The 849,796-nt window shown below is 45.7% G+C and overlaps 36 protein-coding genes, 3 long non-coding RNA genes, 4 other non-coding genes and 3 pseudogenes across 52 annotated transcripts; 21 read left to right on the top strand and 25 right to left on the bottom strand.

The window, feature by feature from the left end:
• Positions 1 to 19,989: 19,989 nt before the first annotated feature.
• On the bottom strand, positions 19,990 to 25,344 carry SLC27A3 (solute carrier family 27 member 3). Its single transcript, XM_012791236.3, has 10 exons — positions 24,565 to 25,344; positions 24,028 to 24,237; positions 23,562 to 23,720; positions 22,960 to 23,084; positions 22,140 to 22,334; positions 21,951 to 22,041; positions 21,634 to 21,832; positions 21,297 to 21,394; positions 21,031 to 21,161; positions 19,990 to 20,325 (listed from the first exon to the last, which is right to left on the bottom strand). The coding sequence occupies exons 1-10, from the start codon at positions 25,208 to 25,210 to the stop codon at positions 20,149 to 20,151; spliced, it is 2,031 nt and encodes a 676-aa protein (XP_012646690.3). The 5' UTR covers positions 25,211 to 25,344; the 3' UTR covers positions 19,990 to 20,148.
• Positions 25,345 to 25,911: 567 nt separating this feature from the next.
• On the bottom strand, positions 25,912 to 71,293 carry INTS3 (integrator complex subunit 3). Its single transcript, XM_012791227.3, has 30 exons — positions 70,553 to 71,293; positions 59,532 to 59,615; positions 57,343 to 57,426; positions 51,805 to 51,918; positions 51,425 to 51,509; positions 50,039 to 50,105; positions 47,532 to 47,676; positions 46,416 to 46,545; positions 44,880 to 44,977; positions 42,935 to 43,126; positions 41,877 to 41,964; positions 41,307 to 41,386; positions 40,783 to 40,874; positions 40,315 to 40,421; positions 39,355 to 39,474; positions 38,846 to 38,975; positions 38,308 to 38,362; positions 37,959 to 38,062; positions 37,399 to 37,443; positions 37,079 to 37,198; positions 33,867 to 34,020; positions 32,749 to 32,817; positions 30,811 to 30,886; positions 30,293 to 30,406; positions 29,943 to 29,991; positions 28,716 to 28,883; positions 28,220 to 28,320; positions 27,950 to 28,022; positions 27,605 to 27,761; positions 25,912 to 27,507 (listed from the first exon to the last, which is right to left on the bottom strand). Exons 1-30 carry the CDS (start codon positions 70,697 to 70,699, stop codon positions 27,430 to 27,432), a joined length of 3,126 nt encoding a protein of 1,041 aa, XP_012646681.1. The 5' UTR covers positions 70,700 to 71,293; the 3' UTR covers positions 25,912 to 27,429.
• A 7,878-nt stretch (positions 71,294 to 79,171) lies between these two features.
• LOC142869868 (small Cajal body-specific RNA 1) lies at positions 79,172 to 79,342 on the top strand. Its single transcript, XR_012918418.1, has one exon.
• A 17,046-nt stretch (positions 79,343 to 96,388) lies between these two features.
• On the bottom strand, positions 96,389 to 111,056 carry NPR1 (natriuretic peptide receptor 1). The gene is made up of 22 exons (XM_012791226.2): positions 109,774 to 111,056; positions 108,891 to 109,090; positions 108,360 to 108,473; positions 107,823 to 107,958; positions 107,367 to 107,458; positions 106,485 to 106,620; positions 106,168 to 106,252; positions 104,908 to 105,028; positions 104,094 to 104,168; positions 103,783 to 103,860; positions 103,211 to 103,315; positions 102,874 to 102,945; positions 102,605 to 102,761; positions 102,169 to 102,324; positions 101,729 to 101,897; positions 100,887 to 101,033; positions 100,672 to 100,795; positions 100,434 to 100,502; positions 99,958 to 100,132; positions 99,628 to 99,726; positions 97,210 to 97,301; positions 96,389 to 97,052 (listed from the first exon to the last, which is right to left on the bottom strand). Exons 1-22 carry the CDS (start codon positions 110,483 to 110,485, stop codon positions 96,990 to 96,992), a joined length of 3,177 nt encoding a protein of 1,058 aa, XP_012646680.1. The 5' UTR covers positions 110,486 to 111,056; the 3' UTR covers positions 96,389 to 96,989.
• Positions 111,057 to 117,167: 6,111 nt separating this feature from the next.
• TRNAM-CAU (transfer RNA methionine (anticodon CAU)) lies at positions 117,168 to 117,239 on the bottom strand. Its single transcript has one exon. It is a non-coding gene; the product is annotated as a tRNA-Met (tRNA).
• A 203-nt stretch (positions 117,240 to 117,442) lies between these two features.
• Positions 117,443 to 125,253, top strand: ILF2 (interleukin enhancer binding factor 2). Its single transcript, XM_012791242.3, has 14 exons — positions 117,443 to 117,564; positions 118,259 to 118,318; positions 118,605 to 118,647; positions 119,117 to 119,221; positions 119,650 to 119,727; positions 120,421 to 120,523; positions 121,511 to 121,576; positions 122,020 to 122,136; positions 122,572 to 122,650; positions 123,201 to 123,288; positions 124,028 to 124,089; positions 124,167 to 124,281; positions 124,507 to 124,597; positions 124,738 to 125,253. The coding sequence occupies exons 1-14, from the start codon at positions 117,560 to 117,562 to the stop codon at positions 124,896 to 124,898; spliced, it is 1,173 nt and encodes a 390-aa protein (XP_012646696.1). The 5' UTR covers positions 117,443 to 117,559; the 3' UTR covers positions 124,899 to 125,253.
• A 181-nt stretch (positions 125,254 to 125,434) lies between these two features.
• Positions 125,435 to 127,200, bottom strand: SNAPIN (SNAP associated protein). Its single transcript, XM_012791252.2, has 4 exons — positions 126,979 to 127,200; positions 126,714 to 126,760; positions 126,329 to 126,447; positions 125,435 to 126,066 (listed from the first exon to the last, which is right to left on the bottom strand). The coding sequence occupies exons 1-4, from the start codon at positions 127,119 to 127,121 to the stop codon at positions 125,965 to 125,967; spliced, it is 411 nt and encodes a 136-aa protein (XP_012646706.1). The 5' UTR covers positions 127,122 to 127,200; the 3' UTR covers positions 125,435 to 125,964.
• Positions 127,201 to 135,278: 8,078 nt separating this feature from the next.
• CHTOP (chromatin target of PRMT1) lies at positions 135,279 to 145,808 on the bottom strand. 5 transcript variants are annotated; one of them, XM_012791243.2, is made up of 6 exons: positions 144,855 to 145,699; positions 143,501 to 143,582; positions 142,015 to 142,168; positions 139,312 to 139,498; positions 138,363 to 138,500; positions 135,279 to 136,516 (listed from the first exon to the last, which is right to left on the bottom strand). In XM_012791243.2, the coding sequence occupies exons 2-6, from the start codon at positions 143,563 to 143,565 to the stop codon at positions 136,311 to 136,313; spliced, it is 750 nt and encodes a 249-aa protein (XP_012646697.1). In that variant the 5' UTR covers positions 143,566 to 143,582; positions 144,855 to 145,699; the 3' UTR covers positions 135,279 to 136,310. The 5 variants fall into 5 exon arrangements, with proteins under 5 accessions (XP_012646697.1, XP_012646698.1, XP_012646699.1 ...); XM_012791244.2 differs by having other exon boundaries at positions 139,312 to 139,495; positions 144,855 to 145,687; XM_076000143.1 differs by having other exon boundaries at positions 136,378 to 136,516; positions 138,363 to 138,558; positions 144,855 to 145,808.
• LOC142869826 (small nucleolar RNA SNORA66) lies at positions 137,790 to 137,922 on the bottom strand. Its single transcript, XR_012918378.1, has one exon. It is a non-coding gene; the product is annotated as a small nucleolar RNA SNORA66 (small nucleolar RNA).
• A 569-nt stretch (positions 145,809 to 146,377) lies between the features above and the next one.
• On the bottom strand, positions 146,378 to 150,000 carry S100A1 (S100 calcium binding protein A1). The gene is made up of 3 exons (XM_012791277.3): positions 149,869 to 150,000; positions 147,746 to 147,899; positions 146,378 to 146,690 (listed from the first exon to the last, which is right to left on the bottom strand). Exons 2-3 carry the CDS (start codon positions 147,884 to 147,886, stop codon positions 146,547 to 146,549), a joined length of 285 nt encoding a protein of 94 aa, XP_012646731.1. The 5' UTR covers positions 147,887 to 147,899; positions 149,869 to 150,000; the 3' UTR covers positions 146,378 to 146,546.
• A 642-nt stretch (positions 150,001 to 150,642) lies between these two features.
• S100A13 (S100 calcium binding protein A13) lies at positions 150,643 to 161,603 on the top strand. Its single transcript, XM_012791265.3, has 3 exons — positions 150,643 to 150,805; positions 151,770 to 151,969; positions 161,362 to 161,603. The coding sequence occupies exons 2-3, from the start codon at positions 151,811 to 151,813 to the stop codon at positions 161,503 to 161,505; spliced, it is 303 nt and encodes a 100-aa protein (XP_012646719.1). The 5' UTR covers positions 150,643 to 150,805; positions 151,770 to 151,810; the 3' UTR covers positions 161,506 to 161,603.
• A 2,821-nt stretch (positions 161,604 to 164,424) lies between these two features.
• Positions 164,425 to 166,603, top strand: S100A14 (S100 calcium binding protein A14). The gene is made up of 4 exons (XM_012791257.3): positions 164,425 to 164,487; positions 164,873 to 164,978; positions 165,446 to 165,592; positions 165,805 to 166,603. The coding sequence occupies exons 2-4, from the start codon at positions 164,949 to 164,951 to the stop codon at positions 165,940 to 165,942; spliced, it is 315 nt and encodes a 104-aa protein (XP_012646711.1). The 5' UTR covers positions 164,425 to 164,487; positions 164,873 to 164,948; the 3' UTR covers positions 165,943 to 166,603.
• A 1,076-nt stretch (positions 166,604 to 167,679) lies between these two features.
• S100A16 (S100 calcium binding protein A16) lies at positions 167,680 to 173,889 on the top strand. 3 transcript variants are annotated; one of them, XM_012791255.3, is made up of 3 exons: positions 167,680 to 167,841; positions 172,738 to 172,922; positions 173,170 to 173,889. In XM_012791255.3, exons 2-3 carry the CDS (start codon positions 172,767 to 172,769, stop codon positions 173,326 to 173,328), a joined length of 315 nt encoding a protein of 104 aa, XP_012646709.2. In that variant the 5' UTR covers positions 167,680 to 167,841; positions 172,738 to 172,766; the 3' UTR covers positions 173,329 to 173,889. The 3 variants fall into 3 exon arrangements, with proteins under 3 accessions (XP_012646709.2, XP_075856256.1, XP_012646710.2); XM_076000141.1 differs by lacking the exon at positions 167,680 to 167,841 and adding an exon at positions 168,509 to 168,622; XM_012791256.3 differs by lacking the exon at positions 167,680 to 167,841 and adding an exon at positions 171,974 to 172,099.
• A 6,630-nt stretch (positions 173,890 to 180,519) lies between these two features.
• On the bottom strand, positions 180,520 to 180,622 carry LOC142869907 (small nucleolar RNA U13). Its single transcript, XR_012918453.1, has one exon. It is a non-coding gene; the product is annotated as a small nucleolar RNA U13 (small nucleolar RNA).
• A 25,600-nt stretch (positions 180,623 to 206,222) lies between these two features.
• On the top strand, positions 206,223 to 208,878 carry LOC105885936 (protein S100-A2). The gene is made up of 3 exons (XM_012791272.3): positions 206,223 to 206,375; positions 207,678 to 207,825; positions 208,630 to 208,878. The coding sequence occupies exons 1-3, from the start codon at positions 206,278 to 206,280 to the stop codon at positions 208,780 to 208,782; spliced, it is 399 nt and encodes a 132-aa protein (XP_012646726.2). The 5' UTR covers positions 206,223 to 206,277; the 3' UTR covers positions 208,783 to 208,878.
• Positions 208,879 to 218,764: 9,886 nt separating this feature from the next.
• On the top strand, positions 218,765 to 220,856 carry S100A3 (S100 calcium binding protein A3). Its single transcript, XM_012791263.2, has 3 exons — positions 218,765 to 218,951; positions 219,721 to 219,866; positions 220,348 to 220,856. The coding sequence occupies exons 2-3, from the start codon at positions 219,726 to 219,728 to the stop codon at positions 220,510 to 220,512; spliced, it is 306 nt and encodes a 101-aa protein (XP_012646717.1). The 5' UTR covers positions 218,765 to 218,951; positions 219,721 to 219,725; the 3' UTR covers positions 220,513 to 220,856.
• A 1,153-nt stretch (positions 220,857 to 222,009) lies between these two features.
• On the top strand, positions 222,010 to 224,304 carry LOC105885931 (protein S100-A4). The gene is made up of 3 exons (XM_012791262.3): positions 222,010 to 222,167; positions 223,084 to 223,239; positions 224,021 to 224,304. Exons 2-3 carry the CDS (start codon positions 223,099 to 223,101, stop codon positions 224,183 to 224,185), a joined length of 306 nt encoding a protein of 101 aa, XP_012646716.1. The 5' UTR covers positions 222,010 to 222,167; positions 223,084 to 223,098; the 3' UTR covers positions 224,186 to 224,304.
• Positions 224,305 to 226,373: 2,069 nt separating this feature from the next.
• On the top strand, positions 226,374 to 229,689 carry S100A5 (S100 calcium binding protein A5). 2 transcript variants are annotated; one of them, XM_012791250.3, is made up of 3 exons: positions 226,374 to 226,454; positions 227,591 to 227,742; positions 229,413 to 229,689. In XM_012791250.3, exons 2-3 carry the CDS (start codon positions 227,605 to 227,607, stop codon positions 229,554 to 229,556), a joined length of 282 nt encoding a protein of 93 aa, XP_012646704.1. In that variant the 5' UTR covers positions 226,374 to 226,454; positions 227,591 to 227,604; the 3' UTR covers positions 229,557 to 229,689. The 2 variants fall into 2 exon arrangements, with proteins under 2 accessions (XP_012646704.1, XP_012646702.1); XM_012791248.2 differs by lacking the exon at positions 226,374 to 226,454 and adding an exon at positions 227,234 to 227,313.
• Positions 229,690 to 230,774: 1,085 nt separating this feature from the next.
• Positions 230,775 to 232,268, top strand: S100A6 (S100 calcium binding protein A6). Its single transcript, XM_012791276.3, has 3 exons — positions 230,775 to 230,893; positions 231,524 to 231,682; positions 232,035 to 232,268. The coding sequence occupies exons 2-3, from the start codon at positions 231,545 to 231,547 to the stop codon at positions 232,167 to 232,169; spliced, it is 273 nt and encodes a 90-aa protein (XP_012646730.1). The 5' UTR covers positions 230,775 to 230,893; positions 231,524 to 231,544; the 3' UTR covers positions 232,170 to 232,268.
• Positions 232,269 to 240,391: 8,123 nt separating this feature from the next.
• Positions 240,392 to 241,221, bottom strand: LOC105885946 (caspase-3 pseudogene; annotated as a pseudogene).
• Positions 241,222 to 244,066: 2,845 nt separating this feature from the next.
• On the top strand, positions 244,067 to 293,160 carry LOC142861069 (uncharacterized). The gene is made up of 3 exons (XR_012912427.1): positions 244,067 to 244,169; positions 291,914 to 292,054; positions 292,960 to 293,160. It is a non-coding gene; the product is annotated as an uncharacterized LOC142861069 (long non-coding RNA).
• LOC109730398 (AP-1 complex subunit sigma-2 pseudogene) lies at positions 268,935 to 269,680 on the bottom strand (annotated as a pseudogene).
• Positions 293,161 to 295,144: 1,984 nt separating the features above from the next.
• On the top strand, positions 295,145 to 298,930 carry LOC105885888 (protein S100-A7A-like). The gene is made up of 3 exons (XM_075992911.1): positions 295,145 to 296,013; positions 297,581 to 297,732; positions 298,699 to 298,930. The coding sequence occupies exons 2-3, from the start codon at positions 297,592 to 297,594 to the stop codon at positions 298,861 to 298,863; spliced, it is 306 nt and encodes a 101-aa protein (XP_075849026.1). The 5' UTR covers positions 295,145 to 296,013; positions 297,581 to 297,591; the 3' UTR covers positions 298,864 to 298,930.
• Positions 298,931 to 312,808: 13,878 nt separating this feature from the next.
• On the top strand, positions 312,809 to 315,035 carry LOC105885889 (protein S100-A15A). The gene is made up of 2 exons (XM_012791173.2): positions 312,809 to 313,028; positions 314,708 to 315,035. Exons 1-2 carry the CDS (start codon positions 312,879 to 312,881, stop codon positions 314,882 to 314,884), a joined length of 327 nt encoding a protein of 108 aa, XP_012646627.1. The 5' UTR covers positions 312,809 to 312,878; the 3' UTR covers positions 314,885 to 315,035.
• A 7,108-nt stretch (positions 315,036 to 322,143) lies between these two features.
• S100A8 (S100 calcium binding protein A8) lies at positions 322,144 to 323,248 on the top strand. The gene is made up of 3 exons (XM_012791174.3): positions 322,144 to 322,252; positions 322,743 to 322,905; positions 323,060 to 323,248. Exons 2-3 carry the CDS (start codon positions 322,765 to 322,767, stop codon positions 323,186 to 323,188), a joined length of 270 nt encoding a protein of 89 aa, XP_012646628.1. The 5' UTR covers positions 322,144 to 322,252; positions 322,743 to 322,764; the 3' UTR covers positions 323,189 to 323,248.
• Positions 323,249 to 333,366: 10,118 nt separating this feature from the next.
• On the top strand, positions 333,367 to 334,959 carry S100A12 (S100 calcium binding protein A12). Its single transcript, XM_012791175.3, has 3 exons — positions 333,367 to 333,474; positions 334,069 to 334,226; positions 334,700 to 334,959. Exons 2-3 carry the CDS (start codon positions 334,089 to 334,091, stop codon positions 334,838 to 334,840), a joined length of 279 nt encoding a protein of 92 aa, XP_012646629.2. The 5' UTR covers positions 333,367 to 333,474; positions 334,069 to 334,088; the 3' UTR covers positions 334,841 to 334,959.
• A 10,985-nt stretch (positions 334,960 to 345,944) lies between these two features.
• On the bottom strand, positions 345,945 to 788,548 carry S100A9 (S100 calcium binding protein A9). 2 transcript variants are annotated; one of them, XM_076000140.1, is made up of 4 exons: positions 788,539 to 788,548; positions 348,659 to 348,682; positions 348,156 to 348,348; positions 345,945 to 346,372 (listed from the first exon to the last, which is right to left on the bottom strand). In XM_076000140.1, exons 3-4 carry the CDS (start codon positions 348,303 to 348,305, stop codon positions 346,058 to 346,060), a joined length of 465 nt encoding a protein of 154 aa, XP_075856255.1. In that variant the 5' UTR covers positions 348,306 to 348,348; positions 348,659 to 348,682; positions 788,539 to 788,548; the 3' UTR covers positions 345,945 to 346,057. The 2 variants fall into 2 exon arrangements, with proteins under 2 accessions (XP_075856255.1, XP_012646736.1); XM_012791282.3 differs by lacking the exon at positions 788,539 to 788,548 and adding an exon at positions 508,818 to 508,829 and having other exon boundaries at positions 348,659 to 348,686.
• On the top strand, positions 363,727 to 375,258 carry PGLYRP4 (peptidoglycan recognition protein 4). The gene is made up of 8 exons (XM_012791284.2): positions 363,727 to 363,844; positions 364,749 to 364,856; positions 365,618 to 365,819; positions 367,165 to 367,283; positions 368,601 to 368,753; positions 369,679 to 369,877; positions 372,891 to 373,009; positions 374,068 to 375,258. Exons 1-8 carry the CDS (start codon positions 363,781 to 363,783, stop codon positions 374,244 to 374,246), a joined length of 1,143 nt encoding a protein of 380 aa, XP_012646738.2. The 5' UTR covers positions 363,727 to 363,780; the 3' UTR covers positions 374,247 to 375,258.
• PGLYRP3 (peptidoglycan recognition protein 3) lies at positions 383,292 to 395,070 on the top strand. Its single transcript, XM_012791288.3, has 8 exons — positions 383,292 to 383,340; positions 385,672 to 385,779; positions 386,665 to 386,866; positions 387,746 to 387,864; positions 388,702 to 388,854; positions 390,424 to 390,622; positions 393,995 to 394,113; positions 394,787 to 395,070. Exons 1-8 carry the CDS (start codon positions 383,292 to 383,294, stop codon positions 394,963 to 394,965), a joined length of 1,128 nt encoding a protein of 375 aa, XP_012646742.2. The 3' UTR covers positions 394,966 to 395,070.
• On the bottom strand, positions 430,110 to 431,634 carry LORICRIN (loricrin cornified envelope precursor protein). Its single transcript, XM_020285423.2, has one exon. The coding sequence runs from the start codon at positions 431,611 to 431,613 to the stop codon at positions 430,339 to 430,341; it is 1,275 nt and encodes a 424-aa protein (XP_020141012.1). The 5' UTR covers positions 431,614 to 431,634; the 3' UTR covers positions 430,110 to 430,338.
• Positions 471,822 to 472,172, bottom strand: PRR9 (proline rich 9). Its single transcript, XM_075992894.1, has one exon. It carries the CDS (start codon positions 472,170 to 472,172, stop codon positions 471,822 to 471,824), a length of 351 nt encoding a protein of 116 aa, XP_075849009.1.
• Positions 482,190 to 483,974, bottom strand: LELP1 (late cornified envelope like proline rich 1). The gene is made up of 2 exons (XM_012791291.3): positions 483,846 to 483,974; positions 482,190 to 482,687 (listed from the first exon to the last, which is right to left on the bottom strand). Exon 2 carries the CDS (start codon positions 482,664 to 482,666, stop codon positions 482,310 to 482,312), a length of 357 nt encoding a protein of 118 aa, XP_012646745.1. The 5' UTR covers positions 482,667 to 482,687; positions 483,846 to 483,974; the 3' UTR covers positions 482,190 to 482,309.
• Positions 548,430 to 549,996, top strand: LOC142861066 (uncharacterized). Its single transcript, XR_012912424.1, has 2 exons — positions 548,430 to 548,567; positions 549,416 to 549,996. It is a non-coding gene; the product is annotated as an uncharacterized LOC142861066 (long non-coding RNA).
• LOC105885956 (serine/threonine-protein kinase Sgk1 pseudogene) lies at positions 553,559 to 554,775 on the bottom strand (annotated as a pseudogene).
• On the top strand, positions 605,397 to 606,032 carry LOC105885895 (uncharacterized). Its single transcript, XM_012791182.2, has one exon. It carries the CDS (start codon positions 605,397 to 605,399, stop codon positions 605,640 to 605,642), a length of 246 nt encoding a protein of 81 aa, XP_012646636.1. The 3' UTR covers positions 605,643 to 606,032.
• Positions 610,899 to 627,964, bottom strand: LOC105885896 (uncharacterized). Of its 2 annotated transcripts, none has more exons than XM_076000137.1 (2): positions 627,913 to 627,964; positions 610,899 to 611,550 (listed from the first exon to the last, which is right to left on the bottom strand). In XM_076000137.1, exon 2 carries the CDS (start codon positions 611,529 to 611,531, stop codon positions 611,190 to 611,192), a length of 342 nt encoding a protein of 113 aa, XP_075856252.1. In that variant the 5' UTR covers positions 611,532 to 611,550; positions 627,913 to 627,964; the 3' UTR covers positions 610,899 to 611,189. The 2 variants fall into 2 exon arrangements, with proteins under 2 accessions (XP_075856252.1, XP_075856251.1); XM_076000136.1 differs by lacking the exon at positions 627,913 to 627,964 and adding an exon at positions 612,603 to 612,675.
• Positions 620,688 to 620,945, top strand: LOC105885897 (uncharacterized). Its single transcript, XM_012791184.3, has one exon. The coding sequence runs from the start codon at positions 620,700 to 620,702 to the stop codon at positions 620,916 to 620,918; it is 219 nt and encodes a 72-aa protein (XP_012646638.1). The 5' UTR covers positions 620,688 to 620,699; the 3' UTR covers positions 620,919 to 620,945.
• LOC105885898 (cornifin) lies at positions 626,252 to 627,966 on the bottom strand. The gene is made up of 2 exons (XM_076000138.1): positions 627,913 to 627,966; positions 626,252 to 626,856 (listed from the first exon to the last, which is right to left on the bottom strand). The coding sequence occupies exon 2, from the start codon at positions 626,835 to 626,837 to the stop codon at positions 626,544 to 626,546; it is 294 nt and encodes a 97-aa protein (XP_075856253.1). The 5' UTR covers positions 626,838 to 626,856; positions 627,913 to 627,966; the 3' UTR covers positions 626,252 to 626,543.
• Positions 638,577 to 639,092, bottom strand: LOC105885883 (uncharacterized). The gene has a single exon (XM_020285527.2). It carries the CDS (start codon positions 639,090 to 639,092, stop codon positions 638,577 to 638,579), a length of 516 nt encoding a protein of 171 aa, XP_020141116.2.
• On the bottom strand, positions 658,335 to 658,850 carry LOC105885884 (uncharacterized). Its single transcript, XM_012791167.3, has one exon. The coding sequence runs from the start codon at positions 658,848 to 658,850 to the stop codon at positions 658,335 to 658,337; it is 516 nt and encodes a 171-aa protein (XP_012646621.2).
• Positions 664,663 to 700,658, top strand: LOC142869579 (uncharacterized). The gene is made up of 4 exons (XR_012918163.1): positions 664,663 to 665,046; positions 667,940 to 668,124; positions 668,951 to 669,131; positions 699,417 to 700,658. It is a non-coding gene; the product is annotated as an uncharacterized LOC142869579 (long non-coding RNA).
• On the bottom strand, positions 685,505 to 685,735 carry SPRR4 (small proline rich protein 4). Its single transcript, XM_012791187.1, has one exon. It carries the CDS (start codon positions 685,733 to 685,735, stop codon positions 685,505 to 685,507), a length of 231 nt encoding a protein of 76 aa, XP_012646641.1.
• Positions 730,095 to 731,541, bottom strand: IVL (involucrin). Its single transcript, XM_076011166.1, has one exon. It carries the CDS (start codon positions 731,537 to 731,539, stop codon positions 730,421 to 730,423), a length of 1,119 nt encoding a protein of 372 aa, XP_075867281.1. The 5' UTR covers positions 731,540 to 731,541; the 3' UTR covers positions 730,095 to 730,420.
• On the bottom strand, positions 751,050 to 756,280 carry SMCP (sperm mitochondria associated cysteine rich protein). The gene is made up of 2 exons (XM_012791293.3): positions 756,108 to 756,280; positions 751,050 to 751,645 (listed from the first exon to the last, which is right to left on the bottom strand). Exon 2 carries the CDS (start codon positions 751,623 to 751,625, stop codon positions 751,299 to 751,301), a length of 327 nt encoding a protein of 108 aa, XP_012646747.1. The 5' UTR covers positions 751,626 to 751,645; positions 756,108 to 756,280; the 3' UTR covers positions 751,050 to 751,298.
• Positions 769,886 to 770,194, bottom strand: LCE7A (late cornified envelope 7A). The gene has a single exon (XM_076010412.1). The coding sequence runs from the start codon at positions 770,192 to 770,194 to the stop codon at positions 769,886 to 769,888; it is 309 nt and encodes a 102-aa protein (XP_075866527.1).
• LCE6A (late cornified envelope 6A) lies at positions 785,582 to 786,129 on the bottom strand. Its single transcript, XM_012791188.3, is given in 2 exon segments — positions 785,582 to 785,670; positions 785,892 to 786,129. Coding segments are annotated over 2 exon segments (327 nt in total).
• Positions 788,549 to 849,796: the final 61,248 nt, after the last annotated feature.

Below are 849,796 nucleotides of genomic sequence, written 5' to 3'. Positions count from 1 at the left end.
GAGACCTTGTAATATATCTTTAACTTTTCATAAATGCCCTTTATTAAGAACATATTATTTCAGATAAAATGTGTCTCAAATGAAAGTTTCTCATGGGCTGGTCTGAAGTCTTTACACATCTTTAAATATTCCTCAAGGTCTAGAATAGTATTTCATTCATTCATTCATTCATTCATTCATTCATTCATTCATTCCAGCAGCTATAGACTGAGGGACTAGGCACTGCTCAGTTTGCTTCTTACACGGTCTGTACAGACTGTGGGCTTGTCCTCATTCAAGGAGTCTGTGTCCTGCCCCGCCAGACTGTTCAGTGAGCCTGAACAGTCAATGCCACTTCAACCGTCTCCAGCTGAACCCCTGCGCCCACCAGGCATCTTTCTGTGAGCCTCACCACATTATCTCTTTGAACCCTCACTACAGCCTCTGAGGTAAGTGCTTTTATTTCTGTGAGTCTACATGAGAAAACCAAGTGTCAGAGAGGTGCAGTTACTTGCCCAATGACAGGGGGATTAGCAGGGCTGAAACTCCACCCTGGACCTTGGTAGCACTGGACAGCTGACAAAGAATATCACCTCTCCAGCCACTGTGAGCTCCTGGAAAGTCTGGGAATTGTCTTGTCCCAGTGCCCACCCAGGGTAAATGCCCACCAGGGTACATGACAGGGGGGAGTGCTTTAGGAGCAAATGGTTTGGGGCTTTGGTCCCTGGCTCTTGCCGCTGGGGAAGAGTACACTGACCCAGCTCCTTTCCTGACATTTAGGCAACCCTCAAACCCTCAGTTCCTGGTTGGTCCTCTGCCCCCCAAGCAGGCAGCTCTTCCTGGCATGCCCTGTAGCTCTCTGGTCATTTGTCTCCCTGGCTCTGCGGGCAGCCTGAGAGCCGGGCGGCATCTGGCCAGGAACACCAAGCATCATGGAAACGTGGCCTCCTGCCCTGCCCTCCTGCCCCAGACTGTTGATGAGAACAGAACGGAGGCCAGAGGGGCCCCACCCAGGCTTCTCTCTGTTCTTGCTCTTGTGCCCCTGACCCGCAGCACTCTTTGCTTGGAGTTTCTAAGTCAGTTCCAGATCAGAGACACAACTGCTCCCTCCTTCCCCTTTCAGTCAGCAGTTTAAAAACTATATATCTTTTTTTAAAACAATTATATATCCTTTAGTGAAATGTCGTCAGAGATGTTTTGATAGTCTGTGCCCAGGTGCCGCGATGGTGCCCCAGGTACACTTGCTTATTTATACCCTGGAGCCCCCTAGTGGCTGACTTAGGTGTGACTTCCCCCGCACACACCCAAGGCAGCTCCACAATCTCAATCTCTTCTTCTGGCACCCGCCACTCACAAGCTCTGCTGCGACCCTCACTTGGGGCACAAAACTCTCCCACCCATTTGGCCTGGAAGTGGGGTTGTCCTGGGTGCTTCATCTCAGGCACAAAGCTATTTTCATCCTCACCCCAGGGAGGAAACGTGCAAGTGTGCACAAACACACTCACATGGACACACAAGCACAGATCTGCACACACACAACCCATGCACATCCACGCATGCATGCACACACAAGTAAGTACACACATGTGTGCACATACACTTGTTTGAGACACAGGCTGACTCAGCCGCTGCTCTAAACCTTCAAGAGCTCCCACTGCCCTCTGGATCCAGTCCAGACTCCTTTCATGACAAGCCTTGCCTACTACCTCTTCAACATTAACTTTTTATTACCCTGAGTTCTACCCATTCTACAGTAGCAACACGGAACTGCCTTCATGAACAGGGCTGTTCTCAACCTTGTGCATTTGTACAAGGAAATGCCCCATCGCATCTTCCTGACCTCGGCCTGCCTCTCTGCAACTCACCCTTCAACACCCAGTGGTGCGCTTACTCCAGAAGCCCCTGGCCACTCTTGCCCACAGCCCAAGCCCGGCTTCTGTAACAGCTCCTTGTCCCCCAGGTTGTGAGCTCCAGGCCCCGGGAGGGGCCAAGCCCACTAGTCCGTTTGCTGCTGCCCTCCCCCAGCAGGCACAGTGCCTACCAGCAGCAGGTGATGAAAATGTCTGCCTTTACAAAGTGTCTGTGTCATGCACAGTCACAGCAGCCACACCCCCCTCTGTGCCCAGCACCTGCCGAGGGCCTTGCTTACCGGTCAGGGTCAGCTGGGCATCCTGGCTGTGACGGGTACTGGCCACATTTCGTGCCATGCAGCGGTAGGTGCCCACGTCAGCCTGGCTCACACTAGTGATGTGGAGCATGCCATTAGGCAGCAGCGTGACCCTGGGGATGTGGAGGTCAGGGGTCGAGAGCCTGCACCCTAGCCCATAGCCCGACACCCCATTACACTCCTGGCTGGTGCTCACCGGTGGTCAGCAGTATTCAGGGCTGTGCCATTGTGTTCCCAGGAAATAGAGGGCTCAGGCACCCCCCAGATCAGGCACTGGAAGGGGGCAACTCCACCCCGCTCCACCTCCACGGACTCTGGATGTTGGTGGAAGCGGGATGGACCTAGGGCATGGGGGCACCTGAGCACCCACAGAGCTGGCTCTGGGCTGTACCCCCAGCAACCATGTCCCAGGGCTGGAGCCCACTCCTGTGCTCCCATCTGCCACATCCTACTTTTCACTAGGCAGCCCTGCATCTTGCACCTAGGACTTCTGTGGGTCATGAGCATTTTCTTTCCTCCATTAAAAAATTATTATTTTTTTTTGAGATAGGGTCTCCCTCTGTCGCCCAGGCTGCAGTGCAATGAAACCCTCATAGCTCGCTGCAGCCTTGAACTCCTGGGCTCAAGCAACCCTCCCACCTCAGCTTCCTGAGTCACTGGGATTATAGGTATGAGCCACCACATCCTGCTCCTTCCATGAAAAAAAATTTAAATCACATTTTACAATTGCACTGCTATAAAGACAAATATAACCCAGGTTGGGTTCATTACTACATATTTATTACTATATTCATTTTTTCCTTCTGGTTTTAAAGAAATTAAAACATTTTTGTGGGTCACTAAAAGTATCCTGGGCCCTAGGCAGGTGCATACTGTGTCTGATGGCCCAGTCGGCCTTGCTCAGACCGACGCTGAGCTCCTCTGTGTTCCCCGAGTGCCTCCCTAGGGTGCTTCTGTGTGCACTTATCCCCCGCCCCAGGAGCAGCCCGGTCACTTACTTGCCAGCTGTACCCGGGCCGCCGGCTCACCAGCTGCCCCAAGCCCCCAAGCGTTTCTGGGCCAGGCAGTGGTGCTCATGGGCACAGGAAGGGAGGTGCTGGTGGGAAGGCAGGGCCAACAAATGCAGGGAACCGTCTGGCATCAGGGTGGCGCCACTGTCATTGGCCAGGGCCATCCCATCCCGCTGCCAGGAAATGGACTCGGGTGGCTCACCCTCCACCTGGCAGGGCAGCACCGGCGGGTGCTTGCAGATGGCCACCACGTCCCCTGGCTCCTGCAGGAAGGCCAGTTCCGAGCCTGCAGTGTGACCTGTGAGGACAGCAGTGCACCCTAGACGTAGCAGCCTCCCAAGGTTCACCCTCTACCCACCGCCTCCCCCTCAGCTTCCACCCCTTCCCAGCCTGGGCAAGGCGCAAGGGGCAAGGAGACAGGACTTGACTTTGGGGGACTTCAGGGGAGCAGGGAAGAACAGGGAGGGGAGCGGGAGCCGCTGTGATTGATGGCCTCTTTCAGCCCGGGCCTGGCAACCCGGGGTTGGGGGCGGGGCAGACACAAGGGCGAGGTCAGGGGCTGAGGGGTGGGCATGTGCTCCCCTGGGACAACGGGGTCGCCCCCTCCCTCCCCATCAGCCCGTCTGCCTGCGGGGTCAGCTCCCCAGGACTCCTGGCTCGCCCCTTCCCCCTCCCGCTGCCAGGACGGCTCTGAACAGGGGAGTCGCAGGCGTTCCTCACACACTGGTCACCACAGGTCACCCACACGCACTCTCGGACTAACAGTCACCACCCAGCCTTCTAAACAGACACAGATTCATCCCTGACACACACTGTCATGGAGGCCTCGGACAGGTCACCTGTAGATATCTCTACAGACCCAAAGTCACACATACGTCAGCACAGGGCAACAGACAGCTGAGAACCTATGAACATAGACATGCAGGGCGCCTCCCAGGGGGCTGGGGCTCAGCCAGCCTTGGTGCCTGCAGGGAGGATCGGGCTCAGCTGTGGCCTAACCACTCCCCTCCCAGCTGCTCAGCACTCCCTCCTGTGGCTCTCTCCTGCCACCCCTCTCTCCTCACTGTCCTTCAGGGTTTCCCACCCACTCTCCTGCCACCCTCATCCTGCCCCTAACTTGCTGCCCCAACATCTCCACCCTGCCCCTGGCTTTCCCACTGCTCCCATGGCCTCCGCCTGCCGCCCCGCCCTCCCCGCTGGTCCCCTCACCTCAGTCTGGGAGCAGCCGCAGCAGCGGCAGCAGCAGCCCCAGCCCCATGTGCTTGCTGGCCTCCTTGGTCCGGGCCACTTCCCAAGCAGCTCTGGTCTTCTGGTCTTCTGGTCTTCTGTCTTCAGCCTGGGGGCCCCTGGGCTGTGGGCATTTCCCACCCCACACTCAGGGATGCAGCATAGGGGCTCTGACCTTGCTTTGGGGTCTGGGATCTGGGGGAATGAGTCTGGGGTGAAGCTGGAGCCTGCAGTCCTTCTCTCTGTCCTCTAGGAGCTGGGTCTCTCTCTGCTTTCAGCCTGAGCCCCCTCCCCATCCCTAACCCCACTGTCCCCTCCTAACCCAGGACCCAGACACCAAGACAATTGTGAGAGAGGGGAGGGCCTGAGAGCCAATGAGAGTGGGGCAAAGTTGGGGAGTCAGCCCTGCCCCTTTCCCAGCCCATCAGGCCCACCCCTCACTCCCTTTCAAACTACGTCCAACGAGAGTGAAGTTCTGGGAGGAGTTGGGGCATCCTGTCCTCCAAGCCCCTCCCTGGGTCCCCAGGGCCTGGACAGGGTGGCTTGGAGTCTGATTTGGGGGTCCCAGGGAGGGTACAGAGCCCCTACCCTCCTAATAGCATCGCTGTCTCAGGTACTGAGTCAGGGTGGGATGGGAGACCTCATCCCATTAGTTCAGTCACCGCCACAGCAGCCCCTCCCCATTCATAGTGTCACTTTCCAAAGCTGTTCTCTCTATTCTTATTGGGACAATGGATTTGGGCCAGCGGGGGCCGGAGGCTGGGGAGGTGGGGGACTGAGCCTCCACTCGCCCCCGGCCCAGAAAAGAAAGAAGCCCAGACCTCCCTCCCCTTGCCAGGCTGACCACCTAAAACATGCAAAAAGAGGGGGCGACCCCTTCCCTAAAGGAGCCGGGACTGAGAAAGGAGCTGACTCTGAGACCTGCTATCTCTGTAGAACTCCCCTCCTCTAAGCTCCAGCCTTCTCCCAAAGAGCAGAGCTTCTAGAAAGATGAGAGGGGTTCCTGGGAAGTATGGGGGTATCTGTGAGAAGAGATAAGGACAAAAGGCTGGGCTGGGGGCATCAGGTATGGGCAGTACCTGAGGCCACTAGCACCCAGGCTTCCACCCCCAGTAACCCAGCCAGTCAGGCCCCTGACCCAGTCTCTCCCTACCCGTCCCCACCTCCACTCACCTCCACCAGCGTCTGTCTGACTTGGTCCTGCACAGGCCAGGCCAGGCTGCCCCCACCCCCTCTCCAGCACAAGTGCCCATCCTCAGCCTCCTGGCTGGCTCATCCCACCTTGCTCAGGGGCAATTTGAAATCAACCCACAGGCCTCTGTCCCTCCTGGTTCAGCCTCTTCCTCCCAAACCAGCAGTCCCCAGAGTCTGTGCCCTGGACTGGGGCTGCTCCTAAAAGAGATGAATGCCAGGGGAGAGGAGAGCTTCCAGCTTCCCCTCTGGGGTCCCACCAACCCTGCAGCTCTCTGTCCTAGAGCTTCCCAGAGGGTTCCCTCCTCTTCTCCAGAGGGGCCTCTGGTAGGCAAATTTGCCTCTCTGAGCCTGCTTCGTCTGTAAAATGGAGGTGGAGGTGTGACAGAAACACCTTCCCCCATGACTAGGAGGATGATAGGGGGTGAGGCTTGCATAGAGCATGCCACGATATTTGATTATGCCCCTGCTATGGACTGAAGTGTGTGTGCCCCCTAAAGTAACATGTTGAAACCCTAACTCCCAATGTGACTGTATTTGGAGATAGAGTTTGCAGGAGATAGTTAAGGTTAAATGAGGTCCTAAGGGTGAGGTCCTCATCTGATAGGATTGGTGACTTGGTGACTTTGTAAGAAGAGGAAGAGAGATCTCTCCATGTAAAGCACCAAGGCAAGGCCATGTGAGGACAGTTGCTGGGGCAGTGTGTACAGCTAGCGTTACAGCTCTTGTTACAGCTCTTATTCATTTGACCGGGGAAAGAACCGAGTAGCACACGAAGAGTCGGAGAACAGCCTTTATTCTTCTACAGCAAGCTCAGTGCACCTAGCATCACAGCTCTCTTCCTGTCTTCAGATATTCTGCTTACCCTTCTGCCCCTTCTGCTACTACCTTTATACCCTTGGTAAGGCTCAAAAAGCGTCCAATCAACTACAAGCTTTAACATCCAATCAACAACAAGCTTTAACATCCAATCAGCAACAAGCTTTAACATCCAATCAAAAACAGCGGGATTCAGCCGGCGCGGTGGCTCACGCCTGTAATCCTAGCTCTCTGGGAGGCCCAGGCGGGTGGATTGCTCGAGGTCAGGAGTTCAAAACCAGCCTGAGCAAGAGCGAGACCCTGTCTCTACTATAAATAGAAAGAAATTAATTGGCCAACTAATATATATAGAAAAAAATTAGCCGGGCATGGTGGCGCATGCCTGTAGTCCCAGCTACTTGGGAGGCTGAGGCAGAAGGATTGCTTGAGCCAGGAGTTTGAGGTTGCTGTGAGCTAGGCTGACACCACGGCACTCACTCTAGCCTAGGCAACAAAGTGAGACTCTGTCTCAAAAACAAACGAACAAACAAACAAAAAACAGCGGGATTCAAAAATTACCCAATCAGGATCACGCAAGCAGCGTGGCCGGAAACAGGCAGTGGCACATGGGGCCCTCCAACTGGCCATGCAAAGCGCTGGCCTGCGGAGATGTGGAGCTACAGGGAGGCGGCAAGCGGCCGGTCCCTGCCCGACATTTTCTGCATCACAGTGAGAATGCAGTGTCTGTGAGGTGAAGAAGAGGGTCCCCGCCAGGAACGGAACTGGCCAGCACTTTAATCTTGAACTTTCCTGCCTCCAGAACTATGAGAACTTCCTGTTGTTTAAGCCACCCAGTCTGTGGTATTTTGTTCTCCCAGCCTGAACTGACTCAGACAACCCCTCTTCCCCAGCTGGCGCTCCCTGTGGCTGTCAGAACTGTCCACCTTGCTACCTCCGAATTCACACTCCAGTGTGGCTTGTAGGACAGAGAATGGCCAATACAGAAGACCTGAGTCCAAGGCCTGTCACTCACCAGCAGTCTTACTTTGGGCTGGTGTCCCTCACCTCTCTGCAGTTTGCTCACCTGTAAGAAGGAAGAAGTCAAGACCCACCTTTCAGACTTGTGGAGAATGAATGAAATGCCCTCCCTAAGGGGCAAGCACTCCCTGTTTTTTCTAAGACCAGCTTCATTGAGACATAATTTACATAGCAGAAACTTCACTCATTGAAGGCATACAATTCAGTGGCCTTTGGTATATTTACAGAGTTGCACAACTATCACCTTAATCTATTTTAGAACATTTTCATCACCCCAGAAAGAAACCCAGTAGCCATTAGTGTTCACTCCCCATCTGCCGCGTCTCAGCCCCTGGCGACCACTGTTCTGCTTTCTGTGAATTTGACTGCTCTCGGTTCTCCCAGACAGCAGAATCAGGCAGTCGTTGTCCTTTCCTGTCTGGCTTATTTCACTTCGCATACTGTCTTCAAGGTTCATCCACGTCGCAGCCCGTGTCAGAACTTCATTCCTTTTTGTGTCTGGGAAATAGTCCATCGGGTGGACATTTGTTGATCTACTCATGAAGGAAGTGAGACTCGGGTTGCTCCCACCTTTTGGCTGTTATGAACAATACTGCTATAAACATCACCCAGGTGAGGCTGGGCATGGTGGCTCACGCCTGTAATCCTAGCACTCTGAGCAAGGCGGGTGGATCGCTCAAGGTCAGGAGTTCAAAACCAGCCTGAGCAAGAGCGAGACACCATCTCTACTAAAATAGAAAGAAATTAATTGGACAACTAAAAATATATAGAAAAAATTAGCCGGGCATGGTGGCACATGCCTGTAGTCCCAGCTACTTGGGAGACTGAGGCAGGAGGATCACTTGAGCCCAGGAGTTTGAGGTTGCTGTGAGCTAAGCTGATGCCACGGCACTCACTCTAGCCTGGGCAACAGAGTGAGACTCTGTCTCAAAAAAAAAAAAAAAAAAAATCACTCCCAGGTGAGTTATGGGTGGAGGTATGTTTCCAGTTCCCTTGGGCATGCACCGGGGAGTGGAGTTGCTGGGTCACAGTCACATGGGAACTGCAATGTGAGGAACTGCAAACTGTTTTCCACAGTGACTGCAGCATTTTACATTCCGAGCACTTCGTTTTGTAACCTCAAGATAGAGGTTAACTTTTTATGGGACCCCAGTAGGTCCCAGTGCAGTGGTGTTTACAAGTAATTGATTACAACTAGTTATAGATTCCTTTGTTCTGTCTCCACTTCCACTGCCTCACTTGACCAGCCTTTAAAAAACAAAACAAAACAAAAAAACCTTTTGGCCGAGCGTGGTTGCTCACCCCTGTAATCCTAGCACTCTGGGAGGCTGAGGTGGGAGGATCTCTTGACATCAGAAGTTTGAGACCAGCCTGAGCAAGAGCGAGACCCCCCCCATCTCTACTAAAAAAAGAAAAAAATAGAAAGAAATTAGCTGACAACTAATTATATATATATATATATACATATATACATATATATATATATACATACATATATACATATATATATATGGCGGGCATGGTGGCACATGCCTGTAGTCCCAGCTACCTGGGAGGCTGAGGCAGGAGGATTGATTGAGCCCAGGAGATTGAGGTTGCTGTGAACTAGGCTGACGCCACGGCACTCACTCTAGCCTGGGCAACAGAATAAGACTCTATCTCAAAACAAAACAAAACAAAACAAAAAAACAACCTTTTTATTGGTCCCAGGCCCCTTTGAGAATTTGAGGAAAGCCTACCTTGGGCCACTAAGGGGATGTACCCGTGTTCCCCTGAACATCTGCAAATGCTGTTCTGCCAGGCTGGGAAGTGCCGCCCCAGGGGTGGAGGCCGGAATAGCCACAGTGCTGGCAAGACTGCTGTCCAGGGAGTGGTGGCTCACGCCTGTTACCCTAGCACTCTCGGAGGCTGAGGTGGGAGGATCCCTTGATGTCAGGAGTTCGAAACCCCCATCTCTAAAAATTAGAAAGAAAAAAAAAGACTCCTGTGCTGAGAGCTGCTTCCCCGCCCTCCAGCAACTGACATGGGCCCCCCAGAACAGTCCTGTCTGAGGTTTCACTGCTGCCCTGGGCTTTTTTGGAACAATTTCCCTGGAAACTTTCAGCTGGGAGATAACACCGCTGAGAAGCCCTAAGCACACCTGGGACCTGTCACCCTTCTCAGTCACTGCGTCTCTCCTCTCAGCCAGGTCTGTCTCTCTCTGTGCCGTTTCATCTGACTGCACCCTTCTCTGTGTCTCTCCATCTGTCCCCCCATCTGGCCAGCAGAATGCTCCCCCGGGGAGCTCCAAGTCCTAATCCCTGGAACCCATGGCAATGTTAGGTTAGGGGTAAGGGGGATTAAGGTTGCGAATCAGCTCATCTTGAAATAAGGAGATTATCCAGGTTACCCAGGTGTAACCATGTCATCTCAAGGAACCTTAAAAGCAGACAAGGACGGCAGGGGGGAGCAGCGCGAGGTGTGACTGCAGAAGCAAGTCGGGCTGGTGTGCTGGAGAAGCCCCCACCTGACACATGCACGTGGCCTCTAGAAACCGGGAAAGACCAGGAGCCACATCCTCCCATCGAGCCTCTGGAAGGAACGCAGCCCTGCTGACACTCGGATGTGGGCCCAGTGAGACCGATGCCACACATCTGACCTGCAGAGCTGTAAGATAATACGTTTGCGTTGTTTGAAGCCCTTAGTTTGTGCTAAATTGTTACAGCAGTCACAGGACTGCTGTTTCCCCGAAAATAAGACCTTCGTGTTTCCCCAAAAATAAGACCTACCCATAAAATAAGCCCTAGCAGGGTTTCTAAGCATTTGCGCAATATAAGCCCTACCCTGAAAATAAGACCTAGTGATGGGCCTGGCTACACAGCGCATCTGCACAACCCATGCATTTCGCTGAGGATCGGTAAAGAAGAGGAGCAGCCCTTCTCATCTGCCCCATCGTGACAGCTACTATCCCAGAGGTGATTGGAAAGGTGAGGGCAGCCCCACCAACAAGGTCGGCTCCCCCCGTCAGGTCCCGGCCATCCTGTGCGTGCTGCAAGCTGAGGCTTTGAGGGGAAAGACTCCTCAGTGAAGTGAGGAGCGGGATGCTCCGCTTTAGGTGTTGTGTGTCCCCAGGGGGAAGAAGGAAAGCTGTGGCTGCCACTTTACTCAGCACTGTGGGCCTCTCTCACCCCCCACAAACACCAGGGGATAGGGAAAAAGCTTCAGCAAGCAGTCTCCTACTGAGCCCAGAGAGATCATTTCTGCTCCACTGTGCAGAATGGACCCAGTGCTCACTGGATCTCTGATAAATAAGCCAGCCCTGCTCATTTTTTTTTTTTTTTTGAGACAGAGTCTTGCTTTGTTGTCCAAGCTAGAGTGAGTGCCCTGGCATCAGCCTAGCTCACAGCAACCTCAAACTCCTGGGCTCAAGCAATCCTCCTGCCTCAGCCTCCCGAGTAGCTGGGACTACAGGCATGCGCCACCATGCCCGGCTAATATTTTCTATATATATTAGTTGGCCAATTAATTTTTTTCTATTTATAGTAGAGACGGGGTCTCGCTCTTGCTCAGGCTGGTTTGGAACTCCTGACCTCAAGCAATCTGCCCGCCTCGGCCTCCCAGGGTGCTAGGATTACAGGCGCGAGCCACTGCGCCAGGCCAGCCCTGCTCATTTAATGAAAGCTCTATTGCTTGACATGAGAGATTGGGGCTAATGGTTCTAAAGGAAATAGAGTCACAAGAAATTCAGGATGGAATTTGGGGTTTGGAGAGTTATGATGATGTTCCAGAAGAAGATGACTTAACTATATTTGAATAAATGTAGATTTTTTTTTTTTTTTTGAGACAGAATCTGTTGCCTGGGCTAGAGTGCCATGGCATCAACCTAGCTCACAGCAATCTCAAACTCCTGGGCTCAAGCAATCCTGCTGCCTCAGCCTCCCGAGTAGCTGGGACTACAGGCATGCGCCACCACCTGCCCGGCTAGTTTTTTCTATGTATTTTCAGTTGGCCAATTAATTTCTTTCTATTTTTAGTAGAGATGGGGTCCCGCTCTTGCTCAGGCTGGTTTCGAACTCCTGACCTCAAGCAATCCACCTGCCTCAGCCTCCCAGAGTGCTAGGATTACAGGCGTGAGCCACCGCACCCTGCCTGAATAAATGTAGATTGTTGTACTGTACTTAAAAAAAAAAAAATAGCACATCCCCTGAAAATAAGCCCTAGGGTGTCTTTTTTTTTTTTTTTAACTCAACTGTTTGAAGTATCACACTATTAGGGTGTCTTCTTGAGGAAAAATAAATATAAGACCCTGTCTTATTTTCGGGGAAACACGGTAATACGATTCCTTGTCCCTACAGCACATTTGGTTTCACACCTGCTTTTTGTGTTGTGTCTTCACTGGAGTGTGGGCTCCATGAGGGCAGGGACTTTGTTGTGTTCCCCGCTGTGTCTCCAGAGCAGAGTGTGGCACATGACAGCAGGCTCGTGGTAAATATTTGTTCAGCGGCTGAGAGTGTCACAGCCCTAGAGGGTTCATTGGCCGCTGGTCCAGAGGAAGCCAGTACACTGAGACAGCAGGCAGAGAAAGAGTTTGCTATTGCAGGGGCCCTGCTGTGTGAGGAGATGACAGGAGGTTCTTACATCCATCCCCCCACATGGATTTGGGAGAAAGGGTTTTTAAAGATATTCTGGCGAGCAAAGGGCTAGGCAATTGGGTCTGCTGACTGGCCAGGTTGGGCTGGAACCACAGGGGTGTAGGAATTATCTTTGCTGAGTCCATTTAGGGTAGGGGGGGTCACAAGACCAGTTGAGTCAGTTCCTTGGTATGGACCACTGGTCTGGGTGGGTCAGCTGGTCCACTGGAATGCAGGGCCTGGGAGATATCTCAAAAACTAGCCTTAGGCCAGGTGTGGTGGCTCACCCAATCCTTGCACTTTGGGAAGCCGAGACAGGAGGATCCTTTGAGCTCAGATGTTTGAGACCAGCCTGAGCAAGAGCAAGACCCGGTCTCTACTAAAAAAAAAAAAAAAAAAAAAAAAGTAGAAAGAAATTAGCTGGACAACTAAAACGTGGAGGCCCATCCCTGTAGTCCCAGCTACTCAGGAGGCTGAGGCAGGAGGATTGCTTGAGCCCAGGAGTTTGAGGTTGCTGTGAGCTAGGCTGACGCCACGGCACTCTAGCCGGGTCAACAGAGTGAGACTCTGTCTCAAAAAAAAACTAGCCTTAGGTTTCCCAAAGGTGATATCTATGGGGCAATGAGGACAGATAAGGATCTATAGGACCACGAACTATGTGACTCCTGAGTAGTGAGCAGTTGTAGGAAAGCAAGCTGGGGAACCGTGGCTGGTTGTATACATATGTATGTGTGTGTATGTGTGTGTATATATATATATTTTTTCCCTACCACAGTTCCCACCTTGTGGCCTTTTATTAATTTTATAAAGGGCGGCTTCAAGAGAAGGAAAGCCACTGGTCTTGCAAACCCATACCCAGAACTGCCTCCACTCTGGTCCACGTACCTTTTCTGAAGCCCAGCACAGAGCCGTGGGGAGGCAGCAGGCTTCCTGGGTCTCCCACTGGGCTCCAGGGCTGCCTCTCACCATCCTCCATCCCGCAGCCTGAGCATGTGTTCTAACACTCCGTGTGGAGCCTGTCATCTGAGCAACCACTCTTGCTATGCTCCCCACTACCCTCAATGTGAGCTCTGAACTCATCTAGTTCCTTCCAAGGCTCTGCAGGACCCAGTCCCAGCCAATCCCCCATTCTCCCTGGCCATTGCCTGTCACATGGGGGCTTCGTGTCCTGTTCCCTCTGCTGGACACATCTTCCACAGTCTTCCTTCTTTCTTTGCTAAAGCATTTCCACATAAATCCTGGACATCATGTCATTTCACGCGTTTATGTCTTTAAAAATACAAATTTTTTTTCATAACCACAATGTCATTATCTTATATAACAAAATTAACAATAATTCCTTAGTATCATCTAATACCTAGTCCATAATCAAATTTCCCTGTCTGAAAAATATCTTTTTACTTTTTATTTTTTGAGTCAGTCTCACTCAAACTCCTGGGCTCAAGCAATCCTCCTGCCTCAGTCTCTAGAGTAGCTGGGACTACAGGCATGCACCACCATGCCCAGCTAATTTTTTGTATTTTTACTAGAGATGGGGGTCTCACTCTTGCTCAGGCTGGTCTTGAACTCCTGAGCTCAAACAATCCACCTGCCTTGGCCGCCCAGAGTGCTAGGATGATGGGCATGAACCACCGAGCCTGGCCTTACTTTTTTTTTTTTTAATCAAGAATGAAGTTTATACTAAGGTGTGAGGATTGCTTGAGCCTAAGAGTTCAACACCAGCCTGGGCAACATAGTGAGACCTTGTTTTTTTTAAAAAAATTAAAAATAGGCCGGGCGCGGTGGCCCTTGCCTGTAATCCTAGCACTCTGGGAGGCTGAGGTGGACAGATTGCTCAAGGTCAGGAGTTCAAAACCAGCCTGAGTGAGACCCCGTCTCTACTAAAAATAGAAATTAATTGGACAACTAAAAATATATACAAAAAATTAGCCGGGCCTGGTGGTGCATGCCTGGAGTCCCAGCTACTCGGGAGGCTGAGGCAGCAGGATTGCTTGAGCCCAGGAGTTTGAGGTTGCTGTGAGCTAGGCTGATGCCATGGCACTCACTCTAGCTTGGGCAACAAAGCAAGACTCTGTCTCAAATAAAATAAAATAAAATAAAAAATTAAAATTAAAAAAACAAGGTTTATATACTACATTTGGTTGTTTTGTCTCTTAGGGGTCTAATCAAAAGCAAATCCCACCCACCCTGTAGTCTTATACACCGAGTTGTTGAAGAGACTGGGTAACTTTCCAGTAGAATTTTCCATATTCTGGATTTGTCTATTTGATTTTTTTTTCTTTTGGTGCTATTATGTTCCTCTATAAATGATGGTGACTCTGGAGGTTTGGTTTATTCAGGTCCCACTTTTAGGCAAGAAGTCTTTATAGGTGGTGCTTTGTGCTGCATGTTGCATCTCTTGAGGAGCTGCACAGTGCCCGGTGCTCTCACCTTTAGTGATTATAAGATCATTAGGGGCTTCAGGTGCTGGCGGCCTGACCCCTCCTGTGCAAAGAGTCCCCATCAACCTTTCATCCCACAGCTGTATCCAGGGATGGTAATTGCCTGACTGAATTATTTCATTAGCAGTTTCGAAATGGCGATTTTTCCAATTCTATCATTCCTTTCTCATTTATTGGCTGGAATTCTCTAAAGAAGAACTTTCACACATCAACTAGGACAAACCTGGTAACCCTGAAATACAGTTCACACAGGAAAAGAAGGACGAATGCTTGCTTCTTTCCTTTAATTGCCAATTTTCAGAGTAAGGAGTTGGACTCTATGGAATGTGTCTCTCTCTTATCCCTCCTCGCTTTAGTATCACTCTGAGCTGGTGTGTTTTTTATATTCAATGTTTCAAGTGCAATCTTTCTGATGTTCAAATCCCCCTATCTTAGGCCAGCGGGAGCTCCGTGTCCTTTTGCTGGTTATCCTATTCTTGGGTATCTTTGTATCCAGCACAATATGCCCCAGGCTTATTCTGAGTATTTCCTGCCCCAGACCTGGAATCATCCATTCCTCCAAGGAGTTGGTTGCCATCTGATTGTCGCTTCAAGGCCTTGTCAGTGACAATACAGGAATTTTGATTGTATTATTTTATACTTGTATCTTTTTTCTTTTGCTCTGTAAATGCTGACTCCCACTATGTCTTCTGATACAATGTCATAAAATAGTTTCAAATCATAATACCCATATTACTATTAACAATTACACTACCAAATGAAATGTAAGATATCTTCATTTTTCCTTAGGGAAGAACTTTTCTCCTTGTGCAAAAAAATAAACTGTTCTTCATTAAAATTTAGAATCTTTGTGGCTGGGTGCTGTGGGTAATGCCTGTAAATCTAGCATTTGGGGAGGTCAAGGTGGGAGGACTGCTTGAGGCCAGGAGTTTGAGACCAGCTTGGGCAACATAGTCAGACCCCTGTCTCTCTAAAAAAAAAAAAAAATTAGCTGGGCTAATGAAAATGTACTAACTTAGACAGTAGCTATGCTTCCACGACTTTGTCAATATACTAAGAACACTAAATTTTACACTTTAAAAGGGAGAATTTTGGCCAGGCGCGGTGGCTCACGCCTGTAATCCTAACACTCTGGGATGCTGAGGCGGGAATATAGCTTGAAGTCAGGAGTTTGAGATCAGCCTCAGCAAGAACGAGATCCGCGTCTCTACTAAAAAATAGGGAAAAAATTAGCTGGGCAACTAAAAATAGAAAAAATTAGCTGGGCGTGGTGGCACGAGCCCGAGGCAGTTGGATCGCTTGAGGTTACTGCGAGCCAGGCTGACGCCACAGCACTCTAGCCCGGGCGACAGAGCGAGGCTCTGTCTTAGAAAAATAAAAATATAATACAAAATAAAAGGGTGAATTTAAAAGTATGTGGATTAGATCTCAATCTAGAGCGATCCTCCCAGGTAGCTGGGACTACAGGCACGCGCCCCAAGGGCCCGCTGGGTTTTTTCCTTTCTTTCTTTTTGGTAGAGATGGGGTGTCACTCTTGCTCTGGCCGGCTTATACGGGCGTCTGTCTCCTAGAGGCTTGGGAGAACTCCAGATACTTCTTTGTTTCCACCCGTCCATGTATCTTTTTTTTTGTTGTTTTCCCAGAACAGAGTCTCGCTCTGTAGGCCAGGGTGGAGTACAGTGGCGTGACTACAGCTCATCTCCTGGGCTCAGGAGATCCTCCCACCGCTGCATCCCGAGCAGCTGGGACTCCAGGCGCGCGCCACTGTCTTTCAGTTCCGCGCGGACCAGGAGCCAGCAGCGGCGGCGGGTGGGGGCGCCGAGCAGCTCGCCCCGCCCACGAGCACAACTCCTCCCCTCCCCTGCCTGCCCCGCCCCCTCGGCCCGCGCGGATCTGCGCTTGCGCAGCGAGGCCGGGCTTACGTGGGGGCGGGGCCACGCTGCCGGAGCCTGCGGGGCGGGGCCAGCTAGCGGCGGCCAGGAGCAGGCCGAGGAGCTGGTCCCTCTCGACTTTCTCCGCCCGGGTGGCTTGGGCAGCGCCTGAGGCGGCGAACTTTTTGCCAAGCCCCACTGGGAGAAGTCACCAAAGGTCGCCCGAGGGAGCCTCCCCACCCTCCCTGCCTCACCATGTCTCCGCTCCGTGGGATTCCACGCGGCCACCCCAGGCGTCCCCGGACCGGTGGGCTTCCCACCTCTGTGCGCTCGCGCAAGTAAAACTTGTAGCCCGAGCGCGGTGGCTCACGCCTGTGATCCTAGCACTCCGGGAGGCCGAGGCGGGAGGATTGCTTGAGCTCAGGAGTTGGAGACCAGCCTGAGCAAGAGTGACAACCCATCTCTACCAAAAAGAAAGAAAAAAAAACCCCAGCGGGACCTTGGGGCGCGCACCTGTAGTCCCAGCTACCTGGGAGGATCGCTTGAGCCCAGAAGTTGGAGGTTGCAGTGAGCTACAGTGACGCCACTGCACTCTCCCCAGGGCGGCAGAGTGAGACTGTCTCAACAACAACAAAAACAAGGCGACTGAACACTCCTCCCTACAACTCCCGCACCCCGTCATAAGAAAACAAAACAAAAACAAAAAACCCTGTAGCCCAGCGTTGCAAGAGGGACGAGGCCCTGGCGCAGCAGCTGAAAACTTTATGTTAAGGGCGACATGGTAATACTTTATGCTGTGCAGGCCAAAGTGTCTCTTATAACTGCTCTGCTCTGCTGTTGCAGCACAAAAACAGCCGTAGACAATTGCAAACAAATGAGCCTGGCCTTGTTCCAAGAAAACTTTATTTATGGACACAAATTTGAATCCATTATAATTTTTACATGTCAGAAAATATTCTTTTGATTTTTTTCAGCCATTTAAAAATAAATCATGCTTAGCTCTATGGCCATGGCAGTACAAAAACAGGCGGCACAGCTTGTTAACTCCTGCCTTTTGAGGCTGGTTGGGGATCGGTGCAGGTTACTTTTTCTTCAATGTGTCAAGGTTAAGTGGCCTAAACTACCCCCAGGTAAGGGTCCATACTCTCTGATTCCACCATTCTTCTACTCCAGCATCCCAGAGTGTCCAACCTCCCTGAGAAAGGGAACTCACCACCTGAGGACCAACCTAGTTCATCTTGGCAAAAGATCTCATAATCCCATTTAATTTTATTTCAGTTAATTTTTTTTGTAGGACAACCCAATTATTTTAAAATGTATTTTAATTGTGGTAAATGGAAAACCTAATTCTTTTGAATCAAAAGTCATTCTTTTTGCAGTTTTCTATTTCTATCACTAGTTATAGCCTCTGTGACATAGCTGGTTCAAAGAGCTGAGCCCCAAGCTGAACACAGGTCTAGAAGACAGAATGCCAGTGCCGGCCATCTGGCTCAGTCCCCTTCATCAAAATCCTCCTCCTCTCAGCTGACTTTGCTTAAGTGCAGACTCTCAAGAGCAGGGATAAGATGGGTACAACTGACATGTTACACTTGGGTATTTGTGGGTCTGTAGAGTGAGATGGGTCAGAACTTAGACCAACACTGCTCAGTAGAAATATAACAAGAGCCACATACATAATTCGGGTTTTCTAGTGGCCATGTTAAATATATATATATTCCCCCCCACCCCACCCCCGGCTTTACAGTGAGCGAAGATGTCTTACATCTCAGCGTTGCCTCTGCTAGTCTGCCAGTGAGGCCTGGTGGTGGGAGGGGGTGTGGTATACAGGAACTGGAGGGTTGGCAATAGCGATTCTCCCACCTCAGCCTCCCAAAATGCTAGGATTACAGGTGTGAGCCAACTTGCCTGGCTAGTAGCCACATTTTGAAAGCAGAACTAAGTGAAATTAATTTTGCTATATTTTATTTAGCTCAATGCATTCAAAATAGTATTTCAACATGTAAGTGCTATAAAACAATTATGAATGTTTTCATCTTTTTTGGTACTATGCCTTCAAAACTTGGTGAGTATTGCACATTTACAGCACATCTCACTATAGACCAGACACATTTCATGCCCTCAGTAGCCACATGTGGCTAGCAGCTACCATATCTAACAGTGCAGATTTAGACCAAATGAAAGAGGACATGTGGGGAGAAGAGCTTGGTGTGTGATTTCACAAGGGAGGAGACGGCTGCTCAGCTCATGGGCCTGGGCCTGGGAAATTGGGGCTAAGGTTATAGGAGAGCAACTGCAGGAGGTGCCCCACTGCCAGCCAAGTGGCCACCTCCCCAGCCCGCTCTCAGGCATACCCTAGTTACTATACACTTCCTGGGGCAGACACGAGAGGAAAGCAGAAAGAGCTAAATCCCTAATTTACTGGCCAGTGAGTGAAGATGTCTCCTACACCTCAGTTAGCGTGTGCCTCTGCTAGTCTGCCAGTGAGGCTTGGTGGTGGGAGGGGGCGTGCGTACAGGAGCTGGAGGTTCGCAGTAGGGATCCAAGCTTGGCAGTAGGGCTGACCGCTCATGCTGAGGAAAGAGGCTGGAAGGGGAAAGATACCCAAGGAAAAGTAGCAGAAAATGTTAAGGACTCAGCTCAAAACAGAGAGGGACTTTAGTTCCTAGGATAAGCAGGAGTTTTATTATCTCAAGCTTTTAGGTAATGAACTTTTCTTTTTTTTTTTTTTTTTTTTTTTGAGACAGAGTCTCGCTTTGTTGCCCAGGCTAGAGTGAGTGCCGTGGCATCAGCCTAGCTCACAGCAACCTCAAACTCCTGGGCTCGAGTGATCCTTCTGCCTCAGCCTCCCGGGTAGCTGGGACTACAGGCATGCGCCACCATGCCCGGCTAATTTTTTATATATATATCAGTTGGCCAATTAATTTCTTTCTATTTATAGTAGAGACGGGGTCTCGCTCTTGCTCAGGCTGGTTTTGAACTCCTGACCTTGAGCAATCCGCCCGCCTCGGCCTCCCAAGAGCTAGGATTACAGGCGTGAGCCACAGCGCCCGGCCGGTAATGAACTTTTCTGACACCTCATTCAGGGGCCAAGGAGAGGCCACCATCCCTCCTGCCAGTACATACACACATGCACTCTGAGCCCTGCTCCAAGGGGGAGCTTCAAACTCCACCAGAACCTGAGGGGCACCTGAGTTGCTCCTTCTGGGAATGCCTGACAGCCATCAGGTAGAAGTGGGTGAAGATAGGTGAAGATACCCACATCCCGGAGGCTGGGTGACCCCACCCTTCCCTCTCACTGACTGGCTTCTCAGAGAACTGTGAAGCAGAGGGGACTGGAGCTGGCCACAGGGGACAGTGTTTCCATGTGCCTCAGTCCACCTCTGCCATTTGAGCCAAGTCACCCCCACTCCCATCCTCTAGCTCCCAAGACAGAGCACTCAGGGGTTAAACTGGGATGGGACACAGGAGCACAATCACCAATCACCAGGGGTTCTTCAGGGACAAGGATCAGACAGGGTCATCTGAGAGGAAAAACACCAAGGTCCAGATACTGTGCTCAGGCCCACATAAAGTCAGGGCAGGAATGCAGGGGCCTGTGGCTCCATGCCAGGAGCCAACTTCTGAGGGAAATTGTAGTTCCACAGACAGACAAAAAAGACAAATCAGAGAGACAGAGCCAGACTGGCTCCATCCCATTTATTACAAAATAATGAATACAAATCTGGTATATAGAAGATCTCTGACAGCCCCTGGTGTGCCTGCAATGGCCCCCATTCCACAAAGTCCCTCCCTCAGGCACTCTGTGTACAGAAGGTCTCAGATTCGAAGGTCCCCAGCCAGGAGAGCTCCATACCGGGCAGGTGTGAGGGGCAGGTAGGCACCCACAGCCTGGTCCAGAACATAGAGGGGGTCAGACAATGCACCTGGATCAAAGCCCTCATTTGCCATCCGGACCTTCTGCTGTTTGAAGGTCTCTGTGGTGGCCAAAGACTCCTGGGGAGAGGAGGAGGGGGTTTAAGGGAGTTGAAGGAAAAGGTATTCTGCCCAGTGGGTTCAAGTGAGGGGCCTGAATTTTGCTAAGGAGCAAGTCTGGGAAAAGGGGTTATGAGGTCAAGGTTTAGGAGAGAAGGTGACAGGGAAGAGAAAGAGCCAGGCTGGGAGAAAAAGGGGTACAGGGAAAGGGCCGGGCGCGGTGGCTCACGCCTGTAATCCTAGCTCTCTGGGAGGCCGAGGCGGGCGGATTGCTCAAGGTCAGGAGTTCAAAACCAGCCTGAGCAAGAGCGAGACCCCGTCTCTACTATAAATAGAAAGAAATTAATTGGCCAACTGATATGTATATAAAAAATTAGCCGGGCATGGTGGCTCATGCCTGTAGTCCCAGCTACTTGGGAGGCTGAGGCAGAAGGATCGCTCGAGCCCAGGAGTTTGAGGTTGCTGTGAGTGAGGCTGACGCCACGGCACTCACTCTAGCCTGGACAACAAAGCGAGACTCTGCCTCAAAAAAAAAAAAAAAAAAAAAGGGGGGGGTACAGGGAAAGAAGTGGGGTGAAGAGCACGTGTCTGGGAAGGTACTATTCTTTTCAGGGACTGTGTTATGTGTGGGTTACTTTCTCCAGCTTGGGAGCCATCAAACTCCCAAAGTTGATATATGGGGTAGACTTATGGGGGTGAGGGGTTAGGGTGGGGATGGCTGGTTACCTGGAGCCTTAGGAATCGAGGCCGGGCGTAAGGTGGCAAGTTCTCAGAAACATGGCTGTAGAGCTGCACAAGGTCCAAAGAGTGGGGGGGACGCAGAACCAGGGCTGCCATTCCAGCCCTGCCCTCATGCCCTGGTGAGTGTGGGAGCCAGGGTGAGCCATGCTGTGGCTGGCCACCATGCAGGCTTCATGCTCCTTGCACCCAAGCATTACCAATTCAGAGTGGTGGGCAGGGTGCCTCCCCCACCTTCCATGCCTACTAGGCACCTGGCACAGTGACTCCATAGACGTTCACCTCCTGAAGAAAATCCAGGGCCTCGAAGACCTCTGCCACCTCGGTTGTGGCCACATTCTCCCCCTTCCACCTGTTGGAGAGCAGAGATCTAAAACTGGAAGTTGGGGGTCAGGGCTTTAAGAGCTTGGTGGGGAGACAAAGAGGTCAGAGGTCAGGGTGCCAGGCTGTCATAGCAACTAAATGTTTAGGAGGTCCAAGAATGAGAGATTAGATGAGGACCTGGGCTGAGGTGGGAGGTTAGGGAGTGGAGGTTTGGGTCACAGAGATCAGATGTCCAGGCTGAAGTGTCATGAAGTTATGGACAGATACCTGAAGGTATCTCCAGTACGATCATGGAAGCGAAGAAAGCCTTGGTCATCGCAGATCAACAGGTCCCCAGTGTTGAAGAAAACATCTCCAGGCCGGAAGACGTCATTCAGCAGCTTTCCCCGGGCCAGCTCTGGTCCCCCAGCATAGCCCAGGAATGGGGAATTCTGGCTCACCGGGGCCACCAGCAGCCCTGGCTCACCTGGCAAAGTTGCTGGGGTCAGGAGCAGCTGCCCACTTCACCCAGAGCCTACTTCATCTCAGCCCACTCTACAACTCCAATCTTCTTCTGCCAGCCTCACCCCCACCTGAACACGAACCTGGAGATGTGGCCACGCAGTGCCCCTGGGCATCCCGAATCGGCTCCCCTGTGGTGACATCGTAGCGAATCAAAGAGAAGGGGAAGATGCACTGGGGGAAGGCAGACCAGGGTCATTTCAGCTGCATGAGTCCCCTTCCTGACAGCATCTTGCTGTTCTGCGGGTCTCAGTTTCCTCTCTATCCCTCACCTTATAAAGCCAGGAAGCACGTCCCACAGCACCCCGCTGTCCTGTGTAGTTGAACGTGGCCACGTTGCCCTCTGTCAGCCCGTATGTCTCCAGCACTTGCAGGGGCCCAAAGCGTCGCACAAAACGCTCCCAGGTGTCTGGGCGCAGCCCGCTGCCCACTGCCAGCCGGACCCTATGGCCATGTTCCGCCTTGTTCTGAGAGGAATAGAAGAGGGATGGGAGCTTTAACACTAAGATGCCAGCTCTCCAAAGGGAAATCTTGCTCCCCATTCCCAGGCCCCTCCCACTGTGACCTCCTTCCAATGCCCTTATTCTACACTGCCATTCTTCTCCTTGTTTCTTCTCCCTCTAACTCCCTGATAATTGTCTCTGCCTCCTGTCAAATGTCCTGCTCTGGCCAGGCGTGGTGGCTCACGTCTGTAATCCTAGCACTCTGGGAGGCTGAGGCGGGCAGATCACTCAAGGTCAGGAGTTCAAAAACCAGCCTGAGCAAGAGTGAGACCCCGTCTCTACTAAAAATAGAAAGAAATTAATTGGCCTACTCAAAAATATAGAAAAATTAGCCTGACATGGTGGCACATGCCTGTAGTCCCAGCTACTTGGGAGACTGAGGCAAGAGGACTGCTTGAGCCCAGGAGTTTGAGGTTGCTGTGAGCTAGGCTGATGCCATGGCACTCTAGCCTGGGCAACAGAATGAGATTCTTGTCTCAAAAAAAAAAAAAAAATAATATATATATATATATATATATCTTGCTCCCTAGCAGGATATCCTGACCTAGCCCTGTGTCAGTGGCTCTGCCCAGGAACTGTGCCCACGCACCGGGGGCTGGTTGACAAGGTATCGGCACAACTCCCCGATGTACTGGAACACCGTCACCCTGTGCTGCTGGCAGTCTTCCCAGAACTGACCAGCTGAGAACTTGGACTTGAGCACCACTGTGGCCCCTGCCAGAAGTGGGAAGGGGAGAGGAAGAAGGTGAGGTTATGAGTAGAGAGTGGAGCCCCGACCCCCTCCTCCACCTGGTGCAGTTCCCTGGGAAGGACCAACTGGCAGAATCACCCCTTCAGCAGCCCCAGTTGGCCCTCTTCTTTTCCCAGCTTGCCTTGGAGGGGTTAATGCCCTTTCCTACTTCCCAGCCCCAAATACCCCATCCTCTGCACACACCCTTGCCCCCAAGTCCCACCTCTTCTCTATTTGCCTCTTCCTAGACTGACACAGCCCTTCCCTCCTGTGAACCGTATGGCCTCCTGGTTGCTCAGTCTGTAGGTGAGTGGTAACGGTCCCCACTGCACAGAGCTCCTGGAGAGGAGGGCCCTGTCCTCCTCCCTGTGGAGCCCCTCCCCTGAAGGACTCCCACCATAGTAAGCACTTCATACATGTTTGCTGGAGGAATGAAGGGGGGTGGTAGCAGGGAGACTGACCAATGCCCAAGCAGCCCACAATGCCCAACAGGGAGCCAGACATGTGGTAGAGTGGGAGGGCGAGGTAGATCACATCCTCCTGGCGGACGCCGCACAGCTGGTAGAACCCCTGGCATTGCAGGATCTTCACATGACTGATCCGAGCAGCCTTGGGGAGACCTGTGGGGTGGCGGTAGCGGGGAGATCAGAGGAGAGGTCTGGGCTCCAAACTCTGTCTTCCTGTTTGCCCCCTGCTGGGTTTCCCACAGGAAGAGGCTAGAGGCCTGACAAATTGAGGACAGGACCCACTGTCCTGGAAACATGGGTAGTTTGGGGGAGGTGGAGAAACGAAGAAGGGGTGGGAGGACTGGAGAGAAAGTTTGTTCTGCTGGGATCAGCATCTTTTCGAGGGGGGGAGGGTTAGGAGGTCCCAGGTGCCTTCCTCTGCCTTAGTTTCTGGGAGGTAAGCATGGTGCCCAGCCCTCACCGGTGGTGCCAGAGGTGAAGATGTACAGGCACGTGTCCATCATGCTCTGGGGGGCAGAGAGGTATCCCGGCACCGACCTATCCGCTTCAGCCGACATTTCAGACAGCAAATCTCTGATTCCAGCAGGGTGGGTTCCAGGGCCTGCAGCCCAGAGATGGAGCCCCATGGCTTTCAGGGCTGGCAGGTCAGGCTCCAGGGACTCCAGAAACTCTGGAAAGGGTGCCAAAGTACAGCTCTGTGGCTTGGCCACGACCCAGTAGCCTTCCCCACCCCTTAGCCTATTACCCGCACACCCCCAGTCCCCATCCGCACTGCTCTCGGTGAGGGTGAAGAGTATGGACATCCATAATGGGTCTGGGACCTGAGCTCGAGAATCCCTGGGAAACCAAAGATTCAGCTTTACGGCTTCATAGCCCCACTCACTTCTGAATAACAGGGAGACAACATCCCGGTGACAGGACCAAGCCCTTCTGTGACCCCAGACACGCCCCTTTCCGTGGCTGGCCCCAGCCTAGCCAGTTCGGCTTCCAGCCTTACCTGGCGCCAGCACCAGCGCGCGCGCGCCGCAGCTGCGGAGGCAGTGCAGCAGGGGGCTGCGGCGCAGGGCGGAGGGCACAAAGGCCGTGCGCAGCCCCGCCTTGGCCAGCCCGAACCACAGCCACAGGAACTCTGGGCTGGCGGGGAGGAGCAGCGCCACGGTCGCTCCAGGTGCCAGAGGGACCGCGGCTCGTCCCGTGGCTTCCCCGTCCCCTCCACACTCCGCTAGCGCCGCTGCGTTTCCGGCGCCCTGCGCCGCCCGCTCGCCCCCCCCAGCGCTCCTAGCGCCGCCGCTGGGTCCCCCGTCCCAGCCCAAGGCACGCAGAAAGGCGCGCGCAGCCCGGTTACTCTGGCTCTCCGCCTCGGCGTAGCTAAAGCGACGCTCGCCGTGAATGAGAAAGGTGTGCGCAGGGCGCTGCTGGGCCAGTTGCGCTAGGCGCCAGGCCAGGCTGCAGCCCCCCTGGGGACCTTCCGGGTCGGCGGCAGCCGCGGCCCGCGCACAAGCTCGAAGAGCCCTTTTGCAGCGAAGGGCGCGCACCGCGAAGGCCAAGTCTGCCACGAGCCAGCGCAACTGCGGCCAGAGGTGCAGCTTCAGCAGCAGCAGCGGCAACAGCAGCAACAGGGGCAGCAGCAGGAGGGCCGCCATGGAGCCGGCTTCCTCCACTCGGCACCGTGCGGCCCTGCCGCTCTCGGACACCCCTGATAGTCCCTTCTGAAAAACCCGGGCCGATCGTTCTTGCAGTGAGACCTCGCCTTCTCGGGAGGAGCGCGCGTGCGCTGGCACACGCCCCTTCCCACCCAGGCCCCCGCCACTCCCCACCAGCGGAGAGCGTGAGGGGGGCGGCCCCGGACACCCGGCCCTCCCGGCCTACGCTCCGCCTAGTAGGCGCGCTCTCCCGGACTGCTCGCGGCTCGCACCCTACCAGGTCCTGGGCGGTGCTCGAGCCTTTTCTCTATCCCAGAGTCATTCTCTTTTTAAGTTCTTTCTCCTCTTAGGCAGTTTAGGGATCTGGCTGGACTTTGGAGTCCAGTTCTGAGAGCCAGGGCGTTTGGATACCAGTCCATCTTTCCCTCAGTATCATTTTCACCCCTGATAGAAGAATACCATTGCTCTCTCCCAAGAGAGACTGAACAACTTGGCCCCTGGCCCATTTGGTAATGCAAGTCCCGGCAGGACAGCCAGACCCATACCCTCCCGCCAGCTGCCAACAGCAGCTACCCCAGGGAATGGGTGGGGACTGAGAAGTAAGGGAGAGGTAGAGGCCCAGACAGCCAGATTTCTGGAGGGGCCACGGCGGAGGCCCCTCCCTTTGGGCAAGGGTACAATAATTGGGGCCAGCCAGTGAATGCTTTCCATCCTGATTTTAATTGGCGCAAAGGAAACTGGGGAAGGAAAGAGGAAGGAAAAAGAGGCCTCCAGTGGTTTAGATTTTCAAAGGAAGCAGTAGCAGCTTTGAGGGAGGGGAGACCTTGATTCTGTAAACAGAGAAATTTGCAGCCTGAACAGGAGGAGCTGCCTGCAGTTAGTCCAAACTTCGCTCCTCTCTCCTCAGCCCCCTGCCAACCCCTCTGGACAGTAGGAGAACAAAAGGCATGGCCAACGTACATGTGGACAAGCAAGTGGCCAGACTGTGAAAGGAAGAGGCGCCCCACCCACCAGGCACACTTTTGTCCTTGGAGCCAAGTTGGAGCATCGCTCCCCCATCAAGCAGTAGGCCCTCCAGTAACTGGAGCATACAGACTGAATAAATTAGAGTGAGTACAACAGACATTAGTTTTTGGAAGCCTCTAGTTTCTTGGAGGAGAAATGGGTGTGGACAGACCTCAGCCTACAGGGAGATGGTGCCAGCATCAGTTTCTGCACAGACAGGTCAGTGCCTGGCTCCCACCTCCAGTGGTAGCAGGGAGAATGGGGGGCGGGGGGGGGGCAAAGCCATGTCCCTCCTGCTCTAGACAAAAGGGAGGGCAGGGCAGAAGGGAAAAGGGGGATGTTATGAGGCTACAACTAAGGTGCCAATTAAATCAAGACCACCTGTACATGCACGAGGTCAGTGCCTGATGCCTGTGGAAACTCCAGCACAAAATACATTCTGGCTAGTTTTATTGTCATTTAAAACCAACTTTTAAGACTCGATTATCTCTGCCAAAAAAATAGAAAGAAAAGAAAAAGAAAACAGACCCAAGGAAATGGGACCACTTGACAGTTCTGTGGAACCGGCTTGAGGTGCCAACCTCTCAGGCCAACCCAAGCCTCCAGGGCACACCATGTCGGGCTGTGGCCACCCTTTCAGGTTCTTTCCTGAATGCTTATGACATCTGCCCCCTGGCTGGGAATGGGAAGCCTGACCACTCAGATTAGATAGCCATTTCATACTGGTGCATGGAGGGAATGACCATAAAATGCCTGTTCAGAGCAAATCAAGACCTGAAGGGGAAGCAGGAAGGGACACCTACACATGGAGTCTCTACTGTCATCCTAGTTTCTCTGGCCAGCCGCTCCTTTGTCATTTCCCTTCTCTGTTGAAATGGCTCTTTCAGAGACTGGGGAGGAGGCTAGGGGAGGAGTCAGGGGGCTGAGGACTTCCGCCGTGGTCCTATTTTGCATAACCTCTGGCTTCAGTGAGAACCCAAACATCAGTGGGGGCAGCAGTGTGAGGGGCTGGGGGCCCCAGGAGAGGAGGGGAGGGGCTGGGGCTGCATGGCAGCTTCTCAGGCTGGGCCAGAGGAGGAAGCTCATCCTCCTCACCGGGTGAGCTTGGGATGGAAGAGCGTGGTTCCCCTTTTACCTCCCCTGCCCCTATTAACCTTTGATTCAGCAAGGAGAAGAGGACAGTCCAACTGGGGTGGGATGGGGACCATAGGGCCTCAGTCACTGTCAGAACCCACTGCAGAGGACCCTTTTCGTTTCCGCTTGGTGGGCTTCGGTTTTGTGTCTTCTTCCTCCTGGAAGAGATGGGGCGGGGGAGGAGGGAAATCACTAGCTCCAACTCCACCCACACCTATTGCTCCTTCTCCTCCTGGGCACTGGCTGGGGCCTCACCGAAGCACTGCTGGAGCCGGACTCCTCTTCAGCATTGGGGGGCTGTGTGGCATTCTTACGACTTCGAGGGCTGGACAGAGCTGCTTTTCGCCGGCTCTTGGGTGGTTTGGTGGAAGAGTCCTCATATTCCTCTGCCAGGGAGAAGAGATCACTGAACCTAAGAGAAAGGAGAATGAGCTCTGAGTGGGGCATGCTGGTCCTAGGGCCACCTCCCGCCCTCTTCTCCCCCAGGCCTGGGTCTCTGTTTTTCTTCAACTCTAGGTAAGTCTGTGTCCCCAGCAGGCCTCCTGTCCCCTAGGCCTTCTTCCCACTGCTTCCTAAAGCCAAAAGCGGAAGGAGCCTCACTTCATCTTGTGGGCTTCGTCACAGCTCGCCTGGACATGCTGCAGCGCCTGGAGGATTGGGGTCTGGCTAAAAACTAGAGGGAGAAGAAAGGGAGAGCAGGAGAGGAAAAACAATCAGATGTCTGGGAGCTTACTCAATAGTACCCAAAGGTTTTATCCAAAGAGTTTGGGTTTTGTCCCTGGGTGTCGTGCCCCTGACCCCAGCGTGGCCCCAGGTGGTCTGAGCCGGGGCAGCCCACACACTAGACTCGGGGAGGGCTGGGAAGCATACAGTTCTGCTTGGTGTTGGTCAGGTTGAGCCGCAGGTTATCCAGGTGCTCCAGGATCTGCTCCAGAGTCAGCTGGGCGAGCTTGCTGCTAGAGCTCCTCAGGCTGTGAAGGAAGGAATAGAGTCAGAATCTGAGCCGGGGGGAGGGTTCCAGGAATGGAGACACCCTCCAGCCCACCAGGGTCCTCTACCCCACACCAGCGTCCCCCTGTAAGGCAGAGGCAACCCATACAGGGAGGAGGACAGGCAGGCTTTGTGGGCTAGGTTGGGGTAAGGGAGATGTGCACAGAACATGGAAGCCCTGCCATGGCGGTACTGCATGCCGTGTGGCTTCAGACCACTAGATGTCACCAACAAACCAGGCTGGAACTGCAATGGACCCCCCCCCCCACTGTCACAGGGCAGCAGTCACTGCAGACTGCCCTGGTAATGGCCTGTTGACAGTGGGCAGGAAATGTGAGCAGCCCTGCCTGGAGGGTTGACAGGGACCATGCCCCACCTCTGTCTCTTTCGAGGGAGGCTGTTGTTCTTGATGAGCAAGGACTTGATGTGCTCGGCCAGCAGCTCGTCGTGCTTCATGCACCAGTGCCGCAGGATGCTGGTGGTGAACTGGTCGTCAGGGTGGCAGGGCCGGCTCAGCACCATCTTCACCATCTCCTCGCTGGGCCTATGGGGCAAGGTGCCGGGTGCCGCTCGCAAAGCAGCCTCAGGGACTGCTCGATCCCTCCCACTCTTACTTCCCAAATGCCGCCCTCCCCACCCCCTCCACCCGAGCCCCACTGCAGCTTCCTACTCTCACATCCCTCTCCCTCTTCCCTTTGGGCCAAGAAATGCCTGGTTTCATCCTCTGCGGAAGCCAGGAGATGAGAAGTGAGACTCTTCAGTTTCCCTGGTGGTAGAAGGTGTGTGTGCGTGTGTGTTGGGAAGGAGGACCACCAAATCTCCCCACGCCCCCCAGAACTGTCAGGAAATGGGCCGGGGAGGCAAAAAGACAATCACGTGGTGTGTGCGTGTCCCTACCCCTGCCCTGCCGGAGCTGTGGGCCAGCCTGGAATCCAGCTTAAGGAAGGGGCAGGAGAGAGGGCTCTGAAGCCACAGCCCACAGCTCTCCGCCTTCCCACTGCCTCCAAGACACTGCACCATTTCCAGTCTCTTGGGCGAGAGGGGAGAGAAGGTGGAAGGAAGGCAAAAGGTAGGAAGGAAAAGATACACAGCTGTGGTTCCATTTATCTGGGGAGGCTGCTACAGCGCCTGTGATGGGAAAGGGGGTCTTCTGCGCTCTCCCCTCTACACCCACCCTGGCAGGGAGCACAGTGGGTTCAGCCGGCTCTGCTCTGTGTAGGTAGAGGAGAGGACAGTGTGTGATCCCTCTACTCTGACCCTTCCTCCTCTTAGATTAGACACGTGGCAGCTTGCAGTAGCATGGGGGAGGGGAGCAGGAGCCACCAGGGATTAGAACTGCTGTGGCAGCAGGAAACAGGGATGTCCGGTCCCCACCTCCCCACCTCCAAGGGCAGCTCCTGGTGGGCAGGGGGGTATGTTGAGAGGAAGCCCAGATCCCGGGGGAGCTGCTTATTTGTAAGACCTACTGGGGGAAGGGCAAAATAAGCAGATGTCAACGACAGGAAAAAAACACAGCAAAAGGAGCAGGACAGAAGCCCTTTATACCACAGTATCTCTTGTATGTCGGGACTGAAGGCTAAAGAGCCCCTGGGGTAGAACTCACTTCTCTCTTCGGAGCTGAAGCAGGAGGCAGGACAGGGCCTCTGGGTGCTCTGTGAGGGAAGGAGAGGGCAATGTATGACTCCGGGAAGGAACCCGGGCACCTTTCTCATTCCCCAACCAACAGCCACTGGAGGAGCAAGGACAGTCTTCAACCAGGAGCCGGGAGGAAGCCCCGACCCCACTCCTATCTAGTCCCTGGGCCGCGCAAGCCCCTGTGCAGTCCTGGCTCACCGTGGCCCTGCCCTGGTGCACTGTGGTAGGGAAGGGGGCAGTGGATCTGGGCTTGGCCAGAGCCCCAGCTGGACAGGTCATGTCCTCTCCTACTTGCCTCCAACCCACAACCCTACTCACCCTTGTATTTGAGGTGCTGCAGGATGGGGATTATGGTCTCCAGGGGGATGTTGTGGGCCAGGAAGAGCTGCCAGGCACAATATTGCTCAAAGGTTTCCCAGTCCAGGCTCTGAACTGCAAGAGACAGGACAAACATCTCTCTCCCCATCACACACACACACGCGCGCACGGCTAGTCCACTGACTAGCAGCACCCCAAGCAGGGATGGGACAATGATACAGAGGCAGGGACAGTGTCCCTAAATCTAGACCCTTTCCCTTCCCACACAACACTGATTTCCAGTCTTCTCACAGCTTCTGTACTCCCACGAGCCCCGAGGTTGGAGGGGCAAGGTAAGTCCTTCCAATTAACAGAGCAAGAAACAGACCCAGAGGGACACTGCCCAAGGCCACACAGCAGGGTGCTGCCACCCCTTAACTTCCCAGCCCCAGAGTCAGCTTTTCGGATGGTGAAAAGCACACATGGCTGACACCCCACTCCTGTCTCCTCTCAGGTACCTAAGAGGTTTGGTCACTTACTGAGTATGTTGAGGACTGAGTCTTTTCGAAACATGACCAGGTTCCCCATCATCACATGGCAGACCAGCTCCTGCAGCTAAGGAGGTGGAAGAAGGCAGAACCCATGAGCCCTTAAAAAGGCCAGGAAGCTAGTATGGAGGGAAGAGGAGGGTGAATAAGGGAATAACTCAAGAGGAAGTGAAAACCTAGTTTAAAGGGATGGGGACGAGACGGCACATGATGAATGCTGCAGTCTCTGGAGGATGAAGGGGCTGGTAAGGTAACACCAGGTCTGTATGGGAGCCATAGGCTTATTTTGGGCAAAAATAGTTGTGGAAAACAATCCCCCACATCCTGATAGCAGAGGGAAAACAGGGAACTTCTCTACCTGGCTTTAGTCTGGGCCTGAGGAGGAGGGAAGGATCCCGGGAGGCTGGGCTCTCAGCACAGGTATGGGCAGGGGGAAAGCAAAGGAAGGACCCTTGAGTGCTAGACTTCGTCTTTTTTTTTTTTTTTTTGAGACAGGGTCTCACTTTGTCGTCTAGGCTAGAGTACAGTAGTGTCAGCCTAGCTCATAGCAACCTCAAACTCCTAGGCTCAAGCGATCCTCCTGCCTCAGCCTCCTGGGTACCTGAGACTATAGGCACATGCTGCCACACCCAACTAATTTTTTTTTTTTTTTTTTTTTTTTGAGACAGAGTCTCGCTTTGTTGCCCAGGCTAGAGTGAGTGCCGTGGCGTCAGCCTAGCTCACAGCAACCTCAAACTCCTGGGCTCGAGTGATCCTTCTGCCTCAGCCTCCCGGGTAGCTGGGACTACAGGCATGCGCCACCATGCCCGGCTAATTTTTTTTTATATATATATCAGTTGGCCAATTAATTTCTTTCTATTTATAGTAGAGACGGGGTCTCGCTCTTGCTCAGGCTGGTTTTGAACTCCTGACCTTGAGCAATCCGCCTGCCTCGGCCTCCCAAGAGCTAGGATTACAGGCGTGAGCCACAGCGCCCGGCCTCCAACTAATTTTTTTATTTTTTATAGACATGGGGTCTTACCATGTTGCCCAGGCTAGTCTCAAACTCCTGGGCTCAAGTGATCTTCTCACCTTGGCCTCCCAAAGTGCTAGAATTACAGGCATAAGCCGCTACACCTGGCCTGGGCTTCCTCTTTTATGAATGGGAACTGAGTGGAGAAAAGGAGAACAGAGAACTAGGACCTCTGTTTAGGCCTGAGATGGACCCAAGCAAAGCTACAGCCTCTTGGGGACCTATGCGTGGTAGAAAGGTTAAGTAGAAATGGTCTGACCATTTTCATTCTAAGCCAAGGGAAAGGCATACAGTTGAAAGCTAAATAAACAATCCCCTCAGCTTTCCCTATGGAAACAAGAATGCCCAAAGAATATGGAGAATAAGGGAAACTCTAGATAGGGTTCACCTGCCACCCTTGGGACCCACTTTCCTTCCCAGTTGCTACAGCCAAAGGTGCACACACCTACAACAGGAGCAGAGTGCCTGGGAGCATGGGCTCCCTGTCTGCAAGCCTGCAGACAAAGCAGAGGTCCTGACTTCCCCAGTCCTGCCTTCTGGGCCTCTCTGGGGATGTCAAGGCTCCATGTGGGCCGGGCGTAGTAGCTCACACCTGTAATCCTAGCACTCTGGGAGGCCGAGGCGGGAGGATAGCTCGAGGTCAGGAGTTCCAAACCAGCCTAAGCAAGAGCGAGACCCCGTCTCTACTATAAATGGAAAGAAATTAATCGGCCAACTAATATAGAGAGAAAAAATTAGCCGGGCATGGTAGCGCATGCCTGTAGTCCCAGCTACTTGGGAGGCTGAGGCAGTAGGATTGCTTGAGCCCAGGAGTTTGAGGTTGCTGTGAGCTGGGCTGACGCCACGGCACTCACTCTAGCCTGGGCAACAAAGTGAGACCCTGTCTCAAAAAAAAAAAAAAAAGGCTCCATGTGTACCTGTGCAGAGTCGATAACAGCCACGATCATGTTCAGCAGCTCTCCGCTCCTCAGGGTTTCATCTGGAAACTGGGTAGAAAAAGAGAGAGGAAGACTCCAGGGTGGACTGCTTAGCTTTCATCTCATAACCCATTTTTCTTCCTTATCACATGCTCAGGGTCTGAGTATGTCAGCCAGACACAGGGTCTAATATAACCCCCTAAACAGAGATCCAACAGCTATGAAGCTGAAAGATTTGAAAAACTTGAAGACCCCAACTGTTGTTATTTATGTGTTTACACTATGTGTGTAAGGAAAGGAACAGGGAGCCATACAGAGATAAAGCCAGAGCTGAAAGGACTGGACACGAGGGCTGGTTCTGTGTGGGAGTGGCAGCCAAGAAACCCAACCTGTGCTGACCCTCAGCCAAAAAACAGAAGGTGTAGAGTGTCTAGGGGTGGGAGGGCTGTGCCGGGTAGGCAGGGCCACATCTAGAGACGGGGAGCAGGGAAAGGGAAGTGCCTTGTGTCTGGCATCTGCACCCCTCTTCCCTCCACTGCTGGGCTGAGATCACAGTTCCTCCTAATGTGCCCACACCCTGGGTCCTCATTTCCTTCTTCTGAGAAATTCTACCAAAAGGAGTAAGAGCTGATACCTCCTGCATCCCAGTTCCTAGAGAAGAGTTTAAGTGAACCAGGGGAATGAGAGTCAGTCTCCATGACAGAAACCCTTACCTTTGGGAACCAGTAGAGAGACTGCAAGGGCGAGCCATCAGAGAGCAAGAGGGCTTGGGATATATGAACGAGGATCTGATTTAGAGGACCGGTCATGGGTCCAGATGATGGGGCCCAACTTGAGAAGCCAAGTATATAGGCCCAGGTCTCCACTCACAACACAGTTAAACCAAAGGATTATAATTCTGAGAGTCTTAGAAAATTTTAAACTTTGAATAAAGAGAGATAGAAGGAGGGGACAGTTATGGTATAGGAAGCAATGGTCTACCAAAGTTAGCAGGGGTGGGCAAAGGAAGGCTAGGGTTGTAGATGATGCTCAGAGTATACACTGAGGTGGGCAGTCTCCCGTGAGCCCCTGCACTGCTGCCCCCACTCCCCAGCACGGATACGGATGGAGGCACCAACCTCTGTGTAGATGGAGGGTGTGAGGTGGCACAGTAGCCGCACGTCGTCCTCCTGGCAGGCCTTCATGTCCATCATTAGGCATGTGTGCAGGTCGCCCAGCTGAGTGGCCTGGGCAAATGACTCGTACAGGTTCATCTTCCCCGCAGCAGCTTTGCTACACACAAGACCAGATAGGCCTAAGCCAGCAGCCTCATCCCAGCACCCACCTTCAAACACCCTTGAAGTAGGCTCTCACTCTGGAATTGCCTATCCACTCTAGATGTGCATCTGTCTCATGTTTCTCCCTGTCACCGTCCCCAAGGGCTTGACAACTTATGGGAACCAGGAGACACTCAATTTTTTCTTTTTTTTTCTTTTTTTTGAGACAAAGTCTCATTCTGTCACCCCACGTAGAGTGTAGTGACATCACTGTAGCTTAATGCAACCTCAAATTCTTGGGCTCAAGCAATACTCCTACCCTAGCCTCCTGAGTAGATGGGACTACAGGCACGTGCCATAACGCCTAGCTAATTTTTCTATTTTTTGTAGAGACAGGGTCTTGCTCTTGCTCAGGCTGGTCTCAAACTCTTAGGCTCAAGCAATCCTCCCGCCTCGGCCTCCCAGTGTGCTAGGATTACAGGCTTGAGCCATCGCGCCCGGCCTGAGACACTCCTCTTTCTCCCCATGCTTCCCCAGTGCTCCAGATAGGGCTCTGACCACAATGAGTGAAGCTACTGACTGATGAGCGCCAAGAAAAGTGGGCTCAGGTCAGGCTTTCTCTCTTGCTTTCTGGGCTCTAACCATGAGGGCAATAACACCTCACACCATACAAAAAACTCAAAATGGTTTATAGGCCTAAAAGTAAGAACCAAAGCCACAGAACTAAAACTACGTTCTCTTAGAGAAAACATAGGAATAAACCTTCATGACATCGAAAGCACATGTGACAAAAGAAAAAAAACATAAATTTGACTTCATAAAAACTTAACACTCTTGTGATCCAAAGGATGCCATCAAAAAAGTGAAGATATGCCCTTGTCCTGGTGTTGGAAAAAACAAAAAACAAAAAAAAAATGAAGACAATCCACAGAATGGGGGAAAATATTTGCAAATCATGTATCTGATAAAGGACTTGTATCCAGAATATATAAATAACTCTTATAGGCCAGGCGTGGTGGCTCACGCCTGTAATCCTAGCACTCTGGGAGGCCGAGGCAGGAGGATTGCTCGAGGTCAGGAGTTCGAAACCAGCCTGAGCAAGAGCGAGACCCCGTCTCTACTATAAATAGAAAGAAATTAATTGGCCAACTAATATATATAGAAAAAAAAAATTAGCCGGGCATGGTGGCACATGCCTGTAGTCCCAGCTACTTGGGAGGCTGAGGCAGGAGGATGGCGTGAGCCCAGGAGTTTGAGGTTGTTGTGAGCTAGGCTGACGCCACAGCACTCTAGCCTGGGCAACAAAGCGAGACTCTGTCTCAAAAAAAAAAAAAAAAAAAAAAAAACTCTTATAAAAGTCAACAATAGGCTGGGCGCAGTGGCTCACGCCTGTAATCCTAGCACTCTGGGAGGCTGAGGCGGGCGGATTGTTCGAGGTCAGGAATTTGAAACCAGCCTCAGCAAGAGCGAGACCCCGTCTCTACTATAAATACAAAGAAATTAATTGGCCAACTAATATATATATAGAAAAAATTAACCGGGCATGGTGGCGCATGCCTGTAGTCTCAGCTACTTGGGAGGCTGAGAGGCAGAAGGACTGCTTGAGCCCAAGAGTTTGAGGTTGCTGTGAGCTAGGCTGACGCCACAGCACTCACTCTATCCTGGGCAACAAGGGGAGACTCTGTCTTAAAAAAAAAAAACAATAGTCAACAATAAAAAGACAAATAACCAAATTAAAAATGGGAAAGGATTTGAATAGACATTTCTCCAAAGGGAATATACAAATGGCCAATAAATGCATGAAAAAATGCTCAACATCATTAGCCATCAGGGAAATACAAACTAAAACCACAATGAGATTCCATTTCACATCCACTAGGATAGTTGGAGTCAAAAAGTCAGACAATTAAAAAAAAAAAAAAAAAAAGCACAGAGACTACAGGAGAAAAAGCCAGATAATAACAAGTGCTGGGGAGCATGTGGAGTAATCAGAACTCTCACATGTGGCTGGCGGGGATGTAAAAGTAGCTGCAGCCACACTGGAAAACAGTTTTGCAGTTCCCTGCCAGTGTAAAAACAGATTTTTCTGCATGATCCAGCAATTCCACTCCTAGGTATTTACCCAAGACAACTGAAAACATATATCCACACAAAAACTTGTACATGAATGTTCACAGCGTCTCCACCTGCGATAGCAAAAAAGTGGAAACAACCCAAATGTCCACCAACAGACAAATAGATAAACAAAATGTGGTGTATCCATACAGTGGAATAGTACTTGGCCATAAAAAGGAATGAAGAGGCTGGGCATGGTGGCTCAAGCCTGTAATCCTAGCACTCTAGGAAGCCGAGGCAGGAGGACCCTTTGAGCTCAGGAGTTCAAGACCAGCCTGAGCAAGAGTGAGATCCCGTCTCTACTAAAAAAATAGAAAGAAATTAACTATACAACTAAAAAAAAAAAAAAATATATATATATATATATATATATATATATATATATGAAAAAAATTCGGTGGGCATTGTGGTGCATGCCTGTAGTACCAGCTATTCGGGAGGCTGAGGCAGGAGGATTGCTTGAGCCCAGGAGTTTGAGGTTGCTGTGAGCTAGGCTGACGCCACAGCACTCTAGCCCGGCCCAACAGAGTGAGACTCTGTCTCAAACAAACAAACAAAAAACATTATGTTAGGTGAAAAAAGTGAGTCACAAAAGATCACACATTGTTTGATCCATTTATCTGAAATGTCCAGAATAAGTAAATCTACAGAGACAGAGGGCAGATCAGTGGTTGCTAGGTCAAGGGAAGAATGGGAACGGGACTGCTAATGGGTATGGGGTTTCTTTTTAGGGTGATGTAAGTTAGATTGATCCCATCAGTTAAACATTAGTGATAGTTGTACAACTTTGTGAATGTACTACTGAATTGTGTACTTTAAAAGGGTGAATTTTATATATAGCTATTATTAAAAAACAAACAAACAAAAACCAGCAAATACATGGAAGGCCCTGGTAATGACAGCCAAGGGTGGGAAAGTCAGTGTGTAGGAGGAGACAGGAACTGTGGGGATATACCCACCTGGCCCTCAGGTAGTAGAGCAGGTGGTAGCCAATCTTGGGCTGCTTCTGATATAGCTCAGAGAGAAGGTCCAGAAGCAGAGAGAAGCTGCTGTTGTCTTCCTGCATCTGGCATAGGTTCCTGGAGGACAAGGGGGAGAGGAGAGGAGCAGAGCTTTACCTATGGCAGACTCTCCTATGGAGCTTCTGGGGTGGCATGGGCTCTGTGCCCACTGTATACCTCATTCCTGGAAAGGGGCCCCTCTACCCCAGGATGAGCGCACAGTGTGCTGTCAGGGAAGACAGAGGACAGTGTGACATCTCCTACAGTTGGGTGCTTACCTAAATATTAGGTAGAGAGGCTTTCCTACAGACTCCTCCAGGGACCTACAAGAGGAAGGTTACATATGAGAGTCCACATGAGGGGAGAGGAGGTGGGCTGCAGGCAGATATTATAGAGGACCAGCTTAAGACCAGATGCCAGCCTGCTCCTTTCCTACCCCAAAGGCAAACTTTCTGCTGCTCCAGAGGCTTAGTAACAGAGAAAACAGGTTCCTAACATGGAATCACAATTTGAGGTTGTCATCCTCATTGAAGGTGAGACTCTTGCCCTTCAGGAAGAGAGTCCAGTCCAGGGTCCAATCCCACATGATTCAGCAAAGGTTGGGGCTACTGGGCCCAGCAGTAGGGGTTGAAGCAAAGGGAGTGTGTACCTCTTAGTATACATGGTGTTGAGTAGGCAAAAATAAACCCTTGTTTAAATGAAGCAGTACATATAAGAATAAAAACACTAAGTGAATAGGTTATTTTTCTTAAGTTCATGGCAAAGAGCATCTTGGATCCGGACTAAAAGAGAACACTCTGGCTCCTGAGTTAGGGGGGTTAGGGAAGATGAGCCTTACTCCTCGGTAATCTCCTCAGGCAGCACTTCCCCTCGAAAGTGGGCCTTGAAGAGCTCCTGCAGGCAGGAAGCAAGGACAGACAGCTGCTCCGAGTCAAAGTCTTCCTGGGTGGTGAGACAAGGGAAGGAATATCACTACCTAGACCCAAGCCTTCCTGCTCCCACTATCCCACAGCCTTGGAATTCACATTTCCACCTCTAGGATCAGCAAGCTCCCCACCCCCATCAGAGGGAACCCATGTGGGGAGGGAGAAGGACAGAGTCAGTGTCCCAAGGAGATGTCTGCATGGGGAGCTCTATGCTGAGCAGGCTGGGCTGCTTCCTCCCTAAGGGGCTGGGTTCCTCCTCACCTCCAGGACCTGGTCCACAATTTCCTGCATGACCTCACACTGGGCCTCCGTATCACTGCAGGACAGAAGTGAGAGGAAATCCCAGGGACATAAATGATAGCAGAGGGCAGGACACACACCCAGAACAGTGCACACAAACACACTCACATGCACAACATGCACAAAGACAAAACAAAGAGCTCTGTGTAAAATCCCAGCTTGGGGGTTGGGGGAGGCTGTAGGGCAGAATTTGCTGCTCTTGGGCAGAGGCCCAAAGAAAGGGGAAATCCCCAGCAACCCTGCTTTGGTTCTCAGAGGCTCTTCTCCCCAGAATCTATGGAGTGGGAACCCGAGGTGTTAGGGAGCGAGGCTACCCCACCCCCGGCCCATACCCTTGAAGGCAAACTGCAGAAAAATAACCTCAGAAAGCTTCAACTACCTCTCCACACACTCCCATCACATTTTCCTCCAGCCTCCACCATCCTGCCACACCTACCAAGCACCAGGTAGACAGCCTGGGGCTGGACCTCCTTAGGTGGAGAGTGAGGTCTGCACCTACCTCCCCTTCTGTAGCTGGAGTACTTTGTCCCTTAGGGACTCATCCAACTGGTCAAGGTAAGGGGTGATATCAACAGGCTCCTCCACGACTGTCTCCTTGATAGGGTGGAAGCGAAACTCTCTCTTCTTTCCTGAGGTAGTCATTTGGGAGAGAAGTCAGTTTGCCCAGATGCTAGCAACACAGACAGTCCCCTAAACCATCTGTCCCTTCCTCACATGCCCTAAGTGTGCACCTGTGTACTCAATGTTGTGTGAGTGCCTAAAGCATCTCCCTGAGTGTGCACACGTCCTAGCTCTTACAAGCAAAAAAGTGCAGGAACCACTTCTTTTTCCTTCCTGCCCTCAGTGTTGAGTACAGGGCTCTGCACTCGGAGTCTCATCCAGTAAACCTATTAACAAAACTTTAACTCACAGGGCAAAGGTGATAGGAAGGTTGTAGAGAGGCTGCTACTACAAATTGGTCTCTCTGGGTTGACACAAGCCTGAATGAGCCATTGTTGGTAGCCTCACCTTTGCTATTGAGATCCTCCTCGTCGTCACTGAAGGCTGCCTCCGCGTTGTCGTAGCAACTCTCATCCTTATCCGACATATGGTTGTCCATCTCCATGGAAACTGGCTCCTCAATTTTAACTTGGGAGTAAAGAAAGAAAAGGCATTTGATGGCCTCCCGTGTCCTCTAGCATGTCCCATGCTTCTGGGAAGGGAGATTGGAGGGCAAGTGGAAGAATAAGGAGTTTATGACCTAAGTGGATTACTGACCCTAGAAGGACAAACCTCTTGTCCTCACAACCCTCCATGACCTACAGGGGGATGCTGCCAGGAATAAGAACAGCACAGAACATGACTGCTGTATGCTCACCTCAGAATTAGTGACTAGAGTAAGACCAGGGATAGTCCCAAGTATTCTTTAATTTTAAACCAAGTTGGGATGTACCACTTAGCTAAAGGCCTTTATTGACAAATGAAGTTCCATAAAAAAATAAATAAATAAAAACAAGTTGAGATGTACTGCTTGGCTTAAGGTCTTATCCCAAAACAAAAACGTGTGGTGGGGAGATGGCAGTCTGGAATTAGAAGCAAGATTTGAGACCTAACATGACAACCTCTCATCAGGGGCCAGGGCCAAGAGCTCGACAGAGAAAAGAGACAGGCAAAGTTAAAGTGAGATAAACAAACATTACAAGAAAGGCTTTTATCTCCTGAGAAGGGGTTAATAAGAGAAAAAAATTAAAGTTAAGAGAGCAAGAAAGATGAGCAAAAGTCAGATAAGATTAGATGAAGAGAGAGAACCAAGAGAGACAACACAAAAATGAATAAGCAGAAAAATTAGGGAAGGAAAGGCTGTGATGGGCAGTGTCACAGAGGTGGAAAACTGCACAGGGACAACATCCTAAACAGGACTCTGGTCTGAGAGCCTTGGATGGTGTGTCCCTGCTTTGACACAGGTGATGGAAGGGGAGGGCTCCATACCTTCCACAGGTGGAGATGGTGAGCTGCAGAATTCAGGAAACTTCTCTCTCAGCATTGCCCGCAGCTCCTTATCCAATTTAGGATTGTCAAACAGGGGAGCCAGGTGTCTAATGGGGAACACAAATGAAGGTCAGCATCAGAGCCCCTCACTTCTAGCTCATCGCGGAGTTAACGAGATAGGTCTAAACCCAATCTGTATAACTAGGCCATACTCAGATTATCGGAAGGAGTCAACATGGAGCATGAAGGCATTTGAAGCCCTTGGTAAATAAGGTGGCACGAAAGAAATTCCTCTAAGTCAGGAGGACATATACCCAGCAGCCTGAGGCGGAATTGGTACTTTTTACACATGTCAAGGAAAAAGGCCAGCAGTGGTATGGCAGTATCTGGATGCACCTGACCTACAGGTGACTGGACCTCATGAAAAATGGGAAAACAACCTCCCCACCCCACCCCCAAACTTCTTACGCCAAGACCCGTTTCTCCACAATGTGGTTGAGGGAGGAAAAGACACCTTGCCGCACGTGGCCCTCCAGTGGTGGATAGAAGTTGGGAATAATCTGGAAGGGAAGAATGGGAGGAGAAAATGAGCACAGGACGCTTTATCCAGTGTTCTGCTGAACCAGATCTAAAAAGCTGCTTTGGTTTGATCAGGGGACACTGGGGAGTAAGGCTGCAGAGAGGATGGTGTTTCTGACCATTCCGGGCCACTAATATGGGAGACTCTTACTGGACCTGGCTGCTCCTCAAGGAGACGAGATTCTACCAGGAGTCATAGTCCCTGTAGTTGAGAAACCCCATGGAAACATGGGAAGACCCACTGGAGACAGTGGGAATATGGAAGGGAAGCATTCACTGAGGGGACAGGACCCATGGCCACTTCTGCTCCCACAGTCAAGGGCGCTGAGAAGACTCATTCACTGGGAGATGAGGGGGATACACTTAATTCTGCTCGTCCGGGCATGGGGAGAAAAGAGAGCTGGGGCACTTACGCGGCACATGAAGTCCAGGAGTGTGGCAGTGATGGCTGGGTGAGGCTTCATGGAGTGATGCATGACCAGGATAGCCGGTTCTGGACAAGGTGGAATTAAAGGGCCCCCCACATCAGAGAGTCTGTTTCCAACTACATAAGATCGGATGCTAATATACATGAACAGCTCTGGGGATGCTGTGTCTATTCCTCCCATTCCCACTGAGCACACCCAAAAGCAGACAGCCCCGCAAACAGCTCTTACCCCTTACCTCCCTTCTTGCCCCTAGTACTTGGTGTGGAGAAGGGAGGTAGTAGGAGAGGAAAAGCAGGACATGGTATAGCCTTTCCTCTGCCTAGGACATCCCACAGCTCAAGCCTAAGGCTGTGGTGAGAGGGGCGAAGTGACTGCTCAGCCTCATCAAAGCAATTCTTCTAGGTCAAGGGAGAACTGATGAAGAACAACGGAAATGCTCCCAGATAAGCTGCCTCCACTCCACGCTGCCCTGAGATTTATGACTGCTATCACTAAGACAAGGCAGTGGGGACTTGGGGGATGGGGAAGTGGCACTGCCTGGTCTCAGTCACATACCTATGTTCATAATGCTATCCTTGTCTGGACTAAAGAACAGCCAGTCGTAAAACAAAGCCAGCTTGGCATTAGAGGCAGCAACATTTGACTGGAAAAGAGAGGAGAAAGAAAAAGAGGGCTAGTTTCATCAACCAGCTCCCTTCCAAGGCCCAAGGCAGATTCCAGGGCCCATTTAGCTGCCTCATCTATGAAAGTCAGTTCCTAATGAAACAGGGTGGAATGCCCACGGGGTGAGGGACACCTGGGTCTGTGTTACATCTGAGTGTAAGTAAGCAGCCTTACCAACCGAGAGGATGGGGACTGGCCTGGGTTCTTCATATACTCAGGAGTACACATCTCTGAGCCCCATAAAAGAGAACCCTTATGCTGAGAGTCCACCGATCACCCCTGAGCTGAGGCAACACTCAGACCACCCCCCTGGGCTGCCCTTGCTGGGCTCCCCCAGCACATTCCTGAAGAAGAGACCCCTTAGGAACAGGCTGTTGTCATATCTGAATCAGCACATTCCAAAGACCTAGTCAGATGGGGGAGGAGTAACCCTGTCAGAAGAGGTCAGGGGGCAGCCAGATGCCAGAGAATGGACAGTTTCCCACCCCAGGCACAGGGAGGGAAATGCTGGGAAGGAAATGGCTCCACTGCAGATTTACTACAGAGAAGGGAAGTATCCAAGCTGATGCCAAAAGGCATGGAGGTGAGGGCCTAAAGACTGCAAGCTCTGAATTAAGAAAGGAACAATTCAGAGGAATAGCCATTATGTAGTTCCTGGAAGCTAAAACGAAAAAGGCAGGAATCCCTCAGAAATCCAAGCTTTGGAGGTTGGCGATAGAACCTGTTCAACCCCAAACCCAGGTGGGAAATAATGAGTATAAGTAAATTTCTAGAGACTCAAAGGGAAGTGGGGCCAAAGGCCAATGCATTCAAGAGAACCACAGTGAAAAAGAGGCCTTTAGGGGTGAGATAGGCCTGTAGTGAGGAAGAAGCATGGAAATATGGGGAACACGAAGGAAGTGGCACCCTTCACCACCTAATATCCTCTGCCCCGTGGCCCAGCCCCTCACCGTGCATGTTGTCAGGAGCCAACCAATGATGGCCCACCGAGGCAAGATATCTGAACTCAGTACTTCATTAGAAGGGTGGACTACCCCACAGATGTAGCGAATGAGGTCACAGCGCAGAGACTGACTATCTGGAGTTGACAGGTACTGGCGCTGGAACCAATCCTGATATCGCTTTTGTTGACCAAACCGTACCTAGGAGAAGTTGGAAAAAGAAACTTAGAAGGAAGGGTGGGGTCCCTGAACAGAGGATAACAAGCAACATTCAACTCTAGCATTGACTTAGACCTCCATTTCTTCCCAAAGCATATTCATTAGCTCATACTGTCTCTCCAGTTTCCCCTCTTTTGGGAGGACTTCCTAATTTAAGAGCATCCTGACAGTTTCTAGTTTGCCTTGCACATGCCAGTGGCACATTCATTTCTGCCACTAAGCTGATACTTTATTTACCCCCAACTGCAATTGTCGTCCACTTTTGGCTCCTTACTCCTGGTACTGATTCTCCAGTCATAAGCATAATCTTTTCTCATTTTCTTGAGCCACTGGTGAACAGCAAGGAATGTTCCTCAAGGATGAGAGCTGAGCCTGTTCACCACTCAGCACTGAGAGATTCCTGCTGCTGAGCAACCTAACAGAACCATTATCCAAGGCATAGACTCAACAAACCCTCTTGCAGCTAGTTCTTCCCCCAAACAGACCCTAAATGGTTACAAACAGTAATACCAAATAAGGAAAAAGATCTAGTCTTCCTCTTCTATCCCCCATCTGTCAGAAGAAATCAACCAAAATAGAGCAAAAGGGTAACAAAATAAACAAAAAGATACCTCTATACCAATACTGTCAAACAGAACATTTTTGCAATGATGGTGGCTATTGAGCACTTGAAATGCAGCTATTGTGACTGAGATACTGAATTTTTAATTTTATTTTACTAACTTAAATTTAAATTGCAACACATGGCTACCAAATGGGACAGCACAGATCTAGACAGTTCTGCATGACTTGGGAAACTGAAAGCTGGCTAGGGCAGCAGTTTCCTAAAGCCAGACTGATTGTAAGGAATTGCCTGGGAAGTTTGCTAAAAACACAGATTCCTGGCTGGGCGCTGTGGCTCATGCCTGTAATCCTAGCACTCTGGGAGGCCAATGCAGGTGGATCGTTTGAGCTTAGGAGTTCGAAACCAGCCTGACCAAGAGCGAGACCCCATCTCTACTAAAAAAAATAGAAAGAAATTAGCTGGACAACTAAAAATATATTAAAAAAATTAGCTGGGCATGGTAGCGCATGCCTGTAGTCCCAGCTACCTGGGAGGCTGAGGCAGAAGGATTGCTTGAGCCAGGAGTTTGAGGTTGCTGTGAGCTAGGCTGACGCCACGGCACTCTAGCTCAGGCTACAGAGTGAGACCCTATCTCAACAACAACAACAACAACAACAACAAAAACACAGACTCCTCAATCAGATTCTCTGAAAGAGTGGGACTCAGGAAACTGCACTTTTAACATGTTTCTCAGATAATTCTGTCCTAATTCAGCCATGTTTGGAAACCAAAAGGCCATAGCCTCTTCCTGAGAGCTCATGGTTTTCCTGGAGCAACTGTGGATTTTCCTACAATGAACACTCTACCCTTTTATAGCACATTTCACACTTCTAAATGATATTTGTATATAAGTACTGGTTTAATTACTGTTTTAGACAGATTAAAAGTGTCATAAGAGCTGGAATTGTATCTCTCTTGTTCAACACTGTACTCCCAATTCTTAGCACCATGCCCAGTGTGTAGGCACAGAATGAACAAAGGAAAGCAGCCAGCACCCAGACAGATCAGGGGCACCCACTTAGCCACCACTCCACTATAGAGTGGTGCACAATGGTAACAGATCCACAGACTCAAGCAAGAAGCCCAGCTAGCACCTGCATCTCCTCTTCCTGCTGCAATGGGTCAGCTTACCCGGGATGTCATGAAGAGGAGCTTAGTCTCCATGTCTGGGGTTAGACGACATGCTAGGAATTTTCGGGACGTTCTTGACTGAAGAAGCTGCAGGATACCTGAACCAAATGTGGAAGGGAAGAGAAAAGAAAGAAGCCTGAGAACCAGAAGGAATGGAAGACAGGTGGTGAAACTTGGCCAGGTACTGATGGCCCATGATCTTGATCATGGGTAAATTCTATTAATAAGACAAGACCAAGGGAAATCAAGCATAGGTGCAAGTGGGGATTCTAACCAGCATCTGTGTGTTCTGCTCCAACCATCCACCATCCCTAGGCCCCACCTACATTAATTCCCTTCTTCTGTTGGCCTTCCAGAGCCCCCTACCCACATGATTCCAGTTGGCAATAGGTTGCAAAGTTAAGGGAATAACATGGGAAACTGTAGCCTCTCTTCCTGTTCCTGATGGTCCTATCAAAAGATCAGGATCAATGTGGTATTCTGGTATGAGCACAAGCTCTGGAGTCAGAAAAACCTGGATTCAAATTGTGCCTTTGTCATTTACTAGCTGTGTAGCCTTGGGCAAATTACTTAATCTCTTTAACCCTCAGTTTATAAACATGGAAAGTAAAATACTCATCTTACTGGGCTATCCTGAAGACTAAATGAGTTAACATATGTGTGCCTAACACAGAGGAGGTACTCAAAGCAACTTAATACATGTTCAATATAAGGTAGGCCCAGCACTTTCCTCTCTTCTTTCCTGACTTCCCAGGTCCTGGACAATTGCTTTTAGTTTGTATATGTGCATGCACACACATGCAAGTGTGTGCTGGAGATGGGGTGGGGAGCAAAGCTGTACAGTTATTGTTCAGACCACATCAGGACCCTGGGAAAGGAAGGGCTTATGAAAAGGACCTTGTCAAAGTTAGGTACACAGAGACTCTTTCTCTCCCCCAAAGATTTTGGCCAAGCTGGATCCTTGGAATTAGAAGCAGGACTTCTCCCAGGGAGGAGTCTTCTCTTATAAGATTATTTCCAGCCCCTCTGCTGACTCAGTCTCACGAGTTGACCTCTGACTCCCCTGCTGGACTCAGCAAAGTTAGAAGCTGGTCATTGGCTCACCTCCTGAGCCAAGGAGCTGCCGGAGGGGAGGAGGAGGATCACAGTGCTCTGTCTTACTTTTTTCTTGGTAGTAATGACAACTGGAATCTGCCAAATAGGGGATGTCTAAGAACCACATGAATTGTTCTGCACCTCTGCCCCCATCCAGCTGTACTTGGCAAAGCCTACCCTGTCCCAAGCTTTCTATATGATAACCAGACTCCTACCTACCAAACTCTACCTATTTTTTCTAAGACACAGGATCTTGCTATGTAGTCCAGTCTGGTCCCGAACACCTGGGCTCAAGTGATTCTCCTGCCTCACCCTTTCAAGTCACTGGAATTACAGGTATGAGCCACTGGGTACAGCTCAACCTCTACCTTCTTGATTCAGGCAGGACATATACATTGACCTCCCACCTCTCAAGGCTATGATGACCAGGCCCTTACTTACCTGTGAACTGAGGACTCAAGGCCTGAGGGTTATGGATAATATCTTTCCAAAGCAGTTCAAATTCTGGTATCCTAGCAACATTCTGGAGTAGTCTTACAAGGTCTCGACCAATCATCAAACATTCCATGAACTTGATGGGGAGGAGAAGGAACAGGACAGAAAATAAAAACATGGATTGTTTACCTGCTGGAGGGAGGATAAAGGAACAACATGTTCTCAGGAGGGAAGGAAAGAGGGTTGAAGGGACTATATGATTTCTTCTGGAACCAAAGGATTGGCTCCTAGCTATTTAGGGGAAAAGAGCTGGAAGCTGGAGACTGATAACAAGAATGAGAGGTTAATGGGAAGTGCTGAAGCCCTGCTGGCTTTCACATTAACCTACTCCCCTTACCCAGAACTGTTTCGATCCAGTTCATGGGAGACTAAGATTCCAATAGAAGGGGACGGGCAAATTGAGCCCCAGACTATTCCAAAGTTCATCCTGTCCAATAGAGTTCAATAGAGTCCATAGAGTGGGTCCAATTCTGTGGTAACAGAAATGTCTATACCTGTGCAGTTCAGACAAAACCCATTAGCAATATGTGGCTAATGCAACTAAGAAACTGAATTTTAAAGTTTTATATAACATTAATTTTAATTTAAATCACCACATGTGGCCAGTGGCTACCATGTTAACACAGCTCTAAGATATCTTTCTTAGGAGATCTGATAGTGGACAATTCAAAATCCCACTTGAATATGGGAATTACCCAGGAGGGTAGGTGGGGGGATAATGTAATGGTGAGTCCAAAAGGACAGCTACTGCCTGTTGTACAATAGTGTTCATGAAGCTGACCAGGAAAATCCCTGGGATGCCAGCATAACGGGTAGCATTTCTAGGAACTAGGGCTGTTCCATACTGATTCCCCAGCCCTACCCTCACCTGCCTAACAATGAAAAACACTAGATCTTGGAGTACTTCCATCTCTAACAAGGCATTCCTGACCCAGCTGCACAAAACCTAAAGGTGCATGCTTGGCTGAGACTAGGGAAAAAAGCAAAAAAAGAAGAAAAACCTATAGAGGTAATCCCATCTTGAGTCTCACTTCCCCATGCTGTTTTGTCCAACACCCTCACCCGCTCCCGAAGCAGTGAGATGCAGAAGTCCACTTCCTTCTGCCGCAGAGCCTGAAGCTGGGCGGTCCCGTGGTGGTCGACGATGAGGCGGAGGTATGTGTAAACAGCCATGGCGATGAGGATGCTGCTCTTCAGTACCCACTCCCTAAAGGGAGGGAAGACACTGGCACCTCGCCCCATCTAGACCCACTCACTCTGCAATTCACCCCTGCCCCAGGTGTGGCTCCAGTGCCTCAGACATGTTTGATCATTAGACACAGGGAGTAGGTCCTTTGGTTTTTTGCTCGCTCACTCATGTTGCTATTATCAATCTTGGACTATCAATCTGCTAAGGCAAGGACAACTTCCTAATTTTCTCTACCAGGTGCCCAATAAAGATAGTGCTGAATGAAAGCAATTTCCACTTGTCACATAACTACTTAGTTTTGAATAAAATAACTTTGTTTGTGACTCCTTCATTCAAATATTTACTGAGTGTCTGTCATGTGCCAAGAAATGTGTGAGACACAGGTAAGCTACAGCTTCTACTCAGCTCAGACTATAGGGGACGAGTTTCGTTAAGTGTCCCTACGGTAACAGTTCTTGAATGTGGTGCAAAATCCTCTGGGGATTTCCAAGACCCTTTCAGGACCCTGAAGTTTTTAGAACATATTGTACTGGTCCTGTTATCTGTTTGTCATTAGCAGCCCACCATGACATAAACTTTTCCCTGGCTCTCTCTCTAGTCACCAGTAAGTCACCAGCCCTAAATCACAATCTGAAGAAAAGAACCCCATTCTGGATGGCAAAACCCATCTTCCCAGGAGTTTTATAATTTCCCTGGGGAAAAAGGGTATAATGAAAGAATTATTTGTTCCCTGCTGCTTTAACAGGGGTAGAGACAAGGATACAGTAAGGAAATTCCCAAAACTCTAATGCTCTAAGTGCCAAAATTGGGAAGCTGTCTCCCCAAGCAAATAGTTTGTAATGCCTTTGGCACTCTTGCTGGTGGGCAGGGAAGTGGAGTAAGAAAACATGAAGTTTAGTTAATCCAATCAGGCAACATCCTGATTCCGGAAAAGTGCTCAGGCCACCTAATTAAAAGACTCTGGCCTTTTCCTTTCACAAAATAAAAGCACTAGCCAAGGTCACTGGGGAGGGTTCCCTGCCCCCACCTGCTACCTTTTAACTCCACAGCCCTAGAAACACTTGGAAAGGAGTGAGAAGGAGGTTGTAGAAGAAGACACAGTTTTCAACTTCTAGGCACTTTCACCAAAAGAGTTTCGGTGTTTGGAGGGTAGGGAAAAGGCGGGGCAGTTATCTAACTGTTATTTGACATGAAACTCAGCTTTAAGGTATGGGGACAGGAGATATCTGGTACTAGGAACAAAATAAGAAATATCGCTTTTTAGGAAGATTGCTAACAGAAGTAATGAATACATCTGAATCCTAGAATGGTGTAATAAAGAGATAGAGAAAGATGAAAGTGAGACCCTCTGACTCAGGACACTAAAAAGGCACAGAGATCTGAGAGAAGAGACTGGTTAAAAGACTGCTAGGATTGCAGGTGCTAGTGCAACCATAAGAATAACAAGTGCTCCAGGCCCACATGTAGCTGCACATCCATGACCAGAGCATGCCACTAGGTGGCACTGCACAGCAGACCTGGCAGGGCTTTAGGCTTGGGCAGAGCACAGGACACAGCCAGAGTGAATAATGGGAGATCCATTCTAAACTGCATATAGTAGTAGGGCTACTATTAGCCTTCTCAATTGGTTGACTTCTATAGTGTCCAAACCCAGAAAGAGACTCTGAAATCAAGCAAGAGGAAGACTGAGGCCAAGGGAAATGCCTCACCCCCAAACAAGTTCAGATAGGAAACAATCCTCATTAAAATTTCTAGTTGAGCAAAGAAGGATCACAGATTAAGAAAAAAAAAAAAAAAATCCTTGTCATTTATTTTGATGAGGGAGGAAAAGAATCAGCCAGAAAGCCCAATATGTCCCGCTTATGGGCTCTATACCACCAGAGCCTCTAAGCTCTATGTGCAAACTCTACCAGGATTCACTGATCTCTATTACCTCCTCCTGCCCACTGCCCCCTATGCCACTTCAAAAACAGCATGGGTTGTATGGAGAGGCTTGGAAGGGAGAAAAGGGGTACCTGCCAGGCCTGGGTAGTTGGCTAGCCCCATGCTGCTGAGCTCATTCACCCTCAACTCCCCCCAAAGATAAACATTCCAAGGAGGTCTGCATCAAAAATAAACTCTTATCAGATGAAACCAGTTTTTGCTGCGGCTCTGAGATATTTTAGCAAAGACTTCTTTCCCATTCCTCCATCCATGGGGCCACACCATGGCATTAATTATTTCACTTGCCACCAAAACACTTGTCTCTCCCTCCCCTTTCCTTCCCCTCTCTAACTGAAGGTGTTCTTGGGCCACACAATCCCTCCATCCCAATTTCCCACACTCAAACCCCTGATGGCCATTATCTGGCTCTTGCCCCAGCCTTCATGGTGGACTCTACCTCTGCTCCGTCAGGATATCCAGAACACTTTCTGCCAACCAGATATTTTTGGCTGTAACATCTCCACCTGATTTCAAAGGGGGAAAAAGAAAGTCAGAGTAGCTTTGATTAGCAACTCAGCTAATCCAATACATCTCTTCATCCATCCTGCTGGTCCACTCTAACTGTTATTCCACCACTGTTGTCCTAAATGCTGGAATAAATATCATTCTATTCTGCCAGGCTTTAAAGTTTCCCCCTTTGCCTCCAGAGAAAAAAGAAGGGAAGGTTCTGGATTTTTCCAGAAACCAGAGCTGCTACTTTTCCATAGATTGGGAGCTGGAGTGGGAACACTCTGGCCCTTGAAAAGGACTGTATGAGAAACCCACAGTTAGAAAGAAAGAATGGTATCTCAGAGAGGGCCTGAGAGGTACAGGTGGCTGGCAACAGACATAGTCCAGCATCTGGACATCCTAAGTCCCATGCTCAGGCTCACAACTGGCCAAGAGTTTCTTGTTTCCAGTTAATAGTCTTCAGTGCTTGCTATGGAACGTCCTAAGGCAGAATTAACACACAACAATGCCAGACCAAACTCTTGGGATAAGAAATGGGGGCTGGAAGTGCCAAACAGTGAAGAAAGTGCCAAGAGAGAGGATAAAAATAGCCAGCACAATGCTATGTCTTGCCTCAGGTTCCAATTAAAAAATTCAATGTTCACATAGTCACACATCACACAGATTAAGGTTCATACACACCAAAACAGTGGCATGAGTGTTACATAAAATCCTAAAGAGGAAGCAAGGCCCCAATGGGCAAATGGTGAGGTAAAGTGGCAGGGTCATTTTTAAACAAACACATGCAATCTTGGGAGTAGCCTCTTGGATATTCATTGGCTCAGATGTCACTGATGCCAAGATGATAATACAACCTAAATGTCAGGGTCTGTTCTGTGACATAGTTTGTCCCTCAGACTGGCTCCAATTAGATGTTATGTTATTATTAGTGAGCAAGTGTTCAGAACATGGGGATGGAGCCAGGGAAGACGTCTAGGTTTCATAAAGAATAATGACATGGGAACAAATTATTTGCTCTCACTTCTCACCTCATTCCTTCCTAATCTGATATCTGTGAAGCCTCAAAGTGAAGACTGGCTAAATTAGGCCAAATATTCTGTCAGGCTCTAGGTTTGGCAAGGAAGAAAATGAGGCAAAACTTATTGCTTCAAAAGACCTCCTATGTTTTTCAATCAATTTCTTTCTGTAACATAGGTGGCCAGAAGATGTCTGTATCAGAAGAATACAGTCTAAGCAACTCAGGGATTGAGGCCCTTAGGCACATTCTCCATTGACTATAGTCAGTCTCTGGGCTCCCCTCCTTTTTTCCTTATGCTCCTGCCATCAAACTCACCTGCTATTTGCTTCATAAACGTCATGCACACACCATCGGCTCCCAGAACCCCACTCTTCACTAGTTCCCGAACCAACCACACCAACTAAAGGAAAGAGGAAAAAACAGATGAAGAGCAGGGCCTGTGAGTTTGAGAAAGGAGCTAACTCAATCACATTATAACTCAGGTGTACATGGGTAGGAGTGTGTTAGCCCCGATTCCTCCTTTCCTTCCCTGTAAGAGAGAGGAAAGGGAGGCCTGGAAGGGAGAAAAGGGGTACCTGCCAGGCCTGGGTAGTTGTCTGGCCCCATGCTGCTGAGCTCATCCTCCCTCAACTCCCCCCAAAGGTAAACATTCCAAGAAGGTCTGCATCATTCCTCTCTTTTCTTTCTGGCCTTACCTGAGTACGGCAGGTATCCTGCAACTTCAGGTACTTCTCCATAAGTATCTGGTTGATTTTATTCAGGACAATATTCATGCCATCACGACTCACCAGAGCCAAGTCACGGTAACACTGTGAGAAATGAGGTCTGTGAGCAGCCAACAGGCTGAGGATAACGCTGCTGACCCCACCTGTAGTGCACCCTCACCCTTGAGTTTCTTAAACTTAAATAATACCAATGGGATGCCAAGCAGCGGTGAAACACTTTCCTTCCACAGAGCTCCTCCATCCCAAACCTATCTTTTGCTCTGTCACACAGTGTGGGGAAAAGGAACTGGGCTATCCTCTAATAAGGCAGGAAAGCCTGCTGAGCAAGATTCCTGGTCCTGTCCCTGTCCCCCTCCCTCCCTTCTTAGGAAGTGTCACACTGTTTGATGCCACAAGCTGAGGGAAACCAGGTGGAGGCCATCTGCTTTTTATCTGCTAGTAAAAGGTCACCTCAGAATGGGTTTGGTTCAACAAGCCAGATAGGAACCCAAAGAGGTTTTTAGACCTGTACTGACCCAGCCAGATGCAGCAAAGGGAGTATTAAGGGAAGAGGATCAGGGCAGGCCCCAGACAGAAAGGGCAGAACCAGAACTGAATTTCCTTAACTAAATGTCTTTTTTCTTTTCACTGGGATGCCCCTTGCTTCTGCCAAGTATTGAAAAAGGAGAGTTCCTTTAGCATCCTCATCCCTGGGGGAGGTGAGGGAGGACATGCTAGTTTCTTCTGCGAAAGTCATTGCTTCCCTTCCCCTTAGAGCTTTTCTAACACTGTCTCTCTAGTGAGACAAGACTCCTGGAGGAACACTCTAGGGGACCTCATTAGCAACCTGCTTAGCTTGCTGAGTTCTATCCTGTCAGGGTCTCATCAGAAAGGGTAGAGATTAGGTAGGTAGCTTTCCACAACCTCTGAAGGCCAGTAGCAAAGATGGCATCAACAATAACAATAATAATAGTTAACAATCCTTGGCATGGTGCATAAACTTTATATTGTATAATATAATTTATTGCATTTGATACATAAAACAACCTTTGAAATAGATAATATTCATTATTATCTCTATTTTTACAAATGAGGAGACAGGCATAGAGAGGTTAAAGCAATTCATTCCAGGTCACATAAGAGATTAGAGGAAGAACCAGGATTCAAATCTAGGCAGTCCAATTCTAAATTCCACGCTTAACAACCTCTTATACCAACGTTAGAAATAACTAGAAGGAAAAGAGGCTTCCAGGGATGGAAGTAAGAGTTTGTGATGGTTTTGAGACAACTACATTTCTAAACTCTTTCATTCTGACTATTCAAAAGAGATGTACCCCTCAAGACCAGCTGCTCTCTGGCCTCAGTGTGACAAGAGACTCCTTACAGATGAGCTACTGTTACTTCCTTCTGCCTCTGTTGTCTTAGGTCAAATAAATTGATGTGATAAAAATACAACAGTTAGAGATCCCCTATGTGCCACAAATTTTATACCCAAAGAAGAGTTTATCTTCTGACTCCATCTGCAGGACAGTTGGGAGATCAAGAAAACAAGGAAACAGGGAAGAGATAAAGGAGCCCAGGTAACTGCTGCGAATGTGCTGGTCAGCAAATGTTGGTAATGAAGCCCTGGAGCCTCTCCCACAGGTAAGTCACAGAATGGGCAGAGGGGATGAGGGAGGTGACAGAAGGAAAATATGTGTCAGGCCAAAGATAGAGACAGTGCTAACCAGAGAAGACACTTGTTCAACTGAAAGCAGAAATCCTGGAAATGCAGAACAGACTCAGGACAGGGAAGAAGGACAAGTATCTCAGGAGATACAGGGTCAGATGAAGAAAGCAGACACCGTCTGCCTAATTCCATACTCCACCTAGGACCTTTATTAAACATAACTGCTGGTAACACATGGCAGCTGGGCACCAAGAGTATCATATCCCTGAGGCTACTGGTTGTCTTACCAATCTCTGTGCCAATTTGGTGACTGGCAGATGGGGAAAAAACCTCAGCAAAGAACAGAGAAGAAAAGCAGAGGGTCTCAAAAGAAAGGGAAGATGACAGGATGGCACTGAGGTAGCACAGCTATCCTGACCATATCAAGAGCAATATTGTTCCAGCCTAGGCCCTTATAGCCCCCAACCTTCTTTCTAGAGCTGCCTGGTGGGAATCACGCAGATCAAGAACTGCCTGGACCCTTGACCCTTTGATGAAGAAAGATCTTGGCACTGATGTTAGACCCTTTCCCATTACCTTTATCTACTGACTGCTGGAGCCTCCATAGCTTAGGCCTACAGCTCAGCCTCCCTCCTCAGCACAGGTCCCCAGCCTAGGCCTGTTCCACTGCTTAGTTCAGACATCAAATGGGATATTATAAACTCCAAGAGGCATTGCACAGTGGCTCACGCCTATAATCCCAGCACTTTGGGAGGCCAAGGAGGGCAGATCGCTTGAGCCCAGGTGACAGTGAGCTAGAATCATGCCACTGGACTCCAGCCTGAGCAACAGAGCAAGAGCCTATCTATGAAAAAATAAACCCAAAGAACATAAATATTCCTAGGAGCTGCCAAAAGAGCAGATGCAAATCACGAAGGTACAACTGGAACAAAATCCACCTTATGCATATTCTACTCTGTACCAATACCTGACCTGCTTTCTCCTTAACTGAGTCCTCTTGTTCGCCTATTCAATCTACCCACTAAATCCCAGAGAGCTGGCCCTAACACCTTGAACCTGCCTGCCAGTATTAACAAGTTTCTCAGCTTATGCTTTTCCAGAGCAGGTTTCTAATGTGTTCAAGACTCAGTTTTCACCATTATCTTCTCTGCCAACCCCACCACCTATATCTAGGCCTGTAGAGATTCAGAACAATTAAATCTCAAATCCATCCAGAGGTTTCTGTTTCAAAAGTAGAATTACCTCTAAATATAAACCCTTAAAAAACAGTCCCCTTGCTTTAAGTTGAAGCCTAAAACAGTGCATTAGAATCAGTTCTCACCAGTAACTTCCACCTAAAACTTTTTTCTGCAGGATGTAAGTTTTTTACAAAGTAATTAGTCTTTTAGAGAAAAGGATCAGGCGGGGTACAGTGGCTCACGCCTGTAATCCTAGCACTCTGGGAGGCCAAGGTGGGCGGATTGCTCAAAGTCAGGAGTTCAAAACCAGCCTGAGCAAGAGCAAGACCCGTCTCTACTATAAATAGAAAGAAATTAATTGGCCAACTAATATATATTGAAAAAATTAGCCGGGCATGGTGGTGCATGCCTGTAGTTCCAGCTACTTGGGAGGCTGAGGCAGCAGGATTGCTTGAGCCCAGGAGTTTGAGGTTGCTGTGAGCTAGGCTAACGCCATGGCACTCACTCTAGCCTGGGCAACAAAGCGAGACTCTGTCTCAAAAAAAAAAAAAAAAAAAAAAGAGAGAAGGATCAAAGCTCTAGGGAGATATGTCACTAATGCTTCCACCACACTCTGACTTGGCTCAAGGTCTCTGAATGAGTCACTTCCTGATACTTCCTCATTCACCTAAAACTGCATCCTCCTAATTCTGTCTCTACCACCTTTGTCTGAAAAGGCCTGACCTGGGGGCTTAGCCTAGGAGGCTCATGGGTAGCAGATTTGGAAAATGTTAGCATGTGAACAGGAATCCTGGCATAGCTGTCAACCAATTATGAGATCCAATGCAAGATATTTCACCTCCCCAGAGGGGCTGGGCCTCCTTCATAGGGTTGTCATACGGCAAAAAGAAGAGGAGATGCTCTAGTCTGTTGCTATGTCCGGATGGCCAAATTTATAACATAACATGCATTTACAATGCAGAGCTTCTGACTGCCAGGCCAGGCAAAGGGCTAGAATTACCACACATACTCTGCCCCCTTTGCTGAGGTTTACTGATTTACCCTGGCTGGTTCAGATCAACTGAAACAAACAAACACACCAAAGCTTTCCAACAGACAAGACTAATTTGCATGAGATGACTAAATGAGATTTTAATTATATTTTTAAAAACCAACGCAGACAAAATTAGCCAGGCACAGTGATCTCAGCTACTTGGGAAGATGAGGTGAGAGGATTGCTTGAGCCCAGAAGCTCAAGACCAGCTTCAAAAAGAAAAAGGCAGGAGGGTGATTAAACCTTGACCCTAACCCATCTACGCCAACAATTTCTTTAAAATAGGTGGGGTTAAACTGGATCATATCACCACCAAATTGGAGACATTCATATGTCTTCAAGGATCTTGATGATAAATTCAGTATGAAAATAAAATAGCCATTTAATTCAACAAGGTCCCAGCTCAGAAGGGCCTTGGCTTTTCTGGGAAACCAAGGAGTTGTTCATACTTGCTGCCTCAATGCCCACACTCACCCTAGACCTTATTCCAGCTGGCATCAGAGAAGTACAAATAGATCAGGTTCCCAGGTCCATAAATCCTTCCCCGGAGGCTAACTCAAGCAGCTGTGCCAGGGCACCATGACCATCCTGTTCTCGTTCCTGGGAATGATTTTCCTTTGGTTTTCCTTGATTAAACAAATGACAACATATCTGACCTTCAAGCCTCACAGGTAAACTAGAAGTAGTCTGGGCAAGAGGATAAAGCCAGCAACCTCCTATGGTTTTGAGGGAAGGTAAGATGGGATCTTGTCTGGATAAAGCCTAACAGAATGCTGGGCATAGAACATGTTTGTTTCCTTCCACATCACCCTTATTCAGGGAAGAGCCAATGAGAATACTGAATTCCCCTACTCTAAGCCCTTCTCTTGTTAGTGTCACACAGTCAATGCCAGATACCAGAAACAGACTTTACATCATCATATCAAGACCCAAAGGACACAGAATTGCTGGAAAGAGGAAATCTGGAGAGGCAGAAAACAGAATTTTGCTACTTTATTATCAACAGAACAGAATATAAAGAGATCACCCTGCCTAGTCTCTCACCTCAAGGAAGAACCCCACTTAAACCATTCCACATGAGGGAAACTCTTTTGTTTGTGAAGAAGCCCAAACTAGTTTTTATACAATATGCCTCAGGAAGTCTGACTCCAGTGTACCTTAGTGTTCTCTTAACCACAAGATTATTTACTGCATCAATCATGTAACATTAAGCTGTCTAATCTAAATCCTACTTGCTGCAATTTTAAGCCTGCTTTCTATTCACCTACCAACGGCAGAACCTGCAAACTACAGGTCATGCTCTACTGGCTAAGAGCTCGCATGGACTTGGTTACAGTTGTTCTCTTCTCTGCTCTGGATTAAATTCCAATCCTTTTAGCCTTGCCTCATAAATCTAAAATTTTTAAATCTATGTGCTTTTTCACTCTGACAATTGCCTTTTAGCTTCAGAATCTGGAAGTAGAGAAACAACTTTAGTTAAAGGATGACCAATTCACTGAGAGTAAAAAGGGAGGTGTAAATATATTTGGAGAACAAGGTGATCCAGCTCTGGTTAAAGAGTCTCATACTACCCCAGTTAAACTACAAGTTCCACCATATTCCCAGATCATATATGAGCAGGGTTTGTGGGTCCAGAGAGGGTGTCTTACCTTCTGGGCTTGGGCAGGTTCAGTAAGAACAAGAGTAAAGAGGCCCAGGCAGATTTCCTCATGCTGGGGGGGCCCTTTGCATACCTGGAATGTGAGGATGAGAAAAAAACTAGTTGTCACTCATAGGTAGAAAGTTCTCGACATCTGCTTAACATGCAAAAGGTAATCACCAACTCTTAAATCTGATGATTTCGTCCTCTTAAAAGGGATAAGGAAGCCAGGTGCGATGACTCACACCTGTAGTCTTAATGACTCAGGAGACTGAGGGGGGAGAATCACTTGAGCCCAGGAACTTAAGGATGCAGTGAAATACAATTGTGCCTGTGACTAGTCACTGCACTCCAGCCAAGACAACATAGTGAGACCTTGTCTCTTAAAAAAAAATAAGGCCTCATGCCTGTAATCCTAGCACTCTGGGAGGCCAAGGCGGGAGGATCACTCAAGGTTAGGAGTTCAAAACCAGCCTGAGCAAGAGTGAGACCCCATCTCTACTATAAATAGAAAGAAATTAATAGGCCAACTAAAAATATATAGAAAAAATTAGCCAGGTATGGTGGTGCATGCCTGTAGTCCCAGCTACTTGGGAGGCTGAGGCAGAAGGATTGCTTGAGCCCAAGAGTTTGAGGTTGCTGTGAGCTAGGCTGACACCACGGAACTCTAGCCTGGGCAACAGAGTGAGACTCTGTCTCAAAAAATAAATAAATAAAATAAAAAATAAAAATAAAAAGGAGGGAGGGGGCCTGGCGCAGTGGCTCATGCCTATAATCTTAGCACTCTGGGAGGCTGAGGCAGGCGGATCCCTCGAGATCAGGAGTTCAAAACCAGCCTGAGCAAGAGCAAGACCCCGTCTCTACTATAAATAGAAAGAAATTAATTGACCAACTAAAAATATATAGAAAAAATTAGCCAGGCATGGTGTCACATGCCTGTAGTCCAAGCTACTCAGGAGGCTGAGGCAGAGGATTGCTTGAGCCCAGGAGTTTGAGGTTGCTATGAGATAAGCTGACTCCACAGCATTCTAGCCTGGGCAACAAAGCGAGACTCTGTCTCAAAAAAAAAGGAGGGAGGGGATGAGGCAGCTGTTTTAGGAAAGAGGTGGAAGGAAGGGATAAATTCTTGCTTCCTCCAAAAGTTTGGAGCATAACAGAGGCAGAAAATAAAGAATGTTTAAAGTGGAAAAAACCAAAACAAAAAATCCTACTCTACTACCACCTTTATCAGAACTTAACAGCCTTCAGCAAAAAGAGAGTTGCAAAGAGTCAGTCATGGAATAACAAGCACATCCACCAAACTGTTACCATGGGCAAATCATTGAACTTCTGAAATTTGTAAAGTGAAGACACAGTAAGAATAATATAGGTTGAGCATCCCTAATCCACAAATCGGAAATGCTCCAAACTCTAAAATTTTCTGAGTGCCAACATGACACAAGTAGAAAATTCCACAACAGATCTCATGTGATGGGTCACAGTCAAAACTTTGTTTCATGTGCAAAATTATTAAAAATAATGTATAGGCTGGGTGTGGTGGCTCATGCCTATAACCCTAGCACTTTGGGAGGCCTAGGTGGGAGGATCACTTGAGGCCAAGAGTTCTAGATCACTCTGAGCAACATAGCAAGACCCCATCTCTACAAATAAATTAAAAGGAAAAATCAGTTGGGTGCAGTGGCACATGCCTGTAGTCCTAGCTACTTGGGAGACTGAGGCAGAAGGATTGCTTGAGCCCAACAGTTTGAGGTTGCAGTGAACTATGATTGTGCCAGTATACTCCAGCCTGGGAGACAGAGTAAAACCCTGTTTCTGGAAAAAAAAAAAAAATGTATAAAGCTAGGTGCAGTGGTGTACCTACAGCCTCAGGTACTTGGGGAGGCTGAGGCAGGAAGATCTCTTGAGGCCAGAAGTTTAAGGTTTCAGTGTGCCATTATTATACCCATGAGTAGTCACTGCACTCCAGCCTAGGCAACCCCCATGGCAAGGCCCCATCTCTATAAAAATAAAAAGTTCTTAAAGATGTCCAATTTTCCAAGAGAGAGGCTTCCAAAGTAAGAGAGAGGAGCTGGGAAACCTAGTTCTGGGAGCCAAGATATGAACCTCAGTCCCCTAGCTACTTAGCATTTCCATCATTTTGGCCATGACTCAGGGCTTTCACAGCAGCAGAAATGGCTGTGGGAAAAGCACTCTACTTACGTAGGCATTGAGGGCATCATTGGCCTCTCTCTCAGAGACACCAGCAGTCATCGACGTCACAATGCTCATACACCTTTCCAACCTCTGGGAAGGGGTGAGAAAAAAAATGAAAAGTGTGTCATAACACCATCTAGGAAGTGCTTCTGGCCCTAAAAAATTTAAAAATTCAAACCTGATCATGCCTACAGATATAACTGCCAGTTACGAGTAAAGTTACCATGGGAATATAACCAGCAAAATCCACAATGTGGAAACCATGACAGGTGACCTGATTTCTTTAACACATAAATTTCAAGGAAAAAAGGCACGGGGAACCCATATATTAAGAGACCCAAGGCCGGGCGCTGTGGCTCACGCCTGTAATCCTAGCTCTTGGGAGGCCGAGGCGGGCGGATTGCTCAAGGTCAGGAGTTCAAAACCAGCCTGAGCAAGAGCGAGACCCCGTCTCTACTATAAATAGAAAGAAATTAATTGGCCAACTGATATATATATAAAAAAATTAGCCGGGCATGGTGGCTCATGCCTGTAGTCCCAGCTACTCGGGAGGCTGAGGCAGAAGGATCACTCGAGCCCAGGAGTTTGAGGTTGCTGTGAGCTAGGCTGACGCCACGGCACTCACTCTAGCCTGGACAACAAAGCGAGACTCTGTCTCAAAAAAAAAAAAAAAAAAAAAAAAAAGAGACCCAAGATTATAACCCATTGAATAAAATAAGAATTCACGACTATAATCCTAGCACTCTGGGAGGCCAAGACGGGAGGATCACTTGAGGTCAGGAGTTAGAGACCAGCCTGAGGAAGAATGAGACCCTGCCTCTACTAAAAATAGAAACAATTAGCCAGGTGCAGTGATGGTGATGCGGCCTATAGTCCCAGCTACTGGGAAGGCTGAGGTAGTAGGATTGCTTGAGCACCAGAGTTTGAGGTTGCTGTGAGCTGGGCCAATGCCACAGCACTCTACTAAGGGCAACACAGTGAGACTCTGTCCCCCAAAAAAACAAAACAAAAAGAATTCACGAGTCTATTCTGATAGATAAATACATAATAAAGGAGAAGGGAAAGCTCTCTCTTATAGTACAATGCCAACTAATAAACACAGAAAGAATGGAGGAAGTAATAGTTGATTCAGGCAAACATCATCAATGGATGCTAAAACCAGTAGTTGAAACTTTCAGGAAAAAGATGATATTTACATAGGTTCAAAATACTTATTAACTACAAAGGGAAAATAATAACTGTAGGAAATACTGGAGGATATCACCTGAAGCAAGTGACCTAAGTTAATATCACCAATAATGAAACAAACTGACACCATGTGCCTCTGATATGATACACTAAAAAAGATTAACATCATTTTTATGGTTTTCTTACCAAAAATGCATAAATTGAGTCTATTCATCAAGAAATTTGAGGCCGGGTGTGGTGGCTCACGCCTGTAATCCTAGCACTCTGGGAGGCAGAGGCGGGCGGATTGCTCAAGGTCAGGAGTTCGAAACCAGTCTGAGCAAGAGTGAGACCCCGTCTCTACTATAAATATTAAGAAATTAATTGGCCAACTAAAAATATATAGAAAAAATTAGCTGGGCATGGGTGGCGCCTGCCTGTAGTCCCAGCTACTCAGGAGGCTGGCGCAGTAGGATTGCTTGAGCCTAGGAGTCTGAAATTGCTGTGAGCTAGGCTGACGCTGTGAGTCTCACTATGTTGTTCAGGCTATGTTGTTCAGGCACTATGTTGTTCTAGCCTGGGCAGCAGAGTGAAACTCTGTCTCAAAAAAAATAAAATAAAAGAAAGAAAAAAACGAGAAATTTCAGCTAGGCACAGTGGCTTACACCTGTAATCCTAACACTCGGGAGGCCGAGGCAGGAAGATCATTTGAGCTCAGGAGTTCGAGACCAGCCTGAGCAAGAGCGAGACCCTGTCTCTAAGAAAAATAAAAAATTATCCAGGTGTCATGGCACACGCCTGTAGTCTCAGCTACTCAACAGACTGAGGCAGGAGGATTGCTTGAGCCCAGGAGTTGGAGGTTGCAATGAGCTGTGATGACGTCACTGCACTATATATAGCCTGGGCAACAGAGCGAGATCTTGTCTCAAAAAAAAAAAAAAAAGAAAGAAAGAAGGAAAGAAAGAAATTTCAGATAACTCAAATGAAGTCAAAAATCTTTAAGGTAGGTCTTCCGCATGTAACCAGCTAAGCAATCCCCATTAAAGCGCTGTCAGAAAAAAAAAAAAAAAAAAAAATCTTTAAGGTCATGAAAGACAAAAACAGATTAAGAATCTGTTCCAGATCACAGAATAATAAAGAGATATGACACTTAAATACAATGTGTGAGCCTAGACTACTATAATGGACACTATTGGGACAACTGATAACATCTGAATATGCACTATAAATTAGAAAATAATAACATATCAGTGTTAAATGATCCAATCTTAATAACAGAACAGTGGTTATATATGAGGAGATTCTTTTTTTTTTGAGACAGAGTCTTACTCTGTTGCCTGGGCTAGGGTGACATGGTGTGTCAGCCTAGCTCACAGTAACCTCAAACTCCAGGGCTCAAGCAATCCTGCCTCAGCCTCCTAAGTAGCTGGGACTACAGGCATGTGCCACCATGCCCGGCTAATTTTTTTTTTCTCTCTCTCTCTATATATATTTTTAGTTGGCCAATTAATTCCTTTCAATTTTCAGTAGAGATGGGGTCTCGCTCTTGCTCAGGCTGGTTTCAAACTCCTGACCTTGGGCGATCTGCCCACCTTGGCCTCCCAGAGTGCTAGGATTACAGGTGCAAGCCATGGTGCTCGGCCAAAAGGAGATTCTTCTTCTTAGGAAATATACCTTGAAATATTTAAATCTAAAAGGGCATCATGCTGCAGCTTACTTTTAAAAGGTTAGAATAAGAATATGTATAAAGATGACAAAACAAATGTGGCAAATATTAATAATCAATGAATCAGGGTAAAGAGTATATGAGAGTCCTATGTATTATACTTTTTAAGTTTGAAATTATTTAACTTATTTCTATTTTACTTCATTTTTAAAAATTTTAAACAGTGTCTCGCTCTGTCACCCAGGCTGGAGTGCAGTGGAACAATCATAGCTCACTGTAATGTCAAACTCCTGGGTTCAAGTGATCCTTCCAATTAGCTAGGACTATGGATGTGTGTCACCATGCTCAGCTAATTTTTTAAAAAATTTTTTGTAGAGGCCGGGAGTGGTGGCTCACGCATGTAATCCTAGCACTCTAGGAGACCAAGGCGAGCGGATCATTTGAGCTCAGGAGTTCGAGACCAGCCTAAGCAACAGTGAGACCAGGTCTCTACTTAAAAAATAGAAAGAAATTAGCTGGACAACTAAAAACATATAGAAAAAAATATTAGCTGGGCATGGTGGCACATGCCTGCAGTCCCAGCTACTCGGGAGGCTGAGGCATTAGGATTGCTTGAGCCCAGGAGTCTGAGGTTGCTATGAGCTAGGCTGATGCCATGACACTCTAGCCCGGGCAACAGAGTGAGACTCTGTCTCCAAAAAATTTTTTTTTGTAGAGACGGAGTCTCACTATGTTGTTGAGGCTGATCTTGAATTTCTGGGCTCAAGCGATCCTCCTTGTGCTGGGATTAAAGGCTGGCCTTGAAATTATTTTAAAATAAAAAGTTATTATAAAATTAAAGAAACATATCAACTAAATATAAGGTGTGGACCTCATTTGATTACTGATTTGAACAAACCAACTATAAGGGCCGGGTATGGTGACTCATCACTGTAATTCTAGCACTCTAAGAGGCTGAGGTGGGCAGATCGTTTGAGCTCGAGTTAGAGACCGGCCTAAGCAAGAGCGAGACCTCATCTCTACTAAAAAAATAGAATGAAATTAGCTGGGCAACTAAAACATATATATATATAAAATTTAGCCAGCATGGTGGTGCATGCCTGTAGTCCCAGCTACTCAGGAGGCTGAGGCAGCAGGATTACTTGAGCCCAGGAGTTTGAGGTTGCTGTGAGCTAGGCTGACGCCATACCACAACACTCTAGCCAGGGCAACAGAGTAAGACTCTGTCAAAAAAAAGAGAGAGAAATCTGAACACTGAGTATTATTTCTATTAAGAAATTATTTCACAATAGCCAAGATAGGGAAAAAAAAAAAAAAAGAAAGAAATTATTGTTAATGTTTTTAGGTATAAGTATTGTGGCTAAGTTTTTAAAAGTCTGTCTCATATACATACATATAAAGTATTTACAAATGTAATGATGGATCTTAGATTTACTTCAAAATAATCCAGAGGCAGCAGAGGGGAAATAAAACAAAATTGTTGAATCCAGTGCTTAAATTAAAAAAAAAAACAAAAAACAAACATGCTGTCTCCCCAGCAGAGAGAGCAAGCCTCTACTCTCAGTGGAGTAGATTTTCTATATTTCCTAAATAAAACTTGCTTTCACTTTAAAAGAAAAAAAGACAAGAATGTCATGTGCCACATGGAGATTATATTATTCTCTTCCTTTTTTTTTTTTTCTTTTTTTTGATCCAGAGTCTCGCTTTGTTGCCCAGGCTAGAGTGCCGTGGCATCAGCCTAGCTTACAGCAACCTCAAACTCCTGGGCTCAAGCAATCCTCCTGCCTCAGCCTCCCAAGTATCTGGGACTACAGGCATGTGTCACCATGTGCCACTAATTTTTTCTATGTATTTTTAGTTGGCCAATTAATTTCTTTATAGTACAGACGGGGGGGGGGGTCGTCTCGCTCTTGCTCAGGCTGGTTTCGAACTCCTGACCTCAAGCAATCTGCCCGCCTCAGCCTCCCAGAGTGCTAGGATTACAGGCGTGAGCCACCGCACCCGGCCTATTCTCTTCCTTTTTATGTTCAAAATGTTCCCCCAAAATGTTACAAACAAACTTAAAAAATGACAGCATAAAGAAAGGAAAGGAGTGATGGAGAACAAACGACCAAACTAAAACCTGCCAGGGTCTCTAGTTAAACAAAGGTAGGGATAGCTGCATTAAAGCCTACCCAAGGGCCATTCCAGTTTCACAGGCCAACTCTAACATGGCATGTGCTCAACATTCTAAGGAGATCTTGGTCACTGGTCCCTGTTCTGAAGAAGCAATGCTGATAAAATCCTGACAAAATGTTATCTCACGTTCAGTCAGTGAATCTTTCCATTATCATCACCTAAACTACTTCCTGCGGCCTTTAAAACTTTATCTTCCAGGCCGGGAGTGGGATTGGTGGCTCATGCCTGTAATCCTAACACTCTGGGAGGCCTAAGGGGGCGGATTGCTCCAGGTCAGGAGTTCAAAACCAGCCTGAGCAAGAGCGAGATCCCGTCTCTACTATAAATAGAAAGAAATTAATTGGCCAACTAATATATATAGAAAAAATTAGCCGGGCATGGTGGCACATGCCTGTAGTCCCAGCTACTTGGGAGGCTGAGGCAGCAGGATTGCTTGAGCCCAGGAGTTTGAGGTTGCTGTGAGCGAGGCTGACGCCACGGCACTCACTCTAGCCTGGGCAACAAAGCGAGACTCTGTCTCAAAAAAAAAAAAAATTTATCTTCCAGACTAAGCCAAAAACTGTTTAAGGAAAACCAATTCCCAGTGACAATGATGCTGGCAAAACAGAGGAAAAGGCAGGCTGGTTTCCTTCCACCTGATTTTTTTTTTTTTTTTTTAGAGGTAGGGCATCGCTTATATTGGCTGGGCTGGTCTCAAACTCCTGGCTTCAGGTGATCCTCCTGCCTCAGCCTCCCAAGGTGCTGGGATTATAGGCCACTGTTCCTCTTCCACCTGATCTTAAAGGTCAAACATCTTACTGAGAAGTGATTCTATTGCAGCATTTTAAGAAACTGACATATAAGGACAATGGGGAAAAGACCTAAGAATGAAAGACAATCATGTTTCTCCTTTGACCATCACTCTCAGGTTGTCTATGTCCATCCTATGTAAAAGTATAAGGTGGCACAGGGTAGAACTCAGTGTTAAGTCAAGGAACTCCCATAGCTATAAAACTTCAACCTAACATAAACCCTTCTGAACAAAGTTAGGAATAACAACAACAAAAAAAGCCCAAAGCTGCTTGGGTTTGAAAGTACTACATCAGTCAGGTATGAGTATTCCCCCAAATTAGGTCAGATCAGCAGTTTGGCCTCAATAAACAGCACTTGCGTACTTGTGAAAAAGAAGTGTGAGATCACATGAAAGTTGAGCTGTGACTCTCACAACCCACCTTTTCCACAAGCTCTGAGATCCATCATTACCTAGTCCAACTCCTATATAAGGTGAGGGGAGGAAAAACTTCAGACTGGATTTTCTCTTTTTAAATCTTATCCTTCTCTACCCAAGATAGTTATCAAGGACTGGAGAATCAATTATTTCAGCTGCTAGGTCCCAACTGTCCTTGCTGGGAGATCTAGTGGGAAGCCTGTATCCAGCCTACGTTAACAAGCAGTTTTAAGAGTAGAGAGAGATGGTGAACAAACAGTAGCACAGCATCCTAAAATTCTAAATATTGCTTCCATCAAAGGGAGAAATCTCTACTGAAACAACAGAGTAGAGAGGCAAGAGAAGGCAAACAGCAGCTAACTAAAGAGCAGTGACTGACAGGAAACACAGTATAGAAGGAATCCTCCACCGCTTGCTAGCCTTAGGCTAATCTTCAGTTATGTAGCCTCTCTAAACCTGGTTTTCTTATCTGAAAAATAGAGATAATGTTTAAACTGTTGTGCCTGTAATCCCAGTTGCACAAGAGGCTGAGGCAGAAGGATCACTTGAGTTTAAGAGTTTGAGACCAGCCTGGGTAACACAGTGAGATCCCTGTCTCAAAGCAAAAAAGGGAGATAACGTCTGTATCATAGGGTTGCTGTGAGGATTAGACAAGACATCATATGTGAAAGCACCTAGCATACAGCCTCAGAATTAGACTCTGTTCAATTTGTAGGAAGCTCAGCAATTTGTACAACTAAATCGATGAGGACCAGACCCCATCCCTCTATACCCTGCCACTACCTCTAATGGCATGTCCTTAAAGATTCCTAAAAACTGGGTGGGTATGGTGGCTCACACCTGTAATCGTAGCACTTTGGAAGGCCAGGAGTTTGAGACCAGCCTGAGCAACATAGTTAGACGCCATGTCTACAAAAAATACAAAAATTAGCCAAGCATGGTGGTGTGCACCTGTAGTCCTAGCTACTCAGGAGACTGAGGCAGGAGGATCACTTGAACCCAGGAGTCTGAGGCTGCAGTGAGCTTTGATCATGTCACTGTACTCCAGCTTGCATGACAGAGTGAGATGCTGTCTTTAAAAAAAAAAATTATGGGAGGGGGGGAAATGGGCATTTATTGAAACCTTAAAATCTGTACCCCCATAATATGCCGAAATAAAAAAAAAATTATGAAAACTAACTCCTACCACAGGACATGGATAAGTCTCTGATCAGGCTGAAAGCACTCTCTCCTACCTACCTTCTGACTAATATACCCTGTATCAAGATTCTGCAAAGCTGGCTACATAGCTTTATGGGCTAGCTGAGTCTCTGGCTGTGATCTAATACTCAAGAGACCTTGGACTGAACAGTTTCTCTAGGCCCCTCCCCGGCTCAGAAGCTTTAGTCAATTCTATGCGTCACTGCCCAGTGAAGGAGAAAAGTAGCCTCTTGGAACAGAGAGGCCCAGCTAAGGATGTAGAAAGTGGAAGAGTCCAGAATTTGGGTAGGTGGATAAATGCAATGAGGAAAGAAATGTGAATGCCAGTCCTTTTTTGGCAATAGAAGTAAAGATGCTACTATTCTTCCTGAACTACAGAAATTACTTTTCTAAACAGGGATGGGAGAACTTATTATAAATCATTCAGGGTGACAGAAGGACCATGTCCTCTCAAAGACAGCCACAAGAAACCAGATACCTACAATCAAGTAACAGTACCCCTCTTCCTTCAGACTCTAGAGTCCCTTAGTAAAGATCATACATGCAGTTGCCAGCAATCGCTGGCAGAATGGCTCCGTTCAAAGTAAGCCCTCCATGACAGCACCTAGGCTGAGTAAATATTTACCATCTCTAGGAGCTACTGGACTAATTTTTCTAGTAGTAAGACTACCTGACCATGGTTTCCATGACAGCAACAGTAGATAGAACGGGGGAGGAAGGGGGAAAGCCTTTCTGTTTGCCAATGTATATCCAAAGCTAGAGGCTCAAGTTGGAGGTACCCCTCTCACCTTTCCATTTCCCCTCCCTCAGCCAGGTGAATATACAGTTTGGTTAAAAGTGTATAATAAATACTGCTGCCCTTGTGGGAAGTCGGTGGCCCTGAGGGATTACACCATCTTCAGAAAAGGAAGATACAATAAAACCTACAAAATCCCCAAAGACCTGTATCGGTAAGGAGTTATCAAACAAACTGGGTTCCAAGTATTCTATAACCAAGAGTCACTTCTATACAAAATGATGATTTAAGGGGACAAAAATTAGAAATGAAACTCATTCCCTAGAAATACCTCACAGAAAGGACTTGGATTATTCCTTAGGAAAAACCTGGTAGCGTCATTACCTCTAACCAAATGCAACCCTGAGAACTATCCATAGCTTAAGAGGAAATTCTGACTTCTAGGACCACAGCTCCTGCTTTCAACCTGACTTCCAAGTGACTGGAAGTTATTCCCCCCTTGGCAGAATAACCAGGAGCTGCAAAGGCTCATGAGACTAGGAACTACATGTTCTAAACTCCTTCAATCTCTGGCACTATTTTTATCTCATTCCCTCCCCAGACTGGGATGGGGATGGGCAAGAAGACTTCCGCCTTCAAAGGGAGGAACAGGGCCAAAGAGAAGAAAGGATATAACAAATGCTCCCCAGGGTAGAAGAGTTATAGTGCTTCATACTCCAGACCTCTAAAGGTTCTTTCCTAATCACACCCAGCTATGATGACCCTAGTCTCTTCAGTACACCTTTTACCTTCCTTGTGGGTATGTTAACTCAAGCCTTTGGATGATACGCTCTGAAAAGCAGACTTTGGATCTCTCCCATTCTATTTTCCTACCAGACTCAGCACACAGTAAGCATATATGGTCAGAAAGCTACCTCTGTGTTCCTGGGCAATGGGTAGATCTGTGATGGAAAATAACCAAGCCAGAACAAGCAGAGGTCGGTCGGTCAACACCAGGTTTTGGTAACTTCTGTGTGCAGAGATCTGTGGGGAGACCCAGAGGAAGAAGCCAGTAAGTCTTGCCCTCAGAGACACTCTGGTCTAGTGGGGATAACAGAACCACACACAAGGGGGAAAAATAGCGTGACAAGGCTTGCTGGAAAATTCAAAAGCAAAGGACAAAGGGCAAAGAAGTAAAAGGGGGCAGTTTGAGACATGCTAGGAAATATCCACATCATGAAGGAGATCAGAAAAGAAAGAGACCCTCCTTCTCCCTTCTGCCTGGAAACAGCTGAAGTTCATTTTCAGACAGTCTAAAAAAGCAAGAAAATAAATGCTTCCTCTCTTTGGCGGTCTCCTCCTGCTATATCATTTGATTTACTAGCAAATACGTCACTGCTCAGAACAGGATGCTTACTGTCCTGTGGTACAAATTAAAGCAGAGACACAATGATCCCTCTAAGAATCATGATGGGGATTCCAATCCTTGGGATCTTTCCCCCTCCCCCCAAACTGGTGGAGGGATCAAAAGCAGCCAACTATTGACTTTCTAGAGCTCCAGTGCTAGAATTAGGCTCAATTAATACTGACAATGACAGTGGCCATCTCTAAAAAAGTGGATAATTCAAATTGCCAGGCAATCCTAAAATAATTTTCATTTGTTTTGGGAATACATTACTTTTAGAAGTATTATTTACACTCCTAATTATATCTACCTTAGTTGATAAAAAGAGAGAACAGAAAACAAATTCTGATTTATCTAAATGCACATAGAATTGAGGAAAAGCATGGTGAGAAGCCAGACTGTGAGTAGACATTCGCTGGTGGATAATCCACGAAGTTGCTATACAACCACCTCTTGATTCACAAAGTTCATTTTTACATGTATTTTCTATCACCTTGTATCTGAACATTTTTTTCAAATCTAAACTCTGAGTTTCACTTATCTGCCTGCCCACCCTCTAATATCTGATAAAGAACAATAACAAAGTCAGAAGTAGGGAAATGGCCAGTGAAGAGCCAAGGTCTGTTAATTTCCTCATCTTGTCTCTGGATAACCACTGAGTTGAATGTACGAGGCCTTACAAAGAGTTGATCATGTCCCACTTCTGGGTCTCATATACCTAAGTGTGTCACCTCCTGTGTAGCAGTGGAAAAGCATACATATCAAGTCTGGACTGGCAGGGGCAAGAGGAACAAGTGGGGGAGGGAAGGAGTCCCCTAGTCCCCATTCAGGTCCATCATATTGCCTCACTCCACCCTCTTTCTCAGCACATGTATGTTCTCTCCTCTGTGTGTGAGCTATCTGGTTCTGAAGGAATCTCCTAGGCCTCATTCACCCTCTCATCCCACGCTGTAGCTGATGCCTCCAAACTAAACACTACTCACTTTTCTTTAAGTCTTCACTCATTCTAAATGCCCAGCTGACATAACTGGCAATTGGCTGTGTCTACATGAAGTCCATGAAACCACTTAACAAGAGGGTCCAAGGTCTGTTGCCCGCTCCTATCAGCCGCAAACACCTACACAAACACACGTTACTTCTCAACTCAACATATGACCTAAGTCTGAAACAGGGCTGATAATAAAAATAGCTGTGGTATGTATGTGGGAACAGAATATCAAAAATAAATTCAGTAAATCTGGATGCTATGCCCCTTCCTTCGTCAATGCCCCCCACCCATTTTCATACTGGTGGCTGCTGTTTCTATGACAACCTGTCCAGGAAGTTGGCCCACACTTCTTCCTTCAGGAGCAGGAAGCTGGAGCAGTTTGTGTTGCTTCAGAAAAAACTTGAAGGCCTCCTCCCCCAACCCCCACCCTCACCCCACATCCACTCCAGTATCCCTCCTCAACCCAATTTCTTAACTCCCTTTCCCACCCCCCACACCTACCTCCTCTAACTCATCCTTGGCATCCAAACTGGTTGAAAGTAGCAGCCTCCCCCCTCCTGGGGCTCCTGCTCCCGCTCCTCCTCCTCCACCTCCCGCTGCTCCCGAAGCAGCTGCTGCTGCTGTCCCTTTTCCCTTCTGTAACTCCATGGCTGCAGCCAGGAGACAGGAAAAGGTCAGGGAGTGGATGGGTGGAGAGTCCTAGAAATGGGGAACTCTGGGTTGCCAGGGACCGGGAGCAAGAGGAACAAGTGGGGGAGAGGGGGCAAGGGTCCCTGTCCTCTCCACTCCTCCCTCCAAAAGGCCGCGCCTGCGGAGCGGGTGAAGGCGGACGGTCCTCTAGGTCCTGACTTTGCAGTGGCAGTGCTGAAGGAAAGCCGTTAGCGCCGAAGTATAGTGGGTAAAGGTCTGTGCCCCTATGGGAAGGGCAGGAGAGGCTTCCGCCCCTGAAGTGGTGGACCCTAAGAGCTTCTGACACTAAGAGAAGGGAAAACCCTAAGTTTCTACCCCGTTTCCTGGTGGGGGGAAAAGAGGAGTCCTGCCCCTGAAGTAGGGGGTAGGAAACCTTCCTGGCTGGTGCCCCAAGGGTTGGGGAGCGAGGCTTCTTTGGATCCGGCCCCTAAGGGGTGAAGGTGAGGCAGTAAGCGCTATAGGAGGACACGGAGGACCAGCTTCTCCCCACACCACACAGAGGCGGCCATGGTGGAAGGGCGGGGGGTAGGAAGGCTGAGGGCGATGGCGGGGGGAGGGGGAGAAATCGTCGAGGCCCGCGCCGGAAGTGAGCAGTCGCTGCCCCTGCCCTCCGCCAATAGCGGCTTCCGCGGTGGCGCCGAGTCTCCAAGGAGTAGGAAGACCACGGCTGACAGGCCTTTTCTCCGACTGCCAATTGCCTTGAAGAGAAAAGAGCCCGGTCTGATGGATACCCAGCATGCCCAATCGCATCCCGATTTTGCTCTTGGGGGGCGGGACGACCGACACCCGGTTGGGTGGGAGTCCAAGGCGATGAGGAAGGAGAGAGGCTGCGCCTGCGTACACCGGTGCGCATGCGCGATGTCGCCCTCTGCTCTCTACCTCCTTCTAGAACTTCGTTGGGTGCTGGAACTGAGGCGCTCTCGCTGGGTGGCTCTGGGAGACACGAAGCTTAGCCACGAATTGGCAATGCAGGGAGAGGGAGCGGAGCCCTAACCCTTAAACAATCAGAGCAAGCGCCATCAGATGGTATGGAGCCAGCCCCCAGGGCTAAAAGTGCATCACCTGTGTGTGCTCACGCAAGAGCAGTTATCAGCCAGACTTTGCAAAAAAGTGCTTTGACCCACTTGTGCAAAACAGATCATTAGAATCATTCCAGCACTAGCTGTAGCAAAAATTCGCTGAATGATGGAATCGTCTTCATCTTTGAGTATTGGAGACTGACCCATGTCACTGAAGTCATTGTACTCTCACCCATAATCCATTGTAGAACGTTCTAAAGTGTTGTGAACGCATTGTAGCCTTGAATGCCTGTGAATCCATTTTTACTTATTGGTTCCTCACTTGTGCATCTCAATAGCATTTTCCGTTTTTTTCAGGAGTACTGTAGGATTCTCTTATACAGATCCAAAGACAGATCATATTTCACTATTTTTAATACCTGCTTTAAAAAGAATTATTACCCAGGCGTGGTGGCACGTGCCTGTAGTCCCAGCTATTTGGGAAGCTGAGTGAGGAGGATCACTTGAGCCCAGGAATTTAGGGTTACTGTGAGCTATGATGAGGCCACTGCTCTCTAGCCTGGGCAACAGAGCAGGAGACCCTGTCTCAGTAAATAAATAAATAAATTAACACCCCTGCTTGTTTTACTTTCTGTAAAATGGACATAAGAGGACCTACCTGTCAGCTTTGAGAGGATTATGTGAACTAATGGATATGAGATCACTATAGAGAAACTATATAGAGTTACTACTGCTCTACAGCTACAGCCAGTCCTATTTATTTTTTTTATTTGTAATGACTTTTAACATTTTGACTAGATATGCTTTTATTGAAATGCTGTGGGCTGGGCGTGGTGGCTCACGCCTGTAATCCTAGCACTCTGGGAGGCTCAGGCGGGTGGATCGCTCAAGGTCAGGAGTTAGAAACCAGCCTGAGCAAGAGCAAGACCCCGTCTCTACTAAAAAAAAAAAAAAAATAGAAAGAAATTAATTGGCAAACTAAATACGAAATATAGAAAAAATTAGCTGGGCATAGTGGCTCAGGAGGCTGAGGCAGAAGGATTGTTTGAGCCCAGGAGTTTGAGGTTGCTGTGAGCTAGGTTGATGCCACGGCACTCTAGCCAGGCAACACAGTGAGATTCTGTCTCAAAAGAAAGAAAGAAAGAAGGAAGGAAGGAAGAAAGGAAGGAAGGAAGGAAGGAAGGAAGGAAGGAAGGAAGGAAGGAAGGAAGGAAGGAAGGAAGTGCTGTGGATGCTCCTTTAAGTTGGCTCACTCATTGATTTCTTTACAATCTATATTAGCTGTAATACCTTGGCAAGTAATTTTTTACTTTCTGTATGTTAATTATCTATAAAATAATAGGTGGACTGACTAATCTCTAACATTCCAGCACTGGAAGTCTGTATTTCTATTGAATATTCTTTGGATTCCATCTAGGTGAAAAGCACTACATTAGCCTCTGAAGAATACAAACTTAAGTCACCATTACCGCATCAGTAGAAGCAAGTATATAGGTTGGAAAAAAGAAAAGCAAGGTGTAGAACGCTGTGTCTACATTATGCTTCCATTTGTGTATGGGTTTTTAAAAGCAGGAGCTGAGAAATGTATATAAATGTATTTGTATCCAGAGATATATAGTCTATTTCTGGAAGCATACGCAAAACCCCTATAATACTGGTTGTTTCTGGGCAGGGGACTGGATGGCTGGGACATGGGGTAGAAGAGAGACTTACATTTTACCGTGTGTGTTTTGACAATTTTTAAATTAAGCACCATGTAAATGTAGTGCTTATTTTTAAGAAATCTGACATAAAAATATTTTGATAGGAAAACTTATTTACCATTCTCTAGTAGCTTACGTATGGGTCAGGGTATATGCTACAGTTCTTATATACATATTAATAAAGTGACAGCTTACATCTATCAAAGGTTTGCTACATGCCAGGCAACAGTCCAAATTCTTTACATGTTGTAATTCATAATATACCTTGAGTTAAGTATTATTTTATTTTTATTTTTATTTTTGAGACACAGTCTCACCTTGGTGCCCAGGCTAGAGTGAGTGCCATGGCATCAGCCTGGCTCACAGCAACCTCAAACTCCTGGGTTCAAGTGATCCTCCTGTCTCAGCCTCCCGAGTAGCTGGGACTACAGGCATGTGCCACCATGCCTGGCTCATTTTTTCTATATATATTAGTTGGCCAATTAATTTCTTGCTATTTATAGTAGAGACGGGGGTCTCACTCTTGCTCAGGCTGGTTTCGAACTCCTGACCTTGAGCGATCCACCCGCCTCAGCCTCCCAGAGAGCTAGGATTACAGGCGTGAGCCTCCGCGCCCCGCCGAGTTAAGTATTATTATCTTTCACACTTTCCAGATGAAGAAACTGAGGCACAGAGAAGTTCAATAATTTGTTTAGGTCATATGCCTTGGGAAATGTCAGAGCCAGGATCTGAACCCAAAGGGCCCGGCCCCAGAACATGCACACTTTGCCCCCTACGTCATACTGCCTTTTTGTTAATACAAAGTAGAAAATGGAGTGGTGATTTGAGAAATTTTAACTTTTCAAAAATAAAAGCATGTTTGCTGTAATTAACTCCAAAAAGCTGATAACACCTTTCTCTAACTCAGCACCTAGCCCTGTAATGTAATACGTGCTAAATCTTAAATAATCTACGAAATTATTAATTAAAGTGAATAGGCATTTGAAAATGGTCAATTCACTGATTCATTATTAGAAAAGCTTCTGGAAGCTCTGCATTGTCCTCCCATTGCTTCATCTGTGTCAGTGTTAGCATTTGCCCCCAGCAACACAAGAGCAGAAGCTTGTTTTTGACTTTCATCCTTTTTTCTCCCAGATTCAATCAGTCAATAAAGACCTTTTGACATTTTTCTTAGAAACACCTCTGGAGGCCGGGCGTGGTGGCTCACGCCTATAACCCTAGCACTCTGGGAGGCCAAGGCGGGAGGATCCCTCGAGGTCAGGAACCATGTCTGAGCAAGAGTGAGACCCATCTCTACTAAAAAATAGAAATTAGCTGGACAACTAAAAATATATATAAAAAATTAGCTGGTGGGACTACAAACTAGTTCAGCCTCTGTGGAAAGCAATATGGAGATACCTTAAAGCAATACAAGTAGATCTACCACTTGATCCAGCAATTCCACTACTGAGCATCTACCCAAAAGATCAAAAATCACTTTATGAAAAAGACACCTGCACTCGAATGTTTATAGCAGCACAATTCATAATTGCAAAGTTGTGGAAACAACCCAAATGCCCATCAATTCGTGAGTGGATTAATAAAATGTGGTATATGTATACCATGGAGTAATATTCAGCTTTAAGAAACAATGGTGATATAGCACCTCTTGTATTTTCCTGGATAGAACTGGAACCCATTCTACTAAGTGAAGTATCTCAAGAATGGAAAAACAAGCACTACATGTACTCACCAGCAAATTAGTATTAACAGATCAACACCTAAGTGGACATATAGGAATAACATTTATCAGGTGTCGGGCAGGTGGGAGGGGGAGGAGGGGATGGGTATATACAAACACAATGAGTGAGATGTGCAACGTTTGAGGGATGGTCACGCTTGAGGCTCTGACTCAAGGGGGGGGCATGGGCAATGTATGTAACCTTAACACTTGTACCCCCATAATACGCTAAAAAAAAAAAAAAAAAATTAGCCAGGCATGGTGGCACATGCCTGTAGTCCCAGCTAGTTGGGAGGCTGAGGCAAGAGGATTGCTTGAGCCCAGGAGTTTGAGCTTGCTATGAGCTAGGCTGAAACCACAGCACTCTAGCCTAGGCAACAGAGTGAGACTCTGTCTCAAAAACACACAAAAAAACCCCAAACATCTCTGGAATTTGTTCCTTCCTTCTGGCCAATGCTATGTATTATATGTATATACATGAATATCTGTCTCTTTAGGGATTGATTACATGGATTCCAATCCATTCAAAATCCTGCTACTTTTCTAATTTTCTTGAACTACCCTCTCAGAAACCTTCTGAATTCTCCAAAATCCTTCATAATCTTATCTGATCCGCACCTACCTAATCAACATATTCTCCCATGACTTTTTTTTTTTAACTTTTAGGTTATTCTATATATATATATATATTTTTTTTGAGACAGAGTCTCGCTTTGTTGCCTAGGCTAGAGTGAGTGCCATGGCGTCAGCCTAGCTCACAGCAACCTCAAACTCCTGGGCTCAAGCGATCCTACTGCCTCAGCCTCCCAAGTAGCTGGGACTACAGGCATTCGCCACCATGCCCGGCTAATTTTTTTTATATATATTAGTTGGCCAATTAGTTTCTTTCTATTTATAGTAGAGACGGGGTCTCGCTCTTGGTCAGGCTGGTTTCGAACTCCCGACCTCGAGCAATCCACCCGCCTCAGCCTCCCAGAGAGCTAGGATTACAGGCGTGAGCCACCGCGCCCGGCTATATTTTAAAACAAATGGTTTAGGTAATAAAAATTCATTATTACAATTCCAACATTAATGTATAAATGAACCCTCTTTCCCCCACCCTGTCCTCCCCATCCAATCTCACTTCTCCTGAGTTATCAGCATCACTAATTTGTTGTATATCCTTCTCTACTTTTTCAAATATTTATGAAGACATATCCACAGTTTTTTGCTTTGCTTGTTTATTTCATTTAGTTTTTTAACAAAAACAAGATTATGTCCTACATATTCTGCTTCTTGCTTTTTAAAATAAACATTATATCCTGGCCAAATTTTTTCAAAATTAAAACATGGAGATCTGGCCTGGCACAGTGGCTCATGCCTGTAAATCCTAGCACTCTGGGAGGCCAAGGCAGGCAGATTGCTCGAGGTCAGGAGTTCGAAACCAGCCTGAGCAAGAGCAAGACCCCCGTCTCTACTATAAAGAGAAAGAAATTAATTGGCCAACTAAAATATATATATAGAAAAAATTAGCCAGGCATGGTGGTGCATGCCTGTAGTCCCAGCTATTCAGGAGGCTGAGGCAGGAGGATCGCTTGGGCTCAGGAGTTGGAGGTTGCTGTGAGCTAGGCTGACGCCACGGCACTCACTCTAGCCTAGGCAACAAAGTGAGACTCTGTCTCAAAATAAATAAATGAATAAGTAAATAAAACATGGAGATCTGCTTCATTCTATTTGACAGCCTCATAAATGTCCCCTCTTCTCCTCTGGAGAACTTTAAGTCTTCCCTGATCCTGTCCCCATCTAACTGATCTCCAGAATAAAGGACCTTCTACCTTGCATAGAAGGCAATTGGGGTTATAAATCACAACCCACCCTGCCTAGAAAGCAGTGGGGGTTACAAATAGCAAGGTAGGAGGGTGTTACAGTTATCATTAATAAGAATCATAATAATAAGACCCTAAAATCAAGAAAAACAAAAGGATTCACAATTTTGCAGAAAGTTTTTCCATCAAAGAAAAACAACCCAACTCAATGATCCTGAATGGGTTTTGGGTTGTGACAATGAAGGAATTTCCCTACTTCAGATAGAATAATGGCTTAATGAAAAGGATTGGGGTGAAGACTAGAAAGGCATGCTTATCATACCTATAGGAAACATAAGGCTAAGACTGCCAATTAATAGACTGGATTACCAGATTACATAGAAAAAGTTCTTGATGGAATAAAAGAATGAACTAAACATAGTAAGATATTAATAATGATAAATGTGCTTATTTATATACTTTGGTCTTATTCTAGAATGTATTTAAAGCAAATAAGATAAATAAGAGTTCTTGTCATTAATTTTTAAAAATTAGTGACAGGGCTAGGCAAAGACTTCTTTTCATTTTCTTTTTTTGGAGATGGGGTCTCACCCACGCTAGAGTGCAGTGGCACCATGATAGCTCACTGTCCCCTCAAACTTCTGGGCCTCAATTGATCTGCCTATCTCAGCCTTTTGAGTAGCTAGGAATACAGGTGTGTACCACCACACCTGGCTAATTTTTTAAAAAATTTTTTGTAGCGGTGGAGTCTCATTACGTTGTTCAGGTTGGTCTTCAACTCCTGGCCTCAAGCAATTCTCCTGCCTTGGCCTCCCAAAGTGCTGGCATTATTACAAAATTACTCAGCTATGGTGGTACACACCTATAGTCCCAGCCACTCAGGAGGCTGAGGCAGGAGGATTGTTTGAGACCAGGAGTTCAAGGCTGCAGTGAGCTATGATTGTGCCACTGCACTCCAGCTTGACTGACAGAGCAAGACCCTGTTTCTAAAAACAAAAACAAAACAAAAAAAGCAATTCCATTTACAATATCATCTAAAAAGCAAAAAGCTAGGATTAAATTTTAACATGGAAGTGAAAGACTTGTATGTACACTGAAAACTACAAAATGTTGCTGAAAGAAATCAAAGAAGTCCTAAATAAATAAAGATAGCCTATGTTCATAGGTTGAAGACTTAATATTGTTAATATGTTAGTACTACCGAAAGCAATATACAGATTCAATACAATCTCTATCAAAATTCCAGCAGCCTTTTTTGCAGAAATGGAAAAGCCAATCCTGAAATTCATATGGAATTGCGAGGGTTCCTAAACACCATAACAATCTTGAAAAAGAAGAACAAGTTCAGAGGACTCACACATCCCGATTTCAAAATTTAGTATTACAAAGCTACAGTATTGAAAACAGTGTGGTACTGGCTGAGAGTCCAGTAATAAACACATACATCCGTGGCCAGTTGATATTTGACAAGGGTGCCTAGTCACTTCAAGGGGGGGAAGAACAGTCTCTTAAACAAATAGTGCTAGAATGACTGGATTTCCACATGTAAATGAATGCAATTGAACCCCCTACCTCATACTATATACAAAAAGCAACTCAAAATGAATCAACAACCCAAATATAAGAACTAAAACCATAAAACTCTTAGAAGAAAACACAAGGGTAAATCTTCATGACCTGAGATTCTGGGAGTTAGCAATAGATGCTTAGAACATAAAAAGAATTAGCAACAAAGTAAAAATCACATCATTTAGACTATCAAAATTAAAAACATTGTGTATCAAAGGACATCACTAAGAGAGTGAAAAGACAACCCACAGAATGGGAGAAAATATTTGCAAGTTATATATCTTTTTTTTTTTTTTTAAGACAGATTCTTGCTCTGTCACCCCAGCTAGAGTGCAGTGGTATCATCTTAGCTCACTGCAACCTCCAACTCCTGGGCTCAAGCAATCCTTCTGCCTCAGCCTTCCAGGTAGCTGGGACTAAAGACATGTGCCACCACACCCAGCTAATTTTTCTATGACTGGTAGAGATGGGGTCTTGTTCTTGCTCAGACTGGTCTCAAACTCCTGACCTCAAGAATCCTCCCATCTCCGCCTCCCAGAGTACTAGGATTATAGGTGTGAGCCATCACACCTGGCCACAAATCATATATCTGATGAGAGTTAATATCCAGAATATAGTACTTGCTACTAACCAAGCTGTATATTTCCTAGCCTGTGTCAAAGACTTGTGATGTGTTGTGATAGCTGGGTTTAAAGAGTGCAATATTAAAACGAAAGCCATGAATCTTTTAAGATTAGTGTGTAAAGACACACCCTGACTCTGAGTTACAGCTCAAAGTTTCAAATGGATAGCAAAAAAATAAATAAAAAATAAAAATAAATAAAAAGAATTCCTAAAATTCAACTACGTGAAAAATAAACAACCCAATTAAAAAATGGGCAAATGATTTGAACAGACATTTCTCAAAAGAAGATATACAAATGACCAATAAGCACATGAAAAGATGCTCACCATTATTACTCACTGAGGAAATGCAGGCCAGGCAAGGTGGCTCCTGCCTGTAATCCTAGCACTCTGGGAGGCCGAGGCCAGAGGATTACTTGAGCTCTCAGGAGTTCAAGACCAGCCTGAACAAGATCGAGACCCCCATCTCTACAATAAATAGAAAGAAATTAGCCAAACAACTAAAAATATATAGAAAAAATTAGCTGGGCATGGTAGTGCATGCCTGAAGTCCCAGCTACTCCAGAGGCTGAGGCAGGAGGATCACTTGAGCCTCCAGGAGTTTGGGGTGGCTGTGAGCTAGCCTGACACCATGGCACTCTAGCCCAGGCAAGAGAGTGAGACTCTGTCTCAAAAAAAAGGAAATGTGAACCAAGTATATGCTGCAACCTGGATGAACCTTGAAAACATTGTGCTGAATGAAATAAGCAAGACACAAAAGGATAAATATTGTATGACTCCAATTATGTGAAACCTCTGGAATGGTCAACTTCATAAAAACAGAAAGTAGATCAGAGGTTAGCAGGCATTGGAAGGGAAGTTGTAAGCATAATAGGTTCCTTTGCCCAATGCCCATGACAAGTCAATACACCACCACAGGCTGGGCATGGTAGCTCATTCCTGTAATCCTAGCACTCTGGGAGACTGAGGCAGGAGGATTGCTTGAGCTCAGGAGTTAGTAGCTGGGCATGGTGGCACATGCCTGTAGTCCCAGCTACTTGGGAAGCTGAGCAGAAGGATTGCTTAAACCCAGGAGTTTGAGGTTGCTGTGAGCTAGGCTGATGCCATGGCACTCTAACCCAGGCAACAGAATGAGACTCTGTCTCAAAACAAAATAAAAACACACACACAATGAGATATCACCTAACTCCAGTGAGAATGGCTTTTATCAAAAAGTCTCAAAACAACAAATGCTGGTGTGGACGCAGAGAGATAGGAACACTTATACACTTTTGGAGGGACTGCAAACTAGTATAACCTCTGTGGAAAGTAGTATGGAGATACCTCAAAGAACTAAAAGTAGATCTGCCATCTATCTAATCCAGCAATCCCACTACTGGGTATTTACCCAAAGGAAAAAAAGACATTTTACAAAAAATTCACCTGCACCCAAATGTTTAGAGCAGCACAATTCACAATTGCAAAGATGTGGAAACAACCCAAGTGTCCATAAATATATGAGTAGATTAATGAAATGTGGTATATGTATGCCTGGAGTACTACTCAGCCACAAAAAAGTGGTAAACTAATACCTTTTGTATTAACCTGGATGGAACTGGAGACCAGGTTCTAAGTGAAGTACTACAAGAATGGAAAAACAAACACATTCTAAGTGAATTATCACAAGAATGGAAAAACAAATGGAAAAAAAAAAAACACATGTAGTCACCATTAAATTGGAACTAATTGATCAACATTTATGTTCACATATGGAAATAACACTCATCAGAAATCAAGCAGGTGGGGGGAAGAGGGTAAAGGTAAATTCACACCTAATGAGTACAATAACTTTGACTCAAACTGTACAAAAGCAATTTATGTAACCAAAATGTTTGTACCCCCATTATATTCTGAAATAAATAAGTGGTAAATGTAAGTAAGGCATTCCCCTGAGTTCTGTGAGCTACTCTGGCAAATTAATTGAATTTTAAGAAGGGGTCCTAAGAACTCCAATTTATAGCTGGGCAGTCAAAAGCACAAGCCACAATATGGAGCTTGCAATTGGCATCTAAAGTGGGAGACAGTCTTGAACTGAGACCTGAACCTTCTAAGTCCAATGCTATTTCTGGGTTTGCAGAGTCAGAATCAAATTGAATTGAGGGTACACACAGCAGGCATCCACTGGAGAATCTGCTGGAGAATTGCTTGGTTGGTCAGAAATGTGTTGGTTGTGTCAGAGAGTAGGAAAAACAATTTGATTTGTCCTATATCTACTGCTCTTGCAATATTTCTGTAAGTTTGAAATGACCTCAAACTTTTAAAATTTCAAAAAGAAACCTATGAGATATCACTAAGCACTTTCTAGACTAGCTGCAGTTTAAAAGACTGACAATACTAAGTGTAGGTGGAGATGTGCTCTCATGTATTGCTGGACAGAAAGAAAAGCAGGCTAAGTACTGTAGGGTTGAAGGGAAAACCTCCCTTTCACCCTCTGAAGGCTTGCTGAAAATCAGCTCACAACAAGCAGAGAAAGAGGAGAAAAAGCATGCAGATTGTATCCATAGCAAAGGGAATTGCAGGAGAATTACTACCCAATAACCCAATGGGAGGCCGGGCGCTGTGGCTCACGCCTGTAATCCTAGCTCTTGGGAGGCCGAGGCGGGCGGATTGCTCAAGGTCAGGAGTTCAAAACCAGCCTGAGCAAGAGTGAGACCCCGTCTCTACTATAAATAGAAAGAAATTAATTGGCCAACTGATATATATATAAAAAATTAGCCGGGCATGGTGGCACATGCCTGTAGTCCCAGCTACTCGGGAGGCTGAGGCAGAAGGATCACTCAAGCCCAGGAGTTTGAGGTTGCTGTGAGCTAGGCTGATGCCATGGCACTCACTCTAGCCTGGACAACAAAGTGAGACTCTGTCTCAAAAAAAAAAAAAAAAAAAAAAAAAATAACCCAATGGGGTACAGAAAAGCTTATATACCCTTCTTCATAGGGGAGGGGAGAGATGGGAATGTAGATAATTCAATTGAGGGGCAGTAAATGATTAATTAGGGAGAAGAAATGGACCTAAGAGATAGAAATTAACTTGTAAATTATTCTCTGTGGAAGTTGAATGGTCCAGAGGCAGGTGTTATCTTGTGGAAAAACTCCCTCCAGGTGTAGTTGCATTTCTCATTCTTCAGTCTTCTTTTTTATTTTAAGAGACAGTTTCTCCTTCTTTTTTCTTTTTTTAATTAATTTATTTTTTTGAGACAGAGTCTTGCTCTGTTGCCTGGGCTAGAGTGCAGTGGCTTCAGCCTAGCTCACAGCAACTTCAAACTCCTGGGCTCAAGCGATCCTCCTGCCTCAGCCTCCCAAGTATCTGAGGCTACAGGCATGTGCCACCATGCCCGGCTAATTTTTTCTATATATTTTTAGTTGTCCAACTAATTTCTTTCTATATTTTAGTAGAGACGGTACGGTGTCTTGCTCTTGCTCAGGCTGGTCTTGAACTCCTGAGCTCAAAAGATCTACCCTCTTTGGCCTCCCAGAGTGCTAGGATTACAGGTGTGAGCCACTGTGCCCAGCCAGGTTCTCCTGTCACCAAGGCTAGAGTGCAGTGTCCAGATCATATCTCACTGTAATCTTGAGTTCCTGGGCTCAAGGGATCCTCCCACCTCAGCTTTCCAAATAGCTGGGACTATAGGGCACACATTGCCATGCCTGGCTAATTTTTCTTTTTTTTAGACATGGGTGTCTTGCTATGTTGCCCAGGCTGCTCTTGAATTCTTTTTTTTGAGACAGAGTCTTGCTTTGTTGCCCAGGCTAGAGTGAGTGCCATGGCATCAGCCTAGCTCACAGCAACCTCAAACTCCTGGGCTCAAGCAATCCTACTGCCTCAGCCTCCCGAGTAGCTGGGACTACAAGCATGCACTACCATGCCTGGATAATTTATTCGATATATATTAGTTGGCCAATTAATTTCTTTCTCTTTATAGTAGAGACAGGGGTCTCGCTCTTGCTCCGGCTGGTTTTGAACTCCTGACCTCGAGCAATCTGCCCACCTCGGCCTCCCAGATTGCTAGGATTACAGGCGTGAGCCACAGCCACAGCACCTGGCCTTGAATTCTGACCTCAAGCTATCCTGCCTCAGCCTCAGAAAGTGGTGGGGTTACAGTCATGAGCCACTGTGCCTGGCCTCCTCAGCATTCTTTTCTGCAATAGACAATGAGATTTTGGGGAGGACATAGGAAGGCGATTGTGTTTCTTTTGGAAAGAATCTTTCTTGGTCAGATAAGGAAATTCCAGAAATAATCCTTCCCTGAGTTTGTGGGGAAGGAACAAGATAAAGTTAGAGGGACCTTGATTCTGAGGCATCTTATAAGGCTGCAGCATGTTGAAGTGCCAGTCTTTGGGGTATTGTTTTCTCGGCCCCAGCATTACTTCGGTAAATTGTTAAGCAGTACCTACCAAAGCTAAACAATTGCCCACCCCATGACACAGCAATTCCACTCATAAGTATATAGCCCAGAGAAATAAGTACATATGTCCATTAAAAAGCTTTTATAAGAATGTTCACAGCAGGCCGAGCACGGTGGCTCACGCCTGTAATCCTAGCACTTTGGGAGGCCAAGGCGGGCGGATTGCTCGAGGTCAGGAGTTCAAAACCAGCCTGAGCAAGATCGAGCAAGATCACCCATCTCTACTATAAAGAGAAAGAAATTAATTGGCCAACTAATATATATAGAAAAAATTAGCTGAGCATGGTGGCGCATGCCTGTAGTCCCAGCTACTCGGGAGGCTGAGGCAGGAGGATCGCTTGAGCCCAGGAGTTTGAGGTTGCTGTGAGCTAGGCTGTTGCCACAGCACTCACTCTAGCCTGGGCAACAAAGACTCTGTCTCAAAAAAAAAAAAAAATGTTCACAGCAGCATTATTTATCATAATCAACAACTAAATACAATATAAAAGCCCATCAACAATAGAAAGGATAAATTGTAGCTATATTCATACAATGGAATACTATATAGCAGTAAAAATTACACACTCCATTACTCCCATAACATTGGATTCATCTTACAGACATAATGTTCATTGAAAGAATCCAGTTACACCAAGTACATATTATGTGATTTTACGTATATGAATTTTAAGACTATTAAACCTTATGGATGCTGGCAAGTGCCTTTAGTCCTAGCTCCTTGGCAGTAAGGATTTCAGGACCAGCCTGGGCAATATAGTGAGATGCCATCTCTCGGAAAAAAAAAAAAAAAAGGCTGTGTATGGTGGCTCATGCCTATAATCCTAGCTCTCTGGGAGGCCAAGGCAGGTAGATTGCTCAAGGTCAGGAGTTCCAAATCAGCCTGAGCAAGAGCAAGACCCCGTCTCTACTAAAAATAGAAGGAAATTAATTGGCCAACTAGAAATATATATAAAAAAAATTAGCCTGGCATGGTGGCGCGTGCCTGTAGTCCCAGCTACTGGGGAGGCTGAGGCAGAAGGATCAATTGAGTCCAGGAGTTGGAGGTTGCTGTGAGTGTACTCTAGTCTGAACAACAGAGTGAGACTCTGTCTCAAAAGAAGAAACAAACTCAAAATTCATCGATGCCAATATAAGTAAGACTAATGATTACTTCTGAGGGGTTGAGGGTTGGAGAGATAGTTACTGGGAAGGGACATGAAAAGGCCTTTGAGGTTCTGGGAACAATCCTATCTTTTTCTGGGTGATGGTTGTATGAGTGTATACATATGTAGAACTTTATTAAGCTGTACACTTCATTATATGTATATTTTACCTTGATTTTCTATTTTTTAATTTATATATATATATATATATATATTTTTTTTTTTTTTTTTGAGACAGAGTCTCGCTTTGTTGCCCAGGCTAGAGTGAGTGCCGTGGCGTCAGCCTAGCTCACAGCAACCTCAAACTCCTGGGCTCAAGCGATCCTCCTGCCTCAGCCTCCCAAGTAGCTGGAACTACAGGCACTCGCCACCATGCCCGGCTAATTTTATATATATATATTAGTTGGCCAATTAATTTCTTTCTATTTTTATAGTAGAGACAGGGTCTTGCTCAGGCTGGTTTTGAACTCCTGACCTTGAGCAATCCGCCCGCCTCGGCCTCCCAGAGTGCTAGGATTACAAGCATGAGCCACCACGCCTGGCCTAATTTATATATTTTTTAAATAGAATTTTTTCTTTTGTTTGAGCGAGTCTCACTCTGTTGCCCGGGCTAGAGTGAATGCCATGGTGTCAGCCTAGCTCACAGCAACCTCAAACTCCTGGGCTCAAGCAATCCTCCTGCCTCAGCCTCCCGAGTAGCTGGGACTATAGGGATGAGCCACCATGCTCGGCTAATTTTTTCTATATATTTTTAGTTGGCCAATTAATTTCTTTCTATTTTTAGTAGAGATGGCGATCTCCCTCTTGCTCAGGCTGGTATCGAACTCCTGAGCTCAAAGGATCTGCCTGCCTCAGCCTGCCTCGGCCCTCGGCCTCCCAGAGTGCTAGGATTGCAGGTGTGAGACACCGCACCCGGCCGTTTACCTTGATTTTCTTAAATGGAGCAAATAAAACTAAACTGAGATACTATTTTCATTTTTGAGGTTTACAAAAATCCCAAAGTTTGAAAACACTGTTGTCAAAGTTTTGGGGAATTAGTCACACTTGTGCTTTGCTGGTATACAAGTTGTTAAACCCCATACAGGGGTAATTTGGAATAAACATAAAAAGTACAAACGCATATTATATCCTTTGATTCACAAACCCCACATCTAGGAGTTTATCTTGCAGATATAGTGCATGAAACATGATACAGATATGAGATTACACATTAGGTATGAGATTAAACATTATGGCATGGCCGGGCGTGGTGGCTCACGCCTGTAATCCAAGCAATCTGGGAGGCTGAGGCGGGTGGATTGCTCAAGGTCAGGAGTTCAAATCCAGCCTGAGCGAGACTCCGTCTCTACTAAAAATAGAAAGAGGCCGGGCGCGGTGGCTCACGCCTGTAATCCTAGCTCTCTGGGAGGCCGAGGCGGGCGGATTGCTCGAGGTCAGGAGTTCGAAACCAGCCTGAGCAAGAGCGAGACCCCGTCTCTACTATAAATAGAAAGAAATTAATTGGCCAACTAATATATATAGAAAAAATTAGCCGGGCATGGTGGCGCATGCCTGTAGTCCCAGCTACTTGGGAGGCTGAGGCAGAAGGATTGCATGAGCCAGGAGTTTGAGGTTGCTGTGAGCTAGGCTGACGCCATGGCACTCACTCTAGCCTAGGCAACAAAGTGAGACTCTGTCTCAAAAAAAAAAAAAAAAGAAAAAAAAATAGAAAGAAATTAATGGACCAACTAAAAATATATGTACAAAAAAGACAAATTAGCCGGGCATGGTGGTGCATGCCTGTAGTCCCAGCTACTGGGGAGGCTGAGGCAGTACGATCACTTGAGCCCAGGCGATTGAGGTTGCTGTGAGCTAGGCTGATGCCATAGCACTCACTCTAGCCTGGGCAACAGAGTGAGACTCTGTCTCAAAAAAAAAAAAAAAAAAAATTATGCATTGTATATAATAGGATAAGATTGAAAATATGTAAATGTCCATCAACTAGGCTAATAGATTATGGTATAGCCACAAAATTAATACTATGCATCTGCAAAAAAGACTAAGGAAGTGAAGGAAATAAAAATATTTTACCCCAAAATATACTTGTTTGACATAATTTGAGATGGTTGTTTACAGGACCTACAAACAAGTAGTCCTGCAAAGTTGTCTTTTGTTGGCGAGATTTGCCTCTGTAGGGAAAATCTGCATTGATGCAGCCAGGTTTTCTCTGAAGACTGCCCTAATTCAGATCTAAGAAGAAGGATTAACGGAGAGTCTGACACCTTTAAAGGTCTGAAAGAAACATTTGCTATCTATTTTCTCTGAGGGCTGCTACCTGTGAGATTTCATCTAGGTAAACCACCTTTGCTAGCCAGGTTCCCTCTTTTCTCTGCTTCCCGTAACCTGTTTTGCCATGACCCAAGCCCCATTCTTTCTGCAACCTCAAGATGGTGAAAAAGCTTCTGAACCCCACTGAGAGGTTGGGGTAATCACTGTGTTGTTGTCCTTTTGCAAGTTAATACATTTGTATGCCTTTTCTCCCATTAATCTCCTTTTGTGAGTTGATTTTTCAGCAAACCTTCAGAAGACAAATGGAAAGCTTTCCTTCGGTCCCTATAGAAGCTCTTTCCAAACTGATGAGAAAAGAAAATAACTTCTATCTGAGAAATGAAAGTCCTTTTAATTATCAAGCCAAGAGAGACATTAAAATGAGACCTCAGTCATGTCCTACTCTCTTACCCTTTGAGCTATCTATTCATCTCTTGAAACTGCTTACAGTTGCCACAGGTAGCTATAAATGAACCTAAAAATACCACACTGGACACTGTAGCCAGTACCTTATAGCTTAACAATGTATAGCCAATCACTAATCAGTGTTATTTCTGTAAACCAGTGGGAATTCTTAACAAACAACTTTGTATCGGCCCACCCTTTGTCCCTCTATTTTGCCTTTGAAAATCCACTTGTAACTGTTGCTAACAGAAGTATATATTCAGGGCAACTTGTATCTGTGCTCCTGGGATGCAATCCTCAAGCTTAGCCCAAACAAACTCTCTGCTTACAGTAATCTTGCCTCAATTTCTTCCTTTTAGGTCGACACTAATATAGAAAAAGTTCCAAGATACATTATTATTATTATTATTTTGAGACAGAGTCTTGCTTTGTTGCCCAGGCTAGAGTGAGTGCCGTGGTGCTGGGTGTCAGCCTAGCTCACAGCAACCTCAAACTCCTGGGCTCAAGCAATCCTGCTGCCTCAGCCTCCCAAGTAGCTGGGACTACAGGCATGTGCCACTATGCCTAGCTCATTTTTTCTATATATGTTAGTTGGCCAATTAATTTCTTTCTCTTTATAGTAGAGACGGGGGTCTCACTCTTGCTCAGGCTGGTTTCGAACTCCTGACCTTGAGCAATCCACCTGCCTCAGCCTCCCAGAGTGCTGGGATTACAGGTGTGAGCCACCGTGCCCGGCCCCAAGATATATTATTAAGTGAGCTAAGCAAGGTGCTAGCTTTCTTGAAAGAAAAGGGGAAACAATATATATGTATGTTTATTTTCACATTAAAAAAAGCTATTAATAGGAAGGACCAAAAATAAGTTAATTAAAGGACTTTTTTTAAACTTCTAATAGTGTGAAAAAAGGACTTCTATGTATCTGGATATAGCTGAGAAAGAGGTAGATGTGAGAGAAATTTTTCTTGTGTAGCTTTCTATACTTTTAAATTTTTATTTATTTTCAATTTTATTTTATTTTATTTTATTTTATTTTATTTTATTTTATTTTTAGAGATGGGTCTTATTTTGTTGTCCAGGCTGGAGTGCGGTGATCACTCACTGCAGCCTGGAACGCCTTCTGCCTCTGTCTCCCTAGTAGCAGGGACTGCAGGCTCAGGCTACCACACAGACTAATTTTTCTATTTTTTTTGTAGAGACACGGTCTCACTCTTACTCAGACTGGTCTTGAACTCGTAGGCTCAAGGAATCCTCCGGCCTCAAACTCCCACAGTGCTAGGATTACAGGTGTGAGCCACCACACCTGGCCCACAGTCACTTTTGTCTTTTTTTTTTTTGAAACAGAGTCTCACTTTGTTGCCCAAGCTAGAGTGAGTGCTGTGGTGTCAGCCTAGTTCACAGCAACCTCAATCTCCTGGGCTCAAGCGATTTTCCTGCCTCAGCCTCCCAAGTAGCTGGGACTACAGGCATGCGCCACCATGCCCAGCTAATTTTTTCTATATGTTTTTAGTTGGCCAATTAATTTCTTTCTATTTTTTTTTTAGTAGAGACAGGGTCTCACTCTTGCTCAGGTTGTTCTTTGAACTCCTGAGTTTAAATGATCCACCTGCCTTGGCCTCCCAGAGTGCTAGGATTACAGGCGTGAGCCACCACACTCAGCCCCCCAGTCACTTTTATATACAGCTATTGCTAGCCATTTCCATGCAGTAGCTTATAAGAATATTCTGCCACTGACTAAGTGGATTCATCCAGCATTGTGACAGGGACAGATCAGTGTCTGTAACAATATGAACATATATCCTATATGCTGAGCACTGGAAGCACATGGTTAGTAGAAGAAAAACAAGGTTTGAAGTATACAGAGCCATAGACTAGGAAAATTCTTCCATTTTACAATCATTGATGCCTAGTCAAAGCAGAAGTTCTCTTCTATCAGGAATATACTTGGTTATATAATGTATATCATTATAAACATATTTTTTTCTTTTTTGATGAAAATTATGCAAAATATAACTTATCCAAACTCTTATGTTTGTAGGGCATATACCTGGAGCAGTATTACAAATGGCAAGTTTGTGCATGCAGTTGCATGCTTTATGCATCCCACTTATTGATAAAAAATAAACTTCAGGTCAGGCGTGATGTCTCACATCTGTAATCCTAGCACTCTGGGAAGCTGAGGCGGGTGGATCCCTTGAGGTCAGGAGTTCAAGACCAGCCTGAGCAAGAGCGAGACTCCCGTCTCTACTAAAAATAGAAATTATCTGAACAACTGAAAAATATATATAGAGAGAAAAAAATTAGCCAGGCATGGTGGTGCATGCCTGTAGTCCCAGCTACTCAAGAGGCTGAGGCAGGAGGATCGCTTGAGCCCAGGAGTTTGAGGTTGCTGTGAGCTAGGCTGATGCCACGGGACTCTAGCCTGGGCAACACAGTGAGACTCTGTCTCAAAAAAGAAAAACAAACTTCATTTATCTTGACTCAAGGAAAGACTGAATTATCTTTCTTTTTTCCTCTATAGAAAATATTATAAAATCACTGTCCTAAGAATTGGCAAAGAGTATGCAATAAGAAAAGTAGCTAATAATATTATAGACATGTGTCAGACAGTTAATAAAGATACTGTTACTGTTTTCTAGATTTTGAGATGTTTGAACATTTGTCAGCTTTTTGAAATTTGTAATTTGGGTTGGTGCGGTGGTGTGTGCCTGTGGTCCCACCTATTTGGGAGGCTGAGGAGAGAGGATCCCAGGAGTTAGAGACCAGCCTGAGCAACACAGTGAGACCTCCCCATCTCTAATTTTAAAAAAAGAAAAGAAATTTGGGCAGGGCAGTGGTTCACACCTGTAATCCTAGCACTCCGGTAGGCTGAGGTGGGAGGATCACTTGAGTTCAGGAGTTGGAGACAAACCTGAGCAAGAGTGAGACCCTATCTTACTTTCTTACAAAAGTAAGAAAAAAACCCCTGGGCATGGTGGCGCATGCCTATAGTCCCAGCTGCTCAGGAAGCTGAGGCAGGAGGGTGGCTTGAGCCCATGAGTTCGAGGTTGCTGTGAGTTAGGCTGATGGCCCCACTGCACTCTACTCAGGGCAACAGAGTGAGACTCTGTTTCCAAAAAAAAAAAGAAAAAGAAAAAGAAAAGAAACAAAATTTGTAATTTGTTGTAATTTATTTTCACATTGTAATTAAATATTTCATGAGTAATTCTGTATTCTCTTTCCTAAAACAGACACACAAAACTGTGTAAGCTCCAGGTCCTACAAAACCTGGATCCACCCTGGCTCAGGGCCAGCTGCAGAGGGACTCTGAGGAGACAACAAACCTCTCTAGGGGAGTTTGTAGATAGAAATACTGTGTTCCATGTGATATAATCCTCCTCTTCCCCATATCCTGTATGGAATCTTTATTAAAATCGGTATTTTTCACTTTAAAATTTACCAGAGAACAAGGTGGAAAAGCCTTGGATTAACAGCAGCAATGTGAGAAGAACTGTGTGGGTGGAGGGGGAGTGTGTGTGGCAGTAAGTAATAGCCAGTTGTGTGACAAGAGTGGGGAGGTGACAATCCTGCTCTCTGCACTCCTCAGTCTGTGCCTGGAGGATTCTGCTGCAGATAAAGAGGCAGGTTGTCAAAGGGTTGTTGACAAACCTGCAGGGCTCACCCAGGACGACAAAGAGATGTCAGATCTTGGAGAATGTCTAAAGAAACTACTTACAGATGATCTTTGAGTTATGATTTTTCAACTTAAAGATGGTACTTACACAAGCCATTGTTTTTAAACAGTGTTCAGTAAATTATGTGATATGTTCAACACTCTATTATAAAATAGGCTTTGTGTAAGATGATTTTGTCTGACTATAGCCTAATGTAAGTGTTCGGAGCACATTTCAGGTAGATTAAGCTGAACTATGACATTTGGTAGGTTAGGTGTATTAAATGCATTATTTTTTTTTTTTGAGACAGAGTCTCACTTTGTTGCCCAGGCTAGAGTGAGTGCCATGGCATCAGCCTAGCTCACAGCAACCTCAATCTCCTGGGCTCAGGCAATCCTCCTGCCTCAGCCTCCTGAGTAGCTGGGACTACAGGCATGCGCCACCATGCCCGGCTCATTTTTTCTATATATATTAGTTGGCTAATTAATTTCTTTCTATTTATAGTAGAGACAGGGTCCTGCTATTGCTCAGGCTGGTTTTGAACTCCTGACCTTGAGCAATCCACCCGCCTCAGCCTCCCAGAGTGCTAGGATTACAGGCGAGAGCCACCTCACCTGGCTAACAATGACTTTTTGATATCAGAATTTTAGGACATTTAAAATTTGATCTCTGTACTTTTTTGTCTAAGTGTGTGTTGTTTCTAAGAAATGATAATGTCATTAGTCTTTTTTAAAAGCCTCTATTAGATATATCTGGTCTCCAAAGTCCTGATTCAGCTACTGAAATACCTCTACCCTTGCTTCTTCTCTCAACTATCACACAAGTGCATTTATGTCATCCCAAGTTTTACAGTTTATATAAAAACTCATCTCCAAGCTTAACAAAACAAAGGATCCAAAAAGATGTACCTTCCAGCCAGGTATGCATGTGTAGATATGGCTCTGGGGGCTAAGGTGGGAGAATCATTTGAGCCCCAGGAGTTTGAGACCAGCCTAGAAAACATAGTGAGACCCCTGTCTCTAAAATAAAAACAAACAAAAAAGGATGCAACTTCCTTAGGTGGCAGTTTTAGGGGCAAGCCCCCTTTTCCATAAATAAAATTATTCCCTCAAAAGGAATTCTGATGGTTGAAATATCTCTATCTTCTTATATTAAGAAGAATATTCTAATTACAGCAGTTTAAAAATAGAATGGTCTTACTTCCAAGTCCCTGAAAGTTTTCCAATAGAATATGGAAGATCACAGATATTTTAAAAAGAATTTCAGCCCTGGTAGGCAGTTGGATGGCATAACCTCTGCTTTTTCTCCCAACACAAAGATTTTTGTTTACTTATTTAATTTTATTTATTTATTTATTTATTTATTACTTTTGTTTGTTTGTTTTTTGAGACAGTGTCTGTCTTGCTCTGTTGCCCCAGGTAGAGTGTAGTGGCATCATTATGGCTCACAGCAACCTCAGACTCCTGGGCTCAAGTGGCACTGCTGCCTCAGCCTCCGAGTAGCTAGAGCTACAGGTGCCCAGCATGATGCCTGGATAGACAGGGGTGGGGGTGGGTCTTGCCCTTGCTCAGGCTGGTCTTGAACTCCTGAGCTCAAGTGATCCTCCCGCCCTGGCTTCCCAAAGTGCTAGGATTACAGGTGTGAGCCACTGCGCCCCACCTCACAAAGATTTTCAGATCTTACTACTATCTGTCATTGAAAGTTACAATCATATGCTGCATTGCACTTCCAGCTGTTCTCTGGACATCAGCTGAATCAGGACTTATATCTAGCGTTATGATTTGTATAACTCATACTCTTAATAATACTAACAAACACCTCATTCTTACTACCCGCCAGTCAGTGTCCTAGCATGTAACAGGAAGAGTTAAGTCATGTAATCTTCAAAACAAGCCTATGAGGTAGGTCTTATTATAATCATTCCCATGTCACACACAGGGGACTGAGAGCAGAAAGGGGTTGAGCAGTTGCCCAAGGTTCCATGAATTATGAGTGGCAGAGATGGGATTTGAATCCGGGCAGGCTGTCTCCAGAGTCCAGCCTCTTAACCAACACTGCACTGCCTCTCACTTGATAGAGGTGTGCAATTGTGCCAGTTCTGAACACTGAGATCTACATGGTATTTTGGCCAAGTTTTTGCCTGCTGGGAGTTCGGTAGGCTGAGACAGGACAAGCTGACCTGATCATAGGACATATAACAGCCAAGGTATACTATATGCAGTCCAGATTTGGAAGCCAAAGGCAGACAGCACGACTGGGGTAGTTGCATCAAGTCCAGAAGGGGTGCCACAGTGATTAACAGATGTGCTTGATTATAGAATCTTTACTTTCAGAAGCTTCTTAAAGGTCAACCAGCCCAACCACTTGCTCACTGGTGCCAGTGTATGTGGTATGGTAGTGGGTGGCTGGGGTCTTTTCCTATCTGGAACTGCTCACTGCTTCTCCAACCTTGGCTTTGAGCTACAGTCAAGCGGTTCTTCTCCACTCCCTCCCCTAAATTCCCCCTTTTCCAGGTAGAATGCGGTCTAGGGGCAGGTACAGGGGTGTGGTCTTTTCTTCCTCAAGAGCACCCTTGCCTCTGCTTTGTGCAACACCAAATTCATCACCATCCATACCCTTTGCCTCGGTGGTAAACACCTCACATGGAATCTTACTTGTGTTCCAACCCGAAGAGATTAAATCTCCCTGGACAGCATTATTTTTTTATGGTTAATTTATTTTTATAGCTCATGCAACTTAATTAAAAAATGACTTTCAGACTGCTAAACTGGCTTCTGCTGCTAAATTAGATTCCATGCATCTGTCCTGAAAGGTATAAATCTTTCAAAAAAAATAATTATTACTAAATGTAGTGCTATGATAAATAAATTACCCAAGCCCTTTGACGCAGGGAAAAGATCGGGTGGGGGAGGAGGTTATTTGTCTGTTTCAGCTCTGTCTTTTCCAGGCCCTGGCCTTGCGCTGGCTGGTTAGGCTGGGGAGCCCTCTGCACACTGGCCTCCCACCCCTGGCTAAGGTGCCTTCCTGGCCTGCCCCCTCCAGGGGGTCACGTGGGCTGATGAGATAATGTATGTGAGAGGCTTTATCAACCCCAAGGCACAACTGAATGCCAATTATTGCGATTACTCTTATACTCCAGGGAAACCCTCTAGTCCCCACCCCTCCCAAATCTACCAGTCGGGACAGCCCCGGAAACTCGGAGAGGCCAGACCGCCCCTCCCACATGCGCGGAGGTTCCTGGCACAGATCTGTCTCCCTGGCCTGGGGGAGGGGCTTTATTGCCACCTTCCCGCCCCCAGTAATGGTTTTCCCAGTCCTTCCTGGCTTCTGGGGCCTTCCTCCGGAAGGAAATCTCCTCAGTTCCAGTGAAAGTTCTCGAGCTGCAGAAATCTGCTCCTTGGGCCTGTCCTCGCCCCCGCCCCCGGCCCCCTCCCCTGCTAGCGCCGCCGCTGGAGCCAGGCTGCCCCGGAAGGATCTGACCCGCAATTTCCTAGAATTGTCTTGCTGGAGCTCCTCGGTCGTCCGGCTCCCCACCTCATCTCAGTTTCCCCTCCCCAGAGCCCAAGTCCCTCTAGATGTCCCAGCCCCCACCCCGATCTACCTTCTTAAGCCCCCCCAGTTCTCTGTGTCATGGCCAGTCTCTTCTGGGGGTGTCTGCTACCGGGGAGGAGGAGTTGGGGCATGGGAGTCAATGTGGCCACCTGGGCCCACCAGGAAGTTGAGTAGCTGTGGTTGCCAGGGCAACCATCTTTGGCCAGGCCTTCCGGGTGCTACTCACGCCGGCTTGGCTGGTGAGAAGGACTTGACCACGTAAGCTCCCTCTCCCAATAAATCAAGTCTGCCTGGGGCCAAAAAGGGTGGGTAGGAAGCACAAGAGGAGTCACTGGACACGAGGGCGAACAATTTATTTATCCTTTCTTCATCCCCAACCGACACTAGTGTACCAGGCAGCACTGCCACGTAGCCAGACCTCCAAGCTCCGGGTGCTCCGAGTGCTCCCCTACCTCCAGGTCCCACAGGGCGGGCTCCAGGAAGGGCTCGGGGAGGCCGGGGGAGGGGCTTGTCTGCACTTGATGGATGGTCCTGAAGAAATGTCTGGCACTTTCCTTCCCCATGGGGGAGGTGAAGCTGCAGCCACCTCTCCCCCGCATTCCTGCCTGCCTGCCTAGGGCGGGGTGTGAGGGGGTGGCTGGAGCAGGGAAAGGAGGGCCTTTCGCCCAGATAAGACGCATTTTGCAAACTATATCACTCCCATTTGTCTACACTGACATGGGGAATGGAGGAGCAGGTGGACAATCCCCAAATCTCAGAAAGGATTCCACACAGCTGGGCATGGTGGCTGGGGACGGTGTGCCTGTAGTCCCAGCCACTTGGGAGGCTGAGCAGGGAGGATTGGTTGAGCCCAGCAGTTTGAGGCTGCAGTACACTATGATCACGTCTTTGAATGTCCACTGCACTCCAGCCTGGGCAACACAGGGAGACCCTGTCTCTAAAATTACAAATTTAAATAAAGAAAAGAAAAGGAATTCATATGTTCCCACCCCACTCCAACCCCCTTCCTGGCTCCCAGTCCTCTCCATTCAGTCCACACTAATTATATTATTCCTACTGTATGCCAACCACTGGGTAATACAGCAGTTCTCTGAGTGCGGTACACAGACCCTAGGAGTTCCCCAAGATTCTTTTAGGGGATAGATGAGGTCAAATGATATTCATAATAATACCAAAACATTATTTGCCTTTTTGACTATTGACATTTGCATCAGAAGTGCAAAAGCAATGGGGATAGAACTGCTGTTGCCTTACATATTAATAAATCAAGGCAAATTAGGCATCAAATTAGTCATTGTATTCTTCACTACCACACAACAAAAAGGCCAGTTTCTTTTAAGAATGTTCTTGATAAAGCAGTAAAAAAATTATTAACACATAAGGGGTTTATTATTATTATCTTAAATGAGTCAATAAATAAGAATTTGTTTTAATTTCTAATATGCAAAAATCAATAGACATAACCGCATAAACAAAGCTCTTTGGGGCCCTCAATAATTTTTAAGGGTGTAAATGGGTCCTTGGACCAAAAGTGTCAGCACTGCTGGGTCATCCATAGGCTGTAACGTGATCTCCTCAAAGTTGAAGGTGAACTGCAGCCTTTTTCAGACCCTGCATTCCCAGCTGGAGAAGCAAGAGTCTTATTTGAAGTAGAGGGTGGAGAACAGGACTGTTTTCTGGCAACCCTTTCTCCCTCAAGAAGAGACACTGTAACTGGAATAAAGATTTTAATGGTCTCTGCCCACAGTGGAAGCAAGGCACGCAGGCCTGCGGTCCCTCTGTGCCAGCCGCTCCTCCCCTGTGCGCTGTGGCCACTGTTGGGTGGGGGTGGGGTGGGGTATTGTGGCCCATGTGGGTTAGGCCCAGACGTGGACTCCCCACTCCTAGATTCACCTAGTGTCTCTTCAAATGCCCCCTCAGATGGTTCTTCCCCCCCCAGTGGAAGTCGCAGTGTAGCAAGGTTGAGGGAGGAGGGCACAGGCCTGGGGAGGAGGATTGGGAATCCACAGCGCAACTTGCCCTGAGTCAGGCTGGAGAGCGGAGCAGTGCCCGTGCGTGTGCCACTGTGCATGATGGTGTGCCTTGGTCCAGCGCTGTGAGCTCGGAGTTCTGCCCCACACCAGTCCTCTCTCAGAGGCTGTGTCTGGTGTCTCCACTGGGGTCAGCACACCTGGGCTGTTCAACCTCCTTCTCCAATCCTTTGGTGATGATGGGGCTGCTGTGGGTGAGCCTGAGGCCTGGCACCTCTCTGACACCTCTGGCACAGTGTCGGGAGGTGTGGCAGGGACACAGGGACAGGAAGGAAGGCAGGTCAGCCTCGGGTGCTACTGCCCCGCTCTCCCAGGAGCCAGTAGGTCCGAACCTTGCCTTTGCCCTGGAGGGAAAAAGAAGAGGAGGTTGGGGTGGAGAGTGGCACACCCACTTTCCCAAATCAGATGAGAGGCCTGGGATGGGAGTGGCATTGGCTGCTTGAGAAGGGTGACCCCTCTGGGACCCCAAGGGGTGGTGAGGGCAGAGGCTTCCCTCTCTACCTTCATCTCCACGTCCCCTCGAAGCTCCAGCTCAAAACCACCAAACTCCTCCAGGACAGCCTTGGTCTCAGAAGACAAGTGGATCTTCAGGGCTGGGGAGGATAGGGGAGACAGGAAGGTGAGGGATGCAAGAGATACAGGTTGGAAAGTGGAGGCAGAAGAGATCCGGGACTGTGGGGGCAGGCAGATGCTCTCCTTCCTTTCAGCCAAGAAGCCTAGTTCAGAGAGGTCCCAGCCCCTCCAAGTAGTGTGAGACCATATTAGCTTCTCCTTTAGAACTCTAGAGCTGTGTTGTCCAATATGGTAGCCACCAATCACATGTACCTATTTAAATATAAATTAATTAAAACTAAAAACAGTAAAAATTCAGAGCCTTGGTTGCACTAGTCACATTTCAAGGGATCAATGTGGTAGCCACATGTGCCCAGAGGCTACCATATCGAACCTTGGTTGCACTAGTCACATTTCAAGGGATCAATATGGTAGCCACATGTGCCCAGAGGCTACCATATTGAACAGCACAGATCATAGAATGCTTTTGTGACTGCAGAAAGTACTATTGGGCAGCACTGCTCTGTAGTGTCACCAGGCTCTAGAGAGACACAACAGCAGAGTGGTTAGGATCTCACACTTTGGATCCTGCTCTGCTTCAGGATGAATCTCGGCTTGGACACTTGCTTGGATAAGAGATATACACTCTCTATGCTTCATTTTCCTAACCTGTGAAATGTTGATTGTGACAGTCAGTACCCATCCCAAAGCCTTGTGGAGATCAGGCTGGGCAAGGTGGCTCATGCTTATAATCCTAGCACTTTGGGAGGCCGAGTGCAGGAGGATTGCTTGAGGCTAGGAGTTCAAGACCAGCCTTGGCAATATAGTGAGATCTCATCTCAAAAAAATAAATAAAATAAAATAAAGGAAAGCCTTGTTGTGAGTGTAACATTCATAAAGTATTTAAATAAAATGTGGCACATAGGAAACATGATACAAGTTGTTGCTATCACTATTTGACTCTGTACCTTCATTTTATGGCTAAGGAACTGAGGCCTAGGGTAGGAGATCCGCCCAGGCTGCTGAGAAGGCCAGTGATGGAGTGGGTCCCGGTATTCCTGCACCCTTCAACTGCTCTCTGAATTATGTCCCTTCTTCTGGGGTCTGCATCACAGCAAGCTTGTTTTGTTGAACAATTTCTTTTTTCTTTTTTTGAGACAGAGTCTCACTCTGTTGTCCGGGCTACAGTCCCATGGCATTAGCCTAGCTCACAGCAACCTCAAACTCTTGGGCTCAAGCTATCCTCCTGCCTCAGTCTCCCAGGTAGCTGGGACTACAGCCATGTGACACCATGCCCAGCTAGTTTTGCCATATATTTTTAGTTGTCTAGCTAATTTGTTTCTATTTTTCAAGTAGAGATGGAGTCTTGCTCTTGCTCAGGCTGGTCTTAAACTCCTGAGCTCAAACGATCCACCGGCCTCAGCCTACCAGAATGCTAGGATTACAGGCATGAGCCACTGTGCCCTGCTAACAATTTCTGAGAATGTACTCCTTGAAGACTAAACCTCAGCAAGGGACTCTACCCTGAGAGCCCCAAACACAGTACCCAGTGATATTGGCTGGACCAGATCCCTGTGGGCTGCCAGTACAGGCTCCCAGGCAGCCTTCCTTGTACCATGAGGTGTGGAGGGGCCCACATGGACCCCCCAGCTAACTCTGGGTCTGAGTCATCTTTGTAACCCAGGGCCTGGCACTCAGTAGTGGCTCAATAATGTTTACTGAATTGAATTGTGTTGAATACAGCAAGAGGCTAGAAGATAAACAGGAAGCAAGACCAAGGGAAGGGTGGGAGCAAGCATTTATTAAGTACCTACTGGGTGCCAGGTAGTGTGCTAGGTTTCTTACAACCCTGAGATAGGCATCATTTTGCAGATAAACAGCAAAAGCTCAGAGAAGTTGAACGGCAATTTTGTGCTAGGCATTTTCTGTGGTTTTCTCAGATAACTCCTATGAGGTAGACATTTTACTCTTATTTTACAGATGAGGAAAACCAAGGCTCAGACAGGTACTGTAAACTAACACACAACTAACTGTGAAGCTGAGATTCACACCCAAGTGGGCCGGCTCTGAGCCGTCTGGACCACCCTGAAAAGGGAGCAGAGGGACTTAAAGGAGGACTTCTGCTGGGACCTGTTGAACATTGGCCAGGAATTACTTGTACATCACTTGGCAAGAGGGTGTAGCCGGAGTCTGAGTCTCTTGATTAGAGTCCAGGCGATGAGCCCAGACTGAACTAGCATGAGAAGGGGACTGGGGAGGAGACAGGACTAGGAGCTGGAACAGAGATGGTGTAGGCAGGAGCTGCCCACACGGTGGCATCGTCCCTGCCGCCCTGCCCTACCCACTCCCTCCAGGAGGGCACTGTACCTTCCCCGTTGGACTCCATCCTTGAGGCCGTGTTGACTGTGTCCCCAAAGAGACAGTAACGGGGCATCTTCAGCCCTACCACTCCGGCACACACGGGGCCTGGGAGGGGCAAGGGGAAAGCGGAGCCCATCAGCAAGGGCGCAGGGAGGGCGTTAAGGGAGGGAAGTGGCTGCTCCAGCAGAATCAGGAGGTGGGATCTGAGGTCCGAGCTGTGCGTGCGAGCCTGCGTGTTATGAGGGGGTCCAGGATGTGTGTGTGTGTGTGAGAGAAGTCTCCCTTCTGAAGCTCCAGGCTTTTGGCGTGCCCTTTACGTTCATTCGGCCACCTCACCTGTGTGGATGCCGATGCGCAAGCGCAGCTGCTCCTGGGGCCGGTGGCGGATGCGGAAGGAGCGCACAGCATCCAGCAGCGCCAGGGCCATGCGGGCCACCTCCCGGGCATGGAGCCGCCCGTTCCGCACTGGGAGCCCGGACACCACCATGTAGGCGTCGCCAATCGTCTCCACCTGTGTGTGTGGGAGGGTTGGGGGCAGAGGGTGCAGGACATGAGGGCAGGAACTTTCTCTTCCCTGTGCCACCGGACACACTGTGTGCACCGTCACTACGTCCCCCAATCCGCCTGCCACTGTCTTTGCTCATCCCCCATTCTGCGCCATCTCTCTGTTCTTAGATCTCCCTGTGTCATTGTCTCTGCCCATGTCCCTTGGTCTCCTCTCTTAAGACTCCACATCATTTTCTCTGCCTCTCACTTTTTTCTGACACTGTCCATGTCTATCTGTCCCTTGCCATCTGGACTCCCACCCTCACCTTGTACACATCGAAGTTGTCTATGACAGCATCAAAGCAAGTGTACAGGTCATTGAGCAGGGTCACCACCTGGAAGGGAAGAGAAGCTAAGAGGGACAGGGAATAAGGACCCCACTTGGGGTTGGGGGGGGAAATGAAAGCAGGAGACAGGCCCGATGGGATGGAGATGCTAAGCCAAGCCGCAGGCCTGCCGCTCTCACACCTGTGGCTGAGCCCCAGCTTACCTGCGTGGGCTTACCTGCATGGGCGTGCTCTCTGCTGACAGGGCTGTGAAGCCCACAATGTCACTGAAGTAGATGGTGACGCTGTCAAAGGCTTCGGCCTGGACTGTCTCCCCGCGCTTCAGCTGCTCAGCCACTGAGCTGAGGGGTCAGGGCAGGTGCAGGATCAGAGGGTGGGCGGGGCTGGGGTGGGGCTGTGTTTGTGGGGGTGACCCCAGACCCGGGCACTCACTGAGGCAGGATCTGGTAGAGCAAGGCCTCGGCCTTGCGCTTCTCCTCCAGGTACGCCTGGGTCCGCTCCTCCACCAGCTCCTCCAGGTTGTTGGCGTACTGCTCCATGCGCGACAGCAGGTTGTCCAGGATGTTGCTGCTGTTCTCCCTGGGCGGGGTGGTGGTAGGGGGTGAGAGAGGAGCACGCGGCCCTACCCCGAGTGCCACCCTAGGCTCGTACCCTGCCCAGGCTGTAGTGGCGGCTCTAGGAGTCGGGGCGGGGGGCACAGCAGCATAGAGGAGCAGGGGAAAAGGGCAGGAGGAAAGTTTAATTCGTCTCTGAGGTCCCAGTGTCAGGTATGAAGCTCCAGACATGGATATTTTGTCCTTCTTTGAGCTATTAACACAGGGAGGCAGAGAAGGACTAGCGTCAGCTGTGGACAGCCACGACACACAGGCAGCAGAGGGCCGCGTCTGGAGGAACCGGGCCCCACTGGCCACACTGGGAAAGGGCGATCAGGGGCTGGGGCAGGGGCTCTGGTGGTGGCCGGGAGCCCACAGGGGAGGAGACAGGAAGGTGGGAGGCCAGGGTGTGAGGCTCATTTACTCCACACACTGCTGAAAAGTCTAGGGGCCAGTGGGGGCAGTGGGCAGGAAGGGTGTGGGGCATCAATGGTGGAGGGAGGGGCATGAAAAGTGGCAGACAATGGGGACAGTGGAGTCATACAGGGTTTGCAGAGGCAGCCATGAGGCTGGCTGTGTACGAGAAGTGCTGAGGGGGCTCCCTCTGCTGCTGCAGGGACAAGACAGAAGTGTTGGGTGTATGGCAGCTGTGGTAGGGGCCCCACGACTAACGCCAGAGACCTGTTAAACTTGCGCAGCGTCAGGCGGATCTGCTGGAACGGCGGCCTCTCCTGAGGGTCCTCGGCCCAGCACCGTTGCATCAGCGGCCCCAGCTCCTCCAGCTGGCTCTGCAGGGCCAGGGAGGGCCGGAAGGGGGGCTGCTCACCCCGAGTCACACGCTCGATGATCTCTGTATTGTGGGCGGGAGAGGGGCTGAGGGGTGGGGTTAGCCAGGGGTCCAGAGAGAGACTGGGGCTAACCAGCGTGGCTGGGCTGGGGCAGTCCAGGACCAATGCGTGGAGCAGGGGACCTGGGCGGGCGACTGGTCACTGGCAGCAGTGGGTCAAGCAGTGGCCCAAGCCCCATTCCAGAAGGTGTGGTGGTGCCTCCAGGGTCCCTCTCCTTGGGGCTGGGGTTAGTTGAGGCTGTGACAGGGATACAGGGAAGTATGGTCCTCTCACCTTTGGGACTGAGGTCCAGACCTTCCACGTGGAAGACTCCACTCCTCAGGGCAATCTCCTGAAGGATGATCCCAAAGCTGTACACATCACCAGCCTGGGAGCCCCGGGCGGGGGGCGAGGCCATTCGCAGGAGCTCAGGGGCTGTCCACAGCTTTTCTGTGGGCCAGAGGTCAGGAGTCACAGGGTGAGGGAGCCCAAAGCTAAGGGGCGAGTGGGAAACAAGGATGTGGCCAAGATTGATCCAGACACATCACACTGAGTGTTAGAGCCAGAAGAGGCCTTAGAGACCACTTAGTCTGATCTCCCCCCTTTCACCGATGAATGAATTGAGGCTGGAGTGAGGAAACTCGTGCCCAAGGCCATCAGAGGCCAGACATTGGTCCCCCGACTGGGTGGTGCTCAGGGTGGGTGTTAGGGGTTGAGAATCAAGGCTCACTGGCATAAAGGGTGTGTCCCTGCTCTGGCTCCGGGTCCCTGAAGCTCTCCAGCCCGTAGTCAGTGATCTTGAGCACAAAGCGCCCATCTACCACGCAGTTGGATGACTTGAGGTTCCCATGGGAACAAATGGCCCCATTGTGTAGAAACAGCATACCCTGGGAAATTTGGGGAGGCAGAGGTCTTGGGCATGAGTGGGCCCTCCAGCCATGGCCAGGAGAAGCATGCCTGGACCCTCCCCACACGTCCAGTGGACCCTCTGGGGCCTACCTTGACGATGTCGTTGGTGAGAGAGTATCGGAACATCCAGTCCAGGGTGATGCTCTCATTTTCTAGAATGTCCTGCTGGGGCAGGGAGGGTCAGACCAGTCCCCTGCAGACTCCTCCTGGGAGTGGGAGGAGGCTGCAGGGTCCTACTGACATAAACCGATGGAAAAGGACAAAGCCTTGGATTTAATGAAGTGTCGTTGCCCTCCCCCCCACTCCCACTTTCCAGGTGGAGCCAAAAGGTCAGAAAGAGGAGGTGGCTTGCCTGGGGTCATGTGGCCACTCAGGGGCAGAGCCAGGGCCAAGACCCAGGTTTCCCGACACCCGCTTGTCCCCTCACCTGCAGGCTCCCACGGGGACAGTACTCTGTGAGGATACAGATGTTGGGGGGGTCGGTGCAGGCACCCACAAACCTGGTCAGGTGTTCATTCTGCACATCCCGCATCTGCAGGTGGGAGCAGCATCAGGAGCCTGACAGACACCTCCCTCACTCCTCACCAAGCTGCCCACTAGCCTTGGGGACCCTCACTGTCCTCCACTCACTATCCATTTTCTGCAGACATTGCTAGGACCTTCGCTGGTAACTCCCACCCATGCTCTTTAGGCCACCCTGCCCTAGAATCTGCTCCCTACTCCCTCTGCCTCCCAAGCCCTCTACCCGCCGGGGCATCGTGTATGGCCCCTTAAGGACCTTCCTCCCGGGTACCCCCAGTGATCCCATCTCCCATCTTATGCTCCCGCCTCTCCCAGCCACAAGATGCAAGGGCCCATCCCAGGGCCACAGTCCCTGCCCTTTCCTGGGATACCCTGAGGCCCCTCCATAGCCAGTTGTGCTGGCCAGAGTGTTGGCCAACCTCCCTTGTGTCCCCACGGGACCCTTCCCCAGGCCACCGCCTCACTCCCCCACATTACATGCTTCAGTTCAAACAGGACTTTTCGTGTCAGCTCAATTCGTTTACGGTTCACACGTTTCACAGCCACGAGGTTGCCCTGGGCGAGGAATGGAGGCTGTCACTGTGAGGAGCATGGCCCTGTGCCTTGGGAACTCCAACCGCTCGGACAGCCCACCCCTCCCCCAGGACCCTCAACTGCTCCCAGGAGCCCACCCTGAGAGCCCCCAGCTGCTTCCTGCCAGCCCAGTCCTGCCCCGGGCCCTCCCCCGGGGTTCCATCAGAGCACACCCCTGTCCCAGTCCCCAGGACAGTGATCATTCCCCAGCCCACCTTATAATATGCTGTTTTGGCAAAGACCTGGAACTGGCCCTCTGTGGTCAGCAGGGAGCCATAATTGGAGCCTCTCTGCAGGGGTGGAGAGCCGGAGGGGTGGTCAGCCATGGGCCGAGTCTGCATCCTGGTTGCTTGACCTCTGGTCTTTCTTTACCACCCTGCCTTAGCTTTGTGTCACCCTCCTTTATTTTCCACCTCTGGAAATCCTGTCCTCATTTACTTGTCTTATTTATTTATTTTTTTTAAGAGATGAGGCCTTGCTGTGTTGCCAGGTTGCAGTGCAGTGGCGTTCACAGGTTTGATCCCACTACCGATCAGCAAGGGAATTCTGACCTGCGCCATTTCCAACTGGGACCAGTTCGCCCCTCCTTAGGCAACCTGGTGGTCCCTCCCTCCCTTCACGACGTAATAATATGGATGCCAGGCTTAGTGTTGACACCCAGTCCGGGTAGTGCACTGCAGCCCAGAACTTCTGCGCTCAAGCGATCCTCCCACCTCAGCCTCCCGTGTAGCAGCGACTTCATGGACACGCTACCGTGCCTAGCACTTCACGTGTTTTTCAAAAAATGTGTTTTCACAAATACTATCTCCTTTGACCTTTGAAGGAGCCCTGTGAGGGCGACTCTATAGCTGTAATCTTCATCTGAAACAGTCTCAGAGAGGGAATGTGATTCCCTCAAGGTCACACAGCAAGTGAAGGCAGAGCTGAGACTAGAACCCTGCTCTCTACCCTCCCATCAGACACTGCGCTGGTACTCGGCCCTCCCCAACACACACATCCACCCAGACACACAAGGCCCACTGCTCTCACCCCGCTCAGGGTCAGCCTGCTGCCCGCGTTCCGCAGGTGCCTCTCAAGGCTGCTGGGCTGTATGTCCTCCCAGCGGATCCGCCACAGCTCCGAAGCCAGCTCCTTCTCCAGCTGCATCTTCCTGGGGTGTGAAGCCTGCATCTGAGCCCACGTCTGAGGCCCTGACCCGGGCCGGGCGTGCGCAGCAGCCCCTCCTCAGACCCCTGGGACCACTCCATGTGCGAAGAGATGGGTGGGGAGATTCTGTCCTCAGGCCTGAGAGCCAGGAGGCCAGCCCGGGTGAAATTCTGCCTCACCAGGGACTTTGGCATGGACACCTCAATGTCCTCATTCGGAAATTGGGGGCCTTAACATCCATTTCCTTCTTTTTTTTTGAGACAGAGTCTCACTTTATTGCCCAGGCTAGAGTGAGTGCCATGGCATCAGCTTAGCTCACAGCAACCTCAAACTCCTGGGCTCAAGCAATCCTCCTGTCTCAGCCTCCTGAGTAGCTGGAACTACAGGCATGCACCACCGTGCCCGGCTCATTTTTTCTATATATATTAGTTGGCCAATTAATTTCTTTCTATTTATAGTAGAGACCGGGTCTCACTCTTGCTCAGGCTGGTTTTGAACTCCTGACCTCGAGCAATCCCCCCGCCTCGGCCTCCCAGAGAGCTAGGATTACAGGCGTGAGCCACCTCACCGGGCCAGGCTATTTCCTTCTTAACTATTGTAAGAATGAAAAAAAAAAAAATACAGTGTGTGGAAGTGCCTGGCACATAAGTGTATGCTCAACCTGCATTGATTTTCTCTGCTGCCCCCTTGCTCTCCTGTATCATCAATTTCTGTCCTTGCATTTTAGTGTCCACTGGAAGGCAGGAATGGGGCTCATTCTGCCCCCTTCTCCACTCTAGCTTTGGCACCTGGCACACAGCAGGATCATCACCCCTGCTCAACTAATAAGGGCCTAATCCTGAAGGTTCTGGAGCAGTGCTTCCCATCTGGCCTGTGGGAGTAGCAAGGGCGACCAGTCTACAGGCAGAGTCCACACCCCCATGATGTCACTCCCAGCTTTTCTGCTCCCTGACCTCCCTTCTCTCCCTGCCCCATTCCCTCCTCCCTTTCTCTTTTCTGTGTCTTAAAGCCCTCATCTGCCTTGGCCTTCCCCTGCTGCCCCTTCACCCCTTCCCCCTCCCCTCTTTCCACCTTGCCACCTCCTCTCCTGTTGGTTCTCCAGCCCACCCCCACCTTACTCACCAGGCCCATGCCACAGCTCACCTGTATATGAAGAAGGAGACGATCAAAATGCTGAGCAGGGACAGGCTGCCCACCAAAGCCAGCACCTCCAGGGCGGAAAAGTGATCTGCAAGAGAGAGTCCGAGTTGCAGCAAGAGAGATTTGGGTTAGACAGCAGAAGGAAGAACCTTCTAATCGTTAATCAGTGAACTGGGAGGATGGATGAAGGGGAGAAAGGGGCAGGAGAAGTCTTTCTCTGGAGAACCCTCAGCGTGAGAGAGGAGCACCTATTCGACTCCACTTAGGGGGAAGGAGGCAGCATCCCCACGATGGAGGCCTGGAAGGCCAGGGCCAGTCACCTTGGTTGCAGGCTGGGTCCTCATTGTCAAAGCCACATTTGGGGACGTCAGGAGGAGGGTATCCCAGTGGCCAGTTCAGTTTGCGCCCGGACACGGCCACCAGCTCTTGGGAAGTCCCGTTGTAGTTCAGTACCACCTATGGGAGAGCAAGAGCGGTGGGTGGGCGAGGGCCTGGGGGGAAGTCTCCTGTCTAGGGGGGCAGTCCTGCCTCCCACCTGCCCCAGCTCTGCTTCAGGGCCTTCAGCTGGGCTGTCCACTCCTCACTGAGCCCCTGCTGTGACTGAATATAGAGACCCCATGCCCATGCCCATGTACCAAGGTGTAAACACTTGAAAACTACTCAAGGGCTTTATAAAGAAAATGCCATAGAGAACCCTACTTCTGTACTCAGAGAGTTTATAATCTTGGTTGAGGCACATAGAAAACAGGAAAAGGTAGTGCCTCAGTCTACATGCCTAGGCCTAATCCACGTCTCCTCTTCTAGGAGCCCTCTCTGGATGGTCTGTTTCTTAATGCCTTTGGTCTCAATCCCTTCCTGTCCCCTCTTGCACTTAGAGAGCTGTGTACTGTATGTTCCTCTAGGCCGTCAGCTGGCCTGTCTTTGCCGAGAAGCAGTCCTGCCTGCCTACCCTAGGAGCTCCCTGAAGGGGAGTTGTGCTCCTTCAGACAAGGGGATCCCCAAGTGTGATGCCTGGGAGTCCTTATCATTCTGGTTGCTACCCCAGACTGGAGATGGGTCTGTTCCATCCAGGGCTCTCATAAGTGTGCAGGCACGGTGGAGTGACCACAGAATAAACAGGCACCCTGGCAGGACCGTGGGAGGAAGCAGGAGGATGAGATGTCATGCTGAGCTGGTACTGTCTTCTGGGTGCACAAACTTACCCTGAAGGCACCAGTCTCAGGATCCATGTCCCAGAGGGAGAAGTCAGTCTCCCGATCTCCATTGCTGTCAATTTTCAGGTATCCTGTCACACCTGGGGGTATGGGGGCAGATGGCTGTGTTCTGAGAGAATGGAAGTTCAGGGATGCCCTACTTCGCCTCTCCATGCCCTGACCTTCTCTGCCTTGCCCTCCAAACATATATATGTACAGAACAATAGTAAATACTAAAAGGGACAGATGTTTCAGCAGCAGGAATGATTGAAGTTGGACATTTAGGAGGACTTCTGGAGGGAAAAGGGGCCTGAAGGAAGCTGTGGAGGTGAAGAAGGGAGGAAAAGACTGACATGGCAAGTGTGACCTGTGCTTCGGGGCTGCAGGCTTCTCATGGCTTCCCGTGGGACACCTGCAACCCCGCCCCCCGCCATCAGGCCATTGGAGCCACGTCTAGGCCTTGACCTTGGAAGCTTCGGTTCCACATCCGCTGAGTGATATCCTCCCCGTCAGTGACAGTTCCCCCATGTGCCAGAGTCTCTGTCACTGCTTGGACATAGAGCAGAAGCCCATCGTGGAAGGAAGCCGGGATGGTGTTCACCTGTAGGGGCAAGCAGAGCTCGGCTGCAGTGGGAGGTAGGAAGGCGCAGATGGGGTGCTGCAGGGGAGGGAACAGGAGGCACTGGGAGCTAGGAAGAGGATGGGAGAAAATGACACCCCCACATTACAAAGAGATTTTACCACTTAAAAGATGCTTTCTGAATCCTGCTAGGCAGATAGGGCAGGATGTTTCATCTCTATTTGCCTGATGAGGACCTGAGTTGCAGATTGAACTTGCCATGTCCCCCTCCATTATCAGGAAAGATAAGAGAACAATGGGAAGGGAGAGAAGGGGTGACCTGGGAATACTGGGATGGCTGAGAGGACAGGATGGAGACTGGCAGGGGGTCATGGAGTGGGGGCTGGAGATCCACTCTGGAGGGTCCCAGGACCCCTTCCTACCAGGCCATCCTCCATGGTGAAGTTGAACTGCTCATGGGCCAAGTGTTTTAGCTGCTTCAGGAATTCCACGTACTCAGGATTATCCGGCTCTTTATATGTAATGATTTTGGCAGCCTGAGGAGGGGGGCAGTGGAGAGGGGGAGTTGGGAGCTGACTCCAGTCCTCTCAGTACTGTGGGTCCCCAGATGTCTGGGAGGCTACCTCCTAGAGCTGCATCTCTGCTTAGCTCAAGGTCACACTGGACCCTGTGTCCTGCATGAGGTGATGCCTGCTCCAAAGCAGGGGATCCAATGGGATGGCTTCTCCAAGTCCTGCCCAGTCTGTGGGACTTTGATGTCCTCCCACTTCAGCCCATTCTTTTATCGTTTGAGCCCCCAGGCTCTGAGTCTCCCTGGCCAGACCCCTACCCTTCATTGCCTAACTCCCTGTGAACATGGACAACCTCTTTTCTGGAATCCATTCAGACACCGAGGGACACAGTGCCCAGAAATGATGTGCCACCAGCTCAGAGTTCCACAGCTTGGCACTCACCTGAAAGGCCTGGCGGGCACTGACATCCTGCCCATCCCCTCTCTCCCAGGGCCTGTGAATAGCAGGTCCCTGAGCACCTTGCAGGCTTTGCCCAAAGACATCCAGGTGGAAGAAAACGTAGTCTTCTCCACTCAAGCCAGCTTCCAAGGCCAGGAGCATGAGGGTTCTGAAGGCATCTGGGGAGCTGCAGATGTAGATAACTGGAGGGGAAGGGGGAGTTAGAGAGACAGCCTAGGTATGGGGGAGAGAGAAGGGGAAGGGAAGGTGGGGAACCCAGGGGAGGAGGTTTAGAGATGGGGGGCCTGAGAAAGCAGCAAGAGTTAAGTGGCAATTCTTGGCTGAGTTGAGAACAAGGCAGGAGAAAGATGAAGAAGGGTGGGAGGAGGAGGTGTGAGGGGGCAGAGGGAAGGGAGCGGAGATAGGGAGAGGGGGATAGAGCCGAAGGTGAGGAAGGTGGGGCCAGGAGGAGGGAGAGGGAGAGGTGGGGCCAGCGGGAGAGGAGATGGGCAGAGGAGAGGGTGGAGGAGGAGAGAAGGCTGTGGGGAAGAGAGAAAATGGGGTAGAAAGAAAGGGAGCTAAGCTGTGCTGGGATGGCACGAGCATGTCCTCGCTCCTGTTATCTCCGGAAGAACTGGCGGGACGGTGGGGCAGGGAGTGGGGGAGGGGAGAGTGTGGGAAGGTGAAGAGACTGGGGCGGGGGCGGGGAGGGAGGTGAGGAAGAGAAGGGGATAGGAACTCAGAGGTAGAAGGGGCTGGGAAGGCTGAGACAAGAATGAAGAGCAGCAAGAAGGGAGAAAACTGGCCCAAAGAAGAGAGGAAATCCCGGTCCCTTTGGCAAGTCAAAGGGAGGCCAAGCCGTGGGACCGGTGTGCCCGCCTCTCACCTCGGCCTTTGCGCGGCATGGTCCGCAGCAGCATGGTGTAGTGGTCGTGGTCGCCCTCGGCGAACTCCAGGTGGTCCACTGTGATGTTGAGGCGGTCGCGGACCCGTATATACAGCCCCTCCACTAGGAAGAAGCAGCGCTGGTCGTCGCCGGGCCGGTAGGCGTAGAGCACGAGCGCCTGGCGCTCCCAGCCCAGCCGTCGGTGCAGCGCCGCCACGAAGTCCCCGAGCTTGGCGTAGCTGGGCCCGGCGCGGGTGGTCAGCGCGTACTCGTCTTTGGCCCCGAAGCCCAGCGCGGGGGCGCCGGCCGTTAGCAGCGGCACCCGCCAGTGCGCGGTGAAGCGCCCCACGGGGGCTGCGGCGTACACGCAGCCGGGCCCCAGGAACACCGCGGGGTTGTGCTCCCACTTGAGGTCCACGGCGGCCAGCGGCGCGGCGGTGTCGGAGCAGACGCCCAGAGCGTTCTCGCTGCTGCCCAGCACCGTGCGCACCGTCCAGCCCGGCAGCAAGCCGGGCTGCGCCTTCACCCGGGCCAGGGCCAGCTCCACGGCGGGCCCCACGCGCGCCCAGGACCAGGGGTACGAGGTGTTGGCCAGCGGCAGCACCACGGCTACCGTCAGGTAGCCCGCGTGGCTGCCTCGGAGCAGCAGCAGCGGCGGCAGCAGCAGGAGCAGGCGCAGGCGAGCGCCGGCCGGGCGCCGGGGGCCTGGCATGGCCTCAGCGGGCACCGTGGCGGGCGAGCGCTCCCACCATGGCCTCCTCGGGCCCCTCTGGCTCAGCGGCCCGTCCCAGGCATCGGGCGCGTCCCTAAGGGAAGGAGCGGCGCGGGGGCGCCCACCCCGGGGCTCGCTGCGCCCAGGAGCTGCGGCCGTCAGGGCTCAGAGCGCGAGGGGGCGAGCCGGGTGCCGCGGGCTGGGCGCGCCGCGGAGGGCTGCGCGGAGCAGGTGGGCGCTAGGAGGGCGTCGGGCCGGAGGGGACCGGAGTGTGAGCGACCGTTTGTGCGTGCGTGTGTGCGTGCGTGTGAGTGAGAGAGAGAGAAAGAGAAGAGAAGAAGCGAGCGGGCGAGCGCCCCGGGGAGAAGGGTGGGAGAGGGCGCGCGAGGAGGGCTGGGGAGTGAGCGTTCGTAGGCGTCGGTGAGCGCCTGCCCCGGGGCGGGAGCCAGAAGGGGCGTCCCGCTGGCTCTGCTCTCCGCTGTCCGGGGGGAACGCTGGAGGACCCGAGCCAAGCTCCGAACCCTCCCTCCTGGCCGCCTCCCCTCGCAGACTCGGTGACAGAAGAGCCAATCGCGGTCTTTAACTCCTTCCTGCCCCAGACTCCGGCTCGCCCCCGCCCGGCAGCCGGCGGCTGCCCCGCACACCCTCCCGCCCCCGCGCCGCGCGGCCCCGCGGCGCCTCCACAGAGCGGCGCCCTCCGGAGCGGCGGCCTCGCGGGAGCCGGGGCAGGGCTGAGGAGAGACGCTGTGGAGGCAGGCAGGCGCCGCTTGCGCCTCACCTTTTCCCTCCCCTCCTACCTGACCTCCTCTGCGGATGAGGGCCGACGTGCCGTTTGGGATGTGGGCAGTGAGCGGCGTGAGCGTGTGGCTGTGTGTGTCAGGGGGCCGGGGGCGCAGGGTGGCGGGTTCCTGGAAAAGGCGCTAAAGCAGGAGAGCCCGCAGTGCTCGGTACCTAGTCTGTCTGCGATTGCCCTCCCTCTCGTCCCCTCCGCCTTCCCGATCGCACGGGAGAGCCTTGGGAAAAGGACCAGGTGGGAGGGCTTCAGGAACTCTTTACGCCCGAATGATCGTAGGAAGAGGGGGAGAGCTGGTGGGTGGCAGGGGGTGGGGGGAAAGTGTGACCTCAAAGCCGTTCCTGGAATGAGAGTGTGTAGTTTGTTTTGTGTTGAGCAGGATTGTTAAAATGGAGTCTGTGGTGGCCGTGGGAGATGGTCTTGGAAATGACCATAGGAGGAGTAAATTGGGGAGAGGGTTTGGGGGCACTTGACGACGAGGCCGCTGGTCCAAACCACTGTGGAATCAGTGTGCCCTCTCGTGGTCAGCGGGAGTCATTGACGGTATCGCGCCGCGGCCTCGCCAAGCTTCGCCTGAGCAGCACCCACCCAAGGTAGCAAGCTTCTGTAAAACAAACCTTTCCAGTGGACCTTCTGTGCGTCAAGCGTCCGCTAGGTGCTGAGGACATAAAGATGAAGCTATAGTGTCCGTGACTTTGAGGAGCTCTATTTGAGACAAATAGCCATAATGCAATGTGCTTTAAGCACTACAACAGAGACATGGATAAATTGCTGAGGGGTTCAAATGAGGGCGATTAATTCTGCCTGGATTGGGGCCAGGAAAATTTCCAAAGAGAAATAATTCAACAAGGGTAGAAAGATGTAAAAGGTATTCTGTGCAGACAGAGCAGAACGTTGAAGTATATTTCCTATATATGGAATTTTAGGGGAGTTTTGAATAATAGAGAATGGTGGTCCATGGGCCAACTTCAGATGGCAGGCACGCTTTGTTTGGCTTTAATTCTTTCTATATATATTTTGCTTAATTGCATACACTTAAAAATCAGCAGATGGTACATGAATATCTGGATTTCTGACTTTTCTTGAAATATAGGAAGAGCTGGCAGTATAGGTCCTGCATCCCTCCATGAGCGATCAGCTGGAACACGTATCCATTACCTGCTGGTTCCTTGGCACCCTGCTTCACTCAAGTGCATTACCTGCCTGGCTGCAGGAGGAGTCTGTGTTTTCAACCCTGATCTAGGATGTAAGGTGTGTGCATGTAGGAATGATTGAGGAGGGAGGCAGGAAAAGAGTGTGGCACTTCGGGGCCAGATCATGAAAGCTTTTGTGTGGCAGGCATAATGTTTTTGTTCTGTAATGGGGAGGAGGGATCCATAGGTGGTAGAGGTAGATGAAAGATGAGATGTTTTGTAAATAGAATCGATTGGACTTTGGGAATGGAATATATACAAATAACAGACGTCTAGGTGACGTTGACCCTATTAGTTGAGAAGCTGAAGAACGAGGTTTGGGGAAGGTGATAATTTTAGTTTATTGAGTTTGAGGTAACTGTAGATACCCAAGTGGAGGGGTACAATAGGCTTCTGGATTAGTGGAGCTGGAGCTCAAAAGAAATGACTGGATTAGAAATATATAATAGTTTAGTAATTGAGCTCCTCTCAGTAACAGTGGATTGCCAGTAATGGTGGACAACTGAAAGTGTTGGATGAAATACTTTTTAAAAAATCAAATTACTCTCTGGGAGGCCAAGGCAGGCAGATCATTTGAGCTCAGGAGTTCCAGACCAGCCTGAGCAAGAGCAAGACCCCATCTCTACTAAAAAAATAGAAAGAAATTAGCTGGACAACTAAAAATATATATAGAAAAAATTAGTCCCAGCTACTCGGGAGGCTGAGGCTGGAGGATCACCTGAGCCCAGGAGTTTGAGGTTGCTGTGACCTAGGCTGACACCATGGCACTCTAGCTGGGGCAACAGAGTGAGACTCTGTCTCAAAAAAAAAAAATCAAATAATTAATAATTATTTGATAATAATTAATAATGAGGAATTATTGGTGGAAGAGCGTGAAAGGCCAGGAAAGCAAGAGAGGTGAGCCCAGCAGTAAGGCTGCTTTTATCCTGGGGTCATTGGCTGATTTGGAATTGGAGGCAGACAATAGGCTGTGTTGGGATAGTGAGACAAAAATTGGAGTCTAAATGTCCCAGGGGGTGAGACCCCCTGGTAACCACCTTCCTGTTATGGGCTAGGATCTTGAAAGTCTGCACTCCTAGGGGAAGTTTGGAGGTAGGGCAAATAGATGTAAATAGAAAATCCAGACCCCAAATGTTCAAAAACCAAAATTAAGAACCAATTGATAGATTGAACAGCAGGTTAGATTCAACTAAGGATCAATTAATGAACTGGAAAAAAGGAAAGAAGATACTACCCAGAATGAAGCATGGATAAAAAGGAAGGGAAAACATAAAAGACAGGGTAAGAGACAAAGAGGATACTGGAAGAAAGTCTAACACGTCTTTATTTGGAGTCCAGGAGGGAGGTAGATAATAGGTTAAAACTAATTCTTTTTTTTTTTTTTTTTTTGAGACAGAGTCTCACTCTGTTGATGGGGCTAGAGTGCCCTGGTGTCAGCCTAGCTCACAGCACCTTCAAACTCCTGTGCTCAAGCAATCCTCCTGCCTCAACTTCCTGAGTAGCTGGGACTACAGGCATGTGCCACCATGCCCAGCTAATTTTTTTCTATATATATATTAGTTGGCCAATTAATTTCTTTCTATTTATAGTAGAGACGGGGTCTCGCTCTTGCTCAGTCTGGTCTGGAACTCCTGACCTTGAGTGATCCGCCCTCCTCGGCCTCCCAAAGCAAATACCATTTAAATAAAATATTTTTCTGCTCAAATTAGTGTGAGGTAGTTTCTGTTGCTTGCATTTCTGAATTTTGACTGATACATTTTGCTGATGTGTTCTGTGCATGTCTAGAAGGGAGAATTTTTCCAGAGTTATTTGCCTGTACTTTGTTCCTTTTCTTTTCTTTCTTTCTTTTTTTTTTTTTTTGAGACAGTCTCACTCTGTTTCCCCAGCTAGAGTTCTGTGGCGTCAGCCTAGCTCACAGCAACCTCAAACTCCTGGGCTCAAGTGATACTTCTGCCTCAGCCTCCTGAGTAGCTGGGACTACAGGCATGCGCCACCATGCCCAGCTAATTTTTTCTATATATTTTAGTTGGCCAATTAATTTCTTTCTATTTTTAGTAGAGACTGGGGTCTTGCTCTTGCTCAGGCTGGTTTTGAACTTCTGACCTCAAGCAATCTGCCTGCCTCGGCCTCCCAGAGTGCTAGGATTACAGGCATGAGCCACCACGGCCCTAAACTAATTCTTGAAGAGGTACTAGCTGAGAAATTTAATGAATGGATGTCCTACCTCAAGCTGTGGATTCAGGAAGCTCGACAAACCTCAAACAAGATTTTTAAAAAAATCCATATCTAGGCCAGGCGCAGTTGCTCAAGCCTGTAATTCTAGCACTCTGGGAGACCGAGGCAGGAGGATCACTTAAGGTCAGGAGTTTGAAACCAACCTGAGCAAGAGCAAGACCTTATCTCTACTAAAAATAGAAAGAAATTAATTGGCCAACTAAAAAATATATATATATAAATAAAATTAGCTAGGCATGGTGGCACATGCCTGTAATGCCAGCTACTTGGGAGGCTGAGGCAGGAGGATTGCTTGAGCCCAGGAGTTTGAGGTTGCTGTGAGCTAGGCTGACTCCACAGCACTCTAGCTGGGGAAACAGAGTGAGACTGTCTCAAAAAAAAGGTATATCTAGCATAGTGGTGCATGCCTGTAAGTCCCAGGTATTTGAGAGGCTGAGGCAAGAGGACCCCTTGAGCCCAGGAGTCCGAAGCCAATCTGGGTAACATATAGAGACCTCTCCACTTCTCTTAAAAAAAAGAAGAAAAAGAAAAAGAAAAGGAAAGGAAAAGAAAAAAAATGGTAAATCTAGATGGTTAATCTAAAGGACAATTGACTTAATTAGTAAGTATTAATATTCTGTGGGATTTAAAATGTATAGAGAATTTAAGTTCTGTACACATATACACCAACCCCTACCCAAGAGAAATGAATGCATCTGACCACAAGACATCTTGTACAAAAATGTTCATAGTGACCCCAAACTGGAAAGAACCCAAATGTATTCACCAGCTTCTGAGCCAGTTGGAGTTCCTGAATTCATTGACAGAAGAATGGATAAACAAGCTGTGGTATAGTTATACAATGGAATACTTCTCATTTAGAAAAAAAGAACAGATTGCTGATAAATGCAAAAGCATGAAAGAATCTTGAAAAATGCAAAAACATGAAAGAATCTTGAAATGTGTCAAGCAAAAGAAGCCAGACCTTCCAGTTCCCAGAAAGAGTATATACAGTATGAGTCCATTTATGTGAAGTTAGAAAACAAACAAAACTAATCATCATAGATTAGTAAGAGAAATGAGAATAATAATTGCCCCTTGGGGAAGGGCAAAGGGGTTTGAGTGAACTTTCTGAGGTGATAAAAAAATGTTCAGGCCGGGCGCGGTGGCTCACGCCTGTAATCCTAGCTCTCTGGGAGGCCGAGTCGGGCGGATTGCTCGAGGTCAGGAGTTCGAAACCAGCCTGACCAACAGCGAGACCCTGTCTCTACTATAAATAGAAAGAAACTAATTGGCCAACTAATATATATAGAAAAAAATTAGCCGGGCATGGTGGCACATGCCTGTAGTCCCAGCTACTTGGGAGGCTGAGGCAGCAGGATTGCTTGAGCCCAGGTGTTTGAGGTTGCTGTGAGCTAGGCTGATGCTATGGCACTCACTGTAGCCTGGGTAACAGAGTGAGACTCTGTCTCAAAAAAAAAAAAAAAAAGTTCTTTATTTTAATCTGGGTGGTGATCACATGAGCAGAATACATTTCCACTTCAGATCTGTGCATTCTGCTGTAGTACATTATACATCAATAAAACACTTAAAAGAATTACACAATAGAGTAGAAAAAGAGTTCCTAACTTCCAATTAACGGTGGGGATGAGGTGGGGAGGAGGAATGATATATTTTTTAATTAAAATTTTATTAAATCTATTTTTTTCTATATTTTAATCCTTGTTTGTGTTTTTCTGTATTTCTATTGCTCTAGAACATACACTGAGGGAGGGAGGAGGAATAATAAACATTAATCAATGCAAAAGAAGGCAGGAAGGGGGAGGAAAGGATTGAATACAGGAGGGACAAAAAGCACATAGTAATATGATTGATTTAAAGGCAAATACTCTAGTGTATCTGTATGTGTGGCTGGTGAAGGTGTAAGGTTCAAGGGTGAAATCATCCGGAGAGTTTGTGAGGAAGGAGAGAAGGACTGGAGGGAAATACTGGTCAACAGGGATGTCAGATCCTTCTCTCCTTGACACTTCCCTTGCTCCCCTTATTTATTATTTTTTTACTTTTTATTTTATCTAATTTTTTTTTTAGTTAGTCAGACCTATGGCTGGTCTTGCTCCCTTTTTCTGAGTTCTCTTTCCAAGGGCCGTCTCAATTTCTCTTCTATTCTCTCTCCATCCCGGGTTTTTCCGCGCTGGTTCAATGAGTACACTCCCTCCCTAACTAAAAGCTGTTTCTCCTGCCTAAAGTTTCCGGACGTGTAGTGTTCTCATCTGATTAAAGTCCCTTCCCATTTCCTTCCACTTTACCTGCCGATGGCAAAGACGGCTATCGAAAACGGTTGCATTTTTGAGGCAAGAAAAATTAGAAAGAAATAATTAGAAGAAAAATTAGAAAGATGGCATTTACATCTACAGAAGAAGTGTAAATTATGCGTATTGCCTTGGACTGGGAAGATTTGAGGGGGCAAAAAAAACCTTCCCGATAGCAGAGGATGGTTTCGATCCATCGACCTCTGGGTTATGGGCCCAGCACGCTTCCGCTGCGCCACTCTGCTATCTGTGAGAAGTTTGTTCATAACTCATATAAAAGGTTCTCTCAGTGTTAGCTGGGCTGACCTCTTTATCCAGCGCCACCTATTGTCTACTCAAAAAAGTGTTGCCATTACTGTCAGGCCTGTTCTAATTGGCTTGTTCTAGGCGTTTTTTATTGGTTCGGTTTGCCAAAGTCAACCAATAGGCACAAGAGGCAGAACAAAGCCGGAGCCAATCGCGCCGGGTTTTGTTGGGACACGCCGGCAAGGCACTCTCCACTTGTCTGCTCAACGGAGGAAAGGGGCGGTTGGTGCGGCCTCCATTGTTCAGGATTTAAGGCGCCATGAGGTAAGGGCATCAAGGTGGTCGAAAGGTTCCAGGCATTCGACCGAAATTTTGGGGAAGGTGGGCCAAAAGAAGTCGGAGGACCTAAAGCGTCCTGTATCTGGGGGCTCACCAAAACCTGCCGACTGGTCTGGGAGGGTGGGGGAGTCAGAGGCGGGGAACTCGGGCCTGGGTTGGGGGTGGGTGTGGGGCCCAAGAGTGGGGAGAGTGGTTTGGCACCTTTGTCTCTGAGGGTTGAGACGAGGGGGTGTCCTCAATTCCCAGGAGGAGCATCCCATCGCCCCAACTAGACTGAGGAGGCTGGAACGTTGCAGCATTCATCCTCAATGCCAAGTGTTTGACATGGAGGAGATGCTCCATAAATGCACTACGTTAATGAATAAATGAACAATCACTTTAGCTTCTAAAGTGTTACTAATAGGATTGGCGTGGCCTAGGATTATGGGTTATTTCTTGTAGGCGCTCAGTGTGTGAGCCCCCATATTGCTTGACTTGTGGTTATGATGAACTTATCCAGAATGAGGAGGTCATGGGGGTGTAGCTGGGTACCATTTGGAATGGGGAGAAGTATAAGTGGCGGGTGGGGGGCTCTTAGCTTGCGTAGGGAAGTTCAGAGCGATGGAGGTAGCCAACTTCATATGGCCAGTATGGTGGATGTTCCTTCAATGAGGTCAAAATAAAATCTTTGCGATTCTAGGGGTGACAGAGGCCGTGGTCGTGGTGGGCGCTTTGGTTCCAGAGGTGGCCCAGGAGGAGGGTAAGTGTCGGTTTTTTGTATCTCTGCAGTTAGTTTCTGTTGCAGACTTCTCAGTAGGAGTTTGGAGTGGACTGATGTCACTTGCTGTTCTGAGAGACAGCTATGGTCTTTTCCTGCTCTCTTGCTGAGTGCGTTTGGCCTCACTATGCTAAGAGTGAAACCCTGTGCACCTCCCACCTCCCAGCCTCCTTTGTAGGACAGACATGTTTTCAGAATTGCTGATGTGTTATATACATCTCGCTCGATTTTATGTGGCCAATAATTTGGACTGTTTTTCTTGTTTTAGGTTCAGGCCCTTTGTGCCACATATCCCATTTGATTTCTATTTGGTGAGTACTTTGGTTTAATAGACGTTTCCTGGCCACTGTTCACCTATAGATGTAGAAATGGAGCTCAGGTCTCCTTGTTAATGAAGTCAAATGGTGGCTGGATTAGGAAAAGGGATTTGTGAATAGAGTTGGGAGGTTTTGAGTCAGTTGTGTTGTTTTACCTACAGAAACCGTGTAAGCAGAGTGAGGATGGTAATTCCTTTGTTACTGTTGGCAGTAATATGATTGTAATCTTTATTCTGAACAATTAATTGTCTCTCTGGTTTATCTCTTAACCATAAAGGTAGTGAGAGCTTAAAATTATGGCTGTTGCTTCTAGCTTGTATCCTTGTTTGAACATCTTAAGGAGTAAAAACAAGTGTAGAATTTATTTTCTGTTTTCAATTTTTTTGTTGTAGCAACAGAAAAAACAATCTCTCCTGTATGTTACTTTTGGTAAATAATATGTAGTTGTTTATTTCTGGTTTAGTGTGAAATGGCCTTCCCCCGGGTGAAGCCAGCACCTGATGAAACTTCTTTCAGTGAGGCCTTGCTGAAGAGGAATCAGGACCTAGCTCCCAATTCTGCTGAACAGGTATGTTCTTCTGGCTCCCTTGCTGAGATTTTTCTAAGAAAGTTAGAAAAGTGAGCAACTATTGGTAAGGTTAAGAATAGTGTTATCGGGTTCTCATAGTAAAGATTAAAAAAAGAAGAATGTTACTGGAGCCTAAACTCTACAGAGGTTTATTGTTCTCCTTGTTTCTCATTGTGGATGGAGATAGATAGCTAGGTGAATATATAAACAGATTACGTATGCATTCATATTTTTATTGGGGAATTTATCCATGGTATCAAAAAGCTGTTCTTTTCTGACATATTCAAGGCCAGAAGGTTGAAGTGTTTTCAGAATCCTATGTCAGTATTGGGTCAGCTTGTGTGTAAGGGATTAGTGGAAAATATTCAAACTCTGGGAAGTTGCTTATAATTTTACATAGGACATTTTTGTTTCATACTGTTTTTCAGGCCTCTATCCTTTCTCTGGTTACAAAAATAAACAATGTGATTGACAATTTGATTGTGGCTCCAGGAACATTTGAAGTGGTAAGTTTTTGTTGACTTAGTCCTAGGAAAGGGCAGTCTTAGTAGTGTGGAAGTTCCCTTGGCTCTTGTTTCTTAATTTTTCAGTTGCCTATTATACAAATGCAAACCTTAAATGGGAAAGTACAGTGGAATTTCTTTGTAGTGCTGCTCTTGGGGACAAGACTTTTATCATTGTTATTGGCTAGCCATCGTGTATCAAGCTTTCGTGTGATGGTTTTGGGGATATGATTTCACCTCTGCTACAGATCTGGGTAATAAGAAGCTGTGTTGTTGAGGCTGGGCATGGTGGCTCACGCATGTAATCCTAGCACTCTGGGAGGCCGAGGCAGGTGGCAGGTGGATGGCTCAAGGTCAAGAGTTTGAGACCAGCCTGAGCAAGAGCGAGACCCTGTCTCCACTAAAAACAAAGAAATTAATTGGCCAACTAAAAATATATAGAAAAAATTAGCCAGGCCTGGTGGTACATGCCTGTAGTCCCAGCTACTCAGGAGGCTGAGACAGGAGGATCACTTGAGCCAGGAGTTGGAGGTTGCCGTGAACTAAGCTGACGCCACAGCACTCTAGCCCGGAGTGAAACTCTCTCTCAAATAAAAAAAAAAAAAAAAAAAGAAGCTGTGTTGTAAAAGAGTTCTGAGAGGAACTAGGCATCTTTTTTCCTTCTAAATTTTTTTCCTGAAATCCCTTTTCCAACAGCAAATTGAAGAAGTCCGACAGGTAGGATCATATAAAAAGGGAACAATGACAACAGGACACAATGTGGCTGACCTGGTAGTAATACTAAAGATTCTGCCAACATGTGAGTATACCTCTTTCTGGCCATGGGAACAGAACATACCAGTTGGGTTTAGGGCCTTGGGATCTTTAAAGCCTAAACTTCTTTTAAGAAAGGATGTTTTGGCCGGGCGCGGTGGCTCAAGCCTGTAATCCTAGCACTCTGGGAGGCCGAGGCGAGTGGATTGCTCGAGTTCAGGAGTTCGAAACCAGCCTGAGCAAGAGCAAGACCTTGTCTCTACTATAAATAGAAAGAAATTAATTGGCCAACCAATATATATAGAAAAAATTAGCTGGGCATGGTGGCGCATGCCTGTAGTCCCAGCTACTTGGAAGGCTGAGGCAGAAGGATTACTTGAGCCCAGGAGTTTGAGGTTGCTGTGAGCTAGGCTGATGCCATGGCACTCACTCTAGCCTGGGCAACAAAGTGAGACTCTGTCTCAAAAAAAAAAAAAAAGTAAGGATGTTTGGAAGATAAATGGGGAATGTATTTTTTTAATGTGTGTTGGGGTGAAGGGACAAACTCTGGAGTGTCTGAAACAGTATATGGTAGGTTACTGTAGGGCAATGTTTCAACTGGAGGTGATTTTGCCCCCTCCTCCCCCTGGGGGGACATCTTATAGTATCTGGGCACATTTTTGGTTATTATTAACTAAAAGGGTACACTGGCCTCAAATGAGGGTAGAGGCTAGGGATGTGGCTAAGCTATAGTGCGCAGGACAGACCCTCCCCCTACCACTCCTAACAAAGAATTATCCAGTTAGCCCAAAATGTCATTGCCACTGACCTGAAAAACCCTGCTACAGAGAAAGAATGTGGATATAGGTGGTGTCCTCTTCTTGAGCCTTCCAATTTTTCTCTCCAGGCCTTAGCTTCCCCTTGTAAAAGTGTTTATTCTGTTATTTACCCTTGCTCCAGCCTTGAATATGGGGCACAGTAGCTTAGGGATGTATAGAAAGTCTGCATAAATAGATTATTATAACATTCATTATCTCCTTTTCTCTGATTCTAGTGGAAGCTGTTGCTGCCCTGGGGAACAAAGTCGTGGAAAGCCTAAGAGCGCAGGATCCTTCTGAAGGTTTGTGTTTGTTGCTAAATGTGTATTTTGTGGTGATAGGAACCAGGTTCTATAATTATAAGTACATTTGCAGAAAAAGTCAGGTCAGTGGAAGAGTGAATGCAGAGCTTTATGTTGTGGAAATTTTTTTGGCAGGGGTCTCAGGTGTGCAAACCCATATGAGCTCCCTTAGTTCTAGAGCTTTGTATTCTAAATTCTCATTGTGGACTCTTATTGCTGCCTTTTTTTTTTTTTTTCCCCAAAAAAACACTTATTAAAGACAGAGTACAGAAAATATAGTATACTCTTGAAAGATGGTAGAGAGCGGACTAATCCAAGAAGGAACAGTCTCTTGTTGCTGTTTGTAAAAATCAACCTGTTCCCCCCTCCACCCCATGCTGGATTTAACTTTAGTTGTCTAACATAAGTGTGAGTTATAGCTTTCGATTATTCTGTTATTTCAGTTTTGACCATGCTGACCAATGAAACTGGCTTTGAAATCAGTTCTTCTGATGCTACGGTGAAGATTCTCATTACAACAGTGCCACCCAATCTCCGAAAACTGGACCCAGAACTCCACTGTTAGTTGTTTTTTTTCCCATTGCTGGGAAATTCAAAACATGGTATTTTGGGTATACCACACGAAGCTTTACCCTGAACTTTATTCTCTTTTTCTCTCTATGTAATTTGGAAATAGTTTTACCAGCTTGCTAGTGAAATGTTCAAATAAGATCGCCAGGAAAGCAGGTGAAGGACTTAAAGAGGACTGAAGAAATATTTATGTAGGGGGATAGGCTTTTGGAGAAAATCATGAATCTTGAATGCTTTTAGATTTAGTTTGGGTTAGGAATAGTGAGTTTTTTGGATAAGTGATTTGATAATCTCAGGTACATAGGATGGTTTAAAAAATTGCTAAGTTATCTTGCTCTTCTTCCCAAGTTTTTGGACAGTTAGGAGTAGGACTGAATTGCTTGCTTAATAATGTTTGGTTTTGGCCTCTCATGTTTGTCTTCTAGTGGATATAAAGGTGTTACAGAGTGCCTTAGCAGCCATCCGACATGCCCGCTGGTTTGAGGAAAATGCTTCTCAGTCCACGTGAGTCCTTCCCTGACTTTGGATTAAGGTAACCTTTCTAACTGCAGTGACTAGCAGGATACCCCCACACTTCACCTCTCATAGAACTGTTATGGCTATGATCTTCTGTGTGGATTTTGATTTTTTACCTTTAGTAAGCAAATTAAGATTGAAAGGAAAAAGGAAAAGACATGTAGTTCTGGAAATAGTGTAGTTAGCTTCACTCTACCTCAGGTGTGGAGTGTGGAAATACATATTATTACTTTTTTTTTGAGACGGCATCTCACTCTATTGCCCAGACTGGAATACAGCTTACTGTAACCTCGAACTCCTGGGCCAAAGTGATCCTTCTGCCTCAGCCTCCTGAGTAGCTAGCAGTACAGGCGCCACCATGCCTGGCTAATTTTTTTTGTAGAGAGAGGGTCTTACTATGTTGCCCAGGGTGGTCTTGAACTCTTGGTCTCAAGTAATCCTCCCACCTTGGTCTTCCAAAGCAGTAGGATTATAGGCATGAGCCACCTAGCCTGGCCAATGTTAATTACTTTTAACCTTGGGTCACTCTTGCTTTCAGAGTTAAAGTTCTCATCAGACTACTGAAGGACTTGAGGATTCGTTTTCCTGGCTTTGAGCCCCTTACACCCTGGATTCTTGATCTACTGGTAAGTAAAGAAAGGGCAATTGTAATTCCTGATTATCTCTATTTAGCGGTAGTTACTCTAAAACCTACCAGAATCTGAAATTCAGTGAAGCTTAGAAGAACTTTCATTGGTAGACAAGTGATTCATTTAAGATTCAATGTTTATTCATTGGATTTTTTTGAGTATTTAATGAGTAGTTACTGAGTTACAGTATCTGACTTTTCATTACGGTTAATCATTTCATTATTGTGATAATGGAGAGAAATAGCCATTTCAGAATTTTTGGCTGGATTTTAATGACCAGTTTTCCTTGAGATGATTTAAAGTTTTATTAATAGTGTGTTTAGGCCGGGCGCGGTGGCTCACGCTTGTAATCCTAGCACTCTGGGAGGCCGAGGCGGGCGGATTGCTCAAGGTCAGGAGTTCAAAACCAGCCTGAGCGAGACCGCGTCTCTACTATAAAAATAGAAAGAAATCAATTGGCCAACTAATATATATATATAAAAAAAATTAGCCGGGCATGGTGGCGCGTGCCTGTAGTCCCAGCAACTCGGGAGGCTGAGGCAGTAGGATTGCTTGAGCCCAGGAGTTTGAGGTTGCTGTGAGCTACGCTGACACCACGGCACTCACACTAGCCTAGGCAAGAAAGCGAGACTCTGTCTCAAAAAAAAAAAAAAAAAAAAAAAAAAAAGAAAAATAGTGTGTTTGAAGACAGAATTGCCAATTTGGTGGCACATCTACTAGATTTATTATTTTCTAGGGCCATTATGCTGTGATGAACAACCCCACTAGACAACCTTTGGCTCTAAACGTGGCATACAGGTACAGCATACTTCTTTGGGTTTAGGGCTGGTTGTAAGCTGTCTTGTGTGTTCTTTTAACACTTCTCTGTGTTTCAGGCGTTGCTTGCAGATTCTGGCTGCAGGACTGTTCCTGCCGGGTTCAGTGGGTATCACTGACCCCTGTGAGAGTGGCAACTTCAGAGTACACACAGTAATGACCCTGGAACAGCAGGTATTAGCACAGCCATGAAATGGTCTGTTCTGCCCCTCTATTGAATACTTCTGATAGAAGGCAAAGGGAATGTGGTCTTTAGTGGTCAGGGATCTGGGGGTTCTCAAAAGATTTTGGTCCTGAGATTTAAAATTCTCCTCATCTCTATTTTGACAAGGATATTAGTCAAATAAGATACTACTTTGAATCTCCTTGCTAACTTACCCTCCCTTTGCTCTCCTTCAGGACATGGTCTGCTACACGGCTCAGACTCTGGTCCGAATCCTATCACATGGTGGCTTTAGGAAGATCCTTGGCCAGGAGGGTGATGCCAGCTGTGAGTGTCCACTGTTGGTCAGGGGTTTCTTACTGTACTCTGTGGTCTACAAAGAAGCTGTACACTACTCAGATGTCTTAATATTTCTACTGTATAAATCATAACTGGGCTACTTGTCTTAAATCATCTTTTTTTCCTAGATCTTGCTTCTGAAATATCTACTTGGGATGGAGTGATAGTGACACCCTCAGAAAAGGCTTATGAGAAGCCACCAGAGAAGAAGGAAGGAGAAGAGGAGGAGGAGAATACAGAAGAACCACCTCAAGGAGAGGAAGAGGAAAGCATGGAAACTCAAGAGTGACCTTCACTCCCTTTTCTACCCAAGGGGAAGACTGGAGCCTAAGCTAGCTGCTACTGGGCTTTATATGGTGGCATTTCTGTGGGATAGGGAAGACAACAGGAAAGAAGATAAACTGTAGAAGGAAGTGTCATTCCACTGGGTTTTGATACTGGCTTAGCAGCCAGAAGTCTTTCATTTATGGCCTATGCCATCCATCTATAATGAAGCAGGATACCAACATTTCTTCCTAATATTTTAGAATCCCCAACTGCTGAAAACCCCTCCACCAGTACTTTATTGTTGAAATGTTGCGAACTGTCAGTGTCTGGAAACTTTTTTTCTAAGAAAAACGATTAAAGTACTTCCTAGTAGGGTTCTTGGTCTTGTTTTTCCTTGGCATGTGTTAACCTTTTTTTGCTTCCTTTCGATTTTTATCCTCATTAAAAGTGATTCTTGAGTCTTTTAATTATATATAAACAGTTAACATCACAATTTGAAGCTGTACTTGAATTAAAGCAGACTCCTGGAACCTTTCTGCATACCAGAGTAAATCAGTACACTGTTGAAGCATTTATTGAATTAAATGGTTCTAGCAACACTGCTATTTACTATATTCAAGCCAGTGCAATAAGAAAAAAAGCCTGGACAGGTCATTCACCTTGACTTTGCCTGCCCTCTCCAAATCCTCAGTGTAAACAAAGGAAAATGAGAAGTCAGAGGTAGAGGGCGTGCTGCCCAGGCACATAACAAAGGAAGCCCCACTGTGGTTAACAAGGCTTGAAGAAGGTAGTCTTCTAATGCGTAGCTTGTAAAAAAAATGTGGAGGTCTCAGCTTATTCATGGAAGGAAGCAAGAGCTGCAATTAAGTCCTTTTTGGGTACCTCAGTCCAGCTGCACACAGGGCCCTTTTTCTTTGGGCCCATACATAAATGGGTAAGACTAAGTGCTTCAAACAAACCATAGGGCTGCCTTTTTAACGTCCCAAGGTCTATAGGGATTGTCTCCTGGAAGCTTTGCATGTCTGTTGAAGCAAGGCAGGTGGGAACAGTACTTGTGCTATCCTGAGGCCATGAACTCATCTGTCCTGTCATTTACTTGGAGAACCAGAGGGGTAAACTCCTGAATCCAGCATTGCCCTCCTGCGGGCTGTTTCCTTGGCAACACTGTGGTTTAGCCGCCTCAGCCGTTCCTATAAGACAAGGATGACCTGGAATCTAATAACTGCTGTGAAAGGCTTTTAAGAGTTTAAGTCAACTGGGTGCTGCAAAGTATCGCAGGCTCCCACCTCCAAGCCATTCTTAAGGTATATTTAAAAATGTAAATGACAGCAACTGGATACCGAGAATAGTAGGTTTCTCTTCCCCCAAAGATTTAAAAAATTCCAGTAGCTTTAATTGTGTTGAAGACCTATAAAAGGGCAAAGAATCAGTGCTAGTAGGAAATTCTTTTACCTGAGCATTTTGTAGAATGTTGTTGACCAGGACAACTCGCCGCCGGGCATTAAGTAGCTTTTTAACATAGGGGTCGAGATCCAGGGCCACCTTCTGATCCTCATTAATACGGCACAATTCTGGAGATGAAAATAGGTGCAACTAACATTTAATGGCTCATCTCTCTTTCTTAGGGGAAAAAGGCTAGTAAGGGGATGGAAAACGCTCTTGCACCCACATGGGCCACAGCCACTATAGACTTAAGACATCTCTCTCTGAAAAGAGGAGTCATTTGGCAGCCCTGAGTCCTGGCAGCAAGTGACAGAAACCCAGCCCAGAGGTTAGCAAAACATAAGGTCCTGAAAGTGAGTTGGAGGATTACGGGTACACGGGGATGCTCGCTTACCTGTAGCTAGGTTGTCAATTTGTTCCCGGAGCTCCACCTGGCTCTCTCTGCAAAGAGGTACAAGGCCTACACGGTCAGGCAGTTAACTGAGCTCACGAAACTAATTCCTCTACGTTATTTCCCAAGTACTGAGAGAAGCCAGCCTCAATTTAATCTTCCAACCCGCGGTCTTCCGTGGGTTCTTCCCCGCCTCAATCAGGTTCGTGAATTATTAGTCCCAGCCAGAATCTCTCTTGGTCCCGCCCCCAACTTCCCTCTCGGTCACCTGACGGCGTGGACGTGAGAGTCAAGCTGCTGCACAGCCGGTCGCAGGAACTCCAGGAGCCCTTCAGCGAAGAGGTCGCGGCCCGTGGGCCCCGCCACCGGGGTCCCTGCCCCGGACACAGCGGCGGAACCAGGCCTGGCCATCACGAACTGTCCTGACGCCCGGAACCTGCCGCGAGGGCCGCCGGGAACTGGGGCCGCGCCGAAGTGCGCCGCGAGGGGGCGCCCGGGAAAAGCCGTCTCGGAGCCGGCGCTGGGGCTTCTGGGAAATGGAGTCTCTGGCGCAAGCAGAGTTGGGAGAAGGGCGGCATCCTGGACCCCTCTGGGAGTTGCATTAGTAGTTCTTTGTAGGTCTGTGGCAGGTTTTGAAAACCTGCAGACTTCGGGAGCTGAGGAAAGGAACCACTTTTTGGAGCGGATATTTTTTGTTTTCTCCAAAGGTGAAAGTAAATACTAATATCCCCAGTTGTCCATAGCCTTCCTATGTTAACTTTGTGAGAAAACCAGAATATATTCATGGTGTAGTTTTATATTATATTTCTTTTCTCTTTTCTTGTCTTAACTAGTCTCACTCTGTTGCCCCGTCTCCGCGGTGTCAGTCTAGCTCATAGCTACCTCAAAGTCCTGGGGTCAAGCAATCCTTCTGCCTAAGCCTTGCGAGTAGCTGGGACTACAGGCATGCACCACCATGCCCGGCTAATTTTTTCTATTTTTGGTAGAGACGGGGTCTCCCTCTTGCTCAGGCTGATCTCGAACTCCTGAGCTCAAATGATCTGCCTGCTTCGGCCTCCCAGAGTGCTAGGATTACAGGTGTGAGTAGTTTTATATTTCTAAAGAGTATATTTTTAATGGTACTAATATGTACAAAATTACACACGAAAATTATTTAGCCTTAAAAAGGAATGAAATTCTGGTACATGCTGCAACACAGATGAACCTTGAGGACATTATGCTGAGTGAAATAAGCCAGGCACAAAAGGACAAATATTAATTGTATGAGTCTACTTACATGAGTTACCTAGAGTAGTCAAATTCATAGAGATAAAATATAGAACAGTGGTTACCAGGGGCTTCCAGGGCAGGAGGAATGGGGAGTTATTGTTCAATGGGTACAGAGTTTCAGTTTGGGAAGATGAAACAGCTTTGGAGAGGGATGGTAGTGATGGTTGTATACAATGTGAGTGTCCTTAATGCCACTGAACTGTACAGTTAAAGATGATTAAAGTGGTAAATTTTGTTATGTATATTTTAGTACAGTGAAAAACTTTTTAAAAAATTGTATTTGTTTCCATATTTTATTCCCTCAAAAAAGTTTCCTTAGTGTAGTTCAGTTTTGTTTTCTATAGTTTTCCAGGAAGTTTACATATGTCCCTTATGCTCTCATGTGTTCCAGTGGCTCACAATTCTCTAGGCGGTGGGAGAGGATGTGTGTGCAGAAATGCTCTCGGAGGACAGGCAAGGGGATCCATAGAGGTAAATGGGCCTTGAGCTTCATCTTCAGGATTAAAGGAGGATAAGGCATTTGAGGCATTGTGGGAGGATGGCAATCGGCAGCTATAAACCTGAAACCCCAACTATAATAACTTTTAAAGCCTTGTACACTTCTTGTTGTTGATTGTGTTTGTGTCCCTGAATCTCATTCTCTGGTGATTAGAGGTAATATTCTCATGAGAGCCTGGAGGCTTATTTTGGGAGTAAGAGGAAAGGAAGGGAGCAGCTAGAGCAACTACTACCTGCTTCACAGGCCTTGGGAAGAGGAAGCCCAGGAGATAGAGTAGTGACAGTGTTGAAGAGGAAAGGAAAAGGGTCCAGGTCCCTGAGGCCTGTACTGGAAAGAGAGAACGGCATGTTGGCCTGGGCTGGAAAAGGGCTTTGGAGGTTGATGGTCCAGTATCTGGACAAGAAACCCCTGAGTTAGGCCACAGTCCTTTCTGGTGCCTCTTCAAAGAAGGGCTGCTGAATTTGGAAAACAGAACAAACAAAACACCTGAGATACCAGGTAAATTTGAATTTCAGATAAACAACAAATAATTTTTTAGTATAAGTATTTTATCTGGTAATCCTACTTCAAAGGCTAGTTCTCCGAGGAAAACCACTATGTGTTTTGTTTTTCTGCCTTCCTTTTTAGTCCTTATCAGCTTGAGTTAGACTTTATCTCTCACCAAGGCTCCTGACTGATCTTCTTGCCTCTGGTCTCTCATCCGGCCAGGTCAGTCTGCACTGAAAATACCAGTCAGATTACATAATACCCTCACTCAGAGAAAACGAGTGCTGGAAGGGATTTTAGCACACATCTCTCCTTGGTTTCTGGGACACTTGTGAGGAAGTCACAAGGGTCTTGTGCAGGGTCTTGCAGAAACCCTAAAGTTTGATAAGAGGTTGAAAACCAGTGCTGGTTCAATTATTCATTCTCTAAACACTTATCAAACTCCATGCACAAGGTATTTAGCATAAAGCCCCCTTCCTCCTTGCCTGCACCTATATCATATAGCAGTGGCCCTCCTGCGGTCTTTGCTTTTCCACAGAGAGCGAAAGAGGTCATAAGACCTCTAAAACTAGCCCATCCCATCCAACCACTACACACACCACCATGCTGTTGGTATAAGTCAGGGTCCAATCAGGAGAGAGAATAGACACAGTAATATAACAGAGAGAGTTTAATATAACAAGTTATCATCTATAACTGGATTGGAGTAATGAGGAATTGGTTAATAAGCAGAGAGAACGCCAAACCACATAGGAAGAGCAGATGCGAGGAGCAGCTGTTACCCCTAGAAATAGAGCACATAAAGAAGAGCCCTATCCCCCAGGTCTGAGATACAGACTGTTGAAAAGGGCATGGCTATGGCTCACTGAATGACAGAGACGTTGCTGTGATGCTATGCTGGTGGAATGTGCCAGAAATCTGCCTTCTAGAACTTACAGGAATTCTACCCTCTAGAGTGCCTGGGAAAGCTGTTTATGGGAGATGCCCACCAGAGGCATTCTGCTGTGAAACAGCCTGAAGCTACTGGCCACGGGGTGCCTCTGGCTGCTAGGCACAGCAGGAGCCAAGTTCTGGAGAAGCCATGTTCTGGACCCACTAGAACTGGGAAGCAATTGTTCCTCCCGAAATAGTCCTCCGGTATCCTCTACTGACAAACTTAACATTGTACCTTCTGGCAAAGGAAAAATATTTAGAGTCTAGAACCATTTTCGTAGAGCAGGCAAAAAGGATTAATTTAGAGCTCTGAGGCTCTCTTTCTGGTTATCCAATAGCTGGAAAATTCATGGGTCTGTTCCAACCGAAAACTGTAGATCATTTTATTCCCTTGGGTGCAAGTCACAGGGAACTGTTGGTGTCCCTACCTCTAAGGCCTGACCACCACCCACAGAACCTCCCTAATGGGTCTTGTTTTCCAATCTTCCCATTTTTGGTTCCAAGTATTTGATTTTCTTAGGTGTAATTTTATCAAAATGGAAAAGTATGAGCAAGAAAGGGCAGAGGGTACCTGAGGTGAGGTGAAGGGAAGGAGGAGAGGACAGAGAGGGGCAGAATTAGTGAGAAGTTGTACAGGACAATTCAGAGACCATTATTCTCTCATGTTCCAACAGCTTCCTTGTAGCTTTCCACAAGCAAAACCCACTTTCTGCAGGTTGCCTCAGAGGCCTGTCTTGGGTTTCCATTTCCCCCATAATGGTCCAGCATGGGGTATTTACATTTTACAAGCATTTCCACTTCTGAAATCCCACTTGATGTTTATAGATGAGCAGACTGATAGATGAGCAGAGGGGCACCCTGACCTGCAGCCCATAGCTTGGGCAGCTAAGGTTGAGGAGCAAGCTGAGCTGGAGCATGGTATGTAGCACCTGGTCCAGCAGTGTGGTCTCTGGTGCAGCTGGGTCTCCACTCCGTGTGTGGGTGATGATCAAGTGCAGTGAATCCGGCTGCCAGCCATTACAATGTTTATGCAGAGGATGCATAGGTACTGTCTGTCATCCATCACATACCTGTAGCCTCTACCACCTGGGTGGGCAGAAGGAATGGAGTTTAGGTTGACTTTATTATACTCTAATTTGGGCCTAAGCTCTGCACCATCTCTCAAAAGATCTTTTTTTTTTTGAGACAGAGTCTCACTCTGGTGCTCCAGCTAGAGTGCTGTGGCGTCAGCCTAGCTCATAGCAACCTCAAACTCCTGGGCTCAAGCGATCCTCCTGCCTCAGCCTCTGGAGTAGCTGAGACTACAGGCATGAGCCACTATGCCTGGCTAATTTTTTCTATATATTTTTTTTAGTTGGCCAATTAATTTCTTTCTATTTTAAGTACAGATGGGGGTCTCCTCGCTCTTGCTCAGGCTGGTTTCGAACTCCTGACCTTGAGCGATCTGCCTGCCTCGGCCTCCCAGAGTGCTAGGGTTACAGGCGTGAGCCACTGTGCCCGGCCCTCTCAAAACATCTTGCTTTCTCCCTGACTTCAAGAATCACCTAGATCAGATCTTCTACCCAAGCCACTTCCAGTCTGAATGTCTCCCTTCTGCTTTCATATCTCCACTAGGAAAATCTTCCTAGTACTCAATTCCTGTACTCCTCCAGTTTTATGGGCTGTATGGGACCAGGTGCCCCTATGTTCCTCCAGTAATCCCAGTCCCTTGACTTCCTCCCCACTCACCAATAGCAGGGCTAATGCCCCTCAGAGTCAGACCTGGGGATGTTGCTTTCACAGCCACTGTGCATGAACTGTGGCCACCTGCTGCCGTGTCTGCCATAGGCTGACTGGCACAGGCAAACACTTGGCAGGAGGCTGGTGGTCAGGATGCTCTGCCGACCCAGTTGTGCCCACATTGCCAACTCTCATCCTTGCCAGAGTCTTGGAGCAGCTCATTTTCTTGAGATGCTGGGTTGGGTGCTGTCGGTGTTTCAGCACCTGTGAGCCGTTCTGTTCTAGATTTTAGGTCTGTTCCCATTTCCTGGAAGCTCTGGCTCTGCCCTACCTCTCAGGCCCGCTGTTTTCCCTATGCTTGGGTTCAATTGTCTTCTCCTTGCTGGACTTAATTAAGATGGATCCTGGGGTAGGTTCATGAGGAAGCTCTGTGGGAACATGCAGTGCTGGCTCAGGCAGAACAGTCACATTAGTGCCCTATGCATATGCACCCTGTACCCACTGTGGAGCCTACGGAGGGCTGAAGGGGTGGTCACAATTAGCAGAGGATCTTTCTTGTGGGAGAGGGGGGGGTCACAGAATGGTGTCTGATAATGCCTTTACCTGGGGAGGAGGACCTGAGAATCAGACTTCTTTGGGCCTGTCAGGTCCAAAGGACAGGGACAGGCTATTCCTGGTTCACCCCGCTGTCTGGGAGGCCAGAGCTCTGTCTGGAAAGCCTTACAGTGCTTCAGTGGAGGAACCGAAGTGTCAGCAGCAGGGCTGGGAGCTGGGAAGGGTTAGGGGAGTGAGGCCTGTGATTCCAGCTGTCTTATTAACTGGTGCTCCTGGAGAGCTGCCATCCTCCACAGCCCCTATCGTGGGTGAATTCTCTGGCCAGACTCCAGGACTCCTGCTTATCACAAAGGGGTCAGAGGCTGAGGGTGGGGTCCTGGTTTAGTAGTGCTGAGAAGGGCACTGGGGGCCTTTATTCTTTTATCTTTTTCGTCTACCTTTCCCCATCTCCTTTCTTTTCTGTTTTCTGATCTTTCTCCCTGAAATTAAATTCCTTTACAGTATGTGCTTTTGACTAAAATCCAAAGGGGAACACTTTAGGACATTTTGGGGAAGACTTTTCCTCCTTTTTTCCCATGGACATGTTTAAATCTTGAGCTGATAATTGCCTTACACTAAAGAAAAGTAAACAAATTAAATAAATCAAGCCTTAATGGAGAATAAAGTAAATCCTTTAAAGAGGCCTCACAGAGACTTTAGCTACCTCAGGCCTGCTCAACCGCCTGCCCTACACAGTAAGGCCCATGACTAGGGGCTGCTGTCACCATCACAGGTCCCAGACCTGTCTCCACCCTCAGGGGTCTCAATGTCCCCCTAGCCTTCCTTCCTTGCCTCAGGGCCATGTGGTCAGCCAGGGCTCCCAGTATGCCCGGTTGGGTCACTAGCCAGGGCGTGGTACAGAGATGGGAGAGCCCACTCAGGCAGTAGGTGGTGGTCAGCTCTACCCTGACCCCTGCTGGGTCCACATGGCTATCTATTCTATTCATAACAGCATAGGACAGCCAGGTGGCACCTAGACTACCTCTTCCACTGGCACATCCGACTAAAAGTTGGGAAAATGGAGTATTGGAAATCTGGAGATGCAGCGAATCCTAGTAAGAAGCTGGAAGGTGGTGTTTGGGGAAGGTCCAGGGTCATAAGCTGGAAGATATACCCCCATTGTGGCAATGCTATCTGTACAGTACATGAATGTTTAAGTGCTTGGAGGCCTCCAGAGCCCAAGGAAATAAATAGAGGCTTGGGCACCTCAGCTCTTCCCACATTCACTAGACTATCAATAGGAGGGCTGCCGCTACAATAAAACAGGACAGCCCATTGGAAGAGGAAATGGGGCAAAGAGGCCAAGCCAGGTCCTATCCCTAGGTCGCAGCCCCTCAGGTGTCCTTGCCTCCTTCTCAGGCTTGCCCCACCAACAAAGCCTATTTAGGTGCTGCTCAACTGCTGGGGGTGGGGTGGGGATTAACTGCCTGAGGGCCTTGGGAAGCCTGGAGGTGAATGAGGTGCTGCCATTAGGACTTAGGAGGGCTGGAAGCCTGGGTCTTACCAAGGTATGAGGCTGGGTTGGGGGAGTGGTAGCTTGTCCTCCTACCCTGTCTTCATCTCCCACCAGTATTCTATTTAAATCATCCCGTTTTATCTGCCCACTACACAAAACATAAAGTCCAAGCACTTTAGCAGAAAATTTAGCTTTAGGCTACCTACACAATCTTTCTAGCTGTGTCTGATCCCACCTCAGAGACCCAGTGAACACTCAATTTCCCTGGCATATGTGTTCTTAAGTCAATGTACTTTTACATTTGGTTCCCTGTGCTTGGTAAATTCTTTTCCCTTCTGTGTAAAATGCCCCCTGAACTTTCAAGATCTAGCTCATCCATCTCTCCGCTGTGCTCCCGATCCCCTTCTAACAACAAAGGCAAGCCCTCAGCAGATGGCAGTTGAATGAAAGGGTGACCTAGAGACCAAGTTTACTCTCCTTGTGCCATTCTATTCAGAACTGAGGATAGCCAAGGTGGACACAGGTGAGACCCTGGGAACTTCCAAGCCCCAGTACACACAATCTTTTAGCAGTTTAGGGTACAATGGCAACTGGTTTGGTTGGGGGTGGGCAGCGTCTTCTTTTCCCTTAAACACCACAGAGAAAAGGGAAACCAGTTCCAGGGTTCAAAGGTCCAGAATGTTGACCAAGCCCATCCAGCCTGAATTTCCCATGGGCCAAAAGGGTTAGTCCACTACTTTGTGGGGTTGATCACCTTTCTGCACGTCTTAATCAAAGGAGGTCAAATTCTTCACTTAGTGCCTCAAAGCAACATTCCCCTCACAATTTTATTTTTTTGAGACAGTCTCACTCTGCTAGAATGAGAGTGCTGTGGCATCAGCCTAGCCCACAGTAACCTCAAACTCCTGGGCTGAAGTGATCCTACTGCCTCAGCCTCCCGAGTAGCTGGGACTACAGGCATGTGCCACCATGCCCAGCTAATTTTTTCTATATATTTTTAGTTGGCCAATTAATTTCTTTCTCTTTATAGTAGAGATGGGGTCTCGCTCTTGCTCAGGCTGGTTTTGAACTCCTGACCTTGAGCCATCCTTTGGCCTTGGCCTCCCAGAGTGCTAGGATTATAGGCATGAGGCACCATGCCCGGCCTCCCCCCAGAATTTTAATACAACCAGGAAGAAAAGGACTCTCTACTATCTAAAGGGCAGCAAGACAACATTGAAGTAGCCATAGCATTTTTTTTTTTGAGACAGAGTCTTGCTTTGTTGCCCAGGCTAGAGTGAGTGCCATGGCGTTAGCCTAGCTCACAGCAACCTCAAACTCCCGGGCTCAAGCAATCCTACTGCCTCAGTCTCCCAAGTAGCTGGGACTACAAGCATGCACCACCATGCCCGGCTAATTTTTTCTATATATTTTTAGTTGGCCAATTAATTTCTTTCTCTTTATAGTAGAGACGGGGTCTCACTCTTGCTCAGGCTGGTTTCGAACTCCTGACCTCGAGCAATCCACCCGCCTCGGCCTCCCAGTGTGCTAGGATTACAGGCGTGAGCCACCACGCCCGGCCAGCCATAGCATTTTGAGGAGCCCAACAAATAAGGAGAAAGTCCTGACTGGATTTGAGAGAACAATTTGTTATAATTAACCAGAAATACAAGATTCCACTGAAACTGGAACAGTTGACAGAATATGGCTGAACTTAAACCTTCCAGGAAGATACAAACAGGGTCAAACAAAGCCATCGAGAGGAAAAGCCCAACATCGGTGTGGGATAAACATGAAGATAACTGCATTTCCGCATGGGTTATCTTCTGACTCCTCCCAGCAGTTCATCTACCACCATTCTCTCACCCTTCTTCCTCTGACAAAGCCTGTCAAACCAAATGGCTTCTCCCTCTATATTGCAAGTGTAAGCCAACCCAATAGGACCCCTTAGGGATATGATATAAAGCCAAGAGAAAGTTTTCAAATCTCCTATTAGGGTAGAAAAGTACACATACTCAACCCAGCACAAATGGTCATCATTTATGTGGGGGGGTCAATGCACATGGTAGTAACTTCAATCAAATCAGAGCTGCTACCACATGTAACCTGTTATGTGGCCCTATAGGGATGTCAACGTTCCCAATTTACTACACTAAATTATCAATGTAGCAGAATGCAGTTTTGAACTCCAGATATTCTAAACACTCCTAAGGGGCTATTAAACAGGATGTAGAACAGAACTCTACAACCTCAGAAACCTAGGCATCATGGAGAACGCTGGCTCTTTCTGGGATCTTTCTGCAGGAGCAAAGAGATGAAGAGAAGAAATGTTAGTGTGTCAGAGCCCATGACAGTTGATGGGAGGCAGAGGTAGGAAGAGGGTGTTCTAGCCATGAGGCCAACACATTTGTGTTCAAAGAGAAGTCTGAGCAAAGGAGGAAAACAAAAAAACACAAAACCCCAACCAAATCAAAGGAAAAAGTTTCATACAACACAGTATCAAAAAGAGAAAGGAACACCTAAATGCGCAAACTGGTGGTAAGTCCAGAGCCTATTGTGATAGGTCCATCCAGCATCAATCAAGTTTCTTCTCATCTGTTATGTGAAGATTATTTACAGATGTGGTGACTTTAATAAGAGTCTCTCACAGGAGGGTGGGCAGGCTTCAATCAGTGGTTTCAGGATCTGTCTGTGCCATGTAGGCATCCAACTCGGCATCCAGGTGTCCTTTCGTTTTCGACATGTATGCATCCAATTGGTTGTCCAGCTGCTCCTTGGTCAACACAGGGCGAGCAAGGGCACCTCTCCCTCGTCCACGGCCTCGGCCTCGGCCTCCAAAGCCCCCTCTTCCCCGACCTATCATACCCCGACCTGGCCCAAAGAAAAAAAAAGACAGTTACAAGTAGGTTTAATGGGTGCTACAGTAAATGCCCCTCAGAGCAGTGGGGCCTAGCTGAGGAAAGCTGAAGGGCAGGGCAAAGAGGAGAAATCTGGAAAAACAGGAAACACACTGGGTAGAAAGCAACACATGGAAAGCACACATAATGAATCCCTTATTACATGCTTATCTCTAAATGCTATTTAAAAATTTTTCTTCTATCAAGATAATAATTAACTGACAATTATAATTTTAAAAAACCTTAATCTCTCCTAAGATAAATTACCTAACATTTGAGACCCACTGTAAGTTCATAACTAAAATACATGATAGATAACCCCATTTAGTAAGCTAGGGAGGCAGTAACAAGGGCACAGATAATCAGTGGTGTAAAGGCAGAGACAGTTTTCAAATCAAGCTTATTGGAGACCTTTCTGGTAAGTTCTTAGCTCTCCTTAAACTTTCAAGTCTAATGAGCTGACCCATGTGTCAGGAGACTGAGGAGTTATTCTGACATAGGAGCAATGTGGGGAGATGAGGAAAAACATTTTGAGTGCTCCCAGCTACTTCTATCTGATTCTAGTCACCTATGACAATTGACAAATGTGGTTATCTCAGAGGAAGTTTCAATTCACTTAACAAAACACACTCAGCTTTCTATAAAGCTACTTTAGTCTCTCTTAGAAACTAAAGTCATGGTAATTTGGAAACATGCCATTTCATCCTGAAACCCAAACTAGCTTGCATTTCACTCAATGAGCCAAGTAGCATATAATGGAGAAGAAAATAATAAGCCCTTAGTTATCAAATTTCCTATCCTAACAGTTAATATTCCTTGGCAACTTCAAGATCATAAATTACGTGCTTTAAAAAGACCAAAGCAAATATACACAGGGGCTATACAATAGATTTCTTATCCTAGAGAGGTGTTGTTGGGAGTTTTCCGCTAAGCTCTAAGCCAGAAGACTCCCATGAGATTTGGCATTAACAGCAACACCATTAAACTCTTCCAATCTGGGTCATGAGATCACAAGACAAATATCAATAAGTCTCAAAGGCAAGAATATCAACAAGAGCCAGTTAACTGATAATAATACCATCTTGTTTTTTTACCTTAAGCAAAAAAAAGTCATCTCTAGTTTCCCATAGGCACAAACTTCACATTGAATTAACTTGGCTTCAGAACCAATGCCCAGCTCCAAGTCTCATTACTCTCTTTTTTATTTTTTTATTTTTATTTTTTTATTTATTTATTTTTTTTACTTACACTGTACTAAGATAGAATGGCCAACCTCAGTAACATCTGAGGCTAGTACATTTCTATCACCATAATTACTTTAGCAAATCTGGTTCCCTTAGCTTCTGCCACATCAGGCAGAGCTAGTGATCGAGTTTGCACACATTACTCTCTTTAACTCTCCTTCATCTTTGTACATCTCCCTCTTTTCTATCCTCATGTGACTCAAACTGGGGTTCTGAACTATGCGGTGGGATGTGTGGTGGTGGTGGTGGGACAGAGATGGAGAAAGGTAAACCCTAAGCTGACCATTTTTGTGGTTTTAAACTTTTTTTATTTTAACAATACAATTTAAATTTCCAAGAGCCTGGAAGACTGCATATAATCTGGCTCTGTAATATGCACTTGACTAGTTCTTGGGAAATCATGACAGACTTTTGCACTACTAGCATGTAAGTTTAGAAGATAAGCCAGTTTCAAATAACAAACAAGACAAACAAAGAAGCCTGCCTATGACTTGAAGCTGTGCAGAAAGGTGGCTCTGAGTTTTTAAGGGAGGAAAATAAGGGGGAGCTACTCTCTGAAGTTGGTAGCTGACTAACCTCTACCACCGATTCCGCCACGACCCATAGCTCCACGCCCTAGGCCCCCTCTCCCAGGACCTCCACGACCTCGAACACCACCTCTTCTTAAGCCCATTCGGGGAGCTACGGCTCGTCCACCTCGGAGCAGGTTTTGACCTTGGAGAGGAGGCATACAATGTATATGCAGGTAAATCCAAGAGAGACAAAGTAGATTCTAACCAAAGGAAGGCGGTGAGGGTTAAATGAGAGTAATTCAGTTAATTTTTAGGTTGGTTGGGGCAAGCTGCACACTGAGTGTGAACAGATTAAAGCTGCTCTTTATTCAATCAATTCAATAAGCCTGACCACAAATGCATTTTTGGAAGAAGCTGGGAGTTAATTAGTAAGTACAATACATTTAATAAATATATACTGAATAATCAGATAGATACCTAGCATTGCAGTAGATTTAAAAATAAATGCTATGGTTCCTGATCTCAATATGTTCTGTAGCGGACAAGAACTATACAGGGAACGGAGAAACAGTGCCCCAAATGTAACATATAGGAAAGCTACGGGTCTACTTGTCCTCTCTTTTTTGCAGATGTAACAGCATTTTACTAGCACCAGGAACACAAACAGTTAAGATACAGGCCAAAAGACCCATAAATTTCTTAGATTTTACTTATTTCTAGAACTTGAATGTGCTTTGATTCAAGCAGCAGCAGGGTGTTTTAAAATGGAATGGAGATGACATGAATTACCTGTTGTTATGCAGGTCATAGCCTCTCACCATTGCACATTATCAGAAAAGGAATGGTATCGATAAAAGACATGCAGCACTATTAAAAATATGTGATTTCAAAAGTTATTAATTACATTAATACAAATTCAGGCTTAAAGATGTTAAACAAATGTGTCCATAAGCAGCCCAAGAGAAAAGGGAAGGGGGATGGGGCCGGACAATTATCAGGTACACAGCACTGACCTCGGAGCGACATCCCGCCCCTAAGTAGGGTTCTGGTGGCACGTCCCCCACGCAGTCCTCCTCTGGGCAAGCCTCTCTGGATTATGGGTAGGCCTCGTCCTCCGATTGCTCCCCTGGCCAGGGCCCCTATGGGTCGGCCTAACCGTGCCTGGATGTTACTTTTACCCAGGCGCTGCTTTAAGCTCTTCTGGAAGAAAAGGTGTTGGGGGATTGAGATCAAAAAGGCAATCCAGCAGGATTTGGCAATTCAAAGTGCAGAGAATAAGAAGCAAGTGAGATGTCTGGTGTGAAGGGAGATAAACCTGTTGTGGGTGTCATAAGGATCCCAAATCAGAAACAAGCCTTTGCCTCAGAACATGATATAAAACAAGCAGAATTTTGATCCAGAGCAGAAACTCTAAGAAGCTTGAGTATGGTCCCATGAAATTGGCATCACCACAAACTACCTCACTAGTTTGGCTACAGAAGTCACACACTGTCTGTCAGTTGGAACTTAAGTTTCAGTAAGAACATTCTATAGTTTAATCCTGGTTTATGCCTTGTGCTGTTTTTGATCTACAGGTTGTCAATGACATGACTTGATTCATACCTGCCCAAGGACTATCACTGTCTTCAAGGCTTACTCAAACTCCATAGGAAGTTCATCATACTCTGGGCAAAATTTAAATTATAAGTTCATTTGAATTCTTGTGATTTAAGAACAAGACTGATTTCTCAAAGAGGCCCGTGTGCTCCATTTTTCCTCTGAGTATCTATCTCCAGACGGTCCACTTTTTACCTTAAGATGTAAATAAACACAAAAAGTCAAATCTCCTTTCCTTACATTTCTTAAAAATTTGTAATTCCATGTCTACCCTCGCAAACTGCTCTTTTAAGCCAGTATAACGACCTTTAATTTAAAGTAAACATGTAACTCAAATGTATCTCCACAGAGAGCCAGCCAAACTTATATTAAAATTAAGACAGGTGAGCTAGCATCACAAAACCCAGGGCCATATAAAAGGACATGGATGTACTACAGAGAGATTTTCAGTATCTATTATCAAAGGGAAACCACATCCTAGAGAATTAAATTCCTTCAAAGGAAAAACAAATAGTATAGCCTTAAACATAATACCAAGGCCCTAGCAAGCCTGATTTTCTGTAATGCCATCAGTTAATATGAATGAAAATAAATTCTATGTGTCACGCATAAGGGATTACCAATGTCTCTCTTTTTTTTGCAATCATACCCCTCAAAAGATGCTGTGAGGCATTATTACTAGCTTTCTATCACAAGATCATAAACTGTTTGTCAGAGAAGGCTCTGAACATTATGCACCTAGCATGGGCGAGTGGCCTGTTCTTTCACTCCCGATTAACACACAATAATGAGGCCAGGACCACATTCCTCAAGTTCCCTTGTGTTCACTGATTCTGAGTATATTCATTCTCCTGTGTACTTTAAGTGGGGAACTGTATAGTGCTAAAAAATTCTTCTCCCTTCCCAATCCTTAGTTGTCACCAATACTGGTCTCTAACATTGTAAATACTTCAACTATGCCACCCAGTTTCTTCTTTAGAGCTGTGCCCATATAAGGTAGCCACTTGCCACAAAGTTTCAAATAGCCACATGTGGCTAGTGGCTACTGTACTGGATAGCAGACATAGAACATTTCTATCACTGTATAAAGTTCTATTGGACAGCGCTACTCTAGACCGTGGCTACTTTCTGCAGAGTCTATACTTATATATTTAAAGCTTCTTGTTGAAAATTCCTCTGAAATGATCTGTCACAGATTTATCTTCAGGAATTTTTATTTAGTCTTGAAAAATGATGGTGCCTTTTGCTGCTTTCCTGAGTCAGGGAGGAATCCAGTCACTCCAAGGCTTAAGGTAGCTGAAGCAGAAAGCCTCGTTTATTTTTGGTCAGTGAGCCCAATGGCTCAGGGTGGGGGTGGAAGGGTGTTATATTTAACTGCTGAATTTGTGCACAGCCATGCAGTGCTACCAGTTAGAGTCCTTACAGTTGCATGGCACCGCCCTCCAGACAGCCAGCCACAGCTTGGGCATATCCTTCCACAGCCACTGTCCGGACTTGCATATAAAGTCTATGAATAATAAAGAGCAGGTTTTATTTCAGGTCTGAATAGGATTATCTCTCACTGGAAATTTGAAAGAGAACCCACTAACTCAAGTTAATTACTCAGTACTCTTGCTCCACTTTACTGATAAAACTTCAGGTGTTGTGGAAATGAGGGTCGTTCTATTCCTTCTACATTTTAGCACTGAAAACCTTTGAGTAAACCCATTCAAGACTCCCTGCACCAGGGAAGAAAGAATAAAATTATTTCCCTAGTTTGTAAATCATTTAACAGGGGGTAAAGGATGTTTTAAAGATTATCTAAAGCTGAAACAAAGTTTCTTTGTGGAAAAAGCCAATAATCTACATTAAAGGTAAAGGATCAGAAAACAAAAGATCAATACTCATTGATAACAGAAACAGGCCACACAGATGGCGGACTCCCAAAGAGAAAAAGACAATAATAAACAGTTACTTATCAGTACCTGCCAAAATTGGAATTCTCTGAACCTCTCTTCCAGAGAAGTTTCAGCTTTTGCCCTGAGCCACCTTGTAATCATCCATCACGTCCTGATAGCCTCAGCAGACTGCCTGACAGAGATCACCAGCTGCTTCTGGAACATTAAGACCCATTCTCTCACCTGCTTAAGTTTTAATGCTGCCTGGACAGAGGGTCTATTCTCCATCTGCTGGGCCAGTCTTCTGTTTCTGGCACTGGCTAGCTGCTGTTGTTGCTGCATCGAAGCCCGAATATTCACTGGCATCGGTTGTTTGTTCTTCAGCATATTAGTAAAGCTTCAAGGTCGAACAAAATGGATGTTTAAATAAAAGCTTTATTACAAAACATTTATTGGCATTTTCATGGCTTGCTAGACCAGGAGCTCCAGATCCCACGAACTTTTAAGTAAAGTGGTACACTTAGATCAAGGCTGATGTGGGTTAAAGACTCCATAGTTTCCACAAACTTGCAAGAATCAGAAACTTAGAAATGCAGCTAAGTGCAGCACATTCAATCAAAAGTGATAACAAGGGCTCAGGTAACAGTTTTTAGAAAGGTGGAAAGTATGAAAAACACGCAATAAGCAGATATGATGACAAGAGACAGAAGATGCAGTTTCAAAGACAAACAAAGAAAGCCTAAACCTTGGGAGACCTGAGGGAGCATTCTAAGGGAAATATGAGAAAGGGCTAGAGTACCTTCAGAGCTCATGGAAATAATGCACTCATATAAATTATAGGAGTGTAACAAATTTAAAAACATATTTGTCACTTAGTAACATATGAATATAGATATTAGTGTAACATATCTTAAGAGATAAGGAGAGAAGCACGTATACTTCAAAAGAGGCAAAAATAGACATTCAATAAACCTTAGTGGTCTAACATCAATTTAACAAATTATTGGCCAAAGGCACCCAATGAATAAAGCTCTCAGAGGTAGAAACTGCCTTTAAATACCTTTACTTTTCTTAGTCTCAAATGATCACTTTTTCTGACTCCAAGTGGTTACTTATGAAAGTTAGGTAAGTCCAATCATTTTAGAGCCTGTGAAGACACCCCTGTATTATTCCTGTCAAGGTAATTTAATGGAATGGAAGGGAAGAACACTTAACTGTGAAAGAATCCAAAACAAAAACAAACTAGAAGCAGAATGGAAAGAAAGTGAAATGGAGCAAAGCAAGTGCCTCTTACAAGGCCCAAGAATGACATTCAAGGGCCTTTGGACATATTCATGGCTTGCTACCTGCCTCTTACAGGCCAAACACAACACTGCTGGCCTTGGACTGGGCAGCAAGCCTACTGCAGCCAGGGTACCATGCTACCGTGCTGCACCACCCCTGTATCAATGTAAAAAAATGTGAAGAAAGGGAGGGTGTTAGGAGTCTTTTTAAAATATATCCCACCAGATAAATATTTCAGATAGTTTAACATAAAAGTCTACTGACAAGGGGTTTTGAAACAACAGCCCAATTTGTTTTGTGTACCACATTAAGATGCAACTAAGAACAGAGGTCTGTAGCCTTCTGTTGGTATTTAGTTTAAAACCGGTTTTGTGCATTGGACCCCAGGGCCAACTTAAGTAATGTTTTCTTAGGAAGGAGCTGAAGTTGCTGTTGGCTGCCTCACCGCTCATTTAGAGACATCTTGGTGGTGCTTTTTAGCACAACTTTCGGCGCTGATTGTGCAGCCATCTTCAAATCCCGAGAATCTACAAAGTACAATAGGCAAAATGAGCAAATCAGAATTATGGCCACTCATTTCTACAAGGCGTAAAGGCCTTATCACTGACAGCTGAAGATCATATCAAAACTTATTTCAAGGCCGGGCGCTGTGGCTCACGCCTGTAATCCTAGCTCTTGGGAGGCCGAGGCGGGCGGATTGCTCAAGGTCAGGAGTTCGAAACCAGCCTGAGCAAGAGCGAGACCCCGTCTCTACTAGAAATAGAAAGAAATTAATTGGCCAACTAATATATATACAAAAAAAATTAGCCGGGCATGGTGGTGCATGCCTGTAGTCCCAGCTACTCGGGAGGCTGAGGCAGGAGGATTGCTTGAGCCCAGGAGTCTGAGGTTGCTGTGAGCTAGGCTGACGCCACGGCACTCACTCTAGCCTGGACAACAAAGCGAGACTCTGTCTCAAAAAAAAAAAAAAAAACAAAAACAAAAAACTTATTTCAAGTGCTTAGGTATATATAGCAGTTACCTCAAATTAACACTCAAGGCCACAAGAAAGAAAATATTTGAAGTCTTAAAAATGGCAGAACAAAATCTAGCTAAAGGAAGTATAAGAGTTTGGCTTTTAACATATAGCAGTCTCTCTCAATCTTGACTGCATGACTTACCCAGGGAGTTTTTAAAAAATACAGATGTATGGGTCCTGACTAATTAAACCAATCTCTGGTAGTGAGGTCTGGAGATTAGTAATTGTGAGGGGAGAAAAGCTACCTAGGTGCTTCTAATGTGCAGCTAAAATGTTGAGAACCATTTATCTACAGTGAAAATACAGGTATGCAGTTTCAAAATTGCCTTTCAAATAAAAAAATCAAATAGGGGCTTTAGTAAGGAACTGGGGATCTGGGGGAGGGAGCACAAAAGGTTTCTTAAATGGACATTCACCTGGGAGTTAGCTCTCACAGAGCCCTCCACGTAACTCTAAAGCAGCCATTAACTTCCAACGTTCCTTAAAGTCGTGTAGTGCTCATTTAATCTCCTTAACATCCTCAAAGTCCTGTCCAGAACTCCAACTTTGCTCAACCCGCCGAACCATTTCCCTTTTTATCCCTATCCCCAACCTTCTCCATCCCGCCACCAGGTTCCAGTTCAGGTCCTCCCCTGCCTCCTCTCATCGGCTCCGCCCCCTCCCCGGGGCCTCCACACTCCGACACCCTACCTGCGTCCACATCCCACCACCCCTATTACTCCTCCGCCGGCCCCTTCCGCTTCCCAAGACTTTCCCCCTCCTCCTTAGCACAGAAACGCACCGAAGGAAACGGACGCCAGTGCTCCGCCCGGGGCTGCCACCACGGCTGCGGCAGGCGGGCCGGGGACCGGCCGAACCTCAGTTGACGGTGGAGGGACTCGGGTTAACTAGGTGGGCGGTTGGTTAGACGCGTAAGCGGTAGATTGCAAGGTTAGTTTGTTGTTGTTGGTTGCCTGTCTAGTCGGCCGATCCGCCTGCTCGCTGGGCCTGCCCTTTCCTGCCTTTCGTCTGTGCCACCACAGCTGCCGCCGCCGCCGCCAACTCCCGCTCGGCGTCCAAAACAAAATGGCCGCCACGTTCAGTGCGTGTGGGACCGGCTAAAATGGCGTCGGCGCAATTACGTCAGGCGTCAGATCCGCGCACAACTATAGGGCAGGAAAGATTCGCGCTACGCCTGCGCAGAGATCAGAGGCGGAGCCCTGGAGAGAAGGCGGGGCTTTAGCAAAGTTCCCTCCAGAGTTACACGCAGTGCTCCGCCTTCGGAGGGCGTGGTCAGCGGTCCTGCGGTTCGGGCGTGTGGAGGACCTACAGTTCAAGTCGGGCTTGCGCTCAACTTAGTGGTACCGTTCGTAATCTGGGCCACAGAGAGGAGGTTTGGGTCCCGTATTCCCTCGCCTTCCTGCCCTCAGCCAAGGCATACCGTCAAAAAAAATCTTTACGCGGGACTTGGCTCGGTTTCTCCCGGACTACCGGGCCCGCGAAATTTGCACTGGCTCTCCCCTCGTGCGGGTTTGCCCTGTTCGGAGAGTTGTGAAGCGCGGGAAACGCCCAGCCAAGGCTTGGGAGGCCAGTGCTGGAAGCACGCCTCTACCGGATCCTGTGCCGGCCACCGCCGCCCGTCCATATTTTCCTTTTCACTTCCTCCCCTCCCCAACTTGGCCTGAATATTGTTTAATCCTTTAGAGGGGACCTTGGCGTCCCTGATCCACCTTCCGCGTCCTCCCTCCCCGCCTGCCATTCATGTGGATTTTGATGCAGACCAACAAAGGGATTTTCCTTATGCCTGCGAACACAATAAAGTGCTCAGATGATTGAGGAATGAATGAACGAACACGAACACATCTTTAACCCTTCTGCTGCATATGCGCATCAGGACCCTTTCATTTTCCTTCCTGGCACTTGTGTGTGTGTGTGTGTGTGTGTGTGTGCACGTGCATGTATGTTTAATGGCCCCGCATCCTTACTGAACTTTTACCATGTGAGGAAGGTAAGGATAGTGGATTGTGTTTATTTTGGTCACTGCCGTATACCCAGTTCAGCATATAGTAGGGACCTCAGTAAATATTCGTTGCAGGTTGAAAGGAGATTCTTCTGCTTTTGTAGCTGAGAAGCTGACGTCTCCTCCACTTCCAACTGGAACCTTGAACCCCTACATTCCTGGGTCTTGAGCTTTCCTCAAGTAGGAAGATGTAATGCACTGTGACCTCTCTCTAAATAAGACCCTTCCCCAAATAAGGGGAGATGGGAGTGAGCAGCCCCTCTCCACCTACTTCTAGATTGAAGAGGAGACACACACATCACATGGCCGGTGAGAGAGTAGCCTTTAATGAAAGATGAGATGCAGGCCTGGACTGCTACTCTTGCGCCCTTGGTGGATGTGGGGGGAGGAGGGATAAGTGGGGTGAGGTGGAAGCAGGGTGAAGAGGTAGGTCTGGCAGGGTGGGGAAGGGCGCTTCCCACTGGGGTTGTCTGCTCAACTGTTCTCCCAGAAGAAGTTGTTACAGGCCACTGTCAGAGCAGCAACCAGCACCACATACTCCTGGAAGTCCACCTCCCCATCTCCATTCTCGTCTAGCTCCTTCATCACCTTGTCCACAGCATCTGCGTCCTTCTGCGCCTGTGCAGGAGGAGAGGGAGAGGGTGGTTTATAGGGAGTTGTATAGCACTGAGTGACGGGCAAGGAATGTGGTTGAGGAGACTGAAACAGAGACAAGGAGAGGAACTACATTTGATTATGGGACTCTCTGCTGCCCTAAAAACACTGGAGAGCTCCTGTTACTTAACAGAGTAAACGGCTTAACCTGTTATGAACATCAGTTATACTATATGCTCAGTGCCTACCATGTGACTACACTAGGTGCTTTATAAGCATTGTCTAATTTAATTCCAACACAAATGGTATGAAGTAGGTTTCATTACTTCCATTCTAGAGAAGAAACAGATTGACGGTTGGTAGTTAAATAGATGTGCCCAAAGACACATGGCTAGAAAGAAGCAGACCCAGAATTTGAACCCAGTCTAATAAAACCTCAAAGCTGGTGCACCTTATGTTGTATCCTGAGGTTTCTTTATTATGCGGCCCCATTTCTGCATCCTTCACGCCAGTCAAATGAAACTACTGGGCATGCTCCATGTTTTTTTTTCTCCTATGCTTTTGTTCATGCAGACGCTTCCTCCTAAAATGTCTACATTTACCCCAGTAATTTTACATTGGAAATCCATGGCTCAAGTGCCACCTCTTCAGAGAAGCCATCTCACTTCCATCAGGTTAATCATCCTCCATAACCCTTTCTGGAAAGCACCCCTGTTAAGACTCTGTGTACTTACTGGAGTTCATGGTTTACTTTTTTTCTTCATTTCATTATTTTGATAGTCCCAATGATGGGGTCACCATGGTTTACTTTTAAGTGTCAGTCTTTCCCTTCTAGACTGTGAATCTTATTGTTGGTGAATTTACACAGGGCCTAGCACTTAACAGGTGACTAATAAACCAGGGCATTTTGACTTGACCCAGGGGGAGTAGAGGAGCCTGGGAAAACCCAGGAGAGAAACCTGGGAGAGGAGGGAGATGGTTGGGCTGAGTTGGGGGTGGGTGGAGAGATGGCAGAGAGGTGCCTACTGCATTGCCCCACCCCTCGCCCACTCCACCCTGTACCCCCACCCTCTGCTCACGTCCAGGAAGCCGGAGAGCTCAGTCTGCAGCAGCTCTTTCAGCTCCTTCTTGCTCAGCTTGTACTTGTCCCCCTCCTTGCCCGAGTGGGTGTGGAACACGTTGATGAGGGTCTCCATTGCCGTCTCTAGCTCAGAGCCCATCACAGCAGTGCACCTACCCACCCCGCAACAATGGAAGTGAGCTGGAGACCAGGCCCAGGGTTTCTGGGGGCCAGATGAGGGGAGCCCTCAGGCCTCGCCCTGGTCTCTCAGCTCAGATAGTCAGGAGATCAGAGTCCCACTGCAATTGATTTTTCCCTGAGATTTTACGATGTGGGGAAACCCCAACAGACCTAAATCCAGATCTGCTCTATCACTCAATCTGTACCTCAGCCCAAGGGAGTCAGGGTTGGGGCATGGAGGGAGAGCTGTTTGAGCTGGGCTGGCTCCAGAGGGCTGCAGTAGGTATCTGCAGTGGCTGCCTGGGCAGAGACTGAGGAGGGTGGGGCAGCTGGGATGGTCACAGGACCAGGCCAGGCTTCCTCTGGCTCTATTTTTACCCTGGACCTTGCCTGCCTAGCACAGGCAAGCTCTGCTGTTGGGGGTGGTGGGCTGGGGTCTCCGCTATAGCTTGCCTCTGCTGCCCACCCCTAGCAAGGGATCAGTCTGGCACCTTAGTGAACATGATGGAGGGGTTGGCAGCCTGAGTAGGTGGCCCAAGACTTCTTGGGGAGTTGGGGAGGGAGGTCTCACTGCCTCTATCAGCAGCCTGGGGGCCCTTTTTAATCCTTCTACTCTGTTCTCTCCTGAGTGTGTCATTTTTGCTTCCCTGGGGTATACCTCCTGTTGCTTCCAGATTGATTCCTCTTACTTCTCTGCAAAATTATCCCTTCCATTGGGTGGGTGGTGTTAAGGGAGAGAGAAATGTCTGAGCCTTTTCCCTAGAGCCAGGAGGGGAAGAGGAGACTTGTGGGCCTTGTCCCTGTGGCTGCTCACTCCTGGTGGATGTGGGGACAGTGGGACTGGTATGAGTTGGGGAAATAAAGGGCTGAGTGCACAAGGTCCTTTGAGTTCAGGGGCTGGGAGAGAGCAGGAGAAGAATGGAGGGGTCTGTTGAGAGAGGAGACTACCACACCAGGGGCCTCTTGCTATTGGCATTGGGGCAGTCAGGCCTTCCACTGCCCCAGGAGGCAGCTCAGGTGTCTCAGATCAGGTGTCTCCAACTCTCCCCAGGCCTGGGGGGCTGGACAATGGGCCCTGATCAGATGGTATCCCAGCTCTTCAATGGGGCCCTTGTGAGTGTCACCTGAACTCCGGACATGAGAAGCAGTTGTCACAGAGACATGGGGAGATGGAACCCAAGCCGGGGCTGATGGCGAGGATAAGGGGGTGCTTGAGGGAGAGATGCTGGTGGCTCAATTACCAGCCCCATCCAGGAGGGGCACCTGGAGGTTGCCTGGAGCCCTAGAGCAGCCTGGGGTCTTATGTGTTTATATGAGGGCAGTTCTGAGAGGACCTGGGGGCAGGGCAGACAGAAAAATAAAGAGGAAAGAATTGAAGGAAAGAGGAGTCTGGAGGTCTGGGCCAAGAAAGCGGAGGAGGGGAAAGGGGAGGTCCCATGAAGGTCGAGTTGGGAGTGGGCAGGCACCTGGCACTCTTTCGATATTGCAGCAGCCACGCTCTGCCACCCCCAGGATTCCCTGAGACCTGAGCTCTTGGCAAGGCTGGGTGGGGGTGGCAGAGACTGAGGATGGAAGGGGGGCAGAAACAGCTGTAGTTCTGCTCTCTTACTCTTACCCCATGGGAGGTGAGGGCTGGGTCCCCTCCCCAGCCCCTGGGAGATGAGGGGGCCTTGGCAGGAGACTTGAGGGCTCTGTGTGGGAAGGCCAGGTGGCCCGGGAGTTCATTGGTGGGCTCCCCTCTGGTTTCCTCATTTACTGCATTCCAGCTCTTCCTCAGTTTACTTGCCTTTCCTCACTACCTTCTAAGTCCTATCTCCCCCAAATCCCAAACTAACCTCACCCTGGCTGACTCCCTCCAGATCCTCAGTGCACCACAAATGCTGTCATCCCCAGACTCTCGGAGCCCCTTGGAAGCCCCCTTTCTCCCAGGCTGGTCCAGGTGTGTGGGGGGGCGATACTCACGTTCAGCTGGGGCTGGAGGTGGGAGTAGGTTCTGGACGGCCAGTCAAGGCTGCAAGTGTGGCTGCGGGAGCTCTGTGGGGAGACCTGTCTTCAGTGTCCTTCCCCTGCTACCCCCCCCACCGGCTCCACCCCTTCACAGATAGACACCCAGTGGGGCAAGGGGCCAGGAGTGGACAAAGGCGCCCTCTGTCTCCTGGGCTGGAACAGGCTGCCCTGTGTCTCTTCCCCAGCCGTGGTTGCCCTGCCAGCAAACACGCTACAGGAGGGAGGAGGTGGGAAAGGAGGCGCTGGGAAGGATGCTGAGAGGTTTCTCTCCCAGCCGGGCTGTACAGGCCTGGCTGGCTGTGCCAGCGGGCAGGGGAAGAGGAGGATTCACTGAGGGGACCCTCAGTTTGTAATTTAGTCTTGCGAGTCTCCATGAGGGGTTTCAATCTAGGACTCTTCTAGGGGGTGCTCAGTCTGGGGTTCTCCGAGGAGTCTTAGTCTGGGGGGCCTGTGTGGCTTGTCTCAGGTGGGGCCTCTCAGTGCTGGGCTCTCTCAGTTGATTTTTTCAGTCAGCAGTTGCCCCCCCCCAACATAGACGCTGCTGATTAAATGTGGGGTTGTGGTTGGGCACTGGGAGGGATAGACTCTAGGACCCCCACTGAGTGGGATCTGTGTTGGCAGCTCTCCCTGCAAGTGGCCGCACATGAGGGGCCGGCTGGGGGGGCTGGGGCCAGGCCTGATTGCTCAGGGCGGGAGGCGTGATTGGGCGGTCTCCTCTCTTCAGAATCAACTACGGAAACTTGACACTTCCAGCCTTGGGAGTGGCTCTTGCTCCGGGTGTCTGTGTGTGTGTCTCTCTCTCTGTTTCTCTTTCTCTCTCCCCCCACCCTTTCCTGTGCTTATAAACCTCAGCCCTGCGGCTCCTGCATGCTTCGCCCCATCTCCTGCCCCGGTGAGTCGCGTGCCCTTAACCCTGGAAGGAGCCTGAGGATCCTTTTCTCTCCCTGGGCTCCCAGGTCCCTCCCCCAGAGCCAGTTCAGGCAGGGATTCAGGAAGTGGCTTTGGGAGATCCAGCAACAGTTCCTGCAGGAGTGTGGGCAGAAAAGGGACGGAAGAGTGGGCAGCCCTCCCCTTTGCACCCCAGGGGGCTGTGAGTACTGGTGCCAACCCTCCTGGGTCGTGGGGCGGGGGCGGGGGCGGTGCAGTGGAGTCCTGTTCCAGCATGATTGTTGCTGGGAGACAGGACCAGGGAGAATCTGCGGCATCCTGGGCACAGCACTCTGCCCAGCTCCCCTGAGGAGAGGTAGGGGCTAGGGAACGGAGAAGATGGATCTGTCCAGTCTGAGGTAGCTCTGACCACAGTTGGCCATTGGCCAGACCCTGGGCTGCTCTGCTGGGAAGAGCGGCCAGAGTGTGTGGGGGCGGGCAGAGTGCAGGCAGCTGGAGACCAGGTCCCAACATAAACACTCTTTGGAGACAAACAACCGCATGACTCTGTGAGGCTGGGTGAGACAACAAGAAGGGGCCCTTGGTACAGATACCGAATACCGCACAGAGGGGCTGCGAGACTGAAAAGGACTCCAAAGAAGGACCCCCAGATTGAAATCTCCTCCCAGAGGGGTCTCCAGATTGAAGGACCACCACAGAGGGGTCTCTAAGACACAGACACTTGAGAAGGACCCCCGACTGTGAGATGTATAGAAGAGGTTTCTGGAACTGAACCCTCTGCCCCCACCTAAACTGAGAAGCGGTTGCCTGGTCCCTTGCCCCAAGCTCAGCCCCTGTGGCCTCCCTCTTTCTCCATGGTGTCCTCCAGGGAGAGGCCTGAGGTGGCAACACCAAGGCAGGGGCCTTCTGGCCTATTCCTGTGTCCCTGCTCCCTGACTCTTCCTCTCTGCTCCTTCCCTGTCCCACAGGTCAGCCCTGAGAGGACATCAGCTCCAGTACCAGGGTCCTGATGGCGGCGGCGGCGGAGCCACTGACTGAGCTGGAGGTGGCCATTGAGACAGTAGTCACCACCTTCTTCACCTTCGCAGGGCAGGAGGGCCGGAAGGGCAGCCTCAGCATCAACGAGTTTAAGGAACTGGCTACTCAGCAGTTGCCTCATCTGCTCAAGGTAGGTAGAGGTCTCTGGACTGAGATTTTTTGAGATGGTGATTGTGGGACACTGTCAGGTTCATGAGGTGATATGAGTACAATATGGTATGATATTGTGACCACAAGGAAGGGTGTGGGTGACTGCATGTGTAAATGGTTCTGGGTTTTCTTGCCTGGGGTGTGTGTGTAACTAGGAAAGCAAAGACGCTGTGTCTGCCCCTGTAATCCTAGCACTCTGGGAGGCCAAGGTGAGAAGACCACTTGAGGTCAGGAGTTCGAGAATGGCCTGAGGAAGAGTGAGACTGAGCAAGGGTGAGACGTTGTCTGTAGTAAAAATAGGAACAAACAAACAAAATTAGCCTGGTGTGGTGGTGAGCACCTGCTATTGGGGAGGCTGAGGCAGCAGGATTGCTTGAGCCCAGGAGTTTGAGGTTGCTGTGAGCTAGGCTGACGCCATGGCAACAAAGCAAGACTCTGTCTCAAAAAAAAAAAAAAAAAAAAAAGATGCTGTCTGTGTCTGTGTAGGTGAGACTACTGGGCTTTGCGCTCCCTGCAGATGGTGCTGTTACATTCTCGTGCATGTTCTGTGCCTCTCTGGTCTCCTTTCTCCAACGCAGGACTGGATCCAGAACTGGCTTCCAGGAGATTTGCAGATTATCAGAGCTAGAAGGAGGCCAAGAAAAAACACAGTTTGAACTCCTCACTTCACATATATAAAAATTGGGGCCCAGCAGTGGGAAGGGGTTTATCAAAAATAGAAAGACAGCCAGCTTCACTGGCCAACTTCACTGGAGTCATAGATAGGAGGGCTGGTAAGGAGCATCTGTGATTACTTCCCACCCCTAAGCGCATCCCCTTAATAGCCCTCCCCTACAGGCTCATTCCTCTCCTACTCGGTGGGGGGAGTCAGGATTTAAATTTCATGGACTCTGGGTTGGCATTCCAGGTCAGGTCATTCCAGGCCGTTAATAGTTTCTTTTATATCCTTTCTGACAATTCACAGCACATTAAAATGTGTTAATATGGATTTTTTAAAAATACGAGTCTCTGAAATTCATAGTCTTTTATCTGCAAAATCCTCTACATCTTCTGACTTTTCAAACTTTTCTTTCTTCTTCTTACTGGAGCCTTCAGGTTTTCCACTGGAGGTAGAGCATTCCTTGTAGCGCTGACAAGCAGTGACTGGTTTTTCTTCCAAATGCAGCTACCTCTGGGGCCTGGAAATGCAGGAAGTGACCACTTTGATTTTCATGGCTTCTTCCCAATTTTAGTTTTTTCTTCTTCCTAAGACCTCCCAGCTTCTTGGAAGCTCATCTGCCACCTGCTGTCCTTTTTACTTCACTCCTTACAGTTCTTCAGCTCCTGGCTCACTGTTTTTCTTCTTGCTTCTGTCATTATTCTGAGTGGCCTCAGCATCCAAACAGACAACCTGGGCCTTTCAATTTTTTGAACTCCTCACTTCCAAAGATTTTTCTCCTGCGTCTCAGCATCCCACTCCTCTGTGCTTCTGACTTTGTTATTACCAAAATAACACACCACTTCCCAAATCTCGATCTCAGGCTTCCCTTTATCTGAAGCCCCCTCCTGTCATTCCAATTCTATTCTATCTAGCTCCTCCACTCCAGCATTTCCTGACTCCTCTGGTACCTTCAATCCCTTGACCTTAGCGCTTTTTCATTTTCCTTCATCATCCCTTGCATTCTCATTTCCCTCTTCCTCAGCTCAGGTTCTAAGGCTCATCATTATAACCACTCCCTCAACTCCCTTGATTCTGTCTCTCTCTGTCCTAGTTGTCTGGCAAAATCCTGGTTATAATAAATCCAACATTTCAGCTTCTGTACGTAACTTGCCAGTAAAAATCCACTATTGTACACCTGCGCTCAGATAGCCGAATCTGGCTGGAGGAAAATGCACAGCCGTGTTGACTTCTGTCACTTTAAATCTACAACCGCAAACCTGCAAGGTTTCAGCAATGCCTGACAATTCTACTGTTTTCCCTGGTTGATTCATTTGCCAGTTCTTTCAGATGATTATTTCACAATTTTCCTCTCTTCTCAAAGTCCAATACCTCTTTGCACAGTCTCCCTCTTATTGAGAAATTTTCTCTCTGAGAAAATAGGAGCAATCAGAAAACTTCATTGTGCTCCCCCAAATCTACCAACTGATCAGCACACTCTCTGCCTGCCTTTCTGTTACCACGAATGATCTGTCTCTGCTCCTAAGGCCAAACCTCCACTGAGGCCCTGGATCCTGTCCCCTCTCACCTACTTAAAGACTTTCCTCTTGCAATTATTCCTTCTCTCTCTTGCATCATCAACTTGTCCTTCTCTACTGGATCATTCTTACCAGTTTACAGATATGCTGTAATAGCTCCCATCTTAAAAAAAAAAGAAGCAGCAGCAGCAAAGGAAAAGAAAAAAGAAAAAGAAAAGCTCCCTTGACCCTATAACTCCCTCCAGTTTATGCCATATATCTTTGCTCTCTTTTATAGCAAAACTCCTCAAAAGCAATGAGAATAACTTACACTGTCTCCACTTTTCCTCTCCTGGTCCAGAATGCTCATTCCTCAGGCATTTGCTACGACTACTCCTCATTTAACTCAGATTTCTGCTCAAATGGCAAATCCTCAGCACGGTCTTCCTTTACTATTGGACACAAAGATCACCTCCATTGCACTCTATTCCTTTACCCTGCTTTATTTTTTTCAGAGCACATCCATCGCAACTTGACCTCCATTACATACTTACATGTTACTAAGAATGTGGGTTCCACGAAGGCGAGACATTTGCTCACTGTTTCTGTCCAACACTTACAGCAGTGTCTGACTCCTAGTAGTTGGTTCATAAAATATTAACCAAGTGTCTCAGTTTTGGGCCTGCTATAACAAAGTCCCAGCGGACGGGCGCGATGGCTCACGCCTGTAATCCTAGCACTGGGAGGCCAAGGCTGGCAGATTGCTCAAGCTCAGGAGTTCGAAACCAGTCTGAGCAAGAGCCAGACCCTGTCTTTACTAGAAATAGAAAGAAATTAATTGGCCAACTAATATATATAGAAAAAATTAGCCAGGCATGGTGGCACATGCCTGCAGTCCCAGCTACTTGGGAGGCTGAGGCAGAAGGATTGATTGCTTGAGCTCAGGAGTTTGAGGTTGCTGTGAGGTAGGCTGATGCCACGGCACTCACTCTAGCCTGGGCAACAAAGTGAGACTCTGTCTCAAAAAAAACACAAAAAAACAAAGAAAACAAAAAACCCCACAAAGTCCCAGAGACTGGGTGGCTTAAAAACAACAGAAATTGACCAGGCGCAGTGGCTCACACCTGTAATCCTAGCACTCTGGGAGGCCGAGGTGGGCAGATCACTCAAGGTCAGGAGTTCGAAACCTGCCTGAGCAAGAATGAGACCCTGTCTCTACTAAAAATAGGAAGAAATTAATTGGCTAACTAAAAATATATAGAAAAAATTAGCTAGGCACGGTGGCACATGCCTGTAGTACCAGCTACTTGGGAGGCTGAGGCAGGAGGATCACTTGAGCCTGGGAGTTTGAAGTTGCTGTGAGCTACGCTGATGCCACGGCACTCTAGCCGGGGCAACAGAGTGAGACTCTGTCTCAAAACAACAACAACAAAAAACAACAGCAATTTATTGTTCATAGTTCTGGACTGGACTGGAAGCCTGAGATTAGGGTGCCAACATGGTGAGATTCAGTTGAGGGCTTCTCATATGTTGCAGACTACCATCGTTTCATGGTATCCTCCCTGGGGAAAACAGTTAGAAAGGTCATTGGGGTCTCTTTTGTAAAGGCATTAATCCCACTCATGAAGCCTCCACCTTCATGACCTAATCTCTTTCCAGAGGTCTCCCTTCCTAATACCATCACATGAGGGGTTAGGATTTCAACATATGAGTTTTGGGAAGCCACAGACATTCAGTCCATAATAATGAGCCAGTGAAATTGTAAAAAAAGTTAAGAAAAGAAAAAAGGGAAAATTTGTGAGTAAATGCATTGTATATACTATTCAATTAATATAAGTAGCTTTTTAAAAATATAACAGTGCATATAGGATATTTTCCCATGAAAAAAATGATGCCCTGTATTCCATTTTATATTAATAAGTTAACACATATTTATGTAGCCAGTGCTTTATTGATGGACATCTCTCTGGTGTCCATTTTTTCCCTTTTGCGAATATCTTTGTTTGTACATATGTACATACTTGAGGGAATATAATAACATAGGCTAAATGTCTGGCAGTAGAAATATTAGGTCAAAGGTCATGTTTGTCCTTCATTTTTAAGAATATTACCAATTTGCCTCCTAAAAAGGTTGTACCATTTACAAGACCATCCACAGTTCATGCAAATGCCTATGTCCTTGCCCAAACTGGGTATCATCAAGCTTTTAATTTTTGATAATCTAATATCTAAAATAAATCTGATTTATACTTATTTAATTCTGAATGAAGTGGAACATTGAAAAAATTTTTTTTTCTGCTGGAGTGTGAATAAAAGAAAAAAATATTTTGATGGATATTTACATTGCTTTTGCTGTGAACTGCTTGTTTATTTTTTATCAAACTTTTTCTTTTTCATATTGATTTATTATAATTCTTTTTTTTTTCTCTTTAGAGAGAAAATCTTGCTCTGTCGCCAGGGCTAGAGTACTATAGCATCAGCCTAACTCACTGCATCCTCAAACTCCTGACCTCAAGCTATCCTCCTGCCTTGGCTTCCCAGAGTGCTAAAATTACAGTTGTGAGCCATTGTGTCTGGCCCCTACAGTTTTTTTTTTTTTTTTTTGAGACAGAGTCTCACTTTGTTGCCCAGGTTAGAGTGAGTGCAGGTGGCGTCAGCCTAGCTCACAGCAACCTCAAACTCCTGGGCTCAAGCAATCCTCCTGCCTCAGCCTCCCGAGTAGCTGGGACTACAGGCATGCACCACCATGCCCGGCTAATTTTTTGTATATATATTTTTAGTTGGTCAATTAATTTCTTTCTATTTTTAGTAGAGATGGGGTCTTGCTCAGGCTGGTTTCGAACTCCTGACCTCGAGCGATCCGCCCGACTTGGCCTCCCAGAGTGCTAGGATTACAGGCGTGAGCCACCACGCCTGGCTGTACAGTTCTTTATATAATAAAGAAATTAGCCTTTTGTTTCTAATGTGTGTTGCAAATATTTTCCCTAATTTGCCCTTTGTCTTTTGATTTTGTTTTTGCTAGGGTTTTTTTTTTTTTTTTTTTTTTTGAGACAGAGTCTCACTCTGGGCTACAGTGTCGTGGCGTCAGCCTAGCTCACAGCAACCTCAAACTCCTGGGCTCAAGCAATCCTCCTGCCTCAGCCTCCCGAGTGGCTGGGACTACAGGCATGCGCCACCACACCTGGCTAATTTTTTCTATATATCTTTAGTTGGCCAATTACTTTCTTTCTATTTTTAGTAGAGGGGAGGTCTCACTCTTGCTCAGACTGATTTTGAACTCCTGACCCGGAGCAATCTGCCTGCCTCGGCCTTCCAGAGTGCTAGGATTACAGGCATGAGCCACCATGCCCAGCCTATTGAGTCTTTTTTCTTTCTTTTGTTTATTATTTTTTTTTAGTTTATAATTTTTTTTTCTTTTTTTCTTTTTTTTTTTTGACTTACATCCAGCAGGTAACTATTGAGTCTTTTTAAGAAAAGGATATTCTTGGCCAGGCGTGGTGGCTCATGCCTATAATCCTAGCACTCTGGGAGGCTGAGGCGGGCGGATTGCTCGAGGTCAGGAGTTCAAAACCAGCCTGGGCAAGAGCGAAACCCTGTCTCTACTAAAAACTAGAAAGAAATTAATTGGCCAACTCATATATATAGAAAAAATTAGCCGGGCATGGTGGCACATGCCTGTAGTCCCAGCCACTCGGGAGGCTGAGGCAGTAGGATTGCTTGAGCTCAGAAGTTTGAGGTTGCTGTGAGCTAGGCTGACGCCATGGCACTCACTCTAGCCTGGGCAACAAAGCGAGACTCTGTCTCAAAAAAAAAAAAAAAAAAAATATATATATATATATATATATATATATATTTTAAAAAAGACATTCTTTTCTATTTTTTAAGGTTTCTTTTCTTTCTTTCTTTCTTTCTTTCTTTCTTTCTTTCTTTCTTTCTTTCTTTCTTTCTTTCTTTCTTTCTTTCTTTCTCTCTCTCTCTCTCTCTCTCTCTCTCTCTCCTTCCTTCCTTCCTTCCTTAGTCTCACTCTGTTGCCTGGGCTAGAGTGTCATGGCGTCAGCCTAGCTCACAGCAACCTCAATCTCCTGGGCTCAAGTGATCCTCCTGCCTCAGCCTCCCGAGTAGCTGGGACTACAGGCATGTGCCACCATGCCCGGCTAATCTTTTGTATATATATTTTTTTAGTTGTCCAGATAATTTCTTTCCATTTTTAGTAGAGGCGGGGTCTTGCTCTTGCTCAGGCTGGTCTCCAACTGCTGACCTTGAACGATCCTCCCACCTCGACTCTCAGAATGCTAAGGATTACAGGCGTGAGCCACTGCTCCTGGGCTCAAGTTTTCCTTTATATCCCTTTGGTATAATATGAAATATACAGCTGTCCCTTGATACACATGGGAGATTGGTTCCGGTATGTTCCCGCGGGTACCAAAATCCTTGGATGCTCAAGTCCCTTATATAAAATTGCCTAGTATTTGCACATAAGCTATACACGTTCTCCCATACACTGTAAATCATCTCTAGACTACTTATAATACCCACTGTAATGCCTACATGTCACTTCATTTGTGTGGATTCTTTGTAGTATTGGTGTGGGGCAAATTCAAGTTTTTCTTTTTGGAACTTCGTGGAATTTTTTTTTTTTCTGAATATTTTCCATCCTGGGCTGGTTGAATCCAAGGCTGCAGAACCCACAAATTAAGTCTTTGGTACATAATGAGCCCATTTTGATCACACCTGAGTTTATGCTAATGAGGCAACTTAGGATGGGGCCACTGGATAGACTCAGGATGGGACCAGTCACCAGAAAGACCTAGTGACTTATTCAGGAAGTCTTAATAGATTTTTACTCTTTTAAGTGGGATCGTTCTCATTATATTTTCTAACTGGTTAACATTCTTATAACTAAAAGCTATTGGTTTTTGTGTATTAATATTGTAACCAGACATCTTGTCATTCTAATCCTTTTTCTGAGGGGGAAGAAATACAGAGTAGTGGATAAAAGCATAATCTTTGAGTCAGACAATTTAAGTTCAAGTGCAGGTTCTAGCTTGTCATCCTTGGTTAATTATTTAATCTTTCCAAGCCTTAATTTTCTCATCTGTGAAATGGACTCATCATAATATCTTCCTTGTTGGATTGGTGTTACATTCATTCAACAACAAATATTTATTGAGCACTGACTATGTCCTGTCCTGACACTGTCCTGGGCTTTGGGTTAGAGTGGTGAACAAGCATCTGCTCTGTACCAGACATTCTCCCAGGCATTAGGATTACTGTGGTGAGCCTGATGGACAAGGTCCTTGTGCTCATGAAGATTTTCATTCCAGATGAACATTAAATAAAATAAAGCATGTGCTGTGTTTAGCACAATGCTTGCAACCATTAGTAGTATTAGGCACTTACAGTTGTTGGTGTTAGCCATTATAACTCTTGGTTTTTTGTTTTTGTTTTTTAGACAGAGTCTCGCTCTGTTGCCTGGGCTAGAGTGCCATGGCATCAGCTTAGCTCACAGCAACCTCAAACTCCTGGGCTCAAGCAATCCTCCTGCCTCAGCCTCCCAAGTAGCTGGGACTACAGGCATGCACCACCGTGGTGGGCTAATTTTTTTATATGTTTTTTAGTTGTCCGGCTAATTCCTTTCTATTTTTAGTAGAGACAGGGTCTCACTCTTGCTCAGGCTGATTTTTTCTAGATATACAATTACATAGTTGCTAATACTGGTGAATCTGCTTCTTCCTTGCCAATACTTATTTCTTTCTTTTTACTAATTGAATGTTATTCCTTTTCCCAATGTAATGTTCTGCTAACCATCCTTGCTTTCCACCAGCAAAGCTTATAGTATTTTACAATGAAGCATGATTATAGCTTTAAAAAAAAAGTTTTTTTAAGCTCTTCTACAAATCTGCTTTACCCCATTTAGAGATGTGGCTAGTCTTCTCTGCCTTCATCCAAATGTTGATTCAAGTGCTGAACATCACACTCTGCCTGAGGCACCCTTCTCTGGTTTGACATTTGACCTATTTATTTGTTCAGCAGTCAACTTTTTGGTTGTGATTGTTTATCTGACAACAAATCCTTTGATCAGGAGGTCCACTTTACAGTATCCACTGATATTCACATAGGCCTATTGTGAGAGATTTTGTCAAGGACCCTCTAGAAAATCAGATACCCCATGTCTTTGCCATTCCCCTGATCTACCGGGCTGATAACCCAGCTGGATAAAAGAGAAGACATTAGGGTTATGCAAATGAGCATCTAAGTACTGGGAGTTTCTCCAGCTTTCTGTGAAAGAGAAGGCTGGACTGAGAAGGCTCCCAGGGTGGACAGACAGACTGGATCCATCCACAGGACAGCTGCGAGCTAGGGCTGGCTCATACCTGCTGGCGAGAGCAGATTGTGTGCATTACTTCCCAATGATATCATGTTTGCAGTTTATAATTGGCCATAGTGGGAGTATTTACACCATGGCAAGCACTACACGTCAGGCCCTCCCACCTCCTTCTGCTGGTGTCCCTTGGAGCTGGGACCCCAGGGCAATGCAGTCTTGGGGCTGCAGCCTCATCCTTCAGGTGAGAGGCAGGTGCCAGTGCTCTCTGAGGGAAAGGCCTTCAGAGAATGGCAGCTGGCAATTCTTCCATCTCTCCCCATCTTAAGATCCCCAATTTCTTTTTTTTTATTTTGGCATATTATAGAGGTACAAATTTTAAGGTTTCAATAAATGCCCTTTTCCCCCTCCCCCCACAAGTCTGAGTTTCCAGCATGACCATTCCCCAGATGGTGCACATCTCACTCATTATGCATGTATATACCCGCCCCCTCCCCCCTCCACCCTGCCCAATACCCTATTACTGTAGTACCTATGTGTCCACTTAGGTGCTGCTCAGTTAATACCAGTTTGCTGGTGAGTATATCTGGTGCTTGTTTTTCCATTCTTGGGATACTTCACTTCGTAGTATGTGTTCCAGCTCTAACCAGGAAAATATAAGATGTGCTATATCACCGTTGTTTCTTAGAGCTGAGTAGTACTCCATGGTATACATATACCACATTTTATTAATCCATTCTTGGATTGATGGGCACTTGGGCTGTTTCCACAGCCTTGCAATTATGAATTGTGCTGCTATAAACCTTCGAGTGCAGGTGTCTTTTTTGTAGAGTGTCATTGGATCTTTCGAAGATCCCCAATTTCTAATCCTACCCTTCTCTTTGGTGTTTCCTCAGGATGTGGGCTCCCTGGATGAGAAGATGAGAAGCTTGGATGTGAATCAGGACTCGGAGCTCAAGTTCAATGAGTACTGGAGACTGATTGGGGAGCTGGCCAAGGAAATCAGGAAGGAGAAGGCCCTGGAGATCCGGAAGAAGTAAAGCCGGCTGGGCTGGGATGGGGGCGGGCAGGGCGGGGCTGGGCCGGGCCGAGCAGAACCCCACTCTCCCCAAATAAAGCTTCCTCCTTGAAACACAAGTGGTTCTTACTCACACCCCACTCTGGTTTCTTCTCTTGAGACCAGGTGATGGGAAAGCTCTGCCTTGACCTGAGGGTGGGTCTGAAAATTATGAGCTGTTTGAGGACAGGGAGTGTTATTCATCTTTGAATATTCTGTAACATCTATTAATAGCACCAGGTGTTGTATAGAGTAGGTGCTCAATAAACGGTTGAATGAATATATGAAATGTAGAGACAGAGATGTGGGGCAGGTGAGGTAAACCCTATCCCACTAGGTACCTCCTGGGGCTCAGCTGCGTGTCCCAGGCTGCAGTTTTCTTGTTCTAGGGTTCGGCCAGGAGGGTAACGATGGTAGTGCACATGCGTTGAGGGCTTACTAAGTGCCAGGCGCAGTGCTAAACTTTTTACCTGCATTATCTTTATTTTTTATTTTTAAATTAAATTTTATTTTTTTGAGACAGAGTCTCACTTTGTTTGCCCAGGCTAGAGTGAGTGCCATGGCATCAGCCTAGCTCACAGCAACCTCAAATTCCTGGGCTCAAGCAATCCTGCTGCTTCAGCCTCCCAAGCAGCTGGGACTACAGGCATGCCCTACCATGCCCGGCTAATTTTTTGTATATATATTAGTTGGCCAATTAATTTCTTTCTATTTATAGTAGAGACGGGGTCTCGCTCTTGCTCAGGCTGGTTTCGAACTCCTGACCTCAAGCAATCCGCCTGCCTCGGCCTCCCACAGTGCTAGGATTATAGGCGTGAGCCACCGTGCCCGGCCTGCATTATCTTTAATTAATTCTCACAGCCCTTTGAGGTAGGTACTATTTTTGAGTCCTGTATTAAAGATAAGGAAACAGATTTTAGAGATGTTAAGTCACAAAGAGAATGGGTGGAGCTGGGTTGAAATTCCAGGGCCTCTGATTAACCAGGATCCTCTCTGGATGCGGGCTTGGGAACACTGGACCCTCCTCCCGCCCTCCCTCCGTAGCAGCGGTGAAGCAGAAGGAAGGACAACAGGTTCAGTTCGAGGACCGCGTGGGGGCGAGGGTGTGGTGGTGCTGCAGGAAGCGGAACTTTTGGCACAGAGTTATCCTTCCTGGCTTGAGAAGCATGTGGTTTACACTGCTGACCACCAGAGGGAGCAGGGGCAGGGCAGCTCACTGTCACTGCTGCACCAGCTGGTGTCCATGTGGGGCAGCTGCCAGTCCACAGATTGAGCCCCAGATTGGGACCTTCCATCTAAGGCTTCCCAGACAGAGACTTCAGAGCGACCTCCAGACTGGGCATCTGCGGAGCCATTGGTGGAGACCTTCCCCAGGGGCTCCCACACCGGAGGCTCCCTCACAGCGAGAGACTATGAGGGACCCTCAGACTGAGACTCCTCAGAGGGATCCCAGGCTGAGTCACTCTAAGAGAAGCCGGCAGATTGAGAGGCTCTCAGAGGGGTCCCCAGATGGAAGCCGTTCACAGGAACCCTCAGATTGAGACGCTCTTGGAAGGGCCTCTCTGTTGAGACACAGAGGGCCCTGGATTGAGACCAAAAGTATAGGGAAGCCCTAGAACTGCAGTCCCCAACACCATGGCCATGGACTGGAACCGGTCTGGTCTGAGGCCTGTTAGGGACTGGGCAAAAGAGCTCTGCTGTCCCCGAACCCTGTCCATGGAAAAATTGTCTCCCATGAAACTTAGGAAGGGGGGCACACAGCAGGAGATGAGCAGTGGGACATTGCTCACATCACCGCCTGGGTCCCCCTCCCCCATAGAAAAATTGTCTTCCATGAAACTGGTCCCTGGTGCCAAAAAGGTTGGGGACCGATGCCCTAGAAGGTGATATGGGGAGGTGTGCTCTGATCTCTGCATTTAGGAAAGGCTCCCAGGAACTTTGGCTCTGGACTCTGCCCCATCCCTGCCCTGCCCCACATTGTCTCTGTCCTTCTCCCCACCTGCCCATGACTTCAGGTTCCAGGCCTCTGGCCCGTGAGGAGGACCATTTGGCTTGGGCTGAGTCCCTAATCCTGCAGTCTGAGCTACCAGGGATGTCATATTGGGCACTGGATTGGAGGGGAGTGTCTCTGTGCAACGGCTCGGTTAGGGAAGGCCCTGTGTTCTGAGGTGCTGAGCCAGGGAGGAGCATGCAGCCCAACCAGTTTGGAGAGGTTGTTAGCTGCCAGGCAACCCATCTGGGCCTTGCACATGTGGACTCTGGGCCACTGTGGGAGCTGAAGGGGAGTGGGGTCAACACTCACCCAGTCTGGCTCCATCCACCAGGCTGCCCTTCCCTGGCTTCTTCTCCTGACCTGAGTTCTCTGCCTTCATCTCTGAGGAAAGGCTGGGCTCTGGGCAGGCTTGAGTGTCACTATCCAAGTTGGCCCTGCTTGGGAGGAGTGTGTGTGTGACACATGGAAAGTACAGAGAAGCTTCTGTGACCTCCCTCAACCCACATACCTCACACTCCCCTCAGTCCTACAAAACCCCACTTTGACCAGCCTCTGCTGCTCCTTTTCTCTTACTGACTCAGACCAGCCTGGTTCTCTGCCCCACAATTCCCCCAGGCCCTTCCACCTCCTAGCTCAACCCCAGGGGTCTCCAAGCCCTCTCTCTCCCTCCCCAGGCTTCCTTCCCCCCCAACCCTATGACTCTGTTTGCTGATCTGGGGCCAGGGGCATCCCAGACCCAGCCCTCGGTAGCTCCCTCCTCCTGGCTTAGCCGTGGCCAGTGGGGGTAGGCTCAGCAACTCTGGCCAATGGAGGGTGGGGCCCACACCGCTGGCTGGGGGCCCAGGCTGCTGCAATAGCAGGGGTGGCTTAGGGATGAGGCCCCGCCCTCTGTCTCCCCTCCCTTCCCCCAGGTATAAAAGCTGAGCTCAGGTGAGCTGGCTCCTCCTATCCCGTGTTAGCGGCTGCCAGCAGGTAAGGAAACCCAGAGCTTTTCACCCAAATGGGCTGCCCCCCTGTCCAGAGGGCTTGCTTAGTTTGTCCTACTCTAGTCTGCCAGGAGAAGGGCAGGGGGACCCGGTCCTGGAGGTTGGGGTGTGGGTGTTTCAGACTCAGGTGGGTGGTTGGAAGAAGTGGGAGGAATGAGACTAAGGTGAGGCCCTAGGGATTCCCTCTAAATGGGTTGGCCTGGGGGCTGTTACCTTAGCTCCTGGAGCCTGGGCAGGGACTGGGCCTGTGTGGACTTCTCTCTGACCCCTCAGGTGACATACAGACTATCTGGGGTGGAACCTAGGGGAGGTAGTTGGGAAAGGAATGCTGAACTCTCCCCTCACCTCTGGCTTCCCCCTTCTCTGGGCAGATCATGAGCCATCAGCTCCTCTAGGGCAGGCTATAGGACAACAAAACTCACCAAAGGACCAAGCACACCAGGCACCATGGGACAGTGTCGGTCAGCCAATGCTGAGGTGGGCCCATCCACTCCTGGGCTGTCTTTCTGTTCCTACACTCCTCTCCTCCACTCTGAGGGTCTAAGTCCCCCAGTGACTTCTGCCCCTCACCTTGGCCTTACCCAGCATCCCGGATCCTGCCGGTGAGACCTGCGCCCCCTCCCTGGGGCCCACACAGGGTGATGCAGTTGGAGTCCTCCTGGAAGAGGATGGCTGGGTGCATGCCGGGACCTGCTCTGCCTGAGCTGGGGGGTGGTGGGGAGGGAAGCCTTGCCCAACCTGTGGCTCGGGCAGAGGCCACTGTGGCCCGGAGGCTGGGCTGGGGGTGGGAGCTGAGGGGCTGGATTCTGGGCTTTGGAGTAGGCAGGAGCCCATATGCCTTCTAGCTGTCTTCTGCCCTGTTGGCTTTGCCAGGCTCCTGGGAAAGCAGGGTGTTGTAGGGTGGGTGGAGCCACCCTGACGTGGGTGATGTCCTTTGCCTTCAGGATGCCCAGGAATTCAGTGATGTGGAGAGGGCCATTGAGACCCTCATCAAGAACTTCCACCAGTACTCCGTGGAGGGGGGGAAGGAGACGCTGACCCCCTCTGAGCTACGGGACCTGGTCACCCAGCAGCTGCCCCACCTCATGCCGGTACTGAGGGAGTGCACCCTGCCCCAGACAGTACCCTGACTTCCCAAGCAAGTGCTCCAAGACCCCACCCACCCTGGCACTAGCAACCCCCAGTCCTGCCCCCTTGCCAGTGCCAGGTAGGCCCAGGTCCTGCCGCCTGCCCTGGGGCAGGGCGGGGTGGGAAGATTTGAAGGTGCTGCCTCCCTGAGCCATGGTGTCTTCCCTCCCCTTAGAGCAACTGTGGGCTGGAAGAGAAAATCGCCAACTTGGGCAACTGTAGCGACTCTAAGCTGGAGTTCGGGAGTTTCTGGGAGCTGATCGGAGAAGCAGCCAAGAGTGTGAAGCTGGAGAGCCCTGCTCGTGGGAGTTGAGAGCTCCCCCTGGAATTCCTGGCAGGTGTTGGGCAGAGGGGAACTTAGAGACTGTGGTCTGCAAATAAAAGCTCCTCCCTTCCACCACCGCCTATTCCCCAGCCTGCAGCTCTCCTCTCCTCTGCAAAGTCCAGGTCTCAGCGGCCTTCCCAGGGCTTCTGGGCACTTCCGTCCTGGGTGCTCCGTGGCGCTTATGGGGCCAGGAGCCCCCACCAGAGGGAGGCTTGGGGGTGGGTCGGGCCAGGGATGGATATTGAGGGATGGTTGGAGGGATAAGGACAGTGCAAGGGCCAAGGAATTTGGTAGTGGGGGAGGGCAGAGAGAAGCTGGGCTATGGGAAATGATTTGAAGAATAGGGCTGGGAATATGGCTGGATATTTGGAACTAAAATTGGTCTTTAAGAACCTACCCCTCCTAATGTCCTCCCCAACCCAAATGGTGGCTGTCTGTTCCGTGCTGTCTCTTCCTGCCTCCAGCCCTGCTCTAGCCTCCTCCCAGGACCCTCCCTGGGCTAGGGCAGGGGAGCAGGGAGAGCAGGGCCGGGGGAGAGGCTGAGGAGGGTGTGACCTTGGGGTGACAGGACCAGCTGGGTGCTTGGGCATTTACAGAATGATGGTTTATTTTGTATCATTTGATTAATAAAAATATGAAAAAAGTGAAATATGTTGTCTTGACTGGATACCCCTTCCCCAGGATCCACTGGTGAGGGGAGCTTGGGGGTGAATGACAGTTATCGGTGGGCTGGGACCTGTGGGGTTGAGTGGTTGGCAGTGGAAGTGAATGGACTCACTTTTCCCCATGGATTTGGGTTGAGGGTGGTACCAGGCCCAAAAGGTGGGTGACCTGGCCCTCTCTGGGGGCCAGGCTTCTCTTGGCCAGTGGGCAGCCCTCTGACAGGAGATGAGGGTGTGTGTGCACACCAGTGTGCTGAGTCCTGGCTCACTAAAAGAAATGTGGGGCTGAGAAACAGGCTGACTGGCCTAGGTTTGGATCCCAGCTCTGCCACCTACCTTTGGAACTTTGGGCATGCTTTTAATGTCAATTTCCTTATCTGTCACATGGAGATATCTACAGTACTTCCCTCACAGACTTGTTAGGAGATAGTGCCACACCTCATGTAAAGTACTCATCAGAGAGCCCGATGCATGATGAGTGCCCAAGAAAGGGACTCACAACCGTTGGAATGGGCAAGTGGGCCCCTTCTCTGGTTTCAGCTGACTTCCAGTATAGGGAAGTCGAGCTGGCCAGTTTCCTTGGGTGGGGGGTGGGAAGTTTCCAGAGGAACCCTCCGCTGTACATGAGGGGTCTTAGGGAGAGGTCTCAGAAGGGCTCCTAATGGGCTAGATTGGAGACAGAAGACCAGAGAGCCAGATGCTAGTCTCTGGTGTCTGCTTCCTGAGCCTGCAGAAATCAGGTGTTTACTCCCGTAATCCCAACAGCAAGGAAGTTTCTGTGGCCAGTTACTCTGGCCTGGAATGCTACCTGAACTTGTCTGTTGGGGGGCCCCTGAAACTGGGCTCCCAGTGACCCAGGTGAGGAGGGCAGGTGACAGTCCTTCCTCTACCCTGTCAGGTTCTGCTCAGGCCCTGCGGGGTTAGGAGGGTAGGGTTGGGGGAGTGCCAGCTTCCACCACTCCCTCTGGGGTGGAGGTAGAGGGGTGTTAAAAAAGGTGTGTATCCCTTTAACAAGGGCCCAACCCCAGGGCCAAGTCAAAAGGGAGCTCAGTACTATCTCCCCACCGAGCCAGCTCAGCGGGCAGGGCCAGGAGGGAGTGGGACAGATTCTGGGAGTGCGGCGGGGAGGAGTCCCGGTTGGGCTGAGTGCAGGGAGCTGCTTGGCAGTGCCAGAGCCCAGGCCCCAGAGCCCTGCCGGAGCAGAGGCGGACGGAGGAGGAGGCAGGTGAGCAGCCCAGGCCTGGCCTGGGAGGTCTGACGCTGCCGGAGGGGCCCGGCAGGCTTGGGAGGCCAGGAGAAGGGGCAGTGGAGGGGGCCTGGGGAGAGAGGCCTGCCAGAGACAGGGCAGGAAGATTTGTCAATCATTAACTTTCACCGAAGGCCACTTTGGGAGTGGGGAATCCTGGTGGGGTTGGGGGCTGGGTGAGGCCTTCAGAGGGGCGTATAGGGTGGCGAGACCCCCTCTCTGGCCCAGCAGCTGATTGGGCTCCTGTCCAGGGGCTGGGCCACCGGGCAGAGCTTTAGAAAGCTTTGCCCACAGCTGCTCGATCTTCCCCAGGCGTGTGCTGGTGGGGGTGGGGGTGGTCAGACCCTGGGCTCAGGCCTCACTGGGGTCTGGGAGCTGTGTCCGGGGAGAGGGAATGGGGTTCAGAGGAACCAGGGAGGGCCCGGGAAGCCTGAAAACCCAGGGAGAGGAGGCAGGGGCTGAGGTGGCGTCTGTTCCACCTCACGACCCGGCCAGCTCCCTGGAAGCAGGCCCCATTGTGCTCTCAGAGCTGTTCCCACAGGGGGGTGCTGGGAGCCTGGAGGAACCTGTGTGAGGCCCTGGAGGAGCCTCGGAGCTCTGGAGCTCCGGGAGAAGGCAAGGGTGAGGGAGAGCTTCTGCACCTCAGGACCCAGGCAGGTCCTGGCTTGACTGGCTTGGCTTGGCAGAGCCACCTGCACTATAGGAGCATTCCCCAGCCCAGCCCAGTTGGGTGTCGGATGGGGGTGAGGCCAGCGTGCTGGTGAGTTGGGTGCAGCCTTTCCTGGCAGACCGGTAAAGAGCTCTGAGTGTTGGTGAGGCTGGGGGCCGCTGGTTGTACGTGTGTGTGTGTGTGTGTGTGTGTGTGTGTGTGTGTGTTTATCCATACCAAACTCCTCCAAATTAACTTGTCTGGGAAAAAATTTGGAAGCTGGCTTCTTGCTCCAAAATCAGAAGTGAGTGGAAGGTTGATGGGATACCCTAGCAGAGGGGATCAAAAATGGCAAAGTTCCTTCTCTGTGTGTGTGAATTAGACATAGTGAGTCCTGTGAGGGTGGGAGGGGGAGCAGGGCACCTGTGTGAATGACTAGCCTCGTGGAACCAAGAAAAGAGCATAAAAGGGAGCAGAGAATCGGGCTGTTGGGGCTGGAGAGATTCATACGCAACAGCCTTGCAGATAGAGACGGCATTACCAGCTCAATTCGGATCGTACTTTCCCTGTATGTCGAAGGCAGTGGGGACAAATGACAAAGTAAGAAGGCAATGAATGAATGAATGAGCGAGAGAAGGAATGCATTATTGAACAAGTGAGTGAATGAATGAGAGTGAACATGTGAGTCAATGAATGAATGAGTAAGCAAATGAATGGTGAATAAGTGATCGAGTGGATTGAAGGTAGATGGAGGGAACACCGAGAACGCCACACTCAGGCCAGGCTCTGGAGAGAACAGGGCTGAGGAAGGTCAGGAGTCCAGGGACACATCCCAACACTTGGAGGCAGCCAGTGTCAGGTGGGAAGAGAAAGTGAACGTTGCAGGGTGTGGCAGATGTTCAGGGCTCCAGATTGAAGGGGCCTGGAGGGGTGGGGGGTAGTTAGGAGGTACTTGGAGGGGGTGGGGCCCAGAACCTGGGGGTGGGAGGGTGGGGCTGGAGTGGCTGAGATCCAGGGGCATGGTGTCAGGGCAATTTGGGCTTTTAGAAAAGTCAGCAAGCTGGGCTGAGGTGGGCGGGGTGGGGGGGAGCCTCCTGGTTGCTCAATGATGAATCAGCCTGGGAGAAGACAATGAGAAGACTGGGGGAGGGTTGGGGGCCCAGGTGAGAGGCCCTTTGGAAGACAAATGGTTCCCCATTCCCACTGTTCTGGAAGGCTCTGGTGTACACTGTCCACTAGGGCCAGGATCTACCTCCTGCTTGCCCTTCTTAGGAGGGGCAGATAGGGCAGCACAGCTGCCCCCGCCCCATGCCCTGAGACCCTGGGGTGGGGCAGGCAGAGGAGCAGGTGGCTGTGGGGTGGGTAGGGTGGCAGAGCCTGTCTCCTGGCCCCCAGGCAAGGGAGGGAGGAAGAGGGTAATGACCCCTGACTGCCTACTCTGATACCCTTCCTTCAGAAAGAACTCCAGAAAAACACTTGTCCAGATGGCTATCTGCAGTGTTGTCCATTTTACGAGGAGAAGGTGGGGAGGAGGCAGAGCAGTGGGAGGAGGCCTGGGAACTGAAGCCAGAGGCGCTGAAGCTATCTCTCTGGGTGACCCGGCACTCCTGGGAGCAGGTGGCAGAGTCATCTCTTGGGGCTCTTCTGTGTCCTGCCTGCTTGGCCGCTGCTAGCGGCCAGGTAGGGTTGGGGCATGGTATTGAGGAAGGGTAGGAGACGCCTCCGGTCAGGGAAGTGACTTCAAGGCGGCGGCTAGTGGGAGAGCTGGGCCGGCCAGTGGGGAGAAGGGCAGAGGCTTACTACCCGGGACACTGAGTTCTTCCCTCTCAAGGTCCCTCGCTTAGGGAACGAGGTCTGGGATGGCTACGGGTGGGGGGTTTCACTGAATTCTCTTCCCGGTCCTAAGGCTTGGTTGGGGATGGCCCGGACACAATCTTTCCAGAAATGGCTACAGTTTTTCAGTTTTCAGAATCCCCAGGAACACTGGTCATGGGCCTGGCCGCCCCCCACTGTGCCCCACCCCAAGGGCAATAGAGCAGATTGTGGGTTGAAAAGTTTTCTTCCTCTTTATTTGTGAATGTTGGAGAGTTTGTAGCAAAGTCTTACACAGGTCTCAACCTTGAACAACACAGTTGCACACTTAGCAAACAGAGAGTATGGAAAGAGTGTGGTTTCCTGCAGTGCTAGTACCATCCTTCATCCTCTTAGCCACAGACCGGAGTGGTCAGGCAGGTGGGGCAGGGACGGAAGGGCAGGATTCCCCATTAGAGATGCTCTGCCTGCCTCTCCCTCTCAACTCTCCTTTTTTTTTTTTTTTTTTTTTTGAGACAGAGTCTCGCTTTTGTTGCCCAGGTTAGAGTGAGTGCCCTGGCGTCAGCCTAGCTCACAGCAACCTCAATCTCCTGGGCTCAAGTGATCCTCCTGCCTCAGCCTCCCGAGTAGCTGGGACTACAGGCATGTGCCACCATGCCCGGCTAATTTTTTCTATATATATTAGTTGGCCAATTACTTTCTTTCTATTTATAGTAGAGACTTGGTCTCGATCTTGCTCAGGCTGGTCTTGAACTCCTGACCTTGGCAATCCGCCTGCCTCAGCCTCCCAGAGTGCTAGGATTAGAGGCGTGAGCCACTGCGCCCAGTCTTCTCCTGCCTTCTTTCTTCCTGGCCTACTCCCTCCCAGTCTCGTCCTTCCTTCAGACGCAGCCTCATGCAAGGGAAAGCTTAGAAAGGTGGCCAGGGGCCTTGGATGCTTTGGTATCAGTGCTAGAAGGAGGTGGACTATTTACAGAACACCTACCTGGAGAAGGCACTGGGCCAGGCAATGTGGGCCAGGGGTGATGCAGAGATTAAAAACAGGGAGGTACTATGTCCAGGGTTTTAAAAGAATTGTCCCAAAGTCTATGAATCCTGCTGTTTGGTTCGGAAAATACGGTGGCTGCGTTTAAGAAACACTATGCTTGTCTCAAGGAACGAGGCAAGATCCAGAAAGAGACTGTGGCCACACCAGTTAGTGGGCCGAGGTCAGTGCTGGCGGAGTGGTGGAGACAGACGTGTCTGTGGGAGTCGGGAGGGCACGGAAGGCAGGGGTCAAGGCAGGCTTCCCACGCAGGCGTGGCTTGGGCAGGCCCGAGAGATGGGCAGGCTTCTGCTGGGGAGAGCAGGGCAGCGGGCATGGGAGTAGGAATGGCCATAAGGGGGATGACAACTCAGGAGGCAGGGGCAGGAGGCTGCGGTGGGCCTGGCGAAGCAGCCCTCCCTTCCAGATCAGACTGTGGGCCGCTAAGGCCCCGACCGTGGCCACGTCCAGCAAGTGGGTGAGGGTGGCTGGAGCTCATTACTGGGCTTGGGGGTAGGAGGGGAGTGGGATTTGCCTGGATGGACTTGGGGGGGCGCTGGGCATGGGCGGTGACTCAAGCAGTAGACCCGCCTGTTCCCCTCATATCCTGTTATTCAAAAGGCTGTATCCGCTTGGAATGTGAGTGTCTTTTGTCCTGGGGCGAGAGGGTGACGCATGTGGCCTCTGGCAGGCTGCGGCTCTGTTCAGGGTCTGTGTCCAGCTGTGGCACAACAGGCCTGGCTTCTCCTTAGGTAATGGGGTGAGGGTGGGTATCCCTGGGCCCTGCCGTCTGTTTAGGAGCAGCGGGCATGTGGGGGAGAGGCTAGCCGGGTGTGGTGGGCGGTAGGCAGGCTGCACAGAATCTGATGTGATGGATCAGGACCTTCTCCTGTCCAAAGAGAGGCAGCCATGGTCTGAGGCCCTGGACTCACTGCCCTGGGGCTCAGGACCCTCCCTCCTGCCTTGTGGCCTGGGTCTCAGCCGGTCCTGAGAGTGGGAGGCAATAGCCCCTTTCCCCTCCTCCTTGGCTCATCTCAAGCCACTGTGCTGGCTTCCAGGGCAGGGAGCTGGGTGGGCCAGGTGTGGAGCAGGGCTGGGCAGTTCCTCTCATCCCCATCCCAGCAGGGCTCTGAGAGCTGCAGCCAGTGCCTGGGGCTGGGGAAGGGCTGGAGAACCTGTTGAGGCGGTTGAGCTGGGGAGCACCTGGATTAGAGGAGCCACATAGTTCTCATTCCAGGGCCCACCCCCGTGCCCACCCTGTGTTCCCCTTCCCCTGCCTCCTCCTTTCTCCAGGTGAGGAAGGTGGAAGCACCCAGGGCCAAGGGTGGGCATCCGGGTGAAGGTTTGGCCTGTGGGGTCACTGCTCACCTCCCCTCCGCATGGTGCCCAGGCCCCGAGCCAGCGAGGTGAAGCGGTGAGATGGCGGACTGCTGCTACACGGAGCTGGAGAAGGCGGTCGTTGTCCTGGTGGAAAACTTCTACAAATACGTGTCTAAGCACAGCCTGGTCAAGAACAAGATCAGCAAGAGCAGCTTCCGCAAGATGCTCCAGAAAGAGCTGAACCATATGCTGACGGTATGGTCTCTGCCCTTCCCCCTCCCCACAGTGGCCTCACTCCTTTCAGAGTTGCCCCCACTCCAGGGTCTCCCCCGCCCCCAGGACTTTGTCTTCTCAGGATGCCTGGGCCTGGCGCTGAGGGCTCTGTTTGCATTTTCTAAGGAAAGCTCTTGCCCAGACCAGAGGCTGGGACTCTCCCAGGGTCCTATCTGGGGTGTCTCTGGGGCTGCACCCTCCGCATTGCTGACCCCCACTTCCTCCCCAGGACACGGGGAACCGCAAGGCTGCAGACAAGCTCATCCAGAACCTGGATGCCAACCACGATGGGCGCATCAGCTTTGACGAGTACTGGACCTTGATAGGTGGCATCACCTGCCCCATCGCCAAAATCATCCGCCAGCAGGAGCAGCAGAGCAGCAGCTAGAGGCCCGTCCAGCACGCCCACCTCTCAGGCACTGGCCTGATGCCCACCCAGGTGTCTCCCCAGGCTCCCTCCTCCTCCCTCCAGACCCTCTTCTGATCCTTGCTCACAGGGCCCCTTTGTGAGTGTCTCAGTCTGGGGGTGCCTCCCTGGGGGTCTCAGTGCCTGGAATCAGCAGGCCCTAGGGATCCCTCTGTGAGATCTTAAAGCTATTTGGAGACCCCAAGAGTTTCCTCACCTGATGTTCCTGCCCTGTTCCTGCCTGTCTGTGTGTCTGTCCTGACCTCCGGAGGTCAGCTCACTGCCCGACGTCTCCCTGCTCTTGGTGGCAGCGGAAGCAGCAGCAGAGACCTCTCCCTTGCCCTCAGCCCCTTCCTGGGTAGAGAAGCCCTTCCAGCCACTCCCCTCCAGGTGCCTCTGCGTCTGTGAATGAGTTAATCAGGGCTGAGCCTCCTTCCTCTGCTCAGCCATGAAATCATGGTAATAAAGGCTGGATCTAGAGTTTGTATCTCCCTCACCTGGTCCCTTTGTGACGCTCATTAAAACCTGCCCACTCCTTGGAAACTTCTTATGTTTGGTGGTCTTTGCCCTGGACCCTGTGGCAATGGGAAATCTCACAGAAAAACCCCAAAGGCGGAGCAAGAAAGAAGCCAGAACTCCTGGATCCTGGCAGCTCCCTCCCTCCTACTCCATGAAGGGCCAAAGGCCAAGTGTCACCACCTCTGGGCCCTCATAGCCCAGACTCAAACTCACATTCAACTTCCAGGCACACAATGATTCTCATTTAGTCCTCACTGTGATTCCACGAGAGAGTGGCCATGACCCTCAGTCTTGAGCCATGAATGGCCCTGAAGTCTTATTAATAGATTATTCTAACACACAGAGAAGTTGTGGAATGGGGAAGTAGGGGTGCAAGGAAGGGGGGAGGTGTTGGGAGGCCAGGAGGGAAAGGAAACCACAACCTTTAGCTGCTTGAGGGGGCAATGCCAGTTTCTTGGTTGCTCCCTTGCTCTTGTCCTGAGGGAACCCCCAGTAGGAAAACCAGTCTGCAGAGCTTGGGATCAGGGTGCCCCAATGTTTAAGATTTTTCAAAAAGATATACAGGCATAGATTCTTTTATTGGAATCCTTATAGATCCTCAGCCCTCTAAAACTGACGTGCCTCTGAGCAGGTGGCAGTCAAGGTGTCACACTGCTCCAGCTTCCCTACCTCTGGATCAAAATAACCCTTCCCAGTTAAGAGAGGGAGGCATACCCTTTACCTGTCCTGAAGATCACTATGCTGCCTTGACTGAATGGTAAAGAAGAACTTATTCGCCTTTTTTTTTTTTTTTAGTGGGGGTGGTGGTAGGAGGGATTATCTATCTATCTCACTATATATCTACTGTGGTAAAAAACATACAACATAATTTACCCTTGTTTTAAGTATACGTTACAGTATTGTACAGCAGATCTCTAGAACTTCTTCATCTTGCATGAACGGAAATACTGTGTGATTCAACTTATATCAGGTATCTAAAGTAATAAAACTCATAGAAACAGAAAGTATAATTGTAGTTGCTGGGAGGAGGGGGAAACAGTTGTTCAAAAGATGTGAGTTACAATTTGATCACATCCCATCTTTTTTTTTTTTCTGATTTGTTAGATTGCTTTCAAAGCTTTTTATTCCAGTTTCCTTTCCATCCACACTTGTTTTACATAAATCTTATATACAGTTTAGATTTCAGTACTTAATGCTAGCATATGTGCTTTTTTTTTTTTTTTAAATTTCAGGGTATTATGAGGGTACAAACATTTTAGTTACATTTTATGTCTTTGCTTCTCTCTAGCCAGGGCTAGAGGCATGCCCTTGCTCTCTACGATGTTCACTGTGTTCTTTAGTTGTGAGTTTATCCCCCCAACCGCCTAATCCCTGGAGAATATTACTACCATGTGAGCACCATAGTGTTAATCAGTCAGTACCAATTTGATGGCAAGTACAAGTGGAGCCTATTCTTCCAAGCAATCTTAAGTAAAAAGAACAAACTGGGAGGTATCAGTCTATCAGACTTCAAGTTGTACTATAAGGCTATAATAATTAAAATAGCATGGCACTGACACAAGAACAGAGACATAGATCTTTGGAACAGGATTGAGAATCCAGAGCTGAAACCATCCACATATGGTAATCTAATCTTTGACAAAGCAGACAAAAATATACATTGGGAAAAAGAATCTCTTTTCAATAAATGGTGCTGGGCAAACTGAATAGCTTCATGCAGAAGAATGAAACTGGACCCCCACCTCTCACCTCTCACAAAAATTTATTCAGGATGGATAACAGACTTAAACCTATGGCATGAAACCTTAAGAATTCTAGAAGATGTTGGGAAGACCCTTTCAGACATCAGCCCAGGCAAAGAATATTTGAAGAAGGCCCCCAAAGCAATCACTGCAGCAACAAAAATAAATAAATAGGATCTGATCAAATTGTAACTCATATCTTTTGAACAACTGTTTCCACCTCCTCCCAGCAACTACAATTATACTTTCTGTTTCTATGAGTTTAATTACTTTAGATACCTGATATAAGTTGAATCATACAGTATTTGTCTTTTTGTGATTGGCTTAGTTCAAATAGCATAGTGTCCTCAAGGTTCATCCATGTTGTAGCATATGATAGGGTTTCTTTCCTTTTTAAGGCTGAATAATATTGGATTGTGTATATAAGTATATATTTTCTTTATCCATTCATCTGTTGATGGACGCTTTGGTTGCTTCCACATCTTGGCTATTGTGATAATGATGCAAGGAATATTAGTGTGCAAATATCTCTCTAAGATCTTATTTTCAATTCTTTAGGATATATATGCAGAAGTGGGATTGCAGTGTCATATGGTAGATCTATTTTTAATGTTTTAAGAAACTTCCACACTGTGTTTTCCATAGCAGTTGCACCATTTTACAACCGTATGAACAGTGTGCAAGTGTTCCAACATCCTCACCAACACTTGTATTTTTTATGATAGTGGCCATCCTAATGGTATGAGGTGATACTCCACTGCAGTTTCGATTTGCATTTTTCTGATGATTAGTGATGTTTTTTATATGCTTGTTGGCCATTTGTATATTTTCTTTGGAGAAATATCTATTCAAGTCCTTTGCCTATATTTTAGTCAGGCTATTTGTTTTTTGTTATTGAGTTGTAGGAGTTCTTTATATATTCGACATTTTAACTCCATATTCTGTATATGGTTTGCAAATATTTTCTCCCATTCTGTAGGTTGCTTTTTCACTCTGTTGATTGTTTTCTTTGCTGCACAGAAATGTTTATGTTTTGTGTTTAATTTGTCTAGTTTTGCTTTTGTTACTTATGGTTTTGGTGTTATATCCAAGAAGTCATTGCCAAGACCAATGTTGTGAAGCTTTTCTCCTATGTTTTCTTCTGTGAGTTTTATAGTTTCAGGTCTTATGTTTAGGTCATAAGGTAAGGGTGCATCTTAATTCTTTTGCATGTGGATATCCAGTTTTTCCAACACCATTTGTTGAAGACTATCCTTTCCATATTGTATAGTCTTGGCACTCTTGTTGAAGACCATTTCATCATATACATGAGGATTATTTCTGCGCTCTCTATTCTGATTCATTGATTAATATATCTGTCTTTATGCCAATACTATACTGTTTTGATTACTGTAGCTTTGTAATATGGTTTTTTTTGTTTGTTTGTTTTGAGATAGAGTCTGGCTCTGTTGCCCAGGCTAGAGTGCTGTGGCATCAGCCTAGCTCACAGAAACCTCAAAGTCCTGGGCTCAAGCAATCCTTCTGCCTTAGCCTCCCAAGTAGCTGGGACTACAGGCATGCACCACCATGCCCGGATAATTTTTTATATACATATTTTCAGTTGTCCAGATAATTTCTTTCTATTTTTAGTGGAGATGGGGGTCTTGCTCTTGCTCAGGCTGGTCTTGAACTCCTGACCTTGAGTGATCCTCCTGCCTCGGCCTCCCAGAGTGCTAGGATTACAGGTGTGAGCCACCATGCCTGGCCTGTAATATGTTTTGAAATAAAGAAGTGTGAGGTCTCCAGCTTTGTTCTTTTTTTCTCAAAATTATTTTGGCTATTTGGGGTACTTTGATATTCCACATGAATTTGAGGATTTTTTTCTATTTTTGTAAAAAATGCCATTGGAATTTTAATAGGGATTGTATTGAATCTGTAGATCACTTTGGGTAGTATGAGCATTTAAAAAATATTGTATCTTCCTGGCTGGGCGCGGTGGCCCACGCCTGTAATCCTAGCTCTCTGGGAGGCCGAGGCCGGCGGATGGTTTGAGTTCAGGAGTTCGAAATCAACCTGAGCAAGAGCGAGATCCCGTCTCTACTATAAATAGAAAGAAATTAATTGGCCAACTAATATATGTAGAAAAAATTAGCCGGGCATGGTGGCACATTCCTGTAGTCCCAGCTACTTGGGAGTCTGAGGCAGCAGGATCGCTTGAGCTCAGGAGTTTGAGGTTGCTGTGAGCTAGGCTTACGCCACGGCACTCACTCTAGCCTGGGCAACAAAGTGAGACTCTGTCTCAAAAAATATATATATATATTATATCTTCCAATCCATGAACACGAGATGTCTTTCCATTTACCTCTTTAATTTCTTTCAGCAGTGTTTTGTAGTTTTCAGTGTACAAATCTTTTACCTCTTTGGTTAAGCTTATTCCTATGTATTTTATTCTTTTTGAAGCTATTGTAAATGAGATTGTTTTCTTAACTTTTTTTGATTGTTCTTTGTGTATAGAAATGCAATTGATTTATGAGTGTTAATTTTGTACCCTATAACTCTGCTGAATTTATTATTTCTAACAGATTTTGTGTGTGCCATCTTTAGGGTTTTCTACATATAAGATCATGTAATCTGCAATCAGAGATGATTTTATTTCTTCCTTTTCAGTTTGGGTGACTTTCTTTCTTTTTCTTGCCTAATTTCTCTGACAAGGATTTCCAGTACTATGTTGCATAGAAGTGGTAAGACTGGGCATCCTTTCCTTGTTCCTGATCTTAAAGAAAAGCCTGCAATCTTTCACCATGGAGGGTGATGTTAGCTGTGGTCTTTTCCTATATGACTTTTATTATATTGAAGTAATTTCCTTCTATTCCTACTTCGTTGAGTATTTTTTAAAATTTTAATTAATTAATTAATTAATTTTTTGAGACAGAGTCTCACTCTGTTGCTTGAGCTAGAGTGCCGTGGCATCAGCCTAGCTCACAGCAACCTCAAACTCCTGAGCTCAAGCGATCCTCCTGCCTCAGCCTCCCGAGTAGCTGGGACTACAGGCATGTGCCACCATGCCCCGCTAATTTTTTCTATATATTTTTAGTTGGCCAATTAATTTCTTTCTATTTTTTAGTTGAGACAAGGTCTTGCTCTTGCTCAGGCTGGTTTCAAACTCCTGACCCATCTCGACCTCCCAGAATGCTAGGATTACAGGTGTGAGCCACCTTGCCTGATCAAGTATTTTTTTTTAAATCGTATAAGAATGTTAGATTTTGTAAAATGCCTTTTCTGATTAATTGTGATGATCATGCGATTTTTCTCCTTTATTCTGTAAATGTGTTGTATTACATTTATTGACTTTTATATGTTGAACCATCCTTGCATTCAAGGAATAAATCCTACTTGGTCATGGTGTGTAATTCTTTTATTGTGCTGTTGAATTTGGTTTGCTAGTATTTTGTTGAGGATTTTTGCATTAACATTCATCAGGGATACTATTCTGTAGTTTTTTTTTTTTTTCCTCTTGTAGTATCTTTGTCTGACTTTGGTATTAGGGTAATGCTGGCCTCATAAAATAAGTTTAGAGTGTTATTTTCTCTTGAATTTTTTGGAAGAGTTTGTGAATGACTGAGGTTAATTCTTTAAGTCTTTGGTACAATTCTCCAGTGAAGTCATCTGGTCTTGTGCTTTTCTTTTCTGGGTGTTTTTTTTTTTTTTTTTTGAGACAGAGTCTCACTTTGTTGTCCAAGCTAGTGTGAGTGCCGTGGCGTCAGCCTAGCTCACAGCAACCTCAAACTCCTGGGCTCAAGTGATCCTCCTGCCTCAGCCTCCCGAGTAGCTGGGACTACAGGCATGCGCCACCATGCCCGGCTAATTTTTTTATATATATATCAGTTGGCCAATTAATTTCTTTCTATTTATAGTAGAGACGGGGTCTCGCTCTTGCTCAGGCTGGTTTTGAACTCCTGACCTTGAGCAATCCGCCCGCCTCGGCCTCCCAAGAGCTAGGATTACAGGCGTGAGCCACAGCGCCCGGCCTCTGGGTGGTTTTTGATTATAGATTCAATCTCCTTACTAGTTATAGGTCTGTTCAGATTTTCTTTTTCTTTTCTTTTCTTTTTTTTTTTTTTTTTGCGACAGAGTCTCACTCTGTTGTCTGGGCTGGAGTGCCATGGCCTCAGCCTAGCTCCTAGCAACCTCCAACTCCTGGGCTCAGGTGATCCTTCTGCCTCAGCCTCCCGAGTAGCTGGGACTACAGGCATGCACCACCATGACTGGCTAATTTTTTTTTCTATATATTTTTAGTTGGCCGATTACTTTCTTTCTGTTTTTAGTAGAGATGGGGTCTCACTCTTGCTCAGGCTGGTTTCGAACTCCTACCCTTGAATGATCCTCTTGTCTTGGCCTCCCAGAGAGCTAGGATTACAGGTGTGAGCCACTGCGCCCAGCCTGTTCAGATTTTCTATTTTTTTTTTTTTTTATTTGCTTACTTGAAGTCAAGATTGAGAGATTTTCTATTTCTTCATCATTCAGTCTTTGTGGCTTGTATGTTTCTAGAAATTTATTCATTTCTTCTAGGTTATCTAATTTGTTGGCAGATTCATAGTAGTCTCTTATAATCCTTTTGATTTCTGTGGCATCAATTGTAATGCTTGTCTGTCATTCTTGATTTTAGTTATCTGAGTATTCTCTCATTTTTTCTTAGTTAACCTAGCTAAAGGCTTGTCAATTTTGTTGATCTTTTCAAAAAACCAACACTTAATTTTATTGATTTTTTTTACTATTGTTTTTCTATTCTTTTTTATTTGTGCTCTGAACTTCATTATTTTATTCCTTCTGATAACTTTGAGTTTAGGTTATTCTTCTTTTTCTAGTTCTGTGAAGTGTAAAGCTAGGCTATTGATTTGAGATCTCTCTTCTTCTTTTCCTCTTTTTTCCTTCATGTCAGACCGGTAATGTGCCAACTAGCAGCAAGGTTTGAGGGAGGCATAGCTCACATACGAGTGTGAAAACCCAGTCATCACACTTGTGAACTACCAAAGAACCTTTTCTTCTTTTTAAATGTAGCATTTACTGCCACAGACTTCCCTCTTTGTACTACTTTTGCGGCATCCTGTAAGTTTTGGTATGTCGCGCTTTTGTTTTCATTTTCTCAAGATATTTTATAATTTCCCTTGTGATTTCTTCTTTGACCCAATGGTTGTTCCAGAGAGTGTTGTGCAATTTCCACATACTTGTAAATTTTCCAGTTTTCTTACGGCTATTGATTTCTAGTTTCATTCTATAGTGATCAGGAAAGATATTTGATATGATTTCAGTCTTAAATTTGTTAAGGCTTGTTGTGTAACCTAATATGTGCTCTCTCCTGGAGAACGTTCTGTGTGAAATTTAGAAGGATGTGTATTCTGTTGCTGTCAGGTGGAATATTCTACATAGTCTGTTTCGGTCCAATTAATCTATAGTGTTGTTCAAGTCCTCTGCTTCCTTACTGATCTCCTGTCTGGTTGTTCTATCATGCATGTATATTTTAAATGGATGATGGAGGGTATCAATCATTATAGTGTTTAGATTTCATTGAACAAACATCTAAAAGAATCTTAACAAACAGTTTTGTTTTAAAATGTTGCAATATGTAAAACATTTCAGAAATTGCACCCTTTGCAGCCGTCTAAACATGATGAAAAATCTTAGGTGTCAACTTCAAAAATGTGCAAGGCACTACATAGTTTTAAAAAATTCCTTTAGGGAGCACAGAAGCAAATCCTGTGAAGACAGACCACTGCTTAAAGAGCAACAGGGCCACCAGCAATGTGGAGTGGGTGCTGCCTAGGAAAGCTTCCTAAATGGGGGACGAGCTGAACCAGAACAGAAAGCAGGAGAGAGGCAGGCCTGGGGAGGGGGCAAGCAGGGATGATGGCAGGTGCCAAGGCCTTGGGGTGGTGGAGGAGGCGGAGCCATGAAGCCTAGGGTGTGGGGGATCTCCTGGGCAATCCTGGAGGCAATTCGGGATAGAGCTACCCTTGCAGCCTCCTCCAATGACCAGCTCCTCAGTCATTTTCTAGTCCTCTGCACTGTACCTGCTGCTTCTCACCCCACTCAGCATCCCCACCTTTCCTTTCAAAGAGAGAGGGAGGCTGGGCAAGATGGCTCACGCCTGTAATCCCAGCACTTTGGAAGAGTCAGGCGGGAGGATCGCTTGAGGCCAGGAGTTTGAGACCAGCCTGGGCAACATAGCGAGACCCCGTCTCTACATATAAATAAATAAATACGAAGGGAGAGGGAAAGTGGGAGGAGGGAAATGTTATCTCTGTGTCAGAGACCAGAGAGAGATCTTTCAGGAGGCCGCGAGGGAGGAGCTGGGTGTTGGGTGGGCCAACCCCAGCCCTGTCCCCAGGGCCTCCTTGAGCGATGATGTGTTACTTGGCTGGAGCCCAGCCCTTCCACCCCACCAAGACTTTAGAACAGCTGGCGGGAAACAGGAGGGCATGACCCCAGTTAGAAGCTTGTTGCTAGGGGGTCTAAGCTTGAGCCTAGCACTGTGGGGAGGTCCGAGGCCTTTAACAGCAGTCACGGCTTTGGCTTCAGGGCCTGGAGCCAGAGAGGTCCCAGAGGAGAGAAAGCTGTCACTGCAGGGTCAGCGGCTCATCCTGAAGCCTCCTTGGGGAGTGCTGGGACAAGAGAAGGGCAGGCCTTCCTCACCCCGGATCCCAGTGACCAGACAGCCTGAGCAGAGCGGGGCAGAGAAGGGCCAGAAGCAGGTCTCCGTGACAGTGGGGCTGAGAAGGCTCCGGGCCTCACACAGGCCAGGCCTGGTGTCTAACCCACTTAGGACTGAGGCGGTGGGTGCCCAGGAAGTTGCGCCTGTCAAACTCATCTGTAGCCAGACCTGTCTTTCTTTAGGGTTTTCTTTAGAGAACCTGGCTTATTTTGTCCTCTTAGGGTAAGGAACATAAAACTACCTGTGTCAGTTTTCATATTGTAAATTTAGTTTTGTTTTCCATTTAGAGTCCTAGCAGCAGAGTTCTTTTTGAAAAACTAATCAATACTTTCTGCTTGTCCAACGTTAAAAGTTTTTTGTTTGTTTGTTTTTAATTTTTTATTTCTTTTTGAAACAGAGTCTCACTTTGTTGCCCAGGCTAGAGTGAGTGCTGTGGCATCAGCCTAGCTCACAGCAACCTCAATCTCCTGGGCTCAAGCAATCCTTCTGCCTCAGCCTCCCGAGTAGCTGGGACTACAGGCATGCGCCACCATGCCCGGCTAATTTTTTTTTTTTTTATACATATGTTTTTAGTTGGTCCATTAATTTCTTTCTATTTTTAGTAGATACGGGGTCTCGCTCAGGCTGGTTTCGAACTCCTGACCTTGAGCCCTTGAGCCATCCTTTGGCCTCGGCCTCCCAGAGTGCTAGGTTTACAGGCGTGAGCCACCACTCCTGGCCTGTTTGTTTTTTAGAGACAAGGTCTCACTCTGTCCTCTAGGCTGGAGTACGGTAGCACTCAATCGTATTGTTCACTGTAGCCTCAAATCCCTGGGCTCAAGCGATCCTGCTGCTTCAGCCTTCTGAATAGCTGGGACTACAGGTGCGTGCCACCATGCCTGGCTAAATTTTTTTGTATATTTTGTAGAGATGGGGCCTCACTATGTCGTTCAGGCTGGTCTCAAACTCTTGGCCTCAAGCAATCCTCCCACCTTGGCCTCCACAAGTGCTTGGACTACAGGTGTGAACTACCATCCTGGCTAAATTTTTAAATATTTTTTGTAGAGACGGGGCCTCACTATGTTGTTCAGGCTAGTCTCAAACTCCTGGCCTCAAGCGATTCTCCCACCTTGGCCTCCCAAAGGGCTGGGACTGCAGGCATGAGCCACCATGCCAGGCCCAACGTTAAAAGTTTCACAGTCTCACATCTAAGGTTTCTCTGGTCGTGCTGACAAGACTGTGAGGTAGGAATAAGGACTCACATTTTACAGATGAAGATATCAAGGCTCTGAGAGGTGATGTGACTTAACCAAGGACACGCTGCTGGCAACCAGGAGACCTGTGACTCAGACCCCATCTTTTACTAACTCTGTATGGACTGCCCAAAGGGTAGAGGCTCTTGTCGTGTCTTGGCCCCAGTGACTATGGAGGAGCAAGAGCGCCCTCTACAGGCCCTGCGTGGTGACGGTGTTGTTTCTGTTGCAGGCTCATTCATTCATGCACTAAGAATAAAGCACCCTGTGTGCCAAACACAGCAGATGCTACAGCAAAAAGAGGAGAAACGGGTATGCTTCCTGACTTTGTGGGGCTTGCAGTTTCGAGGGGAAGCCATCAAATGGCCACATGATCACACAAACAAGTGGATAATTACCAACTGAGATAACTTCTGAAGGATCACATTTGTAAGAACTTTTAATAAGGAAACCTGACTTTGCCTTGGTGTTGTGGGGAGTCTCCTTGTGGAAATGACATTGAGCTGAGCAGAAGTTATCTTGGCAAAGGGAGACGGGCTTCCCAGATAGAGGGACACCATCACGTGCAAAGGCCCCATGGCAGGAGGGAGCATGATGAGTGTGAGTTACTGAGAGGAAGTGCGTCCGGCTGAAGCTCAAGAGCAAGGTAGAGCAAGATACCAGGAAGGCTGGAGAGGTCGGCAGGGCCGTGGGGGACTGAAAACCACCGAACGGTTTTCTAGCAATGTGAATATGTGTATTCGGGTGTGTGTGTATGCTTGTGCATGGGACGTAATCAGATTTGCCTTGTGAAAAATCTCAGTCTGAAATATGGGAAAAGATGGACAGGGGCAGAGTAGATATGGGGAGACCAACTAGGAGGCAAAAATCATAGCTAATTTTTATTGAGCACTTACTCTATATCGGGAGCTTTTCTGCGTATTTTGTAAGTATTAACTCCCTACTCCCCACAACCCTATGAAATAAGGACTTCCCTTATTTTCATTTTACAGATGAGGAAACCAAAGCTCAGAGAAGTTGCTGGAGATCAGAGAACTGATAAGCAGTGGAATTCAGACGATCTGATTTCAGAGCTACAACTCTTAACAATAGTCGTCTCCTGAGCACCACTGGGGTGGAGACAGTGGGGACTCATTCAGCCAGCATGTGCTTGTTCAGTGCTCACTATGTGCCCTGCACTGTTCTATCTCTGCTCTCACAGGGCTTATAGTCTACTTAGGCGAAGATACGTGACCAATAAACTGACAAGGACATCATATGACGTATAAAGAAAAATAAAGCGAGTTGAGGGCACAGTGAACATTGGGGAGTGGGACTGGTGGGGAGATGTAAGAAGAGGATGGATTTGGGAGAGGTACGGGGGCCCAAAGTAGTCAGTCCTTGATAATGGACAAGAGAGAGGAAGCAGCTCCAGGTAGCTCGTGTATATCTGGCTTGTGCAACCAGAATGGGGGTGTCCATCATTGACACAGGGAACACGGGATATTTTTTTAGGGGGGAAGGAAGGAGGGCATTTAGATATTGCAAGTTAAGTTTTAGACATCCTTTGGAGATAGTCATGTGGTGATGTCAAAAAGGAAGTTGGATAGTTGGTAGTTGGATATGCACATCTTGAGTTCGTCGAGGGGTGGTGAGGGGCTGGATTGGCAATTTGGGAGTCAGAAACATTTAGATAGTAACCTAAGAGTGGGACATGGGTGAGCTTGCCAAGGACAAGCATGGAGTGAGAAGAGAAAAGGGCCTGTCTAAAAGGCATCTCAGACGTCACAGTACAAACGCAAACTCCTGATGGCCCCGTCCTCAGCCTGCTCTGCCGGGTCAGGCTTGTTGGCAGCTCCATCCTCCTGGCCGCTCAGCGTGGAACCTGGAGCCATCCCTCTCCTTTCTGTATCTCCCATCCCACATCTAGTCTGTTTTCAAATCCTGAACTCAAAATGTATCCAGAATTAATCCCTTCTCTCCACTTCCGCTGCTACCACATGGATGGGAATCCTGGGTTCTCTCTCATTTAGACTTGCAAAATCGTTTTCTAGTGATTTCCCAGCATCTGCCCTTGTCCCTTTGCGGGGATTATACACCACATACTCACCTTCTATACTCCTGCTGAAGACAGAGTGATTTTTTTCAAAATGTAGGTCAGGGGCCAGGTGTGGTGACTCACGCCTGTAATCCCAGCACTCTGGCAGGCCAAGGCCAGTGGATCGCTCACAGTCAGGAGTTCGAAATGAGTCCGAGCAACAGTGATACCCCATCTCTACTAAAAATAGAAAGAAATTAATTGGCCAACTAAAAATACATAGAAAATATTAGGCAGGCATTGTGGTGCGGGCCTGTAGTCCCAGCTACTCGGGAGGCTGAGGCAGGAGGATTGCTTGAGCCCAGAAGTTTGAGGTTGCTGTGAGCTAGGGTGATGCCACGGCACTCACTCTAGCCTGGACAACAGAGTGAGACTCTGTCTTAAAAAAATAACAACAACAAAAAATGAACTTCCCTGCAGGTTGGCACAGGTATCCTTCCTCTTCTGTCTTATTTTTTGACATAGCGTTTATAACTTCTAAAATCTGTGGGTTTTGCTCATTAGTTATTGTTTTTCCTCACTACAACGCAAGCTCCATGAGGGAAGGTTTTTGTCACTTGTCTTGTTGTTCACTGTGGTGTCCCCAGCACCTAGCGCATAGTCAATGTTCAATATTTCTTGAATAGGCTGGGCGTGGTGTCTCACGCCTGTAATCCTAGCACTCTGGGAGGCCGAGGCGGGCGGATTGCTCAAGGTCAGGAGTTCAAAACCAGCCTGAGCGAGACCCCGTCTCTACCATAAAAATAGAAAGAAATTAATTGGCCAACTAATATATATAATATAAAAATCAGCCGGGCATGGTGGCTCGTGCCTGTAGTCCCAGCTACTCGGGAGGCTGAGGCAGGAGGATTGCTTGAGCCCAGGAGTTTGAGGTTGCTGTGAGCTAGGCTGACGCCACGGCACTCACTCTAGCCTAGGCAAGAAAGCGAGACTCTGTCTCAAAAAAAAAAAAAAAAAAAAAAAAATTTCTTGAATAAATGCACTTCCACATAGATGTGTCATGGTTCTGAGACTTCCCACATCCAAAACCAAACTGTTGGTTTTCCCTCCTCATCCCTGCTCCACCCCCTGTTGTCTCATCAGTGCGGTTGTGTCCACTCAGCCGATCAAGCCAAATCCTAGAAATAAGACTTCCTGGGTTCTTCCTCATCCCTTAGTCCTCGTCTCCAATTGATCGGCAAGTTCTGTTGATTCTACCTCAAAAACAGATCTCAAATCTGTCTGTTTCTTTCGGTCTCTGATGCCCCTCATCCCATTTCAAAGCACCGTCATCTCTCCCCACTGCGAGAAATAGTCTTCTCTCTTTCCAACATGGCCTACATTGATCTATTAATTAGAAATAATCGCCAAGATCATCTTTTCTGCTTCGTTTTTAGAATGCCCATGATCCACGTCCATTAGCAACAATATCACCAAATGAAACAGTGCAGCAAAGCACCGAGAAGAAATAAAAGAAATTATTCACTATCTCACTGCCCAGAAATAAGCATTAACATTTGATGAATATCATTTGGGTATCTCTCTATGAGTATATACAACTACACAGACTGAGAGATAGACTTATAGGAAAAAAGTTACCAAAGTGGATCATAATACATGTTATTTATATAAAAAATACTATTTAAATTTACTTGTAAATCCAAAGGGAACATGAACAAATGATAAAACTTTAGGTACATATTTTTTCATTACGGAAAATATTAATTCCATTCCTAAAAGATCCCACAGATAAAAAACAACTCCTTACCACTTTTTTATTTTAGACAGTTATCTTACAGGCTCTTCCAGGAAGACGAGGATAATATTACATTTACACTTACCAGATTTTCCCTACCCCAATCCACCAATTCCTGATAGTTATATTTTTAAAATTTCAGTGTATACAGTGTTTACATTCTGTTTTGTAATCACGACTTCCATGTAAATTTAGCCCTAGTTCTCTGAGCTCAGTGTTCACAAACACACATTTTAGCCTGCCTTCTTCATTCCTGCATCCTTTATTTATTATTTGGTTGGTTGGATTTCAAAGAGCTCTTGTCTTATGTATTCCCTGAGTTCTTTCAGCTTGAGACTGTTACTGCTTGGCAGGGAATCCAGTTCTTGAGTTGCTCATTCTTTCTCTCCGAGCCCTGCAGACATTGCTCTACTGTTTGCTGCCGTTTTGTGTTCCATGGGAACGTCTCAGGCTAACCGAATTTTCCTCCCTGATACACAGTTGCTTTCTCCTTATGGATGCTCTTTTCTTTTAAAATTATTTTTCTTTTCTCACTATTCTAATAGTCAAATATTTCAAGTGTACAGAAAAGTGTAGAAAATAACACAAAATCCAACAATGAGCTTTGTTGAATTTGGACATTTTTCTATATTTGCTTCAGATCACTTTAAATGAATAAATAAAACTTACAGATCCTGTTCCAGGCATCTGTGCACAATCCCATATTGTACTTGCCCTTTCCACAGCTGTAGCCACTGTCCTGAATTATGTGTTCACAATTCCCTTGAGAAAAAAAAAAATGGTCACATGTATATATTCCTAAACAATATATTCTTTAGTATTGTATGTTTTTGCACTTTATGTAAATGGCATTATTATGTATAGATTCTTCTGCAACTTCCTCTTTTGTTTAAAATAAAAGATTTAAGTCAGGCACGGTGGCTCACGCCTGTCATCCTAGCAACCTGGGAGGCCAAGGCGGGAGGATCACTTGAGGTCTGGAGTTCGAGACCAGCCTGAACAAGAGCGAGACCCCTGTCTCTACTAAAAATAGAAAAAATTAGCCAGGTGTGGTAGCATGTGCCTGTAGTCCCAGCTACTCGGGAGGCTGAGGCAGGAGGATCGCTTGAGCCCAGGAGTTTTTTTTTTTTTTTTTTTTTTTTTTTGAGACAGAGTCTCACTCTGTTGCCTGGGCTAGACTGCCATGGCATCAGCCTAGCTCACAGCAACCTCAAATTCCTGGGCTCAAGCAATCCTCCTGCCTCAGCTTCCCAAGTAACTCAGACTACAGGCATGTGCCACCATGCCCGGCTAATTTTTTCTACATATATTTTTAGTTGTCCAGCTGATTTCTTTCTATTTTTAGTAGAGACAGGGTCTCACTCTTGCTCAGGCTGGTCTTGAACCCCTGAGCTCAAACAATCCACCTGCCTCGGCCTCCCAGAGTGCTAGGATGACAGGCATGAGCCACCATGCTAGGCCGAGCCCAGGAATTTGAGGTTGCTGTGAACTAGGCTGATGCCATGGCACGCTAGCCCGAGCAAGACTCTGTCTCAAAAATAAATAAACAAATAAATAAATAAAACAAAACATCAAAACAAGTTCTTATTGAGAACTGACACTGGACTAGACCCTGAAGATAGACTGGTGAATAAAACAGACATATTCTCTGCCTTGGTGGAACATATAACCAATCGAGGGAAGACAGGAAATAAATATATAATTGCAAATTGTAGTAGGTGCTATGAATAAAAACAGGTGCAACGAGAGAATCATGGGGGTGGTGGGTGCCCAGCTGGGTGTGATGGTCAGGAAAGTCCTCCAGGACTTTCATCCGAGGCCTGGAGGGTGAGGAGTTATGGAGGGGTGGGGGGAGATATGTACATGGGCCTTCCAGGCAGTGGCCCCTGGGATGGGAAAGAGTTTGGGGTACAAAGGAAGTAAGAGAAGGCTAGAGTGGGTGATGAGGGAGAGAACAGCATAAGATGGAATTGGAATTATAGAAGTCAGCAAGGTCAAATCATGCAGAGCTTTTCAGATCAGTGTGAGGAGTTCGGGTTTTATTCTAACCCCAACAGGAGGCCATTGGAGGATTTCAAGTGATGGAATAACACAATCTGATTTAGGTCTTGAAGATGACTCTGGGGAACTCCTCCAAAAATATGGCAAAATAGAGGGGTTGTTTTTTCTCCATTTTGGAACCTCATTTGGAACCTCATAAACAGAACAAAATGCAGAGGGGATAAAAGATCACATTTAATGAAACTGATACAACTACAAATCATGCTACAAATCCAAGCTACAAATCATGAAGGGCATCTGCCAAACATAAATGTCTGCCAAACATAACATTTATGTTTGGCAGATCTAAGCAAGAACGTTAAATGAGAGCAGAAACATGCTACCCAAACCCTCGAGTAGAACCCCCCCCTGAAAGGGATATCCAATGTCCCTTTGATTGAAGCAATAATATTTGAGGTTGAAAACAGGCTGAGGGGTGGCCAGGCAAGGTGGCTCACGCCTGTAATCCTAGCACTCTGGAAGACAGAGGTGGGAGGATAGCTCAAGGTCAGAAGTTCGAAACCAGCCTGAGCAAGAGACAGACCCCGTCTCTATATATAGACAAAAAAATTAGCCAGGCATGGTGGCACATGCCTGTAGTCCCAGCTACTCGGGAGGCTGAGGCAGCAGGATTGCTTGAGCCCGGGAGTTTGAGGTTGCTGTGAGCTAGGCTGTGAGTTTGAGGTTGCTGTGAGCTAGGCTGACGCCATGGCACTCACTCTAGCCTGGGCAACAGAGTGAGATTCTGTCTCAAAAGAAAAAAAAAAAAAAAAGAAAGAAAGAAAAGAAAAAAGAAAACAGGCTGAGGGAGAGGGAGAAGGTGTCCCTGTGGAGATCTTTTAGTAGTTTGATATCCCAGAGCAGCAGTAAAGGTAGCTTAAGAAAAAGCCATGCTGGCATGACATTCCTATTGCCTTGGGACATGGAATGTAGAGAAGACAGAGAATGTCGGACCACATCCCACCAGGTTTTGCTGTGGTGTAGCCCTGTCTGCCAAATGCCAAATTTGAGAAGAGATGTGTTCCCTACCTCCTACCCCCAAGTACCACCCAAGCCCACAACACTCCCAGCCCATTCTACACCACACTATTCTTCAAGAGATAACTAGCTCCATCCAAAGTAAATAATAATCAGAAGGGAATTAACTTGGGAACTTTGCTTTTTTTTTTTGAGAACAGAGTCTCACTTTGTTGCCCAGGCTAGAGTGAGTGCCATGGCGTCAGCCTCGCTCACAGCAACCTCAATCTCCTGGGCTCAAGCGATCCTCCTGCCTCAGCCTCCTGAGTAGCTGGGACTACAGGCATGCGTCACCATGCCCGGCCAATTTTTTTTTGTATATATATTTTTAGTTGGTCAATTAATTTCTTTCTATTTTTGGTAGAGACGGGGTCTCTCTCAGGCTGGTTTCGAACTCCTGACCTTGAGCAATCCGCCCGCCTCGGCCTCCCAAAGTGCTAGGATTACAGGCGTGAGCCACTGCGCCCGGCCTGGGAACTTTGCTTTTAAATGCTCTTTTACCAGGCAGGCACGGTGGCTCATGACTGTGATCCCAGCACTTTGGAAGAGTGAGGCAGGAGGATCGCTTAAGGCAGGAGTTTGAGACTAGCCTGGGCAACATACAAAGAGCCCATCTCTACTAAAAATAAAAAGAAGAGTTAGCCAGGCATGGTGCTGCCTGCCTGTAGTCCTAGCTACTTGGAAGGCTGAGGCAGGAGGATCATTTGAGCCCAGAAGTTCAAGGCTGCAATGAACTATGAATGTGCAACTGCACCCAGCATGGGCAACAGAGCGAGCCCCTGTCTCTAAAAATAAAAACTAAAAATAATAAAAATTTAAATTTAAAAAATCAGCTGGGTGTGGTGGGTGTAGTCCCAGCTACTCCAGAGCTGAGGTGGGAAGATCACTTGAGCCCAGGAGTTCAAGGTTGCAGTGAGCTAATATGATCTCACCAATTAGGGCAACAGAGTAAGAACCTGTCTCAAAACGTAAATAATGCTCTTTTATTTATTTATTTATTTATTTATTTGAGACAGAGTCTCACTTTTGTTGCCCAGACTAGAGTGCCATGGCATCAGCTTAGCTCACAGCAACTGTAAACTCCTGGGCTCGAGTGATCCTCCTGCCTCATCCTCCCAAGTAGCTGGGACTACAGGCATGCACCACCATGCCCGGCTAATTATATATATATATATATATATATATATATATATATATATGAATGCTGAAAAAACGCCTTGCTTATCAGTACTTAAATATAAATCTGTCACTGCCTTGCTTTCTTCTTCCCATTCTACCGCCTTTTCTCTTTTCTTATTAAGCAGCTTTTCATTTACAGTCATGTATCACTTAAAAATGGGATATGTTCTGAGAAATGCATCATTAGGAAATTTTGTCATTGTGCAAACATCATAGAGTATACTTACAGAAACCTAGATAGTATAGCCTATTACACACCTAGGCCATAAATCTGTACAGCATGTTACTGTACTGAATACTGTAGGCAACTGTAACACAATAGTATTTGTGTGTCTAAGGTATCTAAACACAGAAAAGGTATAAGAAAAATGCCATATTATGATCCCATGGGACCACCAGCGTATATGCTGCCTATTATTGACCTAAACATCATTATCCGGTGCATGGCACATGTTGTTTGGGAAAAACAGCATGTGATTGCAAAGACCTAAGGACTACTTAACCATGCAAGCTTATCCAAACGTAGTTTCTTTTTTTCTGAGTTCACACATTAATTCTATTTAAGCATCATCGTCATAATCAGACAGTTTTAATTACACATTGAGCATCCCTAATTCGACAATCTGAAATCCAAAATGCTCCAAAATCCAAAACTTTTTGACCACCAACACAATGCCACACTGGAAAATTCCATACATAAGTACTTAATATAAACTTTGTTTTATATACAAAATTATTAAAAACATTGTCAAAAATTACCTTCAGGCTATGTCTATAAGGTGTACATGAAACAAATGAATTCTATGTTTAGACTTGGGTCATATATGTGGAATATGCAAATATTTCAAAATCCAAAAAATTCCGAAAACCAAAACACCTCTGGTCTTAAGCATTTCAGATAAGAGATACTTAACCTGTATATGCCCACATGCACATACCTATATACCATATATATATAATATATATACATAATATATAAAAATATATAAATACTATTAATTATATATATTATAAATAAATATATATATATATTTAGTTGGCCAATTAATTTCTATTTATAGTAGAGACGGGGGTCTCCCTCTTGCTCAGGCTGGTTTTGAACTCCTGACCTTGAGCAATCTACCCGACTCAGCCTTACCAGAGTGCTAGGATTACAGGTGTGAGCCACTGAGCCCCGCCAATAATGCTCTTTTAAAAATGAGAGAAATGGAGGAAAGAAAAGATAAGCAAAAAATGAAGTATAATTATCAAAAGAAGATATGCCTCAAGAAACTCAGGAAGAATTCTGACAAATGCTTCTCCACTATCTAAAAATAATAAAAAAAAAGACTGAAAAACTCATATAACATGGTATGTTTTTTAAAAAAAGAGATACAATGTTTCAAAGAAAAGACTATATAGCAAAAAAAGGTGAAGAAAGAAGAATTAGGCTGGCTCGGTGGTTCACGCCTGCAATCCTAGCACTCTGGGAGGCAGAGGAGGGAGGATTGTTCCAGGTCAGGAGTTCGAAAACAGCCTGAGCAAGAGTGAGACCCCGTCTCTACTATAAAGAGAAAGAAATTAATTGGCCAACTAATATATATAGAAAAAATTAGCCGGGCATGGTGGCGCATGCCTGTAGTCCCAGCTACTTGGGAGGCTGAGGCAGGAGGATTGCTTGAGCCCAGGAGTTTGAGGTTGCTGTGAGCTAGGCTGACGCCACAACACTCACTCTAGCCTGGGCAACAAAGCCAGACTCTGTCTCAAAAAAAAAAAGAAAACAAAAAACAAAAAATGAAGAATTAGCAGATTTCAGAAAATAAATAATAGGGAAAAATTAAAACATTACAGAGTAGAAGGCCATATTTTAAAATAGAATAAATACAGTGTGAAACTAAATCAGGAACACAATTGAAAAGTTTAAAAATGTCATAAAAATTAAATGGAAGAGCATAACAACTAAAAATAACATAAATAAAAAGAAACAGAAATAGTGCAAAACAGAAAAATCCAAATGATATGTAACCGCTATTCCTGAAGAAGAGAACAAAACATAAAATACTAGAATAAAATAATCTAAAATAAATGTTTGACACTGCAGAGCTATTAGGCACACTATATTCCAAGAAAAGAAAATGATCCAGATTTATCAAAACTAAGACTTATTCTGATGAAGTTATTGTGTTAAGGAAAAAGGGACTTCTATTTCCATCTGGTTAGAACAGGACAGTGATACTTTCTGGAATTCATAGCTAAGTTCACATGAGAGTAAAGACAATCGTCCAAGGCCCAAAGCAAAGGGGGAACTAAAAACTAAGTAAGCATGGTTAATGCTAGAGCTATCCTTGCAAAGGGATGGTTTCTTGTCTCAGAAAATGATGGACTTCAGTTTTTAAGTACCAGTTGAAAAGAGATGAGTCCTTATATCCACGAGCAGCTGGAAATTGGAAAGCCCCTACATATAGCCAGGATGCCCAAAGGACTACTCCCTTAGTGAAAGAATAGGCTAAAAGAAAAATCTCTCACCAGCAAAAATGAGATTACAAGGAAGCTTGCGTGTCTTGGCCTGAGCTCTGGATGGGGGAAAAACAGTTTTCATAGAAAAATTTTAATCATGAGCCTGCCTTCATGTAGATTTGGGATTTTAGTTTATTTGACTGGCATGATTCAGAAAATCCCAAGCCAAGAAATTAACATAAAAAGTGGTGCTAAACTGGTAATGGCCTTGGGGCACTTGGTAAAAGCAAAAGCAAGCAGCAAAATTACTTTGAAGGCCCACACCCATAAACCAGATTAACCAGGACTCCCTTTTATAAATGTGAGATTGAAATTTTTTTCTTTTTTGAGACAGAGTCTCACTCTGTTGCCTGGGCTACAGTGCTGTGGCAACAGTGCTGTGGCATCAGCCTAGCTCACTGCAACCTCAAACTCCTGTGCTCAGTGATCCTTCTGCCTCAGCCTCCCGAGTAGCTGGGACTACCAGCATGCGCCACCACACCTGGCTAATTTTTTCTATATATCTTTAGTTGGCCAATTACTTTCTTTCTATTTTTAGTAGAGGGAGGTCTCACTCTTGCTCAGGTTGGTTTCGAACTCCTGACCTTGAGCCATCCTTTGGCCTTGGCCTCCCAGAGTGCTAGGATTACAGGTGTGAGCCACCTCGCCTGGCCTGAAATTTTTTAAGTTACATAAAATAGGCAGCTTTTCAGAAGAAATTATATATATAAATGACAAACATTGACTAATAAAGAGAAAATTTGAAGAACTACAACCATTAAAGAAACTGATCAGTAGTATAAATCTACCCAACAAAGATATTAAAAATAAAACAGGCCAGGCGTGGTGGCTCATGCCTGTAGTCCCAGCCTCTGGGAGGCTGAGGCGGGAGGATCGCTTGAGGTTAGGAGTTTGAGACCAGCCTGAACAAGAGCGAGATCCCATCTCTACTAAAAATGGAAAAAGTTAGCCGGGCATGATGGTGTACACCTGTAGTCCCAGCTACTCGGAGGCTGAGGCAGGAGGATCGCTTGAGTTTGAGGTTGCTGTGAGCTAGGCTGACGCCACGGCACTCGAGCCCAGACAACAGAGCAAAACTCCGTCTCAAAACCCCCCTCCCCTAAAAAACAAAAACAAATCCAGATAGCTTTTCATAGTCAAATTTACTAAATAATGAAGAAAAAAAATCTTATACAAACGTATATTTCCAGAAAATAGAAAAAAAGGAAATACTGTCCAACTTACAGTATGTGGGAGGTGTAAGATAACTTTTGTGGTAGAGACTGCTAATTGTCCCCTTACCTTTCTCCTCTTCTCTCTCATAGCAAAAGAACCCTTGCTTTTAAGTTCAAATACAGGCCACATTGCCCAGCCTTCCTTGCAGCTGGGTGTAGCCCTGTGACTAAATTCTGGCCAAGAGAAGTAGAGACGAGGGTCTCACTCTTGTTCAGGCTGGTTTCGAACTCCTGATCTCAAGCAATCCTCCCGCCTTGGCCTCCCAGAGTACTTGGATTACCAGTGTGAGCCACTGCGCCTGGCCCTTAATAAGCATTTCTTTGTTGCATGAATAAAGAGTGAACTGGAGAGTTGTGTCCTTGAGAGCCATGCTGAAGAGTTTAAATGCTGTGACGGTCAACGGAGAGTCCCAGAAAGCTGTGGAGCAGGTGAGTGACAGTATGAACAGCGATGGTCAGGACGGATGAATCCGGGAAAGACCGGGGTCCAGGCAGAGACTGGTCAGGAAGTTGCTGTCCCACGACAGGCTGGGATGAGGCATTAGCTACAAACGCAGAGAAGAAGGATTGGCTGGGTGTGGTCCCAAGGAAAACCCTGCAGCACTTGGTGTGTGTTCAGTGAGGATTTATGGCTGGCACGGCTGCTTGGCAAGATCAGGGGTTCAAGAGAGCAAGGCAGGGATGATGCCCATGTTGGGGCTTGGATGACGGGGAAGGTGGATGGAGAGAAGTGAGGTCACCGGGAGTGTCTGGGGCTGGGAGGGTGGAGCTGGCTGAGTGCAGATTCAAACCCTTTTTAGGAGTTATCTAAATTGAGGGGTGTGGCCAGGTGTAGTGGCTTATACCTGTAGTTTCCAGCTAACTTGGCTGGAGAAGGAGGATCACTTGAGCTCTGGAGTTCGAGACCAGCCCGGACAACATAGCGAGACTCCATCTCTATTTTTTTAAAAAAATACATAAATAGGCCAGGCGCGGTGGCTCACGCCTGTAATCCTAGCACTCTGGGAGGCTGAGGCGAGCAGATTGCTTGAGGTCAGGAGTTTGAAACCAGCCTGAGCAAGAGCGAGCCCCGTCTCTACTATAAATAGAAAGAAATTAATTGGCCAACTAATATATATATATAGAAAAAATTAGCCAGGCATGGTGGCGCATGCCTGTAGTCCCAGCTACTCAGGAGGCTGAGGCAGTAGGATCGCTTGAGCCCAGGAGTTTGAGGTTGCTGTGAGCTAGGCTGACGCCATGGCACTCACTCTAGCCTGGACAACAAAGTGAGACTCTGTCTCAAAAAAAAAACAAAACCCAAAAAACAATACATAAATAAACTGAGGGGTGATGATACTGTGAAAAAGAGGGAAAGAGAAAGGAGACAAAGGAAAGCAAGATAGAAAAGATTAGAGGACAAATGTGAGCCCCACCAGCTGGCTTAGGGAGAGGAAGAGGAACCAGAGAAGTGGACAGAGAAGGAACTTTGGGTGAAGGAGTAGCAGAGCAGGGTGACCAAGGAGTGCTCTGCAGCCAGGACAGCCAAATCTCGGCTCTACACTTTTTTTTTAAGACAGGGTTTTGCTCTGCCACCTGGGCTATGGTGCAGAGGCATCATCATAGTTCACTGCAACCTCAAACTCCTGAGCTCAAGCGATCCTCCTGCCTCAGCCTCCCAAGTAGCTGGGACTACAGGCACCTGCCACCATGCCTGGCTGACTTTTTAATTTTTTCTGTAGAGATGGGGTCTAGCTCTTACTCAGGCTGGTCTTGAACTCCTGGCCTCAAACAATCTTCCCACCTCGGCTTCCCAGAATACTAGAATTACAGGTGTGAGCAAGTGCGCCTGGCCCTGGCTGTACACTTAATCCCTTGAGCTTCTGTTTCCTGATCTATTAATCACAGACATTGCCCACGTTACAGAGTGGTTGGGAGGATTAGATTAGATAATATATGTACATTCTTAGCACATATGCCTAGACAGAGTAAGCACTCAGTAAATTTTAGTTTCTTCCTGCCTACCTGCCTGTTTGCCTTCTTTTCTTCTTAGGAGCAGATGTTTATCTGGCCAGAAGCTGGGCAGGTTCAGAAGGTCATTATCACTTCACCCAGGGATGATCTTGTTCTGAGGGACTAATTCTTGTTCATCCTTATGACTGCATGGCAAACCTAAACATTCCGGGAATCAGCTCAATTTCTTCCTAGAAGGAAAATCCCTTTGAGAACCCAAATGCAAACCAGAGGCTCTTCTGTGATTAGAGAGCACAGGTAACTGGAGGTGGGTGACCTTGAAGGATTGCACAAGTAAGCCTGGATGATGGTGTGTGTGTCTATCCCCTTGTAGGGAATCAATTCCTTATTATGAAATGGGGCATGGGGGCTGGGCGCAGTGGCCCATGCCTGTAATCCCAGCACTTTGGGAGGCTGAGGTGGGAGGATAGCTTGAGGTCAGGAATTTGAGACCAGTCTGGGCAACATAGCAAGACTCTATCTCTACAAAAATTAAACAATAAAAAAAATTATCCAGGCATGGTGGTACTGGCATGTAGTCCCAGCTAGTTGGGAGTCTGAGACAGGAGGATCATTTAAGCTCAGAAGCTGAAGGTTGCAATGAGCTGTGATCTCACCACTGCACTCCAGCCTGGGTGACAGAGCAAGACCCTCTCTCTTAAGAAATAAAAAAAGAAAGGAAAGAAAAAAAGAAATGTTTAGGTTTGCCATGCAGTCATAAGGATGAACAAGAATTAGTCTCTCAGAACAAGATCATCCCTGGGTGAAGTGATAATGACCTTTTGAACCTGCCCTTTTGAACCTTCTGGCCAGATAAACATCTGCTCCTAAGAAAAAAAGAAATGGGGGGAGGCATTGAACTAGATCAAGCTAGGTTGTCATGAAACTCCACTATGTTAGAAGGCGGATGTAGGTGTTTACCAATTATAATGAGTAAAATATGGTCATTCCCAAAGCAGGAGAAAGGATGAAACAAATGAAAAGGTTTTCTCAATTTTAATGTTTTCCTAACTATTTTTTAAAAGCCAACACCAGATACTAGCAGATGCTAAAGAGGGCTCAAAGTGTATATAAATATAGACAGGGAAGCCAGGAGTAGATCATAGTCTTTTGTCTTAGTGGATGTGTGGGGTCTGATCATGGTTCTATGCTGCTGACAGATCAGTCAGCCCCATCTTAGTCATGACCTTGATTCTAACTATATGTCATGGTTTCTTCTTCTATTGCTACATTGAATAACATTCAGTGAGTTCTCATCATGTACTTTACATGTGTTACCTCTACCTCACTAGATCTGTGAAGTGGGCAACAGTATCCCCATGTTACAGAAGAGGAAACTGGTACTTTAGAGGCAGGTTAAGTAAACTTTGCAAGGCCACATGGTGAGTGTTGTGACTGTGATAACTTGCTTCCTTCTTTTCTTTTTTTGGCTTTTATTTATTTTTTGAGACAGAGTCTTGCTTTATTGCTCAGGCTAGAGTGAGTGCCGTGGCGTCAGCCTAGCTCACAGCAACCTCAAACTCCTGGGCTCAAGCAATCCTGCTGCCTCAGCCTCCCGAGTAGCTGGGACTACAGGCATGCGCCATCATGCCCGGCTAATTTTTTCTATATATATTAGTTGGCCAATTAATTTCTTTCTATTTATAGTGGAGATGGGTCTTGCTCTTGCTCAGGCTGGTTTTGAACTCTTGACCTTGAGCAATCCGCCCGCCTCGGCCTCCCAGAGTGCTAGGATTACGGGCGTGAGCCGCCACCATGCCCGGCTGCTTCCTTCTTTTACTAAGAGACCCTTGACCATAGGGCTGGGTATCTGACCCACATTGGCCAATCATAGCACCCTTCTCTCCAGAAACAGGAATTGGCCTATGGCCGAGTACATGAGCCAGGCAGGACCAATCAGGGCTCTTCCCTGGATTACTATGCAGATCCTGGGTTTAAAAAATTGGAGCAGTGGCTATGTTCTTTATTATATGGGGAGGCCCTGCTATGTTACACTAAAAGTGAAGCTGACATGCAAAGAGAGACAAATAGCATGAGAGAAGGATGGAGGGATGGATAGATGATGTTGAGCTTCCTGTTCTGGCCCCCAAGGCTGTGGTTTATTGATCCTCTGCATTACTACAGGGACCTTATGCTACCTAACACAATCCATCATCTTTTTGCTTCTTAAGGAGCTTAAATTGACCTCCTGTCTCCAAGAGCGGAAAGATCTTGATGAATTAGAGTATGGTGGCATCAAGATTCAAATCTAGAAACCAAAGTCTTATCTCCTCTGCAATAACCATTTCCTAACATTGCATATTGCTCTCTTAAAATTTCTTTCTTTAAACCACTTCCTCATGAGCAACACCCTATAATTTTTTAAATCACTGCTCTCACTCCCCTGAGTCACCGTTCTTTTTCTGAAGCTGCCCTTAGTCCTCTTCTGAGATGTAGGAATTACCGTGGGTTTATCAGAATACATCAGAATGCATCTCTCAAGTTGGGTGTTTCTGGCAAGATTGTTTATCACTCTGATTGATGTTGATTCCTGTTAGTGCCAGTGGCTATGTTGGATTCCTGTTGGAGCAGTGGCTATGTTCTTTATTATATGTGGAGGCCCTGCTATGTTACACTAAAAGTGAAGCCGGCATGCAAAGAGAGACAAATAGCATGAGAGAAGGATGGAGGGATGGATAGATGATGTTGAGCTTATGAACTCACTAAGTGACATTATTCACTCTTCGCCCTCTGTTCTGGCAGATGGTGCATCCTGGTTTCAGACTCAAGCCTGCCTGGTACCCAGGCCCGTGCACTTGCCAGAACAGCAGCCAGCCCCTGGCTGGAGGAGGTGGCGAGGAGTTGGCAGGCCAGGGTGGAAGTATCCTGGGCTCTTGAGTCAGGTGTCAGGCATCAGAACTCAAGGACCACAGGCCTCTGCACACTCACTTTCCATAAGGAGTTGTAGGTTGGGGAGGCAAGTCTGCAACCCCAAAGCCCAGTGGTGCATGGCCATGATCCAGAGTGGCTGTGTTCCTTCCTTCTAACCAGCTTTCGAAAATGGTGGTGGAAGTGGTCATAGGTTGAGGGCACAAGGAGTGGTTTATTCCTGACCAGATCCCCCTGAGGAATGGCCCTGGCTAATGGTGTAGACAATAACAGAGTGGCCAAGAAGGTGGAGGCCTGAGTATTGGAGTTTCCAAGGGTGCTAATTGTTCATACCCTTCTCCCTTTGGAGTTCTGAGAACAAGGACTCAAGCAGGGCTTCACAAATGTCAGCCATGAAGCAGAATGCAGTTTGGAGGTGAGGCCCAAAAGATCTTGCTATTCCTCTCCTGCAGCTTCCTGAACTGACCTGCCCCATACCTCATTGGGGAGCAGCTGCCTGCTGGTGGGGGTATCAGTGAAAGCAGGGAGCATGGTGGGAGGGGGTGCCTGCCTCATGAGGCCAGGCTGGCTGGGAAGGGGGAATTGCGGTGAGAAGAACAGAGCTGAGCCTGCTCAGAGCCTGTCCCTCAGTCGTCCCTCTTCCTTGAGGGAGGGAGCGGTGATGGAGAGAGGAGTGGGGTGGCTCCTCCCCTCTGAACCCCGTCCATAAAACACCAGCATTGGCAAGAAGAGATGCTGGTGACATTGAAGAGAGCTGGTTCTGTAGAATGGAAGCAAGTTGGTTTCCAGAAGGTTCTAGGGGCAGAGGTAGAGGTTTACAGCATGTGTCTGGAAAACTGGTATTGAAGGGGGGAGGAAGGATGGTGGCTCTGAGGGACAGCACCCATGCCTCCTTCAGCCATCCACCAACACCTGCTCTGTGTCAGGCAACAGGGATGTGGGAAGGTGATAATACTTAGTGTCTGTTTTCCAAGAGCCCAGTCTAGTGGGGGAGACATGGAAATAAACAGTCACAATTAAATATAAGAAATAATGCGATAAGGTGATGGGCAAAGTGCTGCAGAAGCACACAGGAGGAATAACTGTGTGTGTGTGTGTGCACGTGCATACTTTTTAAAAAATTTTAATTATTTTCTTTTTTTATAAATACATTTCCCCCCCAATTCTCAGCATCTACATATGCACACTTGTGTGCACACTCTTGGGGAGGCTGGGAAGTAAATGCAAGGATGCTGCCCAGAGGAGATGCTCTTTGGGTTGTTCCAAGGATGATTAGGAAATTGACAGGTGGGCCAACTGAGGAAGGGCTTTCCAAGAAAATACATGGCATAGGCAGAGGCTTGGAGGCATCAAAGAACATGGCATGTGCATCAGTACAGATGGTGTGCCTAGGAAGCTATGCCACGCTAGGTAGCCTTCTCCTGAACGTTCAGGGGGTTCACTAAGTATTTGCATCTTGGGAGTGGACACGCTCAGGTTTCAATTTTAGGAAGATCACCCTGGTGGCAGAGCTGAGAAAGAGTTAGAGCTGGGGACAAGGGTAGAGGTGGGAGGAGTCTGGATGTGCTTGCAGAAGTCCAGATGTCTTTGCAGTAGTCCAGGAGCAAGAAGATTCAGACAGACTCTGAGCTGGTGTGGACGGAGCTGGAACGTATTTAGGAGGTGGACACAACAGGCGTACTGACCAGACGTCTGGAGGGCAGTGAGGGGGAGCAGGAGGCTAGGGGGACAGCGGAGTTTCTGGCTTGGGTCACTGGGTGGATGGTGGTGTTATTTGTGGAAAATGGGAAGCCAAAAGGAGGTAGCAGATCTGAAGAAGGTTCCTTTTAAGCTTATTTTATTTATTTTTTTGAGACAGAGTCTTGCTTTGTTGCCCTGGCTAGAGTGAGTGCCATGGCGTCAGCCTAGCTCACAGCAACCTCAAACTCCTGGGTTCAAGCGATCCTACTGCCTCAGCCTCTCGAGTAGCTGGGACTACAGCATGCGCCACCATACCCAGCTAATTTTTTCTATATATGTTAGTTGGCCTATTCATTTCTTTTCTATTTATAGTAGAGACGGGGTCTCACTCTTGCTCAGGCTGGTTTCGAACTCCTGACCTCAAGCAATCCGCCCGCCTCGGCCTCCCAGAGTGCTAGGATTACAGGCGCGAGCGCTGCCCGGCCAAACTTATTTTAAATCCAGGCCAGGGGGCATTTGAAGATACAAAGAAAAGATTCCAGAATCACAGAGGCAGAGAAGGTGGGCTCCTGGGCACATGGGGAGGCTGAGAAATGGGTGTGGGATGGGGAGAGGACAGGCTGAGAGACTGAAGCTGGTCTGAGTAGGAATGGAATGTTAGGGCTCTCAGGAGTTGTTGATGATTGGAATTTCTGGAAGAGGCTTAACATTGTGACCACTTGTGTTTAAGTCATGCCTCTTTCCCTTATTAATTGTGTGAATTTGGGCATATTTCCCTGAGCCTCGATTTTCACCTCTGTAAAGTGGAGTCAGATTGTTACGACTTCGTGGGATTGTTGTGTGAATTAAATGGGATAATATACAGAGAGGGCCTGACCCACTGTATGCTCCGTGATGTTAGTCCTCACCCCTCCAGCACAGGGAATGCACAAACCCACTGCGAATGGCGAATCCATAGTGATCTGAACCCACTGTGATGACGCTCGTTCTCTCGTGCTGATCCTGCTATCAGGGCATAGTTATAGGCCTGAGCAATCAAACGGGAAATAAATTATTTAATGCAATTTGGTAAGAAATATTGTTTCAAAGCTTATTTTAGGGGGCAGGGGCATAACCAGGGGAAACGGTCTCCTGAGAAAGTTGAAGCCCAGGGTTGTGGCCCCACTTGCCGAGGTCACATGGTGAGTTAGAGGCAATGCCAGGACCTGAACCCTGGGCCCCACAGTGAGGCCATTTCTCTCTCCACTGAATAGCTGCAGTGGAAGGGGTGGAGGGCAGGGGTGAGGGGAGGCCGAACTGGCAGTGCCAACCCCTCTGTCACCCAGTTCCCTCCTGCTCCTGTCCCTTGCCTTTTAAAACAGCTCCCAGGCATCTGGCTTCCATCTCGGAGGTCCACCTGGGCTTCTCAGCAGGGACTGTCCAGGAAACCCCTTCTGTGTGAGGCAGGTGTGGGCGTGGAAAGGCTCGTTGGAGTTGAGTCAGCATTGCCTCCTCCCGGGTGAGTCAGGAGCAGGGCCGGGAGGGCTGGCGGACTGGAGGGAGGCCACCGCGGGTGTAGGGTGGGGTAGGAGAGAGCGGAGACCAGCCCTGCTGCAATGACGCATCTCAACCACCAGGGGGCAGGAGCCAGACGGCAAAACCCAGCAAGCTGCTGGTGGAAAACTTAGGGCACCTGGCGACGGAATGAGAGGACCCAGGTTCCTCAGGGTGGGCACGGGTACAGCCACTGCCCTGGATGTCCTACTGCCTGCTTGTGTCCCGACTCCCCTGCCTCTGTAGAGAACCGGAGACGGTCAGAGTGGGATCGGAATCCAGGGGTTGTCCCATCCAACTTTCCTGAGCTGCCCCAGGCAGGGTGTTGCCCAAGGTCACATGGCAAGTTGGTGGCAAATCAATATTGATTATCACTGGTCTCAGGAATATGGCCATTTGATGGGCACAGTCCTGGCCTCAGTTCCTGGCTACGGACAGCCCTCCACGTGCTGCCCCTGGAAATCCTGTCTCCCTACCCCCTCTCTCGCCTGTTCCTTCCCCCTCACAGTCCCTCTGTTCCTTCCATGGGTCCTTGCCTTCTCTGTCCTCTCTGACTTTTCCACCTGGCAGCCTCTGTCCCTCCTGTCTGCCTCCTGCCTCCACCCTGCCCACTGGGGAGCTTTCTCAGCTCCCTCACCGGGCCGGAGCAGGATGCTTCGTGCAGGCGCTCCTGGGGATTTGCAGCTCTCTGAAGACTGTTTTCCAAACCGGCGTCTCAGTTCCACTCCTGGGATCTGGGGAGACGTCACTATTTGGTAGCACAATCAGTGGTGCGATTTCCGGTGGAGAGAGGGACCCCCTGGCCCGAGCATGCTGCCCCGTGGTCCCCGCTGCCATTCCGCAGCCATGGACACCAGCTGGCACCTGGTGTGGGCAGACCCTCAGCTCACGCAGAAGGGAGTAAGACCCGGGGCCTGCCCCGTGAGCTCACCCCGTGGGGTCGAGGGCGAGAGACAGCAGGTACACAAGTTGTTTAGTCAAAACCGGAGTGCTCTAAGTACTGGAGAGGACAAAAGCAGCTCTGTACAGCACAGATGGAGACCGAATGTGGCTGGGTCTTGGAAGGTGCCATGAGGTACGCAGGTGGCATCTGACTGGCCTTTGAAGGACAGGTGGGATTTCACCAGAAGGAGCTGTGTGGGTGTGCGGGCACATTCTGAGCAGAGGGACCAGCGTAAGCGAAGGTCTCGGGCACACCAGTGTGTGTGCCGGCGTGTTGAAGGCCATCGGGGCATACGCAGGGTGACTGGAAAGCAGGGGTGACCCAGCCTGGAGCACCTCACTGCCCGGCTCTGTGGAAGCGCCTGGGGACGCACTGCCGTTTCTGAGCAGGGAGGTGAGTGGCTCCTGCTGCTGAGGCCCTGGGCTAAAATGCCAGACCTGCAGCAAAAAGCGACGCACCGTACCCCATCGGCCCTCACGCCCCGTGTGAAGGGTTTTTATTCTGGGTTCCGCTCAAAGTAGGTTTTGATGACAAGTGGCGTGAGGGGTTCAGGTGCCTAGGGGAGTAGGGGACACGGGGTGGCTATGCCAAGGTGTAGAAGAAGAACTGGGCTCCATGACTTGACTTCATCTACGCTGCTTAGGCTGGCCCCAGAGTCCCATGGTGACCCAGGAAGAGACCAGTCTGTTGTCAGGGTCTGCCCCTGTCAGTTCTCAGTCTGATTATCCTGGGGGTCATAATCAGAATGTCCCCCTGGTAGGCCCAGGGAAGGGTCTCCAAGCCCATGCCCTCCCCTCTAGGCTGGTCGGGGTTTCCGCCTGCTGCTCTGCGACTGCTGCTGCCCTGGCCCCGAGGGAGGAGGGTGGTGCCGCTGAGTCACTGCCTGGGCATCTGGGCCAGGAGCCACGGGTGAGTCACCTAGGACTGGCGGAGGGGGCTTGGTGGGGGGAAAGAAGCTGCCTGACATCTGGAGGGTGGGGCAGCCGGGCCCACAGGAAGGGTGGTGCCCAGACTGGGGTTGGGATCCACAAAGGGCCAAGAGAAGGGGGCCCTAAGGGGGGTAACCCTCCCCTGGGCTGGGCTGGGCTGTCAATGGCTTCGGTGTTTGCCTTTCCCTGGGCCTGGGGAGGGGCACGTGCCTGGAGGGCAGTGTGGAGGAGGCCTGGCCTCCAGGCTTGGGAAGCTGTCCAGCTCCATGTTTCAGCCCTGAATACCCCTGCCCACTCACCCACCCCTCTCGATGGAGAAGAAGAGGCCAAAGTTTACCTGTTTACCCTTTAACACTTCCCACAGACTCGTGCTCACCCTAACTGTATGCAGAGCAACCCCACGTCTCACCCTGTCCTTCCAGACCCCTTCCCGCACAAAGGGCCTTTCATGGCATGTCTGTGCACATCCACTTACCTCATTACCTCATTAAGAAGTGTTCCCGTGCTGGTCATTAGCAGTAGCTTCACCCCCCCCTTCAGCCCTGCCCTCTTCCTGCTGCCCCCAGCTGCCTTCTCGGGCCCCCAGATTTCTAAGGTGGCCCCAGACTGCTTCCCTCTCTCACACACATACATGCACAAACACACACGCACAAGGACCCACATGCACGGACATACACACGGTCACATGCATATACACCAGCGCAGGGCTGTGAAGTCCCAGCATGTGCCCGAGGCCTCCGACACAGGAGTGGGCTATGACTCACGGGCGGATCATGAGAGCGAGGCCTGGCATGAGTCTCTAGGCCCCAGAACGGGGGCTGTCTGCCCTCACCCCTGGCCTAGGCTGCCCTGTCCCCATGACACTTCCCACTTCCCCGCTGTGGCCTGGGTGGGCTCCAGGGCTGCCCTTGGCAGGGCCGGAGCTGTCCTCCAGCTGGCGGTGGAGCTGGCGGTCTCTGGGAGAGAGGGCGCTGGGCGGAAGTGGCTGGGGGTGGCAGGAGGCCAGGTTTTGGCGGGATCAGGTTAAGGCAGGTTTGGTTTCTGAAAATGCCAAGTTGGGGGCCAGTGGGGCTGGTGTATAAATCCCCACCCTGGGTGCCTGGCCACTTTGTTCTCCTTCCTGGGTCTCTCTCTGCCACGGGTCGGTGAGTACCTCTGTCCTGCTGAGGTGGCGGGGAGGGGCTCCGCCTTCGACCCTGCCTTGGTCTTTATCTCCCCAGGTTTCTCATTCTGGCTTTCTTGGGCCGATCAGCCTGGGCTTCTCTGGGTCCTTCCCGTCTGGGAGATCCTCTGTGAAGTGTCAGGTTTTTGAGGTTCCTCAGTGAGCTCTCAGCTCAGGAGTCACTCTGAGGCCCTCTGTTGGGTCTCTGAGTCTGGGGGTGGTCTTTCTTTGGGGGTCTAGGCCTAGGAGGTGTATGTGTAGGCGGTGCTATTAACAAAAGTCCCGAGTTTTTGTTTTTTGCAATGTCTTGGATTCTAGCAGGACTAAGGAGCAAGAGGGAGGGGTCCCACGTGCAGGCCAGCCTGGGCTGTGGCCCCGAGTAGCAGCAGAGCTCTGCCTCGGGGAAGGCGGGGTGGCAGAATGGGCCCAGGGCTTCCCCTGCCTCCGGCGTCAGTTCCTCTGGCCTCACCCTGAGACCCGCCTAGGCTTTCCGGGCTGGTCTGAGCATCCTCAGAGGCAAGGCCTTGGAGAAGATGACCTCTGAGGTCTGTCCCACCTTGGTCCCAAGGCACTGGACAGTTAATTTCTTTAATTCTAATCGAAACAGGAGCCTTCCTGGTGGGCAGGATGTTCAGTCGCCTGCAGCCAGCCCATGCCCTGTGTGCATGGAGAGCACCCGTGACTCAGGGGCCGCCAGTGCCAGGGGAGACACTCCCCGCCCTGAGAGCCCTCTCTGCGAAAGGAAACATCCTTGCCCAGGGGAGCTTGCAGTTAGGCGGCAGAGAGAGAGATAAGAGCCCTGAGTCTGAGGAGGGAAATGAATCTTTTGGGGAGGTGCCACCACTAGTCTGTGGCGGTGGCCATTGCCAGGTGGTGCAGTGGAGCCCCGCTAGCTAGCCCATGTGTGTGCGCATGCCGCCAGTGCTTGGCACAGACAGGTCAAAATGGGACTCTGGTCACCCTGTCATTTCTCTTCCCATAGACACTCAAAGGGGGGAGCCCTACCTTCAGGGGTATGTCTCTTGTGATTGGAAGGGACATGAGGCCCTACGCTTGGTGACTCCAGACACAGGGCAGGGTTTAGCATCTGCCTGCAGTGGGAGGTGGAGGCACGGCCCCTGCCCCGGGGGAGCCACAGTCCGAGGGGGAGCTGCAGCCCTGCCTTTCCATCCAGAGAGGGTCGGCGAGGTAGTCTGGGGCACAGGCAAAAGCGGGTCCTGCAGGCTGGGCTGAGGCCCCAGGAGCCTTGGTGGTATTTCCATTACCTGCCACCTCTGGGCCCCAGATCCAAGATGTCCAGTACCCTGGAGCAGGCGCTGGCTGTGATGGTCACCACCTTCCACAAGTACTCCTGCCAAGAGGGCGACAAGTTCAAGCTGAGCAAGGGGGAGATGAAGGAACTTCTGCACAAGGAGCTGCCCAGCTTCGTGGGGGTGAGTGAGCAGGCCTGGCGGGAGCAGGTCCTGGTGTGAGGGTGGCAGTGCAGGTTACGTCTCTCCCTCCCAGTCCCGGCGCCAGGGTGGGGCAAGCCCTCCCACTCTCCCTCGCCCTCCACTTTTGCTTCACGGCCCGCCGGAGTGGGAGAGGCCAGAGAACTGTGTGCTGTCAGGAACCTCAGAGTCTGTCCGTCTAATCCCCTCACTGGAGAGCTGAGCAGCCCAGAGCCCAGAAAGGGGAAGTGATTGGCCCAGGATCACACAGTGTGCGTGCTCTCTTTCTCTCTGACCTTCCATATTTACACGCCAAACTAAGCAGGTGTGTATGGAGAGGAAAACCCAGCTAAGACACCCACCGTGGGACATTCTGCAGAGAAACGCAGTCGACCCTCAATTTGCCCCTTTGTTTTTGGTTAAACTTTTCTAATCGTTTTGGTTGGTATTAAAAAGTCCTGGCCTCTTCCGAATTCACCCTCTGGTGAAGGGGAGCAGCAAGCTTCAGTTTCCTCATCAGCAAAACGGGATAATGGCACCTACCTCGTGGGGGCTCCTAAGGGATTAGAGCTGACGCATGCTTAGACGAATACCCAGCATCCTCTGCGTGCTCAGCAGGCGGGCTGCAGACTCACCGATGAGTGTCCGTCCCTCCTTACTGGGCCCTCTTAGCAGCTCCCAGAGCTCCCTGCCCACCATGTGCCCAGCTGCTGGTGGGGAGGGAGAGCTGGCACTGGCCTGTGAGTTTGCAGGGGAGTTGGGGCTGGGGGCTGGCTCGGTGTTGACCATATTCCCTCGTGCTTTCAGGAGAAGGTGGATGAGGAGGGCCTGAAGAAGCTGATGGGCAACCTCGATGAGAACAGTGATGAGCAGGTGGACTTCCAGGAGTACGCTGTGTTTCTGGCCCTCATCACTATCATGTGCAACGACTTCTTCCAGGGCTGTCCAGACCGATCCTGAAACAGAGCCCTTGACTCCCTGACATGATGGAGCTCTTGGGCCCGGGACTCTCAATCCCTTTTGGTTTTGTACTCAATAAAATTTTTTGTTTGTTGATACTAGTTTAATTGCTCAGTGATGCCCCATAATCTGGCTGGCTCAGTTGGAGTGCTGGAAACTCAGGGCCTCCTGGATCCCATTCCCTTCTGGGCTCTGACTCACCCGGAAATCTCTCCAAGGCCAGAGCTGTGCCTTAGGTCCCAGCTTTGGGATTTCAAATACCAGTGAAAATTTGGAAATTGAGATAGGTTGCCAACAATTTATTTTGCCAAATAAAGATATTAAAAAAGGCCAATAACAACGACCATCACTATCATTTCATGAAAGGAGAAAATCTGAATTCCAATAATGAAGGAAGGATATAATCTGGGATATAATCTAAGGACTGACCTTAGCATTCATGACTGTGAGCAGCAACTTGTACTAGGATCTACTCAAGGAACATGGATTAGTCACCACCACAAAGCTTCATTTTAAGGACTCCTTGTCAAATTACAGGCCATAGGCAGTGCTATGGTTTGAATGTGTCCACCAAAGTTCATGTGTTGGAAATTTGATTCCCAATGTGACAGTATTAAGAGGTGGGACTTAGAAGAGGTGATTAGGGTATGAGGGCTCTACCCTTATAAAGGAATTAATTACATTATAGTGGGACTGGGTTCCTTATTAAAGGATGAGTTGCCCCCACTCTGTCCCCTTCTCTTTGTCCTTCTGCCATGGATGATGCAGCAAGAGGGGCCTCACCAGATGCAGCCCCTCAGTCTTGGACTTCCCAGCCTCCAGAATCGTGAGCCAATAAAATCGTGTTCATTACACATTACCCGGTCTGTGGTATTCTGTTATATTAATAGCAGTACAAAATGGACTAAGACAAGCAGTATACCTGTTTTTAGAAAAGCTGTATTTCTTTTTACATCTGCTTTCTGATTGGCTGGCTCTAGTTTGAGTTTATTCCTTTTCTGTTGGTCTCTGCTAAAAGCTACTAGGAGCAAGCTCATGTCAAAATTCAGATATTTTCCCCTAAAACTGTAGCCCAGGTTGCCATATATTCTACATCTTAAGGTACACAGGTGACAATCTGACTAGATGACCTACCGTCTCATAACAAAGGTCACCAACTGTCCAGACTGAAAAGGTTAGGTCATCCTATTTTATTCTTTTCTACCTTTATCCACGTCTACATTTTAGATTCTTTTTCTTGATGGATCCCACTTCCAGTTACCAAATTCTCTACCAGTTAGGGTTGTATTACAGAAAACCTGAATAGCAGTGGCTTAAATAAATTGGTGTTCAAATGCCTTACACAACAAGAAGTCTGGGGCAGGCAGTTCAGGTTTGGTTCAGTGACTCAGACTTGCTATATGGTTACCTTTTGCTGCATAAAAAAATCACCCCAACACATGGTGGCTTAAAACAGAAATTTATTCTCTGTCATAGTTCTGCAGGCAGACTAGGCTTAGTTGCTTGTTCTCGCGTGGGGTCCTCTCATGCAGTTGCAGATGGAAGTTGGGACTGGAGTCAGCTGAAAGTTCAAACGAACTCAACATCTAAGGTAGCTCACTCAATATGCCTGGAAACATACTGGTTGTTAGCTGGGAGCTCAGCTGAAACTGTCAGCTGGAGTGCCCACCCACAGCCTCTCTGTGTGGCTAGGGTTTCTCAGAGCATGGCAGCTGGGTTTTGAGAGGACATATTCCAAAGTGAATATCACATAAGGCTTCTTAAGATTTATTTCAGAAATCCTAGGACACCATTTCTGCTGCATTCTATTGATCAAACAAGTCATTAAGGCTGGCCCAGATTCAAGGGGAGGAGAATTAGACATCCCTTAATGTGAGTATGCATAAAATTGATGGTGACCATCTTTGGAGACTATATACCATAGTCTATCTTCTAGCAACTGCAATTCACATCGCTCCCATATGTAAAAATCACTCACCTCCTTCCCAAGACCCACAGAGTCAAGTCAGATCCGGATAGGAATGAGGTTTCTCAGGGGCAGTTCCTCTAGCACAGCTCCACAGCAATGGTTCGTCTTGGCCTAAGGCCTGTGAGGAACCTAAGTGTTGAAAGGTGAGACAAAGATAGATGACTGCAATAAACGCTCCTATTCAAAAGGGGGTGGTGGTGATTGGAGGCACAAAATGGACACTGATTGATAACAATTCTGAAATTGGAATATGTACATGTAATCAGATTCTTGATCAGGGTTCAGTTCTGCTCTCTACACATGCCTCTTCTTGGCTCTTGGCTTCACCCTATAGACTCTTGGCTTTTCTGAGTTAACTCTTTCTTTTCCACAAGAAATGTCTGTGTTTGTAGCTAAGTAGACTTCTCAGGCAGCTTCTTGCCCATAGGAAGTTAAAGACCCAAAATCTTCTTTTTTGTTTTGAGCTCTCTCTGTACCTTTCAGTCCAAGATGATATAATTCCTTTAAAAATGTTGTGGGCTTCCTGTGCATCAATTCATAATTCACTTAATTAGACAAAAGACACACCTACAAATCTCTTTGAGATTGGTCCCTCTCTGCTTTAGACAGAAAGCCAGAGTGCTGTGAGTAAATGCCCTTGAGATTCTTAAAAGCCTTTTTGTCTGAAAGGGTCTAAGAGGCATACTTCTAAAATTATTAATCTGAGAAGATCTATGAAGCTTGCCTTTAAATTTCTTTGCAGTCTCATTAAAGGATCTTACCTTTGACTTCATCTTTACCCTGAGAGCCTTTTTACTGGCAGGGCCCTGGATTTGATCTTTGCCCTGAGGCCATTTATTACTTTGAGAGCCTTTTGCTGGCTGGAAGGACTGTACTGGGTCCTCTGTATTTCCTCTAAATTCTGCTAAAAAACGGAACCAACGGAACTAAAGTTCCTTCTTTAGTTCAACTTTTTCTTCTCATATTTTATCATAGGCATCCAGAAGAAGCCAATTGGCACTTTCACTGTTCTGCCTAAAAATCTCCTTGTCAGGTCCACAAATTCATTAGGTGCCTTTCTATTCTCATTAGGTGTCTTTCCATTCACATTAGGTACCTTTTCTATTTTCCACCTAACGACAGACAACAGTGTTGCCAGACATTCCACTACCACTTAATAGGGTCTCCTTTTTTGCCAGCCTCTGTTAACAGTTCCTTCTGTCCTTCAGATCATTACTAACAACTTTCTTGAGGCTCTTCCAGGTTTCATCCATTGTCTGGTTCCAAAACCAATGACACCTGTTTTGGTTTTTTATAACAGCAGCATCCAGCTCTTGTAGGTCTTTGATGAAAGATGCAAGGAGCCAGCTCTTGCTAGCTTTCTAAGCCTTTCCATCACTTCCTCTGTCACTACACCTAGGCTTACCTTTGGTCTGCATCCCAGGATATGTTGGGGAGGGTCTGACTAAATATCTTGTCATTTCACAGTGAGGGGCCTGACTTTCCAGGCTGACATATTGGGTCCTTACATCTTACTGTCTTCCTGCTACTACTTGGCCAACTCCACATTTCAGATTTGTTTTACTTGAGGTCCACTTTAAGATAACAAATTCACTACTAGTTACGAGTTTATTCAGCTTTAAGTTACAGAAAACTTGACTAATGATAGTGGCTTTAATCGTCTCACACAATAAGTCGGTAGTAGGCAGTTCAGGATTGGTTCAGGGTTCCCGAAGTGCCATCTGAGACCTGGTGTCTTTTCAGTTTTTTGCTCTTTAATGTACACCACATACGCTTTTCCCATCATGCATGTTGCTTCATGATGACAGCATGGCTGCTGTACCTCCAGGTCTCACAGTCCATGTTCCAGGTTGGAAGACAGAGTGAGGGTGAGGTGCAAAAAGCCTTTTCCGCAGGAGTCTTTGCCTTTTTATTATGGTAGAAGTGCCCTCTGCTCCCAAAGACTTCAGTCTGTATCTTTTTGACCTTAACTATGTAATATGGCTACTCCTAGCAGTAATCAAGTGTTTTTAGCTGGGTATGTTGACACCTTGAAAAAAAATAAAAAAGGTTTAATAATAAAGAAAGAGGGAATGGACAGGTGAACAAGTAATAGGCAGTGTTTTCCTGAATTGTTTCCTTACTTTCCTTGCTTCCCGGGAGACTCTGATGCTTGGGAGCGACTCACGGTGTAGCTCAGAGTTCTGCAGAGGTAGGAAGGGGCTGAGTGAGAAGGTGCAGGGACAGCTGCTTGCTCTTGCTTTCTGTCCTGCCTTGACTGTATGTCAGGGCTGGTCGGGCAAGGCTGGGCAGGCCTGCAAGGATAAATGGTCTCTTTTCATAGCAATAAAAAGAGAGAAGGAAGCCCACCTTCCTAATACCCTGTAGGAAAGGGAGCCAGTAAATATAGGCCAGGGAATCATGATGATGGTAATTAACATTTCTATAGCAGTCCTCAAAGCTGCTTGCATGCACACTGTCATTTCGGCCTCATGGTAACCCGGACAGGAGCTATCATTAGGCCCTTTTTACAGATGAGGAAACTGAGAGGAAGCAGCATTCACGGAGCGTGTTCTCAGGCCAGGCCCTCTGCCAGGCCTATGCCAGCATCACCTCGTTTAATCTTTGTAGCAATTGGATGAGGGATGTGCTATTAGCTTCTGCACTTCACAGATGAGAAAATAAAGGCTGGGAGTTGCATTAGGACTTGACCCATGCCTGGGAGAAAAGCCCTCATCTCTATGGGACACTCGGGTGGCAGTCTGGGCCTCCCTCCCCTTCCCGCAGCCATCCCCAAAGCCCTGGGCTTTGTGTAAGGTGAAGAGGGGCACCCAGGCCCACCCGCTGGTGGTCGGATTAGTACAGACTGTTTTCTTTTGGGTCTTAGTCTCACACTGGGTCCCGGTTTCTTTGTGGGGTTCAGTTCCAGGTTCTGGGGCTGTTTGCCTGGTGGACTGGCCTCAGCTGGCTGCCTCTGGAGCTGTCCCCAACTGGGTGGGTTCTGAAGGGGTCTGATTTCCTTACTTTCTGGGTGCTTTTTTTTTGAGACAGAGTCTCACTGTGTTGCCCAGGCTGGGGTGAATGCAATGGCATCAGCCTAGTTCACAGCAACCTCAAACTCCTGGGCTCAAGCGATCCTCCTGCCTCAGCCTCCCAAGTAGCTGCGACTACAGGTAGGCGCCACCATGCTCGTCTAATTTTTTCTATATATTTTTAGTTGGCCAATTAATTTCTTTCTATTTATAGTAGAGACGGGGTCTCACTCTTGCTCAGGCTGGTTTCGAACTCTTGACCTCAAGCAATCCGCCCATCTCGGCCTCCCAGAATGCTAGGATTACAGGCGTGAGCCACCGCGCCCGGCCTTTTTCTGGGTGTTTGACAAACAAACACCAGACTTTCCTAGCCAGTCCTAACAATCTTCTCTCATCCCACACTTTCCTCCCAGATCTCTGTGCTGAGGCAGAGAGGAGGCTCTAGAAAGGTCTGTGGGCCAGGTTTTCTCCCATTTTCTCTGGAATTACTGCTGGAGGACAGCCTCAGGAACACACACCTCACCTCCTGTCCTGTCCTACTGCCACTTTGGCCTTTGCTTTTTTTTTTTTTTTTTATCACCTTTGGCAGCCTATTACCCTCCAAGATAAGGGAGAGTGAAGGTAAAGGTGGGCTCTGAGAAAAGGGAGTGACAAAAATAAGACCCCCTATGCTTCTGACTTTAAGTTACTGACTCACTGCTCTCATCTGTGAAATGGGCACGATCTGTCATTGACTTGGCAGTCAAAAGAAGTAATAGGTCTAAGCTCCACAGGCTCTCCTTGGTCCTAGTTCAGATTCCCTCCCCACACTCCTGCCCCCAGGTCTGTAGCAAAGGCCTTTCTGGCTCCAGCCCCAGCAGTCAAATACCCCTTCCCATGCCTCCCCCATATTTGGCTCAGATGATGAGAAAGGAGGTCAATTGGTTTCACAAAGTTCATTGGCCCCATGTGGCTGTAGGATTGGGGTTGGGGTCATGATATCCTGGGGCCCAGGCCCTTTTGGCACAAGCACATGGAATGTTCACGTGCTTAGGATGCTTCATCGTGTTTCTCCCTGAGGTGCAGAACCAGACACTGACCTTCAGGAAGGTGACGTGGTTCCCAGGGGCCTTGCTGAGTCAATGGTGGTGATAGAGGGAACAGAGGAGGGGAGGAGGAGTTGGGGGGAGTGACTGTCAATGCTGTAAGAAGCAGCGCCAGATCAGATAGCACCTGCTCTCACCCTTCATGCACCCACGCCCAGCTCCTGCGGGGAGAAAGCTCCCTGCCCTCTGAGTGGGGTGCACTTCCCAGCGGTCAGCTCCACGTTCGGTCAGCTCCACGTTTGCAGCGGGGAGCTCTGCAGGCGAGAGGCCAAGGCTGCTGGGCTCAGCCCAAGGGTGGGAAATTGAGTGTGTGAACCGTGGAGGGTGAGAAGGGAGCGGGATCCTTCCGTTCTGAGCCTCAAGCCTCAGAGGGGTGGTGCATGTGGTGCGCATTTGGAGCCCCTGCAGGAAAGGGGGTTCAGGGCAGATGCGGGGGAAGAACTTGATGCCAATCACTCCAAGAAGAGCTGGGAAGACAAGGGATGAGCAGTAATGGCTCTGCCCACCCTCTGCATGGAGGCCGGACCAAATGACCTGGCGAGGGGCGGCTGGTCCTCTCCGTCCCCTCCCCCTCCCTGTGGCCTCCACTCAGAGCGTGTTCGTTGATTCAGGCCCAGAGGCCTCTGCCCCGGCGCTGTCCACAGCAACAGCAAGTGACACAAAGCACTTCCAGGTCGGATTCTGAGGGTGGGAATCTTCCAAACCCCTGTGGAGGCAAGGGAACGAAGGCACTACTCAACAAGGCAGAGGGCATCACACTCTCGAGGTCCGGTGGCAAGAGGGTGGTGGAGCTTTGCGGCTCTTTCCACGACAGTCCTCCAGCCCCCAAGTGCCTGTGCTAGACCCCTCGTCTCCCCACCTGCCCCTCAGGTGTCGCCTCCTAGAGTGCGCCCCGGCCCTCTCTCCAGTCTCAGGCTGGGTCTCTCCCAGTGGACAAACAGGTGCCGGAGCCCGGGGAGGTGCGCCACGCTGAGGAACATCAGAGACTGGCGGTGAGGACACAGCCGGAGCCAGGCTGCCGGGCCCTTCCCCGACCACACGTGTGCAGTGCCCCACTGCCCGCCGGCATTGTCTTTCTCTCAGCTCTGCTTTATTTATCTTCACAGCACTTATGTCACCAGTCCATTAAACATTTATCTGTCACTGTCTGTTTTCCCCACTGGACTGTCATCTCCATTGGGCAGGGACTTTATCTGTGTTGTTTGTGGCTATACCCCCAATGCCCGGTACAGGTGCCTCTAAGTATTTATATGAAAAATGAATGGCCCCCATGCCTGCCATCACTAGTTATGTCACCTTGGGCACATACAGTCTGGTAACCTTAAGTTACCTGCCTCTTGGTCGGCATTTCATCGAGCCATTGCCATGTGCTGGGCACTGTTTATTCTATGCGCTTTGTATGTAGTGACTCATTTAAGCCCCACACGTCCCTATGAGGTAGTCACTGTTACATCCTCCACCATGACAGAGGAGGAAAACGAAGCCCACAGAGGAGGGTGACCTGCTTACGGGGGGTGGCAGGTGGCAGAGCTAGGAAAGCATGGGTGGGAATAAGTGCTTGACCTACAGCTGAATTAATTGCTGGTGACTTCCGCTGCGTGACTCGTGATCCCTGCCCTTGGCTCCCCATCATTGCTTGCCTATAAAGCAGGGCTAATCACAGCCCTTCCTCCCTTCCTGCTCCACGGCGCACTCCCCTCCCCCACAGGGGCTGCGTCTTCCAGGGGATGACGGCACGGACAAGGTTTGGGTGCTGGGGACCGAGGTGTCATTAGCGCTCTGGCTGTCTCCGCGGGCACTCTTCTTCATTGGCCTGGGAGCCAACCTCCTCTTCCCACACTGTCTTCTGGGCCTGGGGCTCTCCTTCTTCGAAACAGGGAAGGGGTCTGTCAGGCTTAGGGATGATGGAGAGAATAGAGGAGAAAGACGAAGGAACATCCATTTCTGGCAATATGGTGGTCTGTACTTACTCTGGCTAAAAACAATAAATTTTCTGGATAGAATTAAACCAATCTTTTACAAAGCATTGAAGAGCTGATAAGGCAGTAAGGAACAAGCAGGTCAAAATCCTAAGTGAAGGCAGAATTGGGAGTGAGCAGTGCGGGCCCCTTGTGCTCTGTGGGCACTGACCAGCCAAGGCAAACCCGAGCTTTGGCTTTGATGGTCTGGGGAGGAGGGAGGACAGAAGCTGGAGCCCAGGGCTCACCCGAGGAGGGGACACAAGTGGGAGACACCCCCATGATACTGGAACCCCCAAAAGGCTACACACTCAAGCTAAAAGCCAGAGGACACCCCACCCCACCCCCAAGAGGACACTGAATGGGGCAGGGGGAGGAAAACAGCTGCTGAGGAACTCCAGCCACAGGCCAGCTTTCACGTGAATCTGTGAGACCAACCTGAGCAACAGCGAGACCCCGTCTTTACTAAAAATAGAGAGATTAGCCAGGCACCTTGGCACGAGACTGTAGTCCCAGCTACCTGGAGCTACCTGGGAGGCTGAGGGAAAAGGAGTTTGAGGTTGCAGTGAGCTACGATGCCACCACTGCTCTCTACCCAAGGCAATAGAGTCAGACTCTGTCTCCAAAAAGACTTCCCACAATAACTTCCCCCAGGTAAGCAAGCTGTTCATAGCCAAAGTGACTAAGCCCCGAAGTGATCTGCAGGCCAGGAAGGGAGGTGTCTCATCAGTTTCAGTCTTCTCATCTGTAAACGGGGGCTTAGCTAGCTACTCCCCAAGCTCCCCCCAGCATAGGGAGTTGCTGGGGTACAACCTAAGCATGGCTAAAGTGTGTCCCCACTTTGTATCCTGGGCACCTCTTCAGAGTGAAGAGATAGGGGGATGGATGTGATGGGTTAGCCCAGCCTGTCTCTTCCCACCATGCAGGAAAGACATGGGCAGGAGGCTGTCCCCAGTCCCCAACTCTGGGGAAGGGTGGGGAGGGGGTATGGGGAATGAATGGGGTATGGTGTTTGAGTCCCAGCCTGGGCCTTTGATGTGTGCGTGATAGGTGGGCGGGTGGGGCCCGAAGCAGGGGCCATGGAGGAAAGGAGGCAAGAGGTTTGACCTACTTGGCCCCCTAATTGCTCCCTTCCTTCCTTGGGAGGCTACAAATAGGCATGCCCTGTCTCTGGGTCCCCACAGCTGAGACGCCAACACCAGCGGTGAGTGCCAGCTGCTTGGGTCCTGCCCTAGGCTGGGAGTCAGGGCAGCTCAGGGGATCCTAGCAGCTAGCCTGTCTCCTGACCCAGGGTCCGGCATGGGGGCAGGGAGATGACCATGGCAGGGACTGATGGAGTAGGGAAGTCAGAATGGTGCATTCTGCGGTTCCCTTGCACAGCGAGGGGCTGTCGGGAAGTTTGGGCTGGGGGTGTGCAGAGCTGAGGTCTGGGCCTGGGGTGGAAGCAATGGGCGAGAATTTCTGGTGTTAGCCTTGGTTAGCTCCTTCAGCCTCCTCCTTCCCTCCTTGCTTTGTTTCCGGGGGTGTGTTGAGACTGGCCAGGGCTGCACAGGGAAGAGAGGATTCCCGGCAATCTCCAGGCACGGTGCTTCTGAGACAGCAACAGTGGTGGCGCCAGGCAGGCTGGCAGGAGCCCAGAAGGGCATACTGCACACCTCTGAGGTTCATCATTCCCTGGGACAATGGTCCTTTCCTCTCCTGGGAATCTGGACACCTTCCTCCAATCCTGGGCTGTCGCAATTAGACCCCAGGCAGTGCTTGGCACCCCAGCCCCCATTCCCCATTTCCCTGCGGCCACAGCCACGCCAGCCATTCGCTCTGAGCAGAGTTCCAGCAGCAGGGGGATCTTTAGGGAGAGAGTCTTGGCCCTGGTTGCCCTGCGTTGCAGGACTCCCAGGCCCTGAGGGAACCAGGAGTGAGTCACTGGCTCACATGGAAACAACACTTGCCTTCCTGGCTGCCTGTGGGTTTTCCCAGGCTGGAGGCATCATCCCAGAAGGGTGGTGGAAGGGACAGTGGAATTAGGGGCAGGCGAGCGGTCCCAGGAGGGGCTTCCCCTCTAACAGAGCAGGGTGCCCTACACAGAGCCTTCTATCTCAAAACCCGCAGGGGTCAGGAGGATGACCTCAGGCTGGGGCAGTCACAGGTTGGTAAATACCTGAGCTCGTTGACTCTCAAGAGACCATCTGGTTCCGGTCCCTGACCAGGCCTGGGAGGTCAGATTAGCCCCACTTCATAGATAAGGGCCTGAGGCCCAGAGAGGGTACATGGCTCACCCAGGTTAGCACAGCTAGTGAGAGACAGAGAGGATCCCATAAGTTTTTCCTTGAGCTCCTTGCAGCTTCCCTGAGTTGGGGGGAAGTGGAAGGGTGAGGGGAGTGATGGGCAGGTCGTGGGGGTTCCTCTCAGACCTGACCCACTCTGCAAAGGCCTAGCTTCTCCGAGGGCCTGAGGGCAAGGGATTGCCGGGAGTGCCGGGCAAGTGTCTCCCTGTGCAAGTTCCTATCGGGGAGGCGGCTTCTCTGCTGGGGGCTGCCTCTCATGGGGTGGTGCAGACTGGGACTGAGCCATTTTGGGGTATTGGGGATAAGAAGAGGTGGGAGAGAGTCAGGGCGTCCGCAGGAAGCCCCACTTTGGGCGGAGCAGGTGGTAGGATGGGGTGCTCTCTCCTCGAGGAGTTTAAGAGATGTTGGGGAAATGAGACTGTTCAGGAAAACCACAGCACAGTCAGGAGATAAACTGGGAGGGACTGGTGTGGTCAGGGGGGCTGCTCAGAGGAGGGAGGCCTGTGGGGCCTAAAGCCCAGTGGGGATTCAGACAGGCCTGGGAACAGTCCCTGGGGAACGCTAAGGGCAGAGGTGAGTGGGTGGCCGGCCTGGGACTTTGCTGTGAGTCAAACCCTTGTTCTGTGGCAGTGAGGATGGCCAATGACCTGGAGCAGGCAATAGCTTGCATCGTGAGCATCTTCCAGAAATATGCACACCGCTGTGATGACAATCACACGCTCTGCCAGGCGGAGCTCAAAGAGCTGCTGCAGAAGGAGCTGCCCACCTGGACTCCGGTGAGCCCGGGGTGCCTGCCTCCCCCATGGGATGCATGGCTTGACCCTGTAAAGACAGACCTGCACGAGCATAGCACGGCAAGAGGGGTGGAGGCTAGACTATGGGGAGTGAGTGGGAGGAAGGGAACTGACACAGTAGGAACCTCAGTTTTCTCATCTGTAAAATGGGATGCCAATCATCACACCTGCTGCCTCGCAGGGTCGTTGTGAGGATTGAGTGAGAGCACCGTGAAGAATGCCTAACACACATTAGGCACTCAGTAGCGAATCATAGGTGCTCAATAAATGATCTGAGAAGGGGGGTGTGGGAGGGGGATTGAAACGGGTGCATTATCAGGACAGGCAGGCTGAGGTGGGCCCCCAGAAGGGTGTGGGCTGGGTGAGGTGTGTCCACCTAGGAGCGGGGAGGCTGTGGGTGAGGCGGCGGGTTCTGCCCTTTTCATCCTGCCCTTCCGCCCCTCCCCACCCTGCCCTTGCACAGACCGAGTTTCGGGAGTGTGACTACAATAAATTCATGAGTGTTCTGGACACCAACAAGGACCAGGAGGTGGACTTTGTGGAGTACGTGCGCTCGCTTGCCTGCCTGTGTGTCTACTGCCACGAGTACTTCAAGGACTGTCCCCCACGGGCCCCCTGCTCCCAGTAGTCTCTGCCCCTGAGGTGGTCCTGGGCCCGCCCCCCACAGCCCTTCCTACCCTCTCTCCTGTGCCCCTTCCAGTCGGGACTGGTCCGGGTTCCCCCCATCTGTTAACCCATTTTACCCAGGAGGCCCAGAGATGGGCGGGATCTTCCCCCGGATGCTCAGCTAGCAAGGGCTGGAGCAGCCCCAGCCCACCCTCTGCGCCCTGCGCCCCTGCAGAGGCCTCCCGCCTGCCTCTCTGCTGGGGAGGGGAGGATGCGGAATCTGCTCTGGGGCCATTGAGGCTCAGCACAGCGTGCACAAATGAGACCATGATGGCAAAGGGCTTATTTAATGCCTAATAAAAAACTGGTGTCAGCTTGGCTTGGTTTGGTTCTTCTCAGAGGACACACCAGGGCTTGGGACAGAGTCCTGCTGAGATCTTTGCTCCTCTCTGGCCTTTTCCACTGGAGGAAGGAGGCTGAGGGTGGGAGTAGGGACCTCCCCACCGGCCCCGAGGGCAGCTTTGGGCCCTGCAGAAATGCGGTGGTCTCCAGGGTCCAGCAGGAGGGGGTGGGGCCAGCACAGGGACACCCGTCCTCCCACCCAGAGGAGGCTGGAGGGCCTCTCTGTCTTGCTGACCCCACTGGGCTGTCAAGGAGGGTGGGAGGGCTGCCTGAGGTTCCCGGGGGATGAAACTCAGTCCTCGTGACCTGATGTTCCCAGAAGAGGGTGGGGCCGTGGGGCTGGGTGGGTGTTAGTTCCCTGCCCGGGGCTGTGGGAGCCCAGAGAGCGGCACTAATAGGATTAGGGTTTCCGAGGTGTTTGCTCCCAGCCAGGGAGGGGTGCCCTGTGTGGAGGGCAAGGGGATAGCATGAGGCAGACCCCATCCCTGGAACTGCAGCCCCCTGAGGGCCTTGACCCCCTAGTTACGGCCTCACTCGATCCTGAGTGCGCACCCACACTGAGGGGTTCACCCTGCCACTGACTTCCCATTTCAGCCTTTTCCCCCCAACTCCCCACCCCAGCCTAGCGCCCTCTCTGCGCCTTCCACCTGTCCCTGAGCCCCCACGCTGCACCCTGCTCTGCTCCACCACTCCTCGGTCCAGGACATTCCACTGACCTTCCTGAAGGGGTCCCTGAGCCTCCTCTGGGTGCTAGTCTGTCTCCTGCTGACTGCCCCTCCAGGCCTTGCTCTTTGGGGGGCACTGAGGCTCCCAGCCCCTGTTCCCAGGCAGCCATGTTTCCAGGGAAGTTTACCACCCGTCACCTGCTGCATCTCCTTTCCCAGCTGCCTGGTGGCACTACTTCCTCCCTGTCCCCTACACCCCGGGCACAGGCTGCCCCTTCCTCCAGTTCCCTAAGACCTGGGGTGAGCTGTGCACATTGGGAGGTGCCCACACCATCAAAGTCCCTGCCAGTGCCCACTGGGGCTCACCCACTGCCCATCTGGCCTGTGGGGGCGGGGGGACAGGAAGCCTGGTCGCCAGGCTGGGCTGGTCTAGGGGGCTGTGGCACTTCTCACATCAGCCCATGGCAGGAGGGCAGTGTCTGCTCTCCCCCATCCCCTTCCAGGGGCAGGGCCTGGCTGGGGTATAAATAGGTCAGACCGCTGTGCCTTCCCCACTCTTCCTCTCTCTTCGACCTCTCTTCTCAGAGCTTCCTTCCTCTCTCTTGGCCTGGTGAGTTGCGTTGGCCCAACTGGCACACAAGGGATGTCAGCGGCCAAGGCTGGGGCAGGAGAAGGGGAGGCTGGTGGGGACCAGATGTGCTAAATGGAGCCAGATGTGAGAGTCTGATGTGGAGGCTTTGGGGTGGGGTGTGTGTGTGTGTGTGCACATGTGTGCGTGTGACAGAGAGAAAAACAAACAAAAGAGTGAGCAAGTGGCTGAATTCGAGCTCTCCGAGCGCTTCTGAGAGGCTCAGGCTTGCATGCTGCTGTGGTGTGTGTTGGTGTGTATGTGGCCCGTGGGCATGCACACTGGTTGCGTTTGCTGGCTTGCACAACCCTGTGTGTGCAGGAAGCAAAGCGAAGGTAGCAGGCAACTCAGGCTTTTGTCTGGTAGTGCCCTGTGAGCCTCTGCCCTGCACCCAGCCGCCGAGCCCAAGAGAGCCTGGCGTCCCCACCTTCCCCTTGCACCCCTGCCTCTGCCACCTCACCCTGCCCCACCCTATACCAGGCACTAGGCGGCTGTTTTTTTCCGCTACAGGCCCCTGGGCAGGGCTCCAGCAGCTCTCCCAGCGCTGGGACGGAGAAGAATGGGCTGGGGCGGGGCAGCTGTGGCTGGGCTGTGGGAGTGGACGGACTGAGTGAGCAGTGGAAAAATGCTGTTGTTGAGCGAGGCCTGAGCGGGGCCCCGGAAGCTTGCGGCGGAATCTCCAGAGCCTGTGCAGCAGGCCCTGCAAATGTGCGCCGCCAGGGGCAACGCGCCTCTCCCACCGCGCACAGGAGCTGAGCCCCGCGTCTCTGGGCTCCCCCGAGGGTGGGAGCAGAGTCTCCCCCAATACTCCTTGAGGGGTGGGAGTGTAGTGGGGCATTCTGCACATGCCGCTCAGGGGTGGGGGAGATAAGGGCGCCTCTGTGCCTTCTGCCCCCAGATCCTGACTGCTGCCATGGCATCTCCCCTGGAGAAGTCCCTGGATGTGATGGTGGCGACCTTCCACAAGTACTCGGGCAAGGAGGGTGACAAGTACAAGCTCAACAAGTCAGAGCTAAAGGAGCTGTTAACCCGGGAGCTGCCCAGCTTCTTGGGGGTGAGTGGGTGCTGTCTGCAGTGTGCTCCATGGTTGGGGCATTTCTGAGAGGAGGGCAAGGCCCTGGGAGGCAGCAGTCTTTGCAGAGCATTAGCTACAGCTGGTGTCAGTCACTGGGTGGGGAATGGGGGCAGAGCGCTTGCTCTGGCTGCCTGGGCTGGAGACACAGTGACCACCACCACTCGCTTACCGGCCCCCAGCAGCAAAAGTACTGGGAATAGGCAGGTAGGTTACCAGCCAGACACTGCCAGGCGCTTTGCACAACTTAACTGAGTAGAAAACTAAGCTCAGGGTGCTAAGTAATTTCCCAAAGTAACGTACACAACTGTGACCTGTACCAGGACGGTCTGACTCTTGCCATCCCTCCAACAATGGATGATGTTTGAATTTCTATTTGGCTTGTGGATGTGAAGACACAGTTATGGAGACATTCACACACCTACAGACTTTCTTCCCACACAACGAAGTCTTACATTGGTCTTGAATGTTCAAGTTTCCATATTGCTCTCATGACAATTATCTAATTGGATTATTAAAACGACCTTGGGTGAAGACGTGGTCCCATCATTTTTTTGGTGCACCAGGCACTCAGATTTCCTCATCCAAGGAACACCCTTCTCCGCTCTAGCTCAGCCCTGAGGGTTGGAGTTCCAAAGCTCGGCCTCCCAAAGCAGAGGCTGTAAGCCTTTTTGAGCTCTGGTCTGGGGGCGGACACCTGGTCTAGTCTTGGCTCTCCCCCTCTGGGCTTCTGTTTTCTATCTGTAGCCTTTTCTCCCTCCAGAAAAGGACAGATGAAGCTGCGTTCCAGAAGCTGATGAGCAACTTGGACAGCAACAGGGACAACGAGGTGGACTTCCAGGAGTACTGTGTCTTCCTGTCCTGCATCGCCATGATGTGTAACGAATTCTTCGAAGGTTTCCCAGATAAGCAGCCCCGGAAGAAATGAAGGCTCCTCAGATGCGGTTGGGGTGTCTGCCAGCTGGGGTCTTCCCTGCTGGCAGTGGGCACAGTGCCTCAGGCACATGCACCATGCTGAGCAAGTTCAATAAAGTTTCTTAGAAGCCATGAGGCTGTGGTCTGAGGCACTCTGGGGTCGCGGGTGGGGGTGGGGAGTGCGGGGACTGGAGCAGCAGTTTGCGGAGACTGTTGAAGGGTGGGGAGGAATGTGGAGTGACTGTGGGGGTGTGTGTGCGCGTGCACGCGCGTGTGCTCACAAGATAGAGTTGACTCTGAGTGGTGCCAAAAGCAGGGACAGGGACCCCCAGAGGCTCGGAAGGCCCCAGCTGTGGGATCTGGGCCAGCCCACTCATCCCTCCCACCTCACTCCAACCTGGCCTCTGGCAGGACTTTGAAATGAGGCTGGGATGGAGCTGAAGGTCACATCTGCTCCTGGCTGGGGCCTGGCGTGGAGTTTGCGTGTCCTGGGAGCATGTTGGAGGGAAGAGAACAGGGCAGAGCCAGCAATGGATGGGGAGGAGCGCTGGTGCTCAGTCCTGACATTTATAGTCCCAGCCCTGTCCTGCCGCCCTCTTCCAGATCCCTGGCTCCGAGAAGGATTAATCCTTTCCTGTTCATGCCCAGATCAGGGAGGGCAACACGGAGGGAGACCAGGCCGTTGGCAGCAGCATGAGGATACAGTCATGCTCTAACCCACTGGCTCTGTCGCCAAAGTCCCTGGGACGAGACTGTCCTCAGTTAGGAACCGCACTCCCTCAGAGAAGGACCAGCAACCTCAGAAGGGATGAGCGGGGCCAGACGCTGGGGTGGAAGCAAGGGAGATGGTGGGGAGGGACCATAAATTTGGAGACAAAATTCCAGACATATGATGTGAGGAAGGAAATTGAGGTTCCCCCAGAAAACATGAGGCTTGACGTTGCTCCCCCTTAGGGTAGGTTAGAGGTAAGTGGCTCCGGGGTGCAGCAGGTGGGCTGGTGTTAGACTCCAAGGCCATGCCTGGTGACACGGGACCTTTGAGGAAGAGGTGTGGAGAGGGCAGGGCCAGAGGCTGAGGGTTTGGCCCCCCTGACCTCTCACGCTTCCCCTGTCCTCTCATGGCATCGAACTTTCTCCCAGCTTTCAGAGGAGTGGGGTGGGAACACACACGTTCCCTCAGAGTCTGACTACGGAGACTCTGGTCGAATTCTGGTTCAGGAACAAGTTGGCCTCCCCGCCCCATTCGTTCTGCCCACCTGCCCTGGCAGGGCCTGCCCTGGGCCTCCCCTGGGCATCACTCTTCACTTCAGAAACTCCTGCTGCTTAGCGACCAGTGCCAGCTGCCTCTTGCCTCCCCAGCCAGGGGTGGGGTGAGCGGGGAAGCAGGGGACCTGGGCAGCTGGGTGGGACCGCACAGTGGTAGACACTAAGCCCCGGACTCACTTCTGGTCTTGCATTGGGCTGGGTGGTGGCAGAACAACGTCCGAGTGTGTCCAGGGTATGGGCAACTCTCCTGACCCCTATGCTACTCATGACTGCAGCCTGAACCTGGACGCCTCCCCAGTCCTCATCCCCTACCCCACTACTGGACCACAGCCCTCTCCTGGCTCCCCTCCGCTGGGGACCCTCCTCAGTCCTGACTCAGTCCTCCACGCCAAGAGTCTCCCACAAGTCCTTTCCCCAAAGGCCAGCGGGGCTTATAACAAAGCATTCACTTAGAAGCCCTTTCAAAGCCTTCAGTTCCATACTAGCCGATGACCTTGACCATGCCCTTGGCAGGGAACATCTTCCCCCATGAATCCCCATCTTGGGGTGTGTCTTCTCTTCTCTTGCAGTGGGTGGCAGGATGGGTGGGGGGTTCCCAATGTGGCGGGTGCCCTAGACATGGGGAGATGCCCTGTGTTGGGCCCACACCTCTTAGGTTTTCTCTCCAGGACAGCCTGACTTCCCCTCTTCTGCCTATTTTTTGTGTCAGATTTCAGACTGTGAGTTCTGATTTCTGGTTGCAAGATGGGGCTTCTGGGACTGAAGACGTGTGCCATGGTGAGCTCAGTGTGTCCCCTGCCCCATCTGTAAACAAGGAGGGTGAGGTAGGCAGAGGGGTTTTCTCCCCAGCTGCATCCCGGGAGGCTCTCACCTGGGCGTCTGGCGTCCCTGACCCTTTCTCATTGGCCCTCCCTCTCCCTGGGTTTCCTGGGGACTGGGACTGAGGGAATAAAGGCAGAGAGCGGCGGGAGGGAGGCTGTGTCTGCTGTCTGGGTTCTGAGCTTGCTTCCTCCCTGGTGAGTCCTTCCTTCTTATCCCCCTGTTCATCTCTCTGGTGGGCCACACGGGGTGATGAGGGTGACAAGTGGTGGTGACCTACCCCGAGGAATGGCTGGCCCCACGAGTGAGCAAGTGCTCAGAGAGGAGAGGGCAGAGTATTTGGAACTGTGGTTGTCAGAGCTTCCTGAGAAGTGGCTCTGGGGTGGAGGTGGGGATCAGAACCGTGAGGATGCCCCTGCAGACACCCAGAGGCCCTTGCGGTCCTGGCTGAGTCTCCCTGAGGTGGGAGAAGGTGAAGTTTTTGGGTAGTGGGAGGCAAATGACAGGTCCAGTTCAAGAATCACAGGGTGGGCTCTGGGCTGGAGGGGAGGGCCCGCTGCAGGATTTATCTGAAGCCCTCAGGTTCCATGGGTGTTTCCTCCTTCTCTACGGGGGAAGTGGTTTTCATGTCTGAGTCACCGAGCCTGCCTCTTCCCTTGAGCATGGGTAGCCCAAGCTCTAGACCCAGACTTCAGAATGATCCTGGATTGTCAGTAGGCCCTGCTCCCCTCCTGCCTCCCGGCCAGTCTGTGTGTGTTCTCTGGGCGGAGGCTGGAGACCAGTGGGGCAAGCCCGATCACCCCCTGCTGCTTCCTGCTGACACCTTGCCTTCCAGTTCCAGCCCAGCCCCCTCTGACCCCTGGACCCTCTCTTTGCCCTGTTCCCTACTTTAATAATGGGACACTCCCTGATATCAGGTGATTCAGGCACTGGGGCAGAGGAAAGTGACTAAGATGGGAACTGCTTCTGCAAAACCAGTGCCCGAGCTGCATGGGGCAGAAAGAAAATCCTGACCCTTCATCTGCTCCACCACCTGCCACCAGTTCTTTTGGGAAGGTCATCTTGTCATTGCTCTACCCCAGGCCCCTTTTCAACATCTCCTAAGCAGGAGACTCTGCAGTCTCCTCTCACGGCACCGGCTGCTCCAGAGTTGCCTCCGGTCCCATCAGCCCCTGTTGGGATCCACATGGGTCCTGTGGTTGGTGGTCTCAGCATGGGTTGCCGTCTCTGGTCCTTTGAGGGAGGGGCCTTGGGAGTGGGCTGGTGGTGGTGGTGGTGGTGGCAGAAGGTCTGGCTTCCTGAAGAGAGTGCTCTTCCCCTTGTCCCCTTCCAGAGCTGCACGCTGTGATGGAGACTCCTCTCGAGAAGGCGCTGACCACTATGGTCACTACTTTCCACAAGTACTCGGGGAGAGAGGGTAGCAAACTGACCCTGAGTAGGAAGGAACTTAAGGAACTGATCAAGAACGAGCTGTGTCTTGGGGAGGTAGGTGACTGTCCCCTCATCCTCCACCCCAAAGTCTGAGTGCTCCCTGTCGGGGACAGACTTGCCCTCAGGGCACTCTAGCCGAAGCCGGGGCAGGCAGGCCAAAGGGTATGGACTGAGACTGAAGGAAGAGGGTGGACATCTTGGGCCAACAGGACTCCAGCCCTCTGTGCTGGGGGACGAGTTAGGGTCTCCCTGGGAAAGAGGAGGGGCTGGGTCTGGAGGGTGGACTGTGGTGTGCCAGGGCTTAGAGGGCGAGATCAAGGAGCCTTCGGTGGGGGCAGGCTCTGGCAGCAGCAGGTGGTAAAGGCATCCAGGGTGTCCAGGCCGAGCTGTGCACAGCTCAAGGGTGGGGACCCTGCCTGATTCTCCCCTGTGTGCCCGGCATGGCCGGGGCTCTCAGCAGGTGTTGACACCTGAACCAAGAGGATAATTTATAAACACAGGGTAACAAGGCGACAACTGATTCTCCTAGGCGGAGATGGTGGGAGGGAGGCGACTGACACAGGGGAAGGCCCATGAGGTGGATATTATAATATGCATATTTTTACAGTTAAAAAAACTGAGGTCCAGACACATCAAATAACTTGTCCAAGGACACTGGCTAGTGAGAAGCTGGGAGAATTCCAGTCCAGGGATGTGACCCCTTTAAAGTTCATCTTGGGGGGTCCTATCACATCCTGAACCCTGGTAGGGCTCCCCAGAGAGAAGTCTTGAGATTGTGCCCCCACGGGCAAGGGAACGAAGTGTGTGTCCCCAGGCCTGCTCTCCCGCCTTCCTGCCAGGCTGTCTGCATCCTGGAGTTAATGAGGGCAGAGGGAGGGGCCGCAGGTCCAGCAGGGGTTAATTACTGGGGGACAGAGGCCCAGGGGAGGGCCTGGCTATAACAGGAGCACAGCCTGGGGACTAGGATCACGTCACAGAGAGGCAGTTTCCATCGGGGTATGTCCCGACATCCCATCTCCTGTGAAAACCCGGAGCTGAGGGCAATGAAGAGAGGAGGGCAGGATCAGCCTGTCTGCATTTTCTTCCTGTTCCACCCTAAGGACCCTGTCTCCATCCTCCTGGGGGTGGGATAGGCTGGGAGGACAGACAACCAGACAGAGAGCACCACTGGGCACTAGGCCCTCCTCTCAACACAGCTCTCCTAGCAGGGAGGGATGCCGTGACTTCTCAGCGCCAAGGCACTGTTCTCATGGAGAGCCGTGTTCTCTGTCCATGAGACACCCACACCTGCCTCACCCTGCCCTGGCTTGGGCTAGAGTTCATTCTCAACTAGCCCCTAAAATGGGGACAGAGTAAGTTGGAGACTCAGGTAATGCTCAGTGCCACATAGCCACCAAGCTGTTTCAATTAGGTGTTGGTATAAAATCTAGGTTCTTATTTCTTTGGGTGGGGGAGGGTGTTGAGAAGAAGGGAGCCTAGGCTAGTGTTCCTGGTGTAATTTATTTAGATTCAGGAGTCAGGTCACTGAGCCCATACCTGGTGCCACGCCCTTTGCTAGGTGTGGGCTGGGGACGGGCTCTGGGGGGTCGAGATGCTCATAGTGTCCTGACTCAGCTGAGGATCACCCTGAGGCCGTGTGTGTGTGCACGTGCACGCGAGTCACCCTGCAGTGCTGGGGCAGGGCTGGGAGGGGTTCCTAAACTGTCCGCCCCCTGCTCTGGCAGAAGATGAAGGAGAGCAGCATCGACGACCTGATGAAGAGCCTGGACAAAAACAGCGACCAGGAGATCGACTTCAAGGAGTACTCAGTGTTCCTGACCACACTGTGCATGGCCTACAATGACTTCTTCCTAGAGGAAAACAAGTGACCGGGCTCCCCCCTGTCCTCGTCACCAGCCCCTTGCCCCTGACCTGTGCAGTGCCTCTCCAGACCCTCTTTGGCCCCAGCCCGCTTCTCCCTCCCACGTGGACCCTTCCAGCAGAGGAAATAAAGATTTTCCATTCCTGGTATTTGGGGGCTGGTTTTGAAGATGTCTTGTCCTCCTTGGCTGGGGTAGGGGCTTCTCCTTGAGTGGGCTGAGACAGCCTCTGGGTGCTACTGGGCTCCTATCCCACTTCCTGTGGTTCAGTATGGATGTCACTGAGCTGTGCTGGCTTAGTTTCGCCCTCCTGGAAAATGGGAAGTTGGGCCTGGCTTCTGCTTGCCTCGCAGGAACTCTGCAAAGCTGCAGAGAAAGCTAAGAGGGAAAGTGCTTTGAGAGTGAGGACCCTGGGAGGGATTGGGAGGTGGCTCCTGAGGGCAGTGATGGGCACTGCGTCCTGGCCATTCTGACAGCCCCAGTAAGAAGGGGAGTCTGACCCCCCCAGCCCCTTTCCCTCTCCTCCACTTCCCCCTCTGCTGCTCCCCCATCATCTCTGGGGCCAATACTTTCTTCTCTCCCCACCTCCTTCTAGCAAAATCTTTCCCCAGGGGAGGATCTGAACAACTTTTTACTCAAGGGTAACTAGTGATGTCTACAGGGCTTGGCGCGGTGTGTGCACAGTAATGGGCAAAGTGCTCTAAAGGTGGGATTCCGGGCAGGGCAGTCCGCAAGGGAGTGGGGGTGTCTGCAGAAACTTGTTGGTGGGGGATGGGCACTCTAGATAGCCTTTAAACCGTAACTTGTGGACCACTGGCTGCTCCCCTTCCCTCACCTGTTGTTGGCTCTGAACACCCCCTGGGGGGGCACCAGCCTCCTGTGAGCTTTCCCCCCCTCGCCCACACTGACGCTGTACGTCAGGGACACACTGATGCTCTGGCGCGCAGATGGCAGAGGAGGAAGCAGGAGTGACTGCCAGCCGCCGTCCTCTTCCTCTTCCAAACCCCGCGCCGTGTCACGTGTCACGAAGAGCAATCTGAGCTATGGAGATTAGGGGAGATTCGACGTCACCCGGCTTGCAGTGGGCTGCACCAGGCTGCCCCATCCCGTGCTAACTCAGAGCAGCCCCGGGGCAGGAGACATGGAAAGTTGGGGGGGACACCCGGTGTGTGTGCCGTGCAAGCCGCGGGGGCGGGGCGGGGCGCGGGGGGGGGGGGGGGCGGGGCGCGGCCAGGGACGGGGGTGGGATCCCGCCTCCGGACGCCGCAGCTATAAGGCCGCCGGACTGGACTGCGACACAGCCCATCCCTTGACTGCTCACTTTGCCCTTCGCTGCCTCCTTTTTGGTAAGTTCTCGCCAGGACGGCCCTCCCGCTGGGGGTCCAGCCACGCCCTGCCCCAGCCCAGCAGCGGTGGGCTCCGTGGGCGGGGGTGGGCGCCTGCATCCAGACCCGGCCGCCTGTGGAGCTCCAGGGCTGGAAGGAGTGTCCTCGGGAGTGGCCCGGCTGTGCCAGGCAGAACCCCGGGCTAAGGAATCCTGATGGGGCAGCTCCCCGAGTGTGCTCTTTTGGGGTGCTGGAGGGTGTGCCCTGGGTGTGTCATTGTCATCGTGTGTGGCCCAGTGAGGTTGTGCTTAAGGCTGTGTGTGCAGCCTCTATCCTCCTCCCTTGCCCAGTCATACTCCCTAACCTCTCCTGGAACCCTGGAGGACAGTTCTCAGCTGTACCCAAAACTGCTGGCCCTATTTGCTTCTTAGAATCCTTAAACTACCTCCTCTGTCTTGGCCTTTGCTGGCTGTCTCCCTCCCCCCCAAACCCTGGGCTGTCTACAGATGCCACTGTGTGTGGCCTGAGAATGTGTGGTATGGGCAGGGGAGTCAAAAGGAGTGGGGGGTGGTGGTGACAGGGCTCCTGGGGTGTGTGGCTGAGTGAGAAGCCCTTGCCGCCCATGACACTGACCAGCTCCTCTGCCTCCAGCTCCGAGCCCCGCCCTCAGCCATGGCATGCCCCCTGGACCAGGCCATTGGCCTCCTCGTGGCCATCTTCCACAAGTACTCCGGCAGGGAGGGTGACAAGAGCACCCTGAGCAAGAAGGAGCTGAAGGAGTTGATCCAGAAGGAGCTTACCATTGGCTCGGTGAGTGGCCTCCTTTCCAGGCCCCCTTTTCCCACCTCTTGTCCTTTAGAAGCAGGAACAGGAGAGGGCAGGCGTCAGGGCCTCTGACTCCCATTTCCACAGTCTGAGGCCCTGGTCCATGCCATGCAAAGCTGGTAGAGCCACTTCCTCCTGGGGTGGGAATGTTCTCAGCCTGGCAGTCACTCCCCCTGGTGAGGGGCAGGAACTGAGAAGTAACGCCAAGGTAGTCACGGATCCTTGGTGACAAGTGAGCACAGAGCTACTTGTATGAGAGGCGGCTGCCTGGGACTGGGAAGGGAGAGAATCCAGGGTCTCATCACCACTGAATCTGGCTTTCCCATTCTAACACTAGAAGCTGCAGGATGCTGAAATTTCAAGGCTGATGGAAGACCTGGACCGGAACAAAGACCAGGAGGTGAACTTCCAGGAGTATGTCACCTTCCTGGGGGCCTTGGCTTTAATCTACAATGAAGCCCTCAAGGGCTGAAAATAAATTGGGAAGATGGAGACACCCTCTATGGGCCTGTCTCAGTCAAACCCAGGGGTGGGTACAATAAATATTATTATTTTTTTTTTGTCAAATCTACCCTGTGTCCTGGCTTCTGAATGATTTGTGACTCCTTGGCTTAGTGCTGCATCGGCCATCAGATTTGCTCAAAGTCAACCTCTGAGAGTTACTCATTGACTCACCAGGCCAGTGGACCCGCCTTGACAAGGCCACTGCTAGCTCATAAGGTGCCTTTATGTGAATTAGAAAAGATGCCCCCTTTGGCAAAGCCACCTTAAGGAAACTCTTGACTGGTCTCAGTAGAGAAGGTTCTTGGAGATGGGAACGGTGCCTGGGCCAGGCTATGATGGGTTTGGAGTCCTTAGAGGTGGGGCAGAGATAGTCCTGGCAGGCTCCCCAAAGATGTGTTTGTTTTGCTCTGGGTGTGGTGAAAGGAGCCTTGGGGTGGGGCCAGTCCACTTTCTCACCACCCTGGAGTGGCAGAGAGGGCCAGTCTGAGATGCCTGAGGCCTGGCCTGGGGAGTTTTCTCAGACCAATGAGGACAGTGTTTGACTGAGTTCACTGTGGCTGCCCATGTCCCAGCTGGGGGTGAGGAAGGCACACTTTAGGAGGCTGCTCCTGCGTTGCGGGACAGGGTCCTTTTTGGGGGTGAGGGGTAGTGGCTTGAGTAGCAGGCAGCTGAAGGAACACATGAACCATGGGGTGCCACGAATGGGGAAGGGTGAGGGTCCCTGGGGTTGTACGAAACACAGCTTCAAGCCTTTCAGTCAATATTGACCCAGCCTGTCCCTGAAGTTTCAGCAGAATGAATCACCCAGTTATGCCCAAGCCTGGCCTTCAGCCCCCACAGAGATGACTAATTGTCTGCATTATTGTCCATTGTTTGCATTAGTGTTTTCAGGCAGGAGGGGTAGGGGAAAGGGGTAAGGGTGATGGGGCATTTGCCACAACATTCCTCCCCTCTAGGGCTAGTTCAAGCTGGGCAAATTCCTCGCTAGGTCCTGGGGGAAAAGATCTCGGCCTCAGATGGAGACCACATCCTTCCTCCCCTCTTACCACTTCCCTTCAGGGGGCCCAGCTTTGAGGAATTAAGTTGTCTCCATTGGTTGGGGATAGGTAAACAGCTAGGAGCTGCACCTTGTTGGAGCCCTTCCTTCGCTGGTTGACTCCTCTTCTCTGGTGGGAGTAGAAATCACACTGTTGGCAGCAGGAAGCGACCAAGGGGCCGAGCTCACCCTCTGCACAGCTCTGTCCGAGCCTTGCCTTAGGATCAGGAAGATTCAGCACACTGTGGAAAAGTACCCTGGCCCGGGCCTCGCCCCGCCCCGCCCCTGCCGCCTCGCCCCGCCCCTGCCGCCTCGCCCCGCCCCTGCCGCCTCGCCCCGCCCCTGCCGCCTCGCCCCGCCCACTGCCGACGCACCCCGCCTTCCGCCTCCTCGCCGGGTCTGCTGCCGCCCAATGGCCAACAATTGAGAAGCGGAGCGAGCGCCCTCGTGTGGGCATAGAGCAGGCTGCTGCAGGGAGAGTTAGGTTGGTTTTCTTTTTCCTTTTTTGGGGGGAAAGAGTCTCTCTGTTTCCCCCGCTAGAGTGCCATGGCATCAGCCTAGCTCACAGCAACCTCAAACTCCTGGGCTTAAGCTATCCTCCTGCCTCAGCCTCCCGAGTAGCTGGGACTGCAGGTGTGCACCACCATGCCCAGCTAATTTTTTCTATATATTTTTAGTTGTTCAGCTAATATCTTTCTATTTTTAGTAGAGATGGAGTTTCGCTCTTGTTCAGGCTGCTCTCAAACTCCTGACCTAGAATAATCCTCCCACCTCGGCCTCCCAGAGTGCCACGGGTTGGTTTCCTTGAGTCCCTGGGAAGGGCGAACCGTGGTCTGGCTGGGGCTTAGGACCACAACCCTGGCCGTCAGGCAGCCCTTTCTATGAAGAGGAAGACAGAGCTTGGGGGCCCAGGGAATGTGAGGATAGGGGGATCTTTTGACTTCCAGCAATTAACCCCCAAATAAAGCAGCTCACCTTCATCTGTGACACACCTACGTGAGCAAGTCAATGAGGAAAAGGCTGTTTGCAAAGACAAAGCCCCTCCCTTTTCCCACCTTTAGAGGCTAGAAGACTTTTACAAATCAGTGCTGTCTTAGGAGAGGGCAGGGAGCAGCTTCAGGGCCTTGGAGACTCTCCAATGCAGGGAGGGGCTACTCAGGCTAGGCCATCAGCCCACATTTCTGGGGAGCTCTGGAGGGTGGGCAGGCTGAGGGGTTGAGGGGACTCAGCAAAAGTGCACAGTCCACCTGCTGAATAAACAGGCGTGTCCTTTAGCTTCTGCTTCTCCACAGTGGAGGAGGGGATCAGGAACATGAATTTAAAGAATAGCAATCTTTTGCTTGTTTGGGGGGTATACTTAAAATTTTTTTTTACAGGAGATGGGAGGGAAGCAGCATTTACAGTGGAATCTGGTGGGTGCAGCAGTTGGAAGAATAGAATTGGGTGTGGAGAGGAGCATAGACTGGTCATTTTTATTTTTAATACTACGACCAATTTAAAGTTAGAATTGAAGTCTTTCAGCTCACTATTAAGCATGGTCTGGGCTTACAGGAGAGGGCGAAGTTCAGATGTGAGCTGGGGCCTTCACACCTGGTCCCCTTGCTTCTCTAAGGCTGGGCAGTGGGTGTGGCTCTGCCTCTCCCCACTTCCTTTGGTCGAGGTTTCCCGCATAATTGACATTAATCCTGTAATCTATAATCGTTACTCTTCCACCCTGCAGGTGAAACAGCCCCTCCGTTTCTGTAAACTGGGGCAGGCCCCAGGTAAGGGGGTTGAGGACTGAGTCACAGGATGTAGCTCTCTGTTCTCTGCCAAGCAAATCTGAAATTGTCAAGCATAATGCCACCATGTTACATTTGTATAGCACTTTTGTTTTTACACGGCACTATCATATCCATTGTCTCTTGTCTTCGGAGGATTTATGTGTAGTCTGTATTACCTTGTTTCCCTGAAAATAAGACAGGGTCTTAGATTTATTTTTCCTCAAGAAGACACCCTAGGGCTTATTTTCAGGGGATGTGTTATTTTTTTAAAATACGGTACAACAATCTACTTTTATTCAAATATAGTTAAGTTGTCTTCTTCTAGAACATCATCATAACTCTCCAAACCCTGAATTCCATCCTGAATTTCTTGCAGCTCTATTTCCTTTAGAACCATTGGCTACAGTCTCTCATGTCGAGCAATAGAGCTGTCATGGGGCAGATGAGAAGGGCTGCTCGTCTTCTTTACTGCTCTGCAATGAAATGCACGGGTTGTGCAGATGCGCTGCGTAGCCACGCCCATCACTAGGTCTTATTTTCGGGGTAGGGCTTATTTTGTGCAAATGCATAGAAATCCTGCTAGGGCTTATTTTATGGGTAGGTCTTATTTTGGGGGAAATGCGGTATTAGTGCCATTCTGCAAGTGAGAAGACTGAGTTACAGGGACGTCATTGCCTCTGCTCAGGTTAAACTGTAAGTTAAGGAGCTTCAAGCAAAACTGCGCACTCCTGATCCTCGGACAGCTCATTAGTGCTTATCCCATCATGACACACTCAGCCATCTCTTCTTTTTCATCTTTTTCTCTTAAATGTTTTAATTAGATATCGGAAATATACAAAACTTTTTATAAACTACATCTAAGATAACACGAACAACACAAAACCCACCTAGTTTAAGAAAAGAACATTACCTTTTAACCCCTAACTTGTCTTCCCCATCCTATTTTCTTCCCTCTTGGTGGAACTAATATCTGATAATTGTTATCATTACCAGGTTTATCATTCCTTTCTTTTAAAAATAATGTTTACAACATATATTTTCATCCCTACACAATATGTGGGTTTACATGATTGTGAGCTTTTACATAAATGGAGTACTACCATATGCATTCTTCTGCTGTTGGCTTTTTTTCACTCAACATTCTGTTTTTGAGATTCATCCAAGTTGCTCTAATAATTTTCACCACTATATAATAGTTCATCATTCGATTATAACATAATTTATTTATCCCACCTATTTCTTAGTGTCATTTGGGTTATTTCTATTTTTTTCCCCATTATAAACAGTGCTTTTGTGACCATTCCTGTGTATGTCAGAGTTGGATATGTGTGCCAGAGTGGCTCGAAGTTTATACCCACCTGTGAGCAGAACTGCTGGGCTGTAGAGTATTCACACCTTCAATTCTAATAGAAAATGCCAACTTGTTTTTCAAGGTTATTGTACTAATTTACACTCTTACCAGCATTGCGTTTACTCCACATCCTTATTTTTTTTGTTGGGCAAAACTTTTGCCAATCTAGTGGTATGAATTTTAACCGATTTTTAAAAAATTTGTATTTCCCTGATTACTGATGATGCTGAACATCTTTTCTTATGTTTATTGGCTACAGGTTTTTCTTTCTGTGAAGTTTCTGTTCAAAGAGTTTTGCTTTTCTTGTCCTTATATGTGTTGCAAATATCTTCTCTTAGTTTGTGGCTGCTTTTTCCACTCTCTTTAAGGAATGAAAATTTAGAGGGTCTTTATTTAAATGTAATTAAAATTAACCTTCTTTTCTTGGTTTGTACTATGCTTGTCTATTATTTAGGAAATATTTCCATATCCTGAGATAATAAATGTGTTTTCCTGTATTATTCTAACAATTTTTATATGTTTGCTTTTTACATGTCTTTATCCATGTGTATTTAATCTTTGTATATAGTGTGATGTAGGAGTCAAATTTAATTGTTTTCCATGTAGGTAAACAATTGTGACGGAAAAATGAGCTGAAAAGTCCCTCCTTTCTCCATCACTCTGCAATGCCAGTTGTGTAATAAATGTATGTGTGGGTGGTACAGGAAAAAACGAACTGTTTTTCCTCTCTATTCTTTGCCCTGTTCAACACACTCAAATACCAAAGTGTGTTTTTCCTACGCTCACATAATGATCAATATAGAATACTTCTGGGACCTCAGATGGCTGTGGGTTTTCATGTTCCCACCAGTCAAGCAGTTCTTCAGTGGACAGACACCAGCTGCATGTCCTCTAATTCAATTTATTTATTTTTTTGAGACAGAGTCTCACTCTGTTGCCCAGGCTAGAGTGAGTGCCGTGGCATCAGCCTAGCTCACAGCAACCTCAAACTCCTGGGCTCAAGCGATCCTCCTGCCTCAGCCTCCCGAGTAGCTGGGACTACAGGCATGCACCACCATGCCCAGCTAATTTTATATATATATATATATATATTTTTAGTTGTACAGCCAATTTTTTTCTATTTTTTTAGTACAGACGGGGTCTCGCTCTTGCTCAGGCTGGTCTCCAACTCCTGAGCTCAAACGTCTACCCTCCTCGGCCTCCCAGAGTGCTAGGATTACAGGCGTGAGCCACCACACCCGGCCAGGAGCCTGAATCTTAACACTGACCCTTTGGAATGTAAAATTCTATCCTGGAACCAGATAACCCCCCACTCTCCCAATCGGCTTTTCTATCCTACAGTTGTCTCTGAATTCTGGGTCTTCATCCCTTTTGAAGTCTAAATCCCTAGGGAGATAACACTCCGGTCTTCCAGGCACAGGGTTTAACCTAGGGACCTCCTCCAGGTGGTGAGCATTTCATATCCTCTTTTGGAGATAAGAGAAGTTCTATTATCCATCTGGATCACAGCGACTATCTATAACTAATGTTCCAGGCATGTGAAGAATCTCAGGAGACTGGGCCGGCCTTTTACTAGAGATTTGAGAAATTCACTGAAATTTCCCCACACTCAAATAACCAATGTTAATAGACTAGAATACATTCTTTCATAGCTTTCTTTATGATTGTGTCACTATATATAAATTGAGCTAGCTCTACATATAAGAGATGTTTTTGCATAATGTAATTGCATTATCAAAATGAGATCATGCTATAAAATTCTCTGCATTTTGTTTGTTCTCCATTTACCAGTATGTCATGAAAATCTCTTCAAGACAACTGGAGATAGATCTAAATCCTTCTTTTTAATGATTATATGTTATTCCAAGGTATGGAAGCACCATAATTTATCTTATCATATCCTATTTCCCTAGTGATGGGTCCCTAGTATTTTTTTTTACTATGAGCAATAATAATATCTGCTGAATAAACATCTTTGTATATATATCCATAGGAGTGATGCTTTTATTTTTATGGCACAGATTCCCAGGAGTGAAACCGCTGGGTTGCAGGGCATAGATATATTTATTTATTTATTTTAAGTTTGAAAGTATATTTTGAAATAAAAATGCAAAATAAATTTTTACAAAATTGTCACACAGGAACACACCTTAAGATACCATTACATGCTACGTTTACTTAGCAAAAGGTTACAGATCTAGTCAAAACAAATGGCTGGCATTTATAAATGTGAGTTCCTTTCCACACTTGACCTTAGCCAAAAGGCCGAGAAGCGATGTGAGTTCCTTTCTTGGAGCCAAAAGCAAGCTCAGGTGAAATGCCAGGGAGTGCTGTTGCTCCGGGAGTGAGGAGGGGTGGGGGCTGCCTGCACCTTCCCCATGGCCAGAGGAGGGGCTCCGACTGGATGACTTCTACAGCCCTGTGCGCCTGGCCCTCTTATTCCAATGAACGGTATAAAGCATCACTACTATTTTCCTTTGATTGTAAACCTCAACAGAAAAATAACATGCTTAAGCATTTTACTACAGAAGAGTACTACAATTTTTAATGCGATGCACCACCTCTGAAAAATTTCCATTCCAGAAGTTTATGATTTGGCTCACTTTCTTACTTGGCAATTTGTGCCCTGGGGTATCCTCTTTGCACACCCGTGCGTGTGAAGAAACTGGCTGGTGGTCCTTTCGCGAAGCCACCTCCCACGGAGTAGGCTGTGCCGCGCCTCTGCTCAGGCCCCAGCCATCTGCTCGCTAATTGCAGAGAGCCCAGCTGACCGATTTATTGTTCTTTCCTTGCGTTCCATTTTTATTATATAGGTTGCATTTTAGTGTGTTCTTATAGAATTTCTTTGTGTCATCTTGTTAATAATCAACGGTTCAAGGTTTTTACATGATAGCTCTTCAGATATTTTGCTGGTACGCGAAGCTCAGCTGACGTGCACAAATCAGAAGATACTCGCATGCTGGTAGGTCAGCTACCTTGCAGCGCCTTATGGTGGTGGCTCCATCCCTTATAAATGCTGTATAAGGCCACGCCAGGCTTTTTAGCCTTAAAAGAATCAACTTAGTTTGCTTGTACTTCCTCTCAAATATTTACTTTCTGTTCAATATTAAACAATGACCCTTTTTGTTTTACACAAGAAGGACATGCTCAGGACAAACATCATAAAACCATAATCTTAGACAAGTGGTCTAAAAACACAGTTGACTCATCTTTGTGTATCAGTTCTAAAGTTTCAAGGCTTTGACCGTGCCCATAGATCCCTAAGTTCTTCCACATCATCGTTTTTATAGTTTGACGAAAACTAAAACTGCACAGTCCTAAGTGGGAGGATATCGTTAAAATTCCTTAGTGCAATGTTTCATGATTACTTAAAAATTCATAGCATAAGGCCGGGCGCTGTGGCTCACGCCTGTAATCCTAGCTCTTGGGAGGCCGAGGCGGGCGGATTGCTCAAGGTCAGGAGTTCAAAACCAGCCTGAGCAAGAGCGAGACCCCGTCTCTACTATAAATAGAAAGAAATCAATTGGCCAACTGATATATATATAAAAAATTAGCCGTGCATGGTGGCACATGCCTGTAGTCCCAGCTACCAGGGAGGCTGAGGCAGAAGGATCGCTCGAGCCCAGGAGATTGAGGTTGCTGAGCTAGGCTGACGCCACGGCACTCACTCTAGCCTGGACAACAAAGCGAGACTCTGTCTCAAAAAAAAAAAAAAAAAAAAATTCATAGCATAGCATCATTAAAACTTGCCAATTATGAAAGCTGTAAATTTATGATCATTTCCTCTCTTAAGGGCTGCACCATTACCCATTTTTTAAATTCTTAATTAAATTCAATTTCGACTACCTGATTTTGAGTCTGAGGTAGCTTCATATTGGTTCTACTACTATGGAAGGGGTATGTTTCAAGTACCATCTGGAACATTAGATTTAAATGAGAGCAGGAAATACAGTATCAGTCAGTCATACCGTTTTCTCACTTGGCATACAAAGTAAAAACAACAACAACAACAACAAAAAAAACCCCGTGCAACCACTTCTTTAGTGATAAAAATATAGTTCTTTTGTGAGCATGGACACAATACATGTAATCTGTTTTTTTTGTATGAAAAGTAGAGTCAAAGGAAAAGGACTCAAATTCTCTTGCCACCTTAACCCAGGTAGGAATGTGCATAAACTTAAGGTTGTGAGCGTACAGTTTCAGTACAGCACAAAAGTGACTGGCCGAACCAGGAACATCCTTTGAATTTCGCCAGGAGTAGTAACCAGGTGCTGTGGAGAACGTGTATAAGAGTTGGCCTCAACTGGTGTTTTCTGACACCGCCACGTCATCATCAATACTGCTGTCTGTCTCAATGCCACAGTCTGGTTCCATACCTCCACAGGCCTGAATAATGAAAAGTTTGGGCTTTCCAGTTAGATGTCTACAATAATCCCCTCTGGAGAAACTTGTTATTTTTTTTTTTTTTAGGTCAACAGGTCCATTTGTCCCCCAAATTATTCCTTCTCCACCATGGCTTAGAAGCATGCAAATAAAACTTTTCTTTTTGCTATGATCTTCTTTAGAAACATGGCGCATCAATTCCACAATTTCTTCACGCGTCAGATCATTTTTATTCTGGACTTGCTGTTTCAAGTTCACGAATGTTTCCCTGAGGTTTGCTGCATCTACATCTGTACCTGACGGAGGTTTTATGAAAGTTCTTCTTATTAATTATTATACATAAACCCATTGCAGGATAATCCATTTTATAGCTATTGTACAAGGAGATTCCAGAGTCCACTGTTTTGCTTCCGTGGATGATCTTTGTTTCCAAAATTTTAATGGGTTTTAAATCCACTGAGTTCTCATTATTCTCCATGGATACTTTTATTAACCCACAGCCAGCAGCTGCTTGCCTTGCCTCGCGTCTCGGCATATGTATATTTAATTTAAGTAGCTATTGCTATATTACTTGCCAAGATAGCAATAACAATTCACAATTTCCATTAGTGGTAAATGAGAGCAGCCTCTCCTGGCATCCCTGACAGTCTTAGGCAGTATCATTTTAAAAACTTTTGGTTGGCTGGTAGGATCCAGTGAATTCTGAACTTCAAGAGTTCTACTGGGGCCGCAGCATGGCGGCTCACGCCTGCAATCTTCACACCCTGGGAAGCCAGTCTCTTCTGCTTTTAAAAGAAATGAAAAATAAAACATTTCTGTGGGCCCTCAGTGTTGTGCCTCCTGAACCTAATGGGGTCCACCCCGGTGGAGGCCAGCACGCCTCACCACAGGGAGAATGTTCTTCCTAAGCAAAATAACCTAGTCTTGTCTTGTCTTGTTTGCCTGCCTGCTTTCTTTCCCTCCCTCCCTCCCTCCCTCCCTCCCTCCCTCCCTCCCTCCCTCCCTCCCTCCCTCCCTCCCTCCCTTCCCTCCCTCCCTCCCTCCCTCCCTCCCTCCCTCCCTCCCTCCCTCCCTCCCTCCCTCCCTCCTTCCTTCCTTCCTTCCTTCCTTCCTTCCTTCCTTCCTTCCTTCCTTCCTTCCTTCCTTCCTTCCTTCCTTCCTTCCTTCCCTCCCTCCTCTCTCTCTCTCTCTCTCTTTCTCTCTTTCTTTCTTTCTTTCTTTCTTTCTTTCTTTCTTTCTTTCTTTCTTTCTTTCTTTCTTTCTTTCTTTCTTTCTTTTCTCTCTCTCTCTCTTTCTTTTCTTTCTCTGTCTCTCCCTTCCTTCTTACCTTCCTTCCCTCCCTCTCTCTTTCTTTTCTTTCTTCTTTCTTTCAAGAAAAAAGCTTTACTGGGATATAATTTACATGCCATAAAATCGGGCCTTTAAAAATGTACAATTCAGTGTTTTTAATATATTCAGCAGTGTATAATCATCACCACTATCTAATTTCAGCACATGTTCATTATCCCCCAAGGAAACCTGTTACCTATTAGTAGTCCCTGCCCGTTCCTCCCTCCTCCTGGCCTCTGGCAACCACTAATCTACTTGCTGTCTCTATGGATTTGTGTATTCTGATATTTCATATAAATGCAATCATGTGGTATGCAGCCTTTTGTGACTGACTTCTATTAGCATAATGTTTTCCAGGTTCATCCATGTTGTGGCAGGATTCAGTGCTTTAATCCTTTTTATGGCTGAATCATATTCCATTGTTTGTACAGGGCACAATTTGTTTATCCATCCATCAGCTGATGGACATTTGGGTCATTTGCACATTTTGGCAGTTACAAATGATGCTGCTGTGAACATTCCAGTAGAGGTTTTTGGGTGGACACATGTTTTCAGTTCTCTTGGGGATTGGCCCAGGAGTGGATAGCCTAGTCTTTCTCATAGGAGGAAAGCAAATTAGACAACTTTCATCATCACTGACCCTCTTCTTTGTGAAGAAGCAATCTGGGAATTATTGTGGCCCCTAATTTCCTCTGAGCTTCTTTCCTTTACAAAGCTCACCCCCTTAGCTCTGCCTGAACCATTGGGGTATTGGCTAAAGCTGCAAATACACTCTTTCCAATCCCCACATCTCTCCCTGAGCAGAGAAGAGGAGAGGGGATCTCATTCATCGATTGCCATGCCAGGCAACCTGGCTGTCCCATCTGCCAGGCTGGGCTCTAGGACATAGAGCCCTGTGCATGTGGCATGCTGTCATACCCGCACCTGATAGCATAGCCACCTGCTTACCTGTCTGCTGCTCCCGAACCTGTGCCCCTCGCCCAGCACAGTGATCCACCCCAGGCTCAGTAGCAGGGGTGCGGTAGAGTATAGTGGTTAGAGCCCAGACTTTGAAATGAGGCAGAGTCGGGTTCCAATCCTCATTGTGCCACTGCCAGAGGCCTGACCATGGGCGAGCTGCTTAACCACTCACTCGGAGCCCCAATTTTGTCATCATTAAATGGAGACACAGATACCTTCCTGTTAGGGATGTTGTGAGGATTAAATGAAATCATGTATTTATAACACTTAGCACAGTACTATAGTAAATGATAATAATAATTATTGTTAGCAAGTAAGTAATAAACAATAATTAATAACCTAGTAAATGCTTATTAGGTAGCATTAAGAGTTTGTTGAAAGAGAATAGAGACATCTTTCCATTGCCAGATCCCTCAAAGCTCAAGGGTGTGGGCAGTGAGGAACCCAAGGGGGAAAGCCACTCGTTGGTGACCTGCTGAGGAGCCACCTGGGCTCTGGCCAGGATAAAGCTGAAGTGACCATGATTAGGCCTGAGACCAGAAGTAACAGGTGAAGGTGTTAACCCTTTGCACTCGGATGTCGAGCGTGGATAATGTCGAGTGGATAATGAGAAAAAAGCAAGCGTGTGCAAAAGGTTAAAAGTTGTTGACTCTGGGTAGTGGGAATGAAGGGTGGGGCAGAGGGAAGTTGTTTTCATTACTTGGTGTTACTTTTTTTTTTTTTTCTTTTTCTGTGACCTCTGTTGAGACGTGTATATGGTGCTGCTTGAATTCTTTATTTTTCAACCCAATATCCATTTGTCAAAACAATGACAACACCACAAAGCTGACAGATCAATTGATAGGGAAGTAAACATTATATCTGCAGTTGCGGAAGTGGTCACCAGGAGAACTCGAGGCAGAGACAGTTGAAAGAAATTACGCAGAGGGTGGGACAAGAGAATGTAAAACTCAGTTTGTCACCATGCATGGTTATTTTTTTAATGAAAACAAGAAAAAAAAACACCCAAGAGTCAAGCAGCTGAAGGCAAGCACAGTGGAAAGATGAAGCCACTGCACAGTGAACCACCCTGCTCACCTCGAACACCTGGGGAGGAGGGGCAGGCAGGCAGGGAGGAGGAAGGCTGTCTGCGAAGCTTCTCGAGAGGTACTTATGGGTCTGGGATGAGGGGGCAGGCGTGGGGTAAAAGGTGCCCAGTGAAGGCGGCCATCTGGTGGAGGAGGTGAGTGCTGGGGGGGAGGGGGCTGTTGGTTGGGATGGGAGCAGGTCTGCCCACTGTGATGGACAACCAGGCCTGGTCTTCCCTGAGAGATGAGAAGAGCATGGGGGCAATAAGCATTTTGGAAATTTCGAGAAGACACTATAATGGATACAAACCTGAAAACACTAAAAATTAAAAATTCTACCATCCTGATAGTGATTTCCATTTGGATTTTCATATTATCTTCCTGTACCTCTGGCTTTTACATTGTTGTACTCATGGTGAATGTACCATTTGGCATTCTGCTGTTTTTGTTCATGCCAATGGCATAAATCTGCCTGGGTCCACCATATGCGTCAGAGGGAGCTCCTCTTCCCCACCCCACTAGGTGTTGAGGGGTGCCCTTTGGTTGCGTAGTTGTCCTGGGGGTGCTGTGGAGACCTGTCCTCCTGGTGTGTGTGTGTCTGGCTGCATCAGGGTGGTGACTGCCTCTGGCCAGGCAGCGCTCCCCGGGTGGTCAGCTTGTGGGTGCATGGGGCCGAGAGGGAAGCTTCCACCTGCAGGAAGGTTGGGACCTTGGTGCCCATGGCGGGAAGGCTGAGGGGTCAGTGTGAGGGCTGGTTCCACCCCGTCTAGTGGGAACTCGCCAAGGCCCTTTGCATGGTTCCTTCTCTTGCCCAGCTGCCCGGCACCCCCTGACAGTGAATGGCTGTGCCCTGCTTGCCCCATGTTTCCCCACAACCGACTCCCCTTTCGTTCTCCCATCCTTTCTGGCTCCCACAGGCTCCCCTCACTGCCTTCATCCCTCCACTCCAAAAGCCCTGTCCTAACTGCAGCTTAAATTTAGAGTGGCAACAGAAAAACCAGTTGAGCCTGGGAGGGCTCATTCCTGGTGGTGGTTCTACAGGAGCAAAATGTCAATGCCTGCATTTTGGTATTTGTTTCACACATTAATAAAATATGAGGGCTGAGTGTGGTGGCTCACGCCTGTAATCCTAGCACTCTGGGAGGCCGAGGTGGGAGGATTGCTTGAGATCAGGAGTTCAAGACCAGCCTGAGCAAGAGCGAGACCCCGTCTCTACTAAAAATAGAAAGAAATGATCTGGACCACTAAAACTATATAGAAAAAAATTAGCCCAGGCATGGTGGCACATTCCTGTAGTCCCAGTTACTTGGGAGGCTGAGGTGGGAGGATCACTTGAGCCCAGGAGTTTGAGGTTGCTGTGAGCGAGGCTGACGCCAGGGCACTCTTCCCTGGGCAACAGAGCGAGTCTCTGTCTCAAGAAAACTCCCCAAAAACCAAAAACCAAAAAACAACCAACCAAATAAATAAATAAAATATGAGGGTGAATGCCTGTATTCTATGTAAAATTTTCAGAGTTTATAGCACTACAAACACCAGAACTATGTATTTAATATATTTTGAAAAAATTTAGAAACACATTATAAAACATAGAATAAAACACGAAAATTGCAAATCTCCAGCCAAGTAAAACAGAAAAGACCCCAAACTCTGTAATATAATTCAATTTAAAGAGGTTATTCTGAGCCGAGTATGAGTGACCATGACCCAGAGCCAAGTCCAAGAAGCCTTGAGCAAGTGGTCTCGCTGTGGTTGGGTTATAGTTTGGTACGTTTCAGGGAGACAGGAGTTACACATAAAGTCATAATCAATACATAGAAAGAATATACTGGTTCGGCTGAAAAGGCAGGACATATTGAAGCGGGGGCTTACAGGTTACAGGTGGGTTTAAAGAGTCTTTGATGTGTAATTGGTTAAGAAACGAAGGTTTGTCTAAAGGGTTGGAATGCTTTCAGTTAAGATAAGGAAGTCTGTTAATCATAGACAAGGCACTGGACATATACGAGGCTCAAGTGATCTGTTAAGTAAATTGAGGACCCGCAGGTGTGGCTTAAGCTTTGTCTCGCATAACCTTAGGCCTGTAAATAAGTCACAAAGCATATCTCCAAGAACCAAGAAGGGAGGGTGGCATGAGGAGACATGTCTGACCTCCCTTCTCATGGTCAGCAACTCAGCTTTAGGGCATTTCTGGGGTCCTCTTGGCCAAGAGAGGGTCCATCCAGTCTGCTGGGGGCTCAAGATTTTATTTTAGTTCACACCCTCTTTCTGTCTTCCCATTTGGGGTCAGAGCTGGGGGCCAGGTATGACGGAGCCCACCGGTCAGGCTGCGCCAGGGCGTGGACACTGGACGACTTCCTTTTCTTCCACGTGGCGGAGAATGCGACCCGCCTGGGGCCTTCACCACTGGTCCTTTGGCGCCCTCTGCCGACCATCCGGCCCCGCTCAGCTCCTGCCTGCGGAGAGGCCCGAGGGGCCCGCTGGGTGGTGGGATCGCCCCGGAGAAACTAGGGCCGGACGTTTGCACAGCGTCTGTCTGGAGCGGGAGCCAGACCCCTCTGCTCCTCTTTGTCAAGCTCTAGTGATGGGCAGCCCCGCTGTGTAGGGAAAAGGCTGAGTTAGACTTCGCAGCCTGCTTTCCACATTCTGCCATATTTGCCTTGTTGGCAAATAACGCTGGTTCCATGGCGTAAAATCCCGCGCTGGCTTCCGGCGAGGCGTACAGGGCAAGTTCTGACCCTTTCGGTTTGCACCCACCACCCTTCACAATTCTGCCTTAACCTCCTTCCTGTTTCATTTTCTGCAACTTGCCCCTTCCCTAGGCCTGGGTCGGTGCACTTTGTGGAGGCAAAAGAAAGCGTTGCTCCTAGTATGTATAGGAGATCCTAGTATGTATAAACTCCCTGTTTGGGGTTATGGCAAGATGTAGGTGCAAGGAGCTGTTTGGCCTGATGGCTCAGCCAGAGGAATCACACACAGCTCATGGGGAGCCTTTGAAAGATTAAGGTTAAAAACTGATTATTGTGGTGAGTTGTATTTGCTAACGGGTAGTTTAGGAGAAAAACCCGATCACAGCTCGGAACTGGAGATAAAGCATCCATTATCCATCCCCATTCTGTGGACCAAACGCACCTGCCTCCCTGCACAGCTTGCTGAGGACGCCCCCTGCTGGCGGAAGGAGAGCTGCGCACATGCCGGACGCCGGCCCTGGTCTCCTGATCTTGCCGTGCCCTCTCCTAGTTCCATGATTTGTTCATGCAATTTCTCCTGTCTCTTGGCACCACTCCCTAAATGTCACCTCCTTGGTGACATCTTAGGTCCCAGACACAGGCAAGTGCTCCCTGCTGGCAGGCCCCGTTTTGTGGGGATTGCTGTTTGGCCCCAGGACCCCAACATTGCTCTGACATCAGTCAAAGTGTAGCTGCACCCTGCAAAGACATCTCTCCTCATTGGCCTTGGGGCCGCCTCTGTCTGTCTTTGGAATTTTAAGGTGTGAGTCAGGAACCATTTCCTGCATCCCCCAATTCCACTGGACGCAGCCCAGGCTCTCTGAGTGGGTCTCTTAAAGGTCCTCTTGCTTGATTGAGAGGGAAGCAGCTTGCCTCCTCCATGCAGGAGTAGGCATGGGGAGCAAATGAACCCCAACACCCCTCACTCCACTCTCTCTGATCAGACCCAGCCTTTCCTTTTCTTGAGGCAAGGGGGCAAAGTCACAGGACTGAGGTTTTGATTAGTCTTCTATTAACATCCTTTATCCTGAGCCTTGGGGCCACAGTGAAAAAGGAGACAGTGACAAAGTTCTTTTAGCATCTTGTTACAATAAGGGTTTGTAGAAGGAATCAGTGAATGGGTGGATTTAGGATAAGAGGCCTGGGAGAGGGTCTGCTTCCAGGAGGCTTTCAGGGTGAGAAAGGGGGCAGGAGAGGAGGGGAGGGGCGGAGGGGAGCACACGTGGGTTTGCATCCTGGCTTGCTTATTTCTGGGCTGTTTGTTCTTGGGAAAGGTGCTTGTCCTTTCTCACATTTGCCGCATCTCCAAAATAGGGACAATGATGGAGCCTGCCATTTGGGGTTGGGATTAAAGAGATAATGCAGAAGAGGATTTACCCTCAGGACATGCTTCGCTCTGGTGGTTTCATCATTTTTGGTATTTCTGCTGGGGGGGGATAGTGGGGGGTAGCTGTGCCGGCGGGGTAGGGGTAGGTGGGGCTCCAGTGACTTGGCTGCAAGCGTGAGGGCGTGGGAGGTGGGAGACAAGGGGTGGGGTGTTCAGTGCAGAGGGGAAGGCAGTTTCTGGCCCCTGAATAGGTGGCTGGTGGAAGGGACAAGACAGAGATTCTCACTGTCCTGTCCCCACTGAGTGTGGTCCTCATCTCAACCTTGAGGACACATCTCAGCCCTGCACATGGGCTCTTGGGAGTGGCCCTGGAAGGTAGGGTCCTGTGCTGTCCAAGCCCAGGCTGGGTTTCTTTGCTCCCCCTTCTTCGCTTCAGGGCCAGGGCCTCCTCTCTGGACATCCGGCCACAGGGATCTGGGCCTCGTCCCAGGCAGCTGACTCATGTGCTCTTTGGATTCTCTGGCAAAAATTTCACAGCCTCCCCTGCCCTGGCCTGAGAAATGGAAACTCTTGTTCATGGAGCTGGTGAAGCCCGTTGCGTGAGGCTGACTGGCAGCCGGGACCAGATGGCAGATATCCCCCCATAAGAGGGCCTGCTAAGCTCAGAGTGCCTGTACAGGGCCGCAGGGGCTAGTGGGCCTTGGTGTCATTCTGTATTCATTCGCATCCGCACAGGTCTGACCATGATCTCTTCCTGCTTCTGGTAACTTCTCCCTCCTTCCTAGGGCAGCTTTCCTTCCCCATTTCCATGTGGTTTTGGTGGTGTGCCCAGTAATACTGCCTTACTCCTACTTGCCGTGATGTGGACATGTGACCGCAGGCCTGGCTGACCCGAGAGCTCTGTCCCCTGATGCCATGGGCCCTGGCCAGGCCAACCCTGCCCAGTGCCTCGTAGCCCTGTGACAGAGGGGGCAACTGAGAGACGGGCCTCCTGGCCGTCGTGGCCCGGTGCAGTGTGGCTCAGCCTCTGTGGGTGATGTAGCGGGATGGTCAGAGCTGAGAGGAAATTGTACCTGAAACCCGGAGGTCAGCTCCAGGTGACGTGGCTTCCTAAAGGCAGTTTTGAAGCCATGTCAGGTTGCTGTGCTACAGTTTCGGTATGGCAAGGTTGAGAACGTGAGGGCTAACTGATATTCTGCAAATATCCTCCAGCCTGACACCCCCTGGAAGGTTCTGAGGAATGGAATTCTCTGGGTCTTTTGCAACAAATACCAACTTTACACAGATGAGGCATCAGAGTGCTCTTTCCTCCAAACCTCAAACCCGACTTTCGTGGTTGATTGCTGAAGGGGTGGGCATGTGACCTAAATTGGGACAATCAGGGTCCTTTCCTGGGGGAAGGATGTTAGGGGAAGAATGCCCTCTTTCCCCTGGGACTGCCATGCGTGGATGGCGAAAGCCAGAAGCTGTCTGTCTCCTCGTGGAGACAATGAAATCTTCCAAGAAAGAGAGACAGAGCATCAGCTCTCCCCCTCTTTTCTTTTTTTCTTTTTTTTTTTAGAGATGGGGTCTTGCTGTATTGCCCAGGCTGTAGTGCAGTGGTTATACACTACGGCCTCAAACTCCTGGGCTCAAGCAATCCTCCCGCCTTAGCCTCCTGAGTAGCTGGGATTACAGGGGTGTGCCACCACGCCCACCTGGCTCCTTTTTTTCCCTGAAGCTAATCTTAAAGTTTTTTGTTTTTGTTTTCTTAGCCAAGTCTCCTGACTGAGATAACCCTTCTGGAGCCCCCACATTCACACCCTGTCACAGCAACACGCCTGGGTCACTGTCCTCTGCCCACACTTGTACCACCTCTCCCTAACACATACACATATAACTGGGAATAATTGAGAGATTAATACCATGTTACTATCTTCTTCTCTCACTTGGCTCCTTAAGTGACTTGCGGGTGGGGTTTACCCCTATTTCCCAGGTGAGGAAAGGAGGCTTAGAGAAGTGAAGTGCTGTGCCCACGGCTGAGACGCAAAGCAGGGTTTCTGGTGCCAGCCAGGCTGGGCTGACAGTGCTGCCACGAGTCAGCACAGTGTCGCAGAAGGCGGGGAGGTGGACCTTGACTTTGAAAGCAGCCAACTTCTTTGATATTTAATTTCATCATCTGAAAAATGGGTGTCTTAGTCTGTTTTATGTTGCTTATAATAGAAAACCTGAAACTAACTTATAAAGAAAAGGAATTTCCTTCTTTCTTGCTTTTGTTCTCTCTCTCTTTCTCTCTTTCCTTTCTTTCTCCACCAGAAGAAAACATCTGTAAGTAAGGAATTTATTTCTTACAGTTCTGGAGTCTGGGAAGTCCAAGGTCAAGGGGGCACATCTGGTGAAGGTCTTCTTGCTGGTGGGGACTTTCTGCAGAGTTCTGGGACAGCCCAGGGCATGACATGGCCAGGGGACTGAACGTGTAGCACAGCTCTCCCTTCCTCCTCTTATAACCCCCCCAGTCCCACTCCCATAATAACCCATTAATCCATTAATGCTAGGCGGGCGGCGGTGCTTGGAAGGGGTGGTCCTCCTTCTCGTCCTCCTTCTCCTCCCCCGACATGGGCGAGAGGGAGGTTCCTGTTTATACAGGGTTACTGTCAACTAAGCGACTCTTTGCAGGGTTTATTTGATTTTGTTTTCGTGTTTGTCTTCCCATCTGCGTATCTATCCGTATGAGGCAGCCAGGGCCCTGAACTCTCCCCCTGCGCTTCCCAATCTTTCTGTTTCTAATAAGAGAACATAGCTCCCAGAGAACCACAGGGCAGAACGTAGGTGTCAGAGAAGAAAGAGAGGACTGGAAGCGGTGCATGGCATCAACGTTGTAGCAGTACAATTAGCTCCTAACAGTGTCTGTCAGCGTTGCCAGATGTCACTCACAGCAGGTGTGAGCCATCAGCGTGGATGAGGAAGGGGCAGGGGATACGTAAAACAGCAAATAAACAACTGTGACAAACCTCCAACTTTCTCTAGAGCTATAGCATCTGCCACATAGGTTAGCCTTTTATGTTATTAAACATAATAATTAACGTTAATCTTGAATATCTTAACTGCACACTGGCAATTTAGAAGATGAAATTATTCATATTATAAAAAATAATTGGATTATGTAAAAGGGTCACAACATCTTAACATCATCATCATCATTATTATTATTTTTGAGATAGAGTCTTGCTGTGTCACCCGGGCTAGAGTGCAGTGGGGTCATCATGGCTCACAGCAACCTCAAAGTCCTGGGCTCAAATAATCCTCCTGCCTCAGCCTCCTGAGTGCCTGGAACTACAGGTGTGTGCCACTGTGCCTGACTAGCTTTTCTCTTTTAGTAGACATGGGGTCTCTCTCTTGCTCAGGCTGGTCTCAAACTCCTGACCTTGAGCGATCCTCCAGCCTTGGCCTCCCAGAGTGCTAGGATTAGGGCCGTGAGCCACTGTGCCTGGTCCCCCTACTTGATTTTGAACAGGAAGGTAAAACTCCAGGTGTCTTGCAACCTCATAGTTCTCAGGTACCAGTCACCGTGCTAATGACATGTTTATAATCATCTTTAATCCCTGCAAGTATTATTATTCTCTTTTTACACCAGAACAAGGCTTGGGAAGGTTAAGAAATGTACCCAAGATCACAGAGCTTGTTGGACGAGCTGGGGTGTGACCCCAAGCAGGCCTGGTTCCATATTTGGATCCTGAACAGCAGAACTGTCTTGCTTCAGTTATGATTATTCCTGAGGAAAGGCCAGAATAAACAGAACAGGAAAAGCTATTTACTGCACAAAGAAAGAAAACTTTCCTGAGCTGGAAAAGACCAAAAGGGCTCACTGCAATCCAGGCAAAATTTATAAAAACACAGATATGCCCAGACACTCCCAGGCAAAAGAATTGGATTGCAAGGAAAATAAAAAGATTATCTATAAAGGAACAACTTAAGTGAATCTCACATTTCTTAGAAGTTACCTACAAGGCTCAGAAGATGAAGGAGGAAAACTTTCAGTTTTGACGGAAAAAAAGGTTGTGAGTCAGAATTTTGTAATTCTAACCTGTTAGTCATCTGTGAAGACACCAGAAATATATTCCCAGATATACAAAGGTCCATAAAATGTACCAGTTATATTCTCTTCTTGAAGTAAGGTACTTGAAGAAGCACAACCCTTGACCCAAAGATGATTAACAATTAAGTACTCTAGAATGGTGACTTAGTTTCCCTCTGTCGCCTAGGCTAGAGTGCCGTGACATCATCATAGCCCACTGTAGCCTCGAACTCTTGGGCTCAAGTGAGCCTCCTAACTTAGCATCCCGAGTAGCTGGGACTACAGGCTTGTGCCGCCATACCCAGATGACTTTTTGGGTATTTTTTTGTAGAGACGGGATCCAGCTGTGTTGCTAGGGCTGGTCTTGAATTCCAGGCCTCCCAAAGTGCTGGGATTATAGGCGTGAGCCACCACATGTGTTGTGACTTAGAATTCTTGATGGTAAACCAATAAAACCAGCTACATGTATGGTTAGGCTTAAAATATTGAAATGTAATAATAACATTTACTGGAAGTTTACAAAATAATTATTTCAAGAAAAAATGCAAGTAAACACAACATTTAGTTAGCAACAACTGGAGTTAAAAATCACAAGTCATATTGTTGAACAACAGTAAGTAGGAAGTGGATTGGGAAAGAGTAAAAGTGTGTTAATTTCCTCATTTTACATGAAGATAATGAAAGGATACAATTTAATTCTTTTGTTTTGAAAAAGACTCCCACTCTGTTGCCTCGGCTAGAGTGTTGTAGCGTCAGCCTAGCTCACAGCAACCTCAAACTCCTGGGCTCAAGCAATCCTCCTGCCTCAGCCTCCCGAGTAGCTGGGACTACAGGCATGCGCCACCATGCCCGGCTGATTTTTTCTATATATTTTCAGTTGGCCAATTCAGAGTAGAGACAGGGTCTCACTCTTGCTCAGGCTGGATTCGAACTCCTGGCCTTGAGCAATCCGCCCGCCTTGGCCTCCCAGAGTGTTAGGATTCCAGGCGTGAGCCACCTCACCCGGCCACAATTTAATTCTTGATTTTCAATATTAGAATAATATTTGTAAAAAAGTTTTCAAAAACCTTTAAAGTACAAACAGGAAAAATAGAGAGCAGAATATGCTTTCCAAATAACTGGAGAGAATATGATGAAACAAAACAGAACCCATATAATGAAAGCAGAAAACAAAGGAAAAAGTTAGGAAGCATAAAAAAGAAAAACGTTAAGAAAGCTAACACAAGAAAAGCATGTTGCTGGGTGTGGTGATGTGCACCTGTAGTCCCAGCTACTCGGAGGCTGAGGGAGGAGGATCTCTGGGCCCAGGAGTTCAGGGCTGTAGTGCAACATGCCGAGCAGGTGTCCAGGCTAAGTTCAGCATCAATAGGTGACGTCCTGGGAGCAAGGGACCACCAGGTTGCCTAAGGAGGGGTGCACGGGCCCAGGACGACTAGGTTAAAACTCCTGTGCTGGTCAGTAGTGGGACTGCACCTGTGAATAGCCACTGCACTCTAGCCTGGGCAGCATAGTGAGACCCCGTCTCTTAAAAAAAAAAAGAAAAACATATTAATTATGCTCTGTTAACTTACAGATTGCTAAGTTATATATTGTTACACATCAATTGGTATAAAATTATATGTGCAATAAATTATAATTTTGTGTAAAAATGATAAATATTTCTCTAAATATATATGGTAGTGTTCCTCATGTTGCTTCTGTAGAACACAACTTTCTGTGAGATGTTTGTAAATAATTTGTTCCAGAAAAAGGGCTCTGGTAAAACAAGGCTAGAAAAATCTAGGTTAAACCACGTAAGACAGTTTTCATTTTTTGCAAATCTTCTCAGAACCCTGTTGGATACAGGTCATGGATATTTTTTCTTTTTGGCTGCCCAGTGCCTGGCCCCATCCTGTATGTGAGAATTTCTCATCTCTTGAGGCGACGTCAAACTTCTTTTTCAGGAGCTGAAAATTCCAGGTACTCACCTTTTCTCTTCCCTGGCAGCTTCACCAGTCTGATAGCTGCACCTTCCTGGGAGTCAGATCCTGGCTGGTTACCTTCGGAAGCAGGGGTGGTGAAGAGTAAGTCCTGGCAGCGGGCCAGTTGCCTTCCTTGGTCCATGGCATCAGTGTTCAGGGTCACCATGTCCTTACCAGACTGCTTCAGTGGCATGATTTTGGTGTGTTTCTGTTTATGTAACTTTTCTTTGTTTTTACCCATTTTCTAAGTCCTAGTTATCTTGTCTTCCAGGTGAATTTTTGAACTATTGAATACTGTTTAGATAAAATATTTTTCTGCTCAAATCAGTGTGAGGTAGTTTCTGTTGCTCACATTTCTGAATTTTGACTGATACATTATGCTGTGTCCTGTGCATGTCTACAAGGGAGAATTTTTCCAAAGTTATTTGCCTGTACGTTGTCTCTTCTCTTCTCTTCTCTTCTCTTCTCTTCTCTTCTCTTCTCTTCTCTTCTCTTCTCTTCTCTTCTCTTCTCTTCTCTTCTCTTCTCTTCTCTTCTCTTCTCTCCTCTCCTCTCCTCTCCTCTCCTCTCCTCTCCTCTCCTCTCCTCTCCTCTCCTCTCCTCTCCTCTCCTCTCCTCTCCTCTCCTCTCCTCTCCTCTCCTCTCCTCTCCTCTCCTCTCCTCTCCTCTCCTCTCCTCTCCTCTCCTCTCCTCTTTTCCTTTTTCGATCTCACTCTGTTGCCCAGGCTAGAGTACCATGGCATCAGCCTAGCTCACAGCAACCTCAAACTCCTAGGCTCAAGTGATCCTCCTGCCTCACCCTCCAAGTAGCTGGGACTATAGGCATGCGCCACCATGCCCAGCTAATTTTTTCTACATATTTTTAGCTGTTCAAGTAATTTCTATTCTTAGTAGAGACGGGGTCTCATTCTTGCTCAGGCTGGTCTTGAACTCCTGAGCTCAAACAATCTGCCTGCCTCAGCCTCCCAGAGTGCTAGGATTACAGGCCTGAGCCACCTCACCAGGCCTGTTCCTTTTCTTTTCTGAAAACTCATGACTCTCCTGTGAAGTTAATATACTGTGGAACATAAACTGACGGCTGTAAGCAAAAGCCTGGAAGGAAACACAGCAAATGAACCATAATGGATGCTTGATTTCAAATAATGGGTTGGGGATTTGTCTTTGTGTCACCCTCAAAGATCCCGTTAAAAAGGGAATATAAACCCATAACTGCAAAGATGACATTAGGTGGCTTATACAGTGGGTGAGAGATTTAAACATTTCTATAAGATGGAAAGTCAAAGGAGGCGTGTTGGTAGATGAATCAGGGTAGAGGAAGGCTCAGACAGAATATGATGCCTGGAAGGGACTGGGGTAGGGTGGGGCCTGACCTACACCTTGGAACGCCAGAGAGACTTAGGGATGAGTTGCCCATGGGGGTAAGGATGAGAAGGGGATCGGCAATGCTAGGGTTGAAAGTCTGTCTAGGGGCCAGTTAGGCCAGTCAGACCCTTCTCCTCGCTTCCATACCTGCTGGCAGAGCAATAGCTGCCTGAGTTAAGGTCTTCTCTAAAGAAAACGAACAAACACTCTGGAACTGCTTTCCTTGGCATCCTGGATTAAAGCCTTCCTAGTTCTAGCATGAACAGCCGGTTCCCTGTCGGCTCACTCCCGAGTGAAGCTTGCCATGCCACGTGAACGGAAGTTCTAAGCAACCTCCTTGTGCAGAGGAGAAGCCAGCTGGGAAAATAGGGATTCTCTCACAACAGCACAGGAAAGCCTGGATCCACTTAGGAGCTACTTAGAAAAACTAACTTAATCTTTTATTCCTAAGGATAGAAGAAAATCACCAGACTATGAAGAATACTGCTAGCATGAAAGAGAAAGCATAGAAAGCATCCACAATAACCAATGACCCTGGAAGAAAAAGAGAAAATGCAAGGGCTGGAAGGGAAGCACATCCTCAGAGAGATTCAACAAGGGGATTTACAGAAAAATGACTTTAGTAGAAAAAATTTTCATGTAATAGAATTGGAAGCTGGAAGACAGTAGTCATATAATGTAAACAGATTTCTTTCCTTAACAAGAGAAAAAACCCAAAAGCTAATTAGAGACTTCAGATACAACAGAAAATGATAAGAAAGTCATTGTCTAGGAAGAAAGCACACCAAAATGTGGCATGGTTTTGAGCAATTGACAGAGTTAACGTGTCTTAGGACTTTTAGTCTGTCTGGGCTGCTATAACAGAATAACTTTTAAAAAGCTATGTGTGCTGGGCACCGCAGTGGCACACACCTATAATCCTAGCACTTTGGGAGGCTGAGGTGGGAGGATCACTTGAGCTGAGGAATTTGAGACCAGCCTGGGCAACATAGAGAGACCCTGTCTCTTCAAAAAAATAAATAAAAATATCCGGGTGTGGTGGCACGTGCCCGTAGACCCAGCTCCTCAGGCTGAGTCAGGAGGATCACATGAGCCCTGGAGTTCGAGTTTGCAGTGAGCTATGATGAAGCCATTGCACTCCAGCCTGGGTGACAGAGCAAGCTCTGTCTCTCTCTCTTTTTTTGAGACAGAGTCTCACTCTGTTGCCCAGGCTAGAGTGCTGTGGGATCAAGCAATCCTGCTGCCTCGGCCTCCTGAGTAGCTGGGACTACGGGCATGCACCACCATGCCCGGCTAATTTTTTCTACATATATTAGTTGGCCAATTAATTTCTTTCTATTTTTAGTAGAGACGGGGTCTCACTCTTGCTCAGGCTGGTTTCGAACTTCTGGCCTTGAGCGATTCACCCACCTTGGCCTCCCAGAGTGCTAGGAATACAGGCGTGAGCCACCTCGTGCGGCCAAGGCTCTGTCTCTTAAAAAGGAAAAAAAGAAAAAAAGCAACGTGCATACATTAGGTTAATAAAAATATAAAAAATAAAAGAATAAGCACTATAAAGCAAAAAAACAAAGTAAAAATCATTTTTAACATAATGAATGCTTCTTATTTTTTAATTTATGTGCTCTTGTGGAGTCCAAATTTTCTGTAATGAGGATGGGTTACTTTTTATAATTAACAAATGAAAAGAAGATAAGAAAAATAAAAATTATAAAAGTTAAAAATGAATTATTTATTCTCAGACTACAAGCTCCGAGAGGGCAAGACTCCTGTCTGTCTTGTTGGTCTTTGCCTTTCCACGCGCAGGGCAGCCTGGCCCCCAGCAGGTGCAGGAAGACAGACCCCGGAAGAGAAGGTGCCTGGGAGAAAAGGGAGGCAGAGGTGGGCCTCGCCCCATCTGAGCTGGATGGAGCCCTGGGCCCTTCCGTGCTGGCCTCTCAGAACGTTACCTCCCCAAATGGCTCTGAGGTCTCTGGGTCCTTGGCTCTTGCTGAAGACCCTCCAAGGTTCCTAGTGTGTGTCTGCCACAGCCTGAGTTGTTTGGGCAGCCCAGGGGATAAGGGGAGGGGATGGGGTGTGTGTGGGGTGAGACACGGGGCACTGAGGTAATCAGGGCCCTGGGCCCTGGGGACACAGGTCACCACCTGCCATCATGGGAGGCAGGTGGGGCAGCCTGCCAGCAGGCAGGGCGGAGCTTACTTATTCTGCACTTTAATAAGGGGATTAATCTCTGTGAAAAATTCAACACACCCTGGGAGTGAATCCTCTTTGTCTCAGCACAGTTCAGAGCGGGTGTGACCCCAGCTGTGATCTGTCCCCTGAGACCAGCCTGTTCTCCCCAGCTGCAAGTGGGTTCGCCTACAATGTTCACCTCGGTTGTTGCCGTTGGGCCTTGGCTTGCTTTGTTTCCTTTGCGCTCCCTCAGCTAGCACGAGGGGTCCAGCAGAGCCAGAGACGGTGGCCCGAACCGTAGAGTGACCCCAGGAAGCTCCTAGTCGGGGGGAAGACAGCCCCTGACCACTGGAGCTGCTGGTCCAATGGTGAGGATAGGGCGTCATGTAGCTTCTCCCCAAGTGGGTCAGAGTGACCCCAACACCGATTCCTCCCTTGCCCCTCTGATGTGTCCCTTGGCCTCCCAGGAGCTGAGGGCTGGGGCAAGGGAGGTGGGTGGGAATATCAGCATTCTCGATTCAGAGGAGGAAGGGGGTGGGCTAGGAGCAGGCCAGGGCCACTGCCAGGATCGTCCAGCAGGGGGCGGAGTGCGACTTTAGTAGGAGGGAGACCACCGGTGGAGGAGGGAGGGAAATAGGAGGGAACTTGGTCCAGGTGGAGGTGAGCTCAGAAAGGGGGGAAGGGCTTGGTGGCAGCTGGTGGGCACAGAGGTGAGGGGAACTGGGAAGGTGCCCATCCTGCTTCACACGCAGGCCTTGGCAGGGCAGGGGAGGTTGGCATGGTCCTCCGGGCGGCCCACGCCAGCCTCTGCCTTGCCAGCTTCTGGGTGGGGAGGTGACTTTTCCTTCACTTCCATCCCCCTTGATAACACCGAGTCTTGGGGAAGAATAACCTCTTCTAGTGCATTCGGAATTTTCCTGATCTCAGAAAAGTCTGTTGGCTTTCCTTTTTGGATGGAAATGAAGTTCCCTTGAGACTCTCCAAATATTCAGTAACATTGTCTGCATTCATGAATGCTTTGTATGCTTTTGTCCTGTTTGGGGTGGAAATTGAGGTAAGGGTTGAATTTTGCATGTGGCTCATGGTATAGGATAGATATTTCATGCTTGAAAACAGGCTCCAGAGGCAGAGATGAGCACTAGGATACAAGGTCTCTCATAATTTGTAGGAATCTTGGGGAGGTGGGGGGTGGAATCAGGGCAGGAGCAGTGGTAGTGATCTATGGGGAAGTCCCTGTTGACATGGGTATCAAACATAATTTGGAATTTTAAATTTATAGATTTGGCTAGAGAGGAATACATAAAGACAAAATATTTTGGAGGTCGGTGCTAGAAAAGTTTGAAGTGGCTGCAGATGGCGTTTGTAGTGTATGGACTACAGATATCAGAGATGATACCCTAAGACCCCTGAACACCAAATACCAGAAGCTGCCTGTGTTTGTTCAAGGCATCAGCTGTTATTTATGAGATATGCTGCTTTGGACAATGGAAGATTGGGCCTGCACTGGCATGGTGCCAGAGAACATGTTGCTCACAAATAAAGTCTTTGTGAGGCCGGGCACGGTGGCTCACACCTATAATCCTAGCACTCTGGGAGGCCAAGGTGGGAGGATCGCTTGAGGTCAGGAGTTCAAGACCAGCCTCAGCAAAAGTAAGATCCAGTCTCTAGTAGAAAAAATTAGCTAGGCATGGTGGCATGCATCTGTAGTCCCAGCAACTTACGAGGCTGAGGCAGGAGGATCGCTTGAGTCCAGGAGTTTGAGATTGCTGTGAGCTAGGCTGATGTCATGGCACTGTAGCCCAGGCAACAGAGCAAGACTCTGTCTCAAATGAACAAACAAAAATGAGGTCTTTGTGATTGTGTTCTGTTTTGAGTCAGAACTGAGACAGGCAGGGCCTGTTCCCATGGGCTGGAGAATCTGCAAGCCAGGGTGGTCTTTATCTTCTCTGTGCCCTGGGACCATTACCCCAAGAGTAGGGTCCTGGGTTTTGTGACATGCAGCCAACATTCATGGCAATTCAATGACGATGACCTTAATTCCAGGTTGGATGATGTGGTGGAGAAATAAAATCTCAAGCGTTCACGGAAGGAAGAGGGCAGTAGTGTTGCTGAAGGTAGGGAGGCTTCACAGAGCAAGTGGGACTTGATCTGGGCTTGGAAGGTGGAGCAGCCACGGGTGGGCAAGAGAAGGAGGCAGGGCATTCCAGCCAGGGACGCAGCCTAACGCCAAGCACGGGGGTGGGACTGTGGCCTGTGTGTGCAGCACTTTGAGACCTGTCAGTCTGGAGCAGAGTGTGCTGTCTTTGCTGTTGGGATGGACCACGCCTGGGGTGGGCTGTGGAAGGCCTTGAATGCATGGGCTGGAGAAAGTTAGAGTGGATATACTGAGAAGCAGTTATTCTACAGAGGAGGACATTACAGAAGGAAGAGGTCACATATCTGGATATTTAGAGGATAGTAGAAACATCACACTAGCTGCATCAGTAGAAAACAACAAATCGAATAACTCAGGCATCATTTCTCTCTACCCTGTCACCCCAGCCTCCCTTTGGGGTCTCATTATCTGATCCAATGCTCAATTTTCCATATATTTGCTCAATCTCTTCTTCCCTTAGTGATACAAGCAGGAGACAGGAGCTCAGCCCAAGTGGGCTCCTTGGCCAGAGAGTGTCTGCTTGGACCTTGTGGATGATGTTTGATTTCTGGGCAGCAGCAAAGAAGGGAGCTGGAGATTGAGTGTAGTTAGTCTGTACCAGTTGGGATTGTTGCAAAAAACCAGAATAACTGATTTAAAGTAGATTATAAATAGAGGTTTGTTGTCTCACATAATGAGAAATCTGGACTTCAGAGGTCCCTGGTTTGGGTAATTCTTCAGCTCAACCATGACGATTTCTCTGTAATTCCTTTCTCTCTCCTCAAGAAGCAGTAGGTATAGCCCATCCCATGTCAATAGCCAAAGTAAGAAGGGAGAGCAGAGAACTTTTTCTTCCAGCATCTTTTTCTAACCAAAGCAGACCATCTTCCTTCTAAGCTCTCCAGAAGACTTCGTCATATCACTGGCCAGAACTAGGTCCCATCTAGGCCACCTCTAGAAGCGGGGGTGGGGGGGTGGCTTGGAAACCAGGCCTTTGGCATTTTTGGCCTTTGTTATGGAAAAGTGGGATCTGCCAGCAAGAAGGAGGAGGAGGAGACTGGTGGATGGTTGGCGACCAGCAATGACTGCTGCAAACCTGAGGGACAAAGTGGTGACAGAGTTACGGCAGAGAGGCAAGAAGACTGAGCTCTTGGGGCTTGCAGGAGGAAGCAGAGGAGAGATCCTGGGTTTAAGAAAGGCCTGTGTGTTGGGGTCCAAAGCACACCATGGACTGTGTGTTTGGTGTGAGGGTTAAGTCATCGCACTGGTGCTGGTGTTTCCATAGATGGTGAGTTCAAGGCCACCTGGGTCTCTGTTTTCTATCTTGTCAGTTTCAACCATGAGGACTCACCTTGAATCCACAGGGCAGAGGCTGGCATTGTGTTCTTGGCAACAGAATCCCTTCCTCCTCTATGGGAAAAACTTCCAGGAGACCAGGCACTCCTGGGAGAGGGTGGAAATGAGGAACTGGGAAGGGATGAGAACACATCTCTTTGTCTCTGGTGGCCAGGTCTGAACCCCCTGCCTTTAGTGGTGGGGGGAGAGAGGGTGGAGGGGGCGCTGGCACACGGCTGCCTGATGGGAAGCAGGGGGCCAGCTTGGGGAGCTCCCACCTTTGTGGGGGTGGTGGGGCTTGGTGCTCTGGTGAGGCTGGGCTGGAAGTGGGGGGCCCACTGTGTGGGGGAGAGCTGGGGGGAGGGGAACGCAAACCTGCATGGGGTGGCAGGCCGAGGGGAGGGATTAGGAACGCTCAGCAAGGCAAAGGCCTGGTGGGGGGAGTCAAGGAAAGGCTCAGGGGACCCTGGGCTTGAGATGGGGTTCTTCACACATGCTGGAGTGAGGGTGGGGCTTCCTGGACCTCCCACCCTAAGAGAGCTGAGATGACCTCAGCACCTCCCCTTGCGTGTGACACTCCTTGGCTTGTCAGGAAAGGAGTCACTGAATTGCATATGTATTTCCTCTTCCAAAAGTCAGTAGTGCCAAGAAGGGGTCAGTGCCCGGCTTAGGCATCAGGAGCTCTGGGTTAAGTCTCGGTTTGTTCCTTATTAGCCCTGGGACTTGGACGAGTCACTTCATCCCTCCCAGCCAGGGTTTCATCATCTGCAGAACGGCGGCCTGTTAAGGACAGCGAGGACAGATTGACCACCATGTAAATCGCAGCTCAGCGCCTGGTATACAGCTGTGTGTCTTTGGGCAAATTATCTGACCTCTTTCAGTCCTCGGTTTCCCCCTTCATACGTGGGCATCGGGTTGTTCACATAGTTAAAGCAGTGCCTGGAGTCTCCCCCCTTTTCTTGCTGAGTTTTTGTTTTGTTTTTAGCCGTTCACCTCCACATGAGTATTGCATTTCGTTTGCCAGGTGCAGGGTCTAACAGCAGTAGCAGCAACAGTGGAAAACCAAAACAGAATAGACCATATCTCATCTCATCATTGAGAAGGATTAACCATTAGGTTGTGAGGCTGGCTGGTCCCGAGAGTGAAGCCACCACCCTGACTACTATCGAGAACTAAATGGGATAAAGAGGGTTTCGTAATCTGCGAGGGCTCTTGGGACAGATGTAAGGAGGACCAAGCCCCAGGAAGGAAGCCCAAGTGGCAGGTTTTCAGACATGGTGACAGGCTAGTGGGGGGCCTCCAAGTGTGGCTCCCAGCCCTCAGCCTGGGGCCTTGGACAGGGCCTGTCTAGCTCCAGGACTAGGAATTTGCACGCACAGTTTGGAGAGTGGCAATTCTATTTGCCCTGCAGGGAAAGGCTCAGTGTTTGAAACTCTTGTCTTCCCGGTTAAGATGTAGAGGCATGTTGGGGGTCAGCAGCTTTCGGCCCCTCCTTTAGCAGATGCTCTCAGCCCCATTGCACTTGCCTTGGAGGGTCCTGCCCCTCCTCACCTTTGCGCTTAGAAGGAAAAGCACAGTGTGACTCTACCTTTAGGATAAAGTAGAACTTCAGTGAATTTCAAGGTTCAAGTTTAGAGCTCTCAGGTTTTGTGGTTTCAGTTTAGTGGTTGAATGTTCCCATTCATGCCTTGAACTCTCTAATTATGATTTGCACTATTGCCTCCACCACCCCACCGTCATTACCACTGCCACCCACCGCCCCACCGTCACTACCATTGCCACCCACCGCCCCACCGTCACTACCACTGTCACCCACCGCCCCACCACCACTACCACTGCCACTCACTGCCCCACTGCCACTACCACTGCCACCCACCACACCACTGTCACTACCACTGCCACCCACCTCACCACCGCCCCTACCACTGCTACCCATTGCCCCACTGTCACTACCACTGCCACCCACCTCACCACCACCCCTACCACTGCCACCCACTTCACCACCACCACTACCACAGCCACCCACTGCCCCACCGACACTACCACTGCCACCCACCGCCCCACTGCCACTATCACTGCCACCCACCGCCCCACCACCACCACTGCCACCCACCGCCCACTGCCACTACCACTGCCACCCACTGCCCCACCGCCACTACCACTGCCACCCCCCTCACCACCGCCACTATCACTGCCACCCACTGCCTCACTGTCACTATCACTGCCACCCACCTCACCACCACCCCTACCACTGCCAACCACCTCACCACCAGCCCTACCACTGCCACCCACCTCACCACAACCCCTACCACTGCCACCCACCTCACCACCACCCCTACCACTGCCACCCGCCTCACCACCACCCCTACCACTGCCACCCACCTCACCACCGCCACTACCACTGCCACCCACCTCACCACCACCACTACCACAGCCACCCACTGCCCCACTGCCACTACAACTGCCACCCACTGCCCCACCGCCACTACCACTGCCACCCACTGCCCCACTGTCACTACCACTGCCACCCATCTCACCACCACCCCTACCACTGCCACCCACCTCACCACCACCCTTACCACTGCCACCCACCTCACCACCACCCTTACCACTGCCACCCACCTCACCACCACCACTACCACTGCCACCCACCTCACCACCACCACTACCACTGCCACCCACATCACCACCACCCCTACCACTGCCACCCACCTCACCACCACCACTACCACTGCCACCCACCTCACCACCACCACTACCACTGCCACCCACCTCACCACCACCCTTACCACTGCCACCCACCTCACCACCACCACTACCACTGCCACCCACCTCACCACCACCACTACCACTGCCACCCACATCACCACCACCCCTACCACTGCCACCCACTGCCCCACTGCCACTACCACTGCCACCCACCTCACCACCGCCACTACCACTGCCACCCACTGTTCCACCGCCACTACCACTGCCACCCACCTTACCACCACCACTACCACTGCCACCCACCTCACCACCGCCACTACCACTGCCACCCACCTCACCACCGCCACTACCACTGCCACCCACCTCACCACCGCCACTACCACTGCCACCCACCTCACCACCACCCCTACCACTGCCACCCACCTCACCACCGCCACTACCACTGCCACCCACCTCACCACCACTACCACTGCCACCCACCTTACCACCACCACTACCACTGCCACCCACCTCACCACCGCCACTACCACTGCCACCCACCTCACCACCGCCACTACCACTGCCACCCACCTCACCACCGCCACTACCATTGCCACCCACCGCCCCACCGCCACTACCACTGCCACCCACCTCACCACCACCCCTACCACTGCCACCCACCTCACCACCACCACTACCACTGCCACCCACCTCACCACCACCCCTACCACTGCCACCCACCTCACCACCGCCACTACCACTGCCACCCACCTCACCACCGCCACTACCACTGCCACCCACCTCACCACCGCCACTACCACTGCCACCCACCTCACCACCGCCACTACCACTGCCACCCACCTCACCACCACCCCTACCACTGCCACCCACCTTACCACCGCCACTACCACTGCCACCCACCTCACCACCGCCACTACCACTGCCACCCACCTCACCACCGCCACTACCACTGCCACCCACCTCACCACCACCCCTACCACTGCCACCCACCTCACCACCACCCCTACCACTGCCACCCACTGTTCCACCGCCACTACCACTGCCACCCACCTCACCACCGCCACTACCACTGACACCCACTGCCCCACTGCCACTACAACTGCCACCCACTGCCCCACCGCCACTACCACTGCCACCCACTGCCCCACTGTCACTACCACTGCCACCCACCTCACCACCACCACTACCACTGCCACCCACCTCACCACCACCCCTACCACTGCCACCCACCTCACCACCACCCCTACCACTGCCACCCGCCTCACCACCACCCCTACCACTGCCACCCACCTCACCACCGCCACTACCACTGCCACCCACCTCACCACCACCACTACCACAGCCACCCACTGCCCCACTGCCACTACAACTGCCACCCACTGCCCCACCGCCACTACCACTGCCACCCACTGCCCCACTGTCACTACCACTGCCACCCATCTCACCACCACCCCTACCACTGCCACCCACCTCACCACCACCACTACCACTGCCACCCACCTCACCACCACCAATACCACTGCCACCCACCTCACCACCACCCTTACCACTGCCACCCACCTCACCACCACCACTACCACTGCCACCCACCTCACCACCGCCACTACCACTGCCACCCACTGTTCCACCGCCACTACCACTGCCACCCACCTCACCACCACCACTACCACTGCCACCCACCTCACCACCGCCACTACCACTGCCACCCACCTCACCACCGCCACTACCACTGCCACCCACCTCACCACCGCCACTACCACTGCCACCCACCTCACCACCGCCACTACCACTGCCACCCACCTCACCACCGCCACTACCACTGCCACCCACCTCACCACCGCCACTACCACTGCCACCCACCTCACCACCGCCACTACCACTGCCACCCACCTCACCACCGCCACTACCACTGCCACCCACCTTTCCACCACCCCTACCACTGCCACCCACCTCACCACCGCCACTACCACTGCCACCCACCTCACCACCACTACCACTGCCACCCACCTCACCACCACCACTACCACTGCCACCCACCTCACCACCACCACTACCACTGCCACCCACCTCACCACCGCCACTACCACTGCCACCCACCGCCCCACCGCCACTACCACTGCCACCCACCTCACCACCACCCCTACCACTGCCACCCACCTCACCACCGCCACTACCACTGCCACCCACCTCACCACCACCCCTACCACTGCCACCCACCTCACCACCGCCACTACCACTGCCACCCACCTCACCACCGCCACTACCACTGCCACCCACCTCACCACCACCCCTACCACTGCCACCCACCTCACCACCACCCCTACCACTGCCACCCACCTCACCACCGCCACTACCACTGCCACCCACCTTACCACCACCACTACCACTGCCACCCACCTCACCACCGCCCCTACCACTGCCACCCACCTCACCACCGCCACTACCACTGCCACCCACTGTTCCACCGCCACTACCACTGCCACCCACCTCACCACCGCCACTACCACTGACACCCACCTCACCACCACCACTACCACAGCCACCCACTGCCCCACTGCCACTACAACTGCCACCCACTGCCCCACCGCCACTACCACTGCCACCCACTGCCCCACTGTCACTACCACTGCCACCCACCTCACCACCACCACTACCACTGCCACCCACCTCACCACCACCCCTACCACTGCCACCCACCTCACCACCACCCCTACCACTGCCACCCGCCTCACCACCACCCCTACCACTGCCACCCACCTCACCACCACCACTACCACAGCCACCCACTGCCCCACTGCCACTACAACTGCCACCCACTGCCCCACCGCCACTACCACTGCCACCCACTGCCCCACTGTCACTACCACTGCCACCCATCTCACCACCACCCCTACCACTGCCAACCACGTCACCACCACCACTATCACTGCCACCCACCTCACCACCGCCACTACCACTGACACCCACCTCACCACCACCCCTACCACTGCCACCCACCTCACCACCGCCACTACCACTGCCACCCACCTCACCACCACCCCTACCACTGCCACCCACCTTACCACCGCCACTACCACTGCCACCCACCTCACCACCACCACTACCACTGCCACCCACCTCACCACCGCCACTACCACTGCCACCCACTGCCCCACCGCCACTATCACTGCCACCCACTGCCCCACCGCCACTACCACTGCCACCCACTGTTCCACCGCCACTACCACTGCCACCCACCTCACCACCGCCACTACCACTGCCACCCACCTCACCACCGCCACTACCACTGCCACCCACCTCACCACCACCCCTACCACTGCCACCCACCTCACCACCACCACTACCACTGTCACACACCACCACTTCCACTACTGTAGAGTCACAGCTCACAAGGTGGATAGTGTAAGACATAAAAATAAACATATTTAAAACAGGTATCAGAGTCCAGGAATTGAGGGCATGGACTCTAGAGCCAGACGGCCTGAGTTCCAGCCCAGGCTTTACCATTTACTGCCTGTGTGATCTTGAGCAAATTACTTGGCCCCATTGTGCCTCAGTTTCCACATTGGTAAAGTAGAGATGGTAATAATGGTTCCTACCTCTTCAGTTTGTTGTAATGATTAAATAAATTCATATATGTAAAGCCTATAGAACAGTGTCTGGCACAAAGTAAACCCTGTGCAAGTGTTAGCCAGTTTTGTCTTTGAAAATCGTCCAGGGTGCTGCTCCATTGGAGGTGGACATACTGTTTCTTTTCTTTCTTTTTTTTTTTTTTTACATGCGATATTTTTATTTTAGACATGCAAGGAAAGCTATTTCAGAATCTACTAATTTAAAGCAAGCAGCTGTATACAGATAACAAAAGAAGCAACATTTGGTTACAGCTCAGCACACAGCATCCAAAGCAAACAGGCATGAGACAATGCATATCTATGTAGCATTAAAACCAGATGGATAACATATTGTGGGGCAGAGGAAGGGATGGAGGAAACAAATGAAGATGAAAGACCAATGTTTCTCAATGCTTCAAATGTATAATGCTAAATTTCTCATTTGATAGCACATCCAGGTGCTTCAAATGTAGTACATTACAGCAAGATGGTTAGAATGGAAAGAACTCATCTGTATACCTGCCCAATACTAAGTTTGGTCAAAACACATTTTCATAGGTCTTCTTTCAGTGGTAAACCTGTTTGATCATGTTCTGAAGTTATAGTTTAATAACTTACTAAACTCAGGCTTTAGGCTCTCTAGATATAAACAATGAATTATTTGGTACTTTTTCTTTTGTAATAAAACATGCTATATGTTTTATTAAAATATACAATAGTGATCAATATTAAAAGTTTTAATATTCAGAAATATAAAGCCACAGTTAATAAAGCATTAAGTATTTAAATGCAGACTTAATATATTAGAAAGCCATAACTAGTAAAATATGTCTTTAGGTATTAAAACTTAACATTATGATTTTTTCTTTTAGAATAGATTCCTTTCAAAATAGGAATTTTTGACTATAAAATAAACTCAGCATTAATATTTTGAAAAAGCTACTATTAAGCAACAGATATTGCAGAAGAGACTTTTCAGACATAGCTTTCTGTAAATTCTTAAAGGGATTGTTTGATATTATTATATAGCACAAATGTGATTCAATAAATGTGGTGCTCAAAGTTTCCTAAAAACTGAAAGTTTTAACTTTAAATATACAATAGTACAGATCAATTTTACTTTCTTGTATTTTTCCACATACACTTTTATATGATACATTAGAACACATTAGCTCATATAGATTGTAAGATAAATCACCCCTGCCTCCCAATATTTGAACTACACTATATATATATTATGGCACTGCTTATTTTGACCTAGCACTTCAGCTATATTTTCTTTGGTAAACATGTTAATGATTGCCAAGTTTTCTTCTTATAAGATTAGTCACAGATGGTTCATTAATGATAACATGTATGTGTTTAAAATGAAATATTACTCAAAACACTCACAGGCCATATTTTGTCAAAATGAGATAAAATCAGTTTCGGACAGGAATAAGCTATGTAAGATCACATATAGAATGAAAATAAAATGGACAAGAATTAAGAATGAGAATAGGAAAAAAATACAATCATAAAGGTACTGGTTCTGAAATATTCTATTATTATCATACAAGATAATCGGTCACCAAGCTGAGGACATTTTCTTTCATATGCATATCAGCACTCTATTTCCTCTGTGAAATTCTGCATACTCGATGAGTAGTCATTTAGTACACAGGGACATTAAAATATTCATGACGTGGATTTTGATGCATGTCTGTACTCCAGCACGTATTCTAGTACGCTTTCTTACACCCAATGAAACTCTTGCTGTGATACATATTCTCTGTTTTCTCCTGCAGTAGGTCGGCCTGCTCAATTGCTTTAAGGACACTTTTCTTGGATGTTTCCTGAACTTCCCCTCCCAAAAGAAACTCATCTAAAATAAAATAAGCCTTCTCAAAATTAAAGATGATATCAAGTTCACACACACTGCCAAAATACTTGTCAAGTAATTTCCACATAACGATGAATTATTTCCAGGGCAATTAGTTCATTGTCCTGATCCTCAATAGCACAGCAAAAATACAGACCAGCATATCTTTTGTAAACAATCTTCAGATCGTGCCACTCACGGAAGCTGCACATTTTCGGTTTCCCTGCTAAAACAGTTTGAACAAGTTCTCTTGTAATCTTTTTCTTCTCTTTGTCTGATAGTGGGACATACCATTTCTGCAGTCCAAGCTTTCCCTGATGACTAAAAAGCAACAGAAATTGCATGGTGGCCCGGAGCGGCGGGGCTGGGCCGGCGGCGGCTGCTGAGGGGAAGCCCTGGTCGCCGCGCTGAGGAAGAGAAGCCGTGTTGCTGTGGGGAGGGGACCGGCTTGGCCGAGGGCAGGCTTCGGACATACTGTTTCTTAACCAGTCTAACATAGCCATGTTTTCCAGTTGTTGAGAAAGGTGACTAGTTCCTGAGATGAGCGCCAGATAAGGCACTTGGTTTGTGCTGAGGTGTCATATTATACGATGAACATGTGCCTTTATCAGTGACATTATCTCAGTTCATTGAGATGATCCTCCATGGGAACCAAGATGGCCCCAGGATCTGTGGTTTCCCATCTCCCATTTCATGCCTGGGCAGAATCTCTAGCACTATTTTTATTTTAAATGTTTAATGACTGAAACAAAAACCATTTAAAACTGCAGCTTCTGGAAGAAGCACTTGTTCTTGCCTGTCTTATACCACTCCTCAAACCTGACCTCGACTTCTTGTCTGGCCTTGTGTTTAAGAGCAGAGTCTTGCATCATAAGCCTCGCATTTGGCACATGTGATTTTTTTTTTTTTTTTTTTTTTTTGAGACAGTGCCTCACTTTCTTGGCTGGGCTAGAGTGCCATGGTGTCCGCCTAGTTCACAGCAACCTCAAACTCCTGGGCTCAAGTGATCCTACTGCCTCAGCCTCCCGAGTAGCTGGGACTACAGGCACGAGCCACCATGCCCGGCTAATTTTTTCTATTTTTAGTTGTTTGGCTAATTTCTTTCTATTTATGGTAGAGACGGGGTCTCACACTCCTGAGCTCAAGCAATCTTCATGCCTCGGCCTCCCAAAGTGCTAGGATTACAGGCGTGAGCCACCGCGTTCAGCCGGCACATGTGATTTTAATGCAATAAAGACACTGGCATGTCTGGGCTTCCTTCTAGGGTGTGCCACTTTCCAGAGATTTCTAAACTGTGATTTCCATACTGTCCTAAAACTTTTGCACGAGGAGGCCCAGCCCTGTCTGATTTCTTTCCTGATGACTCTAGGCCAAGTGTTGTAGTCGTGCAGGAGACTCAGGGGAGGGAGCTGGAAGGGGAATCCCCTTCTACCCATATGCTGGTCTGTCTGACTCCCAGTAATTAGCTCAGAGGCTGTTGGTGTTCTGGGTGGTTAGTACTTGGATGGGGGCAAAGCTCTCCATTGTTTTTAAATTTATCTTAAACATATTTTAGGGTACATGGGATATTTTGATACATGCATACATGTATAATGATCAAATCAGGGTTATTGGGATATCCATCACTTCAAATAGTTATCTTTTTTTCATTCTATCAACCAATTTATTAGTTTTATTTTTTATTTCAGCATATTATAGGGGTACAAATGTTTAGGTTACATATATTGCCTTTGCCCCACTAGAGTCAGAACTTCAAGAGTGTCCATCCCCTAGACGGTGCGCATCACAGCCATTAGGTATAAATATACTCATCCCTCCCTCCCCTCCTCCCACCTGCCTGACACCTGATGAATGTTACTACCATATGTGCACTTAAGTGTTGGTCACTTTGTATTGGTAATACCAATGTAATACCAAAGTATTGGTAATACCAATGATGGTGAGTACATATGGTGCTTATTTTTCCATTCTTATGATACCTCACTTAGTAGAATGGGCTCCAGCTCTATCCAGGATAATACAAGAGGTGCTAGATCACCACTTGTGTTGGGAACATTACAATTCTTCTCTTCTAGCTATTTTGAAATATGCAATTAAGTAAAACTCTACGGAGAGAGAGAAGAAGGCAACAGCCTCAGTAAGATAGACACAAAGTGATCTTCCAGGTAGTTTGCTGGAGACCACGGCAAAGAGAACTTGACTGGACCTCACTTCATCTAGTCCTCGAGAAGCAGGCAGAGCAAAAGAGGACCTACAACACACGCACACACACTCACTCACACACACACACACACACACACACTCACTCACTCTCACTGCTGCTGAATGTGGGTTTGGCCACTTGCCCCCCAAGATGCAAGAGTTGGTGAAGGAAAGGTTTATTCAAGTGCTAGCAGCCTGAGGAGATGGTGCATTATTGTCTCAAAGACCATCTCATCCCCTCTGCTTGCTGAGCAGCTTAAAAAGGGAAGGGGCAGCGTGGTGGCAGACAGCAAGCTTTGTGAGGGTTATCAGCAAGCACTAGGTCATCTGGCAGATCTTGTCATCAGTAGCCTGCAGCTGGCCCTGTCCAGACTCTCGATCTGTTTTTCCTCAAGGTCGGTTTCCAATCTCGTTCCTGGCAGCTGTGTAAGCAAACAGCAGGTTAATTCTGAACCTTTAAGACAGAACAAGCTGAAAGCGCAGTGGCTTCCCTTTAGCTAGCCTAGTGCTGTATTCCGAATGGCCCTTGGGGTGAGTTTACAACACCACAGTATGACAAATAACACAAGGAATGCCTAATTCCTCACAAGTTTAAGATTTAAACACTTACTAAAGACCTAAACATAACAGTTCAAACTATAAAACTTTTAAAAAACAAGAGGGGAAAAGTTTAATGACACTGGATTTGGCAAGGATTACTTGGATGTAACACCAAAAGCTCAGACAACATAAAAAAATAGATAAATTGGACTAAATCAAAATTAAAAACTCTGTGCATCAAAAGACACAATCAACAGAGTGAAAAGACAACCCATGGAATGGGACAAAGTATCTGCAAATCATATGTTTAACAAGAGGTTTGTATCTAGATTATATAAACAACTCCCATAACTCAACAACAAAATTATGACAAGAACAACAAAACAACTTGATTAAAAAATGGGCAAAGGATTTGAATAGAAATTTCTCCAGAGAAGATATACAAACGGTTAAGTTAGTAAGCATGTGAAAAGATGCTTACCATCACTAATCATTAGGGAAATGGAAATCAAAACTACAATGAAATACCACATCACACCCACTAAAGTGGGTGTCATTTTGTAATACAAATACAAAATAACATCATTTGCATATTTGCATATTATTACAAAATAATAAGTGTTGGTGAGGATGTGGAAAAATTGGAAGCCTTGCTCACAGCTGGTAAGAATGTAAAATGGTGCAGCCACTGTAGAAAACAGTATGACGATTCCTCAAAAAATTTAACATAAAACTACCATATGATCCAGGATTCTCACTTCTGGGTATATATCCACAAGAATTGAAAGCAGAGTCTCAAAGAGATATTCATGTTCATAGCAGCATTATTCACAATAGCCAAAAAGTGGAAGCAACCCAAGTGTCCATCCATGGATGAATGGGTAAACAAAATGTGGTATATACATACAGCGGAATATTATTCTGTCTTCAAAGGCAGGGGAATTCTGACACATACTACAATTTGGATAAAACTTGAGGACATTGTGCTAAGTGAAATAAGCCAGTCACAAAGAGGTAAATATTGTATGATGCCACTTATGTAAGATACCCAGAATAATCAAATTTACAGAGACAGAAGTAGAAAGGTAGTTGCCAGGGGTTGAGGGGGGAATGGAGTTAATTTAATGGAGTTTCAGTTTTGCAAGATTAAAAGAGTTCCAGAGATAGGGATGATGGTTGTGCAAAAGTGTGCATTTACTTAATACCACTGAACTGTGCACTTAAAAATGGTCAAAATGATAAATTTCATGTTATGTGTATTTTGCCACAATTATAAAAAAGCTATGTCATTACAAATACAGTTCAATCTTCTTTGATCTCACCGTGCTACTCTACCACACCCAAAGAAACAGACATCTTGAATTTAGTGTTAATCATTTACTTTGCATATTTAGTGTTGCTCTGTTTGTTTTGAAACTTTACCCTTATGAAACTTGATTTATCATTGTTTGTCATTATCTTTATGAGATTACCACATTCATATATATAATGCTAGTTCATTAATTTTCACAATTACATAGTACTATGTTATATTAATATATTATATTTCATTTATGAATTCTGTGCCCTTTATCCATTCTCTTATTTATTCATGTGTCCTGGCAGATAGACTGTTTCCTTTTATTTGTTGTTATAAACATGATCCCATAAATATTCCTACACACATTTCCTTGAGAACATGTGCAAAGGATTCTCAGCAAGTCATGGGAATATGTGTTTCTGACTATATTTGATATTGCTGAATTTTTCTCCAAAGGGGTTTTGGAAATTTTTATTCCCCCTAGTAGTGTATGAATTTCTGTTGTTTGAAATCCTACTTGTCAGATTAAAAATTTTTCCTAATCTGGTATCTCAATGATACACTTGAAACTTGCATTTTCTATTGTTCCTCTTCTGCGACTTGCTCCTTCTTATTCTGTTGTATTGTTTGTCTATCTCATGTTAAAATACGTAGGAGTCTTTCTACATTTTGTTACATGTGTAATAAACATTTTCTCCCAGTTTATGGCTTGTATTTTTTAATGGTGTCTTTTGATGAACATAAAATTTAAATTTCAATGTAGTAAAGTCTTGTCTTTTCTAGGTTATATTTCTTTTCACCCTTCTTAAGGAAATCTTTACTACCCTGAGGTCATAAAGATCTTTTTCTATATTTTCTTCTAAAAGTTTTAAAGTTTTAAAAAAAAATTTAAGTTTTTAACTCGGCTGGAATCTATTTTTGCATACTGTGTAATGTAGAATGAAATTGACTTCTGTTTTTTTCTCCCTATGGCTGGCTAACTAATTATCCCTGTGCCCCGCTGAGGAGGCTGTCACTTCCCATGGATCTGCAATCCCCCCGACCCAGCGCCTCACAGATCACCTTTCCATTTACGTGCAGGTCCATTTCTGGGATCTCACTTTCCTTCTGCTTCTCTGTCTCTGCGCCTTGACTTCAATGTCTTCCTCTGCTTTACAGTAACTCTGGTCGGGCACGTCCACCGTGGTGCTCATCTTCCAAATTACCTAGGCTCTTCCACATACATTTCAGAACTGATGTACAGACAGTCCCTGCGTTACAGATGGCCCGACTTACGATGCTCCGTACTTACAAATGGGCTCCCACGGCTCCCTGTAAGGATAATTTATAATGAAATAATAACATTAATAATTTGGGAACTAGTTTCTTCCACGCGTGTAAACAAACCCGCATGGCATAAGTGGTTCCTTGCCATAGCATCTTTAGGTGCTAGCGGCTGGTCTCATAGATAGAGAATCAGCTCATAGAAACACAAGAATACTAAGAATCAGAAGATCCAGAGCCAAGAAAGTTTATGACAAAAGAATTAGCTGAAGACCACTTCTCACTGAAGCAGGATTTGCTAAGCTTGGGGAGCAAGACTCTACTATTGAGTGCTTTGCAAAGGTTTACCGTCAGTTATTGAGAACATCATCTGCTGCAAGTCCATTTATGATGAAAAAAACAGATACCTTTTTCAAGAAACCAACTTCAGTGGTAAACTCCCTTCTCCCATAACAGACTCAAATCCTGATTCCCCAGCACCCACTCCATCCTCCCCAGCACCATCTTCATCATTACCTTCCCATTAATGTCAGCTACCCTCTTGCCTCAAAAATGCCCCTTCCGGTAAGCAAGACATTGATGCAACATTAGGTGAGTGCTAACCTTTAATATTCTCTTTTGAAATTTCTCTTATCTCCTATCTAAACTTTTTTTTATGAGTTTGTTTTTATGTTCTGTTTGTTTGAATTGAAAGAGCACAACAGTTTTTGTAATGTATTATCACAGTACATGGATTTTATTATAAGGACAATATTACACTGTATTATTGTTACCACATAAGAACAATCATTGTATTGTTATTATTATTATTATTACCACATCTGTGCTGTTTATCAGGGATCCGAATTATATACAAATCCAACCTAAAGATGCCTTCTGGAACATATCTTGTTGATAACTCAGGAACCACCTTTATTTTGTTAGGCTGATTCCTAGATATTTCAATTTTTTGTTCTATAACAAGGGGCAGCATTAAATTTTTTCCTAACTGCTGTGAGTATATAGAAATGCAACTGACTTTTTCATTACTTAAGTTCATAGACGAATTTATGTAACCGTGGCAGAGGCTGTGGATGACTCACACTTCCAGTTGGGAGGAAGAACTATTAGTAGCTTGGTCTTGTAATATGGAGCCAGTCAATAAAGCAGTTTTCCATCAGCCTCAGACAGAAATCAGCATCCTCGTCCTTCTTGTTCCTGTCAAGATGTTTTCGAACAACAGCCGCTCTCTTCAATAAGTGGTGGAGATGGTGGTTATCCTCAGGAAGATCAGGAGCAAGTCCTTTTGACTAAAAGATGCTCAAGATTTTATTGCCTGTCACAAAACGCACTTGCCCAACGCCATGCGAGTCCCTCCGGATCACACCTATCTGTGAGGGGGTCAGCCTCTTCTTGCCAGCTTGTAAATCCTCCCCTTCATGTCGTCAGATATCAACTTCAGCCAAGTGGGGACATTGCAGTGATAGGGCAAAGCCGACGGGGACAGGCCCCCTGCACGTGGCCCATGATGGCGGAAGGAGGCAGACCATGGCGCTGCTAAGTGCCCCTGCTCTCCGGGGTGCCGGGCAGTGGCTAGATGAATGGAAGGTCCCGATGGCTACTATTGGCTAGGAATGGCAAGGTGGTGAAGGACAGAGCGGATCAGGAGAGTGATTGGGAAGGGAATCGGATGAGACAGTTGAAAAGATTTTTGTGTTGGGACAGGGGGAAGGAGAAGAAATGTCTCTGGTAAAAATTTCTGGGAAGACTTCTATATGGCGCTTCCATTAAATCCCTAGGTTGAGTCCTTTATGAAAACCTATAGCAGCCTCTGTAGTCAGATTTGTGAATCCTTTGTGCAAATTCAGCCAAGTTGGTGAGGGAGGTGGTGGGGCAGGGGGAGGGAGAGTCCCAGTATTAATTGGGTTAGTCCTGGCACTGAGTAGCTCACCAGAGATTGCTGATTGGGAGATCATGTCCACATTAGCTCTTAGGTGGGCGCCAGAGACAAAGTCCTAGGGGGAGCCACTCTTAGTGGATGGGTTTGGTAGAACTTTGCCTGGAGAAAGAGTTGGGTGGGGGGTTGCCTCTTCTTTTCTAGACCATTCAGAATATCCAGAAATGGCCTGGAAATAATTGGGTAATGCGAGGCAGTGTAGGCAAGGCCCACAGTTAGGAAAACCTGAGTAAATATTAATAGTAATTCCCATCTTCTTCCTTGTGCTTCCGCGAGAGCCACAGTGGATGAAACCAGGAGGATGGCCTTGGAGGAGGCTTGCTATGCCAGGCTCGGGGGCCCTGGGCCCACAGCAGATCTCACCGAGGCCGTGGCCACTATCAGTCCCACTGGAGCCTCTGGAGTTGGAACTGAGGTCAGACCCCATATCAGAAGCCAGATGGAAGCCCAGTGAATTCGTGGCTTGGCAGCAATTTAAAGGTGGCCCTGCTCGTCTCTTTTCTTTGCTGGCAGAGTGGGCTCCCCTCCCCACTTCCTCCCAACCTTCGCTCCCTGGGGAGCTAGAACGAGGGCGTGCTGCCTCCTTTCCTCCACATTCTCAAGACCCTGTGGCTAGAGGCCTGCACCAGGGTCTGGAGAGAGGGTCAGAGCCACCCCACCCCAGTAGGGAGTCTGAGCCCCTGCCTTGAATAAGCTGCCCGCTGAGCGGGGCCCAGCCCTTGCTCCTGAGGGCCACTTAGGTGAGGGGAGAAAGCTCTGGCCCTCAGAGGTGATCTAGTTTGAGGGAGGAGGACTTAGCCTCTACTGAGAGGGCAAGAGATGAAACAGTCCTGCGGGCAGCAGAGCTCTGAGATTGGGGTGGGCGCTGGACGGGGCAGAGCTCCTGGACAGGGCGGAGTATGGGGTGGAGAGAGGGAGCAGCAACAGGATGGGAATGGCTCGAAAGCCTGGGCAGGAGATGGAACGTGGTGGAGGGAGAAGGTGAGATAGTGCTGCACAGCGGAAGGTTGTGCAAAGGTGAATTTAGGCAGTAAGATCACAGAACTCATCCTGCGTTGGTGCTGACGTCCAAGCGCTAAGTCTTCTAGGGAAAGAACCCTTCCCAAGGAGCGCTGTGCCTATGGCAAGGTGACTCCAGCCCAGGTCCTGGGCTCAGAGCAGGGGCGTGGAGGGCAAGGGTCCTCATTCCCAGGAGGTGGGGTGGGGCCTTTAAGAAATGATTATGTCTGGCAGTGGTTGCTTGGCCGGTGGTATCCTTTGCACAGCAGAGCTGAGGAGCAGGCGGAGCAGCCCCTTGGGCCCTCCCATCTGTCCTTTCGGGTCCTCCACCCAGTCCCTCTCCAAATCCAGGTGTCTGTTGAAAGTTGACTGTGTGCCAGCCACTTTTCCAAGTGCTTTACAAACTCGTTATGCTATTTAGTCTTCAAAGCAACGCTGTAAGCTAGATACTATTTTCATTTTTTTTTTTTTTTGAGACAGAGTCTTGCTTTGTTGCCCAGGCTAGAGTGAGTGCCGTGGCGTCAGCCTAGCTCACAGCAACCTCAAACTCCTGGGCTCAAGCAATCCTGCTGCCTCAGCCTCCCGAGTAGCTGGGACTACAGGCATGCGCCACCATGCCCAGCTAATTTTTTCTATGTATATTAGTTGGCCAATTAATTTCTTTCTATTTATAGTAGAGACGGGGTCTCGCTCTTGCTCAGGTTGGTTTCGAACTCCTGAACTCAAACAATCCACCTGCCTCAGCCTCCCAGAGAGCTAGGATTACAGGCGTGAGCCACCGCGCCCGGCTCTATTTTCATTTTTGACAAGTGAGGGAAGGCTTGGAGAGGTTAAGTCATTTGTCCAAGGTCAAACATCTCGTGAGTAGCGCAGTGGGATTTGAACCTGAAGATCCGACCTCAGTGCCTGACACCACACTGAGCTGCCATGAGGGTGTTGTCTTTGTGCTGATGAAGGGAAGGCTGTGTAAAAGCAGGTGAACTTCATATCTCTTTTCCCACCTCTGCAGACAGGTGACGCTTACTTTGTGACGCCAGCCGATTCTAGGTGGAGGCTCTAAGCAGAGGCAGGGGCAGCGACACTGCTTCCAACCAGAGAGAAACTCCACACACTGATTGCGAGGCCTTCTCAGCCCTCCCCCCGCTCACCTTCAAGGGCATACCCTCCAGGCTTAGTCAGCTCTGACAGGAGGTGCAGTCATTAAATATTATTCATCCAGTCTCCATTTGAAACCTACTGTGTTCCAGGAACCATTCTAGAGATTGGGGAAACAGCAATGAACAAAACAGATAGAAATCTCTTCCCGCATGGCCTTATGTCTTCAAGGAGGTAGCTAACAATTATTGGGCACAGACTGCACTTTTGACACCGTTCCAAGCACTTTTACAGTGTTCACTCACTTTATCCAACAGGGTGGAAAAGATACTAATAATTCACGGATGATGAAACAGAGTCACAGAGAGGTTAGGGAACTTGTTCAAGACCACACAGCTGATGAACACGTGACTGGGACTTAACCTGGACATTTGGGCTCCTGGGCTGAGGTTTCCTGACCACCATGCTACACTGCCTTTGCGAGCTCACTCTCTTCCCCAAAAGGGAGAAGATAGGGGAATTTCTATAGACAAATTTGTCAAAGATAAATTTCTGTTGGCTTCGCCCTGGAGAGTGACTTGTGGAGGAGACAGGGCCAGCCTGCCAATTTGTGCCATGGGGCAAGAAGGGCTGGGCAGGGAGGGGGAACTGGTGGTCAATCAGTGGGTTCCTCCAGAGTCTCTGGGAGCCCAGATCCATTGCAGGTAGACAGAGATGTGCATGTGTTCCCTTGCTACAAATCAAGCCCTCATCTTTGGCCCCTACTTCTCCACAGTGCTGGGGGAAATGGGCACATATTAAAAAAAAAAAAAAAAAAAAAAAAAAAAGGAAAGCAGATCTTGGGCGGGATTTGTGTTGGTAGAATTTTATCTTTTTGAGTGAGGGTGAGAAGTCAGCCGTGGCTGTTGGTGCTGGCAGTATTCCCAGGCTGGGGCTCAGTGCAGAGGGGAGTAGCGCTTATTACCTTCCTTGTGATGAGCGGGCTGGACTATGGGAGAGGAAGGGGCTTGGGCATGAGCTGGGAACCCCATGTCCTCTCTGCCAACAATGATCCAGGAAGTAAAGTCCACCTGAGGGTTGGGCTCTGGCCTCAGGGACATTTGGGGGCCTGGGTGCCTCCTTCCCATTGTGCAGTTGACATAAATCTTTTAATCTAGTTGCTGTTACACCCTATGGAAACTGAAATTGCAGCACGCATAAGCTGGGGTGTGCCTGGTGCCGGAGATTTGCTATTCAGAGTCGCAGGATTTCACTCAGTGTCAAGTCAAGCAAACCTGCATCTGTCCACAATAATAATACAGCCACCCCCTGCGTTATATAGCACTTTCTACCTTTCCAGGTGCTTTCATGTCCATTATCTCTGTGAAGCAGGCACTTCCTTTCTCTTTGAGGGATAAGAAGGCAAGCACTTCTCAAACAAAGGGAATATGGGTCTTGCCCGGGGTCACACAGCGAGTTAGAACTCTGCACTCTGGGCTCCCGGGCCAGTGTGTTAGCCCCAGTCCCATCCCTCTATGCCTGGCCGGCCCTTACTGCACCCCACGCACAGGTTCTGTGTGAGCTTCAGCTGTGGGTGGGGACATCCCAGTGCCTGTCCTGGCTGCTGTCTGCTGTCTGGCTGGGGGAGGCTTCTGCAGAGCACTGATTCCAGCGCCTTGAGGGAGGGCCAAGGAGGACTAAAAAAGTGCTGCGGTGTCCTGAAGTGAGGAAAGGGGGCAGTACAGAACTCTCTTTTCTTGAGCTAGTTAGGGAAGGCTTCATGGAGGAGGTGACTTTTGAGTTGGGCTTTGAAGAGGGTTAAGAGTTTTCTAGGCAGGTGGGGTGCGGTGGTTCGCACCTGTAATCTTAGCACTCTGGGAGGCCAAGGCGGGAAAATTGCTTGAAGTCAGGAGTTTGAGACCAGCCTGAGCAAGAGCAAGACCCTGTCTCTACTAAAAATAGAAAAATTAGCTGGGTGTGGTGGCATGTGCCTGTAATCCCAGGTACTTGGGAGACTGAGGCAGGAGAATTGCTTGAGCCCAGGAGTTTGAGGTTGCTGTGAGTTAGGCTGACTCCACTGCACTCTAGCTCAGGAGACAAACTGAGACTCCATCTCAAAAAAACCCCCAAACAAACAAAAAAGTATTTTCCAGGCAGAGAAGAGGTGAAAGGGGATGCCAAGTGGAGGGCATGGCATAAGCAAAGCCATGGACAAAAATGGGTAAGAGTGTGAAGGTCGGATACAGACGTTGTAGGTCCTAATACTTTTTTGGGGGACCACCTTTCAGAAAAAGAATATAAATGCAGTACCAATGGGAAATTAAACATGAAAATGAATTTTTATTTAGACTGAGAAAAGGGATACAGCAAATTACAAATCTCAAAATGTTGACAAATACCATAAACATTGCACAAGCTAGAAAAATGATAATATTTTTATTAACTGAGTGATAAGTGTATATTTATTTTTTTAATGTTTTCTTGGCTCTGTGATCTTTGCTTCATTCGACAATCATTTTGTAAAATCATTTCCCATACAGAGACTAGAAGGAAAATTCAGTCTTTCCTCTGATACTATTGATTGATTTACTTTTTGCTACTGATAGTTTAGAAAAGATTTTGTTTTCAGCTTCACAACTTGTTACATAATGTCATATAAATGTTTACAATTATTGCCAAGATAGGAAAAACTGTATCAAGTTTCTTTCACATATGACATATAAAATTTCAGGATATCTTAAGTTTTCATAAAACTTAACCTTAAATAGTTTAAAATTGAAGACACTTTGTTTATTTATTTATTTACTCTTAGTACCCAGGCCTTTTCTGGCAGAAGACATTCAACATTGGTTTATTGTCAGTGGCCTTGTGGCAGTAGCTTCCTACATAATCCAAGAGCATCATATTTATTTATAGTTAAAATTTATTTCTTTTTCTTATTGAACTACTGCTTTTGGTATGATCTGAAATTATTTATTTTACAGTATGATTCTCAATGTCAGAACAATTTATACTGACTTATCTTCTTTTCTTTTTCTCTTTTGTTTCAATATTCCATTCTGTTGCCTGGGCTAGAGTGCAGTGGCATCATCATAGCTCACTGCAACCTCTAACTCTTGGGCTCAAACAATTCTCCCCCCCTCAGCCTCCTGAATAGCTGGGACTACAAGCCCGCACTACAACTCCTGGCTAATTTTTCTATTTTTAGTAGCAGGCTGGTCTTGAACTTCTGAGCTCAAGTAAGCCTCCTGCCTTGGCCTCCCAGAGTGCTAGGATTACAAGTATGAGCCACCACACCTGGCCAAGTTGACTACCCCTAATTTTTAATCTGAATTTTTGTCTTAGATTTTTTAGTAAATAAATCTATGCTCCTCTAAATCTGTAATTTATCATTTATTATATTGACATGCTGTAAAATGTTTTCCCAAATTATAGTTTAAAAGGCACACTCAACTTTTCGAACCTTGCTCATGTTTCTTTTCTGAATCTTCAAAAATATATTTGAGTCCTTGAAATGTCCTTGTACCTCTGTTGCAAGGGTTAGACAGCTTTATTATGGGAGGGCCATCTCATCATATTTAGATTTTTCAAGGTAAAATTCAAGCTGGCATGTGTTTACAATACTTCATTTATAGAAGAACCAAAAATGAATCATGGAACTGTTGCTAAATGCAAAAGTAGTGAACAGCCTCTGAAGAGGACACAGGGAATGAGCTCTGCAAGCCGCACATTCCGTGTACTCATTAGCCTCTTTAAAGGGAGCTTCTAGCCCTTGTCTTCACCTTTCAGAACAACTGTTGTCATGTGATGGAACAGAGAATGTTGTTTGCGACAGGTTACAAATGTCAAGTACTTGTTTCACTTTTGAATAAACTCAGATTCATGGTTTTCAGATCATGAAAAGTAAAAGATTGCTTTTTTTTTGGTTTTTACAATATGATTGTGCACAATAATCATCAACTAATCAGAATTTTCATGCAATCGTGGAGTAATGTATGATGTCTTGTTTATTTGACTTACTATCTCATTTTTGCACATGTTTTCTTGTTAGTTTGATTAATTCTTTGTATGCTGTTTTGGATAAATAAGTCATTTTTTCCATTTTGACATTTTCTCAACTGCTCTTGCAAAAACGAATCAAATTTAACAATTACTTTGATGATTTTAATGAAATGTCTATTATTCGAAAAATGCTACTCTTCAGTGTCACTTCTAAAGAGCAAATCTCTTTCACTCAAAAGTGTAATAACTAGACGTCTTTTTTTAGCACTATGTAGTGATACTGAATATTTTTCCTCATACGTTCTTGAAAGCTATTGGTCTAGTCAGTGTATTTATATTTGATTTACATGTAATGCAAGTAAACATGGCCTTATTACACTCTTCGGAGTCTTTATTACTTTCAAGATTCTCAATATGTTCACCTAGTCTGAAAACAGTCTAATACAGGTAATGTTGGTCTTGCTGAAAACAGTAAACAAACAAAAGGATATATGATATCTATACAAGTTATCAAATGTTTGCCTCTCAGCTCCAAATTCACGTTCACTGTCCGCTCTGTGAGATGGATATGAGCCCTTTACACATTTGTCCCTTGCTGGCTGGCACAGTGTTATGCTTTGTCAGTTCAGGGTGCTGGAGAGACATTGCGGGAGGAAGGGGTTTTCCTTTTTGGGCCCCGTGTGCCTGGTTGGTTAGCTTTTACGGTGTGGAGAGTTTTTCTGGTGCCAGGTTGTGCAGCACATGTGGCTTCTCTAGGGTCTGGCTTCTGCCATATGCTCGTCTTCCCTAGAAACCAACGCCTGCAGCCTGGGCAGTTTCTCTGCATCCAGCTCTTGCAGCACGTGCAACTTCTCTAGTGTGTGGTGTCATGGCTAATTTTATGTTAACTTGGCTAGGCCCCACGGTGCCCATATATGTGGTCGAATGTTATTCTGGATGTCTTTTTGAGGGTGTTTTGGATGAAATTAACATTTAAATAGGTGAGTTTTGGTTAAAGCAGATTGCCCTCCATAACGTGGGTGGGTCCTATCCAATCAGTTAAAGGCCTGACTAGAACAAAGACTGATCTCCCGACGCAAGAGAGAATTCTGCTGCCAAGTGGCCTTTGGATTTGAACTGCAGCATTGCTTGTCCCCTGGGTCTTCAGCCTGCCAGCCTACCCTGAAGATTTTGAACTTGCCAGCTTCCACAATCATGAGTCGATTTCCTTAAATAAATCTCTATGTCTACATACACATATCCTCTTGGGGCTGTTTCTCTGGAGAACGCTGGCTTATTACACGGGGGCAGTTTTTCAAGTACCAGGCTCCTGCATCACCAGTGGTCTCGCTAGTGCCAGGCCCTGTTTCTCCAATGCCCAGCTCCTGCAGGGCACTGAGGCCGGTGGCTTTCTCTAGCACGTGGCTCTTTAGACATTTTTGTAGCAGAATGCCTCAATGAGACACCGCTTCATGCTTCCCCTGGCACAGGAGAGGGAGGATTTCCAGCAAGTTCCACTGGTGTGGCAGCATAACAACTTCTCTGCCATCCAGTGAACCACAGCTGTGCCCTTTTCAATAAGGGCTCAGCCCTGAGGGTGAGTGAGTGGGTGGGTGGGGCTCTTTCTTGAGTGCACTATCTCAGCCTAGGGGTAGTGGCTGCTCCTTATACCTGCCTCTCTTATATACTTAGAGTCCCCTTTAATTTGTGCTAGTCAATCCCTTGTTACTCTAACTCCCTGTTATAATTAATAATTCTTTTTTTTTTGAGACAAAGTCTTGCTCTGTTGCATGGGCTAGAGTGCAGTAGCGTCATCATAGCTCACTGCAACCTCAAACTACTGGGCTCAAGCACTCCTCCTGCCTCAGCCTCTTGAGCAGCTGGGACTACAGGTGCGCACCACTGTGTCTGGTTAATTTTTCTATTTTTGTAGAGGTGGCATCTCGCTTTTGTTCAGGCTGGTTTTCAACTACTGAGCTCAAGCGATCCTCCTGCCTCGGCCTCCCAGAATGCTAGAATTACAGGCGTGAGCCACCGCGCCCGGCCTAATAATTCTTTATATTAAACTCTCCCTATTCAAGCTGTTGTGTGGTTTCTCTTTCCTGACTGGACTCCTTTAGTTTTGGAACAGACAAGCCAGCCAAGATCTGATAATAGTCTGATCATTATATTTTATTTCAAAATATCTGAGAAGCATCTCTTTCGCCCATTATTTGTTTTGTTTGATTCTGTATAAGTATAATTGGGATGACAATATAGAAAAAACAAACTATCTTTTATTAAGCAATGTTAAATAAGATTATTGTTCATTGTAACAGGCTATAATGAAAACTCCTGCTACTTACTGAAATCAATGAATTCATTAAAATGAAGATGCTGCACTGCTTGCTTACCTGCATGCATATTCTGTTGATCGTATAAATTCTGCTTCCCTTTACTATTGCTTTCACCCCCCTCTGCTTTTTCATTACCTGTTTATGAATGTCTTAAGTCTCATTATTGTCTTTAACTCTTCTAGTGTCCTTTTAATTATCTAATTTGGCTCTCATTATCTAAATTAGATTCTTTCCCTTACCTTCATAATTTGACCATCAGGGATTTTGGTTTCTTTTTGAAATTTTGAAGCTCTGTCAGTCTTGTTTCTTTTCAGGATACATGTTGGCTTGCACGAGAACACTTCCCATCATATTTCAATTGTGATATGGATGAATAACTGGGAAAAATACACAAAATCAATCTCAAACAAAGGCTTACATGAGAGACATTCAGCTGCATATAAAATTGTCATTATGTTATATTGTGCTATACAATTGTCTAATTAACTCACTTATGCTACATATGTTGACTTATTGGTAAATATAAGTAAGAGTTTATCTCTGGAGTACTTGTTTCTTCAGTTCCTTTTGCTGTGTTATTGCCAATTTTGCACACTGCTTTATCAGGACAAGATATTTTAGATTTGCTAAATTGGTAGCTAATATGCTGAATAAATAAAACATGCAATTCTTTACAGATATGTTCACAATCTGTAGTGATTTGTCATAGCTTTGTGCCCTTCAAACACCAAAATCCTGATAAATCCTATTTTGCTTGATTCCCATGTACATTGATCACTATTGTATATTGTCGAATGAGAGCTTCTGTTTAAGTGCCACTGGGGACTATATACACTGCTTATAATTTTATTCAGCTGGTGATTAGAAGAATTTTCACAGACTAGCCTCTGACTCCTACAATTCAGACTGTTTTTCCTACATTGTCCACATACTTCTGGTGTTGGGCACTATTGAGCACATTCATATCATCAAATAACCTCTGCCCCTGCACTTCCTTTCATGAAACTGGGTGAGTCAACACAGTGGGTAAAGAAATATTCCCAGTGCCCTTCCCATACTGGGCTGGTTAGTAACTACTTAACTATGCATGGACATGACTGCTAATGTGTTAGTTTTTTATTGCTGCATAACAAATGATCACAACCTCAGCTACTTAAAACAATATCCATTTGTTGTCTCATAGTTCTGTATATTAGAAGTCTGGGTGAACTTGGATGGGTCTGTGCTTAAGGTCTCACAATGCCAACAGTCAAGGCATACTAGTCTGCTAGAGCTGCCATAAAAAATATACCATAGACTTGGTAGCTTAAACAACAGAAATTTATTTTCTCACAATTCTGGGGGCCAACAGTCTGAGATCAAGGTGTCATCAGGGTTGGTGTACAAAGAAACAGATGCTTTCCAAAAGCATCTAGAAGGAATATGGATGGCCCTGTTGACACCTTGAGTTTTATCCCATTGAAACTTCTGATCTCCAGAACTATAATATAATACATTTGTGTTGTTTTAAGCCACAAAGTTTGTGGTAATTTGTTACAGCAGCAACAGGAAGCTAATGGTCAGGAGTTTTGCTGTCCTTGGTCCTGAACCCTCACACTCCCTGTGCTGCCCCTGCCCAGCTTTCTGACCTCCTCAGCGGGAGCCCCTTCTTCTTGCCCTGAGAAAGATGGAGCTTGAAGCTTTTTCCTGGTTATAGCCCATTCCTTTGTTTTTAGTGAGTTGTAGATAACACTGTCCACCGAAATACAATAAAATGTGAACCATAGATGTAATTTTAAATATTCCAGTAGCCACCTTAAAAAAGTAAACAGAAACAGGTAAAATTAATTTTAAGAATGCCATTTGCCCAAGTATATAAAGTCTTATAATTTCAATGTGTAATCAATGTAAAATTGTTAAGTGAGATATGTTACATTCTTCTTTTCTTACTAAAGTTTTTGAAATTCTGTATGTGCTTTACACATACAGCACATCTGAATTTGGACAATACACTTTTAATAGTTAAAGTGAAATGTGATCCTATCATAACAACAGTGTTTATTTAATCAAAGAATATTTTACACCACTTTAATTTTTAAATTTAAATTAAAATTAATTAAAAATTCAGCTTTTTAGTCACTCTAGCCACTTTTCAAGTGCTTGACAACCATATTTGGCTAGTGGCTACTGTATTGAACAGTATTGCTCTAGAATATCAACATTAACGGGGGAAAATTATAATATTATAGGATCTTTTATTGATAAATAATTGGGAGAGTATAAGGACAAAAGTATATTCCCCAAAAGCTGTGTCCATCACAGGAAGCAGATCTTAGGAGACAAATCTTACTTATTTCTCATGTTTTCTTGTAACTCAAGGCTCTTTATGATAATATTTAAATCTCAGTTTTAGATGCTGAACTTGATATTAAACTCCAAGACAGCAAATTCTTTCCAGAGTGGCTTGTGGGCTGAAGGAAATCTAGGGCTTTGGAACCTTCTGAGTTTTCGGTTCACTGCCTTCCTGGACTGAGGTCTCTGGGTTTGCCTCTGTTAGGCCCCAGGGGTCTGTGCTATGAAAGCACAGGCCATCTGCCCTGCAGGCCCTGGTGTGCAAACCAGGGACTCTATAGTGTAGTGGAGGGGTTAAGAATGGGGCTTAGGAGTCATGCTGACCTAGGTTTGAATCTTGGTTTTGCATCTACCCAGTGGGTGACCTGTCCATGTCATGGAACCATTTTAAGTCTCAGTTTCTTCACCTGTGTAATGAAATGATGATATTCACCTAACAGGATTTTCCTGCAGACTAAAAAGGACACATGTAAATCACACATGTAAATGTCACTTGTCTGGCCCAGAGTGTTCAATAAATGGTAGTTCTTAATAGCTAGTATTTTTGAATGACTGGAAAAGTGAACCAGGAGAGATCATGTTTCCCTCCCCAGATGCACAATGCTGTGTTTTGTTGGGCTCAGCAACTCCTCTTCACTGCTCCAACTGAATATATTCTATCACCCCACCTCAGCTGTGGGGCCTGGGGTGAATCAGAAGGCTCGGAAGGATAGGGTTGTGGGCCCTGGGCCATGTTGAAAGTTGCTGGGCATGGGCACTGTGTCCAGGGGGCTGGTGGAATGCTGGCACAGGGGCTCCAGAAAATTGCCTGTTCCTTACCAGCTTGTCCTTCTCCTCAGTGACTCATCTTAGGCCTCTTTGATTCCTCATGGAGGAAAGCCCATGGCTGTTCCTGAATAGCAGGGAAAATTACCTTTAACTGGTTATCAGCCTCCCTCAGTTCACCAGCTCTGCCACCAATGAGACAACATGACCTTGGATGAGTCATTTCCTTCTTGTGTCTCAGTGTCCTCATGTGTAAAATCATGGTATTGGGTAACACCTTTCCAGCTCAGAAGTTGACACCACGAGTCTCCAGTCATGGTGAACCACTGGAGAAAATGCCTCCAATGGGAGGTGAGGACAAAGACATACTCAGGGTGCCCAGAGCCCACTCCATTCCTTTAGCCACTAACCCTCCTCCCCTCTGTTATGTTATTAGCAATCTGGGCTTGAGACTTGTTAAAATGTTCTAAGGAAGTATTTGGGAGCTAAATTAATCTTCCTCCCTTTCCCTCTTTACCTCAGCTCCATTGTCCAGCCCACAGTCTTCCCTGCTTTAGAAGGAGAGGTCATTCCACAGGCCCGGAGGTGGGGAGCAAAGCCCCACTACCCTTGAGGCTCAGGTCTTTGCTTTCCCCACTTGACTGAAAAGGTCCCACCCTCAACTGGGCCCTGGATATCTTCTCTAACTGGGCCACTAACATGGATTTAGTTCTCTTCAGGAAGAGATTTTTAGTCTGTTATCTGCCATCTACATCCATTATTCAGGGGAAAATGGGGTGCTCCTTTAGTAGGACATTCTTGGCAAGAAAGATGTGATTATTGTTTTACTTTGGCCCTCGACTCAGTTGACTGAGTCGAGGGCCTTCAATACTAACAAGTACTCTGTGGTGTAATCATGTGCACACATCTCTCTAACATACTGCTAGGACTAGGTCGACCAACTTATTGTGGCTTAATGTGTACTTTGTCAGTTTTAGCACTGAAACACTGGTGTTTGGGGATCCCAGAAAACAAGAACAGGTGATCTTCCTTAGATCTGACTTTTCTTAAAATGCTAAGCTCTTTGATTTGATTGATTTAGAAGGAGCAAGAGAGACAATCCACAACATGGCTGATCTGAAGTCCTCCTGACCTCTCCACCAGATCAAGAAATTGCATGCATTTCTTCTGATTTTCAGTCTGGAAGCAATTGGGGCTACAATCTCTGCTTACAACTTTTTTTGGATTGTTCCCAGGATATTTATTCCTGCTTGCACTTACACTTAGAAGTAGGAAGTCATCATTAAATGTTGATTTTGTTAGAGTGGAGGCTGTACCAGAGTATGATCTATGGACACTGTGAACTGTCATGCTGTGGTGTGTGTGTGTGTGTGTGCGCACATACACACATAGATTATGCAGAGGAGAGAATCTCAGAGCTTGAAGATAATGCTTATGTGCTAAACAAATCAGATGAAGAAAAAGAACACAGAAGCAAGAGACAAGAGCATAACATATAAGAAATGTGGGATTATGGAAAGAAACCAAATATAAGAATTATAAGAATCTCAGAGAGAGAAGAAGAAAATACACAAGGGCTGGAAAATCTTTTTCTTATAATACTGGAGGAAAATATGCCTGGTCTGGCAAGAAACCTAGATATTCAGATACAAGAAGCACACAGAACTCCTGGGACCCTCAACGTGAAGAGGCAAATACCATGACACATAATTATCAGGCTGGCCAAAGTAAACATGAAAGGGGAAAATCCTTCGAGCAGTAAGACAAAAAACACAGATAACCTACAAAGGAAAACTTATCAGACTAACTGCAGACTTCTCAAATGAAACCCTATAAGAATTCTGGAAGAAAATGTGGGGAAGAGTCTTTTAGACATCAGTCTAGGTAAAGAATTTATGAAGAAGACCCCCCAAAGCAATCACAGCAGCAACAAAAATAAACAAATTGGACCTGATCAAATTAAAAAGCTTCTGCACAGCCAAGGAAACTGTCCATAGAGCAAATAGATAGCCTACAGAATGGGAGAAAATATTTGCTTTCTACACATCTGATAAAAGTCTGATAACAAGAATCTACAAGCCAGAAGGGACTGGGGCCCATCCTCAATCTTCTTAAACAGAACATTGGCCAACCTAGAGTTCTTTACCTGGCAAAACTGAGCTTCATCTATGAGAGAGAAATAAAGACTGTCCCAGATAAGCAATCACTGATGGAATTTGCGAAGACCAGACCTGCTTTGTGGGAAGTACTCAGACCTGCATTATACACTGAACAACGCATAGACACCCACCAAATTAAAAACATTCAAGAGTTAAATCCCAGAACCTGGATTTCACAATGGCTTGAGAGGTAAAACAAAACAATAAAAACTTACCCAACAATATGAACAGCAACCTACCCCCAATATCAATCCTCTCAATAAATGTGAATGGCTTGAATTGTCCTTTGAAGAGACATAGACTGGCTGAGTAGATAAAACATCATAAAGCCTAGTATCTGCTGTCTCCAGGAAATGCATCAAACCCACAGAGATGCTTTCAGATTCATGGTCAAGGGTCAAAGTTTCAGGCAAATGGAAACCAAAAGAGAGCTAGCATAGTGATTCTGATCTCAAGAGAAATTTAAAGATATTTTGAACTAAATGAAAATGAACATATAAATTACCAAAACTTATTTTGAGATGCTGCAAAAGTAGTATTTAGAGGACAATTTTTAGCTGCGAATACATACAATAGAAGAGAAGAACAATCTAAAATCAATGATCTCAGCTTCCACCTTAGGGAATTAAATCACTAGCATAGTGCTTGATACTTATTGTTCATAAGTAGTGGTCCTTTTATTATTAGGTATTATTTCTGAATGGGTGAACAAAAACAACATTCCCTTCTGAGAGACCGAAAGTCACAGTCCTGCAGGTTCAGCAAACCTCTCAACTCTACTACAACCCGTAGTCTTATCAATTGCAAGCCCTCTGTGAGGCTTGTAATGGGGCAGGAGGTTCAGGATGAGTTTGTATGAGTGGGGCAGGCCCCAGCAGGCCCTGGGGTTCTGCTGGAAATTTCTGGGCAGGGCCACCATGCTCTGAGATGGAGGTGGAACACAGCCAAGCTTCATGGCTTGAGGCACCTGGCCAGCTCTGGGATTTAGTGAAGGTCCTGTTCTTCTGCCCAGATCTATATTTTCCACAGGTCTTCCTTTTCCTCCTCTGTGGTTCTGAGTTAGGTGGATTTGGGGTCCACCTCTTTGCTTCCTCCCGGGTAATGTTCATTGCTCCAGTCTGTTCTGCTGCCTACTCATGTAGGAGGAACAGTCATGGGCTGGGAGTCAAGTCTAGACCAAGCTCTGCCACTCTCTTAGTGCTTGGACAAGGCATATACATCTCTGGGCCTCAGCATCTCTGCATGTACAGTGAGGGTCAGAATTGGATAAGCTCCCATCACACTGAGCTCTACATTTGGGGACTCTCTGAGTCTGTACATTGCCCCCAATACAGGTGACAATGTCTCTAGGGAGAGTCTTAGACAGAGTCACAGGGATCTGGGATGTCAGAGTCCTGCTCACTAGAGGAATCTTTCTCTTCTTAGATTGTAGGCAGACTTTGATAGAAGATCCAGTTCTGGGTTTTCTCCCTGGCCAATTCCCCACTGCATGGGATTGGCCCATCTATGTTCACTCCTATCAAGGCTTTCTTGAGGTCCTGAGGGCTTCTATGACCCACTCTTCCTGCTGACCTTTGGAATCAGCTGACCTGAGATGGAACAGAGGGAGATTCAGCCCAGCCTCATGGCCCCATGCTCCTTCCCTTGGACAGAGAAGTTAACCTGAAGGTGCTTTCCTCTTCTGACTCCAGGGAGGTGCCTGAAGATTGAAAGAAGTAAGGAGCAGAAACCCACCAGCCTCCTGTTGCCCTTGACCCCAGTGTAGCTGTCTCCATAGGCCATGGGGAAGGCAGGCCAGAGTCACCGACCATAGGATGGTTCTGGATCCCAAGGTGGGCCACAAAGATGGTAATGGACACATGCTTGTGACTTGAGGGGCACCTGTGCATTTTGTCCTCCTAGAAGGAGAGGGAATAACAAGGGTCTAAGAACCACCCCTCTGCCCTGTGCTGCAGTCCTGGGGCTGTGTCCTGATGAGGGTAGGAGGGTGGGTCAGGCTCTCCCTCCTGGATTGGCCTTTCATCCTTTTGCATGGTTCTCTCCTCAGATGGCCTGAGCTCCGGTCAGTGCCTGGCCTCCTGCTCAGCTCTGGGGTAGAGAGAAGAATGACACCCCCACACTGAAGCTGAGGCAGGAGGCTTCAGGCTGGGGGATGGTGAGAAAGGTTGCATGGAGCAGACACAAAGGTAGAGGGTAGGGTTAAGGCGACATGGTGCTACTGTTCATGTCCGGGAGCTAGAGAAGGGCTGATGTGGCATGCAGGGCATGCACAGGGACAACGGGGCATTGATGTTTTCTGATGGATGGCTCTGTGTCCAGCAGCTGGGGCCCAGGCATAGGGTGGGGGAGGAGCAGAGGGCAGGGCCAGCTGCTCCAGACCCCTCCAGCCAGGAAGGCAGAGTTCCAAGAGCCCTATCCAGCAGAACTCAGTTTCCCTGGCTGGAGTTGAGTGGCACGCATGGTCACTCTTAGCTCAAGGGCGGCAGGGAAAGCGGGGACAGGACTTTCAGGAATGGCTCACACTAAGTGGGACCCACTTCCTGGCCCTGGGCAGTCTGATGCCCAAGCACCACAGGGGATCAGTAAGCTTTGAAGAGGGGCTGGGTGCTGGGGGACCACAATGAATGCCTGTCCCAAACTTCTCTCTCCCCAAACCCTTAGCACCAACCTTGGCTTCATCAAAATTGTTTCAGTTGTGACATGGTGTGTTTTTCTGCCCCTGAGTGTTTGCCCATAGGTCAGTGTCTGGGTCCCTCTCCCTGGCCTGCTTGTTGGAAGGCCACTAGGTATAGCCTTCATTCAAGTGCCACGTCCAGCCTGGCTTTCCTTTGCCCGTCTCTCCTCCCTGAAGACGTTGGGGTCAACAGTGCCTCATCGTGCATTGCTGAGCAGCTACCGGTTCTATTTTTCCTTCTCTTCTAAAATGTGAGCATCTCTGGGTGAGGTAAGTTCCTTCCCCCTCAACTCCCAGCCCCCTTTTTAATGCACTCTCCTATCTTCAACATAAAGCAGTGTATGTCTTACACTTATTAAATGTTGTAGATGGAATGAATGGATCCAGGTCTGAGCGGAAAATGGCTAAGAAAGCTGAGGTCCAAGAGGCCACAGCGGGCAGATGAGAGAATGGCCCAAGAACAAATGTCTTAGAGGTGGTTCCAAGATAGAATTAACCTGGCTGTGTAGTTGAAGTTGCCTAAGGCCTTTTTGGCTGAGTCACTGGGAGACTCCCCGTGGCCCTTCTGGGAGTGGTGAGTGACAGCAGGTGATGCTGCAGGGTGACTGGCTGCTGATACTAGCTGCCTACACTGATGGCTTTGGCAGCAGCAGGAATGATCTGAAGTTGCTTCATGGGGCCTGGGACTCTGTCCTGAGGTTCTTTCCCTCCTCATTCCCTAAACAGCCCAGGCTGACACATATCAGGGCCTGACCTGGGACCTTCCAGTTTACCTCACCAGATAGGGGCTGATGAAACAGGAGAACGTAGGTTACTGGCCTAAATTCCTGGTGGCCTGAGCAAGAAACCACTGGAGAGAGAAGATACAAAATGAACTACATATGGCATCTGAGGAAGATTACTGGAAGTTATGGTCACATTCATAGCAATATTATACAACAATGAAACAAATGCTATAACATAAACCTTATACATTTAATGCTGAGCAAAGAAAGGCAGATAGAAAAGAATATATAGAGTATATTTTCTGTCAAAGTGCATAAAGCTGGCAAAACTATAGCGCTTGGGATGTGTGCTTAGTTAGTAAAACTGTAAAATAAAGACAAATAAAGACAAAGCCTTATTATCAAGGTCCAGGGAGTGGTTGTCTTGGGGAAAGGGTGAGGGGGCAGTGGTAGGAGGAGGTGCCGGCTACTTTTGAATCTTAGACCTGGGTGATGGATACAGGTGTTCAAGGTGATTCATTCCGTTGTACATCCATGTTTTGCGTACCTTTCCGGGTAGTTGATCTACCTCATAAAATACTTAAAAAGTGCACAAGCCATAATGATCACACACATTTTGCAGGAACACGTACAAATGGAGACAGCACGTTATATTTTCTGAGTGGGGCAGTGGAGCGGGAGTGGAGATCAGAGGAAAATAAACCAATGGAGTAAAATGGGAGAGACTTGCAAGGAATGATTGGTTGATGTTTAAATTCAGGAGTTGAGGATTATGAATAACATTATGAGTCTCTGAGGTAAAAGGTTGGACAAAAGAAAAATTTTAAATATAAAAATTACAAACTATTTTGTAGTTTCTCTGTCTCCCCTGAGCATTTGTCCCGCAGGTCCCCTGCTGTGGGCGACACCCAATCGAGTTTCCTGTGGCTCCTGACTGGAGGCCTCTCAGTGGGGCTGAGGATGGGCTGAAGGGGGCGCCAGCGAGGTCTGGTGCTGGGGAGTGTGGACGGAAGTGGGGAGGGGACAGTGTGGGGAGCGGGCCACCGGCTCAGTGGGGGCCGGTCGTGGGGGCAGGGGGCACATCTGCACCAGCTCCCTCACTCCTTGTGGGGCTTTCCTGGGAGCAGAGGGCAGACAAGGATCTCCTCAGTGAGGTAGCAGGGCTGGCCCCAGAGGCCCCGGGATGCTGCCGTTGACATCCGGGCTCCTGGTTCCCACACCTGGGCATTCTGGGATGGACATTCTGTAGCAGGTTGGGGCACAGGAGAGCCCAGGGCATGACCATTGACTCCCACACACGCTGTTTTGCAGAGCAAGAAGGAAGGACAGGGGAGACTTTATGGGGCGTTACTACCATGGGGTTTTGCAGGAACTTTACCCAAGCCTTGTGTCCAGGCCAGTTCCACAGGGGTCACTCCACCCTGGAATCCAGGCAGTGGGGCTCAGCGTGGGTCAGGCACCCCCGGGGCTGTTAGATGAGGTTCAAGGGTGGGGGCCTGATGTCAGTACTCAGGGGTCTGGGCAGGAGTCTCCCCTCCTCCGCTGGTGACTTTGTGTACCCACCACCCTCTCTGGATCCCTCCAGGGTCACTGTGTCATGACACCAGACCACCCATCTCCCAGGCCCCTTTGAGGATGTGACCTGAAGATGGCAGTGGAGTGACCCTTCTCCCTCCCTCAACTTTGAGTTCCCAGAGGGCAGGCCCTAGTGTGACCCAGGAGGTTTTGTAGAGGGCACAGGAGTTAGGATTTGAACCAGGGGTTTCCAGGGTCATTTCCTGACTTTGCTGTCTATTAGTGGAGTAAACTGAGGAAGTTTGCTTACATCTCAATGTCCTCTTTCCTAAATTGGAGATACCAGAACCTACCTCATGGGGTTGAAGGGACCAAAAGGAGATGTAGGTACGGCAGGAATCTTGATCTAGGCAGACTGGAAGGTGCAGTGGGTGCAGGCGGGAGTTACGGTTAGCTGTCGGAACGAGTTGGAGGAATGGGTGTACAAATAGAGAGCATGCTGCCTTCCAGAGTCCAAAACTCCATCCTCTTTGGATCCAGTGTCCTGGCTTTCTCTTTCCCATCCCCTGACCTGTTCTGACACATCCACTGGCTGCCCTGCCCCAGATCAAGGTTGTGGCAGGAGAAGGAGCCAGGTGAGGTCTCTCGGGAGGTGCAGAACCTGCTTACCCGGGACTCGGGTGGGAAACACTGACCACAGCTTCCAAGGTGTGTCCCACCCACCTGAAGTGGGCAAGGCTCCAGGGAGCAGGCAGCAGGGCGGCTCCATAGCTCCCAGCTGCTGGGAGGAGCCAGCCTGAGCCTTATAAAGGGACTTCTCTTTGTCCCAACACACACATCTCACTCGTCCTTCTCTCGTGACACTTCCTTAGCTCTGGTAAGTCTGCACCTGCGTCCTTGCCTTTCCAGAAGGGCCCAGTGCCCAGCTGCTCTGCTGCCTGCAAGAGGGGAAGGCCGTGGTGAGGACTCAGGAGCCTGGGGTCCAGTCACAGCTCTGCCACCATGGGCCCGTACAAGGAGGTGACTGGACCAGACTCTTCTCAGTGCTCCTTTTGGATCTTCTGAGTCAAATCCTGTGAAATGTCCCCAGTGGGAGCTGAGGACAGGGCTCTCCCTTTCCTCCCTGTTTTCTTTCTCCTTGGGTTCACCCTTCTGTCAAGGTCCAGGCTGCTGAGCCCCCTCTGTGACCCTGTTCGAGGGCTAAGGGCACCCTGAGAGTGCTTGGAAGGCTCTCCTAAGCCCCAGGCCTGGGACACCCCACTCAGCATAGCCCTGGTGAGATGACCTGTCCCTACCTATGTAGGGAACTGATCAGTCAAAGCCTCCTACTCCAACCCCACCCCAGCAAATACCCAGTGACCCTCTGGGCACAGAGCTCAGCCCCTGGCCTTGGCCACAGCTTCCCAAAGGTCTTGGGGGGCTCTGCTTAGTGACTTACCAGCACAGAGCTTCCCCCTGAATCTCGAGGTGAGGATGGTTTGTTATCAGATGTCCACATGCCTGAGCCAAGGCCATTCCCTGGTCTTTGGAATGTCTGAGATGGGAGAGCTGCACCGTCCCATGTCTCTGGCTTGGGGTCCAGTCCAGCCTAGACTGTGACTGTTGGCCATAGAGCCTGCCTTGGGAAGTCAGACCTCCTCTTATGTAGAAACCTTTGAGACTTGGTGATCCAGAGAGAAGAGAGGAACAGAGGGCAGATAATCCCCAGGAACAGAGGTGGAGGGACCCTCCACTCCAACTCCTGCCAGTAGTCTCAGAAGCAGGGCAGGTGTTTCTGTTCGTGGTAAACGGAGGACAACTGTGGTCACCAGTGCCTCTGTCTCACTCCGAGGTGGTCCAGGAAGGCCTCTGCCATGGTCCGGATGGGGCTGTGTTTTCTGCTCACACTCATGTTCACACTCACACCCACCCCTGGAGCCTGCACATGTCCTTCCATGCAGAGCTCACGCTAGAGTCAGGGTGGGGCCCTTGTTCCTGAAGCCGCCCAGGAGGGCCAGAGACCAGACCACCAAAGACATTCCCTGTCCCAGTGGTGCTCACCTGACTGTGGAGCTGAAGGAGGTGGGTTCGATGCCGTCTGAGGGGTGGGCCTGCCACATGCTGGTTGGACCGGGGGTCCCACCCCAGGATGTAGTTTTTTTTGTGTTGTTGACCCCAAGGATCCCTGCTTCTGCATCTTTCTGGCCCTACCCATGGGCAGACATCTGCTCTTCTCCTACATCCCTCTCGTCCTTGGCCGGTGCCTGTCCAGGTGCAGACGTGGTCTTCCCCTCCCCACATGGAGGCGCTTTGTCCCTCCACACAGAGATGTCTACATGAGTTCTTCTGCTCCACTGTAGCCCCGTTCTCAGTTGTTTCTCAATCCTTTTCTCATAGTCCTAATTTGAGACCCTCACTTGGTGGACAAGGAAAAAAAAACTTTGTCTTTATTTCTTACAACCCAGTGAAAGCAAAGATGGGCAGCACTCAGGCCGAGAAGTCCATGATGGACCTGGTTGACCTGTTTCACAAATACACCGGGAGTGACGACACGATCGATGAGCCTGGCCTGCAGAAGCTGATGAAGGAGAATTTCCCCAACTTCCTCAAGGCCTGTGTGAGTCGGGAGGGGCCTGCCCTGGGCAGGAACAGGTTTTGTATTTGTGTTGGGTCAAGGAGCTAGTGATGCTTGGGCAGGGTTCTGATGTTGCATGGGTTCTGATATGTCCGAGGACTCATGTCTGGTAGGTGAATCCACTGTTTTTATTGGGTAATGCTGAGCCCAGTGTGCCTCGCTGATCCAGCCCTCCCAGCCCCAGGCAGGACCAGCCCAATGGGGCGATGGACCATGAAGGCGATGGAGCCTGGATCTCAGAGTCGGAGGGCTGGGCTCCTGTCCTGCCCCTGGGGCACCCTTGCTGCGCGGCTCTGGACAGATTACCTACATACACTCTCGGAGCCTCTGTGTCTTCTGCCTAATGTATCCTCCTCCCTCTATTAGAGTCACTTCTCTGGGTTCACGTGGAGCCTTGCCAGGATGGAGCTCTATGGAAACCATAATAGTGCTGACATGAGCATAACCCTTTACATTTGGCAGAGCTCATTTGCATACTGGGTGGTTTTTTCACCTATTAGAATGCATTGAACTTATTAGCACAATGTAGCAGAGAGCTGGGCCTTCAGGAAAGGGAAAGTGGAACTTACACGTTTGGACGTGAAAGCGGTTGAATGGGAGGAGAGTAGACTACAAGAAAAGGAAGGGGGTCAGGTCAGCCTGCGTGGGGCTCCCAGGGAGAATGCGGACAGCACCTGTAAGGGGGCAGGAGGGCGGGTCTGGCGAATGAGGGCCCCTCACTCCCTTGCTAGGAGTGGGAAGAGCCTGCCCAGATCCCCGGGGCTTCGCATCGTGGAGTCCTTCAGCCGAGGAGCCCCTAGGAGCCACAGGGAGAGCTGCCCTCTGTCTCCCGCCCGCTCCTCTCCCACTCACCCCTCGCCTTGCTCCCGCCGCAGGGTGCCGCTTCTCCTCTTTCCCCCAATTCAAGTCTCACGTGTGACGGTATTTCTCTTGTTTCTGTCCTCACAGGAAAAGAAGGGCATACATTACCTGGATGATGTCTTTAAGAAAAAACACAAGAATGAGGATGGGAAGATGGATTTTTCTGAGTTTCTCTCCTTGATGGGGGGCATAGCCGATGACGTCCACAAACAGAGCCACGGGGCGGAGCCCTGTTCCGGGGGAGACCAGTGAAGCAGCCCAGCCCAGCCAGGGGCCTCCAGAGACCCCCAAGAACAATAAAGTGTCTATTTCCACCAAATACTGTGTTATTTCCTCCTTTTCTTTGGCTGTGTGTATCTTAGAATAGAAAGTGGTTGGTTAACTGCTTTGTAGATTCTCCACTAGATGCAAAAGTCCTCTCCAACAACTGCCTGCTCCCAGGGCACTTCTCCCAGTGCCCTGAGACTGGCTTGCACCACCCTTTTCTGTTGGGCTTCGAGACTCACCGGTGCTCCTACACCTGGAGTCAGGCTTCCCACCCAGCTCAGGGAGCCTCAGTCAGGGTGTAAACTAGAACCCTTCCCGGGGCCGTGCCAGGGGCCAGATGGTCACTTGCTCTCTGTACCACTTTAATGAGTCGAGGGGCACCAGAGGCCTGGCCCCTGCAGCTATGGCCTTGCTCCTGTGTCTGCATGCTGGGATCAGTGGGAACGGGTGTTGTGTTCTTGCTCTCAAATATGGTTTGCTAAATGCCAGGCATTCGGCTGGGCACTGGGGATGCAAGGGCAAAAGAGTCACTTCCTGGCCTAGGGCGGGAGTCTTTACAAAACACATGAAACTGGTAACGAGTCTAGCCGATTCCAGCCTGTATTTTAGGGCCTGTCATTGATGGATGAGGAGCTAACATTCATGCACCAGGTGAAGGGGCAGGGAGGAGAAAGTTGGTGCTGCTCATCTCTGAGCCTGGTACTCTGCTCGGCAAGGAGGATGCAGAAATAAAAATGATGCAGTGGCTGCCCCCTCACCAGAAAATGCCTGTCTTCTTGTGCCCTCTCCCCTGGGGGTTGCTAATTCTTCCCAGTTTTAATGCCTTTAAACCCTTCAGGCCCTGGCAGGGTCAGCATTCGTCTTTCCCAGCAGGGCCATGCTCAGATCATTTCTCCAGTATTCCCCACACCTCTAGCCCCTCCCCTGTCTTTGAGGCTCATGTCATGCTGCCATAGGACCATCCTCCTTTCTTATTTATTTATTTTATTTTATTTTTCTGAGACAGAGTCTCACTCTGTTGCTGGGGCTAGAGTGCCTTGGTGTCACCATAGCTCACAGCAACCTCAAACTCCTGGGCTCAAGCAATGCTTCTGCCTTAGCCTCCCCAGTAGCTAGGACTACAGGCCACCATGCCCCGCTAATTTTTTCTATATATTTTTAGTCATCTAGCTAATTTCTTTCTATTTTTAGTAGAGACAGGGTCTTGCTCTTGCTCAGGCTGGTCTCGAACTCCTGAACTCAAACAATCCGCCCACCTCGGCCTCCTAGAGTGCTAGCATTACAGGCGTGAGCCACCGCACCTGGTCCCATCTTCCTTTCTTATCAGATTCTCGTACTGATTTGACACTCGGCTTACACGCACCCTTTCTACATTACCAAGAGAGCACATATGGGTTAAGTTGACAGAATTCCTAGAAGTTAGAGACTAGGAGTTCTGGTCTCCACTCCCGCATGTGATCTGTGAGGGAGTGCTCTCAAGTGGAGCTTGAAAGGACGTGGGGGTAGCAGCACAGGACAGGGGGGAGGAGCACGGCAAAGGCAGGAGCTCAGCTTCGGCACGAATCCCTAGGGAGCTCTGCAGCACGAATGGAACCACAGAGTTATCCCACCTGGAGGCGATTAGGCCTGCACTGTTTGCACCCAGCATCATTTATCACTGACTCCAGACCACCCCCGGGGAAGGCATAGCCTTGTTGGCCTTCCCCGGCTGGGAGGCTCCTTTGGAGCAAGGGCCATTTGTAGGCGAGGGTGCATTTGTGACCTATCAGCAGCCAACCCTGATAGAAGCTGGCTATGGGCACAGGGACCAGGCAACAGGCGTCTGGGGGTGGGCACTTACTATAGGCCACCCCTGTGCCCACTGAGAGCCAGTCGCTTCTCATGTCAAATTCATTCCACCCAGGAATAGCTTCTCCAGTTCTAGCTGGTTGTGGTTTCTGGGGAAAACTGCCAGTTAATGGGCTACTATAGCTCTTACTGCTGCAGTTGTTTTTGAGGTCACAGCTGATACTCATCATCTCCCTCCTCTGCCACCCATTCTAGATTTCTCTGCCAGTGCCTGGTACTTCAGCTGGTCAGGTGGTCTGGCTGGTGGCGTGACCAGACTCTCAGCCCTGAGGGACATGTGCTCCTGGTTCCTGTGCCCTGATGTGGCCTTGGTTGCTGTACTTACCCATTTATGGTTAAAAGTGGACATAGGAATAACAATGCATACCCCGGTGGATCACCCTAGTGCCTCGTTTGTGCAGTGGCAGTCCTGCATGGTGATCAGGACCAATTAACTGTCCACCCAAGTTATGCCTTTCTTTTCTGCCTACTGCAGTACTGGCACAAGGCATGTAAAGTGACTAAGCAGAAGTAAACCATCATAGGTTCCTTTACATGAAGGCTAGGGAAGTCACTCTATGTACATTTTCTGTGGTATTAGAGGGTCTTTCTTTATGGGGACCAGGTTTCTCTTTCAATTAGATGGGTTCTGGGCCTGAGACTGGCTCAGGCGTGGAGATTGGGCACTGGAAGAGCCTGTCCTCGGGTCTCAGGCTGGTCTCAGGCCTGTGCCCATCCATTCTTGGTCCCTTTGGTTATACATACAAAGCCACACCCTGGTTGGCTGCTTTAGAGGGAGGAGAAGCACAGGTCACAAGATACCCTCCCTTTTGACACCAACTGCAAGTTCAGAGGCCTCCAGTACCACCCTGAGCTTTGATAATTTGCCGGAAGGACTCACAGAACCCACCGAAAGTAGTAATACTCACGGTTATGGTTTATTACGGGAAAGGATACAGATTAAAATCAGTGGCACCCTGCTGAGCCGTATCCCTGAGCGATGCCACTGCACCGTCTCTCTGGTCAGCTGCCTGTGTCGGTCCGGCAGCCTGCGGTGGTGGAGGCGCCTCCCGCAGCTCCTATTGCAGAGCGGAGCCCCCGGGGTCTCTGCTCTGCGCCTTCCCCACCTGCAGGTCCCTTCCCCAGCTCCCTCTGATCCTGCCCAGCGGGTGGCCCCATTCCCCTCGCCTTCGCTTTAGGCTCCTCCTGTCTCCTCTCTGTTGATTCCAGTGCTCTCTCTTAGACAGCTGATCTGAAGGTGAGTGTGTGCGTGCCACTTTTTATCCTGTCTGTGACAGCAGCACGCGCGGGCTGCTTCTAGTCCCCCATCCTGGCCCCTCATTCAAAACCTTGCATTTCTGAGATGGCAGGGGGTTCTGCCCTTTCTGTTAGGGATGAAGCCCTACCCCACCCATGCTGGGGAAAGGCAGTAAAAGTAATACACCATTATGCCACTTCCCTGAATATAAACAGAATATTAACAGCAAGCACGCACAGCAGATACCACCTGCCAATCATCTCCCAAGCGCATCACATGTATTAACTTCTTTGATTTTCACAACAACCTAGGAGGTGTCTAATATCATTGCCATGCCTTTTACTGGTGAGGACACTGAGACACAGAGTTGACAAGTCATATGGCACCGGTGTCGGGAACCTGTGCCTTTAACCAGAGGGCGTTGGTGGTGCTTTGGGGGTTGGCCCCCCCGGTCCCATTTCCACCTCTTCCCAAAGCTCCTCTGCCTTTTACAGTTAGACATCTCTGGCTCCTGCATACGATTGTGTTTGCAGAAAATACCTTGCTATGAAACCTACTGGAAAACTCCACAGAAGGAGGGAGAAGGGCAGAGCCAGGGAGCCCCAATGTCAGGGAGGCCACTGGTGCTCCTGACAGAGCCCAGGAACAGGTGGGACAGTTTAAGGGGAAGCGAAGGGCCCCAAGGACAGGCCCTGTCCAAGGCAGGCACGAGGAGCAGCTGTGAGGAGCACTGGAAGGCCTGGCTGGCTGCCCACTGAACCATCCAGGCCCCCTTGCTCCAGGGGAGATAATTTGGAGCACAAAGCAGGCACACAGTGAACCCAGTGTCACAGGTCCTGTCCCTGGCCCCTGAGGGTTCTGTGGGGGATGGACCAAGGTTTTCCTGGTATGTTGCAGGAACCTTGTGGAGCTCTGAGGCCAAGCAGCAAGGATGCGCCTTAGGATCCATGGGTCCTGGGCTGGGGCCTGAGTCTGCCTGGCTATGTGACTTTGGTCAAGCCACTCTGCCTGCTGGACCCTGGTTCTTTCAGCTGTAACATGAGGCAAAAATCCCAGTTGTCTTCCTGGGTCTCTGGGGATGATCTGGCAGGATGACTCCAGGAAGAGTGGTTTACTCAGACAGCATGAGTGCTTCCTCTGCAACCGTCCCTTCTGGAGTGGCCTGTGGCCAGCAGGGGTGTGGCCCTGGAGACCACAGGCTCCTGGCCTGCCACCTGGGGCCTGGAGCCCATGGAGCAGCCAGAACGAGGTCCCTGGGCCATGCCTGAGCCAGAGCCCTGGCCACGCTGCTGGGCGCTGCCCTGGACCGCGGGCTTCTGCAGGTAGGCCCCAGCATAACCCCGTGTGCTCGGCCCAGAGATGACACAACAGAGACTCAAGATTTCCACAGAGTGCTAGCAGTTGGGCTTCAAAGCCAGGACTTGGGTTCAAATCCTAGCTTTGTCATTTACTAGGGGTGTGCTTGTGGGAAATGTATCTAACATTTATGGTGGGTATGGAACATCTCAGTTCCATACCCAAGCACTGAGATGTTCCACCCCAAGCACTGAGATGTTCCATACCCACCACACAGGATTTTTCTGAGAACCAAATGAGATAATACATCCAAACCTCTTAGCAGACTGCCTGGCATGTGATAACCTGTCTCAAATGGCAGCCACTTATTATTAATTATTGACAATTAATGAAAGTGAGTTGAATGACTCATTGGATACGTAATCAGAGTCTCTGATTCCACCTACAAATCCCCAAATGCTCCATTTCCCAGGGCACGGCAGCCCTCTCACCGGCCTTCTGTCACCACCTGCCACTCTAGTCCCATACGACTTAGAAAGGCAAGAGGGCTGTGCATGCAGCCTGGGGTGGGCAGGCACAATGGAGCCTGGGGCTGAGCCTTGGGTGTGAGTCCCCACCAAGAGCAGTGTCATGTTGGGCAGTTGAGGGAATGGGCCCCAGCTCCCAGCCCTGGCCCCTACCCAGCTCTGAGCACCATAAAAAGGTCTGCCCTTCACCCAAAGGGCATCCCTCATCTGTCCTCTGTGCCTCTTCCTCAGGGTCTGGTGAGTCCCCGTCTTCCTCTCTGCTTTTTCTAGGTTGCAGGCACAACACCCTGGCCTGCTTCACTCCCTGCTCTTGTCTGGGGGAAGCCGCTGGGCTGGGAGTCAGGACACCCAGGTTCAGGTGACTGGGGAGAATGTCTTCATAGGCAACCAAGGGACAGAGCCAAGTCTAGGATCCCCAGGGCCACCCCTACCCTCCGCAGCCCTTAATCCTACTTACTCTGTGGTGTCTCCCAGCTTTGTGGGCTCCAGTCACTTTAAGACACCCAGGGGCACTGGGGGGCCCCGAGGCAATCTCAGCACGTGGGTGCTGTCCCAGTTGTCCCAGCCCTGGGATCCCCACTCACTGCTATTCTGGCCTCCCTGTGCCTAGAGCTGGCGAAAGGACAGTCCAGTTCACGAGTCTCTGCAGCAAGTGCCCCTCGTCCTCTGGGCTCCACTTGCATCCCCGACCTCAAGGACACTTGCCAAACCAGCCTCGACTCCAGCCAGGCTCTGGGGGCTCCTCTGGCTCGGCCACAGGATGTCTCCAGAAAAGTGGTGAATGGGGGGTGGTCCCGGGGCTGGGAGCAAGGGGACAGTACAAACGTACATACCAACAGCCCTCCGATGCCTCTCTGGGAGCACCAGGAGCGGACGAGCCCAGAGGTCCGGGAGACCACACCGAGTGAGGCGGGTTAAGGCCTCCCCCCTGGCAGGTGACTGTCAGCTTGACGGTGGCTCCACGCTGATGGACTCCCAGGGCGTCGAATTCAGGGGCCCTCAAACACCACCACTGCATACCTCTGCTCCCACAGCCCACCCCCGTCCTCCCTCTGCCCACATGTCCCACCCTAGGCCCACAAATCCAGGACTTCCTCCACCCTCTCCTCAAACCTTCATTTCCTTCTCTCAATTTCACCTGGACCAAAGAAACACCCATCCCTTCTGCTCTGTCTCAGCCCTGCTCTCTCAGCCCCTCTGCAGCCCCCATCCCGCACGCCATTGTCCGCCTCGCCCATTTCGTCTCACCCCTGTCCCCACGGGCTCACACGCTGGAAAGCAGAGCCGAGCCACCGCTTTTCTCTCCTGCAGCTCACTGGAAAACAGAGATGACTGACACCGCAGCAGAGAAGATCTGGCGGGCTTGCTCAACCTGGATCACAAATATACCCGAGGTTCGGACGCTGTGGACAAAGCTGGCTTGGAGAGGATGATGAAGGAGAACTTCCCCACCTTCCTGTCGGCCTGTGTGGCTGGGGACCAACAGCTGGGCGGCAGTGGGCGGGCACGGGAGCACCGCTGGCCCCAGCTTTCCTGAGAATTCCCGCCCGCTGAGCGGCGGGCATCTCGCACATTCCCAGCCTCCTGCGTGACCTACCCTTGAACCCCAGGGCTGTGGCAGACAGAGTCCAGCATGGGGTAAGAAGACAGTTCCCTGCACAGCCACTGCTGTCCACTTACTGTGTTCTTACAAGGCACCTACTTCCCAGGGTTATGAGCATTTAAATGAGGCTGGCGATCTCTGCTGCGGCAGCACAGAAGCGGACGCAGACATAGATCCGCAAGTGAATTACTGTGCTGTGCTCCAAGCAGCATTTACCTGCAACAACAGGCTGGATTTGGCTTGAAGACCATAGCTTGCTTATTCCTGATATAAACTACTTGAATAACACACTTAAATTTATTTATACACACACACTTAAATAAATTTGTGCCCAACCCTAGAGCATACACATGATTTTCAAACATATTTGGGACACTTAGAAAAACGGCTCATTTGTTTTTGCTAAAAACATACTTTTAGCAAATTAGCTATAATAGGGGCCTGTCTGTAGCACCTGCTGGTCAGACGGAAGCCTTGAGCCCCTCCCCGAATCCTGTGTGGGACAAGCGCTTTCCATAACCACCCTCACCCCCAGCCCCCACGCCCCTCCCACTGCTGTCCCCGGGCGGAGGTCGCCACAGGTGAATGGGAATCTGGCTGGCTGATGTCCTCATCTCCTCCAACTTCTGGGGGAGCTTCCTTCTCCCCAGTCTGAGGTGGAGGCGACACCATCCTGGGTCTCTAGAAAATCCCAATTTGATGGGGGAAGAGGGCATAAAAGCAGTTTGTTCTTTTTGCCATTTGTTTATTCATGTGTTGGCACTTGCAGTGCCGACTCTGTTCTGGGTGGCGGCGTGTGGCAGGGAGAGGTGAAGCAGACACAGACCGCGTTTGAGCGAAGCCCCGTCTCCAGGGGAGAGGACCGGCAAGCCACTGGGTGGTGGGAGCTTGGGAGTGGGGGGATCCTGGGGGGCCCTGAGCCCCCAGGCAGTCCAGCGGTCACTTCCTCTGTGAAGCCTTCTCCAGGCAGAGCCATCATCACCGTGTCCCTGTGCATCCCGGTGACAGTCCCGGGCACAGACATGCTTTGTTTGCCGGGGCTTGCCCTGGCCCAGCTCTCTGGGGTCTGGGCTGGGTCTCGCTCACAGTTACGGCCCCGGTGCCCAGTGTAGAGTGAGGACTCCACAGACGCTGGTTCAACTAGCAGGTGAGGTGTCCTCAGAAAGGCTCAGGTAACGTGGGTGGGAATTCTGAGGAGGGAGAGATCACTTTCCAGGTGAGGAGGTCAGGGAAAGTTTTGTTGGGATGTCCTTTGAATAGGACATGGAGCGTTGCCAGGAGCCAGTGGTGGTGAGAAAGGCGGGACCGAGGGGAACCTTGGGGACGCCCAGACAGTGGATTATTCTGGGTGGTTCAGGGGTGTGTGGGCCAGCCGCACCCCTGGACTCAAGCGGCAGTTAGGGGAGAATGGGGGCGAGAGAGAGTGTTCCACAGCGTTCACGAGATTGTTAAGACGGGCTCTGCTGCTCAGCTACCCACACTGCAGGATGGGAAGACCCAAATGCAGCCGAGAGCCAGGTCCCACCCCGGAAAAATTTCCAGGTCCTGTTGGGAACATGTTTGTTGGGAGGATTTACTGTCATTAATCCTGTTAGCCCGATAATCACAGGAGTTTGCTTTCTCTGAGGCTATAAACTCAGGGGGTAGTAGGAAGTGACCCATGAATGACCCTGAGAAATTTATCTGGTCAATCAAATTTGGGACGTTGGTTGCGGAGAATCCATTGAAGTTGACAGCAATTATTCCCTGTCTCATCCAAGTTCAAGAGAAGGTTGGGCCATCGAGGCTGAAACAGGTAAATGGAAGAAAGCAGTGGGGGGCATTTCAGGAAGGTTCCCTGGCCAAGGGGACTTCGTGCTTCTGACAATCAGGGCTGCCCCTATTACAGCTGGCCTCTGTCAGAGACCCCACAGAGACGGTGGCCGGGAGTGTGGAGAATCGGTCTTGTTTCCCAAGCTCCCACACGGTGGCGCCACTGAGCACCCACCGCACCAGTTCACAGCGGTTTCTCCATGGTGGCGGTTAAGGGGCGTGTGTCCTCTGGTCTTCACCAAGAGCTTCTGAGGGGCAGAGAGATTTTCTCATTTATTTATATTCTATCCTTCCTCCAATGCCTACCACAGAACTTTGCACAAAATCATATCTTGGGGATGCAATTGTTAATCAAGAGTTGGCAGAAACTGGAAAGGATTAAAATAATTAAAAATTTAATAATAGTGGATTGATTAAGTAGATTTTGCTACAGGCACACATAAAATCCCTGTGATAATACAAAATATGTATTTGGTTTTGGTTCCTGACACAGGGCTTCTAAAACCCTGGGAATTTCCTGAATAATAGGGCTGATAGGGGCATCCTTTGCTATTCATAGCAAGCCCCTTCCTGCCATTCTGAGTTTATGCTGATGAGGTGACTCTTGGTGGGCCCCTACATAGCTTCAGGATTGGGGGCTGATTGCCAGAGGAATCCCCCATGTGATTAGAAGGTTGCCACTTTCACCAGGGGCTGGAGGTCAAGTTCAATCACCAAAGGCTCGTGATTTAATCAACCGTGCCTAAATAACGGACCCTCCATTAAAACCCTAAACGACAAGGTTGGGAGAGCTCCCAGGTTGGTGGACTCACGGAGGTGCTGGGGGTGGGGGGTCACCTGGAGAGGGTGGTCTCTTCTACATGGCAGTTCCTGAGTGGCATTCTTTATAATAAACCAGTAATAATAAGCAAAGTGCCTTCCTGAGTTCTGTGAGCCCTTCTAGCAAATTATTTAACCTGAGGATGGGGTTGTGGGAACCCCGAATTTATAGCCAGTCAGGCAGAAGTAGGGGAGGCCCGGGTGCCAATATTGGTGTCTGAAGACAGGGGCACTCTTGTGGGATTGAGTCTTTAACCTGGGGGGGGGGGTCTGTGCCAACTCTGGGGAGTTAGTGTTAGAATTGAATTGTAGGATGCCCAGCTGGTGTCCTGAGAGTTGGAGAATTGGTTGTGTGAGATAAAAGCCCCACACATTTAGTGTCAGACTGTTGTGAGTAAAAGTGGTTCTGAAATTTCATATAATGTAGCTATTTAACATCAAACACTGAAAGGTATTTAGGGTTTGGGGAAATGTTTAAAAAAATAGTCCTAATTGAAAAAGCAGTTAAGAAACAGCTGGAGAAGCCACGGCCGTGGCCCACAGAGTGGACGTGGGGTGGGGATGGGGGTGAGTTTAGGGGTCTGATTGTTCCAGACACGGTACGGGGGAGAGACCCCAAGAGTTCGGCCTGACAAGGGCCTGCACACGAGACCGAGGAACTCAGGAAACGGAGCTTGTTTTGAGCAGCAGAGTCAGGTCGGGCTCTGGGTGCATAGCGGAGAGAAGCTACCTTTACCCAGGGAAAGCTAAGAGTCCCTGATGAAAAGCGCCCGTGACTTCCACATTTATAGTCAGTCAATTGGATTTCAGCAGGAGGGCCACGCCGAGAAGAAATAGTCTTTTCAACAAACGCTGCTGAAACAACTGATAGCCATATGCAAAAGAATGATGTTAGATCTGCCCCCAAACACGGCCCATCCATCACACATTTTGGATACTCTTGTGGTCATTGACTAGGATATCAGTTTGTTCTAAAACTAAAGACAAAATAAGTATGTGAAGTAGAAAGTAGATATACACGGGTGACAACTGGCAAAAATCCCCAGAGGAGCCTATGTATTTAGCCAGGATAACCTGATTCATCATCTCAGATACCAAGGTGGCTGCATTTCTTTAATTTTTAAAGTACTTGCTCGGTTCTCTCCACCCCTATCCCACTCTCCTCTTAGTCAGGAATTGAATATGATCTTCTTGAGGTGTCTACCTACCCTTGAGTTGTTTAAAACCCTAGGGGGCTTCAGGGACAGTTGGGGGTAAACCTCCTTTCTGATGCTAAGCAGAAGAGGCTATTCCTTGGCCAAAGTGGCTCTGGAGATCACAGGTGTTGCTTTCAGTGACTGGTCTCCACGGTTGGAAAGACATTTAGACTGGAGTGTTTGTGGGGTTGTGAGTTGCAGGTGTGTGTGTGTGGGTGAAGTGGGGTGGTGCATGTTTGGCACCATGTTTGTGGTTCTTTCCTAAGCACGTGACCTTGAAGTTTTGTCCAGATGTCTGTCTCCACCCTCTAGACCCTGAGCTTCTCAAAGGTAGAATGTTGTTTAATTCGTGTCTGTTCCCTTTCTCCCTAGCACCTAGCACAGGTGCGCCCAGTACCTAACACATGGCAAAACTCTGAAGACATATCAATTTTAAGGAAGAGTTGATGTTAAAATGTGTAAACTAAAGATAACTTAAATGTCTACCAATGATGGATTGATAAGATGAATTTTGATATATGTAAAAAAAGTGATCAGTGTATACTCATTAAAAATCAGGGTAGCATTGATGAAGCATGTGAGATGTCCACAGCATGACATTAAGTAAAAGGGGTAGTTCCAGCACAGCTGTGGAAGGAATCCTCACTGGGTATTGGCATGGTGCAGGGTGTTGTTTTGTCCCAGAGTGAACGAGGTCAGGGGTAAGAGGAGTGTCACCTGATCCCCTCCCAACCAGCCATAGGTCAGAAATGGAGTTCCTTTTGAATGACAAATTATCATCCAGCAATTGCCCAAGGCTGAATCATATTGATATACCAAATATGTTAATTAGATGGTTTTAACCTTGAAGGTTTGGGTTTTACTTTTGTTTCTTGGTTATAGATATTGCAGTGATGAACATTTTCCTGATTATTGCTTTTAACATCTGCCTGATTAAATTTTGGGGATCAATTGCCAAGAGAATGATGGCTGGATCAAAGATACTCAGTAAAAGTCTCAGTGGCTTTAGCTTGGCAATGTTAAATGGTTTTTTTTTTTTTTTAGAAATTCAAGCCATGTTTTTGGTTTAGAAACAGAAAAGTGTGTTGATGAACCACTTGTTTGCTGAGGAAATCATTACGTTGGGTAGATGAAGGCTTATCCAGCAAACTGGAGAAGGTGTTGGCTTTACGTATCTACTGATTATTTTCTCTCAAACCTTCAGGGATGCCTAGGCGGAGCCTCTGGTTCAATTTCCTGTCCTCTAGCGCCCCCTTCTGGGAGACTCACACATCGGCCTGTGGGGCCACTCCTGGGGAGCTGCCAGGGGTGAGATGGGGTCAGGTGGAAAAGGCCTCTGGGAGCAGGCTTGTGTTGGGGTGAGATGGGGTAGGGGAGTCCCTGCCACTCAAATGCCCAGGTGGCACATGTAGGGGGGCCAGGCTTATAGGTCTGGGCCCCTTCGGAGCAGGGTCGCTTCCATGTTGCAGTTGCTACTATGAACAAAGCTGGTTCTATCACTGCTCTTTCACCTCCCACCCATCACCCAACTGATTGGAACACCGTCTTTTAGCTTCTTTCCCTGCACAGGATAAAGCTGCAGCTCTAGTTTGGCACACAGGGTCTGCTCGTTTTGTTTCTATCCTGCCCTCTGCAGCCTTGTTCCTTCTAACTGCTCACGATGCACCCTGTGGGCTCCACCCCCGAGTGGGCCACGCCCTTTCATGCCCCCAGCCTTTGCCCATGCAGTGTCCTCTGTCTGCAGTGCCTGGTCTTCCATTCCTCCTTGCAACTCACAACTCTTCTTCAAGTCTCAACTCAAATATCACCTCCCTAAGGATGTCTTCCTCAACAGTCCAGGCAAGAGATGCTCCTTCCTGGGTGCCTGGAGCACCCTGTTTGGTGCCATTTAGTGTCCACAGTGCAGTGTGACAATGTGTGACTGTCCCCTCACTTGTCCCCACCCTGTGAGGTGGCCTGTGTCTCACGCATATTGCCTGCAGAAGGCCAGGTGCATCGGAGGTGCTCAAGGATATTTGTGGAATGAATCCGCTCCTTGACTGTGGAGTTTGAGGGTTCCCTAATTTAGGGACAACAACCCAGGAAGATGTGTTTAAGACGTGTCTGACCCCACCCAAGCCCTGGAGCTGGAGGCTGAGGCCGGGAGATGGATAATGTGACCTTTTGTGGTTCTGGGGGAGGATGGTTGAAACCAGGTGAGTTAATCTTAGCAAGTACACGTTGTGATGTCATCTCAGGAAAGCAATTAAGGCTCAGTCCTGCTGCTAAAGAACCAAGAAGAATCACAGCCCTGGCTGCCGTCGTTGGAGGCTGCGAGGAAGGGTTGGACGTGAGGCTTGGTGGGGTTCCCAGCTCACACAGCTGCCCCCGCCTGAGCGTCGGGAAGTCTCCGGGGTCAACCAGAAGCCGGATCTGTGGGTTGGGATCCTTGCCCCGCCGGCGACAGGTCAGTGCCTCCTTCCAGAGAACCATGGGGGTAGGATGGGCTGTGTTGGGTCTTTGCAGGTTCTAGAAAGCAGAGAGGGGCAGTTTGCCTGTTTGGGAGAAAGTGGACAGTGTGGATGGGTGTCCCAAAAGCACAACTGTGGCCCCAAAGGAGTTTAGAGCCCTAAATTAAAAGCATGTCTTTGGGCCTATTCCCAAAGACACAGGTTTGGGTCAAGCACCAGGTGGATCAGTTGTGTGACCCTGGGAAGACACTTAACCTCTCTGGGTTTCATTCCCCCTCAAAAAATGGGGGTAATGATGCCTCCTCTTAAGACCACTGTGAGGACGAAATGGGAGAAGGTGTATACGGTGCGGGGCTGGTTCCATAAGCGGTGGGGGCAGCAGTTGTGATTCTCTGCACGGCATCCGGGAGGGCAGCTGGCGTCACCCCCGAACGCAGGGGGTGTTCTCACCTCCAGGGGAAGGGGAGCAGAGGCCGCAGGCATCGGAGGGCCGGGCAGGTGCTGCGCGGAGGCTCTGGGAGGGCCACAGGGTCTCAGGGCTGAAGGGATGGTGCTGATGGCGTGTCACCTCCTTTTACAGAGGCCTGCACAGGGAGGTAGGAGCAGAGGTGGCAAACCCACGCGTTGTCTGTACGTTCAACTGGGAAAGAAAGCGACAATGACAACACAAGCAGGGGCTGGGTTTTCTGGGCAGAATAATGATTTGAATACTCCGTGTGTGGCACAAAACAGCTTATAATCGTGGGGATTCTGCCTTTTCAAGGGTTTTTAAAGATATTTCAGTTGGAAACAACATAAATACTATCTTGCTTCAAAGAGTCTTTAGTTGCTCCTCATTCTTGGCCTCAAGTAACTGCTAAGCGGAGAGAAGGTGGGAGAGGAGGAGGACACAGCTCTGGTGCCCAGGAGGCCCTCGGTCCAAACAAAGGGACAGAACCTGCCCTGAGACCTTGCAGGAAAGCTTCTAGCAGGGCAGGGACTCTGAGCCGATTCTGGAAGGGGTCAGACGGAGTGTAGAGAGGGGACCTGAGACAGGAAGCAGGAATGCGGGCAGGAACAAGAGGGCAGAAGGTTCTTGGGGGAGGCACCCATCTGCTGTGGACTGGTCCAGATGAGGTGCTGCTCTCTCCTCCCAGATTCTCCACTGTTCCCAGCTGCTCCGCCCCTGCATCCCCAGATCTGCCCCCTGCCCTGGGCTGGGGACCAGCCGTCATGACGGACACGCCAGTGGAAGAATCCCTCTTCCAAATCATCCACTGCTACCACCAGTATGCGGCCCGGGAAGGTGACGTGGAGACACTGTCCCTGGAGGAGTTCAAGGCCCTGCTCATGGACAATGTCCCCCGCTTCATGGAGAGCTTGGTGTGTAGGGCCTGGGCCCAGGGCGCTGGTGTAGGGTTGGTTCAGTGCGTGCTGAGGGTGCTAGGCAGAGGGAGCTATCTTCTAGAAGAGTCTTCCATTCAGGGCAGAAAAGGAGTGAGGAAGTGCTCAAGGGCAGGATTTGTGGCCAGAGGAGGGGATGGCTCCCTGCCCCACTTTATTTCTCAACCCTCCCGGGCCCCACTCCAGATAGCATAGCTAGTCCTCAAAACTCGGTCTTAACCCCAAGACCGTTCCTTCCTCTGCCCATCCTGCCTCCTCTGCCCATCCTCCCCTCTGCCACAGGCCCCTCTGGTTGTCTCTGCCCCGACCCTCTGCCACCACCCAGCCCTTTGAGCTCAGCCGCTTCTGGGCTAGCACCAGCCTGGCCCTCGGGCCCTTGCCTTGGGAGATAGTGTAGGCTGCGGCGGCCACCCTAACCCAGGAGGAGAAGGAAACGTAGCTTCCAGGCTCTGCCCATCTCTTCCGTCAGCAGCCCAGACCCGTGGTTACTGGGTTCCTTGGGGACTGCAAGGCCCACAGGTGTGTCTGGGGTGCTGCTCCCTGTCCCATGGCCTGGGTCTCTGGACCGTGACTGCAGAGGACTTCAGGTCCAGCCCCCAAGTCAAGACCACTCCATTCCAGGAAAATGTTCTCCTTTAGCCGCTTCCCATCTCCCCTCCCAACTCTGGGAAGCATCGCAGGAGGCAGTCTTGCCTTGGTTTACTGGAGTGTGACTCTAGCGATAACTGTGGTTAGGTCTGTTTCCAGGAAGCCTTGTCCTTCCCTGGGCAAACTGCGCAGGTCGGCCCAAGCCTGCCTCATGGGCCCACAGCCCCTCCCAGTGCAGGGCCCTCGGGGACAGGCACCTGGGCAAGATAGCAGCCTGGGGAGGGTGGGCTGAGTGCCGGAAGCCTGCAGCTCTCTGGTTTAGCAGCTTTGTGGAGAAGAGGAGGTCCCAGGGATGGGGGTGGTGGGCAGTAGGGAAGAGAGAGGTTGCAAACCTGCCCACGGGCACAAGGGGGCTGCCCTCCTGGTCTGCAGCTGCTCACAGCTGCATGGATGCCTCCCTCAGATGCCACCCAGGGCTCCAGGCTGGACACCCCAGCAGCCAACTCCTGCTGGGCCCTTCCCCGCCCCCGCCCTGCCCAGAGTGCCCAGTGCCCACCTCCTCTGCCCTGGCCCTGCCTCCTTCATGCTGTCCTCCCACCTAGAGTGGCCGATCCTCGGCCCTCAGGGCACATCAGGGATGGCCCCAGGGCCCACGGCCTTGTCCCTCCCCTACTCTGCACTCTGTAGGTGACAGGCCAAGTGCCACAAACGGTTCCTAGGCACGTGCGCAGCACATAGACATCGGACCCAACCCGGTGCTGCTGGAAGCAGCCACTGACGAGGGTGTGGAGTGCGTTGAGGATGCCGGGCCACGGGGCGCTGTGTGGGGGACGGGGCACAGTTAAGCAGGGAGTGGCGCCCAGGCGACCTCCTCCGTCTGCGCCCACATTGCTCCAGGTCCAGTGCCCTGAGGCACCGGCCACCCCTCTGTCTGTTGAGACTTGGCAGGACCAGTGGAGCGAGGCGTTGTTTCCCGCAAGCCTGGCGAGGGAGCTGTGCCGCATCGCCGCCCCCCCATGGCAGGCGGGCTGTGCGCCTGGGTGCCTGGCTGACCCCTGTCCGCTCCGCAGGGCCGGAAGGAGCCGTACTACATCTCGGAGTTGTTCCGGGCGGCAGACAAGAACAAGGACAATCAGCTCTGCTTCGACGAGTTCCTCCACGTCCTGGGCAAGCTGGCGAGGGACTACCACCTGCAGTACCACCGGCAGCTGTGCGCCCACCACTGCGCCCGGTACGGCCTCTATTAGAGGCGTTCCCGCAGCCTCCTGCCCACTGGAGCCCGACCCCAGCTGAGCTGGCTGTGGGCAGCTGAATGGAGAACTCTGCTGTGCGTCCTCGTGTGTGTGCGCGAGTGTGTGTGTGCATGTGTGTGTGTACATGTCTATGGGAAGAACAGCTGTGTGGGACAGAATAAAGGAATTTCATAAATATTTCCGGATCTTTGTTCATGATTCTGGGCATTCCCTACAGGGTCAGAAAGAGACGGTTTGGTCCCTAGCCTGGGGAGCATCCATTTCAGGTGGGAGACGCAGCCCCTGCGTCCAGGGACCCCTCTGCCTGGTGGGGGAGACACAGCCCCTGCGTCCAGAGACCCCTCTGTCTGTGGGGGAGACACAGCCCTGCGTCCAGGGACCACTCTGTCTGGGGGGGAGAGACACAGCCCCTGCATGGGGGAGGGCTGTGTCTGGTGGGGGAGACACAACCCCTGCGTCCAGAGACCCCTCTGTCTGGGGGGGAGACGCAGCCCCTGCATCCAGAGACCCCTCTGTCTGGGGGGGAGACGCAGCCCCTGCATCCAGGGACCCCTCTGTCTGGGGGGGAGAGGCAGCCCCTGCGTCCAGGGAGCCCTCTGTCTGGTGGGGGAGACACAGCCCCTGCGTCCAGGGACCCCTCTGTCTGGTGGGGGAGACACAGCCCCTGCATCCAGGGAGCCCTCTGTCTGGTGGGGGAGACACAGCCCCTGCGTCCAGGGACCCCTCTGTCTAGGGGGGAGACACAGCCCCTGCATCCAGGGAGCCCTCTGTCTAGGGGGGAGACACAGCCCCTGCATCCAGGGAGCCCTCTGTCTAGGGGGGAGACACAGCCCCTGCATCCAGGGAGCCCTCTGTCTGGTGGGGGAGACACAGCCCCTGCGTCCAGAGACCCCTCTGTCTGGTGGGGGAGAGGCAGCCCCTGCGTCCAGGGAGCCCTCTGTCTGGTGGGGGAGACACAGCCCCTGCGTCCAGGGAGCCCTCTGTCTGGTGGGGGAGACACAGCCCCTGCATCCAGGGAGCCCTCTGTCTGGTGGGGGAGACACAGCCCCTGCGTCCAGAGACCCCTCTGTCTGGTGGGGGAGAGGCAGCCCCTGCGTCCAGGGAGCCCTCTGTCTGGTGGGGGAGACACAGCCCCTGCGTCCAGGGAGCCCTCTGTCTGGTGGGGGAGACAGCCCCTGCATCCAGGGAGCCCTCTGTCTGGTGGGGGAGAGGCAGCCCCCTGCGTCCAGAGACCCCTCTGTCTGGTGGGGGAGACACAGCCCCTGCGTCCAGGGAGCCCTCTGTCTGGTGGGGGAGAGGCAGCCCCTGTGTCCAGGGACCCCTCTGTCTGGTGGGGGAGATGCAGCCCCTGCGTCCAGGGAGCCCCTGTCTGAGGGAGGAGGCAGCCTGTGCCCTCCGCTTTCAGTCTGAAAGGGAAGAGTTTCTTCTCCTGGGGAGATAAGAAAGCCAGTCGCTCACGCCCCACACCTGGTGGATGTGAGCCCCGAGGGCAGGGGAGTGGTGGGTGTGGACCTGTTTCTGACGGTGTCCCCGCACTGAAGGAGAGCCCCAAGGAATCAGTGTACAAGGTGGGCCCGGCCCCGATAAGGGACCAGGACTGGGGGAGAGGCACATTTTCAAGAGGGAACAGTAATAGAAATTCATGCGGTTTATCCAGGGGCAACAGAAAGTTTGCTTGGAGAGTAGTGTTCATGGGAAGAAGAATGGCACGAAATCAGATTGAACGGGTGGCTTGGGACCAGACTCTGGGAAGTCCTTGAAAGCTGGGCATTGGAATTCGGACTTTATCCTTTGGGTAACAGGATCCAGGGTGGTTGAGGACAAGGAGAGTTCTGGGTCCGCGTGCCAAACACGGTGCGCCGTGGGATCGGCTCTGTACGGTGCGCCGTGGGATCGGCTCTGTGCACTTCCAGAAAGTAGCTGGGGCCACGGAGGACACGCAGATGCAGCAGGAGGCTCCTGCTCAGCGGGGCAGGGGCTGCGAAGGCTAGGTGAGTGGCTCTCACCAGAGAAGCGAGAACTCAAAGCCCAGGCCCAGGCGGCGGGCTGAGGGAGGGGCGGTGCAGGAGGAGGTCCAGGTTTCAGGCGCTGGCGACTGAGGGAAACATGACGCCGGTCACTGGCACGGGGATGACAGGGGGGCAGGCAGCGGGCCCGCCAGGGAGGATCGCGCCCGGGGTTTTGTGCCGGCTGAGTCAGAGACCGAGACAAGGCAAAGCCGACAATCCAGCTGGGCAGAACCGCAGAGACCTGTCATGAGAAGAGTGATGAGGAACCTGGGTGACTGGTGACCCAGGAAGGCTTCCGGGAGGGACAAGCGTCGGGGCTGGAGTTTACTAACACCTCGCGATGATGGATGTGTGAGTTGCTCCTGACTCAGGGCTATCTGTGCCTCGAGGATCCAAGATCTTCCTCTGGTGCCTGAGCCCTCCCATCTGACACTGGCCCCTGCCCCTCGAGGATCCAAGATCTTCCTCTGGTGCCTGAGCCCTCCCATCTGACACTGGCCCCTGCCCCTCTGGGTGTCGTTTTTCTCTCCCTCTCCCCGGGAGCCCAGAGTCTGACACAGAATCCCTAAGGAGGGTCTCCCTGCCTTCAGGCACTGCCAGAGACTACTTTGGTGGGTTGACTTTTTTTTTTTTTTTTGAGTCAGCGTCTCACTCTCCTGCCTGGGCTAGAGTGCCCTGGCGTCAGCCCAGCTCGCAGCAACCTCAAACTTCTGGGCTCAAGCGATCCTCCTGCCTCAGACTCCCGAATATCTGGGGCTACAGGCATGCACCACCATGCCCGGCTAATTTTTTCTATATATTTTTAGCAGTCCAGTTAATTTGTTTCTATTTTCAGAAGAGACGGCGTCTTGCTCTTGCTCAGGCTGGTTTCGAACTCCTGACCTGGAGCGACCGGCCTGCCTCGGCCAGTGGGTTGACTTTTCAGAGGATCTGTCTGGGAACTGGTGTCCTCAGCTTATTGCCACAGAAATGATGGACTTTAAATGAATGATGGGAGACCATGGCATTGCTCAGCTCTCCATGTGACCAGAGGGCCATTTAAGGAACTTGGTCTGGTTCCCTCCCTGCCTGGGTCTGTGTGCCAACCACGGTGCATGGCCCCGGGGAGCTGAGCCTGGGAGACATTGTCTGGCTCTGAAGCAGGGTTTGCCCCTGCTGCTCTCTGGCTGGCCTGCGGTCCTGCCACACTCACCGGTCCCCAAGCTGGCCTTTCAGACTCAGCCAGGCCCTCTCTCCTCTGGGAGACTTCTGCTTCCATTTCCCTCTGAACCCTCCGCTGTGGAGGGCCACGTTCTGCTGCGCTGCAGTTGTGTTTTCCTGTGCATCCTCCAGCAAGGCAGGACCTCAGCGTCCCTGCACCTGTCTGCACAGCCCCAGCAGGTGTTTGAGGAAGGAATGCAGGATGGAGGCCTGTGGGATTGGAATGGGCCACCTAGATCTGTGCTCCGTCGCCCCTGTGGGGCCCCTGATGCACGTAGAGGCATGAAGGCAGTCACCTGCGTTACTTGGGCAACTCTTCCTCAAGGCCGAGGGGAGAAATCATCCTGCCTGTCTCGCCTGAGGAGTGTCGGGGTGCACAGGCTTTGAGAACTAAGCAAGAGCGCCCAGCCTGAGCCCTCCTTGCCTCCCTCTTGCCCCCTCCTGAGGATTTCTCCACCAGCACTGCCTGCTCTGTCCTCATTTCCTCAGCCTCTGGGCTGGGCCTGGTCAGGGCTGTTGGGACACACACCTGGGGACTGAGCCCCTTCCTGTAAACATGACCAGGTTCCGCTCCCCATAGGTTGCCCCATGTCCATCAAGCTGATGACAGACTCAGCCTTTCCCCCAACACGCTTACCCAAGTCCTGACACCTGTCTTCTGCGAGATCAGCCCAGCCCGGCTCTTGTTCTCCCCAAAGCACCCACATCTTCCTGTGCAGGGGGAGTGTTTCTGGGGGTCAATGTTTCATGACCTCACTGGTTAGCCTGCCCACAATGCTGGCAGGAAGTCATCACTCATGACTGCCTTTAGTCTCCTTCAGTGGACCTGGGGAAGGACCTGGAGTAACGCCCCGTGCCTCAGTTTCCCTATCTGTCAAATAGGGATAATTGTAATGTCCATTTCACAAGGTTGCTGGGCATATCAAATGAGTCAGTGGATGTAAACACACTTAAATATAATGTGCTGCTTTGGGGTAAGGTGCTGTTATGCCAGGTCATACAGGATAGCGCCTGGTGAATAATAAGTATGAACTGAGGGCTGATCATTGGTTGAAAACTTGCTATATTATATGTCAGAAACAGCCCTATTTTCCCGCTAGAGGTTGATTCACCTCTTGTCAAGGAAGTTAGACTGCATTTGGTTAATGAGTTGTACCCTGCCTTCTTCTAAAAATGACTTAAGATGGCTGGGCGTGATACGGGGAATTTCTGCACTGGATAAGGGAAAGCCCCAAAGTTCCATTTTGCATTCATTTGTCCCCTCAATAAGTATTAATTGGGCACCTAATAGGTGCTGGGCCCTAGGGGTGTGGAAGTAAATGTGATTTCTTTCCTAGAGGGGCTCCACGTCCCAAAGAAAAGGCAGATAATAAACAGGTGAGCCATAATATAGCAGGGCAGATGCTCTGATGGACAATGAGAGAATTAACTCTCCATGGGGGGGGGGGGAGCATCAGGGATTGAAGCACCAGGGATGCACCAGCAGGTGGTGCCCGAGCTGGACCAGGAAGGATGAGGAGGGCGTTACCAGGACAAACAGACATTCCAGGGAGGGACAGGAAGTGGATGCTGTCACATCACATCACAAGTCACCTCAATCATGTGATACTCTGAGTGTTGAGTCTCTCCGTGGGCTTCAGTTTCCTCAAGTGTACAGTGAGAATTATACTAGTACATACCTGCCAGGATTATCGTGAGGATTAAATGGATCGATGAAAGTAAAGCACAAAGTAAAACAGTTCCTGGTCACATGGTAAAGATGCAATAAACACTAGCTATGACTTTGCCGTGATTTGTCCTGATTATTGACCATGGCCGCTGCTGTGTGTGTGCTGGGCCCTGTGCTGGCCCCCGACGGCCCGCGGTCCAGAGAGCGGGGCGCAGGCGCGCCAGGGCCACGGCTCACAGTCCGCAGTGTTACTGCGCACGCTCAGGCACCGATCCAAGCACTGCCTGCGCACTTTTTTTTTTTTGTAAACGTCTTATTAAAATATAATGCACATTAGAAAAAGCCCACAGTACACCAAAAGTCGTGACATTAAACAAAAAAAATAAAAAAGTCCACAAATCACAAATGTTTTGCATCCATTATGAATCCTCACGACAACACTATGAAGTAGATTTTTTTAGGCGAAAACATTTAAAAATTAAAAATGTTTTAAGATTATGGTAAAATACACATAAAATTTGCCATCTTAACCATTTGTAAGTGTACGGTATACTAGTGTTAAGTACATTCACAATGTTGTGCAACCAGCCAGTCTCCAAAACTCTTTTTATCCTACAAAACTGAAACTCTGTACCTGTTAAATAACAACTCCTCATTTCTCTCTGCCCCTCGACCTTGGCAACCATCATTCTACTTTCTGTCTCCATGAAGGTACTACTTTAAGAACCTCATATGAGTGGAATCATACACTATTTGTCTTTTTGTGATTGGCTAATTTTACTTAGCATAGTGCCCCCAAAATTTATCCATCTTGTAGCATCTGCCAGAATTTCCTTACTTTTTAAGGCTGAATAATATTTCATTGCATGTATACACTGCATTTTATTTATCCATTCATCTGTTGATGGACACTTGGGTTGCATCTACCTTCTAGCTATTGTGAATAATGCTGCTATGAACACGGGTGTACAAATATCTGTTTGAGTCTCTGCTGTCAATTCTTTTGATTTTATACTCAGAAGTAGAATTACTGGATCATATGGCAATTCTGTTTATTTATTTGAGAAATTGCCATACAGTTTTCCACAGCAGTGGCACAATTTTATATTCCCACCAATAGTGCATGAGGCTTCCAATTTCTCTATGTTTTCACCAACATTTGTTATTTTCTGTTTCTTTTTTTTTTATCCTAGTCATCCTAATGGGTGTGAGGTGCTATCTCATTGTGGTTTTAGTTTGTGTTTTCCTAACAATTAGTGATGTTGAGCATCTTCTTATGTGCTAATTGGCTATTTGTACATCTTCTTTGGAGAAATGTTTGTTCAAGCCTTTTGCTCATTTATTGATCCGTTGTTTGGCTATTTTTGTTGTTGAGTTGTAGAAGTTCTATTATATTCTGAATATTAATCCCTTATCAGATAAACAATTTACAAATTTTTTCTTTACAACATGAGAAATGAGAAATAAATGAGAAATCTTTAGGGTTGGAAGCCAGTTAATCTGAGTAGTATTTTGTGAATGGTGGGGGAAGGATTTGCTCCTCCTAAAATCCTGAAAAATTGGTCCCCTCCTCTTCTCTTCTTGGGCATGAAGCACATCTGGCTTCTCCAAAGAACACCCCACCCCTACCCCAGAATTGACCGCCTCTTTTCATCCCATGTTCCTGGGTTTCCAGGCACAATAATTATCGCAAAGAGGGTGAGAGGCTCCCTGCTATCTTTATGTAGTGGCGCAGGGCCTTGTGCAGTGCAGAGGGACCCTGGGCAGCCTTTATCTCCCAGGATACAGTGCATCCCAGCTTCACAGAGCAGGGGAGCTGTGGGGGGGTGTGGACAGCAGGGCAGGAACTGATTTAGCCTTTGGTGACCATGTCCCCACCAAGAGTCCACCCCAAACAGCAACAACAATGACAACAGAAATTCTCCACAATAACCATTACTGAAAACCAGCAGTGAGGACAAGTGTTCTTAACCTTTTTTGAGGTCTTTGGACCCTTTTGAGACTTTGGTGGAAGCCATGGAGGCACATGTGTGTCCCATATGCACACACTCAAGATAATGCATTCAACTTCAACTCCGTTCCGGAGGTACACGGACTGGCCACAAATGCACAGGACTGGCAACGGCAGCAGTGGAGAGGGCTCGGGAGTGGGAGTCTGGCTGGACCAAGGGCGTGGATGGCAGCTGCCAAGAAAGGGAGTGCTGGCCATGGTCACTTCCTGGTCTCTCCTGCTGGGCGCTATTGCCCAGCAAATGCCTTCCTCTTTCCGCTGCCCTCACCTCCCCACCCATCAGAAATTTTCACTGTGTGCCATGATTGCCACATTTACCTGGTTGGGAAACCAGAGGCTGTAGCAACTCTGGAAGGGAGTAGCTGTCTCTGAATGGCCTGAGGCTGCAGGCAGCTGGCCAAGCCTACCCGCTATAAAAGGGAGCTGACACTCAGCCCTGCATATCTTTTGTCAACTGACTTTCAGAAGACCTGGTAAGTGGGACTGGCCAGGGCTGCCCCATGCTTTGGGCTTCCCTTGGGGAGGGCTGGGGAAGTGAAGCAGCCTGAAGAAAGAGATCTCTCGGGGAGGTCTGGAGCAGAGATCCTGTGCTCCTGGAGAAGCAGAGTGAGACAGGGATCAGGAAGGAGTGGAGTTTTCTAGCACTTTCCAGGGGGTGCGGGCACATTTGTTTCCTAAGCTGGGCCCTTCTCAGGGAGAGAGTGGGGCTGTAGGAGAGCTGTGCGTGCATATGTGTGTGTGTGTGTGTGTGTGTGTGTGGACTCCGCTGCCTCCCACACCTATCATCCCACCCTTCCCAGCACAGCTATAGCCATCTGCTGGGTTTGATTATTTGGGTGGCACAGGCCAGGACAAAGCCATCACTCGGGGTAGGAACCCTCTGAGTGTCCCCTGAGCCTTTACTCTGCCCTGGGCAAATATAGCACCCCTGTCATGGGATTCCCATGTGGTTCTTTCTTTCAGATACAGCAACTCTTTGGGCACCATGCTGACCGACCTGGAGAATGCCTTGGACTCATTCATTGACGTATATCACAAATACTCCTTGCGGAAGGGAAATTACCATGCCATCTACAAGGATGACCTGAAGGACCTGCTGGAAACCGAGTGTCCTCAGTATATGAAGGTGAGGGCATGGGGAGGCTGGGGGTGGTTGGGGCTCTCCGCCTGGCTCTGAGGGTGCCCCGAGTCACTGGCCCAAGCTGCCCGCTGCAGATGGCCATGCCTCAGCTCTCTCTGAGGTCTTTACACTGTGGCTTTTTCCTCCTCAACCTTGACAGAAAAAGGATGCAAACACCTGGTTCAAAGAGTTGGATGTCAATAGTGATAACGCCATCAACTTCCAGGAGTTCCTCATATTTGTGACAAAGATGGGCGTGGTGGCCCATGAAGAAAGCCACAAAGAATAGCAGAGCAACTGGGCCCCTGGACATGTAACTTCAGAATAATAAAGTGATCGATACCTCAGACCTCTCTTAGTCTCTTGCCTTTCTCTTGTGGGATTAGGTTCCGGGGGAGAAGGGAGGGTTGGAAAACCAAAAGGAAGAAAAAGAAACCTCAGGTGTCCCCATCCCCACTCTTAGGAGCCTTCCATTCTTTCCCCCCTCGTCTGGTCTCCACCCTGCCTTCTTCCCAAACTATTCTCGCTCCTCCTCCAGCTCCACAGTCCCGAGTCGTTGGTTCTAGGACTTAAGGATTCTGAAGAGTCCATGACATTATAGCCAGTGACTTTATTAGTAGTTCCCAAACAGGTGATTTGGGAACAAGGTGCTGTAAGGAAAACTGATACTGTTCTCTAAGCTAAATTTTAAATGTGGCTAAATGTCTTAGATGTGGCTCTTGGGAAATTAGGGTGATAACTACATAGGAGTGTGTGTGCGTGTGTGTGTGTGAGTGTGTGTATGAGAGAGACATACAGAGACAAACTGATTCTGTGTGTGGTGTGATTAGGTGGATGATGATTAGAGTCCTACATGAAGTGGTGCTAGGGTAGCCCCCTGGCCCCACACCTATACTCTGTTCTCAGGATTTTTGAAGCTTTCCCTCTCTCTGCACTCCCAATCTCCCAACTCAATTAAATAATAAAGGAATGGGCAGATAGGTCAAAACATTAATAAAACTCAAAGGATAGGTTACTCGAATGCTGCCCTGTGGGATTCTGTGCTCTTGTGATCACTGAATCATCTAAAATAGCTTCCCAGTCCTTACATCTGTGGATTTTTCCAAGGTCCTGGTAAAATGGGGAGGCTAGAAGATGAATGGGCACCTCTGATCAGAACCTAACCCCCAAACTGGGTTTCCATGTTGTCCACACTTGGGTGCCGGGGCGACAGTGGTAATGATGGGAAATAGGGTAGGGGGCTATCACCAGAATCACTAAGCCAGGGTTCTTTATTTGTCTGTCTGTATACCTCCAAAGTGGAATTGAAGTTGAGTGCATCATTCAGGTGTGTGCATATGGGAGCATTCCTCCACGGCTTACACTAGAGTCTCAGAAGAGTCCAAAGACTTCAAAAAGGTTAAGAACACTTGTCCTCACTGCTGGTTTTCAGTAATGGTTATTGTGGAGAATTTCTGTTGTCGTTGTTGTTGTTTTGGGTGGGTAGGTGGACTCTTGGTGGGGACATGGTCACTAAAGGCTAAATCAGTTCCTGCCCTGCTGTCCACACCCCTCCACAGCTCCCCTGCTCTGTGAAGCTGGGATGCACTGTGTCCTGGGAGACAAAGGCTGCCCAGGGTCCCTGTGCACTGCACAAGGCCCTGCGCCACTACATAAAGATAGCAGGGAGCCTCCCACCCTCTTTGCGATAATTATTGTGCCTGGAAACCCAGGAACATGGGCTGAAGAGAGGTGGTCAATTCTGGGGTGGGGGTGGGTGTTCTTTGGAGAAGCCAGATGTGCTTCATGCCCAAGAAGAGAAGAGGAGGGGACCAGTTTTTCAGGATTTTAGGAGGAGCAAATCCTTTCCCCGACATTAACAAAATGCTATTTAGATTAGCTAGCTTTCAGTGCTGAAGATTACACACTTCAGGTCACTAGGCTTTTGTTTGTGGTAGACTTTAATCATATTAAAATGCACATGAACAGGGAAAGGTAGCAGTTTATTATTTTATTTTAAACAAATAAATCTACATAGGTTTATTATATAGTGTTTCGATTTTGAATGAAAAGAATTTAAAAACACTGAATTATTAGTGAATATAGAATATGGTGTTAACATCATTCTTTTTGTTCACGTTTGTATAGACCCAGTTTACAAATTCTTTTGTTTGAAAATATTATTTTCCCTTTTTGTGAATTTGTGATCTATTTAAGACCCTCCTTCCTGCTTTTTTATATTGAACTTCCATTTATCTTTTCCTACATTTTATTTTTCTCTTCATCCAATATATTTTAATATTTTAAGATTTTCTTTCTTTTTATTTCAACATATTATGGGGGTACAAATATTTAGGTTATGTGCATTGCCCTCGCCCCATGTGAGTAAGAGCTTCAAGCATGTCCATCCCCTAGACGGTGTGCACCGCACCCATTACGTGTGTATGTACCCATCCCCCTCCTCCCTCCCATCTGCCTGACGCCTGATGAATATTATTACTATATGTGCACTTAGGTGTTGATCAGTTACTACCAATTTGACGGTGAGTACATTTGGTGCTTGTTTTTCCATTCTTGGGATACTTCACTTAGTAGAATGGGCTCAGCTCCATCCAGGATAATACAAGAGGTGCTAGATCACCATTGTTTTTTGTGGCTGAGTAGAACTCCATGGTATACATATACCACATTTTATTAATCCGCTCATGTATTGATGGGCACTTGGGTTGTTTCCACACCTTTGCAATAGTGAATTGTGCTGCCATAAACATTCTAGTGCAGATGTGAAAGGTAGCAGTTTAAGCCCTCATTCACCAAAACTTTCATTACCAGCCAGTTTTATTAGCTGCTAACGTACTGGTGAAAATGGCTGGCAGCTGGCTGAAAGTTCAGATTGGGACCTAAAATGGGATGGGGGGATCTAGCCATCGGAGTATGGAGATGGGCTTCTGCTGGGGCAAGTAGGAAGGCCCAGGGATTAAATTGCTTCCTTCTCAGTTTTGCTGAAGGATAATCTTTGTCTGTCCCTCAAAGCTCCCACCCGAGTCAGGAGCACGGAACACCCACCCTCTCCGAGTTGCAGGAACGGGGATTATGCAGCCCTGAGAGGCCCCACAGTGATCTTGCTATGATTTCCTCGGGCACGTAGTCCGAAGGTGAGCAGCTGGCCCAGATGTGGTGGTCCAGGCAAAAAAAGATGGGAACATTTCCGGGCCTTGCCAAGTCACATCTCAGGCCTTGCTCAACATTTAAGGGATGTAATGGGAGAAAAGAAAACGAAGGAATGCACAAAAGGAGAGATCACCCTGATTCTGCCTCTCAGTTGTCCACACTGGTAGTGGTGGTGAGGGTGGTGGGTATAGGTGTGTGTGTTTGTGTGTCAGAGTAGGGATAGGGGACACCACACCCCAGTGTCTTGGGTCCCCCTTAAAATGCACCATTCAAATTGCTGCTAACAGACTCTTTGGGGGAGGAGAATTACTATTATAAATTCTGTTTGTCTTTAGTTGAAAGTCCAGTGAGCCTGCTTTCTCTGAGCCTACCCAGAGGGGCCGTGGGGAAGGTGGCCCAGAGCAAGCACCCTTTGGCATTTCACCGGGAGTGATGGGCCACTGGTTGTGAAGAATTGGTTCGATGCTGAGCCATCAACACTTGACTCCTGGGATTGTGGCTGGGCCGGGTAGGTGACCCAGCTGGCACTGACAGTCTGAAGAAGAGGAGAGGTGAGGGAGGCAGTCCTTGGAAGCTTCCTGCAGGAGGCAGGAGATTATCATTTGCATATAAGACTGTGCCCATTACAGGAACCACTGGGCAGAGTCAGACGGGACTTGTGGCCCAGAGCAAGGTGACTTGGTTCCCTGTTTCCCCAGCTACAAAAGAACAGTGGAGTGGGAAGTTAAGAAATAAGTAGTTTAGCAGGAAATCTCATGCAACATTTTAGCTTACAAAGGAGACCTTGGTTCACCAATTGAGGCAGATCCGGCCACCCCGATTTCCGGGGCTTGTAAAGATGACTTGTTTGAAATCTCCCTTCTCCTTCCGGTTCTCCACCCAAGGCTTGAACCTCAGCTGTGTTCCTAGTTGTTGTGACAAAGGTCCTAAAGGGCAGAGAGAGGTTCTGGAATCAGGCAATTGGTCTCTAGCAGTGGGGCAAAAGAGCTTGTTCCAATGGAAAAAAGACTCTTCCATATGTCGCTCCACTCGGGACCCAGAGCCACCTTGGCTGGGTCCAGAGCCCAGCCTGTCTTCTGGGCTCCTGAGTGCGGGAATTCAGTCTGAATTCAAATGGGCAGAAGAGGGGAGGGAAAGCTACCAACACGTTTTGGGCTCCGGCTGTGTGTGAAAGACAATAAATCACCTCAAACCTGGAAAAAGACAAAATGGCAATTGCATATATTTTTGATTTCACGCTACAGTCCATCTCAATAAAAGCAGGTTCTTGCCACTTGTCCTTATCTGACATTTTTGGGAAAGGTGGTTGGTAAAGTATGTTTGCTTAACAATTCACAACAGATAAAGAAGGAGACAACTTACGCCTGCTGGATAAGGCAATATAGTTTCACAGCCTGGTCAATAAGTTAAAACCCAAACTGATTATAGTTTGTATCACCTTGTTTAAAGTCACAAGAGTCTTATATTTAACTTAAGAACCTTACTTAGGCATTCCTTTCCTGATTGCTTTTATATATTCTCAAATATATTTCAAATCAGTTTTTAAAAAAATTTCCTTGCTGATTCTCTCGTTAATGAATTAATACAAAAATTCTGACATGGGCCCGCTATGCTTGTTGATAATCTTGCTGTTTAGCTTGAGACAGTGTGGTAATTTGTCATAGCTTCTCATAACAACCCTATGACAGAGGTAATTACTATTTGCATTTTGCATATAAAGAGACTCAGAGATATTAAGAAACTTGACAAGGTTTACTAATCTGGCCAGCGGCAGAGCGGGATTAGATGCCTGCAGACTCTGATTAAGACATGAAAGGACTCCTTTCTGGCAGCTTTTCCACCATGGGTGTGGATGCACCAGCCCTCCCTTTGCCTGCCTGTCTGACCCTCTCTCCTCACCCCTGCAGAGGAGTGGGGAGAGCAAGTGCAGGTGAACTTCCCTCTCAGACCCCTCCCCTCTATCTCGGACCTCACCAGACCTGCTGCAGGGCCTGCAGTACTGTGGTTTTTTCCGTCTGTGAGTGAGGTGTGAGCAATCCTCCAGGCAAGGATAATTTTCCCACATGCAGAGCAAGAGGCTTGGCATTTTGACTTCCTTAAACTCTTAGGGGTTGAAGTTTCCTGAAACTCTTAGGAGTTTCAGGTTGCCCCAGTAACAATTCCCCTCCCTCCCAGAGAGGAGAAAACTTCCTTCCAGTCTTAGGAGCTTTGAGGTTTTTATGTGATCTGAAGCATTGCTGAGTCTGCCACCCATACATTCTGGGCGTTTCCAGACTTGAATAGTCCTCCTGTGGCCCACTGCCAACCGGGGAGGGGGGGTCCCAACAACCATCAGTGGTTCTGATTGGAGAGTGACACCCTTAGTGTAGGTTACCTAGAACACAGACATGAAAACAGACAGATTTTAAACATTGCCAGTAATATGGGAAAGTATGTACATCATACAATTTTACCCTGCCACCTAACTCATGGCTAAATTAGACCAGGGCTTTGTACAATTGGACTAGAGACTCTTATAACAACTGCTTCCTGACCCAAGTTACATACATTCTCCCGGTTTATATATTCTTTTGTGGGTGTACTACACTGTAGAATGCCTGGCACCCTCAGATGGGGCATGCTGTGTGGGAATTTTAGATCCTCAAGTGTTTATGCAAAATGACTCTAAACTGAAAGGGCTTCCACTTGTGACGTTGCAGGGACTCTCTGAGACTGTCCGCCAGGAAGACAAACCGACAGCTGGTTCCATTCTGCTGTCTGTGTCCTCAGACCCAGCATAGGCACGGCATAGGCATACATGTCCTGGGAAAAATGGTATCCAACTTGTCATTGCTTGTGTGGGAGATAACTAATGCTACCACCCTGGCTGCTTAGGACCGACAAGACTCACTGAACTCACCAGCTAAGGTGGTGATGAATAACTGACAGCCCTGGTTATCTGCTGGCAGAACAGGGTGGCCTTTGGTTATTGCCAACACCTCCAGCCATACCTGGGTAGACCTTTCAGGTATTGTAGAGACATGGCGGTGGGAGAGATCCAGAAGTAGGCCATCCCACCAGGTGCGAACAGCGGGGCCATCTGAAGGACACTTCTCTGACTTCTTTAGCAACTTCTCCCCTGAAGGCTGGGATCCTGGGCTAGGCCACTGCTCCGGGCAGGCCTGACCATCTGGATCATGGCAGTGGTCCTCCTGGGCCTAGTGAAATGTACTCTGGCTATGGCTCTACAGTGTTGCACTGAGACTGTGTCAGTCTTGACTGTGTCAAGGTGCGACATAGATCTGAGAGAGGAACCTTTGCCTCCAGATCCAGGGAGCTCGGGAGGCACATGAAATAAACTAGCTTTGCTAAGGGGGCATCTGGGGTGGGGGGGGGGTGGACCGTAGGGCAGGTTCTGCTGTGGTCTGGGCTGGCCCAGCAATCTCAGTGACTCCTGGGATATAAAATCAAGGGCAGAGTGTTTTGGGGGTCCCTCAGTTTTGGTGTCACATGGAGCACGCACAGATGAGACTGCATCCACCCGAGGCAGCTTTTCTGAGCCTTGAGGGGCCAGCTTGCCATGAACTTTAGCCCTAGCTGCCTCTCTGTGAGCAATAAAGTTGCTTTGCTTAAACTCGTGCGAGGGTTGTCTCACCGGACTCATGCAAGTGGCAAAGTGACCAGGCAGGGCACAGTAAACCTGCTTCACAGGCAGGGTTTACCCTAGCCCGGCTTCCTAGCTCTTCATGTAATAGCTGCCCGGTTCAGGGAGCGTGATGGGACCATGAAGGGTAGCTGTAGCTGTATTGGTCTCTCCCTTCCTGAAAACACTAGGATCTTTTTTGAAAATCAATCTTCTGTTCCAGTGATGAGATTTGCATCCCAAAACAATTTAGGAGGAGGTCTCCCTTCCTGCCTCCTTAGCCTCTACAAATATACAAGAGCTTGAAGTTGACAGTCCATTTGCTGAAACTGAGGAGCTGGTAACCTACCCTGTTAAAACAACAAGAAGCAATGCTTTCGCCTCCCTGCCACTCCCTCCTCCAGCCTCTCCTTACCGGGAGCAAGTCCCCTTCCAGACTGGCAGCTCAGTGAGGGCAGGGGCTGTGTTCGTCTTGTTCCTGGCTGCCTCCCCTTCGCCTGCACAGACAGTGACTAGCAGATAACAAGGGGCCAATAACTGTTTGCTGATGAAAGAACCTGTGCGCACCGCCCCCACCCCGCCGCCCCGACTGCTCAGAGGTGAGTTCCCTTCAGCAGTGAGTTCCCTTCACCTCTCCAGGATGAAATTCCTTTAGACCCAGAACATCGCATCCTCTAAAGTGACTTCACCCTCTTCTTCTCTCTCCTCTCATACCTGGGAGCTCATTTACCCCTTGGAGATGGTGGCTTTAGATACGGTGTCTCAGTTAGGGAAGGGCACTCATATTAACTGCCTGTCCCCAGAGCCAGGCTCTGGGCTAACTTGGAGGGTGCAATCCAGCGTGGCAGGCTGCCATCCTGACCCATCTGGTCACTCTGTGTCACCGTGTGCTGCTGGTGTGTCCCTCCCCACTCCTTGGGTGTGACTTAGAGAGTCATTTTGATTGCCATGAATACTATCTTGTGGGGGTAACTGTAAATTTTGTTTAATTTTAATTGGATGTAATTTAGTTTGATATAAATTCAAATTTACAGAAATGTTGCAAGCCTGGTTCTGGGCTGGATAAAAGTGTTCAAGTTCGTGCCGGCTGGGCTGAATGATCCACATCTATGTTGGATGGATAAGGGCAAAAGAAGAAAAAATTAAAAGACCGCCCTTGACTGTTTTCAAGCACTTCCTCACATATTCTCTCAGTTGAGCCTCTTAACAACTCTGGGAACTAAAAGAGAACAGCGTGATGGTCCCACAAATGAAGAAACAGGCCCACAGAGGTCAAGGGCTTGCCTAAGGACACAGAGCTGTGCGTGGGCCCCCTCCCACAGCCCTGGTGTTCATGGAGTCCATCCAGGCGTGCACCCTGGGCTAGGTAGTCTTAATCTCACTGTTTCTTAGCATCTTCTGCCCCTTTCACACCAAGTGAGCTCTCTCTTAATTAGGAAGCTGTCTGAACCCATTTGATTCTAAATTCTGGGAAGGCAGCCATGCCATCTTCTTAGCTGATGTTACTTTCTGTCCCTGAGCTTTAAATTCTTTTAAAAAGAATTTTTAAAAAGGTTAATCAAGAATTGACTTTTTAAGCAAAAGAACTGGAAAAAAAAATTGAGATCTGATATAAGATCATCTATATTTACCATCTATATCTGATTTTCCCAGCACCATTTATTGGAAAGACTGTCCCTTTGCAAAGAATGTTCTTGGCTGTTTTGTCAAAAATCAGTTGACTATAAATACATGGATTTATTTCTAGGTTCTCTATTCTGTTCTATTGGTCTATGTGTCTTTTTATGCCAGTATCATGCTGTTTTGGTTACTATAGCTTTATAGTATATTATGAAGTCAGGTGGTATGATGCTTCCAGCTTTGTTCTTTTTGCTCAGAATTACTTTGGCTATTCTGGGTCTTCTGTGATTCCATATGAATTTTAGAGTTGTTTTTTAAATTTCTGTGAAGAATATCATTGGTATTTTGATAGGGATTGCATTGGATCTATAGATTGCCTTTGGTAGCATGATCATTTTCACAACAGTAATTCTTCCAATCCATGAACATAGGATGTATTTTCATTTTTTTGTGACTTCTTATCTGTTTTTTATAGTTTTTCTTTTTGAGATCTTTCACCTCCTTGATTAAATTTATTTCTAGGTTTTTTTTTGGTAGCTATTGTAAAGGAGATTGCTTTCTTAATTTGTTTTTATGCCAGTTTGTTGTTGGTGTATAGAAACACTATTGATTCTTGTATCTTAATTTTGTATCCAAAACTTACTGAATTTGTTCATTACTTCTAAGGGTTTCTTGGTGGATCTTTTAGGATATTCTCTATATAAAATCATGTCGTCTGCAAACAGGGACAATTTGACTTCCTAAAGAATGAAATCCTGTCATTTGTAGCAGCAAGGGTGGAGCTGGTGGTCATTATGTTAAGTGAAATAAGCCAGGCAGAAAGACAAACGTCACATGTTCTCACTCATATGTGGGAGCTAAAAAAGATGATTTCATGGAGGAAGTAGAGAATAGAATGATAGTTACCAGAGGCTGTAAAAGGTAGAGGGGGCAAGGAATAAAGAGATATGGGTTAATGGGTACAAAAGTACAGTTAGATAGAAGGATTAAGTTACAGTGTTCAATAGCACAATAGTGTGATTATAGTTAACAATAATTTATTGTGTATTTCAAAATAGCAAGAAGATTTGAAATATTCCCAACACAAAGAAATATAAATGTTTGAAGTGATGAATATCCTCATTATCCTGATTTGATCATTACATATGGATGTATCAAAATATCACCTATGCCTCATAAATGTGAACAATTATTATATATTTATAAAAAATTACTTAACATCTCTAACTCATTTTCTTCATCTGCAAAATGGGCATACTATTAGCATCCAACCCACAGGGCTGTTTTGAGAATTAAGTGAGGGTCTGTGTAAAGCAGTATCTGGCATGTTGTGAGTGTCCAACATATCTTCACTTAAAAAACATAGACCTTATTTTTAGAACAGTTTTAGATTTACAGAAAAATTGAGAAGACAGTATATATAGTTCCCATATACCTGTACACAATTTCGTCTATTATTAACACTTTGCATTAGTATGGTACATTTGTGAAAATTATTTTTTTTCTTTTTAATAGGCCATTTTTTCCACATATTTGTTTAAAATTAGTGAAGAGCTATTCATAAATTGTTATAACTAAATTCCATACTTTATTCAGATTTCTTTAGCTTTTAACTAATTTCCTTTATCCTGTTCCAGGATTATGTGTTCAGTTAGATTGCTTTTATTATCCTTATCATTGTTGCTCAAATAGACCTTCAACCAATGCCTCTCCCCTCTCCCTCCCTTTCCAGGCAGAAGCCACCCAGACAGTAAAATGTGTTCTCTCCTCCTTTTATGAAGGAGTAGGGAGCGAAGCTAAACCTGAAGGTGGGACCCCTGCTCAGGGCTGAGAAATGTGCAGGGCACCCGTGTGTGGGTGGGTGGGGCAGCGGCTTTTGTTTCAGGTTGAACAGGAAGGTGTGTGGGTGCCATGGGGGCTTTTTTTTTTTTTTAAAGGTTGAACAGGAAGGTGAGATGCAGGGTGGGTGCAATCTGAGCACCTGTTTCAGTCAAAGCCACAGGGTGGAAGCTTCTCTTGAGCAACAGAGTACTGTCTAGCAATTGCCTCATGATGAATCAGAGAGGTTTCTTCACCCGTGGTCAAAAGTGGAGCCTGGACTGGCTTATAAAAACCTCCTTGGCTCAGCGCACTTCAACAGTGCTGACTTCTTGCTATAGCTCCACATTCCTGTGCATTGAAAGGTAAGTGTCCTTTCCTTGGCTGGGTCCTCAGTGGTCTACAGGGTGGTAATTGTAGGTGGTTTCATTGCAATCAGAGGGTGTTGGAAGCCACAACCCTCCACCTGCCTGAGCACCTCTGGGCTGACATTGCATTTTGGACCCAAGTAGACCAGCCCTTGCTGTGCTTGGTAGATGCAGCCTCAGGACTTAGGGATGGCTAAGCAGAGATTGGGTGGGGCCATTTGTAAGGGACATGCAGCCAAAGTACCATTGACTGAGGAAAGCAAAGAGCCTGGCTCACCACAGAACCCTTCCCAGGAGAGCTTGAGTGAATAATACCCTCCAAATTATCCTCCCAGGTAGATGCGGTGGTATGGAACACCATGGGCAATTGAAGATGATTCTTTCAGACTTTAGGCAGTATTATATGTTTTTCTTTCCCCCATCCTATTCACAAACGAAAAATTCCCCATGGATCAACATAGAACAGAGAGACCACAAAGCAGACATGGAGGTTGTGCTTCCTCTAAGCTCTTGATGCATAAAGAGAAGGGAGAGTGGATGTTGAGGGGTGGGGTGAAAAACTGCTGCAAGACCTCCCTTATTTCTTTGAAGGTTAACCTGAGGCTGAGAAGATGAGTAAGCTTGAAGAGCACATGGAAGGAATGATCAACGTCTTCCACCAATACTCAGTTCGGACGGGGGATTTCGACACCCTCTCTAGGGGTGAGCTGAAGATGCTCTTGACAAAGGAACTTGCAAACACCATCAAGGTAGGGGTGCCCCTCTTATCGCTGCACTGAGGGGAGTGGAAAGACCTGAAGGAGGATGGCGGGACAAGGACTGGGGTGGGGTTGACCCCAGTCTGAGCTCCTGGGGATGCTCTGCCCATGCTGTTAGGGAACACCTGCCTCCCTCTCTCAATAACTCGCTCTGCCACTCAAGGCTCTACACAGTTCCTCTCCCCAGTCTGTTTCCTCACATGTAAAGTGAAGAGAGGCAGGACAGGGGAGGACTGGGGTAGGTGAGCTGCAGAATACCTTCCAGGTCAAGCCTTGCTGGGTCCAGGATGGTTCATCACAGTTGCGTCCTCTGTTTTGTCACATTGGATTGTCCAACACAGTTTTGGCTAATGAGTTAAGGTTCCCGGGAACCCCCAAAGCCGGGGGCTGGGGGATGAGAAGCCTGAGAAAGAGTCTTGCGAGGAGGTGATGAGCTCAAGGTCTTTGCTATTTCTTTCTTCTAGAATACCAGAGACAAAGAGACTGTGGACAAAATTTTCGCTGGTCTGGATGCCAACAGAGATGACCAGGTCGACTTTGTTGAATTCACAACCTTGGTGGCCACTGTGCTAAATACTGCCCACGAGAATATCCACAAAGCATAGGACGCTCTCTGAGGGCCTTTTCCCCAGCAATGTCCCCAAGGAGGGCCATTAATTTCCCTCCCCCAAACCCAGCCTTGCCTGAGGGGAGTGAGAGTCAATAAATGTGCTCATGAAAAGTTCTCAATAGTGTGTACTTTTTTCTTTCTGTGCCCATGACCCCCAAACACGATCACACCTCACCCTTGCTATCTGCCAGCCTCATTTAGACCCTTTAGACCCCCTGCTCTATTTGTTCATTTGTTCAACAAATATTTATTGAATTCCCACTATTTATTCACCCATTCCTTCATTCAACAAATGTTCCCTGAGTACCAGAGACAAAAGGTACACAGTCCTTGTCCTCTCAGAGCTTGCATACTATTGGGGAGGGAATAGAAAATAAATGAATAGACAAAAAAAAAAATATCATATGGCTGGGAGCAGTGGTGCCTACCTGAAGTCCCAGATACTTGGGAGGCCGAGGTGGGAGAATCACTTGAGGCCAGGAGTTCGAGCAGTGAGCTATGATTGCCCTTGTGAATAGCCACTGCAGTCCAGCCTGGGCAACACAGTAAGACCTTGTCTCTAAAGTATATATCTATATATCTATCTATATCTGTATATCTCATATGATACACTGGTAGGTATAGATAAATGATATGGAGAAAACTGAAGTTGAGAAGTACAGTTAGGGTGGAAGGGGAAGGAAGGGGGTGTTGGTTTAAATGGGATGGTCAACGTACATTTTTGAGCAGAAATCTGAAAGAAATGAAGGGGAGTGACTTGCAGATATCTAAGGGCCAAGAGTTCCCAGCAGAGAGAGACCGAGGTTCTGAAGTGGGTACATTCCTGACCTGCCCAAAGAGCAGCACAGAAGCCAGTGTACCTGGGGTACAGTAACTGAGATGGGGCGAGGTGGGGGATGTGGTCCTACAGGTAAGAGGAAGCAGGTAACCAGGGCTTACAGACGTGGGGAACACTTTGGACTTTATCCCAAATGTGCTAAGGAGCCACGGGGGTGAGGGGGAGGTTGATGAGCAGAGTAGGATGATTCCATTATGCTCTCTGTGAAGGATCGCTGTGGCTGCTTTTGTGCAGAGCAGATTGTAGGGTGCAGACAAGATTGGAAGCTGGGAGACCAGGTAAGGAGAGATTCTCTAGGGTGCTGTTTTCCAATACAAATATAATATGGACTCCACGTGTCATTTAAAATTTAGTAGTAGCCACATTAAAAAATGTGAAAATGAAGGGGAAATTAATTTTAACAATATATTTTATTAACCCAGTAGATCAAAAATGTTACCACTTCAACAATATGAAAATTATTATTGAGGTAGTTTGCATTCTTTTCTCTCTTTTTAAGCCTTTGAAATCCAGTGTATATTTTGCACTTCCAGAGGCCACATTTCAAGGGCTCACTAGTCACTTGTAGCTCACGGCAACCATACGGGGCCCTGCAGCCCTGGCATTCGAGGGATAAATGGAGGGCTGGGCTAGGGCAGTGGCAACGGCGGTGATAAGGGATGCTCAGATTCCAGGTATGTTTTGAAGGTGGAAATTGAAAACTTAAGGATTGCTCCAAAGTTTTTCACCTAAGACATTGAGCTGGATGCCGGGGATACAGAGATGAAAGAGCACACCCCTGCCTTAAGATGCTCAACTCTGGTGGGGGGAAACCTGCCTCCGCAGAAATCCCCACGCCACGTCACACGTGCTCGGCAGAAGTAAGCGCAGGAGGTGTGGGAGAGTAGGAGGAGAGTGGCCTGGCTTCGGGGGCGCGGTGGGGTCAGTTAGGCTACCCGAAGGAGTGGACACATGATCATAACATTTGAAAGGGGGGAAATGATGCAGAATTTGAATGTCTGTCGGCATGGGATAGTAAAGAACAATTTCTTCTGCTCCCTAAAAGAGGGAAGGGGTGGAAAAGAGTTGGGAAGAACCAGGGAGAAGGGGCCAGGGAGAAGAGTACTGCGCTCTGTCCAGCACGGGGTGAGGAAAGGGAAGGCTTCCCTGGCCAGACCCTGCACACCGGCCCAGGCCAGGTTCTTTGTTAAACACGCCCCTGCCACCGTGCTGCTCTTCTCTCCTTTTGTGAGTCTGTACCCGTTGTTGTGACTGTTTGTTTAGCGTCCGTCTCCTCTAGTGGAGCAGGCTGTTGTGAGCAGGTGCTGGATCGCCAGCATCAGCAGTGCCTGGCGCAGGTGGGTGTTTGCTGTGGCTTGACTGTTCCTGTTTCCTCCACAATTCACACTGAAACTTAACGCAGGTATTAAGATGTGGGGCCTTTAGGTGGTGATTAGCCATGGAGCCTCCACCCTCATGTATGGGTCAGTAACTTATATTATAAAAGGGCTGTGGGGGTGGGGGCGGTGGAGAGGGTTTGCCCCTTCTGTCCCTTCACCAGGTGAGGACTCGGCACCCGTCCCCTCTGGAGGGTGCAGCAATGAGGCATCATCTTGGAAGCAGAGAGCAGACACGGAACCTTCCAGTGCCTTGGTCTTGACTTCCCTGCCTCCAGGACTGTGAGAAATAAATTTCAGTGGTTCACAAATTACCCAGTCTATGGTATTTTCTTATAGTAGAACAAAGGGGCTAACACAGTGTTGGATAAATATTTCTTAAAGGAGTGAATGCATGGAAATCAAGAAGGCTGTTGGTTTGACTCCTTATAAATGCTCCCAGGGTAAGAAGCGTGGCCTCGGGGGCAGGAATAATCTCTCAAGGGGACAAGCGTTAGGGTTAGCATTCCCTGGTGAGAAATCCAATTTGATCGGACTGGCGGAAGTCACTGGGTCCTCCCTGCCTTCCAGCCCCTGTCTCCCCCCAGCCAACTGCTCAGTCAGGTCTGGGATTGCTGGGGAGCACGAAATCAGAAGTCAACCCCACCCCTTGGGGTGGCATCCGTTTACTGGAATGTCGAGACACCCACTGAAGAGGCAGCCAGGGCATGGCCCTGGGCTCTGGCAGACCCTGCGGCAGCGGCTCCCTCTGGCGCTTCCTCAGCAGTAGGGATGGGCCAGAGGGGCAGAATTTGAGAGAGTTCTAGGAGGATTAGACAACGGGCTGGAGCTCAGGTGTGACAGGTGTGAGGACAAGTGGGAAGGGGAGCTTTTTACTGGGGAGGGCAGGTTTGGTGTTTGGCTCATTTAGTGCGAAGCCACGTGGAGGTGATGTGTGGGAAGCTGGGATTCAGGATGAGTGACAAGTGACAAGTTCTGACCACCCAGGCCCGGTGTGGAGGTTTGCTGACCCCCCCCACCAGAGGAAACAACCGCATCTGTGAGTTGAGCAAAGCTGAGGCAGGAGGGAAGTGTGGAAAGCTTGTGAGGAAGCGAGAGCCTGTGCGCAGGGCAGGGTGGAGAGGCTGACGAGGGGGGAAGTGGGACTGGCAGAAGAGGAAGGAATCTGGGACCCAGAGAAGGGGGTCCTGGAATGGCCTGAGTCTGGGAGGCAGCCATTACCCAATGTGGATGAGAATGAGGGAGCATTCTGGGAAAGCCCTCCCTTCATCGTGTGACCTTGGGCAAGTCACTTTGCCTCTCCGGGCCTCTGTTTGCTTTATTCTTGATGAATTCAAAATAATTTTAAAAAATCTTTTTGAAAAGTTTTAGACTAGGTGAACACTCACATGTCATTCAGTTCTAACATTCTGAGATATCTCGGTTGGATGGAGGAGAACTTTGTGTAGGGTCTAGAAGGAGGGCATCACTTAGAGGGACAGTGGGAAGGCGGGTTCCTGGGTGCTAAAGGGTAGCAGCCAAGAGTATGAGGGTTCCAGGTTCAAATCAAAGCATTACCTCTTACTAATTGTGAGACCCTGAACAGGTTATTGAAAATCTTTGGACCTCAGTTTTCCCATCAATAAAATGGGGACAACAATAGCAACTCTCTCCCAGAGTGAGCGAGAGGGTTAGACAATCTCCCGGCACCTGTAAGACACCTGGCACGGCACCTGATACAGAACAAGCACTCAGCAGCCATGAGCAGTCACAGGAGGATAACAATTTATACAGGAGGTAAGAGTTGTAGCCGACCCACCCACCTTCTGCCACAGCACAGCCGGCAGAGATTATTTTAGACTAACGCAAAGACTGAGGTTATTTCTGGGGGTGGCTTGGATAGTTAAAGTTGACCAGTATGAGATATGTAACCAAGGGCAATCATGCAATATCTTTCTTTTTTTTTTTGAGACAGAGTCTCGCTTGTTGCCCAAGCTAGAGTGAGTGCCGTGACGTCAGCCTAGCTCACAGCAACCTCAATCTCCTGGGCTCAAGCAATCCTTCTGCCTCAGCCTCCCAAGTAGCTGGGACTACAGGCATGCACCACCATGCCCGGCTATTTTATATGTATATATATAGGCCAATTAATTTCTTTCTATTTATAGTAGAGACGGGGTCTCGCTCTTGCTCAGGCTGGTTTTGAACTCCTGACCTTGAGCAATCCGCCCGCCTCGGCCTCCCAGAGAGCTAGGATTACAGGCGTGAGCCACCGCGCCCGGCGCAATATCTTTCTTTAAAGTTCTTTAAATTAGACCAAGCTGTTGTTCTGCAGGCTGGGACTCTCCCTTGAGGTACTCACATGTATCCGGGACCACTTCTGATATAGACAGTAGAATCAGAATCTACTAAAGGAAACAAACAGCCAACAAGAAGCCTTCAAAGTTAAAAGAAAGCAAATTAGACTGTAAAAATTTGGAGGGCAGGGACTCTGGGGCCCTAACTTCCTATGCGTCTCTGATTTCTCTCATTGCTTCACATAGCTCTGGGCACACAGGAGTGCAACTCTTGCCCTTTCAAAACCCAATGTAGGCATTAATCCAAGCAAGCTCTCCTTCACTCTCCTCTCTACTCTGCCTCCACCCCAGCCCAGGAGACAAAAAGCACCTCCTCTGTGCGTCCAGGGAGTCTTGTGCATACCACCCACCTTTGCTTATCGTTTGCCCTCAACACAGTATTGTGTTGAAAATACCTATTTGGGTGTCTGAGGCTGAGGCAAAAATGCAAGTTCCCCTTCCACTTAACAACACTGCGCTAGCCTGGAGCGTTCAGCAAAATTGTTACAAAATTGTTACAAAGACTAGGCAGGTACCAAGATAATTATGTGTGTGTGTGGCGCCCAGTACTTTACTGGGTGCCTCAGCACTTTCCTGCCCTAAAATGTCTGGCCCTGGCTGCTTCAGAACTGCTTTAGCTGTCCTATAGTGCCCTTTGGCTAATCGTAAGCCTAAAATCCCTGCCTGATGGAAACTGTAATGCCATTAATATAACACAGGTTATATAACAACCACTGATGGTAGCAGATGATGAGATTTGTTTCACTGTGAATAAAAATACAATGTAAAAACCTTCCATTACTCATTGGAAAGAGATTTAAAATAATACCACAGGGTGGACAGACTCAGATTTTGCTAACAAGAAGTTCCTGTAAAAAAAATTCCTGTGCCGCCCAGGTGCAAACGCCCTGGTAAATAACCCCTGAGAGACTCATCTAACTCACCAAGCTGGCCTTGTCCGAGTCATTCTTTGGTCTCTCGATTCCCTCTCGGTTTGGGGGCACAGATTTTCTATACTGTTCCGGGATCTTCCCGAAATAGCTGCGCCCACTGGACCGAGGGATCCTTGAGGGCAGGGGACAGTGTTGACACATGGCAGGGCTGGACGAGTCCCTGCAGCAGCCTCCTACCTGGACCCCATGCTCCTGCTCCAGAGTGCCCCAATCTACTTTCCAAACATAGGTCATGTCACGTCAGCTGCCTGATTAAACCTCTCCAAAGGCTCCCTGGGGCATCTGGAGTACGGTCTTTGTGGAGATGCTTCTTGTCACTCAGGCACCTTTCTGGTGTTGCTGTTTTAACGAGGCTTTGCCTGGCTGCCCCCCTGCACCCAGCAGTCCCTCTATCACATTTTCCTCCTTTACTTTCTCTGTGGGACTCATCACCATCTGATATGACCTAAATCCCCAGACTTGCTTATTGTCTGACTCTGCCCTGGACAGAGGCTCCGGGAGAGCAGGGACCTTACTCGATTTGCTCCCCCAGCCCCTGCGTTTAGTTGCTGCAGATGGACGGATATTGGCTTCTTTGATGTGAGCTACCTTTTTCCTAGCCAGGGGAAAGAACAGCTGGTGTGGAAGGCAAGGGAGGTGCCGCGGTGGTGCTGGGGGTCGAGCCGTCGCAGAGGGCTCGGGAGGCCTTGCCATGGCGTGGGCTTCTGTGCCGGGCAACATGGGAAGGCTGCTGTCACGGCTCCTGCTTTTCTTTTCCATACCCAGTTCCCCAAGCCCTTCGGCTATTTTCCTCTTCCATCATTAGAGGAGACTCGGGAGCCCACCGTGGTGTGTTTGGGAGTCTGCCCTGGTTAGAGATGACCCTGGTCTTCTCATGGCATTTTCCCCTCCCTGAAAGCGCCCCACTCCCCGGGACGGCATCTCCCCACGGAGGGCAGCAGCGTGGAGGCTGCCAGCGAGGCAGAGCTCCAGGAGAGAGTGCAGGAAAGGCAGAGAGAGAAAGAGGGGGCAAACAGGAAGGATGAGGGGAGAGGCAGGGGAGAGGAGAGAGGGGCAGACCCAAGCCCAGGCTGGCTGGGGCTCCCTTTCCCTGTCTCTTGTGTCTGGGGAATCTCTGAAGCCAGAGAGTGGGGATCCAGTCCAGCCAGGGACTGACCAGAGTCTTTGGACAGAGGAATTGTTTTGGGTTGGAGCCCTAAGAGTCAACAGGACTTGGGCAACTAGTTGTTTTAGTCGTGTTGCCATCTCTGTAATTGGAATGTCAAAAGCCATGACACAGAGCTTTCTAAAATATAAAATTTAAGCAACTTCTGGAAGGGGGGCAGGGCGTTGAGGTTGGATTTTGGAGCTTCCTTCGAGTGGGGCCTGCGTCAGGGTTGTGTAAGATTGCCTCACTGGGCTGTTGAAAGTTGAGGCCTTTCTTCCTGGCAAGGTCTTGGCTAACAGCACAAGATGATCTTCTTCATCCTATAGGGGTTGCGGGTTGCACCTTGCCTAACTGAGATGAAGTCTGGGGTACTTTGAGACTCTGACTCAATTTATCTTCTCTGAAAGGCACCACCTCAGGCTCTCTGTAGTTCTCGCCTGCACTATTGGGGCAGCCTCTGAACACACTACATGACGGTGGTCTCACTCCCACCCCAAATCCCTCCTATAAACCATAGATAGACAGACTTCTCTGAAATGCAAATGTGATTATATCATTTCCCACCCTGAAGCCTTCTCTGCTGCTGCCCCCATTCTACTGGGTGGAGTGTCGCTCCCTGGCCTGCCAGGCCCTGCTCTCCTTGGTATCTCCACCTCCCCCTCTCACACTCCCTCCTCGTTCCTGCTCAAACCCCACACATGCCCACTTCCAGGCCTTTGCACACACGGTCTCCTCTCTCTGGAGCACCTTCCTGTTTATCCTGGGGTGTCTACTGCTACTGGCCTCGGATGTCACTGTGACACTCACCTCTCTAGGGAGACAGCCCCAGTGCAGGATGGGCATCGTTCCCACCCCAAAGTCCCGTTGAACTTCACATCTGCCTGGCTTTTCATTTTCCGTATGGGAATCATTTGAGGCTCTGTCTTGTCTCTCCTGCATGCCTGGGAGCTCGTTGACAATACGGTCAGCCCTTATTCACTGTGGTGGCCCCTCAGAGCATTATATGGTGCCCAATACACGGTAAGTCTGCAGTTAACATCTGTCGAGTGAATGAGTGGACAAACGAGTGAATGGACAAGTGAATTCATGCCCCCCCAAATGCTGGAGCCATCCTGCACCACCCAGGCCCCGGGGCACATGCAGAGCACCGTAAAGCATCAGGGCGGAGTCCCGCTGCCGAGACCCCTGCTGCTCCTTCCTCATCCCTGCCAGAAAGGCATCCAGAAGTTCAGGTTCCACTGCCAATCCCTGGACAGGAGGGCAGCTCATCTTTGTAGGATTTGGCAGATAGTCATCTGATGACAGGCTGTCCTTGGTTCTTTAGTCACTATAATGCTGGGGAAATCCCTAAAGTTTGTGTTTCCCACAAGGAATCATCAGTCATAGGGGTGGCCGCCAATTCTCTCTTGACACTGACATTCTCTCTCTCTCTGAGAGAAGCAGCCTGCTCCCCACCCTCAACAGAACCAGATCTTTTTAAACTGGAAGGGGCTAATGGAAGGAAGAGATTAAGTCATCTTGATGGGCTCTGTTGAACTATGTTTAAAGAAAATCCCACAGAGCCCTGTGAAAGTGACTTGCAGTCAGAACTTTTCCTGGAGTCTAGAATAGTCTTCTACACTCAGACTGAGTTAGCAGGGAGATAAGGCAAAAGCAAGGACTGTTGGTATCTGAGAAGCTCCATCCTCTGGGCACCCTGCTGCTCAGCTGCTCTGCCCTCTGTCCGACTCCAGGTTGCCAGGAGGCTGGCATCCCCCTCCAGGTCCCCAAAGCTACCCCACCTCACACCCACTGCACAAGCCCTGCACCCTCCCTGCAAAGCACCCACTTCTGCTTCAACCATGGCATCCAGCTCCATAGGGTCCTAGGACCATCCTACCTTCACTTGCTTGTCCCTAAGTTCTCACTGAGAGCTTATTCCCTGCTGGGATCTGGGATATGGGGAAAATCAGCCATAGGCCCTGCTTTCAGGGGCTCATGCCTACAGATGAGGGGTTACAAGTTCATATTTGAAGTGCAGTGATGGAAGTACCGGAGAGTTCTGTGGGCCTGGAGGAGGGAGCCCCTATATTCTTGAGAGGGGCAGGTGGTTGGGAAAGTCTTTGTGGCTCTGAGGCCCGTGGGTCCTAAGGGACTTGCTAGAGACACCAGGATGGAGCAGAGAACTCGTGGTGCAGAGGGGAAGAGGCTGGAGAAAGCCTGCATGTGATTTAGGGAGAGCATTTTGAAGAAAAAGAGGAGTGGATGCAGGGATGAAACGGTGGATGATATGGGATTAGATTTATTCTATGTCCTCAAGGGGGCTGGAGGGAAAGTAGGACTAATGTCTGGCAGGCACAAGGAGACAATTCTTTCCTCAGTGTAATGAGGGGCTTTCTAAGTGGTAGTGCCAAAGGAGGAAGCTCCCCTTTCCTGGAGGAATTCAGGCAGGGTTGGTTCAACCCCTTGGCAGGGATGTTGGACAGAATTACTCAAGGGTGGGAGTGGTGCAGGTTAAGTCAATATTTGTCATTTTTTTTTCACAACAAATCTCTTTCTTCAAACCCAACAGTTCTGATTGAACAAAATCGGGGCGGGGACTTCAGATTCCCATAAACTTGCTGCCCGTTACCTTCAGGGGTGGGATTCTGTGATGCTAATCCAGAAGCCCTCCAGAGTTTTAATCCCACTCCTCTCCTCCCTCCTTCCCCCACAATTTTCCCTGGGAAAAAGCATGGAATATGTGAGAAATTTTAGGACATTTATACAGTCAGTATTTGTTGCGAACCTACTGCATACCAGCCACTACTCCAGGTGCTGGGAATAAAACTGACTATTTTATTCTGTCCCTGAATAAAACAGGGACAGATGCTGGGGACCATGCCCTCTGGAGTTCATGGTCTAGTGGGGGAAGTAGACATTGTGCCAAGTAATGGTGGGTAGAGGAGGTGGGGGAGCACCTCCCACCCTACTGGAAACATCTGGTCTCAGGCCTCCCAAAGGGGATGAAGATGGTGACTCCTCCCTGGATGCAAGTATGGGTACAGAGGGCTGTCAGAAGATGAGCGTCTCTAGCTGTCTGGCCCCCAAGTCAAGCACAGAAGGGACTGGTGAGGGCTTCTAGATTCTGCTGCCTAAGCTCACAGCCTAAAACAGTTCCTGGAGACACCCTCATGCCCTTGAGTGGGAGAAGCACCCTGAAATCCCTGTGCCCAGAGCAGAGCCTCCTGGGCCATTGGAGCAGGTTGGGGACATAGCCACAGCCAGGCAGTGAGGGAGGAGCTGAAATCTGACCCTTCTTAGAAGATAAGAAGCTCTTATCTTCTCAGATCAGTGCTGGGGAGGGAGCTGGCACATCCAGCTCATGGAGCAGATGGGGTTCAAGCCCCTGTGCTCACAGTACTATTTTAACCAAGTCCACCATGGTGTGACCTTGCACTAGTCTCTTCTCCAGGTATGCCTTGGTTCCTTCATTTGACAAAGGGAGAGTAGGTGACTGCTAGTCTTTCCCCAGCTCCCCCACATCCTGTTTCTATGAGTCTTCTCTCTGCTGAAAGGACAGGTGTCAGAAGACCCAGATCTGGGCTCTGGTTTTTGGAAGGCCCACCCCTGCTGGTTATAACCTGGGAAAGGGACTTTAGGCCAGAGGGCAGGGAGATGGCAGAAGAGTCACTGGGATGGACTTGGAGGACAGCAGCAGCAGCAGCCCTGGGGTAGGTGGGGCCAGGCCTGGCTGCAGGCTTTGCAGAGAAGCAAGTGCCCCTGCGGGCTGAGCTCTCAGCCACTGATGAGGAACTGAAGGAATCTCAGTCAACGCAGGGAGGAGAGTGGCCCTCACCATCTTCAGGCCCCAGCGGCTGTCTGCATCCAGAGTACAGACTCCTCATGGTAGTCACGGAGCTCATGTCTTCCGATGGCCAGCCAGGGGCTCCTGGGCACGGGCTACACTCCAGACTTCCATGCACGCGAGCACCCCTGCGTCCACCAGCACCCACGGTTGGGATGCTGGGTGTGTTAAGAGAGACCCAGTTGCTCTCTTGGATCCAGAAATGAGTTTGAGGGTAAACACACTCAGTTTGTCCTTGTTTCCACTGCTGGAGCCCAAGTGTTTCTCCTCAGTCATCCCCAGCCATGGCACCATCCAGGTCCATTTCTGGAAGACTTCCAGGGCAATGGAGTCTATCAGGAGAGAGTGGGCTGTCTGGACAGTGACAGGTGTGCAGGGTTGGGCTGTGGGGAGGGGAAAGGATAGCCCCTTCTGCTTTCTGTGGTGACAAGAGCCATTTTGTCAGGATGGACAGGGAGGTCTGAGATGGGACAGGGTGACCTGGTCATGAGCAGCGGGGCCTGAAGTCAGAGGGGAGGACGCTGTCGGGGGGTGAGCCCACGGGGCTCAACACAGACTCATGTGTTGCTGCCTCTATTTTGTTATTACTAAGTGAGAGGGTCGGGCCACCGATAAGCGCAGGGTGGAGGAAGAAGCACGCAGAGCGCTGGTATGGAGGAGAACTTTATTTTCCCCCAGCCCCAGCCCCACAGCCAAGGCAGTTTGGCACAATAGCTCCCAGGGCTCTGGTTGGGCAGCACAGGGTGGCCTGGCCTCCTGATTAGTGGCCGTGGCCATGCCCGTGGCTGTGGCCATGGCCATGGCCACCCTCTCCAAGGCCTGGCCCATGGCTGTGGCCATGGCCGTGGCCGTGGCTGTGGCCATGGCCCTGACCCTGAGTACCCTCCCCAAGGCCTGGCCCATGCTCGTGGCCTGGGTCAATGGGGTGCTGGGCATTCTTGTGCATCTCCTCGTGGGAAGCTTCGGTCAGTCGTGCCATCAGGACAATGAACTCCTCAAAGGACAGCTGTTTGTCCACGTTTGTGTCCAGGTCCTCCATGATGTGCTCTATGGCCTTGTCATTCCTTTTCTCCTTCTGTGGGTGGGGAGAGAGGGCAGTTAGGGCCGTGTGGCTGGTGGTGGGGCTCGGGAGCACAGAGAACTACCAGGTGGCGAGTGCACAGGGAAGCGTTGCCCCTGGGGCTGAACTTAAAAACTCAAGGCGACCGTGGCCTGAGCACCCAGGATGGAGCAGGCTGAGCACGCACCAAGCACTTTCCAGGTTTCTCCCCACACAACTGTAGGACTTGGGTGCTATGTCCATCTCTGCTTTACAGAAGAGGAAACTGAGGTCAAGGGACTTGACTGAGATGACATGATTAGTAAGTCTAGAAATGTCACGTCATCTGGTCCTCGTGCCAACTTTAACAGGTAGGCATGCTGTCTTCTTTGGGGAAGACTTGAGGCAACCAAGTCCTAGAGAGGGTCATTAGTTTTGATAGATTGGCGAGGCTCAGATCTGCCTTGGGGTCCCGCCCCATCCCCTCCACTCTTCTCCCCCTCAGCCCCCTCCCACCCTCCCTCTGGAGCTTACTCTCAGCGAAACTCCCTCCAAACAGTGCAGCGGGGGGGCACATGGGCGAACAGATAGTGGGGGTCTTGGGGGTGGGGGCAGGGAGCAGTGTATGTGCTCTGCAGACCCCAAAGTGGGGGATAGAGTGTAGAAAGGAGCTGGCAGGTGAGGTGGGAAGGTTGGGGGGCACCAGAGAGTGCCAGCTGGGTCTAGCTCCGCTGCCCACTGGCTGGGGCACTTCAGCTGAGTCCCTCCTGGAACTGTGGGGTGCCCAGCTGGTGGGAGCAGTCGCTCCCGGGCAGCCAGGCCTCCGTGCCCTTCCTGGCCTATCACTGTGCTTCAGGGGCTGCCATAGAGGTGAGTGGGGCGAGCATAGGGGTCACGCAAAGGGGACCCTTGCCACACAGCCTCCTGCTGTACCCTCTCTTGTCCACCGATCCGGCATCCTGCTTAGCCGTCCGTGTCCCTGATATTGCCGATGGCTGTGACCCTCCACGTTACCAAGGTGGAGGGAGGGGCAGCAGGAGGCCTGGGGACCGACCCTGCATGGCTGGCTCCCAGACTGGAACTGAGACTGGGACCATGCGTCCCACCCTTCTTTGTCCCGGCCTCTGTTTCCCCACGTCCCCCAGTTTTGAAAAGAAAACAAAAAGGCTGTTGGCAGTTCCTAGAATTGTCTAATCATTTTCCAATCAAGGGGAAAAAAATCTCACATTTGGCTGAGTGCTCTGTGTGCCAGCGCTGTGCTGGGTGCTCTCCACATGCTAGCTATTTATCCGTTTCCCACCACAGACCCTCACGATGGGCAAAGCCCTCCACGCTCCACATCTTCCACCCGACGTTCCCACCGGAGGCTTAGAGTCTGCAGCGTCCCTCGAGTGTCGTCCTCAGGGGCTCCCCTCCCCAGCATTCAGGTCTCAGCTCGAATGTCACCTCCTCAGAGAGGCTCCTCTTGTCCACCCTCACTAGCCACCTCTACCCCACCCAGCCACATCACCCACAGTACTCTATCTTATTTTCTTCGAGGCACTTATTGGCATTGGGCTTTATCTGTGCTCTTTCTTCAGCGACGGCTTTGTCGTGCGTGGGACAGTGGGTTCCTTGTTCACCACTGCATCCCTCTGCCCAGAACAGGGCTCGGCACACGGCAGATGTGCAATCGAACACTTTCTTGCCCCTGTCGGTGCTGAGTCACTTAGCCCCCCCACCCACAGCGACGGGGCCCCTGCTGCCCCTGCTTGCAGACGGCACCCCTTCCTGCCTCCCAAGCCCAAACTGCGTGGGACCGACCAGAGTCCAGCCCTACCTTGAGGAAGTTTTGCAGATCTTTTTTCACCAGCTGTTTGAATTCTTTCTGGCTCAGGCTGTCTGGTGGCTGCTGCCGCACAGAGTAGTGGTGGAAGGTGTTGATCACCGTCTCTATGGCGCGTTCCAGCTGCGACTGTTCTCTCGCCATCTTTCTTGAATTCTGCGTAAAGCTTCCTTAACGTTTCCTACCGCTGCTCGCAGGGATGACGGGGAAACACAAAACAAAAAGAGAGCACATGCTGCAGCTTAACTGGGAGATGACCTGTCACATACATGTGAAAAATGATTTTAAGAATATCTGGGGAAAGCCAAAAAGCAAAGCATTTGAGGGCAGGAGGCTCCGGCAGAACACGACCTAAGAAAATGGGAAGAAAACTTTAAGGTGAGTGGGAGCAACCAAGGAGGGCTTCCAGGAGGAGAGTTCGGAAGGAAGTTGAATAGGGGGAGAAAAGAAGGAACGGGCGGGCAGGCTGTGCCCAGGGAAGCTGGCGGCTCACTTACCAAAGCCAAGGAGCTGCACAGAACGTTTGAGAGAGCAGCGCAGGCCCAGCATTTATAGGCAACCAGGGGCCGGGGCATTCGGCCGTCTCTCAGAAGATTGCTTCACAGGTGAGCAGTGTGGTAACGCTGCCAGGAAGGGGGCTGGGGCGGGGCAGGAAATGTTCACATGGTGCCTTCTGCCTTTTTGTGAAATTCCCAGCCCTGGCCTGGAGCAGGTTGGGGAGGAAGCTGATTGGGGAGTTCATTTCCCCTCCACCCCAAGTCCTCACTGTCCCTGAGCAAGCCAGCAAGCCTGCCACACCCCCGGCACCCCTCATCTCCCGTCCCCATTGAGGTTGTGGGCACCGTGCCACCTATGGTAGCCAGAAGCTGGTGGTGGGCTGAGGACCCCTCGGGTGCCCGACCCACTCTGCCTCCCCCATGGGGGCAGACTGTCCCTTCCATCAGTCCAACAAGGGTGGACTGAACCTTCCCCCTCTGCTTGCTTGGCTCTGTGACAAGTGCTCTTAGGCAGATGAGGGATTGGTGTGAGGTTCTTAGATTCATAGGGTGGGCATTGGGATCAGAAAGGTTCTCGGAAGTGGTCAACCCATTTGCATTGTAGATGACGAACTGAAACCCAGAGAAGGACCTAAGCAAGGTCACATAGTTGGTTGGCAACATAGCAGGATTTGGTCATAGATATCCTGGTTCCTGGTTAAGGGTGATTCTGTTGATACCTTCCTCTTGCAGTCTGACTAAGAGCACCTCAGGGCGAATGTGTTTTAAATAACTCTCAGTGTCACTCTTCCAAATCCCGCTTCCAATGAGGAGTCCAGGAACTTACAACATGGAAGACAGGTGTTTTTATGCAGCTTCTTGGTGGGTGAGACATGTCCCTACTCTGTTACCAACCTCCAGTGACTCCTCATTGCCTATGGGGTAAGCTGCGATAGCTTCGCCCAGCACACAAAGCCGTCTGGAAGTGGACTCCCCTCACTCTTCTGGCCCCGTGGGCGTGCAGGGCCCATCTCCCACCTTGCCACCCCAGGAATGTCCTTCCCTCATCACGCAGGGTAAGATCCTGCCCACCCCTCATGGCTCAGTTCAAATGCAACCTTTCCCAAGAAGCCTGCTCTGTTCTTCCCATTTGTATACAGTCTCTTCCTCCCTGGCAATCATTCCCATACCTCTGCCTCTCAACACTCACTTTCCGGGAGTAAAGTCATTTACACGATTGCCTCTGTCTAATAATTGGCTATAGCCCCTCAAAGAGAGGTTCTCACTCCTGTTTGTACGCTCCCACGCACAGTCCAGGGCTTGGCATGCGAGAGCAGCTTCTGTTTGCTGAATGATCCGTGTCCTTGATGACATCTGATCCCTCACCCCAGGAAGCATGTATGGAGGACCCCCTCTGGGACCCTTCCCTTCCTCGTGCTCTTCCCTGTCTCTCCCTCCATCAGAGAAGATGGTTCTCTCCTTCATGCCCACTAGTCCTTTTGTCCAGGCTCCGTGAAGCCTTCCCTCATTGCCTCAGCCCGTCCTGCCTTCTCAGCCCTCTGAAAGCCCAAGGCAGCCCTGTGTGTGCTAAGCCTTGGCCCTAAGTACCGCCATCTTGCACTGCCAACACATGGAGTAGTGGTGAAGAGTTCAGACTGTCTGTGTGACCTTAGGCAATTTACTTAACTTCTCTGTGCCTCAGTTTCCTTATCAGTAAGGTGAGATAGGCTCATAACAAGACCTACTTTGAGGATTGCAATAGCACATGTAAACTTGAGCAGAGCTCAGTAAATAAGAGGTATTATTACTAGTTATCTCTTAATTCATTCATGCAACCAGTGTGGTCTAAGCATCCAGTGTCAGAAACCACTACTAGATGCTGGGAGAAATTGGCGAGTGAGTCATGATACAGAAGGGGGACATCATCTTATATCCTGTCTTCCAAATCACATTTCGAACTCTTGGTGGCTAAGGACAGGGCCTGGCACAGTGCTAAGCACACAGCCAGCAAGCATTTAATAAATGCTTGCCTAATGCAGGATTGAATGAATGAGTAAAATCATCTACGAATGAATGAATGATGGAGACACAGCCTGGGAACACATCATTGGAAACTTCAGATCCATTCCTCAACTGAGTCTGCCCCCTTGTGTAAGCTGGAAGACGCTCAGAAAACAGCCAGCAGCCCGCCCTGTGTGCCTCCCTCAGGCTGTTAAGAAACGCCTATTGTTTCGAACTCCTGACCTCCAGTAATCCGCCTGCCTGGGGCTCCCAGAGTGCTAGGATTACAGGCCTGAGCCACCGTGTGGGCCTAAGAAACGCCTATTGTTTATGGCAGCGCGGCAGATGCCAGGGTGCCCTTCCTGTGTGCTCCCACAGCGCCCTCTGCTGCCTCTGCCGAAGCACTTCTCACCACACACCCGTGCAGGAACAAGGCCCAAGGTGAAGCTGGCGGGGCATGAGAACATCAACTGAGCCAGGCGACCCATGCGGGGCCTCAGGTTGGGGACACCAGGGCGTGGTAGAGACTGCGGCAAAGGGGAGCGTTCCTCACTTGAAGGGACAGCCTGTACTCACTCGGCCCCTGGCAAGGGCTGCCCAGTGGGAAAATGGACCAGGTGTTGCTGGACCTCCTGAAGGTCCAGGAAGCCTGTACTTTTATGGGACAACTCCTGCTCGTAAAATTGGTCGACCAATTTTAAAGAAAATCAAAAACGCTAAAAAGGAAGCAGGGAGTGTGTAAAACAAAGTGTGCGCACACAAAGGGAGTGCGGTGGGTGCCTCTGCTCTGCTGGGGGGGTCTTGACCTTCAGGCCCGACTCCTCCTCCACAGTGGCTCCTCCAGGCAGGGATGCTGCCCTGCGCACCTCTAGAGTCCCGGCCTGGAGCATGGGCTGCTCGCCAGGTGCCGAATGAGCGTTATTCATTAGTTGCATGAATAAATGCAGGAGTGCAGAAATAAGTGAGGAAACGAGAGAGTGTGAGATGAGCCCTGGTCTGTTGCCCTTTGCCCTGTGACTTTCTGCAGAGCCAGTGACTGTGACCACAGTGTTGATTCAGGGTGAGAGTGCACAGGGCGTGGAGAGAGGAGGCTCGGCAGTGGGTGGCAGTGAGCAGCTACACAGGGCTTCGAAACAGACAGGAGTCGGACTCGGGGGATCCCATGGTGCCCTCATCTCACCCGGGGGCCCTCCACAGCCGGACCCCAGGTCCCAGGCTAGCCCAGGCCCAGGTGAGGCCAGGGCTGAGCCAGCCAGCTTCTGACCCAAGGCATCATGGGTAGGTGCCTCAGCGCCCCACTCGCCCCCCTCGCTGCCAACCGAGGCCAGAGGTTGGACCGACGGGTGTGGGAGGGAGTCTTCTCCTCGGGGAACTGATTTTGCAGGTAAACTCAGCGCCTCCTGCTAGGGCAGGAATAGAGCCAATTTTCTAGACTCTGGACAGTGACTCGGGTTGTCATTGAGAGAAAAGGGTGTGGCTTCCTCAGCCGGGTTAAGAACAAACATGCAAACAAACAAAGCAGGCAGAGGCTCCCGCAGCTGCAGCCAAACCTCGGACTCCTCCCCTCCCCCCACCGCTCACCCCGCTCAGGACCTGGAGAGGGTCTGCGTCTCTCCCCTTCTCTGCAGCCCGTCTGCGCGTGCCTTCTAGGGCGTTTTGCCCCTTCTGAGTTGGAAGTGGGAGTTACAGTAGGACTCTGGACTGAGGGCCGGGGAGCTGGGGTCTAGTCCCAGCTTTGCCAGACTTGCTGGGAAATGACTTTAGACATCATTTCTGTGCTCAGGCCTCCATTTTCTTTTTTCATTTTTTAGTGTATTATGGGACTACAAGTGTTAAGATTACATATATTGCCCATCAGGCCTGCATTTTCTTGTCCATTATGGGAGGAGATTGGGACAGCAGGCCTTTAAGTAATTTCTAGTGCAGATTCCAGGTTTTGATGGAGTCTTCGTGGGCTCCATGAATACCATGAGCCTCATGGCTCCAGGGCTCTGTCTCCCAGTTTACCTGCTCTCCTAGTGGCTGAAGTCAGGTTCCCCCTCCCCATAGGGAGGCTGATGCCTGGGCTCAACCCCTGCCAGGCTGCATACAGCCTGCTGCCTCTTTGTCGCCTCCATCCCTTGCTCCTTGCTTGGACTCCCAGGTATTCTTCCACAGAGATCCCTGGATCTGAGTTTCCTTATCACAGGTCCCCTGACATCCTTTATCCCCCCACTGCTCATTCTGGAGCTCTGGTGCATTGGGGTAACTCAGAGAAGTTATCCACGGGAACTGCAGACTGTTGTCCTGCCACCTTTGGGCTCCGTCCACGCCAAGCCTTGACCACCGCCCTGCGTCCTGGTAGCCATGCCCAGGTCTCTGGGATGTCTCGCCAATGGCAACCCCATTCCTGCCCTCCCGCTGGGCTGCTCCAGCATCCACGGTGAGGCCTCTCCAGTTACCTGGCTTCTTGGACCCTCAAACTGAAGCTTTCCCACGTCTGAACACTCTCCTTCTGTCCCCACCTGGGCTGCCTCCCTGCTCATAATCCTTGTCATTTCCAGGAAACTTTGCCTTCCAAATTGGGAAGCTGTTATTCCCTTTTCTGTTCTCTAGCTTCTATTTTCCCAGTCCTTCCTCCTCTCCCGTCTCTCGTGCATGGCTTTTCACCTCACTAGGCCCCCAGTTCCACAGCCCTCTAGAAATGCCTGGTGAGCATCTCAGTATCTAGCTGTTGGCTCCCTCTGCCTCTCAGGAATCCCTTTGAAGTGTACAGCCCTTGGTAGAAAATAAAGGGCTTTTTCAAACATTACCCTGTTGGCACTATAATTACTGGCCTTTGGATCTGTCTCCCTCACTAGATTATGAGCTATGTAGAGCGGGGAATCTTGATTCACTCATCCCCTGATGATAAGCTTTGCATATGAGCGACATCTGACAAACGTCTCCAGAATAAAATGTATGACTGACTTGGTTTGGAAAGAACTTATGCTTAGAGGATTGTTATTTCCTGTAATTAAGAAGTTGTGCAACACAGGAGATTGCAGAGGAGAAAAAGGAAGTGCAGAGGCGTGATGGAGAAATAGGGAGACGGAGAGAGACTCCTAGTGGGGAAAAGTGGCTCCAGAATTATGAGAGAGTGAATGCTGCCACCTTGTGGCCTGACTGCATCAGGACAGCCTGTGGGATTCCTCTGGCCCAGGATTTTCAACCTTTTTGTTCTCAGAACCCTTTTATACGTTTGTAGAAATCATCGAGTATCCCAAAGAGTTTTGTGGGTTATATCTACCAATATTTACTATAGTAATAGTTTGAAATTTTAAAAATATCTATTATTCATTTAAAGTAGCATTAATAAACACATTACATATGAACACATCTTTAAAAATTAAAAAAATTTTAATATATAAAATAATTATATATTGTTTTATTGTTACAGCAAGTGTTACAGCAACTGACTGGGGAAAGAACCGAGCGGCACACAGAGAGTCAGAGAATCAGCCTGAGCCAGTGGGCTCAGAGGGGCATGCCACCAAATTCTGAGCCCCGCTTCCTTGTTTTTCTTCAATTTATACATTTCTTGGGACTACACACAACCAATCAACTATGAGCATAAGGAGTTATCCAATCAGCGGTGGGATTCAAAAGCATCCAATCAACAACAAGCGTTACATATGTCCAATCTGCAGTGAGTTCAGTCATGGGGCCCTGGGGTGGGGGTTTTTCCCTGTCATTAGAAAAAGCTAGTTATATATCATTTTTAAAAAGATAATGAGAAGTGTGTCTTTTATTTCAAAATATTAACGACACACAAATGTTTCTGTTACATGGATAGCTTTTATAATATTTAAGTCAGGGCTATTAGTGTGTCCATCACCTGAAGAGTGCTCATTGTACCTGTTAGGTAAGTTTTTACCCCCCACGTTCCCCAATTCTTGATTTCCAATGTCTTTTACTTCTCTCTGTGCCTATGTGTGCCCATCGATTAGTTCTAAATTATTAGAGAGTACGTGTGGTGTTTGTTTTTCCATTCCAGAGATATACTTCACTTAGGATAATGGTCTTCAGTTCCATTCAAATTGCTGCAAAAGACATTAATCTATTCCTTTTTATGGCTGAGTAGTACTCCATGGTATATATATACACCACGTTTTGTTAATATCCACTCATGAACTGATGGACACTTAGGTTGATTTCATATCTTTGCGATTGTGAATTGTGCTGCAATAAACATTTGAGTGCAGGCATCTTTTTGATAAAATGACTTCTTTTCTGTTGGGTAGATACCCAGTAGTGGGATTGCTGGGTGAAATGATAAGTCTGTATTTATTTCTTTGAGTAATCTCCATACTGTTTTCCATAGAGGTTGTACTAATTCGCAGTCCTACCAACAGTGTATATGCATTCCTTTCTCTCTGCATCCATGCCAGTATATATTGTTTTTTGACTTTTTAATAATAGCCATTCTGACGGGGGTAAGGTGATATTTCACTGTGGTTTTAATTTGCATTTCCTTGATGATTAGTGATGTTGAGTATTTTTTATATGCTTCTTGGCCATTTGGCTATCTTCTTTTGAGAAATTCCTGTTCATGTCTTCTGCTCACTTTTTCAATGGGGTTGTTTGTTCTTTTCTTACTGATTTGTTTGAGTTCTTTGTGGATTCTGGATATTAGCTCCTTATCAGATGTATAGTTTGGAAATATTATCTGCCATTCTGTAGGTTGTCTATTTACTCTGTTGATTATTTCCTTTGCTGTGCAGAAGCCTTTTAATTTAATTAAGTCCCATTTATTTATTTTGTTGTCATTGTAATTGTCTTTGGGGTTTTAGTCATAAATTCTTTGTCTAGGCTGATCCCTCGAAGAGTTTTTCTTACACTTTCTTCTACAATTTTTATGGTTTCACGAATTACATTTAAAATTTTTGTCCATCTTGAATTAATTTTTTGAGTGGTAAGAGGTAGGGGTCCTGTTTCATCCTTCTGCATATGGCTCTCCAATTTTCCCAGCATCATTTATTGAATAGGGCTTCTTTCCCCAGTGTATGTTGTCTGCTTTGTCAAAGATCAGTTGGTTGTTGGTAGATGGTTTTATATCTGGGTTTTCTGTTCTATTCCATTGGCCTATGTCTCATTTTTGTACCAATACAATGCTGTTTTGGTTATTATAGCTTTGGAGCATAATTTGAAGTCTGGGAATGTGATGCTTCCAGATTTGTGTTTTTTGTTGTTGTTTTGTTTTTGCTTAGAATTACTTTGGCTATTCAGGCTCTCTTTTGGTTCCATATAAAGCATATAATTATTTTTTCTAGATCTGTGAAATATGACATTGGTATTTTGATGGGGATTGCATTGAATCTGTAAAGCACTTTGGGCAGTATAGACATTTTAACAATGTTGATTCTACCAATTCATGAGCATGATATGTTTTTCTGTGTATTTGTGTCATCTGTGATTTCTTTCGTCAATGTTTCATAGTTCTCCTTGTAGAGATCTTTCACCTCTTTGGTTAAGTATGTTCCCAAGTATTTAATTTTCTTTGTAGCTATTGTGAATGGTATTGAGTCTTTAATTTGACTCTCAGCTTGACTGTTTTTAGTGTATAGAAATGCTACTGATTTGTATACATTAATTTTATAACCTGAGACTTTGCTGAATTTATTTATCAATTCTAGGTGTCTTATGGTGGAGTATTTGGGATTTTCTAGATACAAGATCATATCGTTAGTGAAAAGCAGTAGTTTGACCTCCTCTTTCCCTTTTTGGATATTCCTTATTTCTCTCTCTTGCCCGATTGTTCCTTCTATGCCTACTTAATTTGTTGAGGACTTCTTTTTTTGTAATGAAAGCATGCTAGATTATGTTAAGTTCTTTTTCTGCACCCATTGAGATGATCATTTGATCTTTGTTTTTGCTTCTGTTTATGTGGTGAATCATGTTAATTAATTTACATATGTTGAACCACCCTTGTATCCCTGGGATGAAACCCACTTGGTCATGGTGGATTATTTTTTTTTTTATGTGTTGTTGAATTCAGCTTGCTAGTATTTTGTTTAGGATTTTTGCAACTACATTTATAAGAGGTATTGGTCTGTAGTTTTATTTTGTTGTTGTATACTTTCTTGACTTTGGTATCAAAGTAATACTGGCTTCATAGAATGAGTTAGGGAGGATTCCCTTCTTCTCAGTGTTATGGAATAATTTCTGGAGTATGGGTACCCGCTCTTCTTTGTAGGTCTGGTAGAATTTGGATGTAAATCCATCTGGTCTGGGGCTTTTATTTCTTGGGAGATTTTTTATTACCACTTCAACCTCTCTGCTTATTATTGGTCTGTTCAGGGGTTCTATTTCTTACTGATTAAGTCTTGGGAGGATGTGTATTTCCAGAAATTTGTTTGTTTCCTCTATGTTTTCTAGTTTATGTGCATAGAGATTTCTGCAGTATTCATAGATGATAGTTTGTATTACTGTGGTATCAGTTGCAATATCTCCTTTTTCATTTCCGGTTAAGCTTATCTGAGTCCTAAGTCTTCTATTCCTGGTTAATCTAGCAAGCAGTCTATCAATTTTGTTTATCATTTTAAAGAACCAACTTTTTGTTTCATTGATCCTTTGTATTTTTTTTTTCCATTTCATTTAGTTCTGCTCGGAGCTTTGTTATTTCTTTCTTTTCTTCTGCTGGCTTTGAGTTTGGTTTGCACTTCCTTTTCTAGTTTCTTGAGATGTGATATTAGGTTGTTAATTTGTGATCTTTCTGTCTTTTTGATGTAGGCATTTGAGGCTATGAGTTTTCTTCTTAGGACTGCTTTTGCTGAATCCCATAGATTTTTTTCTCTCTCTTCTTATTTTTTTTTTAATTTCAGTATATTATGGGGGTACCAATGTTTAGGTTACATATATTGCCCTTGCATCCCCTTCCCCCTGAGTCAGAGCTTCAAGTGTGTCTATCCCCCAGATGGTGCGCATCACACCCATTATGTATATATATCCATCCCCTCTTCCCCACTCCCATGTGCCTGACGCCTGATGAATGTTATTCCTATATGTGCACTTAGGTGTTGATCAGTTAATACCAATTTGATGGTGAGTACACGTGGTGCTTATTTTTCCATTCTTGGGATGCTTCACTTAGTAGAATGGTTCCAGCTCTATCCAGGAAAATACAAGAGGTGCTAGATCACCATTGTTTTAGTGAATAGTACTTCATGGTATACATGGAGTGTATAGTGAATAGTACTCTATGGTATACATATACCACATTTTATTAATCCATTCATGTATTGATGGGCACTTGGATTGTTTCCACACCTTTATCATTGTGAATTGTTCTGCTATAAACATTTGAGTGCAGATGTCTTTTTTATAGAATGTCTTTTGTTCTTTTGGGTAGCTGGCCAGTAATGGGATTGCTGGATCAAATGGTAGATCTACTTGTATCACTTTAAGGTATCTCCATATTGCTTTCCACAGAGGTTGCACTAGTTTGCAGTTCCACCAGCAGTGTATGAGTGTTCCTATCTCTTCACATCCACACCAATATTTATTGTTTGGGGACTTTTTGATAATGGCCATTCTCACTGGAGATAAGTGATATCTCATTGTGGTTTTGATTTGCATTTCCCTGATGATTAGAGATGTTTAGCATTTTTTCATGTTTGTTGGCCATTATTCTGTCTTCTTTTGAAAAGTTTCTGTTCATGTCCTTTGTCCACTTTTTGATAGGGTTGTTTGATTTTTTCTTGCTGATTTTTCTGAATTCTAAAGAGTGAATCCCATAGATTTTGATAGCTTGTGTCCCCTTTTGATTCAGTTCAAGGAAGCTTTTGATTTCCATATTCATTTTATCATTGACCCAAGAATTGTTCAGGAGCAGGTTGTTTAATTTTCATGACTTTGTGTAGATTTGAGTGTTTTTCTTGGAATTGATTTCTAGTTTTATTCTGTTGTGGTCTGACAAGATACATGGTATGATTCTGATTTTTTAAAATTTGTTGAGACATGTTTTGTGGCCTAAGATATGATCAATCTAGGAGAATGTCCCATGTGCTGATGAGAAGAATGTATATTCAGTAGTTTTTGAGTGGAATGTTCTATAAATGTCTGTTAGGTCCATTTGTTCTAGAGTTCTGTTTAAGTCCAGTGTTTATTTTTTTATTTTTTGCTTTGATTATCTGTCCAGTTCTGACAGTGGGGTGTTGAAGTCCCCAGCAATTAAAATGGCACTATTTATTTCTTTGCTTAGTTCTAGTAAAATTTGCTTTATGTATCTTGGAGCTCCTGTATTAGGTGCGTACATACTTAGGATTGTTATATCTTCTTTTTGAATTGCTTCCTTTACCATTATATAATGACCCTATTTCTCTTTCTTTGTCTTAGTTGATTTAAAGTCAATTTTATCTATATGAGAATGGCTACACCTGCTCTCTTTTGATTTCCATTTGCGTGGAATATTTTTTTTCCCATTCTTTCATGTTGAGTCTGTGTGAATCCTTGTGGTTTAGTTGTGTCTCCTTGAGACTGTAGACACTTGAGTTGTGTTTTTTCATCCATTTAGCCAGCCTATATCTTTTGAGTGGAGCATTCAGACTGTTAGTGTTGAGTGATAGAATTGATATGTGGCATGCAGTTCTGTTCATTGTGTTGGGTAGTACCTTATTGCTTTGTTTTCACTCTTATGATATTGTTTTATAGGAGCTGTGAACTTTAGCTTTTTGGTTGTTTTACATTTGTGAGTATCCATTGTGCTGACCCATATATAATGCAGTTCTGAGTATTTCCTATAGGGCAGGTTTGATTGTGACAAATTCCCTCAGTGTTTACTTATCTAGAAAAGACTTTATTTATCTGTCAATTATGAAACATAGTTTTGCAGGATGCAAAATTCTAGGCTGGCAGTTGTTCTGTTTAAGAAGACTGAAGATGGGGCCCCAATCCCTTCTGGCTTATAAGGTCTCCACTGAGAAGTCTGCTGTTAGCCTGATGGATTTTCCTTTGTAGGTTAGTTGTTGCTTTCATCTTGCTGCTTGTAGAATTTTCTCCTTCATTTTGACTTTGGCCAGGTTGATTAATATGTATCTTGCAGATTAACTATTAGCTATGAGTCTTCCCAGAGTTCAGTGACCATCTTATATCTGGATGCCTGAGTCTCTGGCAATACCAGGAAAGTTTTCCCCAATAATTCCTTCAAATAGATTTTCCATGCTTTTTGCTCTTTCTTATTTTCCCTCTGGGATACCTATAATTCATATATTAGTTTGCCTCACATAGTTCCATATTTCTCTAAGTGAATGCTCAATCTTCTTTATTCTTTTTTCTGCCTCTCTGAATGACTGGGTTAGCTTGAGGGCCTTGTCTTCAAGCTCTGAAATTCTTTCTTCTCCTTGGTTTATTCTGTTGTTGAAGCTTTCTGCTTTGCATTGAAATTCCATAAATGACTCTCTTTCATTTCTTTAAGTTCTATTATATCTTTTCTTATGTTGTCTAGCTCTTTAGTGTCTTCTTTATTTTTTAAATTGATTTCCTGAAATATGTTTTGGCTTCTTTTTGTTGGTTTTTAATGTTCTCTTCAATTCCATTTGTCTTATTTGCCATCCATATTCTGAATTCCATTTCTGTCATTTTGACAATTTCCTTTTGATTGAAGTCCACTACCGAAGCTCCATTGTGATCCTTTGATGGTGTTGAACTGTTTTGTTTTTTCATTTTGCCAGGGTTCTTTAGCTGGTTTCTTCCCATCTGAATCCTTTCCTTTTGGATCAGGGCTGATAAGTTTTCAGGACATCTTTTCTCCTTCACTGGGAACTCTCCTCCTTGGTAAGATGATGGGGAGGTCCCTACATGGCACATTTGTGTCCTACTCTGGAATGTTGACCTGGTAGGGGAGGGGTGGGCCTACTGAGAGTGTGCAGTGTAGCTGTTCTGTTTTTTCCTGCTCCCCTGTGGTTGTCACAGTTCAATCTGGTGCTGGATAATCTTAATGCGTGGTGGTGAGTTGTTCCCCAGATTGTTGCTGGAAGTTCTAGTTGGGGGCTGGGTGAGACCCTCTCCATGGAGGCTGGTATCATGGAGGATTGCTCTGCCCAGGGTCTCCCCATGGAGGTGACAGTGGCAGACTGGGTGAAGCTACCTAGCTAGTGATTGTGAGTGTCTGGGCTGTGGGCATTTGCTTGAAGCAGTTCCACGTGTAATGGTGGCACGAGGCTGGGGATCCCTGTTAGAGCATTGGACCTCAGGAATTTCTGTGGGCCCAGTGGCAGTGGTAAAGACTTAGGGGTGGGACCTTGGGGTTCAGACATAATGCTGGAATCTCAGGGGCAGTGTCATGGGCCCAGTGGGGTCCAGTCTCAGAGGAGGAGTCTTGGCCACAGAACCAGAACTGGGGACTGAGGAGGCAGAGCTGTGCAGGCAGGGGGCACTGTGGATGCTGAGTCATGCAGGCAGGGGTCAGTTCCAGTGGCCCAGGGGCTATGGAGGCAGGCTGGGGCCACTGGCTGGCTGGGGTCCTCCCCCCACCTAGGTCTTACTGAGGAAGTCATCCAAGGCTTCCCAGGTGGTGCCTGTGGCACCTAAGGTGCCTCCTTTGCTCAGATCCTGCACTGGGTGGTAGGGGAAGGGAATTCAGCTCCCAGTCACAGGGCACAGCATGGGGAGTGTCTGCTCTGCCTGCTCCCTCTCCAGCCTGGTGGGGGCAATGCAAAGGCCACTGCTGCAAAGCCAAGTCCCAAGCAGACCTGGTGCCATGCATCTGAGAGCTCAGCCTGGTGCCAGCTGCAGAAACCTGGGATCGGCAGTCACAAGATCCCTGCTGCACCTGTTCTCTGGCATGTTGCTGCATAGACTCTGAGCAGCTCCCCGATCTGTCCAGAGATCTGTGGTGGTGGAGAGAGCCCCCTCATAACTCAGGTCACAGTGCCTGTGGGGTGAATGTGGTGCCCCAGGGCTCTATTCTCTTGTTCTTCCCTATGTGTGGATGCACCCCCCCACAGATACTTTGATCTTGCTTAATGAATTGTCCATCACCTTCTCTTTCACTCTGGGTGTCTGGTGTTGCTTCTCTGAGGTTTTACACTTATTTTCCAAGAACAGCTGTCCATAGGTAGGCATCCACCATTTTCACAGGGCTCCAAGTTTCTCAGGGGTTGATCTCTGCCAACATCTTGCTTCTTCTTGTTCTGCTCTGCACCTTCTTCCCGTGGAGTCTCTGGTAGGTTCTGGTGCTTCCTCCTCAGAAATACACCTGAGCTATGTTTTTTTTTTCCACCTAAAACTTTTACTTATTTCTGAGACGATTTGGTGACTGATGTCTCTAGTCAGACATCTTCTACATCTGTTAATATCACCACTAATCTCATCAGTAAAGAATTTAAGTATTGGGAAGTCATCAAACTCATGATGGCAGACACAAATTTTCCAAAATCCTAATTTTTGCTGGAAAGCTCCAATGTTATTATGCTAACAAATCTTATTATTGTTGTTTATTATGATTGTTTTTCCTTGGAGTGAAAAGCTCACTTTGTTCATTTTCAAGAAAATGTCTGCCATGTAGAGACATACAAGTGTCCACAATTTAACTGTTAATTTGTTCCATGTTATTTGTTCATGGTGTTCCATGAAAAAAGTAGTTGGTTCAGCTTACAACCGCACAGGTGGTTTTTCTCAGGGCAACCAGCATTGAGATTGAATGAAACTTGGTTGGGTGATGACAGGAACATGGCCTTGAGCCAGGAGTGGGCAAGGGGCTACATATTCCTGGTTCGTCGAGGCTTCCTGTGGTGGGGGATGATGTCAAGGGTGGGTGTGGCAGGAAGGGGGATGATGGACAGGCTTGTAGGCTGCAGGGTCAGAATTAGGAATAGTGAGCTTCCTCCTGGGGATGTACCCTTCAATTTGTCCCCCTGCATCCTGCCTCTACAGGTGCCCCTGGTGGAAGGGGGTGGGGTGTTGAGATGGAAGGGGGCAGGATGATGGGGTGGAAGGGGCAGGGTGTTGAAGTGGAAGAAGGTGGGGTGTTGTTGAGTGACCTCAATCCACAGCATTTAGACTCCTGGAGCAGACCTTCCTGGGCAGGAAGTTCCCAGGTGTCAGGGACACAACCCCCAGGTCCCACAGGCACCCCCAGGTCGGCCAGGCATATTGAGGGCTGGGGATGAGGAAGGAGCTCAGGGAGTGTTGGGCAATCCCGCCCTTTCCCAAGGAGGAGGTGCTGGGCTTATTCATAGGGCGGGTCCCCAGGTGCTCTCAGCCTGGGCCTGGGCCCACCCGCGTTTCTCTCGGTGCTGTGGACGGAGCCGGCTCAGAGCCTCAGACCTCTGCCCTCCTGCCCTCCACCTTCTGTTAGGGACCCCAGGCTCTCCTCTTCTCTCTGGGGAGCCAGAGCCCAGTGCTCCCTTCTCAGGGAGGGAGTGCCCTGCAGTGGGAGGGAGAGGAAGGCCGGAGGAGGCAGCAGCTGGAGAAGGAGGGCGGGGCCTGGAGGCCAAGTCTGGAAGGGAAGGAGCTGTCACCAATGAGGGGCAGGCTGGCTGCACCCTGACCTGCTGGCCGGGACCACACAGGACCCACAGGTACCTCTGAGTTGGTGTGTGAGTGTGTTTCTTCTTCAGAAGCCCTCTCCCATCGAAGGGACTAGTGTCCATCAGATAGAGTGCTAAGATTGGGTTTCTTCTGCCCTAGAACTGGGATCCCCTCCCCCACTCCTGTATCCCCCTCACCTGGCCTGTCCTCACTGGGAATGAATTCTCCTCATTAGACCCATCCATGTGAGTTTGGATTTCTTGATTGTACCATTCCTGGATCTTACTTCCCTCATCTATAAAAATGGGGGTTAAGAATCCACATTAGAGGATTAGTGTGAGGATTAAGTAAGACTGCATGTGCAAGTGTGTACATGGGCCTTGCACGCAGTAGGTGCTGGATGAAATTGAGTTGCCAGTGTAATAGAATGAGGGTGCTGAGCACCCGTTGTGTGCCAAGGACCCCGAGAAGCCTGAGCCAGGTGCTGGTCCTCGGGAACCCCGCAGGGTGTTGGGGGAGGCAGACGGGGCACCACGTGGTCGGGGTGGGGGTGCCCCACCTGCAGAATGAGCACAGACATGTTAACAACTGCCGTGTCTCTCCCAGGGCTGCCATCCACACTCACCTGGTTGGTGTCCTGGGACCAGGTGAGGATGCTGCCGTGGCTTCTTGTCTTCTCCAGTCTGGGTCTCCAGGTCTGTTTTACCAGGTCTCCAGGTAAGTTTTCTTTTCCTGGACCAAAGAGCAACTAAGAAGTTTCATTCTAAAGTCTCATAATAGGAGACTTTAAATGCTTACTTTGTTTGGGGGAGAAAGAACAGGTTGTGTTTATAGCACAGAACTTGGAGTCTATAGACTTGGGTTCAAATCCTTGCCTTGCCTCTAGTAATGATTTTAAACAAGTGATTCAGCTCTTTAAACCTTGATTTTCCCATCTGAAAATTGAGACAAGGTTTCAACCTCTAAACTTATTGTGAGGATCAAATGGAATGGAGCACATGAAGAGCACAGCACTTTGGCAGTAAAGGCAAATAAGTGGGAGCAGTGACTGTATTTGTACCATTCTGGTGTCAATCAGAGTCTAACCTCTGACTTGGGTTTGTGTTTGTCAATAAAAGAAAGTTCCTTTGTTTTATTTTAGGGGAAAGAATGTCAGTGGACACACCCATCTCCCACTGTCCTTTGAACAGAAGTACAGACGCAGCAAGTGCCCCCAAAATCAGTCCTGAGGGAGCTGGCCTGATCCATGCAGGCAATTCTAATCCCTCCTCCACATACTCTTCCCCATTGCCTAGGGAGAATTCGCACTGGAGAGGACTTTGTGGTTTTGAAGTGACTGAATACATTTCTAGGTTATTTTTTTTTTTTTGCTAATCGTGTGTGTAGGTGCAGCTCATGAGAAAAGGATAATATTTCCTACTTCCTGCCCTTTCCTATTTAACTGTCCCCCTGGGGGATTGCCTGGAGTTGGTGTTGGAGGACGCCACGACACCTGATGCTACCTTGGAGGGGCTGGGGGATTGGGAGGCAGAGGGACGGTTCCTGGCCACAGCCTGTGCCGCTGTGATGGCGGCACTGGAGCTCTCTGAAGACTGATGCAAAATGGAATATTCCTTTGCAGGTGATTCCTCCTGGGACAAAACACAAGCTAAGCAGACATCAGAGGAGCTTCAGTACCTGTTTGGCAACATTTCCCAGCTCCTTGAAAAAGGCACACTGGGTCTCAAGGGTGAGGAGGCTTGGGGACCTGCTGGGGTTTTTCATGTGACCAGGCATATCTCTGAGGTCTATAGAGCAGCATGTGCCTGGCATGGGGTGAATGGGTTGAGGTGCAGACAGCAGCACCAGAAAACCACCTGCACAGATTCCCTAAGGTCCTTGGTATGGAGGGTGGTGCCGGGAGGGGACGGAAACCTGGGAGAGGGAGAAGCAGCCTCCACAGACGGGGATGCCCTGGCCTGAGGCTGCAGACCCGAACCCTGCTCCCAGGAGTCCTGAGACTGGGGGGCGGGAGACACAGCCCTGTTCGGGGGAGCTCCAGGCTGGGAGGGGACATAGCCCCCGGGGGAACACACGTAGCCAGAGAGGAAATGGTCGGGGAGCGCACACGGAGGGCGTGAGTGCTGAGGGGAAGCCGAGCGAGGCTGCTCAGGGCTTTCTCCAGGGATGAGCAGGTGAGACAGAGATGCCCCCTGAAGTGGGGGCCTGGGCCAGAGCAGGGGGGTCTGGAAGCTGGGGTCTGTCTGGGATGGAGGAGCAAAGCACCCAGGTTCCCCGGTTGGTGCAGCCTCTGTGTTGGGGTGAGCGTGGCTGAGATGGGGATATGGAGGTGGGCAGGGGAGGGTCACCTGCCTGCTGAAGGCTTGTTCTAGGGCTCCTCCACCGCCTCGGGGCGACACGGTGCACACTGGCTCTGCTTGTGCAACCCAGGTGGCTGGTGAGCAACCCTGGGGCAGCAGTGCTGAGTGACATCCCCACGGCTCCCCACAGATGTCTCCACAGTGGTCTCGCGCAAGGAGTGGGGGGCGGAGGCTGTGGGCTGCAGTGCTCAGCTGACCACGCCAGTGGATGTCCTTGTCATACACCACATCCCTGGGCTGGAGTGTCGCGACCTGACTGTGTGCAGTCAGAGGCTGCGCGAGCTGCGGGCCCATCACGTCCACAACAGCAGCGGGTGCGACGTGGCCTACAAGTAAGGGGCTGGGCTCGGGTCCCCAGGCTTGGGCTTCTCCTGTCCCTTCTCCTCCCTTTGCCTCGTTCTCTGGGTTGTAGATATACAAGTTTTACAGCGAATCAAATACTTAAAGCGTTCATAAAATTCCAAATCCGGTGGAATTTTCTGTGAGGTCCCCGCCTCTGAGATGTCCTCAAAGGAAGCAAGGAAGGCTGGGTGACGACCACGCTCTCTACCCCCCTCCAAACCTGACGTGCGCAGTGCGTCACAGGCCACAAACAACTTGCGCCCACACGAGGGCGTCTACTCCCCAGCAGCCCTGTGAGGGGCTGGTAGCAAGCATCACCATGCCCACGCCACAGGAGGGGGACCCAAGAGAGGGAGGCCGTCTAATTTCCTCAAAGTGGCTCAGAATGGTCTCTTCGCCCACGGTGCTCTCCTCCCCACAACGTGCATAAGCTCCGGCCTTGGCGAGCCGACCGTCCGTCCACCTGCTGCCCTAATGGTCACTCTAGCGGGCCCTATGGTTGCCTGCACCACATGACCTTGGCCCACCCCTGACTTTGGCCAGCTGTGGGCCGTTCCTGAGCGTGGTGGTCGTGTCCCTCCTTAAGAGCCAGTGCATCTCTCTGCTTTGCTGCTTCACGGCTGCCCCAGCCCCTGAGGATGAAGGGGAGGGAATGCCCGCTGCGGGCAGGGACAGTTCTACAGAGCATGCTCACAGGTTCTTGGCAGGCCACGGGGTGGGGTGGGCCCAGGGAGCTGCTGTGAGCCGGCGCACTTCCACACACTGCTGGGTTTCTCCCGTCCGGCTCACTCTCCTTGCTCCCTCACTCTGGCTTCAGGGATCCCTTCCCAAATAAGCCACCTGCATCCACATCCTGTCTCAGGCACTACTTCATGGGACACATACCTGGCAGGGCGAAATCAAATGAACAGCCTTTGTGGGGACTACACAGGCAGCATGAGCTTTGGAGGAGGGAGGAAGACCATGTTTAGGGAAGTGCAGAGGCCAACAAGAGCCTTCCATTGTGTCGCTGGGTCAGTGTTAGTGGCTGTGGAGTGTTAGTGTTAGTGGAGGTCCCAGGACCTCTTCTCCTTCTGAGTATGTAGGATGATTTATATAAAACTCTGGTGTCTGAGCAAGAGAGGGAGGTAGGGAGTATGGCAGCGGGTTCTTCTGAATTCTAACAACTAGTATAAATGACTGGTCTTTCCATTGTCTGGGAAGAGTCCGTGCAAGTTCCTTTTAGTGGACCTGGTTTGAGCCCTTCTCCCTTTTGAGGCTGGTTATGTGGTTTCCTCTCTCAGGAAACAGTGCTACAGTGCCAGCCATCCAACTCATGTTTCCTTTGTTCCACAGCTTCCTGGTTGGGGACGATGGCAGGGTGTACGAAGGTGTTGGCTGGAATGTCCAAGGTGTGCACACCCAAGGCTACAACAACATCTCCCTGGGCTTTGCCTTCTTTGGCACCAAGAAAGGTAATGGTTATCCCAGCTGACCTTCTCCAAAGAGTTCTCTACTCCTTTCTCTCAAGGTGTCTTTGAGATGTCCTTGTCTCAGGCATCACTTCATGGGAAGTAGCTGCTACTCTGCTGTGTTCTCACCCTTCTCTCCCTTCTCTGAAGATCCGTTCTCTCTCGGAATTCTCTTCTCTGTTGACTTCCATGACATGGCATTGCCATGATGGGCCTCCTCCTACCTCCTTCCCAACCTCTGCAGTAGACTCCTTTTGCTCTCGCCATCTCGTAAGTGAGGTGCTAACCACCTGTCCCTCTGCAAGCTTGTTCCCCTGCTCTCCTCTTGAAAGATCTGGGCTTCAGCCCTCACCTCCATGTCAATGACCACCACATCTCCCTTTCTAGCTCTGACCTTCCTGCAGCTGCAGGCTGTGCTTTCCAACTTCCTGCCAGGCACCTGCTCCTTCTACCTCTTATTCCTAGATTTTCTATATATTTTTAAAAAACCACTTTGAGTCCTCTAATCTCTGACTCCCTTCCACTTCCATCTGGTCTACTGTTCCAAGCCTCCACTCCCTGCATCCTAACAAAACACGCTCCAGGACCATTCCTTTGAGTTTGTGTACCCTTTTCTGCTAACAGAGATCTTGCATATCTTGTTTCTCACTTTCCCTTCCCAATACCTTTTGAAATAGCCCAGGTCGATTCTGTCATCCCTACTATACAAAGGTGTGTCTAAGCTTCAGAGAGGTCAGTGACCCAAGTGACACATCTAGAAGGAGAGGAAGCAGCACAGGAGCCCATGTAGCTCATCTCCAACTCCAGGTGGTTTCTGGCATGCCAGAGGACTCTTTGTGTTCAGATTATCTTTTTTCCCCCATGACTACTCGTTGTCAATTGTTAGCTTGGGATCTTGAGCACGTTATTTCTTGGAGTCTCAAGCTCCTCTTCATGAATAATGGGGCCAATAATAGCATCTACTTCAGAGGTTTGTGGTGAGGATTAAATGAGTTAATGCAGGTAAAGACCCTGGAACCTGCCCGGAAGGGCCCTGCTGATGGGAAACCCTGACGTGGCCAGGCGGGTCTCCTGAGTGTGGTGCTGCCTTGTGAATGAATGACGTCTTGGCAGGTATTTGGGAAAGGACTTCATCCTGAGCCATGGAGAGGTCTGTCCAGGCAGATCCTTGACTTTTAAGCTATCTCACCTGGGGGATGACCTGGTCCCCTTTCTTCCCTTCCAATAGCTATGCAGGGGCTGGCCCAGCATCTCATCCTCTCAATAGGTCCGTTGAAACTCAGGCCAGACTGAAGTTTCCCACTGATTGCTCTCTTCCAGGCCACAGCCCCAGCCCCGCTGCCCTGTCAGCCATGGAGGGCCTCATCTCCTATGCGGTCCAGAAGGGCCACCTGTCATCCAGGTACATTCAGCCACTTCTTGTGAAAGGTGAGAACTGCCTGGCCCCTTGGCAGAAGGAGAGTCTGAAGAAAGGTAAGACCTTCAGCCCTACTGGGCCTTCTCTCTCCAGACTCCCCCCGACCACTGACAGTGAAACACCATTGGGAGTGGTCTTTCCAGTGGGGCTGTCATTGGATTCCTTCTGATAGGCAATTGTCACCCAACTCTCTGTAGCTTCAGGTCTGGCAAACCTTGAGAGGGATGACCCTCCAGCTCACCTCTTTATCCCTTGATTTCTAATCTGATAGAGCCGAGGCATTATGCTTGGGGCCATATATGCATGCTCTTTTCTTCAATCACTCAACAAGTATTTACTGAACATCTACTAAACCCTGATGATATACAAAGAACAGAACACAAAAATCCCTGATCTCAGGGATTTTCAATCTAAAGGGCAGAGAAAGATAATAAACAAGTAGCATAGTCGGTATGTTATTTAATATATGGTGAAAAGTGCTATGGAGGGGGAAAAAAGCATGGAAAGGGATCATATCCATTTGTACACATATTTATGCATTCACACAATTATACACAAGCACACATTTCTGAAAGCAAAAACCAGACAACACTAATAGAACTTAAGTCACCACTTACACTGACTTTAAAGAAAGAGTTTCACATAATTCAGGTAATAAAAGGTGGATCCTGTTGGGCTTAACAAGCAGCAACACCAAAAACAGTATAAATTTGATCTCTGCCTTTGCACTGGTGCCATCTGTCCATATTCGTTGACAGAGTTTTATGGATTACAAGTGATTCTCAAAGACAGACGTTCAGAATAAAACACCCATGCCCCACTGTTGGGACACAGCGCTCCCAAGTCCTGCAGTCAGGGCCAGGATGGGTGCCCAGAGGTGGCGGGGCACTGAGGACCCAGAGGGACAAGTTGGTTTCAGTAGAGAGGTGGCCGACGTGGGTGAGCAAAACGAATCCTCCGTGGCTTTTTGCCCCACTGCAGCTTGCCCGGGTGTTGTCCCGCGCTCTGCCTGGCGGGCCAGGGAGACCCACTGCCCCAGGATGAACCTCCCGGCTAAGTACGTCGTCATCATCCACACTGCTGGGAGGACCTGCAATATCTCAGACGAATGCCGCCTGCTGGCCCGGGACATCCAGTCCTTCCAGGTGGACAGACTCAAGTTATGCGACATTGGATATAAGTAAGTGGACTTGAGCACGGTGGGCTTCTCTTCCTTTGGAGGCAGAAACTGAGCCCTTGGAATGAAGGGGAAGGGGAACTAATATTTACTGAGTACTCATCATGCCAGAGGTGTGTTACGAATAGCCACGTCAATTCCTTACACAATCCCGGGCAGGTATTACTTAGGAGATAGCTAAGGGGGTGGTCATTTCTCCTAAGCATGTTCCCAAAACATGTGTCTTTTAAAGTTAGTATATTGGCATGATGGATGCCAAGATTTTGCTAAAAAGATACGAGAGGAAGCAGCGTGTGTGCAAGATTGTGAGACCAGTAGAAAAGAATCAGAAGGTTGTGCTTTTCTCATGGACTCGCCTCCCACTGCTGGGTGGCTGGGGCTCTTCCCCTCCATGTGGCCACAGCCTCAAGCTGTTCCCTTTCGCCGTAGACTCCGGTGGCTCCTCTGATTTAGAAACTGCCACCTTCTTTGGAGAGAGTATCTTTCCTGTCTGAAAGCAGGGGGAGAGACCAGATAATACCTGTCGATTTCTCTAATGCCAAGGTCTGTGATTCTTTAATAAAGAACACACTAACCTAATGGGAGAGTAAAATTTTCTTTTTCTTTCCCTTCGTTAAGCATTATTTTAATAGATCTCGGAATTCTGTGACAGATTTTTGGTCAAGCCTTTTCTATTAGAGAGGACCCATTTTAAAAACTAACAAAACTGCCACACATACACAAAAACAAATGGTCCACAAAGCAAGTAGAAATATCTTGAAGGATGATGTCAGAGCTTGCAGATACGACATCCGGGGTTAGACGCCATCTAATGTTCCATCAGAAACAATCACACTATATTTTAAGTGTCAGGACAGCCATCAGACTAGCCCATTTGGCACATTTGTACACGTTCATGGGAGGATCACCTCACCCTAGGGGCAGCCATGGCTTAGTGGGTGGAGCTGGATTTCAGTCCCTTCTGTCCCCAAGCCAGGCACCTTTGTGCAGGAGGTAACCTGCATGGCCGTACCCAGTGGCCCCGCCCTGGATGAATTTGCCATGTCTTAGTATGTGCTACGGGGCTGACTGTCTCTCCTCTCTCTGTGCCCCTTTTAGTAGCAACCCTTCTGTGACAGGAGAAAACTTTTCCTTCCACATTTATGATTTATCAGGACTTACCAAGTGCTTTGCTAGGTTCTGCCATACAGGATTATTCACGGTGCTGCTGTGTTTAGTTAGAGTGGCTACCTGAAAATTGACTATACATCTGGAAATCCTAAACTGGAAAATGGTAGAGATTGAGGGGATGTCCTTTCCCTTTTCCCATGCAGGTTTCAGGAGACAGGTGCTTGCCCCTTGACTTTTAACCTTTTATTGTGTCCCCTTCTATCATAACTTCATGACTGTGCCATTGTCTTACCTTGAGATGGTCTGTAGTCCGGATTGAACGCTCACCTGCTGGTAAATTATAATTCGCTGGCAACGCGACAGAGCATGCACTCCGTGGGGGCACAAGGCCATGCTCCGGAATGCCACCAGCCGTAGCAAAGCTATGGTGCTTGCCTTCACGGAGCTGATGCTTTAGTGAGAGAGAAAAATAGCTAAACAAGAGGTCCCAGTAGGGCAGCTCAAGCCTTATGATGGGGGCACAGGGAGGGCAGACAGGAGGGTTAGATTGCTGGGGGATGGCGTGAAGCCCCTTCTCTTAGGAGAGGCCTAGGTTCCTTCTCACAGGACGTGAGAGAGGTTTAGCAGGATAAATACAGATGCCAGAGGGGCAGCGAGGGGTGAGGCTGGGAGGCCAGCAGAGGCCATATCACCAAGGATCTTGTCACTCAAGCTGGGGAATTTGGATTTGGTGCTGAGGACTGAAGACAGGGTTTTGACATGACAAGATTTGGATTTTAGAAAGACCAGCCTTGCTATTGCTTCTGGAATGGACTGGAAAAGGGTGAAACTGCAGGCAGTGAGGTCTGAGGACGGCGCAGGGACCCAGGCAGACGGGGTGGCACTGTGGCTAGGGCAGTAAGGGAACGGAGGGGCTGTGGGGACAGAGGAGGTCAGCGGTTGGTGGCTACGGGTGTGGGGGTAGGGGAGGAGGGCGGAGGGGGACTCCATTGCCCAGCGTGGCGAATGGGTGCTGAAGAGGGTGGGCTGATGCCCTCGCTCCCGGCTGGGACTAGCGGGCGGCTGTGGTGTTTGTTCGCCAAGACGCTCCACCAGAAAGGGGGTGGGTGGGGAAGAAGGCAGGTCCTATTGTGAACACGTGGACTTCCATGGGTGGTAACCAAAGCCAAGGGAGTGGGCAGGTTGGTCCTGAGAAGATGGGTCGAGTGAGGGGAGGAGGGGGTTCAGGTGGCAGCCTGAGGAGCCCCACATTTGAGGAAAGGGCACAGGAAGATGAGGCGCAGAGGGGTGCAGCCAGAGAGGAAGGAAGCGTGAGAGCGAGGTGTTGGGGGGCAAAGGGGAGAGAACGTCTGCAGAAGGGAAGGCAAGAGGGTTTGCAGGGTCAGAAGTGCGGAGGGCAGTCGGGTGGGGGGAAGTGCGCACTGCACTCAGCAGTGGGGGGGTCCCGGGTCACCTTGGGGGACACAGTTCCCTTAGTGGGGTGGAGGACAGGCCCAGCATCAAAGTCTGTCGTTCTCTTTGTTCTTCACTGATTGCGAGCTGCTTGTGGCAGACCGGTGTGCTGGAGCCGGAAGCACACGTCCCGGCTCATGAGAGCCGGTTGCTAGGGATCCAGGAATTTTGAGAGCCAGTTGTTAAACGGCTGAAATCAGCCGTGGGAGTATTATGGTGTAGAAATCAGCAAACTCTGCAAACAGGGATCCGTCTCCCCACCTGTCTCCTGGGTTTCCCCGAGGCTGGCTTGCCAGCACCCCACTGTGAGGACTCTGCCTTATATGTCTCTGTCACTCAATGCTTAGAACTTCCAGACAACCAAGTCTGACCAGCAGGGATGCGGATGAATTAATGAATGAGAGAGAGAACCGTTCCCGGGGTGCCTATCATGCTGGTCTCTGTCTCCCTCTAGCTTCCTTGTGGGCCAGGATGGCGTCATTTATGAAGGGGTGGGCTGGAATGGCCAGGGCTCCCACACCCCTGGCTACGATGACATCGCCCTGGCCATAGCCTTCATGGGAACCTTCACAGGTAAGCGGATGCTGTGGGCAGTCACGTCATTGCAGGGCATTTGAGGGAGGCGTCTGACTTGGAGGACGGAGTCCCAGGCTCAGGCATCATCTTAGTGCCTGCGTGTGCTGGACTGACCCAGCTTCAAATCTGACATTTGGCTCAGCTGAGCGTGACCAGAGGTGACCCGCAGGCAGAATGCTCCCCCTACATCTCTCCTTCACACCCAGCCAAATGTCTCTCTCTTCCAATACCTCAGGAACATGTGAAGCAAGGGGAAGAGACCTTGGTACATACTTTTTTGTTCATCTTAGTCGGCAGATGCATCCCTTCCTGGTTACAGCAGGAATGTGGGGACACCTTGTCTTATATGCCAAAGCCACACTGAGCCATGGTCTCTGCTTTGAGAGTGCACACCGTGGATTGCCATGGCCCAGAGCTCTTGACCAGAGTTTGTTTAGACTCCTGGCAGAGCCTCTGGAAGGAGGAGGCCATGCCGCTGGGGCTGGCTCAGGCTGATGTTGCAATGGGCATCGGGCGGGGTGGGTGGTGAGCCTGGGACGGTGCCTGCAGATGGGGCTGAGCATTGGGCTGGGCTGCAAAGGGTACAGGCGACACATCTGTGGCTAGAGTAAGGCTTCTCAACCTCAGAAGGATTGACATTTTGACCCAGATAACTCTTCGTTGGGGGGCCATCCTGTCCTAGGGTGTTTGGCAGTATCCTTGGCTTTTACCAACCATAGGACAATGGCATCCCCCTGTCCCCCAGTTTTGACAGCCAAAAAGGTATCCAGACATTGTCAAATGTCCTCCAGGGGACCAAATTGCCTACCAGGCTAAACTTTGCAGTGGATAAAGGCTCTGTATACTCCCAGAAGAACTGTATGGATCATTCCAGGCTCAGCCCTTTTGATTCAGGAAAATGTTGGCACTGAGGAATCTGAAGTTTTGGCCTGGTTTTCTGTCTGTCTGTAGGGCGGAATGTACTGGTTTTGGGGGTGGGGTGGGGTGGGGTCTGGGCGTGTGTCCTAGGCAGGGTGCCCTGGAAAACCGGGCAATGGGCCGGCTGTGTTTTGCAGGTACCCCGCCCAATGCTGCAGCGCTGGAGGCAGCCCAGGACCTGATCCAGTGTGCCGTGGTCAACGGGTACCTGACTCCCAACTACCTGCTGGTGGGCCACAGTGACGTGACCAACACCCTGTCCCCTGGGCAGGCTCTGTACAACATCATCAAAACCTGGCCTCATTTCAAACAGTGAGGGAGGCCCCGGCTCCTTCCCAGACTGCTCTCCCTGCCTGCCGGGTCTCCTGTCCTCACCACACGCCTGGCTCCACACCTGTGGCCACCCCCCCCCCAGCCCAGCCCGTCCCCCTCCCTCAGATTAGAATGACCGTGTCCTCTCCTGCTACATCCTCCAGGGCCCCCCCAAGCCTGTGGCTGGGCAAACACAGCCCTCTGAGTCTGAGCTCAGCCATCCTCTCCCCTCCTTCCTCCCCCAGCACCCACCTCCTCAGCCAGGTGAGAAGACAGCCCGTCCTGTCATATTCTCTCTGCCCCTACACGTGCCCTCTGCCTGGGGGCCTCCCCTGCTGTCTGTGTGGCAGCCCCCCACTCACCCAGGCCCAGGTCGCTGTCCCTGCCCCTCCTCTCTGCTCACACATGGACTCGTGTGTTTGGAGGCAGCCCTTATTTAAGAGCTGTGATTGTTTACAGATTTGTCTATCCTCTCTACTGGGTGGGGAGTTTCTCCAGGGGAGGAGCTGTGCTTTATTCAACTGTGTCCTCAGTGCCTCAGCAGTGTCTGAATTTAATAGATGCTACAGACGCTTGTTAAGGAAGTGGATGAGTAAATGAATGAGTGGTCACCTTGCCAATTTGCTCCTCTTTGGGGAGCCTTCCTGGACCTCTATCCCACCAGTTTTCTCTCCGTTCAAGGCTCAGAGCTGGCTCTGGTCACTTGTCTGTGTCTCTAGTTGCCCGCATCCCTGTCCCCCCAGGGCACCCGGAGGGCAGGGATCATGTGCCCCTCCAGGACCTGGCCAGGGCTGTGTCCCCAGGAGCTGCCAGTGCCTGCTGCCTGCCCTTGCCTGGCCAGGCCCTGCTGGGCAAGGACCCAGAGCCTGGGTGCTCTGCAGCCCTCCCTGCCTGGGCCCTTCATCTCCTTGCTGGGGGCACTTGAAGGGTTCTTTGTTTCCTCTGAGACTTGGTCTGGCAAAAAGAAGAGAAGTGTAAGAGGAAAACAGGAGAGAGAAATAAAAGAAACAAAATAACTGGCTTGTTTTGTTAAAAATTTTTTTAGGTCTTCATATGTTGTCTTGTTTTTAGTGTGTTTCTGTAGCTCTTATAATAACAGAAATAAAAGTAAGCATCCTCTGTTTTTAAAGCAAGTACATTGTGCTACTCAAAGTGCATAATGACCTCACTGGACCTCAGTGTCCCTGCCGGCCATTTTCCCTCAGGCCATCGGTGTCAAGGAGTGTGGGACGTATCCTCCTGTCTTCCAAGGGGCAGCCCAGCCCAGACAGACTCTGAGTCTCTTGTCGCACCCAACAGGGGGAAGTGGGTCCAGGAGGGCACCTTCCCAGTGCTCAGGGGTGCGGACATTCCTGATCTGCTCTCCTCTGTGTGGAAGGATGTGGGCAGGAAGCGGACAAAAGGGAGAGTCTGAGGTCTCCTAATAGGAAACATGGAACAGGAGGTGTTCAGATTTATGAGACTGTCCTTACAGGCTTTCCTGCAGCAAAAGGTCTCCACATTTCTGGTTCCATGACCCAAGGTCTTCCCCTAGTCTTGTTTGGGAGGAGATTTAGCCTTCCTCCTCTCCTCAGCCATCTCTATCTGTCTAAGATTTTCCACAGGCCACTAGGAAAAAGAATTCTTGGTGTGAATTATTGACATTTTCCCAAATTCATGCTTAATATTTTAAAAATTATTCTTTTGTATACCATCTAAGTACAATCAGAGTGCTTGCTAGATGAATTCAGCTTCAGGATCACTTTCCAGAGAGGCCCTCCAAACAGATTACCTCCTCTACACCCTTAATGTAAAGAAATTATTATCTGGACTCTTAGATTACCCCTGAACATTTGCACTGGGGATAATATTAATAGTGATACAGTCATACTTTGGAGATATTGCAGGTTTGGATCCAGACCACCACGATAAAGCGGATATCATAGTAAAGCGAGTCACACAAATTTTTTTCTCAGTGGATATAAGTGTTATTTTTACACTATACCATAGTCTGTTAAGTGTGCAATACCATTATATTTAAATATACAATATATTTAAATACATTTAAGTAAATATGTTAAAAAACCAATGTATATGCCTTAATGAAAAGATACCTTTATAGCTAAAAGGTGCTAATGGTCATCTGAGCCTTCAGTGAGTCACAATCTTTGCTGGTGGAGGGTCTCGCCTCGATGTTGAAGGCAGCTGACTGATCAGGCTGGTGGTTGCTAAAGGTTAGGTTGTGCTATAGTTTGATTTGTATATGCCCTCCAAGTCTCATGTTGAAATTTGAGCCCCAGTTTTGAAGATGGGGCTTAATGGGAGGCGTTTGGGTCATAGGGGCAGATCCCTCATGAATGGCTTGGTGCTGTCCTCGAGGTAATGAGTGAGTTTTTGCTCTATCAGTTCCTGAGAGAGCTGGCTGTTAAAGAGAGCCTTGTGCCTTCCTTTCCTTCTCTTTTGCCTCCCCTCTGGCCATGTGATCTCTGCACACCCCAGACCCCAGCCCCATCCGTCATAAGTAGAAGGAAATTTTATGCTGCTGCTACCATGTTCTGCTATGCTTTTTTTGTTGTTGAATGTGTGTTTTTGTCAGAAACAATGCTGATGGGACACCATGATAGTGCATAAGGCATTCTGGGAGTCCACAGGCAGCGGTGGTGCTAGCAGGAGCATTGCATGCAGGGCCTGCTCATGCCTCTCAGGTGTCTGTTCTGGAGAGGACACATTGCTGCCCTGTCCTCAATGGAAATAGTCCAAGGTCATCAATTTGTTCCTGAGTAGGGCTGGATCTCCCAGGAAATAGTGCCAATTGGGAATACTTCATTAGCCTCTGTTATTGGCAGGGTGGACTTTCAACAGTAGCGGTAGCCAGACTGGCTTTGTGAGGGGAAGTACAGTGTCGCTGAGCACACGGATGGCCTTGGCCTCTGCCACATGGCTGAGGCCATGCATCCCTTGAGCAAGGCTCCAGTGGCCAGGGAAACAGGCTGAAATCACTTATTGAGTCCTTTCTGTTTGCACAGAGTCTGTGAGAGTTCACGAATCTTCACAACACTTCTGTGCAGTAGGTATTATCATGTGAATTACATGCAGGTTGGATCACCTTTGCCTGTCTTCTACATTTGCTCTAATTTGTTACTTTTTCTCTAATCACTTTTTTCACTACAGAAAAAAAACCATTTTTTTTTGTTGTGGTAAAATACATATAACATAAAGTTTACCATCTTAACCACTTTTAAGTGTGCAGTTCAGAAATAATAAGTACATTTATATTGTATACAATCTCTCTCTAATCTTTTTAATTGCTTTTTCTTTTCCTATTCCCATTTCCTTGGACTTCTTTTGTTTCTTTTCTCTCCACCCCTGATCACCAGATCATTTTGTGTGTGTGCGTGTGGCATCTGCTCCCTGTGTACTCCTTGTAATTTAGTCTTTATTTCTGCGATCATTTCTGTCATTTCTCTTTCAGATACTCCTACTGTCTAGTTAAATTCTTCTTTTACTTCTGTTTTATGATGTTCTTTTGTAGATATACAATTAAGAAAACTACTTTGGCATTTTTTCCCCTCTGCCTATGGTAATGTTCTTTTCTGATGACTTTTCTTTTTTTTGGTAATAAAATATGATTTTATGCTTTATTTTGAAATGGAGACTTTGTTTAGATGTGACCGTTTTACCCTTTTATTATTCCTATTTGAGTGAGTTGGATTTTCCTGGTCCAGCTGCTACAGGAGCATCCTGTGGCTGTCATGGCTGGAGGTGGGAGAGGGTTAATGTAGATTCTCCTGTTTCTTAGCTCATGGGCTCCTTCTTCTGTTGCCGTTTAATGGGTAGTTTATCGAATATATTGTGACACTCCCTTTGTCCTCCTTGTACTCCCCAGTCCTTTCCCATCTGCCTCCATCATTTCTCACACCTGGTCCTGTTCATTCTCACAGGACACAGCAACTCCCACCCTGGGTGGCCTTCACATTCTGGCGATGGACACCTGCTGCCATTTTCCAAGCTCTGCAATTCATGGCCTCTTGTCCCACCTGGATTTTCCCACGGCATTGACCATGCCTCCGTCTCACCATTCACGGTTATGGCCTTCGGTGTCGGTTTTGCTGATTGTCTCTTCCCCTCCCCACACTTACTTTTAGAATTAGAAGTTGGTGGAGTTTTTGGTCTTCTTAAATTATATACATTTACACGTACAACATGATGTTTTGATATATGTACACAATATGAAATCGTTAAATCATGCTAGTTAACATATCTATCATCTCACATACTTATTTTCTTTTGTGGTGAGAATATATAAGATCTACTGTTTTAGCAATTTTCAAGTTTACAATATATTATTATTATTATTACCTATATTTACCTTGCTGTGCAATGGATCTCCTGAACTTATTCATATGTGTAACTGAAACTGAGATTTTTTTCATTTGCTAACTTTGCTGAAGGTGTAGGGTTTTAAAGAAATTCCTTCTCCTTGGACCTTTGTGTGGTTATGAGGAAGATACGTAGGAAGAGTTCATTCTAAGCTACTGATATGCTCCTATATGGCTAGGGGACTATCTGGTTATCTTAGATACTGTATTCATTTTCTACTGCTGCATGACAAATTACACAAACTTAGTGGCTTAAAACAACACACATTGATTATTCCATAGTTTCCATGGGTCAGAAATCTGGGCATGGCATATGTGGGTCCTCTGCTAAAGTCCTCACAGGGCTAAGTCAAGGTTGGCAGGGCTGCGTTCTCATCTGGAAGCTTGACTGGGGGAGAACATGCTCCCAAGCTCATTCAGTTTGTTGGAAGCATTCACTTCCTTGTGGCTGTGAGTGAGGTTCCTGTTTTCTCGCTAGCTATTGACCTGGAACCACTCTCAGCTTCCAGAGGCCTCCCTCAGATCCTTGTCCTGGGTCCCCCTTCATAAGCTCTCTCACAACATCCAAGGCTACTTTTTCAAGCAGAAGTATCTCTTTCTTTTCAGAAAATAAGGCAATTAACATGTTATTATATCTCGGTGACTTTGAGTTCCTAATTGTTGTGATTAACACTTCAAAGTGCTATTTTATATTTAATAATCTTATTTCCATAATTTATGCAGTGACTGTTTATCATAATTATTTTTATTGAGAAATAAATGACATATTAGCTACAATTTTTACCTGTGGAAGGAATACTTTTTCTAATTCTTATGTATTAATAAATACCATACGGGCTAGCAGTGGCCTTGCCTCAGATTTTCTACTAGTTAATCCCTGGGTGTCCTTCATTCTTTAGTCAGGGAATGCAGGGCTCTACCTACTTACCGTTCCTTTCTTGGCCAACCCCCCGCCCCTTATTACTTGTATTTCTTCTCTTCTAAGTCTGGACTTGAGAGTGAGACATCCTCCTCAGATCTTCCTAGCTTGCTGTTCCAAAGATGAGCTCACAAACCATTCTCCTTTTGAGAGTTTAGCTACTAATCATGATGGCAAAGCATCTAGTCATAAATAAAAATTTCAGACCTGAGGATATTGCGAAGGTTTAGGAAAACTCATAAGGTTGTATCTGTCCTTGTCACCAACTATAACTCCTGATCCCATTGCCCAATTCCTCTGTCAGAGGCCTTTGCCCAGGACTCCCCCCCCCCCTCCATGGAGGGTGGAGCTCACTAAACATGTCTCCTTCAGATGCTAACAGACATACAAGGCTCCAGCTTCTAGGAGAGATCTTCCCAACTTTTGTCCCTGAAGTGTGGTTTGGGCTGATCAGTGTGCAGAACATAGCAGCTATACAAGTAGCCTCTCAGGAGGGCAGAATGATTTTCAGGACCTCTGGTCTGAGCATTCTCACTTCAAGGGGCTAAAACTCAGATACCTTGGGCAGAGCATCACTGGAAATTCTTATGGATTTAATATAAACCTCTTCAGAGAAGGCACAGGGATTCTGGGAGACCAGAGTTGAAGACTGAGGGCCACTGTCAGGAGGGGTGAGGAGGTGGAGAGCTTGGTTTGTTTCAGGGAAACAATGTGATGCTGAGGTGGGGTGCTGGGTGAGTGGGTATGCTGGCTGCAGGGGCAGAATAAGTTCTAGTGATGACACAATGTTAGCTACCTCCTGGGGATGCACCCTCCAATTTCTCCTTCTGTATCCTGCCCCTGCTGGCAACCCTGGCGGAAGGGGGTGGGGCATTGTGTTGGAAGGGGCAGGGCATTGGGGTGGAAGGGGGTGGGGAGTTGGTGAGTGACCTCAATCCACAGACTCCTGGAGCAGACCTTCCTGAGCGGGGAAGTTCCAAGGTGTCAGGGACACAACCCCCAGGTCCCACAGGCACCCCCAGGTCGGCCAGGCATATTGAGGGCTGGGGATGAGGAAGGAGCTCAGTGAGTGTTGGGCAATCCTGCCCTTTCCCAGGGAGGAGGTGTTGGGCTTATTCATAGGGCGGGTCCCCAGGTGCTCTCAGCCTGGGCCTGGGCCCACCCGCGTTTCTCTCGGTGCTGTGGACGCAGCCGGCTCAGAGCCTCAGACCTCTGCCCTCCTGCCCTCCACCTTCTGTTAGGGACCCCAGGCTCTCCTCTTCTCTCTGGGGAGCCAGAGCCCAGTGCTCCCTTCTCAGGGAGGGAGTGCCCTGCAGTGGGAGGGAGAGGAAGGCCGGAGGAGGCAGCAGCTGCAGGAGGGCAGGGCCTGGAGGCCAAGTCTGGAAGGGAAGGAGCTGTCGCCAATGAGGGGCAGGCTGGCTGCACCCTGACCTGCTGGCTGAGACCACACAGGACCCACAGGTACCTCTGAGTTGGTGTGTGAGTGTGTTTCTTCTTCAGAAGCCCTCTCCCATCGAAGGGACTGGTCTCTATCAGGTTAAAATGTGTATATGGTGGAGAAAGTTCTCCTGATTTCCCCTCTTGAACTCTTCCTCCAAGTAAGAAAATTTTTTCTATTCTAAATTCTTCGAAATAAGTTTGGTTATTCCACTCCCAGATCTTTCTTGGCAAGGCTGTGGTTTCTGGGGTTATCTCTACATGGTTTATTCCCTGAATCCCTATTTATTATGTCTCACTTGTCTCCTGCTCTAATATTTCTGTAGGTATAGAGGACACACAGCAATCTGAGACAGGGTAGCAAGACCTTGGCCCCAGCCTCTCCTGGCAGGGTAGCAAGGCCTTGGCCCCAGCCTCTCCTGGCAGCTCAGTGTCTGCAGTTCAAGGTGAGAGTGGGAGACACCAGCAGCTCTGCCTCTGGTGAGCTCAGGGGCTGGGTTCAAGCCTTCAACTTTAGGTGTATAATGTGACAAGGTTGGGGCAGGATTTGCTACATAGACATTTATGTGGTTGGGTGACCACCATGATTAAGTGATCGGGGTCCAAACCTCCTGTTGCCCAGGATTGATAAGGGCTTCCAGTAGCTTTGAAGGAGGCCAACTCCTTTTCTGGGTGGCCAGCCCACAGGTCTTCAATCTTGGGCAAGTTAATCCTTACCTCTCATTTGGCTAACAAAGGAGGCTGAACACCTTCCCACATACTTATTAGGTGCCTACCTCATTTGTGCTGTGTTCATTTTGTCTTCAATGGACAGTTTTCCTGAATGTATGAAATCCTGGGTGTTATTTGCTAAGTGGTTATTTGTCCTGATCCAGGAAGCTTCTCTATGTTCAAGTCTTAAGCTGTGTTTTTGAAAATTTTCCATCTGGAGACTACTGATTGTAGTATAAAAACCCTAGAGGGCAATGATCTATCCCATTTGCTCTCAAACCTCCCTCTATAGTTTCTAAATATTAATAGGATAATTGGGAGAAAAGTTGGTGTTTTGGGTTGGCAGCTCAGGGAGTTGATATTTCATTTTTATCCAGCATGAGTAAGCAATTCATTTCTGCCTGACAGAGCAGAAAAGATTCTTGTAGCTGGAAAGCAGGATGGTGATCCTGTAGCTTAACCTCTTGGGCCCACATGGAGAGTCTCCACTACAAAAGAAACCCCAGCAGGTCTCGAACTTCCAGGCAGAGGCCCTGGAGTCAGACAGACCTGGGTATGAATCTGGCTCTTTTGCTACCAGTTGGGAAACTTTGGTACCAAACCTGGTACCAATAGGTGCTTAAGACATGTATATTAGCTCAAAAACATGACATCTTGATGTGTGACCCTCTGATGGGTACCCATGGATGTATTAATAGGTCTGCGGGTGAACCACGATTAGGCGGCAGGTGAGACTGCAGAGCTCCTGGAATGGAGGGAGGAGGGGTGCGGGAGGATGAAGGCCTCTTTGGGGCAGATGTGGGAGGCAGAGGCAGGTTGAGGCCAGAGAGTCTGTGGTTCTCCTCTGTGTGCTTCTTAGAGGACACAGTGACTTAAGTTCTCTGAGGTCCAGTTTCCTGATAAGCATGGGTCTAATAGGGCATTGTGAGATCGTTTCATGAAATATCCATGGAGTCCTCAGCAAATGCGTGGAACATAAAACACGATCAGTTAAGTGGTAACTGTTGTTGTTACTATTATTCTCACTCAGGGCTGACTGAGCATCCCTCAGGGATCTTTGCAGGGGAAGGGACTGAGTCGGATGACTTTACGGTGACTCTCACATAGTGTAGGGAATGAAGCCCAGACCTACCTCTGTTTTGTAGTTCCCTCCACCTGAGCCTCAGTGTTCTTATCTATAAAAATGGGGTTCAGAATATTTATCTTATGTGAATTCTGTAAGGAATAAGATTGCAGCACCAGATATGAAAATATCTGCATCGGGTTTATTCATAAAAGCTACTCATGGATTTTAGAAGTTGTTATTCTCTACTGTGGAGGGCCCATGATTAGGTACAGAGCTGTTATGAAGAAGCAGGGCAGTAGGAGTTGGGTAGGGAGTGGGGTGGTCAGACATAGGCATTAGCGTCCTCACATTGACTGAGCACCTGATGTTCTCAGGTGAGGAGACACCTGAGCAGGTGCTGGCCCTCAGGAGGCCACAGGGTGGCGGGGGAGGCACAGGGAGGCACCGTGAGCAGGTGGGTGCTCTGTCTGCAGAGTGAGCTAGGCTGTGCTAACTGTCGGTGTCCCTCCCAGGGCTGCCGTCCACACTCTCCTGGTCGGAGCCCGGGACCATGTGAGGATGCTGCCGTGGCTTCTTGTCTTCTCTGCTCTGAGTTACCAGGCGTGGGGTAAGTGCACTTTCACTGTGTCAGAAGAGCTTATGGTGAGCAGCACATGACTGTTCTCAAGTTGAATAACAGAGATCAGCCCAGGGCTTTCCCTTTTCTACAGGATAGTGCAGCTTTGCAATTTGGGGCACTGCTGTGGAGTGCAAATGTCCTTTCAAATTCTTGCCTGCCATTCTTTGTGATCCTCAGCAAGCTATTCAATTTCTTCGAGTCTTATCTGCTTCCATGATATAAGGATAATATTGCTCATTCCCTAGAGTTGTTTTTGAGGATCAAAGTAGATAACAAGTGTGAGCCATTTAGCACAATGCTCAACTAGTCAGTGCTAGATGTGATTTAATTGTAATCACCATCATTATTATACCAATCATAATGAGTTTAATCATAGTCAAACTCAGCACTTGGGTCTATGTTTGTAAATAAAAGCAATTTCTTGAGAGTGGCAAGGCCTTTTTTCTACCTTAGGAAGATCTCTTACAGTTTTATACATAGGATTAGACACAGCAAATGTTTAATAAATAAATGCTGTTGAATTAAAATGGAAATGAATTTGGCGATTCTTAAATACTGGACATGTTTTTCATGTTGTGTTACATGCATAGACACTGTTCTGAAGGAATGAGGTAATATAGCCCTCTCTCTGCCCTCTGCTACTTAGACAGCTAATTTAAAGGGGTTACTTGGAGTTAGTGTTGGAGAAACTCACAGACCAGGGAAAACACAGTTCAGCCCTTCATTTTATGAATGGAGAAACTGAGGCCCTAGGGGAGGCAACTTGCCCAAGTGAGGCAGTGAGTTGCACCGGACCATCACCCGGGTCTCCTGGTTCCTGCCCTGCCCTGTCCTGTCCAGTTGGTGTTGGCTCTGGCCTGATGGCTGTTCTTCCACTCTGAGGGTCCTGTGGGCTTCATTTGTAAATCGTGCTGCAGGGCATCCCTCCCCCTCCCCAGCCCTATGTCTCCCCTTCACAGCCCGGTTCAGGTCCCCTCCCCCATGGAGATACGCTCCGCTCCCGTACTTGGCATTCTCTCCTGCTGCCTGGCAGACCTCTGCTTCAGCATTCTGGTCATGCATTTGCTCTTGATTTCGCAGAAGGACAGAAGCCCAGAACCATGTTGGAGACCCTAAGTGACTTTGAAATAGCCCGAATGTGGCAGTGACTTGTGCTAGTTCATCTGACACTTGCGGGTGGTTATGACCGTGGGCTCTGGGGTCAGAGGGTCTGGTTGGAATCCAGGTCTACTGCTTAACACCTGCATTGTGTGAGACAAGTCACTCAGGCTCTCTGAGCCCCAGTTCCCCATCTGTGTACGGGGACGAGTTGCTTTGCTTTTCTCATGAAGCTGTTTTAAGCCACGATTCTGATAGCGTCCTTGAACACGCTCTGTAAATCACAGCACTGGCCCGTGTCAGGGGAGCTGGTGACAGGGCTGCTGCTACTGCTGCTGGTCACTGCTCCCAGGCCCTTTGTTACTGACCAGTAGCAGCAAGGATTAGGCTGGTGATGCCTCATGCTTGATACAGCCTCTCTAAAATATCTAGTTTTTTGGCTGGGCGTGGTGGCTCACGCCTGTAATCCTAGCACTCTGGGAGGCCGAGGCGGGCAGATTGCTCGAGGTCAGGAGTTCGAAACCAGCCTGAGCAAGAGCGAGACCCCATCTCTACTATAAATAGAAAGAAATTAATTGGCCAACTAATATATATATAGAAAAACTTAGCCGGGCATGGTGGCGCATGCCTGTAGTCCCAGCTACTTGGGAGGCTGAGGCAGGAGGATCCCTTGAGCTCAGGAGTTTGAGGTTGCTGTGAGCTAGGCTGATGCCATGGCACTCATTCTAGCCTGGGCAACAAAGCAAGACTCTGTCTCAAAAAAAATAAAATAAAATAAAATAAAATAGTTTTTGAGGGCCGTCACAGTGATCTGTATATTTCTGTTTCAAGAACCTTGCCTGATACCAATAGGTGATTAAGACATGTGTGTTAGCTTGAAAAAAATGACGTCTTGGTGTGTGACCCTCTGATGGGTACCCATGGATGTATTAATAGGTCTGCGGGTGGACCACGATTAGCCAGCAGGGGAGACTGCAGAGCTCCTGGAATGGAGGGAGGAGGGGTGCGGGAGGATGAAGGCCTCTTTGGGGCAGATGTGGGAGGCGGAGGCAGGTCGAGGCCCGGCACGCCTGTGGTTCTCCTCTGAGTGCTTCCTAGAGGACATGAGGGAGCTGGGGGGCTGAGAGGCTGTGGATTTTGGGGTGCGGGGGGCTGTCTGGCCCATGCCTCTGAGCGCGCTGGCCAGCGTGCTCTGGGGACCACACCGCTGCTCCTTTGCAGGGGATTTTCCACAGTTCTCCTGGAATGAAACCCAAGCCAGAGGCCTCTCCGAGAGGCTCATGGACCTGTTTGTCAGCATCTCGCAGCTCATTCACAAGGGTCGCATCGGTGAGGCAGTTCGGGGATCCGCTGGGGTTTCTTAAGTGGCCAGAAATGTTTGTCAGGGCTTGTTTATGTCTGGGCTGAGAGTGAATGGGAGGGTGGAACCCCAAGAGGGTCCTCTGCCAGCTACTGTCCCGAGTTCTTAGGCAAACGAACCCACTTTTGCCTAAGGACAGAAAAAGAAGAAGAGAAAACCCAGGCGAAGGAAGAGAGAAGGAGAGAAAACCCAGGGAGAAAAGCCATGTCCCCCTTCCCCGCCCCCAGTATGAGAGGGAGACAGCCTAGCCCTCCAGGACAGAGAAAGGGGGCCTTCAGGGGGCCTGCAGTCCCGTGCGGGGGTCTCACAGCCCTGCCCCTAGTGAGTTTTCTTCTGGAGAAGAGAGACTGACACCCCGTGTTCTTGGAACTTCCTGTGGGCTCTGGAGCTGCCAGTTGAGGAGACCGACAGCTTCCTTCAGAGAGTTGGGGTTCTGAGGGGGGACCAGGGACAAATGCCAGTGAGGAAAATATGCCCTAAGGCATCCATGCTAAGGCGCCTCGAGGGAAGGGAGCTCAGAGCCCTGGGCTTGGGTGTAGGGTGTCAACTGGGCATGTTTCCGAAGGAGGGGAGGCTGAGGCAGGCCAGAGAGGAGCTAGGGACTGGATTGTCCTCTGGGGAAATCCAAGGAGAGCTGTCTGGGGGCGAGATCATCTGGGAACGCGGTAGAGGCAGCGCCACTCCGCTGCTGAGTGCAGAGTCCGCCTGGTGGCTGTTCGGTCAGCGGGAACACGGGGATGAGGGGCTGTGGAGGTGAAGGGCTCCTGGGGTGTCCTGTCGTCGTGGCGGGCGGCAGGGCTGGGGGAGGGGCCATGGGTAGAACCTGCTGCGTGTCCCCCGCGTCTCCCCTGCAGATGCTCCCACCGTCGTCTCCCGCAAGGCGTGGGGGGCCGGGCCGCTCACCTGCGGGGCCCCGCTGACCCCGCCAGTGACCTACGTCATCACGGACCAGCTCCCGGGGCTGGAGTGCCAGGAGCAGGGCGTTTGCAGCGAGGCGCTGCGGGGCCTGCAGTCCAGTTCTGTCTACACCAGAGGCTGGTGCGACGTGGCCTACAAGTAAGAGGCTGGTGGGGTCCCGAAGCCCACGTCAGAGTCACCCCTCTCGAGGTGCTTCCCACTCCTCCTTCTCTGTTTCTCGTATTTCCTGGGCTTCATTTATGTTGCTTTTATAATGAATAAAACATGATAAGAAGGAAATCAAACAAAATCCCAAATCCTCTGGGGGTCATTAGGAGGGAGAACTCTGAGCCCGTCATTGAAGTGGTCCTTGACCCTGGGCGCTGCCATGGCGATGGAAGGTTGTGTCATCACGGGGGTTACCCCCTTAGAACTTACCAGACACCACAGTTTACACAGGCTTTCACAAATATTACCCAGTTAGGACCTCCCAGCTACTCCGAGGAATAGGTTGGAGAAATATTCCCACCCTTATCTCACCGGGGAGAAAGCCACGGTCCAGGGAAATTAAGGAGTTTGCTCACAGTCACAGGGCTAGGCGGCGTGGACTGAACTGTGTCAGGACCGCCGGCAGCGCATCCCTCCCTGGCTCCTGTTCCCCACACAGATGATGCTTGCATTTTGTGCAAGTTTCCCGCCTGTTACCCTGAAGGGCCACCCTGCTAGGGAGGCCCTAAGGTCTTCGAGAGTCACACATTCAAATTGCACTTTGAACCAAATGAGAATTTTTAAAGTGAGGTTCTGGAAGACACATGTAAGCTAAGTCACAACAAAATTTAAAGTATACTTCCATGTCTTTTGGAAGTCTAAAACTGGTCATTCTGCCCCTTCCATTGTTATGTTACTGTAGCATGGATTACTGTAGCATAAATAGTACTTATTTATGAGTCTCTAGAACCCTTTCTTCCTTTTGAGGATAATTGAGAGGATTTCTGTGAAGGGCATTTGCCATTAAACCCATATTTCCTTGCTTGGCAGCTTCCTGGTCGGGGACGATGGCAGGGTATACGAAGGTGTTGGCTGGGACATCCAAGGCTTGCACACCCCGGGCTACAACAACATCTCCCTGGGCATTGCCTTCTTTGGCAATAAGATAGGTAACGGTCATTCCTTGATGACCCTTTGCCTCTCTTCCTAGTGTACACTCTCTTCCTAGTCTCAACACTCTTATCTTTTCAGCCTACATCATACTTGTCTCCTCTGATGATCACCCCTTCCTTGAAGATCTTATCTCCCTTGGATTCTATGACATGCGTACTTTTTGTCCTCTTCCTCTTCATTGGTCTGCACTCCCGTGGTATTGCTGAAGCCCCCATGGACATTGCTTGAGCTCAGAGTTATTGCCATCACTTCTGGAGTCTGAAGCTGTCTGACACTGGTGCTGTGGCTGCCAGAGGTAGAAAAGCGTGGCTTGTCTCTTCTTCCAGTGTCTTTCCTTGGCGGAAATCTGGCAGATAGAATGTGCAGGCTTCTAGCCCCTGGAAAAACAGGAGAGCACAGAGCAGGGATGGAGTTGAGAGATAATAGATGAATAACTAGCACCTGCTAGTTTCCTCACCTGACAGTTGGCACTAGTGATAACATTTATCTCAGAGGTCACCTTTTCCCCCAAGCTAGGGTGTGCCTGACTTTTCAGGGGGGCATCCCTCTGCATGTATCTTTTTCTGCTTTCCAGCCCTTCCACCTACACATGGAATGGATAGATAAAGTCTAAGTTGGACAATTGGAGGAGGTTGCCAACTATGGCTGCCAACAGCTCTGTCCAAGTAGTTTATTCTCTCTTAGGCCCTCTGTCCTGGCTACTGGACCAGTTTCCTCCCTCCCTATCCACCAGTTATTCAGGCCCAGGTGGTCAAATCATCCTCCCACCAGGTGTCTAGTCCAGGTTGGAGTTTCTTACTGACGGATGTGTGCTCCATGTCATCCTCCTTAAGGCAGCAGTCCCAGCCCTGCTGCCTTATCAGCTGCAGAGGGTCTGATCTCCTATGCCATCCAGAAGGGTCACCTGTCACCCAGGTATCTTCAGCCACTTCTCCTGAAAGAAAAGATCTGCTTGGACCCTCAACATGCAGTGACACCCAGGAAAGGTAAGGCCCTCAATCCCACCTGTCCCTTCTCCTTGTCACCACCCCCAATCACATTTGGGAGCGCTCTTTTCTGTTGGGCTCTCATTGGACTCTTGTACCAAGAAGATCTCATACCTATCATAACTTTTTAAAAAAAATAAAATATACTAAATTGGCATTTTTAAATCCCATTTTACAAAGGTATGGACCGTAGCTCAACAAGTTTAACATTTCTAAGGCCTCAGAACTAGTAATTATGGAGGCAGAATTGTTACTCTTATCTACTACATCTTAAGTGTCCCTGTTACTTTATTTTAAAATTTTATTTATTTTTTTAATTTCAAAATGTTTACAGGGGTACAAATGTTTAGGTTACATATATTGCATTTGTACCAACCAAGTCAGAACTACAAGTGTGCCCATATCAGACAGTATGCACAGCACCCACTACGTGTGCATTTACCCATCCCCTCCCCATCATAACTTTGAGATCTGGAAAATTCTGAGAGGCACTGTTCTGGCTTCCTCTGCATCCCATCGGAATGGTATAGCCAGGGACTCATTTTTAAAACAAACGTGTACACGGATTTTCACTCAATCAACAAATATTTACTGAATAGCAGACACTCTTCTAAGTACTGGGCATTCAGCTGTGAACAAAACAGACAAAACTCTCCACCTTCAGAAAGTTCACACGTCAGTGAGGAAAGACAGAAAATGAGCAAAGCCACGAGTAAGGTACACGTGATGTTAGATGGCATGAAGGCTATGGAGAAAAATAAAGCACAGGTGTGCAGTGGGGAAACTTACATGCATATTTGTGCATACTACGTGAAGACACATGGATACACATACTTTCCTAAATGCAAAGCCAGCCAACCTGCGACATGGCCACAGTGCTGGGGAGAACTTGAGCTCACAGATCATGCTGACATCAGAGTGAATATTCTCAAAAGCTGAGCAATAAAAATGAGGCACTATTTTGGAGTGATTAAGCAGTGACTTAAAACTGGTAAAATTACTAAGCAGGTCTTTTCTTGGACTTAATGATATTTTAAAATTAGTCTTTAAAAATTATAAATCTCTAAATAAAGTTAATTTCTTGTTTTAGACAGGTACTGTCTTCAATAATGATAATTCCTTAATATTTGCAGAGTCCTTTATAGATTTTGAATTATTTCCAAAGCTGTGATCAGCTCAGTCAACTGCTTTCTGCACATTGGCCTTGTTACCTAAGCACACCCCCCCGCGTGTATTTGTACTGCATGTGTAAGTGTGCCTGTACACTTTGTTTTGGAAGAAGATGATCATACATCTGTGTGACCAACAGTCCTTTCCCTTCTGTGTATACACTGATTTCTGTAGTTATTAGACTTATAGATTTGTGCTCCTGCCCCTTAGGTCCAGCCACCTGACCTGGACAATCCCCATCCCGACTTTCCCAGAATCCCAGAGCCAAGCTTAGGCTAGGATGTTCCCTGGGTGCTGGAGGCCAGGGCGACTTTCCAGTGATCCAGCCTGTAGCTGTGAGGTCGTGCACAAAGGAGCAAAGGCAAATTCCCATGTCCTTGCTTTTCCACCTCCCTGCAGTTTGCCCCAGCATCATTCCACGATCTGCCTGGAAAGCCAGAGAGACCCACTGCCCTGCAATGAAGCTCCCAGCCAAATACGTCATCATCATCCACACCGCTGATGCAAGCTGCAATGTATCCACAGACTGCCAGACAATCGTCCGGAATATACAGTCCTTTCACATGGACACATGGGACTTTTGTGACATCGGATATCAGTAAGTGGGACCCTCTTTTTTCTTCAAGGCTGTAGAAAGGAAGGCTGGGGGAGGGAACTGGTATTTACTGAGCCCTTCCTTTGTGCCAGGTGCTTTACATAAGGTATCATATTTTATTTTTGTAAGACTCTGGACTGAGTGTCTTTCAGAGCATAGCATAGTTAAGGGTTAGTGACCTCTTTTGGGTATATTCTTCACAAGTGGTTGGGAAGACTCTGAAAGGAAGGCACTAGAAGCAGTAGTGATAAAGAAAGACTGTGATACCCTTAGGGGAGGCCAGGGAAGGGATATGCCTTATTATGCAATCTTTCTAACCAGTCAGAGACAAAAAAGACCCTGCTTGCCCCTTGTCACTCTGGTTCAACTCCAAACTTCTTCTCTCCTGCCTGAGAATCCCAATATTCCTCTGGTATTATTCACCCCATTTTATAGATAAAGGAACTTTTTACCTCTCTGGGCCTCTTTTGTCCCATCTCTACAATAGGGACAACAATACTTTCTTATCTGTTTGAAGACAGGGAGTGAGACCAAAATATTCTCTTTTGACACCTTTAATGCCAAGTCTATAATAAAGAAACACATTAAACTCATGGAGTAGTAGAAGCTACTTGGAAGATGCTTTGGAATTTTCGTAGAAGGGATTTGGGTCACAGTATAATAAATTTCAATTATGCATTTGTGACTTAATCACAGAAAATTTTATGAAATCTCATGGAGACTTTCTTTTATAAATGTGTTGTCTGGGCTGTTTCTCTCCTCCTAACTCTTATTTTAAAAGCGACCTTTGCAAACAGGAGAAAGAAAACTGTTGCTGCTTTTTGCAGGATTTTCCTGAATTTTCCTATAGTTATTTAGCACAGATAATAGGGAATTGACTATACATTTGGAAATTCCAAATGGAAAAGCTGAGAGACTGTTCATTTTTTCTCTTTCATTCAACCTTCAGAGATTTGATATCTGTTCCTTGACTTTTAAGACCTGTTAGGGCCTCCTCCTCCTACCCCAGCCTCATGATGTGTTATCTTTAACCCCAATTGGGCTGTGAACAGGACAAAGCACCACTCACTCATCATTTTCTAACTTTTTAACCAATATTTATCAGATATCTATTGTATGGCTGGTGCTAGGCAAGCTATGCCAACCTAAATAACAAACAGAGAGAGATTCTCCAAAGATAATGAGTTTATTCGGGTGTGCAGGAGGGTGAGAGAATCTAAAAACTCAGGATATGCAAGCTATGGGGACCATAGTGTCAATGGAAAAGAAGCCAAACTCTGTAAAATAACTTAAAGAGGTTTATTCTGAGCCAAATTTGAGGACCATGGCCTGGAGCCATGCCCAGGAAGCCTTGAGCAAGTGGACTCACTGTGGTTGGGTTACAGTATGGTTTTATACATTTCAGGGAGACAGGAATTACAGGTAAAGTCATAAATCAATACATGGAAGGCGTACATTGGTTTGGCCCCAAAAGGTGGGTCATCTCAAAGCGGGGGCTTACAAGTCATACGTGGGTTCAGCTGATAAGTGGCTGAAAGAGTGAGGGAGTCAGTGGAAAGAAATGCTTCAGTTAAATAAGGCGTCTTCTATCTTTCATGTGATGCTCTATTGGAATCAGGTTGGAAAGAAAACCACATTATATTGGGTTAACAATGCCTGTTTAGTGAGATTTTATCATTTGTAGGTATGACTCACCAGGTCCCCTAAGAAAGGAATTTGGGCAAAAGAAAAAGATCAGAGTTGAGTCCTCAATAGGCATATCCAAGGAGGTTGAGGAAAGGGGAACTTTTAAAGCCAAGAAGGAGAAGTACACATAATTTGTTGGGAAACGAAGAGGACATTGATTACAGGGGCTTATTGCGCGAGGCAGCAGTTGATGCCACCCCGTTAGTGGGGATGGTGTGTCAGGCAAGTGTTCTCGTGCATACGGCCAGCTATCCTGGTGGTGACTCGTGTAGCAAGCTGCAGTTTAGAAAGCCCTTGGCAGAAGTTCTTGTGACAGGCACATGTGCATAAGAGCCCTCCAGAGAGTCTTCGAGCTGGTTCCCATCATAGGTGTGTGTGCACCAGGGCCCTCCCTTCTCGGCCTCCCGGCTCTATTTATTTATTTTTGTTAGGGTTCGTCACAGTGACTCTATTCTGATTCTGAGAACTTTCACAGATAGGAATGAGAGAGAGATAATGAACAAGTAACTATAATTCAAAGTGTTGAGTGCAATGATGGAGGAGGAACAGGATATGCTAGGGTGAGACTCTAATCAGGACTTGGGGGATTGAGCGGTGTCAGAGAATGGCCCCAGGAAGGAGGGGTGTCCTGGTGGGGACATGGGCCAGGAGTGGGGTTAGTCAGGCAGAAGGGGGAGGAGCAGTGTTTGCAAGGGCCTGGGGTTCAGACAGAGTAGATATCTTTGAGGAATTGGAAGAAGTTTAACTTGAACGTAGAAATAGATTTCCAAGAGAGGAGTGGTGAGAGGTCAGGCAGGAGAGGCCTTCAGGAGCCACATTTAGCGGGCCTTGGAACTGACCCTGAGAAGCTGACTTTATTTGAAAGGCGACTGGAGACTATTTGGAAGGTCATGCCCTATGACGGAATTTGTACTTTTGAAAAATCACTCTGGGTGCTATTCTAAGAATGACTGGAAGGAGGTAAAACTCTGGGCAGGGAGCTATTGCAGTCCTGCAGTGACGTGGAGCGGGGGGGGGGGTGGTGGTGGTGGTGGCAGGTGGCACAGGGTGCAGGGGAGGAGCTAAAAAATGTGCAGGAGATGCAGCTGACAGGCCACGGGCATGACTGATGGGCTGGGAAGAAAGAGCGAGAGGGAGGCATTCAGGACAATGCCCGGCTTTCCAGCTGCGGAAACTGCAGGTAGGTTTGTTTGTACATGTTGGTTTTTACAGATAGTAATTGAAGCTCTGGGGACCGATGATTGTTCAGGTGAATATGTTGCTCGAAAAGAGAGAAGGGGCTGGGAGGGGCATTGAGGAAGGAAGGTGGGACAGCAGCAGCAGAGTGGAGGGGAATCAGCAGGGCATGGGAGTGTGGAAGCCCAGGGAAGACAGCATTTCAAGAAGAGAGTGGGCAACAGGCTCAGCGTAGTCCAGAAGTAAAACCAGTGCCATTGTACTTAGTGTCAGGAGCTCGCTGTCATCTTGGAGGGATCAGATTCAGTGGTGTGCTGGGAACAAAGGCCACCTTTCAGTGGATCGTGGTGGTTTTCTGGGTTTTGTTTTTTGTCTCTGTGCACATTGGTACCTAAGAGACATCCTGTCAATATCTGATAATGGATGAAAGAATGAATTAATGGTTACAGGAGTGAATGAAGCAAATTCTGCCTCCTAGAGTGATTTTCTTCATTCTCCTTTGCCCAATCCCAGCTTCCTGGTGGGCGAGGATGGTGGTGTGTATGAAGGTGTTGGCTGGCACATCCAAGGCTCTCACACCTACGGCTACAACGACATTGCCCTGGGGATTGCCTTCATGGGCTACTTCGTAGGTAAGGGTGAGCAAGGGACACAGGGGTTCCGGGTGAGGAGGCATCACGTGGACTCTCTGTGAGGTGTGGGGACAGGCAGCATGGCAGTGCCTGGCAGTGGCAGTGGCACATTTTAGCGTTAAAGTTGACTTTCAATACAGGATGAATGTCACTAGGAGCCCCTCCCAGACAGAGCATTGACCCCAAACCCACCCCACCCCCATACTCAGCTCCATTTCATGTTATATCCAAGGCAAACATGGAGTCAGGGAGAAAAAAATCTTTTGCAAACTCTGGTGCTGTTATGGCTCACTTGGCAAATGCAGCCCCTTCATTGGTGGCCACGGCAGTGATGCTGGGGGGCACTGCTGCCCGTGTGGCAGAGCAGTGGGTGATCCCTTGGTGCTGTATCTACTCTGTCCCTGCTCAGAAGGGGTGTGTAGTGCTGCAGTTTTCCTCCAGAGCTGTCTTTAACTTTCTGGAAGAAATTTTTGCACAGAGGAATCAGGGAACACGATGACCTTGCTTTCTTTTCGTGCCTGAGTGCCACTATTTATGTGAATTTGCCGGCCATGGTGACGGTGGGATGGGGCATTGTGGGGGAAAGAGGGAGACTGGAATCCAGGTGCTTGCCCCTTCCCTAGTCAAGAAACCTTGAGACCCTAATGACTGGTGGGGAAAATGTGTTTTTCAGAAAAGCCTCCAAATGCTGCAGCGCTGGAGGCAGCCCAGGACCTGATCCAGTGTGCCGTGGTCAACGGGTACCTGACTCCCAACTACCTGCTGGTGGGCCACAGTGACGTGACCAACATCCTGTCCCCTGGGCAGGCTCTGTACAACATCATCAAAACCTGGCCTCATTTCAAACAGTGAGGGAGGCCCCGGCTCCTTCCTAGACTGCTCTTCCTCCCAGCCAGGTCTCCTGTCCTCACCATACAGCCTGGCTCCACACCTTTGGCCCTGCTCCCCCCGGCCGCCCCCCCCAGCCCAGCCCATCCCCCTCCCTCAGGTTAGAATGACCGTGTCCTCTCTTGCTACATCCTCCAGGGGTCCCCAAGCCTGTGGCTGGGCAAACACAGCCCTCTGAGTCTGAGCTCAGCCATCCTCTCCCCTCCTTCCTCCCCTAGCACCCACCTCCTCAGCCAGGTGAGAAGACAGCCCGTCCTGTCATATTCTCTCTCCTCCTACACGTGCCCTCTGCCTGGGGGCCTCCCCTGCTGTCTGTGTGGCAGCCCCCCACTCACCCACGCCCAGGTCGCTGTCCCTGCCCCTCCTCTCTGCTCACACAGGGACTCGTGTGTTTGGATGCAGGGCTGTGATTGTTTACAGATGTGTCTATCCTCTCTACTGAGTGGGGAGTTTCTCCAGGGGAGGAGCTGTGCTTTATTCAACTGTGTCCTCAGTGCCTCAGCAGTGTCTGAATTTAATAGGTGCTACAGACGCTTGTTAAAGAAATGGATGAATAAATCAATGAGTGGATCCAAGTTCCTGCTCACCTTGCCAATTTGCTCTGTCATCCCCACTTTGGGTAGCCTTCCTGGACCTCTATCCCGCCAGCATTTTCTCCGTTCTTCTTCGCTCCTGGTTCAAGGCTCAAAGCTGTCTCTGGTCACTTGTCTGTAGTGGATCTTGTGTCTCTGTCCTCCCAGAGAACCCTGAGGGCAGGGACCATGTGCTCCTCCAGGGCCAGGCCAGGGCTGTGTCTACCTGCCCTTGCCTGGCCTGGCCCCGCTGAGGCGAAGTACCCTGCAGTCCTGCCTGCCTGGGCTCCTCCTGCTCAGCGGGAAGCTCCTTCCTTTCAGACAGGAGCATGACAACGTACTGCGGTTTGCTGGAAGCACACAAGCTGGCTGTTGTTTTTACTGCTTCCTATCTGGAAACAAGGGAAGGAGGGACATAGGAGGAAGGGGAGGCATAAATAGAAGGAGCCAGAAACATGGGATTTTTTTTCCCCCTATAAATTTCTTTGGTATTCATACTTTGTCTTTGCTTTCAGAGTGTTTCCACATCTCTTACAACAAGGCAGCTTTTAATAGCCTCACATTTATACATTTCTTTGTGCTTTTCAAAGACTCTTCCCCTGATCTCATTATATCAACTATGTCCATTTGTCACTTGCCCCAAGACATCCTAAACATGAAAGCAGGGAAAGAATGGTTTGCCCAGAGGATGAAACAGGCACAGGAAGACTCAGTACCTCTTCCTGATTTGAAACCATCTATATTAAAATAATGTTGGCTGGGCGTGGTGGCTCACGCCTGTAATCCTGGCACTCTGGGAGGCCGAAGTGGGAGGATCGCTTGAGGTCAGGAGTTGGAGACCAGCCTGAGCAAAAGCGAGACCCTGTCTCTACTAAACCTAGAAAAAATTAGCCAGGTGTGATGGTGTGTGCCTGTAATCCCAGCTACTTGGGAGGCTGAGGCAGGAGGATTGCTGGAGCCCAGGGTTTTAAGGTTGCTGTGATGCAACAGCACTTGCCTGGGTAACAGAGTGAGACTCTGTCTCAAAATAAATAAATAAATAAATAATTAAAAATAATAATAAGAAAAAAATAAACAAAATAACGTAGAGCCACAAGGCATAACCAGTAATCAAAGTATGGGTTTCATAAAAAGTGTAGATACAGCCAGAAGTTAACCAGTCATAGTTCCCTAACTTCCTTGAGGCTGTCATTGGCTACTGCTTAATGGCACTATCCTCCCCGACAGGCATAACATTAGTGACTCCTCTTCACTACACCTAGAGATAACATCACTATCGTCAAGCCCAAGACTTGGATTCTAGAGATGACATTGCTGTCCTAAGTCCCAAGGACTCGTGGTCCCATAGCTAACAATGCTGTTGTAAATCTTAACACTGGTGTTTAAGGTGTTTTTCAGACTCTGCATGCAGGAGACCTGACACCAGCCAGACCCTGGATAGGCGTGGGAACGGATCCCACAGCCCTGAAATCCCCTACTCAGGAAATCTCCCAAATGAGAAAATAATTTCTGCATCCCGACCTATGAGCTCATCCCCTGCCAATCGGCAGATCCAATTCCCTAACCCTTTTTGCTAGCCAAACTATCTTTAAAAACCCTTTGTCCCAAATTCTCAGGGAGATGATGAAAGGAAGGTCGGTCTTACTAGTGGAAAAATGAGCCCTCTCCCCGACTCCCCCAGGCATCCTGCAGGGGTCTGTTTTGACAACTTCTAAAAGGATCCCAGCAGACAAAAAGGAAATGTAAATGTTTTTCTTTTATGATTGCTAGACCTATGGACTAAAACTGCCTTTTATTGTTATTTTTTAAATTTATTTTTGGATTCTTTTTGTTGCTTTGTTTTTTTAAAATTTTATTTCCGAATATTATGGGGGTACAAACATTTTGGTTACATAAATTGCTTTTGTACCATTTGAGTCAAAGTTGTAAGTGTGCCCATCCCCCAGATAGTGTGCATTGTACCTGTTAGGTGTGAATTTACCCTTCCCCTCTTCACCCCCACTTGCTTGATTTCCGATGGATGTTATTTCCATACGTGTTAATAAGTATTGATCAATTAGTTCCAATTTAATGGTGAGTACTTGTGGTGTTTGTTTTCCATTCTTGTGATATTTTACTTAGAAGAATGGTCTCCAGTTCCATCCAGGTTAATACAAGAGGTATTAGTTCACCATTTTTTTTTGTGGCCGAGTAGTACTCCATGGTATACATATACCACATTTTATTAATCCACTCATGTATTGATGGGCACTTGGGTTGTTTCTACATCTTTGCAATTGTGGATTGTGCTGCTATAAACACTTGAGTGCATATGTCTTTTTTATAGAATATCTTTTTTTTTCCCTTTGAGTAAATACCCAGTAGTGGGATTGCTGGAGAATCTGCTTTATTTAAGCTTCAAGGAGTTTCTGAAAAACTCCTGGACAGACAAGATCTCCGATAGCCATTCCTGCTGTCAGCCTACCACTAAGAAAAGGAATGGATACAGCTGTTTCACACAGCTCTTCTGTTACCTGCCTGTGGCTCAGAAGAAGAGAAGGAGTGGATATGACAGTTCACAGTGCCCTGTTAATTTGACTACAGCCATAAATCATCTTTCACCCCCTGTTTTACAATTCCTAAATAAATGGTTTGATCAACCAGGTTTCTGGGCCAACACACTCTTCCTCATTCATGTTGGTCCTTTTCCCTCTATACAGAAAAGCAAATAAACTTTCTATCCTAATCTTTGTCTGGAGAAATCTTTCTCAAAACCTGTGTGCATTATTAGCTCACACCCTAACAGATGGATTTGAGAAACGACTCCCATCTGCCTGGCACTTTGTGAAATAAAAACTCTTCCTCCCCTGCGACACCTACTATCTCAGTATATTGGCCTTCCCTGGGCGGTGGGCAAGGGACCAGCTCGCTGTAACAGACTGATTTGCACAGCCAGAGCAGGGTGGCTCCAGGACAGGAACTGGAATGGGAAGTTTTCCTGTCGGAGACTCTGCCAACCCAGTCCTCCTGTGTGAGCAGGGGCTGGTCTACCGACTTGCTTGCAGGGGGGAGGGGGGACCTTCCCCAGCAGGGGTGACGTTGACACCCCATCAGGCAGGAAGTAGCAAAGGGGTAGACCAAGATGCTGAGAAATGGTCTCATGAAAAAGCAGTCCTTCTGATTTTTTTTTTTTGTCTTTCCTTTTAGTACTGCGAAGCAGAGGGTCTCATCCCTTTGATTTAAACACCATCCCTACGCCTCAGGGACTCATTGGCTTCCCCCATCCCCACCCCATGTGGGCTTTGGAAGGGCCTGTAGACCCCATTAACACACATGGAGACCTCAAAACAACAAGATTGCACAGTCTGGATTATTGTTTTCTCCAAATTACCTACTTTTATTTATTAAACATACCATCTAAGTAAAATCAGAGCACTCAGCTGGTAAATGCTCTTTCAGGGCAAATTCCAAGGCAGCGTATCCCATGCAGTTCACTTTTTCCGTGTCCTTTCATAGAGAAATTCTTCCCAGCCCTCCTTAATCACTTACAGTGAGGCGATTATACTAACACCCACCTCAGAGGATTGAATAAATATGCGTAAGGGTTTTAGGACCGGTGCTTGGCATATGATTGTTCTGTTGCATCCAGCTGAGGTATGGTAATCGTCATGCTACTGATACTGTGATCCTTGGTGTCTGTTACTCCCGTTTGACTATGGCAGGAAGGATGCGCTTTCGTGAGCACCAACTTCAGTGCCTGGGGAGATCTGGTGCAGGCTGCGCCCCAACCTTGCGATGGGCAGGTGGGAGGCAGGCCTGCCTGCAGGTCGGGCGGAAGACTTGAGGAGCTCGTGGTGGAGGAAGGGGGTCACATCTCCTCACGCCCTGGCCTGTCAGGGTAGGAGGGGTTCTGGGGTTCATCTACTCAGTTGTTTTCCACAATTCTAAGCTGGCAAACAAAGACTCCAAAGTTTTCTTTGGTTCCAGAATAGTGAATACCAATCTGTTTAATGCCCCCTATTTGACAGAAAACTGAACTCAAAGGGAGCAGATGACCTGTTCAAGTTCACCCAATGAGTTAAAGGAAAGAGCACTCAGATTCTGAGGCATGGTGTGGTTCCTTTCATGCCTCTGGTCAAAGTCATGTTATGGCCTCTCCTTTTCAAAAGACTAAACTAAAAACGTCCAAGCATGCCATTTTTTGGGCCATTTGGGGCTTCTGCAATCTCTCTCCAGCCTGCTCTTTTCCACAGAATGAGCCCATGTGACAACTTACAGTCTGACCCCCAACTCTTCCCTCCCTCCATCTGCACCACTCCAGTCCCACCCGGTTTTCAAGATGCTTTCTGAAGGCTAGCTCTTCCAGAAGGCCTCCTGCTTCTCCAGGCCAGAAACGAAGTCTCGGAGCCAAGTGCGTGGACCTGGCCCCGGCTTCTCTGTGGCTTAGGGCTGCCGCGCTTGGCCTCCTGGCTACCCGCGGGCTGGGCAGGCTCCTCCTCCAGGGCCAGCACAGAGCCTGGCACTCTGTCGGGGCCACCAAAGCTCTGCGGGATGGAGGGCAGGACGGGCGCGGGGGCAGCACAGGAGGTGGTGTCAGATGGGAACGTGGCAGCTTCTCCCTGAGCTGGTCTTGGACGCTGTCACAGAGCGGAAAACCCCCTAGTCTCCCTGCTGCCCTCGGACCCGCCCACAGCCGCCGCTCGGACCCGCCCACAGCCGCCGCTCGGACCCGCCCACAGCCGCCGCTCGGACCCGCCCACAGCCGCCGCTCGGACCCGCCCACAGCCACCACTCGGACCCGCCCACAGCCGCCCCGCCCACAGCCGCCGCTCGGACCCGCCCACAGCCGCCCCGCCCACAGCCGCCGCTCGGACCCGCCCACAGCCGCCACTCGGACCCGCCCACAGCCGCCGCTCGGACCCGCCCACAGCCGCCACTCGGACCCGCCCACAGCCGCCGCTCGGACCCGCCCACAGCCGACTCGGAAGGTGATTCCCTCTTGATTCCAGGCCATCTGCTCTCCCCGCTCTCTGGTGGTGCGTCCCCATCAGCGCTGGGATTTGGGGGAGCCATGCTGCATCCTCCAGCACCAGTGTGCCCCTCCCACCCCTGTGGAGGCTCTTGTGACCCCTCGCTGTGACCCCCCCCACCCCCATCAGGCCCACTCAGGGAAACTCTTCTCCCTGAGGTTCCCGCCTGCTCCTCCTCTTGCTTGCTGGGCTCTTCTCTTTTCTCCTGGGCTTCTTTCCGCACGTTGTCGCATGGAGCCTCTGTCCGGTCTCCCTCCCTGCTTGCTGTCTCTGTCTCTGTCTCTCTCTTCCATTCTTTCTCTGGAGCTGCCTCCCTCTCTACCTCTCCATGTGCACATTTTCTGTTTCTGTCAGCCCTTCTGCTCCTGTCGGTCCCAGTCTTTGTCCTTTCTCCCCTTTCACGCTCACCAATATCTAGAATACGGTAGCGTGAAAGAATTAATGGGGAAAGGGGGCAGGGGCAGGCCTTAGCACTGTGGGGGCCCATGCATCGCCTCCACGCCCTGCCCCGGGGCTGCCAGGGGCTGGGGAGTGGGAGGAGAGGGGCAGAAGGCCAGGGTGGGGTGGCTCTGGGGAAGGTACGTGAGTTTTAGAGCTGGAGAGAGCTCACCCAGGGGTGTTTCTGGCCCAGCAGGTTCTGCCGGGCCAGGCTGACCCAGGGCAGGGCCTTAATGAGAGCTTAGCTTTGGAAGATGGAAGGTGTCATTAGGTGGGAGGACTGTGGGCGGGGGTGGAGTGCTGGGAGGTGTGGCAGGGCCCTTTTGGGAAACTTTCCACTGGAGGCTGGAGTGAGAGGTGTCTCCCCTTGGTTAGGGAGCTGGGGTCCTTCTTAGAGTAGCTGAGAGCCCTCTGGTACCCAAGGTAGATGCCACTGCCCGTGTGGCGGGGCGCTGGGGAATTTCCTACTTACCCCCAGTGCTCAGCTCTGTGCCACTTCTTCTAAGAGTCTGACTCTAGAGGCCCCCAAATTAGGATTCTTCTATTTTGTTCTTTGTCACTCTGTTCGTTTGTAGTTACTTATGTGTTTCTCTCTCTCAGGGTGTGTATGCATGTTTTAATCATCTGACTTTCCCACTAGATTGTAAGCTCTGTGAGAGCAGGGACCATGCTTACCTCACTGATGCTGTGTACCTGATCCTGGTACCGAGCAGGTGCTCAGTTAACATTTCAGACACCCTGAATCCTGGGGTCTGAGGAACATGCAATGTGATTGGGTATTGGCATGCCTTGGAGCAGGTGGCAAGAGCAGTTGGTTTGTCTGGGTCTGTCCCCACTCAGCTCCCACTGGGGTGGTGGTGGTGGTGGGGGGCCCAGTGTTTGAAGATGAAGGGGTCAGAAGGAAACTGACTTGGGATCAAACCAGGTTACAGCAGACATACTGAGCAGGTACCTACAAGTGGACAATTGAGAGGGCTGAGGGCCTGATAACATTTGATTGTCCTTTCTGCATGCAGACTCTGTACTAGGCACATGATACAGGTGATTTCATTTAATCCTCAAGACAACTCTGTAGGGCAGGAACTGTCATTCCTATTTGACAATTGGGGAAACTGAGGCTCGGCTGGGAGAGATTAAGTCACTTCCTTAAGGTCACATAGCTAGACACGTCAGTGTTGAACTGGGTTTCTATTCCTTTGTCCGTGCTTGCTGTCCTCCAGGTTGCTCACATTTCCTTTTACAGTTGGTGAACAAAGGTGGACAAAATACCAGAGCTCCGCTGACTCAGACAGAGTTCATGGGAGTAATTACTTTCCTTGATCCAATAATATTCTTCAATTAGTAGGTGATACACGTAAAACCCCTCTGAAAATGGCGTAAGTGGTGCATTGTGTAAGAACACTAGCTAGAGCAATGCAGCCCACGATTGCTTCACCTATCTGGCTGCCAGATCACACCATCAGCCCCCACTTCATCATGGCTGTCATTAACCCACCTCTCACACCTTTCTGCCCTCACCAGGCCTGTTTTTCAACCTAACTGCAGGACTCTGGTTTGTCTTGATTTAGTATCGTATTATGCATAGTGATGTTTCCCTTTAGTTCAAATCTGTTGAAATCTGGTTGAATCGTGATCTTATCATCCTCTATGAGTCATGGCTCACTTCTTTATTGTCAGCATTTTTATTCAAATCCTTCATTATCACCCATCTCCCAAACATCCACATGTATTGGACAACAAGTGCTGGGCACTTTTGTGTAGATCAGCACATGTGACCCTCACAAGAGCCCTATGAGGAGGGCACTGCTATCCCCATTTTACAAATGTGTGGCAGACTCATCCTGTCTCCCTGCACTACTGTTGCCTTGTGTAGTTTTTGTAGCCGTCTGCCCCTAGGCTGACAGTAATCCATCAGCTCCTCCTCTCTGCTTCTGTGCCTTGTACCAACCACAAGGGCACTGAGAGGTGCTATCTATCGGTCAGATCCCTATAATTCTGTGATTGCTGGAGGGAGAGAGGAATTGTGGCTGAAATGTGTGTGCGTGTGTGCTGTGTGGTGTACCAGCACTACTGTTCATTACTATCAATTAGTCCATTTTCATTATTAAGCACCCAGAGTCATCGTTTTATTTGTCGCCAATATTCTTATGCATCTTAAATCCGGAATTTTCATCATTGCTTTTCACTAAAGGGCAAGAATAGCCCTTAACTCCATTGTTATTGATCCTTCCTCTGTCTTACACACGTGCAGTGAGGTCCATGTTTCAAGTGTGCATCTTCCGGTATTGTGGCCAATTGACCCAGAGATGGCCCCTTAGCCCTCCAAATTAACTTTGGGTACCACCCCATTACTGAACCCAGCATGCAGGGAATAGTATTGTATTCATACAGTAAGCCAAATATGACACGTGTAAGGACTTTGCTGACTGATTTGTGCTTGTGGAGCTTCATGATCCATAGCCTTCTGGTGTTTGAGGAAGTTAAAATGTGTTGCTGCTTAAAATCACAGGGAATCTTGGTTTATTTCTTTATTATTTTTTTATTAGGGAGCTGTTAGGAGGGGTGTTCAGTTGCCTTGTATGTTTTTGTTGAGACAGAGTCTCACTCTGTCACCCAGGGTAGAGTGCAGTGGCATCATCGTAGCTCACTGCAACCTTCAACTCCTGGGCTCTAAGCAATCCTTATGCCTCATCCTCCTGGGTAGCTGGGACTACAATGCCCAGCTGGGTTTTTTTCCCTTTCTTTTTGATAGAGAAAGGATCTCACTTTTGCTTAGGCTGGTCTCAAATTCCTGAGCTCAAGCAATCTTCCCGCCTTGGCCTCCCAGAGTGCTAGGATTACAGGCGAGAGCCACCACGCCCTGCTGGAAATCTTAGTTTATGAATCCTTGGTCCCAATGAAGCCAAGAATACTTGTTCAAACCCCTTGGTTTGTTATTCTGTCAAATTTAGGCAATAATGAAATCATCTGGGTTGCTATTATAAATAAGTTGAAGGATAAAATACTCACATATTCTCAAACCAAGTACATACACTTCCCTTAGGGAGGTTTCCTCCAGAGCTAAGGAGGCTGGGGGAGGGAGGGCCCACCAGGGAACTATGTGCTTCTCTGGCTCTTTTTCCCACGAGGTGGGACAGGGCTGCAGTGCTGACAGGGCCCTCTGGTCATGGGCTGTGGACTCCTCACATACTGTTTCCTCTGTCTGGAATGTTCCCCTCACCTCCACTTCTTTTCCTGGTCAGTTTACATTCATCCTTCAGTTTCCAGTCTAAATGCCCTGTCTTCACAGAGGAATCCTCCCTGCCCCACCCCAGCCATACACTCATTCAGAAACTTGCCCCTTTCCAACATTGCACCATTTGGAACTGTATCTTTAATTCTGCACTTATTTGTTTCCTATCCGCCTTCCTCACTGGACTGTTAGCTGTATGAGGGTCGGGACTTCCCCAGTGCCTCCCTGCTTCTAAATGGCATTGGGTACACTAGCACATAACGGGAGTTCAGTAGATATTTGGGGAATGAATGAATGGCCTCAGTAGCTTCTTCTGTAAAACAGTGGGATTGAAACAGTGATCTGGGTACTTTTCAGGTCTGAGATGCTTTGGGATTTAAGGGTCCTGGCGTGGGCACTAACTCCTAGCAGCTGCTGGGCTGGAAGCGGGGTTTGGGAATAGCAACAGAAGGGACCTGGAGTCCTTCCCTGGCTGGCCGGTAGGTGGTGCAGGTGGACTGGCTCCGGGGCCAGGGCAGGCGGGTGTGGACTGGGAGCACCCTTACCTGAGAGACTGCCAGGGGAGGAGCTGGGCGCCCAGCTGATGGGGGCTGAGGAAGGAAGGGAGAATGGCTGGAGACAAACTTGCTGGGAGAATTGCTGCAGAAATGGGTCAGGTGTTGGCATCCGGGTTCTTCTGGTCACAAAACTGCTCATGGCACATGAATGTCCAGAGTGAGACAGCGGGTCCTGAGAGTTGGAGGTCAGAGGAACCAGGTCCAGTGCCCGGCCGTGTCCCCAGCACGGCCTCAGGACAAGTCTCCTGCAGCTTTTGGTCCTGCTACCACTGTCCTCACAAGCGTCCATGCCCATGATTCACCTCTCCGTGAGCTCCCTTCCTGACCCCCTTGCTCTCAGCAGAGAAAACTGAGCCACCCGCAGGGCACAGGGCACAGGGCACAGGGCACGCTGTCTCTCAGCTTCCTGCGGCCTTGCAAATGCTCCTGCAGCCACGTTCCTGAACTTTCTTCACACTAGTCTTAGAAAGTCCACCTTTCCACCCCTCCCCTTGATCCTGTCCGTGAGCTCCCCTGTTTAAACATATCACTTTTATCTCCCAAATTCATATTTGCAGCAGAAACATCTTTCTTTCATGCAAGTTTAAATTCTGACTACGTAAATAGCTAATAGACATCTAAAATGTAACATATTCAAAGCTGAGCTCCTGATCTTACCTCAAAAACTGCTCCTACCACAGTTTTCTTTGGCTCAGTAAGTGGGAATTCCACTCTTCTAGGTGTTCAGGACAAAAACCTTGGGGTCATCATTGACTCCTTTCTTTCTCCCATTCCCCTCATTGGCTGTCCCTCTACCTTTGTGATATATTCACAATTCAGCCGCTTCCCAGCACCTGCCTTACTACCTACCGCTCTGGTTCAAGTCACCGTCATCTTGCCCCTGAAGTGCTGCAACAGCCTCCTGCTTTGTCTTCCTGATTCTGCCATCCCCCTACCATTGTGACTATTCCCAGGACAGAAGCCAGACACGTCCTGCTAAAATCCAAGTTGGATGCTGTCTCTCTTCTGCTCAAGACCCTCTGATAGCTTCCCACGTCACTCAGAGGAAGGAGCCAAAGTCCTTTCTATGGCCTAAAAGATCCTCTACGATCCAGCTTCTCCTTTTCCCTCTACCACACCTCCTGGTCTTTCTTCTCTCTCTCACTGTGCTGCAGCCTCACGGGCCTCCTTGGTGTTCCTTGATCAATCCAGTCGTGCTTCTGCCTCAGGGTCCTTGCTCTGCTGTTCCCTCTGACTGCAATGCTCTTCCCTCAGATACTCACCCAGCCCCCGCTCTCACATCCCTTAGGCTTTTACTCAAAGGAGACCACTGTTTCAGTGAGACTTTCCCGGGCCGCCTCGCCCACAATTGCAACACCCCGTCCTGCCAGCACTAACTCCTTTCCCTGCTTTATTGCATTGCTTCTCATACTTTATATTTTAGTTATTTATCTTTTTTATTGTTTATCTTCACAACTAGAATGTCAGCTCCATGGAGGGGGGCTAAGGATTTTTAGCTGTTTTAGTTTCTGCCGTAGCATCAGAACCTCAAAAAAGGGTGTGGTACATAGTGGCTATTCAACAAATATTTGCAGAATGGATTTATTGAATTCATCTTCGCATGTTCTCTCCCCTCTCTCTTCATACCCGCAGACTATAAATATGCCAGGATTCTTCTATCCTGAAACAAAAAAAAAAAAAAAAAAGAAACCCATGTTTTAACATGACCTCTCTCTCTAGTTACTTTGTAATCTCGTTTCTGTCCTTTTCACTCACGTCTCTAGAAAGACCATCCTCTTTCTCGCTTCTCATCCACTCTGCACTGCAGCTCTGGTCCACTGGTCAGGCATTTTGTAAAATGTCCCTCAGTTGGGATTTGTCTGATGATAACATATAAAGCTATTGTGAAGACAGTGCAGATTATTACGAGATAATGCAGATGAAGTGCCTATTAGCAATCAAGAGCATAATAGGCCTTAATATATATTGTCTATTATTTACAACCAATTAGCTGCACGCCTTATGATTTTGAGCTTAGAAATATCTCCTGACTATAATCTCTCCCTTCTTTTCGCATGCCGCGGCCTGAGTTAATGTTCTCGTCATTCTCACCCAACCGCTTCATTAGTCACATTATTGGCTCTTCACTTTTCCTACTGCTTATGTTGTAATCTTTCTCTGAAAACAAAAGAAAATAATCAAACAAACAAAAAGCACGTCTGACATGTCAGGAGCTTGTGTACCTATTACCCACAAGATAAAATTGAAACTTCTTGTGTTGGCACCCCAGACCCTTCACGGTCTGCACCAAGACCTCCTTTTCTGCATCTAGTCCCTTCCTTGTCCCCTTTCTTCTCTCCGGACTCAGCCAGCACACTTGTTCCCTGACGGTGCCAGATCTATTCTGAGGTCAGGCCTCTCTGCATGTGCTTCTCTGCCTGATAGCCTAATGGTTCTTAAAATCCCAGCACAAACATCACCTCTTCTGTTTATCCCTCTTTGGTCCTCCAAGACAGAGATCCCCAGTCAGAGACCCTGAGAACTCTTGCTTTTCATGCTATTCTGGGATTTTTGGCTTATTTCTTTTCATCACAATTTCAAGAGTGATGAAAAGAAATAAGCCAAAAATGAACTTCGTGGAGGCTGAAATTCTGTCTTATTTCAACTTTGTGCTCCCAGTTCTTAGGTGACCAGTAAACCTTTGTGGGATGATTAATGAACTAATGGTATTCTTGATTTCTCTGTTTCCCCACTAGAACTTGAGCTCTGGAAGGGCTAGGAATTGTCTGACATTCGTCTTTGTGTCTTCAGAGTCTAGCCCAGTTTCTGAATGTGTTAGTTGCTTAATAGCTTGTGTGAGTTGCTTAAGAGAAATTGAGAGATGAATTTCACCATGGATAAAGGAAAGGGGATGTTCTCAGGGGGAAATTGCTTGGATAATCCTTAGGAGGTGGGTTTCAGGCTTAATTGGACCTTAGAAGGGAACTGGGAATCTCTGCTGGGGCTCCGTGAAGCAGAATTACCTTCTTTCATGGGAAATGACTTTCTGGTTTTGCTCTCCATCCCTTCTCTGGGACTATCCCCACCCTTCCTTTACCATAAGGAATTTTCCCTTGAGTTTAAGGTGATAGTTAAAAAACAAACAAACAAATAAACAAACAAAAACCCAAACAAAACCCAATACCAATAGAAACAGACATAAACTTGGTGTGTTTAGAGAGATTAACTAATCTCTCTGATCCTGAATTTCTTTTGTATCTATAAGATGGTTGCTGTAGGAAATCCACTCTGTTTTCCACAATGATGGAGTGACAATCTTTTCAGTAATGTAAAGTATTTGTTTGGCTTCTTTTAATATTTTGGTATTTTTTTAGAAGACCAAGTGGCTTAAGAAAGGTGACGACCAAGCAGCTCTTAATAATAAATGCCAGGGAGGCACACAAGGTGGCCTAGTTGCCAAAGGCACAGAGCAGGGTCTGCACACTCGGTCCTGCCTGACTTCAAGGCCAGTGCACTCTGGCTATTTGTTTACTGTTCACGTTCATAGGGGATACAGGGACACTCTATCTCTCTTTTGTGGAAATGATGACTAAACCCAGTGAGCCCTTTTCAGAAAATACTGAACATCCACAAGGCTAGCTGTACCGCACTCAACCCTTGCTAAAGTGGAAGGAAACCTTAACCTTCAGGTTGCAGAGGCTCCAGATAGACATAAAGTGTGATGCTGCTGTTCACCGGCAGGGGGCAGGTGAGGCCTGCCCTTGTTCACCATGTGTGGGATGCAGGTGGCACCGGAACGCTCGAGTCAGAGACTTTCAGGTTGTGCGCCTAAAGCAACAACAACTTCCTTCCATCTAGACAGGGATTTATTGTTGTGAGCTCCACAGAGGCTGTGTGAGACTGGCTTTGTTACCACCCACTTCATGGATCCTCAGGTTGGGTGATCTGTTCAAGGTCAAGCCTTAGAAACCCTGGGTCCCCAAATCATTATTTTACCTACATCGGGGACTCTTTCTGGTACATCACACTGTCTTTTGGTAGATCTGACAACTTTTAATATATATATATAATTTATTTAAACATAAATATTTTAATATTTTAATTTTTATTTTGAAAGTATATATTTTTAATAAGAGGTAGAACACCCTTAGTTCTATTTAACTGCAGTCCACCGAAAATGATCAGGCCCCATCTGGAATTCCCAGTGACAAGGAACTCACCACCTCCAAATGCTTTCTTTAGGAACAGAGGGATCAGCTTTGAAAGAAATTGTCCAGTGCTGCTTTTCCTGGGTCTGGCTGCATAATTCAGAGAATGCTTTTATTTAATCATTTATTAAATATATGCTAATTATTTACTAAGTGGTCACAAAGTTCATGTATTAGTCTGCTCAACCCAGTCTAAAATATCATAGACTGGGTGCTTAAACAACCACCATTTGTTTTCTCACAGTTCTGGAGGCTAGAGAGTTTGAGATCAGGGTGCTAGCATGGTTGGGTTTTGGTGAGGGGTCTCTTTCTAGCTTGCAGATGGCCGCCTTCTCATTGAGAGAGAGAGAGAAAGAGAGAGAGAGAAAGAGCAAGTTATTTGGTGTGTCTTCTTTATAAGGGCACTAATCCCATCAGACCAGGGCACAGCACTCATGACCTCATCTAACCCTAATTACCTCCCAAAGGTCCCATCTCCAAATACCATCACATTGGGGGTTAGGGTTTTAAAATATTAATCTTGTGGGGACACAGTTCAGTCCACAGCAGTACATATGCCAGGTAGTACAAAGTTATATTGGTTGGAAGTTGAATTAGTCAAAATAGGCTTTGCTAGTGCCGTAGTCCTCTGTAAACCTAAATAACAGCCACAGGGAGGCTTTCTAAAAAAAATAATATTTATTTGGGAATAGAGCATTGCAATAGTAATAATATGTGCCGTAGTAAACTATGTGTCTATTCAAAGTTTTTAAAGAAAAAATGAGGAGGATTACATAATTGTTTGGAGAAAACTATACTTGGCTTCAAAGATCAATAACAAGGGTGGTGCCAGTCTGAAGTTGGACAGGCAGTTGCTGGGCAGATGCCTTCCCAGAGGTGTTTTTTATAGAAAGTTGCAAAGTGTTCTGTGCGAGGTTGAGGTTTCTGCAGAGTCTTTTGTTGTAGCTTTTGTTATCAGGCATTTACACATGAGTACCCTCTCTTTATGGGCTTCCTATTTTTCAAAGTTTTAAAAAATTTTTATTATTTAACACAGGTGATTGCATTTTGATTCTGACAATGTTTATATTTCCCCCTTTTGGTCAAGGTCTTTCTCTGAAAACATCACTGATCCATCATCCTGTAGTAGTTAGGTTTTTATGTCCCTTAATGTTAGGATGGACCTGTCCTGGGTTGCTTGTCTTGTCCCATACTGGAGAGAGCCAATGGTGGCTGGGAGTCAGTGTCAAAACCCTTTTAGCCACATCTGAGCCACAAGAGATGTTTGAAGGGAGTGGCTCTCAGGCTAAGTTTACCTGGAGTCGATTGTTAAGTTCAATTTTGCCTGTTCTATATGTATTTGCCATTATTGGAAAATGCTGGGTGGGCATTATTCTGTTAGGAGTTTTCTTTCTGCAAAAATTTAATAAGTAAAGGACACAAGGGAAAATACAAAGTAAAATTAATAGTAATATGACAATTGCAGCTTGCATAATGGTTTTGAGCCATGATCCTAGGCTTAAATACGCCCAATGGAATAAATCAAATGGCCATTATCCTGCCAAGCGAAAAAGGCAGGCATTAAGAGGGGTAAGAGTCTCATTATGATATGGAGTCTTAGTCAGATGTCTTGAGAAAATCTGTCTATGGTATGAAAACATTAACTTCTCATCTGGGTGGGTAGTTTGAATGTCTCTAGTTATGACATCAGGCGGTTTGGTGAACTTTTTGTGTGACCCATACATCAGGAACAAGACTGGTTTCTTAAAATTTGTTTAGTTTCAGCTTATAGGACCTATTAATTTAAAAATGTGCACAAGAATAGATCATAATATGTAGCTGGCATGCCTTAATGTTTAAGAATCCCATTCCATTTTTTACTAACCTAAGAATATAAGCAAATAAAATCCTATCAGGGAATGTTAGGAGTTTAGACCAGTGTTCGGCCTATTTTGAGGTAATTATCCTTGACTTCAAGGATGAATAACAAGGACGCCAGTCTGAGATTGGACAGTCAGTTTCTGGGCAGAAGTCCTCACAGAAGTATTTTTTGTGTAAGGTCACAGTGGTCTTTGTGCAAGGTTATGGTTTTTGCAGAGTCTTTTGTGATAGTTTTTGTTATCAGGCATTAGTGCATAAAAACCCTCGCTTCATGGGCTTCCCTGAAACTTGTTGTTAGGATTTTTCTTTTTATTCTCTCTCTTTTGTAAACACAAGTGACTCTATTTTGCTTCTGACAACTTCCATACCTCCAAATCACAGGCTTAACCTTGGCCTAAAACAACTAAGGTTCACTTGTCACTCATGGCAAGTCTGATGGGGGTCATGGTGGATTCTCCTTCATACAGTCACTCAGGGATCCAGGGTCCCTATTCTGAGCAATAGCACAATCTTAATATGTGGCTGGTGAAAAAAACAGACATGTAACTGAGCACACAGTGCAGCCCGGTGAGTGCTGCTATGCAGGTATATGGGGGCCTGAGGGAACACGGCGGAAGGGATGGGGTATAGGAAAGGCTTCCTTGAAGAGAGACGCACATTGCATTAAAGCCCAAAGAGTTGTAATTAGAAGTTACTAGGTGAAGGACGAAAAGAGCTCTTTGGAGGAAGACTAGCTCTTATGAAGCCATCGAAGCAGGAAGTATTAAGATTCCTAGAAGGAGCAGCAGGTGACATAGCCTGAGCAATGAGTGGGGGTGTATCTCACTACCTTGGTTACCTTGGTCACCAAGTCACCAGAACAGCTAATAGTGTTCCCCCATGATGATCAAAGTCGTAGGACCCGTCACTGTGTGACCCTGAGCATTCTCAGGTAAAATTGCACTTTCTAGTTTTCAAAGAATGAGCCTTGGATCACCTACATTAGAAATACCTTGAAAGTAATCACTAAAATGCAAATTCCTAGATTCCACTTCAAACCTATTGTATCAGATTCTCTGAGAGGGGAAGCTTGGGAATCTGCATTTAATACTAACACTCCAGGTAATTTTTAAGTGCACATGGAGACTTGGAGGCACCAGTCTAGTTCATCTCTTCTTTTTTACAATTAGGAAACTTAGGTTCAGAGATGATACCAAGCAACTCGTGTGAGGGCACACAGCTTTTGTTTGAATTTGCACTGGAATTCGGGTGAGATTCAGGTCTCACCGAGTGCTCTGGGTCTGACTCCAGCTCTGGTGAGTGACCTTAGGTGGACTCTGGGTCTCAGTTTCTTCATTTATAAGAAGACAATAATTTGTACTCTGCCTGCTTCACAGAAGTGAAGAGTCAGACCAGATGTGGCTATGAAGGTGCTTTGTAAATTCTGTCATGATTGTTATTACCTTGTTGTGTGCCTATAATCTGAGCTCGGGACACAGGGTGAGAGATCAGGAGAGGAGCAGGCAAGAGAGTGAAAGCATTCTAAGTGAACAGGCCCAGGAAAGGGAGAAAATGACCAGAAGGGCTAAACGTTAGCTGTGGGAATGTGTGTGTGTGTGTGTGCGCGCGCGCGACCTCCCTTTTTAGCTATAGTCAACAAAATTATATTTTCCTTTCAGTAGACAGTGGGGACAAAATCTACAAGTCAGAGGCAATTGCCTTAGAAGGGATGTGTGGGGTAAAATTAGCATAATAAAGAAAGGATGTCTGCCTTAGCCTGTCCTTGGAGTCAAAAACTCCAGCAGTCATGTTGTCTAAGAATCAAGTTCTTCAAAATCTTTTCCAAAAGTCTTTAGCTCTAACCTTAGCACTCAGTGAAGTGAGAGAACTCGGATGTCCTTTAAAAGAGAAAATAAACTGGCTCAAAAAAGAAAGTTGTTTTAACTAAATAACAGGAAGATTTGGTTTCTAAGTGAGATCTTAAATTACCTTTAAAGATGAGAAGACACATTCTTCTAAATATTGACTTTACAGGACTCTTTCTGTCTAATAACGTTCTCCACTCTCTTAAAATAAACTGGATATACACAGGAATCCTGAGCTCCTCATATCATTCAGTAGACAAACATTAAATAATATCAGCCATGGTCTCTATGTAGTAACTCTTTACCAATAAGGACATTGAGAATAGGTGGCAGAGCTGGATTTCTGTCTCCTCTGACCACAAATCGAGTCACCTCTCCTTCTTTTTACTCCTCCAGAGAAGTAATCTGATAATTTTTCTTATTAATTATTTAGCCAAAGGAAATATGCTTAAATGGTTAAATATGCAGGCTCTGGATGTGAATTTATTTAGGGAGGTTAGTCATTTAAGTCTCATATTCCCTGCAAAATAGAGATAATGACAGCATCCAACAGACTTCCATGTTTGTCAGCAGGCCAGATTGTATATTCTGGATGACTCTTCCAACTGAACTAACTAAAATGGTTGGTACAATTAAAAAGCATATTGTATTGTATTGCTGAACTGGTATAAAAGCAAGAAATCTGCAGAATATTACAAATCAAGTGAAGGCAGGAACTGGGAGAAAGTCGAGCTAGCTGTTGACATAAGGGTTTTCCTGGAGGCCTTTGACAATAGCATGAATGTATGAGTCAGGGTTCTCTCCAGAGAAAGAAAATGAATAGGAGAGAGATAGAGGGAGGAAGGGAGGGAAGGAAGAAAAGTAGGGATATTTATTTTAAGGAATTGGCTCATATGATAGTCAGGGCTGGCAAGTCTGAAACTTGTAGGGCAGACTTTCTGGCTGGCAACTCAGGTAAGAGTTGAGTCTGAAATGTGTAGGGAAGTCCTGCAGGCTGGAAATTCAGGCAAGATTCTATGTTGTAGACTTATGGCAGATTTCTTCTTCCTCAGGAAACCTGGTTTTGTATTTAAAGCCTTCAAGTGATTGGATGAGGCCCACCCATATTATGGAGATTTGTTTTCTCACTTAAAGTCAACTGATTGTAGAAGTCAATCATACCTACAAAAACTTTTACACAAATTAAGGCAATAAAAAACAAAGATATAAGAGAGAAGATCTTACACCTAAAGTTGGTTCTTTGAAATAACTAGTGAAATGGAATAATCTCTAATAAGATAAATAAAAAAGAAAAATGGTATAAATAAATGTATTGGGAATGAAAAGGAGATATATCTAGAGCTGCAGTAAAGATTTAAATGTAAGTGGATACTGTGGTCAAATTTATGTCAACAAATACAAAAGCAAGTAAAGTGGAACATATTTGGGAAAATGCAAATATTCAAAATAGAATTAAGAAGAAATATAAAATTGGAATTGTTACACAACCATTAGGATTTAAAATGTTCCCATGAAACAAAACAAAACATCAGTTCTAGACATTTTTATCTACAAGTTCTACCTAGTGTTTGAGAAACAGATTTTTTTCTAGATGTATAAAAATTCGTATAGAGTATAAAAAGAAGGGTTTGTACTCCAGTGCATTTTATAAAGCTAGGTTAGCTTTGACACCAAAACAAAAGATGGACAGTATTAATAAAATAAAGAAAAATTGCAAGCCAATCTCTCCTAGGTACACAGATACAAAATCCTAAAAAAATTATCAGAACCTAAATCTGAAAATGCATAAAAATAATATACAATAAGTTGATTTTCACTCCAGGCATGCAAAATTGGTTCAAAATGAGAAATATGTATTAATATAATTCTTTCCATTAATAGATTAAAGAATAAATCCAAGGAATCACTTAAATTTTCCACATCTATAAAATAATTTTTAGCAACCTAGTAAAAGAAGGAAATTTTAAAAATATAAAAAGGGTATGTACAAAAATTTCAGTGCAACCGTTATACTCAAGGATATAGTGTTAAATGTATTCTTTTAAAAATGAGAAATGAGTCTGAGATGCCTACCATTACTACACCTTCAACCAGTACAATAATACAAGAGGAAGAAATTGGAAGCATAACGATTGGAAATAAATAAATAAAAATAGGCACAAATCACATAAAATATAACTTTCTACACAGAAAACCCAAGAGTCCTGTAAAAATTTAGAATTTGTTAGGAAGTTTGTTAAATTTACAATTGGAAACTTGTGAATAGGTTAGGCCCTACACTGACCTATTGTAGGTCCTAACTTGAGGAATCAAAATGTTTGAAAGAGAAATGAGCTCCTTTTTGTTTTTGTGACTGTGTTCAATAAATGTAGCCTATCTGTTGTGAATTGAAAAAATTACGAATATCATAAAGCCAGTGAAAAAGATAAAACAAACAATGAAAGATATTTTGTAATACATATAGCTGACAAATAATTAATATCTACAATATACTGAGAACTCTTAGGATTCAATTAAAAAAGACAATTAACCTAATAGAAATATGGACAAAAAACTTGAATAGACATTTTGTAATAGAGAAAACATGACTATCCAGCATATATATATGAAAAATGCTTAGTCTCATTAGTGATTGCAATGATAATTGAGCTAAAAGCATAAGAAGTCTAAAAAGAACAGCAGAGTATACCTAAAGTTCAAGTTAAAACCATAGTAAGATATCTTCACATATTCACAAATTAGTAAAAGTTATCATGTCTGACAATACCAAGTGTTGGTTAGGATGTAGAGGAATTCTTATGTACTGCTAGTGGGGATGTAAGTTGTTAACAATCACTTTGAAAAACAAATGGTGGCTGGGCTGGTGGCTCATGCCTGTAATCCTAGTACTCTGTGAGGCTGAGGTGGAAGGATCTTGGAGGTCAGGAGTTTGAGACCAGCCTGAGCAAGAAGGAGACCCTGTCTCTACTAAATATAGAAAAATTAGTCAGGCGTCGTTGCATGCACCTGTGGTCCCAGCTACTCAGGAGGCTGAGGCAGGAGGATTGCTTGAACCCAGGAGTTTGAGGTAGCTGTGAGCTAGGCTGATGCCATGACACTCTACCCAGTGCAAGAGAGTGAGACTCTGTCTCAAAAAAAAAAACACAAAAAAGGTAAAACAAAAAGGAGAAATGGTATGGGCCACTTAGTAAATATGAAGATGTACATACCCCTGGAACCTGGCAATTCTGCTAATTCCAAAGAAGCTGTTACACATGTGCAAAGAAATATGCACAAAAATGTTCATGGTAACATTGTACCCGAAAACAATTCAAATATCATCAACAATGAAATAAATATATTACGTTATTAAGTATGAAATGTATGAGTTCCTTAAGTACTAAGTTTGACAGTTGATATCTCTGACATTTCACTTTGACACTTCTTGTTTTATTTTCATTGTGAAGGTACAGCCTAAGTGTTTCAAATGCATATTTTGGCTTATAATTATCTTTCAAATTTTTTTAGAGCAATTTGTTTTGTGAAACCATGGATAAGTCAAAAATTCAAATACAATTTCCATTGTGGAACCAGTGCAGCACAGATAGCTCGAAAAATCAATGAAGTGTTTGGGAAGGATGTGGCTAATGAATGCACAGCACATCAATGGTTTGAGAAATTCTGTTCTGGTGATTTTAATCTTGAAAATGAGCCACGTGGGCAACCTGAGACCAAGGTAGATAATGATGAGCTGAAAGCTATAGTGGAAGCAAATTCATCTCAACCTACCCGTGAATTGGCAGCAAGGTTTGATGTTACTATTCCAACAATATTGGACCATGTGAAACAAATAGACAAGGTAAAGAAGCTGAATAGATGGGTTCCCCATCAATTAAATGAATGTCAGAGGAGAAATCATCTCGAAGCTTTCCTTTCTTTGCTATCATGACATAAAAAGGCGAACCATTTCTACATTGTATTGTTACATGTGATGAAAAATGAATTCTTTTTGACAGCCGCAAGCATTTGGCACAATGGTTGGACAAAGATGAAGTGCTGAAACACAATCCAAAACCAAACATTCATCAAAAAAAATCTAATGGTGTTTGTTTGGTGGTCCAGTATTATCCACTATAGCTTAATGAAACCTGGTCAATTAATTACAGTGGATGTTTACTGCAACCAGTTGGACAAAATAATGAGGATGCTTGTGATTAAGCAGCTGAGATTGCTCAATAGAGACAGGCCAATCCTCTTGCAAGACAATGTTCCACCACATGTCCTACAAACAATGCTGCTCAAACTACAGAAACTGGACTTGGAAACTCTCTGTCATCCACCGTATTCATCAGTCTTTGTACCAACTGACCACCACTTCTTCCAGGCTTTGGACCACTTCTTGTAAGGAACAATATTGAATTCTCAACAAGCTGTGGAAAATACTTTTCATGATTTCATTGCTACTCATCTTCCAGGCTTCTTTACTGCTGGCATAAACAAGCTACTTTTAAGATGGCAAAACTGTGTTGATAGTTTGGATGCATAGTTGGATTACTTGTACTGCTTCTTGTGTGAGATCTAATAAACTACAGTTTTTATTTGAAATTGGACATTTCATGTTTAATGAACTACTATAGTCAGAAGTAGACTACAACATGGCAGTTGACATTAATAAACAGTTTTATGCTTCAACATTGATGAATCTCAAAAAATATTGAGTAAAATAAGCATATCACAGAAGATGACATGATGTATGAATCCATTTACATTAATGTAAAAATGAAACATTATAGCATTTAGGTATATATGCATATGCTGTAAAACTTAAGGAAATGACTTTCACGAATTCAAGGTGAGTGAGACTGGGAGTTGTGACTGGGAAGAGACATCCATCAGGCTTCTAAACTCCTGGCAATTATCTGTTTTAAAATAGGCGCTTTATATATAGATGTTCATTTTATTATTATTTTTAGACCACAACTATATAATATATACTACTTAAATATATGAGTTATTTAATAATTTTTAAAAAGAAAACAAAAAATATGGATACATTTTCCCCATAAGAAAGGAAGTACAATGAAGGGAAAAGAGTTCAGCCCATCTAATTAGGCTGATTTGGGTTGGGATTGTGGTTCTACTGCTTATCATTTTAATGATTCTCATAAAATAATTTAAATAGTCCAGGGGTCACTGAGAATGTCAACTTAACAAAAGCCAGCTGATGATGCCTCTTAGGTTGAAGTGACATATGCAATAGGAAACCGAAGAAGTAGTATCTTAATTTTTGTTCTCACAGAGAAGCATGCCTGAGCCACAGATTGGTGTGCAAGGGAATTACTGAGCAAGTGCTTCCAGAAGAGATCAGTAACAGAGTGGGGAAGCAGAAAAGGAAAGAGAAGTCAAATAAGGTTGTGATCTTAAGCAAACTTCTCTGTTCAACCTGATCCCATGAGGAGATCTGGAGTATAAACTTCATCTCACTTTGTTCTACCCTGAGGCAGATGAGCTGAGCTTTTGGACTCCCATACCTTTCAGCCTTTGGTTATGGGATAACCTGGGAGGTGGTGCATAGGACTCCTAGTCACTCCTGGCTCTCCATGTGAGTGAGAAGGCTCCATTGTCAAGGACACTCCCCTGAAAGTTTCACATACAAGCTGTGTGCAGCAAGGCATGCAGAAGCTAGGGCATGGTCACACAGACATGGTTAAAGTGATCCAGGGTGTCTGGGAAGAGCACCAACAGGTCCATTACAAAGAATAATATCACAGTTCTTAAAAGAAAACACAAACATATTTGCAAAAGAGATTTTTTTTTAAATGAATGGTTGTGCATGGGGAGGGGCAAGTTAGCTTAAATTGCCCCTGCAAAATTGGACAATACTTATGGTTAGCTTCCTCCTGGCACCTATAATTCTACTCTCTGCTTCTACGAGTTTGACTAGTTTAGACTTCAGGGCCTATTTTAGTCAAATGGCTGAAAACCAAACATGAAGAGAAAAAAATGTAAAAACCAATCAATCAAAACCCAAACCAATCAAAGAAAATTGACACATTACATTTAGGAGAACAACCATAAGCAGAGATTTTTCAGTATGGATTAAAAACCACCCTGCTATATGATATTTACAGGGGATGCATTTTAAATATAAAGATGCAGACAGGTTGAAAGTAACAATATGAGAAAAGACACCATGCAAAAAGTAAGCATAAGAAAACTAGAGTGACTATATTACTATCAGACAAAATGGACTTTAAGACAAGATATATTATACTAGATGAAAGGAAACATTTCATAATATTTCATCTGGAAGATACAATAATTCTAAATGTGTATGTACTTAATAAAAATCACAGTAGGTGATTTTAACTTCTTTCAGTAATTCTTCTTCTCTCTCAGGCAAAAATCAGTAAGGATTCAGAAAAACTCAATAAAACTATAACCAATAATCAGCTTGATTCATACTCAAGAACTGTAGAATACACATTCTTTTTAAAATATGCATGAAACAGTCTTTGAAATGCATCATATGCTGGGCCATAAAACATCTCTAAATGTCAAAGGACTGAAATTGTACAGAATATGTTCTCTGATCACAATGGAATTAAATTAGAAATTAATATATCTAGAAAATCCCCAGATATTTAGAAATTAGATAACATACTCCTAATAACTCATGGGCTAAAGAAAATATCACAAAATGTATTAAAATATTTTGAAATGAGTGATAATGAAAACACAACATATCAACATTTGCTTTGTAGAAAGCTAAATATAGATCATTGACTCTGGGAGTCTCAAGGCTATAACAAAAGGAGTCAAAACCAAGTGTCAGTGAGATGTAAACCATCATCAGGAAATCTGATGCACCATTTTGGAAAACAGTAACCATCAAAACTGAACATGTGCAAATCTTGTGATAACAAATAACTGCAAATAGCACCCCAAATGCCAATCAACAGCAGAAAAGACAAACTATGGTATATTCATACACTGGTAAACTATATGACAATGAAAAATAAAATGCTATTGCTCAAATAAAACACATTAATGAATTTCACAAACAAAATAATGAAAAAAAGAAACTAGACACAAAAAACACATATCAGATAGTCAAGGGTGAATATCCTCAAGATGGCAGAATAGGACTCTCCAGTGCTCATCTCTCTGCAGAAGCATCAATTTGAACAAGTATCCATGCATGGAAATACCTTCATAAGAGCTGAGCAAACTAGATGAGAGATTATAACACCTGGGTGTAGCACAGAAATAAGAAAAGATTATACTAAAGAGTGTAGGAAGGATACTTTTACATTACCTGTGTCATCTTTCCCTGAACCTCAGGTGACATAGTGTATAAAGAGATATACTCTGTATGGGTGAAGGAGAGGAAAGTCCAGACTTTGCCTTGGACCCTAAAACTGGGCCCACTCCAATAAAACCTAGCACCAGGCTCCCATGATTCCAGATTACAGACTAGAAGCCATAGACTGAACCTCCATGTCTGCCCTGGTGTGAGGCAGGACGTTGTAGCCCCAGGCTCCAGGCCTGCCCAGTAAACTCAATCTCTGAGCTTGTCCCAATGCCATACTAACTCCAGTGGCCCTAGCTTCCAGACTGACCCCAGTATCAGGTAGGTCCCAGAAGCCCCAGGCTTTGGGTCCACCTTAGCACCATGTCAGCCCTCACAGAATCATACTCCAGGCCTATGACAAGGCCAGGCTGGCCCCTGCAGCACTAGCCATCAATCTGGAATCTTCAAATTCAGCCTCCAGGCTATTATCTGTAGGCAAAATCCAGGCCCAGTGCCAAGTGTCAAGGCAGTCCCTATGGCCCCAGTCTTCAGGCCTACCCTAGCCCAGATAGGCATTCCTGGGCTTAAACACCAGGCAGGAAACTATGGACGCAGGCTCCAGGTCTGCCCAGTGACAGGTCAGTCTCCATGGCCCCCTCAGACCCAGGCTCTGTCCTGGCCCTAGCACTGAGCTAGCCCCAGGATCCAGGCTGTCCTCATGGCTCCAGGTTCAAGAGGACCTAGGATCCAGGCATGCTTCAGAAGACTCAGAATCCAGGCCCATCCAAGTAGACCTTGGTGTCAGGCTGGATGCTATGGACTGAAGCTCCATGACTACCACCTCAAAGACCTGAACTCCAGACCAGCCCTTGTGGACCCAGGAACAAGGTCTTTCCCTAATGGACTTAGGCTCCTGCTGATGCCAGTAGGCCCAGGCACTGGCCCATCTCTTGTCTGGCTAGCTCCTTCAGACCACCCCAGGTACCAGGTAACCCCCTGTGGACTCAGGTTTCAGGCTGGCCCCCACAGATACAGGGTCCAGACTTGTCCCTATATACCCAACCAAGAGGTCCAAAATAAGTCCCTACTTTTTCAAATGCACAGACATCAACATAAGACAACAAGAAACATGAAAAATCAAGGAGTCATAACATCACCTAAAGAACACAATAATCACCCAACAGCTGACTCCCAAAACACAGAGATATATGAGCTGCCTGACAAAAAAATTCAAAATAATTGTTTTAAGAAAGCTTAGCAAATTTCAAGAAAATACAGAGAAACAATTAAATAAAATTGGGAAAACAATAGATGAGCAAAATGAGAAATTGAGCAGAAAGGCTAAAATCAGATTTAAAAACCCCAGAAATTCTGGAGTCAAAAATAGAATGAATAGAATGAAAAATGCAATAGGGAGCAGCGGAACTAATTAAGCAGAAGAAAGAATCTGTGAACTCAAAGACAGATTATTTGAAATTATGCAGTCAGGGTAGAAAAAAGAAAAAAGATTGAAAGGAAATGAAGAAAGCTTATGGGATTTATGGGACAGCATCAAAAGAGCAAATATTCAAGTTATAGGAGTTTGGGAAGGAGAAGAGAAAGACAAATGGGATAGAATCTTATTTAAAAAAATAATCTAAAAAAATTTTGCAGAAAAGTCTACAAATTTGGAAAGAGATGTAAATATCTAGGTACAAGGTCAAAAGTCTTTAATCAGATTCAATGCAAACAAAACTAAGACATATAATCAAACTGTCAAAAATAAGAGACAAAGACAGGACCCTGAAAACAGCAAGAGAAAAGAAACAAATAACATAAAATGGACTTTCAAGAAGGATAATGGCAGATTTCTCAGTGGAAAGATTACATGTTAGGAGAGAGTGAGATAATATATTCAAAGTGCTGAAGGGGGAAAAAAACAAACAAACAAATACCACCCTGGCAACCAAGAATACTATACCCAGCAAAGCTAAACTTCAGAAATGAAGGAGGGATAAATGCTTTCCCAGATAAACAAAAGCCAAGGGAGTTCATCACCACCAGACCTATATTACAAGAAATGCTAAAGGAAATTCTTTAAGCTGAAAGAAAAGAATGTTATTTAGTAATACAAAAACATATGAAAGTATAAAACTCACTGGTAAAAGTAAATGCACAGTCAAATTTAGAATACTTTGGTATTGGTATGTAAATCACTTATATTTTTAGAATAAAGATTAAAATACAAAACTATTAAATATAGTAGCTACAATAATTAAGGGATAAACAATATAAACAGATGTAAATTATGACATCAAAAATTTTAAACGTGGGATAAGGTTCAAGTACAATTATAGAGTTATTTTTATATGATCAAAGTTAGTTGTTATCAACTTAAAATAACCTGTTATAAGACGTTTTTGTAAACCTCATGGTAACCCACAAAGCAAAAACTTATAGTACATATACAAAAAGATAAAAAAGTAAGGACTCAAAGCATATCACTAGAGAAAATCACTTAATCACAAAGGAAGACAGCAACAGAGAAAGATAATAACACAGAATCTACAGTAAAACTATAAAACAATTAACAAAATGGCAGTAAGTTATTACCTTGAATTTAAATGAATCAAATTCTTCAACCAAAAGACATATAGTGACTAAATGGATAAAAAACAAGACCCAATTATTATTGCCTAGAGGAGAACCACTTTACCTGGAAGTACACATGTAGACTGAAAGTGAAGGAATGGAAAAAATGTTCCATGCAAATGGAAATGCAAAGGGAGCAGGGATGGCAATACTTATATCAGATAAAATAGGCTTTCAGTCAAAAACTGTAAAATGAGACCCCTTTATAATGATAAAGGGGTCAATGCATCAAGAGGATATAACAATTGTAAATATTTATGCACCAAACATCATAGCACCTAAATATATAAAGCAAATATTAATAGATATGAAGCAAGAGATAGACACTCTCATATAATAACAGTAGATATTAATAAGAAAACATTGGACTTAAACTACATTCTAGACCAAATGAACCTAACAGAAATATATAGAACATTACATACAACAACGATAGAATGCACATTCTTCTCAAGTGCACATATAATGTTTCACAGGATAAATCATATGTTATATAACAAAATGAAGTCTTAAGAAATTTAAGAGGATTAAAACAATATCAAGTGTCTTTTCTGACTACAGTGGTATGAACTAGAAATCAATAACAAGAGGAATTTTTGAAAATTCACAAATACATGGAAATTAAATAACATGCTCCTGAGCAACAAATGGATCAATGAAAAAATTAAAAGGGAAATTAAAAAATATCATGCGACCAACAAAAATAGAAATACAACATGCCAAAACTTAAAGGGTATGGCAAAAGCACCTCTATAAGTAAAGTTTATAACAATAAATGTCTATATCAAAAAGAAAGAAAGATCCTGAATAAACAACCTAATGTTACACCTTAAGGAACTAGAAAAACAAGAACAAATTAAATCCAAAGTTAGCAGGAGAATGAAAATAAGAAGGATCATAGCAGAAATTAATGAAATAGAGACTAGAAAAACAACAGAAAAGATCAACAAACCTTGAGCTGGTTTATTGAAAAGATAAAATTAATAAACCTTTAGCTAGACTAATTAGGAAAAAAGAGAGAAGATTCAAATAAATAAAATAAAAGATGAAAGAGGAGACATTACAACTGATAAAATAGAAATACAAAGGATCATAAGAAACTACCATGAACAATTACACACCAACAAATTAAATAACTTAGAAGAAAAGGATAAATTCCCAGAAATAGTCAAACTACAAAACTGAATCACAAATAAATAAGAAATCTGAACAGATCAATAACTAGTAAAGGGATTGAATCAGTCATAAAAAGTCTCCCATCAAAGAAATTTCTGGGACCCAATGGCTTCACTGCTGAATTCTACCAAACGCTTAAAGAAGAACTAATAGCAATCCTTCTTAAACTCTTCCTAAAATTGAAGACAAGGGACTACTTCCAAACTCATTTTATGAGGCTAGCATTACCATGATACCAAAGCCAGACAGAACACCACAAGAAAAGAAAATTAGAGGCTAATATCCCCGATGAACATAGATGCAAAAATCCTCAACCAAATACTAGCAAACTGAATTCAACAGCACATTGAAAGGATCATTCACCATATTCAAGAGGGATTTACCTCAGAGATGCAAGGATGGTTCAACAAATGCAAATCCATACCACATGAACAGAAAGAAGAACAAAAACCATATGATTGTCTCAATAGTTGCAGAAAAAGCATTTGAATTTGATGAACTCAGCATCCTTTCTTGATAAAAACTCTCAACAGATTAGATATTTCAAAGGGAATGTACCTCAGCACAATCAAGGCCATTTTTTATGAACCCCAGATGGAATAATAATCAATGGTGAAAATTGAAAGCTTTCCCCTTAAGACTAGGAACAAGACAAAGATGCTCACTTTTGCCACTTCTATTAAACATTGTAATTCTATTCAACATTGTCCTAGCCAGTGCAATTGGGGAAGAGAAATAAATAGAAGACATTCAAATTGGAAAGACACATAGACCAAAGAAATAGAATAAATTCATGCATTTATGGTCAATTTTTGACAAACATACCAAGAGCATACAATGGGGAAAGGGCAGTCTCTTCAATAACTGTTGTTGGTACAACTGGATATCCACATACAAAAGAATGAAATTAGACCCTTATCTCACACCATATACAAAAATCAACTCAAAATGGATAAAATACTTAAATGTATGACTTGAAACTATACAACTACTAGAAGACAATTTAGAAGAAAAGCTTCATGACATGGGGCTGGGCAATGGTTTCTTTGGATATGAACCCCAAAGCACAGGAAACAAAAACAAAAATAGACAAATAAGATTAGAGCAAACAAAAAAGCTTCTGTGAAGCCAAGAAAACAATCAACAGAGTGAAGAGACAACCTAAGGAATTGGAGAAAATATTTGCAAACCATATATCTTATAAGGGGTTAATATCCAAAATATATAAGGAGCTCAATAATAAGAAAATATAACTCAATTAAAAAATGGGCAAGGGATCTGCATAGACATTTCTCAAAAGAGGACATATAAATGGCCAACAGATATATAAAAAATGCTCAAGATCACTAATCATTAAGAAATGCGAATTAAAACCACAATGACACATAACCTGCATCTTAGTTGGTTTGTGCTGCTATAACAAATTACTTGAGACTGGGTAGTTTATGAAGAACAGAAGTTTATTTCTCATAGTTTTTGAGGCTAGGAAGCCCAAGATCAAGGTATCAACAGGTTTGGTTGTTTGCTGACGGCTGCTGTCTGCTTCCAAGATGGTGCTTGTTCCTGTATCCTTTGGAGGGAAGGAACACTGTGTCTTCTCAGGGCAGAAAATGGAAGGGTAAGTGGGGTGAATACTGTGTGAATCCTCTTTTACAAGTGCTTTAATCTCTTTCACAAGGGAAAAGCCCTCATGGCCTGATTACCTCGTAGGGGGCCCACTTCTTTTTTTAAAAATTTCAATAGATTTAGGGGTACAAGTGGTTTTTAGTTACATGAATGGATTTTATAGTGGATTCTTAGTGTACCTGATACCCGAATAGTGTACATTGCACCATATAGGTACTTTTTCTTCCCTCACCCCCTCTCGCCTTCTCCCCTTCTGAATTTCCAATGTCCATTATACCACTCTGTATGAGAAGGCCCACCTCTTAATACTGTCACATTGGCCATTAAGTTTCAACACCAGAACTTTGGATGGGACACACTCGTTAGAATAGCTATTATAAAAAAGATAAAAGATAACAAGTGTTGCAGAGGATGTGGAGAAAAGGGGAACACTTGCACATTGTTCATGGCAATGTAACTTAGTATAGCCATTATGAAAAACAGTATTGAGGTCCCTCAAAAAATTAGAAATAGAACTACCATATGGTCCAGCAATCCTACCACTGAGTATATATCCAAAGGAAATAAACCAGTATGTTGAAGAGATATCTGCACTCTCATATTCATTGCAGCATTATTTAGAATAGCCAATATATGGAATCGACTTAAGTGGCTATGAGCAGATGAATGAGTAAAGAAAATGTAATATGTGCACAGTAGAATACTATTCAGCCTTAAAAAGAAGGAAATTCTGTTATTTGGGACAACATGGATAAATCTGGAGGCCATTATGTTAAGTGAAATAATACAGGTACGGAAAGACAAATACCACATGATCTAACTTATCTGTGGAATCTAGTAAAGTTGAACTCATACAAATAGAGAATAGAATGGTGGTTACCACGGACTGGGGGTGGGCAGCACTGGGGCAATGTTGGTCAAAGAACACAAAATTTTAGTTAGATAGGTGGAATCAGTTCAAGAGAACTTTGTACAACATGGTGATTATAGCTAGAAACAATGTATTGTTTTTAGCTTCTCATAAATTGCTAAGAGAGTAGATTTTAAGGGTTCTCACCACAAAAAAATTAAAGTATGTGAGATAAAGCACATGTTAATTAGCTCTATTTAGCCATTCCACAGTGTATACATATTTCAAAACATGTTGTACACAATAAATAGATATAATTTTTATTTGTCAATTAAAAATACAAAAACTAAAAACCACATACTATAGAGTTATATTTATATAACCTTAAGAAACAAGCAAACTTAATCTAATGGTATCTTTTTTTTTTTTTTTTTTGAGACAGAGTCTCGCTTTGTTGCCCAGGCTAGAGTGAGTGCCGTGGCGTCAGCCTAGCTCACAGCAACCTCAAACTCCTGGGCTCAAGCAATCCTCCTGCCTCAGCCTCCCAAGTAGCTGGGACTACAGGCATTCGCCACGATGCCCGGCTAATTTTTTGTATATATTAGTTGGCCAATTAATTTCTTTCTATTTATAGTAGAGACGGGGTCTCGCTCTTGCTCAGGCTGGTTTCAAACTCCTGACCTTGAGCAATCCGCCCGCCTCGGCCTCCCAGAGAGCTAGGATTACAGGCATGAGCCACCGCGCCCGGCCTCTAATGGTATCTTTAGGGGAGTTAATGACTGGGAGGGGGCATGAAGAAGGCTTTTGAGGTTTCATTATTGGATGAGTTCACTTGGTAAAAATTAACTGATCTGCCTTTTATAATTTGTACCCTTGTATAGATGCATGCTATACTATAATAAAAATTTACTTTCATTTTTTTAATAATTTCATTCTTATTTATCTAAAGTGTTTTTGAGTGGATCTCTTTGTATACACACTTTTTTTAGTGGTTGCTGTAGGCATTACATTATATACACATAACTTATCACCATTTATTGATATGAACATTTTAACATTTTGAGTGAAATGCAGACTTAACTCCATTTAGGTCTCTTTACTCTTTCATTTATAATTGTCTTAACATTTTTCTCTACATATATTGAGATCATATCAATATTATGGTTATTGTTTCAACTATCAAATACAATTTTAAAAAACTCAGGAGAATAGGAGATTGTCCTACATTTACTCTTAATTTTACACTTCACATTTTATTTCTGATGTTCTAAATTGGCTTCTTTTATCATTTATTTTTTGTTTGAAGAATTTCCAGTAGCCATTCTTTTAGGATGGTCTACTGACAACAAATTTTCTTTTTTTTTTTTTTTCATATGAAACTGTATTTGTTTTGCCTTCATTTCTGAATAAGGTAGAATTCTGGATACAGAATTCTAAGTTGACAGTTCTCTTCTAGCACTTGAAAAATGTGGTGCCACTCCTTTCTGGCCTTTATATTTTTAAAGGACAAGAAATGTGCTCTCATTCAAATCATAGTTCCCCTATACATGATGTATCATTTTTCTCTATTTGCTTTCAAGATTTTTTTTGCTCTGTCTCTAGTTTTAAGAAGTTTGATTATAATGTCTAATTTTAAGAAGTTTGATTATAATGTTTCTTGGTGTGGATTTCTTTGGGTTTATCCTAACTGAGATTCACTCATCTTCTTGAATCTGTAGGTTTATTACTTTCACCAAATTTGGGTAATTTTGAGCCATTATTTCTTTTAATAGTTTCCAGTATTCTCTTCTGGGACTCTGATGAAACAAATATTAGCTCTTTTGTTGTTCCACAGGTTCTTGAGGCTCTGTTCTTTTTTCTCTCAGTCTATTTTCTCTGTTGTGAGATTGGATAATTTCTGTTGATTTATTTTTGAGTTCATTGATTAAAGAATCAATTATGCTATTGAGCCTATCCAGTGAGTTTTTTTCAGTTCTAAAATTCAGTTCTACAATAGGTTATTCTGTTTTTTAGTTCTAAAATTTCCACTTGGTTCTTTTTTTATATCTTTTATTTGCTGAGACTTTCTATGTTTTCATTTGTTTCATATATATTTGTAATTTCTTATTGAAGCATCTTCAGAGTGCATTCTTTAAAATCTCTGACAGATAATCCCCAAATCGGTATCATTTCACTGTTGGTATCTATTGATTGGTTCTTTTATCATTAAAATTGAGATTTTCCTGGTTCTTGGCATGATGATGAGTGATTTTTTTATTGTGTGATGGACACTTTGGGTATTATATTATGTAATATCCTGGCCCTTATTTCAATCCTCTGTTATAGCAGGTCTCTTCTGTTATTGTACCAGTGAGGTAAGGGGGACTGTGCCATCCTCTAATCACTGGGTAAGTCCATGTGGACTCTTCCCATAATGTAAATCCAGGATTCCTATTCATAGTTTCCACGATGTTTGGCTAAAGGAATGAAAATATCAAAAAGATGTCTGTATTTATAGGCCTCCCCTTTTCTGGTCCTTTGGCAAAGAAAGGAGATGTGCTTGGGGCTATTTTTTATTTGCACCTGTCAGAATTTCTTGGCTGCAGATTTTTGAGTGTCCGATCTGGTATACATATATAGGAGGTAAAAATAACACCCTGTGTCAATCATTTAAGTTCAGAAGACTGTAGCTGCCTCTGCCTTCTTCTCGCTACCTTTCAAAGTCTTCTTATGTTTGTTTTATATATATGTTATGTCCAGAGATTTTAGTTTTACTTAACAGGAGCAATAGCAAGAAATGCTTCTACTCCATCTTATCCAAAACTGAAAGTCTGACTTTCATTTGTTAAAAAAAACATTAAAAATAATGTAGTAGTTGGACTACTGGATCTTTAAGGCTGCTATCTCTTCTGATCTCTGTAAGTTACTGATGCAAAATGATGAAGGTGGTGGTGATTCTAAATGGAAGAGTTGGAGAAGGAGAATTTATCTTTTTGTTTTTCTAGCAGTGACTGAGTAGGAAGAGTACCGTGGCTTTTTGATGTAGCAGGAGTTTTGCTTTGAGTAATCAATAAATTGGCATTTACCTAGAGCTGGTAAAATTAGGATATGAAACAGAGCCTGGCCCCCTGGCAGGGCTGATGTTCTCTATTTCTTTTGAGGGCTATATAATTAACAAAGCCCTTAGAGCAACTTCAGCATCTTCCTTGTTAATTCGAAAGTTTCTTGTGTTTTCCCATTACCTTTCTGGTACTGATCTCAACATCTCAATATATTTATGTTGTATCTTCCTAAGATGGATGTAGCTCCTTCAAGAGAACAGGAAACAACTCCCCAACTTCCTCCTGTCCCTACAGGTGCCTAGTAAGTGCCTTACACACCATAGAGAATTATAAATATTTGATATGGTCTTCCCTTCTCCTGTCAGTCTGGATAGCATAAGCTAGTGCTCCCAAGGCGCCGCCAAACTGGAGAAGCAACCACTTGCTGTCCTCAGAGGAGACCTTGCAGAGTAGGCTCTGGATTATGAGAGACAGAGTCTTTCCAGAGCAGCTTGTCCTAAAAAAGTCCACTGAAGAGATCCACGGTGGCTACCCAATCCATTGGGGGCTGTTTACTGAATTCTCTTTCCAGGATCTTTGTGTTTGGGATAACGTCATGATTTTGAGCCATAAACCAGAGTGTTCACATCTTTGATCATTGTTTGTCAGTCGTTCCTTCCTCTCCTGCTGACTTCCATCTATTCACTCATCCTCCCGCCAACAGAGTGGGTATATTTGTTGAATGAAAGTATGGGCGAGTGAATGTAGGAAAGGTAAAGAATCGAATGGAATGGATGCATTGGAAGTTATAAAGACTCCTGGAGACTCAGAGATTCTCATGAATTCAAAATTTATTGAGCTAAGATGTTGGGAGGTAGTTGTACAGAAACCAAGAAGGAAAAATTGCACAAGGAGATGCAGCTGGAGAACTCAATGGCTTCTTCTACGTAGGTTAAGATGTGAAGGATTTGGAAACTTCGGCAATATCACGAGAGCACTAAGCCCATTGGCGCCCACAGAGAACACCTCCAGCTCCTTTGACTGCAAGGCATCCTGGGGGCCTTACTTGCATGGCCAGGTAGGCGCCTGCTTCTGCTGGGTCTGGTGGCAGACAGGGACACCCTTGCCACTCCCGGAGCCACCCCCTGAGGAGCCACCGCCACAGCTGGAGCCGCCGCCGCCGCCCCCGGAGGAACCACCTCCGCAGCCAGAGCCGCCACCGCCACTAGGGAAGCAGCCGCCGCCGCCCCCTGAGGAGCCGCCGCCGCCACTGGAGAAGCAGCAGCCGCCCCCTGAGGAGCCGCCGCCGGACGAGCCCCCGCCGTAGCCCTGCTGGGGCGCGCACGAGGTCTGGGTGGCCTGCTGCGAGCTGTAGCCGCCGCCACCGCCGCCAGAGGAACCTCCGCCGCAGCTGGAGCCGCCGCCGGAGGAGCCGCCGCAGAAACCGGAGCCGCCGCCGCCGCCGCCTGAGGAGAAGCAGCCGCTGCCGCCCCCGGAGGAGCCGCCGCTGGAGCCTCCTCCATAGCTCTGGCACTGGACCGCCTGGCCCGAGGAGCCGCCGCCGCCGCCGCCGGAGGAGCCGCCGCAGAAACCGGAGCCGCCGCCGCCGCCGCCAGAGGAGAAGCAGCCGCTGCCGCCCCCGGAGGAGCCGCCGCTAGAGCCTCCTCCATAGCTCTGGCACTGGACCGCCTGGCCCGAGGAGCCGCCGCCGCCGCCGCCGGAAGAGCCGCCGCAGAAACCGGAGCCGCCGCCGCCGCCGGAAGAGCCGCCGCAGAAACCGGAACCGCCGCCGCCGCCGCCGCCACAGCTGGAGCCGCCGCCGCCGCCGGAGGAGAAGCAGCTGCTGCCGCCCCCGGAGGAGCCGCCGCCGCCGCCGCCAGAGTACTTGACGCCCCCACCGGAGCCCCCACCGGAGCCGCCGCCACAGCTGGAGCCGCCGCCGCCGCCGCCGCCGGAAGAGAAGCAGCTGCTGCCGCCCCCGGAGGAGCCGCCGCCGCCGCCGCCGTAATACTTGACGCCCCCACCGGAGCCCCCACCGGAGCCGCCGCCACAGCTGGAGCCGCCGCCGCCAGAGTAGCCGCCGCCACAGCTGGATCCGCCGCCGCCGGAGCTACCGCCGCCACCTCCTGAGTACTTGACGCTCCCTCCGGAGCCACCACCACCGCAGCCCCCGGAGCCGCCGCCACCGCCGCCGCTATGGAAGCCACAGCCGCCGCCGCCGCCACCACCACCGCCGCCGCCACAGCCACCGCCGCCGCTGCCGCCGCCGCCGCCGCCGGAGGTCTTTCCGAAGCCCACCGGGGGCTGGGGGGTGGGCTGCTTTCTCTGGTGAGACATCTTGTCTAAGGAGGAAGGGGAACCTGGAAGGAGACGAGAGCATCATTGAACCAGCGGCTAGAGGAGGCGGCCGCATCCATGGCAACAACCACCACCCTCCCAGCAACCTGCCTGGACCAGGCACCCTGCTCTGTTCAGGTGCCTGGTGAGCTGTCAGCTGGGACTTCTAGGATTGCTGCTTTTGGAAGAGTTTAGTTCCCTTCTCCCGGTCGCCCGCCCACCTCAGCAGAGAGTCTTCACCAAACTTTAAATAGCCCACATAGTGGTGCCCATTCTCCCTCTTCCAGCTCTGCTTCTGATCCCTGTTGTATGATTTGGGGGCAGATTACCCACACTCCTTGTTCATCATTTTCTATAAAATGAGAGGATTTGAACACTTCATCTCTCAGGTCTCTTCCAATGCCAACATTGATTCTCTGAGTGCAAATAGTGCACAAACCTCTACTTAGGATGGGGGATTTTACCCCATTCCCAGCACAACAGAAAGAGGGTTGTTGCTCTCCATTCTGTGAAGGGCTGTTGTATTTCATTCTCTGCAAAAGTCCTTAGTTCAAACTGTTGGTCTGACCCACTGAGATAGGGCATGATCCAACGGCTAGTTACTAGAAAAGACAAGCTGTGCCGTGGTCTTGTCTGGAAACAGGAGAAAGGATTCTGATGGTCCTTTGGACCAACATCTCTGACCAGAAGATATCAGCCATGGCTTTTATGATTTGCTTAAGTCCAAGCTTGGTAGAAGGGACTGTAACTAGTAGGAAGTTGTACCCCAGCATCTCATAAATCATCTACCTCTCAGAACTTCTGCCTCTGTAAAACAGGAATTGGGTTTCTGTGGCTGCTAAAATCTCTTCTATCTGTAACTTTCTCTGAATCATTCTCCCTGCTCTCTGAGGGCAGCCTCAGCCTCTCTTCCTGATAGGTTCATGAGGTCCACTCAGCCCATGCACAGGCTGCCTTGGACAGCCTCTGTAGAGTCCCCATCTGTGCCTAGCACCATGCCTGCTTTTATGAGGGAACCAGAGAGGCAGGAGACATCCTTTTCTTTTCTTTTTTCTTTTTGAGACAGGCTTTCATTCCATTACCCTGGGTAGAGTGCTGTGGCATCATCATAGCTCACTGCAACCTCAAATTCCTGGCTTGGGATCCTCCTGCCTCGGCCTCCAGAGTAGCAGGGACTACAGGCACGCGTCACTGGTCTGGCTCTTGCTCAGGCTGATCTCAACTCTTGAGCTCAAGAGATCTTCCTACCGTGGCCTCCCAGAGTGCTAGAATTACAGGCGTGAGCCACCATGCCTGGCTCAGGAGACAGTCTTATCTTTGTGGGGTTTAAATTCTATCCAGAAGATAAGAAACACCACCTGCATGGCAGCAGTACCCCTCCCCTTTCCTGATGTGAGCACAGTTGGGAAGGCAGAGGTCCTGTACCTCCTAAAGGGGAGAGAGGCTCTGGTTCACCTAACTTGTGCAAGCCTGGGAAAAACCAGCTGGGAGGATAGAGAGCCATCAGAACCCACACTTACCCGAAGCACCAGGAAGGGTGAGTGAGAAGATGCTGGCGATGTGAGGAGCACTGAAGTCCCGAAGTTATATACCATCTGAGAACCATGACTCATCTTATTGTGATTGAGGCCTGGTTTTTGTGTTTGGCATTAGTTACGTGACCCATAGCTGTCGGCCCCACCTCCCTGTGATTGCAGGCACAGGGTGGCCCATTCATGAAGATTTTGGCATTCTTGAGATAGGCAGCCTGGTGTGTGACTGGCCCCTTCTCTGATGCAACAGTGTGGTTGATCAGCGGGGGACGGCTAGACAGAGCAGATGGCAGACATTGTTTCCAAAGCCTCCGTCATGGCACACATGCCGGGCAACCAGAGGGGTGTGCTTGAGGGATAGGTCCCAGACTCTTGAAGTGACCTGAGAGAGTTAAACTGGAGATTTCAGTCTTTTGTCCCAGGATTAGGACCCTCTAAATCCCACTGTTTGGCTTCTGATCCCATTGCTCTGGAAATCCTCAGAACTTTAGAATCTGTTCCTCCTTTGCCAAAAGTCTCTAGGGTTTCACGTGTGTTTCACTGGGATGTTTCTATACAGCTCACTGGGCTGTAAGGGAGAATGAGGCCCCAGCGCCCAGTTCTGGACAGTACAGCATGGACAGTTCTGTAACTAATGTGACACTGGTGGATACTTTGATTTGCTCATGGAGACAGTAGGTGTCTGACAAAGTTTGAGAAAGATCATCAATACTGACTTTTCTTGCAGAGGAGCAGACTAAGGATATGGACCATGGCCCTTTGGCTCTGATGTCCTGTGGTGTTGTGTTGCAACGCTGACCTTGGCCTGAGGGGCAGCCATGGAATAGAACAGACTTGAGGTGATTGGGGTTGGATGCTCCCTTTACTACTTGCCAGCTGCGTCACCTTGGACAAAGTCATAGCACTTAATGCAGTGACTGCACGTGGGAGGCACTCAGTAAATATTTGTTGACTGTGGTATGATCAAGCTTTCCGACCCTCAGTTATGTTGTCTGTCAATAGGATTAGTAACACCTATTTCACAGGCATATGAAGAGGGAATAGTTACATAAGGTATAGAAGGTGATGCTGTCTTTTTTGTTATTTTTTCATATAACAGCACATCCTTACTTCAATTTGAGCTTCCCTTGGGCTTCTCTTTCCTAGGAAAGAATCTGTGGAGACAAGAATTGCTTGAATTGCTTGAAGCAATTCTCTTAGGAGAATAACTCAGAGTTTCCCTGTTGACCCTGGACCAGTAGCATCACCTCTGCTATGAAGAACAGCATGTTTCTCTTTCTTTCGTCACCGGAACTCAATTGCTATTGTTTAAAATACCACACTTGAACTTTGTTCTGCCCATCTATGTGTTGACATGACAGCTCCAATAATAAATTGACTGTTAATTATGGTGTACTTTTAATGATCCAAATGATCCTGATTATTATTAGTTCCTGATTCAGAAACTAGTGGCACTAGTTTCAATTTGGATAGCATGAACCCAAGTGAAGCCAGGAGGAACCTGGGTGCTCTCCTCCTTAGAGGATACTCAGGAGAGAGAAGCCAGGATCTGTTGGAGAAGGCAGGTTTATCAGCTGGAAGCTGAGGCACCATGGATACTTTGGAGGTAAATAGGCCCCAACTAGTGATTAATGTGAGTATAAAAAAGAACAGTTTTATTTAGTCACACCACACCAGAGAGGGGTGTAGCCTGACTAAATAAATGAGAGCACGCAGGGCAGTCCCAGCACTGCTGCTGTGGGTCCTCATTGGCCCATTGGCGTGTGCTCCCCAGTCCTTAGGAAAAGTGTAAATAAAAGGATGTCAGTAGGGCATTCTTGGGAAGGAAAGTCTGCAGTTCTGAAATCATGGCCTTCTTATATTTTTGTGTGTTAAAATATCATTTCTTTAAAAAGTGATGGTGACATGCGGCTATAGTTGTTTCTTTCACATCCTTACATGTCAAAATGGAAACTTGGCAATCATATAATGGTTGCCACATTTTTTGAGGAAGATGTTATTTCTCCATGGCATTCTAAAATTTGGGAAGTTTAAGCACAGTCAACTCCAAAGAACTAATAATCTTTAAATTGTCCTTGTTGGTTTTGAGGGTTCTTGTTCTTCTAAGAAAGATATAGTAATTTCTTTCTATCTATCAGATTTAAGATCCTAATTCTTTATTCATGAATCCAGCCAACACAAATGTGATGAGCACTATGCCAGGCATCAGAGAAGAGCAGAAGGCTTTCCGAAGTTGTGCATGGATCTTCTTGGTAGAGTTTGAGGTGAAGGTAGTGCCCCATGCTTGTCTCTGCCACTCTGTATAGCATTTAATAAGGAAAAACTTCTAAGTAGTACATCTACTTTATCAACATGTAGAGGAGGTTGATGTGACATGAGTTTGACAACAGTGCCAGATTCTGTGGTTCTCAAGCACTGAGTGAGCCTTGCTTGAGGTGTGAATATACAAGCCTGGCTTTCATTTAATCCCTCTGGACCAGAAGTAGTCCTAATGGGATATGTGTGTGACTTAACAACTGCTTATCACCTTTAATCCTATCAATGAGGAAATGATGGGAGTTTGTAGAATTATTACACATAGGTATTTGGGGTTTTGTAAGACTTGGCAGGTGAGATTTTTAAGATTTATAGTCTTGACACTTAACCCTGAAGTGTGAGCTTGCTAGCCTGTCTATCTTCTGCAACATGACAGACCAGGACATGGTTCCTGTCTATACTCGTACTCTTAGAGGAGATGACCCTTAAAGCAAATGTTTTACAGTGTCCAGGGTGCTGCTGGGCATCACGAGGTATTCAGTAAAGTCCGGTGGAATTGAAGGAACTCTTGAGACCTATTGAATGACAGCATATTGGCTGACAGTGGTTGAGAGATGATTAGGAGTGGAGGGTTTGGAACTATAGATATAGGCTTGGAACTATAGATTAAGCCTAGCCACTGTGTAGAGTGAGTAAACTCTGTACAGGGAATCCAGGGCCAGCCATAGAAGTGACATTTGGTTAGTGGAATCTCAGCCTGCTTCCCTCAACCAACCTCTCAATATCTCTGGTGGACAGGCCCCATAGAGGAGGTGTGTGCTTAGGCGTGTGCTTGTGTGTGCCTGTGTATGTGCATGTATGCGTGTGGGGGTGTGTGCATGTGTATGCATGTTCTGTACATACGTGTGTGAAAAGGTGGTGATACTTCAGAAAGATGCAGCAGTCCAGGGGACACCTTGGGGCTTATCCACAATCACAGGTAATCCTTTGGAAGAAAACCCAGCTTTTGATTGATAAACTACAGAAAAGTTAGAGACTCATTCTTCCTGCTTCTCAGCTTATCTCTGCGGGAAGCTCCCTAATTGCAGGCATCTTCTTCGGAGCAGGAGAGGAGGAAGTAGAGAAGGCAGTGTGTGGACATCTAGTGCTGCGATGCACAGCCTGGCCATCTTTGTAAGCTGTGTTGGAGGGCATTTAGGAAAGAGGGGCCAGGGAACCATCCTGAGAAGGCTGCTTCTCTGTGAGGAGCACATGGCTCCTGTCCTGCTGGGCCCCGGTCTGAGGAGAGATGACAGCTCTTGAGTTTGTGGAGCCCACTCTGACAGCAGCCTGTTTATCACAACTTTTAAGTATCCAAAGCTACACACATGCATTCTCGTGGTTTAATGCTGACTACTTATGTAACTGAAGTTAAAAGGGGAACAGGTGATGGTTCCTAAGGAATAAAATGGATGCGGGGCAGGACCTTGCAGGGCAGGAGCAGAGGAAGCCCTTTGCACTGTTGTATGGAAGGGGAACACTTTTCTTGTATAGTCCTGGCCCGGGAGCATCTCAGAGTCCCGGATCCTTCCCTGGCGCTGCCATGTTCCTCCTCTGCCTAGCCGTCTTGGGCCAGCAGTTTGAAGCGGTGGCTGTCCCTGGTGTTACATGGGGACAATTGTTTGCAGGGTTGGGAAAAGGACAGCTCTGGAGTGGCTCACAGCTGCTGATGTTCCTTCTCCAGGAAGCTTCCCTGGATTTCATCCCACTCCCTCACCACTTTCCCTTCCCCAGGGCTTACGGAGCGATCATACTAGTTAACAGCCTGCTAATGACACATCATTTGATTTGTCTCTTTTTTCAAGTTATAACTGCCTTTGTGAGCAGACTCCCCATTAGTTGTTAGCTATGCATCCTACCATTTAAAGAGAGCTTCTAGCCCCCCGGGGCTTTACTGGGAGGTGTTGACTCTTAAACCGGCCTTTTTTTGGGTGATCCTGGAGCTCACTGTTCTGCTGAGGGTGTGGCCCACAGATGAGCTGTCCAAACCTTCCTGAATAGCTCATAGAGGCACACAGGGTGAGCAGTGCACCCAGGGACAGTGCTTGCTTGGGCTTAGACACCGCCCGTGTGGACAGACTCTCTGGTTTATGGACTGCTGCCACTTACGTTCAATTGTGACAACAGTCCTGTGTGCTCAGTGATATGCTAACCCCAGTTCCAGATGAGGAAGTGGCTTATAGAGGCTAATGGATTGGCCCAAATTCCCACACTTTTTAATTGGCAAAGCCAAGATTCAGACCCAGTTCTTTTGAGTCTTAATTTTGTGTTCAAGCTTCACATGCCTCTCCTCTTTGGGTCAATAGGAACCTAAGGAAGGGACGATTCCCCAGCTGGGCTCAAGTTTGTGTCCTCTGGAGGCAGGGAGCAGAGGACACTTTCTTGAACGTCCAGCTCTTCAGGGACAATTGTATGCATTAGTAGATCACGAGAGCTGGAAGAACATGTAGAGGTCTTCCAATTAACCCTCTCCTTTGTAGAGGTCGATGAAGAACCCAAGGCTCAGAGAGGCTAAACCAGTTTCCAAGGCTACACAGCAAGGCCAAGACCAGAACCTGGGTTTCTGGAGGCCCAGCTCAGTACTCCTTCTACTATAGACTCTGGGTGTGGTTTCCTGCTTTCTTTTGACAAGAACACCTCTAGGTGCTGGCAGAGATAGGAGGGAATAGCTAAAATGACAGTAAATATGTTTAACAGGGGAGCCCAATGAGCTCCAGGAAGCTGGTGGGCTTGGATACTTTGGCCTCTGTGCCTGGAAGTAAATTGGTGATGTCACAAGGCACAGCTTTCACAGGTGGACAGCTGCTATGTAGCCTGAGGGCTCAGGGCCCACATACTGAGCTCCTATATAAACTTTATGAGCAGGGAGGAGCAGTGAGCAGCATTTGTGGGTCCCAGTCCTGCTCTGAGATAGGGAATGATACCTGGAGCCTCCTAGGACTTTCGTGAATGGTGATAGTTGGTATTCTACCAGTGTTGGCTCCCAGACCTGCCTGTCCACTGATGTCCCTCAGGTGAATTATCCCTGTTGTTTTAGTTGAGTCCCAAACCAAACAGAATTTGGAAATCAATATGGCAGAAAGAAAAAAGCACAAGCGTTTCAAACCCATAGCATTTTGAGCTCTTTGGCCTGGAAACTAGCCTGTGCTTTTTAGCCATGTGCTATCTTTGAAGGCCTGAGCCAGAGTACTTCTTCTTCATCAGGGACCACTGAAAAGCGAGGCAAGGCAAGTGCTCTTTCCATTTTGGTTTTAAATCCAATTTTGATTCTTAAGTGCTACTTTCAGGAATTCCCTGCAGCTGCAGTGGGCTTTGGGTGTGACTTTGCTCTTTACTACGGATTGTTAATAGGATTTATAACTGAAGACCACAATCTGAATCCAATATCCAATGTCTGTCTTTTTTCTATTTTTTATTTTTTTTGAGAGAGAGTCTCACTCTGTTACCTGAGCTAGAGTGCCGTGGCATCAGCTTAGCTCACAGCAACCTCAAACTCCTGGGCTCAAGCAATCCTCCTACCTCAGCCTTCCGGAGTAACTGGGACTACAGGCATGTGCCACCATGTCAGGCTAATTTTTCTATGTATTTTTAGTTGACCAATTAATTTCTTTCTATTTTTAGTAGAGACAGGGTATTGCTCTTGCTCAGGCTGGTTTCAAACTCCTGACCATGAGCGATCCACCCACCTTGGTCTCCTAGAGTGCTAGGAATACAGGCGTGAGCCACCATGCCCTGCCACAATGTCTGTCTTGACCAGTAAACCTTGTGCTTCAGTAAACCAGTAAACCAGACTTACTGGTTATTCTTAATTTTTACTCATTCTTTGAACTATACTTATTTCAGTAGCTGAACCTGTTGAAATCAGGTAGATGACTTGAGGCAAACATCTCTGCATAAAAAATTGAGAATGATCAGGATTTGGTTGGTGAGTCTCCAGTGACTTCTTTGGTTCCATCCAGGTGCTCAGAGAATCCTAGGATGGGGACTACGGAGCCATGATTCACATCTGGTGTGGGTTCCTAGGGCCTTCTCTCTGAGATAGGAGCATCATCCTGGCAATATTGGATCCCCCAAATCTTCCTATTCTCACCTAACTCAGGGCATGAATATTTGATAAATATTTGTTGATCAGTCAAGGAGATGATGAGAATTTAGTCTCACAGCACGGGGAAAATAGAATCTGGTTCAGTTTTCCATGGAAAGTAGCTTAAATACATTTGCCGTGGCAAACTACTCTTCCCTTCCATCCTCCACCTTTTATTTAAAGTGCCCAATTCCCCCATTGCCTCTTTTTCCTCATTTTTTCAGAATGTCCCTTGACTCATACCCTGGCCATGTATGGTCCAACAGTCATCTTTCTGGGTGGGGCCTGAAGCACAGCTGGGGTCTGGGAGGTTGGTTAGTGTCTGGTCTGTTCTGAAGGCTAGGGATTGAAATCTTTCCTCTGCTAAGGTCTGGGGGTCTTGAGGGACCAGTGTTCTAAACCTGCCTAACTATCAGTAACCTGCAGGCTTGGGCAATGTCCTGTCCCTCAGATCTAGAAAGTTAATCTAACTCACTCTTGACCCAGTTTCCTTTTGGCCCCCATTCCCTAGGGCCCCCCTCTGGACAGAGAGGAGGGAGAGATAGGGAGAGTCAGAGACAGGGACAGGGCAAGTGGAATGACAAGAATTACAGGCCTCTGAGGAAAGAGCAGGAAAACTTCATACCTTCCTTGGTGCCAGCCTCAGGTTCAAATTGGAGGAATTTTGGGAACTTTTCTCCCTGAAAGCATTCCCCCCTCTCCAGCTGAGTATAGGGGAGGAGGGAGAAGTGGAGCAGGAGGGCTGGGTGAGGACAACCATCCAGTGTTGTGAATAAGCTTTGCAGTGTCATTACCCAGGGTGGGTATAATTGCACGGGATTAGGAAAGGCATGTGGGCAGGCTGCGTTGCTTCAAATCCTCCTGCTATGTCATAGAGGAAGGCTTAATTTGTGTAATGTATGTTCATATGTCTACGTGTGTACACGTGCTCCTGGGCGGTGAATCCCCGGTGCCTGGTGGCACTACTCTCTAGTAAGTCATTCTACTGTAAAAATGCAAAAAAATTACTATAAATTTAAATAGCAAAGCAAAGAAAAATAGTCACCTATAGTTCCAGTATCTAAACACAACTGGTGAGTTGTATTATTTAAACTTTTGGTGAGTATTTTCATCTCACTCTTTCTTTTCCTTTTCAATTATCCTTTCTGTTTATATAAACTCTCAATTTTGGGTGCTGACTTTCCATGTGCCGCTGTTATGCACAGGCACCCATGGCATTCCGTGGTCCCTGTAACCACTGGTTTTAATGGCTACACCCTATTGCCCACTCCCATTCTTACCACTTAGACCTTCCCGCTGTCCTACATCCTCTGTACCATCGAGAACTCTTTATGGAATTTTTTGGGTTTGGTTGTCTCCCTGACTGCTGGCAGGGGCTTTATCTTCCTTTGTGTACACAGTGTTGGCCACATAGCAGGTGAGGAGGAAGGTTGGCTGGGAGTGGATGCCCCTCTTTTCCCCACCCTTTGCTTCCTGGCTCTCTTGACTTCCTTGTGTATAACCTTGTGCCTCAGTTCTCTGGACTCTGTCTTGCTGCACAGAATCATTGCCCTTTCCCCAAACGCTTTCCTCTCTTGTCTCCTTAAATGCCATCTCCTCATAGGCTCTGGGCCAGGATTCCCCTGGGCACGTGTGGTTTTGAGATGTGTGTGAGAGGGTGTGAGGAAGGGGAGGAGGGAAGCAGACAGGTTAGTGGGGGAATTTGGAAAAGAAGTCACTTAGAATGCTGGAGTGCAATGCTAGCTGAGCACCCGAGGGGCGAGAGGATGCAGAGAAAAGAAGCGATTGGAAGAACCCTCTTGGAAGAGGTAAGTTTCGAGTTGAGATAGAAAATGGTGAAATGTAGATAGGTTTTCCCAGACTTGGGCTTTGGCTCTCGCACTGTTGCCATATGTATGTACATATGTCTCTGTGTGTATGTGTGTGCACATGTCTATGTGTGTGATGTGTGTAAATGTTTATGTATGTATGTGTGATACATGTACACGTGTCTCTGTGTGCATGTGTGATGTGTGTAGATGTGTCTCTGTGTTTGATGTGTACATATAGCTATGTGTGTGCTACGTGTATATCTGTCTATGTGCATGTGTAATGTGTGTGTGATGTATGTACATGTGTCTATATCTGTGCCTATCTCCTCAGAACCTCTACCCTCCATCAACTTCAGTATCTCCCTCACCACCCACTCTTTCCCAAGAACCAGTTTCCTTTCTCCTGGGAAGGCAGACAGGATTGCCGGCTCCGCCCGGGCCCGGGAGTTGCTTTCCTGTTCTCACTTGTCAGCCAGCCCTTGATGTCCATGGCAACTGTAGTGTTACTGTGTGACAAAGTCGTTATATACAACTGACCCACATCATTCTGCACCATCTGTGTCTCTAGCAATGCAGTGAATGTGCCCTGATTTAAGTCATTCTTCTACTAAAAATCTTCAGTGTCTCCATACCAGGATCAAGCCCGGATCTTACCCACAAGGGCTTTTCGTGCTTCAGTTTCTGCTCACCTCTGCCTACTCCCCTGTAGAAGCATCGCCCTCCAAACTCAACAACCCCTCTCCCCCACTGAGCCAGGCTGTTTTTAATGCCACCATATTTGTTCCCTCGTTTTCCCCTCCATCTGTGAATGTCCCCCTTCCTTAATTTGTCTAATTTCTCCTTCAGTACTCTATCAGACGCCCTCCAGAAACCCTCCCCAGCATCCGCGTCTGCTGGAGAGAGCACTCTGCCTGGTGGCTCGGTAATCCTGCTTCCCCCTCAACCGAGGTCTCCTCGGAGGGGCGCTGCCGGGTCTTGCGCACGGCTTTGCATGTCCAGCACCCAGCACAAAGCCTGGCACGGTCCACAACGAATGCTGGTAGAATGAATGGACGAATGAATGAATGGACTAGTCCACCTCTGCCCACTTCTGGAATTGTTAGTGACTTGGGTGTTAGATATTTTGGCCTGTGTGGGAATGCCCTATTTTCACCTCCCCAGCAAGAGTACTTGCCCTTGGAGGGCAGGGATGGCATCGCAGCTCTTAGTAAACCTGGAGCCCATGGACACACCAGGCAATGAGTCAGTGTTTGTTGAAAGAAAAAAAAAAAGAATGAAGGAACGAATGGAAGGAGGGAGAGAGAAAAAGAAGGTTGGAAGGACATAAGAATTGTTTCAGGATTTCTAACAACGCTGGTTTGAGTCTGGTCAGAATCATAACTCTCTCTCCCTGGGCTCTCTGATCTAATTCTGGCAACTCCACAAAATTATAATGCTGGTTTGGCTCTAAAAGGGGGAGATAATAGAGATTATAGTGTATTAGGTTTAAAGTGGATGTCAGCACAGGTTTCTGAATTATTGGTAGTATTTTATTACCAACATGATTGTGATATTAATATCTCATTAAATTACTCATGGCATTTAATTGTTCTCCATGATTAATTAGGACATTTTACTCCATGTAATCCGGCTGGATCATATATAGATTGCAGAAGAGTTACATAAATTGCAGTGTTCTTTCTGCCAATAATCACAAACCCTCCTTATTTTAATAGCTATGCATTGCTTTTTATGTGTATAGAGCAAGCATTTCAGATTTATGATTTTATGGATATCAGTGCAGAGGATGAGGTAAAAGAAGGTAATAATGTGGTAATATAGCTTCTAAAGTGATTTTGGATCAGTAACAACAGCGAGCTGATCTAGAAAAAGTGCTAAGTAAATAATCACACAGGTGGTACATAGATAGGAAAAACTACACACTGTATTAAAGTTTCCCTTTGGGGAGTCCAAATGTCCTCCTGGGAAATGCAGGCTTGTGGTGTGGGAGTCCTACTCCATGGTCAGCTAAGGGCAGGGGGAGAGTTCAGAAGCATGAGAGCAGGCCCATGTCTCCCCCTGCCCAAACAGGCCATTGGAACTGTGGGCTTCTCTAGACCTTGAAGGCAGCCAGAGGCACGCTGGGAAGTAGGCAGGGAGTCCCTGAAGCCCCTTGTACTACCTGTGGTGCCCGAGCCTCTGCCACTCTGCCTGTAGTTCATTATCAAAATAGTCCCTGGGTCATAGTGAGACTTTGGGGACAGAGTTGGGGACAGAGTTGGTGACAGGAGACCTGAGGTATAGAATCTTGGCTATATCATTTGCCAGCTGTGAGACCACCTGTGTGTCACTTAACCTTTCTGAACTTGTGAAATGGCTTTGAATTGCCTATGTTTTGAGGATGTTGTGAGGATTGAACAAGATCTATTAATATTATATGGAAAGCTATCGGAAAAGAGTTGGTATTTGATTGAATGCTTGTCGAACCCAAGGAAAGATGGTACAATTTAGAGTGTGGGCCTATGGTAGTCATTCAATGGGCCCATTCAGGGGGTGCACAGTTTAAAAAGGTCAGAATTATAGTTGAAGGAAGAAGCTCAATAATAAAATGTCAGGAGTCAAAGGGGGGTGGGAAGGGGGAGTGACCAGAGGACATGTTTCAGGGTGGGGTTCCCCTGGTGAATTTGCCTTCTCTGGGGCTGATGTTGGATTGGGGGTCCAGCTAGCCTTGCCCCTCATGTCTCTCTCCCAAGTTTTTCCCTGAGTCACTCACTCGGTACTTAATATTATTGTTACCATAAATAACAGCTGCCATTTGTTGAGCACATATTATGTGCTAAGCACTGTGTTAAGTGTGTTCCACGTGTTAATGTCATGTAAACCTCACCACAGTCTGTGGTGCTATTATCCACATTTTACAGATGACAAAAGTGAGGTGTAAGGAGCACAAAGAACTTGCCAAGGTTGCATGCTAAAAAGTAACTGAGCTGTGACTATAGTCAGAAATGTCTGACTCCCAAGCGCATGCTTTTTCTTAATGACTCTGCTGTCTGTGTGATACAATTCTGTGTCAGCGTTAGCATCAAATATTTTCTGAGAGCTGTCTAGTTGTCACACACTGCTCTAGACCCAAAAAAAACAAAAACAAAAACAAAAACAAAAAAACACAAAAAACAAAAAACTACACACACAAAAAAACCAAAAAACAAAACAAACAAACAAACAAACAAACAACCCAACCTCCCCTCCCCACCAAAAAATCCCCTCCTGCCCTTGCAGAACATGTGTTCTAGCTCAATGGGACAAGGACTGGTTTTTACGCAATGTTCAGCAGCTCATTGTGTACTATGGGGCTCAGTTTCCTCATCAACATGGTGAGTGGCCTGGGCTTGGTGATTTCCACGTCCCTTCTAACTTTTCTAAGACTGCAGACTTCACAGGGGAAGGACTAGGTGCTTCTAATCTCTCACAGTTCCTTGCACAAATAGTCTGATTTGCCCCATGTCTGGTGGATGCTCTCCCATTTAGGCCACTGGCATTGGGTTGAGGGAGCATGTGGAGAGTTCAGCCCAAGAAGATTTGGGGTCAGAAGGTTACTATGTTGGGTTTGGTGCTTTAGTCCTGGAGTTCTTCCAGGCTGAGATCTCTGAGGAACTCAGAAAATTAAAGAACTGAAGGAGTTGGAATTCAAGCTGATTTATTAAGCTTCCCTGGTAGAATGGGGGAGGGGGGTGACTATTGTGGCTTCCCTCAGCAGGGGAACTTAGGCTTTGGGACTCCAGCTCAGGTTTGCTTTGGTTTGGATGGAAAGGAGGTTCTCAGCCAAACAGATATTATCTCTTCTAAGAAGCCTCTTCCGGCAGTAGGTTATGTGCTCCTTTTCTGTGCCCCTATGATATTCTGAACTTACCTTTAAAAAAGTACAAATGAAGCCACTTTTCATATTGCGTTTACATTTTGATTACATGTCTGTCTCCCTTGCTGGACTAAGAACTCCTTGAGGAGAGGACTGAAAGTTGTTGATCAATGAACTTCCAATACTTAGCCCAGTGTCTGACATACAGTGGTGCTTTTTAATCATGGGTTAAACAAAACCAAGGGGGAACATCCTAATCAAGGTGATTGTACCCAATAGGGAGCAGGCAACTAGGCTTTGGAGATAAGAAGAGAAAGAAAAAGAGGGAAGAGTGTGATGTTAGGAGATGCTTGGCATTTGTGGCCCTAGGAGGATGTCATTTTATTGGAAGTTGAGCTTGCCCTGGTGAGTAGGTCATCTGGCCCAGCCTGGAGTCTTTGATGGCACCACCACCATCACCATCACCATCATTGTCAGTAAAGAGTTGGCTATAGACAGGACATATGGATGCCAGGCTTAACCACCAGACTTGCTCAGCATGGTGTCATATCTGGGAGACCCAGTAAAATCCAGAGGAAGGCATCAGAAAGGGCAAAAGAAGGGTGTCGTTAATTGCTGCTGCCACTGTGCCTAATCCTCCAGTGAATCAAATATGAGACAATGGAGGCACTTCAGCCAAACCCTTGGCTGATCAAGATGGAATTAGCCTGGTTCAAGTCCAAATTGCTTGTTGTCTTTGCTGGAATGAGTTTTAGAAATGCCGCTGAGTTCCAGAGATGCCATGGCTGTTGTGATTACTATGTTTGGACAGGTTGTTGTAGGCACAGCAATTTGTTTTTCTTTAAAATAGATTGTTTTCTGATGCCTGAGCCTAATTGCTCACCCTGCTAGCTGTGGCAGAACAGGCCGAGTGTCGCTCAGTGGGGCTCAGTGTCTCTGGGAATGTTGGGCAGGTGTGGCTGGTGGGGCCTGCCACCACCACTGGAATGTGGCCTCATACTCCCACTTGGTGACCTCTCCACATGACGAGTGGCAATTAGTAGGGCCAGGCTCTGACAGGGCTGGTCACAGCTTACCTAGGGTGGGCTAAGAGAGACTCTAGGAGTCTGCCTTGGTGCACTTGTCTTACTGTCTGTCTTCCCATTTTTCTTTCTCTCAAGTGCACACAGGAAATTGCCATCATGGACAAACCCAAAATGGAGCAGACGTGGAAGGCTGAGACCAGAACAAACAGCTGGGAAGGAGCAGGTGAAGTCCTAAAGGCCTCCCAGCCTGGGTAGTATCACTGTATTTACTGTCTTCATTCTAGTCCACTTCCCACATACCTTCCTTCTGCTCATGCTGCCGAATGGCAGCCGCAAAAATGTGAGAAGGGCTTTGGTATCAGTAGTCAGGTCATTAGTCCTAGGTCTAGAGTTATTCTTTTTTTTGAACCTACTTGAATTCAACCCCTCTATTTTCATCATTACCAAAACCATTATCACCATGTCTATTTTGCTATTACTTTTAATACTATACCAAAGGCCAAACACTCTATTGCTATTATGTGCCACAGCAGCAGCATCATTGCCACCACTACTACTGCCATCTCTGTTCATTCTCACCATCATCACCTCCACCTCTACCACCTTTACTACCATCACCTCCACCACCTCTACCAACATCACCTCCACCATCACCTCTACCACCTCCACCATTATTTCCACCACCTCCACCACTTCTACCACCATCACCTCTGCCACCTCCACCACCTCTACCACCATCACCTCCACCATCACTATGCTACCTCCACCACCTCTACCACCATCACCTCTGCCACCTCCACCACCTCTACCACCATCACCTCCACCATCACCTCCGCCACCTCCACCACCTCTACCACCATCACCTCTGCCACCTCCACCACCTCTACCACCATCACCTCCACCACCTCTACCACCATCACCTCTGTCACCTCCACCACCTCTACCACCATCAACTCCGCCATCATCTCCACCACCTCTACCACCATCATCTCCACCATTACCTCCACCACAACCACCAACTCTACCATACTTCTACCTCGATTCATTCTCATCACCATCACTGCCACCACCACCGTCATCACCATTTGCACTCATTCTTACCACCACCACCACAACTAGCATGGAGAAGAGAAGACTTTGGGATAGACAGCCATCTTCACACGATTAGGGAGCTTCAGAAGAATAGTTGAAGTTACTTTTTATGAGTAAAGAAGTTAGAATTAGAAAATGAATAGAAATTATAAGGGATCATAATTACATTTGGGTAAATGTAAACAATATCTTTCATGGAACTAGGAGAGACCAGAGGAATAAGAAGTTTGAGGATAAAAGATGCTGAGTTTTACTTGGAGCAAGTTGAATTTATCTCCCTGAGGTGACAACCAGGTGGGGTGGTCTTCCAGCTCAGCCCCTCGCTGATCCTTAAGTCCCCTCCATGGAGTCCCTGAAGAGTAGAGATCTAAGCCAATCCTTTCATACTGCAGACCTCATTTAATCCTGAAATAGCTGGTTCTTTCTATTTTTATAAGTTTCTGATCATTCTATAACATTGGAACACATTCTCTTTTAAATTTTTAAGATGTTTTAGGTCAGGGTGAAATTCTTCCTGGTCACTATTGCCAATATTTTTTTCTTTAGCTCCCTCATACAGATAATCCATGTTGTCATATGGTGTGATATTTTTGTTGTAGGTCATTTTCTTTTGCCTTTATTTAGGAGCAACATGGTATTGTATCGTGTGCATATTTTACTCAAAGTAAAGTCATAAGTCACCACTCATAAAGTACATTACTGTTCCTTAGAAATTTGTAGGTTGAATCTGCCAGTTTATTCAGCCATTCCTAAATTAATGGACACATAGGTTGCTCTGATTTTCACTATTGCAATTGAGTCTTCAAGCATATTTTTATATGCACCTCCTTTTACACATGAAGGATAGTTTCTTAAGGTAGATAGGAAGTAAAATTGCTGCACTCTGTCTCTTTAAAGGCTTTATTCAAAAAATACAATTATAACACATAAATTCTGTCTCTTGTTTCCTCCACCTATTGGTCCTACCTCCTTTGGCAGCCTGAGCCACACAACAAACTCTGAGGGAGAATATCTCAGTGGTTAGGACTAATGACCTCAGGTTCAAGTTGACTTCGGTGGAGGGGTCACAGTTTTAGGGGGCTTATTATGTGCGGGGCCTTCTTCTAAGCATTTACCATATATAAATATATAACTCACTTAATCGCTATGATGTCGGTAACATGATTAACCCTATTTTACTCATGAGGAATGCAGGCAAAAAGTAGCAAAGTAATTGCTCAAGGTCATACAACTATGAGTGACAGCTCCTTTCACAGTTGTGGATGTTAAGTCAGTCTGTGTAAAACTCTAAGTATTCTGCTCAGCACATAGAAAACATTCGGCAAATGTTAGTATTATTACAGGGCTGATTGGTGATTATTAGGGCTATAGAATTACTATTATCGCCATTAGTTTTGCTCCTCTCAAACTGCAATAGACCTCATCTCTGGGGAATTCATCTCATGGCAGTGAGACTGGTTTCAAGCCCTTGTTCACCAATTTGCTTTATTTGCTCTATGGCCACAGAACACATTCTTAAACTTTAGGGGAGACCTGGGATAAAGTTGCCATAACGAGCACCTCTGGTGATTGCCCACACTTAAGATAAATGCAAATATAGTTAAATGCAAGTGTAGATACACATAAACACTCACTTGCGATGGAGCAGAAACTGGTGGGTGAGGGGTTAAGTTTTGCTGGATGCCCAGGGAAGAGACTGGGGTGGGGGGAAACCTTGGACCTGAGGAAGGGAGTTTCAGCTGGTGTGAGGTGGTGGAGTGCAGGAGGCAGACTGGAAAGGAGTTTCCTTCTGGTCCAGTAACTTGTGCTGGGGCAGGAAAGACAAGGCACTTATTCATTCGCTGAGCTGGAGATACAAAGATAAACAAGATACAGCCCCTGCCCTCAGTGAGCTCACTCTGTGGCTGGAGGGCAGAATGCGAATGAACGACTGCAAGGCAGGGGGACACACAGGGGAGCACACAGTGCGGTGGGGGCACCAGAAGGGTCTTCCTAGGGGAGAGGGTGCTCAGGCTGTCAGAATATGCAGAGGAATGGAGCCACGTTAAGGAGCTTTGACTTTTATCCTAAAAGATGTGGGCAGCTACCAAAGGATTTTTAGATGGCAAAGAAGCATGATTATATCTTGATTTTACAGGGTAAGTTGTTTCGTCAAATACCGGAGTCTTGAGGAGAAGCCGTGCTGCCTGAGGTCAGAGCAGATGTGTTGGCAAAAGACACAGGGAGGCTCGATCAGAACCAGGCGGGTCTTGGGAAATGTTAGAAGCTTGACTGGCTACATACATTGAGCTATCTGACAATGTCATGTGGAACAAACAGATAAATCATTGACTGCTTTTGTCCTGACTGGTAGTCACAAAGTTATCTCATTTAATTCTTAAAATAACTTGTGAATTTGGCATTGTTGTTACTCCCACCCTACAGCTGAGTAAATGAAAGCTCAGAGGAGCTGAGGAAGTGGCCATAAACCACACGGTGTGTAGGTGCTAGAATGTCCCTGTGGGCTCCAGCATGGTCCAGGGCCCTTTTGCCTCATAGCAGCACCTTCAGAAGGCAGGAAGAGTGGGGTGCAGTGTTCATTACGCTGTCATGAGAATCTCTTGGTGAAGCTGCAGAGACTGAGAACCTATTCTGGGGTCAAGTGGCCCCTGTGACCTGCGTGGTACCTGAGGTGATGATCAGATGTCCTGCTGGGGAGAAGGGATGTGGGGCCAGGCTGCTTTCCTTTCCCCCAGGTGGAGGAGGGAGGTGAGACCTGCTGGGTTAGCAGGGGCACATGGACTTCTGGCTTTCATCACAAGGGAAAGGCTAAATCAGCACAAATCCATCACCGCTTCTGGAAAACCTGCTCCCAGGACATACCTGACTCTGCCTGTAAAGCTCAGCAGGGCAGTTGGGCAACCTGGCCCCCAGGTGCTGCCTTTCTTCCTTATAGTTTCGGTGATAAGAAAAAAGGGATTTCTTAATTGCTCCTGGTAAGAATAAAAGGGTGGAGGGGGCTGTGGTGAAATGGGGGCAACCGCACCCCACCCTGCAAAGCTTCCTGCCACATCAGGACCTTGGGTCTTGAGAACTCTCTGGCAGCCATGGCCTCTAAGTTCAGGAAGGCGGGATGTTCTTTAGGTTCCTGAGCTCTGTGCTTTGGTTCCTTGGTTCTTCAGATACTTTCGTTTACCCCTTACAACGTGTCAGCCACTTGCCAAGAGTTTTGCATCCAGGGCTTGATTTTATCTCCACAACAACCTTGAGAAGTAGGTACCAATATCTCCATTTCACCGATAAAAATCTGTGATGCCTATTGCCACTAGTGTCCATTTGGTGCCATGTCTGTTGCCACTCAATGCACACAGACAGGCAGTGTTCTGGATGCTGGGGAGACAGCAGAGGACATGGCCATGCCCTGTTACAGCAGCAATGAACATCTTAAATGAGATAATAAGCACGAATGTGTTTGATAGCCTGTAAAGTGCTGCATGCCCCTAGGGACTAACATTCGGCAGGAGTAAAGGCTGGGCACACTGCAAAAGCTTGGTAACACTGCCCCATGTGGACCAGAAAGCTTTGGCACCTGTAGCTTGTGACTGCCCCACCACAATGCTTAAGCTGGGTGGCTGGGGGTTGTAGCCTTCAGGTGCTAGGGGTCAGACAGGGCACAACTCTGATGCCCAGTTTTCACCCCCCACCACCCACATATTCCAGTTGCCTCCACAGGGTCTTGGCAGGGCTGGCAGGATGCCTACCTGAGAAAGGTCAGGTCCCTGGCAGCTCCTTGTCATGGGTGGGGCAGGGAGGTGCCCCTATCCTCCTGATCCTGAATCCTCGTTTGCATGTACTTGTGCTCAAAGGTCTGAGAAGCACAACCACAGGGAGAGAGTTGGAGGGCATTTATTCATTAATTTGTATTTGTGATGAACTGTCATCTCCTGTTCCCTCGAGTGCCTCAGTTTAGAATCTTTTGTTATATTATATTATATTTATTTATTTATTAATATGCTTTTCTTAAGTCCATAGCAAAGGGTACATATATTACGAGGTTTATGAGATAGAAATAGAAAATCAGAAGTAAGGAAAGGAAGACAGGTCAGATATGGGAATCAAAAAGACAAGGTTTTTGCAGATTTTAATTTGCCTGATTTAGCCATTCCGCAATGTACACACATGTCAAAATACCATGTTATATACTATAAATATATAGAATTTTTATTTTTCAATTAAAAAAAATAAGATGAAATTCAATGCAGAACCCCCCCACCCCCAAAGGACAAGATTTTTCTTTCTTTAGTTTTTGCTTTCTTTCAACACTGAACAAAGTATGTAACTTTTTTTTTTTTTATTTTTTTTTTATTTATTTTTTTTTTTTTCACAGTTCATTCAGCATCAGAAAGTATGTAACTTTTGATTATAAAGCAATGCATGCTTACTTAGAACATTTGTAAAATATAGAAAATGTCAATAATGAAATTAAAATAAAATCTGTAGGCCTAGATTAGATTGGGATTATTTTAGAGTATATAATTCCATATTTCCTATTTTAGAGCCTACCTTTTTTACTTAATGATAATATGTCATTTTTCTACAGCATATCTTAATGACTGAACAATATTTCATTTTATGGATATAATTCAATTTATTTAATCAATTCTCTACGGCTGATAATTTACATTGTTTTCTTTTCCTCTGCTTTTATAAGATTGTGGCAATGAGCATCCTAGTGCATCTAAGTTTTTAAACATCACCAATTGTTTTCTTATGGTAAACTCCTAGAAGCAGGATGCTGGGTTATAGTACACTTATCACTTTTTATGTTCGTGTAAGACAAGACACAGTCTCTGGAGCCAGACCACTTAGGATTGGATCCCAACTCTGCCACCTGCCAGCTGAAGGGTCTTGGAGGATTTCTCAGGATCCTGGTTTCCCCATTGGTGAATATGGATAATAAGAGTACCTCCCTTATTGAGTTGCTATGAGATACATGTAATTTAATACGTGATAAATACTTAAATCATGGCCTGGCCCGCAGTAAGCTCAAAACTCTAGGCTATTGTCATCATTATTATTTTTGTTATTGCTACCACTTGTCCTCCTGAAATAGTGTCCCAATTAAAACTCCCACAAGCATTGTATGAACGTGCTGCTTTCTACACGCCTTTGTCAACACTGGGTATTACCATTCCATTTATTATTCCATTGTTTGTCAACCTGATAGGCAAAATTGTTTCCTTAAGTTTACTTCTTTGATTACTAGTGATTAACTTTATTTTTTTTTAAGTCTTTATTCTTTATTTTTTATCTAGATTCTTATTTATTCATTTGTGTATTTCCTGTTCATGATTTTTTTCTTGTTTCTGGTAAATTGTTCAACTTTTTCTTGTGGATTTCTTCTTTAATATATTAAGGCTATTAACCTCTTTCTGGCCACGTATGCTGTAATTGTGTTCTTCCTCTACCCCAGTTTTTCTTGTGCTATGTAATTCTTTTTCTATTTGTGGACACAGAAATTGCACTTTTCTTTTTTGCTCTTGTCTGTGCTTATACACTTAGAAGGCCACCATGAGATCATGTCATGTATATTTTTTCAACTTTTAATTTTTATTAAATTTTTACTTTTAACCTTTGAATTCAAAAGAAATTAATTTCGAATTTTCACAGTTTGTTCCCCGCCTTTTGTTTAATTATTAATCAATTGATTATTAATTACTAGATTATATATTCTTGGTTTGTTTCTTGGCTATCTCTTCTCTTTATCTGTTTTTTCTTATGCTTGTCTTTTCAGTTTTTTGTAGCTTTATAAAATACCTTGATATCTGTTGATACAACTGCACTTTCACTAATGTCTTTAGAAGTATTTTCTTGGCTTAGTATTTTATCATCTAATTATTTCCATAAATAAACTTGAGAATAATTTTGTCGCTTCCAAGAATACTGATTTTGAGTAGAATTACATTCATTTTATAAATTAATTTAGGGAGACTTGATATTTTTACTACCTTTGTACTTTTTTATATGGAAAAATACAATTTCTTCCTCATTTAAAGTAAACTTTTTATTTTAGAATAATTTTAGATTTACACAAAAGTTGCAAAGATAGTACAGTGTTCCCATGTGCCCTGTACCTAGTTTTTTCCCTTTTGTTAATGTCCTACATTAATGTAGTACATTTGTCAAAACCAGTGAATCAATATCGATATACAGTTGACCCTTGATCAACACCAGTTTGAATGCATGGGTCCATTTCTACGTGGATATTTTTTGATAAATATATTGGAAAAAATTTTGGGGTTTGTGACAATTTGAAAAAAAATCACATTCAAATTATGTAACCTAGAAATATTGAAAAAATTTAAAAAGTAGTTATGTCATGATTGCATAAAATATATGTAGATAATATTCTGTTTATGTGTTAATCAACTGTTTACATTATTGGTAAGGCTTCTGGTCAACAGTAGGCTATTAGTAGTTAAGTTTTGGGGGAGTTAGAAGTTATGCATGGATTTTCAACTGCACCTGGGGGTGGGGGTGCCCCTAACTCCCATGTTGTTCAAAGGTCAACTGTATGCTATTAATTAATGTCCATAATTTATTTGAATTTCACTAGTTTTCTCCTAATGTCCTTCTTTGGTCCCAGCATCCCATCCAGGGTATCATAGTCCCCGTCATGTCTTCTTTGGCTCCTCCAGGCTGTGACGATTTCTGACTTTCCTTGTTTTCAATATCTTTGACCATTTCGAGGTGTTCTGGTCAGGTATTTTAGAATGTTCCTCAACTTAAGTTTGTCTTATATTTTTTTCATGGTTAGATCAGACATTGTATTTTTTAGGTGATGTTAGCTAGGGAAAAAAAGGAAATCAGAATAAGTAACAGAATTTTTGGTCTTCCTCAGGGAACACATTTTTTTTTTTCTCTAAGAAATATCGATCAATAAGATCTTACAAAAAAGTGTTGAGTGACATGGGATGCCACGACTCCATCAGGAGTGTGGCAACATATATGTTAATAAATATAGTTTTTCATGGCCACTTTTCATTGGGACCTGAATGTAATTCCAGGTCAAGACATGAAGTTTCAGTCCAAGAAAGGCCATTTTCTGAGGTTAATGCACTTGACTATTTAGTCTTACAGTTGTCTAGCTTGTCCCACAGGTAGAACTTAGAGAAGAATGGTAGACAGTGACTTCCTTAGACTATCTTTTCCCAGTGTTTAGGCATAAAGGCTTAGAATCAAACTGCCTGGGTTCAGATCCTGGCTCCACCTCTTCACTAGTTCTCTGACTTCGACATCTCTACGGGTAGAGTCCTAATCTCAAGAAGGAGGAAATGATGGCACCTACTTAAGAGTATAGATTAGATAGCACCTACTGAAGATTATGGATTAGATGAGATTTATGGCATACCATAAATGAGTAACAATATTAGTTAAGGTAGTCATTAGTCTTTCAGTTGAGCCTTCTGATGGACTCTGGATCCCTGAGGGATAGAGGTTACACTGTCAGGTATGTGTCTGAAGCTGTTGATTGTATTTGCATATGCTTTGGAAACCAGATGAGTAGGTAGCAGGGCTGATAATCTAGTATAAAAATTGAGATGTCAAACCAGTGCTCTAAACTAGATAGAGGGCTACCTGTGTGTGAATGCAGCCAGGCCTGTGGGCCACCCAGTGGTGAGGCTGGCTTTTCTCTAGGAAGCACTTGAATGTCAGCTCTAACCCTAGTCCTTGGTGTCGTTGGCTGAGTCCCCAATCTTCTGACTCACAGCACAAGCAGATTATTTTGTCTTGAAAACAAAAGTGTTTGCTTGGTTACAGAAAGATATCAGTAAGGCTCCCCTGATTATGAGCAGACTGGCTTCTCTCAGAACCTGTTTGTTTTGAATTAGGTACAAAATTGTTTCCCATTGCTATCTCTACTGACACCACTTCAATGCACAAGTTTGCTCCATGGAATTATTGAGTCAACTGAATTTTGGAGGACATTTGGTAACCACTTTCACGAATGATTGATTAATGTTGATCCATCCTCTCTAGCAGTAATTAGACTCAAGGACCTGGTCTCTTGAGGCCTTCTTGAATCACGGTATCAAACTATATCATCTGTCTTTCAATTCTGCAAGGCAGGAAGGCATAAATACATTTCATCTAACAGTGTTGTTATATTATTGGCATAATATTGAAGGGGATGCTAAAACTTTGCCATATTTACTAACACTTTGAAATGTCATAGCTGTTGTATTGAGATTTGAGTGTTACCTAACATTAAACACTGTGTTTACCATTAGTGCTGGGGTCCGTGCTGATTTTGACCTGTAGAGACTGAATTATATTTGTGTTTTTGGGTACATGCCTGAGTTTGGAGTTGATTCTTTGATATTCAGAACTTTTTGAACTGGACAAAAGCTTTGTGGACACATACTTCAATACCTTCATTTTATAAATGGGGAAGCTGACAGCACAAAGGTTCGTATGTATCATGATTAGAGGGCAAGCTGAATAGAGGGTCCCAAGTTGTTTCTTTTAAGTAATAGCTCAACTGTACCTTCAGTGAATTTATTTCCTCCCTCACCTGGACAGATTTGCTCAGTCCCTCTTCTGGCCTTCTTTTAAGCTAGACATTTCTCTCACATCACATTTCTTTCAGCATTTTGCAATTTTTCAAAATTTTTCTGTTCCTGCATCTGCCTCTCCTAGCAGGCTTTGAGGCCCTTGAGGGCAGTGACCTTGTCTTATTACTTTCTGAATATCTAGGTGTTGGTTCAATACCAGGCACAGAAGGCTCCCATTAAAGATTTGTTGAATGAAAGAGCAGATGAATGCATCGATGCCAGTTTGATGAGTAGTCTTCACGTTTGTGCTTAGCTGTCAAGCATTCTTTATACCAGGGATTTGCCACTAGTGTGGAGCTGGAGATTGGGCCTTCCTCCAACTTGTACTTGGATACTCCGGGTCGGTTCCACTACTGTGGGTGATCTCCCCCTCCAGGGTCCCTGCTGATGCCTGCTGAGGGCCACTGGACCTTAAAGAGCACCTAATACAATCCCATCCTTTCATAAATAAGGGGGCCGAATGGACCTTATGTCCCCAGCTCAGGTACTTACCCCAGAACTGTTCCCCAGAGGCAGCCTTGTGGGACTGGCGATCTGAGCTTATGGGAAGCTTAAGCAGAGTGACCTGTTTACACTATTTGAACTGCACTAAAGGCTAGGGGTGGAAAAGGCTATTCGAGGCTACAGGTGGAAAAGTCAATGAGACCCACCCACCTTTGGCTTTAGCAACATCTGGGGCTCTGGGCGCTGGTGTGGATTTGTCACCTGGAGATTCTAGTAGAAGTAATGATAGTTATCAACTCGTCCTCCTTGCCGCCTCACATCCGGCCCCTCCTCACAGCCTGTCAAAAACACCTTGCAAATGTACTTGGGGCAACTCTTTCCATGAGTCAGCTCCACTGAGTGGTGTCATCACTCAGGCAATGAGGCCCAGGAGTGCCGCCCGGGGTCTGGAGGGCTGGGGCGGGGTGGCAGCAGGAGCAGGGTGGCCTGATGAGGGCTTTTCCAGGGCTATGACATTCTGGGCAGTCTGGCGCCACCTCCAGTTCTTGACCTTGCTCCACCTCTGAGCCCCAAATTCTTGCATTTGAAACTGGGTCAAGCAAGGTAAATAGGGTGTTGACGGTAGGGATTTTAAGCTGTAAGGATGTAAGGGCTGGAGTGTCAGAATCAGTGTTAACTCCAGCCTGGGTTACACCACAGGCGAGTGCTCAACTTAGGAGTGGAGAAACACACTTGCCATATGTGGGACAGGGCCCTTAAACGTGGATGAGTTAGTTTCTTTTTTATCATTTTGTTTTTATACTATATCTTTTAAAAACCAAAGTCTGGAAAGGGTGAGGATGAAGGAGTGTAGGACGGATATTCTCAAATGCGGTGGGGACATTAGCACGTGAGGGTCTTTTGGGGCTGGGGGCTTTGTCTTGTCCTTCAAACTGGGGAAGACCTTAAGCCCAGGACTGTGTCTCTCCACTCCCTCTCGAGGATCCAGGGGTAGGGCTGTCTTCCTCCTCAGCCTGGGATCTCCCTGAGGTTAGCTATTTTCCATCTTCAAACTGTGGGTTCCCTGATGGTTAGGGTTGAATCATCAGACGGGGGCTTCCCGTGACACCAGATGAAATCTCTGGACACTCAGGCCTCAGACTGAAGACTCTGCGAGGAACCAAAGTGGTAGCGTGCATTGCCACATGCATTGCCAAGGGGCAGAACTGTCATTTTCCTTCTGCCTCTGTGGCCTATGCTTTTGGCCAGACAGTTGGCAAAGGCTGAGGGGTGGGGTGTGGTCCCAGTGTCTGGACTCACTGTGGTGACTCTGTGTGTGTGTGTGCACATGTGTGTGAGGCACATGCTGTGAGTGGGTGACGTGTGCAAGCCCCATGCTTGTTAGGCTCTGCTGGGTGAAGAGGCAGAGTTGCTGCCTCTCGCGGGAGGACGTGGGGGGGGCAGAGAGGCAGGCCTGGGTTGAGTGGATGGACTCCACGGTACAGCCCATAAGGAGTCTGACCGGGGGCCTAAAGTACATTTGCCTGCTGGACCTGACTCAGCCTCTGGGGTTAAAGGCTCAGGTGGGGCTGCTTTGTGACCAGGGCGTGGCATCTGTGTGAGTCGTCCAGGCCCACCTGTGGAAGCCCTATAAATGGGAGCCTGGGCTTCCGTGCTGGCTACTTTCCTGGTGTGGGGAAGTGGCTGCTCAGCCATGCCTCTTCCCACTAGTCTGCCCAGGCCTGGACGCGGCAGCCGGACATCTTTCGTTAAGGCCTCTTTTGTCCCAGATAGATCTGGGATTCTCTCTGTAACCAATCCAGGTACATCCAGGAACCCCACTTTGGCACCTCCCCTTTGCTCCTCAGCCCACTCCTTTCTGTTCTGGCCTGTGTGCTACCATGCAAGCTTTTTTGTCAAGGCCACCAGCCACACTGTATTTCTTGACCTATGAGTACTGTTTGACTCCACCCATTCTCCTTCCTGGGAGACCTCTCTTCCCTGTCCTTGCAGACCCACCCTCCTAGTTTGTCCTCCTTCACTGGACACTCCTTGCCAGCTGGCTGTACAGGTTCCTTCTCCACTGTCCATCCTTGAGATCCTACAGTGGCCCCAGCTCAGGGGAGCCCTCTTCTCCTTGGGTGATCTCAGCCACTCCCAGGTCTTAAAATATGTTCTATGTGATGACAACTCTCAAATGTATATGTTTCTGCCCCAAATATTTCTGAGCTCCAGACAGATATCCACATATCTCCTAGTCATCACCTCTCTGTAAATGCTCCACCATCCACCTAGAGGTCTGCTATAGTTTGATTTGTTTGTCCCCTCCAAATGTTATGTTGAAATTTGATCTCCAGTGTTGAAGGTGGGGCCGAATGGGAGGTGTTTGCACCATGGGGACATATCCCTAATGAATGGCCTGGTGCCATTCTCATGGTAATGAGTTCCTGTTCTATTAGTTCTTGCAAAAGCTGGTGGTTAAAAAGAGCCTGCAGCTCTTCTCTCTCTCTCTCTCTCTCTCTGTCTCTCTGTCTCTCTCTCTCTCTCTCCATGTGATCTCTGCACATGCCAGCTCCCCTTCACCTTCTGCCATGAGTGGCAGCTTCCTGAGCCCTCCCCATATGCAGATGTTGGTGCCATGCTTCTCGTACAGCTCACAGAACTCTGAGCCAAATAAACCTTTTTTCTTTATAAATTACCCCACTTCAGATATTCTTTTACAATAACATAAAGGGACTAAGACATGGCCCAAGGCAGAAACCTGGGGTTATTTCTGCCTTCTTCCCCCCTTTCCCTTTCCTCCCCCACACATTAAATCCACCTGCCAATCCTGTTAGTTATCTCTCCAGAATACTCAGATACTTAGAGTCACCCGCTTCTCTCTGTCTCCACTGCTGCCACCTACCGTTGTTAGCCATAACTGCAGTCACACAGCCTTCCTCTCCCTCTTCCATGCTTGCTCTATTATTTATCCTTTATCCATTTTGCGGAGGGAATAATCTTTTGAAGCTTTGAATCAAAATGTTAATTATCTGCTTAAAACCCTTCAGGGTCTTTGAATTTCACTTTTAATAAAATCTATGCATTATATACATGTTGCTTGAGGTCCGGTGGACTATATGGTCAGGCAGGTGCATGTTTATCCATGTGAACAAGCCTACACATATGCAGGTACATATTCATTTGGCCATGATGTCCCCATCCCAAGACAGCCCCTTATTTTTAGGGGTCTGGGACCCATCAGTGTCTGGCATCATGCTTGGCTTTAGGTCCTCAGTGAGAGCTCAGTGAATGAATCAATGAGCTTTTGATGTCTTCTAAGTGCAAACTCCACAAAGACAGCACTTATGGTCTGTTGGTTTACTGCCTTATCTCCAGCACCTAAAGGAGGGGCTGGCATATATAGCAGCTGCTCAAAGGAGGTTTTTGAATGAAAGAGTGAAGAAATGCATGAGAATAAAATGAGTAATCTGCAGATACGCTTTGTCATTCTGGCTATTTTGAAATCAAAGTTAATGTGCTCAGTGACACTTTTGCCAGCCAATTCACATCTAAGAGAAGTTTCCCTCAGGATCCCTCCCACTCCCAGCACCATGCCATCACTGTCGTCGTGTAACTAACTCATCATCTCTGCTACCCCCCACCCCGGTCACCCTCACCACCATCACTCCGGACCCACAACTCCAGAGCACCAGGCTGCCCCCGCGCTGGTACTGCAGAGTGAGTCCTCGACGCTCACGTGCTCCCTGGCTGAGACAGGCTCTCAAGGATGTAACCCAAATTATACATTCACTCAGCATAAATGTCACCCACAGGTGCATTATCTTCTGGACAGGTGATCCGAGGAGATGCCTATCATTCTCTGCCCAGATTTTTGAACGAAATTCTAAGCAGCAGATTAAGTTTTGGAGATAAGTATAATAGTCCTCAAAATAATATATTAAGCATGATTGTGAGTATATCATCAGAAATATTTTCCCCTGGGTTAAAGCTTTATTTTTAGACCAAGAATATGGGCTTCAGAATTATATGGGCTGGATTCAGGCCCTGGCATTGGTACTTACTGGCTGGATGACCTTGGTCAAGTCGTCAAAGCTTTTGGGTCCTCAGTTCATTTATCATTCATTCGCTCACTTATTCCTAGTCACCGGGATCTGATGTTGTGTCAGGACTGCAGCAAATGTGCCTTAGAAGTACAGAAGTGGGTGGAAAGTGGTTTCAGCACTTGAGCAATCACGGAGTGACTGGCCTGGCTGTACCTCGCCTCCACCCCCAACACCTCCCCTCCACATTGTCGCTCATGTGAGCTCTTCCCCACGCTCAGTGGCAATCGGCATCATTGCACACTCTCTCCTGGAGTTTTCTCTCAAATCCTAGCCTATTTCTTCTTAATCTTTTGACAAGGTCTCTTCCTCTATTCAACCTCTAACTGTTGACTAGGGCGTGGCCTCGAGTCCTCTTCTTTTCTCAATCTATATTCTGTAGCTGGAGGATCCGTCCACCCCTAAATCTCAAATGCTACACCTGAGACACTGGCCCCCAGATGTAGATCTCCATCCCTGACTTTTTCTGGAGCTCCTGACTCATAGATTAAAGGCTTACTTTATATCTCTGCCTGGATGTTCTGTAACCATCTCAGAGAACTGAGCCCCAGGTCTTCTCCTTACCCAGACTTCCCTCAGTCCTTCCTATCTGCCACGGGGTAATGGTGGCTGCTGCTAGGCAGAGATCATTCTAGAAACTTTGCTATGGCAATGTCATCCTCAGTGGTTCTCTGCTCTTCTTGCTTGATGGCTGTCATCCACTCTCCACACTTTAACTACAGTAGTATTTAAAATATGCAAACCTAATCATGACATTCTTCTTAAAACTCTTTAATGCTTCATGCTACTCTTAGGACAAAGGTCCAGGTTCTTCAAGGGCCCTCCACGGCCTTGCAGGGTCCTGCCCACACACCTCCTGTCACCGTCTGGGGCCACCTTCCTGCTTGCTCCCTGTCTTCACATCCGAGACAAACATCAGGGTTTTCCCATATCAAAACCATCAAACATTTTGTTTTCTCTATAATTTTTTTCTTCCTTTCTTCACCTGGGCAACTCTTACTATCTTTCTAGTTTTCAGTTAAAACTTCTATTTACTCAAAGAAGCTTTTCCTGACCTCTAGTCTAAATTAGGTTCCCTAAATCATTGTTTTATATACCCTGGAAATTTCCTTCCTCGAATGTAACAAAATCTAGCATTTTATGTTTATTTTCATGCGTGTTTATTATACTGGTTGCCTCCTCTGCTAGACTGTGTGTTCTGCGTGCAGGGACCGTGCTTGTGTGTTGACCACTGTGTACTCAATACCCAGTATGGAGATCGGCACGTAACAGGTGCTCGGAAATGCTTGTTGAATAATAGATTCATGAAGGAAGTTGCTCTTGATATTAGACTGAGCTTTACAGAAGGGAAAGAGATTTTGAATATTAGTATCAGCTTTGGAAGGTAATGTGGAGAGTGTGTCTGTTTTAATATAACATAGACTCTGGAGCCAGACTGCCTGGATTTGAAACTCAGCTGTCTATCTCAATTATTATCCGTGAGATTTTGAGTAAGTTACTTAATTTCTTTGAGCTCTAGTTTCTTGTCTATCAAATAGTCATAATAATGTGACTTACTTCTTTTTCTTGTTATAATGATTATAATTGTAATTAATATACACAAAGTGCTTAGAAAATATCTGCCTCACAGTATTTGCCATTATTATTATTATTATTACTTGTGCCTAATCCTGGAATCACTCTGCAACATCTCTGTAATAGTTTTGTAATTCTAGTGGTGGAGAGCACTCTGTCTAAAATCTTGAGCTACTTTTAATGAAATTCCAAACTATTCATTGGAGGATGGACTTCTTTAGCATGTAAATCTCTGTTAATAGTAAGTAGTGATCCTTTAGAACTGGAACCAGACAAGGCTGCCCACTATCTCCACTTCTATTCAATATAGTGCTGGAAGTCCTGGCCACAGCAATCAGACAGGAAAATGGAATTAAAGGTATCCAAATAGGGGCAGAAGAGATCAAACTTTCACTGTTTGCTGATGATATGATATTATATCTAGAAAACCCCAAAGATTCAACCAAGAAACTCCTGGAACTGATAAATGAAGATAGTAAAGTCTCAGGATACAAAATCAATACACAGAAATCAGAGGAGAACCAAATCAAAGACTCAATTCCCTTCACAATAGCAACAAAGAAATTAAAGTACCTAGGAATGTACTTAATCAAGGAGGTAAAAGACCTCTGCAAGGAGAACTATGAAACACTGAGGAAGGAAATAGCAGAGGATGTAAACAGATGGAAATCCATACCATGCTCGTGGATCGGCAGACTCAACATCATTAAAATGTCTATACTACCCAAACTGATCTACAGATTCAATGCAATACCTATTAAAATCCCACCAGGATTCTTCACAGATATAAAAAAAAATAATTTTACGCTTCGTATGGAACCAAAGAAGACTCCGAATATCAAAAGCAATTCTAGGCAACAAAAACAAAATGGGAGGCATTAATATGCCAGATATCAAACTATACTACAAAGCTGTAGTAATTAAATCAATCTGGTATTGGCACAAAAATAGAAATATTGACCAGTGGAACAGATCTGAGAATCCTGATATAAAACCATCCTCATATAGCCATTTAATCTTTGACAAAGCAGACAAAAACATGTGCTGGGGAAAAGAATCCCTTTTCAATAAATGGTGCTGGGAAAACTGGATAGCCACCTGTAGAAGGCTAAAGCGGGACCCACACCTTTCACCTCTCACAAAAATCAACTCACGCTGGATAACAGACTTAAACCTAAGGTATGAAACTATTAGAATTCTAGAGGAAAAAGTTGGAAACACTCTCCTAGACATCAGGCTAGGCAAAGAGTTTATGAAGAAGTCCCCAAAGGCAATCACAGCAGCAACAAAAATAAATAAATGGGACATGATCAAACTACAAAGCTTCTGCACAGCCAAAGAAATAGTCATGAAAGTAAACAGACAACCTACAGAATGGGAGAAAATTTTTGCATCCTACGTATCCGATAAGGGGCTGATAACTAGAATATACTTAGAACTCACGAAAATCAGCAAGAAAAAATCAAATAACCCTATTAAAAAGTAGGCAAAGGACTTGAACAGAAACTTTTCTAAAGAAGACAGAAGAATGGCCAACAAACATATGAAAAAATGCTCAACATCTCTAATCATCAGGGAAATGCAAAACAAAACCATAATGAGATATCACTTAACTCCAGTGAGAATGGCCTTTATCAAAAAGTCTCCAAACAATAAATGCTGGCATGGATGCGGAGAGAGAGGAACACTCCTACACTGCTGGTGGGAATGCAAACTAGTTCAACCTCTGTGGAAAGCAATATGGAGATACCTTAAAGTGATACAAGTGAATCTACCATTTGATCCAGCAATCCCATTGCTGGGCATCTACCCAAAAGATCCAATGACACTCTACAAAAAAGACACCTGCACTCGAATGTTTATAGCAGCACAATTCATAATTGCAAGGCTGTGGAAACAGCCCAAGTGCCCATCAATCCAAGAATGGATTAATAAAATGTGGTATATGTATACCATGGAGTACTATTCAGCTTTAAGAAACAACGGTGATATAGCACATCTTATATTTTCCTGGTTAGAGCTGGAACCCATATTACTAAGTGAAGTATCCCAAGAATGGAAAAACAAGCACCACATGTACTCACCAGCAAACTGGTATTAACTGAGCAGCACCTAAGTGGACACATAGGTACTACAGTAATAGGGTATTGGGCAGGGGGGAGGGGGGAGGGGGGCGGGTATATACATACATAATGAGTGAGATGTGCACCATCTGGGGGATGGTCATGCTGGAGACTCAGACTTGTGGGGGGAGGGGGGAATGGGGATTTATTGAAACCTTAAAATCTGTACCCCCATAATATGCCGAAATAAAAAAAAAATAGTAAGTAGTGATCTTATTAACCCTTCGTATTTCAATGAATATCAAATATCTCATTTGGTCCTGAGGGCAGCGATCTAGGAAGGGTGTGGAGGAGCAATCATCAGTTCAATTTCACAAATGCAGAAGCTGAGGCTGGAACATTTACCTAAGGTCATGCAGCCATTAAGTAACTCGGGACTCCATCATGGAAAGCCTCTAGAGGGAGCTGCTTGCTCACTGAGGGTGCATAAAACCATCCATCGGGACCAGGAAGAAAAATTGGCACTTTTTCCTTATTTTTATATTCTCATCTTTTAAAATGTCTATATCTTATGTTTGTTTTCTAAGTCATTATGTTAGGATGCTAGTGCACATTTATTGTCTCTAAATAATGCATTTGTATTATGCGATGAGCTCCAATGAAATTTTCAACTCCGTATTAAAAGTATACATTCAGAAAAGTGCGTGTATCATAAGTGCACAGCTCAGTGAATTTTCACAAGCTGAACACAACCTGGGAAGCAGACCCCAGATCAAGAAACAGAATATTATCAGTGGTGCAGAAGCCTCTCTCCTTCTCTTTTCTAATTGCTACCATCCTACACCCAACACACACAGAGCCATTGTCTTGATCTCTGCAACAGAGATTTGTTTTGCTAGTTTGGGTACTTTACATAAATGTCATAAATAGAGCCATATGGTATGTTTCATGTTGACCCGTACGAACAGTTTCTGATTGCCATAAATGGCAATTTCATATATTCGCCCTAGTGCTTTTTTCTGCATCTGTTTTTTTTCTGCTCACTTGATTTCTGTTTGTGAGATTCATCCATATTGTTGTGTGCAGCTATAGATCATTCGTACACATTGCTGTGTGGAATTCTATTGTGTGAATATACCACAATTGATTTATTCATCGGTGGACATTTCGGTTGTTTCCGATATTTGCCCATCATGAGTGATACTAATATTCCAACATTCCAATATTTGACTTTTGGTGATCATATGCAGGGCATATGCCTAGGAGAGCAGCCGCTCAGTCATTGGATATGTACACATTCAGCTTTAGTAATTGCTGCTGAAGGGTTTTCCAACGTGGTTGTACCAATTTGCACTCCACAACCTCACCAACACTGTGATTCTTTTTAAATTTTAGTCACTCCAGTTGGTATATGGTAGTGTTCCACTGAGGTTTTGATTTGCATTTATCCTCATTGGATGAATGAGGTCGAGCACCTTTTTTGTATGTTTATTGGTCAGGCTGAAATATTTTTATTGCCAAGTTGTGCAACATGAACACTTTTGAGACTTGGGAAGAGTGAGATATCTTCTCTGTTTGTTTAGACTGCTTTTTTCTCAGACCACGGTGTGGGGAGGAAGTTCTGTCTGCTGGCGCTTTGCAGGGCAGAGGGAGTGGGGAACAGATGCAGAGGTAAGGACCTTCCCTTTCCACCTTTGCAGGGTCTGCCCTGAGTGAGGCAGACGCTTGTTCTGTACCCAGAGACACCAGAGCCAATCTGACCTGCGACCTCCCTCAAAGTTGCTGTTCGCTCCGTGCTAACGCTCACCCCGATCCCACATGGCTGGCTCAGTTTTCTCCTGCCCTGTTGTGATGTTCCTGACCTGGGGTCCTGAGGCAGATGTTCCTTCTGCCACAGGCTTACAAAGGCTGGTTCACTGCCTTCAGAGAGAAACAAAGCCTTGTGCTAACCTGCAAGCAATTCAAATGCAAGTGTAGGTTGGACTTACAAGAGTTTAAAACAAATCTAGTCCTAATTCCTCATAAACTTCTCAGCTAGTCATTTGGCCTCTGATTGCATACTTTCAGTTATGGTGAACTCACTACTGTGTGAGCAGCCCGATTCATTTGCTGGGCTGTTTTATTCCCGATATGAGCAGAAGTCTGCTTTTCTGTGCCCTGAACTCATTGGTCCATGGAAGACCTTTTGGGACCACAAGGAATAAATCCACTGCCTCTCTCTTTGGCATTTGAAAGGTCTAAAGACAGCCATTGCGTACCCCTAAGTCTTCGTATCTCGGGATGAAACACCTCCACCCTTTAGCCATGGCTGACACCACAAGGTGCCTCACATTCATTTGGAGGGACTCAAAGTCGGTCAGCCTTCACCTTCAAATGCAGGGTCTGAAATGAGGCACCACAGGCAATCTGAGCTGCAACTTCCATTAAAATTACTGTTCTCTTGGTACTAACCCTCACCCTGATCCCACGTGGCTGGCTCTGTCCTATAGTTCATTCCCACTTGGACAGCCCCTTCTCAGGCCTTTCCAGCCTACCCAAGCTAACGAGCATCCCCCCTCCACTGCCACTCTCTCGTCACCCTGCTTTATTTTCTTCACTTTTTTATTTTTTATTTTTATTTTTTTTGAGACAGAGTCTCGCTTTGTTGCCCAGGCTAGAGTGAGTGCCGTGGCGTCAACCTAGCTCACAGCAACCTCAAACTCCTGGGCTCAAGCAATCCTCCTGCCTCAGCCTCCTGAGTAGCTGGGACTACAGGCATGTGCCACCATGCCTGGCTAATTTTTTCTATATATATTAGTTGGCCAATTAATTTCTTTCTATTTATAGTAGAGACGGGGTCTCAATCTTGCTCAGGCTGGTCTCGAACTCCTGACCTGGAGCAATTCGCCCGCCTCGGCCTCCCAGAGTGCTAGGATTACAGGCGTGAGCCACCGCGCCCAGCCTCACTTATTTATTTATGCATTTACTGAGTTGCTTTTTGTCTGTCTTCGTCCATCACGTGAGCTCTGGGAAGGCAGGGACTCTGTGTATCTGGTTCTCCACTATATCTTCAGTGCTTGGAACAGGCTTTGGCAAGTGGAAGTCTCTGAGTCAGTCTTTTTAAGGAAAGAGTAGAAGTGGTAGAGTGTAGATTTGAACCTTGGCAGTGTGAATCCTGAGTGAGCCTATGTCTGGAACCATCCGTCGTGTGTATTGCTCCCACCCCATGAGTACTTTAACTTTGCCTTGCGCATATAGCCTTCCTCCTTACAGCGTTAGATGCTGCATCTCTGCGGCCTTGCCCCCACCCCACTGAGCGTTGTCGGGGCCGCAATGTGCGCGGCTCTCTGACACAGGCTAGCCTGGGCATGGTCTGCAGAAGGCCGGTAGGTGGTGCTGTTGGGAAGAGAAAAGGAGTCCCCAGGGGCTTCCTGAGGAGGGTAGGCTGGTTGTGAGACCGGCTGGGAATGGGGGAGGTGTGCAGCTTGATCTGAGAAGCTCCCTGCCAGCCTGCCGCCTCGCCTTCCAGCCATCTCCGGGTGTGAGGCAGTGTCTGTGGGAGAGAAGGAAGAGCAGGAGTGGGCGAGTCCAGACCTGCAGCCCGTGGGCCCAGGTGTCCTGCGGTCAATGATGGCAGCGGAGCCAGGTGCAGAGGGATGTCCCCCACTATGCTACTGTCTGGGTCGGGACCTGCCAGTTCACGTTTCTACAGGACTAGCCTGGGCACCCCACTGTTGATCTAGTATCCCCTGTCTAACACATACACACACACCATGGAGAATGGGGGTACGGAGGGGCGGGCAGTGGACACTAAGTTTTCTGTAAACTGTAAGCAGTGGCTTACAGTTTTCCAGAACAGTCTGTAAATTCCTCCAGCACCAAGCAGCATGTCTTGTACCTGTAGGTGCTTGGTTAGGGCAACCAACCATCCACGTTTATGTGGGACTGAGGGGGTTCCCAGAATTCAGGACTTTCAGTCCTAGTCAAACCAAGATGAACTGGTCACCATGTCAATAGAAGAGGCCTTCTGGGTGACTCTGGAGGCCAGCACCCTCCTTTGTCCCTGCCTCTGGGGCATGCTGGTTGGCTGACTGTGAGGTGTCTCAGACCTCAGTGTGGCGGGCCTGTGAAACCAGGCAAGAACGTGGCAAGGCCCAGAAGCTGTCATCTGAGGCTCTCATGCTAACAGGAGACACATGTCATTCACACACAGTCAGCTGTAAGAAGGCCACAGATCCTCAGGATCAGTGCAGTGCTGTTTGGACAGTGCAGCACCCGAGCCCACACTGCGGTACTTAGGAAATGGGCTTGACATCATGGAGGGCTTCCCGGAGGAGGCCAGTTTGTAACCCGTGGGTTCACAAGCATAAACGGGAGAATCCTGGGTTGGAGACAGGCAGGTGCAGGCAGAAAGGAGGCTGCAATGGGTTGTGGGGTGGAAGAGCAGTTGGATCATTTGAGTGTAGGAGAGGAAAGGAGGTATAGATGGAAAGAAAGGAGGAATAAAGGGGAGAGAGGCTAGACCCCAGCTGGGAAAATGGGATTGGAGGGCAGTGAGGAATGGCTATAAGGTGCTACTCAAGGCTGAGGCCTTTGTGGGCTTCAAAAACACACTAAGAAAACTTCATATCTAGGGGAGCCACCTCCCATCACTCACTTGTCCTCCTCCTTTCCTTTATTTCAAGCTGTGGTCATGCTCTGCTGGTCTCCAGGAGTCTGGGCCACCCAAAGAACCTTTCAGGAGTGTTCTAGAAGCCAATGGAACTTCCTGTCTCCTGACCTACAGGTCAGGTCTTCTGAATCTCCTTTCCCTGGGAGGCTGCTTGTCCCCGGGCCCACTTCTGCCCAGGAGTTGGATGGGTTGGGAGGAGCTGGTTGTCACCTCCTCACTTGCACACCTACCTCTAATTCACGGGACACAACACATCCAGAGGAAGCTCCTGCCACCATCCAACAGATTTTGTTATAAGAAATTTCTTAAACTGAACCAAAATGCATAAGTTCTGCCTGTGGGTTGCAACTCTGTCCTTTGGTACTTCACAGAAATCTCATCCCTCCCTCATCAAGGCACTCAAAATATTTGCGGACAGCTGTCCTGCTCCCTCAGCTATTTTCTCCTCTAGACGGGAGGAGATGTGCTAGAAGAGAGCCTGCTCACTGCTGGATGGCTGCTCCCTTATCTGCGCTCTGCAAGCTTGTCCCCTTCCAGTCTGCCGAGGCCTGCCCTGTAATCGGTGCGTTGTTCCTCTCTCTGGTACCCCTGGCTGTCCCTGCTCATTCATCTCGTGCTTCTTCTCAGCACCTGAGTGTCTGATCTTGGACTCCAATCTGTGCATATCTTTGGTGCTGGAGAACAAAGACATTTCCTGGGCTGGAGCCAAGCTGGAGACAGGTCTGTGAGTTGCCCTCAGCCCAATCAGAAGTTTCACTGACAGGAAGGCCTCTCTACAGGCTGGGGCTCTGGGGAGCAGCTGGTCCCTGGGGAGCAGCTGGGGCTCTGGGGAGTAGCTGGTCCCTGGGGAGCAGCTGGTTTATTCCAAGATTGGAAAAAGAATGAGAAAACTTATTTCAACCAGGCAGGGAGGCAAGAGAATGGTAATTCAGGCATATGGAGATGTTCAGGGACTTGAGCCATTCAGGAGATTTTCAAAGTTGCCTGTGGTGCATGTAACCTGCAGAAAAGACAGCTCCTGGCTCTGTGCAGGGACAATACTTCCTGGTTCACCTGGTGTGGTGCCTGGCACCTGGTAGGAGATCAGAGAGCATTTGTTAGAGATGATGAATGAATGAATGAGAAAACAGCTTCTGGAAATCTCTTCAGTGTGCCACGGCACTTTGGTTATGCAAGAAAGAGCTCAGTTCTGGAGTCAGAGGGACTTGGGTTAGAATCCCGGCTTTGCTGCTTACTGGCTTTATGAGGCCAGACAAGTTCCTAAACAAAGGGGCAACAGCTCCCTGAGGCTGCTGTCAGTACCCCCTTAGAGAATGTGCGTGCAGCTCAGGGCTGGGCCCATGCCACCTGCAGACTCAGTGAGTGTGCGATGGCTCCAGGCTGCTTCTTGAAATATCCCCCCAAGTCATCCCTCAGTTCTCTCTCACCTTAGAAAATCTCTAAGATTGAGAGGTTGGGGCAATCCTAGTGGGGGAAGACCCTCATTTCAGCCCAACAGCTAAGACTTAGGGCTCTATACGGCCTTCAGGGAGGGGCTGTCCTGGCCATCCTCCTCCTCACACACACTGAGGAGGGAGGGGACCAGGGCAATGGGCAAGGAGCCCCCTGCCCCCTCCGGAGGCTGATCCTTGGCACAGCTTCCTCTGGGCTCAGGCCAGACGTCAGGGACTGCCGAGGAAGTTGGCTCTTGCGTGTCATTCCTGTGCTTCTCCAGTCCTTTCATGGCACCCAGAGGCCACAGCCTGTGTTTCGTTCATGGGGGGAGGGACAGCAGGGTGCTGGCTGCTACCCAGGCTACCTGGCTTTCCTGACTCCAGGCCAGATGGCAAGACAGACAGATTTGGTCCTGGAGTCTGTGTCCATCTCAGAGACATACTTAGTTCTTCCTTCTGACACAGATGCTACACTTGTAGCCGTCATGGGTTGATTTGGGATCCCTCTTCCACACAACTCCCCTCCTCCCCATTCCAGCCCTTTCCTCGGGAAAGCAAGGAAGGCGGCTGTGGTGGAAAGAACCTTGGACCTGAAGTGTTGAGTGTGTGCAGGTCCCAGCCCCTGGGTTTTCTGCCATGTCAAGTGTTGTGCACGGCGAACCTGTGATACCTTGTGGGTGGGGTGGTCCCGTGACCTTCAGGAGGCCTCTTTCAGCCTTGCTGTTCTATGCACCTGTGAGGTCTGTGTTTCATTCCTGCTCTATGTCCTCCTGCCCACCCCTCCCCCCGAAAAGGAGAAGACAGTTGTCACAAGGACAGCAGGCGGTTGGATGGTGAGGAGAAAAGAGCACCCGTCAAGTCAGATATTTGCCTTAGGATCAGCTTTATTATGTATTTTATCTTCACCAGGGAGAAGAAGGCAAGAAAGCTGGAGAACAGACCAGCCTGGATCGCACAGACACAGGTCACGTCTCTAAAGAACATACACGGTGAAAACTAAGGGCCCGCAGCAGGCCAGCTATCAAGCACAAAGATTAACAAGGACCCCAACATCCATCTCATCTTTGGTCATTTAGATCTTATTGGTCTTATTGGTCGTCTCATCTTATTGGTCGTTTAGATTCAATCATTTACATACTTTTGGTTCATTTTCTAAAGGCACAATGAACATTTCAATGTCTAACCATTTGCTGTTCTTTTTAGGATGCAGAGACGAAATGACCCAATTTTTGACTTTTGCAATACCACCACCTCTTCTCAATGCCGGTGGTGGTGGTGGTGACAGGTGGAAAGTCCATAGAAATTCAGTTTGTTTTGAGGCTTGAATGAGAGCCTGACACTCTGAAAGGTGAATGAAGGCATCCTCGGCTGTTACACACTCAGGCCTGGGGGAGTTTTTGTCCCAAGGCAGCTGCGCTGGGCTCCTGTTGTCTCCCCTGGCAATCACACCATTCCTACATTTAAGATCTTCCGTCAGACTGCTGAGAACAACTCTTCCTCACAGAGGTGGGTGACAAACAGGGAGAACTGTCTTTAGAGACACAGACCAAGTCCTGGAATACTGAGACAGCCAGGAGGCAAGAAGGTGCATTGCATACAGAGCTACCAGCAGAGGAAGGTCACCAGAGCGTGGGCTGGGGTTGGGGTGTCATCTGTTGGCCGTCTTCTTGACCCCAGACGGCACACGAGCAGCTACTTTCCCTTGCCAGGGGGTGAGCACTTCTCCTGGACCTTCTGTGGGCAAGCCTCCACACATTTCGTCTGGAAGGGCTCCTGGCATGGCTCTACGTGCTGAGGCGGACATTGGTCTTGGCACTGAGGTAGGCAAGGGTCTTGGCTTTGCTGTGGGCAGTTTTCTTGGCTTAGCTCCTGGCACTGAGGAAGACACACCTCCTGAGCTTGCACCGGGCCCTTCTCCTGGCAGGGGTCCTGGCACGTGGGGAGGCACAGCTCCTCAGCCTTCGCCTGGCACTGCTCTTGGGCCTTTTGAAGGCATGGAGGGGGCACGCATGGCTGCTTGCACTGCTGCTCACTAAAGGACATCCTGGGATGATTTGCAGAATCTGAAACAAGCACAAGATTTGAAATTATCTACATTAAAATCGCCAGGCTGGGAAGTGGAGGATGACGGGTTGAGAGAGGGGAAGGAGGAGTGAGTGATTATTAGAATCTAAGAACTCATATCACAGCTGCTTTTTATTCCTTTCTGTTTTCCATCCCTACCGTGGCTCCCTCTGACACCTGTCTCCTAGGTGGGGACGTTCTCATGGCCTTTGTCTGCATAGCCATAGCCCCAAACACGAGTCCTAACATAGGTCTTCTGCTTCTCATCTGTTTGACTAATCCTTTTGAAAATCAGGTGCAAGAGACTAGGTAGAGTGCACAGGATAGTTTCAGAGGCCCAAGAAATGGAAAACCACTTGAAAATCAGTAGAAAGTACAGTCCTGGGAGGAACAGGACAGTGGCCTCCTAAAGACAGAGCAACAGGGAGGGCAGGCACAGATGTTCCCACTTACCTGATCTTCAACAACACTCGGCAAAGGACGTGGATTGCGGAGCCCAGCGAGGTGGGGACTTTTATATAGTGCTTGGTCCAGCCTCCCACAGGACTGACTGGCCACGTGGGCCGAGGTCCTAATTGTGGAGTCACCATAACGAGCTTCCTCTAAAATTGCCGATGGTTTGAGTCACTGCTTGGGATGCCTGTTAATCAGACTGCACTTCGGGCTCTGGGTCTTCACCAGACCTCAGCAGGGAGGGGCTCTTCTCAAATCTCTCTCATCAGAGGCAGCAGGAAGGGAATGTTCATAAAATGTTATCTCAGTCTGTTAAACCATGGTTGGGGCTCCTTGTCTGCCCAAACTGGTTCAGGATGTGGAGAGAGATAATATCTACTGTGCTCACCTTGTCTTTGCCAGTGGGAAGACTTTCTGCCTGAGGCCTGGGGTCTGTCTGGGTCAAGGCTTGGATGGCCTGTTTCAGACATTTCCACTGGATGCCTCTTCCTGGAGCCTGGAAGGTCACACACTTCCAGACACAAAGGAAGATGGCTCATGCTGTGGTCCCAAGCAGACCAAGGCCTTCAGCCTCCTGGGGAGAGTGATTTTCCTGCATGGTGGTCTTGAGGGAAGTTGGAGTCGTTTGCCACTCTTGGGTAATGAAGTGAGGTGGAGGGGAAGTGAGAGGAGGGAGAAGGCAGGCAATCCTCACCTTGTCAGCCTTGGTTATGACAGCCTTCTGAATGTGGAGTTCCTCAGAGTTTCCACAGTGACCACGAACAGGCAGGAACAAAGTTAACCTGTCTCCTTGCCTTCTAGAAAATATTTTCTTAGGACTCAATAAAAGCCAGGGATGAAAGGAAAAGTTTCAAAGCAAACACACCCTAGTTTTCTTTACCTCTCCAGCTTAGTTTGGGCTGTCACTTTTACCTGGTGTGCCCATCCTGTGCCTGTTGAAATCCTAAGCATTCTTCAAGTCCACCACCTTCTGAGAGCCTTTCCTGGTTATTCTAAACCAGAAATGAATCCACTTGTTTATGAACTCCAGTGGTATCTATTGTTTGTGCTATTTATATGACATTTACTGTTGCTATTAGGACTTCCAGTTATTTATGTACAAGACCTTATTATTCTCCTGGGCTGTAAGTTCCTAGAGGGTAGGGGCTATGCCGTAGATATAGTAAGTGCAAGATGATAGCAGATAAATGATTATTGGTGGACTAGATGCACTAATGAAGGGATGAAGAGGGTGGATATGGGAGATAGCTGAGAATAGAGGGAGATCTCATTTAATTGAAAATGGGAAAATATTCATATTGAAAGAAGCTCCTAGTCCATTAATTGGTGGCTTTGTGTTTGTTTGCTAATAGTGACCAAATTCCAGAGACTTTAAATGTGGTGATTCTTCCCTCCCCCCCTCCACCTTAACTTGAAGAGGTAGGTTTAGGTCATTTCCTAAGAAAGGTATGTGGCTAAAATCAGAAATGCCTTCAAATGTTTATGTAGCTTTGGATGTGTGATACCTGAAAAGTTTTAAAAGGTGAGCTGGGGAGACCAGGTGGCATTTTCAGCCGTTAAGACTGGTGTGTTGAGGACTGATGTGAACCCAGCATGGGCCCCAGTGGTGTCCTGGTAGGAGACAGAGGCTGGTGGCAAGGTCATTTGGGAAGTCTGGGAGCTGGGTGATTGGATGCAGGATGGGGAGGGTTTGCTCCTCTTGTTCCTTCTTTTTATCCTCTTTTTACTTCTCCTTCCATTTACTCCTCCTTCCATTTCTCCTCCTTCCATTTCTCCTCTTTCCATTTCTGCTCTCCCTCCTTGTCTCCTTCCTCTTTTCTGTGGAATGCTATTTAAGAGACAAAGCAATACTCATATGTCCCTAGGAGGCAGGAATTTGCCATCACTAAGTTTATTAATTTATTCTTTCAGGCATTCATGGCCCCCATGTGGTGTCAGGCTCTCTCCCTTGTACAGTGGCTCATGGTCTCACAGAGAAGATGGGGGCCAGCAAGCCCCCATGCCCCAGAAGGAGGCCCCCTCACTGGTCTTGGGTGGAAGGTTGTGGAAGACTCCTGGGGGAGGAGGTGTCTGTGCTATGACTTACTGGACAGTGGGGATTACTCAGGCCAAGAGGGCAGGGGCATTCCAGGAGGCCTTGAGGAAGGAATCCTTGCAAAGAGGCTGCTGAAATACAGAGATCCAAGTGAGACAAAATACAGAGATCCAAGTGAGATGAAAGGATGGACTGAGGCTGACTTAGGAATGGAAAAGGTAAGAGATTGGGGGAGGAGACCTGCTTGGTTGAGATTTCCAGAAGTTTCCTGCAGCAGAATGCAAGAGGTGACCTTGCTCATGCCACATGCATTTCTGTGGCTTTGATTAAGCCCAAGGACAAGGAGACTAAATAAGGACATGCAGAACAATGGGGAGAACAAATCATGTTTTCACAGAGCGGGTGAGCCCAGTTAGGACAGCCCAGACTTTGATTCCTCTCAAAGGACTCCCTGCCCATCATTGAGTTAATTCATGACAGTGGAGCATTCTTGAAATTGACCTCAAAGTCCTCCTGTGATAGGCAGGATAATGGCCTCCCAAAGAGGTCCACAACCTAATCCATAGAATTTGTGAGTATGTTAGGTTACTAGGCAAAAGCAAATGAAAGTAGTGCATGGAATCAAAACTACTAATCAGATGACCTTAAAATAGGGAGATGATCCTAGATGATTCAGGTGGGACCAATGTAATCACAGGGCTTTTTAAAAGGGGAGAAGCAGAGTCAGTGTCAGAGTGATGTGATATGAGAGATACTTGACTGGCCATTGCTGGCTTTGAATATGGAAGGAGACCCTGAGCCAGCAAGGAGGGAAACTTCTAGAAGCTGGGAAAGGCATAGAATCAGCTTTTCCCACAGAGCCTCCAGAAACAGATGGAGCCTTGCTGGTACTTTCAGTCCAGTGAGACCCATGTCAGATTGCTGACCTCCAGAACTATACTATAATACATGTTTATTGTTTTAAGTCATTAAATTTGTGGTAACTTGTTACAGTAGCAGTAGAAAACGAATACACCTTCCCAGTGTCTGAAGCTCTTGGGGACCCTGGAGGAGGGGAGTCCCCGATGGAGAAGTGAAATCTCAGCCGTCCCTCGTTTAAGTTTAATACATTCCTACTTGTCATGTCAGCACCCTCAGTCGGAGCCCAGCTCTTGGTAAAAGAGGCACTGAGATGCCTGGGAAAAGAACTGAACTCAGGATCCCATCCACCTGGGGTTGACTGTCACATAGAGCAGTGGTCCCCAACCTTTTTGGCACCAGGGACTGGTTTCATGGAAAATAATTTTTCCACGAATGGGGTTGGGAGGAGCTCAGGCAGTGATGCGAGTGAGTGATAGGGAGCAGCTGTAAAGACAGATGAAACTTCACTCAATTGCCTGCCGGCCTCCTCCTGCTGTGTGCCCCCTGTTCCTAAGTTTCATGGAAGACAATTTTTCCACGGGGGTGCGGGAGGGGAGAGCTCTGCAGCCCAGTCCCTAACACACTGGGACTGGATCGGCCCATGGGTGGGTCGGGGTTGGGGACTGCAGACAGAGAGAATGTACAACATTGGATACATGACTTAGCCTCTCACTGCCTCAATTTCCTCTTTTTGGGGAGGGAGAATACTATTTCACAGATTTCTTGTGAGGAATAAATTAGAGAATGTATCTTCCTATACTCAGGGCCATCAAGCTACTTAGGGAATATTAGTGCAAACTAGATCAGTTTGTGACTCACCTCCTCCATGAAGGCTTCCTTGATTCTTCTTCAGTTCTCCTTGTTTTATGTTCTTTGCTCTGTCCCCCTTGGTCTCTGACTTGTGCTTTTCTGCCTTCTGTGATGCACAATGTTCCGCACGGAGGCCCAGGGGTGCCTGGCTCTGTCTCTAACGAGACGTGTGACTTCAGGCAAATCCCTGACCCTTTCTGGCCTCGGCTTCATCATCTTTAAAATAGGAAAGTTAGACTTTCAGTCAGTTAAAGTCCAGCTGTGACATTCTGTGATACTATAAATGTGATCAGGCATGATGAGCCTGGGTATCTACGTGACTTGGTAGTGTGAGGACGCATGTGTGTGTGGGCATTTACTCCTTGATTAGGTTATAATGTGCCCACAGGAATACCCAGTCTTCTGTCCTCTGCATATGGCAGTGGCCCAGCCAGGAGGCTGAGTGACTTTAGGAGGCTCGTCTTTTCCTGGGTGCAAAGTGGGAGCATTTGAAGTCTGAACCCTCAAAAATCAACTTTAGTGGTCCAGTATCTGGGGCCATGGCTTAGACAGCTTTGGGACGATTGTCCCACCCCAAATCTTAAGATAAGACGACTGAGTAGGTCCTCTGACCATTCCCAGCCCTCCAGCGAGATCGGGGCTAATCTGATTGAATGCCATTTGAGATTTAAGATTTTAGACTTCTGGAGCTGTCATTACTGGGAGCCAGGGCATAATTAGGGTCAGCAGAAGAGACTCAGTTGTGTGCAGGACATATTTTTCCCCCATTCTCATCAAACAACTATCTCCTTTGTTCAGATCATAAATGTTCCTAGACTCCTCTGATTCACTCATCTGCATATTACAGGGCAATGGCTCCGATAAAGCTGAATGGTGCAGAATGTGGCTTGTCCCGTTTGCTGGGGAGCAGGTGCCTCTGGAGAGCTGGCGGATTCCTGGGGGAGAGCCCGCCACACCTCTCCCTTCCCTTCCCCCACGTCATGCACACAGGGAGTCTGAATCAGGGTGCAGATTCAGGGAGAGGCTGTGGTTCACGAGCCCCTGGGGCCAGAAGGGATCTGAGAGGCCACCTGATTCCACCTCCTCGTTTTAGCCTCAGCACGTGCTTTACACAGGAGACACAGAACTATTTATTGGCTGCATTACTTTAGACAAGGAAACTGAGGAGCAAAAATGTTAAGGTCCTTGTTACGTGGTGAACCCGTGTCTGGTCTGGGCAATGGTCCATGTGAAAAACATTTAGGAGACCACTGTATTGGGGATTCTTTAAAAGCTTTAGGAAGACAACAAAGACGTAGACCAGCTAGCGATTCTTAGCAGCTTTGGGGACATAATGAAATACACATATGTACATGCCTTCCTCCTCAGGGGGTTCAGGGACTCCAGGTTAAAGGCCACTAACACAGACACTGGGAGAAACGATGTTCCCAAATTGTTTAGGTTTGCTGTTGGTCTTTGACTTCTTCTCTTTTCTTTTTTTTTTTTAAATTCAGAATATTATGGGGGTATAAACATTTTGGTTACGTGAAGTAACCAAAGTACTCAAGCCAGGGCTTTCCTTTAGGGTCTGAATTCTGGCTCGTCTTGGCCTAAATCAGCATTAGAAAGCTGAGACTCTTCTATCAACCAGCTCACTGTGATTTCACTTGTTTTCCTCTCCGGACCATAGTTTCCTTGCCTAGACACTAACGCCACATGCAGCTCCGATAGTCAGTGACACGGTCTCGTTCTGGTTCCTGCTGTGGGCCCACCTTGGGAATGGGATGGAGCGGATGGATGGCCAACTCTACCTGCTTCAGAGGTATTTGTCATCTTTTCCTGGGACTCCCCTTTTCTCCCTCAAATCCACTATTTCTCACGGCAGATGGCAAGACTTGCTGTAGAAGGCGATGGGTCATGACGGGTGTGGACCTAGGTGCTGGGGTTTATTGGCATCTTGGATTTCTAAGTTCAGTTTCTCATGCCAAGGGCTTGGCACAAATTATCTCACTTCATCACCCCACTCTCATCCCTTAGTGACACTTTCCTTCTCATCCTTGGGGTGAAGACACCGAGACAGACCCCTTCTCCCACTGAGGTGAAACAACTTGCCGGGCTTTGCAGCCGGTTGGTGCGGAGCTGACTTTGAACCCCGGTCTGTGTGGTGTCCAACCATTTGCCTTTCCCACGCTGCCTCCAAGGCGAGAGACCTGCTCTGAGGAGGCTGCGTCGCCCTGGTGAGAAGGACGGCTGGCAGGATCTGCATCTTGTGGCCAAGGGGGAAAGTGGCCAAGGACAGGACTGTGAGCAGGGCCAGGGCCACCTTCTCTCAGCCCCAGGCCACCCTTTTGAGCCCCCTTCCCCACTGTCCACTGCTGCATTCTGGGGATGACTCCATTCCATGAGGTTAAGGAGCACAACGGATGGGGTGCAGCCCAGAGCAGCCCCCTCCTCTTTGGAACAATGCCACCAAAGCCACTGAGCATCCACTCATTTATTATTATTGAATACCTGCTGTGTGTGCCTGGCTGTCCCTTCTCAAAGAGCTTACAGGCTAGTGGGAGAGTCAGATTATAAACAAATGACCAGAATATGGCCTGGTAAGTGTCACAGGAGAGGAAGGCATGATACTCTGAGACTACAGAAAGGGGCATCTAACCAGCATGTGGTGGGGAGGGGGGAGGATCCTTGGAGCAGGTGACCCCTGAGTTGAGTTAAAGGGTGCGGATTTTGCCCAGGTGGGTGGCTCAGAGGAGCATTCAGGGGAGGAGGGAAGAATGATAGAGAAGTGAGTGTAAAGTCACGAAAAGTGGAGACACTCTGCTGAGTGCCCGGAAATGCCAGCAGTTACCTGTTCCTGGGCTGCAGAGTTCTAGAAGGAGGTGGAGAAATGACACAATAGGCTAGGGAAGGAGGCAGGGAGCAGATCTTGAAGACTTTCGTACAGCAGGTTGTCATTTGAGCTGCTCTCTAGGCAAAGGGGAGACTCTTAAGGGTTTAAAGCAAGAGTGCCATGTATAAATTCGAGTTTTAGCAAGACTGTCTTGGCCATCTTCCACTGGAATGAGGACTGGAGTAAGATGAACTTCAAATGCCAGTTAGGAGGGTTGAGTGGTCTAGGGGAGAGAGGATGAGGGCATTTCTGGTGGGAAAAGCGAGGACTTCTGGGCCCGAGCAGACTTTCGTTCGAGGCTGGGAGAGTGCACATAGCCCTAGAGATGAGACATCTGAGGTTTCACACACCTGGAAGACAGCTGCAGCTGAAAATATCCTGGTATGCATTTTACGATCAGTTTGTATCTCAGAGTCTTTATGTGGTTGGCAAATGACTTAATGTATTTACTGATCTGTTTATTTGCTGACATCAACAGCTGTGACATAGAAGCTGATATGACTTAGCATCAATAAAGCCTTGCAGAATGTGACTGTGCGCGTGTTCAACATGCGGGCACGTGGAAGCAGCACTGGAAAAATAGGGCAGGTTTGGTGGCCGGTTACTTCCTGCCATCTCCCGGTTGTCATTCACACGTAGAGGTGGGGGATGCCAGAAAGTGATCTCAGAGGTTCCCTCCCTCCAGCCTCAAAGCCAGATGCTCCATGATTCTGTGTCCAGCCCTCTCTCTCGTGGCACTGGCCCACCCCTTGGCCAGTCACCCCCCTGCACCCCCGGGCCTGCTTTGGGACTGCATAGAAGCCGCTTTCCAAGGCCAGCTGTACTTTCTGGAGAAGGCACAAGGCAAGAGTGTCTGTGACAGAGGCTCCTTTCGTTACCTCTCAGAGCTGCTTTGCCATGAGAGGAGAAGCCCTGGCACTGCTCCATCTCCTTATCTGGGAGCCATCGAGCCTGGCGCTGCACAGGTGCTCGTGATGCCAGACTTCAGGTGCTGCTTATTTATACAACCCTCTACCGTGTGGGGCAGAGCCCCGTGACTGCCGTGGGGGCTGGCGGTAATTATGGCGTTCTTCACGGAAATGGAGCCATCATCACATTCTAGCCATCTCCCAGGATTGCCTTTGATCCAGCTCTTTGCTGGGAAAGTAGCCATTAAGAGATGTCTATCTTTGGTTTCATTTACAGGGGAGAAAGGAGAATTAAATTGGCAATGGATGGTTTCGTGTTCTCAGAGCTGGCCTCTTCCCAGTCTGTGCCCAGAGTTCTCAGAGCCGCCTGGAGGCACAGCCCCTGACTCACACTCCCATGGAGCCACTTGGCCTGGGCTGAGCCCCTACGCCTTGACGGAAGGCACTGGGGTGAGGTCCCCTCTACATGAGGCGAGATCCCTACAACTTCCTTTTTTTTTGGTACATTGAGTAAAAGAAAATACTTTGGGTATCTCTGAAGTATTCATTATTATTTCATGAATTATTACCTCATGATTATTTCTTTTTTACCCTATTATAAAACAATGGAAAGCACATTAATGAAATTCCAGAAGCCAGTGAAAATAAAAATACTTTACTGGTTACCCATAACCCCATTGTCCTGAAATAACAGAAATGTCCACAGATTTCTTTCTCTTATGATTATCGTTATTATTCATGGAAGCTTTTGGTTAAAGATGATTGCTTTTTGCTGTATGTTCAATTGGGGCCTTACTTTTATCCTCTTTAATTCATTTTAATGACTGCATAATGTTTCAACAAGTAATAGGTTCAAGCTCATTTAGTCAAGTCTTTCTAGATATTTAAATTGTTGGCCACAGTCCCCAGTGAAATACACCACTGTTCAGCGGCCACCGGTTTGCCAGAGTCTAGACTATGAGAACCTCAGTGCCCAGCTCCCATCCCTGCCAGGAGACCCTGAGTCCCCAAAGCTTCCTCATGTCACGTCTGGGAAACAAGGGGTGGCACCTTAAAGGCCTTGCCTAGCTCCTGTGTTCTTATTCTAAGAGTCTGCTTCTGCATTAGCGATGATGTGACCTCAGTATGGCGGGGGTCCCAGGTGTCTTTTGTTGGCACATTTTGGACTGTCAGGACTTGCCTCCCTCTTTGCTGTCCTGCTCCCAGGCTCAGAAGGACGGAAAGCTGGTTATGTGCCATGATCCCATAGGGAGCCCTCCCGGACTTGGCCTCCTTCAGGACCTCTTACTGTGACAGCAGAGACTCCTGGCCCTGTTTCCCATTGGGTGCTGTGGACTATAATAACTCATGACTGGTTTTGTCTATGTGACAAGGCTCTGTCATCTGCTTGGCCACTGGGGTGGGCTCATGACCATCTAGGCAGTTGGGTTCCTTTCCTGGAGATAACAGAAGTGTCCTTCTGCCCAAACTGTCAACAAACTGAGTGTATAGCTGGCCAAGGACCTTTGCACATCAAAGGGGCACTAGGAGAGGAAGGGACACACAGCTCGAGGGGTAGTGGAGGCTGGCAGAGAGGAGGGACACTGAGATAGTGGGGGCAGGCCCACACTTTCAGGTTCCTACTGTTCTCTCTTTAATTCTCTTCCCCGCCCCAATATCCTTCTCAGCAATATGAACTGATAAATTCCCTTTTGTGAATTAATGTGGACTCTCTCCACAATGTCCCCTCCTCTTCCTCTCGTACCCTCTCCCTCCCGCTTCCTGGGGTTGGACACTTTGAACAGCTGTAGCCATATTTACGGATCTCTCCAGCTTTGCTCTAGCAAGGCCTGCGTTTCCTGGGGACACGGTTCAGAAGACAGCCCCCACCCCTCTAAGCAGCAGGAGGAGTCAGAGGGAAAGCCAGTCCTTAAAGTCATGGATAGGGAAGGGTTCTGGTCTCACTTCCTGGGGATTGTCTATAGATGGTTTCGTGCTGGAAAACAAGACAATAAACCAAAAGCCACCGAAACACCGGATGTCTTGCACAGCAAAGGAACACGTTTACTTGTCAGTTCATGGTCTCAGTTCTCAGCCCCAGGGTGTTGCACATGGTGGAGCTGGCGGCGGTGGAGGGCTTGCGTGGTGCCCACAGTGCCTCACGGTGGGCAGGGAGGCGGGCAGGGCGGACACGGAGGTGGACACGGAGGTGGACAGGGAGGTGGACAGGGAGGTGGGCACTTCGGAGGACAAGGTTTGGTGCAGGGCTTGGGAGGGCAGGGTATTGGGCATGGGGGACACGGTGGGGGGCATGGTGGGGGGCATGGGCATGGTGGGCATGGTGGGGGGCACGGTGGCGGGCACTTGTCCCGTGGGCACTTCTCAGCGCAGCGTTGCAGGAGCTTCTTCAAACAGCTGGGCTGGCATTTGGCCTCACACCTTTGTTCACACCTGGGATCGCAGTTCCTGGGCTCATTTTTAGGCTCACTAGACTTATTTTTATTGTCACTCGACATTGTTTCTTGATTATCTGAGCCCTGCAAAGAAATATGAGATAGGCTGCAGGTGGGAGAGGATTCATATAGGCTTCTTGATCACATCTTTTGCCCATCTTTCTTCTTAAGAAAGCCTTTCCTAGGACATTTCAGGCTCTAGATCATCTTCTTATTTAGGGCTGTCCCTGTCCTTGTATGGGTTGTGACAGCATTTCCTCAACTCTCTGTTCTTACTCTGTTCTCTCATCACATATCCCTATTTTGCATTCTGTAGACTCTAGCAGGAGTTCTTAACCCAGGGGGCCTCCTCCACACTCCTGACCATTGGAACCACAGTATGGTTGGCATCTTCTGTCACTCCATATGTTTCATTTATTTTATACAAAAACAATATTTCAAGAAGTCTTTAAGTTTAGTCAGACTGCTTGAGGCATCCAAAGGTTTCAATGAACTCCTTTAAGGTCACTTGCCTCTGGTCACTACCTCTCTGGAGATAGATGGGAGGTATATTAGCAGACTTAGGGACCCAGGACACTTTCAGTCCTGTGTCCTACCTAAGTCCCCCAAGCCTTGAGAATTGCATTCTTCACTCAAGGACTTGGAAACGGAGGGTAACTGGATCCCTGCCATGACTGAGTTCCCATGGACTTCTCTACAACTGCCCCTCCATCATCTCTGTCTGCATTCTGCCAGATGATGCAAGGGGAGAAACCAGGAGAGGAAGAGATGAACTGGGAAATTTTAATTGCTCTGAAAATATGAATGCTAGAGCCACAAAATATGACTTTCAGAAGGGAATTCTTTTTCTCCTCTGTTGAGTTTTGCTCTGAGCTAGATCTTTCTGTATGGACAGTTTAACTTCTAGATATGGGCAGGTCCTTTTAGTCCCTGACAATACTTCAAGTTGGATCTAATTGGCACACCTTTGATTTCCTTTAATAACATAAAAATAGAACCTCTAATTGAATTTTAAAATCAGTTTGACTCTCCAGGGAGGCAGATGATTAAACTGGACTCTAAAGTTGTTAAAAGTCTTTTCCAAGGTGAAACACACCCCAGTTCTTGCTACTGAAATTGACAGAAAACTTGCACTCAAATATAACCTTCCCATCCCTGCTCAGTGGCTAGGGTGCTGCAGGTCACTCCCAGGGCAGGAGCCATAAAAGAGTGGCCATTTCCAGTTGTCCAAATGCAACTCACCCCTTTGTGTTGGTAACGAACTTGACAAGTAGTCGAGTGAGTGAGGTGGATGGTACGGCTGTGCCGGGAAGGTGGATTTTCCCTCCGGTTCCTTTGCTGTGCTGTGAGGAAGCTGGGCTGGGGGCAGGGACCAGCATCACCTGTGACCTCATCACAGCATCATCGAGTAGCGATTGTTGTGTGACTCCAGAGCTCCCAGCTCAATTCCAGCCCTTGTCATGAGAATAGAGAGCCATGGCTAATCACGCCCTTGGCTGTCCCACCGCCTCCCAGGGTCCCTCCAAATCACACTGGTGAAATGAGGCTGCAGTGAAGACTCCGGAACCCTGGCGATTGGAGGCTCATTGTCGCTAGGAGCAGAAAAGCTGGCTCACTGCTGACCCTTGGTCTCCACCTCCTCCCCCAGCTCCTGAAGTTTAACTCCTCTGAACTTGCCCCTTCCCCATCTTTCTAGGAAAGCAGCCCTGGATCGATCACAGCTGTTTTAACTTCCTCTCCTCCTTTTTCCTAATCTGAGATTCTGAAGCCTCTTCTTATCACCCCACATTCTCTGGCCCAAGTCTGAGGATTATTTTAGCTCTTTTTCTCAATGTCCTTGAATTAATTCATTAATTTTTGGGCTCTGTGATATATATATATTTTTTCAATCAGGGAGCATACTACTGCTCGATATCCAAGGCAAATGCTGTGTATTGTAAAAAATTCCGTCTAATGCTCCTGAATGCTCCTGACCAGTTGGGTTCACCCCAGGTCCTGTCTTGGAGCAGAGAGGTTTGCCTCTCAGACAGGCCCTTCTTTGCCATTTCGAAGCCCGGCCAGTGGGTCTTTGTGGTTGGAATAGGGACGCCTCCGGGGCGGTGGTGGGAGGCTGGTGTGGGAAAGGTGAGGGGTTCACACACACAGCGCCTGCACTCAGGTCTAGGAGGTTTGTTCTTGGCCATCATCACAGATGGATCACAAGTGATCACTTTCGATTAAAACTGTGATATGGTTGTGTCTAAGTGTTGACAGATATTTCTGACAGTGAAAGGGAGATTGGATTGGGAGATGGGGCTGTACAAGTGAAGGTAGAATCAGTCTGTTTCAAAGAAATTATAAAAATCTCCCTATCTGAAGGGAGCCGGTGGTGCTGTCAGGGCACCCATAGGAGAAACCTCGTCAGAGGGGCAGATTCGGGAGACTAGGTTACTGACTCTGTGCAGGAAAATAAAGGAGAAGGAAGAATTGAAGATGGCTCTCAGGCTTCAAGATGGTAGGGTTACTGTTAGAGGGACCTGAGGAAAAGAACAGGTTTGTGCTAGAGCACACGAGATTAAGTCTGGGGCAGTTGAGTGGTTACAGTAGGGCCTCTTGGGTGGTTGTTGGAAATATGGCTTTGGCCCTTGTGCCACTGGGCCAACCCGAGACCTTGAGTTCATTTCAGTCCAACAAGTGTTTGCTGGGTGGATGGGTAACTGATTCTATAATCAAGAGAATGTTTTCTCAATCATGTTTTTAGTTCCCTCATATTTCAAATGAGTTCTCAGTGTTCACATAATGGCAGGGGCCGGCAGCTCCACGTGGCCTTGACAGCAAGATTTATCACAGCCCTGGTAGCTTAGCAGCTACAGTCTCAAAATTAGGCAGAAAGTAGACAGAGAACTACTCTTCAGTAAAATTTTCTGGCCATAACTTTGTAATTTTCTCTTGTACTGATGCACTCTCTTTTGAGGTTCTTTCCCAGGAACAGCGGAACCTTCTACAAAGCCTCACACCACCCGTGTGTCCGGAGAGGACAAGATAAGCGACACTCCACCAGGGACAGTGCCTGAAGACCCACTGAGACTGCGCACGAGGCTGAAAGAACGACCAATATTAACCCCTAGCTCATTGTAATACTAAAATCCCCACCTTGGAGGGACTTATCTGCCATTTTTGGATGATAGGACATATGTACCAACCAGCATGATTTCACACTGTGCTTGCATGGCCTTCGCTCTGCCCTAAACACACAATGATGCTCACACCCCTCATGCATTATTTATTTTGCCTGCAGACCCCCCCCCCCCATCCTGTTGGTTGGGAAGGTGGATTTGAGGCAATTCATAACCTCTCCCTCCCTGTTGATGCAGCCACAGAAATAATTTCCTCCTTAACAATCCTCACTGTCTCAGTAATTGGCTTTCTGTGCAGCAAGCAACACTGAACCCCCCTTGTGGGTTAACAGATGAGCATGAGCTGGTGCTGGGAGAGGATGGGGCAGAGCAAAGAAGAGGGATTGGGGAGGAAGGAAAATCCCCATACAGGGTTTATGTGCTATTCCCCAGGATGAAGAAAGCCATATTCAGTTAAAACCCAAATGAACCTAAATGAAACGGGCAGATGTGCCAGAATGTAAGCCCGTCACTGAGATGATTGGTGTTAGAGCCATAGTCTTGGTGTAGTCCACTCTCCTCTACTCATAATATTTTCCTCTCTAATCCATACTTCATGAGCTCTATCTCCCCAAAGCTGTTGAGAAGCAGTTCCCACACCCATCTCAGGATAGCCAGCTCCACCTGCTGTTTGGCTCTGGACCAAAGCTAGCAATCTAGATGTAGAGAAGGTAGTTATTTGTGACAATGATGTCAAAAGATGCAGTGATTTCTACTAGCTGTTTTCATCTTCCTCTCTCTCCTACTTCTTGCTCAAGAAGTTGGCACTGAATGAAAGTCTATCACTCAATGGACACAATTTGTCCATCATCTTTTCAGTCTTCTGAAAAGGTCTCTAAACGTCATCAACACTCCAGGCAATGTTATGTTTAATATCCCAGATGCCAGCCTCTCCTTTGGCTTAGGGTTTGGTGGGCAGCTGGCTGGCAGCAAGCACTACTGAGATGAAACACAGAACAGGCTTCTTAGGGGGCTGGGTCTCAGATGGGAGAGGTGGGGAGGGGAGATGGCTGAGTGTCAAAGCCTTGCCTGGGTTAGGGCTTAGGAGCGAGGACCCTGCAGTCAGATTCCTGGGTTGAAATCCTGCTTTCATCCTTTACTTAGTAAATGATGCCTAGTAATTTACTTACCCATTCTAAGTCTCAATTCTCTCATCTATAAAATGATATAATAGTAGCTCTTGTCTAAGGATAGTATGTAATTTATGTTGATTGCTCATAACATGCCAGGCACCTTTCCAAGTGCAAAACCTACATCCTCATCCATTATATGGCCTCACTATAGCCAGGGTTGTTGTCAAGATTAGAGACACTATGTATGAAGAGTCTCTCATAAATGTTCACCATCCATGTGAGTTTTTGTCAGTGCTGGCTGGGCATCTTCATTGTCTTGCTGGGTCTCCTCTCTTTGAGTCCCTGTCTCTGTCTCATTCTCTCATTTTCTGATTTTGGCCCCAGCATTCCACTTCTCCAACTCAGTATTTTCCTTGGACTTCTCTATATCATTTTTTCCTCTGCCTTTCACCAAAGCTTCTAGTGGTGTTCACAGTAAGATCAGATATTTTAATAGCAACTATTAATGGATGATTTCTGTTTTGAGTAGAGAGAGTAGATGTAAGTGTTATTGATAAAAGATAGTAATTCAAACATTAAGGGCAAAAAAGTCTTTGGGCTATTCAGTGGTCCCTTTGTGTGTCCCCAAAGGCCCTGCATGTCTGTATATTGTACCAGACCAGGGGCATTCTATGTATCTGCAATTTTAACTTCACTAGAATACTCCTCTCTGTTTTTCTTTTTTGGCAAAGCCTTTCTTTCTTTTTCTTTTCTTGTTTTTTTTTTTGTCTTTTTCTATTGCTCTGTGCAACTCCTGTTGAACAAGCAGAATTTGCAGGATAGAATCAGAAAGCAACTCGATTCCTTCTCTTGATGCCTCTTCAAATCCTCTCTGTGGGCCTGGCTCGTCTCTTCCTTTTGGGATGAAATCTCTCACAGATGCCATTGACTTTCAGGGTCATGACAAGATATACAAAGTTCTCTAATCACTTACTATGTAATAAACAATCTTATTTCAGTATTGGAATGTCCGTTTTCTTGAACGCTGGATTTCCTTCCCTTTCCTACTTGGAGCTGTGCAGGCAGGGAGGCTGCAGGGGAAAGAAGAGTATCTTCTCTATTTGCTATTGGGAGTTTTTGCTTTTCCGCCCTCACCCAGCTGCCTCTGGCCCTTGGGGGAAGGGGCTACACCGGGAGAAGAAGGGGCTGAAAAGTTCTGAGCTGATATGGGAGCTTTTCAGGCTCCGCACGCACGTACTGAAAGCTGACCTTTCACTTGCAGATAACTCGAATGTGCCCTTCCCTGACTGCCCTCTTCTGCCTCGCTGGGTTTCAGTCACGATTCTTCAATCTTGGCCAAAGGTCCCCAGGCTGGGCTGCTTCTCAGACGTGGCCAGGTTCTGCTCCCGCTTCTATCAGCTGGGATTCCCTGTCTCCAGGGCACCCTCTTGGACAGGACTTTAAACAGCTTGGACAGCAGCTCTCCTTCCCTATGGCCTCTGTCTGGCCCATGGGAACCAGTTACACACCCTCCCCTTTCATTGGTTATCAATCACCATTGGTAATCTTTTCCCTGATATTTGGGTATTTTTGCTCATCCATTATGTAAATGGGGAAGAAAGTTCTGTGATATCATTCAGGCCACGGTTTAGGATTTATCCTATTTGACTTCACTGCGGTGTTTGGTACTGCCGTGTCCTCTATTTCACCCCTCTCCTTTTTGGGTCCTCTGTGATCTGGACTGTCTCCCGTTCAGCCTCTCCAATGCCTCCCTGAGCTCTGCCTTGCCTGTGGGATCCTCTCAATGCCACCTGGCCCTTCACTGGATGCCCTTGCTGCTGCTCTTGTCCCACCATTGCTAGGACCTGCAGCTCTGTGCCGAAGGCTCCAAGGCCGGCCCTCTCCCTTGTTCTCCAGGGCCCAGTGTTAATACCCATGGGATGTGTGCTGGTGCCTCCAACTGATTTCACAAAATCAGAATTCATCGCCTTCCACATCGTTCCAGCATGTTCCTCTTGCTCCTCTTGTGGGCTCCAGCTCCAAAGATAGCCAAGACTTCTATCCTTCCACCAAGGCTTCTGGCTGGGAACCTGGGATCATCCCAGACTCCTGTTTCCCACTCCCCCTCCCCCCAAGCCAGTCCCACCTCCTCTGCCACAGGCTCCCCAGCCAGGCTGTGTCTGGGTGCCGCAGGGCTCGGCTTCCTCCAGTCGGTCCCCATCACTCTCAGAACACAGCTGCTGCCTTCACTGTGGTGTCATTGCCACAGGTCCCCTTATCTCCAAAGGGCCCACCACTAACTCATCCTTCACAGCACCGCCTCAGGGAATTGTGTAAAACAAAAGCTTAATTTCACCACCAAATTGAGGACGAGGCCCAAGGTTCTTAGTCAGGTCTACAAAACTTCTTACTAACCTGGCCTTTGCTTTCAGCTCAGACTTCTACTCTTACCATAGATTCTGGGGTTCAGCTGCTTGCAGTTCCCCAAATGTGCTGGTCTTTCTTTCTTTTTTTTCCCTGTTTTGAAACTCTGAGCTCTTTCACTGCCAGTCAAGGCATCCCCCTCCCTCCTCAACCTTGAACTTGTAGGAGATTCATCTTGGGCATGATTTATCTGAACATCCCAGGCTGTTAGTTGCCTTGGCCGAGTTTATTCTGAAATTTTTGTATCCACACATCTTGTAGTTAGTTATTTCCCATCTGCCATCCTTGCGTGAAGGGCTAGCCTAGAGATTGGGAACCACACATTTTCATCTCTGTACCCTCAGTGCTCAGTGCCTGGCCTGGCACGCATTAGCCGCTTAATAATTAATGCTTATTGTCAATGAAGAGTTGGAATACTATTACTTCAATAGCTTTGCAGTTGCTCTTCTCTCTAGTTGGAATGTCCTCCTCCTTCTTGCCTTATTGGTATTTATTTATTTATTTATTTTAGCTTCTGGGTACAACTAGAAAAGCCCACCTTCCATGTGGACCTCCCTGGCCCTCCGTCCCGTTGTGGTCAAGAGATGGCATCTGTGAACATCCCCAGAGCACTCCCCACAGCTTGGCTCCCCACCGTGCTGCTGGGAGGAACAGCCGTGCCTCCGTCTCACTGGGTACCCTACTCCAGGGAGGGCCTTCTCATTATTGCATCTTTAGTGAGGGCCCAGGGCATGATCGCTAATGTATGCTCAGTGGCTGTTTGGGGAATACATGGATTTATATACTTGATAACATCTAGCAGGGAAGTTAAGAATGAAATGAACTATTGTCAGAGGAGGGCGATCCAACTTCATGTAGATAGAGATCTACCTCTTGGAGTCAGCTTCCCTCCTCAGTATTTCTGCATCAGAGACCCCAAGAGGAAGGTACCATGAAGCTAGGTGGACTGCAAATCCCAAATCATGCTGGATTTGTCCGGGACACAGCCCCTATCTGATCCAGCCTCCCAAGCAGAGGTAGACACACATTGGCATTCAGACCTGAGCCTTAATCTCCCTTCCCTGGAGTTCTGAACCTGCTCTCCACCCCAGCCCCCAACACTACACACATTCAGGGGTTTTGGGAAGACCTGGGATGGGCAGAACTTGGAAGGGACGCAGGGGGCAGGGCGCTGTGAGGGAGGCACTCTGTGTGCAGCTGGGAATCATTGTCTTGAGCAAAGTCCCTGCCTCACTCTGCTTGGCCTCACATTCTACTTCGGGGCTCCTCCTGAGGCTTCCCACCAAGTTTCTGCTTTGTTTATCCTCTGGTGACTCCACCACCTTCCCAGCTCCCAGCAATTTGGGATGAGTTGGGGTCTCATTGGAGCAGACGTCTTGATGGAGACAGAGGAAGAGAAAATCCCTTGGCATGCTGGAGTGCCTTCTGCAGGCTCAGAGCAGGAGGAATCTTTGCCCGTGTGAGGAGGACAGTTATAAACGGGGGTCCTGTTTCCCAGGCTGGACCCCGATTCCTTTTCCTGTAACCCCTGTTCTTCCCCAGCTCCCCAAATCCACTCGTCTACACCTACAATAGTCTGGGCATTAATGGAACAAAGGTCAAGACTCCTCAATAATAATATTTTTAATGGATCAGATAGAGGCTGGGGCTTGATCCCAACAGGATGGGGGTGCAGCAGAGAGAGCGGTCAGTCCTGGCGCGGGTCCCTGTAGCAGTAAGAGATGGGAGGGGTGAGGTTGTAGGGAAGGCAGGGAAGGCCGGTGGCTTCAGCCACTTCTCTGTGGCATGTAGGAAGGGAGAGTGGCTTCTCCAGTGAATTTTCAGGTCATTTAGGAGAATTCCGTTTCTCTGTCTGAAGGATGAAGAAAAATCTAACATTTTTTTCCTTTGTGGGATTCTTCCTCAGCCTCCAATGGTTGGAGTTGCCCGGGAGACACCAAGCGCCGTGTAGGTGAAGGAGGCAGCCGTGGACGCAGGGCCGGTCTCGCCCACAGGTGGTGGTAGCTGCGGCAGCGCACACCTGCCTGTGCTCCGTGGAGGTCACGTCTGCCCAGCCCCTGCTGTCTATTTGGGGTGGGTGGGAGAAGCCAGTCAATTAACTGTGGAAGTTTCAGGATTCACCTTGGATTTGGGGAGAAGAAGCCTCTTCTGGGGCTGTTTGCAGTTCCATGCTACTGGTTGGAAACAGGGTCTGTAGTGAGAGGAAGGAGAAGCAGCTGCCCTGTGTCCAGGTCATGGAGGTGTCACTTCTGCTTTGGTGGGCATTGTTGCTGGCATGGGGGACGCTGCACAGGGGGGCACTTCTGCTGGCTGGGGGGCCGGGGGCAGGGCTCTGGGACCTTGCGGGGACAGGGCTCAGGCACCTGCGGAGGGGGCTGGCAGGGGACTTTGCGTTGTTGCTGCTGCTGCTGGGACATCCTTGCTTGGTTCAAGAGGATCTGTAAGAAAGAGCAGATCCTGTTTGTCTTGTTAGTTTCATTTTGTTGTCGGAAGCTTCTCAATGAAAGCACCACAGCCTCACCGTCACCCTTAGGGACGACCTTCCTGTCAGACTTGCTGGCACAGCTGCCATGCCCACAGGACCGAGTACTGGCAGCAGCTGCCAACTAAGGAGCGAATGAGAAACCCTGTGGGACTGTGACCAGACCTCCCTCTGCCCCAGGGTGACCACTCCTGGGTTGCAGCCCATCTTGGGCTCTGCCACCTCTGGAGTGCCCCTTCAGGGGCGGGGGCCCTGCAGGCCCTGCCTCAGTGTGCCAGGGTGGAGGTGAGGGGCAGGAGGGAGTGGGTCAGAGAGGCGTGGCTGCTGGCCCCGTGCCGTCACCTGCATGCATTCCTCTCACCTAAAACATCTTGTATTATAGTAAATGGCCTCTAAATTTCTCAAGAAAAATCATCCCATATAGTTCTGTTCATAAGATGCAGACATGGATATCCATTAACTCATCTATCTTTTTTTTCTTTTTTTAAAAATTTCATTTCAGAATATTTATAGGGGCACAAGCATTTTGGTTACATGTATTTTCTTTGTACCGCCCAGGTCAGATCTATCTTCATCAGTATAAACCCTTCTAATTCCCATCAAACCTCTGTAAACGGAGTGAAGATCCACCTATGGCACCCCTGACTGCAGTCCCAAAGGGGCCCTGAGCAGGTACCTGGCACTCTACCCAGCCAGCTGAGCCCCTTCACTCACCTGATTCTCCAGGTGCACCTGTCCTGCGAGGATGGCTCCAAGTTGGCTGAGGAGGTTCCAACCCCGGGCCCTTTTATTGTGGATTCAGCCTGGGCTGGGAGAACTGCCGGGACTCCCCCTGAGACTTCCTGGTTCCAGGTGTAGCCCTCCAGTTCCCGAAAACACTTGTCAGACTTCTCTGTGCAGAAAACCCTAGTGCAGCACTCCCGGTGAATGGCATTTTCTTCTCTGCAGGAAGGACAGCTCAGGGTGACACAGTTGTTTCACGTGTGCATCAGTGCACGGCCATGCTCTCAGGCTCCAACAGGGCAGCTCCTCAGGTGTAGAAAGCCCAGGTGAACGATCACCATGGTGGTGGACTCTGGGAGGCTGGGCCGTGTCATTCCATTTCTCAACTTTTTATGCTCTGTGCTTCTTCATTTGTGCCATGGCCAAGGGTCCCTTTTAATCCCTTGCCAAACACCTCTCTCTCCACCTTATATGAGCAGATATATTAGTTAGGGTTCTCCAGAGAAACAGAACCAATATGATGTGTATATATGTATACACACACACACATGCACACACATACATAGATATATGTAAAATTTATTTATTTTAAGGAATTAGTTCATGTAATTGTGGAGGTTTGGCAAATCCAAAGTCTGCAGAGCAGGCTGGCAGGCTGGAGACTCAAGAGAAAAGTTTCAGTTCAAGTTCAAGGTGGTCTCCTGGCAGAATTCCCTCCAGGGAGGTTGGTCTCTTTTTCCATGCAGGCCTTTAACTGATCGGCTGAGGCCCACCCATGTTATGGGGGGCAATTTGCTTTACTTAGACTACCGATTTAAATGTTAAACCCATCTAAAAAAACGCCTTTACAGAAACACCTAAAATAATGTCTGACCAAATATATATATATCAATATATATATATATCAGATCTGGCTACTGTGGTCTAGTCAAGTTGGCATATAAAATTAACCATTATAGCAGGTAAAATCAAGCAATTCTCACTTCCAGCAGCAACTTGAGAACACACACACACACACACACACACACACACACGCACACACACATTATAGATTCCAGAAGAAAGCCTAGTGGCATAGAAAATGGGAGTTAAAGACTCTTGATTAAAATTAACAATTTTTGGAATTAACTCATGTCCTTCCCTTTCCTTAAAGACACTGCCCAAGCACTAGTATTTGGGGTTCCAGGGGCAGCTCTGATTTTTGGTTTCGTGGTCTGACAGCATAGAGCAGGGGTCCTCAAACTTTTTAAACAGGGGCCAGTTCACTGTCCCTCAGACCATTGGAGAGTGCGCACTGTGGGCCCGGGATGAGTCGGCTGCTAGGCAGGACAGGCAGCTGCTGCAAAAATACCCGGCGGGCCTGATAAATGTCCTAGGTGGGTGGCATGTGGCCCTCGGGCCGTAGTTTGAGGATGCCTGGCATAGAGAAATACAGAAACAAGCTGCTACTTCCCCCTCCTTCCTGCTCTTGCTGGCACTTAGTGTTAACCCCAGATTCTGGCCTTCTATTACAGAACAATAGATTTTCTTTCTAATTTTCAATGATAAGAGCTCTTTGGGAAGATTGGGAGTCCAGAGTTTCTGATTTACTTTTGACTTAAGACTTTGCTCAGAGCAGGCCAGGGCCTCCCGTCCTCCCCTCCCCCGCATACCTGTGAGGTCTTCACAGCATGGTGAGGTGTGCTGAGCCAGCAGCTGTGGGCTGGTGGTGCCCAGGGCTCGGCGACCCCTGCACTGTTCAAAGGAAGGGAGCACAAGAGAGGACACTGTCCATGGCACTCAAGGGAGCATTTGCCAGGCCTTGCAGGGCAAAAGGAAAGGGTTGGCTTTGCATTTTACTGCATGGTCACGCAGCCATGAGAGGAGTCACTCCAGCTCCTTGGATCTGCCCAGGGAAACTTGCAGGAAGAGACGTGAAAGGGGCAAGTGATCCCAAGGATGACAGGGGAGGAGGTGAGAGGCATGTGGAGCTCTGGGGAAATGCAGTGGTTGGCTCTGGAGCCGGGGCCAGCTCTGCAGGGGCTTGTCACACTGAGGATGGCATAGTAGGTGTTAGTGTCCAGTTTCAGGGCCACTATCACCACTGTCTAATCCTGTTAGGGCAAATATGTTCCAAGAATAGTCCCCTTCCCCCAACTGGGATTTGTTCACTTTCTCTGTGCTTCTGTTGCACCCTGAAAATAATTTTCCTATTTTTGTATGTCTCATCTCATTGTGCATTTATATATGTGCCCTTCCTATTGCACTGTGGGTTCTATCTAGGGCAGTGGCTGTGTTTTCTGCACTCCCCTATCCTTACTTTTGTGACCTGAATGAATACCTTATGCCTGCGGTCCCCAACCCTTGGGCCACGGACCAGTACTGGTCGATGGCCTGTTAGGAACTGAGGCTGCACAGCAGGTGAGCAGCAGGCGAGAGAGTGAAGCTTCACCTGTATTTACAGCTGCTCCCCATCACTCGCATCACCGCACAGCATAAGCTCTGCCTCCTGTCAGATCAGCGGCGGCATTAGATTCTCATAGGAGCGCTAACCCTACTGTGAACAGGGCATGCGAGGGTTGCATGCTCCTTATGAGAATCTAATGCCTGATGATCTGAGGTGGAGCTGAGGCGGTGATTCTAGCGCTGGGGAGCGGCTGCAAACAAAGATTATCATTAGCAGAGAGGTGTGACTGCACAATAAATGTAATGCACTTGAATCATCCTGAAACCGTCCCCACTGCTGGTCCGTGGAAAAATTGTCTCCCATGAAACCGGTCCCTGGTGCCAGAAAGGTTGGAGACTGCTGTTTTATGTTAAGCATCAGAGCCATAAATGAAGTGGTTTGGGGCTGTCTGTAACCTCTTTCCTTTTGCTTAAAACACTTAGAAAAGAGAGTAGGGGGCCCAGACTTCCAGGACACCTCATTCTTCTTGCCTCTTCACATCTGTTCAACTCTCCCGAGGGCCCCTGAAAAGTTCTTTTTACCTGCAGAAGGACCATTCAAGGGAAATGCAAATACCATTACCATAGGAGAATGGCCAAACTTGATATTTTGGTGCATAGCTTGATTTTGTCAAGTGTTTTTCAGGTGCCGGGAAGTAATATTCGACAACTAGGAAATAATGGGAGGCCTCTTAAAACCATGTTTCTTATTATTTATAAATTATGTGTTTATGTTCTGCCTTCCACATTGGAATATAAGTGCCTTGAGGACAGGAATGGGACTGGGTCCTCTGGTCCAGTGCCTAGAATAGTGACTGGCACATAGTGGAGATGTTTATGGACTGACAGTTGACTTACTCCTGGTTAGACCAACGATGGTAAAAATGACCATTGGTCCTCTCTTTCTGAGACTTAAAATCTCTGAGGCTTGCAACAGCCGGGAGAGATGGGGAGGGAGACAGTGAGCCACCCATGGGGTCTGGGAGGGTTCCTGATTGTTGAGCATGAGAAAGAGAGAGAGAAAGAGAGAGAGAGAGAGAGAGAGAGAGAGAGAGAGAGAGAGAGAGAGAGAGAGAGAGAGAGAGAGAGAGAGAAAGATTCGGGTGTGGGTGATGATTAAAATGGTGCTGAAACCCAGTCCTAAGACCTTAAAAGATGGGTTGACCCCTGGGGACTAGGATTCCAGGATCTTTTCCTTGTTTCTCCCATGGCCAGCCCACCCAATGGAAGATGGTTTCAGGGATAACTGGGGAAGGTTACAAGAATCTAATACTCTCACATCCTAGAGGAAATCCTTCCAGAGTGCTTGAAAATGCAGTTAATCATCAAGAAGCTGTCAAACTGGAATTTTTAGTGCAAAGTAGGGGTTTGAAAACTGTTTTCAGGAAGAGGGTGAGATATCTGAAAACAAGTAAACTGTTGGAAATCCTCTCTGTTTCCTTCTTCCAGGCCGCACCTAGGATAAAAGGGCCCTGGTGTGGCCCTTCTTGTGCACTTGGATCCCTGAGGGCTGGAGCAGCGGGAGGCGGGCGAGGGAGATGGCTCTGCCCTTCTGGGGTGAGGACAGACAGTGGCCCAGAGGTTGGCTTCCTTTTGCTGGAAACTAGAATTTATAAAAGTGGGGGGAGGGGAGAAACAGATAGACAGAACAGAGATGAACAAATCCAGAGAAACAACAAGAAAATAGTTACAGAAAGAAAGTTGGTCAATGGGAGGTAGGTGAGCAACCCGAGTTGGTAGGTGGAATTTGAGATCTTGTTTTTTTGATCTGATGCAAATTATAGACAAGGAAAGCCAAGCCAAGCCAGGTCCCAGAATTGGTTTGTGTTAAACTGTTAAAACTGGCCCTGAAATGTCTCTTTCCTAGCTCCCTTTCCATCCCTCTTATTTTTTTTTTTTTATTGCTGTGATTATTTCTTTTGGTAGAGCTTCTTGCCCCTGCCTCGAGGATGCTGTGACATCAGACATGTGACTGAGCTGAAGGGCTGAGCTGTGTCATTGGCTCTTGAACAAATAGTGGCTGTGATTGTCCCTGGATGATTGCCTTTGGTCCTTATTTCTGCCTCTTTCTTTGGCAAGGTACCATGGGTGCAGAGGCGCCCCCTGCTGGGAGTCGCTGTGGTTGGTCTGGAGAGTGTGGAGGGGACACATGGACTGGGCAGAGGAAAGCATCAAGTGGCAAGAGGAATGCCTCAGCTGACCACGGGCCTACAGATCCAAAGACAGGAAAGAGTGCAAGGCACATTAGAAATCCCACTGAATTAGAATCTCTATTAACAGACCTTAAGGACGTCAATCAGTGCCTGACGGAAACTTTATAGGACCTGGGACAGCACCCCCTGAACAGGAGCTCCAGCTGGGGCCTCTTTCCCGACTCCCCCAGCCCCGCAGTGCTTAGTGCCTGTGCAGACCCACAGGTTGGGCTCATTCCCCATGAAGACGGCCCTGGAGGTGAATGCAGACTGCATCATTTCCTCCCACACTTTCCTTTCCCAGGAGGAACATCCTCAGCCTCTTTACACCTTCCTTCATGGCACAGTACTCTGGTTCCAGGCCATTCCTGTTGCCCTTCCCCTGACTTGACCCACTGTGAGCATGCTCTTCTCAGAGGGCAGAGCCTGAGCCGGGATCTGGTTCTCTGAGTGAGGTTTATGTGTGGGCAGCCGCACATTGTTGGGACCCACGATCACACTCTGGGTCTGATCATTATGGCAGTGAGCAGACGGGAAAGCTGGAGACCCTGCGAATTAAGACTGGAGTAGCTGGAGACAGAGCTCATCCCTGGGAGAATCTGGCATACTCTGCTCTTTCAGCTAAAAGCACGTGTCTCCTCTTTCTCGCAGGCATTCGTCGATCCAGGAAGATGTTGCTGCAGCAGCAGCAGCAACAATGCAACGTCCCCTGCCAACCCCTCCACAGGTCACAGAATCTTGCCTTCCCCAGGTGCCTGAGCCCTGCACCCTCCAGCCAGCAGAAGTGCCCCCTGTTCAGCAGGAATGCCTTCCAAAGCAGAAGTGATACTTCTGAAGCCACCTGGCCCTAAACCTGAGTGTGAAGCTGTGAGTCCTCTCTCTGCCCACCCAGACTCCCTCCTTCCAGCAACTACAGGGAACCCCTCACAGCCCCAGGAAAGTCTCCCTCTCAACTGACTCAGGAAGGATGACACCTGGGCTCATAGGTTTTCTTGCAATTAATCAACAGATCCTTCTCAGCTTCAACCTCTAGCAGGCAGCAGAGAATGGACTGAAGTGCCGTGTAATCAGGGCCTTCCCTGGAGCCACGTGAATCAAACCCACTGTGACCACCACAGGCCAGTTCTTCTGGCTGATGCATCCCTTCCCCTGCTGCTTCTGAGGTCGCTAGAATGATGAAAGTGTCCTCCTTCGGCTCTGGCTCCTTCCTTTCTCCAATTTATTTTGAGGTTTTTGAGAAGCTAATGTACATTAAAGTAACCAACTTAAATAAGTGGAAAATTCCCCCAAGTTCCCTTCCTTCCCACCATTTTCAGTTATGGCAGCAAGATCTCCTGTTTCATATCACCCTCCGGACCACGCCTATGTATCTCTGGGACACCCCCAACCTTGTGATGCTGTTACCTCCTCCTTCCTACTCCTTCAATAAGTCCAGCCCCTCCTGAGTGGGTCCGACTGCTCTCTGGCTGGTGCTGGGAGGCAATCGGGAAGCGTCACAGACAGGGAAAGGGGCCCTGGCAGGGCAGCAGGGGGTGCTTGGAGCAGCCACCAGAGGGCGATCAGGAGGCCACAGGAAGGAGTACACGGGTTTCCAGAAACTGGGACATTGGGAGTTTCCCATGTGTACTCTCACTCTGGGCTTCACATTGCACCTACAACCTGCCCCCAGTCCACTTGGAGCCCCAGTGATTCTGCTCCTTTCTTCAGGAGAGGTGCCCGGCAGGAAGACGGGGAGTGTGGGCCTGGGGGTGCCAGCGTCAGGGAGGCTGCTGAGCTGAGCAGCAGCGGGGGCTTTCAGGGAACAGGGGAGGCTGGACTCGGGGCTGTGGCCGACACTGTGAGCCCTTCCTATTTTGATGTCTGTGCTCCCAGTTCCGAGTTAAGGCTAAAGTCAACCTCTTTTCTCATCTACCTGCACCAGCCCAGGCTACTCTCCAGTCTGCTCTCCCAGGATCCAGGGGCTGTGTCAATGTGTAAGAGACCACAAATGGAACAGTGGCTTCAAGATGATTCAGTGTCAGTCTCCAAGATCTGCATATCTGGCCTGGACAAATGTGAGAATTCAAGGGAGACATAATAGGGATCGTATCCATCATGCCTTTCAAGTGTTTGAAGGCTGGCCAACCTCTGCAGTCCCTCCAGGCATGAATTGCTTTTGGTTTATAATTTTGGTGAGGAGGTGGAGCTTTAGGGGATTCCTACGACCCCTTCTTCCTTAGTAGCCCTTACTCAAGGTGAGGAAGCCTGTTTACAGATTCTTCCAGTCACTGGGGCTCTCTGTTCTGACTGGGCACTCAAGAACTGGTGGAATACTGCGGATTGGTTCTGGTACCACTGGCTTGATTCCTGGGTGAGTGCAGGTCAAAGTTCCACTCTCACTTGACTCTGAGTTGGCTGGGGTAGCGATCTGGCTGCTGTATTAGAGCATTTAAACTGCTGACTTCCCCTCTGTCTTCCTGCCTCACGCAACAGTGATGTGTTGTGTTCTGTTCTAGGAGCAGATAGAGTCAAGCAAAAAGAGTGGCATGCTATAGACACTTGTTGGGGAAAGGAACAGAATAAAACCCTGATTGAATGTAAGAAATACTAATTGAGGAGGTTTTCTTGGGTTGTTCCCTGTACGTGGAATTCCCTTCCCTTCCTTCCCTGACCTACAGCCTTCAGTCACCCTGCAGACTCCCCTTGGCATCTCTCTAGTCCTGGCCCCTCCACCAAGCCTGCACTCCCTCCCCACCAGCCCCGAGCATGCTCAGCACCCCCATTTTGTGGTCTTGACTGATTGTCCTGTCATGGCCAGTGCACAGGCCTGCTCCCCGCCATCTGGAAGGCTAGTGACTACTCTGAGTGGTCCTGGTCTATTTTCTCTCTACCCCCTGCAACCAGCTCAAGGCCTGATACATAGCAGAGCGTCAATAAATTGTTGTCATTTAATTGGACAAGACACAAGTTAAGACACAATTCAACAGTGCATGCGAGAGATAAAAAAATTAAATACCCAAAAGATACAAATGTGAATCAATCAAAGCAGAGGAGAGAGTCATGTTAATATATAAAACCAATGGGGTCACATTAATGAGTGAAAATTCTCTGCAATCTTCATCACAGCATTGGTCCTCCTGGATTTATGTCTTTCTTGGGCTTGGACAAATCCCTCTGGGATGGGACCCAGGGAGGGCCAGTTGACCCAGCAGGGCCCTGGCTCACAGCTGCAATGCCACCCACTGAGTCCTGCAGAGTGCCTCTCCTGCACCTCCGTAGCCAGGTGCAGGTGGCCCCACTGTCAGCACGTCCTGCCACACCCCTGCTCCAGAGTCCCTCCTCAGGGAAGGGGTGCTTGGGAGACATCTGGTCCTCCTGTGGGACAATGAGGGGAGTCTGAGTGGGCCAATGGGGTGTTCCTAACTTATTGCTCCCCTACCTCACTCTTCAGTGTCCTAGACTGTCCTCAGGGTTTTTAAGGGCTCTCCTGTAGGGACCTGCTTGCCTGCCACGTTGCTCCTTCCTGGTAGGGAACATTCTCCTTCTTCCCCGGGCCCAGCAAGACAGCAGATTCAGGAATATTTCCAGATTTTTTATTGGAGGGAGCGGAGAGGAAGGAACATCCTCCCAGTGTTCAGAACAGGCTCAGAAGCAGAGCGAGAGGCAGGGAGGTGAGAAATAAGAAATACTGTTATCGTCTTGATTGAAGCTGAGGGATTGAAAAGTGAGAAACTCTGAAGACTTTTCCATTGTTTAAAGTAGTTTCTCTTTCTTAAATTTTCAATCATCCTTGCTGTTCAAGAAGCCCCAAATGGTGGAACCTAAGGGTCCAGAGAGCTAAGGAAGGACACTGTGCTTGGAGCCAGCAGAGGGCAGCAGTGGTGGTGGAGGCCACAGTTATTAATAGATGAACCGAGTGGGGCGGTTGGGGTCCTGACCACAGCAGGCTCTAGACGAGATCGGAGAGCAGGCCTGGTGTTCGGGAGAGATGTCTGAAACAGCCCTCTGGTCCCGTCCTTGCTGTTTCCTGGAGGAGGAGCTGGGAGGAGATTGTCGATGAACTGCGTCAGGGTGGTGGCCTGTGTAGACACCTTTCTCTTTGAGTAGATGAAAGGCAATTTCTGGGCTATGTGGTGCTCTCTGTTGGTTCTGGAAGAAAGATTTGAGAGGGCGCAGGGAGCAATTTAATGTCCAGATATTGGGGGGAGCGGTTCTGAAAAGCCACTTCTGCTTTGGTGGTATTCTGTTAGCCCGGGGTGGGAGGTGCAGTTCTGCCGGCTGTGGGGTACGGTGCAGGGAGGGGCTGGCAGGGCGTTTGGCACTGTTTCAGCTGCTGCTAGAAACAGGAGATAAACCTTCACATCGCAGCGGTGGAGGAACTTCCTCCCAAGTATTCACCCGGGAGAAGTGCGCTCTCCTCCCTCCACTTCCCTATCCTCAGGGACTAGGACGTCCCATCCCTCTCACTTGCTGGGAGGACCTCCTGCCACCAGAGCCTCTGTGGAGCCTGGCTCTCAACCAGGGGGATTCTCCGTGGGGCTGTGCTGAGGTGCCCCAGCTCTGCCCATATCTACCCCAGCCTCAGAGGGGTGGGGCTCGATGTGGATTCTGCTGTCTAAGATGATCGTGCTCACACTGCAATGACTCAGAGAAAAAGCAAAAAGTCGGAAGCACTTAGAAACAGCACATGTTAAGAAATGGAAAAAAAGTGGAGGATTTTTAGTCTGAGGAAGCGAAAGTTTGGAGGGGGGAGCATGAGACTGCACATGGTTTATGGCTGTCCCTCGCAAAGGGGTGCTCTCAAATGTCCCAGAGAGTGAGAAGAGGACGGGTGGCAGAAGAGGATGAGAAAGTGGTCAGAGTTAAGGAAGAAGTCCCTAAGATCCTATTTTCACCCCACTTTAGCAACACTTTCCAAGTTTATGAATTCTCTGGACCAGTGAATGTTCAATCAAGCGTAAACTAATTTTTAACCACTTCGGTACCAGTATCGACTATAGCTGACAGTCACAGATGAACCCGCACAGCTGAGCATCTACTATAGTCGATAGCCACAGATGAATGCGCACAGCGACTTTAGCCGACAGCCGTGATATGACTTTTCTGATTTTTCATTTATCAAAATAAAATTGTGAACATTTAAAAATAATGTAATAAAAACATATACGTATATGTTACCTATTCTGATTTACATCACAAGTAAAGCTGCCTGTAAAGTAAAACAAGCTTTCAGTGCTTCAAATCTTTCCTCATCACATAAGAGCAAAATGGATTCGTCGCCAATTCACGGCACAAACTATCGTGCGGACTATGAGTGCCGGCTGTGGGCAAGGTTTCGTGGCCGGTGAGCGCCGTACCACAATGGTTAAAGGCCTTTTGGTGGAGAATATTTGATTTGGTGGGAGGTAGGACTAGATGACTTTTGGAGTGTTCTGCAAACTTTCCTCTGTGATCTGTTCTAGTTATGAAGATATTTTGTCTTTTCTCCTAGACTCATTGGCCTTTTCTTCATCTCTGCTCTCTGTTTCTTCAGGGAGGTTAAAACATGCCAATATGAGTTGGCCGACTAATGAGTCAAAATTGAACATCAAAAATAGCAGCCAGGAAAACGCCCAGGCATTTGTTACCCTGAGCACAAACTCATGATGATGGGGAAGAAGAAGCAAAGCACAGGGATCCAAGAAAGTCAAGTTCTAGCCCAGGTGTAATGAACCATGTCTATGATCTGGGTCTTTGGTTTCCTCATCTGCCACTGTCATCTCCTGGGCTGGGGCATAGCTCCCGGGCGGAGCGTCAGGGGCTCTGGCGTCCATACAGAGCTACTATTGCTCTAAGCCCCCGGTGGGGCTCTGGTTTGGCAGCTGCTTGGAGCCACTTCCTCTGGGTGGAGAGGTGAGAGTGGCAGAAAGGGGGATGGGGTGGGTACACTTTACTCAGCTGTACCTCAGGAAGTTGGGACATCTTGGTGTCTGAGCAGAGACCATCAGACAGGACTTGCTGGGCTCCTCCTCCTCAGGAAACAGTCCGTCTACAGGGACTCCTGGGCTGGGTTTCTAGCATCTTTCATACGCCCCATCACAATCCCACCATCTCTTTCAGGTACTCGAGATGAAATTACTATCAATATTAACACATACCACCTCTAGTTCTGATCTTTAGGATCCAATGAAGTTCTTCTCGTTCAAAGTCATTGGGCATCACCCAGAAGCCAGACCTGTGTGTGTGTGCACGTGAGCGCGTGTGTGCACGTGAGCACGTGTGCACATGCGTGTGTGTGAGGGCAGCGTAAGACTGTGAAGAAGCAGAGCTTGCTGGAGGAACGCTCCTCAGTCTGGACGGGAGTAGAGTGGGGCCACTGATGTTTAGGCACAGAGTTAGAGTACAGGGAGATATGACAGGAGTTGGATCAACATGCTATGGAAGCCCAGTTGGGTGGTGGCGGGGTGTTGAGCAGGTCACAAAAAGCTTCCTGGGTGGGTTGGGGGGGCTGCCACCTCCAGGGATGATGTGAGGGGATTCTGCCTTTTTCTAGGGCCTCCTATGCACTGACCCTCCTGTGTCAGTTTGTCCAGTCTCCCGTTCTGCAGCTGGATAAACTGCCAGCCATCTGCATGGAGGGAACGGCATCCTTTTCCTCCCTTCGCCAGCAAGAGTTCCTGGACTGGTCTGCAGGAGAAAGCGCACACAGTCTCACAAAATAAAGGGATGGAAACCTTGTCCTAGCGGGTGCCTCACAAAGGCCTTCATCTGGCGCAGCCTGGGCATCTCTGATCTTTCGATACCACCAGTGCCCAGCTGGTGGTGCTAGCAACTCCTCAGTGGCTTGGGCAGGACAGCAGGAGGGTGGAGGCTCTTACCTGCCCAGACATCAGTGTTAGCTTAATGTTATTTAAGAAGTTCTCCCTGCTAATTTTTATTTTTTTTGAAAAAGTCTAAGCTTTGGAAATTATAGATAAAAATACATTATATTCACCTACAACGCAAAGAGCCTAAGAAAGATTTAGGCCCAGGAGAAGAGTTTAATAACAAGATTTAGAACAAGAACCGGAAGCTACCTCTAGTCTCTCTTTGTTTTAGAATCTGAAAGCAACCAGCAGGGACGCTTCTGTGCACAGCAAATGGACCCAGGAATTTATAATCTCGACTGGGAAAGAGGGAAGTGAGTGGAGTTTGGGGGACCTTCCCAGCCCTACCGTAGATCAAATCAGTCCTTATCCTCTCTCTTCTACCTTCACTCTTATTGTTATTAAAATTTCTTATCCTTCAGATATATTTTTTGATTGACTATGGTCTGCTTTTACCTCCATGGAAATAACAGAGAGGCTCCTGTGCGGCTGGGGGTGGGGTGAGAGGGAGAATTGGGGAATACACGGAATATGATCAGGTTCAAACTTCCACAATCACTGAATATGATTAGCTCCCTAGGAGGCTCCTGCTGGTTGCACTTAAGAGCCCAGGGAAGAAACCTAGATGAGAAACCCAGGGGTCATCCTCTGTTCTTCCTTCTTCCTCACCTTGCATGTTCAATACACCCTGCAGCGTGCTCGCTGTACCGATGGAAGCCTGTTCACGTCAATCTAATTGTCCATGTGGCACCTACATGTCATCACCACCCCAGCAGACCCCTGAGAAGGCTTCTCTAAGAGCTGCATTGTCCTATTCTCTTTATTTCCAGGTTTTTATCAAACTAGACACTTTCTAGGTGGTGGTGTCAGTGGTTATTGAATGAATGAGTTCAATTTAGCAGTGCTAAATTGGTGCTGACCAACGATTGCCAAATGAAAGTGCAGAACTCAATTTGGCAGGTTGGTTAAATGACAGGCACAAATAATACCTACAGTAAGCTGGGACTGAAAGCCCAGGAGAACTACCTGAGCCCTTTGAAACCTGTGCTACTACGTTGTCTTACGCCCTGAGACCCTGGAGACCCGGCCCACAGTGACTCTCCAGACCACTGGTTCTCAAAGTGCAATGTGGGGACCTTGGTGGTCCCTGAGATGCATTCAGGAGGGTCAGTGAGGTCAAGACTGTTTTAATGATTATGTTGAGATGTTATTTACTTTTCACTCACATTCTTTCATGAGTCTATAGTGGAATTTTGCAGAGGTTTTATGACATGCAATGACATCATCACTCTGACAACTCGTGCAATATCTGCTAGTGTACAAACTTTTCTAGTTTTAATTTAACTTTTCTAGTTTTAATTTTTAATATAAGAAATATCAATAAATATAACCCACATGAACAAAATCTCTGTAGGGTCCTCAGTAGTCCTAAGAGTGTAAGTCATTCCCATGACCAGATAATTCGAGAACTGCTGCAGTAACAACTCTTTCTAGGGTCCATCCCTGACAGGCCAGGCTCTATGAAGAGCTGGCCTCGTTGTTCTGGTCGCAGATGCTGAGTCCCTCTCACCTCCACAGGCCTTGCAGAGCCTGTCACATGCTCAGCCCAGCCTGTAGCCCTGACGCTGATGGCTCCAGTGCCCACATTCCCCACCTCCCCTGCGTGCTGAGTCCTTATCAGACTTCTCTGATAGGTGCTTCGTGTAGAGGTGGGCCTGGGAGGCACTGGAATCTGAGGGATCAGAATGGGCAACTAGAGAGGCAAAGGAGACTCTCTGGCTCAAGCAGGGTGCCCTTGTCAGTCTTGTGTGTCTCCTAATTGCTTCTAGGGTCTGTCCGAGTATTTCCCGCCCAGTCTCTGCTTCCCTCCACAGCCCTTTTGTCACTCTGTGACTTTTTTCCATCCCCGTAAAGAGAGCAGAAACATGGCCAGTCAGGGATATTTTTTATTGGGAAACAGAGAGAAAGAGATGACACTGGTCTTGGAATAGGTTCAGAATCCACAGGAAGGGGTGAGCTTTGTTAGGGTTTGTGGAGATTACTGGGGACGAAATACAAGCAGAAAACCTCATTGCCTTCACCAAAGACTGTGGAGTTGTGCTGTGAAGAATTTTGGCAAATTTTCCATGGATTTAAACAGTTTTCTTGCATTAATTTTTTAACCGTGTTTGTTCCTGGAAACCTTAATAAAGTTGTTGAATTCCATGGAGACAGCTGATCAGGTCCTGTATTCTTGTAGGGATCTCATATAACCAGCAGGAGGCAGTGTGGTAGAGGAGAAAGCTGCTGGACACACGGGCCTATTTGGACCACAGCTGGAAGGTTTGAGAACACGGCACTTGTGAGCAAATCATGCTGTCTCCTAGGTGAGGAGCTGGGAGGGGTCATTGATTTGGGGAGGAAAACCCAGTGGACTATGACAATATCTTTCTCCTTCAGTGGCATCTTCCAGGTTGTGTGGTGTTCCCCATTGTTGCTGGAAGAAAGGGGGTGGAGGTGGGCAGGGTGCAGTATTTTCACGTCCAGGCTGCAGAGGGTGGCTTCAGAGGTGTCACTTCTGCTTTGGTGGGCATTGTTGCTGGCATGGGGGATGCTGCACAGGGGGACACTTCTGCTGGCTGGGGGGTGGGGGGCAAGGCTCAGGCACCTTCGGAGGACAGGGCTGTGGGACTTGGGGAGGGGGCTCACAGGGGACTTTGCATTGTTGCTGCTGCTGATAGGACATGTTCTCTAGATTGAAGATAAACTGAAAAGAAAAAGAAAAAAAGTACTTTAGAATGAGACGACATCAACAGGGAGAAAATTATTCCCAAAAACATCACAAGGGAGAAGCACCCCTTTCTTTAACAGCAATGATAAGATGTTCCTATTGCACTCACTCTCCAGACCACCCGCCCCACAGGAGCCTTTGGTGGGGCTGCCCCACGCAGGGCCAGGGGCTGCTCTGCCCGCCCCTCCCGGGGGGTGGTGTGTGGACCGCTCTCTGCCCTTCACCTGGAGCATTTTCACCCCACAGCCCATCGGGGGAAAGAAAAGTGGTGGGAAGTATCTGGAAGGCAAGCCTTGAAATAAAAGGTAAAATATCTTTAGAGCAGTCAGCTTGAGGCAAACAGGGTTGGGACGGCAGGACACTGGCTAATTTTAATAAGCTCTGTTGCTGCAGATAGTCTAATTTGTAGGGAGATTGGATTATATTTTTTCCAACGTGAAACATTCCTTTATTTGGCGCTGTGTCTCCTTTTCCTGACTAAGGCATTTCTTCTTGTTACTCAACCCTCTTGGCAGCGTCCCTAGATCTTCCCTACCATCCATCCCTACTACTTTACACTTGATTACTGCTTTGTCGAGTATAATTATTATCCCTTGTCATGATCGTTTTTAAGCATTAGAATCCAGGAGCAGTCGGTTGTCTCTCTGTGTTCTGGCCTATGTCCCAAAGCGAAATCATCAAATAAGAGAAGTATATTCAAAGTGAAACATAAGAAGAATGAAGTCTGGGAACTTTGCAAGCTAGATTCTCACCTCAGCTTTATCAAAATCTATTGGGTGACCTGAAGCTTCGGTTTTCTCAAAACAGTGGTTAGTAAACCTTTTCTGTCAAGGGCCAGATAGTGAACATTCTGTACCTAGCAGGCCAGACAATCTGTGTCACAATTTTTCAACTCCGCTGTTATAGCGGAAAAGTAACCATAGACAATATATGAGCAGATGGGAGTAGCTATGTTCTAGTAAAACTTTACTGTTATAAACAGGTGCCAGACCAGATTTGGGCCACCAATTTACTTTGCTGAACCTTGTTTTAGAGCTTCTGACTTTGGATGTGTCTCCATCTCACTTCTCCCTGCTTGCTGTCGGTCCTACTTCGTCCTTATTTTCCTGTCTGTTCTGTGCACCTGTTTCTATTGCTGTTTCTGGCCACCGGCTTTCCTTTCTGCTTCCCACCCAACCCCTGCTCTGTGGAATCTTTTCATTCTAACAGGAGCTGACTGCCGTCCCATTGGAGGGTTCCCTCTGCCGCAGCTCAGTGTCCCCACTCACCTGCCTGTCTTCAGGCTGTTCTGGCCTCAGGGATCCAAGCAGCTCGAGGAAGCCCAGAGCAGAGTCCTTTTATCCAGGGCTCAAGCTGGGCAGCGGGAGGAAACCTAAGGGGTTTCCCCACCGTTTCCTGGTGTCCCGATGTCTCACTCAGTTCTCGAAAATACCTGCCAAACTCCCTCTTTGAATTCCAAACTCCAGTTTTGCAGCTTTGGGGTGAATAACAACTTTTCTATTTCCTCTCTAAGGATTTTGTATGTGCATGCCATGGGTAGGGCAAAGGGATATCAGGTCAGATGCATTTTCCTCAAGTGTTCCTGGGTCCTTCAGCAAAGTTGTGTGGAACTCAGACAAGAAGAAAGAAATCCCTGGGCCGGGTTTCTGGAATTATGGCTTTTTCTAGGGATTGTAGAGCTGGATCTTAATGCACTTCATGTTTCATGCTACTGTCTTCTCCTCACATTTTATAGACAGTAAATAAAGTTGCTATCCACACCACACATCATCGCTAGCACTGGTGTTTGGGGTCAAATGATGTTAACGCCAAAGACCACTGAGCATGTAGCAGGGGCCAGGTCCTGAGAATGGGGAAGGATACAGTGATGACTAAGACCCAGGGAAGGCCCAGGAGAAGCCCATGGCCGGGGAGGAGGTAGATGTGGGCAGAGAGCAGGGACGGTAATATATGACAGGTGTTGTTCAGCACATGACACATTTGCCGACTGGGAGATTCTCTCTCAGGGATGCTACAGGGGGTTCTTCCGGAGCTGTCTTAGGCTTTGGAGCCTGACTTAACCTCCTCTACCAGCCTCACATTATCCTGCTCCCAACAACCATCCACAAGTGTTACTGCACTCTTCTCCCCTTCTTCAGGACGGACTGACACACGGATCTTACATTATATCCCATGTACCCAAGGAGTAAGAGGAGAACATCCCCTTTGGTTACTGGCCCTCTTTCTAGGTCCCTTGAGTCTCTTTTGTCCTTGGGACTCGTTTCCTGCATACGAGCCTGTGATCTTGGAGTCCTGGGCTACCTTTACATACCTGGTAGCTCAGGATTTCTTGGGAAAGTCTTAAAAGTGTGGGCAGACCAAAGAGTGCCTCAGACAGAGTCTAAATCCCCAAGGAATCTACATCTCAGATTTTAGCAAAGACCCATTTTTAATGGAAAATGCAGTAAAGGTTAATCTATCACCCCCAAAACAAGGCCAATTTGAGAGGGATCTAGGGATAAGAGAGGAGTGTAGTATCAAGTGTCAGACAAGAGACACAGGCTTTGGCTGCTGCCTTTGTGTCCTGACCTGCCTGAACTCTGAAACCGAGGACCTTCGACATCCTTAGCCAGTCAGTGGCCACATCCCCCTGCCGCTGCCCAAAGACAGGAAGCTCAGGGAAGGTGCCTGCTGAGGGAAAGACTCTCACACTTCTCCATCTCTCTAAAGGCAAAATTTTAGACTTCTTCTTCCTATACTGTTATCCAAGACTATTCTAGAAATGTTTTTGTTATCCCTTCAAATGGCTTCTTCAAGAGACTCTGATCCTCCCTAATCATGGAGGTACTTGTGTGGCCGGAAGGCACTAGGTGAATTGGGAAAGGGGTCAAAAGCCCATGGAAGGTGAAGAGCTTTGGTCTTGCACCCCATGGCCAACCCAATCTCCCACGGGAGATTTCCTTCTTTACTTTTGTTAGTGCCTTGATGGTGCACTGAATTAGAACAGACGCGAGAGGCAGTCTCCATCAGACCCATGAGACGAAGTGTTTTTTTCCCACACTTTGCTTTTCTACTAGAAAGCCTGAGAAATACTGTTAATCCTTTAGCAGTGATCAGACTAGACTTTTCAGTGCAAAGAGGGAGTTTGTCACGTGTGTTCAGAAAAAGTGATATCAGATAACCTAGATGCAGAAATTCCCTATGCTTTCCTAGCCTGGTCTGAGTCCAGAATAAAAGGATCCATGTTGGACCTCCTCATGCTTTTCCATCCTTTGAGGGCAGGAGCAGCTCTGAGAGGGTGAATGGCGGCTCCTGCCTTTCCTACTCAAATCCCCTGGACCCTGTGTATTTGAACTCTAAATTGACTTTGTAGATGGACGTGGAGGGATTAACATGGATAAACACTGATTTGGTGGGTAAACAGAAATGAGAAATATTTATGATTAAAAGGGCAGTAATTCGGGTGTTGGTTTAAAAATAAGTAAAGTATAAACACTTGTCAAAACTCATTGAATTATATACTTAAAATGTGTGCATTTTACTGTAAGTTAATTACCCCATAATTTCAAAAAGAAAATTAGTGATACCACCAGATACAATGTTTCAGGTGAGAAAATTGGGGCCCAGGGATGTCAGGCGTTTGGCAGAGTCAGGACCAGAACCTGGGTACCCTTATTGTCAGTCAAGTTCTTCCTGGACTTCATTGTTGTCTTTCATCCTCTGCGGTTTGGAAATAAACGTAAGACTGCAGAAGAGAGTGAGTGGGTTGTAGAATATTCCTGTATTCCTGTGCCTGACATGTGTAACTTTGGTTCAATTCATATTCAGAGCTTGCTTGATTTGGAAATGCATAGTTTTGTGGAGAGTGTGAGTATGCTCAAGAATAATGGGAAAGAGAGATGGGGTGGGGGGAAGGAGGTGTTTACATAGGAGTGTGTGCCTTGAGAACCAACCAAAAGAGAAGGCAGATGTCTTAGAAATGTTTCTGCTAAGGACAGGCTCAGTAAGCCTGATGTGACAGAGACCAGCCTCCCTCCCTGTGAGAATCCCCCAGCAGCATGGAGAACACTAGGACTGTGGCCTTTGTTTTGTCCCTGCCTTCCAGGGAAGGGGATCTTGAGGGAGACCAATGTGTGCTCAGATGAAACCTCTGCTCAGAGTTTCTATCCACTCACAAGGAAAGAATAACTTCATTCAGCCTGAAAGTCTTCCCATTAGGGATAGAGGACTTTGCTACTTGTACTACAGAATCTATTTTCCCAGGCATCTTCCCTTTATTCTACTTTCTCTCCTTTTCTGATTGCCCAGGGTTTCTCTGCTGGTTTCCCAGCTTGCCTTATGTATCAGGTAATTTCAAATTCTTTCAACAACCACAGTGTTCTTCATCCACTCCACACCCTTCCCTGCTGGTTTATCTATGTTGGACTTGATCCCAGTGTCAATGTCCCCCTTAGAAGATTGAGGGGAGGATGGGGATAGTATCTAACTAGGGCAGCAGACCATGCCTGGTACTATTAAACCTAGAAGTTGGTGTAATTCCTCTCCAATAATTCATACTGCAGTTAGATGTTGCCAGTACTGGTTCCTACAGGCATAGAAGGAACAGACCTCAATGAAATAAAGGCTATATATGACTAACCCACAGCTAACATCATACTGAATAGGTAAAAGCTGAAAGCTTTTCTGCTAAGAACTAGAATTAGACAAGTATGCTCACTTGGACAACACCTATTCAATGTAGTACTGGAACTCCTAGCCAGAGCAATCTGGCAAGAGACAGAAATAAAAGGTATTTAAATTAGAAAAGAGGACATCAAATTGTCCCTCTTTGCAGAAGACATGATCTTATATTTAGAAAAAGCTAAAGACTCCACCAAAAACCTCTCAGATCTGATAAACAAGTTCAGTAAAGTTGCAGGATACAAAATCAACATATAAAAATCAGTATTTTTTCTATACACCAGCAATGAACTAGCTGAAAAAGAAGTCAAGAAAGTAATCACATTTACAATAGCCACAAAAAATATAAAATTCTAGAAATAAATTTAACCAAGGAGGGGAAATAGCTTTACAAGAAAAACTACAAAACACTATTGGAGAATTGAAGAGCACACAAACAAATGGAAAGACATTCCATTCTCATGGATCAGAAGAATCAATGTTGTTAAAATGACCATACTATCCAAATCAATCTACAGATTCAATGCAATCCCTATCAAAATACTAATGACATTTTTTACAGAAATAGAAAAAATAATCCTAAAATTTGTATGAAACAAACGAACAAAAAGCCTGAATAGCCAAAGCATTCCTGAACACAAAGAACAAAGCTGAAGGCATCATGCTATCTGACTTCAAAATATATTACAAGTCTATAGTGACCCAAACAGCATGGTATAATATAAAAACAGACACATACACAAGTAGAACAGAATAAAGAACCCAGAAACAAACCCACATATTTAAAGTCAATTGATTTTTGACAAATATACCATGAAAATACATTGGGGAAAAGAGACTGTCTTCAATAAATGCTTCTGGGAAAACTGTACATCCATATGCAGAAGAATGAAAGTAGACTCCTATCTCTCACCACATAAAACAATCAACTCAAAATTGATTAAAGACCTAAGTGTAAGACCTGAAACTACAAAACTATGAGAAGGAAATGTAGGGAAAACACTGTAGAACATTGGTCTAGTCAAAGATTTTATGGCTAAGATCCTTATGTGTACATATGGTAGTAAAATTCAACAGAAATCAAGCAGGTGGGAGGGGAGTGGAGGGGATGGTTTAATTCACACCTAACAAGTACAATGCACGCTATCTGGGTGATGGACACACTTATAACTTTGACTCAAACTGTACAAAAATAATTCATGTAACCAAAACATTTCTACCTCCATAAGATCTGAAATAAAACAATAAAGAAAATGATTTTTTAATCCAAGAAAATCGATTACATTTTTATATACCACCAACAGAGAGTTGGAAAGGAATTTTTAAGATTAAAAAGAATTTATGGAACACTTAGAAATAAATGTAATAAAAATGAGTAAAACAAAAAAAAAATAGAAAAAAAGACCCCTCTCCCCCAAAAAACACAAAGATAGACAAACGGACTATATTAAACTCAAAAACTGCACACAGCAAAGGAAATAATCAAGCTGGAGGCATCATGCTACTTGGCTTCAAAATATATTACAAGTCTATAGTGAAGAAACAACCTATAGAATAAGAGAAAACATTTGCAAACTATTCACCAAACAAGGGACTACTATCCATAATATACAAGGGACTCAAACAACTTAATTGCAAAAAACAAACAATTCCATCAAAAACTGAGCAAAGGCCGGGCACGGTGGCTCATGCCTGTAATCCTAGCACTCTGGGAGGCTGAGGCGGGCGGATTGCTCCAGGTCAGGAGTTCTAAACCAGCCTGAGCAAGAGTGAGACCCCATCTCTACTATAAAGAGAAAGAAATTAATTAGCCAGCTAATATATATAGAAAAAATTAGCCGGGCATGGTGGCGCATGCCTGTAGTCCCAGCTACTCAGGAGGCTGAGGCAGGAGGATCGCTTGAGACCAGGAGTTTGAGGTTGCTGTGAGCTAAGCTGATGCCATGGCACTCACTCTAGCCTGGGCAACAAAGTGAGACTCTGTCTCAAAAAAAAAAAAACCACAACTGAGCAAAGGATCTAAATAGATATTTCTCAAAGGAAGACATACCAATGGCCAACAGATATATGAAAAAATGTTCAACATCATTAATCCTAAGGCAAATGCAAATCAAAACCACAATGAAATATCATCTTACCCCAGTTAGAATGGCTATTATCAAAAAGACAAAAAATAACATATGCTGGTGAGGATATGGCGAAAAGGGAACTGTCACACAGCATTGATAGGAATGTAAATTAGTACACCCATTATGGATAACAGTATGGAGATTTCTCAAAAAACTAAAAATAGAACCACCATATGATGTAGCAATCCCACTGCTGGGTATTTACCCAAATGAAAAGGAATCAGTATATCAAAGAGATACCTGCGCCGCCTTGTCTATTGATTTTATTCGCAATAGCAAAGATATGGAATCAACCTAAATGTCAATCAACAGATGAATGAATAAAGAAAATGTGCTATATTTACACAATGGAATACTATTCAGTAATAAAAGTAATGACATCATATTATTTTCAGCAATGTGAATGGAGGTCATTACATTAAATGTAATAATCCAGACACAGAAAGGTAAATATTAGAGGTACTCAGTCATATGTGGAAGCTATTAATAAAAAAAGTTGATCTCATGGAGGTAGAGAGTAGAATGATAGTTACTAGGGGCTGGGAAAGATATAAGTGTGTCTGTGGAGGATGAAAGGAGGTTGGTTAGTGGGTACAAACATATTCTATAGAAGGAATAAGTTCTAATGTTTGACAGTAGAGTAGGGTGACTACAGTTAACAACAATGTATTGTACATTTCAAAATAACTATTTTTATAAATATATTATAGTGATCATGTTCTTAAGGAAGAACTCAAGCCTTAGGGAGAAATTGTAAGTGGGAGGTGAGAACAAGATAAATAGGAGTTGAATAGCATAGAAGTGAGGACCTGAAATGTTCTCAACACACGGAAGTGATAAATGCTCATGGTGAGGAATATCCTAAATACCTTGACTTGATCATTACACATTCTATGTATGTAACAGATATCACATGTACACCATAAACATGTACAAATGTTATGTATTAATAAAAAATAAAAAAATTTAAAAGATTAAATAAAGAGATAAAAAACACAAACAAAATCCAAAATCTTGGGAGAATATCTTCATATCTTGTCAATTGGAAAGGGGAAAAAGCATAACAATAAAGGGGCAAAATGATAAATTGGATTTCATTAAAATTTAGAATTTCTGCTTATCAAAAAACACCATTAAGATAGCAAAAATTTAAGCCACAGTGATGAAAAAGCTATTTGCAATACCTATTTCTCACAGAAGGCTTGTTTCTAGAACACACACACACACACACACAGACACACACACACAGACACACCCCTGCCTGCAGATCAATAAGAAAACAATAAATAAACAAATAGAAAAATGTCCAAGCAACTGAACAGGGAATTTATGAAAGGGTATTTCCAAATTCTCAATAAACATGATAAAGAGCTCAATCTCACAAAAGAAATGTAAATTGAAATCACAGTGTATTATCTCCATGTAGCCACTGAAATGGAGAACATAAAAAAGACAGACTTTAGAAAACATGGTGAACTAAAACCTCTTGTATTAACCTGGATGGAACTGGAGACCATCCTTCTAAGTGAAGTATCACAAGAATGAAAAAACAACACCACACGGATTCACCATTAAATTGGAACTAATTGATCAACACCTTATGTGCACACATGGAAATAACATTCATCCGAAATTAAGCGGTGGGAGCGGGGAGGAAGGGATGGGTATATTCACACCTAACAGGAACAATGCATACTATGGGTGATAGGCACACTTGTAACTTTGACTCAAATGGTACAAAAGCAATTTATATAACCAACATGCTTATACCCCCATAATATTCTGGAATAAAAATAAAAAAAAAAAAACAAAGGAGGAGCTCAATCAATATTTGTTGAATTCAACCATAAAGAAATATTTGTTCTGACATAAAATAAGATATCAAGATAAAATAAAATATAACTGAGAATCTATTGTAGCCAATGTAACTAAAATTATAAAATCTAACTTCTCTTCAACAGAAAAAAAAAGACCAGTGTTGGTTATTCATAGATATATGAAAAAAAGAGTTTCCCCTGAAAAGAAAAGAAAAAAATGAAAAATAGTTCAGTATTTTATTATACCGTAGTACTCAAAACCCAGAAATTTCCAAGAAAATTTTGGGTGAATTTTGCATCTAACTATAATAATGTTTCTTTTGCATATCTGTATTTTGTGCATAAATATATACATATTTTATATACAAACCAAAAAAAGAAGAAGAACGAAAAAGACAATACTAAATTTTCTCAGAGTGTGGAGCAATGGAAACTTTCATACCCCGATGATTAGAATAATAGTTGGTATAAAGATTATGGAAAAATTAATGGTATTCACTAGACCTGAGCACATCCCTATTCTCTGACCCAGTCATTATACTCCTAGATATGTGCTTAACAGAAGTATGTACATATAGTCACAAAGAGACGTGTACATTAATATTCACATTAGCACTATTTTTAAAAATGTAAAATTGGAAATTACTAAAATGCCTGTTAACACTAAAATGGATGCGTAAATGGTGGTGTATTCCCACACAGGAATACAATCTTCAATTAAACACCAGAAAATGAATCAATGATCACAGACACGATTTTGAGGCAAAAAATCCAGGCACCAAAGCACTTATAGTGTGTGATTCCCTTTATGTAAAGTTCAAAAACAAGAAACTTAAATCTCTGGTGCTAGCATCAGGACAATGGTGATACTTGGGTGCTGGTAGTGACTGGGAGGGGGACTGCTGGGGTGCTGGTGACCCGCCAGTTTTTCAGCTGTGTACCAGTTACATGGTTGCTCAGCTAATGAAACTTTACTGAGCTGTATGCCTATAATCTGTGAACTTTTCTGAATTTATACTTCCATTTTAGTCAATGAAAAGGTAACTTTAAGGAGAAGGAAGCAATCAGAATGCCAGTGTTCCTGCAATGTAGTAAATAGAGAGAGGAATACAATGTGAGATAGGCCATAGCACGAAATGCTTTGTAAATAGTAAGGACTTCAGATTTTATTGTAGTTATAATGGGAAGATAATTGATCATGCAATCAGGGAGGGAATAATCTTATCTATGCTTTATATAATTACGGTGGCTGCTCAGATAACGAACTGTTCTGGCATAAGATAAGAATAAGGAAACAGGGTTGGAGACTTTTGCAGTGGTTCAGGTGAGGGATGGTGGTGGCTCCAGTTGGAATAAGAACATTGAAGACAATGGGAAGGTGAGAAGTGATAATATGTTTAAGAAATAACTCAGAACTGAGGGAGAAATTGTGAGTGGGAGGTGAGAACTAGAGGAATCAGAGTGATATCCTAGGGTCTTAAAATTATTATTATTACTTTAAAATTAGTATCATTATTTAGTTTGTGGTTTGAGCACCTTCACACATGTGGTGGCATTGGTGTGCATATTAAAAATGGATAGAAAATATTCCACAAATGATAGATGTGACATTCTTATATAAAAAGGATAATGAGTAGATATGAACAACTTCAAAACAATAAATTCTACAACTTAGATAAAAGCACAAATTTCTTGAAAATACAACTAACAAAAGCTAACGCATGAAGAAATAAAAATTTGGACAGCCCTGTGATGGTCTTTTGATGTGTCAACTTGGCTAGGCTATAGTCTCAATTACACATTAATCTAGGCGTTGCTGTGTAGGTAGATGTGATCAAAGTTCATAATGAATTGACTTTAAGTAAGGGAGAAAATCCTAGATAATCTGGGCTGGTCTAATTCAATCAATTGAAAGGCTTTAAAAGCTGAGCAGAAGCGTGTGGGTTGCAGCTTCAGCCCATGACATAAGAGTTCCAGCTTGCCCTCCTGACATTCTGCCCTGCGGATTTCAGACTTGCCTAGCCAGTCTCCATAATCACGTAAACCCAGTTCTTGCGATAAATCTCTGAACATATATTTCTTACTGGTTCTATTTCTCTCATGGCACTCTGATTGAGACAATCCCTATAATTATAATATCAGAGAAATTTAACTTATAGTTTAAAACCTCTGTATATAGAGAGCCCCAGGTCCAAATGGCTTAAGTGGTAAATTATACCAAACACTTAAGTAAGAAAAAATTTCAATCACACAAAATCTCTTTCAGAAAATCTGGGAAGAGGGAATACTTACCAAATCTTTTTGAAGTTAGCATAGCCCTGATATCAAATCTGAACAAGGATATTAAATGAAAAAAATAATATAGACCAGTATTCCTTGTGAACACAGAAGCAAAAATCCTTAAGAAAAATGTTAGTAAACTGAGTCCAGCAATATAGTAAGAGGATTTATCATGAGAATGCAAGATTTATTTAATATTTTCAATGTAATTCACCAAATTAACTGAATAAAGAGAAAAATCATATTATCATCTCAATAGACATAGAGAAAGCATTGGACAAAATTCAACATCCATTCATGTTAAAACTCTCTGCAAACTAGGAATATAAATGAATTTTCTCTGATAAAGGTCATCTATGAAAAACCTAACATCATATTTCCCCCAATATCAGGAACAAGACAAGTATATCCTAATTCACTACTTCTATTCTAATGTTTATTGGAAGGTCCAGCCAGTGCAATAAGGTAAGAAAAAGAAATAAAAGCATGGATTGGAAAGAAGAAGCACAAATGTCTTTATTCACAGGTAGTATAATTGCCTATGTAGAAATTACTAAGAAATCTACAGAAATATATATTGAAACTAATAAGTAACTTCAGCAAGGCCACAGAATACAAGGTCAATATATAGAAATCAATTATATTTCTATATACCATCACCAAGCAATTGGAAATGAAATAAAAAATAACTTTACAAGAGTACAAAAACATCAAATGTTAGTAATATATTTAACAAAAATGTGCAAGACTTCTATACTGAAAATTATAAAATAATATAGAGAAAAATTACCGAAGACAACGAAATGAAGATATATACAGTGTTAACATATTGGAGAATACACTATTATAAAGATATTAGTCCTAGTAAATTGATCTATTAATTTCTTGAAATTTTAATAAAAATCTCATGTGGGTTTTTTTCAAAAAATTAATGGATCAAATTTAAAATTTATATGGAAATACAAAGAATCTAGACAAGTCCAGACAATCTTAGACAAGAAAAAAGTTGTAGGTCTCAGACCAATTGATTTAAATACTTACTACAAATGTTCATCAATCAAGGATGTGTAATTTTGGTGTATGGATGGACATATAGATCAATGGAAAGTATAAAGAGCCCAGAAATAGATCCAACATTTATGGGCAAGTGAAAATGTATAAATGACCAAGGAAAGCATATGAAAAAAGGCTTAAAAACATTACTAGTCAGGTAAATGTAGTTAAAAGGCCCTGTGTGATACAATTTCAGGCCCACTAACGTGGCTAATATTGAAATGAATGACAAAAGTAAGTGCGGCAAGGATGTGGAGCACTTAGAACTCTCATGTAGTGCTGGTGGGAATGCAAAATGGCATAACCAAGGTAGAAAACATTTTGGCAATTTTTAATAAAGTTAAACATCTATGCTATGACCAAGAAGCTCCACTCCTAAATCTTTATCTAAGAGAAATCAAAACATATATCCGCAAAAGACTTGTACATAAATGTTCATATAGTCCCAAATTGTTAACTCGAATGTCCAACAGCAGGTAAATAAACAAATCGTAGAAAATTCACACAATGGAATACTGCCTAGTGATAAAAAAACTAAAGAAACTACTGAAAAAAACAATAACATGATGAATATCAAAACATTCTGTTTAGCAAAAGAAGCCACACACAGAAGAGTATATTCTGTACTATTTCATTTATTTGAAGCCCTAGAATAAGCACAACTAATGTATGGTAGTAGGAATCTGAACAATGACTAGGAGAGGGGATTAAATAGAAAGGGATGTTGGAAATATTCCAGATCCCACCTGTGCTCAGAGGTTACAGGGGCTGTCATGATAGGGTCATGGTATCTATTCAATTCTCTCATTGTCTTAAGTTTTTTGTTGAGATAAAATTGCACTACCAGCAACCTACGTACTTGAATTATATTATCCACATTAGCCTTAATGAAACAATGCATTATTGCTGGGCCTTTTCACTTTTACTGGCAGGGACTACCAAAACTGGCTATATAAGACCTAAGTCTGCTTTCATCTTGCCCCTCTATAAAGGCCTTCTCCAAGAGTTCCAGGGGTGCTAGAAAAAATAGCTTTTTAATCATATCTACACAGACATGGCATGTTCTGTCCCCTCCAAGGCTGTTCTTCCAGGTGAGAGAAAAATGTTGTCAGTACCTATGCAGCTGCCAACATGGAGTTTTCTTTGGAAATCAGAAGTTAGTTTTCAGGAACTCAGGTGAATCAAAATTGTTGGGGAAAGATTTGTTATTTGCTCCAGACTAGTTGCAACTAGGATAAAAGTTCCCAAGTCAGTCCTCTTCATGCCAGCAGGATCTTCTGAGGATATGCACAGCTTGGACAGGTGGAGGTAGGAGGTCATTAAGACTGACAAGCAGACATGGATAATGGGTCAATGTGTATGTGGGTAATGAACTAGGAGTGTAGAGAGGAAATTCCAGCAGGAAGGAAATTCAAAGTCCATGTGTTCCAGCTGCTTCACTGAAGCCTAGAAGTTTAAAATAACTTGTCAAGAGTCACACAGCCAATATGAGTACCCAGTTACCTGGTTGACAGTATCCTATTCTTTCTCTGGCACTGTCAGATCTCGCCTCCCCTTGTTGCCATTGCGAAGCTTTGGTTTCCAGGGGGAAGAAAAGTGGACCAGCCTGTAAGAGCCATTTAGCAATATTTACCAAGGGCCTCATATGTCCTGGAACTGTTAGGTGCTGGGCATATAGCAGTGGTGACTAATACATTGGACTTAAATCCAGCAAGGACAACACACAGTAAACAAATGGTTACATTAGTAATTACTTAAGTACAATGGTTACATGTGTCATGAAAGAGTTGTTCAAATTTATAAGAGCATGAAACAGGGGGAATGAAGCTCATCTGGAAGAATCCATGAGAATTAGCCTGAACCGTGTATAGCACATGGAAGTCAACCAGGGAGCACTCCTGCCTGAGAGAGCAGCATGAATAAAATCTCAGGGAGAGGAAGGAACCTGGCACATAGGAAGAGCAGAGAGACCAGAGCCTAGAAGGAAAGATCAGAAAAAGGGATGTGCATAGACTGGACTTCTGGGGACAGCCAAATAATCAAAGCCTACGGTTCCAAGGTTAAGGAGTTCAGGTATTTTTCTAAGCATAACAGGATAACACAATTGCATTTGTATTTTTGCAAGATCATTGTGACTGCAGTGTGGTGGTGAATAGCTTAGAGGGCACTGAGTGCTGAAGACCAGTTAAGAAGCTCTTATAGTTATTCAAGTGAGAAATGATGATCTCTGGATGAAGGTAGCATGGGTGAGATGGAGAAAAGTAAATGGAAGAGACTGAGGAAATAGGGGGTGTAATTGCTAAGCTCACATTATTAGCTCTGATCAGTCTAATAATTCACTGGGTCTGGTATTCAGAATAACATCTTGTCAGACAAGATGATAGCACAATTAATAAATACAGTTAGTTCTACCTTATTCCAGGGTGCAGCCTGCTGCCTGAGTTTTTTTTTTTTTTTTTTTTTAATTGAGCATCCATCTTGGTAATTTTTGACCAGCAAAACTAGACCCTGTGACAGATGCTTCAAATATGTGGCTGACACTGCCAGGCGTCGTCTTAACTTGCCTGGATCTAAAACCAATGATAATTTGGGCTCATGGCAATTCCTCACATTCCAGTACCCTTTGAATGCCTTCACTTTGTGTAGGCTATTTTTTAATAGATTTATGCATCCTTTCTCCCCAAAACAGAACACAGGAAGTAAATCTCAGAGTCTCCTTTGCAGAGTCTCCTTTGCAGCCAGGGTGTGCCATGTGGCCTCTGCTCTGTCAGTCGGAACTACGCTCTGGAAAGAAGCCACTAGAAGAGAGTCTCCTTGCAGAAGACACTTTGCTGGCAAGGGTGGTGGCTCCCTTTTGCTGCTGGCTTAGGATGCACAGGTGTGTATCTGGCACAGACATGGCATAGGTGGAGGAGCCACGGTGGCGGTAACTTCCTCACCAGGCCAGTTCTGTAGAGTGGTTTGTATGCTTAGCCTCAAGCCTGGTTCTTCACCCCTCCCATGAGTTCTATAATCCACTCAATAGGCTTTTAGTAAGCAGCCCCTTTTCTGCTTAATCAGACAGATGAGCTTCTGTTGCTTGCAACCAATATAACCAGCAGCCACAAAACTAAATGCTATTAATTACACAGTATTAGGCTGCTCTTGAAATTTCACTCAAGTGACATCATGAAACTGGGGTCCTTGGATGAGTGACTGAACAGGAAAAATAGGTTTGATCAAAGCTTTCGTTCATACTTGGCTCACATATGGGTTATATCAAATGTTTATCAACAAATGAGAGACATGTATGTATCTATAATGTTTCAAAGAAACTCTTGGGGCCTTTTCATAGATGGATTTCTGATAAATCTATTTTCTGATAATTCCATGAGCAGGTGGGAGGGTGTCCCAGGTGGGGAAGAACCAAGGCAAAAACAATTGCTGAAGCTAAGGAGAGACACCCCCCAGCCCAGGGCAGGATCCCTGGACCATCCCTGCCTCTGGCCTTCTATCCTTGGCTATAACCCCTCCAGTGATGAGAGAACTGCTCTGTATGAGAGCAGATTTCTCATAAAGGAACAGAAGTCACTGGGAAGTACATTTCATTCCAATCAAGGAAATAGTTTCTAAGTAATTACATTAATAATAAAACTTATTGCCTACCTTATATAAAACCCTCCTTTGCTGGCAAAGTTTGAATAGAGGGTGAAAGACCTTTTCTCAGGAGGTATTTTAGAGCAGATATCTCTCCAATATATGCGTCTGACCTATGATTCCTATTTATATATGAGTCTTTGTTTTGGATTGTTTCTGCTCCTTTTAAGGCCTCCATATTTCTCTTCTATCTATTTCCCTCTCTCCACAGGACAACCTCCATATACTCACTCTTTCTAAGAACATTTTATAAATTTTTTGTTTTACTTCATTGTCCAAACCACAGGCTCTGAAAGAGGAGCCAGGTAGTAATAGAATGTCACAAATACAGGAGTTCCAGAAGTATCATTCAAGTTCTGTCCCAAGGCCTTAACTCAAATTCTTGGACCTATGTCCTTACTGGAAGACTATTCTTTGTGGTTTCTGGATAGCTGGGATTTAGCTTCAAATTTAAGTTAAACAAGGTCTCTTGGGATTTTGGAAAAACATAAGATGGGAATTTGAAAATCTGGGTGCTAGCTTTATTCTGACATTATTAACTAGCTGTGCAACCATGGTCAAGTTTCTCAATATCTTTATGTCTTCATCTCTAATATCAAAGACTCAGATTTGAAAGTTAATCCTAGAATGACAATGTATTTGGCTACTTGTCTGTCTATTTATGCACCTAACTATCTTATTCCTTTAAACCCTGCCTTGATGAAAGTGTCACTCTTGGTCCAACCTTACCACCTTCCTCCAGCTCCAATGGGGGCTGAGCCTAAGCCCTAAGGGAACTCTTCCTTCCTTTCAGAGTTTAATCACTGTCTCTTCTTCAGCTTCCTGGTAGAAGAAGGGCCTCAATCCTGTACCTTTGATACCAAACTCAGTGAAGCTTTGGCCCCAGTTTCCTGTTTCTTGGGTGTCCCACTCCAGGTATTTAATACTAAAATGAGTTGTCTAATTCCTTCTTTGTGTGGAAATCTCCAGTTCAGCTGGTACTGAGTGACTAGCAATGTTTCCTTCTCCTCAGGAAGGGCAGACCAGGAGGAATAGGTCACAGAGGTCAGTTCCCACAGTGCCTCTGGGCTTTCAGGGGTGGGCAGCCAAGGAGCAGGTATAACGAATGTGCCGTGGAGGCAGGACCTTTGCGTGGAGGAAGTGTGTGTTCAGGGACTAGGTGCTAGGCAAGTAGTCGAAGACTTGAACTTATCATGTTCTAATACTACAACAAAAATAAACCCCATGAGACCAGACTGTACATGGTGGTAGGTGCTCCCAAAAAAGAACTCTGTGGACTTGATTGGATACAAAGGACCATTAGGAAAAGCTAAATGAATCTGGAGAAGCAGACTAGGGCTTCTCAGCATGAGATTTATGATTTAAGAACAAGTTTGTTAGTCGAAGGCTCTTGATAGATCCTAGAAGGTAGGAGGTAGAGGGGCAACCAATTCCTTATACTCTCATGGGCATTGGTTGGATGTCAGGTGTTCCATGTTCAGGAGGATGCTGGAGGGTAGTCTGTTACCCAAAGCTGTAGATCACCCTGACTTTAAGAGAGAATTAAAGTTGAGAGTAAGAAGAAATTGGTAAACCAAAGAGGACAGACTGAACAAATTCATGGAACTTGGCCAAGGGGCAGACATAGATATTGACAACTGGAGTATAGGGCTGTGGGGTCAGAGGGCCTGGGCAGGGACAGCAGAGGGCACTGGGAAGAGCCAGAGAGGGGTATGGTGGTCCTTGCACAGACATCTACTCATTTCACTGGGTGATGCATTTTCTTTGTTGTGTTGTCTGGTAGGAAAAGCTGCATTATATAGGACCATAAATGGATAGAAAGAAAGAAGGAAAGAAAGACTTCAGTACATATGCCAGGGAATGAGGCTACCATTTGTTGGCAGCTGTCAAGTTAAGAGGTGGCTGTTCACCAGGGATCAATACAAAGGGTTTCCAGTCAATTTTCGTCATTTTGCTGCATGATACCTGAGCCCTAGCCAGTGGAAAAAAAGGAGCAATTACCCACTGAAGAAGTCCAGAGTGGTGGCATGCATGGTAGGGTGGGAGTGGTGGGCAGGATGAAAGTTAGCATGTGCAGATGAGTTTCAGGTACTGAATGGATGTGTGGTGTGGTCACGCAAGTGGGTGTACCCCAAGTTCTCAAATGTCAGCCGGATGAATGGATATAGCAGAGTAATCATGGGGAGGAGAATGGGTCTAAAGACTCCTGCAGGAATCCTGAATGTTTATATGCAATTCATCAACTCAATAGTAGCTATGGCTGTTATTTATGTTTGCATGTGGTAAGACACGCCTACCTTTCAGGTAGTCTCAGGAGTGCTGGGAAATGGGTGGAGGATGGGCGTTTACCTTCTAATATTCTGGGAAATAAATTGCCTGGAGAAATTCAGGTAAAAATGTAGACAGGAGAGTTTCAACACTTAAATCATGCTGGCATTTACGGCAGGTGTGACCAACTAACTACTAGGTGCTCTTCCTTGTAAAGAAGGAGGGTCGGTCTCCCCATCCCTGTGGCTGCCAAGGCCAAAAAGGGTGGAATGAGCTGAGGGTGGGTCCTGGGTCTTTTAAGCCTTTTCCCATTTCTCTGTCAGTTGTCCATGACACCCTATTCTTCTTCACCTACTGGCCACCTCTCTGAGTCACTGACCAGCCAGTGTTGGTTTATTTAGGTGGGTTGGTGGGGTCCTGGGCTGAATCACCATATGCTGATTAATTTTGAAAATTAAAAGCAATTTTCTGTCAAAGCCATGGCATGACACCACTCTTCTATTTATCTTTCTATCAAGCCTATCTTCCTCTTTTCCTTCCTCACTCCTTCCTTCCCTGTTATATTGCCCAATAGACCTGTGGTTCATCTTTTCTACCCACCATTTGCAACACAAAGGACTGTTATTTTCTGTTAATTTTTCATTGCCTTAGACTGTTCTGTGTCCTTGAAGTTGGCTTTTGTGTGTCACAAAGATGATTTTAGGACTACTTTGGTTTACAAGATTAACATTTAATGTATTACGGTTACAAATTAAAGCAGTGCTTTTTGTGAGCTGTAAGTTGAAATAACTAATGTTAATTTGATTAAAATTCTAGAAATTAAAAAAAATTGTTTCAAGGAGCTTTGGGGTGATGATTGGTTCATTAATGATTTAAACTCTCTTAAACAACTTAAGCCAAAGTTACAAAATTAATACATTCAGTTTTAGAGTACTTTAATTCTGACTGACAATCAATCCCAAACATACTTGAAGAGAATTTATTTCTTATGTGTTCTTAAATATTTCAATACAGTTTAAAACCTAACCAAATTCCATTATATCTTGCAACTTAAAATTACATATCTAAATAAATTAGTCAGTTACACACTTTAATATAAACTATAAGACTAATTTCTTTGATGATTTAACATGCAAATTTTATAAATATCTTAAATACTAACCCCCCACAGTAGTTGCCATGACAATTGGGATGGACACACAAATGGGATGCCCTCATAGCATGTGCCCTTCTGATGCAAATTGTACATGAACCAAGAGTTCCCTGTTATTCAAATCTGCACCTTCCTTCCCAGGTTTTATCTACTTCCATTCGACTTATTTGGATTTTTCATTTTTGGGGGTCTTTTATTATATTTTAGTGCTCTGTTCCCTGGCTCTAAGGACATAGCATTGCCTCTCCATGGAATCATTCATATGCTCATGTAAATTCTACAAAACCTGTTCGAAATTTAAGAATTTTAGATGAAATAATATATAAAGTAAAAGCATTTAGTATAGTCCCTAGCAGTTAATACACACTCAACAACTGGTAACTATTATGATTCTGTTATTATTATACAAATAATCATCAAAACCAGACTGTTTATAAATGCCAAAATATAGGGGCAGAATTAGTGAGATTGTGAGAGAAATCAGTTTCCATGGGAATCATATCTTTGTCTTTCTTGCTGTAAAACTGAAGCCCTGTGCTGTACTAAATTCATGATGGACTCCTATGTGATATAATAATAAGATAAAAGGAAGGTTTTACCAAGACACAGTGGGGTGGAGCTTTGAGGGAGCAGTTTCCAGACTGCTTGGTGAAAACAGACAAAGCAAGACAGTGTAGTCCACCTGTTGTATTGAGCCCTTGGTCTAAGGAGCCTTTCTGTGGAGCTGAATGTTTCCAGTAGTACTGGCAGTACCTCCCCAGGTGGTGGATGTTAATACCTATATCAGATAAAGGTTTTTTTCCCCTTCTAATAGTATTATTTGTTGAAATATTAAAGTAAAACAGATTCTTCTTTTACTGAGACACTACTCAGAGCTCCATGATAGTGATTTAGAATGTAGCATATTTCCTGCTCATGGGCTCAGAGGACCATTTGTGCCCAGGTTTTAGTATTCTGTTGAACATGGCCTTGGAAATATTAGGCTAATGTAGTAAAACAATTGCCATATCATCATTAGCTAACATATGATTGAATAGGATGTAGTTTTTGTTGAATCTTCTTAAAAACATTACCCTATTTTTATGGTACAGGGCACACATGAGTTTTGGTCCAAATGACAATGAAATGGGTAAGATTCAAAAAACATTATTATCATTCGATATAGCTTTATTTATTTGTAAGTTTACATATTTTGGCTCAAATCTCCTAGGAGAACATAAGATCAGAGGACAGGAAGATTTCCTGGTTTACCCTCCATAGTATATCAGGCATTTAGCAGAGTGTCTGGCACATAGTAAACACCCAAGATCAATAAGTTGAGTAGAAGATGCAACCCAGAAATTCTATTCTCAATTCAAGCAACTTCTGAGGAACAAGAAATAATGTCAGAAGCTCAGTAGTAGTTAAGTTCTACCCTCTTATTCTCTAACTGTTAAATAGTTGTAAAGCAAATTTATATCGTATTGATACAGTAAACATATCAAGCTAACTTTCTATAATTGTCAAACTTACTCTACATAGTTCAGGGATTTTTTTTCTTTACTAAATAGAGGGTCTCTTGCTTATCTCCTCACATCACTGGCTGTGGTAAGGCAGGCTGAAGTTGTTACATCTCATATACCTTTTGGGACCTTTATGGTGATGTTGAGGAACCAAAGTGGATTGTATCAAGGTCCACTTTGATCAGTTACACATGGGTTCCGGATTCTGACCACTCTTCTCCATTCCCACTTGGGCTGTCTTCGTAGACCTGTGTCAATTTTCAAGTAGATTTTTATGTCAGTTCTTTAATTGCTCTCACATTCCACAACACTGAGTTTCGTATAGGGCTGAGCACATCAGGGTATTTCAGATCTTTCTGTAGATGACATTAGTGTCCCAAAAAGGTTTTGGATGGGACCATTCTTTTATTAGATCCGAAATCTACTGTTATTCTTATAGATCTCGATGCTGTGAGCTAATAGGGGGATGAATGACGAATGAAATGACACATGTGTTTTGGGGGCTTCATCTCCACGATCTGGAGATTGTGAGGAGGAAGACAGCAAATGTGTTATTTCTACCTTGTTGAGGAACCAACAAGGTAGAAGATTGAGTCCCCTGCCCTCCACTGGAGCAGTTCTGCTTATTTGAGGATGCAGAGTTAGGGTTTAGGTGTCAAGGAAGAGGGAAGGGGGGGAAGTTTTTTTCTTTTTTGTTACTGCTGATATTAGGGACAATTCCTTGGGATCAAGAGAACAACAACAGCAGCAGCAGCAAGAAAAAGGATTGCAGAAACAAGCTTTTCATACAGGGTTCTTTCTCAGTGGAACAACAAAAGCCCAATGACTAAGTGAAATACCCAGAGAGGAGAGGCTCAAAAACATTCAATATCTTCTTCATCTGCAATGACTAAAAACCTTCCATTCTTCTCTACCATAACCAAAACTAGAACTGCAGATGCCTTCACTATATAAGGCAGGGCAGAAAGCCAGTTCTCCCCGCGGCTGTCCATGGAAAGTCTTTGCTCAGACACAGGTTAGGAATGGCTGTCTGGACCTGCCCTATTGATCTACCCAGTATGTAGGTCCAAGGAGGGAGGCCAGGCAGGGGAGGAGCTAGAAATGGTGTCATCTGAGGCACTGGGGATGCCTGACTTGGAAAGACTTACTTGGGTGAGTAAGAGTGTTAGCTGCACCATTCAAACAGCTGAACCTTGAATAGAAAGCAGAATTGTTGCCCTGTGCAGTCTAGGGCAGAGGTTCAGCCAGATTTCAACACAGTACAAGAAAGACATTTCTGAGCTGCCCCCAGTGCTGGGCCTATTGCTGGTGGGACCATGAAGCCTATGCCTCACGGTCACAGAGGACCTCAAAGTGAGATTCTAGTTTTTAACCTTCACACATGGATTTATATACAATCACAGAGATATGCAAACAGAGCTGAAAGAAGATGTTGCTCATGAACCATAGGACTCTAGTTCCTCTACAAACCTGCATTTCTAGGACTTGATCATGTAACAACACCCTGCCTTAGACTTTACAATTGCTTCTGGCACTTCCCCACTAGGATGCATGCTGTATTTTCAAGCCATTTTATATATTATCCTTTTAATCTCTGGACTAAAGGAGCTCCAGGGGAGGAGATAGCATAAGACTAGAGATGTGTCCCAGTTACACACGCTTGCAGTTTTATGTTAGGATAAGCACCCCTGAGTCTCGGTTTGATGCTTCTGAGGGACCAGGACTTACATTGTAAACTAGAGAAATGAAGCCATAAAAGGCAGAAAAAAGATTCAAGCTCTGGAACATGGAGAGTTCTCCCTGCCACAATCTGGGCATGAGATAGTTGTCGTGAAGTCAGTTATCTGCTCTGGGCTTCAGCTTCATACTCTGTGGTAGGCTTCCTCTGTGCTTGGACCAATAAATGGTTTTTGAATTTTCTCCTACTTTGAATATCCTATTCATTCTATTAGTTTAATACCTATCAATATTTAGGATCTTCCATTATCTCCATCTATCTACCCATGATTTTTCTCTAAATCCTACCTTGAAAGTTGGCTGGGTGCAAATGGTCTGGATCTGATTTTCAAGCTCAGTAAGAGTCTATCAGAGATCCATGGTTGAACCTCCTGCCAGGCAGAATCATCTCAATCATCATTCTCTTCAAGTGGCTCCTGTTTTCAGGAGAATTAATTTATTTTTATCTTGGATCAGCCTGATTGAAGGAGACAAAAAGTATTTACCAAAAATTTTTATCAGGGATAGGAGAGAAGTGTGTAGAAGGATTAATTTTTATCCTACTATTTTTCATCTCTAGGTTGATGGGCATTTGTAGGTCCATTATATGTATAGCCAGAACCCCATAACCATGGGTTCTGCATCTGTGGTTTCAACCACCCGCACATCAAAAATACTTAGAAAAAAATTTTCACAAACTTCCAAAAAGCAAAACTTGAATTTTGCTGCGTGCTGTGTTCTATGTTGAATTCACATGAATGAAGTGACATATAGGCATTGTATTAGGTATTATAAGTAATCTAGAGATGATTTAAAGCTGCGGTCCCCAAACTCCAGTGGCTGACCGGTATAGGTCTGTATCCTGTTAGGAACTAGGGCCACACAGCAGGAGGTGAGAGGCGGGTAAGGGAGTGAGCAAGTGAAGCTTCATCTGTATTTACAGCCATTCCCCATTGCTCCATCTCACCCTAACAGCTTCCATGTCCATGAAAAAATTATCTTCCCCGAAACTGGTCGCTGGTGCCAAAAAGGTTGGGGATCACTGATTTAAAGTATATGGAGGGACATGTGTAAGTTATATACAAATGCTATGCTATTTTATATAAGAGACTTGACAAACTGTGGATTTGGATGTCTATGGGTGGAAGGTCCTGGAACTAATCCTCCATGGATACTGAGGGACAACTGTACTTGGTAATCAAGTTATTTGCAACAATCTGGATGGAACTGGAAGCCACTACCCTAAGTGAAGTATCTAAAGAATGCCAAAGCAAACACCACATGTACTCAGTATTAAATTAGAACTAACTGATGAGCACATGTGTACAGAGAGAAGTATAACTTAATGAAAATCAAGCAGCGGGGAGGGAGTAGAAGAGAATGGGCAAAAACCTACCTAGTGGGAACTATAAACACTATTTGTGTGAGGGGCACACCGTTAGCTGGAAGTCAAGCATTATAAAAGTGATCCATGTAACCTAAAACATTTGTACCCCCTTAATATTTTGAAATAAAAAAGACTGTTACCTGGTGTGAGTTGATTTTGTGAGAGGTGAAAGGTGTGGGTCTTGTTTCAGTCTTCTATATGTGGCTATCCAGTTTTCTCAGCATCATTTATTGAATAAGGATTCTTTTCCCCAGTGTATGTTTTTGTCTGCTTTGCCGAAGATTAGTTGGCTATATGAGGATGGTTTTATATCTGGGTTCTCTGTTCTGTTCCACTGGTCAATGTCCCTGTTCTTGTGCCAGTAAAAAGATGTTTTAATGACTAGTATAGTTTGAAGTCTGGTAAATTGATACCTCCTATTTTGTTTTTATTGCCTAGGATTGATTTTGCTATATGGAGTCTTCTCTGGTTCCATCCGAAGCGTAAAATTATTTTTTCTATATCTGTGAAAAATGATGATGGTATTTTGATAGGGATTGCATTGACTCTGTAGGTCACTTCGGGTAGTATAGACATTTTAACAATGTTGATTCTGCCAACCCATGAGCATGGTATATTCTTCCATCTGTTTACGTCCTCTGCTATTTCCTTTTCAGTGTTTCATAGTTCTCCCTGTAGAAGTCTTTTACCTCCTTAGTTAAATATATTCCAAGGTACTTTATTTTCTTTGTTGCTATTTTGAAGGGAATTGAGTCTTTGATTTGGTTCTCACTTTTACTGTTGTTGGCATATATGAATGCCTCTGATCTCTGTGTATTGATTTTGTATCCTGAGACTTTACCAAACAACAAATGCTGGCGTGGATGCAGAGAGAGAGGAACACTCCTACACTGCTGGTGGGACTGCAAACTAGTTCAACCTCTGTGAAAAGCAATATGGAAATACATCAAAGTGATACAGGTAGATCTACCATTTGATCTAGAAATTCCACTACTGGGCATCTACCCAAAAGATCAAAAGTCACTTTATGAAAAAGACACATGCACTCGAATGTTTATAGCAGCACAATTCACAATTACAAAGCAGTGGAAACAACCCAAGTGCCCATCAATTCATGAGTGGATTAATAAAATGTGGTATATATATATATATACCATGGAATACTACTCAGCTTTAAGAAACAATGGTGATACAGCACCTCTTGTATATTCCTGGATACAGCTAGAACCCATTCTACTAAGTGAAGTATCTCAAGAATGGAAAAACCAGCACCATATGTACTCATCAGAAAATTGGTATTAATGAATCAACACCTAAGTGGACATATAGGAGTAACATTTATTGGGTGTCGGGAGGGTGGGAGAGGGGAGGAGGGATGGGTATATACAACCACAACGAGTAAGATGTGCAACGTTTGGGGGATGGACACGCTTGAAGCTCTTACTTGAGGGGGAGGGGGGCATGGGCAATATATGTAACCTTAACACTTGTAGCCCCATAATACACTAAAATGAAAAAATAAGTAAAAAAAATAAAAAATAAAAAAAAGACTGAGCTAAGGACAGAATGCCAAGGTTCAGGGGATTTGAAGGCTGCATTTTAAGCTTTAAAAAGAGGATGGAACACACAGCTTGATTTGTAATTTGTTTTGGAATTGGCATACCCTGCTACCCAGTTAATATTTTGAAGACCTCTCACCCTCTTATGTGCCCCCAAGCATTAACATTCTGGAGAGAAGGTTTTCATCTCCTTAAGTCCGTTCACATGAACTAAAGAAATTCTGCAATGTCAGTGTCTTTTAGTAATAACATTCTTTAGACAATTCATTATTTGTCTACTGGCAAGATACATGGTGTTTACAAAATTATTCATCAATAACATACATTGGGAAAAATTCATTGTCTTGGAGTATCCAAATATATAAGCCCCAAGTATAAATAGTCCAAGCTCTGTCACTGGTAATTCTAATTACCCTAGGTAGGTGTGCTGTGTTTTTGGCAGGGCTAATGTAGCAGAAAGATGACATGTCTGGAAAATCAAGTGCCTTTGGCATAGGTAGCCTTTTCTTTGGAATGTACAGCCAATCACATTCTATTTTTCGAAACACAACTTTGCACGTGAGATAGTGTGTAACTGATCCCTCAGTTACATTTTCATCAACATGCATGCACAGGAAGCCACATTCATTCAATGCATCATTCTAAAAAGAATGCTGCCATTCCAGTGCCAGTCCCCCTGTGTTAGGATCACCGGCAATCAAGTCTTGTCTGTCACACTAACCTGTATATTCTACAAGATCAGGGTTATAAATAGCTTATCTCTGCATCCTAAGCATTTTGTACTGTGTTTGCTATGCTGTATAATTATTGATTGAATGGATACTTAAAACCCAGTTTTGCTTCTACTATTGATATCACTGGACCTGCTAGGTATAGAGGTAGATTCTCTATAGTTGTTTCAGGCATTAGAACTAATGTTTATTCACTTGTTTGATAATATTTATCTGACCCTAATTATGTGCTAAGCCCTATGACAGACAGTGGGGACCTAAGACTGAATAAGACACAATCTCTGTCCTAAGGGGCTCATAGTATTTTGTGTAGAATATAAAGACACACAGAAAATCAAAATAAAGTGTGATGATAAAGATACCCAGTTTATCAATATAAGAACTTAACCCAACATAAGTTGAATGTGGTCAGGAGAGGATTCCTAAAAAACAAAACGTCTAATCTGAGCTACAAGCCTGAGGTGGTCAGGCTGAGAAACTCCCAGTCCATGAATGTGTAGGAATCCTACAGTTCCTCATCTTCTCTCTGGTCATTCTAAGGACATGGCTTTGGGCTTGCACCTCTTCAGTGGGCTGATCTAACTGTGATTCTGTTTTCTTCTTCAGCCACGTACCTTATCTCATTGTTTAATGAAATGTGGGCCCTATAGCAGCAACTGAGGCTCCATCGTGTCCTGGCGCAGCCACAGCAGAAGGGCAGTGTTTGGATTACTCTCCATTCAACAGAGGAGACTTATTCCTTAAGACTATTGTTGTCTATGCCTTCTGGGTGAAATGCAGTTTCCTGTCTTCCAATTTCATGAGGGAGATTTTAGACCTTATCAATTTAGAAATATCATTAACCATTGTTTGGGACCCATTCTTCTTTTGCTGTGAAGATCTCAAGGCCTGCATATTCCCTGAGAATACATTTCTAATTTTAGAGTAATCTTTATAACTTCTGTCCATCTGATTTCTAAGAATATTCACAGTTTATATATGGCCATTTTCACTCTTTGCTTCATAAATCCAACAGCTCAGCTAACAGCAGGGTGGGGCTTCTAGGTGAGTCCTGGGGTAATCATGTAGTCTAATATAGATGAAACTTACATCAAGGCTTATAACAAAATCAAAATTAGACAAGTGGGAGTACATCAAACTAAAAAGCTTGGGCACAGCAAGAAAAAAAAATCAAAAAAGTGAAAAGTCATCATACAGAATGGGAGAAAATATTTGCAAACCATAAATGATAAGGAGTTAATATCCAAAATACATAAGGAACTGAAACAACTCAATAGCAAGAAAACAAATTACCCTATTAAAATATGGGCAAAGGATCTGAATAGACATTTCACCAACAAAGACATACAAATGGCCAGTAGATACATGAAAAGATGTTCAACCTCACTAATCATTAGGGAAATGAAGAACAAAACCACAATGAGATGTGACCTCACACCTATTAGATGGCTCTTATCAAAGAAAAAACCCCCAAGGAATAGGAAGTATTGATGAGAATGTGGAGAAACTGAAACACTTATGCACTGTTGGTAGGAATGGTGTAACCACTATGGAAAACATTATGGTTTCTCAAAAACTTAAAAATAGAACTACTATATGATCCAGCTATTTTACCTTTGGGAATATATCTAAAATAATTGAAATTAAGATCTCTAAGAGAGATCTGCCTTCCCATGTTCATTGCAGCGTTATTCATAATAGCCAAGATATAGAAACGGCCTAAATACCCATGGACAGATGAATGGATTTAAAAAATGTGGTATATACACATAATGTAATATTAATATTATTTAACTTTAAAAAAGAAAAATCCTGCTATTTGCAAACACATGGATGGGCCTAGAGGACATCATGTTAAGTAAAATAAGTTAATCATGTAGAAGGAAAAATATCGCATGATTTTCCTTATGTGAAATTTCTAAATTTCTAAATATTTAAATTTGTGGAAGCAGAGAAAAGAATAATGATTTCCAGGGATTGGGGGAGGGAGAAATGGTATAAAATTTCAGTTATGTAAGATGAATAAGTTTGAGATCTGCTGTATAACATACCTATAGTTAAAAATATGGTACTGTGAACTTTAAAGTATGTTCAGAGGACAGATCTCATATTAAGTGTTACCAAAATCAAAACCAAAATAAGCTAACCCCAAGCAAAAACCCCACAAAAGAACACAAGGAAATTTTTGGAGGTGATGTATACCTTTGTAACCAATTATACATAAACAAGAAAATGTTTTCTCAATAGTGCTTTTAGTTACCTCATATTTCAAATGAATTTTAGTGTTCACATTGTGGTTGAGGCTGGCAGTTCTAAGAGACCTTGACTGTGAGTTTTATCTCAGCCCTGGCAGCTTAGCAGCTACAGTCTCAAAATAAGCAGAAAATAGCGAGCTCTCGGTAAAATTTGCTGACCACAACTTTGCAACTTTCTGTTGTGCTGATACATTCTCTTTTGAGTTTCTTTCCCAGAAACGGTGGAACCTCCTTGCAGCCGCAAGATGACTACAAAGCCTCACCCATTTGGGGGCTCATCTAGGATTTGTTGCTCATGGCTTGGTGGCTATGGAACAAGGAGAGACTTTAAAATCTCCTTGGCAGCTGCCCAGATGAGTTTCTTTCAGAGGCTGGTTTTGGTTTCTCTCACTGACTTCACTGACACCAGCCCCAAACGCATCTCTGATTGTCAGGGTAAAATAGACCTTTGACCTTGAGATTTTGAAATTTGCCTCTGGACAGGTCAGTGCTGTTTAATGGTACCACACAATGGAGAAACTCCTGTCTCCATTTGGGGAATTTCTCTGGAGTTCCTGTTTGGGCTAGAGGCCTCGACCATTTGGGAGAATAGGACCTGTGGGCTTCTCTCTCCATCTGGGGAGTTTTAGGGGAAATCCCATTTGGGTTGGAATCCTCAATCATTTATTTGGGAGAGCAGAGTCTCCAACTGTTTTTATTTAGCACTCCTTAGGCTTATTTGTTGGAACTGCAGTCCATTTGGGATGTGTGTGTGTGTGTGTGTTTGTGACTATGGGAAATAAAAATTCAATTCCTGAATATAGCCCTTTTAGTTCTCTTTAAAAAGGGACCAATGTACCTACTGCAAGGAGATGGGTCATTGGAGGAAGGATTGTCCTAAGTTACAACAAAAGAGTGGTGGGGGACCTGCTGTACAATTGATGGGGCTGAATGCAGAAGACATGGAAAGACGGGTCCCTAGGGCTCCCCAGAGTCTGTGGAATTATAGCCAGTGATTAAATATCTTCCCTATGAAGCCCAGGGTAACCATAAAAGTCGTAGAAAAAATAATTGATTTCCTGATTGATACCAGTGCAACCTACTCAATTTTAAACCTTAAATTGGCTAAGCTTACTAAAGAATCAGTCCTGGTCACTGGGGTATCTGGAGAATCCTCCCAGAAATATTTTCTCCCGCCACTGGATTGTGCTATTGGGAATTCTTTCTTCACACACAGCTTTCTGTACATGACCCTCTCCCATTGCTGGGAAGAGACCTTCTTTGTAAATTGCAGGCTCAAGTGACCTTTCAGAATAAACAAGTGCACATTACAGTTGCTCCAAAAGATGCCTGTGCCTTGCAAGCAGTTCGCCTCACCTCCTTGACTGTCCCTTAAGAGCTGCCCACCGAAGTCCTTAATCGAGTCAGCCTGAGGTATGGACTACCGGACAACATGGAAGGCACGCGTGGATCCCGTTCATATCAAGGTAAAACTGGGACTTTCTCCCCTTAACTTAAGCAGTATCCAAGCTATGAAGGGCCTTAACCCCTAGTTATGGCCTTTTTAAAATATGGACTCTCTGGCCTTGCTGCTCTCCTTATAACACCCCCATTTTGCCAGTTCGAAAACCTGGAACTCAGGAATATCAGTTTGTTCAGGATCTGAAAACAATAAACCAAATAGTGGAAGACATTCATCCTGTGGGACCTAATCCTTATACTCTTCTCACCACTCCGTCTGGCAATTTTGCTTGGTTTTCAGTGATAGACTTAAAAGATGCCTTCTCTTACATCCCCCTTGCTCCTGAATCACAAGAACTCTTTGCTTTTGAATGGGAGTATTTTAGGACTACAACACCAAATGCCAGTACTGTTGGATTGTCCTCACCCAGGGATTTAAAAATTCCCCAACCATCTTTAGAGAAATTCTAGCCAGAGATTTAACAAAAACAATTTTAGAAAAAGGAGTAATTTAACAGTATGTAGACGACATTTTGATTGCAAGTGAGACTGAGGCTGAATTGAGACAACATGCTATAATTGTATTGAATTTCTTAGCTGACAAAGGATATAAAGCATCCCAGAAAAGGCCCTAATCTCACCTCCCATTGTCAAATACTTGGGATCTGAATTGTCTCAGGGGACTCAAAACTTCTTCCCAGACTGGAGGGAGGCTATAAGCCGGGTAGCAGTTTTTGCCATTCATAAGCAGCTGCAAGGATTCCTGGGTGTGGAAGGGTTTTGTCGGATCTGGGTTCCTAGTTTTGGCCTAATAGCCAAACCTCTCTATGAAGCCTTAAAGGGAGAGGAATAAGAGCCCTTTACTTGGACAAGAGAATGTCAAAAGCCTTTTTTGACTATTAAGGAAAAACTGATGCCTGCTTCTGAACTGGGCCTCCCGAATTTGCGTAAGCCTTTTGATCTGTTCAACCAAGAAAGACAAGGAATTGGACTGGGGGTATTAACCCAAACTTCAGGAGCTCATAAAGCATCCTGTGGCCTATTTCTCTAAATAATTAGATGTAGTCATGAAAGGATGGCCCAGTTGTCTAAGATCAGTTGCTGCTACTTGTCATATTTTACAAGAAGCTGAAAAGTTTATGTTTGGACAGCTGGTAACTGTTCGTATTGCACATTATGTGTTGCTCCAAGGGCTATTGGTTGATGGCTGGCCAGTGGGCAAGTGTCAAGCTACTCTGTCAGATAATCTTAATGTAACTTTAAAGGCAGTGTCCACCTTGAATCCTGCCACCTTGCTGCCTATGGACTCTCGCTCCTCAGCTCATGATTGCATTCAAGTCACTGACCAAGTATATCTAGCTGCCAAGATTTGACTGATCAGCTCTTGTCAGACCTGGATGAGGAATTCTTCATGGATGGGAGCAGCTTGATGGAACATGGACAATGCAAAGCTGGGTATGCTGTGGTTGCCAGCCAACAGGTAATTTCTGGGACATCTGCCCAAAAGGTGGAATTGATTGCATCTAGCAGAGCCCTATATCATGGGAAAAATAAGCATATCAATGTATATAAAGATTCTAAATATGCCTTAATGGTGGTGCGTGCTCATAGAGCTATTTGGAAGGAGAGAGGACATCTTAGTTCTGAAAAATTAATTATGGGCCTCAGTTTCCTGAGTTATTAAAAACAGTTTTACTGCCTAAGGAGGTAGCCATCATAAACTGCTGGGGACATCAGAAAACAGACACTCATATTACAAAGGGAAATACTATGGCAGATTTAATGGCAAAAGGGGCAGCCCAACAAATAGATTGTCAAATGACTCTAATTCTCTCTCTTCAGTTAGATAAATATGATTCCTGATATTCTGAAAAGAGCTAAAGAATGGATATTCTCAAAGTATAATGATCAAAATTGGCTTACAAACATGGAAGGGAAGGTTCTCTCTCCTGAAACTCTTGTGGGACCAGTGCTTGAGCAAGTGCATCAGAGTACCTGTTTGGGATGAGACGCCACCTTACAATGGATACAGCCTCAAATGGCTGAGCCCACTTTCCAGACAACTATTCAGACAGTAGTCCAACACTGCCCTATTTGCTTGAACAATAACACAAAGACTCATGGAGCCTCGCAGCCAGCCAGCAATGGAGAGGGAGTTTCCTAGGACAGGGTTGCCAGGTAGACCTTATCACGATGCTGCGAGTCCTGGACATTTTTGATATTTGCTGGTCTTTGTTGATACTTTTTCAGGACGGGTTGAGCATGGAGGAGCATGAGGTAATCTGTGAGGGAGGGAAACTTCATCTGTATTTATAGCCGCTCCTCTCTCCACTGATCCCCCTCCTGTTGCTGCACATCACCTCCTGAGCTCCACTCCACACTCCCTTTCATGAAACTGGTCCCTGGTGCCAAAAAGACTGGGGACTGCAGCTCTATGGTGTATTGTGTTGCCAGATGATTTTGGCCAATTGAAGGCTATTTTAGGTGTTCTGAGCATATTTAAGGTAGGCTATGCTAAGTTATGATGTTCAGTAGGTTAGGTGTATTAAATGCATTTTTAATTTACAACATATTTGACTTATGATGGGTTTATCAGAATATAATCCCATGGTAAATCGAGGAGTTCTTTACACTTTGAATAAAGTGGAACAATCTTGTTCTGGCCTTATGTACAGGATTGCACTCAGAAGAAATACCTGTCTGAGTTCTAAAAAAGAAAAAACTTGAAAATCAATTTAAATACTTACTCAGATTTAGTTTTTAAAAAGGCATACTGGAATTATATTGCAACAAAATATCTTCAATTCCTCTTTATCTCTCTTTCCAAGTCTGTACTCATTCTTGCAAAGCAGCTGCCCTTACCTCTCTCCTCTTGTGTCTCTCTTTCCTTTTCTGTCCTTTCTAGTGTGACTCTACCTAGGCTTTCTGGTATTCTTTTAGTCCTCTTCTTTATTCATTATTCATTTCAATATACCAAAAGAAACCTCCCTTCCTGTCAGCAGTGGGCAGTGAAGGGTGGGGTGTGGGGGTGAGGGAGGATAGAGAAAGAAGTGACTAATGAAATGTTGTTTTTCCTGTCACAGAGATAATAGAATAGAATATTCTTCCTTCTAGAACCCACAAGATTGTTGTAAAAGCTCATGTAAGATAACAAAATTTAGGAACCTAAAATCATTTATTTATTAAAAAAATATTTATTCAACACCTCCTGTGTTCCAGGTATTGGGCCATGGCCAGAATGCAGAAAGGTGAAGTTGCAGTCCCACTGTTCAAAGAGCTTGCAAGCTCAAGGGGGAAGGATATGCATGGGAAATCCACCAAATGCAGATGGGTACAATAAGCAAAGCTCAGAGTGTTTTGTGGGACTCTCAGGTGAGGTACCTGCCCTCCTGGAAGAGATCCAGAAAGGCTTTTCATTGAAGTTATGGCTTTGTTAAGAATTGTTGTTATAGACATTGACCATGCAACAATAGTAAGAAGATGATATATTACAAGTATAGTAAATGAATGCACTGAGGAGAGGAAAAAAATGGTGCGTGAGCAAAATTACTGAATTTGGTATTGCAATAGCACATGATTCAAAGTGTGGAGTAATAAAGAATGAGGATGGAGGGGGAGGAAAGGCTGTGTAATGGACCCAGGACTTAATATGGTAAGTTAAAGTATTTTAAGCATGCAAGTGACTTAGTCAGATTTGGCTTTTAAAATTTATTATTCTGATTGCAATACAGAAGATGGGTTTGAATCAAACAGGACTGGGGAAGAGAGAGATGTTATAAAGATACGGTACTAATTGAGTAAGGCTTGGGAAGGCGCTGAACTAGGACCATGGTAGTTAGCAGAGAAGGGGTGAAATAGATTACAGAGATATTTAGGCTGTCAAACTGGCAGGACAGGGTGTTTGGGTAAGTGGCATGTAGTAGAGGGGAAAAAGTTAAGATAACTCAAGTAACTGGGTGATTGTGGGTGTACAGGATGGAGAATACTGGATGTTTAAGTGGTTTGTGGGAGGGATGATCAGTTTGTTGATACTTGGATGATATGTGGTTGGAGATGTCCAGAGGGCAAGGGGTTATGTAAGTTTGCAGGGAGTTCTGGGATGCAAATGTGGATGTCTGAGTAGATAGCAGATTTGTGGTTACTGACACCACAGAAGTCATTGTGATTGATTAGAGAATGCATAAGATGGTAAGATCCATGGAACGAGGACCAGGAGACTGTATTGGCTCTTAGAGAGGTTTGGACCAAGGAGAAGAAAGCACACGAGTAGGAGAATCAGTTAAGTGGATGTCATGAGAACCAACAAGGGAGAGTTTAAAGAAAGATGGAATGATTGATACTGTGAAATGCAAAAGAGAACTTTAGGAAGATAAAAACTGGGAAATACTCAATTTATCTGAGAGAAAGCTCTTGTAGACCTTAAGGTAGTTTCAATAGAATGGTGGGCTGAAGCCAGACTGCCATGGGTTGATGTGTAAGTGAGACATGGGACAGAAGAGACAGCAATTGTAGATATCTCATCCCTGAGATATGGCTACCAAGGCATGGGAGATGTTGGCCTGTGAGCACACAGGATCTTTGGTCTGAGAGAGATTTAGAGAGACTTAAGCTTACTTATAGGCTGATCTTAATACACCATCAAAAAAGATAAGATGGATAAACAGAGAACTTAGATGGCTAAGAGAGAAAGGCCCTGGAGTGGGTGAGAGGGGATGGGGCTGATGGCACCAGTGGATGGGTTGGCTCCGCGTGAGGAGCTTTAATCATAAGGACCGCGTGGGTCCTTATGATTAAAAATGGAATCAAACAGTATCAAAGTGTTAGAATATAAAGTAGAAGTTTCCCCCTCTAACTTTTCCCAACCCTCTCCCACTCTGCAGTGGTAACTGAGGTAGTACCTTTGTAATTTTACTTAATTTGAATAAAATCTACTTCCTCAGTGCTGTGAAAATTGAGGATTTGCCTCCCTAATCACATTGCCACTCTTCCACATCTCCAAATTTTTATAGTGAGATTTTTAGTTCTTGTATCAGTTATCCTTATAGGTTTAAATATTGTAGTATTATACATTTCTTCTAGATGGTTCCCTTGACTTTCCACTAAATGAGATGAGGATATTAGTGCTTCTGCTGTTTTCTCCATCCTTCCCCAGATTACACCAGCTTTATTTTTACCCTGACAGTGTCCTGATTAATGACATTTGCCTTCCACACTGCATCTATAATCAAATATTATAGGATTTTTCCATGTTTTGATTTAAAAATTTGAACACCAGTGGAGGCAATTACACTATTGAGCCTTACAGCAGAGTTTTTGAGATCCTAGACCCTGAAATTAGCCTGTTTGAGTTCACTCTGTGGTTCTGTTTCTTAATAACTGTGTGACCTTGAGAAACGTATTTAACCTCTCTGTGCCCCAGTTTCCCCATGTTTAAGGTGGGAATGATAATAATAAGTACTTAATAATAACTATAGTACTTTTCTTGTAATTCTTTCTTTAGCATTAAATTCATAAGTGCATGTAAAGCATCTAGAACTGTTTGGCTCACCAAAAGCACAATGAATATCAGATATTACTGTGAGTAGTACATAAACACCATTCAGGGTATAACCAAATTGTTTGTTTGTATTATTGTTTTATAACTATGCCTTTAGTGCTTTGGCCCTTCTTACACTTAAAGAAACAAATGCTTTTAGCATTGAAGTTGAAATAATCTTATACTTTGTTTCATATTTAACCCATGTCTTTCTTAAGTTCCATTTTTGTTTTGGCATCCTTTTGGGACATTACAATATGCTCTCACTATATCAAATGGTATTCTAGAGCCAGCTCTTTCCAACTCATGAGAACCAACTGTTGGCAAATGTTACCAATCAGGGCTTGATTTAAAAGTATGCAGCATCTGTAGCTGTTATGTTGTGAACCGCAATGTCTATACGGGCATTTTTTTTCCCTCGAGAGAGTTGGTTGGTAATCATTTGCCAGCATATCACTGAGTGCATTATAGAATTAACCACCCTCTCTCTCTTTCTCTCTTGTCTTAGACAGTTTCACTGTGGAAATATCCCTTCTGGAGTCCTCCAAGTATGTGTTTCAGTAGAGTCTGGTTGAGCCATAGGTCCTCCAAATAGTTGTTACCCGAGGGCTCCCATTCTCTTAATTACTTTCAATTATGTCCATAGTTTTTGTATTTCACGTCTTTTTGCCTGCATTTTGTTGGAGTTAATCATCTAGCTAACTACATTAGAAGAGATGAACCTGGATCTTTGTATTTCTGAAAATGAGTTTATTTTTCATTAGTATTTGATTAATAGTTTGGCTGCTTGTGAGACTGTAGGTTCAAAAATATTCCCCTTGGAATTTTGGAGGCATACAAAACTGGTTCTTGGTCTTCTAGCATACAGATTTGCTAAAGATTTCTTCTTTGATCCATGGTTTAATCTTGAAATTATGAGTAAGTTATTCCCATCCCCGACCTTTCTAATTTAGGAGCAGAATCAACAACTATATTTAGTAATTACATTTCTGTTCTTACAGGCCCATTTTTAATCTACTTTTCCTGTTATTGCATTTCTGCTAATTTTGCCTTTGGAGTAGGCTAACCCATTGGATTTTCCTGAGGGATGGTAAGAAAAATCTCACCAGAGACCATTTCAAGCAAGGCACTCACTCTGTGCCCCAGGAAGCTTAACCTAACTTGCCCTTGAGCAGCGGCTTGGAGCTCCACCTCCATTTTGCCTGGGAAAATGTAGATTTTAACTCATGTTCAGGTCATTTTTTTTCCAGCTGTGATGTTAATTCATTGCTAGATATCTACCACCACTAGCTGCTGATTATTCATTTTATGACAAATGAAACCCATGGTCTGAGAGGGAAGCATGGCCCTCAGCATGGATGACACGGATGAGAATCAGAGTCACTGATATATATGCTAGATCTGCAGGGAATAGAACAAAATAGGAGTCCCAGGCCTTTCTTCAACAGATTTAAATCTCAGTGAAATCTGAAAACCAAAACAGATCTAGACATGCCTTAGAACTATCCCATAAAATCCCATTATTGTACAGATGAATAATAGGACCCTCAGATCATAGCAATTTTATCCAAAATTCTTGTTTCTATTGGTGGAATAACTGGGGCAAGGATTCAGACATATTTACTCAGCACCAAGTTTTCTTCACTCACAACCAGGGAGCTAAGGGTATTGCTATCCCTTTCCCAGAGAAGGACCAATTTCCTAATGACTATCATCTAATTAAAAAAAAAAGAATGTAAAACAACCTGATGCAATTAGATCCATAAGATCTGGCTCCCAGACATGACTCTAGAATGCTGGGCTTTTCGTTTCTCTGGATTCCACTTTCCTCATTAATAAAATGAGGCAGTATTGAACTCCATTATCTCTGAGGTTGTGTTTCTTTTTTTCTTTTTTTTTTCTTACCATAAAATATTTTTTACTTTAATTTATAAAACTAATTATTGTTTATTTAATTTGAAATCAAATTATGTACTTTGGAGAATCTTTTCTCACTTAATATTTATGTTGTTCCCAGTTTGTTGCTACAAGAATGATGACCCACTGAGTATCCCTTTAATTCGGTCTATATCTGTCATTAGTTTTATTATTGTTATCTATTATTTATATTAATATATTTATTTTATTCAAAATTTTTATTATAAAAGTTTGACTATTCATAGATACATAAAATGTAACATGAGAAATTTTTGTGTACTAACCACACTGATTTTTTTTAGACAGCTTTACTGAGGTTTAGTTGATATACAAAGAACTGCACATATTTAATGCGAATAATTTGATGACTTTGAAATAGAGAGTAGGATAATAATAGAAAAAATCATCAAAACCCAGAGTTAGTTTTTGAAAAGATAAAGTTGACAAATGTCTAGCTAGACTAACAAAGGAAAAAAGAGAGAAAACTCAAGTTAATATAAAATCAGACATGAAAAAGAAGACATTATAACTGATGCCACAAAAATAAAGAAAAGAACCTAAGAGACCACAAAGAACAATTATATGCTAATGAATCGAATAACCTAGAGAAACGGATAAATTACTACAAGTAAGCAACCTACCAAGACTGAATCATGAAGAAATAGAAAATCTGAACAGGCCAATAATATGTAAGGAGATTGAGTCAGTAATATAAATTCTCCCATCAAACAAAAGCCCAGGATCACTTGGCTACAGTAGTGAATTCTACTAAATATTTAAAGAAGAATTAACATGAATTCTCCTCAAATTCTTCCAAAAAATTGAAGAGGCAGGAATAGTTCCAAACTCTTCTTATGAGGACGACATTACCCTGATAACAAAGGCAGATAAGGACACTATAAGAAAAGAAAATTACAGGCCCAATATGCCTGATGAACATAGGTGCAAAAATTTTTAACAAAATACTAGCAAACTGAATTCAACACACATTAAAAGGATCATGCACCACGACAATGCACCTGGATACAAGAATGGTTCAGCATAAGCAAATCAATAAATGTGATGCACCATATAAACAGAATGAAGGACAAAAACCATATCATCATCTCAACAGATACATAAAAAACTTTTGACAAAATTCAACACCCTTTCATGATTAAAACAGTCAACAAATTATTTATAGAAGGAATGAACCGTATCATAATAAAAGCCAAATATGACTAACCTACACCTAATATCCATCCACTCAATGGTGAAAAATTGAAAGCTTTTCTTCTAAGATCAGTAACAAGATAAGGATGCCCACTCTTGCCACTTCTGTTCATTTACAATTCTATTATTTTTTGAATCTATAATTTCAGGAACATAAAGACATATTATTTAGTAGCAGCATATCTTGAATTATTATTATTAAAATGAAAACAATTTTATTTAGAATAAAAAGAACATTTAGTAATTACATTCCTGCTATTACAGGCTCATTTTTAATCTACTCTTCCTGTTATTGCATTTCTGCTAATTTTGCCTTTTGGAGTAGGCTAACACATTGGATTTCCCTGGGGGATGGTATGAAAAATTTCATAATAAATATAAATATTTATTATAAATATTAAATCAAGTAGAATCAAATGGCCCCTAAGAAATGCAATCATCTCTCTCTTTCTGCTTTCCTATTCTGTCCATGACCCTGTATTTTGCCTCTCTATCTTCCTTTCTTTCTGCATTTCCCTGGTCCCTTTAAAATAGCTCTGTTCTTCTTTTCAAAATCCTTAGACAAACCAGGACCTTTGGAACCAGGTCGGTAAGCCTCATGATTCCCAGATTTCAGGAGTTGTTTAACTAGGCTTATCATTTAAATGATTTTATTTGCATCTTATAAAAATGTATCCCATAGAAGTGCTATGAGATTTCTACCATTTCCTCAATGTGGAAACTGAGAACTATGGAAATGTTAAGAAAATTGCTCATAGTTACACAACTAATTAGGACAAAGAGCCTGGATTAAACTCAATCATTGTGTTTATACCATGCTAATTTTCTTTTTTTTGCAGACAGAGTCTCACTCTTGTTGCCCGGGCAAGAGTGCCGTGGCATCGGCCTAGCTCACAGCAACCTCAAACTCCTGGGCTCAAGCAATCCTACTGCCTCAGCCTCCTGAGTAGCTGGGACTACAGGCATGCGCCACCATGTCTGGCTAATTTTTTCTATATATTTTCAGTTGGCCAATTAATTTCTTTCTATTTTTAGTAGAGACGGGGTCTCGCTCTTGCTCAGGCTGGTCTCAAACTCCTGAGCTCAAACGATCTCCTTGCCTCGGCCTCCCAGAGTGCTAGGATTACAGGCATGAGCCACCACGCCCGGCCTACCATGCTAATTTTCTAATGTAGTACTTACAGATTTATTTAAATTTTAAATACATTTGAATATTTAAATACCTAAACATTTAGAATGTTTAAAAAATACACATGATACAAAAATACAAGAAGTTAAAAAATGACCATGCAGTGAAAAGTTAGTCTCTCTCCTCCTTTCTATGCCCCAGATATTTAACATACTCTCCTGAGATAAACCATTGTTACTTCATGTGATACTACTTATTTCAGAGACTTAATTTGCACAGGGCTTTAAATACCCGCTATTAGTGGAAAGTGAGGGTCATCTGTGCTTTCCTTATTTTCTCTGTATATCAAGAACTAATGATATACAGAACTAATGATATACCTCTTTGTGAGGTTGGCAAACCTTACTAAACATTCTTTTCTTAAGAAACCTGATCCTATGCCAGTTTATCAAACATAAATGATAAACGAAATAATTTATTGATAAAAATAACTTTAGAACCTATTAGTCATTCCTGAGACAAAGAACAACAAGTCTAAAGTCTTGTCGATAGAACTGTTTTAAATCACATGCTCCTTAGATAATTTGCAGGCACTGGCTCTCGTTCCTAGGATTTCACCATGAGGAAGAATGTTACGACAGCACCTCACCCACTGCAAGAGCATCCCTGTGCCTTCCAGCTTCCTGGCAAGGTGTCAGTTTCCCGATAGCAATCTAAATGACTGAACTGTTGAATTCCAGAGTGCTAGGCCTCCTGTTGTTCCTCTGAGATGCTGAGACAGAAGCCAGTAGTGGAGCTGAACCCAAGGAATTTCCTACCTCTTCAAATACTCAGGTTAGGCCACCGATATCTTTCTCTACTGTACCAGCCCAATCAGGTGTGAAAACACTGCACACACCACCCAACATTCTTCTGAGAAAGAGTACAAGGCATGCACTCTTCCCTCAGGTATTGGGAGGGGCTGTCTCAGGGAAACCAGGTGCAGACTCTCTGGTGCCATCTTACTACTGCCATCTAATCAGCAGTGATCTCAGCCAGAAGAAAGAGGAGAGCAGAGCAAAGATCTTCACAGAATCCAAAGAATAATTAATGCCATTCTTTACTACTTTATTCATGTGTTTGAAATTATTGATTAGTTGTTATAACTTATTGTTTGTTCGTAGTTTATCTTTTAGAGCTCACATTTTATGGAAGGCACACTACATAATATGCATTATATTAGGTATCTCATTGAGCTTTTGCAGCAAACTTTTAAGGTAGGAATAGTTCTTATTTCTACTTACAGTGGTGTAAACTGATCTTCAAGGAGGTTAGGAAATATTTGATGTCACATGGTGGTGGTACCCGGAGATGTCCGCACAGCCAAGGTACTCAAAGCGTCCCCAAGTTGGGACAGTGAATAGTACTAGCTAAAGTTTTACTGTGGTTCAGTAAATTATACTAAGAAATTATCAGTGGGTGAGTTCTGTGTAGCCAAATTTTCTTTATTTAGGTAAAAGTATCCATGAAGTGACTGGTGGGATAAATAGCTCACAGACGCCATTCCTTGAGTGTGCAGAGAAAGCCTGAAATCCTGCTAAATGCCATTTCAAAAGAGAGGAATTGTTAAGGAATCAGTTGAATTAACTTATGTAGGAAAAGGTAGCACCCAGTATTTGGGGACTATGAGTGGAAAAGCTTCTAAATGGATGTGGCCCAGACATTAAGTCAGTGTTGAGGAAAATGGGAGAAAATGAATTCAGGTTTCTTGTAGACTACAAGTCACTCATAGTCACGAGGGGCACAGAGATGAGGTCAGTGTATACATTTGCAAATGGGAAGCTTTAGGGAGGGCCTGGTATGTGACTCTTATGGCCTAGAAGACTGAGGGATGGTGTTGCCCTTTTCAAGCCCATCAAGGGACCATATGGAGACATAAGCAGGGTGGGACTGCCAGCGTCTAGGAAGCTGAGATGTGTTTTTGTGGCCTTGTTCAAGCCAATTAATTGTCAAAGAAAGCCTGGAGACCAATAGGCCTAGGTAAAAGGGGAAGTTAGGTGTAAAGAAATACTGCAACTGCACCTGGAGTTTAAGATATTTCCAGGCTTCAGGATTAGTACATCCTGGTTTCTACTATTAAAGAGAACAAAACTGGATACTGGGCAGGTGCCACCGAATGAGGTAATAGTTGTTACATATAGGTCACTCAGGAAGCTGGGAGGTAGGGGAAGTACCATCTCTGGTTGCAAAAAACAAGAGAATTTGTCATATTCTCCAATTGCCACATGACACTGGCATGGAGAACTTGAGAAAAATGTCTCAACTGAATCACTGTGCATTACCCTGGTGAGGAGGATCACCAACTAGGAAGTTTTGTGACAGCGTGAGCATGCCAAGTCATTCGGGGATTGCACGCAGATGGCATTTTGGTTGGGAAATAAGCACATCATCCCAGTTCTGGGCTGTTCCCTGCGTGGGGCTGCCCGGCCCTTATAAAAGGCTTCTTCAGCACGGGGATGCTATCTTCTTGGCACTCAGCTATAGGCCTCTGGAGACTCTGGTGAGTACACACCTTACAGCCTTCTTTGGCACTGGGACGGTGTTAGGGTTTAACCTGTGGATAGAAATGATGATTTACTTTAATGAATTTATGCTCATGGAAGGGAAAAAGAAGACAATGAGGTTTTGAGGATCAATTTTTGCTGGTATTTGGTAGATGGACTTGAAGGTGATGAGGGAAATGAAGTAAAAAATGCAATGTTTAACCTGAATGTTAATCTGAAGGTGAGCGAGAGATACAAGGCTCTGTCCTATCTCCTGCTCCACATCTGTTCCAAGCACGTCTCTCTCAGGGTGCAATCTCCCTGAGGGACAGGCTGGTGCCTCTGCAGTGCTTTTCACAGCCCCATTGCTCTGCACCACAGCCAGCTTCGTTAAACTGGTAACCAAGCCCCCTGGAAGGTCTGGGTAGAGATTTCATTTGGAATCGGTTAGAATTTCAATATTTAGGTTTTTCTTCTCTATACAGTATTTGTCCTCAGAGACATCTGCTTCTGCCTCATGGGCAATTTTGTTTTAGAAAGTGGTACAATAAGAGATCAGCCACAGAAAACTGAAGCGCTGAGGGTGAGAGGTCCTAAAAAGGAAGGGTAAAAAAGCTACAAAAACTGGGGGTTGGACACTCTTGAAGCGCTGGCATAGAGGGGAGGCGGGGTGGCGGGGGCAATATATGTAACCCCAACAATATTTGTACCCCCATAATATAATGAAATAAAAGGAGAAAAAAAAATCTTAAAGGTTGTGTTAGGAATCCAAAATGGGTCCTTAGAGACTGGAGGGTGGATGCTGTGGCTAATTGTTGCACCATCAGGACTGTCTGCCTTATGAACGCCGTTGCTTACCTTTCAGATCCTCTGAGCCCCACCAGAGATGTCCTACCAACAGCAGCAGCAGTGCAAGCAGCCCTGCCCACCTCCTCCTGTGTTCATTCCTAAGTGTCCTCAGCCATGCCCGCCTCCTAAGTGCCCTGAGCCTTGCCCACCTCCTCCTGTGTTCATACCTAAGTGTCCTCAGCCTTGCCCACCTCCAAAGTGCCCCGAGCCTTGTCCCCAACCAAAGTGCCCTGAGCCTTGCCCACCTCCATGCCAGCAGAAGTGTCCGCCCAAGAGCAAGTAACAGCATGGGGATTCATCAGGACCATGAACCTGCTAGATCCAGTCACTCTTCTTGATCTCAGGATTCCATTATCTTCCTTTCAGCCATGGTGACAGATTGCATCCTCCCTAACCTCTGCCTGGGATGACAGCTGACAGAGAAAATCTTGGTTTCTGAAGTTGATATCATGTTGTTGGAAGATGAGCAGTAGGGTTGTCCCCTGTCTTCCTTGGCCAGCTGTCTCTCTGTGATCTCGGTGGTGGTCTCTTTGCAGAGAGCAAGTGTGTCTATTCTTTTGCTTCACAAATAAAGCACATGTTTCATGGTCAAACCCATATTACTTCTGTTTGCATTTTGTGCTTTTATCCTCTTCTGTTAACTGCATCACATGAGCCTTCCTTTTCATTCCCATTGAATTATTAGAACAAGGCCTTTCCATAACTGAAATCAGTGTTGCTTGAATTGTGTTTGTTTTGGATTTGGTACAAGAAATGATTGTCTTTTATTGGCTTTAAGCTCAGTTTTACCGCTTTTAGCTCTTTTGAGCCTTAAAAGTTTCTTAAACTCTCTTTACTTCGGTTTCATCATGTCTAAAAAGTAGGAAAAAATGTACTCAGCTGAGGGTACTCATAGTAGTCCTTTAATTTATTTACAGATGTTTCCTAATGTCTGTCACATGTCAAGCAGTTTTATACAAGTCCTTGTTCTTAATAGTCTATATTGTTAAGGGAGTTATAACATACACGTACATACATACTCCACACATGTAGGACAAATGATAGTGGTGCATGAACACTATTTTAGAGAAAATTCTTAGAAAGACTCTTCTAAAGTGACTTTTTGTTTAAGAACATGAGTGAATAGAAGAGGGAGCCATGGGTAGATCTGGGGTAGATTGCTCCAAGACTAGGGAAAGGCAAGTGTTAAGGAAATGCAGAATAACAGCAAAGAGATCAGTATCAAGGAGAGACTGTCTGCAAATGAGGTCAGACGAGTTGGGTCTCTAGGATGCTGTCATGATTTTGACATATATTCAAAGTCTGACAGCCATGTCATGCTGATGGCGAAAGGCCTAAAATGTTATATTTACATGATTCTCAGCTACCATATATAATTTATTTTGAATAGCACTTCATCTAAAAGTACACAGGGTGTTTCAAACATTTTTAAAGAAGTTGGAAAGACCTACCTGAGGAATAAATGAAAACTCTTTGCAAATGGAAAACTTATTTTGAGGGAGAGACTAAATGAAAAGTAAGTCTACTTGTTTTCCTGTGTTAAAGAGAATACTGTTCTATCGATACCACCAAATTAAAGATAGCAAAATGTTTAGGGAACTTTGTTCTTCTGTGTTCCAAATGCTGGAAGGAGTTTTGGAGGGTAGATTGTACACCTTGTGGTACAGAAAGACTGCAGGTTATTTTTATAACAGTAAGCTCTTGAAAATAGCTTTTGCCTAATATTGTTGATGACAGTTCCCCTCCCCCCCACTTTGTCGTTATTTTATTATTTATTTATTTATGAGACAGAGTGTCACTCTGTTGCCTGGGTAGAGTATGTGGCATCAGCTCACAGCAACCTCAAACTCCTGGCCTCAAGCCATCCTCCTGCCTCAGTCTCCTGAGTAGCTGGGACTATAGGGGTGAAACATTATACCTAGTTAATTTTTTCTATTTTTAGTTGTCCAGCTAATTTCTTTCTATATGTGGTAGAGATGGGGTCTCCCATTTGCTGAAGCTGGTCTTAAACTCCTGACCTCAAGTGATCCTCCCACCTAGGCCTCCCAGAGTGCTAGGATTACAAGCATGAGCAACCGCAGCCGGCACTATTTTGTCTTTTTTTTTTTTTTTGAGACAGAGTCTCACTTTGTTGCCCAGGCTAGAGTGAGTGCCGTGGCATCAGCCTGGCTCACAGCAACCTCAATCTCCGGGGCTCAGTGATCCTACTGCCTCAGCCTCCCGAGTAGCTGGGACTACAGGCATGCGCCACCATGCCCGGCTAATTTTTTGTATATATATTTTTAGTCAGTCAATTAATTTCTTTCTATTTTTGGTAGAGATGGGGTCTCGCTCAGGCTGGTTTCGAACTCCTGACCTTGAGCAATCCGCCCTCCTCAGCCTCCCAAAGTGCTAGGATTACAGGCGTGAGCCACCACGCCCGGCCTATTTTGTCTTTAAGAATAAGAGAAAAATACAATATCCTTTGCTTCCTTTTCCCATGTCTTTCTTCTCACCTGTGGTTTCTTTCACACTATTTGGAAAAATAAACAGATGGGAAGGCATCAAACCATAATCTAATCTTGGTGGCAAACTTGAGTTTTAATGAACTTTTGTCTCTTGAGACCATTGTTGATTTTCTCTCTCTTTAATATCTAGAAATAATCAACTTTCTCAGCTCTGCAGATTTCTGGTTTCCCCCTCTATTTCCTCGCATTTCTACTTGCAAAAGAGCCAATTTTTCTTCCTCTTTTAAAGTAGCTTTATTGAGCTAGAATTCACATACCATAAAATTCACACTTTGAAAGTGTACATTCGGTACTTGTTAGTATATTCACAGGTGCACAATCATCATCACAATCTAATTTTGGAATACTTTAATCACCTCTCCCCCAAACTCCATATCAATGTGTTGTCAATCCATGTTCTCCCTCCTTCAGGCCTCTGGCAACCACTGGACTACTTTCTGTCTGTACAGATTTGCTGATTCTGGACATTTCATATAAAGTGTGTTATACAATATATGTTCCTTTATGTTTGGCTAATTTAACTTGGCATAATATTTTAAATATTAATCCATGTTTTAGCATATATCAGTATTTCATTCCTTTTTATTGCCAAATATTATTCCAGTGTATGGACATACTATATTTGTTTTTAATTTTTTTAGTTTTCAAGGTTTTATTGCAAACCAAAATTGGTTTATCACACACACAAAAAGTTGTGTGGCAGGAAGGAAGGACTGTACATACTATAACCATGTTAATTACAGTACATTAAAATGGTGGTTTACATTACAAATAAGCCTATAAGTTTAAATATACTAGTGTTATAACCCAATGTACAGACTTTCTTTATACAATATATACAATTATCAGGAATGCAAAAAAACCTCACAAATAATGTCCATTTTACAGGTGACCTTTTAAACAATGAAAACACCAATGGCTCTGACTGACAACTGGGGCATTGGTCCATAAAAACCCTTTCTAAAAATAGAAATATTTGTAGCAGCAATGCTTTCTTTAAGCATCTGAATATAAGTCATTGCAAGACCATTTCAATAAATTTTAGTTATTCACTATATCTTACAAAAAAAACCCAGTATACACATAAATTTATCTTCCAAATATGGAAGAAACAAAGAATGTCCCATGTTGTAGTGTCCTGCAAGTGTCACATTGATGCTTATAACAAAATCCATCTGTGATCACGCAAATCACACTCATTCCACTGTTCACACAGTAAGCCCACGTGGAAAAATAAAGAACTGAAAACACTCTGCAATAGGAAAAGCTTTGGAGCTAACACGATCTTTTCAGAAAAGGCACATGTCATAATATTCGTTATCACAGCCTGGATAGACTGGCAGGAGACCCCTCCTAGAACAGCGCCTTCCTTCTAACAAGACTCCTGCATCTGTCTAAGGCAGCGCTCTAACGCTCATTTCAGAGGGAGCACCATGTTGGAAGTAAGAATAGAAGTGGAAACCTCGTGAGCTCACTGAGAGGAGGATGTGCTCTTCGAAAGGCTTGCAGCAAACAGTGTGCAGGCAGATTGCTAAGCTTCCAGAGATGTGCAAATTCTCTTTTAAGATGTCCTGTCAGCTGGCAGCTCCGCCAAAAGGCTAACTGAAACATTGAACACACACAAGATCCTTCAAAGGCAACCCTAAGACTGTTCAGAGGAAGGAGTCCATGGGAGGTGCGTACGAGAAGCCTAGGAAAGCCTCGGCTGCTTCCTTGACGCTGGCAGTGATGAGGATGCTGTTGGGGGACCTGCCGATGGAGTTGGGGACCGGCTCTTCAGTAAACTCGGGATAGGAGTGCCGCAGGTTGCTGGGTCCACTCACATTTGGGTTAAAAGGAGGAGTACTCTTCTTATTAATGAGATCATCCCAGTTAATTAGGGAGAAGAAGACATGACTCTTGATCTCCATAAAGTCGTCCTTGGCCCTCAGCCACTTTGCCCTGTCCTTCTGCAGCAGGCCCTCCAAGATGTGTCTTGCAGAATTCATAATATTTGGTTTCAGCAGGAAGGGCTTGTTCAGAATGTTGTCGTACATCTCAGCTGTGTTTCAGCTATAAAAAGGAGGCAGGCCATAGAGCATCTCATACAAGACGGCCCCCAGGCACCACCAGTCCACGGTCCTGTCGCAGGGCTGCTTACTCGGCACCTCAGGTGCGGGGTACTCAGGTGTGCCACAGAAGGTAGATGTCGTGCCATTGTGCTCAATGTTTTCCTTGCAGAGTCCAAAGTCAGTAAGGACAATATGTCCCTGGGAATCTAGCAAAATATTCTCGGGTTTTAAGTCTCTATACACGATGTTCAGAGAGTGCAGGTAACCCAAGGCACTGGCTATTTCAGCAGCATAGAAACAAGCCCGTGGTTCCAGAAAGCAGCGTTCTCTCTGGAGATGGTAGAAAAACTCTCCACCATTAATGGAGTCTAGGACAAAGTGCAGTTTATCAGCAGTCTGGAAAGAGAAGTGAAGGCCCACCAGGAAAGGGTGTTTCACATTCTCCAATAAAACATTCCGCTCTGACATAATATGCTTCTCCTCCTTCTTTTTCAGGATTGCTTTCTTCTGTAAACCTTTGACTGCACAAAACACTTCTTCTGCCTTGTGTCTTGCTAGAAGAACCTTGCCAAAACTGCCTTTCCCAATCACTTTCAAGAAGTGAAAGTCAGATGGGTTAGCATGAGGGTTGGATGACAGGCCAAGGTTGATTTGCTGAGAAGGACTTGGTGGGGAGTAGGGTTGGCATTCATAAGCTCAGGCTCCTGAGGCTGGGAGATTTTCAAGATCGACTGAACTTTAGGGTGCTTGCATGCATAGGAGTTATTGGCAATCTCCTGAATAAAGTCGTTCAGCCCCATCCTCCTCTGTTTCATGAAAGCTTCACTCTTGCCTTTTTGAAGTAGTAGAAAGAGAATTGAAGGAGTTTCCAGAAGAATTGACTTTTGAATTTGGTGTCTTAGCACTTATGATTGATACCACATTTGTTTATTCATCAATTGATGGACATTTGGGTTATTTCCATTTTTTGACTATGATGAATAATGCTGCTATGAACTTTAATGTACAAGTTTTCTATAAACATATATTTTCAGTTCTCTTAGGTTTGTAACTATGAGGAGAATTGCTGGGTTATATGATAACTCTGTTTCACATTTTGTGGAATGGTCAAGTATTTTCCAAAATGGCAGCACCATTTATATTTCCAACAGCAACATAGGAGGGCACAAATTTCTCACCAATCTCATTGAGTCTTGATATCATCTGTCCTTTTTACTATAGCTATCATGGTGGATGCAAAGTGGTACTTCATTATAATCTTAATTTGCATGTCCCTAATGACTTATAATGGTAAACATCTTTTCATGTGCTTATTATTCATTTGTATGATTTTTTTTGAGAAATATCTATTCGAATTCTTTTCCCATTTCTAATTGGGTTATTTTTCATTCTATTTTTAAGTTGTAGGAGTTCTTTATATATTCTGATACAAGTATACAAAATTATATAATTTAACTTATAATCTTCTTATTTCCTATATTGGTTATCTCCAAGCCACTCTCTTGCTGGAGTAAATACGATGGTGGTGATGGTGGTGGTGGTAATGAAGATGTTGATGGAGATAATAATGAACTACTGCTGCTAATAAACTGCCATTACTATTAACTGAGTGCTAAGTGTGTACTAGGCATTGTGCCAAGCAAATAAAACATATTAATTCAATGTTATACCTAAGACAAGTTTGTGATGTAAATATTATTTTCTTCACTTTATAGTAGAGAGATTAAAATTCTAAGAAGTTAAACAAATTGTTCCCCAAATCAAACATTGTAGATAAGTAAATTAACATAGGTTTGAAATGATATGGAAATCATTTTTGATATGACACAAAATTCAGATAACACTGATTGTGAGAGTGGCCCTGGGGATCAGAGAAAGACAGAAATAAACTAAATGATGATATAATATTGCTAACAAAGCTGATGTGGAGAGAAAGAAAATAGTTACTGCATCACACATGTGTGTATACTTATTTGTATTTACTCAGGAAGTGAAAGAAAAGGTACAATTGCCCGGGTGGTAGAAATTCCTGCCCAGGTGACAGATACACACAGAAGCCATCCATAGAATTCTTTCACAGCACCCAGGGAGAGAGCCGCCACACTTCCGTCTGAAGGTCTGGGGTGCTGGCACAGCTGAGGACTTCCTTTCCTCAGTCACTGCCTGAACACGAGCAGGATGACAGCCTCAGGAAGGAGAACTTGCTGCAGGAACCATCACAGCCATTTTACAGGCTAATGGTGGAGAAGCTTCTTCTGTATCCGTGAGGGGCTTTGAAGAGAATGAACGTGAAGATGGAGCTTCGGAACTGGGAGAGACAATTGTCCTTCTCCTTTCACGGTCCTGATGCATCCTCAAGCTGTTACTTGCTCTTGGGCGGATATTTCTGCTGGCAAGGAGCAGGAGGCTGCACAGGAGGGCACTTCTGCTGGCACTGCACAGGTGGGCAGGGCTCAGGCACCTTTGGGGGTGGGCAGGGCTCAGGGACCTTTGGGGGTGGGCAGGGCTCAGGGCACTTTGGGGGTGGGCACACAGGAGGTGGCTGGAAGGGCTGCTTGCACTGCTGCTGTTGATAAGACATCTTTCTGGAATCTCAGAGTCTGAAAGAAATTAAATGACAGTGTTTACAAGAAGATACTCCTACAGAGAGGGGCCAACGCCTATGTAATACCGTGGGATATTAGTTTCCTAATCTCCAAGAATATACTTTAATCTCTTAACTCCTTTTCTATGTCTCTGTGGCTTCTCCCTTCCACTTTCCCAAATTGCTTCATCAGCCCTGGGAAAATCATGTCTTTTCTCATACCATTTTAAAAAAAAAAAAAAAATCTGTTATAAAGAACGAAGGAATGTTATTCACATGAATAACATCACATGAATTCACATCTTCAAAAAGGCATTCAGAAGTTCAGAAATGCTGGGCAATGACACAAGCAATTCCTGTCATCACAATCTCTTATAAAGTCTCAGGAGGCTGACTTGGCCACAGAGCAAAAGGCTGTTCAGAAAGAGTTCAAGGATCTCACACCTGCTAAGACATAAGCCTTTGAAATGGACATCAAAAAGATATGGAAAAGAGAACAATACTTTGTTCTTTTCTTTCTTCTAATTAAAACTTACCTATTAATGTCTTTGTCCAATGGACATCAAACTATCTACCAAAAGAGAAAACAAAACAAAACAAAAAACTAAAATCATTGTGCTCCAATCCTAAGCTTCCATCAACTATGTAACATCAAACCCATGATCATAATTTTGGATCGACCAGACTTGCTGTCTTCAGACTAAATTCAACCTGAGAGCAGCATAAAACAGAGAAACCCAAGAAATCACACTCACCAGCTTCTCCACAGTAGATGGGACTTGAACACCAGGGGTTTGGCAGTTGGGCAGCAGAGGGTCTTTTTATAGGGCCCGCTGCCCCACCCAGGGGAAAATGCCATTGCATAAAACTGGGCAGGTCCAATAACTTCCTAGAAAACATGCAAATTTCTCCATAACCAGCTGGACAGACACTCTCAACATAGGAAATATCCTGTTCCAGATTTCCTCCTGGGTTAAGCACTCCTGACTCACAGAGGCCCTGCCTTGGCTCTCAGTTTCAGTGACTATTCTCAGGGGGAGAAATGGAGACATTCTGTAACTGGTGGTCAAAGGCTCTCTTTCTTGACAGGGGACAATGGCCCCTTCCTATCTTACACCTTTCCTGAATCACACATCTGCCTGCCTTTCCCCTTTAACTGACTGCCATATTGTTTTACGTAAACCTGTCTCCTCCTCTGCTTTCCTCGTATAATCTGCCGATGTGCTAGAAGGAAGGAGAGACCTAAAAAAGGCCTGAGTTCTGCCCCTACTTCTATCTTTGACAAGCTGTGTGACCACAGGTCACCTTCCACCCTGGGTTTGAGTCTTTCTGTATGCACAGGGGAGAAGACGGCCTGCCTGTCAGGGTCGGGGCTGCCTGCACTGGGCAGTCACTTCACCCTGTCCAAGCCTGGAACTTTCTCCTCCACCTCCACCCCTCTTCCATAGAATCCAATATTTGACTTGTATTCCTTGCCTCTTTGATGCTGTCTTCTCTATCCATTCGTAGATACACGTCTCTCCCAGGACAGATTCCAGTTTTCTCCTTTCAATCCTCAAAGATGTGCAGTACAGTCATTTCATTTAAGAAAGATTCACTCTTAATAACTACATTAAAGATCCGGAGAGAAGTGAACACAAATCACAAGCATTCACTCAAAATCTATTGACTGAACCAGGTCTATGTGACTCCCTCCAATGTCCCTACAGTGGAGAACAAGATGCAAACTCTCACACCACCACATGTGAATAATTAAGAGTAGGACTGGGGAAGGGAAAAGGTCAGAGCACTTCAAGTCTGAGTCTGGGGGAAAATCTGTATTTAGGTTTATCCTATATGCTTGTTTCTGCCCACTCTTTTCCCAAACAGGTTTTAAGTCTTTGAAATAAAGTGTTTTTTAAATTTGTTTGCATGTTTATTTTCTCTCTTCCATAACCCCCTCAGCCTGCTGCATTTTCTTCTCACTCTCCAATGTGTACTTCTTTTCTCTCCAATTTGGTGCATGCTGGTGACACAAGACATATGTTGCCAATGCCTTTAGTGACTAATCCTTTCAAATCTTTTTAAAAAACGGTTCCTGCAATCAATGGGGCAGGCTACATATGTGCATTGTTTTGATTGATGTTGCTAGAGCTTCCTTGTCTGAGCCAAATGATCAGGAAGTTTTCCAAGAATGTGATTTCATAATTAGAGAAGGAAAAAGAAGAGGAGAATGAGGAAGAAAAGGAAGGGAAAGAAGAGAAACTCAAAAGCTTTGGGGCAGTCACCAGTCATGCTTCAGAAGGTACAGGAGTGCTGAATCCACCCAACATCATTTCCCTCAGTTAAGCAAGTTAGTTTCCCAGAACTGCCACGGCTCCTGCCAGGAAGGAGGGTTTTGGGCTAAGATCACCACTGGCCATGACCCTGCAAGGATAGAACAATCACTTCAGCACTTGAGACCAGGTGTCTACAAATAGTGTCATCACCAAGTGATTCATATAGACTGCTACACATGCCATGCACTTCAGAGGCAAAATAAAGGGACTTTAATCAGTAGGTAACTTACTACTCCCTGTATCCTCACATGACATCTAAAACATAAACCCTTAGAGAAATGTATGATTTCTGCCATCCAAAATTTGAAAATAAGCTACCCAAAGACAATCACAGTGTCAGATAACACAGTTTTGGTCACACCTTGAGACTCTCCTTCCTAGGATCCCCACTCAAAAAGTCTGGTTTTCGTGACAGTGAAGGCACTAAAGTCATAGCAGCCTAGTACCCCCAGCATTCCAGAGACGAATCGCTTAATAGATTGTGGTGGTGAACTTGAACACTCAGAATTCTTCACAGATCAGCCATGTGAAGAACTGCCCCTACATGAAGAAGGGCACCTATCAATCAAAAATTCTCCAGGTTTGACCTCCAAGACCTGAGACCTGAAACACAGCACACTTTATATACACACACAGATTCTCTCTCTCTCTTTCTCTCATAGACATACACACACACACACACACACACACACACACACACACACACACACACACACACTGTCACACATACATGGCCACCATAGGCCTTTATTAATCCATCTATCCTCTATATATTTAAAGACCTTAGCTTCATGTTCCTTTACAGTCAGATAGCCTTAGGTTCATCCCACGACCTCTACTCCTTAATTTTTCAGGGAATCATTAAGAATACATTCTTACTACATCAGAAATGATAAGAAAGAATAAAAATTTAAAAATTTGTGTCCAATTCTTGATTCAACATTTTATCTCACATTTTACTACTATATGTCATATACCACAGAACAAAATAAGTCTTGCAAATCAATATTCTATCATAAAATATGAAGAAATAAATAGAAGGAAACAAAAATTGTGGTAAAATATTCCCGTGTGTTTAGAGAAATGATAACTGCAAATCCCCATGGATTTCTCCCTTTTGGTGCTATTCCTGATTGCAAGGCTTACTCTTCATCATCCTTCCATAATTTTGCTGAATCAGATAAATTACAGAACATACATATGTTAAAATTCTTAGGATCATTAAAGAGGTTGTTTTGGAAGAATAGTCAATATTATTAAAATCATTGAAATTATGATAATTATATGTAACATATAAAGCATGATGACATTTGGTTAACATATATTCCTGAAAAGATAGGAATCATAATTTGTTAAAAGTGATTATATTGGCTGCTGTAATCACTGAAGACTTTTTATTTTTCTTTTCAAAATATTCTCCAATGAATGTCTATTATTAACTAAAGACTCTTAAAATTCTACTTTGAAAAGCCTGTGCAATGCTCAGTTAGGGTGAAAATGGTCAGTATTTCTGGCCAGACACTTAACGTGGGGTTGGAGGTAGGTAGGTATTATTTCATTGTCATACCCTAATAATTAAAATATTTCCTTTCACAGGTGGTATAATCTTACATATAAAAAACCTTAAAATTTCACCAAAAAGCCCTGTTATAGCTAATAACCAAATTACAGGCTACAATATCAGAACTCAAAAAATCAGTTGCATTTTGAGTACTAACAATGAACATTCTGGAATGAAATTAATATAACTTTCGTATTTGCAATAGCCTAAAAAGAATAAAATATTTAGGAATAAATTTACATGTGCACATCAAAAGCTTAAAAAATGCTAGCATCCCTGAAGGTGAAGAAGAAAATGTAAATCAAGAATCAAGAGGCATGCAATATTCACGAACTGTCCCTACAGTCCGTGAATATTGGATGCCTTTCGATTTACATTGATGTTCTTTAATTTCTTTTAGCAATTTTTAATTTTTTTAAATTCAATATTGTCCCTCCTACAGAAGATCTACATTTTGATGGAATCTTTATTAAAATTCCAACCATATTTCCTGCAGAAAAATAGAAAAACTCATCTTGAAATTCATGTGGAGCTGCAAGGGACTCCAAATGGATAATTTAATCTTGAAAAAAAAAAGAACAAATATGGAGGTCTCATAGTTCTTGATTTCAAACTTATTATAAAGCTACATTAATCAAAACAGGGTGGTACTGGGATGAAGACAGACATATAGACCAATGTGATAGAATAGAGAGCCAAGATATAAATCCTCCCATATGTGATCAACTGATTTTTGACAAGGGTACCAAAACCATTCAACATGGGAAAGGACAGTGTTTTCAACAAATAATGCTGGGAAAACAGGATATCCTCATACAAAAGCATAAAGTTCTATCCTTACATTACACCATATACAAAAATTAACTTGAAATGCATTAAACACCAAGATATAAAAGCTAAACCCATATATTTCTTAGAAGAAAACATGGAAATATTCATAACACTGAACTTACCAAGCATTACTTGGATATGACAGTAAAAGCATAGGCAACAAAATAAAAAAATAGATAAAATTGTGCTTCATTAAAACTTAAAACTTTTTTACATCAAAGGACTCTACAAGAAAGGGAAAAGGCAGTTCCCATAATGAGAGAAAACACTTGCACATGTTATGTCTCATAAGGAATATTTTCCAGGATATATACTATAAATCACTCCAACTCAACAATAACAATAAAACAATTCAAAAATGGGCAGAGGACTTGAATAGACATTTCTACAAAGAAAATATGCAAATGACCAATAAGCACATGAAAAGATGCACAACATTTCTAATGATCAGGGAAATCCAAATCAGAATCTCAATGAGATACTACTTCCAAATCAATTGGATGACTATTATTCCTTTTTTGTTTCAAAATATTTTTGGGGTATAAATGTTTTTGCTTACATGCATCATTTTTGTTATGCTTGAGTCAGGGTTATAAGTGGCTCATCACCCAAATAGTGTTTATTGTACCCTTCAGGTAGGTTTTTGCCCCTTCCATCCTCCCCTGTCGCCCCTGATTGGTTTCCACTGAGTTTTACTTCCCTCTGTGCACATGTCTGCTCATTGGTTAGTTCTAATTTAATAGTCAGTACATACAGTGTTTCTTTTTCCATTCTTGAGACACTTCTTAGGAGAATAAACTCTAATTCCATCCAGATTGTTGCAATGTTATTCATTTATCTTTTTTATGTCTGAGTACTACTCCATGCTATCCATATACCACATTTTATAAGTCCAATCATGAATTGATGGGCACTTGGGTTGATTCCACATCTTTGCAATTGTGAATTGTGCTGCAATAAACATTCCAGTGCAGGTGTCTTTTGGATAAAACGAATTCTTTTCCTCTGGGTAATTACCCAGTAGTGGGATTGATGGATCAAATGGTAGATTGACTTTTAGTTCTTTGAGAAATTTCCATACTGTTTTCCATAGAGGTTGTACAAATTTGCAGTCCCAGCAACAGTGTATAAGTATTCCTTTCTCTCTACATACACACCAGCATCCATTGTTTTTTGACTTTTTAATAAAAGCCATTCTAAATAGGTTAAGATGATATCTCATTGTGGTTTTAATTTTCATTTCGTGATGGTTAGTGGCATTAAGCACTTTTTAAACATGTTTTTGCTATTGATCTATTTTCTTTTGAAAAGCTTCTGTTCATGTCTTCTGCCCAGTTTTAAATGGGGTTGTTTGATCTTTTCTTGCTGATTTGTTTGAGTTCCTTGTAGACTCTGCTTATTAGTCCTTTATCAGAAGTAGAGCTTGTGAATATTTTCTTTCATTATCTAGGTTGCCTATTTGCTCTGTTGATTATTTCCTTGGTGGTGCAGAAGATTTTTATTTTACTCAAGTCTTATTTATTTATTTATTTTTGTCACTGTGATTGCCATTGGGTCTTCTTCAGAAATTCTTTGCCTAGACTGATATTAGAAGAATATTTCCAACATTTATTTTAGACTTTGTATGGTTTTTAGTCTTATATTTAAGTATTTTATTCATCTTGAATTAATGTTTTTGAGTGATGAGACATATGGATTCAGTTTCATTCCTCTCAATGTGGCTATCCAGTTGTCCTGGCACCACTTTACGGAACAGGGCTTGTTTTCCTCAGTGTCTATTATAGTCTGCTTTGTCAAAGATATGTTGGATATATGTGGATGGATTTATGTCTGGATTTTCTGTTCTGTTTCATTGGTCTATGTCTCTATTTTCGTGCTAATACCATACTTTTGGTTACCAAAGCCTTGTAGTATAAGTTGAAGTCTGGTGTTTTGATGCCTCCAGATTTGTCCCTTTTTCTCAAGGTTGTTTTGGCTACTTGGGGTCTTTTCTGGTTCCAAACAAAGTGTAAAATTTTGTTCTCCAGATCTGTGAAATATGATGTTGCTATTTTGATGGGGATTGCATTGAATCTGTAAATCACTTCAGGTAGTATGGACATTTTAGCAATGTTTATTCTACCTATCCATGAGCATGATATGTTTTTCCATGTTTTTTGTGTCATCTGCAATTTCTTTCCTCGGTGTTTCATAGTTTCTTTGTAGAGATCTTTCACCTCCTTAGTCAAGTATATTCATAGGTATTTTATTTTTTTTGTAGCTACTGTGAATGGTGTTGAGTCTTTGATGTGATTCTAAGCTTGACTGTTATTGGTGTATAAGAATGCTACTGATTTGTGTCATTGATTTTGTGACCTGAGAATTTGCTGAATTTATTTATTAATTTCAGTACTCTCTTGTTAGAATCTTTCATGTTTTCTAGATATTAGATCATATTGTATGGAAAAAGTGATAATTTGATCTCATCTTTCCAAATTTGGATACCCTTAATTTCTTTCTCTTGACTGATTGCTCTGGCTAGGACTCCCAGTACTATGTTGAATAGAAGTGGTGGCAGAGGGCATTCTTATCTTTTTCCAGTTCTTGGGGGAATGCTTTCAACTTTTCCCCATTCAGTATAATGATAGCTGTGGGTTTGTCATATATGGCTTTTATATTTTTGAGATATATTTCTTCTCTGCCTGATTTTTTGAGGGTTTTATCTTGAATGGGGGCTGAATTTTGTCAAATGCTTTTTTTTTACATCTATTTAGATGATCATATTATCTTTGTTTTTGCTTCTGTTTATGTGGTGAAACACATTTATTGATTTACCTGTGTTGAAATATCCTTGCAGCCCTGGAATGAACCCACTTGGTCATAGTGGATTATTTTCTTGACATGCTGTTGAATTTGGTTTACTACTGTTTTATCTATTTATTTATTTTTATTTCTGCATATTATGGGGGTAAAAATGTTTAGGTTATTATGTATGTTGCCCTTGCTCCTCCCCCCCAAGTCAGAGCTTCAAGCGTGTCCATCTCCGAGATGGTGCACATTGCATTCATTATGTATGTATATACCCATCCCCTCCTCCCCACTCCCATCTGCCCGACACCCGATAAATGTTATTCCTTTATATGTACTTAGGTGTTGATTAGTGAAAGCAATTTTATGGTGAGTACATGTGGTGCTTATTTTTTCATTCTTATGATACTTCCCTTAGTAGAATGGGTTCCAACTCTATCCAGGAAAATACAAGAGGTGCTATATCACCATTATTTCTTATAGCTAAATAGTACTCCATGGTATACATATACAAAACTCGTGCAACCTCTGTGGAAAGCAATATGGAGATACCTTAAAGAGATACAAGTGGATCTACCATTTGATCCAGCAATCACATTACTGGGCATCTATCCAAAAGAACAAAAGACATTCTATAAAATAGACATCTGCACTCGAATGTTTATAGCAGCACAATTCACATTGCAAATATGTGGAACCAACCTGAGTGACCATCGGTACATGAGTGGATTACTACTATTTTATTGAGGATTTTTTGCATGTATATTCATAAGGGATATTGGTATATAGTTTTAATTTTTTGTTGTGCTCTTTCCTGGTTCCATTATCAAGGTGATACTGGCTTTTGAATGATTCCCAGATTTTAAGAGTTGTTTAACTAGGCTTATTATTTAAATTATTTAATTTGTATCTTATTAAAATGTCTTTCACAGAAGTACTATTATCACCACTTCCTCAATGAAAAACCTGAGAACTTAAGTAATGTTAAGAAAATTGCTCACAATTACACATCTAATTAGGACAAAGAGCTTGGGTTAAACACAACCTTGTCTATATAGCATACTAAATTTCTAAGATAGCACTTACTCGGATTGATTTAATCTTTGAATACAATTCAATATTTAAATATATTTAAACATTCTGAATGTTTAAAAAACATACATGGTACAAAAATTCAAAAAGTAAAAAAATGGTCGTGCAGTGAAAAGTTACTCTCTTTCCCCCTTCCTACGCCCCAGATATTTATTTATTTATTTATTTTTTATTTTTTTATTTATTTATTTTTTTTGAGACAGAGTCTCGCTTTGTTGTCCAGGCTAGAGTGAGTGCCGTGGCGTCAGCCTAGCTCACAGCAACCTCAAACTCCTGGGCTCAAGCAATCCTTCTGCCTCAGCCTCCCGAGTAGCTGGGACTACAGGCATGTGCCACCATGCCGGCTAATTTTTTTTTTTTCTATATATATCAGATGGCCAATTAATTTCTTTCTATTTATAGTAGAGACGGGGTCTCGCTCTTGCTCAGGCTGGTTTTGAACTCCTGACCTTGAGCAATCCGCCCGCCTCGGCCTCCCAAGAGCTAGGATTACAGGCGTGAGCCACCGCGCCCGGCCTCCAGATATTTAAAGTGCTCTCCTGAGATACCACTGTTACCTCATGTGACACTACTTGTTTCAGAGACGTAATATGCACAGGGCTTCAGGTACCCATTATTTGTGGAAAGTGAGGATCATCTATGCATTACTTATTTTTCATGTACATCAAGAAATAATTATACCTCTTTGTGGGGTTGGCAAACCTCACTAAGCATTCTTTTCTTAAGAAAGCCTGATCCTACTCCAGTTTATCAAGCATAAATAATAAACCAAATAATTTATTTATAAAAATAACTTTAGAACTTATGAGTGAGTTGAGACAAAGAAAAACAAGTCTAAAATCTTGCCGATAGAACTGTTCTAAATAACATGCTCATTAGATAATTCTCTTACTTCAGCAGGCACTGGCTCTAGTTCCTAGGATTTCACCATGAAAAAGAATGTTAGGACAGCGCCTCACCCATCCCAAAAGCATCCCTGTGCCTTCTACATCCCGGAAAGTTGTCAGCTTCCCGATAGCAATCTAGATGACTATCCTGTTGAATTCCAGAGTACCAGTCCTCGTGTTGTCCCTCTGAGATGCTGAGACACAGGTCAGTAGTATGGCTGAACCCAAGGAATTTCCTACCTCTTCAAATACCCAGGTTAGGCCACTGATATTTTTCTCTACTGTACCAGCCCAATCAAGTTTGAAACACTGCACACACCACACAATTCTTAGGGGAACCAAGTGCAGACTCTCTGGTGCCATCTTATTATCGCCACCTAATCAGCAGTGACCTCAGCCAGATGAGAGAGGAGAGCAGAGTGAAGATCTTCACAGAATCCAAAGAATAAACAATGCCACTCTTTATTACCTTTTTTGATGTGTTTGAATTTATTGGTTAGATATAATCAGTTAATTAGTTATTCTTAGTATATCTATCTTTTAGAGATCACAACTCTTCGAAGACCCATTACATAGCATGCCTTATGTTAGCCATCTCATTGAGCTGGTGCAGCAAACTCTGGAAGTAGGAATAGTTCTTATTTCTAAGGCAAAGCTATGTAAGCCGATCTCCAAGGAGTTTAGGAAATATTTGATGTCACATGGTAGTCATGCCTGGAGATGTCCACACAGCCAAGGTACTCAAAGTTTCTCCAAGTTGGGACACTGAGTAATACTAGCTAAAGTTTTACTGTGGTTCAATCTGCGTAGTCATATTTTATTTATAGGTAAAAATATCCAGATAGTGACTGGTGGGATAAATATCTCACAGAACTTCATTCCTTGAGTGTGCATAGAAAGTCTGAAATCCTACGAAATGTCATTTCAAAAGAGAGGAATTGTCAAGGAATCAGTTGAACTAACTTATGTAGGAAAAAGTAGCACACGGTATGACGGGAGTGTGAATGGAAAAGCTTCTAAATGGATGTGGCCCAGACATGAAGTCAGTGCTGAAAAAAATGGGAGAAAATGAATTCAGATTTCTAGTAGATGACAAATCACTCATGCTCATGAGGGTCACAGAGATGAGGTCAGTGGGTAAATGGAAATGGTAGATTTAGGGATGGCCTGGCATGTAACTCTATGGCCTAGAAAACTGAGGGATGGCGTTGCCTGTTCAAGCCCATTGAGGGACCATATGGAGACACAGGCAGGGTGGGACTGCCAGGGTCTAGGAAGCTAGGATGTGCCTTTGTGGCCCTGATCAAATAAATTAATTGTCAAAGAAAGCCTAGAGAGCAATGGCTCATGGTAAAGGGGGAAGTTAGGTATAAAGACACACTTCAGCTGCACCTGGAATTTAAGACATGTTCAGCTTTCAGTGTTAGTACCCTCTGGTCTGTCCTATTAAAGAGAACAAAACTGGATACTGGGCAGGTGCCACCGAATGAGGTAATAGTTGTTACGTACAGGTCACTCAGGAAACTGGGAGGTAGGGGAAGTACCATCTCTGCTTGCAAAAAACAAGAGAATTTGTCATATTCTCCAATTGCCACATGACACTGGCATGGAGAACTTGAGAAAATGTCTCAACTGAATCACTGTGCATTACCCTGGCGAGGAAGATCACCAACTAGGAAGTTCTGTGACAGCGTGAGCATGCCAAGTCATTTGGGGATTGCACGCAGAAGGCATTTTGGTTGGGAAATAAGCACATCATCCCAGTTTCTGGACTGTTCCGTTGTGTGTGGGTGCCTGGCCCTTATAAAATGCTTCTCCAGCACACGGATGCTATCTTCTTGGCACTCAGCTATAGACCTCTGGACACTCTGGTGAGTACACACCGTATAGCCTTTATTGGTACTTCAGTGGTATTAGGGTTTAACCTGTGGGTGGAAATGGTGATTTTCTTTAATCAATTTATGCTCATGGGTGGGAGAAAGAAGACAATGAGGTTTGAAGGATCAATTTTAGCTGGTGTTTGGTAGACGGACTTGAAGGTGATGAGGGAAATGGAGTAAAAACTACAATCTTAAACCTGACTCTTGAACTGAAGGTGAGTGAGAGATGCAAGATGCTGTCCTGTCTTTTGCTCCACATCTGTTCCAAACACATCTCTATCAGAGTGCAATCTCCTTGAGGGATTGGCTGGAGCCTTTGCAGTGCTTTTCAAAGCCTTGTTGCTCAGCACCACAAAATCTTAAGGGTTGTGTCTGAAAAATGGGTCCTTGGAGACTGAAGGGTTAATGCTGTGGCTAATTGTCTCCCTTATGAATGCCGTAGCCTATCTTTCAGATCCTCTGAGCCCCACCAGAGATGTCCTACCAACAGCAGCAGCAGTGCAAGCAGCCCTGCCAGCCACCTCCTGTGTTCATTCCTAAGTGCCCTCAGCCATGCCCACCTCCTAAATGCCCTGAGCCTTGCCCACCTCCTCCCTGCCCACCTGTGCAGTGCCCACCTCCTCCCTGCCCACCTGTGCAGTGCCCACCTCCTCCCCGCCAGCAGAAGTGTCCACCCAAGAGCAAGTAACAGCATGAGGATTCATCAGGACCATGAACCGGCTAGATCCACTTGCTCTTCCTGATCACAGGACTCCATCATCTTCCCTTCAGCCTTGGTGACAGATTGCATCCTCCCTAACCTCTGCCTGGGATGACAGCTGACAGAGAAAAGCTTAGGCACTGAAGCTGATGTCATGTTATTGGAAGATGAGCATTAGGATGGTCACCTAATCTCCCTTTGCCGGCTGTCGCTCAGTGACTTGGTGCTGGTCCCTACCCTCAAGCAGGTCTGCCTATTCTTTAGCTTCCCCAATAAAGCACATGTTCATGGTCAAGCCCACATTACTGTTCTTCGTGTTTTGTGTTTTTATCCTCTTCTGTTAACTACTTCATATGAGTGTTCCTTTTCATTGCTATGGAATTGTTAGAATTCAATAGCAATGAGGGCTTTTCCATCCCTCAATTCAGTGTGTCTTGAAATGTGTTTTTTGCATTTGGTAGCAAAAAATAATTTTCTTTCATTGGCTGTAAACTCAGCTTTACCTCTGATAGCTTGTGTGACCCTGAAATAATTACTTAAATTCTCTCAGCTGAGGTTTCATCATGTGTAAACATAGGAAAATGTATTCAGCTCAGTGCGTTCCTACCAGTTCTTCAATTTATTTACAAATGTTTCCTAATGTCTGTCACATGTCAAGCAGTCTTATACAAGTCCTTGTTGTTTATAGAGTCTATATTCTCAAGGGAGTTACAACACACACACACACACACACACACACACACACACACAGACTCTACACAAACCCCACATGTGTAAGACAAATGAAAGTGGTGCATGGGCAACATATTAGAGAAAATTCTTAGAAAGACTCTTCTAAAGTGACTTTAGTGTAAAGACATAAAGGAATAGAAGAGGGAGCCATGGGTAGATCTGGGGTAGATTGCTCTAAGACTAGGGAAAGGCAAGTGTTAAGGAAATGCAGAATAACAGCAAACAGAAACCTCAGGGCTTGATGAGTCAGAGAATCCAGGGAGATAGATTGAGGAAAAAATGAAAATGAGTGCAAGGATCTTGACTGCAGTGTGTTAGTAAGAATTGAAAAACTAGAAACAGCATAACTTGTCCTCTTCTTGCAGACACTATTATTTTCCTCTCTTTCTGGTACCAAACTCTTAAGATCTAATATTGTTCTTTATATTTGTTACACCTAGAGTATATTTCCAACTGCTAAAGGAGAACCTTATAAAATCAAAGAGGTTGGGTGGGGAGAGGGAAGAAGGAAACTGGTTAAGTAAGGTCTTTGGTGTAGATGATTGTGTGTGAAAATCAGAGGAATCTCTCTCTGGCTGATATGATTCCAAGTAATTTATGTTATTACCTAAATAATAACAATAGTGAAAAGAATGATAACAAATGTAAATGAGTCAGAAAGAGATAGTTCAATAGAAAAATGGATAAAAGCCTTTAGCAGACACTTCACAAAAGAGTATGTGTTCAAATGGCCAATAAACATAATTTCAAAAACAGTCTAAAACACATTAATATTTAATAAAAGTGTGTATTCAGAGCACACAGAAAAATCATTAAACACACAGCAGAAGGGTAAAACTTTCAGAAAGATAGCAATGATCAACTTATTTAAAGAGGGAGAAGAAACAGAAAATCTACCACCACGCCAGTAGGAGTTTAAATTTGTGTAGCGTTTTAGAAAACACTTTGGCATTACCTGCCAAGGTTGAAGATGCATATACTCCTGGGAGTGTACCCCAGAGAGATGTGTAAACATGTGCACTGGCAGGAAGGAGGAAAAGGTCACCATGGCACTGTTCCCAACTGCACCAAAATGCAGAACAACCCAATGTCAACCAACAATAGAATAAATAAAGCAATGAAGTATTGGATGGTCATACAATAATATACTAAAATACAAAAGTGAATAAACTAAAACTGAATAATGTCGATTAAAAGTAGACAGGCAAAAACAAAGATTCCATACCATATGGTTCCATTTACAAGCAATTCAAAAACTGGAAAACTTAACTATATTTTTCAGAGGTGCTTCTATATTGATGGTAAAAAGTACATATACACAAAGGAAAACAAGAAAGCAATTATATTAAGACTCAGCCGAGTGGTTACCTCTAATGCTGAAAGTGTGGACTGTTACCGAATAAGGCAATGTGGGGTGTTCTGAAGGGTCGGTAATGCTATTTTCCTTGACTTTGGGGTTGGTTCCATGAGTGCTCAATTTATCATTGTTCACTCAGTACAGCTAAAGTTAATGAACTTTCTGAAAGGGTTGATTATTTCCTCCACACACACGAAATTGAAGGATTTTTTACTTTTTAAAGACAAAATAGGGGTGGAGGACTGTCTTTAACAATATTAGGCCAGAGATCTTTTCAAGAGCTTCTGTTATAACGATAACCCAGAGTCATTCTGTATCACTTGGTGCAAAGTCTGCCCACCAACACTCCCTTCAGAGTTTGGAGCACAGCAAGAACAAAAGTCCCTGAGCATTTTGCTATCTATAATTTGATGGTATCGATAGAACAGTTTTCTCTTTAACATGAAAAAACAAGTAGAGCTACTTTTCATTTAGTCTCTCCCTCAAAATAAGTTTTCCATTTGCAAAGGGTTTTCTTTTATTCCTCATGGCTTTTCAACTTCTTTAAAAATGTTTGAAACCCCCTATGTACTTTTAGATGAAGTGCTATACAAAAAAAAATTATATTTGGTAGCTGAGAATTACATAAACATAACATTTTAGGCCTTTTGCCATCAGCATGAGATGGCTGTCAGACTTTGAATATATGACAAAATCATGACAGCATCCTAGAGACCCAACCTGTCTGACCTCATTTGCAGACAGTCTCTCCTTGATACTGATCTCTTTGCTGTTATTCTGCATTTCCTTAACACTTGCCTTTCCCTAGTCTTGGAGCAATCTACCCCAGATCTACGTATGGCTCCCTCTTCTATTCACTCATGTTCTTAAACAAAAAGTCACTTTAGAAGAGTCTTTCTAAGAATTTTCTCCAATATATTACCCATGCACCACTTTCATTTGTCTTACACATGTGGGGTTTGTGTAGGAGTCTGTGTTTGTGTGTTTGTGTGTGTGTGTGTGTGTGTGTATGTGTGTTGTAACTCCCTTGAGAATATAGACTCTATAAACAACAAGGACTTGTATAAGACTGCTTGACATGTGACAGACATTAGGAAACATTTGTAAATAAATTGAAGAACTGGTAGGAATGCACTGAGCTGAATACATTTTCCTATGTTTACACATGATGAAACCTCAGCTGAGAGAATTTAAGTAATTATTTCGGGGTCACACAAGCTATAAGAGGTAAAGCTGAGTTTACAGCCAATGAAAGAGAATTATTTTTTGCTACCAAATGCAAAAAACACATTTCAAGACACACTGAATTGAGGGATGGAAAAGCCCTCATTGCTATTGAATTCTAACAATTCCATAGCAATGAAAAGGAACACTCATATGAAGTAGTTAACAGAAGAGGATAAAAACACAAAACACGAAGAACAGTAATGTGGGCTTGACCATGAACATGTGCTTTATTGGGGAAGCTAAAGAATAGGCAGACCTGCTTGAGGGTAGGGACCAGCACCAAGTCACTGAGCGACAGCCGGCAAAGGGAGATTAGGTGACCATCCTAATGCTCATCTTCCAATAACATGACATCAGCTTCAGTGCCTAAGCTTTTCTCTGTCAGCTGTCATCCCAGGCAGAGGTTAGGGAGGATGCAATCTGTCACCAAGGCTGAAGGGAAGATGATGGAGTCCTGTGATCAAGAAGAGCAAGTGGATCTAGCCGGTTCATGGTCCTGATGAATCCTCATGCTGTTACTTGCCCTTGGGTGGACACTTCTGCTGGCAGGGAGGAGGTGGGCACTGCACAGGTGGGCAGGGAGGAGGTGGGCACTGCACAGGTGGGCAGGGAGGAGGTGGGCAAGGCTCAGGGCACTTAGGAGGTGGGCATGGCTGAGGACACTTAGGAATGAACACAGGAGGTGGCTGGCAGGGCTGCTTGCACTGCTGCTGCTGTTGGTAGGACATCTCTGGTGGGTCTCAGAGGATCTGAAAGATAAGCAATGGAATTCATAAGAGAGACAGTCCTGATGGTGTAACAATTAGTCACAGCATCCACTCTCCAGTCTCTAAGGACCCATTTTGGATTCCTAACACAATCCTTGAGATTTTGTGTAGCTTTTTTACCCTTCTTTTTGAGGATCTCTCATCCTCAGCTGTTCAGTCTTTTGTGGCTGATATCTTACTGTCCCACTCTCTAAAGACAAAATTGCCTGTGAGGCAGAAACAGATGTTTCTGAGGACAAATACTGTATAGAGAAGAAAAACCCAACTATTGAAATTCTACCTGATTCCAAATGAAATCTCTACTCATACCTTCCAGGGGGCTTGGTTACCAGTTTAACGAAGCTGGCTGTGGTGCAGAGCAATGGGGCTGTGAAAAGCACTGCAGAGGCGCCTGCCCGTCCCTCAGGGAGATTGCACCCTGAGAGAGACGTGCTTCGGACACATGTGGAGCAGGAGATAGGACAGCATCTTGCATCTCTCACTCGCCTTCAGTTTAACATTCAGGTTAAAGATTGTATATTTTTTACTCCATTTTTCTCAACACCTTTAAGTCCATCTACCAAACACCAGCTGAAATTGATCCCCCAAACTTCATCGTCTTCTTTTTCTTGTCCATGAGCAAAAATTCATTAAAGTAAATCATCATTTCTATCCACAGGTTAAACCCTAACACCACCCCAGTGCCAGGGAATGCTGTAAAGTTTGTACTCACCAGAGTGTCCAGAGGTCTATAGCTGAGTGCCAAGAAGATAGCATCCGTGTGCTGGAGACGTCTTTTATAAAGGCCGAGCAGCCCCATGCAGGGAACAGCCCTGAACTGGGATGATGTGCTTATTTCCCAACCAAAATACCATCTGTGTGCAATCCCCAAATGACTTGGCATGCTCACGCTATCACAAAACTTCCTAGTTGGTGATCTTCCTCGCCAGGGTAATGCACAGTGATTCAGTTGAGACATTTTCTCAAGTTCTCCATGCCAGTGTCATGTGGCAATTGGAGAATATGACAAATTCTCTTGTTTTTTTGCAAGCAGAGATGGTACTTCCCCTACCTCCCAGCTTCCTGAGTGACCTGTATGTAACAACTATTACCTCATCCAGTGTCACCTGCCCAGTATCCAGCTTTGTTCACTTTAATAGTACAGACCAGGGTGTGCTAATCCTGAAGCCTGAACATATCTTGATTTCCAGGTGCAGTTGCAGTTTTTCTTTATACCTAACTTCCCCTTTTACCCAGGTCTATTGTTCTCTAGGGTTCTTTGACAATTAATTGACTTGAACAGTGCCACAAAGGCGCATCTCAGCTTCCTAGACGCTGGCAGTCCCACCCTGCCTGTGTCTCCATATGGTCCCTCAATGGGTTTGAACAGGGCAACTCCATCCCTCGGTTTCCTAGGCCATAGAGTTACATGTGAGGCCCTCCTTAAAGCTTCATATTTGTAGATTTACACAATGGCCATATCTCTGTGGCCCTAGTGACCATGAGTGACTTGTGGTCTACTAAACACCTGAATTCATCTTCTCTCATTTTCTTCAACACTGACTTAATGTCTAGGCCACATCCATTTTGAAGCCTTACCACACAGAATCCCCACATACTGGGTGCTACTTTTTCCTATATAAGTTAATTCAACTGATTCCTTAAGAATTCCTCTCTTTTGAAATGACATTTAGTAGGATTTCAGGCTTTCTCTGAAATGAGAAAGGAATGAAGGAATGAAGGAATGAAGTTCTGTGAGCTATTTATCCCACCAGTCACCTCATGGATATTTTTACCTAAATAAATAAAACATGGCTACACAGAACTCAGTCACTGATAATTTCTTAGTCCAACTTATTGAACTGCAGCAAAACTTTAGCTAGTATTACTCAGTGTCCCAATTTGGGGAAACTTTGAGCACCTTGGCTGTGTGGACATCTCTGGGCTCCACCACCATGTGACATCAAATATTTCCTAAACTCCTTGAAGATCAGTTTACACCACTGTAATTAGAAATAAGAACTATTCCTACCTTAAAAGTTTGCTGCAAAAGCTCAATGCGATACCTAATATAATGCACATTATGTAGTGTTTCTTCAAAGAAATGTGAGCTCTAGAAGATAGATAAACTACGAACAACCAGTGAGTAATAATAACTAATCAATAATTTCAAACACATCAAAAAGGTAATTTATTTTTTGGATTCAGTGAAGATCCTTGCTCTGCTCTCCTCTTTCTTCTGGCTGAGGTCACTGCTGATTAGATGGCAGTAGTAAGATGGCACCAGAGAGTCTGCACTTGGTTTCCCTGAGACAGCCCCTCCCAACACCTGACGGAAGAGTTCATGCCTTGTACTCTTTCCCAGAAGAATGCTGGGTGGTGTGTGCACTGTTTCATACTTCACTGGGCTGGTACACTAGGCAAAAATATCGGTGGCCTTGAAGAGGTAGGAAATTCCTTGGCGTGAGCCCCACTCCTGACCTTTGTCTCAGCATCTCAGAGGAACAGCAGGAGGCCTAGCACTCTGGAATTCAACAGTTCAGTCATCTAGATTGCTATCAGGAAACTGACACCTTCCCAGATGCTGGAAAACATGCGGATGCTCTTGGGATGGGTGAAGTGCTGTCCTATGATTCCTTTTCATGTTGAAATCCTCGGAACTAGATCCAGTGCCTGTGAATTATCTAAGGTGCACGTGATTTAAAACAGTTCTATCGACAAGATTTTAGGCTAGCTTTCTTTGTCTCATGGATTACTAATAGGTTCTAAAGTTATTTTTACCAATAGATTATTTGGTTTATCATTTATGCTTGACAAACTGGGGGAGGATCAGGCTTTCTTAAGAAAAGCATGCTTAGTGAGGTTTGCCAACCTCACAAAGAGGGATCATTATTTCTTGATAGACAGAGAAAATAAGGAAAGCACAGATGATTCTCACTTTCCACACATAATGGGTACTTGAAGCCCTGTGCAAATTGGGTCTTTGAAACTCATTTAGTATCCACATGAGGTAACAGTGGTTATGTCAGAGAATACTTTAAGTATCTGAGGCATAGAAAGGGGGAGAAAGACTAACTTCTCTCTACATGATCATTTTTTTACCTTTTGAATTTTTGTATCACGTGCATTTTTTAAATATTCAAAATGTTCAAATATTTAAATATTGAACTATATTTAAAGATATAAATAAACCTGTAAGTAAAGTACTATGTTAGAAAATTAGCATCATATAAACACAAGGATTGAGTTTAATCCAGGCTCTTTGTCTGAATTAGATTTGTAAGTATGAGTAATTTTCTTAACATTTCTATAGTTCTAGTTTCCTCATTGAGGAAATGGTGATAATAGTACTTCTCTAAAAGACATTTTAGTAAGATGCAAATAAAATAATTTAAATAGTAAGCCTAGTTAAATAACTCTTAAAATCTGGGAATCATATGAAGGCAGTATCACCTTGATACCAAAGCCAGGAAAGGACACTATAAAAAAAGAAAACTGCTGACTAATATCCCTATGCATATACATGCAAAAATCCTCAATAAAATACTAGCTAACTGAAATCAATAGCAGATCAAATACATAATCCACTATGACCAAGTGGACTTCATCGTGGGGATACAAGGATGGTTGGACATTACATAAGTCAATAACTGTGATTCACCACATAAACAGAATCAAAAACAAAGATAATACAATCATCTCAATAAATGCAGAAAAAACATTCAACGAAATTCTGCACCTCTTCATGATAAAAACCCTCAACATACTAGGTATAGAAGGAACGTGTCTGAAAATTTTAAAAGTTATATATGACAAACCCACAGCTAGCTACAAAATGAATGGGGGAAAGTTGAAGGCATTTCCACTAAGTACTGAAATAAGACAAGGATGCCCTCTGTCATATTTCTATTCAACATAGTCTGGAAGTCCTAGCCAGAGCAATCAGGCAAGAGAAAGAAATTAAGGGTATCCAAATCAGGAAGGACTAGGTCAAACTATCACCATTTGCTTATGATATGATCTTATATCTAGAAAACCCAAATGATTCTACCAAGAGAGTCCTGGAATTGATAAATAAATTCAGCAAAGTCTAAGGTTACAAAATCAATGTACACAGATCAGTAGCATTTCTATACAACAATAACAGTCAAGCTAAGGGTCAAATCAAAGACTCCATACCATTCACAATAGCTACAAAGACAATAAAATACCTATAAATACACTTAATTAAGGAGGTAAAAGATCTCTAGAAAGGAAACTATGAAACAAGGAGGAAATAAATTGCAGATGATATAAAAAAAATGGAAAAACAAATCATGCTCATGGATAGGTAGAATAAGCATTGCTAAAATTTCCATACTACCCAAAGTGATTTATAGAATCAATGCAATCCCCATCAAAATACTAATGTCACATTTCACAGATCTAGAAAATATAACTCTTTGCTTTGTTTGGAGCCATAAAAGAGCCTGAATAGCCAAAGAAATCTTGACCAAAAGGAACAAATCTGGATGCATCACATTAACTTGACTTTAGACTAAACTGCAAGTCTATAGCAATCAAAATGGTATGGTATTGGTGCAAAAATAGAGATATAGACCAATGGAACACAACAGAGAACCCAGATATATATAGCTAACTGTTCTTTGACAAAGCAGACAAGAGACACTGAAAAAAATAATCCCTATCCAATAAATGGTACTGGGAAAATGATAGCCACATGCAAAAGAATGAAACAATCAGGGTCCCTCACCATTCACAAAAATTAATTCAAGATGGATAAAAGACTTAAATTCAAGGCACAAAACCATAAGAACTCCAGAAGAAAATATTGGAATACTGTTCTAGATATCAGCCTAGGCAAATAATTTATAAAGAAGACCCCAAAGGCAATCACAGTGACAACAAAAATAAATAAATGGGACTTGATTAAAATAAAAAGCTTCTGCACAGCCAATGAAATAATCAACAGAGCAAATAGACAAATAAACAAATCAGCAAGAAAAACAATCATTAAAAACTGGGCAAAAGACATGAACAGAAGGCCTTCAAAAGAAGATAGATAAATAGCCAATAAACATATGAAAAAATGCTCAATGCCACTAACCATCAGGGAAATGCAAATTAAAACCACAATGAGATATCAGCTTACTCCAATTAGAATGGCTTTTATTAAAAAGTTCAAAAACAGGCCGGGCGTAGTGGCTCACGCCTGTAATCCTAGCACTTTGGGAGGCCGAGGAGGGCGGATTGCTCAAGGTCAGGAGTTCGAAACCAGCCTGAGCGAGACACCGTCTCTACCAAAAATAGAAATAAAATTAATTGACCAACTAAAAATATATATACAAAAAAAAAAAAATTAGCCGAGCATGGTGGCGCATGCCTGTAGTCCCAGCTACTCGGGAGGCTGAGGCAGTAGGATCGCTTGAGCCCTGGAGATTGAGGTTGCTGTGAGCCAGGCTGACGCCACAGCACTCACTCTAGCCTGGGCAACAAAGTGAGACTCTGTCTCAAAAAAAAAAAAAAAAAAAAAAAAAAGTTCAAAAACAATAGATGCTGGCATGGATGTAGAAAGATAGGGACACTTATACACTGTCGGTCAGACTGCAAATTAATACAATCTCTATGGAAAACAATATGGAGATTCCTAGGAGAACTAAAGTTGACCAACCATTCCATCCAGCAATCCCACTATTGGATATTTACCCAAAGGAAAAGAAGTCATTTTATCAAAAACACACCTGCACTTTAATGTTTATGGCAGCACAATTGACAGCTGCCAAGATGTGGAATGAATACAAGTGCCCTTCAAATCATGAGTGGCTTAATAAAATGTAGTATATGTATACCATTGATTACCACATAGACATAAAATAAAGATGATTTAATAACTTTTGCAACAATCTGGATGGAACTGGAGACCATTCTCCTAAGTGAAGTGTCTCAAGAATGGAAAAAGACCACATGTACTCACTGTTAAATTGGTACTAACTGATAAGTATAAATGCACAGAGGCGGAGGTGGGGGGATGAAAGGGGCAAAAAGCTCCCTGATTCATGTAACCAAAATATTTGTACCCTCTTAATATTTTGAAATAAAAAAAGAATAATAATTGTCCTATTGATTGGGAAGTAATATCTCATTGGGGTTCTGATTTGCATTTCACTGAAAATGAGAAATGTTTATCTTTTCACGTACTTATTGGTCATTTGTATATTTTCTTTGTAGAAATGTCTATTCACATCCTTTGCCCATTTTTCAATTGTTTTCAATTGTTCTTATTGTTGAGCTGGAGTTCTTTATATACTCTGCATATTAATCCTTTATCAGACATCTGGTTTGCAAATATTTTCTTTCATTTTGTGAGTTGTCTTTTCACTCTCTTTTTGAGTCTTTTGATGTGGAAAATTTTTAGTTCTGATGAAGTGAAATTTACCTATTTTTTGTTGTTGTTGTTGTTGACTATGCTTTTACTGTCATATCCAAGTGATAATTGGCAAATTCAGTGTTATGAATAGTTTTCTCTGTTTTCTTCCAGGACATTTATAGTTTTACCTTTTATGTTTAGGCGTTTAATGCATGTCAAGTTAATTTTTGTATATGGTGCTAGGTAACATTAGAACTTTATTCTTTTCCATGTGGATGTCCTGTTTTCCCCGCACCATATATTGAAAACACTGTCCTTTTCCATATTGAATGGTTTTGTCAAAAATCTGTTGATCACATATGAGAGAATTTATATCATGGCTTTCTATTCTATTCCTTTGGTCTACATATCTGTCTTCATCCCAGGATCACCCTGTTTTGATTAATGTAGCTTTGAAATAAATTATGAAATCACAGATTATGAGACCTCCATATTTGTTCTTTTTATCAAGATTAAATTGGCTATTTAGAGTCCCTTGAAGTTCCACATGAATTTCAAGATGAGTTTTTCTGTTTTTCTGCATGAAATGCACTTGGGATTTTAATAATGATTGCATTGAAAATGTAGATTTTCTTTAAGGACAATGTTGTCTTCTAAATAATATTGTCCCTACAGTCCATGAACATGGGATGTCTCTCCATTTATGCTGATGTTCTTTAATTTCTTTGACCTTTTTTTGTTAGCCTTTAGTGTGCACATGTTTTGTCTGCTTAGGTAAATTTATTTGTAAATATTTTATTTTTTGATGCTATTTTAAATGTAATAGCTATATTAATTTCTTTTCCAGAATGTTCATTTTTGCTGATTAAAATACAACTGAGTTTTGAGTATTGATGTTGTAGCATATAATTTTCTACATTTGTTCATTACCTCTAACAGGTTTTCTTAGTGAAATTTTAGTTTATTATAAGTAAGGTTATATCATCTGTGAACAGAAATATTTTACTTCTTCCTTTTCCATTTGTATGTCTTTTATTTCTTTTTATCTATTTGCACAGGCTAGACTTTCCAATATTATGTTGATTAGAAGTAGTGAATATGAGTACCTTTGTCTTGTTCCCATTCTTAAAGGAAAAGCCTTTGGCCTTTCACTATGGAATACAATATTAGCTGTAGGTTTTCCATAACTGGACTTGAGAGTTTCTTCTATTGGCTATTTTTATCATGAAAGGGAATTGAATTTTGTGAAATGTCTTTTCTGCATTAGTTGAGATGTTCATGTATTTTTTTCTTTATTCTGTTAATGTGGTAGGTCACATTGATTTTCATATGTTGAACAATCCTTGTATCTGGTAATAAATCACGCTTAGTCATGTTGTATCCTTTTTAATATTTTGATGAATTCAGTTTGCTAAAAATTGTTTGAGGGTTTTTGCATCAATGTAGATTAGAGATATTGCCCTGCGCTTTTTTTCTTATAGTGTTTTTGCATAGCATTTATATCAGAGTAATGGTGGCCTCATACAATGAGTTAGGAAATATTCTCTCTTTTCAATTTCTTGGGAGAGTTTGCGAAGATTTTGTGTATAATTCATCAGTAAAGCCTTCTGGTTCAGGACTTTTCTTTGTTGTGAGCTTTTTGATTACTGATTCAATTTCCTTACTGCTTATAGGTCTATTCAGATTTTATATTTCTTCATGATTCGACTGGAAACATTGTGTATTTCTCAGAATTTGTCTATTTTCATCTGAGTCGTCCAATATGGTGACATACAGTTGTTCATCATATTCTCTTAAAATCCTCTTTATTTCTGTGAAATCAGTAGTATTGACCCAATTTTCTTCTTTTCTGATTTTAGCTATTTGAGTCTTCTTCTTTTTTTCCTTAGTTAATCTGCCTAATGTTTTGTCAGTTTTGTTGATCTTTTCAAGGAAACAACTTTTGGTTTTACTGATTTTCTCTATTGTTTGCTTGCTCTTTATTTTATGTATCTCTGTTTTCATTTTTCCTATTTACTACCTTTGGGTTTAGTGTGCTTTTCTTCTTCTAGTTTATTAAGGTGTAGCATGGGGTTATTAATCTGAGACTTTTCTTTTTCTGTTTTTAAAAGTGTATTGGTTTGTGTCTACAAATCCTTAGTACTGCCTGTGCTGCAACACATAAGTTTGGTATGATGTGTTTTTGTTTTCATTTGTCTAAAGGTATTTCTAATTTTCCTTGTGAATTCTTCAATGTTGGTTGTTTGTTTAAGAGTGTGTGGTTTAATTTCCATAAATTTGTGAATTTTCCAGATTTTATTCTGTTATAGATTTCTAATTTCATTCCATTGTGATAGAAAAAAGTACTTTGTATGATTTTAATCTTTTAAAAAATTTATTTATTTGTTCCATGGGGTAATATATGGTCTGTCATGGGGAGTATTCCATGTTCTCTTTAAAAAAAAGTAATGGTGTATTGTGTTGTTGGGAGGAATGTTCTGTATTTGTCTGTTAAGTCCAGTTGTTTTGTTCCCCTGTTCTGAAATTTTATTTTTAATTGTATTCTGAAAACTTCAACTTGCCAAATGGCTGTACATATTTTCTCCCCATACAACTGTCCTAGCTAGTTAACCTAAAAGAATTTTCTAACATGTATTTTATTTTTTAATTTTTTAAATTTCAAAATATTAAGGGAGTACTGATGTTTTAGGTTACATGGATCACTTTGTAATGCTTGTGTCTCAGCTAAAGACATGCCTGTTACACAAATAGTATTCATAGTGCCCATTAGGTAAGGTTTTTGCCATTCCCTGCTTCCCCTCTCTCCCCTAGTTGATTTCCACTGAGTTTTACATAGAATTTGAATGTTAGTTAGCTTTACCTGGTCCCATAGCTCTCTCAGTAATTGCTTGGACTTTCTTATACTCTTGTCTGCCTCTTTGAATGACTGGCTTGTCTCAAGAGCCTTGTCTTCAAGCTCTGAGGTTCTTTCTTCTTCTTGGTTTAGCCTACTGTTAAAGCTTTCTGCTGTGTTTTGAAATTCCCTAAATGACTCTTTCATTTCGCTAAGTTCTATTATATCCTTTCTTATGTTTTCAAGCTCTCTAGTCAATTTTTCTTTTTTTTTTTGTTTTGATTTTCTGAAATATTTTTTGGCCTATTTTGTTGGTTTTCAAATTACTCTTTGATTCCATTCGTCTTATTGGCTATCCATATTCTGAATTCCATTTCTGTCATTTTGGCTATTTCCTTGTGTGTGGGGTGCACTACTGTAGCTCCTTTTGTTCCTTTGTGGTGTAGAACTATTTTGTTTTCTCATGTTGCTAGGTTTTTTTTTTTTTTTCTGGTTTCTTCTCATCTGGCTCTCTTTCTCTCAGTTCTAGGTTAATAGGATTGCAGGGCAAGTGGTCCTCCTTTGCTGGGGACTCAAATTTAGTCCAGGAGTGATGGCTGCTCAGCCATGTGGGGTCTTGAGTGAAGTGCAGGACATTGGGGAGGTTCTGCTGGCCCAGCAGTAGTGGTGGGGACTCAGTGGTGGGGTTCTGGGGTACAGGCACAATTCTACAGTCTCACAGTGGAGTTCAGGTCTGGAGAGGGTCCTGGAGCTACAGGGGCAGATCCTTGGACCTGGGCACAATGAGAGCTTCAGTGCTGGCTCTGAATATTTCAGGGTCAAAACCACCCTTATGTAGGTCTGTTCCACCAGCATGGCGACTGCTGTTGCCATGTTGTGCAGTCTCAACTGCCTGGGGTGCACGGAGTTAGGCTGGCACTGGCGCTGTTCTGCCCAAGTTCTCCCCCCACACCTACAACCCACTGATATAGTCACCTCAGGATTTCCAAGTGGTCCCTGTGGTGTTTTCACTCCTGCTCTGTTTAGCTCTCATGCCAGGGAGGATGCGTGCTCAGCCCCCAGTACAGGACATTAAAAAGGGGAGCATCTTTTCCTTCCTTGGTTTGGTGAGGGTGATGCAGAGGCTATCGCTGGGAGGCACGTCCCAGGCAGACCTGGCTTTGTGCACCAGAATGATCAGGCTGGCACTGGCTTCTGAAACCTGGGATTGGCAGGCACCAGCTCTCTGCCACACCTGCGTATTCTCTAAGCAGTTGCCTGATCAGCGCAGATGTCTACAGAGAAGGCGGGAGTCCCCTCACAGATTGAGCTGCCTGTAACTTTTGTGAGTTTCTGACACAGCAGCATCCCCTTCTATTGCTTCTATCATGCTGTATTCCACTCTTCAAAGCATTGTGAAGTGTGTGGAAACCCCAGCTTCATCTCTAAGATGGTGGGTGATGCTTGGGAGTAAGATTCAGCCATGCCGTATTTGCTTGAATTGGTAGATGCTACAATGAGCTATTGAGTTGTACTCCTTGTCATTCCTTAATGCTTGTAGGAGAGAGCCAACTGCAGAGATGTTCTTTTGTGCCTGTGATGAACTCCAGTCCCCCAGGTTGAGCTCTTGAATGCCCCAGGTTTTGGGAAGGGTCTTGTAGCCCCTAGCGGGTTGCTTCCTCTCCCTCACAGCACAGGTGGGTGGAGGGGTGAGGCTGGGCATGGTTGGGTCATGCAAGTCTGCAAAGCTTTGGAAATCCTCTGCAGGGTGCAGAGGTCATCTTCCCAGCCTCTAGAGGGAGCCCTTAAGTGAAGGGTGAAGGCTGGCTCAGCAGGCCAGAAGGGCTGTTTGTGAGGGAGGGAAAGCACTTTCCAGACTGACTGTGGGGTGTGAGCTCTGGCCCTCTGGTGTTGCCTTGCCTTCCGGCCCTGAATGGGCTCTACTCGGTTGCTATGGTGCCACAGGCTGGGATCTTCCCCACCAGGGGATCTGCCCAAGTTTAACATCAGTGGCTTTCTTGTGGGGAGGGATGGGCACTTACCTAGTTTGCCACATCTCATACCCCTACAGGTTTGTCCCATCAGTTCTACCTATGTGGGCTGTCTCCTCCCAAGTCCTGCTTTAATGGTCCCCCTCCCCATGTCCCCCAGCCACCCACGTGAGTCCTGGGGACACAGAATTCAGCCTGCATGTCTGCCCCACTGGTGTGTATCACCACAAGATGCTGGTGGGCAGGAAGCCTCCAGATTGGGAGCCCTAGGTCCCCTGCAGGTCACCAAGGGGGGAGGTATGGACCCCAGTCTCTGTAGAAACTTCAGGCTGTAGGGCACACCAAGTGTGGGAAGGGACCAATTGCCATATTCTTAGCCCAAATAATTGTTCTGATTGCAGTGGGTAAGGGTGGGAGAGCTAAGACTCTGAATGGAAGAAAGCATGCTCTGTGGCCTCTTGGATCACTGTCCTTGGAGAGAAACCCTGGATAGAGTATCCAAGCTCTGGGATCACACAAGATCTCCCCATTATGCTGTGGCTGTCACAGTGCTGGGACTTGTGGGGGAGGAAAAGCTTCTCAGTAAGTATGGAGCCCACTGATCACTGAAAGAATTGTGAGAGGAAGGAAGAGGTCCCCCCTTATCCCTTCACTGTGCTCTGAGCCTCCCTGAGTTTAGACCTTGCTGATATCTTTGTTTCCTTTATCCTCTTCCTTTTCTGCTTTGCAGTTTTCCTCCATGAGGTCCCCAGTAGGCTCCAGCTCTTCTGTCACTGATATTTTCCTGTGCTGTATGCACTCTTCCATTTCCCTTATCCCAAACTCTTCCATTTCTCTGGGATGGTCTGGCAAAGGATGTCTCTAGTCAGCCATCTTGTCTCATCTCCTGCCAGTTGGTTTTTACTTTTGCTCAAGTCCTGTATTTTCCTACTGATCTTTTGATAGCAGATGGGCTATTCAGTTCCTTATAAGGACTTAACCTGAAATTAGGGTAAACTTCCACTAGAAAGAATGTGATCTCTAAATGAGAAGGAATTTGATCTTTGTGTATTTATTGAGACAGAGTATCACTCTGTTGCTAGGGCTATAGTGCCATGGAGTCAGCCTAGCTCACAGCAACCTCAAACTCCTGGGCTCAAGTGATCCTTCTGTCTAAGCCTCCCAAGTAGGTGGGACTACAGGCATGGGCCACCATGCCTGACTAAATTTTTCTATATATTTTTAGTTGGCCAATTAATTTCTGTCTATTTTTTTTAGTAGAGATGGGTTCTCGCTCTTGCTCAGGCTGGTCTCAAACTCCTGACCTCAAGCGATCCTCCTGCCTTGGCCTCCCAGAGTGCTAGGATTACAGGCGTGAGCAACCATGCCCCGCCGGAATGTGATCTTTAAATGAGAGATGATTTTATTGTTTTAAACAGCTAAACCATAGTAATATTAAACTAAATGACACATTGCATTGAGTTTTTGTCATAAACAGTACTAAATATTTACAAATGTCAATTTTTTTCAAACTAACAATCAACATTTTTGGTTTTATTGTATTCAGATTTATTTTTGTATTTAACAGCATTCAGAGAAAGGTTTCAGTGCATGGATATAACTAGGAACATTTCAATTATCTTGTTTCTATATTTTCTTCTAAGTTTCTGCTTAGATTAACTCTCATTCTCACTGTTTGAGTATCAAGATCAGCCTATCTTATTATTTTTTCCCACCTTATTGAAATCAGGTGTTTTTGTTTTTCTTCTCCTTAAAAGAGAACATAAAGTGTGCTGTGTTTCAGTCTCAGGTCTTGGATGTTCAAACTTGAGAAACTCTGGTTGATAGGGGCCCTTCCTCATCTAGGGGCAGTTCTTCACCTGACTGATCCCTGCGGAATTCTGAGTGTTCAAGTTCACCACCTCAATCTATAGAGCGGCTCCTGTCTGGAACGCGGGGGGCAGTAGGGCTGCTCTGACTTTGGTGCCTTCACTGTGAGGATAAGCAGATTTTTTGAGTGGGGTTTCTCGGAAGGAGAGTCTCAAGGTGTGACCATAACTGTGTTATCTGACACTGTGATTGTCTTTGGGTAGCTTATTTTCAAATTTTGGATGGCAGAAATCATACATTTTTCCAAATGTTTATGTTTTAGATTTCATGTAAGGATATAGGGAGAGTAGGAAACCCACTGATTAAAGTCCCTTTATTTTGCCTTTGAAGGGCATGGCATGTGTAACAGTCTATATGAATCATTTGGTGATGACACTATTTGTAAATACCTGGTCTCAAGAGCTGAAGTGATGGTTCCATGCTTGCAGGGTCATGGCCAGTGGTGATCTTAGCCCAAAGCCCTTCCTTCCTGGCAGGCGCTGTGGCAATTCTGGGAAACTAACCTGCCTGACTGAGGGAAGTGATGCTGGGTGGATTCAGCACTCCTGTACCTTCTGAAGCACGGCTGGTGACTGCTCCAAAGCTTTTGAGTTTCTTTTTTTACCCGTCCTCTTCTTCCTCATTCTCCTTTCCTTTTTCCTTCTCTAATTATGAAATCACATTCTTGGAAAGCTTCCTGAGCATTTGGCTCAGACAAGGAAGCTCTAGCAACATCACTCACAACAATGCATACATGTAGTCTGCCCCATGGATTGCAGGAACCATTTAAAAAAGATTGGAAAGCACTATCACTAAATGCATTGACGACATATGTCCTGAGTCACCAGCACGCACGAAATTGGACAGAGAAGTACAGGTTGGGAGGTGAGAGGATAATGCAGCAGGCTGAGGGGCTGGAGGGCTAATCAAGAAAATAGACAGGAAACCTGCAAGGAAATTTAAAATATTTTATTTCAAAGACCTAAAACGTGTTTGGAAAGAGAGTGGGCAGAAGCAAGCATATAGAATAGGCCTAAAGTCAGATCCTCTCCCAGATTCAGACTTGAAGTGCTCTGACCCTGTCCTTCCGGATTCCTACTCTTAATTATTCACATGTGGTGGTGTGAGAGTTTGCATCTTGCTCTGGCAACTGTACCTTTTCTTTCACTTCCTGAGTAAATACAAATAAATATACACAGGTGCATGATGAAATAAATATTTTCTTTCTCTCCACATCAGCTTTGTTAGCAATATTATATCATCATTTAGTTTATTTCTGTCTTTCTCTGATCCCCAGGGCCACACTCTCACAATCAGTGTTATCTGAATTTTGTGTCATATCAAAAATGATTTCCATATCATTTCAAACCTATGTTAATTTACTTATCTACAATTTTTGATTTGGGGAAAAAGTTGTTGAACTTCTTAGAATTTCAATCTCTCTACTATAAAGTGAGGAAAATAATATTTATATCACAAAGTTGTCTTAGGTATAAAATTGAATTAATATGTTTTATTTGCTTGGCACAATGCCTGGTACACACTTAGCACTCAATTTATGGAAATGGCAGTTTATTGACCTCAGTGGATCTTCATTATCTCCATCTACATCTTCATCACCACCACCACCATCACCACCATCATATTTACTCCAGCCAGAGAGTGGCTTGGGCATAACTAATATAGGAAATAAGATTATAAGTTAAATTATATAACTTTATATACTTGTTTCAGAGTATGTAAAGAACTCTTACAACTTAACCATAGAATGAAAAATAACCCGATTAGAAATGGGAAAAAGATTTGAATACATATTTTTCCAAATAAATTCTGCAAATGAATCATAAGCACGTGAAAATGTGTTTACCATTATTAGTCATCAGGGAAATGCTAATTAAAACTATAATGAAGTACCACTTCAAATCCACTGGGATAACTATAGTAAAAAAAGACAGTAACAGATAGTATCAAGACTTAATGAGATTGGTGAGAAATTTGAGCCCTCCTACATTGCTGTTGGAAATATAAAATGGTGCAGCCATTTTGGAAAATATTTACATTTCCACGAAAATGAAGCAGAGAGTTGCCATATGGGACAGCAATTTTTCATAGGTACACACCTAGGAGAATTGCGAGCACATGTTTACAGAAAATCTGTACATTAAAGGACATAGCAGCATTATTCATAATAGACAAATATTGGAAACAACCCAAATGTCCATCTACTGATGAATAGATAATCAAAATGGGTATGTCCATACCACTGAAGTATAATTTGGCAATAAAAAGGAATGAAATACTGATATATGCTACAATTTGGTTTATTTTATGGATTTATTATGCTAAGTTAAAGAAGGCAAACACAAAGGAACCCAGATGGCATAATACAACTTATATGAAATTACAGAGTAGGTAAATCGGTACAGACAGAAAGTAGACTAGTGGTTGCCAGAGGCTCAAGGAGGGAAAACACGGATTGACAACAGATTAAAAGGAGTTTTGGGGGGACGTGACTAAGATATTCCAAACCTAGATTGTGATGTTGATTGTACACCTGTGAAAATACTGTTAGGCTTAAAGAATTCACCCCCAAACTTCCATCCAAACCTCCTATAAAGCCCACCCCTCTCCTCTTCCTAGAGGGGTATTAGGCAAGTAGAATAGGGTAGCCTCTCCCTGAACCCTAGGGACATAAAGAAATGGAAAGCAAGAGGGAGTTTAATTTCCTTATCTATCCTGGTTATTTGAAAAGAATTTATTTAGTCCCCCCAGAAAAACCTTCTATAAAACCCAAACCTCTCCCCTTTTCTCTCATGGACGGCTTTTTCAGCCTCCACCCATCTGCACCCAGATGCTCAAAATAAACAGCATTTTGCTACACCTGAGGCTTCATGTGTCTCTCTTAGCTCCAGACCTAACACTAAGGACTACTGAATGTACACTGTGAAAGTGTGAATTTTATGGTATATGAATTCTGTCTCAATAAAGCTATTTTATTTCATTATTATTATTTGTTAAATTGTAAAGAGATTTATTCTGAGCCAAATTTGAAGACCATGAGCCAGAGCCATGCCCAAGAAGCCTTGAGCAAGTGGACTCACTGTGGTTAGTTAAAGTTTGGTTTTATAGATTTCAGGGAGACAGGGGGTCAGGTATAGTCATATGGAAGGCATACATTCAGGAAAAGTCAATACAGGGAAGGCATACATTGGTTTGGCCATAAAAGATTGGCCATCTCTAAGCAGGAGTACTTACAGGTTATAGGTGGGTTAAAAGATTCTTTGACTTGTAATTGGTTAAAGACAGGAAGTTTTGTCCAAAGGCTTGGAATGTTAAGGTAAGTAAGCCTATAAATCAGAGACAAATTAACAGGACACATATTTGTTTTGTAAATTGTGAACCTGAAGGTTTGTTTTGCATAGCCTTAGACCTGTTAATAAGTTGCAAAGGATATCTCCAAGAAGGGGGGGCGGGGCATGATGAAGCATGTCTGACCTCCCTCCTCCTGGCAGGCAATTTGATCTTAGGATATCCCCTTGGCCAAGAGGGGGTCCATTCTGTCAGCTGGTGGTGGAGGGTAGTGGGGAAGCCTTAAGATTTTATTTTAGTTCACAAGTCCCTTTTTAGGCCATGATCTGGCAGAGGCAGCATCTATGGCCAAACTCTTATTTTGTCCCACCTGAGACTACCTGCCCAGGGTCCATCCAGTCCCTCGGTGGAACCCTGTGACCAAGAGGACTGAAGCATCCAAAGGGCTTACAACCAATTAAATGTTTCAGGTAAGACAGGACTGGAGGTAGAGGAGCGCTCGTCAACCCTTTAAAAGCTCGTAAGCAACATTAGTATGAAAACCAAAATGTCAAAGGCAAGGCTACAAAATTAATTAATCTACAAGTGTGGAACTACCATATTCGTGGGTTTAGTGGTAGATTTGTAGCAGACATAAGCATTGTCAACCATTCACTAAGGGAATTTAGAGACTTTTATTGTGTCACAATATTTTAGCCACTTTAGTAATTTATACTAAAGTGGCTGATAAATTACTTGTTATATCTCCTTTTGTGTAAGCCCATAACTGAGAACAACTATACTCAGGAAGTTATTTAGTTTTCTTGTGCCTGCACTGCCATTGGATGCTGGGTGACAGAGAGAAATGGTCCATTTGTTTATTTCATAATCCACTGAACCAATAGGAGCCATATGAAGACATGGTAGAGAGAATTTCATGTGATCCAGAAACCCTAGATTTTGAGCTGGGTGGGATTATGCAGTTTCTTCCTTGGGGATTTGTGTTCTGCTTCTGAGACAAAAGGAGTGAGTGAATGGATATTTGAGGACCCAAAGAGTAGACTATGGGAGGAGCTTGAAGACCTTACCAAATCTGTGTTTTCCTCTTCCTTCTTGGCACACCGGTAAACTACATTCCTTGACTTTGTAAGGTAGATAGTGTCATGTGACCAAGTTCTACCAAGACAAGAAGCACCAAAGGGATCTACACCATTTCTGCTTTCAGGTGGCTAAGTGCAGTACTACCTTCTCCATACTCAATCCATTTCTCTGCTCTTGTGCCTGAACTTAGAGGAGGACAAGGTGCTAAAAGATGATGAGACCATAAGAGAGGTAGGACCTGGGTCTCTTTATGACTGCATGGAACAAAGACCTTACTAACCCACGTAAGACTAGCACATGCGTGAGAACAACAATGTAGGGGGTGTTTTTAGTAGAAGCTAAGCTATGCTGACCAATACATTAAGCATGATTAGAACACATTTTTGCTTGGTTGGTTAATTGGTTTTGGTGCTAGGAGGCACCATTTACGGTGAGAGTAGATTTTACCTACCAATTAAACAACAAAACCCTTAGAATAATAAGATTTTTAGGGTAAACATTTTTCAAATAGACTTCATAATTTTAAAGAATACAGCCTGGTAAAAATGTCATGATCAAAAGTATCACAATGTCTTCAGCTATTCCAAAGGTTCATTGTTTTTTTCATTATTTCATTTTCTAACCTAAGAAAAATTTCTCTTATACTGCTGTAGGACAATTTTCTTTGTCTCTCTGTATAAAAAAGGAACATACCTTTTTTTTTTTTTTTTTTTTGAGATAGAGTCTCGCTTTGTTGCTCAGGCTAGAGTGAGTGCCATGGCGTCAGCCTAGCTCACAGCAACCCCAAACTCCTGGGCTCAAGCAATCCTCCTGCCTCAGCCTACCAAGTAGGTGGGACTATAGGCATGTGCCACCATGCCCGGCTAATTTTTTCTATATATATATTAGTTGGCCAATTAATTTCTTTCTATTTATAGTAGAGACGGGGTCTCGCTCTTGCTCAGGCTGATTTCGAACTCCTGACCTTGAGTCATCCGCCCCCCTCGGCCTCCCAGAGTGCTAGGATTACAGGCGTGAGCCACCGCGCCCGGCCAGGAACATACCTTTAATACAAGTGTATGTACATACATATGAATACACTGTTCATAATTCTGTCTCATTTCATTTCACCCTATTCATTTTGATACTCTAGGAAGAGACTGTGGGTGGGTTTTCCAGTCCTCACTTCTTGTGGTTCACACATCACTATACATGAAAGAAACAGTTTCCAACCTGGATCAGACTTTGTGTTACTCTGTGAAGAGCCCAGACCCAGTGTGTGTGGGGTGTATGTGTGTTTGAATGAGGTGTCGGCTGGGGAGTGAAATGCACCCCTGTAGAACACTGCAAATGCCCCTGGCAAGCACTGTCAATCCTCCTCATCTTCTTTCTGGCCCAGAGTGGGCACTCTGACATTGGAAAAGCCTGAAATATGAGGAGGAGTCTGTGAGTGAGTCTTTGGGTGCATTTGGAAATCTGCGTTGTGGGTATGATGAAGAAATGAGTGAGAAAGAGTAGATTTGCATAGGTAGGAACACCACTTGTTGAAATAAACAGGAATCATCTCAATAAAGCAGCAGTCTGGAAGGCAGATTTGGGGGCTGGGCATTCAGGGGGAGCAGGCCAGAGTCAGCTTGGACAGGTGCTAACTAAACTCTGGCATGACTCACGGAGTGGCAGGAGGAGAGCCTGGCTCTAGTCCTGGATGCGAAAGCAGCAGCCTCTGAGTGGCATTGCATGACCTCTCCTGGCAGCCCAGAGTGCTCGCTGGCGGAAGCCCCCCATCCCAACTGGTGCAAGACCAGATACCTTGTGGGGAAAGCCCTTCCTCACCAGTCTCCATACACAGCTCTTGCATCATATGGGAAAGGAACCAAGTTATAGAGTCAATGACACACACAGTCAGGAGTGGAACTGAAAGTGAATTTAATAAGGGGGGACATAATAGAGCTGCATCACTTGTTTCCACCTCTAGTCCCTCTTCAGATGAGTTCTGAGCAGCTGAAAACCAGCTCTGGTATGAAGTCTTTCAGCTTATTTCAGAGGCTCAGAGTATGTAGGAAGGAAAGCCTCATAGCACATGTTTTTGGGTGACAGCATGCTCATTGCAAAGTCAACAGGCAAATGGGACTCAGAAGCAGAGTGTGATGAGGGCTCAGCATCCAGGGATCATCTCCTCAAGGGCATGGCTGTGCACCACGTCACTTCTGCTTTGTCTTTTGCTGGGAGGGTGCTGGAGTGACCGTTGAGGGGCAGGGCTCAGGCACCTTGGGGTGGCAGGGCTCAGGCACCTTGGGGTGGCAGGGCTCAGGCACCTTGGGGTGGCAGGGCTCAGGCACCTTGGGGTGGCAGGGCTCAGGCACCTTGGGGTGGCAGGGCTCAGGCACCTTGGGGTGGCAGGGCTCAGGCACCTTGGGGTGGCAGGGCTCAGGCACCTTGGGGTGGCAGGGCTCAGGCACCTTGGGGTGGCAGGGCTCAGGCACCTTGGGGTGGCAGGGCTCAGGCACCTTGGGGTAGCAGGGCTCCTGGGGTGGAGGCTGGCAAGGCTGTTTCACCTGCTGCTGCTCAGGCTGAGGCGGTGGGGCGCAGGGCTGCTTCTGCTGCTGGGAACTCATGCTTCAGCGGTGGTTGGTCCTAGAGACAGAATAGATGGTTTAAAGGAGGATTAACTAGGGAAGAAACAAAGCCACTTCACGTGTCTTCAAAGAGAATATTCTTTCTACCTCAAAGAATATTTTGATGATTTCTAAACCTTTGAAGAGAATCCACTTAAAGATGATTTGCTCTGCTCCACTTAAGCCGGGCCTCTTTTGTGTTCTCCTTCTTTCTACACACTGTAATACCAAATTAGCAACATAGCACCGGCTCCTAGCAGGAACATGAAACTCACAATATTGGATCCTTTGGAAATGTGATGTTATTTGGGGAATAAACCCAAAACTTCAATTCACTTACTTATTTCTGATAAATGGCACGGCTTATCACCTACAGGATAACTTGGAGCACTCTAGAACTCCACATGATCCTACTTCTAGCCTGGCTCACGTGCTCTTCTGTCTCCAAAGCTTTTCTCATTTCCGCTTGTTCAGATACCACCCAACCAACACAGATCATTTCATGTCGTAGTGTTGGTAGCTTTTCTAGAGTGAGTTTCCAGAAATCTCCTCTGTCTCCTCAAATTGCTATCACACTTGCCCTTGTGACCCGGCACTGATAACTTACAATATTGTATTATATAACTTACTATATTGTATTTTAACTCCTATTCTCCTGAAAAAATTATAGTTTTTGTAGTAAGTTTCGTGCTGCCTAAATTATTTCTTCACAGCCAAAGTGCCCAATATGGTAAATTCTCACAAAAGAAATTTTTGAGAGAATAAAATTCTCTGTATTAAAATTATGAATAAAAATATTTATGGACTTGGTTTCTCTGTTCCTAACTCACTTTGAATCCTTACGGAAGCCAGTCCCCTCTCACTGACACAGCAGGAGTGAATAGGGCAGATCCAATAATGCCTAACGTCCCTTGAAGCCCACACCATGGTAACTTTTAAAACAAAGACATTCCTAGAGGCTGTAATTCCAATGTACGGTCTCTATGGCTATGACTGAATTTCCCTAAGGAGGGAAAGAAGACATTGGTAATGCCAATGAGGCTCTAATAACCAAACGCCTAGAACGAAAGGTAGAAAGTCCCAAGTAAAGAGACTCACCTGGTGTGCAGAGACGAGCAGGCTGTGAGGTCGCTGGTTTGTGGTGTGGTGTCCGCGCCAACTGGCCTTTTATGCAGGGAACAAGCCCTGCCTCAAGGAAATGGGATCCTCTGGGGCTGCTGGGTGATTCCTCACTGTCAGACATGATTCACCTCTTCTCTCATCCACCTGTTGACTCACGTTTTGTGATGAAACGACCCACTTGATATTTTTTTGGCACCTGCTGTCTCAGAGAGATGTCACCTGGGCCCTAACCCCAGTCACACCCTTTGCAACCAGGTGCAGTGTGTACAGGGAGTGTGGTGTGGGCTGAAAGAGCAAGAAGGAAGAAGTTTTAGGCTATCAGAACCAGAAAGAGTCCTATTTTCTGGAAGGCCCTAATCCTTAGCACAGGTGAGGTTTGTTGAGGTGTTTAATATTTGAAGCAGATGTGGAGATGTACAATGGGTGTTTCTAGTTGTACTGGGAGGCCAAGGACATGGTGGCCTGAATTGTCCCAGGTGAAAAATAGTAATAATTCTGTTCATCCATCATTCAGTATTCCCAGGCTTGGAAGGAGATAGGAGAAGCTAACATGAATCTTTTTTCCTTTTTTTCCCTAAAAGGCCTTCTCTCCCAGAAAGGACTCAGAGTCAACTGCAGAAGAGCAGGGGGACATCAGCCAATAAGGAGGAGTGCCCATCACTGACACTATGGGGGGACAGACTTAGCAGCTCCGAAGCCACCTGGCCCTTCCAGCCCACCCTCTTGTCCTGTCTAATGTGACAGCAGGCTCTGAAGACCCCGCCTCTCATGGGGATCCCTTCTCTTGGCCACCATAGGAACAAGAGAGCTGGGATGACACCGAGGTCACTAATCCAGGCTTGCCTGAAATTCACAACCTGTTACAGTGTGGTCTTTGGAGAATGGAAAACTCCCTTCAAATCCAGGTGTTTGGATGGTCCCTCCTTCATCATTTTGCTCACCCCAATGCTTGTGGGGTACCTGCTGGCTCCACAGCTGTGTCACCTCCCACTGGCTTCCCAGCCCTTGTTCTACCCTCCATCTCCACATGGTGCCTGGGGTATAGTAGCTGCTCCGAGAATTGACAGTTACACAGTAAATGAATGAAGGGATGTCTAGATGGATGGTGTTCTTTGTGCAGAGACACCAGAGGCTGCTATGAGAACCACTAGGGAGATTCTTATGATGGAAATGTTTCCTTGTGACAAGCCTAATGGTAATAGCTGAGAGGAGCAGGAAGGGCTCAGCAAGAGCCAGATGCTTCTGTTACTTCCCCTGCCATCTGCTTCTGTCGCTGCTAGAGTTTAAGTAGTCACCTCTCTTGGGGCTGGGGCCACTGACGCCTCCATGTCTGAATTCAAGCCCTCTTGCATTACTTTACCTTGGCTCTAGGCTTAGGTACAAGCCTCTCTGGAACCTCCCACCTCGTCCCCCGCCCCCTGCTCCACAGGACCTGTGGACTCCTCAAGGGGAATTCCAAGCCTTGCTGAGGACATGATGGGATTCTCAGACCTAAGGCAACCTGCATTCTGCTTCCCAGTCCTCCATGCCACCAAGCTAAGGACCTGGCTGACTGTAACCTCCACTCTGAGTCTTGGTCCCTGACCCTCATGTCTTTTCTTGACCCACATTCCTTGGTGCCATGGGGACTTTCATTCAATACTCTCTCTTCTTTGCCCTGATGTACCTACCTGACTCCTTTCCCTGTATCAGCACTGTTTTTTCATTCTAACTTCTGGAATTTGTCTTTTTACTCCTGCTGTTTTGCCTAAAGCACACTTGGCAATGGGAGTAAAGGCTCCCCATCCTCCCTTTTAAAAAATCATACAGGGAAGCTTAATTTCTTTACCAGTGATGTCGGATTAGTCATGGATTTGCAGCATGAAGCAATATTGCTGCTGATTGCAGCTAACATCTCTCTCCACATGCCTCTGATTTTCCTGTAGATGTCCTTCTCAGCATAAGATGCTGTGAATTTTTTCATATCAAAGCTTGAGCTTTCTTGAACTTGTTGCTTAACTGTACCTGACATATCTTGGACATCCCTACAAATCTTGTCTGCTATATCTTCTATCCATATACTGTCTCATGACCCTTTTCATGTAGGTGTGGACGGGATTTGCACAGGAACACTTGAAAAAGTTTCTCTGCAGGACCACACCGTGTAACGCTCTCTTCCTGATCCCAGGATTTTATGATACCACAATGCAAGACACCTGTGGAACACAGTATGCTCTATAGTCCGTGAACATGGGATGCCTCTCCATTTATGTTGATGTTCTTTAGTTTCTTTGACCGTTTTTTATAGCCTTTATTTTGGACATGTTTTGTCTGCTTAGGTAAATTTTTTCATAAATATTTTATTTTTTGATGGTATTTTAAATGCAATAGCTATATTAATTTCTTTTGAAGCACGTTCATTTTCACTGATTAAAATACAACTGATTTTTGAGTGTTGATGTTATAGCCTGTAATTTTCTAAATTTGTTCATTAGCTCTAACAGGGGTTTTTTGGTGAAATTTAGAGATTTTTATATGTAAGGTTGTATCTTCTGTGAACAGAAACATTTTACTTCTTCCTTTCCCATTTGTATGTCTTTTATTTCTTTTTATCTATTTGTACAGGCTAGAATTTCCAATCTTATGTTGATTAGAAGTAGAGAAAGTGAGTACCTTTGTCTTGTTCCTGTTCTTAAGGAAAAGCCTTTGGCCTTTCACTATTGAGTATGATATTAGCTCTAGGTTTTTCATAAATAAATAGCTTTCATCAGCTTGAGGGAGTTTCTTCTATTGGCTGTTTTTGTCATGAACGGGAGTTGAATTCTGTGAAATGCCTTTTGTGCATCAGTTGAGATGTTCATGTAAGTTTTTCTTTATTCTGTTAATGTGGTATATCACATTGATTGATTTTCATATGTTGAACAATCTTTGCATCTGGGAATAAATCACACTTGGTCATGTTGTATCCTTTTTAATATTTTGCTGAATTTGGTTTGCTAAAAATTTTTTTGAGGATTTTTGCATCACTGTAAGATGAGAGATATTACCCTGTACTTATTTTCTTATAGTGTCTTAGCAAAGCATTTATATCAGAGTAATGCTGGCTTCATACAACGAGTTAGGAAGTATTCTCTCTTTTCAATTATTTGGAAGAGTTTGCGAAGGTTTGGTAAATAATTTGCCAGGAAAGCCTCTGGTTCAGGTCTTTTCTTTGTTGTGAGTGTTTTGATTACTGATTCGATCTCCTTCCTTATTCCTTGTAGATCTATTCAGATTTTATATTTCTTTATGATTTGACTTGACAGATTGTGTATTTGTCAGAATTTTTCCATTTTGATCTGGGTTATGCATTATGGTTATATACAATTATTCATCGTATTCTCTTAAAATCCTCTTTATTTCCGTACAATCAGTAGGACTGCCCCATTGTTTTTCTTTTCTGATTTTAGCCATTTGAGTCTTCTCCTTTTTTTCCTTAATCTGCCCAATGTTTTGTCGTTTTGTTGACCTTTTCAAGGAAATAACTTTTGGTTTTACTGATTTTCTCTGTTGTTTGGTTGTTCTTTAATTTATGTATCTCTGTTCTCATTTTTCCTATTTACTTCCTTTGGGTTTAGTGTTCTTTTCTTCTTCTAGTTTATTAAGGTGTAGCATGGGGTTATTAATCTGAGATCTTTCTTTCTTTCTTTCTTTCTTTCTTTCTTTCTTTCTTTCTTTCTTTCTTTCCTTCCTTCCTTCCTTCCTTCCTTCCTTCCTTCCTTCCTTCCTTCCTTCCTTCCTTCCTTCCTTCCTTCCTTCCTTCCTTCCTTCCTTCCTTCCTTCCTTCCTTCCTTCCTTCCTTCCTTCCTTCCTTTGTGTATTGCTTTTTGGCTACAAATCCTTAGCACTGCCTGTGCTGCAACACATAAGTTTGGTATGATCTATTTTTGTTTTCATTTGTCTAAAGATATTTCTACTTTTTCTTGTGAATTCTTAAATATTGGTTGTTTTTATAAGAGTGTATTGTTTAATTTCTATGAATTTGTGAATTTTCCAGATTTTCTTCTGTTATAGACTTCTAATTTCATTCCACTGTAATAGAAAAAAGTACTTTGTATGATTTTAATATTTTAAAAATTGTATTTATTTGTTTCCCGGGCTAATATATGGTCTATGATGGGGAGTGTTCCATGTTCTCTTGAGAAAAATGTAATGCGTATTCTGCTATTGGGTGGAGTGTTCTGTATTTGTCTGTTAAGTCCAATTGTTTTTGTTCCCCTGTTCTGTAATTTTATTTTTCATTGTATTCTGAAAGTTTCAACTTGCCAAATGGCTGCACATATTTCCTCCCCATACAACTGTCCTTGCTAATTAACATAAAAGAATTTTATAACATGTATTTAATTTTTTAAATTTCAAAATATTAGGAGAGTACCAGTGTTTTAGGTTACATGGATCACTTTTGTAATGCTTGTGTCTCAGCTAAAGGCATGCCTGTTTTACAAATAGTATTCATACTGCCCATTAGGTAGGTTTTTGCCACTTCTGGCTTTCTTCTCTCCACTAGTTGATTTCCACTGAGTTTTACATAGAATTTGAATGTTAGTTAGCTTTACATAATCCCATATGTCTCTGAGTAATTGCTTGGACTTTTTAATACTCTTGTATTCCTCTGTGAATGACTGGGTTGTCTCAAGAGCCTTGTCTTCAAGCTCTGAGGTTCTTTCTTCTTCTTGGTTTAGCCTGTGGTTAAAGCTTTCTGCTGTGTTTTGAAATTCCCTAAATGACTCTTTCATTTCAATAAGTTCTATTATATCCTTTCTTATGTTTTCTAGCTCTCTAGTTAATTTTTCTTTTTTGATTTCCTGAAATATTTTTCTTCTGGCCTATTTTGTTGGTTTTCAAAGTACTTTTTAATTCAATTTGTCTTATTTGCTATCAAAATTCTGAATTCCATTTCTGTCATTTTGGCAATTTCCTTGTGTGTGGGGTGCACTACTGTAGTTCTTTTTGTTCCTTTGTGGTGTAGAACTATTTTGTTTCCTCATGTTGCTAGGGTGTTTTTTTTGTTTTTGTTTTTGTTTTTTTTTTGCTGGTTTCTTCTCATCTAGCTCTCTTCTCTCAGTTCTAGGTTAATAGGATTGCAGGGCAACTGGTCCTCCTTTGCTGGGGACTCAAATTTAGTCCAGGAGTGACGGCTGCTCAGCCATGTGGGGTCTTGAGTGAAGTGCAGGACATTGGGGAGGTTCTGCTGGCCCAGCAGTAGTGGTGGGGACTCAGTGGTGGGGTTCTGGGGTACAGGCACAATTCTACAGTCTCACAGTGGAGTTCAGGTCTGGTGAGGGTCCTGGAGCTACAGGGGCAGATCCTTGGACCTGGGCACAATAAGAGCTTCACTGCAGGCTCTGGATATTTCAGGGTCAAAACCACCCTTATGTAGGTCTGTTCCGCCAGCATGGCGACTGCTGTTGCCATGTTGTGCAGTCTCAACTGCCTGGGGTGCACGGAGTTAGGCTGGCACTGCTGTTCAGCCCAAGTTCTCCCCCCACACCTACAACCCACTGATATAGTCACCTCAGGATTTCCAAGTGGTCCCTGTGGTGTTTTCACTCCTGCTCTGTTTAGCTCTCATGCCAGGGAGGAGGCGTGCTCAGCCCCCAGTACAGGATGTTAAAAATGGGAGCATCTTTTCCTTCCTTGGTATGGTGAGGGTGATGCAGAGGCTATCGCTGGGAGGCAGGTACCATGCAGACCTGGCTTTGTGCAAAAGAATGATCAGGCTGGGACTGGTTTCTGAAACCTGGGATAGGCAGGCACCAGCTCTCTGCCACACCTGCGTATTCTCTAAGCAGTTGCTTGATCAGCGCAGATGTCTACAGAAAAGGCGGGAGTCCCCTCACAGATTGAGCTGCCTGTAACTTTTGTGACTTTCCCACACAGCAGCATCCCCTTCGATTGCTTCTATCATGCTGTATTCCCCTCTTCAAAGCATTGTGAAGTGTGTGGAAACCCCAGCTTCATCTCTAAGATGGTGGGTGATGCTTGGGAGTAAGATTCGGCCATGCCGTATTTGCTTGAATTGGTAGATGCTACAATGAGCTATTGAGCTGTACTCCTTGTCATTCCTTAGTGCTTGTAGGAGAGAGCCAACTGCAGAGATGTTCTTTTGTGCCTGTGATGAGCTCCAGTCCCCCAGGTGGAGCTCTTGAATGCCCCAGGCTTTGGGAAGGGCCTTGTAGCTCCTAGTGGGTTGCTTTATCTCCCCTAAGCACAGGTGGGTGGAGGGGTGAGACTGGGCATGGTTGGGTCATGCAAGTCTGCAATGCTTTGGAAATCCTCTGCAGGGTGCAGAGGTCATCTTCCCAGCCTCTAGAGGGAGCCCTTAAGTGAAGGGTGAAGGCTGGCTCAGCAGGCCAGAAGGGCTCTCTATGAGAGAGGGAAAGTACTTCCCAGACAGACAGTGGGGTGTGAGCTCTGGCCCTCTGGTGTTGCCCTGCTCTCAGGCCCTGAAGGGGCTGTACTTGGTTGCTATGGTGCCACAGGCTGGGATCTTTCCCACCAGGGGATCTGCCCAAGTTCAACATCAGTGGCTTTCCTGTGGGGAGGGATGGGCACTTACCTAGTTTGCCACATCTCAGACCCCCACAGCTTTGTCCCATCAGTTCTGCTCATGTGGGCTTCCTTCTTTCATGACCTGCTTTAAAGGTCCACCTTCCCATGTCCCCCAGCCACCCATGTGAGTCCTGGGGACACAGAATTCAACCTGCATGTCTGCCCCACTGCTGTGTATCACCACAAAATGCTGGTGGGCAGGGAGCTTCCAGATTGGGAGTCCTAGGTCCCCTGCAGGTCACCAAGGGGGGAGGTATGGACCCCAGTCTCTGTAGAAACTTCAGGCTGTAGGGTACACCAAGTGTGGGGAAGGGACCAATTGCCATATTCTTAGCTCAAATAATTGTTCTGATTGCAGTGGGTTAGGGTGGGAGAGCTAAGACTCTGAATGGAAGAAAACATGCTCTGTGGCCTCTTGGATCACTGTCCTTGGAGAGAAACCCTGCATAGACTATCCAAGCTCTGGGATCACACAAGATCTCCCCATTATTCTGTGGCTGTCACAGTGCTGGGACTTGTGGGGGATGAAAAGCTTCTCACTAACTAGGTAGCCCACTGATCACTGAAAGAATTGTGAGAGGAAGGAAGGGGTTCCCCCTTATCCCTTCACTGGGCTCTGAGCCTCCCTGAGTTTAGACCTTGCTGATATCTATTTTTCCTTTATTCTCTTCCTTTTCTGCTTTTGCAGTTTTCCTCCATGAGGTCCCCATTAGTCTCCAGTTCTTCTGTCACTGAGATTTTCCTGTGCTGTATGCACTCTTCCATTTCCCTTATCCCAAACTCTTCCTTTTCTCTTGGACGGTCTGGCAAAGGATGTCTCTAGTCAGTCATCTTGCCTCATCTCCTGCCAGTTGGTTTTTACTTTTGCTCAAGTCTTCTATTTTCCTACTGATCTTTTGATAGCAGATGGGCTATTCACTTCCTTATAAGGACTTAACCCTAAATTAGGGTAAACTACCACTAGAAGGGATGTGATCTTTAAATGAGAAGGAATGTGATCTTTGTTTATTTATTGAGACAGAGTCTCACTCTGTTGCTAGGGCTAGAGTGCCATGGAGTCAGCCTAGCTCACAGCAACCTCAAACTCCGGGGCTCAAGCAATCCTTCTGCCTTAGCCTCCCAAATAGGTGGGACTACAGGCATGGGCTACCATGCCTGGCTAATTTTTTCTATATGTTTTTAGTTGGCCAATTAATTTCTGTCTATTTTTTGTAGTAGAGACCGGTTCTCGCTCTTGCTCAGGCTGGTCTCAAACTCCTGACCTCAAGCAATCCTCCTTCCTGGGCCTCCCAGAGTGCTAGGATGACAGGTGTGAGCAACCATGACTGGCTGGAATGTGATCTTTAAATGAGAGATGACTATTGTTTTAAACAGCTAAACCCTAGTAACATTAAACTAAATTACACATTGGATTGAGTTTTTTCATAAATAGTACTAAATATTTACAAATGTCAATTTTTTTCAAACTAACAATCAACATTTTTGGTTTTTTTGTATTCAGATTTATTTTTGTATTTAACAGCATTCAGAGAAAGGTTTCTGTGCATGGATATAACTAGGAACATTTCAATTATCTTGTTTCTATATTTTGTTCTAACTTTCTGCCTCGATTAACTCTCATTCTCACTGGATGAGTATCAAGATGAGCCCATCTTATTATTTTTTCCCACCTTATTGAAATCAGGTGTTTTTGTTTTTCTTCTCCTTAAAAGAGAACATAGGCCGGGCGCTGTGGCTCACGCCTGTAATCCTAGCTCTTGGGAGGCCGAGGCGGGCGGATTGCTCAAGGTCAGGAGTTCAAAACCAGCCTGAGCGAGACCCCGTCTCTACTATAAATAGAAAGGAATTAATTGGCCAACTGATATATATATAAAAAAATTAGCCGGGCATGGTGGCGCATGCCTGTAGTCCCAACTACCCGGGAGGCTGAGGCAGAAGGATCACTCGAGCCCAGGAGATTGAGGTTGCTGTGAGCTAGGCTGACGCCACGGCACTCACTCTAGCCCGGGCAACAAAGTGAGACTCTGTCTCAAAAAAAAAAAAAAAAAAAAAAGAGAGAACATAAAGTGTGCTGTGTTTCAGGTCTCAGGTTTTTGATGTTCAAACTTGAGAAACTGATTGATAGGGGCCTTTCCTCATCTAGGGGCAGTTCTTCGCCTGACTGATCCCTGAGGAATTCTAAGTGTTCAAGTTCACCACCACAATCTATTAAGCCGCTCCTGTCTAGAATGCTGGGGGCACTAGTGCTGCTATGACTTTTGTGCCTTCACTGTCACAATAAGAAGTCTTTTTGAGTGGGGATCCTTATAAGGAGAGTCTCAAGGTGTGACCAAAATTGTGTTATCTGACACTGATCACTGTGATTGTCTTTGGGTAGCTTATTTTCAAATTTTGGATGGCAGAAATCAGACATTTCTCTAAGGGTTTATGTTTTAAAGTCAAATGAGGATATAGGGAGTAGTAAGTGACATACTGATTAAAGTCCCTTTATTTTGCCTCTGAAGTGCATGGCATGTGTAACAGTCTATATTAATCACTTGGTCATGTCACTATTTGTAAACACCTGGTTTTTTGACGTGATGGAAACATCACTTCAAGAGCTGAAGTGATGGTTCCATCCTTGCAGGGTCATGGCCACTGGTGATGTTAGCCCAAAGCCCTTCCTTCCTGGCAGGCGCTGTGGCAGTTCTGGGAAACTAACCTGCCTGACTGAGGGAAGTGATGCTGGGTGGATTCAGCACTCTTGTACCTTCTGAAGCACGGCTGGTGACTGCTCAAAGCTTTTGAGTTTCTCTATTTTCCCGTCCTCTTCTTCCTCATTCTTCTTTTCTTTTTCCTTCTCTAATTATGAAATCACATTCTTGGAAAGCTTCCTGAGCATTTGGCTCAGACAAAGAAGCTCTAGCAACATCAATCAAAACAATGCACATATGTAGTCAGCCCCATGGATTGCAGGAACATTTAAAAAAGATTTGAAAGCAATATCACTAAATGCATTGATGACTTATGTCTTGAGTCCCCAGCATGCACCAAATTGGACGGAGAAGAAGTACACGCTGGGAGGTGAGAGGATAATGCAGCAGGCTGAGGGGCTGGAGGGCTAATCAAGAAAACAGACAATACGCCTGCAAAGAAATTTAAAATATTTTATTTCAAAGACCTAAAACGTGTTTGGAAAGAGAGTGGGCAGAAGCAAGCATATAGAATAGGCCTAAAGTCAGATCCTCTCCCAGATTCAGACTTGAAGTGCTCTGACCCTGTCCCTTCCCGATTCCTACTCTTAATTATTCTCATGTGGTGGTGTGAGAGTTTGCATCTTGCTCTCTACTCTAGGGAACGTTGGTGGGAATCACATAGGCCTGGTTTAGTCAATGGGTTTTGAGTGAATGCTTGTGATTTGTGTTCACTTCTCCCCATTTGCTTAATGTAGTGACTAAGATTAAATCTTTTTTAAATAAAATGGCTCCAGCATACACGCTTGAGTGAAGAAGGGAGGAAAAGTGCTGGGGAGACTGGATCTGACTGTGGAAAGTGTCCTGGGAGAGTCCTGCCTCTACAAATAGGACAGAGAAGACAGCCTCAAGGAGGCAAGGACTACAAGTCAAATATTGGATTCTAAGGAAGAGGGCTGGAGGAGGAGGATAATTTTCCAGACTTGGACAGGGGGAAGTGATTGCCCAGTGCAGGCAGCCCCCACCTTGACAGGCAGGCCTTCTTCTCTCCTGTTCATAGAGAAAGACTCAAACCCAGGGCGGAAGGTGACCTGCCTGTGGTCACACAGTCTGTGAAAGATAGAAGTGGGGCCAGAACACGGGCTTTTTTCAGTCTCCTGTTCCTTCTCGCACATTGGCAGATTGTATGAGGAGAGCAGAGGAGGAGATGGGTTTATGTAAAACAGTATGACAGTCAGTTAAAGAGGAATAAGACAAGCAGCTGTGTGATCAGGGAAGGTATAAGATAGGAAGAGACCATTGTCCCCTGTCAAGAAAGAGAGCCTTTGACCACAAGTTAGAGAATCCCCCCATTTCTCCCCCTGTGAATAGTCACCAAAACTGAGAGCCAAGGCAGGGCCTGTGTGAGTCAGGAGGGCTTAACCCAGGAGGAAATCCTGGAACAGGATATTTCCTATGTTGAGAGCGTTATGGAGAAATTTGCATGTTTCTAGGAAGTTATTGGACCAGTCCAGTTTTAGGCAATGGCATTTTCCCCTGGGTGGGGAAGCGAGCCTTATAAAAAGGCCCTTTCTGCCCAACTGCCAAACTCTTGGTGCTCGAGTCCCATCTACTGTGGAGAAGCTGGTGAGTTTGATTTCTTGTGTTTCTCTGTTTTTTGGTGCTCTCAAATGTTGACTTTAGTCTGAAGACCACCAGTCTGGTGGATCCAAAGTTAGGATCATGGGTTTGATGCTACTTAGTCGATGGAAGCTTAGGATTAGAGCACAGTGATATACCATTTCAGCTTGTGGTTTTTTTTTCTGTACCTAGTTCGATGTCCATATGGATAAAGAACTTAAAAGGTTCAGTTTTGATTTAGAAGAAAAGAAAATAACAGAGTATTTTTCTCTTTTCTGTATCTTGTTCATGTCCCTTTCAAATGCTTATGTGTTAGCAGGCATGAGATCCTTGAATTCTTTCTGAACAGCCTTTTGCTCTGAGACCAAGGCTGCCTATTGGGACTTTATAAGAAATCGTGATGATAGAAATTGCTTGTGTCATTGCCCAGCATTTCTGAACTTGTGAATGTGTTTTTGAAGATGTAATTTTCATGTGAACAACATTCCTTGGTTCTTTATAACAGACATTTTTTTTTTTGAAAACTGGTATGAGAAAAGACATGATTTTCCCAGGGCTGATGAAGCAATTTGCTAACGTGGAAGGGAGAAGCCACAGAGACATAGAAACGGAGTTAACATCTTAAAGTATATTCTTAAAGATTAGGGAACTAATATACCACAGTATTACATAGGCTTTGGCCCCTCTCTGTAGGAGTATCTTCTTGTGAACACTGTCATTTAATTTCTTTCAGACTCTGAGACTCCAGAAAGATGTCTTATCAACAGCAGCAGTGCAAGCAGCCCTGCCAGCCACCTCCTGTGTGCCCACCCCCAAAGGTCCCTGAGCCCTGCCCACCCCCAAAGTGCCCTGAGCCCTGCCCACCCCCAAAGTGCCCTGAGCCCTGCCCATCCCCAAAGGTGCCTGAGCCCTGCCCACCTGTGCAGTGCCAGCAGAAGTGCCCTCCTGTGCAGCCTCCTGCTCCTTGCCAGCAGAAGTGTCCACCCAAGAGCAAGTAACAGCTTGAGGATGCATCAGGACCGTGAAAGGAGAAGGACAATTGGCTCTCCCATTTCCAAAGCTCCACCTTCAGGATCGTTCTCTTCAAAGCCCCTCACGGATACAGAAGAAGCTTCTCCACCATTATCCTGTAATATGGCTGTGATGGTTCCTGATAGCAAGTTGTCCTTCCTGAGGCTGTCATCCTGTTCGTGTTCAGGCAGTTACAGAGGAAGGAAGTCCTCAGCTGTGCCAGCTCCCCAGACCTTCAGACGGAAGCATGGCGGCTCTCTCCCTGGGTGACATCGGAGGATTCTATCATTGGCTTCTGTGTGTATCTGTCACCTGGGCAGGAATATCTACCACTTGGGCAATTGCACTTTTTCTTTTACTTCCTGAATAAATACATATAAATATACACAGATGTGTGATGCAGTAACTATTTTCTTTCCCTTCACACCGGCTTTGTTAGCAATATTATATCATCATTTAGTTTATTTCTGTCTCTCTCTGATCCCCAGGGCCACACTCTCACAATCAGTGTTATGTGAATTTTGTGTCATATAAAAAATGATTTCCATACCATTTCAAACCTATGTTAATTTACTTATCTACAATGTTTGATTTGGGGAACAAGTTGTTGAACTTCTTAGAATTTCAATCTCTCTTCTATAAAGTGAGGATAATAATATTTGTATCACAAACTTGTCTTAGGTATAAAATTAAATTAATATATTTTATTTGCTTGACGTAATGCCTGGTACACACTTAGCACTCAATTTATGGTAATGGCGGTTTATTGGCTTCAGTGAATCTTCATTATCTCCATCTCCATCTTCATCACCACCACCACGATCACCACCATCATGTTTACTCCAGCCAGAGAGTGGCTTGGGCATAACTAATATAGGAAATACGATTATATGTTAAATTATATAACTTCATATACTTGTATCAGATTATGGAAAGAACTCTTACAACTTAACAATAGAATGAAAAATAACCCAATTAGAAATGGGAAAAGGATTTGAATATATGTTTTTCCAAATAAATCCTACAAATGAATCATAAGCACGTGAAAAGGTGTTTACCATTATTAGTCATCAGGAAATGCGAATTAAAACTATAATGAAGTACCACTTCAAATCCACCAGGATAGCTATAGTAAAAAAGACATGTAGCAACAGATAGTATCAAGACTTAATGAGATTGGTGGGAAATTAAGCCCTCCTACATTGCTGTTGGAAATATAAAATGGTGCAGCCATTTTGGAATATATTTACATTTCCACAAAAATGAAACAGAGTTACCATATGACCTAGCAATTCTATTCATAAGTACACATCTAGGAGAATTGCAAGTATATGTTTACATAAAACTTGCACATTAAAGTTCATAGCAGCATTATTCATAATAGTCAAAAAATGGAAACAACCCAAGTGTCCATTGACTGATGAATAGATAATCAAAATGTTGTATGTCCATACCACTGAAGTGTTATTTGGCAATAAAAAGGAACGAAATACTGATATATGCTACAATTTACTTTATTTTATGTATTTATTATCCTAAGTTAAAGAAGGCAAACACAAAGGAACACAAATTGGATAATACAATTTATATGAAATATGCAGAATGGGTAAATCTGTACAGACAGAAAGTAGAGTAGTGATTGCCAGAGGCTTGAAGGAGGGAGAGCATGGATTGACAACAGATGGATATGAGTTTTGGGGGGAGGTGATTGAAATATTTTAAACCTAGATTGTGATGATGATTGTACACCTGTGACTATAGTTAGGCTTACAGAATTCACCCCTAAACTTCCATCCAAACCTCCTATAAAGCCCACCCCTCTCCTCTTCCTAGAGGTGTATTAGGCAAGTAGAGTAGTGTAGTGTTTCCCAGAACCCTAGGGACAGAAAGGAATGGAATGCAAGAGGGGAGCTTACTTTCCTTATCCATCCTGGTTTTTTGAAAAGAATTTATTTAGTCTCCCCAGAAAACCTTCTATAAAATCCAAGGCTCTCCCCTTTTCTCTCATGGATGGCTTTTTCAGCCTCCTCCCATCTGCACACCAATACTCAAAATAAATAGCATTTTGCTACACATGAGGCTTCATGTGTCTCTCTTAGCTCCAGACCTAACACTAAGGACTACTGACTGAATGTACACTGTGAAAGTGTGAATTTTATGGTATGTGATTTCAATCTAAATAAAGCTCTTTTATTTCATTATTATTATTATTTAATTTTAAAGAGATTTATTCTGAGCCAAATTTGAGAACCATGACCCCAAGCCACGCCCAAGAAGCCTTGAGCAGGTGGACTCACTGTGGTTGAGTTACAGTTTGGCTTTATACTTCTCAGGGAGACAGGGGTTAAGGTAAAGTCATAAATCAATATATGGAAGGCGTACATTGGTTTGGCCAGAAAAGGTGGGCAATTTCTAAGTGGGAATACTTACAGGTTATAGGTGGGTTAAAAGATTCTTTGACTTATAATAGGTTAAAGACATGAAGTTTTGTCTAAAAGCTGTAAATCAGAGACAAGTTAACAGGACATATATTTGTTTTGTAAATTGTGAACCTGAAGGTTTGTTTTGCATAGCCTTACAGTTGTTAATAAGTTGCAAAGGATATCTCCAAGAAGGGGGACGGGGCATGATGAAGCATGTCTGACCTCCCTCCTCCTGGCATGCAATTTAATTTTAGGATATCCCCTTGGCCAAGAGGGGGTCCATTCTATCAGCTGGTGGTGGAGGGTAGTGGGGAAGCCTTAAGATTTTACGTTAGTTCATAAATCCCTTTTTGGGCCATGATCTGGCAGAGGCAGCATCCATGGCCAAACTCTTATTTTGTCCTACCTGCCCTCCTATAGCGAGGGTAATGTGAGACTACCTGCCCAGGGTCCATCCAGTCCCTCCGTGGAACCCTTGTGGCAAAGAGGCCTGAAGCATCCAAATGGCTTAAAACCAATTAAATGTTTCAGGCAAGACAGGACTGGAGGTAAAGGGGCACTCATCAACCCTTTAAAACCTCCTAAGCAACATTAGTGTGAACACCAAAATGTCAAAGGCAAGGCTACAAAATTAATTCATCTACAAGTGTTGAACTACCATATTCTTGGGTTTAGTGGTAGATTTGTAGCATACATAAGCATTGTGAACAATTTACTAAGGGAATTTAGAGACTTTTATTGTGTCACAATATTTTAGCCTCTCTAGTAATTTATACTAAGGTGGCTGATAAATTACTTGTTATATCTCCTTTTGTATAAGCCCATAACTGAGAACAACTATACTCAGGAAGTTATTTAGTTTTCTTGTGCCTGCACTGCCGTTGGATGCTGGGTGACAGAGAGAAACGGTCCATTTTGGTTTATTTCGTAATCTACTGAACCAATAGGAGCCATATGAAGACATGAGAGAGACAATTTCATGTGATCCAGAAACCCTAGATTTTGAGCTGGGTGGGATTATGGAGTTTCTTCCTTGGGGATTTGTGGTCTGCTTATGAGACAGAAGGAGTGAATGGATATTTGAAAACCAAAAGGATAGACTATGGGAGAATGTTGAAGACCTTACCAAATCTGTGTTTTCCTCTTTCTTTTTGGCACACTGGTAAACTACATTCCTTGACTTTGTAAGGTAGATAGTGTCATGTGACCAGGTTCTATGAAGACAATAAGAACCAAAGGATGTATATCATTTCTGCTTTCAGGTGGGTAAGTGCAGCACTACCTTCTCCATACAGTCTATTTCTCTTCTCTTGTCCCTGAACTTAGAGGAAGACAAGGTGCTAAAAAATGATAAGACCATATGAGAGGAAGAGCCTGGGTCTTTTTATGACTGCATGGAACAGAGACCTTACTAAGCCACGTAAGACTAGCACATGCGTGAGACACAACAATGTAGGGGGTGTTTTTAGTAGAAGCTAAGCTGTGCTGACCAATAAATTAATAGCATGATTAGAACACATTTTTGCTTGGTTGGTTAATTGGTTTTGGTGCTAGAAGGCACCATTTATGGTGAGAGTAGATTTTACCTACCAATTAAACAATAAAATCCCTTAGAATAATAAGATTTTTACAGTAAACATTTTTCAATAGACTTCATAATTTTAAAAAACACAATCAGGTAAAAACATCATGATCAAAAGTATCCCAATGTCTTGAGCTATTCCAAAGGTTCATAGTATTTTTCATTATTTCATTTTCTAACCTAAGAAAAATTTCTCTTATACTGCTGTAGCACAATTTTCTTTGTCTCTCTGTAATATTAAAAAGGAACATACCATTTATACAAGTGTATGTACATACATATAAATACACTGTTCATAATTCTATCTCATTTCTTTTCACCCTATTCATTTTGATGCTCTAGGAAGATGACTGGGGATGGGTTTTTGAGTCCTCACTTCTTGTGGTTCACACTACATGAAAGAAACAGTTTCCAACATGGATCAGACTTTGTGTTACTCTGTGAAGGCTCCACAGCTAGTTTGTGTGGGTGAATGTGTGTTTGAATGAGGGGCAGAGTGGGGAGTGAAATGCACCCCTCTAGAATACTGCAAATGCCCCTGGAGAGCACTGTCAAGCCTCCTGATCTCCTTTCTGGCCCAGGGTGGGCCATCCCTCTAGAATACTGCAAATGCCCCTGGAGAGCACTGTCAATCCTCCTGATCTCCTTTCTGGCCCAGGGTGGGCCATCCCTCTAGAATACTGCAAATGGCCCTGGAGAGCACTGTCAATCCTCCTGATCTCCTTTCTGGCCTCAGACTGGAAAAGCCTGAGATAAGAGGAGGAGTCTGTGAGTGAGTGAGTGTTTGCGTGCATTTGGAAATCTGCGTTGTGGGTATGATGAAGAAATGAGCGAGAAAGAGTAGATTTGCATAGGTAGGAACACCACTTCTTGAAATAAACAGGAATTGTTTGAATAAATCAGCAGTCTGGAAGCCAGATTGTGGGGCAGGGTATTTAGGGTGAGCAGGTCAGAGTCAGCTTGGACAGGTGCTAACTAAACTCTGGCATGACTCACGGAGTGGCAGGAGGAGAGCCTGGCTCTAGTCCTGGATGTAAAAGCAGCAGCCTCTGAGTGGCATTGCACAACCTCTCCCTGGCAGCCCAAAATGCTCGCTGGGGGAAGCACCCCTACCCAGCTGGTGCAGGATTAGACGCCTTGTGGACAAAGCCCTTCCTCACCCAACCATCTCCGTACATAGCTCTTGCATCATATGGGAAAGGAACGAAGTTATAGAGTCCATGACACACAGTCAGGAGTGGAACTGAAAGTGAATTTAATAAGGAGGGACATAATAGAGCTGAATCACTTGTTTCCACCTCAAGTCCCTCCTCAGATGAATTCTGAGCAGCTGAAAACTAGCTCTGGTATGAAGTACTTCAGCTTAATTGAGAGGCTCAGAGTATGTAGGGAGGGAAGCCTCATAGCACATGTTTTTGGGTGACAGCATGCTCATTGCAAAGTCAACAGACAAATGGGACTCAAAAGCAGAGTGTGATGAGGGCTCAGCATCCAGGGGTCATCTCCTCAAGGGCATGGTGTGGACCACGTCACTTCTGCTTTGTCTTCTGCTGGGCTGGTGTTGGAGTAACCGTTGAGGGGCAGGGCTCAGGCACCTTGGGGTGGCAGGGCTCAGGCATCTTGGGGTGGCAGGGCTCAGGCACCTTGGGGTGGCAGGGCTCAGGCACCTTGGGGTGGCAGGGCTCAGGCACCTTGGGGTGGCAGGGCTCAGGCACCTTGGGGTGGCAGGGCTCAGGCACCTTGGGGTGGCAGGGCTCAGGCACCTTGGGGTAGCAGGGCTCCTGGGGTGGAGGCTGGCAAGGCTGTTTCACCTGCTGCTGCTGAGGCTGAGGGGGTGGGGCACAGGGCTGCTTCTGCTGCTGGGAACTCATGCTTTAGCGATGGTTGGTCCTAGAGATGGAATAGATGGTTTAAATGGGGAATAACTAGGGAAGAAACAATGCCACTTCAGGTCTCTAAACAGAAATGTTCTTTATCGCTCTCTACCTCAAAGAATATTTTGATGATTTCTGAACCTTTGAAGAGGACGATCTTAAAAGTGATCGGCTCTGAACCACTTAAGCCAGGCCTCTTCTGTGTTCTCTTTCTTTCTACACACCTTAAAACCAAATTAGCAACATAGCACCGGCTCTTACCAGGAATATGAAACTCACAATATTGGATCCTTTGGAAATGTGATGTTATTTGGGGAAAAACCCAATAACTTCAATTAGCTTACTTATTTCTGATAAATGGCATGGCCTATCACCTATAGGATAACTCGGACCTCTCGAGAACTCCACACAATCCTACTTCTAGCCAGGCTCACGTGCTCTTCTGTCTCCAATGCTTTTCTCATTTCTGCTTCTTCAGATACCACCCAACCAACACTGATCATTTCATGTGGTACTGTTGGTAGCTTTTCTAGAGTTAGCTTTCAGAAATCTCCAGTCTCCCCAAATTGCTATCACACTTGCCCTTGTCACCTGGCACTGATAACTTAGTATATTGTATTTTAACTCATATTCTTCTGAAAAAATTATAATTTTTGGAATAAGTATCCTGTTGCCTAAATTATTTCTTCATAGCCAATGTGCCCAATATGGTAAGTTCTCACAAAAGAATTTGTTGAGAGAATAAAATTCTCTATATTAAAGTTATGAATAAAAAACAATTTATGGACCTGGGTTCTTCTCTGCTCCTAACTCACTCTGAATCCTTACAGAAGCCAGTCCCCTCTCACTGACATAGCAGGAGTCAATGGGGCAGATCCAATAACGCCTAAAGTCTTTGACGCCACACCATGGTTACTTTTAAAACAAAGACATTCCTAGAGGCTGTAATTCCAATGTACGGTCTCTATGGCTATGACTGAATTTCGATAAGGAGGGAAAGAGACAATGAGGCTCTAATAACCAAACACGTAAAATGAAAGGTAGAAAGTCCCAAGTAAAGAGACTCACCTGGTGTGCAGAGACGAGCAGGCTGTGAGGTCGCTGGGATGTGGTGTGGTGTCCGCGCCAACTGGCCTTTTATGCAGGGAACAAGCCCTGCCTCAAGGAAATGGGATCCTCTGGGGCTGCTGGGTGATTCCTCACCTGTCAGACATGATTCACCTCTTCTCTCATCCACCTGTTGACTCACGTTTTGTGATGAAACGACCCACTTGATATGTTTTTTGGCACCTGCTGTCTCAGAGGGATGTTACCTGGGCCCTAACCCCAGTGCACATCTTTTGCAACCAGGTGCAGTGTGTACAGGGAGTGTGGTGTGGGCTGAAAGAGCAAGAAGGAAGAAGTTTTAGGCTATCAGACCCAGAAAGAGTCCTATTTTCTGGAAGGCCCTAATCCTTAGCACAGGTGAGGTTTGTTGAGGTGTTTAATATTTGAAGCAGATGTGGAGATGTACAATGGGTGTTTCTAGTTGTACTGGGAGGCCAAGGACATGGTGGCCTGAATTGTCCCAGGTGAAAAATAGTAATAATTCTGTTCATCCATCACTCAGTGTTCTCAGGCCTGGAAGGAGAAAGGAGAAGCTAAAATGATTCTTTCTTCCCTAAAGGCCTTCTCTCCCAGAAAGGACTCAGAGTCAACAGCAGAGGAGCAGGGGGACATCAGCCAATGAGGAGGAGTGCCCATCACTGACACTATGGGGGACAGATTTAGCAGCTCCGGAGCCACCTGGCCCTTCCAGCCCACCCTCTTGTCCTGTCTAATGTGACAGCAGGCTCTGAAGACCCCGCCTCTCATGAGGATCCCTTCTCTGTGGCCACCATAGGAACAAGAGAGCTGGGATGACACCGAGGCCACTAATCCAGGCTTGCCTGAAATACACAACCTGTTACAAGGGTGGTCTTTGGAGAATGGAAAACTCCCTTCAAACCCAGGTGTTTGGATGGTCCCTCCCTCATCATTTTGCTCACCCCAATGCTTGTGGGGTACCTGCTGGCTCCACAGCTGTGTCATCCACCACTGGCTCCCCAGCGCTTGTTCTACCCTCCATCTCCACATGGTGTCTGGGTTATAGTAGCTGCTCAGAGAATTGATAGTTACACAGTGAATGAATGAAGGGATTGCTGGCTGGATGGTGGTGCACTTTGTACAGAGACACCAGATTCTGCTATGATAACCACTAGGGAGATTCTTATAAGGGAAATGTTTCCTTGTGACAAGCCTAATGTTATGAGCTGAGAAGAGCAGTAAGGGCTCAGAAGATGCTTCTGTTACTTCCCTGCCATCTGCTTCTGTCCCTCTAGAGTTTAAGTAGTCACCTCCCTTTGGGCTGGGGCCACTGATGCCACCATGTCTGAGTTCAAGCCCTCTTGCATTGCTTTAGCTTGGCTCTAGGCTTAGGTACAAGCCTGTCTGGAACCTTCCCCCTCACACCCGGCCCCCCATGCTTCCCCCTGTCCCCTCCCCCCCCCCCCGGACCCCACAAGGGGAATTCCAAGCCTTGCTGCTGACATGATGGGATTCTCAGACCTAAGGCAACCTGTATCCTGCTTCCCAGTCCTCCATGCCACCAAGCTAAGGACCTGGCTGACTGTAACCTCCACTCTGAGTCTTGGTCCCTGACCCTTATGTCTTTTCTTGACCCACATTCCTTGGTGCAAAGGGGACTTTCATTCAATATTCTTTCTTCTTTGCCCTGATGCACCTACCTGACTCCTTTCCCTGAGTCAGCACTGTTTTTTCATTCTAACTTCTGGAATTTCTCCTTTTACTCCTGCTGTTTTGCCTAAAGCACACTTAACAATGGGAGTAAAGGCTCCCCATCCCCCCCTTTTAAAAACTATACAGGGAAGCTTAATTTCCTCACCAGTGATGTTGGATTAGTCATGGATTTGCTGGGAAGGCATATGGCTGCTGATTGCAGCTAACATCTCTCCACATGCCTCTGACTTTCCTGTAGATGTCCTTCTCAGCATAAGATGCTGTGAATTTTTTCATATCAAAACTTCACTTTTCTTGAACTTGCTGCTTAACTGTACCTGACATCTCTTGGACATCAAAATTTTGTCTGCCATACCTTCTATCCATATACTGTCTCATGACCCTTTTCTTGTAGGTGTGGACGGGATTTGCACAGGATCTCCTGAAAAAGTTTCTCTGCAGGACCACACTGTGTAACTCTCTCTTCCTGAGCCCAGGATTTTATGATACCGCAATGCAGGGCACCTGTGGAACACAGTATGCTGTACAGCCTTGAACATGGGATGTCTCTCCATTTATGTTGATTTTCTTTAGTTTCTTTGACCGTTTTTTATAGCCTTTAGTTTGCACATGTTTTGTCTGCTTAGGTAAATTTTTTCATAAATATTTTATTTTTTGATGGTATTTTAAATGCAATAGCTATATTAATTTCTTTTGAAGCACGTTCATTTTCACTGATTAAAATGCAACTGATTTTTGAGTGTTGATGTTATAGCCTGTAATTTTCTAAATTTGTTCATTAGCTCTAACAAGGGGTTTTTTTTTGGTGAAATTTAGAGATTTTTATATGTAAGTTTATATCATCTGTGAACAGAAACATTTTACTTCTTCCTTTCCCATTTGTATGTCTTTTATTTCTTTTTATCTATTTGTACAGGCTAGAATATCCAATATTATGTTGATTAGAAGTAGAGAAAGTATCTTTGTCTTGTTACTGTTCTTAAGGAAAAGCCTTTGGCCTTTTATGATTGAATATGATATTAGCTCTAGGTTTTCCATAAATAAATTGCCTTTATCAACTTGAGAGAGTTTCTTCTATTGGCTGTTTTTGTCATGAAAGGGAGTTGAATTTTGTGAAATGCCTTTTGTGCATCAGTTGAGATGTTCATGTATTTTTTTCTTTATTCTGTTAATGTGGTATGTCACATTGATTTTCATACGTTGAACAATCCTTGCATCTGGGAATAAATCACGCTTGGTCATGTTGTATCCTTTTTAATATTTTGCTGAATTTGGTTTGCTAAAAAATTTTTTTGCGGATTTTTGCCTCACTGTAAGATGAGAGATATTACCCTGTACTTTTTTTCTTATAGTGTCTTTGCATAGCATTTATACCAGAGTAATGCTACCTTCATACATTGAGTTAGGAAGTGTTCTCTCTTTTCAATTATTTGGAAGAGTTAGCGAAGGTTTGGTAAATAATTCACCAGGAAAGCCTTCTGGTTCCGGACTTTTCTTTGTTGTGAGCTTATAGATTACTGATTCAATCTCCTTATTCCTTGTAGAGCTATTCAGATTTTATATTTCTTTATGATTTGACTTGACACGTTGTGTATATGTCAGAATTTGTCCATTTTCATCTGGATTATGCATTATGATATATACCATTATTCATCGTATTCTCTTAAGTCCTCTTTATTTCTGTAAAATCAGTAGTACTGCCCCATTGTTTTTCTTTTCTGATTTTAGCTATTTGAGTCTTCACCTTTTTTTCCTTAATCTGCCCAATGTTTTGTCGTTTTGTTGACCTTTTCAAGGAAGTAACTTTTGGTCTTATTGATTTTCCCTGTTGTTTGGTTGTTCTTTAATTTATGTATCTCTGTTCTCATTTTTCCTATTTACTTCCTTTGGGTTTAGTGTTCTTTTCATCTTCTAGTTTATTAAGGTATAGCATGGCTTTATTAATCTGACATTTTTCTTTCTTTCTTTTTTTAAAGTGTGTTCGTTTATGGCTATAAATCTTTAGCACTGCCTGTGCTGCAACACATAAGTTTGGTATGATGTGTTTTTGTTTTCATTTGTCTAAAGGTATTTCTAATTTTCCTGTGAATTCTTCAATATTGGTTGTTTGTTTAAGAGTGTGTTGTTTAATTTCCATAAATTTGTGAATTTTCCAGATTTTCTTCTGTTATAGACTTCTAATTTCATTCCACCGTGATAGAAAAAAGTACTTTGTATGATTTTAATCTTTTAAAAAAATGTATTTATTTGTTTTGTGGGCTAATATATATGGTCTATCATGGGGAGTGTTCCATGTTCTCTTGAGAAAAAGGTAACACGTATTCTGTTGTTGGGTGGAGTTTTCTGTATTTGTTAAGTCCAATTGTTTTTGTTCCTCAGTTCTGTAATTTTAGTTTTCATTGTATTCTGAAAGTCAACTTGCCAAATGGCTGCACATATTTCCTTCACATACAACTGTCCTAGAAAGTTAACCTAAAAGAATTTTCTAACATGTATTTAATTTTTTAAATTTCAAAATATTAGGGGAGGACCAATTTTTAGGTTACATGGATCACTTTTGTAATGCTTGCATCTCAGCTAAAGGCTTGCCTGTTACACAAATAGTATTCATTGTGCCCATTAGGTAGGTTTTTGCCACTTCCCGCTTCCTTCTCTCCCTTAGTTGATTTCCACTGAGTTTTACATAGAATTTGAATGTTAGTTAGCATCACCTAGTCTCATAGCTCTCTCAGTATAAATTGGACTGTGTTTCAGGTCTCAGGACTTGCATGTCCAAATTGAAGAAACTTTGATTGATAGGTGTCTTCCTCATATAGGAGCAGTTCTTCATATGGCTGACCCTGAGGAATTCTGAGGGTTCAAGTTCACCACCACAATCTATAAAGTGACTCCTGTCTGGAACGCTGGGGGCACTAGGGCTGCTCTGTCTTTGGTGCCTTCACTGTGAGGATAAGCCTATTTTTTGAGTGGGGATCCTAGAAATGAGAGTCTCAAGGTGTGACCAAAACTGTTTTATCTGACACTGTGATTGTCTTTGGCTAGATATTTTCAAATTTTGGGTGGCACAAATCAGACATTTCTCTAAGGGTTTATGTTTTAGATTTCATGTGAGGATATAGGGAGAGTAGGTAACCTACTGACGAAAGTATTTTATTTTGCCTCTGAAGTGCATGGCATGTGTAACAGTCTATATGAATCACATGGTGATGACATTATTTGTAGACACCTGGTCTCAAGTACTGAAGTGATAGTTTTATCCTTGCAGGGTCATGGCTAGTGGTGATCTTAGCCCAAAGCCATCCTTCCTGGCAGGAGATGTGGCAGTTCTGGGAAACTAACCTGCCTGACTGAGGGAAGTGATGCTGGGTGGATTCAGCACTCCTGTACCTTCTGAAGCACAGCTGGTGACTGCCCCAAAGCTTTTGAGTTTCTCTTTTTTCCCATCCTCCTCTTCCTCATTCTCCTTTTCTTTTTCCTTTTCTAATTATGAAATCACATTCTTGGAAAGCTTCCTGATCATTTGGCTCAGACAAGGAAGCTCTAGGAACATCACTCAAAATAATGCACATATGTAGTCTGCCCCATTGATTGTAGGAACAGGTAAAAAAGATGTGAAAGTTGTTGGGTGCTGATTCTGGCATTATGCCTTATACTAATCATCCACTATAGCCTGTAATGTACGTGTGCTGCATGACGCAGCAGTAGTTAGCATTTTCTTCAGACAAGATTGCTGCCTTGTGACATGATAAGAGGCCTGAGTTTCTGCACATAAGCAACTGTTGCCCATCTCCCACATGGTGGGCCCCTGTGGTGGGTGTCTGGAGGCCATAAGGATAAGAAGAACATTCCAAAGGCTTGGCCCCTGTGAGATGGTTGGTAGTCAATGACAGGTAAGACTCCTCAAGGGAGGGGCAACCTAAGACAGGCACCACCGGAGATGGGGGCCGGCCGCTGACTGGGGAGCCGCCGGCTGGGAAAGAGAACAAGAAGTTCTGCTGATGGCTGCATTGCTTTATGTTGTTTATCTTGGCCTTGTCTTTTGAGCTATGTCCAGTACCTTAAGTAATCGTTTTGCGGTTTAAGATCATGTGACCATTGTTCCCTTGTGATACAACTCTGGAATTAATGGTTATCACTGCTATGCTCAGATGCTCACGTACAATGAACTAACCTTGGGTCTGGGGGGTACAAAAATGAAGTGAGCGGTGCATTGGGAACTCGAGTCATGTGATGTCCTTGTGTGTCTGTGTCGTTATTTTATGTTCTGGGTTCATGCCTCATCCTGTAATTGGGCCACGATAAAAGGTCTAGTCACTAAATTCATTGACAACATATGTCCTGAGTCACCAGCATGGACCAAATTGGAAAGAGAAGAAGTACACTTTGGGGAATGAGAGGATAATGTTGCAGGCTGAGGGCCTGGAGGCCTAGAGAAAACAGAGAATAAACTTGCAAATAAATAGAAAAATATTTTATTTCAAAGATCTAAAACGAGTTTGGAAGAGAGTGGGCAGAAGCAAGCATATAGGTTAGGCCTAAAGTCAGATCCTCTCATAGATTCAGACTTGAGGTGTTCTGACCTGCTTCCTTCCCTAAACCTGTTCTTAATTATTCACATGTGGTGGTGTGAGAGTTTGCATCTTGTTCTATACTATAGGGAACGTTGGTGGGAATCACATAGGCCTGGTTCAGTCAATGGGTTTTGAGTGAATGCTTGTGATTTGTGTTCATTTCTCCCCATTTGCTTAATGTAGTGACTAAAAATAAATCTTTTTTAAATAAAATGGCTGCAGTATACATGCTTGAGTGAAGAAAGGAGGAAAAGTGCTGAGGAGACTGGATCTTACTGTGGAAAGTGTCCTTGGAGAGACCTGCCTCTACAAATAGGACAGAGAAGACAGCTTCAAAGAGGCAAGGACTACAAGTCAAATATTGGATTCTATGGAAGAGGGATGCAGGTGAAGGAGAATTTTCCAGGCTTGGACCAGGGGAAGTGATTGCCCAGTGCAGGCAGCCCCCACCTTGACAGGCAGGCCTTCTTTTCCTCTGTTCATACAGAAAGACTCAAACCTAGGGAGGAAGGTGACCTGCCTGTGGTCACACAGTCTGTGAAAGATAGAAGTGGGGCCAGAACTCGGGCCTTTTTTCAGTCTCTCGTTCCTTTTCGCACATTAGCAGATTGTATGAGGAAAGCAGAGGAGGAGATGGGTTCGTGTAAAACAATATTTCAGTCAGTTCAAGAGGAATAAGAAAAGCAGATGTGTGATTCAGGGAAGGTGTCAGATAGGAAGGGGCCATTGTCCCCAGCCACGAAAGAGAGCCTTTGACCACTAGTTAGAGAATCCCTCCATTTCTCCCCCTGGGAATAGTCACCAAAACTGAGAGGCAAGGCAGGGCCTCTGTGAGTCAGGAGGGCTTAACCCAGGAGGAAATCCTGGAACAGGATATTTCCTATGTTGAGAGCATCTGTCAAGCTGGTTATGGATAAATTTGCATGTTTTCTAGGAAGTTATTGGACCAGCCCAGTTTTAGGCAATGGCATTTTCCCCTGGGTGGGGCAGCGAGCCCTATAACAAGGCCCTCTGCTGCCCAACTGCCAAACTCTTGGCATTCGAGTCCCATCTACTGTGGAGAAGCTGGTGAGTTTGATTTCTTGAGTTTCTCTGTTTTGTGGTGCTCTCCAATGTTGACTTTAGTCTGAAGACAACAAGTCTGGTGGATCCAAGTTAGGATCATGGATTTGATGCTACTTAGTTGATGGAAGCTTAGGATTAGAGCACAGTGATATACCATTTTAGCTTGTGTTTTTTTTTCTGTACATAGTTCGATGTCCATATGGACAAAGAACTTAAAAGGTAAGTTTTGATTAGTAGAAAAGAAAACAACAAAGTATTGTTCTCTTTTCTATATCTTTTTCATGTCCCTGTCAAATGCTTATGTGTTAGCAGGCATGAGATCCTTGAATTCTTTCTGAACAGCCCTTTGCTCTGAGGCCAAGGCAGCCTCTTGGGACTGTATAAGAAATCGTGATGATAGAAATTGCTTGTGTCATTGCTCAGCATTTCTGAACTTGTAAATGCATTTTTGAAGATGTAATTTTCATGTTAATAACATTCCTTGGTTCTTTGTAACAGACATTTTTTTTTTTTTTTTTTTGAAAAATGGTATGAGAAAAGACATGATTTTGCCAAAGCTGATGACGCAATTTGATAGTTGGAAGGGAGAAGCCACAGAGATGTAGAAAAGGAGTTAAGAGATTAAAGTATATTCTGGAGATTAGGGAACTAATATCCCACCGTATTACATAGGCTTTGGCCCCTCTCTGTAGGAGTATCTTCTTGTGAACACTGTCATATGATTTCTTTCAGACTCTGAGATTCCAGAAAGATGTCTTATCAACAGCAGCAGTGCAAGCAGCCCTGCCAGCCACCTCCTGTGTGCCCACCCCCAAAGGTCCCTGAGCCCTGCCCACCCCCAAAGGTGCCTGAGCCCTGCCCACCCCCAAAGGTGCCTGAGCCCTGCCCACCTGTGCAGTGCCAGCAGAAATGCCCTCCTGTGCAACCTCCTGCTCCTTGCCAGCAGAAGTGTCCGCCCAAGAGCAAGTAACAGCTTGAGGATGCATCAGGACCCTGAAAGGAGAAGGACAATTGTCTCTCCTGGTTCTGAAACTCCACCTTCACGTTCCATCTCTTCAAAGCCCCTCACAGATACAGAAGAAGCTTCTCCACCATTAGCCTGTAATATGGCTGTGATGGTTCCTGACAGCAAGTTGTCCTTCGTGAGGCTTTCATCCTGCTCGTGTTCAGGCAGTGACAGAGGAAGGAAGGAAGTCCTCAGCTGTGTCAGCACCCCAGACCCCAGATGGAAGCGTGGTGGCTCTCTCCCTGGATGACATCGGAGGATTCTATCATTGGCTTCTGTGTGTATCTGTCACCTGGGCAGGAATTTCTACCACCCGGGCAATGGTACCTTTCCCTTCACTTCCTGAGTAAATACAAATAAATATACACACATGCATGATGAAGTATATATATTTTTTTCTATTCATGCCAGTTTTGTTAACAATAGTATATCATCATTTAGTTCATTTCTGTCTTTCTCTGATCCCCAGGGCCACACTCTCACAATCTGTGTTATCTGAATTTTGTGTCATATCAAAAATGATTTCCATATCATTTCAAACCTATATTAATTTACTTATCTACAATGTCTGATTTCAGGAACAATTTGTTGAACTTCTTAGAATTTCAGTCTCTCTACTATAAAGTGAGGAAAAAAATATTTATATCACAAACTTGTCTTAGGTTTAAAATGGAATTAATATGTGTACTTGGCTTTGCACAACGCCTGTTACACACTTAGCACTCAGTTAATGGTAATGGCAGTTTATTGGTTTCAGTGGATCATCATTATCTCCATCTACATCTTTATCACCACCACCACCATCGCCACCATTGGGTTTACTCCAGCCAGAGAGTGGCTTGGGCATAACTAATATAGGAAATAAGATTGTAAGTTAAATTATATAACTTTATATACTTGTTTCAGAGTATGTAAAGAACTCTTACAACTTAACAATAGAATGAAAAATAATCCGATAGGAAATGGGAAAAAGGATTTGAATACATATTTTTCCAAATAAATCCTACAAATGAATCCAAACACGTGAAAATGTGTTTACCATTATTAGTCATCAGTGAAATGCAAATTAAGACTATATATAATGAAGTACCACTTTAAATCCACCAGGATAGCTATAGTACAAAGGAAAGATAGTAACAGATAATATCAAAACTTAATGAGATTGGTGAAAAATTTGAGCCCTCCTACATTGCTGTTGGAAATATAAAATGGTGCAGCCATTTTGGAAAATATTTACATTTTCACAAAAATGAAACATAGAGTCACCATATGACCCAGAAATTCTATACATAGGTACACACCTAGGAGAAGTGAAAGCATATGTTTACATACAACTTGTACATTAAAGTTCATAGTAGCATTATTCATGATAGTCAAAAAAATGGAAGCAACCAAAATGTCCATTGACTGATGAATAGGTAATCAAAAATGAGGTATATCCATATACTGGAGTGTTATTTGGCACTAAAAAGGAATAAAATGTTGATATATGCTAGAATTTAGTTTATTTTATGGATTTACTATGGTAAGTTAATGAAGGCAAACACAAAGGAACCCAGATGGCATAATACAATTTATATGACATGTGCAGAGTAGGTAAATCGGTACAGACAGAAAGGAGACTAGTGGTTGCCAGAGGCTCAAGGAAAGAAAACATGGATTGACAACAGATTGAAAGGAGTTTTGGGGGGAGGTGACTAAGATATTCCAAAACTAGATTGTGATGTTGATTGTACACCTGTGAAAATACTGTTAGGCTTAAAGAATTCACCCCCAAACTTCCATCCAAACCTCCTATAAAGCCCACCCCTCTCCTCTTCCTAGAGGTGTATTAGGCAAGTAGGGTAGGGTAGCCTTTCCCAGACCCTAGGGACATAAAGGAATGGAAAGCCAGAGGGAGCTTAATTTCCTTATCTATCCTGGTTGTTTGAAAAGAATTTATTTAGTCTCCCCAGAAAAACCTTCTATAAAACCCAAAGTTCTCCCCTTTTCTCTCATGGACGGCTTTTTCAGCCTCCACTCATCTGCACCCAGATGCTCAAAATAAACAGCATTTTGCTACACGTGAGGCTGCACGTGTCCCTTTTAGCTCCAGACCTAACACTAAGGACTACTGAATATACACTTTAAAAGTGTGAATTTTATGGTATGTGAATTCTGTCTCAATAAAGCTATTTTATTTCATTATTATTATTTGGTAAATTTTAAAGAGATTTATCCTGAGCCTAATTTGAGGACCATGACCCAGAGCCATGCCCAAGAAGCCTTGAGCAAGTGGACTTACTGTGGTTAGTTACAGTTTGGTTTTATACATTTCAGGGAGACAGGAGTTCAGGTAAAGTCATAAATCAATACATGGAAGGCGTACATTGGTTCGGCCATAAAAGGTGGGGCATCTCTAAGCAGGAGCACTTATAGGTTAAAGGTGGGTTAAAAGATTCTTTGACTTGTAATTGGTTAAAGACATGAAGTTTTGTCTAAAGGCTTGGAATGTTAAGAATAGTAAGCCTGTAAATCAGAGACAAGTTAACAGGACATATATTTGTTCTGTAAATTGAGAACCTGAAGGTTTGTTTTGCATAGCCTTAGACCTGTTAATGAGTTGCAAAGGATATCTCCAAGAAGAGTGGCTGGGCATGATGAAGCATGTTTGACCTCTCTCCTCCTGGTATGCAATTTAATCTTAGGATATCCCCTTGGCCAAGAGGGGGTCCATTCTGTCAGCTGGTGGTGGAGGGTAGTGGGAAGCCTTAAGATTTTATTTTAGTTCACAAGTCCCTTTTTGGGCCATGATCTGGCAGAGGCAGCATCTATGGCCAAACTCTTATTTTGTCCCACCTGAGACTACCTGCGCAGGTGACCAGACTGTTCCATCCAGTCCCTTGGTGGAACCCTGTGGTCAAGAGGACCGAAGCATCCAAAGGGCTTACAACCAAATAAATGTTTGAGGCAAGACAGGACTGGAGGTAGAGGGGCACTCATCAACCCTTTAAAATCTCCTAAGCAACATTAATGTGAAAACTAAAATGTCAAAGGCAAGGCTACAAAATTAATTCACCTACAAGTGTTGAACTACCATATTCTTGGGTTTAGTGGTAGATTTGTAGCATACATAAGCATTGTCAACCATTCACTAAGGTAATTTAGAGACTTTTATTGTGTCACAATATTTTAGCCTCTTTAGTAATTTATACTAAAGTGGCTGATAAATTACTTGTTATATCTCCTTTTGTGTAAGCCCATAACTGAGAACAACTATCCTCAGGAAGTTATTTAGTTTTCTTGTGCCTGCACTGCCATTGGATGCTGGGTGACAGAGAGAAATGGTCCATTTGTTTATTTCATAATCTACTGAACCAATAGGAGCCATATGAAGACATGATAGAGAGAATTTCATGTCATCCAGAAACCCTAGATTTTGAGCAGGGGGGGGGGATTATGCAGTTTCTTCCTTGGGGATTTGTGTTCTGCTTCTGAGACAAAAGGAGTGAGTGAATGGATATTTGAGGACCCAAAGAGTAGACTATGGGAGGAGCTTGAAGACCTTACCAAATCTGTGTTTTCCTCTTTCTTCTTGGCACACCGGTAAACTACATTCCTTGACTTTGTAAAGTAGATAGTGTCACGTGACCAAGTTCTACCAAGACAAGAAGCACCAAAGGGATCTACACCGTTTCTGCTTCCAGGTGGGTAAGTGCAGTACTACCTTCTCCATACTCAATCCATTTCTCTGCTCTTGTGCCTGAACTTAGAGGAGGACAAGGTGCTAAAAGATGATGAGACCATAAGAGAGTAAGGACCTTGGTCTCTTTATGACTGCATGGAACAAAGACCTTACTAGCCCACGTCAGACTAGCACATGCGTGAGAACAATAATGTAGGGGGTGTTTGTAGTAGAAACTAGGCTATGCTGACCAATAAATTAATAATAGCATGATTAGAACACATTTTTGCTTGGTTGGTTAATTGGTTTTGGTGCTAGGAGTCACCATTACGGTGAGAGTAGATTTTACCTACCAATTAAACAACAAAACCCTTAGAATAAAAAGATTTTAGGGTAAACATTTTTCAAATAGACTTCATAATTTTAAAGAATACAATCAGGTAAAAACATCATGATCAAAAGTATCACAATGTCTTGAGTTATTCCAAAGGTTCATAGTTTTTTTCACCATTTCATTTCCTAAGCTAAGAAAAATTTCTCTTATACTGCTGTAGGACAATTTACTTTGTCTCTCTGTAACATAAAAAAGGAACATACGTTTAATACGAGTGTATGTACATACATGTGAATACACTGTTGATAATTCTATCTCATTTCATTACACCCTATTCATTTTGATACTCTAGCAAGATGACTGGGGGGTGGGTTTTACAGTCCTCACTTCTTGTGGTTCACATGTCACTATACATGAAAGAAACTGTTTCCAACCTGGATCAGACTTTGTGATACTCTGTGAAGGCTCCACAGCTAGTTTGTGTGGGTGAATGTGTGTTTGAATGAGGGGCAGAGTGGGGAGTGAAATCCACCCCTCTAGAATACTGTAAATGCCTCTGGAAAACACTGTCAATCCTCCTGATCTCCTTTCTGGCCTAGAGTGAGCACTCAGAGATTGGAAAAGCCCGAGATAAGAGGAGGAGTCTGTGAGTGAGTATCTGGGTGCATTTGGAAATCCGTGTTGTGGGTATGATGAAGAAATGAGCGAGAAAGAGTAGATTTGCATAGGTAGGAACACCACTTCTTTCAATAAACAGGAATTGTCTGAATAAAGCAGCATTCTTTTTTTTTTTTTTTTTTTTTTTGAGACAGAGTCTCGCTTTGTTGCACAGGCTAGAGTGAGTGCCGTGGCGTCAGCCTAGCTCACAGCAACCTCAAACTCCTGGGCTCAAGTGATCCTTCTGCCTCAGCCTCCCAAGTAGCTGGGACTACAGGCATGCGCCACCATGCCCGGCTAAAGCAGCATTCTGGTAGCCAGATTGTGGGGCAGGATGTTTAAGGTGAGCAAGCCAGAGTCAGCTTGGACAGGTGCTAACTAAACTCCAGCATGACTCACTGAGTGGCAGGAGGAGAGCCTGGCTCCAGCAGGGATGAGAAAGCAGCAGCCTCTGACTGGCATTGCACGACCTCTCCTGGCAGCCCAGAAGTGCTCGCTGGGGGAAGCCCCCCAACCCAATTTGTGCAGGATCAGATGCCTTGTGGACAAAGGCCTTCCTCACCAAACCGTCACCATACACAGCTCTAGCATCATATGGGAAAAGAACGAAGTTATAGAGTCAATGACACACACAGTCAGGAGTGGAACTGAAAGTGAATTTAATAAGGAGGGACATAATAGAGCTGAATCACTTGTTTCCACCTCAAGTCCCTCTTCAGATGAATTCTGAGCAGCTGAAAACTAGCTCTAGTATGAAGTGCTTCAGTTTAATTCAGAGGCTCAGAGTATGTAGGAAGGAAAGCCTCATAGCTCATGTTTTTGGGTGACAGCATGCTCATTGCAAAGTCAACAGGCAAATGGGACTCAAACACAGAGTGGGATGTGCCTCAGCCTCCGGGGGGTTGGCTCCTCAAGGGCATGGCTGTGGACCACGTCACTTCTGCTTTGTCTTCTGCTGGGCTGGTGTTGGAGTGACCGTTGAGGGGCAGGGCTCAGGCACCTTGGGGTGGCAGGGCTCAGGAATCTTGGGGTGGCAGGGCTCAGGAACCTTGGGGTGGCAGGGCTCAGGCATCTTGGGGTGGCAGGGCTCAGGCACCTTGGGGTGGCAGGGCTCAGGCACCTTTGGGTGGCAGGGCTCCTGGGGTGGAGGCTGGCAAGTCTGTTTCACCTGCTGCTGCTCAGGCTGAGGGGGTGGGGCGCACGGCTGCTTCTGCTGCTGGGAACTCATGCTTCAGTGGTGGTTGGTCCTAGAGACAGAATAAATGGTTTAAATCTGGAATAACTAGGGAAGAAACAAAGCCACTTCAGTTCTCTAAACAGAAATGTTCTTTATCGCTCTCTACCTCAAAGAATATTTTGATGATTTCTGAATCTTTGAAGAGGATGATCTTAAAAGTGATCAGCTCTGCACCACTTAAGCCGGGCCTCTTCTGTGTTCTCTTTCTTTCTACACACCTTAAAACCAAATTAGCAACATAGCACCGGCTCTTACCAGGAATATGAAACTCACAATATTGGATCCTTTGGAAATGTGATGTTATTTGGGGAAAAACCCAATAACTTCAATTTGCTTACTTATTTCTGATAAATTGCATGGCCTATCACCTATAGGATAACTCGGACCTCTCGAGAACTCCACACAATCCTACTTCTAGCCAGGCTCACGTGCTCTTCTGTCTCCAATGCTTTTCTCATTTCTGCTTGTCCAGATACCACCCAACCAACACTGATCATTTCATATGGTACTGTTGGTAGCTTTTCTAGAGTGAGCTTTCAGAAATCTCCTCTGTCTCCCCAAATTGCTATCACACTTGCCCTTGTCACCTGGCACTGATAACTTAGGATATTGTATTTTAACTCCTATTCTCCTGAAAAAATTATAGTTTTTGGAATAAGTAACCTGTTGCCTAAATTATTTGTTCACAGCCAAAGTGCCCAATATGGTAAGTTCTCACAAAAGAATTTGTTGAGAGAATAAAATTCTCTGTATTAAAATTATGAATATAAAACAAGTTATGGACCAGGGTTCTTCTCTGCTCCTAACTCACCCTGAATCCTTACAGAAGCCAGTCCCCTCTCTCTGATATAGCAGGAGTGAATGGGGCAGATCCAATAATACCTAAAGTCACTTCAAGACCACACCGTGGTAACTTTTAAAACAAAGGCATTCCTAGAGGCTGTAATTCCAATGTACGGTCTCTATGGCTATGACTGAATTTCGCTAAGGAGGGAAAGAGACAATGAGGCTCTAATAACCAAACACCTAGAACGAAAGGTAGAAAGTCCCAAGTAAAGAGACTCACCTGGTGTGCAGAGACGAGCAGGCTGTGAGGTCGCTGGTTTGTGGTGCGGTGTCCGCGCCAACTGGCCTTTTATGCAGGGAACAAGCCCTGCCTCAAGGAAATGGGATCCTCTGGGGCTGCTGGGTGATTCCTCACCTCTCAGACATGATTCACCACTTCTCTCATCCACCTGTTGACTCACATTTTGTGATGAAACGACCCACTTGATAGGTTTTTTGGCACCTGCTGTCTCAGAGAGACGTCACCTGGGCCCTAACCCCAGTGCACATCTTTTGCAACCAGGTGCAGTGTGTACAGGGAGTGTGGTGTGGGCTGAAAGAGCAAGAAGGAAGAAGTTTTAGGCTATCAGAACCAGAAAGAGTCCTATTTTCTGGAAGGCCCTAATCCATAGTACAGGTGAGGTTTGTTGAGGTGTTTAATATTTGAAGCAGATGTGGAGATGTACAATGGGCGTTTCTAGTTATACTGGGAGGCCAAGGACATGTTGGCCTGAATTATCCCAGGTGAAAAAAAGTAATAATTCTGTTCATCCATCACTCAGTGTTCTCAGGCCTGGAAGGAGAAAGGAGAAGCTAAAATGGTTCTTTTTTCCCTAAAGGCCTTCTCTCCCAGAAAGGACTCAGAGTCAACAGCAGAGGAGCAGGGGGACATCAGCCAATAAGGAGGCGTGCCCATCACTGACACTATGGGGGACAGATTTAGCAGCTCCGGATCAACCTGGGCCTTCCAGCCCACCCTCTTGGCCTGTCTAATGTGACAGCAGGCTCTGAAGACCCCGCCTCTCATGGGGATCCCTTCTCTGTGGCCAACAGAAGATCAAGAGAGCTGGGATGACACCGAGGCCACTAATCCAGGCTTGCCTGAAATACACAACCTGTTACAAGGGTGGTCTTTGGAGAATGGAAAACTCCCTTCAAACCCAGGTGTTTGGATGGTCCCTCCCTCATCATTTTGCTCACCCCAATGCTTGTGGGGTACCTGCTGGCTCCACAGCTGTGTCACCCACCACTTGCTCCCCAGCCATTGTTCTACCCTCCATCTCCACATGGTGCCTGGGGTATATTAGCTGCTCAGAGAATTGACAGTTACACAGTGAATGAATGAAGGGATGGCTGGCTGGATGGTGTTCTGCGTATAGAGACACCAGAGGCTGCTATGAGAACTACTAGGGAGATTCTTATAAGGGAAATGTTTCCTTGTGACAAGTGTAATGTTACGAGCTGAGAAGAGCAGTAAGGGCTCAGCAGATACTTCTGTTACTTCCCTGCCATCTGCTTCTGTCCTTGCTAGAGTTTATTTAGTTACCTCCCTTTAGGATGGGGCCACTGACACCACCATGTCTGAGTTCAAGCCCTCTTGCATTGCTTTAGCTTGGCTCTAGGCTTAGGTACAAGCCTGTTCTCAACCCTTGGTCTTGTGGACCCTACAAGGGGAATTGCAAGCCTTTTTGGTGACATGATGGGATTCTCCAACCTAAGGCAACCTAAGTCCTGCTTCCCAGTCCTCCATGCTACCAATTGAAGGACCTGGCTAACTGTACCTCAGCTCTGAAGTTTGGCCCCTGACTCTCATGTCTTTTCTTGACCCACCTTCTTTGGTGTGAAGGGGACTTTCGTTCAATATTCTCTCTTCTTTGCCCTGATGCACCTACCTGACTCCTTTCCCTGAGTGAGCATCATTTTCCTTCTGACTTCTGGAATTTCTTCTTTTACTTCTGCTGTTTTGTCTAAAGTACCTTTTAAATGGGTGTAAATGCTTTTTTTTTCTTTTTTAAACCTATACAGGGAAGCTTAATTTCTTCACCAGTGATGTTGGATTAGTCATGGATTTCCTTGGAAGCCATATGGCTGCTGATTGCAACTAACATCTCTCCACATACCTCTGACTTTCCTGTAGATGTCCTTCTCAGCAGAAGATGCTGTGAATTTTTTCATATCAAAGCTTGAGCTTTCTTGAACTTGGTGCTTAACTGTACCTGACATCGTTTGGGCATCCCTCCAAATTCTCTCTGCCATACCTTGTATCCATAAACTGTCATATGGCCCTTTTCATGTAGGTGTGGATGGGATTTACACAGGAGCTCCTGAAAAAGTTTCTCTGCGGTACCACGCTGTGTAACTCTCTCTTCCTGATCCCAGGATTTTATCATATTGCAATGCAGGGCACCTGTGGAACACAGTATGCTCTTGTGTGTACAACCGTGAAGTTTTGGGGAATCTATGCACATGGGCCCAGACTTGGCAAATGGGATAAAGGAGGCTATGGAATAACACTTCTTGCCCTCACCTCCAGGATGAAGAGTTCTGAGACCCTTTCTTAAAGATACTCAAGAAGTCTCTTGGGCTTGACCATCAGTTGTTCTTGGTGATGTGAGAAAAGAGAATGTCTCCTTGAATGGACATTCTGTCCTCAGGTCCCCCCTAGTCCATTATTCCACTTCTCTGTAACCACATTCCCAGATAAACTTCCTGCTCATGGAGCTTTAGTGTCAGACAAAACTTACTGGCAAACAAGGTAAGATAATCATGAAAGAGGCAAGTAATTCCAGAAGCAGATAGATATATAAACACAATCATTCAGAAGATGAGGATCAATGCCCAGAGCACAGAGAGTCAGGTGGATCACTGAGAGAAAGCTGAAGTTGATCTAAGTTTCTTCTTCAGAGACTGTGGAAAGGTTGGTGTGACTGAGGTTGATCTTTTCTCAGCTTACTCCTGGAATTGTAACAGAGGTAAAGGTCTGGAAAAGGGTAGAATATTTTGTGAGCTGTCTCTTTAAAACTCCTTCTCCTTTTTGGGATCTAAAACCTGCATTCCTCCCTGAGGCCAATCATCAAAGAGGCAAAAAAATGTTCTTTGTCCTTTGTTTTCTAATCTCTTTAAACCACAGGAGAAGGCTCAACAGAATTATCCAGGCAAAGGTCAGGAGAGATAGGATTGACTAAAACCAATAGCTATAGTTAAACAATAGCCTGAAGCCAGGCCCAAGTACTGAGAGCCCCTTTAAAAGCCTCATATTTCTGCTTAAAGATGGGATGATATTTCTTTAATATGAGAGTCTCCCATCTTCCTCATTTGCTGGCAAATTGATAAACTTCTGTTTCTTTTTCCTTAAACCATTTGTCCTTGTTCTTCATTCCCATTCATTTGGCCTCAGGGACAAGTACTAAACTTTTGGTAACAGAATGCTGCATGACAGAAATTTTAGGAAAGGTGCCTTCCCTATTTGGCCTCATCCCAGGGAGATCAGAGGCTGAAGCTTGGTGAAGATGTCACTTCTGACAATACCTTTGAAGAGAATCTGATGGGGTGCCATGAGAGGGAGGGTCCACTTTTCTTTGTGACAATTTGGCCCTGCCAGCTTCTGAGGCTGTTCTAGCTTTGAGGAATATGTTGCAGGTGGCCAGACAAAGGAGGCTTCAAAGGGTAAGCCTTGGGCAGACGTGGTCTAGGTGGTCTCTGGGGAGGCGGACAGTGGGGAGGTGGTCCTTGTGGAAATGTGCAAGGTGCTGGACATTTGAAGATCATGTCTCTAGACACCAGGATGGACATGCCACAGGATATGCGGGTAAGATTATAGGAGGTGGCTGGCAAGGCTACTGCTAGCAGAAAACTGTTCTTGTGATTTTGCAATTCTGAATGAAAGCAGTGACTATGTTAATAGAGGGTCTCTCCTTTAGGGAAAAAGGGAAGAGTTCATCTTATAAGCTAGGGCAGTACTTGTCCAAGCTGTGAAGGATCTTTTCAGCTCCTAAAATCATTATGACATAGGATTCTTTTCCTTCCCTTCCCATTTAGCATTTTTCCTTACCACAAATTTGTGTTTTACCACAAAAACTTTTCCTTTCTGTGCCATTATTTAAAGAAAATGCAACTTTTTTATGCAACACAAAACATTGTATAAATTAAGGAAGACAGACTAAATTTTTGAAATTGTGATCACAAGATTTTTTTCTATATCTATAAAGTTCATTTTAACTAAATAGCCTCTGGTAATGAGGTAAGTGATTCTTGGGGAGAATCTGCCAAATTTAGTTCACTCTTCTTTGAAGGCAACACAGAGGAATTCTTTCTCAAATGGAGACTCTTGTTTCCATTCTCCTTCATTTTAGTGCCTTCTGCCTACCTTTCTTCTCCAGGAGTATTTCCATAAAAGAAATACTACTTCTTCTTCTTTTAAGAAATACTTCTCTTTCTATAAGATATATTTCTTCTCCAGGAGTATTTTCATAAAAGAAAGCAAAATCATATTATACAATATCTAAATCTTCTCCCTCTATGTAAGGAAAAGCACAAAAGCATCAAACAGTCTTCTTTTTTTTTCAAATTCACAACATAATCATATTGCTCTTACATAGACATGGGGCTCAGCCATGTAGGAGCTTGTAGTTCCATATCGAGGGAAGTGTAATATCCCACGGTTGAGCAGGATCAGTTGTTTCTCAAGCTAAATATGAGTCATCTGAAATGACAAGTCAGGAGCTTCCAGAGATCTCATGTCCTGGAACCTCCCTACTGGAATATGTGCACAGCACTGGAGGACCTGCTTAACTTTGCAGTTACAATGGATTGCTGGTGGCAATGGAAAAATTTGAGGATTTTCTAGCTCTAGAAAAAAGGGACTACGATTCATTCATTCCTCTGATTATCAAATGCCTAAAATATTTCAAATCATGTTCTAGACATTTGTGATATATCAGTGAAGAGTAAAAAAGATTTCTGACCTTATGGACCTCACGTTATAGGGAAGGATGAAAATAAATAATAAAGAACCATGGTGACTATGTAAATTACATGTTGAGTGCTATGATAAAAGAATAGTAGAGCTTATACTACTATTGGTTGGGTGCACCGAAGAGGTATGGATGGTGGTTGTGAGTCGTCTTTGAGAAGGTGATGTTTGAACACATTCTAAAGAAGTGAAGAGATTAGCTATTAGGATTTCTGTGGGCAGAGAGTTCCAGGTCAAGACAATATGCAGTGCAAATCCTCTAAGCTTGGAGCCTGCCTGACATGTTCCAGAGACACTGCAGCTGGGTTTGAAGAGTAAGTGGGAGAGGGGCTAGTGCTAAAGAAGAACAAGTTTGCTCTCTGCTTTTGCTCCCTGCTGTCATCCATCTGTAGGATCTGATGAATCTTACTTCTTCCACACACCCCTGCAAGCTCTTCATTCTGACAAAATAGCCTGGAGTAAAGTGCACTGAGCAACGTCTCTTCAGTTGCCCAAATGTTACTTACATTCCTTGGACTGACTTTTTTTTTTAGAATTTCTACTCTGCAAAGGGAAGGTTACCTATATAAGAATGGATTTATGTCATATATAAAATCCTTTTGAGGACAAGGAGTTTACTTACCAAGAAAATGCTCTTTCAGCAGACTTTAGTTCTTTAGGTGTGATAACACCACTGAGTTACTGTAATTTGGTAAGTACAGAATTATGATTATTTTTTAAAAAATTTCTTTTTAAAATAAAGTTATGGTAAATATTACAGTGTAGGTTTAGGAGGTTGTTATAAAAATAGGGATGCTGGTATGAGAGTAACTGAATATTTGGGAAAACTATTCTAATATACCCTTTGCTAATAGCCATGTGACACCTGTCTTTTCTTCTTGGTTACATAGGACCCAATAAAGGCCCTCAGTGGTTTCCTACCTAAAATCCTGGCCCAGAACTCACTATAGTCCTTTTCTTTGGTGTCTCAGCCAAGGGGACAATTCCCTCCCTCCCATGTTCCCACATCGTGGATTTTTTTTTTTTTTAATTTAGTGATAATATTGACTTTATGGGTATTTGCAATCGAGGGCTCCCTGGATTACTGGACTTCAGGATGCCTCCTCTTCTGCTTTTCCTTAGCAACCCCCCAAAGGTTATGCTGTGTTAAAACAGGCAGTAAAATTGTTATGTGTTATATGAAAAGCAGACTATTTGCCCAATAAGCTTGTTGTTATTGAAAGGATGAAGAGATTTGGTGAGTATTGGCTACTACTGACTTTCCTTGGGAATGTATTGATGAGTTCATGAAGCACAGGGCCAATTTGCAAGTAGAATGAAGAGGAATGGAGTACAAACATTTGATGGGAATTGGCTACTTCTAAATCTCCAAAGAGATAAGACCAAGAGAAGACCCAGTATGAATACTCTTTGCAGCAATGAGGAGATTAAAGATGTAGTATTCCCATCTATGTTGTTTCAGAAAACACTGGGTAGTAGGGCTACACTTAAGAAAAAGAGAAATGGAGTCAACCAAGCAAAGAAATTAGCTTTGTTTGAAAGGAGTTCAGGGAAAAGAACTTTGAATAGAGTTACTGCCAAGGGAATTGACCCGAAGCAAATTAGGAGCCTGCTAACTTGTTATGAAATTGTTTTGCCTAAGAAACCATGAACTCATTCAACAAAAGTTTGTGAGTGTTTCCAAGTCTTTAAGCAGTACTGAGGCAGAAAGAGCAGCCTATACTGCATTTCCTGAGAAGAGGACATACAATCCATGACGGGGGAGGCCAATGAGAAAGGAACTAATCCCACAGGGCAGGAGGGCCTTCAGGAGTGCCTGTTGAAGATTATGAGCCATAGAACACAAGGATTTTGAGTCCCTGCCAACCTAAAATAGACTACAGTATACAGGAAAAATAGAATTCTATTGTATGAAGTCACAGACATTTTGGAGACTTTTGTCACAGAAGATAATCTACCCTGACAAATACACATAACATGAATAGGAAGTTCTGCTTGGTTATTATTTACTTCTTTGGTTTAGTAGTAAGAACATTGCTTACTTGGATGTGGCAGAAATATTAAATAAATACAAAATAATTATGGGGACTATAATTTTAAGAGTTTTCAAATACAGTTTTCATTTCTAAGTAATATACCCAGGTAGAAAATGGCATGATGAAAGTATCATCATTAGCTGACCTATAACAAGATGCTCATAAACTTCTTTAGGTTTTTAAATCTTAATGAAAAGTATATGAATATTGAAAACAGTTATAGAAAAATATAACTACAACTTATATTTCATCAAAATATAGACTAATATCGTGTTGCTAATTAACTCTTATGTCCCATAGCTCTGGAAAACTCCACTGCCTTTCTTACAGTTTTTTTTTTTTTTTTTGTATGAAAGTGGTGTGGGATCTTCTGTTTTTAAACCCCTTGTTTCCCCTATGAAGTGTACATGAGAAATGGACAGATTCCCTCTCAGTTACATTAGGGAGAGATAACCTGCCCTCCAGTTGCTCCCAGTCTTCTGGAAGATGCAGGACGAATCTTACCAAGAAGATTGCTGGTACAGACAGGAAAGAGCAGGCATTTTGCTGTTATGAGAGCTGCCGCTTTAGATGTGTATAGAGGAGAATGAGGTTGTGGCAGGATCAGACTCAAGGCATTCCTAGAGTACAGGATGGATCTGGGGTCAAAGTGTGTAGTGTACACATTCTCCTCAAATTCACTGCTTCATCGGGTGGAGGCAAAAAGCACTCAACATCTCAGCAGACATGAAATGAGCTTCTACCATTTGGCAGGCAGTAGGCTGGGCCCTGAGCCTTCAGAGAAGTTCCGAGCAAGGCAGAGAAGGTTCCTGTCCTTGTGGAACTCAAGGCCTGAAGTCAGATGTGAATCCAGGAATCCCGGGCGTGATGAATACACGGTGGGGGAAGTCAGGGCAGTTTTGCATGGGCCGCGGCACATCTAGCCAATTGCCCAGACTGGCCAGTTGGTTCTTGGGAAGTATGTGAGGTGGCAGGGGTGGGTTGGGAGACTGAATGTAGAGCATAAAAGAACAGACAGAAGAGAGGAGTCAGAGTTGAGAAAACTAAGTTGGAGGCTGGCAAAGAACTGATTGAGAAAGTGGTTGACCTAAACCCACCATGAAACTTTTCTCAGTCAGAAATATGGAAGTACAGAGAATTCCCTTAATAATCAGTTTTTATCTGAACCAGAAAGAGTTTTTTTTTTCCCAGCAATTTTAGAGGTCATGGCTTCAGTAGGAAGAAGAAACATAAAGGTATAGAAAACAAGGAAGAATGATGAAGAAAAACCAAATGTACGTTTCTTTGTGTGCACAAGGTGAGACAGCAATCAGGCTGTGGACCTGACGTTTGCCAGCCTGCGCAGTTTGGACTTCCAGTTCTTTATGCAGAAAGAGTAGTACTCTAGTCTGTAAGTGGCTAGGCCAGTGGGGGACAATTGTGCCAAGTCGCAGAGGAGGAGAGATGAAGGAAAAGAAGAAGCTGAGAAAAGAAGGGGTCAACTCTTCATTTAACACTTAACTGGGCTCAGCTGTCGAAGTCAGCAGGTGAGATTTGAAGTCCTTTAGCTGACAAAGTTAGCCTGAGTGGGGTGATGGAATATTCCAAGGTTCCTTACAGAAGAACAGGAACAGGGATGAAGATGTGTTGGGAGGAGAGACACCATGGGCTACCTCAATAAGGAAGTGGGGCCCCCACCCTCAACCTGCTCATCTGGGGTCTGTGCAGAGCCTCAGGAATGTTTTCAATGGGCAGAACACATTTTTTTCTAGCTCAGCAATGTCTGGACTGACTTCTGCTTTTTTTTTTTTTTTTGAGTTTATAGTAAAAGTTATAAAGAAAACATAGTTATTAAAAATGAGCACTAACATAAAACAGCCAGAAATAACCACTGTTTATATTTTGCTGTATTTAGTGTCAGGATTTTTTATCTTCCATAAACCTATGTGTATGTACATGTTTTAACAAAAATGAACCAACAATGTAAATGGAATGACCTTCACAGAATTGTACACTTAAAATGCTTACAATGGCAAACTTTATGTGATATTGATTTTTCTATTATAAATATGTATTTTTAAAAACCAACCCAAACAATAGGATCAAAAGTACATTGACTTTACATTCATTGTACCTGTGTATTATAGAACCCATTCTCCCATTGGGAATCATCCTATTTAATTGTGATTGGTCTTGGAGTCATCTCTAGACTCTTCTAGCACTGAAATCAGAGGTACTGTGAAGCCATGAGTATATGCCCAAGTGACTTCATTCTCTTCTGCCAGTTTGACAACTACTCATAATCTCGTAATGATTCTTTGGACAATTTGTGTCTAATAGTTTCCAAACGTCTCTGAGCTTTTGTCAAACCTATTTGGAGCACCTGTGCATCATGCAGGTGCTACCTGTCACCTGCCTCACACCCCTTTGATATTACAGATCGTGCAACCTATCAAGAAATGGAGCTTGATCCCCAGTGACTACTGTAGCCCTTCTGAAATTTTATGTATTCTGTTGCTGGGGAAAGTTCTGGAATATTCCAGAGCTACTCAACACCAACACAACTGCTGGTCACCCCAAAGTCAAGAAGACCAGACTACAGGAGAAAGCGAGGGGCTAGGGGTATGGGGAACCAGGCTCCAGTGTGATACAGAAACATAATTTCTTGGTTACCTTAATTAACTTTTTGGGTATCCGTTTCTTTATTTGAAAAATGGAAGGGCTTTCCTAGGTGCTCTTGAAAGCTCCTTTTGCTCCTGAGATTTCATAGCTTAGTGATCTGCTTTTTCCCACCTTTGTAGCTGATGATTTACCTCACCTGGATCAGGTCCTCCCAATACCTGCTTAAAACTTACCTTATGTTTGTAATCACCAGATATAACTGTGGGTTATTCTGGGGGAGAGAGAGAAAGGGAGGGGTGGTGGATAGAAAGAGAGAGATGGTATGGTGTCTACGTGATTGTGTACGAATGGTGTAGATGTTGTAATTCCTAGAGAGGCTGCAAATTCTCCAAGGGAGGCACTGGGTATCCTGCTCTCCCTCCTGCTGGTCCAGCTTTTTAGGTCTCTCTGTGCATTGTGGATACCCAGCAAAAGGTAACATTGGGGGTGCAGTTTGTGCAGGTGATCATGTGAGTGTGTAGAAATGTACAGTGAGCGTGCCTGTATGGAAGTGTGTGGATCCGTATGTGTTGGGGGTAATTGAAAGAACAATGAGTGGAGAAAAACAGAGGTTAAAATACACAGGAGTAATGTTTTCTTGCAATGAAGAGGAGACTTGTGGCAGGATACTAAAGCTCAGAGGTGGCCTCAAGCAGGCACCATGGAGCTCAGGCATGACTCAGTCCACAGCAAGAGGAGAGCCTTGCTCCAGCTGAAGCTGCCCAAAGTGACAGGCTCTGGGTACCATTATGCAGTATCCATTGCCCTTCTAGGGATGCCCCCTAAGTGTACCCCCACACCCTTGCAGAAGAACACAGTACTGGGACTAGATAGATGACCTCTATCCCAACTCCTCTCAGTCTATGGGTCTTGACTCATGATGGGAGAACAAGGAAGAGGGAAGATTCAGCCAATGACACACACAGCCAAGAGTGCAGTTAAAAGTGATTTAATGAGGGCAGAGCAGGAAACATGCATTTTGCCCATCAAGAATCCCTCTTCAGATGAACCCCGAGCAGCCATAGACCAACAAAGCCACTGAGGCCTTCTGCTTCATTCAGAGGCTTAGAGGACTCTTCAGAATGTGCATAAGAAAAAGTTTCATAGTGCATATTTTAGGATACAAATAAGAGAGAGACCATGACTTAGAGTGACAACATGATGAGTAAAGGTCCATAGACAAGATGCAGAAGCAGATGGGAAGAGCGTGTGCAGCATCTGGTGGTTGGCTCCTCAAGAGTATAGCTGTGGCCCACATTAATTCTGCTTGGTCTTCTGCTGAGCTGGGCCTGGAGTGACTGGAACCTTGGTGTAGCCAGGCTCAGGGACTTTGGTGTAGCCAGGCTCGGGGACCTTGGTGTAGCCAGGCTCAGGGACCTTGGTGTAGCCAGGCTCAGGGACCTTGGTGTAGCCAGGCTCAGGGACCACAGTGCATATTGCATCAGGGACCTTGGTATGTCCTGGTTCAGGGACCTCTGGGTAGACTGGCTCAGGGAATTTGGTGTAGCCAGGCTCAGGGACCACAGTGCATATTGCGTCAGGGACCTTGGTATATCCTGGCTCAGGAACCTCTGTGTAGATCAACTGAGGGTCCTTGGCGCAGCTTGGCTCTGGAATCTTGGTTTTTCCAGGTTGTGGAACATTTGGGTGGCAGGGCTCCTTGGTTATGGGAACAAATGTTTCTTGAGGTGGAGGCTGGCAGGGTTGTTTCACCTGTTGCTGCTGAGGCTGAGGGGGTGGGGTAGGGGTCTGCTTCTGCTGGTAGGAACTCATGCTTCAAAGGATGCTGGACCTAGAGACAGAAAACCTCATTCAGTGGTTTCATTAAATAGGAGGGAAGCTAAATTCATCTTATTGCATGCTCCTTGCAACATCAGAGCTACTCTTCTTATCTTGGCTGTTTCCTGAATTTCATATCATAGGAAAAATCGATGATCCACACACACTTTCAAGAGGAGAATCTTAAACTTGATTTTTTCTCTCCACGTAGTTGGTGCCTTTCTCTCTGCTTCCTGTCTTTCTGGTGCATCTAAAAGCCTACATTAGCAAGAGAGCCCTAGAAGCCTACAAGGATTGATGGGAAACCCCAGGTTTGCAATATATGGAAAGGTGGTAAAATCAATAGTCTACAGTCTACCTGCTCAAGTCCACCTAATGGAGTGCTGTAGCTCTCACAGGGAAATTCTATCTAAACCTCCCCTGGAGGCCACACGCTGCCCCTGTGAGCCTCTGTTCATGCTGTCCCTTTAGCACATGGTTTCTGGAAGTCTTTCCACACCACCACTGTTGTCCACACATACTCAGCAGTCATGCAATCCTCCCTGATGCTCTCTGCCACATCCCAAGTCACTCTCCTCATTTTGGCACAGCAAGGTACCTGCTTTGTTCCCTTTACCAATCACTTTCTAGACTGTTTGCAAATTTTGTTTTGCAAATTTTGAGCACATATTATGTTCTCTGATGGATAGTAGGTTCATGGAGCAAAGAAGAATTTGACATTTGACATCCAAATTGCCTAGTGCAGTGCCTTTGATAATGAAAATTCTTAATAAAATTATAGAAATAATTAAGCTATCTCTAAAAGTGCTCTTTATATGGAGTCCAGTGCATGCCTCCTGTTAACTGAATGATATTCTTTAAAGAAATCACTTCCTTTCTGCTCCTCAGTCCCATAGCTGTAATCTGAGTGCGAAGTCAGAAAGATAGACTACGGTACCCTTAAATCCAAACTGCATTTACATTTAAAATAAATATATCCTTAGCATGGCAAAGAGGTCCCAATCAAAATGAAATACCATCGAGTGAACATTAAGAAATGGGAGTCTCACCTCAGAAGATTGAGCTCTCGGTCCTCTCAGGTCTGATGGGGAGTCTGTGGCCAGCTGGACTTTTATACGGAAAATGAGTGTTGCCATAAGGAAATGGATTTTGCAGGGCTGCTCTGCCTTCATTCCAGCCATTGTAATGAAAATCTCAGGCTTAACATATTTTGGCATTTACTGTTTGACTTGCAGTCACCTGGGCCAGTCCCTGCTGTCCACCCATTGTGGAGTGGTTGCCGTGGGCAACGGGCTTCATGAATGATAATGGATTAAATGAGGAGGAAGTCTGGATTGCTGGGACCAGGAACAGCCATGCCTTTTGGTTAGAACCCTAATATTTAACTCAAATTAATCCTGTTCAGCATTTTAGCATCCAAATTGGATGTGGAGGTGAACAATTGGCATTTCTGGTTTTTCTCGTAGGCCACAGTGAAGGCGGCAATAAGTGAATCATCAGATTGTCCATTTGTCAATGGACACAGGCCTGGGAGGGGAAGTGGAAGGCAAAATGCCTGCTTTGGAAATGAGTTGTCTTCATTCTGCAGAGAACCTTAAAATGCCATGTAGACCAGGGACAAAGGTATCATTGGGATGGACAGTCAGGATTGACTGGACAGTCTGACATGAGGCACAGCTGTGAAGACCCTGCCTCTCATGGTGTCTGTCTTCCCTAAGGGTGATATAAGGACTAGAGAGCTCTGATTCCCGGAGTTTATGTACCAGCCATTTCAGTCTGATCACAATTGGATGGACCTGAGCTCATGAACCCAGAGTGGCCCTCAATACACAATCTCTTACTGACTTTCCCTTGGGAAATCCAGACACCCTTATGACTGAGCTGTGTGGATAGCTCTTCCTTCCCACTGCCCCACTGCTGTGCAACCTCCCATGACCCTGGTACCCAGGCACAGCCACCACCACCAGCTCCTTTGCCAGTTTGCCAAAGCCAGTTGTTGTTCCTCATCTTCACATACTGCCTGGTTACCACAGGTGCTCAGTCAATGGGCAGGTATCATTTTTCTGAATAGATCTGTCGGCTCATGGAAGGGAAGAATGGAGGGGGGGAGAGAGAGAGGGAAGTGATAGAAAAGATAGAAGAATGGAGGAAGGAGGAAAGGGAAGGTGGGAAGGAGAAAAGAGGAAATCATAAGGCTGCCTCTTAAAAATGATTCACTGTCTTGTGATGGCCTCACGGTATGAAATGAGAGAAGTGATGGTTCACTGAGGAGTCGGAGCTTCCACACCCTTCCCCACCCCTATCCTTCCCTCTCTGCTAGTGTTTGACCAGCCATCTCCCTCTGGGTGGTGCCACTGACACACCCAAGCTCTTGTCCCTGGTATAGCATTAGCTGTCCTTTAGGGTTGGGTCCAGGCTCCTCTCCTCACCAAAACCACCTCCCAGGAGCCCCTGACACAGGAGCTCTGGCCAGACCCTGCTGCTCCACCTGGATTCTCATCTCCAGAGGAGCCTGCTTCCTGCCCCTCTGTATGAAGCTGGTGTCTCTCACGTTCTCCCTTGATTCTGGACCTTGGTTCTAGAAGAGATGCCTTTCTCATTTCCTGTGTTCCTTCTCTGGGTGGGCTCTCTCCTGCCCTTCCCTAGCTGGTGCCTCATTCACCCCAACAAAAGCCTCTGTGCCACCAGCTTTCTGAAGTTGTCATTTCCCCCCAGCCCTGTTATTCCTGTTTGTTTGTAAAGCACACTCTGTGGCTGAGTGTGAAGACTCTCCCTGCCCTTCGGAGAAGCTCTGTTTCTTCACTGGCAGCGTGGGTGTGCTGACGAATCTGCCTCAGTGCACAGAGGGAACCTGAGTGGGCTCTGAAGGCGGGTCCCACCTCCCCTGGTGCCTCGGTTTTTCCCACTGGCTCCCTTTCCTGGTGACAGGAGGCTGCTGCTCTTCCAACTTCATCGTCCTGGGACTTTCTTAGGACTTGTCTGTGGATGCTGCTGGGTACCTCTCAGGCACTCTGCAAACCTGGATGTTGGTCTTTTGCCTGTCATGGCTGTGTGGACGACCCCCACACATAGCCTAAGACTCTGCCCCTCCTGACCCGAGGGTCTGTGCCGCCGCCGCGTGAGCTGTCTGTGGGAAGCTGTGATGCACTTGTGAAGGCTCAATGTGCAGGTAGTTAATGATCAGGTGACCCTGTTTTGTCAATATAGGCCTAAAGCTGACAGGGAATGGTTTCTTATTTTGTTCCCAAGGAAAACCCATCTGAGACATATTTTTTTACGTCTTTTCAAAAGGTCCTACGTGATCAAACCCCAGTTGCCCTTAGTGTTTAACCATGCTGTGCCATCTTCATGTTTTGGTTTCCTTTAGCCCCATTCCACTCCTACTTATTCCTCATTCCTCCTCCCTGGGATTGCATTTGTAAATAATCTATCTACATGTAATAATTCATTTCAGCCTCTGTTTTGAAGAAATCTAATCTAAGACAGTTATCAAACATGTGCCTTATTTGAGGTGCAGAATGATAAACAATTGCCCAGTGATGTAAATCAATGTCTAGGATAGAATCACATAGAGATCATCTGATGTACCAGTGTAAATATTTGGAAGGTATTTATCTAAGTACCTTCTTTGGGGACTCTAAAACTGTGTTTTCTATAGAGCAGCAGGTTGTAAGGCCCCAAGAATATTCTCAAGTTCAATGATTTCCTATTAGGTTAGTGCAAGAGGAATTTCGGTTTCAGACCATGCATTTTAATGCACTATAATTAAGCTTTAGGACATCTGTATTATTCAAAATAGGAACCATTACAATCAACACATTTTTCCAATGAGAAATAAGTTTGTTTATTCATGTAATGTAAAGATCTATGCTTCAGGATTCCACAAACTCTTGGAAAGCATTTTCTGCGTCCTGCTGGTTATAGAAGTTTTTTCCCTGAAAAAAATTGTTGAAATGCTTGAAGAAGTGGTAATTGGTTGGCAAGAGGTCAAGTAAATATAGTGGATGGGGCAAAACTTTGTAGCCTAATTTGTTCAACTTTTGAAGTGTTGGTTGAGTGACGTGGTCAGGTGTTGTTGTGGGGAAGAATCAGGCCCTTTCTGTTGACCAATGCTGGCTGCAGGCATTGCAGTTTTCAGTGCATCTCACTGATTCGCTGAACATACCGCTCAGATGTAATGGTTTTGCCTGTATTCAGAAAACTGTAGTGCATCAGACTGCCAGCAGACCACCAAACAGTGACCATGACCTCTTTTTGGTGCAAGTTTATCTTTGGGAAGTGCTCTGGAGCTTCTTCTTGATCCAACCACTGAGCTGGTTGTTGCTGGTTGTCATATAAAATCCACTTTTTGTTGCATGTCACAATCCAATCGAGAAATGGTTCATTGTTGTTGCATACAATAAAACTAAAGTCATCTTGGCAAATTTTTGAGTTCACTCTCTTGGGCATCTGGTACAATTGTGCTAAGACATAATATTCCTCCAAGTCTTTCAAAACATCAGTGTAAAATTGGATTTTCCTCCTTGCATAACCCATTTGTTCATTCCTTTGCCCTCAGACTCTATTTTTCCTTCTTTCCATTTGTCATTGATTTTAACTCCAGTTTGTCCACCGTCTGAAGGGATGTTATGTTCAGCCACTGTGCTAGTCCAGATGTTGACAGCAATGCGAGTATAGCAAGTGCCTCCCTGTCAGTCTGTTCCCATTCAAACAGGATAGGGTTACATAGGTGCAGATCTAGTGAGCTATTTCAACCCCTAGGCAAAACAGCTGCATTCACTGTTAACCCCAGTTTTTCTAGATGGTGTGAAGGCACAATCCATCCCATCATATATTTAGGAATTCTGGCACAAAGGTTTAAAGGTGTAGTTACACTTTACTGCTAGGGAGTATCCCTGACTCTGGAATCGGCAGTTGCAGCTCTGGTTCCAGGACTACTACACCAAGGAGGAAAAACAAGTTGAGGAAATATGAGGAAGCGTCCTCTCATACTGCCTCTTCCCCAGCTCCCCCAGAAAAGTAGAGGATTCTACCTGGTGGGGACCATCCCTTGGCCGCCCTCATGTTGACTGTCAGTGCACACTCATGAAAGTGGGTAAGCCTTTCCTTCCTACCTTTATCTCTCCCCATGTTAGATGATAAGTGCTTCAATTGTGCCCTCCAATTCTCTATTACTCTGAGAGTGATATGCAACATCATATGGTAATTTCATGTGATACCTCTTTGCTTATTGTTGGACACTATGGGCTATAAAGTATGTTACTTGGTCTGAAGAAATGTAACTCAAAATTCCAAATTGGTATAGAATCTTATATGTTCTGTTCCAGTGCTCTTAAAATAATTGAGCATTTGCATCTACCGCTAGACATGCAAAGCTTATTCCAGAGTAAGTGTGTATTCCTATCAGGATCCATGTATTGACACCCGAGGCTATTGGAAGCAATCTGACATAGTTTACTTGCCATTTATGTGTGGGGCCTTCCTCCCAGGGACTCTACCCCATAGGCTCTGCAGTCTGTCTTTCTTACTCACAGGACAGTTCTTGTTGGCACGTTGTGCCTTAGAGGGTACAAGAGGAAGGTTGATATTTGTCATCCCATCTCCTTGTCCACTCACTGCTTGTATACCCAAATGGCCACATCGCTTGGGCACACCAGCCTATCCACATGCTGGTTCTAGTTACCTTCTGATCCTGGGAGCAATTCTTCTGGTGGGCATTGGTATGGCCTACTTTGGTGTGCCCCTTAAATTTCCATGGTGATTTCCATAGGGCTGTGCATCATATGAGCATCCCTGTAATAGTTCAGTTTTCCATTGTCCATGTGCCTAACCACATGGCCAAGTCATTGGCTACCACCTAAGAGTTGGTAAAAGCCCAACATGAGGGCTTAAGTTGTTCAATTATCTAGTCACTGCAAGGAAAATAGCATGCAATTCATCCCAATGAGATTTGCTCTCACTTCTTCAGAGTTTTTCCATCATCCAGTTGTAGAGTGATGACTTTCCAAACACTATGTTGTTGGTTCACCTTTGAGCTGCCATCTGCAAACCAAGCCACTTTTTATTGTTCAGTAGAGAGCTGTTCATAGGTTACTACCCATTTGGCAGTAGGATCCTGCAGCCACTTAGGTGGGGCTAAAGTTGGTTCTAGAGGAAAAGAAAACACCTTCTGGTGAATACAGTTCATACCTTTTGTATTCTCCAAGTAGCATGTTTCTATATAAACCTTTTCTATTTTATTATGGAACTCTTATGGGAACTGCCTTTCATATAAGGGCGTTTCTCTGACATCACCCAGGACATTATTACTATTTAATTTTTAATGTTATTTTATGTGCTTCAGTCATAAGGGCAGTTTCAGCTAATGCCCATTTGTAAGGTAGTAGTAATTTCCCAAGATACATATGTCATGACACCCCCTCTGGAAATTTTCTGATTCATAATCCCAGCGGTTCCTACCGAGTGGCTCTCATGGGCTTTGGCCACAAACTCCAGTTTGTGTAAGTGCTTCATGAGCCAGTGGCCTTTTCACAGGCCACATAGGGCCACTGTGCAGAGAGTTTATAGGTACCAGCACCCAGGGTCCTAAAATGTCATCAGTTAAAGTGGTCGTCTCTTTTTGCCTACTAGGTATTCTATACTGTTTCAAAGTAACAATCTCTGTGGGCTCAGGCAAGTCTATAGATTCCCGTTCAGCAGTTCTAATTAATACTGGTGGTAAAGTGATTTATATGTCTTACGTTTTAGAATATCATAAAACAGGTAGGGGATGTGTTCCCCAGTCAGTCATAATATCCATCCCAATACATCTAAGAAAAGGAGATGCAGCCATTTCACATAAATGTTCAAAGGTTTCAATTTTCTTCTAAACTTTCACCCCAATCCCATCAATGATTGCATACCCATATTGTCCCAATAGAACTGTAGCCCTGGTTAGAACTTCACCAACATGTTTTGGAATCACAGTGCATTGGATTTCTGTGTCAAGATTTTGAAGAAAGTTTCTTCTCTACTCCTGGACAATTTTACCCCCATATATGCATATGGAGTTGGGTCCTGACAAAGACTCTACCCTTGACCAAACTTCAGGCAAGCTCCTCTGAGATCTCTTTCTGACTAGGCCTCAACCTTGGTTCCTGCCTTGCTGCACCTACATAGACTAGTTTTAGCAAAAAACACACTAAGTTAGTTTAGAGAAAATTCCTCACCCTTGAGATCTGACCACCACTGAGATCTCATCAAACTCCTCATCCCTCACCCTCGATATCTGATCACTTTGGCTTACCTTCAGCAAGGATCCTGTTAAGTTGGTTTAGAAAGAATCCTTCTTCCCTTGCTATCTCCTCATCAAACCACCCACCACTCCCCAACCCAACTTTGTTCATTGACTATAAATCGCCAGATGCTTTTATAATATTTGACATTGAGCCTTGTTCTCTACTGAGCCCTCTTTTCCACTATTATAATCATTTCTCTATAAAACATGGTTTTACCACTGTAACTGCTATCTGGTTCCGGTTCTGTTTGACGGTGCATGGTGCCATGACGTGGATAGGATCAGATTCATCCCTGGATCCCTGCACTCCTAACTGAGGGCCCCACCTGTGTACCTTGAAGGCTTTTGTCCACACTTCTGACTAACTGATCCGGAATCCATCGATCAGCCCAATCCTTTGCCATCAGTGAGTCCAGTCCTTTGCCAGTGCTTGTTTATTGAAGCACAGCAAAGACAAATTTTAACACTTAAGAGTCCGAATATATTCTCTGAAGCTTCTTTGTTTGAAAGGCATGTTTTGGGCTGGAGTTTCTTCCTGGCTCTTTGTTTTGAGTGGGAGCCCTGAGGGAACCCTGAGTCTTAGGCTAGAAATCTTTCCTGGCTTGATGTTCTCTCTGATCCTACTTCTCTTGTGGTAACTTCTCAGTCAACTGTCATTCCCCTTCTTGAGCCCTGCTGACCATATATGCCTCATCAACCCTGTTCGCTTCCTTTCTTGTTGGCATGATTTTACTAAGAAGGATTTGGAACCTCAGTGGCCTCTTTGGGAAACTTAAGATCTCCCCAAACCGTCTCAGCTAAGACCTCTCGTTCCCATGACCTCTGCTCTTCCTCCTTTTGCCACCTTCACCTTCCTCTTCAGGTGTGTTGAGGCTTCGATACGACCCCTCCTCACCACGCCTCCTCCACCCTCTGTCCACCCCTTTTTTACTCCAGCCCTCCAGCTCCCTGCAGACATTTGAACTTTAGCCACTGCCCCATCTGGGGCCCTCAAGGGACTGAGGAACCCCAAAAGCAACTACCTTTCAGGGGAAAAGAAATTTTAAAAGTCTACCCTGCAAATATTGGTTAAAAGTCTTAACCCTCTTGTTGAAGGCGTAGCCTCAACCTGTCCCATTTACCAGAAATGCAATTCAGATAAAAATGTAAAGTGGACATAAACCAGTGATTTTTGTGTTACTGCGTTTACCTTGCTCATGGCTAAAATTTTAGAAGGAAAGCTCTGAAGTCTCTATTTGTGTCTGTATGTTGATATATGTGTGTATATGTGTTATGTATTAATGATATTTTTCTACCTCCAGATGGTATTACCAAATTAATTCATAAAAATCCCATAAAGGAGCGCTGCTTAAATTGGCTTAGAATTAAATAAGTGCTTATATAACTTAAATATTCCTAAAACTCCCAGAAATATAGGCACTAACCCAAATGTTTTTTAAGTTCACATGTTTTAAGTAAAGTTTTGATATATAAGACTAGTTTGGTATTGCTGATTTAATTAAAAGTGGGCATGTCTTCTGAGTTATATGCATGAAGTGTGATATGAGCATATATTAATATTTTTGTTTTACTTGGGTTAACTAGTCAAATATTGTAATATATTTAATAGATGTTTAGGGTTACAAAAATTATAAATTCAACCTAAGAACAAATGTACAAGTAAAGGTGCAATAAAAATGAATTGGTTGATATCCATTCTTCATGTATAGTAAGAGTAGTGGTAAAACAAAACAAAAAAGAACCAAAACATACATTTAATTTTTTAGGTTTTTGCTTTTGTGATACCTAACATCTATGTGTTGTAATAGTATTTAATGGGGAAATAGCTTGAGATGATGGCTAGCTTTTTTTAATGTTTTATAATATCTGTCTAAAAGTAGTTTCTAAAATATTTTGGTAAGCTTCAATATTAGAATTATGCTAAATTAAATTAACTATCATATCTAAGTAAGATAAACTACTGAAACATTAACTACTAAGTATGAGTTTAAGTTTTCCATTTTGGGCTTCTTATTTTTATATGGTATAGAGGAGCTACATTTTTGGGTCTGTTGATAAACATGTTCTTTTGCCACATTAAAAAATGTACTACAAGGAAGCATATACCTATAAAATTGTGAGATGATATATTCATAAATTTTGCTAGTCTGACACAGAATGCTGGTATGTGACAGACAATTCACAGTTGTCTACTTCCTAGTTTTCTCTATAAAAGAAGGATTAGTAATGGTTAATAATTATAACTAATATATGTAAATGAAACCACTAAAAATAACGAGAATGAGGAGAAACAACTTTCCATGAAAATACGCAAGGAAAATAGAATATGTTTTTTGTTTCTTTATTTTTCTCTTTTTTATTGATACATAAAGTAATAATAGTTGTACATATTCATGGAGTACATGTGGTAATTTGATACAAGCATACGATGTGTTATGAACAAATCATTACACATTTGATTGTTATATAAAACTGAAAATCTTCTCACTTTTAACAGAGCTAAAGTTTTTCGCAGCCATGTACTCCTAGAATTACTACTGAAATCTTTTATTGTCATTTTGGTTAAATAGCTACATCTTGTTTTATAGTGACCTAGAATGTTATTTAGTCAAGTGTACAAACTTTTTGACATTTTTGGCAGCTTTGCCTTCCAAGAATCAAATCTGAAATGAAATCTTGATCTCAAATTGACCTTGATATTTCCTAAAGGACCCTGGAAAATCTCAAAGGATTTGTTCTTTCACCTTGTAAAAAGATGTTTAAAAAAGTAAGGTTTTTGATAGTTAAATTGCATGAAAAATGTTATATGAGAATAGATGCTTAACCTTCCCTATATTATCTTTTCATAGGTAAATATTATTAATATGAATATTTCAGAAATTCTATGATGTTCATAGAAACTTGTTAATACCCCTGCTATCCGTGATATGTCCTGGTATAATGGTAGTCGTAAATTTGGTTATTATTTTAAATGTTGTATAGGCCACAGAGATACAAAAATTTCCTTGTCAGTTACTTATAGTGAACTTTCATCAGATCTTTAACCATGGCTATTTTTGTTTTTCACAGACAGGGTCGCCCTCTGTCACCCAGGCTGGAATGCAGTGGCATGGTCATAGCTCACTGTGACCTCAAACTCTTGGGCTCAAGTGGTTGTCCTGCCTTGGCCTCTCAAGCAGCTAGGACTAAAGGCACACTCTCCCATGCCTGGCCATTTAAAAAAATTTTTTTGTATAGATGAGATCTTACTATGTTGCCCAGGCTGGTCTTGAACTCCTGGCCTCAACCCATCCTCCTGCCTCAGCCTCCCAGTGCTGGGATTACAGATGTGAATGCCTGCCCACCACGGTCATTTTAAATCTTGTCATTTGCAGGTAGTTTTTATTTTACTCTGATCGTTTTATGAAAACATTTGCATTCAGCTAGTGGCCAGAGTGCTTCATCATCAACACAAAGGAACGATATCAAAGATCCAAGGAAAGAACTATGACATCACTCTGGGGTACAGGCTTCTGATGGCATTGCTTGAATAATTGAGACCATATTACTGGACTAAATAAGGATTTCCAGAACTCTAGTGGACAAGTCAATAGGTTCATAAAACCACTAACACAGCTTGTCCTTAATGAATAAAATGTAACTGAACAAGAAATGGACTTATATTATTCAATAGAAAGAAGAATGTCCCTTCTTTCCATGAACAAGAGGAGAAACTGACAAAGACTCTGCTTGACCATATATTAGTCAGGTTCCTCTAAGCTCTCTTTTCAACTAGGACTCAACCTTAGCCTTCATCCTTGCTGGGCCTGCATAGCCCAGTTTTAGCAAAAATCCTGCTAAGTTGGTTTAGAGATAAACCCACCCTTGATCATTCTGGCCTGCCTTCAGCAAGAATCCTGCTGAGTTGGTTTAGCTGGCATCCTCCTACTCTGATGTCTCCTCTTAGTCATTTTCCATCCACCGACCCCTTAATTCTGCTCCTTGGCTATAAATCCCCAGATATAAATCCCTATTTACTATATTTGGAATTGAGCCCAATTCTATACTGAAGCCTCTTTTCCCACATTGCAATATTTCCTGAATAAAACCTGCTCTATTGCTCTAACTAGATAGTCCAGCTCTGGTTCTCTTTGTCAGTCTTCAGCTAGGGTGTTAGTCCAGAGGACTGTGACCTCTCCATCAATCCCCATTCTGATTTATTTGCTAGACCATCAGCCCTGGTGATTTAAGGTCAGGTTTCTCACTGTCATTTTTGCCTCCTGGATTTTAAAGTTTCTCTAAACTAAGGGAAATATGGCAGATTTGATTAGGGCTTGTCAATGTTAGGGGACCAGTAGGGTTCCCAGGGGCCCACCCAATCCCTGATGGTTCTACATTAAGACCTTTTTTGACCCAATCAATGTCCACTTTATTTGTTCTATGTCTTAATAACCATTTAAAAGATTTACAACTTACTGAGATGAGTTCCTTGGCTATCTGATTTGTATTCATGCATTCTATTGTGAATTATTATAATTTTCTTAGCATTTCTGAGACCCATAAGAAAACTCTGATAATATTGACCCACAAAATGAGACAATTCCTTAACACTATATCTTCTGATTTCAGTAGTTTCTTGGTTTTAACTCCCCACCATCCATGCTACTTTCTTGGTGAGTAGGGGTTATGGAAATACCAGCTATTGTTCCAACATAATTTTCTCATTTGATAGCAGCCCTGAAGCTAGTGGTTGTAACTCAGATTGACCAATTTATTTTTATTTTTTTTTATTTCAGCATATTATGGGGGTATAAACGTTAAGGTTATATACATTACCCTTCTCTCCCCTCCCCCTTCAAGTCAGAGCTTCAAACGTGTCCATCCCCTGGACGGTGCGCCTCACACTCACTATGTATGTCTATACCCATCCCCTCCTCCTCCCTCCCTCCTGTTCCACACCCAACAAATGTTTGTTTTTCTTTTTTTCTTAACATTTTGGTTACATTTTATATCTTTGCCTCTCCCTAGCAAGGGTTAGAGGTGTTCCCTTCTCCTCCACAATGCTCACCACATCCCTCAGATGTGGGACTACCCCCTCAACCCCTGAATCCCTGGTGAACACCACCACCCTTTGAGCACCATAGTGTTAATCAGTCAGTACCAATTTGATGGCGAGTATATGTGGAGCCCATTATTCTGATCTTGTGTCACCTCACTTTGGATAATGGGCTTAAGCTCAATCCAGGATAATATAAGCAGTGCTAGCTCGCTGTCATTTCTTAGAATTGAGTAACATTCCATTGTAAACATATACCAAATTTTAATAATCCACTTGTGAATTGACAGACACTTGGCATCTACCCAAAACAGCATAAGACATTTTATTATAAAGACATCTCTACTCAAATGTTTATGGCAAAAGAATTCACTATTGCAAGGATGTGGAAACAACCCAAAATTTGAGCTTCATGAAACATCAGGACCTTTCTGAAGATTCTCTTTTACTTTCTTTTTACTTATTACAGATACCAATAACCAAGAGATTGTATGTTTAGCCTATTTATTGTTATTTTGCATCCCTTATGTAACAAGTGAGCCATTGCTAAATTTCATTTCTGTCTTAGTCAGTTTGAGCTGCTAAACCAGAGATATCATAGACTGGGTGGTTTATAAACATCTCATTGCTCTGGAGGGTGGGAAATCCAAGATCAAGAAACAGGCAGATTCAGTGTTTAGTGAGGGCCTGCTTCCTGGTTCATTGATAAATGGCCATTTTCTTGCTGTATCCTTACATAGCAAAAGGAGTAAGGGAACTCTCTTGGGAACTTTTATAAGGGAACCAATTTCATTTATAGAAGCTTGACCCTTATGGCCTAAGCACTTCCCAAAGACCCTACCTCCTCCTACAATCACTCTAGGGTTAGAATTTTAACAAGTGAATTTGGGAAAGAACATAAATAGGTCATAGAAATTTCTAAATTCCATTGGTAACTTTTACCTTTAGTAATTAACTGCAGTTCAGCTGCTGATTTACACCATCGTAACTCAGTATATATGGAGGCACCAAAGACTCATCAACATTTGTCCCCTCATCCTTCCATCCCCCCCCTAAAATGCTTTTATCATGTTCCAGTGAGTCAGAATTGTTCTAGTGAATCCTACTTCTGACACCAATTGAGTCAAAGTCTCCAAGCGTATCCTCAAGTTTAAGGATTCAGCAGAATGACTCACAAAACTCAGAAAACCTATTATCTGCATAGTTATGGTTTATTACAGTGATAGGATTCCATTTAACCTCTCCCAGTGAAGTCATATTGGCAGCAAGATGCGTAGCAACATATACAAAGTATGACCAACCAGAGAAGCTCACCCAAGCCTTTATGTCCATTATTGAGGGTCAGTCACATAGCATGGAGAATCCATGTGGCTGTTCTTAGCTACTCAGACTTCAGTTCCTCCAAATGTCAAACTGATACAGCATGGTGAACATAAGCCTTTCCCACACATCACATTGTTAACATAAACTATGCAGTGTGGCCCAGGATTTCAGGTATACAAAGACACTGTTACCAGGTAGGATATTCCAAGGGCTTAGAGATTATCTGACAGGAGCCAGTCAAGGATCAATCTTTCTTTGGCATGTCCAGGTTTTGAGTACTCCAAGTGTACTGATTGAATATTCTACTCTACACGTAGCTACTAGCCATATGTGACTATTTAAATTTAAATGTATGCCTTTGGAGCCCATTGCAGGAGATCAGAATGGCAAGACAAAAACTTGTTCACAACCGGGCATTTTGAATTCTGATATAGACTCTGTGGTTGGATATTTATGCAACCTTCTCTATGTGCTGATTCAGTTTCTGGCTTATTTTGTAGAGGTCTAAACCCTGGGTTGGCTGGGAAGAAGTACAACCTAAAGAGAGAGGAGACAGAGATCACTGAGGGCCTTGGGATCTGGGGTCAGGCAGGATATGTCTCAGGCATTACATTGTCTCAGAACAGGGAGCCATACCTTTGCCCTGGGGTTCTGGTGGCATGCTCTGGGCCCCAAAATCATGAACTTTTTTTTATCAACATTATCCCGTTATGGCTTCTAGTTAATTCAGGAAATACCACTCAGCAGAATTCTGCTTATCAGCAAATTGCTGCCCCACAGTGATGGAAGCACAGCCTTCATGAGGTGTTGTGTCCACCAGAATGCCATGTCTCAGCAGTTAGTGGAAATTGAACACCATGCAAATATGGAGTATCTTGTACCAACTACTCTCTCAGTGCTTACCTCCCTCAGTGCTTACCCTGTGTAGTTTGTAAATCAGATATAGATAAACTAACTCCATGCATTTGTACTAGTAACATGCAGTATCACTGCAAAAGTTGTCATGTTCTGTGTAAAAGGTGCCATGAGTTGTGTTGGAAGTGCAAGACTTGGAGGACTGAGTACAATCCCTATGATATAGTTTGGATATTTGTCCCCTGTAAATCTCCTCTTGTAGTCTGATCCCCAATGTTGGAAGTGGGGCCTGGTGGGAGGTGTTTGGGTCATGAAGGTGGATCCCTCATGAATGAATTTTTTGCCCTCCCCATAATAATAAGTGAGTTCTCCTATTAGTTTACATGGGCTGGTTGTTTAAAGGAGAATGGCACCTGCCCTGCCTCCCTCTCTGCTTCTTTCACCCTGTGACACACCTGCTCCCCTTTTGTTCTCCCCCATGAGTAAAAGCTTCCCGAGGCCCTTATGAGAAGCAGATGTTGGAGCCATGCTTCTTGTACAGCCTACAGAACCATGAGCCAAATAAACCTCTTTTCTTTATAAGTTACTCAGTCTTAGTTATTCCTTTATAGCAATGCAAAACTGACTAAGACAGCCTGTATTTATTGGAGTGAATTAATGTGTGTCTACCTGGAATCAGGCACTCAATACAAGTGGATCTTAGCTGTGGTCATTGTGCTTTTTCTGTTGATAGTGTTAGATATGTATCTGTAGAGGTTATGAAGTTCTCTCTAAGTGTAATCAGAGAATTTTGTGGTTTCATTCATGTTACCAAAGAGATCAGAGGGCTCAGAACAATGAACACAATGAGATCTTGTCCTGAAGGACAAGAAATCCTCATCCACTCCAGAGCAAGAAGAAAAAGGACAAGAACAGGCGAGAGATGTCATTTTACAGAGACCCACATCCAAGAGAATGGACGGAGTGTCTTTCCAAGGATAAGCAAAAGTGGCAGGAACTGAGGCCAGAAAGATATTACTGCTTTCAGCAAATGGTGTAGACCACAGTGTAACTCTGAATTTCCCCTTGGAAAACATTCCAGATACAGTGCCCCTTAATTTCTGGAACCCATTCATGCAGCTTCAGTCTTAATGAAAAATGAGATCCAAATGGCCAGTTGTTTAAGTAGCAAGGCACAAGAAGGACCTGTATAAAAAGCTGGTCAAATGGCTCAGCAAATGGGGTGTACCCTTCCAAAAGCTTTTGAAACATCAGAAGAAAGAACCACTACAGAGACAATTTTGGATGACCTTGTAGCCTCTGGAATGTACATGTATTAAAAAATAGGGAGCAGAAAGCCTTCACTGAGTGCATCAGAATAGAAGAATCACTTTACGAAACTAGAGATTCTCTAAGGAGTATTGGTATTATTTATAGGTAGAAGTGGGCAGGCGAGGAGGGACTTGAGTAGAAGTGTTAATTACATGTGGCCCTTGGGTCCTATTATCCAGCTGGTCCCTGAACTGACAGTTTGATTCAGCTTCTATTATTTGTGGACAGAGTGTAGAATAGGTTAAAGGGGGCTAGATGATATACAAGAAGGCAAAGGATACTTTTCATGTGCCATTTCCATAGATGTTAGAAGTGACATCATGCTCAGAACCTAAGAGCCCATGTAGGCTCACAAGAGAGAGGGCAGTGACCAGTTCCTGATGTCTGCCATGGGATCAAGGAGGAAGGCTACACAAAGTTAGTGATTTTCACAAAGTACAGGGGTCTCTTATACCCCCCCTGTAAACATCAGATTTCTCCATAAAAAACTAATACCTAAGCAACCAATTCTTAATTTACACGAAAGTAGTGCTTTTGAATGCAAACTCAGTTGGATTTTCTCTTATTATAGTTCAGTCTTATTTCTCAAGACCTCAGTAGTCATCTTAACTCTCCTTTCAACTAACCTTTGTAGAGACACAGGAATGGGTGAAGGGACAAGGGATGTGGAGATAGGTGAGGAGTTTTGTCCTCTACTTTTACTCTACAGTTTGAGGGTTCCTTGGCATGTGACTTCCACGAGGCATATTGCAGAGCTGATCTCCATGAACACTACTCCAACAAGGAAGGAAAGGAAGGGGGTCCCCCACTCTTGGAGGATTCATCTGGGATCTATGCAGAGATTTAGGAATGTTCTGGATGGGCAGGACATCCATTTTTCCTCTAGCTCAGCAACATCTTCACTGATTTCTATATTTTTAATATCCTATTAAAATATTTTAAAAAGAAAATAATCCTATATAATATATAATGTGGAAAAACACAGACCTATTTTTTAAATAACAAACACTGTCATATAAGCAGCCAGAAATAACCACAATTATTCTTTGCTGTTTTTAGTGTCAGGATTTTTTTTTATAAATCCATGTTCATGCATAACTATTAAAAAGTTGGTCTGTTTTGTTTATGTTGCTTGAGACCCAATTTTAAATTAGTACAACCTGAACATTTTCTAATACGGTTAATCATTCTTCTACAATATTTTTATTGTAGAAGATTGCTATATAATTCTAATGCATGAACACCTGATGGATTATTAATCCCATTATCCAGTGATGCACATTTAGGTTGTTACCAACTTTTTGCTATTCTTAATAGATTCAGTGCTGAAATGAATATCCTGATGTATAAAATATTTGTGAACATGCATGAGTGATTCTTAAAAATAAATTTCTAGAATAGTATTTATGGCTCAAGAGTCAAACAGATCTTTGAATCTTTTGATTCTTCCCAAACTCCCCTTTGAAATGTTTAAATTACTTTATAATACTTGTGCATTGTAGAGCACATTTCTCCATTTTAGATCAGCCTACTTAATTGGAATTGATCTGGGACTTATCTCTGGATTCTTCCAACATTGAAACCAGCAATAATATGAAGCCACCTCAACACGTACATACTTAACAGATCCAAGTGACTTCATTCTCCCCTATTTAGTAACTACTTATCACCCTGCTGGACAATTTGTGTCTAGAGCTTCCAAATATCTCCAGATTCTTGTAAGTGCTATCTGAAGTGCTTGTGCTTCACACAGGTGCTACCCTGTTACCTGTTTCATACCTGCTTGACGTTATGGACCACTCACATTTTCAGGAAATGGAGTTCGCTCTCCAATGACCACAGTAGCCCTTCTGAAATTTTATGTTGTCTTCACTGCTTCTGGAAACAGCTTCCTAATATCCCAGACCCACCCAACAGAGGGCATAAACTTTATTATCCCTGAAATCAGGAAGACTAGCTTACAGGAGAAAGAGCAGAGGCTTGGGAGTCTGGGGAACTGGGCTCTGAGTGTTATTAAAAAAAAAAAAAATCTTTGGTTGATCTTAATTAATTTCTTCCTCCTTTCTGGATATGAGTTTCTTATCTTGAAAAGCAGAGGCTGCGAATGGTGGCTCATGCCTATAATCCCAGCACTTTGAGGTACTGAGGCGGGAGGATTGCTTGAGGCCAGGAGTTTGAGAATAGCCTGGACAACATTGTAAGACCCCAACTGTAAAAAAAATGTAGATACTGGACTGTTGTTCTTTATCTCTCATTTCACCTTGATATTTGTAGCTTAAAGACATGCTCTCCACCAAATTTGTGGCTGATAATTCCACCTAAATTGGACCAAGTACTCCTCTTCCTTACAATCCTGCTTAAAATTCACCTCCCTTTTCACAAATATCACTTGATAGATAGGTTTCTAAAGGTCATTTTGGAAGAGACGCAATTTGGAGAATGTGTGTATATGTGTATGTGTCTGTACTTATTTGTATGAATATCGTATCTCCTAGAGAAGACTGACAATTCTCCAAGGGTGGGCATTGTGCATGTGTATCTTCCTCTCCCTCTTGCTGGTGCAGTTTTAGGCGTCTCTGCACATAGCAGCTTCTCAGAAAAAGGTAAAATTGTCTGAGCTAATGAAGGTGGAGCTTGTGTGGGTGAGTGGCTGCTTACAATGAATGGGCCTCTTTGTGAGTGTGTCTCTGTGTGTGTTGGGGTGTCTGGAAGGGAAAATGAATTTTAAAAATGAATCATCAAGTTCAAATATGTAGAAATAAAGGGTTTTTTTGGGAGGCGATAGATTGGAGACGTGTGGCCAGGATACTGAATGTCAGAGATGGCCTAGAGCAGGCACCATGGAGCTCAGGCATGACTCAGTCCATAGCAAGAGGAGAGCCTTGCTCCAGCTGAAGCTGCCCAAAGTGACAGGCTCTGGGTACCATTATGCAGTCTCCATTGCCCTTCTAGGGATGTCTCCTAAGTGTATCCCCACACCCCCACAGAAGTACACAGTACTTGGACTGGATAGATGACCTCTATCCCAACTCCTCTCTGTCTATGGGTCCTGACTCATGATGGGAGAACAAGGAAGAGGGAAGATTCAGCCAATGACACACACAGCCAAGAGTGCAGTTAAAAGTGATTTAATGAGGGCAGAGCAGGAAACATGCATTTTGCCCATCAAGAATCCCTCTTCAGATGAACCCCGAGCAGCTGAAGACCAACAAAGCCACTGAGGCCTTCTGCTTCATTCAGAGGCTTAGAGGACTCTGAAGAGTGTGCATAAGGAAAAGTTTCATAGTGCATATTTTAGGATACAAATAAGAGAGAGACCATGACTTAGGGTGACAACATGCTGAGTCAAGGTCCATAGACAAGACGCAGAAGCAGATGGGAAGAGGATGTGCAGCATCTGGTGGTTGGCTCCTCAAGAGTATAGCTGTGGCCCACATTAATTCTGCTTGGTCTTCTGCTGAGCTGGGCCTGGAGTGACTGGAACCTTGGTGTAGCCAGGCTCAGGGACCTTGGTATAGCCAGGCTCGGGGACCTTGGTGTAGCCAGGCTCAGGGACCTTGGTGTAGCCAGGCTCAGGGACTTTAGTGTAGCCAGGCTTGGGGACCACAGTGCATATTGCATCAGGGACCTTGGTATATCCTGGCTTAGGGATCTCTGTGTAGACTGGCTCAGGGACTTTGGTGTAGCCAGGCTCAGGGACTTTGGTGTAGCCAGGCTCAGGGACCTTGGTGCATCCTGGCTCAGGGACCTTGGTGTAGCCAGGCTTAGGGACCTTGGTGCAACTTGGCTCTGGAATCTTGGTTTTTCCAGGTTGTGGAACATTTGGGTGGCAGGGCTCCTTGGTTATGGGAACAAATGTTTCTTGACGTGGAGGCTGGCAGGGTTGTTTCACCTGTTGCTGCTGAGGCTGAGGGGGTGGGGTAGGAGTCTGCTTCTGCTGGTAGGAACTCATGCTTCAAAGGATGCTGGACCTAGAGACAGAAAACTTCATTCAGTGGTTTGATTAAATAGGAATGAATCCTGTTTAATGACAAATAGCTCTCATCTTATGCCCTTCAGAAGTGAGAACTTCTCCATACTTTCTTTCTAGTTCTCTGAATTTGATATCATAGGATGCTTTGATAATCTTTGTGTACTTTCAAAGACAGAAGGTAAAGTTGATTTGTTCTGCTCCATGGGAGTGGTGCCTTTCTCTGCTTCCTCTCTTCCTGTTGCATCTAAAAGCGTACATTAGCAAGAGAGCCCAAGAAGCATACTGGGGGTGATGGGAGGCCCCACTTTTTTTATAAGTTGGAAATGTGGTAAAGGCAGTATTCTGACATCCACATACTCATGTCCACCTCATGGGGTGCTGTAGCTCTCAGGGGAAACTAGCTCAACCTCCCCCTGAGGCCACATGATGCCCTTTTGAGCCTCTGTTTACACTGTGCCCTTAGCACATGCTTTCTGGAAGGTTCGCTCATCCTTCAAGCTCTCCTCCCTGACGCTCTCTGGCAGATTCCAAGTTACCTTCCTCATTTTGCCGCAGCGCAATACTAGCTTTGCCTTCTTTGCTCATCACTTGCCAAGTTGCATGTTTACAAATTGTGTCCATGTATGTTTTCTGATAGAGTATGCATTCATGGAATAAAAAAAAAATTATCTTTTGAACATCCTAATTGCCAATACATTACCACCTATATTACAAATTTTCAATAAATATTAGAGGGAGAATCAAAATGTCACTAAAAGTATGCTTGAAATGGGCATAGGCTCCTGCTAACTGAACAAATCTTTATAGAAACCACTCCCCTTTCCCGACCCCACCTTCCACAGCTGTAATCTGAGTGGAAAGTCAAAATATTTCCAAAGTCACCTTCAATAAAAGTTACTATTGCATTTAAAATACATACATTCATAGCATGGAGAGGGGGCCCAATTAATATAAAGTTCTGATGGGAAAATATGAAGATGTTCCAAGTGGGGAGACTTACCCGTAAGCAGAGAAGTTGAGCGGTTCGGCCTCTGGGGTATGGTGTGGAGTCTGTGGCCAGCTGGCATTTTATACAGAAAATGAGACCTGCCTTGAGGAAGTGGGATTTTTTAGGCGGCTCTACCTTCATTCCAGCTTTTGTGATGGAAATCTCTGGCTTAACATTTTTTGGCACTTACTGTCTGATGGTGCTGTCACTTGACCCCATGCCTCCTGCTGTCTACCCTCTGTGGTGTGGTCGCTGTGGGCAGCAGGCTTTGTGAATGGTAATAGGTTAACACATTGACTGCCACTCGTGAGTTGTATTTAACTCAGGCTAGTTTTGAACCTGGGGCTGCATGAAGCAAAACCCTACAGTTGATTTGTGAAAATCTTACTTATTGATGTTCTTATTGTTACAATTAACATTAACAATTTAATTCTAAAAATGTGGATTGTGTTGCATATAACTAACACACAGAAAACAATAAAAAATAACACATGAGAAAGGATTGTTTTATTTTAATAAAACACGGTGGCCCCAGGAAAGAATTTTGTTTTGTTGTGTGGCAGTTGATGTGTTATGTCAGGAGGCAATTCTTGGGCTCCTGGGCCCAGAACAAACCATGCCTCTTGGCTAAGGACCTACTCTTTAGCCCAACTAGTCCTATTGGGCTCTGTAATATTTGAAGTGAATGTGGAGATGACAACAGGCATTTCTGATTTTTTGGGAAAGCCAAGGGGATGGTGTAGAATAAGTGCATCATCAGATTTTCAACCTCTCAGTGGATGCCAGCCCTGGAGGGGAAGTGGAAGGCAAAATGCCTGCTTTGGAAATGAGTTGTCTTCATTCTGCAGAGAACCTTAAGATGCCATGTTGACCAGGGACAAGGGTATCATTGGGATGGACAGTCAGGATTGACTGGACAGTCAGACATGGGGCACAGCCATGAAGACCCGGCCTCTCATGGTGTCTGTCTTCCCTAAGGGTGACATAAGGACTAGAGAGCTCTGATTCCCGGAGTTTATGTACCAGCCATTTCAGTCTGATCACAATTGGATGGACCTGAGCTCACGAACCCAGAGTGGCCCTCAATACACAATCTCTTACTGACTTTCCCTTGGGAAACCCAGACACCCTTATGACTGAGCTGTGTTGGTAGCTCTTCCTTCCCACTGCCCCACTGCTGTGCAACCTCCCATGACCCTGGTACCCAGGCACAGCCACCACCACCAGCTCCTTTGTCAGTTTGCCAAAGCCAGTTGTTGTTCCTCATCTTCACACACTGCCTGGTTACCACAGGTGCTCAGTCAATGGACAATTGTCTTTTTTCTGAGTAGATCTGTAGGTTCATGGAAGGAGAGAAGTGGGGAGAGAGAGGGAGGTGATAGAAAAGATGGAAGAATGGAGGAAGGAGGAAACCATAAGGCTGCTTCTTGAAAATGATTCACTGTCTTGTGACAGCCTCACGGTATGAGCTGAGAGGAGTGAAGTTTCACTGAGGAGCCAGAGCTTCCACATCCTTCCCCACCCCTTTCCTTCCCTCTCAGACAGCATTTGACCAGCCACCTCCCTCTGGGTGGTGTCACTGACACACCCAAGCTCTAGTCCCTGGTATAGCATTAGCTGTCCTTTAGGGTTGGGTCCAGGCTCCTCTCCTCACCAAAACCACCTCCCAGGAGCCCCTGACACAGGAGCTCTGGCCAGATCCTGCTGCTCCACCTGGATTCTCATCTCCAGAGGAGCCTGCTTCCTGCCCCTCTGTATGAAGCTGGTGTCTCTCACGTTCTCCCTTGATTCTGGACCTTGGTTCTAGAAGAGATGCCTTTCTCATTTCCTGTGTTCCTTCTCTGGGTGGGCTCTCTCCTGCCCTTCCCTAGCTGGTGCCTCATTCACCCCAACAAAAGCCTCTGTGCCACCAGCTTTCTGAAGTTGTCATTTCCCCCCAGCCCTGTTATTCCTGTTTGTTTGTTAAGCACACTCTGTGGCTGAGTGTGAAGGCTCTCCCTGCCCTTCGGAGAAGCTCTGTTTCTTCACTGGCAGTGTGGGTGTGCTGACGAATCCGCCTCAGTGCACAGAGGGCACCCTGAGTGGGCTCTAAAGGTGGGTCCCACCTCCCCTGGTGCCTCAGTCTTTCCCAGGCTCCCTTTCCTGGTGACAGGAGGCTGCTGCTCTTCCAACTTCATTGTCCTGGGACTTTCTTAGGACTTGTCTGTGGATGCTGCTGGGTACCTCTCAGGCACTCTGCAAACCTGGATGTTGGTCTTTTGCCTGTCATGGCTGTGTGGACGACCCCCACACATAGCCTAAGACTCTGCCCCTCCTGACCCAAGAGTCTGTGACGCCACCATGTGAGCTGTCTGTGGAAGCTGTGATGCACCCGTAGATGTGCAAGCTTGAAGTTCAGCACGGTAATGTCCAGCCACCTGGCTTCGGCAGTGGAGGACGTGAGCAGATCCATAATGATTCCCCATTTCATTCTCCGAGAAAACCTTTCTGTGACACCATTTCTCTGTCCTCTCAGAGGATCCTGGGGATCAAGTTCCAGTTGACCCGTGGTGGTTACCTACTTAGTAGCATATGCTTTGTAACAGATTGATTTTTCCTTTTGCCTAGTTTGACTCCCCCTTAATTTCATGTTCCTCCTTCCTCTGATGTCATTGCTAAATGTGCTCCACATAAATCTTTGTCGTAGTCTCTGTCTGGGGCAAAGCCTGGCTTAGGCATGTTATGCAACACATGCTTCATTTGAGATGCAGCAGGGAAGCACCATTGCCCGGTCATGGAAACCAGCGCTTGGGCCAGGGTCGGAGGAATCATCTGGTGGATCAGAGTAAGAAATTAGGAATTAATATAAGGCCTGCTTTGGGAGACTCAAACTAGACTGTCCCCATGGAGCGGCCACTAGCAGTATGTGACTATTTAAATGTAAACATAGATATTTGGATCTGGATCAAGGAAGAACAGCATGGCAAGACAGAATCTTGTCCACAGCTGAGCAATTGGAATTCTGGTGCAGATCCTGTGGGTGGATATTCATGTACTTTCCTCCACACAATTCTGTTCATGATTGATTTTCCTTGGGTTTAAAACCCTGGAGTTGGCCTGGTGAAAGCAGTGCAACTTAGCATCATGACATGATGGGGGCAGAGTGCACCGGCAGCCTTAGGATCAGGGTGGTGCAGGGGATGTCCCGGGCGTGAGGCTGTCTTAGGGGGCCAGGCAAGGTTCTGTGGCTCCAGAAGTGTGCTCTGGGGTTCTAGTGTCACTATCTTGGTCACCATCAGCATCATGCTACTATTCTTAGCTAACTCAGCCACCCCCAGCACATTGCTGCCCTGTTACCGTGAGAGCACAGCCTTCACAAGGTGATGGGTCCACCAAAATTCCTTGCTTCAGAAGTTAGTGGAAAGTGGACAGCATGATGTGACAAAGTGAGTTAAACCAGGCCCTTGAATGCTTTTCATGGCGATTGCTCTGTGGGATTTGTAAATCAGACAGACATGAAATAACTTCCTGCATTGTTTACTAGTACCATTTGGTGCCACTGCCTTGGTTCTTGCTAAAGTGCCAGGGATTTGATTACTCTCTCCTCATTCATATTGAGCCATCGGTGCAATATTATTAAAGTAAAAAGACAAAATGTCTTATTATTATTTTGTCATCAGTCTTGACATCACAGACTAACTGATAGGATCTCAAGGACCCCTGAAAACCTGCAGATCACACTTGTAGAAATCCCCTTCTAGCATAACAACTTCAGTGTGCCTAGATTTGCAAAGTTAAGACAATTCCTATTTTTGGCCCAGGCATATTGGCCCCTGAGGCACGGTAACATAGAAAGCCTTGAGATGAGGAAGACCTAGAACCTCACAAATTACTATTAATATCTTGATAAAAATATCCTTCCATGGCTGTCATACTTTTGAGAAGGGTTAGGTGGAAGGAGGACCAAAATGGCTACTGAGGATTTGGGAAACAGGATCAAACTATAAAAGGAAAAAAGAAAACTCAGCTTAATATTCATTTGCATGCCATGTCCTCACAGATACTAAGAATTGGTTATTTGCTTGCCATATTTTGATGCAGAAATTCAATACTTCCAGAGGGAAATTGCCTATCTTTAAATAGGCAAAGCAGCCTTCAAGGAGTGTTGAGTCTTAGAACCATGGAGCACCAGTGGTGGAGGAGGCCCCCCTACTTTGTGCAAATCACTCACCATGTCCAATCTTCTTGCTTGAGTTTTCTGGAAGGGAGTAGTCATTGTGTTTTTCACTGTCATCCACCTGCAGTTAAAATAATGCCAAGTCCAGCTAAGAAAGTCCTTGATGAGAGAGCAAAAGTTATTTTAAAATATCTCCACCCTTCAGCACATACCTTTTTTGAATTTCTATGTCACAAAATGGGAAATGCACATAAAACACTTCTGCATTTCAAAGTACAATAATTGTCTCAACAAAAAGCATTTGTGTAATCAAAATTTATTCTTTATTAAGCTGTTTTTCACAAAACATAATTTTTACTTGAAAGAATAAATCTCAAGCAAACTGTGGTTGTTCAGACTTGGTATTTGGCAGACATTTCTTCGAAAACAAACTAAGTGAGCCTGTCACTTCAAGGAAAGCACTGACAGTATTTGTGGTAGCCAGGCCCTAAGGGGACCCCGATGGCCTCCTTCTTGGCATTTGTGCCTTTATGTAATACTGCCCCCTTGAGTGTGAGTGGGAACGGTGACCTGCTTTCAACCAACAGACTATAACAAAGGCAATGGGATGTCACTTTGTGATTATGTCATTTAGCAGACTGCTTACTCCGACTTAGCAGACTGGAGCTAGGGACTCTCTTTTCAGCCTTGATGAAGTAAGGGCCAGGCTGCGGCTGTTTGCTGGGCAAGGAATTGTGGGCGGCCTGCAGAAACTGCAGGTGGACTCTAGGACCTGAGGGAGGACCCCAGTAGACAGCCTGCAGAAAGCTGGAGGCCTCAGTAATTGAGCTTCAAGGAAACAAAGGCGGCCAACAGCTTGAACCAGCTTGGAAGTGGATTCTTCTGGTGAAGCCTCCAGATGAGAATGCAGCCTGGCTGACACCTCAACTGTAGCCTGTGAGACTCTGATCATCATAGCTAATCTCAACCTCAAGTTCCTGACCTCAAGAGATCCCTCTGCTTCTGCATCCCAGAGTGCTAGGATTACAGGCGTGAGCCTTATACTTTCCAGATACAAATTCTTTGTTGGATATGTGATTTGAAAATATTTTCTCCCAGTTCATAAGTTGTGTTTTCATTCTCTTAACAGGGTCTTTTACAAAGCAAAAGTTTTTAATTTTTATGAGGTCAAATTTATCAATTTTTTAGATTGTGCTTTTGGTATCAAGTCTAAGAACTCTTTATCTAAACATAGGTCCCATTCTTTTCCTGTTTTAGAAATAGTCTTATGTTTTTCATTTAAGTCCATGTTCTACTTTGACTTAATTTTTGTATAAAGTGTGATATTTAATTTGAAGTTAATTCTTTTACTTAGGACTATCCAATTGCTCTAGCATCATTTATTTGTGGAAAAAGTGGTCTCTTCTTCATTGTATTGCTTCTGTCCTTTTATTAAGGGATAATTGGAAATATTTTTGCAGGATGACCTCTTCAATTTATTTCATCAGAGTTTTATAATTTTCATTGCATAGATCTTTCACCACCTTGGTTAAATTTATTCCCAGGTGTTTTTTTTTTGTTTTTTTTTTTTTTTGGTGTGGCTATTTTAAAGGAGATTGCTTTCTTGATTTATTTTTCAACTAGTTCATTATTGGTGTATAGAAATGCTACTGATTTTTGTATGTTGATTTTGTATCCTGTGACTTTACTGAATTTGCTTATCAGCTTTAAGAGTTTTTGGTGAAGTCTTTAGGTTTTCCTACATATAAGATCATGTCATCTGCAAATAGGGACAATGTGAATTTTTCCTTTACAATTTAGGTCTTTTCTTTCTTTCTCTTACCTTATTGCTCTGGCTGGGATTTCTAGTCCTGTGTGGAATAAGACTGGTGAGAGTGCACATCCTTTTCTTGATCCAGTTCTTAGAGGGAAAGCTTTCAGCTTATCCCTCTTCAGTATGATGTTAGCTGTGGGTTTGTCACATGTGGGCTTTATTGTTTTGAAGTATGTTCCTCCTATACCTAAAATGTTGAGAATTTTTAGCATTGTTAAATTTTATGAAATGCTTTTCCTACATCTACTGAGATGATCATATGATTTTTGTTCTTCACTCTGTTGTTTAATCATGTTTATTGGTTTGCATATGTCAAACCATCCTTACAGTGCTGGATAAATTCCACTTGATCATAGTGTATCTTTTTGATGTGCTGCTGGATTTGGGTTGCTAGCATTTCATTGAGGATTTTTGCATCTATGTTCATCATGTTATATTGCAGTTTTCTTTTTTGTTGTGTCCTTGTATGGTTTTGGTATTTGGGTGGTGGTGGCCTCATAGAACATGTTCAGAAGAATTCCCTCCTCTTCAATTTTTTTGAATAGTTTGAGAAAAATTGATGTTAGTTCTTCTTTAAATGTTTGGTAGAATTCAACAGTAAAGCCATCTATTTCTGCATTTTTCTTTCTTGGGAGATTTTCTTATTAATGTTTCAATTTTGTTAGTTGGTTTTGGCTTATTCAGGTTTTCTATTTCTTTCTGGTTCAATCTAGGTAGGTTGTATGTGTCCAGGAATTTACCCATTTCCTTTAGGTTTTCCATTTTGTTGGCATATTGTTGTTCATATTAGCTTTTAATGATGTTTTGCATTCCTACGGTTTCAGTTGTAATGTCTCCCTTTTTTGTTTCTGAATTTATTTATTTAGGTCTTTTCTCTTTTGTTCTTATTTAGTCTAGCTAATGGTTTGTTGATTTTGTTTATCTTCAAAAAATCCACTTTTCATTTCATTGATCTTTTATATTGTTTTGTAGTCTGTATTTTACTTATTTCTTCTTTAATCTTTACTATTTATTTTCTTCTACTGATTTTGGGCTTGATTTTTCTTGCTTTTCTAGAGGTGTATCATTAGATTATTTATTTAAAACCTATATACTTTTCTGATGTAGGCGTTTATTGCTAAAAGATTTATTCTTAGTACTGCTTTTCTGTTTCCTGAATGTTTTGCTATGTTGTGTTTCTATTTTCATTTGTTCTGAGAAATTTTAAAATTTTCTTCTTGATATCTTCATTGACCCATTGACAATCCAGGAGCATGTTGTTTAATTTGCATGTATTTGTACAGTTTTTAAAGTTCCTCTTGTTACTGATTTTCAGTTTGATTTTATTGTGGTCAGAAAAGGTACTTGATATGATTTTGAATTTTGAAAATTGTTGAGACTTGTTTTGTGCCCTAAGTATATACTCTATCCTGGAGAATGTTCCATGTGCTTAAGAGAAGAACATGTATTCCTTAGCTGCTGGATAAAATGTTTTGCAAATGTCTCTTAGGTCCATTTGATCTAATATAAAGTTTAAATCCAGTGTTTCTTTGTTGATTTCCTATAGAGATGATCTGTCTAATGCTGAGAGTGGGGGTTGAGTCCCAAATTATTATTGTATTGGAGACCATCTCTCCCTTTAGATTTGATAGTATTTGCTTTATATATCTGGGTGCTCTGGTGTTGGTTGCACATGTTTGGAATTGTTATATCCACTTCAGGGATTGATTTATCAGTACATAATGTCTAAAATAAAGGTTTTTTTTGCTAAGTCCTATAATCATGGACTTTTAAATGAATCGTTTACCTTAATATAACTAATAGTCAAACCATAATTACTTTTAATTTTTACCTATTTGCTAGTGGCAATGATTACTTGTGATTGATAAAAATTCTTAAATAAATTATCCAGAAGGATTATGAAAAATTGAGGATAACATTTTCCAAAGGGGTTTTCCATTTTAAAAATAATATTGGTCACAACCAAATAAAAGTACTTATACTAGCATACAACATATAAAGTAGAAACATATTCATTAATTTTTATAGCATAATATAATATGAGTAATATTATCTATTTAATGGATCTACATAATTCTATAATACATGTTGTTGTTTTTCCCCGGAAGAAGGTTAAGGCAATCATGCTCCCTTACCTCCTGCCCCCATGATCACCACCTCTGTCATGAGAGAAATGGATAGTCTCCAAGTGGAGAGCCTCTCAGTTGGATTGGAGACATAGCTCTGCCTTCGGGAGCACCCAATCTTCTAAGAGATGTAGGATGCTTCTTTCCAAGGGGATTGCAGATAGAGCCAGGTAAGAGCAAGTGGTTTGTGGTTATGAGTACTGGTGCTTTAGATGTGTAGGGAGGAGAATGAGGTTGGCTAAAGAACAGGCTCAAGGTACTCCCAGAGGACAGGAATTACCTGAGTTCAAAGTGTGTGGTGCAAATGTTCTTCTCAAATCCATTGCATTATTTAGAGGAGGTATAAACCTCTCAGCAGACATTAGATGACTCCTACCATTGGGCAGACAGCAGGCTGGGCCCTGAGTCTATAGCCCTGAGCAAGACAGCGAAGGTTCCTGCCCTCCTGGTGCTCACAGTCCAGAGATATTAAAAGTGAGTCTGGTAATCATGGGTGTGATGCTTATATGGCGTGGGACGTTTGGTACAGGCTGTGGCACACCTGGCAGCTGTGCCCGCAAATGGGTCAAGAGCTAGAGGGGCCTCTTTTGATCCCAAAGCCCAGACTGGCCACTTGGTTCTGCCGCACGCATGAGGTGAAAGGGGTGGGGGAGTGTTGAATATAAAGCAAAAACAGACAGGACAAAGGGAAATCAGGAAGAGAAACATGACAGAGAGTCGACTAAACTAAGTAGGGAGATGCAAGAAGCCAACTAGGAAAGTGGTTGGCATAGAGATCCAGGGGAGAGACTCTCTTGAGTCAGAAATAGGGAGGAAATAACTGGTAGCACAGTGGGAACTCCTTATTGAACAACTCTTATCTAAACCAGATACTATCTTCTTTTTTATTCAGCATACATGGAAACTCATGGTTTTATTAGAACAGAGGAATGTGAGAGTGAGGAAACCAAGATATATTCATGAAGGGTAATCAAACGTGCATTTCTTTATCTGCAGAAGAGGAGATCAGCAACTATGTAGTGAACCTACATTTACCAACTTTGTGTATCTAAGTTCTCATACAAAAGCAGTGCCCACTCCTGACTGTTGGTTGAGCGAACGGCATTCTATGGACTGGATCGGAAAGGAGCCCAGGGAAAAGACAGAGCTCAGACAGGGAGAACTCTGCCTCTGCCAGGTAACCCTTAACCCCTCGGTCACTGACGTGTCAAAGTCAGTGGGCAACATTGGAGTCTTTGGGAGTGTGCTGGAGGGAGTAGTATTATTGGAGGTTTCCTACTGTAAGATTTAGAATTTTATGTGGAATACCAAAACAAAACAAAACAGGCCGCACCCCTGCCCTTCCCCCTGTACTTTCACCTTTGGGCTGCTGGCTTGGAAATTGCTGCAGGGTTTCGGGAAGATTCTGGACAAACATTTTTCCTCTAGCTCATCAACATTTCAGACTGCTTTAATTTTTTAAACATGTAAAGAAGTGTGATAAATAAATGCTACTTCGATTTATAGAGTAGAAAATGTTTAGAATATAGAGGTATTCCGGGAATAAAATAAACACTACCTTTTACTCACCAACCAAACATAGCCACTGTTTATGTTTTGCTATATTTACTGCCAATTTTTTGTACAAAGATGTAATTATGAGTTACCTGTCATAATATTTTACATGATCTTGATATCGTCTGAGCATTTTTCCATATGACTAAATATGATAATTTTATGATCACAATGTATTCCATCACTTAGCTACACATTAACTCATTCCAAGCTTTTTCATATTATATATAAGTTGAAATGACCATCCTAATAAATAAATATTTGTGTACATGAATGTGGGGGGCATGCAGATGTTTAAAGATTTTGATTCATTTTGGTCAACTCCCTTCCAAGATGGTCCCTTGACTTTTACCCCTAAGAGCTGTGTGCCGCCTGCCAGAGTCCCTGTGCATGGCTGCCTCCTAGGGGATTTAGAAACTTTCCATTGTGCCCATGAGCAGCAATTTGAACTCACTTCAACATGTGCATACCTTACAGAGCCAAGTGATCTCATTCTCCCCTGCCCAGTCTGACAACTACTCAGCAAGCTGCAAAATTTTGTAAGACAATTTTTGTCTTACAGTTCCCAAACATCTCTGAGCTCTTTCCAGACCTATATGGAATGCTGGCATGGTGCAGATGCTGCCATCTCCTGCTTCATGCTGCTTTGATATCATAGAGCATCCATCCTGTTAAGAAATGGGGTTCCCTCCCACTGACCTCCTCAGCCCCTCTGAAAAATCCTGTTGCCCTGTCATGCTCGGGAAACTGTTCCCTAGTATCCCAGACCTGTTCAATAAAGCCTTTCAAACCTACTGGTCACCAGTGAAATCAGAAAGACAGGGCTGCAGGAGAAAGAGCCAGAGGACTCTGGGTGTAATCCAGAAACATGATGTCTAGGTATCTAATTATTCTAATTATCTCACATCTAATTATCTTCCCCTTTCTGGATATCAGTTTGTTTGTCTAGAAAATGAATGGGCTGTACTAGGTGCTTCTTAGATTTTCTTACACCCTAACATTTTATTATTAAATGATATATCTTAATGACCTGCTCTTCCTCAACTTTATGCTGATTTTTTTGTCTTATCTGTATTAATCTGTCTTCCTTCTGAAACCTGCTTGAACTTTTCTGTCCTTTTTCTTTTTCATCTGATGCATTTGCTTTTATGTTTTACTTGGAGAAGCACCGTGTGTGTGTGCATTTGCATGTGTGTGTGTGTGTGTGTGTGTGTGAGTGTGTGGAGAGAGAGAGAAAGAGAAGAACATGTGTGCTTTTGTAAGAGTGTATGTTTGTATGGAAAGGGGTGAATACCATCTCTCTTAGGGATCTCCTGGGACAGTCTCTGTGGATCCTACTCTCTTTCCTGCTACAGCATTAGGTATCTTCACAGTGGGCATGCAATGAAAAAAGAAAAAAAAGACTAAGATGATTAAGCCAGTGTGTGTATGTATATGTGCGTAGTATGAATATCTGTGTGCATATGAATGTCGGTGTATCGGAGTCTATCCCTCTGTGAGTGTGACTGTTTAAGTGTTTGGCTTTATGTGTTGGTGGCTTCAGAAAGGGAGGATGAGTGAAGAACAGTTAATCAGGTTGGAATAGGTACAAGTATAATTTCTTTGGAATAATTTTGTAGAAAGAATTCAACCAAACAAAATAAAGACAATTTGAGGGCAATGATTCAGAGTCAGAGGTGACTCGAAACAGGTACCATCTAAATTCAGGTGTGGCTCACTCAGGTGAAAGAAGGGAGCCCTGTTCTAGCTGTGGCTGCCTGAAATAACAGACTCTGGATGGCCTTAAACACACTCCCATAGCCAACCCCAGAATGTTCCACAGGTACAGCAGCCACTTGCACACACACACACACACACACACACACACACACACACACACACACACACACAAACGTTCTCAGTGCCAAGATCAGGTACCTTCTGACTACAGACCTCACAACCAGCCCTCACTGAGTTAGTTCTTGCTTCACACTGAGAGAACAATGAACGCTGAATCAGCCAATAACACACACAACCAGGCTTGGAGTTAAAAGTTATTTATTGGGGGGAAGAACAGGGACTATTCACCTGCTCTCTCCCCAAACCCCTCTTTAGATGAACCCTGAGCAACTGGAAGACCAGCTCACCCAGTGAGAATTTCTGCCTTATTCACAAGCTCAGGAACCCTCCAGAGTGAGGGTAAGAGACATCTTTTTCAAGGTACAAAGAGGGAGGGATTATGACTCAGGGTGACAGCATGCTAATTGCAAGGTCGACAGGCAAATGGGACTCATGAGCAGAGTGGGATGGGGACGCAGCATCCGGTGGTCGGCTCCTCAAAGGCATGGCTGTGGCCCACGTCACTTCTGCTTTGTCTTCTGCTGGGCTGGTGCTGAGGGGCAGGGCTCAGGCACCTTGGGGTGGCAGGGCTCAGGCACCTTGGGGTGGCAGGGCTCAGGCACCTTGGGGTGACAAGGCTCAGGCACCTTGGGGTGGCAGGGCTCAGGCACCTTGGGATGGCAGGGCTCAGGCACCTTGGTGTGGCAGGGCTCCTTGATTTTGGGGGCACATGGCTCCTGGGGTGGAGGCTGGCAAGGCTGTTTCACCTGCTGCTGCTGAGGCTGAGGGGGTGGGGCGCACGGCTGCTTCTGCTGCTGGGAACTCATGCTTCAGCGGTGGCTTTCTCTAGGGACAGAAAAACTGACTCAGTGATTCAATTAAACAGGGAAGAAGTCAAGGTCAATGGCAAGTAGATTTAATTTCAGGCCCCTTTTAAAGGAGAGAGCCTTTCTTATCCCCTCGCTGTCCCACTACATTGGAAAGTAAAATATTCTTTGATAATTTCTGGGCCTTTTCAAGAGGAGGAGCGTAAAGGCAATTTGTTCTGCTCTGTTTCAGTGGGTTTTTTTTTTTTTTTCCTGGGCTCCCTTTTGTCCCCAGACATGTTATATCCCTCACCGGAAAATGCCCTGAGAAAGCCTGCTTCTGGGAGGGACCCGAGGCCCACATGGTAGGCCTTTTGGAAAGTGGCGTCATAGGAAGGACTGCAGTCTATGCACTCCTCGCACCTCGTAGAATGCCTTGTGACATACAGGATGGCTCTATATTAATCCAAACCCCAGTGATTCTGCTCCTGGTGTTCCCTCACATTGTCCCCTCTGAATGCTTTCCTTCCCGTCTCTGCTTGTCCAAATACTCCTCCGCCGTGGCTCCCATCTCCTGCCCCCACTAGGAGGCTCTTCTGGAGCAGTGTTCCCCAAAACTGCAAAGCCCTTCCCTGCCCCTTCCTCCCCATGCCAGCCACTATCCACTTCACATTTCATCACCTTAAGGGCATCTATTGCCTTCCTTGCTAGGTTGTAAGTTTGTTAAGTAGTTTTCATGTTGGTCTGATTGACCCAAAGTGCCTAGTGCACTGCCTTAACTATAAGAAGTGCTTAGTAGAAATGTAATGAATGAGAACGTCTGTAGGTATCATACCAGAGGAGACTGTGGTCTTGCTGAGGGTGCTCTGGGCCTGAGGCTGTGCCCTAGCCCTGCTATGAGCTCCCGGTGGGCACAGGCCTGTCTCCCACCCCTGCTCAGCCCCAGTCCACTGAGGTGGCCAACCCAACCATCCCTAAGGTCCCTTCAAATCCAAACTGTGCTTTTCCTTAAAGACCTTACTGTCTAACTCTAATTGATACCTTGCATCACCCCTCTTTTACATGCTTGCTTTTGTCCAGCTTCCAATAATGAAAAAAATAAATAAGAATTCCAGATTAGTTGCAATCAGAGACTCACCTGGTACACAGAGAAGATCGGGTTGTCTGTTCGCTTGGGTCTGGTGGAGAGGCAATGGCCAGCTGGCTTTTATAGGATGGATGAGCCCTGCCTCAAGGAAATAGTATCGCCCAGGTGCTCTGTTTTCATTCCTCACCTGTCACCCATGATTCACACTCCCCCCCCCCATTGCCCGTTGGCTCAGTTTTTGTGATGAAAACCACCCACCTAATATTTTTTGGCCTGGCTGGCTGACAATGATGTCACCTGGATCTAATCCTCACTGCCACCCTCCTGCTCAGACCCAGGTGCAGGGCTTGTGCTGGGGAGCAGCAGGCTCCTGGAGGATTTAATGAGTTAGCCCTAGAGGGATCAGAGTCCTTTGAGGCTTTGTCACCTGCTGTCTTCAACATTGAGACTGTTGTCCCCATTCTATGGGGTAGAATTCTAGGGCACATGAACATCTGGGAAGAGAAAGGGGGCGGACGAGCCCAGGCGTGCACTCCATGTCTGCCTTAGTGAAGGCGGAAGCTAGAGATAACGGGATTGACTGAGAATAGCCTCCTCGTCTGGGGGTCCAAGACCTCTCCATGCATTTCCCCATCTTTCTCCTAACTCCATGGAACCACACACATTCAGAATAATTTGCTTAACCCCCCTCCACCAACCCAGCCCCACCCTTTCCTGACTGGTTGTGGATCTGGGAAAACCTGCTTTGCTTTCACCAACCACACCTTTACCCCTCTCCTACTTCAGGGACTTAAAAGCTCTAATCCCTTTCCTGGGATAACCTTTTCCCTCCCCTCCACCAGCCATCTGGCTGTGGCCCTTTGCTCCTTTCTGACAGGGCTAGATTGCCTCCCCCACCCCTGAAAACCAGAAGTCTTTTCTAACTACCTCCCCTCAGCCTGCCAGTCATGGAATCATCTATGCTGAATTCCCCCCACGTCTTGCCTGCTTCCGGCTCCACCCCTGACGCCTGGAGATCCTGCTGTCTGCAAGGTTTTCCTCCTCCTCTGACTCCAGGTCTCCTGGGGGCTTTCTGAGGGTCAGAGCTATGCTTACGCAAACCAACGGTGTTCCCATGGTAATGTCTGTTTCCTCATTCATTCAACAAATATCTGTTATTGGAGAAACTTCCTGAGGAGGAGGCCCATTGTCCCGACACACCCAAAACTCTTCATAGTGTGAGAAACAGCACTGCTCAGAGCCACCGAGACTGTGGCTCTCGGAGAGCCTTTAGTCCATACTCCTCAAGGGATGATTGGGAATCTGAGGCCACAAGAGGTGGAATAACTCACCCAAGGTCAATCAACAAACCCCAGGAGGAAAAGAATTCTAAACAAAAAATCCTACATTCTCCTTTGTTTTAGTCCCTTGCTACTCCCTAATGTCTACGGAGGAAATTAAGCGGAGGCGGGAAAGTGATTAAAGGCAGAAAGGGGAGCTTGGGCTTCCTGGCGTACAGCTGGGTACGCCCTTGGTTCTGGCAAGGCCGTGCCAGGGCGGCCACGGCAGGAGACAGAAACAGCCTTGCCTTGTGGGTGTGCCCTTACCTGTGGCCAAGATGAATCCTCTTAAGTAGGAATAACGCTGTTTAACATCTGAAACGGCTCTGGGCTAAACAGTAGGTGTTTCCAGCTCTGCCTAAAAATAGGAGCGGCATGAACTGGCAAAGTGGGAAAAAAGTTTCACTTTTTAATCACTCAGTGGACCAGGGTCCAAGAGAGGAGGGAAAAGGCCCAATGCCAACACGCCTGTTTTGAACGTGAGTTGCTTTGACTCTGGGGGAAGTCTCAGGGTGGCACAGTGACAGGGCCTTCTTGGTGCCTGACCAGTGAAGACACTGGGCAGGACAGCAGATGATCAGCCTTCCAGCACCTGCGCAGGTGTGCCTTCCCTCCATGAGGGGCAGATTCCGAAGATCTCCCTGCCATGGGACTTTTTTTTTCTGGGGTTCCCTGAATGTTCACACCAGCAATTTCCTATGATTAACATAACATGAAACTGAGGTCACTGATTCAGAGCTGCACTCAGCACACAATCTGTTACTAGGTGTGGCCTTTGGAAAATCCAAATCACCCTTAAAACTCAGGTGTGTGGATGGTTCCTCCTCTTCATCTCAGCCGTCCACTCCCCAAACAGCAGGTGTTTGTGGAGCACCTGCTGGCCCCACAGCTGGGCCGCCTCCCATGAACCTGAGTCCAGGGTCAGCCCCCACTGTGTCCCCACAGCCATTCGTCCACATCCATCCCCATCCTCACACGGTGCCCGGCGTGTAGCAGCTGTGGGTGACCGGCAGTTACAGACTGACCGGCTGGCTGGATGAATGAATGGATGGGTGAATGAATGAATGAATGGCACTATTTGTACAGAGAGGCTCAGAGACTGCTTTGAGAACTGCTGAGGAGTTCCTAGTAAGAGAAACATTCCCTTGTGGCCGAGAAGGGACATGAGGGCTCAGCAAAGGGCAGAGGACGCTTCTGCTGCCTCCCCACCCGTCTGCTCCACTGTCAGCCGCATTAGTGCCCCACCTCGCTCTGGGCTGGTGCCAGTGCCACGGCCACTCCTGGGCTCCGGGCCTCTCTCCTCACCTCTGCTGTCCTCAGGCTTGGGCCCAGGCCTCCCTCCTCAAATCCCCTCTCAGGAGCTCCTGAGGCAGGAGGCTCCAGGCAGAACCTGGTGCTGTGTGTGTAGGATTCTCAGCCCCAGAGGAACCTACTTCTGCTCCTCTGTCCTTTGGTGCCACCCAGCTTGTCTCAGACCCTGGATACTCTGAACCCAGCTTCTGAGTACAAACATATGGCAATAAGAGATTTTTACCTTTCCCCTTCCCCATCACCTCGAGCGTCTAGGGACACCAGAGTGTCGGCTGCTCAATTCAGGCCATGATGATTTAAAAAATAAAAATGATAATAAAATATATATATATGTGTGTGTGTGTGTGTGTATATCACAGGGTTCCCTCTGAGAAAGAGTAGAAAAAGTAGGAAGAAACACATGTCCTCTTCCCCTCCTCTTTCCTTCCCCTCCTTATCCTCCCAGGCCCTGGAGGGATGAATACAAACTGAAACCTGGCTTCTCTCGCTTGAGGCGGGTAGAAAGGAAAGGACTGAGGCTTACTTAGTGTCTGGCCCAGTTGTTTCAAAGCCTTTATTAGGTTGGAAAATCTTGAGCAAGTTGCCTAGTCTTCCTGCACTTTAATGTCCTTATCTGTAAAAGGAGAACTTTAAATTCTTAAAGGCTTTCACAGGATTGCTGTAAAGATTACATGAAGTGATGCTTTAAAAGTTGTTAGGATGAAGGGGCTAAATATGTCTTACATAATAATTCGTGCTAATTTGTCTCATTTTTTCCTCTTCTTCCACTTGAAATCAGATGAAACTTCCCATTGACTGTGAGTTTCCCTTTTTTCTGCTTACTCTGTGCTTGTGTGTGTGTGTGTGTGTGTGTGTGTGTGAGAGAGAGAGAGAGAGAGAGATACAGAGACAGAGAGAGAGAGAGAGGGAGAGAGAGAGAGAGACAGAGAGAGAAGACCCAAGGGCAGGGCACCCTTCCTCAGCGGAACAACATTCTTAGCCTTTGTGATTGCTTTATTTCCCCTCAATTTTTTCACCTCACTTTCAGGTTTACATGTTTACCAAATTATACCTTGAGTCCCTGGACAGGGACCATGACTGTACAGAGCATGCTTTATATGAGCTGGGGCACAGGAGGTGGCTAAAGTTATTGGTGATCACACAATGATCTGGGTATGCCCTAGGTAAGGAAACTGAGGCAGAGAAGCATTAAGTAACTCTCCCAAGAGGTCACAAAGGTCTGATGTGCCAGGATCCGGTCCCTTAACAGGCATGGGGCAGGCATTGTATCAGCCACCAGGCTGCTCTTAGGAGAGAAACTGACTTGGTGCTGGCACTTCTCACACATCGGAGCTGATCAATTGTCTTTCATCCATTCCAGATAGAGTTCCTCCGAGTATGGATGCTCATGAGACAGACAGATACATTTTTAAACGGAGGGTACTGGCAACTGGGATGGTTCAGACTATGTGCTCTCCCTCTGGTCACTCGCTGCCCCCGTGCTGTTGAGGGGGCGGGCACAGGCACAAGCACATGGCTGAAAGTTTGCTACAGAGAATCCGAAACCACCATTGGAGGTGGCTACTGCTTGTGCAGTTGTCGGTCCCTTCTCTTGTTTGTTCAGCTGTGCCTGCTCAGTCTCTGGTCCACCTCTGAAAACAAACTCCATTACAGTGCAGAGTGGCTGCTATAGATCGCAGGTTGGGAAACATAAAGTCCTGGGTTCAAATCCTGATTCTGGTCCTTACTAGCTGTGCTGTGTGATATCGGCAAAGTTTGTTAATAATGGGAGCTACCATTTAAGTAGTTCCTACAAAGTGTCAGACACTAATCCTCACAAGAGCAGTGCAAGGGACAGATCATTAAACCCACATTCTATGGATGTAGAAGCTGAAGCATAAAAAATAAGTCACTCGCTCAAGTTTACATGGAACATAGGTGTCAGGGCCAACATGCAAATCCAGCACTGTGACTCTGAAGGCTTTATGAATCTCAGTTTATCTTACCTGTAATATTTGCTTTTGGAGTGTTATTAAATGAGATTACATATGTAAAACAACTACTAAAGTGATTAGAACATAGTAGATGGATAATAAACATCAACTGCTCATCTCCTTAGGGTCTGAACTACATATATGATCAGAAACTCATCTCTAGTGATGCAGAAAGTTCCATCATTTTCTTCATTTATGAAGTAGTCAATAAGTCTCTCATTTAACACATATTTGCTTAAAGATAGTCAAATGTCAAGCATGAAGCCCCAGCTGTGTGAAGTATAGTAGAGACATAGACAACATTCTATGTGCTTCTGGAATCCAATCCCCAACTGACCTAAGCATAATAATAATTTGGGATGCTTGCTAAAAATAACAACCTCTCCCTCCTAATGACATAGAAATCGCTAAGGGAAGGGCCTGGGGATCTGCATTTCTAAAGTGTGCATCAGGTGGTTTTTATGATCAAACAAGTCGGGAAACACTGAACTCTAAACACAATGGCTTTTTTTTAAAAAAAACCTTGGTTACAATTGATATCATCTGGCATCTTAAAAAAAAAAAAATCCTTGTCCTGCTTCCATTACAGAGTTTTATTTAATCAGTTGATTTTTTTGAAGTCCCCAGAGAAAACCATGGTTGCATAGCACTGCTCGGATATAATATCTCAATTCCAGGACCTGATTCCGACTGGAGAGTCCCAGTGCTGTGCACTCCTCCAGGTGGAAGGAGGCACAGGTGGGTGCTAAGGTGTCTGGGCAGATATTGATGTTGACGCAACTAGATGCTGATGGATGTGGGTGTTTGGCCTGAGGATATTGGGAGCCTTGGGAAGCAATTAAGTCCCAGCTAAGGAAGGCTAAGTACTTCCACACACCCTTGGACCTCACCCTCCCAGCCAGAGAATCATCAAAGGACAGGCTCAGGCTGGCGTGGCAGGGCTGGTCCTGGAGCCGGTAGCCTGGAGCCAGGAGGTGATCCTGTGTCACCTTCCTGGGCGTGCACATGGTAGGGAGACTCTGCTGGGTCGAAGGCCCATACTTCCTACCTCCAAGGAGCTTCTGGCAGGTCCGAAACATGACCTTTGGAGTCCCAAAGTAATAACGAAGTATAGCTTCCTGCTGTCGAGGACGGAAAACTTTTCCTCTACCCTCTTAGTTTCAGTGATGGGGGCCTACACATTTAACTGACAAAAAGATCAACAGGAGAAAAGGCATAACATTTTTATTGATTTTAATATTTTTACACGCATAGGAGCTTCACAGAAAAGAAGCGAAAACCTAAAGAGGTGGTTAGACTCGGGAGTTTATATACCCTTCTTTTTATTTATTTATTTATTTATTTATTTTAGCATATTACGGGGGTACAAATGTTTAGGTTACATATATTGCCTTTGTCTTGCTGGAGTCAGAGCTTCAAGCATGTCCCCCAGATGGTGCTCATGGCACCATTACATGTGTATATACCCATCCCCTCCTCCCCTCTCCCACCTGCCCAACACCCAATGAATGTTGCTACCATATGTGCACAAGTGTTGATCATTTAATACCAAATTTATGGTGAGTACATGTGGTGCTTGTTTTTCGGTTCTTGTAATCCTTCACTTAGTAGAATGGGCTCCAACTCTATCCAGGATAACACGAGAGGCGTTAGATCACCGTTGTTTCTTTTCAGCTGAGTAGAACTGCATGGTATACATGTACCACATTTTATTAATCCACTCATGTATTGATGGGCAGTTAGAGGGGTTGGGCTTCAAGAGATGATACCTTGTGGGAAAGGGAGCAGGAAACACATGGGGAACTAATGGAAGATGAGGGTTGTTCTGGTAAGATTTGTTCATGCAGACTCATCTTCATTCCGGGGCTCCCTGTGTCCTGTGATAAGGGTTGCTGTCCTCACCCTGGTCAGGAGAGGGAAGAAATGTGTGCCATCTCACAAACGGAAAACTGGGCTCTGCTTTTAGGCAGATAAGGGAGGGCCGTGAACCCTTCATGCATCTATTGATTCTTAACTGCCTTTAGTGAAAATAATCTTTATACCAAAGTGGCACAATTCGGGGTGGCATATCCTGGTCCCCCTTCACTGCCCTTCCCCTTCCCCTGCTCATCTGTGTGATTGAAGATAAATCTTTATTTTTAAAAATCACCTAAAACCCACAGCTGCCATTTCTTTTTAGATTTTCTGGTTACCAAAGTCTGAAATTGTTCATGGAATTTGATCTTCATTCATTCATTCATTCATTCATTCATTCATTCATTCATTCATTCTCTGGGCTTTGCTCATGCCCCAAACACATGGACTCTGCTTCTTGGGAAATCACTATATCAGCCCCTGTGGAGGTGGAGGTAGGGAACAGGACCCACAAAAATGCAAAAGCCCCAAAGAATTCATGGATCCACCGAATTTTAGCACAAGGAGAAGGCATCCAATCCAACTTCTTATTTTATAGATAAATAACTGAGGTTAAGGAACTTGCTCAAGGTCACAGATCTATTCAGTAGTACAGCCAGAACCAGAACCAGAACCCAAGTCTTCTTTCCCAATCCAGAGCCCTCCCCAGGCTGGGAAACAGATAACCACTATTCCTGGGCCAGGGTGAAAAGACCTGGGCAGAGAAATATCCTTAGTTAATGCTTTGGCAGTTGCTTTCCCCAGCTGTAAATGATAATAAGACCAATCATTTAGTAAACATATACTATATCCGGCCACCTTCTATATATTATTGCCAATCCTCACAAAAATGATACAAATAACTGTAATCAAACCATTGCAGCCTTTCACATATGACTGGATGCGATCACACAGCTAGGAAATGGGACAGCTGGGCTTCAGCTCCGTTCAGTCTGACTGCAGAGCTCTTGCTCCTTTCGCTAAGGAAAGAGAATGTCAGAACGGCCCTAGTGCAGATGCCCAGTCCTGGTCACGTTGTCTTTGAGGGCCTCCTGGCCAGAAGAGGAGGTAGCAGGGAATTTGAGCCAGCCAGGTTTGTATAATAAACCTGGATCAGGTGGGGCATTATTTTGTTTCTGGGGTGGAGAGAATTTTCTAGGCAAGTGAGATGGTGAGAAGGAGGAACAGCAGAGATGGGTGTGGTGAGCTATCCCTCCCCAACTTCAGTGTTTAGAGGCTTCGAAAATATACTCTCCTTTCCTCAGAAGAACAGAAATGTCTTACTTTTATTGATATGTTGTGGAGGGAGTTGAATATATGATGAGTTAATAAATTGGTGATGTATGCGCAGAAGGAGCTGATTTATTAATAGTGAAAAAAATCGTTTGGTAAATCAAACAGGATGGCACATTGAGTACTTTTTAAATTTATGTAAAATTTTAAAAAAATTTTGGAAATATAATATTACACACAAAAAATACATACAGCTTGATGAATTTTCACAAAGTGACCATATCTGTCTAATTAGCTCCCGGATAAAGGCACAAACTTTGCTAGACCCCTGTAAAGCTCACCTTCTGACTTAATTCTGACTTAACATAAATAAATGGAATCATATGGTATGTGCTTTTAAAGTCTGCTTTCTTTCATCCATGTAGTTTGTTTAATCTCATTGTTTTGTGGTGTCCCATTGTATAAAAATACCACAACTTATTTATCCATCCTACTGTTAGTGGATATTTGGGGTATTTTTAATTGAGGTTACTACAAATACTGCTATTAAAAATATACATATGTTTTAGCGATAATACGTGTGCATTTCCATTGTGTATACAACAACGAGTGAAATTGCTGGGATGGGATGCATATGCTCAACTTTAGAAAATACTGCCCATTAGTGTTGTGTAATGGTTGTCCAATTCATATTCCCATCAGCAGTTTACAAAAGTTCCTATTTATCCATAGCCTCACCAGCACCTGGTATTGTGCTTTTTTAATTTTAGCCAATATGCTGGATTATGTAGTGGTATCACATTTTCCTTTTAATTTGCACATGTTAGATCAATTTAAAGATCATTGATATCTCTTCCAAATCATCTTTAGAGCATGGCACATCCCTTCATTTGTTAATTCTCTTTTATTTTCTCTCAATAATATTTTATATTTTTGATATAAATGTCACATCTTTCATTAAATTTATGTAAGGTGACTGACACTGTTTTAATGGCATTTCTATTTTTGTTGAGGTTAAACTAACAAAAAGAAAAATGCACAAATCAGCTTTGTGTTTTTTTGTATGCATATGCACTCATGTAACCACCTGCAAGATTGAGGACTTTTCCAGAATCCCAGAAAGCTCCATCACTGCTCCTTGTAGTCAGTACTCTCCCCAGTGATGACCACTGTTTTGACTTCCTTCTAACAAATCAGACTTTCTCCCTGACCTTGCAGCTTTAAATCCTCTGTCTGGTGTATCCCCCAGAGCCTTGCCCCCTGGCAGGTTGCAAACTCCATTCATTGTCTCATAAACCTCCTACAAACTCCACTCTACTTTTCAGAGACTTGTTGCTTAGGTATTTAGTGTCCTGACCTGACCATCCCCAGAATTCATTATATTTTCTGAGTGGAAAATCAACCATTTGGTTGAAGCCCCTCAAAGCATCCGTAAATTCTCCTGATTTCTCTGCCCCCAGCAAGAGTCCTCCACAGCGGGAAATTCTTGGGTTTTATGCTTGGAATTCACAAATTATCCTAGGACAAACACTTTTTGGCTCAGCTCTCTGAGGTTCTTCTCTGTCTGGAGGAGTCATAGGGTCCCCAGATGTGTGCAGATAATCTACCAATTTGGCTTAGATGTACAGTAGACTGCTGGCTTGCCACGAGCTGTCCTGTTCCACTCAGAAACAGAAGTTCTTTCTCCCGTGCTTCTGAAAAGCCAATCATTGTGCCTTTTGGGGTAATAAGATCAACAAGATCCCTGTGCTTCAAGAGCTCATAATTTAATAGGGAAATTAAATGCATAAAAGTGAATTATAGTACACAAGTAATTTTAGGCTTAATTAATAAAATAATAATAATAATAATAATTTGTACAAAGTGTTAGGAGAGCTTATGGGAGGTATTGGTTCTTTCTAAAGTGTTAAGTGAGGTTCAATAAAATATTTGAGCTAAACTTTTAAAACTGATAGGATCCCCTAGACAGCAAAGTGAAGAACTACTATTCTAGACAGAAGGAGTAGCATGAATAAAAAGCCAGAGGCATCAACATTGGATGGCATGTTTGGAGCAAAGTGAATTATCTGGTGTTGCCAGATTGTGGTGTGTTTTGGTTCTTGTAGGGAAATTTTGGGGTAGTCCATGAGTTTTTATACTTTAATGTATAGGATTTGTGGGAGAGCTTGTAAGTTTTCTCACTCTCTCTTTTTGAGACATAGTCTTGCTTTGTTGCCCAGGCTAGAGTGAGTGCCGTGGCGTCAGCCTAGCTCACACCAACCTCAATCTCCTGGGTTCAAGCGATCCTGCTGCCTCAGCCTCCCGAGTAGCTGGGACTACAGGCATGCGCCACCATGCCCAGCTAATTTTTTCTCTCTATATTAGTTGGCCAATTAATTTCTTTCTATTTATAGTAGAGACGGGGTCTCGCTCTTGCTCAGGCTGGTTTCGAACTCCTGACCTCGAGCAATCCACCCACCTTGGCCTCCCAGAGTGCTAGGATTACAGGTATGAGCCACTGCTCCCTGCCAAGTTTTCTCTTTAGTCAGTTAAGAAGTTGAACCAAGTGAGACATGATGTCCCTTTGTGTTCTGACATTATCTTACTTAATGCGAAGGGGAACCAGGAATGAACAAGAGGTGTCCTCTCAGCGCATATGTGGATGGCATTTGATATAAGTCAATGTTGCTCTGTGAACCTCTGAAGGTGGAGTTACATTAAAAAAGTATTTTTTATGAGGGGAATAGGTCATCACATATCCACAGAGAGATGGGACTTTGTCCTTGGCCACTGGTGTGGAAGGCAGGGGCATCTCCCCTTCCCCAATGAGTTAGCAACCTGAGACACAGACTGCAGCAGAGGTATGCATTATTTCAATCACCCCTGTCTGGCCAATTAGCTGAAGGCTATGCAAATCTGTCATCCCTGGAACCCAAAAGTCTGTGAGAGCCCTTGTCAGGGCTTTCCTGGGGGACATGGAAGTGATATTGAAAAACAGGGTGACCAAGGAACTGGCTAGGACTTGGATGAATGGCAGCCAGGAAGGCGGCTGCTAAGTCGGACTGGCCTTTCTACTTGATGAAGGGGAGTTATTTCAGGATACAGGGCTTGAGGCACAGAAAGGCCGTCAAAGAATCCTTAGGGTTATAAGCATTCCCCCTGAATCTTAATTGTTTTTACAAATACTTTGACTTTCCTGGTTAATGTCTGTACCCACTAAGTTTTAAGTAATTACTACTTGGAAATATCAGCTGCAGATTTTGATTTTAAAGGAAAATAGACAAGGTGGTTATTAGTTTCTTTTAAAATGTATTTCAAGTGTATTTCAGTGTATTGAATGAGAAAGCAATTTATTATTGGCATTGCCTATGGTGGCGATTAGAATTCAGGGAGTAAATCCCAAGAGAAGAATAAATCTCGGGAGGAGAAAATCTGGCTTTGCTTATTGGCTCCTTCCCACCTAGAGCTCTCCTTCAAAGACTCAATCTCTCTTCGTATGTGAGAGGTTTGCTGCCTCTTTCTGACACAGGCAGCCAGTCTCACACAAGAGTTAGGAAGCTCAGGACGCCTGCTGTACAGATAAGACTTCTTTCATAAGCTACGTAGTTAGACTAACTGACAGAACCAATCCTCGTGTACTTTGCACAAACTCTCTGTCCATGGCTATTCCTGACGCAACATTTCCCTGTTTAAGAAAACAACTTTGACTTTGAGAGACAGGATAGACTGTCTCAGGATAGCTCTGGAAAACCAACACAGCAGAATAGAAAACTAAGCTCATACTAGAACTTGCTAAGTACTAAATGAGTGAATAGATAAGTAAGAGAATGAGGGTGAGTTGATGAATAAATGAATGAACAATAAACACACAAATACATGAAAAAGTCACTTGCACATGTTTGCAGAAGTGTTTTGTAGCACTCCAGTCATTTGTGTACCTTTACCGGGACCTGACCTTCCCCCATTAGTAGTTACCAGAGTGTAAGGGGACTCCCTGAACTCCTGGGCACATGTGCACTTGCACACTTGCTTATCAAAATATTCCCTCCGAACTGAGGAATGGATCACAGAATGGTGCTGAAAGTGGGCAGGGGCAATCAGTCCAAGAAACAGATAACTGTATTACATGAATCACAAATTTATTAGTGGAGGAAATAGGAGAGAAGCCCACAGAGGGGCTTTGGGGAAGGGAATGATGCAGAAGCTGTGCACTGGCCTCTGGTGTCCCCACTCATCAGGGTGGCACCCCAGAGGAAGTCTAGATACTTTCTTTGCTTTGGGACATGGAGAGGCCTTAGTCATGGCTAGGCCAGAGATTGGAAAGGATGAGGTCACTCTTATTCCTACTTGGGAGAGTGTCAGGGTCGGGTATAGAAGAAGCATTGGGGCCCAGGCAGTGTGTGTGATGGGGACTTCGATGGGAAGAGATCCTTACAAAGCTTCATTGCACCCTGAGCAGGAGGAAGGGGGAGAGGGAGGTGGATCCTGGAGCTGGGGGAAAGAGGAGCAGGAAGAAGAGAAGGCTCCATCCATGTGGCAGCCGGGATGGCAGACAGGTGGTGATCTCCAGTCCTTCCTCACTTCTGTTTACTCTTGGGGGCTTGCTGGGCTGAGGGACACTTCTGCTGGGCTGGAATGGCTGTGCCCTTGGGTGGGCATTGCTTCTTGGCCTGGGGCGCACATGGATCCTTGGTTTTGGGTACACACGTCTCTTGGCATTTGACTGGGGGTGGCTGACAGGGCTGCTTCACCTGCTGCTGCTGGGCCTTCGGGGGTGGGCACTGCTGCTGCTGCTGCTGGGAAGACATTGCTCCAGGATCAGGTGGGCCTGAAGGAAACTGCATACGGGCACCATGAGAAGGGCTCCCCCACCTCTCCTCCATCCTGACTCCTAGAGGAATAATTTCCTCCAACAGCTAAAGACATGGTACGGGATTAGCAGCCTCAAATTGATTAATGGACTAATTCACACACACCCATTGTGATCTTTCTCTTTCTCTTTCTTCACTCTTCTATGCTGTTTGGATTTCCTATATTCCTTCATCCTCCCATCACCACTTGACTTACCTGAATATATGATTTATTTCTTGGCTTTACCAGGAAATAAGATGGAGTGTTGAGTTGAGGATAGAAAGGTAGCCTAGATATTTTTACAAGGTCAAAGCATGCAATCTTAGCTGATAGATCTGGGCAATGTCAACTGGCTACCTTGGATAATGGCTGGAGGGCATGAGGAAGAGGACAAGGCAGTCTCTGTCCTGGAGGGAAGTGTCGAGGTGTGTCGGTGATGGGGCTGGAGAAAGGGTGCACCAGGAATGCAGAGGTCTGAGCTCGAATCCCCGCTCCACCCTGACTCCATCCCTGCGGGATGCTCAGGCAAGTTATCAACGAGGCTGTAGGCGAGTGGTCCCAGCGCCCCCATGAAGAACTGGGAGGCAAAGGAACCAAAGGACAGCCTGGCTTAAAGGAGAGAGCGCTGGTCAAGAACCCTCAGGCATAGGTTCTAGGTCCAAACCTGCCCCTTGCTAGCCAGGCACACATCTGGGCAATCTGCCTTCTCTGGATTTATTTGGAGGTTGCTGGTCTGGAAGGTCTCTGAGGCCTCCCCAGCTCTGATGTCTCTGGCCTTTCTCATCTTCTAAGTTAGTGATTACAAGTGGGAAGTACAGGCCTCAGTGTGGAGAGGTGGCGACCAGCATAGTGGGGCATGGGAACAGCGTAGTGTAGAATACATATTCAATACACCTGCTTCTGGAAACCTAAATGCAAAGGTGAAAGCTTGCTGGTAGGGCCCAAAAGCAGAATAGGGCAAGAGAAAGCTTTACAGGGGGCTCAGAATTGCTACAAAATGTTGGAGCTCTACATATCTTCCCTTTGATGAGAAAAATCCTCTTGCTGGGGAGTCAAACTCAGAATCAGGAAATAAGTCATGCTCAGCAATGGTGTGTAATGGAGATCGAACTTCCTAGGTAACAATTAGTGTGACATTTCCATACTTGTCGGGAGGCTTACGTCACTTCCCCGATTACCCAAGGACAAGAGAGGAGCTTGACCTAGCGGCTCAGGGCGGTTAGAGGAGAAGGAATGAGCCCGGCAGATCCCAGAATGGACGTGTTCCCACTTACCACAGGTAGCTCGCTGGACCCCAGGAGAGCGGGCTGAGCACAGGTCCATGGGCAGCCACTTCTGGAACCTTCTTTATAAGGGCCCCCAACCTGCCCCCGGGCACTTGGCGTGGTCCTGATAACCACCTGCCAGGGAATTCCTCACCCACTTCTCCCACCTGCACTTCCTCCAGAGACTTGCTTTACTGGCCTGTTTTGATGAAAACCACCCACTAGATATTTCCAGCACTGAGTCCCTGTACCTGAGCTGATTTCACCCACTGAGGGTGTTTGCTCAAACTCAAGGGTTCAAGACCTTTTTAAAATGGAACAAACCTAAGGAGCTATTTTCAGGCTGAGAGTTCTAAGAAACGTTGAAGAAGGAGGATGAAGTGCAGGGGAAATGGGGCTTGGGGCAATTCTGACAAAAACATGAACATTGCCTTTGCTGCTAATCGCTGCCATTTATTGAACACTCGCTGTGTGTCTAACATTGATACCGCCCTTCATGCCCGTTTCACTTTATCTTTATAGCCCCCCTAAAGCAAGTGTCATTGTTACCATTTTGCAGATGAGAACAGTGAGGCTGAAAAAGATCACGTAGGTGGTAAATAGCAGAGATGGATTCGAACTCAGATTTGGATGATTCGAAGGACCCAGACTCACAGAAGCCATCCCCCCACCCTGGCCCCTTCCCCGGTATAAGTGCCCAGTGTGTGTCCTCTTCCGGGGGGGAGGGGGCAGTCCCACAGTGTTCTCTGAGGCTCCCCTGGAGTGTGAGCAGGAGACAAGGGTGAACGGAGCCCCCACACATGCTGGCACCACTCGCGGCAGTCAGAGAGGGCGGGATGGGATCTAGTCTCTGTGGTAGGCCTGCCACCTAATATATAGGACACCCAGTTAAATTTGACTTTCAGATAAATGACAGAATTTTTAAACATCAAACATGTCCCAAATATTGCATGAGACATACTTATACTAGAAAATTACTTTTTATTTATCCGAAATTCAAATCTAGGTGGGGAGGCTCTATTTTCATTTGCTACACCTGACCACTCTCCACAGGGCCCTGTGCGGATGGGAAGATGGAGACCTGGTCCTCACCGTGGCTTCCCAGGCCCTGGGATGGGGACAGGCGGGGCTGCTCCGGGGGCTGATCCAACTTCAGCCCATGGCCCCAAACCTCAGGACCCTGCCCGGGATGCTCATTTCTGCCACTGTCAGAGCGAAGTGTGAGACTGCCTGAGAAATAATAGGAGTACCTCAAAGTACCTCCCAAAGTATTTTTCAAACTCCTCGCCTCATTTAGTCCTCATGACAATTCTGTTGCATAGTGTAAATCCAATTTTACAGTCTAAAAAAGCAGACCCAAAGAAGTTAAATGACCTGCTCAACAACATGCAGCTGGTAGGGGTGGGGCTGGGTGGGGGCCCTGGCCCAGGGCTCATTTCCACTGCATCACAGCAGCCAGCATCCTCGCGGTAGACCGGTGACTGTCTCTGGGTGGGGACCGTGACTAACAACCCTCTCTGAGCCTTCCGTCACATGTAGACAGAATGCTGCTCCTTTTTCAGGGTCAGCCTCACTTAAAAGTTAATCAGTCTCTTAATTTTCCCCTCCAGGCCAGGCCTTCTCCTCCTCATCCTCCTGAACTTATCAGTGTGAAGAATGTGACACTATGGGGTTCTGCACTTCATCTCCACGGGGGATACCCTCTCCACCTGTACCCTTCACTCCCGCCCTCCCACTCCTCTGTGCTCTTCCCGACCAAACTCTCCCCCAGGGAAATGTGCGGGAAGACAGATCGGGCCGGGCACAAGCAAGGCATGCCCACGTACCCAGCACCGAGAAGGTGCCCGTGCGTGTGTGCTGCTTGTGAATGGATGGGCAGCTCCCTCGTGTCTCAGTCACCCATGAGGGTTCTCTGGAATGAGCTTTAGTCCTTATTATTCCCAGACTGAGTACTGGCCTCTTACTTTAGCAACAGAAAGTTCCTGTTTAGTGTTGAAGAATTCTGTCTCATGAGAAAACATGGCTTATCACACAACTGTCCTCTCAGAGGATAGTGCAGTGGAGGCTGGGATAGTGACCTGCACTTGGCTGTCCTTGGAGGGGTCCCGTGTGCTAGATCACTGGCATCCAAGACTCAATCAGCCGTATGTGCATTCAGCACATCACACCGTTCACCTTGGCACTCAAGCCCCTGTCGGCCATTTATCCCCATTTTATAGAGAGGGAGACCGAGACTTGGAATGAGACCATGCTTTGTCCAAGGTCACACAGGGCTGATGTCAAAGCCAGGGCTGGATCACAGGTCTCCTGAATTCACAGCTGTTCTCAGACAGCTGAAGGGACCAAAATGACCAAAACACTGGGCAGCTGCTTAGCAGAGGCTACATTGATGACTAATTAGGAAGCTGGGTCTGCAGGTCTCTACCTCTTCCTTGTCCCCATCTTCCTCCCACTTCCCTCCCTGGAACCCAGCTGCCGTCCTTCCCACCAAATCTGTCGTCCCTCCTTTCTCTAAGAGACACTAACCGATCCCTCTCCTCACACTGCCAGGTACAGGTGCATTTTTATTAGTCATTACACCTAATCAAGCACCTCCATATACAGTTTTCACAATACTCTATGAAGAAAGCTAATTGTGTTATACGTTTTATAGATGGGAAAACTGTGGCTTTGATGGTGGTTGGACCTGGAATCTAGAAGGGTGGGAGGACTCCGGTCTCTTAAATCGTTGCGAGCTGATTTCCAGATACCCTGACCCTCATGGGCTGGGGCAGTGGTTTATGCTTCCAAAGGAGGAAGGGAGACTTCCCGGCACCCCTCAAATCAACCCACGTCAACTGCCTCTCCAGATGAGGCGGGCCCTGAGGAGCTATGAGGAACGGCCACTCTGGGGTCCCTGAACCCACTCCCACCGCCCCAGCCGAGCCGTCAGCCTGTCGCCTGGCCAATCTTGACTTCTGCTTCTGCTCTCTCATCTTCTTTGACCACGCTGCCCTGAAACCAGGATGCCCGGCTGCGCATCTCCCTGCTTTAGGGAGTGGGCACCTGAGAGCAGGCACGTCCTGTGACTCCATCAGGGAGGGGAGGGCACAGGCAGGACTCCCATTTCTGACAGTGAGTCAACTTGAGAAACGCCAGCCCCACCCTGCAGGCAAACAATGGGGTAGCTGGGAAGCGGAGACCTGAGAACTGGGAGGGAACCTGCCAGGGACAATGCTAATAATTTAACTCTTCACCCAGACACATTTTCACTTTTGTGTCTGGGCTTTGGGGAGAAGAAGGGATGTTGACAGCTCCATTTGGAGACAAATGGAACATATTTATTATACCATTTCCAGGAATGAAACAAGAAAAAGACAAAAAGGAATGCTCTGGGTCCATCATGAGAGGCTATTAGGAGAGGAAGACTGATGGTACAGACACGGTGGAGGTTTGGGGCTGCTAAGGTCCCTGCATTCCAGCTGCCTGTCCAGCAAAGGGAATGTTCAAAATTGAGAAAGTGGCATCTTATTTTTTTAAATCACAATCATGTCACATTTGCTTTACCTTAACTTTTGGTTGACACTTAGCCAGCAGTTATGGCTTAGAACATTTTAGTTTCGAGTTTCTCCCTCCACTAATTACTTAACTATCTGTCAACAAACACTTTAGAAGATTCTTCTTAAGGAGACCTTGTGACCTTTTTTTAATGTGGGAAGTCCATTTGTAATATGAATCATTTCACCCTCTAATTTGTGTGTTTGCAAATAAGATGTTTGCATATTAATGTTAGATATTCTGTATGTTAACATTAAAAGTAGTCCAGGAAGAACGAAGAGTGAGAAGATGAATTTCCAGAAATAGGTGGTCAATTTACCTCCTCCCTCCACCCTTCATCCCCTATGATATATTTCTAGAAGACCCAGCACTAGATGTTTTATAAGGCGGGGGTGGGGGGGGTGGGGGTGGGGGGGGCAAGTCCTGGGCCTGGTGGGAACTAACTGCAGTAGAACATTCACAGACTGTGGGAGCTGAGTGCTGGAAGGGGAAGGCAGGGGGGTGAGGGGCCAATTCGCTCATTTCTGGGAAGATTCCAGGATCTGCCCTACGGAAGTGAAGTGGAGCTGACCACTGTCACTCTTCCCTTTGGTGCGATGCAGCTGTAGTTAGAGACACAGGGAAAGAGCTCAGGGGGTAGGGAAATAGCTCTGTAAATCTTGCCCCTCACTGGCTCTGAGATCTTGAGCACATCTCTTAACTTTCCTGGGCCTCAATTTTCCTGTTCTCCAAAGTGAGGAGATTGGCCAAAATTATCTCTAAGGTCCCATCGAGTAACAGGGAAGGCAAACTCGTTTCACACTCCTGGGATTAATAGCGAACTGCAGCTGTTGAGACTGAACTCAGGATGGACCAGGAAGAGCGCCTTGCTTGATCAATGGTGTCGCCGTGAGAGAGAGAGCCACCCTCCTTGGTTGGGCTGAAGCAGGGAGCTGGGTGCAGGACGTGCGAGTAAGAATCCTTAAAGATGGGGCGAAGGGGAGGGGACATAAACTGTTTAAAGATCCTGCAGGAGCTGACTCCACCTGTAATTCCTTTCTTGGTCCCCACCACCCCTTAACACAGCCCCAGACAGGAGTACTGCTGCTTCCAAAACTTGCCCCATACTTTCTTGCCTCAAACCATTCAGTCCGTGATGGTGCCCTACTCTGAAATTCCCCAGTGAAATTCAGTCTTCAGGAACCATCTTAAATACCACTTCTCCATGCCCCCTTCCCCTAATCTTCCCCAGACAATGTGCTTTCCTTCTCTGCTCAATACCCACATACTTTTTATCCCCAACACCAGCAGAAAAGCATACACACAGATTTTTATCTATACCTATTTAGAATACTTTTCATATAATGTTTAACTTGATATACATATAAATCACAAAATGTATATATACTTAGGACCAAATGCAAGCTCTTTGATGATGGAAGCTGATTCACCCTCATCATTATATCCATGTGTTTATCATCTACCTCTCACGAGAGCCAAACACATATCCTATTTGCGGCATACACATGAACAGATGGATGCCTGAATGAGTAGGTAGATGATTTGTAAATGAATGAGCTGAAAAGAATGGTAAACCCATAGTCAGAGATTTTTGGCTTTACAGAGAGAACCTGTTAAGCCCTAGTACGCTTTTTGGAGTAACCTCTTTTCAAGTTCAGGTTGATGCTTAAGTAGCTCTCCCTGTTTATCCCAACAATTACCCTAACTCCTTCAACCTTGAAGACCTATGCTGAAATCGTCGTTAGCTGTAAGAGGCCTGATGCCTGGATGTGTTATGTATGGATGTGTGCGTGTGTTTGTGAGTGTCTTAGGGGTGGGGGTTCTTTATACCCAAGCAGAGTGCAAGCTCCCTAAGGTGAGGGGGGGAAGGACATTCAGGACAGACCTTACACCCCAGTAGAAACTGGTGCTTGGCCAGCTGATAGGCTAGCTAGATGGTGAGTGGGTGGTCTAATTACTAAAAGATGCTGCTGAGTGAGTGAGTCAGTGAGTGAGCAAGTGAAAGAAGGAGGGAGTGAGTAGGTGACTGCATAAGTAAGAAATGAGCTGACAAACTAGCTGTCCAACTGACCAGTTCACCAAACAACTGACTAGCTGGCTGGTTGGGCGGGTGAACAACTGATGTACTGACTGGTTGGCTGGCTGATGACTAATTTTGAAGAGCAGATCCTGGGAAAATATAAGAAAGAAAGCCCTCATTGGGGATAGGGAACTAAAGATATAAAACAAAAAAGAATGATCCGTGTAGGAGCCCCTAAGAAGTGTATTATATGAGCTGGACACCTATTTCTTAATTTTCTTTCTTTCTTTCTCTTAGGAGTTCCCAGTTATTTCTATTCCTGGTGTTAAAGAAAACATTTTTCAATGACATTTGTTAAAGGAAGGCTTTATTCGGGACCATTGCAATAGGCATAGGGACAACCGCAATGGGATTTTGCAGTGGGGGAGAGAGTTCGGGCTCAGATTCGAATGCAATATGGGCAAGTGGGACTTAATAGCCAAGGAACAGGGTAGTGATCAGTGTATGGAAAATTACTAAGAGGAAACATCAGAGCTAAAGGGAACTGTGACTAAAGCAACCCAACAGGATTCTTGCTGAAGATAAGCCAGGGTGGTTGGACTTCACCTTGGGAGTTCTGGAGCCTAGAAACCCAATCAGACACCCAGGGTGACCAGAATCAAGGGTGAGTGGTTCTTGCTAAACTTAATAGGCTTCTTTGCTAAAACTGAGTTTTACAAGGAATACACAGATGGGGCTAGGAGGAGGTTCAGGAGCCTGACTAAAGTTTGGTCCAGCAAAGAATCTTTGTCACTGGTCAGCTGAGCTCAGTGGATGTAGCCTCAACTGAAGACCAGCCAAGAAGCAGCCATGCTGGGGCCATAACTTTCCTCCTGGAAGAAGTGGTTAGAGCAACAGGACATTTCCATCATGGCCCTGCCCACTGCAGAGCCTGATTGCTCCCTGGGCCTTGGGCCGCAGGATGGGGTGCTATCCTGCTGGGGCTCAGATTGTCCCTCAGGTCAGAGAAAGGGGCCTGGGCGATGGTGGCTGAGATAGGGAACCAAACCAAATAGACAAATTAGCTGCTACAACATGCTGGGCCAGTCTTTCTGGTTGGTGGCCTGCTGTCTGACCACACATACCTTTCTGGGAAGGGCTGCCAGCAGCAAGCAAAGGCTGCCAGCATCTGCCTCAGACCGTGCTGTGCGAGCACTGAGACACTGAGTCGGGACCAGGCTCACAGCTCCGCGCAGCTGCTCCCTTGCAGCGAGACAGGCCTTGCGCATACTCAGCAGCTGTCTGCAGAGGCAGCACCCCCACGTCCGTCCCTCTGGGTTGGATGAATGAGGAATGGGCAGGACTGCACCTCATATCCGAGGTCACCAGGCCACTCCCCCCCAAACCCGTCCTGACTCCTCACAGGCCTCGGGATAAAGTCCACAGTTCTTGGCATGGCTTAAGGCCCTCCACACGCGGCCCCTCTCTGAGAAGTCTCCCAACTTCCTCTCTCCCCGTCATCCCCCTCCTCCTTCTCTGTGCACATGTCTGCTGCTCCAGCCACAAGTCATGACGAACTATTTATGGTTTTCTTTTTTTTTTTTCTCTCTCTCTCTCTTTTTAATAATGTGCTTTCTTTCTCTTTCCAAGCTACTTCCTCTGTCTGGACTCTGTCCCTAATCTGTACCTGATTAATCTTAATATTTCAAAAAATGGTTCATTTCTTCCCTGAACACTTCTTACCCAGGTGCCCAAATCTGTTCAGGAAGCTCCTGTCCTAGCACCAGTTCTGCTGCTTTGGAATGGAAGATCCGCTGGTCTCTCCCTCTTTGAACTGTGAGCTTCTTGAGGGCAGGAACACTCCTTGCTTTCCTTTGACTTCTGTAGGTGGTGTAATACCTAGTCCATAATGGAAATATGATGAGTGTGTGTTCAAAAACTCAAATATGCGTTCAGTCCAGAGGGTAGATGTAAGCGCGGGCCCCCACGGTGTGGCTGGAACAGAGAACACAGCTCTGCCTGGCGCGGCACAGCGCGGCTTCCCACATGTCCCCGGGGGTCTTCCTCCCTGGTGCGTCTCGTTCTGTAATGCTGGCCTTGGCGAATGTGCCCTGATGCGCTTTATTTCTGGCCTGAGCTTTCCTTCCTCACGGGATTGTGAGCCTGGGAAGGGCGGAGGCCCATCTTCCTCATTCTTGATTCCTTCCTGCTCCTCAGTGCCTGGAGTCCTTGGCGCATAGGAGACGTTGGAAAGGGTTGCTTGGGTTGTCTCGGATGATACACACGGTTCCAAACAAGGCGAGACTGGGATCTGGTCTTCCAAAGGGCAGATAATCCAAAACTCTCTGTACTCGGGCGAAGTAAACTATAGTACTGCTCCAAATAGTTTGCTGCCTGTTCCCCTCCTGCCCGGGGAGCACCCTTCCCTGCCCTGTTGATGATGGCAGCCCTAGCCACGTGACTTGCTTTACCCTTGAAATGGAAGCTTTAGGAGCCATGGTTCCCTGTGCCCCCTTTCCTGCCCGCCGTGGGGACTGACCCTGTTCCAGGCTGAGGCTGCTCTGTCAGTCTGGCTCCCGAGTCCAGTGACCGTGTAGCAGGAAGGCAGCTGCCCCTCGGTGGACACGCAGGGTAGGTGAGAGATGAGCCTGTGTTTTAAGTCACTGGGCTTCGTGGTTCATGGGTTACTGAAGCCTAAGTTAGCCCATCCTGACTGGTGTCCTGGGATACAGCAGCTCTGCCTTCTTTCTCCCAGGGAGATTCCCCTCTTAGTCCTGCTTGACACTGGCCAAAGAGAAAGTAATGCTTAAGTGCAGTGTGTGCTAATGGCCGCCAATACGGTGACACAGGTGTGTGTATATGTGTCCGTGCACATGTGTGTGTGTGTGTGTGTGTGTGTGTGTGTGCGTGCACGTATGCATGTGCGATTGTACAGGCGGAGGTGGGGCCCTAGGAGGAGGGGTGAGGAAGGTAATATGAAGAAGCCAGCTTGGGCTCACATAGCACATGGCAAGAACCATCTATTTGTGGGTAACTTATATTTTCCTGTGAATAACTTTCTGTCTGTGGTTGGGAAGCCAAATAAACCACCCCTTTCCTCACTCTGACCACAGGACCTTGTGCCAAACCACATCACAAGTCGGCCCCCAGGCAGTTAGGGCAGAGCGCCACCTGCTGGGGATGCTGCACCAGTGCACCCGTTTCTCACGTCAGCAGAGTTCTTTTTGCAAAAAGCTATTTACAGACCCTCAGATCCAGCAGAGACTTTAGTGATCCCTTCGCCGCACTTTACAGGCAGAGAAACTTACGACCAGAGAGCCCTCAACTGGTACTCCTGCCACTTCCACGGCCTCTCAAGCTGGACCACACTCTTCTCAGAGGCAGGGGCATAACTCCCCGTTGGAGCCAATGCATTATTTCTAGGGTACTTTGCCAGCTGTAGGTGGCAGTGGGGCCCAATGTACATGGGCTGGTTTGAATCAGAGCATGGGGCAGGAAATGGGGGAAGGACGGGAGAGAGTTCAGGAAAGTCAACTTGGAAGGGGAATGGAGCTCTCTCTGCAGCAGCTTCCATTTACTGAACAGCTACTACATAGAAGGCAAGGCTCTCTTCACGGCAGCCCCCGCTCTCTGTAGGAGAAGCACCACTCCTGTTTAGTAAATGAGGAAACTGAGCTCCACAGAGGTTAAGTAACTTACCCCAAGCTGTGTAGCTGGTAAATGATTGGGCCAGAATCCAAGTCCCTGTCAGTTTGGTTCAGAGACTGGATTTTGTACTGAATCACAGTCTCTCCATAAAATTGCAGCTCCATGTGTCTGTTGACTGCATCTTCCCGCACAGAGAATGGGGACAGGCAGAGCTCAGGAAGCAAAGGCCGCACGGTGCAATTCTTTCAGGGCATGAGTGGGCTACAGTGAAGGCAGGGTGAAGATCAAGGGGCTTGCCGAGTAGACAAAGGGTGTGCGCAGGGGCGGGCTTGGCCAGAGGCTGAGTGGGAGAAGCAGCAGCCCCAGGTGAGGGTGAGACCAGTTCCTCTGAGCCCCACGGTGGTTTGAACATGCAGGTCCTTCATCCATACCCTTGTGAGGACCTCTAAGTGCCACAGCCTGTGTTTGGGGAACAAACAAGTGGCAACGAGGGCAGGAAAACATGTAACCAGGTGATTACAACAGAGTGTGATAATTTCTGGCCAGCTAAGAGCAGCTTACCATTAGACATCACCCAGGGAAGACTGTAGGACACTTAAATCTCACTAAAGTCTTCTGGACAAGGTGACACTTGAGTGAAGACCCTTGCCATCTTTTCCCTTTAGGAATCACCAGCATAACAAACCACTGCTAGCGAAAGAGCAGAGGGAAATAGGAAGTGCCGGTTTGCTCCTGGAAGTTCTGGAAACGCCTGCGTGTGCTCCTGTGTTGTGAGGATGTGGTGGCCCCTGCTGGGGGAGGGCAGGGATGGGCTGTGCAGGACGGCACCGTGCAGTGGGGTCCCTGCCGAGAATGCAGGAACCATGCTTACTGACCTGGCCACACGTCACCTCTGTGTTCACGGACCTTTGGTTGTGAATGAGCCTTTAGGGTAGTTTGTTGTTTAAAGGCTGCGCTGGCTTCAGGTTAGTTCTGAGCCCAGGGCTTTAAAAAGGGAAGCCACAGTTAGCAAGAGACCTCCAAATGGAAGGTGGCTCTTGAGAAGCAAGAACTGAGCTGAAGGCCCACACATCCTGTCTCAGGGGTGGTTCCCATCGCCAACCTCAGAGCATTCTCTTTAATTTATGTAAGGTGTGGAGAGTTCTCACAGAGCCTGCTCTAATTAATGCCCAGTGCCCACTGTTCTTTCTGCAAAAATTCCTCTGGCTTCCAGTCCTGGGACAGACAGCCCCTCTTGGCCCAATCTGGAGGTAGAAGGAGCTTGTTGTGATCAGCCCCACTGGTCTGAGCTGCATGTGCTCTTGCCCCAGTGGTCAGGAGTGTCTGCTGGCCCCGCACACCTTTCTGCAAGCCGCCAGTCCCTGTCGTGTGGTCTCCTCTCCCCTACTTTCCCCTTTCCACCGCCACCTGCCCTGCAACCATGGGTCACATGCCCCTTAGGGTAGCAAAGCCAGCACTACTTTATTAACACCCTCAGTCTGTTCCAAGGAGTATCAAAATGAGCATCTTTAAAAAAAATAAGATTCTGATTTTGAGACTCTCCCCGCAGGGAGCCCTAGTCATAATACATGGCGTGATGGGAGAACAACAGGAAACGTCATTAAGATTATGGTAGCTGGTGGCACTTTCCTGACTGTTCCCAAAGGGAACAGCATCCATGCATGCATGTGAACACACATGTACACAAACATGAACATGTATACACATACACACACTTTGCCTGCAAGGAGCCAAGGCAAAGGCCACTACCCTGATCCAGTCTTGTGGAGAATGGAACAGGGACATTCAATGGGGACTAGAGGGGACTGTGGCTCACAGCTGTCTATCAGTCTTAACAGTCGCTGACCTCTCACCCTGTCCCGTCAGAGAAGCCCCAGCACGCACACTCGTCTTACCATTCACATCTTCTTTCCTCAAGGCCATTACTAGCAAGAAAAAGGGCTCCTGGCCAGCTCGTCTGGACTCTCTGTTAGCATCACCCAGAGTTCTCCTCTACTAACCTCTATAGCGAGATGTAAATAAGGGAGACCCAGCCCTGCCTGCCCTGGAAAAGTTTTCAGCCAAACCACGGGGGGCCCATAGTCAAAAGGATGGGCTTGCATGGAAGACAGCCCTATATTTAAAAAAAATTTTTTTGGAATAATTTTAAATTTACAGAAAATTTGCAAAGATAATATAAAGAGTTTCTATATATGCTTCCCTCAGTTTCTCTGACATCTTTTTTTCTTCTCTTTAAATTTTTTTAAAAAAATTATTTATTTTATTTATATTTTAATGGAAAAATAAAAGTTATATATATTTATAGGGTACAACATGATGTTCTGAAATACGTATACTTTGTGGAATGGCTAAATAGAGCTTATTAACGTGTGTGTTACTTCACACACATCACTTTCTGTGGTGAGAACACAAAGTCTACACTCCTAGTGATTTTCAATGTACACACTACATTGTTATTAACTGGAGTCCTCATTTGCATAATCTCTTGAACTTATTTCTCCTAGCAAACTGAAATTTTGTACCCTTTGACCAGTGTCTCCCCAATCCCTCCCTAACCTCCCAGCCCCTGGTGACCAGCATTCTTCTCTCTGCTTCCATGACTTGGACTTTCAGATTCCACATGTAAGTAAGACTATGTGGTATTTTTCTTTCTGTTCCAGGACAGGCCTATATTTGAATCTCAGCTCTTTAGCTACCAGCCATATGATCTGGGGCAAAGTTTATTACCTACTTGGTTCTCACTTTCCTTTTGCCCCCAGACTTTTGGTTCCTGCTATTTAGTCCTCTGTCTTCTGAAATTTTTAGGTCAGATAGCAGGAATTAGACTATGGCTGCTTCCATCTCACTTTAAATAAAATAAAAAGGGAACATTGACTGTCTCTGTCCTGGGCTCTCCAGGCAGCCCCTTGGCTCGAGTATCCAAGGGCTGTTCATCCATAGAACGATGACGTTCTTCTTTAGTAGGCTTAGGTAGAACTTGGCTCCAAATAAAGAGAACCAGACAGAGCATGTGAGACCCAAGTACTGTCCTGTCCAAGATAAAAAAATATACTATCTTATAGAGGAGCACTGAATATTGCATAGGATGAGTGTTAAGATCCCAGACTAATGCTTTGCTTATCATCGTGACTGACTGTTTTACATTTTATCTATGTCTACATCTGTGTCTATGTCTGTGTCTATATCCAGCTGCGTAACTGGTCCCAGGCTGTGCCTGTGTGTTGGTCCTTGGAGGAAGGAAGGCGAGTCCTAAGCGTTGGGGACTAAAGCACAGATGCAGGCTGTAGCCGAGCTTTCTCTATGCCTCTGTGCAGAAGCACCAGGTGGCCTCGCTCCGGATCGTACCTCTTTAAAGGTTTTCCGTGACTGTGACTAGTTAGGAGAAGAAGAGATTAAATAAAGATTACGGCGAGTCACCTCATACTGAGTCAGAGCTGGAAGGAAGCTGAGGGAAAATTCGACAAGCCTAACACTGTCACGTACGACGTAGGGGTGAGGACAACGAACCCTAGACAAAGGGAATGGCTTGTGCAGGCTCCCACTGGAGGCCAGGGGAAGAACCAGGACAACGCTCAGGCTCACATTCTCTGTCTGCCGCTCTTTATTTGGAGCCATAGTGCCGCCTACGCCTACTGAAGAGGGACGTCCTCATCCTACAGATCAACAGCCCTTGGAGACCCGGGCCAAAGGGCTGCCTGGAGAGCCCGGGGCAGAGAAAATGTTTCCCTTTTTATTTTATTCGAGAGTAAAATATGGAAGCAGCCATAGTCTGATTCCTGCTATCTGACCCCAAAATTCCAGAAGACAGAGGACTCAATAACAGGAGTCAGGCATCTGGGGACAAAAATGAATGTTTTCTGAGCACAGACAGAAGCCCCAGACAAAAACAACACATTTCAACAAGACAGGCCAAGCCGATGGCACCAAAGTAACCCGGAAGGAGTTTCAGCATAGCTGGAAATAAGCCATGCCTGCTGCATCTTCCGTGCCAGGCGTCTGTGATTCCCCCAGGAATGCGGGACTGCCAGGGCACGGGCACAGACAGGCAGGAGAAGGTGGAGCCCACCAAACCCGGCCGCACCCACAGGCAGGCGCCCTCCAGAGGATGCCCGGCTGCAAGTGCTGTCCACCACCGGCTGGGGCTCCCGGCACAGCGGGGTGTGCAAGCGATGACTTCGCTTTCCTGGGGGACTGTGGAGGAGAGGACGAGGGAAGGGTGGGCCACCACTGCCTGTCAGAAGCTTGAGTTATTATTCTCAGTTTATAGCTTAGAAAGTTTAAAGTTGGCCAAGGTTACCTGAGGCAAACATAAGGAAGAAGGGATTTGAACCCAGGCGTTTCAGGCTCCAAGATGGTTGGGTGTTCTCTTTCCTGTACCGCACCATACCCCCTTGCAGGGAATTTCTTTGCTTGGAACAGAATAAAGAGGATACACACACATGCACGTACTTCTCTGAGGAAGGCACGCCCCCTTCCAAACCCTCACATCACATCCTTCATCCTGAGACCTCTGTGCTGTGGAAAGTCACTCAGACACCACTGTGGGAATGTGGCAGAGGCCTGGAGAAAGGGGAGAGGACAGGCCACTGGGTCATGGGGTCAGAGCTGGACTCGATCTGCTGGGGCCACGCACATGAGTGGGAAGGACAATGCGAGTGTGTGTTTGTGCATCTGGGTGTCTGTGCGTGTGTGTTCGTGAGTGAGGGCGTATCTGAGTGTGATCAGCAGCACGTGTGTGTCAGTGTGCAGGGAGTCGTGAGTGCATGCGTGTGGGACTGTGAGCGTGTGTGTGCAAGGGTGTGTGAGAGGCGAGAGCGAGTGTGCACAGGGCTGAAGTCCGGCAGATATGCACCGGTCTGCCCACGTGTTGCTGAATCCATGGTTAAAATATTTAAAATATAATATTTTTGTAATAGATGGCAATAGCCATTGCACCGGCCACCTGGCTGCCCACTCAGCCCGCACGCCATGAGGGAAGGGGGAGGCTGACGTGTGGGACGGCAGGGGCCCTCTAGGACTCTGCGCGGGGTTCCACGCTCAGCGCTCAATGTCAGTCTGTAAGGTTATAGACTTCATTTTGAATATCAGCCCTGTGTGTGACATTTATGAGTATGTGAATGTGTACGGGTTTATTTCCATGCATAAACAAGTGTGAGTGTGGGACCGTGTGAACATGCCTGGGTTTGCCTTCCCCAAGGTGGATGGCAAATCTGGAAGGACGAGGTCCAGGCTTTATGCCTCTTGCAGCCACTAGCACAGTAAGAATGCTCGTAGTGCTACAAGGAACATAAACCAGAGAGCCAGACGGTCCTGAGTGTGAATCTCTGCCCTGCCACCTGCAAGCCATTATTACGATGAGCAAGGAAGGAACCTCTCTGATCCTCGGTTCCCACCATCGTGGGAATAACCACACCTGCCTCACTAGGGTGGTGCAGGAATGCAGTGGGCTTTGTGCATAAATGTTCCGCAGCGGTGCTGTGGGTCAAGTCCCTGCCCCTGTAGGTGCTTCCCTGGCTTGTCAGCCTCAGGTCTTGGCACCCCAGGAAGCACAGCCTGACCCAAAAAGACTTGGCTGACTTTACAAAGTGACAGGTGAAAATCATCATGACTAAAGTTGCCCAGGACAGTCTTAAGGGCAGGATCCATTGTGGGCAGGGGAAGATTCTGGATGGGTAGGGCAACCACCAGATGGGATACTTACCCCCTGGACTAAGTCGTGTTTCCTCCTGCGCACACCTGCTCAGACCCTTTGCTCTACTTCACTGGGCCTTGCCCTGGCCCCCACATGTGGCCTGCTCCCTCACACCTTTGTGTCACTAGATTCTGGAGCCCACATCCTCAAGCTGGTGAGGACAGGGCAAACGTGCTAGCTGGAGACTTCCTGCTCCACCAGGACGCGGGGGACAGTCATAATCGCAATAGCTAACATTTGTCAAACCCTTGCTGTGGGTTGTGCTACACTGTCTGCTTCATTTCCACTGCCTCTGTGAACACCCCCTGCCCCATCAACCCCAAGAGGGAGTTGTTCTCCCCACCACATGGGTGAGAAAGGTGAGACCTAGAAAAGTTATGTAATTTGTTCCAGGTCACATGGCTAGAGAAAGGTGATTCTGGAATCCAAACCCAGTAAGATGGGGACCAAAGAAAAATCAGCAGGGTTAACTGCTCACAGTCTTTCATATCTGAGGAGGGTTCTAGATTACTGCTTGCTCACTCTAGTAGCATGTGTGCACACAAGGACAGACACAGACACATGGGTACATGTGTAACTAATAGAGGAGAACTGATAACTAATAGAGGAGAACTGATAACTAATAGAGGAGAACTGTTAACTAATAGAGGAGAAAATAAGATGAAGCTCAGAGAGGAAAAATTAAACCTCATCTTAAGTTGCCAAATCAGGGAGGGTAAAGAAAAGGGGGAAGTAAGAGCTCGCACGAGAGAAATTTGGGGAAGATAACATACAGGACTAAAATATACATAACATAAACATTTGTACCCCCGTAATATGATCAAAAAAACATACAGAGCCAGAGAGAGAGACATTTGGAGGCTTTGATGAATGAGATACCTACATGTGGGAAAATGTTGAAAACTTTATATCATTTTCTGGGAGTTCAGTTAAGATTCAGATAACTTTTCAATGCTTTTTTGCATGTCGAACTTGAGTTTCCATTGAATGCAACTCTCTGGAGGAAAGGGTTATGAGACATAGGGCACAGAACTGAAATGATCTGCCCAGATTTCTGTGGTTTCATCATGTGAGGGTGGCCGTGCTTCCCTACCACCCCGCTCTAGGGCTTAGATGGGGGAGGGATGCCCTTTTGGGTGCACCTGGCACTCGCTCCAGAGGCTCTTGCGGTGCCCAATTCTGGATTGCTTTTTGTCCTACCTAGCCAGATCCTATTGTCTGGTCTTCCCACTGTACACCCCACCTTCTCCAGGCGTGCGTCACTAAGCAGATATTTCTGGGAGCCCTGTGGGAGGTGCTATGACTATTGAGATGGCCAAGTTCTCCTTCCTCCCTCAACAGCCTCCACTGTTCCCACTCTGTCTTCTCTGAATCTGGAAAGCATGAATGAGGTATCAGACCACCCATCATCCTTTCGTTAGATGCTGCCTTGTCCTATTGTTCTTCATTGTCTTGGGGTCTAGGCTCGGTCTTCTTGTAGCAATTGTTAAACCAAGAGGCCCAGAGCCCTGCGCTTGTTTCTGTGTCTTGCTTGGCAGTGTCCATCACATTCTGAGCCAAGGGGAGAGGTATGCTTAATAGGGGTAGACGATACATGAAAGATAAATGAATGGATGGATGGGGAGACCTGAAAGGCATGGGTGGAGGTACAATGGAGGAAGAAGACCCCACTGTCTGGAGAGACAATGCTAAAAGGTTGGTCTTTAGTTAACTTTGTGTCCTCTAGGGTCTGTAAAATATGTTGGGGATAATCTAGAGATTTAGTTTATATTATTTTCTTCTCTTTTGGGGTACTTCTGCTGGTTCTCAGTGACTCCCCTGGAGCCCAGAGGCATAAAAGGGGAGGCAGGTGTAGGAGAGGAGGTTCCAATGCCCCCGATTTGTGGACTATTTTGTAAGAGAAGGGTCTGGTGGAGCAGGTTGGGGGTGGTAGTTGAAGTAATAGAAATAAAAAGTTTGGGTTACCTGTGGTTCTACATTATATTGTCACTTCAATGCCCCAGGAATTTAGAGAATTGCAAGTAGGAGGGCAATAAGAGGTGTGGGGAATAGCTCAAGAGAATCCCCAGGACAAGTAATGAGAGCTGGGATTTTGACCAAATATTGGCTGATGGGTGTGTGTGCATAGGTACAGAGTGTTTGCAGAGACTGTCTCCTCATGACACATTTGGTCAGCTTGAAGAAATTTGGGCCTTCACTTTTTCTTATGGGAAAAATTTTAAGCCCTATCTTCAGCTCCTTTTTATTTTATTTCAGCATATTATGGGGGTACAAATTTTAAGGTTTCAAATGATGCCCTTCCCCGCTCCCCCTACAAGTCTGAGCTTTTGATCCACCAGCCCCTGGAGTGTTCTCTCTGAGTTAGGACTCATCTGCCTCGATTCTTTCCCACTACTGTGTAGCTCTTTGCTGGAAGTTTCCCTTACTGTTTGGGCCTAGGAGGATGGCTTTTCCTCGCACACGTTATCCAGGTGGGCACTGTCTCCCCCTGGCCCCGGTGGCACCCTCATTTTCTGTGGATGTGTCGTGCAGAAACCCCCACCACTCATGCCTGGTAGGAGCCTTGCAAATGTCCTGGCATCTCAGAAGTCTCCTCCTCCTGCCTTCTCCTGCCCCTGCATGCCAGCCCCTGCTCTTCTGGGGCTTTGGGTTGGGAGCAGGGTAAGAAATGTGTAGGAATTTAACATTCTTAAACAACAGAATTGTCAGACTGAGACATTTGAGCCAGAGGAATTCTATTTTAATTGTTTGGAAACAGGAGCCGAGGGGAAGGGTGGTAAGAAAGGCTGTCTGGGCATGCCGCCCAAGTTTCCAGCAGGGCAATGTAGATGCATGTCAGCGAAGATGATTAGACAGTTTGGAACCGGATCCTTGTCTGAGATGGAAATTGCAGCTGCTAATTAAGAAGAGGCAGAAATGGAGGAAGCCGCCAGCCTGGTGCTGCCTCTCTCCAAAGGGCACAGTGTGGCTGCATCCAGAAGCAGGGGTGAGCGGGAGATGCCTGGCTGATGGGGGTGTGGGTTGTGGGCCCACAGGGGACTTCAGGCTCTGTCTTCCCTGAGAGCCTCCTCTGGTCACATGCCTGGGGCTTACTTCTGCTTGGACTTCTGGCACTGCTGAGGGGGTGGGCACTTCTGCTGGCACTTGGGTGGAGGTTGGCAAGGCTGCTTGGTCTGCTGGGGCGGGGGGCAGCACTGCTGGGGCGGGGGGCAGCACTGCTGGGGCGGGGGGCAGCATTGCTGGGGTGGGGGCGCACACTGCTGAGGAGGGGGGCAGCACTGCTGAGGAGGGGGGCAGCACTGCTGAGGAGGGGGGCAGCACTGCTTGGGGGGTGCACATTGCTTCTGCTTCTGCTGAGACATTCTGGGCCGAACTTGCCACTGGAAGCAGAAAGATACAGAAGTGAGGAACACTGAGCCATGGAGAGACCCTGGGTCCAGGTGACCCTCCTGCCACCATCTCGTCCAGTTCTGCTTTGACTTTGCCCTGATTGCATCTCAGATTGAAGAGGTGTGTGTGTGTGTGTGTGTGTGTGTGTGTGTGTGTGTGTGTGTGCGAAAGAGAGGGAGAGAGAGAGAGAGAGAGAATTTTGGCTAAGTATTTGTAAGCCATTCAACTATTTTTGAGACGAAGAAATGTGGAAAGAGAAAAGAGGAAAGGAGAGAAGAAAGAAAGGGAGAGAGAATGGAAGGAAATAAAGAAAAACATAAAAAAAGAGAGAAGGAAAAGGAGAGAGAGAGGAAAAGAAAGAGTGAGAAGGAAAGACAGGGAGACGGAGCAGGCAGCTGGGTACTGCTACGGCAAACGCTGTGGCATCTGGAACAGAATTGCCTGGGTGAGTCCTGACTAAACCATTTGCCAACTGTGACTTTAAGCAAGTTGCTAAGCTTTTCCTTGTCTACCTCTCTTAGAGTTGCTCTAAAAAATTAAATGAGCGTTTAAAAATACACACATACAAAACATACATACATACATAAATGTGTAAGTATGCATGTACACATGCACGCACAAGGTACCTAGCACACAATGAGCACTATAGAAGGGCTTCAACATATGAAACAAATTTATAAAACTTTAGAAAGGAACATCTTAACCACTCTCTGAGGGAGTTCATGGAAAAGAGGACTCTAAAGATAGGGGAAGTGGACCCTCTCGTTTGCCTCTCTTGCGGACAGTTGAGGAAAGCAACCCCAGAGAGGGAAGGAACAGTGCTCAGCATAGATGGGGGACAGTGGCCCTCCGATTCCTGGGGCAGAGCCTCCACGGTGCTGCACCGTCCTGTCCCGGCTGCTCTGTGCTACTTGGGGTCTCCACACCTCTGCCCCCCATGAGGTGGCCTGTTTTCTTTTCCCCCTGTATCTTTTTTTCCTTGGAAGGGCAGCCCTGCCAGCTGCTGTGCCCAGAGCTGGTGGTCCCCTGTCCTTCTACCCACTGTCTCCTAGCACCCAGCAGGTGCAGCACTGCGCCATGCCAGCAGGACCCTCCTCCCCGCCTCAGCCCAGCCTCCCTCGCCCCTCTGCTGGATGGCCGGCAGGATCCAAGAGAAGTTGGTCACAAATGACACGGAAGAGAGAGGCCATCCTTTCTGACCAGCCACCCAGAGCGCCAGTCCCAGCGCCCAGTCGGGGGTTGGGACACACGGGGAGCAAGCTTGCTATGAGAGGCGCTGCCTCTCCAGACTTACCGAAGTTCACCAGCGGCTGGAGGATTGAGACGAGATGCTGTGGAGTTTGGGATGCTCTGAGCCTACCCGCCTTTTATACGTTTCCAATCAGCCTGAGGCCATGAGGTGGCCTAGGATTGGGATGTCCTAATTAGTCCCTAATCACAATAGGATCCACCTGTCCTTCCTCAAATTTCAGGTTTTACTCACCCCCAGGGCCAGCAGCCTCCCTCCTGGCATGGCGGGGCTTGGGGATGACATCTCTTCGCCCCACCTCCCCATCGTTTTATGAGAACTGGCTTCCTTGGATTTCCAAACCTACTCGTGACTTTTGACTTAGAACCTTGGCATCTGGGATGGTCCCAAGCTGGCATTCCGACCATGCTGGGTGTGGGGGCTGGGAGAGCAGTGTTCCGGGTGTTCTGGCTGGCAGAGGGGAGGGGTGGGCTGGGCTGGGTATGCAGATAGCATTGTTTCAAGAGAAACTGCGGAGGGGGGAATGGCTCTCTTGGAAACCCATTAAACTTAGCAAGGTCATCCCTTTGACTTAAGCCAGGTTCTGAGCCACCTTCAGCCTGAACTGGTTAGGAGACAAGGCTTTGGTGTTTTCCCTGCTGTTATTTAAGCAGTAAATGGCAGCCAGAGCCCTCTGTCCCCCTGCTATTGGGAAAACCATTAGGCCTCATTTCAGAGAAACTGGGTGGTTACCTAGACAGTAGGAATCTCTCTATCTACATATGCATAAGTCACATACACATATGACTCCAGGGTTCCCAGGGAATGAATATCATAAGGCGGTGGGTGGGGGACCAAGCAGCATTTCATTGGAGTGAGCTCACAGTGCGTCGTATCGCCTGGTCCTGATCCTGGTCCTGGTCCTGGCCCCAGTCCCGGTTCTTCCGCCCCACTCCTGTCAGAGTCCCTCGGACACAGAGGGATGGCACAGGGCACGGACTGGGATGCTTCTCACATCTGACAAAGGATGGGGCATACCTCTGAAAATGCCCCAAGCACCGCCCAGAGTGGGGCTCTGCCTTTTACCAGTTGGGTGACCTTGGGCACTACATGTTTTTAAGCTTCATTTTTCTCTTCTGTTACAAAGGATGATAATACCATTCCGTATGTCAGTTGTGAGCATTAAAATGGGCAACGCAATGTACGTAAAGTACGTGCAAGTGTTTGGCTCAAAATGGGTGCTCAACAATTGTTGGGTGCTCCGTGGAATGGGGCTCTGAATCCCAGGGTAAGATGCACTCTTAGAAGTGTGGAATAAACAGCTGCAAACATTTGAAGATGAGTCGTGGCACTGGCCACCCAGTTTCATAAGCTCTTGGATGAAAGAGTTGGGAGGAATAAATTCAAGAGATTTATTGAACATCATGGTACTATAGATAATAACAATATATTATATATATATCAAAATTGCTAAGAGAGTAGATTTTAAATCTTCTCACCACACAAAAATGATAAGTATGTGAGGTAATGCATATATTAAATAGCTTGATTTAGCCATTCCACAATGTATGCCTATATCAAAACATCATGTTGTACACCAGAAAAATATAAGATTTTTAATTGTCAATTAAAAAAATAAATAAAAATAAAAGAGCTTGACCAAGAGAAATGGAAATAGGCAAGCTAGTCCTGAGGATGGTACATTTTACATCTCAGACATGGAATTTAGCTGTGGCTCTACTGAAAGTCTTGGAACATCCCAAGATCTTGGGAAGCCATGCTGCAAGTCTAGAAGATACAGGCTTGGAACCCAATGGTGTCTGCTTTATATCCTGGCCCTAACTCTCTGGGATCACAGGCTGTGCATGGGCCAGGAACTAAAAGAGACCCAGAGGAATGCAGGCCCCATCAGGAGGAGAATCCCTTCAACCTGGCATCACTTGGACAGAAGAAGCCCCAGATGACCTTAGAAAGGGATCTCAGCCCGGGTCCCTAATAGCAGAGAAGAAAGACTGTGCAAGGTGGTTATCTCGGCTAATCATTTATTTATCAAGATGAACTGCACTTGTGTTGCGTTGCCGGGCACTGAACCTGTCTGTGCTGGGGAGGCAGGGGAAGCAAGGACAGCCAGGCGCTGGCCTTTCCAAGGCAGCAAGGCCGAGGGGAGCCTGCTTGGCAGGTCTGTCATTGTGAGTAGGGCCTGGGTAAGTGGGAAGGGTTAGTAAAACTGTGCCATAGCCACTTAGCCTCCTACTTCCAGCTCTTATAGATATTTTTCAATTGTTTGGCTTTTATTAGCCAAAGAAATCAAGCCCACATGTCACCAGAATGATCCCTGTATGGTTGGAAAAAGTGTGAACATTGGCTAACTCATGGGCTTTGGGGTGTTAAATCCTGTCAATCTTTTTTAGCATGTGCCCCGATCACCTAGAAAAGGCTTTGTGTGGTGGAGTCTGCTAGCTCAAGAATGCACAATGCAGTACTGCTTCTACTGCCTGTGGACAGGAAAAGAATGGCAATCTAGAAGCCATGACAAACCCTTGGGATGGTATTACCCACTGACCTTCATCAGCATTGCTCTCTGTTTTTCTCTCTCTCCCCAGTCTTTTGTCTCGTATGCACACACACACACACACACACACACACACACACACACACACACATGCATTCACATATACACACACTGCTGTTTCTCATACTTTGGTGCCAAGTGTTCATGGGGGCATAAGGCTGGCACTCAGTAAAGTTGATGGGATGGAAGGTGGCATCTTCTACCAATTTCTAAAACATATGTGCACACTCGCCACCTGCCACAGGTCCATATCCACCAGGCAATGATGTCCCACTGCGGCATCGCTGCCATATGGCTATCTCCTTGTGGCTCTTGAGAACATTTCTTTCCTCTGAAGGTTTTCCTAGGAGTTCATCTCATCCCTGTTTCACTTTTGTGTTCATGAACATGATGATAAGGATTGGGGAAGCAGGTGTGTGTTGGGGGCAGAAGGTGGGTGGAGGGCCCTACCCCCCAGGGGCCTCTGCCTTGCCAATAGACACCCACTTGCTTAGTCTCTAGTGCTGGGCACTAGCAGCACATTCAGCCTGAGGAGGACGAGGGCCGAGCTGGGCAGAGGCGAGGGGCTGATCTTTGCAGGCGTCCAGCTGTTCAGCCCATGCACAGGGAGCAGTCCCCAGGCCAAGTGCGGTGGGGGCTGGGGACTGTGTGGTACCCAGGCCCAGAGCTCTCGGAACTTATGACCTTGTTTGGGAGATAAGTCTAGCCCAATGTGACAGAGGAGCTGGAGCTGGGAGCCAGAGCCATGAGTCAGGACCTGAGGGGTGACAGGGAGCAAGGTGGAGCAGGAGCTCAAAGGACAGCCTTCAGGATGGGGCTGGTTTGGCAGCAAGGCCTCGGGGAAGACAGGAAAGGCCCCTAGACTGTGGGCGCCTTGTGGGCAGAAACACTGACTCCATGGCCGTATCCTGGTACCCAGCAAAGCGACGTGACTGCGGTGGCTGGTCAGTGGTGCTGAGCAATGGGCAGTGGGCGTGGGACCAGCCCCCAGAGGAGGCCCTGGCATCCACCTAACCAGGATTGCAGAAATTGCAGGGTGGGAGCCTGGGCCCTGGCTCTAAACAATGCAGAGGGGGCCCTTTATGGCATAATACACATTTAAAAAATTCTACTGTTTAGCATAGGAAGATGGAAAGGCATTGGTGTGCATTTAGAAGGCCTGGGTATTCTCGTAGCTTGGCCAAGGATTGGCTGAGTGCTTTTGAACACTTGGCTTCTGCTCTCCAGGGCTCAGGCTTTTTTACTCTGTAAACACGATCATCTCTAAGGCCCTTTCCTGGCGTGAACATGGTGTGACTTTCCCAGAAGGAATGGAGGAGCACGACTGAAAGCGTTTTGGAGACTTGTTTGGCAGTGGCACCATGGAGAGGTGGGTGAAGGGAGGCAGGGACCAGGGAGAGAAGAAATGGCAAGGCTCTGACCTAGGAAGGCAGTGATGGAAGAGGAAAGAGAGGGCAGGCCTAAGGATGACTTGAACGAAGAGTGCACAGGACTGGAGGACTGCAAGGATTCGGGAAAGGGAAGGAGGAGTCCAGGGACCCTTAGGAGTCTCAGGACCAAACTGGTGAAGGTGGGGATTAGGCCTGGGAGCAGGAAAAGGAAAGATAAGACTTACATTCATACAGGTTGGGTGCGACAGAGCAGGCACCCCAGGAGGAGCAGCCGGCAGCGGTGGGAGAGGAGTGGGAGGAGGGAGGTGCCCCTGCTGGGAGCCAGGTTTGTGCTGGGCACTAGAAAGAAGCAAAAGAAGCCAAAGCAAGGAAGCTGGAGGCCCAGAAGGTCCCGTCCTCCTCCCTGGCCTTGGTCAAGGATTGCAAAGCATTGCAGACCAACAGGTGCCAGAGCCAGAAGGAGCCCAGTAATCAGACAAAACATTCCCGTCTTTTGTTCTAAGGACTGTGTCAGCCCTTGACGGCCTTCCCAACGAGCCACAGAGAGATGAGAAAGTGTTCTTATATTTTATAGAAGTTGGTATAAGGTTGCTGACTTTTATTTCTTGGGAAGGTCTTTTGCGTGTTTGTTTTTTGTGACTCTACTCTTCCTACGCTTATTAGCATTAAAGTTACCTCTATTCGATGAAGTGATAGGAATTATAAAAGGCCTTTGCTCTTATTTGGCAAGGTAAAAAACTGTCCCTCTCCACTGATTGCGTTGTGGTCTTCTGTTTTTGTTTTCTTCTTTACATTTAGGTTTAGCGAAATGAAAACACCCAGGGATCCCTAGAGCAGACCATTGAGGCTTATCACTGACAAATACAGACAAGGTGAATGAGAAGAGGGAAGTGACTTACTGAAGGTCACATTTTGTAAATGTCAGAACTTGAACTCTGGGTATCTAACCAAACACCCAACCCAACCCAACCCAACCCAAACCAAACCAAACCAAACCAAAACCAACCAACCAAACAAATTAGGACTTTGGTTGATGTCAGAATCTCAGCTGGAAATTCTCTTCCCATCCCACAGTGCCCCCATCCCAAAGCCAGGCCTCCGCAACAGTGGCAGGACCAGGCTTGTTAGAGAGGGAGCCCGCTGTGCCCCACCCGGCTTCTCCCGGACTCCCCAGGATGTGGGCACAGCTCCTGCCTGCCCCACTGTCCTCCAGAGACAGGCTGTGGCCTGCACTGTGACCTCACTGAGGCAGGCCCAGGCTCCCCTGCCTTTACCCAGCCTCTCAGACCAGAGAGGATTAACCCCTTCACGCCACCTGTCCTCTTCCTGACTCCCAGGAAGCCTCTAGTTGTGAGAAGGGAGTGATTCACCTCCAAGGCCCCCACAGGCAGCTCCTCAGCCACCCGGCTTCTCTGTGCCCAGACCCAGGGGTTTCATCCTCGTGACGGGGGAGTCCTGGGATACTCTGACACCCCATGGGACTACGGCTTAACTTTATCCTGTCTGGGCCCAGGAAGCAGAATGAAGTCCCCAAAAGTCTGAGAGTCTGCAGATCTGCCTCAAGGAGGCTCCTGCTCTCCTTTGCTGACCCCGTGGTTCCAGTCACCACCTTTCTGCTAATGACTCGCAGATTCCTGCTCTAGACCGGGCCTCTACCTTGGGCTTCAGATCCCGGTATATCAGTTGCTGCCTCAGTATCTCCATCTGGGGAACAACGTGATGTTTTGATCTATGCATACATGCATTGCACCCCACAAATATACACAATTATTGTTTGTCAGTTAAATAAAATGAATATGTTTATTTAAAAAGTCTCCATCTAGATGTCCCAAAGGCACGTTGGTCTCCACATGTCCAGAACTGAACTTGCCGTCCCTCCCCCCTGCTGTCCCTTCCCCCCGCTCTCCCTCCCTACGTCAGTGAACAGCACCACCACCAGCCACCTGCCTGGCAGCCCTGGCCTGACACCGGCGCCACCTCTAGCTACGTTCACTTACCCAGTCCCGTCCACCTAGCCCTAGACCTGCAACGCCCCCCCATGCCATCCTTCCTCGGCCTGTGTTGCGAAAGAGTTCCCCTCGCCCAGCTCCCTGTCTGCCCTTTCGCTGCAAAATGCCTTCCACATGGAAGCCAAGATGATCATTTTGCAAGGCAAATATAAGAGCACGTCTTGCTTTTAGAAAATATACACTGATGCATTTAGGGGAAAAGAGGCATCATATCTGCAGTTTACTCTCAAAATGTGCAGGAAAAAGAAAACAAAACGTACATATGCATATAATATACATTATATGTGTTTTATATACATATGATATACATGTAAATACACATTCAGAGTGTGTGTGTGGGTGGGTGTGGGTGTATGGGTGTGGGTGGGGGAGACAGAGAGATGAATACTTAGGAATCTGGGTGAATCTGGGTGAAGGATATCCAGGGACTCTTTGTACAATTCTTGAAACTTTTCTGTAAGTCTGAAATTATGTCAGAATAAACAATTTGCAAATGTGTATGAGCCCCCATCATTCTCTTACATAGACTCTCTCAAAGGCCCCTCACTCCCCGTGTCTACAGGTTAAAATCTAAATTCTGTTGGGATTTCTGGTGTGCCTGATGCCCCATCAGTAGGGCCCTGCTTGTCATCCCTGGCAGGCAGCCCACTGCCACTCATTGCCAAGGCCTTGCCCACATAGTCTCCCTGCTGGGAAGCCCCGACAGCCCACCTGCTCCTTGCTGCCCACTGGGTGAGAAGCCGGAGGGATGACCCCAACATAGAAAGGTAGATGGAGCTGGACAACCTTCCAGTTTCTCCAAAACCCTTTTCCTCTAGATGGTTATCGTCAGCTTCCTTTCCCTGGAATACAGACAGAAGGGTTTCTGAGCAATAGCCTATGATTCTAAATGGGATGAAGACAGGTACAGAGAACTTAAGGAGTGTCCCTGGTGAGATCAAATCCTCCCAATAAGACCACTCGCCCTTTGGTTTTATCTCTTGTCACCCAGGGGACAAGAAAGTTGTCATCTGGTCTGACCCTGCTCCACTCTTGATTCCCTTAATCACTTCGGTACGAATGTCGACTATAGTCAATAGCCACAGATGAACATGCACAGTGACTTTAGCTGACAGTCGTGATATGACTTTTCTAATTTTTCATTTATCAAAATAAAATTGTGAACATTTAAAAACAACATAATGAAAACATATATGTATATGTTACCTATTCTGATTTACATTACAAGTAAAGCTGCCTGTAAAGTAAAACAAGCTTTCAGTGCTTTAAAGCTTTCCTCATCACACAAGAGCAAAATGGATTCGTGCGGACTGTGAGTGCCGGCTGTGGGCAAGTTTTCACGGCTGGTGAGCACCGTACCGAAGTGGTTAAAAGGGGTGACTTACCCTGTGTTGAGTCTCTTCTAAAGAAGGAGGAATAAGCCCCTAGTCGTCAGTGCATCAGGTGAGTTCAAGCTGGGGGCCAAGCACCTGTGTGCACGTGCCTGTGTGTGTCAGGTGTGGGGAGCACCAGCTGTCTTCCTCTAGTGCCCATGTTCCCCTCAGCCCTAGAGCTGCCAACTAGTCATTTGTCTTAAAAACTACTTATGAGACATCCCCTTCCCTGATAAGAGGATGTTCTACAAGCTCCAGTAGTCACTGGGGAAGGACATCCGGTGGCCTGGAAAAAGTCACAGCCAGAGATAAGTCCAGATCTGCAAGGTGTCCTCTAGGTGTTCTGCAAGACACCTGCCCATAGGCTCTGTGACTGGGAGAGACAAATTGAGCTGGGGTCTCTGTTTCCTCGGGAGCATTTGGGAGAGCCATAAACCCTCTCGCTAGATTTAAATCTGATGAGGATGACAGGGCAGCTACTATAATAAGTCGTCAGGAACCATCTCCCTCCCACAAACGGAGGGCTCTTACTAGTCTTCCCGTGTCGTTCAGAATCAGGAAAACAGGCCAGTGAGAAAAAACTAGGGGTAAACTAAAGAAAACAGAAAGGCAAAGTTGATCTCTGTATTAAAGAAGCAGGGTATAGAGGACAGAGGGAAGAGACCCACACTTACTAAATGCCAGGGTTTAGGCAGAGTTTCTGTGCAATTCTAGAAAGGAAGGGAAGGTTTGTTTAAGGGGATGATTTCTGTCTAAGTTTTATCTCTCTCTCTCTCTAGATAGGGTGCTAAGAAATGTGATTTTAAAAAATTTTGCCCAGAGAGTTAATGGAAACTTCCCTTGGCACTCTTCTAGTGATGTTAAGTAAAAATTTAATTGCTTTTTGGGGTAGTTCTTTGAATACGATATCTTTATTAAACCAGGCCACACAACTATCTCGTTATATGCAGACTTCAAAAAGATTACATTGCAAATGAGACGCAGAACATCCCAAGTTGGCCTAATATATTTCAGCTACAGACATATGGAAATCTGTAAGTAGGTGACTGTGTTATCTATGTAAAATGTGTCCTTACAATGTTAAAATACAGGTTTGCCGCTTGGTTCTTAAGAAACTGAAAGAGAAAAGCATTAAATAAGCAGTATGAAATATAGTTCCACTTTAGGCAGTGAGAATCAGACATAGGAGCTGGGGCTGGGTCTCCCATGGTCATGGGACAAAGCAGTGCCACAAAGCATGTGTGACAGGAGCCCAAGTGTTGGTTCCAGGAACCTCGGGTCCCATTGCCTATGGCTCCTGGCCTCTGGCTAGCTACCTTCTACTCTTAGGAGTGAAGCTGGGGCTGAGTAGATGGAGCCAAAGGTGGCCCCCTCCCTCCCTCCCTCCTCCTTCTTTTCCATGCACACCTTTTAGCTGGGACAATACAGACAAGTGGGTGTGTGGAACCCAGACAAGCAGGTATCGTGTTTGTTTCCGGATAGAGAGACTAGACTTTGTCTGGAAATCTGAGTCATACCAAGTTTCTGTGGGGGTGGGTCTCTCTGTATCCTGTGCTACACACATTGTCAGTCAGTCCCCATTACTATGCAGGGGCTTTGTGTGTGCAGTGTCCTTTGCTAGGCACACAGGGAAAGTTACACAAACAAATCCATCCCTGGGTACTCGCAGAGCACCTTCCATGGATCTAAGCACAGGGTTGGGTAGCAGAGAGCACGGAAGCCGTGTAAAATGGTCCTGTCTGCAAGTTGCTAGAGTCTAGCTGGAGAAAAGGAAAGTGGACAAAGGGGATCTCCATTTTTATGTAAACATAGAATCCTAGGTTGCCACCGAGGAAGGATCAGGTTATGGACAGAGGAATAATACTCTCTGAGAAGAGAGCAAGACCTCAGAAATCTGTTCATGAAAGAACAGCACTGTGGTAAGTTGGCCAATGGGCTGGGGATGGCCAGGGCTGCACCTGCAACTGGCTCTTTTTCCACCAGAAGAGCAGAGGGTTAGAGATCGGGGCTGACCTTGGACCAAGGACTGCATGGGGCTGCTGAGAAGGCCTGACTAGAGGTGGGAGCCATGGGGGAGATGGTTCTGAGGTGGCCCAGGCTGGGCAGGAGGCAAGTAGAGGAAAGTTGAGAGCTGGAACGGGGCTGTGGTTGGAGTTTCCCAGGAGGCGGTGGAGCCCAGAGCTGCCGTGGCAAAGAGACAGTGGAAGTACTGTCCGGCTGGGAGGTCAAAGCTAACCTAAGAAACAAATTAGTGCCCTAGGAAATTGAGCATAGCTGTCCCCAGAGGGAGGGGTGGGGACATAATGAGATATCAGCTATCTCCATTTTGATAGTTTTCCATAGATGAGGAAAAAAATGTTCTTGAAATATAAAATTCAGATAGCATCTTCTCCATGATGTTCTCTCATCCACAAGGACTGTGTCTGCCTAAGAGATTCTCTTTCACTTCCACCGTCTTTCCCAGATCGACTAGGATATGTGGAATGTTCTTGGTTCTGGAGACAATTGGGTATATGATTTGTTAACTCCAGTAGTGTTAAGCCCTTGAGAACAGACCCAGGATAGTCTCCAAGATGAGCACCGAGCCAGGCTCTTAGACGGTCCCAGCAAGTTCCAGGAATTGAAGACGTGCTTGGTGGTGATGAGACCAGTAGCTGGGGGAGTTTTGATTTTGGGAAGGTGAAATAGCAGTTTTTAGTAATGGAACAACCAACGATCACCATTTGCCAAGGTTGCCTACCAGTACGCTCAAACTGCTGTGAGGCTAACCACAATAAATATTTGTTGACTGAATGGTCCCAGCGGAAGGGTATGGGGGGCTGAGGTGAGGGAGATAGGCATATAGGTGACGGCTTTACTCTCTGTCCCTAAAGAGGTGCACACACAAGTACACCACACACCACACACTCCATACCACACACACTATACCATACACATGCCCCACACCACACACACTATAAACATACACCACACTACACACACATATACATACCTCATATCAGCATATACACCACACACATAAACACACACCACAACACACACAATACCATACACGCGCACCATACCACACACACATATACCACACACCCACATACATACCACACACGTAAATACACACAACACACAAAATACCATACACAAGCAGCACCACACACACACATACATACAATATACTCACATATACACCTCACACACATAAAGACACACCACAATACACACACCACACACACTATACCATACACACACACCACACAACACACACATATGCACCACACACCCACTCACACATCGCACACACACAATCTCCATACCACACACACACCACACACTATACCAGATACACGCATCACACCACACACATACCACACGCCCTTTCACACATCACACACACCATACACAAGACACACACTATACCATATACACACATCCCACCACACACACACCACACACCACACACACCACACACACTATACCATATACACGCATCCCACCACACACACACCACACACCCTTTCACACATCACACACACACAATCCCCAAGCCACACACACATCCTACACATACACCATACCACATACACATAAACAAACACCATACCACACACCCCCTAACACATACACACCAAACACACACACGCCACATGCACATAAACACATACAACGTCATACACACATTCCCCACACACCACACACACAGGCGCACACACACATACACACACCCCCACCAGCCCACCACACACATACTTATAGGTTTAGGTGTAAAGGTTTTTCTGTGTTTGGTATGTATGTTTGTGTTCAAGGAAAGGTATAAATAGAATAGTATCTTCATGACTCAAGTTCCAGATTTGCCTCTCCGGGCTCCTCCTTTTGTTGTGTGGCTACTCAGGAACTTGTCCTCACAGCCCCTGCGTCTAAGCAGGGGTGTGGTCTTGGATGCCAACAACACAGGGTGGCTCTTTGCATGGTAAGTCCACTTCAGGACTGTGAGAAAGGAGTGGTGTGGAAACAGAGGACTCACGCGGGTGTACCTCAGTATGCACGATCACTCAACATTGAGGGGCGCTGCTATGTTCCGTGCACTGACCTAGGCACTGGGAGTTCAGAGGTAAATAAGACAAAGTTTTTGCCCTGTAAGTTGGAATCTAGAGCAGGTAACAGACTAAACACAGGATTTCAATAATTTACAGTAAATGCTGTCTGTGGTAGAGTTATTTAGGGGTTATAGCAGATAGAAAGGGTATAAACCAGCCAGATGGCATTGCCAAAAGCTTCCTAGAGGAGGTAAATCCTGCTCAGTCTTGTCGCATCAATGGTGACATGGTGAGACGAGGTCAGGGACATCCTCCCTTTCCACCTAGACGTTTCCTGACTTGGCGGATAACTTTACCCATCTCTCTGCCTCAGCAAAGTCGTTCCTTCCCACCCTTTTCTCTCCACCCCTACCTGACTTTCTAGCAAACCATTCCATCACTTCACCATCGTTCGGACAAGGGTTCAAAGGAGGATGAGAGCAGGGCATTTGTGGGAGTGCCCAGAAATTGGCCCAAGGCGCTGACCGATTTCTAGGCTCATCAACTGCAAGACGGGGCGGGTCTTCTTGCTACACCCAGAGGTCTTTGTGAGGCCAGTCAATGGGGGAGAGCGGGAGGCATAGGCACGTACCCTACATGTGCAAGGCTCAGTTTACAGAGAGTTGGTGTATCGGTCAGCAACAAATGCTCACCTGTGCCTGCCAGGCACCAGCCACTTTCTTTTTTCGTTTATTTTGGTAAGAACACTTAACATGAGATCTGCCCTCTTAATGACTTTTCAGGTACACAGCGCACTATAGTTAGCTACAGGCGTTCTGCTGTAGAACATATTCATCTTGTACAACTGAAACTTTATGCCTGCTGGACAGCAGGCTCCCACTCCCCTCACCCCTGCCCCTGGCAACCACCATTCTACTCCTTGAATTCGACACTTTAGATACTTCGTATAAGTGGAGTCATGCAGTACTTATCTTTCTGTGATTGGTTTATTTTATTTATCCTCAAGGTTTGCCCATGTTGTAACATATGACAAGATTTTCTTCTTTTTAAAGGCTAAATAGTATATTGTAGGTATACATCACATTTTCGTTATCCATTGATCCACTGATGGGCATTTTGGGTTGTTTCCATATACTACTGGGCATTGTAAGCAATGCTGCAACGAACATGGGAGTGAGTGCAGATATCTCTTTGAGATCCAGATTTCTTTCTTTCTTTTTTTTTTTGGGGGGGGGGCTATAAACCCAGAAGTGTGATTGCTGGATCATATGGTAGTTATGTTTTTAATTTTCTGAAGAACCTCCATGCTATTTTCCATAGCAGCTGCACTATTTTACATTCTTTCCAGTGATGTACAAGAATTCCAATTTCTTCACATTCTTGCCAACATGTACCTTTCTTTTGATAGCCACCCTAACAAGTATGAGGTGATATCTCGTGATTTCGATTTGCATTTCCCTGATGATTGGTGATGGTGAACATCTTTTTATAAACCTGTTAGTCATTTGTATGTCTTCTTTGGAGAAATGTCTGTTTAAGTCCTTTATCTATTTTGAAATAAGATTATTATTATTTTGTTGTTGTACAGTTGTAGAAGTCCTTTGGATATTTTGGATATTAACCCCTTATCAGATATATGGTTTGCAAATATTTTCTCTCATTCTGTAGGTTGCTTCTTCACTCTGTTTATTGTTACCGTTGCTGTGCAGAAGCTTTTTAGTTTGATGAAAGAAATTAAAGAAAACAAAAATAAGTGAAAAGACATTCATGTTTATGGATTGTAAGACTTATTGTTAAAATGTGCATATTGCCGAAATCAATCTGTAGATTCAATGCAATCTCTATCAAAATTTTAAAGGCATTTTTTACAGACATAGAAAAAATAATCCCAAAATTCACATGGAACCACAAATGACTCCAAACAGCCAAAGAAATATTAAGAAAGACGAACAAAACTAGAGGCATCTTAATACCTGATTTTAAGATATTATTGCAAAGCTACAGTAATTAAAGGTGTGGCACTGGCATAAAAACAGACACATAGACCGATGGAACAACATAAAGAACCCAGAAATAAACCCTCACATATACAGTCAACTAGTCTTTGACAAGAGTACCCAATGGGGAAAGGATGGTCACTTCTGTAAATGATGTTGAAAAGACTGGACATCCACATGCAAAAGAAGGAAACTGGACCCTTATTTTACACCATACACACTCATCAAACAAAATAGATTAAAGGGTTAAATATAAGACCTGAAGGAATAAAACTCCTAGAAGAAAACACAGGGGGTGAGCTTCATGACATTAGTCTCTGCAATGATTTTTTTGGATACACCAAAAGCACGGGCAACAAAAGTAATAATAGACAATGGGACTGCATCTTACTGGGCCCATTCTAGGCACAGAGGACACAAGGTACTGGAAGTAAGTCTCGCGTGGTCTCTTCTCACTCAGTGCTCACATCCTGGTGGGGGAAGATAGATGACAAGCATGTACACAGTCAAGAAACCGGACAACTAAATAACAGAACTTCAGGGTAGTAGTGAGGGCTATGGAGAAACTACGACATGGAAACGTTTGACGAGGATGGTTAGGAGGGTCTCTCCGAGGTGGAGACACTGGGGCTGGGCCTGAGCGAGGGGAAGGTGGCCCCACAAGGTCTGTGGGACACCAGCAGAGGCAGAGCAAGGGCAGAGGCCTTCTGATGGGCTGGGCCGTAAGGTGGGATGCTCTCACCTGAGGGACAAAGACACTGAGCTTCAGGGAGGACAAGTCACTGGCGTGTGGCACCACATGGCGGATGGGGAGCAGGTGAGTGCCAAAAGCCAGGCGGGGCCCTCTGCCCCAGCGTGGGGGCTGGGGAGGGGTCTGAGCCAGCGGTGGGTGACTTAACCTGGGCTTTGCCTGAGAAACTCGCTCTGATTGCTCTCGGAAGGTGAGCTGAGCTGAGGCGAGAGTGCAGGCTCCTGTCTTCTTCCTCATCTTGGATGCTTATCAGAACCCAGCCAGGGGAGCAGGATGCCTGTTTCCATCCTAAATTTTTACTCCAAATGTAGACAAGAAGAAACTCATTTTTAGTACGATAGCAGCGATCTACTTACTGACTCTGAATGCAGGTCTCTTTGCCGTGTGTTGTACACCACCGCTTTTCTGGAAAAGGGCGTTGATGTATAAATTATGTTTTTGTTCCTGTGAGACATTCGACCTTGTCAGACCACATATTTCCCTGTGGGGTCCAGAGGAGAGTGTCACTTAGCCAAGTGGCCTCTTGCCGAAGGTCTTTCTCCTCCTGATACCCTTCTTTCCAGCAGAGCCCCGGCCTCAGGCCAGTGCTACTGCACTTGTTGACACGACCTTCATCCCGCCCTCCCAAGCTGCCCCTCAGACTTCCCGGGTGCTCTGGGGCTTCCCTGCTGTGCAGCGACAGTTTGTTCAGGTCTGGCAGGGTCTGTCTTTCCACGTGGGCTGGAAATCACACCTGTAATTTCATTTTCAGCTACCTCATACCTATCATGGGGCACATATGGAAAACCAGAGTGGGTCCATAATGGTGTCCGCCTGCATTTCTATTTTAGCTCTCTCAGCTTCCCACACGACAGCCAAAGTAAGCCGCTCGTTCCCATCACACCCCAGTGACCCCGTCTGGGTCTTTGCTCCGGTAGTTCCCTCTGGGCCCTGCTTTGACCCCTTTTAGTATCCATCCTTCCGTACCCGTTCCTCAAAGCCCAGCTTGCATGCCAGCTCCTCCAGAAAGATACTCACTGATCCTCTGTGCGATTTTCCCACCCATGAGGCACAAAGCATTGTGTGAGTGGATTCAGACATATCTGGGTTTGAATCTCAGGGACTAGCTGAGTAAGCTTGAGCAGGTGACTTGTCCTCTCTGAACCTCAGTGTCCTTTGTCTCTCAGGTGAGGAGGATAATCACGTCTACATTACGGAGTTGATGAAGATTAGATCATGCCTGTAAAGCCTTTGACACTGTGACTGACATGTGGCAATTCTCGATAAATGAGGCACAAATTGCCCTATTTGTTCATCACCGTTTCCTTGGGAGTTTCTCCCATAGACCCTGAATGCCTAAGCTTTGCATTTGGAGCCTTCCTGGGGTGGAGCCTTCCTGGGGTGGAGCCTTCCTGGGGTGGAGCCTTCCTGGGGTGGAGCCCTTCTCTTTCAGTCCTGCAATTCTACATCACAGCACTAGAGGGCAACAAGAGACCACAGGCACTTTGGAGGACTGGCAGGACTGGCCATCTTGGTTGCCCTTATTCTTGGCAAGCTTGCACCATTTGTGGGCCACTCCACTGTAGCTTGTAGCTCAAATTGTACTCTTAGTCTTTTGTGCTAGAAAAAAAAATATATATATAAAATCAAAAGCACATAAGCCAATCATTGTAGTTCTTTTGGAAGGTGGCCTCACTTTCCGACAGATAAGGTTTGCTTTAGCTGATCAGTTAATCAAAATCAGCCAGGATTTCCTAGTACTTATTATGCACCCTTCACTGTGTTTCAGGTTAATGAGTTTAAATGAGTTCAAGGATGCTCAATGCTTTGAACAATTCCTGGCACATAAGAAAGGAATATAGCCTATTTTAATGATCCAACACTAGAAGTGAACAAAAAGCAAAACAAAACAAAACCCCCAAAAAACAAAAACAAAGAAAGCTTCTAAAATTCCAAAAATGCCATATACACCGTTGGTTCCATATGCTGAACCCTTCTGTGTGCTGAAAACTGACCCAAGTACCTCACAAGTGTTACTTAATAACCAAACCAATGCTGAAAGGTCAGTATTTGCCTGTGTTTTCACCATGAAGAAAGAGAACAGAGACGTTATGTACTTTGCCCGTGATCATGTAGAATGTAAGCAGTGGAGCTGGGCTCAGTCCCAGGTGTGTGACTCCAGCCTGCATCCTTTTAACCTCCACATTGGTGCCTCCCCTGGTCAGGTTGTTTTCTTTGTCTATAAAGTATTTATTATTGTCATTATTGCTGTTACCTAGCAGAGTGATCCAAATGTTAATTTCTGAGAAACAAGAGCCAAGGCTGTGTCCTTCCTGTCTGAGATAGTGTGGCCTTACTATTAATATAACTTTTACTCCTGGACAAGACAGTCTGGAGGAAATTAAATATGCTTAGAACTTTTTTTTTTTCTTTCTATATTTCTGTATGTTTGTAGGTTTTAATAATAAAATGTAATATAAGGGTAGAATCTACTTGATACTAAATTGAACAGAAATTAATTTTTCATTCAACCAAAAAAAATGCTTAGGAGCAAATAGTAACATAAATGCTGCATATCAGAGCTCACCAGATATACAGAAAAAGTAATAAAAGTAAAGAGGATAAAAGCTTTAAAAGTCCATATAAAATATGAAAGTCTGAAAATTAATAATCTTGTATAAGAAAGTAAAATATAAAAATCAGGAGATGCCAAATAAAGTAGATATACGAAAATACTAAATATAAAATGAGAAATTAATGAAATAGAAAACAAAGATATAATAGAATCAACCAAGCCAAACTGCTTCTTTGAAAAGATGAAAAAAAATTAGTCAAGACTGATAATGTTGACCAACACACACAAAAAAAGGCCATAACTGTAGGTGGAACAGAAATCAAAAATAAATGTATAATAAATTTGAGAGAAAATGAGAAAGAAGAAAAGTATTAGAAAAATAAATTGGTTAAAAAAAAAAAAAGAAAAATAAATTGGTTGCTGTTAAACTTTTTTTTTTTTTTTTTAACTAAAGAGAGACTTTATTCAAAAAGATTAAAGGATTATTGCAAAGGGGAAAAGGTACCATTCCAATAGGGAGACACTCTGACTGTAAGGTCTGTAAGTATCTCCTGTCAAATTTTTTAAATGCTTACACTCTGACATCTTTTATGCCCCATCTCCCATCTTTTCAACCCACCTTTCTGCCTAGGCTGTAGCCATGGCAACCACGTATGCTCAGGTGTATCTGCCAGTACCTCGCTTCAACTACATTAGGTGTCACTTATGTCTGGCCCAGGGCTTCTTGACAGCCACAATGGAGCACTTGCAGTAGATGGCTCAGTCGTGCTGGTGCATGCACAGTGTGGAAGCATCCTTTGGACAACCTCCAATTATTAGATACAGGAGTACACAGAGAGCAAGCATCCTTTTTGATAACTCAGGCAAACCATTCTGATGCATGTTCTAGATGGTCCTTGGAAGCTCCCAGGAGTGGTTTAGTCCCAGTTGCCCACAGGAATACTCAGCCCAACAGCACATCATTGGAGGACTTTCTGTCCTTTCTTGTTTTATTCTTTCTAGTGGCCCTGACTTCTACTTGGGACCACTTCTCAAAATAAACTACTGCATGCATTCCCTTGTGTCAGACTGCACTTCTTTGGGTAACTGAGCAAAAGCGTCTCTATAGAATTTTTTAAAAGCTCTGCACTTCTCTTTACCCTTTTAAGTTGTAATCTAAATTTTTTTGATTAAATGTTTAGTTACAAAGAATGTAATTTTTATATCTTATATATTAACATATTTCAATAAAATCATTATATTCTTTTAAAAAATATTTTATTGCAATTTTAAACATGTAAAAAGTGGACAGAATAGTATAATAAATCTCATATATATCACCCAGCTTTAATAATGATCACATTATGGCCAATCTTGTTAATTTTATCTCTCTACTCCTCCTCCCTCTCCAATGTTCCTTTTAGCAAATAGACTCAAGTCACTTCATCTATAGGTGTCTCAAAGGACTTATGCTAAATATTAAACAATGAATATTACTGTACCTAGAAAATATCAGAGGACATCTTTATATTATGAAACATATACTCAGTGTCCACATTTCCAACTATCCTATAAAAGTCACTAATTTTCTAACAATTTATTTGAATTGAGAATAAAATAAGATAGACACATTAGTTATTAATATTAGTTAATATACCTATATATATCTTAAGTTTATTTTATTTGGAGAGTGGGTCTCATTCTGTGGCCCAGGCTAGAATGCAGTGGCATCATCATAGCTCACTGCAACCTCAAACTCCTGGGCTCAAGTGATCCTCCTGCCTCAGCCTCCTAAGTGGCTGGGACTACAGGTGTGTGCCACCATGCCTGGCTAATTTTTTCTATTTTTTGTAGAGATGAGGTCGAGGCCCCACTACATTGCTTGGGCTGGTCTTAAACTCCTGTCCTTAAGCGATCCTCCCGCCTCAGCCTACCAAAGTGCTGAGATTACAGGTGTGAGTCACCATGCCCAGCTGAGTTTATTTTGATATATAGGTTCCCTGTCCATTTCTTTTGTCTACTTGAAATTTTTTATTGAAGAAACCATATGACTTGTAACATAGAGTTTTTTGCATCTGGATCTTGCTGATGGCATTCTCACAGTGTTGTGCAACACCACCTAGGCTTTGATATACTTTTGCCTCCCTTCATATTTGTGATGCTTCTTCAGATGACCGCCCTTGGGCAACTGAATTTGTTATGTTCTCACATGCAGAAAGCCTGAAGTACCTGGGATTTTATGTCTTCTTGGAGAGGCCCTTAGCCAATAACTTACAGGTATGGGAGTACCACAGCCTGTTCTCCAGCCTCACATCAGTATAGCTCTGATATATATTTCATATTCCAGAGTTCTCTTGCAGGATTGGGATGAAGTTACATGCATGCATCTTTACCTGAAATCACACCCTCACACAATTTTTTCCCCTTCCCTGTTTGGCTTCTCTTATTGCCTTATTTCCCCTGGAGGCACTGCCTTAATCAATTACTTGCAAACAAACCCTCATCTCAGGGAATGTGTCCCGGGAAACCAAACAATGTCAGTTGGTAACTGTGGTTCTGGGAAGCAGATTCTGGAGTTGGCTTGCTTCCTGGCCAGAAGAAAACAAGAACCCCTTCACTGGTGGTAAGTAGAGCATCAGGTGCCTTGTAAGTCAATACTTGTCCAACTCAATATTTGGCCCCACTTCCTCTCCTGGCTCAATTCTTAGCAGATCTCACTGGGTTAGTGCTGGTCCTGCTAAGGGAGGGGAGGATTATTCACTGAAGGAACTGCAGAGCCTGGGGAACATGTACCAGCACAGACTGGAAGAGACTATCTAGCAGAGGATCTTGAGGTGTTAAATTATAGAGTGTGGAATACAAGACTGATTAGGAGAATATTTACTGATATGAGGGCAATACATATGACTCACTTCCCTAGAGACTGTCTTAATATGCTTAATATGCTTTCGAAACTCAGAAAAAGTTATTCCCACATTAAATGAGGTGGAGATGCCAGAATCATCTTGACAAAATATTGAGAAAAGAATAAAACATTTGAGAAGCAGGTGTGCTAGAATGAATCTATTAATATTGCATAATCCTGAAACCCACCAATGGAGTATGTTTTCAGGAGATCCCAGAGGACACTCCTTTCACTAAAGTGATAAGAAATGTGCTGGAGACGGGGGCACCCTTGTTACTGAGCAGCCCAGCAGTGGCTGTCCTCGATAGCCTGAGGCTGAAGTAGGAAATATTTACTGAACTGGGTTCCATAGTGTCAGTCAGAATGATAGGATTTGGGAGTAACAAAGGACAAGTGCTATTATTCATAGTTAACCATCAGAGGCAGGGTAGATGTGACTACCATGATAGGCAATGACATTGAAGTGTCAGAATGATCACCAAGATGTCTTGACCTATAAGAATCTAGAGCAATGGATAATAGAAGATGGTATTCTTAGGGACAAGATAGATGGGCATCATTAGGTATACACACATATGCATGTGTGTGTGTGTGTGGGTGTGTGTATCCCTCAACTTACAATGGGGTTATGTCCTTATAAACCCATCTTAAGTTGAAAACATACTAAGTTGAAAATGCATGTAATACACCTAACTTCTAACTTACCAAACATAATAGTTTAGCCTAGCCTGACTTAAACATTTTCAGAACACTTACATTAGCTTATAGTTAGGCAAAATCATCCAATGCAAAGCTTATTTTTAATAAAGTGTTGAATATTTCATGTGATTTATTGAATATTGTACTGAAAATAAAAAACAGAATGATTGTATAGGTACTCAAAGTATGGTTTCTACTGAATGTGTTTCGCTTTTGCACCATCATAAAGTTAAAAAATCATTAAGTGGGACCATAGTAAATCAGGGACCATCTCTGCATGTGTGTGTGTGTGTGTGCATGTGTGTTTATGTGTGTTTGTGTGTGTGTATTTGTTCCATATACATGGCTGATGTCAGCTTCCTCAAAGCTCAGTGTTACCCAATATCCAGTCTTGAGTCAGTTTTCAGATCCAGAATGCATTACTTGAAAGAAATCCAAGTCCTCTTGAGGAATGTGTTAGAATATTATAAGTATAAATTGGCAAGTAATCAGTATGTACTGATAAGACACCAGCGCTCCACCAGATGCAGTATATTCTTTGTTATCATTTTAATATCTGAATCGTCTGTGGTGATGTTACCTCCTTATTCATGATTTGGTAATTTTCTGTGTTCTCTCTTTTCTCCCCTGATCACTCTAGCTGGAGGTTTATCAATGACATTGCTGCAAATTCTGCTTAATATTTCCTTTGCCAGTTAAGAGGGCCTAAAAGAAATGACACCCCAATAGTAAAGACTACATCTAGTGCCCAGGTCTTGGTGTCTATTACCACTCTCCAATAAAATGAACCAGGGCTCCTTGAAAAAAATTGTTGATTCTAGGACTGGGGTAGGAAACGTACAAAACGAGCCTAGAGCATCTTACAGTGCCAGAAAGTAAGGAAGTACTCAAACAACAAAACAAATGATCATAAATAAATAAACTTAAAAAAAAAAAAACCACATTGATGTAAGTATATCAAAGGACACAGGGACCAACTGAAGAGCTCCCAATGGCCAAAGCTGGAACAATTTGAACAAGAAAATAACGTACTATTGGATTGTAGCCGAAAGTATAAAATAACTAACCCTAAATCCATACTGCTATAAACAGCTGAGAGGAAGAAAATCTGTGCAGAAAATTCCAAATAATTTATGTAGGTATTTCACCCTCAGTGACAGGGAGATCCACTCTCCACTTTTTAATTGCGAGCTTTGCATAGTGACTTATTTCTAGTGTACGTATAGAAGCGTGGAGGGTGGAGGTGAGGAGAGTAACTTTACAGAGGAGAAACCTGACACACATTATCTCAGCCACGTGATCAAGGTTAATAGCAACTGGGATAAGTCACGTTTGACAGTACGCACACTTTATATGATGTAATGACAATGGCACTTTACCTCTGCGATCTTTCTTCTAAAAACCCATACTACCAATCTATAATCATAAGAAAAACATCAGACTAACCTAAATATATCCTACAAAGTACCTGACTAATATCTCTGAAAACTGTCAGGGTCATCAAAAGAAAAAAAAAAAGTCCGAGAAACTGTCACAGTCAAGAGAAGCTTAAAGAGACAAGACAACTAAATGTACTTTGGTATTCAGGATGGGATACTGAAACAGCAAAAGGATATTAGGTAAAAACTAAGGGCAACTGAATAAAGCATGAACTTTAGTTATAATAGTATATCTGCATTGTTTTGTTAATTGTAAGAAATGTACTATACTAAGGTAAGATGTTAATAACAGGAAAAATTGGATCTGCAGTATATAGAAACTCTCTGTAGTATTTTCTCAACTTTTATGTAAATCTTAAACTGTTCTAAAAAATAAGATCTATTATAAATTAACCTCAGACTTCTAAGAATATTTTCACATACTCCAGGTGCTTCTGATGGCTCTCCCTCTGTCCCCAATACCCCTGTCCAGTCCTACCCAAGCCTATTGGCAGGAGGACTTGAATCTGCTTTCTCATGGTCTAACTCATGAGAACCATTGGCAAGTGCTAACCCAAGGAATGATGTGGTTAGATAGAATTTTAAGTAGTATACCCTGTCGTCCGTGTATGGGTGGGTTCTGGGGTTTGTGGATATAGAGCAAGAGAGACCAGCCTGAAGTCTCTTGCGACAGTTCAGGTGAGCAATGAGCTCAGGCTGAGCTCAGTAGGTGTTGGTGGAAATAGCAAGGACTTGGTCCTTGGTGGGGTAGGGAGGCGAGAGGAGGAGGAATGAGGAGTGATGATCTCGAATGCACAGACAGTCCTGTCATAGCCCAGAAGAGAGAACAGCTAAGGAGGAAACGTGTCGAATGGTGGTGTTGGGCGAGGAGGAAGGAGTGCTAGGTGCCACACTGTTCAGATCTATTGAGCTTGAGTGCCTGTGGACACCACAATAGGGATGTCCCTGATATGTCCTCATGCCTGTGGTAAAATAGCTTTGAGTAGCTGGAGACAACCTGGCTAAGAGGATGTGGTTAAACAGTTAAAGGTAAGGGATTTACAAAATTAAAAGCCACACTTGTCCCAGGAAGCAGTCCCAGGTCCTGATGTGACTGATGGCAGTAAAGGCAACGGAAATGTCAAGGAGCCAGGATGCAGGAGGAGGGGGACAGCAGCAGTGACTCTGGGTTTGTATTTCTCCACTGTCATAAGCATTTTGGGCTTCCACGGGTGCTGCTGGCCCTACGTTTACTTCCTTTAACAACCCTACCACGTCCCCTCTGAGAGAGTCCCTGAGTGCCTCCTCCTCTCTCGCCCAATTCTGCTTCCATTGCTTTTCTGAAGCCTTCCTCGGCCTAACAGCACCCGTAAGACTCTTGGAATCATGAGGACATTCTATAGAGAAAACCCGGGGGGCAGAGCCTGGGGATGTTTGCAGGGAAGGGACCAGAACCAGGTGGAGCCCCCAGACCTCCCTCGCATCTGCCCAGTGCCCTCCCTCCTGCGAGGAGCTGAGTCAAGATGGGCAGCACGGGGCCGGGGCTGGGCTGTGGGTAGTGTGAGGTGCTGTGGGACCGGGATGGGTTGATCCTCTTTCTCCAACCCGAGCAACTTATCCCACTGCATGACTGGCAAGTGTTGCTTTCAGGTCCACAAGTGAAGTAGTTTTTGTTTTGTTTGGGGTTTTGTTTCTTTTTCAGAAGCTGTTGAATATATTGAGTGGTTTGGGGAGCAAAATTAAAGGAAGGTCAAGATGTCTGTCCTTTGAGAATGGCCCAAGAGAGTCACTTGCAGCCATTGACTCATAGACAGGGTTTTATGTGACAGAGGAGAAAAAGCTAAAAAGAATACAGGATGCAAGGACTTGCAGGATTTATTATGCACCACTGTACACATTCACAGATTCAGCCAAAACCCTGGAGTGAAGTCAGAGTTACTATAGTACCCACAGTCCCTCAGGCAGAGGCTCTGCTCACCTGAGGTTGGGATCGGGCTCATTGGGTGGGCGCTGGACAGCAGCTTCCTCTCCCCCCTCCCCGGCCCCGTCAGAGAGATATGCAGAGGGACAAAGTCTAGTTCACAGATGAGACAGGCCACCAGGGGACCTGAGGTAAGTGGGGCAGTGGTGTCCTCTTCCCTTGTGTGGAGTGGTCTGAGGGCCTCTCCATAACCACTGAGTGGGTACGTATGTTCGAGCAGCCCCTACACCTCTGGCTCCTGCTGCTGCTCTGCAGGGAGCAGGACTTCTCCCTTTGGAGGCTGGGGTGGCTGGATGTCTTGGACCTGGCCAGGAGCTAGGACAAACCCGGGCTTCTCCAGCTGTCCCTCCTGCTGCCCCAGGGGCTCCAGCAGCTGCTCCTTCTTCATTCCCAGTTGTTCATATCTCTTTGCCACCTCTTCATCCAGTTGCTGGTCCAAGAGCCTCTTCTTCTCTTCCAGCTGCTCCTTCAGTTGCTCTTCCCTTTGTGCTTTCTCCTGCTCAAGCTGCTGCTCCAGGTTTTCTGCTTCCTGATGTTTCTCATGTTGTCCCTGGTGCTGTTGCTGCAGTTCCTGCTCCTGTGACTCCTGCTGCTGCTGCTTTCCCAGGTGCAGTTCCTGCTCCTGTGGCTGTTCTTGCTGCTTTACTAACTGCAGGTCCTGACCCTGTGACTCCTTCTGCTGCTGCTGCTTTCCCAGGTGCAGTTCTTGATCTTGTGGCTTTGGCTGCTTTCCCAGGTGCAGTTCTTGCTCCTGTGACTCCTTCTGCTGCTGCTGCTTTCCCAGGTGCAGTTCCTGATCCTGTGGCTTTGGCTGCTTTCCCAGGTGCAGTTCTTGCTCCTGTGACTCCTTCTGCTGCTGCTGCTTTCCCAGGTGCAGTTCTTGATCATGTGGCTTTGGCTGCTTTCCCAGGTGCAGTTCCTGATCCTGTGGCTCTTGCTGCTTTGCCAGATGCAGTTTCTGCTCCTGTGACTCCTGCTGCTGTTGCTGTTTTCCCAGGTGCAGTTCCTGCTCCTGTGGCTCTGGCTGTTTTCCCAGGTGTAGTTCCTGCTCCTGCAGCTCCTGCTTCTTTGCCAGATGCAGTTCCTGTTCCTGTGGCTCCTGCTGCTGCGGCTGCCCACTTTCTTGCTCAAGCACCCCTTGCACAGGAGTTGTGCATTTCTCCTCATGCTTCGAGGGGACCTCTGCAGGGTGCTCAGAGTGCCCCTTGTGGCACGGGGCAGGCAGTGGTGTTGGCTGCTTCCGTTGCTCCTGCTGGATGTCAGCGGGAGGACAGCCAGTCTTGAGGAGCTCCTGACTGAGGGCTGGGGGGAGGGTCACTGGCAGTGTGTGTTGCTGGGACATCTTAGAAGGTGCTGTAGGTCAAACTGAAAAACAGAAGGGGTCAGAGAGGTAGGGTGAATGCAAAGGAATTAGATGAACCCTGGAAAACTGTAGCAGTACCTTGTTTCTCGGCACCCCTCTCTTCCCCTTGGGGACACTCCCCCACCCACTCTGGGCTGTCATTCCCTAGAAGCAGCAGAGAGTGAAGGGTGGAAATGGAGAAGGGCAGGGAAAGGTCCTTCTGGGAGCTTCCTTGTTCCTAGGCAAGAGCCAATGAGATCTGTCTCCAGGGCTATTCTGCAAGGGTGGGCTGGTGCCAGTTAACCTTCTGCTCTGTCTAGTCTTTGTGTCTGTCCTTATCTCTGATTTCCACTGACCAAGGAGGAGAGATGAGCTCTGGGATTATGTCACAGTGAATGGTAAGGCCCTAGGGAAAGAAAGGTCTCCTGGAGGTCCCCTGAGTCCCGGAAAACCAATAGCCTGTGCCAGAGAGAATCTGAGCACTCATGGCACAAGCCCTGGCCTGCAATCATGTGACATATTCTGGACCTAAATCTCCCACTGAAATGCTGCAAGTTCCTGGGAAAGTCATTTTGTCCCTCTGGGCTTCAGATTTCTCATCTGTAAAATTAGCAGCTTGGCCTATTCATCTCAGAGCTCCTTTCTCTCCTGACTTCTGAGGTTTAGCTGCAGTCACCGTGCCTGGGGTGGGGCTGGGTGGAGCTGGAAGGTTGCTGAGAGTTGGAGGTAGTTCTTCCAAGTCTTGTACTTTTAAGCTGGGGATTTTCTGCCCCTGCTCTGCCTGGGTGTCTCCAAATAGACCCCCATTCTGCAGTTCCCTCTGTGTGCAGCACGGCCAACAGTTACAAGCCTTTCCCTGAACTCCAGCCCTCAAAAAGAAGGCACAATAGTGGTCAGCCCAAATTGAAGAGTTTTAGGAAAGAAATTGGCTGCTACCCGCCCTGCCTCCCTGCCTTACTTCTCTCTCTCACACACACGAAATCTGAAATACAATCCCAAGAAAAGATGGGACACAGATGATTACAATCTCCATTCTGCGTTTCTATAGCACGGCACATTCCCCTCCTGACAGCGACGTGAGCCCCCAGGAGGAAAGGTAGCCAGACCAGCCCCAGAACGATGCCCACACCCACCTAGGCCGGCCACCACCAGCCATGAGAACAGGGGTTGTTCAACGTCCCAGTTCCAGCCCTGGCTCTGCCGACTGACACTTACCAGGCTCCTGGTTGGGCGAGGCAGAGGCTTCAGTGGAGTGCTGAGCCCAGCGGGGGCCAGGGCACCCTTTATACCGCGCCCAGCCTGGCCTCCTTCCAGGATGAAGGTGATGGACTAGTTTCACCACTCCTGTTGGTCAACTTCCTCCAGCCCCTTCCTGACTCACCACAGGCATCTCAGGCAGCAAACCCCTCAGGGTCCCTTTTCCCAGGGACACACAGCGGCTGCCTGGCCGGAGAGTTCTGGGGACTCGGGTACTCCTGTGATGCTCATCTGACTTGGGCACAGGGGAGGTGACGGGGGTGAGGGAGGCATCCTTCTCTCTGAATCTCAATTTCTCTACCTTTAAAATGGGTTTTTTCTCATTAGTAGGATGGGGGATTTATTTCCAAGAGCATGGAATGGAAAGTTATGTGTCTTTCTGGGATGTGCAGGATATGGAAAGAGTCACTTCTCATGAAGGGATGAAAATATGGGTCATCATCTTGGGCCATGAGCTCATCCTCTCTCAGAACATATCCATAACTTCATTCTGTGTGGAAATAAATTCTGTCTTGAGGAGGGTCTGACTTTAGGCCAATTAGAGTCAACTAGAAGACTTCTAGGGGTCTGCTGCTGTGTGCCAAGGGCTGCCCAGTCCCCATGCCCAAGGCTGTAGTTACAGAAGTCCCCAAGAATACCATGTTCATAAAAATTCCAAAGCATGGCCCCCTCTAGGCACAGATACAGCATCAAATATATACAACGTGTAAAATAATTATTGCTTTTTGTGGTGATAAAACACTTTCTGTAATTATTTTTTAGGATGCATAAAGGCATAAAGTCCAGAACCAAATTGTCCATTGCCTTTAAAAACCATTCTCTATAATTAGCTTAAAAAATCTTTTAGAGTGGGGATTTGAACATGTCCCTCATCAATGGTGACTCAGTGCACTTGGAATAAAATCCAAAATCACTGCCATGGTTTAAAAGGCCCTGGGGTACATGGCTCCTGCCTTCCCCTGGGGCCTGGGCTCAAGCTGCTATCTCCTTGGCAGATGTACTCCTGCCTTAGTGAGAACGCTCAGTTCCAGGGACAAAGCCAGAGCTCCCCACTTCGGGGCTGGGCACCTGCTCTTCCTCTGCTAATGGGCTCATCCCCTACTACTGAACATTTTAGTGTTGATGCCTGTTTGTGTAAAAACAAAACTGAATTGTGACTTTTATTTTTGTTATCATTAGTTAATAGATTATTTTATGGACATCTTTATTTAAACTTGCTTCTTTACAATGCAATCAAAAAAGAAATAGTAGAATAATATGAAGACAATATTCACTGGGGCTAATTTTGAGAAGTGTCCTGATTCTCCATAGTTTTCCTTACAGACAAGCAGATCTAGTTACAGTGCTAATTTTACCATGTTCCTGGTGCTCAGTCTGAAAAGAGAGATGGAGGCCCTACAGGTGGCCTCTGGTTTCTGGAATGCTACCCTCTTCTCGCACCTTCTTTGTCCCCTGAGCCCACCCAGGGACCTCACACTGCCTCCCCCATAGAATAGGGACTGTGCCATTTTCTGGGCCAGAGAAAGCACCACCCCTGACTCTGCCTTGGAGAACTCACCAGGCATCCTCACATGGGCACCGGTGCCCTTGTGCTCCGCTGCTGACCTCACATGGGGGGAATCTGCCTCACCCCAGCCCGTGGCAGTCAGTGCCAGGGCAGCAGACTCAGCTCAGGGAAGTCACACCGGTCTTATGGGTTTCCAGGGGCCCAATATCTGCCAGATCTGCCTCCCGCCCTCTGATTCATAGCATAATGAAAGCTTTGAGGAGAAGACGAGTGTGTGAGCCTTTGACCGCTGGGCAAAGCCAGGGTGTGGGAAGGAGGGCAGAGGATAAAGCTGAGGGAGTATGCATGTGTGTGTACAGGAGAGGAGCTGGAGGAACCCTTCTAGGGCTCAGAGGCCCCATGCTGCCCCCTCAGGTTGTCCTATTTGGGGTACAGGCATGCGAGGACAGAGTGTCTCACACCTGTGTGAATGACCTCAGGGGCTCCAGGGTCCACATGACCAGTTTGGGTAACTGTCTAGCCCCCGCCCAGTATAATGAGGATGAGCTCATATCTCATGACACATGGAGAGGCCTTGACCCCAGCTCTGCCCCAGCCCAGGGAGGCCCTGGCTACTGCTCTTTCAGATGCAGAAACTGGCTGGACTCTCTCTTTCCCGAGGGAGGCAACCTATTTGAACTGTTGCTTAGTCGTGAGGGGCAGAAGGAATTTGTCATGGCAATTTACTGTCCTGGGGAAGGGATGCTGGGGACATCTCTTAGCAAGGTGCCACTATGGGGTGATGACAGATGGTCCTGGGAAGGTGAGTCCCACCTTGGTAGCCTCAGTGTGTGCCACTGCCCTGTGCTCTGGGCTGGCCTCCTCCCCACTCATAGGCCTCCTCTTCTCCACCGCGTCTCAATCTCCAGCCCATGCTGTTGCCTCCCATACATACCTCAAATCCTCTTTGTTTTCCTCCATTGCCTCCTGAACCTGACCTTGGCCCCTCTCTATCTTTTGTGCCTGTCTGCTGTTCCAGGACAGAATTAGGCAAAGAAGGGGGATGACACCACGGAAGGGCCAAGAGGGCTGACTTTTCCTTTCTGGGCTTCTGGGTGTAACTGTCTGATCTGACTTCGCTGCCTATCCTGCATCTCCTCTGGCTTCGTTTCCTGGGTCTCGTGGATCGCTGGTTCCCACTCTCAGTCTCCGATGCTGGCCCTTGCTTTTATATCTGAGAGCTGCAGAATGGCCACAGCTCTGCTCTTGGTGGCAGCAAGAGGAGTAAAGGTGTGAAAAATGTCAGTAGTGGAGAAAGGAGATGCTCAGTATCCCCTCCTCTGACTAAAGGCTATGCCCTACCACTTGGGATCATCACTGGGGACATCACATTCTTTGTAGTTGATTCTCTCTGCCAGAAGACAGCAGAATGCCTGAGGTGGAGGGGTCCTTAAAGAAAGCATGGGAAATGCTTCGCCCTGCCGGGTGCATGGGAGCTTCTTAGCTATCTATCTAATAACTGCTATAAACAACAACAATAATTAATAGCAATAATAATTTTAATTCAGAATAAATAAATTCATAAAAGCAGAAAGCAGATTGGCTATTGTCAGGAACTGGGAGGAGGGGAGAATGAGGTATAGCCGTTTAATGAGTATGGTGTTTCCTTGTGGAGTGATGGAAATGTTATGGACTAGATAGGTTGGTAGTTGTACAGTGTGTAAATGTACTAAATGCCACTGAGTTGTTCACTTTGGAATGGTTAATTTTATGTGATATGAATTTCACCTTCATAAAAAATGGAAACAATGCCCTTGCCTGATAGCAGGTCACAAGATACAGCTGTTACTATAGTTGATGCATCCATCCAAGCAATATTTATTAAGCCTCTACTACGTGCAAGACAGAGTGATGAATGAAAAACAGACACAGTCCCTGCTTTCAGGTAGCTTAGAGTGTAGGAGCTACTTAACACGTAGGAGCTTCTTACCCAGCCTGGTCCCTCCACTGGGGTTCATTCCCTCTTCTGACAGATGAGGATTGAAGTCTGGAGCAAGAACATGAGCTGCCCAGGGGCCTACAGTGAGGCTGTGTGGAGCTGGACTGGAACCCATGTGTCCTGACCTCCAGTGTGGGGCTGTCTTCCCCACCAGGGTGCCCTCCTAGGTGCTCAAGCAACTGATGGCTATGTGACAGGCTTTACCAGGTGACTTCAAAGACACTTTCCTGCTCTGAGTCAATCATTTAACCCAACATGGCCGGTTCTGGGTTTTCTAGAGGAAGCGCCAGTTTTCTCTGGCTCTCGTTCAGCCAAAATATCCTTGGGATGGTCCTCATTGGTCCTGGGAATAGAGAGCTCCAGTTCCTGGCTGGTCCTGGTGTTTGAGTTCAAGGTGACTTAGGCCAGGAGATCTCATATTCCCATCTTGGGTAGCCATAGCCTAACCCAATCTGGAGGAGCGTTACTCTACAAGGACGGAAAATGTCTTTGAAGTCAGACAGACCTGGGTTTGAATCCCACCCGTGTGTCTTCCTATCTGGACAAGACACTTTACCTCTGTGACCTTCAGTTTCTTCGTCTGTAAAATGGGGATGCAAATCCCTCCTTAGAGTTCTGTGAGGATTTGGAGAGGTAATATACATGCTTGACACATAGGCTGTTCTCAGGAAACTGGCTGTTTTATTGTTGGGTGTCATGGCAAATGTTTGCTGGTGGAACACCACGTGTTACTTGCCTAAGGGTAGAGTTTTAAGGACGCGAGGTCTTCGAAGTTCATCAGCTTTAACTTTCAGAGCTGCGTTTCACGAGGCCCTGTGTGCATTGACTGTTCCCCTGCAGTGGGCTCCTGGGGAAATGAGGATGGTTAGCATTCCTGCAGCGTGAGGGTACCCGGGCAGCCTAGGGCCTGTGTGGGCAGAGGAGAGACAGCAGCTTGAGACAAAATTTGATGTGGAAAAAGGAATCCAGGTAACAGAGCGAGGAGTGGTCACACAGCCACAGCACACTGAGTCAGAGGTGGATGGTAAGGACTCTGCCAACCACACAGAATGGGGGACAGCTGGGGAGGAAGCACGTAGAATGAGACTTCGGGGGCTGTGTGCAAGGGGGTGGGGGTGGGGGTGCACAGCTGGTAGGGGCAGGGACAGGAGAGGCAGGTCCCTTGGTGTAGGGAATGGGAGAGGGACGTTTCAGAAGGGAGAGAAGAGGCAGTCACAGGACAAAAGGGGAGCAGAGAGGCCAAGTCTGGCCATGCAGCCTCCCCCAGAGTTGTCTTCAATTGCCCTGCGAGCAAGCAGAAGCAGGCATGTTCCCAGGACTGGGCCCAGCCTCCTGGCTTATCACTCCCCAGCCCTTCATCCTACTTGCTAATTAGGGAGAGGTGGGGACACCTGATCCTGCCTCAGCCCCCTCCTGAGAGGCGTGACTGCTCCTACAGTTACTCCTGAAAGCCAGGCAGAGGCATCTCATGTTCATGTGGAGTGTGTGAGTGTGTGCACACGTGTGGGGGAGGGTGGGGTTGGGGTCTGGGCAAAATATCTGGTCCTGGAGGAGAAGACTGTCACCAACAGGTGTTAGTTACTGGCATTTTCCTTCCTGGCTTGGGTCCTGGTGAGCCCCCTGTGAACTAGTTAGTCCCAGCGTGGTTCCTTTTGAACCGTATCCGTTCTCTGCATCTGTGGACTATTTGTCGTGCAGCTGTGTGACTGCTCCAGGCCTCCAGATGAGTGGGTGTGGTCCAAAGTAGAAGACAGTGCCTGTCCCTTCCTCCCTAAAGCACACGTCCCATGGAAACAGGTCGCAGTGCTGAGAGGCAGGGCAAGTGCAGGCCTCTGAGGCCCCCGATGGGCCAGGGTGCTGGGGAGAGCCCTGGCCTGTCCTCCCAGTCTGATGGGGACACGACCGCTGACTCAGGAAGCCTTATATTTAGGGAGGACCTTGCTGCTGCTCTCAGGGAACTCCTGGTCTGATGGAGAGACAGGGACAGAAACTGAGAGACGGGTGCAACTCAGTGCCATGCCAAGTGAGCGCTCACATGACTAGACCCTGCATGAATGGAGGTCTGAACAGAGCCAGGGCTGGGAAAGTCTCCCTGGAGAGAGTACAGGGGAGAATGCAAAGGAAACAAACCTTCTTCCAAGCCTGCTCTCTGCCAGACACTGTGCTGTCAACCCGCGTTTAACCCTCTGCGCTTTCCAGGTGAGGAGCTGAGCTCAGAGCAGCGCAGCAACGGGCTGATGTTCCCAGAGCTCACAGTGCATCACGCTGGGGTCTCGCTGCTCCCAGGCCACCCAGCACCTGCTGAGGGGAGAGATGCCCATCGAGTGTGACAGATACTGTAGTCCTCGTGTGTCCGGGGAATAGCCCAGGCTGCCATAGAGGATGACAGGAGAGCTGCAAGCCAGAAGACAGGCAAGATGGAAATTGCTGGAGAAGCTGCAAAGTTATTTCCTGCCACTCAGGTTTCACTAGAAAGCCTGCTTGGGCGCGGTGGGCAGGAAAGGGAGAGGGAGGTCAGAGTGCCATGGGGGATGGGCAGGCCCGTTTCTGCTCCCAGGCAAGTGTGTGCTTGCCGGGCCCCGGCCTCACCCTCCCCTGTAGCACTTCTGCCAGGCGTCGCAGGCCCAGGCACCCCAGAACCACCTCCCACCCACGTGGGGTCCACGTCTGAGAATGCTGGTGCTGGACAGGCCTTCATGGCACCCAATTCATCTTTGCTTTACAGACAGTGACATAGTCCAAGAGGGGACACAGGGAGGCAGGGCAGGTCTCCTGATTTCACCTTCTCTCAGCTCTGTGTCCTGTGCCCTCCATTCTCTCAGCTGGAGGTGACTTTCCCCCCTTCTGGCCTATTGGTTGACTTTTCGTTCCACTGCTGTTTACTGAGAGATTCCTGCATACCTGTTTCCGGGCCCTGCGTGTACAGCGCTGAACAACACAGGCAAAAGTCCTTGCCCTGCTAAAGCTTTCATTCCAGTGTGGGTGAAGACAATATGCAGAATAAACACACCCCTGAAATATAAAGCATGTTCAGCGTTAAGGAATCCTAAGTAGAAAGATACGGCAAGAATTATTAATAGGTTTTTGGAGCGCCAGGGGAAGGGTTGTTGTTTATTTTAAATGGGGTAGCCAGCGAAGGCCTCAGAGGAAGAACGTGCAGAAAACGAGGAGGTCAGCGTGGGGACAGTGGGGGAAGTGTGGACAGCACAGGCAACGTCCCTGCAGCAGGAATGTTCTGAAACCAGAAGGGAGGCTGGAACGGGGATGAGTGAGCGAGGGAAAGAGTTATGAGGCTGGAAGAGTGGGAGGAGGTGGGCAGTGGGAGAAATCATGTAGCAACTTTGGCTTTTATAGTGGATGAGACAAGAAGCCACAGAGCAGTGACATCCTCTGACTTGGTTCCGAGAGGACCTCTCTGGCAGGCGTGGGAGCAAGAGGAACTGCAAGAGGAAACTGCAGGAACTTAGTGAGGGCTTGGGACTAGGGTGGTAGCAGCAGAGGTGGGGAGACGTGGTCAGATTATAGATATATTTTGACCATAGAACCAATAAGATTTACTGACAGATTAGATATAAGTGGAGAGCAAACAATGACTCAACAGTCTTTGGCCTGGGTGACCGTAATGATGGAGCATTACAGAGCTGGGATTAACAGAGATGGGAGGACCACAGGAGGGGACGGCTTTGTGGGAAAGATTGGCAGTGAGCTTGGAGACACGCTAAGTTCGAGATGCCCATTGGACATCCAAGTAGAGTTGTCATGTAGGCAATTGAGAGCTAGTCCTGGATTCAGAGGGAGGTTCATGCCATAGATATAAATTTGTAAACCATCAGCATATAAATGGCATTTGAAACCATGAGCCAGGATGAGATCATGAAGGGAATGAATATGGAGAGGAAAGAGAAGAGAGGCTCCAGGACTGTCCCCTGAATCACTCGGATGTCAGGAGATCAGGGAGATATGAAGGAGCAAGTCAGGAGAACTGAGAAGGGAAAGATCAGGGAATGCATTAAGAAATACAGCAGGAGAGTGGGATGTTCTAGAAGACAGGTGGAAACCCTGTCGAGGAAAAGGATAAAAAATCGGGGCAAATGCTATAAAGATGTGGAATCTAATTCAGTCAACATTACAGAAGCAGAGAGTTGAGCAGTGGTTACGAGGGGCCAGGAGTAAGGAAAATGAGGAGATGTTGGTGGAAGTGTACAAACTCTCAGGTATACTCTCAGGTATAAGTTTCCAGTATCTAAGGTATAGCATAGGTGGTGATTGACGTGCTAAGTAATCTGATTGCACAATGTATATGTATATCAAATCATCACATGTACACCTTGAATACAATCTCTGTCAACTAATTTTTTTTTTCATTATAAAAAGATGAGGACTAAGAATGCCCATTGGATTAGGCAGCTTGGAGGCCTTAGTGACCTCCCTTGACATAGGGAGCCTAAGGCAGTGGTGGGATGAAAGCCAGATTGGAGTGGATTCAATAGTGAATGAGAACAGAGGACTTCGGAACAGCAAAGATAGACAGCATATATATATATATATATATATATATATATATATATATATATATATATATATAGAAACAGAGCAATGGGACAATAGCCAGTGCTACAATCTTTCTCCAGCTCCTTCTACACTCTGCTCATGACTCCTCCCTTCCTCTGCCAGGGAGCTGTTACTGATGGAGTCATGCCCACGATGCCCCTACGGTCCCTCAGCCCCTGCTCCTTTCCAATCCATCTTCCGTTCCTCAGCTCCTACCTGTGGAGAGTCTGGATCCAGCCTTGGGATTTTCCCACTTGTTCTCTCTGCAAACATCCCCATGTCTCACTTCTTCAGATCATTCAAATCTCTGTCCAAAATGTCACTTCTCTGAGACGGCTATTCTATCTGAAATAGATCCCTCACTCCACCACACTCTTTGACTCATGACAGCACTAATCACTATGGGAACTTAAATTAGCTACTGTGTCCTTGCTTCACTCGAAGGTCAGTTCCTGGAGTGGGCTCTTGATTGTATCAGTCTCCTCGACTTCCCTAATGCCTGGAACAGGGCTTGGCACATAGTCTGTACAATATGTCACCTTCCTAAATACTTATTGCAGAAGTGAGTCTACTCATTCTACTCAAGTAAAAAAGATATAAATATACTTTCCCATAAATAAACGTAACTTCTGATATCTAGTCACCGTCCCTGATGACACAAAAGAAGATAACAAGCTCCTGGAAACTCAGTCAGCTCTGGCTTCACTGCAGGCAATGTAGGATCTTCTCTTCCCTGCCTTTTCCTCTCATCCCTGATGGTGACTTAAGACTGCTTTTTAAAAAGCATAAGCTTTTAGATCTCTGCAATGAATCTGAAAAGCCCACATAGAAACTTAAGAGTCTTTGTTCTTAGGGTCCAGTTCTAGACTCTCTTCTTGAGGTAGGGGAGGGAATCTTCAGCCAGACAAGTTGCAGTGAGGTTTTACTTTGAAAAGGAGGAACATTTCCTCAGGCTGAGGCTTGACGACCCAGCCTTCTGTGGTTAACTTGCTATCACACTTTTCTACCCCCCACACAATATGAGCATCTCTGTTGTGTGAAGATGATACCAGTATCTAAAAATACAGTTTACATTCAGATCAAAAATCTATTTGAATTCATGACTTCATAATGGACTTTGGTATAAGGTATGAAGTTCAGGTTGAGGTTCAATTTTCTTTCTGGATTAGACATTTTTCTAAAGAAGCTTTACAAATCACTAGCGAACACATGAAAACATGCTCAACACATTTGCCATCGGGGAGATGCAAATCAAAACCACAGACAGACATCACTTTATACCTGCTAGTAAGGCTATAATAACAGGTGGGTAATAACCTATTACCAAGGCTGGTAATAACAGGTGTTGGTGACAATGGCTGATAATACCATTCTGACTCCATTAAATTGTCCTAGCACCTTTGTCAAAATCATTGGCTATATTTATGTGGATCTATTTCTACTATGTTCCATTCATTTTGTATATGTCTCTTTGCCAATACTACACTGTCTTGATTACTGTAGCTTTTAAGTAAATCTTAAAATTGGATGGTATAAGTCCCCCAATTTTATTCTTTTTCAGAATTTTAGACTATTCTAATTCCTTTGAACTTCCATATAAATTTTAGAACCAGATTTTCTATATCTACAAATATCATGCTTAGATTTTTATTGCAATTTTACTAATTCAATTTGAAGAGAATAAACATCTTCACTATATTACGCTTCATTTTTGAAGGGCAGTTTCTATGGACATAGATTTCTTGGTTGACAGTTGATTTCTTTCAGCACTTTGTATCATTACCCTGACCTCTCTCTCCATTGTTTCTGATAAGAAGTCAGCTGTTTCCCTGTATTTGCGAGCTGTTTTTCTCTTACTGCTTTTAAGATTTTCTCTTTGGCTTTCAACAGTTTGACTGTGAAGTGTCTAGGTAAAATTTTCTTCGTATTTGTTTTACTTGGGAATTATTGACTTTCTTGGATCTATAGATTAATGTTGTTGTTGCTAAATTTAGGAAGGTTTTGGATGACATAGGATAAAGTCTTCATAACCTTGAATTAGGGAAGAGTTGTTATATATGACACCAAAAATATAATTCATAAAGGAAAAAATTGACAAATTAGATTTCATTAAAATTAAAAGCATTTGCTCTATAAAAGATACTATTAAGAAAATGAAAAGGCAACCTATACACCGGGTGAAATTATTTGCAAATAATTTCTGATAGAAGATTTATATCCAAAAATATGTAAAGAACTCTCACAATTCAAAAAAAAAAAAAGACAAAGCAAAAAAAAAAAAGAAAGAAAAATGGGCAAGGGATGACTAGACATTTCTACAAAGAAAATACATAAATTTCAAATAAGAACATAAAAAGATGGTAACATCATTAAATGTTAGAAAAATGTTTTTCTTTTTTTTTTTCTTTTTCTTTTTTTTTTTTTTTTTTGAGATAGAGCCTTACTCTGTTGCCCAGGGTAGAGTGTGGTGGTGTCAGCCTAGCTCACAGCAACCTCAAACTCCAGGGCTCAAGAAATCCTACTGCCTCAACCTCCTGAGTAGCTGAGACTACAGGCATGTGTCACCATGCCCAGCTAATTTTCTATATATATATATACATATATATATATATTTATATATGTATTTTTTTTAGTTGTCCAGCTAATTTCTTTCTATTTTTTTTTTTTTTTTTTTAGTAGAGATGGGGTCTCACTCTTGCTCAGGCTGGTCTCGATCAAACTCCTGACCTTGAGTGATCCTCCTGCCTTGGCCTCCAGAGTGCCAGGATTACAGGCATGAGCCACTGTGCCCGGCCAGAAAAATGTTTTTCAGTGAGCATCACCATATCCCCACTATAATGGCTAAAATCAAACAAACCAACAATATTATTCTTTTGAGTATGTGGAATAACTGGAACCCTCATATATTGTTAACAGGAATGTAAAATGGTATAAGCACTTTGGAAAAACATTTTGGCAATTTCTTAAAAAGTTAAACAGAAGACAAAGGACCCCGTGGAGATGGTCAAAAGATTTGATAACATTTTTCCAAAGGAGATGGGTAGTAAGCACATGAAAATTTGATCAACATTGTTAGCCATCGGAGAAATGCACATTACGACCGCAGTGAGATTCCATGTTACACCTCCTAGGATGGCTGTAATCAAAAAGACAAATGATGTCAGGTGTTGGTGAGGTTGTGGAGAAATCAGAACCCTCATACACTGCTGATGAGAATGTAACATAATGCAGCTACTTTGGAAGACAGTCTGGAAATTCCTCAAAAGGTTAAACATAGAGTTATCAGATGACCCAGCAATTCTACCCCTAGAATGGAAACACAAATCCATGCAAAAACTTGTATACAAATGTTTATAACAGTGCTATTCATAATAACCCAAAAGTGGAAACAATCCAAATGTCCATCAATTGATGAATTAATAAAGTATGATATTAATATACCCATAAAAATAAATTTAAAAATAAAAAATACACTTTGTATTTTTTGTCCTGAATGCAATTCAACCACTTCATCAAGTGCTTGACCAAGCAAGCAGCAATTGATCCAGTACTGGGAGGAACATTGGTCATACTGGCCTTCAAAAAACACCTTCCTAATTTGCATCCTCTGTCATTGAAATTTTTCCACTTGATTCAAACTGCTTCTTTGGCTTTTCCTCCCTCACTGCCCGCACACACAAACTCTCAGAGCAGAGTGGACCACTGTCGTATATTAGGGTGCCTGTTCTCTGATTCAGGAGCAGGTTGGCAGCCTGGGGCTCTGGATCTTAGGGATCTTCCATCCTATTTGAAATATTTATTACCACGACCTCAGGGCTTCTCAGCAGTGTTTAGTGAAGAGATCAAGATACCTCATTACCACGTATTTTAAAAGCTTCCAGCCCTATTTTTAGCCTCCTGAGCCATGTCAACCTTGGCACCCAGCCCACGACCAGATTCATACCCACTGCAGCCTCAGCACAGCGCACCTGTCTTTGATTTTCACTGCATGAGGATGCACTCAGTAAAAAGCCCAAGGAGATACCTGGAGAAAGGATATTATTGCCAGCAAGGCTTAGGTTGTTAGAGTTAGAAAAAATGTTTCCTACCATCCCAGCACTTACTCCTTTTGTATCTGCTTACCTGTCTCGCTCCCTATACTGTAAGTACCACAATACAGACATGATTTATTTATTTAGATGTCTGAGGGGTATCACATAGAATCTGGAAGTTATTTGATGCTCAAATGATCAAATGATTAGAAAAATAAAGTGAACTGCCACTTTTGGTGAAGATAAAATAAAAGGAATGAGATTTACCCTTCCACACACACACACAAAAAGACAAAATGCAAGAGACAATGTTTTCAAGATACTAGATACGTCAGGCAATGAAAGACAGTGGATCTTGAGAGACAGGAACAAATGAGGTGAGCCCTGTGATTGTTCTAGCTCAGTGCTCAGAGAGAGTTTGCAGGCTGCTGTGCAGGGAGGAAAATCTAGACAGCACCTGACTGTCTCTCTGAGTTCAGGACACAGAGCTGGGAGGCTGAGAGGCCAAAGAAGCTAGAGTTTGCAGGACGTCAGAGAGGAGAGAACTGCACACAGAGAGAACTCTGTAGAATCTGTAGATGGTTTAGTTCCCCTGCATCTTAAGCAGAGTACTGATAAGCATGCGAGGAAATTACACAAGACAGGAGAGAGAACCACCTGAAAGAATTAGAAGAAAAAATCCCTGAGGCCCACAGGGCCAGGGATACTTTCTGCCAGAGTAGAAAACTTTATAATTCACACAGCATCAGGTAGGATACTCAGAAGGGTTATGCTTCAGGAGTGGGTAAAGATTACCTTTAGATTAAATGTTTCTCTGGTCATACTTTGGAAAGATCTGAAGGAATCAACCTGTTGCCAAGTAACTTAACTGCATCCCAGTACAGACCTCAAGTATATTTCTAAGGATACAAAAATAGTCAGCACTCAGAAAGATAAAATTCACAATGTCTAACTTCTAATTGAAAATTGCCCAGCATGCAAAGAAGTAGTGAAATATTATCAATAATAAGAGAAAAATCAAAACAGCCAAGAAAAGACATATAATTTGTAGAGGAGGACATATAGACACTTATTATATTATAATTTCATTCTATATGCTCAAGTTGCTGGAGGAACTATGCAACATATTTAGTAAAGATATGGGGTATAATTTTAAAAACTTATGGAGATGAAAACTGACATGTTTAAAATAAAAAAAAACATTGAATGGGATTAATAGTCCATTAGATACTACAGAAGAAAATATTAGTGAACTTGAAGACATAGCAATAAAAATTATCTAACATAAAACATAAAGGGGGGGAACCAAAAAACAAACAAAAACTGAAAGAACTCAAAGAGGAATATAACATTAGTGAGGTGTGGGAAAATTTCAAGCCCCTTAAAATAAGAACAGTTGAAATACCTTAAATATGGGGTAGATGGAAAATCACTGAAAATTTTCAAAATAGAGGGTGCTCCAAATCCACAAAGTCAAGAATATTAATGAACCTGAGGACAAGAAACATGAAGAAAATTATACCAATGCACATGACAATAAAATTGCTTCAAACAAATGACAAGTAATCATAAAAATAGCCAAAGAAAAATAGATACATCACACTAGGAAAGCCATATTACAGAGGGAAAAAGAAATGAATAAGAGGAAATTTCTTATTGTTAACAGAAACAATGCAAACCAGGGAACAGTGGAGGAGCATTCTTAATATGTACTGAAAGAAAAAGCAAAGAAACAAATAGCAACAACAACAATAAAAAGTGTAACACTATAATTCTATATACAGCAAAATATCTTTTTTGGATCAAGATAAAGTAAGTTTTTTTCCAGATATTTAAAAGCTGAAATAATTTAACACCGGCAAGACTATAAGCTATAAGAAATTTTAAGGGAAGTCCTTCAGGTTGAAGGAAAATGATATCAAATTGAATTATCTCAGAAATTCAAGGTTCTTTAAACATTGAAAAATCAATCAATGTAATTCACTGCATTTACAGACTAAAAAAGGAAAACCATCAACTATCTCAATAGATGGAGAAAAAGCATTTCTCAAACTCCAACATTCATTTCTGTTACACACTCTCAGGCAAAGCAGAATAAAGAATATCCTCAAGTGGCAGAAAAAAAGAAGTAAAACACATGCAGATTGGAAAGGAAGAACTAAAAGTCTGTAATCAGATGACACGATCATCTATGTAGAAAATCCTATGGAACTTACATGAAAGCTATAAAAACTAAAAAGCTAATATACAACTTATATACCACCAAACTCAAAACTAATATACAAAAATAATTGTATTTCTGTTCACTAACTGAATAATCAGAAACCAAAATTGAAAACAACATTTATAATATGATCCAAGTAAATGAAATACTTAGAGGAAATAAAATGTGCGCAAAACCTATTCACCAATAACTATAAAACTTAAAAAAAATATTAAAGACCTAAATAGAGAGCTATTCCATGCTCATGAATCAAGACTCAAAATGGAAAAGATGTCCATTTCATCACCTCCAAATTTAATAAGTCCCAGTCAAAATCCCAGCATAATATTTTTAAATTGACAAGTTTATTCTAAAATTAATATGGAAGTGTGAAGAACGTAGAATAGCTAAAGCAACTTTTGAAAACATTGAAATTAGAAGACTACATTACCTGACTTTAATATTTACTATAAAGCTACAGTAAATAAAACATTGGTGCCAGGACAGAGAAACAGATCAATGTAACAGAGATAAACTCAAACCAATATGACCAGTTGATTTTTGAGAAAGATGCAAAGGCATTTCAATAGAGAAAGGAGAGCCTACAACAAACAGTAATAGAACAACAACTGGGTATCCATACGCTTTCCTCCTCCCTTCTTCCCACAAAAATAATACAGCTTCGTCCGTACATTCCACCATAAATGGGCATGCTTTCTTCATTTTATTGTGCTTCAAGATATTGTGTTTTTTACACTTGGAAGGTTTATGGCAATCCCGCATCCAGCAAATCTATTAAGTGCTGTTTTTCCAATAGCATGTGCTCACCATCTCTGTCACATTTTGGCAATTCTCACAATATTTCAAACTTTTTAAATATGGTTTTATATCTGTTATGGTGATCTTTGATCAGTTGTCTTTAATCTTACTACTGGAATTGTTTTGAGGCACCACAAACGGCATCCACATAAGATGGCCAATATGTAGCTCCAAGGTGCAACTGGTTAGCATACAGTTCTTAGAAGATGGCGAACTTAATTGATACATGTTGTGTGTGTTCTGACAACTCCGCAGACTGGCTGTTCCCTCATCTTCCTCCTTCTCCCCAGGCCTCTTTGTTCCCTGAGACACAAAATATTGAAATTAGGCCAGGCCTTTAAGTGTTCAAGGGAAAGAGTCACATGTTTCTCACTTTAAATCAAAAGATAGATATGATGAAGTTTGGTGAGGAAGGCATGTTGAAAGCTGAGATAGGCCAAAAGCTAGGACTCTCGTGCTAAATAGTTAGCCAAGTTATGAATCCAAAGGAAAAGTGCTTGAGAGAAATTAAAAGTGCTACTACAGGTTGGGCGCGGTGGCTCACGCCTGTAATCCTAGCACTCTGGGAGGCTGAGGTGGGCGGATCGCTCAAGGTCAGGAGTTCAAAACCAGCCTGAGCAAGATCAAGACCCTGTCGCTACTAAAAATAGAAAGAAATTAATTGGCCAACTAAAAATATATAGAAAAAATTAGCCGGGCATGGTGGCACGTGCCTGTAGTCCCAGCTACTCGGGAGGCTGAGGCAGAAGGATTGCTTGAGCCCAGGAGTTTGAGGTTGCTGTGAGCTAGGCTGACACCACGGCACTCACTCTAGCCTGGGCAACAAAGTGAGATTCTGTCTCAAAAAAAAATAATAAAAATAAAACAAAACAAAACAGTGTTATTACAGAGAACACACGAATGATAAGAAAGCAAAAACAGCCTTATTGCTGATATGGAGAAAGTTTCAGTGGTCTGGATAGAAGATCAAACCAGCCACAACATTCTCTTAAGCCAAAGCCTTATCCAGAGCAAGGCCAGAACTCTCTTAAACTCCATGAAGGCTAAGAGAAGCAAGAAAGCTGCAGAAGAGAATTTGGAAGCTAGCAGAGGTTGGTTCATGAGGTTTGAGGAAAGAAGCTGTCTCTATAACATAAAAGTGCAAGGGGAAGGAGGAAGTGCTGACAAAGAAGCTGCAGCATATTTTCCAGAAGGTTTAGCTAAGATCACTGATAAAGGTGGCACTAAACTGATTGTCATTGTAGAAAAAACAGGCTTCTGTTGGAAGAGGATGCCATCTAGGACATTTATAGCTAGAGAGGAGAAGTCAATGCCTGGCTTCAAAGCTTTGAAAGACAGGCTGACTCTCTTGTTGGGGACTAATGCAGCTGATGAATTTAAGCTGAAGCCAGTGCTAATTTATCGTTCTGAAAATGGTAGGGCCCTTTAGAATTATTCAAAATCTACTCTGTCTATGCTCTGTAAGGGGAATAACAAAGTTTGGATGACAGCGAATCTGTTTATAGCATATTTGCTGAATATTTTAAGCCCATTGTTGAGACCTATGGTTTAGAAAAAAATGATGCCTTTAAAAATATAACTGCTCAAGCCAGGCGTGGTGGCTCACGCCTGTAATCCTAGCACTCTGGGAGGCTGAGGCGGGCAGATCGCTCAAGGTCAGGAGTTCGAAACCAGCCTGAGCAAGAGCAGGACCCCGTCTCTACTATAAATAGAAATTAATTGGCCAACTAATATATATAGAAAAAATTAGCTGGGCATGGCGGCACATGCCTGTAGTCCCAGCTACTCGGGAGGCTGAGGCAGCAGGATTGCTTGAGCCCATGAGTTGGAGGTTGCTGTGAGCTAGGCTGACGCCACAGCACTCACTCTAGCCTGGGCAACAAAGTGAGACTCTGTCTCAAAAAAAAAAAAAAAAAAAAAAGATATGACTGCTCATTGACAATATACCTAGTCACTCAAAAGCTCTGATGGGGATATATACGATTAATATTGTTTTATTGCCTGTTGCCACAACATTCAATTGTAGCCCAGAGATCATAGAGTGATTTCAACTTGAAATTCCAAGCAATTGAAAAACACTTCACTAGATCCTAGATGCTATTACCAAAATAGAAACTGCAGTCTTCAGCTAGTTTGTGTATGTGGCATTTAAGAATAGAAGGGACCTGCACTGAAAGAATAAATCCTCAGCGTTTAAAAAAAAAAAAAATAGATTACACATCGTGTGATTCTACATATGTAAAATTTTGAAGACACAAACTACTTTTTAGGGACAAAAAGTAGAGCAGTTGTTTTCTAGGGATTGGTTGGCAGGGAGAGGTGTGAAGAAGGGAATACAAATGGGGATTACAAAAATTTTAGAGGTGATATGTCAGTCAGTCAGTCATACACCAAAAAAAAAGCAGTAAAAATTGAAGTTTGCAAGTGTGCTAAATGAGGCTGATTTCTCTATTTCTACCTGGCCATCCGGACTGATGGGGACAAATTATGGAAGCATGGTGGCTCCTTTGGAGTGAGAAAAGGCCCCGATGGCAGAGGAATCCCGTATTGACTACCCACTAGGTGTCAGGCCCTGTGTCAAGCACTTTAAATGAATTATCCCTTTTCATTCTCATAAAAACTCTTTGAAGTAAGTAACATCATCCTTATTTTACACATGAGAAAATAGAGCCTCCAAGAGTTTGAACCACTCGCGCTGTGACTGCTGCTCTCTGCCATGCAGCCAGCGCTGTTGCCAGAAGACTTCACTGCCTGCTTCCAGTCACAGCGCTTTGCTTAGTCCTGGAAACTCTACCTTCCCCTACAATACTGGGAATGGGGAAGGGGTGGAATCCCCCCCCTACTCCCCGGGAATTATGTGTTCTTGCTTGGTCTGGAGTCCAAGGTGGTACTGAGGACCTGGGAGAGATTAGGATTCTTGCACTTGGGGTGACCAACCATCTTCCTTTCACTGGAAGAGAAGGAGTTCCTGGAAAGCAAGACTTTGATTTTAAAACCACGCTGAGTCAGTCATCGGACTCTAGCTCAGCAGAGGGCTTGTTCTCCAGGACTCAAGTTTTCTGGCTCCTTGGTCCTTCAGGACATGCCCAGAGTATTTTCTTGGACTTTAGGCCAGACTGATGAGATGGCTTCCCCGGCAAATAAAGGAACAAAGGAAGGCAATATTCTTTTTTCATTGCTCTTTATTTCTGTGCTGTCTAAATGTCAGGATCACTAGGGAAGATAATTCCTGCCTTTTCAACCTTACATTTCCAGATGGAGGTTTACCTAGAATTGGTGGCTATGAAAAGAGTCAGGGCCTCTACTTGGGTGGAAATGGTAGTCAACGGGAAAGCAGCTTTTCTAAACATACTGAGCTAGATCCTTAGTGATGCCCCACCCTACAAAGTGGGGGACATGGCTCCAGAGACAATCTACTTGTTTGACTTCTTCTGCCCCGAACCTGGACTTTGGGGCTGCTGTTGAGAGCCCTTGCCCTGGTTTTCGGATGAGTTGGAATCAGCCTCTTTGTCACAGGACGTGCACTCGGGCCTGGGGTCTGTACAGCAGCACTTAGGCCGAGTACAACACGGGGGTCTTGGCTGGCAGCACTGAGTGCATTTTGCCTGGCAGCATTGAGGGCATTTTGGCTGGACGCAGCATTGAGGGCATTTCGGTTGGCAGCATGGATTGCATTTTGGCTGGCAGCATCGAACACATTTTGGTGGGCAGCATGGGTTGCATTTTGGTTGGTCACACATCTTCTGGAGATTTGGAGATCCTAGAAAAAAAAAGAGAGAAGAATCTTGTCATCAGCAGGAAAGCTGAGTATCTGCTTTAATCCCCTCCTCCTTCCTTAACCCCTGGACACATCCATCTTCAGGGTGGTGACTCAGACCAGGGTTAGGAAAGCAGGGGGCACAGCCAGCCCCATAAATCTGTGCCCTTGTATATGTCAGTATGTTTGTTCCTTACCAGGGAACCATTTGCCAGATAAAGAATCAAAAGACTAGAATATGTAAGAAATTTGCCTCAGGTCTCTTCTCTAATGAGAAGCAGTGTGATCCTCAGGAGACTGATTCTGAGTCAAGTGTCAGGTACTTCACGAACATTATCTCATGTAATGATTGCTACCAGCCTAAGACGTAGGCATTTTGACCCCTCCTTACGTATGAGGACAAATGAAGTTCGGAGATCTACCTCAGTTGCTTATAAGTGGATTCAAGCCAGGTTTCATTCCCCCCACCTCCACCCCAGGCCCAAGCATGTGCTTGTTCTGGTCTCAGATGTGGCACCCAGGGACCCAGGTATACTTAGGGGGACCACCTGTCACACGTCTCCTGAATGTTCCATCTCACCCCTTGCACTGGAGACATGAGAGGTCAGCTGCTGGTGGGGAAGGGCCAGCAAGACAGAATGGAAGGGACATTGCTCTGGGCATCACAGGACCTGACTTCCAGGCCTGGTTCTATACCCCCCAGCCACAGGGCTCGGGCAGCTCTCTCTTCACCTCTCTGGGCTTTTATCTCTTCTTCTATAAAAGGGCAGTGGTGAGGTTGAGGAGGGAGAAATTGGACCTTGTAGGTGTCCTCAAACTCAGCCATTCAGAACTTTTGTAATTTCCTGATTCTTCTAGTAGTAGAAAAAACCCAAACAACTCTTTCTTTGCTTCTGTCAACCGACCCTTCTTCCCCCTGGGAAATTAAGTCCTCCCGGGAAGGTCCCTAGGCTTAGGCCCCAATTTGGGACCCCTGGGGTAGCCCCTTTATGGTTTACCCTGTCCCTCCTATGGCACATAGATGAATGAATGAATGCCACTGTTGTGGCCCCAGACCAGGACAAAGGGTCTAGAAGTGGCCAGGAGTCAGCAGGCAGCGAGCAGGGTAGCTATCTAGCCTTTGGGGGGATATAGAAGGAAGAGAAATGAGCACCTACCACCCCCCCCACTGGGGACTCAGCCCACAGCCATGCACCCATGTGAGGGAGGGGCCAGGCTTGTCAGAGCCCTGTCATAGAGCAGAAAAAATGGGTGTGGGACTCGGAGTGACAACAGCTGAGGTGCAATCATGGGATTGGTGAGAAAAGCCTCTCCCCCAAACTGGTTTTTTAAAAACTGAACCAGTTACTACGGTGGGCTGTCCTCTAAGGAAACACATGCCTGTGTATCGATGTTGGGGTGTGTGTGCGCGCACACGCACATGTATGCATGTGTCCGTGTGTAAGCACAGGTGCACAAAAGGAAGACCTAGAGGTTCGTGATGATGGCTGTTTAGCTGGATCAAGTTGAGACTACTGTGCTCACTCATGAGCCTTTTAAATTATGTGTGACTAGCTCACAGCAGTGCCTCCTTCAGCTGTGGGCTCCTCTCCTCCCAGTGGCTCCGTCCTTGCCCTCCATCCCATGCCTGCCCTGCCGCCCTGCCATCGGCCACTTCCTGCCAGACATGCTCCAGATGCTCTGTCCGATGCAGAAAGCCACATCTCTTGCTGTTTTGTCCTGCTCTTTTCTGTGTCCTCCAGATAGAGGGACTCTTAGGGACAGGAACTACAAATCCCTCCTCACATCAAAGGCTTCCTGAGGTTCACGCCTGTAGGACCGAAATCTGTATCATTCTCCCGCAGGGTGTGCAGGATTCTCCAGTTAGATCGTTATTAAAGGACACCTGCCAGATGGCCTACTTTGCTGTCTGAACCGCCCTTGTGACTATGGAAGACCCAGGGCTTTGGCTATCCTAAATGATGGGTGTCAGGCCCTTAGACTCAGCCCTTTTCATCTGGGGATCCACCTAAATCCAGGTCGTGCTGTACAAACTGTCCCACTGAGTCAGGTGTGGCTGCTATCTCCACCCATGGAAGCAGCAACTTTCAAACTGATGAGCCGTGACCCAGCCCCAGCCCAGCTTCTCTCCACTTCAGCTTTCTGAACTGTCAGAGCCTCCTCGCCTTGGGGTTTCTCTGTCGGAGACTCCTGGCCTGTGCCCAAGGAGGCTGCACTGTGTTCCCTGACGCTGTCTGAGGGTCACCTGGCAGAAATGCCCACAGGCCCCCCTATGCTTTGAATTTTCTAAACCAGGGCACCAGGAATGAGAGAAATTTGGGAAGGGTCACCTTGCAAAACCCTGTTACCTGCTCTAAACCCTCCATACTCCCAAGCCCTGGCTATATGGCTGTAGCCAGAACCAGGTCGGGGCAGTTCCTGCATGAAAGGGGAAAATGACTTCTTGGGTTGGGAGGTTGGCTTTGACTCATCTGTGACTTCGCTTCCTGCCAGTTATTCTAGGATTCATTCTGCCTTTCAGGAAGAGGGTTCCTGTTTTAAGAGAAAGATACAAGGGCAAGACTTCTAAAGGGTGGGGGTGAGGACAAGTCACAGTCCCTCCTCCCAGGTCGGGGGAAGTTGCAAAGAGGCTGAGTGAGGTGGCAGAGACCTGCCCTGTGAAGCCCTGGCTTGCCTGGGTGGGAACAGGCAGGTGAGCGGCCAAGCAATGGGGAGGCACAGAGAAAGGAAATGAGACCTGGACGTATCAGCATAAAAACAGGTCAAAGGAGAGAGCAAAGGGCCATGAGTGCCCTGCTGTCGACCACCATTGTTGTGCTCAAAGCTATGTCACAAAGGGTGGGGGGGGGAGAGTGCACACACACATGCCTTTGGTGCCCCGGCAGCTGTACGGTATGAGTGTGGGTGTGCGCAGGGACCCTGATATCTGCCTCCTTGTTTGAATCTTCCCTCAGGGGCCATACCTAAGACCAGACTCTGAGCGGGGAGGGGGAAGAGCGAGTCCCTTCAGGTTTCATTTTCTGTTGTTTCTGTCTGTCTGTGTTTGGTTTTGCCTCCTTCACCACTTCTTCTCTCCGCCTCTCCATGGCTCTCTGGTCTTTCACTCTATCTCTGTCTTTCCTCTCCCCTTCTATAGCTGTGGTTTACCTTTCTCTATCCTGATGGTCAGTGCCCTGAATTGACCCTTCAGAGTCTCTTTGCCACTGGGAAAATCCAGCTCTGTAGGATCCATCCTTCCAGGTACAGACTGGATTGTTTCTACAGAAGCAAATCTCATCCCAGCCACCAGAGGGTGTGGAAGCATCTGAGTGCACTGGGGACTCCCATCCAGGGGCTCCCCCACAGAGGCTCCAAGCATGTGCCCTGTGGTCAGGTCCTAGGAATAAGTCCTGAAAGTGGAGCTTGTGCCATGAGGAAGATGGAGAGCAGGTCGGGAGTCAGCCTTGTTCCCTGCGGCCTGGGTAGGGCCATGCTAAGTCCCTCAGCAGCCTCCCCACCCTGGACACAGGTCCCTGCCCTCTGAGCCAGCACTGTCTCCACTGTCCCGCTGCTGCCGGGTGGACAGTGCCTGCTTTCCTTTAATCAGAAATCACCTCTAGTCACTGGCCTCCTGACAGATGTTCCTCCTTTAATCCAGGAATGGTTAACCCTCGTTGAACCCTCCTACCTTCAGATCCTTGGCTCCTACCCAACAAACGTGCCTCCTGTACCACCCTGCCTCCTGCGAGACAGTTTCCTCTCCTTAGGACAAGATTCTCCCCAAGTCCCATATTCCCTCCTTCCTCACCAAGGTCCACACTGCCTGCCCCAGGAAACCTGCCAGATCATGCCATAACACCTGTGGCACAGAGCCAGGGCCATCCTTTTAGGTCTACTGCTCTGTTTTAGTGAGAATCCATGTAGAGCCAAACCCAGGTCATGAAGGTCCTGGCAAAGCACACTAACCTCTCTTTGAAATTTGACCACCAGCCCAGCCTCACCTCCAGCCACGTCCTCTCAGGCTAATCCTCAGACGGGCTCTGATTAGGCACCTGCAATCCCATTCACCTCTTTCTGGATCTTTGAATGTGTTCTGCCCTGTCCTCAAACACCATTCCCTGGTCTCCATCCCCACAACCTCATTTAGTATTATTCAAACCTCCAGTCTCCACTTAAACAGCAGCACTCCCAGGGGGAAAACTTCCTTAACCTATACGCTCTGTCTCCCGGACAGGCTTTCTTGGAGCCCCCTGTACTCCCCATCACCCTTTCATAATAGTCATTACTTCCCTACTTGTCTGACTTCTCTGCTGTGCTGGCTTCATGAGCACAGGCGTCCTCGCCATCTTGCCTGCCACTGTTTCGTATCTAACAAACTGCATGATATTATGTTGGCCTCAGTAAGCAAATAAGTAATGAATGATTGAATGAACGAATGAACAAGCCATGGGAGGAAAACCCAAAAGATAAGGTTTCTCCGTGTTACCTGGTCTGGTCACACACACACACTCTTCAATTCACGATTTTCATGCTTGACTTCTCACGGAGGCTGTCTTCCCTTGACTGGGTCTAGCAGATGTGATGGATCTTTCTCAGCAGCCTAGTGAGTCCATGACTAACAAGAGTCAAAGTCTTCTGAGCCAGGTGGGTTCCCCTCCCCTCCTAGTGGCAAGAGTCTAGGTAAGCCTCTATGACATCATAATTCTGTCTCCAAGACTCTATGACTGTGAGCGACAGACTGACTCACCAGCACCCCCTGCTGGCTGGAGGGTCTGACCCACTTAGTTTATTTCCTGAAAGAAAACTCTTTAACCCATAATAAGCATTCTGTCACTTCAAACACAAGCCTAAAGTACAGATTTGTATTGAGTGTCCACTATCTACCAGAATCCGGCCAAAAAACTGAAGTGTAGCTCAATAGGATGTAGTTCACATTTTCAAAGATCTAATTAAAAAATCAAGGCAAGTCAATAAACAACTTTGATACTATGTGGTAAGAAGGATGGTAGGCTAAGCTCACGGTGCCATGGCTGTGTGTGGGTCCAGTTTAGGGTTCTGAGAGGCTTCCTGGAAGAAGTGATGTTTAAACTGGGTCTTAGCAATCAGAGCTAGGGAGTAGGACGTGGGGTTGGGTCTGAGGGGACATTTTCAGACCCAGCGATGGCAAAGTGTGGACTGTTTGGGGGAGAAGCCCCATGTGGCTGGAACAGAGTAGGGAGTAAGGAGATGGGGGAAATTAAGCTACAAAAGTATATAAGGCTGTGTTGGTTAGGGCCTTGTATGCCAAAAGAAGGAGTTTAGACTTCATCCTGAGTTCACTGGGAACCAGTGAAAGGTTTTAAACGGAGGACAAACTGGGGCTGTCAGGGGCAGGGACACTGTTTCATTCTCTTTGATATTCCTAGTGTCTGGCTCAGCACTTGGCACATGGCTGATTCTGAAACTGAATCAATTTAATCACCTAAAATAGTGATGAAAGAGAGGCATTTGGTTACATTTGTTCTCTTCCTTTCCTCTTCTAGTATGGTCTCTTTGAGGACAGTGACTAGGAACTTATCTTCTCCTAGAAAGCAGACCTGCCATTAACATTTGCAGGGCACTGGGAAGAACATAAATGGAGGCTCCTCACCTGTGGGGGCCACCCTAGTTCTATTCCTACTCCCAGCTCCATCCTGACCATGAGGGAGCTCAGGTGTGCATGCGTGCATACACCTTAGCCACGCCATCCAAGTTCTGTTCATACACTGGCTTTTCAAACCGTCCATGTCTTGGCTTTTAGGCAATCTCCTGGCTGCTTTTGGGCCACCCTGATTGCTGTCCCTCAGCCATGTGCATATTCTAGAGCCACCCCTGGGGCCATTTAGTAAGTTCTTTACCTCTGAGGTCAGTTGTCACCAAGATCAGGACAGGGTCATCTCTATTCATCAATATTCTGAATAGTCTGTGAATAATTTCTGAATTTGCATCCACTTGTTGTCCTCTGAAAGGGACATCTGAAAGGCCTGGAAGGGAGTAGCTAGGCCATCAGCAACAACTTCTGTGTCCTACCAGGTGAATTGGACCCCAAATTAAAGCTGCAGGCTTTAACTCAAGCCCTTAACTGTCCTCCAGTGGGATTTGGGACTACCTCCTCTCTGTCACCATTCTGCTTTCGAGAGGTTGAAGTATCACAGCCCTTCTCCCAACTCCACTCTACATCTTGGGTCCCAACTCCAGTTAGGTGGCCGTCCCTTTTGCCTCCTCAGACCCAGTTAGCCTCACCAACAGCAAGAATTCATAAGGCCCATCAAGGTAATGAAATAGTATGAGAATTTTCAAGTAATTCTTGACTACTGCATCTAGTTCAAGACTTAGCTTTACTGCCTCCTGGTGGGGACACAGCCACCCTTAACAGTCCGAAAACAAGAACAATAGCTCCCCTTTAGTTGACTTATCTAACATATGAATTCCAAAAATTTCTGTGGTACTGTGTGTGTGTGGGGTGGGGGTGGGGGTGGAGGGATGGGTGTGAATGAACAAGAGAGAGAGTGAGCGTGCCTGTTATCAATTTATTGGCTCTCAGTGTCAAACACACCCTTTGATATATGCTCTAGGATAAACAAGGGAACTCCTTGAATCATCTCCCCTTTAAAGTGAGGATGATGTTACTCTTTCCTGGTATAGGGTGTTAGAGGGATATTTCAGGGAAATTGCAGAAGAAAGAGGTGGGCGTGTGTGGCCATCTGATGGTGCCTGCCCCAGGCCTGGGGCTGGAACTAGATCCCCTAGTCTCCTTGCAACCTCCACGTGAGAATGACCTTTTCATAGCCTTCCCACCCTGAAACCAGAGCCCCCACCTGGCCTGAGCTGTACACAATGAGCTATATGGAGATGAGGTGTATGGAGACGGGGTGGAGGTCATCTACACAGGACTGTAGCCTTCTCTCCAAGCCCCCCCTGTAGCCTGCGTGCCTGAAGGCAGTCCTTTCATCCCTGCTGCCGCCTGGAAACCCACTTCACATCCGGGTATCTGCAGTTTCCTGATGTCCGCTTTGCCCTGTGTTGGGGAACATGGCTCATTGTTTGCCAAGCGACTCCAGCCCTGCCCAGTCTAAACAAGCCGGAGAACTCTGCTCTCTGGTGGCTGAACCGCACCTTTTCCAATGAGCTATGAACCCTATCCAAGTTTTTGTTTTTCTTTGGGTCTCTCTCTTAGCCTTTTCCTTTTATCTTATAGTTACTCTTTCTTTTATTATTGTTAGTAATTCTTATATTAAACTCCCTCTGTCTAACTTACTCCATGGTTTCTATCTCTTTGTTTGATCTGCTGCTACAGCCAGATAGCTTAGAGATAGAGCTTGGTTCTATAGTACACCAGCTCTGTGACTTTCAACAAATTACTTAATCTTAGATTCCTGGCCTGTAAAATGTGGATAGACATAGTTCTTTGTAATGAGCTATAACATCTTAAAAGATTGCTGGCATAGAGTTAGCACGCAGTTATATATGGCCAATCAAGGGAACAGAGTGAAAGAGAAGAAAAAGGGACAGAGAAGAAAAGTAAACCAGGAAAATAGCCAAAGGAACAAGAGGTTGAGAGAAATGTACACATAAACATGTTAAGCAAAATCCAAGAACTCAATAGACAATGAAATTAATTGGCAAGAGATCAACAGATCCTCTAATTTATTGAAAATAAGCATTTTATACAATACAGTTTAGAAAAAAATTTCAAATAATCTTATTTAATATTCAAAATATCAAAACCACAATGAGATATCACTGAACTCCAATGAGAATGGCTTTTATCAAAAAGTTCTAAAACAACAAATGTTGGCATGGATACACAGAGACAGGAACACTCATACACTGCTCGTGGGAGTGCAAACTAGTATAGCCTCTATGGAAAGTACAATGGAGATACCTCAAAGAACTAAAAGTAGACCTATCATTTGATCCAGCAATCCCTACTGGGTATTTACCCCAAAGAAAAAAGACATTATATCAAAAAGACATCTGCACTCAAATGTTTATACAAGCATAATTCACAATTACAAAGATGTGGACACAACCCAAGTGCCCATCAATACGTGAGTGGATTAATAAAATGTGGTATATGTGTACCATGGAGTACTATTCAGCCATAAAAAATGGTGAACTAATACCTCTAGTATTAACTTGGATGGAGCTGGAGACCAGTCTTCTAATTGAAGTATCACAAGAATGGAAAAACAAACACCACATGTACTCACCATTAAATTGGAACTAATCTATCAATACCTATGTGCACATATGGAAATAACACTCATTGGAAATCAAGAAGGTGGGAGGGGGAGGTGGGGATGGGTAAATTCACACCTAACAGGTACAATGCACACTATCTGGGTGATGGGCACACTTACAACTTTGTCTCAAATGGCACAAAAGCAATTTATGTAACCATAACGTTTGTACCCTGGTAATATTATGAAATTTAAAAAAAATTACAGTAAACCAACTTAGTATGTATTGTCATTGTCAAGGTTGTTTCCGTTTTCAAATGTCTAAGATGAGGCTCAGAGAAGTGTCCCAAGCCACGCAGCTAGCTTGTAAGTCTGTTTGTGAATCCTGCAGTCTTTCCACTACTGCCCTCTTGTGGTGTGGTAGATATCAGTACCTGACACTTCATAGCCCAGATTGTTAACCGCTGGGCCCTGCAGGGAGTTTAGCTCTCTCTGGGAATTGTCCTTCTGTTTTCATTTAAGCCGACTCTAGTCCCTAAAGAAGACGATACACAACACTTGAAGGTATCCAACATGACTCAAAGAAGAAATATTTATAATTATTGTCCCATCTTTTAAAATTTTTATTGTTTGTTTTCTGTTATATTGTGCTTAAAGTTTATATAGTAATATGTGTGTAAAATTTGTTAATGAATTCAAGTATACTTATTACATACTAATACAGGTTTGAATAAGATCACTCTAGAGCTACATTTCCCCAAATTATTTGACAAGGTATAAGTAATCTTCTTAATTTAATAATAGAGGAACACATTTAATTTTGTTCAAGAAATATGTATAATGCCTCCTTGCATTAAGGTTGGGGAACAAAATCAAAGTCCCACAGATTTACTTTCTCAGTAACAAAGCAGAATAAATTTATGTAGTAAAATGTGTATTCAGTAACATTGAATAGTATCTCAAGTATATTCTGATATTGAAAAATAAGATAACGTTGATGAGTTCTTTCCCATCCATTAGACAATATACATCAAGGCAAGGATTAGGCAGAAATTCTACATAAGGATTAGTAAAGGTCACGTGCTCCTGAGTCAGATAATCTATCAGAGACTTCCTGGCTTACCTCTGATTAGGCATTTTATTTTCTTAGATGTAGATCATCTGCTAAGAATAAAAATAGTACGTGCCATTTATATCACAATGATACTTCTATTGTTTACAGCATTTGTGAAGAACCTTATCACTTGCAATCATTTTTTTCACAGAACACGTGTTGTCGACAAAGCATAGCATCTCTAACATTCTGTGAAAGCTTTCAAATACTTTTAACAACTACAATAATTTTTCTAATAAAATCTTACATTGGGACCACTATATATAAGACAAACGAGTTTATCTATTTGTTTAGGTTTATCTTTCACATTGAAATTTACATCAGTTAATTAAGAAAAAAATGGGCTATTTGATGAACATACAAAAATTAATTCATGATTTGTGGATGACAGTGCAGTCTTATAACTAGTCTCGGCATCTGCTGTATTTCTGTATTTTTTTTTTCTGGCTGGTCAGCACCAGTAAAACCATAAATACTACTTTTCAAATGGTGATCAGGGCCTCTGCTCAGACTTGCACAGACTGTGCACAACACAACCCCAGGGAGCACCCGTCACAGCACCAGCATCGGACAGTGGCCAGGCTTGGTTTGTTCCTTTGTTTTACTTTTTAACAACTCACTTGCCAATTTGAGCATATTTTTCTATTAGATTAACCTCAATATTTGAAGAAGCAATTGTAAAGGGTTTGGGGGCTATCAGTAGAAATGCCTAAGAACTGCCCGCATTCTTTAATTAGAAAATGTTTAATGTCAAAAGAATTATTTTTTTAAAAAATGAGTGTGTCAGACAATGTAAATCATTGTTGAGTAGAGAAATATAGGACATGCCATGACTTGACATGATGTATGATGTGATACAGCACAATGTAATATATTACTTGCATATATATAATATTGTAAGACAATTCCACAATGCTACTCTTAACACTCTAAGATTCCTCATTCCCTGACTGTAAACTTTTAAAAGCAATTCAGCCACAGCAGATAGAAATGGTGGCAGCTGGGGGTGGGAGTGGAGAGGACCCTGCTTCCTGCTGGGCTCTCACAGCCTTCTCCCATTCTCTGCCTGCGTGACGCTCAGCACTGGTGCCGTCACACACTCTCTGCCTGTTTGACTCAGCATCACCAGCAGCTTAAGACCCCAGATCACCTGTCATCACCGGGATTCGTCCTTTCCCCATAGGTCTGCATATTCCCCAGTGGAACCCCATCTGTCACCCTTCACCAGTACCCCAAAGCCCCCAGAGTCCCCCAAGACTCATCTTCTATATCAATAAAACACACTCTACCAACCAGCTCCTCTCTCAAGGCCTCTCTGCCGTCTTGCTCTAACGGAAACCTGGGTTCCCCAGTGTCCTCTGGTGGCGTGGCTGTTTTCTTCCTGCCCACATAGTTTGTAGTCCCTGGGTCTGGAAGGGGCCAAGCATCCATTAGCCAGCCACTGGTCCTCCACTGCAGCTCCCCAGGAACCACTCAGCACTCGGCTCACTGTACTGCAACACTTCTTGTCACCGTCTTTGCTTATTTTACTATTTACAGAAATGATACCTTCAATAATTTGCTTTATAATTCTTTGACCTCTGTGCTTCTAATTGGTTTGTCCTTCAACCTCCCGTTTATCTACTCTCATGTCATATCAGCCTAGACCTCATTATTATTAACAACTTCAACCCTTTCATAACATCAAATTGAAGTAATCCACTCCCCAGACCTCACTTCCTGCATTCCCAACTCACTTCTCGTGTTCCAGCTCTAAGAAGTCTTGACATTTTCACCGGACATCACTTCCTTCATGCCTTCATTTCTCTTCTCACCCAGTATAAGCTCCATGAGCTACCACTATATGATCACCCGCTTGCAAAATCCACATCTTTCTTGCCCTCCTGTCTCTCTCCTTAAACTTCCAACACTTCCTTCCCCCTTCTCACTTTCAGCCGATGGACATACTTATTATTTTGCTGAGAAAATAGAAGCAATCAGAAGAGAACATCCACATTTTCTTGCCCCTGCTACCCTACCTACATTTGTCCCTTTATACTCTCTTTTCCTTCCTGCTACGGAGTACGATCTGCCCATGCTCCTCTCTGAGGACAGCCCCTCCACTGGTGCCCAGGACTCATCCCTATAGTCTACCCAAGAGTATCACACCAGCAATTGTCCCTGCTCTATCACTCATGATTATTTTGTCCCTCTATAAATTCAAATCAGGGTGTAAAATATTATATCATCTGCCATCTGAAATACACATGCAATGCCTATCTGAAAGATATGTCTGTCTCTCCTTTTTCTAACTTAAATCTCACAACCACTTCAAGTCAACACTCAATTACCTGTTTTCTTCACCGTGAAACTCCTCAGAAATGTTTTTGTCCTCTTTGTCTCTAATTCTACTTTAAACCTAGCCAGCCAAGCTTTCATCTCACCGTTTTGCCCATGTCAAGGTCCCTGATGATCTCCATGTTGCCAGATGTGATGGGTGTAATTGAAACTACCTCCCGAACTTGCCTGAGCCGGTCACCCCCTCTTTCTTGGAGTGCTCTCTTCGCTTGACTGCTCGGCTTTGACTCTTACAGAGATGGCCTCCTTCCTCGCTGGTCTCTCCACTAATTTTCCTTAATGCTTCCTTCTCATAGCCCTGATTTCCAAATATTAGAGTGTTCCAGGGCTCAGTCATTGTGTATCTTCTCCCTCTCTCTGTATTTAGTCTGTACGTGATATCATCCTGTCCCAAACATATGCTGACAATTCTCAAACTTCTTTTTCTAGGCTTTTGTATCCAAGATGCCTCTTCATTTTCCTACTCGGATAATTAATATTATCTCAAATTTAAAACAAAACTATCCCTCCCATTAAAAAAAAAAAAAAAAAAAAAAAACCCTGCTTCTCCTAAAGTCATCTTCATCTCTTAAAAAGTAACTCCATCCTTCCCATTGCCTGTATGAAAGCAATCCTTGACTCCTCTTTTTCTCATACATTCATATCTATTTACTAATGAATCCTGTTGGTTTGGTCTTCAAAATATATCTAGAATCTGAAAACTTCTTATCACTTCCACCACAGATGCCTTGGGCCAAGCCACTATTGGCTCCTGCCCTGATTGGTGTAGTGGCCTCCTGCAGGGTCACCCTGATCTGCATTTGACCTCTACAGTCTTTCCTTAATAAAACAGAGGCAGGGGCCGGGCGCGGTGGCTCACGCCTGTAATCCTAGCACTTTGGGAGGCCAAGGCGGGCGGATCGCTCAAGGTCAGGAGTTCGAAACCAGCCTGAGCGAGACCTCGTCTCTACCAAAAATAGAAAGAAATTAATTGACCAACTAAAAATATATATACAAAAAATTAGCCGGGCATGGTGGCGCATGCCTGTAGTCCCAGCTACTCGGGAGGCTGAGGCAGTAGGATCGCTGAGCCCAGGAGATTGAGGTTGCTGTGAGCCAGGCTGATGCCACGGCATTCACTCTAGCCTGGGCAACAAAGTGAGACTCTGTCTCAAAAAAAAAAAAAAAAAAAAAAAAACAGAGGCAGGATAGCCACAGGTTGGTTAACAGATACAAAGTGAAGCTAGATAGGAGGAATAAGTTCTCATATCTGTAGCACAGTAGGGTGACAATAACTAACAACAATTTATTGTAATTATTTTCAAATAGTTGCAAGGGGATTTTGAGTGCTCACAGCACAAAGAAATGACAAATATTTGAGGTGATGGATATGCCAGTTACCTTGATTTGATCATTGCACATTGTATACATGTATCAAAAATCACACTGTTCCTCATAAATATGTGCAATTATTATGTGTCAATTAAAAATAATAATAGCAAAAAAAGCCCCATAACTTAGGTAATTGTGCACTTCTGGCTTTATCAGACATTGTTTGGCAATATGTCAGCATCTTAAATTTATTTATTTTTCATTCAACACACAACAATTACTTAAGCACATTTTGGCGATAGTGTCTATTAAAAACATAGTTACTACAATTTTTCTGCCATTGCTTTTGCAATATCAATGTAAATATCATATTGCAATGATTTATTTAATATGTTAAAAAGCTGATCTCAATATTTATAACTTTCCTTCTGTTGATTATGTGCCAGTCATTTTTTATTTAATTGCTTGAACGTACTGTACCAAAACAAGCAAAATGGAGATATTGCCAAAGGCCATATTCCTTTTTAGTTTTGTTGTAAATATTTCATGATTTCAGCCTTAGAATAATTCATGAAGTTAGGTTCTGAAGCATTCTGAACTTCTTTATCTGCAAATGATTCTAATCGTACTTCTAAATCAGCTGGTCATCTAACATCCTTGGTATCAATTGCATGTGATTTTTAACAAGCTATTCTCTAGTAGTACAGTCATACATCACTTAATGATGGGGTATGCTCTGAGAAATACATCAATACGTGCAATCTCCTTGCTGTGGGAACATCATAGAGTGTAATTACACAAGCCTAGATGATTTGGTCTACCACACACCTAGGCTGTATGGTATAGCCTGTGGCTCCTAGACTGTAAACCTGCACAGCATGTTACTGTAGTGAATATTGTACCAATGGTTTACAACCTTTTTGGCACCAGGGACAGGTTTCATGGAAGACAATTTTCCATGGGGTGGGAGGGAGGCAGAGTTCAGGCAGCAATGCAAGTGATGGGGAGTGGCTGTAAATGCAGATGAAGCTATGAAGAAACACTTGCCTGCCTGTGTGCCCCCACGTCCACAGTTCCTAAGTTTCATGGGAGACAATTTTCCCATGGGGGCAGGGCAGGGTCAGGGCTCTGTGGTCTGTGGGCGGGGCTGGGGGCGGGTTGAAAGACAGCAGCTATAGGCAATTGTAACAGGATGGTAAGTATTTGTGTATCTAAACATATCTAAACCTAGAAAAGGCCCAATTAAAATGTGTATATATATATAATTTATATAAAAATTATATATATACACACAGATATATAAAATATAGAGAGAGTAAAAATATAGTATAAAAGATAAAAAATGATACATCTGTGTAGGGCACTTACTATGAATGGAGTTTGCAGGACTGGAAGTTCTGCTCTGGGTAAGTCAGTGAGTGAGTGGTGAGTGAATCTGAAAACCTAGGACATTACTGTACACCACTGTAGACTTTATAAACACTGTACACTTAGGCTACACTAAATTTTTCTTCAAAAATAAATTAACCTTAGCTTATTATAACTTTTTAATTTTATAAACTTTTAATTTTTTTAAACTCTTTGTTTTATAATAACACTTAGCTTAGAACACAGACACATTGTATAGTTGTACAAAAATATTTTCTTTCTTTATATCCTTATCCTGTAAGCTTTTTTTCTATTTACATTTTTTTTTTTTAATTTTTAAAATTTTTGTTGAAAACGAAGACAAAAACACACACACAGCCCAGGCCTACACAGGGGCAGGATCATCACTATCACTGTCTTCCACCTCCACATCTTGCTGCATTGGGAGTCTTCACGGGCAATAATACACATGGAGCTGTCATCTCCTATGATAACAATGCCTTCTTCTGGAATACTTTGTGAAGGGCCTGCCTGAGGCCGTTGTAAAGTTAACTTTTTTTTTTTAATAAGTAGAAAAAGTGTACTCTAAAAAAGTAATGCTAAAAAATATAGCACAGTAAATATGTAAATCAATAACATAGTCATTTTTATTATTATCAAGTATTATGTACCGTACATAGCTGCACATGCTACATTTTTATGCAACTGGAAGAACAGTAGGTTTGTTTACACCAGGATCACCATGAACATGTGAGTAGTGCCTTGTGCTACAATGCCTATGACGTCCAGGTGATAGGATTTTTCAGTGTCATTATAATCTACGGGACCACTCTCTCATGTGGTCCATTGTTGACCAAAGCATTGTTATGCAGTGCATGACTGTACATGTTTTTCTGTCATGTACACTGTGGAAACCCACTTTAGATTTAATATAATGCATTTTCATTGCCAGATTTAAATTTATGTCTATTTTAAAAATTATCTTAGCTATTTCAAGTCAATGTACATTATGTTTTATAGCAAATCGACAATTTTAATTGTCAGGATGTAGCTGGCGTAAAGCTTTCTTGTGAAATCTCACTGCATAAAACATGTCAGTGAATTTACCATATTAGTAATAATTATAAAAGGCACATCCTGGTGATTTAAAAAATATAATCATATTGTATTATTTTAAGATAAATTAGAGTCAAATATTGGGCAATGGCATTAATTTTATACACTATAATCAATATGGTTATTGCTAGTTGAAGACAATCAGTACCAGTACTCTGTAGTTTTTTCGTTTTAAGCCTGAATATTCTGTTGGGAACAGAAATAATTATTTTTTAAAAATGTTCTCTGTTTAATTAGTGATCAATTTCTAGTGTAAAGAGTCATTATTTTACCTTGATCTAAATAAGCATTTATAAATATAAAGACAGATAAGAAAATGTATACTAGGTGCTAAGATTAGTTTTAGCATGACAGTATTATATATGACTATATATGGCATATGACTTGTTCACCAGCTGCTAAAATAACTTACCATGAGACATTGATGCACCTGGACTTATTTGACATCACAATGAGCTGTAATACAATTTGATGTGAATAAAATTTTACATAACTAGATACAGTATATACAGCGTGAGGTGGATGCATCACACAGTTATGCTCTTAATATTGGGATTTTTGAGAGAGCTAATTCATCATACCCTTTTTCTTTCTAAACTCTTAACCAATTGAGAAAGAGGTCAGTTTAAGAACCAAAATGGATTTCATAATATTTATCCCAAACCAGCCAGATGCAGTGGCTTACACCTATAATCTTAGCTCTCTGGGAGTCCTGTATGGGAGGATTGCTTGAGCTCAGTAGTTTGAGACCAGCCTGAGAAAGAGTGAGACTCTTTCTCTACTTAAAAAAAAAAATAGAAAAAATTAGCTGGGCATTGTGGTGTGCACCTGTAGTCCCAGTTGCTTGGGAGGCTGAGGTAGGAGGATCCCTTGAGCCCACGAGCTTGAGGTTACAGTGAGCTAAGATGATGCCACTGCACTGTAACCTCTAGCCAAGTGACAAGTGAGATTGTTTTTTTTTTTTTAATTTATTCCAAAATCTGAACCTTGGGGTCTGCATTGGAATAGAACTTGATCTGCAGAGAGACAACCTCCCAGCTCCTCGAGAGCGAGCACAATAGAACAGCACAGACACACACAGGTAGGACTCTTGCCATTTTGCCTCTTGGATGACTCACTCTTTCTCCAGTGGTAAGGAGTGAGTTTGAAATATAAGATACTATTTTAAAGAATGAGGCTAAGAATATGGAGAAAAAGAATATTTCCTTTTAAATTAATAAACATGACTAAAAAGTTAAAAACACACACTGCGATGTTACAAAATTTTTACTCTGGGATCTGCTAGTTAGACTAATAGCTCACATTAACCTGGAGAGCCAGGTGATTCCTAAGGTGTTATCATTTATCGTCTATTTAACATTTAACATTTTTAAGCAAGCTATTTAACATTTTTGAGCAATCATGTGGAATCTTATCCAGGGTGTCAAAACACACACACACACACACACACACACAAATAGAAATCTCAAGAACCCCTGAAACACCTCTCTGTTTCCATCCTACTGTTTCTTTTGTCATAGATTGAAACCATGGATCTGGAAGTCCTATTCCTTGGGCTGAGCATTGGGATGACAGAGATGGTGGTGACATCTGGCTTCATTCTAACCATGAGAGCTCAGTGCCCCGAGTGGCCCTGGCAAGCCATGACCTTTAGTGATTTATTAGGGGCCAAGAGGGTGGCCTGGAACAGAAGTTGCTAATCTTTCTTTTGCTAGGACACACCTAACAGGTGGAATTCATGTGTGAGACAGGCTCCCCTGCCTGAGCCCAGGTGTTTTAATAGCTGTGGTTTGGTTAATCTAAGCTGTGGATATGTGCAGTTTCTGGGGTACTGACCATAGCCCCATTCCTTTGTTTCCCACTGACCCGATAGGCGTCAGTGTGTCTCAAGACTGCGGCTAAGTGCCCATGGCCTTGACGGGTGGGCAGAAGCACTGCCGTGGCCTCTGGCCCACGTCCACTGTTGGGGTGGGAAGCGCAGTGCCTTGACAGAATACCCCCCTAACCCATGCCTTTGTCCCTCTTTTGTAGAAGACGGAAAGAACTCACAAAAGGTAGGCAGCAACTCCAAGGCCAAAGGGTCTCCCAGGTATTGTGCTAACGGGACCACTGTATGGATTCCCACCTGAGTCTGGCAGAGACAGAGTGAGGGACTCAGGGGTGTGGATAGGCTCAAGGAAAGTATTTTTCATGCCTCTTTAAACTGAGATCTGAGAGCTACAAGTACCCTGTGCCATGTCCTCTTTGCACATGAGATTCTCCCAAATAAGAGTGGTGTGGGAAGCAGAATGTTCTAGATGCCTAGGAAGAAAGCTCAGAGATGGGAACACCTGCTGGAACAGCATGGAACAGAGTCACTTAGAGTTTGAAACATGCCCCTTCTACTCCCCTCTGGGTCTTTCGTTTTCACAGTCCTCTCAAACAGCTCAGACCTTGGGCGTGACTTTGGGGGGAATTTCCCATTTGGCTGGCTTATTGTTGGGTCTGTTTAAAAAATCCAGGTTAATGTGAGCTCCCCAGGGCTAGGGTAGCAACAAACAACAAATAGAACAGGGTAACAGGAAAGATAAGCTTTATTTTCTCACTCTGATAAGGCTTCAGAGAGCAGATTTTTCTCTTGCATGCAGGTCCCCTTGATCTAGGAACAGAGCCAAGGCGAGGAGGCCTGGGGGTCTCAGCAAAGTGAGGAAGCCATCACCCATGAACCAGGAGGCCGAGAGCAGGAGGAGAGGGGAGAAGAAGGGTAAGAGCAAGGAAAGGGGTCGATTCGAGGCTGGTCTTCGGCTGTGATTCTTTGGTTCCGTGTAGCTCGGCAGGTCAGCTGCAGCCCCAGGAGCAATGGCAGTAACTGGAGCACCCAGAGGACCTCTCCTCGCAGCAGCCGGGAAGCTGGGGCGGGCTCAGGTAGACGCTGGGAAACCGGTGAGAAACTGGAGACAGGCTGACTTCAAAGCCAGAAACACAGCAGCTGGGAACGCAGCAGGAGTCGGCCGGAGGCGGGGATGGGGCTGGACAAGAAGCAGGAGCCTGAGGGGCCTGCGGGGCCTGAGGGAGGCACTTAGGTGGACATTTGGGGAGGGACGTGGCAGAGAGCTGGCTCTTCTGCTGCTTTTGCTGGTAAGACATCTTGGAGAAAGTCGGGTACCCTGAAAAACAGTGCAGATATTTTGAAAGTCCAATTAATACAAACCTTGCTTGTATCAATGTTTTTCTACAAAACCTGAAATTCTGGCTGCATCCTTACAGCACAGCAGCCCTGCTTTCCTGACAAAGGAGAAATTCAGCAGTGCATGGTTTAGAATTCGGCAACGCCTTCTCCTACATGCCTGGGTCTCCCCAGGCTCCTTACGTCAAAGGCGGCAGCTTAGCAGACTAGTTATTTCCCAGATCTTAGATTATTTGTTACCGTACCTTCTAATTTATACATCCTAGAAACCACATTTTTAGCCCATGTCCATGGCTATACTACCTCTCTTATCTCCCTTTTTTCCTTTCTTGTGTCATGGGCCCTACCCTTAGTCCTACTCTTCAGCCCTGTGTGGCTGTCTCTTGCCCTATTAACTAGCTCCCCGATCCCTGACCCAACTCCTCCCTGCCCCAATCTCTGGTTAACTTAACCCCTTCTGGAATCGATGCTTCTGAACCACCTCGATATGATTTCTGTGAGCCCAGTCTTCCTGAAGTTGCCAGTTAGTTTCCATTCCCTCCAACCTTGAGTGGCTTGTCCCACTCAGATGAGATATGGCAGCCTCAGCCGTCCCCAAACTGCCACCAGATCAGTAAGAACACTCACCTTGTCCTCCTAACCTTGGGCAAGTGATGGGATTTAGGGGACACTGTGAGCTGAAGCCTTTTATACAAATACTGCACCCCACTCGAGGGAATGAGCCATAGGTGATGTGAAAGCTGTTTCCCAACCATGTGGTTGTGACGACAACTTCCCACATTCCAGTGGCTCTGTCATTCTGCCGCTACTGGATCCCCCAGAGCATCCTCCTCTCCATAAACCCTGGAAGTATTTCCATAAAGATAAGAAGATCATGATTTACAAGGGTGTGCATGATGGCACAGCTTGGGAATTGAAATTGGCATTTTTGGAGGAACACAGAGCATGACAGGGCAGGACATGGAAAGGCACAAATGTTGGTTCTACCCAGGCACAGACAGGGGTTTCTGTAGGTTTTATCAACAAGTTAGGAACCAATAATTTAAGCACTCACGAGCCACTGCTGAGAGCTCAGTGTATTTGATTCAGATACCAAAGTATCTGAATATTCCCAGCCATGTGGTATGATAGAAAGTCCCAGTGGGAAAGGGTTTTAGGATACTGCTTACACTGCAGACACAGCCCAGGAGATTGTAGCCTGAGAAGGCAAAGGCAATGCTCAAAGTTGCACAGAGTCTGAGACGGAAGCCAGATCTCCTAACTCTCTGATTATGAATCCAGGTCCCCTTTTCTGTTCACAGCCCCTTCACTTGGACTTGCTGAGTTGCATCTACTGGAATCCACCTTCTCCCTGCCCACCAGCTCCCTGCTTTCTTCAAGTCACTCCCACACAGTTTATTCTCATTAGTCCATCATTTCAACCACTGTTTTGCAATATAATAAACTCCCTTGTCCATTTGGCTTGTCAATGCACTTGACTGACAAAACCTCAGCACTGGCCTAATCCTCCCTTCTGTGCCCAGTTGCTATAAAACTGAGAACAAAAACAGACACTGTGGCAGATTGACACCATCATAAAAATCATAGCATCCATCTTGGCTGGGCCCAACACACTGCTTGGTAATTCCCATATACTTCCCTGTATTCACTATGCACATACGTGATGCCTTTTCTCCTCTCTCAAAACTTCCAAACTTTTGCTGCTACCCACTCAGGGGTAGGGAACCTGCAGCCCTCTGATTTCAAGATTCTTCTTTTTTAAGCACCAAAGAGGCAAGAAAAGCTGCATCCTTCTCTGCTGTACCCCCTTTTTTTTTTTTTTTTTTTTTGAGACAGAGTCTCACTTTGTTGTCCAGGCTAGAGTGAGTGCCGTGGCGTCAGCCTAGCTCACAGCAACCTCAAACTCCTGGGCTTGAGCGATCCTTCTGCCTCAGCCTCCCGAGTAGCTGGGACTACAGGCATGCGGCACCATGCCCGGCTAATTTTTTTTATATACATATCAGTTGGCCAATTAATTTCTTTCTATTTATAGTAGAGATGGGGTCTCGCTCTTGCTCAGGCTGGTTTTGAACTCCTGACCTTGAGCAATCCGCCCGCCTCGGCCTCCCAGAGAGCTAGGATTACAGGCGTGAGCCACCGCGCCCGGCCCTTGAGCCACCGCGCCCGGCCCTGTACCCCTTTTAATAAAAGGATTTGTTCTGCAAAATTTAGGATCAGTCAAAAGGCTGCACTTAAGGACCTAGAAGACCACAGTTCACTTTAAAGCCACAGGTTCCCCACCACTGCAGGGGCAGGGACAGATTTCCAAGCCCAATTCTTCAAGCCCACTTATACCTACAACTGTCCTTTATGACCTCCTGTGTTACAGGGGAGAAGCAGCCCCTTGTCTTTTCTAATGCCTGTCCCTCCTCCTTTGCTCTGGGTCCTTGTATACTCAACTGCAATTATATTAGTTTCCTATGAAACACCCACATGGTGTCCTGTAATACCACCCTTGTATTTATTTTTCAATACCTGTTATCCTGGATAGAATGATGTCTCAGTGTTCACTGGATCTCTCTTTATCCCCAGCACCTGTATAGTACCTGACATATTATAAGTGCTCAAACATATTTGTTTAATGAATTAATGGGTGATTCGTGGGTGGGGCAAAGGTCTCCCTCCTTTCACTCCTTGAGAGACAATAGCGTGGAGGTGAGGCCAGCAGCAGGCACATGGCACAGGTGTGGGAGGCTGCTCCAGGATGGAGTCGTTGACACTGGTCAGCAGCAAGAGCTTCACACTGGGAGTCAGGGCTCTCTCTGGCTTTCAGAAGAGGCTGGACTAGATGACTTTGAGTATGTCTTCAAGTCTGCGTTTCTATTTATGAGCGTCAGACCTCCAGGGAGCTAACACTCATCCCAGGTACTACCTTTACCGGTTGGATTTTTTTCCTCTGAACATATTTTATCTGAGCTGGAAGTGAAGAGGGCAGAGATGATGGCTGGAGTGTGAGTATGTGAGGATATGAAATATTTGAAGTTAAGTCGCACTATGAGGGAAGAACTCTATGTAGTCTGTTCAGTCCATCCCTCCTATCAGAGAAAATTACTTATTTAACATCTCACTCTGTTCTGCCAAAGCGGAGTATTGAGTATCCATCATGATTCTTTCCTTATTATGCTTCTTCTGGCTGAGTGTGAGCCACCAAAGCCCAGATCTGTAACGATGGGCAAAGTTATGCTCTTTCCCTGAAATGAACCACACAGAAAATATTATGAGTAATTTTTAAAGTTTGGGAAACATAATTATATTGTATTGCTCTAATACCATCAATACCAACTGGTTCAATAATGACAAATTATTTAGCCCAACAGAAACTCCTTTCTTATAGCAACTTTGCAAATATCATTTTAAAAATATTAAATTGTTTGTTGAGTGCCTGCTATGTATAGGGCTTTGTGAATTCAAAGAAGATTAAGATGCTTCCTTGTCCTTAGAGAATGGTACACGTGAGATGACACAAAAGAAACGAAGGGAATTAAAATTTATCCTCAACCTCCCATGCATCAACATGTTATTTGCATTATCACAGTATAGTAGCTCTATGAGTTTCTTATTGTTGATCCCATTTTACAGATTTTATATAAAACAAGGCTCCAAAAATGTTATATAACACACCTACTATTCAAATGCCAATGCCCTGATTCTGAGATCCATATTCTTCCAGCTTCTGCACTATGTAAAGATATGAAGCTGATGCTACAGGCAATGGCTGGGGAGTGCCCAAAGACAGGAACTTTTACCATCTGGGGTGCATCTCTTGGAAGAGGTGACATTTGGAAGATGAGTGGGCATTGGGCGGGGAATCAGGAGAAAGCCAGCATTCTAGGCAGAGGGCAGAAGAACACGGGCACAGGGCACAGAGATGTGGATGAGCTCGGTCTGTTCTGGAAACAGACAGTGGCCATGACATTGGGTGTATAAGAGCAAGCGGTGGAACACTGGCTGTGCAGAAGAGAGAGGCCCCAAACATCGAGAGCTGCACTTGCCAGGTTGTGTGATTTTAGCCTATAGATTAATGGCTTCCAAATTACTTTCCTTGGATCTCTGTGGCCAACGATGTTCAACTGTCATCTCTTTATTTATTTATTTTTTATTTCAGGACATTATGGGGCTACAAACATTTTGGTTACATATTATGACTTTGCCACATCCCAACCATGATTTGAGACGCGCCATTTCCCTCCTTACAATGCTCACCGCGTCCATTAGTTGTCCCAACCCCCCTACCTCCAAAGAATATTACTACTGTGTGAGCACCTTAGTGTTGATCAGTCAGTGACAGTTTGATGGCGAGTACATGTGGTGCCTATTCCATTTTTGTGATACCTCACTTTGGACGGAGGATGGGCTCAAGCTCTATCCAGGAAAATAAAAGAGTTAGAGAGCCACACCTCTAATATAAGAGTTAGAGACAGAATGAGTTGCTGTCTCTGGGCACCCCCAGCCCTCCCTCCAGGCCTCTATCATTGCCCATCACATCACAGTCACGTCTTCATGTGACATCGAAGCTGGGAGAATATGGGGCTCAGAATCAAGAGCCGTGAGTATGTTACTCAACATTTTCTGAGCCTCAGTTTTTAAATCTGTAAAATGGGATTAACAATAAGAAACTTATAGAACTATTGTACTGTGATAGCACAAATAATATGTTTGGTGGATGGGAGGTTGAGATTAAATATTAATTTCCTTCCTTTCCCTCATACTATCCCACTGATGTGAGAGTTCCAGTTTAAAATGCCATTAATCTTTAATTCTTGACTATTTGGGCCACCTGGGAAGGGGAATTTGAGCAGACAGCAGTCTGGGCCTCGCACCTACCGCCTGCTGCACAGTAATTACACCCTTCCCTGCTTTACATATGGGAGGTATATGCATGATTTAGCTTGAAAACAATATCATGCTGCTTTAGAAAGTTTGACCAGAAATAATTGGGCATCCATAACCATTTAAGCAAGAGACAGGTATGATAATATTTACATTTTGGAAAGATTACTAAGGTCAGGTGGTTTCAGGTGCCTTGGTTTTGTTATCAAAGAAGTTGATGTCGGTGGCGAAAGGCCAGCCTGCAGGTGTGATGTGAGGATCACAGCTGGACTTGGGGGAAGGGCTTTAGGAGTGGTCAAAAGGTGGCTGGAGGGTCTTTGTTTGGCTGAGGACATCTGGCCACAGCTGGCGAATTCCTGAACTCCTCTCTCATCTGCCCACACACTTCCTCACTGTCCTGACTGCCTGAGGAGTCAAGAATGTATGGATTCCCACCTGGCTTGGGTGTGGCCTTAGTATTAATAGAAGGGTGAGGTACCAGCCCAGCCAGCATTAGCATGCCTGAGATTCTTATCAAGCTAATTCCTAAGTGATGAAAAGAAGGGAAAATAGGATTATCCTTCTGCCTGAGCGGCCAGGCCTTTGAACAGTCTTCCTATGGGCCAGATCTCAGTGGGTCTGACTGGCAGACAGCACTGGGAAAGGATCATGGTCCTCCCAGGGGCACTGGGATTCATATGAGGGACCAATGCTGCGTGTGCTTCTCTTGGGGTGCAGAAAACAGTCATGACCCATGTTCAATGACCTGGCCCCATGGGTCTCTACACATCTCAGTGGGTAGAAGAAAGGGACAAGAACTATTCAGCATAACAGACTCTCATCTCTTCTATGAGGCGGCCTCGAAAGCCAGTCACTCCAGCCTGTCTGTACAGTGTGGGCTAGAGACATAGGGCTATCACGTATGATATGGTGGCTAAAAGAAATTGTGTGAGCAAAGAAACCAACACAGTGTCCAGCAATCAGCAGGTGTTTTGCAAGCTGTTCTAAACTGTTTGTGATAAATAATATTTGTAAGCGTTGTCATTTATTACAGTCCAGGTATACTCCAGCTGTTGAGCCCTATTTCTATGGGACCGGGGAGGGGGTGCACAAATATCACCTGGAACCAGCGTTATGGTCCCTCTTTTATCTAATATCTCCAGCAGCAGAAAACTCCCTTGGAGAGAAGCAGCAGGTCGTCCCTGGAGCACTGGCCCAGTCCTAGCACTGACCAGCTGAGGGTCATTTGCCTCTTCTGGGCGTCAGTTCCCCACGTGTAAAATGAATGTTGCTGTTTGTATCTTGCTCTCTGAGGTCATCATGGAAGCTCTGTGCTGAGCTGCTTTACATCTTATTAAAGACTTGGTGAGTCCCTGATTTGTCATTGCTAATAGCTGTGCTGGTCCTTCTCCCATGTAACAAATGCAGTGATCCCCTCCTTGTGTCCTAGGCTCCACCCTGACTCCTCTGCTGACCTCAACGAGGAGGGCAGTAGCCAAAGCATCCTATTAGGAGCCTGTATTTTCAACCGTCACCATCAAAGGATGCTTGTTAATCCTAAAATAGGAAGGGATAAAGAGATATCATCTTGCCTGTCTTTTTCCTTCAGGCAAAGATCCCGAGAAGATATGCCTAAATATTTCAAGAAAGGAGACTCTACAGCCTGTAATGCCAGAGCCTTCTTACTCCTGTGTAACTTCATCCGGTTTTGCTAATACGAAAGGTGGGCTTCTCCTGCAGGAGTGAGAAGGACAGATCTCTGGCTCCATCACCGCCCCCTCGCCCCCAACCCCCTGTTCTTGGAGACTGCTGTACTGACATCACCCCGGGCTCTTCACAGCCCACGCTAATGACTTCTCCACCATTCTCTCCACTGTGCCAAGAGGAGATGGCCCAGCTGGACCATACTTATAATTAAAGCATTTTAAGAGAAAATCAGGGAAGGTGAACTGTTTCTATCACCACCCCTCACCCCAACGCCTGCTTCCAGTTGGATCGGTAGTGTTTTCACCTAGGAAAGCCATCACTGCGACTCTAAGAGCATGGGGGGAGGCATTAAGAAGAGGTAGGCAGGTTGCTCAGATCCGTAGGGCCTGTACCTTGGTCTATGAGACAGGACCCCTGCTCCACCATTCGGTGGGCCTGCAGTTCTAAGCCGTTCATTCTTTGAATGATGGTGGTCACACAAGGGGAGCCCCTCACATCCCTCCACATTTGTACTACGTTTCACATGTTTTATTTTTTCCTCTTAACAAATCCACGAGTTGGGAATCACTGCAGGTGGAAAAACTGAGTATCAGAGAGTTCAAGATTAAGTGCACATCACATAGTCTCTAGGTTCCAGAGAGGCAGAGCCAACCCAGCAAGGAATTGCATGAAGCAAGGAAGCTGTCGTTTCAGTCTTGCTCTTGGTGCTGTTATAGATCAGGGGGCCCAAACTGGCTGTGCATAGGAGCCGTATGGGCAGTACTTTAAAAAAATTTTTTTAAAATTCAGGATATTATGGGGGTACAAACATTTTAGTTACATGAAATGCACTTGCCTAGCTCAAGTGAGGGCCACAAGTGTGTCCTTCCCCCATACAGTGTGCCCCGTCACCATTAGCTGTGGGTTTACCCCTCACCCCTATCCTCCCTATCTGATTGGCACCCAGTGAGTATTACTACCATGTGAGCACCTTAGTGTTGATCAATTACTACCAGTTTGATGGCGAGTACATGTGGTACATGTTTTTCCATCCTTGTGATACCTCACTTCGAAGGATGGTCTCAATCTCTATCCAGGATAATATAAGAGGTGCTAGATCACCCTTGTTTTTTGTAGTTGAGTAGCACTCCATGGTATACATATACTGCATGGGAAGTACTTTTACAGTATGGATCCCTGGTCCCTAACTGAGACCTGCGGAGTCATAATCTCCCAGGAGTGGGGTGTAAGCATTTGCATTGTTCAAATATTTCCCAGGAGGTGATTCCACCTAGGTTGATAACCACAATCCTAGAGTGTTCTGGTAGAATGATAAAAATATAGCCAATCCCTAGAATATTCTAGTAACACCATTTAGTTGATCTAGTATCACAACATCCTACCACCTTCCTCTGAGCTCTTCTAGGGATCTTCATAAAAATTTGAAAGATGTAGGAAGCATAAGCAACTCACAAAATTATTCAGCCTCAGAGGGCCCTGAGTGAACATGTACTGTGGTTTCCTACCAGGCACTTATATACCCTCTCCAATGTGCCCACGATGAGCCTCCTGGCCCTGATGGAAATGCTTGTGGTTGGAGAACTCTTTGCTTGACAAGGTAGCCCATTTCCTTTCACTCTGTTATCCTAGAATTTTTTCTAATAAATGCAAAAGATCATAAAATAAAGAAATAATGATTATAATACCTCAAAACAGCAGTTGGTACTTACTAGAGTTTTGTTGAATTAATTAATTAATCACAAAATATTTCATTTGATTTGGTTATAGGTCTGTATTTCATAAATGGGAGTTGAAGTTTCACAGAAGTCATTGTACTCAATTCAGAAAGTTAAAATAGTGGTAGAATCAGGACTAAACCCAAGGTCAATTGAGTTCCAACACAGTATTCATGCCTGAGGATGGAGGGGAGGGGATGCAGGGTAACAAGAGAGAATACATCCATCCCAGTGCTGCACTCCTGGGAGCACAGCATAGAAGTCAAGTGTCTGGTATCTGTAGCCAGATTACCTAGCTTCAAATCCAGGTTCTGTCGCTTATTGTACAACTTTAGGCTTGTCACTTGACCTCTCTGCCTCAGTTGCTGATCTGTACAATGGTGATAATAGTTACATCTACTTGTGAGAATTAAATGAGTAATATGTGTACAGTGCTTAGAAGAGTGCTTGGTACATAGTAAGCTCTGTATAAATTCAGATTGCTGTTGCTCTTGCTGTTATTATTACTATTATTTGATTAATTTAGTGTCCCTCAATGATGATCACCGTTCCTATTATTTCTCCAAAGATTTGTGAGTGCCAATAAAGCATGTCAGTGACTAAGGAAAGCTGGTTTCACAACACCACCCCACCCTCAGGGCCACCATCATCCCCTCTAAAAAATCCCCACGAGTCATCTATGAATTAGGGCGGTGGCTATGACAATGAGTACGGATACGATTTAGGCAAGGATTCAAGGTTGATTGGAGTCATATATTTGAAGAACAATTCTCATATATCAGGGCTATTAAATGAAGCCATAATGGGGAAAGTTCCCTAAACTCATTCACCTGTAGGCTGTGAGAACAAACTAGACACCAGAGAAGTCATTAGAGTTAGTCCTTGATCCAGGCAGGGACTGAGTTTTCATTGGGTTCAGGATGTGTCAATCATTCCTACTCCTCTACCAGTCAAAGCAGGGCAGAGAGAGTCTGTTAGAGACCAGGTAGAACTTTCACAACCCTACAGTCAGAAAGAGGAGGAGGAGGCACTGATGGCCATGTAGGGAGGGCATACTGAAGCTCAGGGGAGGAGGATTATGAAACTAGGGGCTTGAGAGAGCTACTAGAGCTGCTACTATTTGGACATCATTACATGCTAATATGAAGGACTAAGTTTTTTATTGTCCACATTTCACAGATGTACAAGTTACATCTCTTATGATCCAAGCTATGGCTAAGCCTGTGGACCTTCTGTTTTCAGGCATCTGCCTTTTTGCTTCCCTATGCTCTTGGTTCACCTTTCTGCCATCTAATGAGCAGCATTTTGTTTCAATGTATTGTGTTTTTTTCAAAGGGAGGCAAAGCAATAGTGATTTGCCTTCCATTTGTGAATTTGTTCTAGGAGTGTAGTTAAGTGCACTGTTGATCATTACAAACAATTTCTTTTAGAATCCACTGTTAGGAAGTATTATCCTTCCCTTGAAAGAAAAACACAAGGTATATGATAGGCCATTTGTCTCTTTATATTATGTCTTCCAAGAAGTTCAGAACTAGTCATTAGGCTGAGGTATTGCAACTAGGTAGGTCACAAATTGAATATCTGTGCTCTTTTATCTACCTACAGGCTGTCTCCTACAGTTTTCTGATTTCCTGCTCACAGTTTCGTAACAGAGATGCTGCACTTCTTCCTGTCCTGCTTCCTGGGGAGAACCCAAAGTGGTTCTAGCCTGTGCCTTAGTAGGGTGAGCCTTTTCCATGCCCATAACCCTATACAAGGAATCCATGTCCTTACCCTTTATGTTCAAACTATACAGTATGGAAGCTTGTTCTCAGAAATGGGTCTGTTAAGGTGGGACGGCAGGAGGAGGAAGCTGAGCAGATGATTTCTGGTGGAAGGAGGCCCACATGGAGTGAAAGTCTGTTTCTATTTAGCCCCTTTGACCCTCAGGATGCCTTGTCTTTACCCTGACCCATCCTTACCCAGCTTCAAGAACCCTGGCTCACTCATTCTTTCTGCTCAATCAACATTCTTATATAGCTTCCAGAGGCAAGAAAAATGTTGCTCATATAGTATGCACTTACTGCTGAATATTTCATAATTTTGTTTTCAAAATAGAGTACACCGGGCAAGTGGACAAACTGGGAATAAGTAATTGAATATATGGCGATGGTGGAAGCCTGATTCTCACCACTGGAATAGGAGGTTATAGATAAGCAAGGGTAAGCCATGTGTTACTAAATAAGAATTAAATGTATGAGTATGAACTCGGGTTTACTTAATAAAGCTACAGATGATTAAACACTGGAATAATTATAGGTATGCATTGGTTAATACACACACATGTATTTCCAAACTCTGTCCACTAAGAAAGCCTAGAAGCAATGACAGCCCAGCACAATGAGCTCCCAAGGCTACAACAACATGAACAATAAAATAAATAAGATATATTGGATTATAAACCAAGGTACAACATAAATAGATATCCAATATCTGTGAGTCCATACTGCTAAAAACAAATGATTGAGTAGGCTTTTTTTAAATGATGTGGGACAGAAAAATCTCTCGTAGAGAAGAACTCCAAATAATTTATATGTTATAGAAACTAACCTCTCAGGGAGGTGGTCTACACTTTGAATGGGCTGCATATAGTGACTTCCTTCCAAAAAGATGAATACAAAAAGGGAAAGAAAAGGAGTAACTTTACCGTGGAGAAACCTGACAAACACTACCTCAGCCAGGGGATCAAGGCCAGTGTGAACAGTGAGGTCGTGTTGTTAGCATATAACCCCAATATGATGTGATGATAATGGCACTTTACCTCTGTGGTCTTCCTTTCAAGATCAATAATTCTATTCTAATCATCAGGAAAACACCAGAAAAACCCCAATTGACAGACATTCTGTAGAATACCTGACCAGTACGCCTTGAAACTGTCAAGGTCATCCACAATAAGAAAAGTCTAGCAACTATCACAGTTGAGAGGAATCTAAGGAGACATGACCACTGCATGTAGCCTAGTATCCTAAATGGGATCTAGGAACACAAAACATTAATTGTGACAAACGTCCCATTCACATAAGGTTAGGCAGGGTACAGGCATACAGGAATTCTTTAGCATATTTGCAACTTTTCTGTAAATCTAAAACTATTCTAAAATGAAAGTATATTTGAAAAATAGAGTATATCCAAATGTAAGTTATAATAAGCATTTATTGAGTTAGATATGTACTACATGTTATCCATGATATTATCTATAATCCCCACGCCCCATAGCTTCACAAGGCAGGTACTATTACCGCACCTAATTTTTGAGTGAGGAAGCTGACCATACAGAGGTATAGAAATTTTCACAAGGTCACAGAGTTATCAGAGATTTGAAGTAGATTTCCTCTGACAGGGTTCTGAATTTTTTTTTTTGTTGAGGAAAGCTGAGGATTGTGTTGAGGAAAGTTTGGTCTAGGACCCTTATAGATGCACATTATAAAAGGATGTGATTTTAGTTATGTATTTATAGAAAAGTAATACATTTATATGAAATTTAAAATCAGTTAATACAAGAAGTTGTAATAGGAAAAATTAAGTCTCAGCTTAAATGATCTACTTATATTAATACATTTATTTCTTTGCTGCCTGTTAGCTACTTCCTTTCTCAATGAAAAACAAGGGAGTAAGCTCACATCTATCATCCCTCTCTCCTCCCTCCTTATTTAGACATGATTTTGTTATTAGTATCATTATAGATTACCTCTATAACTTTAAATGCTATAACTAAACCTTTATTTCTTCATTCATCAAATTTAGGCAATGTTTTTGACTTCCCACTAAATAAGAAATTAGTACTACATAGTTTCCTTCACTTTATAATAATTGTAATATTTTATTTGTGATATCTTTACAGAAATAAATAAAAGCAATACTTAGTAGTTAAGATGTATCATCACGAAGTGTATAGTAGCCAGTAACAAAACATGGTCTGTCAGATATCGTAAACTAATAGCTGCTGGAAATGCATTATACGTAGGTGGTGGGCTCGACCAGTCTCTGTAGAGAGCAACCATGGGGTCAGGGCTTAAGTGGGTCCCATTTTTCCTGCCTGGAGACCCAGGAGCAGCTGGGCGCACTGAGACAATGGATGGCCTGAGATGGACTGAGATCCTCCTCAGGCTCAAGTTCAGTTCCCGTGGGAGAACTTGCTTGCTGGCGGGCTGGGGTCAAGATTGTTAAGGGAGGAGAGGGCACTGCTAGAAACTGACACCTAATGGTGTTTCAAAGTCCTTGGAGACCCCCTTTTAAACACCTAGCAACTTTATTTTTTTGACTTAAATGTTCTTCCAAACCATATAGCATTTAGCATTTTCCAAAAATTAGAGAAAAAAGCATATCAAATATTAAATGTATGAAGTTTCTCTGTCAAAACAAATTTTTTTTATTTAGAAAATGTTAAAAATATGTACATTTTTGACATTTGTTAAAAGCAAAGGGTTAGATATAGTCTAAAAATAAAAGAATTGTGCCACTTACCTAGTTTTGCTTTTCTTGTGAACTTTAAAAATCTTGTGTATAGGGCATTTTAAAAATATTTATTTATTTATTTATTTGTTTAAATTGACAAAAATTATAGTGTATATATTTATCATGTATAACATGTTGTTTTGAAATATGTGTACATTGTGGAATGACTCAATCAAGCTAATTAATATCAATTAGTCACATATCTACCATTTTTTTCTGGTAAGAACACTTGAGAGAGAGATGTATGTATGCAATCTTTCTATTTATATATACATATATAGGACTTTTTGTATAAAATATGAATCTGTATTTTTCATTACTTATTATTATAAATCTAAGGTACAATGTACATATAGAATAGAGACGAAACCATGTTAAAGCCACACTGAAAAGACACTCATAATACTGACATTCCTGATGTACAGACATATTTTAGAAAATGTGAAGATGCCAAACACAGACCTTAATAAAGAAAAACAATCATCGAATCACTAGTTTATTTTCATTGTAGTAATTTTTATTAAGTAATTTTTATTAAATCAGTTTGTACAGACTAAACAGTGTATTTATAAAATAACATACAAGTTGAACAATTAGCACAGAGAATTCAAATATTCACTAAAGAAACCTACAAAGGCTGAAATATGAAGCATTGTTCTTGTCAGAGAAAAATAGTTTCTGTCAAAACTTTTTTTAAAATTGTTGTTTGGTGAATGTATGCCTTTAATAATGAGCAGAGAGAAAACATAGGAAAAAAGATATTCTTATACATTGAGCTTTAAACAGTCAACCAAACATTAATATTTTGTATTTTTCCTGGGGAAAAATGGGGTTCTTTCTAAAAATCTTTCACACAAACATACTGAATATCAAAAAATCAGTATTTAAAAACCTGTCAGCCAAAGGTAGAAGATCAAACAGTGGCTTATCAATATTCGTAAGCCATTGTTTTATACGATATAAAGCACCCCCTTTTCCTCGAAAGATGGAACATCTAAACTTTTTTTTGAAGTATGGATTTTATGACAGTAAAGCAAGTGGATATTTGTCAAACTTCTCAGAAACTGCTTTCTCTCTACAAAATGGACATTTCCCTCTATAAGTGGGGGCAATACTATAACATAGTACTCACTCATGCTCTTGAGCAAAAGAAATCCCTCCCCCAAAATAATTTTCTTAAATGGAGTCATTTTAATTCCTCCCAAAATGCAATCTTCCTAGAGAGTCTGAAAAATATTTTCACAGTTTCTGACAACTCTAGAATTCCAATTCTAAAAATTTATCCTAAGAAAATTAAGAATAATTATCAATGAAAATGTTTATTCTACTGTTTTGACAGCAAGCAGGGAAACAACATAAATGGCCGATATTATAGAACTAGTTATGCAAATCATGGTGTGTTAATACCATGTACAATAATGTTGATCAATATTTATTGGCATGAAGAGTATTGACAATTACTCTTATTGTTAAATTTTACTGTTCTATTTAACAGTAAAAAGAGTGGGTTATAAAATATTTGGAAATGAATCCATTTTGTGCTTTTTAAAAGTTTTAATTATTTCATGTCTATGAAATAATTAGCTATGGTTATTTTTAGGTGATGAGATTTTTAGATTGCTTTTATTCATCTTCCGTATGCTTATCTACATTAACAAATCTTTATACTAGCTTGCATCATTTGTTTAATGTGAGATATATGGATATAAAATCGTAATTATATACAATTATGATACATATCTATATAGAGATAAATGTCATAACAAAGGTAATACCAAGTCCCAGCAATGAGGAAGATTGCTAAACTCTGGATATGGGCATTCTACCTATTGGAAATTATAGGTTGAAATTCTGTTCTGATCCTGGGCAATATAATCTATTGGGTTGGGTATTTGGTTAAAAAAAATTATACTTTCAGTGCCCCTGCCCCAAAATGTAGATCCACAAGAAATCTTCGCATGGAACTTCCGGCAGTATGCTACATAGTTGAGCCTCAGTCCCCTCTGGACCTGTATAATTTATGTTGGGCTCCCCTCATCGCTGGCCACTAGACCCTGGGCTTGGGCCCAGACTTTCCCCAGAAGTACAGTCCTTTGGTAGCTGTGGTTTAATACCTTAAATTCAGTAAATTCAGCTAGTTTGAATTATCACTGGCACTTGGGGTTAGCAATTGTTCCACATCCACCATCTCACACCTGGCACTGAGCCAAATTTAAATTCACGCCGTGGGCAGGTACTGCACTTGCCATGCATTTGTTCACGCTGGATCTTCCACTAGGATGATTCTTCTTCCTTACTCTACCCAGATAATTGAGAAATAAAAATAAATTAGTTTGCTTAAAATTATATTTGTTCATCCACATGTTTCAATCTGGAGTGTCCATTGCTTCTCCCACTGGATTATAAACTTTTCTAGAGCAGAGACAAATTGGCCACTTTTAAACACAGAGGTCAGGACACAATAGGCACTCAACAAATGTTTATTGCATGGCAGCCTTTGGTACTAGAATCATGCTATGACATGGGTTGATGGCTGTGAGGCTGCTGAGAATGAGAACACAAATCCCCAAACACTTGCCTCTTTCAAAGGCTATCAGCTGTCTTAGGAAGAGAGGAGGAGGAACGGCATCCACCTGGGGGGTCTGGGTACATCTGAGCAGGGGCCTCCAGGCCTGCAAGTGAAGCAGCTTTATTGTTGCTGAGCTGAAGGGGTGGGTGAGAGAGGGGAGCAGCAGCGTGGCTCAGCCTAGCTCAGAAAGAGTTTCCCAGCCCAATGAGAGGTTGAGGGCACAGGCTCCCAAGGGGAATTAGTACACATGGCTGGGGTGGGGAGAGAGCAGCTGCACCTGTGCCCCCCCCCGCACCCCCCCCCCCATCCTCTTGGCCCAGTTGCCTTAACACTCCTCCTCTTTGCAGTGGTAGACCGTGCCCCCGCTGAGGCAGCGGGGCTTTCGGCGGCGACGAGTTCTTCTAGAGCAGGTGGGGCTCTGAGCCTGGGTCCTTTGGACACTGGAATGGCAGCCTCCTGAACAGGGAGCACCACAAGGAGCCAGGCAGGAGTTTGGGCATTGGGGAGGGGAGCATTTGGGAGCATTTGAGGGCTCCCAAGATTGCTGCTTCTGCTGTGACATTGTTCGGCCAACAGGTTGAATCTAGAAAACAAAAGAGCATGCAGTTACATCAGGGACCCAGGCAGCTTGGGTATCTATTTCTCTTCTCCATGAGCTGGAGCTGTCAAAAGTGGAGACTGGCATTTACAGCCTGGTGAGATACAAATGGATTTGAAAGGGATAATCATCTGGGGAGTAAATCCTGGTGGGCATTCCCAGGGGACTCACTTGCCAACAACCATGTTAAAAATTTACTCTTCCTCTTATAAAAGAAAAACAAACTGCAACCTAGTAGAGCTTATAGCCTACTTCTTTGAGGCCAGTGTCCACCATGGTCAAGCATGAGGGAGAACCAAGTCTCTACTCTTTCTTCACTCAGTCTAATTCTGCTCCAGATCTCTAAACCTGTCTGTCTCTTCTTTGCTTCTCTGGCCCTCTAGCTCCTATGGCTTCTCCCATGTTAGATCACTTGGGGTCTAGAAGAGAAGGGACCCACTTCTCTTCCCTTCTCCCTGCCCCAATGTCTCCTACACAGCTTATCAACTCCCTGGGAGAGCCAAGAGAAGAGATTGGGCTGCCTTAGCTACACCTCAGGTACATCCAAGTGTCTCTCCACACTTACCCTAGAGGAAGATGCGTGAGCAAGTCATCCCAGGAGGAGTCTGGAGGCCTTATGGTGCCAGGAAGGAAGAGGCTTTCTTATACATCCTTCAACTAAAGCCTCCAGGCTACACATTATTGGAGGGCAGCCACAGAGCAGATGATCTATCCAGATATTTCACAATTCCTGGGGCTGGATTCCTCAGCTACAGGCAGCTGGGATGTGATTTGAAGGGATTTGCATGTGAATGAGTGAGCGGAAGTCTGGGGCCTTCAGATTGGCCTAGGTGGAGGTGGAGGTGGGTACACTAGCCAAGTCTGGATGGGGTGCAACTGCTGTTGAGTCCTACCTAGGATTGGAGGTGAAGATCAGGTTAAATCCCCACCCTAGAGCCTGATGAAGACCCTCCTTGTCCTCCTCGTACCTATCATCCATGACTTTGGCATCCAGCTCAATGCCATTGCCTCCATGGAGACTTGCCTGGCTCCCCATCCACATCTGAGTCCTCCATCCTCGGACCTTTATGGATATCTCCTACAGTCTCATGTTGCTCTGGGTCATGGTGACCTAGATACACATCCTATCTCCTCTATTAAACTGTTCCGTAATGACGGGGACTTTGTCTTTATCACTTCTGCATTCCTAGAGCCTGATGTCCCTGACCAAAGAAAATGCTATTTAGTGTTTGTTAAATGAAACAATCTAGGTCCCATTAGAATAGGCTTTGTATTTCAGGATAACAAAAAGTAGGAGAAAAATAAAGCTGAACTTGTTTTTGTTTGGCGCATCAGACCTTGACTGCTTGTTTTCACCATTGGCCTCCAAGGCATGTGTGAACACCCTTTTATAAATATACAACAGAGCAATCTGTGGGGAGCCCTCACCTTGCACAATAGGCAGAGAATGGGGTGGAGAGTAAAACATTCATCACCCCTGCTCTCTCTTAAATGCAGAAGGGGAGCTGTTTTTGCAATTATCAAGGGACTTTGTGGAAAAGCCTTCCACAGAGTGAAAAGTTTTCCTTTATCTTCCATGAAAATTGATACCATCACATTCTGGCAGTGCTTAAATTGGGAACACTCTCATCGAAATACCGCCCTTCACCTGTGGATGCTTCCCTCGCAGCGTCACTGCTCACGTGCACCGTTGAGTAAAAGGGCACTGACGAAACTCCCGCTGCTGAGGGCTGTGCCTGGCCTGCCTCCGTATTCCTGCTGCCTGACATGAATGAAGTAGGTATTCAGGAAGCAGTTGGGTGAATAAAAAGTTGAGCAATCACAAGGGACATTCTGACAGCAGGAGTTGTCCTTAAGGGCCTTCAGATAATATGTAGGACAAAGGTGAGCAGGGTTGGGGCAGGATACGGGATAAGGAGCTTACCAGGGTGGAAACAGGACAAGGCCAGAAGAGGAGCAGCTGTTGGATGCCTAAATGCAGCAGGACAGGACTATTGGGGCTCACCCGCTTCGTGTGGGCATGCTTTGAGATGCGGCGAGGATGAAGGGAGGGAGAAGTCCTTGTGAGTGAAACAGAAGGTGGGACAACAGTGAAAAGCTGAGCTCATCCTGTAAGAACAGGGCCCTAGAAAGGGAGCACCTGATTGTGGACTCTTGGGGATTAGACCCCTTCTTCCTTCACTCCCTTTTCGCGCCTCTCTCATCCTCTTTCTCCTCCTTCTCTTCCCCTTCTCCATGCCCTCAGGTGTCAGAAATAACTGGTTGCTCCTCAGAAGTGCTTCACACGCACTAAGCATTAGTGGAAAGGCAAAGAAACTCTGATATCAACGTACCAGTTGCTCCTTTTCCCCACCCAAGACCTGCACCACATGACCCCATGTACAGGAGACTTACGCATCACAAATGCATTTCCTTGAGCTTAACTAGCAAGCACCCAACCTTATTGTCCCTACCCAAGGGCTGAGGGCTCTTTCTAGGGGCTCTGCCCTGGGAAAACTAAGTTTCCCTGACTCATCTACATCTGGTCACAAAAATCTCTAGTTCCAGTCATTTTCAGTTCAATGAACTTCATCACCTAGAAGATGACACTGGGGATTGACTTCAAAAAGATTTGCACTTACAGTGGAAAGTATTCAGCATCTAGTCAGGCATCCTCAAATTACAGCCCGCTGGCCACATGTGGGTGTTTTTGCCCGTTTGTATTTTTACTTCAAAATAAGATATATGCAGTGTGCATAGGAATTTGTTCATCGTTTTTTTTAAACTATAGTCCGGCCCTCCAACGGTCTGAGGGACAGCGAACTGGCCCCCTGTTTAAAAAGTTTGAGGACCCCTGATTTAGATTTACCTAGCTCATGAAGTGAGCCTTTTCAAGGCCCCTGAGCTGTACTTTTTTCCCAGTAGACTTATAATAAGTCCATCAAGTTCTAACTTATGACCCTAGGAATTTAATGTTCTCTTCCTAATCCCACTCTTCCTAATCCCACCTCTCTTTTGGTTCAGGCTGTATCTATGAATATGATTCTATGATTTGATATTAAGCATCTACTATGTATTGGATACAAGAAGGAATAAGAGCCCCTTCTCATGCTTCAGAGCTTTCACTCAGGAGGGAATACAAGTACATTAATAGATAATGCAAAATAGCAAATAGAAGGCTGGGCAAATGGAGAGGCAGGTGAATTCTGGTTGTAGTGAGACTAGTCAACTATGTACACCAAATTAGTAGGATATTGACTTGAGTGATGTGGGTCCTGCCATTATAATAGTAGAGTCCCACCATGGTCTGGATAAGGAGCCCATCCATGAGAATAATCCCTTCTCATTTCTGGTCTCTATTCATGATGATGTTTCTCTGAGCAATAGATAGCTCCAGGTCCCCAGCCTCAAATGAAGTTTCTTTGCCTCCTACCTGTCTGGGTGGGTTTCTCTTCAGTCCATTTCTCTCTGGTATCCCAAATAATTTGGATATTCCTGAAGTAGCTTCCCAAAGATATTTTAAAACCTCTTTTATTTTGCTTTTTAAAAAATGAATAATTGCCTTGACTGTTGTGAACTAAAATAAAACTTTAAGGTTCATCCCCCACCAGCTGACTGAATGGATCCCCTTGTGGCCAAAGGAATATCCTAAAACTAAATTGCCTGCCAGGAGGAAGGAGGTCAGACATGCCTCATCATGCCCCCTCCCTTCTTGGGGACATCCTTTGTAACCCATTAACAAACCTCAGGGTATGCAAGACATAACCTGCAGGTCCTCAATTTACACAACAAATCTTATCTCTGATAACAGCTCCTGATGTTGAAACATTCCAAGACTTTAGACAAAGCTTCATGTCTTTAACCAATTACAAGCCAAAGAATCTTTAAACCCACCTGTAACCTGGAAGCCCCCACTTAGAGATGTCCCACCTTTTTGGGCCAAGCCAATGTATGCCTCCCACATATTGATTTATGACTTTGCCTGTAACCCATCTCCCTGAAATGTATACAATCAAACTGTAACCCAGCCACAGCGAGTCTACTTGCGTAAGCCTTCTTGGGAGTGGCTCTGGGTCATGATCCTCAAATTTGGCTCAGAATAAAACTTCTTTAAAAATTCCAGAGTTTGTATTTTTACATCCACACTATTAAATATTCTTCCAGATCACTTTGATATCTTCAGGATAAATCTAAACTCTTTTGACTAGCATTCAAGGCCCTATCCACTTGGGCCCTGTCCTTTCACTGGTCTTTCTTTTCATTTTGTTTCCTCCTCTGCTGAAAGGGTGGAGTCATTATACTATGGAACTGGCTTTTATCTTTTCTGACATCTGTCTGTCTCTCTGTCTTTCCACCAATCTGTCTTTCTCCCCTTTTCTCTCTCCCTTTTTCTACCTTTTTCCCTTCCCCTGTCTCACTCTCTCTCTCTGTCTCTCTGTCTCTGTTTCTCTCTCTCTCTCTCTCTCTCTCACACACACACACACACACACACACACACACACACACACACACGCATTCTTTCTCTTTTTCATGCAGATTCCTCTTTTGAGAATATAGTCTTTTCTTTGTTTTCTGATAATGTACCTTCCAAGGGCCCATTTAATCCCACATCCTCTCTAATGAGTTTCTTGACAACACCTTGCAAGAAAATCTTCCAGAGCATTTATTGCTTGTTATACATGTATTTATTATCATGAACAATTGTATTTTTATGTGAGATTGTTAACACTTGGAGCATGGGTCTATGACTCAGGCATCTTATGTTTCCTTTCAGTGTATACAGTGGTTCATTGCACATACTAGTTATCAGGTCTTTAAAAATCCCCATCACCAACATGTGCAAAGAACTTCTCGGTTTACAGAATACTTTCCAAATGTTGTATCCTAAGTTGTTTAATTCAGATGAAATATGAACTCAGGCCATGACAAAATCAAACCTGATGGTAAGATTGGGATTGTCCATATCACACTGTGGACACCTCAACTATCTTGCCTGAACACTATGATGTTTTTACTTATATCACTCCAAAGAGTTTAGTTTGAGAAGAGTATTCAGGAAATCTATACCTTGATTCCTACAGGTATTTCTTATTTCAGAACTCAGCCCTTCTTATGCTTTCTTAGGAAGAATTGCTAAGAGATCTGATCCTGGATTTTTCCTCCAGATAGGACTGTACCCAAATCACCAATTATCCCGACTGTACCCAAGGCTATAGAATCATGAGGCCTGGCTTGTTAATATAGACCACTGGGTATAAATGGTTTGGTTTCTATTTCAATAGAAGAAGTTGTCACTAGCAAAAGATGGGCTTAGTGTAGCATTTTCTTCATCAAAGGATCAGTCTCTTTTTTCCTTTCTTACCATCCAAAGGAAGAAAAGGGGAACTTCTGAGATTCAGAGGAAAATAATTAAAACTGTACCCAAAGTTTAGGTTGCCCATGACTCCTTATCAAAGACCTTTTTAAGAATAACTTATACAAAGAAACTGTAAATACTTAAAATCTCAAGATTCAGTCATTTTAAGCCTTAAAGAAAACCTAAACCAAATTAAATAAAAGAACCTTAAAGAAGGACTTTCAGAGTCATGGCATAAAGAGCTCCTTGGGCCCTCTCCCCTGTAAAACACCTATAACTTGAAAAGAAATTTTGTTAAAGTCTTTGTAGACTGTCCCAAGGATATATAGCAAATGAAGAAACTTTATTCAAGAAAGTCTACTAAATCATAGTAACAATAGCAAGAATCTATGACACTTGAATCGCACCTACTTGCTCCTTTTCTGGTCCCTCCTAGCTCAGCACGATGGTAGCTCAAGGCTAGGAAGATGCAGTCACTAGGATAAGGCTCCATCCTCCCCTACCTCCAAGCCATGGGCTGCAGTGTCTTCCTGGGAAGGGGAGGTTGCCAACATTTCTTATATCCACCTCCTAGTTCTATGGTGTAGAGGCTCAATTACAGGAGAGGAAAGCTGGAAGATTGGGGGCTTTCTTACTCTACCATCTTCCACTCATGGAGTAGGCAGTAAGTCTGCTTCAGGCACAACAGGGCAAGAATATTGGGGAATCAATGGCCTTTGTGCCCAGCAATCCAAGAAGACTAGAGGTTGCCACCCCACTAAAGTGCTCTGCTCATAAAGCAGAAGTGTCACTCCAAGAGATATTTATCCCCAGCTCAAGAGCAGTGGCTCAGAGAATGGCCAGGGAAAGAGGCAAGACAAAAAAGCCCAGGGAATTTCAAAGCTCTCACCAATGGAAATGAGTTTATTTGGAACAGAGTGTGAGGAAGTTCAAGCCTAAAGCTTAAATAGTAACTCTAGTAAATAGAGGAGATTTTATTGGAAAATATTGAAAAGGAGACTGTTGGTTCATGGAAGCAAAATGCTAAACCATATAGAAAAGACCAAAGAAAATGAAAGCTAGGTAGAACATTCTGTGTTCAGAACAAATCTCAAAGCCTGACCTCAAGTGGACTTAATTGAATTCAATTATGGAGCAATTTATGTTGTAAGACATTACGAAAAATAATAGAGCAATCTACCAGCAATTAGTAAAGCCTAACAGTTGGGTATGATGCCAACAGAGGTAGACAGCTTAACAGATAAATCGTCAAAGAGGCAGTCAAACAAAGCTCTGCTAAAACTGCTGTCATCCAACATAACTGTGTTGCATGCTGAAGGTTGAGCCCTCTGAGGAGTAACATGAGAAGGAAGCATCATACTTCAGGAGAAACAGATCACACTAAAATAATCCTTCCAAATCACTAGACAAATAAACAAGTAAACAACAGCAAACCCTTAGGTGAGGTGAGGATCATGTACAGAGTTGCTACATTATAATATCTGAAATGACTACGCTTTTTTTTTTAAACAAAAAACATGATACATGCAAATAAACTGAAAAGTGTGAAAGTTACACTAGAAGAGAAATAATAAACAGAAACTTCTTGTGAAAGGGCCTAGAGTTTATATTTAATAAACAAAGACTTCTCAGTAGCCATTATAGCTATATTTAAAAATTATAGGAAACCATGTTTAAAGAAGTAAAGGAAGGTATGATAATACCTTGTCAAATAAATAATGTCAATAAACAGGTAGAAATTATTTTAAAAAGAATAAAATAGAAATTCTAGAGTTGGAAAGTAAAATGATTGAAATGAAAAATTCGCCAGAGGGGCTCAACAGTATATTTGATCTGGCAGAAGAGAGAATCAGAAAATGAGATAGATGAATAGAGATAATACAATTTAAGGAGCAGAGAGAAAAAGGAATGAAAAAAACTGAGCAGAGCCTCAGAAAAATTTGGGAGACTATTAAGCACACCAACCTATATGTAATATAAGAAGGAGAGGATAGAGAGAAAGAAACTGAAAAAATATTCAAAAATAATGACTGAAAATTCCCCAAAACATTGTTCATTTAAAAAGGTCAACAAACTCAAAGTAGGATAAACACAAAGAAATTCATGTATAAGCATATTATAGTAAAAGTATTAAAAGAAAACAACGAGAAACTCTTGAAAACAGTGAGAGAGAAATGAGTCATCACTTACAAGGGAATCCCAATAATATTTATAGCTGACTTCTCATCAAAAACAATCAAAGTCAGAGGCATTGGAATGACATTGTCAAAATGCTGAAAAGAAAAAAACTAAACTAAACTAAACTAAATGGTCAAGCAAAGCTATACATAAGGATCATGGAAGAGAACTGAGAGTCCAAAAATAAAACTGTAAATTTATGATTAATTTTTGAAAAGGGTGTCAAAATTTTGACTATTTTACCAAGGAAATATTAATGTTTCAACAAATGATATTAGGGCAACTAGAAATCCAGAAAGAATGAAATTGACCCTTATCTTACAACATTTAAAAAAATTAACTCAAAATGAATCAATAACCCAAGTGGCTAAAATAAAACTCTTAAAAGAAAACATAAAGGAAAATAAAGACTTTGTGGGAAAATACAATCTTGGTTTTCAGAGAACCCTGTTCTAAAATACATATATAGTACCTATCCTCAGGGAGCACCCAGTGTAAGGGAGGAGAGAAAACCCTTGACCTTAGAGTCTAGCCCAAACTAGAATATTAAATCACTTCTGGAGAATATGGGATTCTTTTGTCTGGGAATTCCTATTTAGATATTATCATGTCATCTGTTATTTTGGCTAGCAGTTAGCTCCATCCTTATTAGTAGTTTGCTGCTTGAATTCCTTGAAGGAGATCATTCAACATGTGTAGTGTTTGATCTCCTTTTTGTTACTGAAATTGAAGAGAATATATCCTTCTCCTTGCCTCCTGGAATAGTCAAGAAACATTCACATAGCTGAGAACCAACATGTGGGATGCTCCCTTGTGGGACTTTGAATTTTGAGTGACTGACCAAACACCAGGGACATCTAGTGGTCATATTAATCACAGCAGCTTTGAGGTGTTCATCAGACTATTCCTGTGACTTGTTCCTGTTGTCTGGTCTGCCAGACACCTATGGTTTTTCATGGATTAAAAAATAAGTACCAGGTATTGACCAGCCATCCAGTTCATAATAAGATTATTCAGGCATAATAAACACAAAGTAAAATTAACAATGATTAAATCTCATGTGACCTTATCAAAAAGTCCCAAAACAATAAATATTGGTATGGTTGTAGAGAGATAGGAACACTCATACACTGCTGGTGGGACTGCAAACTAGTACAACCTCTGTGGAAAGCAATATGGAGATACCTCAAAGAGATACAAGTAGAACTACCTTTGATCTAGCAATCCCATTACTGAGCATCTACCCCAAAGAACAAAAGACATTCTATAAAAAAAGATATATGCATTGGAATGTTTCTAGCAGCACAATGTACAGTTGCAAAGATGTGGAAACAACCCAAGTGCCCATCAATACATGAGTGGATTAATAAAATGTGGTATATGTATACCATGGAGTTCTATTCAGCCACAAAAAACAATGGTGATCTAGCACCTCTTATTTCATCCTGGATAGAGCTGGAACCCATACTACTAAGTGAAGTATCCCAAGAATGGAAAAACAAGCACCACATGTACTCACCAGCAAATTGGTTTTAACTGATCAACACTTAAGTGCACATATAGTAATAACATTCATCGGGTGTCAGGCAGATTCGAGGAGGGAGGAAAGGATGGGCATATTCACACCTAATGGGTGCGGGGCACACTGTCTGGGGGATGGACATGCTTGAAACTCTGACTCGAGTGGGGCAAGGGAAATACACGTAACCTAAGCATTTGTACCCTCATAATAGGCTGAAATAAAAAAGAAAAAAATGTAAAAAAAAATAAATCTCAGGTGAAATTTGTAATTGAAAAAAATTAATGAAAAATCAGGACTTCATTATTATTCAACCTACAAAAAAAAATCAGGACTTCTTTACAAAATATAGGGATAAAAATATTTGACCTGAAAAATTAGACTTGGAACCCTGGGAGAGAAAAGAAAGACACATGACTTCTTAAGTTCTTGATTTTTTAAAATAGATTTTTAATTTTTATCATATTTCCCACATGTTATATGCACATTTCTAGTTAGAATGAACAAAGGTTCATAGTCTATCTGTAGAAAGTTTTTGTATAATTTTCCAAAATTTTTTTTGATTGAAGGGGAATGAAATTTGAGAGCGAGTTGGACTGTATCATTATGGGGAGGAGGAGTAGACCAATGAAGAGATGGAATACACACCTGCCTCCCTGCTATGTCCCAAGACTGAGTTGGACCCTGAGAAGAGTCCAGAGTGCGAAATACTGTGTTCCCGGGGGACCCCAGGAGGCTGAGCACAGGCAGCGCTACTCAGGCACCTAGCTGACATGTGGTGCAGAGTGTAAGGCAGAGACATTTTTCTCTCTCTTCCGCCCACCCTTAACCATGTGACACCTTTAATTTCCAAGCCCGCTGGGAAGCAAGAAAAAGAATAGACATGAAAATAATATTGTAGACACACAGGCAAGCAACAGTTTAGAGCAAAATGGCAAGAAAACTCCTTGCTTTATTGATTCACTCGAGGCTGCACGCTGTAAAGAAACAGGCTGCGGAGTGAGCTTGAGGCTATGGTTCGGGAATCCCAGAGAAGACAACACAGCTGGTGGTAGGGTCAGCATGTAGATTTGTGGGAGAAGATTCAAGCTTCTAGATCTCAGGCAGAGGGATGCTCTAGGTCAGAGTTCAGAACTTTGACCAGGACATCTTAGCCACTCAGGCAGGCCCAGCTGGAGGAGCAAGAGGAGGAGGAGATGTCTGGCCATTTGCTGACTCCAAGTCTGCTCTTGTAGGCTCAAGGTCCCCATCAGCAGCAGCCTCCAGAGTGCTGGCTGCTCCCCCCTCCACAGCAGCTGGAGCCCCCCGAGGAATGGCTGCAGCAGCCAGAGCTCTGGGGCTTGTGGCAGTGGGACCTGCGGTGGCGCCTGTGGTGGCTCAGGCAGCAGCCACCACCCCCAGAGCTGCAGCAGCTGCCACCCCCAGAGCTGCAGCAGCCGCCACCCCCAGAGCTGGAGCCACAGCAGCCCCCAGAGCTGACACTGCAGCAGGAAGAGACGGGAGGGCACTTAGGGGGACACTTTGGGGGGCATTTTGGGGTGGGGCACTTGGGAGGGCACTTGGGGGTGCACTTGGGAGGGGGCTGGCACTGCTGCTGGCTCTGCTGGCAGGACATCTCGGCAGGCGGGCTCTCAGGAGCTGAGGGAGAGTCAAAGAGCAAGTCAGACCCGGGCACAGAGGCCATCCTGAAACCATCTTTTTACTATCATTTCTTTTTCACCAGTTTAAGTCATCCAGAAATTATCTCTAAAATAGTTTGTTAAATGCTTTCGCAATATCTCGTTGGACCCTTAGGATGTTTTTATGAAATTGAAATGATCTTCTCTTAACAAAGCAAGACCATGAAGACAACTGTGTTAACAAACTTGCCTAAAGTCAATGTCCTTTGCGTGGAGAAGGCAAATTGGTCCTACAAAGCCTAATTTAAATCTACTCTTCTGCACCACTCAGAATTCTGAAAACGTCCAATCTGGGAGCCAGTTTAGAGCTGCAGTCCTCTTTTTAAAATAAGAAATAAGGATTCCCTTTGGAAAGAACTTCCCAGGTGGCATTATTTTACAGATATATATTTTTATCATACATACATGCACACACATACTCAAAATGTTATAGTCAGAATTGCAAAGTGTCATCATATGAACTGTCATATGAAATGATTCCATCATATGAAATGATTCCAAATCATTTTATAATGACAGAAAAAGTGAGGCCCAAAGCTAACTGTGGCAAGCCGAGGTACGGCCCTAGGTTTCCTGGTCTGGTGAATGCAGGGTTAGTGATGAATCCTCTGCAACTCACAGCCCCCGCCATCTACCACCTTGACACCATGAATTTCAGCTTCTTACTCACTATTGAACTTTGGGGCTTGTGCTAGAGGTGCTCAGGCACCACTTCTGGCCAACTAAATGACACAGATGTGGGTGGGGACCACGGATCTCTGCGTTCATTGAGTCGGAAATATGCTTCCCCAGGTCTCCACTGTTTGAGAACCACTGTGACCCCAGCACAGGCTTTGAGGAAGAGACACAGCTGATTTTCCAAGGTCAACTCTTCTGATAGGAAAATTATTTTTAGCTATCTGCAATGTGAGAGACTCAAAAATATATAGAACTAATTTGATATAGAGCAGAGGACATAAACACACAAATCCCCTGGGTGCTTCTAGGCTCTCCTGCCCCTCAGCTCAGCCTCCTCCATCAGAGTTTCTAGACATTCTGTCCCTCTGCTAATCCAGCTCTCCCACACCCTCCTGCTCCGGGCTGAGCCTCCCTCCATGGAAGCCCCTGCTCCTGTCCCAATGGGCACTTACCGGGTCACAGGCAGCACTGGGTTCGTCAGCACCTCAGGAGGTGAGTGGATGCAGGTGCTCTGGCTCTGAGCCCTTTTATCCTGGCCTGGGCTCTGCCCCCAGCTGTGAGACAGGGCCTGGGCATGAAAGGACTCGCCTCCTGCCACCCACATTGGTCCTGTGAGGGATGATGACTGGCAGCTACTCACCTGCCTCCCTCCATGGGACACAGGGCAGCTGCTTTCAGTGTGGAATATGACTTAGAAATGGGGTGGAGGTGAATTCCTACCATTATCTGGCATGTTATTTACTTTGGTGGTGCTTCTCAGTTCTCTCTCGGAGAGCTTGGTCCTATAAATCTCCCATCCATCCTTCCTTCTGTGATGTTAATTCATTAGCTCTAAGCCTCTGGTTTGAACAAAGAAACAGAAGCCTCCAAACTTTTCCACGCGTGTCCTGCTGTTTTGCCACTAGGAGTCAGTTTATCTGTGTATGCATGTGTGTGTCTGTGTTTGTTTCCAAGTGTGATGTGTGCATTAGGTAAGTGGTGCACAACACACATTTCAAAGTAGATCTGCTTGTTAAAATCGGCTTGAGCTTGGAAGAATTACTTAGAAGTTAAGTTTGTGACTTTGGAGCCACACATCCTGAGCATGAATTCTAGCACTGACATGCCGTATATAACTTAGGACAAATAATTTCACCTCTCTGCTTGAGTTTCCTCCATTGTAAAGCGGGGATTTTAATAACCTACGCTGCATGAATTTGTTAGGAATATTAAATGAGATAACACACTTAACGCTCATAGAACTGTTCCTTAAACATTTTTTGCACACTAAAAGCTGTCATCATCATCATCATCATCATCATCACCATCATCCTTTTCCTTAATCATCCTCTAGAAGCACGCTGTGGCAGTCAGCAGACGTTTTGTTGTCAATCATGAAGCCAGCATTTGCATAGCACTTTAGAATTTATAAATAGTTTTTCCACATGACTTAGGCCATCAGCATGGGACCTGGAACATGCAGATATACACGGTGAGGACTTTTCACCCTGCAGAGATCTGGCCCTATGTTGCCTGAGGATGACTCTTTGCCTGCTCAAGTTGTTACAAAGGATTAGTTATAAGGGAGTGGTCAGGATATCAATTCCTTGGCTCACATAGGTAAGTGTTACTCAGGAGCAGAGCTCACTGATTAAGATAATTAGCCTGAGGGTTACATGGTTTATGCCTCTAGTGATGTGGTATCCAATATGTGAATCAATCTGATTTATTAATAGATCTGGGTGATAAGGTGGTAGCGTGTTTGAAACCTCATAAAGATTAGTCCTCTTGCCTTGATTGTGTGATGTCGATGACTTCAATTCAATGCGAAAATTTTTGTTAAGCAAATGATAGGCTTTTTAGGTCTTTTGCTATGAAGGATTGGGAGTGAACATGACTGAGATCTAGAATGTAAAAATGAAGCAAATAAAAAATAATGCATTATGTCTCACATTGTAAATTTGTAGGAAAAACGGTGACCATTTCTTTTCCAATTGTTTTTGAGTATGTCCATCTATAATTTAGTTATTAATTAACATATTTTTAAAAGTGTGCAGTTGTTTAGAATCACCCTGAACTTCATACTGAGGAGCATTTTATTTTGTGCTCCAGAATCAGCACGAAGTACATTGATGGATGAATTTTTTCACCCATTAAATCATTTTTTGTAACATGCATTATTAAATAATACTGGTAAAGTAATAAAAAAGCATAGTTGACTATTTCTTATGCCTGATGGCTGATGAAACAATGATATAAAAGGAAAATGTGATGAGTTTATTCATTTCCATATAAAAACTTCATTTGGAAAAGAGCAACATACAAGGTCATTTGAAAGAGAAATGGACAATTGAAAGGAAATTACATCACATATTCCAGGAATAAGATTAAACAATTGATATGCAAGTTTTTATTTTACAAATTAATATTTTACAAATTAATAAGAAACACAAATCCCATGAAAATAATGGATAAGAAAAGATACACAGGTAATACAAATGTTAGATTTATATATGACCAATGAATGTATGAAAAGATAGAAAAACAAAAACTTATCTTTTACTTTCTTCTATTAAATACACGCATTCATGTAAAATAGGCAAAGATTTAAAACTTTTACAAACCATGGGTGGATGTGGGAGGAAAAAGGCACTGTGGATGGAATGCATTTCTGAAAGGCAAATCGGTGTCCATTCATTCAGATAATATTTACTGGTGAGTAAAATAATCAAAATGTAGAATGTACAGACATTTTGACTAAACAACTCCAATTTTAGGGCTCTCATGTTGTAGAGATTATCACAAAAATGTGAAAATCTGAATATTCAAGCATGTCACCTATAAAACATATTTATAATAAGATAAATTGGAAATGCTTTAACACTTAATATTTAATTTTTAAGAGTACTAAATTGTGATACCAGCTAATAAAGACATGTATCACAATTGGCAATAAAATTGTGGCAATAAAATTATTTTGTGGTACTATATTTGGGCGTAAAAAGGTACTTCTTGACTGAAGCTGTTATATTATATATTCACTGAAGCTATGATGTTATAGAACACATACATGATAAGACAACAATCAGAAAATATAATTTAAAAATAAAATCATATATATCAGTGACAAAAATATGAGATATTTAAGAATAAATATTTCAAAAGATGAACAAATGGAAAAAATTAGAACACTTTATTGAAAAGGATTAAAGTAAACCATATCAAATGGAAAGCTATGTCATATCCATGGATTGAAAGAAACATTATCTTAAAGATGTCAGTTCTTTATAAGTCAACTTATGGGTTCCATATTATTCCAAAAAAAATCACAACAAGGATTTTAATGAAATTTAAGAAGCTGATTCTATGATTTATATGAAATAGCAAAAGGTCAAGAATAAAGGATACCCATGAAGAACAAGATATGGGAATTTATCCCACAAAATAGCAAGCTAAGTATAAATTAATTGTCATTGAGATTGTGGGATATTGGTTAAACAACAATGTAACAAGGCATAATGACATAATGAATTTAAAAATAAATTCATACACATATGAACACTTGCAACATGTCAAAGGTAGCATTATAGAAATACGGGTTAAAGGTAATCAATTCAATAAATGGCAATGACCAACTGTTTATCTATTTGGATAAAAAATAAATACCTCTACCTCACACCATATAATGAAAGTCAATTCCATAAATTGACCTAACATACCAAATAAAACTTTAAAAATATATTAAACATTTTCAAAAATGATTTAATAAAATAATAACTTTATGGACTTTTTGTGGAGAAGGATTTCCTAAATAATATACACATATGTGCACATCGAAACAAACACAGTATAAAAAAACAAACAAAAAACTATGAGTTTGGTTAGGTTAACATTAAATTTTTTATCAGAAAAATCACAAAAATGGCTGAGTGCGGCGGCTCACACCTGTAATCCTAGCACTCTGGGAGGCTAAGGCGGGATGACTGCTCAAGGTCAGGAGTTTGAAACCAGCCTGAGCAAGAGGGAGACCCCATCTCTAGTAAAAATAGAAATAAATTAATTGGCCAACTAAAAATATACAGAAAAAATTATCTGGGCATGGTGGCACATGTCTGTAGTCCCAGCTACTCAGGAGGCTGAAGCAGAGGATTACTCGAGCCCAGGAATTTGAGGTTGCTGTGAGCTAGTCTGATGCCATTGCACTCTAGCACAGGCAACAGAGTGAGACTCTGTCTCAAAATAAATAAATAAATAAATAAATAAATCACAAAAAAATGAGAATAGAGATTATTAGAAGATAATTTATAACATATAAAATTGACAACAAATTTTATCTAAAATAAAGAACCCATTCATTGAGAATGAAGCAATGGCCCAAAGGAAAAAATGAACAAAAGACATGAAATATTGATTTCCAGGACTGAAAACCAAAATAACCAATACGTTTTTAAAAAAGCTTTTCAACTGTGCTAAGATTTAGAGAAAAAGCAAGAAATAAAACATGATGGCATATAATTTGACATTTATCACTTTAGTGAGAGTTTAAAATCCTGACAGTATTTACTTTTCATATTGATGCTGAATAATAGAAATTTTCACATGCTGTAATGGGAGTATACATTTGCACAACTACTTTGGGGAGCAATTTGGCAATATCTAGTCAGAATAAAGACAGGCATACTCAGTGACTTGCTGATTCCACCACCAAATCTGTGCCTTGGATGCAAAGGAAGGCATATAAGAGAATGTTAAAAAGTAGCATATTTATAAAGCACAAAGTGAAAACCAGGTAAGCATCCAACTTCAGGTGAATGCATAAGTAAAGCATGAATATTCTTACACTGGAATACTATACAATAGTGAAAATAAATAAAGGTGAAATCAAGTGACCTGTATCAACATAGAAGTCTCAAAGACATGGAGGATAATAGCACTTTTAGAAAATTAAAAATACAACTTATAACTTATATTTCAATGAATTATAAATAAAATGTACTTCAGTATAAATAAATTATAGCTAAATACAAGTTATTGTTATACTTTTTGACTTAATTATAAACAACTTATAAGTTAAGTATAAATAAATATAAGAAAATATATAAATTACACAGGAAGGAAAAGCATAATGAATATCTCTGGGTAGAAGAGATATATGAGGTAGTGATTTCAATTATATTTATAATGTCTTATTTCTTAATTTAAATGGAGGATATATACATGAGTATTTACTAATCTACTATACTTAGTTTGTATCTGTATGAAATATTTTCTTTAAAAAATTTAAACATATGTAAAATTTTACACACACCTATATAAGGTATTAGTCTGTCATATTTATATATAATAACATATTTCCAAAATGTGTTATTTGATTTTGTTAATTTTGTTTCTCCTCTTCTTTTCTGGCAAAATATTTCATTTAATATGTATGTATTTATATCCGTTTTTCTTTATAATTTCTTTGTTTTTATATTTAGAATATTTTTCTTCATCCCGAGATAAGATTAATGTTTGGCTATAAGTACTTTTTTCGTTATGATTTAATTTTTCCAAAATATTTAATCCCGTAGAACTCATCTTGGAGTTAAATGAAAATTTACATTGTCTTTTCAGTTAACCAAATTCCCTAACTTCAGATGTTGAACAGTCAGTCATCTTTTCCCTACTTCTAATGGACATCTGCATTGTCACATTTTAAATCCTTATGTACTATGACATTCGATTTTTTTTATTCGCAGCAGTTTCAAGGTTCGGTGTTTAATTGTGTAAAAGTTACAAGCTGAAAGATAAATATTTTATCAAACTGGGACTTGTGGTAGATAAGAAAAACTCTCTGGATTTCTGGCAAACAAAGGGAGGAAAGGAATTTCGTAGGACTAGGACCTTGGGATCCTGCCCTCTTTATCCTTTCCCACGGAGGATCCGGCAGGTGTCTCCCTGAGTTGGAGACACAGAGAAGCAGGACCTGGCCATTCCCTCAGGAGACATGGAGGAAATGAAAACAACTTTGTCATCTAAGAGAATGTGAGTTTCTATTTTCTCTGCAAGCGTGGGTCAAGTGATGTCTGAGTGCTTCCTATGACCAGACGTGGATCACATTGGAGAGAACGACTGGACTTGAGCCATTTTATCCCTGGTCTAAGAGAAGATTCTGGAACCAAGGCTGAACTTGGAGTGATGATCCACCCTGGGAGAGGCATCACTGACATCACAGGTAGAGGAGAGACACTGAAATGCCCAAGAGAGGAGGAGTCAGAAATTAGATTCTGCTATCTAGTTGCCCCCAGTGTCAGAGGAAAATTGCACCCACCTGTGAGATTGTGCATCCCCATCTCCATTCAAAAAGTGCGTTTATAAAGCTGGAGGAGAAGGACAGACATCAGGTGAGAAATGAGTAGAAGGACCAGGCTTCGTTTCCCTGCTGTGTTTGGCCAGCCCACTGGAGCAGGGACATGGACAAACATGCCATTAAACCAAATTTGGCATGGATATTACTTCTCAGACTGATTATTTCAACTTCTGAACTGAGCCTAAGTTTGTGATTTTAAGTAACAAATCACAAAGTCAGGAAGCCTTTCAACTTTACATTTAGGAATCAAAAGACTACCCTACTGAGTAAAATTTAAAGGACAATAGAATACAGTTAAATAGATACAGTTTTATTACATCCTGCAAGCTAAGCTTGCTCAATTGGGAGGGTTATAGACAGACTATTTAACATCTGCCAGCTTAAGAAAACACATGACTAGATAAGGCTTTATTAAAAGATGACATTTTTGAGGTGGGCCTTGAAGGAGGGATAGAATTGTAAAATCTTCAGATGGTAGAGAGGTAATTGGAGGAAAACTTCAGATAGAGGAAACAAGTAATACTGCCAATAATAATAGTAAGTAGTAGGAACAGCAGTTAGTCATGATGGTAGCAGTAGCAGTACTGCTAGTGGCAATACATAAAATAACTCCCAAAGCCACCCTTTATTGATCGCCCAGAGTATTCTGGATACAGAGCTATGGATGGTAAACTCTACTTACTGCCTCCCAGAAAAGAAGGCATGAAGCTATACAAGTGTAAGAGATATGTGAGCACACGTGAGTTGCTCAGTGTGGTAGGAACATAAAGTTTACCCGGGAATGATAGGTAAACCTTGGAAAAGAAGTTGAAAACAATTTATATTGAGTCTGAAATGTAGTACTTTTACGATTTTTCTGCAGGCAGCCAAAGTTTTGCAGAAATGGAATGACAAGTTCAGAGATGTGGGACAGGAAGTGTGTTCTGGAAAGTAGTGTAGAGAATATATTGGAGCATGAGGAGGAAGAAAGAGACAAGATTAGCAGGAAGGTTAGGGCAAGAGCAATTGTTACATGCAAATGTGCCTGGAACTAACCTGATCGCGCAAGTAGTGAGTGGGAAAACTATATTTTCAAAATATGTTTATGGGGTGTTTTTAGTTTGCTTTATTAGTTTACTCATCTTTTTTTCTTTTCTTTTTTTCCTTCCAGGTGTACACAAGCACCTGTGCGTGTGTGTGCACGTGTGTGAGGGAGGCAGGATGCTTGCTCGGGGGCCAGGTCAGAGCAGCAGAGAGTGTTCCCACAGGGAGGGGAGCATGGAGAGACAGTTAGGACCCTGAAGGGGGCCAGAGGCAGAGGAGCTGCATTTACAAAAAGACACTCAGACTTGGTCACAGCAGTGCTGCTTCCGGCTGGTTAACCCAGGACAGAGTCGGGAGTGCTGGTCTCCTTCCCACTCTCACCTCCATCTGCCCCAGTTGTAGCCAGAGTGCCCCGCTGGCCCCTGGGCGTCCAAAGCCACCACCTGCACAGGACAGGGTGAGGAGAACAATGGCCTCCCAAGGAGAATGAGGGTCCTTCTAGAGCAAGACACTGAGCAGATTCTTTGTTTTATTGTTTTAATCAGTCAGATAAACACTGTAAGACAATAAGACGTTAGAGTCTTTGACAGGGGAAAGGAAGTCAGCCACCAAGATGAGGTCCAAGGCCAGTGGCTGGGGGTTAGGGGAGGATTTGAGATTCTGGACCCAAAGGGAGGAGATGAGCTCTTCGCAAGCCCCCGGCCTCTGAGGCAGGCCCAGGAGGGAAGGAGGACGTCCTTGGTGTGTGCTGTCCCGGATTCTGCTGCTCTTGGCTCAGGGTCCCCGTCAGCAGCAGCCTCCAGAGTGCTGGCTGCTCCCCCCTCCGCAGCAGCTGGAGCCCCCGGAGGAATGGCTGCAGCAGCCAGAGCTCTGGGGCTTGTGGCAGTGGGACCTGCGGTGGCGCCTGTGGTGGCTCAGGCAGCAGCCACCACCCCCAGAGCTGCAGCAGCCGCCACCCCCAGAGCTGGAGCCACAGCAGCCCCCAGAGCTGGAGCCACAGCAGCCCCCAGAGCTGACACTGCAGCAGGAAGAGACAGGAGGGCACTTAGGGGGACACTTTGGGGGGCATTTCGGGGCAGGGCACTTGGGGGTGCACTTGGGAGGGGGCTGGCACTGCTGCTGGCTCTGCTGGCAGGACATCTCGGCAGGCGGGTGCTCAGGAGCTGAGGGAGAGTCAAAGAGCAAGTCAGACCCGGGCACAGCGGCCACCCCTGGCTGTCCTTGTGCTCTCAGCAGCATCTCCACAATCAAAGAACACTCTAATGACCTGATTAGGATCAGTCACAAAGAACAAATCCCTAGCACTGTTCTCCTTTCTAATACCTTACCAACTACCCTGGCAGGATAGCCTTTCAACCCTGCCTTATCATTTAAGACTAAGCGGGGATCAGCATCTATTTTATCAAGTAGACAATTGAGACCAAATGATGTAAAGAAGTGATAAGCATACTTTTTTCACTTATGTCACCCAAGTATTGAAACGATTCTAAAAAGACTAAATTAGAACTGAAATAATTCCTTTACAGAAAAAGATGTCACCTTAGCACCCTAAATGGTTTTATATAGAGATGCTTACAAGTTCAGAATAGAAAGGGATCAGGGCGTATCCTGGCTGGCCATTTTATTTAGGAAGCTGAGAGCAATGAAGTTGTGTACAGAGATCCCTGGACTCAGCCTACTGCCCTGATGTTCCCAGAGACACCAGCTCTAAGGCCGATATCTTGACCTAGAGATTATCATACTCCTTGTGTTCTCTCAGTGCTGGGGCTTTAAGATGCGTCCCCGGGCCCCGTCCCAGGCCCAGGTGTGCAGAAACCTGCACAGCTGCCTCCGGTGCTCTCCGCAGTCTGAGAATCGCTGTCCTCAAATCATACCTTGCAGAGAAGGACACGGTGGCATCTCAAACTGCCTTTCTTGAACCTCCTCTTGGATATCAGAGCAGCCGTGTTGTTATTCCCTCATCCTGAGAGCCCCAAGCAGGTGTAGACCCATTGGGTTCCTCAAGCGCAGGGAGCACCGAAGGACTGTGCTTGCTCTCTCCCTCTGGGCCTTCTTTCTCTCTGTTGTTATAAACCCCAGCCCCGAGGCCCTGCCCAGCCTCCCCTCCTGCCCTGGGCTGAGCCTCCCTCTGTGGAAGGCCCTGCTGCTGTCCCCAGTGGGCACTTACCTGGTCACAGGCAGCACTGGGTCTCTCAGTTCCTCAGGAGGTGAGTGGATGCAGGTGCTCCGGCCCTGAGCCCTTTTATCCTGGCCTGGGCCCTGCCCGCCGTGGTGAGACAGGGCCTGGGCATGAGAGGACCCGCCTCCTGCCACCCACATGTGTCCTGTGATGTGTGGCACCTGGTGGCCTCTCATCTACCTTCCTCTATGAAGCTCAGGGCAATTCCCACCATCAGCGCCCCCTCATTCTCCTTGGAGCTGCCTGGCCCCAGATCCAGTTCTTGGATCTTGGCCTTCCCAGCCCTCCTTTTCTATTTCCCTGATGATCTGGTCTGAGGCCCTCACTGAGGCCTCTAGATGTCCCTGGTGTGTACCAGCCGCCCTGGGCCATCCTCTGTGTGTGGGCACACATGTGTGCCTGTGTCTGCACCATCACAGTGGTGAGCCTGGGTTAGGAGTCAGACACAGCCGGGACAGAATTCTGACTCTGCATGATTAGCATTGTGACCTTGCAAAAGTCACGTGAACATTCTCATTCTTGCTTTTCTGAACTTTACAGTAGAGACGATAAAGATTTAGTCTCCAGGGTGTTGTGAGGATCAACAGAATCCTGGAAGGAAGGTGCCCACCAAAGGTCCTGTGACACGGTGGACCCTCATATGAAATACCTGTCTGTCAGTAATTAAAAGGGAATAAAATTTTTCAGATCACAGCAGTTTTCCAGGAAAGGTGTTTCTGATTTTTAAAATGGCCATTTTTTCAACCAAGGCCCTTGATACATTTTCATATGAAAATAACCCTGTAAAGGAGCTAGAGAAAGCCACACTGTGGACTGACAGATTGCTTCCCAGGGGTCTCATGCACGGAGAGGGGGTAAGTCGTGCCTGAGGAGAGACTGTGAGCTGGTCTAAACCGAGGCCACTCTGTGGGGTGAAGGACTCTGTGGAAAAGAGTCCCAGTGTGGAGGAGGCTGGAAGGCCTGAAAGGATCTGAGGGCTTGAAATAAGATAGAAACGTTTAGTGGTATCACTTTGTTTCCACACGGACACAGGTTTGCCTGAAGTTTGTTTGTTTGTTTATTTATTTGAGCATTTTTGGGGGATTAAGATAGAGACTAATGCCAATTTGGTATGTAACAGGTGCTCCTTTTGTGTCTGGAGGACAGCATTAAAAGAAACAAGTAAGAGTGCTAATTAGATAAAGGCAAATTAGACAAAGCAGTAATTATTTGAAGGAAGTAATCCCGTCTGAAAATGTCTGAAACAATTTTCTAGAGCATGGGATGAGGTAGAGATTGACTTAATAATCCCAATGTCCAGGTCATAATGGGCAAGAAAAGACAGTATCTGGAGAAATGCATATGTTCATGAGCTTTTGGCTATTTCAGACTGCTATATTTAACTGATCGTGTGTGTATAGATAGAAGATAGATACAGACATAGATGTAGACATAGGCATAGTTTAGATATAGTTGAGATATAGGATAGATATAGGAATATAGAATAAATGTAGAAATATAATCCACCTTGTCCTATTATTACAGCATCAGATCTCTCACACCTGGGAAGTTACACTACTCTCTTCTGTAGGGTTTCTCCATGATTCTAGTCTTCACTAGGATCACGAAGTGTCTCTCTCCACCACCCTACTCTAGGAATAATTGCGCCTGACCTTTAAAGAAGCCTCATCCGGGGCTCCACACTGTGATCAAGATCAAGGTCAGAGTCTATTGACTGACATTGAAATCTCTGTGCAATAAGACCCTGTGTAATTTCTCTAATTTCTGCTTTGCTTCCTAAGTGGAACTGCCAAGCTATGCTGCGAACATGCCCCTCCTACCACTAACTCCATGGTTGATTCCATGATATTTCCCTTTCTGAGGCAGTACAGTTAAAATCTTTCTTGCTCCCTTATCTTTTATATGACATTCCTCACAAATGAGATTTTAATAAACCCTCTGACAGCACAGCTTGTGCCTCATATGTCCTGTCCCTCATCAGCAACTAGTACAAGGTTAAGCACATATTGGTGGTTAATAGATTCTTAAAGATTGTATCACTAGCATTAGCATGACTTTACAGTTTACAAATAGCTGTCACATATGGGTTAGGTAGTCCTCATAGGAAAATGCGCTCTGAGACAGGCGCTCTGAGGACACATCACCCTGCAGAGATCTGCTACTGTCTCACTTGGGTGTGGCATTTGCTCAGGTTTTTCCCATGGGCTTAGTTATAGGGAGTGGGCAGGATATCCTTACCTTGGTCACACAAGAACCCGGCTCCTGATTCCTAGAATGATGGAGTGAAAAGGTCATCTGGTCCATGCCTCTGCCTCAAGGCAGGGCAGCACAGCACCCCAACTATCAAGCTGCCTGGACCTAGGTGATGAGTCAGCAGTGGGGTTATAACATAGCTAGGACTGACTCATAGGCCTGGATATCAGATATTGATGGCTTGGCTTTGGGACCATTCGATAAACACCTTTGTCTAGCAAGGGTTTTCTGAGGTCACCTATTTATCCAAGGAAGTCTCTTTTACACTGCCATTATTTTATCTTTATTTAACTACAGGTAGTACTGCTGTAATCTTGAGGGAGAAATTTCACATTAAATTAATTTTCTGCTGTGACTTCACATTCTCCTCCCTATTGAACCAGGAACTAACACATTAATGGGTTTAGATTTTTACTCCCTGCCAATTTTTCTTTTAAATTATAAATGATGAAACAATACTCTAAAAGTGATAGGAAATATAGGTAATTATTTCTTAATTATTAAGTGGGGGAAGATGTTTTAAGAATGCACACACCCATAATATATAAAGGAAAGATGTGATCAATTAAATTACATAAAAATTAAAATCATATGGAAAAAACTACTACAAATAATGTAAAAAGACAAATTATTAACTTGAGAAAAATATAATACTTATGACCAATAATGAATTAATTTACCTAATATATATCTATATATATATGTATCTTCAATATATTTTCAAATAAAAAAGAAACATAAAAAATGTAGTGGACAAAGGACACAAAATGCCTATTCTTTCTCTCTCTCTCTCTCTTCACTGTATCTCTTTCTCTCTTAAAAAATTTAAATAGATTTAGCAGGTACAGGTGGTTTTCTATGATGTGGCTGAATTACATAATGGAGAAGTCTAGGCTTTTAATATAACCATCACCTGAACAGTGTGTGTTGTACCCAATAAGTAATTTTTCATCCCACATCCCCTCCCACCTTCCTATTCTGAATTTCCAATGTCCATTAAGTCACTCTGTATGGCCAGGCATGTTCATTGCTTAGCTTCCACTTGTAAGTGAGAACATGCAGTATTTGATGTTTTGTTCCTAGGTTATTTCACTTAGAATAATGGCCTCCAGTTCCATCCAAGTTGCTGAAAAAGACATCATTTCAATTTTGTTTATGGTTGAGTAGTATTCCATGGTGAATATATGTGTGGAATACATTATATGTTTGGCGGAGTAGTATTCCATGGTGAATGTATGTGTGGAATACATATATACACACACATACATATACATAAATATAAACACACACACATACATATACATAATATATAAACACACACACATTTTTGTTGAATGCATAGTTTACAAATATTTTCTCCCATTCTGGAGGATATCTATTTACTCTGTTGATTATTTCCCTTGGTTGCAGAAACTTTTTAGTTTGAGTTTTATTTGTTTATTTTTATTTATGTTGTATTTGCTCTTGGGTCTTAGTCATAAATTCTTTCCTGAGGTCAATGTCAAAGATAGTTTTTCCTAAGTTTTCTTATAATATTTTTAAGGTTTCAGGTCTTACATATAAGTCTTTAATCCATCTTGAGTTAATTTTTATATATGGTGAGAGAAAGGGACCCAGTTTCATTCTTTTGCATGAGGCCATCCAGTTTTCCCAGCACCCTTTATTGAAAAGGGTGTCCTTTCCCCAGTGTAATCTTTCCTCTCCTTTTCAAAGATCAGTTGGTTGTAGTTATTTGGCTTTATTTCTGGGTTCTCTATTCTGTTCCATTAGTCTATGTGTCTACTGTTATACCAGTACCATGCTGTTTGGTTACTATTGCCTTGTAGTATGAAGTCAGATAATGCGTTCAGATTGGTTCTTTTTACTTAAGATTGCTTTGGCTATTCATGCTTTTTTGGTTCCATATGAATTTTAGGGCTGTTTTTTTTTAATTCTGTGAAAAATGATGTTGGTATTTTGATAGTAATTGCATCAAATCTGTAGATAACTTTGGGTAATATGGACATTTTAACAATAGTGATTCTTCCAATCCATGAGCATATATAATGCTTTTCCTTTTCTGCTATCTATGATATCTTTGATCAGTGTTTTGCAGTACTTCTTGTAGAGGTCTTTCACCTCTTTGGTTAAGTATATTCCAAGGTATTTGATTTATTTTGCAGCTATTATAAATGCATTGAGTTCTTATTTTGATTCTCAGCTTGGTTGTTATTAGTGTATAGAAATGCTACTGGTTTGTGTACATTAATTTTGTAACCTGAGAAATTGCTGAATTCATTTATCAATTCTAGGAGACTTTTGGAGGAGTCTTTAGGGTTTTATAGGTATAAGTTCATATCATCTGCAAACAGGGATAGTTTGACTTCCTCATTTCCAATTTGGATGTCTTTTATTTCTTTCTCTTGCTTGATTGCTCTGGCTGTAACTTCTGGTACTATGTTGAATAGAAGTGACAGTGAGCATCCTTGTCTAGTTCCAATTCTTAGGGGGAATATTTTCAACTCTTCACCATTCAGTAGGCTGTTGACTGTGGGTTTGTCATATATAACTTTTATTATTTTGAAGTATATTCCTTCTATGCCTACTTTGTTAAGGGTTTTTTTTTATCACAAAGAGGTGCTGGGTTTTATCAAATGCTTTTTCTATATCTATTGAGATGATCATATGGTCTTTGTTTTTAATTGTCTATGTGATGAATCACATTTATTGATTTGCATATATTGAACCATCCTTGCATCCCTGGGATGAAACCTATTTGATTGTGCTGAAATATTTTTTTCATATGCTGTTGGATTCAGTTTGCTAGTATTTTGTTGAGGATTTTTGCAACTATGTTCATGAGGGATATTGGTCTGTAGCTTTCTTTTTTTGTTGTGTCCTTTCATGGCTTTGGTATCAGGGTGATACCAACTTCATAGAATGAGTAAGGGAAGAATTCCTCCTTCTCAATGTTATGGGACAATTCCAGCAGGATAGGTACCAATTCCTCTTTGTAGGTCTGATAGAATTTGGCTGTGAATCTGTCTGGTGTTGGCTGTTTTTTAGTTGGGAGATTATTTTTTTATTACTGATTCAATCTTGCTACTCAGTATTGGTCTGTTCAGGATTTGTGTTTCTTCCTGATTCAAGCTTGGAAGGGTGTGTGTTTCCAAAAATTTATCCATTTCCTCTAGATTTTCTAGTTCTTGTGCATAGAGGTCTTCATAGTATTTTCAGATGATCTTTTGTATGTCTGTGGTATCAGTGGTAATGTCTCCATTTTCATTTCTGATTGAGCTTATTTGAATCTTATCTCTTCTTGGTTCATCTAGCTAGTGGTCTTTCAAGTTTGTTTATCTTTTCAAATAACCAACTTTTGTTTCCTTTGTAATTTTTTTTGTTTCAATTTCACTTAGTTCTTATCTGATCTTTGTTACTTCTTGCCTTTTGCTAGCTTTGGGTTTAGTTTGTTCTTGTTTTTATAGCTCCCTGAAGTGTGATATTAGGTTGTTAATTTATGATCTTTCTATCTATTTTGATGTAGGCATTTAGTGCTATGAATTTTAGCACTGCTTTTACTATATGCCAGGGATTTTAGTAGCTTGTGTCACTATTGTCATTCAGTTCAAAAAATGTTTTTATTTCCATCTTGATTTTATCATTGACCCAAAGATTCCTGAGCAGTAGGTTGTTTAATTTCCATGTATTTGTGTATTTTGGGTAGTTCTTCTTGGAATTGATTTCTAGTTCTATTCCACTGTGGTCTGAGAATATACATCGTATGATTTTGATTTCTTAAAATTTTCTGAGACTTGTTTTGTGGCCTAAAGTATGGTATATCTTGGAAAATGTTCCATATGCTGATGAAAAGAATGCATATTCTTCAGTTTGGGGATAAAATGTTCTGTAAAAGTCTGCTAGTTCCATTTGTTCCAGAGTCCTGTTTAAGTCCAGTGTTTGTTTGTTGGTTGCCTACCTCAATGATCTGTTTAGTTCTGTCAGTGGAGCATTGAAGGCCTCCATTATTATGTTGTTGTTGTTTATTTCATGTCTTAGGTCTAGAAGTATTTGTTTTATGAATCTGGGAGCTCCAGTGTTAGGTGCATAGGATCGTTATATCTTCTTGTTGAATTGATTCCTTTACTATTACATAATGACCATCTTTGCCTTTCTGTGCTGTTGTTGATTTAATGTCTGTTTTATCTGATATGAGAATAGCTATTTTTGTTCACCTTTGATTACCATTTACATGGAATATTTTTTCCACTCCTTTACCTTGGGTCTATGTGATTCTATACCAGTTAAATGGGTTTCTTGGAGGCAGGAGATATTTGGGCTGAGGATTATTTTTTATCCATTCCATCAATTTATGTCTTTTAAGTGGGGCATTTAGATAATTTACATTCAATGTTAATATTGACAAATGAGATACTGTTTTAGTCATCATGTTAATTGTTACCCAGTTGCTTTGTATTCTCCCTTGTGTTACTGTTTTATAAGAGCTGTGAATCTTTACTTTCCAGTGTTTTTACACCATTGAATATAGTCTGTTCTTTCAGGTGTTTAGAGAACTTTTGAGCATTTTTTTTATAGGGAAGGTCTAGTGGTGACAAATTCCCTTAGTGTTTGCTTGTATGGGAAAGATTTTATTTCTACTTCCTTTATGAAATTTAGTTTTATTGGGTACAAAATTCTTTTTTATTTTGCATTACACTAGAGATGTCTTTTTTGTTAAAATGTTCCCTGAAAGGGTCAGCATATCTAAGAGGATATAAAATTCTTGGTTGACAGTTATTCTGTTTAAGAAGACTGAAGATGGGACCCCAAACCCTTCTAGCTTCTAAAGTTTCTGTTGAGAAATCTGCTTTTAGTCTGATGGGTTTTTTTCTTTGTAAGTTACTTGATGCTTTCATCTCACAGCTTATAGGATTTTCTTCTTCCCTTTGACTTTGGCCAAACTGATGACTGTGTGTCTTGGTGATGTCCTATTTGAAATGAATCTTTCAGGAGTTTGTTGACCTTCTTGTATCTGGGTGTCTGAAGTTCAAGCAAGATTAGAGAAATTTTTCTCCATCATTCCCTCAGTTAGGTTTTCCATGCTTCTTGCTTTTTTCTTCTCTCTCAGGTATACCTATGATTCTTATGTTTTTGTGTTTTACATAATCCCATATTTCTTGGAGATTTTGTTCATTTCTCTTGAGTTTCTTTCTTTATTTTTGACTGACTGGGTTAATTTAAAAGTCTTTTCTTCAAGCTCTGAAATTATTTCTTCTACTTGGATTAGTCTATTGTGAATACTTTCCACTGTATTTTAAAATTCCCCAAATGATTATTTCATTTCCAAAAGTTCTGTTATATATATTTGAAATTATCTATCTCTTTGGTGAATTTTTCATTCAAATCCTGAATTATTATTGGGGTTTCTTTGTGTCATTTTTCAATATTCTCATCAATCCCATTGAGCTTACTGCCAATCCATATTTTGGTTTCCATATCTGACATTTCAGAAATTTTCTTTTGGTTTGAGTTTATTGCTGGAGAGTTAATGTGATCTTTTAGGGGTGTCAAGAGAGTCTGCTTTTTCCATATTGTCAGAGTTTCTTATGCTGGCTCCTTCTCATTTGGAATATCTTCCCTCAGCTCAAAACAGATAGCTCCGTTTACCTGTTCTCCTTTGCTGGTAACTCTGCCACTTTTGGTGCTTCCCATCGCTTCCCTGATGAATCCTTTTGTTCTCTACTAGATAATCTGTTCAAAATGTGAGAATATGCTTACTATTATGGGTTCTCTCTGTGGAGGAGGCACGTGCTACCTGTGTCTATTTGGGCATCTTGATCCTATCTCTGTCTATCTTTCTTATACAAATGCATGCCTTTTGCATTATTCAGAGTTCTTCAGAGAAACCTAACCAATAGAATATTCACAAATATATATATATAGAGAGATTTATTTTAGGGAATTGCTCATGCAATTGCAGAGTTTGGCAAGTCTAAAGTTTTCAGAGTATGCCAGCAGGCTGGAGACTCAAGGAAGAGAAGAGTTGATGTTACAGTCTTGAGTCTGAAGTTAGTCTGGAGGCAGAAGTTCTTGTTCCTCATAGGACCTCAGTATTCTCTTAAGCCTTTCAATTGATTTGGTGAGGCCCACCCACATTATAGAGGGGAATATGCTTCACTTGAAGTTTCCTGTTTTAAATATTAATCAAATATAAAAAATATTTTCACAGCAACATTCTAGAGTGGTATTTCACTAGAAACTGGGTAACATATACTACAATTTTATGCTGATACCCAAATTAACAATTACAGTCTACCCCTTGTCAAATTCATACCCATACACAGCTCCTAAATCATACTTAAGGTCAAAATAAAAACAATAACAATGCAATACATCTGGATAACATGATACAACTACCTTGCAAACAACTGAAAATGCACTAACCCTTTCCCCAGAAGAGGATGCAAAATGTTTACTTTTTTCTTTTATAGCCCATACCTTCAAATACTATTATGTAGAGTTAAGAATACTTGATATAAGATCAATTCATTTTATGTTATATGATAAGGGAATAAGAGAGATAACAAAACAAAGATATTTCATACATACACACACATATTCATAGCAAAATAAAGAAAATATCTGTAAATATTAAAGTCTGGGTTGTGGTTCTTTATCTGATGGTGGGACCCAAACCTTCATTCCTGAAGGCCATTAGTAGTCCTGTCTGAATTGAGTTGTTGTAGTTTGATTCTAAAAGCACAGCATGGTAGTATTAAGAGATACCCTAAGGGATATTTTGTGTTCCAGACATATTATTTCTTACCTCTTTCTTACCACAACCAGTGCCAACTCATTCTTAGAGCTACCTGGCCCTCAGATCTGATTCTTGGAGCAGAACTCCATATTGGAGTAGCAGTCCAACTTCTGCCTGATAATCAGGATCAATTACTCCATCCAGCATGGTAATTCCCTCTTTGCCTATTGATTCAGAGGCATGAGAAGAACAAAGCATTAATAGTTAGGTGACTGTCTTAATTTCCAGTTCAATGTATTATGTGTCTTGTTATGAAAACATTCTTCCCTTTGGAACTAAGACCACTAGACCTACACAGTATAAATTTTTAGGGGCAGGAGCAAAAATTTTGCTAGTGGATCACAAGGGGTAATAATGAATTGTGCCAGTCCCATTTCTACCCTTTAACCCCCGGACCTGTCCATCTTATCTATGGGAGCAATCGCATCATCCATTGGATGCTGATTCAGAATAGACAACAGCCTCCTGAAGAGGGTTGCCTCAGCCTCACAAGCATTAAGCTACCTGGTGCTGTAACTCAGTCTGAAAAAAGTCATGTCACCATTCTACCAAGTCTTCTTTTTCAGAATTGTGAGGAACATGATAAGATGAGTAAATTCCACGAGCATTGCCAAACTTCATTTGCTGCGAAGTGAGTTCTTTGATCAGAAGCAAATTTATATGAAATATCGTGATAGTGGATAAAGCATTCTGTGAGACCATGGATGACAGCTTTGGCAGAAGCATTACATGCAGGGAAGGCAAACCTTGAATCCATAGTAAGTCTCTAATCCAGTAAGAACAAAACACCACTCCTTTCATGATGGAAGTGGTTTAATGTAATCAACCTGCCACAGGTAGTTGGTTGATCACACCAAGTAATGATGCCATATGGGGGACTCGGTGTTGAACTTTCCAGCTGGAAGATTCGCCACACAGCAGTTGCATTGACAGATCAGCTTTGGGAAGTTCATGTTGCTGAGCCTATGTATAGCTTCCATCGCTGTCACCACTGTCATTTTAGGAAATGACAGTGGTGGCTGGCAGCATTCTGTCATCAAATGGAAAGTAGTTTATATGAGACTGGGCTCAAATAGGCCCTAAAGGCAAAGTAAGTTGCATGAAGAAGTGGTCCAGGCTGGGCACGGTAGCTCACGACTGTAATCCTAGCACTCTGTTAGGCCAAGGTAGGCGGATGGCTCAAGGTCAGAAGTTCGAAACCAGCCTGAGCAAGAGCAAGACCCATCTAAAAATAGAAAGAAATTAATCGGCTAACTAAAAATATAGAGAAAAATTAGCTGGGCATGGTGGCGCATGCCATGAGTCCCAGCTACTCAGGAGGCTGAGGCAGAAGGATTGCTTGAGCCCAGGAATTTGAGGTTGCTGTGAGCTAGGCTGATGCCACAGCACTCTAGCCTGGGCAACAAAGTGAGACTCTGCCTCAAAAAAAAAAAAAAAAAAAGGTGGCCCAAATGCCCATGATCTTCTTGCTACACAGCCTTCTCTATCCCATCATCCACCATATGGCCTCATTAGAATTCCCTACTATTAGTGGATAGTGGAAGGGAAAACTCAGGCCTGATATTCAAATAAAATGCAAACAAAACAAAAAAAGAAATATTTTGGATTTGGAGAAAGTGGCTAACAGATTCATTTATTTATTTCAAAATAATAATAATTTTAATGGCTAACAAAACAGTCTGTGGCAACATGTTCATATTTTGGGGTGGCAATATAAATTGGCACAACCATTCTGAATGGCAATTTGATACTTATCGATGTGCAGTGAATTTCAATTTATCATAAGCATATTTTTACACAAAAATGCTCTAGTAATTTAACTTAAAAATAAAGTTGTAATATAAGGGAGATAAATGGATGAGAATGTTCATTTCCGTGAATTAGATATAATAAGAGTTCAACAAGAGGAAACTGTAATCGCCTTCCTTGAAGTAGTTGCTACCTTTCAGGATACTTCTGATTCTTCTCAGTACCCATCCCCACCACCTTTCTTTGCTTTAGACATATTGTAGATTCAGAATATGAGATAAATATATAAAAAATAAACTATACTCAGGGATAGCAGCACTATATGAGATTGGGCTCAATGTAATAATCATTTTGTAGAAGAACCATCGGTGGATGCCAAAATAGTTGTAAAATTTAATATAAAATGTGTTTAAATAGTCACAAAATATCTCTTTGTAAGTTTTTAGTTCTAAGAAATAAATGATAAATTTTCAACAGAGACAGCTGGCAGACCAAGTGGCCACAGTGACATCACCAAGAATGGGACAGTTAGATACCTGTGAGGCTTGGCATCATGCCCTAAAAAGGAGACAGCATCACTTTTATGTGATCTCTGCAAAAATGCATAATCTGAATCTAGTCAAGAAGAAACATCATGTAAACTCAAATTGATGGGCATGCCACAAAACCAAAGGCTCTTGAAAAAGTCAATGTCATAAAAGATAAAGACTGAAGAACTGTCACAGATTGGGGGAGATTCAAGCATCATGGCAAGTACTGTAAATGTAATGATGGATCCTGGATTGGATTCTGAACCACTAAAAGTTTATTTTGCTAAGGGTTAGTGAGAAGAATAGCTAAATTTGATTAAGGTTTATAAATACATCCATGGGGAGCCAGGAACTAAGGACAGAGTACAAGAAAAACAATATAGCAATAATAATCATTCAAGACAAGAGAGAATGCATACATCTGGATTTATTATTTCACATCAGGCTGGGATATGCAAAAAGATAAGCTGCAGAGGGGCACAGGTTCTGTGTTTAGAATTCCCAGGGAAGCCACATACATGGGATATGAGGTCAATAAATGACTTTAAAGAAGTTTTAGGCTTCTAAACTCCAAGACAGAAAAATTATCTAGGTCAGAGCTCAGCCCTCACCGAGACTTCTCAGCAACATGGGCAGGCCCAGCTGGAGGAGCAAGAGGAGGAGGAGATGTCTGGCCATTTGCTGACTCCAAGTCTGCTCTTGTAGTCTCAGGGTCCCCGTCAGCAGCAGCCTCCAGAGTGCTGGCTGCTCCCCCCTCCGCAGCAGCTGGAGCCCCCCGAGGAATGGCTGCAGCAGCCAGAGCTCTGGGGCTTGTGGCAGTGGGACCTGCGGTGGCGCCTGTGGTGGCTCAGGCAGCAGCCACCACCCCCAGAGCTGCAGCAGCCGCCACCCCCAGAGCTGGAGCCACAGCAGCCCCCAGAGCTGGAGCCACAGCAGCCCCCAGAGCTGACGCTGCAGCAGGAAGAGACGGGAGGGCACTTAGGGGGACACTTTGGGGGACATTTTGGGGTAGGGCACTTGGGAGGGCACTTGGGGGTGCACTTGGGAGGGGGCTGGCACTGCTGCTGGCTCTGCTGGCAGGACATCTCGGCAGGCGGGCTCTCAGGAGCTAAGGGAGAGTCAAAGAGCAAGTCAGACCCGGGCACAGCGGCCACCCCTGGCTGTCCTTGTCCTTTCAGCACCATTTCTAGTCCCTTCGTTTTGATAAACTCTTTAGGTGTAGTCATAGATAATTAATGACTGGAGCTTTTATTACTTCTAATAATCAGCCAAATACTCTCATATCCTCTCTTTTGAACCTAATGTTCTTACATATACAATAATAAAGCATTTTTTATTGTTTTATGATTAGAAAACCGAGGCCAAAATATGTTAATAAAACATTCTCAGAATCAAGCATGTAGTGTGTAAAGGAGACATTCTACAATTATACACATAAATTATGGAAACAATCTAGAAAGGAGTTTAGAAATGAAATCGTTTCTTTAGGGAAAACAGTCATTCCCTCTTGGAATAATTTCTTAGATTATCTTGTTATAGGGGCGTAAAAATTCAAAATTAGGAAGGATGTTGGAAATTGCCTGGGAGAACTAACAGATGAAAAGTATCATCTATTAACTTGAAACTTTCACCCAGCTCCTTGATTCGGTCCAGTGCTCTGACATTTTCAGAAGACAACCACTTCAAATGAGTACTCAGCTCTTACATTTTGGTTATATCTACTCTGCAGACCCATTAATGCAAGTGCTTAAACTAGTGATTTTTCTCTGCACCAGCTGGGAACCACCACCCTCATCTCAACTTTTCAGAAAATGACAGTTATATTAAACCTTCCTTTCTGGAAACAGGTTAGCATGACAAGAATGCCGCAAGGCCTTCAGACGAGAGACCCAACAACTACAGGTCAGTTGGTTTCTTTCACACACCATGTCACAATCACAGGATTCCTTCTCCTCATGGCCCCAGTCTGTCCTTTGCTCATGTAAATGCCAGGATCACCTCAGCCTCCCCTCCTGCTCTGGGCTGAGCCTCCCTCCGTGGAAGCCGCTGCTCCTGTTTCCCACTGGGCACTTACCTGGTCACAGGCAGCACTGGGTCTCTCAGCACCTCAGAAGGTGAGTGAATGAGGGTGCTCTGGCCCTGAGCCCTTTTATCCTGGCCAGGGCCCTGCTGTCAGCTGTGAGACAGGGGCTGGGCATGAGAGGACCCGCCTTCTGTCACCCACATAGGTCCTGTGACCAGGTGATGACTGGCAGCTCCTCACCTCCTTCCCTCCATGGGGCTCAGGGCAGCTGCTATTAGCTTGAAATAAGACCACTTAGAAATGGGGGCAGATAGGAAAATCCCTACCATCCATCAACTCCTACCTGCTCTCCCTGGAGATTGCCGGCCTTTGGGGCTCTCTCTTACTTCTCATTCTTGAAGCTTCAGCCCCTACTCTTAATTTCTTACATCCCAGTATTCACTTAATGACTACATATAGCCTGGTTTAAACTAAGTTGTTACATATTCCTTCACATTTTATTCCATATAGTTTACCCCGAAACAATATATGTTATAGATGGCGAGGTTTCAACTTTATACAAATGGCATCACACCCGAGGCACTCAACCGTGACTTCTTCTCTTCTTTAAACATTATTTTTACAAGTTATTCAAGTTGATCTGTACGGGGAAAGTTCATTGATTTTTGCAACTATATAATATCCATCCTATGAACGCGGTGTGATTTTTGTTATCCTGTCTCTTTTGGATGGACATTTGGAGTGTTTCCACCATTTGCTGTATAAGTATTGCAGCTATGGAACTTTTTTGTGCACGTTTACTTCTTTCATATGGGAGAGTCTCACCAAGTTAAGTGCCTAGAAGTGGAAGTGAACTGCTGAGTTTTGGATCATGCCCATGTCTCCAAATTGCTTGCACTCATTTCTATTTGCATCTCTGGTATATAAAAATCACTTTGGGGCACACTGTTGCTAAACTTAAATCATTGCCATTGATGGCTGGGAACTGGTATCCCATACTAGTTTCAATATGTGTTTCCTTGCTTTAATCAGAGCATCTTTTAATATGCTTTTGGTGATTTGGGTTTTCTCTTTGGTGACTTGTCGGCTCCTTTTCTAAAACTGTTTTTCTGTTTGTTTATCTCTTTTTGTTAGGATCTGTAAGTGTTTTTTACATACTCTGGTCACTAATGTACTAGTCTAATGTACTAGTGTGTTGTGAATATCTTTTCTCAATAAATTATTTTCTTGTTTGTGTTTTAATGATGTCATTTGATTGACAGGTGTTTTATTTTTAACATACTGAATTTCTGCAACAATACTTATATTGTTTGTATTTTTCATGATGCTAAGAGATCACAACCATTCATAAGCTCAGAAATTGCTTCCTTTTCTTTAAAAATTGAAACATTTGATTTCTTTTAAATAAAAGTCTTTTAACCCAGAAAGGAATTTTTGTATATTTTATATATTTTTTTAACATTTTCCAAATGGATAACCAATTGTCTCAGTATCATATTCAAATATTCCATTTTCCCCACTAATCTGAAATATCTCCTCAGTCATAACTAATTGTCCACATTCCTATAGATTTAAAATTAGACTTACAATTCTTTTCATTGTCAATTTGTCTACCCCTGTGAGAATATTCTGCTGGCTTAATTACCAAAGGTGTGTAATCAATAGTGATATATATATACACGGGTTCCATCATTCCTTAAGTGTGTCTTGGTGATTATTAGACCTTTACTTTTTCATATAAACTTCAAAACCAGTTTTCCATATCCAAAGAAATGAAAATAAAGTAAAATGAAACAAAATATCATTAGAATTTTGATAAACGTTTTATTGAATCTATATCTTCATTTACGGATTATCTTATTTTTTGTAATATTCTTTTCCAACCAGCCATAAGTATGATACATCTCTCTATTTATTTTGATAGTCTATAATGCCTTTTAATAAATTCTTCTCATTTTATAAACAATATTTTACATTAAAATTATATTTTATATATGTATCTTTGCTATTTAGCAATTTCTAAAATTATATTTTTGAATTATTCATGGCTGGTTAACATAAATTTAATTTATTCTGTATTCTGATCTTACATCTTGTAATGTTTCTAACTCTTACTGTTGTTTTAATTTCCTGTAATAATTATTCTATATTTTTTCTTTATCAAAGTTTTTCTTTTTAGGTTAAATTCTTGGAATTACAACTGCTGTATGAAAGAATATGCTCATTCAAAATTTTAATTTGTATATAAAACAATAATTATTTGTTGAATATTGAGCCATCAAATCTCATTCAAATTTCCATGGTTATGCCAATTGATATTTATTAGAGTCATTACCAATTCACCTTCAGCAATACTGAATATTGCTACCCATTTTAGGTCTTTTCCAGTTTAGTATAAAGGAATAAACCTAATAGACTTCATCCTTGAAAAACTATCCTTTGTTTACATGTAGGTCTTTGATTATTTGTATACACAAACACAAAACAATAAATTTCAAAATGTATTGGTCACTTGTATTTCTTTCTAAGCTATTTATTTGTTCAGGTGCTTTGCCCATTCATATCTAGATAGATTTACCTATTTTCTATACAATTATGAAAACTTACTGTTTATTATGAATGTTGATATTAATACTATTCCTGACTTGTGTACTTTATTTTTTTCACAGCTGATTATTTTCCATCTTTTTAAAAATTATGCTTTCTGCCACATGGTATTTTTTTTTACTACATGGTGAGATTTATTGGTATTTTTTCCATGTTTAAAATATTTTGCCCAACTACATATAAAGAAATAACTAGGTATACTGTATATTCTTCTAGTCATTTTATAGTGTTGATTTATTGTTGCTACTATAAATGGGGTTCGCACTGAAAGAAAACAAATTAAAAATCACTCATGTGTGGTGCTGTCTATGGGACACAGAGTAAAATTCATTAAGTCTGATTAATTCTCACCAGGTCTCAGAATTCTGCCCTCCTATACTATGAGATTACGAGAGCCTGCCAACAGAGAAACATTCTCTCAGAAAATCACTCCTGTGCAAGTGCATATTGTTAACAGTAAAATGGTTCCCAGGCCGTTGAGATCTAATGCCCAACGTAAGGAAACAATCTTCCTGATGTTACATCGTACTGCTACCTTATTACCTAAAGCCACGTCAGATCAATTAATGATTTGGGCACTGCCCTTTGCAGTGTCAGAGGCATGGACAGAATAGCTTCTAATCCTCATCATCTTTGGAATGGATGGCTAGACTTCTGGATCAGAACTACCAATGTAAGCTGAGTAATCAATATCTTGACTACTCTCTCATTAAACACATTATGTGGAACAACATGAGCCATAGCCAAGTAATTCAGTGGCAGATTTCTGCAGGATGATAAGGCTAGTATACTATAATGTAAATGTCTCAGGGAGAGAATTCCAATGATGATGGCTTACGTCATATACAAAGTAAAGTTAATGCTAATAGTAATAAATTGATTTTTATTACCCACTGAACTCAGCCTGTTTTAGGAACTGTTGAGGGATATATAAATATAAGGTCCAAACTGCAGAATCAAGAACACAGTTTATTATAATTGTGTTTGAAAGATAAGACTCATAAAGAGGTTATATTTAAACAGCACTCTTTTAGAAGTGCACAGGTCATGGAATAAAGCGTGAACATTTGAGAGAGAGGGACAAATTCAAAGTAGAGAAAATGAATGGGCCATTTCACCCTAAGAACATTCTAAAGGGAGAGAGCAAAGCCTACATTGGAGATGTAGCAAAGAGCCAGGTTGCACCTGCCTCAAACTCCGGGCAGTGGAGACTGGAGCTCATGGTGGATCCGGCAGCAACTCCAAGACAAGATCTCCTTAATGGTCTGGGGCAAGTTTTCCCAGGGGTGAGAAACGGAGGAAAGCTTTTGTGGAACCCAGTGAGGAACAGAACAAAGGAGGAACAAGGCAGATGAGGGGTAGAGCAATGTCGGGGAGGCAGGCCACCAGATACTGACAGAAATACGGTAAGGTGTACCTGTGTATCTCTCACACACACGTGTACTTAGTTTCTCTCATAGACTCTATAATATCTTGAAGTAGAAGTATACTCAAATACAAACACACACACACATGCACGCCCCTCAACCACATGCTATTAGTGTTCATACTGCACAAAGTGACCTAGATATTATCAACTCAACATCCATTCAGCGACTAAGGAATTCCTGAGTTCTTCTCCAAGCCTAAAACGAACATGAGCACCTCTAGCTGTAATTCTCCTGCATCTGGTAAGTTACTTTAGTTGTCTACTAATCTTGCAGTATCATAAATGGGGGTCTTGTTCTATGACTGTCTTAACCCAGATATAAACTCTAGTCCTTTGCCTTAATCTCCTGCAAGAATGAAAATCCAAATATTTCTTTCAAGAGAAGCCTGTGTTCACAGAGATAACTGAGTTGAGGTCCTAAGGGACTAGCAGTTGAGTCGGGTTTACAAAATTCAAAGAAAAATTTCCAGTTCTTGCGCATCCTCCTGTCTCCATTCCACTAGGGGTGCTTTTGCCTTGGCCCATCCCAGCAGGCAGAGCCCAGCTTTACACGACCTCACTGTTCCTCTACCTCCCCTTCCACACGTGTGGGCCTCACCTCAGCCCACCCAAATAACCCCTGCAAAACCCGAATCCTCACTCTCATTAGCAGATCAAGTCATCTCTCCCTCCCTCTGCTATAAAACTTCATCCCTTTATTCCTTCATTCATTTATATGTTCTCATTAAAACCTCAATAAAACAAAAGAGTTTTGCATTTTCTAAACAGGTCCACTCTTTATTTTATTTTATTTATTTATTTTTTTGAGACAGAGTCTCACTTTGTTGTCCAGGCTAGAGTGAGTGCCGTGGCGTCAGCCTAGCTCATAGCAACCTCAAACTCCTGGGCTCAAGCAATCCTCCTGCCTCAGCCTCCCGAGTAGCTGGGACTACAGGCATGCGCCACCATGCCCGGCTAATTTTTTATATATATATATCAGTTGGCCAATTAATTTCTTTCTATTTATAGTAGAGACGGGGTCTCGCTCTTGCTCAGGCTGGTTTTGAACTCCTGACCTTGAGCAATCTGCCCGCCTCAGCCTCCCAAGAGCTAGGATTACAGGCGTGAGCCACAGCGCCCGGCCCAGGTCCACTCTTTAGAAAGCAGCTATACACTTCAAAAATGTATGGGTTGGCATTTGTTTAGAGAACATAGCATGTTATCAACTTTCCACCAGAAACTTTCCTTTCATTGGCTCAGTGGCTCTCAGACATCCCTGGAGAGTTACTTTTGTATCATCTCTATTGCAGAGGTGACAAAGTGAGAAAAAGAGAAACTAGGAATTTTTCATAAGGTCATGCAGGTAATAGGTAGCACAGCCAGGTTTCTTTCTAGATCTGTGTGACTCTTTCACTGGTTTCTTAATTGTAACACACACACACACACACACACACACACACACACACACACACATTCAGCTGTAAGATAGTAGAGGGTTGGAAGATTCTGTGAAACTTGATTTAAACCAAATTGCCCAGAGCCACTGAGTTAAAATTGGGGAGTTAAAGAGAGGTGGGGAAGTCAGCTCTGAAACTAAGCAGGATGGGCACTCTGCAGGGAGAACAGGCAGGAAATGATGCGCGGATTTTCCCACTCACCCCCGTATTTAAGCTGCCATATTCCCAGCTGAGAGCAGCTGCCCTGAGCCCCGTGGAGGGAGGCAGGTGAGGAGCTTCCAGGCACCTCCTGTCACAGGACTCACGTGGGTGGCAGGAGGCGGGTCCTCTCATGCCCAGGTCCTGTCTCACAGCGGGAGGAACATCCCAGGCCAGGATAAAAGGGCTCAGGGCCAGAGCACCTGCATCTACTCACCTCCTGACGTGCTGAGAGACCCAGTGCTGCCTGTGACCAGGTAAGTGCCCACTGGGAACAGGAGCAGGGGCTTTCATGGAGGGAAGCTCAGCCCAGAGCAGGAGGGGAGGCTGGGCAGGGCCTCTGGGGCTGGGGTCCCCATGGATAGAGGAAAAGAAGCGTCAGGAAGACTGAAGGAGAATGTGCACAGGAACAGGGGAGTGGGCCAGCTGAGAACACAAAGGAGAATTAGATGTCTGTGCCTTTGCATTGTACCACATTAATCTTCAGCCTCTAAGGTCACAGGAGGTTGAAGCCAGGGCCACCATGCTCTACTAGAATAGCTTCAAAGGGGACTGTCACCTTTGAGAGCAAAACCACAACCCTGCTTGCAAAGATGGGCTGGAGATAGTAGTTTTCAACTAGTAGAGACAAGCAGAGGATCCCTTGTGCCTTTTTGAAACCTGCATACCTGTGGATTTAAACTGAAATTGAGAATCTCTTTCAGTCAGACACAGCAAGCTGAGAATCACTGTGCTAAGATGTCAGTATGAGGTTGTGGAGTGGGAACATGGCAGAGAGCCAGCCTAGAGCCAGGGGGCCTGAGTTCAATTTCCTCTGTGCACAAAAAATATAGTTGTTTAGCTTGTTCATTAACAAAGGGAGGGAGAGAGACCAGCCTGTCTCCAAGACGATTTCCTATTCTGCGTGCCCAAGTTTTCACATGACAAAAGCACCTAGGAAGTTAATAGAAGATAAAATCCTTCATTTTCTTTCTTCAAGAAAATATTTATTCTTTCTTCAAGAAAATATTCCCAGGTTTCTACACTGGAAAGTTTCAGAGTTTGGTTTGTCACAATGAGAAAAATTGCCTCTTTCATTTACTAGATGTTTAATCTTGTCAGATATTCTTTTTTATATGGTTGACTGCCTCAGATTTTTCTTCTTTGTAAAAGATATAGTAATTCCTGACTATCTTAAAAAGAAATTGTGAGACTTGAAAAAGCTTGGGCAAGAACATTTGTCAAACTATAATAAATCACAATTTTCAGTGATTAATTATTTGGGACTATATTAACTTAAAGAGTTGATCAAAACGAAGGGACTAGAAATGGTGCTGAAAGGACAAGGACAGCCAGGGGTGGCCGCTGTGCCCGGGTCTGACTTGCTCTTTGACTCTCCCTCAGCTCCTGAGCGCCCACCTGCCGAGATGTCCTGCCAGCAGAGCCAGCAGCAGTGCCAGCCCCCTCCCAAGTGCACCCCCAAGTGCCCTCCCAAGTGCCCTGCCCCAAAATGTCCCCCAAAGTGTCCCCCTAAGTGCCCTCCCGTCTCTTCCTGCTGCAGCGTCAGCTCTGGGGGCTGCTGTGGCTCCAGCTCTGGGGGCTGCTGTGGCTCCAGCTCTGGGGGTGGCAGCTGCTGCAGCTCTGGGGGTGGTGGCTGCTGCCTGAGCCACCACAGGCGCCACCGCAGATCCCACTGCCACAAGCCCCAGAGCTCTGGCTGCTGCAGCCATTCCTCGGGGGGCTCCAGCTGCTGCGGAGGGGGGAGCAGCCAGCACTCTGGAGGCTGCTGCTGACGGGGACCCTGAGCCAAGAGCAGCAGAATCTGGGACAGCACACACCAAGGACGTCTTCCTTCCCTCCTGGGCCTGCCTCAGAGGCCGGGGGCTTGCGAAGAGCTCATCTCCTCCCTTTGGGTCCAGAAACTCAAATCCTCCCCTAACCCCCAGCCACTGGCCTTGGACCTCATCTTGGTGGCTGACTTCCTATCCCCTGTCAAAGACCCTAAGGTCTTATTGTCTTACAGTGTTTATCTGACTGATTAAAACAATAAAACAAAGAATCTGCTCAGTGTCTTGCTCTAGAAGGGCCCTCATTCTCCTTGAGGGGCCATTGTTCTCCTCACCCTGTCCTGTGCAGGTGGTGGCTTTGGACGCCCAGGGGCCAGCGGGGCACTCTGGCTACAACTGGGGCAGATGGAGGTGAGAGTGGGAAGGAGACCAGCGCTCCCGACTCTGTCCTGGGTTAACCAGCCGGAAGCAGCACTGCTGTGACCAAGTCTGAGTGTCTTTTTGTAAACACAGCTCCTCTGCCTCTGGCCCCCTTCAGGGCCCTAACTGTCTCTCCATGCTCCCCTCCCTGAGTGAACGCTCTCTGCTGCTCTGACCTGGCCCCCGAGCAAGCATCCTGCCTCCCTCACACACGTGCACACACACGCACGGGTGCTTGTGTACACCTGGAAGGAAAAAAGAAAAGAAAAAAAGATGAGTAAACTAATAAAGCAAACTAAAAACACCCCGTAAACATATTTTGAAAATATAGTTTTCCCACTCACTACTTGTGCGATCAGGTTAGTTCCAGGCACATTTGCATGTAACAATTGCTCTTGTCCTAACCTTCCTGCTAATCTTGTCTCTTTCTTCCTCCTCGTGCTCCAATATATTCTCTACACTACTTTCCAGAACACACTTCCTGTCCCACATCTGCACTTTGGTCATTCTGCTTCTGTAAAACTTTGGCTGCCTACAGAAAAATCCATTTGCTTCTAAAGTATTACATTTCAGACTCAACATAAATTGTTTCCAACTTCTTTTCTAAAGTTTACCATTCATAGTTCCCAACAAACCCCACTGCTAATGTTGCTGACAGGATTAAAAATCCTGACCACCGGCCGGGCGCGGTGGCTCATGCCTGTAATCCTAGCTCTCTGGGAGGCCGAGGCGGGCGGATTGCTCGAGGTCAGGAGTTCGAAACCAGCCTGAGCAAGAGCGAGACCCCGTCTCTACTATAAATAGAAAGAAATTAATTGGCCAACTAATATATACAAAAAATTAGCCGGGCATGGTGGCACATGCCTGTAGTCCCAGCTACTTGGGAGGCTGAGGCAGGAGGATCCCTTGAGCCCAGTAGTTTGAGGTTGCTGTGAGCTAGGCTGACGCCACGGCACTCACTCTAGCCTGGGCAACAAAGCGAGACTCTGTCTCAAAAAAAAAAAAAAAAAAAAATCCTGACCACCGATGTGGGTATAACCTTGTACTAGTAGCTGATGGGGACTAAGAAATAAAAGGCACAAGTTATTCCATCAAACGTTTTATTAAAATGTCATTTATGAACTATGTCAAAATAAAGGATAATGCAGCAAGTGGCATTTGAACTACAGTGCCCCCAACAGCAAAATATCTTGGATTAAAGCATGGAGGTTGAACATGGCGAGACATGTTCAGAGTACACCTAATAGGCAGTTCTACTTAAAATGCAAAGCAGAAATTAGGGGAATTATACAAGATCTTACTCTATAAAGCCTTGAATGTCAGACAATAAACATTGACCTTGATCCTGAACACAGTGTGCAGCCCTGGATGGGGCTCTTTTAATGGTCAGAAGTAATTACTCCCGGAGTGAAATACAGGGGAAAGAGATAATTGTTGGAATCCAGTGGATTAGAATCATGCAGAAACCCTAAAGAAAGGAGGCTGTGTAACTTAAGGGAAGGCCACATCCCATGATATATCTGATGTTTTAATAATAGGACAAGGTGGATTATATATCTATATTTATGTCTGTGCCTATGTCTATGTCTATATCTATGCCTACATGTAACTGTCTACCACATTTTTATATTAATATATGTATGTGTGTGTTTGTGTGTATGCATATGGGCCACCAAATGTTAGGGTTGGAACTTACGGCATGGAATGAGAAAGAATTCTCAACACAAAGATTAGAATAGTTGTAAAGAAAGAAAGTTTATTTGATTTCCCGAAGTAGGGAGAGCAGGGAAGGGCTCTGCACAATGAAAGAGAGGAGTACTGGCCTAGAGGACAAGCAGCTTTTTATGGGGCGAAAGGGGAAAAAACAGTTTATTGTTGTGAACTGATGGTGGGAAACAGCAGTGACATGGATGCACATCTGTTTTTCCCTTTTTATATTCTTCTGCGAAGCTAACTTATCAGATTCTTTGGAATGTGGTCTGGCGAGAGCTGGGTCATGGAGTTTGTACCTCTGTTGTCTGTTCAGGGCTCTTCAAGGCTGTTAAATACATTCTCAGATAAAACAACAGGTGGCTAATCAAACAAAGAGGTTGTTGTGCTCTTATCTTTCCCTTCAGAGGGGCAATTATGTGCTGTGAGTTTGCTCCTTTTCTCTCTCTGTTAGTTTATTTTTCCCTGTTAGATAGTTTATTAGCAAGGCCATCCATATGTGCATGTGTGTGTATTCACTTGATTTTTAACAAATACCCACCAAAAACATATGAACATATAAATTTCTCCAGATATTGATACTCTATGCCCATTATGACCTAAATATTGGTATTATCAACTCAACTATAATTATTATTTTGGACACTTTCTGAAGGGCAAAGTTTCTTCCAATAATTACTTCTAGGTCTAATTTGCTTTCATTTAATTAATTTGCTTAATTTTTTAAGTATTATTACCCTCCGGACATGGAAGGAGCACCTGTTACATACCTAATTGGTGTTAGTCAATCTTAATCTCCTAAAAATGTTTAAAAACAAAACAAAAAACCTTCAGGCACACCTGTGTACATGTAGAAACAAAAAAAAAATCACACTGGAAGTTTCCATAGCATTTCCAGCCATCCTGCCTTTCCAAGTCTTTCAGTCTCCTTCACTCAGAGAGGCTTTTCCCTGGGGTCCTTCATCGCACAGAATGCCTCAGGCTTGGACCGCCTCATGGTCTCTCCTCCCTCATGTTTTCTCAGGCATGACTTCACTCTCTCCCCTCCAGTAAAATCTGTGGAAAAAAAATTCTCATTCTACATGCAGAGCAGGGCAGCTTTTCTCTCACTGCTCTTCAGGGTTATCTCTATATGAAAAAATATAAATTACCTTAATTGAAAAATGGCCATTTTAAAAGTCAGAAACCTGGAAACCTTCTGTGATATTAAAAAAGAATTCATTCTCTTTTAATTATTGGCAGACAGGTATTTCACATGAGGGTCCACTGTGTTAAGGACCTTAGATGTGCACTTTCCTTCCATGATTCTATTAATATTCAGGACACCCTGGAGAGGAATCTTTACCATCTCCATTTTAAAGTTCGGGTAACTTTAGAGATGAGAGAATTTGGGATTTTCAAAGGTCACACAGCTAAAAAGTAACAGAACCAGTGTTCTGTCCCAGGTGTGTGTGACTCCTAATCCAAGCTTTTAACTGTATATAGACACACATGCACACATACACACATGCACACATACACACATGCACACACATACACACAGGATCCGCCAGGGTGCCTGGGACACATCAAGGACGTTTAGAGACCTCTGTGAATTGTAGTTCAAAGGACACCATCAGGGATATGAGAAAAGAGGTCTTGGGAGGCCACACTTTAGGAAGCAGGTTGGAGAGATAGGCAGCTCTGGAGAGAATGAGGGGCACTGATGGTGGGAGCCACTCTGACTCCATGTGGAGGGAGCAGGTGAGAAATGGCTAGATATCAACTGGTCACAGGACCCATGTGGGTGACAAGAGGCAGGTTCTCTCACACCCAGGTGCTGCCTCACATATCGATGGCGGAGTCCAAGGTGAGCATAAAAGAGCCTCCTATATTCTGTTCCAGTATGACACACAGGAGAGACTCACTCATCCCCCTAAAAAATGAACACTAAATATTGAGCAAAGTCTTGTTCAGAACCACACATTGAATAAGGCAAAAAGTCGAAAATCCCGCCATCATATAGGACTTCATGCTCTACTTCTAGTTTAAGCCTTTAAATCCACTCTCAGAAATGTTCTGAAGCTGAACTAGACTATTTTCTGTACTTAGATTGTGCTTCTCCCTGAAATGCATGCCATCGCCTTTGCCCTTCTAGAACGGTGCAACTCATTCCCACTTGCTTTTTTATCCTTCATGGGATGCATCAGTCAAATGAGATTATGATAAATTCCTGGGCATCCTGGCTGAGATACCATCTGCTTCCTGCCTCTGCCTCCATGCAGGGCAACACCCAAACCCTCAGCTGACCTGACTTGGGGATGGAGGCAATGTAGTTGTATCAGGAAGACTAGAATTTAAGGCTATGAGATCTAATGGCTTAGCTATCAAATCAACATAGTCATCTTGACTAATAAAGTGTGGACCTTCTGAGGGTTGAGGTATCTATCTTTTAGGTTGCCTTGAGTTTTATATTTCTTTATATGTCTCCGTTAGTTCAACATAAGGCTGTGCACACACAATGGCTATTTAGTGATTTTAAATCCTCTCAGTAGTATTATCATTGACTTTACAAATAGCTATTCCTAATGACTCAGGTCACCCTAATAGGAGAACACACTCTGAGGCAGGCACAGTGAGGTGTGTGGGCCACATCAGCATGAGAGATCAGCGCTGTCTCACCTGGCCATGACATTTGTTCTCCTGCTAAGGCTGTTCCAAAGGGTTTAATAATGGGAAGTTGTCAGAACATTGATTCCTGGGTTGTCACAGTGGCAGATCTACTCAGATGCTTAACTCCTGATTTCTAGGATGATGGGGCTGAGATGCCATCTGCTTCCTGCCTCTGCCTATATGCAGGATGACACCCAAACCCTCATCTGACCTGACTTGGTTGGAGGCAACATAGTTGTATCAGGAAGACTGGAATTTTAACCTATGAGATCTAATGACTTAGCTATCAAATCAATATAGACATCTTGACTAATACAGCATGGACCTTCTGAGGGTCAATGTGTCTATCTTTTATGTCATCGATGCTTTACCATCTCACAGAATGGAAAAGAACATTACTATGGTCTAACTAGAAATGTTCAAGCTGAGTTATATTTTTATCTCTGTGATTCAGAGCCAGCACAAAGCAAATTGGTGATCTTTCTTTTGTTTTCTCATCTTGGCAATCCCCTTTAACAATTGTAAATGAAGGAACTCATACTTCTCAATGGTGACAACCAAATAACCCAATTGAAATCTGGGCAAAGGACCTGAATAGACATTTCTCAAAGTAAAACACAGAAATGGCCAACTGGTATATAATATAATGGTAGTTAAATTCACTAATCATCAGAGAAATGCAAATCAAAACTACAAGCAGATAGCATCTCAGGCCTGTCAGTGTGGCTATGATAAGAAATAGGAAATATAACAGGTGCTGGAAAGGATGTGGCAACAAGCAAATATTTATACACTGTTGCTGAGAATATAAATTGGTAAAGCCCTTTTGGAAAACACTATGGAGTTTCCTCAAAATATAAAAAATAGAACTACCTCATGATCCAGTAATCCCACTTCTGGGTTAAAAGCAAAGTAAATAAAATCAGTATTTTGAAGAGATATCCACATTCTAAGGTTTATTTCAGCATTATCCACAATAGCAAACAGTTGGAAACAATCTAAATGTCAATAAATGGATTAATGGATAAAAATGTGGTACATATATACATATATATGATGGAATATTATTCAGCATTAAAAATAAGGGAATCCCTTATTCTGTTGATTTGATGTATCACATTTTTTGACTTGCATATGGTGAACTATCTTTTCCTCCCTGGGATGAATCCCATTTGATCATTGTCAGTGATCTTTATAATGTGTTGTTGATTTCTGTTTGCTAGTATTTTGTTCAGGATTGTTGCATCTATGTTTATCAGGGATGTTGGCCTGTAGTTTTTGTTGTTGTTGTTGTCATTGTGTCTTTGCCTGGTTTTGATATCAGGGTAATGCTGGCTTCATAGAATGAGTTTGGTGATAGTCCCTCCTCTTCAATTTTTTGAAATAGTTTTGAGTATAATTTGGTATTAGTTCTTCTTTAAATGTTTGGTAGAATCCAGCAATGAGTCCATCAGGTCTTGGGCTTTTCTTTGATGGGAAACATTTTATTACTACTTGTTTCTAATTATTGGCCTGTTTAGGTTTTCCATTTCATTACTGTTCAATCTTAGTAGGTTGTATGAGCCCTGGAATTTATCTGTTTCTTCTACATTTTTCAATTTGCTGGTGTATAGTTGTTCATAATAGTTTCTAATGATCCTTTGCATTCCTGCTGTATATGCTGTAATGTTTCTTCTTTCATCTCTGATTTTATTTATTTGGATCTTTTCTCTTTTTTATTAGTTATTCTAACTAAAACTTTGTCATTAGATGCTGAAAAAGCATTCAGTGAAATTCAACATTCCTTCATAAAAACCTTCACCAGGCCAGGTGTGGTGGCTCATGCCTGTAATCCTAGCACCATGGGATGCTGAGGCAGGAGGATTGTTTGAAGCCAAGAATTCAAAATTATATTGAGGAAGAGCAAGACCCCATCTCTAAAAAAAAAAAATAGAAAAAATTAGCCAGGCATGGTGGTGTGTACCTGTAGTCGCAGCTACTGAGGGGAGGATCACTTGAGCCCAGGAGTCTGAGGTTGCTGTGAGCTATGATGACACCAACGCACTCTAGCCCAGGTAACAGAGCAAGACTCTGTAAAAAAAAAGAAAATCTCAACACATTGAGTATAGAAGGAACATAACTCATTATGATGACAGCCATATATGACAAACCCACAGCTTGTATCATGATGAAGAGGAAAAAAGTAGAAAGCCTTTCCACTAATATCTGAAACAAGACCACATTTATTCAGCATAGTACTGAAAGTCTTTGCCAGACACTTAGGAAAGATAAAGAAATAAGGGGCTTCCACATTGGTAAGGAAGAAGTCAAATTATCCTTGTTTAAAGATGACATGATCTCACATTCAGAGAAACCTAAGGACTCCACCAAAAAATTCTTAGAACAGATAAATAAATTTAGTAAAGTTGCAGGATACAAAATCAATATACAAAAATCAGTAGTTTTTCTATACACCAACAGTGATCAGTCTGAAAAACAAATCAATAAAACATCCCCAATTACAAAAGATACAGAAAATAAAATATCTAGAATAAATTTAACCAAAAAAGTAAAAGATGTCTATAAGAAAAACGATAAAATGATGATGAAAGAAATTGAAAAGGACACCAAAACAGGGAATGATATCCCATCCTCCTGGATGAGGAGACTTAATACAGTCAACCAAAGTAATCTACAGCTTCAATGCAATCCCTACCAAAATGCCCATGCATTATTCACAGAAATAGAAAAAAGTCCTAAAATTCATATGGAACTACAAAAGACCCTGAGATAGCTAAAGCAGTCTTGAGCAAAAAAGAACAAAGCCGGAGGCAAATCACTACCTGATTTCAAATTAGATTACAAACCTATAGTAACCAAAATAGCATAGTGCTGGCATAAAAACAGACACATAGAAAAATGGAACAGAATATAGAGCCCAGAAATGCACACACTTATTGTCAACTAATTTTTGACAAAGGTGCTAAGACAGTCAATTGGGGAAAGGACAGTCTTTTTACTAGATTATGCCAGGGAAAATGGATATCCAAATGCAGAATATTGAAACTAGATCCTCATCTTTCACCATATACAAAAATCAACTCAAAATGGGTAAAAGACTTTAGTATAGGACCTGATACTATGAAACTACCAGAAGAAATGATTGGGAAATGCTACAGGACACTGGTCTGGATAAAGAATTTTTAGGTAAGACCTCAAAAGCACAGGCAAAAAGCAAATCTAGACAAATGGGATGGCATCAAGCTAAAAGCCTCTGCATAGCAAAGGAAACAATTAACAAAGTGAAAAGACTACTCATTCATGGCAGGGCACAGTGGCTCACACATATAATCCTAGCACTCTGGGAGGCCGAGGCGGGAGGATCGCTCCAGGTCAGGAGTTTGAGACCAGCCTGAGCAAGAGCGAGACCCCATCTCTACTATCAATAGAAAGAAATTAATTGGCCAACTAATATATATAGAAAAAATTAGCCAGGCATGGTGGCGCATGCCTGTAGTCCCAGTTACTTGGGAGGCTGAGACAGAAGGACTGCTTGAGCCCAAGAGTTTGAGGTTGCTGTGAGCTAGGCTGATGCCCCCACACTCTAGCCCAGGCAACAGAGTGACACTTTGTCTCAAATAAGTAAATAAATAAGACAAAAATTAACAAACCTTGTAGATTATGAAAAGAAATAACCAAAATAACCAAGATGTGTACTCAACCTAAGTGTCCATCATTGTTTGAATGGGTAAAGAAATTATGGTATATATACACAATAGAATACTATTCAGCCATCAAAAAGTCCTGTCATTTGCAGCAACATTGATAGAACTGGAGGCCGTTATGTTGAGTGAAATAAGCCAGGGACAGGAAGAGAAATATCACGTGTCCTCATGCAGATGTGGGAGCTAAAGGAGTGGATTCATGGAGGTGGGGAGTGGAATGGCAGTTACCCAAGCTGAGAAGGGAGGACGGAGGGGAGATGAAGAGAGGTTGGTTGAGGGGTACTACAAAAACACTATTACATAAAACGGATAAATTCTAGTATTTGGTAGTACATTGGGGAAATTATAGTTAACAATATAGAATATATTTATTCTATAAATATAGAATATGAATATATGAATAAATAATTATATTTATTCAATGTACAAAATATATTTTTATATATTGAAATATATAATTTTGAAATTATATATTTCAGAATAGCTAGAAGAGAAGAATTGTAATATTCCCAGCCCAAAGAAAGGATAAATGTTTTAGGTGTTGGATATCCCAATTACCCTGATTTGATCATTACACATTGTATGTTTGTATCAAAATACCACATGTACCCCAAAAACATGCACAGCCATGATATATAAATTTAAAAAAGGAAATCGTGGCCGGGCGCGGTGGCTCACGCCTGTAATCCTAGCTCTCTGGGAGGCCGAGGCGGGAGGATTGCTCGAGGTCAGGAGTTCGAAACCAGCCTGAGCAAGAGTGAGACCCCATCTCTACTATAAATAGAAAGAAATTAATTGGCCAACTAATATATATACAAAAAATTAGCCGGGCATGGTGGCGAATGCCTGTAGTCCCAGCTACTTGGGAGGCTGAGGCAGGAGGATTGCTTGAGCCAGGAGTTTGAGGTTGCTGTGAGCCAGGCTGACGCCACGGCACTCACTCTAGCCTGGGCAACAAAGTGAGACTCTGTCTCAAAAAAAAAAAAAAAAAAAAAAAAAAGGAAATCGTGCCATTTGTAAAATCCTGGATAAACCTAGAGAATATTACATATATTCATCTTTTCATTTATATATTATCAATTTTGTGTTATATTTTAAAACTTACTTCAAATCATGATTAATTAATTATCAACTACATTTGAGGGTAATGCTTAAAACTGTGGTTGACTGTATATATTTGACAAAATTCACTGAACTGTATAAAATTATATATGAGCAAAAGTGATTTAAATTTGAAAAAAATATGGATTTATTCGATATAACATATGTATGTATGCACACGTTTATATGTCCAGCGTATGTACATATGATCTGAGGGAAGAATCAGGGGAGATGGTGATTGGAAGGAGTGGGGTTCAGGGAGCCCTGGAATGGGGGGTGATAGCAGGAATGAGGAGGGTGTCTGTCTCCTGGCCATATCTGAGGGGCAGATTTGGAAATTACCAGGGAATCAGGAGTTGAAAGACAATGTTTCTGAATGCGACTGCAGTGCCTTGGTTTAAAAAGAAAACGCAAAATGAAGGAAAAACACAAAACACATAAAAATACAGACTTTTCCCTCCTGATCGATGACCCCATCCTCTGTCCACTGGGGCCTCACCAGCCACCAGCAGAGCATAGAAAGGAAAACACAAAAATGACACAAACAGGAAAATAAATCATCTTAGAGCAAGTTAGAGAATAGATTCTGGATTTTATTATTTCAGTTCAGGCAGCAGAATACAATAGCACAAGCTGGGCAGGGACTAAGTCTGTGCTTTGGAGTTTCCGGATCAACCATAGATATTGAGAAGGACATCTCCAACTGTCACTTAGAAAGGACATTGGGATTCCAGACACCAGACCAGAGGGATCCCCCAACCAGAGCTCAAGCTTTTGCCAGGACCTCTCAGCCATTCAGGCAGGCACAGAAGAAAGTGGAAGTCAGGGTCCCCATCAGCAGCAGCCTCCAGAGTGCTGGCTGCTCCCCCCTCCACAGCAGCTGGAGCTCCCCGAGGAATGGCTGCAGCAGCCAGAGCTCTGGGGCTTGTGGCAGTGGGACCTGCGGTGGCGCCTGTGGTGGCTCAGGCAGCAGCCACCACCCCCAGAGCTGCAGCAGCCGCCACCCCCAGAGCTGGAGCCACAGCAGCCCCCAGAGCTGGAGCCACAGCAGCCCCCAGAGCTGACACTGCAGCAGGAAGAGACGGGAGGGCACTTAGGGGGACACTTTGGGGGGCATTTTGGGGCAGGGCACTTGGGAGGGCACTTGGGGGTGCACTTGGGAGGGGGCTGGCACTGCTGCTGGCTCTGCTGGCAGGACATCTCGGCAGGCAGGCGCTCAGGAGCTGAGGGAGAGTCAAAGAGCAAGTCAGACCCGGGCACAGAGACCCAGGCACCCCCCTTTTGTGGCGCTCTTAGCATCACCTAGAGCCACAGAACATCATCCCAGCAGATTTACTTCTAATACTTTCCCCACGTTCTCACATCATCTCTCTGGAAGCTTGGGATATCCTCGTATGTCAGACAAGAATTCTCATCAGTTATACAAAATAGTAAAGAAAGACCAAACGATATTACAAAATGCAGCTAAGAGTCTAAAGTGTTGTAAGTGGAAAAGGGGTTTATTCCAAATACATCTTCACATTCTGAAGTTGTCCAATATATGAGGGACAGAAGGGAAAATTATTTCTTAAATGGAAAAAGCAATCATTCCCTCTTGCCATAACTTGCAAGATGATTGTACTCTGGAAGGTGAGCATTGCCAAGGATCTTGGAGATGAAAGGATTCAGTAAAGTCACTTCTTAAAGAAGGGACTGATAAAGTTGAATCCTGCACACCTGAGACTCTAACCCCACACCCTGATATCAAGCCACAGCTCACATCTCCTCATATCACCACGGGATCAGTCTGCCCGGCTGGTGTGTGAGCCTCAGGCTAGTTGTGCCCTAATGAACTTGGGAAGGTTGTGAACACATCCCAGACCCCCAATATGTGGGTTTCAAAAACCAAAAGGAGCCTTCAGCTCTTCTTTTGCAGGTGGGGGCAGAGCTATTAGGGGGTGAGCTGCCCTTTGAGGCCTGAGCTCCCCACCTCTGTAGAACAGTTTGTTTTCTCCAAGACCCAAAGGCACAGCTATCCAGTTCTTCCTGTGTGTGCCTGCTTGGTGCCAGAGTCCTCTTTGCACACCCTCCCCAGTCTCCCTGAAACCCCTCTCCTCCAACAACATGGCTCTAGCCCCTCAGACCCTGCCCAGCCTTCCCTCCTGCTCTGGGCTGAGCCTCCCTCTGTAGAAGCCCCTGCTCCTGTCCCAGTGGGCACTTACCTGGTCACAGGCAGCACTGGGTGATCAGCACCTCAGGGGTGAGTGGATGAGGGTGCTCTGGGCTGAGCCCTTTTATCCTTGCCAGGAGTGTGTCCCCAGCTGTGAGACAGGGCCTGGGCATGAGAGGACCCGCCTCCTGACACCCACACAGGTCCTGTGACAACTGGTGCCTGGTGGCTCCTCCCCTGTCTCCCTTCACAGGGCTCAGGGCAGCTGCTCCCACTTGGGAAAGCAGCTGTTGAAATGGGGCTTGCAGGGTATTCCTGCCCTCCTTCCCCTCCTCATTCACTAGCGGGGTGTCTGCCTCAGAGCTCTCAGTTCTCACTCTTCAAACTGAATCCTGTCTCACTTCGCGCCTCTTCCTAACAGTCCTATGCGCTGAGTAGCCCATGTTGAACTGCTAAAAACCTTGACGTTTTCATGCATATCTCCTTCCATCCCTGTGCACTCCCAAACTCTGTGGGGTCGTGTGGGTGCAGTGTAGACATCTACACAGGCAAAACTCTGGAAGAGGAATCTGGCTTAGACTCGGGCCCTGCTAAGAACCCTTAAAAACTATTTAGCCTGTATCATTTTCTACTTTTTAACTATTAAATTGAGAAATGAATGAGAATTAGTTGCAGGGGACTTGGCTTGTTGTAAAAGTCAAGGAAGTAACAAAAAAAGAGGGAAAAGGGTGCTGATAGAGAGAGTGGGACAAGGGAGGGAGACCTTTGAAAAAGGAAACCTACAAACCTTGCTGAATAGGGAGTGAAACACTGTTCTTTTTCTTACAAAAAAACCCCCTGCTTCTTTCTGGAGTAGCCCTTTTCTTCTGATTTCTATAATAGATGTGTCATCACATCAGAATGATGTGGTGAGTGTGCCTCATTTCTAGATGTCTTAGTGCTAAGACATGAACCAGGGAGCAGCTCATTAGAGGAACTAGCAGCGGTGTCTTATTAAAAAGTCCAAAACCAATAGATGCTGGCATAGATGCAGAGAGGAAGGAACACTTATGCACTGTTGGTGGAACTGCAAATTAGTAAAACCTCTATGGAAAACAGTATGGAGATTCCTGAAAGAAGTAAAGTAGACCTAGCATTTGATCCAGCAATGCCATTCCTGGGTATCTACCCAAAGTTAAGTCATTTTATCAAAAAGACACCTGCACTTGTATTTTTATTGCAGCACAATTCACAATTGCAAAGATGTGGAATCAACCCAAGTGCCCATCAATACATGAGTGGATTAACAAAATGTGCTGTGTGTATACTATGGCATGCTACTCAGCCATGAAGAAGGCCGAATTCAGGCCTTTTGCAACAGTTTGGAAGGAACTGGAGACCATTATCCTAAGTGAAGTATCTAAATAATGGGGAAAAAACATCGTGTGTACTCACTATTAAACTGGAAGTAACTGATAAGCACAGAGAGGGAAGTAAAACTCAGTGGAAATTAAGCAGGGGGAAGAGGAGAAGGAACAAAAACTTACGTAATGGGTACAATGAACACTATATGGGTGACGAGCCCACTTAATAACTCTGATTCAAGCATATCAAAATTGATACATGTAACCAAATACATTTGTACCTCCATAATATTTTGAAATAAATTAAGAAAGTAACTAGGAGCAGCAGCTTTTCTCTTTGTATTACTGTGAGGATTTGGACATTTCTGGGGGCCTCACTGGGAGGAAGAGATGCTGGCCACAGTTGACAAAGGGGATGGAAAGAGAGAGCTGTGAGATGCTGTAAGTAAGCTCTTCCATGTGGGGCAAAAGGGCTGATGGGTCCACATCCCTGGTGTGAGGAGGCAGGTGATTTTTAAGAACAAGTACACTATTCAGGTGACAGGTACACTGAAAGTCTTGACCTAACCACTATACAATTCATCCATGTAACAGAAAATGATTTGTAGCCCCTAAATCTGTTGAAATATTTTTTTAAAAGGCTAAAAAAAGAATTCTTAATATTTTCCATGAATGTGTTTATGCTGTTACTCTGAAAGCCCCTGTCCTCTCTCCAGCTACTTGGTTTCATTGGTTTTCTGCATGTCCACAGGATTTCTATGAGAGGGGTATTTTGAATTTGCACATTTTTAGGATACTACTGAAAAGATCGAAGGGTTCCTCCTAGGACAGGTTAGTCACAGAGATGCCCATGACTGTGGGGTTATCCAAACTTAAACTAATTTATCAAATGAAGGAAAATCAAAGACAGATTAAATCATTTGAGGGGCCAGTCCTCTTCTCATGGAAAGTCTCATGGAAATTGATCTAGCTTTCAGTGGGCATGGTGAACCCAACCAACGTGTAGTGGAGATTATGTATTTATAAACACAGATACAAAAACTATATATTTAGAGAAATATGTCTATATACCGTGTTTCCCTGAAAATAAGACCTACCCATAAAATAAACCCTAGCAGGATTTCTAAGCATTTGTGCAATATAAGCGCTGCCCCGAAAATAAGACCTAGTGATGGGCGTGGCTACGCAGCGCATCTGCATGACCCATGCATTTCGTTGAGGATTGGTAAAGAAGACGAGCAGCCTTTCTCATCTGCCCCATCATGACAGCTACTATCCCAGAGGTGACCAGAAAGGTGTGGGCAGCCCCACCAACAAGGTCAGCTCCCCCTGTCTGGTCCCGGCCATCCTGTGTGTGCTGCAAGCTGAGGCTTTGAGGGGAAAATAACACATCCCCTAAAAATAAACTCTAGAGTGTCTTCTTGAGGAAAAATAGATATAAGACCCTGTCTTATTTTTGGAGAAACATGATATATTCAATTAATACTAAATATATATAAAACATATATAAATATATACCCTTATATATAAAAAATATATATCCCCTTTTCCACAAAGCATCAACTGTTTACAAGTGCCTTGGCTCCTCTGACAATATTCTGCCTTCAAACACTTGTAGTCTTTCCTTGATTTAGTTCCAGTATGACATTCAGGAAAAGGCTCACTCATCCCCATAAATAATTAATACTAAGTCATTAGCAAAGTCTTGTTCAGAACCACACACTAATAACAAGAAAAAAAATCCAAAACACTGCTGTGAAAAAGGACTTTATGCTCTACCTCTAGTTTAAGGCTTTGTCATCCATTCTCAGAAATGTTCTGAAACTGAACTAGATTATTTTCTGTACTTAGATTGTGCTTCTCCCTGAAATGCATCCCATCACCTTTGCCCTTCAAGACAGTGCAACTCAGTCCCACTTGCTTTTTTATCCTTCATGTGATGCATCAAATGAGATTATGATATATACCTGGGCATCTTGGCTGAGATGCCATCTGCTTCCTGCCTCTGCCTCCATGCAGGGCAACACCCAAACCCTCAACTGACCTGACTTTGATGGAGGCAACGTAGTTGTATCAGGAAGACTAGAATTAAGGCTATGAGATCTAATGGCTTAGCTATCAAATCAGTGTAAACATCTTGAGTAATAAAGTGTGGACCTTCTGAGGGTCACGGTATCTATCTTTTAGGTTGCCTTGGGTGTTATATTTCTTTACCTCCATTAGTTCAACATAAGACTGTGCACACACAATGCTATTTAGCAATTTAAAATTCTATCATTAGTATTATCATTGACTTTACAAATAGCTATTCCTTATGACTCAGGTCACGGTCATAGGAGAACACACTCTGAGGCAGGCACAGTGAGGTGTGTGGGCCACATCAGCCTGAGAGATCGGTCGCTGTCTCACCTGGGTCTGACATTTGTTCCCCTGCTGAGGCTGTTCCAAGACATTTAATAATGGGGAGTGGTCAAAACATTGATTCCTGGGTTGTCACAGTGGCAGATCTACTCAGATGCTTAACTCCTGATTTCTAGGATGATGGGGCTGAGATGCCATCTGCTTCCTGTCTCTGCCTGTATGCAGGACGACACCCAAACCCTCAACTGACATGACTTAGATGGAGGCAACATAGTTGTATCGGGAAGACTGAAATTTAAGGCTATGAGATCTAATGGCTTAGCTATCAAATCAATATAGGCATCTTGACGAATAAAACATGGATCTTCGAAGGTCAAGGTATCTATCTTTTATGTCATCAATGTTTTACCATCTCACAGAATGGAAAAGAACATTAGTATGGTCTAACTAGAAATAATTTGAGCTAAGTTTTATTTTTACCTCTGTGATTCAGGGCTAGCACAAGGCGAATTGGTGATCTTTCTTTTGTTTTCTCATCTTGGCAACCTCCTTTAACATTTATAAATGAAGGAACTCATACTTCTCAATGGTGACAACCAAATAACCCAATTGAAATCTAGGCAAAGGACCTCAATAGACATTTATCAAAAGAAAGCACAGAAATGGCCAACAGGTATATAATATAGTGGTGCTTAACCTCACTAGTCATCACACAAATGCAAATCAAAACTATAAGGAGAAATCATCTCCTTATAGTGGTCAGAATGGCTATGATAAGAAATAGGATAGATAGCAGGTGCTAGAAAGGGTGTGGCAACAAGCAAATACTTGTACACTGTTGGTGAGAACATAAACTGGCAAAGCGCTTATGGAAAGCACTATGGAGTTTATTCAAAATATAAAAAAAGAACTGCCTCATGATCCAGTAATCCCACTTCTGAGTTAAATGCAAAGCAAATAAAATGAGTATTTTGAAGAGATATCTGCACAGTCATGTTTATTTCATCATTATCCACAATAGCAAAGATCTTGAAGCAATCTAAATGCCCATCAATGGATGAATGGATAAAAAACGTGATACACATACACATATGTATGATGGAGTATTATTCAGCCTTAAAGAGAAGGGAATCCCTGATTCTGTTGATTTGATGTATCACATTTTTTGACTTGCATATGGTGAACTATCCTTTCCTCCCTGGGATGAATTCCATTTGATCATTGTCAATGATCTTCCTAATGTGTTTTTAAATTCTGTTTGCTAGTATTTTGTTCAGGATTTTTGCATCTATGTTCATCAGGGATGTTGGCCTGTAGTTTTCTTTTGTTATTGTGTCTTTGTCTGGTTTTGATATCAGGGTAATGCTGGCCTCATAGAATGAGTTTGGAAATAGTCCCTTCTCTTCGATTTTTTTAAATAATAGTTTTGAGTAAAATTGGTATTAGTTCTTACTTAAATGTTTGGTAGAATCCAGCAATGAGTCCATCAGGTCTTGGGCTTTTCTTTGATGGGAAACATTTTATTACTGCTTGTTTCTCATTATTTATCTGTTTAGGTTTTCTATTTCATTACTGTTCAATCTTAGTTGGTTGTATGAGCCCTGGAATTTATCTGTGTCTTCTACATTTTTCATTTTACTGGTGTATAGTTGTCATAATAGTTACTAATGATCCTTTGTATTCCTGCTGTATATGCTGTAATGTTCCTCTTTCATCTCTGATTTTATTTATTTGGATCTTTTCTCGTTTTTATTAATTATTCTAACTAAAACTTTGTCATTAGATGCTGTAAAAACATTCAATGAAATTCAACATTCCTTCATGATAAAAATCCTGAACAAGCCAGGGGTGGTGACTCACACTTGTAATCCTAGCAATCTGGGAGGCTGAGGCAGGAGGATTGTTTAAAGCCAAGAATTCAAAACTATCCAGAGCAACGTCAAGACCCCATCTCTACAATAAAATAGAAAAAAATAGCTAGGCATGGTGGTATGCTCTGTAGTCCCAGCTACTCAGGGGGCTGAGGCAGGAGGATCACTTGAGCCCAGGAGTTTGCAGTTGGTGTGAGCTATGATGCACTCTAGCTCAAGTGACAATTGCACTCTAGCTCAAGTGACAGAGCAAGACCCTGTCCAAAAAGAAAAAAAAAAAGCTCAACAATTTGGGTGTGAAAAGGAACATACCTCATTATGATGACAGCCATATATGACAAGCCGCAGCTTATATCATGATGAAGAGAAAAAAATTGAAAGCCTTTCCACTAATATCTGAAAAAAGACAAGAGTGCTTTCACCACATTTATTCAGCATAGTACTGAAAGTCTTTGCCAGACACTTAGGAAAGATAAAGAAATAAGAGACTTCCACATTGGAAAGGAAGAAGTCAAATTATCCTTGTTTGCAGATGACATGATCTCATAGTTAGAGAAATCTAAGGACTCTACCAAAAATCTCTTAGAACTGATAAACCAATTTAGTAAAGTTGCAGGATACAAAATCAACATACAAAAATCAGTAGTTTTTCTATACACTCACAGTGATCAATATTAGAAACAAATCAAGAAAATAGGCCCATTTACAAAAGGTACAGAAAATAAAATACCCAGATAAATTTAACCAAAAAAGTGAAAGATGTCTTTAAGAAAAACGATAAAAGACTGATGAAAGAAATTGAAAAGGACACCAAAAAAGGAATGGTATCCTATCCTTGTGGATGGGGAGACTTAATATTGTTAAAATGTCTATGTCTACAGATTAGTAATCTACAGATTCAATGCAATCCCTATCAAAATGCCCATGCATTATTCACAGCAATAGAGAAAAGTCCTAAAATTCATATGGAACCACAAAAGATCCTGAGATAGCTAAAGCAGCCCTGAGCAAAAAGAACAAAGCCAGAGGCATGCTACTACCTGATTTCAAATTAGATTACAAAGCTATAGTAACCAAAATAGCATAGCACTGGCATAAAAGTAGACACATAGACAAATGAAACAGAATATGGAGCCCAGAAATACATCCACACACTTCAAAGGTGCTAAGAAAGTCAATTGGGGAAAGGACAATCTTACTAGATTATGCCAGGGAAAATGGATATCCAAATGCAGAATATTGAAACTAGATCCTCATCTTTCACCATATACAAAAATCAACTCAAAATGGATAAAAGACTTTATGATAGGACCTGAAACTATGAAACAACTAGAAGAAAACATTGGGGAAATGCTACAGGACACTGGTCTGGATAAAGATTTTTTAGATAAGACCTCAAAAGCACAGGCAACAAAAGCAAATCTAGACAAATGGGATGGCATCAAGTTAAAAACCTCTGCATAGCAAAGGAAACAATTAACCAAGTGAAAAGACTATCCATCCAACAAGGGATAAATGCCAGAATATATAAGGAACTCAACTTATTAGCAAAAACAAAAAAAATTTATTTAAAAATATGTAAAAGGTCTGAATAGACATTTTTCAAAAAATCACATAGAAATGGCCAAGAAGTATATAAAAATGCTTAACATAAATGATCATTAAGGGATTGTAAATCAAAACCACAATAAGATATCATTAACTCCAGTTAGAATGGCTATTATCAAAAAGACAAAAAATATTCAACCCCCCACTACTAAATTTGACTGGCTTTAAAATAAAAGACAAAAAATAACAAATCCTGTAGATGATGAACAGAAAGGAGAACTCTTATACACTACTGTGAATCTAAAGTACTAACAGCTTTTATGGAAAACAGTATGGAGGTTTTTCAACAAACTGAAAACAGAATTACCCTATGACCCAGCAATCCCACTGCTGGGTATATATCCAAAGGAAAGGAAATCAGTATATCAAAGAGATATCTATCTATACTGCCATGTTTATTGCAGCACTATTCACAATAGCCAAGATATGGACTCAGATTAATCTAAGTGTCCATAAATGAATGAATGGGTAAAGAAATTATGGTATATATACACAATAGAATACTACCGAGCCATCAAAAAGAATGAAATCCTATCATGTGCAGCAATATCGACAGGACTGGGGGCCGTTATGTTGAGTGAAGTAAGCCAGGGACAGGAAGAGAAATATCACATGTCTTCACCCAGATGTGGGAGCTAAAGGAGTGGATCTCATGGAGGTGGGGCGTGGAATGGTAATTACCCAAGCTGGGAAGGGAGGAGGGAGGGGCGATGGAGAGAGTTTGGTTGATGGGTAATACAGAAACACAGTTACATAAAAGGAATAAGTTCTAGTTTTTGGTAGTACAGTGGGGAAATTATAGTTGACAATTTATTATATATTTCAGAATAACTAGAAAAGAAGAATTGGAATTCTCCCATCATAAAGAAAGGGTAAATGTTTTAAATGATGAATATCTGAGTTACCCTGATTTGATCATTATACATTGTATATATGTATCAAAATATCGCATGTACTCCCAAAATATACAAAACCATGATATATAAATTTAGAAAAGAAAATCCTTCCATTTGTAACAACCTGGATAAACCTAGAAGATGTTACATATATTCATATTTTCATTTATATATTATGAATTTTGTGTGATTTTTTAAAACTTACTTCAAATCATGATTAATAAGCTATTAACTACATTTGAGGGTGTTGCTTAAAATTATGATTGACTGTATATATTTGGCAAAATTCAATGAACCGTATATTGCAAATAAGTGAATTTTTACTGTGTGAAAATTACATATGAGTAAAAGTGATTTAGATTTGAAAAAATAAGGATTTATTCCATATAACATATGTATGTATACACACATTTACATTTCCAGCGTGTGTACATATGATCTGAAGGAGGAGTTGGGGAGATGGTGAGTGGAAGGAGTGGGGTTCAGGGAGCCCTGGAGTAGGGGGTGATGGCAGGAATGAGGAGGGTGTCTGTCTCCTGGCTAGGCCAGAGGGGCAGAGTTGGAAATTAGTAGGGAACCAGGATTTGAAAGACAATGTTTCTGAATGCTACTGTTTTGGGAATATATGATTGAGGAATAAATGAGATGTAGCTCATAAGACCATTATTTTATTAAACACCCTATATTACTATATTAAAGACAGAAACAGGAGTTTGCAGGGTTTTGCCCTGAAGGAATGTGTGGACTTAATGGTTCACTTATTAGAAGCTGCTATCATGGGAGAGCTCTCAAATCTCTGGTATGGATATTTTCCAGGAAGGCTTCCTGGTATCTCAAAATCTATGAGCTTCCCTGTGTCTTGAATGACCAGGCAAGGCAAATATGGCCCACAGGATGGGAGCCGGAGACAATGAGTGCCCTTTCCTCAGAGATGCACCCCAGTGATTATAAACAACCTGTTTTATAGAGATGGATTTCCTGCTCTCTCCTGTCAGTCTACTTTTAGGTCCGCAATAATTAATCAAAGAAATATAGAGTCACTATACCTCTTTTGTTATACCTCTGTTAATTGACAACTGCCTCTTATAACTTAGAAGTTAGCCCCTGAAGACTTCGTACCTGTTTGTTCACCTAAATAGACTAGAAGCCCTTTGAGAGGACTTTTGACCCTAACCCGCTACCTGTGTAATCCTGTCTCCCCTAGCATCTGCATTCCCTGATATGCAAATATGTTACCCTGACAACTGGTAATTGATGTCTGTGATTATAAAAACCTGTATGAATCTAACCATATTGCTAGACGTTCATGGGGATATGGCCAGTCTCCTGAGCAACCCCGCCATTGTATCTGATCTTTTTATATAAAACTATAAACTATACATTAGTTTCTGTGTATTCTTTTATTCTCTCTATTTCCTACCAATTTCCTTATCCTCTGTGGTGACCCCTATCTAAGGACCTGACTCCGTGGGTAGAAGCAGCTGATCTTCTCGTGGGCTTGCCTCCACTACTTCCCTGCACTACTGCAGTGCCTTTGTCTAAAAAGGAAACAAAAAATGAAAGAAAAATGTAAAACACACAAAAATACAAACTTTTCCCTCCTGATCTATGACTCCATCCTCTGTCCACTGAGCTCTCATCAGCCACCAGCAGAGGATACAGGAGAAGAGAACAAAAATGACACAAACAGGAAGATAAATCATCTTGCAGCAAGTTAGGGAATAGATTCTGGATTTTATTATTTCAGTTCAGGCAGCAGAATACAATAGCATAAGCTGGGCAGGGAGTAGGTCTGAGCTTTGGAATTCCCAGAAAACCATGGATACCGGGAAGGACATCTCAAAGTGTCAAAAGGACTTTGGGCATCCAGACACCAGACCAGAGGGGTCCCCCAACCAGAGCTCAAGCTTTTGCCAGGACCTCTCAGCCATTCAGGCAGGCACAGAAGGAAGAGGAAGTCAGGGTCCCCGTCAGCAGCAGCCTCCAGAGTGCTGGCTGCTCCCCCCTCCACAGCAGCTGGAGCCCCCCGAGGAATGGCTGCAGCAGCCAGAGCTCTGGGGCTTGTGGCAGTGGGACCTGCGGTGGCGCCTGTGGTGGCTCAGGCAGCAGCCAC

This window comes from Microcebus murinus, chromosome 2 (assembly GCF_040939455.1).
Source record: "Microcebus murinus isolate Inina chromosome 2, M.murinus_Inina_mat1.0, whole genome shotgun sequence".
NCBI lineage: Eukaryota > Metazoa > Chordata > Mammalia > Primates > Cheirogaleidae > Microcebus > Microcebus murinus.
Note: the sequence above shows the minus strand (reverse complement) of the source record. Positions and strands in the feature narration are given on the sequence as shown.

Bases quoted from the DNA above. Each gene is read 5' to 3' on its own strand.
- SLC27A3 (XM_012791236.3), bottom strand. From the start codon at position 25,210: ATGGCGGCCCTCCTGCTGCTGCCCCTGTTGCTGCTGTTGCCGCTGCTG. The intron at 23,721-24,027 runs GTGAGGGCTGGG...GCCACCCCACAG, and splicing joins CTTCACCTCTGGCACCACCG to GTCTCCCCAAGGCTGCTCGG. The intron at 23,085-23,561 runs GTCAGTCTCCCT...CACTTCTGGCAG, and splicing joins TGTGGGCTGCTTGGGCATTG to GGGCCACAGTGGTGCTCAAG.
- INTS3 (XM_012791227.3), bottom strand. From the start codon at position 70,699: ATGGAGTTACAGAAGGGAAAAGGGACAGCAGCAGCAGCTGCTTCGGGA. The intron at 43,127-44,879 runs GTAAGCTGACCC...AACTTCTCCTAG, and splicing joins TCCTCTTCATGACATCCCGG to GTACGGTTTGGTCAACAAAA. The intron at 39,475-40,314 runs GTATGGAGCCCT...TTTACTCCCAAG, and splicing joins ACCATCTCCACCTGTGGAAG to TTAAAATTGAGGAGCCAGTT.
- NPR1 (XM_012791226.2), bottom strand. From the start codon at position 110,485: ATGCCAGGCCCCCGGCGCCCGGCCGGCGCTCGCCTGCGCCTGCTCCTG. The intron at 107,959-108,359 runs GTAGGAAGGGGT...TTGCCCCTACAG, and splicing joins TCACCATGGAGGATGGCCTG to GTGAACACCATCCCGGCTTC. The intron at 102,325-102,604 runs GTGAGCCTTGAT...TCTGGCCCACAG, and splicing joins GGGACACACCCTTTATGCCA to AAAAGCTGTGGACAGCCCCT.
- ILF2 (XM_012791242.3), top strand. The intron at 118,319-118,604 runs GTAAGTGTCGGT...TTCTTGTTTTAG, and splicing joins AGAGGTGGCCCAGGAGGAGG to GTTCAGGCCCTTTGTGCCAC. The intron at 122,137-122,571 runs GTTAGTTGTTTT...TTTGTCTTCTAG, and splicing joins ACTGGACCCAGAACTCCACT to TGGATATAAAGGTGTTACAG.
- SNAPIN (XM_012791252.2), bottom strand. From the start codon at position 127,121: ATGGCCAGGCCTGGTTCCGCCGCTGTGTCCGGGGCAGGGACCCCGGTG. The intron at 126,761-126,978 runs GTGACCGAGAGG...ACCTCTTTGCAG, and splicing joins TCTCACGTCCACGCCGTCAG to AGAGAGCCAGGTGGAGCTCC. The intron at 126,067-126,328 runs GTAAAAGAATTT...CTTGTCTTATAG, and splicing joins ACATTCTACAAAATGCTCAG to GAACGGCTGAGGCGGCTAAA.
- CHTOP (XM_012791243.2), bottom strand. From the start codon at position 143,565: ATGGCTGCACAATCAGCGCCGAAAGTTGTGCTAAAAAGCACCACCAAG. The intron at 138,501-139,311 runs GTCAGTGCTGTG...CTCCTCTCCAAG, and splicing joins GGGCGGGATGTCGCTCCGAG to GTCAAAACCTGCTCCGAGGT. The intron at 136,517-138,362 runs GTTAGTCAGCTA...TCTTTGGGCCAG, and splicing joins TGGCGGAATCGGTGGTAGAG to GTCGGGGTATGATAGGTCGG.
- S100A1 (XM_012791277.3), bottom strand. From the start codon at position 147,886: ATGGGCTCTGAGCTAGAGACGGCAATGGAGACCCTCATCAACGTGTTC. The intron at 146,691-147,745 runs GTGAGCAGAGGG...CCTCCTGCACAG, and splicing joins AGCTCTCCGGCTTCCTGGAC to GCGCAGAAGGACGCAGATGC.
- S100A13 (XM_012791265.3), top strand. From the start codon at position 151,811: ATGGCGGCGGCGGCGGAGCCACTGACTGAGCTGGAGGTGGCCATTGAG. The intron at 151,970-161,361 runs GTAGGTAGAGGT...GTGTTTCCTCAG, and splicing joins AGTTGCCTCATCTGCTCAAG to GATGTGGGCTCCCTGGATGA.
- S100A14 (XM_012791257.3), top strand. From the start codon at position 164,949: ATGGGACAGTGTCGGTCAGCCAATGCTGAG. The intron at 164,979-165,445 runs GTGGGCCCATCC...CTTTGCCTTCAG, and splicing joins GTCGGTCAGCCAATGCTGAG to GATGCCCAGGAATTCAGTGA. The intron at 165,593-165,804 runs GTACTGAGGGAG...CCCTCCCCTTAG, and splicing joins AGCTGCCCCACCTCATGCCG to AGCAACTGTGGGCTGGAAGA.
- S100A16 (XM_012791255.3), top strand. From the start codon at position 172,767: ATGGCGGACTGCTGCTACACGGAGCTGGAGAAGGCGGTCGTTGTCCTG. The intron at 172,923-173,169 runs GTATGGTCTCTG...CTTCCTCCCCAG, and splicing joins AGCTGAACCATATGCTGACG to GACACGGGGAACCGCAAGGC.
- LOC105885936 (XM_012791272.3), top strand. From the start codon at position 206,278: ATGCCAAGTTGGGGGCCAGTGGGGCTGGTGTATAAATCCCCACCCTGG. The intron at 206,376-207,677 runs GTGAGTACCTCT...TCTGGGCCCCAG, and splicing joins TCTCTCTCTGCCACGGGTCG to ATCCAAGATGTCCAGTACCC. The intron at 207,826-208,629 runs GTGAGTGAGCAG...TCGTGCTTTCAG, and splicing joins AGCTGCCCAGCTTCGTGGGG to GAGAAGGTGGATGAGGAGGG.
- S100A3 (XM_012791263.2), top strand. From the start codon at position 219,726: ATGGCCAATGACCTGGAGCAGGCAATAGCTTGCATCGTGAGCATCTTC. The intron at 219,867-220,347 runs GTGAGCCCGGGG...GCCCTTGCACAG, and splicing joins AGCTGCCCACCTGGACTCCG to ACCGAGTTTCGGGAGTGTGA.
- LOC105885931 (XM_012791262.3), top strand. From the start codon at position 223,099: ATGGCATCTCCCCTGGAGAAGTCCCTGGATGTGATGGTGGCGACCTTC. The intron at 223,240-224,020 runs GTGAGTGGGTGC...TTCTCCCTCCAG, and splicing joins AGCTGCCCAGCTTCTTGGGG to AAAAGGACAGATGAAGCTGC.
- S100A5 (XM_012791250.3), top strand. From the start codon at position 227,605: ATGGAGACTCCTCTCGAGAAGGCGCTGACCACTATGGTCACTACTTTC. The intron at 227,743-229,412 runs GTAGGTGACTGT...CTGCTCTGGCAG, and splicing joins ACGAGCTGTGTCTTGGGGAG to AAGATGAAGGAGAGCAGCAT.
- S100A6 (XM_012791276.3), top strand. From the start codon at position 231,545: ATGGCATGCCCCCTGGACCAGGCCATTGGCCTCCTCGTGGCCATCTTC. The intron at 231,683-232,034 runs GTGAGTGGCCTC...TTCTAACACTAG, and splicing joins AGGAGCTTACCATTGGCTCG to AAGCTGCAGGATGCTGAAAT.
- LOC105885888 (XM_075992911.1), top strand. From the start codon at position 297,592: ATGGGCAGCACTCAGGCCGAGAAGTCCATGATGGACCTGGTTGACCTG. The intron at 297,733-298,698 runs GTGAGTCGGGAG...CTGTCCTCACAG, and splicing joins CCAACTTCCTCAAGGCCTGT to GAAAAGAAGGGCATACATTA.
- LOC105885889 (XM_012791173.2), top strand. From the start codon at position 312,879: ATGACGGACACGCCAGTGGAAGAATCCCTCTTCCAAATCATCCACTGC. The intron at 313,029-314,707 runs GTGTGTAGGGCC...TCCGCTCCGCAG, and splicing joins CCCGCTTCATGGAGAGCTTG to GGCCGGAAGGAGCCGTACTA.
- S100A8 (XM_012791174.3), top strand. From the start codon at position 322,765: ATGCTGACCGACCTGGAGAATGCCTTGGACTCATTCATTGACGTATAT. The intron at 322,906-323,059 runs GTGAGGGCATGG...CAACCTTGACAG, and splicing joins AGTGTCCTCAGTATATGAAG to AAAAAGGATGCAAACACCTG.
- S100A12 (XM_012791175.3), top strand. From the start codon at position 334,089: ATGAGTAAGCTTGAAGAGCACATGGAAGGAATGATCAACGTCTTCCAC. The intron at 334,227-334,699 runs GTAGGGGTGCCC...TCTTTCTTCTAG, and splicing joins AACTTGCAAACACCATCAAG to AATACCAGAGACAAAGAGAC.
- S100A9 (XM_076000140.1), bottom strand. From the start codon at position 348,305: ATGGCGAGAGAACAGTCGCAGCTGGAACGCGCCATAGAGACGGTGATC. The intron at 346,373-348,155 runs GTAGGGCTGGAC...CCCCACCCACAG, and splicing joins ATCTGCAAAACTTCCTCAAG to AAGGAGAAAAGGAATGACAA.
- PGLYRP4 (XM_012791284.2), top strand. From the start codon at position 363,781: ATGCTGCCGTGGCTTCTTGTCTTCTCCAGTCTGGGTCTCCAGGTCTGT. The intron at 363,845-364,748 runs GTAAGTTTTCTT...ATTCCTTTGCAG, and splicing joins CTGTTTTACCAGGTCTCCAG to GTGATTCCTCCTGGGACAAA. The intron at 364,857-365,617 runs GTGAGGAGGCTT...GGCTCCCCACAG, and splicing joins AGGCACACTGGGTCTCAAGG to ATGTCTCCACAGTGGTCTCG.
- PGLYRP3 (XM_012791288.3), top strand. From the start codon at position 383,292: ATGCTGCCGTGGCTTCTTGTCTTCTCTGCTCTGAGTTACCAGGCGTGG. The intron at 383,341-385,671 runs GTAAGTGCACTT...GCTCCTTTGCAG, and splicing joins TCTGAGTTACCAGGCGTGGG to GGGATTTTCCACAGTTCTCC. The intron at 385,780-386,664 runs GTGAGGCAGTTC...TCTCCCCTGCAG, and splicing joins CATTCACAAGGGTCGCATCG to ATGCTCCCACCGTCGTCTCC.
- LORICRIN (XM_020285423.2), bottom strand. From the start codon at position 431,613: ATGTCTCACCAGAGAAAGCAGCCCACCCCCCAGCCCCCGGTGGGCTTC.
- PRR9 (XM_075992894.1), bottom strand. From the start codon at position 472,172: ATGTCCTTTAGTGAGCAGCAGTGCAAGCAGCCATGCGTGCCCCCTCCA.
- LELP1 (XM_012791291.3), bottom strand. From the start codon at position 482,666: ATGTCGAGTGACAATAAAAATAAGTCTAGTGAGCCTAAAAATGAGCCC.
- LOC105885895 (XM_012791182.2), top strand. From the start codon at position 605,397: ATGTCTTATCAACAGCAGCAGTGCAAGCAGCCCTGCCAGCCACCTCCT.
- LOC105885896 (XM_076000137.1), bottom strand. From the start codon at position 611,531: ATGAGTTCCCAGCAGCAGAAGCAGCCCTGTGCCCCACCCCCTCAGCCT.
- LOC105885897 (XM_012791184.3), top strand. From the start codon at position 620,700: ATGTCTTATCAACAGCAGCAGTGCAAGCAGCCCTGCCAGCCACCTCCT.
- LOC105885898 (XM_076000138.1), bottom strand. From the start codon at position 626,837: ATGAGTTCCCAGCAGCAGAAGCAGCCGTGCGCCCCACCCCCTCAGCCT.
- LOC105885883 (XM_020285527.2), bottom strand. From the start codon at position 639,092: ATGAGTTCCTACCAGCAGAAGCAGACCCCTACCCCACCCCCTCAGCCT.
- LOC105885884 (XM_012791167.3), bottom strand. From the start codon at position 658,850: ATGAGTTCCTACCAGCAGAAGCAGACTCCTACCCCACCCCCTCAGCCT.
- SPRR4 (XM_012791187.1), bottom strand. From the start codon at position 685,735: ATGTCTTCCCAGCAGCAGCAGCAGCAGTGCCCACCCCCGAAGGCCCAG.
- IVL (XM_076011166.1), bottom strand. From the start codon at position 731,539: ATGTCCCAGCAACACACACTGCCAGTGACCCTCCCCCCAGCCCTCAGT.
- SMCP (XM_012791293.3), bottom strand. From the start codon at position 751,625: ATGTGTGACCAACCAAAATGCAACCCATGCTGCCCACCAAAATGTGTT.
- LCE7A (XM_076010412.1), bottom strand. From the start codon at position 770,194: ATGTCTTACCAGCAAAAGCAGCAGAAGAGCCAGCTCTCTGCCACGTCC.